The 984397-nt window shown below is 38.8% G+C and overlaps 81 protein-coding genes, 1 long non-coding RNA gene and 1 other non-coding gene across 119 annotated transcripts; 45 read left to right on the plus strand and 38 right to left on the minus strand.

The window, feature by feature from the left end:
- Positions 1 to 8157: 8157 nt before the first annotated feature.
- LOC123316110 lies at positions 8158 to 13485 on the plus strand. Of its 2 annotated transcripts, none has more exons than XM_044902085.1 (3): positions 8158 to 8297; positions 12709 to 12872; positions 13154 to 13485. In XM_044902085.1, the coding sequence occupies exons 1-3, from the start codon at positions 8222 to 8224 to the stop codon at positions 13445 to 13447; spliced, it is 534 nt and encodes a 177-aa protein (XP_044758020.1). In that variant the 5' UTR covers positions 8158 to 8221; the 3' UTR covers positions 13448 to 13485. The 2 variants fall into 2 exon arrangements, with proteins under 2 accessions (XP_044758020.1, XP_044758021.1); XM_044902086.1 differs by lacking the exon at positions 13154 to 13485 and adding an exon at positions 13004 to 13147.
- Positions 13486 to 13899: 414 nt separating this feature from the next.
- On the plus strand, positions 13900 to 16801 carry LOC123316107 (calcitonin gene-related peptide type 1 receptor-like). Its single transcript, XM_044902082.1, has 9 exons — positions 13900 to 14091; positions 14276 to 14347; positions 14397 to 14570; positions 14628 to 14778; positions 14876 to 15001; positions 15059 to 15526; positions 15699 to 15906; positions 16134 to 16320; positions 16386 to 16801. Exons 1-9 carry the CDS (start codon positions 14029 to 14031, stop codon positions 16536 to 16538), a joined length of 1602 nt encoding a protein of 533 aa, XP_044758017.1. The 5' UTR covers positions 13900 to 14028; the 3' UTR covers positions 16539 to 16801.
- LOC123316109 lies at positions 16787 to 18432 on the minus strand. Its single transcript, XM_044902084.1, has 2 exons — positions 17106 to 18432; positions 16787 to 17045 (listed from the first exon to the last, which is right to left on the minus strand). Exons 1-2 carry the CDS (start codon positions 18222 to 18224, stop codon positions 16920 to 16922), a joined length of 1245 nt encoding a protein of 414 aa, XP_044758019.1. The 5' UTR covers positions 18225 to 18432; the 3' UTR covers positions 16787 to 16919.
- A 266-nt stretch (positions 18433 to 18698) lies between these two features.
- LOC123316108 (parafibromin) lies at positions 18699 to 21073 on the plus strand. Its single transcript, XM_044902083.1, has 9 exons — positions 18699 to 18965; positions 19025 to 19250; positions 19309 to 19457; positions 19515 to 19728; positions 19790 to 19967; positions 20025 to 20277; positions 20338 to 20561; positions 20649 to 20790; positions 20848 to 21073. Exons 1-9 carry the CDS (start codon positions 18835 to 18837, stop codon positions 20882 to 20884), a joined length of 1554 nt encoding a protein of 517 aa, XP_044758018.1. The 5' UTR covers positions 18699 to 18834; the 3' UTR covers positions 20885 to 21073.
- A 64-nt stretch (positions 21074 to 21137) lies between these two features.
- On the minus strand, positions 21138 to 26892 carry LOC123316106. The gene is made up of 9 exons (XM_044902081.1): positions 26733 to 26892; positions 26506 to 26627; positions 26173 to 26300; positions 25693 to 26099; positions 25437 to 25633; positions 24871 to 25385; positions 24687 to 24818; positions 24368 to 24633; positions 21138 to 22654 (listed from the first exon to the last, which is right to left on the minus strand). The coding sequence occupies exons 2-9, from the start codon at positions 26540 to 26542 to the stop codon at positions 21787 to 21789; spliced, it is 2550 nt and encodes an 849-aa protein (XP_044758016.1). The 5' UTR covers positions 26543 to 26627; positions 26733 to 26892; the 3' UTR covers positions 21138 to 21786.
- Positions 26893 to 28247: 1355 nt separating this feature from the next.
- On the minus strand, positions 28248 to 29232 carry LOC123315659 (NADH dehydrogenase [ubiquinone] 1 beta subcomplex subunit 5, mitochondrial). Its single transcript, XM_044901453.1, has 4 exons — positions 29094 to 29232; positions 28700 to 28911; positions 28500 to 28606; positions 28248 to 28446 (listed from the first exon to the last, which is right to left on the minus strand). Exons 1-4 carry the CDS (start codon positions 29152 to 29154, stop codon positions 28308 to 28310), a joined length of 519 nt encoding a protein of 172 aa, XP_044757388.1. The 5' UTR covers positions 29155 to 29232; the 3' UTR covers positions 28248 to 28307.
- A 94-nt stretch (positions 29233 to 29326) lies between these two features.
- LOC123315660 (adrenodoxin-like protein 1, mitochondrial) lies at positions 29327 to 30117 on the plus strand. The gene is made up of 4 exons (XM_044901455.1): positions 29327 to 29350; positions 29391 to 29577; positions 29632 to 29683; positions 29746 to 30117. The coding sequence occupies exons 2-4, from the start codon at positions 29478 to 29480 to the stop codon at positions 30095 to 30097; spliced, it is 504 nt and encodes a 167-aa protein (XP_044757390.1). The 5' UTR covers positions 29327 to 29350; positions 29391 to 29477; the 3' UTR covers positions 30098 to 30117.
- Positions 30118 to 30820: 703 nt separating this feature from the next.
- On the plus strand, positions 30821 to 35096 carry LOC123314816 (delta(14)-sterol reductase TM7SF2-like). The gene is made up of 6 exons (XM_044900184.1): positions 30821 to 31154; positions 31300 to 31681; positions 31741 to 31862; positions 32428 to 33204; positions 33301 to 33712; positions 34031 to 35096. Exons 2-6 carry the CDS (start codon positions 31315 to 31317, stop codon positions 34306 to 34308), a joined length of 1956 nt encoding a protein of 651 aa, XP_044756119.1. The 5' UTR covers positions 30821 to 31154; positions 31300 to 31314; the 3' UTR covers positions 34309 to 35096.
- Positions 35097 to 35158: 62 nt separating this feature from the next.
- LOC123314817 (SET and MYND domain-containing protein 5) lies at positions 35159 to 36876 on the minus strand. Its single transcript, XM_044900185.1, has 5 exons — positions 36728 to 36876; positions 36412 to 36539; positions 36082 to 36324; positions 35719 to 36020; positions 35159 to 35637 (listed from the first exon to the last, which is right to left on the minus strand). The coding sequence occupies exons 1-5, from the start codon at positions 36761 to 36763 to the stop codon at positions 35201 to 35203; spliced, it is 1146 nt and encodes a 381-aa protein (XP_044756120.1). The 5' UTR covers positions 36764 to 36876; the 3' UTR covers positions 35159 to 35200.
- A 51-nt stretch (positions 36877 to 36927) lies between these two features.
- Positions 36928 to 38025, plus strand: LOC123314818 (DDRGK domain-containing protein 1). Its single transcript, XM_044900186.1, has 3 exons — positions 36928 to 37116; positions 37173 to 37256; positions 37310 to 38025. Exons 1-3 carry the CDS (start codon positions 37023 to 37025, stop codon positions 37966 to 37968), a joined length of 837 nt encoding a protein of 278 aa, XP_044756121.1. The 5' UTR covers positions 36928 to 37022; the 3' UTR covers positions 37969 to 38025.
- A 337-nt stretch (positions 38026 to 38362) lies between these two features.
- On the plus strand, positions 38363 to 40244 carry LOC123315081 (inhibitor of growth protein 3). Of its 2 annotated transcripts, none has more exons than XM_044900642.1 (8): positions 38363 to 38521; positions 38581 to 38652; positions 38708 to 38856; positions 38909 to 39111; positions 39186 to 39417; positions 39468 to 39631; positions 39734 to 39962; positions 40025 to 40244. In XM_044900642.1, exons 1-8 carry the CDS (start codon positions 38494 to 38496, stop codon positions 40139 to 40141), a joined length of 1194 nt encoding a protein of 397 aa, XP_044756577.1. In that variant the 5' UTR covers positions 38363 to 38493; the 3' UTR covers positions 40142 to 40244. The 2 variants fall into 2 exon arrangements, with proteins under 2 accessions (XP_044756577.1, XP_044756578.1); XM_044900643.1 differs by having other exon boundaries at positions 39192 to 39417.
- Positions 40245 to 41872: 1628 nt separating this feature from the next.
- LOC123315221 lies at positions 41873 to 45817 on the plus strand. The gene is made up of 4 exons (XM_044900832.1): positions 41873 to 42240; positions 45095 to 45217; positions 45275 to 45386; positions 45444 to 45817. The coding sequence occupies exons 1-4, from the start codon at positions 41977 to 41979 to the stop codon at positions 45617 to 45619; spliced, it is 675 nt and encodes a 224-aa protein (XP_044756767.1). The 5' UTR covers positions 41873 to 41976; the 3' UTR covers positions 45620 to 45817.
- On the minus strand, positions 42643 to 44985 carry LOC123315220 (phosphatidylinositol 3-kinase regulatory subunit alpha-like). Its single transcript, XM_044900831.1, has 2 exons — positions 44797 to 44985; positions 42643 to 44732 (listed from the first exon to the last, which is right to left on the minus strand). Exon 2 carries the CDS (start codon positions 44595 to 44597, stop codon positions 43236 to 43238), a length of 1362 nt encoding a protein of 453 aa, XP_044756766.1. The 5' UTR covers positions 44598 to 44732; positions 44797 to 44985; the 3' UTR covers positions 42643 to 43235.
- Positions 45818 to 47314: 1497 nt separating the features above from the next.
- LOC123315005 (poly(U)-binding-splicing factor half pint) lies at positions 47315 to 59124 on the plus strand. 5 transcript variants are annotated; one of them, XM_044900525.1, is made up of 11 exons: positions 47514 to 47538; positions 47651 to 47768; positions 47855 to 47941; positions 49303 to 49360; positions 49900 to 49959; positions 50023 to 50183; positions 50945 to 51003; positions 53455 to 53799; positions 55461 to 55848; positions 57540 to 58230; positions 58779 to 59124. In XM_044900525.1, exons 6-11 carry the CDS (start codon positions 50127 to 50129, stop codon positions 58886 to 58888), a joined length of 1650 nt encoding a protein of 549 aa, XP_044756460.1. In that variant the 5' UTR covers positions 47514 to 47538; positions 47651 to 47768; positions 47855 to 47941; positions 49303 to 49360; positions 49900 to 49959; positions 50023 to 50126; the 3' UTR covers positions 58889 to 59124. The 5 variants fall into 5 exon arrangements, with proteins under 5 accessions (XP_044756457.1, XP_044756456.1, XP_044756460.1 ...); XM_044900524.1 differs by having other exon boundaries at positions 48545 to 49959; XM_044900522.1 differs by lacking the exons at positions 47855 to 47941; positions 49303 to 49360; positions 50945 to 51003 and adding an exon at positions 50765 to 50811 and having other exon boundaries at positions 47315 to 47538.
- Positions 59125 to 59236: 112 nt separating this feature from the next.
- On the minus strand, positions 59237 to 61061 carry LOC123315558 (FACT complex subunit Ssrp1). Its single transcript, XM_044901301.1, has one exon. It carries the CDS (start codon positions 60854 to 60856, stop codon positions 59348 to 59350), a length of 1509 nt encoding a protein of 502 aa, XP_044757236.1. The 5' UTR covers positions 60857 to 61061; the 3' UTR covers positions 59237 to 59347.
- A 294-nt stretch (positions 61062 to 61355) lies between these two features.
- LOC123315386 lies at positions 61356 to 62133 on the minus strand. The gene is made up of 4 exons (XM_044901054.1): positions 61986 to 62133; positions 61817 to 61886; positions 61657 to 61767; positions 61356 to 61602 (listed from the first exon to the last, which is right to left on the minus strand). The coding sequence occupies exons 1-4, from the start codon at positions 62079 to 62081 to the stop codon at positions 61370 to 61372; spliced, it is 510 nt and encodes a 169-aa protein (XP_044756989.1). The 5' UTR covers positions 62082 to 62133; the 3' UTR covers positions 61356 to 61369.
- Positions 62134 to 63085: 952 nt separating this feature from the next.
- Positions 63086 to 76048, minus strand: LOC123315765. Of its 2 annotated transcripts, none has more exons than XM_044901609.1 (4): positions 75621 to 76048; positions 72250 to 72332; positions 70250 to 70527; positions 63086 to 64876 (listed from the first exon to the last, which is right to left on the minus strand). In XM_044901609.1, the coding sequence occupies exons 1-4, from the start codon at positions 75951 to 75953 to the stop codon at positions 63195 to 63197; spliced, it is 2376 nt and encodes a 791-aa protein (XP_044757544.1). In that variant the 5' UTR covers positions 75954 to 76048; the 3' UTR covers positions 63086 to 63194. The 2 variants fall into 2 exon arrangements, with proteins under 2 accessions (XP_044757544.1, XP_044757545.1); XM_044901610.1 differs by lacking the exon at positions 63086 to 64876 and adding an exon at positions 66480 to 67390.
- A 250-nt stretch (positions 76049 to 76298) lies between these two features.
- Positions 76299 to 79187, plus strand: LOC123315348. The gene is made up of 6 exons (XM_044901012.1): positions 76299 to 76532; positions 76692 to 76853; positions 77245 to 77367; positions 77433 to 77605; positions 78497 to 78771; positions 78829 to 79187. The coding sequence occupies exons 1-6, from the start codon at positions 76356 to 76358 to the stop codon at positions 79080 to 79082; spliced, it is 1164 nt and encodes a 387-aa protein (XP_044756947.1). The 5' UTR covers positions 76299 to 76355; the 3' UTR covers positions 79083 to 79187.
- Positions 79188 to 79715: 528 nt separating this feature from the next.
- Positions 79716 to 84863, plus strand: LOC123315464 (peptidyl-prolyl cis-trans isomerase CYP21-2-like). Its single transcript, XM_044901156.1, has 6 exons — positions 79716 to 79927; positions 80402 to 80563; positions 82133 to 82258; positions 82313 to 82485; positions 82545 to 82819; positions 84555 to 84863. Exons 1-6 carry the CDS (start codon positions 79793 to 79795, stop codon positions 84800 to 84802), a joined length of 1119 nt encoding a protein of 372 aa, XP_044757091.1. The 5' UTR covers positions 79716 to 79792; the 3' UTR covers positions 84803 to 84863.
- Positions 84864 to 89038: 4175 nt separating this feature from the next.
- On the plus strand, positions 89039 to 103585 carry LOC123315679 (alpha-1B adrenergic receptor). Its single transcript, XM_044901501.1, has 6 exons — positions 89039 to 89501; positions 96985 to 97164; positions 97878 to 97969; positions 102711 to 102857; positions 102910 to 103230; positions 103399 to 103585. Exons 1-6 carry the CDS (start codon positions 89115 to 89117, stop codon positions 103583 to 103585), a joined length of 1314 nt encoding a protein of 437 aa, XP_044757436.1. The 5' UTR covers positions 89039 to 89114.
- Positions 103586 to 106590: 3005 nt separating this feature from the next.
- LOC123315680 (inorganic pyrophosphatase) lies at positions 106591 to 108497 on the minus strand. Of its 3 annotated transcripts, none has more exons than XM_044901502.1 (8): positions 108304 to 108497; positions 107869 to 107984; positions 107542 to 107812; positions 107273 to 107490; positions 107158 to 107216; positions 106979 to 107088; positions 106842 to 106924; positions 106591 to 106693 (listed from the first exon to the last, which is right to left on the minus strand). In XM_044901502.1, exons 1-7 carry the CDS (start codon positions 108485 to 108487, stop codon positions 106878 to 106880), a joined length of 1005 nt encoding a protein of 334 aa, XP_044757437.1. In that variant the 5' UTR covers positions 108488 to 108497; the 3' UTR covers positions 106591 to 106693; positions 106842 to 106877. The 3 variants fall into 3 exon arrangements, with proteins under 3 accessions (XP_044757437.1, XP_044757438.1, XP_044757440.1); XM_044901503.1 differs by having other exon boundaries at positions 106877 to 106924; positions 108304 to 108496; XM_044901505.1 differs by lacking the exon at positions 106842 to 106924 and having other exon boundaries at positions 108304 to 108495.
- A 1749-nt stretch (positions 108498 to 110246) lies between these two features.
- On the plus strand, positions 110247 to 171140 carry LOC123315035 (proteoglycan Cow). Its single transcript, XM_044900572.1, has 10 exons — positions 110247 to 110528; positions 155295 to 155352; positions 160244 to 160346; positions 165063 to 165209; positions 167675 to 167820; positions 167875 to 168092; positions 168246 to 168465; positions 168680 to 168937; positions 169008 to 169145; positions 169614 to 171140. Exons 1-10 carry the CDS (start codon positions 110427 to 110429, stop codon positions 169751 to 169753), a joined length of 1530 nt encoding a protein of 509 aa, XP_044756507.1. The 5' UTR covers positions 110247 to 110426; the 3' UTR covers positions 169754 to 171140.
- On the minus strand, positions 139450 to 142825 carry LOC123315033. Its single transcript, XM_044900571.1, has 7 exons — positions 142635 to 142825; positions 142065 to 142261; positions 141615 to 142007; positions 141388 to 141548; positions 141203 to 141334; positions 140764 to 141029; positions 139450 to 140503 (listed from the first exon to the last, which is right to left on the minus strand). The coding sequence occupies exons 1-7, from the start codon at positions 142637 to 142639 to the stop codon at positions 139555 to 139557; spliced, it is 2103 nt and encodes a 700-aa protein (XP_044756506.1). The 5' UTR covers positions 142640 to 142825; the 3' UTR covers positions 139450 to 139554.
- Positions 171141 to 171801: 661 nt separating the features above from the next.
- Positions 171802 to 188364, minus strand: LOC123314798 (protein draper). Of its 8 annotated transcripts, none has more exons than XM_044900161.1 (16): positions 188242 to 188364; positions 178206 to 178336; positions 177739 to 178034; positions 177432 to 177675; positions 177044 to 177302; positions 176708 to 176919; positions 176408 to 176649; positions 175941 to 176102; positions 175493 to 175657; positions 175094 to 175300; positions 174883 to 175038; positions 174501 to 174677; positions 173406 to 173720; positions 172938 to 173114; positions 172692 to 172829; positions 171802 to 172556 (listed from the first exon to the last, which is right to left on the minus strand). In XM_044900161.1, exons 2-16 carry the CDS (start codon positions 178292 to 178294, stop codon positions 172426 to 172428), a joined length of 2970 nt encoding a protein of 989 aa, XP_044756096.1. In that variant the 5' UTR covers positions 178295 to 178336; positions 188242 to 188364; the 3' UTR covers positions 171802 to 172425. The 8 variants fall into 8 exon arrangements, with proteins under 8 accessions (XP_044756096.1, XP_044756097.1, XP_044756094.1 ...); XM_044900162.1 differs by having other exon boundaries at positions 176001 to 176102; positions 188246 to 188348; XM_044900159.1 differs by having other exon boundaries at positions 188246 to 188347.
- A 356-nt stretch (positions 188365 to 188720) lies between these two features.
- Positions 188721 to 196013, minus strand: LOC123314799 (juvenile hormone esterase-like). Its single transcript, XM_044900168.1, has 10 exons — positions 195836 to 196013; positions 194007 to 194138; positions 193816 to 193947; positions 193357 to 193699; positions 191739 to 191935; positions 191510 to 191684; positions 191117 to 191283; positions 189344 to 189476; positions 189005 to 189125; positions 188721 to 188944 (listed from the first exon to the last, which is right to left on the minus strand). The coding sequence occupies exons 1-10, from the start codon at positions 195935 to 195937 to the stop codon at positions 188755 to 188757; spliced, it is 1692 nt and encodes a 563-aa protein (XP_044756103.1). The 5' UTR covers positions 195938 to 196013; the 3' UTR covers positions 188721 to 188754.
- Positions 196014 to 196669: 656 nt separating this feature from the next.
- Positions 196670 to 209378, minus strand: LOC123314836 (endoribonuclease Dicer). Its single transcript, XM_044900216.1, has 16 exons — positions 209230 to 209378; positions 208950 to 209108; positions 208643 to 208842; positions 208324 to 208588; positions 207902 to 208240; positions 206672 to 207266; positions 206275 to 206553; positions 204377 to 204586; positions 203800 to 204321; positions 201655 to 201946; positions 199464 to 199954; positions 199001 to 199339; positions 198649 to 198892; positions 197829 to 198388; positions 197380 to 197561; positions 196670 to 197186 (listed from the first exon to the last, which is right to left on the minus strand). Exons 2-16 carry the CDS (start codon positions 209102 to 209104, stop codon positions 197042 to 197044), a joined length of 4818 nt encoding a protein of 1605 aa, XP_044756151.1. The 5' UTR covers positions 209105 to 209108; positions 209230 to 209378; the 3' UTR covers positions 196670 to 197041.
- A 2405-nt stretch (positions 209379 to 211783) lies between these two features.
- On the plus strand, positions 211784 to 212466 carry LOC123314840 (39S ribosomal protein L51, mitochondrial). Its single transcript, XM_044900221.1, has one exon. It carries the CDS (start codon positions 211869 to 211871, stop codon positions 212358 to 212360), a length of 492 nt encoding a protein of 163 aa, XP_044756156.1. The 5' UTR covers positions 211784 to 211868; the 3' UTR covers positions 212361 to 212466.
- On the minus strand, positions 212456 to 217160 carry LOC123314838 (dipeptidyl peptidase 9). Its single transcript, XM_044900218.1, has 10 exons — positions 217072 to 217160; positions 216432 to 216987; positions 216101 to 216377; positions 215549 to 215828; positions 215209 to 215499; positions 214731 to 214992; positions 214361 to 214669; positions 213921 to 214143; positions 213668 to 213860; positions 212456 to 213611 (listed from the first exon to the last, which is right to left on the minus strand). Exons 2-10 carry the CDS (start codon positions 216870 to 216872, stop codon positions 213407 to 213409), a joined length of 2481 nt encoding a protein of 826 aa, XP_044756153.1. The 5' UTR covers positions 216873 to 216987; positions 217072 to 217160; the 3' UTR covers positions 212456 to 213406.
- Positions 217161 to 217374: 214 nt separating this feature from the next.
- LOC123314839 (notchless protein homolog 1) lies at positions 217375 to 219050 on the plus strand. Its single transcript, XM_044900220.1, has 3 exons — positions 217375 to 218105; positions 218166 to 218507; positions 218565 to 219050. The coding sequence occupies exons 1-3, from the start codon at positions 217465 to 217467 to the stop codon at positions 219025 to 219027; spliced, it is 1446 nt and encodes a 481-aa protein (XP_044756155.1). The 5' UTR covers positions 217375 to 217464; the 3' UTR covers positions 219028 to 219050.
- Positions 219051 to 219406: 356 nt separating this feature from the next.
- LOC123315160 (kanadaptin) lies at positions 219407 to 225392 on the plus strand. The gene is made up of 9 exons (XM_044900748.1): positions 219407 to 219743; positions 219796 to 220009; positions 220090 to 220228; positions 221327 to 221555; positions 221651 to 221971; positions 222028 to 222182; positions 224015 to 224624; positions 224823 to 225013; positions 225068 to 225392. Exons 1-9 carry the CDS (start codon positions 219500 to 219502, stop codon positions 225305 to 225307), a joined length of 2343 nt encoding a protein of 780 aa, XP_044756683.1. The 5' UTR covers positions 219407 to 219499; the 3' UTR covers positions 225308 to 225392.
- LOC123315161 (cysteine-rich with EGF-like domain protein 2) lies at positions 222527 to 223986 on the minus strand. Its single transcript, XM_044900749.1, has one exon. The coding sequence runs from the start codon at positions 223745 to 223747 to the stop codon at positions 222698 to 222700; it is 1050 nt and encodes a 349-aa protein (XP_044756684.1). The 5' UTR covers positions 223748 to 223986; the 3' UTR covers positions 222527 to 222697.
- Positions 225386 to 231629, minus strand: LOC123315162 (tenascin-like). The gene is made up of 6 exons (XM_044900750.1): positions 231495 to 231629; positions 226603 to 226681; positions 226417 to 226539; positions 225795 to 225932; positions 225611 to 225742; positions 225386 to 225546 (listed from the first exon to the last, which is right to left on the minus strand). Exons 2-6 carry the CDS (start codon positions 226655 to 226657, stop codon positions 225404 to 225406), a joined length of 591 nt encoding a protein of 196 aa, XP_044756685.1. The 5' UTR covers positions 226658 to 226681; positions 231495 to 231629; the 3' UTR covers positions 225386 to 225403.
- Positions 231630 to 236276: 4647 nt separating this feature from the next.
- Positions 236277 to 242215, plus strand: LOC123315591 (prion-like-(Q/N-rich) domain-bearing protein 25). Its single transcript, XM_044901347.1, has 6 exons — positions 236277 to 236640; positions 237820 to 238071; positions 238687 to 238824; positions 240486 to 240752; positions 241817 to 241945; positions 242030 to 242215. Exons 1-6 carry the CDS (start codon positions 236562 to 236564, stop codon positions 242098 to 242100), a joined length of 936 nt encoding a protein of 311 aa, XP_044757282.1. The 5' UTR covers positions 236277 to 236561; the 3' UTR covers positions 242101 to 242215.
- Positions 242216 to 242622: 407 nt separating this feature from the next.
- Positions 242623 to 242694, minus strand: Trnaa-cgc. Its single transcript has one exon. It is a non-coding gene; the product is annotated as a tRNA-Ala (tRNA).
- Positions 242695 to 242798: 104 nt separating this feature from the next.
- LOC123315071 (myotubularin-related protein 10-B) lies at positions 242799 to 246706 on the plus strand. 2 transcript variants are annotated; one of them, XM_044900626.1, is made up of 8 exons: positions 242799 to 243053; positions 243112 to 243154; positions 243210 to 243502; positions 243554 to 243678; positions 243717 to 243963; positions 244665 to 245031; positions 245087 to 245427; positions 245588 to 246706. In XM_044900626.1, the coding sequence occupies exons 1-8, from the start codon at positions 242994 to 242996 to the stop codon at positions 246032 to 246034; spliced, it is 1923 nt and encodes a 640-aa protein (XP_044756561.1). In that variant the 5' UTR covers positions 242799 to 242993; the 3' UTR covers positions 246035 to 246706. The 2 variants fall into 2 exon arrangements, with proteins under 2 accessions (XP_044756561.1, XP_044756562.1); XM_044900627.1 differs by having other exon boundaries at positions 242800 to 243053; positions 243729 to 243963.
- Positions 246707 to 246863: 157 nt separating this feature from the next.
- On the minus strand, positions 246864 to 249250 carry LOC123315069 (polynucleotide 5'-hydroxyl-kinase NOL9). Its single transcript, XM_044900625.1, has 4 exons — positions 247983 to 249250; positions 247476 to 247928; positions 247245 to 247378; positions 246864 to 247192 (listed from the first exon to the last, which is right to left on the minus strand). Exons 1-4 carry the CDS (start codon positions 249203 to 249205, stop codon positions 246954 to 246956), a joined length of 2049 nt encoding a protein of 682 aa, XP_044756560.1. The 5' UTR covers positions 249206 to 249250; the 3' UTR covers positions 246864 to 246953.
- A 281-nt stretch (positions 249251 to 249531) lies between these two features.
- On the plus strand, positions 249532 to 252363 carry LOC123316092 (recQ-mediated genome instability protein 1-like). Of its 2 annotated transcripts, XR_006538016.1 has the most exons (6): positions 249532 to 250027; positions 250082 to 250399; positions 250468 to 250924; positions 250982 to 251417; positions 251472 to 251659; positions 251785 to 252363. XR_006538016.1 is itself a non-coding variant. In XM_044902067.1 (5 exons), the coding sequence occupies exons 1-5, from the start codon at positions 249664 to 249666 to the stop codon at positions 251574 to 251576; spliced, it is 1680 nt and encodes a 559-aa protein (XP_044758002.1). In that variant the 5' UTR covers positions 249532 to 249663; the 3' UTR covers positions 251577 to 251766. The 2 variants fall into 2 exon arrangements, 1 of the variants encoding a protein (XP_044758002.1); XM_044902067.1 differs by lacking the exon at positions 251785 to 252363 and having other exon boundaries at positions 251472 to 251766.
- LOC123316089 lies at positions 251907 to 263960 on the minus strand. The gene is made up of 4 exons (XM_044902065.1): positions 261609 to 263960; positions 256822 to 257004; positions 256181 to 256316; positions 251907 to 252884 (listed from the first exon to the last, which is right to left on the minus strand). Exons 1-4 carry the CDS (start codon positions 263601 to 263603, stop codon positions 252694 to 252696), a joined length of 2505 nt encoding a protein of 834 aa, XP_044758000.1. The 5' UTR covers positions 263604 to 263960; the 3' UTR covers positions 251907 to 252693.
- LOC123316090 (tyrosine-protein phosphatase non-receptor type 11-like) lies at positions 253500 to 255629 on the plus strand. The gene has a single exon (XM_044902066.1). The coding sequence runs from the start codon at positions 253596 to 253598 to the stop codon at positions 255459 to 255461; it is 1866 nt and encodes a 621-aa protein (XP_044758001.1). The 5' UTR covers positions 253500 to 253595; the 3' UTR covers positions 255462 to 255629.
- Positions 263961 to 265391: 1431 nt separating the features above from the next.
- Positions 265392 to 266181, plus strand: LOC123315581. Its single transcript, XM_044901335.1, has 2 exons — positions 265392 to 265799; positions 265869 to 266181. The coding sequence occupies exons 1-2, from the start codon at positions 265626 to 265628 to the stop codon at positions 266067 to 266069; spliced, it is 375 nt and encodes a 124-aa protein (XP_044757270.1). The 5' UTR covers positions 265392 to 265625; the 3' UTR covers positions 266070 to 266181.
- A 114-nt stretch (positions 266182 to 266295) lies between these two features.
- Positions 266296 to 266890, plus strand: LOC123315454. Its single transcript, XM_044901149.1, has 2 exons — positions 266296 to 266447; positions 266578 to 266890. The coding sequence occupies exons 1-2, from the start codon at positions 266405 to 266407 to the stop codon at positions 266814 to 266816; spliced, it is 282 nt and encodes a 93-aa protein (XP_044757084.1). The 5' UTR covers positions 266296 to 266404; the 3' UTR covers positions 266817 to 266890.
- A 132-nt stretch (positions 266891 to 267022) lies between these two features.
- LOC123315453 lies at positions 267023 to 270121 on the minus strand. Its single transcript, XM_044901148.1, has 7 exons — positions 269821 to 270121; positions 269390 to 269661; positions 269162 to 269337; positions 268659 to 269054; positions 267914 to 268419; positions 267610 to 267829; positions 267023 to 267550 (listed from the first exon to the last, which is right to left on the minus strand). The coding sequence occupies exons 1-7, from the start codon at positions 269858 to 269860 to the stop codon at positions 267484 to 267486; spliced, it is 1677 nt and encodes a 558-aa protein (XP_044757083.1). The 5' UTR covers positions 269861 to 270121; the 3' UTR covers positions 267023 to 267483.
- Positions 270122 to 270369: 248 nt separating this feature from the next.
- LOC123315461 (persulfide dioxygenase ETHE1 homolog, mitochondrial) lies at positions 270370 to 271404 on the minus strand. The gene has a single exon (XM_044901154.1). It carries the CDS (start codon positions 271262 to 271264, stop codon positions 270509 to 270511), a length of 756 nt encoding a protein of 251 aa, XP_044757089.1. The 5' UTR covers positions 271265 to 271404; the 3' UTR covers positions 270370 to 270508.
- Positions 271405 to 271496: 92 nt separating this feature from the next.
- LOC123315460 (ubiquitin thioesterase OTU1) lies at positions 271497 to 272768 on the plus strand. The gene is made up of 2 exons (XM_044901153.1): positions 271497 to 272370; positions 272465 to 272768. The coding sequence occupies exons 1-2, from the start codon at positions 271648 to 271650 to the stop codon at positions 272675 to 272677; spliced, it is 936 nt and encodes a 311-aa protein (XP_044757088.1). The 5' UTR covers positions 271497 to 271647; the 3' UTR covers positions 272678 to 272768.
- Positions 272769 to 273075: 307 nt separating this feature from the next.
- On the minus strand, positions 273076 to 278613 carry LOC123315752 (major facilitator superfamily domain-containing protein 6). Its single transcript, XM_044901588.1, has 8 exons — positions 278437 to 278613; positions 277514 to 277972; positions 277196 to 277462; positions 275232 to 275589; positions 274815 to 275180; positions 274510 to 274761; positions 274203 to 274457; positions 273076 to 274145 (listed from the first exon to the last, which is right to left on the minus strand). Exons 1-8 carry the CDS (start codon positions 278535 to 278537, stop codon positions 274050 to 274052), a joined length of 2154 nt encoding a protein of 717 aa, XP_044757523.1. The 5' UTR covers positions 278538 to 278613; the 3' UTR covers positions 273076 to 274049.
- A 561-nt stretch (positions 278614 to 279174) lies between these two features.
- Positions 279175 to 292879, minus strand: LOC123316028. Its single transcript, XM_044901937.1, has 9 exons — positions 292592 to 292879; positions 289384 to 289897; positions 285310 to 285535; positions 283676 to 284634; positions 282734 to 283013; positions 280939 to 281273; positions 280015 to 280883; positions 279506 to 279965; positions 279175 to 279453 (listed from the first exon to the last, which is right to left on the minus strand). Exons 1-9 carry the CDS (start codon positions 292817 to 292819, stop codon positions 279200 to 279202), a joined length of 4125 nt encoding a protein of 1374 aa, XP_044757872.1. The 5' UTR covers positions 292820 to 292879; the 3' UTR covers positions 279175 to 279199.
- An 11812-nt stretch (positions 292880 to 304691) lies between these two features.
- Positions 304692 to 325139, plus strand: LOC123315873. 2 transcript variants are annotated; one of them, XM_044901774.1, is made up of 3 exons: positions 304692 to 304714; positions 322298 to 322366; positions 323181 to 325139. In XM_044901774.1, the coding sequence occupies exon 3, from the start codon at positions 323190 to 323192 to the stop codon at positions 324777 to 324779; it is 1590 nt and encodes a 529-aa protein (XP_044757709.1). In that variant the 5' UTR covers positions 304692 to 304714; positions 322298 to 322366; positions 323181 to 323189; the 3' UTR covers positions 324780 to 325139. The 2 variants fall into 2 exon arrangements, with proteins under 2 accessions (XP_044757709.1, XP_044757708.1); XM_044901773.1 differs by lacking the exon at positions 304692 to 304714 and adding an exon at positions 315136 to 315373.
- LOC123315874 (sorting nexin-6) lies at positions 305062 to 307384 on the minus strand. 2 transcript variants are annotated; one of them, XM_044901775.1, is made up of 8 exons: positions 307235 to 307384; positions 306897 to 307127; positions 306724 to 306845; positions 306339 to 306667; positions 306161 to 306276; positions 305783 to 305965; positions 305415 to 305524; positions 305062 to 305357 (listed from the first exon to the last, which is right to left on the minus strand). In XM_044901775.1, exons 1-8 carry the CDS (start codon positions 307235 to 307237, stop codon positions 305264 to 305266), a joined length of 1188 nt encoding a protein of 395 aa, XP_044757710.1. In that variant the 5' UTR covers positions 307238 to 307384; the 3' UTR covers positions 305062 to 305263. The 2 variants fall into 2 exon arrangements, with proteins under 2 accessions (XP_044757710.1, XP_044757711.1); XM_044901776.1 differs by having other exon boundaries at positions 306897 to 307115; positions 307235 to 307382.
- Positions 307636 to 308529, minus strand: LOC123315875 (transmembrane emp24 domain-containing protein eca). The gene is made up of 3 exons (XM_044901777.1): positions 308313 to 308529; positions 307891 to 308258; positions 307636 to 307830 (listed from the first exon to the last, which is right to left on the minus strand). Exons 1-3 carry the CDS (start codon positions 308455 to 308457, stop codon positions 307681 to 307683), a joined length of 663 nt encoding a protein of 220 aa, XP_044757712.1. The 5' UTR covers positions 308458 to 308529; the 3' UTR covers positions 307636 to 307680.
- Positions 325140 to 325808: 669 nt separating the features above from the next.
- Positions 325809 to 328001, plus strand: LOC123315565 (DNA fragmentation factor subunit alpha-like). The gene has a single exon (XM_044901308.1). The coding sequence runs from the start codon at positions 325991 to 325993 to the stop codon at positions 326540 to 326542; it is 552 nt and encodes a 183-aa protein (XP_044757243.1). The 5' UTR covers positions 325809 to 325990; the 3' UTR covers positions 326543 to 328001.
- A 581-nt stretch (positions 328002 to 328582) lies between these two features.
- On the minus strand, positions 328583 to 332258 carry LOC123315559 (serine/threonine-protein kinase PLK4). Its single transcript, XM_044901303.1, has 10 exons — positions 332058 to 332258; positions 331897 to 331992; positions 331655 to 331840; positions 331471 to 331602; positions 331055 to 331411; positions 330465 to 330643; positions 329942 to 330349; positions 329445 to 329878; positions 329091 to 329356; positions 328583 to 329023 (listed from the first exon to the last, which is right to left on the minus strand). Exons 1-10 carry the CDS (start codon positions 332091 to 332093, stop codon positions 328682 to 328684), a joined length of 2436 nt encoding a protein of 811 aa, XP_044757238.1. The 5' UTR covers positions 332094 to 332258; the 3' UTR covers positions 328583 to 328681.
- Positions 332259 to 332780: 522 nt separating this feature from the next.
- On the plus strand, positions 332781 to 334410 carry LOC123315564. Its single transcript, XM_044901307.1, has 4 exons — positions 332781 to 332979; positions 333714 to 333971; positions 334028 to 334261; positions 334318 to 334410. The coding sequence occupies exons 1-4, from the start codon at positions 332958 to 332960 to the stop codon at positions 334368 to 334370; spliced, it is 567 nt and encodes a 188-aa protein (XP_044757242.1). The 5' UTR covers positions 332781 to 332957; the 3' UTR covers positions 334371 to 334410.
- Positions 334411 to 334737: 327 nt separating this feature from the next.
- On the plus strand, positions 334738 to 335887 carry LOC123315567 (mitochondrial pyruvate carrier 1). The gene is made up of 4 exons (XM_044901311.1): positions 334738 to 335106; positions 335160 to 335260; positions 335316 to 335490; positions 335549 to 335887. The coding sequence occupies exons 1-4, from the start codon at positions 335030 to 335032 to the stop codon at positions 335559 to 335561; spliced, it is 366 nt and encodes a 121-aa protein (XP_044757246.1). The 5' UTR covers positions 334738 to 335029; the 3' UTR covers positions 335562 to 335887.
- A 132-nt stretch (positions 335888 to 336019) lies between these two features.
- On the minus strand, positions 336020 to 340966 carry LOC123315560. The gene is made up of 8 exons (XM_044901304.1): positions 340094 to 340966; positions 339757 to 340032; positions 339447 to 339576; positions 339219 to 339384; positions 338586 to 339125; positions 338199 to 338487; positions 338007 to 338124; positions 336020 to 337717 (listed from the first exon to the last, which is right to left on the minus strand). Exons 1-8 carry the CDS (start codon positions 340720 to 340722, stop codon positions 337454 to 337456), a joined length of 2412 nt encoding a protein of 803 aa, XP_044757239.1. The 5' UTR covers positions 340723 to 340966; the 3' UTR covers positions 336020 to 337453.
- Positions 340967 to 341564: 598 nt separating this feature from the next.
- Positions 341565 to 342362, plus strand: LOC123315566 (uncharacterized protein C1orf131). Its single transcript, XM_044901309.1, has 2 exons — positions 341565 to 341939; positions 341995 to 342362. Exons 1-2 carry the CDS (start codon positions 341690 to 341692, stop codon positions 342222 to 342224), a joined length of 480 nt encoding a protein of 159 aa, XP_044757244.1. The 5' UTR covers positions 341565 to 341689; the 3' UTR covers positions 342225 to 342362.
- Positions 342363 to 342559: 197 nt separating this feature from the next.
- Positions 342560 to 344675, minus strand: LOC123315561 (WD repeat-containing protein 5). Its single transcript, XM_044901305.1, has 7 exons — positions 344519 to 344675; positions 344326 to 344449; positions 344135 to 344231; positions 343961 to 344077; positions 343631 to 343907; positions 343253 to 343572; positions 342560 to 343194 (listed from the first exon to the last, which is right to left on the minus strand). The coding sequence occupies exons 2-7, from the start codon at positions 344446 to 344448 to the stop codon at positions 343094 to 343096; spliced, it is 1035 nt and encodes a 344-aa protein (XP_044757240.1). The 5' UTR covers position 344449; positions 344519 to 344675; the 3' UTR covers positions 342560 to 343093.
- Positions 344676 to 346161: 1486 nt separating this feature from the next.
- LOC123315562 (pathogenesis-related protein 5-like) lies at positions 346162 to 348342 on the plus strand. Its single transcript, XM_044901306.1, has 3 exons — positions 346162 to 346376; positions 347310 to 347534; positions 347912 to 348342. Exons 1-3 carry the CDS (start codon positions 346206 to 346208, stop codon positions 348254 to 348256), a joined length of 741 nt encoding a protein of 246 aa, XP_044757241.1. The 5' UTR covers positions 346162 to 346205; the 3' UTR covers positions 348257 to 348342.
- A 2678-nt stretch (positions 348343 to 351020) lies between these two features.
- Positions 351021 to 354289, minus strand: LOC123315695 (thaumatin-like protein 1b). Its single transcript, XM_044901523.1, has 3 exons — positions 354094 to 354289; positions 351596 to 351820; positions 351021 to 351512 (listed from the first exon to the last, which is right to left on the minus strand). The coding sequence occupies exons 1-3, from the start codon at positions 354259 to 354261 to the stop codon at positions 351171 to 351173; spliced, it is 735 nt and encodes a 244-aa protein (XP_044757458.1). The 5' UTR covers positions 354262 to 354289; the 3' UTR covers positions 351021 to 351170.
- A 2203-nt stretch (positions 354290 to 356492) lies between these two features.
- On the minus strand, positions 356493 to 405063 carry LOC123315248 (RYamide receptor). Of its 3 annotated transcripts, none has more exons than XM_044900866.1 (6): positions 404900 to 405059; positions 392513 to 393154; positions 385726 to 385930; positions 373725 to 373793; positions 369120 to 369324; positions 356493 to 357552 (listed from the first exon to the last, which is right to left on the minus strand). In XM_044900866.1, the coding sequence occupies exons 2-6, from the start codon at positions 393088 to 393090 to the stop codon at positions 357353 to 357355; spliced, it is 1257 nt and encodes a 418-aa protein (XP_044756801.1). In that variant the 5' UTR covers positions 393091 to 393154; positions 404900 to 405059; the 3' UTR covers positions 356493 to 357352. The 3 variants fall into 3 exon arrangements, with proteins under 3 accessions (XP_044756801.1, XP_044756802.1, XP_044756803.1); XM_044900867.1 differs by having other exon boundaries at positions 404842 to 405059; XM_044900868.1 differs by having other exon boundaries at positions 357486 to 357552; positions 369108 to 369324; positions 404900 to 405063.
- LOC123315247 (uncharacterized protein K02A2.6-like) lies at positions 362491 to 366779 on the plus strand. Its single transcript, XM_044900865.1, has 2 exons — positions 362491 to 366377; positions 366531 to 366779. Exons 1-2 carry the CDS (start codon positions 362502 to 362504, stop codon positions 366612 to 366614), a joined length of 3960 nt encoding a protein of 1319 aa, XP_044756800.1. The 5' UTR covers positions 362491 to 362501; the 3' UTR covers positions 366615 to 366779.
- Positions 385493 to 385690, plus strand: LOC123315250. The gene is made up of 2 exons (XR_006537933.1): positions 385493 to 385604; positions 385659 to 385690. It is a non-coding gene; the product is annotated as an uncharacterized LOC123315250 (long non-coding RNA).
- Positions 405064 to 407520: 2457 nt separating the features above from the next.
- On the minus strand, positions 407521 to 416707 carry LOC123315249 (protein spaetzle-like). 2 transcript variants are annotated; one of them, XM_044900871.1, is made up of 4 exons: positions 416339 to 416707; positions 412911 to 412995; positions 409376 to 409760; positions 407521 to 407812 (listed from the first exon to the last, which is right to left on the minus strand). In XM_044900871.1, the coding sequence occupies exons 1-4, from the start codon at positions 416384 to 416386 to the stop codon at positions 407572 to 407574; spliced, it is 759 nt and encodes a 252-aa protein (XP_044756806.1). In that variant the 5' UTR covers positions 416387 to 416707; the 3' UTR covers positions 407521 to 407571. The 2 variants fall into 2 exon arrangements, with proteins under 2 accessions (XP_044756806.1, XP_044756804.1); XM_044900869.1 differs by having other exon boundaries at positions 416257 to 416702.
- Positions 416708 to 421138: 4431 nt separating this feature from the next.
- Positions 421139 to 434121, minus strand: LOC123315011 (protein spaetzle 5-like). 6 transcript variants are annotated; one of them, XM_044900534.1, is made up of 5 exons: positions 433938 to 434121; positions 433723 to 433882; positions 423435 to 423480; positions 421743 to 422217; positions 421139 to 421588 (listed from the first exon to the last, which is right to left on the minus strand). In XM_044900534.1, the coding sequence occupies exons 2-5, from the start codon at positions 433849 to 433851 to the stop codon at positions 421411 to 421413; spliced, it is 828 nt and encodes a 275-aa protein (XP_044756469.1). In that variant the 5' UTR covers positions 433852 to 433882; positions 433938 to 434121; the 3' UTR covers positions 421139 to 421410. The 6 variants fall into 6 exon arrangements, with proteins under 6 accessions (XP_044756469.1, XP_044756470.1, XP_044756468.1 ...); XM_044900535.1 differs by having other exon boundaries at positions 433753 to 434121; XM_044900533.1 differs by having other exon boundaries at positions 433723 to 434121.
- LOC123315014 (protein spaetzle 5-like) lies at positions 425829 to 428399 on the plus strand. Its single transcript, XM_044900541.1, has 4 exons — positions 425829 to 426188; positions 426665 to 426755; positions 427149 to 427455; positions 428134 to 428399. Exons 1-4 carry the CDS (start codon positions 426153 to 426155, stop codon positions 428306 to 428308), a joined length of 609 nt encoding a protein of 202 aa, XP_044756476.1. The 5' UTR covers positions 425829 to 426152; the 3' UTR covers positions 428309 to 428399.
- On the plus strand, positions 430254 to 435002 carry LOC123315013 (protein spaetzle-like). Its single transcript, XM_044900540.1, has 4 exons — positions 430254 to 430613; positions 433099 to 433264; positions 434156 to 434525; positions 434742 to 435002. The coding sequence occupies exons 1-4, from the start codon at positions 430560 to 430562 to the stop codon at positions 434914 to 434916; spliced, it is 765 nt and encodes a 254-aa protein (XP_044756475.1). The 5' UTR covers positions 430254 to 430559; the 3' UTR covers positions 434917 to 435002.
- Positions 435003 to 435263: 261 nt separating this feature from the next.
- LOC123315010 (stearoyl-CoA desaturase 5-like) lies at positions 435264 to 452580 on the minus strand. Of its 3 annotated transcripts, none has more exons than XM_044900530.1 (6): positions 452428 to 452580; positions 436594 to 436853; positions 436410 to 436540; positions 436154 to 436359; positions 435917 to 436099; positions 435264 to 435719 (listed from the first exon to the last, which is right to left on the minus strand). In XM_044900530.1, the coding sequence occupies exons 2-6, from the start codon at positions 436835 to 436837 to the stop codon at positions 435431 to 435433; spliced, it is 1053 nt and encodes a 350-aa protein (XP_044756465.1). In that variant the 5' UTR covers positions 436838 to 436853; positions 452428 to 452580; the 3' UTR covers positions 435264 to 435430. The 3 variants fall into 3 exon arrangements, with proteins under 3 accessions (XP_044756465.1, XP_044756467.1, XP_044756466.1); XM_044900532.1 differs by lacking the exon at positions 452428 to 452580 and adding an exon at positions 442369 to 442471; XM_044900531.1 differs by lacking the exon at positions 452428 to 452580 and adding an exon at positions 440592 to 440666.
- On the plus strand, positions 439242 to 443194 carry LOC123315015 (protein spaetzle-like). Its single transcript, XM_044900542.1, has 3 exons — positions 439242 to 439820; positions 441679 to 442043; positions 442922 to 443194. Exons 1-3 carry the CDS (start codon positions 439767 to 439769, stop codon positions 443085 to 443087), a joined length of 585 nt encoding a protein of 194 aa, XP_044756477.1. The 5' UTR covers positions 439242 to 439766; the 3' UTR covers positions 443088 to 443194.
- LOC123316029 lies at positions 445044 to 457921 on the plus strand. The gene is made up of 5 exons (XM_044901938.1): positions 445044 to 445109; positions 453446 to 453802; positions 454397 to 454634; positions 454688 to 454798; positions 456567 to 457921. The coding sequence occupies exons 1-5, from the start codon at positions 445044 to 445046 to the stop codon at positions 457919 to 457921; spliced, it is 2127 nt and encodes a 708-aa protein (XP_044757873.1).
- Positions 457922 to 458861: 940 nt separating this feature from the next.
- LOC123315100 (glutathione S-transferase 1) lies at positions 458862 to 461913 on the plus strand. Its single transcript, XM_044900665.1, has 6 exons — positions 458862 to 459004; positions 459619 to 459760; positions 459953 to 460011; positions 460261 to 460402; positions 460464 to 460581; positions 461609 to 461913. Exons 2-6 carry the CDS (start codon positions 459620 to 459622, stop codon positions 461842 to 461844), a joined length of 696 nt encoding a protein of 231 aa, XP_044756600.1. The 5' UTR covers positions 458862 to 459004; position 459619; the 3' UTR covers positions 461845 to 461913.
- A 481-nt stretch (positions 461914 to 462394) lies between these two features.
- LOC123314959 (engulfment and cell motility protein 2-like) lies at positions 462395 to 468096 on the plus strand. Its single transcript, XM_044900447.1, has 13 exons — positions 462395 to 462619; positions 464076 to 464316; positions 464372 to 464640; positions 464712 to 464965; positions 465062 to 465244; positions 465305 to 465417; positions 466348 to 466438; positions 466570 to 466774; positions 466831 to 466950; positions 467007 to 467165; positions 467344 to 467510; positions 467599 to 467717; positions 467775 to 468096. Exons 1-13 carry the CDS (start codon positions 462500 to 462502, stop codon positions 468002 to 468004), a joined length of 2271 nt encoding a protein of 756 aa, XP_044756382.1. The 5' UTR covers positions 462395 to 462499; the 3' UTR covers positions 468005 to 468096.
- Positions 468084 to 476516, minus strand: LOC123314961 (zinc finger protein OZF-like). Of its 2 annotated transcripts, none has more exons than XM_044900451.1 (9): positions 476496 to 476516; positions 469769 to 470066; positions 469530 to 469712; positions 469284 to 469468; positions 469109 to 469230; positions 468836 to 469050; positions 468588 to 468716; positions 468343 to 468527; positions 468084 to 468287 (listed from the first exon to the last, which is right to left on the minus strand). In XM_044900451.1, the coding sequence occupies exons 2-9, from the start codon at positions 470013 to 470015 to the stop codon at positions 468087 to 468089; spliced, it is 1467 nt and encodes a 488-aa protein (XP_044756386.1). In that variant the 5' UTR covers positions 470016 to 470066; positions 476496 to 476516; the 3' UTR covers positions 468084 to 468086. The 2 variants fall into 2 exon arrangements, with proteins under 2 accessions (XP_044756386.1, XP_044756385.1); XM_044900450.1 differs by lacking the exon at positions 476496 to 476516 and adding an exon at positions 470121 to 470328.
- On the plus strand, positions 470767 to 473080 carry LOC123316030 (solute carrier family 22 member 15-like). Its single transcript, XM_044901939.1, has 8 exons — positions 470767 to 471025; positions 471107 to 471335; positions 471546 to 471652; positions 471711 to 471865; positions 471927 to 472041; positions 472104 to 472606; positions 472653 to 472846; positions 472901 to 473080. The coding sequence occupies exons 1-8, from the start codon at positions 470871 to 470873 to the stop codon at positions 473078 to 473080; spliced, it is 1638 nt and encodes a 545-aa protein (XP_044757874.1). The 5' UTR covers positions 470767 to 470870.
- LOC123314960 (solute carrier family 22 member 1-like) lies at positions 473581 to 479208 on the plus strand. Of its 2 annotated transcripts, none has more exons than XM_044900449.1 (8): positions 473581 to 473922; positions 477026 to 477251; positions 477310 to 477416; positions 477683 to 477837; positions 477889 to 478003; positions 478118 to 478617; positions 478753 to 478934; positions 478991 to 479208. In XM_044900449.1, exons 1-8 carry the CDS (start codon positions 473768 to 473770, stop codon positions 479150 to 479152), a joined length of 1602 nt encoding a protein of 533 aa, XP_044756384.1. In that variant the 5' UTR covers positions 473581 to 473767; the 3' UTR covers positions 479153 to 479208. The 2 variants fall into 2 exon arrangements, with proteins under 2 accessions (XP_044756384.1, XP_044756383.1); XM_044900448.1 differs by lacking the exon at positions 473581 to 473922 and adding an exon at positions 475288 to 475853.
- A 327-nt stretch (positions 479209 to 479535) lies between these two features.
- Positions 479536 to 481396, plus strand: LOC123315455. Its single transcript, XM_044901150.1, has 5 exons — positions 479536 to 480496; positions 480546 to 480645; positions 480722 to 480811; positions 480881 to 481036; positions 481093 to 481396. The coding sequence occupies exons 1-5, from the start codon at positions 480000 to 480002 to the stop codon at positions 481150 to 481152; spliced, it is 903 nt and encodes a 300-aa protein (XP_044757085.1). The 5' UTR covers positions 479536 to 479999; the 3' UTR covers positions 481153 to 481396.
- Positions 481397 to 481767: 371 nt separating this feature from the next.
- LOC123315065 (dihydroorotate dehydrogenase (quinone), mitochondrial) lies at positions 481768 to 483485 on the minus strand. The gene is made up of 6 exons (XM_044900620.1): positions 483350 to 483485; positions 483084 to 483290; positions 482790 to 482989; positions 482547 to 482738; positions 482085 to 482434; positions 481768 to 482031 (listed from the first exon to the last, which is right to left on the minus strand). The coding sequence occupies exons 1-6, from the start codon at positions 483362 to 483364 to the stop codon at positions 481835 to 481837; spliced, it is 1161 nt and encodes a 386-aa protein (XP_044756555.1). The 5' UTR covers positions 483365 to 483485; the 3' UTR covers positions 481768 to 481834.
- Positions 483486 to 483619: 134 nt separating this feature from the next.
- Positions 483620 to 488639, plus strand: LOC123315615 (periodic tryptophan protein 2 homolog). The gene is made up of 14 exons (XM_044901375.1): positions 483620 to 483729; positions 483786 to 483898; positions 483954 to 484177; positions 484231 to 484583; positions 484758 to 485019; positions 485076 to 485243; positions 485305 to 485557; positions 485612 to 485786; positions 485844 to 486154; positions 486216 to 486363; positions 486432 to 486753; positions 487900 to 487974; positions 488036 to 488255; positions 488377 to 488639. The coding sequence occupies exons 1-14, from the start codon at positions 483712 to 483714 to the stop codon at positions 488519 to 488521; spliced, it is 2787 nt and encodes a 928-aa protein (XP_044757310.1). The 5' UTR covers positions 483620 to 483711; the 3' UTR covers positions 488522 to 488639.
- A 679-nt stretch (positions 488640 to 489318) lies between these two features.
- LOC123314744 (spectrin beta chain, non-erythrocytic 1) lies at positions 489319 to 523598 on the plus strand. Of its 4 annotated transcripts, none has more exons than XM_044900071.1 (31): positions 489319 to 489586; positions 507039 to 507214; positions 508391 to 508675; positions 508733 to 509119; positions 509938 to 510390; positions 510448 to 510978; positions 511038 to 511257; positions 511322 to 511546; positions 511598 to 512141; positions 512194 to 512443; positions 512496 to 513166; positions 513222 to 513459; positions 513537 to 513676; positions 513779 to 513972; positions 514031 to 514350; positions 514407 to 514844; positions 514934 to 515152; positions 515210 to 515506; positions 515581 to 515726; positions 516302 to 516358; positions 516611 to 516893; positions 516986 to 517289; positions 517343 to 517522; positions 517575 to 520360; positions 520423 to 520653; positions 520745 to 521493; positions 521555 to 522026; positions 522084 to 522480; positions 522561 to 522949; positions 523050 to 523188; positions 523246 to 523598. In XM_044900071.1, exons 2-31 carry the CDS (start codon positions 507095 to 507097, stop codon positions 523386 to 523388), a joined length of 11808 nt encoding a protein of 3935 aa, XP_044756006.1. In that variant the 5' UTR covers positions 489319 to 489586; positions 507039 to 507094; the 3' UTR covers positions 523389 to 523598. The 4 variants fall into 4 exon arrangements, with proteins under 4 accessions (XP_044756006.1, XP_044756003.1, XP_044756005.1 ...); XM_044900068.1 differs by lacking the exon at positions 489319 to 489586 and adding an exon at positions 490767 to 491275; XM_044900069.1 differs by lacking the exon at positions 489319 to 489586 and adding an exon at positions 503641 to 503778.
- On the minus strand, positions 523464 to 524985 carry LOC123314748 (tRNA N(3)-methylcytidine methyltransferase METTL6). Its single transcript, XM_044900075.1, has 2 exons — positions 524244 to 524985; positions 523464 to 523867 (listed from the first exon to the last, which is right to left on the minus strand). Exons 1-2 carry the CDS (start codon positions 524882 to 524884, stop codon positions 523708 to 523710), a joined length of 801 nt encoding a protein of 266 aa, XP_044756010.1. The 5' UTR covers positions 524885 to 524985; the 3' UTR covers positions 523464 to 523707.
- A 1574-nt stretch (positions 524986 to 526559) lies between these two features.
- On the minus strand, positions 526560 to 863155 carry LOC123314745 (semaphorin-2A). Of its 2 annotated transcripts, none has more exons than XM_044900073.1 (13): positions 863049 to 863155; positions 650507 to 650594; positions 605340 to 605391; positions 573313 to 573375; positions 551595 to 551702; positions 543417 to 543687; positions 533390 to 533620; positions 532027 to 532285; positions 531810 to 531964; positions 531470 to 531746; positions 528743 to 528934; positions 528437 to 528680; positions 526560 to 528045 (listed from the first exon to the last, which is right to left on the minus strand). In XM_044900073.1, exons 1-13 carry the CDS (start codon positions 863152 to 863154, stop codon positions 527974 to 527976), a joined length of 2118 nt encoding a protein of 705 aa, XP_044756008.1. In that variant the 5' UTR covers position 863155; the 3' UTR covers positions 526560 to 527973. The 2 variants fall into 2 exon arrangements, with proteins under 2 accessions (XP_044756008.1, XP_044756007.1); XM_044900072.1 differs by lacking the exon at positions 863049 to 863155 and adding an exon at positions 773905 to 774432.
- Positions 567815 to 569046, plus strand: LOC123314750. The gene is made up of 3 exons (XM_044900077.1): positions 567815 to 568075; positions 568230 to 568310; positions 568370 to 569046. The coding sequence occupies exons 1-3, from the start codon at positions 568005 to 568007 to the stop codon at positions 568518 to 568520; spliced, it is 303 nt and encodes a 100-aa protein (XP_044756012.1). The 5' UTR covers positions 567815 to 568004; the 3' UTR covers positions 568521 to 569046.
- On the minus strand, positions 822334 to 822882 carry LOC123314751 (cytochrome c oxidase subunit NDUFA4-like). Its single transcript, XM_044900079.1, has 3 exons — positions 822768 to 822882; positions 822573 to 822710; positions 822334 to 822476 (listed from the first exon to the last, which is right to left on the minus strand). Exons 1-3 carry the CDS (start codon positions 822804 to 822806, stop codon positions 822417 to 822419), a joined length of 237 nt encoding a protein of 78 aa, XP_044756014.1. The 5' UTR covers positions 822807 to 822882; the 3' UTR covers positions 822334 to 822416.
- On the plus strand, positions 854209 to 855385 carry LOC123314746 (metaxin-3-like). Its single transcript, XM_044900074.1, has one exon. The coding sequence runs from the start codon at positions 854316 to 854318 to the stop codon at positions 855201 to 855203; it is 888 nt and encodes a 295-aa protein (XP_044756009.1). The 5' UTR covers positions 854209 to 854315; the 3' UTR covers positions 855204 to 855385.
- Positions 863156 to 964012: 100857 nt separating the features above from the next.
- Positions 964013 to 965149, plus strand: LOC123314749 (F-box/LRR-repeat protein 7-like). The gene has a single exon (XM_044900076.1). It carries the CDS (start codon positions 964145 to 964147, stop codon positions 964904 to 964906), a length of 762 nt encoding a protein of 253 aa, XP_044756011.1. The 5' UTR covers positions 964013 to 964144; the 3' UTR covers positions 964907 to 965149.
- The last annotated feature ends 19248 nt before the right edge of the window (positions 965150 to 984397 follow it).

A 984397-nucleotide genomic window follows, 5' to 3' on the forward strand; every position in this document is an offset into this window, starting at 1 on the left:
ACAGGGGGTATGGAAATACTACACGTGATTATATGACGATTAAGTAAACTTAATGAATCATAGAAATGTTGCTAGTCTACGAGAAACATTGTGGGAAAATTATTCTACAAAAATGGAAAAACTGCAATAACTATAACCATTTTTGTGGTAGAAATACAAGAATTGACATCTGGGGTTTTTCAAGGTGAGATATATACGAGGATATATCGAAAAATTCTTAGCCTATTATAAAACCAAAAAAATTTCAATGTCACACTATTTCATTACTCAACATATTGTCCTCTTAATTGGATACATTTATTACAGCGAACCTGCAACGTCTCTAAAACTCCCAAAAAAAATGTTTCTTCTTGCTCTGCAAACCAGACCTCCAGAGCTTCTATTACCTCCTCGTTGGAAGAAAATTTAAGACCTTTTAAACTTTTTTCCAGTTGAGGAAAGAGATGATAGTCGGATGGAGACAAATCTGGTATATAAGGGGGGTGTTCTAGTGATTCAAACCCTAAATAACGAATTCTTTGCAAGGCAACATGAGATTTGTGTGCAGGGGCGTTGTCCTGCAAAAACAAAACACCTTTGGACAGCTTTCCGCGTCTTTTCTCTTTGTTTTTTTCCCGTAGAGTGGTCAGTAATGTCGAATAGTTATCTCCGGTTATTGTTCTACCCTCATCCAAAAAATCAATCTTGATTACTCCATGGCAATCCCAAAAAACTGAAGCAAGAACTTTTCCAGCAGATTTTTGGACACGAAACTTCTTAGGTCTTGGAGAACCAGAGTGTCGCCATTCCATCGATTGTTGCTTTGTTTCTGGATCGTAGAAATGTACCCAAGTCTCATCCATAGTAACAATTCGGTTTAAGAAGTCTACATCGTTTTCAAATCGAGCACAGATCGAACGCGATGCTTCTACACTTCCACGCTCTTGGTAAACATTCAAACATTTGGGGATCCATTTTGCAGCAATTTTTCGCATGTCCAAACTGACGTCAACTATATGATGAACGCGTTCGTATGAAATATTCAGTGCTTCAGATATCCGTTTCAGCCCAATTCGATGGTCTGATAAAATCATGTCATGAACTGCATCGATATTTTCGGGGACTGACACAGAAACTGGCCTTCCCGATCGGTCATCATCTTCAATGGAAAATTTACCTCTTTTAAAGCTTGAAGTCCAATTTTTCACGGTCGCATACGAAGGACATTGATCACCAAGGATATTGAGCATATCGTCGTAAATCTGCTTACCTCATAACCCTTTTAAATACAGGTACTTGATGATGGCTCGATGGCTGGTTTACTTTTTTGACCTCAAACTTAACACTGACACTTCTAATGAGTTATTGTTCGTTGCTATGGTAACGAAATATTTGTTTATGCATGGAACTGGTCTAGGCTAACTAGATATCAATACATCCTCGTATAATCGGGACATTTAACTCATTTTAATGTAACCCTTTGGCACCAAGTGTAGCCAATAACATGAAAAAGCCTGTCGTGAAAAAATGAATTCCAAAGAATATTATATAGTAAGGGTCAAAACAATGTAAAAAAGGAAGAAAATTGCATGTCTTCCAGTCATAAATACGAGCTTTGAATCGAAACCCAAAGGGAGTTTCAATAAAATGAATATGAAACATTTATTCATTCCAAAACGTTGAACACCTGTGTGGTTTCATTCCCCTATGAAGTTCAAAGAGCCATTTTCCAAATGAAAAACTTTTGTTCTCTCACTACCGAGATATACATGCATGTGCGGACACAATGCTTCATCATTTTCAGTTTTTATTGTTCAACGATGATATTTTTCTGCGTCTCCCATTTATGCCTTTGGTGTTATTTATTAATGGCATTGTTAGAATACCTCGAAAACATTTCTCGAGCTTTGAAAAGGAGACATAAGTATGAATGGATAAATGATATTTAAGTTGCATGAATACTTGAACCAATCTTGTACTTCCAAACTGACTTTGATGGAGTACTTGCTCAAACATCGATTCACATATTGAGTGCAACGTTATTTTAGAATCCAATGAAAGCGTCATCGAATGAGCTAGAACATAATCTGCTTATTGAAATAATTAATATGAAAATAAACAGCAGGAAGCATTACGAGGAGCTATAAATAAAAATGATGATGATATCCAACCAACTATTTATTATTTCATCAAGAAATGTCAACATTGAATGTAATTAAGCGAAGCACTCTCTTGAGAGAGTTCAATTATTACGAAAATATCACATTCCTTCTTGAAACAAATTGGTATAATCTTTTTCACCGATTAAATAGATTCAGCGATGTCAAAGAAACTAAAATTAATAATTATTTTATGATCAATTTCCTTCTGAAAAAATTTTCACGAAAGAAAATCTCATGTTTACGATTGTTCTGAAATATAACGTCGTATATTTTCATTCCCCGATGCTATGTGACCTTTGTTCGATTCGAACTGGTTCCAATTTCAATTCAAATCATTTTCCACTAGTTTTAGATTAGAGCCGGCTTTTCCAATCGGGCTTGAAAATGATGGAAATGTCTCCAAGTTTATTCGTTCCTAGAAATGAAGTAACCATAGCACCGAGCTTTCTTGGAATCATTCGTTTCGACTGAAAATAGCTCGTGGAAGTTTCATAAGTATACTAACAAGGTCATATCCGATATTTACGAGATTTTGGATGTGATTTCCAGGTTCTGATGTATTCAGTTTCTTTGTAGCACAACGTAGACGGCACTTCGGCTACCTCACCAGGATTTTGCCAAACGCTATAGAAGGAAATCCATAAAACATAGGTATCGACTAATAAGTATGAATTTACTGAACAAAATCATTCGAAAAAATTGATTCTGGATCGAACATTAACCATTTTGAACATATACATTAAAGCATGGTTGAGTTTAGCCAGAAATAAACTCAAAGACGATATTTCACAGTTGAAAATATTCTATGAAATCATGCTCGACCAGCGTCATAGACATAAAGACGCTATGTCTATGACCAGCGTATTCACCATTTTGTACATGTATATGAGAGATAAAAATTACGGGCTCATTTTCTCCTAATCTATTCCAATCTTCAGCATTATTAGTTGATCTAACAAAATATTCGTTTATATATTTTACTATGGGTGGGATGAAGACCCTGAAAACGTGATTCAGGCCTGAAAATGCAATACCACCTTTCAGAACCTTTCATAACATCATAAAATTTCCTTTCAGATCAATTTTGCTCGTCCCACTCTCTCTCAATTCCGTCAGCGTGAAACAGCTCTCTGCATAAAATGTCAGGTGGGATAATTCCCCGAAAAAAAACAACACTTCAAAAACATTTGTTCGATCCAGTCACTGTGCAAATTTATATGGACGGACTTAACGACTTCACATGTTAAATATATTTTAGCATTTGTGACACTTCCGTCGCCTCTTTTAAGTTCCACAAACGCGCTTTAACCCTTTGTGTTCGTTCTCGAAAATGTGGAGGATGAATTATTCAGAATTCGGATGATTGAGTTTTCATCCAATTATACCCGATGCAATTCCCAACGAGATTTGCTTGTTTAGAGCGTTTGTTTTGAGTCTTGGTCGAGAAGGATATAATGGATTTGTGTTGGAAAAATTGACATTCGAATGTATCGTATCCAGCAATTGCTTGTTATTGTTTGAAATGATTAATAAACTAGTTCTGAGAATTTGGACTCCTGCACAGATTGGTTGCAAATTGGCGAATGCGCTCTATGCAGTCTGGATATTATTGGAAGTCTTTTGGATTATTTTTTAAGGATTCATAGCTTTGGGAGGACAAAGTGAGCTTCGATTATAAATATATCGATGTGGTTTCTGTAGACAGTCGAAATTGGTTGATTTGTTTAAGCTAAGACTTTCACTATTGTTGAAATATAAACTAGTGGGTATTTTGAGTGTACTTTGGGAATATAACTCACGTACAAACAAGCTTATTTTGGTTCATATCGTACTGCAACGTAGGTATATCAACCTACCGAACAAAGGAAAAACGATTCATTGTTCCTCTCCACTAACAAAAGCACACCCGCTTTCCCAACAATGTATGCATAATAATTAGGGCCAGCACAGTGTAGAAATAGCAGAATTGGATTCCGCAGGCCATACAATATCAAATATCGGTAACAAAGACTACATTGATTCCAATGCATGTAACGCTGTGAACGGATCAAACATATACGTTATTATTTCGAGAGAATCCGATACCGTTTATCATGTTTTAATCATGTTCTGGCTGGACTGTTCTGATGGATGCCGTCGCAACAGGTTGTTTGATTATCACGATTGGAAAAATATCCTAAAATTTCGTTATTTCAATTAATTTGATGGTCTCCTGTCGAATGAGAAGTAGGTAATAATGATATTATCAGCATTGCCAAGACTCAAAAATGAGCAAGGGTTTAGACCCCCCTAAAATGACCTATTTTCCACTCTGTCTGAAAATCAGGATGTTCTATCACTGTCTTAGGATATGGAGTGCATAGAATTTGTTCCGAAGTTTCTGGAAAACCAAACAGTTGTTGATTCAATAGAGAATTCCACTACAGAGAGCTCTTCGAAGTCAACTCGAAAATGAAAAGTGGAAAAACAAAAATAATTATTTTCTCCTAACCTGGGCCAGATATTTGAAATTTTGGTATGAAAATATAGGTTTTCGAACACGCTGAATCTATTGCAAGCAATTTCGAAAGCCTATCTTCCTTCGTTTAGATTTTCAACTCAGAAATGGCATTTTTCAAAAATTGCAATTTTCAATCTCCGATATCTCCTGTTATATTCGTCTGATCCAATTGGAATTTCCGGTTATGTAATCAGCGTTGCCTAGGCTTCCACCCTAGAACAAAAACTCGATTTCGAAAATCTTGATTTTTTGGGTCAAAAATGAGCAAGGGGTTAGACCCCCCTAAAATGACCTATTTGCTACTCTGTCTGAAAATCAGGATGTTCAATTATTGTCCTAGGATATGGAGTGCATAGAAGTTGTTTTGAAGATTCTAGAAAACCAAACAGTTGATGATTCGATAGAGAATTGCACTCTAGAGAGCTCTTCGAAGTCAACTCGAAAATGAAAAGTGGAAAAACAAAAACAGAAATTTTCTCCTAAACATGGTCAGATATTGAAAAGTTTGGTATGAAAATAAAGGTTTTCGAACACGCTAAATCTATTGCAAGCAATTTCGAAAGCCTATCTCTGTTGGTTTAGATTTTCACCTTGAAAATGGCATTTTTCAAAAATTGCAATTTTCAATCTACGATATCTCCTGTTATATTCGTCTGATCCAATTGGGATTTCCGGTTATATAATCAGCGTTGCCTAGGCTTCCACCCTAGCACAAAAACTCGATTTCGAATATCTTGATTTTTTGGGTCAAAAATGATCAAGGGGTTAGACCCCCCTAAAATGACCTATTTGCTACTCTGTCTGAAAATCAGGATGTTCAATTATTGTCCTAGGATATGGAGTGCATAGAAGTTGTTTTGAAGATTCTAGAAAACCAAACAGTTGATGATTCGATAGAGAATTGCACTCTAGAGAGCTCTTCGAAGTCAACTCGAAAATGAAAAGTGGAAAAACAAAAACAGAAATTTTCTCCTAAACATGGTCAGATATTGAAAAGTTTGGTATGAAAATAAAGGTTTTCGAACACGCTAAATCTATTGCAAGCAATTTCGAAAGCCTATCTCTGTTGGTTTAGATTTTCACCTTGAAAATGGCATTTTTCAAAAATTGCAATTTTCAATCTACGATATCTCCTGTTATATTCGTCTGATCCAATTGGGATTTCCGGTTATATAATCAGCGTTGCCTAGGCTTCCACCCTAGCACAAAAACTCGATTTCGAATATCTTGATTTTTTGGGTCAAAAATGATCAAGGGGTTAGACCCCCCTGAAATGACCTATTTGCTACTCTGTCTGAAAATTAGGATGTTCCATTACTATCCTAGGATATGAAGTGCATAGATTCTGTTTTGAAGATTCTAGAAAACCAAACAGTTGATGATTCAATAAAGGATTTCACTCCAGAGAGCTCTTCGAAGTCAACTCGAAAATGAAAAGTGGAAAAACAAAAACAGAAATTTTCTCCTAAACAGTGCCAGATATTTGAAATTTTGGTATGAAAATATAGGTTTTCGAACACACTGAATCTATTGAGGGTAATTTCGAAAGCCTATCTCTCTTCGTTTAGATTTTCATCTTAGAAATGGCATTTTTCAAAAATTCCAAATTTCAATCTGCGATATCTCCTGTTATATTCCTCTGATCAAATTGGAATTTCCGGTTATATATTCAGCATTGCCTAGGCTTCCACCCTAGCACAAAAACTCGATTTCGAAAATCTTGATTTTTTGGGTCAAAAATGATCAAGGGGTTAGACCCCCCTGAAATGACCTATTTGCTACTCTGTCTGAAAATCAGGATGTTCTATTACTGTCTTAGGATATGAAGTGCATAGAATTTGTTTCGAAGATTCTAGAAAACCAAACAGTTGATGATTCGATAGAGAATTGCACTCCAGAGAGCTCTTCGATGTTAACTCGAAAATGAAAAAATGGAAAAAATTTTTTGTTTCCTAAACTTCAACAGATTTATTGTGTCATAACTTTTCGAACGTCATCTTTTAAATATGACCTTTGCTTCCAATTCCCTTTATGACGTCATAAACACTGAGAGAGCAGCATAAATCCCTTACTGCATGGGTGGAAATGTACGACTACGGCAAGGGACTACCAAATAACATCACTCTTCAATCGAACTCATAAACAATCGGGTTTATGATCCACTAATGCACACCTCATCTATCTCCAAGCAGGAAATCGATGCTGGCTGATATTACCATCTGCAACAGGAAGTTGGTAGCGAGGAAAATTGAATAAAACATCAATGCTGGACAGGGCCCAGCCTCGCCAGGGGTGACTGGGGTGTAAAACTTCCGGTTAGTAACATAAAACGGCTGCGAAATTTAAAAAAGGTAGCTTTACCAATTTTTCTGGGTTCAATACAATACAATGTCCGTTAGATTACAATAAGAAAAATCATATCAGATATGTTCAGATTTTTAAATTTCACATTATTAATTTTTGATATATATATATATATATATATATATATATATATATATATATATATATATATATATATAGTTACGAAAACTTCTGGCTTCCAAAGAATGTCTGCTCAAATTCTTTTCGGTCTCATTTCTCTGGTTTCTGGTTCAAGATTCCTACTTGTATAAAATCATCACAGAATAAAATCAGGCATAGATGAAAGCATAGACATAGAGAGATAGAGTCTGTATGTCTATGTATGAAAGTTACAAATAATAAACCAGAACCTATTGCATCAATAGATGAATAAATGTTTACTGTTGAACAAAAAACTCTAAGTATACCTATCCATCTATATTCGACGTCTATTTGAATTTTATTCGAGTTTTATTATGCTGTAATATCACGAGACATTTACGCAATCACTCGCTAAAATTACGGTAGAGATGTTACAACCAACTGTGATAATTTGATCAACGTTGAACGAATCCATCCGTGTAATGACTTCTACGTCATTCGAGGAATGGGTTCAAATTATTATATGAAATAGAGTGGTCTACCACGATACGTTGATGTGGGTGTTTTCATCGACCAAGTGCTATTTTCGCTGAAATCTCATATAATTCCCCATTCTATATATGAGTATGTTCAAAACGTTTCTTTGTAAATCATTGGAAAAATAGATTTTATGGATTTCATCGAACTATAGTGCATCATCCCATTCGAGCTGATATTCTTCGAGTAAAAATACAGAATGATGACTGATAAAACGAAATTTTGTGGGAAAAGTGTTACATGATACTCGATAGTCCAATACTGAGTGAAATTCGGAAAATATGAACTAATGTTAACTCTCTTTTTTGCGATATTATAGCCCTTTGAATAATACACAAAAAACTTGTTCTTGAGTCAATGAAAAATACTCCATATTATCATTATACTGTATGTGCAGTATATAAGAGTTTTATGCGATCCTGCAAAGTGTTTATAACCATACAATTCAAAATACAGTCAGATGAGGGTTTCGCAGGATCACTGGTCCTACAGGAACTGTGAATGACCTGATTTCATTCCTGCGCAAAGCGTCAAACATGGCGTTGCAGAATTGTGCCAAATAATATTGTTTTCACGATGAAAACGTAAGGTTCTGTCGATGATGAAAAGTGTTACAGATAATTTTCCAAGCTTGAACGTCATCATTCTGTTTTACCTTATGTTTTTACCAACCAGTGAGTAAAAAGTTTACATTTTTGAATGTTGTGATTTTAGGGTTAGTTACCACCCGTGCTTTCTAAGGGTGAATATTCCCAGACACGTCCTTCAACAACACGATATACTTTCTTGATTCATCACTTTCTTGACAAACTTTGCAATTTATCACGAGGAAAACTAGTTCTTGATGGTTTTGAGATTTTCTTATCTGTTTTCACTTGAAGGAGTTTGAACTATATTATCCTTGTCAATTTATACCTCACGAAAATGAGTTTGTCATGTGGTTTTTGAAAAATTAACTCTAATAATTCGATTAACGAACGTAGAGAGATCTATTTTTTTGATAAATTATCTCTTCTTCATTTGAACTGATATATCTCTTTTTGGATAGATTCTTTTTGGTTTATTCCAGGGAAGAAAATTAGTTCTTTCAAATGCTTAGAGTGTATTCCTGCAATAATTCACTGTTATTTCTTCCACAGCATTCAGTATTTCATCTTGACCAGAGATGGCGAAAAATTTATAATTAACTAGTTTACTTTCAATAATTCAATAAATACCGATCCTATTGAATTAAAACTCAGCAACCAGTTGTCAAGTACTTTCACGAATACTCTACCCAAATTTCCTGGTGATTACCTTACTAGAAAACGAAAAAATAGAGTTGTGAAAAAATATTATTTATCACCCAAGAAATTCATACGATGACGCTCAAATTTCGCAGGAACTTTTGAAACGTTATTCTGAAGCCAAGTACTAGTTTTCATAATGTAAGGATCTGTATTTCTGAAAATATTGGAAAAATAAATTTTTCCTAGGTACCAAGCAGCTTTGAACTTGTTCAGTACGTGGAGGGGTGATCGACCAGATGGGATGCGCGTATTTTTAATGTTGTTTCATATGAATTATTCAACGTTTTTATAGCAACACTTCTGCCTTCGGCCAGTGAGGGAAAAGGAAAAGTAAAACTAACACCGACAGTAAAAAAAAATATTCTCATGTCGGGTTACACGCTACGTCGGCTCCAGTCTCGTTTTTCGTCGAAATATAAGTGCTACCAACCTCAGATCTCTCGAAACCCCCCAGTAATCCTGAGGGATGCTCGGGATACATCAAGCCCGGTTGCAATATCTATTTTGATCCGCAGTTCTGGAGGAAAAACTGAACTTTCATCGAGCCATGAGCTGCGGTTCATCCCGGAGCCCGGAGCTCCTGCGAGGTTAGAAGAATCCCTTCATCCCATATGTATTTAAGCATCATTACGCTAAAAATAGCGCGCGATCGATATCGTCAAGTCCTCGTCTTCTGTAAAGGGAGCGAAGGACTGGATGGAGCAATTCCATTAGATGCAGCCCAGGGCCAGCAATTAATGTTCATTCAATTTGGGACGTTTGATGTTCATACCGGCTCGCGTACTTGTTGATCAGAGAACCTACTCGTTTCTGCTTGAAGCAACTTGAATCACCGGCGAACTCCGCTTCTACTCTGGGATTTTTGTTGGTAGCTATGAGATTTTGCAAGTTATGAATTCGTGAGTTTACCAATCGGAATTTGAGGACTTTCTGCTCAAACACAGCTCTCAGACTTTCATTGCCTCTGTGGTTAACTCGATACTACTTCATTTGCTATCATCCTGTCATAGATATTTCAATGGAAATTATCAAGAGTGAAAGTTCATCCGCCATTTCGTAACATATGAATATTCTATTCCAATCCTAAATGAAATGCTTGAATAGGTGTGCAAGGAACCAATGGGAATTTCAGTGATTTCTGCTCAACCACAAGTCTCAGGCTTTCATTGTATCTGTGGTTAACTCTATGCTACTTTACCGTTCATTTGCGATTATCTTGTCATAGATATTTCAATGAAAATTATCAGGAGTGAAAGTTCATTCGCCATTTCGTATTTCGTAATATATGAATATTCTATTTCAATCCTAAATGAAAAGCTTGAATAGGTGTGCAAGGATTAATTTGTTATAAAAACTTGAATATTTTTTACGCAGCTCTGAGATGTTATAACATATTATGACATTATAACTGTTGAACTAATATGTCATATTCGAGTTATTTTCTTTACTAAACAACGCATCTGATCAGTTCTTTATTCGATTCATACTTTTTGAGGTTACTGAATTTGAACTAGAAACAGAATATTTGTGATAACAATATGATCTATATGAAAATTATGATTTTTGGACCTACGCATCCGCCATTTTGCAATCTTACACAAATGGTAATTGACTTACCTTTTGTCGCTATTGCAAGATGAAATAGAGAGAATTTTGTGTCCTTATATAATGCGAATAATAATGACGATATGGCTTAATATATTCACCAAGACAGTGTATGTGTTTTGGGACCATACTCAAACTCAATACAAATATAATGCTTTTGCAATATTTTCAACCTACATATTTACGTCCCATGAAAGCAACTTCTTGAGAGGTATCTACAATAGCTACCATAAAAACAAAGTGCTACACATTACCAAGAGAAACATCTAAGTGGCAGACATGAAATATTTTATGGGGGCAAAGCTTATATGAAAGTTCGTAATTCGTTCTGTACCTATATACTTTAAGTTAGCGAACAAACCTCCATCTATTTCGAACTTTGTGGGGAGACCAAGCGATTTTTACTCGCATTATCAGTTCTACCATCGTTTACTGTCCGCTTTTAACGGGGCAAACTAAAAAAACGACTGAGATAGAAACATCGTAAGAAATAACCTTTAAGGTCACCGCAGATGGATTTTGCTTCTCCTAGTGTATCTCTGAAGGACAAACCAGCTTTTCTCAAACCAAGTACCTAATCGATCTCTATTGAAATCATTCGGTTGATGAAAGCTTTCAGTCTTCTTTGAGAATTTTTCAAATTGATAAGGTACATGCCCTCGTTTATTGCTCGATGTAAATAACATTCATTCGATAAAAGCTCAAAGGGATTTCCCTTTAAGCAAATAATAGAAATGAACAGGTTTTTGGTATTTATTGTGCTAGGGCTAAGCCCATAATTTGCCAATGAAACTTCTTAGTCTTCTTAGTCTTTTATATGAGATTTCTCTCGATTTCAACTAGTCGAAAATCTGATAACTTTCACTCCCGAAAAGTCAACACTTTGTGTTCCATATTGCCACAAAAAGCACGGTGGTGTGACTTTCGAACACATTATGTAACATACGTCGTAAAAAGGATATGAACCCCATTCCAACGTTGGCCTGGACCTTTCGCTTATGAAGGCATGCCTGTGGGTTGGGGCTATATATTAACGCTATAAATCTCTGGATAATATCCGAATGAAGTATGGCACTTTCGGAGAATATGCGGAGGTAGCTCACTATAATATGGAACCGAATTATTGACCACAACTCTAATTCTCTCTCTCTCTCCAATTCGTACAAAAGTATGAGGAAATGTTGAATGGTTGCTTTGTATCTATTTTCGATTGTAATCGACTCAATTTGTGATCTTTGCTGAAGTTTGTGAAGATTGTAAGAAAATAATTCTGTTCCTGGTATAATCTGTGTGGAATCTGAAGAAGCAACACGCCAATTATTGGCTGTCAAGTCAAAGAAACGTTCAAAAAGTATTTTCCCAATTTAATGAATGGAAGAAGAATGAAGGGTTATGACAATAAAAGAGGAAGTCCTGCTACAATATTCCTTACATTTGAAGGAGGAGTATGCAGTTTCATCCAGTGGTCGATGCTGAAGCTTGTTATTAATAGAAAAGAAGTAAAATATTATCAAACAAAATACGAAATGAATGTATATGTTAATATCAATAATGAATAAGTAAAATGTGATTGATTCAAGATTGCATGTTTAATTTTACCACCAGTGGATAAAGAGGTTCTTTGTCCGGTTCATCAGTGTGGATAAACATTAATTATAAGGTGATTGTGGACGCATCTCATCCTATTAGCCGTAGGAGAACAATCCTCGAAAGATCGATAGCGTAGCGCATTCACCAATTTGCAACATACGTGTCTATTTTGTTTTGAAGTAATTTGTAGGGTGCTAGGGCCACATCGCAATGAAACACCCTTCAAACCTACAATATTCATGTAGGGTGCATCAAAATATGACCAACGAACGATGCAATCAGATACCCTTGTTTCAATTTCATCAATCAATGAATACTAATATCATTTCCCGTGTTTTCATTCGAACCCCCTCAAATCCCCCTTAAAAAGCCCCGATTCTTAACGAAGAGCATCGAGTCCGGAAATATACAATAGATAAATAATCCGATTACATCCAATCCGAGATCGATTGCGAGTTGGTCGGAAAATCCATATCTGCGTCAGCCTGATATAAGTAAGGGTCGGAGTGCACGAAACGGCGGTATGCCGCAGGTCCAGATCTGAAATTCCAGCATCATTTGTAACCATAACAACTGAAAACTTTCCTCTATCGATCCGCAGATTCCAGCGAGATCCAGTACAGGACCAAATGGGCCAGCGAAAAGCACCACGACCTCTGGTGTTACAGGTGCGACACTATGGTAGACGGTGAAAGTTGTCTGGATTTGCACGGTAACTACTCCTGGATGAACATGAAATGTTCCAAGGAACAGAAAAAGTGTCAGGTAAGGGAAAACTGGATAATTGGTCGTTTAAAGGTTCGACCACAAGAGCAGGCTTGTGGTAGGTCATATACTGTCGGGGTTATCTATTCGAATACCGTATTTTTTGTATGTAGCTTCTCATTTTAATCCAGGTCATCATGTCTGAATACGAGCTATGTATGAAGAACGAAGAAATCTTTATGAGAATTAGTAGAAAGATCCCCAGCATTTGGTTTTTTCAAGAAATGTGACCAATTCAGCCTTCTTTTTCACGCAAATTTCTTCATTACTTTTTTGTACAGGTGAGGAGGATATCGATGTCAACAAGCACTGACGAAATCACTGGAAAACCAAAGCTCTGGCTTCTCCAAAGAAACTGTAGTGAATCCTGTGAGCCAGGCTGTATAGTGATAGGGGAAAGGACTAAACTCCATTCTTGTATAACATGCTGTGATGAAAATAACTTTTGTAATTCCGGTAGTTTAGCCAATGTATTTCATTTATCATCATTAGCCCTAGCTTCTGCACTCATTCATATCATTTATAGAATATCATCTGAATCTCTGATTTCGAATTTTATACTATCATTGAAGTGACATGGAAAAAGATTTTTGTAATATATGGTGGATATTGAGACTTTTATTTCATTTTTTTATGCATGACTGGAGCGAGAGGTTAATCCCCAAAATATTTCTCCTAGAATTTGAAAGTCCCACCCCTATCGAATTTATGATGAGAGAATAAGTGTACAGGGTGACATCATTTCAAAGGTGCATTAATCTCAAAAGCAGTCGTACCCTGTTCTTCCACCTCTAAAGTAATTTCCCATTTGATAATTATTTCGTACAAAATATTCATGCCAAAATTGTGAGAGTATAGTGAGATGATATCATTGGGAGTTCCTGTTCATCTCTATATTGACAGATTAGAATTGATATTTTTCAATTATCAAAACTGCTTATGGACTAGATATCGATTGAAAGCTATCGATAAAATTGTAATCCTTCAATGATTACACATGTTCATTTATCAGAATCTTAACCTATCGTGTAAGAACAGATAAAATGACGTATATTGTAGTGAAAATGAATGATTGGGAAATATTATGACTAATTTTAATCTCAAATAAAGTTGAGACATTCGTAGTACACACTCTTCCTAATAGCAAATAAATATTATGGTTGTTCAAAAATTGTTTTTTGTGTTCATTAGTTTGAAACTAATACCATTAGGTGAGCTTGTGAGTATCTTTCAATCTTATCGATTTTTTCGACTATTTTTCGAGATGTATCATTGGATTATCCCATTTTGAGTAGATACATATCACTGTATTATTATTTATTTTCAGTATTCAAGTTCTTTCCCCAATTTTAATCATTTTCCTAATCATGAAAAGACAACGAAATTAATGTTTGTTTTTCCAGAGACAAATATCTCGAAATGTAACTGAAACACTATCAGATCCTTCGAATTTTTGTCCCACTATCTTCTATAATGTGAGTATTTCTTTTTGCGCTATGAGATATCAGACAAATTTATTTTCAGAACAATCGATCCTGTAATTTCAGAAATAGTTGGATCGATGAAAACCTTTGGAGGTTTTATGTAAACGAAGCTTGTTATCGCTATGCGAATCCCATAAGATTCTCGAAAAAATTACCCAGCAAAATTTCACATTTCCAATGTGAAAATACCACGTATCATCTACCGGTCTTATTGGTGGGCAGATAAATACCTTCAAAGTATTTCAATAACTGAAATGACGTTGGTTTTTAGAATGAAAAGGGGTTTTCGATTATCGTGGACTATACAAATGCAACTTCACTGAATCTCATCAGAAAAACTTTCAAGAACGAAGAATTCTTTCATCTTTGGTTTGATTGTTGCTTACAAGCTGAACGATGTTGTCAAGATGGGAAAGATATAGGTAAAACATCGTATTAAAGCTTCAAATTTAATATATATTGATAGTGTATTGTAACATAGGAGCGTTTTTGAGATATTCAACTTTGAAATTTCCTCAGGAGAAGTGGGCGATTGTCCGAAAACTTGGGATGGTTGGAGCTGTTTTCCAGCAACCAAACCTTTTACACTTCAGAAGATCACGTGCTCCAATCAAGCTTACAGCTCTAAACCACCCGAATGTGTATGTGAGTTTGAGAATAATCATTCCAAATCTTGTGTTGAATTTCCTCGTTCATTTTCAGTAGAAAGCCAGAAACAATGCTTCGCCAACGGTGTTTGGAATGTTACAACGGATTACTCCACATGTGCCATCGCTCAGATCTACAGAAAAAGACTGTTTTTCCGAAGCAGAATCCTTTACATCTCCATTTTCATATGCCTGCCGGCAGTGCTGATTTTCCTCTGTTCGAAAAAACTGAACCGCATCACCAGAATGGTTCTGCACAGAAACCTATTGGTTGTGATCGTCTTTCGTTACATCCTAACAGTTTTAGCTGAAGAACTTGTTCTTATACCTTCAATAGACGCTGACAGGGAGTCCGTCCTAAGCGAGAATGGTGTTGGCTGCAGAATTCTGAGTTTGGCGGAATCGCTGACGCTCAACGCAATGTACTCTTGCATGTTAGCGGATGGTTACTATTTACACCATCTTATCGTTCGGAATTTCTCGAAGGAAATGGATATACGAATTCTGTACATTATTGTTACAGGTAAGTTTCAAAACCGATGCTTTATCATCGAATTTCATCCTTGTCTTGAATCTATGACAAAGAATTTCAAAAGACTGTTCTTTATTCTAAATGTCTTATAGGAACCATCGATTCGAACAGATATTTAGGTTTTTGATTTAATATTCACTTATATGCACTCTTTCTCTTCAAGTCTTGTCCTTTTTACCTTCTTCCATATGGGCAATATCCAAATGGATGAGAAATTCATCTTACTGCTGGATGGTGGATGAGAATGGAGATCAATGGATAGGTGATGGTTTCAGATTGTCCATTCTTCTCATAAACGTTCTTTTTCTCTTTGATATAATCAGGAACATCGTGAATAAATTGAAACATGGGTCATCGTCACAAAATTCTAAGTAAGTGTCAGGTTTTGATGCAGATTTTCTTGAAAAAAATTATTCGTGGAGTTGGCTTTGAATTTCTTTCGAAACATTCCAAGAAATCCTGTCGGTATTAAACTTTCAAATACGAAAATTTCACTGAAACGTCCACTCTCATTCATTTGGAAACAGCGAAAGTTTTCAATTTGATAAGTCGTACAACTATTTGAAGATATTAAATGTGAAAATTCAACTTTTTCTAGGACTACGCTGAAAGCAACTTTTTTCCTGGTATTTCTCTTTGGCATTCCAATTCTATTGTTCGCCGATACATCAATAATAGCACATGCCACGTGTTCCAATTACCTTGTTTTCAAATATGCTAGTTACATTAACGAGGGTCTACAAGGAGTGATGGTTGCAATTTTATTCTGTTATACAAACAATGAGGTAATTATTTTCTGACATTGACGAAGATAGAGTTGCGAAAGAAATCGTGTTATCACTGATTTCAGGTTCAACACGAGGTTACCACCTTCTTGAGAGAAATGAGATTGATCAAGGAAAATAACACACATCACAAGTACTACAAAAAAGCTCGAACAATAACCTATACAAGTCAGAAAACTGAGCAAGGCGATATTAATTTCGAAAATGAAATTTTGTGAATAGTAATTTTATTAGAAAATAACGATATATTTCATCCAGAGTAAACTGTGATATTTGACAAGCAAGAAGCAAGGGCTGATCTAGGAAAGAGGAGTGGCATGATCCCACCCTAGTAGAATTCTGTAATTTTCATCGACTTATACAAATAAATACTAATTCACGAATTACACATCTGATCCCCCAAACTCAAAACCTGGATCTACTATTGATGACAAGGTCAACTATGACCAACAATACAAAAATAAAATTTTGTTTTTTGTAAGTTTTTTATTCATTCAAAAAGGCCAATTGAAAATATTTTATCTACATTAAGTTCATACAAATAAATTAAGATCTATATATGTATCTTTGAATGATAATATGAGAATAATAAAATGCTGCTAAGAAATAAGCTTATCTAAAGCTTTATCTCTATCATTATCACACTGCAGAAGTGCATCACAAACTTTATCTTCTGCAAATCCAAGATCTAGAAGTTCGGACATTGCTAAAAGATGATCAACCACCTGAAAAAAGAAAATAATAGAATAACAAGACCCTTTATTCAAATACCAATAAAAAGTCACCTTTTTATTATCCTTCCCTAGGGCTTGGCAAGTTCTTGCAACCCTAGGAAGAGGAAAGCCCATTGAACTTATGTTTCTAGAGAATTCTTGCAAATCTTTTGACAGTTCATCAAAAGGATCATTTTGAGAGACGTTTTTAACAGGAGCTTTATCACTCTTCTTGACCATAGACTCTGGACTACTTTTGGTTTTTGACCCCGTAAAATTAACAGTTTGTCTTGGATTTTCACCATCTACTTTTTCTCTTGGAGCAATATGATTGGAGTTATAAGCCTTCACATAGTTATTAGGAGGAGAACATTGATAGCCTGAAGTAAAAGACCTCATAGGATTCATATCACAAGAATTATAATACCCATTTATTCCAGTCACAGAATTCTGAGTATTGCATGATACTAAACTAGGATAATTGGACATATTAGAATAATTCGGATAAGTTTGCAGATTGGAGGTAATATTAAAGTTCGAATAAGATGCTGTTGGAAGCTTTGATGTATCATCCTCAATTTTCAAAACCTTTGCTAATTCCTCAACATCATTTATGGATTTTAAAGCAACATTATCAAAGGGGCTAGAAGTATCAGCTTCAAATTCTGATATATTAAAAGGGCTCTTAACTCCCGAACTACTTCCAAAAGATGCCTGTCCATTTGGACCTAAGGATGAAGGAATTGGTTGAAGTATATTTGAATAATAGTTGTTAGCTTTAGTGGGCATCAACATTCCATTAGAGTATGACGTAGTGCAGCTTGGGCCAACTGAAGATACTTCAACCTCGTTAACATGAGAAGTAGGAACATTTGTTTCAACAGACTCTTCAGCTTCTTCACAGTCCTGATCATCGGCCTGTTCTTTTTCTTTCAAACTTTGTAATCTTGCTTTCCTTTGTTCTTCTTTGATTAATCTATTGGTTTTCCATTCCTTCACTTTTCTCAATATGTTACTTTCCATAGAAAAATCGTAATTTGGTAAATTGTTTTGAACATGTTTATTAAATGTCAGTCTTTGATTATGGGTCATTGGTATATTTATTTTAGGCGGTGGTTTATATTCCTCTGCTATTTTGACTTTAACGTTGTCCATGTAACTTCCAGACTCTTGTGGTTTCTTCAAAGACATGATTTTCAATTCAATCCAAACTTGATGAGGAAAAAATATTATCACTGAACCTGATGATCACATTTTCGCAAAATCTCACGGAAATTGGGTTTCAATTTAGCCCCTGACTCTTATTAATTGAGAAATTATCAAAAAACAATGGAATTTTCATATTTTTTCACGAACTTTTCCTTTCTTCATTTGACGTTTTGGTTACACAGAAAATAAAATAAATAATATTTGTTATTTGTCACTTTCATTTGGCTTCGTCCCGAATATTTCTTGAATGAATATTTTCCAATATGGTTGTGAATTTAAAATCAATGAGTAATATGAACCCATTAATATAATTTAATTTAACAAATAACGAAACGAAGATTCTCTTTTGGACAAGGCGACAAGGATGAAATTCCGTGAAAAACATGAAAATTCTGTGGAAAGAACTGTCAACTGTCCACACAGATGACAGATGACACTGATGACAGAAACAGTTTATTTTCAGTGCTCTTTGTGATGTTGCGTTTGTGCGGATGGCAGTGTTTTGACCGATGCTCTTAACTTAAGCCTTCTCTGTGTTAGCAGAGGTACGCTTTTTGGTGTTGGTGCAATAAATTTGTAAATAGTTGTAATAATGGCTGACCCACTAAGTTTACTTCGTCAATATAATGTAAATAAAAAGGAAATTATTGAGAGAGATGGTCAAATAATATTCGGAGAATTTTCATGGCCGAAAAATGTAAAAACTAATTATTTGATGTATGGGTAAGTACAAAACAAAATACGATTCATTTGCAGTTTCTACTATAACCTCATTTTCCTAGATCTGGAAAAGATGGAGTTCCTAAGGAATATTATACTCTTGAATGTTTATTGTTCATCTTGAAAAATACAAACTTAACACATCCAGTTTATGTAAGAGAAGCTGCTGGAGAAAGTATCCCTGCTGTAAGAAGACCAGATCGTAAAGAACTTTTGTCATATTTAAATGGAGAAACACTTACTTGCTCTGCTATTGATAAGAGTGCCCCTCTTGAACTTCCCACACAGGTTAGTTCTCTAATCGATGAAATCCTGCGATGTGATTTATGAAATATTTTTATTTTAGGTGAAAAGATCAGCAGACTACGATGCATCAGACATTGTTTCTAAAAAACCTCGTTTGGAGGATTCCCAAGTTCAAAAAGTCAGAGAAAAGCTTGCTGCTAGGCTCAATGCACCGAAAGAATCTACAGTTACTGTTACTGATAACATTAAGTACGTTACATCGTCTGTATGCATTGATTGTGCATTCTAATTTGCTTGTAATTTCAGATCTTTATCAGAAGCTATGTCCGTTGAGAAAATCGCTGCTATCAAAGCTAAACGTTTAGCTAAGAAAAGGACGACGATCAAAGGTAATGATGATATAGGACAGGAGTACGACATCAAAGCTATACTAGAGTTTGATGTTGATATAACCAAGGATATCATAAGTAGGGAAAGGCAGTGGAGAACTAGAACGACTATCTTGCAGTCTAGTGGCAAAGTAAATAAATTTTGATCACTTATTTAGTTCCATAACTCAATATGGTTGATGTAACTTTCAGACATTCGCGAAAAATATTCTTGCAATGTTACATAGTATCAAAGCTAGAGAGGAAGGAAGACAAAGACCAGTGCCTCAAGCGCCTATTATTACTCCTCGTCAAACGCCAATAAGGCCGGCTACACAGCCGTCTGTTTACAGCAGATACGATCAGGAAAGGTTCAACAGACTGAAAGAAGGTAGGATGAATTTTAATTGGTTTTTTCATATTTTTATTCAATATTACTTATTTGCAGAGACTGAGGGCTTCAAGATCGATACTATGGGAACGTACCATGGTATGACATTGAAATCTGTGACTGAAGGATCAGCTAAAGCTAAACAACAGATGCCTCAGCCCCAAGCGCCAGTATCTGCAAGCAATAACAGGCCACAACAAGGCGGTATGCCCCCGAAGAAAATATCCAGAACCCCAATCATAATCATTCCAGCTGGGGCCAATTCATTGATATCTATGTACAATGTTAAAGATATTTTGCAAGATTTGAAGTGAGTATATTTTTTTTTTTAACCTAACCTCATTTGTGAAATCCCTTGTAATTGTTTCAGGTTTGTTACTGTTGAGCAAAAAAAGGCTGAAGGTGGTAAGAGAGACAGCGAGGTCCTGATTCAGAGAAGAAGAAACGACCAGACGGTTCCGTACCGTGTGGTGGACAATCCTGCTAAACTGCGTCCGATTGACTGGGATAGGGTTGTCGCAGTCTTTGTGATGGGTCCTGCATGGCAGTTTAAGGGTTATCCGTGGGAAAATCCCACCGAGATATTCGCCAAAGGTGATGACTTATTTGAAAAATTGACAGATTGTTGTTCATCCGTGCTCATGACTTAAAATGGTTAATCGTAATATTTTCCTGTTACAGTTGCGGCTTTCCACTTGAAATACGATGAAATGAGATTGGATGCCAATGTCGCCAAATGGGCGGTGACAGTTTTAGAACTATCGAGGACAAAGCGTCATTTAGACAGAGCTGCCTTGATGGTTTTCTGGGAAAAATTGGACAAGTGAGTAGATTTTTCATCAACCTTTTCCCTAATAACCATAAGTTAATTTTTTTCCAGGCATATAATGCAGTTCAAACCTCATCTGAGATTTTGAAAAATCCGGAGGTCGATTTTGTTCGTTTTTGTATTATCGAATTTTCGTTCTAGTATTTGGAAATTGAATTTCGTTGCGTTAAATTGAATTAGTTTTGTTTCTGCATCAAATATTTCATTTGTAACTTAGTTGAATCTTTCAATGTACAATGTATTATATTGAAATAAATAAATGACGTTTGACTGATAATGTCTTGGGCATTTTGCTTTTTTCCAGAAAAAGTTTTAAAATCAAGGAAAAACAGACAACTAAATACTCAATATAACTTTTATTATTTAAGCCTATAAACAATATTTAATCACATCAAACAATTCTGGCGATAAATCTTTGGAATAAATCAAAAATTTCAACAATTATCCAAGAAACGTTCGAGTTCCTTAGAAAAAAAATTCAGTACAATCATCACACAATTAAACCCCTACGTCACATCATTTTTCAAAGGTCGAGGCTTTCGTACTTCATTTTAAATACTTGTAAACGCTTAAGTTATTAATTTTATCACAAAAAATTTCTAAGATCACTGGCCTAAAAATAAGGAACATCTTTTCATCGCAAATCGAAAAAATCTAACAAAGCAATCAAGAATTTTATTGATATGTATTTGTTGCATCAAAGAAGCACTTAATTTTTTAAATTCAATTTCTAATTGAATACTGTTAGTTCAATATTAATCGGTTTCAAAATTTTCGGCTACATCTTTCCAAATATGCTTTCTAATGTAAAGGTTAGCTAGAAAAATATTGATTGGTCTAGAAAATTCGTTCTGAAACTACCGTGATTTGTTTTACAAGTACTCCTACGTCTCTAATAAATTTTTTTGTTGTGCGAAGACTAATCCAATAAAAAATACTACGGATTTGGAAATATATGTACTTCACAGTTGAAACAATTTCAAAATTAACCTAAGCCTCGAAATACTGCCCCTCGCACTCTGTGCATTTCACAACTTTTTCCTTTTTAACACCCTGCTGGACTGTTTCATTGCGATCAGTCCTCTCGACGTGCTCTATATAAGCGTTCATGACCCAATCTATACAGAACCTCAAAAGATCTTCCAAGTTGCTCCTATTGTTCTGAAATGCCAACAGCAAAGCGTCGCAGACATGCTGGATCAGAACCAATTTCTTCTGACAATCGTCCAAATCCTTGAAATACTTCAACAGAATCCGATCCAAGTTGTCCGAGTGGTCAGAATCGCCCTCGGATTGAATAAGTTCGGCCTTCTTCTGGATAAAAGCCAAGACCATCTTAGTCATTGCGATGAAATGGCGCCCATTCGGAAATATCTCTTGCAGGATCTCGATCAGCTTGAATTCAGCCTGACGAACGTTCAAATAATAAAAAACCTCCGACAGGATCAAGTAAAGCTTTTCGCGCAAGGATATTGGCCCCACGATGATTTTCAAGAAAGCGATCGCGCTATCTATGGTCATCATCGCTTGAAGATTGACCGTAAAATGACCACCCTCAGTAGGAACGTGTTCGGTGGAACTTTTCGGTAAATTGGAGAAATAGGTACAAGAGTCCTTCCAAGACATCGAACTTATCTCCTTCAAGTCTACGACTACACCGTTGAAGGTGATCTGACCACCCTTCGCGGAAAATTTCACCCCCTTCTCGTTGAATATCTTGTTATTCTTCGACAAGAAGCTGAAGACCTCCGATTTGTCCCTCAATCTTGAAATTGCGGAGATGACTTCGGCTCTGCCCGCTTGCACATTGCCCCCGTTCTGTCTGATCGTTTCCAGTTCCAGTTTCCTGAACATTTTTCTAAAACAGAAACTATTTTAAAAAAAAAATTGACCGAATTTGTATGCAACATTTTTGACCAAGCTCTGTTCTACTTCCTGTGAAAAACAGATTGATACAATGGAGAATTTGCCAAATACACTGCGCAAAAAAATTAACGCACATTATGGAAATCTCAAATTTATTCTACAACTGAAGGTGTTCTCAATGATAATTATTTTTATCAAAATTATGCATGCATATGTTATCAACTTTCAACGGTTTTCTTCAATACAGATGTTTTTTCCCAGCAGGAATAAAAAAAGATGATATTATCAGATTTTGAATGTATTGGCTCCATTCTAAAATCAGTCGTTCTCGATCAATTCTAGTGATCAATAGTTCTTCCTCCGTTTGATTTTCTACACTCGATCGCTATGCAACGCTAAACACGCAATTTGACCCAAGGAATGTGCCCAAGCGGTAGTTTTGCTAGAAGAAGGGTGGACATACACAAGAATTGCAGAAAGGTTTGGTATTCCCATACAAGTGTGTCCAGAATGTTGCAGCGATTCAGGGAGACAGGTATGAATGTCCGAAGACCAGGACAGGGTAGACCACGGGTAACAACTGCCATTCAAGAACGTTACTTGAGAGTTTCTTCGTTGAGACAACGGTTTGCAACCGCTCGCCTACATCAAATTCAGCTTGAGCAAACTCATGAGGTGCAAATTAGCACTCAGACAATAAGAAATCGCCTCAGAGAATATGATTTAAGGCCTTGTGTCGCGGCAAGAGGCCCAGCTCTCACCCTAGCCCATCGAAGATCGCGTTTGGATTTTGCGAGAGAGCATATCCATTGGGAAGAGGCCGATTGGGAAAGAGTTCTCTTCACAGATGAGTCTAGATTCTACCTCTACCATTGTGATCGACGTTCCCTTGTATACAGACGTCCACATGAAAGATATGCTCAGTGCAATTTCCTGAATACTTCTGGTTTCGGGGGAGGATCGATTATGGTATGTGGTGGAATATCTTTGACTGCTCGCACAGACCTAGTGGTCGTTGATAATGGAGCTATGAATGCTGATAAGTATATAAGGAACATTTTTGAAGAGCATGTAGTGCCATTTGCCCCATACATTGGTGAAAATTTCATTTTTATGGACGATAATGCCAGACCCCATCGTGCGCGCATCGTGCAGGAGTACCTTGAAGAGGTTGAAGTCTCTTGAATGGAATGGCCAGCAAGAAATTCAGATCTCAATCCGATTGAGCAGGTTTGGGACAACCTCAATAGAAGGCTGAGAAGTTCAGAAAATCATCCAGCTACTCTTAATGACTTAGGAATCCAACTCGGAGAAATCTGGGAAGGATTAGATCAGAACATTTTAAGATCACTCATTTTGAGTATGAACCGTCGTTGCCGAGCTGTTATTAACGCAAGGGGTGGAAATACCAAGTATTAAATCACTTATCAGCATTTCAGTATTTTGAAAATTGTTCATTTCTCTTCTTTCACATAAGATTTGGTGAAATCCTGAATTTTTCTTCCATTTAATGTGTCTTGTTTCGTTCAAAACCTTCCAGAGAGAACATAAAAAATAAGTTATAAAGTCAATGTACCGCTAACTTTCATTAAAATTGAGATTTTCAGAATGTGCGTTAATTTTTTTGCGCAGTGTATAATAAACAAAAATTTACATATTCACTACGCCAATAACGATTGTTATAGATATTATACAGGGTGCATACCTTTGTTTATTGCTCCCCAAACTGTCTTTGAAATCCTTCATGGTATTGGTCTGGGTTTCCTCGATAATTGCTCCTGCCGTTTTGAAATTATACACTGCATGACCGAAGAAAAGAATGGAAGTGCTCAACTGGAGAATCGAGAGTGCTGAGGGTGTTTCGTCATTCACCCACCACTGCATGAAGATCTCAACCGCAGAATTAGAAACGGCCAGACCGCTGATGCCTATATTTGCTACTCCCAAAGTATTCACAGCGATCCTGGCAGACTGGACACAAATTGTTCGATTTTATTCGAAACAAACCCTATTTTAGCCCTTACCGTTCCCACTGTAACTCCATTCGCTGCAAGTTGCGACACAGCCACATTCGCACCAGCTCCGGCAAATCCAACCACTCCTGCTGCAATATTGAGGTAAGCAGCCCTGGATTCTGCTTCGGTAACTTTCAGGCTCTGAAAAAAAATAATAACGATCAAAATGCACTTTTAATCCTTTTGAAATTACCTCTTTATGCAATCCTCGATCGACGAGAGTAGATATACTCCTTCCAATAGAGTACACCCCGACTCCAGCTCCTACGGCTGCAGCCCCGAGAAGAGCAAATGGGGCAATTGTTATAGCAGGCACAGCCGCCGCTACCATTACACCTGTAGAACCAATGCCCAAGACGGAAGTCGTGATATCAGTAACTTTCAATATTTTATGCCCAATTTGGCAAGCAGGCGATGCCAATTTTTGCAGTTTGATTCTGCCGTTTTCATCTTCTATATAACGACCATCCTCTGGAACCACCATCAAACACTCGCAAAATTTGTTATCCTCAAGATAACTACTCCAACTTTTGTAGACCCTCCTTGTGTGATCTATAATTATACGGCATGGATTCTCGGCCGATGTACACTTGCGGAGTATAAATATTGGGACCGGGCTGAATTGCTGGTCCGAGCTCGAATCTACAGGTATCAGGCAGTTGTACAAAATAGCCATGGTCACTTGGTTTTCATATTCGGAGAACTCGTCTGGAAATTAATCATGTATAGGAAACTGTATTAATTTTTTTGATAACTTACTGCTTGTTTCCAAAATAATGTCGTACATTTTTTGGGTTTCTTCTTTCTGTTTTTCTGAATACCCGGATTCTTCAACAGGCATACCGAACAAAGCAAAGGATATTTTTTCCTTCAGACTATCCAACTCATTCGCTTCAAATCGATCATAATCCCGATTACCCATCCATTCAAACATTTTCTGCTGGAACTCCCCATACCTATGGTATTAAAATCACTCGTCAATCAATTTTGCATTGCTTATGAAAAAAATACTAACCCACGATCATCATCAGTATCCATACTTTTGTCAGTAGCTTCATTTGTCTGTAACATATTTTCTTGAAACATACTATCCACTAACAGCGACATGGTGGTTGTTATGTTGTGCAAGGATGGAATATCCCGTAAAACTGTACAAATTTGGAAGTCCATATCAACAGCAGCAATGAAAAATACGGCTGGTTGTTTTTTTCTCACCATGTCCACACAAGGAGTTAACTGAAATAAACTGGCAAACTTTTCTATCAAGTCATTTTGATACATGTCTTCTCCCACATCCAGACCATGTATAATGAAATGAGAGTCCAGAAGATTTTTTGCTTCATCATTATTAGCCAATATATTGCAAAATTCCAATGAGAAATCAGTTTCATGATTATGGAAGTACAGAGCCAGTATTTTTTCCTACAAAAAAGAGCAACCTCAAATTATGAGTCAATGAGGTTTATACAGCAAACTCAGGAATTCTACCACTGACCTTGTTTTCCTTTAGATAAAGACTATATAAAGCTTCATGTAAGGCACATACATTCAGTTTCAGAGATGTATCATTACCACTATTGAAAAACTTATCTAAAAAGCTCAGGCAAGCTAATTCATCCTGAGCTGAAAAACATAAGGTTAAATTCAACAAATATTGACTTTTTTAACGTTATAGGTTGAATTTTTTGGATTTTAGACCATATGTTTTGCTACATATATTAAAATGACATTTTCTAATAACATTTTGAATTTGTGAAATTGTGCTAAATGTTGCAAATTAGCATTCAGGAACTAATATAAAAATAGTAACTCAAAAAGCTTGTTTTACCTTGGTCAAATTTTGGATTTCTTGCTGTGGACAACATAATGCCAGATCACTTGATTTTTCTACGCTTTTCTTCAAATTGTCCACAAAATGTGATCAAGAGTGAAAACTCTTTCTTTTCATATCTACAAATTTTGCTGATATCACTAATGATTAACAAATTAAAATTGACAATAACAGAGACAAAATTTTGTCTCTTTTTTTTGTCTCTGACAATAAGTACTACTCACTTCAGATTTGCGTCTTCATTATTCGTTCTATTCTCGTTATCTTATCTAGCGAAAACAGCTCTATCAGGTTTTTCCCCTAATTCGCCATTTTCCATGTCGTGAATTGTCACTTGCTAAAATCTGTCTGACCCCTGTACTTCCCCTGCCTACTAAAAACGAAGGTAGTTCAAAAGTGAATAGAGTATCTAATCTAATATAATCTTTGAGCTTTGCTTTGAGTTTGTCCTTCCGATATTTATTAATTTTAATTCTAGAATTACGGCTACCTACTCTACTTGAAAATTAGCCAATTTATTTGGAACCAAAATATATGCTAATGAAGTAAGCAATCTTCCTTTTGCAAATTTCATTTTTTTTGACATTTCTATGCTTTTATCGTAGATAAAACGGCTTTTTTCTCCGATATTTATTCGCAAAAATTACACATTAGCAAATTAACTATTCAAAATAATCACTCAAAAATAGCGGTCTGATGAAAGCTCCTGCCATTTCAAGAGGAATTTTTCAAGAAATAACTCATATGAGTCTCAATATTCTTTAATCATATTATATCTTAACATATTCAATTAGATAAAATCGATAGCGATTTTTACAATGAGAGCAAAATAAAACTATGCTCAAATGCTTCAAGAGCTTGAATTGAAAAGACTACTACATATTGTAAAATTGAATCACTTAGATTTTTTTGGTTTCAAGTAGAAGTAACAAGCAATAAGGGCTATTCCAGCATATGTAGCCATAGACACCTGAAAGAAAAGATTCAATTAGTAACAAATATTGAAATTTACAGATACCGCGACGCAATAATGTTTCGAAAATTTATTGCGCTGTTGCGGAAGAAAAAATCTGCCGGTCCTGAGAATAAGCTCTTTATTTTCAACAAATACTTACGTGTGCCCTTCCTTTTAATGTGGTGCTGTTGAAGTACCTACTCAAACCCTTTAAGTTAGGGTCTTCCATTTTGCTATCTCCAGCCATTTTATGCAGTATATGTACTGAAATTAAAATAAAATATTAATAAATATTACAGCTTCTAACTAAAATTCTAAATTCTACCTCTACGTCCAAGTTATGCAATGAAAATTGGAATAACCTAACTTGACAGCTGCGACCATCAAACATTGAACTAAAAACTAAAGTTTCTCTTTCTTTAGTTCAATGCCATCAAATCAACTTGACAGATTTGTTTGATGTCAGGAACACTGAATAATAGTCCTAATCGAGGTTAAACCACAGAACACTAATATACAAGATTCCCTCTTTATTAAACCAGAGTATCAACTCTTCGATTGATCGAGATAGATTTAACCAGACTCTATCCAGAGGAAGGTTTGCTTAGCTTGCCCTACAGTAAAAAACGACTTCGACTACACATCAAAGAAGAGAGATCTTTTATTTCGACAATTCGGTTAAATGAAATCACGGGATTCTCTAGATCAGCCTCAATATTATTGTTCTGTGATAAGAATTCGAACTTCTGCTCTAGGGATCATTTTTCCAATCAAGAGGAACAAATTATTACTCTAAGTTTTTTTAATGATTCACTACAAGAATAATTTCAATGAGTTCTCTGGATTAATCTCCTTGAATTGATTCAATATAGTCTGAAGCTTGTTTGACCCTTCTGTGATATTTGGCCAGAACAGGACGATAGTAATATGCTTGATAATCATCCCTCTCCTTCATTTTCAGCTTTATTTTCTCTTCCAGTTTTCTAGAAATAAGATCTGAATATATCTTGTACATATAAACAATTAATACCATTACCTTATACATCTTTTTTCATCTTCAATATATAAGTGAGCCAAATATTTCTCATATTCTTGTTGTGGATTTGCTGTCAAATACTTTGCAATAAACCTAGTGATAGGATGCTGAAACAATGACATTTATTGATTATTTATAATACCAAGGACATTTTGAAAATAGATTCACTATTATTGTGAATAAGTCAATTTTGGTTTTACCCTATGATATTCCCAATATTTGGGTGTATAATCTTCCGGAATTTCAGATAACGTGGCAGGTCCAATAAAGACGTTGCAATAAGTTATCACCAGTGTGGAAGGTATAACACCAAGCATTACATAAAAGTGCACCAAATCCTTGAATTTTGTCCAAGTATATTTACTTGGTAGTAAAGGAAATTCTCTATGCTCAGACATAGTTCTTTGAGTCACTGGAATTAAAGTTGTAATAGGATCAATTACGTGTACATCACTATAAACAAACAAACTCATTTGTAATAAATAATGCAATATCTATGTTGAATATGGATAACAATAAAATGCTGTTTGTTTATCCTAAACATCCTTTGCATTTCATTTAGTACATGTTATATAACATTCGTTCCATACTCACTAGGTGACTTTACTATCCTCTTGGTCAATTGACCAACGTTTTTTAACGTGCTCAGTATCATTTTTTCAAGAGAATTGTTATTTTGCCCAAAATTAAACAAATATACTTAGTTTTCTTCGTGCATATACAATAAGGATGTGTGCCTGTGTGCAGAAGAAATGCACACATCTTATGTTTATTTGAGGTTGAAGTTTAATCATAGAATATCACATCAAATCAGTCAAATCACTTCCTTTCTCAGCGCAGTGCTTGTGTTCCTTAACACAGATTACAGAGAATTCTCTGTAATCTGTGTTCCTTAACCTCAAACATACCCTCTTTTCCTTTTTAAATATCTAAAATTTGCTCTGGCCAAACATCAATATCAAACATTAACTATATAAGATGTTTAATGCTTACTGTAAAAAACTTCCAGAAATATTTAATTATGTGAAGAAATCTCTTCATCATTATGAGCGTAAACAATTTCTTCATCGAACTCTGAGTAAAAAAACATGTATGTTTGTTAAACTTTTTGCTACGTTCATGTGATTTTCAGGATTGTCTCATGGTGAATATGAATGGCAGAATGCAAAATCAGATAACGAAATGTTAGTTTCAAGAGTGAGATTCAGGAACTTCCAGGAAATCTACTGATATCACATTTTTGTAGAGTAAACGTGATATTTATCAATAAAGATGGGGAAAGAATACCTGTGAAAGGAAAAGTAGGAGATAATTTACTTTATTTAGCTCATCGATATGAAATTCCCATGGAAGGAGCTTGTGAAGCATCTTTAGCTTGTACAACATGTCATGTATATATAAACAGTAATCATGCTGATATTCTACCGTCAGCTGAGGAAAAAGAAGAGGATTTATTAGATATGGCTCCATTTTTGAAGGAAAATTCTAGACTTGGATGTCAGATTATTCTTACTAAAGAATTGGATGGTTTAGTAATAGGATTACCAAAAGCTACTAGAAACTTTTATGTTGATGGTCATACACCCAAACCTCATTGAAATAAAGATCTTGAAAATTATAGGAAATTGACTTTTACTATAATTTATGGTATGTTTGTAGGAGAGTTAATAATTAACTAAAATTGTTAAACCAAGAATAAATTTGTTTTTCTAATAATTTATATTTCGAACAATAGATGGCGTTCAATAAGATTTATCCCTTATCGATATGCCGATATTTTGAACTCATATACGTCGATATTTTGTTCCACCCCTAAGTAATCGCTTTCTTCAAGCAATTATGAAAATAAAACGCTTTTGAACAGGATTCAATAGAATTTATATTGATTACTTTGAACTTAAAAGTCGTATTCGGGTTCGGCTTTCTGACAGTCCGAGAATTGTTCTAGGACTGCGCAAAACCCTTGCGCCCTAGTATTAAATCCTCTGCGCAGTTCTAGAACCATCCTCGGACCGTCCAAAAGCCGAACCCGAATACAGCTAAATTGTATTACACTTCTTGGATCACAGTTGTCCTCACCTTCACCAAAGAGGAAGGAGTTAATCTGTGCCACCATAGAACACTACATATTTTTAAATTTTGTTCGTTTTTTTGTTTTTCGTAATTCATTCTACAACTGAATTGAAAATTACATTTCTAAAAAAGTTTCCCATTGTTAATATTCATATAAGCCTAATTACTTTTCTAATTTAATGACTGGTTAAATATCAGTTGTTAGGGCCAATATTGGACATTCCTGGAATTTTATGACTTTCGAATTGGCAACTTGTTTTTTATTTGTATTTGTAAGCAATCGTTGCTATTTCAAAATAAAAATAGAAAAGTTAAAAAAACCCACCTAAAATTGCAATCAAACAATAGGAGGTCTCTTCTATAATTAGGACAGTCATTCTTCACGGGTCCTAACCGCCAAGCATACAAACTTGATAAGCGTCGTTTTGAGGCTTGGCTTCGGTTTTTTTTAGAAGCACCACACAGTTCCTTTTCGTTTACGGTGTTCTGTTGTTTTGATTAATTTTTAAAAATTGAAGTTTGAGTTGTCGTGTCGCTGTTCGTTTCAAACTTCTGCAGAATACTATTATATGAGGATTTCACGTGAGTAATTTGTATGCCATCATTAGGCGCCAATTGAACATTTTCAAATTTTGTACGTTATTGTTATATAATTCTTTCTAACACGCACTATATCTTTATAGAGGTTTTTGGTTATTTATGTGTTATGTGTTATTTTCCCCAATAGACTTACCTATTTAAAATGGTGAGAGAACCCAGTAAATCTACTTCATCAAAAAGCATAGAAATCAGGAATAAGTCGCCTGCAAGGACCAAAAGTCCCTCAAGGAAAGGATCTGTACAAAAAAGTCCAGAATCAAAGCCTCAGGAAACAGTCAGAAAAACAAGGGAAAGAACCAAAAGTCCTTCAAGAATTGTGAAAGACAAAAGCCCATCTAGACCTAAGCGAACTAAAAGTCCAGGAAGGCCTAAATCTCCAGGCCGACCTAAATCTCCAGGCCGACCTAAATCTCCAGGCCGTCCTAAATCTCCAGGCCAACCTAAATCTCCGGGCAGAGTATCACCATCTAGAGCAGCATCTGGTGATGCCAAAGTCAGTATTAAGAAAGGTAAGTTTGTATCACTTTAATGTGTTCTAGTTTGTTTTAAAACATCTCTCAATTTTCAGTTTCTGTGCCACTTAATAAGCTAGAATTAGATGCTGGATCTGATGATGATTTTGCAAAAGAAAAACCAAGAGCTACAGTTAAAGGTAGATCACGTAGATTCGAACTAGAGGAAATAATTAAGGTAATTGGCATTTATGTTTTCACATTATTAATATCCTTACATCTATTATGAATTCTCCTGTAGGAGTAAATTGCCGGAGAAATTTCCTTAATTTAATGGTACCTTCCTTTCATGTTTTATCTAAAGAATATTTCAATTAAGTGCTTCAAGCAACTTCTAATCATTATTGTTCAAGTTCAAGATTGGGTTTGAAGTTAATCATGGCAATTCTTAGGATTTGATAACATTTTTTTTGTTTAAATAAACAACTTAGTGATAATTTCTCCTGGCATTTATATTGCTGACCGGATTAATGTAATTAGTATGTAAGCATTTTATCTTATCTTAGTAGAGTCAAAAAATATATTAATTATTGCGAAATATCTATTTCAATACCAGAACTCTTGAACATTGTTGAGTCACACTGCTAAATTCATTAAAAAAATTAAGATGAAGCAGAATAAATCAAAGGTGGGTAAAGAGGAATTTGGTATTCTAGGTGCTTTCAAGCTTTTCATATTTGAGTAAAATCAGATATAATAAGCAAATAAATTAATTTTTCCTAATTTCCGATTTTTTTTTTCAGCCGGAAAAAGTAAAAAACACCCTACGCTTCGAATCCTTCAACACCTTCTCTAACGAAGTGAGGAGGCTTACTCGCAGTTCACAATCCCAAGAACGAGTGGTTCATCTGAAACATTTCGATGCAATCTCGAAAAAGGGAGAATTTTCCGACGATGAACTCACGACAACCAACGTTGAGCCTATCAAAAAGAGGAGAACTTCTCTGAAGGATATTTTAGGATACTTATTCAGTATCTTCTTTACACCATTGTTGGTTATCGGTCCCTATCTTTTGTGCGATCAGTCGAGATGCACTTGGGGTTCCTTGCCCGATTTGAAACATCTCACCTCTCCGTCTTACTACTTCGATTTGCAGTCCTTCTTAGGATACTCTACTGTGGCAGTGTTGGTAGCAGTGTTGAGTGCTCTGCCTTTCGGAGGAAGGAAAGTCTGCAGTTTACCGAGTAAACAACCAAAATTCACTTTTGTGATCAATGGTTTATTCATTGTATTTGTGGTAGTAAGTTCTGCCATCGGTCTGGAGTATTACGGGTTTCAAATTTCCACCTTCATTGTGAAAAATCTTTTCCACCTTCTCATTTCGTCCATTCTCTTTGGTACCCTGTTTTCCATATTTTTATACGTCAGGAGTTTTTACGTTCCTGTTAGTGCCTTGAATACGGAACAGATCGATTCTTCATTTCTGAGCGGTGTTATTTATGGTAGAGAGGTGAATCCGCGACTGGGAAATGTCCTGGACTTCAAGATGTATCTTTTGAGACTCTACGCAGTCACGTTGGTAAGTAGCTTCATAGTGAAATTCCCATGTATTATTGTTGTAAATTTCAACGATTTAATTCTAGTTCTGAAAAACTTTTTTTTTTAATTACGACAGGTTCTTATAGACGGAGCTCTTTTGGTGAAAGGATTGGGACTGGATACAAAACTCGGACCTGCTATTCAAAATATGAATTTTAAACCGTTGCTCTCATCTCACCCTACACTCCTAGTGATCGTTGCTTTGCATTTCATCTATTTCGTCGGCCACATAGTTTACGAAGCTAGGGCTTTGACTTCTTACTTTATGCAGTATGAACCACCAGGTTATGCCACTATTGTTAGCGTCTTGCTGTATCCCTTCCAACTGACGATTCAAACGAAATACATACTAGAACATGGTGTGAATTATCCCAATTGGGAATTGGCAGTGTGCTGTCTCGTCTACTTGGTGGGATATGTTATTTTCACCATAAGTAACAATCAGAAAGATGCCTTCAGAAGAAACCCTTACAGTGCTGCATGTGCAAGTAAGTCTCACATCACCTGATCATTTTAATTATTGTTACCTGCTCCTTGAATATTTCAAAGCTAGTTTTTTGACATAATTTGGCAGAATCACAAAACATTATGAAGTGTCAAAGTTATTAATTCAATCTCACATAGAGTTGAGCTTTTATTCTGCCACAGAATACATTAGTAGTGGATGTGCTCTGTGATGAAACCATAAATGTAAGAACAAAAACCACAAAAAATGGACAAAATTGTCAAAACAAAAATTTTCTATTCTATGAATTGAAATATTTATTATGAATTTAAATGAACATCACATCACTTTTTTTTTTCAGAATTCGAGTCGATTCCGACAAATCAAGGTAAGAGGATCTTGTGTTCGGGCTGGTGGGGGGTGGTGAGACAGCCGAATATAATAGGGGATATCTTGGTACACTTGGCATTGTTAAGATTCGGTCTGGACGCCTACTCTGTGATTGGAGTTATATCGATCATTTACATGCTTGTTGAACGAGCTGCTGTGTCCCAAGCCGATTGTAAGAGTAAATACGGTGCGGCCTGGGATAAATATTGTCAAAAAGTTAAATATGTTCTGATACCGAAAGTTTACTGATAGAAGAAGACATTTTGTATATGTTAAAAGTACAATATTTCCAAATCGTATTTATAGTAAAGGTCATATTTTTATTTACAAAAATGTGACGGATTTTGCAATAAGATTCTTTAAGGAGTGGATAAAGTAGTTTATATACAAGAATTTGGTGAGAAACTGATTGAGAATATGTTGTACATATATTTTAAAACATAACATTGTTGAATTTATATTGAAGCGAAGAAAAATTTATTAGGTATTATTCTGTACCTGAGAGTGGTGAACAGAACCAAATGACAAAAGCTCAACTGCTGATCTCTCTATTTTTTCAGTTTTATAGATCGATTCTAAAAAATTGAAATTAGTACAAAATAAACAACATGACTAGTATATTGAGACAATCTTGTGAATTTCGAAACAAGATTGTTATTATTTATCGATTGTGAAATGAATAGTTTTTAATTCATTATTTTAACTTTTTTTTAGAGTGAATTGTATTTTAGCTTGTTGGACTGTTTTACAGTTTTTTGTCTTCTAATGGATGGATTATAGCAAATATGATCATATTATATTCATAATGCATCAGATTTCGATTCATACGGAACTTTCACATTATTCAAGCATTTATTTTCAATTCACACGCAATACTCGTGGAGATATAGGACAATGTGTTTTTTTATGTCATAATTTTATTTACTCATATAATTTGCATGTTGTGTAGAATTGCCCTTCATAAAAAATATTTTGTATTTTTTTTTAATTTCTTTATATCGAGAAATTATCAATATAGAAATAGATTTTTTAACTAGGAAGGTTTTTTCATGTGTGAACGAAGGATAAGAAACGAGAGGTGTAAAAAAAATTGTGAGAGCTGGTGAAAATTTTTATTCAACGTTTGTCAACTATTTTGCGTTCACTCATCCATGTCGTCATCTTCTTCATCACTGCTAACATCAGGCTCATCGCACTGTCTCAAACATTTCTCGCAATTACAAATAAACAAATAATTTTCCATCAAAACTTTCTGTCTGGACCTTCTTGACCTGTGCAAATCACACTCGTCCAAATAACTTATAAATATTTCTTCGCCCTCCTTTATTTCCTTCAAAGATACAAGTGCTAGTTTGTTATTATTATTGGAAAATGAAACCTCAGCGTTTGGAGAACAACTGTGGTTAGCAGCACTCTGTAACATATACAGGGCTACGCCCTCATTGTTCATGAAACATCCTGTATGCTCTTCTATATCCTGATACAGTTTGTCAACTAAATCCTCGAGGTCTTTTCTTTCCAAATCAGTTAAATTTAATTTCGATGTCTCTGATACCCACTGACTTAAAGCACTAGTTCCTGAAAAATAAACAGTGAATAGTTTTGAAAAAATAAGATTATAGAAAACAAATTTTCTTTATCTATATTGAAAAAATATACCTGTTCCTTGACCATTTGTTCCAATAAGCGCAAGCAAACTCTTGAATCCTTCTTCTGTTAAAAACTGTTGAATAACTTGATGTGGTAAAGCTTGCTTTATCAGTGTGAGGAGATTATCAATTTGATCAGAGAATTTTTCACCTAATAATTTGTGAGCTAACTCATTATCTTCGTTGACAGTTCGATGACAAAATTGTAAGGTTTGTGAAATAGCCACGTCAGGATTTTCTGATTGTATAATCCTGGCTAAGAGCCTTACTATTAACATCACCGAATTAGTTTCAGGAGGATAATGAATATTTCTGAAAATGAAAAATATTCAATGATTATTTTCCTAGGGAATCATTCCAAGGCATTACTAACTTCCATGCTTCATTAAGGAGCTCTAAGGGATGAGCACCACTTCTTTCACGTGTTCCTAAGCATAAAGTTTGATGATATTGAGAATTTGCACTGATTAGACAATCGGCAGAACAATATTCCAGACCACATTTATCACAAGAAACTATTTTATCTTTTTTTGTTGTGCAACATTCTGGGTAAGGTAGCACCAAATTAAAATTCCCTGTCAGCCTCCTGGCATTTTCTTCAGCACTTTCAAGCGGCCTTTAAAAACGAAACAAAATTGTGGATGCCCTTCATGGTAAATGCAGTAATAAGGCATTCAAAATCTAAATTTCAATCCACACTTACCTCAAACAGTGGTCACATGCCCTATATTTACATTCAGCATTCCATGAGAACTGACATGAAACAAGAGGTTCTTCTTCGAATAATACATAGTCCGTATTGAAAGACTTCTTAGCAAAAAGTCCTTTACCCTATAAAGAACGAATAAATTGGAACATTCAAATAGCATTTATAAGCATATATAATATGAACACATGACACTAATACCCCACTTTGGTTGTTTTAGTATCATGATATGAACATCTCAGTTACTTTCCCACTGACCTAACCAGAGCAATTACTGAATAGAAACGAATATAAACAGAAGAATATCATTTACTTTGCTAGAATCTATAAAACGAATTTCAACATCCATAGTGAAAATAAATAAATTGTTGGTTTTGCAATTCTTGCATTCACGTGCAATTTTTTAAAAATATAACCTTACTTCTCATCATGCCATCGAGTTTACCTGTACTTTGTACCTACCAAAACATTGTTCTATTTGTTCAAGATCAACTATTTCCTCTTTGATTTCATATATAAGTCTATGATCAGTGCTGAGCAGCTGAACTGACCTTGATACGAGAAAAAGGAAAACAAATGGAAAAAGTGGAAAGTGCATGAACTGAAATATGGATATAACATTATTAATTGCTTTGGCATCTTTAATTTCATTATTGATCTTTGCAGTAGGGTTCTATTTATCAACTAAAAAACCACCCACACGTATGTATTTAATCGTCTTCATTGAAAGTGCCAGGTTTTCACTACCCTGATTTCAGATGCACAAGAACCCCAAGACAGAGCTGGGGGTGTTCCCCTCAGAAGAGCTCAGCTTGCTCGAAATCGTGGAATTCGATTGCGAGGTAAAACTTGAAACTACAATTCAAAGTGAAAAATCAACTTTTAAATCTTACAGCTGCTCAACAACAACATAATGAAAACATCGCTGCTGAAGAGTCAGAACCTGAAAGAAATGTTGACTTAGGGGATGCTAAAATAGGCGCTAAGAAGAGGGCGAAATTGGAAGCAAAAGCTGAAAAGAAAGCACAACGGGAAGCTGAAGAAAGATTGAGGAGTGATAGGAAGGAAAGGGAAAAGCAGTTGGATGAAGAAAGAAAGAAGATAGAGGAAAAAGAAAGGTTGGAAGCAAAAAAGAAAGAAGAAGAGGAAAAAAGGATGAGAGAAGAGAAAGAACGGAGAGAATATGAGGAATATTTAAAAATGAAAGAAGCATTCTCTGTAGAAGAAGAAGGTTTTGATGAAGATGAACAGGATGAACAGAACCTACTGCAGGAATTTGTTAACTACATTAAGAACAATAAGGTAGTTATAATTGAAGATTTAGCAGCACATTTCAAATTGAAAACTCAAGCTGCATTGGACAGAATCAAAGATCTCCAAAATGACAATATATTAACTGGTGTGATTGATGATAGGGGGAAGTTCATTTATGTTTCGCAAGAAGAAATGGGGGCTGTTGTCAAATTCATCAAGCAAAGGGGCAGAGTTTCGATATCAGAATTGGTGGATCATAGTAATATTCTAATAAACATGACTCCTAAGGTTTCTGTTTGAAATTGATGTCGTATGTTGTTATTCATAATTGAAAAATGTATAAAATGATTGAAGAAACTAAGAATATTAATTTTTCCAATAACCATTCGCTTTATCTTTGCTTTCAAATTGAATTTTCTGCTTAATCTAAAAGAAAGCGGCAACAATTTTTCTCAAGACGGTACAGTTTTCTTCGAAAGTCAGTAAAGTGTTCTATGGTTGTTACCATAGAAAAGTAGAATCTAGTTACTCTATGTTTGTTACTCTTTGGTTAAAGCTATAAATTTCAGAGCCTAAACGAAACGAAGAAAAAGAATAATGGTGTTCTGTGGCTTTTTTTTGGCCACAGCGATTTTTTTATCTGTGTTACTCTGCATGCTTTGCAGCGTTCTGTGGTTTTAAATGTCAAACTGTCACTAAGTTAGGTTATGAGAGTAAGAAAATAAAACACAATTGTTGTGTTGTGTCTCTATTGTAAAAGACTAACAATAATTAAATAAAAAGACTTTTACCAACAGATTCGAAGGAATAACCTGAATAATAATCATGCTGTATTTAGAAGATTATTTGGAGAGTAAGTCATCAATCAACAATTTTTCAACTGAACCCTTATGAACAATTCAAAATTTTTAGTGATAGAACATCTACCCCAAGAATTGAGGGATCGTTTTACAGAGATGAGGGAGATGGATTTGTCTGTTCAAAGTAAGTTTATTCTTGTAGCTCTTCGAAATACAAATACGGAACTCACAAATTGCAGATAATATGGATGACATGGAGAAACGTGTGAGGGTGTTTTTCAATGAATGTAAACGCTATCAAAATAGTGAACTTCCTCCGAATCTGGAACAAGAGTTCAAGTCGATAAGGAAAGAGTATTACAAAACATTGGAAGATGCTGATGAAAAGGTATACTTTGGGACAATTCAAGTGGTATTAACTACTGTTTTATGATCTTTAGGTGCATTTGGCCAATCAAATGTATGAATTAGTAGATAAATATTTGAGGAGACTGGATACAGAACTACATAAGTTCAAATGCGAATTGGAAGCAGATAATAAAGGTATCACTGAGGTCTTAGAAAAACGATCTTTGGAATTAGATGTTCCAGTATCAGCATCCAATATATCAGCGCAGCAACAAAAAGAAAATAGATATGAGAGGTACTCCCCAGGACATTTAAATATCAGTTTTTTATGTCAAGGATTATACAATAAGATCAAAATAATCTGCCTAGTTTCAGATACCGCCCAAGATCAGAGAGAAGAAGGGAAAGTAACAATTCTCTACCATCTTATGTGGAGAAAAGACAAACTATAGCACCTACAGCTATAATTGAGACAAGACATTCCAACATATCCCAAGCAACTCAAGTTGCATCTAATAATGTAGCGTATAATTTGGGACATATAGGGGCAGGACCTGCAATCGCAGCAGCTGCCTCTCAGGCCATCGCTGCTACTCAACAGGTGATTCTTCGTAGGATGTGTTTCAAATTATTCGACTGGTCAAATTTTAGATGCAACAAGGACGAAGAACCGCAAGTTTGAAAGCATCCTATGAAGCTATTAATACCGGCGGTCATGGCCATGAATTCAGTATCGGGAGGGAATTAGCGGGAGCAGCTCAAACTGCTATTCAAGCTATCCAACAAGATCATGCCAATAACAGAAAGAAGCAGAAGTGAGATTTTTTTTCCTATATCCTACAGTAGAGTTTCACTTTAAGCATATGTCCGTAAAGGACATTGTATGTTTCCCATTCGCATCTGAAATATTGTTTCAGGAAATGGTCTAGCAACAATTTGTCCAGCTCTTCTTCATCGACTTCGGCTGTTCAAGCAATTATTCAGCAGCCTGTCGTTGCTCCCGTGGTGGAACCCCCACCTGTTGATAATTCCTTGCAGAATGCAGAGGTGACAGATGGCGAATGGACTTACGATCCTAACGAACCTAGATACTGTCTCTGTAATCAAGTCTCGTACGGAGATATGGTTGCTTGCGACAATGAAGATGTAAGTGAAGATAATTTGAAAATTTTTTTTTCCAGGTGTTTTCATGTTTAAATTCCTTCTAGTGTCCGTCAGAATGGTTCCATTATCCGTGCGTGGGAATCACTGCACCTCCAAAAGGGAAATGGTATTGCCCTGGCTGTACGGCGTCGATGAAAAGAAGGGGAGGTAGAAAAAATTAGATAGTCTCGAGTGTAAGTGTGTAGTTATGAAATATTAGCATAATGTCCAAGTGTCCACGTCCTAATTTTTTTATATTACAGCAATAAAAATTATTGTGTTTGATTTTTTGTTCTGGGTTTATCCACTATTGTACAGGATGTCCCGAAATTGATGCAATTGATGTCTAACGTTTCAATTTTCAAGGAATTCGAATAAGTGTTGTATTTAGTTGTTTTGAAGACTTTGTGGCCCAGTGAAAAGTGTTTTAAGGGGTCTATCATCAGAACTATGCATATCATAAAACTCTGAGATAGACTAGAGGTGAAATTCCCTCTTTGCAAAAATAAAAATAGGGGTCTCCTAATTTAGCCTCAATAATCTGGCCATTTTTTATACTGACGACTAAATCGAGGGCGTTGATGATTGGCGACTAAATCGAGGGCGTTGCTGATGAATATGCAGAAAAATATATTTTTTTTAAATTTATTTTTCAAGTTATGGTCGATTAAAAATTGGTAATTTTGGACCTTGGCAGAAAAAATCATAAAATCTAGACTGTTTGCCGTAGATGGAAGAAAGTTGAAATATTTTATTCGCAAAGGATCAGTCTATCGTAAAAAAAATCAGCATATTTCTAACTCTCTTTTTCTGGCCGCTACAGCTCCTCAAAGTTGATCAATTTTTCCATTATTCAACTTTCGAGTTAGGTTGTATGTAACAGAAAAATCATAGTAAATTTAAACGTGATACATAATCTGAAAAAACAACCTCTCTAGTGATAAATCTCGACATTTCATCCACCCCGATGCAACCGTTCGGTCTTGAGGAAGTTTTAACTGACCCCATCTTTTTGGGAATTTTTCGAAGGTCAACTTGCGAGTAGTTTTTCTTCCAGGAAAATTATCGTATATCTAAATGTGATATATGTTCTGAAAGAGCAACTCTTCTAGTCATAAATTTATCCATTTTGTCGTTACCGTTCGGTCTTGAAGAAGTTTTAACTGACCCCATCTTTTTGGGAATTTTTCGAAGGTCAACTTGCGAGTAGTTTTTCTTCCAGGAAAATTATCGTAGATCTAAATGTGATATATGATCTGAAAGAGCAACTCTTCTAGTCATAAATTTGAGAACTTCATCCATTTCGACGTAACCGTTCAGACTTGAGAAATTTTTAACTGACCCCATATTTTTGGGAATTTTTCGAAGGTCAACTTGCGAGTAGTTTTTCTTCCAGGAAAATTATCGTAGATTTAAATGTGATATATGTTCTGAAAGAGCAACTCTTCTAGTAATAAATCTGAGAACTTCATCCATTCCGGTACCACCGTTCGGTTTTGACGAATTCTCTAGTGAAATTCGCAATTTTTGAAAAATCCCCTTTCCTAGATAAAAATCTCAACGAAGGGAGATAGGCATGTTTCATGAACATCATTTTTTTCTGTAAATCGATCGTTCGATTCGTTCAGAACATAATCGACCCTTACAAAATTATTTCGTTCTCCTTGTACCATTTCAGTGTGACACACTGTATATATTATGACGCCGAAAAAATCTGTTGATCGTTGAATGAGGTATGATGTAAACAGTTTCGTCCTTTACACACATACAGGTGCTCCAAACGCATCAAACGTTGGCAAACAAACAGAACCGAATTTATTTGAAAACGCCGATGAAGGTGACGTTTAAAATCTAAATTTAAATCGCGGTCTACGTAACGACAGGATTCTCGAAGACGAATCACAAGGTATGTCGGGAAGTCCTCCCTCTTAGAACTGATCAATCCTGACCATCTTTCCACTTGTCCTACTCGCAAACAGAAATTGAAAGGTTTCGAATTTTCAGCAAAATAGAATCGATGATTTTCTCAATAGTTCTAGTTTACATCATATCGAATGGTTTTGGAGTTGAAGCGGTAGAATTTAATACAAATTATGGACTTGTCGTCAGACAATTTCCAGCTGGGGAAAACGTCGTTCTTAGGTGCGACAGTGTTGATGAAAAGCACAATTTCCACTATTGGTATCATGTGAATACTGACGACATTATCGGACCTTATCAGGGGAATTTTAACAGACTCAAGTATGGATACGAAGTGCTTTCAGGAAACCTTACCATAAGGGTGAGTTATAAGGTTTTCCCTGAAAAATTCTACTTTTGAATCGCTGAAAATTCCATTCTTTCATTATTTCCAACTCACTTAACAAATCCTCCACAAAATACATCTAAAACTCCAAAGGATCTGTATTTTTTTTGCGATACAAAAAAAATAGATTGATACCTGTTGCAATTATTGTTGTATGTTACGCAAGGAGGGCCGTTTTTTTAATTCTTTCCATTTGTTTAATACCTCCAAGTTTAATAATTTTCGGTAAATTTTTAGAACTATGAAAAAACTACTGAATTACGTATCAGATTTGCGAAAAATCATAAGCTAGGAAGACTTTAAAAATGTATTTTCAAAGTAGCTTCAGAATTTGAATCCGTTCCGAAAATTTTCGATAAAATGGGAAAAAACTATAAATTTTATTGGTTTGTGTATTTATAAATAAGTATCCTTTATTACATATCAGACTTATAATATTTTCGAAAAAGATGTAAGATAGAGTAAAATTTAATACACAAAGAATATTATTTTTTCAATGAATAATTTAATGGAATTGAGTTTTATTTTTGTCTTGTATAATATCACTTATTGGACTGAATAGTATGCATACAACTATAACTTAAATATATAATAATTTTTTGGTTTTGTAGTTAAAAAAATACTAAGAACTAGGGTAAGTGAAAAATTGGGATTTTTGGGATATAATAGCATACCAATGAACAACATTTGGAATATTTCATTGCAGAGCACGACAAAGAGAATAATCAAAAATAGAAAAGAAATTTAAATATATATGCGTTCCGGGTGTAAAGAAAAACACCCTGTAGTTTCAGTAAATATTTACAAATTATTTCCTCCATGTTTATTCGATTTGCTTCATTCAAAAGTTCTGAAAGACTTATATTTCGAAAAATATTTAAAAATGCAATAAAATGATATTATGAGTTGTCCTTACAAAACACTACATATATAATCACAGCATAATAAAGTGTAAAAACTTGTAGAACTTACTACACTTTTAAACCTTTCAAACTTTCAATATAGGTTGTTCCAGCTGTATATTGAGCTCCAATTGGATACAACAACTTCGTTTTTAAGGAGTCGTTGTGTATTTCCAAAGAATTTGTCGCATAATGCAGAACTAAGTCAGTTAGGCTTGGATAAATGTTATAAGGTTCGGCAAATCCGAGACCAGTGCTTCTCCGATGAATAATACAGTGGTTCACAACATCATTACATGAAATAGACAACGCAAGAGCATTCACATTTGTACCCGATTTCCTTATGAGAAAAGTACCATCTGGCGTGTTCATAAGAGCCCTTTCAGCATCCGCTCTGGAATAATTCAACATAAGCCATGTACGTTCGTCATGATGGGGAAAATCCTCCAAATCCTCAGTTTCAGTGGCGAATTCCTCTTTCTCCGATCTGTGAAGAACCTGATTTATTTTCACTAACGAGATCCCTCTATCTTGCAACCAGCGAATGCATTTCTCTTGTTCTTTGATCAAGCTCAAAATTACTAATTTTAATGACGTTATTTCCCTATCTAACGATTTTTTCGCCTCAATCTTCTCTTTTAAATTTTCCGAAAGTTGATCATAGCTCTCTTCCAACAATTTCAGTCTTTTCGATAATAATTCTTGATTTATTTCCAATTCTTTCACCTCGTGAGGTTGAGCTTCTTGATCACATACGATTTCTTGAAGTTCTACTTGTTCCTTCAACATTCTAACTAGTTCCTCATACGCTTCTACGGCTTGTTTCTTTGCCTCCACTTCCTCTTTCGTTTCTGCGAAAGCCTTAGTTAAATCACCTAGTTTTTTATTGTTTATTTCAATTTTTGAAGTAATTTCATGAAGATTGAGCCATAAATTTTCATCTTTTTCCAATTTGGCAGCTTCATCCTCTTGATTATGCTTTGATACTGGATATAATAACTTGATATCAAGTGATGCATTGTAAAGAGATAATGAACAATGTCTAAAATGATTGATTAGCTCGACTACAGAGTCAAATGTGTATGGCTCAGTAAAACCATATTTTCCATTTCGGTGACAAATTTTAATCAATTTGTTTGTACCTCCCTTACGTAACGTTAGGGTGTATTCACCACCTTTACTGGAAGCATCTCGGACAAGAAATGTCCCATCAATGGTGTTCTGTAGCTTATCAGTCACTTCTTCTCTACTTATATTACCCCAATACCATTCTGCATCCTGAAGGGAATTGCTATTACTGGGAAGTGATAGAGGGTCCTTATCAGTAACGGACTTCTTTGAAGTTCTGGGTCCTGAGACAGAATACTTTCTAGGGGGAAGTGCTGGAGCTGGTCCAACCTCTGGAACAGGATCAAGTTTCGAATTCTTCATATTCGAGATGAGATAATTCCCTTCAAGTAGAAACAGGCAAATTCGTGATTTTCAAGAGCATCTCTCTTTGATGCATTAACTCATGGATATTCCCCCAAGCTGCCCATGAATTAAACAGACGAATGATAATCGGATCTACGAAATAAATTGGTTGAACGAAATTTCTTTGTCAATCCATCCCTAACGGAAAATTCGTTACCTTTTATTTGATTACCCCCGAAGTCATATTATTAGTTAGAACTCATCTTCTATAGATAATTTCCAGTGTTTCTTTGTTAATATAGGAGATGAATGACGACTTCTATTCAAAATTAGAAATATTAATATATTTTATTCCTAATCTTCGTTACTTCCGATTTGACACTTTGACAATTGGTGTCATATTACTTTATGAGGTTCTGTGGCACGATTCATAACACTCAATTCTTGTTATTTTTGTAATGTTAGAGATAATTAATTTGAATTGTTATTTCTTACATATGATTTTTTTTCAGTAGAATATAAATAAGCATGACGCAGGATTATACAACTGCGTTTCCAGAGGCGTTAGATCTGATTCGACAAAAATAGCATCCATCGGAGTCAGTGTTGTAGAAGACATAAGGGATACCAAGGGAGAAGTGTGTGAAATTTTGATTTTTTTATGAATCATTAAAAAAAATATGAAATCGTTGCAGGTTAACTCATTGAAAATAATTCTAGCGATTTGCAGTCTTATTTTGTTTTTCTCTTTCCTTTATGCAGCCTATAGTTTATGGAGAGATAGATACAAACATCCGAGATATTTAGGTATATTCATATCCGAAAGGAAATAATTTTCATTTGAATAAAATTTTTGTATTTCAGAGCAATTTGACGACGATGAAGATATCGAGGATAATGGAGAAGAAATTTACAGGGCTCCAAGTACTTCAGGTATAATCAAACCAAGTATTGTTAAAGAAACAACAATAAAAGAGAAGGATTTTGAGAGACCGCTTATAAGCACAGACTTTGAATCTATTCTCGATTCCAGGATATGATTAAAAAAGATCTCGCATTCTTCCCATATTTTTTCCAGACTAAACTGAAAGTTTAAAGCTCTAATTTCAGAAACTACTAGTCTTATTTGAACAATTTTTTGAGTTGAATAGCCCGTTTATTGGGAACAGTTGTAACATATGTGGAATTGTATTACAAACATTGTATTGGTACAGATTTTATAAGAAATAAATTGTCCAAAAAAATTTTTTCTGTCGTTTTTTTCAAATTCAGGATAAAATCTTTTTTGAGCCTCAATCAAAAACTGCCATGGGTCATGAGAATTCTGATGCTGGCAAAACATTATACTAGGCTCTCTATGTTTGGTTGCATACCCTAGTTGTCAGGTGCTGAATTACTATTGTGCAAAAGCAGCAAAAATAATTTTTTTACATCGAAAACAAGCTTGATTTTAATAAGCGACCTCAAAATTTTCAGACAAACATGTAGATATGGTTGCAGAAACTCGGATTATTCATTCTGATTGATAAAATCAAGAAGTATCAGAATAGTCCCGTGAAAAACACTGATATAGGCAAAACATCATACGAGTCTTCAGGCAAGTCCTTGTATGTATAGTTGCCAGTGCTAGTTGTGTGGCGAGACAAAATTTTAATTTGGATTTTTCATTCTGATAAAAAAATAACCAACACTATACATCATTATAAAATTTGGCGGCTCCTGTTTACTTTAGCGCCCACCTTGGATTTTAGTCTTCGATTTTTTCATCAATTTCAATGAATTCGAATGTTAGACTTAAGAGAACTCGATGAGTTAACGTTTTCAGTTAGTTTATTCCGAAAAATGTGGGGAATTTTTCAATTTTCGATGAAAATATAAATAATGGTTTTGAGGTTAGGTTAGGTTAGTTTAGGTTGGGACAGTGAAAAATCATATTTGTACATGAAAATACCATTTTAAGATATTAATTAAACGCATAAACGATTGGACTTAGTTATTTAAGCGCTAAACAGGGAAAATGATACAATTTGATTGAATATTCGCAATTTTCATAGGAACTTCAAAAAATCATATCTCCCAAACTACAAGTCTCCTAAAGTTGAGACATGTACCAATCGATTTTTCATACAATGCTTTATCTAAGATAAAATCGACGACAAATTCGGAGGTGGGCACTAATCTAAACTTTTACCAATTTGGCATACGAAACTTTTTCTATCGCATCCTTTTCAAATTGAGAATTTCATATAAGTTGATTGAGCTCGATAAACTCATAACTGCAATCGGTTCTGCCTTACCAGAAGTATTTTTCTTCGTATTGCCTTTAGACAATTATTCTATAGCGACGATCTATAGCGACGCGACTTCGAAATATTCGGAGAACATGTACGGCACTTCAATATCATAATTTTTTCCTGTCTTTCAGAATTTCGGTAGATGGAAAAAAATAATAGCAGAAGAATGCCGTCAATATTTTGATACAGGCAACACATCATACTGAGGTTCACACTAGACCTTGTATGTATGGTTGCCCATCTTAGTTGTCAACAGTAGTTGTGAAAATTTTTGTAGACGGCAACTGGGGTCATTGACTGAAGTATTCAATCAAAGATTTTACTTTGAATCATTCAAAAAATAAAAAAATCTCTTTTTTCCGCTTTCATAGAAAATCATATGATTAGGTTTCTTCTGTGAATAAATCTGTGGGGTTCTATGAAATTCGCCATATTGTTTTAATGCACAGAACACGTATAATTACTTTATGGTTTACCTGCTTGTGAACTTGTGATGAAAATATAAAATATAGACTTTTTTATTTAATTATTGTCTGACTGAATTGTCACTTGCTGTTTGTTTTATAGTATTTTCACTTCCTAATTGTGATCTTGCTTTGTAGTGCTTTAGAACTATTGATAATACAATGACTACTACATACCAAGATCAATTGAATGGTGACACGGTAGGATAATTTGAATTTTATTTTTACTACTGTATTAGTTCTAGTTGGATTGTTGTCAATTGCATCCTAATATACTGTTTTATTGTCTTCATGAGCGTTTGTCAATTTACAGCCTTCACAAGAAGTTTCGCAGACACAAATCGAAAACCCAACGCAGGATGTTGAAATGGAGGAAACACCAAACCCCACTTCCTCAGTTCCTGAAGAAAAGATCGCGGAGGAATCTAGTAGTAAGTATAACACTTTGTACTGAGAATTAAAAGGTTAAAAGCCTCAAGTACGGGACACCCATACTAATGTGTGATGTCTACTTGAGATGTTGCAGAAATGAGACAGCCAGCACGTTACCAAACTTGGAGTTGATGTTGAATTGCTGTTGTAACCATAGCCTGCATGGTTACTGGTAGGAATTGCCTAAGAATAGTTTACTCGGTGTTCGAATATGTGTTTTGATGTAAATTTAATGTACCTTCAGAAATTCAGATGATTTGAAGAGAAGTTTCAATGGGGTGTCCCATTCTTACTATTGAATTTTCCGATTGCACACAATTTATCGTTTCAATTTCAACTTTTCCCGGAAAAATTCATTTAAAGTGCTCAAAAACGAAAAATGATTGTGAGGATTTGATTTTAATTTTTATTTGAGCATTGGGCAATGTTGACAACATATTTGTTATGTTTGTAAATAAATTAAGATGGCTTAGAGAGAATCTCTAGCTTTTATTTGGTAATGAAGACATGAAATAATTCTTTGACAGTTGTAAGTGCCCACCATCATTGAGTTTGCATTTATTGTATAGTCCAAGTTGAGGAGAATTCCACACTGGATTTCAGTTCTCAATTCTGCATTTCTCGCTAAAAAAGCAGTAGTTTAGTAGTGAAAATGGGAATCCCCATTACTTCCATTGATACGAATAGTTTAGTACAAACACATATTTGTGAAACGGAGTCCATTAGGATGAAATCCCATTATTGAGACATCTCTATTTTCTCTTTGTGTTTCCAGATACATACTATTAGTTGCTCCCGTTCAGAATATCTAACTAGTGCCTTGTCAACCTCTGCAGGACACAAGAGTTGCTGAAAGTTTTTCGTTATTTAGAGAGTAGATAATCTACCTCTCTTTTCTTCAAATCTGAGAGCCAACATTTTGAAAATGATGTGAATGTATGTTCTTTTAATACATCTTTGATCGTTATAGATCAAAGGCTGCTATTTGAATGATTGATCAATTTATTGCGAATAAAGGGGGCCCATAAACATGTCCTAAAAATGTGACAGTTTTCATGCACTCGGTTAATTTATAAACGTTGTTATAATCAATACATCATCGTGTTTTACAGAATATGGTTGTGTATTTTACGAAGAAAATTTGGAAGAAAACTGCAAATTCATGATTTTTTTTTTTTTAATTTGAGTTAAATGAAAAGTTATTGAACGTTAACTCGTGTGGGAGTTGCTCAATCCTGGATTTTGTTTGTCTAAATTTCAGATTTAACGAGAAATTGTTCCACATCTCAGCGTCATGGTGTACTGCGATCCTTAACTGGACAAGTTGGACAGTAGCAATTCGCACGAATGAAACGAGCCAGTAGTTGGATATCCATCTAAATTATTCCGATGTTATTCGAAACTGTTCGATCAGAAAGCTGGTGGTGTTTATTGTGGGAAATGCTTTTATATTTTTTTATGATTTTAGGAATTTCCTGATGACCTTCATGTTTTTTATCATATTTTTGGTGGATCATTTCCTTTTATTTATAGGTTCAGTGAGTAGAGAAGACTTCGGATTTTGCCGGTTTTACTTCAGCGGAAGAAAAATGTAATTTTCCCGATCAACATACGAAAAATTCCCTTTCATATTTTGGAGTTCTTTACTTTGTGTCTGAATTTTCACACTGTGCGGATCTCCTATTAATCGTTTCTCTTGAAAAAAGTTGTTATGTTACAGTGATGAGTTGCACTAAAATACTTTCTTAGGAGTTTTCACATTTGCCTTCATTGTAAACAATAATAAATCAGTGAGCTGATACCAAGCAATATCTACACTGTAACAGGTTTTCATTTGTACTCTGGCACAGAAGAAGTTATTCAAAATTCTTGAATTGAATTCATTGTTTTTTGTTTATCGATTTGCCACACGATAAGAGAATGAAAAAAATTTGGTGTTTTAATATCGAAGATATCCTTTTAATTCATTCATGAATTAATAAAATTTTCTCAGTGGAAATTTTATTCCAACAGCTTTATAACATCTTCTGATGCCATTTCTTCAGGTAGACACTTTGAAATCTCGATGAAACGAATATACTTAAACGACACATTCTGGATGATTTTTTTAAAGGCTGATGTTTGTTTTAGATGGGACACAGGGTGTGGAATATATCTATGATATCAATCAAACCGGTGAAGTAGTTACAGGTGCGTTGTTCATTGTAAATATCTCCCTCGACATAATAATTAATGTTGTGCCTTTTTTTTCAGGTCCAGGTGCCAGAAGTAACTCAATCGCTGGAATTTTGGGTGGCACACTGCCAAAGTTGTCATCGGATCAATCTGACTCTGTTAACAAGGCTAAAAAATACGCTATGGAACAGAGCATTCGAATGGTCCTTATGAAGCAGACTTTAGCTCATCAGCAACAGGTAAGCAAACTCATTTTTATCTTGAAAATGTTTCTGATTTTGTTTGGTTGTGTTCAGTAAATGCTGTCCATTCTACGAATGAAATATCGCTAATTTTTAACAATCGGTTTTTGGATTTCCGAGCCATTCTAGTCCTTTGAATCGGAGTTGATGTTTAAAGTCTGCTTAGAAAGTTCCTTATATGCTTTATTTTATTTGTGATGATGGATTTTTATTGCCATCTCTTGGACTACAAATGAAAATCCCAGCTTTTTGTGCGAAATACCGACTCCAACAAGTCTCAAGGATGCTTCACTAATTTTATTGGCTTGGGATTTGTGTAAACTACAATTTTGATGAAATGAAGCTCGCGAGGTTCATCATATCGAGATCTCTGCTGAATATTCGACTCCATTGCTTGTCTCTTGACTGTTCTGCTCGGAAATGTTAACAGCAACTAAACCGAAGCATCAAAGTTTGTTGTTTCCAATCAGGGCTTGAACTGGTCGAATTCTAGACGCCTTATCTGCGCCCCCATCCCCCATTTGACCACTGAACATGTCGATTTGCACCGGAACTACTAATAAAGTTTTGCTTCGCAGAAGAATAGAACGTTCCAGCGTCATCAAGTGCTAAATTTGATGTGCAGGTTAGTGCGTTAGTTGTTGGAGCCGCAGCGACCGCCTTGGGGGGCGAGAGCTCGCCCCCGCGTTTCTAACTCATTTTAAAATAGAAATAGAAATGTTTTTAAGCAAAATGTCAAAACGGCTCCTCTGTTGCAGCAAATGGCTAGTCAGAGGACCCAAGTACAGCGTCAGCAGGCTCTCGCCCTCATGTGCAGGTTAGCAGCGTTTTTTTAGTATCTTTTCAGGTCAGAGAAATTGTAAGTATCGTGGTTTTAGTCCTTTTTAAAAACGAGAAGTTAGTAGTGGAACAGGGAAAATCATAATGGATATCTTTCTCATCGATTATGATCTTTGAACGTGATATCCTCCAAACAGTTGGTTTTTTTCGGTCATATATGGTATACAAGGTGTCTCAAATGAAAATTGGAGAAAGTTTAAGTGATTTTGTTGAAGGATTTGGTCTCTGAGACATTGAGGAAATTTTGCGTTCATACCGATTTAGTCAATCGAAACTCAAAAACAGAACAAAGACCTAAACCCTATTCTTATAAAATCAAATTAGTGCAACATTTGAAGACGAGTAACTTAGCCCCATTTCGATAAGGTTTCAGTTTACTGAGCCATATACAGGGCGAGTGTTTGACTTGTACAGGGTGGGCAAAATTGGTGATACCCGAATTACAACTTTTTCAGTCCAACGAGGTAGAGGAAAATGCATGGCACATTACGGTTGTTCTTTTTTAAGAAACTAATAATGCCATCAACTGCGTTACTCTATCTTCTTTTGTTTTCGAGTTATAGGTCAAAATTAAAATTTCAACTTTGATCATTATCTCCGTTTCTGTTTAAGCTAGGACGTTGAAATGAAAACATTATACAGACACTTTTTTGATAGCAATCCAGTGGCGTACTGTGATTTTTTCCAACAGGTATATTTGCTGAGCTATAACAAAGATGTATTTTTTTCTAATGAAAACAGTAGTTTAAAATGACTTAGAAAGACTGAGGGTGATGTATGATATATTTCTGAAACAGTATAAAAATGGCGATTCTTTCTAAGTCATTGTAAACTACTGTTTTCATAAGACACAACTTTATGTTATAGCTCACCAAATAAACCTGTAGGAAAAAATCATAGTACGCCACTGGATTGCTATCAAAAAAGTGTCTGTATTGTGTCTTCATTCCAACATCCTAGCACAAACAGAAACGGAAATAATAACCAAAGTTGAATCTCCCAAATTTAAATTTTGGCCTATAACTCAAAAACAAAAGAAGATAGAGGAATGCAGTTGATCGCATTATTAGTTTCTCGAAAAAAGACGACATGAATGGTACATTCATTTTTCTCGATCTCTTTGGGTTGAGAAGTTGTAGTTCAGGTATTACACCAATTTTGCCCACCCTGTACATTCAATTGTATCTCACAAATGATTTCATCGAATGGAACGATAGTTTTCGATTGATACGATGACTCTTCTCCGAACACAAAATTTCACCCACGTCTTCCATTTCTTCATTACATACACTAAAAATACCAGAAATTCAAAGAACCCAACTCTTTAGAAAAAGTTGAACCCAGACTAATGAATATTGAACAATTTTTGAAAATTAAAGTAACCTTCATATCCTCGTATAATGCGCTGTTTCCGACTAATTTGATATTCAAAAATTAAAAATATCTGTGAAATTATAAAAATTGGGCACTTTGGCTGAATATAATACTGTTTAAAAGATCCACAGAATCACATAATATACATTTAGCTTGTTGTTCTGAAGAGAATTTTGTTGCCAACATTAACAATTGTACGGAATGAAACAACAATAATTGATTAATGAATATGAAAGCTAATATGGCTGCTATCATTTTGGAAAATGAAATAGAAATCAAGAGAATAAATTCAATATTCATTCAAACAAAATCGCAGTTACTCATTTAATATATTTTAAATACTACTTCATTCACCAAATTTAATGAAAAAAGGGAGTTTATGGCTTGTTTTCCTTGAATATAGCTTGTTTCCAAGGTTAAAATGGCATATATAATACTTGGAAAAACTTTGAAAGATTTAGATTTGTATGTAGCAAAAATAATATTATCAGGGAATGCAGTACCAAGGTACAAACATCAGTTTAGAACCTTTACAACAGGATATTTTACCGGTGTTGATTCTCATTGATACTGACAGTTTCTATGACTAACAAATCGCATCCGTTTTGAGTTACGGAGAAGTGAAAATAAGTTTTTGATGATTTGTTTTCGGCAATGATGAGGAATCTATGTGGAAATCGACGAGAAAATGTATTATTTTCTCCGGTTTATGACATCTGTCGCTGATAGTATCTGAGCCGATGATATCCCAATATAGGGCATTCTGATCCGAGACTTGTACCGAACTTTCCAGGATTGGAACAATTCGGCACAGTCCCATGGTTATGATGACGATTTACAGACCAAGAAATCGTCGAGGAAATTCAATTTTCTCCGATTCGTGATGGTTATGCTGATAAGATCTGAACCTATCCGAATGCCACAGAGAGAGGGACGTTAAGTGACCAACTTAACCTTAAATTTGATCAAATTAATTCCTTCTACGTAACTCAAACATGTTGTAGCTTCGCTCGTTTTCCCCTGTCGACCCATTCAGAAATTGGCGATTTTGCAGGGTCTACGTGGGCAGCATCAGCTTCGAGCTGAAAGAGGACACCATCAGGCAGTCCTTCCTGCCGTTTGGACCGATCAAGTCGATCAACATGTCCTGGGACCCGGTCACGCAGAAGCACAAGGGTTTCGCGTTCGTCGAATACGAGATACCGGAGGCTGCGCATCTGGCGTTGGAGCAGATGAACGGCGTTATGATAGGGGGTAGGAACATCAAGGTGGTCGGGAGACCTAGCAACATGCCCCAGGCCCAGACCGTTATCGACGAGATACAGGAGGAGGCCAAATTGTACAATCGTATTTATGTCTCGTCCATTCATCCGGACCTGACCGAAGATGACATTAAGAGGTTTGTGAATTTTTACTTTGAGTAATAGTTGGGGAGCCGACGATGTTAAGTCAGGATTTACTCAAGCGTCGTGGATTTTAAAGTTTAGATGGTAGAAAGAAAAAAAAGTTCTATTATGTAAGCACTTTCAGCGGTGGGGAAAGCGTCTGCAGGGTCTCAAAGATGTAAAAAAAATCGTCAGGTGTGCATACTCGAGCGTGTCAGATTAAGATACTGTTTATGCTCTACGTGTCTCTGATAATGAATTCATGTCTATCTGACAGTTTGCGCGGTGGGACTGGCCGTACGGAAGAGTTGAAAATGGTGAAAAAAAATTTCCAGCGTGTCAGATTTTTGGAGGATATGTTAATTGGACCCAAAGGAAGCTACTTTTCAAGGGACTGACAATTTGGACGTGACGGAAGGTCACGGTCACAGCAGTCCTTTGAAAATGTTGAAAAAAAATTCGTTACTTGTACATACTCGAGCGTGTCAGATTTTCATATAGATTATTAATCTCTGTGTTGTAGACGTGTTGACCCATTAATCTGACACTAATCAGGGGGGTTTTATTAATCTGACAGTTTGAAGATAATAAAACTGCTTTTTTTTCGAATATTCCTCTGCCTGCACCTCTAATCGTTTTTGTATTCATTATGAAAGTTGTAGATAATAAAATTCTACACAACTTTTGTCTGAAGCAATTTTACATACTCTTAACCGTTCTCGAGTTAGAGGGCGATAAGGGCGAGGAGTTTAGCCACACATGCGAAAGAGCAAGGTCAATGTAGAATCCCAGTCTAATCTACATTCATCCAATTATCAAAATGACAAGGTATTTCTACGATGACAATTTCGAAATTAGTCACGAAAATTTCAGTGTTGTCTGTGACTGAACTTTAGAATGTACTATTTTCCAACTAGTGAATTTTCGCTTCAACATGTATCGCTAAACGCCTCGCATTGATCTCCATATATCTCAAAAACGTTTGAACGTGGAAAAAATTGCATGGGACAAAATTTGTAGAAAATGTTATGCTCTACAACTTTTATAATGAATGCGAAAAAGATTTGAAGCCCAGGGGAGGAGATAATTCGAAAAAACTGATTTTTGTGACCTTTATGGCCAATTTTCATTGTTTCGGCTTGCTAAAACTGTAATTATATTTTTCCGTTATTCTTGAATCTTTAGCTTCAAAATAAGAAAAAAAGCCACCGCTCTCGAGAATGTACACGTGACGTTTTTTTTTTGCAACTTTGGTGCCCTCCCACACATTTTCGACACGCTTAAATTGTCAGATTAAGAGAATATGTACTTTTCAACATATAATTAACCATATATATCTTAATCTGATACGCTCGAGTATGTACAATGATCGTTTTTTTTTTTTATTATTCTGACAGGCTGTCCTAGACAATTCCTCCTATATACAGGTCCAATTTTTGGTAGAGGTACTCTACAGGGTCCAAGGTATGTTCCCTTATATTAATCTGATACGCTCGAGTAAATCCCGAATTTCCTTCTTCGGCTCCCCAACTATAAGGATTCAAGCTTGTACAGATAGAGGGGAAGAGCTCCAGACTTACCCCAAAGGATTCGTGGAAGAATATTCCGGCTATTCTGAAACGGTCGAGATATCGATGATTTTTTTAAGCCAGTTGATGAATTCTTGTGTTTTCAGCGTGTTCGAGGCGTTCGGACCGATCACCTTCTGCAAATTGGCCCAGGGGAGTACCGGGCACAAGCACAAGGGCTACGGCTTCATCGAGTACGAAACGCTGCAGGCGGCCAACGAGGCCATATCCAGCATGAACCTCTTCGACCTCGGGGGACAGTACCTGCGCGTCGGCCGGGCCATAACCCCGCCCAACAGGGCGTTGGGACCGTCCGCAGGCGCGGGAGCCATGCCGACGGCCGCGGCCGTGGCCGCCGCGGCCGCCACGGCCAAGATACAGGCGATGGACGCCGTGGCCAGCAACGCGGTCGCGCTGGGACTGAAGTTGAACCCGCCCGCCGTCACGACGGCCATACCGGCCGTCGTACCGCCGCCTGGCATCGCCATTCCCACCGTAAGTATACTTCATTCAAATTTATTTTAGCAGTCGGTTGGCCATGACATAATTTTCTCAAGTTTTTGTAACCAGAACGAAGTTAGGTTGGCACTTATGAAATGTCGTTAATGTCATAACACCGTTGCCACAACTAATATCAATTTTTATTACGAAAATGCCGAAAGTGATTGAAAAAAGAGACAGGGTTTCAGGAAGTGCAATTTAGAATTCAGGTCCGCTCATTCAAATAGTTATACCCTGATATTCTGAATCCACAATACGTCAGACGGTAGCGAACATATTCAATGTAAGAGAATTTATATAATGTTTCATCTGAATCTAAACGACATATATTTAAGGTTGATATTTCCACAATCAGAAAGATTGTGAATAAAGAGGATGACAAAGAATTTCCTTCGATTGGGAGACCCGAAAAAGTGGTGGCATTTGAGAATTTTATGTTTGAGTGAATTAATGCGAAAAATTTACTACAGGATTTTCAATAAATGTCATCGGAGAATAAGTTCCCTAAAATGGATTTTTCTATTTTTCATTTGAGTTGTCCTATACAATGTAAATGTCTTAACCCTCTAATGGGAATTCAAAACAAGCGATACGCCCTCTGGTGGCTATTTTCGTGAATAAAAAGTTAAGGCACTTTTGTCATTTGTTTGTTTACATCATAGACCTAATAAAATAAAATGTATTATTAGGTCTATGGTTTACATCGAGGAACGTAGAAAAATGACGTAAAGGCATTAACTTTTTACTTCGAACTGTCACCACTATGTCGCTGCAATCTACATTTGAATTCCCAAATGCCCAAGTTTTTTTTCCTTTTTTATAATTATTTCCGTATAGTTTCAAATTAGCTTAAGTAATCTACATCTTTTTTTCGCAAATAGTTAACTGATTTACATTAACACCTGTTCTCACAAAATGAACCTATACTGAAGGCGGACATGGGCAGAATAATTTTGTAATCACTTATATGCAACCAGTCTCAAGGCGGACTTGGGTATTAGAGGGTTAAGGTACTAATAAATACCTAATTATTATTATTACATCAATGTATTAAGATGAATAGCCACAAATATGCGCAAGTTGCCTTGTTACTTGTTTATTCATGTGAAATTTGTGTTCAAAGGTGAAGTTCATCTTAACTTGAAACTTCCTTCAATTCCTTTTATGTACTTGTATTGATGCATTCTTGTAATTATCTGTTAATTCCTTCGGGAGATACCCATTCCCAACCATTGCATCATATGCATTTCATCTTCGAGTTAATATTTTTGAAATCTACTAATGATGTAGGCCAAAGAAGATAACGAACATTAACTCTCCTCAAGCTAGTGCATATTATGATATTATACTGATCTCTTGTATGTTCCATGCAAATAACTGGATTTGGTATGCCTCAAATCAGTTTGTATAAACTTCAATTATGTTCGTCACATATTTTCCGAAGAGATTCGACATCGTCATAAAATACGTAATAATAGAAACTTCTACGTAGAACGGGCAACATAGCGTTGATTTAAAACCCAAAAATGTTTTGACAAGCTTCATAACCCCACATTTTCGTACTATACAGAGTGAAATGTGTCAAATTTCCATGGCCAACCGACTGCTAAAATAAAAGTGAATGAAGTATATTGCTAATAACCCACCTCCTATTTCTCCCGATTATTATCAAGTATTCTTCGCAGGTTCCCGGTGTCCCCGCTGCCTTACCGGGCGTCGCCATACCAACAGTGCCGAACGCGACGATAGGACCTCCGGTCATAGCGGTCCCGACCATCGGGGCCCCGGGCGTCGCCGTACCCACCATAGCGACCCCGGTCGCGGCCGTATCCGGCGTGGTCACCCCCGCGGTGGTGCCAGTGATCCCGCCCCCCGGCGTTGCCATACCGCAATTCCCGAACGTCATCCAGCCCACCATCGTAACGCCGGTTGTCAGTACCATACCCCAGGCGATCATACCGCCCCCTACGGTCGTGACCCTGGCCCCGCCCACCATGCCGATCACGACGCCCGCGCAGGACGCGCTGAAGCGGGCGCAGGAGGCGCAGTTGAAACAGCAGGAGGAGCTGCAGAAGAAGCTGCTCGATCAGAACGAGCCGCAGACGCTGCAGCAGCAGGAGAACATGTCGATAAAGGGCCAGAACGCCAGGCACCTGGTCATGCAGAAGCTGATGCGCAAGGTCGACTCGAGGGTCGTCATACTTAGGAATATGGTGGGGCCGGACGAGGTGGACGAGACTCTGGAGGAGGAAATTCAGGAGGAGTGCAGCAAGTACGGGGCGGTTGAGAGGGTGGTTGTTTATAACGAGCAACAGTCCGAAGGCGACGAGGACGATGTCATTGTCAAGATTTTCGTGGAGTTTCTCGCGACAAAAGGTTGGTTATACTTGATAGGTAAAATTAAAAAAAAATACTCACCTAAATTCTTCACGTTCATTGTTTCACAGAATTTTCATAACCTCCATTTGAGATCTGAAGTTGCCATAGAGATATTTCGGTGTTTTTGAACTAATTCATAGAAATGTCTATGGTTGTTGATGAAATCTTTCTAAACTCCAGCTGTCAGTGGTTGTCATGTTCTGACATAGACTGAGCAATGTCAGCATGAAATTGGCTTTTTTTTATAGAAAGAGAGAAATGATCGTCGGGAATTTACCTGTCTCTTTTTTGTTCACATAGAGGTGAGTGTAGACCAATCAAAATTCTAAAAAGAGACAACTGCATTCCCGACGTGCGTTTCTCTCTGTCACTTTTTTTGACCGTATTTCATGCATAGATAGAAAGGAAAGGCACAGTCCATGTCTATATGTCTATGTGTTCTGAATTTGGGCCATAGAGATTTCTCAAAATGTTTTTGAACTAATTTTTAGAAAAATCTGTGGTTCGAAATGACAACTCAATTTCGAAATGTTTTTTTTTTGCAGAGGCTGAAGCTGCAAGGGACGCTTTGAACGGAAGGTATTTTGGTGGTAGAATGGTTAGAGCATCCCTTTACGATCAAACGTTATACGATCACAGCGATTTTTCTGGATAGGGCGAATGAACATTTCGAAGTACGCTAACTTTCTACTGTGTAGGATGTGAAATGTTGAAGAATTAGTATAAGATGAAAATATTATTTGCTAATTCTGTTTATATAAAGCTCAGCTTCTTTTCTTTAGTTTTGTATATAAAATTGTAAATATTCCGACTTTGGCAAGAAAATTTCAATGATATTCCTGAATCGAAGCAGCAACTGTAAAATATTTTAATAAATTTTTTTTTCAAATATCTTAGTGTACTTATTTAATATGCCTTCAACGAATGTAAATTGCAGGAGTAAAAATGTTACTGCGGATTCTATTCCAAAGTAACAATCCAAGTCAGTCAAAATGAAAGATTATTTCATAGAAACGTTTTTATTTCGATTTCAATTCATGAAAAATTTTAAGAAAACTAAAACTTCATCTAACAGAGTACATTCAACAACTTAAACGATACACACATTTGTCGATTATTCATCATCCTCTCCTTCTGAGGAACTTTCACTTGTTTTACTATCATCCCCTTTATCACTTCCTGCGGCATCAGGGTTAAAATCTTCATCTGTACTTTCGTCCTCGCTATCTTCCTCCCTTTCTTGACCTTCAGCTTTAACACGCTCCAAGTAAGCATCTGGTGCTGTTTCGTTGTCGGAATCTCCAAAATCGTCTTTGTAAGATGCCTTCTCATTTTTACCCCTGTTTTTAACATGCAGTTTCTTCGAAGCTATGAAATCGAAGAGTTTGGCATATTCCTCTTTTTCGATGCTGCTGAATGTATGAACAGTACCAGACTTTAACTCAACTTCAAAGTCGAAAGACCTCGTGTTACCCCCTCCACGAGCATAATTAACTGAGGCTATTTCATCAAAACGGATGTGAATTGGTGGTTTATGGATGTAAATGAAACCTCGCTCCAAGGGATACAAGAAACCAGCAGCAGCCTTGTAGGAGCATCCAACGGCAGCAGTACCAGTGTGACCAATAAAACTACCTGGTCCGGTTATTTTACGATTAATTATAGCCTTCATAACTTTTCCCAAAACTTCATATGTGGGTCCAGAAATTTCTTTTTCTAACCTTCCCTCAAACTTCGTTTTCAACTCTTCATCTGAGAAGGGAAGTTCAATAGAAGTTTCCTCTTCTTGTCTGAATAAAAGTACCAGAAAATGGTATCTAGTCTGTCCTTGTTTGATTGGGGGATCTAAACTTATAACGAAAAATATTTGTCTTTGATCTCTATGAGGTAAAATGAATAGCCTGAGCACTGTTGACATAGGTATTTTGTAATCGAAAGTTTTACCATGGAGTTGGAAGAATGTGTTGAATATTTTTATATCGTAACGACCACGAGGTGTAAGGCAATGGATTTCCCTGAAAATTGCAATTGCATCACCGGATACATTGATAACACTAGCTTTCTTCATAACATTCTCCTGGAATGCTTCCACAGGATCAACATCTCCAGCTAATTCACTCTGAGGAATGAAGAACCTCATTTCCATTAAACTTACTGGGGCATCATCATTTTGGTGGAATTCCATGGTAATTTCATTTTTACCGGATGTACATTGTGATACATAATTCAGTGGAATTTCAAAAGCTGTCTTCTCTCCAACGTTGAAACTCAGAACAGATCCAGTAAATTTAGCAGTACCCCAATTCCATCCTTTCAAGCTGAGCTCCTTTTCCAACGATGTGATTTTACATGAGGAGGAAAAATATTTGGCCAATTTCTCTTTTTCAGATTCTTTGAAACCAGCAAATCTGAATAAATTACCATTCTTGAGGAATATCCTAAGGCCTAGGGACCCAGCAAAATTTTGAAAGAAAACATCATCTAAATCGCTTACTTGTATCTGTTCTACCTTTCCTGTCTTGCTGTTTTTGAAAGCAATGTTCTGATCGGTCATCTTCAATTTGCCAGGAGTCATACATCCTTTTATTTCAGCTTGTATATCTGAGTATTCTAAGAAGTCCATACTGATTTTTCCTAGGCAAATGGATACTGAATCAAGGCAAACCGTTCTAATGTCCAACGATTAACAACAATTTCTTAAATTTTCACGGAAATCACATATCTATCTATACAACTGAATAAATAAGAAAACAGCGTGCCGAAAATGAGCTGGTTTTCCAATTTTTATTCAAGTTCAACATCAACATTGACCGCCTAATTCTGACATATTTCAAATGTCATCTTCTTCTTGAAGAAGATGACCACTGTATTTTCGATGAAAGAAAAGATATAAATAAATAACTTGGAAAATTTATAAACTATAAAATTGTCACAATTTTAATAACTTCCTTCCATATTATATAATAAATTATTATATTATATTAATAATTCTTCGCTTTCATGAGGAAATTCACCAGAAAATGATATTGTTGGTTGCCTAAAAATCAGGATCTAAAACACAGAATTTTTCAACTTGGGTAATCTTAGATATTCAGGTTTAGATTTTGGAAGGAAAAGCAATATTTGTTGGAATACTCTATTCCTTTATTTTCACGTTTGATAAAAAATTAGAGGATAAAAGCGTTTCAAGTTTATTCTTCAAAGAATTTGATTGGGAATGCAAGTTCTTCAGGGATGGGTTGGCTGCTTGTAAAATTATCTGTGATTTGGAAATATGCTGATCTATATCAGTCAGGGATTTCTCATTGGTTTTCAAAAATTCTTTGATAACATCTTCCATGTCATTATAAAACATGCTATTTGATTCTCCTGAAAAACCACCCAAAATAAATTCAAAAGGAGATAGTAGATCTGAATACATACTCAACTTGAAATTAAGTAAAGACTGGCTTTTACTATTCACTTTCACCTTTTTCGGTTCTTTCACCAATTTCTGAACTGTAGCAGTACTTGCACTAGATGTGCTTTCCTTTTCTAAAATTTTTTCAATCATAATCTGTTCAAATGATTAATGTATTTTTACCATCGCCAGATTCCGCGTCTTCACCAGTAACCTCCAGACATTGAACTTTGTTTGCTATATCCATTGTTATCTGAAAAGTAACTGATTAAATGATATTAAATACAAAATGTGTTTGTATTATATATGTCATGTGATTTTCCGCCTGAAAACTCTAAAAATATTTTCATACGCTATCATCATAAAAGGTGATATGACCACTTTCTTCACTCTCAGTTTCGGAAGCTTCTCCATCAAAGACGGGCATTTCAAATTTTGTTTCCATCATTTATGAAAATGTTTTTGTTTAGGTAGCAGAAAAGTAAGGTTAGGTGCACAGATGTAAATGATTTTTCTATGAAAGATCAAATTGTTATATACAGACAAACATACAGCCTACTTGTATGTTTGGTTGCCTGAACTATACAGAATTGGCAAAAATTATTATATGTAGAATGTAGATTCAAATTTATAATAACTGATCGGATTACTTACTTTCAAAACAGTAGATGGTCATTAAGTATCATAAAATTATTAATTTTATACACACATGATAGTTATTATGTCCTTTTCTTATGTATGTTTAGTTGCCTAGATTGACCAATATCTGGACTGCAACCAAACATACAACTACCATGTATGTATGTTTGTCATACTATGCTATACATCACTCTAGTATGTTTGGTTGCCGACAATTTCTAAATTAGAATTAGAATTATTATTTGTGATAATAAATAATATCACAATATTAGAAATGTATGGTAATTTGAAAGTGATTCTTTATAATTAGGGTTTCTTAGAACTTATTGAAATAGATAACTACAAAAACAAGTCAGATAAAAGGGTGAATATTCTATTTAATAATTAGAAATTTCAATCTATTCGAACTGCTGAAAGCTTCGAGTATTAAGTAAATTATTAAGTGGCTCATTGTGCTAATGCTGAAATGTGTGAATCGTATTTTGGTCTCAAATTTACGCATTACATTTTGACTTGTTCCTATTTCATGTAGTGCTCTGAGCTTAATTTATTCCTGTTAAAGATCATCATCCCAAGCAATCTAACCATCCAGTGAGTTGGATCGGAAGTTAGAATATTTTGTCTTGTCGGATACAAACTACTCAAACTAGAACGCCGAAGTTGAGAGATGAAAGACCTTTATCAGGCATCAACTTGAGTGCTTGAAATGTTATGAGTTTGGGTTTGTGTCCAACAAATTATTTAGAGCCTGGGATGTTTTGAAGTCTTCTTCAACTTGCGAATTTTCGTTTGAGTATGAATGAAACTCAATTATAGAAGTTGGAATTTTTTTATTTCTCTCCTCCAGATTGATAACATTTATTATAAAGTTTGTTTTTTGAATTAGTTTATGTACTCATCAGGTGATTGTCCAACCGAATTTCTAATATTTTTCGCTTTCTTCATCATGTTCCTTTTTTATTTTGTACGTTAATCTTGGAATATATCCAAAATCATTATTTTCATTCCCGAATCGCGTAAAAAAAGGCACTATCATCGAATTATCAGCATTCAAAAGGCAAGTCTGTACCGTGAGACAAATTTTCCTATCTTTCGTGTTGTCGTCGTCTTTGTTATTTGTTTGTTTGTTTGTATATTTACATTTACACCCGGTGGCCGGTTTACAAACGGTTTTATTCTTCTCCTTGAAAACATCCTTTCCACATTCACACAAGCGTTTCTCTAGACTTTTCACCCTTACCAATACTTTATTCGGATCCGTTTTCTTTTTCTCTGCTCGTAATTCTTTGGTTTCATTACTCTTTTTGAGTTCTTCACTTTGTTTTTTCTGTTGCTTCAAAACGTTTTTCAAATCGATCTTTATGATTTTAACATCGTTTTGAATCACGTTCAGAGTGTTGTTGACGAGATCGATGTTTGCCTTGATTTCCGGAAGGTTTTTGTTCAGTTCCTGATCGATTATTCTGACGAAATCTTCTTTCAAAGAGTGCAGAGTTGTTGTCTCGCGTTGGGCAGCTTCCAAAGTCTGATCCAGTTGCTTGACAGTTTCACGAAGATGGTCACTTAGCGACAGTAGAAAATTCACACCATCATCCTCGTTGTTCTGTGTTGAAAGCGATAAAAGCGATACGAATTTTCTTGGTATCTCTTCTTCATAAACAGGCGTTGGCGGTATTTCAATTTCGTATATTATCGGGATCTCCTCTTCGTCTATTGGATGTTCATATTCTTCTATGCTGGCGTCTTCTTTGGTTTCTTTCGGTACCTTACAGCATTTTGGAATCTTAACGTTTTGAAGTGGGTCATCTTTCGATGTTTCACTTTGACCTTCTCCAGCTTTCATTGCTAGTGAAGAAGTTTCGTCTAAGACTAGAGGCAAAAATTGCTCTCGAAGAGAAAGTTCTGGAGTGGTCACTTTTTGATCTCCTGCCATTATATCCACAGGAAGTGTTCCAGAATAATCTGGTTGCGTGGAACTGGATACTTCTTCTATTCGCAAATCTTCTCCTAGGTCCCCAGAAGCTCTACAACAAAGTGGTACCTTCTTTTTATCTACGTTTTTGAACAAGACCACTGGAAAATCATTTGTGAGCATAGATTTTTCAGATTCTTCTTGTGGAATGACGCAGCATGCTGGCAAAGAGTAACCACTCTTTGATGTTGGTGTACTACCGATCACAGGAGTTTCTAGGCTTTTTTCGTCGTTTTCCTCGACCACGCCAGGTGTAAAGGGGCTGAGTCCACCGGAGAACCTGGCGGATTCGAAATGTTGGAACTCATTGAAGCCCTCCAACGGGTTTTGATGTCTCTTGGGCGGAACGATGGGGTTGACCGGCATCTCTCGAAAGAGCTTATTTTTTTCGCCGGTTGTCATCTCGGAAATTCCCGACAGTTGTTCGGAGGGCGGTGGGTAGACTTCGGATATGGATATGGCTCCGTGGTCTTCGAAAAACTTCTTCTCTCTGGCGGCTATTTCGAGGAAATCGCCCAGTATCAGCTCTGTGTTGGTGGTGCTGGTCACCTCGTCCATGAAATGCTGCCGCGGGTCTTCGGTGTTTGTCGTAGCGTTTTTTGACGTTTCTTTGGATTTGAGAGCGTCGAGATCTGGAAGAATTAAACGAGCAGGCAATCACTCAATCTTGGCCAAAAGGAGATGAATTATTAACACACAGATCTGAAGAAAATGATTCTCTGTGCTTCCCCAGAACATTGAGGAAGTTTCGGATAGATAAACATCAAAATTTCTCATTGTCATACTTTTTTTCTTCTTATATTTGAAAGTCTGTAAGGTGTGTTTGTTGATATAAAATAAATAGGTATACAGGGTGGTCCAGATCGTAACCAAGAAATTTTAACCACGTATTCTACATCAAAAGTAAGTCCTAGTTTGTCATACAAACATATGTCGAGAAATGTTTCCTCTCCGAGATACGGGGTGTTAAAATTATAGAAAAAAAAATGTTTTTTGTTTATAACTCTCACACTGCTTGAAATATTTTTATGGAATTTGAGAAATAGGTTTGGTGCGTCAAAGAGCACTTTTTGCATAATATCATTTCTTTTTTATTCTACCAGTGGCGTCCGTACTGCAGCGAGACTGAATATTTTCAGATAAAAAAATGATACGCCAATGGTTTTTCCGACAATAAAAATTACTTTTCAAATCCTTATTTAATTTGGAGCAAATTCAGTCTCTTGACTTTTTTCTGTACGAGGCACCGTTTCCGGTTAAAAAAATAAAACACATTTTCATGCATGAAGAAATCGCCAAAGCAAAAATAGTATGTATGTATGTGTTTTATGTTTTTAAACGGAAACGGTGCCTCGTACATCAAAAAGTCAAGAGATCGAATTCGCTCCAAGTTAAATAAGGATTCAAATAGTAATTTTTATTATCGGAAAAACCAGTGGCGTATCATTTTGTATCTGAAAATATTCAGTCTCGCTGCAGTACGGACGCCATTGGTGGAATAGAAAAGAAATGATATTATGCAAAAAGTGCTCCTTGACGCAAAAAACCTATTTCTCAAATTTCATAAAAATATTTCAAGCAGTGTGAGAGTTATTAACAAAAAACTTTTTTTTTCTATAATTTCAACACCCCGTATCTCGGAGAGGAAACATTTCTCGACATATGTTTATATGACAAACTAGGGCTTATTTTTTATGTAGAATACGTGGTTAAAATTTCTTGGTTACGATCTGGACCACCCTGTATATGAATTTTGGTTGATGCAAATTATGAGTGAAGTAGGTGTTTTTCGAGAAAAAAACAGCCTATTAAAAAAAGTCTCGAATTATTTTGAATATAACCTGAACATTCGAAATACAAAACTTGTTTAAAAAAACCGTTTGAAATATTAGGGAAGAAGTATGAGATATACTGCTCAAAAATTGAAGTGGATATTCGAGAAAAAACTCATATTTTCAGTAAAGCTGTGGTGAGACGTATGGTTGCATATCACACAGACAAAACATGGTCCTCATGACTTTAAATAACTTAATGGAGCGTGGAATCACTATCGTACTAGGGGAAGAGCAAGGCCTACACACGTCGCACAAGTTTGGAACAAGTACACCGCTTATCTGACCCACCGCAAACATTTCCACAGCTCGTCAATGCTTTGACACCCGATAAACCTGGATTTCAAGGTGTTGTTGCAGAAGGAACCGCTTTTAAGCCTACTGAGTCCACCAGATATAATCTTTATTTCATTGCTCTACTTCTACTATGTTGTCGTTCTAAAGCAGCCTTGTTTACTGTTGCCATTTCAGGTGGGCTAACATCAGTACATACGAAATCGTTTTTATATTTCCCTTCATATATCCATTTCAATTTTTGACCAGTCTACTTTTATTGGATCGCAAGTGATCAAGCTTCAAATTGAAAGACGAACCGTTTACCACAGGGACTTCAGGAATTATTCTTGACTCTACTACTCCTCTCAGATTCCATCTCACTGTGATTTTCTGTCTTTTGCACGGACTGCATCGACTCCTTGGACTTCGAAGCTCGCTGTATCTGTATGGATATCCTTACGTCGTCTTCTGGGTTTAGTGCGAGCGATGACTGTTGATCCTGGGACTCTTTTCGTTCCGTTGAACCTTCACCCGTGGGCGGTAAGAATTTGAAACTCGGGTCCAGCGACAGTAGCTTCTTCAGATGGACGGAAGTGGTGAAGCTGTCTTGGGCCATCTTATTCGTCTCTTGCAAGCTCTTCTCATCCATGGGGTCTTCGGCGGCTATGGACAAAGCTGCCAAGAGGCTGGCTCTGTCTAGAGACAACAGCTTTTTCAGGTCGATCGATTTGGTGAGGCTTTCTTGGGGTTTGTCTCCCAGCTCCAGCACCCTCCTCTGTTCCGCGGTTTCTGCAGCTGTGGCAGGTAATGCCGCCGAGGTGTTACTCCGGTCGAGGGACGAAAGTTCTTTCGCTTTTATGGAGGCGGGAACGCTGTTTCGTGGTATTTTCATTAGCTCGAGCAGCACGCTCTGATTGGTGGATCCTTCACCTATGGAAGGAATTGCCACGTTGAAACTTTCGAGGGACAGTATGTCGTTCGTTCCTATAGAAGTGTTAACGGGTTTTTGCGGTTTTTTCTTCAGCAACGAAATATCGTCTGGAACATATATACGGTATTTCAGATACAAACCCCACAGGCATTTTATTTATTCGAGTCAGAAGGAAGTTTCGTTTCGAGGACGATATCGCTAAGATGGCGGTCATCCGCAAAGATTCCCAGATGTATAGTCGATTTCGGAATTTGTCTACAGTTTTTGGGTATATAGAGAGAAGTATGGCCCGAATTTCTTGGGTTATTCGCTGCTTGGGTTGCGTCAGGGCGTGTGGATGATGTTTGAAAACCTCATTTTTCAAGATAGCACCAAGGAAAGAAATCCTCAAAATGCTCAAATCAGGTGAGCGTACTGGCCACCCCACGTTCTCTCTGAGTGAGAGTGAGAAAATTGGAGCTGTGTAGCCCCATCTTACCGGAACCAGATGTCACCAAGATCATTTTTTTTTAAGTTAGCAAGTTGCTCCAAAAGTCTTATTTTCGTGAAACGTACGAACAGCGAAGCCCGATGCATTCCGGTCCAAATCATGATGCCTACAGAAACTACAGACCCTAAGGAACACAAAGAATCCTACCGCACCTATATAGGGTGAGTCTTTGACTCGTACAAATATTTCAACAGTAGATTCTTGAGGTCAAAAGAGACACTTCTTTCCTCTACCATTTTTTACGAATCGGCTCGGTTTAAAAGATACAGACGGTTGAAAAACCATAATAAAAAAATCTCACAAACGGTTTTATCGAATGAAATGAATTTCGGCATATAGTTTTTAATTTATTCGATGAAACTTTTTCGAACACAAGATATCACCCAGGTCTTTCAGTTTTCTCATTATGACCATATCACGTACCAAAAAAATACCAAAAATTTAAAGAAACCAACTCTTGAAACTAAGTTGGACGCTGTTTAATGAATATTTGAACGTTTTCCTAAAATGAACAGTTTTCGAGTAATTTGATGTTCTAAAATTAAAAAGTATCTGTGAATTGTGAAAAATTGGAAACTTTGGCTGAATACAACTCTATTTAAAAGATCCACAGATGTGTAGTGTCACAGATTTAGCTGGTTATTTTGAAGGTAATTTCGTTTTTCCAGGGGGGGCACAGCTCATTATGAAAAATGACTATATCTTTTTATCAGGGCCGAATCGTAAAAAATGGTATAGGAAAAAAGTTTGTGGAAATATTTTAACAGTATATTCTTGAGGTCTAAAGAAACATCTTTTTCCTATAACATTTTTGCCGATTCGGCCTTGATAAAAAGATACTACCATTTTAAATTTTCATAATGAGCTGTGCCACTCCTGAAAAAACAAAATCACCTTCAGAATAACTAGATAAATCTTTGACACAACACTTCTGTGGATCTTTTAAACAGAGTTGTATTCAGCCAAAGTACCCAATTTTTAAAATTTCACAGATACTTTTTAATTTTTGAACATCAAATTACTCGAAAACGGCGCATTATACGAGAAAATATGAAGAATACTTTTAATTAACAAAACGCTCAAATATTCTTTAGATAGCATCTAACTTAGTTTCAAGAGTTGAGTTCTTCGAATTTTTGGTATTTTTATGGTACGTAATGGTCATAATGAGAAAACTGGAAGACGTGGGTGGTATCTTGTGCTCGAAAAAGATTAATCAATTGAATGAAAAATTATATTCCGAAATTCATTACATACGATGGAACCGTTTGTAAGATAGAACTAAAAATAATATTTTTTTATGGTTTTTCAACATTCTGTATCTTCTAAACCGAGCCGATTCGGACAAAATGGTAAAGGAAAAAAGTGTTTCTTTTGATCTCAGGAATCTACTGGTGAAATATTTGTACAAGTCAAAGACTCACCCTGTATACAGGGTGTTCCTAAATTGAACGTACAAACGAAAAGGGGAGATTCCTTAAGTGAGTTTAAGAAAAAAAAGTCCCATAAACATGGGGTCGCAAACGTTTCGTTTCCGAGATACAGAGTGTTAAAGTTTGAATTTTTTTCAAGTTTTTTTCTCATAGTATCTACACTTCACAAGATATTCAACTGAATTTTGGCATAGATATTACATTTTAGAGTTCTCACCACGTGACATGGCAATTTCGATAGAAGATCTACCGGGTGATATTTTTTCTGGAACACTACCACCTGTTCTTCTGCAGAACTTTTTTTTTGGTGAGCAACTGTTAATTTGAAAAAATGTAAAAAGAAGCTTTGTTCTTATACTAAACTTTTCGGTCTCTTGTAGTTTTGTCGTATCTACCAACGATTTCACCACAGATTACAAACTGGCCTTCCTATCATAGTTACGAGAATTTCGAGAGAATCGTTCAAAATTTTTTTTCTCGAAATCGTTGGTAGATACGACAAAACTACAAGAGACCGAAAAGTTTAGTATAAGAACAAAGCTTCTTTTTACATTTTTTCAAATTAACAGTTGCTCACCAAAAAAAAGTTCTGCGGAAGAACAGGTGGTAGTGTTCCAGAAAAAATATCACCCTGTAGATCTTCTATCGAAATTGCCATGTCACGTGGTGAGAACTCTAAAATGTAATATCTATGCCAAATTTCAGTTGAATATCTTGTGAAGTGTAGATACTATGAGAAAAAAACTTGAAAAAAATTCAAACTTCAACACTCTGTATCTCGAAAACGAAACGTTTGCGACCCCATGTTTATGGGACTTTTTTTCTTAAACTCACTTAAGGAATCTCCCCTTATCGTTTGTACGTTCAATTTAGGAACACCCTGTATTTATATTCCAAGGTAATAACCCTTTGAATCGATCATTTGATTTGAAACCTTCACTTTCGAATATTATATATCAATCTTCCAAATCCCAGGTATACCTATCCTATCTTCATGAAATCACTTGCCCACTATCACCCTTACTGATGTTTCCCTCCCTCACCTTTCAAGTCCTCCCGCGATTTATCGGTCCTCTCCATGATTTCGTCCAGCTTCGACCCCACGAGGATATCCGAAAATATCATCGCCTTCGAGTGCTCCGCGACCTTGGAATGCAACAGGGCCAGGATGCCCGACTGCTTCTCGATCACCTCCTCCAGTCTGGCCATCCGGGCTTCCAGCTCGCCCCCCTGACCACCCCCCGCCGTATCCGACACGATCTGAAGCAGTTTCTGCACGTCGAAATCCACCATCTCGATCTTGCCGAGAATCTCTTTGTTCCTAAAAAAAAAAAATAAATGAAACATACGAGAAGCGAAGACAGGAAACAATATGTTTGTGGGGCTCTGTAAGAACGACGGGATATGGGGGTGTTCGCCAGAGCGGGGTGAGTTCCGTTTCCCCTTTATTTCTGCGGAAATGCTGTCACAAAGCTCGGTAGGCCACCGTTGGGAGATTAAAGAATTTATAGGAATATACCGCGTAACATAAGTTCAACAATTTCAGTTGGAAAATGCAGTAGTGCTGTTTAGCCAACGAAATCTACACACCCACTGCCAATAACGATAAATAAGTGGATGTTAGAGACTACTGGCGACTTGCTGGAGTCGGTATTTCGCAGAATATTCTCTGGCACAACCCAGTGATGTTCTTGGCAGTTGCTGCTGGAAAGAATATGGGTTTTTCGTTGGGAGCTCGCTAATTTTTCACCCTCTAACATTCAAATACTTTAAAGTGTACGACTGGGATTAGAATATTGATACATGTTTGGGGTACCCTGCAGTCTGCAGCTCAATAAAGAAGGAGTCTAGATCCTAAGATCTTCGAGCTCCCCATCTCTGTTCTCGCCAATAATCTATTCAATAATCAAACAATTCACCTTCTTGTATGTTCAGGCAGGTAATATATGTGATAACCTTCTTTAATCAACAGGGATTTCCGAACATCCTTCATAGTCATAGTGCGTAAGCCCTTGGCTTTATGAAGGAAATCCGAGATACAGAAAGACGAAGTCCAGGGTATTCTAAGCGAGCGCAAAATAACCAGAATACACTCACTCTGCTTTCTATAATAGCTATTTATGTAACAAGTACATAAATTAGGTCTTTATGGACGAGTCCAAAAGTTTATGGCAGAGCGAGCAAAGCGAGCGAGGCCAATAACTTGGGCAAGTCCATAAAGCCTAATTATGTACGAGTTGCATACAAAGCTTTATGTTCGACTGCAATGCAGAAATTGTATTTTCCAAAATGGCTTATTACTGAAAAACATTAAGTGTGCTTTTGATTTTCCTACCTTAGTAACCAGCGACCTTAGCAACCTCAGTAAACACAGTTGTTTACTTCCTTAATTCTGTGACAAACGTCATAATAATCCAAAAAATGGATAGTGCTGGAGAAGAAAACGTAGAAAATTTAGCCGTAAGCGACAAAGAATCTTTCTTACCCACTAAATCTAAAAGTGCTTATGAAAATATGTATGCGGCCTATAACAAGTGTTGTAAAACGAAGGAAATTGTAAAATCAACAGAAGACAGTATTCTGGCTTCTTCAATAGTGAATTGGAAGCTCACAAAGTTTCTTCGCTATGGACTACATAAATGAATCAGAAAGTACTAAAATAAGTGTTGCCACCAGAATATTGGGCCAGGAAGTAGTTGATCAAGAGTATTGCAGATCGAAAACTGTGCTTCCACATCGAGCTCGACTTCCTCAGGCATGCATTTTAATGATAACAAAGAATGTGTTTTTAATATTCAGTACCACACTAATGCTTAGAATAGTTATTCATAATTTTGTTTAAGGTCGAAGTTCAATTCTTCTTCCTTGAATAAAGTGTTATTCGCATCTAGTATATTTACTTGACAGAATGATAGTGACAGTTGAGTCCAATAAAGTGGTGTAGAATAAAGTGGTGTCCAATAAAGTAGTCAATTATGGACACTAAACGAATTCATAAATGAAGTGTTTATGATGCAGTCGAACATAAAAATGCTATACTTACTCCTTTTTCCACGCATCAATTTCGGATCTGAGGTATGCCTCTGCCGATTCATTGCTTGCATTTGACGGTCTATGCATTTGGATCTGGAAAATGTAAAAATTAATAGAAGGATAATAGTGTCCTATGAGATTATGAAGAAAACCGTTTATCTCAAAGAGCAACTCTTCTAGTAGTAATTCTCGAAATTTCATCTAGATCGTTGCAACCGTTCGGTCTTGAGGAATTTTTAACTGACCCCATCCTTTTGGGAATTTTTCGAAGGTCACCTTTAGAGTGGATTATCTTCCAGAAAAATTATCACAGATCGAAAAGTGATACATATTCTGAAGAAGCAACTCTTCTAGTATAAAACCTGAGAACCTGATCGATCGATTCTTCGTGTTCGAAAATCCATATTTCCATACCAAATTTATGGATCTCTGACGCTGATTTCGAGAAAAAAATTATTTTTACATCTTTCACTTTTGAGTTCACTTTGAAAGGCTGTCTACAGTGCAATTTTCCATTGGCTCATCAACTCATTGGTTTTTTGGAATCTTCAAAACGACCAGTATGAATTTTTTTCTCTGAAGGAATATTAAAACATCGTACTTGTCAGAGAGAGCAGCAAATATGGGATTTTAGAGGGGTCTAACCCCTTGCTCATTTTTGACCCAAAAATTTGGGATTTTCGAATTAGAGTTTTTGATCTAGTATTGAAGCCTGACTACTGCTGATTACGAAACCGGAATTCTCAATTGGATCGGACAAGTATAACGGGAGATATCACAAATTGTAATCTGAAATTTTTGAAAAATGCCATTTCGAAGATGAAAATCTAAACGAAGAGAGATAGGCTTACGATTTTGATTTCAATCGATTCTGTGTGTTCGAAAACCTATATTTCCATACGAAATTTCGACGAATTTTTAACTGACCCCATCTTTTTGGGAAATTTTCGGAGGTCAAATTTCGACAAGGGTATCTACGAGAAAAATCATCGTAGATCTGAACGTGTTACATATTCTGAAAGACCAACTCTTCTTGTAATAAATTTCATCCAGCTTGGTGCAACCATTTGGTCTTGACAAGGTATTATTTAACTGAGACCATCTTTTTGGCAGTTTTTCCGACAGTCAAATTTCGACACGCGTATTTCCTTGAAAAATCTAACTAGATCTAAATGTTATACATATTCGGAAAGAACAACTCCCCTAGTAGGACCCCCATGGTCCCCCACTGGAACTACCCTTGTGCTAAACAGAAAGAAAGATTGGGAAATCCCAGAAAGCACCTGATGAGAATGGGTCTAGCAGATAAACAACAGTTTCAAATTAATATTCGTACCTGATGAACCTTTTCAAGTATGGGGTTGTGAATAAGAGAATAAATATGACCCTGTTAGTGAAAATATAACTCAATCGAACAAAATGAAACCAGGCCCGGTAATTTTCAGCCGGAATTTCACCCCGCAGTAAATACGATAAGCGGCTTTTGTCATTGCCGAGCTCACCCTAAAGAGTTCAATTCATCGAACATTGTCAATGGATCTCTGCCTCTCTCTCTCACTAAGCCGGGAAACAGTATTTTATCCGAATGGGACTAATTTTCACTCTTTATTAGGGGTTCCGCAGAAACATCCCGATGAATACGGAGAAACGTCACAGATGCCACTTTTGTGAAGCGAAACCCATTACCTAGCGGAATTTCTACCTACCTACGATGCAGAGGGTGGAGAACATTCCATTAGGCAAGAATTGTATCGTAGAAAACGTTGCTTTTGGCGAAATAAAAGGACGCGTTTCTGGAATAATTCCCTGGAAATGCTATATTATGCCTAGGAGATGCATTTCGAATTTTATAGGGAGGAAAAGGCTTTTTTCTTGATTGAAGACAAACGATGTGCATTGAGTGGGTTCTTCTGGGATTTTTAGCAGATTATGCAATTTGCCCCATCTCACGGAAGTGGTAAGTCATCGTCATGAACTACACTGCGCAAAAAACTTAACACACATTCTGAAAATCTCAATTTTAATGAAAGTTAACTCTACATTGACTTTATAACTTATTTTTTATCTTCTCTCGGGAAGGTTTTTAACGAAACAAGACACGATAAATGGAAGAAAAATTCAGGATTTCACCGAATCTTATGTGAAAGAAGAGAAATGAACAATTTTCAAAATACTGAAATGCTGATAAGTGATTTAATACTTGGTATTTCCACCCCTTGCGTTAATTACAGCTCGGCAACGACGGTTCATACTCAAAATGAGTGATCTTGAAATGTTCTGATCTAATCCTTCCCAGATTTCTCCGAGTTGGATTCCTAAGTCATTAAGAGTGGCTGGATGATTTTCTGAACTTCTCAGCCTTCTATTGAGGTTCTCCCAAACCTGCTCAATCGGATTGAGATCTGGCCATTCCATTCGAGAGACTTCAACCTCTTCAAGGTACTCCTGAACGATGCGCGCACGATGGGGTCTGGCATTATCCATAAAAATGAAATTTTCACCAATGTATTGGGCAAATGGCACTACATGCTCTTCAAGAATTTTCCTTATATACTTATCAGCATTCATAGCTCCATTATCAACGACCACTAGGTCTGTGCGAGTAGTCAAAGATATTCCACCCCATACCATAATCGATCCTCCCCCGAAACCAGTAGTATTCAGGAAATTGCACTGAGCATATCTTTCATGTGGACGTCTGTATACAAGGGAACGTCGATCACAATGGTAGAGGCAGAATCTAGACTCATCTGTGAAGAGAACTCTTTCCCAATCGGCCTCTTCCCAATGGATATGCTCTCTCGCAAAATCCAAACGCGCCCTTCCATGGGCTGGGGTAAGAGCTGGGCCTCTTGCCGCGACACGAGTCTTAAATCATATTCTCTGAGGCGATTTCTTATTGTCTGAGTGCTAATTTGCACCTCATGAGTTTGTTCAAGCTCAATTTGAAGGAGGCGAGCGGTTGCAAACCGTTGTCTCAACGAAGAAACTCTCAAGTAACGTTCTTGAATGGCAGTTGTTACCCGTGGTCTACCCTGTCCTGGTCTTCGGACATTCATACCTGTCTCCCTGAATCGCTGCAACATTCTGGACACACTTGTATGGGAAACTCCAAACCTTTCTGCAATTCTTGTGTATGTCCACCCTTCTTCTCGCAAAACTACCGCTTGGGCACATTCCTCTTGGGTCGAATTGCGTGTTTCGCGTTGCATAGCGATCGGGTGTGGAAAATCAAACGAAAGAAAAACTATTGATCACTAGAATTGATCGAGAACAACTGATTTTAGAATGGAGCCAATACATTCAAAATCTGATAATAACAACAAGGAAGCGAAGCAACAATCGAAGCAACATTTCCTAAAAAATATAGCCGAATCTTACCAAGTATTCCTTCTTCATGTTCTCCATGTCCTGCGCCAGCTGGAAATACTTGGCCTTGATGTTGCGTGCCTCTTCCAAGCTGCACCTGCAATAATTGTCCATCTTGGAATGCTGTTCTTTCAACAGGGCGATCATCAATTCTTTGTCGGCCAGCTCCATTCTCGCCCTTTTGAGTCTGATTTTGTACTCCTGGAGCACATCGTTGTACACACATTGGTATGGGTAGGTTGCAGCATGTTGAAGCTCATGACAGCAAGATTCACACTGATCCAAGAGCGTTTCCTCGGATTCGTCTTCATTCTGTTCGTTTTGTACGTTGATCTGTCGATTCATGCTGTCGATGGATAAGCAAGATAGTTGATGACTATGGAATTGGAGGTTTTGACTACATTACTAATTTTGATATATCTGCATAACTGACAAGAAGTGAAATCAGTGACAACTCAAGGAATATATCGGATACTTTTTTCTGTGGTTTGTTGGCCATTGCTTGAAGAATGTTAGGGAGTTTTTGGGGAACATTGTTCGTCAGAGTTCAAAGGAATATTAAGTCTTACTTTGGTTTATTTTATTTGCCCAAGAATTGCATTGATACCTACAAGTTGATTGCCATAAATCATAAATCGAAACTTGAACCTTGAAACAAAGTGGTTTACTGTCATTATTTCATTTCTCAAGTCATTCTGTGATATCCTTTTAATTTTTTCCTATTGTTCTTATCCCAAAATCTAACCGATGGTACATAAGAAAGCGAAGAAACCCAAATGCAGAATTTGTGGAAAAGGATGCGGGTGTTATGTACCATACAAAGACTGTTTTTTCCCCAGGAAAGAGCCCAGGTATATCAAGTACATGGTTTCGCACACCAAATGGAATGAAGATTTGAAAAATTATAACTTCCACTTGAAGAGGGTGAGTCTATGGGAAAAACATTGGCCAATGTGGATCATTAACAGATGATTTGTGGAAGAAAACATAAATGGCAACAAATTAGTGAAGAAAATATGTATTTCTCTAGTTTTAATATAATTTTTGGATGGATAAATCATCTACAATTCAACTTCCTTCTAGGTCTTTGATGCAAAATGCTACATCGATGCCACACCACCAAACATGAACCTGACCTATTACCTGCAGATTCACAGACTCAACAAAGACACAGAACGATGCTCTGAAATCGATAGAGACAACAAAAAACTGCTGCAGAAAATAATCGAAATAAACAGAAAAGGGGTGAGTTGCAACTCTCATCAGCAAGTAAGAAACGCCATATTTGTCATAATCCAGGAGATCGAATAGCAAACACACCTTCAAATATGCACCAGAGAAAATCACGTTTTGTTTTATTTATACTCCTAATTTCGTGCTCGTTTGCATTACTGTGTTTGTACATACTTCATTTATACCCTTGATTTTTTTTAATACGCCCTTGTCATGAAACCTCTGTTCATGACAAGGCAAAACCCTAAACTGTCTCCTCATAAGGCACCTCATGGATGAGGGCATAAATATGTACAACATATGTCTTAACACTAATGATCAACAAACCCAGAAACTTTGTTTTACTCGACAGATTCTTGCTGAGTCATCTGCAGAAATTTAACCAGATAACTTCTGATCACAGGGTGACACAGACAACATCAATACAAATGCCTTCATGAACGTATCTCAGTGGAGGAAAAACCAGCTCAAGATGATCAAAATAGACGAAGAGAATAAACGAGTTCATGGAAATTTATGCGACGCTGTAAGTCCCATGCCAAAAAAATTGAACGTTCGATAGTTTACCGCCCAAAACTTCACGATTTCCAGAAACCTTACTATCCAAAAAAGGAGCAGTCTTTGGAGTGGAAACGTTTCCTCAAGAAGATGAAGCTATCGGCAAAATTTCCTATCGGAATATTCCAGAAAACCAGTCTGGATGATGTCCTCTGCTCCCAACCCACCATTTCTGGAAATCTGGAAAAGACCTCTGAACGTCCAGAGTGAGTGAATATCCATTAGGATCTATACTTTTCAGGATGGGAGTGGGAGTAGATTTTCTCCGATTGTTATGATTGATAACGTTTGATTATGATGAATTGAAAAGGTCTGGGATGGGGGTTTCACTGATTTATATAGATTTCACAGTAGACATGTTGAATTTGGAGGATGGGTAATGGATAATATCTCTGTCGATGTGTTTCGGTCCTTCAAACCTGACTGGATATTCATATTATTAATCGATTCGCTTATAAATGAGTCGAATACGAAATAAACTCAGCAAGCAACTAAAATTGGAGAAGATATTTGATCTTCTGATCTAGTATAGTCCTAGACTCTAGTTTTAGTCTAGACTAGTTACAGTCTAATCTTGTCTAGTCTAGTTTTAGTTCAACCCAGTTCTAGTCTTGCCTTATTCTAGTCTAGTCTAGTCCTAATCTAGTCTAGTCTAGTTCTACTCTAGTCTAGTTTAGTTCTAGTCTAGTCTAGTCTAGTCTACTCTAGTCTTGTCTAGTCTAGTTCTAGTCTAGTCTAGTTTGGTTCTAGTCTAGTCTAGTCTAGTCTAGTATAGTCTAGACTACTCTAGTCTAGTCTAGTTCTAGTCTAGTCTAGTTTAGTTCTACTCTAGTCTAGTCTAGTTCTAGTCTAGTTCAGTTCTAGTCTTGTCTAGTATAGTCTAGTCTAGTCTAGTCTACTCTGCTCTAGTCTAGTCTAGTTCTAGTCTAGTCTAGTCTACTCTACTCTAGTCTAGTTCTAGTCTACTCTAGTCTAGTTCTAGTCTAGTCTAGTCTAGTCTAGTCTACTCTACTCTAGTCTTGTCTAGTATACTCTAGTCTAGTCTAGTTCTAGTCTAGTTTTGTTCTAGTCTAGTCCAATTCCAAAACTTATTTCAGGTGTTTCCTGGAATTCAAAGTGGACGGTGGGGAATACTTGGGGAAGATACTCGTTGAACTGTACAGGGATCACGTGCCGGTTACTGTTCAGAATTTCATGGAACTCCTCAGCGGTAGGTTCGAGCTGGGCTACAAAGGATGTCCTGTACACAGGATAGTCAAGGATAGGTATTTGGAAACCGGGGACATCACTAAGGGAAACGGTACTGGTGGATTTTCCATATATGGAGAGTCTTTTGACGAGGAGAATCATAGTCTTAAGCATACGAAAGCAGGTAGATGGCATGGTAGATTAGAGATTGGAAAATTGGATATTTAATCTGTTTTTCTAGGGGTTTTATCCATGGTAAGGTTGGGTACGAGCGAAAAGAACAACTCGAGATTCTGTATCACTTTTATGAACATGCAAGAGTGGGACAGGAAGAACGTAGTTTTTGGGAAGGTCATACATGGAGCCAACGTTTTGACCAAACTCAGTTCTTATGGCAGAAGGATTGGCAAGCCTCTGGAGCGTATTTATATATCTAGATGTGGATTGCTACCAAACTGCAACTGCTTGGAGGAGCATATGATAAAATGTGCCTGATATATTTTTAGGGTAGACAGTGAAGAATTTTCATAGGTTAACGACAGTTATAATTTTGTTTGCTATATGTGTATTTATCAAAAAATAAAGTCCGTGCAAGAATTCTATTATTTGCTTTGAATCCTTTCACTTCCAAGCTAGAGAGAGGAATAAAAACTAAGAAAAAACAAACAATAACGTTCTTCTTCACTAAATAAATAATTAAATCGGATTTCATAATCGATTCTCAGTAAAAGTACAGATTCAGCAAGTAAAAACTCCTCCTAAACTCTCATTCATCATTATAATTGTAAATTCGCTTCCTAATCTAATGGACACAAAGAGGTAACCCTCAATTATATATATTTTCCTTTTTCGTGCATTGTGTGGAAATACTTTTGAAGTACCGTATAATGAGACAGAGGGTGGCCGATTTAATTCTCTCTGTTCATCCAATTAATCCAGTAGTGTAGGCAGTATACTGCCATATATCTTAATTTTTTTCATTTACCATCATCGGGTTGTACTGAATCAAATTGAATTCGCCCTCTATTACACGATACAGGGAATCCACGCAAACTAATTAGATACCCAACTCAAGCTTCAGTGAAATTTTTACCGATTCTGTGTGTAGAATTTCAGCGTGCACGAATTCCAACAAGCTTGTCAGTTTGACAATTCACGTAATGAAATAGGGGAGGAATTTTTTTCGCGATTTTTGCACCCGGAAAATGAGTAAATATAGGAAATGCGGTTACAAGTCCTGCTCCTTCGAACCGAAAAAAAGTCCTAGGATATCACCTTACCTTCATCAGAGAGACGAATGGATGAACGATTTGAAAATGTATAATCAACACTTGAAAAGAGTGAGTAGATTATTATATGGGGGGTTCATGGCTGAAGTGAACCAAGTCCATGCAGGCTATTTTTGAGATAAATGGCTTAAAAGTTGCTTATCACCAATTAATTCAAAAGTGACTTCTTTAGGTTTTAAAAGCATATGCTTAAATTCACATTACACAAATCTAAAGAAGTCACTTTTGAATTAATTTGTGATAAACAACTTCTAAGTCATTTATCTCAAAACTAAGCTGCTTTGAACCCCTCATATACCAATTCAAAAAAATGAAAAAGCTCTTGTCTTATGATCAATACCCATTTGCTCTTAAAAAATCAATTCTCAATCGCTGATGACACAGTCTACCATGAAAGGTAAAGATTAAATTATAAGAAAATCAGTTGTTCAAGTAGAATGTGAGAAGGGGCATTAAAAATTAAGTTCACTGAGAACAGGGTTTTATTAAAAATTTTTTTTATTAAAAACACAAATTTATTTCTAGATTTTCGAAGCACGTCCTTTGGTAGATGCTTCTCCTCTAAAAATGAACCCCAAAGCACGACTAGGTCTCAGCAGACTTGAGCATGATGCCAATAGGATGCACAGGATAGATGAGGAAAATAAATTGTTCATGAAGAAGCTTATCGAAATAGTTAGGAATGGGGTGAGTAATATATTAATGAAAAAGACTCAATAATATTTCTCTAAAAACATGGAAATGCTACTTTTGACGGATTTTCAAAAATTAATGAAAGGTTTTCATTTATAAATGGATGCATACTGCTATCTTCGCTCTGAGAGTTAGGAAGTTCAATTGGGTTGGTTCCCGTTTCTCTGTCAGATGTCGGTACGATGTATTTATACATCATACCCGCTACTGAAATGGAATAAAAGGAGCCGGCAATTCATTGCATTTCGTTGACGATTGAGTTTTGTTGCTCTGACGAGGTCAAATAAGACCGAAACCATGGTTAGTATCTACTCTTTGTCGACGAAATGAAATTTCTGGTAATACTTCGAGCGATGGTAGTTTGTTAGTTCGATTTAGATCGTAACATTTGTTGATTTCATTATCTGCGGATGTTATGCATCTGAATTAATTTGTTTATTGTTTTCATTTATTGTAATGTATTTTTCTTATGTCTTTCATACTCCTTTAGTTGTCGCTCTAAAGAAGCCTTGCTTACTGTTGCTATTTTAGGCAACCTCAGTACATACAGGGTGAGTCTAAGACTCGTACAAATTTTTATCAGTAGACTCTTGAGGTTAAAAGAAACACTTTTTTTCCATACCATTTTTTTTTATTCGTCCCTGATAAAAAGATATAGCTATTTTAAGTTTTCATAATGAGCTGTGCAACCCCTGGAGAATCAAAATTACCTTCAGAATTACTAGCTAAATCTGTGACACTAGGCATCTGTGGATCTTTTAAACAGGGTAATATTCAGCCAAAGTACCTAATTTTTCAAATTTCGATGATACTTTTTGATTTTTGAACATCAAATTACTCGAAAACGGCGCATTATACGAGAAAAGATGAAGAATACTTTTATTTTACAAAACGTTCAAATATTCATTAGATGGCGTCCAACTTAGTTTCAAAAGTTGGGTTTTTTGAGCTTTTGGCATTTTAATGGTTTTTTCAACAGCCTGTATCTTTTAAACCGAGCCGATTCGGAAAAAATGGTATAAGGAAAAAGTGTTTCTTTGGACCTCAAGAATCTACTGTTATACTATTTGCAAGAGTCGAAAACTCACCCTGTATATTCCAGATACGCCAATTATCTCCTTCAATTATTGAGCAGTGGGTTTATAAATAATATCGGTTGATAACTCAGACAAAAGTCTAAGGATCATATCCTACAATTATTCATTTATAATTCTTATCTGTTAGAAATTTGCTACACCTGAAAATACTGAAATTATTAAATAGGGTAAGGGGTTTACTGAACAACTTTCGATTAAAATTTACGCCCTCTTGATTGATCAGTGGATTTCGACCCAGTTTTGGCCCTAGAAAATTGAAAATAAACAAATTATAAAACGTAACAATCACCCTGAAAATCGAAGTGCATTCCGTTCCAATTTTTCATCGTGGCACGAAAAATTACGGAATGAGCAATTCGCAGAAATTGTCGATTGCTTCGAACATAAATATCCGATAAAAGTCGACGATGCAGAATGGATGCAAATTGGGTTTTCCTCTCATAACTCTCGAATTTTCCTGTTCCAGGGTGTGGTCGACCATATAAACAATCAAATTTATTGTACGCGTGTTACCAAGTGGAGAGGGGAGAAGGCCAGGAGGAACGAGTTGAATGAAGAGAACCGAAAGATGTTAAAGAGGCTCCTTGTGGTGGTCTGTGAATACCTAATGTCCCAGCTAAACGAAAAACGCCTTTTAAATTTCCAGAAATCTTACTACAGGTGGAAGGAACACAAGAAAGAATGGAAAGAGAACAAACGGGTTTTAAAAAAAACAGCCAAATTTCCCCTAATAGTGATGAAGAAGACAAGTTTGGACGATACCCTTCAAGCAGAACCCACTATTAGTAGTACGCTTGGTCAACTTGGCCAAAGGCTTCAGTATATATCCACCCCTTATTGGTTGCCTGAAAAATGGCTTTTCTCATTTCTTGTTTCAGGTGTTTCCTGGATTTTCGCGTGAAAGGAGGGGAGAATCTAGGGAGGGTCGTGATTGAAATCTACCACGATCACGTCCCAGTGACGGCTTGCAATTTTTTCCACCTGTGTCGCGGAGACTACGGCAAGTCCTATAAGAATTGTCCCGTTCACCGCATCGCCAAAAATAAATACTTGGAGACGGGGGACATCACAAATGGAACAGGCACAGGTGGTTCGTCCATTTACGGCGAATCTTTTGACGAGGAAAAACACACCCTTAAACATACGAGAGCCGGTAAATACCACACAAGGTCTCAAGACCCATGATACATCGTGAAAACTTAATTCTATCCTAACAAGACGCGTCCAAGTGAAGCAAAAATCGAATGATACGTTTGCATTTTTACGTCAATGCTTCTAACGTTCATCCTTCTTACGTGAATGAAAGATTAACGTGAATGCGTTTAATATAAACTATTCTTCTAATGCTTCTAACGTGAATGCTCTAAAAGTGAATACCTACTTCTAACGTTAATGCTCACGAGAATATCCCTAAAGTAAATGCTATCGTAAACTCCAAAGATTGGATTAGATTATAGAGTTAACTCTATAATCTTTGGTAAACTCTTCTTGAGTTACCGCATTTAACGTGAATGATTCTAAGGTAGCAGCTGCTAACGTGAATGTTTCTAACGTGTCTACTTTCAAGGTAAACTTTTTAACTTACTGCCTCTAACGTGAATGCTTCTGACTTGAATGCTCTCAACGGAAGTCCTTCTAACGTGAATGCTCCTGACGTAAACTCTTCTAACGTGTCTACTTTCAAGGTAAACTGTTCAACTTACTGCTTCTAACGTGAATGCTTCTGACTTGAATGCTTTCAACGGAAATACTTCTAAGTTGAATGCTCCTGACGTAAATTCTTCTAACGTGAATGTTTCTAGCGTGTCTACTTTCAAGGTAAACTGTTCAACTTACTGTTTCTAACGTGAATGCTTCTGACTTGAATGCTTATAACGGAAATACTTCTAACGTGAATGCTCCTGACGTAAATTTTTCTAACGTGAATGCTTATAACGGAAATACTTCAAACGTGAATGCTCCTGACGTAAATTCTTCTAACGTGAATGCTTCTAACGTGTCTACTTTCAAGGTAAACCGTTCAACTTACTGCTTCTAACGTGAATGCTTCTGACTTGAATGCTTTCAACGGAAATACTTCTAAGGTGAATGCTCCTGACGTAAATTCTTCTAACGTGAATGTTTCTAGCGTGTCTACTTTCAAGGTAAACTGTCCAACTTACTGTTTCTAACGTGAATGCTTCTGACTTGAATGCTTATAATGGAAATACTTCTAACGTGAATGCTCCTGACGTAAATTATTCTAACGTGAATGTTTCTAACGTGTCTACTTTCAAGGTAAACCGTTCAACTTACTGCTTCTAACGTGAATGCTTCTGACTTGAATGCTTTCAACGGAAATACTTCTAACGTGAATGCTCCTGACGTAATCGTTTTAACGTGAATGCTGCAAACAGGAATACTTACAATGAGGATGATTCTATCGTGAACTCTTTTTAAGTTATTGCTTTTAACCTGAATGGTTCTTTACCCCCCAACATAAATGCTTCTGACGTACATGCTTCTAACTTTTAAGGTGAATGCTCCTAACGTGAACTCTTCTTACGTTAATGATTGCAAACCTGAATAACGTAATCATTCGAACATGAATACTGCAAACATGAATACTCCTAAAGTGAATGCTTCTAAGGTGAATGTTTCTAACGTATCTACTTTGATGGTAACTCTTTACGTTATTGCTTCTGATATGATTGATTCTTATATGAATGTTTCTGAAGTGAATGCTTCTGACGAGAATGCTTCTAACGAGAATACATACTTCTAATGTGAATGCTTCTAACATCAACTCTTCCCACATTAACTTACCTGAAATACGTCAATCTGAATTGAATGCTTTTGAAGGGAATGCTTCTAGAGGGACTCTCTGTTGTATAATTTTTTCTTTGCAGGAGTGCTGAGTATGATCAGGGTCGGGAATCAGAAGAACAATTCGAAATTCGTGATAACATTCGTGAACATGCAAGAGTGGGATAGGAAGAACGTCGTTTTCGGAAAAGTCATCCAGGGGGCCGGGGTTCTCATGAAAATCAACGGGTATGGCCGGGAAATCGGAAAACCCCTAAAACAAATTTTCATTTCCAACTGCGGGGAGATGCCATCTTGCGACTGTCTTTTCAAACACGAACCATGTTTGTGAGGCGACTATTTATAGGAGTTTATAAGATGAATTTATGCGAATAAATTGAGATGAAATTATTGAAGTGTCCTTTCAATAAGATATGCTTTCTGTGCCCCCACATATCGATCAACAGATATATGAGAATTCGAAAACATTCGAATTAAAACTTTTTCTTTTCACTACTCTCTATCCAAATCCTGGATACGTCCTCGGTGTGGATTATTCCAGATGGAAGTTTCAGCAGATTTACCTAATTGGACATGGAAATGGCAGTTACGTCATTCGCTTCACATGGGTTTTCCTGGAAGTGGACAAAAATTATATTTCCCGAGAAATTTGTAAGGAATCGAGAGCTCTGAATGATGTTTACATTCGGTGCTGAATATGTTTCTTTTCATTCAATTCTTCTGATGGAAAATTCAAGGAATACTCTTATTTCTGAAGAGAATCGAGCGGTCAATCATAAATAGAAGGGAATGTAAGCTTGAAAGCTAGGAGGATTTCTGGAATATTATTGAAAGGGATCTCAGTAAAAATCACTGAGGTATACAATGCAGCTTGTAGGTAACGAGCATGTGCTTCTTTTATCTCAAACAAAACAAATTGATGTTTTCCATAGCATCAGTCATTATATTAATTTTCCACGTTCTTCATACGTGTTTCCCTTGCATGCTATCAAGTCCTACAGGTTGAAAGAAAATAATGCCCTCTAAGCAGGAAAATAACCTACAGAGATACGGAGAGCTTCCAATCCTTGGATTGGAGATTGGAGACAAGTGAAAGGTCCGAAACTTATTGAAACTTTCAGAAAGATATCGAGCGGAAACAGAACTTCCTAACCTCTGATATTTTAACTTTTGAACCCAAGTTTCTATCTAGGAAAGGAAGTTGAGTTCTTTGTTGGATCTGACGTCGAGAAAGACGATCTAAGCCGATACTGTCAACGAATTTAAGCTCATATTTCTCAGCATTTGAAGGTGAGAACAAAAAAGAGCAGCCAAGGGTGAAAAGACTTCTTTCTCGTCCTTAATTCGCAGGATTTCACTCCTCTAACACGATTTTCACACTGCAAATATTGGCAGAAAGGGAATTTAATTTTCTCATAATCCTGAGTTATATGAAGACCATTCGGGGCTCGAGAAGCTTAATCGGACAGTTAAATTGATCAACTAAATCCAAAAATTCTGAAATCTATTAACAGGTGTTTCCGATTCCAACATTTGTGATGATCAGAGTGAGCAACAGTTGATTGAAATCCTTAATTTAACTAGGTATTATCAAGCGTTTTCACAGAACAGACTTTCACATTCATCTACGTTTTTGTATGTGTTACTCTTAATTTATATGTTTTCATAATTAAACTATTTTATCAATCGTTTTCACTGAACAGAGTTGCACCTTCATTCAATTAAAAGTGTTACTGTTCTTTAGCAGCAATTTATAACTCTCTTTTGAGTCCTATTAGAGCGATGTATATTTCTGGGTTCATTCCACAATTTCACCTCTCAAAATGAGTCGATCGAGGAGCAAACAGTTGAAGGGAATTTTTTTTCTTGTTTTCTAGATGTCAAAAGGGGAGCTGTATGATTTTTTTTCTCGATGTTATATTCATTATTGTAAAAATTGAACGGAAATTAAAACGTTTCATCATCTGAATTCTGAAACCTTTCAATTATCGTGCCTGTTCAATTTTATCGATTGAAAATTTCCTCCTGTAAAAGAAGAAAGGTTTTTCAATCATCTGTAATTGATTTCGATTCCCATTCGAGTGGTTTCTTTTATACATCGAACTCAATCAAGCAGGTTCCTTGTACAGACTAATCAAGATTGCATATTTTTGCATTTCTAGAAACTTACAAGGAAGGAAAATATATTTTTGAGATTTCCAAGTGGTAGGTGCTCTCTATAGACATACAGTCTCTATGTCCATGCTGCTCACCCTCGTTTGGTCGTTGAAATTGTTCCAGATTCTGGTCAAATCATAATTGGAAAAACAAAAAAAGTTTTTTTTCGATATTGCTGAAACCTCGTCGCCTGCAGGTTGTCATTTGTTGTTCAAGAAATCATAGGATAAATAGTCAAAACAAAGATTATACATTCAAACATTTGGGGATCCATTTTGTAGCAATTTTTCTCATGTCCAAATTGACGTGAACTATAGATGAACGCGTTCGTATGAAATATTCAGTGCTTCAGATATCCGTTTTAGCCCAATTCGACGGTCTGATAAAATCATGTCATGAACTACATCGATATTTTCGGGGACTGACACAGAAACTGGCCTTCCCGATCGGTCATCATCTTCAATAGAAAATTTACCTCTTTTGAAGCTTGCAGTTCAATTTTTCACGATCGTATACGAAGGACATTGATCACCAAGGGTATTAAGCATATCTTCGTAAATCTGCTTACCCCTTAACCCTTTTAAATACAGGTACTTGATGATGGCTCGATACTCCAATTTTTCGATTTTCACAATTTCGCAGGACATCTTCTTTCTTTTAATTTATTGCGTTACTCTGGTTTATTTTTTTGACCTCAAACTTCACACTGACACTTCTAATGAGTTATTGTACGTTGCTATGGTAACGCAATATTTTTTTATGCATGGAACTAGTCCATGCTAACTAGATATCAATACATCCTCGTATGTCTTTGTATTTATACGTTTCTTAGGCAAGTTGAAATATGTGACTGATGATGAAGAGACTAGATCGAAAAGTTTTGCTGGAAATATTGCATCAATTCACTTACTTATGGACAGTATTTCTGTTGACAGCTACTAAGTGACATTCAAATCATTACCACTAATATTAATCTATTTGTTACAACAATTTCTCGTATACGTGCGTCTTAGGGGGTAACAACTGCCATTCAAGAACGTCACTTGAGAGTTTCTTCGTTGAGACAACGGTTTGCAACCGCTCGGCTCCTTCAAATTCAGCCTGAGCAAACTCATGAGGTGCAAATTAGCACTCAGACAATAAGAAATCGCCTCAGAAAATATGATTTAAGGGCTCGTGTCGCGGCAAGAGGCCCAGCTCTTACCCCAGCCCATCGAAGGGCGCGTTTGGATTTTGCGAGAGAGCATATCCATTGAGAAGAGGCCGATTGAGAAAGAGTTCTCTTCACAGATGAGTCAAGATTCTGCCTCTACCATTGTGATCGACGTTCCCTTGTATACAGACGTCCACATAAAAGATATGCCCAGTGCAATTTCCTGAATACTACTGGTTTCGGGGGAGGATCGATAATGGTATGGGGTGGAAGATCTTTGACTGCTCGCACAGACCTAGTGGTCGTTGATAATGGAGCTATGAATGCTGATAAGTATATGAGGAACATTCTTGAAGAGCATGTAGTGCCATTTGCCCCATACATTGGTGAAAATTTCATTTTTATGGACGATAATGCCAGACCCCATCGTGCGCGCATAGTTCAGGAGTACCTTGAAGAGGTTGAAGTCTCTCGAATGAATGGCCAGCAAGAAGTCCAGATCTCAATTCGATTGAGCAGGTTTGGGACAACCTCAATAGAAGGCTGAGAAGTTCAGAAAATCATCCAGCTACTCTTAATGACTTAGGAATCCAAACTCGGAGAAATCTGGGAAGGATTAGACCAGAACATTTTAAGATCACTCATTTTGAGTATGAACCGTCGTTGCCGAGCTGTAATTAACGCAAGGGGTGGAAATACCAAGTATTAAATCACTTATCAGCATTTCAGTATTTTGAAAATTGTTCATTTCTCTTCTTTCACATAAGATTCGATGAAATCCTGAATTTTTCTTCCATTTAATGTGTGTTGTTTCGTTCAAAACCTTCCCGAGAGAACATAAAAAATAAGTTATAAAGTCAATGTAGAGTTAACTTTCATTAAAATTGAGATTTTCAGAATGTGCTTTAATTTATTTGCGCAGTATATTTTGAAGTCTCTTTTAACAACAATGCAACCAGGAATTTCCTGATTTCATTGAATAACAAAGAATTTTCGAAAAATTCTTTATATCTTAAAGTTTCAACCATTTATTCTTTGATTTCCGAATATTTGTCGTAGAGGAGTTGAAGGAATAAAAATAATCCAATTGTCTGATAGCTAGAATTTGAATTCTTGTGTTTTAGATCGCATCGATCTCAGAAACCGGCGCCAGATGGAGCAGCCGTCGTTTTGAATTCCCAAGGGGGCGCGCATCCTTTACAACCCCTCCGCTGGACGACGCTCCACGTTTTCCGCAGATTCAAAAGCGAAAACCGCGTCGCGACGTCCACTTGCCAGCTCCAGACTCCGGTTGAGCGCCAGAAGACAGAAAATTTTCAGTTCCGCGAACGGAATGGCGCGCAAAGGTTCCAAGGGCTCCACGAAGACCCCAATCGACCCGCACACCCTGGAAATCATCCACGAATATATACTGGGTGTCGCAAACGACAGTTCGGATCTGAGGGAGCCCCATCTAAGGCCCTCCTTGACCGAAACTTACGAGCTCGTGATTTTCGCTTTCTCCCTGCTTATCGTTGTTGGTTTTGTGTCGAATTTGATCGTTTTTTACGCGATCATCCGTAGGAAAATGTACAGGGATACCACGCAGGCTTTCGTGCTAAACAACGCTATTTGCGATATTGTTAAATGTTTGTTTGTGCTCCCCTTGTCTGCTTACGTTCTTCTTGTGCAGAACTGGGTGCTTGGAGAATTGATGTGTACATTCTTACCAATGATACAGGTATGTGAAAATCATCATGTGTACAGGGTGGGCAAAATTCGTTGTCTACTGAGGGGATCTCGAGAACTATAGCAGCTAGAAGAAAACGGATGACACATTCTCGAGCTCTTTTTTCATGACTAATCCAAATCTGAAAACGGAATCGGCCTATCATTTTTAGATTTCGAGTTATAAACAAAATTGAGATTTTGACGATTCCGAAAAGTTCTTATAACTTTTTTGTCTTCGAAGTTACAGATCTGAAACTTGAACCTTTTTAGGTACTTTTATACGTAGAATCTACTGACAAAAGGGAATCTACTGACAAAAGATTTTTTTACAATTCAAAATTAACAAATTCAATCAAAGTTTGCATTTAAAAAAATTAAAGTTCACCTAATGATTCGAAATGAAAAAAAAATTGAGCTCATCAGTGGATTCTACGTAAAAGAGTGCCTGTAGAAGGTTCAAGTTTCAGATTTGTAACTTCAAGAACAAAAAAGTCATGGGGACTTTACGAAATTGTCAAACTCAAAAACGAAGTATCGTAGGAGGCTGCAACATTCTTCGTTTCTCCGAAAATGAGCTCGGAAATGTGTCGTTTTCGAGATCCTCTCAGTAGACAACGAATTTTGCCCACCCTGTACTCATATCGAGAAGTACAAGAGTTTTTACTCCTAGTAAAAATCAACTCTTACTCTTACCTGGTGTAAATCAAAGGTAGTTGTTTTGCTGTGGATTTATTATTCCGATTTGTTTTAAAATCTTTGGTTTTCAATTACCTCATAAGAAATAGTACAGGTGTTGAATTTGAAGAAATGGGAAAACATTTAAAAGGTGCTTTTCCACAAATACTTCATACAGATCCTCATAAACAGGCCTTGCAGAATAGAGTCGTCTTGTTCAAACTAGATTTTGTTATACCTACAGGATACAGAGTATCAAACAAATTCGAAACTAATAGTAAATATGCTCTTCTATTGAGTTTTCCTTGGAAGAAAACTGTTCCCATTACTCGATCAAGAGATACGCTTGTCGAAAGATGAACTTCGGAAAATTCGCAAAAATATGCGGTCAGTTAAAAATTCGTCAAGACCGAACGGTTGCACCTAGGTCAATGAAATTCTCAGATTTATCAGTAAAAGAGTTGCTCTTTCAGATCATGTATCAAATTCAGATCTACGATGATTTTCCTGAAAGATACACGACTCGAAAATTTACCTTCGAAAAATTCCCAAAAAGATGGGGTCAGTTGAAACTTCCTCAAAACCGAACGGTTGTGCCGAAATGGATGAAATTTTCAGATTTATTAATAGAAGAGTTGTTGCGCTTTTAGAAAATGTATCACATTTTGATCTACGTTGATCTTCTTGAGAGATACTCGTGTCGAAAATATTTACCTTCGGAAAATTCCAACAAAGATGGGGTCAGTTAAAAATTCGTCAAAAGCTCAATGAAATTTGGAGATTTATTACTAGAAGAGTTGCTCTTTGAGAACTTGAAAGATATGTTTTTTGGAATATCGAAAAATGATTTCATTTTCCCCTTCAAATGAGAATAAGTTTCAAAGTAGTTTTCTTTCAAACATAGAGCTCAATTGAAATCATATTCAATTAACAAACATCTTACATAATCTCAAATATAAAATTATGATCCCTTTCGCAGATATGATTCTTAATACCACAAAATGTATGAACTTCGAATTATTTGAAAAGAACGAAGAGTGTATTTTCTTGTAACTTCTCAAAGCGCAAAATTCCTTAGTTATTGACATTAAACTTTAATTTCACTCCACAATTTCGAGAATAGTACATTTTGGAATATACGAAGATGTTCTGGTATATTTGACCCCATGTTCTTCACGAAATATTAATGTTTTCAGGCAAGAAATCATCTACTTCGTTTTTGCGTTTACATCTTAGTAAACAGCCTGTATATAAGAACAATATCCACGTCGACGTGTTGCGAATTATGTATTTACACGAGATTCTCGATTCAGCAAGTATATCGCATTCATTTTTAATCCCTTTGAATCTAGAAAGCCTTCGTTACCTCAGTAGCAAATTCAACGGGTATACCAGATTCTCACGCCTGACTCGAAATAGATTCAAATCGAAACGGAAATTTCCCAGAATCAACGAGAAATATGTTTTTGTAATGTCATATTTTCCACAATTCCACGGTACTCGTTTCAATCGGGAATATGGAAGTGAAACCAAAAACCCACGCTGCCTTCATCAGAGAGTTTGTTTGATCAAAAGGTTTCCAGGCCACAGACTTCTCAAAAATTTGCAATGCGTCAACTTCATGGAGATAAAATAACGAATCACAATTCGTATCTGACTCTATCATGTTTTTGAGAATGAAGTAGTGTCTTTCAAGGAAACAAAACAGATCTGAAATTCCAGCAACGTTGTTAATTATTATCAGGCGAATTTCAAATGAAAATTCACAGAACATTTCCATATACATGGTAAGTCTTTGAGTCGTACAAATAAATCAACAGTAGTTTCTTGAGGTCCAAAGGAACACTTTTTTTCCTTACCATTTTTTCAGAATCGGCTCGGTTTAAAAGATACATGCTGTTAAAAAACCATAAAAAAATTTTATTATCTCACAAACGGTTTTATCGAATTAAATGAATTTCGGAATATAGTTTTTCATTTATTTGATGAATCTTTTTCGAACACAAAATATCACCCACGTCTTCCAGTTTTCTCATTATGACCATGACGTACCATAAAAATACCAACAATTCAAAGAACCCAACTTTTGAAACTAAGTTGGACGCTATGTAATGAATATTTGAACGTTTTGTAAAATAGAATTATTATCCATATTTTCTCGTATAATGCGCCATTTTCGAGTATTTTGATGCTCAAAAATTAAATCTGTGAGTATCTATGAAATTTGAAAAATTTTGGCTGAAACAACTCTGTTTAAAACATCCATAGATGTATGTACTGTTGTCATAGCTTTAGCTATACTTCATTCAAATTTATTTTAGCAGTCGGTTGGCCATGAAATAATTTTCTCAAGTTTTTGTAACTAGAACGAAGTTAGGTTGGCACTCATGAAATGTCGGTAATGTCATAACGCCGTTGCCACAACTTATATCAATTTTTATTACGAAAATGCCGAAAGTGATTGAAAAAAAGAGACAGGGTTTCAGGAAGTGCTATTTAGAATTCAGGTCCGCTCATTCAAATAGTTACACCATGATATTCTAAAATCCACAATACCCGTCTGTTCCGATATTCCTGAACAGTACTGTCAGTATTTCAGAAACGATGCCTATTGGTCCAGTCGTTCGAGTTCTATTGTTATTCGATTGCGGGCCAGTACTAGCAGCAATATCGGAACAGGCCCTACGTCAGACGGTAGCGAACATATTCAATGTAAGAGAATTTATATAATGTTTCATCTGAATCTAAACGAATTATATTTCAGCTGGATATTTCTACAATCAGAAAGATTGTGAATGAAGAGGATGACAAAGAATTTCCTTCTATTGGGAGACCCAAAAAAGTGGTGGCATTTGAGAATTTTATGTTTGAGTGAATTAATGCGAAAGGTTTACTACAGGATTTTCGATAAATGTCATCGGAGAATAAGTTCCCTAATATGGATTTTTCTATTTTTCATTTGACTTGTCCTATACAATGTAAATGTCTTAAGGTACTAATAAATACCTAATTATTATTATTACATCAATGTATTAAGATGAATAGCCACAAATACGCGCAAGTTGCCCTGTTACTTGTTTATTCATGTGAAATTTTTGTTCAAAGGTGAAGTTCATCTTAACTTGAAACTTCTTTTAATTCCTTTTACTTACGTTGATGCAAGATGATTTTTGTTGAAGATTTCAACATTCTTGTAATTATCTGTTAATTCCTTCGGGAGATACCCATTCCCAACCACTGCATCATATACATTTCATCTTCGGGTTAATATTTTTGAAATCTACAAATGATGTAAGCCAAAGAAGATAACGATCATTAACTCTCTTCAAGCTAGTGCATATTATGATATTATATTGAACCTTTGTATTTTCCATGCAAATAACTGGATTTGGTATGCCTTCAATCAGTTTGTATAAACTTCAATATGTTCGTCACATATTTTCCGAAGAGATTCGACATTGTGATAAAATATGTAATAACAGAAACTTTTACGTAGAACAGGCAACATAGCGTTGATTTAAAACCCAAAAATGTTTTGACAAGCTTCATAACCCCACATTTTCGTACTATACAGAGTGAAATGTGTCAAATTTCCATGGCCAACCGACTGCTAAAATAAAAGTGAATGAAGTATAGTTATTCTGAAGGTAATTTTGTTTTTTCAGGATTGGCATAGCTCATTATGAAAACTTAAAATGTCTATATCTTTTTATCAGAGCCGAATCGGAAAAAATGGTATAGGAAAAATGTGTTTCTTTTGACCTCAAGAATCTGAAATATTTGTACGAGTCAAAGACGCACCCTGTATATTATATTTCGACACTCGGCTATTATTCATGGGAATTTCAAAAATTTGTCACGCAGCTCTTCATGTAATGACCCGTGAAATCAGGCACTGAAATTAAAAAAAATCACATCATTTATAAGCTTTCTTGCAATTTCGAATCTTTTTTGTTTTCCACTGAATGCCCCAGAGAATACGAGATGGCTCTTACCATAGCGAGAAGATTAATTAATTCGACTAAGAGTATTTGCTGTCATTCCCCTTTGGTTTACGGTGATTTAAATGCGCTTGAGTTTAGCAAGTAAATTGGTTATTATCTATTCATGAAGTTCTCCTTTTGCCAGTAAAGCTCCGAGGCTGCTCATCGTTAAAAAATTCAACGAATCCCATTAAAATTAATCAATCTGTTGATGCCATCTGGAATTTGTATCAATGAAGGTACACATAATCAGGAGGAATCAGAATATTATGGCAAAACACTTTTTGATGGGTACCCTGCACAAATGAGCGCTGAACGAGACATACTGTATATGTTCATAGACCGTTTTACCTGAGATAAAGGATGATGTTCGAGGATTCCCTGAATTAATTGGAAAGCCACATATGACAAAGACTTAATTCCAGGAACTACTAATATCCACTGGTTTCGGGTAGAATGTTATTATCAAATGAAATTTAGATATAAAGAACCCATTATAATACGATACATATTCCATAATACGATGCTGATGCTCAATTTAAACAGAAGTTACGCGATATATTCGGAATTTGTGGCTTATATTATTCCCCATCCAAATAACTCATGCCCCATACAAGTTGGATGAAAACTGTTGACGGGATGAATAAATTTAATCTACTTGTTTTCCAAGTTATCTCATTTCGTTGCTATCTCAGCCAGACGAGTGCCATGTTCCAACAATTAGGATTAAATTATTTCCAGGGTAAGACTCGAAGTGTTAATCAGATCACGTTGTTTATGAGCATACCTTTGTACCACTAGAGACTGTGGCTATTGGGTTAGAAGATAAGATCAGGAAGGTGCATTGGAAATCGAATATTCTTATTTTCAGTGGCAAGAAGAACCTGAATGTTCCTGACACGTCTCCCAAGGACTCCAAGGAGCAAAACCTTGTTGGCAGAATCGATCATGTCAAAAGAGGGAAAGCTGGTTTCTACATCTACACAGGATGTCCTGAAATGAACAGATAAACTTGAAAGATCTTCAAGTTGGGAGTTTGCCTTTTTTTTCTACTGTCAATATGGCTTTTTGAGATAGAGGATCAGAAAGGCAGCAATTTTTGAGCTCACACACATGTCCCAAAGCCCCTTGATCGGATAAGGAAAACTGGAATATTTCGAAGGAATAATAAAATAAACCTTCGAGGATATTTGCATCTCAACTTTTTTCAGTGAACGATAAAGTGTAACAGCTGAGTGCCGGAAAATGTTTATTGGGATAAGAAACTCGACCAATTCTGAGCTGTCAGCCGAGGGAATATTTTTCATACTCAAGTCAGAAATCTTTATGAATTGGGGCTCTACCTCATGACGAACTATAATAGCCTTCCACCATCTCCACTCCCTTATTGCGTTTGTGACTTCATTTATCACGACTAGCAGGATGATTAGAAAAATGGAAGAAGTTATACCAGAACCAGTTTCAATTTCAGAACGAGAAACGGAAAGTAGCTGAAGACGACAAATCCTACAAACGTACGTTTAATAAGAAATGAAGAAGCCAAATCTTTTGCTACGAAAGAAGCATAAACTACTTTTATTGAGCAGAAACCTTTTTGTGGCTTAGGAAAATGAACCTACAAGAAGGAGTTTCAGCAGAGAATTAACCTGGAGAAATCTGCCGAGACTGGAACATACAGTGTGGTTCAACGAAACTTAACACCCCGATTTTCCGGCTTTAAAATGAAATTGTCGAAAATCGCTCGGACACATCAATTTTTGATTCGAGAGGGGACAAATTATCCGCTCTTTGCATCCCCGTTACTGCAACCCCCTAACGGGGGTGAGCACAACCCCTTGATTTCGAAGAGGGTGCAGGGGTGTTGCGATACCTCATGTTGAAGATCTCATCGAGTACTATATGATCCTGAAATTTCGCTCAAAAATTTCTATGGATAACGAAATGACAGCGAAAATAGTGGAAGAGCAGTTATTCTTCGCAGGACTAGATGGATCCATACAATGTTTCAATAACAATAATACTTCAATGGTCCTTACCAGGAAATCGTTATTTTATGAAAATCGAATTGAAAATTGAAAAATTTCATGATACCGATATGAAAACTGCTATTTTTTTCATGAGAATACATACCTATATAGCTTCTTGGAATAGGAATGCGCAGGCAATATGTCACGTGTGAAACGGAAATTGCCTATTTTTATCGCCACAATAAAAATATTTATGTTGCAGCCCTCGTACAATAATAAAATAACTCATATTCACTGAAGTGAAATTTGTCACACTCCTACAATGAAGAATTCAATTTAGATGCCGAAATTATATCTTTTGGATGATATGTCGGTATAAAATCCTTACAGGCATGAAAATTGTGATCTCGATTGCAATATTCTTTCATCAGTTGAGTACAAGTCATAGAAATTTGACTTTATTTCCGAAACCATGGGGTTTTCGTATAGGGACATATTTCTATGCAAATATCGGTTAAAAAGTGGGTGGTCCATTTGATGAAATCAACTATTCGCTGTTTTCGTATCGAGTGAAAAGACGAAGTATTTTGAAAGACCCTGTATATCACCAACCAAGTTTTTGCTACTTTACATTCATCTTCAGGATCTCAGTGACCTATTTTAAAAATTTCAGCTTCCTAAAATACGAAATGTCTTTTCTATGGTTATTTCAAATTTTTGGCAATTTTTTTAGGAAAACCTATGACTTGAAAGGGTTGATATTTAAAATAAAGACCCCACTTTATGTTTGCTAGTAAATCAACCCTTAAATTCTTCCCATCGATTCAGAGAAAACCCATGTAACTCATGCCTTTTAATTGTTCCACAGGATATACCGATGCACGTGTCAACCCTTACGTTCACCCTGATGGCTTGGGATCGCCAACGTTTCATACGAAACCCTCATCAGACTCGTTTTCCAGCTTTCGTCTGCTGTTTCGGAACATGGCTAACTTCGATGTGTCTGGTACTTCCCTACCCTCTATACATTATGTACGTGGATATTGGGGTAAGTGTTGTGTTCATCAATGAACTCATTACAATAGTTGAAATCTACGCTGAACTAAGCTGTAGAGTGGGGCCCTTGTTCCAGATTTGGGACCAGAATTGAATACTTCATTAATCCAATCTGAGTTTACTCAGCTGGAGTTTATACTGTTTGTTTTGGAGCTAATCCTAATCGATAAGTGTTTGGTGATTTTCGGTTTACACCAATTTTAATGCATAATTTTCAATGATGATTTTCGAAGCCAGTGAAAAGTTATGGTAGAAAATCAAAAGGGTTGTCGATTTCACCCCTCTCTAGGTGTGGGAGATGAGGGAGAATATTACTTTCAGATGCAGTTCTATTCGAAAAATACCTCTGCAAAATCTCATTCGTTCATCTTGGTTGGAAAAAATTTAATAAATCCATAACCAAGTCTTCATCTTTGAAGCAAAGTAATTCTTTAGCAACTGTTACCAGACATACCTCTTTTAGAACTCTTTTTCTTATTTCCGTTTCTGAACCTTTATCTCCGAATTTATTCCCATAAATCTTGGGACACCCTGTACAATAGATGAGTCGAGTGGAAATGAAGAATTTTACTAATGTTTGTGAGGATTATGAAACATTTGACATTTCTGCATTGGAGTTCCAAATAAAAGATGTTTAACAATTTTTCTAAGACCATTTTGTACATCCTGTTGTAGAAGTCATTTGATAATTCATGTCTATTCCAGAATTACGTGGAAGAATTGATCGGTGTTGGGATTTGTATTTACAATTTGGTGGACGATATGGAAGAATATATGCGAGGAATATTCTTGACAATGTGAGTATATTGTTTGACTCAACGCTTGCAGATGACATTGAATCATATTGTTTCTGCTGCATAATTGTGTAGCAGAATGTGGGTCCTATATATAATACATCCATATCTTTCCATATACATACCTACATTGAAAGAAAACGTGAACTATACAGGGTGAGTCTTCTGTCTTCGACTCGAACAAATATTTGAACAGTAAATTCTTGAGGTCAAAGGAAATACCTTTTTCCTTTACTATTTTTTCCAAATCAGCTCGGTTTGAAAGATACAGACTGTTGAAAAACCCTAAAAAATGTTATTTCTAGTTCTATCTCACAGTTAAAATATTTGTACGAGTCGAACACTCACCCTGTATATATAAAAGAATATTGACATTGTCTCACCTTAAAAAATATTTCTGAGAAAATTTTCGATCCATTCATCAATAAAACAAGGTAAAGTAATTTTACTTATTCTTTTTTCCAAACTTGATCCGGATGAAACAATGTTCGAGCTATGCGATTCAATTCATTAAATTAATGAATTTAATCACTTTGAGTGTTCACGATTACAGACATCGCATTGGAACGTGAAAGATCAGGTGAAAGATTAAGGGGAAGCGAAAAATGAAAGAATGGGGTAGGTTATAGGAGAAAAGAGGTAGTTTTCATAGCAAAATGCTGATTAATTTGAAAATAGACTACGGATATTATCCAGACGATGTACAGGGTGTCTAAAATTAATGAAACAAAATTTGTCAAAAATAATGTTTTCTTTTTATCTCAGAATTCGTCATTCGAAAATCAATGGATTTGGTACACAGGAGAAATAAGGGTTCCCTAATTTTGTTTCGAGGATCTGTGGCCAAACTTTGCTGCATTAATTTTCGACATACCTGTGTATTGATTTCAACTATCAAACTGTTCATTTCTATACCTGAGAAACCAGAAAACTGAAGAAAATCATCGAAATAAAAAAACTCAATACCACCTGCACTGAAAATAAGTTGAAGCGATATTCGATGGAAATTAACGATTGGAAATGTGGATTATTTAATCTGAGTATCCATAAATTCATGATGTGTCGATGTGAGAGTTGAAATGGTTCGTTGCGAGGCAGAAAAATGAAAAATGGACCTCTTAAATAACCATTAAAACCGCAAAAAGCAGAGCATCCAATTTGATCATAAATTCATTAATCAACCAACACACTTGTTTCAGTTCGGAACGTGTTCGAACTAAAAATAGAATCGAGTAGGATCAGGGAATTTACTCGTATGGCTTATCGAATGAAGTAACCCTATTTGGCCAGAATTTATTTAATCTAAATATGAAATTTCAATGGAAAAAATATAGTCTCGGAATCATTCAATACTGAAAATGATAATTTTTACTGAAAAATGATTTTTCATAAATTCAGACAAATAATAAGGAAATTGAGGTACCTTCTAGATGAACATTTGATAAATTCATTCAATTCATCATTCGATAACTAAAAAAAAATTGGGTAAACGAGCTGAGCATTTATGAAGGCAGTTAGATTAGTTTTTCAGCATTATATGGGACGAATCAATTTAAGAAAATGTCCAAATTGGACTAACAATCAAAAATATTACAAATATCATCTTCTGTTCAACTTATCCTAGCCTATGGTTGCATGATGAAAGGAAGCGTGTAAGTTATAAGCGCATTCACCAATTTGCAACGTTTGCGTTTCAGATAACAAGTTTTTTTATCAAAATTCCTGACATTTCCAATTAACATTGTATATTATAATTAATTATAACCACTTTCTATAAGATATCCTTCAGAAAGAACCAAGTGGTTTCACTAAAAATAGGACCAATTTCGCCAATTAAGCGATTAATCAAAAAATGTGGTTTGAAGTAGGAGGTTTTCACAAGAGATACGAAATCCTGAACAGTTTCACATTTTTCAATTTGTTAAACAGCTTCAATTTGTTGAACGGATCCTTCAACCTACAGAAAAATGCAACGAAGGAACAAGAAAAAAACGAAGGAAATGGAAGTTGCGGTAGAAGGAATGATTGACAAGTCGAAGCGGTTTATTTCATTAATTTCAAGGTTTCCCAACTCAGATTGAATTCGTGATTTATTTATGGAAGTTTCTCAGGATCCGAACAACGCCGATGATTCTAAGATATTTCGATTTCCTCTGGACAGAGTTTATTAAGTTTCCGGATGTTTTTGTTGTTCATTTTCTACTCTGTTCTGTTTTTTCACGATGTTTTGCATCGTCCTTAGATGGAAAACAGCGTACTGCTGCAGAAATGTAAAATTTCATTATGCATTCATCTTTTTTGTTGTGCAAATAGGTAGGTAGATACATGAGACTCATTATTTCCATTAATTTCCAAGCTTTTAAACATTAACAGTAATGAAAAATGACAAAATTTCATATTATAATGGTATTATGAATTGAAATACCTAGCTGGGCACTAATTGGACCGATTTGTCACTTGAAATTCTTAAGGGAGTTGCCATAATGACTTTGGCCTTGGAGATATTCCAGGTCTTATGTGCGCCACTCTGTATAAACACAGCGGAAAGATTAAGACAGTTGGATGAAAGCTTTTAGGCCTTTTAGCAATCGAAATGACAACCGTAGCATATTCCTGTAGGATTTTATCTTCGACAAATTGTCCTATCCAATCGAATTTCAACGAAAAGCCTAGCGTACATACCTATAAACTACCCCGATGTTCCTCTTGCTGACTTGCAAGCTAAGTCTGAATTATTCATCTCCTTTTCGGCATTTCCATGAGCCTTGAACGATATTCAACAATGAAGAAGAGAGTCATCGCGGTTTGCAAGCTCCCACAGGATAAGGAAGTTCACTGGATTCGTGAAATAGCGAAAATTTCAGTGGTTTGGTTGAATTTGAGTTTTTTGTTAGAGAGGAACCTTGTAGACTTCACCAGAATCTTTGTATTTTTTTCACTATGTTGTAGCTCTGAAGCAGTTAATTTTTTGTTGGCATTTCAGACAGGTTAAGGTAATGTAGTCACCATAGACCACATAGACTTATAAATAACATGTATTATTATAAGTCTATGGTAGACACCTTTATGTCCTAACTACATCAGTACATATACAAAATCGTTTTTTTATTTGCCTTCATATATTATTTTATGTATTCTCCATATCAATTTTTGAACAGTGTAGGTATATCATCAATAAAAAGTCGAAATTTTGTTGTTGATGAGAAAGTTCATGATGGATGGAACTAAGCTGATGCAAAAACATTTTGGGGGTATTTATCATGTAAATCAACCAGGGAAATAACAATTATCCTCCAAAGTTTCACTGGTTCAAGGTTTCAGGGCAGAGTATATGTAAATGGAAACATATCAAAGGAAGCTGAGAATATATGCATTCATCAACATTCATTATATTCGAGCTTGCTACGGTTGAAAATTAATTATAATTTGATAGATGCACATCAGAGGATGTTAACTTCAAATACTTATATGTATTGTTTGACTAATATTTCAGGCAAACATGATTTTGTAATTTATTACGTAGAAAATTTTTTTTTGCTCTTACGATTCAGAATTTTGTCGATATCCATACGTTGCTAGCCTATTATCAAATAATAAAGGATACAATTTTTACAATATGGATTGTAAATCAGTACCTACTGATAGTATTGATTATTTGGTACTCAATGCTAATACTTATTAGTCTATGACTGTACCAGTGACGTTTACCAAACGAGGAGTAGAGTTTTGTGAATCATAATGAGAAGAAGAAAAATAGCCATAAAATGCGAGTTGAATAGTGTTCTTTAACGATCGTGTGAAAAGATTATTTTTATGATTACCTATGTACCCTCAGCAACAATTTTGAGGAAACGATTCTTATCGAATTTTCAAGAGGAGAATTTTGAGCTCCCTTAGATTTCATAACTTTTTATGTAATTCGGAGTACGATGAAAAATGGAAAGAAAAATCTTCGATGGGGAGTTTTATTACTCTGATTTTCTGAAGACATATCCCTTAATATGGGTATATATTGATATTGACGATGGCCCGAGTTTACCTTTTATTGGATATTTTCGAACAATACCTCCTAAGACGAAAGAGTCGTATGTTCCATTCGGATTCGGTGATACAGTTTGGCCAAAATCGATAGGAAAAGTTCTAATAGGATTCTTAACATCCACATAAGTTTTTCCATTAATGATAATAAAAGCTACGTTTTTTCTTACTCAGGTTATTCAGTTGGATCATCTAGTCCAAAATAGGAGACCCTTATTCTTGATTTTTGCCAGGAGACCCCTTCTTTGAAGTTACAGCATAATTTCATCCCCAAAAATATTATTCTCTCTCTATCTCAGTATACGATTCTGAGATAAAAAGAAAATTTAGGGGGCAGTTTTCTGAAAAAGGGGACCTCCTGAGAAAAATAAAAAGGGGTCTCTTTCGTTCATTTATTTAACCCTGTAAACACTTTGTTTATAACAAGCGTGATTGAGCTGACATTTCTCTATTCGAATCGAAGTATTTTCCATTCTGTTTTGTTAATTTCCAGTCAAATCGTTTGAGCAAGTTCTCTCGGATATCTTTTCCTATCGATCTTTTCCTTTCTAGCATTCTAGCTCAACAGCATCCTCTCACACATCCTAATGGAACATTCCTCAGTGTCAGCAGACACCTCCTGAATTCCTACCAGTCTTCACAGTGCTGAAAATCCAGTTTCGTCTGTTCGATTTTCAGATCACGTATAACTTGTTGCTTTCTATAGGTACGTCGCGCCCATGATCTTGGTTTCCTACATGTACGTCAGAACGTCGCAAAAGCTGAGAAATAGGATGAAAACCAGTGCGAAGGGTGTGAGAATGTCCGCAGAGGGTTACATCAATGGACATCGACTCCTACAGAGGGATACAAAGTGAGTTAACTCTATCTAAAGAACGAATCTCTTGATTTCGTTATTTTTCTAGATTTGCTGATGGCAGTATCAACTCCAGGAGCACCAGTGAGAACTACCAAGGGAACGAGGAAGACGTTGAACATATCCCGAGGAGAGTACCAAAGCTGAACGTCCTTCAAGAAAAACGTAATCAGGGGTACTTGGTGTTCACAGTTTCAGTCTACGGGATATGCATGTGTCCCATCATGGTACTGAGACTGGTGAGGTTTTATCTGGTGGAAACTTACGATAGCAGTGGTATCATCGACGTTGTCTACACTGTTTTTGTGTGGATCGCTTTTGCACCAGTCTGTATCACGCCTTTGGTTCACATAGTTTGGCAGTTTTCTTGGTGAGTCTACTTAATCTTTCTACAAAAAAAAGCTTGTTATAACAAGATGCATATGCAGAGTGGGTAAAAAGTAGGCATCTCTGAGGCACAAAATTAATATCTTCGATATTTTTTCCATCGTAATGCGAACTCTATCGAATGATGAATGGATCAAATCGACTGTTACAGTCTGTACGATACACCGAGATGTTTGAAAGGAGCAGAAATCAAACATTCTGGCGACACTGTCGACATTTTGGATTCTGCATTGTCTGCTTCGTTTCAAAGGAGGTTATATTCGGACGATCAGCAACCTTTGAGTACCGGGAGCTCCTCACTGATTGATGGAAGTAGTGGATCATGTCGAGAGAGTTGAAATAAGTAAGTATTTTAATCTTTTTATACACCAGGTACAATAAGGTGTATCATTGGTGAATGGTCGTGAGCTAAGGGTAGATATTATATCCTTTCAGTAATGGAGAAAGGGTTTCAACTTCTTTGTAGCTCCAGCATCGACATCCTGGCATGATTTTTGGGAGCGTCTTTGTTTAACTGTTACCTTAGATGTTTGCATTTTCGACGTTGAACAAATGGTTCATTTGGATGGATTGGAATTGAGAGAATAAACTTGGAAGTTTCCGAATATAGGATAAAATTTGAAAATTTTTAATACAAGTATTCTGATTCCTTTTTTAACACCAGAGAAAAATTTCTAGTCTCCACATACGTAGGTACACCAAACGTGATTTCAAATATGTTGGTATATACAGTTGTAGAAGATGTGTATCAGCTCATATTGTGTTTAAATCTTATGATGCGAAAAACTTGGTTTTCGACCGTTTTTGAATTGAATACAGTAATTGAACCAATAAAAAATAAAATAATCTTCGTATACATATATTATTTTTATTACAGAATAAAGTTATTTGGAAATTATTGTATGAAATGATTGCAGTTTGAAGTTAATAAAGTATTGTTGTTAAATTTCTGACGTGGAGAAAATATTATTCTGCCAACAAAATCCAAGTGGAAAACGTTTTGGATGATAATATCCTGATATGTTAAGTTTATAGGCACATGAAACCTATACTCGATTAAAAATTGAAAAATCTTTCCAAATTATGAGTTGCAAGAGTAGAGTTCGGATCGTTCATATTTTTCTACTCAAGTATATTAATAATTATGAAATTGATTCCATGATGCTGAGTTGCATTATGGTTTGTTTGAAATATATATTCACATATGTACCTACTTAATCAATAAAACAAGAATTCATTGCTGTATTTTATGTACCGTTCTGAGAAAAAATTGTTGTAAGTTACTGAAACCAATTAAAAAAGTATTGAAATGTTCCGTATTTTTTTTCCAACCTTTATTCGTTATATTTTTGGGAATTTCTGATTGATGAAAGTTGAACCGGAGTTTGAAAAACACTAAATCAGAGTCCTTAGATCAAGTATTACTTATATAGTTCAAATATTCTTTAGTATCGGTGAATCTGGACAAATTTGCGTAAATATAGTTTCATTCTTGTAGAATGAAACTATGAAAATTATTTTCGAAATAGTTTTAATTGATGATTTGCATTAGCCATGCAATGCGGCGTTTGTTGAAGTAATCAACCTACGTGAAACAAGGGATTAGTTCCGAATTTTCCAGGAAGTTTTAATAGAATCGAACCACCCACATAATTTTGTCTATATCGAATTAGAATGCTCAAATTAATCATGCATGTGCATTGTTATTCATCCTAATTTATAGACAGATACTAACTATTGTTTCTAACTACAGCAAAATACGTGTGTGTTTCTGAGCGTAGTAATTCCTTTGTTGAAGAGACGGAATTTCCAATTTCAGCTATTGCGCTGTTTATTCCAATGCGTAGCTAATATATATTTTCCATTGGATAGATTTTTTCAATAGTAAGTCTCATTTTGGTTCATTATTTCTTATAAAAAGCTTTTAGAAGCAACCCTCCAATTATTCAAATTGCCTTTTATATATACATCTCTAAAGTTACCAGAGTTGAAATCGGTAAAAAAAAATCTTACAACAAAAATTTCAGCAAAATTGGGTAGACGAGTGGTCAGTTTCAAAGAGTAATGGAAATAATAAACCAAGAGGTAAGATATTCAGCATTCGCTTATTTCGTATTCTCTGGACCTAGATGTAACATGATGAGAATGGATCGAAGATGAAAGAATTCAATAATATAAGCTCTTTGTTGGACATTTCAATCCATATTTATTCCATTTCTGGGAATGACTTTCATCCTGTCATTGTATACCGGAAATTCCAAACTGAAATACTCAATAATTCCTTATTTCCCTCTTTGCAGCATTCGTGTATTAGAGGCTTAGAGAGATAAATATAAGAGTCCCGTACAAAAGGTTCGACATAAAAGGAAATTCCAAACAATTAAATCAGATTTCGATTGCGCAACAAACGTGTAGGATACCTGCATTTTTCCGAATACCCACAATTCTACCTTTTACAAAATTCAGATAGACATAGAAGAAAGTATATATGACATTATTCCATATGTAAATTTGGTAGATTCCGATATTGATATTATTCACTTGTTCTGGAGAAATTTCAATCTTCTAAGAGCTTTTCTCATCCTTTACATTTCCAATTTATGTAAGTCGTTTTTAGTTTATTATCTCCCAAATTATTAAGTATATTGTGAGTATTCCCACAGTTTCTTGGAAAAAGATGGAGAAATTTTCATTTCACACTGAACTAGCCTTCAGAGAATGAAACTACATAGGTTTGACTGAAGAATTCATCACTTATTACACAAGATATTACAAAATTCAAGTATTTTAATGGTGTAAGGTAGGTATATACCAAAATATGTATTGTTACACTACAAAATGTGAGCTATGAAAGTTTTTAATATGCCAATATCAAAGATGCATGGTGTAAATATTCCGGGTTTCATCTCTGCTGATCAATCTCTCAATCAATGGTGGCTTCTAAATTGGTGGATGCGATATACTTTATATTCAGAATGGAATTGAATTTTCCCATTCTTTATTCTTAAGATTATAGAGCTCTATAATCTTTCCTACATTCTATGTATGAGACCAATAGATGTCTATCGAGTCTTTTTTGTACAAGCTTCCTTTTATTGCATTGAACTAAAGAACTTTAGTTCAATGTTTTATTGATTTGCTGTAAATTTGGCGGATGCGATATGCGGCAAAATGTTAAAAGTTGAAAATCTTCAACCTAAAATCAATTTTGGTTGATTAGGTTACTTCAATATTTCAGTACTTCCAAACCCAGGGCAGGAATATATTCATTATAAAAAATTTGATTTTTGTAAAAACAAGTTATCTGTTTCGGATGTTTCAAGGGACAAAATAAAACAATATATATTTTACTAGATTTATTTTTTTTAACTTAGCAGTAGAAATGCTTGTCCTGGTTGTTTGTAGATGGTCATCTCATTTGAGATGAACAAAGTGCCATTTGTCCACTGAAAATAAAGGTTTCTTCAGTATTATAAGCATTATTTAAGCAAATATCGAAAGAACAAATGAGCAGTTAAGAGAATGAGACATTTTAATTAAATAAATATTAAAAATTAAGAAAACATATGAGAGTATACATAATTCCATTCTAACCAATTCTTCAGTATCATTGTCACAGGTTTGATAACCTCATAATCTACATCTGCATGAATGTGTGACATAATAAATTTTATCAACTGAAAATGTTGAACATTAGTTTGAAAAAACTAGATTTTTTGAAAGCTACCTACCAGTTGTATCAATATCATGAGCAGCACCTAGTGGGGGAGTCTTATTGACTACTTCTTGTGCTTCTGCCTGTGTTACTTTGAATTCGCTGCCTTCAATTGATGTATTAACACTGAAAAAACATTATAAAAAGGAAAAGCTATAAATCAAGTTACGGTTAAAATGTTGAGCAACTACTTACCATGATATTCCATTAGCCTCAACTTCTTTATTTACAAGAGACTTCCAGAATTTGTGTACCTGAAAATCATTTGCACAATACAAAAAAGAGGACTAAAAAAACAACTTGATATTACCTCATCAACAATTTTCAGAGCAAACTGGGCATTTTTAGCCTCCCCATTGAAAGCAAACTGATTTTCAGGCTTTCCATCTGGGATCTTGTAGATTTTAAACCACTCAACAGAAGCCTTCAACAGACCAGGGAAATGTTTCTCGACATCAGACACATCGTTGATTTGATCAGCTAGGGGATCATTCACATTGATGGCAATCAATTTCCAGTCAGTCTCTCCTACGGTAGAGAATTTTAGTTCTTCATCTTTTCAGATTAGAGTTTCTTTACCCTCATCTATCAAGGCAATCGTTCCGATTATTTTAACAGGGATGACTTCGCCCCTTTTACAAACTCTATATCCAATCTCAATAACGTCAATGGGGTCATTGTCTCCTTTACACCCTGTTCCATCATCTAGATGTTCAGGGTTTTCCCAAGTTTGGGGTAGAGCACCGTAGTTCCAGATATAGCCTTTATGGGGAAAGCAATTCGCAACAAACCTTGGTTTTCCCTTCTTTATATCTTGCTTAATTGGGTTTAATATTTCTTTCATGGTTATCTGAAATATTAATCAAGGTTGTTCAAGACCTTCTCACGAATGGAAACCTCAGTTACCTCCATTTTAGCATTTGTCCACCTTGGTATTTCCACAACCATATTGAAGATTTTTTTATTGGCATCGACAACCAAAGGAATATCATGTAAGGGTGAAATTGGACCATTGTTGTCATCTGCACGTGATTATAAAGATTACTTCTAGCAATTTAGATTTTTTATTATATAATACACTGGTGAAAGTTGTTAAGATATCTGAATGTACATAAGATAGAAAGTAACCTTGGTATTCAATTGAAAAAGATAAGCCTTTGTTCTAAAATTAACATAATCTGCTATGGAATATTCACGAAAATTCAACGTTTTTAATTGAGAAAACCCGTAAACTACTCAAGAGATTGAAAAAAGAAAGCGGAAATGAAAATTATATATTTCTTATTAGGAAAAGACACTTGAGTTTTCTTTCTAGGGTTCATAGGTCGCAATGCTACTTACAGATATAAACCCTGTAGTCTTGGGAGTATGGGGAGCCCCTTTCGACAACTTTGTATTCCATATTTTGAAAAATTGCCGCAGATATGTTATGAACCGATTTTTTAACAGACAAGGCGAAGTCACCGTTTGCTCTGACTTGCTTAATGCCAGTGGCGAGCCGGGAAAGTAACAATGACATTGACATTGTCAAGAAAATAAATTTGAGGGTTAACATTTCGACTTACGTCCGAATTTTTGACTGGAGTCATAGAAGAATTTCAGCAATTGCTTATAAATAATTGGGAATTTATGGTAGGGGAAACACTAGAAGGCATTCGACTGATAAGGTGCTAATTGTTATAATAAACAATTGGATTCTGGGAATCAGCGTCTTTCAATTCATTTTGCAATATTATTTCTAGTACTGACAGCACAATTCTCATTGTAATGGATGTTTGACCGGAAATCCCAAAAGAATAAAAATCACGTCTTGAATAAGCAGTAACTGTTATCTTTTATTTTTGTGGCTTCTTCATTTTGCTGTGATTTCAATTTTGGTGGATGCGCTTCGCAACAAACAACTATTTCACTCATTTATTAATTAGTTTATGTCATATTTTAACAGATATGTCTGTAAGGAATGTATTGTATATCTGATAGAGAGAAATAAGCCATCCCTTCAGCTCAGAGTTATTTGATTTGTTTGCGAAAGTGTTGAAAGAAATGAACTGTATACTGATAGAGGGCTCATAACGTAATTGATACAGTGATTTTATCATTTATTGTTCGATAAAGTCACTGTTTTAAGTGTAAGCAACTACTGCACTGTATTTTCTGGTGTAGGGACAGCAAGTGGATGTAAAAAACCTGCTATCAGGCAACATTCACCCCCAAAATCGATTATTCCTACTCCATCTCCACCCCCATCCCCAGAAACAATTAAAACAGCGATCGGTTTCCGACATGTGCATCCTTTGATCGTCCTTTTGGGATATCGGACATCATCTGGAGTGTCTCGCTGAACCTGTTCGCGTGGCGCATTGATTTGATATTCGAAATCTTCCACCCTCCCCCCAATTGCCCCAGAATGTCTCTCCCTCACCCCTTTCCGACGAACGAGCGCCACTGAATGCCTCTCCGGCGCCGCGCACTCTCCTAGTTATGTGTCGGCGTTGCCGGCTTTATCGGGGAGAAAATACGTATTCTCTGGGGGTGTAGTCTGACCCCCTGTCTGATTAGACGGTGCAATGAGTTTATGCTCATTTGGGGGATGATTGATCACTTGAATATAGGTCTAGGTTAGGTGCAGATGGAGCTTTTCGTGTTTTCTTCCCATTTATACCCTTAGCTGGAGTTATATGCTCATAATACTTTAATTTGGTATCAGCCTAGATGTATTGAATAAAAGTCATTGCTGCTTACTGAATATATCACGAATTTTCTGAAATACCCACTTATAATAAAGGGTATAAATGAAGGTTGATTCTTTACCAAAATATAGTTGGATCTTTCAGATAAATGCTGTCTTTTTGACCACCCCTTGCATTGGTTTAGCTCTCTAAAGATGGCAATTCATTTCTTTTAAACCAGAAAACTAACAGGAGTAACAATAAGGAAGTTGAAAAAGAATTGGTGGTGTTCCCAAGGTGTGTAAGGAGTAGAAAAGACAGCCCTGAATTTTTTTTCGCAAGAAACTTTTTCTGGTAGCTTGATTCATTTTAAACGAATACTTTTCTTGCTCTTTTCCTGAGTTTTTATGTGGAGCAACGTTCATCCATATATTTCGGCTTTGTCTGAACCACGGACCACCCACACCGGATCTAAAGGTGGGTACCGACTACCACATCTCACCGGAAGCTCCGACCATGAACATGGCCACCAACCTTACCGACTCCGGGCATCGTTTCTCCGGGACTCCGGAGGCCTGCGTCGCAGTCTCGCAACACAGCGGACCCGCGTACACAGGCCGGTAGATAGAAGAGAATCGAATAATCAAAGAGTGATCGTGTTCAGTCGAGACGAGTCGGTTTTCTGTCTTGTTCAGGAGCATTGCACTTCCGAGTTTCGTGCCAACTTCTAGCAGAGGAGGAAAACCGAAAAAAAAGAGGGGTTTTGCTGAGAAAACCCCGTGAAAAACGGTCGCCATGAAAGTCATCCTCCTGCTGACGGTGCTGGCGGTGTGTCTTCTCGCAGCAGAGGCCAAGAGAAAGAGGAAATTTGACAGCGATTTCGAATTTGCAGAAGAGGTAAGTGGGTCCTTCAGGAGAGTCGATGACTCCGGCGTTTGCAAATGGGAATGTCGCTTATACCATCCCACCATGATTTGGGATGAGGGTTTCTGTCTAAAGCCTAAACTAACCAACGCTTTATCACTGCTATCTATACTTAGCAAAGGCTTCTCAAGGTTCCATTTTTTGCGCATTTTTTCCACTAAACTGAATCATTCAGCATCAAATTTCAGATATCAGGTACTCCTAAATTAGGAGGAGAAAGACAGCTATCTTTACCTTCACAACTCTGTTAGATAAATTGGATTTTTACCATAGTGTTGAGAAACATCCTATACAAGTAACAATTTCAGAGTTTTGAAAGTTGATGCTGTATTCTACACTAACCACTCATAAATTCAGACATGAAAAAAGTTTGATAGAAGGATGACTAGAAAATTAACAAAAGGTAGTTCAATGAAGTAAAAAACAGCAAGTATAGTTAATTTATTTATGTACAGTCCTGCATACTGGAAAGGATTTTGAGTGCATTACGTCCCTGTAATTGAAAAAACTGTCACCTTCGCTTCTTGATCGATTTTGACTCGCTGTTTAGTTAGTTTAGTTAGAAGTTTGTCTTCAGCTGCTAGTCCAAACGAATTTCATATCCAAATAATGGTATTGAATAAAATAGTACCTAATTCATATGCACGTTGAAAAATAACGATTTTTAGTAGTCGATTTAGAAGAAGTTGATGGCCTGACAAGTCCTTCATCACATTTTGATCGATAAATGAATGCACTGTATCCCTAATACTAACGTGTTTTTGACAAAGTCGTGAAATTGTACTTGCAATGTGAAATTCAAGACAATTTCTTGGTTCAAAATTGTATATGCATTGGAAAAGACGCAAAATACATTGGAGATCGAATGAAGAAATGTTGGACCAACTGAACGACAACAAAATTTCAACAATTTGACAATATACAGGGTTAGTCTTTGACTCGTACAAATATTTTAACAGTAGATTCTTGAGGTTAAAAGAAACACTTTTTTCCTATACCATTTTTCCGATTCTGCCCTTATAAAAAGATATAGCTATTTTAAGTTTTCATAATCAGCTGTGCCATCCCTGGATAAACAAAATTACCTTCAGAATAACTAGCTAAATCTGACATATCACATCTGTGGTTGCATCCGGTTGAAGTAGCCAATTTTTCGAATTTCACAGATATTTTTCATTTTTGAACATCAAATTACTCTAAAACGAGAAAATATGAAGACTTATTTTACAAAACGTTCAAATTTTCATCAGATAGCGTCCAACTTGTTTCAAGAGTTAGGCTCTTTGAATTTTTGGTATTTTTATGGTAGGTAATGGTCACAATGAGAAAACTGGAAGACGTGGGTGACATCTTGTGTTCGAAAAAGATTAATCAAACAAATGAAAAACTATATTCCGAAATTCATTTCATTCGAAAAAACCGTTTGTGAGATAGAACTGATAATAACATTTGTTAATGGTTTTTCAACAGCCTGTATCTTTTAAGTCGAGCTGATTCGAAAAAAATGCTAAAGAAAAAAGGTGTTTCTTTTGACCTAACAAATCTACTGTTAATCTTTGCACGATTCAAAAACTGACCCTGTATATATTTTATAGGGTCTAAATAAACATATGAAAGAACCACATCATTCTTTGATAGGGAATCAAACCTCAAATTTTTCCCAACTATCCATTTAGATCCTTTATAAAATAGAATAAACTTCTAAATCTGAAAACACCGAAATTTTGCCATAAGACAGCTCTCATTATAGAGGCAAATTGTTGAAGATGAACGAGGTCTTGAATTACCCATATGTTTGCTCATGAAATTGCTCAGAATGACTGATTACATGTCGCATATCACGTACTTGCTATAAGTTTTCGTTATTTATGCTCCAGCAAAATTTGCTGGAGAATTTATCGGCAGTAAATTTTCCCTCCATTTGTCCTTTCGTTGGCAGTAAACAGAGGACGTGTAAGGGTACCTATTACTTTATTTATGACTTGCTTGTATACGTACAAAAAATGAGGAAAATATTTCATCAGTCCAGAATATACAAAGTGGGATATTTTAGGAAGAATTACAGTGAAATGGTTATGTGTTTCCAAAACCGTGAAAATTATTCAAATAAGTAAGCCAAACAAGGATATTTCAGCTCTCACTGCGATGTTTTAATTATTTGTGAAGACACTGACCATAGTACAGGCTAAAGCCTGGAGCTAGTCATAATGACACAGTGAAATTGAGCACAAATCGTTACCGAACACTGCTGAAAACTGATTATTGTGTGGAATTACAAGATGGTGGACTAAATCCGAAAAATCACCCCAACAAGGATTATTTCAATTTGTAATAACTTATGCGAAAGCCGCAAAGCTGTCTAATTCTCCATGCTGCACTGATTAAAAGCGTGCCCTATCCCTTCTGCAAAGTATTATGAGGAGGTGGGGTAAAAAAAAATTCGGTGTAAGTTTAATGTTCGCATTTTGCCATGAATAACTTAAGAGGTAGATTGTTCGAGTAAGGAAATCGCTTAATAATGTAATGGTTCCCGAACTTAGATGAAGTTACATGGAGTTCGATTAAGAGTTTGACCCAGTAGTTTCAAGGGGGTATTGATTTTGTTCCAGGGAGCTTTTTAATCCACCCCTGGAGTCATGACTCATTTGATGTCGGATTTTTTTTCGTTTATTTCTGAGGTTTTAGGAGATTGCAGTTGGAGCCTGACAGGGAGTTTTACAGTTATATTCTCGACTTGTATGAGATAGTACACGTGATGAAGAGGGATCAACCTTGACGTTTTATCTCCGACTTTCCAACTCTGCGGAAACTGGATACTGAGCCATATTAGTTTTCCTTACCTGCTTAGGTAGAATGAGAAGCATCTAGACGGATTGTTTTATCTTGCTCCAAGCTTGGGGATATTTGTACTGACGTATATACCTGGATCTTAGTTCACCCAAAAGTTTTCTTTATTTGTAGTATTTTCTCTCACTTGAGATTGAAAGTTTCATTCATTTTTATTTTAGCACTCGGTTGGCCATGGAAATTTGTCACATTTCACTCTGTACAGTAAGAAAATGTGGAGTTATGACGCTTGTCAAAACATTTTTGGGTTTTAAATCAACGCTATGTTGCCCGTTCTACGTAAAAGTTTCTGTTATTACGTATTTTAGCACAATGTCGAATCTCTTCGGGAAAAATGTGACGAACATACATAATTGAAGTTTATACAAACTGATTGAAGGCATACCAAATCCAGTAATTCGCATGGAAAATACAAGAGATCAGTATAATATCATGATATGAACTAGCTTGAGGAGAGTTTATGTTCGTTATCTTTTTGGCTGAAGTTTGAAAACGTTACATCAGTTGTAGATTTCAAAAATATTTACCCGAAGATGAAATGCATATGATGTAGTGGTTGGGAATGGGCATCTCTCGAAGCAATTAACAGATAATTACAAGAATGCTAAATTCTTCAACAGAAATCATCTTGCATCAATATAATCAAAAGGAATAAGGAATTAAAGAAAGTTTTAAGTCAAGATGAACTTTGAACAAAAATTTCACATGAATAAACAATTATAACAGGACAACTGATGCGTATTTGTGGCTGTTCATCTTAATACATTGATATAATAATAATAATTAGGTTTTTATTGGTACCTTAAGACATTCACAATGTATAGGACAAGTCAAATGAAAAATAGAAAAATCTATTTTCGGGAACTTATTCTACGATGACATTCATCGAAAATCCTGTAGTAAACTTTCCGCATTAATTCACTCAAACATAAAATCCTCAAATGCCACCACTTTTTTGGGTCTCCCAATGGAAGGAAATTCTTTGACATCCTCTTCATTCACAATCTTTCTGTTTGTGGAAATTTTAAGCTGAAATATAAGTCGTTTAGATTCAGATGAAACATTTTATGAATTCTCTTACATTGAATATTTTCGCTACCGTCTGACGTATTGTGGATTTTAGAATATCAGGGTATAACTATTTGAATGAGCGGACCTGAATTCTAAATAGCACTTCCTGAAACCCTGTCTCTTTTTTCAATCACTTTCGGCATTTTCGTAATAAAAATTGATATAAGTTGTGACGTTATGACATTAACGACATTTCATGAGTGCCAACATTACTCCGTTGTAGTTACAAAAACTTGAGAAAATTATTTCATGGCCAACTGACTGCTAAAATAAATTTGAATGGAGTATAGGCGCAAGTTGAAAACCAAATTTAAAAGTCAATTTCTTACCTCTTAAGTCTATTCCATTAATAAAAGTTTGTATCAGTTGTTCTATGTTGCCTGGGTTGCTTTGGATGATCCAACTCTTGTTTTTACCTTATCTCAATGGTATTGAAGTCCGGGAAACAAGAAGGCCAGTTTAACTTACTCGTACTATTCACATTCAAGGCAAACCTCTTAGGAGCTGTCCTCTGAAATGTTACACCAAAAATATTCATTTCTGCCCAGTATGATTGGGAAAATAATGGCATCATTCAAAGAAATAGTTTTCGTTGAAATAAACCCTCGAATCTTTCACGATGTGGCAGTGATTTCCCCTGTTTTCCCTAGACTTTTTCCTGGCCGAATTTTCACCGTCTGCTCTTGGCAGTGAATTGCTCAAATCCGAACTTATTTCTTCTCATTAGTTTCCGAATTAAGAGCAAATTCAGTTCCTCCCATCTCTGAACACCTGGCACGACAGCCTGTCCAAACCTTAATCGATTCAATTAAACATTCAGTTCACCTACCCTTATACACTCTAATTTGTTTGGATGATTCTTCTTTGGCCACCTCTCCGCTTCGTTCAACAGACGGAAAAAAGACCTTTGGACTTTGAATGTGATTAAGCAGGTTAGTTTGTTAAGGACTGGTCGAGTACCCTCAAGAATAATTAACATCCAGAAGCTATTTTATGGTAATTTTTTCAGTTTTCTGTTAGAGTTCACTGGAGTTGTTCCCAATTTGAGTTTTAAACGCCAGCTCAAACAATTATTAACTGTGTCACTTTCGAGTTTTATCAAAGCTTTATTACATCACCATTGTGGAAGTAAAAAACTTGGCTGTCAAGAAAATATGGACGAGATTTCAACTTTCGATCTATCAGAAAGTACTAAATTTCAAGGTGTAGCATTTTCAGGTATACCTCAACGATAATTTCGTTATATCCACAATATTAATCAAGAGACTGAGGTAGTAACCGCTTGGCTGATTTAGTAAACTGTTACTTTGTCTCAGGGATTTATGTGGGGTTGATCTCTTCTCATAAAGGTGGAGTTAGAGGACTCTAGGAAGCTTAGGAATAATTGAAAGGGGAAGGATAAGTAGAAAGAATGTTTAAGTCCTGGTTTAGGTCACAAGTTTCTCTGGAGGTAATCAGCTCCAGTTCGGGGATTGAATTAAATTTTGGCGTGATGCTGCATTATCCTAGGATGTGACAAGGTTACAAATTGTTTTGAAGATTAAAAATACGAAACAGTTCATTATTCACTAGTCTCATTTGCGATCCTTAACGACTTCCAAAGAAATGAAGAATGGAAGATTGAAATCCATTCTAGTCGTTTTGAAGATTCCAAAAAACTAATGAGTTGATGAGCCAATGGAAAATTGCACTGTAGACAGCCTTTCAAAGTGAACTAAAAAGTGAAAGATGGAAGAATGAAAAATTCATTTTTCTCAAAATCAGCGTCAAAGATCCATAAATTTGGTATGGAAATATAGGTTTTCGAACACGCAGAATCGATTGAAAATAAAATCGTGAGCCTATCTCTCTTCGTTTAGATTTTCATCTTCGAAATGGCATTTTACAAAAAATTGCATTTTTCAATCTGCGATATCTCCGGTTATACTTGTCCGATCCAATTGAGATTTTCGGTTTCGTAATCAGCACTAGTCAGGCTTCAATACTAGATCAAAAACTCGAATTCGAAAATCCCAAATTTTTGGGTCAAAAATGAGCAAGGGGTTAGACCCCCTTAAAACCACATATTTGGTCCTCTCTCTGAGATGTCCGGTGTTTTATCATTCCTCCAGAGAAAGAAATTCATACTAGTCGTTTTGAAGATTCCAAAAAACCAATGAGTCTATGAGCCAGTGGAAAATTACACCGTAGACAGCCTTTCAAAGTGAACTCAAAACTGAAAAATGGAAAAATGAAAAATTCATTTTTCTCGAAATCAGCATCACAGATCCATAAATTTGGTATGGAAATATAGGTTTTCGAACACGCAGAATCGATTGAAACTAAGATCGAAAGTCTATCTCTCTTCGTTTAGATTTTCATCTTCGAAATGGCATTTTTCGAAAATTGCAAAACTTCAATCTGCGATATCTCCTGTTATACTTGTCCGATCCAATTGAGACTTTTGGTTTCGTAATCAGCACTAGTCAGGCTTCAATACCAGATCAAAAACTCGAATTCGAAAATCCCAAATTTTTGGGTCAAAAATGAGCAAGGGGTTAGACCCCCCTAAAATCACATATTTGGTCCTCTCTCTGAGAAGTACGGTGTTTTATCATTCTTCTTGAGACATAAATTCATACTAGTCGTTTTGAAGATTCCAAAAAACCAATGAGTCGATGAGCCAGTGGAAAGTTACACCGTGGACAGCCTTTCAAAGTGAACTCAAAACTGAAAGATGGAAAAATGAAAAATGCATTTTTCTCGAAATCAGCATCAAAGATCCATAAATTTGGTATGGAAATATAGGTTTTCGAACACGCAGAATCGATTGAAACTAAGATCGAAAGTCTATCTCTCTTCGTTTAGATTTTCATCTTCGAAATGGCATTTTTCAAAAAATTGCAATTTTCAATCTGCTATATCTCCCGTTATACTTGTCCGATCCAATTGAAATTTCCGGTTTCGTAATCAGCACTAGTCAGGCTTCAATACTAGATCAAAAACTCGAATTCGAAAATTCCAAATTTTTGGGTCAAAAATGAGCAAGGGGTTAGACCCCCCTAAAATCACATATTTGGTCCTCTCTCTGAGAAGTACGGTGTTTTATCATTCTTCTTGAGAAATAAATTCATACTAGTCGTTCTGAAGATTCCAAAAAACCAATGAGTCGATGAGCCAGTGGAAAATTACACCGTAGACAGCCTTTCAAAGTGAACTCAAAACTGAAAGATGGAAAAATGAAAAATTCATTTTTCTCGAAATCAGCATCAAAGATCCATAAATTTGGTATGGAAATATAGGTTTTCGAACACGCAGAATTGATTGAAACTAAGATCGAAAGTCTATCTCTCTTCGTTTAGATTTTCATCTTCGAAATGGCATTTTTCAAAAAATTGCAATTTTCAATCTGCGATATCTCCCGTTATACTTGTCCGATCCAATTGAAATTTCCGGTTTCGTAATCAGCACTAGTCAGGCTTCAATACTAGATCAAAAACTCGAATTCGAAAATTCCAAATTTTTGGGTCAAAAATGAGCAAGGGGTTAGACCCCCCTAAAATCACATATTTGGTCCTCTCTCTGAGAAGTACGGTGTTTTATCATTCTTCTTGAGAAATAAATTCATACTAGTCGTTCTGAAGATTCCAAAAAACCAATGAGTCGATGAGCCAGTGGAAAATTACACCGTAGACAGCCTTTCAAAGTGAACTCAAAACTGAAAGATGGAAAAATGAAAAATTCATTTTTCTCGAAATCAGCATCAAAGATCCATAAATTTGGTATGGAAATATAGGTTTTCGAACACGCAGAATCGATTGAAACTAAGATCGAAAGTCTATCTCTCTTCGTTTAGATTTTCATCTTCGAAATGGCATTTTTCAAAAAATTGCATTTTTCAATCTGCGATATCTCCTGTTATAGTTGTCCGATCGAATTGAGATTTCCGGTTTCGTAATCAGCACTAGTCAGGCTTCAATACAAGATTGAAAACTCGAATTCGAAAATTCCAAATTTTTGGGTCAAAAATGAGCAAGGGGTTAGAGACCCCCCTAAAATCACATATTTGGTGCTCTCTCTGAGAAGTACGGTGTTTTATTATTAATCCTGAAAAAGAAATTCATACAAGTCGTTTTGAAGATTCCAAAAAACCAATGAGTTGATGAGCCAATGAAAAATTGCACCGTAGGCAGCCTTTCAAAGTGAACTCAAAAGTGAAAGATGGAAAAATAAAAAATTCATTTTTCTCAAAATCAGCGTGGAAGATCTATGAATTTGGTATGAACATATAGGTTTTCGAACACGCAGAATCGATTGAGAATAAAATCGTAAGCCTATCTCTTTTCGTTTAGATTTTCATTTTCGAAATGGCATTTTTCAAAAAATTGCAAATTTCAATCTGCGATATCTCACGTTATACTTGTCCGATCCAATTGAGATTTCCGGTTTCGTAATCAGCACTAGTCAGGCTTCAATACTAGATCAAAAACTCGAATTCGAAAATCCCAAATTTTTGGGTCAAAAATGAGCAAGGGGTTAGACCCCCCTAAAATCACATATTTGGTCCTCTCTCTGAGAAGTACGGTGTTTTATCATTCTTCTTGAGAAAGAAATTCATACTAGTCGTTTTGAAGATTCTAAAAAACCAATGAGTTGATGAGCCAATGCAAAATTGCACTGTAGACAACCTTTCAAAGTCAACTCAAAAGTGAAAGATGGAAAAATAAAAAATTAATTTTTCTCGAAATCAGCGTCGAAGATCCATAAATTTGGTATGGAAATATAGGTTTTCGAACACGCAGAATCGATTGAAAATAAAATCGTAAGCCTATCTCTCTTCGTTTGGATTTTCATCTACGAAATGGCATTTTTCGAAAATTGCAAATTTCAATCTGCGATATCTCCTGTTGTATTCCTTTGATACAATTTATATTGTCAGCATTGCTTGGCCCTTTTGCCTGAATCATGAAGTCGAATTCGAAAATCTCTAATTTTTGAACTTGAGCAGAATAAATGTTCTCAACGCTAAATTTTCCGGTTTTTCTTCAAGCTCGACAAGAAGGATACAAAAGTGCACTCATATAAATAGAAAATGCGGCATGCTAAAGCCGCATAGGCATGACATAACTCTGCCTTGAAAGCCTGGCTCACATAACGAGAACATCCGGAACACATAATAGGTTTTCCCCCTAATCTCATTATTTCCATGTTTAGAGAAAATTTCTGTTGGCTTAACGGCTCTATCGAATCGGTTTAATCCTAACGGCCTAACAATCACGTGGACTCGAATTTAATCTAATTTGGCGCGGATAAAAATCCTGTTCCTAGCCGGACGTCCTTGTGAAATAATTATTTCCCATCCGGACCTATCTGTTGTTGTTGTTCTGTCTGCGTTTAACGTTCAGGGCGATGGATTCGGACGCGACTGCAGTAATGAATCGATAATGTGGGATTTCCAACACAGAAAATAAAAAAACAATGTTTCAGAGACAGGTACTCTGCATTCATGGAAATATTAGGAAATTAATTTTTTTTCTGAGTGTTGAGCAGCTTTGGGCTTTCGGTATCTGGATAGGTGATCGCAAAAGTTCCTTACTGCCCATCTTCCTAATGACCCTACATCATTTAAATATCTTCCCAATTTTCTATGAAGGATATAGTTCTATCAACCTAATTTTTTGGGCATTGAAGATCATTACATATCTCACACCTTTTAATTTACCCTACGAGGATATATTGATATCTAGTTAGTTAGCCTAGACCTGTTCCATGCATAAAAAAAATATTGCGTTACCATAGCAACGAACAATAACTCATTACAAGTGTCAGTGTGAAGTTTGAGGACAAAAAAGGAAACCAGAGTTACGCAATAAATCAAAAGAAAGAAGATGTCCATTGAAATTGTGAAAATCGAAAAATTGGAGTATCGAGTCATCATCAAGTACCTGTATTTAAAAGGGTTAAGAGGTAAGCAGATTTACGAAGTTATGCTTAATACCCTTGGTGATCAATGTCCTTCGTATGCGATCGTGAAAAATTGGACTGCAAGCTTCAAAAGAGGTAAATTTTCCATTGAAGATGATGACCGATCGGGAAGGCCAGTTTCTGTGTCAGTCCCCGAAAATATCGATGCTGTTCATGACACGATTTTATCAGACCGTCGAATTGGGCTAAAACGGATATCTGAAGCACTGAATATTTCATAGGAACGCGTTCATCATATAGTTCACGTCAATTTGGACATGAGGAAAATTGCTGCAAAATGGATCCCCAAATGTTTGAATGTTGACCGAAAGCGTGCAAGGGTAGAAGCATCGCATTCGATCTGTGCTCGATTTGAAAACGATGTAGACTTCTTAAACCGAATTGTTACTATGGATGAGACTTGGGTACATTTCTACGATCCAGAAACAAAGCAACAATCGATGGAATGGCGACACTCTGGTTCTCCAAGACCTAACAAGTTCAGTGTCCAAAAATCTGCTGGAAAAGTTCTTGCTTCAGTTTTTTGGGATTGCCTTGGAGTAATCATGATTGATTTGTAGGATAAGGGTAGAACAATAACCGGAGATTACTGTTCGACATTATTACGGCAAAAAATTTAAGAGAAAAGACGAGGAAAGCTATCCAAAGTTGTTTTGCTTTTGCAGGTAAACGCGCCTGCACACAAATCTCATGTTGCCATACAAAAAATTCGTGATTTAGAATTCGAATTACTTGAACACCCCCCTTATTCACCAGACTTGGCTCCATCTGACTATCATCTCTTTCCTCAACTGAAAAAAAGTTTAAAAGGTCGTAAATTTCCTTCCAACGAGGAGGTAATAAAAGCTGTGGAGGTCTGGTTTGCAGATCATGAAGAAACTTTTTTTTTGAAAGGTCTAGAGACGTTGCAGGTTCGCTGTAATAAATGTATCCAATTAAGAGGAGAATATGTTGAGTAATGAAATATTCTGACATTGAAATTTGTTTGGTTTTGTAGTAAGCTAAGAATTTTTCAATATATCCTCGTAACTACGTTGCTAACTAGAAAAGAGATTGGGAAAGGTAGTCCAAAACGTCACACTTTTACTATTCATTTTACGAGAAAATTCCTTAATCACTTGATTCATTTGCTGGTCACCATTTCAACAAGAAAAGTTGTTGTAAATCCTTGATCCCCACATCCCTCACCCCATTCCATACGTACCAATATATTCATAACAAACTAACCCCGGGCAACCATAACATTTCACGATTGTTTTATTTCATTTCCCCATCTCAGCGTATCCGCAAATCCCCATCCTTTCGGCCATCTAAAGTCCCCGTCAGATCGTAAAAAATTTTTCCAATATTTCCGAGATCTTGGCACACTATTACCCCATAAATCACTGGTCTGAAATCGGTGCCAGGCCGTAAATCAGAGATGTCCGGCACAAGGGAAAAAAGTCCCGTCCTATGTTAATATTTTCCCGTATTCGTACAGAGGACGGGTCCATGTTACTTTTAGAAAGCTAATATGGGATATTCCAACTTCTTTATCGCTTCTCGTTGTCCTCCAAACTTTTCGATGCCCTGAAAAGTTGATGGGACACATTCAAATCCCCTACGAGAGTTCGACCACCGAATATGAGCTCTCGTGATGGCGGAATGGAGTTCTGCAAGGGTCAATTCTTGTCCCAATATTTCCCATTTAATGGTATACATACAGAACCACTGGTGACTATTTCTTTTATAGTCACTTACTTAGAAGTAGCAAATGTTTCTATGAATATATTTGCTCAAGTCAGGATGAGAAACGAGCAGTTTTTCATCCATATCTACAGAGTTGTTCTTGTATTAACGTCTCTTCTTACAAAAACAGTAAAAATGCTATAATTTACCGACAGAGTTTTCAGAGCATGATACACCAATTACAACGAGTCAGATTAGATGTTTTGAACTTACTTTATAACACCCTTGCTTGGTGCAAAGAACAGCTGAGCTTCAACCTTGAATGGATGTTTAGTGATGAACCCAGGTCATGTTTGGGCATGCATGATAGCCGTGTTAGTCGAGATATTCAATTTTTTTTTGGGAAAGTATGTGAACCACACTGTCGGAGTTATGGTTTGGGGGAGGACTACTGTTTTTGGAAGAAGGACACCTCTGGTGTTCATCAGAGGCAACATGGCGGCCTTGTGACTTCCAGTAGGTGGTGGAAGTTTTGCCTTATATTCTGACTCTTTCACACTCACAGAACACGTCTGAAAGATTATGGGAATGAGATTTCTCCGTATATCTCATCCTCCACAGACAGGTGGTGATGATTTGAATGTCACATAGTAGCTGTCAACACAAATATTCTGTCCATAAGAAATTGAATTGATGCAGCATTTCCAGCAAAACTATTCGATCTAGTCTCTTCATCATCAGTCACATATTTCAACTTGCCTAAGAAACGTATAAATACAGAGACATACAAGGATGTATTGATATCTAGTTAGCTAAGACCAGTTTCATGCATAAAAAAATATTGCGTTACCATAGCAACGAACAACAACTCATTAGAAGTATCAGTGTGAAGTTTGAGGTCAAAAAAGTTAACAGAGTTACGCAATGAATTGAAAGAAAGAAGATGTTCACCGAAATTGTGAAAATCGAAAAATTGGAGTATCGAGCCATCATCAAGTACCTGTATTTAAAAGGGTTAAGAGGTGAGCAGATTTACGACGATATGCTTAATACCCTTGGTGATCAATGTCCTTTGTATGCGACCGTGAAAAATTGGACTGCAAGCTTCAAAAGAGGTAAATTTTCCATTGAAGATGATGACCGATCGGGAAGGCCAGTTTCTGTGTCAGTCCCCGAAAATATCGATGCAGTTCATGACATGATTTTATCAGACCGTCGAATTGGGCTAAAAAGGATATCTGAATCACTGAATATTTCATACGAACGCGTTCATCATAAAGTTCACGTCAATTTGGACATGAGAAATTGCTGCAAAATGGATCCCCAAATGTTTGAATGTAGACCAAAAGCGTGCAAGGGTAGAAGCATCGCGTTCGATCTTTGCTCGATTTGAAAACGATGTAGACTTCTTAAACCGAATTGTTACTATGGATGAGACTTGGGTACATTTTTATTACCCAGAAACAAAGCAACAATCGATGGAATGGCGACAGTCTGGTTATCCAAGACCTAAGAAGTTTCGTGTCCAAAAATCTGCTGGAAAAGTTCTTGCTTCAGTTTTTTGGGATTGTCATGGAGTAATCATGATTGATTTTTTGGATAAGGGTTGAACAATAACCGGAGATTACTATTCGACATTACTGACCACTCTACGGGAAAAAATTGAAGAGAAAAGACGCCGAAAGCTATCCAAAGGTGTTTTGTTTTTGCAGGACAACCCCACTGCACACAAATCTCATGTTGCCATGCAAAAAATTCGTGATTTAGGGTTTGAATTACTAGAACACCCTCCTTATTCACCAGATTTGGCTGCATCCGACTATCATCTCTTTCCTCAACTGAAAAAAAGTTTCAGAGGTCGTAAATTTTCTTCCAACGAGGAGGTAATGAAAGCTGTGGAGGTCTGGTTAGCAGAGCAAGAAGAAACTTTTTTTTTGAAAGGTCTAGAGACGTTGCAGGTTCGCTGTAATAAATGTATCCAATTAAGAGGAGAATTTGTTGAATAATAAAATATTTTGAATTTAAAATTTTGTTTGGTTCTATAGTAGGCTAAGAATTTTTCAATATATCTTCGTAATATGGCTGTGAAACTGAAGCAATATCAAACGGAAATCCTTTTACCTGGCGTGGGGAAACTGTTTGTCAGCACGCAGATATTACCCAACGTCAATGCTGAATTTCACATCCCTTAGCTGTTCGAATCTCGAATCTCATTGTTCGGGAATTAATTAACGAAATTGGCTGATATTATGTCGTCTATTACAAGCCGCAGTAACATAGGTTAGGTTTTGGTGCGGATAAAGACTGACGCAGCTATAGCTATGCGCTTGCTTCGCAATTTGTAACTTAATCTGGGGACCCTTGAAGGGTAATGGGTCGGTCTGGTGGAAGGGAACCTTCATTATGGGGCTGTATTCCGGATTTTAGCGAGGGGAATCGTTATTTTCGTCGTAATAACTAGTGCGCGGCTGACAAACTACTGATGTTGGGGAATGGCAGAAGCAGGTGCTTGTCTGGTAGAGGGATTTCGTTTGAAAGTTCTGGCGTATATATGCAAAACTAACGATATACACTCGTGTGTGCATCCTCCAACCCTCATTATGTGACTTTTTCAATTTTCCCTCAGTTGCCATTCGCTATCTAGTTTTCACTAGGCAAATTCTCGGTTTAAACCAATGACTTTTCGAATTCTTAACATCCTTTCGATAAAAAAATGCATACAATCCCAAATTATCGTTCCCCTTCTAACCTATCGTATTTCAACGGGCTTCAACCATTATTATCCCTTTGAACTGCACGTGTTAAGGCTGCCAATATCACCCCACATCTTTAACTCACCGTTCACGTCTTGTGGCCTATCCGATACAGCGACCCAGAGATTAAACCCTCATTTAACTTGCATGACACTTTATATGATATAATGCCCGCCCTAATAATTCCGGTTATAGTATGGGAAATCTATTAGGAGTTGGGACCAGCCAGAGCGTTCAGTAATGAATTCTCCGATGTGATACATTATGCAAATTCCGAAGGTTAGTATAATTGTATATCCGAACCGCAAGAATGTAACAGAAGGGGTACAGTTAGGAGTACGAAGGAAAGCTTAAACTTCACAACAATGTACGGGTGGCGAGCTGTATAGACCGACCCTGGTTTGGGGTTGGATTTGTCATTGACCTATGCTATTAATTCGTACATATAACGCAGAAAACGATTCAAATCGCTCTTATATTGTTCCCCTTTTTGTTTTCGAAAGTTAAACTCACCTTTTGTTCGGTTTTCATTCGATACAATAACATACAAGCATAAGGATTCAATAAGGGTTGTAATTCGTTAAGCTTATCTAGTGAACGATATTCTTTTTCCAACAAATTTGACAGCTCGATATTGTATTGTTGTTCAATAATTGACAGTTGTCAGATTTTCTGATTTTAATGTTGGTAGTGATTTGCCAAAATGTCATTTTAATGAGAAGGAGCATTATCGGGCTGTCATTCTTTACAATTTCAAGCTTGGCTTGAGCCTTTGAATCGTGTTTTTTGCTTATATAAGAAGGTTGTACACTGAATTTTGACGTGTTCTACTTTTCTCGAACGACAGTTTTCAAGTCCCTACCCAAAAACGGCTTTTAGGTTAGGTTAGGATAGTTAGGATAGTTTAGGTTAGGTTGTGTTAGGTTACGTTAGGTTTTGGTTAGGTTGAGTTAGGTTTTGGTTAGGTTGAGTTTGGTTTCGTTAGATTTTGGTGAGGTTGAGTTAGGTTACGCTAGGTTTTGGTTAGGTTGAGTTAGGTTACGTTAGGTTTTGGTTAGGTTGAGTTTGGTTACGTTAGGTTTTGGTTAGGTTGAGTTAGGTTACGTTAGGTTTTCGTTAGGTTGAGTTAGGTTACGTTAGGTTTAGGTTAGGTTGAGTTAGGTGACGTTAAGTTTTGGTTAGGTTGAGCTTGGTTAGGTTAGATTGGGTAAGGTTAGGTTAGATGAAAAATTAACCAAAATTAAAGAAACTGTCGGGTTTTGGGACACAAAAGCATCAAAATCATGGCAATGGGATATTTAATTTGATTTCATCACTTTACCCCTCATCAAACATATGATGGTTTTATGCAGAGGTACTAAGATCTTAAAGGTACCTGAAGGAACCAACCTAATGGACATTTCGCAAATACTCGAATGCCAGTTGGATTAGTCCCTTTCTTAGGTGTGAGTTCTTAGTATAAGGCTCTATAAACCACCCTTATATTGCTCCAAACTCAAATTCCCATTCCAAATTATGTATATGCCAAGTTTAATTGCTGAAAACTTCATTTAACTGAGAAATTGGGATAATTTCGAACTCACACTTATATTTTTAACACGTTTTCCTCATGAATCTCCCAACAGCGTGGATTCTATTCTGAATTTTCTACAATTTTACGTACTGTTCATTCACTTGGCCAATAATGAAGAGCGTAGCCTGAAATTCATCCGTGTCAAACTGCCTTTTTAGAGCTCCTCTTGCAATTACAAATTTTCATATAATTTCTCTGCGTTGCTTCGATGTGGAGAAGAGGAACTGTTCCATAATAACCTCACCTATAAAAGAGTCCAATTAACATTAATTCATCTGCTGTTTGTAGCAGTGTCACCTTTAATTCACTCCAAAATCCCACAACATTTATTTGATCACCGCCGGTTGCAAAATGGCGAAGGAGCCGGTCCATCGCTCCCCGACAAAACATCGCAATTTCCGCTCTGGGGCCCGGAGGAAGGCTCTTTTTCAACGTCCGGAACCATCGCCCAATGGCGCGGCGAATCCAGTTGGATAAGAGTCGCCAGATAGCCATCTAGAAAGTGGCAGATCAGTCTGGCGTCCATATTCGGCAACTCCTTGGAATCGATCCAAGCCCCGTTCCTATTCTCCCTGACCCCATGCCGACAGACTGCGAACAAATCGATTGAAACCGTTCCGTGTGTGGAATACGAGATAGCGGTTGCGCTATTTCGATAGTTTTTGAAACGCCAATGAACGATTATTGTCGATACGGATTTAATTTATGTGATGAGCGGGCGGAAAACAGGACTATAGTAATTACCGACGGTTTTATATTTATCATTCGGGGAGGTTTGGGTATGGTCATGGATGTGGAAAATACCATATTGTTCAATGAACATGATTTGATACTTATATCCCACTGTATGATGTGGGAAATGTACTTGAGTGCCAACTATTTTTAATTTTTCCACTATTTCGACTAGTGGTTGATCTAGTACTTTATACAGTTCAATAGTGTAGGTATAAAGTCAATTATAAGGTTTTTCTGGAAGCAATATCATCCTTTACTTTTAGTAGAATTGATTAACACGGCAAGTTTATAAAAACGCAAAATGGCGAATGCGCTCATGAAAATTAAAAAGCAAAATTGCACTTGTTAGAAGGTAGGTACTTAGGTACACTAGGATGGAAAATTAAACAAACTGATTTATAAGTGCCATTTCGAACCTGATCATGATAATTGCACTCATGAATAAATAATGGCTCAGCAATTTCTATAACAAGTAGATTTTATCTAGAGAAACATACTACATTACATATACATTTATTTTACATTTATTTATTTTAGCAGTCGGTTGGCCATAAAATAGTTTTCTCAAGTTTTTGTAACTAGAACGGAGTAAGGTTGGCACTCATGAACTGTCGTTAATGTCATAACTCCGTTGCCACAACTTATATCAAAATAAATATTACGAAAATGCCGAAAACTTTAGAATATAGAATAATATTCTATGTTCTAAGGCCGAAAGTGATTGAAAAAGAAGACAGGGTTTCAGGAAGTGCTATTTAGAATTCAGGTCCGCTCATTCAAATAGTTTAACCCTGATATTCTAAAATCCACAATACGTCAGACGGTAGCGAACATATTCAATGTAAGAGAATTTATATAATGTTTCATCGGAATCTGAACGACTTATATTTCAGCTGAATATTTCCACAATCAGAAAGATTGTGAATGAAGAGGATGACAAAGAATTTCCTTATATTGGGAGACCCAAAAAAGTGGTGGCATTTGAGAATTTTATGTTTGAGTGAATTACTGCGAAAAGTTTACTACAGGATTTTCGATGAATGTCATCGTAGAATAAGTTCCCGAAAATTGATTTTTCTATTTTTCATTTGACTTGTCCTATTCATTTTAAATGTCTTAAGGTACCAATAAATACCTAATTATTATTATTATATCAATGTTTCAAGATGAGCAGCCATATATACGCGCCAGTTGTCCTGTTAATTGTTTATTCATGTGAAATTTTTCTTCAAGGGTGAAGTTCATCTTGATTGAAACTTCCTTTAATTCCTTTCACTTATATTGATGCAAGATGATTTTTGTTGAAGAATTTAACATTCTTGTAATTATCTGTTGATTCCTTCGGGAGATACCCATTCCCAACCACTGCAACATATGCATTTCATCTTCGGGTTAATATTTTTGAAATCAACAACTGATGTAACGTGTTCAAACTTTAGCCAAAGAAGATAACGAACATTAACTCTCCTAAAGCTAGTGCATATTATGATAATATTATACTGATCTCTTGTATTTTCCATGCAAATAACTGGATTTGGTATGCCTTCAATCAGTTTGTATAAACTTCAATTATGTTCGTCACATATTTTCCGAAGAGATTCGGCATTGTGATAAGATACTTAATAACAGAAACTTTTACGTAGAACGGACAACATAGCGTTGATTTAAAACCCAAAAATATTTTGACAAGCTGTCAAATTTCCATGGTCAACCGACTGCTAAAATAAAAGTGAATGGAGTATACTAAAGGTGTCTTGAAATTAATGCAACAAAATTTGGTCACAGACGAAATTCAGTGGGCCTTCTGGCAAATGTCAAGAATAGGTGTCTGTTAATTTTGTATCGAGAATGTGGGACAAAATTTTGCACCATTAATTTAGGGATCACCTGTACAACTCACAGAAAGTACGTTGAAATACAGGGATATTTCAACAGTACATTCTTGTGGTCAAAAGAAACACTATTTTCCTTTACCATTTTTTCCGAATCAGCTAGATTTGAAAAATACAGGCTATTGAAAAACCATACAAAAAATATTTTTAGCTCTATCTCCCAAACGGTTCTATCGAATGAAATGAATTTCGAAATATAGTTTTTCATTCATTTGATGAATCTTTTTCGAAAACAGGATATCACCGACGTCTCCCAGTTTTCTCATTTTGACCATTAGGTACCATAAAAATACCGAAAATTCAAAGAACCCAACTCTTGAAACTAAGTTGGATGCTATCTAATGAATATTTGAAGGTTTTGTAAAATAAAAGTATTATGCATATTTTCTCATATAATCCGCCATTTTCTAGTAATATGATGTTCAGAAATTGGAAAAGTATCTGTGAAATTTAAAAAAATTGGGTACTTTGGCTGAATACAACTCTGTTTAAAAGATCCATAGATGTGTAGTGTCACAGATTAAGCAAGTTTTTCTGTAGGTCATTTATGAAAACTTAAAATGGCTATATCATTTTAGATAGGTATGTAGTCGACTGTTCTGACTGCAACCCAAATAACCTAAATCCAAATATATCATTTTATCAGGGCTGAATCCGAAAAAATTGATGGGAAAAAAGTGTTTCTTTTGACCTCAAGAATCTGCTGTTGAAATATGTGTACAAGTCAAAGACTCACTCTGTATAACGTTTCACATTGATTTACCATTTCGATACTATCTTTTACAAATCATTCCCTCAGTTTTTCTCTTCTCTTCAGGTTGAATGAAAAATTTCATCACCTAAGTGAGTTTAAACCCGCGATCTAGAAGCCATTCACTGTACAAATACCGTAATTTGAAATTCAAACTCATTACCAGAGAAGCAATTGAGTTAAAGCAGTTGAAATAATTGTATTGAAAAACAATGGGGTGATATATATTCCAACTTCAGCGTCTGCCTTTGAGGGAAGCTTTCCTAGATAAAGTTTGGTAAGGAAACAAAATATCATTAAAGATACATTATGCAAATATGCAATATCGATTACCGTACGAAATATTCATGTGTAGCCTGGCTGTATCTAATAGAAAAACTTATACATGAGGGAAAACTTTATGCAGTTACTGTTACAAAATGAAAAAGCACTCACAAGAAGGACTGTTTTTCGCAGAATACAAAAGGGCGCATTGAAAATTTGATATAGCCATTAGGGATGTTTCTATACTCAAAATTTGAAGGTACAGTATTCACTAAACGTCGACTGGATAAAAAAAAACATGGATGTTGAGGAATATATGGAAAATATTGAAAAAAAGGCAAATATCAAATCAGTCTCATCATATCAATCGATTTGATAAATATTTGCATACATTCCATCATTTCATAATCGAAGGATTTCATAGAGTCATCAACAATAACCTAATGATAATACACACTCGAAGGTAAAAAACAACAAACTGATTTCATCCATGTTTAATCGAAACAAGCGAATGTTTTTGAGTGAACGAGGCGTGAATGATTGTTGTTCATCAAAATAACTCTCCCAGAATGAATAATTCATTCAATTAGCATGGGGGATTAAACCCGAGTAGATGATGAAGGCTATAAGAACGAATTAGAATATAGCGTTGTGAATACATCCGATATTCAGGTTCATTGTTGAAACAATGGACTTTTCAAAGAGTACGATACTTTTCAAGTTTTAAGTAAAACATAAAAAAGGGTTAGTCTTACCGAACCAATCAAATAACGTCTAGTTGCATGCATATACTAGGATATATTGAAAAATTCTTAACCTACTATAGAACCGAACAAAATTTCAATGTCAAAATATTTTATTACTCAACATATTGTCCTCTTAATTGGATACATTTATAACAGCAAACTTGCAACGTATCAACACCTTTCAAAAAAAAATGTTTCTTCTTGCTCTGCAAATCAGACCTCCACAGTTTTTCTTACCTCCTCGTTGGAAGAAAATTTACGACCTTTTAAACTTTTTTTCAGTTGAGGAAAGAGATGATCGTCGGATGCAGCCAAATCTGGTGAATAAAGGAGATGTTCTAGTAATTCAAAGCCTAAATCACGATTTTTTTTGCATGGGAACATGAGATTTGTGTGCAGGGGCGTTGTCCTGCAAGAACAAAACACCTTTGGATAGCTTTCCGCGTCTTTTCTCTTAAATTTTTTACCGTAGAGTTGTCTGTAATGTCGAATAGTAATCTCCGGTTACTGTTCTACCCTTATCCAAAAAATCAATCATGATTACTCCATGGCAATCCCAAAAAACTGAAGCAAGAACTTTTCCAGCAGATTTTTAGACACGAAACTTCTTTGGTCTTGGAGAACCAGAGTGTCGCTATTCCATCGATTGTTGCTTTGTTTCTGGATCGTAGAAATGTACCCAAGTCTCATCCATAGTAACAAATCGGTTTGAGAAGTCTACATCGTTTTAAAATCGAGCACAGGTCGAACGCGATGCTTCTACCCTTGCACGCTCTTGGTCAACATTCAAACATTTGGGGATTCATTTTGCAGCTATTTTTCTCATGTCCAAATTGACGTGAACTATATGATGAACGCGTTCGTATGAAATATTCAGTGCTTCAGATATACGTTTCAGCCCAATTCGACGGTCTGATAAAATCATGTCATGAACTGCATCGATATTTTCGGGGACTGACACAGAAACTGGCCTTCCCGATCGGTCATCATCTTCAATGGAAAATTTACCTCTTTTGAAGCTTGCAGTCCAATTTTTCACGGTCGCATACGAAGGACATTGATCACCAAGGATATCAAGCATATCTTCGTGAATCCGCTTACCTCTTAAACCCTTTTAAATACAGGTACTTGATGCTGGCTCCATACTCCAATTTTTCGATTGTCACAATTTCGGTGGACATCTTCTTTCTTTTAATTTATTGCGTAACTCTGGTTTACCTTTTCGACCTCAAACTCCACACCATATATCTATTATATAATAGATATATGCTCCACACTGACACTTCTAATGAGTTATTGTTCGGTGCTATGGTAACGCAATATTTTTTCTATGCATGGAGCTGGTCTAGGCTACTAGACTGGATATCAATACATCCTCGTAAGAGGAAGTGTATTGAAATGATAAACTTTTTCTTCCAGTTGAATATTATATTCACCCTCCCAGCATCCAAAATTCACCGATGATCATCTACATCCGCAAGAGCGAAAGCGTTTTCCCTTCCCAAGGCCAATCGATACCTCCAGGAATTAACTTTTCATCAGAAATAAAAAAACATACTTATCGACAGGAAAGATCTCCCCGTCTACCACTTCCACGCGTTTCCTGATGAAATTGTAGGGAGCCTACGCTACCTGGCTTCGGAGCCCATCCTCAATGCCCTTATATCTTCTGAATAAATTATAAGTATGAGATGGGAAGAAGTGAAATATGCCTACACGGCTAGCATCGCATAGATTCTCCGGAAAGCGCCCTGAATAGGAAAAATTCTACGCGGTACGGGGGAATGAAAATTGTATTGATTCCTTTCCGGTAGATTTATTCAAGGCGATTCGAGGGAGGTGGATTTTTGAAGGCTCATTATGGCGAAACGACTTCTGGAGTTGTTGACTTTCGTATCCCCGAAAGGAATTTGATTTATTGCAGCGTTAAAGACAAGTAAAAAGCTCCAATTTTCGAGCGGTATTTTATCGTGAACACAAGATTGCTTTCCTGACAATTTCATTGTGGAAATAAACATGCAGTTCTCAATTTTCATTGGCTCGTCTAGATAAGTTGTATTCTGTTTACACAAATGATATTACTGCATTTTCTATTTCATATTTTAAATACATACACGGCTTGAAAATATATAAAATACAGTTTTAGCAGAGGTTAGCGTAACACCAAACAATTTTGTATATAATACAAGAACTCTGAGGGAAAAACCTCTCATATATTTTTAATAGAAGCTCAGATAGGTTCCCTAGAATTTTCTGGAGTTTTTTTTTGCTTTTGAAATCATACAAGACTGTTGTAGTGTCAGTTTAAGTATCCCTAGATTGGAAGAAACTTCAAAATCATTCATCTACGTATAGAACGTCCCTCATATCTGCAGACATGTTACTGTCATGAAGTCTGAACAAATTTCCCTCTCCAATTTGATCGTTTTAGATTCGGAATATGCGGTAGTCACCCCAACTTAACAAATTTCTCATCGAGCTCGTTGGGGCAGCTCCATAATGTATTGAATTAAACTTAATTCCATACAATTAACTTACTTTCAGAGCGACAATTTGCATTTCGCCTCCGGTGGTCTTCCTTTTGTACTTCATTGGTTTTCGACATCTGAATCGCTAAGTAGGTCGTGGTTATTTGCACACAAAATAACTACTGTCGAATAGTAATGGTCGACATATCGCCTCGGGCAATCTAGAAAGCCCTGCGAAACTCTGTTCACGCAAACTAAGCCTTAAACAACCAGAAACCGTTCTTGGGAACTCACATGATCTTTTCTTGAAAGAAAGGTCGGGAGTTCAGGGTCAGTCGAAGGAATTCACTTTGATCTATGTTAGGGAAACTTGCTGAAAGGGCAATGAAAAAGTAGTATTATATGTATATGCACCACAGAAAGTTTTCAATGAGGCTTCATTTGAACTACGTCAAACCACTTCCCATTACCGTAGATTCAAGTAAGACTCTGTTTCCGCGGATATTAATCCTCCAGTTTGCCTTTCGATAAATATTTGTTCAACCAACGATTTCGTCAAACTCGAGTTCTACAGATTTAATTAAATTCATGCAAATACGCCATTTAATTTGGTTATGTATGAAATTGGTTTCTTGAATACTGATAGTACTTTTGGCATAGATACTCTGCTATTTTCACTTCTGTTTCTGTATGTTCATAAATTTGATAAACTAAAAACAGGAAAATCATTTGTGGATTTATCTGGAGCATATTATACATTATGGTTTGATTTTCAAAATCAAAGAAAGATGGTGTGGAAAGATGGTTCGCTTACTAGGAAACATGTTGTGAGAATGAAGATTTCGTGTTTTTGTTGATGATAATAGTAGTAATTTCAAAACTTTGAATAATGCTCTTACCCAAGGTTCAGTTTCAATTTATATCTGTGTGATATCCCTACTACTTTTTCGTAGAAATTTATATACTTACAATGATGATATTGTCCTCGCATTCTGTCATTCTAATTTTAGATGTATAGAGAATAACCTATCTACAGATTTAGAAATTTTGAGGAATTACTTTTTCGAGTGGCGTTTGCGCCCTAGGTTTCGTGTTTCCATTTGAATAATCATCAAAGATATAGAAAATTGAGCGAAGTTTTCGGTAATTTTTCTTTGGAACATAACAATTCAAAATATATAGGAGTTGAGCTAGATTTCTTGCTGAAATTCAAAGCGCATTTGGAAGATTTGCTTCTGAATTTGAAAACAAGGAATAATATCCTGCAGAAACTTCATGGATACAGGTACTTGATGATGGCTCGATACTCCAATTTTTCGATTTTCACAATTTCGTTGGACATCTTCTTTCTTTTAATATATTGCGTAACTCTGGTTTACTTTTTAACCTCAAACTTCACACTGACACTTCTGATGAGTTTTTGTTCGTTGCTATGGTTGCGCAATATTTTTTTTTATGTATGGAACTGGTCTAGGCTAACTAGATATCAATACATCTTCGTACACTCTACTGAAAAACGTCAGATGCTATAACTGACTGAATTATTAATTGTAGTTCCAAACATTCAGTTCATCTTGTTATAAAAAGACGTACCTATACGTCTGCTCAGACTAGTTAAATATCTACCAACGTTTCCCCCTAAATATTTGAGGCTTCATCAGGGTTCATAATTTGAAAAGAAAAAATTTCATTGTCAACAAATTTCAGTGGAGTTCACCTTAAGAAAATCTTCTTCTTTTCTTTCATTTTCACTTCGACGTCGATTGAAAGGACATAACGATATCCGATCACTCATTCTTTCTGACAGAACCATCTGATATCGGTCTTTCATCGGGTCCGATGGAGGAAATTCGGTAAAATCTAATCTAATTTATCCTGCCGATTTCATCTCTTTATATACGGTTTGAAAGCGGGTCCTGGGTTAGATTACGTACGCCAGTTGGGCCTTCCCTTATCTGGGTAACAAATCGATGTGTTTAATGGTCTTTCCGACCCCGACTCGGGCTAGAAATACGGGGGAGATTTCATTCACTAATCAGCCCCGTTTTTTCACCGAGATTAGTGAGAAAAGTGCTGAAGACAGACGTCGGAAAACTTCTTCATCTACTCCGCCACCGGCTTAGGTTTTTAAAATCTCCCCGGGGGGAGAAATTTGCCCCAAAAGTGACGTTCTGATATTCAATCTGATTACTGAAATGGAAAAACATTATATCAGTTCTCTTGAGGTGAAATCATGGTGGAAAAAATCTTGTCGATATAATTCTATACTGCATTCATATTTATTTTAGCAGTCGGTTGGCCATGAAATAATTTTCTCAAGTTTTTGTAACTAGAACGGAGTAAGGTTGGCACTCATGAAATGTCGTTTGTCATAACGCCGTTGCCACAACTAATATCAATTTTCATTACGAAAATGCCGAAAGTGATTGAAAAAAGAGACAGGGTTCATGAAGTGCTATTTAGAATTCAGGTCCGCTCATTCAAATAGTTATACCCTGATGTTCTAAAATCCACAATACGTCAGACGGTAGCGAAAATATTAAATGTAAGAAAATTCATATATCTAATGTTTCATCTGAATCTAAACGACTCATATTTCAGCTGAATATTTCAACAATCAGAAAGATTGTGAATGAAGAGGATGACAAAGAATTTCCTTCTATTGGGAGACCCAAAAAAGTGGTGGCATTTGAGAATTTTATGTTTGAGTGAATTAATGCGAAAAGTTTACTACAGGATTTTCGATGAATGTCATCGTATAATAAGTTCCCGAAAATTGATTTTTCTATTCTTCATTTGACTTATCCTATACATTGTTAATGTCTCAAGGTACCAATAAATACCTAATTATTATTATTATATCAATGCATTAAGATGAACAGCCACAAATACGCGCCAATTGTCCTGTTAATTGTTTATTCATGTGAAATTTTTGTTCAAAGGTGAAGTTCATCTTGATTGAAACTTCCTTTAATTCCTTTTACTTTTATTGATGCAAGATGATTTTTGTTGAATAATTCAACATTCTTGTAATTATCTGTTAATTCCTTCGGGAGATACCCATTCCCAACAACTGCATCATATACATTTCATCTTCGGGTTAATATTTTTGAAATCTACAACTGATGTAACGTATTCAAACTTTAGCCAAAGAAGATAACGAACATTAACTCTCCTCAAGCTAGTGCATATTATGATATTATACTGATCTCTTGTATTTTCCATGCAAATAACTGGATTTGGTATGCCTTCAATCAGTTTGTATAAACTTCAATTAAGTTCGTCACATATTTTCCGAAGAGATTCGACATTGTGATAAAATACGTAATAACAGAAACTTTTACGTTGAACGGGCAACATAGCGTTGATTTAAAACCCAAAAATGTTTTGACAAGCGTCATAACCCCACATTTTCGTACTAGACAGAGTGAAATGTGTCAAATTTCCATGGCCAGCCGACTGCTAAAATAAAAGTGAATGGAGTATAGGACTATATCTCTCCGATACCTTGTCTGGGAAAATGATGAGACGTTCTCTCTGAGTCTTGATCGTGTGTTGTGTACCGCCTCCTTAAATTATGACGCAAAGAAATAAAGTTAGGGGCTCGAAAAACTCATCAGTCTGAATGAAACTTTCTACCAATTTCCTCGCGACAAACACCCCTTGGAATTAGGCAGGGAAATATACGCCATTTAATGGACTGCAGGATCTTATTATCCGCGTTTTCATGGAAGGAAACGAATTTTATTGAGTTTTCTCGCGAACGACTGCGCGTCATGATGGGCTGAACATGATTATTAAATTTGTGCAAGTACCCCCTCCCCCAAACGCCCGAAATAAATTCGCCCCATTCGCTAAAACCTGGGTAGGTCCCATCTCGCTAACGACTCACCGAGAATTGTAATTTAGAGCATGAGGTTCTTGATAAATAGAACAATACGTTCGTAGTTTCCATTTCGGAGCTTACTCGGAGGATTTCGAAAGAGCAGGTTTAATAGATATTCAAATATGTAGGGAAATCAGTTGTGGAATCCAACTGCTAAAGAGCACCAAGAAAATCGTGCACAAAGCTGATCTTTTCGAGATTAAACGAAATGAGTAAAAAGTGGGAATTCAGCTGAAAATCACATAATTTTTGGATTGGGTGAGAGCTTAATGGCTTTACGATTATGAGGGTTTTTCTACGTCATTGCTTCTCTTGGCATGAGTCCATACTGTCAACAATTGGAAATCATTAAGGACCTGGCTATGGTGCAGTAATATGACCCAGTTCTACATGAAATTTCGTACAACCACTCACGAAACGACTGGTGCAATGAAACTTGAGTTTTTCCTCGTAGGTGAAGAATTCAAACGACAGAGAGATATGGCACGAAGTCTTTATTTCACGACGTTATTCTGAAATGAACAACTTTGAGCCGTGGTACAATGTCCCTGACATCGTGTGTATGAAAAATGGAAATATATGTTTTCCTTTCGTGGTAGGAAAATTCTTGCCAAATGAAAGGTGTTAGGAACAGCGAAAACTATGTTCCAATTACCTTTCAACACAAACATTTCTCGATGATTAGTTAGCCTAGATCCGTTCCATGAATAAAAAAATATTGCGTTACCATAGCAACGAACAATAACTCATTAGAAGTGTCAGTGTGAAGTTTGAGGTAAAAAAAGTAAACCAGAGTTACAATAAATTAAAAGAAAGAAGAAGAAAGAAAGATTGCAGTATCAAGTCATAATCAAGTTCCTGTATTTAAAAGGGTTAAGAGGTAAGCAGATTAACGAAGATATGCTTGATACCCTTGGTGATCAATGTCCTTCGTATGGGACCGTGAAAAATTGGACTGCAAGCTTCAAAATAAGTAAATTTTCCATTGAAGATTATGACCGATCGGGAAGGCCAGTTTCTGTGTCTGAAAATATCGATGCAGTTCATGACATGATTTTATCAGACCATCGAATTGGGCTAAAACGGATATCTGAAGCACTGAATATTTCATACGAACGCGTTCATCATATAGTTCACGTCAATTTGGACATCAGAAAAATTGCTGCAAAATAGATCTCCAAATTTTTGAATGTTGACCAAAAGCGTGCAAGGGGTAGAAGCATCGCGTTCGATCTGTGCTCGATTTGAAAACGATGTAGACTTCTTAAACCGAATTGTTGCTACGGATGAGACTTAGGTACATTTCTACGATCCAGAAACAAAGCAACAATCGATGGAATGGCGACACTCTGATTCTCCAAGACCTAAGAAATTTTGTGTCAAAAAATCTGCTGGAAAAGTTCATGTTTCAGTTTTTTGGGATTGCCTTGGAGTAATCATGATTGATTTTTTGGATGAGGGTAGAACAATAACCGTAGATTACTATTTGACATTACTAACCACTTTACGGGAAAAAAATCAAAGAGATAAGAAGCGGAAGGCTATCCAAAGATGTTTTGTTTTTGCAGGACAACACCCCTGCACACAAATCTCATGTTGCCATGCAAAAATTCGTGATTTAAGGTTCGAATTACTAGAACAACCCCCTTATTCACCAGATTTGGCTCCATCCGACTGTCATCTCTTTCCTCAACTGAAAAAAAAGTTTAAAAGGTCGTAAATTTTCTTCCAACGAGGAGGTAATAAAAGCTGTGGAGGTCTGGTTTGCAGAGCAAGACGAAACATTTTTTTTGAAAGGTCTAGAGACGTTGCAGGTTGGCTGTAATAAATGTATCTAATTAAGAGAAAAATTGCTTGAGTAATGAAATATTTTGACATTGAAATTTTGTTTGGTTCTATAGTGGGCGTAGGATTGTTTAATATATCCTCGTATATTAAAGATACCAGAAATACCAGAATGGTCCACACTATCCCCCTACAAGGTAAATTGATAATTTTTCCTCAAAAACAGTTACTTTGAGCAAGAAATTACATGAGGCCTTATTTATTAGAATTGAATCAATAATTCAATTCAATGGTATAATATGAAAAGAATAAAAATTGCAAATTCAAGCAGAGAGAATTTAGCTTCCTCATAGTAGAAGAATTTCCAAAATCAGTAGTTTCAGAGATCAATACATTGAATACAAACTTTACCCTTTTATAATAATAGAAGGAACATATTGTACCCTTATTCCTGGAATGATTTGGCTTCATTAAACTCAAAAACTCAAACATTCTTGTGAAATATTATAATTGTAAATATAGATACATGTGAGGAATAAATAATTAAAACATTGTGTTGCATTAAGGAGTTCATTCAATTAGATATTAAAGAACGTTCATTGTTTGTTTGGTTTCTCAACTGTATTAATTTTGACCGGTTTCACCGTAGAATAGTAAAACCCATGACAATCTGCACATTTCACTCTTTCCTTGGTTACCTGATCCTTCAGTCTATTCTCCATCTTCTTCTTTTTATCCTTGTATAAGAGCATCTGCTCAGTCATCAGTTTCGCGAAGTACGTCTTCAGCTCTTCCAACCCTGCCTTTGTCAGATTTCCACCCTCGTAGTAGGTATCGCAAACGAACTTCATGAAATACCTCAGTCGGTCATCCTCATTGAACTCCATCTCCTTGACGTAGCCGAATACGGCTTTGAAAAGCGAGGTTTCTATGGCGTCTGAGCTCTCGAAAATTGTCTCAATCTTCTTGGCTTCCTCGAAAATGAACCCAGCGATCGTGTTTATGAGTTGCAACGATTTTTCTTCTGAATTTGGAAACAGCTCGTTTAAAGCCTTCAGTAGATGTTCGTCTTTTAGCAGGTACTCACTGACGAACCCTCTGATCAAGCCAAGTATAGGTCCGGCTATACAGCTCAAAGAACCTGTCATTCCAACGAAATAATTGCTTATTTTCGATACGCCTCCACCTTCCAATCCCAACGCCACGAAGGTGTTCTTGATGTTATCCTTTATGTCGCAGATGTTGCTAGGCGTGACAGTCTCAGAGGTCCTTGAGATGGAAAAGAAGTTCTCCATTGTCCCGTCCGGTAAACTGCTGACGTCGTTTATGTCGATTTGAACGTCGTTGAATCTCAGCATACCGTCTGTTTTGGATGGGCATGATATTCCCAAATCTTCAAAATCTCTATCGGATCCCGATAAGATTTCCAAGAGTTGATCTTTGTCGATGATTCTCCTCATAGTAGCTATCACTTCTGCGTTGCCTCTTTGGACGTCACCGTTGTTTTTCCTTATGGCTTCATGTCTGAGCCTCTCGAAGGCTTTCCTGCAAAAAAGGCACATAAGGAGAAGCAGAAAAACCATCCCAAAAGGTCAATTCCCAACTAGTTCGAAAGTTTACTGATTCTTCAATATGGGTTCTTCTAGTCCAAGATAATACTGAACTCTCATTGGCAGCTATCAATTAATTTTCTTTCATTGTGCCAATGAATTGATCTTCAGGAAACATTGATAAATGAGGCTGTGACAACCATCGTATCTTCCACGTCTGATTCTCAGAATTTTCGTTTGATATTCATATCTTACCTGCACCTGTTGTGCTTCAGACTTTCGTGTATATCCTTCAGGACTCTATTTTGAGTTTCTTCCACCAGAGCGCTGGCTGACTTGAAATTATAAACGGCATGTCCGAAAAATAGTATGGATGAACTCAGTTGAACTAACGTCAATAACGATGGGGGCTTTCCCTCTTTCATCCAAGGCTCCAGTGCATTGTATCCAGAGTTGAGTATGGCCAATCCACTTGTTCCAATATTGGCTGCAGCTATGGCGTTGACAATAATTGACGTTTCCTATAATGATCAAAAGAAATCAATGTTCAAACGTTGCGAAAAAAAAATGAACCCCAGAAGAGACCCTTGTGGAACACCATTCTTATATCAAGTTTCCACAAAATGTGGGGGTTATTTGTGGTTGTCCTAATGTTCGTTATTTGGCAACATCGATTTTCAATCTGGATACTCACCCTACCAATATTCACGCCTTGAGAAGCTAACTGGGACACTGCAACGTTAGCTCCAGCTCCTATAAAACCCATAGCCCCTGCTATGATGTTGATGTAAGCTGCTCGAGCTGCTGAGTTCGAAAAACAGATACTCTGGAAGTGAAATATTTTAATCAGCTGAAATTTCAACCTCTGCCTCGTTTCACCTCTTTATGGCGATGTTTGTCGTAGAGGGATCCCAAACTCCGACCAATGGAATAAATTCCAACACCAATTCCTGCCACTCCAGCTCCAATTAAAGCGACAGGTCCAACCACGGTCACAGCAGGAATGCTGGCAGCGATTGCTACTCCAGCTGATGCTAAGCCTGTGGATCACAAGAAAACAATTGCAACAACTGATTTAAAAGGTATCGAGTCGTATAGAAACTCACCGACTCCAGTAGATGCTACATCTGTCCCAACCAAGACTTTAGCACTCAAATTGCACGCAGGTGACATCATGGTATCCAAGATGACATTTCCATTTTCATCCCCCGTATATCTGCCGTCTTTGGGGTAGACCATGGTGCATTGCGGCAGGGTGTTTCTGTACAAATATTCCTCCCAGCTCGTGTAGACCCTCCCAAGGTGATCGACGACAACTCGACATGATGTGGGGCTATATTTACACTTCCTGAGTACGAATACAGGCAAGGGTTGTACATCGGTCTTCGGATCGTAATCTTTATATTTAGCTGCCCTCCTTTGCTTCTCATAGTCTGAGGGTTCGGTGCAGTTGTATACGAAGGATACCACCACCCGGTTCTTGTGTTTGGAAAATTCGTCTGAAAAGCAGTGTATCTATAAGTTTCTCTAAAATATAAACAAGAACTTTCTCTTACTAGTTTCATTCAGAATTACATCGGAAAGTTTATCGATTGTTGCATTTTGGTTTGAATCGTAGCCTTCCTCATTGCTGGGGTGGCCATACAGGGCGTAACCAATCTTTTTTTTCAAGCTGTCTAATTCATCACTCTCGAAGTTATCATAATCTCTATTGCCGAGCAGGTTGAACATCAACTGTTGATATTCTCGAGAACTGTAATTGTTTAAATGGAAAAGTATATTTCTCTAACATAATATTACAATTCAACAAAGAATATAAGTTTAAAACAACCTAACCATGCAAACATTAAGTTTGATACAAAAAAAAACTACATTAACCAAATTATTTAATTGAAAAACACAAATTGCTGTACAAAGTTTCATTTTCAGAGCACCATTCTGAATTACATATTAGTAAAAAAATCCTAAATGAATACTGGAAAAGATTTAGAAAATCCGATACTGAATTAATCATGTGAAAAACCACAGGGAAATCATTTTAGACTTCAGATTGACATATAAATGAGATGAGATCTCTCATATATATTGTTTTCAAATTCATAGGATTGATTTCAATTTATACTCACTCCATTTATAAAAAATAACACAAACATATACAAGACAAAACAACACAAAAATAAATAAAAGACGAATACACTTCAGCCACTTGATATCGACTGGACCTGACAGAGATATAATTGGTATAAACATTTTTTTTCATTCAATATGTTTTCAATATTTCGTCCCATCATTTCAGTGACGATAAAATGAAATGTGAAATTATTTTCGTGATTGAAAGAAATTATTGCAATAAGAGAAATAACAAAGTGTTATTTCAAAGAACATCTGGTCGTTTTTGATTGAATCAAGCCTAAATCGCTGATAGTATTACATAAAAAATTACGCTTTTTAAAAGAGAAAGAAACGTATTAGTCCGCCGGTAAAATGGGCCATTTTTCCATCATCAAAAAGAAGAGTTCGGCGCACAGAGGACCGGTAATTCCACGAAAAAGGGAAAATTAGATTTCTGCCGCAGGTTAATGCCGACAAGCGGGATCGGGATGAATAGGGAATTGTGAAAAAATTTCCATAGGATGACATACAGTTGATGGCGAATTCCAGAGATTAATCAGGGGAAAGTGGGGTGGATGTGAAGTCGCTTCTGTTTCCCATTTTCTTCCCGCTCATTGTGGGGTTGAATGGATTAAATCGAACGCGTTCATTGTTTCAGGGATATCATTTCGATAGTCGACGGAATATTGGTGGCCTTTCAGCAGAATCTTCCGTTTATCGATGAGGTTTCCGGATATTTCAATAAGGATTTTTATATATACTGAGTTGAACTATTGCATTTAGCAGTGGTACGAAATTTTTAGTGATTGTAGAGCACAATGCTTGATTTTTGGAGTAAAAAAAGAACAAAATGACTTATTTCCACCTCTGTCTGAAAATTGGGTGTCCTACTACTGTCCTAGGATATGGAGTGCATAGAAATGGTTCTGAAGATTCCAGAAATCCAAAGAGGTCATGCTTCAATGAGGAATTGCACTCCAGAGAGCCCTTCAAAGTGAACTCGAAAATGAGAAGTGGAAAAACAAAAAATTCGATTTTCTGGTGAACAGTGTTAGATATCCAGTTTGGTATTGAAATAAAGGTTTTCTTATATGCAGAATCGATTGAAAATAAAATCGTGAGCCTATCTCCCTTCTTTTGGATTTTCATCGTTGAAATGGCATTTTTCAAAAAATTGCAAATTTCAATCTGCGATAGCTCCCGTTATACTTGTCCGATCCAATTGAGATTTCCGGTTTCGTAATCAGCACTAATCAGGCTTCAATACTAGACCAAAAACTCGAATTCGAAAATCCCAAATTTTTGGGTCAAAAATGAGCAAGGGGTTAGACCCCCCTAAAATCACATATTTGGACCTCTCTCTGAGAAGTACGGTGTTTTATCATTCCTCCTGGAAAAGAAATTCATACTAGTCGTTTTGAAGATTTCAAAAAACCAATGAGTTGATGAGCCAATCCAAAATTGCACTGTAGACAGCCTTTCAAAGTGAACTCGAAAGTGAAAGATGGAAAAATGAAAAATTCATTTTTCTCGAAATCAGCGTCATAGATCCATAACTTTGGTATGCAAATATAGGTTTTCGAACATGCGGAATCGATTGAAAATAAAATCGTAAGCCTATCTCTCTTCGTTTAGATTTTCATCTTCGAAATGGCATTTTTCAAAAAATTGCAAATTTCAATCTGCGATATCTCCCGTTATACTTGTGCGATCCAATTGAGATTTCCGGTTTCGTAATCAGCACTAGTCAGGCTTCAATACTAGATCAAAAACTCGTATTTGAAAATCCCAAATTTTTGGGTCAAAAATGAGCAAGGGGTTAGTCCCCCCTAAAATCCCATATTCGCTGCTCTCTTTGAGAAGTCCAGCGTTTTATCATTCCTCCAGAGAAAGAAATTCATACTAGTCGTATTGAGGATTCCAAAAAACCATTGAGTTGAAGAGCCAATGGAAAATTGCACTGTAGCCAGCCTTTCAAAGTGAGCTCAAAAGTGAAAGATGGAAAAATGGAAAATTCATTTTTCTGGAAATCAGCGTCGAAAATCCATAAATTTGGTATGGAAATATGGGTTTTCGAATACGCCGAATCTATTCCAAGCAATTTCATGGGCCTATCACCCTTCATTCAGATTTTCATCGTTGAAATGGCATTTTTCAAAAAATTGCAAATTTCAATCTGCGATATCTCCTGTTATACTTGTCCGATCCAATTGAGATTCCCGGTTTCGTAATCAGCACTAGTCAGGCTTCAATACTAGATCAAAAACTCGAATTCTAAAATCCCAAATTTTTGGGTCAAAAATGAGCAAGGGGTTAGACCCCCCTAAAATCACATATTTGGTCCTCTCTCTGAGAAGTGCGGTGTTTTATCATTTCTCCTGGGAAAGAAATTCATACTAGTCGTTTGGACGATTTCAAAAAACCAATGAGTTGATGAGCCAATCCAAAATTACACTGTAGACAGCCTTTCGAATTGAAATCAAAAGTGAAAGATGGAAAAATAAAAAATTAATTTTTCTCGAAATCAGCGTCAGAGATCCATAAATTTGGTATGGAAATATAGGTTTTCGAACACGTAGAATCGATTGAGAATGAAATCGTCAGCCTATCTGCCTTCGTTCAGATTTTCATCTTCGAAATGGCATTTTTTCAAAAATTGCAAATTTCAATCTGCGATATCTCCTGTTATACTTGTCCGATCCAATTGAGATTTCCGGTTTCGTAATCAGCACTAGTCAGGCTTTAATACTAGATCAAAAACTCGAATTCGAAAATTCCAAATTTTCGGGTCAAAAATGAGTAAGGGGTTAGACCCCCCTAAAATCACTTATTTGGTCTTCTCTCTGAGAAGTACGGTGTTTTATCATTAATCCTGAGAAAGAAATTCATACTAGTCGTCTTAAAGATTTCAAAAAACCAATGAGTTGATGAGCCAATCCAAAATTGCACTGTAGACAGCCTTTCAAAGTGAACTCAAAAGTGAAAGATGGAAAAAATAAAATTCATTTTTCTCGAAATCTGCGTCGGAGAACCAAAAGTTTGGTATGGAAATATAGGTTTTCGAATACGCCGAATCTATTCCAAGCAATTTCATGGGCATTTGACCCTTCGTTCAGATTTTCATCGTTGAAATGGCATTTTTCAAAAATTGTAAATTTCAGTTGAAAGCTCCTCGAGATCGAACGGTTGTTTCGAGATCGCTGTAGTTCTCAGATTCATTACTAGAAGAGTCGCCTCTTCGGAATGTGCATCACTTTTCTATCTGTGATAGTTTTTCTGGAAGATAATCCACTAGAAAAGTGACCTTCGAAAAATTCCCAAAAAGATGGGGTCAGTTAAAAATTCGTCAAGACCGAACGGTTGCTTCGAGATCGCTGTAGTTCTCAGATTTATCACTTGAAGAGTTGCTTCTTCGGAATGTGCATCACTTTCCGATCTGTGATAATTTTTTCGGAAGATAATCCACTCGAAAGATGACCTTCGAAAAATTCCCAAAAATATGGGGTAATATTTACCAGTTTGGTATGATGCCTCTGGAATCATCATAATATAATGTTTATTCAACCTCATGTTGACTCATTTCTATTAAATTGAACATTCCTATAGAGTTCATTTTGTAGACATTCTCTTGAATAAATTCTCATTCTATTCTATGTATATGGTTTATTCGGGAATAAGGAGACGTAAGTGGCTGTGGCAGCTGTTTGATCCAACTCTTCTTATCACTGAATTGTCTAGAGAATCTCGCACAAAATCAGAAGGAATCTTTTACCCCATGCACATATTGGTTTCCATAAAACCCATCTCACAATGGCACGAACTTGCTCTTTATCAATCCACCAGTAAGATCCCATCAATTCAGGTTTCCGCCGCGATTTTCACAAGACGCTTCCAGACGCAAAGAAAGAACTTCCCCAGCAGGTATAGACAAGTTTTCTATGGAACCTGGAGGGCGCAACCTCCCCCCGGCCAAGTTTTATAATCCGCCCATGCCTGGCTGGAACACAGTGCGTCTCTAATTCGATTAAATGATTTGTGTTCCTCTCTCTGCTCACTTCCAAACCCAAACCCCGTCGATGCCCGGATTATTCCGGGATCACGATCAGTCGGAATGAGAATTGCGGAGAAATTTTGAGGCCCCGATATGGACCGCCGAAGGTGAGAGGGGGACCGAGTTATGAGACGCTGGAATTCTCCAATTTTCGGGCGTCGTGACGGCGAAGATTTCCCGACGACAATGGAAAATTGGGGACCCCTCGGAAATTCCGAATTCATCCCTTCGATTGGCGTTGTTCGTGAGCCTATCCGGAGTGTAACTCGTTAAAAAACAAGGAGCCAGATGTGGAACACCGAAGTTGGGCGAAAAAAATTTCGCCGGATTTCGATCTTGGAGTTTTCCTACCAATTTCGATGATTTTTTGACAGGTTCCTGATGTTTTCATCCTATCTCTATTCACTTTTATTTTAGCAGTCGGTTGGCCATGGAAATTTGACACATTTCACTCTGTATAGTACGAAAATGTGGGGTTATGACGCTTGTCAAAACATTTTTGGGTTTTAAATCAACGCTATGTTGCCCGTTCTACGTAAAAGTTTCTTTTATTACGTATTTTATCACAATGTCGAATCGCTTCGGAAAATATGTGACGAACATAATTGAAGTTTATACAGACTAATTGAAGGCATACCTACGAAGGCGTAGAAGGGCCACATAATATTTTAAAAATATTTTTCCTTAAATTCCGACTTTAAAGTCGGAATTTAGTTAAATTCCGAGTTCAAAGTCGGAATTTAACAAAATTCCGAGTTCAAAGTCGGAATTTAACTAAATTCCGAGTTCAAAGTCGGAATTTAACAAAATTCCGAGTTCAAAGTCGGAATTTAGTAAAATTCCGACTTTGAAGTCGGAATTTCATTTACTTCGAAACTGATACAGGCTAGATGCACAGGGTGTTGTTCTACGACGACATAGATTATTTCTCCATATGTATGTACTGAGGGGGGGGGTTGGGTGCTCGATGTTATTTTATGGTTAGGTTACTGTTTCAGTACTGGGGTGGGGGGAGGTTGTGCCCAACCTTACCTTTACCTGTCTACGACCATAATTTCATAATTATCCAAAAACATGGACCTAATGACAATTTTCTCCAATAAAATACATCAAGTTCAATATTTATTAAAGAACAACGCGTGTTTATTTTGTGAGATCTGAATCCTCTCGTGAATATCTCAGCATTTTTGGAAATGAACCAATTCGTCATAGAGCTGCCTATATGAGGTTTTCTCACCGTTGTAATGACCTCTTCATGTAAGAAACATCAAAGCACACCAGGTGTACCTCGGTGTGTACTTCTTGTCCATTGAGCCTCAGGAGTACATATGAGAAGGAAATTTATTCATAAAATATCCGGAATATACTTAAAAACCTGTTATGTCTAAAAAAATATTCATGTCATGTCATGTCATCTCTGTAAAAGGTTGTCATATCATTGTTATGACCTCTCATAGAACTCAAATAATAATGTACACCCTGTGTACATAATTATTCATTCATCATAAATGTGGGAACACCTTGTTATATGAATTTGACTATTTGTAGAAACGCAAACTGTAATTCAGGAACAAATCTACGTCGTCGGAGAACACCCTGTAGAAGTTCGAAAGTGAATAAAATTCCGAGTTTGAAGTCGGAATTTAGTAAATTCCGACTTTGAACTCGGAATTTAACAAAATTCCGACTTTGAACTCGGAATTTAGTTAAATTCCGACTTTGAACTCGGAATTTAACAAAATTCCGACTTTGAACTCGGAATTTAACTAAATTCCGACTTCAAAGTCGGAATTTAAGGAAAAATATTTTTAAAATATTATGTGGCCCTTCTACGCCTTCGTACATACCAAATCCAGTTATTTGCATGAAAAATACAAGAGATCAGTGTAATATCATAATATGCACTAGCTTGAGGAGAGTTAATGTTCGTTATCTTCTTTGGCCAAAGTTTTAATACGTTACATCAGTTGTAGATTTCAAAAATATTAACCCAAAGATGAAATGCATATGTTGCAGTGGTTGGGAATGGGTACCTCCCGAAGGAACAGATAATTACAAGAATGTTGAATTCTTCAACAAAAATCATTTTGCATCAATATAAGTAAAAGGAAGAAAAAGAAGTTTCAATCAAGATGAACTTCACCTTCGAACAAAAATTTCACATGAATAAACAATTAGCAGGACAACTGATGCGTATTTGTGGCTGTTCATCTGAATGCATTGATATAATAATAATAATTAGGTATTTATTGGTACCTTAAGACATTTACGATGTATAGGACAAGTCGAATGAAAAATGGAAAAATCAATTTTCGGGAACTTATTCTACGATGACATTCGTCGAAAATCCTGTAGGAAACTTTTCGCATTAATTCACTCAAACATAAAATTCTCAAATGCCACCACTTTTTTGGATCTCTCAATACAAGAAAATCCATTGTCATCCTCTTCATTCACAATCTTTCTGATTGTGGAAATATTCAGCTGAAATATAAGTCATTTAGTTTCAGATGAAACATTATATAAATTCTCTAACATTGAATATGTTCGCTACCGTCTGACGTATTGTGGATCTTAAAATATCAGGGTATTACTATTTGAATGCGCGGACCTGAATTCTAAATAGCACTTCCTGAAACCCTGTCTCTTTTTTCAATCACTTTCGGCATTTTCGTAATAAAAATTGATATAAGTTGTGGCAACGGCGTTATGACATTAACGACATTTCATGAGTGCCAACCTTACTCCTTTTTAGTTACACAAACTTGAGAAAATTATTTCATGGCCAACCGACTGCTAAAATAAATGTGAATGCAGTATAGTCATGTCCTAATATCGATTTCACGAGCAGGATGGCTGAATATCCTGATATACAGAGTTACACAACTAATTGCGTTAAAAGCCAATTTCTGAACATCCTGTAGAAAAATTTGAAAACAGAATGATATTTCCGAGTAAAATATTTTTTTTTCGAACAATACATTTTTTGTTCACATGACTATCTCAATTCACAGAGAAAAATCACAATATGCTATTGAGCTAAAAACTAAAATGACTCGAATTTTACATGGATGAGTTACCTATTCAACCACTACCTGTGTTTCGCTGTAACAATACTATCTTTAAGTGAAGTGCAAACCTTAGTTCACCCACCTATATAGGGTGAGTCTTCGACTCGTACAAATATTTTAACAGTAGCTGCTTGAGGTCTGAAGAAACACTTTTTCTTATACCATTTTTTCTAATTCGGTCCTGATGAAAAGATATAGCCATTTTAAGTTTCCATAATGAGCTGGGCCACCACTTGAGAAACAAAATTACCTTCAGTATAACAAGTTAAATCTATGACACTACACATCTGTGTATCTTTTGAACAGAGTTGCATTCAGCCAAAGTATCAAATATTTCAAATTTCACAGATACTTTTTAATTTTTAAACATAAAATTACTCGAATACGGCTCATTAAACTAGAAAATATGAAGAATACTTTTATTTTACAAAACGTTCAAATATTCATTAGATAGCTCCCAACTTAGTTTCAAGAGTTGGGTTCTTTGAATTTTTGGTATTTTTATGGTACGTAATGGTCATAATGAAAAAACTGGAAGACGTGGGTGATATCTTGCATTCGAGGAAGATTCATCAAATAATTGAAAAACTATATTCCGAAATTCATATCATTCGATGAAACCGTTTGTGAGATAGAACAGAAAATAATTTTTTTATGGTTTTGCAACAGCCTGTATCTTTTAAACCGGGCCGATTAGATAATTGCAGTACACAATGATGATATTCAAGAGATCAAAGGTAGTCAAAAACTAACAGGAGAAGTTTTTTTCTGATATATCTGAAGATCCCTCTTATGAAGATATATTTCAGGAATTGACCCATTGGGATATGGTTTTTCCAATAATGTTCACCGATCTCAATATACGCGTACAACAATGGGGGTTTAATATGCCCAGACACTCCGTAATGAACAGCCATCCCAACAAAGGGGGTCAGCGATGGCTACGTAATTCAAGTGCACGAAAGTATGCGCGAGGTTTGCAAAGTTATTTATTGCTTGCCCTTCATTATATACCCCCTTAAATTTCATTATTTCATGTACCTCAACCGTTGTTTTAGGTTAATTCGCTACCTAGGCACACATTGTTCGTGGAAATAGCATTCTTTAGCTTGATTGAGTCGCATTGTTCGATGTGGTAGCTGTATAACAATAAAGTAACTTCTCGGTTTCTTGGCTTTCAACAGCTTACGGTGATAGAAGATTATTTTGTAACTGAGAAAGGAAATGGTACCTAATTATATACTTATCGAGTAGGTATATCTAAATGTGGATATTCTGTGAGTTCAGCTCGTTCATGAAAATCAGGCAGATCAGACTTTTCTGAGGCAGATTTTTAGGAAGCTCAACATTTTTTCATTGAAAGTTGAACCATCTTTTAATAAACCTTGAAACTTCATCGACCTCGGTGCAACCGTTCTGTCTTGACGAATTTTTAAGTGACCCCATCTTTTTGGGAATTTTTCGAAGGTCACCTTTCGAGTGGATTAACCTCCAGAAAAATTATCACAGATCAGAAAGTGATGCACATTCCCAAGAAGCAATCTTCTAGAAATAAATCTGAGAACTACAGTGATCTTGAAGCAACCGTTCGATCATAAAATTGCTTGGAATAGATTCGGCGTATTCGAAAACCTATATTTCCATACCAAACTTCTGGTCCTCCGACGCAGATTTCGAAAAAAACGAATTTTCTGTTTTTCCATTTTTCATTTTCGAGTTCACTTCGAAAGGCTGTCTACAGTGCAATTTTGCACTGGCTCATCAACTCATTGGATTTTTGGAATCTTCAAAACGATTAGTATGAATTTCCTTCTCTGGAGGAATATAATAACGCAGTACTTCTCAGAGAGAGGAGCAAATATGTGATTTCAGGGGGGGGTCTAACCCTTTGCTCATTTTTGACCCAAAAATTTGGGATTTTCGAATTCGAGTTTTTGATCTAGTATTGAAGCCTGACCAGTGCTGATTACGAAACCGGAAATCTCATTTGGATCGACAAGTAGGTATGACTGGATATATAGCAGATTGAAATTTGCAATTTTCGAAAAACGCCATTTCGAAGATGAAAATCTAAACGAAGAGAGATAGGCTTACGATTTTATTCTCAATCGATTCTACGTGTTCGAAAACCTATATTTCCATACCTAATTTATGGATCTTCGACGCTGATTTCGAAATGAATTTGTTATTTTTCCATCTTTCACTTATGAGTTCACTACACTGCTGTCTGCAGTGCAATATTCCATTGGCTCATCAACTCATTGGTTTTTTGGAATCTTCAGAACGACTAGTATGAATTTCTTTCTCTGGTGGAATAATAAAACACCGTACTTCTCAGAGCAAGTGAAATAATAGTTGCTATAACCAGAATTGTACTATGACGGTGATTGTGATGGTTGATTGTGATGGTTAATAGAGTATAAGAATGCAATTCTTCATCAACATGATCATTTTCCACGTTGACAGTGAAGCTATAGAGCTTGTGTGAAGGAAAACGTGATGAATTGGCCTTCGACTCAATTTTGAAGCAGGTGGAAGCAAATCCTAGGGCATAATATAGAGCAGGAAGGAACTGAAAGCTGAATCCGATGTGGACCCTATGCTAACTGGCACATGTGGTCGAGGTAGCGTCCGAGCTTTGGCCTGGACCTCCTAGGTGCACCACTGGGATTGATTTGAGCTCTACATCGGTCGCTTTGCGTTGAAACGCCAGAATCAGCGTGATGAGATGAATCAAAGTCGTGTCAAGAGAATAGCTGGTTTGTTGATCAGTTTTCGCAAGTATAAAATGCAGTTCTTGGTTGAACGCGACATGCTCTCACACGTCTCCATCAGCCGAACGATGACTATCCCTCAAACTCAAAAGGTTCCCCCCCTAATTGCCTTTATATACGAACACGCCAAACCCCACGGACGTCAGCATCAATCAATATGCGACGTCACCTCCACCAGCCATCGATAACGCCGCAGCCTTCCTGTTTAATTCTCCAAGAGTAAGATATTCAGCATCGTGGAGGCTGCAGATGGAACTCGCAACTAATTTGTATGCGCGTCCTGACCAGAAGCCGGCAATTTCGGTCCTCCAATATCTCGCTTTATCTGTTTTGTGGCGTTTCATTCGCAGAGGGCGAAGCTAGCCCCACGCCGCGAGCGGTCTGGTGGGCGAGACCGAAGGGGAAAAACATTAATATTGGAATAATTGCAGTTGCCGCTACCACGCTGAAATATCGTACAATGGATTGTAGTTTAGGAAGTGTTATATTCGAGGGTATTCAGGATTCGTAGCGCCATCATTCATGTCTGCGTGGCACGAAAAAATGGTTGGCAACTCGACGGATCCGTTTTTAGGGGGTATGGCACGATTTATGGCTTCTATTACGGCGCAATTACTTCCTAGATCGAGCCACTGTCTGCGAGGATCGGGATTCGGTCAATTTTGATCTTTGAAAGGTTAAGACCCGTTTGCACCAAACGCACTTAATGTTATGTGCAACTCAAATTACGTTGCACCAACTGTTATGTGACATTTAAATGGCTAAAGCTAGCCTTAAATTTAAGCGCTCCTGTAATGGCTACTACGGTATTTAAGGGCGGGATTCTAACCTAAAATGATTTGTTGAACTCATAAACTGGCTGCAGAACTGTTGTGGTTTTTCTAATAACGTCAAGTACCTTTTATTTGACAATGCATTTCATTATCAATAATAATGCTAATTCAGCAACAAAAAGTTGTCACTCTTTGATAATAATATAATAGTTTACTTGACACTGACTGACAGGACAATAAAGTTAGGTTAATGAAATGACAACGATTATCCGCAACCACCCAACCAATGAAAAGGCTTTATTGGACTAGAATGAAATTGCACCAAAATAAAAAACTGAAATATCACTAGATATGAAAACTTAAGGGCCCCTCACTTAAGATTTTGTTAAGCCACAGTCGTGCAACTGGAAATAAAATTAAGCGTCCATTAACTTAAAGCTACGCTTAGTTAAGTACTCATTTTAAGGGGGATTGGTGCAAACAGGCCTAAGAAAAATAAGTTCACAGATGAAAATTAATAACAATTTTTAGGGAAAACTACTTAAGATTCTGTAAAGCCGCAGTCGTGCAACTGGAAATAAAATTAAGCGTCCATTAACTTTAAGCTACGCTTAGTTAAGTACTCATTTTAAGGGGGATTGGTGCAAACAGGCCTAAGAAAAATAAGTTCACAGATGAAAATTAATAACAATTTTTAGGGAAAACTACTTAAGATTCTGTAAAGCCGCAGTCGTGCAACTGACAATAAAATTAAAGGTCCATTAACTTTAAACTACGCTTAGTTAAGTACTCATTTTAAGGGGGATTGGTGCAAACGGGCCTAAATGAGATATATTTTAAACCGAGCCAATTCGAAAAAAATGCTAAAGGAAAAAAGTGTTTCTTTTGACCTGAAGAATCTGCTGTTAGAATATTTGTTTGAGTCAAAGACTAACCCTGTATAATATTTGGTCCCAAAAGATGAAGAAATCAAGTGCTAGGAAGACAGTAAGTAATTTTCCCCAGCATCTTAAAGGTGTTCTCTTCAATGTTGCACTGTTTGGTATCTTAGAAATCAATGATCAATACCCCAGTTCCTTGACCAAGGCAATAAAAGAAGCTCTAACGATCTGGTACCTTCAAAGAACCCCCAACCCATCGCATCTTTTTTCCCTTTATGATAATGGGAATCATTTGAATTCGCGAATTTCAAAGGCGTGTTGTAGGCCCCCGGAGATAAATTAGAAATACTTCAGCTTTGAACGCCATAATCCACGCCTATCTGTACGCATATTTCCCAAACTTCGCAGCCCCCAAAATGAGCCAAATTGTCGCGTGTCAGACTGCCGACGCAGCCAGACAAACGATCATCCCTTTCGTCTTGTTTATCCTGGCGAATCACAAGAAAATAACGAAGGGCGAATTTCGGGAAAGACGACCATAAATCATCTCGGCGAGACTGAGGGATGTATTATTTCAACACCGGGTCTCCGCTATCGATAAGCAAAACGAGCGCGGTGGTCCATTCTTCATTGTGATTAACTCGGGGATCAGTAGTCATTGTGCGGTTTGTCTGTTGTTGGGAGCATCGTTATTCATCGGTGGGAGGAAGGCATATTTTCTCCTGTTTGACACAGTTTAACCCAATGCACCGCAGATGGGCTTGTTGTTGTTTCGTGGGCAACAAGATGGATATTGAACGTCTTTGTAACTGCAGGCTGATGAATTGATCACCATTCGAAATGGAGAGGAGTTTGCGTCTTTCGCCCCAGAGAATCAACATTAATCCTTGATCTCTCTCGATTCTAGATGCTTCAAGGGTCGGCAATGTCCAAGAAGTACCAGTTCAATGCTCAAAAACCTCAGATATAATCTGAGGCATGCTCTACAAGATTGAACAAATTCTTTCACTGTTTGGAACTTTTGGTGCATTGATAATAGTTCAAGATTCAAAGCACACAAGTCCATTTCTACATCTTCCTCGGGGAATACTTTCGAAAGATCTAATTATTTTTTTTTGTTACAGGATGAAACTAAACCCACAAAATCAATGGAGAAGAAAAGATGGATACACGATCCCTCCAGTAAGTTATCATATTGATGTTTATAGACACAGGGCTTATATGGATCACATTTATTAATTTTCAATCTTCAAGAATGCAAATATGATGTAATAAGTCAAAACTGATGTCATTCTTTTAACTGATGTGTTCGATCAATTCCGCGTTGTAAGTATGAGCTAGATCCAATTCATTTTACACTCTATCTGACTATACATGGGATTGTATGCTGCAGATTTCAGATATCTATGGTATATTCCTGAAACTTGAGTTTAAAACGGTTAAAATTAATCGATTTAGTGTTGAAACGTTTAATACACCTCATGTGTTTACTGGGTCATTATGACAACTTAAAATTGCTATTTTTTTTATCGGGGCCGAATTAGACAAAATGGTATAGAAAAAAAGTGTCAAAACTGATATCATTCTTTTAACTGAGGTATTCGATCAATTCCGCGTTGTGAGTATGAGCTAGATCCAATTCATTTTACACTCTACCTGACTATACATGGGATTGTATGTTGCAGATTTCAGATATTTATGGTGTATTCCTGAAACTTGAGTTTAAAACGTTTAAAATTAATCGATTTAGGGTTGGAACGTTTAATACACCTCATGTGTTTACTGGGTCATTATGAAAACTTAAAATTGCTATTTCTTCTTATCAGGCCCGAATCAGAGAAAATGGTATAGAAAAAAGTGTCAAAACTGATATCATTCTTTTAACTGAGGTATTCGATCAATTCCGCGTTGTGAGTATGAGCTAGATCCAATTCATTTTACACTCTACCTGACTATACATGGGATTGTATGCTGCAGATTTCAGATATCAATGGTATATTCCTGAAACTTGAGTTTAAAACGTTCAAACTTAATCAATTTAGGGTTGAAACGTTTAATACACCTCATGTGTTTACTGGGTCATTATGACAACTTAAAATTGCTATTTCTCCTTATCAGGGCCGAATCAGACAAAATGGTATAGAAAAAAAGTGTCAAAACTGATATCATTCTTTTAACTGATGTATTCGATCAATTCCGCGTTGTGAGTATGAGCTAGATCCAATTCATTTAACACTCTACCTGACTATACATGGGATTGTATGCTGCAGATTTCAGATATCTATGGTATATTCCTAAAACTTGAGTTTAAAACGTTTAAAATTGATCGATTTAGAGTTGAAACGTTTAATACACCTCATGTGTTTACTGAGTCATTATGACAACTTAAAATTGCTATTTCTCCTTATCAGGGCCGAATCAGACAAAATGGTATAGAAAAAAAGTGTCAAAACTAATATCATTCTTTTAACTGAGGTATTCGATCAATTCCGCGTTGTGAGTATGAGCTAGGTCCAATTCATTTTACACTCTACTTGACTATACATAGGATTGTATGCTGCAGATTTCAGATATCTATGGTATATTCCTGAAACTTGAGTTTAAAACGTTTAAAATTAATCGATTTAGGGTTGAAACGTTTTATACACCTCATGTGTTTACTGGGTCATTATAAAAACTTAAAATTGCTATTTCCTCTTATCAGGGCCGAATCAGACAAAATGGTATAGAAGAAAAGTGTCAAAACTAATATCATTCTTTTAACTGAGGTATTCGATCAATTCCGCGTTGTGAGTATGAGCTAGATCCAATTCATTTTACACTCTACTTGACTATACATGGGATTGTATGCTGCAGATTTCAGATGTCTATGGTATATTCCTGAAACTTGAGTTTAAAACGTTTAAAATTAATCGATTTAGGGTTGAAACGTTTAATACACCTCATGTGTTTACTGGGTCATTATGACAACTTAAAATTGCTATTTCTCCTTATCAGGGCCGAATCAGACGATATGGTATAGAAAAAAAGTGTCAAAACTGATATCATTCTTTTAACTGAGGTATTCGATCAATTCCGCGTTGTGATTATGAGCTAAATCCAATTCATTTTACACTCTACTTGACTATACATGGGATTGTATGCTGTAGATTTCAGATATCTATGGTATATTCCTGAAACTTGAGTTTAAAACGTTCAAAATTAATAGATTTAGGGTTGAAACGTTTAATACACCTTATGTGTTTACTGGGTCATTATGAAAACTTGAAATTGCTAATTCTTCTTATCGGAACCGAATCAGACAAAATGGTGTAGGAAAAAAATGTTTTATTTTTTACTTCAAGAATCTACTGTTAAAATATTCCTACGTGTTAATGACTCACCCTTCAAAGTGGAATATTTCGTTTATAATCAGTATCTTTCGATCATAAGTAGGTTCAAGACAAATTCTGGAAATTATATTGAAAATTGGAGCCAAATGCAAGCCATCTGTAAGTTTACAACGAAATATTGAAGTGTTGTTCTATTTCTTATATATGGACAAAGCCTTCAGTCATCGTGGGCTCAAAATTCACTCAACAAGATTGTTTCTGAAGTTGAATACCCGATCTCGGCCACAAAATGGATTCCATCGAAACCTTTTATCCAATGTAAACGCTTTCCATCTCCTCTATTTACAATTTTATCATTCATAAGTAGGTGGGGGGCAGTAACTTAATCCATTTCCTTTGATTTTCCAGTCGACTCTGCCTGAATACATTATCCTTCACTCTATCGGCTCTCTGCATTCCCATAATGGGATAAATGAGGGTATTTACTGAAGAATGGAATGCTGATGAACGGTATAACTGCTTTGACTGAGTTTCCCGTTGATACAGATCCTTTTTTTTCGTCTTCGGATCATTTTATTCGTACAGAAGGTTGATTCATATTCGGGTATTTTATCACATACCCTGCATGGACCAGAAAGCGATACTTATTGCAAAATCCTTCTCACAAATCATTTCTGGAAACCCTCGAATCAGGCCATTTCGTACCTTTTTCTAACCCTACATATATTGAAGTTTCAAAAAGTAAGTTTTCCCATCAAAATCCGATCTATATCGATAAGAAATTTCCCGCAACTCTTGCATTTTCCTGATGACCTTTTTCCGCATTGCTTCCAGGAGATCGTTAAGCTCAAGGAAGGGAGGGGAAACAAATTTATACATACAGGGTTGGAGATTTCCGAGAGCAACATTATATCATTCGGTATATTTATGAGGATATATGTAAAACACGCTGTTTACGCTCAGTTTTGGCAGAGGATTTCCTATGGATGTGATCACCCATATGTGTTTCGACATCGCTCAACACTTCTGGACTCTCAAAAATGGAATTTTATTCGAAATCCCGATATGAAAATCAAAACCAGAGAAAGTTTTCGAAAGTTACCAAATCAATCAAGACATAACTCTTTGTGATGTTCGCTGACTTGGAGGGTCTTTCCACTTGTCTGCCAATCGAAGACTACATTCTTACGGTACTTAAGTGACAGTTTTCAACTTCTCTTGACCTCATCCCCAAAAGCTTTTTTCCTCGCTCCAAGACTCCCGAAGATTGCGCATAAACGGAGGTAACTGTAAATGAAGGATTAGGAAGCCGTGCAGGAGTGATAAAACGGAAACGCTTCGCGAATCCTCCGGAGTTTACGTTCCTTTTGATTCTCCCCCTTACTTTTTATGCCGTAGGAAGGGCCACAGAATAAAGCCATTAATCATGTCAGAAAGAAAATTGGAACATCGACATAACTATCGATATCTTTTCATTCTGGTTCCTTGCAATACGAGGTCTACAAGCTGAGCTGTAATGAATTATAAGGAAGAAAGGGGTTGATAAATGTATGAGGTGTGGCGTGGGGCTGCTTACAACTTCGATTCCAGGAATGATTGCATCGCATTTTTCGCAGAATTTTTCTCTATTCATTTCCCATACAAGGTCCTGCAAAATATAATCTATAATAAGATTCACTATAATCTTTGATTATTTAGGAATCTGAAAGGAATTTCTATGTTTTACCTAATTGCTTGACATGAATTTCTGTGTCACTTGTTCGGTTTTTACTCGAAACATAGAACATACTTGACTTCATTTATTATATTGGGAGTATGAATTAGTTCGATGCGTTTTTTGCGGTAAAAATGCATTTATTTCCGAACAGTATGAATGCATATTGCAAATTAACTCCATGTATGTCATCGATCAATAAAAAGCACCAACAAGGGCTCTACAAATTTCATCAAGGACTCGATTCACTTGACAAATCTGAAATTCAACCACAAAATGATCTGATATATCTTCGAATTCGCGTAGCAGATCCTTTTACTGGAAGAAATTGTGATAACTGAATGAGGAAGTTTCGAACCGAACGGTATAACGTTGGTGTTACAGATAATATCGAGATAGTTAATACAGAACTCAACAAGCTTTTCGAGAGTTCCAGTAAAACAGAATATAGGCCATAACTGGTTAATTAGCCAGTCAGAAAGTTATCTAGTAAGGCCAACATGATAATTAATTGGAAATTCTGCCAGAGATCGAAAATTAAATCCTTCTCAGCTGGAAGCTTCAAAGGCTCGTAGGTATTGCTGTGAAGTATTTAATTTCCTTCGTCTATAGTTATAATGTGCCGTCTATGTCTCGAACAAGTCATTTCGGAGTTATTTTCCTTTCTTGATGATACATACAATTTTCACTTGAGAATTATGCTTTTGATCTGTGCCCTTTGTCAAAGGTAACCTTTCATCTTCTCAGTAATAAATTTTTTATTGTTGAATTACGTAAGAGAAATTCATTATTATCCATATTGTTTGAAAGAGGAATGAGACTGTCATAGAGTCTTTCAATGCATCTTTTTTCGAGATTTCCTTCGTTCCTTTAGATCCACGGAATTGTGTTCATAAGTACGTTATGTAAATCTAACTAGATTCTGTATAGATGGGGGATATTTTTTAGGCAAAATATGCACATTGTCACATGAATTTTTCTACAAATGATCGAAATCAAAAAGTTTCACAGGAGAACCTGATTTCAGGTGACCTATGCCGACCGCTGAACTGCAAAAAAAAAGAAATTTGTCTGTTGGAAGATTCGTTCACGGCAGTCTGTGTATCCAGAAAGGAACTCAAGAAGAATGGGTGAGTATTTTTTATGTAATTCCTAATTTTGTCCGATCCAATTGAGCTTTCCGGTTTTGTAATCAGCACTAGTCAGGCTTGAATACTAGATCAAAAACTCGAATTCGAAAAATCTCAAATTTTGGGTCAAAAATGAGCAAGGGGTTAGAACCCCCTAAAATCGCATATTTGGTCCTCACTCTGAGAAGTACGGTGTTTTATCATTCCTCCAGAGGCATAAATTCATACTAGTCGTTTTGAAGATTCCAAAAAACCAATGAGTTGATGAGCCAATCCAAAATTGCACGGTAGATAGCCTTTCAAAGTGAACTCGAAAGTGAAAGATGGAAAAATAAAACATTAATTTTTCTCGAAATCAGCGTCGAAGATCCATAAATTTGGTATGGAAATATTGGTTTTCGAACACGCAAAATCGATTGAAAATAAAATCGTAAGCCTATCTCTCTTCGTTTAGATTTTCATCTACGAAATGGTATTTTTCAAAAAATTGCAAATTTCAATCTGCGATATCTCCCGTTATACTTGTCCGATCCAATTGAGAATTCCGGTTTCGTAATCAGCACTAGTCAGGCTTCAATACTAGATTAAAAACTCGAATTCGAAAATCCCAAATTTTTTTGTCAAAAATGAGCAAGGGGTTAGACCCCCCTAAAATCACATATTTGGTCCTCTCTCTGAGAAGTACGGGGTTTTATCATTCCTCCAAAGAAAGAAATTCATACTAGTCGTTTTGAAGATTCCAAAAAACCAATGAGTTGATGAGCCAATGGAAAATTGCACTGTAGACAGCCTTTCAAAGTGAACTCAAAATTGAAAGATGGAAAAATAAGAAATTCATTTGAGTCGAAATCAGCGTCGAAGATCCATAAACTTGGTATGGAAATATAGGTTTTCGAACACGAGGAATCTATTTGAAATAAAATCGTAAGCCTTTCTCTCTTCGTTTAGATTTTCATCTTCGAAATGGCATTTTTTAAAAAATTGCAAATTTCAATCTGCGATATCTCCCGTTATACTTGTCCGATCCTATTGAGATTTCCGGTTTCGTAATCAGCACTAGTCAGGCTTCAATAATAGATCAAAAACTCGAATTCGAAAATCCCAAATTTTTGGGTCAAAAATGAGCAAGGGGTTAGACCCCCCTAAAATCACATATTTGGTCCTCTCTCTGAGAAGTACGGTGTTTTATCATTCCTCCAGAAAAATAAATTCATACTAGTCGTTTTGAAGATTCCAAAAAACCAATTAGTTGATGAGCCAATGGAGAATTGCTCTATAGACAGTATTTCGAAGTGAACTCAAAAGTGAAAGATGGAAAAATGAAAAATTAAATTTTTTCGAAATCAGCGTCGAAGATCCATAAATTTGGTATGGAAATATAGGTTTTCGAACACGCAGAATCGATTGAAAATAAAATCGTGAGCCTATCTCTCTTCGTTTAGATTTTCATCTTCGAAATGGCATTTTTCAAAAAATTGCAAATTTCAATCTGCGATATCTCCCGTTATACTTGTCCGATCCTATTGAGATTTCCGGTTTCGTAATCAGCACTAGTCAGGCTTCAATACTAGATCAAATACTCGAATTCGAAAATCCCAAATTTTTGGGTCAAAAATGAGCAAGGGTTAGACCCCCCTAAAGTCACATATTTGGTCCTCTCTCTGAGAAGTACGTGGTTTTATCATTCCTCCAAAGAAAGAAATTCATACAAGTCGTTTTGAAGATTCCAAAAAACCAATGAGTTGATGAGCCAATGGAAAATTGCACTGTAGACAGCCTTTCAAAGTGAACTCAAAAGTGAAAGATGGAAAAATGAAAAATTCATTTTTCTCGAAATCAGCGTCAAAGATCCAAAAATTTGGTATGGAAATATAGGTTTTCGAACACGCAGAATCGATTGGGAATAAAATCGTGAGCCTATCTCTCTTCGTTCAGATTTTCATCTTCGAAATGGCATTTTTCAAAAAATTACAAATTTCAATCTGCGATATATCCCGTTATACTTGTCCGATCCTATTGAGATTTCCGGTTTCGTAATCAGCACTAGTCAGGCTTCAATACTAGATCAGAAACTCGAATTCGAAAATCCCAAATTTTTGGGTCAAAAATGAGCAAGGGGTTAGACCCCCCTAAAGTCACATATTTGGTCCTCTCTCTGAGTAGTACGGGGTTTTATCATTCCTCCAGAGAAAGAAATTCATACTAGTCGGTTTGAAGATTCCAAAAAACCAATGAGTTGATGAGCCAATGGAAAATTGCACTGTAGACAGCCTTTCAAAGTGAACTCAAAAGTGAAAGATGGAAAAATGAAAAATTAAATTTTTTCGAAATCAGCTTCGAAGATCCAAAAATTTGGTATGGAAATATAGGTTTTCGAACACGCAGAATCGATTGGGAATAAAATCGTGAGCCTATCTCTCTTCGTTCAGATTTTCATCTTCGAAATGGCATTTTTCAAAAAATTACAAATTTCAATCTGCGATATCTCCCGTTATACTTGTCCGATCCTATTGAGATTTCCAGTTTCGTAATCAGCACTAGTCAAGCTTCAATACTAGATCAAAAACTCGAATTCGAAAATCCCAAATTTTTGGGTCAAAAATGAGCAAGGGGTTAGACCCCCCTAAAATCACATATTTGGTCCTCTCTCTGAGAAGTACGGTGTTTTATCATTCCTCCAGAAAAATAAATTCATACTAGTCGTTTTGAAGATTCCAAAACACCAATTAGTTGATGAGCCAATGGAAAATTGCACTGTAGACAGCCTTTCAAAGTGAACTCAAAAGTGAAAGATGGAAAAATGAAAAATTAAATTTTTTCGAAATCAGCGTCGAAGATCCATAAATTTGGTATGGAAATATAGGTTTTCGAACACGCAGAATCGATTGAAAATAAAATCGTGAGCCTATCTCTCTTCGTTTCGATTTTCGTATTCGAAATGGCATTTTTCGAAAAATTGCAAATTTCAATCTGCGATATCTCCCGTTATACTTGTCCGATCCTTTTGAGATTTCCGGTTTCGTAATCAGCACTGGTCAGGCTTCAATACTAGATCAAAAACTCGAATTCGAAAATCCCAAATTTTTGGGTCAAAAATGAGCAAGGGGTTAGACCCCCCTAAAATCACATATTTGGTCCTCTCTCTGAGAAGTACGATGTTTTATCATTCCTCCAGAGAAAGAAATTCATACAAGTCGTTTTGAAGATTCCAAAAAACCAATGAGATGATGAGCCAATCCAAAATTGCACTGTAGACAGCCTTTCAAAGTGAACTCGAAAGTGAAAGATGGAAAAATGAAAAATTCATTTTTCTCGAAATCAGCGTCGAAGATCCATAAATTTGGTATGGAAATATAGGTTTTCGAACACGCAGAATCGATTGGGAATAAAATCGTGAGCCTATCTCTCTTCGTTTAGATTTTCATCTTCGAAATGGCATTTTTCAAAAAATTGCAAATTTCAATCTGCGATATCTCCCGTTATACTTGTCCGATCCTATTGAGATTTCCGGTTTCGTAATCAGCACTAGTCAGGCTTCAATACTAGATCAAAAACTCGAATTCGAAAATCCCAAATTTTTGGGTCAAAAATGAGCAAGGGGTTAGACCCCCCTAAAGTCACATATTTGGTCCTCTCTCTGAGAAGTACGGTGTTTTATCATTAATCCTGAGGAAGAAATTCATACTAGTCCTTTTGAAGATTCCAAAAAACCAATGAGTTGATGAGCCAATTGAAAATTGCACTGTAGACAGCCTTTCAAAGTGAACTCAAAAGTGAAAGATGGAAAAATGAAAAATTCATTTTTCTCGAAATCAGCGTCGAAGATCCATAAATTTGGTATGGAAATATAGGTTTTCGAACACGAGGAATCTATTGGAAATAAAATCGTAAGCCTATCTCTCTTCGTTTAGATTTTCATCTTTGAAACGGCGTTTTTCGAAAATTGCCAATTTCAGTTGAAAGCTCCTCAAGATCGAACGGATGCTTCAAGATCGCTGTAGTTCTCAGATTTATTACTAGAAGAGTTGCCCCTTCGGAATCTGCATTACTTTCCGATTTGTGATAATTTTTCTGGAAGACAATCAACACGAAAAGTGACTGTCGAACAATTCCATGTTCCAAATCACCCTATATTGCCTTCATGCGAGCCACAGACTGTACCAATCTCTCGCGCATATTTCCTTCATGAATTTTCTATTAAAGCGAGTCCTGGCCGCCGATTCTAGAGCGAAATGTGTCCGTAATGAACTTTTCGGAAGTTAGGTCCCCTCGAATTTTCGAATCCGGCTTTTCGCCAGGAATTAAAACGTCCTCCACCAGGCGGGAAAGGTGGAAGAAAAAGAAAGTTAATTGTCCGTTGGACGTCAATTCCGGGGATTGGAGTTGTTTGAATTGGGTTTTTGGAAGTTTGAGGCGAGTTTCTCGCATGAAATGAGAACAGATTGTAGATGAATGTTTTTGCCGACGGTTTAATGCAGTCGCTGTGGAAGGTATTTTTTATTACGACTACAGGGGGGTATATGGAACGGCTTTCCTCAACGAACAGAAGCTTATCTGCTCAATATCTGAACCAGAGCTGAGCATTGCAAGATTTTCACTATTTTCAACACTTACAATCCATTTTTTTTTGGTTTCTTCAGCTATTATCTCCCGGCGGTATCAAAGTGGCTAAAAAAATGAATTTTGCATCTTTGCTAACAGACTTCATTCTTCCAGCGATATTGTAGTCCCAAAAGCTACAACAAAAAAAGAAGACTCTATGGACGAAGATGATGACGATGATGATGAGGATGAAGATGACGTCTTCTATGATTCTGACAATGATTCAGATTCTGCAGTTGAAAATTTGAGCGATACTGTGATGTGAGTAAAAGTTTCACTAAACATGATGAATTAGAGCCATTGAGACATAGGTTAAGGAAAGGTAATTTGAGCCACACTATGCCTCCAAAGTTTTTTTCCCAGCAATATTATACACTGCGCAAAAAATTAACGCAAATTATGGAAACCTCAAATTTATTCTACAACTGAAGGTGTTCTCAATGATGATTATTTTTATCAGAATTATGCATGCATATGTTATCCACTTTCAACGGTTTTCTTCAATACAGATGTTTTTTCCCAGCAGGAATAAAAAAAGATGATATCAGATTTTGAATGTATTGGCTCCATTCTAAAATCAGTTGTTCTCGATCAATTCTAGTGATCAATAGTTTTTCTTTCGTTTGATTTTCTACACTCGATCGCTATGCAACGCGAAACACGCAATTTGACCCAAGAGGAATGTGCCCAAGCGGTAGTTTTGCGAGAAGAAGGGTGGACATACACAAGAATTGCAGAAAGGTTTGGAGTTTCCCATACAAGTGTGTCCAGAATGTTGCAGCGATTCAGGGAGACAGGTATGAATGTCCCAAGACCAGGACAGGGTAGACCACGGGTAACAACTGCCATTCAAGAACGTTACTTGAGAGTTTCTTCGTTGAGACAACGATTTGCAACCGCTCGCCTCCTTCAAATTCAGCTTGAGCAAACTCATGAGGTGCAAATTAGCACTCAGACAATAAGAAATCGCCTCAGAGAATATGATTTAAGGCCTCGTGTCGCGACAAGAGGCCCAGCTCTCTGGAAAAGAGTTCTCTTCACAAATGAGTCAAGATTCTGCCTCTACCATTGAGATCGACGTTCCCTTGTATACAGACGTCCACATGAAAGATATGCTCAGTGCAATTTCCTGAATACTACTGGTTTCGGGGGAGGATCGATTATGATATCTTTGACTGCTCGCACAGACCTAGTGGTCGTTGATAATGGAGCTATGAATGCTGATAAGTATATAAGGAACATTCTTGAAGAGCATGTAGTGCCATTTTCCCCATACATTGGTGAAAATTTCATTTTTATGGACGATAATGCCAGACCGCATCGTGCGCGCATCGTTCAGGAGTACCTTGGAGAGTCTCTCGAATGGAATGGCCAGCTAGAAGTCCAGATCTCAATCCGATTGAGCAGGTTTGGTTCAACCTCAATAGAAGGCTGAGAAGTTCAGAAAATCATCCAGCTACTCTTAATGACTTAGGAATCCAACTCGGAGAAATCTGGGAAGGATTAGATCAGAACATTTTAAGATCACTCATTTTGAGTATGAACCGTCGGTGCCGAGCTGTAATTAACGCAAGGGGTGGAAATACCAAGTATTAAATCACTTATCAGCAATTAACTGGTAAAGTAAGACACACTTGTTTTTATAATAATATACTTTGACTATCGATTTCGGCACTAGGCCATCATCAGGTCAGCGTCAATGAAACATGTACAATTAAAAGACATTAGATGTAATATAAAATTATAGTTTTTTACTTACACTTATCAGCATTTCAATGTTTTGAAAATTGTTCATTTCTCTTCTTTCACATATGATTCGGTGAAATCCTGAATTTTTCTTCCATTTAATGTGTCTTGTTTCGTTCAAAACCTTCCCGAGAGAACATAAAAAATAAGTTATAAAGTCAATGTAGAGTTAACTTTCATTAAAATTGAGATTTTCAGAATGTGCGTTAATTTTTTTGCGCAGTGTATTAGGCATATATTTGGTCCAAATAACTTATCCTTAGCCAATGTCCCCCTGTTTGTCGTAACGAATGCATGATGAAATACAATTTGCGTTCAAAATTATAATATTCCATCCCCCCATTTGATTTAATTAAAAAACTAATTAATGTAATGGTATCTATGTGTTGAATCATCACACATTTTGATGTATTCACAACTTTACACGTTATCGAGGTGATGCTATCAGTTTGATGCCCTAAAACTGCTGTTCTTTAATCAATACCATAATTTGTATGACATGCGAGTTTGTTTTCAAGCTGATAGTTCATATTCTGGTCAAAGGAAAATAAATACAGTAGATGAGTTGTGGCCCTTCCAACCTCCAAGGAAACTTTTCCTTTACCGCGTGAACTTTAGATCTTTTTTACGTGACCATACTGCTAATCGTCTTCAAGGAAATCCACTTTTTCAGCGAAGCATTTTGTTTCCGGCCCCACTTTTATGGCCTTCCCATATAAAGTTGAAGAGACCATACGGAATTATAACAATGTAATAATGAAAGTCTTTATTGGCTTGCAAGTTATAGCAAGTAGCTACATAGCTACTTTTGCTCAGCTAGTGTAATCACATAGCTTCTTTAAGAAGAGGTCTTTAACAAATCTTCAAAACTCTTTGTCTTGGGCCTCGAAAGCTTCTCAAAGTTGGCTCTTGGCTTGAACATCGCAAATTCTGGAGTCACTGTAGCAACATTTAGTGTATTCGATTTTTTTTTAACACAGATGCAAACCCTGTCCAGTTGTCAAACCCACCTTCCTGTGCGGTTCGGACAACAGAACATACAGCTCCCTCTGCAGACTCGACTATCACAACTGCATCCATCACACCAACATAAAATTGGATTGTAAGGGATTCTGTCCTTGTAAAGGTTGGTATCTCCGCTCAACGAGTACCCTCTAGATTAAATTCAAGTTTATTCCAGAAAAATATGCTCATCTGAAGAAGAAGCAGAGGCAGTCAGAGCGTTTAAATTCGTACATGAGCAAATACAAGGCCACCCTCGATAAAAGTGGAACAGGCGGTGGAGCTCTGGGTGGAAAAATATCCTCTTCAAAGTCCGACGTGTACACGTTCACGCCACAGGATTTCAAGTACGAGAACAAGCATTACAAATATATAAAATACACCAAATTCAACAAGGTAAGATGAATCGATCCCTGTTCGCAGAGTAAACAGTCAAGCGTGGTTCTAGAAGGCTAATATTGTGTGATTTTGATCCTGATTTATTAAATTGACGGTACCATCATGTTCTTTCGAACAGGGAATTAATTCTGGTTTGTTGTATTTCTCCAGGAGAGACACGACATTCCATTCACAGAGGACAAGGACAGATTGAGAGGATACAACGAGGTATTGGACAACAAAATACCCAATAAGGACGTGGACGCAATCATGTCCAGCAAACAATGTACGCCTGTTGCTCTTCAAACAATGGGCATCCGCATGCTAGATTGGTTTTCAGTGGTCATGGCTGATTCCACCAAGAGGAGAAGGTCCAAGAATAAATCAGAAGGTGAGAGTTTCATAATGAATTGTTGATCTCTAGTGTGTCTTCATCGTAACAATTTTAATGTCTACTCTTGAAGTCAGATTGTCGACGATCATTTACAGCGTTTGACTTTTGTGGAATATAGTTTACAATACTCCTTAAGTCTCGTACACTTTTGGACACTCATAAATGCTCGACACTTCAACAATTTTCGGATAACTTAATTATTGAATTTCAGCCCGCTTCCCAGTTTACTGTAAAGACGAAGTACGATGGATGTTCCAGCATCTGGACTCGAACGGGGACTCCAAGTTGTCGCTACAAGAACTGTACGATCTAGAACACGATCAGAGTGAGGTGTGTCTGAGACCTTTCCTGCTGAAGTGTGACTTGGACAAGGACGAAGTCCTCAGACCTATGGAGTGGTGTAGGTGTTTCTACGACACCGAAAGATCGTGTCTTGCTGTCAAACATAAACTCACGCCCGACTTGATAGGTGAGTTTTATTTTCGCCTCAAAGAAGTATTGGTTTCGAAGAATTGGGTTGGATTAATGTTTTTTTTCAGACGTATACGTCCCAGAGTGTGACAGTGAAGGTTTCTACAGACCAATACAGTGCCATAGCGCGATAGGTATGTGCTGGTGCGTCGATAAACATGGTGTAGAGTTCGCCAATACTCGTACAGCATCAAAACCTAATTGTGGTAAGAACTTGAATTATTATTATACACTGCTCGATAATTGATGAAGATCACGTGTTAATTTCTCTCTATTCATGGCTTTTGTCTAGTTATCTGGAAGATATTGTTGTGTAAATTTATTTACACAATCACTAATTCACTTTCACTCCTTTTCACTATGTAAATCTTCGGGAATTATCTGTTCACTCGGGTCTGTTCAGAAAGTAACTGCCCCTCGAGCCCACCGCGCGTCTTTTATATCGATACGCCCCTGTTCGAGAAATTCGTCGCAGAACCGATGGAGAGGGATCTACGCGATGTTCCCGATGTTTTCGAACGGCGACAGGGGCGTATTCAGGAGGGCTGAATGACCTCAGGTCGATGGCCATTAAAATAAAATTTTTCTCTCTCTCAGGAGATTCGGATGTTATCATATTCTTTTTCATCTAATTCTCATTATGGAGCTCAAAAGTCAAATGTTCGATTTTCCAGATAAACTAAACAACAAATCCCCTCCTAACATCTCGAAGCAATTGAGCAGCAACTCCATCGTCGGTTCTGATGACGAAGACAGCGAGGACGACGTAGATCAAGACATAGAAGGAAGTGCTGATCGCCCTCAGGACTATTAATAGTACTAAAATCAACAACAACTAGATGCTTTAATCTCGCCATCCTATATATATATATATATAAATACATATACACACTCTTATTGCCTGTTACCCTACTCGGAAGATTTTTTAACGTACCAAAAGACTTTTCACACAAGACACCTCCCCAGTTTCCATCTTTCAGATCAATGGATCAATGTAATATAAGGTTTGTATTTCATTTTTTCCGTTCCAGTATAAATTGCCTACCGTAGACAGGTAGGTCAGATGTGTAGTAGGCAATATCGTGTTGTAGTATAAAGCAGGTCCTCTAGTTATTAAACCTTCGAATGCGATGGATCAAGGGTTGAAATTTTCGGGGTAATTTCATCCGTAACCTAAATTTCTCCGTCCTATCGAATTATAAGCAAATATTCGGACGGTTCGAGAAATTATAAGCAATTGCTTCGCCTCTAAAAACGTTCATTTAGGAGGAAATGATTTCGTTTTTTGATAATTTTCACTTCAACTTAGAGAGATTGGGATTTGTGTAAAAACGCTTCTATTTGCTCATAATTTGATTGATTTGCTGAAGGCTTTGCTTCAGTTAGCCACGGTCGAAAGTTCCAAGGACTAGAATGGACTTGCTCTATAACATGCTTCATAATAATTTAAGTATAAACTTACTAGCGATTATCTGAACATTCTATAAGACTATTTTACTTAATTTTATAATCGACAAAGTGTAGACTGTAATTGAGTTGATTTTGTGAAAGTTTATTTTTGTAAATATATTCCTTTAACTGTAAGAACTTCATCTGGCAGTTTCTTCTCATAGATTTGTTGACTTTTGTGATTTTTATTATTTATTTTCTGATTTTTCTGGGGACATTCGAAGCAAAGCGGTGGACTATTGTTTTTTTATCAGCTCAGTTCGGTAATAATTTCGTTTTTCCATGAATGTCTCTGATTTTTTTCAGCAGTATTTATCTCTTAGAATACTCGGAAGCTTCATGTTTGTATCGTCTTCGAAAAGATATAAGTATTTATGTGTTAGGTAAATATATTCGTTGTTACACTTAGAGATTATTTATGTGATTTTTGACGTGTCTAATAATTGTTTGAACAGAATGATATGAAGAAAAACATTATTTTATAACTAGTTGTAGAATATTTATATTGACATGAATAATACTCCATTGAATAATTATTCGATTAGTAATATGTCTGTACATAAAATGAAATTCCTACTTTGAATAAGATACTGATAGAATTTCGTGCATTTTAATCGTGAAAACATTTGGCATTTTGAACGGAAATGACGATGAATGTTCTGTTTCGTATAATCTGGATGTTCCATTCACTTTAACCAATCAGCTACTTTGTTTATGGTTTTCAACATATTCAGTAAAATTCAAACTTGAAATTCTGCGTTTTTAATGCCCAAAAACCCAACATACCTCACCTTACCCCAGATCAAGAAATGATAACAGCCCCCAAGTGTTAAGTATACAGTGTGGTCCAACGAAAACTGAACACTTCGATTTTCATCTAAGTATAGTAGTATCTTCGAATATGAGGTTTCAAAATTTAAATCGCTCCGTTTCTAGTTTACCATTTGGCAACAGTGCCTACTAGAAAATAAAAAGAACTATGTCTTGTTTATAAAATAACAGCTGTTGATTTACAGCCATCATAAGGCGCATACTCACTGGCGAGCCTCAAAAGCACCCGGCCATAAAAATCCCATAAAATTTTACGACCTTCCTCGTTCGTCGCAGACTTCATAGACAGCCATCTTTGTCTATCTTATCAAGATAGTGTATTTGTTGTCCTTTATTATCAAGGCATATTTCAGTCGATGTTGCCAACTTGTGCAATAGAAACGAAACGCTTTAAATTTTAAATACCCATTTTTATTTTTATTTTCTAAGTACTTAAAATAATTTTTTTTGGGAAACGGTTGAAATGGTTATTTCAAAATGAGACATTTTCGTCTGAAGGAGTATTCCTTATTGATCTGAATAAACTTGGGCAGTGAGATTACCTGGTATAAAAGAAGGGCCGATTTTGAATTGAAAAACAAATTCATGTAGTCATTCTTTATTCAGTTTGACACAAACTTATCACAGTACATTTTATATATAAAAATCTTCAATTTTATATACAACCAGAGAATTTAATACTACACGAATTATAATCTTAAGATTGTCACATAACTCGAGAACGGTTAAAGATAAAAAAAAACATACGTCGACCTATTTGAAATCGAATTTTATCTCTATATTATTGCTTGAATAAATATTGCAAATTACACGTATACAGTTACAATTCAACGTTTAGAACCTTAAAACAATAAAAAAAATATCGTTGATTTTGATCTCCCTTACGTAGGTATATTGAAAATGGAACGGTAGAAACAACATAAATAAAAGATTGAGAATTTTACCTATATTGGGAGTAGACCAATATTTTTCCTAATTGCACATTTTGAGCACATGAGAATTATTTACAAATAATACTCCATCCAATTTTCTCTTAAATCCCTAAATCCGAAATGACATATCACATTGATTTTCAAGATTCAATTTTTGATCCTCAAAAAGCTTTCCTCCTAAAGTGTACAAAAATTTTTCGATTCGATTATACATAAAAAATATATAAAAACGCGCATCATCTCAAATTATAAGCAATTTTCGGGAGATCTCATCTCAAGTGGAATCAGTCTCTGTGTTTTCTTCTTTGATTGGATCTTTGGAACCAAACGGACTCGGCATCTTCTGATAATGTGGCTTTATTGTACTCACAGGTCTGGTGTAATCCAAGTGGTCGTATTCGAGCTCTGAAATTGAAGTAAACTTTATGGCTCTCCATATAAAAAGATGCACAACTGACAGATCTGCTGACGCCGACACCATTCAAAGTGTCAGCAAACTGATTCCTTCAACCGCTTCTTGAAAATAACGAATTCACTCACCTATGTCTTTGATGTCTTTTTGTTTGATTTCGTCATAAACGTGATCCAGCTTCTCCAAACTGTGGTAGATGTTCGGATTAGTTGCATCAGCGTCTTTGTTTTTGAGCGACCTCAATTCATCTTCAACGCTATAAGCAACTGCAGAGAAAAAAATTCAGTATTATCCACCGGTGTTTCAAAGTTTAATCGGGTTAGTAACTTTTCTTATGGAATGATTAAATGAACAACGAAATTCGATCAACATACCAGAATTAGAACATGAGGCAGCTCCCAACTGTCCTAACCTCGCTCTTTCTAGAAGAGTATTTGATGGTCTTTGCAGATTATTACGGATCATGCAATTTGTGTTATTCAACAAGTGCTCATTATCCCTTTTACCAACACCCTGATAGGAGTACACTGGATTGTCGAAATTATTGCGTTCTGAAAAGATTTCAACGTAAAAAAGAGTTTTCCAACTCCATTTATCTTTATTTTTCATTTAGGCAAGGAATTTCGAGAAGAATTACACAAAAAGTACTTGAGAGTGAGTATTTGAAAGCTACAGAAAATATCTTCATTTCATTTTTGTAAGTATAGATTCCATTTTATCAAATAGTCGAAAATATCGAATTAACGAGTTGAAATTTCTTCGTGAAATATAAAATGCATCAAGATAAATGACCTCATCTGTAAATTTGGATGGTGAATGATCGATTCCTTGCAGTATCTTACCTGGTGGATCTGCTATGTACTGCACGTGGGCAATCTCAGTTTTAAGATTTGCCACACGTCTCTTGTAGTACAGAATGACCAGAACTATGATGGAGACTAAGATGAGGGCCAGCATGATGCCAGCAATGATACTGCCATACCCCAGACCTTCATTGGGGGGTGTTGTCACCCTGCCCAACACCACAGGCTCGTCGCAGTTGGCCCCGCTGAAGCCGTGACGGCAAACGCAACCCCTGGCCGCGTGGCAGATGAAATTGTCGTTCTTACACTCGCAGGGGGTCATGCAGTGGTCTCCGAAGTATCCCTCTGGACAAACTGGAAAAAAATCGGGAGATTAATAAAAGAAAACAGAAATTGAGCTTTACTACTCTCTCCTGGATGGAATATAGGAATTTTAATGAATGTTTGGATGCTGTGCTCAAAACATGAAAGATAGCTCTCGAAGAGCTTGGCTGCATTCTTCTACCATCAGTTGACCCTTTCTCAGAAAGGGATTTCGATGTTCCCTGACTGTCACAGAATATATAGATGTATTTTAAGGGATTCTCTGGTGTGCAGACCATAACAGCATACACTACAGTTTGCTGTATAAAGCACTCTTTTCCTAGAGGGTGTGGACTGTTTGAAACGAGGTCCAACAATCCCCACTCCAACTCCTGTGGACATGGCAATAAATAGATCAACCAAGTTGGGCCCTCAGGCACAAGAAGCCTGCTTTTGGTGTAGACCACAGATCTCTATCAGGGAAAATAACCGCGTAAGGGTTCATCAAAGCAGACACTTTATTTAGAAGGGTTGTATTGGCATCCTCGCCATCTCGAGAGCCTTCGCGTGCCTCCCAAACAGTCCTCTATCAGACCATAGTCCCTGTACCTAGACTCCAAGATCTGTCTTCATAGCCACCTCTCTTCGTGGCACGCCAGAAGAATAATACCTAAAACCTGATGAATCAACCCTTTCTAAAAATATAACTAGCCTTCTCTAGAAGACATGTAATGAATGTGTCGCCCCACAGAGTGCTTATAAACCCCACTAGTAAAATTTACGCAGTTTTGCCTGACCAAAAATGAGAAAAAAAACATTCCCAATACTCACTTTCTGTGCATTGCGTCCCAGTCCAGCCAGGCTTACACCTACATACACCATCGTTCCTCCTGCATTCACCATGGTTGAGGCACTTGCAGTGTTGGCTACAGTTCATACCGAAGCGACCTGGTTCGCAAGGAACTGTACAATTTTCCCCCATCCAACCAGGCAAACATTGGCAGTATCCTGCGAATAAGAAAATTCGCCTTTAACATTTGTGATTTCATAACGGTGGGTTCACGCAGAGTTCCTAAGAACTAAGACCTGAGAATGGAACAATATCTGCCGATTAGACTGGTTCCTTTCTTAGTGTCTCTGCCTGAACTCACCATGCACCTACAAACAGTAGTGGGCGATTGGGTGAAATTGTGGCCAGCTCATGATATCCTACCTGTGACATGGTGACAATCACCACCGTTCCTGCAAGAACAATTTTTCTGGCAATTCTTTCCGTAAGTACCAATGGGGCAAGGATGTTCGCAAGTGAGTCCGATGAATCCTGGGGGACACACGAATTCTCCTGTGATGTGATCGCAAGTTTTGTTACCTGCAATAAATCCGGTTACATTCGTTTCACACGGTACAACTTGGAGCAATCTTACTGGTGGTCATTTCAGGACATTTCTGCCTGCAGCTAAGTCCGTAATATCCATGGTCGCACGGCTGGTCGCAGTCCTTTCCCTGCCATCCAGCTTCGCAGAGACAGACGCCCGTTTCTGGATCACAGGAACTGTTGTTTTTGCAATTGCAGTCTTGGTCGCAATTCAAACCGAATTTTCCCAGAGGACACTGACTTTCGCAGGTGACTCCTGAAAAAATTTAGGAATTATTGGCGGTTCTCGTCTAGAAAAAGCATCTCTCGTCATATATCCAATCATACGTTGACTAGAACGTGTAAAAATTCAATTCGGAGATCTAAGCCCTCAAAAATTTCACTTTTTTGTTGATTTTCATTGAAAAATTATCGTCTGAGAATTGAAAACGTGGTGGTGAAGTGTTACCTTTCCAGTTCGGTTTGCATATGCATTTTCCAGTGACAGAGTCGCATCCCACACTGTGTTCGGACTCACACTGACAGATCTGTTCACAGTTATGGCCGAAAAAGCCTGAATGGCACTGATGCTCACACAATTCTCCAGTGAAACCAGCGCTACACGTACAGTTCCCTGAACAACACAAAAACAAAACATGCAAAATAAAATAAAATAAAATAAAAGTTAAATACAAAAAACTAAAACAACAAACATCAATAGTTAGTTGTTAAGTGTTAAATTGTTACTTAGAAACTCAAAATTTGTATTATTCTTGAAACAAGGTAATTTCAAAACAGCATCGGCATCATTTCGAAACATTTTTAAAGTGTTATGAAAATCTACACAGGAAAAACTAGTCTCTCTTTAGCATGCTCAAGCTGAACAAAGCGATATTAGTAGAAATTAAGTTGCTAACCATTCTGTGGGTTACAAGATGCTCCATTTTTACAAACACATTTTTTACTACATTGTGTACCATAAGAATCATTGCTGCAAGGCCTATCGCATTGTTGTCCCTGCCATCCTGGGGTGCAAATGCACTGTCCAGTTTCCGTTGAGCATGACGCGCCGTTTTTACCTGGAAATGGTTAGAATCCTTCAGTTAAGAATGGAAGCGGCAAGCATTCATGGTTGGTTAGAAAAATATTGTAAAATAATTCATATTATTGATACTCGTGGATAAAATATAATCCAGCAGGCATTATATTTTCTATTCTAGAACAAGAAAATTTTTTTTTTCACTGATATTGTGGAATGTAAATGAATAATTTTCCAAGTATAAGAAGAGGAACTCTTTTCAATTCATGCTCCAGGCGTTAATCAAATATTCCCAATAGAAAACCAAAACAAGCATACACAAAATATTTGCTCAACATCACTCACAGTCGCATTTCTGTGCACAATCCTCTCCGAAGCTGCCATCCGGACAGGTCTCTTCGCAGTTAACACCGGTGAATCCAGGGGCGCATATGCAATTTCCATTGACAGGCGAACATTGACCGTTGTTCTGACACTTGCACTGCCCTTCGCAACCCTTGCCGAAGGTTAAAAGCGGACAAGGTCTGGAGCAATCTTTGCTGTTCCAACCAGGTTTGCATTCGCATTTTCCAGTCCACGGATGGCACCTGCGCAGAAAGAAATCTTCAGTGGTCGAATTCGGGAATACGACCCTGCCATACTCACATTTCCGTGTTTTCCTTCACGCACTCGCAGGATTTCTCGCAGTTTTTACCCCACCAACCGTCTTGGCACTTTCTCTCTTCACAAAAACGTCCCTTGAAGCCTGGAGAACAAGAACAATCTCCGTTTGACCTCGAACATTTGGCGCCGTTTTGACATTGACATGTCTCCGTACAGTTAATGCCGTATGTGTTCTCGGGGCATATGTCCAGGCACTGAAATCATCAAATGGTGGTTGGAAAGAGGCGAATAATAGAGGAAGAAAGGCTCAAACTTTCGACCAGAGCCAAAAGGTTCAAAAACCAAACTATTACTGAATAAAACCCTTTCTCTACCTACCCTTTCGCCAATGAATCCAGGTAAACATTCACATTTGCCTGTGATATGATGACACGATGCTGCATTGTTACAGTCGCAAACTTCATTACATCCTTCACCAAAATAACCGAAAGGACACCTGTTAGCGCAGACCGGACCTGTCCAACCGGGTTTGCAGTAGCATTCTCCAGTTTCCGGATCGCAAACTCCTAGATTTTGGCAGTTACAGTCCGACTTACACTCTGGTCCATGTTTGCCCACCGGACAAAAGTCGTCACACCTTCAAAAATATCTTTATTACGGTACTATTCAAACAGTTGGTATCCCTATTGAGAACTCTCTCAATTTTGAGACATTTGGACATAGCGCGAAGAAACAATAGATTATTTTATAGGTTTTGGCTACTTACAGTGGGCCCTTCCATCCAGAGAAGCAGTGGCATTCACCGGATACTGGATCGCAATTACCATTGATACAACGACATGTTTCTTGACAGTCCAATCCGAAGGTACCATTGTCACACTGTTTTTCACAATGTTCTCCTATCCAACCCCTCGCACAAATACATTTTCCATCAAAAGGATCGCAGGTGGAGTTATTTTGACATTCGCATAGATTTTGACATTCTCTACCCCACAGTCCTTTAGGACAAGCTGTAAGATGTAAAACACGTTCAATTTCCGATTGAGAAAAAATAATGAGGAAAATATACTCACAAATATCACAGTAGGGACCACCATAGCCGGTCTCGCAAAGGCACTTGTCTGGTGCAGTGCAAGTGCCGTGTATGCAATCTCTGGAACAGATGGGCTTACAGTGCGTTTCTGTGCTATCCTTGGCGTATCCCTTGCAGCAGTCTTCGACAGGTCTGGTTTTCACCAGGGTCTGCGTTTTGTAAACCGTCTTAAACTTGATTTTGTATTTGGAACATCTTGGTGGGAAATTGAGGCACCATGTGAACTCTCGGACTTGGTAGGGTTGCTGTTCGGAAACCCTGACTGTTGTTGTATATCTGAGGGAATGAAGGTATCGAGGTTAAGTCCCTTTACTGTATATTGAGTGAAATTGAAGCCTACTTAGTTCATATACCAAGTTCTTCTATCAGTATTCAATGGGGTTATAAATCAAATTACCATTGCACAAAACACACAAAAGTATGAGTTAAAGAGTTCGTTTTACTTACTCTTCCTGCCTAGTACATATATTTGGTCCTTCCAGAACTCCTAAAACTGATATCATCAGAGTAAAGAAAATAAGCACTTCCAATTCCATGTTGGTAAGTTTTGTAGTACTTCTTTTATCTGTTTCACATATCTGAAATAAAATTTCGAATTAGTACAAGAAAATACTTGGGCTAACTGGCCAAATATAACATTGGCCTGTCGTGGTCATCAGAACAAAGTATAGATCAAATATATGATGAGTAATAAAGTTAATTCTTTTCAATGAATGAGTCGTTATTTTTATGATTAGTTTTTGATGGCATTTTTGAGAAGTTTTCTTTGTGAAGATGTGGAAATCTGAATTTTGTTGTCCTGTATAGAGACCAGGAGGTAAGGTAAGTTTTTACAGCAGAATTTTTCGTTAAAATTCTATTACAGCTTTCTTGTCACTTGTCAAGAATGTTCATAAGTTCCAACATATTTCTACCAATTCGTGTTCAAAAATAAGGTTTTAAAATACCCTCTGGCCGTCTAGAATATAATGATTTCGTGTTCCTAAAATCTTTAAAAGCAATATTTCCACTTCATTTAAGTGTCACCCAATTATATTTCCATCAACACTAGTATGTATGGAATGAATGAGATCTGTTGAAAGCGACTTCTTTGGGTGTTAATTATTAATTAGCAGGTAGAGTAGCACATCTTTCGGTATTCAATGAATGCTTTGTAAAACCGATTTTAATCGAATTTCAATAGGTTCTAGGAATAATTCATTCATGACTACCAAAAATATATGTCTCTCACAAGAAAGTAGGAAATGAAAAAAGAAAAATTGAACCAAATTAGAACTGAAATTCATATCATCATATCAATTCCAGCTAATGCATTTCTTATGTAATTTTCGAAGCAATTAACGAGGAAATATAGCAAATTATACAGTTCGATTACAAAAACGTTTCGACGACTAGAAGTAATGAAGCGCTTCAATATAAATACCAAATGGTTGAGTGCTCTATGTGCGGTCTAAAGACCACCAAAATATGACAACTATGTCGAATGAACACATCCAATATTTATGTTTGATAGTAATTAAAACGAGTGACTGTGTATATTCAAAGAACATTATCAAAGAACAATGGCCAGTTAAAAGTAGATTTGAACTACACGAATTGAAGTTTATAAAATAATAGTTGCATTTTTACTTTCCTATCTAAACAAACGCACCAATTTTATTCCAATGTGAAATTAAATTCGGAAATTGGTGAAAAAAAAACGGGACACTAGGAATTTACATATCTATTTTATACAATTTCCGGTATATCCTATACAATAGAGGTAACCTTGAATGGTAACATCGTCACTATCATCATTTCATACTTCATGCACTCAACGAAAGATGTTAATGGAAAAGGAATTGATTATTTTCGATAATGAACCTTTGGAACAGTTCATAGAACAGGAATAACATGTAATTCGAGCAGTGTATATTTGAAAGCAAGTACGTATATTCACAAGAAAGAATTGAAAATATTTTTGACAAGGATAAACTACACCTGATGGAAAAATAACAGAATCAGAATAATTTCTAATATTTTTGGTATTTATCCTAATACTCTTGTACCCTTTTTTGGAATCTAAACAGCTCGAATAGAAATATGTAGAAATTTCAGTGGACTCAAAGTTATTTTCTGTGCTTCATAGAATAGAAAACTTGTTTGAATCATTTGATGGATATGACTGAATTCAGTGCTCTCAAACGTTTGATTTCTCTGTGTACGATTTTTATAATTGTCTTTATTCATTGGATAACTCGCTTGTAGCCCCTGTGAGTAAATGAACACTTACACCCTGGAATAAAAATTTTATTTTTCGATTATTGATGATGAATGAAGTTCTCTAACATATATGGCACAAACAAATGGTACTTAACAGTTCTTTCTTTATATAACAGAACAATTCATTCCATTTAAGGTTCCCTTTCATCGATTTCCATTCGTATCAACTTCGTGGTACTATTACAACTTCTATGCTATCGAATGATTTCAGTTTCCCCCAAGTTAGTCATTAAAGAGCATTGTTCCGCAAAATTAAAATGGCATGAATCACGAGAATTAAGAGTACGATCTTTATTTCCTTTTTATCGTCGTCTATTCAGTTAAATACATGCATTATGTGAGTATTTGTAAATGGTTCATTATGTATATTGGTCTCAGGTGGTATGTTAATTTTTTCTTGTTCCTGGAACACCATTCTTAACGGTGTATTATTGAGATTTATTCTTATGGTACTGGGAAATGACTATAGGGGTCTCTGGTGGGTTGCGAGGAGTTTTTGCATCGTTTGTTATAATAAACAATAGTACCTATATGAAAAATAATTTTGCAGAGATTCAAAACATTCACAAATTTTACGTCCAGAGGCTTTCTGAAAATTTGAACAAAATTCACCCATGCTTCTGAAATAATAAGAACCTACAGGTGTTTGTTAGATATTTCTGTATAAACAGACTACAATTCGATAGCTATATTATTGAATTATTGAAGTCCTATTCAATTTTTTATTCAACTTTTATATATGAGGTACAAGGACTTTTTCAGGTGGAGAGCCTGTACTGTGTGCATGCCTATGTGTGTATATTTTTATATTATCCAAATTCTCAGAAAAACAAAAACAAGTGAGTAAATTAGCAACGTTTCTCTGCAATTGCAACACTCCAAAGTGTAAACTCTCTTTCTTGATTCTTCGGTCACATAAACGCAGTGCCTAGGTTAATATTTTCTAGGAAAGGAGTGTACCACACCATCAGGAAGTGTGACTGTAACTTCCAAGTACTTAATTGGATTACAGATTTTCTCACAGCGCGAAAAATCGAGGTCATCCTTGTTGAGCTCATGACTAAACCGCTTAATTCGAAACTTATGACATGTAGAAGAAGCTTGAAACACTTGCCACTAAACTATTTACTTCCAATCTGATTTCCGTGCTAATAAACGTAGTTACATGTTGCCAAGTATGAATAAACAATTTTTATCATCTAACAACTGGGGATACGCCTGTTTACACTGGCAGATACCAGCATGTTACGCTAGACATTTGTGGACATGAATAGAAACTGGTTGAATTCCTTGTCTGAATTTGATCAGCCATAGAATTGGTCTTTTTCAGTGGGCCCCAATAAAAATATCTCAAACCACCTTATCAATCAGAAACTTACATTCTGATTCTAGATTTCTTCTTATGAAACTTGAGATAAACCCTTGAGCGTAAGAACTAAACACTTCTTCCAAACACACATGATCCAACTTCATAACAACATCCTAGTGGTCGTCAATTTTGCATTTCTATGACAATTCGTTTGGAACCCTTTAGTAGGAAGCAGCACAGAATAGTTAGATGTTACAGTCATTTATAAAAACTCTGTATATTTTGCATTTAGCAGCGCACCAAGACATTCACGATAAAATAAAACAAATTACATTTGGTCTCGGAAATTCTTACATGCGCTAAAAATAAATACGTGACCACGCGTCATCGAATATCCTATCCAATCTCACGTTCAAATTGCTATTTAGTGGCTTGTATCAAGTAATGTAATAGTTTAAACAAACGCAACAGATGTGGATTCTACATGCTTAATCGTTTTGCCTTAATAGTGATGTCCTTCTTTAAGAAGGGAGATTAAATGACCTATCAATAGAGATTTCTGACACAATCAAACTATCTTTGCATGTTATTTTTTATCCAATGATTATTAATATATCATTGCAACGTAATAACTCATTTGCTATCTCTTGTTTCTGCTCGAGTTCTACTGAAGATCGTATTAGAGGTCAAGAACTTTGTGCGTAGATTCGCCAAAATTAGTTTCAATAGGATTGATCGTATAAATAATGAACCGAATCTTCTGGGTCTGCAGAATGATAAAAACTGAATTTCTAAACAGGAGAAACCTTTTGAATTCAATATGCAGTAGCTTTCACAATAAAGTGTTACAGTCGCGAATGTAAATATTCTATAAACGATTTTATTCCTTAAAAGATACATCCTAGAGATTCTCAATTCAAACAAATTAAACAATGAACGTTTAACACTTTTTACCTAGATTTTTGCATTGCATTTCGAGAAAACAATGAAATTTTGTCACCTTTCAAACATAATAGGTTGCTCAAAATGACTATCATTCCACTCACATACTTGAAAATCGCTGAAAAATTGTCCACATTTTTATCATTTCACAAAGCAACTGTAAAGTTTCTCAAATAAGGTCGATTTCCTTAATTTATCGATTGAATTAACAGAATATCGAATTCATCGATTTGCAAAATATAGATAACAAAGTGAATCATTGTTCCGCAGAAAAATCTAATCCTAATGAACGAACAAAGATTGTGGGAATGATAATAATTAAACCAAAATACATGACTAATTTCTCGTATATCTTTTCGATTCCCGGTAAAATAATTTGCTGATACTGTATAGTTGTTTCTTGACGATATCGTATTATAGCTGAAGGTTGTTATTTGGTTAATTATTTATATCTTCGTAAGAAATTCTTTAGAATTCAGTGAATACAATATTACGAACAATCAACCTAATGAAAAATTTGCATCGTTTCAAATCACATGAAATTTTTTGTCAGCGACTATTGAGCTATGCTGAGTTAACTCTGCTTTCTCATCGAATAGTATACCAAAGAATCTATCACAGTACCTGTAAATACTGGCACAAAAGTTTGTCTGAACATACCTACGCAAGAACCAATTGATATAAAGGGGTAGAAATATTTCTCAAAAATTTTAAATAACAATGGTCCAAGTACTCGGTATGGATAGTGAATATTTTTCAGAACCAATTTGTTTCATTGAAAGAGAAAAAATGAATAAACAGTCCTTGAAACAAAGGGCACAAATGCTGCATACACAGCATAAATAAAATAATTCCTTCTCCGAAGAGAAATATAATCCTACATCCTATATTCCTCCAATTCTGCTTTGAAAGCAAACAACCAGTTTAAATAATGGTGTCAAATGATGTTTTCATTCCCCTTATTGAGTTTCATTAGATTCGTGTTTCCAGTAGAAGTTTATTAGTAAATAAAAATTATAGTCGATAAATATTATTGATAGATGATAAGGTGATCTTACTTGTCCACAGATTGTGATTCATTCGAGGATAATTCTGAAAGAAAAAAGATCTCTTCTTTCTCCTCAAATACAGAATATTTTCCTTGTAACCGAATAGCACCTTAATGGTTGTTTAATACGCCACAAAAAATAAATAATTAGTTGTTCGAATGACTCATCCAAACATGAAACAGAAGACTCCAATGAAAACTCCAAGCCTGAACATTGGCAAATTGTTTTTGCATCACAACACTGACGATGAAAATAAATATTCTATTCAGGATAATAGAATTCACTGTGGAGGTTGTGACGTTTCAAGCTATAGGGTTTTTTCAGTTCAAATATTGAATTTGGGAGATATTTCTGCTTCAGAACATTTTGTTCTGCAGTTACTAATTTTTCCCAACTTGGCGTGAAATGCACAGCTATTTCTTCTGTCGAAATACTGTTGTTTATTATATTAACTTTTCAGTGTCGTCCAGTGTGTTTAATTCTACTTTGATCTCCATATCATACGTGGAAGTTGTGATTTTAGAGCTGGGAGACAAAGGACGTGTGCTATATGACTCATTATAACCAATTATCAGCAAGTTAGACATCAACATCCTCCATATCAATATTCCAGAGCGTCCTGTGGCTTGTCAGAAACAGATCTCTCATAACTTACAAGTTTATTCATAAACCGCAGCTTCCCTACTTTAATGCGACAGAGCAATTCAAAATAAACAATATGAGTCATTGTTCAATAGTAAAATGTTCACAAATCCCTCTATTGCAACAATTCAAGATCAAGTGTATACCTACTACACACTAGCACACAGAATTGTCGGCTGTTCTATGTCTTGAGTTGTCAAATATTGAATCAAAAAACAGAAAGTGTGATCTAAAGGTCTTAAAATGCATGCCTCCAGGTGAAAAAGCGTCAAACATGCGGACAAATTTGATTTTTGTAAGGAGCATGCATCTTATTATTTTCTGGACGAATTTCCTGCACAATCTTTATGGATTCACTTATATTCAAAGTGCTTTTTTCCGAAAATAGATTGTCAAGATAGGCACTCGATCATGAACAAATAGGGATAAGATAATCATTGTTTTATCGATGATCTATCATCTTCAAACATGGAACAGAATGTCGAGGCAAGTCATAACAATTATTGTCATTATTTGTATGCTCTGTACCGGAAATAACTAACTAGCACTTTTCTCCTTCAATAAACCGTTCTACAGCACGATCCATGGATAGATTGGGAAGCTGTTCGAGTGTAAGTTGAGTGGGTTTCACCGATGATGACCCACCCAAAACTGTGGGAGTTGATTCATGAATATGCAAAAAAATGTAGAGTTCATATAAAGAAATCACATTTGGAATTGCATCAACTGGTATTGGCGAACAGATTGTTGCAGTTAGCTCATATACAACTCAACTAAACACTCATCAATGGAATATACACAGGGTGCTCGAAAATGTAAATAAGTGGGTGGAAAACAACGAAAATATTTTTTTCATCCAACCAGAGCACGTCATTCGTATATGTTCCATAATATTCTTATCAATTCGACATTCAAATGCCCGAATGCTGCTCAAACATACCTTATTTTTCTATATATATACATCGAGTTACATTATGAGTTGGTGAATTTTGAGCTAGGAGATTTTTTGAGCTACAAACTTATGTTTCATTAAATTATTTGAAAAAATGTCTTCTCATTGATTCAAATTTGGAACTTGATACACAAAAGTATATTTACTCATAAGTATATCAGTGTTGAATAAAAAAAAGATTGAAGCAGGGGTATCGAAGGTCATTCATCACTGAGGCACATGTCCTGAGGAATGATATACTATGACAAGAATTTTTTCACTTCTACTGACTCATTTGTATGCGGGAGACAATTTCTTGGAAGTTTAACAACTGTGGAGTACGCCACAATATTTTTTTATGTCCATAGAATGATATAAATCAAAAGAGTCATTTTGAATTTGTTCATAATTGTTTGTCAAACGAAATACCTAGTTGAAGGATAATATATAGCATCGTATCTGGATATTTATTATATTATATGGTCGTGTTTTATTCCACTTCTTGCCTTTAACTAGGCAAGAGCTAAGAACTAGGAGGATTTTTGTCAGAAGGTACTATTTTTCAGAAAACCCCTCTGGTATCAAATTTTTTTCACGTGATCCTTCGCTGAGGTTAATTTTTAAAAATAATGAACCAAAGAGACGTGAATTTGAGTCTACATCTCGGCTCAGAACAAATTCTTGGCACAGATAACTAAATTATTATAGGTGTTTACTATTGTCATCTTGTTTCAGATAAGCTGACAGCAGGGGTTCGGTGACAGAATATTATCAGGCTTTGAACCTCATAAAACCAAGTTTACAACAATAAATTCAGAATTAGCTTATCTGATGCCACTGATACGGTGTAACATAAATTGTACACAAAGGGTGTTTGCAAAACCCAGATCCTTTTGGTATTTTGAGCCACCTATGCAATCTACGTGATGCAAAAATGAAATTATTCAAAAGGACAAAGCACAGGTAAAGACGAATGAACTCAATACCACAACATAAAATTTTATGCCACGTCAATCCTATTTTATTGAGGAGCATTGCCTTCAACTTGGCACGTTCTTCGACAAACCATGAAGTAAGTCATTATATTTCCTGCGGAATTTGAGGCCCATAATTGTTTATTATTGGCAAAATTTCTGTTTGGTTTATAACCAACTTGGGCTTGTAAGCAATCGCACAAAGCGTGGTCATATTCATGGTATTTTCGGCTATATTATTCAGAGACAGGTTTATTTTTTCCCACGAAGCATTTAATATATATACCTCTTTGAATTTCGTATTATAATGTATAGAGATAAGTAGAACACATGGATAATATTTAAAGAACCAAATGTATCTCAATCGCCACAGTTTCAATTTATTGTGTTATACTGCATATTAAATAATATTTTGATCTGAGTGTCTTGATTTCGTAAATTATACTTTTGTTTGGATCATGCATCATACGTTATTTAGAGAACGTACGTAAAATGCAAAATCATCCAAATCAAAACGCATTGTCAATACTACGATCAAGTCCACTAGATACAAATCAATGAATATTCAAATCTATATCAATGGATATTTCGATCGATAAAATTCAATATTTCATTTCATACTTTTCGATAATTTGAACTGGAGCACCTACGTAGGTTATTAACTCCAGGAATAACGGACATTTTCGTCAAATTTTTTCATTTATGTATCTTGCATTAATATTCAATTATTAATGTGGATGGTTAGTGGTGGATTTATTCAACGTATGAAAATGGTTTTTTTCTGGAATATTCGCAGCACAGATCAATTCTTATATGACATTTAAACCCTTCATTTTCTTCCATATCTGCTATCGATAAAAACCAAGCAGTAATTTGAAAATTACGAACAAAAAATTCATGGTTGGCATGGTTGCCAACGTATCTGACACACTTATGACTTAAAGGCTGTCCAAACTCAATGGTGGCACACTTAAGCAGCTTAAGCTACTGTTTTTACTTTAAACTTTTCGTTCAATCATTTGAACGTTATCCGGTTATTGCTTCCTTAATTGGTTGGCCTTTCATCCAATTCCCAATAGATGCGGGCCATGGGTCCGTATTTTTTTCACACTTCATGAAACAGGGTCGACGAAACGTTGGAAACCAGTTCTGTTTACAAGAATCTGAAGTATGCCAAGAAGAGAGGTGACATTGATAAGCTGCTTGTTGAGAGAATTAGGGGAACTACCGTATCATAATTTGAACATTTCAAAATCTGAACAAAACTTTTCTAGACAAGCCACAGCTACTTGCGTGGAAACTACATGTAAATGGGTTCATTTAAAATCGCTTCGTAAGCGAATATAATTGAATTAACAACTGCAACGGATACAGGGTCGTTTATAAACAAACTCCTCTCACCTATTCTTCTCAATTGATTTTCAGTAGATTCTCCAAGGAGTAAAAGATGAAATTCCTCGATAGACACGAATTTGGAAGTCACAACGAATAAATGCGTAACTTGGGGGTAAACAAACAAAGCACAAAATCGAAGCACACGGAACACAACGTTTCTCTACAGGACGTAGAGGCCTTCATCGGAGTAAAATAAGACCGATGTTGGAAGTGAGTGAATGGATGGAATGGCCCCCTTGGTGGTGGGGAGCAAAATTGAAAAGAAGTGTGAATTGACGTAGTGAACGCAAGCGCAGCCTCTAAAATTCGCATACATCTTTTGGACAATGGATTTATTTGTCTCAGGCTCTGGGTGATAACATTGATTGGATTATGATGACTTAAGCGATTTGGATGCGCAAATTAGAACAAAAAATGAGGTAAGATTCATCATACTTCATACCTACCCATACTCCCGCCTTTAAAACAGGCACTTTTGGTTTTTCTGTACTTTCTGGATTATACGAAAAGTTTAATGACACTTCCCAACTCATATAGCTCCAATCGACTAAATTTCAAGGTTGAAAATAATAAATATCAACGAATTACTTTTTGAATCAAGAACAAAATAATTACCAATCAAATCATATTCACATTTTTTCCTTTCAATGAATAAAGCAATTATTGGTAACTTTGCTATGCAATTCTTGCAAATTATTGATTTGGTGGTCGAATATCTTGATATTCATCACATTCGTATCGCTAGTGCGGTAATATTCAGTACCTAGTTATAGATTAATATCATTATGCAATTATTCATGAACCTTTCCAAATGAACAATAATTTATTATGGCATCATGGTTTATATTCCTAAAACAACCAAAACCCTGTATTTTGTGGTTATTCTTCCATGAATTTGATGTGTGTGATAATGATACAAACATTTTGTCGTCATGTATTTGCGTCATGAAATAAATCTTTGAAAATTAGGTGTACCCACCACCCATCAAGGACGTCCAGAATGGAATTACAGTTTCCTCTTATAGCCAAACAACAAAACAAACTTTTAGACTTTTAGACGATTCACAATTATAACTCTCATGCACTGTTTGGTCTGAGAAAAACGACTGGTTTGAAAGTTAATGTTAGCCCTCTTATTCCTCTTCATACCTGGGGGAATCCCCGTTTTGCTTATAATATTCCGATGTTCAGATTGACATCAGCAAGATTCTATAGGTTCTTCCAAAGATTCTCTTTGGTTCTTCATTCGGTGGAAGGCCTCTTATAGACTTTTATAGAGAACTAATCACAGTCTTTCCGCATGTTGTTTGTTCAAAATTTATTCACCCTAAAATATTTTCAGACTACTGCAACTTCTGGTTATACCAGAGACTATTTTCTTATTTTAAATGGCGCATCCAGTATATTTTGAATCGTTAGATATTCCCTTCAGAAACTCAATCGAATAAAACCAAGATAAAAGTTTTTTTTTTCAAATTTATTCAAACAGATATCAGTATGTATCATATGGTGGGTGTCCATATTTAGCATATAATTTATCCCAGAACATCACAGCATTTTCATCAGGGTTGCTCGTCAATGACAAGTTCCCATCGATGTTAAATGAATTTATTGTAGAATTTGGGTAGATAGGCGGCCATCTTTGATTCTGCAACAGTTGGTCATTCTCAGGAGTTGGATCTCTGAAACCAAAGAACGTTTTTTCAATGAATTTATTGAAATTATTCAAATCAACAACTCACCCGTATTTTGCGAAATTAGTCCAAAGTTTGATCATTCTGGATCTAGTAAGTTCATCACTAGCAGTTGCTTTAATGTTATCTCTCCTGAAAAGATAACCCAGCTCTTCAGCATGGGCTACACCTGAAAGTTTCACATGCATTAATTAGATACATTTTTGTATGTACCTAGGTAAATGTGTAGGAGATAGCTAACAATTCAAACCAACAAATTGTGTTATCAGTCCATAAGGAAGAAGGGAAAAATGTAGATATTGTCATATTATTCTTTGATATTATACTTATATCTACCGCTGAATATTTTATACGTAAGCAAGTTTAATACTCAATGGTTGAACTCACCTGTAGATGTTCTATTAGAAACTCCCCCAAGACTTCCCTGATAGTGAAATTTATAGAGATATGTTGGCGAGTGTTGTGCCAACAACTTTGCAAACTTTTGAATTGGTCGGACAAACTGATCGTCGCTAATATACTGAAAAAAATTTAATTATTTTTGGTAGTTATGAACCAAAAACGAATAAAATCAAAGTAGAATAAGGGAATAAATAAATAAGTATATTTGATGAAGAAAATATACCTACATATACACTGCGCAAAAAAATTAACGCACATTCTTAAAATCTCAATTTTAATGAAAGTTAACTCTACATTGACTTTATAACTTATTTTTTATGTTCTCTCGGGAAGGTTTTGAACGAAACAAAACACATTAAATGGAAGAAAAATTCAGGATTTCACCGAATGTTATGTGAAAGAAGAGAAATGAACAATTTTCAAAATACTGAAATGCTGATAAGTGATTTAATACTTGGTATTTCCACCCCTTGCGTTAATTACAGCTCGGCAACGACGGTTCATACTCAAAATGAGTGATCTTAAAATGTTCTGATCTAATCCTTCCCAGATTTCTCCGAGTTGGACTCCTAAGTCATTAAGAGTAGCTGGATGATTTTCTGAACTTCTCAGCCTTCTATTGAGGTTGTCCCAAACCTGCTCAATCGGATTGAGATCTGGACTTCTTGCTGGCCATTCCATTCGAGAGACTTCAACCTCTTCAAGGTACTCCTGAACGATGCGCGCACGATGGGGTCTGGCATTATCGTCCATAAAAATGAAATTTTCACCAATGTATGGGGCAAATGGCACTATATGCTCTTCAAGAATGTTCCTTATATACTTATCAGCATTCATAGCTCCATTATCAACGACCACTAGGTCTGTGCGAGCAGTCAAAGATATTCCACCCCATACCATAATCGATCCTCCCCCGAAACCAGTAGTATTCAGGAAATTGCACTGAGCATATCTTTCATGTGGACGTCTGTATACAAGGGAACGTCGATCACAATGGTAGAGGCAGAATCTAGACTCATCTATGAAGAGAACTCTTTCCCAATCGGCCTCTTCCCAATGGATATGCTCTCTCGCAAAATCCAAACGCGCCCTTCGATTGGCTGGGGTAAGAGCTGGGCCTCTTGCCGCGACACGAGGCCTTAAATCATATTCTCTGAGGTGATTTCTTATTGTCTGAGTGCTAATTTGCACCTCATGAGTTTGCTCAAGGTGAATTTGAAGGAGGCGAGCGGTTGCAAACCGTTGTCTCAACGAAGAAACTCTCAAGTAACGTTCTTGAATGGCAGTTGTTACCCGTGGTCTACCCTGTCCTGGTCTTCGGACATTCATACCTGTCTCCCTGAATCGCTGCAACATTCTGGACACACTTGTATGGGAAACTCCAAACCTTTCTGCAATTCTTCTGTATGTCCACCCTTCTTCTCGCAAAACTACCGCTTGGGCACATTCCTCTTGGGTCAAATTGCGTGTTTTCGAAAATCAAACGAAAGAAAAACTATTGATCACTAGAATTGATCGAGAACAACTGATCTTAGAATGGAGCCAATACATTCAAAATCTGATAATATCATCTTTTTTTATTCCTGCTGGGAAAAAACATCTGTATTGAAGAAAACCGTTGAAAGTGGATAACATATGCATGCATAATTCTGATAAAAATAATTATCATTGAGAACACCTTCAGTTGTAGAATAAATTTGAGATTTCCGTAATGTGCGTTAATTTTTTTGCGCAGTGTAGTTACCTATATGAACTCACCAACATCAAATCTTTTGTGGACAGGGAGACTGGCATCAATCCGAAGTATTGGTATTTAATTTTTTTACCAACGGAATTTTTCACATCTGGATCGACTATATTCATGTCAATGGGTACCAAATAGGAGGGTGTCAAGTCGAATTTTACCAAATAAACTCTGAAAAGACCTGCAATGACTCAGTTAGTGTAGGAATACAAGAGTAAAACCGGTAAAACGCTACATATATACAGGGTGACCTAGGGATGCGTTTATAGTCTATATTGTTTCTATCCCAACAATCGACTTCTTAATTTTATTGCCATTGACATGTTTCAGCGTTTTTATTTCGAGTTATTGGTTGAGGGAACATCAATTTTATGCCTGATATCCTGTATACACAAAATTCAACTCACTTGATACTTGCGTCCATCCTTCTAAAGAATTGTAACCTAACAGGGCAGTTACCTTGAAGTAATTCCCAGTCTGCATCAGTTCGTAACTTCTATTATTCAAAAAGGCATCAGGGTGATCCGGTTCAATTACTGGAGCGAAAATAAAACCGTCTTTCGGGTCAGATTTGAGATATTTCTGAAGAAAAACCCATTATTGAAAAGAGAGATCCAAAATACTTTGGATACTCACGGCATTCTGAGCGTCTTTGGCTTTTTTCTGTAGGTGGTACGCTTCAACGTTCCTCAAGCCAGATAAAATGTCCCAAGATGAGTTTGTGCTGATGTTGAGATCCTTCGCCAAGTCCTTGGCAACTTCAGGTCCCGATCTTGAGAATGCCCAAAGGCAGAACGAAGTTCCAGACTGCATGATCACCTTATTGAAAAGACCTAACAACAGTATGCAGAAAAAATAACCACACATCATACGAGGATGTATTGATATCTATAATTAGCTTAGACCAGTTCCATGCATAAAAAAATATTGAGTTACCATAGCAACGAATAATAACTCATTAGAAGTGTCCCCACCGAAATTGTGAAAATCGAAAAATTGGAGTATCGAGCCATCATCAAGTACCTGTATTTTAAAGGGTTAAGAGGTAAGCAGATTTACTAAGATATGCTTGATACCCTTGGTGTTCAATGTCCTTCGTATGCGACCGTGAAAAATTGAACTGCAAGCTTCAAAAGAGGTAAATTTTACATTGGAGATAATGACCGATCGGGAAGGCCAGTTTCTGTGTCAGTTCCCGAAAATATCGATGCAGTTCATGACATGATTTTATCAGACCTTCGAATTGAGCTAAAACGGATATCTGAATATTTCATACGAACGCGTTCAGCTTCAGTTCACGTCAATTTGGACATGAGAAAAATTGCTGCAAAATGGATCCCCAAATGTTTGAATGTTGACCAAAACCGTGCAAGGGTAGAAGCATCGCGATCGATCTGTGCTCGATTTGAAAACGTTGTAGAGACTTCTTAAACCGAATTGTTACTATGGATGACACTTAGGTAAATTTCTGCGATCCAGGAACAAAGCAACAATCGATGGAATGGCGACACTCTGGTTCTCCAAGACCTAAGAAGTTTCGTGTCCAAAAATCTGCTGGAAAAGGTCTTGTTTCAGTTTTTTGGGGTTGTCATGGAGTAATCATGATTGATTTTTTGGATAAAATTTAAGAGAAAAGACGAGGAAAGCTATCCAGAGGTGTTTTGTTTTTGCAGGACAAAACCTGTGCACACAAATCTAATGTTGCCATGCAAAAAGTTCGTGATTTAGTGTTTGAATTATACTAGAACACCCCCCTTATTCACCAGATTTGGCTCCATCCGACTATCATCTCTTTCCTCATCTGAAAGAAAGTTTAAAAGGTCGTAAATTTTCTTCCAACGAGGAGGTAATAAAAGCTGTGGGGGTCTGGTTTGCAGAGCAAGAAGAAACATTTTTTTTCAAAGGTCTAGAGACGTTGCAGGTTCGCTGTAATAAATGTATCCAAAGAGGGGAATAGGTTGAGTAATAAAATATTTTGACGTTGTAATTTTGTTTGGTTCTATAGTAGGCCAAGAATTTTTCAATATATCCTCGTATTTGGGTTTTTCTTACTAATAGGATGTCAATCAGATTGAATGACTGAGCAGTTCTGTAATCGTAGGAGCTAGGGAATAATGTGCCCTGATTTTCAAAAAATACATGGATTATGGTCAAAATCACTCTTATTATTAATTATATTATTATAAACAAATTTCCCATGTTTTTCATTGAAAAAACTGTCTCTCGATCATTCAATGAACGTATTGCTGATTACCTCTGGAATGTGGAGCCAGTAAATGATAGGAAACAGAAGCGGATCCAGCACTTTGTCCGAAGAGTGTTATCTGATCCATATCACCACCGAAATTGATGATGTTCTGCTTGATCCAGAGCAATGCCAAATTTTGATCTTTCAATCCATTATTACCGGGTACTGTGGTATCACCTAGGCTTAGAAAACCGAAAATTCCCAGCCTATAATTGAACGACACGAATATAACATCTTGATCCAAGAGGTAATCTGGGGCAGTGTCGTTATATTCTGATGTTCCAGCTTCAAAACCTCCCCCATATATCCAAACCATCACAGGCAAGAGGGGTTTGGTTATATCTGGCAGCTACAACATGTATGGTAGAAAAAAAATTGCTCGTATATAGGGGAACACCCCCAATATATCCTTCAATATTTATGGCCAATGAGAGACTGCTTTTCCTTAGATAATTTTTCACTAACCTGTGGTGTGTACACGTTGAGGTATAAACAGTCTTCTTTTCCCAGAATCTGTTCTTTGTTTGTCTGGACGCATCGAGGTGCATCAGTGTCGGTGGTCAAAACGCCATCCCAATATTCAACAGGCTGTGGAGACTGAAAAATCGATCTTCATACGTGTGGAACGTGTGATATTACGAGTGATTCTAACAAACCTGAAAACGCAAATTTCCAACAGGAGGTTTGGCATAAGGAATTCCTTGGAAGGCGTAGTACGTTCTGTTTCTATCTACTGTATATCCTGTCTTACCCCTGATCAAACCATTCTGTGTTTTGATGACGATGCTCTGAAGAAATTTCAAGGTTCGACATCAGTTTATATTCTTGAATGACCTATGCAGGAGTGTTTCACAAACATTGAAAACAAATTCAGGTATTGCCCTCTGAGTTATTTGAAGTTGGAAAGCTTCTTATCATCAGGCCTATGTCCAGAATTGCTTGTTTCCAAATAAATAATTCTTGGATATTTTCGAAACAGCTCGAGATATTCAAACGAGATTTGTTTAAAACTGTTAGGGTGATTATTCAAGTTGAATTCCTCTTAACTTCAGCAACTACAGCTCTTCAACTCACAAGAATTGATCAAAATGACCGTTTCCAGTGACATGAGTCCAGTCTTCTCCGAACTCTTTCAAAAACATAACTCTTACTGTTGTTGCAAAACATGTAACGCCCAGTATCTTGGAAAAGAAGCATTTCTAGACAAAGGCCTACAGGACGTTTCTGATTCGTGCACAATAAAAGCTATAGGGTTGCCATTTAAAAATACTCAACTGCCACATCAAACCCTGTAGAAGATGCATAATGAACATTGTACATGAAAAGCTGCATAATCTTCTTTTATGAATAAAAAAGGTGCCTGGTTTTGCTTTGTCACAACGTCACTTAAAAACGGCTGAATAGATATTATTCATTTTTTATTTGAAACCTTCCTCATGCTATGTAGAAGGTTCTTACAGAAGCAAAATTTAAAAAGTTGGCGAGGAAACTGGGAAAATCAAGAAAACTAAACGAAATTCAAACTTCGCGCGCAGGTGTATGTTGGGTAGTCTGTCCTCCTTCAAAAACGAAAAATGTTTACAAAAAGGCACTGCAATAGGAAGTCGATGTTCAGTTTGAATGAAAATGTACATAATGCACTTAATTAATTTTTTTCAATAAAAGTTTTAAGTGAATTTTTTTTTCGGTTCTTTTCGATCTCTCATTCTACTTCCAATTATTGAATATTCCCTACTATGACAGAGGACACAACGTCTGCCGGTCAGCTACTTCAAAATGAAAATTGACGTGATGTTCGAGCATTTTTCTTCAAAATAGTACCACTCATATATAATTTCATCATGAATGACCTCCCTATTTGTATTTTTATCAATTACTGATAAGCTATTCGACCTTTAGGAAACGATCATTATGATACCTCATCGTAATTTGGATTTCGGAAATTTTGTTGTCTGCCTTACTTACAAAAGGATAGGTAGCTGTAAAATATTATCTCACATCAAAAAGAACGCAGTCAATTTAAAACACAATATTACATATTTACAACAAAAAGACTGTCGTTCAGTGACTGAATTTATTCTAAGTTAGTGACTCGCCCTGTATATGGCAAACCGCAAGAAAGATACCTATTTCTTTCCTTGAATGAGTAATCGGAATGATAAATAATTGTTCGATAATATTTTATGAAATAATACACACCTTATAGCTCGTAGAACACTATAATGAAACCAAAGATGCTGTATGAGCAGCATAAAGACTCTTTCCATAAAATCATCGGGTAGGTATTTGATCCTCCTCTGGGTTCAAACAAGATTTTCTCATACAAATTTCGAAATTTTAAGTTGGTAAGCATTTAATTTCATTTAAATCAGTCAATACAGGGAAAACATTGATGTGGAAAACAATTTACTATAGCGATCTGCTTCCATCTTCAGACCTTCTTCCAGTTCGGAATCTTAATTCCTTCATAATAGATTTAACTTACCTCGCTAACATCCACAGATGTTAATAACGCGAACAGAAGCCAACCCGGAGAACTTTTCACACACGAAGATAACATTTTTCTGCGAGTAGATTGAGCAAGCATTCGTGGATTATTATTGAAAGTTGCGCTGATAAAATTTAGATAAATTCAGGAAGAAGGATCTAAAGCGGCTAATTAGTATTCCTGAGAGAGAATGAATTCCCGCAATGGTATATGACGATGTTTGATATTTTTACAGGTCTATGAATTCAGCGAAGATGGCATTTGAAGATTATTTGCCCAACAAATATTTGAACAACGTGTCGTTTCATGGTATAGAGAATATTTCAAAGAAATTCCGAAACCTCAGTTTTTTTCATGCGAGTGTTTAGTGTTTACTCGACATAGCGTGGATAAAGGGAGGGCTTTCTTTAAGGGCATATGGTTTGGAGGAACTAGCAGATTTGAAAGACTCTGCAATCTTGAATTTTCTAAATACAATTACTGGTCCTTTCTAATTATTTGGTATTTGGTTATTATTTTTTTCTGTGAAACTTGCATGAATTGTTTCTTATGTATGTGGTTTAAGGAAGAAACATTCACTGCGCGTTGCGTTGAAACGTCCTTCTTCAAGCATTATCTTCCACGGTCGGCACAATCACCAGATTTATCGCCTTTCAATTTTTCAATGGACCCTTACCCACTTGTGAAAATAACTACGCCAATATCAATTCAACATTTATTAAATACTTTAGATAATAAAAATTACATAATTGTATAACTATATAGTATAAAATATAACTGTATAAAACGGTTCAGACATCTTATTGAAAAAATTATTTTTATGTTATGAAGTGGACTTATCCCTAATCCCGATGCACCTTACTGAAGACAAAACTAGAAATCAACATTTAGAAATCCTAAATTATTTTGTTGCATGGTGAAATCACAAATAAACAATGAATATACCCAAATCATTATGTTTTTGATCGGTCGAATCCAGTACAGCTAATCCTGGTTTACTCTTCAAAAGGTGATAATAATAATAATAAGCTGTTAATATTTTTATAAAGCCAAATGAAAGTTTGTTCAACGAAACTGTAAATGAATAAAGAAAGAACTATTTTCAAACATCACAGTCCTTTGAAGAAAATGCCGGACGAGAATCGAACAAGTTTTCTTGTTAGACCGTCTTTTCACAGTCACACATCGTCAATCTGTGAACATTCACAGGTTCCTCAGAGCTATTTTAGCAGCCGCTTTCTTCGCTTGTGCTTTATTAGACCCAAACCCATATACATGCTTAGGTCTACCCTCGGAAAGGAAATCCAGCCTCACCTCCACGTTTCCATTTTCAGTTACTACAGCATCTCTGAAAAAAAAATTAAATTTTCTCCATAGAGTTTGACAACTGCATTGGATTTTTCTATGTATGTCAGACGGAACCATAGAGGAATCGATAGATAGTTTAAAGCGATTTCCTCTTCAATGACATTTTTATGATCATAGAGGTAGTTTTTCGTCAGATTTGCTGAAAAGTGTAAAATTTTCGGTTCTCAACTTACCCAAATACTGGAAAAACATCTTTCTCATAAAGCTGCCTCACTACGTTCTTAGGGACGTTGTTGCAGAACGAATCGATCTCTTTCCACATAAATGGATTGAACACCTTCCAAACTGTTTCAAGAGAATAATTGCTATCCAGAAATATTGCTCCAGCTATTGCCTCGAATAAATCACCTAAAGCCTGAAATACGAATATTGTCACTGAAAAAACCTTTTTCCACAAAAAAAATTATGTTATCAATGCGCCAGAAGTAGTTTTCAGCAATGACAACTATCGACAAGATACATCTCTATGTTGGATGCATAGACTCTATTTCTATGGTTGGATGCATAGAGTTAATAAGTCTATGCATCTTGCATAAGATCATAAGATGTCTCACAGATGAAAACCTTCCAGTCGTCACAGATGTCGCCTATCCTTGCTCCTAACCTGAAAATATCGACTCACCTTCGGTACGTCAACGTATTCGGCCATTTTCAAATCGTCCTCGTCCATTAAAATCAGAACTGTGTCGTCGATGACGAAATCTTTCCTGGCGAAGAAATCCACGAAGTTGTCGATGTAATGTTGCAACGTGTTATTCAACAGCAGCAGGTATTTCTGCAGACCTAACCTAACGACAAAACTGCCGAAGGTATGGTTGTTGACGAGTGCCGATCTGAGGTCCGTCAGGTCGCCGGGCGTCATGCGTGGGCACGTCTCGAAGATGAAACAGGTGACTAGGAAGTCCAGCACGGCGTCGCCCAAGAACTCCAACTTTTCGTAGCTCAGGGTCACCCTGTTGGGCGTGTACGATGGGTGGGTGAAGGCTTGCAGGAGGTACGCTCTGTTCCTGAAAGTATAACCAAGAATTTCCTCGATTTTCGCGTAGAGCGGTAGATGAATTTTTATATTTTCCAGTTTCACGTCCGGCAATAGGGCTGGCGACGGCACGGGGCGTTTCAACAATTCGGTCATATTCTCAGATAATGGTATGACGCCCATCCATTGCACCACCTTAAGGCAACCTGAAATGAAATGAATTGAGACACACAGACCGCACACTATTTCTATAGAGTATTCTTTGGTCTCTATGCACTTGCGAACGTGTCATCAACTAAATTTGTGACATCCCTTCTTTGCTCTGTCACTTTCTATGCCTGCTGTCACATCTGGAGCACAGATGTATATACATATACTGGCCCATAGGTGAACCACTGAAGGTAGTTGCAAAATGATTTTGATTTCACGATTTGAATGGAAACCAACCTTCCTCTTCCTCCCTTACCATCGAATCCAGTGTTTAGCAGATAAGTTCCGAATATAGCTTCAACGGCATCAGCTACACATTTATCCTTCAACAATTGTTTCTTCAAATAATGATCTATGTCATCGAAAGCATTATTTTCATCATCCACGTTATTTTCATAGTATTGGTTTCGCTCCGCTGCGAAATCAACATAGTTGGGGGTACCAGATAACCTTCCATCTTTCTTGAACCTCAGAGAATGCAGAATCATCGGCGAGACAACCTATAACATAAAAGTGAAATAACCCGGTGAGTAACTCAAAAAGTCTTTGTGGTCAATAGTGAATAACTTATCGAATCAACAAGAAAGAATTTCAACAATGAGACTAACCTTATCACAAATATCTTGCCTGACTTTTTCCGGGATACAAAAACCAGGGGGTATCCAACCGTTGTTCAAGCGAAGTTCCCTATTTCTAATGATACCCCCGATGTTGTGCTTCGCAGCTAAATAGAACAGGTTCTTATTGCTGACCATACGACCCTTCAACTGGGTAGCTCTGCCCTCATCGAAGTGTGGGAACCGGATGGTTATATAATGTGAGGTGATGAATTTCAAAAACGAATCGCCCAGAGTCTCAGAACGTTCCAGACTCACAATATCGTTAGCTTTCGACGTTGTCATCGCCTCATACATATCGGCAAGCTCGACGATACCAGAATTGTTATCCTGAAGAATAAAGTTCTTAATTGCTTTCCCGATTTTCGTCAAAACCGATACATTTTAAAGTGTTTTATAAGACTTCGATTGAATAAATTAATATGACAAGAGTGAAATCTAAAAAATCACTTACAAAGAGCATTTTGATGGTCTTGTAGACATAATCTTTTTGGTAGGTTAGGGCAGGATAGTTGTACCTTTTGGGACTACTGTAAACTTCTTTTCTTTGTTCCTGCGTCACAGACTGGTTGACAAATTGGCAGTAAGCATAGATATCTAAAGACGTAACATCTAAATTCCGTTCAATGTCCTTCGGTTCGTCGATATCCTTCCACGGATACCTGGACTCCTCCAACGATTCAATTTTGAAATTATCTCCGGAAGGTATCAGAGCAGGGGGCAAGGCTCGAACCCTTTCAGACTTCTCGAAGTTCTTTACTAGAGGTGTCGTATTTTCCTTATCACCCAAATACGCTTTGTATTTAAGAAGATCGTAGTTAACTTTTAAATCTTCAAGGACGTGATTATTGATGCGGAATCCACACTCTCGCCCAATTTTCTTCAACAAAGATTCCACGCGCAACATGTACGTCAACCTGTACAAAATGCAAGGGAGAAGTCTACCTACAAAGGGAGAAAAAATTCGAGAAATCCTCAAACAAAAAATTCAACCGAAATACATTATTGTACTACACTGCGCAAAAAAATTTACGCACATTATGGAAATCTCAAATTTATTCTACAACTGAAGGTTGTTGATAATTATTTTTATCAGAATTATGCATGCATATGTTATCCACTTTCAACGGTTTTCTTCAATACAGATGTTTTTTCCCAGCAGGAATAAAAAAAGATGATATTATCAGATTTTGAATGTATTGGTTCCATTCTAAAATCAGTTGTTCTCGATCAATTCTAGTGATCAATAGTTTTTCTTTCGTTTGATTTTCCACACCCGATCGCTATGCAAAGCAAAACACGCAATTTGACCCAAGAGGAATGTGCCCAAGCGGTAGTTTTGCGAGGAGAAGGGTGGACATACACAAGAATTGCAGAAAGGTTTGGAGTTTCCCATAAAAGTGTGTCTAAAATGTTGCAGCGATTCAGGGAGACAGGTATGAATTATGAATGTCCGAAGACCAGGACAGGGTAGACCACGGGTAACAACTGCCATTCAAGAACGTTACTTGGGAGTTTCTTCGTTGATACAACGGTTTGCAACCGCTCGCCTCCTTCAAATTCACCTTGAGCAAACTCATGAGGTGCAAATTAGCACTCAGACAATAAGAAATCGCCTCAGAAAATATGATTCAAGGCAAGAGACCCAGCTCTTACCCCAGCCCATCGAAGGGCGTGTTTGGATTTTGCGAGAGAGCAAATCTATTGGGAAGAGGCCGATTGGGAAAGAGTTCTCTTCACAGATGAGTCTAGATTCTGCCTCTACCATTGTGATCGACGTTCCCTTGTATACAGACGTCCACATGAAAGATATGCTCAGTGCAATTTCCTGAATACTACTGGTTTCGGGGGAGGATCGATTATGGTATGGGGTGGAATATCTTTGACTGCTCGCACAGACCTAGTGGTCGTTGATAATGGAGCTATGAATGCTGATAAGTATATAAGGAACATTCTTGAAGAGCATGTAGTGCCATTTGCCCCATACATTGGTGAAAATTTCATTTTTATGGACGATAATGCCAGACCCCATCGTGCGCGCATCGTTCAGGAGTACCTTGAAGAGGTTGAAGTCTCTCGAATGGAATGGCCAGCAAGAAGTCCAGATCTCAATCCGATTGAGCAGGTTTGGTTCAACCTCAAAAGAAGGCTGAAAAGTTCAGAAAATTATCCAGCTACTTAGGAATCCAACTCGGAGAAATCTGGGAAGGATTAGATCAGAACATTTCAAGATCACTCATTTTGAGTATGAACCGTCGTTGCCGAGCTGTAATTAACGCGAGGGGTGGAAATACCAAGTATTAAATCACTTATCAGCATTTCAGTATTTTGAAAATTGTTCATTTCTCTTCTTTCACGTAAGATTCGGTGAAATCCTGAATTTTTCTTCCATTTAATGTGTCTTGTTTCGTTCAAAACCTTCCCGAGAGAACATAAAAAATAAGTTATAAAGTCAATGTAGAGTTAACTTTCATTAAAATTGAGATTTTCAGAATGTGCGTTAAATTTTTTGCGCAGTGTAGTTACTTTCATGAAATGTTGCCGTATTGTGATTGTAAAGTATGTTGGATGAGACGAACTTAGGGCAGAAGGCCGATATTTGGCAGATCATATATAATCAAGATAATTCAATAAATATTGTTTACCTTGTATCCACAGTTCTGCAGGGAACTCTCTCTTGCCCAACATCTCTGGTATCAAATATTCAAGTGTGTCACTTGTGTATTTGTCGTCCCATTTTCTTTTCTTCTCTGTACCAACTGGTTTGTATAGATTCTTACCTTGAGAAATTCCTTTAACCAACAGCAAAGGTTGACTTTTGTTAATAATTACTTCATTATACTTCTGAAGGTAATAATCGCAAAAATCTACGTACTCGTTATTAGGAAAGTCACTTTCCGGATTTTTATCTGCACACACGGCTACTACCAAGTAATCCTAAAATTGTAAGGAGTTATCTGACGTCGTCTGTCACGTTAAAATGGTGCAAAAGAAGGAACGGGCTTTACCTCAGATAGTAGAACTTGGGCAATTAAATCAATCCAAATAAACAAAACAAAGGGGGAAAATTATAAACAGGATAACGCCTGTTTGGACTTGTCAGCGACGGCAGTATCGGCAATGCCGACCCAAGAAATAGGAATCGAATGATATGTAATTCCACTACACTTCACTTGTCAGAATAGAATCAGTAATTACTTATTCTCGGTGTATTAGAGTGCCCTATTTCTAAAGTGTTATAGTTGGGGAGCCACGATGTTAAATCGGGATTTACTCGAGCGTCGTGGAGACCTAATGGATTTCGAAGATTAGATGGTAGAAAGAAAAAAAGGTTCTATGATGTATGCACTTTCAGCGGTGGGGAAAGCGTCTGCAGGGTCTCAAAGATGTAAAAAAAAATCGTCAGGTGTACATACTCGAGCGTGTCAGATTAAGATACTGTATATGCTCTACGTGTCTCTAATAATTAATTCAAGCTTATCTGACAGTTTACGAGGTGGGACTGGCCGTACGGAAGAGTTGAAAATGGTAAAAAAAAATTCCAGCGTGTCAGATTTTTGGAGGATATGTTAATTGGACCCAACGGAAGCTACTTTTCAAGGGACTGACAATTTGGGCGTGAAGCAAGGTCACAGTGGTCCTTTGAAAATGTTAAAAAAAATTGTTACTTGTACATACTCGAGCGGGTCAGATTTTCATACAGATGGTTAATCTGGGTGTTGTAGACGTGTTGACCCATTAATCTGACACTAATCAGGGGGGTTTTTCTTAATCTGACACTTTGAAGATGATAAAAATCCCTTTTTTTCGAATATTTCTTCCCTGTACCTCTAATCGTTTTTGTATTCATAATGAAAGTTGTAGATAATAAAATTCTACACAACTTTTCTCTGAAGCAATTTTATATACTCTCAACCGTTCTCGAGTTAGAGGGCGATAAGGGCGAGAAGCTTAGCCACACATGCGAAAGGGCAAGGTCAATGTAGAATCCCAATCTAATCTACAATTGTCAAAATGACAAGGTATTTCTATGATGACAATTACGAAATTAGTCACGAAAATTTTAGTGTTGTCTGTGACTGAACCTTAGAATGTACTATTTTCCAACGAGTGAATTTTTGCTTCAGCATGTATCGCTAAACACCTCGCATTAATCGCCATATATCTTAAAAACGTTTGAAGGTAGAAAAAATTGCTTGGAACAAAATTTGTAGAAAATGCTATGCTTTACAACTTTCATAATGAATGCGAAAAAGATTTGAAGCCCAGGGAATGAGATAATTCAAAAAAACTGATTTTTGTGACCTTCATGGCCAATTTTTATTGTTTCGGCCCGCTAAAACTGACTGATTATATTTTTTCCGTTATTCTTGAATCATTAACTTCAAAATAAGAAAAAACGCCACCGCGCTCGAGAAGGTACACGTGACTTTTTTTTGCAACTTTGGCGCCTCCCCACACATTTTCGACAAGCTTAAATTGTCAGATTAAGAGAATATATACTTTTCAACATGTAATTAACCACATATATCCTAATCTGACAGGCTCGAGAATGTACAATGATCGCTTTTTTTCACTATTCTGACAGGCTGTCCCAGACAATTCCCCCTATATACAGGTCTAATTTTTGGTAGAGGTACCTACAGGGTCCAAGGTATGTCCCCTTATATTAATCTGACACGCTCGAGTAAATCCCGAGTTTCCCTCTTCGGCTCCCCAACTATTAGGTAAATTCCCATTCCTTCTGCTCTGCAATGTATTTCAGTTGATATGACTTTTTATGTACTTACTGATACCTGTGACCTGTATCGAGGATAGACTATTTTATTGAGATAGGTGTCTGTATTAACAACAATCTTGGATTTCTGTATCTCTGTGTCGTATTCTATGCATTTCATCTCTTGGTTCGCCTCTAAAATCCCGTAATCAATGTCTGATTTACTTTTGCTCACAGGAACCAAAAATAGCGACTCCGCGTTCTCAGAGTGGTCCATGATGAAGCACTCGCTTAGAACCTTCAAGACGTCATCGAAAACCATAAAATGAAATTTCTTGATCGCCCAAATTTCTTCATCAGATAACCAAATAGTTTTCACGTTGTTCCGTATGGAAATTCTAATAGTTCCATTCTTGATGAAAAGTGGAAAACCACAAGTGTTTGGCAAAAAATTGGGAGTAATGAAACCGTAAGTGAGATCTGTCGTCAAAAATTTCGTTTCATCCTCCCCTATCGTAAAAAGAGGTCTTATGTTAATAATGTGCAGGTAAACTTCCTCTTTCGGCGTTATCCTTCCACGAATCGCTCTGGGCAACTGCAAAGATTTTTTCGATGACCCACGAAAAAAAAAATTCCAGTTTCTTTCTAACCTGTAAATCGTGGAGTCTGGTCTTCTTCAATCCAGCATTAACCTCCTTTATCTGGGGGTAGTGTTCGAATAAGAAAGAAATATCTGTTTCCTCCAGAATCCTCTGTCTAGGCAGTAAACTTTGGTCCAGTTCACCACAATAATATAATTGGATACATGCTACGTATGCCGCTGCCCGCTTTGCCATTTTTTTGGTTCTCATTGTGATTCCCTATAATTTTGATTGAAAGGTTGTTTAGGTGAGGAATCTTCAACTAATTTGCTACAATATTTGTTGTATAACGTCGCATTATAGATTTTGTCAAAATACACTGCGCAAAAAAATTAACGCACATTATGGAAATCTCAAATTTATTCTACAACTGAAGCTGTTCTCAATAATTATTTTTATCAGAATTATGCATGCATATGTTATCCACTTTCAACGGTTTTCTTCAATACAGATGTTTTTTCCCAGCAGGAATAAAAAAAGATGATATTATCAGATTTTGAACGTATTGGCTCCATTCTAAAATCAGTTGTTCTCAATCAATTCTAGTGATCAATAGTTTTTCTTTCGTTTGATTTTCTACATTCGATCGCTATGCAACGCGAAACACGCAATTTGACCCAAGAGGAATGTGTCCAAGCTGTAGTTTTGCGAGAAAAAGGGTGGACATACACAAGAATTGCAGAAAGGTTTGGAGTTTCCCATACAAGTGTGTCCAGAATGTTGCAGCGATTCAGGGAGACTGGTATGAATGTCCGAAGACCAGGACAGGGTAGACCACGGGTAACAACTGCCATTCAAGAACGTTACTTGAGAGTTTCTTCGTTGAGACAACGGTTTGCAACCGCTCGCCTCCTTCAAATTCAGCTTGAGCAAACTCATGAGGTGCAAATTAGCACTCAGACAATAAGAAATCGCCTCAGAGAATATGATTTAAGGCCTCGTGTCGCGGCAAGAAGCCTAGCTCTTACCCCAGCCCATCGAAGGGCGCGTTTGGATTTTGCGAGAGAGCATATCCATTGGGAAGAGGCCGATTGGGAAAGAGTTCTCTTCACAGATGCGTCTAGATTCTCCCTCTACCATTGTGATCGACGTTCCCTTGTATACAGACGTCCACATGAAAGATATGCTCAAGGCAATTTCCTGAATACTACTGGTTTCGGGGGAGGATCGATTATGGTATGAGGTGGAATATCTTTGACTGCTCGCACAGACCTAGTGGTCGTTGATAATGGAGCTATGAATGCTGATAAGTATATAAGGAACATTCTTGAAGAGCATGTAGTGCCATTTGCCCCATACATTGGTGAAAATTTCATTTTTATGGAAGAGGTTGAAGTCTTTCGAATGGAATGGCCAGCAAGAAGTCCAGATCTCAATCCGATTGACCAGGTTTGGGTCAACCTCAATAGAAGGCTGAGAAGTTCAGAAAATCATCCAGCTACTCTTAATGACTTAGGAATCCAACTCGGAGAAATCTGGGAAGGATTAGATCAGAACATTTCAAGATCACTCATTTTGTGTATGAACCGTCGTTGCCGAGCTGTAATTAACGCAAGGGGTGGAAATACCAAGTATTAAATCACTTATCAGCATTTCAGTATTTTGAAAATTGTTCATTTCTCTTTTTTCACATAAGATTCGGTGAAATCCTGAATGTTTCTTCCATTTAATGTGTCTTGTTTCGTTCAAAACCTTCCCGAGAGAACATAAAAAATAAGTTATTAAGTCAATGTAGAGTTAACTTTCATTAAAATTGAGATTTTCAGGATGTGCGTTAATTTTTTTGCGCAGTGTACATAAGATCAGTCGTGAACAAAAAATCGCCTTGAGTAGTCAAGCTGACGATTAAATAATATCAGGGTTATAATTGCCTATAACGAGAATTTCAGAAAGTGTGAAGAACTTACCTGTATTGGTTCTTTTATTGGACAAACTGTTGGCAATACAACTGTCACTTGAGCACCCCCAGGGACATCCTCATAATACCATTCAGGGGAATATACGGAATATCGATCTGACTGAAGTGTCTGACAGTAACGGGTCAGTAGGGAAACAGCGGAGACAGGATCCACATAAGCAGAACCGGGTCCGTCCACATAAAATGGTTTCAGACGTTGGTTGCCACGCATTTCTTTGATTTCCTTATCAGAAGGCACTTCCCTCTCGTCATTTTTCCCAATGAGAAACTTCAAATATAAAGGAAATTTCACTGAATGGCCACTAAAGTAAAGTGGCAACAAAAGAAGCAGCCATAAATCGATACAAACAATACAAAATAAACATGCATTTACTCATTATGCTTACATCATTAAGAGTTTTCTCAACAGATCCATATTCTTCATATCTGCTGCGAAATTTTTCCATAGCATTATCCTTAGGCACCATTATATAGTAATGGCTCTTCTTGTGCCTCGCCCTACCTTTGGATTGTATGTAAGATCTGTAATCTTTAGGAACGTCGAACTTGCACACCATCGTGCATTTCGGTATGTCGATGCCCTCCTCCAGTACTTGAGAAGTGCAAAGCAAATTAGTCTCCTTATTGACGAACCGACTCAGAACTTCTTTGTTCTTTTTTGAAATATACATATTTTCTAAAGAAAGCGTTACATTATTGCTGGCCCCAACAATGAAATCTGATTTGATGAAATCAAAATCTGGATCGTTTTCACTCAAAGCTTTCAGAACATAATGTAATACTTTGGCAGTTGATCTCCTTTCAACAAAAACCAATCCGCAAAGTTCCTCATCCGACCTTTCCCTAAAGTCCTTGAGTACTTCAAACAACTTCATAACTTTAGGGCTAGAAAACTTGGAAATACGGTTCTTTTCTTTTTTGCAATCTTTCATTGCCATCTTGAAATAGTTGGCTATCCCCCCCAAGCATGTCTGAATAGACCTGAAATTGAAGAAATTCACATTCGAGGACTTCTGAATTTTGTGGATAAAATGAAAAAATATCAACGGTTGAAAAGATGTCACATAATAAAATTATTTTCATAAGTACCGAGGCCAAAATCAGTATTCCATGAGCAAAATCGAAGAATAACCCGCTCTGTGATCGCTGCCAACCTAACCTATATTTCCAGACCATAGACATAGAGACATGGACCATTCCCTTTCCATCTGTGTATGAAATACCATCAAATAAGTGACAGGGAGAAACTGAACATAAGGCCAGCTAATTGTCTTTTTCTAGAATTTTGATTGGTCCACATTCACGTCTGTCATCAAAAAAGAGACAGGTATTGGCCTGACGATCATTCCTCTCTATCTATCGGCTCGGAACAAAAAGTTATAGTATACTGGCCGAACGCGCCTTTTAAGAGTAATTTTTGACTAAGTTTCATCTTTCGGTTTTTTCTTTCAACATCTATACTAAATTTGTTTTTCAATTCGATAAGGTCCATTTGCCAAAAAGGTTAATGTACCAATAAAATATGTATCTGCCAATAAAGTAGATCCATCATCTCACAAGAGATTCTCAACTGTCTGAAGCAACTCGGGGGAAATATGACTTTAGTAAACACTTACTGTACAGCATAAGCCAATTTCACATCACTGCAACTATATAGGATTCTGGTCAACAAGATGTTACCCACATGACAGGCAATTTTCCCTCCATAAATCCCAAACATACGTATATGAAACTGAATATCTTTCATCAGATTGAGTAACTTCTTTTTATCATCGACTGGTTCTAAAACCTTCAGGTTCTTATTTATTGATCGTTCCTCATCTTTCTTACTTTTCAAATTCAGCAATTCGACAATTCTTATCTGCTCATCAATAAAATTCAAGCATTCATTCTCTATTTCCGAAGTATTATAAGGAGCAAAAAAAGCAAAATGTTCTTCTGGATTAGTTGCATATCTGAAATTTAAGTAAGTTACCAATTCCTTTCAAATAAAGTATAGTAGGAAAAATCCATCAGTATGAATAAATTATATACTTACCCTACCACTACTTCTAATCCATCAACTGTAGCAATTTTACTTTTAAATGTTACCTCAAGTGATCTTACTTCTTCCATAACTTTATGGGGTTTACAATTACCATTCAATAAAGTGGCAGTTAATCCCAATATTTTCGGGGGAGATGTTAAATCATAAAAGGCTTCCATTAAAACTCTCATAGAATGGTCATTGACAGCATGGTGGCACTCATCAAAAATTAAAAGGTTCACTTTACTAGGATCAAATATTTTGCCTCGGACAATTGCTGTATAAATTTGAAATCATTTAAACAAATATTGGATATATCTCATCTACCTACCTGCGAATATCTCACTTGTCATAATCAACACTTGATTTTTTTCAAATTCTCTATGCCACATACCAGGGCTCCAAAAATCTACATTCATTTCACCTGAATAACCTCCACATTGAAAGGGAGTATGCTTCTTAACATATTTAACATGCTGATCAACAAGGGCAACAGTGTTCACCAAAATAATGCTTACTTTATGCTTTTCACTAAAAAAAACTCAGTTAGACAAAGTGATATGTTCATTACTTTGTCTGTAGATTAATGTCTGAGACCCTTCATAGACAGAATTTCAATTAATTAAAGAGGTTTTTACCCAATCAAATCTCCACCCATTTTTTTCATTACCATTATAGCAATGAAGGTTTTACCAGCTCCGGTAGGTAAAAAAATTATGGTGTTACCTTTAAGACATTCATTAAACAATGCTACTTGATAATTTCTAGGAGTGAATTCAACTTGCTCGTCCATTTTGCTGAAAAATAGGACAGAATATTGTTTGAGAAAACAGAAGGAAGTCCTAGTTCACAAATGTGTTTTGAGAGATGAAGTAAAAAATCTCTTCTCCTCAGCTGATGAGATCCAAAATAACATACCTATGTTCAAGACAAAAACACCTTTATTCTTATGAAATATTTCATCAGATTTTTACCATAGTTTTATTTTCAAGATTAAGACGTCGGGGACTCCCAATCACAGAATATACCATCTCAAACACCGAAGACACTGACAACCTAACCTAGGTTCTGTGGGTAAGAGGTGTCTTTGTCTTTGGTCTCAGAGGAGCTTTGATGCAAAAATCCTAATTTATAATCTTGAGTTATCTGTTCAAAAGTTTCTCTTTTATAAAAAAATCGAACTGAGCATTGGAATTGCTGAAACCTGCTTGGTAGCAGGCTCATTCGGTCGTACTGAACATACTAAAAGAAAAAAGAAGAGGCAGTTCCTCTTTGGTCTGTGTCACAGAACATTAAATAACCTCAAATGATAACCACCATAGAGTTAGAACCATAGACCTAATGCATTGAACTCAAAGATATTACACACATATCTTTGATTGAACTCCATAGAGTTCAATGGAGTTCAATAACCTAATGTCATTGAACTCTATGGGAACTGGAATGGCTTCGTAGGTAGCAAAATTCGTCGAAAATTGTGACCGAGAGACTCGAGAGAGAGGGAAGAAGTAGAGCAACCTTTCTCTCTCTAGCGTGTTTTTGTTTACACTATTATAACCTAAATTTAAATGTCATTTTCGTAGATAAATTTTAAATTACATTGTTTAATGTCTTTTTGTCAGTATTTTAGTAAAAATCATGGTGATAAATTGTTTAGAAGCCATATACTTCCGATTTACATTCCTAAGAAACTCGAAAAATGTCTATATATCAAGTCAAGTTAGCTGTTGAACAGAATTTCTTGTGCTTTTTCAAAGCTTAAATATAGTTTTTTGGTGAGTGTTTTTTAAGTCTATGTGTTTCCCAGAGTTACAAAAGTGGTTTTTGCAGTAACAAAAAACATTTTGAATAAGAAGAATTTCATAACAACAATGGTCCAGTATTGTGTTGGAAACAGATGCCATAATGCAGGGGACATAAATATAATATAATATTTTTTATGTGAAGTGTTGGTATCACATAAACCAATCCATCCTGAACAGTTTTACAGAAGTGAGAATCCACAAAAGGAGAGAAGCAGTAAATAATTAGGAATTATGCCTTATGTTTTTCATTTTTTTAGGTTCCCTCTCTGAAAACCTTTTACTTTATACCTTTGGACCAAAGCTACAGGAAGGAAAAACTGGTATCCGTAGAAATACATTTGCAAAAAAAAATTTGCAGTCCCCCACAAGAAACATTTCTTGGCAGTTTGTCAAGGAATTAGAAAAAGTTCAAATGGAGGAAGGTCTAAGGTTGGCTAATTCCCTTTCATCTCAGCATATCAATTGTAGAAATAGAATTATGAATGTCAGATTAGCTACTCAAACAATGAGTAATGGGGTAGCAGATGCTATGGAATTTCTTGATAACAAATGTAAGAACTTACAATTTGAAGATAGTGCCACTACCGTTGAATTCATTAGAAAAATTGATAGTGTTTGACATTCTTAATTCTAGAAATCTGTTCGGAGAGGGTTTAAAGCTCCAATTAGATCTTTTTCCCTGAGGTATGTTGAGGAAATTTTCAGTGAAACTATAGAATATTTAGAATCATTGGAAATTGATGATACCAACATTCTTTTTCACCATCGAAAGACATTCGCTTTAGTATTTATTTCGACCATGAAGAGTGCACTAGGGCTAGTGTAGAATGTTCCATCAATCAAAATTAATGAATGATGAACTTCATGGGGATCCTCTACTATTCGTCAGAAAATGACTAAATTAATTTTATATAATAATTGCTAAGCAAATGTAACATTTTTGTCCCAATTATGTTGAATAAAAATATTTCAGCAATTTTGTTCTTTACTTTTTGATATGATTCCTTTTATATATTGAACTATTTGGAATATTTAAAATCTCTCGCACTGACACCAGAGACGACTGTCTCTGCTCCAGAGACAACTCTGTCTTCGCTGATACCGCTTTTCATATGATTCCAAAGCTTTATCCGAGGCTTTTCAGAAAATCATTTCCTCATATTCTTGCCTCTAGATTATAATTAATATTTATATTCAAATTACTCTAAAGCTTCTATTTTATTAATTCATCAAGGCTGCAAGGGTGATTATTAAAAATTTCGTTCCCGAAATTCAGGAAATTATGATTAACACCATAAATCACTAAAAAAAGTGCAAAATTTTTAGAAATTTCGATTAGAATGACAAACTAATGATTAAATATTTTTAGTACGAACCGACTCGTTGAAAGATTTGAACAATTTGGGAAATAGAGGAAGAAGTGAATTTTTCCAATCAGTATCAAACCTTTAAATATTTTCAGTTCATTCTTTCATTCCCGCACATTGAAATGTTTACGTTGCTAATAGCAACGGCGTGCGAGAGAGAAAGGTTGCTCTACTTCTTCCCTTTCACTCTTCCTCATTTTGCCTGTATCGCGATGCCATTCCAGTTCCCATAGAGTTCAATGCCTAATGTTAAGGCAAATATTCCTCTTTGGTTATAGATTATATATCTATGGTTTGAACTCTGTGGTTTGAACTCTACAATTTCTGATAACCACAATTTTTGTCAAAACAGAACCAATTTTCTAAAACAAAATTTATCGTTATCATGGCTTGGACAAATATAAAATGTTGTTTGAGCAACATAAAAGCGTGGACACCAGAGATAAATTCAATACGTTTCCGTTATCATGCTGATAAAGTTAAACGAGGTCCCTTATTGAGGAGGTTTGGTTACGAAAATCCAATATTACAAGAGGGCTCACTCCCCAGAATTAAAGATGCGAAACCCCTCCCAATGCCCCAATATCACCCTAAGAATTCATGGAACCAAAAAAGAGCTTTATTTGGTCAAAATGATTATGTTGATATTCTTGGAAATGAAAAATTACATCCGACAAGAATACTTTACAATATGCCATATTGGCTTAGAGGTGTCGGTGGCAATGAATTTCAAGTGATGATCAGGAAAAGAAGGATGTTGGCTAAAACCGTGTATCCGCTGGCTAGGCCAACGAAGTGGTATCAGTTAGAAAAGAGAATAAATTATTTGTACAGATTCATGAACAGGAAGACTAGAACAGGATATTCACATCAGTGATTTCAAGACATTGACTCAATGTTAGGCACTAGTATTTTAGACAATATTATTGTCTGCTGTATCTGTATGTTAAAGGTATGTTAAATTCAATAAAATTTCATTTGCATAATGTTTTACTTCAATTGTTCACTTGCACAAATCTCAGATCGCATGAATTATAATTTTTCTAACAAATTCAGATGACTTAGACAATTTGTTGAAATCATAGTTTTCATTATCAAATCAAGCAGGAAATTAATTAAATACATTATTTCAAATGAGAACACTAACATGTCTTTCGACATCTTCAAGTTGCACAATGAAGAAATTAAATTTACAAATAAGTTACTTTATTTTCAGAACTAAAATCATTATTACTTTTTTCAAATGATAATATAATAATTAGCACAACACAGAATAAAGAAAAAATGTAAATTTCTTTTCATTAGAAGTTATAACCTTTTTTTGAAATCTATCAAAACGGCATGTTTGAAATGTGTTAATACTTATCGGAGCATGAAAAAAGATAAAAAAAATACCTTCAGAAAAGGGGACCCTCCAAAGAGAACGTCATGATACTCAAAACACATTTAAAGATACTCTCATTGCAAATATATCACAGTCTCTATCAGAATCATTGGGAAAAAAATCATTAAAATAATCAGTTAAAAAATTAATACAAAATATATCCAATCAATTATAAATCAAACTACTTCTGATATCCAAGGACAACTTCAAGAAAAGAATCACCTGCAACACTAATTAAACCTATTAAAAAAAAAATTACACATCATTGTATCTCCTGATCGCTGAAATTTACTGTTTTGATCCTGCAAATATTCAAACGACTTCTTCACACTGAAAAAGGCATTGCAATTGAGAACAATATGATACTGTACTTGAAGTGGAGTTGAATCATATGACAGAATACTATAATAACTCATAATAGTACTACAAGTTTTTAACTTCTTGAGGGAAATTTTCCAGCATCATCAACTATATGGTATAGCTGAAAATATCTCTTACGTTTGTACTGAAAGTCCCCTTCCAGTGTACAGAATACTAATTTAAAGATTGTTCTGAAAGAAAGATAACATTGTAGTTTCATAATGTTTACCAGCGTCTAGATTACGTAAAGAATGCCTCTCATTTGGATATACTCGCAACTGATATGGTTTTCCTGCTTTTATCATGCCATTCACCAGTTGGCTTGTATGATAAAAATGGACATTTTCATCTATGAGCCCATGTATGATCAACAAACGATTCTCCCTGCAACACCAAGAATTTGACTGTGTGAAACAAACACCAAAACATTCCAAACTTACTCGTCCGGAAATCGATTGATATAATTAAGAACGGATCCTTCAGTGTACCCCTGATGATTATGCTCGGGCAGATCCATGTACCTCTCCGTATACCCAGTATCGTAGAGTTTCCAGTTAGTGACGGGCGCTCCCGCAATGGCTACTTTGAACAGGTCCGGATATTGAACCAGAGCCATAAGACTCAAGTAGCCACCTGAAAATTCGTCGATTCACAGTAGCTATCACAAAGAGGCTCCGGAAAAGGTTATCTTACCATAGGACCATCCGTGTACTCCCACTCTGGCCAAATCGATGTATCCCAAAGTATTCGCAAGCCAATGCAAAACTTCCACCTGATCTGCCAACTCCAAGGTACCCATCCGTCCTTTGATGTAACCTTCAAACTGCAGCCCTCGATGATGCGATCCACGCGAATCGATCGCCACCACTACATAACCCCTGGAAGCCAGCATGTGCATTCGGAGCTGTCTCATGCCCTTAAAAAGTCACCTAGATATTATTCGATAGCTCCAATATTCTGTATACACTGCTCAACAATTGATAGGAATCACGCGTTATCATCGCGCTCCCAATGTTTTACGTTGAAGTGAAATTTATCTACAAACTGTCTATGTCATCTGTCAAAAAATGACATTTCTGAGATACTAAGGTTAGGTTTCCGGTTGAATATAGAAGTTAGAACAGTCGGCTTACCTTGAAAGTATTGGATACCAACTGCACTTCAGGCCCGCCATAAACATTCAGGATAGTGGGATACTTCTTGCTGGGATCGAAATCGTGCGGTTTGAACACCATGGCATACAGCACATGACCGGATAATATCTGATGTGTGTACAGGTCCGGCCCGTGGTATGTGCTAGGCACCTGTCTCGATTCCATAAGGTAACCTAAAGGGGTCAACGTGATGCCTTCCACAGTCCAATCGGAATGAGACAGGCCGAATACTTGGCAGGCGGGTGTCTTTTTTATGTTGCTATATAATGTGACCATCATCGTCAGTTCCTAAACGACAAATACGGTTTGGCGCAATCAATCCTCACTGATCGATTATAGTCATACTAACCTCGTTAAAATCGACCATGTGTGAATAGCCCGGCCTAGTTAACAGGCGTATCTCCCCAGGTCTCCTGAGGGACACCACATACAGGTGTTTTTCGAGAGGCGTTTCCCTAAATCCCATGAAATAAACCAATTCTTTCTCTACGTCCACCCAAATGTCTTGAGCTGGCACCTCCCAATCTCCTGAAGTCAGAGCTACCTTCGACAATATTCTGGGTTGAAGACACAGGAAATTCATTGATTCTCTAGCACCTGTCGTACCATTGCTGATAAAGATAACTCAAAGTAATGTATTGTTGCACCTGAGGATCATATTCGGACAAGAAAACATAACCTAGCCTCGGCAGACAAGAAATAAACTTGGAATAACGACTTCGTGATCTAGGTGATGAATATTCAATAAAAACTCAGGATTTTCCCTCAATTTGCGGTATTACTGCAAATGCAAGCTACAAAATTGATTAAACTGGATATCTGCATACCTGTAGGGCATTATTTCGGCAGTAACTAAATACAAATGTCGGAAGCCAGTGTCTTCTGATGCCCAAATGAATTTTATTTCGTTAGGATTGGTCATCGGGAAGAAATAGAGAAGATCGTGTAAATTCACCCATATAGAAGACTCCTGAGAATAAATTACTTGGACTATTGGACTACTTGGACTTGCGCCTTCACCTTCTTCATACTTCGGCAATTCTTCAGTGAAATTACTGATGGATAATAGCACTAAATCAAGTCTCTGCTGTCTACGATTAAGTAATTGGGCCCATATGCTGTAAAACAAAAATTACCCTGTGCTTTATTATGCGGAAAATTACTCACTATTCGGAATTTGGGGTCCACCCAACTCTTACTATGTATTCCATCCAGGGAAACAGCATATTGAGTGAAAATTGCAACTCCAATGAGCAGATATCAACGATTTCATCTACAGCATTCAATTTGAACTCTACCATCTTGAGACTCGAGTTAGAATTAGCACATCCAGCTCTTGGAAAACGAAATTCTTCTACTTCCCCATTATCAGTTGATGATGAAGGAAAGCAGAAAATTTTAACATTACCATCGTCCACTTCTTCATATAAAATTCTGTATATTCCTCCTAAAAATGAATTTCAAGTGGAAGGAAAACACAATGCAAGTGAGGGCTTTGAGGTGGTTTGTAATTCGGGCTATGTTGCCAAATCAGACAATTTTTCAGGAATATGTAAAAATCTATAAGATAACAATTCCAAAGATATGGTTTTCGCACAATCTGGCAACAAAATGCATGAATCACACCTTTCCTGCATGTGCAAATTGACTCTCAAAGCCCTCGCTGTGTTAACTGAAGTTGAAGATAGTATCAAGTAACCCAGCAATCATAAAAAGTACCTGAGCATTGTGGTTGCCACCAATAGCCCTGATATCGATTGAATTCTTCTTGCATGACATAAGAAGGTACTCCTGCACACAACGGATCATCTGCCAGGTTCCTACCTCCTTTATGGGCATAGGTCAGTCTTACACAAGACCCTGACGCAGTATGTGTAACCCAAATATCGTGATTACAGATAAAAGCTACTAGATCTGGATTAGATGGGCATATTTGAGAATAAAGTTTGGCGCCAGTACATGCTAATCTAAGTTTAGTGGGGAAGAAGGGACCATTCTGAAAAAATTTGAGATCAGAACAAATGACCCAGTATAATTTGCTTACACTTACTGTATAACCATTATCTAAACATTGATACAAACTACTATGTGCTGGAAAAATTATTTTACCAGACTCTGCATGGAGTTCATAAGTATTGATCCCCCAAGATGCCATTCTTTTACGTTCACAGAGCAGCTGTTCCTCTCTAGAATGTTTTCTGATGTGCCCCTGATTAGGGAAATTAGATTCTATAACAAATTGCCATTGCAATTTCATACTATTTGGTTGACTAGTGTTCGGAACATCTGTATACATCAAAGTAGTCTCCCAGCAATTTGGTGGAATACTTAAAAAATATATTCTTGTCTTCCCATCTTTAAGCGTACGAAAAGAGATTGAGCTTGGTAGCAGGGAACTTGACAAATTCGAAAGTTGGCGCCGAACATCACCAACTACTCCTTTCAATTCATTCCAGGAGAGTTTTGAAGTACCAGCAGATTCAGAATCCATACTTAAGATTGTTCAGTATACCATTTGTATCTTACACCACAGTTGCATTTTATTTATATTCATAGGGTGGTGATGTTGCTTACTGTAATTTACTTAAAATATTTACAGATCATTGCTGAAAAAAATAAGGTGAAATGTGATGAGTTTTTTCAGTAATTTCGAGAATTTCTAGTTATTTGACCCAAATTTACAAACTAACCTATTTTCCCATCCGTCATTATAATTTTTGATGCAAGAGAAAACAAAGGCCTAATGACAGTTGTGCAGTATGCAGTACTCATGTACTGTGAAATAAATGAGTGAACAAAGAAATTTTATGTAGCATAATTATTTTTCATTCAGGTTTCAGATTGAAAATATTTGAGTGAGTAAGTTCAAGTAATTCAAATAACCATTATTGTGGGCTTATTTCAGAACTCCAAGACCGACAAAAAATCATAGTATTCTATGACAGTAGTTCAAAGTCAATCGATAGTTCAATCTATGGTTTTAAAACCTAACCAAATTTAACCTCCCTTCTTAACCTCAAATAATTAAAACTAGTGTTTTCTGTTTTGAAAAAGTTAGATTTTGATTTTTTAGTTAGCCTGAAATGGAAATGGACTCAATGGAAAGCGGAGGGAAGGAATTGCTATCATGCCGTTTCAAATCAGAAACAGGCGAAGTTTTAGGAGATATCATGGATTTGCCAGTCAATTGTACACTGCAACAGTTAACTTTGATCTGTAATGCTCTTTTAGAGCAGGAAGAACCAGTCCCGTATCTTTTTTTCGTAAACGAAACAGAAATAACTAATTCCCTGCAAAAGACACTTGATATTACAAATATAAACACTGAAGAAGTTATCGATATTGTATACCAACAGCAGGCTGTCTTTCGAGTAAGACCAGTCACGCGATGCACAAGTTCTATGCCTGGTCATGCTGAAGCTGTGATATCAGTCAGCTTCAGTCCTGATGGTCTCAATTTAGCCAGTGGGTCAGGTGACACTACTGTTAGATTCTGGGATGTTTTGACTCAAACACCATTGCACACGTGCAAGGGTCACAGAAACTGGGTTCTTTGTATATCGTGGTCACCAGATAGCAAGAAATTGGCTTCAGCATGTAAAGATGGTAAAATTATCATATGGGACCCTTTTACTGGGAAACAATTGGGTAAAACGATGATAGGCCATAAACAATGGGTGACTTCTCTGAGCTGGGAGCCTTATCATCAAAATACAGAATGTAGGTCAGTAATTCCGGCTGGATAATTGTTTGCATTTTCTCATTTAAATCATGATATTTATAGATTGCTAGCTAGTTCTTCAAAAGATGGTGATGTCAGAATATGGGATACAGTTTTATGTCAAACATTGAGGACGATAAGTGGTCACTTGAAAAGTGTAACTGTTGTCAAGTGGGGTGGCTCAGGACTTATCTACACCGCTTCACAAGACAGAAGTATAAAAGTCTGGAGGGCACAAGATGGTATATTGTGTAGGACATTGGAAGGCCATGCACATTGGGTGAATACACTGGCACTAAACACAGATTACATTTTAAAAATAGGAGCCTTTGACCCAGTTAAAGATTCTAATAAAAATACATTGGATGAGAATAAGAAAAAATCTCAAGAATTTGCTCTGAAAAGGTAAATTCAAATGATCTGCATCTCTCTGAATTTATAATCAACTTATATTTCTTGAAGGTATAAAGAAGTGACAGAAGCATGTGGTGAACGGTTAGTTTCTGGTTCAGACGATTTCACAATGTTCCTCTGGGACCCAACGAAAGACAAGAAACCAATAGCGAGGCTCACAGGCCATCAACAGTTGGTTAATGATGTCAAATTTTCACCAGATGGTAGGATACTTGCCTCTGCTTCTTTTGACAAATCCATAAGACTTTGGCAGGCTAAAACTGGAAAGTTTATAGCAACTTTACGTGGACATGTCCAGGCTGTGTATATGGTAGCCTTTTCTGCTGATTCAAGATTGATGGTCAGTGGAAGTGCAGATTCCACTTTGAAATTGTGGAATTTGAAGACGAACAAGTTGGAAATCGATTTACCTGGTCACGGAGATGAAGTTTATGCAGTGGACTGGTCAACAGATGGTTATAGAGTTGCTTCAGGTGGTAAAGATAAAGTTTTGAAATTGTGGCAATATTAAAATATTTTCAAAAGTATGAAAAAGCGTTTTGTTCCTTTCCTACAAATAATGTATCCCAAACATATCTTGGTAACAAGCGCCAGCTCCTGGCGAGCAAATAGGCGCATTTTGAAAAAAAATCAATTCATCAGTTTTCGAGTTTTTGAAATTATCCGGAATTCTGGGTTCCTTTTTAGAAATGTTTTGCTCAAAGATATGCGGTTTTTTCGCTGTTATATCGCGTTACTATTACACCCTACAGTAATAGTTATAGTTATTATTAATTTTGGAGCTCTGACCTCGATATTTTTTTAGTAGATTCCCTCATCCTAATCGGTAGATTTCTTTTATTTATATTACTCTATGACTTGAACTGGTGGTTGCCTACCAAATCTGTCATCAACAAAAATTTGAGGTTATTCAAAACAACTTTTCTTTCAAATGAAAATAGTTTTTCAGTGTAAGAAATTGTTTTCAAAAATATCTGTTTATCATGGAAATGGATGAAGTAAAAAGTGGAATAATTGAGCATGATGAAACTGATAACGACAAAAGCACTGAAAATAAAGATAACGTCAGAGCTCTAGAATTCAAAAAACCATTACTAGTCGGTAAAATTGGTCGATTTCCAAAGAAATTAAAAAGTTCTCTAGCAGTAACTAACCCAAGTACCGAAGAATTAAGTAGCGAATTGTTGAAAGACACTGTTACTTCCTCGAATGAAGAGGTCATAAAAGGTATGATCTGAGTAATTATGTTAGGGAAGCATAACAATATTTTGTTTTGCAGTTGAGAATACCCCTCAAAAGAATGATACCTTCAGTAATCAATATAAAGAACCTCTTTGGTCTGGTTTGCCGAAACCATCGTCCCAAAATTATTATTTTGAAATTTTAAAAGATGGAAGTATCATTGATACAGTCAACTTGATGGGCAAATCGTATTGGTTATTTGGAAGATTAGCAAACTGTGATATTCCCATGCAACACCCCACAATATCAAGGTATATTAGGAATTTGATAAAATCTATAATTATTTATTGCTATTGCATCTTCTGGTATGTAGACAATAATTTCCTTTCAGATATCACGCTGTACTTCAATATCGTTCTGAACCCAGTGAAACTGATGGGGCTGGATTTTATATTTATGATTTGGATAGCACCCATGGAACATTTTTAAATAAGAATAAACTGAGGCCTAGGGTGTATGTTAGAATTCAGGTTGGTGCTTCAATGATTCATTAGATAGAACCTTTTATTTTGTTCAAAGACAATGGCAAGTTATAAAAGTGAAAAATTACTGAGAAATTTAGTTTTAAAAATGTGTATAACCTATTAATAATAGCAAGTGGAACTAGCAGTATTCCTCTTATTTTTTTGCTTTTGTAAAATCTCTGGTGGAGGAGTAAAGTCCCTCATCAATGATTTTTAAATTGTTCACAACGTCTTTAAGAGCACTTTGGTAGTCTTGAGGTCCTGCATCTTCAGGCACTGGATCCTTTGGCTTTGTCTGGAGTGTTTCAATCTTCCCTTTCAATTCCTCCAAATAATTGTCCACCTCCCCTTTATTCTTGAACTTTTCCTTGTTGTTCAGATAATGCTCATAGTCCTCCTCTTGTTGTTCCATAATTTTTTTCTGATAAGAAAATTTCAGATTCTCTATAGATGACTTCATCTGGTTCAAGAAAGTTGTACTGCTGTTCAATCTCTGCCGCAGACTTTCAAACTGATTTTCAACTTCCTTATTCTTCTCTTTTGCCATTTCCTTCATCTCCTCAGTTTTCCTGAATAAAGCCCTTATTCTTTGGAAGGACGCAGACGAGTCTATTTCATTATCAGAGTCCTCATCAGACTGTGTACTTTTTTTGTTTTTTCCCTTATTTACATCCTTCCTTGGTTCCTTCAACTCCAAGTTTTTCAATTGTTTGAGTTCTTTATTAGTTTTTGCATCCCCAGAGTCCATGATACCTCCTTGAAATATTTCAGAACTGTGTTTGAAATTCACTGTATTTGTCAAACATGGTTGCCGAGTGAAATGTTTGATCAATGAAGCTATGTTGATTTTAATCGAACAGGGCCTGGATCTCATTGTTGTCAGAGTCTAGAACCATCCACATGTGAATTCACAGGGGTGGTACTAGGAGCAATAGGGATTATGTTCATCAATGTAAAGATTGATCTGTTTCTCGTTCTATCCTTGCAACATATTCACAATTTTGTGAAACACTCTAAAATTGTGATGATCATTGAAACAATTTTTTCATATGTATTATAAACTTCGAGGAAATGATGAAATAACAATTTTTCCCTTGAAATCAGGTGGGCCACATCCTTAAATTAGGATGTAGCACTAGAAGTTATCTTCTAAATGGCCCCGAAGAAGATACAGAACAAGAGTCTGAACTTTCTGTGACTGAACTCAAACAAAAAAGGCAGGAAGATATAGAAAGGAGGGAAAGGGAAAAGATAGAATTGATTCAGCGCAAACAAAAAGAAGAAGAAGAAAGAAAGAAGAAGGAAGAGGAAAGAGGAATCGATTGGGGATTAGGTAAAAAAACTTCGAGTTTATGATATGGATCAATTTATTTAAGATTCCTTTGCTTGAAGATATCATGTAATTAAATAAAAATTATCTGTTATCAGGAGAAGATGCCGATGAAGAAACAGACCTTTCAGAAAACCCCTATGCTCAGTCTAACAATGAAGACTTATACCTCGACGATCCTAAAAAAACTCTGAGAGGTTTCTTTGAAAGAGAAGGCTTAAATTTGGAGTATGATTGTTCGGAGCAAGGTATGGGACAGTTTATGTGCAAGGTGGAGCTACCAATCGATGACGATAAGGGAAGGCCCATCTACGCTGAAATTATACACAAAGGCAAAAAGAAAGAAGCCGTAGTACAGTGCGCCCTAGAGGCCTGCAGAATTCTAGACAGATACGGATTATTAAGACAGGCAGTTCACGGTCAGTAAATGTATACACTGTAGGGTCTGAAATTGAAATTTCGTTGAATGTTGCAGAATCCAGAAAGAGAAAAGCGAAAGATTGGGCAGAAAATGATTATTATGATAGCGACGATGATACATTCTTGGATAGGACTGGGGAAATCGAAAAAAAGAGGGAGAAGAGAATGAATACGAAGAATCCTAAAAAGGCGGAAACTTACGAGGGTCTGGTGAGTACATTCTTCAATTAATGTCGATTATTCAGCAGAGATGTGAGTAGATTTGACCGGTTTTTCGATTGAAAGATTGTATAGTTTGTTTTGATGCGCATTCTGCATTTTCAATGAACAAGCTGGTGAAAGAGATTCATTCATTGTTTTCAGTGGTGTCAGGCAGTCTTTTTGAACTACTCAAGTGTTCTGTGGTACTATCAAAGCTTTGTTTATCCAATTCTATGTGTTTTCGAATTTGACACTTTACTGGTGTTCTGTGATAAAACACAGAAAAAATCCTAAATTATTTCAAAAAGCGAATGTTTGATGTGAAAGGAACAGTTCAAATAGTCAAAAGGGTGTATTACTAACGTTATTTATTGGTATCACAAACTACAGACCATTATTAATTTAAACAAGAGAGTGTTTTTAATATCAAAATATTCCACGTAGTTTCTTTCACGAGTAACTGAATCCACTTCACTGCCGCTTCAGTCAGTTAATGAATACGCACTGTAGAATAATGGACGATCTCAGCTGGAAATCTTATTCAGAATAGTCTGAGCTATGTTGTCAGTCTTGGGTGTTGGATGGGAGTTCAACACGTACTCCGAGGTGGATATGTATATGGCGACCACTATCCCAATAACCGCCGCCAACACCGTGTTCTTGTTGAATATGATACACGTGGCCACGCACAGCCCCAGGTAGGTCAGGTACCTGGTTATGTACATGTGCTGCTTCCGACTCTCCTGCTCCGAATCCACGCACAGCTTGTCCTTCATCACGAAACCCTTGGCGCATTTCTTGCACATGTCCGGGCCGTCCCCGGTGCACGAATGACAGGAGGAGTCGCAACTGAGACACCGGAAGGAGCCCTCGCTGTTCACGCAGAACTGGTTGATCCTGCAGGGGGACTTGGGGGCCGCGCACTCGTTGACGTCCAAGCAGCCCTTCTCCTTGTCGGTCAACCAGCCGACGTTGCACTTCTCGCAGCCCTCCGGCCCCGGCTTGTTGCAAGGACCGTCGCAGGAGGGGTGGCACTTGGTGCAGAGGAGTTTGTTCTCGTCCCTGTAGGCCTCGAAGTAACCGGAGGCGCACTGGTCGCACTTTTCGTTGGTGTAACCCTCGTCGCAGTGGCACTTTCCATTGCCCTTTCTCGTGCCCGCACCCTTGCATTTTCCGTTGTTGTTGCAGACGTTGCCAGGGTATCCTTCGCATTGGGTACAATTGGCGCCGTAGTGGTTCTCAGGACAACAAACTTTGGCCCCGTCTATGCACAGGTAATTGAAGACGTCTTGGTCCTTCTTGTCGGACCACCAGTCGTTCAGCGAGGCGAGGTGTTCCTCCTTGAAAGAAACGCATTGATCTCTACCCTCCACCACGTCGAGGCACACTTTTTCAAGGGTTTTTTCCAAGTCCTCTTCCTTAATCTTCTGGAAACTGTCGATGAAAACTTTGCACGATTTGCACGGTGGGAATTTCTTCTTGTACAGCGCTTCCCTGGGTTCCCCGCTGAATGTTCCAGGCACCAAGATTGCGACTGTCGCGAATATGGTTAGTTTCAGCAGTATTTCGTCCATTTTCACTTGGATTTCGAGTCGTTTTCGTTTCTTACGACGTTTAACATTCTGCCTTGCAAAGAAACATCGCGTACGATAATTTACCGTCGTATCTTGGACGTCAATTAGGTTTTGTTTAGGAGGATGTGGAGACTGGCCCAATTTGAATCGATATTTGCGGCACTTGCGCTCCTGTATCGATCACAGGGCCGGACTGGAGTCAAAACGTCCAACTGTTGTTCCGCCATGACTGAGTGGGTTAAATTCAACGTTCCCCCTTATTTTCAGATGGAAAAAGAACGCTTAATATCGGACTCTATAAGAAAAGTGGAAAAACAACTATTAGAAGCGCAGGAAAAAGCGAAGCATTCGAACCGGACCAAATCTGAGGAGGATTCATTAGACGCCTTCATGAAGGATCTCAAAGATTCGAAGCCCGACAAAACGGCGATCAGTAAACTCAGAAGCGAACTTGCGAGGCTCAAACAGGAGCACGCCAAGGTTATAAAGCTGGTGAACATAGCGAAACCGGCCAATCTACCACCGCTAGTACCCCAATATTCTTCGGAGGTGACTGGTCAAACTGGTAAAAGTAAGGTACTTCCGATATTCGGCAAAAGGAAGAAGGTACCGGTTGTGGTGCAGCGGAAAACATCGATTCCTGAAAAAATGGACTGCGATGAGGATGAAGAAGAAGAAATCGAGCAAGAGAAATCGAACGCAGACCAAAATATTAACATAGATGAAAGTGACGTACCTTCGGAACCAGAGAAAATAAACGAGATACTGGAAAATAATGAAAAAACGAGAAAGATTTCCTCATATGGCTTGCAAACGGTCAATGAAACTAAAAAACCTGAAGTTAGTCTCAATCAGTTGGACGGTGGGTCAGTTGAAGGTAAGGAAATAGAACTCTCAATATATCTCCCCAAAGGATATTGAAATTTCGAAGCTTTTTGTTCTATGAAAGAAATTCTGTGTTCAAACATCGATGCAAGTTCTGACACTTCGAATTTCAAACGAATTATTAAATTTGGAAAAATCCTTTGGTGAGATATCAAGGCACTCAAGAGATTACTCATACCTTGCATTTCAGATTTATGTAAAAATGTGCTGAATGGAATACTTGATGAGGTAAAACTCAAATCTGAACAAATTTCGCTCTTAAATGATCCAGAAGTGCAAAAACAACATTTAGATAACCTAGTTTCTGTAATCAAAACGGGTGTAGAAAGAATACATGAGAATATAAACAAAATTCAGATAGAGAAGTCTGAAAATATCGAAGTAAGTGGTGGAATTATTCATGTTTTTGAAGAAATATAAAAACTTTTATTGTAGGATTCACATGAAGACTGTGATAGAATCGAGCCTATTACTCATGTAGAAAGTACATCGGAAGAAGCTACCAAGAAGAAGAAAAACCAGAGAAGAATTCAGCAGAGGCAGGAGAAGGCGGAAATTGAGAAACGCAAAGGGTATGCTGAAGACGCAAAAAAAGAAGACTATAACATGTGGATACCACCCAAGGATCAATCTGGAGATGGACGAACGAAACTCAATGAAAAATTCGGATATTAATAGTGTAAATAAGAAATTTCAAACATTACTTTTTAGTTGTATTATATTTTGTAGGATAAATAAAAAGAAATAAAAAAATATATACAAATTATTTATTTACATATACCTAATAAGAAAATTAGAGAACATAATTATATACAATAAAATTGAGTGGTTTATTAAAGCTGCACTGTTCATTGGAGGAATTGGAGCCTGCTGAACTGCAATCGGCGGAGTTTCTACTGAGTATAAAGGGTCCACTGAAAAATTAATGAAGAAAGAACTCATAAAGCTGCAATATCGGAATATAAAATCCTCCCTTACCTATACATCGTCTGATACTGTACGTTTTATATCCTTCTCGGCATGTACACTTGTGGTTGATACAACCAATTCTCTCTACACAATCCTGTCCACAATAGCACTGATGATCGTGTTCGCAAAAATCGTGAAGATCTGGAAAAAATAACGTCAGAATGTCTCTTGCTCAAATGAAGTGTCGTTGTACCTTTATTCTTTACGCATTGCTTTTTGTGCAGATGGTGGAACGGCCTGCATACGCATCTCTTATTCTTACAAGTGCTCTTACTGCCTAAAATGGAATGACATTGTTCTTTTCTGGTACACTCAACAGTTTCCGATGCCACTGCAAAATAAAACGATACGTCAAATGGATTCTATTGAACAGTCGAGCATTTTATTCATGAAGCGGATAGGAATGAAATTATTCGATTTGAATTATTGTTTGCGTCTCGAAGAGCCTCTTGTATTTTATGTCATAGAAATGCCAAACAATATTTATGGTTTCACCATAGACATATTAAACACATGTATTTATGGTCCATGGGTTTCGCCGACCGAACTGGAAACTGAACTTTTTACCCTTTTTATAGGAATGCATAGAAATAATGCACATTTGTGAAAATCCTATGGTCGAATCACAGATTTCTAGGTCAGATCTGAAACATTTTGGACCATAAAAATGCGTCATTATGTATGTCAGAAAAAAAGTATGAAAATCTGTGATTCTGTCAGGGGTGGATGAAACTATGTCGATAAAGATTTTTATCAATTAATCACAGAATATGTAAAATCATCACAATGATATCGAAATGTCGCGTTATCCTTACCGTGAACGCAACTGTCGTAAACTGTTATGAAATTATCCCTACATACACATGTCCCATTTCTACAGTGTGTGTCAAATGTCCCACATTCTTCATTGGAAGCACAAGGACCATTCAAAGCGGAACCTGCAATTAGAAGGGAAGTTAAAGAATCCATTCATGATTTATAGTTCCTTTGTTCTCTCTCACCTACGGTTTGGTCAATGAGTAGAACCATCACAGCAAATGGAATTAGATTGATCATCTGGTCTTGAGTTCAAAAATAGATCTGAAAATTATAACTGCTACATTTTCTTTGGTACATTGAAATTTGGTTTCAATTTAACAAGTCTGATGAACGATAATTATGCAAAAAGGCACATCTTATATGCATCATCAACCCAAGTTATATTGTGCTGTAAGACCCGCTCGGCTAAGATTATCCAAGATTCCAATTAAGTGGACAAATCTACGAACACTTGCCCTAATCAGTCACAACAAAGCGCGTAGCTTCTCCTCATCGCCCCAACATTCTCAACAAATGCTATTTATCTCTCCTGTTTTACGTTGCGCACTCTATAGCGAAGAGTTAAAAATAGCCATTTATTCTATTACAAGTGTCCATAATGTACAACTTGACATTCGTTTTCTAAAACATTCTATGTTATTTCGAACATCAGGGAAAGTTAATCCACAGAGGTAGATACACGAAAGGATGTCTTGTAAAAATTAGTCAAATAGCCAGACAGCTGTATCACCTCTTACGGAAACCGAAGACTTTAATCCTTCGAATGATCCATCTACTTATGCTTTATGTATCAGGATTACAAACGTCAAAGTTTCCTGAAAGACATAATAGATGGTTTTTATATGGGAAAAAATAACAACCACTGAACTTCGTAATCTGTATCTTACTTCGAAGAAAGTGCTCTATATTCTATATTTCTGTGGGCACTAAACTCTACGGCGCACCATAAGATTTTTCAAAAAATTCCGAACAATTAAAGTTCTTTGCGACTATTATCCATCATCCGTTTTATTGAATTGATACTAAATATGAGAAAAAGTGTACATTGCAGAAGTTTCATCATACTACGAGCTTTGTCTCTGGAGTTTTTGCCTGGACTGCGATACTATAAGTATTATCCATTTGTATGAGCGCAACTGGTAACCGGATAAAAAGTGGTTGAACGGTTGCAAATATTAAATTGTTTTCTAGGAAATTTATGGGTGCGATTAAGTTAAAGTGAACGTATCTGTAATCGATATTGTTTGATCTAAGGAAAGGAAATATTCTATACTATTGAACGATTGCAATTGGCAAATTTTATTTTCACTCGGACAGTGATGTAGACGTCGAAAAATCTATACAAATCCGTTGGAATTAATGAATTATTCCAGCCGAACCTTTGCGTTTTCGATTGTGTCCAAAAATAATTCTATGACTATCTCTCTATGGTCATTTTCAATTATACATCCCATTCGTATGAGTATCCTGTATCATAATTTCCATGTTAACATCCGTTTCTGATTAAAATTTGACTCGTGTCCACCTCGATGCAATAAGTTATTGTTTCTTCCCCTCGCCCAAGACAGGACGCGATCCTTGGCATTCACACCACCACTGTCAAAATGATATTTATAGCCAGTTTGTGAATCTTACAACGTGTAAATAAACAATTGTCATCCGCTTCTTGATCAGATCGCACAGTGAATCTCATCAGCTATGCTGCGAGTTCCTTGACACAGGATATGCAAATATTTTGACTGAAGATTGGATTTCAAATGGGCTCTGTATCAAGTCATCAAGCAATCAAGAACAATATTCAACTGCTCTAGATCTATGCTCCTCTCAATGTATATCATTGCGTGGTGCGTTAATTCTATAATTTATTCAGGAGGGTGAACTTGACCAAGAATATTTCTTGTTATTCAGACCAGAGAGACCATAGAGAATTCTGTATGTCTATGTGTGTCGATTTATGGTTTATGGCCCGGTTTTCTACATATTGAAGTAACATTTTATTTTTATGGAAAAGTCAAGTGGGCTTTATTTTTTTCATCGTGATAATAAGCTACAAATTTCCAATAAAAATATAATTTTTAATCAATCAGAGAAAACAGGAACCAAAACGTGAAAATGAATTAATCTATGGCACCAAATTTCATAGAAATGCTCCATAGGACATAAAGTTTTTATCGCACAGATATTATGGAGTGTTACAAGTGTTTTTATTGCTCGTCCCAAGTTTGAGAACAAAAAACTTTATGATGGCAATTCATCATTCCAACACATGTTTATCGGCTTCAATTAAAATAGTAACATGTTTCAACTAATAGGTCAATGCGCCATTCAGTATAATTTATTCGAGGAAGTAGCAATTAAATTGTGGTAAACCGTCACACCCCATCAGAATTCTAACCGATCTGCTCTATGATATCTTCCCCGTTCTGTTATTGCAGTAAATCGTTGTCACTTTCCGAACACAATAGACCCCGGCAGTGATTATACTCACGCTGAATTTCTGTGGTTTTCCTCAAGGACCATCCCCTTTTAAAATTAAGAGAGTTCATAAAAATGTCACGGTAAAGTAGGTTTTGAATAGGCGACGGGTGTTCAGATTTCCTCCCCACCGACAGTAGGAATTATAGCTACCATAAAGATTTCGGCAAAGGTGTTACGCGGAGCATGAAACGCTAATAAATTTGTTACAAATGAGGCATGGTACGATAAATGTCGGCTTTGAGTGGACGTGAAAGGGCCTCCGAATGATTTGTTTATTTTCCCTACAACTTTTGACACAATATTTCATTTTTTTCTATGACACCAATTATAACTGTTCGATCTCAACGGGGTTGCAAGCGACGTCGTCAACGATTTCGAGTGAATTGTGAAAGTTGAAGGAGAATGTTGTTGGTTGTATGATATAAAAATCAGTTTAACGGGATTTTTGAACTCCTGGATGATTCCGATACATTAATTTTAATGGGTCGAACGGGTCAACTCTATGCACATACGTAATTTTGGATATTCTATGGCTTATTTATAAATAAGTATTTATATTTCATCATAGAACTATATTGATACGAAAATAGTTAAAATTATTTCGCGAATTATATATTTTCCGGTAAAGTGAGAATTTAATGTAAAATTAACGATGAAACAGAACAATAGTCCTTTCATAACAGACTTATCTTGAAGCTGAAGGCAATACAAGAGATTCTATGTTCTTTTAATGACGCGTTGATTCAATTATTCCAATCGCAATTAGTATCTTTCAGAAAAATCCGACATGTAACGATAATAATAATTATTAACGAGAGATAAATCGAACAGCAACAAAAAATCGTAATCAGTACCCTTGAGGATAAGAAACTAGTTGAAATGACTGGCATTCAATTTTTCCTTATAAAGGAGAAATTGTAAAACTTCGAAGAATGCCTGCATATACGAAACAGACGCATCTTGAATTTTCTTCATAATTAACACAGGTGCGTTCTTTCGTCTGAACCAACCAGTTTAAATTTTCAACTGCATTATAAATCAGCATAGATTGTTTCGTAATCTCATAACGTTTCTTAGAAACTGTAAATAGAGATGATTAAAAAGTTGTCCGATCCATGTTTTAATTGCGTGTTAGATATCTGTGAAATAGCAATTCGTTTCCGAATCGAATTTGTGGCATCGTCGGTTTCCTTTGGATTCGAAATGCTAATGAAGATAAAACCAATCGATTGGTTCACTTCCTCGGAACAATAACGGAACGTCCCTCTGAAATCTGTGATCGCGAAATTCATAGAAATATTGCCCGTTTTACGCAATTCGTTCATCGATCTATGGAAAGAAAAACATAACCGATATTGGCGAGAAAAATTATGTTGTGGTAGGATTTTGAATTTGTTCTAGATCGCTCTTAATTGGCAATTTGAAATCTAAACAAGGCTTAATTACTGATATCTCAAAATAACAAACATTTTCAATTCAGATCGGGGTTTGTGGTGTAATGTTCATTTCCTTGTTTTCGTCCACATGAGTGTTAATTGCAGTAATAAAGCTTTGTATCAAGTTAAGTTCACTGACAGAACCCTATAGACACTTCCGGGACTGCCCCACTATTAGAGCTTATACTAGTTTTCTTATCTTAACACGAAATCTGCGATAGCTTCTGGATAATGGTCGAGTTTTTTCGATAGAAATTCTATCGGCGGAGAATTCTACATAATCGATGTAGGTACATAATTAATTCCATTCAAATTGAAAAACTATCAATGATAGAGATAAATAATTATGCTTGGGTATTCTCGTTGAATTATCCATTGTTTTATAATTTTGTCCAACTTTCAAACAAGTTGTAACGATGATAATGCGAAGCTATAAAACTGGTAAAATGAATTACTACTGCTGTGTTAAGGGGTTACTCGTTATGTTAAAGCATTAATTTCATTCCTTCGCAAGATATTACCATTTTTGATGTGTGCGAATTGAACATTATAGGTATATAGGTCCCTAAGATGTTTTAGGAGCATTTTCACATTTCAACACTTTTCAGAATCTTAAGGTTTAGAAAATTGCCATCATATATTGCGAAAAAGTGAAAAATTCGGATTATTAGGAATTACTAAGAATAAAAAATGTTTTAGCTCATGGTAAAGAATAAATTTTGAATCCAGAAATTTATATATTGTGTGGGAAATTGTGGTAATTTAAATTTCAATTTTTTAAGAAGCCCTAACTAATGTATGTTTATTCTTGCAATTGTACGGTTTCGAGGAAAGTTATTACATTTTCATGTCTTGAAAACTCATCGTGAATGATCATTTCGTGGGTACAGTAAAACAATAAACAGATAACGATAAATGACATAACTCGCGATTTCATCAAAAATCGAAAAATCATTCGACATATTATCGATAGCGATTATCAGATAACGAGCAAACCTAATCATCGGTCATTGGTATAATTTTTACATAACAACAATAACGACAGAAAAAAACACGAATTCATCCACCACGCTACATAGAAATTGATAACAACCAATTACTCTATGTTCATCGACCCGTGTCAACCCCTGACATAAGAAAAAATTTCGAAAAAAACTCACTCTGTCGATATTCAAATTTCACAAAAGTGCGTGTGCGATCAATAGTATCGACCACGAACGTGCGTCCGCACTGGCATAACTGACATAGAAGACTGTTAAGATATGTGTGATTGCTGCTCTCTGATTATAGCGCGGGCTGCCGAAGGAACCACAGACCCCGGGGGGATAACACCTTATCATCCTCTATGCGGTTATTTGAGATGATATCTTAATCATCCTTATTTGGTTAAGGTATGAGAGAATTTTTTTAATCGAAAAATCAAGACAAGACAGTGCGAGGCCTGGGGTGAATTTGCATTATATCGGAAAAAAGTAAAATTTGTGGACCTTGCCTCGGGAAGAATTTTCGAAAATTACATGTATAAGCGTACCTAAATTGTTTATTTTTTCATAAAGCGTTGATCTTTACGGAAAATTATACTTGTTTGCTTATTTTTCATTCATTAATACTATAACGTTGATAAAAAATGATCACTGAATCGTATCAAATTTTTTGCCACGTTGAAGTGTCGGTGGAGGGTATGGGAAATTTGAAATGGCGAGCGCCGAAGGCGCGTGGTCGGGTAAAGCGGTAAATGGAACGCAAGAGTAAGAATCGAGCTTTCCGAAAATGCCTAGATCGTATTTTTACCCCGTCTAAAAGTGTCCGAAAATTGCGTGAGAAAATCGCGAAATTCACGATTTTCGCGAAAAGGTACCAATTTGATTTGATTAGCTTGAGAGATCCGCGGTAGCTCGAGAGCCGGGATGGGTGTCGAACTAAGCTCGAAGAACCCGAAATTAAAATAGGCCTGTTTTTTTTCCCGGAGCCCGAACGATATTACCTAAAAAAGCGTAAGAATTTTGAAAATTTTTGACGTCTATTAAAAATCGAGTGACATTCCACAAAATTAAATTATTTTCTATTGATTATCAGAGAAAATTAAGTGAAAGTGCACTTTGACAATCGATGTCAGAGTGTGATTTAAAGGTTAACGTCAGTTTTGACGGCTTGGCAGCGATCACAGAACGAGGTGCCTTAAATCGATCGGGCTTTTAAAAAACGTTTTTGGCCTAGATATTTATAAAAGGGGAATCGAGCGAGGGCCGAAGGCCCGAGCTACGAACAAAAGGCGTATCGCGAGGGCCGAAGGCCCGAGCTACGGACGAAAGGCGAATCTGCCAGTAAAGGTGAATCTACCTACAAGGTGGATCTCCTGGCTATACTAGTGTATATAAACTGTAGAGCAAAACAAGCACAGAATCTCATCTTTCAAGATTTCATAGAGTATTCGAAGGTTCGTTACAATATAATCTTTAAAATTACATTGTATTTGTCACAAATATAATACAGAACGAGCTCTATAAATTAATTAGTGGTTGCTTACTAGGAAAAACTGTTATTCAATCAATGTTTATCACAATCCATCAATCGCTTCCTTCTCACCGTGGAATCTATGAATCACACATAGAATTTTCGCGGAATTTCCGATCGATGTGAAGCATAGAAATTAGCTTGTGGTTTTTCATTCAAAAATTTTTCTTGGAAATTCAATGCAATCTTGACAGAATAGCTCTGTTTTTAAATGAAGAATTTTTTGTATGCGTGAATTTTACTGATCTAGATTTTATATCAGAGAATTTTATGTAGTATGTCCGTATGATAGATGCCGGCTACAACAATAGAACAGTTGAGATGAATTTTAGGTGATATTTTTAGCGTGGCCTGAACTTCAGTGATATTTCAAGAGTTGTTACATCTGGACTCGACTGGTCGAAGTTCATGCTCTTGGAAGAATATTCGGTAATACATATGTGACCTTCAAATGAAAAAAAAAACATAGTTCAATTCTTCAGTTTTTAATCTATCCAGATACTCTATTCTGAATTTTTTTTTTAGCTTTAAGGTTAAATAACATTCCTGAAATAGTGCAATCATTAAAATATGCGCCTTGTAAGATTACCCACTCTTATCGAAGATTATTCCTCATCCGCATAGAGTTACATGAGGTACATAGAAATATCTATGAACAATCGACCAAAACAATTGTTCAGTGTAAAAATGTGACTTTTCGGTCATTTCATTATATCTATCATAGAAATATAGTTCATAAAATTAAATCAGTCGATTTGCATCATAGACATAGAGACTCTATATGTCTCTGATTTGCATAGAAAACGGAAGTGTCAATTGCAAGACGAAACCGAGACATAATTGAACTCACGACGTTAATTAATTTAAACGTTAAACGGGTCCAATTGAATCTCCCAATTTGACGAAGACGCTTTTCGTAATTTTCGTCCGTGATTCTCACAGTTCTTTCGGAGGGACGTGTTCAGCAATGATAATGGAGGCGGGATTCACGAAACTGCTATATCTGTGTTTTGAATTCATGAAAAGATTTACGATTCAAGTGGATCGACTAAAATATATACCCTCCATATTTCAATTACCTACTGTCGGCACCATATTTAAGACACAGATTAAGTTGACAGTAAGTTGTTAGCTGATAAACTACTGAGCAATTCCCACTATCTGAAATTGATTCCTGTCTTTCCTCGCCACATTAAAATCCAATAATTCATTTCGGTTATTTCGCCTATGACAGCCCAGATTCGATAAATCATAATGTTCAATGCCTAATCTCCGAAACCCTCAATTCTCATGCACACTAAAATGGAAATAATGTTACTTTATTAGCTGATAAAGATATGGTGGAGTATAAGCTGGACGAGACACCTTCCCCTTAAACGAACAGTAATAACTTTCGATGTCACCTAATCTGATAATGCATTTGTAAAGAACTCCAAAAGCACTAACAATATTCTGTTTCTCTATCGATGGAAGATCTCGTAAATACTCTTCGATGGATTCGAGATAATGGAACGACGAAAATTCGTTTTTTTTTTCACCCCGTTTTCATGCATAATTCATTCTGATTATTTCATGATGATGGAACATGAACGTAGGATAGCGCGATGGGTATTTTGTACAAGCACTGAAGTAATCATTCCTTGATTTTTAGCATTATCTATGAAAGTTTATTGCCATTTTCTGCTTAGGCTGTTCCGTTATCAGAAGAAATTGACACTAGTGAATCCACTCTGTGTCCTTTATGTTTCGAAAATACATAGAATCCTCGAGTGTGAATGCATAGACCTATCATGAAACGAAAGTGCATAGATTTAATCATTTCTATGCATAGACATAGAGAGTCTCTATGTCTATGTTTCTATGCATGTTGATCCATAGAGTTCCTTATATCGTCAATTAGAACAAGAAAAGAGCCCCTATTATTGATTCGGGAATGGTTTGATCATTTTTGAACCCCTACACAATTTAGTTGGTAAAAACACGCGGGACTTCTGTCTGATACAAAAACCTTTATCCATCCTAAAAGTTCGAAGTGTATTGCTCTCTAGAGCCACAGGACAAACTTCAATAGGCGTGTGTACATAACTTGTACCGATTCTTTGCACGCGAGTTCGTTATCTCACGATATGCAGATATGTAGAATCCTTCATAAATTCCCAAAATATCGATCCTTACACGACTGAAAAAGAACCTCTTTGTCCTATTTAGGACGCTTGATCTTTATTGGTTTTAATTCCAGCAAAACCCTAATGGATTAACAGGGGGCTGGAACACTGGCGCCGTACGCTGGGGGCCAGATAATCCCCCACAAGACACCTCATTTATAAGGTGTCACAGAAAGCTGTGAAATGAGGCCGCGGAAGGTTAAACAATTTGTCAAGTGAAATTATACGGAGTCGATGGTTCAGATTAGGAAAAGGCGAAATATAATCTTCTCTTAAGAATGTTTACTATTCCGTAATGATCTCCCAGAGGATGTTCATCAATTAGAGCCCTTTTCAAATGCCGATAAATATGGCCATAAGGTTTAGGAGTGTGAAATCCGTATTCGAGTTGTGAGTTGTCTTCCCTTTCATCTGGCGTCGAAGTCATGCTTCTTACTTTATGGTAATAGAGAAGTTGTGTTATTGCTAACTCTCTGATAATGGTGCTTCTTATGATATTTAATGTTACGCCACTGAAAAGGACATTTTCGCACGCGAGCTCATGCTCCAAGTTCAAAATCGTCCTAGTTTCCATCCACCTCGCATGGAATAATGTTGATAGCACTTTGTATCATCGTAGTCCTGACCGGTAAAAAGTTTTCTCGAACAGACTTTCAATTTCTCTCATTCTAAATTCAATGTGTGCTAATGCTTCATCAGCTCCTCAATCAATGTTCTTTAGCCACGTTTCGCACGATGTACATAAGGACACTTTTCCTGTACGTATCCGTTCAAGCTGCACAGATCTATTATCTGAAATTTTCATCTTATCTATGATACTTATCCACAGACACGTATAGATAGATAGTTTTCAATGAAATCTGTGGTGTCCAAAAGTTGTGGCGTAAGTTCGATTGACAGGTGGAACTTTTCACGTGTGTTATTTTGTTTTGGCATTATACTTTGTAAATGAGCTTTGTTTTCACAGCCTTGCCATTGTGAACTTCATATGATGCGGCTAATTTCGGAACTGCACGGTAAAAGTATGGAACTTGGTTTCCCCACAGACAATTTGATTTATTTTCTATGCATCAGAAGAACTTACAGGGGTGGTCGGATAAGTTCTCGTTGTATCTATCGGTAGGTTGTTTTAATGTGTTTTATTTATTTCGTTTTAAAAATACGTTCAATTAAAACCCACTATTTTTCTGGGGTCTTGGGTAATCAGGCTCTCCCTATAATCCGGAAATCCCCTTATCAGACCCGTGTGTGATACAGCGGGAAAACTACGTAACATGTTATCTGGCCAGTTGCAATCGTGATCCGATCGAATTTTCATGGAACTACTCATCGGGAAAACTACGATGCCCGTGAAATCGAGCACGCATCTTCGGCCACATCTGATCTGTTTATCGGCACGTTTATCGGTCGGTTTTTGCGAAGGAGACAAGAAGGGGGATATCGCGAATTTTTTTGCGGGACCGTGGAGCGATACTTTATCATTTCGGTGGTCGGAAGAAGCAGCCTGAGAACACGACGAAACGAGGAAAAACGGACAAGGTGGTCAGGATGTTTTTGGAAATCGGTGTCGTGAGCACTTTTGTGAGTTTCTTCGTCGTTTCCGCCGTCATAACGACACACAACTATGGTAGGTCTGTTTGTTATTTTTTATAATCTTCCCGTTGATAAACGGTTTTTTGTTTTGGAGACTTTAACCTCTTCGATTCTTCCAATAATGAAGAACTGGATAAATTATCCATGGTGACTCGTACAGATATTCTAACAGTATTATTCCTGAGGTCAAAAGAAACACTTTTTTCCTATAACATTTTTTCCTATTCGGCCCTGATGAAAAGATATAGCCATTTTAAATTTTCATAATGAGCTGTGCCACCCCTGGAATAACAAAATCACCTTCAGTATTACTAGCTGAATCTATGACACTATGCACATCTGTGGATCTTTTAAACAGAGTTGTATTCAGCCAAAGTACCCAATTTTTCAAATTTCACAGATACATTTTAATTTTTTAACATCAAATAACTCGAAAACGGCGCATTATACGAGAAAATATGAGGAATACTTTTATTTTACAAATCGTTCAAGTAATCATTAAATAGCGTCCAACTTAGTTTCAAGAGTTGGGTTCTTTGAATTTTGGTAATTTTATGTTACGCAATGGCCATAATGAGAAAATTGGAAGACGTGGGTGATATCTTGTATTCGAAAAAGCTTCATCAAATAAATGAAAAACTATATTCCGAAAGTCATTTCATTCAGTAAAACCGTTTCTGAGATAGAACCAAAATGAAATTTTTATGGTTTTTCAACAGCCTGTATCTTTGAAACCGAGCCGATTTGGAAAAAAAGGTAAAGAAAAAAAGTGTTTCTTTTAACCTCAAGAATCTACTGTTGAAATATTTGTACGAGCCAAAGACGATATTTGTGCCAAATTTATTATTCCGTAGTTTTTTTTCTTCCAATTTCCAATCCTAAAGAAGTTATTGTTGGCAGAAGCTGGGAGCTACTGAAATTTTCACAGTCTACATTTTGAAACAGAAGGATCTCAAAAAATGAATTAATTTCAATTTGCAATAAAGTTGGAAATTGGCTTATCCCCTAGACTTTGTAAATAAATTACCTCTGCATAAAATTTTCATCCTTTATACAGCTTATAACGGTTATATGCTCAATTGTTATTGAGTACATAATTTAAGTTTGACTTTCTTTTCACGGTATGTATACATTATTATGTCCTTTGACAAATAACCTTCGCAAAAAAATCAAGCGACTGTTAAATTCTCAATTTGTTCTTTGTATTTTTCAGACCTTATTCCTTGTAAAATGGACGGAGACTGCACGCATTACAATGGATTCTGCTTGGACGGTTTTTGCAAATGCAACAATTCAACGTTCAGCTGTAAACTCAACCAGGATAGTACGCTGGTAAACAAAATAGGGGAAAGCTGTCAATCAACCAACGAGTGTAATCTGGATTCTGCCTTTTGCGGCAAAAATAATACATGCGTTTGCGAAGATGGTTATCTGCCGTCGGAAAACAAGATGAAATGTTTGAGAAGTAGGTATCATGTATTTTTTTACACTTTTTTCCGCTTATCGATCTGTGTTTCTTGGGATCGAAAACGGAAGTTTTTCGTACAATAGTTCAGCAATAATTGATCTTCAGTGTGAATAAAAGAGATATAATGATATAAATATGACAAACCTTGTGTTATTTCAATATTTCAACCGTGACTGAATTCGATTTTAGCCAGAGGAAATTCTATTTTTTGTCGCCCCTCGTAGTTGCAAGTTCACGGTATATAATTAATTTTTTCTATGCTACTCATGTTCATAAAAAAGGATATTCGAACCATGATTCTGTGCCATAGACATTTAGACATTTATGTCTATGTTCTGTACATAGACCAATAATAAGTCTGTGTTCCGAATATTCCAAGGTCAGTTCCTGGAAATATGCCTGGAAATTTTTTCCCCATTCCGAATTTTCAACACTGGCGATCCCTCTGTCATCCTAACAGATGTCATAATAGCGACATCTCCGCCCACATGGGAAAACAATATCAACATTCCCTTATTCGGAATATCATCCAGCGTGACACAAACTGTACATTGATCGATTGAGGGAGGGCCGAACGGTAGATTAAAATTAATCGCAGTAATTTTTTTCCAGCCGCCACCCGTTTGGGTGACGATTGCGAGGAGAGCGCTCAGTGCTATTCGGGAATACCATCAACTGGTTGTCACAAGGATAAATGTGTCTGTCAACCTCACATGCACGAATTCAACGGTTCCTGCTACAAGAACGTTGGTAAGTATCATGTTTGGATACGAAACGAAAAAAGATCGTTTGCAAATGGGCTATGCAATTTTGACAGTTTGCGTTTTCTGCCAAACAAACCATCTATGGAACAAACTTGTCATATTAATAGCATAGAAATACCAAACGAGTTAATAGTATCTATGGTTATGGTCTATATCATAGAGTGATAAACTTATTATTAGTCTATGTCCCACATCATTGGGTCTACGGTTTCCATCGTCCAAAAACGCGTTAATGTTAACTGGTCCTCATAAAAATCCAAATATTTTCCCGGAAAACCCATGATATATTTCAAACTAGTATCTGTTCCAGAATCTGATATTTATTTTACGTTCACCAAAGTAACTTCGAAATGGCTCATAAAATAAATTTCAAACTAAAAAGTTTTATTATTTTCGTCCATAACCGAACAATAAGGAGCCAATCAACAAGTTTGACAGTGATGGACTGTTAAATTTGACCTGGCACGAAACCACACGCCTATCTGGCGTGGTCTTGACCAAGATACTTTCTGACCTCACCTCGTACTTTACTACTTTGACCGTCAGTAAAGGACTGGTCCAGATCGCTTTATCAATTCAGTCTAGCGGACCACCCCCATTTTCTCGGATTTTTAGGACCGAAGTACCTGTCATTCAGAATGACTTGCAATTAGACCTTTTCTATTTGATCGATAAAGAGAACGCTCTTCATATCAAGTTTCTACTAATTAAAATATCCCGAAACCACCTAACACACATAATTGATTGTTCTGTGATGATATCATAGAAATGAAAACATACACCAGTCGAAACGTGTCAAACCCCTTTTCGTTTTCCTGATGCGCGCTCGATTTCCAACCATAGAGGCATTCATCTTAGGGTCGAGGGGTCGAACTACACATGGGTCGATAAAAAAATAATCATAACAGTTTCGATTACAGAATTGTCAGTGTTCGTTCCGGTCGTAAACACCATCTTTAAATGTCTTCGATGACTGTTTTCCATATTTTACGATTCTGATTGTTGGCCCTTTTTTCTAAACAAGGCGTCTTTGTGCCCCGCAGGGCTTGATTTTGATCTGTGATGTGAGAAAACCCTGTGTCATACAGCATGTCTGTCTCGTATTGTTATACAACTAGATTTCAAGGCAGTGGCGTGCTCTAATGAAAATAAAGCATAGTACACATAGAATGGAGGGAATTCGCATAGAAATAAATCGAAACAGTGACAGTTGGCTATCCATAAAGATCTTTTGAATAAAATTTTGAGCATTCAACTATACTATATATAGTGTTGAAGAGACGCTAACGAAGAAAAGTCAAACCTATGAACATCATGATGGCGCTCCCTCTTGGAGGGATTAAGGAAAATTTCTTGATCATAATTCATGTTCCTAGAACTGCCTATTATATCACTTGCGATGTAGGCTGTTCCTTTTAATTATATCCCTCGTTATGGCACTCTTAACTACTCTAATTATTACCCTACCGCAGGCAACAAACACGTGTTTATCTCACCCATTCCGAACAAAGAACGTTATATTATATTAAAAATCTTATATGAGGAACCCTATTGTCGGAATTGAAGCTCAGTTATTTTTTATATCGGTTTTCCAGAACAGTGGGGTTCTTCATGGTTCAGTCTGGTATACTCTTCTCTTATTTTCAGGTCTGGGCGAAACTTGTCAGTTGATAGAAGAATGTTCTATGACCCCGCATGCCACCTGTGTGAAAACCAAGTGCCAATGTAGGGAAAACTACGTATCAAACGGCACGGTTTGTTTGATTAAAGCCAACGGTATCAATTTCACTTGTGATGCCGATTTGCAATGCAAAGCTCAACTTGGCGAGGGATCGGAATGCTCATATGGTTCGTGCAAATGTAAAGAAGTTTTTCATTTCAAGGCTTCCATAAATCAGTGCGTTCACGATATACGTAAGTATTCAAAATTGAAAAAAAATTCTATGAACCCTTATAACTAATGAGGATTTTCTCTGTTCATGCATAGAAATAAGGAATTATAATTCTGTGGTCTCACGAAGACAATGATTTTTCATTAGGTATTCTATGAGTTTTTGTGAAATGAAGTGGAGAAAACCTTCCGTCAACCACTCCTTGGAAGGAATGACATCGCTTCTTTCAGACGAAAAAATATGAATTTAAACCTTCGTAAATTAACCGCCCCTGTCATAAATCCCTGGATAAATTCCATCGGAGAGGATTTAATGCGTTTGCACGGTGGAAAGAACGCATTATCTGAAATGATATCGTCTAGTAGTCTAGTGTGAGGGCATAACATCATCGACGAATTAGCATCTGAATGGACGTCCCTGTACGAGTACGACTGGTCTAGTGGTCTGTGTCGCGGGTCGTATTGTGCGTTTCACGATTATTATAATTGAAAGTATGAATATATCTCTTCATCTGCGGACTCCCGAGGCGCCTCAAAAAATGCACCCAGAGAATTTTAATTAATCGTAAGACGGACTGCGACAAATTTTCACCTTGAACTACGTGAAAACGATCAACAGGATATAGGGTGATTAATAATTTATAAATCGACGCGGGCGTCTGTGATTCGATCATTGATAACGTCATAGAATGTTGGCCAAATTATGTGCGAAAGTTCAACGTTTCAAAAATTATTGCGTTGCCTGAAAATGGATCGTAATATGATCCGAAATATTATTTTCATATTCGATGACGAACATAATGAATAATTTATATTAGATTGGATTATGTTGAAATATGGATCATGAAGCAGAATCCAATGTTGGTTTGAATGACGCATAGAGTATCTGATTTTTATTCTTCCCGTCTAAGAACAGTGTCTTATTTTAAATGTCACAATATTTTCTTTAATAATAAGTATTTGGTATAATCAGTTGTAATTCATTGAACAAGAAATATTGCAGGAAATGAACCTTCCAGTATTTATAGGTGGATTTCTATGAAGAACCTTTTTTACCATTTTTCAGATCAAGTTGATTTTTTTTCAGTTCTCAATGAACAGTGCGGAGAACACAGAGACTGCCATCAACCTGGTACTGGTCCGAGTAGACTAGAATGCTTAGTGGGTGTCTGCAAATGTAAATCCCCATATTTAGAAGAAGGTGGATTCTGTATAAGTGAGTAAAGGAAAATTCATGTTCCCTCACTTTTTTTATCTTTCTTCAAATTATTTAACTTGCTATATTATTTTTCTTTTGCAGATTCTTCGACCTCTGTGGTGGTCATAAGGTCCATAATATTGTTTCTTGGAACAATATTTCTGATAATCTGATCTCTTTCTTTGAATTCGAATGAACCCTTTCATGTTATTGTTTTTGAAGGTTGTTATTTATTTATGTAAAACTTTATAAGCCTATTTATTTATGGAAATATATTTTTTATTACTACTTGTTGTAATTTCCTTACATTTTCGGTATTCTTGTTCTGTTGAATGAACTAAGCAAACAGTATATGATCACTAAATCTTTCTCCCGCTAGAAATATAAACTAGCAGGCTAGGAGATACAATCTTTCGGGTCGATTTGCCTTGCAAAACCATTAGTAAATGAATTTCATAAATACCGAGGCCAAAAACGCTACTCTCAGCTATCGATAAGTTGAGTCGGTACTACTCACCCCTGACTGTTACCGGTGCTATTTTCTCAACAAAAATATACTCCTTATTATAGCTGCCGTGATAATGCAAAATTTGTTGGAAAAAAAACATATAAATATCCATTCCTGACATCATTAATTGTAAATATATATTGATTTAAAATGAAACAGCGTAGTGAAGAATATAAAAAGAGTTTCTTGGAGGAGCTGGGATTTGAACCCAGGACTTTCAGCATGCGAAGCAGACACTCTACCACTGAGTTACACCCCCTTGTAACAGCTGATGAAAAATAAGTTCTTTAGAATCAGTACATAAACACCAACAGGAAAAACGAAAGTGCTGCTGAGGTTCATGAAAACCCCAACTAAACAAGAAACAGAGAATTTCCTTTAAGTCATAGATATTCATAACCTATATTTTTTGTGCAATTAATTGTGGAATTACTAATCCCTATTTTTAAAAATATTCCAGGAAACTATCGAAAGGATTTCGATGAGATGGGCTGATTAATTTGAATATGAAAAAAATATCCTAATAATTTTATCCGGTATACAGATATTTGAGTAACGATGATGGGGGAGGCTAAAGACTCGGGCTTTAAAAGTTATATTGATGAAGGTGGACTTGAGGTAATTATTTCATTCCTTTACACTTTTCCAAATTCATAAAACTATCTAATTTTTTCAGTCAATATCTCTAAATGATGACCAACGAACAAAACTTCTCAATGGTAGGTTCTTTGAATTGATTTCCCTGTACTTATTGTTACCAGTGATTATTTCCAGGAGAAACTATAGTTTGCGAAGTTGAAAATGTACTGATGTATGGCCCACTGAGTGACAAAAAAAAATTTACATCCGGTGTACTAACAATCACGACATTCAAACTTTCATTTGCTTGTGCCGAGGAGGAATCTGATTGGAGAGGTTACATACAGCACAACAATTTGTTGGGACTGAATGATGTGTGTTTATCCTCCATTGATACTATTTATCAAATTGGTGAAAAAACGAAAAGGAAATTAATACCTGGACAAAGTGTATCAGGGAAAGTCAAGGAATTATTGATAGTTTGTAAAGTAAGTGTTATAAGATGTTGGTTACTAGTAATTAACTAATACTCATTACAGAATATGAGAACGTTTGAATTCAGCTTCAAAAGTGCAGCTAAAGATGGTGGGAAGAATGTAGCAAATGTCTTGTTGCATCATTGTTACCCTAAAAGACATAGTTTATTATTTGCTTACGAATATAGGTAAGCCTTGCCAGCATCTCATTTGTCATGTATTGAAGATTTTTTTGTAGTGATCTTCCAAGTATGAAATGCATATCTAGAGAAGCCAAGCTGTTTCGAACAAAAGAAGATTGGAGGGCAGAGTATAACCGAACAAAATGTAAAAATTGGAGATTATCGGATGTCAATCAAAATTTTAGAACATCTCATATGCTGGTAGAGTCGTTAATTGTACCTCAGTCTTTGACTGACTCAACTTTAACGCAGGCTGTGGAACATTTTAGGAATAGGTGTGGTCCTGTTTGGGTGAGTGATATGAAAAGTCTCAGAAATGGATGTATGCTTGGAAAATTTTGGTATTGAAAAATTATAAAAAACGGGTCTTGTGACAAAATCATAAGGGGCTGTCGAATTAACCTGAAAATATTTGTTTGATGGCAGATGTAGTTAGGAGGGCAAAGAATTTATTTCTAATGTTATTTCACAATCTGCAATGAATACAAAAGATAGCCTAAAATCAGAAAAAGTGTCTTCATATTTTTTTGTGAGCAATTTTCACGAGTCGGGTACAGAGTTATTTTTTTATCATATTTCGCAAGTCAATGAATGTCTGTGCTAACTAAACTTTTAGTTTTTGAGTAATTATGAACAGGATTATTCGAAAAAAATTCGAGAAAATAGGCAATATTGCCAATATTCAGAATTCATGTCATCAGATGAAACCATAGAATTTACGGGGTTGCGCTAACTTCACGGCTATCGGCGATGATGACGCTTTCAAACGGACAGGCACGAGCGTAACATTCGATTGGGCATTCACGATTGAAAATGATCAATTATTTTCGCATTTTTCAAGGTTTAACGTTTTTTTATGATTCTAACGGATTTTATCACCTTTTTTATCTAACATTGTTAGTTTTTAATGCCGCAATGTAATGAAAATTAAGATGTTGATGGTTTTCATCAAGACAATTTAAAAATCTAGCCTGAAGATGATTTTCATGCAGGTATGGGGCACTCCTTTTGGAGCAGCTCTAGTCAGAATGGCAGATTTGCTCCCAACCATAACAGATCGTACCCAAGAAAACACACTACTTGAACATATAAGAAGAAGTCATCCGGATAAAAAAGCTCCTTATCTTATCGATCTCGGCAAAGAATGCCCATCCCCCAAAGACATCCACGTCAGCTATCTGAAGTTACGCGACTTGTGTGTACCTGACAGCACCAGACAGTTCAAGCAGCAAGATTTCAAATTTTACGGACTCCTAGACAGCTCACGGTGGCTGGCACATGTGTCTGTTTGTTTAGGAAAGGCGGTAGAGGCAGCTGAACAGTTGAGTGTTCATAATTCCACCGTGGTTTTGCAAGAAGGTGAGCATCACCTTCAATAAATGGAAAAGGATTGATTTTTTTTCTTTTTTTCAAGGAAATGGCACTGATATGAATTGTGTGATATCGAGCCTGGTCCAAATCATCCTAGACCCCTATTTCCGATCAAAATATGGCTTTCAGTCGCTGATTCAAAAAGAGTGGGTCGCTATGGGCCATCAGTTCGCATTTCGCATGGGTCACATTCTCGATAAAGAGGTGGAATTCTGCCCTTTTTTCCTGCTTTTCTTAGATTGCGTCTGGCAGTTGTTGCAGCAATTTCCGGTCGCTTTCAAGTTCAGCGAGACCTATCTGACCACCCTGTGGGACTCGGTGGGTATCTCCATCTTTGACACCTTTCTCTTCAACTGCGAGCACGATAGGGTGGTTGCGGAGCAGGTGAGTCACAGATAATAAGTGGAAATTTTGATGTTTGACGTTTTATATGTGACATACTGAATGTCACCTGTCAAATTTCATAACCATAAATTTTTCAATGATTGTTAAGTACTCAATTGATAGATTGTTAAATGCTTAACGTTTTCAAATGCTTTCTAAGGGCCAGGACAAGCTGGTATTAAGGAGCGTTTGGGATTGGCACAAACAGTTTGGAGAGAGAGATATAGCCTTTTTCTGCAACCCCCTCTACCTGGACACATTCACTGAAAAACTAACTCCGCAGACTGGAATTTCCAGTCTCGGCATATGGTCTCAATGTTACTTCCGCTGGCTTCCTGACCTTGAAATACGTTGTGGGGGACGTCCCCAGATCGACCTGTGGACGAGGATTATTGTTTCCGAAGTGTGGGAGTTGAAGGAGAAGACGGAGGGAAAAGAGAACGGAATACACCTCAGAAATAGGGAAGAATACTTCAAACTGCTGAGTACGGTTAACAGCTTTTACCCTTTTAGTCACAATGCAAAGGAGATGACCATCAACAATGCGCTACTTATTAATTCAGATGCTTTAGATACGCAGTCAATACTTAATATGAACACAGACTGAAGAATTGTGCCTAATGTTTTTAAAGTTGTTTTATACGTTTGTGTACAGTATTCGGGTTATACTCATTCCAAAATGATCTTTTAGGTTAAGACTTCTTAGGACCAAAGTTTATTTTTACAGAAGAAAGAGTTTTACTAGGTTATTATATTATTTTTTTCTTTAATCGTCAGCACCAGTTCTTCAATAGAAATTTTATTTCTGTTATTCAATATTTGATTATTCATTATTTCAGAGTGTGTATTTTATTTGAATAAGATCCAAAAAGTGGAGGTAGTTATTAAATTCTGCAGCAAGTTTAATTTCATGAAATGGATTTCTTTTTTCCTGTTTATACTCTACTCAAATGTATAAAACATGCCTCACAAATGCTTCCAAGTATTAAAAAATGTCTGTAAATAGTTTTAGCTTCCAAATAATCCTCAAATTATGAGGAAAATATTTATTGGAAATGAAAAAGTATTTTATTTACATATTACATTAATATATTCAGTAGATGTTTCAGTTGTAAATTTGTAAGTACTACTAGATGTTGTTATGTTACTTAAGAAAATGTCGTTTTGTAAATTTTTCCATTCGTACCTAATACATATAAAGCTAAGTTTGTGAATCTTTCGAAGCCAAATACTGATTGAACTTGTACCAATACTTCCCAATAAAACAAGATCAAAAGTACCTTTGAAGTAGATCAGTAGATTTAATACACTCACTTCGACCCAGAGTATGAAAACTTTCATTCAGACCCCAAAAATTTTGTCTGTTTCTAGATGTTAACAAACGACTAAGCATCAACCGCAGTTGAAAAAATTTACACCAGTAGTGAGAAGACGAGTTAAAAACTGATTTTAATAGTCGACAATTCAAAGTTAAAATTATATAAACACAATTTGAATCAAATAAAACGTGAATATACACACTATCATCACTTTTTCTCTGCATCAAACGGGATACGAGACCTCTTAGACATCTGATCGAAACCTTTCAGATCTGATGCCATAATGTAAGGTATGTGGCCAACTACACCCTCTTGATTCATATAAATTGACGGTGGAAGGGTTAAACAACCGACCACGAGATGGGTAACTTGTTCTAAAACGTCTTTATTTGTTGGCGTGATTAAAATAACTTTTCTAGTGGATGGATTATAACATCTCACAACTCCTGAAAAATAAATGGTTCAGTTATGTTTTAAATCAATTTTTTTAGAACTTACCCCATCCGAAGCATTCAAATATAGAACTGACTTCATTCACAAGCCGACATAATGCAACGATATTAGCATTCACAGCTTCTAACGGAACGCTTGAATTATTTCTGTCTGTGATTGAAATATCCAATAAGTCAACCCTAAAAAAATTTTTCAATTAAACACAATTTATTACCCCTCATTTGATGAGTAACTGTAGAAAAGGATATGGATAAAAAACTAATATACCGAACTCACTCAAACATGGGCAACTTGTAATCTTGTAATGTACTACAATTTTCCTTCATCATCTGTCCGAAATAAGCCAAAATGCACATTTCCCTTGTCTGACGAGGCTGCAAACTCCAACCAACGTTTTCATCCGTCGCTGAAGGAATTTTTTCAATCTCAAAATTAAAATCGAGTTTCAAATCGGGGGTGAAGAATTTAACATGCTCTGTTAAGGTTTTCTTAGTCATTTCTTTCTTGAAATTCTTCTTCCTATTGCTACTTTCAATGTACACGATTTGATTAGGTTCTAATAAAGCTACAATACTAGATATTAAATGAAAGGCTATGTCATTTGTGAATCCCATTGTGTTGATTATAGTAGGCGTGTTTTCATCATATAGGTCTTCCTTGACCATCTCTTTTAGGCATTCAATGAATTTATCAGGATCTGGAGCCACATTTATATTGCTCAAAATCGATCTGAAACAATTTGATATCTCACAAGATTATCTCATGCTGAAGAGAAGAACTTACCTATCAGCGGTTTTTAGATGGGTATAATTGGGCCCCAACAAAGGCTCCGTAACTGTTACTACGGACAAAGTACTTGGCACACTGAACTCAGATTGTCCAGGGTCTAAATCAATAACCCTAACAGCTTTATACTTCTGCAATAAGCAATTCACTGCAAACCTTAAAAATGTACTTTTACCAACTCCTTTTCCACCACAAACTAAAATCTTAGATTGACTAGTAGCATTCTGCACAACTTCATTCCACTTTGTAGGTAAAGTAATGGCATTCCAGGAACCTTTAGGGTTGATTTCAAGACAAGGAAAAGTTGTTTTCTTAGGAGAAATCCACTGTGAAATATGTTCTTCTATGAAGTTCATAGTGGTATCATGTTTTTTGGAAAACAATAATATACTACTGTCTTTCCTCACCTCCAAATCTTTGAGAATGGGGTGTTTTGATAACTTTGAAATCAAATTTTTGAGTTTACGTGTATCATCACAAAAATTTGATGTATTTTCCAAAGTGACTAATGCTGTTCCCTTTGGTGAGTAAACACTCTGCTTTGTTGAAGAAGTATTCAACGAGTGTCCTAAAATATTAATTTTGCCATGCAAAACTTTCAAATCACAGAATCCAAATAATTTAATGGTTTGGGAATATTTTAATATAACAATGTACTCTGTATCACATTCATGTATTTCACAGCCTGAATCAGTGCTATCTGAATCTGATTCTTCATCAATTTGTGACTTTTGTATCAATTCGTTCAATGTAGACTCTATACTGTCACTTGAGTCTACTTCCGAGATAAAACTATTTTTCATTTCAAAGGGGGACATAGACTTTTTCCTAGCAATAGTAGAAAAATCTTCATCATTATAACAGCGTTCATCTGAAGTGTCTTTTAAGAATTCATCCATTATACTACTTGAATAAGTTGTATCTACACTTTCGTTCAGGTATTCTTCCGAGTCACTTGGTTCATTAGATCGATCATTATCAAAGTCACTCCTTCCATCAGAAAGAATTGTTTTCTCTTCATCTAGGGTGAATGATATTTCCGAAATATCGTCCCTACTGTTATCACTATGTTTTGAAACTTTCGCACGTTTTTCTGGTTTGAACAAAATTGACTTACGTTTTTTTCTCTTTTTTTTCTGTTTCTCTTGTTCGACCCCATTGTTGGAATTTTTAGTTAGACTTTTTGACTTCAATGATTCTTTTCTGAATAATTTCATCATTTTCTTTCAAAGAAATGAAAATTTTCATCAATAATATTCAATGATGTTTACCTCGTTTTGATTTGAATTCGATTTGCACACAAAAGTGAGGTTATTTAGGTTATTTTCTGTTTTCGATGGATACATTTGAACTACATTATTTTTAATATATATATATATATATATTTTGGCAATATGGCAGGCTTATTTCATGTTGAAGTATCTATATTTGGATTTTTAAAAAATGTATAGGAGCAAGTACAAAAGTATTTTGGAAAAATGCCTCTCGCGACTCTAATAGCTCTAATGAAAGTAGTGTGAAAGTTTCATTGTTGACATTGCCCTAACCTTAAATATTTAAAAAAAATAAATAATGAATTTATGATTCACGTTATTGCCAAAAATCTTATTTATTGGATTATCTATTCTAGTTGAAATCATAATCATCATGTAAATATTATAAGGACAAATGAATAAAAATGCAGAACGAATTGCATACTCTCAAAACTATTTTCGACTCCAATAACATACCTGTCTCGATAGAGTGGTTAGAAGAATGTATTAATTGGTGTAAGAGTGAAACGCTTAGTCCGAGCTATACACTTGATCAACTGAAAAATTCAATACATGACCAATGGCTCAATTTGGACTTACGTGATATAGAAACATCAGTTTTACCATCTGGTTTATCAGAAAAGAAGTATATGGTCCTCAATGGTAACTATTCCTTACAAGTAATGAAAGTTGTGGATATTTCAAAACCAAAATATTGGCAACTACAACAGATAAGAAAAGAGAATATCTTAACTAGGCCTTCAGGAAATGAAGTCAGGGAAACAATAGGTAAAGCAGTAGTGCTGAAGTGAATATACTTCATTTTATTCTATATCTTTGAAGGTACTGGCAAAAGAGTACTGCAAGTCACGTTGACTGATGGAGTTCAATATGTGGAAGCAATGGAATATAAACCAATACAGTTGTTAAATATCAATTTGACTCCTGGCATTAAAATTAGATTAAGTGGGCCTGTAACAATAAGGAGAGGCCGTTTGATGTTGCAAGAGCAAAATATTAGGATACTTGGTGGTGAGGTAGAGGAACTGCTGATACCAAATGCAGCAGAAAACGTTTTAGCTAGTGCACTCAATTTGCCCCTTAATAATAATCCAAATAATATTGACTCGAAATTGTTGACAGTCGAACAAGAATCTGAGAGTGAGTTATATTTTATATAAGCTTCCTTGAATTCATAAGTCTGTGCTTACTATACTCTTACTTTGTAGATATTACAAACAGAAGTATCCCGAGAGTTTCTAATTCAGAAAGCATAAGAGAAGTGCAAAGTTCTCGGATTCCAAACAATTATAGTGTTGCCAGTACAGTAAGGCAAGATGATTTCCCTACAGATGAAGACATGGAGATGATGCTGTTGGAGGAAAATAATCTGAGAAATAAAAAAACAGAAAGAATTGATATTCCCAAGAATATCCCCAGTATAAGCAAATCTGGAGAACCAACAGACGAAGAAATCGCTTTACTCATGGAGATTGAAGATGAATATGTGGGAAATAGTAGAAATGCTTTCAATAAAACGCCGGATTTGTTTGAAGACGACTTTGACGCAGATCAAATCGATCACTTGCTTGAAGTTTCGAAAAGTAAGGAAAATACTGATATTCAAAGCGAAGATGTTGGAAGTAAAAATTTGGTTCCAAGTTCCAGTAATCAGGCAAAAAAACGGCAAGTCTTTTACTTTTGTTGGAAAGTTTCAATCTTGAAGAATTAATTTCATTTCAGGGAAACAAAAAGTGATCTGATTACAGAGCCTCCAAAGAAAATTAAAGTACCGGAAGTGAACAATCTAGATTCTAGTCTATTTGGAGATTTTGTGAATGAAGACTTGTTTGCTGATTTGGACTTGGATGATTTAGAGAAGAGAGTTGATACCAAATCTACCGTAATAAATGTGGTTGAACTAAAAACCAAAATTCGTGAAGGTTTCGTGGGTTCCTGTAGAATAAGAGCTAAATTTAAAGGTATAGAAAGAAAAGTCACTGTACAAGGGGAAGAATACAAGGCTGAAATGCGAATTGAAGATTCTACTGGGGATTTAATTGTCCAAGTTCATAGCGATGTTATTTCCAAATGGGCGGGTCTCACACCTGTGGAAATGTTGAATTTGAGAAAGAGTATATTAGCAGGGATGGTTGAATATAAGAACAAAGTTCAGAGTGTGAGTTTTCAGCTTCAAGACGAGGTGATGTATTATATATTGATTTTTTTTCAGATTCTTCAATTGATAATGAAAAAAATATTAGAAGTGGATAACTTGATGGAAATAGATCTGAATGGACCTGATTCTAAACCAGTTATGAAGGAAGTGTTCTATTAGAGACGTCCGAAGCATCAGTTGCTCCAAATCCTACCATACGGAAGAATTATATTGCATATTTGCTCCATACTGAAAAGTATCCCGTAAGTTTTTATTCAACAATACTACCTGAAAAATTCTTACACTGTAAATTATTTCATATTAACAGATTATATTTTTTCAAAAATAAATATTGACACGATTAGTATAATTACTCCTTGGATTACAGTTGAGTTCTTCTATGAGCCAAAACTTGCCACCAAACCTGCCAAGGTATATTAATGAGTGCCAGCTTTTGTGGGGTTATAGGCGCCCCCTAACATTCATATCCGTAAATAAAATATTAAGGTCTTCATTTGCAGCAAAATTTTAATCCAAAAGAAATGTAAATACATTTGACAATACAATATACACATGTAGAAAAAAAATCGATATCGATCAATAAATGCTTCATTTGTGAATGTGTCAAAGCAACATGGATTAAAAGAGTAAATTGGTCCGCAAAAATCAATAATCACAGCTAAAATCTTCAATCTTAAACATAAGTCTAACATTACAAGCGTTAATGAACATAACAGAAACGCCTCATCATTTTGTGATGTAAACGGAATAAAAGTTTCTCACTTTCGATTGAAATAAACAGTTTCAAATCAATTTCTTTCACAATATATACAAATTTTCTCACATTTTGGTTTTCATTTCAAGTTCACAAAGATGTGAAGGGAATTTACAGCACATCACAACTGTGACATTCACGATATTAACCTAATACCACAGTAATACATAAATACAAATAAAATAATAAAAATCGTTATTGATATATCACTGTAAGATGTATAAAGATGTGATAGCTTATGGTTATTTTTCAATACTTCAACAATGTAACAAAAGATTCGGCAAAAATATTCAGAAGAAGCAGGCAGTATTTTGTTTTTCTGATGCGGATCATATTTTTTCCATTCAGTTTCGGCAACAATCCGAAAAATTGGCATTGTCCAAACTCTGTACATTTATGGAGCTCACAGAGCTCCCAAAGACAACTGAATATCCTTGATTCTCAATTGGTCTTGAGAAAATATGCCCAATGCAATTCTTTTCATCAATTGGAATGTTCAAAAGGAAGATATACTGGACTAACCTAAAATAACATATCCGAATTTGTTCCAGCACTGAATGTTACAGGTTGTTCAACTTCTTCCAGCAGGGCCTGATCGTCTTCCTCTATTTGTTCTTCTTTCGTTGGGGGCGGTGTTAAGGGATGCACACTCCTAGACACACCCGGTTGGAACTCTTCAGTAGATTTTGGAATGTAGTTGGCGAGATATGAACCTGTTGAACAATCGCAATCAATTAACAAACAGCGTTATCAAATTTTTTTTTTCGAAAATTATGGTCTAATTACTAGTCAAATATCGATTGCCTAAAAGAATAATCTATAAAACCGCAACTATAACTTTATCAGTTTCTTAATTCATCCATCAATCTTTCCAATTGTAGTGAGAGCTTTAAACATCTTGCCAGGGTCAGGTCAATCAACCAATTGCAAGATGCAAGTCACGAGTTTCAATACATTTTACTTGAACTTGAACTCTAAATCGTAATTGAAGGTCGATCCATTCCTATTAGATCATAAACCGTCTGCTTCTCGGTTTGATTGCATGGTTCCACATCTCACAGTAAACCTAATAATTCTGAATACGGTCCTGTGCTTGAATAAGATGAGGGACGTAAGAAAGAAGAAGAGTGCCTCACTCAAATTTCATCTGTCAAAATTGCAAAACAAAACAATATAAAAAACGGGTAATGATTTAAATACTCGTAAATTCTAGAAATTATGAATGAGACGATCACTAGATAACACTGAAATATTCAGAGAACTAAATTGATAAAACAGATAAAGATTTTAGTCGATAAAACAATGAATTCCATGTAATGCTGTAACCTATCAAGGATTCGATATCCTGTAATAATGAAGTGAATACCTACAATTTTCAACTGTGACTCAAAAAATCGCTGCAAGTTGAGATAATTCATGCCAAAATGCACTCGAGAAGGTGGTTTTGGCCCAACTTAAGCGGTATAGAAGCAGAAAAAGTTCTGATGGAAAGAGGAGTAGACTGTAGTTTCTTAGCTAGACCGAGTCTAAACAACCCAGGAGATTTCACACTGTCTGTTAGACGGAATGGTCAGGTAACCCACATCAGAATACAGAATTCTGGGGACTTTCTCGACCTGTATGGTGGTGAAAAATTTGCCACTTTGTCAGAGCTCGTAGAGCATTATATGGAGAACAGAGGACAGCTTAGGGAGAAAAATGGCGATGTGATTGAACTGAAATATCCCCTTGTTTGCATGGATCCCACAACCGAGAGATGGTTTCATGGTAACTTAACGGGTAAAGACGCTGAAACTCTACTTGGAGAAAAAGGCAAAAGTGGAAGTTTTCTTGTGAGGGAGAGTCAATCGAAAATTGGAGATTTTGTTTTATCAGTTAGAATCAATGATATAGTAACTCATATCAAAATAAGGTCTACAGCCGACAATAGTTTTGATGTTGGTGGTGGAGAAAAATTCAGCAATTTAACAGATTTGATCGACCATTACAGGAAGAACCCGATGGTGGAAACATCGGGTCTTGTTGTGCATTTAAAACACCCGTTTAATGCAACAAAAATAAATGCTTCTGGTATTTGCTCTAGAGTAAAGGAGCTTCAAAGGGATAACGGAGCTTATGAAGCAGGTTTCAGAGAAGAATTTGAATCACTACAACAGGAGGAATCCAAATTGCTGTACTCAAGGGAAGAAGGAACAAAACCTGAGAACAAGCATAAGAACAAGTACAAAAATATACTGCCATTTGACCATACCCGAGTAAAACTGAAGAATTTTTTTGAATCGGACTATATCAATGCAAACTATGTGAAATGGAAGAATGACGAATGTTCCGAAACAGCAGGATGTAACAAAATATATGAAAATCTGGAATCTATAGGAAAAACCTATATAGCGACACAAGGATGTCTACCAGTGACCTTGAGAGATTTTTGGTACATGGTGTGGCAGGAAAAATGCCGTGTTATTGTCATGACGACCAAGGAGACAGAAAGGGGTAAGAAGAAATGTGAAAAGTACTGGCCTAATCAAGATGAAACAGAAACTTACGGAGAGATCAACGTTGAAAACACAGAAGAGACCATTTATCTTCATTACACCTTGAGAAGACTGACAATAACCATTGGACAAAATAGGAGAACCATCTTTCATTACCATTTCCAAGCTTGGCCTGATCATGGAGTCCCCTCCGACCCTGGAAGTGTCTTGAACTTTCTGCAGGAGGTGAACAAACAGTATGAGAATATAAAACTTGAACAAATTGAGGGAAAACCTCCAGGTCCTGTACTAGTTCATTGTTCGGCTGGTATCGGTCGTACTGGTACCTTTATCGTCATAGACATGATCTTAGATTACTTAAAAAGACAAGGACTCAATAGTGAGATAGATATACAGAAAACGGTCCAAATGGTGAGGTCCCAAAGATCTGGGATGGTTCAAACTGAAGCTCAGTATAAATTCGTATACTTAGCAGTGAAGCATTACATAGAAACTACCACAGAACGAAGGAAGGCAAACCAGAAATCTCTAGAGATTGGAAGAAACTACACAAACCTTTACGGTAACACCAATTCCTTAACGACCAACCGAAGAATGACTCTCAGCAATTTACCATCTGTGCCGCCAGTGACTGCAAGCTACAATAGGGCTAGTTGGACTACTTTCTCGCCAAACTCCCCCGAAGACCTCATCAAGTTTTTCGATTACGAAAATCTCACTATGGGTCAGCAACAACCGAATTTACCGCCTCTGCCACCAAGGAACTCAAGAAAACCCAACAGAGGTGAATCATGATGTTAAGTGTTGGGTGAAAAATTGAGCCCCGATAATCCACCTCAAAATTGTGCCAAAACGAGTGATATACTCATACAAATTCAGCAGAAACGCTTCTAATTGAATTTTTATTTTTATAGCATTTATAACTATTATACGAATTCAATCAATAAATATATTTTTACTAAGTCTTAAGTAATTTGACCTGAATTCGCCCTGTGAGCTAAACACACTGATTAAACAAGTGAATTCTTCAAGTTATTTTATTAGGGATTCAAAGATAGATAGCGCTACCTGGAAACTTTTCGTTTTGCAAAGCAATTGCAGTATAAAATGATTTAACAGCAACTCATGGATGATCATAAGAGTAACAGATGCCAAAATCAATAAACAACATATGGTGACGAGTTCGCTACCTACGCATACTTCAAAGATACGCTCGAACGATATGATATCGATAAAGGAAGTCCAATGACTAAAACGGCTTTTTAAATACATTAGCAAAATACTTGTCATCACATATAACCGTGCATCTTTTACGAAGTAAATAACAAAATCTTGTCTTCTTGTTTATATCTATGACTGCCCTATGTTTATCTATGCCCTATGTACGCTTGACATTTCTGAATATGCTCCGCCACAGAAATGCAGTGCATGCTTTTTGCGGGCTTATTTTATTCGAATATCATTCATAATATTCGAACTCAAATTGCGATTTGTTCAGATCAATTTTTACTTACCAGATAGATTAGGAACTGCATGACCTGTCATCGGTGGGGACGATGGAATCGACGTAGGGGATTCATCTACGAGGAGCGACGATTCCGAGGGATATTCAAATACGTCCGGTCCAGATTCTACGAACGATATCCTCATCTGAAACAATGGAAAACGTTTCACTTTCCTGCGGAACTAGGGGAACACAATGAATTGAACTGGTTTATTTTGGAAGATACAGAAGGTCAAAAATATTGCAAAATTTCGGGTAAAATGAAAAATCAAAAATACGGAAACACATTTTTTAACAGCTAAGAAGAGTCGGATACCTTCAAGATTCTGAAGCGACGTATTGATTAACTAGGATTTGATGAATTACAGCAAATAACCCAGTTACTCGATAAATTGTAGTTCCATTGCTCTCGTGTTCGTGTTTTTAAGTAGGTGAGAGTTATATAAACTAGTTCGCATTAATCAGGTAATTCCGCAATATTGTTAAAAATTGCTACTTTCGATACTGATACAGTTTCTATAAACCTGCATTAGATTTACTTTCATTTGGCTGTAAGAGTTTTCCTATACCGATTATCATGATTCTAAAGAAGTAGTCAAAGTCGATCAATAAGCACATGTCTAGTTTATAATATGAATTTTCATAACTCACTCGACTCCTTTTAGCCTTATGCTTGATGCTGGATTTTCCATCTATCAAAATATTATCATTGATGAAAGTAACATCACAAGGACTAGGAGGAGCTTCAAGATACTTCCTAATTTCTTCATCCTCATCCGTGAAAGATTCGTCTATCGCCGCCCCTGGTAAAAGTATAATTCCACCTTCACCAACCTGAAAAAAACATAAAAAATACATCGAGAACTAGTGTACACCCCTCAATCAATAAATTTCAAAATAACATCGAATTAAAGAAGCACAGCCCTGAATCATAGAAATCAAGTATGCTCAAAGCATAGACATAGAGACTTTAAGTCTATGGCTCAAAGTGACACCACCGAGAATACTCGGTGTACTCGGAGTATTCTCGGTGTTGTTGCTTATAGACCACTTAGAAAATGTCAATGAACTTAATATTTTTGAAAGACTGTTGAAAGCGAAAAATCATTTCCGTTCGTAGCAAAAAACGCAAATGATTGTACCTAATTGGGTCACAATTGTTTACTGTGGTCAGGAATATTTATGTCATTAACCTTCGAGGCCGATTCTTTGTAAGCCTCTATGAATGAGTTTATTAGATTTATTTATTCATATTGCTGTCCGAGAAAAGCATTTCATTCTCATGCGATTAACATTGGGCTTCGATGTCGGGACTCATTTCACCAATAAATTAGACGAGATACAGAACCGTGTAATGCTATATACCGGAATGAATTGGATGTTTTTGCCTTGGCAATTACGGTGGTCTAATTGAATTTTTTCTGTGGACTCATTTCGCTTCATCTTGTTGTGTACATAGAAAGATCATACACTATGTTAATGTATCGCAACATTTCTCTGTGTTCGATTTTATCTTAGATTCGAAATTGTCATCGAAGGAAAACTCAAGACAGGAAATAGTTTTTTCTTCACGAACACAATCTTTATGATGCCTCTATGGTTGTAACGTTTTATATTTCTATGGCAAACTCCTTGGAAATCCATAGAAAGTGATTGATTCGAAATAAAGAATAGAAGAATAATCGGTAATTATGCTTTATTCGGTCTATTTGGCAAAGGAGTATGGATCTGTTTGAGCGTGAACACCAAGGAAGATTGTCAAATAGCCTCAACGATGGACTGTTTGAAAAGTGAAAGTCTGCGGCTAATTTTACGATACGCATTTCCGATCGTTCTGCGTTCTGCGGTTTTATTGGAAAGGGGTACCAGGTGAAATATTGGATCCTATGGTTCCATTGTATCTGAAGAATGCAGCAATAACATTCATTTTTCACCTAAACATGAATAAATTCTCGGAGCAAAGAAAAATCTTCACTTCCAGGAATAACGGTTTAGTCCGGCATCGGCAACCTCGTTATATTTCGAACGAAATGTTCGTCAGCTGCTTTCCCCCTTTATTGAACTTTCGTGGTTTCAATCGTGGTTATTCATACTCGGCGTCAAGTACTCATTCAAGTGATTCATCCATTTCCATTGTGATAACATCGAAAAATTTCAACAATTTGGATGGAGTGGCTATCAGCCTTGTACCGTTATTTAATACCAATTAAGGCACATCCGTTTATCTCATATTTGAATATTTCAAACTGGTTCTGTCATTTACAAGAGGATGCCAACAAAATAAATTCACAATGAAGATTTCATCTTCTATGTTCTCTATTATTTTTAAGTCGTCAGAGAGATTAATGTCTAGAGTTCAAAGTTGAACAATGAAAAGTAAGATCAGAGCAAAGAAAGAATAATTACTTTGAACGTATCTGCGTTGCCATCAAAGCTACCGTTTTCGTTGAGCTAAAATTCTTTCGCCACTGTTATAAACACAATTATAATTAGTTCCGTTCCTAGTACCGCTATATGGAATTGCTCCTTCAATTCTATGATGATTCTCTCAACGTTGACTTGCCAGTGGGTATATTCCACCAATTTTCAGTAAAAGTGACCGAGTAATCTATCTTTTCACCATCTCCAATGGAATGAGTATTGAAATGCATGGAATAATCATTATTTCACATCCCCTGAAATATCACGGTGAAAATATTGTTTTTTCTGCCACAGACATCAAGAGTGCGAATGGAAAGTTATTACAAGTAAATAAAGTATCAATTACATTTTCTAATTGGTTACTTACGATAATTAATACATTCTAAAGAAACGAATGAATAAAATTCGAACACCTCTTTAGAGATACTCACAGAGAAGGAGCCTTGTTATAGTTTCTTTCAACAAGAAGGTAAATGTATAATTTATGGAAGGAAACTTAAATTATTTATGAATTCTACCTAGAATGTTCGATGGTCATTCATCGCATTTCTAATTAAACGTTTTCTCTTATTTGTAACGAATTCAAACTTGATTTCAACAAAAATATTCAGAAATTTCAGAAAGCTGGAAGCTGCAAGTATTTCTATGATCGCCAGAAATCTTGAGATCGCTCGAAAATGAGATCAGAAATATTTTGACATCTATGACTTCAGCGAAAAAAGTACGAATAATAATGTGTTTTAATTGAATACGATATTCCGGTGGAAATTTTTGTCAGTGTTGAATACAGAAATATTCGTTGTTCAAACTCGATAATATTTGTACGGAAAAAATTTGGCGGAAACAGTAGATGATGTTGGTACAAAGCTCATTCAATCGCCCTAATCCAGCGTCACACTTTCTGAACATTCCTCACCGAATTACAGAGTACACCCAATCAGTGCTTATTCACGTATCTGTTCTCAAATTCTCTGGTCTGGTATAGAGATGTGTGACCCAAATTAAAAATGAATAATCACGCTCTGTGTAATTTACTCAGCTTCTGTGCGTGATTCGCGGGTACGTTCCGAGATGCTGCCTCTAGGCGTCTCAAATTTCCGGGAACTCAGTACAATTACGACCTGAATTATTTTGTACCGCACAACGTATTATTTCATGAAATGTCGAGTTGTAAATGTTTTACTAGGTAGCCAGACCTTTCATGGTAGCGAAGATAATAATGATGATGATTATGTTCCTATTTATGAACAAGCTGTTCCATGGATAGGAGGAGAGGTCATGTATTTTAGGAGGAAACGCATCGAAAAATAATTAGGGTTGGGAGGTTGAGAGAAAAAAACCAGTCATAGACGTAGAACGTATAAGAACTGTCAGATTTTGGTGATCGATGCAGAAGATTTGTTATTGGAAATAATCATAGACTATGATTATCTAATAACGCTCAAGTACCTATTACATATTGCAAGTTGCACACAAATGATTACGCTTGAACACGCGGAAATTTGCATAGTAAGACTGTGGAACATTATGCATGCTATTCAAGCTAGGTACTTCCTAACGTATCAGGAATAATAAGAAGAAAGTCAAGCCCAGAAACAAGAGCTTTGGAAATTGACACCCTCCTCTTTTGCACACCCCCAGACCAATAAAATTTGAATATAGAAATTGTAACGCTTGTCTATAAAAATTTTTGTATGCCGCAACAAGAACCATAGAATTTCTAAAAAGTAAATCCGCAATTTTTTAGCACATATTCTGAACATTAATAAAAATCATTTCGTTATGGTTGAAATTGGCCGGAATCTATGGACTCTAATGTTAGTCAATTGACAACCTTGGATTACAATGGACGTATAATTAATAATATAATCGGTGAGTGAATAGTGATTGACTCGGTGATTGATATAGGCTTTCCCATATCTAATTCTTATCGTTGTCGAATACTCATTGTGTAAACGTAAAATAACTGAAGCTGATAACAATACCACAGATTTGTCGAGAAAAGAAGAAACATAGACACATGTGGGAGAGTGACAAAAATGCATTTCAGGACATAACGAAGCTATCGATTCGTGTACCAGAAGATGGGGAGCATTGTTCTGAATTATTCAAGAATTATCTTCGGGCTGGACCTTGCCGTAGGGATGCGAAGTGCATTTTAGATTACATGTAGGGTACAATCGAAGAGTTTACTCGATAATAACCAAAAAGAACAAAGAAAGTTCGCTCCCTGTGAATTATTCTGTGGTTCTGTCCAGTTCTATGTAAAACAATGACAACAACCTCTCTTCCTGCGTATTTACATCCCTATATTAAAAATCCATAACTTATCATTACCATGATTTAATGGCAAGCAGACAATTTTTTTCGTATCAATTCATCTTAAATGGCCTTCGCTGCGCTATGGCATTCTGGAGACCTTCCCCAGAGCACATAATTATTCCAAGACCATCAAGGATTGTTTTGTGTTCGTTATCTTGCAGAATGGAGGCAATTCTGTGAAATAGGTAACTTTTGTTTTACGTGCATAATCTACGACCTGCTTATCTATATTTGTCACGTATTCCGTCAACTAATAGACTGAAGAAGATTTTAACACGTTGTGTTGCAATTAGTTTATCTTGGAACTGTGGTGACTACCATATTGCGGAATTTGTAGAGACTCCATTATTTTGCAGTTTCGTTCAAATGTTTGCGTTTCTCGACATGAAATAAGCTGTCACGGAAAGGATATTATTCGCAGGACTCGCATATTAATTCATTTACAGGAGAAATTATACCCTAGAAAATGCCGCAAATTTGAACTATGAAAATTTCAACGAGGGCTGACGTGCCTGAAACTCTGTGGTCCTGCCCTTCGACAGTGGATGTCATGTCTTGTCATGTAAATAAGCAACAATTGTCACAACGATATCAGAAATATTGTATCATATGTTTCGACTTGCCTTAAAATAATCAGGCTGTGCATTTTAATCCTGTCAAATGAAGACAACGAAGAAAATCCCAAAAACACTCACCTTCGGTCTTTCCAGCTTCCCGACGCTCCTACTCCTATCGTTCTGCACATAATCCGGCACGTCCTTCCTATCCGTAAACTTAAAAACGATAGAGTTCGATTCCGGCTCTCTAGGAGGCCGTTTCACTTTTTTTGGCACAAACACATCAGCCCTATCCTCGACCTTGGACTGCTCCAGGCTCTTCGCCGCATTGATGAGGTTCTTCTCCAACACGGGGTCCTTTGGGGGCCTTATCGGGGGGCTCACGATCTTCCTGCGGGGTATGGGTGATATCTGAGACAACCTGGGCGATTCCTCCGACGTAGGGGAACTCCGATTATAGTTTATGATCAGTTTTAGGGGTTCGTTAAGAGGCACGGCATCTTTTGTACTGGTTTGGTCCACTTGGTGGAGCGTCCCGTCGACGGCACACCGATCGGTTGTCACACTTTCAAGAATTTCGTGGTTGTAGCATTCCTTGGGCGTGTTGTCCGATGACTCGTAGGATGGGGTGGAGACGGCTATGGGGTTGATGGTCATTATGAGGTCTGGAGTATGGCACAGACGGCCTGTCGTGTCTTGTTCCACCTTGACGAGGGATACGTCCGGTATCAACCCTGGCAATTGTGCAGGTTTAACCTTGCCTGTAACGGCTTTATCCGACACTTCAACCACTTGTTCGTCCTTGAAAGTTTTGGTTTCTTCGCATGGAGACAGCACAGGTGACGTTTGGGGTTTCTTCGAGGTAGCCCTGATCCTTGGCGCCACTTTTGGAGGGTTAGTTCCATTGGTTACAGTCTTGGGTTTTTCCGGTTTCGGCTTGTTCTCCGTTTTCGTTTTATTATCTTCGGCCTTGGATTTGGCGATATTGTCGCCGTTTTTGGCAAGGAACGGCGCAGCGGGCTTGGTCTTAACCGGAGGTTTCTTGGCCTGTTTCGACTGCACGATGATGCTCTTGTAACAAGCCACTTTGGCGGCCACCTCACCGGTGTTCACCGGCGGTTTGGTCCTCTGTTCCGGGCGTTTCTCGAAGATCATCTTGGCCTGTTTGACGACGTCGGCGGGCGGTTTCTCGCGTTCGTTCATCATGGGCGCTATCCTCTTCGGACGGTTCACTCGCGGCACATAGCCGTTGTTAAACAGGACATTGGTTTCGTTTTCTCCGACTTTGCTATCTTTGGGTTTCCTGTATTTGTCACTTCCTTCCTCCAGGTCAGCGATAAGGAGGTATTCGTGCATCGATTTGGGCCTGCCGTTGTCCTGGGGCTGCTGCGACGGCGGCGGCGGCGATATCATGTTCTCGAACCTGGAGATCGTCTCCATCGACCTGGCCCTCTTCATGTCTTGCACCCCGCGTTTCGAGTGCCTGTACCGGTTCGTGTGCCTGTCGACGCCGTTGGTTTGGAACAGACGTCGCGTTTCCGACTCGGCCTTAACGGATTCCTCGTCGTCGTCGTCCTGGTCGTCCAGCATGTCCTCCAGGGAGGCAGCCTTCCTCAGATTCGGCCTCTGTTTCAGCTGGTTCTCCCTGTGCAACGTCAGGCTGAGATACTTGTTTTTCAGCTTGTTCACGATGCCCGGGCCGTAGTGGAGTTCCTCCGATGAGTCGCTGTCCGACGTTCTGGAATTGTTCTCGTTCTCGCTGGCCATATTATGGCCGGATTCCCAGGAACTGTAATCGACCGACCACACGCGTTCTTGTACCATTTTGCACGTTTTTCGTTGCGTTAATGGAGAAATGAACTTGGCGCTGGTCTCATTCTTGTCCGGATTGATGGACGACACTTTAGCTGCACCAGACGCGGCCGATAACTGGTTGCATGTCGTCGGTCGGATTCCAACACTAGTTTGGTGGCTGTGTTTAGGTGCACGACCCGCGGAGTCGCTCTGATAGGGGGGAGACGGCCGACTGCCACAAACCGTTAACGCCTGGTTGCCGGTGCATTTGTTCTGCGCCCGAAGACGGGCCACCAGGTCTTTCTTCCAAACTGGGATGTCAGCAGACGAGCCTTTCATATCGACCAATAACCCACCCTGTATATTCACGACGAACTTACAACATGTTCTACTCAATTACTGACTTACCCCAAGAATGTTTCTTTGGCTTCGACAACACACAATCAATTGTAAAACTGCACAAAACTAGCGATCACTTAAATAACAACATTCACATTTAGGTTAGGTATCACAGATGGTTGGAATGGCTTTTGATAGACGATATGAGATGATCGAGTTCGTCTTATGACTAGGTACACTATCGTTTTACCTCAAATTTCTACGTACGATAGCTAGAATTGCCTGTTTAATGTGATGTGATTATAAAAATGCAAAAACTATCGAGTAGGTAGATAAATATCTCAGATGATGTAATGCGCAAGTGTCCACAGAACATCATGACATATGCGACATTGCCGCTACCGTCGTCGTAATAGGAAAATTGGACAAGTTGGGGATTTCGATTTCTTTGCCAATCCTTCAATCAATTAATTTGTGAATAAAAGAAGATATTATCGATTATCTTACTCTACAAATACGAAGTGAAAAAATTAATTCAAAAACTTTTTGTATTAATTTCTTTAATAAATAAAAAAGTTGAATCATAATTGTGTCCACATGCATCATGTTATTCGCAAGGTATAAATATTTCGCCCAACAAGAAAGCACCTTATTCAACATGGTACATTTTAAACAGAATCCCAAGAATAAAACTGCTGGAATGAAATATCTTCACAAGTAAGATTTTCACCAAATTGAGATAATTTATTCAAAAGAATAGACTAACAATATGTAGTCGATAGCTTCTGTTCTCAGAAAAACATTCATTCATTAACTTCAAGTTAAAAACATGAATATTCAAGTCCATCAACTGTCACTTTTTAAGAAGTAGGTATATTCTCCCAATTTCGAATAAGTTTGGCAACGTCCAGTAGGGGATTCGATCTCATCTCTCGTTTTCAGACAGGTGCCGTTGATAGGTGAAAGGAGAAATTGCATTAATTTCCGATACTAATGGACATGAAGCGATTATTTATGACTCATTGAGTTATTTCGTCATTTGCTATCGGAGTATTCTAAAGAATTTCGAAGCGCAAATATAATTTGCATATTTTTCTACTATGAGGCAGTGGGTATTTTTGATTCTGACATTATGATAACCTGAAAAATGATTGAAATAATCAGAATTTGACATATATTTGATTGTCTATGGATTAGTAGTCGTCAGTGGCGTCCGCAAAGGGTGGCTGGTGTTCTCAATCTGTAGTCGAGAAATATAAATCCGTGATAATATTGAACCCATTAGAATTTTTTCCAATTACTCCTTTGAAATTCTGTCTTAAATAATTATTTTATTAGTTTCTGCTACAACCCTTATATTTTGTATGTATCTGAATTTGCGCATCCACCATTTTTATTTGAGAGGTTCTTCCATTTTTATGGCAGCATCAACAATAATTATCGAAAAAAATTATTTTAATTGTCTAGTATTTGATTTCAAGGAAAAAGGGTTTTCTCCAGAATAGCTGAAACTCCAACAATCCTCCCTACTTGCCTCTATTCGGCGTTAACATCAAAACATTTTGTTGCCTCCTTTCAGTTGTAGAAAAATTATCATTTTCGTTACTCACTGTATGAGTAAATGTATTGAGCACTTAGCGATATGAAGCTTTCAAAAAGCAATGAAAGATATTATTAATCGGATTGAAGATTAACCAATCTATCTCATTTCAGACAATGCGAAATATTACAGCATTAGTTCAATATGTTTTCCATTAATTACTCGCTCCTGTTAATATTAATGGAACAAAGATATTGATATCATTTTATAATAGTAGGAAATTGGATAATGATAATATTCATTATACGAAATCCGAGTTCAAAGTACTTTTCAGGTGTTCAAAGCAATCAAATTTAATTTCGATAAAGTTTCAATATAAAACTGTGGATGCTAATATAAAAAGGACATTTCAAAGGCTTCAAACGACGGACAGTCTAATTTAAATTATTCAGTGTGTTGTAGCAGCAGTTAAAAAAATTAAAATGCAATTTCACTTGAGTTTATCGTTAGTTTCTTGCATTCTTTGTGTGAATTATGTCGTTGGGTTTTCATATGATATTATAGATGGTCAATGTAATAATACAGAAAGTTTGAACGAGCTTTTCCATAAAAAAGTCAAAAAGAGTGGAATCATCTTTTGGACAGCATATTCCAAGGTAAATTAATAAATTTTCGAGGAAAAATTACATACATACAATTAATATTTTCATTTGCTCGGGTTTCAGGTTGAATATTATGGAGATACAGTAATAACTTGCATAAAAGTGGTGAACACTTGGCGGGATGGAACTGGTGGCAGTGCAAGAATCGTTGAAGGTGGCGTAGGACATTATTTCGCAATAATTGAAATGCATTCACAGTTCTGTCGAGGACTTTCTTTTGATATCCGTATATATGCACAAAATTTCAAAAAATTCATCCGTTGAATAGCTCAAAGACCATTGTGTTGTTTCGAATTAATTCTTAATTGACGATCTCCCGTAGGAAAAATGTGATAAGACTATTTAATTGAATTTTTCAATATATTTTCATATTGAACTATGCATTCTATTTTTCATGACATCCTACCCAATTATCGAACGCACCCAGGTATAATTTGTACTTGACGTTTTCTATGACATAACAGTTTTCTTTAGTTTATTTGACATTTCACATTTCACATTTCATTATGAAGTTTGGAAAATTGGTTGTTGCATAACGTGCGAAGAAGGGATTTTTCTTGGACGTTCAAATTACGCTGTGCTCTATCTAGATTGGAAAAATGCAATCTTCCAGACTTTTATCACGAGTGCTATTTAGGCCAGGTAAGTGACATTGCCAAAGCCGTTGTGTAGTGTTGGAAAAAATTGATTTTATTTGGTAATTTGCTCCAATCCGATTCTTCACGCTTAAGCAAGTTTCAAATAAGTTAGAATGTGGTTTAAATCGTTTTAGCTACCAGAAACTCGTCCTCCAAGGTAAACTTTGATATCCCAGCTATGAACGAACTGCCACAACCTAAAGGCGACTGGAAAACCAATTATGATGCCCTAAATAGAAGGTACACTCTTCATTTGCTGTTGGGTATTGGTACTCTTACTGGTACCTTGATTTTTGGGAAGGCTGCTGGATACCTTGAATTATACAATGATATTCCAGAAGTTCCAGCTGACATAAAAAGTTATAAGTTATAAAGCATCGATAAAGAATTAGTTAAACCATAATTAGTTGTAATTTGTAAAACCATTATACATATGTATAAATGAAATAACAGGTTCTTACTACATCCTTCTTCCCTCTTGATGTAGATTGATATGGTATATACGAAAGCCTCATAAGTATATTGATAATGAACTCTGTAGATAATAATGTTAGGAGGTGTTATGAGAACAAAAAGAAATTACTTTTAACAGCTGTTTAATTTATTTTCATAAATTCAATATAAAAATTACGATAAATTGCAGATATATAACGGAGACCAATTAAATTCCAACATATAATAGGTATATCATAAATATAGTCTGGTGAGATTCGAAAGCAAAATATATAAATTTCAATAAAATTGATGAACTTTGAGAATTATAATTGAATTTTACTAATTTTGTTCTTACCCTTGTCAGTTAAAGAACTTAAGTTCTGATTAATTATAAAAGCGAAGCATATTAAAAGGTAAAGATAAAATTGTATTAGCTAATTTCGTTTCGAATTAATAAAAGGTGAAAAAATCAACCCCGCATCGAAAACTTAGTATATTGATTAAAATAAAATTAAAAATATTAACAACAACCTACAGATGAATTTGAAAAATATCTTTCGCTTTCCGAAAAATTCAATTTGTCTAATTGCTAGAACTGACGAAAATTAAAGTCCACTGCTCGTTTTGAAATCTTGCATTCTCAACAAGATCCTTCTCTTCATCTCTTTGTACCTGAAAAATAATATATCCAACTGATAGTTAATGGTTCGAAATGAAAAACTGATACTCACTTCTCTTTCAGTTGCGCAACTTCTCTTTCTTCTTGCGAGTAGTACTGGTTCAAAATGGCTCTACATTCAGCCAAAGATAGGTTCAAGAACTGAGCCACTTCATTACTAACTTCCGGTGTTGTATGACTGTCCATTAAAAATAATTTGGCTATATCTTCATGAGGACCACTTATAACTCTAGCGCATAGTGGTGACTCGTCATCTTTGAGCCTTCTTTGCTCTGAAAAATTGAAATTTGGCCATTCAACTGTGATTAATAGTGAAAAAACATCACTATCACTATCAAGAATATCTCGAAACTAACCTCCATTATCTCTTATCATGAACAGAGCAAAATTGCTTGGATCACTCTCCACCTTATACTTTTCCAAGATCAGATTTATAACCTCTTGAGTATTGACCAAAGATGTTATCCAAACACTCATTTGACTGCCATGCGGTGGGGTGAAAAAGCTGGTTTCTCTGTCATAAAAATGACCATTGATTGAACACCTTCGTTTCACCTTACTCCTTGATAACCGTTTTCCAGGCCTTCTTCTTATAGCTGTAGAACCTTTAGGCCTACGTACAACCTCCTCCGGAGATTCAGACATGGTCGAGATATCGAAGCTTGCCACAGAAGATCTGTCGAATTCAGGAGATTGGGAGTCTCGAGCCCTACCAATACAGTCAGGGCCCGATCTGGATCGATTCAGATGGTTGCTGTTCAAAATCCAGCTATCATCCTTAGTTACGTATTTGGTACTCTCAGATGTAGTTTCATCCTTCGATGTTGCAAGACTTTTGTTTGAATTCTCTGCATCATTTGGGCTGAAATATTATATCATACTATTCTACAAAATATAACATCATACAAGTACTTTATAAATCATCATAACATTGTAGCAGGTGTTAATTTTGAAATTCTATGATATTTAGTTCAGTCAGTTGAGAATGTTAGGTTAGGTTACTTTAATTTGACACTTTATATTTGACATATTCCCGTGATAGCGCAGGCGTGAAGCTCCAGTATGGCTCAAACCAAGGAGAAAGGATTAGTATATCCTTACCTTCTATTTTCTTTCTCTTCTCTATTACCACTTTCTTGGCTGAATTGAGATGGCAGAGGTAGGGGCATAGTCTGATACAATTTCTCCGATTCACTAACCCTCCTTTCAACCTGCAGGAGATCATCTAATTCATCCCATTCCATTTGTTTAACATCTAATTTGGAAGGTAGAGTCACACTCTTATGAAATGTTGTGTGCGGCGGAGTAGTGGGGCTATTTTCAACAGTACTACTATCAGTAGATTCACTACCACTCTCAATACCAGTATCATTTCTACTGGTATCAAAGGAATCTACTGTTGAGATATCAGATGCAGTGGATAGATCGTTATAGCTAGTATCTCTAGAGATATTCTCAATATCATTTTCAGAGTCAGAATTCATGGAAGCAGAATACCTTAAAAATTTGACAAGGATCAGTACAATATAAAACCCATAAAAACTCTTTCTATGGCAATAGCAACAATTCGAGAATAATCCCTAATTTGGAACCCTGACATTTACCTGCAAGAATTTCTCTTTCTAACAGTCACAACCGTTCTTTGATCATCGTTTTCTTTCAAATGGATTACACCCTGAACTCCCCAATATATCCTTAAGGGTCCCTCAAGGATTAAGCGACCATTCACTTCCCTACTTCGTATTTCTCCACTTTTTCCTTCATGGAACTGATTGTAACTCTAAACAAATTATGATTTCATTCATTTCACCAAACAATCTCCTAAACACTACCTTCAATTTTGAATCCATGACTGATCTGGGAGGGTAAGATGGTCCATTGCCAATTTTGGAAGCATCTTTTATAGGTCCGAAGCTTTTATGAGATTCTACCCTTGTTCCATGGCCAAAAAGCTGGGGTCCAAAGAGCGCACCATAGCAAGGTACATGACAGTAAGGTACACCCTTATGCTCAGCATGTTGACCGGGATTCAACCTTTTTCCACATTCTTCACATCTAAGACATTCTGGATGCCAATTGTAGCCCAGAGACTGTTTGCGTTCGGCTTCAAATTGAAAATATTAAGCTTGTATAAATAGGTTTCTTTCTCCACTCAGCTTCCACTAATTGAAAGCTTCTTCAGAACAAAACATGCATTTTACTACTTCTAAGTTCTCTTGGATACATGGAAATCCTTGAGAGGACAAAGAAATTTTCAACATACCAAAATAGACCGGCTTTCCACACTTGTGACATTTCCACATATTCACTCTTTGTGCAATCACTACTACAATTTTTCAAGAAATTTCTCAGAACGAAGAACAGAACAACAAACCAGTATGAGTTGATATCATTATTGTTGTATTTTTCACTGGGTATTACTATTTAATCAATTCGAGAATGACTTATTGCAGAAAACGGATTACTAACATTATAATTTTGATTTCGTTCTCTGGGACTTGCGATTCAGAACGAACAACTAGAACCGCCTTTACGCAGTCAACCCTGTAGAAGTCAATGATCTCAAAATATTAATTGCCTGGAAAATCATAGTTCAAATACAAGTAGTTCTGATGTCCTCGAGGAAAACCCTTCTCATAGACAATCTCTCTGAGAAAAACAGAAGAGATTGAACCTTTGGTAATGCGTTTAGAAATTTTCTTAATATTTGTAAGGAGAGTAATCTAGATAGGATTTAATTAATAGGTAGGTTAGGTTTACAAAACAAGCAACCTTACTTAGGTTGATTGATTACAAAAATAATGAAAATCTGTAACCATAAAATTTTTATTGTATCAACTAAGCCTGTAATTTGTAACTACATATTTGTAACAGATTACTGAGAATAAATTTGTTCATAAAAATATTTGTTCATATATTACATTTTATATCTTTTTCAATATATCTTTTCCTTAGAGTACTGTATTTTGAAGATTTTCCTTTGGAATGTAGTGTAAACCACAACTTCTATTTGCAGGTAAAGCTTTGTCAATTTGTTTTGGATATCCTAAATTTAAATTATTCATAATATCGACAAACTTTTCTAAACTTTTTGTCAACCTAGGATTATACTTCATTTCTTCTGAAATAGTAGATGACATCATTCCCCTATAATCATGAGCTGGATATACTACAGTTTCTGGTGGTAAAGTGAATAATCTTGAATAAATTGACTTGTAAAGTATTGCTGGATCACCTTCTTGAAAATCTGTTCTACCACAGCCTCTTATTAATAGAGCATCTCCAGTGAAAACAATGTGCTGATCTTTGCAGTAGTATGATACACATCCATTGGTATGACCTGGTGTAGATAGTACTTTTAAGCATATATTCCCTAAAGATATTTGTTCTTCATCCTCCAAATAAATATCTGCTTGCGCTCCACTAGCTTTGGAAATGGCAGACTTGCATCCTGTTAATTTTTTTAGATATCCAGTTCCTGTTATATGATCTGCATGCATATGAGTATTAAGTGCAAGGCATAGCTTCAATCCCAGTTCATTGACTAAACTGAAATCTCTTTTCACTTGTTCCAGCACTGGATCTATCAATATACATTCTTTCTTGTTCAAGTCACCAAGTAAATACGTATATGTGCAACTCAGTGAATCAAATAATTGACGAAATATAAAATGGTTTTTGGAATTCACACAAGTTTTTAAAGCCATGGTCTCCTCTCACTGAGGAACAGACTGATAGTTTTTGATATTCATTATCTCTGAGAGTCGAATGTTTGAACAATTACTCAGATGGTATCAAAATAGAAATGGAAATACCATTTTGCTTTTCCACTGGAAAACTGATACGTTTGAACTACTGCATATTTTTTTCAAAATCCCCAATTTTATTAATCATTCACCGAAGAAGGCGATAAATATTTTACTTCCTTCATGAAGTAAACATTTCTTATTCTTAAAACCTTCCACCGCATGATGGAAAATGGATAACTTTCGATTTCCAAAATTGGTATTGGTAGGATTAAGATGTTAGGTTAGGAAAATGTCCGTGAAAAAAATTGCTAGTTTATTGCAAAGATTGTAATGCCGTCAAAATGTCAAGTTTCGCCTTGAGGGTAAAATCCAAAAGTGGTCATCATATAATAAATAATTTACAACCAGAAAGCACAATTAAAGAACTAAAAAGTGAATTAGCATCTTTGACACATATTACTGTACACTCATTACAAGTTCTGAGTGGCTTTCCTCCTAAGTTATTCGATATTACTAATGAAAACCAAACTTTAACCGCAAGTGGCCTTACCTCTGGTGAGACGCTCATAATCGAGGAAAGAGCAGAAAACAAACAAGAGCAGGACCCCAAAATGAGAGCGTCATCATCAGAGTTGTTACAGGCAATAAATGAACAAGAAAACTGCCAAGGAATTCTTATCAAACATGTAGTGCCTGCGGATAATTCTTGCCTTTTTAGCAGCTTATTTTTTGTTCTTAATAGAAAAATAGACGATTCTGGAGAAGCTGTTAAATGGTTCAGGGAACTAGTAGCTGAAACAATATCGAAAGATACTGAAACCTACTCTGAGGCTATTCTTGGAAAACCGGTTACCGAATATTGTTCTTGGATTAAGGAACCCACGTCATGGGGTGGTGCTATAGAATTATCAGTCTTGGCAAATCATTATGGCATCGAAATTGCAGTTGTAGATACAATGAATGGCATTATTAATAGATTCGGGGAGGACCAAAAGTATCCTGTTAGGGTTTATTTAATGTTTGATGGAATACATTATGATCCACTTTACATGGAGAGCTTCAAAGTGAGTTTTTTTCTTCTATGCCCCTAAATGTTTATTTTTGTTGTAATACCATCACTCTATCCGATATAAGTATGCTATTGAGAAAATTTTTCAGGATGGTGATATAAAAACCATGTTCCAAAGTGAAGATGAGGCAACTTTAAAACATGCCGAACAGTTAGCAAGAGAGGCCAAATCGAGTAGACAGTTTACAGATGTTGATAATTTCACCTTGAAATGCTTGGTTTGTGGAATATTACTTCGAGGACAAGTTGAAGCCCAGCAACATGCAAAAGGTACTGGACATGCTAATTTTGGGGAGGTTTGATTTTTCTCGAATAAAATTGTAAATTCATTTGTTTATTTAAATTTTTACATGCTGTTATTTGGCGTTATATTAAAATGTCATTGATACCCTGGACAGATATTATTGGCACAATTGAACTACCCTATTCCAATTATTCCTCTAACTGCCAACTTTTAGTGATACTCTTTGGAGTGAACAAATAACAAAATATGGTTCCTGTGAGACACAGGTACATAATTCATTAGAATTCTACTTGGCTCGTAGATTTCCATGCATGATAAAGCAAGAAAGCCTATTTTTGTAAAATGGATATTGAAAAATGAGGAATTCTTTTTAATCGGTTTTTTAAGATTCAGATCTGGTGTGGTGGTGGTTTATTGAAATAAAATTGGTTTAATGGAATTTATAATCAAAGGATTGATTTCTTTGGAGAAAAATATTTATTTAATTTTACATAACAGTTTGGTTTGGTGCTTCTATACATATAAATATACAATGTTCTTAAACTTTGAAATGATTGTTATACAATCACTAGTTCAAAAACTATCAATAATGTGCAGTTACATAACACAAAACACAACAATTGTCTTTTATGGAGATATGTATGGACTAAGGATGTCACTTCGATTTCTCTAAGATTTACGAATTATTCACGATTATATTTGAAAATAAACCTACTTCTTAAATTTATTCACAAAATAAGTGTCTTGAGTATATTCTAATAGATACAGCAAAAATTTCGAAAGTAGGAAAAACTTTTAAAGGCGAAATAATCATTCTAGTCCAGTATTTTATTCAAAGCAACATCTAAATCGATCAAATCACAGTCAAAAAAATTTTGAATCTCTTGTCTTTTCTTCTGAGCTTTTCCTACAATTGTATAAAATAAGCGTGTCTTTCAACAAACTATCAAAATTCAGGGAGATCCTTTTTGCAATATGTATTTTAAGGGAAGTTTGAAATGATCACTTTATATTCAAGTAATTCGTTTGATATAGTTTTTTTTTAAATAATACTCATTATTTCGATTGTTCCTCTGATTACTTTGATATTCACTTGTGGATATGGTAATTGGACTGCATTAAATGCTTTGATTATATACATTCAATATTTTCACACTGAAGTAGCATGATAAATTACGTTTTATGAAGGGTGTTCCTTAGGTAAATCTTCAATTTGAAGATGTGCCTTTTGAGCATATTTTGCTCATGATTGTTTGTGCTGGCACAAATTTTGATGGATCTTAATCATGTGAAAATTGAAATACTGCGTCGCTGTTTTCTTCATAAAATATCAATCTTCAAAACTGAGTCATTACCCAAGTCACACCCTATACATATGTCCCTCCTATTTACTGAATATTTCGGTTTTACAACATCCCAAGATATTCGCATTACCAAGCATAATTAGAGTTGTTCATATTGGAGGGTTGTTGCTGCTGGAGTGTTGTATAAGCTGAAGGATAGGTTGATTGTTGCTGAACTGGTTGCTGAAATTGAAGATTGTGTTTGTTATTACCATTTCCTTCAAATGGTTCATCTAATACCTGAAATGCATAATTCTGGTGTTGATTGGTAGTGGTGTTCTGGGTGAAGGGATTTGCACCTGGGATGTCCAAGGTTCCTCCTTGTCCCATTTGATATGTAGCACCATAACCGTCTTGTTGGGCCATCTCATGAAGTTTCGAACTCGATAATGCTCTTGGTATAGGGTTGCTGGGTACACCGTGTGGTGCAAGATGAGACGTCTCCTCAGCCACCTGCCTTGGGTCTTCTGTTTGAGGTAGGTCGGAAACGAAGCCCTAAGAGGAACAATTAGCGCTGTTTCTATATTGAAGACAATCTGCCTCGTACCTGATCCACTCTGTAGAAGTTGATGAAGATGAACACCCCCAAAACGATCAAACATATGATTCCGTAGCCTCTGAAAGTTGCAGTGGATCCGAAATTGCTAACGAAAATTCCACCGATGACTGCTCCACATCCCCTGCCCAGACCATGATGTATCCCCTGAAGAACTCCCTGCGCTGAGGATCTGAGTTGTTGGGGGGTGTTGTGGGCGATGTAAGAACAGCAAGCGGCCCAAACGGCTGCATGCGTGATTCCCTGAACACAGCGATGGATAATTGAGATTTTAAAAGGTTTAAAGCCTACCTTACCTGCATGAATTCAAAAGGAAGCACCCACCAAGGGTTCGTCAGCCATGAGATGTACAAAAATCGGAGCGTGTTACCGATGAGGCCCAAACACAACACTTTAACGTGGCCCATTTGCCTGATGAGCCTGAAACTGAAGAAGTAGGCGAATATTTCTGATATGTGGTTGATCACAGAGGCGACACCGAAAAGTGTTGGGGTCCCTTCGTAGTCCTGAAGGTGCCAGAACAGAAAGGTGAAGATCAAGCCTATCCCGAAGCCCATGAACCAGGCCACGAACAGGAAGGAAGCGCATTTGGGGTTCTTGAACTGTTCCAAAACTGTCACCCATTCGGGCATCTCTTTGGTGGTCTGAGCGAAGACTTTGGTCTAGGAAGGAAAAAGTGATAGTGAAGGGTTGATTTTTTTTAAATTTCTTACCTTGTCCTCTTTGGGGGGGATGGAAGAAGCCCTTGTGTCGGCCAAGGAAGGCAGGTGTAGCTGCTCGGCCAGTTGCGCTTGCAGCTGATCCTCGTGGGTCATGGGTGGGGGGATTTTCTCGTTTTCCGGCTGAATCTCCCTTTCTTCTTCTTCGTATCTGAAGGTGATCTGGGTGGAGCAGATCAAGGCTGCGCCCATCAGTACCGAGAAGGTCGCGAAGCAGATGGTGTAGTTTTTCTCCTTTTTGTCGGGCCCGCATGGGTGGTTGGGGAATGCCGTAGAGTGGTCCAGGGCTATTCCGACGAAGAACATCGCCAATCCCCATCCAAGGGAACCGAACATTCTCTGGTGGCCATACCTTGAAAATTTTGGGTTTCATTGAGACTGTATTAACCTATTTATCCTTATAGTTGGGGAGCCGACGATGCTATATCGGGACACCTAGTGGATTTTGAAGATTAGATGGTAGAAAGAAAAAAATGTTCTATTATGTATGCACTTTCAGCGGTGGGGAAAGCGTCTGCAGGGTCTCAAAGATGTAAAAAAAAATCGTCAGGTGTACATACTCGAGCGTGTCAGATTAAGATACTGTATATGCTCTACGTGTCTCTGATAATGAATTCATGCTTATCTGACAGTTTGCGCGGTGGGACTGGACGTACGGAAGAGTTGGAAATGGTAAAAAAAAAATTCCAGCGTGTCAGATTTTTGGAGGATATGTTAATTGGACCCAAAGGAAGCTACTTTTCAAGGGACTGACAATTTGGACGTGACGCAAGGTCACAGCGGTCCTTTGGAAATGTAAAAAAAAAATCGTTACTTGTACATACTCTAGCGTGTCAGATTTTCATACAGATGGTTAATCTGGGTGTTGTAGACGTGTTGACCCATTAATCTGACACTAATCAGGGGGGGTTTTCTTAATCTGACAATTTGAAGATGATAAAAATCCCTTTTTTTTTGAATATTTTCCTCCCTATACCTGTAATCGTTTCTGTATTCATTATAAAAGTTGTAGATAATAAAATTCTACACAACTTTTGTCTGAAGCAATTTTACATTCTCTTAACCGTTCTCGAGTTAGAGGGCGCGATAAGGGCTAGAAGCTTAGCCACACATGTGAAAGGGCAAGGTTAATGTAGAATCCCAGTCTAATCTACAATTGTCAAAATGACAAGGTATTTCTATGATGACAATTTCGAAATTAGTCTGGAAAATTTTAGTTTTGTCTGTGACTGAACCTTAGAATGTACTATTTTCCAACGAGTGAATTTTCGCTTCAGCATGTATAGCTAAACAACTCGCATTAATGGCCATATATCTCAAAAACGTTTGAACGTATAAAAAATTGCTTGGGACAAAATTTGCAGAAAATGTTATGCTCTACAACTTTTATAATGAATGCGAAAAAGATTTGAAGCCCATCAGGGAAGGAGATAATTCAAAAAAACTGATTTTTGTGACCTTTATGGCCAATTTTTATTGTTTCGGCTTGCTAAAACTGTCAGATTATATTTTTTCCGTTATTCTTGAATCATTAGCTTCAATATAAAAAAAAAGGCCACCGCGCTCGAGAATGTACACTTGAGGTTTTTTTTTTGCGAGGTTGACGCCCTCCCATACATTTTCAGCACGCTTAAATTGTCAGATTAAGAGAATATATACTTTTCAACATGTAATTAACTACATATATCTTAATCTGACACGCTCGAGAATGTACAATGATCGTTTTTTTTACTATTCTGATAGGCTGTCCCAGACAATTCCCCCTATATACAGGTCTAATTTTTGGTAGAGGTACTTTCCAGGGTCCAAGGTATGTCCCCTTATATTAATCTGACACGCTCGAGTAAATCCCGAATTTCCCTATTCGGCTTCCCAACTATTAGAATCTACAATATTTAATACATGAGTTTAGACACCTTGCAAATCTTTGATTTAGGGGTCTAATTTGAATTGCCTACCTGTCTGCGTCTTCACCCAGAAGAGTTAAAACAGCCGAATCAGCTAAAGTGATAGCTGGAGCGCTGAAGAACTCCCCTATGGTAACTAGCAGTAAGAGCAGGAAGAACGTCTTCTGTATATCCTGCATCCTATAAACGATAGAAGATATGATCGGCTGGACCCAAGTCTGGTGGGCTTTAGGTTCGTAGTTTTGGGCGTATTCCACCCCTATCGGCGATTGTCCGGCGTTGAGGATGGGCATGGTTGATCTCACTGTGCGCGACACTCTGAAAACATCAAATTTTTTCTTCGAAAGTTTCGAATCTTCGCCCACTTACGGTTCGTCGTCAGATCTGGCCATGTAATCGTGGATCCTTTTCCCGAAAGATCTATCCACGGGGGTTGTGAGGATTGCCGTTCTATTCTTGATCTCCATGCATGAGGTAGCAGGTGGTTGTATGGACCCCAAGGGTACGGTGAACAAGATCCAAGCGGCGATGGAGGCTACCAGAAGGATTTTACCCTTTTTCCATCTGTCGGCCAAGCTACCCCAGAAGGGCGCCGATAGGAACTCGACGAAGGGTCTGACGCCAACCAGGAAGCCGCACTGGGTGGCGTTCATGCCCATCTGTTTGAAGTACACCCCCATCAGGGGGAAGAGGGAACCGAACGCAGAGTAGAAGAAGAAGTAGAAGCTCTTTATAACCAAGAGCTCTTGGTCGACCGGGCCGAAGAGTGCCTCTATGACGTCTGACCTTCCTCTTATCTTGTGGGTCGCCTCTTTCGGTTGAGGATACCTGTAATGGGTTTTATGTTCACTCATGCACGATAATTTTGATGTTCGTATGTCAGTCTTTTTCATCTAAGAGTATTTAGGGTTTTTTTGTGATGGTGTCAAAGGAAAGAGACTGTTATGATGAAAATTTCGACATTGTTAACACTGAAGACAATACAGACAAAAAGCAGACATTGGCTTGAGTGTCTTTCGAAATGAAATTTGCCTGAATTTCTTCAACGAGCTCTTTCAACTGAGATTCTAATGGGTAAACCGTGGAAAATTCAGTTAATTTTTTTCCTATCATTGGGAAATGTCAAGGGTCATATTATAACTCGAAATAATGGACCAAAACGTCATCTCATAAATTGTACAATGATAAAAAGATCACTGACTGTTGTATCTAGTTCACTCGATCTAATTATTGTGTCGTGAGGGTCTTTCGAACATATTGGTTGGATGCTGATGATTTCTGGATGTTCTTACATGGAGGGATCGACTTCTCCTAGGGCCTCCGGGTCGACCATCGGGCGGGCGCCTGGGGGGGCCGCTGGGGCTCCGCCATATCGGAAGTCAGGGCCTTCCATCAGGATTTCGAACGAACACCACAGCCACTATCAAAATCAATGGGACATTCTGAGCCGCGACTGAAGAATTGCAATCGATACGGAGGAGGCGCACTGGGCTGCTCAGGTAAAGGAGCCAGGGGCGTAGGGGCTGGGGTGGAATTGTCAGAGTGAACTGAAGATGGTGTTATTTCACTCGAAAAGACTCTAGGCGTGAAGTTGTTCGATTTTTTCATTGGTGTATGGAAAAAGACGTAATGTGAATGATTTGAGTTCATTCTCCACGCTGTGCGATATTTAAACGTTGCAATATTTTAAATTTGGTCGTTATCAGGATATAGAAGAAAAAAATTCTTGATCATAAAGATTTTTTATTCGTTTTTTAGAATCTCCTCCTCTGTTAAACTGCAGAATCGTGTATTTTTCTGATTTTTTTAAGAAATCTGGTTGTGCATTGATGTTAACCAGCAGCTTTTGCGTGCTTGTTTGAATTCATTACCAGTTGGAGATGTCTATAACTCTAAAACCATCGCTAATTTTCTTAGACGAACTTGTCTAATTGCCTATTAGTGGTTCATAGCAGCTCCGTCAAGCGTTTCATTCTATTTCACACGACGAAGAATAATATCGTTTTTTCCGTAGAATAAAGTAGTCTTTCGGTTTTTTATTTCTTTATTTCAGTCTCAACTTTTATCCTTTTCCCAATTCTTAATCAATCTCACAGGAATAAGCATCACTCCGCTTAGGATAATAGTGCAGCCGCAGTAAATGAAGCTGGCGTTGTAGGAATTGGTACATTCTATGAAATACCCGGCAACTGGCAAACCTATGAAACTGGAAACGCCCTGAAACATCAGTGTTATCCCGAAGGCGTTCGTCAGTTTGTCCAAACCCAGCAGATCTACCAGGATGATCGTCTTCATCGACGGTACAGTGGCTGAAAACGTGACAAAGACGTGACAAAGTATTGAGTTCTGTGACCATCTCACCTATAGATGATCCGTAGAGGGCTATGTATAAATAAAACATCCACTGACTTTCGACGAAAGCGAAAGCGATGGAAGGTATTCCTGCAGTGAACAATCCCAAATAAGTGACGACCAAAGCGTTAGTTTGAGGTATCGAACCCAATACGCCGCTAAGGATTCGACCGCACAAATTGGCCACCCCTAATCCAGTCACCATCATACCGGCAACTCTCTGTTCTATATTATTCTCTATGGCCTTCTGTACGATGTAAACGAACGGTACGTACATCCCTAGCGATACCAGGAAACCACTGATGGATAAGCACAGAAATGACGGAGATTTCAACAGGTTGAAATCCAACATGGTCGCCAGTATTCTCTTCAGGGCTTCTGGACAACAGACGAAGGTCTTGGTTTCTTCGTCTAGATCCCTTTGGGTGGCCACCCTCGTTACCGATAAATGGTAATCTACGGCGGATTTCTGCAAACGAATTTAATCAGTGACAAATTGGGAGTTTGGCTCAACAGACCTTCGACACTGTTCCTTTAACCGACGACACGGTGCCTTTTATCGAAGGTCTCTTGGGGTACTCAGCCAGAGTGTAGATGGAACCAGCGAAAAATATGTCGTCTCTGTATAAAGGCCTGCTGATCGTACTGACGGTGGTCCGAATTCCTTCAGAACCGCAACACCATCTGCAGCGAAGCGTTTCCCTCCAGAACTGCCCGCATTTTTTGTACCAGGGAAGTTTGATCTCGTCCTCGAAGACGGTGGACATCTTGCTGATAACAGTGCTCGATCCTCCCGGAAAACCGGAGGTAGCTACTAGCGTAGAGGAGGAGCTGAAGTCTTTCTTGACAATCGGTTGGGGTGAACCTTCCTGGACTTCCGCGGTGGTTGGGTACAGCCGGTTGTGGTAGCTGCTGTACATTCTGGACAGAACGGCCCCATGGTCTCCCCCGAGGTAAACAGAAAGGACGGAGTCTTCTTGCTCCGGACTAGGCTGCACGGATACCGGCGGTAAAGGTTTGAAGGTCAGACTGAATATGGATACGAATAAGAAACTTATCGCCAAGATTCGAAACTTGATGGTCCATTGGTATCCCTCAAGGACGTTGTTGAGTATCAAGGGGAAGAATATGATTCCGCAGGAGGATCCACAGACGCTTACAGCGGATGCCAGAGCTCTCCATCTTTCGAAGTAGAAACCCACGATGATGACGGAAGGGACGTAGATGAGAGCACAGGAAATGCCTCCGAACACTCCGAATATGAAGAGGAATAAGTTGAGTTCTTGGAGGAAGGAAGAAACCAGGAGCACTACGAAAGCCATAATACCACCACTGAAGGTTATGATCCGAAATCCATACTTATTGGTTAAACCGCAGATTATTGGTGCTAGAAAATTATGTATACATATTAAAAACTTAGATGAAACCTTCATTCCGTTTACCTGTGAGCAGATTGACTCCAACAAGTATGGAACTGGCGTAGGCTACCCTAGTGGGATAAGTGTCCATGTACTCGGCTATCTCCTCCAGGAATAACCCGATGGAATAGATGGTGCCGTCCATTATGAAATTGATGAGGAACGAGGCCGCGAGAACGAACCAACCCCAACCTCCATCTGGCGGTATGACCACGAGGGTGTAAACGATGTCCTCCTGAGCGGCGTTCTTTAAACGAAAAGCTTGGCTCTTTCTGGAGGATACGCTTTGGGTGACCTCGACCGGTGGCGTTGACGGGGTCATCTCGAGCGGTACCCTTTCCAGTTTTTTTGCCGGAATTCACGACTAACCCATTTTCGGTTGTCAGAATTGAATTTGTTCATAGAGGTGTGCGATTTTATGGTTATCTGACAGTCGATGTCTCTTTGGGAAACCATCGAAATAAATCTTTCTCTATGTCTACGAGTAAAGCTTGGAGTTATCTATGCTTCGCAAAACGTTCACTGAATTGACGCTAAAAGAGAAAAATCACAGATAATCTCTGGAAATTATGGTCTTCAGATGGCTCTGCCTTCCTAACAGTTTTCTCTTATTGTTTGATAGTTAGATCAGAGTGAATGTCTTTGAAAAATTAGTGCATAATAAGTTATGGAAAATCAAATTTGGGGGATAGTTTTGGACTGGTGGAATAAAACACAAAGTAGGTACTAATTACAATTTTATTAAGTTAAAATAGAAAATTATCTAATAATATTATTGCTCTTTTGGTAATCAGCTAATTCTACGAATTAGGAATATAAGTATTCAGATTGAGTCGCATAAACAACTTGTGGAATGTTGTCACGCAAGACATAAATAATTTACATACTCTAATAAGGCGTATGTTTTTATTCAAACCATATCCATAAATATGAATATCTATGAGGAGATTGCTCGAACCTCTATAAAATATATAATACAGAATTAAAACTTCGAAAATCAGTCTTATTTCATGGATGATCGACTAACATCACATTTTTCCCTATAATCAAGACACCCAAAAGAAAAAATACTACCAAACTCCCGGAGCGATTAAAATTTTATTCTCATGAATATTTCAATCTGTCAAAAATCGATTTGTTCTTTTTCATTTCCGAATTTACATAGGTGTTCAACAAGGTTTTCTTTGGAAATTTATTGCTCTGCCAAATGTCTTCGAAACTGGTTTTCGAGGTACATAATTAGCATGTCCCGAATTGCACCTCCTTTTCAGTTTTTTTCCGATTCGAAAAAGCAATATTAGTCTTTCTTCCAGCACAAATCAAATGGGATAAAACACAATTCTCACTACTGCTATCAAAAAACGGCAAAAACTGTAATAAATTAATCGAAATCAATCCAGTAGTTCAAAATACGTAATCTCAATCATGTAATACTACACACAGCTACATAAATATTTCTGTAAAGGCACCAAACTTGCTGGCAAGCATAGATCACAGTGATCATCTTTGTGAAAAGACGATTTGGCAACGCGGTTTCAAAAAAACCGCTAAAGATTCACAGAATCGAATGATTATCTGTGTTCGAAAATTGAGCACGTTCCAGAATGCTTTCTTCCTCGACTACATGTCATGTGATTACCGTTTCGATGCTGAAGTCACAAATAAGACTCGATTCATAAGATTTTTCGAATCAACGACGTATTCGTATACATATTGTCATTTTATCCTCGTTTTTTTCTTTCTTCTATGTCATTTATTGGTGAAAAGGAACAAAAACCTTCAATAAATACTTTGTTTGACCCTGTTACGTTTCGACTACGCTGATACTACCGTTTTGTTATCTTGTCCATTTCTCCTTTTCTCTCGTCTGTTCACCCAGTTCAAGGGATAGCACATAACGGCAGAGGCCACAAGTAGGGCTCCGGAAAGATAGAAAGCGTCATCATAGCTACCCATCCATTCCATGAACGCGCCAGCTAGTGGGGATCCTATACAGGCTGCGACCCCTTGGAAAAGGAGCAAAAGACCGAAGGCATTTGTGAGGTTCTCCAGGCCCAAGAGGTCTACCACAATAATGGACCGAAGTGAGGCAAAACAAGCTGAAAGAAAAAAAAATATTAGAAGGAAATTTTATGATCGACAATTCTAAAGAAGACAAAACTAATTTCTATGATGAAGCATAGAGTATTTTATTTTGTCTCCAGGATTTTTTCAAGAGGATTCTTATAATATGCATTCTGTTAGACTAATTAATGATGCTGGAATAGAGTTTCGAATTCACGGTTGAGATATAATCATTTTCTTAATTATTAATTAGATGTCGATAACATAATCAGTGTTGCGTATTGTTTGGGAAGCAGTTTGACCGTCGTCGATGAGACAGGAGGTTCTAAAGGTCATCATCAAGGCAGGCGCCAATAAAATTAATTTTTTGTTTACATGAAACAGGTCTAACGAAAAATTGTTCTCAGTATGTCATAGCGATATTTCTCAATGTCGAAATTTGTCCTCTAATTTGGGTATTTTCTATGAGGGAAATTCGTTATCGGTGCTCTTCGTCCACAGAAAAGATCCTTTTATTTTATGGTCTGTGTCCCCAAGATAAGTCATAGATTATCTAGGGATGGACAAAATTAGACGATACTATTTCACTCAACAACGTCTAAACAAAAGATAAGGAACCGGGTGCAGTCTTCGAAAACGATCCAGTTTCTTGCGTCATTGTTTTCGAAATTGAGATAGATAAAAATAGGATACTTACAAATCGCTAATCCGAAAACGACGCTGTAGGTGAATTGGTACTCCTCGCTCATCGACCATCCGCTGAACATCGTGGCAACACCTCCGATCGTCAAAGCGACGTTGGTGATGAACAGCGCATTCACCCCTGGGAAGGAACTCAACAGTCCGCACAAGACCCTGCCGATTGTGTTGGCGATGCCTATTGAAGACACTAACCACACTGTCATTTCAGCCGGCATGGTTTCTTTGGCCCTGTCCGCGAGGTACATAAACGGAACATAGAATCCCATCATGGTCAAGAATCCACCGAAGGCGAGGAGGAGGAAAGACGGCGACTTGAGTAGACTGTAATCCAACATGGTTGCCAGCGTTCTTTTGACAGCTTCCGGGAACAGTTTGCATACATGCTTCTTCTCTTCGTCAATGTCGTTTTTCGTCGAAACTCTGGTAACGGCCAAGTTGTATGCTAAGGAGCTCTTGGAGGTGTACTCGGGTAGCCTCTTCAAACTTCCACTGAAAAATATGTCGTCTCTGTATAGCGGTCTGTTGATCTCGTGGTTCGGCCTCTGTGATTCCGACCTAGTTCTATGCCTGAAAGGCCTCTCGCTTTGCAGTTTCAGGAGGGGTTTCTTGCTCTCGAACTGTAGTTTCATGTTGTCGTATAGATGGGGCACGCTGGATCTCTTCTCGAAGGTTATGTTCTTCATTTCTATGACTTTCTTAGTTGCTTGTGGGGCTCCAATGGTGTGGTATACATCAGCCAATGTGGGATAATCTGAGTGATTGATCACGCCTAGTAGTTTTGGGATCGAGTGGACGTTGCCTTCGCATTCGTTCTTTCTCATAACCTTCAAAACTTCCTCCATCTTGATTCTTGTCGCGGCGGGCAGTTTTTCTATGTCTGCGTTCAGTTGTTCCAGCTCTTCTTCGGGTTCATCGAGCTTGGTGATGTCCTTCAGTTTGAGCGGTTTCAGCGGCCTGTGAAGAGATTCAGAATGCATTGTTATTTATTCATTTAATTAATGGCAAAAAAACTTCAAAGATATGGTTGGTTAAAAATTCGTCGAACGGTTGCACCGAACTTTTTGGATTTATCACTAGAATGAATTTCAAAGTAGTTTTCTTTCAAACATATAGTTTATATGACAATTCTATATCAACAAACACCTCATAGAATTTTAAATATGAAATTATGCCCCCTCAAAATCATTCCTGGAACTGCCACTGCATAGATCAAGGTCGTTTTTTACTGGAGAATTATTAACATCATAGAAAACATTCAGATAAGCTTCTTCGAATTTTGGAAACTGTCGGTTTTTTTCTCTCTGACCCATTTTGAATTCTGTAATCGACGCTGAACTTCGTTCGACCATCAGGTTCTTGCATGGTTTTCGACGAAATTTAAAAAGTGCTTTGGGTTAATTCAAACAACATACCTATAGTTCGGACAAACAGATAACCTTTCCGATACGCAAATGGTCTCGTAATTTGTTTCGAGGAATTGACAAATTGTCGTAATTCAATTGAAGAAGATAAATTCTTTCGAAATATTTGTACGAATGAATACAAACATACTTAATCGATGTTTTACTGGATTAAATACCATTTATTTGACCGTAATGGAATTAGGCACTGTTTATTTGTGTAAATTACCTATAAAGGAGCCCGAAGAATACACAGCAGCCCACAATAGCTGCTTGACATAAAAGTGCAGCCCTCCAGCCCATGTTGTCGATGAAGTAGGCACTCAAAGGGGCAAACAGGAAGGTGCCTATGCCTGAACCACAAACTCCTATGCCTGTGGCTAATGCTCTCCATTTCTCAAAATAGTAACCAACAGTTATCACAGCAGGAACGTATATAAAACCAAAACCAATACCTGAAAAAAATGAATATAAAGATTTAGCATAAGAAAAAATTAAATTTTAATCGAATAGAGCGTATAGAAAAGAATTAAGGGGACCTTAGGTCGTCAGGTCCATTGAAAGAATTCTCAATTAAAATAAAGAAATTTTATTTTCTAAAATTGAATCAAACTCTAAGTAAACTTGCAGGTATCAGCCATTTATTCAAAAGGTTCATGTAATGAATTGAAAATGACACTTATGGATCAACATCATTACCATAAATATTTTCAAAACAATCGTTTATATTTACATGACATTACCGTGAAAGATTGCTCGAAGGTTGAAGTCGTAAGTTGTCCGACAGATCACATTAACTAGCCGAGTTTTTAAGGTTGCGGTCGGTCAGGATTCCGCTTCAAAATAATATAATCGGTCTACTTTCAGAATGCATCCAAAATGACTTCGTTGATGATAAGCGTAAGTTTCCAGTAGAAAAACGGAAATTTCCGCATAAGGAACGTTGAGACGGCTATTTAATTTTCGCACGCACCCGGTACACCTATTGCCCGAGTAAAAAATACGAAAGTGCGGAAGAAAACGCGCTAATTGGCACTCGGTCATATTTGGAGTTGACCTTCTTTCGCCATCAGTTGCAACACATTTTCACAAAATACGTTTTTCCGCATCGAATATCCCGTTTTTGAGGTACACGGTCCGTACGAAAAATTTCGTTACTAACCTTCGAAATCCATATAGTGTTTCGTGGAAATATTATCATCGAAGGTTTTGTCGATATGTCAATGTTTGATTTACTTGAACGTTACTGATTCTTGGGAAAATAACATCGATGCCAATGATTAAGAATATAGGTCTAGCATTGTAGGTCATTAATTTATAAACAAGGGATTTTTCGAACGCAATTTCCGTTAATAAATAAAACACGAATAAACATCGAAAAATTTCACTGTCATGCGATAACGATCAAGGGAATTCCGATAAATCCTTTTTGGGTCAATGCCGAGAAAACGCCAAGTCCGAGATGACGATTGTTAGATGCAAATTTATGAAGATTTTTATATGCATGAGCTGGTCACATGCAGACACCAAAAAAACGGTCGGGAGGCAAAATCTGACGGTTTGCTAATATGTTGTTCTTCGTGAATTTCGAAAGGCAACAAAGGTATATTTATTGAATAGTCAGAACAGCCAATGGAAAACCTTCGAAAAGAATTGGGATGCACGATAGCACAGCATGCTGCGACACATCTGTTTGTTTATAGGTTTCAGCCCCTTAGCAGAGTACCTTCAACCATTGAGTAAAATGTACCTACTCATAATCGTTCAGATTCATACGTTTCAACGGTAAAAGTGAGTGTCTCCATAACTATTCATATGTATTCGCCTATCTTCAAATCGTGAATCTGCAATTCAAATGTTTATTACTATGAAAAGTATAGAGAGTGGTCATATAATCGATATTAAGCGCTTTTTTAATAACGTCCGGATGACGATACAGAGCGCCTTGAAAATTTTTCGTCTACATTTCTGGCGATTTTGATACCGTCGCTTGATGATTCTTGAACGCGAGACAAAACGTTATGTCATTGCTTTTGCATCGGTAAAACGATACAGTTGCATATTTTATGCAATGATTGGATCCATGCAGGAAACAGGATATCATCTATTTTTGATGGGGTCAGGTGGACAGGCATGAGTGGATGGCATTGTGTGATCATATGCCAATGTGTCCTTTGATTGTTCCGCAGAGTCCGTCAGTTTACTGACTAGCTGTCATCGAAGATAGCACCGAAATTGAGTTGAACACTCCTCACATTAAGTATGAACCATGAAATCGAATTATTTCGATTCATTCTACAGCTCAAATTAATGAAGAGTTTGTACAGAGCTACTAAGAACTAATACCTAAGAAAGGGATCAATCTAGATGCAAATGGCTGAATCTGTTCGATACATTGTTTCCCTTCTTAGGTCTTGGTTCTTAAGAACCCTTCGTGAACACACCATTGGAACTTGTGGTGAGTTTACGCAGAGTTACTTAGTTACTCTGGTCTTAGTTTTAGTATTAGGTTTGTTCCCAGGAAAGCTGCTTGAACGCCTGTTTATGAATAATAGTTTCGTAATACACTGCGCAAAAACATTAACGCACATTCTGAAAATCTCAATTTTAATGAAAGTTAACTCTACATTGACTTTATAATTTATTTTTTATGTTCTCTCGGGAAGGTTTTGAACGAAACAAGACACATTAAATGGAAGAAAAATTCAGGATTTCACCGAATCTTATGTGAAAGAAGAGAAATGAACAATTTTCAAAATACTGAAATGCTGATAAGTGATTTGATACTTGGTATTTCCACCCCTTGCGTTAATTACAGCTCGACAACGACGGTTCATACTCAAAATGAGTGATCTTAAAATGTTCTGATCTAATCCTTCCCAGATTTCTCCGAGTTGGATTCCTAAGTCATTAAGAGTAGCTGGATGATTTTCTGAACTTCTCAGCCTTCTATTGAGGTTGTCCCAAACCTGCTCAATCGGATTGAGATCTGGACTTCTTGCTGGCCATTCCATTCGAGAGACTTCAACCTTTTCAAGGTACTCCTGAACGATGCGCGCACGATGGGGTCTGGCATTATCGGTGATATTGGTGAAATTTTCACCAATGTATGGGGCAAATGGCACTACATGCTCTCCAAGAATGTTCCTTATATACTTATCAGCATTCATAGCTCCATTATCAACGACCACTAGGTCTCTGCGAGCAGTCAAAGATATCCCACCCCATACCATAATCGATCCTCCCCCGAAACCAGTAGTATTCAGGAAATTGCACTGAGCAAATCTTTCATGTGGACGTCTGTATACAAGGGAACGTCGATCACAATGGTAGAGGCAGAATTTAGACTCATCTGTGAAGAGAACTCTTTCCCAATCGGCCTCTTCCCAATGGATATGCTCTCTCGCAAAATCCAAACGCGCCCTTCGATGGGCTGGGGTAAGAGCTTGGCCTCTTGCCGCGACACGAGGCCTTAAATCATATTCTCTGAAGCAATTTCTTATTGTCTGAGTGCTCAAGCTGAATTTGAAGGAGGCGAGCGGTTGCAAACCGTTGTCTCAACGAAGAAACTCTCAAGTAACATTCTTAAATGGCAGTTGTTACCCGTGGTCTACCTGTCTCCTTGAATCGATGTAACATTCTGGACACACTTGTATGGGAAACTCCAAACCTTTCTGCAATTCTTGTGTATGTCCACCCTTCTTCTCGCAAAACTACCGCTTGGGCACATTCCTCTTGGATCAAATTGCGTGTTTCGCGTTGCATAGCGATCGAGTGTAGAAAATCAAACGAAAGAAAAACTATTGAGCACTAGAATTATTGATCGAGAACGACTGATTTTAGAATGGAGCCAATACATTCAAAATCTGATAATATCATCTTTTTTTATTCCCGCTGGGAAAAAACATCTGTATTGAAGAAAACCGTTGAAAGTGGATTACATATGCATGCATAATTCTGATAAAATAATTATCATTGAGAACAGCTTCAGTTGTAGAATAAATTTGAGATTTCCATTATGTGCGTTAATTTTTTTGCGCAGTGTATGTTGAAGCATCTTGATGGCTTCTGTAGCATGAAACACGAGTTTCCCGGGACAAGAACCGATGAAATAAAGTTTATCTTCTTCTACGTGTTGCAATTTCAATGCTACCCTCGTCACTGATTAAACGTTCAAAGACGCACCCTTCATTTGATTAGCCAAAGTCACTACTTGCTTTATCGGATACACGAGTAAGGAAAACACCCCACCACCCACAGAAATCGAACAAATTATAGAAACAGAGTGTTGAAAGGGACTCACCTCCTAGGACTCCATAAGAGATGCACAAAAACGTAACACTAGTCGCAAAATACGATATCACAAAGGCTGTGGCTCCCAGCACACTCCCAATGATGGCCACCGGCCTAAACCCGTACCTGTTCGCTATCGCACTGGCGAAAGGTCCGACGATGAGGTAGAAACCTGACATCAGGGACCCGACTAGGGTCACCTGGGACCTGCTGGTGTTGAAACTGGTCGCGATGTCCGAGAGGAACATGCCGAAGGAGAATATGATGCCGTCCACTATCATGTTGCTCATGAAAGAGGCGAATACTATCACCCAACCCCAGCCACCGTCTGGGGGCACCACCACCGCCTCCACATCGGACGAGGATGTCCTGCTGGAGCTGTCGGACGTGTCTCTGGCCTCCTCAGACTCTTTGGGAAGGATCTCGATCTTGGTGGTCTGGGAATCTTCTTCCTCGAGGATCAGGTCCGCTTGGTCGCACCTTGGGTGCAGGTTTTTTGGAGGACTCATCCCCAAACGCTGGATCTGGAAGAGAATTGTGGGTGTTAGAGGAAGCATAGGTCATAGTTGGCTATACTAAAGGGAAGAGTGTTCAATTTTATGTAACCACCCACACCTTGCAGTCCATGGAGAGCCTTCTTCCCTCTAATAGCTGATGTTCAATCGAAATAGAAGTGAGGAAAAGTGATTTGTTTATGAATAGGGTTTAAAAAACGAAGCTTTTTGCTTCAGGGGCTAGGAAATTCGTGTTTGTTCATCAAAATAACGTTTGCTTTCAAAATAGACATGAGGAAACATTCCATTTCAAAGAAAGATGATTAGCTATGTCCCCCCAAGGATAAATCCTTTTTTATGACTCACAAGAAGATAACGATGTTTAAGACAAACAGCTTTCTTCGGACCTGTAATATATGGATATAAAATATTCAATTGTTAAACTAGGAAAACGAGAATATCACCAATATTTTTTGTGATATTGCCCACATGCTGATGTATCTATACATGCATATGTATTAATTAAATCAGTTTCGAATTGAATTGCAACAAATTATATGCTATAAATTTCTCTCCATTCTAAAACCCTCAGAAATTGCCTCAAAATGTAACTTGATCTGAAGTAGGAATATATCGATGGACTGAATGAAGATATTTATAATGTAAAATGATTCTCTGGAGAAGTGTAAACTGGAGGAAGAAGAGGAATAGGTTGTTTTTGTCTCAAAAATAACCTCAGAGTAAAACTAGCCGAACTTACACTAAAAATCAGTTTTTTCAATCTTTACGCAACTAAGGAAAAATTCAATTTTTGTCCCAATGTGAAAACAACTTTCAGGTCTATGGGTGCATAATTGTTTTTCCCGAAAATAGCTCCAAAAATTTTTGTTATTGAAAAAATCTGATTAGGAAGGTGTGGTAGTGTCAATGGTAATGTTGTCATGTTCGTCACGTTGTTCTATATTTATTTGCAGACGGTGTTGACCCTATTCTAAACGTGTCAATTACACGTTTTTTTCGAGTTTATTGAACTACTAAATATATCGTTCTTAACCTAATTTATTCATGTCATGAGGTCACTTGAATCGTTAGTATTAGTTTAAAACAAAGTTCTCGTTGTTGGCGCTCTTCTGTGATTTTCAGGAAACAAAAATAAGATCCAAAGTTAAGATTTTAAAGGAGCTAGTAATAAAAGAATTCATTGTCTGACGCCGAAAAAAAGTTGGAATTTTGAATTATTCTATGTTTGAACATTTTGTGCTCAGCTCTACCGTACAATTTTGTGATTAAAATGTGAAATAAACCGTCAAATTTGCCTTTAGAATTCTTCGGAATCTCAAAAACTTTTCTCAAAACTTCTTATTTGTGTAGGTACGAAGTTATGGCACAGATGTTGATCATTTGAAACTACCAATAATGTGGCGGTAGGAGCCAAACACTTCTTTCAGAACAAAGACATAGACTCGTAAATCTATGATTCAGCATAGAACATGACAAATTTTTTTGAAAGATCTTTAGGAGAGATCTCAGTTTATCGTCTTGTGGTTATTCTATCAGTTCGTCAGTTCCTGGTCTATTTCCAATCAACCTAAATTAAAATAAAATGAACCGAATCCAGAGGGGCCAATTAAATATCCTCGTGGGCCGAGGAGGAAGTAAGAAAAAGCGGTTGGAGACTTTAAAACGAACGACGCTATTCTCGTTTCCCTATTTTTTCACAACACGTCCCTCGTTTCCTGACGTTAATCCGCAACTTTCATTAGGAAACAACATCGATTATTAGAATGGAATGCTAAAACTGATACCGATGTTCCAAACATGTTAACATATGACGTACGGCGTCTCGTTTGAATAGGAGTTTGCCATGATCTTGCCGGAGGTTTTTAACGCCGTTAAGGTTACACCTGTGCTCGTACACTGGCAGCCGCTAGAAATGGAAGGTGCATTCATTTTGAAAGGATCAATCCACGATAAAACAGATAATATCTATGAACCCTGAAGCGTATTGTTCTATGTTTTAGTTCAATTTCTTGCTATGGGCATCTATGTAAAATCTCTTGTCAATATTTATAAACCACAGACCACGGTCGATATTTCACATTATAGACACAGAGACATGTCTCCATATCTATGTTTCACATGAACTGCTTTTCCTCTTCGTTTTGTAAAGTAAACCATCGAAGATAGACTTTTCTGACATCACTTAATTTGAAAGGAAAAGCCCACAATGGTATATGGATTTTTCAGGAATGTTTCGATTCGAAATATTCTGGGCTTTGGCACGAAGTTTATAATAATATAATAATAAAGTTTATTTGACCATTAAACCAAAATGAACACTTCAAATAATATTGTACAAACAAACTGAAATAAAGAGACAGAGGCTCACTTCTGAAGCTCACCTGTTAGTCTCACAACAGAAATACGATTCAAAGACAGCCACCACAAAAAATGGAAACAAAATAAAAAAATTCTCTGGCCCAAATGGACATCATATACATCGAAAGTTAAATATATCAGGATAAACCATGTATTCTGGGCTTTGGCACGAAGTTTGAATTGACAATTTAGCCCAAATTTCATCGGGGTGTTTTCGAGTGACGCGGTAATATACGCACAGACAGACAATAACTTACTAAGTGCAGCTTATAGGCTTCTTTTCGCTCAGAACAATCTCAAAAATTTTTTTTCGAAAAGTACGCGATAAAAATTGAAAAAACTCACCGCAAGAAGACACGTCGATACTTCAGCACTAACATCGGTTTCGAAGAGCGCCTCGCGAGAATTTGCAGCGACAAGCATCAAATAACGGAGGCACCCAATCGGTATTTTAAGCTCCGGCACGTAAGGGTCATTTTCCAATGTAAAAACTGATGCAATCCCTCTCGATTTTGAATAATTCACCTTTGAGCGTCGTCGGTTTCGCCTTCGTCTTTTAATCCGCATTTTCATCGAGAATAATTTTTTCGGTCCCGTGATTTCATTGAACCTTCCTAATTAGTCGATCGGTCTGTGCACATATTGTGGACTGGTGCAATTAGGGCAGAATTCGGTAGTTTAATTGGCGGAATTCGCTACCTGCAGATTCCGAATTGAATTCGTAGAGGATCTCTGGTCGTTTCGATGAAGGCCTTGCATAAATTGACGTTTAACTTTTGAACCTCCCCTGTAGTTACGGCTAGGGGGTTAGTGGTATCGATTTTTCGGAAACCCCTCGTACATCTGGGTTGCCATGGATATTTTCTTCATCACTGATAAATTTCCAGTTTATTATGATAGTTTATCTCAGATAAGTGATGGAATTTGTCCAATTCAAAGTTTTCTTGTGGGATTTCATGTTTTCAACAATATCCAAGTATTATTGCTACGATTTTGAAGTACCAAATGCATACGAAATACTGATTTGTTCAACAGTTACTAGAATATGTTTCTATTATGAAAAGAAAAGCAGAAAAATCAATTGGAAGAAGTATTGGAAACTGAATATTGACATGTAGCAGATAACAGTTAGCTCTGTGACCATGTCATTCTTTATCCATTCAATGATTCTTCTGGAGCGTATGTATTAATCAATTTTTGATGTATTTGTTTACATATCTCCAAATTATCATTAATTTCACTGCGAATTAGAGATATCCTTATGGTTTTGTGTATAAATAGCTGAGTAACATACAGGACTGATATGATCGGCCCTTTAAGCATTACATGTACTTATTCGGGAGATTCTACAGAATTCTTCTAATGAAGAATTCTGCATGAATCAATAATTGAAATCCTACAAATACCTTAATAGGTATTTGTCGGATTTCAATTATTGATTCATATAACATAACTTCAAAAAAAAACTCTATGCTGTGATCATAAAAACTCATAGACATAGAGACATGGACTGTGCCTTCCCTTTATATCTATGCATGAAATACGGTCAAAAAAAGTGACAGAGAGAAAAACACGTCGGGAATGCAGTTGTCTTTTTCTAGAATTTTGATTGGTCTACACTCACCTCTATGTGAACAAAAAAGAGAAAGGTATATCCCGACGAGCTTTTCTCTCTTTCTAATAAATAGCCAAATTCATGCTGGCATTGCTCAGTCCATGTCTCTATGTCTATGTAAAAACTAAACAATATCTATGGATTATCTAACGGCAGATGAGAGGAGTGACTCTATGGTTTGCATCGCATAGATCGAAGATCTCTTCAGATCTCCCGATAATCATTTTTTGACAGCAGATTGATCCGCTGTCAAAAAATACTTCTACTGAAATGATCTGTAGAATTTTAGTGAATCACTGAATTATTTAGTCAGGTGGATTCCACAGAAATTAATCTTTCAGTTGTTGTTGATCTCAACAGGTAATTTTCTTGTAATCATAAAACATCTGTGCTAGTCTTCGATTCATTAATAATTCGTAATAATCTATGAAAATGAATGTGACAATTGAATTGTTTGATCTCTGAATTATCGATTCATTTAACAGTAGTTCGAAGAGCAACGGTTAAATTGTTGACCGATTATAAGAATTCAATCAAATAAATGAGTAACTTCGAATTATTGACATATTTAGCAGAAGATAACAGGAGATATATGTAGGATCATAGAAAACTAGTGCGGAGGACTATTGGATTCTTCATCAACTCAAAATCTCATTCGAAAAAATGGATTAGCCAATTTCACTGCGAGTCTCCAAATCATTTATGGTAATAATATTTTGGTTATCTATAGGTACATTCATCATGCTGTAAATCTATCGAATTTATGTTTGGACATCTCCAAATTATGATTTATTTAACAGCAGCTTGGAGATATGTCTATGATCATCTATGAGAACTTACATTCATCCTGTTGTCAAAAGAATTGACATCTGAATTATGCACATAATTCACAAAATAGCGATCTAATCTTTTTGTATTTCTTTATCTTCTGCCGTAGTCTCTGCTTTTGTTTAGTGTATTTCGTGTCGAAATATCCTACGTATTCTCACAGCGTTTTGTTTACAAATAACGTTGGGTAATCTGGGCCCGAAGATCGGCGCATCTGTCTGTTCGTGATGATGATTTTGTACCCGGTGTCCCGTGTACGAATTGCGCCACTGGGACGGGCTGGCACTTACGCCCCTCTGGCACGGCTATGAATGGAGCACGCGAACGGCTTTGGTCGATGCAGTGGAAAATTTTCGGATGAGTCATTGACGTTTCGATGGTCACAATTTTTTTTACGTTTTCTGCACTATTATTGATTTTTGCGATTTTTCGGTGTATTTTTTTTTAACCGTTTTTCTAGCTGGAAGTGTGGATGGTTATGGAAATTTTGACGTTTTTATTTCAACTTCGATAATGTTATCAATTCTTGTTCGGGTGGTTGACCACAAACTAGTTGTTATCTTGAGAAATTATATTGATTGCGATTTAAATTTAGGTAATGGAATATGTTAGTGTAAAGGTCGCAGAGAATAATGAAGTAGGTAAAAACAATGCACACGTGTTCGAATTCCTATATTCAAATAAAAGGGGTTGATCGTCCATTAAAAAGTTTGAGACTGAGAAAAAATTCAGAGGGGTCTAAAAAAATATATCACATAAAAGTTTACAAATGGAAATTTTTTGAATTAGAGATAGCGTATTTGAGTGTATGTAAATATAATTTTATCGGAATTTGAAAAAGCATTTTGAGTACAATACGGTATAAAATAATTTCGAGAAGAAGTTAAAAAATTTTCGAAATTAATTAGGTAAAAAGAAAAGAAATGAGTAGGACCAAACTTACCTGGATAATTTACAAAAACGGAAGATCTGAAGCGGAAACAGGATAACGATAAGGCACGTATCACTTTCGGCTGTGTACGTTTACGCGGTTGCAACTTGACTGTGGAAGAAGTCGTGGGCTTCTTCAAGCCTCTAGTCGTGGAGCGATTGTGTGCTCGTGAACGTACCTAATAAGCGATACGGTCTCCCACCGTGTATTTGTAGCGGCGATAAATGCTTTCATTGAATGGGATTATCCCGTGTTTTGTTGTCCGAATGGCTAGCGCCAGTACCCGGAATCTACCCGTCTACCCCCCGTACCACCCCTATAGTACCCTACTAAACGGCAATGATGAAAAAAGTCTGCGCGACACTGTTTTGGTACATAGATCGAGTTTTGGATCGTGTAGTTACCGAAAAATGGATGTAAAACGTTGCGTTTGAAAAAAAAAAGATAGCTTGGATAGAAACAATAAAGTTATGGACCAAAGATTATAGAGTATACTTCATTCACTTTTATTTTAGCAGTCGGTTGGCCATGGAAATTTGACACATTTCACTCTGTATAGTACGAAAATGTGGGGTTATGAAGCTTGTCAAAACATTTTTGGGTTTTAAATCAACGCTATGTTGCCCGTTCTACGTAAAAGTTTCTGTTATTACGTATTTTATCGCAATGTCGAATCTCTTCTGAAAATATGTGACGAACATAATTGAAGTTTATACAAACTGATTGAAGTCATACCAAACCCAGTTATTTGCATGGAAAATACAAGAGCACTAGCTTGAGGAGAGTTAATGTTCGTTATCTTCTTTGGCTTACATCATTTGTAGATTTCAAAAATATTAACTCGAAGATGAAATGCATATGATGCAGTGGTTGGGAATGGGTATCTCCCGAAGGAATAAACAGATAATTACAAGAATGTTAAATTCTTCAACAAAAATCAGCTTGCATCAATATAAGTAAAAGGAATTGAAGGAAGTTTCAAGTTAAGATGAACTTCATCTTTGAAAATTTCACATGAATAAACAAGTAACAGGGCAACTTGCGCGTATTTGTGGATATTCATCTTAATACATTGATGTAATAATAATAATTATAGGTATTTATTAGTACCTTAAGACATTTACATTGTATAGGACAAGTCAAATGAAAAATAGAAAAATCCATTTTAGGGGACTTATTCTCCGATGACATTTATCGAAAATCCTGTGGTAAACTTTTCGCATTACTTCACTCAAACATAAAATTCTCAAATGCCACAACTTTTTTGGGTCTCCCAATAGAAGGAAATTCTTTGTCATCCTCTTCATTTACAATCTTTCTGATTGTAGAAATATCCAGCTGAAATATATGTCGTTTAGATTCAGATGAAACATTATATAAATTCTCTTACATTGAATATGTTCGCTACCGTCTGACGTATTGTGGATTTAAGAATATCAGGGTATAACTATTTGAATGAGCGGACCTGAATTCTAAATAGTACTTCCTGAAACCCTGTCTCTTTTTTCAATCACTTTTGGCATTTTCGTAATAAAAATTGATATTAAGTAAATTAGTTGTGGCAACGACGTTATGACATTAACGACATTTCATGAGTGCCAACCTTACTCCGTTCTAGTTACAAAAACTTGAGAAAATTATTTCATGGCCAACCGACTGCTAAAATAAATTTGAATGAAGTATAGAAAGATAGGAAACGCCCTCATATCGCTAGTATTAAAAACCGACTACATTTTGGCCAGTGAAAACACATTTGACAATGAGATGGCGCTGAAAACGTATTGTCAATACAGAAAAACTGTTTAATTACAGTTTTCTGGTTTATAATTGAGGGGCGCGAAATTCGAATTCTATTCCTTGTATTGAATTTCAATATTGACCTTGTTGAGACCAGAAAACAAACATCCTGAGCGACAAAACAAAAGGATGGTTTTGTTTGGTGACCAGGATGTTAGTTTTCATCTGAACATTTTTTGGAATCAATTGGTATCAATGAAATACGCTGTTGGATGTGATAAATTTTTATTTGCAATCTATAAAAAAATAGAGCTTTGACTAGGACACGAGAGTATATGGATATCTGCTATAGGTACGTCAAAGGTGTTTTTTCTGTGAAAACGTTTTGAAACTTAGTTGAATTTGTATAATTTATATCAGAAATTAATGTGAACCAATATTCAATTTACCGTCATAGGATACTCATTTCCGTTACTTGCATATTATTTACAAAGTTTTCAGAACCACAATTGAAAAAAACCTTACAGAGGTATTATACAAGACCTGTATTCAAGCCCGTATAATTTCTTCATGCTTTTTTACGATTTCTTCATGGTATGGTCTCTTTATGACAGAATATACAAATTGAAATGAATGAACAAAATACTCACAGAAGGTTTCATAAAACTTTCATGGGCGCCCGCAGGGAGGGGGCAGGGGGGGCCACGGCCCCCTCTGAGATTCTGATAGACACCGTTAGAAAAATTTTTCTTTCAGTAAAACTAATCGTAGATGATATTTTGCCCCCCCTGAGAAAAATTTCTGCGGGCGCCCATGAAAACTTTGTGAAATTCGTTTTATTTGATCCACAGTTCTTCACCATACAATAATTTTCGAACGATATTCTGAGGTTTTCACCAAGAAATTAGACAAAAATTTCAATAATCAGCAACTAGAACGAGCTTGATAATTGAATCAAAACATTCAAAACCTTTGATCAAAATGGCCATCTGAAATCTCAGAAAATTTCATATGTTTCTGTAAATGTCCCTCGAATTGATATTTTAACCAGTCTTAGGGCCTTAAAAACACATTTGAAACACAGATGGCGCTCACATCGCTTCAGTCGCTTCGTTTCCTATCTTCCTACTCTATAATCTTTGTGCAGGACGTCGAATATGACGTTTGACAGTTTCTGTTGGTGTTACAAAAATTATATTTACATTTCAATTAAACTTTTTAAATCTTTCTTACATTTTAATATCGCCATTATGAAAATTTTCATAGTCATAGGTGTGCTTGACTTTGATTGCTATCATCGACTGATATTTTTTTTGAATCGACATATCTGTTTCTGGTCACCAGATCAAAAAGAAAATACTAGGTCGATACATGTTAACCAGAAAAATTCTTTTTCAATAAATATAGTATAGGTACCTTGTGGGAAATAGTAAAAGTATGTTCGATATTTTTTCAAAATTATTATTTTTTGACCAATTTCCTCGTATCTGAATCTTTTCAAGTTTTCTGTCGCGTTTCCCCTTTTTGATTTTGTGTAAGCTTTTTTTTAACAAAACCCCCGTTTCCTTGGTCTAACCGCAGATATCCCCAACTATCATTTTTCCAGTTGCTTCAATCAACCGGATCCTGACGATCTTCCTCAACTCCGAACTTTGTTGCATCATCCTGCAATAGGTGAATTTTACAACCTTCACGGTTTGCGGCAAAAATACAAAAAAGAAATGATCACTGTCATTAGTGACTGATTGCTGCGTATCGCTATAAGACGCTGACCAACATATTATGGGTGCTGTCGGGAAAAAAACTAACTAGATGATTATCAGAAATTCTTGAGAAAATACCTAAGGATGCCTATGTTGATAGAAATTTTTTCACTTGATGAACAAAGTGTTTTTTTTTGGTCTTATGCTGTCCAACCCCTTATATATCCTGTTCATCATGTATTAATCGTTAATATACTGAGTGATAGCTAAAATAATAAAGATTTAATTCGATTTTTTGGCAGTATGGTAGTTTGAAAGTTTTTAGCCAAATTTTATCGAAGTTTGAACGTGGAAATGCTAGTTTTCTAGTTCAATTCTTTTCTTGTGTCGAATATACGAGTTCAAAATGTGTTCCAGGAAAGAAATAGATATAGGGTGGGCGATTTCAAGAAGAAAATTGACCGAATTCAATGCGACCTCATCCTCTCATTTATTTTCATTGTCCATGATTATCTCGCACAGATCAGATCAGTTTGCGGTTTGATGTCATTCCGACCAGCTGATCTATTGCCCTACAAACCTGTCGGAAGTAGCAATGAACTGATTTAGGGCAGATAGGATCGTCCCTATCACCCACATATGCAACAAACGGCGTGGGTGTCATTTTAAACAATATTTCACAGAAGAAACCATTCATTGACAACGTATAGTTTTTTCTGGAAAGCGGGGAAAATCTGTACGATCGTTCAACCATGCCAGGGCTTTCGAATTCATACTTTTAAGATTTTTTCATCCTTGTCCAACATAAAGTGAGTATCTTGAAGATTATGTTTAAAAGGGATTTTTTTTTTAATTTCAGTTCTATAGTAGATGTTGCCAGATTTGTGAATTTTTCTTGGATTTACCTGCAGTTTTGGACTTTCGAACACGTGTAGAATTCTTAATCGAATTTGAACTTTCTACTCAATTGTTTCGTTATGTAAGTCGTCTGGACGTTAAATTAAATAGCGGCTCAAATAAACAATACACAATACATATAGAATGAAACAAGTTCAGTTATGCGTTTGAAATTCTGCATTTTTAATAATTCTATCGATTATTTTATGAACCTACAGGATACCAAACTAGTTTTTTTTTGGGTCATCCTTTTACAGGGTGTTCATGTCAGGATCGTTGAATTCAATTTTCATTACTAATACTAAAATCACCCTGTATATTCTCCTCGAGTATTGCACAATAAACGTCATCGTTATGACACTCTCATTTCCCATTCCAACACGAGGCAAACGAACGCTCCAATACTATCGAATCTGGAGATCATGAAGGCCAACCAACGGCATTCCACGATTTGCGCTTCTCGTGTCAGATCTTTGTTTATATTGGACACCTGATTTCTTTTTCCCTTTGTCCTGCTCGACATTGAGAGTTTTTCCCGAAGCAAATATGGGTAATTGTCGAATTACTCGGCTAACAATTTCACGTCAGCGAGAAAAAAAAAACGTGCAGAAGGAAATGATACAACTGGATACGGTGTTGCGTCAGCCTCTTCGACGTGGAGGTAAATAAAAAAATCCTTGTCGGACGGTTCGCTAAACTCTTGGAGTCATCGGCGATAAGCTGGCCACAAATTTTCACGGTCTAGGTCAATCTGTAAGGCGAATATGAAGGGGCATGAGAAAACGTCCGATATTTCGAAATTAATTGAGGTTAAATCAATCTTTGAACAAAAATTTATGATCTCCTTCAATCCCTTCAAAGATCATAGATTTTTTCTTCAAATGAACGGAGTTTTTCATTCTAGATTCAAAGATTGGGATGAGTGGTTCGAATCAGAGACAAGAGCCTTTCTCTATGGTTCGAATGTTCTATGACCAAGGATGAAAAATGAGTGTCGCGACATTTTTGCCGTTTCCATTTCATCAATTTTAATTTCATTCTATACTCAACAAATTTTCGGAACTGAGATTCGCCATTACAAATTAAAATTGAACTCTGAAGGAAACCTTATCAGAAGAAAATCTCACAGAATAGAATAATCTAATTCTATGACCAAGTTTCATAGACAAGATCACTGATGACAGTTTAAAGAACTTTAGTGTAAGGATCATAGACAAACCAGATTGCTATTTCCAAATGGGAATTTTTTTCCCATATCATTCCAAAATAGTTTTATCAAAGTTAACGACATCCAACTCAGAACTAGCAACGCATAAAGAAATATCAAAAGCGTATTTTTATCGCCCAGTTTATCGCCTCTCGGATAATTCCATATCGATTATGTAATAAAGTTTCTTTTGTTGTTAAATCAGTTGGGAGACACTGCTGAAGAACCTGCAGTGATAAAGACCTACGAACCGGCGTATTCTAAAGGTGCTAGATACGCGAAAAATGCCAACAATGAGCACAAGACCAACACGCAACGCTTCGAAAGGTTGCATCAGAAAAAAGATGGGTTTTAACGGATTCCTTTGGTGCGGAAAATTGAGGATTATTCAAATATCGTGGTCTGGCTGGGATTCCGATGCAGGTGCTATGTCACCTCACTGAGTGTGGGTACGCCGTCGAAAAGAACTTGGGATTTCCCCAGGCCCCAGATTAATGCCCCTCTTTCACAGAGCCTGACCAAGCATTCATTTTATGACCCCCAATTACTTTTTTTCAATATATACCCCAATGGAAAGGACTATTATTGTTTGCGTCTTCAATAAACACCCTGTTTACTTGGAATTTCAAGAGACCAATTCTCCAAGAAACTTCAACACTTTCAGAGATATAAATCTTCCAATTTTAACCCTCAAAATGTTAACGAAATGTTAGTTGGACTTTTGATGAAGGTTAACCCATTTAAAGTTGATCCGTTGACTAAATTCACAAACTGGTTATTGAAATGCAGAAAAGCCAGCAGATGTAATTGGTGATTTTTGGATTTTACGATTATTTCTGTGCCAAATTGAAATCGATTAACCATTAACGATCAATTATTGCAATTATATATTTTCTTTTCATTTGTCACTATATAAATTCTTAATGTTTGCAATTTTTTATGGTTTTTCTTCCAAATGAAGATCTTTTAGGTGTCATTATTTTTAATCCTGATTATTGCTTTCGAATTATTATTCGACTTGAAATGTCACGAAACAAGGGATATTTTCAATGTTTATATTCAAACTTTTTTGGAAAAGTTTTTGTATCATATAGTCTCAAAAAGGACCTGGAGGATCTTGTTTAGTAAACCTATAGGTTTATATAAAACCAATTGTTTGTTATTGTGGGGCTTAGAACTACATTTTTTATCTTAGCATTTCTTCAGAAAAATAGTTGGCTCTGAATTACTCTGAGCTGCTTCTTCACTAATAATTCATAAAAGAGCCTGTATATCTCATGGAGCAGAAGCCTCTTCTGATCGTGGAATTTTCCTAAAAGAAATATGCGGGTCAGCGATGTCACGTAGGCTATGGTAAAAGTTAAAAATATTGGACGATGTCTTGAAATAAAAATATCTGAAGATCCAACGCCCTCCTGATTGTTACGCAAGATTTGATGCGTCTCTTTCTAGACGCTCATCGTTCAGCGGTCTTCAACCTCTTCTACGTCTTTACTGTACCAGAGTAGAACCACTGGTTAAGTAATGATGATTTTTTCAGTTTTCATCCTCTGTCAGCAGTTGAAAGTCTCTACACTGAGTTTCGTCAATAACTTATAATAATTATTGTCAATGGCGGATAGACTGGTTATTGAGGCAGGTCATAGCATCAATAATCGAACCAGATTGTCACTTCCTACTGATCGAAATCTGCTAACCCTCGGGCGTTCCGGTTTGAGGAAAAACAATCGAAATCGATTCATACTATCGATTCAATCAGGGTAGCCATGCTGTGGGGGATTCACCTTGAAAGAGTTTATCCTGTACCGTGCCGGATACCTATATGCATGTTTGTGTACGCACACACTCAGTTTTGTCGGCTTTCACATTCTTCTGAACTCCAAGAACTCGCTGGGTTTTCCCATCGAAGGGGATAGATTGGCGAACCCTGCAAAAAAGAAGTGGTTGCAGAGTTGGTACGATGGACTATGTTGGCCCCCAATGAAAAAAAACTGGCCGATGGAGTGATATGTTTGCATGACTCAATTATGTATCAAATTATACAATTATTGTTGTTTGAGTTGAACGAAATGAGATTTAACGTAACAGGAAATCGTTTCCCAAGGTCTGGGACAGGAAGAAAAAAAGTTATCGATGAAGTGAACAGGAAAAATTTAATTGGAAAAACGAAATGACATATCATACTTTCATTATTCAATAACTCTGAAAAAGATGATAAAAAAGTGTTGGAGGGAACAATGTAATAATCATATTCCGTTAATGTAAATGGAATATGTATTTTTTATTCTTATAGAATTCATGGTAGGTAGTAACTAGCACTTGTTTACAGTGTGGTTAGATGAGAAGAATTAGCTGTACCTATAATTACAGAAGCCTCAAAGCCGCCCTTTGAGAAGGACAAATAACATTTCCCTTTGTCCTACGTTTAAGCCTTCATTAAATTGGTACCAACAAACGGAGATAATTTCATTTAACAAACTTGCAATTACACCTCAACGTCCCAGTTCTTGTCTTTGCGATCAATTAAGTAAAATGATTCATACATAGTTCCACTCGGCCATCTCACATGATTCTCATCCACCAATTTTTCAATTGAAGAAATTTTCAAGAAAACGTTATTAGAGGCAGATTAATAATTCGACTCTTATAAACTTACCATCTTCGCAAGCGAAAAACTATTCGCTTCAGAAAAATATATAAAAAAATTAGAGATTCTTGGCAAGTGGAATAAAAATATTTTTTTTTATTTTATTTTATTTCATTAAAAAAGTTTTCTGTAGGTAATTACTATTGAAAATCGAGATAATTCTAAAAGGATTGTGTATGACCAATGGAAACAATTAGATTACCGTATATTTTTATCATTTGAAATGGTACTATGACATTGAAAATAATACTTTTTCATTATACATGCTCAAGGTTCCTTTTAATTGCATTTCGTAACAATGAGATTTTTATTCGATTTCCAATGACCGCCGTTGAAAACCATACAGGGTATCTCATACAGATTTGTATGATTCTCATTTGAAAAACATAAATTCCCCTACCTCTCTTCCCCGTATGAAAAGAGTAATAACACATTTTTCTGTAACTTTTCAAATCGTTACAAAACTTCATACAACTTCTTATTGAATTTAATTCGACAATGTAGACATCTAATGTTCCATCTGTGAACTACCAATTGTTTAAAATATTCAAACAGTAAACTATACAAGTTTACAATAATTTCAACTCTGTAGAATGCAAAAATTAGGTTTTTTTATGGAAGGATGACAAATTTCAACGGTTATTTTCGAAAAAATAAATGAAAATAACAAGGGGGGGAAACATTAAAGAACTGTATAGAAATTATTATTCCTATGTGAATTATTGCAGAGTTGAAAAAATCTTATTTTCACAAATATTCAACAGATTTTCTACCTGAGGCAGTGGCTGAATGACCATGCTGATTGGGATATTTATGAATAGAGTAGAATGCGGCACGTTTGATGTTTTTCGATCTGCCAGTTTTCTTTATATGCCCGACTGAAGTGAATTGTATATTCATTGGGTAAGTCCTTCAATTGTATTGCTACTTATGTGAATTTTTTGTTCAACTAAACTCAAAAATGTCGATCTGGGCAATCGCCTACTCCAATAACGAGCGTACTAGTATTGTTCTTGTACAAGTGGAGAGACAATGTATTAACAAATTGTGGCATACTTTCACTAGAAGTATAAAATATCGCCGCCTTCCATGATAACACTACTTGATTGACCTTTGACAGTCCAAATGGTGTTAAAGACCCCAAATTATCGGCGTAATTGCGGCTTCTATCATTAAAGGGTAGGAGATACTAACTTCCAGGTCACTTTTACTCGAACTGATGATTTGCCACGAAGAAAAATAGACCGAAATAACTTGAAAATATCTTTTAATCAAATGTAAACAACATACAATATAATATAGGGCTCATATAATATTTACATAATATATATCAATTTTGTATAATTGAACCGAGAAAATAATAGGCAATTAAATTTTCAATATGATCGGAATGTATATATAATGGTATAAAATAATAATTCAATACAAATAGTGAAATGATACTTATTAGGCTTATGATAGTTCTTTCAAATAAGCCAATGACTTCTTTAGCTGATCCTGCTGGGTCCTAGCATGCTTAATTTCTAACTCAGCCAACTCGATAAGACTGAAAAACATATGATTTTTTTTTTCAAAATTCCCTACGATACTGAAAATTACAAACCTCTTTCTGAATGCGTGAAGCCTTCTGGTCTTAAAATCAAGCAATTCTTCTTTGGCTTGGGCGGAAATAGCTTCAAATTGTTCACAAGCGGCAGACTGTGCTGTTTCAGCCTAAAATAAAGTCAATTTTTTCGTAAATAGAAACAGAAATATAATATTCAGAGTAATGAAAAGTAACACATGCATTTTTAACAAAAGTGGTAATTTCTCGTTGTGAAAAACATTCAAACACAAAAGCAGTCACAAATATTCTATTTACACACCTCCTGAACTTCTGGTGCCTTAGGTGAGCAGAAAAGACAAAAGTGTAAAATATATAGATATATAAAAGTGTAATAAAAAAGTTATATAGACGAAAAATTCACTTACAGCGTGTATATCCTTGTTTTTATGTCTTGCTTTTTCTAAAGTTCTATTTGCATTTTCATAGTTGGCTAAACACTTTAATCTCCTAACAAGTAAAGCTCTTGCAGCTTGACTATCTCTCATATAGTACCTAAGAGTGTCAGCAAGCTTCAAATCTTGATCACAGGCAACCCTGCTCTCCAATTTCTGTGGATAAAAGAGAACTGACAGTGTTTCCATGACAACAGTTGCTAAGAAGTGGTGAATCACCATAGTACCAACAAAAGTTTCCAAGGCAACACTTGTTGCTCAATTCGTTTTTTAAGTTACATAAAAAAACAATGTTTTTTGAGTTATGGGTTCAATTGTTTCAAAATAAATTGAGATGGGAAATTTACTCACCCTGACTTTTTCAAAAGTATCTGCTAACTTTGCAAGTTGTTTATCTAATGGACCAGGATCAATATTGGCCAATTGCACTAATGCACCAGATATTTTAATGAAACTATCAGCTAATTCTGTGGGAAAAATACTGACATTCAATGCACCCGAGAAAAAACGGAATGACTTTTCTTCTCACCCTTATGTTTTTCAGTCATTTTATCTGTACGACTTGTAGCTTCCTTGAGTTGATTATAATATTCTGTCAAAGAAATCATCTGCTGTTCAAAGAAGTCATTAACATCCCTCACTGTCGCATTAAGGTAATACTGATCCGTTGTAGTGCCAATTGATTTGACGAAACCACCAAGCTGCTGAAGTTTTCCTTTAGGTCTTGCACATAGATCTTGATCATATTCAAGAAAAACATGTAGATGCCGGTCTTCTCTAAACACAGAATGGCTAGCCAAACGAGTAAGAAACACTTCATGCATAGCTACAGTCTTCTTAAATGTTGCTAGGTATTCCCTGAAAATTTTTTCGATGAATATTTTGAAATATTCATGTAAGGATTACCAACTAACGCCTCAAGCTCTTGTTTCATTTTGGTGAACTCCTCCTTTGTCATTGTACCTTCTCCTTCACCAAGACGCTGTAGTTTTTCTCTTGAAGCATCGAAATTTGGACGAGGTGGTGGGGGTGGTATCTAAAAGGATTCGTGAATGTAATCTATGTAATCATCGAGTAGGATTCTTACTATGTATCCTGCATATATCTGTTGTTCCTCATATCTATCGTGAAGCCAAATGAACTCTTCATGTTGACGCACTACTAGGAACTCGGTCTTTTGAAAAGCTTTCATTGTTGTTCTTGTGTGAACAGTGAATTTTACTTTGTCTTTTTCGCTAAGAGCATCGGATATATCGACAAGCAGGCTATTATCTGTGAGGGGAACATTGTTTCCTTCTTCGGATAACTGTTTGTCCGCCTGAAATTGAGTGAATTCATTCTTTATTGAAGCTTATTTGGAAGTAATTAACGCCCCTTCGAGCTTCATTCGTTTTCCGAGTTAATTTTCAATTAAAATCGACTCACCATCTTAGATATCTAGGATTCAATTGTCCAATTAACAATTGCTCAATTTTCTTAAATCAAAACGGTATAAACAAATAGAAAAATTGGGGTTTTCTTTAATAAATTATGAACAATAGCATAGAATTTACAAATCATCTACGTGTCCATAGAAGTATAAATATAACATAACCTCCAATTTGGGCGATTTTGTTTTTAATCCCAATGGGCTTTCCTGTTCACGGTTAACCAGTTTAAGAAAACCAAGGACAGGAAAATGCCGAATGCTCTCAGGAACCAGAAAACTTATGGAAAACTATAATAGTATAATCTTTTACGACCATTTCAATAAATTCGCATGGATAAAAATTCCTTTTCTTTGATGCGGCAATGAGTATAGTTTATTCTCAATGAAAAAAATCACATTAAAATTATAAATATTTATTAAAAAAATAACCGAAAACAACACATCAAACTAATTTTTTGGCTTCAAAGAAGCTCTTCAAATGTCTCATTTGCCAGGCTCCCATAACTAATAGAACAGCAGTTTGAATGAGAGACCACCATAATACACGGGAGTTGGTACTTTCACTAGTCTGCCTGAACCTTTCTTCACGATACTGTAACATGAATTGAAAAATTAGGAATAGGAGACTTGGCAATATTACTGAAATTCTTACTCTCTGATAGTTCTGCTCTTTAGTGATTTGTTCAATTTGATCTAGGAGCTGTCTAATTCTCAATTGTAATTCTGAGAGTTTTTCTTTCTGTACCACTTCACCATAATTGACAGCATGTTCTCCTACTTGTATGTCCAGATGTACCCTTAATTGTGAACCGCTAAACCAAGCAGTACTGTTAGAATACATACAAATTACGTGTTCCCCGTGCGAATGGGAAGTAAAAGAGATTTTACCCTCCGAACTGTATACCCTTGATAGAAGTATCTTATCGTCAGCATCTCTAACTTCTACATGCATACCAATTCCTGGTGAAGAGGGCATATATCCTCCACTTCTTGGATCGTAAAGTTCTACTTTGTAATTTACTGAAATGAATTTCGATATAAGGACCCTGGTTCAGGTTGTTCCACTAACCATACCTATTACATTGGTTTCATCTGGTATATCTTCGATAAAACATTTCCTTTCCGTTTCCCCTATGTGAAAATAAAGGGCGTTGCAGCAATTAACCGAAATTAATAGGGCGGCTATACTGAACAGAATATTTTGCCTATTCGTGGCCATTTTCGCGGATTTTCTATTTTGGTTGACGGACTACAATCTAAACATGACGGTCGACGTCATCTTTTATTATTGACGTTTCGCTGGCGATCATAGAAAATTGAACACGTCAGTGTTGAATGTCTGCAACAATAGTTTTCGCTCAGATGTATGATGAGTTGCAGCAACTTGAATAAAATGGATGGACTCTAAACTTCAAACGATGTTCTATGGTGGATGATAATTTTCCTGCTATTTGTTGAGGATACCCTCCTTAATCTATATGGTACCCTCCATACTGTGTTCTCTCCGATCCCTTAAATATCTTAGAACATAAATACTATCTATGATACGCGGTTATTGATCATTTTCCGACAGAGGACCATGAAATATCCCTTGTAAAAATGAGATGATGACTATCATTGTCTTGTCGACAACAAAGGTTACATGTAGCGATAAATTGAAATGTTAAACTAATTATTGAAGATGTTCCTGAATTTATACACGCAAAGTTTGAATCTTAATCGGTTTCTTGAACCTTCAAGTTAATGTAAAAACCATTGTCTACAAGATAAATCTTTATCTTCATCTGAATATCAGGTGTTGTACTTGAAAACGAAATGATTTGAACTTTAGAGCATGAATTACCGTTAATTTATTTCCGAACTAAGTAGGAAGTTATTGATGATGGTAATGATGTGGATATTACACGAATTCTATGCAATTTTTCTCTGTGATTGTCAAGAGTTTATCGAAAATTGCCGTCAACGATTCATTTGACCCTTCATATCACGCTAGATTTAAGCATTCGGTTGATTTGAAGGGGTTAAAAGTCAAGTGTCCCTTATAGAGCCTTTCACGACTTATGACCATCCACGTTGCACAAGAAAACAATGGTGATAAGTGAATGTTTGGACCGCCTTTATGTCGATATCGCCTAAGGCAGAAGGAGTTTTCTATGACACCGCGAAGTTAGCGGGGTGAGCTGTAATAAAATGTGGAGCGTCGATTTTCGAAGGTCATTGAGTGCCAAGAAAGGGTCACAGAAAAAATGGGTTCATGAGAAATCGTCGTTTTACTCTTTATATCTGCATGCAATGATTCGTCTTTTGGAGTGGATGTTAAATAATGGGCCAGCACGACATTTGTAAGTCGAAGTCGTGTAATATAACATCCTCAATTATTATTGCAATATTTGTAGAGTAATTTCGGACGGGTATTATGTAGGAGTTGGTATTGTTGATAGAGGTATGTAGGACGTCAAAAAAGAGAGGTGGACCTGTTCCTTTTCTCTCACCTGAAACTGTACCCATATTTTTCATAAGAAATCGATACGGCTCACTTACAAAGATTATTTGAAACTGAAGAATTCAATAGAAATTTCCGCAATAGAGGTGTATATTTCAAGATCCTGTCATAACCAGATGCCTAAATTTGGGATCTATGTTCCTAATAAAAAGAATGGCATTCTTGAATGGACCATAGATACTGACTCTAATCAAAAAAGACCTCTTTGCATCATAGATAAATTAATGCCTCTATCACAGATTACAGAGTAGAGCCTCTATGCATAGAGTCCGTGGCGGCGCGGACTCTAATCTATGGTTCCGCGTTTCAAATCATGTCTTCAGATGCCAAATATAAAATATTGGAAAATGCGAAAACTAAGTTTTTTTTTATTTTGTGAGTAAAATTTTGGGTTCATGCGATTGTTCATTGTGAAACATGTGTGAGAATCAATCTGAAAATTAAATGATTTCGAATATTTTGCGTTGGAGGAATAGGTAGGAGTTGTTTTAATGTCAACTAGTAGCAACTATTATGGGTACTTATCATAAATGAGATTTTTTAATTAGAATACACAAGACTTATAAGGGTACCTACACCAAACGCCTCTTTAATTAAACATTCAAAAGAATGAGAAAGCATTAATCAGAATTCAGAAATGATGAAAGTCAAGGTTGTTGGTTTTTGAGGAACAATATTTTGAGATTCGAAAAATGAATTGAGATGAAATTAGATCTGTTGAATAGTCAAAGAAATATCTTCAACTATGCACTAAAAGTAAAATTTTCAGAGATATGTATTTTCTGGTTGAAGAGCTGTGAAATAAAAGCAGGTGATGGTTAAAGTAAAAAGTTGATGAAAAAAAAAACGGTCTCTGTCTTGGGATGAAGTATCAGCCAGGTAAAATGATTGTTTTTTTATGTATATTCCGAAATCAACTGCTCAGGTCATTAGCCGTACAAAAAACCCTTTTTTTTCGATTTTGATTGGCCTATTCGATAATTTTTCTATTGGTAATGATGAAAATATGAGTTTTCTGCATTTACTAGCTCACTCTTTCGTCGCAAATTGAATTACGTATCAGACTGCATGATGATAGATCATAAATACCTATTTCATACCAGTTTATAGGATTAATTTCTTGATAATTGGAAGCAGGATGTGTTTACTTGTTGATTATTGTTGATTTAAAAAAAATGTGGGAGTAAAGCTTATGCGATGTTTGGAAAGATAATTCTGTGGATGTATCACTTTTAATTATCGTGTGGTGGATTATTATAGATGCAATAATTATTGTAGTATATGTTCGGTATCCCAAATTGTTTGATTTTGGCTGTTTCTGGTACTTCTAGACTAGATAGGTTAAAACTTTGTGAGGAGTTTGAAGTATTCACTGGATGCTTAGAATTTCATTCAATCTCAGAGCTCTGAAACTCCGAACGAACCGGGCAAGCAAGCTGATATCCTTCGAAAATCGAATAAAGTAACCAAACTCCATTCGAAAATTTCTTCGATTCGAAGAGTGGCGGTTCAAGATTATCGGTGACGTCTGGGGTCATAGAGATTCCTTCGTAGGTTTTGACGAATGTTTCTAATCAAGTATTTGTGGCCGCTCGCTTGATTTATTACCTCTGCTATTATAACACCTCCATTCTATTCCGAAGTATACTAGTTTTTCGTATACATTTGTTAGATTGTATTGTTGCAAAATCACGGAACGTTTGTTCAACTCGGATTCGGGTTGGACCATCGAAGAGGCCGGTCGAGGTCATTATGTCAATGAAAATTGATGGACCTATACTCTATGCTCGTGTATAACTTCAATCATTTTTATCTTGGTCAATTTCTCAAGATCATCATCTTATTTTTTGTGAAAAAGAAAATTTCTCATCGGAGGAATAAATTATTTCTTCTTAGGACTGAAATATCATTTTCTCGACACTCATAATATTCATCAGGTATTTTAAACTAAGCGTAATTATTCGCTGAAGACTTCTACAGCTGATTATTGAAACAAATAGAGGTGATCGTAAATGGTTGCTCAGTAGTTAACGTACCTATAACGTTTAATATAAACAGGAAACTATCGTTCATCATTAGAATCTTCCTTGACTACTGTTGAAGGTCTCATCTGAGAGAATCTTTTCAGAGATATACCAAATTATCGTCTGTATCGTAAAAGTATCTTGGAGAATTATGGGAGGGTCAGTTTGCCTTGAAAGCTAATAAATAATATTCAATCTTCGAAATTTCCACATTGTAATGAAGTAATTTCTGTGATTGATCTAGGATTGAGGACCTACAGCATCGAAAATTTGTAAATGTTACAGATCTTCACGCACAAAATGGTCACGATTCTGATTCGGATATTTACAAATACAGTAATAATCTTGAAGGTTGTCTCTGAGTACTCCAGTTTGCAATACCTTCATTATTTTCACTGAAAAGTTGCAGTGTATAAATTTGGCAACTATTCACTACACAACTCTCGAAATCTGCATATTTAAAGATGGATAGTTTGAAACTTTTCTTCGTAAACTCAAACAATGGGTTATTTCATAGGTTGATTTGATTTTTCGATGTTGCATGTCAAAACGCACAGATCCCTTATTGCAATTCTCTCTCATGCTATAATCGAAGCACAATCAATTATAAATCAATCAAGCGTGTAAGTACACAAGTCACTCTCACAATTTTAACATTGTTTGACAAGAGATTACGTTAGAAGTTAGTAATGTAATAATGTCTCCATTATATTCGATCATTTTTGTCCTTAAACCGAATAATCATTTTGTTCGCATCCCATCAAACTGTAGATGCATTGTTGATTAATAAGATGAGGTCAGAATTGAACTCATACATTACAGAGGTGATTCAATATGGTAATTGTTAGAGGTATTACATCTGACTGGGATCTAGATATCTTATTCCATTTTGTCTTTGTTATTCACTTGTCAACTTCTATTTAAACCTTTTAGAGTTTTATACAAAACGATTATTCTAGTAAAATGAATAAATTTCTACAAAAATCTTTCGTAGATAGGAAGGACTCTTATAGGAGATTGAGAAACGGTGTTACCATTGTTCGTTTTTTCCGCTAACGTACAATGCGAAAAAAATTCGAAGAATCATTTATAAATGACGGCCAGCTGTTCGAAATGATGACATCATTCCTCAATGGACTAATCTTCAATTAGCTGTAATTAATCATAACATCCATTGAAAATAATGATAGCTCATTTTTTTCCTTTGACGATTCAATCATCCGAGCAAAACGCTCATCCGTTTTGATGTTAAAGATGCGTTAATATGGTTCTATACCTATCTTTCATTTTTACACCCAGTACAACTTGTTTTTTCCCTTGACCAAAATTCTTCGTGATTTTTCGGTGAAAACTAGCTTGTTCTCAATCAATTGGAATAGATTAATAGATTGAGAGTGAAATTGCTCACATTGCTATGCTGGAACCTCATTTTCGTCCTTGGAAATGAATATTGCATTAACGATGATAATGCTAAGTCGTGCATCTTGATTCTTTCGAATGTAAAACACATGCCTATCCCCCGAGATATAATTTAATTTAAAAGTAATAGCTGGAGGAGCTCTCTATCCAAGGATTAGACGTACCTATTGATCCTTAAGAATTAAGATCATTTCACCAAGCGAATTTTTCGTGTCCTAATTTTAGGGGTTGCTTTCACCACCCCTTGCAATAATTGGGGAATACCACCAAAATTGGAAATAGATTTTTTCGAAACTATCCATTTGAACACTGTATTTTTCGATATTAACCGATTTTAGGAGTGGTCAATTCTTATAAATTAAAGATGCTGCCATGTTTCGCGCTGTCATCACATCACTTGAAAACGGCTGGACCGATTTCGTTCATGTTTTATTTAAAACCTTCCTTATACTTGGTGGAAGGTTCTTAGGTTGAGCAAATTTCGAAAAATTTGTCTGGGAAACTGGAGAAATCGAAAAAACTAAACGCTGTGGCTGGTTAAGAAATAAAACTCGAAAAAATCGAAGATATATTGATAACTAGTTAGTCTAGACCAGTTCCATGCATAAAAAATATTGCGTTACCATAGCAACGAACAATAACTCATTGGAAGTGTCAGTGTGAAGTTTGAGGTCAAAAAAGTAAACCAGAGAACCCGTATTTAAAAGGATTAAGAGGTAAGCAGATTTAAGAAGATATGCTTAATACCCTTGGTGATCAATTTCCTTCGTATGCGACCATGAAAAATTGGACTGAAAGCTTCAAAAGAGGTAAATTTTCCATTAAAGATGATGACCGATCGGGAAGGCCAGTTTCTGTGTCAGTCCCCGAAAATATCGATGCAATTCATGACATAATTTTATCAGACCGTCGAGTTGGGCTAAAACGGATATATGAAGCACTGAATATTTCATACGAACGCGTTCATCATTTAGTTCACGTCAATTTGGACATGAGAAAAATTGCTGCAAAATGGATCCCCAAATGTTTGAAGGTTGACCAAAAGCGTGCAAGGGTAGAAGCATCGCGTTCGATCTGTGCTCGATTTGAAAACTATGTAGACTTCTTAAGCCGAATTGTTGCTATGGATGAGACTTGGGCACATTTCTACGATCCAGAAACAAAGCAACAATAGATGGAATGGCGACACTCTGGTTCTCCAAGACCTAAGAAGTTTCGTGTCCAAAAAAAAATCTGCAGGAAAAGTTCTTGCTTCAGTTTTTTGGGATTGCCATGGAGTAATCATGATTGATTTTTTGGATAAGGGTGGAACAATAACCGGATATTACTATTCGACACTCTACGGGAAAAAAATAAAGAGAAAAGACGAGGAAAGCTATCCAAAGGTGTTTTGTTTTTGTAAGACAACGCCCCTGCACACAAATCTCATGTTGCCATGCAAAAAATTCGTGATTTAGGGTTTGAATTACTAGAACACCCCCCTTATTCACTAGATTTGGCTCCATACGACTATCATCTCTTTCCTCAACTGAAAAAAAGTTTAAAACGTCTTAAATTTTCAACGAGGAGGTAAAAAAACTAAAAAAGCTGTGGACGTCTGGTTTGCAGAGCAAGAAGAAACATTTTTTTTGAAAGGTCTAGAGACGTTGCAGGTTAAGAGGAGAATATGTTGAGTAATAAAATACTTAGACATTGAAATTTTGTGTGGTTCTATAGTAGGCTAAGAATTTTTCAATATATCCTCGTATTTTCCGAAAATTTCCGTTCGTCTTGTGTTCAACCTACCATAACCATGGTCCATCGCCAGATGACGAAAAGCCTCTCCTCTCCTCACAGGAAAATCTCAACACATCCTGCTATTGTCGCCGTATAACCATAACAGTCCGGCGGACCAGCGATCCGCCCCACAGTCGTCGCGATCTGCGATATCGCAGACCTCCCTTCTCCGTACCTCGTGACCTGGTGACCCACGGCACCGCTTCCCAAGCGAACCCAGATCGACGGGCGCTTCTTCTGTTCCTCTCGCAAACGAGCACAACGCAAAACGTCTCGTAGGTAGTGCAAGTGCACCTTCTCAGAGTGTAGTGTTGTCCCTTGCCGAATTTCGTACGCTGGAAATTGCCCCATGCACCATGTTGAGGTCGTTTCTCGTTGGATTAGTTGCCTGTATGGCCTTTGCCGATGGGCAGGTGAGTGTTGGATTTTTTTTAATTAGATAGTTAGAGGATTGGACAGGGTAATGTATGGAAATGAGTCAAGGTTGAGTAACATCTTCAGTTGGACTGATTTTCAAGAGAAGAGTGTAATGTAATACTTCATTTATCTCGAGGATGATTTCGATAGTTGTCTCAAGAGTATGATTACTTGTCATTAAGTATTTTTGGATGACAGTTTTTATGAATGGTCCCCAAATGAGTATTGGCATGAGAGTGTCTGATTTCATTCCTATTGACTCATCGTTCCCCACAAAAAAGTCTCCTATTAAATTTATACAGGATCTTCATTTATAATTGGTTATTACATCGAAGTTATGGCTTTTTTGCTGAAGGATGTAGCGCTAAATTGTCGCGCATTATTAAAAAGTCCCTGTATATGCCTTTGGTCAAACGTTTTGGTAGCCAACGATATTTCTATGCTTTTGCTCTAGTAGATGATTCAAGTCACAAAAGATCTTCTTTCGTTATCAGTGATTGCAGTTGCTTATGATATATCTATGCTTCTGCCTTGATCGATCATTTAAATTACCTCTTTTTTGATCATTGGTTGCAGTTTCTGTTGATATATCTATACTTTTACTCCAATTGGTCATTCAAAACTCCAAAAATCCTTGAAATTCTGTGAGGAGTAATATAAGGAATTATACAGGGTGATCCATATCGTAACTAAGAAATTTTAACCACGTATTCTACATCAAAAATAAGCCCTAGTTTGTCATATAAACATATGCCGAAAAATGTTTCCTCTCCGAGATACGGGGTGTTAAAATTATAGAAAAAAAAAAGATTTTCCATGAATAACTTTCACATTGCTTGAAATATTTTCATGAAATTTGAGACATAGGTTTTGAGCGTCAAGGGGCACTTTTTGCATAATATCATTTCTTTTCTATTCTACCAGTGGCGTCCGTACTGCAGCGGGACTGAATATTTTCAGATAAAAAATGATACGCCACTGGTTTTTCCGACAATGAAAATTACAATTTAAATCCTTATTTAATTTGGAGCAAATTCGGTCTCTTGACTTTTTGCTGTACGAGGCACCGTTTCCGATTAAAAAAATAAATTATGATGATTTTGGCGATTTCTTCATGCATGAGAATGTGTTTCATTTTTTTAACCGGAAACGGTGCCTCGTACAGCAAAAAGTCGGGAGACCGAATATGCTCCAAATTAAATAAGGATTTAAATAGTAATTTTTACTGTCGGAAAAACCAGTGGCGTATCATTTTTTTATCTGAAAATATTTAGTCTCGCTGCAGTACGTACGCCACTGGTAGAATAGAAAAAAAAATGATAGTATGCAAAAACTGCTCCTTGATGCACAAAACCTATTTCTCAAATTTCATAAAAATATTTCAAGCAGTGTGAAAATTATTAATGAAAAACATTTTTTTTTCTATAATTTTAACACCCCGTATTTCGGAGAGGAAACATTACTCGACATATGTTTATATGACAAACTAGGGCTTATTTTTTATGTAGAATACGTGGTTAAAATTTCTTGGTTGCGATCAGCACCACCCTGTATATGTTTGAAAGAAAACTACTTTGAAACTTTTGAATAAGGGGTAAATGAAATCAATCAAATTCTCGAAGAGCCACTCTTTCTAGTGATAATACGTTATTTAATCTTTCTTTCAATGATTTGTGATCTTTTTTATAAAAAATCACAAGGCTCAAGTAGTTGAAAAAAATCATAATCGAATATAGTAATAGTTGCTTCAGTATGGCAAAAAACATTAATTTTGAAATTTATTACCTGGCATTTAAAGATCACGTTAAAGCATAAGTGATCCCCGTTTTAAATGGAAAAATCGTACATCAGACTCTTACAATCCAGAATAATCATGAATTAACGTTCACCTCCCGTACATTCTTCACGATTTTAAGATGAATCAAGTAAAGGTCGCTCTGGTCGACGACAAATCATATTCAAATGGTCAGTGACCATATACCGGGTTTTTTATGCCGAGTAACAGGCTCTAATGCGGTATAGTGTCATCAATAATTCGAGATTAAAATTCGGTATGTCTGGATCCATACAATACCAGCACATCGTAATTATGAATTTTTTATGGAGTCTTCCTCGCCATTTTATATTCTTAAAGGTCGCTGTGTGAGCTGATTTAATTTCTAGTTCCGTGTTGATTCCGAGTATCAATTAAGTCGATATTTGACATGGTTCTATGGTTTTCCATCACGGTTAACAGGATACGTTCGATTCTTTGCTCTATGGTTATTTTTCCCCAAGGGAATATTATGTTATTAATAATATAAATTAGGTTGAGATGGAGCCTAAACTTAATCTCTTTTAAGAGTTTCTCACTTAATCTATCATTGAAGTCACCTTATATCTAGATTCCAGCAGGTTTCGGTAACCGTCAAAGAAACTCCTGCAAAAACCTTGGCTCCAACTATGTGTCATAGAGTACACACATGATCTAAATAATGAAGACGACACCGCCGCCGCTAAAAATAGTAAATGTCACCTATCCAAGATTCACCGCTCAACTCAATCAGATTCAGCGATGACGTTCGGTAACACTTGTCAGGATTTTCACACAAAGATGGGAAAACATGTGTCTTCCTTTCCAACAATCCTCGGTTTGACCAAGAAGGGAAGAAAAAGAATTTGGATATACCATAGAACACCTTGACATATATCATAAAAAACAGAAATCCTTCTCTGTGAACTTCACTCATTTATTAGGAATAGACCCCAACATGCCATATTTGCTTATCGTTTCTTCCTTGATGAAAACGACGAAAACATCCTATATTCAAATTGGAAGTTTATTTTTACGATCGATTCCTTAAACGAGTGTTGTTGTAGAGTCGTTTAGCGAGTTTCTGATTAAAATGCCATGAGATCATCTTCGTCGCCATGATTTAAATAATTTCAACACGCCGCCACAGAAGTTAATGAACGCGGAGAACGTGATTCACAGAACAATCGCTGAATTTGCCACAGAGGATCTTGTTTCGTCACGTACGGTTCGTTTTTCTGTGAACCGCAGGTCAAATTCCGAGAGTCACGGAATTGGACTGGGTTCATATGTTGTGGGTTTTTCTTGTGAATTGTTCGCTCTGGAGATTCCCGGGCAGCAATTTTACCGCGAAATTGAACCGGATGGGAAAATTTGGAATATCTGTGAATGTTGCTATTATACCGTGACAGATTAATCAAAAATTTTTGCATGGCGGATTTCCAGACGTATGGATAAATCAATTGTTGCGTAGCCATTACGCCTGTTTGAATTTTTCGCTTAATAACAGTGATACGTTTAATGAGGAACCTTATTACCATAACGTTCAGACGTATAATTTATTACTGTGATATTTCGAATGGAAAGTGCGATAATAATTCAAATTATACACTTCAGTTACTTAATAAATGAATTAACAACGAGATGATTGAGGTGACTATTGGAATTTCTTCCCCGAACATAGAGAATGTTACACGGAAAAGTGACAAATACCTTCACAGATGTTTTTAGACAGACCAAATAGATATCATCGATTAATGTCACAGAAATGGTAATGGTAATATCAGCATTTCAAAGGTCCTCCAAACTCCACCATAATCTTTAAACTCGTTTTTCTCAAACGTTTCTGATCTGCATCTCGTTAGGACTAACTAATATAAAATAATCAGATATCGATTGAAATTTATTTTGGGAGGATTTTGCATCTCTTCATAAACTTTTTAGGGTTTTCACTCCCAATCTCTGAAACAAAATCAATTAAAAATGAAATCAACGATTTGCTCCTGCGTAAATTCTTGCACTAATTTGTCTACGTGTATTCTATTAGATCAAGATAATAATTTGGCAAATTGTTCGATAGGAATAGATCATATTTGGATCAATTTACTAAAGAAGGAGCTGTCATCCGGTAATTTCAAAATTAAATGAATCAACGTTTCTGTGCAGTCTCTGTTTCTGTGTGTTGACAATTAATGTCAGACAAAAAGCGACAATTCAGAAGATTTTCAAGAGTAGTTTTTTCCGTCTGATGAAGGAGTCTGATATAGACTCCGAAACGTTACGAAGAATTATAATTTCAACGTTATTTATTTTGAGTTCATTGTCAGGCAACAATTTTTTCTAGTTAATTTGCTCCTGACAAATTAGTGCAAGAATTTACGCAGGAGCAAATCGTTGATTTCATTTTTAATTGATTTTGTTTCAGAGATTGGGAGTGAAAACCCTAAAAAGTTTATGAAGAGATAAAATAATCAGTTGAAAACACAATTTATGACCTCTATATCTATGGTTATGAAATGACATAGAAGAGCGTGACCACAAAACTCGGATTAGATAAAAGGAGCACGGAAATTGAACTTTTAACCTTCTATGATTCGTCTGCTTCAGTGACCATAGGCATAGAGTGTGTATATTTATGACGCATCTTTCCGCGATGTTATTTTTGGACCATAGAAGGTGCGTTCGGTTTCGATTTCGTAACTGGCGCCGACCATCTTGCCGTGACATTGGCTGTCGAAAAAGCGTAAGGAATTCCTTTATAATTGCGAAAGGTGTAAAGTGCGAAATGGATTGTCTTGAAGTGTGTTCGCTCCTTCTTCTATTGCGTTCTCTGACAACGTCTATTGTGCTTAAAAGTCAAAAGATTGCCTTCGACGCTTTTGTAATGCAGACCTTCGTGCCTTCCACCCTGAAGTCACGGATGCGTTTAACACTGAACTAGAAATTTTACGGATTCTTCATGCCTGCTTTATGGAAATTAAGTCGTTGGGATGAAGATGGAACAAATTGTTTTGTTGTTTATTATATGGGGCTTGGGTATCACGAGGAGGGGCTTGAATCAATTAGAAATCTATGTTTTTAGCTTACATAGAAATGAGTGAGGGAAGATGAAGGTTGATTTCACGGTATAAATTAATTTTTTGATCAATAAAGATCAGCTGAGCTATAACTGACGAAAAGCAATATACACCACATTGTATCGTGCCATAAATGAATTTATTACCATTTCAGTGCCAATGCACCTCTTTATATGATAGTCATCTCAGAGGAATTCCAAAAAGTTCAGAGCCAATCCTCGGCTCTTCAACTGACTCAATTGGCGATATGGTGTGAATGTGCCAAGTTTTAATTTTACAGCTACTGATTCACACTCGTCTGATTTCCTTGAAAAACCAACGCAAAATTTAATGATTCACTCGCATCCGAATTTACAACATTTGACACTTGTTCATAGAGGTGAAATAGGGGTGTTCTTCTTTGACCTCGAACCTAGCCAGACTACAGAACACTAAAGTAACCATCGAGAATTTTTTTGAATCATAAATATTTCATTCTGTGGTTTACATGGTTGTCAACCAAAAAAACACATTGGATAGGAACAGAAATGTTGAAATAAGACCAACACGTGATAATTTCAAGGTGAGAAATGCCGCTATGTGGGATGATAGTGAAATGCCATCTTTGGTTATGCAACAAGGCGAATACCTTCGTTATTTGGCGAGTCTGTGAAATGATCTCATCTTATCTATCGAATGCCTTCTATGGCCGATTAGATCTGTGATGTTTCGATAAATACCCGTGGTCTGATTTATGTAAGCATTTTTGTGTTCCGTGATTTTGATCATAGATTAAGGGGATCCTACAGTCTGTGATTTTGGGTACATTTACGCTTCTTTTCTTCGACTCAGATCTCAATCTCATTCAGGTCGTGATGAGTATGATGTTACATTCCCAATTTACTTGCCTCTGAAGCTATTATAACATTCTTCGCAATTGGGTGGGAATTTCTATTATATAATTATCTCATCTTGTATGTATGAGAATGCTTTATATTCACGAGTCCAAATTTGACCTTTTTACTTTTTTCTATCCTATCCGTATCATTCTTCTATTGTAGGTAAGCTAATGGATCTTCTATAGATCTTCATGGCACCCACTGACATTTATCATAGAGGCAACGAACCATCGATCATAATCATTATGGAACCCTTCAAAGATAATTTGTAACCAGCGTCAACGCCATTTTGCAATACCAGAAGTGTAACACTTATTTTAATTTTCTTAATACTTGCAGTTTATTCAGTTATTTCCAAGCTAAGAAATAGAACAGAAGAATAAATATTTTTTTCTATTTCGAATAGTTCGAATAATTAAACAGCGATATTTCTATGACTATGACGCAATGATCACTGTTCTTGTTCAATCGACCGTTTTCACAGTTGATGAAGTCCAAATTGAGTGCTTGTCAGTCATAAAACCTTACAAAAGACATGCAAAAGTCGATCATCACGATAAGAGAGCTCTCTAATAGTCGAGATCCATCGCAAGTTCGACCTTAATCTTTGAATTGCCGACAATTCAATGAGTAGCTTGTTGACGTTGGGGAACTGTAAAATTTTTATCTCTGTGGACATCCACAGAGAAGCATCAGATGTTCACAGATCCGAAAACAAGCACAATCCACTAAGATCGATTTCCTGTTGCCCTATTGAGATAGAGAGATTAAACTCTTTGTTATAATAAAGTGATTGAACTTTTAACAACTCACCTGAGAGTACGACATGACTACATTATTTATTAATTGGGATGTTCAACAATCGTGGTCTATAATACCAGTGCGATCTTCCTATTATGACATTCAAGGTCACTTAGCACCTTACTTGATGCTGCTTATCGGATGCCGTAGATAATATAATGACAAATTTCAATTAATTATCGAGCTGATGATTTCTCACTCGAGGAATATGTGTATCTAACTACTTCGAAGTTATTTATTGCCTGGAAAACATAATATATCTGCAATGCTCATCGGTAGTGGATCCGAAGATTGTGTTGTGGGAGAAGAAGTCTTTTTTTCTCTATTTTTATATCCAAATAAAGCAATAAAAGCATAAATGTTTTGTTACAGATCAAGTCGTCATTTTCATGTGAAGGAAGAGTATCTGGATACTATGCTGATGTTGGTACTGGCTGTCAGGTAAAATCCATAGAATATAATTTATCGAATTTATCTTCTATCTCTATGAAAATATCGTGTTTACATTGTTCTGTGGTTTAAACTGTCCCAAATTCTGATTGCGTTACAGTGAAACATCCTAATTATTCATATATTATGTTTACCAAAAACACGATTTCAGGTGTCGTTAACAAATTCCGTACATAAATTGTGCTATTGTCCTCGATTGCTGGTCGATAATTTCCGAAAGAAGATGATACGAAATGCATAATCTAATCGAAACAACAATTTCATTATTCATTCACCTACTTCTGAGATTTTTCTATATTGCCATAGGAAGACGAGCAATTCGACCTTCAACCTTGAAATTTTTATGAGATCTATTGATCAACTTTGCTTTATAGCCAGAAAGAATGTTCTCTATGACAATCGTCAATAACAACTTAGCTCATCGCGTCCTTTATCGTATGTTTATTCATAAATCCTTCTTGGACGTCGCTAGATATCCACGCGGGTAAGTTAGATACCTGAAATCTAAAAGGAATTCGAATTGATACTAATAAAACTGTAATTATATTATTATAGTATGCGTTAAGTGCTCTCGATGACAGTACATAGAAATGTATGAAAAAATCTCAAAGAACTCTTTCAGTATTTTCCAATTTTTTGCAGTTTTCGATATTTTATTCACAAGATATATTACAATCGATCGTTGAAATCTCTTGGGACATAGCACAGAACACTAATAAAATGGATATCTCTTAAAATATCATAGAATTTTTTTAGGTTATATCTATGTTTCTGTCATAGAACTGAATTGTGGATCATTTTTCAGGTGTACCACATGTGCGATGGCCTCGGCCGCAGGTTCAGCTTCACCTGTCCCAACGCCACGTTGTTCCAGCAGAGAATGCTCATCTGCGACCATTGGTTCATGGTGAATTGCAGCAGGTCCGAGAGCGACTACGGTGCAAACCTGTTGATAGGTCAGAAAGAGACGCCTTTCGTTGGGGAAACGGGACTGAGTTCATTTCAACGCACTCCAAGACCTGACTACACCGCCATCAAACTTGACCAAACCAAGGGCATCTTCCAAAGGGCACCAGAACCATCGGAAGACTCCAACCTGATCCCCGTCAACTCCGAGGAGCAGAACAATGTACCGACTAGTTGGTCAACTGAATACTTAAGGCCTGATCCAACGGTCGATCCCACGAGACGTCAAGACCAGCAAACGCGAGGTACAGAAAAGACGAGTAGTGCCACTCTTGAAAATAGACTTAACAATGGGGCGGATAGAGGAAACAGTGGTCAAGAAGTCAAGACGGCTACCTACAAACCAATAGTGAACTTCCAGTCCAATTACAAAGCAACAACTCCAGTTTATCCTCAAACTGTGGACGAAACACTGAAAATGAAAGACTTGGACTTGGTTCCTCCCAAAACTCAACCGGTGGTGACAAGGATCGAGGACATAAATAATCTACAGAGCACGGAATACAGACATGAAGAAGATACGTCGGTACCTGTAAATTTCGAGTCTCACTTCAAGGCCACAACTCCAGTGTATCCAACATTCGTCGACGATTCCCTAAAGTTGGTCAACTTGGAACTGTCACCGCCCATCTTGCACTCACAGAACGAGAATGTTATCTTGGATGATAAAACACAGAAATTAGAAGCGAATAGTCCGGTTGTAGTGAATTTCGAATCAAGATTCAAGGCTACCACTCCGGTGTATCCGAAATTCGTTGAAGATGCGTTGAAATTGAACGACTTGGATCTGTTACCACCCTCATCTGTTATAGGCCGAAGGAGAGAGGAAGAAGAAGCGAAGGTTAACTTTGTTTCAAATTTTAAGGCCACAACACCAGTGTACCCTTCATCAGTTGAAGCCACTTCTCCCTTACCAGATGGGGTTGGTTTGTTGCCGCCCTTGGAGGATGTTCCGAAGCAAAACCAACAATTCACCGAGACCACGACAAGAAGATCGGTAAATTTCGAATCCAACTTCGAAGCCACAGTTCCCAACTATCCACAATCTGTTGAAGCCACATCGCCACTACCAGATGAAGTCGGTTTGCTACCTCCGAGCAGGAACGACGTATCGGGAAGATTCCTCAATTTTCAACCCAAGGATGACACCGACAATCAGGGTCGACCCGAAGAAGAAGAACAAGCTAAACAACCTGTGGTTTTCTATGAACCTCCGCTGTTCGAAACGGGCTACGTGAATCCGAACGGAGCTTTGGCGAGTTACCAGAGCAACTATAATCACGTGATATCGCCGAAAATCGACGATTGGAACGCTTTGAGACGCAGATTTTCCGTGCCCGACTTCGATTTTCCATTAGATTCGGAAGTGAAAAGGGCGTCATACGAAAGTGATCGAAGTTCGTTTCAGCCGAGACCTGCAGGTTCGCAAGTAAGGTGATTTTATTCTATGGTTCGATACCGTGATTTTCAGACTTGGAAAGAGTGAATGAGGGTAGAGTCATGGGTGGGTTCGAAAATAGCTCCGTGAAATACTATGTGCCAAAACTAGGACTCGGGGTATAATTTTTTTTACAACATTTTGTGTTACAACAACAGCATTGATTTGATGCAATGTCACAGGAGTGATATCCAACGAACAGAAGAGCCCATAACGAATCAGCAAATTTCATAATTTATTGTTTGTTTCTTTTTCGATATCTAGATTTCCATAGGTGAATAAAATTAACTTTTCTGCGGGAATTCGAACTCCAAACCTGTTTGGATTTCTAGTCATACAATAAATTATGTATAACCGATACTGATTTGATTTTATTTCACAATGGAAATCTCACTTCAATTCTCTTCTATCAGTTCTGAGTTCTTAGTTAAAAATCAACAAGTAAATATATATCCTTCCCCAGCATCCATAGTCATAACTTCAAATCTTAGTCTAATCAGTTCACACGTATTTTACAGCGCTTTATTGTCTGCACTCATTGATCAACAATAGATAGTTATCAAGAAAAAGGCGAACAAACAATAGGCTAATAAAAACTGTTGTCTATGCGGATTGTATAAAATTACATAATGTTTATGCATAACAATGACTCTTAAATAATTCAGAGACATATTTCTCTTGCTGGAAACAAATTTGTTTTTTTAGATGCCTGGTTTCATACCAACAAGGAAATACCAAACAAAACCCTCCCAATAAATAGCGGCTTCAGCCCTCGAGGAAGAAGTTATAAATTGGCCATTCGGCAGGAAATAGCACAGAGAATTTTCTCTGATCCATGGGCAAAAATTTCTTTCTGGATATAACAGATATACGTAAAAAAAATACTTACTAACAATCTAGTTACAAAAACTGGCACCAGGTAGCGTATCCCTTGTTCTTTTTTGTGACCAAGAACGTAAGAAATGAGGCTATGTTCTAATGCAGCGTGCATTAGAACATAGAGTTATAGTTATAATGTAATAGTCTATGCATTAGTATTACGCCCATCTCGATTTCTATGGTCCTAACCTTAAAATAGGGTGTGAAGGAGTGAATGTTGTGGGTGGAAGGATTGCATAAATAAAAGACAATAACAACAGTACTATAGCAATTTCGTCGAGACATTTCTGTTCCATTGAGCGTACACACGATTTCGCACGAAAATTTAGAACATGGACGCTAACAATCAAGGTGGTAAACCGTTCAAAATAACCAATAGCTCTAGAGATACCAGAAAAGGTGTCGTTGCTTTGTCACTGGAGGACCTTTGCTCAAAAGTTAATGAAAAGCTCAATGTTGACGGTGAAATTACTATTGTATTGGAGTCAGATGGTACAGAGATTGACGATGAAGAATACTTTGCTACGTTAGAGCCGCACACTAGTCTTATGATTTTGACCAAAGAAGAAAAATGGTCACCGGATACTCTTCCGTTTAATATAAGCGTCGATCAGCTTGACAATGCGAAAGGTGGAAATGAATTGGTTGGCTTGGTTGGAAAATTAAAACATAATCTATGTAACGTATCTCTTCTTGGTGGTCCTGAGTTGGAGATGTTATCTGATATGGATCCGGAGTCCATCACTGATATCACTTTTCCGGACAAGATATTTCTTGAGCAATTGAAGGAAGCATCTGGTAGGTTTTTATCTGAAAAGCGACAGGCTAGAGATGCAATGGATCTCTTGAGATTATATCAAGAAAAACATGGAGAAACAGGATAAAATCGAGTCTGAAGGTTAATCGTGATCTTTAAATTCTTTCATCAGTTGTTAATTTTATTTATTCACTGACCTAGAAATGGGATGAAGTATAAATACCTTAGGAATTGATAATAGTAAACAATTTCAACTTGGTTTCTTAACATCCTTATTTTAAGCAGGATTAGATTCAGAATAAAAAAATTCTATTATCATGTTTGCACAACTCCTATTGACATAGGCACAAATTCCCAATTTTTCTAACTTGATAAGGTGATAAGTAGTAAGCCAATGCAGAAAGTGAAAAAGTCAATATCCAATTTTTATAACTATTCAGATATTATTAGGGAACATTTAATTTTCGAACAACATACCAAGAAATAGTTCACCTATGAAAATTTGATAAAGTTTTATAATTTTTTTTAATCTAAGCGTACATTTGAAAGGCTATAATGAAAAGAGTTTACTTTATCAGTGAAAGGAAAACATCTTTAGAGTATCAAAATCAAAACAGCTCAATTAGGGGCAGAAATAAACACCTTGAAAGTGCCAAAAGTAAAATGATGATTGATGCATTATTAGATATAGGAATAATGCAAATGACTGATTTTTTAGAGTAGATTTTTATGTGATATTTAAAGAAACTTGTCATCTCTCGAAAGTTTTTTGTATGCATTTACCATTTTCTCATTGTGACAGATCCCTGATATAAATGTTCACATATTCGTCATAAATTCAACTATTTTGCACAAAAAACTCACTCTTTTGGGAAGAAAAGGATGTAATGGGAAGGTTTCAACAGAATAATGATTCATATTGAGTTTATCCATTACTCGTTACCAATATTCTTAGCAAATTATGAAAAAAAGTTCTGTTCATGCCGCATAAGAAAACTGACTTTGTTTTTCACCCATGGTTTTTTGAAATTCTATATAAACTCAAGGTGATAAAATTCTTCCTATACTAAATAAGTCATTTGTGCTTTTGACTGAAAGAAGTCAATGTTTATGTATGTACTAACAATACTATTGTAAAAAGACATTGTTGTCCTTATACAATAATACTATAGTCTTGAATTTACTGTTTTGTTCATATTTTTAGTCGCTACTTTATTAAAAAGGTTTTTTCACAATTTAAAAACTCATCTCCTATGTTATCATCTCATTCAAATCGTTATCAATTTAAAATATTTTCAGTAAAACATTATTTATGACACCCCTGTGGATGTATAAGTGTCTTCGGAAATATCATCAGTTTCCACTGCCACTCAATTTTTAAGATGATAGTTTGAATGTGGGAAGTTACAGGAGGAATTTTTCTGATGTATTAAGGGTATACTTTTTCGCTTTATAGGTGTGACTGTAACTTTAGTGGAGTCGACCCCAAATGTAACATTCCTAAAGGTTCATATTTCTGTAGTAATGAAGAGCAAACCCTTGTACCGAATTTTGTAATCTTTTTAATACAGTATTATTACCGAAAATTGTTTTTCTTATTTCTCAAAATCTGCATTACTAGTAGTACTAGTAATAGTAGTAATTTACTACTATTTCTAGGTGAGTGACTAGTCTCACTTAGGACCTTTCAGAACTGAAAATTTTAAGGCGGTAGCTCTATCTACTGGATAAATTTCAAACTATTTATATTGTCCTACTAGTGCCATCTATAAGGTAACATTGGAAGTTTCATTAGCTGTGTACAGAATTCTATACTGTAAGTATATTAGTGTTGAAGGGCCCCGATAGATGGCAGCAACACTAGCGCCATCTATGAACAATTACTGAAAGCTTCGCTGGGCAGGTTACAGATTTCTACTTAATCATTTGATTAGTGTTGAAGTTACCCGATAGATGGCAGCAGCCATTAGTTAAGTCTGGGTACTTCAATGAATAACCAGCAGATGGCGCTAGATAGTCGCTGTAAAAAAGTTTTTGACAACCCACTTTGTCTCTTCGCCTCAGATGTTCGGTCCAACATAATCGTTATTGTGGCCATACATTTTTTCCATCAAAAATTCGATTGAGAAAAATCTTAGATATGGAGTATCACAATTAAAACAATGAATGGAAAACTCTGTTTATATTTATAAATGGAACAACTATATACAATTTTACTATACTTATTTTTTCCAATGAATTAACAATCCTTGATATAGACTTAATACTACCTAAAAGAATGCGTTTTCTGACTGACATCTGGAGACATTAAATGTTTCAATACTTTCGGCATATGTTGCAGCTTGTCCATTATCGGACGAGGTATTTTATCATTTTCTGAAAACCTTATCACTTGACCGTCCACTCCTTGATACTTTATCTGATTCTTGCCATCAACACAGATTTGAGAACCATCAAGATATCTCACTTTCACTTCTCCATTCGGTAATTGCACCGCTGTCCCCACGCCTGGCACTGCCACTTGCTTCTCTCTCGATTTACCACAACCCAAGCTTGAAGTTGCTCCGTTCGTTCCATTCGTAGAATTGATGGATAATGCAAAGGATGGCTGGAAAAAAAGATTCAATTCGAAAAATATAGTTCATTTTTTTTTACTTTCAAAAAGTAGCACTCACCGCAACAATAGGAGAATTCTCTTTACCACTGGCCGCGACTGAAGATGGCCTACGGCCCACAATGATGGGGAAATTCGTACCAGGCAGCCTGCGAAGGGATTCTTCCAATAAGAGACAATGTTTCTTCATTTTGACTGCATGTTTCCACATGAACTCTAACGTTCCGGAGAGGTTAGAACATTCTTCCGTTCTTTTGAATGTGAAAGTTTTGCCTGATCTATCAGTCAAGACTATACCTTCCGCAGAAGACTGAACGACTTTGCCTCCTGAAAAATCAAAAGGATATTAGTAATAGAAGTTCTAATGAATGGAACTTGTGGTGTTTAGAAGGTTAATTAGGCAATTTAAACTCACCGTCATGGAAATGCATCTCAAAATCTGTCAGATTCTCCATAAGCAAACTCTTCGCCCTATCGCAATAGCACGTCACTTTGGGAGTTTTCGCCCTGACCAGATCGACGAATTTGGAGGCGTACATGTACTTCTTCCAATGCTTCTCCGGCAAGTTCTCTATGCTGAAGATTTGATCGGCCCCCTGTTTGGGCAGGGGTGCCGGCGACTCGGACGGCGTGACTCCCTTGCCCCCGTCTGGTTCGTATATGACTATTCTCACTCCATCCGGAGAAATCCTCAAAATCTCGCAGACCATTTCTCTCTTTAGAGAGCCCCGTTTTTTTATAAACTCCACGCAAACCTCGCCGTCTTCGAGGATGCTGAGTATGGCGTTCTTGGTCTGATGTCTGGTCGGCTGAAGACGTAGGGAACACAGCGGTGATGGTAGTTCTGGTCTAAAACAATCAATCAAATTAATTCCAACTCCCGATGACAATCAGATTGCTGCATTGGTTTACCTTGACATGCCTCTCTCATCACTCCTGGAAGAAGGCTTCACCCCCGAACATCCACCATCGGAAGCTGCCAACACTCTCTGGTTATAAATATCATTTACGTTTGGACCATGGCAAGATCTCGGCGCGTTGAAAACGTCCGCGCAGTGCGAGTTCATGGGGGAACATCTGTTCGAAGTTAGACCTCCCAAAATCATCCCACCTGGATCTGAGGGTTGGTAATGGTTGGCAAGTCCATTGCATGGGTTCGAATTGTGACAGGACAGGTGCACGGGTTCCTGGTAACTACAACGGCTGTTTCTTTCATAGTTTTGGGAACGGCAGCTGTTATGGCATGAGCCATTGTTGCAGGATAGGTCTTTGTGAGGCCCCAAATCGAAATTCTGCACACCGTTGGTTACTTGATCCATACTACAAGAAAGTGAGGTTACGTAACTAATATACACATGAGATTTATGGGGCCGATAACATCTCCCTGAAAGAAGAAATGGCCCAAGAACTCTGCAATAAATTTGTCTTAACTGACCTGTGCGTCAACCTCCTGACAGGATGGTGAGAGGGAGGAGCGCAATCGCTGTTGGCTCGTCTTGATGGAAATAGAGGCTGTGCATAACTATGTGGAAGAATGCTATCACTAAATGCGCTATCCCTCCTGCTGGACATGGTGTGAATCCCACTGTCGTTGGTAATGTGGGAGGACATGACCTGAAAATATTTAAAAAAATCTCAAATTTGTTAACTACTTAGCCGGTAGATCTCCCATATGACCAGCAGAATCCTACGATCATGTCTGTACCGCACTTGAGCTATTTTTACTATTGTTCGAAAAAATAATCAATTATCAAGATCATACAACCTGAAGTTAGCGTTCACTTTGTAACCTCCGGTGGTTTCATTAAGGTTTTATAGATCAGTATATAGGAAAATCATATCTTAAATCTGTACCTCTATCCCGTTGAGTTTTCCAGTTATTGGATTGAAAATCATTGCACAAAAAATTTTGACAAATGTGGATCTGAATTGATTGACGGATCACATAATAAAACTAGTCGAATTTGACTTGTGACATGAACTTTTGAGATCACATTTCAAACCATCAATGAAAATTCAACTTACATGGCCCCTCCTGATGAATGGATGTTCAAGTATTTGATCGAGTTTCATGCGATCTTTAGGATTCTTTTGTAATAAACTATGAATTAAATCTTTGGCCTCCGGTGATAGGTGGCTAGGTACTTCATAATTAGCCATCACTACTCTGGTTAGAGTACTCTTTACGCCCTGTGTATCGAACGGCGGTTTACCCACAAGTAGGGTATACAATAAACATCCCAGTCCCCAGACATCAGCCTCTAGTCCGTGTGAACCCCTAGATGCCACTTCTGGAGAAATGAAGTTCGGAGTGCCACACATTGTCATGTGTTTTTCGTCAGCCCTTGTGAGTTGTGTCGCTAGACCAAAATCAGCAATTTTCTGAAAAATACGCACGTCAGAACTCTGTACTTGAAAATATAATACCAAAGACCACTTACCACTTGCATATCTCTAGTCAACAATAAGTTGGACAAAGATATATCTCTATGTAATATATTATGTGAATGTAAATATTTCATTCCTTCAACAACTTGTTTCATAATGTTACCAGCTTCACTCTCAGTCAAAACCTAGAAAACACAATCTAAATTTATACTTTCTTTTTTAAATTACACCATGTACCCTTTTTTTAATGTAATACTGCAATTCCCCATTATGACAGAGTTCCAATACTAAATATACATAATTGGCATCTTCGAAGAATGTGTACAATTCCAAAATCGAAGGATGTTTCAATCTTGAATGGATTGCGACTTCTTGCCTGACCCTATTCACCATACCAGCAGCCTGCATTAGTTTTTTATCAATCTATAAGTAAAATAAATATAGATTTCTAGACAACGTTCATATCAACCTCTGATTACCATTTTTATAGCTACATCAATATGAGTTTTATAGCATTGCGCTTGGTAAACAGAGGCAAAGCCTCCTTTACCCAATAAATTATGCACTTCATAATCCTGAAAATAGAATACGTAACATAATTTATCATGGTTCACAGGAAATTATCATATGTTCAACTAACCTCTATTCTCTCGCCAAAAGAGTTTAAAGAATTCATGATTAGTTTTTTGAGTATTTTCTATTATACAATAAATTTTATCTGATCCAATCTAAATTGAAATGGGTACTCGATTGTTTATTTACATTCAAGATGTGTTTATGCAACATATTTACGTCGTTTAATTTACAAAACGACGCGAACCGGATGACAGTTATTTGAAATTCAATGCCGCCAACACCTGTTGCATATAAACAAAATAATCTACACCACAGAACATTTTTTACTTTGATTAAAGTTCAGTGGTTGGTGGTTTTTGGTTATATCACAGATAGTTTGAAAACGATCATAGACTAATGGAATAAGGAAGATCACTCTTTTCCTCAAAGACGTATATTAGTGTTCTGTGGACGTAGAGCGTAGCTTGATCCTTGAGCGAAATTCGGAATTTTTTTTTCCACACGGATGAAAGCACCTTATTCCATAAAATCCCATATACATCTTTCCTACTGGTAAAAAGTAGCGAATGGATAAAGAAGACTCAGATAATAATAATAATAAACCTCAGAATTAATGAAAAATTTAGTTATAGCCTCTACTTCTCGTTAATATGTTTATCCAAATAAAATTTATCATGATCATCACTACTAAGCAGATTCGTACACAAAGCACGTAATTAATATGTGTCTTATTTGGTTTTTCATTCGTTTCTTTACCAGGAAAAAACAATTATTAGTCACTTAATATCCTTGAAAACAGCATCCAACCTAGAGCGTGAAATACCGAAGAAATATAAGTCCAGACAATATCTCCCACTATTATAGCTTTACATCATTCGATATACTAAAGAACCGGATTTTGAAGTACCTTAGTAGTTACCATTCTATATTGATCAAATAAATCTAGTGTATTTTGTTCATAAAAATGTTCTTTTGGATCATTTGGTGTAAGTATATGATTGAACTTTATATTGTTAACAATTCACTGGAAGGAGAATTGGAAAACAAAAGCTTACTTTTCTAAATCTCATTCACTCGAAATAAAAAAAAAACTTACTTACAGTGCTACAATTTTAGCAAAACACTACTGCAACTTTTTGTTTTAATATCCACTGATAACCCTTTTTAGAGTAGTGAGAAAAATGAATATTCTATAAATTCATGCGCGAAGTAATATTCAAATTTGAATGAATCTATGGATGAATATATATTTTGATAGTCAGAGAACTGGGCATCAAAAACATACTGTGTGTCCTTAATAGTTTTCAATGTTCCATGTTTTTTTTTCGAAAATCATGCACGACTATGTATGACTGAAATTTGTCATCAGGGATTTCCGGTAATTATATAATGAAACGTTCATTGTGTTTACATAATGCTCGAGTCGTGAAGTTTTTTCGTGCTTCACTGTATGGGATAATTCATTATATGAGCATATTAATTGAACGATTAATGGTTATCACGATAATTTATTTATGCCCCATATATCTCAATTTCTAGTAATTGATTAATGGGATTCTTATATTGATTCACACCAATTAAGTTCAGTCAATTAACGAGCGTGAATTATATACCTACCAGACAATTTTATATTTGTGGAATAAATCAGAAACTAAATTTTTCTCATTCATTTTTCGACTAAAACAGAAGATTTATTTTTTTATAATTTAATTGGTCGCAGTTTTTCTAACAACAAATTTTACCATACTTCTCGCCAATTATGATGTGAATCCGGACATCCCTTTAGAGAATACAGAAGAGTATTTGAAAAGATACGCGAATATTATTGAAAAAGATAATCATCAAAAAGTCAGATCCCGACGACAGACTAATGGGGATGATCTCCAAGGATTTCCAGGACCTACTGTAGATTTTAGCGATAACCAAAATGCAATGTGGAATTTTGGCGAAGACGACGATATCCTAGTATTTGATAATGGTGGATATTGATTTTTAACTCACCTGTTCCGAAGAATTGAATTTTTTTTTTTGTAGATAATTTAAATTCAAGGAGACCCTCAACAGTCACTAGACAAATTTCTTTCGAACCAGGTGTTTCAGATCTTCAAGACATAATTCCACCACCATCTATGCCTAATACCGGTACTAGAGGTCCAAGTTGCGAAGAAAGATGTCCATCCACACAAGAGTATAATCCAGTTTGTGGGGATGATAATGTAACATATCCAAATATTGGAAAACTTCAGTGTGCTGTTAGATGTGGTAGAAGTAAGATAGTTTGAATCTGATAAAAATACCCAATTCATTCATTGCAATAATTATAGGAGTTACTCTTCAATTCAGAGGAGGATGCCTCACACGAGCACGAGGAAAATGAATATAAGTAGAAAATGTTTCATATAAATCGTCTAATTTCATTATATACAGTTTTTTCTTCAATTTTCTAAGGAATGATTTTCTCATGAATTAGTAGTGTTCTGTAAAATTCCTGAGGGGTGAACGGAGCATTAAACCACAGAACACACAAACAGTTTTCTCAAATCAAGCTGCGCCCTTCGGCCCTACTATACCCAGAGACATAGAGACTCTCTATGTCTATGCATAGAATATTAATCAGATACTTTCGACATTTTTCTATGGTTTCGAACACAGAACAATAAGTTGTAAAACCACAGAACACTAATAAAAAATCCTCTAACGAATATCTATGACTAGAACCAAAGACATTTGAAACATGTTCTATGACTTTGGTTCCACTTTCTCTATGAATTGCAACTTTCACCTATGGTTATTTTTTTACCGGGCCAAGGTCATTGAAGGTCAAATTTGTTACGAACCTTGGTTATAAAAGTGTTATCACTTAATATTCACATTCACAATCAAAATACCTGAATCGAATGTTGACTGCTCTGGTTCTGGCCATTGTTTATTGAATCTCTTGACTTCTGATCCACTCAATTTTCGCCAACGTGCTGGGTAAATTACTCCGAACAGTACAATTCTGATTCCAAACAGGTGGTTGTAAAATTATTCATCATGGTTAATTTAGCAATTTTATCCAAAAAAATGGTAGACAGTCTGAAAAGTAAAGAATTCAGGGAATACTTGATGAGGTGAGTACTATTAATGTTCAAGAAGAAATGTTCAATGAGGAAGGAATTTTCAGCACTCATTTTTGGGGTCCTGTAGCAAACTGGGGTATTCCCATAGCAGCCTTAGCTGATATCAACAAAGATCCTAAATATATCAGTCCAAACATGACCTTTGGTAAAAATCGTTTTTGAATGAAATATTGGTAAACTTTCTTATGTTCTTTTTTTAGCTTTATGTGCATATTCCTTGATGTTCATGAGGTTTGCTTGGAAAGTGAAACCCCAAAACATGCTGTTATTTGCTTGTCATTTAACTAATGAGGCTGCACAGCTGACACAATTGGGACGTTATACATATTTTACATACATATCGCCACAAGCCACTGATAGTACACAAACATCAAGGTGATTAATTATTATTGTTTTATTCTTACCTACCCATGTACAACTTTTATTCTTTCAGCTCTTCTAACTAAACCTGAAACACCAGTTATATTACTAAGAAAAAACAACAAAAAGTGATCACAGATGATATATCTCTATGATCTGTAAATTGATAGCTCAGTGGTGATATGGATTTTGATTTAGCAAATTTGTAAATATTCTTGGAAGATGGAAGTAATCAAATTGTTTTTAAGGATTCTTCCCTTTTCAAATTTCCTCAGTGTACAGATATATAGAGAAATTATTTTTGTTGATTTTATTATTTCAAATAGGAAATGGTTACTTCAGGAAGCAATACAGTTTGTATTGGTTTTGACATAAAAATATATTTTTTATTGAAATATATTGCATATTGTTGAATATTCTGCATTTGAATTGGCCAATCCTTTTCTCCCGGTTGCATAGATAAAAAATCATTAATTACATCATGCAGGATTTAATATGAGAAGGAAAAGAAATTATTCAACTGAATGGTTCTTGAGAAGGGAAATTTTTGGTATTTGAATTGTTTAATAAATTCCTATCAAATTAGTACAATATACAATAAAATAGACATTCACAACAATTATTTCTTAAAAGGTACTTTCTACTTATAAAATAAGATAAAAAAATCATTGATAAAAATTTTCAAGTCCAAATAGAAGGAGCGTTTGAAAAAACAATTATAAAAATAAATTTTAAAGGACGGAAGTTGGATGATAGTATTAAAAACTTTGTACCCCTTAAAACATAGGATCCCTAGAATTGAACATGTCAGCATAAAAATTCTTGAATTCGTATTTCTAGTCAAATCACTGAAAAGATTACTGTACACATTGAAAAATTGCATTTTCTTAAATAGCAATAAAAAAAACTGTACAAATCAATGGAAGTGTTCAGAAACGTTTGCGAACCTCGTAAGTTGTAATTACTCGAAAAAACTCACCATGAAAATGTATTTTTTTTTAAATTCCATTTGTGCCTTTTGGTTGAGTCAATCATTTTACAATCCTCCGAATTGTATTAGCTGTTGAATCCAAGTGATATCGAAATACATATTCAATTTTCAAAGTGAATTTTCATATTTTGTGAATACATCAATGGTTTTGTGGATCTGTGGTTTAGTCATAGAACAACTACTGAGTTTACTGTCCACAGAAGTTTTACACTCACAGAACAACTTAGTGATCAGTTCTGTGACAAAACCATAAATATGAATGAAAACCATAGACATGGAGACTCTATGACATAGAGTATCTATGACGAAAACAAACTGAAAAACTTTTCTTAAAAACACAATCCAAATTTTCTTTGGAAATTCTGTATATTCGATACAGATACATACCCTTGGATATGAGAAAATGCACATTTCCAAGGATTGTTAAATGGTTTGGGCAATGAAAGGCACAATTAGAATTTAAAAAAATATGTTCCCATTATGAGAGCTTTTCAAGGCAAACGTTACTGAACCATTAAATAAACATAACTTCAAGGTACAGATTGTATATCATGTCTAAAACTGAGTGGTCAGTTTTCAAAATATCAACTTATTTATAACAAAACATCATTTATAAAAGAGCTATTATATAACTATAATTGAAATTCAGTACGAAAAAGTTCAAGATCATTTCTCATTAAAAATGGACGGAAAATCAGAGAGTAAGTACCATACTTAGGTACAATATTGCAGCCAAAATAGAATTACGTAGAGTATTACAGATCGTCCTATATAACTCCTGGATAATCCTGATATGTCTCACGTAAAGGCATTAGGTGAATGCTTATTCGATCCATGGATTGAGAACTTTGAGTATAATGTGCCAGATATCGCATTTACGATAAGTTTTGTAACCGTTGAATATCAATTTGATTTCTCAAAAAGATTATCAATAAACATTCATCATAAGATAGTTCAAGGCAGTTTTGATTTGTGCTAACTCGTTCATCACCAAAACCTTCCCAGGCATAAAAGGAGAAAAACAAATAGCGAAACTACGATAATATTGGATTGTAACCCTCCCGCACCAGCTAAACGGCATTTGAACATGTCAAATCTGGTCTCGTTGTTATCCACCAAGTTGCTAAACTCAGCTTCTACCAACTGACCATCATAATAAGTAATGAGGTCTTCGAATGGGTACTCATAACCTTGTTTGCACTCACATTTGTAACCTCCTGCTTCGAAACCTCTGCCAAGGATGGGGACACACTGAAATCACAAGTAATATTGGAAAATAATCGCCAACATAAGAATGACAACTGTTTTCAACCTCGGTTGACTTTTTTCTATGCTCTCACAACCACGTTTATCCACAGATAAGATTGGTACCAACCATAGAGTGTAGGATATGTTAAAAATTATGTTGTCATTTTCATTTTCACACATTTAAATCCATGATCTGTCACAGATTAATATCTGATGTTTCCAAAAGTTCATAATAAAATCCTTTTTGATGAAAAAGAATATGCAGAAGTAGAAAATGAAATATTTTACTTACATATGAAGATTTTTGGTCACACTTGTCAGAACCCTTGAAAACATTTGGAACCCAATACTTATCAGCACACTGATTGATATCCAACTTCATCATATCCATTGTAACAGTTACAACGCCCCTGTGATGAATAAATAATTATTATTCCTAATTTCAGCATAACGACAACCGAATCAATTGGAATCATTCACTTACTTGAATTCAAGCCCAGCTTTCAGACTATTCCAACCAAAGAAAGGCGCCACATATTTTATTTTCCACATTGGCACTTTACCGTAACAATCATAATACGGTGCAGTCCAAAAGCCATCGCTGAGTTTAGCCCCCTGATAAGAGTTCGGATAATGTTCATATTTAACGGTAGATTCCCCAGTTTCATTGAAACGTATACGTATTTTCATGTTGAATCTTTCCAAATTGTCGAAGTTAGTCGCCCATCTTTGTTTTAAGAATCTAAACCAGGGCTTATTCACATAAACCTCATCTGAAATCAATTAGTTGAATTACACAAAATATTTAAACTGGAGAAACGCAAAAATTGTTGGTATTCTGAACCTGATATACGATAGATTTCAATCTAACCTGTATTATTCAGCCTTGCCAGATCTTCCACTTTGAATTTCCTTGTGTTCAACTCCGTTTTGTAGGCATACGGTGCAAAGAGTGTTCTGTTAGTGAATTTGTTTCTGTCCCAATAGGTCCCAGCCGACCATATCCTACTGTCGCCCATTACGATTGCCAAAGTCTCCCCGATCATTTGATCTTCTGTTAGTGGCTTATCTGCCACTCTTTTTCCAGAAAATACTTCGTGTGGATCGGAAACTTGCAAGAAGGCGCTGATGAAATTCGCTAATCTCAACGCCATTTTTGCCTCATTTTGGAAGTACTCCTCAGCGCCATGCATGACCCCAGCGTGCAAAATTAAATCTTCTGGTTTATATCTTTTGCATTTTTCTTTGTTCATCCCGTGAATGAAGTCTAGTACCCTGTGAATGTTGACTCGAGATTGTTTGAGACTATCCGGACCTACAGTCGAATTAAGATATTCCCTATGTTGGTCCAAATAGTGGTTTCTAATGTACGCTGGAGCCTTCTCCCATTGAACAGGCATTTTTTGAACCCCTATGAACAAATTCATTTGAAAATGTCACCAATTTAACAATGCTATTGAAATTTTTATTATTTGGTCTTCTTTGATAATTAATAGAAACTTACATCCTATCTTCATACAATCAAAACCATTGTAGTATTGTTCTTCAGTAGACCTCTCAATCATTTCTCCCAAATATGGTCTTCTCATTAAAAATGGTAAACGGTAACCTGGTTTACAACGGCATTGATAACCACCCCTTCTAAATCCCCACCCATGCATCGGTTCACACTAAAAAATTTAAAATACAGCTTTAATAGTCTGAGAAAAACCGACTTCAAAACCAACTGTACCTCTGTTGTTTCTTTTTTACACCTAGCAGTGTCTGCAAAAATGTTATCTCCATTATTACCCATACTTTTTGGACACTGGTTAATATCTATCCTCTCAAAATCCATTTCAACAACGGAAGCTGCCGTATAACTGCAAAAAAATTATATTTGTTGGCAACCCCGGAGAAATCTAACCTCACATTATGTCAAAGCGCAAACTCTAATTGTCAAAATAATTGGTTGCCATTGCTTCTAAGAAACGCTGTGCCTGCATTACATTAATTAACTCTGCAAACTGATAATTCACTGAGGAAACAATAATACTACTTACGTTGGATATTCAATATGTCTGAAGCTTGTATGCCTTGGATAAATATCTGCTATTGGAACAACAGCAGCTACCATCCACCTATTCGATCTTCCACAATCAAAGTAAGGTCTTGTCCATTTTACAGGACCTGGATTTTCATCAGCTCCAGGAGGACCATGGAATGTGAATGTTTCATTTGTATTATTTGCATATCTAATCTCAACTTGGTATGTTGTTTTTGTATCATGTCTTCTATCAACATTATCTGGCAGCCACTTCTTGTACCATTCATTTATTCTTTAAATAAAAATAATATTCACAACACTTGAAATACGTAATTTGAATATTCATTACTGACCTGTAATATTCAGAAGCATAGTCATTGCTAGTATCTAGAGGGACAGCTCCTAAGTCATGTACTGTGAAAGTATTCAGAGTAGATATCCTTTCAAGATGTATAGGGTCATTGAAATCATCTAGTCGATATGTTCTTGGGGCAAATCTTGGGAATGTTTTGTTGAAGAATCCACGATATGAAGGAGAATATGAACTATTTGGGGCAAAGTAGATAGCAGAAGCATTTACATGCATATTTGTAGAAACATCTGCTACTGTAGATAAGAAATAATACATCATCCCAGGATCATAGGTGTCATTTATGGCTGGGCGAATGAATCTGCTCTGAAGTATGTAACTCCAAAAAAATGCTCGACTTAAGGCCATATTATGTAAATGCAGTAGCTGAGTCCTATTTGGGTAGACGGGATTTATGTTTACATCTTTGATATCCGGTAAATGTGAGACAGTGTCATTGGATAAGTATAGCTCTCCCGTATGCCTTATTTCACAGTTGTATTTGGTAACCTTCTCCATTTGTCGTGTGATTTCATCGAAAGCGTCTCTTGCCTGCCATTCATATTGACCTATGACACCGAAAATGAACAAACTTACGGTTAAAATCGAGGGTAATATAACACTTTTCCACATTTTGGATATTTAACACTTGTTCTTGTTTACATCTGAGATTTCTTTTGGTTCCAGTACTGTGGTTATCAGCAGGTGTGGCTTTTAATGATTATCATAATAAAACGATTGCACTTATATTTCAGTGTATTGAAGGAAGAAAAATAATTCAATGGAAATAGAGAAAATAAAACAAATTTTAGAAGTCTTAAAACTGAACACACCTACAACAACCGTTTGGCAAGCCTTTATTTCCGCTAACTGTTGTCAGATGGTGCAAACTTTCATATAATCAAAGAATTTTTATCAATTTTTTGAGTTGAGTGTTAAACTTTCAGACTGGATTAGAAGGGAAAGGATTCAGTTATTTCATTATCAACTGCGGAGGATGTAGTGGAATGGCAAGATAGCTAAAGTTCAATTTGATATAGAATTTTTTCATATCAAAACCACCACGACACCTGTTTCTGTGCCATCTGACAACACTGCACAATGACATGACTCAGTGGGGATGATTCAACAGGTTAAAATGGAATTAATGGATAATTAAAGAAATTGTGAATAAATTGTTTTCAATTTCACCCATTAACTGACCCTTAATATCTTATAGATTAGATTTTATTCAATTCCGAAGAAACGATCCAGCGAATAGTGGAATTTATAACGTTTTGGGCAAAGCTTGTATTTATGTGTGTATTCTAAATTTTTCCGCCTAATCGTACAATTCCAGTCGTTCTTTGAAGAAGAAAAGAATTAGATTATTTTCCATTTTGGACCGAAGAATTTTTTCCCTATGGAATGAATGGTTGCAGAAGAAAATCTGAACGGACATTTTCTATGCTCGGGTCATACTATTCAGGTTATGTTTTTAACCTAAAAGTTTTTAACCTAAAATTTTTTTATGAAAGATCCAAGTTTGTTTTCATTTTCATGATTTCGTTGTGTACGAGAGGCTCTGGTTAACGCGTTTTACGAACTTTTCTATCCAGAAATGTCTGGAGCTTTGGTACCAACAAAGGCATCCCTGGAGAAGGGTGTCCAAAAAGTAGAAGAAGTAACTTTTGTTTCTTACAAACCCAAAAAGAAGTCAGAAAGAGTTCAGGAAAACCAACAGAATGAGGAAAGCGATACAAACTATTTCAATATTAAAAAGGCTAAGAATGAAATGATCAAATTTGCTTTGTCAGATCTTGAAGGCAAGGAGAAAAGAAATGCTATGATGCAATTAGCAATTAAATTGGGTATGTAAACATAGATTGTATGGTATCACATTTATTCGAAATATTGAATTTCTAGGAGCAAAACCACCAAGGAGAAAATTCAGAAACTATAAAAGTTTGATTGAAGAAAGGAAAAAGGAGAAAGCTGAAGAGGAAACAAAAGAGTATCTGCGGAAAATTGGAAAAAATTCTATCGGAGAATCCATAGCCAAAACCAATTTGGCTAAAAAGAACAAGAAAAAATTCAAGAAGTCCGTAGATATTTTGGATATATATGGTAAAGTGAAGAAAGCTGTTGAGAAATAAATAATTTCCCTTCCAGTTTTTGTGACTATTTGATAATTCTTCGTCAGGAAACTAAGAAGTCAGCTGATTCTTGCTAAAAGAGAAGTTTTGATATAGCCATTGTAAATATTTTTGTTAATGAACAATATCTTATTTAAATTGTTTATTTTTTACTCCCTATTAGAACCAAAATACTATTCTTTCTCCTATTTAAGCAGAGAAAAAACGGTGTCCCATAAAGAGTGCCCATTTGAAAGAAGTGGAACCGAAATTGGTAATTCCTTGCAAATTCAGTGTATTCCAATAAATTTCACTTAGAGCCGAAGGTTTCGATATCATAGGAAAAGTTCAAATAATAAAATATAAATTCAGTTTATTATTTAACAGAGAAATTACAAAATTCTAGAATAAAATGAAAACGATTCTTGTGACATGGGGCATATAAAAATATATGATTAATGTACAAGCGTCAATCTTACAAAACAGAAAAACCTTCAAAATTGACCACCAACAACCCAAAATTTGGAAAGAACTATGTACAAGAAGAAGAAAGCAAACAATGACTATCCAAAATATTACCTTCAAAAGTTTTTTTGATATAATGTTTCAATTACATTATATAGGTTTTTTCTGAATCTATTTTAGAGAATATAAATTTTATTATTAAGAATTGAACATTTTTACAATGGAAGAAATCACTAAGTATTTATCAAGCATAAAATTCTATTTTAGTCATGCAGTAAGTGCGGAAATTCGAAATCCTTATCAATTACTGATTACACAAAAATGACTCAAATGAAAGAGTAATAATTACCACTTTGTACAATTGATCTGAATCAAGGCGTTTATTACAAACAAAAATTTAAAATTACAGATCAGATTCACACTGTCTAAGTATCGCTCTTCCATAGTTTAATTGTTTTGTCATTTTCTAAAGCGGCAGATGCAATTATGTTCTCGGTTGGATGACAAGTGGTTGATAGCACAACATCTGAAACAAAACAAAAATTCAGAATATTGAAAAAAAACTGAAAAGAAATGCGTATTACCTGTATGGCCTTGTAATTTTTGAACAATTTCCTTAGTTTGGAGATTCCAGATATACACCATATTATCTTCAGAACCACTCACAATCCATTTACCTCCCGTTACAGAGAAATTGGCAAAAATGCAATATTTCTCATTTTTGTGACCAGAATAGGTTTTCAGGCATTTTCCTTTGGCATAATCCCACAGCTTCAAGGTGTTGTCTAAGGTCGCTGCCAGAATGTACTTACCATTGGGAGAAAACTTGACAAAAGAGGCCGGTGGATTATCGTCATCTATCAAAGTTTTCAAACATTGGCCAGATGCTGTATCCCAAATGCGGCTACAAAGTCAGAATAGTTGTTATTCATACAACAATATCAGAGAAAATAACAACTAACCATAAGCCATCATAGCTACTACTGACAATCAGAGATCCATCCCTATTGAAATGTACTGCGCTTACAGGATCAGAATGAGCTGGCAGCGTCTTTAAACATTTTCCCGTCCTTACATCCCAAATTCTCACAGATTCATCAAAAGAACCAGAGACAATTAGGTTAGATTGAGGGTTGAAGTTGCAGCAGAATACATAGTTGCTATGTCCTTTAAGAGTCTTCAGACATTTTCCTGAAGATAGTTCCCATATTTTTAGCGTTTTATCATCACTGGCGGATACTGAAAACAGAACAATAAGTATGTACACATTGATATTAACTTTTCCGTCCCACCTAAAAGCCGGCTGTCACTCGACCATGCAACATCACTGATTCCCAATTTGTGTCCGGAGATAGTTTTCTCAAATTTTCCATCATAGGCTCCCCAAATTTTAATCAGTTTGTCAGCAGCTGAAATGGAACCATGAATAATTAAACAAATACATAATAAATAAATGGAATACTTACATGAGCTAGCTAACCACTCGCCATTTGGACTGAATTTCACTGAAGAAACAGCTTTGGTATGACCAGCCAATGTGAATTTCAAAGTATAGGAAGGTTTCTGAAGAAAAATTACAATTTGTTATGGTGAACTCTTTCATTCCAAGAAAAAATCAAATTACTTAACCTGAAATTGAGTAAATGAAGATAATTACCATGTTACTGCTTGTCTTATTTGTACCACTGGTAGGATTCACTGTACTTGAGTTAGTATTCGCTGGCTGTTGTTGAATCCCTCCAGAATGGACTTGGGGAGCATTGCCACTTATTGGCATCATCCTTAAAACAATAATATATCAAAAATGGAAACATTAAGAGAGCACCGTTCTAATTTTGAATGTAACTCACGTGGCGAATAAAATAAGTATGACGTTCAGTCCACGTGCTACTATTATCTTTGATTTTTTCTTTAATTTCGTCTACAAAAACAATTTGTTGATCGAAAATCTGAAAATTCAACAACGCGCTTCTCCCATCACGTAAAACCACAGACAAATGTCTTGTCATTTGTCATATTCATGCATAGATCTATCTTTTTGTTTTTCACATTGATCTCTAGAGTTCAATGGTTTTTCAGTTTGTCTATGGTCCTCACGTGGCTTCTTGGAACATAGATACACATATCTTTGTTCGAAATTATGGAGAGTATTCGGAACTTTCCCTTTTACATACATCTATTAATTAGTCTATGCTCTTTTACTTTCACCACAAAAGAAAACCGCCAAATGTAAAAGCTAAAGCCATATTTTCGCGATTAAGACGCGTGAAGCGTCTTTAAGCGGTGCTATTCGAGCGAATAAGTCATGACGTCAGTCTTTAAGACGCTTTAAGCGGAACCCGGCGGTCTGTGGAGAGCGCCTGTGTCATAGAGTCATCTTGTCTCTGGCCTGTGTCGTCTTAAGCCATATTTTCGCGATTAAGACGCGTGAAGCGTCTTTAAGCGGTGCTATTCGAGCGAATAAGTCATGACGTCAGTCTTTAAGACGCTTTAAGCGGAACCTGGCGGTCTGTGGAGAGCGCCTGTGTCATAGAGTCATCTTGTCTCTGGCCTGTGTCGTCTTAAGCGGAAAGAGAATATGTTGTTTATATCGAATTTGATTTTAATTCCTACTAGGGAAGAGTGCTTTTATTGCCAATAATGCAGTTTCTGCATTATCATTTAGAATAAATAAATATTTTTCAAATAATAGCCAAAGAACAGAAATTGAAAAATTCACAATTCGATTCGTTGTCTAATGACAACGACAGATGACTGAACCATCAGCGATATTCTATTTTTGCGACAACAAAATTAATGACGTCACGCTTAAAGACGCTTTAAGACATCGATTAAGACGCTTAATCGCCAAAATATGGCTCTAAGCACAGAACGTCTTAAGCGGAAAGAGGTAATATAAAGAAGAAGGGAGAATATGTTGTTTATATCGAATTTGATTTGAATTCCTACTAGGGAAGAGTGCTTTTATTGCCAATAATGCAGTTTCTGCATTATCCTTTAGAATAAATAAATATTTTTCAAATAATAGCCATAGAACAGAAATTGAAAAATTCACAATTCGATTCGCTGTCTAATGACAACGACAGATGACACAACCATCAGCGATATTCTATTTTTGCGACAACAAAATTAATGACGTCACGCTTAAAGACGCTTTAAGACATCGATTAAGACGCTTAATCGCCAAAATATGGCTTAAGAGTTACGTTCGAACACAGAATATAAACCTTCGCAAAATCTGCAAGACATTCATTTAGGATTGCCGTCATGCTGAGGGACAAACAACTCACCTGGTCAAGGTTGCATGCAAATTGTCAGCAAAAAATTATTAGTTTTCGTCAAACGACTAATTTGCCATTGTGGTAAATCGGCCTGTATATGATTGAGTAAAATTATTCATTTTGTAATAGGAATTCCATGCTACTTCAATAACGTAATCTTATCACATTTTTGTGGTAAAATATTCAGATAATCAACAGTATAAAAACAAAACAAAAAATAATTATATTATGTTCATCCAGCTCATCGACTAACAAAATGTTCTTGAATAGGTGGATTTGTGTGTTTGCGTTTATGTGTGTGGAAATTCATGCCATAGAATTTCAAATCAAAAACAATGAAGGCGGAGATGTTTGGGTCGGTATTCAGGGAAATCCTGGTCATCAACATCTCAGAAACGGTGGATTCGCTCTAGGTGCTAGACAACAGGTAAGAGAAGCTACCCATAATTTCGAATTTTGAGATGGTTGGTCAATTTTAATATCGCGCATCATGAAGTGAGCGCAACATATGACAAAATATGACCCATTTGGAATCAGTCGATGGTCTTAGTTATTCAACACCATAGACATAGAGACTATATGTCTATGTTCAATATATAAAAGATATTAATCGATTTCAATTGGTTTTCTTGAATCCTTATCAATCTTATTAGAAAATGAACTATTGAAAATCGAAGACACGTTTTCTATAATGACCAGAGACTCTCTGTAATAATCATAGAAGAACGTGTTGACATAACGGAAGTTAATTAATTTCCTAATGGCAAAATTACGGAACGTAGGTTACCACAATTATCTATGAATCCGTTTCTTTTGTCACTGTTGCCCAGATAAAAGTGTGGATATGATGAAATGAGCATTTGGGAGTTGCACGAATTACAATCCGAAATGCAATATTTCGAAAAGAATTCATCAGGATGTGGCTGAGAGCTGTAGTAATCTTTGAGGAAATCCAAATAGATAATAAGTTGGTGTAATTAGATGAGACGACTCACTACTCATAATGCTGCTATTTATTCAGCTATGCCTACCTACCTCTAGTCATTTTCGGAAACTTATACTCGGGTCTAAACGTTTTCGGTGAAAAAATTGTGAAACATCAATAAATATCAACTTGTTTATTAATGAGAGCGATTGCGATATTTTAACAACTCAATGGGCTATTACCTTGGAACACATATATTCAACTATTACCAACATAATTTCGATTTTCCACAGATGCTCGTAATAGACCATATAGACATATGGACTATCTGTCTCTATGTCTATGTCAATAATCATTGAAGCAAATATGCCACAATTCCATGGAGGGAACCACTCTTCACACAGAATTCGTTTTTCTCATCTTCTTGTTTCGCAGGTTTCTGTTTATGCACCTGACAACTGGGCTGGACGTTTCTGGGCAAGGACGTTCTGTGATCCCAGGACAAACCACTGTCTAACAGGAGACTGCGGGAATCGTTATGAGTGCCGTGGGGCTGGTGGAAATCCCCCAGCTTCTTTGGCCGAGATTACTCTGAAGGGACACGAAGGGCTCGACTTCTATGATATTTCTCTCGTCGATGGTTTTAATTTGAAAATATCGGTGAGTTTTCTATGTTCATAGTAAGGTTAGCCTTGAGTGCATAGAATAAATCTAATGTTTAGAACATAAAGTATTATAAAAGTTTTGATATCAAAGAGTAGATAAATCTTTCTCTTTGAATTTTGAGATTCCATCATGGTTGAAGATGAAAGAAAAGCAGAGTTATATTGATTTGTAGAACATTTTCTATCATTCAGTACATTTTTTATGCTACAATAAGAATTCCGTTCTTTAATATTTTGTTTACTAATTGAAACAAAATGGCGTATGCGCCGGTTACGTATTTCACCACCATAATTTTTTTGTTAAATATTAGGCATTATGCTTTTCTTGTTTCTTTGATAATTTTCCGCTGACAAACTCTAGATGTTTCGTAGATGGCGCCACTTGGTGGCCAATCTGACGGCGGTCGTTACAGCTGCAAGAGAGCCGGATGCGACAATCCAATCAACAACCATTGTCCAGGTGAATTGCAGCTGAGGGGTCCGAATAACTGGGTTATAGGATGCAAATCAGCCTGTTTGGCCTTCAACACTGACCAGTACTGCTGCAGAGGGGCACACGCCTTTCCTTGGACCTGCAAGGCGTCCGACTGGCCTAAGAATTACCCGGCAATGTTCAAGGGTTGGTGTCCCGACGCCTACAGCTACGCCTATGACGACCACAAGAGCACTTTCACTTGCAGGAACGTACCAGTCTACAGGATCGAATTTGGAGGTTGAACAACTCACATTTTGGATGTATCCACTGATTATGAAATGAATAAGAATAAATAACCAGACATATGAATAAATATAAATGAAAGAGATTTTTCGAAGTGCATATTAAATATTTTCGTCTTTCTCACATATCTTTATGAAAGTTCTTACCTGTTTGCTGGCCTCGGCTACGTCGCAGTAGTTGGCAATTCCACCAGCTCTGGAGGAGTGTTACTGATGTCAATGTCGCTGTCACTATATCCATTCTTAATTATTATGAACACTAATATTCAAACCACGCTCTTTATTCACTCGCCAAATCTAGCAGATTTCGTAACGCATAAATTTGACAATAGCAAATGACAGTTATCATCATAAATGACTAAATTACCATTCGTACTGAGCCGAATTATAGTGACGACAGCTGGACTCAAAGAGGTTACGAACGAAAAGTGTCTGCGGACGAAAAATACTTGTCTTCAAAAATAGTCAAAAATATATTGGAAATAAATTTACCATTCCAACACAAATGATATGATTTTGAAGAAGTCAGTTTTTGAATTAAGTATTATAGAAACTGAAAACTTTCATTCTGTGTCACTATATACATCTGTGGATCTTTTAAACAGAGTTGTATTCAGCCAATGTACCCAATTTTTCAAATTTCATCGATACTTTTCAATTTTTGAACATCAAATTACTCGAAAACGGCGCATAATACGAGAAAATATGAAGAATACTTTTATTTTATAAAACGTTCAAATAATCATTATATATCGTCTAACTTAGTTTTAAGAGTTGGGTTCTTTGAATTTTTGGTATTTTATGGTCCGTAATGATCACAACGAGAAAACTGGAAGACTTGGGTGATATCCTGTGTTCGAAAAAGATTTATCAAATAAATGAAAAACTATATTCCGAAATTCATTTCATTCGATCAAACCGTTTGTGAGATAAAACTAAAAATATCATTTTTTTATGGTTTTTCAACAGCCTGTATCTTTCAAACCGAGCCGATTCTGAAAAACCAGTAAAGGAAAAAAGCGTTTCATTTGACCTCAAGAATCTACTGTCGAAATATTCGTACGAGCCAAAGACTCACCCTGTATATTCATAGTGAGCTTCCCACACCATCGCTGTTCAACTATTTTGAACCGATTCCGAACTTTTTTTAGTGCGAACCAAAACAAACCTAAAACCTTTCCATCAAGCTTTCTGGATTCAGTATATAGGTACTTAAGGAAGGTGGATTATAATGCGAGATATGACAGAATACTCTACCCTGAAATGCTCTCGAAATTAACAGTTAAATATAGCATTTAACCCAATTTGAAAGTAGTCATTGCGAACTAACTTAGTTTTATATTTTTCGAAACCTAACCAACGAATTATTCAAAAGAAACATCAAGTTAACCAATGGAGATTTTAATGATCGGTTAAGAACGAAACACGTGTTCATGGAGACTTAAACGATCGACTAAGATAGAAGCATAGGCAAATTCTCAAATGATGGATCAAGAACGTAGCTCATATGTTTACCGGACAGTTATCGATTGGGGCAAATAAATCCTTATATCATCGGAGAGTTATTAAGTGATCGATTGAGAAAGAAGCTGACATCTCCACTGACAGTTTGAGAGGGAGTTTTCGAACTCATCAAAGCAAGGGCGGCTCGTCAGAGGAGGCAAGGGAGGCTAAGCCTCCTCATAAAGCTTAGAGCTAAAATACATTCACTTCGGACATGTCCTCATTTTCAGAAAGTAATTTCTATATAAATTTTCCGAACACCTGAACTAGATATTCAGATAAAAATTAGTTCATTTTTCGGTCCTCCGCTCATAAAAATCCAGCATAACAATCATACAATCCACCGGCTGCGTGCGCGTCCGCCGCGTCGAATGTGAATATTTCCTAGTACTGCCTATTCGGATCGGACGGAGGCTGTTGGGCCGGCTGCCTCCGTTGATAGTGTAACTCACGCATACGTTCTCTGGACTCGCATACTAGCCGAACAAGAATTCAGCTGACTTACTGTACCATATTCGCCCGTAAAATGTACCAGAGGAGGCTCAGCTCCCCTGTTCTCCATTGATTCTTTCGTGCCGTCTTCGACTATATTCGCTTGATCTCCGACGGTAGGGGCGTTGTCCGGCGGTAGTTGTTATGTTTCCAATTTGAATGTAACGACTTCGTGGAGAACTGGAAATTTGTGATATATTCTTGTTTTGTTAGGGCGTTAGGGGTAAGTACTGATACGGATCAAAAAATAAAATGCAATTGAATATTGAGAATTAACTGTACACGTTGTTAAAACCTTTACAAGACCTCCACCAAATTTAATTACACTAAAGTCTACCGAAAGCGTCAGAATAGAAGTTTCAGTGTTGTTTGGTACGATAAATGTGATTGGTTAACTGGATCGATCAAACGGGAAAAATTATTTTGCTGGCCATATTTACTATTTGCTCATCAAACAGAATATACTTCATGGTTCAAAACGGGGTGTTCAGATTTGAAAAATTTACCGCGATCTATCGAAAGGCATAACAAGTAAAAGGAGCATATAGCATCCTCTTGCATTCAAAATTAATCTTAGAACTGACAACTTTTCATTATGTTGAAGAAGTATACTTTATTGACTGATAAGAGTTTGTTCCAACACTCCTCGAAAACTATTAGCCTCCTCAGCTCTCATGACCACGAGCCGCCACTGCATCAAAGTCTATGGATGGTCGATACTTCGGTTTGATGGTCCTTGTTTGAAGTTAGTGTGATGGGAGTAAGTATATCGAACGAATATTTCATATTGTTTTCATATTTGTGTTATCATATTAAAGTATAAATCATGCACCTACATCTATAAATCACACCTACTCATGAAAAAATTAAACAAAGACTGTAAAATTTCATTTATATTCCAAACTATTTCCATGCTTTTCTAACCAAAAGTGATCGAATAAACAGGAACATTTTTACAAGTGAATGTACTCTTGTGATCATCGTAGGCGTAGCTGTATGCGTCTGGACACAGTTCCTTGAACTGTTGGGGATAGTTCTTCGGCCAGTCCGACGCTTTGCAGGTTTCTGGTCTGTCGTGGGCACCCCTACAGCAGTACTCGTCGGTGTTGAATGCCAAACAGGCGGACTTGCAACCAATAACTTGCCCTTGTCCGTTCTTGAGTTGCAGCTCCCCTGGACATTTCTGATTGATGTCAGTGTCGCAGCCCGCCTTCTTGCAGCTGTACTGACTGCCGTCTCCCTGTCCACCTTGAGGGGTCATCTGTAGAAAACGAAAAAGTGAAAAATTCGATCCAAATAAAAAAAAAATTGTGATAGATTTTTCTAAAATACGAAAATACTCACAGAAGCCTTCAGATTGAAACCATCGACCAGGGAGACGTCGTAATAGTCGAGTCCAGCGTTTCCTTTCTGTGTAATCTCGAGTAGAGTTGCTGGAGGGTTACCCCCAGCACCGTTGCATTCAAGTTTGTTGCCACAATCACCGGTTAAACAATGATTGCTACCCCCATCGCACCAAGTCCTGGCCCAGAAACGCCCTGCCCAGTCGTCAGGAGCATTTACAGTTTTCTGAAACAGGAAAAAACATGATGTTTTTATATCTAGTCAGCTCAGACTGTTATTTATGAGGAGAAGGCACAGAAAGTAACACAAAGTTCATTATTTTTTGCAGGGTAAAACCCTTGAGAATGGTCTATTCAGGACCCCATCAGATCTGGAATTTCCTCCTCTTCTCAACAGAATCTGCACTCGTTTTCTGCTAGACTTATTTGGTGCTTCTTGACGTTAAAATGCCCCATAAACACTCCAGTAGAAAAAAACTTTCTGGGATGATTCATCAAGTACTGTTTCCATGGATGAAGAAAATATTCTTTGACATTACTGATCAATATATGAGAAATAATTATGAGGAGAAGGCACAGAAAGTAACAGAAAGTTCATTTTTTTGCAGGGTAATACCCTTGTGGATGGTCTATTATCCATCAGCTCTGGAATTTCCTCTACAGAATCTGCACTCGTTTTCTGCTAGACCCATTCTTATTTGATGCTTCCTGAGGTTGAAATGCCCCATAAACACTTCAGTAGAAGATTAAACTTTCTGGAATGATCTCACCCAAGAAGATTCAGCCAGAGTGTTTCTATTTCGGTTTTTTACTTCTCCTGAAACTTTTTTCTAGCTAAACCACAGAAGGGTGTCTGTCCCTCTTCATTTCTTGGTACTGGATGTCAGAGCTGACAAATGGAATAGGTACAACCATGTAAGCAATCGAGGAAGGTAAAGAAATATATAAGTTTCAAATTTATTGATCAATTATTGACGACAGCAATGAGAAGAAACAACAGATACAAAATGGAGAAATCGCTGGTGACAAATTTCACTACTGCTGTATGAAGTATGGAAAAAATTAACGATTTCAATGAACACTGTCTACATACAGGGTGAGTCTTTAACTCGTACAGATATTTCAATAGTAGATTCTAAAGGTCAAAAGAGACACCTTTTTCCTTTACTATTTTTTTCGAATCGGCTCGGTTTGAAAGATACAGGCTGTTGAAAAACCATAAAAAAATTTATTTTTAGTTCTATCTCACAAACGGTTTTATCGAATGAAATGAATTTCGTAATGTTGTTTTTCATTTATTTGATGAATCTTTTTCGAATACAAGATATCACCCACGTCTTCCAGTTTTCTTATTATGACCATTACGTACCATAAAAATACCAAAAATTCAAAGAACCCAACTCTTGAAACTATGTTGGACGCTATCTAATGAACAATTTTTTTTGAATAATTTGTTGTTCAAAAATAAAAAATATCTGTGAAATCCGAAAAATTGGGTACTTTGATCGAAAGTAAATCTTTTTGAAAGATCCACAGATGTGTTGTATCACAGATTTAGCTAGAGATTCTGAAGGTAATTTTGTTTTTCCAGAGGTGGCATAGCTCATTAGCTATATATTTTTATCAGGGCCGAATCGGAAAAAATGGTGTAGGAAAAAAGTGTTTCTTTTAATCTCAAGAATCTACTGTTAAGAAATTTGTTGTTGTTATGTTATTGCAATTTATTTCAAAGGGCTTTTTTCTCATTCTCCCAGAAGCAGATATAAAATCAAAAATGAATCAGAGATTGAGCGATAAAAGTGTATAATCATTGCGGATGAAGAGTTTTATTGAGGTCCCCTGTATATCTCTATATTTTATTTGGCTCTATCACTTAAAGGAACCATTGTAGGTTTATTGAAAAACGATTCTTCTAATTTTAAAAATAACTTTGGAATATTCAATGAAAATTTACCTTGAATCTCGCTTTTTGATGGTTTATAACTTCACATCGAGTCCAAAATGAGAAAACGGATTTTCCACCTATATTCATTAAGTATCTGTTGTTTATTTCTTTGTTTAGCGACCCCAAGAGTCAAAATTTTATTTGAAAAAGAATCTTTTAAATCTAACCAAGAAAAATTATTGGAATTCATGTTTATATGGTAAGGAAACACCTCTCAATGTATCTTAAGCTCGAACAACATATTTTGAATGAAGCAAAATTAAGATCCTCAAGAAAAAATTATGAATCTGAATAAAGATTCAACTCGTATATGTCCAAAGTTATTGGAGAAAATAAGTAACTGAGGGAAAAAATCGTGAATCTATTCAAACAGATTCATTCAATAGGACATCTGAAGATAAAATCATTCTGCAAGTCTAAAAACGATTGTAAAAAAAACTGAAATAAGAAATAAATGAAACAAAAACAGCACCCCAACAGATACAAAATTAAAAGTGGATTCGGAATCATGTTTTCCTTCAATGGCAAACAAATCCCCATAGACAGTTCCTCACCTGCTGGTTCTGGGAAAGTTTAAAACCCCCATTGTTTAAGTGTGGATGTCCTGGATTACCCTGGATGCCCACCCATATCTCACCCCCGGCATTGTTCTTTATCTGGTACTGGATGGCCAGGGTACTCCCAAACAAACCGATAACAAGACATACTGTAGCACCGTTCATTTTTTTCACTGAATTGACACACTTACCTATCCACTACACCTTTTATAGTTACATTTAATTCTAGGAAGTTCATTATTTCCACCACTGGAATCTGAAAAGCAGATAAGTAAGCAAATTTATTGCAGGCTCCTATCCAGCAATTTTCATATCTTTGTTATTTCCCATTGTTGACGGAATTTTTGAAATATCGCAAACAGAATTATGGAGTGTTTATTTATGGATTGTTTGTCAGGAATGGACAAAATATGCTCATATAGGGTGATTGACGTAGACGGTCCAGCTGTAATCTTGAGCTGAAAATTATTGATACAGTGTTTAAATGGACTCCATAAAAGGGCTATAAAATATCTATAAGTGGAAGTTGCTCTCCCATGACAAACATTTTATACTGTGAGATCTTAACGCCCCTTTAAAATCTAGAATCTATCCCACCTTTCAATTTTCAACCCTCAAGACATGTTTCTGAAGAACTCTGAACTGTACTTGGAACTTTTCATGGCCTTTTTCTGATACAAAAGGAATTAAAAATCTCTGGATTGATATAAGTACGACAATTTAAGAAAATTTTTGGGAGCTAAAAAAATTTGTTTTGATGACCATGAATTTTCGGTAATGAAATTGTTGTTTTTACTATCTCGAATCCAATGATGTAGGATTAAAGATAAGGCAATGTGTTAAGCCCCCGCTTTATCCATCAAAATCGGTAAAGACAATCTCGATAATCCATCTAGATTGGGATTAATATACTATTGTGAAACTTTCTCGCGATAAATTCAAGAAATTTGTCCATGATTAAGTCGAGTACACACCTGGTTATTGTTGTTCTCTTTAGGTTTCCACAAATTCTCATTATCGCAATAATTTTTCACTTAATCGGGAAAACCAGAAACGCGTAGTTATTATAATTATTGTTGTGATATCGAACTGACCCTATTCAATTTGGATTACTTTGTCCAGAAAATTCATCATTTGTTATTCATGTATGCAATTATTTCTTTACATAAGTTCCCTAATGGACCTATCATATCAAGGATACCTATCTATGATGCTATTTCTGTTGAGCTGTAGATTAGAAGATTAATAGGAGTGTTGTTCAGTTCCACTTAAAAACGTTAATGATGTGAAACGAAAATACCTGGAGGTTTTCGTTCAGTTTCGCAGAAAGCACCGAAGGCGAACATTTGAGACAAGTCAAACACGAAACAAACAGAATTTTTCCTTGGTTGGGATGATTTTTCCAATTTTTTCAACTAGTGGTTGTTCGTGCAGGCCAATATTCAAGACTCTGAGTATTGTGATCTCTCGTATTAAAAAATGATCAAATTTTTAATTAACTAATGCAGTAATTCTACAAGCTGTGCTGCTATTCACTAAACATAATAGAATTTCAAAATTAACGCTCCTATCCTTACTACACGACAACCAGTTGTAAATCCACTTATTTATTCATTAAACAATTATATCTATTTTTTTTCTGGAATTAACGTCTGAACCTAACCTACGACTGAGTGATCTGACCAAACCCAACCTAACCTAACTCAACCTGATCTATCCCAACCTGACGTAATCTCTGACCCAATGTCCTAACCAATGCCCTAACCTAACCTACGACTGAGTGATCTGACCAAACCCAACCTAACCTAACACAACCTGATCTAACCCAACCTGACCTAACCTCTGACCCAATGTCCTAACCAATGTCCTAACCTAACCTAACCTAACCTACGACTGAGTGATCTGACTAAACCCAACCTAACCTAACTCAACCTGATCTAACCCAACTTGACCTAACCTCTGACGCAATGTCCTAACCAATGTCCTGACCTAACCTAACCTAACCTACTACTGAGTGATCTGACTAAACCCAACCTAACCTAACTCAACCTGATCTAACCCAACTTGACCTAACCTCTTACGCAATGTCCTGACCTAACCTAACCTAACCTACTACTGAGTGATCTGACCAAACCCAACCTAACCTAACTCAACCTGATCTAACCCAACCTGACCTAACCTCTGACCCAATGTTGTGCCTCAGTGACTGTTTCTACAAACCTTCCAGCTGTCAGATGAAGAAGATTCGAAAGGAATCCATATTTTCCTACCATAGTTTCCTGGATCTGTAGTTTAAATTAGAGGTATGTAAAATACCTTAAATTGTTATCTGGATCGAAGATTTTTTTCCATTTTTTCAGGTTATTTTGAAGGGAGGATTTGAATGAACAGATTTGTAAGTATTTATCGTTTATTTTTCACACCATTTACAATTTGTTCACATTGACGTTTATTGAAGAATTATCTGAAAAATCACATCTTATTTACAGTAAAACGAAACCTTAACATTTAGTTTGTAAAAACTAGAATCCTTGAAATTTTATACTACATTGGTTCTTTCCACATATACTTTTCACAGGCTGTCAATCTTTTTATTTTTAGTCACTCTCAGTAAAAATTTTAGTGTTTGATAAGAATATTTAGAGCTGTAGCACACAGTTCAAAAAGTAGCTAAATTAAATATTTTCCGGTTGTTTTTTATTGTAAATTTCATGGGAGTTTCTCAAAATGTAGTTCTACATATATAATTTTGTGCATTTTGCGTAAAAGTTTAAGTCAAAAAAGTAGTTGAATCTTTTTCGCTTTCTTAAATCGTAGGATAACAATTTTTCCCAACTCTTCAGCAACAAAAGTCATCTATAAAATAGTGAGAGTATCCACGTGAAAATTCAACCTGAAAACTGTGATTTTAATATTCAATATTCTCGAACTTATGAGGATAAAAACATATTTCGAAATCGCGAAAGATATCATAAATAAACGGTGTGCTATGGCTCTAACTACTTCACAACTTCTTCAACTTTGTTCCATAGCTGTTAGAGGATTAAAAATGTTTTGTCACTGACAACATCATCTGATTAATCACTCAACTTCAATTTCTCACGTTATTTTCGATGATCTCACATCATATTCCATAATTGCCATCTTATGATCGAAATTCTTCCTCAAAATGGATATACAGGGCGGCAGGTTTGAAGGGCTACTCTTCACTGTCACTGTTTCATCTCGTGCTTCGTCTTGATGAAGGCTTGTTGCTTCATATTTGCTCGTCCATTACGTTCATCGAATATCTTGATTTTCTCGAGAACACAATGCTTGAGTTTGTTCGCACAGACGCTGAACGCGCTGGTTCTCTGCAGCAAGATTGTGAAGATTTCAGGCCATTTTTCTTCAGGCTGATGTAGGTTGTGTAGGTGTTGTTGCGATTGATCATTGCGCTGTCGGTAGGATCGACTCCTGAAAAAAAAATGGACCTTCAATCAAAATATAAATTTATACGGGGTGAGTCTTTGACTCCTACAAATATTTTAACAGTAGATTCTTGAGGTGAAAACAAACACTTTTTTCCTTTACCATTTTTTCTGAATCGGCTCAGTTTAAAAGATACAGGCTGTTGAAAAACCATATAAAAATAATTTTTTGTCCTATCTCACAAACGGTTTCATTGAATGAAATGAATTTCGGAATATAGTTTGTCATTTATTTGATGAATCTTTTTCAAACACAAGATATCACCTACGTCTTCCAGTTTTCTCATTATGACCATTACGAACCATAAAAATAAAAAAAATCAAAGAACCCAACTCTTGAAACTAAGTTGGACGCTTTTTAAAGAATATTTGAACGTTTTGTAACATAAAAGTATTCTTCATATTTCCTCGTATAATGCGTCGTTTTCCAGTAATTTGATGTTCAAAAATTGAAAACTATCTTTGAAATTTAAAAAATTGGGTACTTTGGCTGAATGCAACTCTGTTTAAAAGATCCTCAGATGTGTGGTGGCACAGATTTAGCCAATTAATCTGAAGGTTATTTTGTTTTTCCAAGGGTGGCACAGCTCATCATGAAAACTTAAAAAGGCTCTATCTTTTTACCAAATCAGAAAAAATGGTATAGGAAAAAAGTTTTTCGTTTGACCTCAAGAATCTACGAGTCGAAGACTCAAGCAATAAATCGTCCGAATTCGCATTGTAAATAATTCATATGAATATTGTCGTTCATGGAACACTTTAGAAATCCTCTTGAACTTTGGGAAATTTTTGTACACTGAAAATGAAAAGATAAGTGTAATACACTCATAAAAATCGTTGTTTTATAGTTGGAATTTACTGATCTTCCTTCTGGAGAAATATCAACTTCCCAAAACCAAATGGGTCGCTCCTAAGTTGATTTCTAAAGTCTTCCACGAACGACAATATTTGTATGAAATATGGAGGGAGGTTTTATGCGTATAAATCCCTTTTATACGATGCACGGTTGTTAAATCCATACTATATTTCTCTGTCGTTCAGAGTTAAGACGGGGATTCAACGTGTGAAGAAATTTGTCGCAAAAGGCAGGGAAATATTATCTCCACATTCGCGAATTTCTGCCTTGTTTTATGAATTTACGATTTTTACGACAAACGCACCACAGCGGCTCAGTAATTTAAAAATTTGTTTTGTCACGACGATTGAAATTTATAGGCGGATACCCCCAAAAAAAATCGAAATTTAAAGTCGAGAAAACCCGTCATTTTTCACGCCAAGTACCACATTAAGTATACCCAGCGAAAGATTGTATGTATAACCGACGAAATTTTCATTTTTTTTACGATATGGGGCGAACGAAGACCTCGGAGTCTAGTAGCTTATCTCACGAACCCCCGGTCGTTCAAATATTTACATATCCGCTGATCCTCTTCAGTCTAATCGTGGTATATCGAGACCCCTTTGGCCCTCGGTCAGACGTTATTACCTTCTTGTGTGGGTTTTCAATTAGGGGAATTCCGCTCGGGCCTTTAGTCAGATTCCGAACATACTAATATTGAACATCGAGGAAGTTCCGATAAGGGATAAGCTCCATACAAGTTTGCATACCCTCCACCTGGTTCAGCTGTATTTGTTCCAGCATCACGCAGAACTACTGGCCTGAATTCGACGAAAATTTTGTGTTGAAGGGTAATGATAAAACCCTCGTATTTACTACAACCACTACAGGTTTTATTTTTGGTATTGTAATAGTTGGGGGGCCCATGATGCCATAGCTGTATTCGGGTTCGGCTTTTGGACGGTCCGAGAATTGTTCTAAAACTGCGCAAAACTGTTGCGCCCTAGTATATAATCCTCTGCGCAGTTCTAGAACCATTCTCGGACTGTCCGAAAGCCGAACCCGAATACAGCTTATATTGAGATTTACTCCAGCGATTTTAAAGATTAGATGGTAGAAAGAAAGTGAGGTTCTAAGATGTATGCACTTTCAGCGGTGAAGAAAGCGTCTGCAGTTTTTCTTTTTCACACACACACACACACAACACACTCACACACCCACCCCACACACACCACACAAACACACACACACACACACCACACTATCACACACACACACACACACCCCACACACAAACGCCACACACTCACACACACCCACCCCACACACCCCACACAGACGCACACCACACACGCACACCACACACGTTAACACCCCACACACGCACACCACACACACGCACACCACACACACCCCACCCACACCACACACACACCACTCGACACTCGACACTCGACACACGACACTCGACACTCTACACTCGACACTTGACACTCGACACTCGACACTTGACACTCGACACTCGACACGCGACACTTGACACTCGACACTCTACACTTGACACTCGACACTTGACACTCGACACTTGACACTCGACACTCGACACTTGACACTTGACACTCGACACTCGACACTCGACACTTGACACTCGACACTCGACACTCGACACTTGACACTCGACACTTGACACTCGACACTCGACACTTGACACTCGACACTTGACACTCGACACTCGACACTCGACACTCGACACTTGACACTCGACACTTGACACTCGACATTCGACACTTGACACTTGACACTCGACACTCGACCCTCGACACTCGACACTCGACACTCGACTCTCGACCCTCGACACTCGACACTTGACACTCGACACTTGACACTCGACACTCGACACTCGACACTTGACACTCGACACTTGACACTCGACAATCGAAACACACACTCTGCACTCCACACACACACACGCACACCACACACACCCCACCCACAACACACACACTCGACACTCGACACTCGACACTCGACACACGACACTCGACACTTGACACTTGACACTCGACACTTGACACTTGACACTCGACACTCGACACTCGACACTCGACACTCGACACTTGACACTCGACACTTGACACTCGACACTCGACACTCGACACTCGACACACACACACACACACACGCACACCACACACGCACACCACACACACACCACACACACGCACACCACACACACACCACACACACGCACACTTGACACTCGACACTTGACACTCGACACTCGACACTCGACACTCGACACTTGACACTCGACACTTGACACTCGACACTCGAAACTCGAAACACACACTCTGCACTCCACACACACACACACACCACACTCTCACACACACACACACCCCACACACAAACGCCACACCACACACGCACACCACACACGCACACACCACACACACGCACACCACACACACGCACACCACACACAACCCCACCCACACCACACACTAACACACTCGACACTCGACTCTCGACACTCGACACTGGACACTCGACACTCGACACTCGACACACGACACTCGACACTTGTTACTCGACACTCGACACACGACACTCGACACTCGAAACTCGACACTCGACACTTGACACACACACACACACACACACACACACTCTCACTCTCCTGAGCTCGAGACCCACTAAAAACCCTCAACTGCTTCTTGAATATTGGTTCCGGGCATTTGCCTATAAACCTTCATCTCTTGGTCGGTTTTCACATGACACTCGACACTTGACCAGAGGAGAGGAAGACAAAAGGAGAATGCGAATTTACCGAAGGAGACCAAGAGATCAATTAAGAAGAGATTAAAATAAGAACATAAACTTATTGAAAAATCCAATAAAGTGTTATCCAATAGAGGATAAACACATAAATCCCAGCACGATAGTGTGCGAGAAGAAAAGCGACTAAGAGATGAACGGTTTATAGGCAAATGCCCGGAACCAATATTCAAGAAGCAGTTAAGGGTTTTAAGTGGGTCACGAGCTCAGGAGATTGAGAATCCCCACACTTGTTCCCCCTCAGGAAAGAGTGGTTCGTTTGTCTCGCAGATTTTCCTCCTGCTACACCAAAAAAAAAATTCATCGCCGTATATCTCGAATTCTATTGGACATGGAAAAAATTGCTGCGGACGAATTTTATAGAAAATGTTATGCTCTACAACTCTTATAATGAAGGCAAAGATGATATGAAGCCCAGGAGAGCTCAAAATAGATTTTTAGAACCTTATTCCAAAGTTCCCAAAAGTATTCCTAGGTACCACGAAGACCCTCTCCAACCACATTATACCAAAACGCGTTTTCCTTCAGTGTGAATATGCGAAATCACAAGGGGCAAATCCTTGTTTGTCGTCTCCTAAATGACTGGTTTACCAACCCGAATTTGCAGACTGTTCTCTCCACCCTAGGACCGAATGAGATTTGAATATGCTTCACTCCATTCCGAGGAAGGAGCCACGAAGCATTGTACAATCCGATAGCATGCATAAGTCATCGAAATTATATTGTTCACTTCGTATTTGGAGCATATCCAATTCTGAATGCTCTCAGACTCCGCTGTTTCGACCTTACCCAGTCTCAACAACTTTGACACGTCGCAGATGTCGAAAGAATAACAATTCCACCACATATACAGGGGGAGTTATTGACTCGTATGAATATTTAAACAGTAGATTTTTGAGGTCGAAAGAAACACTTTTTTACTTTACCATTTTTTCCGAATTAGCTCGGTTTAAAAGATACAGGCTGTTGAAAACCCATAAAAATGTTATTTTTAGTTATATCTCACAAACGGTTTTATCAAATGAAATGAATTTCGGAATATAGTTGTCATATGTAATAACACATGTATGTAACGACAGAGAGAGATTCAATAAATCAGTACCATCTGAGATTCCATTGTATCAATACGATTATTTATTATATGGCGCAGTCGGAAAAGTGAGAAAATGGATAAAAGTGCACGCCCTCCTTCCGAGCTAAAGTTAAATGGTGATAATGCCGCTGAATGGAAATTTTTCATTCAAAAATTTGATATATAGATGAAAGCAACCAAAGCTGAAATGGAGAGTGAAGAATACAAAGCTGCTGTTTTACTCAATTGCATTGGAGACAAGGCCCTGAAAATATATAATACGTTCGAATTTCAAGAATCCAAGGAAAACCAGAACTTCGCAAGTATAGTGAAAAAATTTGAATCCCATTTCCTTCCCACCATCAACGTGACTTATGAAAGATATTTATTTTTTACAAGAGAAATGAAGGAAAATGAATCTGTGGATGAATATGTAACTCAATTAAAACATCTCAGTTTGAATTGTGAATTCAACAATTTGAACGACTCATTGATAAAAGACAGACTGGTATTGGGAATCAAAGATAAGAACGTGAAGGACAGATTACTCCGGACAAAAAACTTGGACTTGATAAAGGCGGTCGAAATCTGCAAATCTGCCGAAGTAACACATAAACAATTGGAAGTTTTATGTTCGAGCAACTCATCGAGCGCGACAAGGACAGAAGAAGTGGACCTAATGGAAGTGAGGAAGAAAGGAAAAAACAGCACTCAGAGATATGGAAGACAGAAGCAGCAGTATAAAAAAGGAAGTACAAATGATAATAGTAATTATAGAAATAAAATTTCGTATAATAATTATTCAAATCAATCTTATGAATTCAGATGCACTAGATGTGGTTCCATTCATGGCCCGAAATCTTGTAGGGCATATGGGAAAAAATGTCAAAATTGTGGATTAATGAATCATTTCAGTAAATTGTGTAAAAATAAAAATATTAAAAATATTGAGATACATGAAGAAGAATCATCAGACAATGAAGAACTTTTTATAAGGTTAATTGAATTAGAAAACATAAATAAAGATAACTGGACTGCGGATTTGAATATATTTAATAAAACAATTTCTTTCAAAGTTGATAGCGGCGCTGACGTAAATGTTATTCCATACGTCACTTATAAAAGTTATTTTCAAAATATAAAAATAAATGAAAGTAAAATAAAATTAACTGAATATACAGGTACTCAAATTAATGTTTTAGGTTATATTGATATCTCAGTATTGTTTAAAAGTAAAAAATATGATGTTAGATTTTTCATTGCTAAAACTAATGGAAAACCTGTTCTAGGTAGAGAAACAATAGAAAAATTGAATATTGCCAGGATAGTTGGAGCCCTAAGTGATGGTTCCGCCGAAAATTATTTGGAAAAATACAAGGACGTTTTCGATGGAATCGGTTGTCTGCCAGGCCAATACAGAATAAAAATTGATACAACGGTCAAGCCATGTATACACGCTGCCAGACGGTTTCCTCAAGCAATTTTGGTAAAATTAAAAAATAAATTGAATAAATTAGAAAAAACAAATATAATTGTTAAAGAATCAGAGCCAACAGAATGGGTAAATTCTCTGGTTATAGTGGATAAACCTAATGGAGATTTTAGAATTTGTATTGATCCCACAGATCTAAATAAGGCAATAAAACGTGAATATTTTTCGGTTCCCACATATACAGATATCATTAGTTGTTTGAAAAACGCAAAAGTTTTTTCTGTTCTCGATGCAAATAATGGGTTCTGGAACATAGCATTAGACGAGTATAGTTCAAAGCTTTGCACTTTCAATACTCCGTTCGGACGATATAGATTCAAAAGATTGCCCTTCGGTTTAAAATGTAGTAGTGAAGTCTTTCAGAGAAAAATAATGCAGTGCTTTGAGGGCATCGAAGGAGTTCACATTTATGTAGATGATATTTTAGTCTGGGGAAGTTCTAAAGATGAACACGATAAAAGATTATTGCAAGTATTAGAAAGAGCGCGTGAATGCAATATAAAATTCAACTCTAGCAAATGTCAATTTTCATTGAATGAAGTGAATTATATAGGTCATAAAATAACAAGTGAAGGTATAAAACCAGATAATTCGAAAATTAGTGCTATCGAAAATTATCCAGAACCGACAAACATCAAAGAATTACAGTGTTTTTTAGGCATAATCAATTATTTACATAAATTTATACCAAATGTATCTGAATTAACTGCTCCTTTGAGGGAATTATTGAAAAAAGACATTTTGTTCCGATGGGGTTTTGAACAAAAGAATGCTTTCAATCAATTGAAAAAAATAATTATCAAAGAACCTGTTCTTAGCTTTTACGATCCTTCAAAAAATTTGGTATTATCGGTAGATGCATGTAAAGACGGTTTAGGGGCAGTTCTTTTACAGGAAGGAAAACCTATTGGGTATGCGTCAAGATCACTCAATAATACTCAAAAATCTTACGCTCAGATAGAAAAAGAAATGCTAGCTATTGTTTATGGAGTCAAAAAATTCCACCAGTATGTATATGGTAGAGAAATAATCGTAGAAACAGATCATAAGCCTCTCATTCATATATTCAAAAAACCTTTAATTGATTGCCCGATGCGGTTACAAAGAATGTTACTAGATTTACAAGTCTATAATTTGAAAGTCGTATATAAGCCGGGAAAAGAGATGTATATTTCGGATGCTTTGAGCAGAATCAAAATGCCATATGATAGCGCCAAGATTTTCGATAACGAGTATGAAGCTCAATTAAATTATTTGAAGAAGAACTTTCCGATTACCGAAACTCGATTGAAACAGTTTGAAAAAGAAACAGAGAATGATCATGAACTTAAAATCGTATCAAGTTATATAAAACAAGGATGGCCAGACTCGAGAACAAAGTGTGAGTCAAATTCAAAATTATATTTCAATGTCAGAGCGGAATTAGTGATGGTTGATAATCTAGTTTATAAAGGAAATTGTTTGGTAGTACCTAAATCGTTGAGAAAAGATATGTTGAAATTAATTCATTTGAGTCATATGGGTATCACAAAATGTATATTGAAAGCAAAGCAATATCTTTATTGGCCGGGTATGTACCGTGAAATAGAAAACACTGTAACTTCATGTGAAATTTGTCAAAAATATTCAAAGAATAATTATAAAGAACCTTTGAAACCTCACAGGGTACCAGATTATCCATGGCAAAAACTTGGTTGTGATTTGTATGAGTTGGGTAGAGATAAATATCTTATTGTGGTTGACTATTTTTCAAAATATGTAGAAGTCTGTAAAGTGAATGATATAACTTCAAATACTATCGTGAAACATTTGAAAAATATTTTTGGAAGATTGGGTATTCCACAAATTCTTATGTCTGATAACGGGACACAATATACAGCTTTTGAATTCAAAAAATTCGCAGAAAATTGGCAATTCCAACATCATACTTCGAGTCCACATTACCCACGTTCAAATGGAATGGTGGAACGCTCAATTCAAACAATTAAAAATATTTTAAAAAAATGTTCAGAATCCAAAACTGATTTAGACCTTGCATTACTAGATTACCGAAACACTCCAATAGATAATGATATTCTTACACCTAGTGAATTATTGTTTGGAAGGAAAACAAGAACTTTAATGCCAGTTAAAAAGTGTTCATTACAACCGAGAAATATTAATTTTCAAAGACAAAGAAATAATTTGATCCAAAGGCAGAAAAAACAGAAAATGTTTCATGATAGATCTGTTAGAAAATTAAGGAAATTAAATGTTGATGAGAAAATTTATATTAAAAAAGGTGATGTCTGGGTTACAGGCTATGTTGTGAAAGCTATTAATGAGAGATCATATCTTGTAAAAGAATCCAGCACTGATGTTGTAATGAGACGAAACAGATATTTTCTTAAACCTTACTATACTAGGAGTTACAGTTATTTTTCAGAAACAGATGATGAAGATAGTAGTAATATTAATTCTAATGTTAAAGTTGAATTGAATGATAATGATAATAATGATTGTATGCATAGTTCGAGTACTAATACAAATGAAATTGGTGATACTGTTAGTGAAGAGGGTAATATAGATAATTTTTCAGAAACAGATGATGAAGATAGTAATAATATTGATTCTAATGTTAAAGTTGAATTGAATGATAATGATAATAATGATTGTATGCATAATTCGAGTACTAATACAAATGAAATTGGTGATACTGTTAGTGAAGAGGGTAATATAGATAATTTTGAGTCAGTGAATACAGATTCCAACACTAGGAGGACTATTTATGTATCCAGGTATGGACGGAAAGTTCGACGTCCAAAATAATATTAATTAAAAATCAATGTATTCAAGTCATTGAATTTGATATATGCTGTACATATAGAATTAAGTTTTTTAGTTTTGTTCATTTGTAAATAAGGGAGATGTCATATGTAATAACACATGTATGTAACGACAGAGAGAGATTCAATAAATCAGTACCATCTGAGATTCCATTGTATCAATACGATTATTTATTATAATAGTTTTTCATTTAATTGATGAATCTTTTTCGAACACAAGATATCACCCACGTCTTCCAGTTTTCTCATTATGACATTACGTACCATAAAAAAATACGAAAATTCAAAGAACCCAACTCTTGTAAGAGTTTTCGAGTAATTTGATGTTCAAAAATTAAAAGTATCTGTGAAATTTGAAAAAATGGGTACTTTGGCTGAATACAACTCTATTTGAAAGATCCACAGATGTGTAGTGTCACAGACTTAGCTAGGGGTGGTACAGGGTGGGCAAAATTCGTTGTCTACTGAAGGGATCTCGAGAACTATAGCAGCTAGAAGAAAACGGACGACACATTCTCGAGCTCTTTTTTCCTGACTAATCCGAAACTGAAAACAGATCCAGCCTAACGTTCATATATTTTGAGTTATGAACGAAATTTGAGAAATTGTCATTTTCAATGAAGCTGAATAACTCGCTTATTTGAACTCGTATTCGAAATCCGTTGTTTCATTCTACAGGCACTTTTGTATGAGGAATTCGAATATGATATTAATAAATGTTTTGATCTAGTCATTTTCGAGATACGACAGGGATTTCTGATTTTTCAAATGTAAACTATAGTTGAAAGCTCTTCCATCTTGTTGCAATTTTTTTGCTGATTTCAAAAATGTATCATATGTCGCTATTCACATGAATGTAACGTTAGAAAAAAAATTCAATACTTTTTCCTGCTTTTCGATTCACTGTTGAATTTTCAGTAGGCTGGCGTAACCATAGTGACCGTTGAAAATGCATTATGGTTCTTGAACTCCACATAATTCTATGTGAACTCAACCTTCTGTGATAGGAATCACCGACTGACGAATAATTATTTCTTTTATATATCGATATCGAGATCGATATCCTTTTAAAGAGAGTAAAAGACTTTCGTCTGATTATTAAAAAAGAAAATTTATTCAATTATCGTTTTTCTATTTATGAGAGAAACTTCAAGAGTCAGTAATATCTATATTAATAAAAGAGGATCTATGGTTTACTTCAAAATGCTTTATTGTTCAAACGATCGCACCAAATTGGACAATTCTTTTTTTGTTGTGTTTATTATTGTTAGGGCAAGGTTTATATAACAAAATATTCCCAAAAAAAATTGTACAGAACAGAAAAAAAGGCAATCCTTTTACTTACGACCAATCGAGCAATCACGATGAGTTAGTTATTATTATCTACCCTAGAAATAATTCAAATGGCAAAACTAGCTTTGCCGGGTCACCTAGTTATAAATAAAATACGATAGCTATATATAATTATAATTTTTACAGAAGTAAGATGATGAAAAATAGGTACTTCTGTCAACGGTAGTGTTCGAATTGTGAACCATCGTAAGATAAGCATGTCAAACATCGCAAGAACAAACGATGGCAAATTAATCATCGAAATATTTATTCAGCAATCCGTGATTTCAATCATAGAGGATCAGGTTCACAAAATATAATGCATATTCAACGGTTGCTATGGTAACCCAGCCTACTTATAATTCAACAGAGTGGTTGATTTTTTTTTCTTACGTTATATATTCATGTGAATAGCAACATATGATACATTTTTGAAATCAGAGAGCTTCTTGCTCTCTTTCAACTATAGTTTACATTTGAGAAATCAGAAATCCCTGTCGTATCTCGAAAATGACTGGATCAAAAAATTTCTTAATATCATATTCGAATTCCTCATAAAAAAGTGCCTGTAGAATGTAACAACGGATTTCGAATACGAGTTCAAATAAGCGAGTTATTGAGCTTCATTGAAAATGACAATTTCTCAATTTTCGTTCATAACTGAAAATCTATGACCTTTAAGCTAGATCTGTTTTCAGGTTTGGAATAGTAAGGAAAAAAGAGCTAGAGAATGTATCATCCGTTTTCTTCTAGCTGCTATAGTTCTCGAGATCCCTTCAGTAGACAACGAATTTTGCCAACCCTGTACATCTCATTTTGCTATATCTTTTCATCAGGTCTGAATCGGAAAAAATGGTATGGGAGCTTCTTTTGACCTCAAAAATCTACTGTTAAAATATGTGTACTAGTCAAAGACTCATCCTGTATATAACAAAACATTCGGTAAAGACGCAAGTCTATATTATTGCTGTAATTATGCTGTCACCAAGCCTTCGAACACTATTTATGCTTGCTGGGATGGAAATGTTTTGGAAAATATCCTCGAAAAACGTTGGAGAATTCCTCGATTGTCTCATGATAATATCATATAGTTTTGAGAATTTTCGTCACTTACAGAGGTGAGCAAAACTACACACACACACACCTTGCTACTCACCTACGCTGGGTGGTCCTGAGCCAGTCCTAAAATAGTGACCCTTGCAGCCTGGTATCCTTCTCAGTATGTGGTTCAAGCTCTCCTTGAAGCGGCTGTTCATGTAGCAATAGATGATGGGGTTGTAGCAGGCGTGGGACATGGCCAAACCGTGGAATGGAAAATAGAGCATCTCCAAAACGTCCACCCTTATACTCTCCACGAAAATCTGCGGAAAAGTAGGTGTATATATGAAATGTGAGGGGAAAAATGTGCGATACGGGGAAGATAGGGAATCGAGGATGTGCGGACTTTTTGGCGATGATGCGAGAGGATCGCAGGCTTTAAATATCCAATTTTCGCGTTATATCAGGATGGCGCGTGTTCGATATACGCCCGTTATGAGTTTCCGGTGACTTTTACACGAAACGAATTCGAATTTTGAACTGTAATTTCATCGCTTTCGCCTTCCCCGAAAATCCAGGAGAATTGGGGGGAGGTTTTCGTTTTGCGTTGAATTCTTCGCACTCAGATTTTCACATTTGCCATGTAAAACATCTTTGACCACAATTTTCGTGGTAATAATTCATGATGAGTGTCCTCTAATGATCAGAGAAAGTTAAAAAAAAATTTTATATCGAATCGAACAGAAACAATTTTCTATAGGTATTCATTTTTATTTTAGCACTCGGTTGGCCATGGAAATTTGACACATTTCACTCTGTATAGTACGAAAATATGGGGTTATGAAGCTGGTCAAACATTTTTGGGTTTTAAATCAACGCAATGTTACCCTTTCTACGTAAAAGCTTCTGTTATTACGTATTTTATCACAATGTCGAATCTCTTCGGAAAATATGTGACGAACATAATTGAAGTTTATACAAATTGATTGAAGGCATACCAAATCCAGTTATTTGCATGGAAAATACAAGAGATCAGTATAATATCATAATATGCACTAGCTTGAGGAGAGTTAATGTTCGTTATCTTCTTTGGCTAAAGTTCAAATACGTTACATCAGTTGTAGATTTCAAAAATAGTAACCCGAAGATGAAATGCATATGATGCAGTGGTTTGGAATGGGTATCTCCCGGAGGAATTAACAGATAATTACAAGAATGTTAAATTCTTCAACAAAAATCATCTTGCATCAATATAAGTAAAAGGAATTAAAGGAAGTTTCAAGTCAAGATAAACTTCACCTTTGAACAAAAATTTCACATGAATAAACAATTAACAGGACAACTGGCGCGTATTTGTGGCTGTTCATCTTAATACATTGATATAATAATAATAATTAGGTATATATTGGTACCTTAAGACATTTACAATGTATAGGACAAGTCAAATGCAAAATAGAAAAATCAATTTTCGAGTACTTATTCTACGATGACATTCATCGAGAATACTGTAGTAAACTTTTCGCATTAATTCACTCAAACATAAAATTCTCAAATGCCACCACTTATTTGGGTCTCCCAATAGAAGGAAATTCTTTGTCATCCTCTTCATTCACAATCTTTCTGATTGTAGAAACATTCAGCTCAAAATATAAGTCGTTTAGATTCAGATGAAACATTAGATATATAAATTCTCTTACATTGAATATGTTCTCTACCGTCTGACGTATTGTGGATTTTAGAATATCAGGGTATAACCATTTGAATGAACGGACCTGAATTCTAAATAGCACTTCCTGAAACCCTGTCTCTTTTTTTCAATCACTTTTGGCATTTTCGTAATAAAAATTGATATTAGTTGCGGCAACGGCGTTATGACATTAAAGACATTTCATGAGTGCCAACATTACTCCGTTCTAGTTACAAAAACTTGAGAAAATTATTTCATGGCCAACCGACTGCTCAACTAAATGTTAATGGAGTATATTTATGAATTGAAACGAATTGTTTCGTAGAAGTACTTGGATGAAATTTTATTTTCTGAGAGCATCATCATCGATATTGAGGAGGAGGTACAGAGGAAAATCAGAAGAGTCTTTTCGTGGAAATTTGTTATACCACGAACCATACCAAAAACCGTATAATATCGAAAGGGCCCCATAAAGCTTGTGTCGTTAAACTTTTACTGCTCTCCTCTCTTTTTGGCCAACGAATAATGCCTAATATCTCATGCAAATACCGACTTTATCATTATGAAGAACTGTTAAACTGCGTATGTCGGTCTGAAATTATGATTACTTCCGTTGGTAAGACATTCGTTCGACATTTGTGGATGTGGGGTGATTGTGGAATTTTTATATCTGGTCAGTAAACAACGCTGACTGCTTGATGAATTGAACTCTTTAGTGCACTCAATTTTTACTTGCACAAGTGACAATAATACATGAGTTGATGAGTTGATAGGTCAGAATTCAAGAGAAATAAAAGCAGCGTTGAGGATATCAAAATGAAACTATACTCCATTCACATTTATTTTAGCAGTCGGTTGGCCATGAAATAATTTTCTCAAGTTTTTGTAACTAGAACGGAGTAAAGTTGGCACTCATGAAATGTCGTTAATGTCATAACACCGTTGCCACAACTAATATCAATTTTTATTACGAAAATGCCGAAAGTGATTGAAAAAAGAGACAGGGTTTCAGGAAGTGCTATTTAGAATTCAGGTCCGCTCGTTCAAATAGTTATACCCCGATATTTTAAAATCCACAATACGTCAGACGGTAGCGAACATATTCAATCTAAGAGAATTTATATAATGTTTCATCTGAATCTAAACGACTTATATTTCAGCTGCATATTTCCACAATCAGAAAGATTGTGAATGAAGAGGATTACAAAGAATTTCCTTCTATTGAGAGACCCAAAAAAGTGGTGGCATTTGAGAATCTTATGTTTGAGTGAATTAATGCGAAAAGTTTACTATAGGATTTTCGATGAATGTCATCGTAGAGTAAGTTCCCGAAAATTGATTTTTCATTTGACTTGTCCTATGCATTGTAAATGTCTTAAGGTACCAATAAATACCTAATTATTATTATTATTATATCAATGTATTGAGATGAACAGCCACAAATACGCGCCAGTTGTTCTGTTAATTGTTTATTCATATGAAATTTTTTTTCAAAGGTAAAGTTCATCTTGACTTGAAACTTCCTTTAATTCCTTTTACTTATATTGATGCAAGATGATATTTGTTGAAGAATTAAACATTCTTGTAATTATCAGTAATTCCTTCGGTGGATACCCATTCCCAACCACTGCATCATATGCATTTCATCTTCGGGTTAATATTTTTGAAATCTACAAGTGATGTAACGTATTCAAACTTAAGCCAAAGAAGATAACGAACATTAACTCTACTCAAGCTAGTGCATATTATGTATACTGATCTCTTGTATTTTCCATGCAAATAACTGGATTTGGTATGCCTTCAATCAGTTGTATAAATTTCAATTATATTCGTCACATATTTTCCGAAGAGATTCGACATTGTGATAAAATACGTAATAACAGAAGCTTTTACGTAGAACGGGCAACATAGCGTTGATTTAAAACCCAAAAATGTTTTGACAAGCGTTATAACCCCACATTTTCGTACTATACAGAGTGAAATGTGTCAAATTTCCATGGCCAACCGAGTGCTAAAATAAAAATGAATGGAGTATAGGTATTGCCCATTTTAGTACAGTAAGTGTATTCATTAAATATATAATATACATATATTTTCGTCTGATACAAAGTAGACATTCCCTTTTACGATATTCTTCGACTGAAAGTTCCCAGAAATCCTTCCTTAAGCCCCTTTGTAAATTGCTGTGATTCGGACCAGAATAGCTGTACTCTCAAAAATTCGCCATCAGTGAATATCGAATATCTAAACCGAAGCAATGTCATTTCGACCAATTTCCCAATTTAATTCTATCCAAATTTCCAATATTCCACCTAATTAGCCAGAACGCCAAACCAATAAGAGCACAAATGAACTAAAGGTTCTTCGGAGGGTATAGCTAATGAGCCTGGGAAAGATTCATTTGACAAATCGGTCCCTCCATATCCCCCACAATAGAAACGTAATTGCTAGAAAGCACTGACGAATTATTCAACGATCCGACCTCGCGAAAGTTTTCACAAACTTTCCGCAGGTATGCTAAAGCGTTATCCCGATGTGTTTCAAGTGGAAATTAGGCTTGGAAGTTGGACTGCCTGCTTCGGGTTACTCTGAAGGGATTTATGAGGGTAAAACGGTACAGATTTGTGGCCGAGCAAGGCCGTTTGGACATAAAGTCAGGAGATATACAGGGTGTCCAACACGATTGATTTTTAAGAGACAATTCAGAGTTGTAAATTTTTGCCCAAAGGAGAACATGTTTTCAGCAAGATTTAATTTTTTGAACTACTTTTTGATCTATAGATTAGGTTAGGTTAGGTTAGGTTAGACAATTCAAAGTTGTAAATTTTTGCCCGAAGGAGAACGTGTTTTCAGCAAGATTTAATTTTTTGAAGTACTTTTTAATCTATATATTAGATTTCAAGGTATTATTGAAGATTAAGGAAAATTTTCGAAATGTTCCATGGTTTTTTTCGATCAAAATTCAAAGAAGGGCTCCAAAAGGAATAACTTGTAGCAGAAGTAAGAGAAGTACGACAAGGATAAAACTGTGCTTACCATCAATATGTTGTAAGGTAACCAGCACACGGTGAATACACACACTACAGTTACCATCATCTTGACCATCTGAAAAAATAAGTAATTTACCCAAAAATAACATTTTCGTAACATAATTTCCCAAAAATGGTACAAATTTTTTATTTCAAATTGCCACACAAATGATAACAGCTCAGAGGAGACCTGGACAAACAGGGTTTAAATGAAATTTCTACTTTTTTCTTAGAAACTGGAAAACTGACACAAATTAAGTCGAGGAGACACTCTATAGGAGTGAGATAGCAACCGAAAATACCTTCCCTTCTAATGATATACGCCTACTAGGTAAATTTAAGTTCGAACATACATTCATTCATTCATTCATTGCTGTATCGTGTTACCGGGAATAAATCTACAAAAAGACATGAAAAAAAGAACAGACTTATAGTTTCTTAGGGCTAATTGCGACTGTGTGCCCTCCTGTGACTGAAGAGTGACCTACAGATCCTTCCACACTCCGGGAATGGATAGTCACCAACCAGATGTGGCCTTCTCTAGTCTCCATTATAACTGTGCACCATAGACCTCCACTGTGACCTGTCTAACGCTAGTTGTTCCCAGTTTTGATTGGCATTAACTGATTTTAGGGATTGATGTAGTGTATCCTTAAACCGCTTATACTTACACTTATACCATACAGAGCTATTTTGGGGAGTCTTGTGTCTTGCATCCTCAGAATGTGGCCGCTCCATCTGAGTCGGGCCCTCGTTACTTGAGTCTCAATTGTTGTACAACTCGCGCGTTGCAAGACTTCTGCATTCGAAACTTTGTGGAACCATCTGTTGTGCATTACCTGTCTTAGATGACGTTGTTGCGTTTGTTCAAGCTGTTTAATGTGTCGCCTGTAGGGCGTCCAGCTTTCGCTTCCGTAAAGAAGTGTTGGGAGGACCACTGCTTTGTAAACAGCTGTCTTGGTCTTCAGATTGAGGTCGTGATTTTGAAACACTCTTTCCTTTAGCGTCCAGAATGCCCTTGATGCCGAATTGATACGATTGTGTATTTCCGTGTCTAGGTTAGCCCCAGTATTTATGAAGCTTCCCAAGTTCGAAGATAATTCCAGTATCAAGAACAATTATTATCAATTGAATTTGTCACTGATAAATGTAGGAAATTAACTATTGAAATGCTTGGAAGTGTCGGACAAAACTTCCAGGATAATTTGTACCATTCTTGTATACACTATTTGGACATTTATTAGATTGAAATTTTCACCCTTCATGCAGAAGCCACTTCAATCTCTGAAATGTTGATAAAATTCTTCGCCACCCCCATCATCCCGGATTTCCACCCTCTATTCCGAATTCGCCCAAGCAGTTTGTAGTAGACGTTTTTTTTCTTTTCGATTGCCCTCAACGGAAAATCCCCCATCCGAACGATTTAGGGGCGAAATATGTCACTGCGTTTTTCACCTCTGGCGAATTTTTATCCAATTGAATCCCGGATTTATTACAGCAAATATTGAACCCGGTTTTTCTTCATTTTTTCGCATCACAAAAAATTGTCGGGAAAAAAGAGTAATCTGTTATGATGAATTTCTATTTTACGGTCGTGACAGATTCAATTGGGGATTGACATATCAATTTTTATCAAGCGGGTAATGATTGGTTTTTTAATGAAGGGTTTGATTCAGTTTGTGTTTGATTTGTTTGTAGTTGGAGTTGAACTGATCAAAGACTGCCTGGTACTGACCAACTTAATTCGACTTCTACGAGGATATATTGAAAAATTCTTAGCCTACTACAGAACCAAACAGAATTTCAATGTCAAAGAATTTTATTACTCAACATATTCCCCTCTTAATTGGATAGATTCATTACAGCGAACCTGCAACGTCTCTAGACCTTTCAAAAAAAAGGTTTCTTCTTGCTCTGCAAACCAGACCTCCACAGCTTTTATAACTTCCTCGTTGGAAGAAAATTTACGACCTTTTGAAGTTTTTTCAGTTGAGAAAAGAGATGATAGTCGGATGGAGCCAAATCTGGTGAATAAGGGAGGTGTTCTAGTAATTCAAACCCTAAATCACGAATTTTTTGCATGGCAACATGAGATTTGTGAGCAAGGGCGTTGTCCTGCAAAAACAAAATACTTTTGTATAGCTTTCCGCGTATTTTCTCTTTAATTTTTTCCCGTACAGTGGTCAGTAATGTCGAATAGTAATCTCCGGTTATTGTTCTACCCTTATCCAAAAAATCAATCATGATAACTCCATGGCAATCCCAAAAAACTGAAGCAAGAACTTTTCCAGCAGATTTTTGGACACGAAACTTCTTAGGTCTTGGAGGACCATAGTGTCGCCATTGCATCGATTGTTGCTTTGTTTCTGGATCGTAGAAATGTACCCAAGTCTTATCCATAGTAACAATCCGGTTTAAGAAGTCTACATCGTTTTCAAGTCGAGCACAGATCGAACGCGATGCTTCTACCCTTGCACGCTTTTGGTCAACATTCAAACATTTGGGGATCTTTTTTGCAGCAATTTTTCTCATGTCCAAATTGACGCGAACTATATGATGAACCCGTTCGTATGAAATATTCAGTGCTTCAGATATCCGTTTTAGCCCAATTCCCCAAGGACCTATGCTTGGCATGAAAATCTTGTGGCATAATTTGGAAGCTATGTAAGTTGCAAAATCAGAATCTTTGATAATCTCCGATAATTATTAGGTATATCCAGATTTCATATCATAAGTAGGTAGAAGGTTTTCGTTGACTTTCCTATATTTCACCAATAGTCTGTTATTTTCTGAGATACTTGTTTGTAGCGTTTGCTATCCACTTACTAAACTTTATGGGAATGCAATAACGTTGAGCGAGTAGGTACATCATTGGATTATCGAATGATATCTGGAAGATATTCATGTGGAAAAACCATCTTCGTGAAATTGCCATGAGGTGGGTTAAACGAAGGAGAATAAACTGGAAATGATCAATTTTTGGTCATCACCTCCTGGCAGATATGTTCCAGAAGGTTATTTCCATAAAAAAACTCCGATGTTTTCATCTGAGAGCTGCTATTCCAGGACAGGGAACCTTATCCAACTCACATTTTACTGCAAGGGATGAAAGGGAAGATAAGCTCCCCACGAAAGAAAAAAAACTAATGACAACATGCTTTACGAAGACTCATAAGATTAACATCGAGAGTTTTATACGTCTAGAGGTAGGGTAGACGCGTTTAATAGAGTTAAATGACCGTGTTGATATGACGAGCCCCTAAAAGTGTCGGACGATAAAGAAGACTTTGAACCCCTTGACAAATGGATGGGGAAGGTGCAATTTAATGAAGGAGCTGAGGATGATCTCGATAGCTGCTTGATTGAGTGTCGAGAAGACCTAATTTAATCGGCAGCCCTCTTCATGAATTATTTCGTTCGGGTTTAGCTGGAAAATTGAAATAAACGCTTTTTCGTTACGTGGATCGAATAAAGTTCCGTTATTACCCGGAATTGGAGGCAGGCGCTTCGATGAGAGAGTGAAATTTAGTGTTACTACAACTTCGAACCAAAAAACATTAGGTTCTTCCTTTTCAATGTGTCATATATTCTTCATATGAAGATATAACTATTATATATTGAACCTATCGCAACTCCTACACCTGGGACCGCCTAGAGAAGAGAAAAATATACCTGTCCACTGGGAACATCAAAGCCAATTCTCCCTATGAAAATGGAGTTCACAGCAAAATCTGAGCTCCGTTGAAAGATTGGACGTTGCAGAACGAATTACAGTTCAAGAAAAAGGAATTTATTCATCGTGAGTTTGACATCTGGGGGGACAGTTTAATATAAGGATTCTGCATTTTCTTCCAGTGAAGTAGACAGTTCTAGAATGGTTGTAATCTATTTCGAGCAATTTCAAGAGGTTCGTTTAGATTTTCATCTTTGAAAGGGCATTTTTCAAAAATTGCAAATTTCAATCTGCGATATCTCCTGTTATACTTGTCCGATCCAATTGTGATTTCCGGTTTCGTAATCAGCACTAGTCAGGCTTCGATACTAGATCAAAAACTCGAATTCGAAAATCCCAAATTTTTGGGTCAAAAATGAGCAAAGGGTTAGACCCCCCTAAAATTACATATTTGCTCCTTTCTCTGAGAAGTACGGTGTTTAATTATTCTTCCAAAGAAAGAAATTCATACTACTGGTTTTGAAGATTTCAAAAAATCAATGAGTTGACGAGCCAATGGAAAATTGCAGCGTAGACAGCCTTTCAAAGTGAACTCAAAAGTGAAAGATGGAAAATTAAAAAATTTATTTTTCTCGAAATCAGCGTCCAAGATCCATAAATTTGGTATGGAAATATAGGTTTTCGAACACGCATAATCGATTGAAAATAAAATCGTAAGCCTATCTCCTTTCGTATAGATTTTCATCTTCAAAATGGCATTTTTCAAAAATTGCAAATTTTAATCTGCGATATCTCCTGTTATACTTGTCCGATCCAATTGAGATTCCCGGTTTCGTAATCAGCACTCGTCAGGCTTCAATAATAGATCAAAAACTCGAATTCGAAAATCCCAAATTTTTGGGTCAAAAATGAGCAAGGGGTTAGACCCCCCTAAAATCACATATTTGGTCCTCTCTCTGAGGAGTACGATGTTTTATCATTCCTAAAGAGGAAAAAACTCATACTAGTCGTTTTGGAGATTCCAAAAAACTAATGAGTTGACGTGCCAATAGAAAATTGCAGCGTAGACAGCCTTTCAAAGTGAACTAAAATGTGCAAGATGGAAAAATAAAAAATTCATTTTTATCGAAATCAGCGTCGAAGATCCATAAAACTGGTATGGAAATATAAGTTTTCGAACAAGCAGAATCGATTGAAAATAAAATTGTAAGCCTATCTCCTTTCGCTTAGATTTTCATCTTTGAAATTGCATTTTTCAAAAATTGCAAATTTCAATCTGCGATATCTTCTGTTACACTTGTCCGATCCAATTGAGATTTCCGGTTTCGTAATCAGCACTACTCAGGCTTCAATACCAGATCAAAAACTCGAATTCGAAAATCCCAAATTTTTGGGTCAAAAATGAGCAAGGGGTTAGACCCCCCTAAAATCACATATTTGGTCCTCTCTCTGAGAAGTGCGGTGTTTTATCATTCCCCCAGAGAAAGAAATTTATACTAATCGTTTTGAAGATTCGAAAAAACCAATGAGTTGATGAGCAAATGGAATATTGCAGCGTAGACAGCCTTTCAAAGTGAACTCAAAAGTGAAAGATGGAAAAATAAAAACTTCGTTTTTCTCGAAATCAGCGTCGAAGATCCATAAATTTGGTATGGAACCATAGGTTTTCGAACACGCAGAATCGATTGAAAATAAAATCGTGAGCCTATCTCTCTTCGTTTTAATTTTCATCTTTGAAAGGGCATTTTTCAAAAATTTCAAATTTCAGTTGAAAGCTCCTCAAGATCGAACGGATGCTTCAAGATTGCTGTAGTTCTCAGATTCATTACTAGAGGAGTTGTTTATTCGGAATATGCATCACTTTTCAATCTGTGATAATTTTTCTGGAAGATAATCCACTCTAAAGGTGACCTTCGAAAAATTCCCAAAAAGATGGTATCACTAAAAAATTCGACCGAACGATTGCTTCGAGATCGCTGAAGTTCTCATGAAAGCTTCAAAATGATTTCAGTTCTGACATATCTACCGGAAGTTGTTAGATTCTATAGACATTCTCTCAACATATCAACGAAATATGAGTATGGAATTTTCAGAAAGTCATAGTGACCGAGCGTTGTCATCAATGAAATGAATGCTGGGTGGGACGATGCATGGCGTCAATATTGTACGAATATTAAAAGCGGAAATAATAGTGAAAGACTGGGAAGGAAAGATAATATCTGAAAAAGGAATGTTGATGAGAAAATCTTCAAATAATTTCTGAAAGGCAATGAGTATAAAGAATATTGTGCTTTCACTCTATTCGACAGGATTTTGTTTGATTGAAGGCATGTGCCATCATCGTAGAATCTGATTGTAAAACATATCCTAAAAGAGTAACTCGTCTAGTGATAAATCTCGAAATTTCATCAAACCCTTAGGCCTTGACGATTTTACAACTAATCTCATCTTTTTGAGGAAATTTTCAATTAAATACAAGAAATTTCTTCAACTTATTCTGCAGTGCGATTTTCAACACAGGATTTACGCAAGGTTCTGCCCGGATATTCCACCATCCCCAATAAATATCCCATATCGAAACAGAATAAATTTCCTCAGAATTTATGGATAGGTCTATATGACTTACTGGTGGGACCGCAGAAAAATTGGCGTTTCTGGAATTGCTATTGAGCTGGAAACCCCCACGCTGTTTTACTTATGGAATATCTGTCCAACGACATGGAAATAGATGGAATTTTTTGTCGCGATTTATACGAATGGGAAACTTGTTCTTGACGTTTATGCCAGAGGAAATACGTATGTCGATTTCTTGGTCGATTCAGGATGTCGGTATGGAGATTGATGAGGTTTCGAAGGAAATATGTGTTTGGGAATTAAATCTTGAGTATTTTCAGTTATCCATTTAATTGATTGTCGTACAATATGTCGTGAAAAGCTGCTTTAGAGCGAGAAGAAAATTTCCAACAGCTTAGCGTGTAGTTTTAACAGATTACGATGACTTTAAGGTTGCTACTTTTTATGACTGCCTATTACAATTGTTAACAGGGAAAAACAAACAAACAAGTTGTATTCTGACGAGTTGATAATTCGAAATGTACGAGCTAATTGGCCAGAGACTACTGCAATTAGTCTACATCCCTCGAGTCACGCTTAAATTAAATTCACTCCAGTGAATTTCCCCTAATAGTTAACGAAACCGTGGCATTTTCCTCTTATATTCCCAACAGTCCTTTCCTTCCTCACTCCAGAATGATTATCTACCGGATTTCACCCAAAAAAACCTCCAAAATCAATCTGCCTCATCGTACAATCACATTATAACGTCCCACCCCCATTCTACTCTCGAGAACGCTCCCAACGAATCGGAAACTTTTCGGAATATGTATTTCCCCCCATTTCAGTGCCCGGGCTGATTGAGAAGTTACAAATTTCAATTTTGCGAAGACCATTTTTCGCCGAAGTTTCTTAACAACAGACTCGACGAGCTGTAAATTGGGCAACTTTGGTTTTATTTCGATTTCACTGGGGCTGTTTCAATGCACTGCCCTAGAGGGTGCCCTCTGATGGCTTTATTCCGTGAGCAATTTGTTACTTAAATAGATGTAGCTGCCAGAGGATGCCAGGGTCGTTGGTCTGGGTTATATGACTCTGAGGAAAAATTTTCATTTTCTTGAACCACGTAGACGCTTAGGCTTTGTTCTTTTTGTCGTACGTTGTGCTTGTAATTCGTCGAAAAATGTACCAAAATTCAGGCAAGATTTTAATTATTGAATTATAGGGCCAATATTGTGAAGATTTTCACAAAAGCTTCTTTAGATGGTAGAAGGAATTGGGAAGGGCTGACGAGAGCCTATAAACCCAGGAAAATGACACTTTTGGAACTTGACAATACAGGGAGACTTTGACTCGTACAAATATTTCAACAGTAGATTCTTGAGGTCAAAAGAAATACTCTTTTCCTTTACCATTTCTTCCTAATCGGCTCTGTTTCAAAGATACAGGCTGTTGAAAAACCATAAAAAATGGTTTTATCTCACAAACTGTTTTATCGAATGAAATGAAATTCGGAATATAGTTCTTCATCTATTTGATGAATCTTTTTCGAACACAAGATATCACCCACGTCTACCAGTTTTCTCATTATGACCATTACGTACCATAAAAATACCAAAAATTCAAAGAACCCAACTCTTGAAACTAAGTTGGACGACGCTATCCAATGAATATTTGAACCTTTTGTAAAATAAAAGTATTCTTCATATTTTCTCGGATAATGCGACGTTTTCAAGTGATTTGATGTTCAAAAAATTGAAAAAATATCTGTGAAATTTGAAAAATAGTATCTTTACCTCAAGAATCTAGTGTTGAAATATTTTTACGAGTCAAAGACTGATCCTGTACACGGATCTTTTATAGATCCTCATCCTCCTTGCCTAAATGACCCATTCCTTCTGTTAAACCGGCAATAAATGAAAATAAAGAATCTAAACCGAATGCTTCCTTCAATAATACATTTTTATGTGCCATATCCGAGACTGTATGGACTCCCCTGATCATCTCTTCTCTCAAGTTCTATTAATAAAGTTATACGGCTAGTAGAGGATCAATATGTTGCCTATTAAATTTACGATTTTCTCCAGTCGAAGAGTTATATCTAATAATAATTTAAGTGATCTTTAAGATGGGTAGTTACAGATAAGTGGATGGTGCAAAATCCCATCTCTTCTTCTACAAATAAAATTACAATGAAAACAAATTGAAATATGCATGAGAATCATCCGAACATAAATTATTCTCTGAACTTGGGTGGTCGAAATTTCCATTGTTAATATATTTATTGTTTTGAAGTTTTTCTGGATATTTCTCTGTATCTGCAAGGGTTCATTTATAGTCTATCTATAAATATTTCTTTGAATCACTTTTTTCATCACTTTTTGCAGACATATTTCCGATTCAAAAGTTAATAAAACAACTATCTGTAGAAAGAGAACAGAATGAGGAAGATATTTTCAGATGGAAACATATTTACTAATAAGAAAAGTATGCCTGGACTCCACACATCTCTCATTTCATAAGTTGTACTTGTTTCGTACGATACAAGGCAATATTGCAATTATTACCTCAGGCAGAAAGCTGTTAGTGAACTGAAGGAAAATTAAATTTAAAATTTCATCCGGAGGTTGTGCACAACAGAATAACTTCGATTAAACTCTGATCAACTTTTTTCCCAGAAGTTTGATAGTGTTTCTTCGGGAATTCAACATGCTCCACTTCATCATAGGAAAACAGGATGATTTATGACTTGTATTTTGGCTAGTGAAAACTAGCAAAGTCAACTTATCAGTTAGAGATTGGAGTTTCAGATTTTTGCAGCCCATGAACTTTTTGTGGCTCAGAGGATAACACCAATGAAAAATATCTAGTGACTTCAACAAATTGAATGAACCAAATTGACCTCGTGAATTCATAAAATTGATATCAGTGTCAAAGTGCTAATTTCCCGAAAAAAAAGGACACGAAAATGAATATTCCTGGATGATCTCGGCGAGCTAAAAATAAGCTGGTCTTAACAAATTCAGTGATTTAATTTCGCCTCATGACTTTCAAAAGGCAATTTCGCATTGAATGCCCCATTAGCATATTATTGTCTCTGCGGATTTTGAGAGAACGCTATGATGACAGGAGGTCCCGGATAGCCATTCTTAGCGGGAGTGTTTCCAGCCTATTGATAGCACAAGATTCCTCATTTTTTTTTCCACAAGAAAGAATCTCACCCTCACCCAAGTTGATCTTTAAGGATTCTAGAATGAATTTTTATAACGAGACCATTATTTTTCAACTTTTCGAATCTCAAAAAACTAATTATACTATCTGAACTTCTTCCTACACACAGAGACACACACCAAAATAATTTGTATCATTTCATTTCCCTCGGACACCAATACTCTTGCCTTTAGTTCTTCGACGGACAAAACAGCAATCAACATTGATGATGATACACGTAAAACGAAACTTCCTCAGAAACGACGTTACCATGGCACGAAACATTTAATGGGAATTCCATACTGAGCTTTCGAACAATGCTATTCATCTCTTTACGAATATATGATACCTCCAGTTCCACCGGGATATATGGTAACGCATTGACCAGAGTATTTTTTTATTTGCTTGCTCTCCGATCGTGCCGACCTTATTGGCGAAGTTTGCTGATGCGTGAAATTCCATTCGTTTCATCACCCACGCTTTTTACACTTTCGGTTAAGTTTTTGAGGGAGCCACTCTTTGCAAGAGATCGATTTGTGAGGGTGGAGTTAATAAAAAATCTACTAATAGCCAAGGGCTGTCTAAGGCTGAATAACAGTTTAAAATTAAAACTTCTCTCCTTTTCATTCCATTATTTTATTCTTTTTTGTTAGTTTTTTCATATCTTTCATTCACTCTTTCATTTCTGAAGTAGGATTCAATAAATAATGCATTAGATAGTCGGTAAAAACCATCCTTACAATTTGCTAAAAATTTCAATACAATAACAATCTAGAACGCTAACTTGACAGTGCTATGAATATGGATTCTCAACAATTTCAAGCATTTCCGGTATATTTTAACATATATTATGACATAATAGTACTGATAGGAACGTTACTCTTCCATAATGTTGACTTGAATGATTGATGACAGGATCGTTGTGATGAAAATTTTGTGAGATTCTGTTATAACTTTTTGAAAATTCCGAACTGCGATTTTGATGAATCGATAGAATGATTGAGAGGCTCAAAATTTCTATATCAATTGACATACGATACGAGGATGTATTGATATCTAGTTAGCCTAGATCAGTTCCATGCATAAAAAAATATTGCGTTACCATAGCAACGAACAATAATTCATTAGAAGTGTCAGTATGATGTCAAAAGAGTAAACCAGAGTTACGTAATAAATTGAAAGAAAGAAGATATCCACCGAAATTGTGAAAATCGAAAAATTTGAGTATCGTACCATCATCAAGTACTTGAATTCAAAAGGGTTAAGAGGTAAGCAGATTTACAAAGATATGCTTAATACCCTTGGTGATCAATGTCCTTCGTATGCGACCGTGAAAAATTGGACTGCAAGCTTCAAAAGAGGTAAATTTTCCATTGAAGATGATGACCGATCGAGAAGGCCAGTTTCTGTGTCAGTCCCCGAAAATATCGATGCAGTTCATGACATGATTTTATCAGACCGTCGAATTGGGCTAAAACGGATATCTGAAGCACTGAATATTTCATACGAACGCGTTCATCATATAGTTCACGTCAATTTGGACATGAGAAAATTGCTGCAAAATGGATCCCCAAATGTTTGAATGTTGACCAAAAGCGTGCAAGGGTAGAAGCATCGAGTTCGATCTGTGCTCGATTTGAAAACGATGTAGACTTCTTAAACCGAATTGTTACTATGGATGAGACTTGAGTACATTTCTACGATCCAGAAACAAAGCTACAATCGATGGAATGGCGACACTCTGGTTCTTCAAGACCTAAGAAGTTTCATGTCCAAGAATCTGCTGGAAAAATTCTTGATTTTTTGGATAAGGGTAGAAAAATAACCGGAGAATACTATTCGACATTTCTGACCACTCTACGGGAAAAAATTAAAGAGAAAAGACGCGGAAAGCTATCCAGAGGTGTTTTGTTTTTGCAGGACAACGCACCTGCACACAAATCTGATGTTGCCATGCAAAAAATTCGTGATTTAGGGTTTGAATTACTAGAACACCCCCCTTATTCACAACATTTGGCTCCATCCGACTATCATCTCTTTCCTCAACTGAAAAAAAAATTAAAAGGTTCGTAAATTTTCTTCCAACGAGGAGGTAATAAAAGCTGTGGAGGTCTGGTTTGCAGAGCAAGAAGAAACCTTTTTTTGAAAGATCTAGAGACGTTGCAGGTTTGCTATAATAAATGTATCCAATTAAGAGGGGAATATGTTGAGTAATGAAATATTTTGACATTGAAATTTTGTTTGGTTCTATAGTAGGCTAATAAATTTTCAATATATCCTCGTAAATATTCGTTATAGATAGTGTAAGCATGCAGGATTGTTTTGACAGTCTGCCAACGGTAATTTCCAAGCGATTCCTGACGTTATAGCATTGCTATAATAAATGGACTATAATTCACAATTACTCAGAGTATAATTTAATCGAATAAACCCCTCTGTACATTCGAGAGAGTAAGCGAATCTTCGTCTTTACGTCTTTACGTAATGCAATTTTTTCTATTCCAGAAAATCCCCCGTCCGAACATTCATCAAATGGCGAAAACATCGAGATCAATCATAACGAGGCACGTACCTTCCTTTTGGACCTGGCAATCCTCCTGTCTCTGGAATTTTCCGCCTCTCCGGGGATCCTGTGACACCAGATGATGACGGCGATGCTCGTGTAAGAAATTAAGAGGACGGTGAAGGGGATGACGTACTGCAGAACCATGAGCACGCTAGAGTACAGCTTGCCGTATTCGACTCCCACCTCCTTATAGTTCTCCTGGCAGACGTATCTGAAAATGAGGCGAAAATGTTGGCTTATTCGAGCGTGAGATTTTCGCCTATGAATGCAAAGGATTCGAGCTGGGGTGAGTTCTGGGAACTGGTGCCCCGTGTGCGTTTCTTTGAAGGTATTACTCGCCAATTTGTCCCCTTTTTAATTTTTTGCTGGAAGTAAAGCTCGACCAGAAGTGTTCCGGACAGAAAACAACACTAAGAAATAATGTTCTCCAGTTCTCCCAACCCTAAACACGTAGTTATATCGAATATTTTATACAGGGTGAGTCTTTGACTCGTACAAATATTTCAACAGTAGATTCTTGAGGTCAAAAGAGACATTTCTTTCCTATACCATTTTTCCCGATTCGGCCCTGATAAAAAGATAGAGCCATTTTAAGTTTTCATAATGAGCTCTGTGCCACCCCTGGATAATTAAAATTACCTTCAGAATAACTAGCTAAGGCCCGGTACTTTCACCTTCGAATAAATTTTATTCACTGTCAATAAGTATCTGTCGAATAATTTCCTATCTGAAGGATACCTTATTTCGGTGCTTTCAGATGAAATTATTTGACGAAAAATAATTCTATGAAAGCAGGGTGTACCACTTTTCACTGATTAATGTAAAATAAGACACCGCTTTGTAGAAATTGTCATAATTCCAACTAGAAAGCAAATATTTCGTGAAAATCACAAAAAGAATAACCATACATCAAGAATTTAAAAACTTCAACCATTAATGACGTACCAATATTCGATCTATGACAAATAAACTCTTATTAAAGTTCCAATGACAGATTTATTCGATGAATAACACTATCTGAAACTGAAAAGACAGCATTTTTACTTATTCTATGCAAAGATTATAGAGTAGTCTATAATCTTTGATTCTATGAATAAGAATAAATCTGTCATTGAAACTAAAAAGAGTTTATTTGTCATAGATCGAATGTTGGTACGTCATTATTGGTTGAATTTTTTAGATTCTTGATATATGGTTATTCTTTGTGTGATTTTCACGAAATATTCGCTTTCTAGTTGGAATTATGACAATTTCTACAATGCGGTGACTTATTTCACATTAATCAGTGAAAAGTAATATACCGTGTTTTCATAGAATTGTTATTCGTCAAATAATTTCATCTGAAAGCACCGAAATAAGGTATCCTTCAGATAGGAGATTATTTGACAGATACTCATTCACATTGAATAAAATTTATTCGAAATTGAAAGTACCGGGCCTAAAAAAGTTTATTTGTCATAGATCGAATGTTGGTACGTTATTATTGGTTGAATTTTTTAGATTCTTGATATATGGTTATTTTTTGTGAGATTTTCACGAAATATTTGTTTTCCAGTTGGAATTATGACAATTTCTACAATGCGGTGTCTTATTTTACATTAATCAGTGAAAATTTGTATACCCTGTTTTCATAGAATTGATATTCGACAAATAATTTCATCTGAAAGCACCGAAATAAGGTATCCTTCAGATGGGAAATTATTTGACAGATACTCATTGACATTGAATGAAATCTATTCGAAGGTGGAAGTACTGGGCCTAAAAAAAACTCTAGAGTTCTCTGAGAAGACTAGTTCTTGCTTAGTGAAGTTGCAAACTTGGTTTGTTGATTGTAATTCCTGACTTTTTTTCAGAAATTCCGAAAAAACGTAATTTTTTTCCTGTGCTAGATTAATGAAATTTGGAAATTCATTACAGAAGACTTGCTATTTCAGAACACACTTTAATCTCTACGATGTTTTTCCTGGTAGATACGCTTGTCGAATTGTAGGAAAAATATCAGAATTTTTTCTTCTCAAATTCCGGAAAATCGTCATTTTTTTGCGCTAGATGAATGAAATTTGGAGATTTATTACTAGAAAACTTTCAGAATATCTGGCACTTTTAGATCTACGATGATTTTTCTGGAAGATGCAACAATAATAAAATAATATCTTCAACAATCCAGCACCCCAACTTTAGCTAAGAATCACTTAGTTGATAGTTAATAAGTTTAGATACAGAATAACGGTCTTCAAAATTTCATCATAAATACAAAATATAGGTACGTATTAAGGTAAACGCTCACGTCCAAGATAAGAGGCAGCAAAAAATCCCCAAAAAAATCACGTCGCAGGGTGCTACATCATTTTCCTCATGATACACTCACGAAAAATAAAATTTACAGCTGTTTGACGATAAAAACGTCCAGTGTACAAAACGATTTACGAGCCCCATTCGTCTTGCTGAATTGGAGATCTGGTGAAATCTCACCTCCTCCCACGTTTCATATACGGAACTATCGAAGGGGACTTCTGGGAATCGAAATATGGACGTATTGTGTAACGCTACAATATTCTGCAGCGTTATAAAGTCGAGATTGGGGAAGGATGTCGTTGGAGCTCGGAGAAAAATCGGGAGGGAAAGATGTTATTGCCTCTACTCCGGTTTTCCATCAGGTGATGTGGATTGGTTATTATTATAGGATTACATCGGTGAACTTCGCAGAAGTATGGCAGTTTTGGTTTCAATGGAACATGGCCCATGGAAATGGGCATATTTTTCTGTATTTATCAGTGTAGAGTCATTCGGGGCAACTGTGCGCACTTTTGCCTTTCAAGCCATACCCTGATCCCAATGTTGAAGCTAGGAAAATTAAAACATATTCATAAGAAAGAGAATTTTCTAATCTATAAGAAAACATCAAAAAGCAAACAAACAAAAACGTTTTCTTTCCGCAAAAAAGAATTTGCTGGAGAAAGTCGGAGTTCGTTCACATGCCCCGTATTGCGGGTAAGTGTGCGCACCCTCTCGGGGTAAGTGAACGCAGTCCTTAGTGAACCACACAATCAAAACAAATCACAAAATAATGTCATCAAAATGTTACAATATTAGAGAAATGCTGTTTATTGTCAATACAGAAGCGCCTTCTTACAAGCAGTGCATTATTATTCGTGCCACAATTCTTGGTGAACACAACACATACATTCCCATGTTGGTGGCTCTTCATATTTTTCTGAACAAATAGGACAATATTGATCGAGTCTTAACCAAGAAAATCAACAATGTCATGATTTATTCCTCACTGAACAAATGCCCATATAATGAATCTATGCGCACACTTACCCGCGCACACTTTCCCCAGTAAGCCAAAATTTGAATTGACGTTCTTATAGAGTTGAGCAGCTAAGAGAACCTAAAATTTTTTATTATAGGTATATTTAGATTAATATGCCCATGATCGAATAAAATATTGTTTAACACTGAGGGACTCGGAACTTGGACCTGGCAGAACGTGCAGAGATGCTGAAAATTAACAAGAAAACTAGTGAATTTGATTGATTGCAAATAAAAAGTTAAAGAAACGTGGCACGGCGCACTCCCATGAAAAACTAATATGGCGATTCTGCGCCCTTGCTTCACCCAAATGAACCCCTCTTTCATACATTGCATAGTCGAGATATACGCACTGCGCACACTTACCCACTGCGCTCAGTTACCCCGAATGACTCTATGGCAATTTTGGTTTCAGTGGAACATGGCCCATGGAAATGGGTATATTTTTCTATATTCATCAGTGTACCAAGAAAGAGGATAAAAAAGCACAAAACTTCTTGCTGTATGACAGCAATCCTGTCCATGATATTTACTAATGAACCATCACCAAACAGCTTATTTTCTGTGGAGCGATGATGGAGTGTTCAAAAATAAAGCGCGACAACAATAATCCCACCTTTTAACAACCTGTAATCTGTTTTTCCATTCATGGCGAGCTTTCATCTGTTACAGGCCGCACAAATGCGAACTGGATATGGGTATGTACGTCCTGAAAATGAAAAATCGAGGTCGTTCAGCCATTTCAATGTAGCAAACCGATATCGGAGTGAAAATTAGAGATAGAACTTATCATCCACTCTGCCCTTTACCGCCAAACGAATAGACCGAATTGAAATTTATTTTGCCGAAATCAGGGATGGAGGCATAGATTCCCACGTTTAAATCCGGCCATAAAATACGCCAAGCCATTTCAATTTGAATTGCGCCGGTTCATACGAACAATATGTATGGTCCAGTGGCATCAGTTCCTATACTGGAGATAATATAGATGGAGGATGCAAGGACGATCGAAAGTATGCATTGAAAGGATCGGGATATTAATATTACGTCGACATATAACCGCCGCTTTTCGAAAATCTGATAGCTATCTATTTGTACCCAAAAAGTCATCGAGGAAGGTATTTCGTACAAAGATTATAATATCACGATAATAAAAGTAATTTTTGAGGGGATTTTGAAAAATCATATACTGGAGGAGTCTTTGACTCGTACAAATATGTGCTACGTTTTCCGGATCAGCACGGTTTAAAAGATACAGGCTGTTGAAGAACCAAAAAAAAATTTTTTTGTTTTATTCTCACAAATGGTTTCATCGAATGTAATGAATTTCTGAATATAGTTTTTCATTCATTCGATGAATCTTTTTCGAACACAAGATATCACCCACGACTTCCAGTTTTCTCATTATGACCATAACTTACCATAAAAAAACCAAATATTCACTTTGGCTGAATGCGACTCTGTTTGAAAGATCCACGGATGCGTGGTATCACAGATGTAGGCCCGGTACAAAAAAGTCAGGAATTACAATCAACAAATCAAGTTTGCTACTTCACTAAGCAAGAACTAGTCTTCTCAGAGAACTCTAGAGTTTTTTTTAGGCCCGGTACTTTCACCTTCGAATAAATTTTATTCAATGTCAATGAGTATCTGTCAAATAATTTCCTATCTGAAGGATACCTCATTTCGGTGTTTTCAGATGAAATTATTTGACGAATAACAATTCTATGAAAACACGGTATACTACTTTTCACTGATTAATGTAAAATATGACACCGCATTGTATAAATTGTCATAATTCCAACTAGAAAGCAAATATTTCGTGAAAATCACACAAAGAATAACCATATATCAAGAATCTGAAAAATTCAACCAATAATGACGTACCGACATTCGATCTATGACAAACTCTTTTAGGCCCTGTACTTTCACGTGCGAATAACTAAATTTATTCGATAGATAAGTCTTATTCTTAGGATAAGTAAAAATGCAGTCTTTTCAGTTTCAGATAGTGTTATTCATCGAATAAATCTGTCACTGAAACTCGTCAATAAGATTTTATTTGTCATAGATCGAATGTCGGTACGTCATAATTGGTTGAATTTTTTAGATTCTGGATGTATGGTTATTCTTTGTGTGATTTTCACGAAATATTTGCTTTCTAGTTGGAATTATGACATTTTTCACAATGCGGTGTCTCATTTCACATTAATCAGTGAAAAGTAGTATACCGTGTTTTCATAGAATTGTTATTCGTTAAATAATTTCATCTGAAAGCACCGAAATAAGGTATCCTTCAGATAGGAAATTATTTGATGGATACTTATTGACAGTGAATAAAATATATTCGAAGGTGAAAATACCGGGCCTAAGTTTCAATGACCGATTTATTCGGTGAATAACACTATCTGAAACAGAAAAGACTGCATTTTTATTTATCCTAAGATTAAGACTTATCTATCGAATGAATTTAGTTATTCGTACGTTAAAGTACCGGGCCTTAGCTAGTTATTCTGAAGGTAATTTTGTTTTTCCAGGGGTGGCATAGCTCATTATGAAGACTTAAAAGGGCTTTATCTTTTTATCAGAGTCGAATCAGAAAAAAATGGTATAGGAAAGAAGTTTTACTTTCAACCTCAAGAATCTACTGCTGAAATACTTATACGAGTCAAAGACTCACCCTGTATAAAAAACTCAGCCTCAATATGAAAAATATTAAGGATTACATTGAAAAGAGATCTGGGAACGATGTATTTCCTACGTTCTACGTATATACCCCATTCGCATTTCAAGTAATTCTGAAGTGATGGAATTCAAATACATTGAATGATCCTCCAGAGGTTCATCCAACATCTGAACATGAATTCCCAGCCCTTGTCGATTCTTGTGATTCGAATGACGTTAATACTGAAGAAGTTCCAACGGGATAAACATGAAATGGAGCATCAGAATCTGACTGTAGCACAATGGATATCACGGTAACATATGCGGAAAATTTACACCAGACTGAAAAGCAGAATAGAGTTGAATCTGACAGAATACGTCCTGAATTCATTGAAGATTTTGGAATGACAGGGGTGTTTCTGGAAAATAATCTCGGTTTTCCAGTTCTCCAGATATTTTAGACGCAACAGTAAGATAATACAAAATAGTTGAAGGGGAAAAACCCTTTGATCATCCAATGGACTAGAAGAATTAAAGACTAGTTCAATCGTTGTCAACTTTGCCTTGAGAAGCGTGGCTCTTGAACCCAAATGAGGATATTTGTACTCGAAAACGTATAATCTATTTACACCCCGAAAGTTCTGTTTGATCTTCACGTTTATCTTACACTCCTGCAAGATGAAACGAATTAAGGAAATTGTTCAAGACCCCCGAGGCAAGTTTCTCGTCTCTTGCCGAAAACGCGTAAGATAACATTGGGAACCCACCCCCACACTTTGTCATCAAAAATAGATTATTCTATGACACCACCTACTTGTCACAACGTACGAAATGTTCGGATGGCTGCACTAACTCCGTGAACGCTGCCGTTGGCCACACTGTCAACCCAGCGAATATCCAGATGGCCATGATGGCCCACGTGGCCGCCTTTTTCGAAATCCTCGGCCTCAGCGGCCACATTATAACCATGTATTTGTCGATACTGATCGCAACGAGGGTGTAAGCGCTGATGAACACAGAAATCGCCTGTACGTAGCTTATGACAGGGCACAGGAAACTTCCGAACGGCCAGTACTGGTTCATCATCGAGATGCATGTGAACGGAACACAGAGTATCGTGATCAGCACGTCGCCTATGGATAGGTTCAGGATGAAGTAATTGGTGACCGTCCTCATTCTTGGTGACGCCAGTACCACATAACACACGAAGAGGTTTCCGACGAGGGCAACCACGAAGATTATGGCGTACATGGTGTAAACGACTGTTTTGAACAGGGTGTCCACTTCTCTCTCGCATGTCCAGTTGTAATATAGGTTTGTGAGGTTTGAATTGGAGATGTTGTATTCTTCGGCAGTTTGCTCAAGTTCTGCCACACTTGTGGAGATGTTCATTTTGCTTCGTGATGAGTCAGAATTGTTGGCAGTCAGCAGTCAGATTCCATTCCAGCTATTATGCCTGAAAAAAATGACATATCAAGTCAAGCTAGGTTAATTGAAATACTTATAGTAGGTATATAAGTCAACAAGTGTATTATGACATTATTCAAGTGAAGAATAGCCATATATGCGAGTAGAATAGTATGCTATCCTTCGTGCACAATTGTTCAAAGATTCTCATCTTATTTTCAATAATATCTCTATCCAGTTATGACAATAAACGAGTTGCGAAAATGAAGTTTGATAGACTCGTGAATAATGGCTCGAAAATCATATGTGATTTATGAATCTCCTAATTCTCGAGAAAACAGTTAGGTTATGATCACTTTATTCAATGATGGTAGAGAAAATAAGTTGATTCTTAGTCCTTATTATTTGGCTGTTCCATTCTGAATCTCGTGTGGAAGGAAAAGCATCTGCTGCTTATTTATTCGTTAATTTTATGGAACGACGATTTTATTTTCCTGGTAGCTGAGTAAACTTCGTTAAGTAGATGAGTTATTGTCATCGAGTTCTATATGTAATTGTGTTCATTCCATTAACCTTTGTTGTAGTAACACTTCATTTTCCAATGAAATACTTGATACGGAATGCTGTTGACATGGTTCATCATGATAAATTTATACATCATATCTGCTTTAATTTCTGTGAGTGCCGTTCAATTACGTTTTACTGTTATAGAATACAGACAGTGGAAATTTACAATATCGTCTGATGAGCTTATAATAATTATCAATCAGAAGGAAAGCATTATAGTGGATGCCTACGAAGTTATTTACTCTAGATATTTGATCAGGTTTTGCCAGACTAGGATATTGTGTTCAAAATAGGAATATGGGTGTTGCTTATAAGGTTTAAGTTACCTTTGGAAGATTTGGCAGCAATATGAGAAAGAAGGACAAGTATAGAAAGGGAAACCTTCTTTCTGGAGATTATAAAGGATGTACGAATTTCACTTCACATTTATTGCACTTGCAGTGTATTACTTTTTTCGATTACAATTTATTAAGTCCGAGCAGCTCGATTTCTTCAAGAAAATGATCTGGAACATGAAGAAACTATATTATATTTGCTTAAATTTCAAATAGCAGACGTCAACTTTCGAAATTCCACAGCTTGCTTCATGAACCTATTGCACGATATGGCAATTGAGACGAGAATGGGGGAGCGTGTTGTCTTTGGCCTGAATTATTAGATTATTGTCGGAGAATTGGATATTACACGTTCATTCCTCCAAGGAAGTTACAGAAACCATGAAATGGGCTAACAGAAACCAACATTCCGGTTAAATGCGGTGCGTGCTACATCTTGTCATTTCCTGTCGATTCTGTACTGGGTGATTTATCATATCATGTTCGTTAATGAGGTTCCAATTCATCTCTATAAATAGATTGACATCAGACTCGGTGTAGAAACGCATACTCTTCGATATTTCAGTCGTTTTCTAAGGACTAAAGAAGCAGTCAACGTTGCAAACTGGTGAATGCGCCAGTGTATCAGAACCTCAATTTGTATAGTTCTACTGACTAATTAGTATTTGAAGACGTTGAAACTTGAAAAATGTTTCACAATAATTCTTAATACAACACTTTTTACCCTACTATTGATTGGGACGAAAATTTCACACCAGTATCAACGAAAGAACGAAGGTTACAAGTTACCCGCAAAAAATTCCGAAATTTATGAAGGGTTTCCCATTTCTTGAGACCTGCGGAAAAGTTCAATGATGGAGAAGTTTGATCAGGCTTCCAGCAATTAAAAAGTCCCATCCCAATCGTGCGGCATAAAAATCCAAACCATCAGAGGCGGTTTATACTGATCCTTGAGTTTCGGAAAATTCTCTGAAGTTATATCGGGTTATAAAACTAGATGAAGAAGAGGCAAGGTCAATTCAATACACTGGAGGTAGTATACATTTCCATGAATTGACCCCGGTGGTATTGTTGTATACGGCTCGTACGTACAGCATGAGAGGTTTTCATCTTCATCGAGGGGGATATATGGAAATGTCACAATGCACACTAAAAGCGTATATGGGGTTGTAACTCGAGTCGTTTCGAAGGGTTGAAAGGTCCATAAAGAGAAACCTAACACGATTTTCTTTCAGATTGTACATGATGGCTTCGATGATGCTTTTTGTAATTTTGCTGAAAGTGTCATTTTCTCGCTTTTTCACAATTAGTAGAGGAAAAATTGGGGGATGGTGAAAACGCTCTGAAACCTCATCTAGCATTTCACAGAAATAAAGTATTCATGGATAAATATAGGTCATGAGACCCAAAACTTTATAATATCAGTAGATAAAGCTACTGATTTTTCTCTGGAGTGAAACATTTTAAACTTTTCATTAGTGAAAATTTGCTGTACTGGGACAATTTATTGAAGTTGAACTTTTTGTAGATGACATTTAATGAAAACATAAAAGAATACTAGTAAAGAGGATTGAACTCCTGTGTAAATTGAATTTAGATCCACCTAAGCACCAGAGAAAAATAATTTGATAGAGGATTTTAAAACTTGAACCCCCAATACGACAATTTGTTATCTCAGACAACTATGATAGAGTAATCTAGTCACTGAATGATACGGTCATAAATTTCCTTTTTTCCAAGATCGTCCTCGTTCTCATTCGCATAAAAGAATATGGAAATATGGAAAATTTAGGCATTCGGAATAATTCAAAGCTACACTAATTTATTTTCAGCGTTTATTTTCATCTTTCATACGCCCCCAAGGAGTATCTCTCAAACCAGATAAGCAAAATATACCGTACTCCAAGAACAGGAGCAATCCCCTTAGTATTTTAAATAAGAAGGGCGTATTCTTCGACAGAACTGCTTTGTCAAGGATACATTCGAAAAACTCAACGATTTCAACATAGTTGCAAGAATTTCGTAAAGATATTCACGAACAGAAGAAAATTACGAGTTTTACGAGTTGGGGAAATGCTGAAATAGCTGAATCTCATGTTCTGTTTGGTTCTGTGAAGTTTAATTGGCCTATTTTCAGTTCTTCTAGAGAGTTATGTTCGGGGATGTACGTGAATTTGGATTGGAATAATTACGGTTAGTTAGGGAGCAAAAGAATTGGTCTAATGAACTCTCGGTTTACTCTGTTGTTACTTTTGCGCTTTTTCACGAACCAGAAAATGAACTCAGTAACGAAAAACAACTTAAATCATATATTTTTCCATAATTGAGATGAACGAACTCATGAAATCGAGCTGAAAAACTATTGAACAAAAAAATACTATCCAATCAGATTGTAGTTCAATAAGAAATCAAAAGTCTCTGTTTGAGTTGACTCTTTATACAGCAACGTTATCTGAAATTTCTCATTCTCTGGTCAAATGCCTCATTTTATTATTCCAGAACCCAATTTCAGATAACCCCAGCTGATTGTGAGTCAACAAACCCCATAAAAAGAGATTGAAAGGTCCTATAATTCCTGTACCTTTATGCTCGGGTCCAACCGAGATACACTCAAGTAATTGAAATAATATTTCACGAAACTTCTACTTCATTTGGTGAGGGTAAGGATCCACTTATAAAAGGTTTGCCCAATTTAATCTCCATCGCAGAGTTTTTCTGACGTTTTCACTGATCCAATCGTTTCATTATATGCCAGAAAGAACCTGGCTTTGAACGGTCATCAATTGACCTTATTTCATTACATTACAAGATTTCGTAGGGTTTATGAGATATTGTGATGAAAGGTATCATTGGAAGACCAAATGCCTGTAGATTCAATGCCTTGGTTCTGGGAATTTGTCTTTTTTTACTCGGATTAATGGCCGTAGATGGAAATGTGATACATATACCGAAAGAGCATCTGCTCTAGTTGAAAATCTGAAGATTTTTTGGAGCTGGATGCAGCCGTTCGGTCTTGACGATCATTTAATTGATTCCATCTTTTTAGAAATTTTTCGATAGTCACCGTTAGAGTAATTTTTCTCTCAATAAACTAACCGTAGATGGAAATGTGATATATATTCTGAAAGAGCAAGTTTTGCCAACCGCTCGTCAACCGGAGAAGTTATCAATTCAGTTTAACTGTGGAGTTTTCCTATTTTATCTGCGATAGTCCCATTCGTAAATCACATATACCATATATAATATAAGCTATAAGCTTTACAAAAATACCATGCATATACCAGACTCAAACTTTGAAACCGAATGATGGATTCCCGAACTTTTTAATCTCGAAGTAATGTTTGCATCGACAAGCCCATTCATCTTTTCACATCTCTAACTCCGAATGAGAAAAATTGCATATTGAACTCTGTCGCTCATCGAGAGCAACCTTTATACGGTGGCAGATTTGAAATTCTCAGTATTTGCAATTCCATGTAACCACCTATTTACTGATAGAAAACATTTATGACTTCATATTGAACCATCTCCATCATTCCTGATGGAAAACCCATATTGAAACGATTTTAGGAGCTTGGATATTTACTTCATTGGTTGATTGAATTGAAATGAAACTCTATACTGTCTTGTGTCATAAGTGTTTTTATATAGGATATTTTGTTTGTTGAAAATAGATGACCATCCATACTTAAATACACTGCGCAAAAAAATTAACGCACATTCTGAAAATCTCAATTTTAATGAAAGTTAACTCTACATTGACTTTATAACTTATTTTTTATGTTCTTTCGGGAAGGTTTTGAACGAAACAAGACACATTAAATGGAAGAAAAATTCAGGATTTCACCGAATCTTATGTGAAAGGAGAGAAATGAACAATTTTCAAAATACTGAAATGCTGATAAGTGATTTAATACTTGGTATTTCCACCCCTTGCGTTAATTACAGCTCGGCAACGACGGTTCATACTCAAAATGAGTGATCTTAAAATGTTCTGATCTAATCCTTCCCAGATTTCCCCGAGTTGAATTCCTAAGTCATTAAGAGTAGCTGGATGAATTTCTAAACTTTTCAGCCTTCTATTGAGGTTGTCCCAAACCTGCCCAATCGGATTGAGATCTGGACTTCTTGCTGGCAATTCCATTCGAGAGACTTCAACTTCTTCAAGGTACTCCTGAACGATGCGCGCACGATGGGGTCTGGCATTATCGTCCATAAAAATGAAATTTTCACCAATGTATGGGGCAAATGGCACTACATGCTCTTCAAGAATGTTCCTTATATACTTATCAGCATCCATAGCTCCATTATCAACGACCACTAGGTCTGTGCGAGCAGTCAAACATATTCCACCCCATACCATAATCGATCCTCCCCCGAAACCAGTAGTATTCAGGAAATTGCACTGAGCATATCTTTTATGTGGACATCTGTATACAAGGGAACGTCGATCACAATGGTAGAGGCAGAATCTAGACTCATCTGTGAAGAGAACTCATACCCAATCGGCCTCTTCACCAAGGATATGCTCTCTCGCAAAATCCAAACGCGCCCTTCGATGGGCTGGTGTAAGAGCTGGGCCGCGACACGAGGCCTTAAATCATATTCTCTGAGGCGATTTCTTATTGTCTGAGTGCTAATTTGCACCTCATGAGTTTGAAGGAGAAAGAACGAAGAAACTCTCAAGTAATGTTCTTGAATGGCAGTTGTTACCCGTGGTCTACCCTGTTCTGGTCTTCGGACATTCATACCTGTCTCCATGAATCGCTGCAACAATCTGGACACACTTCACACTTGTATGGGAAACTCCAAACCTTTCTGCAATTCTTGTGTATGTCCACGCTTCTTCTCGCAAAACTACCGCTTGGGCACATTCCTCTTGGGTCAAATTGCGTGTTTCGCGTTGCATAGCGATCGAGTGTAGAAAATCAAACGAAAGAAAAACTATCGATCACTAGAATGGATCGAGAAAAACTGATTTTAGAATGGAGCCAATACATTCAAAATCTGATAATATCATCTTTTTTATTCCTGCTGGGAAAAAACATCTGTATTGAAGAAAACCGTTGAAAGTGGATAACATATGCATGCATAATTCTGATAAAAATAATAATATCATTGAGAACACCTTCAGTTGTAGAATAAATTTGAGATTTCCATAATGTGCGTTAATTTTTTTGCGCAGTGTAGATCGTTCAATCGTTGGGAGAGAAATATCAAATTATCCTATTATATCAGAGAATAAACTTTAAGAAGCAACCAATCGGAGTGTGGAATATACTACGCCATCTGAATCATCCTGAATATCAAAGATGGAACATTTCCTTCTTCTCCAACGGTTGCTAAATTCCCTCAGGACACCGATGTAACCAGTCGGAATGAATTCCCTTGGATTTGAAACGTCGACACCTAAATGCAGCCTGCTCCATACGTTTTATTTCGGCACTAAAATGGTTTACTGCCGTTTTGGCGAGCTAATCTCGGTTTTAAAATATATGCCATTGTAAGGGAATCCTTTATCGAACGTCTCATCTTCGTGGGTTGTTAAATTATATAACAATGAGGGTTTGAACTCGACTACTATCTATTTCCGATGGATCAAACTGTTTTCAATGTGGAAAAAGCAGTTTGGACCACTCCGTTTTTTCGTTTCTTGTTAATTTTTATTCCCGGATTCATACAGGCTCGCTGTTGTAACCTCTTGGATAGAAAAACCCTTCCAGAAACATGTTTAATTCAGTTGATCCTCTCGAATAGCTAGGTGTGCATCCTCTGCGTTCATGAAATATGGAAATTTGTAATCTCTTGAAAAGGGAGGAGGCTGTTGCTATCTAGGAGGAAACTGTAATCGGATGACTAAGCTTTCGTCTACTTTGGATGTAATTCATTGGAAATTATACATTAGGGCCTACTACGTAATCCTCCAGAGTGTATTACCTCGGTTAAAAACTTTTTTTCCCTTCTGTTTCAAAGCTCCATTTGTGACACAGATTGCATGATGGTATCTCAAAATGTTTCTTCTACACATGGTGCTCCTGAATTAGAGGTACAAACGGAAAATGGAAATTCCTTGAGTAATTTTATGAAAAAAAGTCTAATTTGGATTTTTCTGAGGAATTTTTTTTCTCGAAATCTGTAGCAGATACGACAAAACTGCAAGAAACCATAAAGTTTAGTATAACAGCAAAGCTTCTTTTTACATTTTACCAAATTAACAGTGGCTCACCAAAAAATAGTTCTGGAGGAAAACAAGCGACAGTGTTCCAGGAAAAATATCACCCTCTAGATTTACTATCCAAATTGGCATGTCACATGGTGTAAAATCTAAACTGTAATATCTGTACCAAATTCCAGTTCGATATCTTGTGAACTGTGGATACTATGGGAAAAAAACTCACAAAAAATTCAAACTTTAACACACTGTATCTCGAAAACAAATCGTCCCATGTTTATGAGACTTTTTTTCTTTAAATTACTTAAGGAATCTAATACCCTCTTCTTTTGTACCTCAACTTAGGAACATATATATTGGGATAACTAGTAGAGTTTTACGTTATTCAATAATTTTTTTATTTGAAAGAGAAATGGGCTCATGTAGCAGAATATATTTTACTAGATTCAGTATTACGTACCTTATAGCATATTCCATTAAATCAGCTTCAATACTATGAGTAGGTGATACAATTTTAAGGTATGTTTCATTCCTCAATTTTCAACTCTATTGAAATAGTTATTTTAGTCGTACTCTGCTACCGTTTTATTGTTTCAAAATAATAATTTAACGGAATTGTGCATGTTATAATTGAAAACCTTTCGAAGTATTCATAGATTGATTAATTACAGCCATAGGTTATTGTATCATGACAAACTCATAAGTTCGAGGTTTATATTCCACAACTTTGCACATAGATTTTCCCTTCAAATTTCTCCCGACTACGTCACGAAAATGTGGGACGTCATTGAAATTGACAGCGGATCCAGTAAATTTATCCGGTAAGGTGTAGGATGATAATTTCGCAACTAATCATCCCCTAATATAGTAGCCGCCTACGTACATTAATATCACATACATCACTTGCATATTCGCAACATGGATAATGCCAAAAAAAATATCGATTTTCTACCACCACCACATCTATCTACTGTGAAAAATTATCCAAGGACTGCAGCAATACTGTTTGGACCAAGAAGGGAGACTCCTTCAAATTTTTAAAGGTCGTGTATCCGGTTGACCGATTGAGATACCTATTTTATTCAGATCCTAACTTTCACAACACGAATTTGAAGAGGGTTGGGTTTTGTGATGTTCATTTCGTTCATCGGCATTTGTCCCCTCAAAATCCAAGCAGCCGATGAAGTGACAAACGATATTTCTACGCTCGTCCCATTCCACCAACTGTCAGCTGTCAAAAACGAATCAGCGTCACCTCATGGACCATTTCATGAATAAATCAGGAACAAGGAGCGAAGAGTCCCCTGTTTTACATTAGTTTTCACGGCAGGGGGGTCTGCCGGCATTAATATTCGGTCCCCAATTTATAGGACTGAGGACGCCATTTCATCGTTCAAAAATGTTCGACTTCATCAGGTGTGAATGACGGAGGATTGTCATCCATCAATTTGAAGTTCGATAGGCTGTTACCGGACCAAAGGACCTGTGCGGGATGCAATGTCCTATCTGTCAAATTTGCTATATCCAGTCTGACTGAGTGTTGGCAGGTTTCAAGGTGGCCCTGAATGGGGGGACTAAGAGAGACGTATATGGGTGGATAAGATTTTTTTCGAGTTCCATCGATACTGTTTTGAAAGAATCAATTGAAAAACTGAGGTCGTTTTAAATGTTTCCATAAATGAATCATGTCTTTTTCTATAATGGAAATATTCAAACAATGTGTGGTTTCAGATAACCTGTCGATTCCAAAGTGTTATGCTTTATGTATTCAAAATGGCGGACGTAATGAAATAGAAATCGAAGCCATAAAACGAACCTGTTTACGGAACAATTTGCACTGAAAACGTCGTAGTTGAAAATGTTCTATTTGAATTATTGCCATAGACCACTGCAACGCCAGGTAATAAAAAGAATGAATGCAATACAGAAAATCAGAGTAGACTAGGAATGAGGTTGTTAAAATTTTTTACGATTGTTCGTCACGGTCACCAATATATATCGCGATCCTCAATTTTACACAAAATTCTTGCTTGGTTAGACGGCATTTTTTTCGAATCGTAAAATGTACCGTGTATTTTTAGGGTTTGAAATTGGAAGACAAACCGAAAACCCCCGGGGAACTCATTGTCAGTCTGCTTCACGAAAATATTTACGTCTATCCTGAACCTCCAAGACGCAAATTATGTCCAACAGTATAACCTCTTTATGAATCGTTAACCTCAATCTGTGCGCCGTTTTATACCCCTCAGAAATCACCCTTAATTCATTCCGTTGGTGGTTGTTGGGCGTCAGGGGATACGGTGAAATTAAAACTGAACTTGACTGCTGAACCCGCATTAGCTAATTGTTGATTTCGAGCACTCGTGGTTTTGGAATTCGGACATTTTCGGTGGCAGAAATGATTTGGTCGATACTTGACGAAAATCCCTAATTGGTAATTGGACTGGATAACTAAAACACATCATTTTCACCGACGATGCGTTTTTTTCCACTAAAACATTCAGATGTACAGGAAGGGGGATATTTAAAGATATGCATTGTTATATTATCTTCGAACTGTAAGATTAAGAAAAACCTCACTGATTAATATCAGATTGATGGGTCAACACGTCTGCTATACCGAGATGTATACTTTATAACAAGTAACGATTTTTTTTGGAATTTTCGAAGGACCGCTGTGACCTTGCCTCACGTCCAAATTGTCAGTCCCTTGAAAAGTAGCTTCATTTGGATCCAATTAACATACCCCCTGGAAATCTGACATATTCGTACTGTCAGCTTCACCACGCAAACTGTCAGATTAAAATGAATTTGTTCTCAGAGACACGTAAGGCATATACGAGGATATATTGAAAAATTCTTAGACTACTATAGAACCAAACAAATTTCAATGTCAAAATGTTTTATTACTCAACATATTCTCCTCTTAATTGGATACATTTATTACAGCGAACCTGCAACGTCTCTAGACCTTTCAAAAAATATGTTTTTTCTTGCTCTGCAAACCAGACCTCCACAGCTTTTATTACCTCCTCGTTGGAAGAAAATTTACGACCTTTCAAACTTTTTTTCAGTTGAGCAAAGAGATGATAGTCGGATGGAACCAAATCTGGTGAATAAGGGGGGTGTTCTAGTAATTCAAACGCTAAATCACGAATTTTTTGCATGGCAACATCAGATTTGTGTGCAGGGGAGTTGTCCTGCAAAAACAAAACAACTTTGGATAGCTTTCCGTGTATTTTCTCTTTAATTTTTTTCCGTAGAGTGGTCAGTAATGTCGAATAGTGATCTCCGGTTATTTTTCTACCCATATCCAAAAAATCAATCATGATTACTCCATGGCAATCTCAAAAAGCTGAAGCAAGAACTTTTCCAGCAGATTTTTGGACACGAAACTTCTTAGGTCTTGGAGAACCAGAGTGTCGCCATTCCATCGATTGTTGCTTTGTTTCTGGATCGTAGAAATGTACCCAGGTCTCATTCATAGTAACAATTCGGTTTAAGAAGTCCACATCGTTTTCAAATCGAGCACAGATCGAACGCGATGCTTCTACCCTTGCACGCTTTTGGTCAACATTCTAACATTTGGGGATCCATTTTGCAGCAATTTTTCTCATGTCCAAATTGACGTGAACTATATGATGAACACTTTCTTATGAAATATTCAGTGCTTCAGATATCCGTGTTAGCCCAATTCGACGCTCTGATAAAATCTTGTCATCAATTGCATCGATATTTTCGGGAACTGACACAGAAACTGGCCTTCCCGATCGGTTATCATCTTCAATAGAAAATTTACCTCTTTTGAAGCTTGCAGTCCAATTTTTCACGATCGAATACGAAGGACATTGATCACTAAGGGTATTAAGCATATCTTCGTAAATCTGCTTACCACTTAACCCTTTTAAATACAGATACTTGATGATGGCTCCATACTCCAATTTTTCGATTTTCACAATTTCGGTGGACATCTTCTTTCTTTTAATTTATTGCGTAACTCTGGTTTACCTTTTTGACCTCAAACTTCACACTGACACTTCTAATGTGTTATGTTCGTTGCTATGGTAACGCAATATTTTTTTTAGGCATGTAACTGGTCTAGGCTTATGCATATTCGTCAGTTTAAACTTTTAATTTTATGCATAATTATCAGTTTGATCTGGAAATTACTTTGTATAATCATTTTGAACTGGCAATTATGTATAATTATCAGTTCAAACTGTAAATTATGAAGAATTGCAAGTTTAAACTTGCAATTATGTGTTATTGCCTTGTCAGTTCGAACTAATAATTATGTAAACTCGGTTCATTTGTAAACTTTGGGCTAGGAAATCATTAATTTGCTGGTAATTTTGGAAAAAACGTTTCACAAGGGAATTTTTCTAAATTTCATTCACAGCATCCAATACAGCTTTCCTATATCTAGCTCACGCATTCATTATGTATATGTCCTCTAATTGTAAAAATTTTCAGAGATTGTGTTTCCCAAATGATTGACTGCTTCCTGATTTTGGAAAAATCAGAAAATCTTCGGTGAATAATAAGATTGAATTACCAATTGGGCCAAGACAACCTTGAGCGTTTTACGGCTTGAAACCGATCGGCGATAAAAAAATTTTACGATGCGTTCCATTATATTTCCCAACAATGATTTTTCATTACCTCGAAACTAATCAACTTTCGACAGTTTGGACGCACGAAAAATGACGTGAAAACTCACGTGTTCATCCACATCGAGATACTGCCCGCTACGAGTCACATCCTGTCCTTTCCACAGTTTCAACTTCCCGAAATATTCGTACAGGTGGTTGGCGGCTCCCTATATTTTCCGGTTTCCGCTGTTTTGGGAGGCGGCGAGCGTGTTACTGCCGGATTTTCGCCCGTCTTAATATCCTAGTCGGATCCGCGGAACGGTGGCTGCGCGCGCGCCGCCCGCAACTCCCCGCCGAACGGGCGAGAATTCAAAACGACTAATTAATGGATACAGATGGAAATTCCCAATTTCGAACGAAAAATTCCTCTATCCTGTCTCCAAATTAATCCTTCTGATGGAACTTGGATGTTTTCGGCCGATCCGAAGGGCTTTCGAGTTGCCCTCGGAAGTTCTTGGAAAGTTGATTAAAATGGGGGAGCCCTTAGGAGCTCTTTAGATGGCATCGTTCATTTTTTCGCACTCATCTGACTTTCCCCACTTCTAACGCCCTTAGATTTTGGTTGTTTTAGGGTTTACTATGAACTCCGACCTTAACTTATGTATATATTGAACCCCCATCACAGCTGGTCTACTCTTTACGCCCCTATAGCTAGTTCCAGATAAACTCCAGTTTCTGGGATAACTTTATTTTGATGCGCTGTCTCCCCATACAGTTCAAATACTTTGGAAGCTTCTTGAATACTAGGGCTAACCTGGACTCGCATATACACAACCGTAAAGGATAGAGTGTTTTAAAATCACGACCTCAATCTGAAGACCAAAACAGAGGTTTACAAAGCAGTAGTCCTCCCAACGCTTCTTTACGGAAGCGAAAGCTGGAAGCCCTATAGGCGACATATTAAACAGCTTGAACAAACGCAACAACGTCATCTAAGACAAATAATGCACATCAGATGGTTCCACAAAGTTTCAAATGCAGAAGTCTTGCAGCGCGCGAGTTGTATAACAATTGAGACTCAAGTAACGAGGGCCCGACTCAGATGGAGCGGCCACATTCTGAGAATGCAAGACACAAGACCCCCCAAAATAGTTCTGTACGGCGAATTCACAGAGGGAGCTCGGAAACCAGGAGGCCAGTATAAGCGGTTTAAGGATACACTACATCAATCCCTAAAATCAGTTAATGCCAATCATAACTGGGAAACACTAACGTTAGACAGATCACAGTGGAGGTCTCTGGTCCACAGCTATAATGAAGACTCGAGAAGAATACAGCGGCGGCCAGATCTGGTTGGTGAATTTGAATTTTTGTTATTTTTATGGTACGTAATGGTCATAATGAGAAAACTGGAAGACGTGGGTGATATCTTGTGGTCTAAAAAAAAAAAAAATTACATATCTTTTTTCTAGGCCGAATCAGAAGAAATGGTAAAGAAAAAAAGTGTTTCTTTTGGCCCCAAGAATCTACTGTTATGTACCAATCAAAGACTGACCTACTGTTTTTTTTCATTTTGTCTGAGAACTAAACTATCGTATCGGATATGTCAGATTGTCCTGTAATGTCGATGTAACTGTGCTGACGCCCCTTTATCAGATTACAGCAGCGTGATAAGAAACTTGAACCAACTAATTTACATGACGAGACAACGTAGATGTGCAGAAGTTCAAAAGAGGCGGCTGTTATTGAGATGAGAAATCCCGTGGGGACACTATAAGGAAATTGTTTCTTGTTCAGACCTAGCAGCCACTGTAATTGCTTCTTGTTGTTAGACTGACTTCGTATGTAACTTTGCGGAATTGAAAAAATATCGATCGTCTCTCAGAAGGAATTTCTCGATGAGAATATCTGGATTATTTACCGTTGGAAGTGTCAAGTGTCACTGTCACTTCTTCTACGAGATGCTATAAGTAATTAACGATGCCACTTTACCATTCGCTATTTTTTGGTTGTCTCGTTTTTATGTGAGAGTTATACTGATTTAGTTTTTTAGCTGCTTTTCAGGTACAAATATTTCTTCGAAATAAACTACTCAATATTCTCCGTGAGCATCAAATTTAGACATCATACGTAATCCCCTGAATTTGGGATGATTGGCATATTGGTTGTTTTCCATTCATTTTCATTTAATAATTTCACGTGGAGAATCAAATGACTGTTGATGGGTGAAGATGAAAAGATTCTCCACATACTCCACATCCATAGCCTGAGGAGCAATCCTTTACCGAGATACAGAGGGGTAAATTCTAATTCCAATATATGATGTTTTCCAATTGGCTGCTTCTATAAGGATCTCTTTGATTTAACACAGAATAGTGTGTTTGAATTGAGTTAGCAAGACTGAACTGTATCGAATATGTTCAAATGGTATTCGAAGCTTCCAGAAATCCAACTGCTAGCGTTTTCTTCATTTCTAATATATTCTCATATCAATGGTAGCTTAAAATTATTTTATATTGCAGATAAGTTTTACGTATTTCTCGGTTGAAATTCAGACCAGAAGGACAATCTTCTTGCACGTCCAAATGACCCAAATGCTAAGCATGTATACAATGAAAATGCCTAACTCTAAGATGGCAATAGCAGATTTCTCAGTACCTAAATGGCAATAAACCCGGTACTGACAGATTCCATATATTAGAATTAAGATTCCTTTGTGGTCCACTTATCATTTTATTGAACTTCTGTATAAAAACCATCTATAAAAACTATTTATTAATCTAAAAAACTACATCTGACGCTAGGAAAGTTTGAAAGTTTTCGTTGATGTCACAGCCTTCAATTTCTGACTACCATGACGAGCTAGAAAGTCCATATCTCTTTTATAGGAGCAGCAACAGGCTGATGGCAGTTGGAAAGTATCTGGAGTTGGTGCTCCAAGGTCGCTCACAGATAAAAGCCTCCTATAAATGTATTTTTGTTTGCAGCTTGTTATATAGCCTAAGGGTAGGTCACTTATGATGTCACACGGGGCGTTTCTCCTGTGAAAAAAACTAATTAATGAGGGAATATTTAAGTACTACCAGCAAGTTATAAAGCTCGGACATCATCTCAATATGAAATAAAACAGACAAATAACTTGGATCTGACGATCTGAAATTGATTCATTCGAAATTTCTTAGGAAGTTATCCATCTCAATTTCCGGCGAACCCCAGAGTGGATTTTAATGAGATTCATAATGAACTCGATGGGTATAGACCAACAATAGATGAGTAAGCATCTTTCCCTGAACGAAAACAGACGTCAAAGCTATTATCCTCCCACCCCCAACGCAGGGAAACATCCCTAAGGAGAACCAAAAAGACAGATAATTCATTTATCACTTCCCTTATTTGCCAACGTGCCAATTTCCCCATGAAACCTGTCCAACTTCTCGACTCGTTTAACTGAACTGTACATCGCACGGTTTTCCTAGCAATTTTCATTTAATACCGCCGGAAAAATAGATTTTCATTGGGAGATTAACCCGCTGGAGGCATGTCCGTTCATTACTATGTCTGGTAAGGTGTTAATTGAGTAGTTGGGGGTATTACTCCTTGTGTATTCCCGTACAGGGGTAATGTATGAATTTAATCAATCCCTTGAATGGCGCTTTTGAATATTAATAAAGGCCTTTGAGCTGGGTTGATTATGGCTACTCTTTGAAGGCTTGTAGGTTGTGATTTGTGCATTTATAGCAGTATTAACCTGGCAAGTGCAGACAGGTTGGTTAGAATCGAGAGTGAATCTGAACGAATTGATTTTTCTGATTTTATTCCCCGATTTGCCACCTTTGAAAGCTTATACAAGGTGAGCATTTGACTGGTACGAATATTTTGACAGTAGATTCTTGAGGTTGAGAGAAACACTATTTTCCCTTACAATTTTTTCCGAATCAGCACGGTTTAAAAGATACAGGCTGTCGAAAAACCATAAAAAAATTTATTTTTGGTTCCTTCTCACAAACGCTTCAATTGAATGAAATGAATTTCGGACTGTAGTTTTTCATTTATTTGATGAATCTTTTTCGAACACAAGATATCACCCACGTCTTCCAGTTTTCTCATTATGACCATTACGTACTATAAAAGTAACAAAAATTCAAAGAACCCAACTCTTGAAACTGAGTTGGACGCTATATCATGAATATTTGAAGGTTTTGTAAAATAAAAGTATTCTTCACATTCTCTCGTAAAATGCGCCGTTTTTGAGTAATTTGATGTTCAAAAATTAAAAAATATCTGTGAAACTTGAAACGTTAGATACTTTGGCTGAATACAACCCTGTTTAGAGGATCCACAGATGTTACGTGTCACAGATTTAGCTAGTTATTCTGAAGGTAATTTTGTTTTTCCAGGGGTGGCACAGCTCATAATGAAAACTTAAAATGGCTATATCCTGTTATCAGGTCCGAATCGGAAAAAATGGTATAGAAAAAAAGTGTTTCTTTTGACCTCAAAAATCAAGTGTTAAAATATTTGTACGAGTCAAACACTCAGCCTGTATATCTAATAGTGTACCTCCTCAGTTGAATTCTAATGAATTATCACGTGGAATTCCTCACCTTCTGCAGGTCTCCACGCGCACCCCCTGTATATAACCATCTTCAGCCTGGTTGATGATATACTTCCACTTATTATTCTTATTTTTGCCGACTTTCGGGAAAACTGTTCTCTCCACGGAAGGACACAAATAATTCACTGATTCCTCTAATCCACCGTGTCGGTTGACTATGAAAGGGGCTTCTTCATCCTTGCCGAAGAACTCTCTAAGGCCCTCTTTCTGGGACAGGACCTGCCTGAGGTGATGCCTTGGGTAGGCTTCGAAGTCCTCGCAGAAGGTGTCTCCTTTAGAACACTTAGGTATGCCGTTTATTCTAGGTATGGGATCGAAAAGCACATCGTAATCTTCGGGAAAAACTACCTCTTGATCTGTGCGATTTCTGGCCTCTGAAAATGGTAAACATATTTTCCTGAATTGGTGACTTACGAGGATTTATTGATGTCTAGTTAGCCTAGACCAGTTCCATGCTTAAAAAAATATTGCGTTACCATAGCAACGAACAATAACTCATTAGAATTGTCAGTATGAAGTTTGAGGTCAAAAAAGTAAACCAGAGTTACGCAATAGATTAAAACAAAGAAGATGTCCACCGATATCGTGAAAATCGAAAAATTGGAGTATCGAGCCATCATCAAGTATCTGTATTTAGAGGGGTTAAGAGGTAGGCAGATTTACGAAGATATGCTAAATACCCTTGGTGATCAATGTCCTTCTTATGCGAGCGTGAAAAATTGTACTGCAAGCTTCAAAAGAGGTAAATTTTTCATTGAAGATGATGACCGATTGGGAAGGTCAGTTTCTGTGTCAGTCCCCGAAAATATCGATGCAGTTCATGACATGATTTTATCAGATCGTCGAATTGGGCTAAAACGGATATCTGAAGCACTGAATATTTCATACGAACGCGTTCATCATATAGTTCACGTCAATTTGGACATGAGAAAAATCTCAAGGCAAATGTACTATGGGCTCTATTATGCTACGTCTTGAGAATCCTGTCAGAAGATATCTCTGACAGCTGCATCCCACCGTATAGAGTCAAGCTTCGGATTTCCAGTACCGCTCTATTATATGACCGCACTTTTATACCTAGAGCATCCATACTTTGGAACTCTCTACCACATGAAAGCTTTGACATGCAGACCTTCAATAAACTCTTAACTCCATTGATTTACGATACTCCCCAAATTTACGTCCAATCTGCGAAGTTTGTTTTAGTAAAAATATCAAAGAACCATTGAAATCGAGAATAGAAAAAAACCTGACCCCTTGGCTTTTCTTCAAAATAATTGAGATGTAATGTTAGCCTAGACCAGTTCCATCCATAAAAAAAATATTGCGTTACCATAGAAACGAACAATAACTCATTAGAAGTGTCAGTGTGAAGTCATCATCAAGTACCTGTATTTAAAAGGGTTAAGAGGTAAGCAGATTTACGAAGATGCTAATACCCTTGGTGATCAATGTCCTTCGTATGCGACCGTGAAAAATTGTACTGCAAGCTTCAAAAGAGGTAAATTTTCCTTTGAAGATGATGACCGATCAGGAAGGACAGTTTCTGTGTCAGTCCCAGAAAATATCGATGCAGTTCATGACATAATTTTATGAGACTGTCGAATTGGGATAAAATGGATTTCTGAAGCACTGAAAATTTCATACGAACGCGTGGATCATATAGTTTACGTCAATTTGGATATGAGAAAAATTGTTGCAAAATGGATCCCCAAATGTTTGAATGTTGACCAAAAGCGTGCAAGGGTAGAAGCATCGCGTTCGATCTGTGCTCGATTTGAAAACGATGTAGACTTCTTAAACCGAATTGTTACTATGAATGAGACTTGGGTACATTTCTACGATCCAGAAACAAAGCAACAATCGATGGAATGACGAAACTCTGGTTCTCCAAGACCTAAGAAGTTTCTTGTCCAAAAATCTGCTGGAAAAGTTCTTTCTTCAGTTTTTTGGAATTGCCATGGAGTAATCATGATTGATTGTTTGGATAAGGGTAGAACAATAACCGGAGATTACTATTCGACATTACTGACCACTCTACGGGAAAAAATTAAAGAGAAAAGACGCGGAAACCTATCCATAGATGTTTTGTTCTTACAGGACAGCGCCTCTGCACAACAAAACTATTGTTGCCATGCAAAAAATTCAAGATTTAGGGTTTGAATTACTAGAACACCCCCCTTATTCACCAGATTTGTCTCCTTCCTACTATCATCTCTTTCCTCAACTGAAATAAAGTAAAAAAGGTCATAAATTTTCTTCCAACGAGGAGGTAATAAAAGCTGTGGAGGTCAGGTTTGCCGAGCAAGAAGAAACATTTTTTTTGAAAGGTCTAGGGACGTTGCAGGTTCGCTGTAATAAATGTATCCAATTAAGAGGAGAATATGTTGAGTAATAAAATATTTTGACATTGAAATTTTGTTTGGTTCTTTAGTAGGCTAAGAATTTTTCAATATATCCTCGTATCTAGTTTTCAAGGTAATGAAGGATATATTCTCGGCCTTCTGTTTATATTTGAAATTAAGAGTAAAATTGATGGGATAAGGCCAGAAGAAAGGACAATCAATTCAATACCACGCCGACGTTTCGGTTTATTTAAAAACTTCCTCAGGGCTCTGGAAGCCACATTAATTGAGGAGCTATTATTGTTTTGTCTTGAGTTGAACAATGACAACATAATATGATACAAACTAACAAGAGTCACAACATTTCAGTTAATAACAACAACTATGAAAATAGAAGGCATATTTGTGCGATGTCTGAGCGTGTGAGAGAACAATTCACAAAAAAAAAACAATCATTAAATAAACACATAAAAAACACTTTTGAACATGAAATTACCTACAATATCAACTTTGTATCTCTCTTCCAGAGCCCCGAGGAAGGTTTCAAATAAACCGAAACGTCGGCGTTGTATCGAATTGATTGTGCTTTCTTCTGGCCTTATCCCATGAATTTTACTCTTAATTTCAAGGTAATGTTAATTTTGACCATTACTGAATATTTTTTCCGCTCGAATTTAAAGGAAATTCCAAGAAAGCTGATCGCTTCTTCGCCTGATTTTTCCTCGTGGACAAACAAGGATTTTTCCGCATTCCTAGGAATTAATTTATGTGCTGCCCCGATGAAAAAGACGCGGTTAATCAGAAATTCAAACCGACCGGTTCGGCCCCCCCATCCGAACTACCCGAAGACCCAATTATTCCCCATCTCCACCGGGAATTTTCCAGAAGTTAATTTTCCCGTGTGTCGGGAAATCCGAAACTCTCAGGCCTCCGCGGAAATCGACTCGATGAGGGGTAAACGGTGTATTTTTGATATCGAATATTAACGTCTTTTGTCGCCGGAAAATTAGTAATTACGTTCGTGGATCAGTTTGTCGTTTTCCTTCTACTACCACCGGTTTGGAGGGCGTGCTTCCCAGTTCTGACGGTGCCCTGAATAATTTAGTTTTGCGCTTTTATTTGAGTTCGAACCGGACGGGGTCGAAGGTTTTCGCATTGAAGGGCTCATTTCGGACCTACCTTTGCTTGTATTCGATGTCAGGGAAATTATCCTCAGTTTGGCGATTCTTTCGGAGATAGTTTTGTTTACTGGGACTGCCTCGACCTGTAAAATCGAAAAACTATTGAGCCTGGCAATTGCAAAGGGTTTCCTGGAAGGAAATCATGTTTTCAAAATGGCAAAACCCATTTTTCACGAGAATACACGATCATAGAAGCAATATTTTCTGTCAATATTGTGGAGAGGTGTAGAAAATATATGTTCTTACGTCCGAAGAAGTTATCCAACGAGAGATATACAATCTTAGAACATAGATACATGGAATGGGCATTCAGTGCTACGAATGAATTGTTTGTAGTACAAACATTCGATGTTTCTCTGCCTACCGCGACACTAAGGCAGTGGCGTTTTATTGAAAAATTCAAATGCGTCCTATCTATTCGTACTGAAAATTGATGCGCCAATGATGTCCGAATCAACTGTCTCAATTGTGATTGGCGACACTAAGCAACTATTTCACTTCAGTCTTTGGAATGTTTATTTTTCATTCCATGTATCTATGTTCTAAGTATACAATAGGATTGAGAATGAAGTAAAGCAGTTTCGTGAACTGAGGAATTTTTGCGGTTTTTTTTAAATTCACCAGAGCTGTCACCCATCCATATAATGAATTAGCTCAACGCTGCTTCGCACCCAGAAATGAATTATAAATGATGAGTCTTTGACTCGTACAAATATTTCAACAGTAGTTTCTTGAGGTCGAAAGAATCACTTTTTTCCTTTGCAATTTTTTTCGAATCGGCTCGGTTTGAAAGATACAAGCTGTTGAAAAACCATGAAAAATTGTCATTTTTACTTCTATCTCACAAACGGTTTTATCGAATGAAATGAATTTCGGAATATGGTTTATCATTTATTTGATGAATCTTTTTCGAACACAAGATATCACCCACGTCTTCCAGATTTCTCATTATGGCCATTGCGTACCATAAAATTACCAAAATTCAAAGAACCCAACTCTTGAAACTAAGTTGGACGCTATCTAATGATTATTTGAACGTTTTGTAAAATAAAAGTATTTCTCATATTTTCTCGTATAATGCGCCGTTTTCGAGTAATTTGATGTTGAAAAATTGAAAAGTATCTGTGATATTTGAAAAATTGGGTACTTTGGCTGAATACAACTCTGTTTAAAAGATCCACAGATGTGTAGTGTCACAGATTTTGCTAGTAATTCTGAAGGTAATTTTGTTTTTCCAGGGCTGGCACAGCTACTTATGAAAACTTAAAATAGGTATATCTTTTTATCAGGGCCGAATCAGAAAAAATGGTAAAGGAAAACAGTGTTTCTTCTTGCCTCAAGAATTTACTGTTGAAATATTTGTACCAGTCAAAGACTCACCCTGTGTATAGCAATGATACCTTTGCTATCAAGTTACGTTTTGAAATTTCTCGCCGAAGAGTAGGTGGTAATCGAAATAATCTATAAAAGCCAAATGATTCTATTTTCACAGTTGTTGATTAAATTGGTACCATATCGTCCATATCACAAATACACCGCATATTTCCTCACTTTTTATCGCGTGTACACGGGAATGTGAATGCGATTTGAACTGCTTTTTTATCTCAAACCATTGTTAGTCCAGTTTTCTTCGACAATAACCCTACTAAAAGATTACTAGTAACATAAGGAAACATGGGCTATATTCTAAATATTTTGATTGCTTATACTGAGAATTGGTTGTTTTTCACCGTTCATATCGAAGCAATTAGGTATTTTCGATTTCTAGGACTAAGTATACTCCTTTCACTTTTATTTTAGCACTCATTTGGCCAAAGAAATTTGACACATTTCACTCTGTATAGTACGAAAATGTGGGGTTATGACGCTTGTCAAAACATTTTTTGGTTTTAAATCAACGCTATGTTGCCCGTTCTACGTGAAAGATTCTGTTATTACGTATTTTATCACAATGTCGAATCTCTTCGGAAAATATGTGACGAACATATTTGAAGTTTATACAAACTGATTGAAGGCATACCAAATCCAGTTATTTGCATGGAAAATACGAGAGTTCAGTATAATATCATAATATGCACTAGCTTGAGGAGAGTTAATGTTCGTTATCTTCTTTGGCTAAAGTTTGAATACGTTACATCAGTTATAGATTTCAAAAGTATTAACCCGAAGATGAAATGCATATGATGCAGTGGTTGGGAATGGGTATCTCCCGAAGGAATTAACAGATAATCACAAGAATGTTAAATTCTTCAACGAAAAGCATATTGCATCAATATAAGTAAAAGGAATCAAAGGAAGTTTCAAGTCAAGATAAAGTTCACCTTTGAACAAAAATTTCACATGAATGAACAATTAACAGGACAACTGGCTAGTATTTGTGGCTGTTCATCTTAATACATTGATATATTAATATTAAGTAGGTATTTATTGGTACCTTAAGACATTTACAATGTATAGGGCAAGTCAAATGAAAAATAGAAAAATCAATTTTCGAGAACTTATTCTACAATGACATTCATCGAAAATCCTGTAGTAAACTTTTCGCATTAATTGACTCAAATATAAAATTCTCAAATGCCACCACTTTTTTGGGTCTCTCAATAGAAGGAAATTCTTTACCATCCTCTTCATTCACAATCTTTCTGATTGTGGAAATATTCAGCTGAAATGTAAGTCGTTTAGATTCAGATGAAACATTATATGAATTCTTTTACATTGAATATTTTTGCTACCGTCTGACGTATTGTGGATTTTAGAATATCAGGGTATAACCATTTGAATGAAAGGACCTGAATTCTAAATAGCACTTACTGAAACCCTGTCTCTTTTTTCAATCACTTTCGGCATTTTCGCAATAAAAATTGATATCAGTTGTGGCAACGGCGTTATGACATTAACGACGTTTCATGAGTGCCAACCTTACTCCGTTCTAGTTACAAAAACTCAAGAAAATTACTTCATGGCCAACCGACTGCTAAAATAAATGTGAATGGAGTATACATGATACAATGGAAGGGCAAGTTTTCTTTTCATTAGATGGATTATGCTGAGCCAGGTAAGAGTGGCCTTAAAAAAAAGTTGAAGAACATTGGATACAACAAACACAAGGTGCAGAATTGGAAATATCAAGCTTATACATCTATTAAGAAATGTTTCGAACTCTCAGTTCATCTCAAATGAAAGGAAATTTTAAAAAAATTACAAAATTATTTGTTTCATATCTCTCTGAAGTTTTATAAGTTTTTTTTCTTCGTGCCTATTGAGATTATTGAGACACACTTATTTTGGACACCCCACGTACCTACATTTTCACAAAAGACCTATCGATTTTCATGAAAACTCACCACATATACGATGAGGGCGACAACGAAAAATCCCCTGCGAATTCCTAACATTTTTCGTGAATTTCACCGTTCATCGACTCACATTTCTCGGTCTGGACCTCGGATGGGGTAGCACTGAAATCTTGGCCATTTATAGCGTTCACTTTATTCTCTTCGACGTTGAACAACACACAACACCGACGCCAGTGTCAGCGGTTCTTGCGGGCAGTTGGAGTCATCTCGCAAACTGAAGAGCACTATAATATCCTACCGGTTATGAGCAGCTGACATTGAACTCTCATCATAAAAATATAGGAACTTTTCACTTTTGTCACCTCGAGAATTGGCACACAACGGATTGGCCGGCTATCGGACTTTCATTTCCTGCAAGGGATTACCTGTTTGGCTTGTCGAAATTACCGTGGTGATAACAGAAACCGTCGACTCTCAAGAGAATACGACGGGGATAACAACTACTAGTCCATTGGTTGATACTCTGCAAATTTTATATCTACATTCGTCTATTGTACATTTATACCCTTGCTTTTTCAAGTATACCTACAATTTAGAGTGTATGAAAAGTTTTATGACTTTAGCGAGTTTCGAACTCACGACTTCCATATAGTGTCATAGATTCAAAATTATATAGGTATATCCATTTCTTTTCAACCTACGAAATAGGTCAATAAAAGCCATATAAGGAAGGAAAATTGTGGCATGAATCTCGATTTTTGTGATGGATTCCCTCGATTTATCTTCAGTGATTTCCGAAAGAAACATAGACAAGACAACAAGACTAATACTGTTATTATTTCTTATGAACCTTGAAAAACAAGCTTAAAAAATTTCAACGATCTGATAAATATTAACCATTCATATTCTGCTTTTCTCAGGTTTCGATGAATGATGAATTTAGAAGTAGAGTACTTTACTTAACAAAAATTATTCAAGGCAAATGAGTATTTATGAGAATTTTGAGGATTGCTGGTTAAAAAATGAGTCCCGATTATGAATATCCTGAAAAAATTGCCCTCATCGAAGAACGCAGGATATTTGGCAGATATTATATTCACTAATCACTAAGTCAGTGGACAGACAAAATATAAAGTGTGGAACCTAATTCATTCACTTTTATTTGAGCAGTCGGTTGGCAATGGAAATTTGACACATTTCACTCTGTATAGTACGAAAATGTGGGGTTATGACGCTTGTCAAAACATTTTTGGGTTTTAAATCAACGCTATGTTGCCCGTTCTACGTAAAAGCTTCTGTTATTACGTATTTTATCACAATGTCGAATCTCTTCGGAAAATATGCGACGAACATAATTGAAGTTTATACACACTGATTGAAGGCATACCAAATCCAGTTATTTGCATGGAAAATACAAGAGATCAGTATAATATCATAATATGCACTAGCTTGAGGAGAGTTAATGTTCGTTATCTTCTTTGGCTAAAGTTTGAATACGTAACATCAGTTGTAGATTTAAAAAATATTGACCCGAAGATGAAATGCATATGATGCAGGGGTTGGGAATGGGTATCTCCCGAAGGAATTAACAGATAATTACAAGAATGTTGAATTCTTCAATAAAAATCATCTTGCATCAATATAAGTAAAAGGAATTAAAGGAAGTTTCAAGTCAAGATGAACTTCACCTTTGAACAAAAATTTCACATGAATAAACAACTAACAGGACAATTGGCGCGTATTTGTGGCTGTTCATCTTAATACATTGATATAATAATAATAATTAGGTATTTATTGGTAACTTAAGACATTTACAATATATAGGATAAGTCAAATGAAAAATAGAAAAATCAATTTTCGGGAACTTATTCTTCTATGACATTCATCGAAAATCCTGTAGTAAACTTTCCGCATTAATTCACTCAAACATAAAATTCTCAAATGCCACCACCTTTTTGGGTCTCCCAATAGAAGGAAATTCTTTGTCATCCTCTTCATTCACAATCTTTCTGATTGTGGAAATATTCAGCTGAAATATAAGTCGCTTAGATTCAGATGAAACATTATATAAATTCTCTTACATTGAATATGTTCGCTACCGTCTGACGTATTGTGGATTTTTGAATATCAGGGTATAACTATTTGAATGAGTGGACCTGAATTCTAAATAGCACTTCCTGAAACCCTGTCTCTTTTTTCAATAACTTTCGGCATTTTCGTAATAAAAATTGATATTAGTTGTAGTTGTGGCAACGACTCCTAAAATAAATGTGAATAGAGTATAGTAATCAGTAAGTCAGTAACGGACAAAATATAAAGTGTAAAACCTAGATTTATCGAACTCGAAATAATTCTTTGACAGTATGGGTCTAGTATTTTGAAATTAAAATTTCCCCATACGTAGATTTTTTTCCCTTTAGCAACAAGAATGAGATACATATTTCCTGTTTCATAAACTGCTGCAGGTAAAGATGCTTGTGAAATTCTGGAAAATTGGAGTGAATGCATGTTATGAAATAAGTACCTACCTATTTTACACCAAATTTATGGCTCGAACACCTGATCGTACTGGCCGATACCAAATGGAATAAAAAAAATCGAGGTGGCTTTCCAAGAAAGAGTTGAGCTCGAAGACGGAAAATCCAAATTTGATACAACCTTTTACGTTGGGGTCTTGATCATTCAAGCAAGCCTATTCTTGTTCTTACCGAAACCAGTTACGTTTATGCATATCATTGACGTCTGTTGGGACATTCGAAGATATTTCTTAATACATATCGAACTTATTGATTATGATAAATGATGAAAGATTTCTAGGTATAGAGTGGCTTCTACTAACATGATAGATTATTTTTTGAATGCTGTATAGCACATAATTGTTATTGAAATGAAATTGATTTCGATAGAATGATCGAAGTCTGATTATTTTTTCATATGCAGTTCGGAATCAACCTCAATTAATGAGAACTAACCTATTTAATTCTGTTTGTTGTACGTTTATTTATAGTACAAACGTTGTACTGTCAATTACGGTCATCTAATTTTAAGTGGGTGCTTCAGGAGCGCTTAGTTTCATCTTACGCCTTATTGATTTAAGATTGAAACAGCCATTATGAAACAGAACTACCTACAATTCCAGTCAATGTGAAGTTTTCTATTTCTCCCAAATAGAGAAGCTTCGGAAATTTATACCACTCTAAAATATTTGGTCATCAGTGTAGTTAGAAAGATTATGAGCTAACAATGAGAGCACAAGTTGAAGCAAATTTAGGATTTCGTTCTTTGACAAGGAATCAGAAGGAAAGGAAATGTTATATAGAAAAATAGTGAAAAGAATTGCTAAAGGCTCAATGGGTCCATAGTTTTCCATTTCAAATTCAATTTGGAATAGCCTGTTTCTGTCGATATCATTTTTTTTTCAATGAGAATCCGATAACGACTGCATGCATGATACGAGACCATCTGTAACGTCAATATTTTGGTGGATTCGATCATCAAATTGGCGGAATTCAAAATTCTGTATCATGATACCACAATAATTGATATATTTTCGGTTTCAGGAATGCAATAATTGCTTCGACTGAATTCTCCATCATTCATAATGTACAATTTGGTATTTTCACGAACGAATAACCTAAATAAACAATTCGATATCCACTACACCCACAATTCATTAATCCGAATAAATGAAATAAACTATTGCAATATTTAGAAATAAAATGAAGGCGTAGAACAGCCACATAATGATTTCCATGAATTCTGACTTCAACCCCGCAATTTTTTTTGATCCCGACCCTTTCAATGACGACGTGGATCCTTTACCGAAATACAAGTTGCTCTTTTTAACGAATATTCAATTCAATATATAGATACTTGGTATTCCAAATCACTACAAGGGTGATTTTTTATATTCTTTTAGTTTTATCCTATGGAGAGATCTTTACATTCACAACAATTATATGAGAATCTATATAGGTTGTTCTATGACGACTGAGGACATTTCCTGATATACAGGATGTTTAATTAAAAACTGGAAGTAGAGGGAGGAAAATAAATTCCTGTTGTAATAATTTTTTAGTGCTTATTGAAAAAATGGAAGGAGCTCAATCTAATTTCTGTCTTTTGTCTGATTTGAAGCCTGAAAATACCCCTATGAGTAAATATAATACAGTCCCTGGCCAGTTTATTAGACGCACTGAGGATTTTTTTTATATTTACTGGTATTGCCCGAGGAAAAAGCAGAATATTTGAATTTCATTTCCACAGAATGTCAGTTTTACCTACGACTCTCATTAAATTGTTCTATTTGGCATTTATTTTTGATGTTGTAGTATTAGTACTTAAGTATGAATCAGTACTATATCTTCCAATGGACGTCTTGCATTCTGCAAGTTCGGACGTTATTTCGATAATCCACATATGAAATCATTATCCTCGAATGCAGCAAACCGAACAATTCTGCATTGATAGTATGAAGCTCTCATATCTACACAGGGTGGCTCAGCAAAATATTAGAATTTCATGTTTAATCATCAATAAATCAATATTTTTTTATTGAATATGATATATTATATGTGAAAACCATCTACAGATGAAGTATATGTAACATATACATTCAATTTAATAATTCAATATTGAGATTTTGCATCGAATCAATGCGTCTAATAATATGGCCAGGGACTGTAAGGTTGATTCTTGAAATGGTCATCAAAATTTGGTGGATGACAGGGAAAACTTAGATAAACTCCAGGAATCTGATGATATCAGATTTTAACCTCTTTGTGAGCTTGGAAAATACCAATATAAGGTAGTGATGTAATAATGGGAGGTAAAAAATATAAAGTCCTTTAAGAGGAAAGACCTCGATTAAAAATAAACAACAATAGTATTTATGTATTATATTTATGAAATCATAAGTACAAAATGGTGGAAGAACTGATGTAAATAATAAGAAGATGATGTAGTTCTGAATGATCGCTTAAATAAATATTATTACAAAATGCATGTACACAATAAAGTCTCTATTTTGGCTTCAATTGACTTGAAATATATAAATACTTCGAAATAAAAACATTTTGTTTGGATCCTATCTTTGAGCATTAAACAATAAGGTTTGATATTCAAGGATCCTTTGTGAAATCACGCACATTCACAATATTGCCTATGCCCCTCTTTGGTCAGATGTAAAGTACAGATTCTTCCTCATTTGAACAGATACGATTTCACATAGCACATGCATGCTACCGGAAATTCGAAAATGTCAGATTCCAAGAGTCCCTCATGCGACAGGGTCAACAGTCTTCGAAAAGAGTACTTCTGGCCACAGGTGGGTACCATGAATTTATTCTTCGACGTCAAATAGTTACATCTGTCTCCAGTACTGAAAAGAAATTCATATCGTCAAAAAGGGATCGTGGGTAAATACTAGCAAATTTCAGGGCTCCAATGAAAGGGCCACTCCTCTCACCTCTATAGAAAAGGACACGCAATTGACGGTATAGACAAATTAAATTCTAGAAAATAAAAATACTCACTTCTTGCACCATTCAACAGCGATGCCCTGTACCTTCTCCACGTCCTGGTTGACCACGTATTTCCACTGGTTCCTCTTATTCTTGGCTATTCTCGGAAAAATAATCCTCATCTTCGTCTCGCACACCGAATGTAGGATCACCCTTGAGGCTCCATTAGCCTCCCCTGTTCCAGGGTAGGGCGTAGAACTGTCCATCTTGCTGGTCAATTGAACATCGTCGATACCGAAAATATATTTGTATTCGTCTCCCGCCTTTGACAGTTGCTGGTCCACCTCGTTGTACGGGTAAAAATTTGCATCTTCGCAGAACGTTTCACCCTCACATTTCTCCGGATCTATCTTCGGTATAAATTTCGACTGCTTCTCGTCCTTACGAGGCTGCATAGGTACTTGGACATTCTGCATAGGTACTTGGACGTTCTGCATAACATGCAGGTTCCTTCCTTCCGTGTCGAATTTGAAGAGAATTCCGTTATCTGAAATGGGGGGATGAATGAGAATACGATTGCAGAGGTTCAGCGAGTTCGCTCGCAGGGCCCCTAAGGGCCTAAGCTCAAGAAAGAGTGAGCAATTGATAACGAAATACAGCAGGGAAATTAGTTCTGATGAAGAGCTTACTCTATAGATATTGATTTATATCGTCTACATCTATACTCCATTCACTTTTATTTTAGCAGTCGGTTGGCCATGGAAATTTGACACATTTCACTCTGTATAGTACGAAAATGTGGGGTTATGACGCTTGTCAAAATATTTTTGGGTTTTAAATCAACTGTATGTTGCCGGTTCTAGGTAAAAGTTTCTAAAATCTCTTCGGAAAATATGTGACGAACATAATTGAAGTTTATACAAACTGATTGGAGGCATACCAAGTTATTTGCATGGAAAATACAAGAGATCAGTATAATATCATAATATGCACTAGCTTGAGGAGAGTTAATATTCGTTATCTTCTTTGGCTGAGGTTTGAATACGTTACATCAGTTGTAGATTTCAAAAATATTAACCCGAAGATGAAATGCATATATTGCATTGGTTGGGAATGGGTATCTCCCGAAGGAATTAACAGATAATTACAAGAATGTTTAATTCTTCAACAAAAATCATCTTGCATCAATATAAGTAAAAGGAATTAAAGGAAGTTTCAAGTCAAGATGAACTTCACCTTTGAACAAAAATTTCACATGAATAAACAATTAGCAGGACAACTGGCGCGTATTGGTGGCTGTTCATCTTAATGCATTGATATAATAATAATAATTAGGTATTTATCTATTGGTACCTTAAGACATTTACAATGTATAAGACAAGTAAAAAGTCATCCTCTTCATTCACAATCTTTCTGATTGTGGAAATATTCAGCTGAAATATAAGTCGTTTAGATTCAGATGAAACATTTTATGAATTCTCTTACATTGAATATGTTCGCTACCGTCTGACGTATTGTGGATTTTAGAATATCATGGTATAACTATTTGAATGAGCGGACCTGAGTTCTGAATAGCACTTCCTGAAACCCTGTCTCTTTTTTCAATCGTAAAATTAATTGATATAAGTTGTGGCAACGGCATTATGACATTATAAATGAAAATGGCCATGAAAATTATTTCATGGCCAACCGACTGCTAAAATAAATGTGAATGCAGTATACAAACAGGTAAAAGTACAAAAAACAGCGGATATTAGTACTCACATTGGGGGTAAAGAACAGCTATTCCATATTCACTTCTTCCAAGAATCTGAAAAAAAAAAACGTTCCATTAAAAATTATAGATAAAACAACGATAATCAAAGCAGAGATTAGGTGGTGTCTGTCCAGAAGTCAAGTGAAATAAAAACGTTTTCGATATTGTGGAGATCTGCGAAAGAAGCAATGTTCCAGCAATGAAAATAAAGACTTTAGGGACAGGCCAACCGTGTGGAATTAATTGAAAACACGAATTCCCGTGAATCTACATCCCATTTCCATTATAAACACACATTTGATGTTGAAATATCACAACTGTGACTGTCAAATATCGAATCCAAATATTTGGGGTAAATACGAACGTTGGCTAACTGAAACAAATCCCCAATGAAAATACACCAATTCAAACCTCTAATGTATCAGATTTTCAGGGTTTTTCGAAAAAAATTTAAATGGGTGCTGTTTTAGCGGTCCTACTTACAGGTATAGAAGTAAAAATTGTTAGAAAAACTAAAATATCCATATTCTTTCACTTCACAGTTAAAATCACGTCCGAATACTAATATCACAGAACTTCAACTGAAAATGTACCTAAGGTCTGTGAATATTTATCTAGAAATGACTGAATTTATACCTGTTCTGAGAACTCAAGCCTTAATTATTGTACCCTCTCATTATTATCCACCCCTTACTTGACTCGCACAATTGAAGTCATGAAATTGAGGACCCAGCTAATCTATTTTCTTGGAAGTAGGTACTCCAGCATAGATTTGAAAGTTCAACAAAATTTTCAATACCTTTAGTCAGCAATTTCATAAAAGACACACAGTATTCCTGATATAACCTAAATATTAGAAAAACGAGGATTGCTTGTATGAACATAAGTTATATAAAGTGTGCTCTGTTTTCATTACCAGTATCGTATATAGGGTTGATTTAACACCTATAATTACCAGAAATAAGGAAATCTCATCGGAGGAGGATAAGAATTCATTTTTTCAATGATTGCGAAAGAATCAAGTATCCGCAACAAATGAAACAAACGGAAATTGTTGCAACGTTTATGGTCTCACCGCAAGTTTATCAGTATGATCACATGGGAGAAATTCTTTCATATGCAGAATGGAGAATAAAAAAACAAATATTCGAGGTTATAAAGAACGCAACTATTGATGAATTGGATCCTATAATATCGATATTTTTCTCAAGGAGGTTTCGAAATTTTCTTTTCAATGGAAGGGTTGGGTCACAGAAGAAATTATTTGCTTTTCTGATTCCAGTATCGTCTTTTCAGGCCATTTTCCATTTAATTGTTCAATGATGAAATAGTATCTGCTAAAATCCCTTAGCATATCCCACTTTCACCTCTCAGGAAACAATACACATTGTTTATTTTCAGAAATCGATTGTTTCCTCAAATTGCTACATATATTTTATCCCTTTTCATTATTTTGCATAGGTTTCTGGTATTTCATTCCACCTGTGAATATGTCTGCCCTCATCAATTAAAAATAAAAACAAAACCAATAAACTATTTCTCTAAACTCTTGCGAATTCATTAACGTGTTCTCTACCCATACGTAAAATATTCTAACAATTTTACCTCCCCTACCTTTTGTGCTTTGACATTTATGAGTGTGGCAATAAAATGTGACAATGGTTCGAAATTGACGTACCACAAATTACTCTACTCGAAAAGTTAATACCTGCTATTGAGAAACGCTTAGGCCCTGTTATAGAGGGTGGGCAAACTTCGTTGTCTACTGAGTGAATCACGAGAACCATAGGAGGTAGAAGAAAACGGATGACACATGCTCTAGCCCTTTTTTCATGACTTATCCCAATCTGAAAACAGAATCGGCCTATCATTTCTAGATTTTGAATTATGAAGGAAAATTGAGAAATTGCCATTTGCAATAATGCTGAATTACTTGCGTCTTTCAATTAGTACTCGAAAATCAGTATGACATTCTAAAGGCACTTTTTCATGAGTAATTCGGACCATTTTATTAAATTTTTCGATCAGAGACATTTTTTTATGGTTTTTCAACAGCCTGTATCTTTTGAAAAAAGCCCATTCGGAAAAAATGGTAAGGGAAAAAATATTTTTTTTTGACCTCAAGAATCTACTGTTAAAATATTTGTACGGGTTAAAGACTCAATTTGTATATTGGACATTTTATGGGCAAAAAGAAGTTATTTGAAGAAATAAATGATGAGTGGATAAATTTTTTGCATTCAGTGAGCCATAAATTGACATTAGCTTATCAGCGAAGGCATTGGGAGCCCATTTGTGGATGCTGCAATTCTTGTATCTCAGATTCCAGCTAGAAATTTACCAGATAGCAATAATTGAAGGAGCTTGTTCCTCATATTGACCCAGGGGTCAGAGAAACCAAAACAGAATGATAACATCCAAAATAAACCGAAGTACCTCTGCATGCGGCGGTAATGGTCTATTCTAAACGGTTGAAATATAACATCCTAGATAACAGTGTCATTTATTTCGAGAGCTTTAATTTGTTGAAGCCTCTATCCCACCTGGTGACCGGGGAATCCCCACAAGTGATATATTTGTGACATTAAAGTAGCTTAGTCGATGACAAGTTGAAGAATACGTGGAACTATATTTTTTCAGGCGGCAGACGATCAGTAAGATATCAACAATAGGACGAGTGCTAACTCTATCAAAGAATCACTGGAATAACTTCACAGTGTACCAACATGATAACACGAGTCGTATTTTCGACATGTGTATTAGTGAGTAGAAATCATTTTTGATAGGATTTCAATGCATTTTTATTTCTAACTCGTTGAGGACGTGAAAAATCGAACAAGTTTTCAAGTGAAATTATAAATTATAGTGAATTCTTTATTAACTTCTCTCAAAAAGACTCTATTGAAGGAATTGAAGTAATTTTACAGTTTATTAATATGTTCTTCGTAAAGCAAACAGATACAAAAATATTTTATATCGACAAAAATTAACAAAATTTAAAGATAGCGATTAGAAGTAAAGCAGTTTTCTACAGCTAGTACCTACAATAATGAATGAATCTATTCAATAATCAGATATTTTGGAAAACTGTTGCTTTCTAATATTTTCGAATTGATTCTCCTGAAATTTTGAAAAAAAAATATGGGTAAATTTTAAGATATCACAAAAATATTTGCAATTATCTCTGTTCGGATTTTAGAGATGTTAAATTAACTCAATTGAAATTGTGTGAAAACAGATATGTCTTCTGGAAGGTGAGCCTGGAGCTGCTAGTCCAGCTGTTGCTGATTTAACAGGTCTAGATCCTTCTTTGGAATTCGACAGTGTTGGTGAGTGTAAAAAGCATAGGTACATTTTCTGAAAACCAGAGAAACCTATGCGAAACCGAATGTGATAGCTTAATTTATTAACTTTTATTGAGTTGAGGTGATAATATTTCTTGGTCAGTGCTGAAAGTATGTGTGTTTTTATCGATTAATTTTAATAATGAAATATTCGGTATCTCTTCACTGAATCAAACTAATTATTGATTCAAATAAACGCTCAATCTGTCCTCATTAGTATCATTACGAAGTTTGTTGTAAAAGAAGCTTATCCAACAGTCTGAATTTTTTTTCAATCAAACAGAATCGAAACGAAACTGAGAAGTTCATAGCCCAATATCACCCTGAACAGGGTTGGCTGAATGGATCTGAATGTATGTAAGATTACGTAATCTTCAGCTTCCAGATTCCGGAGGGGTAACAAAGAAGAAGACTCATTAATTGTGGAAACTGCAGAAGATTACCCAGCTGACGCGATAAGGGAGATTCTATCAGAATCCCCCCAACTTGGAATATTCTTCAAAAGGACCAAGGTCCCAGGCTTTGGCAACAGACACAACTCCTTCGATCAGTCTGAGGATAGAAGCATGTGCGAAACTAGCTTCATGACCCAGTGGCCGCAAAAACTCAGGAACAGGAAGGGCAAAGAAAAATTCATCGTGAATCAGGAAAGCTCCTACCAGCCAGTTTACGTCGAAACATGCAAGTAAGTTTGTACCTACGTATGTACAAATAAATGGTAACTGATAGCAACTGCCTTTTAGTTGACTTTGATTCAATAGTCGCTTTATTACAACACTCATTAGAGGCAAATCCTGGCACCGAAGTATCAAAAGATTACTTCCTACTATCAAAGTTTTCGTTATAAAAATGAGTTCGCGGATTTATCAGCACAGCTCAGAAAATATGTTCCTATTAGGATGGGGTTTCTAGAAATTTATTCAATTTCCAACGTCGATATTTTGATGTTCGTTTTACTCGATTTAGTTTCCAAAATATTCTTGGTTTATCGGTTGTCTATGCACATAAGTTTATAAGTATTGTATTCGAAAATTCAGCGTAGGTAGGTCCCTGAGTTATCTCGAAATATTCGAACCACATCCTTACTTGGAATCATGCAATTATTACCAGATTTTAATGTAGGTATCTGTATAGTTCCAGGATTGCATCATATTTGCAGTTAAAATTTTAGTAGTATATGCAGCCTCTTTCGTTTTTATATGTTTGATTGGGCATAGCTTGGCCCATAGCAGAATCAGTGTAAGCCAGCCTTCAAATTCAGAGTTATGATCCTCTTTGGTGTCTAGGTGAGCTCTTGGGCAGCTCATACAAAATTAAGACTACTGACATTACACTTCGAGTTCAATTAATCGTGTTTTTTCAGGAAAGACGTCACATGCACCCTTAAAGAGTTCTTTCCACCAAACTTCACGTCCGAATGCAAACAGAAGTACTCAGTTGCCCGACTTGTGGCCATGAACAGTCCAACTGATAGGAACTTGGTGGTGGATGAGTTTGATATTGCGTGTGGATGTGTCTGCACAATTAAAAGAACATAAACCGAAGAACAATTATGTATATCTGAAATAGTTCAAAATTATGTATATAGAAATATTACCAATCATTATCCAATAAAGATATATACGAGGATATATTGAAAAATTCTTAGCCTATTATAGAACCAAACAAAATTTCAATGTCAAAATATTTTATAACCTACTCAACATATTCTTCTCTTAATTGGATACATTTATTACAGCGAAACTGCAACGTCCCTAGACCTTTAAAAAAAATGTTTCTTCTTGCTCTGCAAACCAGACCTCCACAATTTTTATTACCTCCTCCTTGGAAGAAAATTTACGACCTTTTATACTTTTTTCAGTTGAAGATAGAGATGATAGTCGGATGGAGCCAAATCTGGTGAATAAGGGGGGTGTTCTAGTAATTCAAACCTTAAACCACGAATTTTTTGCATGACAACATGAGATTTGTGTGCAGGGGCGTTGTCCTGCAAAAACAAAACACCTTTGTATAGCTTTCCGCGTCTTTTCTCTTTGATTTTTTCCCGTATAGTGGACGGTAATGTCGAATAGTACCTATAATCTCCGGTTATTGTTCTACCCTTATCCAAAAAATCAATCATGATTACTCCATGGCAATCCAAAAAAACTGAAGCAAGAACTTTTCCAGCAGATTTTTGGACACGAACCTTCTTAGGTCTTGGAGAACCAGAGTGTCGCCATTCCATCGATTGTTCCTTCGTTTCTGGATCGTATAAATGTACCCAAGTCTCAACCATAGTAACAATTCGGTTTAAGAAGTCTACATCGTTTTCAAATCGAGCACAGATCGAACGCGATGCATCTACCCTTGCACGCTTTTGGTCAACATTCAAACATTTGGGGATCCATTTTGCAACAATTTTTCTCATGTCCAAATTGACGTAAACTATATGATCCACGCGTTCGTATGAAATTTTCAGTGCTTCAGATATCCATTTTATCCCAATTCGACAGTCTCATAAAATTATGTCATGAACTGCATCGATAGTTTCTGGGACTGACACAGAAACTGTACTTCCCGATCGGTCATCATCTTCAAAGAAAAATTTACCTCTTTTGAAGCTTGCAGTACAATTTTTCACGGTCGCATACGAAGGACATTGATCACCAAGGGTATTAAGCATCTTCGTAAATCTGCTTACCTCTTAACCCTTTAAATGATGACTTCACACTGACACATGACTGACACTTCTAATGAGTTATTGTTCGTTTCTATGGTAACGCCATATTTTTTATGGATGGAACTGGTCCAGGCTAACAAGATATTGATACATCCTCCTAATCTCAATTTTTTTGAAGAAAAGCCAAGTGAACAGGTTTTTTTCTATTCTCGATTTCAATGGTTCTTTGATTTTTTTACTAAAACAAACTTCGCAGATTGGACGTAAATTTGAGGAGTATCGTAAATCAAGGGAGTTAAGAGTTTATTGAAGGTCTGCATGTCAAAGCTTTCAGGTGGTAGAGAGTTCCAAAGTATGGATGCTCTAGGTATAAAAGTGCGGTCATATGCCGTACTGGACATCCGAAGCTTGACTCTATACGGTGGGATGCAGCTGTCAGAGATATCTTCTGACGGATTCTCAAGCCGTAGCATAATAGAGCACCAAGTACATTTGCCTTGTGAGTATCCTATTCGAAATACTGAAAAAGTGAACCAAAACCATGCAGTGTAGGAGCTATTAAAAATATCATTTCTTCTAAACGAAAAAAGGCTGCTAAGAAAGATTACTCCCATCAAAATCTCTTGGAGACACTCGTTTTTCCTCTGAGGATCCAATTTCCGTGAAATATTTTGGCACGTGCGGTAGGGCCACGTGATCTACAGATCACGTGGCCCTACATGCGAATAGTTCCTGCCGGCAAGAGGGCCATACCATACCTGAATCCTGACTTGGTATGTACGTCGCGGCACACTCTAGATACTCGGCATCGTTGGTATCCATTTCCGGTAAATGAAAACCTGCAAATTGATCCTATCGCCAGCGACAATGATAGTCTGCACTACATCATCGCGAGCGGAGGACCAGAGACCAGCTTCCTCTCTGCAAGCAGCAAGCAAGCAGTCGACCTTGTTAGGGCAATTTGAACGGACTGTGTTTGTGTTTCTGTTTACTTGCCGCTCCAAAAGTTACGCTCAGTTCGTTCATTTCGGTCAAAACATGTGCATCGTGTGTGAGGCGCGTACGAAAGTTGACGTTTGGAATGGACTTTGTTGAGCGAAGGTGTCACAGTCAAGAGGATAGGTCGCATGCGACTAAAAATGAAAAGTTGGGCGACCTTCGTGGCCGGTTTCGCATTTTTAGTAAGTCCCGACAGGAAGTGGGAAATTTTCCACAGAACACAATGCAACTATCCTTCAAATCATACTTCCTACTTTCCCAATTTCCTTCATTTCTTCAACTATGAAACCAATGGATTATTTGAAACCTTTTTGTAAGTTAAAAGGCCATAAAATCATTTCTTCCTTCTTCGCATCCCTTAACCTAACCACTGAAGTACCTACATTTCAATATTTCTTGTGTCTGCTTATTTTTTTTTTTCATATTTCATGTCATGTTATCCAGCACGTCATATGATGCAATTTAAACCCTGAAATGGGGTTTGGGGTGCTCTCACTTGCACACAACATGTTCCCACTATCACACCCTCTGTGAAGCATGAAATAACTCTTAAAAATGGTTAATGATCCATGACTATTTGAATGTATTCTAATTTCACCCTGAGAATTGTTACATTCATCATGAAACTGCAGCTAAAATGGATATTTCGGATGAATTAGAATAACCTCACCGTAATCACAGTAATTATCGTTTTAATCATATTCAAAACGTAATCTGTGCATAAAATATCATCGAAATTCTATATGCATGATGTAACATCGAAAATGTCTCTGTGGAAAGTTGTACTAATTTGCATTTTGGAATTTGAACGATACATTGAACTTTCTCTTGAAATAATTTGTATCAGTTTCATTAGCGACAATATTGGTAGAAGTCATTAACATATTGTTGATAATTTTGATTCGATTTGTGAATTGGGAACGCAACATTTGGTTAAAACCGTGAGAGGCTTGATTAGTTCGTTATAATCAACCTAGAAATGATTGTGACATTCCTGAAATAATCACATTTTGTTATCGTATCGGTGGTTATTCTGAAAGATTTATTAATTGAAACCGATGAACAGAATTCATCTGACGGTTTCGGAGTAAAATTTTTCTATAACCTACTAAAAAAATAATGATCCAGTTGAATCGGAAGTCAGTATATAGAAGCAGAGATTTGTTCGAAATTTTGTTTGCTTCTCGGAAAAAATTCGCCAAGTGACACTGAAAGTTTGGAGGAACATTCAATTACATCTGCATTTTTGGAAATATTGTGAAAATATATGCTTCGTGGAGCTGAGCAGCGATGAGCGATCATAGGACCTGGATGGGTGACCGCTATGGATACGAATTTGAGCGAGCGTGAAAGAGCTTCTGAGTCACATTAGTGCTTTCCCCATACGTGTTTTCTCGAAAGCTTAGTAACGTTTTGAATCATTGAAAATATGAAGAATGTCTACATCCATCTGTGGTTTTCATTTGGCTGCACCAACTTCCTGGAAAATTTACCATTTTTCTCGTTTTCCTGTGCAAGGTCCAAACGAAACATAATTATCGTTATAAATAACCTTTTTTTGAAGAATAGTTTTGGCTAGTTGCGAAAAATATTGAGGGGTTCTTCCTTGTCAAAAAATTGTGTGCGTCTTTCATAAAATTTTTGTTTTTGAGCATTTTCTGATCTTAAAGACGGCACCTGAAAGCTGACAGAAATGTCCTTCATCAGCGGACCGAATGAAACAATGTTGTTGGATTAGGATAATTTGAAAGTACCTCATCCTTTGTTTTATGAAAACTTTCAAGTGTTGAAATCATCTTCAGAAATACAATTCTGATCGATGAAAGAATATCTCTTAATTATCGGATTTCAATATCTATTGTTGATTTCCGAATGGTAAGTGAATGGTGATTTAACAACATTGCAGCTCAAGGTTCAGATTATTAAGTTATCTGTGTTCCAGAAATAAATCTATATGGATGAATATAAGAGGGGGGAAAGTGGATAGAGAACTTTCAAAAAAATATGGATGTTAAGGGATTTTGAGAAATTATATTTTGTGTTGAAATTTCATACCTACATATACGTCAAGATCTAAATTGCCTACTTGGACAAGAATTTTTACAGAAATAGGTAACACAAAATTTAGACGAAAATGATATTCTTTAAGTATAGAATTGAACGCCACCTCACCACTTTTGCCTGAATTACCCTATTTGCGAATTACTATTTGTCTTGTTATTTTATTATCTCTTCCATCAGTTTAATGAGGATAGGGGTAATTTTATAGACTCCAAAATCGAATCAAACAACTTCTAAACGAAAATGATAGTGTTGGCTTATTTGGAAATGGAATTTTCTATCCAAGGGAAACAATATATTTCGAATGATGAGAAATGAGTTACCCTCTCATCAGGCTTATAAACAAATCAATAAATTGGTGAATTGACTCCTATAAAAGGTTATCCTTCATTGTCCATCTAAGAGACGAATATGTTAACTTCCAATGTCACTGATTATCTCCACCAGTTCAGTGACTTCTGTGCATTTTTATGAGGTAAAAACCAAAACAATGTCTAAGGTCATCTAAGTAGGGAGTAATATTGCTTATTCACTCTCTACAAACCTTGAAAAATGAAATGGGTCCCCTACGAAACCTACGATATCAGAATTTCAAATATTTTGCAGGTGTTCAATTCGAGGATATCAGCATGCCACCCCTACCAGACGCATAACCCTCACGATGACAAAAAGAGATCTTCGGTGAGAGAAAGGGAACCCTTCGTTGAAACCACCATCAACTGGACCAACGAGAACCATAAGGTTCACGTGACTACACTGGATATCAATAGAGGTGAGATACATTATGAATCTCTTTGAATCTTTCCTTGCTCGATTTTGTTATGAGGGATACTTTATTGGAGTGGAAAAGAAATAAATTTTGAATATAGCTCAATATTAACCGAGGAGGACATTTATTCACAGAAAAAGGCATTAAAATCATTCTACCACAACGGCATAAATCTCATTTCGTCAATAATGCGTTTATTTAGATTCTATATGATAAAAGGTTGAAGTGTTGCATCCACTATAATTATTTGAAACAGTTTATTTTTCAGCTGACATACTCAGACTATTAATTAATCTTTAAAGTCATGCACTTGTATAAATTCGCAGCATTTTATCGGTTCTTCTTAATCAAATCAAACTACCAAAATCGTCTGATGATAAATAATATAATAATTCAAAATGAAAGATGAAACCTATTTGACTATCTTCTATTTCGTACAATAACAAACGTCTTTCACTCACATACACAGAACAATCCTGGATTTCATTTACATCAACGAAAAACTCCTTTATAGAAACTGTTATGACTCCAAATTGAATCGAAAAGACCTTTAGATTAAAACGTTCTACCTTAATAGCTGGGGTAATCATCTAATTTTCATTTTTCGGTTTTTCCAACGACCTGAAACGTACATAAAGAACTCTTCATAAGAGCATAAGTATATAAATTTAGCGACCTTGTTTCAAATCCATAAAAAGTAAATTATTCATGGATGATGACAGGTATAATTATTGAACTCAATATACTCTGCTGGGAATGCTACACGCAATTATTTAAACATTTCAAACCGTAATTCAACAGATCATCATGTCCAGCTCGCTGAACTCTCACACACGTGTGGTAGAACTACTAGTTTATAGTAAATTCAGATACCCTAACCTCAATTTATTTAAGGTTATGTCGAGCCTATCATCCCCGACTATTTTCCCTCTCCGAAACAGCATAAGACTCAAAAGAAGGAGGAAAAACCGAAGAAAAAGTGCATACGAAACTTCTGCGAAGACGTCGAGAATTATCCAGAGACCCTCATCAAGAATGTCTTGAGTAGGGCCAGGAATTTGGAAGCTTATTTCAAAGAGGCTGAAGTGACGTTCGACATCAGCAACAGGGGTGGTTTCGATGAAGACGAAGATGACAGCGATTCCATGTGTCCAACTAAATCCATCACGATGTATCCCAAGACTGCCATCAACACGAAGAAGGAAGAGAAATTCCTGATAAATGTGGAGGGTCATAGACAGGGTATCGTTTTCCAAACTTGCATGTAAGCCTTTCCTTAATTGATCATCTCTATAGAGAGACAATACGACCATGCGACCAACCATCAGAAGTCTAGAATGAGCTACCATTGGGTACATGATCTCTTTGTCTCTCTGGGCTGTGATGTTAAAAAGTTGTTCTTAGCTTATGCCATCATGTTTTGTGGTTTTCATGCCACATCAACTGTCGAAGTTTATGAAATGATTTACGTTTTTTTCAGTGAGAACTCCAACTGTAGATTCCACGAGGGTTTCCCAACAGACTATGAGTCTTCCTGTAAGCAAAAGTATGTGAGGAGGAGCCTAGCTATCTTAGGCGATGACAACCAAACAACAGCCTGGGACACCTTCGAAGTGCCTTCTTGTTGTGTCTGTGTGATAAAACGTAAAAACTGAACGACAAAGACTGTTTCTGAACCTACTAGAATAATTTTGTACATACAATCTTTTTTGAGAAATATATTTAAGTTAATTGAATACAATATTGATTTTCGTTACGAGGGATGAGGTTTATAATTATGTATCTGTTGTTTCCTGATTGGCTATGGTATAATGTAGGTACTATAGAATGTGAAAAAGTAACAGGAACTTGTCAATGAAACACAAAATATGTGATTTCCTTTCAAATTTATTGCAGCTCTTTCAAAATAGGTTACTTCTGGAGGAATACTTGTTCTATTGACTGATAACGGTTGGTAATTTCAGTTTTGGGAAGAGAAAGGGTCAAACACCAAAACGAAACCTCTCACGAGAAATCCTGTACCTATATTTTAATTTAACATAATACTTTAGGAAAAGTTTGTAGTCAAGTACTAACAGTGAAGACAAAAACTTTATTGCATCCACTTCTAGCAGTTATCACGATGTCTATCCTACTCTAAAACTACTGTTGGGTAATCTAAGAAAAGCTTCAATCTATGCTCTGCTTCTCTTCCGTTTCTGGCACCTCCTTTCCCCATACTAATCTGCTTCCATCACCTCTGCTCTTCACAACCCTCTCGATCAGCTCTTGAGAGGGTGTCTTCAGGTCGTAAACCCAACCTAAAGCGGCAAATATGTTCAAAAAGACACCTGTTACGTTCAACCACCAGCTCAGTTCGGCAGCTTTATAATCCCACGGGAAAGTGTGATGGTAATTGTGCCATCCTTCACCAATAGCAATGAAAGAGACCCATTTGTTCTCCGTTGGCAAGATATTTCTGAAAAAGAAAAAATCTGCATCTACCAATATCAGTAGAAATATTTGTTCTGAAGGTTTAAGATAGAATAGGTAATTTCTGTCAATCTCGTAGTATATGGAAGGGATAGAGATTTTTTCATTATAAAATTTAAGAAAACTCTTAATATAATATCTGTAAAAAATACTCGAATCTGTGGAGTCACTCTCTATACTTACTTATCGTATGGCTTAGTACCCCAAATATGAGCAGCACTGTTAACTGCCCAAACTCCATTGATCAAATAAACCCACTTGATCATATTCATGCAGAAACAGTCCCAAAGCTCGTAGTTCCAAAAGTACCAAGGTATCAAAATCGGTATTACGTGACACAGCATCAAAGACAAAAGACCGAAATGCCTAGAAAAACGATAAAGATGACATCGAGTACCAAAGGTTGATGAAAATACTTACTTCTCTTGAAACTGGACAACAGGATCCTCCAAGACATCACTCATATCTACCTTTCGACCTTCCCTTATGACAGCAGGATTTTTTTTCACCATAAGCCACCCCACGTGGGAGAAGAAGAATCCTCTACTGGCGTTGTGGGGGTCTGCTTCAGTATCCGTGAATTTATGGTGGATTCTGTGGTCTCTCACCCAATGGAACATTGAATTCTACAAGTTTAATTAGTACAAGAAGATCTTTAAAATGTTGATCAAATTACCATTCCAGCACTGGCATGAGCCATCACCAAGAAGATTCTCAACGGAAGTTTTACTTTGTAACATTTATGAGTGTAGTATCTATGGGCACCAGCTGTTACTCCAAAAGCACCAACATAACCATAGAAAATGTCTGCAAAAATTATCCTTTCAAAATACGATTCCGTATGTTGCATCACTACTCACAGAAAAAGAATAACATATAATAGAGTTTCTTGACGATGAGTATGTGATAAACGCTATATAAAAAGAATAAATGTATTGAAGTCAACACCATAATATTTTTCCATTTCATGTCTTCATCGCCAAAGTAGCACCAAAGATTCTTCCAACTCTTCTTAACAGTTTTAGTTTCTTTGGAAACTTGGACGTTCTCCACAAGCTCCTCAGTTAGCAGAGGGAGTGGTGTTTTCATCATATTCGGAGACATTTTGTAAACTGGAAATCTGAAAAATATTCGGATTCGCTGAAAAGAATTACTGACTACTCTATAAAAACATACAAATTATGAGAAAATTAAATGACCCATTAAATAAACAAGCAATGCTATATGAAGAATGCACACAGTATACTGTGTGATTCTTTTTACATCCTTAAAGTATCCTGATTGACGTCCAATCATTCTATAGACATCGAATCCTAAATATAGCAGCGTGTGAATTTTCTCTTCTGAGAAATGATTTTCATTTATCGTGAATCTGTTATTTGCTATTAGAACATCCTCCCTCGCTAAGAACTACGTTGATGTGGGAGACATATGACATAAAATAAACATTGATCATCTGCGTAATCAGCGTAACAGCGAACATTTCATCTCTTTATTTAGGTCTGGAATGATGTGGAGTAGCTCTGGGTACACCCGGATGTTTATTGGGATACTTCAATGTTTCAGCACTCATTATAGCAGGTGTAATCTTACGACATCATAAGCATTTGCTTTACTCCAAGAAAAATGCGAAGAATCATTGGAAACTTGTTGCACTTTTCTGTACCCATTTCTTTTTGCGACCCCTAGGTGGAACTCCCTAATTCATTTGCTTTCCCATACAGCATGCAAAATAGTCTATGAAAGTACACTGCGGAAAAAAATTAACGCACATTCTAAAAATCTCAATTTTAATGAAAGTTAACTCTACATTGACTTTATAACTTCTTTTTTATGTTCTGTCGGGAAGGTTTTGAACGAAACAAGACACATTAAATGTAAGAAAAATTCAGGATTTCACCGAATCTTATGTGAAAGAAGAGAAATGAACAATTTTCAAAATATTGAAATGCTGATAAGTGATTTAATACTTGGTATTTCCACTCCTTGCGTTAATTACAGCTCGACAACGAGGGTTCATACTAAAAATGAGTGATCAAAATGTTCTGATCTAATCCTTCCCAGATTTCTCTGAGTTGGATTCCTAAGTCATTAAGATTAGCTGGATGATTTTCTGAACTTCTCAGCCTTCTATTGAGGTTGTCCCAAACCTGCTCAATCAGATTGAGATCTGGACTTCTCGCTGGCCATTCCATTCGAGAGACTTCAACCTCTTCAAGGTACTCCTGAACGATGCGCGCACGATGGGGTCTGGCATTATCGTCCATAAAAATGAAATTTTCACCAATGTATGAGACAAATGGCACTACATGCTCTTCAAGAATATTCCTTATATACTTTTCAGCATTCATAGCTCCATTATCAACGACCACTAGGTCTGTGCGAGCAGTCAAACATATTCCACCCCATACCATAATCGATCCTCCCCCGAAACCAGTAGTATTCAGGATATTGTACTGAGCATATCTTTCATGTGGACGTCTTTATACAAGGGAACGTCGATCACAATGATAGAGGCAGAATCTAGACTCATCTGTGAAGAGAACTCTTTCCCAATCGGCCTCTTCCCAATGGATATGCTCTCTCGCAAAATCCAAACGCGCCCTTCGATGGGCTGGGGTAAGAGCTGGGCCTCTTGCCGCGACACGAGGCCTTAAATCATACTCTCTGAGGCGATTTCTTATTGTCTGAGTGCTAATTTGCACCTCATGAGTTTGCTCAAGCTGAATTTGAAGGAGGCGAGCGGTTGCAAACCGTTGTCTCAACGAAGAAACTCTCAAGTAACGTTCTTGAATGGCAGTTGTTAGTCGTGGTCTACCCTGTCCTGGTCTTCGGACATTCATACCTGTCTCCCAGAATCGCTGCAACATTCTGGACACACTTGTATGGGAAACTCCAAACCTTTCTGCAATTCTTGTGTATGTCCACCCTTCTTCTCGCAAAACTACCGCTTGGGCACATTCCTCTTGGGTCAAATTGCGTGTTTCGCGTTGCATAGCGATCGAATGTAGAAAATCAAACGACAGAAAAACTATTGATCACTAGAATTGATCGAGAACAACTGATTTTAGAATGGAGCCAATACATTCAAAATCTGATAATATCTATCATATTTTTTATTCCTGCTTGGAGAAAACATCTGTATTGAAGAAAACCGTTGAAAGTGGATAACATATGCATGCATAATTCTGAAAAAAAATAATTATCATTGAGAACACCTTCAGTTGTAGAATAAATTTGAGATTTCCATAATGTGCGTTAATTTTTTTGCGCAGTGTAGAAATACTGCGAGATTTGATTTGATTTTTAATCGACAAGTTTTCTCGCATTTCAGTTATTCCTAATATTTGGCTCAATTCGAATCAGTTATAAAGTTTTAACGAGACGGATTCAAACTTTTTTTTGTCACTTCAATTTCGAGTTGCTCTTCAGTTTTACGTAATCCATAATTCGAACAAGTGGCTCAAAATGAACAGAGGATTAGGGCATATCACGGTTCAGGGTTCAATCTCTTCATTTGTACAACGACTTTTGTTCCTCACATAGCCCTGATTGTTTACAAGCGCTTTTGTGTATTTGGTGGGTTGGAGGGTTCATTTCTAGTTTGATTCCAATTATCGTTAGCGGTGCATTTCAGCTTGAAATCATTTTCCAATGGAGTCATAACCGTTTCGATTGGCGGTCGTAAATTATTCTCGGAATATTAGCGAAATGCATCCTCTAAAACCACGATCTTTCCCAACAGTGATTCACTTGAATAGTCTCACTTCTCAAGCTGATTCGTAGTACCCTTTACCGGTGGTATCTGGGATTTTTTCGGAGATCTTCCGGCCTTATTCTTGAATCCGGCACAAGTGAGTAATACGCTAAATAATGAGACACCATCGACGCAAGTTGCTTTTATTTACACAAAACGAACTTTTGTATACACAAAGTCGTATCGGATTGAGTATATATATTTTCAGAAAGCTCTGTTCAAATCATTGTCGAATCTAGTATTGATCGGGTAAAGTGCGTGTTGAGCAGATTCTACATGATGAAAGACGTGGTGGTGTCTGTTTTGATTGTTCTAGCAACCTTGCTGATGGTGAGATATTACAAGATTACCATTCGACTGAATGGGTATACGCAACCGAGATATTCACACAGGATGTCCGGATATACGCGTCGAGCAGAAAACGAACTTATCAGAAACAAGAGTCCAGAAGAAACACTTTTAGAATACCTAAATTTTTTTTGTTACCTTCGTCGATTTTGTCAAAATAAGTGGTTGAAAACGAAAAGCTAGGAGAACCGTTGCTGGAGTGTAGTACTCGATTTTTGCATTTTATTTCTACAATGGTTTTTGATAAAAGCCTCCGGTCTCTAGTATTTTTTCGTTCGTATGTTAAAATCTATGTATTATCTTCAAATGCAGAAATTTCAGGGATCCTATACTATTTCCCGTATTATTATTGTCATTTATTCATTTAAGTAATGGTACTCAGGGTAAATTCGAAAAAGTAACACTGTCTGGTCATCATTCATTCAATTGCTGGGACAAAAATCTTCTCTCATCTAAATTTTTTTGATTCTCTAATCCCAACAATGATGATTATGCACCAATCGCTATGCAACCCAAGTCCAGTTCGATTGAGTTTAGGGATATACTGTATATCAAGGGCGTTATACGTAGATTTTAATTTCTGAAGGATGATATGGACATGGAGGATGTATGTTGCCCCACGGGCAACTAATAGAGTAACGCTTGGGGTACATAATATGCCTGATTTATACATAAATTTGATATAAGAGTGCTGGTATAGCATAGAGAAAAAATATACCAATTTTTCAGATGATAAATCCAATTTAAACTCACCCTGTACACAGTACACAGAAACATTAAATATTCTCAGGAAACTGACGATTATCGAGTGAAATACGAAATTTTCTCTCCAAATACTTATTCTCTTCAATTGTACAATTTCAAGGTTGAAAATTAACGAATCATAAAAAATAATGGTAGCTAATAATAATTGTGGCTTAGTCATATGTCATAAAACTGTTGATCTATTTCAGAAAACAGGTGGAACAAAAATTCAAGAATTAAATGAATTGGTGTAAGATTTGCATTTTTGAATTGTAATCCATGAAATTGGACCATGTAATTCGGTGTGAATATGGAATTTTGATTAAACGGTTCAGTTTCGCTCAATTTTCTGCATAAATCAAGCTAGTATTCAAACCGTGACTGAAACATATACTCGAGAAATTGGTCAAAATCAATCCATATTCATAACTTACCTATATTTGGTGAAAAATCAGTCTCACAGAATCTACATATCGAGGATTTAAAAATGTCGACCTCAGAGGTTTCTTAAGAAAGAGTAAAAAAACTCAAACGTGATACGAATTCAATTCTACGATTAATAAGGTGGACAAAAAAAATAAATGAAATACCTTTGCCAGAAGGAACTACTACGATCTGAAGACAATGCGAGAATGAAGGAAATTGGTGGGAATTCAAGAGTTATTTTGAGGAATCGAAAAATATGGATATAATAATTGAGTAATTAAGATGAAAGTTCCAAGATCTCCGCAAATATAATCATTATCAACATTAATTATGAACTTTTTACATGTGTGTAATAGTAGATGGTTTGAGCTAATTATAATTCGACAAAGAATTAGTAATTTTCGAATTAAAAATGAAATTACTAACAATTCTAAACACCTCTCCATATGAAAATTAACGATATTCGGCAGAATACAGGCTGTTCTCTACTGAAATCCCCTAAACTGAATTTTTCAAAAATTGATACTTGATTCAAGTTGCCTTGAATCTTGAATCCTACTAGGGCCAAATTGGCAAATTTTCTTTTGTTCTCTGGGATCTGAACCCTTTTCGTTGATTATTCGGCGAATATTTCACTTAGAGGTGGCTGATTTCGATGATATCTCGACAGGTTTGCCAAGCGAAAAGATCAACCCCTTCCCGGATATTACGAAAGAGAAGTTTCAAACCAAAGGATGTGGACGAGGACTGCAAAGGGATAGAATGCACGTCGCCGAGTCGTTATCCTGAGAGGCAGATAAACAAATTGGCAAGGAGGCTCAGGATAGAATCCTTCGGTAAAGTCTTCGAGCCAACGAAAATGTTCGATATAAAACTCAGGTCGCCCTTCGATGAAGAGGACGATGAGGGAGAGAACGTTTGCGCCTTTAGGGAAGTCACTATTTTTCCCAAAACAGCCAAGGATGAGGATTATAAGCTGCGGTTTATCGTGAACACCAAGGAACATCAGCAAGGGATAACCTACCAGCTTTGTACGTAAGTAGTTCGATGTCAATATCTACTCTACTTGAAAATATACCAACCTAGGTTAAATCAGTGGCTTCTGAGACTATTTAAAATCACTAGTATCATTCTTAATACATATTACATTTTCATTTTTCATGTTAATTTCACCTTCCTCTAAGGTGAAGCCTACTAAAAATACAAGGAGTACTACATCGCGAAGTGAACACCTATGAAATGAACTTTATTCCATAAAAATGGAGCAGATTTTCGCTATAGGAATTCAATAAACGTTTCGATATAAGCATCACATACAATTCAAATATTGAATAGAGAGAAAGAAGACAGTAGACTTTACCTGTAATTTCACAGAAAACAACTATCTCAAACTCGAAAAAGTAAAACCATGAGAGTGTTTCGAAGCATAACCATACCCCATGCACTCTTTTTTTTTTGATAAGTCTTTTATCAAGTATGGAAATTATTAGCTTATCACACAAATTAACTTCGTCAAGGTGCGCGCTTACAACTTTTCAAACTTAAGTTGGTGGAACAGTAGGAATTCTTTATTTATTTATTTATTCGTTTATTCACATGAAAAACTGAGGTAAATAAATTTGACCCATAAAATTTACATAAAGATTCGGTACAAATATCGGTATTCTAAGAAAGAGTCCATTATTATAATTATTGAAAGTAATTATTATGAGTTCATCTGCTGAACGGATTTGAAAAAACTCCAGTCTTTGAGGTGTACATAAAATAATTAATTTCCTGTAAAAAACTACCCCGATAAAGAATTCTTAAAATTCGTTTCATACTTTCAAGAGGATGTCCTCACTGTTCCATTCTCATTAAATCTTATCACTGAAGTCTACAAGTTTCTTAAAGAATTTTCTATATTTTTACAGATCCAAGGAATCATTCATCAATAGAATGCTTCTGGGATACTACTTCTTCTGCAAACAGAACTACAGCACAGTCAGATTGCTATATCTGACTGAAGATGGACAATTGGAGTATGGCAAATTTCCGGTTCCAAGTGCTTGCGTCTGCTCTTACAAGAAAAAAATATGACAGTAGAAACCATCATGAAACCGGAATCTCAGTTTGTTGCATGTGATATATTTCTGTAAATCTCTTGTAAATATGATCTCTTATTTTAATAAACTATTTATTTATTATTATTTAATTCCTAATGGTGCAAAATGTTAACATCTCCAGAAGAGATGGTCGAAAACATATGTATCAATGTTGGAAGAACTAATTTCTTCATTAGAAATGCAATTTCCAGTCACATACCACCAGTTACATTATAATTGATGAATAATGAACCAATCCATCATGTACGACTCCTGTTTTACAAATGTGGTCATCGGTAGTCGATCGCTGTTCTCATTACGTGTATAGGTAAACGAAAAATGCTGAAGAATAACATGAACTCATTAAGTAATCCCTGAAGAAGGATATTCATAATATACTTTTGCATATTTATTTCGAGAATTAATGCAATTTGTATATATAATAGATTAATAGAGCACCAATAAAGTGTCGAGTCAGTAAATGCCAAATTCTGATAACAGGAGAACCAAGTTCAAACAATCACTTGATGGATTCTCATGAAACCATGAAAAGTGTCGATGAGGCGTCATCAAAGGAGAAAAGCCGATTTCTTGTGTCGGGTCAGTCAACTGCAAACCGTGAATCAGTAGAAGCCTTACTAATAATAATACAATCTTCGACCTAATGAAGGCTCACGTCCTTGTTATAAATGCAAGACCGATACACACATGCATTTTGTAACGAAGAAGAAAGTTGAATTGTTGTCAACCTTATACTTTACGTAATGCCTTTTGTTCAAGATCAGCAATCGGTACTATTACGACTATTTGCCGGTTGAATGAACAAGTTTTCCGCGACTGATAGCTTTAATCATCACTGGCGACTTCAAATGAGACGCCCCATCGCAGGAATTTAAATATAAGATGTGGGAGGATATTGCGGAGCAGTCCTAGAGGAAAAATCACATGAATATTGCTACATATGCCTGTGACGTCACAAAGCTCATATTTATGACGTCAGGAATAACGGTTTACTAGTGTGTGACCTAAATCATGGCCCTAAAGTTGATATAAACGAAGGACGCCATGGCGAAAGGATAACAAATGACAACGATAAATAACGCACGAAAGAATAAATCCCACATTAGACTAGGTTATGTTTAGATACCGGCTGTTGGAAGATCCCTTTTTTTGTTACATATGAATGGTTGATTTGGAAAAATCCTCCATCAGTAGGTGTCAGATTTCGATAGTTCTGTCATGACGATTTTTGGTCAACTTGCGAGTAGTTTTTCTTCCAGGAAAATAACCGCAGATCTAAATGTGATATATATTCTGAAGGAACAACTCTTCTAGTTATAAATCTGCGAATTTCATCCATTTCGGCAAAACCGTTCGGTTTTGACTTTGAGGAAGTTTCAGCTAACCCCATCTCTTTGGGAATTTTTCGATGGTCAACTTGAGAGTAGTTTTTCTTCCAGGAAAATTATCGCTGATCTAAATGTGATACATATTCTGAAAGAGCAACTCTCATCGTAAAAAATATGAGAATTTCATCCGTTTCGGCACAACCGTTCGGTCTTGAGGAAGTTTCAACTGAAACCATCTTTTTGGAAATTTTTCGATGGTCAACTTGCGAGTAGTTTTTCTTCCAGGAAAATTACCGCAGATCTAAATGTGATTTATATTCTGAAAGAGCAACTCTTCTGGTAAAAAAACTGAGAATTTCATCCATTTCGACATAACCGTTCGGTCTTGAGGAAGTTTCAACTGACCCCATCTTTTTGGGAATTTTTCGATGGTCAACTTGCGAGTAGTTTTTCTTCCAGGAAAATTACCACAGATCCAAACGTGAAACATATTCTGAAAGAGCAACTCTTCTAGATATAAATTTGAGAATTTCATCCATCTCCAAGAAAATCATCGTAGATCTGAATGTGATGAATATGATATACATATAGTAAACACTAAAATGAAGAATCTGAATATAGGCCAAGGATTCTTGGGTGTTATTATACTGATGGGCAAACAACAGAATGTAAGGAGCAGAGCTATTGTAGATATCTTAATTTCCACTTTTTACAAACCATTTTTCCTTCTGACGAAATTAATCTCCAAGATATTTGAATGAATCTCGTCCTTTTGCATTGAACTTTCAACGTACTTGATTACCCAATATTTATTTTACTACCCTTCGAATTTCGATGATGATATCAAGTCTCAATTTATCTTCGCTAATTTTCCTACAAATTAGTTAAAAGCTGAGTTCCATTATTATTCGAGTTTCCCAGATAAAGATACCAACAAAGCGATAATCTCACTTCCTACAGTCCTATCAATGAAAGTTTTGGATTGCATTATGCAACTTTCTACAACTTCCCATTTAGATGCTGATGGAACTAGAAGGAACAGAAGGAAACTGGGTGGAAAGAAAGGGAACGTCGGATCATACAGGGTGTCTCTAACACTTGTGAATTAATCCCAGCACACTATCATTCAAATTTGAAAACGTGATAAGTCTTATAATATAGATAAGATACTGTTTTAATCAGCTTCAGTATTCATCTTTAACACTCTATATTTGGAAAACTAATCATTTGCTTTCTGCTCTTTTTCCTGTGATGCCAAAATCTACAACATAGAAAAAATTGAGGTCTTTTGAAGTATTTCTTACATTTCACTTGTCCACTGTATGATGTTGGGGATGTTAAATGAATAGTTGCAAAATTCTAGTTGATGGGGTGGAAAGTATAATATGAATTGTACAATTGCTTTTGTGAGGAGGTGGTAAGGAACTAAAAGCACAAACAGACGATCATTTTCATTCCTAATCCTCCTTATCTCCTGTTTTATTGTCGCCCTAATCGCAAATACAGAAAGTGAAAATGCAATCGTGAAAAACACGTAACTGCACACCGAGGAACTTGTATGTAAGCTTGGAAATTTCGAGGGTATGATACAGTGGGGATCTGCACAATAAAACAAAATTAAAACTGGGTCGAAGACAGTATTAGTGGAAGTGAGAGTGAAGACTACGTTGGCTGTTCTTCAGTTCGCAAAAGGAGAGTGTGCATGTGAGTGGTCTGGACCTAGACATTGCAATCATGAAGGTGAGCATTTCTCTTCTTTCACCGCAGCTAAGGTCGTACGCATCTACCGCACTTTCTTCTTCAGACCATCAGTTTATGAAGATTCTCTCGTTATAAATACACACCTACACCGGTTTGATCGGAAATTGTTCGCCCTTTGACAAACAAAACTCTCAGCTTTTACTATTTTGTGGTTTTCTTTCAGATTTGATACTAGTCGTCGAAATAGCATTGTGGGAGGTGCAGAATTGCTTTGTTTTTTCAAAATTACATATTCATTTATGATATTGATGCTTTTTCTCACCTCAAACCCTAAATTTTAAGGGATTTCGTCTTCCCCAACTTTCAATAGCTTAGGGACACCCTAAACTATAAGGGCTACAAAGTCGGTCCCCTATCAAACCTTCAACTTTTAGGGACCCGTGTGTTTGACATACCTACGGTAGGCAGAAATATTTTTTGTTATTTGGTAGGCAAAATGTATAGTGAATTTGTGATTTCTTCGATCCTCACTTGGTATAATGGTCAACTCGAATTTCATTTGCGCTTTTTGAACAATATACCAAAGCAGTATTGACGTAGCGCTCAGCTTTTATCATCATCGTTATTTGAAGATGCCATGCATTTTTTCACCAATATAATTACCCAGCTACTAGATTTTAAAGGGGCATGCGTTGCACTGCGATCTTTAGGTCTATGGCTTCAAAGACATTACCTCCTCGCTACTGCAAGTTTTCTATTCAAAGCATCCTTGATGTTGTCTAGCAATGGCGAGGCATTCTGCCACCAGGTGATTTGACAGATGACTGACAGAATGTCAAATGTCAAATTTCTGGAATTATAGGTGAAGAACTGAAGGTCTACGTCTCCTGTTGCGAAATTTCTGATAGAAACTTCACACCCTGTATAGACCGTGCAATATTGATGGAAACACTAACCGATCTTTCGCTAATTATCATTGTTTCCGTCCGCAAACTAGCGTCCGATTGAGTGTCTCTAACGGAACACAAACACGCCCTGGAAAATCGAGAAAAACTACGCTTCTTGCTAAGCGACATAAAGGATTTCTTGGGGTGGTGTAGGGATACAGGGGAGGTCAGGATAACGAGAGGACTCTCTTGTTGAACAAGGTTCTCCTTCATCGGTCCAGAGCAGGAACGGGACGGAGTGGATCAAAAAACAACACTAGACCCTTTTCATCAAGCAAGAAAGAGAAGCAGTAACTTGAAGAGAGAAAACACAGCTTCTCTCACACATAACTAGATAATTTAACGGTTCCAGCAGAAGCGTCAGTAAATACGGGAAATTAGAGCGTTGAAATATACGAACTATTGGTGAAGATTCAACTTTTGAGAGAACAATAACACTTTTTATGCATATTTCCATCAAAAAAAGATGAAATGGTTTTGTTGATTTTCGGTATTCATGAATCAACAAAGTTTTGGCAGTGAAAGGTATGAGCAGAGCGTGCATCCTTATTTCAATAATTAAATCGTTGATTCACTTTCCCTTTTTTGAAGATTTGAATATAACGTTTGAAAAAATACATCACTGACACCTTGGTTGTTAGAACGGTCCTGTGATTAAGTCATGAGCTGAATATTCATTCATTCTCCGCTCATTAATTGTCATCCAGTCTGAAAAATTCCAAAGAAAAAATTACGAATAGACTGAGTTAGGAGAAATTGGAGAAATGAAGTTGGGTGAATGTAATTTCTTTGTTGGTTATTTCAATACCATTTCCTGATTGATATCGGATCAGTTGGAGCCATTATTAATCATAATTTTCAGCGATACTTAAAAGGAAAATGGTGACAATGGTGATGAGAATCAGGAAGACCTATAGTGTATTTTATGCTTGGATTATTTGAGATAGGGATTGAAGATTCCATCAAATCAAAAATTAATTCCTTCGACATCAAATGGAGCTGTGAAATTTTGTTCAAATATTTTATTTGCAAATGATAACCAGCAGAATTGAACGACAAGAGGATCCACTTATTGCAAGAATGAGCTTTCGAAATCAAGCATGTAGTTCATTCTCGATAATCAGCCAATTTGAAAGCTTAAAAAATTTTGTATGATCGTTTTGACAAACTTGGGCGTACGAAGAACAAACTACCCTGAATTTTTGGCTCCAAAACTGGCGTTTGGAGGTTCCAATATTGAATGATTAGAGTTGGGTGTTGCAGTAGCGAGGCGTGTTTCTCAGAACTTGAAAGTTCTATGTTCCAGGCTTCCTCAGGTCAGAGAACTTTCAGTTTTGATACAAAATTATGATATCGCCATCTTCATCATTTTTCCATCATCGCAGTTTCAAGATATCCCTTGAACGGCTATCAACGATTCACAGAGAACCCATTGAATCGCCTAAATCAAGTTCAATTCCACTTTCCCCATGCTTGAGGTAAAGAAAACAAGAGACCATGACCATTCACGGTTGAAGGTTGTATTAATATTTACAAACCAACCGTGTACTCACATAATAGGTTGGAGTGATCACAGAAGGAGACGTTTGCGTGCCAAGAAAAATCCCCGGATTGTCGTAGTCCGGTGACACACGCCAACCGGATTATGATTTTCGAGTAATTTTTATGATCTAATGGAGATAATTAAATCTCGGATCTGATTACCTGACATAACTGCGTTTAGGTGTAATCAGAATGTTACGAAACATGATCTGGGGAAGCTTGTCCTCCATTTCCGCCAGTACCATTCATAGTTCTAATTGAATATACAGGGTGGAGTGGGATTGATGTGAGAAAAAAAGATGAAGTTTTCCTACTGTTTGCATACGTTTCTGATATGGATACGATTATATACTACAATCGTAGTCATTGTAGTACCAATAATGTTGGTCATGTGTTCGCCCATGGCTGATCATCTTAATACATGGATATAATAATAATAATTAGGTATTTATTGGTACCTTAAGACATTTACAATGTGTAGGACAAGTCAAATGAAAAATCAATTTTCGGGAACTTATTCTACGATGACATTCATCAAAAATCCTTTTCGCATTAATTCACGCAAACATAAAATTCTCAAATGCCACCACTTTTTTGGGTCTCCCAATAGAAGGAAATTCTTTGTCATCCTCTTCATTCACAATCTTTCTGATTGTGGAAATATTCAGCTGAAATATAAGTCGTTTAGATTCAGATGAAACATTATATGAATTCTCTTACATTGAATATTTTCGCTACCGTCTGACGTATTGTGGATTTTAGAATATCAGGGTATAACTATTTGAATGAGCGGACCTGAATTCTAAATAGCAATTCCTGAAACCCTGTCTCTTTTTTTCAATAACTTTGGGCATTTTCGTAATAAAAATTGATATTAGTTGTGGCAACGGCGTTATGACATCAACGACATTTCATGAGTGCCAACCTTACTCCGTTCTAGTTACAAAAACTTGAGAAAATTATTTCATGGCCAACCGACTGCTAAAATAAATTTGAATGGAGTATACTTATCATCCAAGCTACTTTTTGACTTGTTCCTTCATTTAAAGTCCCACTCATTTCACTGAATACTTTTTCCTTTGACTCTACCGAATGCAGCTCAATACAAATAGATTCTTTGGTCAAGTACGTGCCTGTATACAATATTATGAAAGGTTATCAAGACTGCCTTTTCGGTATTCAAATAACTGCATTAAACTGAGGCATATTTCTATATCTATCGATATCATTCAAAGGAGAAGATTGTAGTACTGATTTTCATATGAGTAGGTATACGCAGGCTCTCAGTGCTACTTTTTTGAACTCTCGTAATATCAATGTTCTCCTATGTTATCCTATTTTAGAAATAGCTTATATTTACTGACAAATGTGCCCAGCTTTCAACGCTCATCCTGTATATGAGTCATTGCCATTGACCCGTCATAAGGAGATCAACACACTAGATCGTTTTCACTGCTAATATCCTTCGTACATTATTTGATATAACAGAATCCAAACATATATGTCAAAGCTTGCGTTATGGCAACTTTCACTTTAGTTTAAACATGGATATATCACCGAAACATCGGCATAACCGTGAACTTGATGGCCAATACAATTCGGCTTACACCATTTTCCTTGTCAGCAATAAATTACCTGCTTCCAGTTCATCTGAATAAAATGACCGTCTAATGAAAAAGGAAAGTTGATTTGGGAACAATGGTTAATGGTTAATTGGTCGTAATTTCTATAAGACTCGGTTAAAAATTATTGATATGCTTCAAAGGGGAATGCGCATAAATTATTGTCATAAGGATACACTGGAATTGAACGTTATTTGTTTGAATCCTTGATGTGACACACTATAGATGATGAGTCTTCGGCAAAATGTTATAGGAAAAAAGTGTTTCTTTTGAGCTCAAGGATCTACTGTAAAAATATTTGTAAGAATCAAAGTTTCCTCTGTAAAACGCTCAAGAGTGTTTTAAGAGGAATTTTAAGGGAGTTCTCCTTTGTCAATCAGCCCCTAACAGTCTGGACCCCAAATTGGGGCTAAATAGCCCTCCAGATTCACTTTTGTCATGAAATTTGGTTCTGTATATCGCGCGATAACTGTTCGGTAACGTCGTTCAAGATTAACGCCCCAGAAACTTTGGGGTATTTTTCATGAAACAGCACCGTGTGAAATTTCGTCCATTTTGCGTTTGAAAATGCATCAAGCTGATACGTTATTAGCGCGGACGCAACAATGGAGTAGCTTCAATTAAAACTTTTCTCGGAAAAATAGGCGAACACGAATGCATAACTTTATAATTAACAATTTGTGTGGTACGATACCCCAGAGATAGCCGTGCTATGATGTCTGTTCGGTTTTTGTCCGAATCCTGTCTCATCCCCCGTTTTGTTCCGATTAGAACAATATACCTACGTATGTTTTTGCAAGCGCAGCCGCTGCATCACATCCCCCCAACAATGAAATAGACTTCGACGTTGACCTAGAAGATATTAAGCGTAAAAAGGGCTGGAAGTCCTGATGAGATTGCCACTGTATGGACCCAGACTCCAGACACGTGAAATAATGAATTCCACGGTGTTTGGATTCGGAAAATTGAAGCAGGAAAAGTCGACTTTTATGAGGGAGAGTGTTGAAACTTCCTAGCTCCTGAAAACTAGGACCCAAAAAATGGACCAATCTAATGGGCAGATTGCAAACACGTCAACCCCATCTGCAAATTAGATAGGTCCCTTTCTCCGGTATCAGTCCTAAGTAACGCTTTATGAAACCACCCTTAGTTTGGCGATGGTTTACTCTTGGGAAAGGTTAGGACAGTGAGTAGTGGCGGCCCCAACATTTATCTACCCCACAAATGAACTCCAAATGAAATTGTTGCAATATTACAACTATACGCAAAGAAGTGAACTCAGACATGGCTGATGATGATACTGATGATCACTAACTAGAGCGAAACCGATCTATTGCAAATCTCCTTCGATGCTGACACGTCCTTAATGATTTAATTTGAACATATCGAAGACAAAAACCATAAACTGCTAGCGTAATTTCCGAAATGAATTTATGAGAGTACTGGCAGATTTTTGAAAGCTAAATACACTATTCAACCTTCAAATTTTTCCAACGATCGTTTCAATGTCTGGTATAAAATTCGTCTTCATGGCTGAGTTACTGAATAAAGCAAATCTCAACTTATTAAGAAGATGAATAATTTGTTACGAGAACTCGTTGTCAACGACCTACTCGTCCTACAAATATTCCGATAAATTCATAGCAATTTAAATGGTATACATTCTTGATTTATGGGTTTGAGTATTCTTCGCTTCATTCCTCTAATCATTTTATTGATTGAAATCAGAAAGATTTCCATTCTTCGTCAACGATTTTGATTAATGATAAACAAGCCACTTCTTACCAGTTTCTTTTATTATATGCTGGAAATTTTCTGTCCAATGAAGTACATTCAATGCTTTCGATCACATTTGAAGAGGCAAAGGTTCAAAATATCAATTCTTCTTTACAAAATAATGGTAGTCGGGTAGGTACGCCAGGTAATGGTGCATAGTGAGTTATTCTCTTGATGAAAAGCAATACAGCATGAAGATATTGAAGATCTTGTTTATTTTATTCATTTAGAAACCATAAATATAAAGTTCCATTGATATATCAGCAACCAGAACCACAAGTTTTCTTCAAATACAGCACTATGCATATTTTTCTTGAGCATACAGTCGATAATTTCAACTAGCGTAGGGGTGGATGAAAAAGGAAGCAAAAAGAGTGAAAAAATCGAACTAGCCTTACCTGAAGCAGCTTACAACACTCAAAAACTCGAACTTATCTAGCAAAATACGGGCGCAATATGTTCTGCACTCACATCTTTAAATAATTAAACTCAGATGGAAAGGCGAGCTCAGTTTGTTGTCTATAACAATTGCTCAATCTACAATTGGTAATAATTATCAAATTGACACAATTGGTCTGTTTAGTATTGACCAAGAACAGCACGTAAGTCCAATTTATGGGTTCCCAAGGATTAATCTTTGGAAGATAATTCAGTATCCATTGGAATCTATAAGGACGGCCGAAACTGTGGTACAGGCTGCCTCAAAGTCCTCTCTCTGGACTCTGGAGTTATAAATAATCTCCATATAACACGAACACTTCAAACTTTCTTATAGGCTTTCTCCACCAACATCTGAAACACAAGAAAACTGAACAATTCTTCATTGCTTCCGCATAAGAAATTACCCACTATTTGTGGGGAGAGATTTTTCAAGCTTGGTAATAGTGTTTTTAAATTTCCATAAAATCTGGAGATGAAAACCTCTGCTAACTTTGGACGTCGATTATCACAGCCTCCGTCATTTTTCCTTCGTCGAATAAACGGCTATTAAAAGGCGTGATGGGCTTTATTCTAAATTTCCCATGATTTGAATCTCAGCTCGGGAAATGAACTCGTCGACTTGCTTTTCTTCGAATTTTTATTTCGACGCGCATAAAGACAGTTTCTCGCTGGAATTGGAAACTCAATCAGGATTAGATCACTTCTCATTTCCGGGAAAATTAAATTTAATCCTTGGAAATTGTTATACTCAGTTTCAATTACAGATAAACTCGAACCTACATAATGATGATGGATAATTAGGTGTCTTTCTGCGGTTATACCTTAGCCGACGTTTCTATGCCTACTACAGTGGGTATCTACCAAATACTCAATTTATCTGACACCGTTTCAAACAAATATTCAATTCGTAAAACCACTAGATAAACCAGAATCATTTTCTTAACCTCGATAAAGGTTCAAATTATCGATTTCCAGAGAAACCTTTCCTTGGCTCTGCTCCTTCTGCTCTTCATCGTCCATAAAGTTAGGACGGGTGCCATCAAAGCACCTCTGAGTATAATAACGCTGGAAGATATATCAGAAGAGGAACGGAGACACTTGGATGCCGTCCATGTCCAGTACGAGAGGTCCAAAAGGTCAGGGTCCTCATCTCCGGACTTGTTAGGCTCATTGAAAACCCTCCTGGCTCAGGGAGCCAAGGCTAAGCTGAGGCTGATTGGAAGGGCGTCCGCTGCAGCTTCTTCGTCTTTGGCCAGCTCTAGCTCCAGCTCGAGCAGTGGAAAAAGCTACCCTAGCCCTAGCCATGGGTACAGTTACCACCCTTATCCAGTGGTAAGTAAAAACAGTTTTTCAACCGAAGATACCCAACCAAACATCAGTCCTGCCTGGTCGTCTATACCATAAGCTATTCACCAAAAACTCCTCTCAATTTTCAGGATGAAAACGACTCAAAAGAAGCGAATTTAACGGAAACATTCGCTGATACTGAAATTGAAAGAATTGACCGACGTGGTTATAAAGTAAGATGACTTAGAGGCTATGAAAGTAGAGAGCAAACTTTTGTACATAACTGAAACACTTCATAGCACAATTTGCAACAAATGAATAATTTTCCCATCTTTCACACGCTGCAATGTTCTTAAATATGTGTATATACTTGCCATATTTCCCTTTTTTCTCCTGCAGCTACGTTTTACAATGTATAGGCATCGAAAGATAACCTACCACCGAGATCTCATGAAGGTTATACGGATTCCTTTTAATGGATCTCAATTTTCAGACATACTAGAATGCTTAGTCACGAAAATGTTCGAATTATTTCAAACATTTCACATCATATCGCTGATTATCACCAACACTGTATATTCCAAGGCAGCATAAGTGACTAAAAACGGGTAGAATTCCTAATTTGTATTTTTTCTGTAGCAGGAGAAACCAGACCCTTTTTGGATGAAGAAAGCAGTCTTGAACACCCTTCTCCAGGCTGTTAAGGCCATCAAAGGCGGCGTGTTGGCTCTGAAAGGTCAACTCATAAAGGGTGGTGGATACCTCTTGGTCGGAGGTGGTAAACTGGTGAAGGCCAAGGGTGAAGTGATCACAAATCTTGGCAAAAAAATCGCTAAATCAGCCTTTAGAGATATGCATTCTTCAGAGGTGCACGAAGGTAAGTTGGTGCAACTCATACTTAACTAAAAGGTCTGAAATCTTTCATTATAGATGGTTCTTATGGTCATTATCATCCCTCGGAGATTGAATACGAGCATCCTGGACCTGAACCATCTTTCCCTGATCATTTCCATCACGCAGATTATCATGGGTCATTTCCAGGTATTTTTCTCATCTTATAAAATACAAAAACTTCATTATCTTCCAAATACACTCACTTTTTGAATTTATATTGATGGTATCTATCATAGAGTTCAAAATAACTTATGTTTTCTTTCTCTTCGTTGCACAATTTCCAAAGAGAAGTGAATGCATTAGTTTAATCAGACTACAGGTACAAACACCTTGCATTTAATGATAGGAAGTGACTGTGAATTTGAATCCATTACTTGAGTGTTTAAAAATATGTCCTCTTTTTCTGTGACACCTCCAGTTGTTGGAAAGTGTCGGAAGTCTTTTCCTAAGTTTATTTTTATATTTAACTTTTCTCTGAAAGTGCTTATGTCCATCCCATAGACCAGTTCCTTTCAGCAAATGATTTCACGGGAAAAATTCTCGATGGAGTCATTGTGAATGGAAAAATTATAGGTAGAATCGCCGCCTAATTGGTACTTGAACAATGAGTTGACTGTTTCTAAATTACGAGTCGTCAAGTACTTTCATTCATTGAATTATTACAGTTTCCAGTTAGACGACTCTTTTTACCCAAACCTATAATCAGACTAGATACCATATCGATTGCGACCAAAGCATTAATTTGTCAGGAAAGTTGTCCATATAGCGCTGACAGTATGCCTGTAGATACTCTCGTTTTTACAACTTCTAGAATTTCGTCGATAGGTTACGACTAATGGATCTGGTGGAAGAAGAAGAATTTCGGAGAAAGCTGTAATCGCCTTATGTGGATATCTCGATAATCTACCGATGATAATAACATCTCTGCTGATACTTAAAATTCACATATTTCATTAACTCATAGATCTCCCTCTATAAATGGACAGATTCTAAAAGAAAAGTCAACATCGATCTATAATACTGCAGCTCGAGAAATATTTTCACCTAAGAACAACACTCATCAAATCAGAACATCTGATGTACATATTCGCTTTTTTGAAATTCACATAACTTGTCATGAAATCGTTGTGATAATTCTTGTGTCTACTTTATTTGTTTGAATAAGCTACAGTGTATGTACCTATGTGTAGGCTGCGAGAACTATTTGAGAAGTAGATTAATAATTTCTCATACACCTAGTCACAATACGATATGAAAAACACTTTCATCGTTGCCTATAAATCAGCTACTCTGATCAGTTCATATGACACCAAATTATCTGGCTTTTGAATCATTTCCATGGATTCCACTGGTATGCAAAGCTTGCTGAGTTACTCCTCATTATTCTGCAAACGCCTCTGGACTGATACTTCGATGTTCATCGAGTAAGAGGTATCTCCAATTCTTCATCTTTTTTGGCTGCTCAGAAGAAGTATCGTCTTCCACGCTGAAATCACCGATATTGAAAATTCTAAACCTTTCTTCACATTATTTATCGGTTAGAGTTTTGCCACCATGAACTTCTACAAGGATTCTATGGGCTTCATCTACACTTTCCTTCTAATTAAAGGAGAAACCTTAATTTTCCGAAGATGCTGCTAGGTTAACACGCGATTTGGCATATTTAACATGACTAACTCACGTTATTGGAACGACAATTCCTTCGGAATTGTTGATTCCATTGATATTTCATATTTAACAAAGTTAGAGAGACTTCTGACCTCTCTGAACCCGACCAAAAGAGCTAAAATAAAGCTTGAGATGATTGTTGAACGATATTTTCAACACTGTAATGATTTTTCCACTTTTGGAATAGTTCTCGTACGCCGGCAATACTAAACTAACAATGAAACTAACACGACATTGACTTTTAAAGACAAAGCACCAGGAGTGCAATCAGGAATACTCATACTAAAGAAAATACCGTCCGGCAAAAATTCCCACACTTCCCACTACGGAGCAGAATCAACGATCAATGAGCACAAAGTAGTGGAACCAAGTTTTGGAACGATTGTGGGCAAACTACTCTCGGCAGCTTCCTCGTCAAACCCAGACTCGCCGGTCCCGTTCACAGACTACAGACAAACGCACCCACAACCCGACCATTACGCTGGCGATGAACATGGACCCTCCGAAGACGCTTCCGAAGACCAACACGATCAGGGTAACTTTGATACTGATTTCGAGCTAGAGCCAGCTTTCGATTCTCCTGAGGCCAATAAGGTAATTCAACCTGAGAGCTCAGGAGAAGTTGCCCTTGGTCCCCACAACGTTAAGATCTCCGAAGATACCCACGGGGACGCTTCCCATAGTCCAGCCCCTCCTTCGGCGCAACTGAACCTTCCCATCGCCCCGGCCAGTAACTTCAACGGTGGTCCCCAAGGGTCTAACTATGGCACTTTCGTGAACTTAGCTCAAGATTTCGGTCAGTTGAACTTACCCACCAATTCGGATAATTTCCAGAACCACTTCGCTGGTATACAAGACCAACAGAATTTCCAAAATAATGCTCTAAATCCTCAGCAAAACGTCCATCTGGTCGGGGGTAACTTCGCTGAACCACCTGAAAACTATGCACAAGATCAGAACATCCCTAATAATGTACATAATTCCGTTCAACAGTCGAATAGTCCGAACATTTTCGATCATAACTTTGCTGAGCCACCACCAAATTTGCTTCAGTACAACCTCGAACCACCACAGGGAAGCATTCAAGGGGTATCGTTGTCGGCAAAGTTTGGTTCTTTCGAACAGCTCCCTTCTAGGTTGGACAAAAACGATTTCTCGTCAAATTCCAACTTTTTGGGGCCTTACAACCCTGATTTCTTGAGAGCCCAGAGCCATAAACCCCGCAGGCCTCCTCCTAAGAGAAGTTATGATAAATACAGAGGAAACCTAAAAAATCTCCCAAAAATCAACCAGAACTTAGTTGATCCATCTTCAAATCTAGATCTTCCAAGATTTCTCCCCAACCATAATAACTCCCCCAAAATCAACACAAATCACTCGAATTTTCCTCCATTTCCAAATAAACAACCAAGGCCTCCAACAAGGTCACATTCACAGTACCCTTCCTCAACTAAACACCGACAGGTCTCTAGTCAACAGTTCACTAAACAGTCCCCGTTCACAAGAAGCCAAACTCAACCAAGACCGCCAAATTTTGACATTGTACAATCGGTTACCTACCAACTAGGACCAAATGGACCTACCAAGATCTTGACTGACTGATAGAAATCAAGGTAAAATTGGTTTCAGTGAACAACTGCTTCAGGCTTCCAACAACATTCTAACAGGATTGGAAACTTTGCTCAAACTTTGTCATGAATTCTTTACTAATTATTTGAAACATCAACTTAACTGCCACAAAAAATAACCCAAATATTTAACCACTTATCCTATCTTGCCATATCTTCCGATGCATTTGTAAGTCAAACAGAAAACTCTTTGAGTGGTGTGATCAAGCAAGACTTTTTTTAAATACAGAGTGCCACATTAAATTTTGAATCATCATTAGAACAGTTTCGTCATCTCAATATGAAGCTAAATGGGAAAGTTGTTGTATTTCTGATTACAAGGGAATATTTCATTTTTTCAACTGTAGAATTTTCCAATCCAAAGCTTCCCAGACTGACAAATGTACATAAAGTAAATCACTATTTCTTCCCAAATCACAATTGTATGCTTACTCCTGCTTTTACTGCAGCATTTTATAATCGAGTATTATAGACACATTCCACTTCAATAACAACCCATACACATCATATTAAAATAATGCTTTCAATTTATTTCCATGATTTTTTCGATAGTTCAATAACAACGAGAAGTTTTGATTATTTTTTCTTTTTACAGGGTACGTCCATAACTATGAATATATAGATCCTTACTTCAAGTGACATTACAAAGCCAGAAATGTACATATGATTATTAGCATTTTAGGAATTGAATTAATTGTTAGATTGTTATTTATTTTTTTACATTGTTAAATAAAAAATTTAAAATATTCCCATAGTTTTTTTCTAAATCGATTCAACTTTCAACTAATGAAAGCTGTTAGAAGTGATAATATTTTCAAAATTAACGATTAAGAAGAATTTCACATGAAAAACAGTTGGCCAGTTTGATCTGTTCGAAGATATAAATACAGGCCGTCCCTGTGCCGTTACCTTCATAGAAATGAAAGTTGACTGGATGCAATTCAGTTTCCTCATATCAGAGCCACACAATCTATTGAATTCCTCCTCGCAACAAAATAGTGAAGGAAGAGTTTGGTGAAGTCTACCAACAAAACAAACTACATCAAGAAGTTCGAAGGTATGTGGAAAAAGTTTATTATATGTCCTCTATCGGGTGGGAAAAGTTGGGTTCGAGAATGATTCACATTTTTTCTTTTCTTCGTTCGTATTTATGGATAAAATTGCCATTTCGTTGGCGATAGAAAGAAATGAATTTTCAAAAATAAATTATTCAAATCAGATTTGCAATTATCTTCCATTAAATATTTTTTTTAGTTGAAACTCAAAATGTTCTCCAATTTGTCATCATTAGGTTTTTTTCATATTTATAATTTTCCAGAAAATTGCTTTGAATGCGTATTATTATTCACTTAACATGGCGAAGTTCAAATGATAATAATTGATCTGTCTAAACAATTCTGGACGAGATAGGAAATATGAATTTTCAACCCCACTTTCTACTGGCACTGCATTCGTGAGAAAATACGTATGAAGATAAATAACACAATAACTCATCTTTTATCCTATACTTCAATAATACATATCGGTTAATTTCTGCATTCTCAAATTGGTCATGATACATTTCATTCAATTTTTCTTATGTTGACTTATCAGAAGATGGTTCGAGAAACTTCTCATTGCATGAGATTTCCTTCAGACACAAAAATTATTTGATTTTTTATTTTTTCTCAGAATGCCTCTCATCCTTTATGCAGTTTCCGATGGACCACCATCTCTTGCAGTCCGCCAACTGCTGAAAGACATCAACTTGGAGCACACTCTCGTGAATGTTGACTTCGGAATCGGAGAACACATGACTGAGGAGTTTGCCAAGGTGCGAAACGTGTTAAATTTATTTTAGAGTGGGATTTTTCTAGCAGCAAGTTATCAAATTTTGTGTAAGGAAATAAATTTTGTGTAGAGGAAATAAATCAGTTACTGGGAATTTCGTTGGTTTTAACTGGAATTTTCGTCTCAGTTTCACTTGGGTGGAAACCATAGTATCAATTTCTTGTTTTGTCCGCAGAAAAATCCTCAGAAGGAGATACCAGTGTTAGATGACAATGGATTTCTTCTGGGGGAAAGGTAAGTTGTTGATTCTAGTACAGCCTTGAATACTATACATTGTATATTTCAATGTAATCTAAGTCAAGAATTGATCGGAAACAAATTTATAATGGTATAGGTAATCCGCTTGTGAATGAACAAGATTGTGGGCGTGATCACTTATTGCAAAGTGATCTATATTTTCATACAAGTAAATGTTGTTTCTTTCTGCAGTATTAAATCTGTGGAATCCAATAAAAACTGAAAAAATTTAATTCTTAATTTCAGTAATGCAATCCTCCAATACATCGCTGATAAATACGGCAAGAATGATAAGTTATATCCGAAAGACGTTCAAAAAAGAGCGCTGGTCAACCATAGGCTATGCTTTAACCTTTCCACGTACTACAGATATATTTCAGAATATGTCGTAAGTATGGAGAAATTTCAGGATCAAATCGGATGAAAATAAAGGTCTGAAACCTTTTCAGATGGCACCGATATTTTTCAATTATAAAAGGACACCATTGGGACTTAAGAAGGTTCATATCGCCCTCGACAATTTCAACAACTACCTCCAGAGGACTGGTACAAAATATGCAGCCGATGGTGAGCGATTTAAAAAAATACATCCTGCAAATATTCATTAGATAGCGACCAACTTAGTTTCAAGAGTTTGGTCCTTTGAATTTTTGGAAAACGTGGGTGATATCTTGTATTCGAAAAAGATTAATCAAATAAATGGAAAACTATATTCCGAAATTAATTTCATTCGATAAAACCGTTTGTGAGATAGAACTAAAAATAACATTTTTATGGTTTTTCAACAGCCTGTATCTTTCAAACCAAGCCGATTCTGAAAAATGGTGAAGGAAAAAAGTGTTTCTTTTGACCTCAAAAATCTACTGTTAAAATATTTGTACGAGCCAAAGACTCACCCAGTATATGAAACACAAATTCAATTGGGCATCAGAACAAGAAATTTTTTGTATACTTGTTCGTTTTTCCACTAATTCATCCCTCCTATCGCCTTACTCGCTAAAATAACAAGAACCAGGGGACCTTCAAGGTTGTCACTTTTCATTAGGAAGTTTGCTGGCGCAACTCCCTTGTAAACACTACCCTAAAGGAATCTCACCCAACAGCCACGTCTTAAAAAATCCAGATCCTGAAAGTTTTCCACAAAGTCACCGGCTCAATCCACTGAACTCCTCAAACTCCCATAATGAGTCTATATATATAGGAGATGGTCGACTTATCGCTTCTTGGATAAATTGTATAACTTCGGGTTTCCATCCTAGAGAAGCTGCGAGCGTGTAATAAAATAATGTGACGTCCAAAAAAAGGGGATAGAATTGGTGAAATATTATAGGCGTCAAGTGAGAATAATCTGGTGAATTTCTATTTGCTGGCTCGTTTATTCTGCTGATGAGAGTATTCAGATGGATGTAAATTACGCCCTGAAAAATTTTGTACTTTGTTCTCTCACATTTTGAATCCGCCACGCGTTTTTACGGTTTGGCTAGGAATAAATAATTTGATCCTTCCCAAGAATAGCTCAATCTGAAGAACATATAAGAGTTTGGTCATGTAATTCATACACACTTCCAATAAAACCATTGTTTTTCCTCGCCAGATCACATCACCATCGCTGATTTTCAATTGGTGACAGCCACCATGTGTCTAGAGGCCATAAACTTCGATTTTTCCAAGTACAAATTGGTGGAAAAATGGTACAGTACATACAAGAAGGAATATCCGGAATTATGGAAGATCGTAGATGCTGGAATGCAAGAAATCAGTGCTTTCGAGAAGAACCCTCCTGATCTGAGTCACATGACGCATCCTATACATCCTGTGAGGAAAAACTAGGAGAAACGAGCATCTTCACTTTCTGTTCATACAAAAATCATGTGCGACAATAAAGCACACTTAATTCATTGACCGAGTTCGTTTAAGACCCTATCCTGCGGTTGAAATATTTAGCGCTACACTGTACTGATGAGGGACAATGATCCCGAAAACGATCTACAGTTGCTTTTAGATGTTTCGGCATCATGACATGCCTAGCTAGCATTATTGGAACAAAAATTTATGCTTCGAAATTGTCATTTCCGATTTTCAATTTTATTTAGTGCTTTAATTGAACAAGACGTCCTACTATTCACCTCATATTATAAAAGAAATTCATTTCTCTCTTTGACAGATATCAAAGCTTGGTATCCCACAATGATTAATAAGTACTTGGTGAATAACATATAAGTTTGGGTGTGTAAATAAGGTATAAAACTGATGTAACAAGGTGTTTGCTCAACGTAGTCCCTTAGTACTCCACAAACTTCGACAGATAGCGAATTTAGATCGTCCAAACAGATTGAGGACCTGTCTGTTGTGGATGACGAACGCCAAATGTAATCAATATAAATGTGAAAAATTATTTGAAAGCCGTTATCTCAAGATAAGGTATAGCGTGCAAGTTGGAGGACAGTAGTGTTTCCTCTGGCGAATAAAACGGTGCTGAAAAAATATGAACATTGTCAAAGTGTCAGTGGAGAGTCTGGATGGCAAGCAGAACATCTTGTACGATTACGACAAGAGCATTTCCCTGGAGATGAACGTGGTCCATTTGCTCGCCAAGTTCGAGATGGTAGGTATACGGTGTTTTGAATTTTACATGAGAAATGATCGTTAATTTGGAGGGTTAGAGGGTGTTGCGAACAACTGGAGTGTACCTGGTTTGAGGAGGGACAAATTTATGCTATATACAGGGAGGGTATTGGACAGTATTACACTCATATTCTGGTCAGCATCTCAAAATTCACGATCATGCATTTTCGTCCACTTAGAATACGAAAAGTCGATACTATCTAGAGTCTAGAAAAAAATTCATTTCCAAAAATCCCCATTAAATGAAAAAGTTTCAATTTTAACACTGAAATTTAAAAATTGAGGAATCAGATCAGATTTACTATAGGTCCCACTGGTCCTAGAGTTTTGGCATCACCATATTTTACTAACAGTTCAATTGGCTTTTGACCGATCTAAGTTTGAATGGTAGGGAGGATATTTTGAGCAAAAATGCGAATTGATTGATTTTTTTGATTCATGTTTGAAAAAAAAAATACATATGAAGATGAAAAGGCAAGAAAAGTATAAAATTACACAATTTGAAACTTCGAAGCCTACTTTCAATCGTCCATCAGATTTGACAGCATTGTACCTACTTTCTATCAGAAACTTTAACAGTCTATAAGAAAACCCAACGTTTACTCTGGGAAATTCTCATGGAAAACGATCATTCAGCATCCTATTATACTCACTTCACAAACGATTACCTCGCGTATCTTTGAATTGCAATTTTCCTGATTAAAATCATCTACGAAATCTATCAACAAGAAGTAAAACCCTCTTACGTCAACAGTGCCTGAGGTAGGAGCGACAAATTGCAAATCTACTAAGGCGAGAGACAAAATCTGCGTACTCGTGTCATTATAACCAGAAAAATTCAATTTTCTTCGCTATTCTCGAAGGAGATTGATACCATAAAAAAGGATTGAACTTTTCAATTTACGTCATTTTTTGGCTCGATGGTCTCTCTGTTGCGAGCAAATGAATACACCTCTTTTCACCCTGTATACAGTGATTCATAATGGTTCCAACTCGTTGCAAATTCTTGCTGGCTAGATAAAAATATTTATCACCAACTTCTATTTCTCAACATCGAATGTGGGATTAGGTATCCATTCTGATATGTGATCCAACTTCACAACGATAATAAAACAACCGCAAAGTTTCAACTATCGCATACGCTATGTATGACTAATTCATTTGTCAATTCCCATTTCTATCAATTCAACATTAACCCTGAATTTTATATCTGAAAACAGAAGGAAATAGAAGGTTACAGAGGATTCTCTCCAATCCATCCACACAGCCTAATTGTTGCAAAAAGCCTGATGAATAAGTATATGTAACCATGTCGATAGTTGCTGAGAAAACCATCAATTTATCAAATTTTCAGAGTCATTTCCAAGCAACCATCGACATGCCTACAGTATCCATAGAAACTGTTGCTCGTGAACAACTTCTCCAAATTCTTTTAGCCCACAAAAACGCATGCCTATGGGTTGAAATTGGTGCAAACGAACAATGGAAAACTGGTGGATCTTTATTTAACCGATGACAATTATGACGATATAAAGGATGGATATTTCTTGAAAATCGCCTATGCTCTATCTCATCAAGTCAACACCATTTTCCTGGTTTTGGAAAAAGGCGATCGTAAGACATGTTTCGAAAACATAGCACATCTCTATTTGGACAAGGGTTTCATAAAGGAATTAGGTGAAAATCACAACCATGACCAAATCAGCAACCTGACTAATCCCTATTGTTTCAGTGAAACAAGATAAACATTTGGTACTTCTCAACTTCTTCGTCCACCAGTACGACTTGACAAATGATGAGGCTGTTGCTTGTTTACTCACCATAATACACCTTTTCAAACTAGGCTACATCGACACAATAGACGAAGTTCTTCTCGACAAATTGATGGCCATTTTGCAATTAGACGCAGAAATGTATACTGATCAAATAAAATATACCATATCCCTGCTTCAAAAAATTATGAGCTCTAGGAATCCCAAAATGGAGGATTGGAAGGAAGTGGTAAGATCGCAAGATTGTCTTTGTGTTTTCTCACAGTGAGGATCTTTAAGCTTCGAAATTCTGGATTTCAGATAATACAGCGAAAACCTTTGCAAGAGCTTACTCCGTATATCAGAATACACAACCAAGATCTTCAGTATTTAACAATTTCATTGATCAATTCATTTGTGAGGTATTCAACTGGAATAAGACGTCTTCATTTCATCAAAGAAATGAACTTCAAGCAAACCAAAGCTGATATTTCGAACCACATCATAGAACAGTGGCCCAATTTAGATAGCAATATGGAGTATGAACTTTATGTTTACCAGACGTACTTACTTAGGTAAATTGGTACGGTGTACCTACAACAGGTTATGGGCCCAGTCATTAGTGTGCTAAAACAAACTTCGTTTATTGAGCTCTAATCAAATTTTTTCAGTTTATATACCGACGCCTTGAACAGCAAGACAAAACTAGACAATAAGAAAAGGGTAGAATTTGAACTCGACCACCATCATCGGGGTGTTGCAGAAAGATTAACGAGTATAATCGAATTCGAGGAAAGTATGTCGAAGATGAAATCTACGGAAAATCTTCTGATGATCATCGAAGAAACAGACAGGTATAAAACCAGAAATTTTGGCAGGAAAAGGCCCATGACAACTAATCAATTTTTTTTTAGAAATTCCGACACTTGTTCATTGGGAAGTATGGAAAGTATAATTATGCGTTCAAGAAGCAATTTGAACGACGATCAAACCGAAGAAATATCTTACTTGACTTTGGGTTGTCTCGGTATGACTTTGTAAACATTGTTGTTTCGTTTGATTCACTTCTAATCTTTCGTATTTCATGCATAGAATGATATTTTTATATCAATCTTCAAAGAGAGATCCTTATGACGAATAAGAATGGATCATTCAGTTCATATTGACTATATTAATCTTTTATGTCCAGGATAAAGTGAATTCTGAACGATTATTATGGACCTTTCCTAACTAACTGGGAGAAATAGTGTTCATTTTAACTAGATGTCCAGAGAAGACTTAGCAGGCTCTCTTCCCCTCTTCCCCACTGGTTTCACATTCGCCAGTATCGATGACTAGTAGCCAAGCGCTATGTACCCACTATAGGGGTCTTTTATTTTCTGCTCATATTTGTAGGTCTATTGTTTCCATATTCATCCTACGATATTAACTCCCAATATTGAAAATGTCTGTAATTCTTCATGAAGAATTATGGTTCTTTCTTAAAGTAAGAAATGAATAGTTACTGAAGGTCAAAGCATAAATCGAAATATCGTGAGTCTTGTGTTATTGGATAGAGTAATCGAAAGAAGCGTACCGATTAGAAACCTTTTCACTTTATAGAGTTCCTTTGAAATATCAATTTATCTTCTTTTAAGAACTCTTAGCTGATAGGTGAGAATAGCCTTGAATTAATCCGAAGTAGTTAACCAAACTCAATAGTTCCGCACAAATCATTTCGTTTGGTATCTGGGACTACCCGAAAATGCTCTAATGAGTGGTTAACAATGATATAAAACACCTAACGAATGCATAGTAGCGATAAACCGAATTCTTTTGTATAAGCTCTCCGAATAACGATCAGTTGGATAATATTTTTGCATAAATATGCACAATACGCTCTGGTTGTTCATTTTCTATAGCGACGCATGCACGAACATCCATGGTTTCGTTCTGACTCGATGATTTTTCCTCGTAGCATATTATAAAAAGTTCCACCACAAGAATTTCTACCAAACGCAGATCGATGAAACATTCTTCGGGCCAGGCATCTTTTCTACGAGCGAAAGGTAAGGAAAAGAAAGGTTTTGTTTTTAATTCGTAAACTGTTTCTTCAGTAGTTGCACGAATTTGGTTTAGAACCTAGTTTTTCGTGGTTTTCATTTCAGATAGTTGCCTTCAAGTTTATCCATGTTTTCAGCGTGGTCCGAATCTTAGCCAACGTCCTGCAAATCGGGAAAGAACTAGAGGTGAACAGAGCCAAGTGCACCTTTCAACCGACAATATTCTATTCAACTACAACCATAAAAACGCCATTCTTCTACGAACTCTTCTCGAGGACGATATGGATTTTATCCAAAACCAAAAATGAGATGCAAGGATGTCCTGTGCCTGAGTATCCGAAGGTTGAAATTAACCCAATAAATCTGCGAACAACTGCTTCAAAACTGTTCTATTCTAGTTGATGAAAGTACTGGAGAAACAAGTCAAGATGGTACTGGAGAAAAGACCTGGAAGCTTCAAGAAACTGACCAACATAATGCTGAAAACTAACTACGAGGCTGTGAAGCAGAAGTGGCAAGTAAGTAAAATTTCCACTGAAACTGCAATATGAATTCTTTCTTTTTCGTGTTAAAGGAAGAGAATAGTGAAGAATTCGAATATATAATGAAGCATAATCCGTGCGTACAAGAACTCAGGGAAAAATATATACGTCAGAACGAAATATTAGTGGTAGAACAAAGGATGAATTACCTGACGGAAGGAAGCGTCTTCTACAGGGTCAACGATCAAAAAGTAAGATCAAAATAACATGAACTTTCTTGGCTATGTCTCTAAGTGGGATCTTTGGTTATGTAATATACTCTGTGACTTAGTACGCAGATGCAATTCATTCATAAACGTCTTAATGAGGCGATTTGGGCATGCGCATTTTGTTGAAAACAACCCATGTTATTATCGACTTATGTTCCAGAAAATCGAACACTGCTTCATCAAATTGTTCGGAAACAGGAAGCAACTTTTATTTTATGAATACGATGAGAAACTCAAAAGAAAAAAAGGCGACCCTGATATCATCAGTATCTCGAGCATCAGTCACCTCGTTGAAGGGAAAGCTTGCCCTCACAAAGTCAACAATATGTGAGTAGTAGGCATTAGGTAAAATAAAAATCTAATGAAGAATAACACTCTTTCATTATGAAATCCAACACAATCATTTCTCTTATAGAACTAAAGATAACAGTTTGATCTTCAGTTTAATAATTGAACACACAACTTACATAAATATTATCGCAAAAGATTTGAAAGAAGGGTCTTATTGGCTAGACGGATTCCACATTTTGCTAGGTAATGTCATAAAAATTAAACATAAGTTCTTATACAACTAAATATCATCGTTTGCAGAAAAAGACACTAGGAGTGAAGCATACAATAAAGAACTTCAGGAACTGGTAAGAATGGACCTATCACTCCACCTGCTGGAGCTACAGAACGTAACAATACCAAAAAAACCACCCCCGGTCCCCCCACTACCGCAGTTCCCGGAGAAACCGCCAGTCCCAGCCAAATCACCTGGACTGAGGTTGTTGAAAATCAAGAAATCTGGTGGTAAAGGAACGTCCATCAATGTTTGAAACACGCCTGTATAAACTTATTTATAGATGTAAGATTTATATCAACCTGAGGAATGGAATTATTATCAAATAAAAAACATTTTTACTGTAAATTATGTATATTTTTAACATGTGCATTCAGTGAACCCAGTTGAGTGAACTGATGCCCACAAAATTCGCAAGAGTATGGTTTCTGCCCTGTATGAATGATAATATGGGATTTCAAGGTTCTTGAGTCTGAAAAAGTCTTGGTGCAGATGTTACACTCAAAAACTTTCTCACCACTGTGGCTTTTCATATGAACCTGAAAATAATTCATAGAAGTTAAACTCCCCTGTCCACAGAAAAAAATTACTCACTCGAAGATGACTTGCTGCTATGTATTTCTTGGAACAAATATTACAACTATAGGGTCTTTCACCAGTGTGATACCTCACGTGTGTATCTCTAGTCTCTTTTCGTCTGAAAGTTTTGCCGCATTGCCAGCACTGGTAAGGCTTAGCACCGGTATGACACATCATGTGTTTCTTCAACTGCCCATTAGCTTAAAATGCAGATAGTGTTTATAGGGAGATGCCTCTAATTAAGCATAGGTAAGACTTACTAGCAAAGCTTATTGTGCAGTGGCTACATTTATATGGTTTCAAACCAGTATGAACTCTCATATGCACATTTAGGTTTGCTTTTGAGGCAACACTCTTGCCACAAATACTGCAGCTGTAGGGTTTATCATCTGAAAGAATTGATTTTTTCAAACTCAAAACATTCCAATCCTAACCTCTCCTGTCAAAAATTTGACTTATAACCTAAAAATTTCTAAGCCAATGACAGTTGATCAATGCAATGACTTACTTCTATGAGTCCTCAAATGGGTAGAGAGATTAGAGGATTGATTAAATTTCTTCCCACACATATGACATTCATGTTTCTTCTCTAGTCTGTGAATGTTTCGATGTTTATGTAGTGAACTGGATAGAGCAAAGGAAAGACCACATATTTCACACTTGAGTGGTCGCTCTCCAGTATGAGTTCTCAAATGGATTAAGAGAGATTTATTCAGCCTATACCTGAGAAAACATATTACTTATTTTCGATGAAATCAACATTGAAATTTGGTTATCTCACCCTCTACCACATATAGAGCAAATAAACTTTTTTTCATGATCATCGGTGAACTGATCACTAAAATGAATTTCTTTCAAATGCTTTCTCAGAAACTTAGTATTGACGAAAAATCTATCACAGATCTGCAATAAGAAATCAGTTTATTTAACGAAAATTTGTGCTCAGTAATACAAACATCACACTGCACATTCTCCTTAGGTAGTTCTTTTGGTTCTATAGGATTCAGATTATCGAAACTATGGTCATCGTTCAAGTGCTTACTCAATAAATCTTCAGTATAGTAACCTTTACAACAGATATTACAGAAATATTTGTTTTCTGTTGTGTGAACTTTTATATGTTCTGAAAGAATCCATTCATCTAAAATGAATAGTGATTCAATTCTTGATCCATTCAAAGATATGCAAATATAAATTCATACTCTCGAACATATCCTGACAGTATTGGCATTTAAAGCTGTTGGTGAGATTCAAGCTACTAGTAAAAGCCTCTTGTGGGCCATTGGTACAAGATATAAGTTGTGTGTCTGTGTGCCATGTTTCTGGCAAATACTGCTCTGCTATTGTTTGTAAACTATGCATCGTTTCAGCTAAATCATCCACAACTGGAAATTCAACACATCGTTAAAAAGAACAAGGCAACACTTGACCGTTTTTCTACCTGAACTCGCATTTTGGTTAGCAAAATTCTCAACTAAAGACTGGGTGGTAGCATCATTGAAAATTTCTTGAAATAAAGAATTCTGTTGCAGAACTTCACTAGTGCTCAACAGCTGATCATCTTTAACGACCATTAAATTATTGTGTTCCAGGGATACATTCTGTATTTCTATATTATTTAGATATTGTCTCAAAACAACATCTGATTTTTCACATTGTTGTTTGAATGTGTATGCACGATTTATCATTTGAAGGCACTGTAAACAAATTTGATTGGGAAGTCCATCTCCTTCTAAAACCTGAAAGAGTATAATTCATATAAAAAATCTTGGCAAACGTTTTCGTTGGTTCACCTGAATAGAAGCACAAGACATTAACATGTTTGGTAGGCAAGCATTAAAAAGAGATTTAAGGGGACTTTTTTCCAAAAGGCAAGTTCTACAAATTTTTTCAAATTTCATTGTTCAGAAATTCTGTCTATATCTAGCTTTGAGTGTTAACAGCGTTCGAAATTGTATAGTTTTTCACATATATTTAAAACATTGTAAATATTTGAGAACCAAAAAAGTAAACAAATACAAATACTATAACCTCAAAAAAATTTGAAATCTATACATCATAGAACAGTAATAATGTACTCAATGTTTTTCTATCTATGATTTAGACCTACTGTTTGTAGGAAACAGGCCAGAAGCTTGGTCTCAAATGTGGCGTTGCCGAACTTCTGAAATGCCCTACTAAAAACGAAATTCTACCTTTGTGAATTCCTGAATACTCCTCGTACTTGTGCAGTGCAAAAAAAAATAAGCGCGGTATTTTCCACACATTCGAATAAAAGATATGTTTGAAAAATGCTTGAAAATTGATAGTTTATGCACTTCTAGGCCTGCATGTGCACAACAAAATAATTGTCAATAATTACTTATAAGTCACTCATTATCTACCTACTTATTATTCGAAAGAAAGAATTTTTATCAGCGGGATATATCCAAAATGGACAATTAAAAATAATCAATTTCAGAAAAAAAAACCAAATTTCTATTGTGTTAAGGTTTACAGTGTGTTAAGGTCCTGTGGTTGAAAGAGTTCAAACATTTTCTGATATGGCCGACTCTACCGGTTTAGACAAAATACTAAGGCTTATTGGTGATTTCGGAAACCGCCAAGTGGTTTCTTTCATTTCGATTTTTTTTATAACAGTCTTCAATTGTGCTTGTCATATGGCATACGTATTTACTGCGATGGAGACAGAGAGTAGGTTCGTAAAAATGGAAATACATAGATATATTCATAACTTCAACTTGACCACATCGCTTGTGATTTAGATTACTTCTTTCAGATGTTCAATACCTGGTTGTGACGAAAAAAATGCGGAATTTGTTGCTAATTACATTCATTATGCTATACCTTTCGATGGATCTGGAAAACTAAGAAAATGCGAAATGTATAACATCAAGAATGACACTTATCAAGCTCACACTTGCTCAGCCGAACAATTCGAAAGTCAAGAAACAATTTTTTGTGAAGAGTTCGTCTTCAAACACGAAGGAAACTCTATTGCAAAGGAGGTGAGGTTGTAAATCATAAAGCAATGATTTTTTCTGGTCTTTGTGCCATGCACATCATCATTTGCTCTATGACAGAAAGTCTGTAAATCATTGATATAAAGCGTGTACGCTCACAAAATTGACCACTTTCGATAGAGAGAGAGATATATAAGGCGAAGATAAAGCTATTTTCAAACTATTCTTCCAACTATAATGAAGTTTATTTTTTAGTATAATTTGTTGTGCGAAAGTGACGCATGGAAACTTAGTTTAGTCGGTACCATAAACACTTTAGGGATGTTGTCAGGTATATGCGTGAGTGGACTTCTATCAGACAGGTACCTATAACATCAGCAGCAGCCAAATACGATTTCTTCAATCAATTATTTTCTACAGATATGGAAGAAAAGCCATCCTCATCTTTGGAATGGCATTGGGAGGCTTAGTCGGTGTTTCGAAAACTTTGTCACCAACTTACGAAGTATTTTGTTTCATGGAATTCCTTGAATCTTTCATGCAATCTGGTAGTCACGACAGTATATTCATTTTAGGTAAATTTCTCAATGAACTAGTTGTTATTATCATTTAATATCCTCACCATAACATTTACAGCAATGGAATTAGTGATCCCTGAACATAGATTTTTGACTAGCTGCTTGTTTTTCAGTATTTGTGCCTCTGGGCAAATGCTTTTGGCCTTGGTGGCATGGATGGTCAAAGATTGGAGGTACTTTATTGCGTGTATTTATTTATTAGTTTCGGAAAGTAAGAATATCGTTAATTTTTCAGGTTGATCATATACATCCTTTATGGACCTTGTATCTTCTTCGTATTTCTTCATCCTTTTATAATTGAATCAATCAGATGGCAACTGAGTAAGGGAGATATAGATAGAGCGAAGGATTCACTCAATAAAATAGCAAAATCGAATAAAAAAACTATACCATCGTCTTATATTTACTCTTTGCAAAGAAACATAATAGAAAATAGAGAAAAATGCCAAACGATTAACTTTACACAAATGATCAAATCAAGGGTTTTATTCTGGAGGTTAATAATTTCCACATTTTTGTGGATATCATGCGCGCTTTTATTTTATGGTTTGAGTTTGAGCTCTGTGACCTTATCGGGGAACCATTATCTGAACTTCTTATTGGTATCTTTCATAGAAATACCTGCCTACTGGCTGATGCTTCTGGTTGCAGGAAAAATGAAAAGAAAAACGCTGCTGATAGGATCTTTTTTTCTGACTTCAGGATCCTGCTTCTTCTCCATCTTCCTCTATAGCGCAGGTGAGGGTAAAAATGTCATACATCTATCTAATTAGACTGTGACATCGATTAATTGTAGAATCAGCATGGCTGCTACTTGTTCTGCATTGTTTTGGTAAGTTTGGGGTTGCCTTTGCTTTCAATATGGTTCACATAATGATGTCAGAGATGTTTCCAACCCCACTCAGACAAACCACGATAGGGCTGTGTTCCATGATTGGTAGGATAGGTTGCATGATAAGTCCACAGATCTCCCTGATGGTTAGTTAAGGGAAAAAATCGAAATTGTTTCAACGGTTATGTGTTTATTTTCAGGGTCTTCTTTGGGTACCATTACCAAAAGTTATATTCTCGTCAACGGCAGCTCTTGCTGGAATTCTAGCGTTTCTTTTACCGGAAACTATTGGTGTTAAGTTACCGGACACCATAGAAGAGGCTGAAGAGATTGAGGGACTCAAGACTCCAACAGATAATGGCATTAAGAGTGCATGTTAAAAAAAGAACTGAATATTATACATTTAAGTCTGATTGAAGAGATGTTGGTTCAAATTGTATTTTGGGAACCTATGGGTATTGGTGGAACATTGTCTGTGATTCGAATAAATAAATGATATTTGCTTTTCCATTATTTTCCGTCTTTTCAAAAAAGTTTTTCTATGAAATTTTCACCCTCATTACTTTGAATAATTTGCTGATGATGAAGACAAGTTTTTAACCTGAGTTTGGCGTAATGAAACAATTTATCTACCATTTAACCGTGAGATGGTTAATGGTGTGAGGAAGAGTATGAAGTTTTTCATTCCCTACGTGAAAACCGATCTAGTGTGAGCACCCTTAGACGGAAAATTTCTCGAAGTGGATTTTTCACTCATTAAATAGCCAGATAAGTGGAATATCACTCTCGTAAGCCTAATTAGAAGCTGTGTGGTAATCAGTGACAACAATGGGAATTCGAAAACACGTGTAGATTCAGCCTAATCAATAGAGATTTCCCAGCTTGCGCTCTAGTTTCCATTCCAGACAATAGCGAAAAATATAATCCACGATAACCAGAAAAATCGCCGCCGACCTGTTGATAAACGTGGCCGGAGAACGTGACATTCAGTACCACCTTATCGACCGCACTTAATATGCATAGTTTTTTTTCGGTTTTGTCGTGAACGTTACAGGTGGTCGATTACGATGGGGCAAAACGACAGTCTCGATGACATATTGGAGGAGATTGGAGATTTTGGGGTAGTGCAGGTTGTGGCTCTCCTGGTGGTTTGTTTAAACGTCCTCATCAACTCTGCAACACATGTGGCGTATGTTTTCACCGCTTTAGATTCGAACTTCAGGTATGTAAATTGGATTTTTTGTAGATTATTCTACGAGATCTACTTGGTTGTTTATCTACCAAACGTGAAACGTTTTGAAATACTTCATTATTCAAGTCACCTGAAAATTCAACTCGATTTTCTTCCACTAACAAACTTTTCTAGTTGGAATACACTCATTTTCATGAGGAAAATGAAAATAAATTGAGAATTATTTGGGCCTTCGCTCTTAGATACTTAGATAATTGTAATGTGATATCTAAAATCTGTCGTGTAGTCATTTTTGAATTGATTCGCTGCCAATTTCACACATCCATTCAATGTCTTCCTGGTCTTATTCGAAGAATAATTTAATTTCTTCATCTTGAATATAAAGAGTGCTTCACTTTCTAGTGAAATTGAAAGAGCTAGGCGATATATTTTTAGGTTTACTTAGTTTAGCATGGGCGAGGGCAACCATGGATTGCTTAGCCCGTTTCCATAAAGCTCGTAAGTAAAAAGCTCCAAAACCCTAAAAATTGGCCATAGAGCAGAAACACAAGGTCCTTTCGTTTGCATAAAAAGTGTAGCACTTTTCTACACTCGATTTGATTTACACCAGTGTAGAGGAAGTGTAGTTTATCTAAACATAGTCAAAAGGAGATGTAGATAAACTACATCTCTTCTACACTGGTGTAAATTAAATCAGCAAACGAATACTAAAATCGAGTGTAGAAAAGTGCTACACTTTTTATGCAAACGAAAGGACCTACAGGTTGTGTCTGCCATTGAGTCACAGTTTCAGCATCAGGACCAACCCCATTTGGCATACCATCAATAGCATATCTCCTTTATATTGGGCTTGTCATCTCTTAGGTTTGGTTACATCCATTGGCTTCTTAGTTCTTAGGTTTCTGAGTTATTCTTGTGCGACTATTGAAAGAATTCAATGAAGCGGTTTTGGTGAAAACTGTCCAGATCTACACCGACTGATTTTGTAAAGATTACATGTCATTTTACGAGAACGCTCCAAGCACTGCATTGCTTAAGGATACCCAGATTGCGACATGGAAGGCAAATGAGGCAATCTCAAAGCTCGAGATCGAGAACCTACCAAATTGCAAATGGTGGACGTGATTGAGGTTATGAACTTCAAATAGGAATTGACAGCTTGGGCAGCTATGCGTTGGTTTATAATTCGTATACGTGATAATTAAGCCTTATGATTGCCACCACATATGAGTCATGACAGATGCTATTTTCCAATGCCTCATTTGCTTTTCTCGAAGGCTACGTATCAGAAACGACAAACTATTTGTTGTTTTTGCAGAAGCAACGATTTTTAGAGCTCGTTTGATTGTAATCTGCGGACAAGCTCCAGAATTCATCAACAAATTAATCAGCAGCAACATTCCACCTAGACATGGCATCTAAAAACGAATTGCTATCACTTTCACTATCACATATGAATAACGTTCTCATGAACACTCCTTGTAAAGCCGGCAATTAAACAATGGGCGTACTAGAGCTAGACTTTGGACCCAAAACCCATTGAAAGGTCAATAACTGTCAACTGAACTGGTTGTAGTTATTTGAGAAATTGCAAATGCCGAATATGGACAATAGACCTTCCCCTACCTTCATTCTCGTCTTCCGGCATGAGAAATTGTGGAAGAAACAGATCAACTACCGTCAGTCGATCGGAATTTAACTTAGACCCGAAATAAATTCCTGCGAGGTCAGACGGGCAAAATCATAACCCAAACGGTTATGATGGAAATGAAAAATGAGAGGGACGAACTGTTGCAAAAGCAAAAAACTATGGACTACGACATACTCGACAAAATTTTGGACGGTATAGGTGATTTGGGGAGTGAACAAGTGAAGGCTTTTGCCTTGATATGTTTGTGTATGGTTTTGTACTCCGCGACTCATGTTGCCTATGTGTTTACAGCCATGGACCTAGACGTCAGGTAAAATTCTTAGGTTATGTATACAATCTAATTTTTTTTATATGATGTAGATTTAGACTGCTGATTAGATTCGATCAAACTGAATATACCATTCATCGTCATTGTTGTATTACAAACAATTGTATCTGAACTTTATCTAAATCTGAAAACTGATCCTCCAGTGGCGGAGTAGTGGAGTGAGTTCGAGGATGCGATAAAAAAGCACTCGATTTAAGTGTGTTGATGCTCCAAAATGATAAAACAACCTACTTGTAATAAATTTAACTCGATTTTAACCTTTAATTGTTAAAATAATCTCAGGTAAAAAATCAATGTTTTCCTGTTCCTATTCTGAATTCATGATAAGCTATACCTACACCAGCTGTTGTTGATTTATGAAACTTCAATATACGTTTATTCTAGGTGAAACTATAAAGTTTTATCTGCCACATTCAAAGGCGTATTCCATTAATTTTTCACAAAGCTATCTTGCTCATCACTCTGCAGAATGTTGGTAAACTATTGCTGATTGTTGATATTTCTATATTTTTCGTGATAAAAAAGTATTCCCGTTCGAAAAAAATTTTCGGTAGAAGGCAATGAAATTGCTATTGTTTTAATGTCAACTGGAGTATTAGTCACAGTTAATTATTTTGTACTTACCTTGAGAGTAAACAATAGACATGATAACAAATGTGGTTTGCCACTGTTTGCTCTAGATATTCTTGGAATTCCGAAAACGAGTTGGATCTTATCAATGTTGACATATATATGTGATGGGGAATGAGGATAGACGTGTATAATGCAAGTGCCTTACCTAAATTGCTCTTGAACATTTGAAGTAGATAACAAGTTGAGCGTATTATGCCAGATTTGCCGATTATATTTCAATAAATTTTTCTGGTTTGATTATCAAGAAATTTGTTTTCAAATCAGATAAAAATCATCTTATTATTGATAATCGATACATACAATACAATAAAAAACTTTGCGCTTTTTTTCTTATCAATGTTATGCAGGTTAGTACTCTGTTCCCACAGATTAATCTAATTAAACTAATTTCTTAGTTTATTCCCTGAAATATGAACGTCGAAAACCATTGCTAAGTTAGCTAAGAATTTACCCGTTCACTTACCAAAGGAAATGAAGGGATTGACAATTTGTTTTTACGAATTAAACCTGCAATTTTGCAGATGTCTAGTGCCAGAATGCGATGGCTCAAGTCCCAAGTACGACCCTTGGTGGTTGTCAAACGCAGTACCCTTCGATGACGATAACAAGCCCGAAAGATGCAGCATGTACGCCCATGTGAACACCAGTGGCGTCGACAATTGCACGGCAAACGCTTTCGATATTAACCACATTGTAAAATGCAATTCCTATGTATTCCAGAACGATGAACATTATTTAGGAAGAGAAGTAAGATTGTTACGAGGGAAACATTAGTTGGTGTATTGATTTCCTCCAATTGTTACAGTTCAACATGCTATGCAATGATAGCAAGTGGAAACTGACGTTGGTCGGTACTTTGAACACAGTGGGAATGTTTTTTGGTTTGCTGATCACTGGAGTTATATCAGACAAGTAAGTACAAAAAAAGGGAACTACACAACATTTTCTACACCATTTTCACTAAATAAATCTTTAGTTTAGTGGATTTTCGTCAAGTAGCATGGGCAGAGCAATAAAGAAGAAGCTACTCAGGCGATTTTTTCACCTTATTGGCTTTGGAAGATTGTCTCACTACGCCTATCACATTGTCATGTCAGTTTACGTAGCTCGAAGTAGAAGAAATATATCCAAGTTTTCTCTCACTTATTTTCTCGTATTTGATTATTTCCTCATACCAGATACGGCAGAAAATTTGTACTTTTGGTAGGGATATCTTCTTGCGGAGTTGTTGGGGTTATCAAGGCCTTCTCACCCACCTTCGAATGGTTCTGCTTCTTTGAATTCTTGGAGGCTGTCTTAGCGGCTGGAAGTTATGGATGCGGTTTCATTTTGGGTATGTTCGAAATATGATCCGATTCCCATGAAAATTACCAGCCTTTTTCAGGGGTGGAGTTGGTCACGCCGAAGAAAAGGGCGCTGACTGGCTGCATATCATGTTGTTGTTATGCTCTTGGCGAAGTCGTCATTGCAGCGGTTGCTTGGGCAGTCATGGATTGGAAGTAAGTACATAATTTTTTCCATTGAATTGGCAACAATGAAATAAAGTCTATGCTCTGAGCATCGAGAATCAATTGATGGCTCATAGAAGTTTAAATACTCACTTTCCTTCACAGAATGATCTTGTACCTAGTTTACGGACCTTCTATTTTCGTCATATTCCTGTGGTGGACCATCCCAGAGTCCATCAGGTGGTACCTGAGCAAAGGACGTATAGAAGAGCCTAAGAAGATCCTTAGAAGATTCGCCCAGGCCAACGGGAAGCAGATATCCGAAGAGTCGCTCGACAAGCTCAAGCTGATCCTCAAGGAGCAACAGGAACTACACGAGTCCGTCTCTTTCTTGGACATGCTCAAGTCGATGCCCCTCTTCTTGAGATTCTTGAATTGCAGTTTCTGCTGGGTTACCTGTGCCTTTCTCTTCTACGGCATGACCTTGAATTCCGTGACGTTATCTTCGAACAGCTATCTCGATTTCATTTACATCTCCCTGACCGAAATACCGGCTTATTGCTGTTCCGTTTACATCGCCAACAGGATCGGCAGGAAGTACTCCATGTCTTTATCCTACGCCCTCACTGCTGTTTCCTGTTTCGCCTTCATATTCGTCAATAAAGGTGAGCCAAATCATATGGATAGAGGAAAATTACGCCATAGAGAAGGGCGTAATACAACATGTCGTTTTCAGCTATTTTAAAACGCCCTAATTTCATGGATAGCTGTCAATTTTCAACAAATTCCGCTTGTTTTAGATACAGGATGGCTCCACATATTGGTGTACTGTCTAGGTAAGTTCGGAGCAACATCAGCCTTCATACTTATTTACGTAATGGCCAGTGAAGTTTTCCCAACTTCTTTGAGGCACACGACGATGGGGGTTTGCTCCATGATAGGCAGATTGGGGTCCGTGGCTAGCCCTCAGATTCCCCTGTTGGTGAGTTCAAACGATTCTGTTGCCTCGTGTTGTAATGATACGATCTTTTTGTGCAGAGTGACCTTTGGAAACCTCTTCCTCTTGTTTTATTCACTTCTCTGGCGGCTGTGTCAGCTTTGAGTTCCTTATTGTTTCCGGAAACCCTCAATTTGAAGCTACCCGATACGATTAAGGAAGCTGAGAGGATAGGATCCAAGTCGACAAACAACGAACAATGAAAAGTATTATTTTATGTCCTAGAATAATTGTAGATAAAATATATTTTTTTATTATTGTTTGTTTTAATAGAAGTGAAGTGGTTTTTCACCGTAATTCCAACCATTATACACATATTGTTTAATACCTTCTCTTCCACGTTCTGATGAAAGTAAACAAAGATAAAACAATGGGTAGATTTTTCACAGTACTAGTCTGCTTACTTCAAATTTCTTGAATGATCTGCGTTTGTTCATGCTATATAATTTATCAGACTAATACTGTGCATTATGTAAATAAAATAGAAATTCGTAACTTTAAAGTAGAACTTTGTGGAAACAAACTAATGTCATGTTATCTTAAGAAAACAAATAACTGGAAGGAGGGGTTAGGAACCAAAGTTAAAATTCAGAAAGTTTGTCGACCATACTTAAACATATTGAACAAACTAAGCTTTTTGGTGAATCGAAATTAACTTATCATTTTCTGGGTCATCATTTTCGGGAAAACTTCGGATGATTCGATTCGCAGAATTCTCCGGCGAGAAATGAAGATAGAAGGGAAGAAACCAAAGGCCTTCAGCTTTTTGTTATCGGTGTTTCGGATAACAGTGTCTTTTCCGAAACCTTTCAAAAACATCGATCTGTTCATGGCGGTGAAATTCTTCTTGATAGTGGGGTTGTTAACAGCCTTTCCAAGCTTCGGGCTCGGTAAACATATGGCAAAAATTTTCCACGCAGGTTATACCTAAATATCACCAAGCCATAAGCTGAATTGAGCGAAATTCGAATATTTTCAGGCTCCAAATATAGAAACGAGCAGATAAACGACTTGAATGCCGTCTTGCAATGTCTTCTAGCCGTAGGTTACATGGGAATCTTGTTGCTCATCGGGAATAGGATGCTCGGTTTCTTCCAGAAACTGCAGAGGAACAAACCGGATAGCATGGACGATGTGGTCAGGAAATTCGAGAAGTTTTCTGCAACGTACTACAAGACCGCTTTCTTCATGTGTTTGGTGTACGGTCTGGACAACACCTTCAAAGAGTCCAACTGCGCTTTGAAAGATATGATAGATGGCAATTCGACTTTGATCTGCGGCTCCCAGATCCCTATGTTGTTCCCCATGGGCTTGTCCCACTCAGTTCCAAGTTTTGTGAAGATCCTCAACTGGTTTGTACTGATGTATTATTTTCCAAGCTGCCTCACCGTCCCAGCTCTGGGTTTGGGAAGTATAGAACTGATTGTAGCAAGAATTAAACATCTGAAGAAAATGTTGAAGCGGTTTAGCTTCGAGGAAGAAATAAACGTCGCATTGGCTAAAAGTCATATGAGGAATTGTATAATATATTTTCTGGATATAAAAAGGTAAAGATTTTGTACGAAATTCAGTGCATATTTCACCTGAATTTTTCAGTTTGGCCGCTGAAATGAACAACAGTGTTAGTTTATTGTTCTTACCGCAATATACAGTAATGAGCACCATTTTGGCCCTGCTGGAGTATCAGATGATCGTTGTAAGGTCATGCTTTCTCTGCATAACAATTTTTCGTACATTCCTATATGATTTCGTATATAGAAAAACTTTTTCAGGAATTCAATGCAGCGACTGTCATTCGCTTCACAGGTTGGGCTTTCATGGAATTCATGATATGCATGAAGTGCCAAACTCTATTGAATGAGGTAAATCAACCTTTCTAGCCCAAAAAAATTAAAATTATAAAGAAACGGGAGATATAATTCGAATTTTAGAGCCTGGACCTGGCCGAATGCGTTTACGATATCGAATGGTACAACATGCCCCAAGAGGTACGAAGTATGTACAAAATATTCCATCTGGCCGCACAAAAACCGATACATTTTCAAGCCAAACCATTCGTCCCGCTGGACACCAAGTTCTTGATGAACGTAATTGAAAATATCGATCGAAAAATACGAACGTTTTAATGCACAAGAAATTTTAGGTAATGAAAAGTTCCTATTCGTTGATGATGTTTTTCCGGACTTGGTCGGATGAAATATAATTGGTTAATCTCAAGAAATGGCAGACCCACTGGCGTAGCAATGAAAAGTGTTTTTGAATTATATGAAAGTTGCACAAAACTAAGACAACTATAATTGATTCCGGTCAACATATTTAGGAAAATAAATTCTATTCATCTCTGCAAATAGCTGTTTTCTATTTGTACCAATCTCTCAGAAATTAGGCGAATGCTTCTACCATAAGAAGAATATCCATTTCCAATTGAATATGAACTGGAACAAGTTTAAAAGTCTTCGAAGTCGATCAGAATATGGGTAGATTTGGAAACCCAAAATCAGACCCTTTCTCTATGCCCAAAATCATAGAAATCTTTTCCGAACAAAGAACTACATATTAATGTTCTGTGCTCACCACCAATCATACCTAACCTAACATTCGACCGCCATTACTTTCTTTCGTTAAAGTTTCAATCTTCAATTGGTAAAAAGTGGAACGTTGGAAAAATGAGGGCGAATACATTTATGTCATATATGTTGACCAAATCATTTCTTTGTGGTTGTCTTTTCGATTTCCAGTCTAACTCTTGAAGCGCAAATCCGATTAATACGCGGGTTATATCTCAGAACAATGAAGGAACACGAAAAAGAAATAAATATTAATTAAAAAATATATATTTTATTCACAGAGGTAGACTGATAACTTATAATGATAGAAAAATGCTTTTAACTTGAGCTAGACTTCCCTACTGCTTCTCCAATTGTTTTATACCCATCCTTAGCCAATAAACTGACGAGCTCCTTTTTAATTTCACTAACTAGAGTAGGGCCTTCATAAACTAAAGCTGTGTAGATTTGCACAACAGTCGCACCAGCCTTTATTTTCTCATAAGCATCTTGACCCGAAGATATTCCACCCACACCTATAAAGTAAATTGTGAGGAATACAGAAAGAATTTGCTTTGATTTCACACACCAATTATGGGCATTCCTTTCGTTAATTTATACATATCGGCTACCATCTCTGTTGATAATTCTTTCAAAGGCTTGCCACTTAAGCCGCCGGTCTGCTTGGCTTCTTCTTTACAATTTAAAGTATCTGGTCTAGAAATGGTTGTATTTGAGACTATAAGACCGTCTACCCTACATTCCTTTTTACTGATTACTTCAGCTACATCTTTTCTTTCTTCGTAGCTCAAATCAGGAGCTAATTTCAGAAGTAGAGCGGGTCTGTTAGGAACTTTCCTAACTGCTTCAACTACAGGAACAAGAAGATCATGCAATTCTTTTTTGCCTTGCATATTTCTTAATCCAGGTGTATTGGGACTGTAAGGAATAAGCAGCAAAATTAAAGTGTGAAACGACACACTTTAGGAACACAATGAAGTCATTGAATTTTGAAGTAAACGCAATAGAAAGAACAAATATTGAAACAAACCTGCTAATATTTATAACGATATAATCAGCAACAGGACCAAATCTGATTATTCCTTTCACATAATCTCCAATAGGATTGGGAGAAGTTTTGTTTTTACCTAAATTTATTCCTATTATCCCATCAAAATTACTTTCCCTCAATTCATAAATACGCTGTAAAACTTTTTCATGACCATCGCTGTTAAAACCGTATCTAGAAAGTTAGAACTAGAATAACGGATGGATTTTTAATTCTCTATCGAACCTATTTATAACGGCTTTATCGTTTTTCAAACGGAATACTCGTGGTTTCTCGTTTCCCTCTTGAGGTAGGGGAGTCACAGAACCAATTTCTACGAAGCCGAAACCCATATCTTTAAGGCCAAGAATAGCTTCCGCATTTTTATCATAACCAGCGGCAATACCAACAGGATTACTGAATATTCTACCGAAAGCTTGTACTTTCTGAAAATGTTCAAATGAGCGGTTACATCCTAAATTAATAATTTTGTATCTTTTAGATACAGTACCATATTGCATATTAATACTGCTTACATACCAGTGACTGTGGATCACTGTATTTACTTTTAGGCAGAAGCCTGTATTTGTTTATCATAACAGAGAATCGGTGAGCCTGCTCGGGGTCAAGAAGATGAACTGCAGGCATAATGAACTTTTTGTAAAATTGTGTGTCTTCTTTATAAATGCATATTGCTGAGAAAACCCCAAAACCTAGTCCGCATAATTTGGCCATTTGTTTGAATTTCTGTAATACAAAAATATGAACAATTGAGATCAAATTTTGAGTGATAGAATCTAATTTACGTTAGTAGATGCCATTGTAGGAAATCTTTTTGGGACTTTGGGTAACAGAATCGAGGTCTATTGAAATCGAATATCTGAATTTGATTTGAAAATTTTCTCAAAATCTAATAAAAGAGGTTAGTCTGTGATTGATCAAAAAATTCAAGGTTAGTTTTCTTCTTTTTCTCTAAACTCTTTCATTAAGCAATAACAAAAAAAAGAACTAGTGAAGATTAATACACCTTCTATGCTTCATATATTCTATATTCTAACCTTGTTTTGTGTGTTTTTCGGTGAAGGTTATGAAGTAAACAATTTTTGAGGTTATATTAAAATATTTGAAGTGAATAGGTCTTGTGAATACGTATTTCTGGATATCAAAAATGAGGTTCTCGTACAAGGTAATCAAAGATTTTTATATTGTCCGAACTCCCAACTAATTCCTTTTAATTCACAGTTCAACAATCTGCTGGGAGTAGCTTATAAGAAGGGGAATCTGGTATTCACACCTGATGGAAACTCTCTCATAAGTTTGGTGTCGAATAAAATAAAAATTTATGATGTAAGAAAGTAAGTACGCAGACAAAAATCGTTTGCATGAAGTAATGAAATATTTCGTTTTCAGTTATAAAGTTTTTACACTCCCTGTTGAGAGTAGATTCAATTATGTTGCTATGGATTTGAGTCCAAACGGTTGCACACTAATAGCTGTAAATGAAGAGGGAGACGCTCACATGATTAGTTTAATTTCACTAACAGTCATTCATAGCTACCGATTCAAAGATAAAGTTAGGTGTGTTAAATTTAGTCCTGATGGAAAACATTTTGCCGTTTGTAAGGGAAATAACGGTAAGTTGAACTAACATGAAGTTATCTTCGTACTATTATCCTCTTCGTTCTAGTTTTCGTGTTCAAAGCACCCGGCCAGTTCACAGGCCAATACAACCCTTTTGTTATGGAAAGGGTTTTTCACACAGCAACAGGTGAAACAACCTGTCTGAGTTGGTCTTCCGATTCTCGTTTATTGGCAGTAGGTGCCAAGGACATGACTGTTAGGGTCCATGCTATGGACAAATATTCCAATTTCAAAATTATAGCATTGAGAAATCACACAGATAGTATTGTCGGCTGCTTTTTTGAAAAGGACACTTACGACCTGATAACAGTGAGTAAAAATGGACAGATGTGTGTTTGGGAATGCAATTTAAATCCTGAGGATTTGATTCCCAAAGGAACACAACCTAAGAAGAAAAGAGTGAGTACCTACATATTTCATTATATATTCTTATATGGTCTTTAACTTAGTGATAACACAACTAAATCCACTACCTTTCTCAAGAATCATTCTGTTTATGTAAACCGCATGAAAATCCATTTTTTTTTTTCGTCTTTGGTTCATAATATGTACTGATGTTCATTCTCATTCAAGAAGTTACATGATGATGATACGGAAGACAGCATTGATGAGGTAAAAGCAATAGAGAGATCAGAATCAGATATCATTAAAGCTCTAGAAAAAAATAGTGAAGATAACGTTGAGCTACAAATAGATGACAATATTGAGAGAAATGAGAGATTTTACTACAAAAAAATTGACAGGCATTACTTGGCTGACGAGCCAAGAAAAGATGATAGAGAAGCAGTTTTAACTTCTGTAGATTATCATTTGAACACAAAAATTTTGACAGTAGGTGAGTAAAACGTTTTTGTACTACCTGAACAGGTTATCAGAATAGTGGAATTTTAGGCTTTTCAAATGGTTCTTTCTACATGTACGAAATGCCCAACGTGAATGAAATAAATAGCTGTAACATTTCCAAAGCCAAAATATCAGCGATTTCGTTCAATGGTACCGGCGATTGGATTGCTTTTGGGTGTTCTACCTTGGGGGAGCTGATTGTTTGGGAATGGCAAAGTGAGTTTTTACAAACATTGACTACTTCGGAACAATTCTATTCTCTTCTCCACCTTTTTAGGCGAAAATTTAGTCTTGAAGCAGCAAAGCCACAGCTCGAGTACTTCCTGTGTCGCTTATTCTGTTGACGGAAAATGGGTGGCCAGCGGCGGGGAGGATGGGCTGATGAAACTGTGGGATGTAACCTCCGGATACTGCTATAAAGTTTTCAACGACCACTCGGATTCCGTGACATCTGCAGTGTTCTGTGGTAATAAGAAATTTGTGGTGTCTGCATCCCATGACGGCACAGTTCGAGCGTATAACTTGCAGAAGTATGGAGTTGGTGCAAATTGTTTGAATGTTTTTTTTAATTAACTCAATTTCAGCTACACTAACTTCAGAACGTTCACCGGAACCAGACCTGTCCAATTTATGTGTGTCTCGGTTGATTGTAGCGGAGAGTTTGTTGCTGCAGGGGCCCAAGATGTTTTTGAAATATACCTATGGTCTGTTAAAACAGGAAAGCTTTTGGAAATTTTGAGTGGGCACGAGGGACCAGTGGTAAGTTTTTAGAAAGATGGTCGTATGGATAGTTTGTATTGTACGTAAATTTTCTAGGGAAGTCTCAATTTTTCTCCCCTTATGACGAGCACTTTACTTGTTTCAACTTCCTGGGACAAAACGATGCGAATTTGGGATGCCATAGAGAAAAGTTCCGCTAATGAAAGTATACAATTGGCTTCAGATGGCATGTGTGTTGTTTTTAACCCTAAAGGACACGAAGTTGCTGTAGCCACATTGAACGGTCAGATACACATTTTCGATGTTAAGACAGCTTTGCAGACGGGCACCATTGAAGGTAGACGCGACCTTGGTAGCGGGAAGTCTGATACCGATCTGATATCAGCCAAAAAGAATCTGGAGGCTAAGTTAGTTTGAGTTTAATCTTTATCGATCAAAATCGTTACTACTTTGGATTTCGTGTTTCAGGGCATTCACAACTCTTTGCTACTCAGCAGATGGGGAATACCTTCTAGCTGGCGGACAATCGAAAAATATATGCATATATAATGTCAAACAAAGACTTTTGGTGAAAAAATTCGAGATCACTCAAAATAGATCGCTTGACGCCATGGACGTGAGTACAACAATTTCAGGAAAATTGGTGAAATTATATACCCCCCCCCCCCCCCTCGATTGTTGTAGGATTTTATAAACCGAAGAAAGATGACAGATTTTGGCAATCTGGCTCTGGTTGAAGAGAGAGAAGAAAGGATGGGTGGCAACGTGACGATTCGTCTGCCTGGTGTGAAAAAAGGGGACATGGCTGCTAGATCGCTCAAACCAGAGGTAAGGGTGTTTTCCCTTCAGTTCGCTCCCACCAATCAGCAATGGGCAGCGGCAACAACGGAGGGTATCGTTATTTACTCTCTCACGGTGGGCGCTACCTTCGACCCTTGGGATTTAGATATCAACATCACGCCGGCAGCTGTTAAGAAATCGGTCAGAGCGAACGAGTTTTCAGAAGGTAAGTACTTTCAGGAAATGAACATCGCCCAAATGCGTACCTTACATTGAGGAGAAAGGGGAATGCTCCTCCAGACGTGGTAGGTCCACCTTTAAGGGTTAATTCGTTTTTAAATCAGAGTCGGGCTTGCGCCACTCGCTGTTGGCGCTTCGACCAAGTTCAGGCTACAGTGACTATATACCCCCCACAGTGGCGACATAGGCTGCCTCATTTTCTATTGGTTGGCCATGTTTTGTCGGACGTCAAAATAACTGGTATTTGCATAGAACCTCTAACCTATATTATTATTTCTACGATTATTTGTCTAAGACCCGTTTGCACCAAGCGCACTTAGTGTTAAGTGTCCCTTAAGAAGAACCCTTAACTTAAATTACGTTGCACCTACTGTTAAGTGACATTTAAATGGCTAAAGCTAGCCTTTAATTTAAGCGCTCCTGTAATTACCACTTAGGTATTTAAGGGCGAGATTCTAACCTAAAATAATCTGTTGAACTCATAAACTGGCTGCAGAACTGCTGTGGTTTTTCTAACAACGTCAAGTACCTTTTATTTGACAATCCATTTTATTATCGATAATAATTCTAATTCAGCAACAAAAAGTTGTCACTCTTTGATAATAATATAAAAGCTTACTTGACACTGACTGACAGGACAATAAAGTTAGGTTAATGAAACGACAACGATCATCGGCAACCGACCAACCAATGAAAAGGCTTTATTGGACTAGAATGAAGTTGCACCAAAATAAAAAACTGAAATATCACTAGATATCAAAACTTAGGGGGCCCCTTACTTAAGATTCTTTTAAGCCGCAGTCGTGCAACTGGCAATAAAATTAAGCGTCCATTAACTTTAAACTTCGCTTAGTTAAGTACTCATTTTAAGAGGATTGGTGCAAACGGGCCTAATTCCTTGACAAAACATGGCGGATTTTTGACAGTTTTATGACCCGTTGTCGCCACTGTGGGGGTATATAGTCACTGTTCATGAATGAAACGCACAATCAAAAAATTCAGTAATAATCTAAATTGAGTAGAATTCCATGTTATGATTAATCAATTTGAACTGAAAAGCTTACAGGTCGAAAAGCTTCACGACCCCCAAAATTGATCTCATTATTTCCAATATTGACTTATTTAATTTCAGCCTTAATCATGTCCATAAAATTGAACGAGCCCAAGCTAATCAGGGAGACCATGGAAAGTATTCCATTTAAAGACAGTAAGTCTGCTATTAAGGTTATATATGTTTAAATTTCCAATTCCATCAATTTTTTTTCCAGTTGAACATGTGGTCAGCAATCTGTCTCTACAGTATGTCGAAAAATTGTTGATGTTTCTGGCTGAACTTTTAGAAGAGTCCACTCACCTAGAATTTTATTTGATTTGGGTGAAAAGTGTGGTCAGTGACCATGGTATCCGCATTAGGAAAAGTAAATGTTTGCCGGCGTTGTCAGCTCTTGAGAAGATTATCGATAGGCGGTACAGAGATTTGTCTAAGAGGTAAGGCTAATTCAACCCAATGTCATTATTGACAGCTTATGACATTTTGAATGACTTATAACCTAAACCTTCTTTCATTTGAGTTTGAATTTATGCATTCAATATTTTCTTTATTTTTCAGTAATGAATTCAACAAATATAATTCGAAACTTGTCTATAAACTGATACAAATAGCGCAGAAACAGTCTTCGAACTCTGACGTCGTAATGGAGAGTAAAGATGAATCAGATCAAGAAGATATCATGGAAATTGATGAAATTCTTTAGGTGGTCCATCACCTAATTCTTCAAACAACTACATAATAGATTTGTTAAAGATTCGTATATATTTCTGTATATAAAAATGATGTTATGTACGTGGTTTTATTAAAATTTTTGACAGAAATTTGTATTATTTCTTTCAACATTCAGATGCCGCTGTGTTGTCCGCACAGTTTTACCCGACGCGCAAAGATACGGTAGTACTTTTCAGTGAATTTATTCGTTTTTACCAGTTTTATCTTCTGTCAAAGAACACCCTGTGTAGAGTTATTGTGGAAGCCGGATGATTATCTCAAATCTAGGCAGAAGGTCGCATTCTTATCTGTAAATGTATTGCTGACAATCAAAAGAGTGTATATATATATATGTATATGTATAAATATATATATAACATTAAAAGGATATTGCCATATATATATATATCTATGTGTATATGTATATATTAAAAGGACGTTTCGACCATTTTTTAAAGGCAAAACTTTCAGTATATATATATACATATATCTATTTTATTTTACATATATATATATATATAACTGTGTTCAGCGACACCTGTTGGTTATAAATTTTTCCTGGGTTTGTGCCGAATTTCGAGAGGAAACTGTCCTTGTAAGATTGTGGTGCTCTCTATACGTTGTTGCATTAACAATTCTTCAGGCGTCTGTACCTCAATCTTCATTATTTCTATCTCTTTTTACCTGTTCGAGATAAAGCGGATTAGAGCAAGATAACAATAGGACAACAACATTCCTGATCAGCAGCGTCTTTCGGATAGGATTTTGCGGAATATGAACCTTCTCGTCAGTTAACCGATGGACACCTGTTGAGCGCTTGATCCTCCAATTGTTTGTACTTTTTTGTAAATGCTTAATTAAAGTTAAACGTGCTAGTTTTAGTGTTTTATTGAAACTTTGCAGAGGGATTATGTGAGCTCGACTGCTGTCAAATTACATTACATTGGCGAGTCTTACGTTGTTGATTCTTAGTTGAACTGTTGTTTTTTTGTCCGTTGTGAACTGACCTAGTCTTGGACTTTATTGGATTAGCAGAAAACAAACGAAAATCCTTGAGGTGAGTGAATGAAACAAAATGAAGGGTTGAACTGGCTTTTGTATTACAGCAAATAATAAATTGTACAGAATGAAAAAGTTTTTTTATTTGTTAAAAACTTCATAGTGACCTACTAGGGTAAAGGAAGTAGCCGAATCCGATTAAGTTTGCTAGATTACTCGGCGATTACTAGATCAATTGTTGCAGCTCCTTGCAACGATAAATTTAGGCAGGTGATTTATTCTGGAACGATGAGTAGACCGTCCGGTGTTAATGACTAACCGTCTTCATCTCTTTAATTAGCGCAATTCGGCAAGGAAGATGTGGTTAACCCGAGTTAGCGGTTTGTTGATCCGCTGATGATGTCACACACAATTTGACAACCCAGACTCATCGAGTATTTAATATATCACCTCGTTAAAATTCAGCATGACATCCTTTCGAATGGAAATCTGATAATTCGTTTACTCACTGAAAACTAATTTTTAAAAGTTGGTGAAAGTGTCTGTTGATTTCCATGATTTATTATTTCTGTCGTGTAATGAAATTCTGTGATTGTATGCGTTTCGGGGGGATAAAAATTTTGTTGATCATTCCGTTATTATAATTTTCAACGATTTCTTAAGCTTTTTACAATGCTGTGATTTTATTGTCATGAAAAACTTGCTTCAATCCAGAATATGCTCGTAATTAATGCGGGAAAATTTATATTGCCCCATTAATCTTCAATTTGCGGTTTGAAATTAGAGTGAAAGTCTCACCGAATACATTCCAAACTGGAAGTATCCAGTCCAACCATGAATTCTAGAAAGATAAAGAAGAAAATATAAAATTTTCACTGCGGCGGATTTGATTAACCCGATTATTTTTGTTTCTTGGCTACATTATTTCAAATTCTTCACCATAGATAACAGATATAGGCATAGAGAGCCTATTTTCTCAGAAAACATCGACTTTTTTTGACAAGTTTCAAAAATTCGATGAACAAATCAAGCTGTAACCTCAGCGTTAAACAGTCCATAGGGGAGTTCTTTCAAAAATTGAAAATCCTATTGGCAAACGGCTGTCTTTGCTTGTTGCATGTTGCCGAAACGAGCAGATAAGCGTAGGGAAGTAAAAAATAAAGAAATCTAGAGGCTAAATTCACAGAAATTCTTCAAAACAAGAAAACAACATTTTTATATTTTATATTAACGCTCGTGATACATCATGTGTGAATGAATAGATTCACCGAGGGATTTACGAATTGAAATTCGACACTATAATTGAAAAATGTTTCCTTCTTGATAGGCGAATAGGTTTAGTGTGTAGAAACACGGATGAAAATTCACTGGCACAGTATTTGGCTGTTGTACAACAATCCGATTAACAAGAGTTTTTTTTCACCTACTTGAATCCATACGACGTTACCTAGTAGCTCGGTGGTTTCTTTCCTTAATCAGTGCTATAATTGGAATGATGTTTGTGTTTGATAAATATCGTTCTTTTGTCTTATCAACCTGATATTCCCAATTTGCTTGGTATTATAGTAAAAGGGGTCTAATGTGCAAGGAAAAAATCGCTTCTGTCGTGACCTATTCGTTTAATATGAATCTGTGAAAATGAAGTGAGGTTTCCAGTGTTATTGTGTACCTCTACTTGGATATCACATGATGTACAGTATTGTGGAAAACGATGATGGTACCTTTGATCTTATCGAAGCTAATAACGGCAAGTTGAATGCTATTAAAATAAATATAAACCTAGTTTATTTACGTATCTACAGCTTGATTCGTCGAAGGATTCTATTCAGTATGAATCTATACGATCGTTGATTGGATTAAACTTTTTGACATCCTCATAATTTTTCTTCGGGATTCAGTTTGACCATTATCTCAGTCTTCCTCCATAATTTTTGACAAAATTCTCGATCTTTGAGTATTTGAGGTTTCGGGAATTGACGACAACGGAAATAATTTTGTCCTGTTTGGTTCTTGAGGTACTTGCAGGTTGCTAGATAGAAAAGGGTTCTTGCTCCACCGAAGCTATCCTGAAAAATCGAGATTTATAATATTGAAAGAGTATAAATCAATAAGCCAATTTATTGTTTTTATTTTTTGTTATTCAGAGAAGAGAAGCATATTTATATTCTCGCTTTACGACATGTGGAATATCGATAATATAATGGGAAAGAATGATAAGTTTTCGAAACGTCATCAATGAGAAACATGACTTACTAGTCATTTTAAGTTGTTGTTTACCAACAACTTGAAATGTATGTACGGAATAGAAAAAAAGGGTATTTTTCCAATCATTTACAATCTTTCCTAAGCTTAGATCAATAACAAAAACACAATCTTATCTTCATATACTGGAGGCCTTTTAAAAAATTATCTAATTGTATGGAACCATTCAAAAACTTTCGTGCTCAGTGAGGAGGATCTTAGTCTTAGCTTTTCATTGGTTCACAGCAGCTTTGCCAGACTTTTCGAAAGCTGTCATATAGATTGGCCCCAAGAGGCAATACTCCGAAGAAAATTTGTGACTTGTGACGAATTCACTTACTTCTCCGACGAGCAGGAGGACCACCTCGAAAATCCTGAACATTCTCACTATCTTCATGTACCACACGTCGAATTTGTCGCCCTGCATGAATAGATCGGTGGTAACAGCTCCAGGGTCTGCTGAGTTAACCGTGATGTTGTATTTTTTAAGCTTCGCACCAAACTCTTGAGCGGCAAAGATGTTGCACAACTTCGAATTGCAGTACAGTGCCCAACTGGTACAAACCCCTTCTTCGAAATCTATAGGATTCAGATCGGTGTCGAGGTTATCTGTGGTCAGGGTGGAATATAAGGCCTGGACGGAGCTTGCAAACATCACCCTTGGCTCGGGGGAGGCTTTCAGAGAATCTAAAAATTGGAATGACGAAATAACCAAAACAATTAGTTCATTTTTCTGCGTCACTGTTGACTATGTTATTGAATTTTCTAGAGACCCTACATGACAGTTATTTATGCCATCTACATGGAGCACAAATGAAATTGACCACTATTATTCCACATTTTTCATAGATTCACTCACCTACGAGCAAGTGGGTTAGGAGGAAGGGTCCAAAAAAATTGACCTGCATAACTTTGTTCAGTTTATCATCGGTAACCTTAGTTTTGGACACACCCACGCCAGCATTGTTTATAAGAATGTCTATCTTGCCCTCGTTTACGTTCACATCTTCAGCAAACGCCCTTATGGAGCTCAGTGAGGCCAAATCCAACTTTTTCCAAGTCACTTGTTGGTTACCGGTGATGGCTATTATGCGATTCTTCGAATCCTCTGCCTCCACCACGTCAGCTATGATGACCCTGCATCCCCTCGAGGCTAAGAGGGTGGACAAGGCGTATCCAATTCCTGCAAAAAATCAAAGATTATCACTTTTCGCGAGTCGGGAAAACCTCACCGTTATTTCCCCCAGTCACTAGGGCTGTTTTTCCGACCAAGCAAGTGGCATTATCCGACTTCCCGACGCGGGTCACTAGATTGAAGAACCACCTGACCGATAGGTAGATCAGCATGAGGTAATGGAGGAATATGTCGACCATTATGGGACGCGGTTCGTTCTGATCTGAGTTTTCATGGGGACTGCGTCGATACAGTCCCTGTTTCTTCATTTTTCCGACCAATTATGACCGTTATTGTTATTGCTTTTTTTTGTAAGACGAAGTGCTTCGTGGTCAAGCCCATGTCGAACATTTGTTAACTCAATATTTGCTCGTTTGTACCGGAAGTGTGGACATAAATTTGCTTCTGAATATACAAGGTGTACTCGAAATTGAGTAACTCCTCAGAAATCATTTTATTAAGGAAAAGAACCGATTCAACGTACATTTTATCAGTCTACCTATCAATGGAATGGATTAGTAACTCCAGATTTAGAAGCTTTTTATACAAAACGCCCAAATTTAAATCAGAAATTGGGGTGAATGTGCTATGATTACATTACATGCAGTGGAATTGGGAAACCTTGTTTTTAAGGCAATTGTCGCACAAAAAGAGAGAATTTAACATTTCGAGTGATACCTTCAAATTATCCTGAGAGATTTTCTCTCATTTCTTCTTGAAACGCTACAAGGACCATATAAAGATTTGTTCATTCAACACTGTCAACTAATTATCAAGGGAAGCCAGAGTCGGTGAAATGAAATACCTTTCAAAAGCCCGTAAACAATTGTTGCATCGGCATGGGATATGAGAACAGGGATAGGATAGATTTTTATATGGTCTCGAACCGTGACAATCAAGTCAGCTTTCAATAATTTATACCTATTAGATTACACAACAATGCGCAGAATGATGCCTTTAAATATGGCAAAATGACACTGCGGTTATACATAAATACATAGTATTACCTTCCAAGCATTTGCAAAGAGAATGTGAGCGTCTTATATGGCGATATACCATCGAGTTGTCAAATGTTAGGAATTTTTTGTGATCGGTCACCATAAGGGCTTGAATTTTCTATTCATTTTTCTGATTTGTCTTCAGGATCTGATAATTTCGTCAAGAATGAATGCAAAAAGGATGAATCGAAACATAGTTATTCCATATCCTCAAAAAATGACATACTGAAACTGATAACAATTGTGGTATGTCGTGTAAAACGTTCAGAGCTATGCCCAATTCTCACCACGAATAGATAAAATGAATAATGAGACCTTTAACACCTAATTTGATGGCGTTCTTCGCGTGATTCTTGCGAACTTTATTGAGTGTCCCACGTAGAATTCATTCGACATATTATGGTGTTCTCAACTCTAGTAGTAGTAAGTGCTTTCAGTTTGCTAATCGTTGAAAAGAATCTGATGAGAAGGTCGACTAAATGATTATTATCGTAAATTTTGGACTTGTTTCCGTTTATGTTTATGGTTTTTTAATTCGAGTAAATAGTTTTTTCATATCAGTAGTTATAAAATATATATTAGTTACTGTTCACTGTTGGAAAATTCTCTAATAACTACAATTTTTATCAATTATTTTTACCATATTCATACATTTTATATAAAATGTGTCTCTTTCATTAATATTTCATTTTGAGTGGTTTCTATTCAAATACAGCTTTCTGAATTTTTTCTCATATGATCATATTTTGGAAAATATTTCATATCAAAGCCAAAAATGAATAATCTCTATGGATTTCGAAGAATTCTTCACATTTTGTATGATTTGAATGAAATAAACTCCTCTTTATCTGATGATTAACGCCATTGAGTGTGAAAAATAAAGAGAAAAATCTAAATGTTGCCATATCGGCGAAAATTTCCTCAAGTACAGGATAAACTTGCTGGTCATCTGCGAACAAATCTTTCTCGAGCCAACTCAATGGACGCTTGTCGAAGATTTCTCGATCCTGCCGTAATCTGATACTACGACACGAGGAAACGTGCTAACGTGCAGCGAAACGGGGAGCAAGAGTAGAGGAAGAAAAAAAAGGTTTGAAAGGAGCTCGCAGCTCACACAGCTGTGGGCCCCAGACCACGGCACCTAGAAGACCGAGAGACCCCGTTACCGGTGTTGATGGCGACCAGAATGCCCCAGGACCAGCCCATCGAAGGTCGGCATTCTTCCGATAAGTTATCCGGGCGCAGGGGCGGATTAGGATCGCCAGGCAAGGAAATTCTAACCGCGCGGTAAGAACCGCGTGCGTTTTGCTCAATGCGGTCGATATTGTTGAGTGTGGTATATTTTGCCATCTGCCTATACTCTGCGACCATAACTGTGCAAGCGGTTGCAGAGTGTATACAGGGTGAGTCTTTGACTCGTCCAAATATTTCAACAGTAGATTCTTGAGGTCAAAAGAAACACTTTTTTCCTTTACCATTTTTTCCGAATCGGCTCGGTTTGAAAGATACAGGCTGTTGAAAAACCATGAAAAAATGTCATTCTTCGTTCTTTCTCACAAACGGTTCCATCAAATGAATTGAATTTTGGCATATAGTTTTTCATTTATTTGATGAATCTTTCTCGAACACAAAGTATCACCCACGTCTTCCAGTTTTCTCATTATGACCATTACCTACCACGCTATCTAATGACTATTTGAACGTTTTCGAGTAATTTGATGTTCAAAATTAAAAAGTATCTGTAAAATTGGCTACTTTGGCTGAACACAACTTTGAAAGATCCACAGATGTCACAGTTTTAGCTATTATAGTAATTCTGAAAGTAGTTTTGTTTATTCAGAGGTGGCACAGTTTGTTATGAAAACTCAAAATGGCTACAATGGTATAAGAATAAAAAGTGTTTATTTTGACCCGAATAATCTACTGTTGAAATATTTATTCCAGTCAGAGACCCTGTGTACACTTTCGTTTGTAAACTCACTTTTAATTGCTGCCATGAAGCTGAATAACTGTTTGAAAATGTAAAAGATTGTTCAGAATGTATCTAGCCGAAAATACAGAATTTCACTATTCACATTGGTATCTGCATGAAAAATCTGCCCTAGGATCCCTAGGATTTTTCCGGGAAATTACTGAAGGGATTGAAAGAAACTCGGTACAAAAATGGAGCTGTCTAAAGGCTGGTCCCCCCCTGCATTAAGAGGCGTCCCCGTCACAGTCGGCCTGGGGCATCCTTACGCTCTGACTCCGTTTCTGACTGGTCGGATAGGTTTGGTTTTTAATAACGTGACCTTCTCTCGTGTCCTTACATAATCGTTTACGCGCCAAAGAAATTGTATCTTCCGCCTCGATATGTTCGAGAACAAAAATTGAGGGGTGGTTCATCACTTTTTTCTTTCGTCAATGAAAACTGAGGTGTCTGGGGACTGAATTGTCCTGACCATATACCAGTTCTGATATTGTGCATAGTTTTTAAGGCGACACCCATATAAATTGGACATAAAACGAGTATGGGTTATGGCAGTTATGTAAAATGTCAGAGATAGGAACGAGTGCAATCTGCATTTGGATTCCGACATGTGAAGAAACTTTGGTGCAATCAGATTATATGGGTGTAAAGGTACCACACACTGTCAGTCTTCTGAGACGAAAGTTTTGCCATCTTTAGGCCTTTAGGGAGCTGCATATGAGGAGGGGCTTCTAAAAAAATATACGAAAGATCCACACTACTTTTTGACAAGAAACATCCCTTTGTTTGTCGTTCTACAGGGAGTGGCGAAAATGTAGGAGATAATTCCTTATAAACATAAGTATTTTGTGAAGTAATATGGATTGATAAAGCAGCATGTCGAAAGAGACAAAATAGAAGATAATCAAAGCCGTTGCTAGGCCTCAACTGACTTATGGATCAGTTGCCTGGGGTTTCGCGGCAAAGAGCCACATCAAAAGAATTCAGGCCACTGAAAACAAGCTGCTACGATGTGCAATAGATGCACCTTGGTTTGTCAGGAATAGACAGATTTATAGGGACCTAAAATGGGAAACCATAAGGGAATTCATGAACAGAAAAGCAGAGAAATTATTCGAAACAGCGAAAAACCATCCGAATCAAGAGACTAGTGGACTACGACCCAGAAGAAGACAAAAGGAGAATGCGAATTTACCGAAGGAGACCAAGAGATCAAAGTTTAAAGGCAAATGCCCGGAACCAATATTCAAGAAGCAGTTAAGGGTTTTTAGTGGGTCTCGAGCTCAGGAGAGTGAGAATCCCCACAATTGTTCCCCCTCAGGAGAGGGTGGTTCGTCTGACTTACAGATTTTCCCCCTGCTACACCAAAAAAAAAAAATATGGATTGATGATAGTTCATAAACAAACTAGGAACTCCACTACATGTTATAGCTTGGGAATGTGGATGGTTGTCTTACTGGCAACTCATTGAACACGGTTCAAGCTATAGAAATTCCTGTAAAAGCTAGATTTCATCGACTTGGCAATCACAATGAGAGAATGCTTCTCGTACATGAATGCTTTAAAAGCTTTTCAAAGTGCAAGTAACCGTGTGTCTCTTATCGACAACGTGGAGATTGTATAGCGAAAACTGGATGCTGAATGGACCACAATGGGAATGTAACATTAATTGCTGCTGGCAAATTGAATGGCACCATTGATTTTGTCGGTTCGTTTGTTAGTCAGATACATTTGTATGCGGTTTCGTCGTTATCGATATTTTCACGATTTTTGTCCTCCGTTTCGTGCGGCACGCTTGTTGGTAGTTTTGAAGTTGACTGCGGCGAAAAAACACGTAGAAAGGTAGGCATCTAGTTAGAAAATCTGTACAGAATTCAGCAGAAGTATTTCGCTTTTTTATGGTTGAAATCGGTTTTCACCTGTGTATTATTCTGCTAAAATAAATCGTTTCCATCGTTTCGTGTAGTTTTTTTTCCAGGTCTAAATGTGATACATATTCTGAAAGAGGAACTCTTCTAGTTATAAATCTGAGAATTTCATCCACCTCGGCACAATTGTTCGATCTTGAGGAAGTTTCAACTGACCCCATCTTTTTGGGAATTTTTCGATGGTCAATTTGCGAGTTGTTTTTCTTCCAGGAAAATTATCGCCGATCTAAATGTGATATATATTCTGAAGGAACAACTCTTCTAGTTATAAATCTGAGAACTTCATCCATCTCGGCACAACCGTTCGGTCTTGAGGAAGTTTCAACTGACTACATCTTTTTGGGAATTTTTCGATGGTCAACTTGCGAGTAGTCTTTCTTCCAGGAAAATTATTGCAGATCTAAATGTGATACATATTCTGAAAGAGCAACTCTTTTAGTTCTAAATCTGAGAATTTCATACATTTCGGCACAACCGTTCGGTCTTGAGGAAGTTTCAACTTATCCCATCTTTTTGGGAATTTTTCGATGGTCAACTTGCGAGTAGTTTTTCTTCCAGGAAAATTGTCGCAGATCTAAATGTGATACATATTCTGGAAGAGCAACTCTTCTAGTTATAAATCTGAGAACTTCATCCATCTCGGCACAACCGTTCGGTCTTGAGGAAGTTTCAACTGATCTCATCTTTTTGGAAATTTTTCGATGGTCAACTTGCGAGTAGTTTTTCTTCCAGGAAAACTGTCGCAGATCTAAATGTGATACATATTCTGAAAGAGCAACTCTTCTAGTTATAAATCTGAGAATTTCATCCATCTCGGCACAACCGTTCGGTCTTGAGGAAGTTTCAACTGATCCCATCTTTTTGGGAATTTTTCGATGGTCAACTTGACGATTGACGATTTTTGGTCAACTTGCGAGTATTTTTTCTTCCAGGAAAATTACCGCAGATGTAAAAGTAATACATATTCTGAAAGAACAACTCTTCCAGTGAAAAATCTCATAATTTCATCCATTGCGGCAAAACCGTTCGGTCTTGAGGAAGTTTAAACTAACTCCATCTTTTTGGGAATTTTTCGAAGATCAACCTTCGACATGTGAACATCCCAGATGAAAGACATTTCCTGGCTTTTTTATGGGTTTTAAGCTGTGGTCTTTTAAATTAGATACTGATTCAACAGCGCTGCAATTGAAAGGTACCAAATATCATCTCATATCGTTCGTACATTATTCATTATTCGTAGGGTATGATTGAATTCAAACCAGATTAAGTTACCTAGATTTCCATTGTTCCAATATCTAGAAATATCCTGCCAGATGACGATTGGCTCTTTTTACTCTTCGACGGAAACCGCGTTAGCGGTGACAAATTCCAGCCAATTCTATAAACGGCATATATCCGGGGAGTAGACAGGCGAAAGACCCCTACGGGAGTGTTTAAATTAAGCCGGAGTTACTGCTGCCTTGATTCCTCACTCATTAAGGTTCCCTTTTCCCTCAGTTTCGAAACAATAAACACGGTACAGGGTGAGCGGAAACGCGCTACTAGGTATCTAGATGTGTGCGTTACCAATGTCGGGAGATCTGGGTTGAAGTTGTGGTGTTTGGTGGTGTGGATCTGAAGAAATGGAGCTGTATTTGCATTTCCTCAAAAATGAGACCTGTAAGTAGGTTTTTGTGTGTGATTTTTAATCGGAGTTGAAGGTGGTCTTATTTCTGGAAAATATTCAGTGGAATTTAGTTTAATTTCAAACCTCTCGCGTTAGCTATTGTTAAATGATGGCAGTAGTTGAAGTAGATAGAAGTAGATTCTGTAGCTACTTAGTAGCATGCGTTGCTTGCTGGTTCCATTTCCAGAAGGAAACGAAACTTCCCCTTAGGTACTTGATCTAGTAGATTCTCCTCTTGATTATAGTATCCCACCAGAAGATTGGATCAAAGAATTGATGTTTTTCAGTAATAGATTAGGCTAAAAATTGTTGTAATTTTGAACCAGTTTTTTACGTAGCAAACCAGTAGATTCTCTTTCCAGTAGAATATCTGAATTGCGAAAGGGCCATCATTCCCGAAGTGAAACTAACGTTCCAAACGAGCTAAGAATGTTAAAATTGAAGAAACGCCCTTGCCTTAGAGACCCTATTATGTTGGGTTCACGCAGTATTCTTTTTCCTAAGAACTAAGATCTAAGAAAGGAACCAATCGAATTGGCACACTTCGATCACGTGAACGCCATCCGCCAATGAGGATATCTGAGGTCTTAGTTCTTAGGAATACTGCTTGACCCACCATAACCTGAGGGCCAAAAGTATCCCAACGTTTTCTCTCTTATCGGGCTTGGAATTACAACAAACTGGAACAACTGAATGATCGCACGTGCAAATGGCACCGAACAGTTGAAGAAATCACTGCTCTGATACTTCGATATGTACGGTGTGTCTCAGGAATGCGACAATGGTATATCGCGGCCAATATAGGCATTTCACGTTGTGGCTGGAACGCAGTTCGGATTTTTTCACGCAGCGTCACTGTTTTCCACTGCGACATTCACGGAATTTATTACCGGATGGTACGAGGATACCCGTTTCTGCATGACTCACGTGACTGTTTTAGATCACGCCGAAAAAGTTGCTCCTTTCGGCGCATAATTCGCGAGTTCTCGAATATTGGGAGATGAAAGAGCTACTGAATTTCGTTCTTCAATTAGTGATAACTAGTATGGTCAGAAGATTCTCCTTGTAGGTCCTGCCTTTTGGATAGATTCATCTTTTAGGTAGATTCGTCTTCTACGTGTGATCTTCCCAATACTATCTCTAATCGCTCTACTCATTCTGCAGTGAGCTTAATACCTATATTTCCCAATGTGTTTTTAGCCTTCAGCATCGAGTACTTCGACCACAAGGATGAAATTGATTTTATTGTGAATAAAACCTTGTATTGCAAGTCAGTTGGTATTAGATTCATTTATGCTCTCGTGTTAAAACATTCCCGAATAAAATGTTATTTAAAATACTTATATAAAGAATAACTATTATGTACTTTCTTCTGGCAGAATCAATGCTAAATAGCAAAGCGATAATCGAAAAAAATCAGGATCATCAGTTGTAAAGTCCCAATCAGAAGCTTATTGACTGTTTTGCTGGTCGAATCAGTAAAACCATTGAGTATTGAGTGTAATACTCAATGTCAAAACCAAGTTTCATCCTCAGCTATGAACGCGTTGTGGCAATTGACGCGTTTTAGCATGTTTTCAGCGGTTAAGCGCCACTATCGTCATCGTTATGCTAAAGAATCTGCCTTATAATGTGAAACCATGTTCGTAGCTCACTTTGATCACAATCTTTCTTCCATTTGGAGTTGGGCTTGCAATATTTCGTAAATATTGAATCTAATTAACCTTGGTTTGATGTTCTTTCTTTAACCTGGAACGTTTTTGATAGGCTGTCACCGGCAAATATATAAGTAGGACTAGAATCGGCTTCCATACTTCAATTTCCGCATATCACACTCTGAACTGCACCCTTGCAGTCGAATCCTGGACTGTGAAAAGGAGAAATTCGCGTATATCGAAGATTTCCTCTTTACGTTTCTCACTGCTGAGAATCGTGCAAACCATGGCGCATTCCACTCCAAGGCGTTGTACAATCGGTCACGATTCTGGTGTCGCTTATACAATTAAGGTTTTCGTGCTCAATGATCGGTTAGAACACTTGGCATGTCGGTAAACACGGATCGTATGACGCGGCGTGAGATCACGGTCTTGAAAAAGCAAAACTACAGAAGATCTTGCCCGTTTGGAAGATTGGGGGGTCCAGTAAGGAGCCTTGAGGGACTCCCGAAAGGGAAAGATGAAAGAAGATCGAAAATTTGAACATTTACGCCTTAAGCTGGGTAGGTACTGACAAACGACGAACTTCGTAACATCGTCGCGCATCAAAGGCTCTTCTTGTTTGAAGCGGATGCAGAGTAGTTGATCTCTTTATGCTCTGGTGAATGGAAATTCTTGGTCGTCTAGAGTTACCTGAAGACGCGAATACCAGATGCAAATGTCCCAGTAGTTACGATGCACCTCCAATTTCCGCCTTCCATCGTAAACTGTTATTCAACGAAGTCAAATTAGCTCTTTAATGAACGCATACTCACGTCTAACATTTATAAATCTGAGAAAGTGAAAGTCATCCTTAAACAGGATTCCTTAACACGTTCAACCCGTGGATATATCGGTCATTCCTTGAGAAGGCATTTAAAATGCGCTTTCTTCATTTTTGCATCCGCAAAATCAGGGGTGTGTTGTTTGATTAATGTTAAGCTATCTGTGGTGTGCGCAGTTTGTTTTGCGATATGATGATAGTAAGATTGCTGCTATGATGCGACATAAAGGGTGTACCCTAGAATTATTTTGTCCATTGTAGTGTGTGAAGAAATTAGTTTTAGGAATTAACCCCAAATACTCAAGATTTTCAAAGGCAGACCTCAGCATGTAGAATCAGATCAAATGGATCCCCAGGAATGCTAGAATTCCAGGGCACAAGGTTAACGGGTTCATTAGCAGTCTTTTTCAGAGTGAAATCACGTCTTACATAAGATGCAATAAAGCTCGTGAGAAATCTGCAGCATTTTCTCGACGGGTATTCCACGAAAACGTATGGGATTTCACATCGGTTCTCGTCTCTCAAAACAATACCATTCATTTCTTCCATTTCCTGAGAAACAACGTACAATTAAAAAAATTATTACTATTTCCCGAACGCATCCGTTCCGTTTTTCTGCGAATCATAATTCTATGATCTGGATTTTGACATTTTTCATTTCTGTGTAATTTGACCACGTTCAACAAGTGATAGACTTCTAAAATTACGTGTATGAAAATTTTATTGGGTGTTAATTAGTCGCTAGGCCTTTGGAACGGCGGAACAAGGACTGGTGTGTTCCGATATGACCTGGAAATCGCGCCGGGTGAGCACAGAAATGACGAAACCGAAAAATTATTTCCTGTCGAACAATGGCGGTCATTGTTCGCAGAAACACATTAATCCGGAATCGTTCTGCACCATAGTTTCAGACGGATCGCCTGAAATTCGAACCTGCGTTCCATTTTGCCGAGGGATAATGACTTTGCGAATTGCGGGGCATGAGGAGGAGGACAATGGTTAAAAACTTGAGTATGGATTCCTCTATTTTGTCATATGCTCCATATCGCGACTGAGAAGTCGTGAATTTTCAAGTTTAACAATGGTGGAGTGTCAGTTGTCAATTTGACGTTGAATTGTGATATGTCAAGATCATAGACATATGAAATTTTGACAGATGCAGAATCTTTGGTTGTAATTTTCACACTAGTATTTATTATTTTCAGTTTTGTAATTCGTAAATCGTATTCTTTCACTAGTACGAAAGATTTCTTTTGTGTTTTACATAGAAGAATTACATCGACACCCATATTTTATTTTTGACGTCTCTAAACTCGAATGCATTATGACGAAGAATAGAACAGGACACAGAGTTGATTTAACCGTAGGACAATTAATTACGCATACTACCCTTCGTAGTATATTCGACTACTTACTACTTATCATTCTAGCATTATTTTTATTTTTTCTGCATACTGCGTATATCATCAGCTTGATGGTTTCGCTCAATCAAACTGACTCATTTTATGGATGAAACAGTAAGATGGTCATTTCCCCAAATAGATCAATCCATTCAATTGAATCGAGCAATAGTCGACTAATAAGGTAATTTACCTTCGTGCATCTGTCATCGGCAATCACTGAGCAAACATCCTAGCGATAAGAACGTCCCAGTCATATGATGAAACAACGTGTAATCTGAAAATTAGTACGTGATTTACGGTGGAATAGTTGAAAATTGTTTTTTTTTAGTGATTGTGTTCCTTTTGGTGTTATGAGACGTTCTGTGGACGAAGGAAGTTACAGCTTTGATCATGGTATGCCTCGAACTGCGGATTTTTCATGAATCCTGGCAATTTTAGTGAAATCTAATGAATCTTCATATTCGAGCCTTAATCGCCAGAAGAAATTGAAGGGAATAATAGAGTTTTGGGGAGAAAATCAAAACTATTTCACAGAACAACTAGTACGATAGCAGATTCTTAAGACATTATTCATAATAGAGTGAGAATGAATCAATTTAATCGATTTCGATGTCGCTATAACAACTTCCCGTTTCCTTCTAGTGGCACCGTGCACGTTTTCTAACAGTACCAACTAATTTGTCGTGGGTGTATGCACGGCAAACACCCACAAATGACAACTTTGAATGTTAAAAATGACTCATGTTCTCGAGAAACAATTACATACATGTACCCATCATGCTGACCAACAAATAATTCCGTATGCGCTCTATGTTTCAGGCAACGATCGTTTCATTTGCATTTCTCTGTTCCCATTCCGACGTTCACAGTCAATTAGAAGCAATAACAATGTGCAAATTATGTTTATAAATAATTCTCGCTCGTAAAATACCCCGTAAGCGAGAAAGAGATGATATTGCTCTTGGGCTATTGTAATTGTTTTCTGTGCTGGGCACTTACGTGTCAGTTGCCGTTGATCGTTTACTTTTCCAGTAATTGGCTGTGCTTGACCCTCTGGGTTGTTCATAGTCCTCTGCTCGAGCTCCAATCAGGAGATTTCGACCAAATTTTGATTGTAAATATAAATATTGGTGCAAGGCTAGACCCTTGTGGGAACCCCTTCTATACTTGAGTAGGTAAACATTGTACCTGTCTTTACGATAACAAATGACTGGTGCATAAAGTGGAAAATCAAGCTCAATGGACAAAAGAGCCAAGCAATATTACTACAGAAGAGAAGAATGCGACCCACAACGAAACTGGAAGTTGACGGCGAAGAAATCGACTGGAAAAATGAAGCCAAATATTAAGGAATAACGCTTGACAAAGGACTTACTTGGAAAAGTCATATCAAACAAGCAATCGACAAAACGAAAGCAGCGATGAATAGACTCTACCCTCTGATAGGAAGAAGAAGCCACATGTCGAACAAGACAAAACTGAAGATAATCAAAGCCGTTGCTAGGCCTCAACTGACTTAAGGATCAGTTGCCTGGGGTTTCGCGGCAAAGAGCCACATCAAAAGAATTCAGGCCACTGAAAACAAGCTGCTACGATGTGCAATAGATGCACCTGGGTTTGTCAGGAATAGACAGATTTATAGGGACCTAAAATGGGAAACCATAACGGAATTCATGAACAGAAAAGAAGAGAAATTATTCGAAACAGCGAAAAACCATCCGAATCAAGAACTCAGGAGACTAGTGGACTACGACCCAGAGGAAGACAAAAGGAGAATGCGAATTTACCGAAGGAGACCAAGAGATCATTTAAAAAGAGATTAAAATAAGAACAGAAACTTATTGAAAAATCCAATGAAGTGTTATGCAATAAAAGATAAACACATAAATCCCAGCACGATAGTGTGCGAGAAGAAAACCGACTAAGAGATGAACGGTTTATAGGCAAATGCCCGGAACCAAAATTCAAGAAGCAGTTAAGCGTTTTTAGTGGGTCTCGAGCTCAGAAGAGTGAGAAACCCCACACTTGTTCCCCCTCAGGAGAGGGTGGTTCGTCTGACTTGCAGATTTTCCCCCTGCTACACCAAAAAAAAATGTCTTTACGATTGTTCTCTAAATAAAGTAGAGCATTTTACTCTCTATTTTACCTCATTGTTACTATCAGGGAATTCAAGTATCTTTCAATTCTACCTCGAAACGCTCAGAAAAATTACATCGAACAATAAAGTCAGAAGTCATGGTGCGAATCAGAGTGTAATAAGAGCGACCTTATAATTTTACGGGCTATAAAAAACGAATTGGAATCAATTAAACATTCCTTTTACGTTTTCATATAGGTTTACCTCATTTCGGTGGTCGAAATTAACGAACAAGTAAACTAGAAAAAAGTTGTGGAACCTGAATTTTAACTTATTCATTTGGTGAATGAGATTCATCATACATATAACTATATACTCAGTCAGTTTCGTTAGAAAAGGAGAATTTTTACATGCTGCAGTGTTTGTACTAGGTTAAACTGGAAAAATATAAACAGTAGCAATCTGCTATGAGTGGAAAACTTTGAAATTCAATCAGTTATGCAAATTCAACAAAAAATATTCATACTGCATGCCCAGTTTGAGTCCACAATGACCATAGTGGTTTCCTAAACTTGATTTACGTCAATAGTAAACAGATACAGAGTCTAAATACTCTCACAACAGACGAATCTAATCATATCTAAAATGATAAAAGGGATCAAACGATTTGGTCTACGCTAAAAAATAGTTAGATGTAAGTAAAAACGGAACAATATAGATTATTTCCACTGGGAAGGCATGAAAGGTGAGGATTCTAATGACTTCTCCATATCTTTCACTGCATCTAGGAATGCAACGCACGCCTCTGCGAATTCCTCGGAAATAACAACAACAACGATCAAAGTATTCATTCATTTCGAAACATGCCGAGCTCTTTATTGATTTGATTAATGGTATTCAGCAACCGGTGTACGGTAGGCACCGGTGTAGGAGGTAGCAGATGAAAATACATTCGCATATAAAACTATCGACATAAACGCAGACAATGGGACCTAAAATCCGGAACAAAACGATTCGTAATAAATGATCCGCAAGAACACTATACTAATTTTACGGTCACTGATCTCTCGTTCATATAAATTTATACCTACGATTAATTTGTTTTTGATTTGGCGAGTCGACTTCCAACCAGAGGTGGACGATTGTCGTTTGGTTGTTGTTAGGAGGTACCAAGGTTGGTACCTAATTGAGCATGCAGTCATTATTGAGGTTCATTGGGTATCTGACTCCTATGCAAAGGACTTCATTGATTTTGGGTTCAATCTCGATAAAACAACACAAAATAGCTGCTCTACACTTTCCCCAATTGCATTTAAAGATACATCCAACGTGGTGTTAGTCTCTTGCGTTGTGACCATTCACCAAATAAGTAAATGGCATAGGTTTCACATCCATCCATTGTCCAGATATGAAACTCCCCCGGGACGAGCTGCCACTGCCTTGTCCCCTGTCGATAAAGCACAGAAACCAGCAAACTTTGCTGATCGCTCCTGCTATCATATCAGTCATAATCTTAATCCAGTGATATACGATTATCCTAGCCTAACTTACTGTTTTTCTTTTCTCAATTTTACAGTCGGCCGAGTGCAGTATGGTTTTAGATTCCAGAACCGTAGTCCTGAAAGAACCAACATGACGCAACGGGATGAGGTGCAAAAGTTCGAGCAGGGCCGTATCAAGTTCCTGCAGGAGGAACGTCTTCACATACAGAAGAAGACGTTCACGAAATGGATGAACTGTTTTCTGCAGAAGGTAAGGTTCATTCCTTGACCTGGTCAGTTCTAGCTCGGAAAGCGTCTAAGTAGATGTTCCCTATGTTCTCTAAATTGGATGTAGACGTATATCAAGTTTTTGAAAACCATCAGATTTATTATTCAAAGCTGACTATGCTATGTACTGAAATTAATGCCAATTTATGAAATAACAAAACACAGACTGTTTACAAATAAATGTTGCTGAATATAAACAGAATATCTAGTCCTTACGAAGAAGTCTTTAGCGTATTACGTATGAGGGACAAATTATACATGAATATATATTTATTTTGCTGTAGATCATTCACTCCATTGAAATTGATTGTCAGTAATTTTTGTTCATATTTATATAACTAAATGGCTGCGTCATTTTATTCCAATCAATCTGAATCTACTCACACCACAATACAGTGAACTTAAATCTTGAAAATCAACATATTTACTTGGTCGGATAGGCGTAAAAGATCAGCTATCTGTGTATCCGATAACTTATCTAAATCCTTTTTTAGCTTGTCCAGATCATAATGCCCTATCTTGTTTAATAAATTCCTTCCTTATCGTTGCGAATTGTTGTCCCTGCATCAATGAATTATTGATACATTGAACTGTGCTCTTTTTTGGACGCAGTTGAATGTTGAATGCATAATTGAATATTGGAAGATGTATTATGTTTAATGAATGATAGGATTTCTTCATCATCCATGAGGGTGGAAGAATATCTGTCAATTTGACATTATAAGTCCAGAAAATTATCTCAAAATGTCTTCCACACGATGAGTTCTGGTGTGAAGCCCTCTATGAACGGAAATAAGATTTTTTTTCGGCTTTGCCTTATACCCATTCACACGCTTATCTGTGGTAGAAATGTTATACTCTACAGGTGTTGTCTGAATGAAAGTAATTCTCACTTTTACCTAGATACGTTTCAAGAATATCGAATTACAAGAAATCAGAAACAGATCTTTTCCATTAGTGAAAACAAGAAGAAAACGATTTGACTACACTCTGAAATGGTTGAAATTTCGAAATTCAATTAAATTACTTGTTTAATGGATTCTTTATTTTGTTTTTCGGCAATTTGTGCTGAAAAATTAATTGCAGCAATGAAAAAATTACCTTTTGTAAATTATAGGGTTATAACTGGTGTTATCTTCAAATATAATGTTTTTTGCAGGCTCGCATGGAAGTGAACGACCTGTTCGTAGATCTAGGGGATGGAAAGAAACTACTGAAGCTACTAGAAATAATATCGGGGGAAAAATTAGGAAAGCCCAACAATGGACGAATGCGAGTACACAAAATCGAGAACGTCAACAAGAGTTTGGCGTTCTTGCACACAAAAGTTAGGTTAGAAAGTATAGGTGCCGAGGATATCGTTGACGGTAATCCCAGGCTGATCCTGGGGTTGGTCTGGACCATAATCCTCAGGTTCCAGATCCAGGAAATAGAGATAGACGTGGTAGGTATTTTCACGTCCTTCGCATTGAATTAGATTGTACACTTTCTTTTTTTCTAGGATGAGGACAATGAAAGTTCGGAAAAGAAATCAGCCAAAGATGCCCTCCTTCTGTGGGCCCAAAGAAAAACGCACGGATATCCCGGCGTCAACATCAATGACTTTTCTTCTTCGTGGAGAAGTGGTCTTGGTTTCAACGCCCTCATACACAACCACAGGCCGGACCTTTTCGACTACAATTCGCTGGTGCAAAATAAAAATATAGACAATCTAAATCACGCCTTCGACGTGGCCAACAACGAGCTGGGAATACCGAGGCTTTTGGACGCTGAGGACATCGACACGTCTAGGCCAGATGAGAAGAGTATAATGACTTATGTCGCTTCCTACTATCACACCTTCGCCAGGATGAAGAATGAGGAGAAGAGTGGTAGGAGAATAGCAAAGGTAGGATAATTTTAACATGAAATAGGGTCAATCAGAAAGGCAAGGGTTAATACTAAGCATAGAAGTAATGTGACTCGACTGAATCAAAAGTTGCAAATACTATTAAGGATACAGCCTTAAAGAACCTATATTTAGCATTTCACAATTAGTTTGCCTCAAAAAATGACGATTCCTCTTAATTTCAGCAGAAACATCACCTGTTTCTGTTGTCCCATTCATTCCGCAAGCATTCTATATAAACCTATATAAAAGTGCCATGTTTTCATTGGAAAACTCACCAGCCTATGCGATTGAATGACCACCACTTCAATCACCTACTCATAAGACCTTCGAGACCAAAGTTTCTTATCTTCCAATTCTTATGAATGAAACTTATCCTCCACCTATCTGAAAAATACCATTGTGAAACGTACTAATTGTGCGGAATGCTTTTCACCTAATTAAAACAGGTCAGTTTGTCGCGAGCAACTGCTGTGAACATTTCAAGTGCATACAAAAATGGATTTCAAAAGATTGAGAACTTACATAGAAAGAATCTTCATTACCCTTTTAGGCGTAAGGCCTACTCAAAAAAACAATCGTCCACTCCAACGAGTGAGTAGATTTCACTAACTTATCCACCCTCTTTGGAGAAAATTGCATGGGCGTTGCTCTGAACATCTAAAAGCTATTTCGTCAATTTAAATACCTTTCGCCCAAAACATGGAACTGTTGGGACAACGGTGTTACATTCCAAGACATTCTCTATTCTGGCATCAGAGTAATGTTGCTCTATCCACCAACTTTATTGCACTTGTAAGGAAAACGAACCTTTCCAGATAATAAACCAAATGGTAGACTCGGACAAAAACAAAGTGCGCTACGAAAAGATGACCACAGACCTTCTCGAATGGATACACGATAAAATCACGCAGTTGGAGAACAGAGATTTTCCGAACTCCCTGGAAGGCATCCAGGTGCTTCTACTCGCCTTCGGAAGGTACAGGACGCAGGAAAAACCCCCCAAATATAAAGAACGCAGCGAAATCGAAGCCTTATACTTCAACATCAACACGCAGCTGAAGGAGTTGAGGCAGCCCAGCTACACGCCGCCTGATGGAAAATTGGTGCAGGATATCGAGAGGGCTTGGGAGACCCTTGAAACTTCCGAACACAACAGGGAGGTGGCGCTCAGGACAGAACTCCGAAGACAGGAAAGGTTAGAACAGCTCTGTTTCAAGTTCGAGAGGAAGGTCATTCTAAGGGAGGGGTACCTGAAGGAGATGATACAGGTGAGTTTTTAATCATAAACAGAAATGAAAAATGTATTGAATGATAATTTTGCGTAGGTGCTCTCTGAGCCGAGGTACGGTTCGAATTTAGGCCAAGTGGATGCCACAAACAAAAAACACGAAGCAATAATAGCAGATATTATGTCCAGAGAGAGTAGAATACACGATTTAACCCAAATGTGCGACGAACTGATCAGAGAGAATTACAGAGATTCAGAAAAAGTCAAAGCGAAACACCAAAAAATAAACGAACAGTGGGACACCCTCATGGCCTTGTTGGACAAACACAAGAAGAATCTTAACAGAATGGGACAGATCATGTCTTTGCTGAGAGAAATAGACACCACGATGGTAGGAATGCAACAGTTGAAATCTGATCTGAGCACGGTGGACACAGGGGTTCACTTGATAGCTGTAGAGGAGCTTCTGCAGCGACATGCTCTGCAAGAACTGCAGCTGACATCGTTTGGCGACAGTGTGAAGAAGCTACAACGATTAGGGGACCAAGTACAAGTTGACAACGCGAAGGAAAAGGAACTTGTGAACAACAAACTGGACAGTCTTCAGGCAGCCTACAAGGAACTTCAAGTAAGTCCAGGTTTGAACTTCTCTGACCAACATCCCATCTTCTTCCATTCGTGTTTCAGGAGGTTAGTGCTCATCGTAAAGCTATTTTGGACGAAGCAAGGAATTTTTACCAATTTCTACAAGATCAAGGGGACGCTGAAGCGTGGCTCATCGAGAAAGAAAGAATCTGTCAGGCTGGTATCACCGCCAAAGACTTGAGGGGAGTTTTAGCTCTACAGCAAAAGCATAAAGTATTGATAGACGAAATAAAAGCTAGGAAAACTAAAATTGACCAACTAGGTGAGCTTTATTCTCCTTCTCCACAGCTTCAACAATCAATTATCAAACCTATTCTCCCCCACAGGCTCCACAGGAAAACAGCTTTTGCTCCAAAAACATCCGAGATCTCCAGAAATCCAACAACACATGGACAAGATGAAACAGGAGTGGGCCAAACTCGAGGAATTGGTGGATAAACGCTCGAAACAACTCCAAGACGCTGTGGAAACCTATCAGTTTTACGCAGACGCTAACGAAGCAGACTCTTGGTTAAACGAAAAGACTTCCTTAGTTGTTTCAAGCGATTATGGTTGGTAAGATGCATGTTGTGAAGGAATTTGTTTGTAACGAATTTTCGTAGGATCTGACGAACCAAGTGCTCAAGCGTTGCTGTCACGACATAAGGACTTGGAAGGGGAAATAAATGCCTATAGCGGAGATGTCCAAAGTCTCAACACCCAAGCTGAAAGACTGATTGCTTCTGGCATATCACACCTAGATCTAACGTCTGATAATCAGCCAGAAGAGCCCGTTGAAGAAACAGTTTATGAAACAAGAATGGTACCGATGGAAGTTTACGAAGATGAACCGGTTGAAAGGGTCGAATACAAGACTGTACTTGAGGAAAGAAAAGTACCACAAGTTCGTGCCTTATACCCATTCAACGACCACGGCCTCACTATGGTCAAGGGCGAGGTTATGTTTCTGTTAAATAAGAGCAATCCTGATTGGTGGTGTGTGAGAAAAGCTGATGGTACAGATGGTTTCGCACCAGCTAATTATGTTGCTGAAATCGAGCCCAGGATAATACAGATACCACTGAAGAAAGCAGAGACTGTGAAGACGATCCAAAGAGTGAAAAAAACGAAAATGGTCAACCAAAAAGTACCAGTTAAAGTTTATAGGTGAGTCAACCTCTTCAATCCGAATCAATTGAAGTAACTCTTCGATTTGCAGGCAAAGAAAACAACCAAAAAGCAAAGTGGATGACAACGTCAGTGTTCCTAAGAGACAGAAGAGGATAAACGATACTTACGATGACCTGAAGAAGATGGCGGCCAGAAGACACGCTCTTCTTGAAGACTCCATGAGACTGTTCAAGTTCTACAAAGAATGTGATGACTTCGAGAGATGGATGAAGGATAAGGAGAAATTTCTTGGCGAAGAACCTGATGGTAACGTTGAACAAGCTAAGAGAAAATACGAGGTAACCACAAATCCTTCTTAACCTAGATTCTCGCTCATTTCGAAATTTCCAGAAATTTGTGACCGACTTATCAGCCAGCAGCAACCGTATGGACGAGCTGGAAGAAGCCGTCAAAGAGTTTGAGAGCATGAACCACTCCCAGATTGACAAGGTGAAGGCGAGGTACCGTCAAATACAAAGTTCCTGGAAAAGGCTCAACTTGCTCAAGACCCAAAAGGAAAGAAGCCTGGCTGGAGCTAGCAGCGTCGAGTTATTCCAGAAACTGTGCGAAGAGGCTAAAGATTGGATGATGGAAAAGATGGAACAACTCAAAATAGATATACTGGGTCATGATTTGAAAACCGTACAAGCGCTTCAGAGGAAACACGACAACTTGGAGCGAGAATTGAATCCTTTGGAGGATAAAGTCAGTAAGGTCATCCTGTTGGCGAACTCGGTTAAAACGTCGTATCCTAGTGAAAAAGGCAACGTTATGGAGAAGCAAAAGGAGATAGAGGAACTGTGGCAGAAGGTCAAAGACAAAGCGTTGGAAAGAAGAGCGCGGTTGGAAGATGCTGTTGGGCTGCAAATTTTCGATAACAGCTGTAAAGATCTACTGAATTGGGTTATCGATGTTAAAAATGAAATCAATGCGGAGAACACGGTCAGAGACGTTCAAACTGCTGAAAACTTATTGAAACATCATAAGGACTTGGAGAAGGAGATTTTATCCAAAAACGATGAGTAAGTCTATCGGATTCAACTCAATAATTTCGTTACCATATTGCTTGTATTACAGATTCAAACAGCTGGCCAACTTGGGGAGAAAACTTTGTAAATCCCATGAAAACAAACAGGATATCGAGGGTAAGGTACAGAGACTTGAGGAAGAACAAGCTGCTCTAATGCGAGGTTGGAAGGAGAAGTTGCACTGGATCGAACAGTGTTTGCAGTTGCAGAACTTCAACAAGGAGGCTGATAATATCGACGCTGCAACATCTGCTCACTTCAACTTCTTAGAATATCCAGACCATGGGGTAAGTAGTTCAATTTTGGTGGTAGCTGTGTTGGTTTTCTTTCAGTTCCTTTTATTTTCGTTCTGTTTTTCTTTTAGAGCTCTTTGGACGAGGTTGAAGCCTTGCAAAAGCAACATAGAGCTTTTACTAATACTTTATTCGCTCAAGATGATCGCATTAATGCTTTTAACAAAAGAGCGGATCTATTGATCGCAGATCAACATTACGAGAGCTCAGCGTGAGTTTTATTTATTTATCTTCACTCCTCTTCGCCTCAGTTTTCATTTTTTTTGTTTCAAAAGTGCTAAGTTGAAAGATTTGAAATGCAAATGTTCCGTAGAATTGACGAGAAACGAAACCATGTTTTGGATCGAAGAAGTGCAGTCAAAGAGCTCAGTCAGCAGAAATGGAAGAAGTTAGAGGCTTGTAAAAATTACCAAGAATTTTGTGCAGAAGTTGACGACTTGAGGGCTTGGATGGCCGACAAGTCGAAGACTGCGTCAGATGAGAGCTACAGAGATCTTGCCAATCTTGGTAAATTTGACATGACCTTACTTTTCTTTAGAAATATATCGATTCTGAATATTTTCAGAGCGCAAACTGCAGAAACATGAGGCTTTCGAGAGGGAATTGAGAGCCAATGAGGGTCAATTGAGAACAGTCAACAATTTAGGTCAAGCTCTTATATCTGAGAACAGTATCTGGAAAGATGAAGTAGCTAGAACTCTCAGCGAGCTTAACAGCGAATGGCAAGACCTGGTTGGGCTTTCTTTGAAGAAAGGACGGTGTTTGAGGCAGGCCGTCAATCAACACGCCTACAATTCAGCCGTGGACGACGTTAAGACAAAACTGGACGAGATAGAAGATCATTTGAACAGCCAGAATTTGGGAAATGACTTGAGATCTTGCAAGGTGCGACTCGTAATGCGCTGTATTCATGAAAAACGCTTCTATCGCTATTTTTACAGGATCTTTTGAGGCGTCACGAGGATCTAGTTACCGAACTAGGTCAGTGCGCCAATAGAGTCGACGATTTGGTGAAACAAAGTGGCGAAATGAATGAAGACGGCCATTTTGATTCCGCCACGATAGGGAACAAGGCCGTAGCCCTTCAAAAACGTTTGTACGATCTGGATAAGCCCGCCAAGCAACGAAGAGCTAAACTAGAGAAATCCCTGCAGTATTACAAGTTTTGGTTCGACTTAGATACCCAGCTCCAATGGATTAAGGATCATCTGCCCCTGGCCTCCTCAGATGCTTTGGGACAGAACCTACATCAAGCTCAGAACCTTTACAAGAAACACAAGAAGTTGGAGGCAGAAATTCAAGGGCATCAACCTGACATCGATAAGACGTTAGGGATTGGGAAAGAATTGATCGAGCAAGAACATCCAGAAAAAATTCAAGTAAGTAGTTGATTTAACAAGAAGTTAAACCGTTCTGCAGATATCTTTATCCATTGTGAAAATCCGAAAAACTTTCCTTCATTTGATAGATTGAAAAGCTGAGTAATGATCTAATCTTCGCCTGGAATGACTTGAACCAAAAGGCTGCACTAAGAGCCCAAAATCTAGAACAGTCTTTGAAGGCTCAACAATTCTTTTTCGAAGCGAGCGAAGTGGAAGCTTGGCTGAACGAGAAATCAGACGTTTTAGCTAGTACAGATTATGGAAGGGATAGAGATTCAGCAACGAAACTCTTGACTAAGCACAAGGTATCTATCTCTTGAGAATCTGTGATTGAAATCAGGATAATCGATGTTTTTTTCCAGGTTTTACAATTAGAATTAGATACTTACAAGAATATCATAGCTGAGATGGGACGAGGTGTTCAAGAGTTGACCAAAACCAACCATCCAGAATCTAAGACCATTATAGAAAGGCAGTCGAGTTTAGAACACCTTGTCAGATCTCTACAGAGAAAAGCAGCTTTACGGCAACATCGCCTTATGGAATCTTTGTTTAGACACGAGTACTTTTCAGAGTCCGAAGAACTGGAAGATTGGATTCTGGATAACTTGCAACAAGCATCTTCCGAGGATTACGGCCAAGACTACGAACACTTGATTGTGAGTATCTGGATGTTGATATGCGATTCCAGGAATACTTTATTGAATTATGATCTATGTAAATCTTGTTTCAGATATTGAGAAATAAATTCGACGACTTCAAACTCCGCATAGAATCTGGAGCGGAGAGATTCAAACAGTGCGAAGCTTTAGCACAGAAGCTCATAGCTAATCAAAGTTCCTACATAAATGAAATCAATACTAAACAGGAGCAGTTAGAGTGAGTATAGTCCACTTTCGAAGTGAATGTGTCTATAGTGTCATCTGAAACTTTGCATGATTTTTCTCGTTTTCATCACAGTATTTCATCAAATTTCAATTGTTATCTACAATTATTGTCGTGACTAATACTGCATCTGGTTTCAAAATGGTATCATTGTTCATTTGTACGACACAAGTACGTAGTTTTACAAGTGACGGGAGTTGCTTATACAGGTTCGGAAAAAAATCAAATCAGCCAGTTCGACAGAGAAACAAAATTTTCTCATCAACATTTTGAATTCTCTCCAACATGCTTCGACTGAAGCAGTAGATCAGCTGCCAGTTATGAAGAACTGGTCTGATCCTTGCCTCGTCGCCAAATGTAGCTCCTTTCTCTTTCGAATTGCGCTCACTTTTTTGAGTTGTAAGCAGATTATTCTCCGCAGCTGTATACTGAAACTTCAGTCTTTAAATTATTCACCATGTTAGTCACTAAATTACTTATTACATAATTTCTTTGTGATGACACTTTTTATGTTTCCTTCTACAGTTATTGAAATTTTGTGGTAATTTGCATGTGGTGTTGGTTTTTAGCACTGAAACTCCCTCTGAAATTTATGACGAGGTGATGGAAAGGCATGAATTAGTGAGGTAATATTTTAATTTTTTTGTGTGTATGTGTTTGTTGTTTTAACAAAAAATCTCCTACAGCAGTAAGACCAGGAGAGTCTTGTACAGTAAATATCTGATAAATGAAGTGCTACAGTTAAAAACCAAACTAAATTGGATCATATTTAGAAAAAAAATATGATTCTCTCACTTCATGAGTCGTATTTTGGACATATTCAGTTTAATTCCATTTTGTTGGTCGAAATTGACAGTTTTTCAACCACAAAATTACAGCAAAGCATGGGAGAAACTTCACGAACAGATAAACAACCGCGAGGTTCGCCTGCAAGCCGCTGGAGAGATCCACCGTTTCCATAGAGATGTCGCAGATGCTCTCCAACGTATCCAAGAGAAGAACGCCTCCTTAGGTACAGAGCTTGGCCGGGACCTCAATTCTGCCCTTGCCCTGTTGAGGAAGCATGAAAAGTTCGAGAACGAACTCGTGGCTCTTGAGGCGCAGCTTCAAATCTTGGTCGAGGACGCTTCAAGACTCCAAAAGGTGTATCCAAGCAATAAGGTAATAGAAAAGTGAAGAAACATGAAAAAAGCGTTACCTACCAAATAAAATCTGGAACATAGTGGTGTCAACACTTCAATAATCTCTTGCAGCCTAACATCCAGCAGAAACAGGAACTTGTGGTGGACGCTTGGAACAAACTGAAGCAAAGGGATGATGCCAGACACGATCAACTGCAAGCTAGCGTTGACCTCCAAAGATTCTTCAAACAAGTCAGGGATTTGACCAACTGGGCTATTGGCTTGCGTCTGGCTATGTCAGCCGAAGAAAAGGCACGTAGCATCGCCAGGGCTCAAGTGTTGAAGAGCGAACACGATGCTCTCAAGAGCGAGATAGAAGCGAGGGAAAGGAGTTTCCATGAAGTTGCAGAGAACCTAACGGCAATGGAACAAACAGGTTCGTTTCCGATCTAATTTTCTATGAAGAACATGCATTATTTCTGAATTCAGGTCACTACGCAGCTGCTGAGGCAGTAGAAAAGTACAAGAATCTTGTAGAGGAGCGTCAAAAGCTACACAACGCTTGGCAGTTGAAGAAAGTCTATTTGGATCAACTATACGACCTTCATCTCTTCTTCCGGGAGGCTAAACTCATTGAAGATGCTACTAACGCTCAAGAAGCTGCTTTAGGTGAGTTAATCTTTACAGAGATCGTTCCGAATAACATGTAATATTCCAACAGGTAATCTAGATCTTGGGGAAGCAGTGGAAGAAGTTGCAAACCAGCTGAAAAAACATGAGGAGTTCGAAAAAGTGATATACCATCAGGATGAGAAACTGGACATTCTCAATCAGTCCGGACACAAACTTCTATCCCAAAATCATTTTGATTCACCTTCAATATCGGCGAAGTTGGGCGAAATTCAGGATAAGAGAAGAAGGGTTCACCAACTATGCTTGGAGAGGAAAATACTACTCGATAACGCCCTTCTTTACGCTGAATTCAACAGGGATATAACAGAGATCCGAATGTGGATAACCGAGAAGCAGAAAAAGATGGAATCGCAAATAAAAACAGGCGATGTTCATAGCTTGGAAGATAAAATCAAAATGCTGCAGAAGCACCAAGCCTTACAGGCTGAAGTAGCGGCAAATGTAGTCAGGATAGTGGAAATCAAGCACAAAGGAGAAAAATTACTGAATTTGAAGCATTCATCTTCTAACGACATCAAAATGAAACTGAAAGATTTCCAGGAATCCTGGAACGACCTATTGAGGGAAGTGCAATTCCGCGGGAAAGGTTTAGAGGAAGCTCAAGACATTTTGGAGTTCAACAATCACTTGGATAAGATAGAAACCTGGATAAGGGATAAGGAAGTTATGGTTCAAGCTGGGGATACTGGCAGAGATTACGAACATTGCCAGGCTCTGCAACGTAAATTGGACGACGTCAACAGTGACATGAGGGTTGACGATTCCAAGGTTGAACTTATATATTCTCTAGCCAATAAGCTTGAGAAACAAGGCCATAAAGGAGTTCAAGAAAGGAAGAACCACTTCATCAAAAAATGGCAAGGCTTGCAAGGTGCCCTTATGGATTACAGAAACAAACTTGCAGGAGCCGCAGAAATCCATCTTTTCAACAGGGATGTCATGGATACGGTGGATAGAATCGACGAAAAATGCAAGGCTTTACAGACTGAAGAAGTGGGTCGCGACTTAGCTTCCGTTCAAGCTCTGCAGAGAAAACAGGAAGCTCTGGAAACTGAGCTGAAAGCTGTGGAGAAAAAGATTGAAGAACATGCTACAAACGCAATATTGTTAAGTGACAAATATTACGACGCAATCGATGGAATCCAGGAAAGAATGGACACCTTGCATAAACACTGGACCGAACTCTTGGAAGCTAACAGCAGAAGAAAAGAAACTCTGCACAAATCGTACTCCTCACAGAAGTTCTTATCAGAAGTGAAGGATCTGGAAGTTTGGGCTAACGATATCATTCATCGCATGGAAGCTAGACAAAAACCGGAAAACATAGCCGAAGCTGAAACTCAAATAGAGTTCCACAATGAACTCAAAGCCGAAATCAATGGAAGGAACGAGGTCTTCAACAAACTCATAGATTTGGGCGAAAAATCCAAAGAACCAGAAATCAGAGGAGAAACGGAAAAACTGAAAGAAACCCAGCAGATGGTGTTCAAAGCGTGGAATCAACATAAACGAGAAATAACCTACGACTACGATCTCCAGGACTTCAAGGACCAGATAAACCAAATCAAGAATTGGTTGGCTAGCAAGGAGGCTTTCTTGAACAACGATGACGTGGGCGATACACCAAGTGCAGTCGAAGCTTTGATCAGGAAACATCAGGATTTTACAAAGATGCTCGAACAACAGTTGGTGAGAGTGGATGATCTGGAAGCCGTATCCAAGAAATTAACAGATCAAGAAGGGGACCAGAAGAACTACGAAGTATCTAGAAGGATGAACGCAATCTTAGAGAGGAAAAATAAACTTTTAAAATCGACCGAAGCCAGAAGAATCAAACTGGAGGAATCCAGAGCCTTACAGAAATTCCTGAAGAACGTTTGTAGCGTGGAAATCTGGTTGAACCAAAAACTGCAGATCGCAGCTGACGAGAGTTATAGGGAACCACATAATCTCCAGAGTAAAATCCAAAAGCATTCCACATTTGAAGCCGAGGTTATGGCTAGCGACGAGAGAGTACAAAGCGTTATAGACGAAGGACAAGAGTTGATACATGCTGAACATTATGCCAAAGAAGAAATAGCTTTAAGACTGGAAGAGATAGAGGAAGATTGGAAGAGGCTGTTGGATCTCACACAGATCAAAAGAGAAAAGCTTCACGAAGCTTATCAAGCGTTATTGTTCATAAGATCTATCGAGGAGTTTGAAGTTTGGCTCAGCGAAGTCGAGGCACAGATTAGGTCGAATGACATAGGCAACGATTTGGCTTCAGTTAATAACATTCTGAAACGTCATCTAGCTTTAGAGAACGACTACCAACAACACTTAGAAAACTGTGAGAGTATCAATGAAATGGCGGAGCAATTCTCGAAGAGTAACAATTTCATGAGAGAAGAAATCGAAGAAAGAGCCCAGCATGCCATTACAAGATTCCACCAGTTGAGGTCCCCTCTACAGGCTAAAAAAGATCTAGCCGAATCCTGCTTAATGCTGCAGCAGTTCACCAGCGAAATAGACGAGGAGTTGCAATGGTTGAGTGACCGAGAACCTTTGGCTGCATCATTGGACCTTGGTAACAGTTTGACTGCCGTTCAGAGCCTTCAAAAGAAACACCAGTCGTTGGAGGTTGAGTTGAATTCCAGAGAACACATCGTGAAAAGTCTGGTTGATAGGGCAGCCAACATGACGAGGTCTGGTCATGAATTTTCCGAGGTGATCAACGAAAAGGTGGAAGAATTGAAAAGCAAATTCGCATCGGTCAGAGACAATGCCAGTGTGAGGAGATTGAGGTTGCAAGATGCCCTGGAGGCACAATTGGTGAGTATTCATCGTATATGTCCATATTTGGATTTGTGTTGTGATGATTATATTTTTTTCAGTTCTATGAAGAGAGTTCAGAGGCCGAGGCTTGGATTCACGATAGATTACCAGCTCTAGCAACGAGTGAGGTTGGCAGAGATGAGATTACAACCCAAATGTTGCAAAGGAAATTGGATATTATAGCCGCTGAAGTGAAGGCTTATCAGGAGAACATCGACAAACTGTCTCAGAGGTGTAGTGATCTTATGGAGAGGGAGCATTATGATGTGGAAAACATTAAAAATCGGGAGGTAACTCTTCTGAACTTAATATTGAATGGTGGTTCTATTTCTATATTAAATGATACGACTTCTTTACGAAAATCAATTTTAACCTTTTCAGGAACAAATCACGCACGAGTTCCAAAAGCTACGGCAGCTAGTTGCGCAGCGCGAAGTGTCTCTATCCGAAGCCCTCCAATATTTCGGCTTCCTGCAAGAATGCACGGAACTGCAAGAATGGATCAAGGACCAGATGACCAAGTCCGATTCCGAAGAGTACGGAGTGGACGTGGAACACGTCGAGCTTCTAATCCAGGCCTTCGACACTTTCCACGCCAGCATATTGAACAGCGAGGCGAGGCTTCAATCCTGTCTAGTCAGCGGCAACGCCCTCATCGAGGCTAAGTGCAGCTACAGCGCCAAGATCCAGGAGAAGATGTCCGAGGTTCAGGCGCAGTGGGAGGACCTTCTGGAGTTGGTGAACGTTCGGAAAGAAGCCCTGGCTGGGGCCAAGCAAGTGCATATGTTCGATAGGACGGCGGAAGAGATAATATCTTGGATACACGAGAAGGAGGCTGATTTATCTTACAATACTTACGGTCAGGATCTGGAGAGCATCCAGGATTTACTGAGGAAACACCAGGCTTTCGAAAGCGAAATGAGGGTAATCAAGGATAAGGTCGATTTTATCGAGCACGAAGCCAAAAAGTTGATTGAAGAATTCCCAGATACCAAAGAACACATTGATGATAAACGGGAAGATACCGTCAAGGCTTACGAGTACTTGTTGGTGTGTGCCGAGAGAAGGAAAGACAATTTGCAACAAGCCGAACAATCCCAAGTTTATATCGATCAATACCAAGACTTATTGTGAGTGTTTATTGTCATATTATCATTTCACGATATCTCTAATCCATTTTCTCCTTTTCAGAGCCTGGATAAACGAAATGCTGGCCAGAGTCACAGCGCCGGAACTTCCTCAAGAAGTCTTGGAGGCTGAATTGCTAGTGGAGAAACACAGCGAACTGAAGGTAGAAATCGACGCCAAAGACAAGGAAATGACGAAGTTCCACCAAACCGGCGAGGAATACATCAAGGAAAACCACTTCATGGCTCAAGATATCGCGGATAAGATCGACATACTGAAACATCGCTTTTCGATACTCCTGCAGACTTGGGAGAAGAGAAAGATCATCTACGATCAGAACCTGGATGCGCAACTCTTCAAGAGAGAAGCGGCCGTCTTGGAGAACTGGTTGATAATGCGGGAGGATGCGCTCAAAGACGAGAAATTGGGAGAGAGTATTTTGCAGGTGGAGGACCTCATCAGGAAACACTGCGACTTCGAAGAGACCATAAAGGCGCAGGAGGAGAAATTCGCGGCTCTCAAGAGGAAGACTATGGTGGGTAAAATTTTCGCGATAATTAGGACTAGCTGATTAAACTCCTTACCTTTACAGATAGAAGAGGCTTTCGCGCAACAGCTCAGGCTAGAAGAACTGGCAAGGAAGGCCGAAAAGGAGCGTCTAGAACAAGAAAAGCTGGATATGCGCAAACGGCAGGAGATGCAGAGGATCGCAGAGTCCCGTAGGATAGACGAAGGCCGCCCCACTCCTGTTATTAACGTTAACGGTGTGCAGCAGAACGATGTACCGTCTGCGATCGAAGAAAATAAGACCACGGGTACATCCTTGAGGAAAACCAATTCCGTCGCCCACCTGTTCGACAGGGATAGGTTGAGAAAGATAGACAGTTCGATCAAAAGGGCCGAAAGCATGAAGACTGCCACCAATAAGCCGATCAAAAGGACGCCATCGTTCGCCACCCGCAGGAGAGGGTCCTTTAGAGCAAGGACAGGTTAGTGCTTGTTGGCAAAATGATGATATCTCAAATATTTCCAAAATAGTTTACCCATAAACATTTTTCTCTTCTGTTAGGAAACGATGCAGCTTTGCCGCCGGTCGAAGCAGAAAGTTTTCTGGATCGAAAGCAGATATTGTCCCCCAATGGCAAAAAAGCCACAAATCGTACCTGGAAGAATTCTTACACTGTTCTTTGCGGTCAGCTGATGTGTTTCTTCAAAAACAAAGAGGATTTCGCAGCGAGCAAGGCTTGTTGCCCGCCCATAAATATCCACAACGCCAAATGTTCGGTGGCTGATGATTATCAGAAGAGGAAGAACACGTTTAGGTTGCAGGTTAACGACGGTTCCGAACTGTTGTTTTCTACGAATTCCGAGGGAGATATGCTGGACTGGATAAACAAAATTGTGTTCAGAGCAAGATTGCCCCCTAGTCAACAGTTGCTTAACTTCGATATCGTCAAGGCAAGTACCACATTTACTTCTCTGCATATGTTTTAATCGTACAATCTGGCAACGCAGCTGTTCAAAGCCCACAATTTTTTATAATTATTTGGTCTTACAGGATAGCAATGAGTACGAAATGAGTTCACAGTCAAGTCGGACATCAAGTCCAGAAGTGACCGAGTCCATTGTTGAACTCAGAAACCCCAATATCCAAAACGGCAGCTCTTCATCGAACTCAAGCAATCGTCATTCCTTTGGTGCGTACTTTAAAACTTAACCATTTCTAACAGAGGACTAACATATTGATTTTTTAGACGAGTACAACACGCCGTCTAGACAGGAATGGAACAATTCGGCTAACAATAGACCGAATACCCTATCAGGTGAGCCCCCAAAAGTATCCCACCGGATATGGGATCTTTTGTTGAAGAAGAAAAGACATACATCCCAAATGTAAATGCCAAGTCTTTAGTTTACGATAATAATCGTAAGATTAAACCTTTGAGTATTAAGTTGTTATGGTTATGAAATATTGTTTATAGTGTAGTTTTTTATTGTATATAATTGATGGTTATTATAAATTATAGTGAACCAAATTGGAGACTTCCAAATCTTTATGAGAATTTATATTTGTAATTGATCAATCGACATTAAAATTTGTATTAAATTCGTTGTTTTTTATTTATTTGTTGTCCTGAACAAAATAACTAGTAAAAAGTCCTGAAAAATTTATAAAATATATAAAAACAGTGTATCTGGCCTGATAAAGCAGAAAATCACCTTGGCTTCACAACTTTCGACTGGATGAATATTCTTGGGACGTCGATGTTCTCCTTTTTGTTGACTGTTCTGCGATGAATGTAACAATTACTCATAATTTGGAAACCAGCTCTCTTGAACAGATCCTCCATGTATTCCGTTGAAAAATAGAAACTCCTGAAAACATTCGTTAACAACAGACCTATAATACACATGGAATCGTAGTTCAAAACAAAATCGCCTTAACTTTGTGAAAAAAACCGTTAAAATAGTTGCAGTGTTGCGAAGTTTAATTTACATGCTTAGCCATAGTCAACTAGAATGAACAGGCCGGAAAGTTGTTTTGGTATGCAGCGTTGCCGAAGTGTGGACATTACATAAATTTCCCGTGCTTTGTGACACTCCGATGGTAAAAACGGCAACGCGTAATCTTCGCTTCCGCCCTGATTAATTCTACTAGGCTATGATTTGGCGGATTAGCTAAATGTAGATCTCACCAAACTATTTAGCTAACGAAAATTTTGTTTTCTACTAAACACAAGATAATCCATACCTTGTTCCATCTTGTCTCATGTAGAAATTGTCGGCTATTTTATGACCTGCCTTGAATCTTATTTGGGCCATATCATAGAGACCATAGTCCCTGAATAAAAGAACACCTCCGGGTTTTAAGAGTTCGAAAATATTCTGGAGCGTTTGTAAGAATTTATCTGGATGTATGGCGGATAACACGAATATCAAAGTGACTATATCGACGCTGTTCTTACTGATCTCTTCGTAAACACCTTCACTTGTAATGTCACATTGAAAAACCTTCATATTATCCACGCTATAGAGTTTATTTTGACGCACAAATTCAACAGCTCTGGGCGATAAATCGCAAGCGTAGATGAAGAAGGGAAATTTCTCCTCCACTAAGGGAAAAATGAAATTTCCCACTCCGCATCCCACCTCAAAAACCACGCGTTTCTGTGGATTATCTTCTTCATTCAACAATTCCTCAAACTCCCTAGTGGTCCAGTGACGATCCTTGAAGAACCTCTCTTCGTTTCTCTTGTAAAACAAATCCCAATATTTTTTGGCGTTCACCTCCAAATCGTTGGCTTTGAAATCGGAGACCAACCTCGAATTTTGCTGTTCCAATCTGAGCTTTTCTTCGTCCGTCAGAGATTTGGGATGGACCGAGTGATCCATTTCGATAATCGAAAACACTAACTATGAAGGGAAGGAACCTTTCTTCACACCAAACATTCGAAATTTATCTCAGCGAAAAAGTTAGGTTGAAGGATCGATAATTGGCAATGGAACTACTGAATACGGTTTCAGATCTACTGGACTGTGGGTCTACGACACAGAAAACACTGCAGCTTCTCTTTCTTGATATTACACCAAGTATTGTCTTTTTTATTATTTGTTTGTATTTCGGAGTTTTCTGCTTTTTTCTATCTATCTCACAAACGGTTATATCGAATGAAAGGAATTTCGGAATCTAGTTTTTCACTTGATGAATCTTTTTCGAACACCAGAAATCATTGACATCTTCCAGTTTCCTCATTAGAACCATAACGTACCATAAAAATACAAAAAATTCAAAGAATCTAACTCTAGAAACTAAATTGCACGCTATTTATTGAATATTTGAACGTTTTGTGAAATGAAAGTATTATTCATATTTTCTCGTATAATGCGCCATTTTCGAGTAATTTGATGTTCAAAAATCAAAAAGTATCCATGAAATTCGAAAAATTGGGTACTTTTGCTGAATCCAACTCTGTTCAAAAGATCCATAGACGTGTAGTGTCATAGACAAAGATTAGAAGATCTCTCTTATCTTTGGTCATAGATTATTTAGCTTGTTATTCTGTTTTCCCAGGGTAGGCATAGCTTATTATGAACACTTAAATTAATTCGGCCTTGAGGCCTAACCGGAAAAAATGGTATAGGAAAAAGGTGTTTCTTTCGACCTCAAGAATTTTTTGTTAAAATATTCGTACGAGTCAAAGACTCACTCTGTATATTCGTTGACGAGAAATAATGGACGAAGAAAAATTTTTAGTAGGAAATAAAAATCGATTTTTTTTCATAATCTTTATTGATAATATTCAAGAGAGCAATTAGCGACTTAACTATTACAATTTACAGGGATGATCTCACTATATCAACCAATTCTCACTGTAATATATTTACAATAAATCGTAAATGAACAGCTGGAAACCTATCATCGATACATTTGATGATTATAAAAATTTGAAATCACTAGAATTATCAACAATTCCTACAGAACTATCAAGGCTAGACAAATAATAAATTGAAAGCTAAAACTACGTAGGTTATGTAAGTCCAGGAATGACGTTTGAAAAAGTGTCACCGTGACAACTGACAACGCAAAATGTAAAATTAAAATGGACGTCTTCGTCTTGTCAAACGCAATCTTCGATTCGGTATTTTTTCAAACGTCAGTATCTGCTATAAAATTCAGTAGATATATCATGAAAAATTACTTCATAGAAGTCATCATTTGGATTCCGTCTGCGAATCTTCTACGTTTTTAAATTCGTAACAACAGCCTTGCCTAAATAATATTCGAAAATGTGGAGCGAGAACCGACGAACCTTTGAAAATTATTGCAGGATTCAGGATATGTACTCTGTTTTCATACAAAACCCAATTCTTAGCCTAAGAACGTCGACAACTTAACCTCAAAACTTAAACTAGGACAGTCTGTGTATGTTGCAACTGCAACTGTTGAAAATACTTCATAAATGCGGCAATATAAAACTACTCGTCTCAACAATATCCCAACTAAGCGTAACATTTTCAGTATGACAAGGTTCTCTACGTGTTTATTGTTTAATTAATCATGAGAGAATTTATTTCATATTAGTTTATTAGTATGCATGTATTCCAGATTGGTATAATAATTTTCAACTAACTTTACATAGGTATTTACAGGGTTGGATAAATGAAAAATACGTTTAAGCAGATGGAACAGAATAAACTGAGTAAATGTTCAAATAATTGTGCGTATTTTCGTTCTATTTGAAGTGTTTAATATTCCTGAAATGTTATGTTTAAAAGACCAGTATTGCTACGTTTTTCTTATTGATGTACTATTCTTGTGCTATCTTCTTTCTGTTTTCGTCAAAAACAAAAATTTATCTGCGTAAAAGACAGAATGGAGTAGAGATATCCATTATTTCAGCAGAATGATTGTCTTCAACCATAATGAAGGACTACAAACTATTTTATGAGTAGAAAACGAAAAACAGCTTAGATTTAAGAGTTTCGAAAATTTTCAGGCAAAAACCTACAGTTCAACGTAAAGTACGAAATTAATTAAGTACGATTACTCGAATGTTAAACATATGTACATTTTTTATATATATATTTTAGAAGGACCAACATCTCACAAGCAAAGGATATTGCTTCAATACGCGATGAATCTACAAGTTAGAATGTACAATTTTATGACTAAATTAAAAAAAAAACATCAAAAAGTAAAAAAATTAATATTTAGTCATAAAATCGTGATGTATTATACAGTTAGAAAACATAAATCAAAGTTATTCATAGAGAAAGTTCACCCACTTTGGTCCGAAATATGAGGCTGATTTACATCGAAAAAAATCAAATTAGTCAATTTCATGAAAATTACAATACAATACACGCATATCACAGTCCTACAATGTTCAAAATTATTCAGTTTCTCGAATGTGACGTGACATCTTTAGGGTTTTTCTGTAGACTTTTCTTTTTTTTTTAATAAATGTTTACTAGCTAAGTCGAAGTCAATATTATATTACAGACATTTGGTATGCGAAGAACGATTTTCGAGATTTCAAGTAAAATTTTCGAAGCAAAACAAAATGCGATAAAATATTCCATATTCTTCTGAAATATTGGCTGATTTGGAAATAGTCAGACTTGAAGTAGCATAGATGCGAATTTTAGGTTAGTTCGGATGGTTTAAGGTTAGGAATGACGGAAAGTCATCCGGACATTATTTTACTGAAATATCGACGTTATCACTCTTGCACACACTCATTCACGTGAAAAAATATCTCATCATAAAAAAATCATCTTGGATAATGAATTCAGAACGACACAAGCGTCGGATATCATCCAGTTGAGCGTCACTTGAAATACACTGTCCCGCTCGGCGCGCGAATTTTTTTTCTGTCCTTTTTGTCCATACTATCACTCGTCTAGACGAACAACACGCGGGTCCAGTAGAGTGGGATGCCTAGAAACGTCAGTGCGAGCGGACCGTGCTGCACGAGCTATCACACCAGTGGCCTGTATATCTCATTTGGGTGGTTGTTTTGGTTGCTGTCGTTCTGCCTCGAAGCGCATTGCTGAAACGTACAAAATGTAGATTTTTTCATGATTCCACCAGTCAGAAATTGTCGAATTTACTAACTTGATGGCTCCTTCAACACTATCTTTGAATTTCACCCTTTGAACGCAGAAAAATATTTAACATTTCCAATTAGACATTCCGTTTTTAGTAGCCCGCTAATTTGGCATCTGTCAAATCTGACAGATGTCAAATCTGACAGATGCCAAATCTGACAGATGTCAAATCTGACAGATGTCAAATCTGACAGATGTCAAATCTGACAGGTGTCAAATTAGCGGCCATTTTTTGATAGACTTTGACAGATCACAACTAATATGTTGCAGAAGGAAGATATGCTCCTAGGATAAATGACAACACGTCGCCATGATGGTTTCATTGATACTTACAGCTTGTTTCCTCTCCCATGTCTTCATCGCAGACTTGTACTTCTCGAACTCGTGGCACCAGTCCGAGTATATCTTCTGATAGTCGTTGGTTTTGGCCGGCGGTGCGCATCTGTGTGCGTCCACCGTGACGTTATAGGAGCACAACAACGAAGCGCCCATGGAACAGTCGTAACGCCCGGCGTCCGCCTCTGTGACAGCTATGATGACCAATCCCCTCTCGGAGGTTTCGATATATTTCTCTGGTCTGAAAACGAGAAATTTCGATATATATCTACCCCAAGTACTTCTATAGACCACGATCCTTACCTGAACTGTATCTTATAACGACCCTTGTCTTTGGAATAGTGGTACCAGGTGATGGTCTGGGAGGACAGAACGGTGGGCATCTTCAGGAAGCAGCCCAGATGCAGGCTCTGACCCCACGTCACTATCATCTTCTTCTTCACGACGCTGCTGTCGCACACGTCGACGGTGCTGTTCGATACGTCCTGGAGGAGCCTGGAAGGAGTTATAGAGAAACTTATTTCATCGTATAAACTTCCACTCTGGCGTTATACAGAAGTTCCTGTATGCGTTCGAGATCGGTAGGGCCCGAAGGTATTATCGGAAGACATGCATGAAATTGAAAAATAGCAAAAACAGTAAGAAAGTGGAAACGCGTCGGTGATATCAGAGAGCGTCAAAACCACTCATGAGAATCGATCTCGGAGATATTTATTCACAAATGCTTGTATATATGCCAAATTTCAATATACGGCGAATATTATTCGGATGATATGAGGGGGGAAGGCATTGGCGGCGGTGGAGTCACAGAGTCGGCTGATGAACACTCTCAGAACCGAAAAAAAGTTTTCAGCAGCTCCTTTACACTCTAATCGACTCATTAAAAGAGTTTTACACCAACAACTATTAAGATACAAGCTGTCATCTGCAAGAGATGACTTTCTTTCGAGTTGCACACTTTCAAGAAGGTGCTGCCTCTTTGTTGAAATGGTTGCCATCTTCGTTTTCTTGAAAGACGAAGAATTGTCCTCTTCCGACTGACAATTAATTTCACTTGAGACTTGCGGTGTATTTATAAATATACCACGTGCATCAATAACTGCTTGGCATCGTCTCTGCATCAAGTTATATGAAGAAATCTTGCTCTATTCGTTGCCGAAATTGAGGCCACATATCTCGGAATGTTGAGGCGATTCAGGCTCAGTTTTTGAGTGTCAAGGGGTCGGCTGATGAACACTCTCAGAACCGAAAAAAAGTTGTCAGCAGCTCCTTTACACTCTAATCGACTCATTAAAAGAGTTTTATACCAACAACTATTAAGATACAAGCTGTCATCTGCAAGAGATGACTTTCTTTCGAGTTGCACACTTTCAAGAAGGTGCTGCCTCTTTGTTGAAATGGTCGCCATCTTTATTTTCTTGAAAGACTCTTCCCTTCCTCTTCCGAGTGACAATTAATATCAATTGAGACTTGTGGTGTATTTATAAATATACCACGTGCATCAATAACTGCTTGGCATCGTCTCTGCATCAAGTTATACGAAGAAATCTTGCTCTATTCGTTGCCGAAATTGAGGTCACATATCTCGGAATGTTGAGGCGATTCAGGCTCAGTTTTTGAGTGTCAAGGGGTCTCAGTGCAAGGTCCCAAGCCATTTCGATTAGATTTGGGCCAAGGGATGTATCCCCTGCATGGTGTTATTATGTGGGGCTGCATTATCATACAGAGTTAAGAGACTGACTTCTTAAAGAGTGAACGGTTTTCTATTGGCTTTGTTTCACGTGATCTACCAGTTCTAGTGGCCAAGCACTTTGAGAGTAAACGTGATGTCACATTTTGGCTGACATCTGAATGACTGTTCTGTGTTCTCCCCGGTTGATTCCCTGGACGAGTCGACGCTGGGATGAGCTCGGAGGGAAAGTTTCACGTCGATTCACCTCCCTGTCCCTGCCATCTATTTGCATACCGATATATGCCGAATAAACACTGCGGATGTCTCGGCTCGGCCGAGAACTCCAGATTTCCGTTCGGTCTAAATAAACGTTTGTTGATTCCAGAGCGCCCGCGGCCACTGTAACCCCGCGGCGCCCTTTCGATCGACAAACAAAATTCGATGTGTTCCGATTGGAAATCGTTCGCGAAAGAGAAGGAAACGAAGGGTTTTTCGACCGGCTAGAAAAAGCGGAGGAAAAACGAAAAGATGAATAATGCCGAGTGCCCTGCGAGAGTGGTAATTAGCATCGAGCTCAGACAATCCGGGAGATTGTCGGAGAAGTTGCGTGCCTCATGAAATTCTATGAGGGAAGTGTTTTTCAACCCCTTTTTCGACGTCACCTAGGCTGCAGTTAGAAGTGGAGGATTAATGGAAATTATTTGCTTCCACTTATTCTTTCAACGGTGGAACAATGGCGTCCTTCGCAGAAAAGTTCTGAATTTGATAGGAATTAGTTGAGACTGTTATCCGAGCTGATGTTCCATGTTTGAAAATTTTCCTTAACTGGAAAGGTCGAATCTCCAGAAGCTTTTATGGCTCACTGCCTATAACTCCCCCCAGCCTATAACTCTCCAAGCCTATAACTCTCCAGGCCTATAACCCTCCAAGCCTATAACTCTCACAGCATATATTTATTCAACCTATATGTTCCTCGTCATCTATATGTCTTCTAGGCTAGAGCTTTTACAGCCTTAATTTTCGCAGCCTATATCTTGTACAGACTATAAATCTAACCGCCTATATCTTCCTCAACCTATATCTCCCGCAGTCCAGCTATTCCGCAGCCTATATCTCTCGCAGCCCGTATATCCGCAAGCTTTCTCATAGGCAGCCGATATCTCCACAGGCCATATCTTACACAGTCTTTATCTTCCGTAGCGTATATGTTTTAGAGTCTATATCTCACGTATATTCATAGCCTATATTATCTCCTATAACAACGTAATATCTCTAGGGAAAAAAACATTTAAACTGTTTTCACGTGAGTACCGTCCCGTTGAAGGAAACCAACTACCAAATGGTTCATTTCAACTCACCCAGGGGAGTAAGGCTTGCACACGTTGGAGTCCTTGTCCCATCCACAATAAGGATCGTGCACGCATCTCAGACAGTTGTCGTATCTTCTGTTGCACATCACCAGATCGACCTGTTTTATCCTCAAGTCCGAGGCCACGTAGATCGCCTTGTGCTCCTTGCTGATCTCCATGACTTGGATAGCCTCGCCGGGCGTCACGTCGAACACGTCAAGAAGGATCGACGAAGTGTCCCCGTCTTCCTTCTGCCATTCCACGATCTTGTGGACGCGTCCATCGTCTGAAACAGGCGAAGTACCAATTGTAGATATGAAAGATAGGTTATGTCAGAATATAGACTCACTTGTTCCAGCGTAGTAGACGGTGTAGTCCAGAACGGCACCTCCAATGTCAACCGGTACCTTATCCACCACCAATTTGGTGAAGATTATGTCTCTCTTGAAGAAGACAGGTTTCTCGTGTTCGTGTTGGACTGCAGAGTCCATCAGGGGATGAGATCTGGGGAAATTAATTGAAGTTAAAAAAATACTTTGCTCTGTAAGCATAGAACACTATCTTACCTGATAAAATTGAGCACTGAATCCGGTAAAGTTTCCGTGTTGTTAACGCATGTACCTGGACGTGGTTCAGGGACACGACCAGATAACACCGGTAACCAAGCAGAAGAAGATGACGCTTGTTCCTTGAATTTTCCGGCAAAGGCGGCGTGAATGTCTTTCAGAGTGAAAGAACATATGGCGGAACCCATCAGACCGTTGGTGGAGGTAGTGAAAGTACCATAGAATTTATTGTTGTCGCCTGGAACTCTGTAGATGCTCTCTGAAAGGAAAGATGTCATAGAGGTACGATAAAGAGCGTTGTTTGGGGAGCAATGGACGAGTTCAGAAACGTTATATTGAAGTGAAAAATTCGCAAAAACATAGTGTCAGTTAAAAATTTATCAACGGTTACACTGAGCTCTGAACTCTACCAGAGGAATTTAAAATGGCGACTCAAAGGTGGCTCACTGGTTCTATAAAATCATATAGCGAACCGTGGAATGGAATTTCGCAACAGGAGTTACGAATTTTCTGTCGAAACTGAAACATTCAGGGTAGTCGCTACAAGATGGCCAAAAATTGGTGTGTAAACGTAACAACCCAAGAGAATAACCCATCCAGTTGGATATCATACCGCAATGAATACGCCCAAGGAATGTACACTGGAAAAGCCCGGAACCATCAGAGTGGGCGCACACGTTTCTACGTTAGATTAATTCTAAGCAAACTTCCAACTAAAGGAAGACTCTTGCTCCCCATTACCGAGCTTCAATTTCCACATAACTTCCCTAAAAACGAATACGTCGATGATTTGCGAGGCCTTAGATGTTCCGGGGCAAAACTGAGCGTCAAACTTCTTCAGAACTTCGCGTAGACGCAGCAATACGCCTAATTTGCCAAGTTGAATGTTGCTTTCGGCGTCATATGCATGCAATTTATCGCGTCGTCGTCGGTGAGAGTAGTTTGCGTAAGTTCCACGAGGCAGTAACAAGATGTCCACCCGATGACCATAATGATATATTACTCGCATTTCACAAGAAACACGAGCCGGGCAAAGGAGCTAGCAATTTGTACTCGGACTGTCAAACTTTCACCAACTCGGGGGCGAGGATGGAACTGACATCAAAGGGAGTTCGTCTCTGGGACGGGGTCGAATTCGCTGAATTGAAATTATCGACGGAGTGGACGATATAAGGGGTGGAGAATGAAATTTTATAACGTATTAAGGCCAAAAAGATTGTTAAACAAAGGGCGTTACAACACAACAGGTTTTTTGTGTTATTCAAACCTAATTCCCTGTCCTTGTTTAGTCTTAAGCCCTGTCCCTTCCTAGTGATGCGTTTGCGATGAAAAGTTTCCTGTTCTGTGTGAAGGGTATACTTACGTATTTCGTTGAAATAGAAGGGGAATTCCCCAGGGATGGAACAGTTGAGTCTGGCCTTCAGATAGGTTGCCCAGTTCTGCGATAGGATGTTTTTACCACCAGTATCCTTCTTGCATACTCTTGCCACTCTGGAGTAAACGCTCTTGCCACAATTGATGTATTCAACGGCTGTCTCACGGAAGAAGAAGAGTACATAGTCGCCGATATCAAAGGAACCCACGAAGTTTGGCTCTGAAAATGTCAAATATCAAAGATGAGAAACTGAAACAAGAATTGATCATCTGGAAAAAAAATCCGAGTAGTTATAACACAGACATCTTTTTAAATCCTTCAGGAATTTTCATAACCACAGCGAGATTCGAGCAGCACAAGGCCGAGCCCTCACCGAAAAGATTCAAGTGATAACCCCATGATAAATTTCATATTCCGCGTTGTAAAAAGCATTCTAAACGCAGGAATCCGAAGGATAAAACACCGAAGGATGTAATAAAGCCGTTGGCCCGTGAATTATCCGAGAAAGACCGGTCTAATTGTCGAATAAAAGTGTGTTGATTTCGGGAGCAAACTGCGATGAACATGCAATAATATTCAAATGACTTTCGAAGTTTTACGCTCCCATTATAGGCGGTTTAACGGCAGCTCTACGGGAGTTCCGAACTTCTACGGCAATTATCAATGGAATGGAACCGTAGTTATTGATATTTCCTGTAGTATGACGTCCTACACTGAGTATTTGACGGAATTTGGAAAGGCTTGCCTCCGTTTGAAGGCAAAGGAATGAAGAATCAACATTTCGAGCGTTGGATTTGTAAAAATCTTAGGTGGATGCAGGTAAACTGCCATCGACTAGCTAAGGACGTTCAAGGAAAGTATTGAGAACGACAAAAGGACTTAGAAAGCAACGCCAATTAGAGCCATCGAACTGTTTTCATTATTAATAACCTGTTTGATGGACCTCCTCTCTTTCTTGAATACCTCCAAAGTTTTTGCCTTGTCAATCAGGTACCTTTGCCATATTTTTTGTGAACAAACAATGTATTCGGATTATCAATAATATAATATCGATCTCGACCAAACGAGCTCAAACTGCCGCTCCACTATCTAAGCAGGTCGAATTTCAAATATTCCAACGTCGTATCAATAACAAGTTCAGATTTCATATTAAGTCTTGAGAAGAGCCTTCGAGCGTAGGGGAAATAGGACGCTCAAAGGTGTTCTTGCAACTACGTCCGTTGGTCCCCCTAATTAGATGCCGTTATTAAGCCGGCATCACACGATTTACCGCGTCGGACCCTTCAAGGGTCCGGTGAGTCTCCTTAGCGACATATGAACTATTCCAACTGTTTTACTTCGAAGGGTGACTTTCCGGATCAACATGACAGTAAAGGTATACCCCTGAGCTATTTTCGAGGCTAAGTTCCGTAAGCAAAGAGACCCAAGTCAAGACGACAACTAATTCGAAGAATATTTTGCTAGTTTATAGCTACAGCTACAACAAATGGGAGACCAGCCTTCGCCTATCAGATTCATACAGGCGAAATCTGTACTTATCTGAGAACAGGCAGCATCTCCATACCTATGGGAATATGGAATTTTCGTACAAGAAGAATCTGCCCACAATTCAACCGAAAATTATATCTGACACGTACTAGACCGAGGATTCACGTACAAGCCGTGTTTCATTTTTAAACGTAACCGAATTAAAAAAAATTCATGAGGCAATTTCCCCCGAACCTCTGGGATCGAACAATTAAACCCGTTAGAAAAATTACAGGCCGTTTCATCGGGATTTAACATCCCCCGCATCCGCCGAGCCATCTGCACAGGTATAATTCGGACTGCGGCCGCCAAAAACCTAAACTTTCGCAGTTACCTCAGTCGTCATCCGCCGATTTACATCTATATTGGAGAAGAACCCGCCCTCCGTACTTATAACTTCACATTGTATTACTTATGGGTAATTTGTTGGCGGTTGGGCGTCTCATAAAAATGCTAATTCTTCCGCCGAATTAAGCGGCGGCAGATCCAGTTTGGCGGTTCCGAGACGGGTAAGGACCAATTGAATTTCCTTTATGGCGTCGTTACTTCAAAAATGTTATTTTTGGAAGAGGGTGGCTGGGTTTGATGAGGTCCTGAACGAAGAGGAAGAATCTTTTTCAGTGGATATTTACCACGGCTTCATCGAAAACTCTCGGCCAATGGACGCTTTCTTACACAGCTTTGATTTTCAGACCTTATTGATCATATGGTACTCCTCAAATTTAGATTGAACCTGATTGGATCGTCCAAGTACAAATCAATCCAGAGATAATCTCTGCCAAGATATCCAATTAATTCGAATTTATAGCTCGTTCGCATCATAAACACCTTTAATCTCCAGGAACAACAACTCATCCCCATCTCGAAGACGTCAAACATCCATATTTCGCGTAGGTTGTCACTCCTAACAGTTTCCTGCACTTTGCTCCGTCGAAAATTCGATACGGCCCTAATCGCACAGCGCTCTTTCGTTGTTTCGCCATGTTTGCCCGTCTAAATCCCCATCCACACCCGAAATTGAAACACTCAACGCGGCGGGATGGAAAGTGGCTACGCCAAATTGAATTTCTAAATTTCCGAACGTTTTACATCGGGCCGTCGTCGGTACAATGTACCACTTTGCGCGCGGCAAACGTCTAAGTAAACGCCTCCTTTTCGCGAACACTTAATACGCGACTTAATTCATAATGCGCCCCTAAAATATGGGGTTTCGCTTGTTCAAGACGTTCCGCGGCATTAAAAGTTGGATTTTACGGGACGATCGTAAAGATGTTTACGATAATGTTGGCCGCGGCGCGGGAAAAGTACTCCGTTTTTCGAAATTTAATTTGGGGGTGCGCCCCCTGTCGGCGGGGGATGGCGGGGATCAATTAGTTCCCCATGAATTATGAACGAGATTTGAAGATCTCCGATGAAATTCGCATCTGGAACACCGTGTGTATTTTCACGACATTTTTCCGACAGGGGATTCGCCTACGCCCGCACCATCATTCGTCGTGTTTGGATTTACTCACCCCTGACAGGAGCACAGAGTTTCACACTTCTTCCTATGACATACGATGAGAAACTTTTTAGTTTTTAATCATTTTATATTTAAAGGTAATTTTGTTCGTCATATCGAATCGAATAAGTAAACTCACATTGTGAATTAATTCAAAATATAAAAATATTTTGACAAGCATCATAACCTCACATTTTTCTGCTATAGACCATATTAGTGAGGTTAGGCGGGAAATTTGAATCGCGATCCATCCGTGGATCTGGTCCCTGAATTCCCTATGCATTTCTTATGGGACTAAAAATGCCGCGTACTTCTCGCCTGTTTTTGGATATTTTAGCGAATTTCTTAAGATTTATTTCTGTTGGAATGTGTTCTATGATCCTTTCTTAACAAGTTGAAAACAAAATTTCGTAATAAAATGGTATATTTTTTTAATAATGGATCAATATAAAATTGGTCAGCAAGATCCATGGAAGTTTGTCGTAGCTTCATTTCGTTTCTAACCTCTGAAGCTGACATCATTCTAACGCGCAAGCGTAGCATGTCATTTTCTTTGTTACGGTTCATGATTGACGTATAGCAGAAATGATCTACGACATACGGATATATTCCGTATAATAATGTGTTCAATTTTGATTTTAGGACATATAAAAGTATATTGTGATGTAAAATGTACTTGGAAACAACCTCTAATAATTGCGGCATCCAATTTTGCATGTCTTTATATTAACATTTACTTCTAGCTAGCGATATTCCATCTTAAAGTCGATTCCTATGTAAAACAATTTGAATATGGATCTCCCGCCAACTGAGTGATTCTAACCTCACTAATATGGTCTATATACAGAATGCAATGTGTCAAATTTCCAAGGCCAGCCAACTGCTCTGCTCTTATAGAACGGACTATATATTTTAACTTCTATTCCCATAGTAGTAGTGCAACTTTTATTAGAGATTCTCCTTCAGTTATGCAGACACTAGGGGTTGATTTACCCCAGTAATTTTTCCCGAATACGCCCCGAAGCCATCCATCAGTCAGAGCCCAAGTCGCCATATCGGATGCGACGGTCCATCTCGTTTTTTTCTGTCATCCTCGACACTGAACGTATTTCAAGTCGTAAACTTTCGCGGGGACGCCTCTGATGTACCTACTTCGGGGGCGAAATTAATTTCGCCCCCTCGTTGCAACAACGTACCGCAGGTGTCTCTGATATCGCCGCTTTTTCCGATACCAGCCGGGCGGAATGATGCAAAGATATTGCATCGGTAGGTGCTCGAGAATGATATACGGATTTTTTTAATAATGGGGTCTGATGGGGGGGGGGGACCTAATGTCTGTCAAACGGCCCGGAAGAAATTGAATGGATTCGTTCGAGAGGGGAAGTTTTTGGTCTGGGATTTCCTGATTTTCGGAGTCAGTCGTCTGGGAGGAGGGAGAAATCACCTATACGAAGAACTCTGAGCCAAAATACTTGAAGGAAAATGTTTTTGACCGATGCAGTAGTTTTCGAATATTCAGAGAGAATGGTTCTTACCATACCACCTTGCAAACCACCCACCGATATGAATATCAACAAGTGTTACGATCTGAATTGAACTGGGTGATTTGCCATCGTCAGGACAACTAACTGGAGAACTGATTTAATACTGGCAGACGCCAAGCGCCATCAATTCCAAAGCGGTTTTCCGTCGGAGGGGCTGTGTTGCTCTGAAGAGGTCAAATGAGGCCGAAACCATAGTCAGCATCTGCTCTTCTTCGGTGGGACGTTCTCAATTTAGTTGTCTTGACGATGTCAAATCGGCTAATTCAATTCAGAACACATGTTGATGTTCATATCGGCGAGTGGTATGCATCTGAATTAATTCTTATTATTGTATTAATTGCTTGAATCGTTAGCACTCTATCATCGTTCAATGAAGTGACCAATTTCGATGCTGTAGATCAGAGGTGATCAGACTTGAATCGCCTGCGATCTACTTCAATATTATCAGACTCCCATCGTTATTTATACATTATTTATACGTACAAATATTTCAACAGTAGATTCTTGAGTTCCAAAAAAACACTTTTTTCATATAACATTTTTTTCGATTCATCCAAGATAAAAATATATAGCCATTTTGAGTTTTCATAATAAGCTGCGCCACCTCTTAAAAAACAAAATTACCATCAGCTAAATTGTGAAACTAGACATCTGTGGATCTTTTAAACATAGTTGTATTCAGCCAAAGTACCCGATTTTCAAATTTCACAAATACTTTTTGATTTTTCAACATCAAATTGTTCGAAAACGGAGCATTATACGAGAAAATATGAGGAATTCTTATAATTTATAAAACGTTCAAATATTCATTCGATAACGTCCAATTCAGTTTGAATAGTTGGGTCCTTTGAATTTCTGGTATTTTTATGGTACGTTATGGTCATTATGAGAAAACTTGAAGAACTGGGTGATATCTTGTGTTCGAGAAAGATTCATTAAATGAATGAAAAACTATACTTCATTCAAATTTATTTTAGGAGTCGGTTGGCCATGAAATAATTTTCTCAAGTTTTTGTAACTAGAACGAAGTTAGGTTGGCACTCATGAAATGTCGTTAATGTCATAACGCCGTTGCCACAACTAATATCAATTTTTATTACGAAAATGCCGAAAGTGATAGAAAAAAGAGACAGAGTTTCAAAAAGTGCTATTTAGAATTCAGGTCCGCTCATTCAAATAGTTATACCCTGATATTCTAAAATTCACAATACGTCAGACGGTAGGGAACATATTCGATGTAAGAGAATTTATATAATGTTTCATCTAAATCTAAACGACATATATTTCTGCTGGATATTTCCACAATTAGAAAGATTGTGAATGAAGAGGATGACAAAGAATTTCCTTTTATTGGGAGACCCAAAAAAGTGGTGGAATTTGAGAATTTCATATTCGAGTGAATTAATGCGAAAATTTTACTACAGGATTTTCGATAAACGTCATCGGAGAATAAGTTCCCTAAAATGGATTTTTCTATTTTTCATTTGACTTATTATTATTATTACATCGATGTATTAAGATGAATAGGCACAAATACGCGCAAGTTGCCCTGTTACTTGTTTATTCATGTGAAATTTTTGTTCAAAGGTGAAGTTCATCTTAACTTGAAACTTCCTTCAATTCCTTTTACTTATATTGATGCAAGATGATTTAACATTCTTGTAATTATCTGTTAATTCCTTCGGGAGATACCCATTCCCAACCATTGCATCATTTCCATTTCATCTCCGAGTGAATATTTTTGAAATCTACAAATGATGTAAGCCAAAGAAGATAACGAACATTAACTCTCCTCAAGCTAGTGCATATTATGCTATTATACTGATCTCTTGTATTTTCCATGCAAATAACTGAATTTGGTATGCCTTCAATCAGTTTGTATAAACTTCAATTATGTTCGTCACATATTTTCCGAAGAGATTCGACATATAAAATACGTAATAACAGAAACTTTTACGTAGAACGGGCAACATAGCGTTGATTCAAAACCCAAAAATGTTTTGACAAGCGTCATAACCCCACATTTTCGTACTATACAAAGTGAAATGTGTCAAATTTCCATGGCCAACCGAATGCTAAAATAAAAGTGAATGAAGTATATATACCGAGATTTATTTCATTCGATAAAACCGTTTGTGAGATAGAACTGAAAATATCATTTTTTCTTGGTTTTTCAACAACCTGTATCTTTTAAACCGAGCCGATTCGGAAAAAATGGTAAAGGAAAAAAAGTGTTTCTTTTGACCTCAAGAATCTACTGTTGAAATATTTGTACAAGTCAAAGACTCACACTGTAGATCAGAATCGGTTCATTTTTTATGAGAGCGACTCAAAAATTTCACGCTATCGACCGGTCGTCTTAATATTGACCGAAAGAAGTGAATGAAAGCGCATAGCAGAGATTCTCCAACCCTTCCTATCGAAACCTCGTGAAAGCCTTCTATCTTCAGCTAACGAACCCGAGAAAATGATAGCTCCACCTAACATCGGGGAAAATCCGACGGAAAATTCGACGTCGCGGTCGGGGCAATTCATAACCTATGAGGGTTAATTAAGTTCCCCGGGCAAATTCGGAGATCTGAGGCCTCCGGAACCGTTCTCGGTAACCAAAACGCTTAATGACACGTAAAATTAAAACATAAGTGCGCGAATTTCGGAGAAACGCCGTTTTCAACGCTCCGTCGCCCGTTAGGTACGTCGAAAGGAGGCAGATTTGCTGGCTGGCCCGCGGGGTAGCTCGTCGCTTCGAGGTTCCGACTAACGAACCAACCGAGACTGACAAAAACCTCGTTTTCGCGTGTTGTTTATCGTCGAATACGGCTGATACCCGGGGAAACTTTGATCGGAATTAATGTTGCAAGCTTGTCGAGTTACGGGGGTGTTACCTAGGCGTAATACCGCGTAGAAATATCCTTCGATAACGGTGTGAAGGTGCATATTCGCATGTAAACAAAATAAAAAAATATGGAGCCAGTGGATTGTGTTGCAAAGTGGCTAGGTAAAATTGGCGCCTTTGATTGCCCCAACAGAACCTCTATGCATTCTGGTTGCTGGTACAGGAACCGATTCTCATAACCATGTCTAACGGTATAACAAATTTTTTTGAAATTACATTCCAGACAGTACGATTCCAAGACTGAAGTCACGTAAACCTTCATGGTCCCACTCTTTTCTTAATTCGAATGTGAGGGACAAGGAAATATGGCAGTCTGTGTGAAATACGTACACTATTTTCATCAGAAAATACGAGGATGTATTGATATCTAGTTAGCCTAGGCCAGTTCCATGCATAAAAAAATATTGCGTTACCGAACAATAATTCATTTGTAGTGTCAGTGTGAAGTTTGAGGTCAAAAAAGTAAACCAGAGTTACGAAATAAATCAAAAGAAAAAAGATGTCCACCGAAATTGTGAAAATCGAAAAATTGGAGTATAGAGCCATCATCAAGTATCCGTATTTAAGGGTTAAGAGGTAAGCAGATTTACGAAGATATGCTTTATACCCTTGGTGATCAATTTCCTCCGTATGGGACCGTGAAAAATTGGACTGCAAGCTTCAAAAGAGGTAAATTTTCCTTTGAAGATGATGACCGATCGGAAAGGCCAGTTTCTATGTCAGTCCCCGAAAATATCGATGCAGTTCACGACATGATTTTATCAGACCGTCGAATTGGACTAAAACCGATATCTGAAGCACTGAATATTTCATACGAACGCGATCATCATGGTCACGTCAATTTGGACATGAGAAAAATTGCTGCAAAATAGATACCCAAATGTTTGAATGTTGACCAAAAGCGTGCAAGGGTAGAAGCAGCGCGTTCGATCTGTGCTCGGTTTGAAAACGATGTAGACTTCCTTAACCGAATTGGTACTATGGATGAGAGTTGGGTACATTTCTACGACTTAGAAACAAAGCAACAATCGATGGAATGGCGACACTCTGGTTCTCCAAGACCTAAGAAGTTTCTTGTCCAAAAAACTGCTTAAAAAGTGCTTGCTTTAGTTTTTTGGGATTGCCATGGAGTAATCATGATTGATTTTTTGGATAAGGGTAGAACAATAACCGGAGATTACTTTTCGAAATTACTGACCACTCTACGGGAAAAAATTCAAGAGAAACGACGCGGAAAGCTATCCAAATGTGTTTTGTTTTTACAAGACAACGCCCCTCCACACAAATCTCATGTTACCATGCAAAAAAATTCGTGATTAAAGGTTTGAATTACTAGAGTGCACCCTTTAATCACCAGATTTGGCTCCAGCCCACTATCATCCCTTTCCTCAACTGAAAAAAAGTTTAAAAGGTGGTAAATTATCCTCCAACGAAGAGGTAATAAAAGCTGAGGAGGCCTGGTTTGAAGAGCAAGAAGAAACATTTTTTTTATAAAGGTCTAGAGACGTTGCAGGTCCGCTGTAATAAATTTATCCAATTGAGAGGAGAATATGTTGAGTAATAAAATATTTTGACATTGAAATTTTGTTTGGTTCTATAGTAGGCTAAGAATTTTTCAATTTATCCTCGTAAATGACTGAATGAACAGAAATATTGAATTCAATTTTATTCTTATAAATTCTGATACTCATTTTACAGTTATCTACAGACGGCATGTGCGCTCTAGGTAGCACATTAGCCTACCCGGCGATAGGTGGTGCACTGTCTCTATATCTCTCAATGCAGTCTCTGTGTCTTTGAATAAAGACTCTGCACAGTGCTCGAAAGACTCGAATCAAAATAGAACTTTTGGTATATCCTGTTTTATCAGTATTTCATGTTTATTACAGAGAATAGAATGGAACGCAATTTCCCAAATGCCCTTATATATCTAGCAATCTGTCCGTCGAATCTCCGGAGACAGAACCGAATAAAATATTAAATTATACTTGGTGATTCAGCGTATGAGCGGAAATGCCAAACAACCAATCATCGAATGGACGAATTTCCCGGAAAAACACAATAACCGTCATCCCCTCTCGATGAGGCCGCCCCGCCGGAATAAACAAGAAGCAATACGTCACCTCGTATCCGTAGAATTTTCATTTATGGACCCTTCTCCACCGGAACCGCTCTCTATGCTCCCGTATACGGTAATAGAACGTCCGGCTCATTGCCGGTTTATTTTTACGATATGATGACCGCCGCCGGCTCACTTCATTACGCGATATGAAATTCCACCGGAAACCCGTTAAGTTATTCGGCATCGACGTCCTTCCCTAATGGACCGGAAAAATTCGACGCAAACGACCGAATTCTTCTGTGCTTTCTCGCCCTCCGCGTTAACGACACACTTTCCGGGGGTCGAAATTGAAAAGAATACGATCAATTCCGTTCTATCCGCAGTAAAGATCATCTCCGATGGCTCGGCCACAGATAAACGTATCCGTCAGATTTGACGTACGTCAAAATCGGCTATTTTCAGGTTATGCGTTTTTGAATACTCACTGTCTAGCCATTTCGAATCGTATTTGATCGTTCTCTTGAAACTGAACTCCTTCCTGCCGGTGGTGAGGTTGTGGAGGTCTGTCCTGAAGATGACAGTGTCGGCCTTCGTGAATTCCGCGTTTGTTCCGGAATACAAGCCGGGTAGATCGCCAGGGTTTCCGTGTTCCACCCAGACCGCTGTGGAGTTGTCTGCTGGGTCGTAAGGGCATTTTGCTATTCCCAGTCCTATGCCAGGAACGAAGAAGTTTCGACCTATATGTGTCAGGTTAGCCTGCGGAAAAAAAGAAACTCAGAAAACTGGTTTACCTAAATAGTCACATATATTTCTGTGTCAAAAATATTTTATGAAAAACATTCTGACTCTGTGCTATGAACGATTAGCATCTTAGACCAAACGCACTTAGTGTTAAGTGTCCCTTAAAATGAACCCTTAACTTAAATAACGTTGCACCAACTGTTAAGTGACATTTAAATGGCTAAATCTACCCTTTAATTTCAGCGCTCCTGTAATGACCGCTCAGGTATTTAAGAGCGGGATTCTAACCTAAAATAATTCGTTGAACTGGCTGCAGAACTTCTCATTTTTGATGGATTTTGAAAATTTAATGAATTCATTACTGAATACCAAGCCTTTTTTGCCTTTATTGTAATGCCGTCATTCTTTTTTAATTTTCAATTTGGTGTCACAAATCATACTGTAGTTAGTAACAAACTCTTTTCTTGTGTTGAGAAGTTGAGTGCCCTCCGTAAATTACCACCACTTGCTTGGCAATCATTCATCGTATTCGAGGACAATAAGGAAATTTTCTTCACGTTCCTCTTCAACAATAATAAAACAAATTCACACAAGACCTTTCAAAGAAAGTGTTATACTTATATAATATAAACTTAGGTACCTTTTATTTGACAATTCTTATCATTATCAATAATAATGCTAATTCAGCTACAAAAAGATAATAATATTATAATTTACTTGACAATGACTGACAGGACAATAAAGTTAGGTTAATGAAATGACAACGAGCATCGCCAACCGGTCAACCAATGAAATGGCTTTATTGGACTAGGATGAAGTTGCAACGAAATAAAAACCTAAATATCACTAGATATAAAAACTTAAGGGCCCCCTTACTTAAGATTCTGTTAAGCCACAGTTGTGCAACAGGGGATAAAATTAAGCGTCCATTAACTTTAAATGACGCTTAGTTAAGTACTCGTTTTAAGGGGAATTGGTGCAAACGGGCCTATTGAACAAAAAAGGACAAATCAAAAAGTGACATGTCGTTCATGTCAAGTTCTCACTGCCCCGTTGTTCGAATTTCATTTCAGAAATATCCATGCGGAACATGTTCATGTTAAGTGTTGCCCGTTTGTTTCGGACAGTCGGGGCATCCAAATGGCTGGAATTTCCCGCTGCAATACACTTTAGGCAAACGCCCGAAAAATGCCATGCAGAAATTATTTCTACCCTATTATCCAAATTGAAAACAGACCTTATTTATTCGGGCATGAGTATACGAGCCTGCCCCTCCTGAATATATATCTCTTATTCATGCTAAAAAATCCACGGTCCGCCTGCTTGCAGCCCAGAAAATGGTCCTCCGTTCCAAGGATTACCGACGCAGTGTTGCCGGTTCGATATTCCCGAGATCCCGTACTTACCCTTCCTGAATAAACAGCTTCGAGTGCACGAGGCTGACAATAACGAATGCCAGCATCCAACATACACTTAGTGAGGTTCGTACCTACTCTATGAATCGCCAAAATTAGCCCGGGTATATGAAAAAGAATACATTGAGGGGCCCCAAAGAAAAAGAACGAGTTTTACGATAACTGACATCCCATTTTCAACGAAAATGTCCTTAATTCGGCAACACTGTGCAAATTCCTCGGTGCCATGAATTGCCGCATATTTTTGGACCCCTTTTTTTCGTATGGGGGTACGTGATTTGTGTGTAGAGAGCTAGGCGCGAGAAAAACGCTGTTCAGGAAAGTGATGACTTCCGATGGGGTTATACGACTGTGAGACCGGGGACTAATGGTTCGAATAATAGAGCGAACGTTCATTGTTAAACGGATTTTTTCGTTGATTAAATGGCACTAGGCGCCCCTCGCCCATTTCCACTTCTTGCCATGGAAATTGTCTGGTAATTCCCCCTTCGATTCTATGCGCATAACCTCAGAAGTCGAAACAACACGTGGCTACGTCAGGACGGTTTTCAAATAATATGTCATCGAAGTAATCCTTCGGATCAATCAAATGAGATTGGTACAAAATGAATACGCTTCATGGATCAATTACTTCAATAAATTATATGACAGTCCCTGGCTGTTTTCCCCTTTTCAAGATAAAACCCTTTCGAAATTACCTCTTCTATTCTATGTTCATAACCTAAAACGTCAAACAAAACGTGGAGCAACCATTTGATAGATAATACGTCATCGACAGATGCTCTGCTACTCTTGCTTATTATTCAAAAATAAACAAAAAAAAGTACCATAATGCTCTGCTTTTGTGACAACCAAACTTGTGAAATGATTTGTGAAAGTTATTATATAGATAACATAACCTTTCCTTACATAATGTACAGCAATCAAATGATTTTGTCCTTTTAATTTGGTATTTATAGTATATTCTATAGTATATCCATTACAGACTTATAGTTAAAGAGGTTTTCGAATATACAGAATGTTTCGAAATCATTTCGCTTTGTATTCAATGACACCTCGTGTATTTCTCCATCAATGTGAATAAAAAGTGGAATGAGGAAATGATTCCATCAGAATCGAACTGACGTCCCTTTTCCCTATTCATGCATATTACAGTGCGGGATTCGCAACCGCAGCGCGATCTCGCAAGAAAAACAATTTTCCACCTTTGCCCGTAAACACCGGGAACGGCACACACACCTATCAGCATAAATGCGAAATCAATATAGTCGTTTTCTTGGGGGACGCGGCTCGGTAATGTCGGTATGAATCTTTAATCGTTTCGACGGAGAGACTGCCGCCACGCCTCGGCACATACAGAGAGACTGCACCGGGCCCATAACCTATTGATATCCGGGAAGGGAGCGGACGAGGCCCTTATCGCCTTTTGGCAAGCGGAGGTTATGATTTTTACGCGACTAGACGCCCAGGGCGGGATCGGAAGAAGGCTGGGGAAAAAGAAAGTGCAAAAGACATGACGAAGAAGAAAATTGTGTAGAAATGTAGTGTAACACAATGGAAACGGGAGAATGTCTTTGCTAAGCGGAAAATATGTAATTAAAATCTGAATCTCCAAGAATAGCAGAACAAGATAGCATTCAACTATTGAATGAATGAATTTCGCGAAGAAAATATCGGATAATTCCATACGAGATAAATCAATTAGGATGATACGAACTGGGTGAAAATCATCAATGAAAAACGACCGGAGCTGGCGAAAAGGCAACCGGTCCCCAAGCAATACGGATGCTACATAAGGATGTATCAAGCCACATTAATTAATAGCTGAATTATTCAAGGGCTGAGGCCGTGAAAGCGACCGCACACACGGATATGGCTTTTCGGTGGCTGCGTGCAAACGTCAGACCTCTTCCTGAACCTTTTACCCCGGTCGGAGGATTCCAATCGCAGCTCATTATCACGCACAAATTGGATAGCTCCAGTTTAAATTCGGCACAAGCCACGGGGGGAAAACGTATACGACGTTCCATTCTTTCGTGCAAATAGACCATTCTTTCCCTTGCCGATGAGGTTCCAGAGCGCCCGACTAATATTCCGCGTATGTTATAGTTGAATCCAGGACTGTGGCATGTAATAAGGAGCATTTCGTCAGGGTTGAACAAATATTAAACGACGTTGAGCAAACGCCGTTTGAAAACGGCATATATTACCCTAGCGGTCTTGAAGCAAGATGGCGCATCTTCTATCCTCTTTGCCCATAATACAAGGAAAGATAGGTAAGTAAAGAACGTGATAGGAAGGTGGAAAACTTCGATAATCTTCATTTGAGACAGCCAAGATGAGGACAACATCGAGAATGGTATAAACCAAACAATTATGGTGAATACGGATCTGTTGTTATAGCCAGAAGTGGACTCAGAAGCCAGAAACTTTTTTGGTTGAGATTTTCTCAGTAGTCACAACGTTTTCTGTTGAGTTTAGAGGGAGAAACATTCTTCTATTCACACTTTCTGGAATAAAACAAGGCTGCGTGTTAGCGCCTTTACTGTTCAATATTTTCGTCATAGCTGTCTCGATAATTTCTGACATGAGTATGCCTGTAAGAGGTGTTGGAATAAGATTCAAATTTGAGGGAGGCCTATTTAAAATGAAGCGCCTCAGAGCAAAAACCTGTTCACAGTTTATCGCGCAGGCGACTGCGCACTTATCGCTAGCAGCCCAGAGGATCTACAGATAATGCTGAACACCTATAAACATATATAAGAAGCTTTAGGCCTTAGACTCAATATCGACAAAACCAAAATCCTGGTAAGTCCGCCAAAAAGACTTCAAACAAATATCAGCCTGGAGAATGAAACTCTAGAACAGGTCGAGTAGTTCAAATACTTGGGAAGCTTCATAAATACTAGGGCTAACCTAGACACGGAAATACACAACCGTATCAATTCGGCATCACATACTGGAAGCTAAAGGACAGAGTGTTTCAAAATCACGACCTCAATCTGAAGACCAAGACAGCTGTTTACAAAGCAGTCGTCCTCCCAACGCTTCTTTACGGAAGCGAAAGCTGGACGCCCTACAGGCGACATATTAAACAGCTTGAACAAACGCAACAACGTCATCTAAGACAGATAATGCACATCAGATGGTTCCACGAAGTTTCGAATGCAGAAATCTTGCAACGCGCGAGTTGTACAACAATTGAGACTCTAGTAACGAGGCCCGACTCAGATAGAGCGGCCACATTCTGAGGATGCAAGACAGAAGATTCCCCAAAATAGCTCTGTAGGGCGAATTGACAGAAGACGGGAAACTAGGAGGCCAGTATAAGCGGTTTAAGGATACACTGCATCAATCCCTAAAATCAGTCAATGCCAATCATAACTGGGAACAACTAGCGTTGATCAGGTCACAGTGGAGGTCTTTGGTACACAGTTATAATGAAGACTCGAGAAGGAGACAGCGGCGGCCAGATCTGGTTGGTGACTATCCATGCCCGGAGTGTGGAAGGATCTGTAGGTCTCGGTTGGGTCTCTTCAGTCACAGGAAGGCACACAGTCGCAATTAGCTCTAAGAAATTATAAGTCTGTTTTTTTTTAGGTGCTAAGCTTTTTCTGAGATAGGTAGAGTTCATAACAGATAGAATTGCCTGTGATTTCTGAAGATTTCACATGCAGGCTCCCTAACCGGATTAATTGCAACCTTCCCAGTATGCAGATACAATAATTCCGCCGGGGAAACTTCGGCTCCGGATCTTCGGAACTCCGGGAATAACATTCCAGGAATTCGCATATCTCCACGTCCGCGCGAACGGATCTCGCAGCTTGGACCGTTCCCAGATATCTCCGAACGACCATTACATACTTCAGCGACCTGGCATTGTCCCGATGATCCGGATTAGGATCAGCAGCGCCAAGAAGTGCTTCCGGTCGGCCGGATAGCTTGTCCACGGAAACAACTTTCCGTGGACAAGCTATCCCTTCCACGGACCGTAAATTGTCCCCGTTGGCTACGTTGATTAGGCAAACAAGGCGCGCCGGCGAGCCCTCGATAACCATCTCTCGCAATTGAATGCGTTAATTTGTGTGCGCGGCCGTAAGACTCAGACGTCGAGTCAGCGAAATACGTGCGCGGATACTTGTGCACGTGCGAACGAACAACGGGCGACGGGGACCAGGATATCGATTCATAGAGACAGTTCGTGTAGACTTGATGTATGACATCCCTGAGATAATTAGGGACAATCGCATGTTGCGAGGTTTGGGAGAGACCAAATTTGAAGAATTAGGGAGGTATTCTTCAGACCAAAGAACATTCGAAGTGTGTCTGGTACTCTAAGATGGCTACTCTGAGAATGTCATGTCTGGCAATGGTTTGATACTATGCCATCCATGCTAGGAAGTTTAATTTCTTTAGTTATCTACGATACCCTTCAGTTCATTTTTGTCTTTAACAAGTCGTTGTTCTTCTTCACCATCGTTAGAATAACAAGCCCAAGCTCTGAGGCTGAGGGATTCTTGATAAATATCAAATCTATTGCTGAAATAATTAGGGACAACCGCAAGCTGTGAAGTTTGAGAAAGACCAAATTTGGAGAATGAGTGTGGTATTCCTCAGGCCAAGAAACATTCTATGTGTGTCTGGTACACTTAGATGGCAACTCGAAGAATGTTATGTCTGGCAATGGTGAAGCTATAAATCTAAAACTGGTTTGACGCTATGTCATTAATGCTAGAGAGTTTATTTTCTGAAAAAACTGGTGATTTCTTTAGTTATCTACGATACCCTTAAGTTCATTCTTGTATTTAACAATTCGTTGTTCTTCTTCACCATCGTCAGACCAACAAGCCCAAGCTCTGAGGGATTCTTGATAAGTATTCTCAGGATAAAAAAGTTGAATCAACAGAATGAAATAAATTGTCACATCGACAAAAAACTACACTTTATAATTTTGGTTACAGAGGAGGAGTTAGACTGAGTTTCTCGATATGGCGACTTCAAGTGGATTCACACCGAATCTATGGCGAATAAGATAAAATCGAGTTTAGAAACTAACGCAGTAAAATAAAAGCAGTTTTACGGCTTCTGCTTGATGTTATGTCTGAGCGTAACTCCCATTCCGGGCAATAATAACCGGTAATGGTCGCCTCAAAGCAACAAACCCCCATAAATTCCTGACAAGACAATAATTCACATGATCCCAATCCTCCACAATGCCATATTGAGTCTCATATCTCACGGATCCGTCGTAAAACAAACATTCCCATTATTGTTACCGGCCACAATCGAATCTATTCACCTTCAATGGAGTCGGCCGGGCGTCCCAATGCCGAACGGCCGGTAACGCAGGTCCCTTCGAACTATACGACAATGTCATAACTTGACATTATCACTTCGACCGCCATTGTTTTCTCCGTTCGGCACGACCGCATTGATTTAGGGCTCGCAATACCGATGGCATGACGATAATTCGATGACGTCGGAATTCGGGTACGCAGATGGGAGTAATTAATGTACTGGATGTTTCTTGGTCGCTTGCCATTAATCACGATTAGTTAGTCCGGAGATCTTGGCCGGGATTGGGGTTAGTCGGGCATTCGGTTAACTTCGTTAATTCGGGTGGTATCACGTGGAAATCGCCGGTTGAGTTGACAGCTGGGGATTTGGTTTGAGGTTATGAGGAATTGGGAATTCTCCTCAATTTGGGTTATCACTGCATATGCAAGTTTAAACTGAATTATTATGAGTTTCAATCATGATTTTTTTCAAATGCTCAGCGGAAACTATTCAAAATCATCTTTCAAATATGGGTTTTTAAAATTTAAATCGCTTGGTTCCGAGTTTACGATTTGGCAACAGCGTCTACAAGACAATGAAAGGAACAATGTCCGATCAGCTTGTTTATAAAATAACAGCTGTTGGTCTACAGGCGTGCACTTACTGGCGAGCTTCAACTGCAACCGGCCATAAAAATCCCATAAAATTTTACGACCTTCCTCGTTCGTCGCAGACTTCATAGACACCCATCTTTGTCTATCTCATCAAGATAATGCATTTGTTGTCCTTTATTATCAAGGCATATTTCAGTCGATGTTTCCAGCTTGTGCAGTTCTCACAAAACGCTTTAAACTTTAAATAACCATTTTTATTCTTAATTTTTAAGTGCAATTTTTTTTGGGAACCGTTGAAATGGTTATTTCAAAATGTGATGTTTCGAAGATATCTCATAAAAAATACATCTTTTTCGTCAGAAGGAGTATTCCCTATTGTCGCTTTCGTTTGACGGAGCGGTGGATTTGGTGATATTTCTGTTAATATCCGAAGAGTTTCGATGTTCTTGGGATCTATTTTCTGCTTGTGTACACAGAAATATTTGTGGGCTTCATAAAGAGTCATTTTTATGGTCAGAAGAATCTTCACTGAGCAATTTTCGAGTCACAGAAATTGATGGTTCTTTAATTATCAACTATGACCTAGAAAGGGAAGTTTTTAAGTGTCTTAACTTACATTGACCACCCAGTCCTTTGGGTTGTGAGCATTGGTACCACAGATGTAGAGTCTTTTGCCATCTCCCATAGATTGGATGACTCTGATGTGATTGCGACAGTCGAAATGCTGAAACAAATTGAATAAATCAGTAAAGAATACAAGTATAAACAAAGAATCTTCAGAAAGACTACCATCGATCGATCCGACTTGACACGGATCGCGACAGAGCCGGACTGAAAATATTCGTCAAACTAGTTAAACGTGAACATTTTCAAAATGGCAATGAAACCACACCGATAATATCACCCGCGAGCATCACGCCAGAAAAATGGACGAATTTGTCCTCCCTCGACTTATCTCGACGAACGTCGGGTCCAGCGGCGTACGCGAAACCCCGTCCCACAAATAAAAATGATTTCCGACATCAATAAACGTCCGAGCGGGAAGGGGGAGAGAGTCAGATAAGCCGATTATACTCCGGCTCCTACCGCTCCAGAAATCGTAGAAGTGGAATCACGTCGGAGTTAATTAAAAGATGGAAACGGGGAAATAAACGGAGGTTATCACTGTCGCGGGGGTTGAGATATCTCGCGAGTTTGATTCTTCGCCGAATTGGAGACGTTGCACGTCCTAGGAGGTCTTGGGGAGTGGTTATTGGTCTTTGGTTTCTAGGATCCCTATACCAACAAAATCTAGTAGATATTGTAATGAATCCCAGTTTTCTGAGGAAAATTGGAGTTCATTTTAGTGCATTCTTTTCATTTCATATTTCCGCCTTTGAAAATATTCAATTCTCAAATATTCAGTACATTCATTCCTATAGGCAGAGTAAATGTAAAAAACCGTTTATCTGGGTTTAACGTTGTTTTTCTTGCATGCCGTTGAAGATTTCGACGTTTTTCTGATGTTGATATGCGATAAACCGGTGCTGACGGCGTTTTATTCTTGTCGCATTCTGGAATTTTCAGATTTTTAACGTGGGGGGGGGGGATTTGCCTATAAAAGCAGATCTTCCCCCGCGACGGTAACTTTTTTTTGACTTCTGATTCTCTGCTCCTTCAGTCGCTCTTACCTTTTCTGCTCTTTCACTTCAGTTTCTTTAGTTAGTTTACGCTCCGTACTTTCTGCGATTCGACGTAATTTGTTTTCCGCGAGTGCCTGAAATAAAGGAGGTAGGTCCCCGTCTTTCCCGTTCAGTTTCTTAATTAGACCTACACCAGTTACTTCTTTGACACTGCTGTACTGTATCGCTTTCTGTTATATTTTATCGTACTTTGCCCTGTTTCGCGAGTCTGACTTTTCCCTTCGCTATCAGTCATGGCGCGTAAGCCCTTGGGGTACTGAAGGGAAAGTCCCGTCAACCCCCCTGTTCGCGTTGCGCGTCATAAGTGTTGAATCCGAAATCTCTTCTTTTCTGTCAGTCATGGCGCGTAAGCCCTTGGGGTAGAGAATAAGAGATACCGCTCGTCGTCAGTGAAATCCCGTAGTTGCGCTAAAAATAGATCTTTTTCTTCGCTATCAGTCATGACGCGTAAGCCCTTGGGGTACTGAAGGGAAAGTCCCGTCAACCCCCCCTGTCCGCGTTCCGCGTCATAAGTGTTGAATCCGAAATCTCTCATTTTCTATCAGTCATGGCGCGTAAGCCCTTGGGGTAGAGAATTAGATATACCGCTCGTCGTCAGTGAAATCCCGTAGTTGCGCTAAAAATAGACCTTTTCTTCGCTATCAGTCATGGCGCGTAAGCCCTTGGGGTACTGAAGGGAAAGTCCCGTCAACACCCCTGTCCGCATTCCGCGTCATAAGTGTTGAATCCGAAATCTCTTCTTTTCTAACAGTCATGGCGCGTAAGCCCTTGGGGTAGAGAATAAGATATACCGCTAGTCGTCAGTGAAATACCGTAGTTGCGCTAAAAATAGACCTTTCCTTCGCTATCAGTCATGGAGCGTTAGAGCCCTTGACGCTCGGCGCTCCTCCCCTAAAATCCGACTCTCTGCAACGATAAAATAATCGTTTCAGGCACCGAAAAAAATTCGGACAAGAGGTCAATAAATCTTCCGGGCATTCCGGACTATCGCGAACGCTAACAACGTATTATGCATCAACGAAAGAAGAAACATTCGTTTTCATACCGCGGACCGATGGAAAAACGGCGTTAGGCGCCCTGCAATCCATCATAATGGGGGTGCGTGATTCCACGTCGGTTTCTTCAACCGCCAATTACGACTCCCGGAACGACATGTCTTAACTTTCGAAGCATAACTCCTGACGTCTGGCCCGGAAATACGTATCGAGGGAATCGTCCCGGTTTTAATTCGATTCCGGCTGATGGATGCGGTACGGAACGAGGGTTGACGGCGGGGGGTGGGGGGTTTGATTTTTCGAGCCGTAATTATCGACTCGCATGACTTACTGCCGACGACGCTGCCTGGCCGAGACGATTAGTCCGGTAATTAATTGTTACCGGAAACTTTGACGTTTTCGGGTCGCGTTCTTGGACTCCGGATCGCCGGCCTCGGCAGAATATACTGCTCCGCAAAAGTTTCGACATTTTGGATCCGACTACGTTTGAAGGCAATAACTTCCCGTCCGCATACACTTTTCGTCCTCATACACTTTTCGTCCGCATACACTTTTCGTCCCCATAAAATTTTCGTCTGCAAACTATTTTCGTCCGGCGGTTCGTTACAAGGTTGCCAATACTAGATATACTCCATTCACTTTTATTTTATTACTCGGTTGGCCATGGAAACTTGACAAATTTCACTCTGTATAGTACGAAAATTTGGGGTTATGAAGCTTGTCAAAACATGTTTGGGTTTTAAATCAACGCTATGTTGCCCGTTCTACGTAAAAGTTTCTGTTATTACGTATTTTATCAAAATGTCTAATCTCTTCGAAAAATGTGTGCCGAACATAACTGAAGTTTATACAAACTGATTGAAGGCATACCAAATCCAGTTATTTGCATGGAAAATACAAGAGATCAGTATAATACATAATATGCATAAGCTCGAGGAGAGTTAAATCCTTTACGGAATGTCACCATTAGATTGATGTTCGCACAGTCTGTCCCTCAACCACTAGTTACTATTTATTTGACTATACTCCATTCACATTTATTTTAGGAGTCGGTTGGTCATGAAATAATTTTCTCAAGTTTTTGTAACTAGAACGGAGTAAGGTTGTCACTCATGAAATGTCGTTAATGTCATAACGCCGTTGCCACAACTAATATCAATTTTTATTACGAAAATGCCGAAAGTGATTGAAAAAAGAGACAGGGTTTCAGGAAGTGCTATTTAGAATTCAGGTCCGCTCATTCAAATAGTTATACCCTGATATTCTGAAATCCACAATACGTCAGCCGGTAGCGAACATATTCAATGTAAGAGAATTTATATAATGTTTCATCTGAATCTGAACGACTTATATTTCAGCTGAATATTTCCACAATCAGAAAGATTGTGAATGAAGAGGATGACAAAGAATTTTCTTCTATTGGGAGACCCAAAAGTGGCGGCATTTGAGAATTTTATGTTTGAGAGAATTAATGCGAAAAGTTTACTACAGGATTTTCGATTAATGTCATCGTAAAATAAGTTCCCGAAAATTGATTTTTCTATTTTTCATTTGACTTGTCCTATACATTGTAAATGTCTCAAGGTACCAATAAATACCTAATTATTATTATTATATGAATGTATTAAGATGTACAGCCACAAATAAGCGTGAGTTGTCCTGTTAATTGTTTATTCATGTGAAATTTTTGTTTAAAGGTGAAGTTCATCTTGATTGAGAATTCCTTCAATTCCTTTTACTTATATTGATGCAAGATGATTTTTGTTGAAGAATTTAACATTCTTGTAATTATCTGTTAATTCCTTCGGGAGATACCCATTCCCAACCACTGCATCATATGCATTTCATCTTCGGGTTAATATTTTCGAAATTTACAACTGATGTAACATATTCAAACTTTAGCCAAAGAAGATAACGAACATTAACTCTCCTCAAGCTAGTGCATATTATGATATTATACTGATCTCTTGTATTTTTCATGCAAATAACTGGATTTGGTATGCCCTCAATCAGTTTGTATAAACTTCAATTATGTTCGTCACATATTTTCCGAAGAGATTCGACATTGTGATAAAATACGTAATAACAGAAACTTTTACGTAGAACCGGCAACATAGCGTTGATTTGAAACCCAAAAATGTATTGACAAGCATCATAACCCCACATTTTCGTACTATACAGAGTGAAATGTGTCAAATTTCCATGACCAACCGACTGCTAAAATAAAAGTGAATGGAGTATACCTACCTATTTCGCAACCATCAAACCCGACAATTCGGTATTCATTTCCCTTATTTCCAGGGGCTTTTCCACGTTGCAATCGCCGGAAATCTTCCCCCGCCGGAAAAACCGGATAGAAACGTCTCGTTTTTCCCCCTCGCAAATGGGACGTTTGCGGCTATCCTGCGAAGGCCGTTAAACGCAACGAGGTTCGATCTTGGATTCCCGCGGGTCCGGACGCGATCGGCTTCTTGCCTCGCCGGAACAGGCCCGGAAAAAGTTGCGTGTAAGGCGGCGGCGGGCGCAAAAAGCCCCATATCGGTCGATTTCGTTCGTTTCGGACCTGGGGGACCCGCGATTTGGGACGCGCCGAGGTAACCGTGATGACTTCCGTAACGATTGACCGTCGGAGAAGTTGGATGAGATGTGTACTTTGGGGGTTTGGACGTGGGAATTCGGTTTTTATGCGGTTTACGATATTGTCGAGGAAATATCTGGTTTTGATTGGAGGGAGATAGTGGAGTGTTTTATTACCGGAAGTACGAGCAAGCCGAGAGATTCGCCAATAACGAATAATCTACCTTGTCTTTAGATTCGTCGTCTGTACTTTTACCCAACCCTCGCAGGACCACAGACAAGAACTAGAAGATGTATATCGACTATCAGTAGATCGTAGATCGAACTGCGTTACTAATTTAAAATTTTTTTTCCTTCTTTACTTACCAGGAAGTATTCAACAACTCGCCCCTCAAAAGTTTTCCTTTTCTGCGTATCCACGGTTTTGATTGATTCCCTATATTTCATATGCTATCCAAGAAAAGCAGAAAAATCTAAAGGGAAAAAGGCATTTCTCATACTTCTGCATGCGATTTCAATACCCAATAAACCTACTCAAATCTGAATTTTCAAAAAACACAGTAACAAAACTTTCATAAACTACAATTTTATTCATAACTAGCTGACCCGGCAAACCTAGTTTTGCCATTTAAATTATTTCTAGGGTAGATAATAATAACTAACTCATCGTGATTGCTCGATTGGTCGTAAGTAAAAGGAATGCCTTTTTTTCTGTTCTGTACAATTTTTTTTGGGAATATTTTGTTATATAAACCTTGCCCTAACAATAATAAACACAACAAAAAAAGAATTGTCCAATTTGGTGCGATCGTTTGAACAATAAAGCATTTTGAAGTAAACCATAGATCCTCTTTTATTAATATAGATTTACTGATTAACTGAATTTTCAGCCTCTCATCAGTCCCTTATCTTTTGTGTCACAAACTTGAATCACAAGGAATAAGCTTACCAAATATCATCAAAACATAAAGGTTCTAAAGTTGTGGGTGATTGAAAAAATTCCATGTTCTTCAGAATGTAACGAACTCCACTTTCTTATACTTCAGTTGTCCTTTTCATTCGGTCCGAAAATGATGAGCGGTCCGAGGACGCGCCAAAAGGATCGAAATATGGGGTTTTAATCGTACGGTAATCACGTGACGAGCCGTTATTACGCCGCTCGTTTTCGAAAGGGACAAGTACGCAGTTACGGTCTTTTTCTGGGTTAATTGCGAACGGGTGTACGTTGCATATTGTATCACGGCTAGCGTGAAACACGATTTCAGGTGTATCAAAGTGAATAAATTTTCAGTTGAGAGGCATGCGAGCACGTTGGAATATTCGGATGATTCACGGTCCTCTCACCGCGGAATGGACCGTGCGGGCCTAGGACCAGTTCGGTTTGTAAATTTCGCGAAATGGTTATTTCACAGCCCACTATTCCTTCGCCATTTTGCAACTTTTTCTTCGATTCTCTTTGTACGCCTGAAATTACGGACTCCAACACACCGAATCGAATAATAATCGAAATTTTCATCGAAAAAGAAACGATTTTTTGAATGTTCGTAACAATCGATCTACATTCTCGGATGTTTTTACAAAATACAGCCTGGCGCATTCGCCACTTTGCAACCAGTAGTGGAAAATTATTGTAGGTTTCACTCTGAGTGCTTTCATTGAATGAGTAGTGAAAGATTTCATGTAGAATCACCATAATTGTCTTCGAATTTGGCAGCCATCACCTGCCAAATTCTCATCTTGTGGACCTCTGGCTCCTTCATGTCCCTCTCTCCGTCCATTCTTCATTTAGCACGTTACAGTCGTTCTCACGAAACGCTGAAACCGTTCTACCAGCTTTTTCCCACCTAATAAAGATAAACGGGAGACCTCGAGAAGTTCGCATCCCTTTCTCATTTCCCCCCACACCCGGCAAAAACGCCCGTAGAAGCCGGAGCCAAGATGAGAGAACCCACTGGGAGATCTCCCACTTCACCTGGCGTTTCGTAGTCGGGACGGCTCGTAAATCTAAACCGCGGCAAATATATAAATTACGAAATGACCACCGAACAAACAAACTTGCGATTTACTGCCGACCCACCCCCATCCCCTCACTCCTCTCTCGACCCCAACATACGTACGTGAAGACCGACGAGAGCCGTGGGGGAGGAGCTCTTAAAATTAATCTTCCGCCCGGAGGATTGGATTTTTATATTTTCCGTTTTCCTCGCGGTTATACGAGAGGTTTTAATGTAATTCCCGTATGATGCCGCTCCTCTATTTTTATCAGTCGGGTAATGCCGGATAAGGCTCGGGGGGTTTCGCGAACGGTTTTCGTTTGTCGAGAAGTTGATCACTCACTTTCAGTTAGAAGAAGGGTTTCCCGAATTTGCCACGTCTCTCCAAATGTGGTTCACCTTGAAACAGAACCATTTCTTTCAAATACTCATTTCAGAGCAAGTTGAAGGATGACTATACTGCATTCACATTTATTTTAGCAGTCGGTTGGCCATGAAATAATTTTCTCAAGTTTTTGTAACTAGAACGTAGTAAGGTTGGCACTCATGAAATGTCGTTAATATCATAACGCCGTTGCCACAACTTATATCAATTAATATTACGAAAATGCCGAAAGTGATTGAAAAAAGAGACAGGGTTTCAGGAAGTGCTATTTAGAATTCAGGTCCGCTCATTCAAATAATTATACCCTGATATTCTAAAATCCACAATACGTCAGACGGTAACGAACATATTCAATGTAAGTGAATTTATATAATGTTTCATTTGAATCTAAACGACTTATATTTCAGCTGAATATTTCCACAATCAGAAAGCTTGTGAATGAAGAGTATGACAAAAAATTGCCTTCCTTTGGAAGACCCATAAAAGTGGTGGCATTTGAGAATTTTATGTTTGAGTGAATTAATGCGAAAAGTTTACTACAGGATTTTTGATGAATGTCATCGTAGAATAAGTTCCCGAAAATTGATTTTTCTATTTTTCATTTGACTTGTCCTACACATTGTAAATGTCTTTAGGTATCAATAAATACCTAATTATTATAATGTATTATATCAATGTAGATGAGCAGCCATAAATACTAGCCAGTTGTCCTGTTAATTGTATATTCATGTGAAATTTTTGTTCAAAGGTGAAATTCATCTTGACTTGAAACTTCTTTTAATTCCTTTTACTTATATTGATGCCAGATGATTTTTGTTAGAGAATTTAATATTCTTGTAATAATCTGTTAATTCCTTCGGGAGGTACCCATTCCCAACCACTGCATCATATGCATTTCATCTTCGGGTTAATATTTTTGAAATTTACAACTGATGTAACGTATTCAAACCTTAGCCAGAGAAGATAACGAACATTAACTCTCCTCAAGCTAGTGCATATTATGATATTATACTGATCTCTTGTAGTTTCCATGCAAATAACTGGATTTGGTATGCCTTCAATCAGTTTGTATAAACTTCAATTATGTTCGTCACATATTTTCCGAAGAGATTCGACATTGTGATAAAATACGTAATAACAGAAACTTTTACGTAAAACGGGCAACATAGCGTTGATTTAAAACACAAAAATGTTTTGACAAGAGTCATAACCCCACATTCTCGTACTATACAGAGTGAAATGTGTCAAATTTCCACGGCCAACCGACTGCTAAAATAAAAGTGAATGGAGTATAAGTGTTATTTTTTTATTAAATAGTGCCCTTGCCTTTGTGAAACTAATGCCGGCTGTTCGTACACATTTCACCGCATGAGTTTCGTCCAGTTTTAATCCCAATCGAATCGAGTTACATCCGTAGGAATTTGCGGAGCTGCAGCCAACTTCTCCATAACTACCCATTCGAGCCAAAGCGAATCTACGCTGGCCATACCCTTTTCGACGAAACGGCAGAAACTGAGCAGAAATTTATTCCGTTAACGTTTGATAGTGCTAGAACAACGGGAACTGCAATTCGGACCTCTTACTTCGCTGAATTACCCCTGGCAGGACGTGAAAATGTCCGGTTCGGTTCAATTTTCATCCCGGCTCTACGAGAATGGAGTTTTTCTCGTGATCGCAGTTTTCGTTGGATTTGTCACGTCGTGTCGCGGTTAAATGATAAGAAAATATTTGGGTTTGACGTCTCGAGATTTATCGGGATGAAATTCGGTCGAACAATGGCTAGTTATTCTTTCAAAGACTGCCAGAACGTTAACATTCCCTTGAAAAACTATGTAGAATACAAGCAAAGGTGAAATTGAAATACAATGTTCTCCAAGATGAGCTCATTTACCATTACCATTAACCCTGTATATTTAATTCGTCTTCCACAAAAAATATTGCAGGGCTATAAAAAAATTATGTATTTTTATTACCAATTAATTTTTAGCCCCTCCTTGAGAAAAAATCTCAGAACTATCATAAGTATCGTAGCTCATTCCGCCAGAAAACGCCCGACATACAAACGAACACCAGATGCGGATATTTCAATTCGTTTAAGAAGAAACAGAACAGCCTGGCTCTGCGAAAAAGCGTAGTAGAGCGTACACATGAACCGGGGCTCCATGCCACGGTATTTTCTCGGCACTCTTCACATTAATTTGCTCTTTGCTCCGATTTCAATCTGAAGTGCAGCGCCTAATGCATTCTGGCACACATGATGGCGCTCAGGCCGCAACTGTGTGAGCACTCTGTTGCAAATCATGCAAATTTATTCGCACCAGCTCATTTCCAGAGTGGAAAGCCAAGCCCGTCTGTTCGGGCGTGAATTTCTGGTCTCTCGGAGAAATCGCTGCCTGATTGGACGACTAAAAGCACTCCTACGAGGTACCTCTGCAATCTAGCCAGTGAATATTGCCAGTTTGGACCAGTTAACGAGGTAAATCAAGCTTTGATATGATAAAATTGTTTGATTATGTCTATTATTGAAAGATTATCAGGAAGAGAAGGGGGGATTGCTTTAAAAGTAACCTTTTTCTTCCTCTTATCTAATAAAACGCTCTGATATCTTTCTCCAACCAGAAAATGAATGCATAAACTTGGATGGTGAAGATGGAAATGAGTTTCTTCTTGAAAATATGAAAAAAGACCCTTTAAGAACGCAAGATTGATGATTATTCCCAACACTTCCATTTCTATCGATTCATTGGAGTAAGTGATAACAGTAGAAGGACTCGATACGCTCGCTGTCGATTAAGCAGTACACAAGAGCCTTGCCCAATGCTGGAACAAAAGCCGCCAATCGAAGATCAATCTGTTCTGGCTCTCGTACTTGATACAATCGCCTTCCGGTAGGTAATCGTTCAGAAATCCGCACATACCATACCTCCCTGTTCCTCTAGCCGTCTGACAGCACTAAATTCCAAATTGGCACAGATTAAGGGATTATTCCGTGTCCTATCTTTGATCTACGACGGTTAGTTTCAATTATTCAGGGATTTCTGGATGCGCATCGGAGATCACAGATTGTTCCAATGTGTCCCCGGATACGGAGTCGGTTTATAACACTCTGTGTGAGTTTTTATACCTTCCTGGAGTGTCTGTTAAATTTTGAGGAAATGAAGTGACTTTTATAAGCACTTGAAAGGTGTACAAACAGGTTCATGCCACTCAAAAATAGTTTTCGTCACCAGGAGGATAAGCTGAAACATTCAGATAAAAGTTGTGATAGTTTAATCAACTGTCTGAAGAACACTCGACCAAAAATTCGATTTTCCGCAAAGGGAAACGTTCTCTCGAATTATACTACCGTCTGGGAACGCTGCAAAGGAATCGAATCAAGGACCGATTGATTATTATATACACAGAAGCCGTAGCGAAAGGCATATCGCTATTTCCAGGCATGCCATAAAGACGACCCGGATGCATCCTGTCTGAAATGGAATTGGGAGCGATATTTTTCATCGAATCGGTCTGTGAGCATTTTGCTTCTAGTTTCGAATAGCAACAGTTGAAATCGATCTCGTGGACCACGAAGTTTGGCTCATTCCTAGAGTTTTAGATGTATATAATTTTTGCTTGTTGAGGAATGGCTTTGATATTCTTCAGTCACCGATTGTAATTTCTATTTATTATCATATTATCGAATCTCGTAGGAGTTGGTTTCGTTTTCCACCAACCAGGTCGTACACGCAGAGGATTGATAAGCCTAAACGTGGATTAGTCTATCGCCAATACGTAGATTGCCTTTATCTATAGGCGATCTACCCATAGGAGAATCTACATATAGGCTTATCTACCTATAGCAGAATTCTACCGATAGGCTAATCTACCTAGCCTAACGGTAGGCTAATCTGGCTCTAGGAGACTCAACCGATAGGCTAGTCTCCCTACAGGAGAATCTGTCTGTAGGCTAATCTATTTTTAGGAGAATTTACTGATAAGCTAACTTACCTATGGAAGAATTTACATATAGGCTTATCTACCTTTAGGAGAATCTACCGATAGGCTAATCTACCTATAGGAGGATCTACACATAGGCTAATCTACCTACAAGAGAATCTTTACATAGGCTTATCTACCTACTATAGCAGGAATTATATCAATAGGCTAATCTACCTAGCTTAATGGTAGACTAATTTGGCTCTAGAAGACTTAACCGATAGTCTAGTCTCCCTATAGGAAAATCTATCTGTAGGCTAATCTATTTTTAGGAGAATCTACTGATAAGCTAATTTACCTATGGAAGAATCTACATATAGGCTAATCTACCTTTAGAAGAATCTACCGATAGGCTAATCTACCTATAGGAGGATCTACACATAGGCTAATCTACCTACAAGAGAATCTATACATAGGCTTATCTACCAACTATAGCAGGGATTATACTAATAAGCTAATCTACCTAGCTTAATGGTAGGCTAATCTGGCTCTAGGAGAATCTATCTATAGGCTAATCTACCTTTAGGAGAATCTACCGATAGGCTAATCTACCTATAGGAGGATCTACACATAGGCTAATCTACCTATAGGAGAATCTATACATAGGCTAATCTACCAACTATAGCAGGAATTATACTAATAAGCTAATCTACCTAGCTTAATGGTAAGCTAATCTAGGAGAATCTATCTATAGGCTAATCTACCTTTAGGAGAATCTACCTATAGGCTAATCTACCTGTGCTATTTCACCGATGAGCTAGTCTACCTGTAGAAGAATTTACAAATAGGCTAAGTAATCCGACTGAAAAGCTAATCGATCTATAGGAGAATCTAAAGATAAGCCTATCTACTTAGATTAGCTGATCGGTAGGATTACTTAGATGAGCTTATAGCTGCAGATTTTCTATAGGTATATTAGACTAGATTTGAAATTTACATATAGGCGAATCTACCCATAGATAGGCTGATCTACATAGATTACCTTATCTGGTTTAGCCTATAGGTATGATTACTTATATTAGCCTAGCTCTCCTATAGGTAGACTCGCCTATAGGTAGTTTAGCCTGTCGGTAGGATTACTAATATAAACCTATGTAAAGTAGGTATATTCGCCTATATGTGAGCAACTGGGGGTATATGGAGATTTAGACCTGACACCAATTCAGTTGGTTCATCTTATAGCTGCTACTACTGGTCAGAAATTGGAAAATATCGGCGACAATATAGAATCAACCCTTTCCACCTCGAATATCAACAAATCAAACCCCTAACGGTTCGCGCGATTGAAATTTCCACCGTTTTCCCGTGCTAATTGGCGAAATCCTGACGCGACGACGTCCCTAAAAGCTACTTTCCATTTCTATTAGGGCCCATCTCCACTGTCGTCGTCGAAATGTCCGCTGTTATTGTGTCGCGCAGAAAGGAAAAGTCGAATAACGAAGACGACTGAAACCATTAAGGTAATTAAAGCTGAAATCCGACGATCACCGGAGAGAGGAAGACAGGGGGCGCTCCTTCCGCTAACTTGTTTAACTACGTGCTCGGTAATGGCGCGGGAAAATTCTTAGTAAGGTGGTTCTGAAGGCATTGAAAAATGGGAGGCTGAATTGAATGCGACAGGATTATTCTGAGGAGGAAGCAGTACTCGGCGGGGACCGAGTCATTTTACGAGAAGAACGATTAGAGCTTCAGACAATGGGAAATTGGAGTCTTAAGAACATCTAACTAGTTGGGATAAATATGCGATAGATGTGGCTCTTGTTGAAACTTGAACAGTAAGCGATTTCATAAGAAATCAGGTGTATGGAATGGCTAAAAAGCATCCAGAAGCACGGCGACAGGATCACTTTGAAGCACCCTAACGGGAATTACCGGTGAAGTTCCTGGCAGCGTCCCTCCGAAGCTTGTGACCATTGTTGGGGACCCTTTCGACGTACAATTTGACTACCAAATGAGGCCGCGACGGCTTTAGTTAAATTAATTTCAATTTCTACTTCCATCACTTTGCCGATCCCGACGAAATGGAATTAGTAAATAACAATATTTCGGCTCTGTGGGATATGCAAATTTCTGTTCGATTGGTTGGTGTCGGGGACGACTGATGACCGCGGAGATTATCGAGTCTGGAAGTGTGGTAGGCCGACCGGCGGGGGTAATCTAGTAAAGTACCTCAGCGGTTTAGGGTTCACCCTCCGAAATAATGATTATGAAGTCCAGGAGGCCAAAAATGAGCTAGGGGTTGATCCCTCCAAAAAATGTACCTCTGTATTTCGTCTTTTCATCACGTTTGTCTGTGGTGAAGATAAAATGAAGGGAAATTAGAGGCTTCTCCCAGAATACCATGTTAGTAGCATTACCTACGAACTTCGGTTAGGTTGAAGCTAACAACGTTAATTTACAACGATCAACAAGATCCTATTTACTACTACCCATTCGTCATATATTCATATTATCAAGGAGTAGGTTTGGATTTCCAAAAACAAGATGGAGTGCGATGGAAAATCAAGAAATGAGATTAATGTTCGTAGCGAAGATAGAATCAAGATGATAATCATAAATTTCAAGCCGTTCCACCATCCGCTGACCTCACTACGAACCCCTAAGGGCATCCCCGAGGAAACGACACGTACACCACGACGTCTTGTCTGAAATTCAGAATCTCGTCAGTCGGTAATTTCGGCTCGAAATTGTTCGGCTTGTCAGCGTCAGATAGCGCGCGACGCGCAATAAAACGTCACGTACCGTACCGGGCCATAAACATTTAATCCGAAATTTAACAATTCCGAAGTTGATGGAAAACTGCCGGCAGTTTGTTCCTTCGCAGAGCGGAGTCGTAAAAACGGGAATTATCCTTATCAATACGCGTTACGGGGAACAAAGGTGCTGCGCGCGCGCGCGCGTTCTCGTAAAGATCTGAGGGTATTTCACCTCCTCCTTCTGGTCGAGGAAATATCGAAGTATAAACCCTAGGCGTGCATTTTATTTTTATGAAGTCTGAGAGAAGCGTCGTTCATTGCGATCTTGCTCATGGTTGGTTTATGCAGTTCTACTTAGAACTATGGCCTCAGAGTATCAGAGATAGCATTCAAGTGATCGCCATATGCTCTTAGATCTCTAAGAGGGTTGCCTTAAGATCTATTGTGTCGAGAACTGTTTTCGTCGTTTACAGCTCACCATTCGGTAGATTACCTCCTCGATCGTTGACGAGCAATGGCTAGGCGCTCTGTCATCAGGTGATCTGGAGTTTCATCCTCCTCCTCACAAAATCTGCATTCGTCAGTGATTGGTTAGACCAATTTTCATAAGGTTCTTCCTGAGGTGTCCTGTGAGAGTGAAAATCATAAGCGTTGTGGTGTGAGAATCCAGTTGCAAAGCCGTTGCTAGGCCTCAACTGACTTATGGATTAGTTGCCTGGGGTTTCGCGGCAAAGAGCCACATCAAAAGAATTCAGGCCACTGAAAACAAGCTGCTACGATGTGCAATAGATGCACCTTGGTTTGTCAGGAATAGACAGATTTATTGGGACCTAAAATGGGAAACCATAACGGAATTCATGAACAGAAAAGCAGAGAAATTATTCGAAACAGCGAAAAACCATCTGAATCAAGAACTCAGGAGACTAGTGGACTACGACCCAGAGGAAGACAAAAGGAGAATGCGAATTAACCGAAGGAGACCAAGAGATAAATTGAGAAGAGATTGAAGTAAGAACATGAACTTATTGAAAAATCCAATAAAGAGTTATCCGTTAGAGGATAAACACATAAATCCCAGCACGATAGTGTGCGAGAAGAAAACCGACTAAGAGATGGACGGTTTATAGGCAATATTCAAGAAGCAGTAAAGGGTTTTTAGTGGGTCTCGAGCTCAGGAGAGTGAGAGTCCCCACACTTGTTCCCCCTCAGGAGAGGGTGGTTCGTCTGATTTGCAGATTTTCCCCCTGCTACATAAAAAAAAATCCAAAAATCCTGTGAGAAATCCAGTGAGGTGTTGCCAATTCTTGATTCTTAGATCTCGCAGTGTTTCCAAGGAACCTTTTCGAGTCTCGGAAGGTTCCTTCAGAGCAATTCTCTTTCGTTTTTTTCCTTTACCTGAAACTCTTTTCTCTAGGTTCATTTTGCTACACCACAGCAAGGTTTTGGGCCAATGAAAGGAACTTGTGCTGCTTTTCTGGCAATTGTATGTGCCTCTTCATTTCCCGAGTGACCAAGAACCCTTGACACTCACATATCATCTAAGACTCGATGACGTATGAGATCAGTGCTCTGATCGAAACCTGAATGTCAGATAGTACGATGATAATTTTTTATAGGTACTTAGACTTTCATCATTAGACGAAGCATCTATTTCAACTTTATCAACTTCCTCCTTGCCAAAAACGGATCCGAAGCTCTAAACTTTGACGTTTCTCTGACAGCTGTTGTTACCCAACAATAATAACCGAATGCCCGCCCTCTGATCTCCGTGGCGGAATCATTGAAGTATTTAAACTCGAGAATTTTACGTTCGTACGTCTGAATTGGCCCGCGGTAGAATTGTCGGCGCGCATTTTAGAACCACTCACCTCCGCTCCGTAGTTTCCGCAAACGCCGTTTCCGCAGAAGGGCCACTTGTTTAGCTACTCTCCGCCATTTGCCAATTAACAATAAAGTTTTTTATGGCGGTTTCGAGAGGGAGAGCTCGCCGTTTACCCAGGTACGGCAAGAAGCGCTCATTGTTCGAGAGGTTTACCTCTTTCCTTTTCGCCTCTTTGTTGCCTCCCGCGTATCCACCCTTGGCATTGTTCTTGCAGGAGAAGTAACCGCGGGAAAACCATCGAATATATTCGACAGCGAAGAGCAGATTCCGAACAAACTGTTATGGTTTAATCGGATTGCTCAATCTGCACAGAACAATGACCATAAAAGGCTGTCTCTGCGTCTGGTGGCAGAGAAACCGAATGATGAAGGTATAAAAGCGAGGTCATTGGAGAGACCTAGGCAGATTTCTCATGCCGTAGCATGGAAGAGTCCATGTCCAACTAACATTGGCCATGGAGGTATTTGAAAATCATCGAAAGATCTGCTACAACATCTGCTCATTTTTGTGAATGTTGTAGGATTTAATCAGCACAACTCCCTCAGGTGTATCTTCTATAAAAACTCTCACCCGCCACTGAGCATCGGCGTTTAATTCCATTAGGAGGCAGACGCGAGTCTGACAAAACCAGTGAACTAATAACCCATGGAAGGAGTGTAGAGAGAGAACCACGGGAACGTTTGTGAGATAGAAGATAATCAGCTGATTCGGGGCAAAACATTGGCCAGTTCTCTGTATTCTATACGTGAATCGCTTAGTTTTTTAGTTTTATTTGTACTTTTCCTCATTTTTGTGCGAAATTTTTGTGAAATTATTATTCACTTCTGATTCTTTAGGATGGTAAAGTCGTGTTCGGCATATAATTGTACGCAAAGGTACAGAAAAGGCAGTGGGATTTCATTTTTCTCGTGAGTACTTATAAATCTAATCTCTAATCTCTGTACCTGATAGTTCTTGAATAATTATCATATTGATATAAAAAAGTCTGTAGGTTTCCTAACTAGGTGGTTACTTGGTTTAAATAGTGCAGTATTTTTATATTCAGATTTGATATATTTTCAGTTCTGAAAACTACTTGGAGTCTGTGAATATCAATACCAAGGATTGCTCTGAAAAACCTCAGATTCAAACTAAAACAATAAGGTATTTTCGTATTTATTATCATATGTTTCATTCAGTGTCTTCAAATAATTATTTTGCAGGAGGAGGCATTATTTTAGGGATGTGAAATATTCTGCTCTGAGTACAGCTGAAGCCAAAATGGTTTGGAATATTGCCAATAGGAGTATTGAGAAAATTAGAAAAGAAAATAATAGATTAAGAACTAAACACATAAATTACATAGCAGGGTGAAGGGTGATAAAGTTGAAAGAACTGATATTGCATTTGAAAACTTCTAAAAATGTCTCTCAAAATTGTTATGACATAATGCAGGTAAAAGACAAGTATGAACTGGAGGCCTATAAAGAATCATTGACTGATGCAAATTAATGCATGTTGAGGAATTACATTTGTTTCAGAATTTTATTTTATTTTGGCTCAGTAAGGATGGTGCTTCCTTTTTCCAGAAACTTAAAGGTATAGCCCACATATTTTCTTTCATTTATAAATATCTGGGGTAAGTATGTAGGTGAGTAATCTTTGAATCTTGGTATTCCATAATTTTTTTTTTTAGATTTGTGGGTTGGAGATATTTGAATTGTTTTGTGATTCGCTTAAAATATTTTATGTTACAGGAATGTATTCCGAAGGCTGAACAGGACTTGTTGTTGAGACAACTCAAAATTTGAACAAATAATTTATTCAGATTTGTAATTTCAATTATTCCACCAGATGTATTCAAATTCTCTTCAACTTGAAAATAAATTTCTTTGATCATTTTTGTATTTTTTTACCAACATATTATAGGGAATTATTAGTTTGAGATGACCAAATATGATGGGTTGGTTTGTCAATCTGATTATAATTATATCAATGAGTATTAAACCACATGGTCATATGAAAAAAATTCATACCATCTTTGGCTCAAAATTCGAAAAAAATACATTTGGGCAAAATGACCATGCGCTCGTTCTTAAGAAAGAGTTCAATTTGAATGTGTGAATTTTCGATCAGGAAACTTTGAATAATCACCTTTAATTCGTGTACAGTAATTCGAAAGTATTTTTAATAAACATTCCTGAGAATACATCAAAAAAGAAATTATAAACCATTGATATAGAAGATACGCATCTTGTACGAATATATATATCTAATTAATTCTTTCAAAACGACTATGATCATAAGAAACATTTAATGTTTTGATAATTCATTCGAATATATTATTAAATTTATTTCCTATGGAACACACGAAATATTAAAAAATTCTCCTTCATTCGTAAAGAAATTGATTCAACATAAATTAATTCATATTTTATTATCAAACCATTTGCCTAGCTCCAAAGTAATACAAGGAATTGGTAGTTCGAGATGTCTTATTCTAAAATAATGAGTGAGTACGTCGAAATCATTGTATAAATATTCGAAATTGAAGAAATAAACCGAAATCGCTATGAATTCGGTTCAAGCGCCTCGTTTCTTGCCCCGAGTCACGTGACTTTTATCTTCGTACCCGCGTTACGACCGCATCTGACGGTTAGACTCCTTCCATGGGTTATTAGTTCACTGGACAAAACCCGAAAAGTTATCCAGTTATCTATGCTGCGTGACAGTTTTACATACTCTCCGCTTTGTTTTCGGCAACAATTGCCAACGAACGGGCTTACGACTAAATATGTCTGCGTGTGTTTTCACCCGTCGCCGATAACCAGGTTATCAGACAGACAGACGTTGATTGCGTTGTCGCCGCTCTGAAGCGTGCGTTTTTCTACGCCGAATTTCGGGATTTCAGTATCGTTATGCGGGTACGACTCTCTATGGGTATTTTTGCGGGTTTATCTCGCGTGTACGCTCGAAAAAATTGTTCGTTATACGGTATTGTTTGTCGAGAAATTAACACGATCGTTTGTATAGCGAGCGGAATCCTGCCTGCTTGTGTTGCCGCGGTTTATCGCACTCCATTTCGGATGGGAATTACCGAATGCAGTGTTTATGTGCTATGAATTATAATCTGATCAGAACCATGCAGTTTTACGCCCTAAAACTTATTGTGACTTATAGCTAAGTCACAAAAGTTCCTTCACATTTCATCTGTGATCACTCTTAGCCATTTGGCAGGTTTCTACAGACAGCACACCTGGCCTTGAAGGTTGATTCATCTACCCATGGGTAGGTGGCGTATATCTCTCACTATTTTCAAGTGGAGCCTCTCCATTTGTAATGCTTTGGGGAAGTAACATAAGATTCAACCCAACACTTTCCATTCCCTTTCGATGCCGATCAATGGAAAGCCCTAATTTCCGGGTAGTGCGGCTCCAAATTCACATTTTCGATGGTCGGAAAGTATCGCAACTAGACCTTTAAGATCCGTTTCGGCGATCGGCGTCTGGAGCGTGAAAAATCCCGGCCTGCAATTATCACAGTCCCGTCTCTCGGTAACGATATCTTGGAGTAATTAGCAGATTGAGAATTTTCGCCAAGTGGAATTTTTAATGAGGAATTATATTCGAACCGACTCCTAACGACCCCTAACGAAATGGCAGTTCAAAGGGAAACTTTTCTCACTATCGGCTTCATTAAATATTCATGGTTATTTTGTTGAGCGTCGGTCGCGAAGTCTATTGAATGGATTCCTAAAGTTTTTTCGCCACTTCCGAGATAACTTTTACGTTATTCCGTCCCGACGGGGCGTTTGATTCCTTTTCTCTTCCGGCATAGGTTTTTTTCTCTCATTTTCTCGCGGTGTCGTTAAGACCGAGGTCTGAAGATGTCTGGGGAATTTATTTCCACTACGAAAACGCCGAAAATTGCAAGCAGATCCTGATCGTTTTTTCCTTATAGTTCTATTAAATCGATCAAATACGAGTGCAAATTTTTTCACAGGAAACTCACCCTTTACTACCCCCAATTGTTCTCTTCATGAGGTCCTTTCGTTTGCATAAAGAGTGTAGCACTTTTCTACACTCGATTTGATTTACACCAGTGCAGAGGAAGTGTAGTTTATCTTCACATAGTCAAAAGGAGATGTAGATAAACTACACCTTCTCTACACTGGTGTAAATGCAATCAGCAAACGATTACTTAAACCGAGTGTAGAAAAGTGCTACACTTTTTATGCAAACGAAAGGACCTATGATGTTCGTCACACATTCCCCAATAGTATATTTAAGAGAGGAAGAATATAAAGTATAATCCATTCACTTTTATAGAAGCAATAGATTTCAAAATCGAATGACAATGAGAATGGGGAATTCTTCTCAATTTGGGTTATCACAGGAAATGCAAGTTTAAACTGAATAATTATGAGTTTCATTCACGATTTTTTCAAATTCCCCGCGGAAACTATTCAAAATCATCCTTCAAATATAGGGTTTTAGAATTTAAATCGCTTTGTGCGGAGTTTACGATTTGGCAACAGCGCATGCAAGACAATGAAAAGAACAATGTCCGATCAGCTTGTTTATAAAATAACAGCTGTTGATCTACAGGCGCGTACTTACTGGCGAGCTTCAACTGCAACCGGCCATAAAAATCCCATAAAATTTTACGACCTTCCTCGTTCGTCGCAGACTTCATAGACAGCCATCTTTGTCTATCTTATCAAGATAATGCATTTTTTGTCCTTTATTATCAAGGCATATTTCAGTCGAAGTTGCCAGCTTGAGCAATTCTCACAAAACGCTTTAAACTTCAAATACTCATTTTTATTTTTTATTTTGCATTTTTAAGTGCTTAAAATAATTTTTTTTTGGTGAACGGTTGTAATGGTTATTTCAAAATGTGACGTTTCAAAGATATTATTATTATTATTATTTCAATTTAAAAATCATTCCATAGCCAACCGACTGCTTTTAAAATGCGAATGGACTACACAACGAATCTAGATTCGAACCGAAAAAACTAAATTGCCGCCTCAGCATTAACTTTTCACCTGGCCACCTCGTATAATCTCCGAACGACCGCCAGGCAATAAGCGGGGCATATCCCTCTATCAGGTCCCTCGCAGCCACCCTTGGACCGTGGCTCCCGATCTTACGATCGCATCCTCCATAAACGTTTCCACTCTATTCAAAAGCGTATAGCAAACGTATTCGTCTGGGCCATTGTAGAGGCCACATTCCGAATTGGACGGCATTCGACACATCCACTTCTGCTAATGGTACCATTGAAACGGACGGTGCACATGCCGAGCTATAACGCGGCGTTGCATCAGATTGCAGGAGTGAAAATGAACCAGCCGGTCGAGCTTTGCGTTTGGCCGGGGACACCGGAAATCAGGTCGAGATATGCCATTTTATTCCTAGTCCATAGATTATAAATGCATAATAATTCTTTCTGCTCAGAATCCTTCCCAACATAAAATATTCCATACGGAACGCAATTACAACCCCCCCCACCCCTTCCAGCGGAATTTATATTCACCCAGCCACTTCCGAATTTCGATTTCGCGAATCGCCGTCTTGTTTAGTTGTTATTCGGCGCAAAAACATCTCGCTCGCGCGATCGGCATCCCAAAACGTCGCTTTCGTTCGCGTAAAAAGTCCGCGAAACGGCTGGTCACGTGCTACACGAAAATTGCATTTTAAATTATGACGGCCCGGGAAGGGTTCGGGCGTCTGCTACCCCCGCTGCTCGGTCTTCGCACGTTTTACGACCACCCTTCGGATTCGGCCTCGACCGTCGACCGTATGTGTATGGTCTTGGCGACGAAGCAGGGACTGGCCACGTTGCGGTTACGTCGCGGATTAAAACGCGATTAGGAATCGGGGTGATGGAATAATAGAGTAGGCCAGACGTTTATTCGGAGCGGATACGACGTCTTCGGTGGAATTGTCTGTGACAGGTAGCGAAGAGGGGGATATATTAAGAAAAATATGTGACGAGTAAAGTCGGGATGTTTTTTTTTGGAATGACATTTAAAGTAACTAGTTTAAAGAACATTTTCGTTACTTCTTTTTTACGCGATTATAAAAAATCGAGTTTTCACGACTGAAGATTGAAAAATAAATTGAACTTCTCCAGTTTTTCTCAAGTTGCAGCGACTTACCTCAGACTTTCCTTTTGATACACATTGAGCGACATTTGTAGGCTCCAAGTTCAAGACGTCTCTCTGAAACGAAATAAAAAAACATTAGAATAACATTCTGATTCATAACAAGTCATAAAAATTTATTTATCAGTATTTATTCAGTGAAAATTCAGTTTAATTCAATATGAAAATTGGGTGCTGCTGGTAGAAATTTCACACAGATGTCCTGACGAAATATTTCAGTACCTCTCGAACGTTCTTATAATAAACGTATGCCAAAATCATTATTATTTAGCTAAGTAAGTTGAGTTTCAGTTTCCCATTTCAACTATCAAATGATGGAATGGAAGCCAAGACAAAGTGGGTCAGTATTTACTGGGGGATTTTACAATATCTCATGGATATACCAATAGTTCTATTAAAACGTATGCAAGGATTTTTATGTTTATTAATCCTCATTATGAAACTTTGCAATCCAGTCAGAAATACTGGGAGAACAAAATCCGTAGATTATTTTGAAAGACAAATAAGAGAACCCGTTGGAAACCTAGGATTTCCCTCCAAATTAGAAATTTCACAATGAAAACCGCCCAATTTGCAATACCGAAAATCAGAAATCGCAAATGCCTACATCCCTTTCCTCATTTACGAATATAATTTCGGCATGAATATTGATAAGCGCGCTGTTTGTTTCGAAACGATATTACCGCCACAAACAGATCAGAATACCTCATCAACATGAATAATGTCAACGAGTTCATCAGCCGTGTTGACTAATATATGAAAACATTTCAATCGAATTAAATCGCCGACAACGTCATCGTTTATTTTCCATTTTGACCGGATGGTTTACGCCGAATATCCGACATAATTTATGTCCGCAAAATTGAGCGCCATCGAAAAAGGATGATATGGTCTATCAGGACTTGAAACCTTGTCACTGTCACCGAAATTATTGACGTTTGGTCGAGCATCACAGAAGAATTCCTCTTTATCCCTCATTTCTGACCTCATCGAAATATCGACCAACAGTCGCGCTCCAGAATCGGGAATGACGCTCTATTCGAGAAATGGAGATCGCGATTGTCGAAATTAAATTTTAATTGGCCGTAAATCCCGGGTTATGACCGTACCTGAAATATCGCAATAACGCATAAACGGGGGGGACGTACGAGACTCCGGGAGATTTATCGGGCAATAATGCCGCCCAGATCAATGGGCAATCAACGTCAGGGAACAAAGGAACCCCATGCCTCGGCCGCTCGTACGTGGTACGAGAGTAAGGACTACAGAAGCTGTAAAAATGGACCACGTTCTCCCATTTAATTCGATAAAAGTAAACCCTCCACCTGTATATTTGTTTCAACCAGGAAATATTCCTGTCATAGAAATCAGTCGTGACGCTTATCGCAAGTGATTTGATGAAAACGGATATTGTGATGACAAAACTCTCCTCAATTTGAGTTATCACTGCATACGCAAGTCTAAACTGAATAATTATGAGTTCCATTCACGATTTTTTCAAATTCACCGCGGAAACTATTCAAAATCATCCTTCAAATATGGGGTTTTAGAATTTAAATCGCTTTGTGCCGAGTTTACGATTTGGCAACAGCGCATACAGACAATGAAAAGAACAATGTCCGATCAGCTTGTTTATGAAATAACAGCTGTTGATCTATAGGCGCGTACTTACTGGCGAGCTTCAACTGTAACCGGCCATAAAAATCCCATAAAATTTTATGACCTTCCTCGTTCGTCGCAGACTTTATAGACATAGATCTTTGTCTATCATCAAGATAATGCATTTGTTGTCCTTTATTATCAAGGCATAATTCAGTCGATGTTGCCAGCTTGTGCAATTCTCACAAAACGCTTTAAACTTTAAATACCCATTTTTATTTTTCATTTTTAAGTGCTTAAAATATTTTTTTTTTGGGAAACGGTTGAAATAGTTATTTCAAAATGTGATGTTTCAAAGATATTTCATAAAAAATACATCATTTTCGTCAGAAGGAGTATTCCCTATTCTGTGAGTTCTGTGCTTCTGAACAGCATTGCAATTTCACGAAAATTGAATATGCGAATAATTCATTGCACGCTCTGAACCAAAATCGACGTTTCCATTCTGATATTCGAGACGTCGGGTAAAAGTTATTCGTCCTTCGTATCTCCATGAATTCAAATCCTTTTCGGCGTCGAGAGTGCCGAATATTATATATAAACATCTGTCTGTCGCCCCTTAAAACTTACGCGTGCATACTAGTCGAGCGCGACAAGTGCAAACAAAAAGATGTGCTTCGACGTCGTCTGTGCTTCGACACGTTGGGCAAACATTTCGTGCATGAACATGTAGGGGGCTCTTTTCCCGCATATACCTATGTCGCCCCTCCCAACCTAGGCTTTATCGCCGAACGAGAGCGCATATATTTAGATAAACTTTTTCTAGCACGTTATCAGGGCGTCAGTTGAAGTTTATTTCGGTTTATCCTTCCAGCGTCGCTCAACAAGTTTATCCCATTTGCGAATTTCGTTTCAGAAATCTTGTACATGGAATTAACATATGTCAGCAATAGCAGAAATCCCAACGTCAAGCGGCAGGATTCATAAAAGCGCAAAATGATCGTGAAGCATTTGTTCCAGAGACTGTAAACTGTAAAAATCAAACGACATCTTCTGTCAAAAAGAGATTGCCACTTTTGACAGTGACAGAAATTTTGACAGCTGTCAGATTTATTTCCGATGCTTCTCTGGATGAACTGGATGTTCGGCGAACACGTGATTCCTCAAATTCTGGAGGAACCACAACATCGCTGAAGAGGTAAAACCAAAACAGATCGTTTTAACGCTTCGAAACCCAATCATTTCCACTGCGTCAGACCGCGGGCGTCGGCGAAACAGTGCATCACGCGTCGTGATTTCGCTTTTGATGAATTAATCAGCCATTTGCAGGTCTCCGGGCGCAGAAATCATACGTTATTGTTTCATATATATACACACACACACACACGTGTGTGTGCGGACGAACGGACTATGCAAATTATTATTGGCCCGAAACAGCCCGACGGCGGTTTAATCGTTAATTAACGCGCGTAAATCGGGCGAGAAAAATCGCTGAAAATTCCCATTCCCGGCATATGATCCGGAACAGGATGCAAATTTAGGCCTGAAGGCTATTTTCGAAGAGGTGGGCTCTGCCAGTGAAAAACGCTTGGAATCTTACGCACAGTTGATCCAGAATCAATTTTTCGATAGACATTTTTGCATTTTTTTGTGTTAAATAACAAACATTGCGAAAAAAAAGATAGTTTTCTTCTCTCGTTACTTATTTCCAGTTATCTCCTGACGCCTTGGAGTACCCGAAAAATTCTTAGCAGGGTGTAAAAGCCTTCATACCAACAACACCGCTAGAATACAGCAAAATGGCTCTACAACCGACCATTTCTTAACCAACTTTGGAATAAAACAAGGCTGCGTGTTAACTCCTCTACTGTTCAATGTTTTCGCCATAGCTGTCTCGATAATTGCTGACATGAGTATGTCTGTAAGAGGTCTTGGGATAAGATTCAGATTTGATGAAGGCCTATTTAACCTGAAGCGCCTCAGAGCAAAAACCCGTTCAAAGTTTATCACGGATCTTCAATATGCAGACGACTGCGCACTTATCGCTAGCAGCCCAGAGGATCTACAGATAATGCTGGACACCTATAAACATAAATATATACGAAGCTTTAGGCCTTAGACTCAATATCGACAAAACCAAAATCGTAGTAATTCCGCCAGAAAGCCTTCAAACACATATCGGCCTGGAGAATGAAAATCTGGAACAGGTCGAGCAGTTCAAATACTTGGGAAGCTTCATAAATACTAGGGCTAACCTAGACACGGAAATGCACAACCGTATCAATTCGGCATCACGGGCATTCTGGAAGCTGAAGGTCAGAGTGTTTCAAAATCACAACCTCAATCTGAAGACCAAGACAGATGTTTACAAAGCAGTCGTCCTCCTAACGCTTCTTTACGGAAGCGAAAGCTGTACGCCCTACAGGCGTCATATTAAACAGCTTGAACAAACGAAACAACGTCATCTGAGACAGATAATGCACAACAGATGGTTCCACAAAGTTTCGACTGCAGAAGTCTTGCAACGCGCGAGTTGTACAACAATTGAGACTCAAGTAACGATTGCCCGACTCAGGTGGAGCGGCCACATTCTGAGGATGAAAGACACAAGACTTCCCAAAATAGCTCTGTAGGTCACGGTTGGGTCTCTTCAGTCACAGGAGGGCACACAGTCGCAATTAGCCCTAAGGAATTATAAGTCTTAGTCATAGTTCTTTTTTTATGTCAAGAAACCGGTTTTTGTTGTCTTTTCTTTGTCAACAAGTATAATATCAGCATTTAGATAATTTGACAGGTGTAGAATTGTTGCCATCGTGAAAATGCAAACATAAGAAAGTAAAGGAAACCGAAGAAGACCAACTGATCAACTGAGGCGTTCTCAAAGGTGCCAAGATAGGTGATTCAAGGTAGCATTTCAAGGCTTCAAGGGGGTTGAGTTAGCTCTTCAAATAGTCATAGAATCTGCAATCGTCCGGAGGCGACAGTGCTCTGAGTGAGGATGACAGAGAGAGGTTGTAACATATGTTGACTAACACACACTGGATTTTCGAAAGTATGAGCTTTTTGGAATGCTCCAGCCCTTGAATATCCCAACAGAGTATCTCCCATCTTTTGAAACTATCTCTTGTAGATACATTCTGCCCTGCCATTTATCTGACAACTGGCAAAGAGAACGAGAGCATTATGAGCAAAATGAGCCATTTTTCGTAGTGAAAAGTTGAATTGTATATACGGTTCAAGTTCTCGAGCATCAGGAAGAATTCAACCATCGACCATCGTCGATAAAAATCACGAAAACATTCCGGCATTTCCCCACAATGCTCGTCCGTAGATGAAAGACATGTAGAGTGCCCCAGCGAAAGCCCCAACCTAATAATTGAATGAGCCCACTCGCCGTCAGGAACTCAAACAAGAATCGTCGACCGCTCCTCGACTGGCAAACACTTCAACTCATATCAAAGCGGGCTTATCCTAACGAAAAAATCAGTTTCATTACCGAAATGAATCGGCCCGTTTCTAGTGGCGAATTGGCCTCTTGATTCTGAATAATGAAATAAACAGGCGATGGGGCGGTGCAGGGGGATGTTTGGCCCAGGCTTCGGAGCGAGAGAAAAAGAACGGGCTGAGATACAACGAATTATAACGTACCCCCGGTATTTATTCTATCGACGGCCATCTTCGAGGGACTCGCCATTGAATTAACGAGTGCAAGGGTGGCTTCTTTTTAATTACCCCGGACGGTGAGTTTTGAGGGGTGTGTCGAGAGACTGGGGTGCGAAAAGAAATGAAGCTCTTGATAATGGACAAATATAATCAATTTTGGGATGGCTGTGATTTTGGATGAGTCGAAGGAGAACGCAATTGGCATTTTGTTGAGGTAATGGAGCAAATACCTCAAGTTTTCCTAAAGCTTATGTTAAATCTTATTAGTTTCAGCCTCCATGTCAACGTCAGTCGACTTCTTTTACATTTAGAGTGCTGAATTGATGTTCAAGAAGACCTTTCTTGAGATCAACTTGGTGTAGCCCCCACAACTCGTATGTCACTGAAAGTAAGATCAATCTAGGATGCTGGGTTCTCTAACAGACTCCGGCTGGAGTTTCTGCAAAAGCTATCATATCTAATCTTCTTCGAATTCGAAGAAGATTAGATATGATAGTTCCCATAGCTCAACAACTCCTTGGATATTGAGAGCTTTGCCCAACAGCTGTCGCAGAAACTCCAGTCGGAGTCAGTTAGAGAACCCAGCATCCTAGAAGAAGAAGAGCTGTAAGAGCTACACCAAGTTGATCTCAAGAAAGCACACTTTTCTCGAACATCAATTTTTTTCAGCGTGCACAGAATTCCGTTTACACTCGATTCATCTAATAACTCCTATACTTCCCCCTGCAGTCGTTCACCTTTCCACCCACGAATTACCCGGTATTTGATGAAGAGGCGGATTACAGGGTGCGCCTCGAATATTTACACTGTTAATGAAAGCATCTGAGCGCCGAAAATAACGAATCAACGACGTGATATCGCATCGTCGCGAGCCAGGATCTCATCGGAGACGCAGTCGCAAATTGAAAGCAAACAAGAAAAATTCAGGATGATAATGAAGCGGATTTGGAACCTACAGAAGGTAACCTTTGGAAAAGACTACACTACGTGTTTCTAAACGCATCAGACAGCAAGGTTGCTCTGAAAGAATTCGCCACAGACTGAATTTTGGAACTTTAAGAATGGCCTAATGGGCTCATCGACCTAGTTGGTCAAGTTGTCATAGCTCCAGTGATACTTGGAGCACACAGAGGCTAATCAAGGGTTCTCCTCGTACTGTTCTGACTTGGCTATGCATACCAGACTATTGCGTCATAAGTAATTATCGGCCTTACATCCATCGTAGTAGTTTTAGGTTAGATCTCAAGCCCTACCAGCCAGAATTCTGTACGCCATCAAGGCCCTGTTGGTCGAGTAACCCCAATATGCTTGTTCCAGTATGCTATCTAGGGTTATTCGCAGATATTTGACCTCCACTTTTATGATATCTCCGTTTAGACGAGTGTAGATTCTGTGGGGAAGATGAAGGAACCACTGTTCACCTTATCACAGGATGATCCGCCAATGGAAATAAAGCTCTAGACAAGAAACTTGTATGAGTGAGAACGTAGTCTCTGTGAAACCTTCCCACAGGTCATTACGAGGATATATTGATATCTCGTAAGCCTAGCCCAGTTCCATGGAAAAAAAAAAATTGCCATAGCAACGAACAATAACTCATAAGAAGTGTCAGTGTTTGAAGTCAAAAAAGTAAACCAGAGTTACGCAGTAAATTAAAAGAAAGAAGATGTCCACCGAAATTGTGAAAATCGAAAAATTGGAGTATCGAGCCATCATAAAGTACCTGTACTTGAAAGGGTTAAGAGGTAAGCAGATTTACAAAGATATGCTTAATGCCCTTGGTTATAAATGTCCTTCGTATGCGACTGTGAAAAATTGGACTGCAAGCTTCAAAAGAGGTAAATTTTCCATTGAAGATGATGACCGATCGGGAAAGCCAGTTTCTCTCTCAGTCCCCGAAAATACCGATGCAGTTCATGACATGATTTCATCAGACCGTCGAATTAGGCTAAAACGGATATCTGAAGTCTGAAGCACTGAATATTTCGTACTAACGCGTTCATGATATTGTTCACGTCAATTTGGACATGAGAAAAATTGCTGCAAAATGGATCCCCAAATGTTTGAATGTTGACCAAAAGTGTGCAAGGATAGAAGCATCGTGTTCGATCTGTGCTCGATTTGAAAACGATTTAGACTTCTTAAACCGAATTGTTATACTATGGATGAGACTTGGGTACATTTCTACGATCCAGAAACGAAGCAACAATCGATGGAATGGCGACACTCTGGTTCTCCAAGACCTAAGAAGTTTCGTGTCCAAAAATCTGCTGGAAAAGTTCTTGCTTCAGTTTTTTGGGATTGCCATGGAGTAATCATGATTGATTTTTTGGATGATGGTATAACAATAACGGAAGATTACTATTCGACATAACTGGCCACTCTACGGGAAATAATTGAAGAGCAAAAACGCGGAAAGCTATCCAAAGATGTTTTGTTTTTGCAGCCAACGCCCCTGCACACAAATCTCATGTTGCCATGCAAAAAATTCGTGATTTAGGGTTTGAATTTCTAAAACACCACCCTTATTCACCAGATTTGGCTCCATCCGACTATCATCTTTTTCCCCAACTGAAAAAAAGTTTAGAAGGTCGTAAATTTTCTTCCAACGAGAAGGTTATAAAAGCTGTGGAGGTCTGGTTTGTAAAGCCAGAAGAAACATTTTTTTTTAAAGGTCTAGAGACGTTGCAGGTTCTCTGTAATAAATGTATCCAATTAGGAGGAGAATATGTTGACCAATATAATATTTTGACATTGAAATTTTGTTCGGTTCTATACAAGGCTAATAATTTTTTAATATATCCTTGTAGAAGTCTGGAACTGCAGGGCAAGCTTAGATGGGGCAGTGGGAACAACTCTGAGAGGACATCAAGATATATCTATCAACAGTCATACCGAAACTAAGTGAAAATTCACTGGGTGTTCTCATTTCATAGTAACAAATTCAACTTCAAGAAATAAGACCGAAGGAGGCGAAGCATCGACCTTAAAACGTGTAGACTCCCCCCGAAAAGATATAGCCCCAATCCGCGTGTAAAGTTAACTACGAAACTTCGGTCGGGTAATTGTGAAACTTGTTTCAAATTCGACCATTACGGCCATGTTTCGCGCTTTTTGGGGTCGGAGCTCGCGCGCCATCCCCGCTAAATAATGCACGACGCCGACCTTGATGTACGTCGTGGAAAAAGTCGCTTTTATTAAGAAAAGAGTAATACACCTGGGGGGAAGGAAATACGGGTCTGGAACATTCCGCAAATTAGTTGGAAAGTACATATTTCGCGGTTTTCGACTGGGGCGCGGCGTGAAATTGCGAGTTTCTGGGGGTCGTAGCTCTTCGTGAAGATAATCGACCTTGTCTGTATCGGATGGAGTTCTCCACCTACGTCAATTTGGCCGTGGAAACACCCGGACACTTGTTTTGCTGATGGAAATACATGGCCTGGAAGAGCGGCGGTTATCAGTATCACTTATTCCGTGTTGTTCTCGTTTTGTACACGTTCAAGGAGGCAATTTATGGTCGAGATGAAATAGTGGATGAAACGTTGGGTTGCTTCGGGAATTTTCATTTGTATTACTTTCAACAGGAATCGTTATGAAATTTTTACCGGTTTATTCTCACCAGAATGATGAACATTCACCTATTAACAAGCTTTCAAAATAATCGAATATTTTTTGTGGTTTCATTATGATTTTTTTCGTACACACGTTCACGATTATTTTTATGTGTTCATATTAGTAGCCGCAGTGAATTATTAGGGTGGATTTCCTCGTTTTATGGTTGCGTATCTTCCATAAAAATGATTGTACAACTAAAATTCATATACATTATGAAAGAGCCACTCTTCTATACACATTTATTTTAGCAGTCGGTTGGCCATTTTCTCAAGTTTTTGTTACTAGAACGGAATTAGGTTGGCACTGATGAAATGTCGTTAATATCATAACGCCGTTGCCACAACTAATATCAATTTTCATTACGAAAATTCCGAAAGTGATTGAAAAAAGAAACAGATTTTCAGAAAGTGCTACTTAGAATTCAGGTCCGCTCATTCAAATAGTTATACCCTGATATTCTAAAATCCACAATACGTCAGACAGTAGCGAACATATTCAATGTAAGAGAATTTATATAATGTTTCATCTGAATCTAAACGACTTATATTTCAGCTGAATATTTCCACAATCAGAATGATTGTGAATGAAGAGGATGACAAAGAATTTCCTTCTATTGGGAGACCCAAAAAAGTGGCGACATTGGAGAATTTTATGTTTGAGTGAATTAATGCGAAAAGTTTACTACAGGATTTTCGATGAATGTCATCGTAGAATAAGTTCTCGAAAATTGATTTTTCTCTTTTTCATTTGACTTGTCCTATACATTGTAAATGTCTTAAGGTACCAATAAATACCTAATTATTATTATTATTATTATATCAATGTATCAAGACGAACATCCACAAATACGCGCTAGTTGTCCTATTAATTGTTTATTCATGTGCAATTTTTGTTCAAAGGTGAAGTTCATCTTGACTTGAAACTTCCTTTAATTCCTTTTACTTATATTGATGCAAGATGATTTTTGTTGAAGAGTTCAACATCCTTGTAATTATCTGTTTATTCCTTCGGGAGATTCCCATTCCCAACCACTGCATCATATGCATTTCATCTTCGGGTTAATATTTTTGAAATCTACAACTGATGTAACGTATTCAAACTTTACCAAAGAAGATAACGAACATTAACTCTTCTCAAGCTAGTGCATATTATGATATTATACTGATCTCTTGTATTTTCCATGCAAATAACTGGATTTGGTATGCCCTGGAAATATTCCAAGGGCGAATATTGTAAGATTGCTGAACCGAAGCGAAATTTTTCTTGACAGACAATGTGGAATCAATCGGCTAGTTGTCTTGGTGGATAACCAATGACTTTTCCCTCCACAATTCTGGTCGTTTTTTGCTTATTCTTTCACGGACTTCAGCAGGAACTCGAAGGTAGTATTTATCGTTTCACCTTCGAGAACCCAGTGGAGGTGCACAATTCCACGAATTTCGAAGAAACAATCATCATTGATTGGATTCTAACTTGCCTCATGGAGCTTTTGGTCCTTGGTGGATTGCTCTTCCAGTGCATGCATTGGCGAGTCTTTTCGGGATCATAAAAACCATGTTTCGTCACATTTTATGATCATCTCCAATGGCATTCGAAGAGCCAGACCTCCTATATCCAAGACCTTGAAAATACTTGAGTTTTATTTGGAATTTCGGGAAGTTTTCAATAGGCTGAAATGGACTAAAAAGTTATGAAGTAACAGTGATCTGTTCTGCTCACATCCTGCTGGAAAATGTCTCGTGTACAGGCTCCACGCTCTGAACCTTCCGGCGATAATTTTCGAACCCTTCAGATGCCACGGTTCGTCGTGTCCCTCATAACGGCCGAACTCCTAAATTAATTAACCGAACGTAGGGATAAACGATCGCGTGAAAACATCCATTTGTATCGCGAGACGAGTATTTACGCCCGCTCTAAATTAGTCCTACCAATAAAACCTGCCTCGGCGACGAATTAAGGGGGGACCTAGGACGCGAATTAAGGGACGTAAAGCGTATATTTTTTTAATTAGACGGGCCCCCGCCAGGCAGTTAGCCGCGCGAGTAACTGCCGTCCCCGGGACATATCTTTGAGACAAAATTTAAAACTTTACCAACCCTTTACGACCTATAAAGGCGCGAGCAACTCGGTAAGATCGGCCGCGTTTTAAACGGATCGTGGGGGGCCAGGGGGGGGTTCGCATTAAAAGTTTATGGAAAATTCGCCGGCTTTTTTATAATCATCCGTTTTTAGCGAGAATCGATGGGAATTGGCGCACAACTCATTTTCTGAGTGGGCGGTTTTAGCGTCGGAAACTTCGATAATAAGGCTTTAAAATCGAGGCGTCAGTTTGTAAGTTGAAGATATTGCCGAATTTCGTCATTTTATGATCGTACGCAGTTCAGCGTTCATCAAGTAATTTTTGGTTGAAATGAACGTTGGGGTCACTTAAAAATTCGTCAAGACCGAACGGTTGCACTGAGGTCGATGAAATTTCGAGATTTATTACTATACTCCATTCACTTTTATTTTAGCACTCTGTTGGCCATGGAAATTTGACACATTTCACTCTGTTTAGTACGAAAATGTGGGGTTATGAAGCTTATCAAAAAATTTTTGGGTTTTAAATCAACCCCCGTTCTACGTAAAAGTTTCTCTTATTACGAATCATCTAACAGACGAATTCTTCCTTTTCCCTAGCTAGAAGGAAGATGGAGGGGATGAGATCGGATCACCACGTGCGTAGATACATCAGCGGAATGGTTTTTGGGACCCCCCTACCCACTCAAACCCAATCGGCCCAAACCTACGTAAATCTGACGTGTCTCGAACTAATTAAAGTAGTTAATTTCGTTTCCGGAACAAATGGCCGCCATTATTCGTCCGCCTCTGGTCGCATAGGGGCATTACACGGGTCCCCGTGAGGGGGAGGGGGTTCGGGGTTAGGAAACGGCGCACCCAGTGGGGGGACGGGGTTTCAGGTGAAGGAGGCTTGCTCGGAAACTGTCTCCGGAATTAGAGTCGGAGCAAGAGCCGTGGACTCGTTTCTCTAATTCCGAAATGAGACGTTGATTCTTGTGCTTTCCATTTTCTCCCATTGTTGGGTAGCGCAAGAGGAAAATTTGGATTACTTCAGATTACCTATTTCAAAAATTAGCCTTGTATAGAGGGGGATTCGTGCAAGAGAACATAACAAAGTTGTAAAAAACAAACATATACGAACGTGTCAGATTGAGATACGAGGATATATTGAAAGATTCTTAGCCTACTTTAAAACCAAATAAAATGTCAATGTCAAAATATTTTATTACCCAATATATTCTCCTCTTAGTTGGTCATATTTATTACAGTGAACCTGCGACGTCTCTAGACTTTAAAAAAAAGTTTTTCTTCTTGCTCTACAAACCAGACCTCCACAGCTTTTATTACCTCCTTATTGGAAGAATATTTACGACCTTTTAACTTTTTTTCAGTTGAGGAGTGAGACGATAGTCGGATGGAGCCGAATCTGGTGAATAAGGGGGTATTCTAGTAATTCAAACCCTAAATCACGAATTTCTTGCATGACGTCATGAGAATTGTGTGCAGGGGCGTTGTCCTGCAAGAACGAAATACCTTTGGATTGCTTTCCGCGTCTTTTCTCTTTACTTTTTTCCTTAGAGTGGTCAGTAATGTCGAATAGTAATCTCCAGTTACTATTCTACCCTTATCCAAAAAATAAATCATGATTACTCCATGGCAATCCCAAAAAATGAAGCAAGAACTTTTCCAGCAGATTTTTTGACACGAAACTTCTTAGGTCTTGAAGAAGTAGAGTGTCGCCATTCCATCGATTGTTGGTTTGTTTCTGGATTGTAGAAATGTACCCAAGTCTCATCTATAGTAACAATTCGGTTTAAGAAGTCTACATCGTTTTCAAATCGAGCACAGATCAAACGCGATGCTTCTACCCTTGTACGCTTTTGGTCAACATTCAAACATTTGGGGATCCATTTTCCAGCAATTTTTCCCATGTCCAAATTCACGTGAACTATATGATAAACGCGTTCGTATGAAACATTCAGTATTTCAGATTTACGTTTCAGCCCAACTCGACGGTCTGATAAAATCATGTCATGAACTGCATCGATATTTTCGGGGACTGACACAGAAACTGGCCTTCCCGATCGGTCATCATCTTCAATGGAAAATATTCCTATTTTGAAGCTTGCATTCCAATTTTTTACGGTCGCATACGAGGGACATTGATCACTAAGGGTATAAAGCATATCTTCGTAAATCTGCGTACCTCTTAACCCTTTTGAACACAGGTACTCGATGATGGCTCGATACTCCAATTTTACGATTTTCACAATTTTGGTGGACATCTTCTTTCTCTTAATTTATTGCGTATTTCTGGTTTGGTTTTGGAACTCAATTTTCACACTGACACTTCTAATGAGTTATTGTTCGTTGCTATTGTAACGCAATGTTTCCTTCATGCATGGAACTGGTCTAGGCTAACTAGATATCAATACATTCTCGTATATGAATAGTTGATTTGACACTGGATTAGTATGTATTGCCAAGAAAATGATTACAAAAATCACCACAGGAACTGGAGTATTCGAAGTCGTTGCCAGTTGGTCACAATCGTTGGGCTCATTTTGTTCTTCAGACAGAAATACGTGCAAATGTGATGAAATGAAACAGAAAGAAACTATCACAACTATGACATAGCGGAACAATCTGACATAATGGATAATAGGATTTCCATATGAAAAAGATGATAGATATCAAGGATCAGTACGATACTGCTGGATCTCCCATCTTGAAAGTACCTAAATGAATGGTTTAATGAACAGCTGACCGAACAAAATTCCCCAAAGATATCCTCGAGGCCCAACGATCATTCTCCATATAAAATACAGCTCTCCACCCAACATCCCTTCAAGATTTCTTCAACATCACCTGCAACGAAGCTCTAAAACAGCCGTTGAGAACTATGGTCTAAGAGTGACGTATAAAAACCACAATCCTCCAAGGTCCCCGTCGAACATATCTCAATCCCACCAACATCCATCAAGACCTGTTACAGGAACCGATAAAATAGAACCTGAAAGCACCCTTCCCGGCTAGTATCCCAAAAAATAAACTACCCTCTTTCCGCCCTTCATCGAGGCGGCCTCCAATACCCGGAAGACCTCCGGTATCCTCAGACTCCCGCCGGCCGAACGTAAAACCGGGAAATTCACGACTTCCCAGAGACGTTGGAGAACTGCAGCATCCCCGCCGAAGAAAAATCGAACAAACAACGTGTCCGGAGAAGTCGAAACATAAACTCGACTCCGTTTTCCGGTTAAAGATGGGGGCGATGGGAATTCCCGCGGAATCGTTGGGTTTTGTCGCAGCCAGACCCAGAGGGGTAAATATTTTTCCGATCGTATGGGGCGAGGAGCTGGGGGAAGTTCTTTGTTTAAGGCCGAGGAGGCAGCAGAGCGCGTCGCGTGTCTCTCTGGGTTTTTGGTTAGAACAAAGTTTAAGATTTTGGTTCGTTTGAGTTCTGACCCCGACTTCAGGGCCGTCTCCAAGTTTTCGAAGGCCCTGGTCGATTCAATATAATCGGCCTCTATCATAACACTTTCTTATCTGGAATACGCTGTTGAGTTTTCAGGTCATAAATGAGTATTGATTAAATCAGTTATCAATTGGTTATTTAAGGTGAGAAAAGTGCCTATGGATTGCTCATCCAAGATAGGCCCCCCTACTTTAAGGATGAAAATGGCTGGAGATGATAGTTTTCCAGTATTGAATACAGCGAACATCTCAAGGTTTCTTTCGATATGAATATCAGAGGAGCAAACATTAGGAATGACATTCCTAATATCGTTAGAAATATACTCTCCGCCTTCAGGGAAGGAAATGATATATCTAGAATGACATCTCTACCATCAATAGCATTTATCAACTTTGCTGACGACTCAAACATTCTAAGAGGCGGGAAAAACCGTGAAGATCTTCAGGGCCTCCTTGTACTCACCAATCTGTACAATCATGGTGCACACTAAATAACTTACATCTCAATGTGGATAAGACGGAATTTGTTTTCTTTTCCCATAAACTAGGAAGTGTTGAAGCAGAACATCAGCTCACATTATCAGGAGAAATCATCTCTCCTCGAACAACAACCAAGTTTCTGGGTATCCACATTGATGAACACCTTGAGTGGACAGAGCATGTTGATAAATTGTGCAGAAGATTAAGCCAGAGAGTGTTTGTTTTGCGGGTGTTGAGATCGGAGCTCAGCTTGGAATTTTTGAAGTCAATTTATTTCTCTAACTTTCAGTCCGTGATGAGCTATGGTGTCGTATTCAGAAAGAATAACATTCTCACACTTTCTGGCATCTACATCTATAGATGTCTGCAGTTCCTGTTCCAAAATAAGAACCTTTTCGACCAATTTAGGAGAAGTGATTCATACAAGACCCGAAACCAATTTTTTCTGTACCCTCTACGTACGTTGTCCCTGACAGAAAGAAATTGTACATATATGTGCCCAAAACTATATAACAAACTACCATCCAAAATACGTCAAATTGATAACTTCAAATGTTTTCGAAAAGAGCCTATTGTTACGACTAGAGCCATACACTGTTAGTGAATTCCTGGAGAGTAACACTGAATGTTGATCTTCTCTGTTTTTGTTTATTTTTTCCTGTATGACGTTTCCCATCTTCATTGTTTTGTTAACAATTATTATTTGTGAATAAAGATAATTTATTCTATTCTATTCTATTCTAAACATTCATCAAAAGCTTGCCAACGAATGAAGGGGGATGATAAGACTACTATAGACCAATATGTCTTCTAGAGAGCTTTGATTGGGATCCTTTATATACCCTATTCATTCCTGTTCCTATGGCAACAAATTGCTGTTGAAACTATCGATCATTTATGCAGCAACCTCTAGATGAATGTGCTCCTGGCCAAAGGATTGAAAAAATTGATTGCAGGAAAATTTTGTGCATTTAAATCAATTATCTTCAATGCACGCCATATTTCACCCGAAATAAATTCTAGTTGACAATGCTGTCAGGGCGTAACGCCAGACAAAAATGCCCGAATCACTTCATTCCTGTAATTCATGTGCATAAACTTCAATTATACGAAATGAAAATACATTATTCCGCTCGATTTACAAGGGAAATTCGTTTGATATATACCTCATCAAGTGGAAAATGCAATTGTTTCACAGATACGAGCCGCATGTTTCGGACAGGTCCTCAAAAATGATATATATAAATTCAGTCTGCTTCTGGTTTCAGCTCTCGTTCGGCGTTTCGGACATTTTCGACGATGGCCGTTCTCGTTCGATCCGGCTCGGAGGACCAAATATGTCGCAGTATCATCTCATTACGTTTTCACGATCCGAATCGAATAATTCCAGTTGAGGTGGGTCTATATCGAAGATCGTCTGCGAAAATTCGATTCGAGTCAATCAGGAACCCATTTGGATCCGAGTAAAAACAGGCAACGTCTGGAGGACTTCAAAGCGCGACGTTTCGTCTCAGTTCTTCCAGATTGCACGTCTGAATTCCCGTCGACCTCATCGAGAACGATTGAAACAAAGTAATCAGACAAAGGGAACTGCGAGTTTTTCCCGGAATGAAAGCAAGATAAGCGGGTAAACAGGCTGATGCAGGACCGAGAAAGTAATAACCAGCAATCAGACGACCCGGGCCCCGAAACCGAGTGGAATTCTCGGAACGAATAAACATCTCAAGGTACGAAAGGGCCTCATAAGCAACGGTAACAAAAATACCTGCAATTTCAATTTCAGTTTGAATTATTGTTGACATAGATGGATTCGAGCAATGCGCGTTCTCCTTGTACACGGCGTCGGCTTTGAAGTCCCGCGCGTTTGATGCCAAGACGTTCCTACGGTAAGCGGGAATATTTGCCGTGAAATCGTATTACGTAATTTCGGGAAACGGCAAAGAAAAGTGCGCCGGTTCTTGGGTATTACCTCCGTTACGTGGGCGAGTCCCGGGCACAAAGGATTCGAGGTATGTTCGGCGCCTTTTATCGAGAGAATTCGAACCGGGAATACGCCGGATATTCCTCGTTGGGCAAGGCAAACGTTGCGACGAAAGGAAGAGGTATAAATTAATTATTATACCATTCCGAAAATTCTCCTTCGACTCAGACGGTTCGGCGGGTTTGCGTTCCTTTGGCTTTATCATTTTCAACAACAAACCTTCGGCGTTGAGAATGGGAAAAAAGGATTGAGGAACCTCCGTTTGTTCAGCGCGCTCGATTTTCTCTGAAGTTGCTGAAGATAACTGGATAGAAGATGGTTCAGAATCACGAGTCGACTGAAAACGTCTCTTCCATCTCCAGTGATTAAATGTGGAAATTTAACTGACTGAAATATGATGAATAGTTTCAGAGTTATATAATCTAAAATTGCATCCATGTGGCAACATCCCTCCCTGCCAATAAATGAAGAAAACTAACAACGACACCATGAACATCCCTTTGACATACAATGCAATAACAAAATCCCTTTTTACAACCAATCAACACAACCTTTAATCATGTAATGATCGCCTACGTTTATCGTCCGATACGTAGAACGTACACGTTAATCGCCAAAAATAAGGCGGTCAGATACCGTGACCGGAACGCATCAAATGACTTAACTGTTGTCCGTTGATGACGATGGTCATCGTTTATGGCCACGTTTCACTCGGCGATTCGAATTTTATCACGTTGTTATAACATTATTTGGCGGTGGTTTATGCGAAGGGCTAGTCAGATGGTTTGTCCATTGTAAATTTCCCAGATGAGATTATAGGTCGGCATAAAATCGAAATTGAAAAGGCGCAGAGAAATCTAGACCTCCTGGGTAAATGAACTTGGTTCAGAAGGTTACACAGAAAACTGCTGATACGTTGTGTGACTTCTGTTTCTACTTAAAATCGGCATTCCCTGATGTTCCAAAGGTCTGACATCACTCAGCTTGTCGCCTCTACCCGTTTTAAGCGTCTCAATCTGAGCTTAGCCATGCAACCCCGTGTATTAAAGAATATAAGCACATACGAGAATGTTTATACCGTGTTATTAGAATAAAACTCTGAACAGAGATACTCCTGTGTTTGCTGAAGTGTTGATACACACACAGACACACACAAGCGCGTGCGCAGTGCGATAATTCGTACCGTATGAACTGTGAGGCTTGCCATTTCGAAATTAACACTTGTCTAAGTCACCCCATGAACCTTGTCGTGTCTCAGTATCGTCTTTTCGCAAACTCTTTCAAATCGTCGAAATGACGGCAGGTTTGGCGACTTTTTGACAGGTCGAGAGACCCGAGGAATCGGCCGAAAAAACCCTAGCGCACCGATATAACCGGCGTCCGCAGAAATTGGCAATAAAGATCCAAAATAACCCGCTCCGCTCTCTGCATGCAAATTTAACGACCGCATCGAATCGGAAAAAAAAAGATAACGATGTGTCAGCGGGGGTGATTAATATTATTCAATCGTTACCGGCTCGGGGTATGTAAATATAAACTGTAACTATAGATTTTTATTCGCTCGGCGCTATATAAAGGCGCTTTATTGCGATATCGGTGCTGTGGATTGATATACCGCAGACTTGGCCGAGAAGCATATTCCACTGCGCCGTAGAACTGTTTTTTTTTCTGAATTTATATTTGCGTATTGGTTTTTACAGGGTGATTTTCGTGAAATGGAGAACAATCTTCACTCAGAACATTACCCTAGTTCTTACTAAACGTTGAGGAGATCAAGAGGTGATTTACTCGAAGCTAATGATTCAAGAATAACGGAAAAATTATAATATGACAGTTTCAGCAAGCCGAAATAATAAAAATTGGTCAGAAAAATTTGTTTTTTTGTATTATCTCCTCACTTAGGCTTCAAATCTTTTCGCATTCATTATAAAAGTTGTGAAACGTAAAATTTTCTACAAATTTCGTCTGAAGCAATTTTTTCTACGTTCAAAAGTTTTCAAGATATATAGCGATGAATGTATATTAGACTGGGTTGACCTTGCCTTTTCGCATGTATGGCTAAGCTCCTTGCGCTCATCACCCTCTAGTTAGAAAACGGTTGAAGGTATGTAAAATTGCTTCAGACAAAAGTGGTATAGAATTTTATTATCTACAACATTTATATTGAATACAGAAAGGATTAGAGGTACAGGAAGGGAGATATTTAAAAAAAATGCATATAATTATCATCTGCAAACTGAAATATTTAAAAAACCTCCTCTGATTTGTGTCAGATTGATGGGTCAACACGTCTGTAATACCGAGATTAACTATCTTTATGAAAATCTGACACGCTCGTGTATGTACAAATAACGATTGTTTTTTTGCATATTCAAACGACTGCTGTAACCTTGTGTCACGTCCGAATTCTCAGTCTCTTTAGAAGTAGCTTCCTTTGGATCCAATTTACATATCATGTGAAAATCTGACAAACTGTCTGATTAACATGCATTTATTATCAGAGACAAGTAGGGCATATAGAGTATCTTAATCTGACATGCTCGATCTGCCGATCTTCGAAAACGTGCAGACGCTTTCTAAAGCGCTGAAAGTGCATCTATCATAGAACCTTCTTTTCTTTCTACCTGCTAATCTTCAAAATCCACTAGGTCTCCACGACGAATGAATAAATCTTGAATTAGGGTCTTGAGCTCCCCAACTATGAAAATATCGAGCATTTTTTCCCTGCAATTTCCGTTGATCTACCGAATAATTTTCAGCAACCGCAGAAATCCCTTCTTTTCGTCATAATCCGACTGAAAAAAGGCCACGCGACGCCTCATTGAATCCCAAACGGGAATATCGAGGACGGTCCTGAATTAAAAGCGTTCCGGGAGCTCACCTCGCGCGTTCAAGTCCGCGTCCCCGAAAGTAATCTTGTATTTCTAACGTCCCGGATGCTTTTAGAGGTCCCGCGCGCCATCATCAGATTTTGTTTTTCGGTAAATATTGACACTCCGACGCTCTATTGAATGGAACGGGACGCCCGCCCGCCGTCGACGTCCACTTTCCGGGTCTCCGATTTCCCGATTCTCGATTACGGGGGATGAATTGGGTCGATTGGGATGTTTGATCGGCTGATGGACAAGGCGAGCGGGGTCGGCTTTCTTCGAGGTATTTTCTCCGGTCTTTATCCCTTATGGATGAACTTGTTTCCTCGAGGTAGCCGGACTGAATGCGAGAAATGGGAATTCTACGAGGGGTGTGTTCTCTTCTCGATAATCATCGAAAATTAGGTCATTTTTCATTCGCGAAACTCTTCGTTTGAACTATGTTTATCTCAATTTCCGAAGTGTGATGTTGACGAAGAGAATAGCTGAACACAGGAGGGTCAAAAACCACCTCTATTGAAGCCACTCGCTGAACAATTCAATGGGGGTTAAAATCTTCCTTTCCGTGGAGTCTAGTATTGGGTGAGCTACCCTACAGGCTCCGAGAAAACAGGGTGAGTCTTTGACTCGTACATATACAGGGTGTTCCTAAATTGAACGTACAAACGAAAAGGGGAGATTCCTTAAGTGAGTTTAAGAAAAATAAGTCCCACAAACATGGGGTCGCAAACGTTTCGTTTTCGAGATACAGAGTGTTGAAGTTTGAATTTTTTTCAAGTTTTTTTCTCATAGTATCTACACTTCACAAGATATTGAACTGAAATTTGCCATAGATATTACATTTTAGAGTTCTCACCACGTGACATGGCAATTTCGATAGAAGATCTACAGGGTGATATTTTCTCTGGAACACTGCCACCTGTTCTTCTGCAGAACTTTTTTTTTTGGTGAGCAACTGTTAATTTGAAAAAATGTAAAAAGAAGCCTTGTTCTTATACTAAACTTTTCGGTCTCTTGTAGTTTTTAAAAAAACAAACGTTCAATAATTTGATGTGTCAAAACTGGCACTGAATTCATTCACCACAGATTACAAAGTGGCCTTCCTATCATAGTTACGAGAATTTCGAGAGAATCGTTCAAAAATTTTTTCTCGAAATCGTTGGTAGATACGACAAAACTACAAAAGACCGAAAAGTTTTGTATAAGAACAAAGCTTCTTTTTACATTTTTTCAAATTAACAGTTGCTCACCAAAAAAAAGTTCTGCAGAAGAACAGGTGGCAGTGTTCCAGAAAAAATATCACCCTGTAGATCTTCTATCGAAATTGCCATGTCACGTGGTGAGAACTCTAAAATGTAATATCTATGCCAAATTTCAGTTGAATATCTTGTGAAGTGTATATACTATGAGAAAAAAACTTGAAAAAAATTCAAACTTCAACACTCTGTATCTTGAAAACGAAACGTTTGCGACCCCATGTTTATGGGACTTTTTTTTCTTAAACTCATTTAAGGAATCTCCCCTTTTCGTTTGTACGTTCAATTTAGGAACACCCTGTATTTGAACAGTAGATTCTTGAGGTCGAAAGAAACACATTTTTTTATACCATTTTTTCCGATTCTGGACTGATAAGAAGAAATAGCCATTTCAAGTATTCATAATGAGCTATTCGACCCCTGGAGAAACAAAATTCCCTTCAGTATAACCAGCTTAATCTATGACACTGAACATAAGTGAATCGGGAAAGGTAAGGGTGGTGTGAGAATTACGAAACGGAGATCCAAGGATTCTCTGACCAAGTACATCAGCAAATCTTCCCAGCGAGATACTGGATTCCTAAGAGAGCATTGTCTTCTCAGGAAGCAGCTAAAATGAGAATGCTTTGGACGAGAAACTTGAAGTAAAGAGGAAGCCATCCCAGATACTGGAGTTCATCAGAACTCTGGAACTCGATGAGGCAATAGATCTTAAGGTTACAGTGCAACGCGACCCACCTTGAAATCAACAATCTGCTCGAAAGCACGGATTTCTCGAGGAAAAACCCCTCCCGCACCCCCAAATCCTCCAAATCAAGATCGTCCAATCGTCACGTTTCCGCCTTTTCCCGTCGACCTCATCAGGCGACGACGTTTCGTCTCGGCGGAAAAGGCCCCTAATCAGCCGAATCGGGCTCGGGTTCTGACGCCGACAGAGCAAACACCAACATTAATATACCCAAAGGTGGAAGGCAAAGAACCCCATCCGAGCGCACTAACTACCGACGGCTTCATCCGATTCGCGACATCAAAGGGAAGCTTCGGAAAATTGAATTTCCCCTACCTGGTTTTCGATTAAAGCAACTATTTTTGCTCGCTGCCGCCGCCGGCGGACTAAATCTTAACTCGGTTTGTTCGAGATACGCGGATGGATCCGCGTTACGGAAGTAATGCGGAATTGCCATGTCTTCACGCTGCTCTTGCCGCGGTCTTGGCTAATCCGACCGAAAATTGCGAGAGGAAGTTTATCCCTGGAAAAACCTAGAAAATGACATCGGCGCTGACATAACAGACATTAAGCTCAGATACAAAGTTGATATCGCCATTACACGCATAGTCACTAGCGTGTATGCACACTTTAGCGTGTATTGACACTCAAGCGTGTAATGCACACTCTACAGCGTGTAATGTGTGCACTACACGCCGATTGCTTTCAATATGTAATGTACGCATTACGCGCTGTCAGATATTAGCTTGCCAATCACCACAGTTCAAATTTACAGTTACATTCAAGAAGCTGAAGAGGAATTTCTCCCAGTCAATCTTCAAAACTATTAGTGATCACGTGTCATTTGTGACGCATGAAGAAATTACCATTTCCCGAGCCTTATATTGTCAAATTATTGAACAGCGTGTAGTGACAGCTAATACTGATGCAGCTCGCAAAGCGAGACTGAGTTCAACTAAGAGAATCACTTTGATATGTAGTCATTAATCATTTACTCTTAAATTATGTTTCGAAATTAATTAGAAAATTTTCCATTTGTTGGCTCAAATAGCATTTCTGTTTGTTTTCCATCAATTCAATTGCGAATGGCACTAAAAAGTTTTATATTCCCCTGTGATACTCAATGTCGAAACGTTGACTTTGATAGTATCTGTATTTTCAGCAATTATTTGAGATTATAGATAATAATTCAACTTTCCCCCATCCCGCTGACTTATCACGCTCGAATGATTCATACTTTTCGACCCCTGTTCCCACCGATACGGGCTCATCGAAAATGCATGAGTATCAATACCCCAAAAACAATTTTCCATCAAACGCTTTTTCTATTTTTCAGCCACGTTGTGACTAAGCGGCAGCCCAAGTGGAACTTACAAGTCCCACCCTTAAAACATAAGAATTCGATTTGGGCATCATCGGTTTGGGGTTAGAGGGGACGCTCTGAAACGAAAAGATTGATTTGCTCGAAACCGGCAGACCTTAAGGAGCATCAGAAACGTTTCAATCGGGGGAATTTCTAGTCTCATGAACCAACGCGGTGAGTATTCTAAGATGCCGAATCTGGGAATTGTTCGGCGACTCTATGACCTCGAAATAGAACTGTCAAAACGTTGGGTTTCGAGCTGAAACATGGCGCCCGACTTCCTCTGCGTCTATGACCGCAAACGTCGCATAAAATCAAAATTTCCATTAGGGAGAAGTTAGCAACGTACGTCTGCGGCCTGGCAAAAATTCTATCCCCGAAAGGAAATTACGTGGACCACGAATTATCTCCCTGCCAACCCCCCAACCACCCCCTTTCCACCGCACGGTTCAACTACTAACAATATTAGGTCCGTAACTTTGGACCCTCGCGGTTTCAGCGTGAACTTTGCGCCGGATAGTGGCGTCGGAACACAGAAAGCCTGTAAGTGCACAGAATCGCTGATTGAAACGCGTAAATTCGGGACAATATCGCACAAAGGCGACGCGCGGGGATTGGTTTAAAGTCCCGGAGTCCTTCCGTGACAATGGAAATAGTTTTGGAATGTTCCCTAACGTAATAAACAAACAAAGACGTCCTCCGCCATTATTCCGGAGGTATTGCCCCTTAAACAATCCGGAACGGGAACAATATTCGAACTCCGATCTAGATGTTCCTTTCCATATCAGTTCATACCGTGATCGCCACGTGTGGAACGTACCCCAATTCGTTTCCTATGCTCCAACCCAAAGGTTATAGAGGAGAAAGGTAGAAAACGACTAAAAACCGACTAGAATTTGGGCTATGTTTGACACATTTGACAATGATGATGGCGCTGAAAACGCCATCTCAATACAGTGACTCTAACGAAACAGTGGCGACAATTGTGGTCTCATTTGTCATCGTTTTAGCAAGAATATGGCGGATTTGGTCACGTGACGTGACGTGAGCCAATCCGCATTCCGAATTAGAGATCATAGCATTGAAATCTCTGTGCTTCAAAGCCGCCATATTCTTGCTAAATTTCCAATTGTCGCCACTGTGTTTGATAGAGTCACTGTAGGTACATCTCAACTGTTTTATAACAGTTTTCTCTTCTTCTTTCATTTGAATTCCTACAAAATTTCATATCTGTCTGCAAATGGCCCTCAAATCAATATCTTAACCAGTTTTAGGTACTAAATAACACAATTAAAACACATATGGCGTTTACATCACTTTAGTCGCTTCATTTCCCATCTTTCTACTCTATAACCTTTGCTCCAACCCTTTTGTTGTAGGGACATCGAGGTTAATTGAGAATTCAGTGATTTCCGATCGGATCTATGACCGGATGCACCGAAGACGGAGAAACCGAGATGAAAAATCTGGCGTTTATTGCGGAATTTGGCGGTTATTACGGCCGTATTATAGCTTGAGGTTGCGGCACGTAGTACTGGCGAAGTTTGCGCTTTAATTGGAATTCCGGAAGCCATTGTGTATCGACGAGGAGAAATATGGCTCCAATACAGCGCGATTATTGATATTTATTTACGGGAAGTCGCCCCCTCGGGGGTCGGCTGAAATTTATGTCGAGACTCTTTCTCCTGATTGCGGCGATATCAATTGGACTTATTGAAAACGAACTTTGGTCGATGTAATAACGATGATTTGCCGTTTCCCGGAAGTTGTAACTTTACCCCACCACCACCACCACCCGACATTCATTCCCAGGTCAAAGTGCGACGTTTCAGCTTCCGATGGCGACCCATCTTTTCCGCGTGTACCAAAACGCCTCTTTTGTGGCCTTATCGAAACAGCAGCGCGGGAAAACCAGTGACAATTCCGTGAATACGAGACAGCTCTTTGTGCTCGACCATAGAGAAACCAGGGGCGCGTTCCTTATCTGATCGTCGATGCATAGAACTCGAGCTGCCGCGTACTTAATCAACTGTATATGATTAATGTGGTGTGTCAGGAACCCAACGTGGAAAACTGGTAGATTTCACAGTTCCGCCGAGGACTTAGCGTGCGGAAAGTCTGTACTGATTTATGTCGTATCGTTTCGATAGTTTATTTGTTTCACGTATTGCATCGAAAGGATTTTTACTATTGTACAGTTCACGATTGCTTTATCAATGAATCTTGAAGGCTAAATTAACCATGAATGAGTGTGAAAATAAGGCTCTCAATAAAACAGTGGGGTACATTATTCACTCAGACTGCATAAATCTGCAGCGATTACTCGCCACTGCAGTTCTGCCCTTTCCAGTTTCGTCTGGTAAGTCTCAAAAACGTCGAAACGTCGCTGTCATCGCCAACCCCGGTGTGGCTCGTTCGAATGCTAAAAGGGGCATGCTTCACGGACGGTCGGGGTTTCAAGAGATCAGGTCCTGACAGGTCTATAATTAATGCCGTCCAAACTGCATACGCCGTGCGATTTGACAGGGTAAAGGTGGCAGCGGAAAATGCAAAGGCTGTCTCGCTCCGACTCTACAAGTCTATAAAACCATCAGGAACATGCTGGTATTCATTTCTGTCTCTGTAAAACTGCAGTTTGATGGAAGAAGTTGGTGAACGATATCAGTATTTAAGCTGAGTTGCATTTACGGGCTTCTTTGTGATGATTGGAGTATGCTACCCCAGCCGTTGCTCATTCTGTTCGATTCTCTCGATGTTGAAGAGTTCACTAGCTACATAGTCTAGTTTATTACATATTTCATGACCCTCTGATACACTTCATGAGTAACTGACTCATTCTGAGGCCAATGCGAGTACCTACTCCTGAACAGAAACTATTGCTGAGAGTTTAGTTCACCTGTTTTCCAAGATACCTCGATCTACCATAAGAAAAGAACCTCACTTTACCTGTAGGATCTGTCACAATGACTTACCCAAACTAACTTAACAGATACAGTCATACAGCCAATTCAAGATGAAATTAGGCACATGTGTCATCAATCCAGGAGCACCGAAACATGCAGAAAGAAAATAATTGAATTTTTCCCAACGAATGTGCTGGAATTTCTAGGAGACTTTTTCCCCAGTCTCCCTCCTAGCCAAGAAAACCTTGAAGCCTTCTTCGAGTCACGTATCTGGTCGATGATTAGACTCGAGGCGCACTCATCCCTGATTCGTATTCTGGACGCGCGAGAGTTAGAAACTGATTTTCAAAACAAACCGATGTGTAACGATACAGAAGTTAGCCGGAATGAGGTCAGCGAAAAAATTCTACCCCCACGAGGGGACGAAAGTGAAAGGCAGGTAGGGTATCTCACGTGTTGAATTGTGATCGGAATCGTCGATGTCGGATCGACAGGGTGACCAGGCGATTTCGAGGAGATTTGTACCAATTTATGGGAGATATATCAATCGGGTATATCCAGAAGCGAGCCAATAAATAAATAAATAATGTGCTTTATTTCAAATAAAGTGTACACATGACATTGAACACTTGAAGTGAAACAGGGTCATTTTCTGCTTTATAGTCTGTGTTCCATAAAGTCTTCCACACTGTAGGGTTCGATTTCAAGTAGGAGTTTGAAGATGAATTTCTTGAACTGTTGTTGTAGAGTCCATCCTCCTCTCAGTTTGTGAGCTATCTTATTGTAATAACGAATACATCTGTGTTCAGGTCCCTTTTCAGTGAGGCTTAATCTGTGTCTTGGATATTTTTGTGCAGTTGTCCTCGTATTGTAATTACTTACCGTTTTCTCTTCGAAGTAGTGCTTGTTCTTGAATGTAAATATCAGGCATTCTTGGATGTGTACAGCAGGAGCAGTCAAAAGACCATTTCTTCTGAAGACTCCCCTGCATGATTCCGTCCTCCCCATCCTCCAGATCATTCTGAAGGCTCTCTTCTGCATTTTCAGCACTCTATGTAGGTTGTATGAACTACCATAGAACATGATGCCATTCCTAAATTTCGATTCGAACACTGCCTGGTATATTGTTCTTAGTGAGGTTATGTCCAGATATTTATTCAGGACTCTCAAGGTGTAGCAGAGGTTGGAAATGTGCTCTCCCCAATCAAGGGTTTCCTCAATAGTGAGGCCTAGGAAGCGACAAGATTTAGTCAGTTCTAATGTGGAGCTTTATGACATGATCAGGCCACCGGGCTCTTAGAGTCTTCTTCTGATTCTTAATATGATTTTCTTACCACAACTAGAATCTGACTGCTCATAACGCAATAAACTGAGTTGAACATGCACAGATTGTTGGCCTAGATGATCACAGCTTCATATCAATACTCAGAAGGGCTGAGAAATTGATGATATAGAGAGAATTCCACAGAAGCACCGTTTTCGAATGCCAATAAAGTGTTTCACGTAGGGGGGTTGTATCAGTAAGTGGAAAAACATATGGAAACAGTCGGTTCCCCTTTGACGCTCCCCGAGAAAGCCAGGGATATTCAGATAAGGCTCGACACGATCCCAATCAACCAGCCAATTCCCGGAGTATCTGCGAGCAGTCGGATCGCAGTCAAAGGAAAAACTCCGAACATCAATTTTTCCGGGATTTTCCGTGATTACACCTCCCGGCCGTCGCATATACGTCGAAACACGGCGCCCCCCCTAGTCTTCCATCAACCCTCGCGCCATCAAAGAAAGTTACCCTTGCCGAAATGATGGCAACTAATATCGCAACATCAAGGAACCGACCGATGTTTAACCGAACCGACTGACGTCGGATATTGCGTACAAAGTTGGGCCCCGTAAGACCCCCAGGCCGAACTTTTCGACTTTTTCTCCCCCTCGATATAACGGATAAATACGAGTCGTAGGAGGAATTTCTTTGCGCAATTAGTGTCTAAACATTGACATTCTGATGTCGGACAGGAGCCGAGGAATATAGAGTGGGTTTGGAAGTTCTAATTCGCGATCGAGGGGAAGAAAACTCGTGTTTATTGGCGTTTCGGGTCGTAGCCCGGGGACGTTGGATGCAGATTTGTAAGACTGAATGTCTGGCTTCCTCTGGAAGATGTGACTGGGTTCGAGAATGATACAAAAAACGCGTGGTGCTGCAGGGAGTTTCAGCATAGAACGAAAATAAGGCGTAGAACTGGAAAGAAAGAGTTACCACTGGTGCCCTTATTGAAGGAAGCCATCCTTACAAATTTTGATGGCATGCAGTGGTTTCTGTAACATGTGAGGAGATGCATTGGTTCTGCTGTCTTGGAACTCTATCTTCACATCTGTCAAGAGCTTCCTTGAGAGATGGCCCCATAAGGAATTCTCCTCTGAATGGAGCTGTAGAGGTTACGAGGATATATTGAAAACTTCTTAGCCTACTATAGAACCAAACAAAATTTCAGTGTCAAAATATTTTATGACTCAACATATTCTCCTCTTAATTGGATACATTTAGTTCAGCGAACCTGCAACGTCTCTAGACCTTTCCAAAAAAAAGTTTCTTCTTGCTCTGCAAACCAGACTTCCACAGCTTTTATTATCTCCTCGTTGGAAGAAAATTTACGACCTTTTAAACTTTTTTTCCGTTGAGGAAAGAGATAATTTTCGGATGGAGCGAAATCTCGTGAATTTTTTGCATGGCAACATGAAATTTGTGTGCAAGGGCATTGTCCTGCAAAAACAAAACACCTTTGGATAGTTTTCCGCGTCTTTTCTCTTTAGTTTTTTCCCGTAGAGTGGTCACTAATGTCGAATAGTAATCTCAGGTTATTGTTCTACCTTTATACAAAAAATCAATCATGATTACTCCATGGCAATCCCAAAAAACTGGAGCAAGAACTTTTCCAGCAGATTTTTGGACACGAAACTTCTTAGATCTTGGAGAACCAGAGTGTCGCTATTCCATCGATTGTTGCTTTGTTTTTGGATCGTAGAAATGTACCCAAGTCTTATCCATAGTAACAATTCGGCGATATATTCGGGGACTGACACAGAAATTGGCCTTCTCGATCGGTCATCATCTTTTTGAAGCTTGCAGTCCAATTTTTCACGGTCGCATACGAAGGACATTGATCACCAAGGGTATTAAGCATATCTTAGTAAATCTGCTTACCTCTTTACCCTTTTAAATACAGGTATCTACTTGATGATGGCTCGTTACACCCATTTTTCAATTTTCACAATTTCGGTGGACCTCTTCTTTCTTTCAATTTATTGCGTAACTCTGGTTTAGTTTTTTGACCTTCACACTGACACTTCTAATGAGTTATTGGTCGTTGCTATGGTAACGCATAATTTTTATGCATGGACTGGTCTAGGCCAGCTAGATATCAATACATCCTCATATTACACGAGATGTAAACTCTTTATTCGAAGCGCTGTTCTTTAAACCTGAGGTAAAAAGAGACTCTAGGCCCTTCAGAGGTTTAGTTAGCTAGTGCTCTAACTATTTTACCTAGTCAATAAACACTTAGATATAATAAGCATAACTAGTTGTTCTTTCCAACCTTACTGCTCGTCGTCTCTTCGAAAAGGAATATCCTTATGTCGCGCGCTTCTTCTCATGAAGAATTCATCCACCCGCACCGCATCCTCTTACGATTCAGGATCGGTAATCCCGAAGGATAACCAAACGCCGCCGGTCGAAACAGTTCACGTGTAATCATTTTTTGCGACCGCCTGCAGTACGGGGGATGTTTTAAATTCGGATCGGAACGCCCCAATCCTTGAAACACCATTTATCAGCGTTCACATAACATATGATTACGTGAAAAGCCCCTTGCTATTCCCCGGAGGATCTGCATATTGATGACGTGAACGTTTTCGAAGCCGCCTCTCATTGTTCTTCGAGCGATTTATGGAAACGGGGATAGAACTAGGTGCTGTGCGGTAGAAAAATGATTTGGATGGTGCTGACTCTGTATGGGGTCACGATTTAGCCCCGAAATGGGCTTAATTGAAGAACAATCGAATTTTGAAATGAAACTGGGGATTTTCAAGAAGATTCACTACCCCCAGCAAAGAGTCCATTCATATCGCTGTTCCAACGAAAAACGCGCCAGTTGGCCAAAAAAAACTCGCTAAGAACAAGCGGAGAATAAATAAAAGGTAATAGTGACATTTCCATAACTTATAATCAAGGGGCCAAAAGTAATTCGACGACACGAAAGGGGAGGTTTACGTCTGCTCGCTTACCATGTCTCCGAAGACATAAACCGGGGTATTTATCATGCATTACGTTCGTTGATATGGTCTCGTCAGGGCGATATGACTACGCTATGCGTGAAGGTACGCCATATAAAGAGATGTAGAGGTGGTAATTTCGAGAGTCGTAAAAGAAGAACTAATAATGGGGGAGTAGACCGCGTGGTGGATATGAGAAGTTTGATGATGGAGTTGGGGGGTTAGGTGGCTTAAACCGGCGTCGGAGTAGTCGGGGTAGGATTCGAAACTTTTAGTCCTTGGATTCCGATAGAACTACACCCTCTTAACGATTGACAACTATCACCGAAAAAATCAGCTTATGTGCAGTTCCTCTTTTCTGGCAGTTACAGCTCCTCAAAGTGATTTTTTTTCCAAAGTAATGATGCTAGAAAAAATCTGATTGCATATTCGTGATCTACGACATAGATTTACTCGAAAAAATGATTCGGGTTGATATAGCTTAAAAAATAAATTTTTGTTCGGAATAATTTCGTCTTTTACCCGCGCTCCACCAACGAAATTTTGAAATTTCAAAAAAAAAAAACAATATTCAATTAGCTTTGTTGTCCCGCGTCATTTCACTGACTGATTCGAGGTCGTAGATCACGAATATTCAATTGGTTTTTTTGTGGGATCAGTATTTTGGAAAAATAGTCACTTTTAGAGGAAAATTTCGAAAAAATTTGTCAACTTTGAGGAGCTGTAGTAGCCAGAAAAAAGGCACTGGACATATGCTGATTTTTTTGATAATAGACTGATTCTTTGCAAATAGAAAAAACCACATTTTATTCATCTGCCGCGGAAAGTTCAGATTTTTGGATTTTTTCCGCGAAGGTCTAAAATTTCGAATCTTCCATCGACCATAACTTTAAAAATAATTTTTTTTCAAAATATTTGTTTGCATATTCGTGTCCTTCGCCCTCGAATTAGTGTACAGTATGAATTTGGTTTTGATCGGAAACGAAAAATTTTTTTGAAAGAACTGCAATTGTTCCATACATATGTATGGAAAATTGGAAAAAAATTTTAGCTCTCCGATTTTCACCAAAATTGAAGTATTCACTCAATCGAGAGCGTAGATTACGAATATGCAAACAGAATTTGGCTGTAAGGATTAGTGTTCAAGTTATGATGGATAGAAAATCGGAAATTTTGGCCCTTTGCGGAAAAAATTATGAAATCTTAACTGTTAGCGGTATCTAAATAAAAGTTAGTTTTTTCTATTCGCAACGATTCGATATCTCACCAAAAAAATCAGCTTCTGTCCAGTGTTTTTTTTTCTGTCTGCTGCAGCTCCTCAAAGTTGACTAATTTTTTCGAAATTTTCCACTAAAAGTGATTTATTTCCCAAAATGCTGATTCTATAAAAAATCTAATTGCATATTCGTGATCTACGACCTGAAGTTAGTCAGTAAAGTGACCCAGGTCGATCCATTCTACCACAAAAAAAATCAGCTTACGTCCAGTGCCTTTTTTCTGATTGAAACTGACATATATTGAGAATCTTCTACCAGTACAGTACAGACTCACAGATCAGAAGCGAATCAACTCGAGTCAGCAATAGCAATCTGTATCTCAAGTTTCTTTCATGTAATCACTTGATCTGAACTATCATATAAGAATATTTTAGATCAAGTTATTATTATAACATATGGAGAAAGATTCTTACAATGTATCTTCTGAACAAGGCATAATGTATGTGGTAAAACTGCAAGATACAGGATAAAAGCAACACTTACCTCACAGTTCGAAGAGTTGATATTGCTCAGATTCAGACGAAAAACTCGACCCCTGAAAATAAAAAATAAAGTTTTAGAACAGATCAGGAGTTCACCTCTAAAGATAAGAAATAGTTAACCTACAGTCCCTGGCCATATTATTAGACGCATTGATTCGATGCAAAATCTCGATATTGAATTATTAAATTGAACGTATATGTTACATATACTTCATCTGTAAATGATTTTCACATATAATATATCATATTCAATAAAAAATATTGATTTATTGATGATTAAACATGAAATTCTAATATTTTGCTGAGCCACCCTGTGTAGCTATGAGTGCTTCATACTATCAATGCAGGATTGTTCGGTTTGCTGCATTCGAAGATAATGATTTCATATGTGGATTATCGAAATAACGTCCGAACCTGCAGAATGCAAGAAGTCCACTGGAAGATATAGTACTGATTCATACTTAAGTACTAATACTACAACATCAAAAATAAATGCCAAATAGAACAATTTAATGAGAGTCGTAGATGAAACTAACATTCTGTGGAAATGAAATTCAAATATTCTGCTTTTTCCTCGAGCAATACCAGTAAATATAAAAAAAATCCTCAGTGCGTCTAATAAACTGGCCAGGGACTGTAGTTAACTCAGACTCAATCTAACCTTGTGAATCTCCATTCAATAACTTCGTTTACTAATTCATTATTTGCTCTCAGAATTTTTTTCACTTGTTCTAAATTGAAATTGAAGGATGGCTTGATGTCCATACGCCTTTAATTTAGTGTTCATGAAACTTGACTGTTTGATCGATGTTGTAGTTGTAGTTTCTGTTTTCATTTCTTTGGTTTGTTGCTCTCTATCTTTATACATTTTTTACACTACAAAACATTCTATTTTCTTCAGATTCTAACTAGAATAGCCTCCTCATTTCATTTTCATGGACTGAAATTTAAGTTCGTGAAGAATAACATTCGTGAAAATCGATCTATATACTGGCACCGTTGCCTACTTGTAAAATACCGAGAGAGGATAAAAACAATTTGAAGAAACCCAGCACTTGTAGGGCATAGCTGAAAAGTAATTCTTCTCCCTGGGGGTTTTCACACAAACAACTACAGTTTGAATAACCTCTCCATCAGCAACGAAATTCTACAAATTGTATGGCGGTAGTTCGATAACTTTCCCAACCGAAACGTCAATATCGAAGGGCAGATGTTTCGCCACAGCATAATGCCGACCGAACTTGGAGGATTTTCGCGGAAACCGAATATGCCCCCAAAACCCGACCTCGTGTACCGAGATGTCGGCATCAAGTTCCAATTAGTGGAAGAGGTAGATCCCCGATCATTTATAAATGATTTCGGGCTCATTAAGTCTGAGATGTTCCGCCATCAAGAGATCGTTAAATTAACGAAAGGGAATTAATAGGTTAATTCCGGGAAGAACTTGCTCTTGGACTTTAATTAACGCCGAGAATAGTGGGCATTTCGGAGACGGGACTATATGGGCACATTTGCCGGCTATGGTGTCGATGTTCTTCCGCAAGAACGATTGGTACGGGCGACAAAAACACCCTTTTAGTAATCTAGTCAAACATTATGAGGCTAGAACTTTTCGTCCGCAGACACCTTTCGTCCGTGAACACTTTTCGTCCACAACTAAAATGCATCGAATGCTTGTGGAATTTCAAGGTGACAATTAGTTGGGGAGCCGACGATGCTATATCGGGATTAACTCGAGCGTCATGGAGACCTAGTGGATTTTGAAGATTAGATGGCAGAAAGAAAAAAAGTTCCATGATGTATGCACATTCAGCGGTGGGGAAAGCTTCTGCAGGGTCTCAAAGATGTAAAAAAAAATCGTCAGGTGTACATACTCGTCAGATTAAGATACTGTATATAAATTTTTCAGCGTGTCAGATTTTTGGAGGATATGTTGATTGGACCGAAAGGAATCTACTTTTCAAGGGACTGACAATTTGGACGTGACGCAAGGTCACAGCTGTCCTTTGAAAATGTAAAAAAAATCGTTACTTGTACATACTCGAGCGTGTCAGATTTTCATACAGATGGTTAATCTGGGTGTTGTTGACGTGTCGACCCCTTAATCTGACACTAATCAGGGGAGGTTTTCTCAATCTGACACTTTGAAGATGATAAAAATCCCTTTTTTTCGAATATTTCCCTCCCTGTACCACTAATCGTTTTTGTATTCATTATGAAAGTTGTAGATAATAAAATTTTACACAACTTTGTCTGAAGTAATTTTACATACTCTTAACCATTCTCGAGTTAGAGGGCGATAAGGGCGAGAAGCTTAGCCACACATAGGAAGGGACAATTTTGAAGTTAGTCACGAAACTTCTAGTGTTGTCTGTGACTGAACCTTAGAATGTACTATTTTCCAACGAGTGAATTTTCACTTCAGCATGTATCGCTAAACACCTCGCATTAATCGTCATAAATCTCAAAAACGTTTGAACGTAGAAAAAATTGCTTGGGACAAAATTTGTTGAAAATGTTATGCTCTATAACTTTAATAACGAATGCGAAAAAGATTTGAAGCCCAGGGCAGGAGATAATTAAAAAAAATTTATTGTGACCTTTACGGCCAATGTTTATTGTTTCGGCTTGCTAAAATTATCAGATTATATTTTTTTTGTTATTCTTGAATCATTAGCTTCAAAATAAGAAAAAACGCCACCGCGCTCGAGAATATACACGTGACGTTTTTTGTTTTGCAACTTTGGCGCCCTCCCACACATTTTCGACACGCTTAAATTGTCAGATTAAGAGAATGTATACTTTTCAACATGTAATTAACCACAAAATCTTAATCTGACACGCTCGAGTATGTACAATGATCGTTGTTTTTTACTATTCTGAAAGGCTGTCCTAGACAATTCCCCGTATATACAGGTCTAATTTTTGATAGAGGTACTCTACAGGGTCCAAGGTGTGTCCCCTTACATCTGACACGCTCGAGTAAATCCCGAATTTTCCTCTTTTGCTCCCCAACTAAATGGTCCACCTGATAAATGATGTAAGAAATGCTTCAAATGTTCGGAAAACGGAGGATTCTTCAATCTCGTTACAAGGAGCCCACGAACGTTTCGTGTTTTTCGGAGCAGCACAAAACAGTTATGTGATTCTTACGATTCCGAATGACCAATCGCGATTCATTTCCTACCGTGGAAGAGCGTAATCTTTCTGGTAATTGAATACCATCCCGAACTAAACTGCCTTCGAACTCTTCCTCGGTCCGGGTAATGCGATTCCGCAGAGTCCCGGAATCGAGTTACGCTTTTGGAAGATACGTCGAAAGTCAAATCCGGAGACCGTCCGGCCGCGTCTCCCGGAATTGGATTCGGATCCGGCCGGACTCTCGGCGGAAATTTCGTTAGGACTCGATTCGGATCGTCGTCTTCGTTGTCGCGGAAAAATTTTATTACCGTCCGGGGCTCCTAGCGCGTTCTCCGTACTCGAACGTATGCAGTAGACGATGACACATAAAAGATTTCCCGTTTATACGTGACCAAGGACCAAGGATAACCAAATTAGACGTTTTTCTGGTCTGGCTTCCTCGTAAACACTCGACGGAGTGGAAAAATGCCGTTGAAGTAGATCGGATCGCCGAGAAAATCAACCAGCACACCCAGAGTAAGACTGGGGTCGACTGCCTTGAATGAGAAATTCTTCTCAATTTGGGTTATCACTGCATATGCAAGTTTAAACTGAATAATTATGAGTTTCATTCATGATTTTTTCAAACTCACCGCGGAAACTATTCAAAATCATCTTTCAAATATGGGTTTTTAAAATTTAAATCGGTTTGTGCGGAGTTTACGATTTGACAACAGCGCATACAAGACAACGAAAAGAACAATGTCCGATCAGCTTGTTTATAAAATGACAGCTGTTGATCCACAAGCGCGTAGGGGAGAGTTCCTTTGAATTGGACGGCCCATGAACCGGACGCTACAGTTTTCTACTTCACTCGATAGTAATTTAGCATCCTTTACCTAAATCCCATTTTCGCAACATCGATCGAGATCTCTTGGAAAATGGCTGACCCTGTGGCTCGCGCCTTGTTGCGAAAATGGGATTTACGTAAAGCATGCTAAATTACTATCGAGTGTAGTAGAAAACTGTAGCGTCCGGTTCATGGGCCGTCCAATTCAAAGGAACTCTCCCCTACTTACTGGCGAGCTTCAACTGCAACCGTCCATAAAAATCCCATAAAATTTTACGACCTTCCTCGTTTGTCGCAGACTTCATAGACAGCCATCTTTGTCTATCTCATCGAGATAATGCATTTGTTGTCCTTTATTATCCAGGCATATTTCAGTCGATGTTGCCAGCTTGCGTAATTCTCACAAAACGCTTTCAACTTTAAATACCCATTTTTATTTTTCATTTTTAAGTGCTTAAAATAATTTTTTTTGGGAAACGGTTTTAAAACGTGACGTTTCAGAGCAGTATACCCTATTGAACCTTCAAAAACTGCGAGCATTTTTGATATTCGTTTCAGTTCCCTACTTGTTCAATCCTCTGGTGATCGTGCATGCTGTAGAAACTTGGGTGCTTCCTTAGCGGTCTTGGGATTCAAATTGTGAATTTGTTTGATCCACGCAGACTGCCAATTTGATCTGCTGATTATACGAAACAGATGGTATTTGTAACGACAGTATCACATCAGCAGATCCATTATGGTCCAAAGCTCAGTTCGAGGAAGCAGTAGATGCTTCTTGGTAAAGGGTAGCGAAAAATCGAGGAACACAGGCTTCAGCAGACGGTCTTCAGCTTTTCCATTTCCTTATATACCACAAATTTGATTGAAATAATTCTATTTGACCAAGGCATTCCTGTCTTCTTCAGTTTAGGAGTTAGCAAAGCTGAAAGTCAATCATTCATTGCTGTATCCTTTTACCTGGAATAAAACTACGAAAAGACATAAGAAAAAGAACAGTTTTATAATTTCTTATTAATTTTCTCCTGTGACTGAAGAGACCCAACCGGCGTGACCTACAGATCCTTCCACACTCCGGGCATGAATAATCACCAACCAGATCTGGCCGCCGCTGCATTCTTCTCGAGTCTCTATTATAACTGTGGACCAAAGACCTCCACTGTGACCTATCTAACGCTAGTTGTTTCTAGTTATGATTGGCATCAACTGATTTTAGGGATTGATGTAGTGTATCCTGAAACCGCTTATACTGGCCTCCTGGTTGCCGGGCTCCCTCTGTCAATTCGCCATACAGAGCTATTTTGGAGAGTCTTGTGTCTTGCATCCTCAGAATGTGGCCGCTCCATCTGAGTCGAGCCCTCGTTACTTGAGTCTCAAATGTTGTACAACTCGCGCGTTGCAAGACTTCAGCATTCGAAACTTTGTGGAACCATCTGATGTGCATTATCTGTCTTAGGGGACGTTGTTGCGTTCGTTCAAGATGTTGAATAGTAAACAGCTGTTTTGGTCTTCACATTGAAAAGAGCTGAAAGGGAGCTATATACACGTTCTAACTTGTTCATAGAGCGAGTTCGATCATGTGTGGGAGTATTCCAAGCATTCCAAACCTAAGTTGGCTGTGACAGCTTTGCCAAGTAGTGTTCATGCTAATCCACAACATAATGCCGATTGCGGTGTGCGAGCATACAGTGGAATTTGAATCGAACAGCTCCTTCAACTAGAGCGATCATAAGGGCTCAAAACTCCGGCCAAGACTCAAAGTAAGATCGATTGCGAAGCGAGGAATAACAGCAATAACCGATCCACTTCCGCGGAACAAAACCCAATAACCAATATGCACGGATCAAGACGCGATTTATAAAGCGATACGTTGCTCATCCTCTTTGACTGATTTTCATACTCGAACAGACCCTTTGTATCGTACAGCATTACCGGCTCGAGAACGCACCGTCATTATTAATTGAATCGATTTGCCGGATAATCCGGGTTGCGGTCCGGGCTTTACGTCTTCGACAACCCCTTCGACGAGGCGGGGAAGTTTATCTGCCGAATTGTTGGTTGTTTCGGCAAAACCGCACCTGGCGGGCTGCTGACGTGGTTGGGGTGAGAGGCTGAGGGAATCGCGAGGAGCTGCTCAGCTCACCTGTCCCAACATGTGCTACAGTTGGAAAACCAGTGATGGGTTAACACTGATGTGAACTGCCCATGAAAAGCATTCGAAAAATGGGTTTCAGGCTTAGTTTGGAAAAAGGAGATTGGGAAGAAAGCAAATCTTCTTCCAGCAGACTGAAAACCAAGATCTTTCCTTCCCCGAGCCACCCACATCACGTGACAATAGGTACTATGAGAGGAGCGAAACGCCTACAGGGGTATTGCGTGATTGGGGCATCGAAATGTGGGCATAACATTAACACGCGAAACGCCGTATCGTTAGCCTAATGCCCCCATCTAATGGCAATTGTCTCAAAGTGCAAATGAGCATATATTCCTTAACGATGATAACTCCATTATCACGCTCTTCCCATCTAGATAATCTCACGACCCCCCAGTCTTGCTGCTGCAAGACTACTTTCCGCAGGTATGTTTGCACTTCGGGCCAGTTTGGGAAACGGATAAGCCTCGCTAATTCGCCAACGAGCCAGGAATTAAGCGATCCGATGCAGTTATGTCGAAGTTTGAAACTTGAACACCGACTTATGATTTGCCCGATTTCAATGCGGAAATTTCGCTATGCGGAGTTGGCAAGTGATTATCATTAGGGCTCAATAATTGGGGTCAATCTTGCCGAATCAGTAGGCTTGCTTCTGCAGTTTCTTCCATACAGAATCTTGTCGAGAAGACCTGTATTGAGTGAGGTAGAAGGTTCAGTCTTTTTCTTAAACTTTCTGCTGGATATTTCTATACCTACTTCGAGTTGTCGCCAAAACCGTATGGGCAGAATGAACACTACCATTCTTCTAATACAAAATACGACAGTGTCACATCAGCAGTTCCACAGTGGTCCAAAGCCCAGTTCGAGGAAGCTGTAGATGCCTCTTGGTATAGGGTAGCGAAAAATCGACGAACACAGGATTCAACAGACGGTCTTCAGCTTTTCCATCTCCTTATATAACACGAATTCGTTTGAAATAATTCCATTTGTCCAAGACAAGGAATCATTCCTGTCTTCTTCAGTTCAGGAGTCAGCAGAGCTGAAAGACAGCAATATACACGTCCTAACTTGTTATTATGTTATGTTAAAATCTTATAGGCAGTGTAAAAACTACCATTCTTCTAATACAAAATACTCTATATGATTTCCCAAGGATTCATTTCACTCTACATAAGCCTTCTTCACGTTGCGTTGTATATTGCACCTCGCTTCAATTTCTACCATCATCCCACAAAGTTCCCGGAAAAAAGGGTTTTTCCTGGGGTCATCGGGAATCTGCAAAGCAAATCCGAACGTCCAACGTTTTCCTTTTTCGCAACTCGAATAAACTCTGAATAAAACATGAGACGGCAAGTGTTATCTGTTCGTTAGCATTTTTCATGAATTAGCGGGTTATCCGGTTCGTTGCCACACCGAGAACGGCAGAGGGATCCGTTTCAATGTGAGCGAGAACCTTTTTCGCTTTTTGATATCTTTTACAGTCTTACTGTCCCCATGCTCCACCATTTGGAAAAATAGATAATAAGTGATATAATGTTAGTGTGTTATGGATATCTTTTGCCTCGAATATTATCAGCCATACAGTTGAGGAAGAGTCAAGTTTGTCCAGGCTTTTTCTCACTATCTTCCTACAGTCACTGTTTCAAGAATGAATCGATGATCACCATTAAATAATTCTTAGCTTTCTTTCTCTTCCTGGTCCGCTCTATCGAGTCGATGAACATCAAACAAAAACTCCAACATCCTTCATCCTTCAAACGTATAGCTTAAACAACCAATAAGTTAGGTCTGAGGGAGCGATAAATAAACGAAGGGTTGTTTATGAATTTGTGTACGTGGCGGCATCGTTACTCGTGCGAAAACTCCCTACCCGACCGCGCGTCCCACTCTGCCTTGGGTTTTCCTTTTTGAGCGTCGGCACGTGTGCATCGCGTCGTTTTTCCAATCGTTGTTTCCGCATGGACGGCCCTTTTGAAAACGCTTATCGGCGGCCGACTCCGCAAAGGTGGTGACATCTCCGAGATTCGGTCTGCCGACCCTAAGGGGGTACACACACACACGCCAGATGATTCATTTGGAAAGACGAGGGGGGCGTCTTCCTATTTGTAGATTCGATGGGACGGTGAAATTCTGGATCCCAGTTCCGTATTGATGTTGTTTTTCAAGGTCAGAGTGTTTCAAAGTCACGACCTCAATCTGAAGACCAAAACAGCTGTTTTTAAAGCAGTGGTGCTCCCAACGCTTCTTCACGGAAGCGAAAGCTGGACGCCCTACAGCCGACATATTAAAAAGCTTGAACAAAAGAAACAACGTCATCTGAGACAAATAATGCACATCAGATTGTTCCACAAAGTTTCGAATGCAACGTGCGAGTTGTACAACAGTTGAGACTCAAGTAACGAGGGCCCGACTCAGATGGAGCTGCCACATTCTGAGGATGCAAGACACAAGACTCTCCAAAATAGCTCTGTATTACGAATTAGCAGAGGGAGCCCGAAAACTAGGAGTCCAGTATAAGCGGTTTAAGGATACACTACACCAATCCCTAAAATCAGTCAATGCCAATCATAACTTGGAACAAGTAGCGTTAGACAGATCACAGTGGAGGTCTTTGGTCAACAGTTATAATGGAGACTCGTGAAGAATACGGCGGCGGCCAGATCTGGTTGGTGACTATCCATGCCCGGAGTGTGGAAGGATCTGCAGGTCACGGTTGGGTGTCTTCAGTCACAGGAGGGCACACAGTCGTAATTAGCACTAAGAAATTACAAGTCTGTTCGCACCTTTGATCTTTTTTTTTGTCTTTTTGTAGATTTATTCCCGGTAACGGAATACAGCAATGAATGAATGATGTTGTTTTTCATTCTTTCGATGATGCCATCATAAAGTTCCAAAAACACACGGAGTCCCGTGATCGCTTTATTCTCGAAATGATTCCACGAGTGTATACTGCACGTACAGTGAGAGCAGCGATGATATTGCTTGTATCTAGGTGTATACAGACAGTGATATACCCCACCTAGATTTCGTCAGTAGATGAACAAAGCCGATTCTGGCACACAATTTTTTATACGTTATAGATGGCATCTTGTAAAACGTTTTTCAGTGAGGGTGAAATAATGGAATGAGATACAGATTTTGCGATCGGCGTGGAGATAGATTTTATTTTCTCAATGTACGTAAATCTTACGAGAGGTGCGATAGAACCCGCCTAGTTTACCTACTTATCGTACTCAATAGAAGCGTAGTAAAACCAATACTGCCTGAGGGGATTTATTGGGTATAAACCCAGTAAATATACCATGAGGTATATTATTCAACAGGCAGCTTTCAATGGACCTCTCCACCTATCCAATACCTACACGCTCACAACACATCAACGCTATAAAGTAACAAAAATGCACCTCTGCCAGCATCTGAACATCCTCACTGTGAAAGGGTCGGTCGAATCGTATCCGATACCGACGACTGGCCATCACAAAAGGCCACCCCATCGAAATGACTACGGAAAATTCCAATTCGCGACTCGTACCGCCGGCTATCAACTTATCTGTTGCCGGCACAAAGGACGGGGGGGCGGCGTCGGAGCCGCCAACAGTCCCAAACGGGCTGAAAGCTGATGACCGTTCGCCGATTTGTTTGTAGTTTTGCCGATACGTAAATAAAGCATATCGCAGATAAGCCGCGTCGCTCCGCTATCAAAAGACGCGCTGGACCGGAAGTAACGGTCGCAAAATGACGCGCGCTTTGCGAAAGGGGTTCGGCCGCCATAGGACGGGGTTGTGGAATGGGTTAGGGGCAGGTGGAGGAACGGATATTCCTCCAATTTTACACGGTGATGGGTGCGCGGTGGTTCTTGGATATAGCAGCGAAATCCAGCGGAAGGAATCGATAAGATTGAGGGATGCATAAGCACCCCTCTGTTGCTAACACCCTTTTGAAATTATCGTTTTTTAGAAATAAGAAAATGATTCTCCAAGACTGTGGGATGTGTTAAAAAAAATTTACAATTATAAAACAGAATTTTTCCACCAATCATAGTTCAAGAATTAAAAAATTGGACACTGTAGGCGACAATTCCTAGGAATCGCAATCGGAGAGATTGCCCTCCCAATTTGCCAGCTTGGCGCCGGGAAAGTTTCCTCCATAGCAATATCAAGACACACACGCTCTCCAGGAGAGAGAGAGAGAAACGCTTAATAGGATTAGATTTTTATGGACAATGTCATCTGTTCCTTTGTGTTTACAACTCCGATGCCGTATGTGAGGAGTAAATATGTTACGGGTCGGTCCTTCCTTTTGAAATTTATGTTATTCCGGAGGACTGGAGCTTATTTTCGCCGGTAAGGGTGCAATTCTCTTCGCTCGGGACACAGACGAACTTCAGTCGTTTTGTCGAGTCATTGAGACTTAAAATTTTTTAGGAATTGGTCTATTCTAGTTATTTTGAGTCAAAATAAGGCACAATTTCATGTTCACAGTTGTGAATCTTCAGAAAATCTACTTCATCGATGCCACACAGCGAAGCTGCAACTTCTCTAGACCTTTCAAAAAAATGTTTCTTCTTGCTCAGCAAACCAGACCTCCACAGCTTTTATTACCTCGTCGTTGGAAGAAGATTTACGACCTTTTAAACATTTCTCCAGTTGTGAGAAGGTTTAAGAAGTCTACATCGTTTTAAAATCGAGCACAGATCGAACGTGATGTTTCTACCCTTGCACGCTTTTCGTCAACATTCAAACATTTGGGGATCCATTTTGCAGTAATTTTTCTCCTGTTCAAGTTGACGTGAACTATATGATGAACGCGTTCGTATGAAATATTCAGTGCTTCAGATATCCGTTTCAGCCCAATTCGACGGTCTGGTGAAATCCTGTCATGAACTGCATCGACATTTTCGGGGACTGATACAGAAACTGGCCTTTCGATCGGTTATCATCTTCGATGGAAAATTTGCCCCTTCTGAAGCTTGCAGTCCAATTTTTCACGAAATACGAAGGACATTGATCACCAAGGGTATTAAGCATATCTTCGTAAATCTGCTCACCTCTTAACCCTTTTAAATACAGGTATTTGAAGATGGGTCGATACTCCAATTTTTCGATTTTCACAATTCTTTCAATTTATTGCGTAACTCTGGTTTCCTTTTTTGATCTCAAACTTCACACTGACACTTCTAATGAGTTATTGTTCGTTGTTTGACGTTGGAAGAAAACAAAAATCTCTTCATAAACTTTTTAGGGTTTTCACTCCCAATCTCTGAAACAAAATCAATTAAAAATGAAATCAACGATTTGCTCCTGCGCTTATACTTTTCAAGAATTCAATAATTTGTTAGGTTCATCGACAATCCACGAATAACTCTTCAATGAGACGTTCAAAAAGAACATTTGTTATCACGATAAGAGGAGAATTTCTTGGTGAAACTCTTGCGAATGTTCTTCTCCCATATTCCATCCCATCGGGTCACACCTACTAATCCGGTCATAAAGCCGAAATGCGATAATCCCTTCTCCGTCCCACCACCACCTCCTTCTCCAGCCGCTGACCTCCCAAGAATACGGGCGAGCGTCACAAATTATCCCTAATATAGAGATGGGAGTCAGATAGTGTCGGCCCTTACTTTGATCGATAGGACATGTTTACTGCTTCCACTAGATTGTCGCGGGGATATACGGAGCACAGAATCGGGAATCTACACCGTTATCGTCTGGAAGACGCGGCCTCGATGTTTGCTCCGGGGCGTACGCCAAAAATGACGCGAGGAATCGGAAAGATTGTCCGGGCTTTTAACGTCAGTATCTGAGGGGCGATCCGGGTGATTTGTGACCCGGAGAGTCTCCGGATAATCATGGAAGGAGATGGTCTGAGAGGTCCTTACTGATATTAGCGGATGTGATTCATCGGATATGTCACCAGAAGATTACATTCGGCCGTTTGGAACAAAGAGGTATGATATAGAGGTCTAGCAAAGCGATTAGATGCCGGTGTGAAAGCCCGGGGGGAGACAAACTGCAATCTATCGATATGGACAAAGGAAATATTACATTCGGATGTTTTCAAAGCGTCAATCCGCAATGACATTTCCCATATATTCAACTTCGAACCGTTCGTTTTTCCGAACGCGTCGTACAGCTTCCTACGGACAGATATCGTTACATCTCCACCGGCAATCGCATCAAGACGTCGTTTGATCTCTGCCCGCCCCCGATGAAATTAATAAGCGGCCCGAACAGCAGCTCTCCCCCGGGATACATCAAAGAACTAATCTATAATATGAAATACGTAGTCGAAAACCAATTTGGAACGAAGATAAAGACGACACGCGGCTGAAGCCTCACCGACACAATAGTTTTCATGACAGCCATTCATGCTGGCGATTGCTTTTTGCCAGAAGCGTCCCGATTCACGAGGAACCCGCTGTATGAAACGGCAGGGCGTACATTTGTTACCAGAATGATCGTTTATGAGCAATATATGATGATGACCGTCACAGCGATCAACTAGGCGAAGGTAGTTGGTCACAGAAAGAGCCCTGACCTCAACCTCTTTACATCTGGGATGCAATCTCGTTTTAGTACTAGCGTGCTTGGTTGTCTCGATCCTTCAAGCGGTCATTTTGGTCACCCCTAGTTGAAATCGAATATTCACTTTTTGATTCACGTCGTGGTATATATAAACGTTTTGACGTTGGAGTAATTAACTGCGGAATGTATTTGGACAGAGCCGTTTTTCAGTGGCTTGGACAGAAATTGTAGGTATCTACAAGAAGCTGGCACAACGAAAAGCGGAGTTTTGAAATGGTCCTCTCGCTGAACAAGCTAAAATAATTTTTTCAACTTAAAAAGAGGCAAGATGGCCTGCAACCAATCAAGAATCAGAATCTAGTTGCATATTTCTGATCTACGACCTTGAATTAGACAGTAAAATTACCCGGGTCGACATAGCTGAATGAATAATTTCTTGTTTCGGTGGTGGAGCGCGGGTAAACACAAGTAGCAGACGAAATTTTTTTGGATCCGAAATTTTTCTATTTTTAGAACTATATCGACCCAGGTCATTTCTTATACTAATTCGAGGTCGTAGATTACGAATATGCAAACAGATTTTTTCTATGACTAGTATTTCAGGAAATAAATCCCAATTAGTGAAAAATTTCAAAAAAATTTGTCAAGTTTAAGGAGCTATAGCAGCCAGAAGAGAGGCACTAGACATATGCTGATTTTTTTGGCGATAAATTGTTTCTTTGCAAATGAAAAATCCATTTTTCATGAACCTACCGCGAACAGTTTAGATTTCATGATTTTTTTCGCGAAGGTCCAAAATTTCGAATTTTTCATCGACCATAACTTGAAAACTAATGCTTTCAGAAAAATTTTATTTGCATATTTGTGATCTACGACCTCGATTCAGTGAACACTCCAATTTTGGTGGAAATCGGAGAGATAAAAAATTTTCACAAATTTTCCATACATATGTATGGAAAAATTGCGATTTTTTTGAAAAATTTTTTTGGTCTCTGATGAAAACCAAATTCATACTGTCGACTATTTCGAGGGCGGAGATAACGAATATGCTTACAGATATTTTTTTAAAAATTTACTTTTCAAGTTATGGTCGATGAAAAATTGGAAAATTTGGACCTTCGCGGAAAAAATCATAAAATCCAAACTGTTCGCAGTATATAAATGAAAATTAAAATTTTTTCATTCGCAAAGAACTCATCTGTCATTAAAAAAAATCAGCATATGTCTAGTTCCCTTTTTCTGGCTGCTACAGATCCTCAAAGTTGAGCAATTTTTTCGAAATTTTTCAATAAAAGTGATTTATTTCCCAAAATACTGATCGTACACAGAATCTAATTGCATAGTAGCATAGTCGTAATCTACTATCTCGAATTAATCAATAAATGACCTCGGTCGATATATTTTGTACTATTTAACGAACTGGACCGCGGCTTCCGCTCCTTCTTTCTGATGGCCGCCCGTGTGCGGGGCAAGCACTGCACCCTCCCTCAGAACGGTCCTGGTTCCGTCTGCAAGATATTATAATTTAACCGAAAATGCGGCGGACTTGCCATCATGAGACGACGCGAAGAAGCTCAATCCATCTGATGATTCCTGGAGTGTATGGAACGCCTAAAACGAGGAAAAACTGGTCGTATTTCACCCTTCAACGTGGTGTGCACATGCAACAAACGGGCAGGTACATTTCGATTATTCCCACATCGACTCGACACTTACGCCCATCAAAACGCCCGGAAATCGAAACAAATCCGTAGTAAATTGCAGCAGGTGCTCGTAACGCCCGGGCGCCGAAGGAAAATCGTTACTTTTCTCGAAGCAGAAGGTGCATGTTGTATTGCATTCGTTTTTTTCACCCCGTAGTAGGCTGAAAAGGAATTCATGTTGAAGTTTCAGGGAGAATAAAACGTTTGCTGAAACCGTACGGTATTCCAAAAAAAGTGTGCTATAGAAATAATGTTCCTACAAGTCAGATCTTTCCTGATGAACAAAATTTTTCCTCCGGCGCACATCAAACGTGACATTCTTGACGATTTAAACACGTTAAATATGGAGGTGAAAACATGCTACTTCATTATTTTAAAGATCACACTCGATGAGCTGCAAGAGGTGCATATATCACTGTATTCACTGGGAACGTATTCAAGGATTGTAAATGTCCTCTTTTGAATCGAGGACGGCCCCTTTGATGTTTACGTCTGGCGTCATTTTGTTTTGCCTGGTAGCTGAGCCAAGAATGTTCAATGAATTTTCAAGGAACGAAACCTACCAAAGATGTCTTTCACGACAAAGTCACCAGAAAATAATCTGAACCATGGAAATATTCGTCGAGGCTGAATTTAATTCAGACTTCTTTGTCCCAATCCTTCTATTGGCAGGGCAGAGCTCCGAACGACAAGGGGATTAGCGAAATTCAATTTGTAGCCTGTGTGTAGTCGCCATACTGCGACGGTTAATGTTACACACACCTCTTGTGGAGGTGTGAAAATTGGTGTTACGCGAGGAAACACCACAAAATCGGGTGTCGAATGACTGGAACATGTTAAACGTCGCTCATATATAATTACCTATCGATTTGTCGTTGTAAAGTTTCTATGCGTCGACTGGATTGGACGCTACACACGATACACAAGACGATGCAATGTTACTAGGGTTGAGAGAACATTGAAGAGGTCTTTGCCTGACAAAACTTCAGTTCAAAATTGAAATAAGGATAAGGACCTAAGTGAGAGATTTGTCCGTTTTATTATTATACGCCATGTATAGGATTTCTTTCTTATATACTATATCTCACAATCTTTCCTAGTTCCTCTTTCTCTCAGCCAAAAATGTGTGGTTGTCATCAACTTACCTGAAACAAAAAGAAAAATTAGTCCCATTCGAATTTTTATATTGCATTTTAATTATTATCTAGTAAACTATAGCTTAAAAGCTTTTCCGAAAACGTTGTTTCTTGCGAGGTCTTTAATCCATTTGTTAGTAATGCACCATAATTGTTAAAAGAGGGGTACAAAATAAGTTAGAAATGGTCTTATAGTGGCAGCTGAATCTAGTGTTCTCAGAGAGACCAGACATCAGCCAATATTCAGTTCATAACGCTTTTAATTTTATACAAAAATCTTGTTTTTCACTGTGTTGAGTACGTTTGATTATGACTTAACAGAACAGCATTTGCGGGAGGTTTTTTTTTCTGTTCTGGTTGGAAGAAAAAGCAACTAAAATGCATCGAAACTTCATAATGGCAATGCTCCAACTGATACATCATGTAGGCAATGCTTCTTACATTTCAAGAATGGTGTTTTCAGTGCTGAAGACAAGCTCCTGTCTGAACATCCAAAAAAAAACTAGAAGATAAGGAATTGTATGCATTACTCGATGAAGATCCCAGTCAAAAGCAACAGGCGCTTGCAGAATCATGTTTCAGTACAGTGGGGAATTATCCCCAAATTGGGTTATCACTGCATATGCAACTTTCAACTGAATAAATATGAGTTTAATTCATGATTTTTTCAAATTCACCGCGGAAACTATTCAAAATCATCCTTCAAATATGGGGTTTTAAAATTTAAATCGCTTTGTGCGGAGTTTAAGATTTGGCAACAGCGCATACAAGACAATGAAAAGAACAATGACCGATCAGCTTGTTTATAAAATAACAGCTGTTGATCTACAGGCGCGTACTTACTGGCGAGCTTCAACTGCAACCAGCCATAAAAATCCCATAAAATTTTACGACCTTCCTCGTTCGTTGCAGACTTCATAGACAGCCATCTTTTTCTATCTCATCAAGATAATGCATTTGTTGTCCTTTATTATCAAGGCATATTTCAGTCGATGTTGCCAGCTTGTACAATTCTCACAAAACGCGTTAATCTTTATACCCATTTTTATTTTTCATTTTTAAGTGCTTAAAATACTTTTTTTGGGAAACGGTTGAAATGGTTATTTAAAAGTGTGGAGTTTCAAAGATATTTCATAAAAAATACATCATTTTCGTCAGAAGGAGTATTCTCTGTTGAAATCCATGGCAATCATTCAAAAACAAGAATGTCTCATAAACTGAACAGTGAGACCTTGAAAGAACTCATATCAGTCTAAAAAATACTCAGAAACTCCCATGGGAAACATTTCACCACACCCGCTGTATTCTCCAGACATTGCCCCATCTGATTACTGGCTGCTCAGACAGATGCAGCACGGTTTGTCAGGTTACCGACTCAATTCTTCGCAGAGAACGAGAATTGGCTTCTGAGGCCTCGCCTCAAAAGACGAGACATTTTTTTTGACATGTAGTTAATTCGGAAAAAATCTGAGAGGAAAAAGTAGTAGCTAGCGATGGAGAATACTAATTTGCACTCCCCGGTCTACAGATATGGAAGAGAACAAGGCCTTTCTACAAGGGTAGTTTCATCGATGTCCAAACCTCTTCCAATTGTTCCCTTTCGACAGGAATTCTTTCGCAGCCCCAACAGACCGAAACAATATTATCGAAACTAATCCGCCTAACGACGGGCGAAAACACCGCTCCGGAGTGGGCGTCAAATTAACAGGATGACTCCGCATTCCCGCCCAATCATCGGGTTTGTTTTTCCTGCTGAACGGTCCACGAGCCGGTCCACGTAACCGTAATCTCTCTATTAGCCCGACTCTAATACAATCGTCCGCGTAAATAAGAGTGGCCTTCTGCGGGGGATGAAATATGGGCGCGCATCCGGAAGAACGATGTTCCCTCCGTGTTTTCCCGCTTTTCTGGACCCCAACGACCACGGAGCTAATGTCCGATGTGCTCCAACTAACTCACCGCTGATACGAACCTAATGATGCACTTTTTGGCCGCTCCGATAACTGATGATTGATGGTAGGTCTAGATAGAAACGTTCGGGACGGAAGCGTCGGTTGGGGACGCGGCAGGGATGATCGCCGAGCACGATCTGATTGATACTGAAGGATTTGTTGAGGGATATCCAAACAGAGAGGTTGATTTCCTGAAACCCACCTAATTTTGTGTGAGTTATCGACTAAATTCTTCTTCACCAACCGTCGATAAACTTTGGAAAACCTTTTCCATATCCACCTCATGATTTGGTCATGAGTTTAACACCAGCCAAACTACTTCTCGGCATGACTGCAGGATGGTGTAACACTACAGTGTACTGATGAGGGACAATAATCCCGACAGTTCTGAATTGTGGTCTCCACTTTTTAAAAGTTAAGTATATAGTTTGTCTGCGGACAAACTCAACAATCGATCGCCATCTCTTCGGCGACTTGTCGATTAGGAATGCAGTCCGGCCGAGCACGTCCGAGAGATCGTATCCCCCAGGATCGTCCTGTCCAAACTGCTCCGTCGTTACTAGTTATAAACTCGATTCTACGAGGCCCAAGGGTACCGAAACTCCTTCCTTCTACGCCACCGCCTCCTACTCCAATGATTTACCTGCTCCCTCTCGCACAAACTTCCCATTTATGATCCGGGCCGTTTATTAGAAACATGATTTTCCATTAAAGTATTGAGGCGGCATCTGATGACGTTCCCACGGGTATCGGGGGACATTTCCGAGAGATTTATATAAATCGCTGCCGAGTGACGTGGTAGATTCAACTCCGGAGTTCCGGGGTTTCAATGTGTACGGTGTCTGGTCTTTCCCAGGGAGTTATTGAATTGTCGTCGGGGATATTTGCACCTCCGTCGGAGTAGGACATCGCGACGGCTCCATTAAAAGTTGACGATCGCGGAAGTGGCTTGATGGGAAGATCGTGTATTATCGTTAATTAATATTCGTCGAGTGGGACTAGTCCGGAAAGTGAGAAGTTACTCGATGGAAATGGGACATCTGGAGCGCAACTTATTCGGCGAAAATTTGCACTCAAAATTTCAAGTCTCCGGCTCCAAAATCTTCAAGAATGAATCCATGTAATATTGATTCAAAATACGAAAACAACGGTCTTTCGATTCATACAACTATAAATTTGTTCGTAGAGTGGTTTGCAACGGTTGTGAACTGTACGGAGCAAGCGCAATTACATTTTATGGTTGCGAAAATCCATTTGCGCTTGCTCTGTACAGTTCACAACCGTTGTGAACCATTCTACGAACAAGCCTACTATGAATTAGGAAGGGAACCTTCACGACAGTTTGGGATATTCAATATTTTCTTCTTCAACCATGGGTACACACGCCATGAAAGATAAAAAGATAGAAGAAACACTTTTCGACTAACCTAGCGAGCCTATAAACCAGAATCATGTTCAACAGTGCGTGGATTATTCAGTTTCTTCTCAAGAATATAATTTGTTTCAAGCTCTTCTCCTATTGTCTGAAATAATAGAGCAGAAACACAAAGAGCAAAGGATATGACAGATCAGGGGTCTGATCCGTATAATATCGATTCAAAATACGAAAATAACGGTCCTTCGACTCATACAACTATAAATTTGTTCTTAAATTGGTTTGCATCAGTTGTGAACTGTACAGAGCAAGCGCAATTCTATTTTATGGTTGCGAAAATCCATTTGCACTTGCTCTGTACAGTTCACAACCGTTGTGAACCACTCTACGAACAAGCTTACTATGAATTAGGAAGGGAAGCTTCAAGACAGTTTGAGATATTCAATATTTTCTCCTTTAACCATGGGTACACACGCCATGAAAGATAGAGGAGAAGAAACACGTTTCGACCAACCTAGGGAACCTCGAACCAGTATCATATTCAACAGTGCGTGGATTATTCAGTTTCTTCTCAAGAATATACTTTGTTTCAAACTCTTTTCCTATTGTTTGAAATAATAAAGCAGAAACACAAAAGAGCAAAGGATATGATAGATCAGGGGTCCCTTTCTCTCATGCGACATCACTATATTGTCCTACAGGGGCAGAAATCGGTATATAATCTGAATACAAAGTCTGGCAGTGACTTATTTTGTTTAAAATGTGATTTAACACGTCGTGAAGAATTGCTGCCAGACTAGTCGTTAAGATATAGGTGCAATACTGTTTTAGATACTTGTGAAAAGATGAAAAGTATGTAGTAGTATTGTACGTTGTATAAAAGTCCTATAAAAAGAGCTAATTCGAATATTGCCTCGATTTTACAACCCATAACACCCAAAATCCATCGAAACGTCGAATAGCTTACAATATGAAAGATCGAAATCGAAATTAGAGCTCGACGATAATGATACCGCGACTACATCCTTATCAGTCCCCATCTTCAACCCTCTGCGAGCGTTCCCGTCGAAACAATCGCCCCAAAATGGATATTCAATTGTTTTTTACGTCATAAAAGCCATCGCCCCGAGTCGTTCGCGATCCTTATCGCGCCTATGGGGGCTGTCGTGCCACGGGGATGGTAATATACAAGTGCTTCCACGATGTTAAATCCGACGTTCGTGACCGCCAGGTTTCGGGCATTGTTTTCGCCGAATATCCGATCGTTTTCACGATTCCCTTTATTGTGTTCCATCGGTGAAATTGCCATTACTCATTATTCCAGAAAATGGTGAAAAAAGTTTACGGCAGTTATTCGATCTAAACGATATGTTCCATGGCACTCGATCAATGTATACTTCATTCACTTTTATTTTAGCAGTCGGTTGGCCATGGAAATTTGACACATTTCACTCTGTATAGTACAAAAATGTGGGGTTATGAAGCTTGTCAAAACATTTTTGGGTTTTAAATCAACGCTATGTTGCCCGTTCTACGTAAAAGTTTCTGTTATTACGTACTATATTACAATGTCGAATCTCTTCGGAAAATATGTGACGAACATAATTGAAGTTTATACAAACTGATTGAAGTCATACCAAATCCAGTGATTTGCATGGAAAATACAAGAGATCAGTATAATATCATAATATGCACTAGCTTGAGGAGAGTTAATGTTCGTTATCTTCTTTGGCTTACATCATTTGTAGATTTCAAAAATATTAACTCGAAGATGAAATGCATATGATGCAGTGGTTGGGAATGGGTATCTCCCGAAAGAATTAACAGATAATTACAAGAATGTTAAATTCTTCAACAAAAATCATCTTGCATCAATATAAGTAAAAGGAATTGAAGGAAGTTTCAAGTTAAGATGAACTTCACCTTTGAACAAAAATTTCACATGGATAAACAAGTAACAGGGCATTTTGCGCGTATTTGTGGCTATTCATCTTAATACATTGATGTAATAATAATAATTATAGGTATTTATTAGTACCTTTAGACATTCACATTGTATCGGACAAGTTAAATGAAAAATAGAAAAATCCATTTTAGGGAACTTATTCTCCGATGACATTTATCGAAAATCCTGAAGTAAACTTTTCGCATTAATTCACTCAAACATAAAATTCTCAAATGCCACCACTTTTTTGGGTCTCCCAATAGAATGAAATTCTTTGTCATCCTCTTCATTCACAATCTTCCTAATTGTGGAAATATCCAGCTGAAATATATGTCGTTTAGATTCAGATGAAACATTATATAAATTCTCTTACATTGAATATGTTCGCTACCGTCTGACGTATTGTGGATTTTAGAATATCAGGGTATAACTATTTGAATGAGCGGACCTGAATTCTAAATAGCACTTCCTGAAACCCTGTCTCTTTTTTCAATCACTTTCGGCATTTTCGTAATAAAAATTGATAGTAGTTGTGGCAACAGCGTTATGACATTAACGACATTTCATGAGTGCCAACCTAACTTCGTTCTAGTTACAAAAACTTGAGAAAATTATTTCATGGCCAACCGACTGCTAAAATAAATTTGAATGAAGTATACCTAATCCGTTTACTCCTCGTCTATTCTTCTTCGCGCGTTCGGATAAAATATTCTATGTAGATTAAAACGCGTGTCGATAGTTAACTGAAGTAAAAACACGGACCTTGTTAGGCGCGGATAAAAAGAAACGGATGGGGTGACTTGTTTTGACAGGGCGGCCGTCCAGATGAATAGAAATGATTAGGATATCCGATCCGTGAGGAAATCTATGATTCATTCTCATTCTTTTCTCCTCCCGAGGCACTAATCCCATCGAAACGAGATTAGGTACGTATGAATAGATAATGAACGCGATTGAAGGCTTATTTCGAAGTAGCCTTTGTGCTCGGCGATCTAGATCTGCGGACGACAGATGTCAAACTGGAAACTTTGACGTTTGAAAAGAGGCGGACTCCGCGTCGCAACCCCTTAAATTTCCGCAGGACGGACGATTGTTTTTTTTTTCGGGGGGATGGATTAATTCAACATCTACCCTCCGAATACGAGATGGATATTAATATGCGCCGTGTCCGAGGGGACTAACATTTTCGCGTTAATTGGACACATTAGCGCAACACCGCTCAGACGGTCATGAAAAAATTTCAGCGGAGTACTTTAATTTCGAACTTTCAAGGTATTTCGGTGCTGATAAAATTCCAACTCATATTGATCAGTGTGCTTCTTTTTTGATTCATGTTAAACATATTCGCAAAGCGAATCGGCGTACTGAATTAGAGAAAATATGGGACATATGCTATTGTCTTCGTCTTGGTTTCTACCTGGAGGGGATTGAATCGGACACCGTTTCATATTTTGTGGCGCTCTGGGTAAATGTATAGTACTCAGTAGCGCTTGCCAATATTGAATAAGTTCCATCAATTCCAAACGTTCTCCATCGGAGAGAAATACTATGTTGTTCTGATGAGGTCAAACCATGGTCAGCATCTGCTTTTTTTCGATGGGGCGTACTCCATTTGGGGCCATGACGATGGCAAATTGGCTAGTTCAATTCAGATCATAACACTTGTTGATATTCATATCGGCGGGTGGTATGCATCTGAATTTATCCTTGTTGAACATATCGTACAATGGGAATCTTCGAAGAGGATGGACAGTTGGTTTTCACCACAGAAATAAGTCTTCTTTTCTTTCATGCACAGAAACGATAACTGTGAAGCTTCGAACAACCCCTACTTAGAAACAGCCATCTAAAAAAGCCTCAGAAAACTGACAGAAATTGAATTGGGCAGTTATTCCATGAGGGCAGCGAAGCAATGAAAAAACTGTGGTGTTCCTCTATAATCAGCATGCTATCCACAAACTGAATAAACCGGCTGATGAAACATTTCGAAAGCATTGAGGAAAAACGAATCCTTGAATTAAAACTCACAGTGAGTCTTCTGCTTTTCAAGGGAAGCGGAACGAAGTGAATTTCGTAATGTCCGAATATTCCAAATACCCACTCCCTCATGCTTCTGTCGAGTGAAAAAAAAAACTTTTCGAAATATAAAATGAAAAACCGTTTCCGTTTTCATCTACCTCATTAACCGCGGGAAGATACTTTCGGGGATGGAAATTGGGAAACTCATCAGCCCTCGAACGGGAGGTCAGGGTTCATTTTCGGTAATTAAAAAAAAAATGTAATCGGAACCTTCCTCAAGTTTCGGGTATATCGATCAGGCGTTTCCGGAGGGATCGGATTTGTTACCGGAAGTTGCCATTATTTTTAATTGACAATCGAAAATTTGATCCCGAGTTATTCTAGCCGGGGAAATTTTAATCGAGAAAATTTTGCCAGGCCTATAAAAAAGCCTATTGATTTCTACAGTTCCTACTGGATAAATAATTCGAAACTCCTAAAATTTTTGAAGTTTTTGAGAACGTTAAAATGTTCTGTTTCTACTGGATTCTTTCTTGCGCCATTTCAAAGCAAAAGTTTAGGTATCATTTTACATGAAGACAGTATGATTTTACTGTTTTTTGAATATTCTAAATATTCTACAGCAATAGATATGCTAGGAGATCTTGCTAACTTTAATATATTTTTGCGAAGAGAGGCAAGACTAACAACGAACAGACTCAGCTGTGAAAACCCAGAAAGATCAGATTTCTAGTCTCTCTAGAGGCTAATGAAGTGCATGGCATAAGAACTGATCTGATCATAACAAAGACTAATCTTCACAGAACCTCCAATCTCTTGCTTCCTAGCAGAGCTTCGCAATCTGTAATCTACTTGAGAAGGAGGCTGGACAGGAGGGGCTTGAAGAGCATTCATCAGTCTCTTTTCAGTAGGAGCTTCAGTATTACATAATCTCCCAATACAATTTTCACCTCGTCGAGTCTAAAGAATCAAAACTGATCATCACTTGAAATCACAATGGACTCCTGATTTCGGAACTCAGTACACATGTCCCTATGAGGGATTTTGCATGACTAAACAGACAAAATGGCTCGCAATCCAGATCTACATCTTCAAGTATCTTCGATATTGAAATTTTTCTTCGTATTCACTTTCGAAAGCGGGAACACTCTGTAGTCCTGTCCCATTCTCATTCTTCCCGCGTCTCCGACGATGTTGGTTCATTACTTCCGGTCTTTTTTCCATCGCCGCTAATGCATTTAGCCCCGGCGTCCGTCTCGCGAACGTGAAAAAAAAAACTTTTCTGCAACTCGGATGCAAGGACCGTCCAGGGTCGTACGTGCAAGTAATTAGAAACCGGAGAGGGCCGTAACGACGCTAATTGCCTTAGCGGCCTTATTGTAATTGGAAACCCTATACTCGTCTCGTATTTTTGCCGGACCCCGTTCTGCATCGGGAAGAAGTGGCGGGTACGTGACGGAAATTCGACGGGATCGGAAGTGATGATGTAGAAGGCAAACAGGGATGTAATGAACTTGTCATGGGAGGTCGGTTTGGTCCGTTTAGTTTTTCGAGAATCGAGCGAAATAAACTGAATCGATGTCAATTGGTTATATTCACTGGAAATCTCCTGATCGTCAGTCTATATTTCGCCTCTAATCCTCTAATCGTTTTTGTATTCATTATGAAAGTTGTAGATAATACAATTCTACACAAATTTTGTCTGAAGCAATTTTACATACGCTTAACCGTTCTCGAGTTAAAGGGCGATAAGGGCGAGAAGCTTAGCCACACATGCGAAAGGGCAAGGTCAATGTAGAATCCCAGTCTAATCTACAAAGGTATTTCTATGATGACAATTCCGAAATTAGTCACGAAAATTTTAGTGTTGTCTTGGACTGAACCTTAGAATGTACTATTTTCCAACGAGTGAATTTTCGCTTCAGCATGTATCGCTAAACACCTCGCATTAATCGCTATATATCTCAAAAACGTTTGAACGTAGAAAAAATTGTTTGGGACAAAATTTGTAGAGAATATTATGCTCTATAACTTTTTTAATGAATGCGAAAAAGATTTGAAGCCCGGGGAAGGAGATAATTAAAAAAAACTGATTTTCGTGACCTTTATGGCCAATTCATATGGTTTCGGCTTGCTAAAACTGTCAGATTATATTTTTTCCGTTATTCTTGCATCATTAGCTTCAAAATAAGAAAAAACGCCACCGCGCTCGAGAATGTACCCGTGACGTTTTTGTACGCAATTTTGGCGCCCTCCCACACATTTTCGACACGCTTAAATTGTCAGATTAAGAGAATATATACTTTTCAACATGTAATTAACCACATATATCTTAATCTGACACGCTCGAGTACGTACAACGATCGTTTTTTTTCACTATTCTGACAGGGTGTCCTAGACAATTCCCCCTACATACAGGTCTAATTTTTGGTATATGTACTCTACAGGGTCCAAGGTATGTCCCCTTATATTAATCTGACACGCTCGAGTAAATCCTGAATTTCCCTCTTCGGCTCCCCAACTATATTCAACACAATAAAAAACAACGTTTCTGTACGAAAATCAAAGCGATATGAACAGAATATGATGGACTACCGTCTAACATCTCTGAAACCACCAGAATCAAGTGCCACTATGAGACATTAAAACCACCCGCAGTCTTTTTTTTAAAACGGCCCCTCAATGATTAATCTTTCATTGTGTCGTTAAAGAGAATTCTTCTGCTCCGAAGATATCGAAGAGGGATATTTTTCTGGACGAAACACCGAAAAGAGGAAAGAAAGAGCCAAGCTATCCCGTCGATTTCCCCGTACAACAAACACCAACTCCCATAAATACCGCGCGGTTCGTGTCCGGAAGTAAACAACATCATTTTTTCGGAACTGGAACATCGCGATGCGTCGTCGGACAAGAAACCGAACTCACTCCGTCTAGTTTTTCCCGAGGAATCGTCATTCGTTCCTAATAATAACAAAGTATCTGTTTCCGGCCGCTCGGCTGGAAGAGACGCGGTGGAAATGGAAAAAGTCCCGTCTCAGATGAACGATTGCGGCCGGGGAACGTGAATGATTGCCCTGCGAGGTTTTTTTCGGAGGGGCCATAATTGAGACTTTATTCTTGTCATAACTCTGATGAACGCCATGAATCTTTCGGTGTTTAATCATGAGTATCAAGCGAGTTCGTACCGCGGCGTCGGTTGAGACAGAAAATGCGATTATAAATCACGGGCACTCGTAATAGTGGGTAGTTCAACAAGAAAACTTCGAATTGACAAAATTCGTATTGTTTTTTCCAACATCCTGTGGATTCGCACTATCTATATGTTTCTATCTGTTAATAATTGAGCGATTCCCATTCCGACCTTGCTCTTGTCTACGCTACTGACTAACGTCAGTCCATACGTAAAAGTATTACTATACGAAAATTCTATGGTACGTCGAATCAGCTGATTGACCGACGTGGCAGCCCCACTCTAGAATTGTCAGAACTCTCACAGCGGGTTTCATAAAACTTTGACTGTCCGATCAACGATTTGACAGTAACTCGATTTCTAAAACCAAAATACTGAAACCTTTTCATTTCTGACTATATTGGAGAAGTAGCAATCGAGAATTATTGAATGGACGCATGAACATCATAATTTGATGCGATAATGATATTCTGAATGATGATGACTGAATTATCGATTGAAAACAAATTGACGTCTATTCGTCAATCAAGCGTTTATTCCCCGATCAAGCTTTATGAAACCCGGGGTCAGAGGTTTTCGAAGCGAAAAACTATTTATTCTCTTCACCTACTTTCTTTGTTCATAATGATGTCTTGATTCATCTAGTGTTAAAATTGAATATTGTGAATTCTCAGTTCATCTCATTTCAAGCGATTCTCTCCCAAGTCTTTTCGATCAATTTTGGTGCTAAAAAGTCTACTCAAAAAGTAATATTGCGTTACCATAGCAACGAACAATAACTCATCAGTGTCAGTGTCAGTGTGAAGTTTGAGGTCAGAAAAGTAAACCAGAGTTACGCAATAAATTAAAAGAAAGAAGATGTCCACTGAAATTGTGAAAACTGAAAAACTGGATTATCGAACCATCATCAAGTACCTCTATTTAAATGGGTTAAGAGGTAAGCAGATTTACGAAGATATGCTTAATACCCTTGGTGATCAATGTCCTTCCTATGCGACCGTGAAAAATTGGACTGCATGCTTCAAAAGAGCATTTTCATTGAAGATGGTGACCGATCGGGAAGGCCAGTTTCTGTGTCAGTCCCCGAAAATATCGATGCAGTTCATGACAAGATTTTATCAGACCGTCGAATTGAGCTAAAACAGATATCTGAAGCACTGAATATTTCATACGAACGCGTTCATGATATTGTTCAAGTCAATTTGGACATGAGAAAAATTGCTGCAAAATGGATCCCCAAATGTTTGAATGTTGACCAAAAGCGTGCAGGGGTAGAAGCATCGCGTTCGATCTGCGCTCGATTTGAAAACGATGTAGATAACTTAAGCCGAATTGTTACTATGGATGTGAGTTGGGTACATTTCTATGATCCAGAAACAAAGCAACAATCGATGGAATGGCGACACTCTGGTTCTGCAAGACCTAAGAAGTTTCGTGTCCAAAAATCTGCTGGAAAAGTTCTTGCTTCAGTTTTTTGGAATTGCCGAGAAGTAATCATAATTGATTTTTCAGATAAGGGCAGAACAATAACTGGAGATTACTATTCGACATTAGTGACCACTCTACGGGAAAAAACTAAAGAGAAAAGACGAGGAAAGCTATCCTAAGGTGTTTTGTTTTTGCAGGACAACGCCCCTGCACACAAATCCCATGTTACCATGCAAAAAATTCGTGATTTAGGGTTTGAATTACTAGAACACCCCTCTTATTCACCAGAATTGCCTCCATCCGACTATTATCTCTTTCCTCAACTGAAAAAAAGTTTAAAAGCTCGTAAATGTTCTTCCAACGAGTAGGTAATAAAAGCTGTGGAGGTCTGGTTTGCAGAGCAAGAAGAAACATTTTTTTTGAAAGGTCTAGAGACGTTGCAGGATCGCTGTAATAAATGTCTCCAATTAAGAGGATAATATGTTGAGAAATGAAATATTTTGACCTAGAAATTTTGTTTGGTTCTATAGTTGGCTAAGAATTTTTCAATATCTTCGTATTTAATCGAGTTTCAGAGAGCTGAAAGATGTGCCCAATGTCGTTCAAGACAGATACAAGGAAGCGGCAGTTGCCGGATCTTTCAAGATGTCATAACCCCCACCTCGCGTCCTATTTATGCCTCCCTTAACTCCATTAGGCATTATCTTGAGCGGGTGTGTAGCGCGCGGGCCTAAGATGGCTGGCTCCCGGAGCGAAAACCTATAATACTGGATAATTCAATTAATTTACGAGGAACATTTCCATTCCTAACTATCACGACATCGCCCCCGGCATTAAGCCTATCTGGTTTATCGTATTATAACCCTTCCAGACCCCGGCGAACTCCATGTCGCGCCGCCTGAAACGCACGGACATTTTTATCCCGGTTATGGAATTAATCAGGGATACGCCGCGGTGCCCTCCATTCGCGAAAACCTCCGTCGAGATTGTCACAAAGAACGAGAGACGGATGAGAATGGGGTCGTAGTTGGTTGGAGTCGACAAATACGGTCGATATCGATGCTCTCAACTTTGGTAAAGCGGCCCATGAGCAACATGATTGTCAAGCTATTTGCCAATCTGGTTTATAACAAGCTACAGAAGGAACACGGGACAATCAGGACTGGGTAGTATTTCAATTAATTGTAAACGAATTAGAAAAGAATAACAAGGACTCTTCAGGAAATGAAGAGATCAATACACTCATCAGGAAAGGAGCACAAACTCCTTTCATTTACCTAGAATCTTTCTCTTGTATAGGAAAATGTAGTAACAAGAAAGAGCTTCAGGAGGAATCTTTTGAAACAGGCACACTCCAGAAAGTACCTTGACCGATTCTGTAGGAATGAGAGGATGAAACTGCAGATATCCTGATGACAGAAGGCCTTGCCATTGCTAGCCAACGCAAAAAATCTTTTGCAGGAGAGAAGAGATGACCTCTATGACAGATACTGGTGTCTATTAAAACACTGGAAGTGGTAGCTGTAGATGACAGCGGAGAAATCAGCTCTGAGGGGGGCACATATGTCTTGAGAATCTAGATCTTCGATATGTTTGTTTTTGTGCTATACCGACCCGGGATTTTGGATAATTCGAGGTCGTACATCACAAATATTCAATTAGTTTTTTTCCAGGATCAGTTGTTTAACAAAAAAACGACTTTTTGTGAAAAAATTGAAAAAATCAGGTCAAATTTGAAGAGCTACAGCAGCTAGAAAAATTGTACTGGACATATGCTGATTTCTTAGCACATAGACTGATCCTTTCTGAATAAAAAAATCCAATTTTTATTCAGCTACAGCACAAAGTTTAGATTTTATGATTTTTTCCGCGAAGGCCTAAAATTTCGGATGTTCCGTAGGCCATAACTTGAAAAATAATCCTCATAAGAAAAATCTGTTTGCATTTTCTTGATCTACGACCTCGATTTAGTAAATAATTCGATTTTGATGAAAATCGGAGAGGACGAATTTTTTGACAAATTTTCCATACATATGTATGGAAAAAATTCGATTTTTCGAAAATTATTTTTTTACTCCGATCGAAACCAAATTGATACTCTTATCCCAATCGAAGGCGTAGATGACGAAAATGCAAACAGATATTTTAAAAAAAAAATTACTTTTCAAGTAATGGTCTATGGAAAATTCGAAATTTTGCACCTTCGCGGGAAAAATCATAACTTCCGAACTGTACGCTACAGCTTGATGAATATTGGACCATTCTATTCACGAAGGATCAATCTATACTTTAAAAAATCAGCATATGTCGAAACCCATTCTTCTAGCTACTGTAGCTCTTCAAAGTTGACCTACTTTTTCGAAATTTTCCACATAAGGTCGTTTTTTTATTGAAGTACTGCTTGTGCAGAAAAACCAATAGCATATTCGTGATCTACGACCTCGATTCAGTCGAAAAAAATGTCCCATCGAAATTTCTGTCACGTGAAATGAATGGAGCCAGAGTCAGTCAGTCCAAAATGCTAAAAGCAAAGAGCTTACTATCTTTTAACACTATCCAACAATAAGAAACGCGTTCGTACAATATAAAACATGTTTGTTTCCATCAACATCTGTAGATCGTCTTTTTTGTCGCCGGTTTAATTCAAAAATCCCCAACAAGAAGCTGTTCTTCTGATAACTCATTTGACAATTTTTGATCCTGAAAGGCACTCTTTTTTTACTGATTAAATGACTGGGCTGGATTAGTATTCTACTCATATAACACTTGATTCTATTTTGTCATTTGTATGTAATTTTTTCAATGAAAACAGTTGTATTTTACACTTCAAACCGAGCTTCAAACACGAGCATGTATTTTACCCAGCTTTGTGTGCAACTAGTCGCCAACGAGTGACATAACTGTCAACCCGTTTGGTAAACTGCCATGTTCGCTAATCAACTGAAGAAAAATCTAGGCAACTCATAAGGCTATGAAGATATTTCCATCTCCGAACGCACGACACGCTTGGATGCGGCCAGCTTAATCCACCGGTCGATCACGCGTCGCCTTTGGCAGTTATCCTCAACGCAACTCGATCGATACCCAAAGAATGGAGTCGAAATCCGAATCCATCTTGCGAACGTCGCGGCAGTCTACCGTAGTTCCGTTAAATCCGAACAGAGGAATATGTGCTCAATCGACCGTGAAGATGTGAATCCAGCGTGACAATATCGTCCGCACGATGCCGATTTCTCAGACGTTCATCAGCGACCATGACAATTTTACGAGCGCCACACAAGTCACGACGGAGAATTTTCGCCGTACCGGAAGGCGGAACGTTTGTCTCCATTTTCAATTTCCCGGGTTCTTCGTCTGTGGAAAACCGGGAACGGACGACGACATCGTTGCTGGCGGAAGTCTGAGTATTAAAACATGTCCTGCGGTCGATTGGTCATCGAGACGATCACTTTCGAGCTCCAGAGGTTTTCCTGGGGGGCTGATTTGACATTGTTTCAGGGTGAGCGTTGTAATTCCTCCGAACAAGTCGAAAATCGTGGATAAATCACAAAATGACCTCGAATTTTGTATCTCTACCATCATACAAGTCGTCCCCTACAAAACCTCCTGCTGCAACCTCGTCTGCATCTTCTTCCCCAACTTTCAATCTGTTTGCGAAAGTGGCAAACACACGAAGCAATTACCCGAACGCGAATCAAAGCGGCGTCGCGTTGATGAAAACCACCCCATCCTCATTTTCCTCTTTCGCGTCCTAACAACGTTTTCGGCCTCAAAGAATAGAGAGAACCTGCGGTGGTGCGGGGTTGGTTACGGACAGAATGCCGCGCGCGCGTTTTTCTTCCGCCCCGTCGGTAATTCGGTTTTTGTGCGCGTCCAACGGGTCGGAAACGGGAAAACCGTGGAAAGTTTTCGGTCAACGTCGGTCCGGTGTGCACGATGAATATGCAGCGCGGACGATGAAAGAGTGCGCTCTGGCGTGTGCGTGCCCATTTGAATTATCTACTTTGCACCCCCGCCTGTACGCGGTCCGTCGATGGAGCCTGAAATGGGACGATGGGGCAGAAAGGGTTGATTAGACGAGTACGTTGTCGGGATTACCGCTAGCAAAAATTCGGTCGCAGCTTTCTGAAAATGTCTGTCAGAGTTGTTGGCTGTGTCACGAAATACGTTTGTGTAATAGTGGGAGGTAGAGATAGATGAAGCAGATATACATATAAAGAAAGCAGAGAGGGATCAGAGATAGAGAGAGCAGATATAGAGAGAGCAGAGATAGAGGAAGCAGAGATAGAGGGAGCAGAGATAGAGGGAGCAGAGGTAGGCGGAGCAGGGATAGAGAGAGCAGAGATAGAGAGAGCAGAGATAGAGGAGGCAGAGATAGAGGGAGCAGAGATAGAGGGAGCAGAGATAGAGGGAGTAGAGATAGAGGAGGCAGAGAGGTAGAGGATCTAGAAGAAGGAAGAGAGCGTGGAAGAAGGAGAGAGTTGTCGATGCTGCGATCTGTGAATCTTCCAAATAGAGTTGAATGCAGCAAAACAACCGAATTGTTCGAATTTCACAGATATTTTTCATTTTAGAATATTAAATTACTTGAAACAGGCGCATTGTGAGAGTGAGAGTTCAATGGGTTCTTGGAATTTCTGATATTTTGATGGTATTTAATTGTCGAAATGAATCAACTGGAAGATGTGGGTGACATTTCACGTTCGGAGAAGATCCATTACATTTTTTCATGGATATCTCTTCAACCGAGCCGAATTGGAACAAATGGTGTAGGAAAAATAGTCACCCTCATAAGTGGTTGGTCATTTCACATATCTTCTTCTAAAGTGTAGAAGCTATTTTATCGAGATGTCGAATAAAGCAGTGAAACACCCTGTAACAAGTTATCCTGGAAATCGATGGACCACGGAAATGGTAAACTGAAAAGAGACAGAGCACACTGATGAAGTAACAACATTCACAGCGATACAAACCCGATTCATTCGCAGAAAATGAATTTCGCGCCTACAATATTTGCGGAAAATCCCGATTTCGTCGAACAACGCGCGGTCAGCACCCGTCGCCCAGCCTCCCGCTCCCTTTATGCATAATAATCATTATTCCCGGGAAATTCCACGTGGTCAGCGTAATCCAGAATTTATTAAACCCGCATAATCCAAAACCAATCCGGACGCCGGGAGCGCCATTCAGTCAACCGGCCACTCCATTATTATTATCGCCGATGCTACCTAGTCGGAATTTATATTTTCTCCCAGGACGCATCCATTACATACCCCCCAACCCCCGCCGTCGCCGACTTGGATGCACATAATCCATGGCCCCGAAATTAATTACTATCACACGAATTCCCGGCATACACCTGCAGCACCGCCGCTATGCGCCCCTGCATTTCGGCCGTTTCAATTACGCGCGGAACCTTCCACGTCCCCCCCGGACGCCGCTGGTCTTCCGAACCGTCCGAGACTGGTCACTCGGCTGATCTCTCATTTTGAATTTCGTTTGCGGTCCGAAAACTCGTTAGGTCCGGCAACAGGGGAAATTTTTCGAAAAAAAAAACATGGTAAACTGTAGAGCAAAGAAGAGCCATCGAGGTGCGAACTTAGAGCTGGCTAGGAGATGCTAGAACAAGATAGATTCCTATACAGAGTGCTGAAGAGCAGATTGACGAGTTTCGAAGTACTATTGCGCGAGTTGTGATGGAGGCAGGTACGTGCGAAAGGGCTCTTTATGTTCCTTAGGGTCTGTAGTTTTCATTTGGCCCATGATTTGGACTGAAAGCATCAAGGCTTTGCCATTCGTACGTTCTACGTACTAAGTAGGCGCCATTCCATTCCTATTCGAACACAATCAAAACGTGGGCTCGTCAACTTGAGGAAACTGTTCAGGTGGCAGTCCAACAGTCACCAAGACGCTCTGCGTGAAGGCATTCGATCTGCGTGACATATGGTACCATCAAGATGGGGCTACAGCCCACATAGCTAGAATTTCATACGATTTTGCCAGGGATACTAGTCTTAATGGGAGAAGACGTGGGCTGGCCAGTGAGATCACCTGATTTGGACATCTTTGACTTGTTTCTTTGAGGTTACCTTGAAGATAAGGTTTCATACATCCTCCACCCACCCTGCCACACCACAAGCAGCGAATAACCGAAGGAATCCAACCCATACCACAATACTGATTGTAATAAATAAAACCATAAACTTCTACCTTTTACTCTTAAAACCTCAACAGTTTTATTAACGTCTGAGCATGATTTCCATATAGTGTAGTTAAACGAATATTCACCTCCAAACCATCTCTATCCTCAACCTATCCTTACTCCCAGCCAATTTTCCGTTTTTGTCATTGAGGGTAGTAAATTTTATAAAACTGCTGCAATTGCCAGAAATTGTTGAAGGCACAACAGATTTTCGGTTTCTCATTGAGCACCTGAAAATGAAAAACCATTTCCTCTGTCAGCACATCATGATAGATGATCGAATTGATATAAATTTCGAACCGATTGAAAAGCTTTCAGCCGCAACCGGACTGCCAAAAATTGACAATTTCATCGGAACATTTTCGGAACGCTGCATGAAAAAGATTCAATTAGCGAACGTTGTTTTTCCCTATCATCTCTCTACAACAAAAATCCATCTGACTGATAAAATTCGAATTTTATCGCGAATTTCCCGATATTGATATATCATTTGAAACGTTCGTATTGTGTCGTAATCAATGAAATTCATGGCCCTGTTGATCGGTATGAAATTCATTCGCGAAAATAATGCTCGATAAAAATTCTGCGATGGAATTCCAGTAGGACGGTTAATTCGGTGAACGGCTATATTGGGAATTCGCCAAAAAATTGGAATATTCACCTGTAATCATGACTGAAATTACTGAAATTGTCGATTCCGAGAATGGACTCAACATTATTACCTATATGAAACTGTTTATTCGTAGTATTAACAACAATCGCTTCTGGAGCAAAACAATTGGAGTGGACAAGGGATTCAGGTTATTGGGAATAAAAATTAGTCGTCAAAGAATACATTACAGAGGGATTTCAAAATGAACAAGCTACAGGTCTTGTTTTACTAGACGTCGCCAGAGCATTCGACAGAGTATGGCATGAAGGATTAATATATAAGATGAGATGTGTTGGATATTCGATCAAAATATGCAAGTTGATGAGGAATTATCCCAAAAATAGCAGATTTTACGTGAAAGTGGAAGGAGAATTCTCCACCACAAGAGATATAGAGGTTGGAGTACCCCAAGGGTCAGAACTTGGGCAACTTTTGTACAACATATACATTCACGATATTCCGAAGAATCCAAGAACCATGCTAACGTTATATACTGACGACACAGGCATAGCAACACGACACCGCAACCCAGAAGTAATAGAACGAGTTCTACAAGAAACGATTGACGAAACAAATGACTGGTGCATAAAGTGGAAAATCAAGCTCAATGGACAAAAGAGCCAAGCAATATCACTACAGAAGAGAAGACTGCGACCCACAACGAATCCAGAAGTTGACGGTGAAGAAATCGACTGGAAAAATCATATCAAACAAGCAATCGACAAAACGAAAGCAGCGATGAATAGACTTTACCCTCTAATAGGAAGAAGAAGCCACATGTCGAAAGAGACAAAATTGAAGATAATCAAAGCCGTTGCTAGGCCTGAACTGACTTATGGATCAGTTGCCTGGGGTTTCCCGGCAAAGAGCCATATCAAAAGAATTCAGGCCACTGATAACAAGCTGCTACGATGTGCAATAGATGCACCTTGGTTTGTCAGGAATAGACAGCTTTATAGGGACCTAAAATGGGAAACCATAACGGAATTCATGAACAGAAAAGCAGAGAAATTATTCGAAACAGCGAAAAATCATCCGAATCAAGAACTCAGGAGACTAGTGGACTACGACCCAGAGGAGGACAAAAAGAGGATGCGAATTTACCGATGCAGACCAAGAGATCAATTAAGAAGAGATTAAAATAAAAACATAAACTTGTAGAAAAATCCAATAAAATGTTATCCAATAGAGGATAAACACATAAATCCCAGCACGATAGTGTGCGAGAAGAAAACCGACTAAGAGATGAACGGTTTATATGCAAATGCCTGGAACCAATATTCAAGTAGCAGTTAAGGGTTTTTAGTGGGTCTCGAGCTCAGGAAAGTGAGAATCCCCACACTTGTTCCCCCCTCAGGAGAGGGTGGTTCGTCTGATTTTCCTCCTGCTACACCAAAAAAAAATGCCTTAATTTTAGGCCAAATAGATGAACAGATCACTCGAAACATTCTCTATCGCCTACTGCTATTTTCCAATTCTGAGGCAAGTTGCGAATTCTATCTGGATGATGGTGATCCTTCAGAGTTATACAGCGTGAGTTACACTTTCCATACTGGTGCTTCGGCAGCTTGTTCTCCTCTAGAATTCTGCGGGAAAATATCAGCTAATAGATGTTGTTGAACTAGATTTCTTGGCAAGACAATGAAGATTATCAGAAAAAAATTACATAGAATAAGCTTTTGTAGTACTCGGATACATATAGACCCAGGAACGTCTTCGCGTGTTCCATTTTCCAAGTCACTCAGTATATTTCCTTCCCCAAAAACCAATTTCCGGTCCTTGACTTCATTATTATATGATACCGGGAGAGAACCCACGACGCCGTAAAATTCCGGTGGCACGGAAAACCCATCTCCCCCGCAGCCCGAACGAAAACAAAACGTGTTAACCTTAAGCCTCTCAGGTAGTTACAAGAAGGTAAATATTTAATACGTCGTCGAAACTCCCGTATAATAAGGTATCGGAAACAGTGAACGGGGTGTCAGACGACGCCTAAGGCCGCCCCTCCATCTGATAAAACGCCGTTTGATATTCATACCCCGCATTGATTTTTGCTAGAAGGGGGCTTTATCAAGATTTATGTCAATTCCTAGGAAATGAGAAAATCTCGCTGCTAGGGGGGACGGGGGCGACGCTGTCTCCGTTGTTTGTAATAAAATCAAGTTCTCGGATTGGATCTTTTCAGGATGGATCGTCGATAGCATCTTGAAGGATGTGGAGTTCTTGTTCGATGGAGAGCGAATGGGAAGATTGGGAAAAATTCGGGCCCCTTCGAAGAATCACAGAAAAATACAAAATTATAAGGCTTTTTTCCTTCTACTGAGGTGAATGTATCGATGAGTTCATGTGGACCAAGGTTTTCTCTATAAGCCCATGCCATCAGTCAATATTTAATCCTAGGACTATTTATAATAGCCCTGGGTGATTTAATATAACATTTCTTCATGTATCCTTTCGGTTATTTACTTCAGCAGACATGGAGGTGTTCGATTTCCTCATTTTTTTTACCGAATACTGCTACAACTAGCAGTTGGACAGGCTCAAGAGCCTGCTTGGTAGGGCTTTATATGTCCCCATTACATGGTTTCTGCAGTTTATGCCCACAACGTAAGAGCAATGTGTGTAACCAGCAATAACATAAGGCGCAAAGACTCTGACACTATTGACACTTACAAAAAAGTCAGCAGAAAATCTAAGACTATCCTAGTGAGTTTGTGAGAGAACCATGCTTGGAATAACTAAAAAATTTAGACTACCAAACAATACCATCAAACAAAGAACTAAGGTTGAAGACAAAGTTGAACTAAATCTTGAAACTCAATGCATAAAGATTTCTATAGAGTGTGTTTTCAATTTCTATTTTCTCGATACTTCATTATCGGATATGATTAGCTCCTAAAGTAATTCTTCAACTTCCTACATCGACATACCCCATTCGCCATATATCAAACCAACCCCCCTCGAAAAATCCGAACGATGCGACGCATAAATTAAAGGACAACCGAAAACAAAACAGCAACGTACCGCCTTTTTAGCGCCCGAGGTGTCGAATTGCCAGAAGACCGCCATCCAGCCAGACAAAGGGCCCTCTTGAATGCCTCATGAGGAGCCCTGATGAAAACACATGGGGGACGAACAATGGCGGCAGATTAAAACAAAAGATGCGTGCCATATCGTAAATTTTTCGCACCTCTCTGGTCCAAACAGGAGAGGACTTCGTCGCAGACGGAGGGGAAAAGAACAAAAAGAGAACGGACCCGTTGAGCTTTTGTCAAACTGGAAGGAGGAGGTGCTGTATATTTTGGGACTACAGTGGAAGCCAGCGAAGATGGAACCTGATTGTACGCTGAAAAATGACCAAGACCAATTATGTGTTCCTTGGAGATGCTACAGGGGTTGCTGAATGCAATAAAGCTAATGATAATACTGATCTGATTTGTAAGAGACTGGATTCTGTGAGTGCTACACCCTTAAGTTCAATTCACACATCAATTTGACATACATCACAGCTTCTTGATGCACCTCGACAGCTGCAAACGTTCACATGTACCCTCATCTCATAAAAGGGGCTTAATATCTTGTTTGCCACAGCATATATATCTCACTTTATGACCGCGTCGTAAAACCTCAGAGGTCTCCGAGACGTTATAAAAAAATTATTATATAATAAACCCTTTCAGTACTAGGAAAAAAATTTAATATTAACGAAGCCACAGTCGCGGTGGAAAACATCCACAAGTCCTAAATCGAAAGTGAAGGCCATTAAACGTAGATTCCTCGTTCACCCCATTCTATATTCACGTAATAAAATCAAAAATTCATCGAGAAGAATGCGTATTCATAAGGGGGAATGGAAATTCTGGCGAAAGTTTCGATGGTTGTGAATAATCTGCTGAGGTTATAGTTTACAGAAATTCTGGAACCGTCAGAGGTGGAGTTTTGGGCAACATTTTGAAATTTATCTTGAACATATCAATAATGTTTCCATTAATATATCATTCTTCCGATGCGCCCGGTTAGGCGCTTGGAGTACTGTACACTATACAGTACTCTTTCTTTTTGTATTATATTCTCCGTACCAGAGTACGGCATAGTGAGCGAACCCCCTCAATTCGCCCGTGGTCCTTGATGAATGTTTGCACATTCGATGACTGCGGGAAGTAGTTGAACTTGGGAGCCACGAACTGTTGTAGGAGTCTGCAGAGAAAGTGAGGTTTGGTTCAGTCTTTGTGTGATAGGTGGCGTATCGTGATGACAATATCTCAAAGCGACGTCCCAAGATCGCATAAGACCACCATCCTCCACTCGAGAGATTCAGTGCTGTACTGTACTGACGAGGGAAAATGATCCCGAAACCGGTCTACAGTTGCACTTTTTTCGATTTTTCGAATTCTCTGGGATTTCCTATGATAGTTCATGACCATTCATTACCTAACCTAACCTAACCAACACCATTGGAACGACAATTCCATTAATCTATCATATCAAACTAGTTCGTGATTCCGTTTTGTAAAATTTCGAATTTATATACATAATAAACAACGAGTATAGACAGAGCATTGAATTTTGGCGCCCAATGTAGGGTGGGCATATTATGACGTCTTTCGAGAACGCCAAAACCATTGAATGCATGAGCAACATAGCTGCTGCCAGTCTCATTTTCTGTTCCAATCTACAAGTCGACTTGGGGAGAAGAAGAGGTTAAAGCCAATGGATAAAAGACAATTTGGCAACGATCACAGAGTGGTGTGGCAGCGATGTGACATCGGTTTGACATATTTTTGAATAATTTTTTTTGTAACTTGAACGAATCGGCCACTACCCTTCTAGTAGATCTCCTCGCCTACTAGTTTCTATGCATTTTTCAACTGCGTTCTGTTGTTTTTAGCACTCCAGAACTCGAAAAATTTCTCGTGTCGATGTACTTCCGTCACCGACGTCAAAATTACCAATAAAAGAGACGTAAATCCGGAAGGAGAGGGGAATCAAATCATAAAAAGGTGATTCTGTCGGTCGCCGGACTAATATATTCCGCATTAGGTCGGATTATGGCGACACGGACAATAACCATTTTCGAGAGGGATTATTCAATTTTTGGCGAGAACAAGGGGTTAGGGCCGCGTCGTTATCCCTCTCGCAGCCATATCTCGCTGTCTGGCGAAATTCATGAAGTGTCCCTCATCACGCCAGGTTTACATGGAATATGTGAGTACTATTAATCGCGTTCTGTGTTCAGTTCATGCAAACTGATTTTTTTACGCTATCTCTTAGTTTCATTTAGATGGATTTGGATTAAAACAACGCAATTTATGTCCAACATGGCCACTTTTCACAGAAAACAGTAGTTCAAGGTAGTAGGAACGTTACTCGAAAAACGTCAAAAGGAACATTTTATAATTCTTCCGCTCAGAAAAGCTGTCAACCTAATGAGATGTCAAGGTGACGGAAACTCTAGCTTAGATATAAAATTTGTACCATTTCATAGTAAGCAGGCGTAAAACTGTGTACCATACATCTCCGTCTAAAACACCTCGATGAACTTTCAGTCTCTAGCTATCCTTCAGCGATAATCCCATGATATATCCCCTTCGGGTCTCATTCGAAGTAATACTACCTGATGACACGATAAAATGGTGTGAACCCTTTATACTTAACCCCATTAAAATCCGGACCCCATCATGGATTTAAACCGCCTGATTAATACTCTGCGCAACCTTCAGAATGGCCCAACGTCCACTCGTTCATAACCCCTTGTTTGCAACCCTTTCGAAGGGTTCAGAGCATCGTTGCTGGAAAAATCGTTCATCTGCCAAAGCGAAGCACTGGCGTGGAGAAAATGATGTCTTCCAGGATGACGATCATCTTTGTAGGATGTGAAATGGATCAGATACAATCTCTCACATCAGTGAGAGATTGTTCATTGTGCAGATTGCTCGGATCTGATAATGAGGACAATTTTCATTCTTTTCTCACTTTAATGTCAAAGCTTTGGTTGGATTCAGTGAGTCCCCAATGGCAGAATAGAGTTACAAGTGATTTTTCACTTGTGCTATGTGAATCGTTGACGTAGTTCGTAAGATCAACTCGCGATACAGCCAAAGGGTCCTTCAACACCTTTCGTCAGCCGCATAATTAGAATAAAGGTTGGGTATTTTCAAATCGTTAACGTCGTTAAATCCGTTACCGAACTTCAAAGGGGCGGCGGACTCTTTGGCAAGAGCCTGCAGGCGTTAGGACTCGTCCGGTACCACGATCAAAAGATCTGAGGGACTATTGGTGATTCCGATCACGCGTCGGTTACGGGTTTCGGACGAAACAACGCTAATTGCCTTTGTTGCGCCTAAATCCGAAGATTTCCGTCTTTGTGACCTGCGAAAAAAACGATCCGTTGGATGATGGATTCTGTTCGGCGCGTCGTTTACATTTCCTCCTCCGAAACTGAAATTTGCAGCCGGCAGCAAGTAGATGAACTATGCCAGTACTAGACCACCGGATGTGGTCATACGATGGAAAGGAGTGCTCCAATCGGAGTTGGTTTGGCAGTTTGGATTATGGAATAGTGAAGTGGATTATTTGGTTGATTAATTGATATTTTTTTTTGGATCAGAGATGGTGTCTTGGTGGGATCCTGCACAGTCAGGCGCCAAACGATTCACTTTTTTTTTGGTGTAGCAGGGGGAAAATCTGCAAGTCAGATGAACCACTCTTCCCTGAGGGGGAACAAGTGTGTGGTTTCTCACTCTCCTGAGCTCTAGACCCACTAAAAACCCTTAACTGCTTCTTGAATATTGGTTCCGGGCATTTGCCTATAAACCGTTCATCTCTTAGTCGGTTTTCTTCTCGCACACTATCGTGCTGGGGTTTATGTGTTCATCCTCTATCGGATTAACACTTTATTGAATTTTTCAATAAGCTTCTGTTGTAATTTCAATCTCTTTTTAATTGATCTCTTGGTCTCCTTCGGTAAATTCGCATTCTCCATTTGTCCTCCTCTGAGTTCTTGATTCGGATGGTTTTTCGCTGTTTCGAATAATTTCTCTGCTTTTCTGTTCATGAATTCCGTTATGGTCTCCCATTTAAGGTCCCTATAAATCTGTCTATTCCTGACAAACCAAGGCGCATCTATTGCACATCGTAGCAGCTTGTTTTCAGTGGCCTGAATTCTTTTGATATGGCTCTTTGCCGCGAAACCCCAGGCAACTGATCCATAAGTCAGTTGAGGCCTAGCAACGGCTTTGATTATCTTCAATTTAGTCTCTTTCGACATGTGGCTTCTTCTTCCTATCAGAGGGTAGAGTCTATTCATCGCTGCTTTTGTTTCGTCGATTGCTTGTTTGATATGACTTTTCCAAGTAAGTCCTTTGTAAAGCGATGTCAAACGAATTACTTAGGTTATACAACTTGCTATATGATCCGGAGATCAAAATTAACAGCGTTTTTATCCTCCTTTTTCACTGATCTAATGTAGCGATGTACGTTACTCCCCGGGCATGATGTCAATCAGTATATTCATCCAATCGAAGTACTAAAATATGCACCGAGCACTTAAAACGTGAATAAAATAACGAACACGTCTCGGGAATCAACTTTGCCGGTCTGTTCGATCCAAAACTAGCGCAAGTCGCCATGCATCGACTGCAAGAGGGTGTTGCATAATTCCGCAAAAACTTTATGGCGAAATTTCGATACCACGATCCCCGTTCCGCGCAAATTTTCTCCGCAGCTCCTGTAGCCGTGCATTTTTCATACGCTCAATAATTCCCGGTTCCGGAGACCGCAGAAATCGGGAATAATTCAGTCGGTTCGAATACTACTTGCATCGGGAATTGGACGGGACAGACTGTCCGTATACCGGAGCGTCTGTCGTAGTATCCCCGGGGCTGGCGAAGGATTCGTCGTTGAAAATTTAAGCGTCCTCCAGGACGTCGGACGGCAAAAAATCCCGAAGTCTCGTCTAATTAAAGTTAGTTCGGAGGTTAACGCCATAAGTACGAAGTTTTTCGGGCGGGAGAGCCGGGGTCCTTGGGGGACTGAATAACCGTTATTCCTGCACTGCGAGATAATGGGAAAAAGTTCGGGTGGGGTATATTTCGTTCAGCCGGCTGTGCATTGGCAGTGATCATCGTGCATTTTCGGCGAGCTTTGATAATATCGTGATACATCTCGGATGCCGTGATAAAACCTTCGCATTAGAAGTGTTATTGGACGGATAATCTAACATGCCAGAACTTGTAATATAATTTAGAATGATGCGCTGTTGAGGAGAAGTGTGGACATCTTTGAAATGGTGGCAGATGGTGTCAGTTAGGTTGAATTCAATAATGACTGATCCAAGGCTCAACCGAGAATAAAATCTTGCATCCATAGAGGCTAGCATCTTGACACGTCGAACTACGAAAACATACGAGGAAAAAAGAATCCCTATTCGTGTCTTCTGAATTGATGATGGACCTTCAAGATCTTCTATCAAGAGGGACCATTCATCTCCTTGACGAGCCTACAAACTTTTCGTTGCAAATAAGCTATTGAAGGCTAGGACAGATAAGATTCTTCTACCCTACAAGACCCAGATTTGAATACTGCCCCCATAGATGGAGCTAAGCACCCAAAGACTCATCGGAACTCTTGTATTGAGACCCAGTAGAATGTGGATTTGAGGAAGGTTGAGTTCCACTGCGTCTCCAAGATCTACTGTGTCTTCCATTAGAAATGTTTTCACCACTACGTCGTCTACAGTTCGTTCTCCAGTTCTAGAGATCAAATGAACTTCAGTATCTGGGATGGTTTCAAGGAGGTTACTTTCTCACTTCTCCAAGTATCTTGTCCAAAGCATGTGCTGCTTTGGCTAGCAATGGCGAGGCATTCCATCGACAGGTTATCTGAAGTTCTCTCCTCCTCCCCAAAGCATCTGCACTCGTCGTTTTCTCCTTGATCCACTCTCATAATGTGCCCTGTAAGGCATCCAATGAGGAGAAGAAACATTTTGGAAACCTCCAACCCAAGAAGATTCCGCCAGAGAGTGTCTCTTTGGATTTTTCGATACCTATACCACAGAAAGGTTCTGAGCCAATGAAAAGAAGTTTATGCTCCTTTCCTGGCAAGTTTATTGGCGACTTCTGGATTTTTTCCAGACGTTCCAGTGAGCGAAATTTCTCAAACTCAAATGAGTGATCTGTTATATAGAACCAAAGGAGAAATAGGGCCTTTCTGCAGTTCCCTCAAAGATCTCAAACGGTTCTAAGCCATCAGAGTACTATTCGTCGAAGGTTCGAGTGAAATTCAAGGGTTGCAACGTGGGGATGCAGCATACATGTCGACAACTTAAGGCTAGCGAACTTTAGTGAAGATTTCTCCATCCGAAACTGCCGAAACTAGAATTCAAAACCTGACCACGGATTGGCGACATTCAGTGTCGGGTTACAGGCGTTTCCCGAACCTCATAACATGGCCGATAATCCCGTCGGCGTACACGTATCCGGCTCACGTTAAACGTAATCTGGAATATCCGTGATCCTAATTAAAGACGATAAACGAAGATGATATCGACGAGACGCCGCGCCGGAGTCTGGCTAATCTGGAACGGGGGGGGGACCGGTGGAGATAATGACGTAACTGGATAGAATTAATGCGGTCAGACTGCATGATCGGAATTAACGCCAGATATCCAGATTACGTGTCGTAATGACCCTTCAAGGCAACGTCGGGCCCATGGTTAATTGAATATATATACGCAGTTTTACGGCGGCATTTGGTGATTGTGCCAGCGCAGGACCTAATGGTCAAGATCTGCGTCGGGACGTTTTCCCACGTGAGTCACGTGGGGTGGAGCGGTTATATATGGACGTCGTAAACGTGCATTAGGTGACTGCGAAGAATTAGCCGAATTTAATGGAGTGGGCTAATGGTGATGGACATTTTGCGGTTTCTGGGAAACAGATACTGAAGGGAAAACCCAAATTCGTCAATTGCCGACAATTACCTTTCTTATTTAGCTCCAAGGGCAACCTTGACGAATTTTTAACTGACTTCCAGAAAAATTGTCACAGATCGGCAAGTGATGCACATTCCGAAGAAGCAACTCTTCTAGTATAAAATCTGAGAACCACGGCGATCTCGAAGCAACCGTTCGGTCTTGACGAATTTTTAACTGACCCTATGGGAATTTTTCGAAGGTCACCTTTCGAGTCGAATAGAATCCCGAAAAATAATGACAGACATTGACAGATCAGAAAGTGATGCACATTCCAAAAAAGCAACGTTTCTAGTAATAAATCTGAGACCTACAGCGATCTTGAAGCATCTGTTCGATCTTTAGGAGCTTTCAACTGAAATTTGTAATTTTCGAGAAATGCCATTTCGAACAGAGAAATTCAAACGATTTTATTTTCAATAGATTCTTCGTGTTCTAAAACCTATATTTCCATACCAAATTTATGGATCTTCGACGCTGATTTCGAGAAAAATCATTTTTCCATCCTTTTGTCACTTTTGATTTCACTTTGATAGGCTGTCTACAGTGCAATCTTCTATTGGCTCGTCAACTCATGTGTTTTTCAGAATCTTCAAAACAACTAGTATGAATTTCTTTCTTTGGGGGAATGATAAAATACCGCACTACTCAGACAGAGGAGCAGAAATATGATTTTAGGGGATTTTAGTCTAACACCTTGCTCATTTTTGATCCAGAAATTCTGGATTTTCGAATTCAAGCTTTTTATCTAGTGTTGAAGCCTGACTAGCGCTGATTACGAAACCGGAAATTTATTCCGGTTCCATTATTATGACAGGAGATATCGCAGATTGAAATTTTCAAGGTCAGAAGCGTGTTCAGTTGGAGCTACATCGCTCAAGCTGATTCTGCTCGAGAAGAAAAAAAAACATTTCAAGTGCCTAATCTATATAATAAGGTAGGAAACTTACATTGCCCCAACATATAAGGAATCCCTCTTCGCATCCAAGTGGAAGGTCCTGTAGTATAGTTGACCGCATGTGAATTCTCTGACATGATCTGCAAAAAACAACAATAAATCAGTTGAAGTTGGCTTTAGGTTTTGTACATCCGCTTTGGCATTATTGCTCCTAGAGTTTGTGTTAGTAATCTTCCAATAACAAACTCTAGATCTGAACAATTCAATTCGAACAGATTCAAAAATATACTTTTAATTTTTTGTTCTCAAATTATAACCCCTCGAATGCCTCTCAACGTGTAAATATCAGGGCCGGGTATAATTTTTTTGTCTCCCCCGTCTGTTATTGAAAATTATGCGGTTTCAAGCGGCGTTTTCCCCCCAATAAACCAGCACTTTTTCGGTTCAAAACGGACGTTACAAGAACCGACGCCCGTCGACGCAGTGCCGTTGCCGTTTCCTTATCTGCATAATAATACGGGTCAGGCATCTATGACGGCGTCGGTTCAAGTCATGCGATTCTTTGATCCATTTAGCTCGGCGCAAATTAGCTCATGTGTATCATGTTATCTGCCTCGGCGAACACGTAGATTCGTGCTTTCGAGGGAAAATACAAACAACGGGAAGAAAGGATAGAATTCTAATGACCAGTAGGCCACCTCTGCTACTGTGAGTACCACACTGTCTAGTGGGCATTCATATGAGCAGAGATCTTTGTACGCATCCAACTTTCGAACGTCCCAAAAGGATTTTAGTGTATTTCGGAGAAGACAGGGGCGTACTTGAATAATATGAATTCACATAAAAGTAGAAGTTCAAGATCTATCAGACGTTCAGGACCATATCCTTGGAGAATCTGAAACCTCCAGAACAAGACGCCGAACTGTACACGAAAGTTTTTACGATCGGATTAATTCTCCTAACGAATCGAAGTCAACAACATCCTCCGCATTTTCCCATCCCAACGGATTCCCGCCATTGTTCTGTCCACGGACCAACATCGACGAAGAAAAGGTAATTGCGCCCTTCAGACTGTGACTAAGTATCATTATTTCACCAATTTATTTATCGAGCCTTCGCGTTTTTGCATGTCTCATTATTGCCCGACCGTTTGTTTACATTTCTTATAAATACGTCGTTATAGTTTCATTTTTAATCAATGTCACATAGCCGGGACACGAACCGGGCTTTAAAACGTGGGTTTTCTCGTTCTCAACCGTCAATTTCACGACGGCGATAAGGGATCCTCGACTAACAAGCGTCGATAGATTTTGCTGATGGTCATTAGTTGGGCTATTATGGGTTTTTAATAGTGGTCTATGGGATTTTAATGCCGCGGTTTCTTGGAAAATTCGGGGAGTCTTATAATGGGCGTAGTTTGGGGAATGAGAGTAAATAAAACGAAATAATTGGAGTAAAGAACAAAGTGGAAAGGCTAAAAATAACCTTCAATCCCACCATTACTGCTATGGAAATGAGGATGACAAGAAAATGAGTTAGTTACCCTTCCATATCTTTTTTCTTCTTCATTCTCTACGGAGGACAAATTGAAAAATTCTTAGCCTACTATAGAACCAAACAAAATTTCAATGTCAAAATAATTTATTCTGCTCCTAATTGGATACATTTATTACAGCGAACCTGCAACGTCTTTGGATAGCTTTCCGCATCTTTTATCTTTGATTTTTTTCCCGTAGAGTGGTCAGTAATGTCGAATAGTAATCTTCAGTTATTATTATTATTATTATTATTAACCATACAATTAGAGTTGAGGTAAATACCTATAAACTCAAATAAGCTTACATATAAAAAAAAAAATTCAACGTACACTTCCCCAAAATAAAGATAAACTAGTGAATGAATATAAAAAAAAATATATATCGAATCATTTCAAATGTGAGTAACACACACAGGACACAAAAATTCGGCACCAACACACCGAACATTTCTTCACCATTAAAGTTGTCTCAGTCTGTCTAGTCCATTTTTGAAGCTATTGGTGGTGGAGCTATTGACCACGGAACTGGGAAGTCTATTCCAGGATGAGAACACTCTATTGGGTAGGAACATCTGCCCTGGAATGGTCCGGAAATTCTCCTTCCTCAATTTGAAATCGTGACCTCGAAGATTATTAATGTTTTTACAGAATATGGCTTCCACCTGAGGACCAAAATTTCCATGCATGCACTTGTATGTGAATATCAGGTCACCTCTAGTGCGTCTATCCGCAAATGTTGTCATGTTGTTCAGACGAAGGCGGGTCTCATAATCAGGACGGACGATTCCATATGGAATTCTGGTATTCCATCTCTGGATGGACTCGAGAGAATTTATCTCTCCAACAAGGGCAGTCCACCATACTGGACCAGCGTATTCCATGATAGGGCGTATGTAAGACTGATATATAAGTTTACAAACTGATCTGTCAGAGCCTCGAAAGGATCTCTGAACCAAGTAAGTAAGTTGACGGGCCTTAGCTGTAATTGAAGCAACATGGGTGGACCAGCTCAGATCGCTAGTTATGGTCAAGCCCAAATCACATTGACTGGTGACAGGAGAGATACAATAATCGTCAATTACATAGGACAGTCGGGGATTACTTCTGCCCATATGCAGCACATGACATTTGTCTAGGTTTAGTGGAAGCAACCATTCCCGACACCAAGCGGACAGTTTGTCAAGATCCCGCTGGAGAGTTGTAGGGTTGAGAAGGGGAAAATTATAAATCTTGGTATCGTCCGCATACATAGAACATGTCGACAAAAAACAACCAGGGAGATCAGAAGTATATAGGAGGAACAGAATGGGACCGAGAACCGATCCCTGAGGGACACCACTCAGAACATGCCACTCAGAAGATGAGTAAACATCACCAACCCTTACTCTAAAAGTTCTATTGGTCAAAAACGCACGAATCCACTCAAGAAGACCTCCTCTCAGCCCCAGATGGTCCAGCTTATGAAGTAGACGTTTATGTGGGACACGGTCAAATGCTCTAGAAAAATCTAGATATATCACATCAACTGGAATTGTTCTACCCTTATTCAAAAAATCAATCATGATTACTCTATGGCAATCCCAAAAAACTGAAGCAAGAACTTTTCCAGCAGATTTTTGGACACGAAACTTAGGTCTTGGAGAACAAGTGTGTCGGTATTCCATCGATTGTTGCTTTGTTTCTGGATCGTAGAAATGTATCCAAGAACCCAAGTCTCATCCTTAGTAACAATTGGGTTTATGAAGTCCACATCGTTTTCAAATCGAGCACAGATCGAACGCGATGCTTCTACCCTTGCACGCTTTCGTTCAACATTCAAACATTTGGGGATCCATTTTGCAGCAATTTCTTTATGTCCAAATTGACGTGAACTATATGATGAACGCGTTCGTATGAAACATTCAGTGCTTCAGATATCCGTTCTAGCCCAACGACGGTCTGATAAAACCATGTCATGAACTGCATCGATATTTTCGGGGACTGACACAGAAACTGGCCTTTCCGATCGGTCATCATCTTGAATGGAAAATTTACCTCTTTTGAAGCTTGCAGTCCAATTTTTCACGGTTGCATACGAAGGACATTGATCACCAAGGGTATTAAGCATATCTTCGTAAATCTGTGTACCTCTTAACCCTTTTAAATACAGGTATTTGATGATATATGGATACTTCAATTTTTCGATTTGCAAAATTTCGGTGGATATCTTCTTTCCTTTAATTTATTGCGTAACTCAGTGTCCTTTTCTGACCTAAAACTTCACATTGACACTTCTAATGAGTTAGTGCTCGTTACTATGGTAACGCAATATTTTTTTTGTATGCATGGAACTGGTCTAGGCTAACTAGATATCAATACATCTTCGTTATTGGGAGATTCCAAGTGTTTCGATGCTGGAGTCGGTTTAGTTTGCCCGAGGGACCACGCCGATAGAGTCTATATACTCCCATCTTCTCCAATTCGACTGACGAGTGAATTCCGCTTGTGCCATTGTACCATCCATACCCCGAATTGATTCTATTCAATCTGCATTGACCGAATCTCGCAGAGTGCCGATCAATCCGACGATATTGACAAGCGTCAAACAAGGAATGAAGCCTGCGTCATACACCCGCTCATTTCCCTCAAAACCCGAACATCCCATACGGCTGATAATATGTCAACACGTCTTTGAAGGTCTCCAATAACAACATTCTCAGGAAGCTCCTCCGGTACATCATCCGTGAGTTAACAACGAAGCCGCAGAACCGCACGTTGCCACGTCTACGTCGGCGCCAATCAAAGTTCTCGCCGCCAGCCAGCCAGCTGGATTACGACGATGAAATTGCATTATCTTAATCTGTTTTCAATATCGAACAATGTCGAAATGTTCTGCGTGTGTGTCACCGATCCATTAGGGGTAATTACGAAGGGAGAGTCGCGGTGTAGCCCACGACGTAGGGGATGATGAGTCTTCTCAGCGACCACACATTTGGTTATGTGCAAAGCTCTATCCCACTTAGTTTTCTTGAACCAATTGATGATAACCCCATATGCACGGAACTAGGTGAACATAGGATCACTCAGTATCATTTTATGCCTTTTGGAAATAATGGCACTAAGGGAAAGTAACGTTTTCTTGCAGAAGAATAGTGACTGTATGTAGATCAGTGGAATGGACCCAATTTTGAGTTTTTAAAAGGTCAAGGAATGAAACCAAGACCAAAGAATGTAATGCAGAACATGCAGACGGCAGACAACATGTTTCTATTTGGATGAAACGATGTAACTACGTATAACCTCTCCTACGAAATGTTCTTCCAAATCAGTAGAGATTGAATCGTACATTCGATCGAATTAAGGATGTAATCTCGACTTCAATGGATACCTTGTGAATACACTGATTAAATCAAGGCATAAAATACCCATATCTGAAAATTTTTATTCACGAGAAGACTTGCTTTCTTTGTTTTTCCAATCCTGCAGAGTCGTAAAGATCCCCCATAAAAGAAGTTGTTATACATTGTATGACACCAAGGATGTTAAGATAAGAGAGCATCACAAGTTTTTTAAGTTCCCATAAAGAATTGTTCGGTTTTATGAATACCTCTGCGTCCGTAACTCAACATATCAATCGTTCTCTCTTTGTTCTCCAGAATTGACTACTCCTGAAAAAAAATCCCCATAATCCTCATACTCTTCAATTGTGGTTTATCGTTTATTGGAGCAAAACACCTGGAACATATTATATTCTCCTGATAATCGATGAAAACATTTTTTTTATACCTATTCTTTAACTATTTCAGCTTGCTCAAACTTTTCCGAAAACCTTCTTGGCTCCCTGGAAGCGTTTTCGAAATGCTCTCGTCTCTGAATCCTATATGAAAAGGCGCTAAAAACGTCCGCATAGGGACGACATTCGGCCAAGCACAAGCCTCATTACGCCGATAGCGTGCCGAGTCTAAACTGCTGTTTATGTTGTGTAAAACTCGGTTCTTTGTGTGTTAAGTTTTTTCTACACATCGAATACACGTACGACTGCCGACTTTGCATGTCTCCGGGGTTTTATCCGGATCCTAATGCGCACGAAACTATCGTGATATCATACAGGACCACTGGTGGCTGACTTCAATTAATTTTGGATTTGATTGACGGGTTGTTTTATGGAAATTTCTAGTTCGAGGATACAAGACAACAATAATGTTTTGAGGAAAGCTAAGGAACGGCCAAAACGTCAAAAATTTTCGGAATTTACCGCTGACCGAGAAGGGACCCAGTAGTTTTTTTCCATCCTATCTAGGAGAAGGACCACAACACCTCTGTTGGAGCCTTGCCAAAGCGACCCGGTCAGAATTGGCAGTCATGATTTTCTCTTTTCCTACTGTATCCCACTCGAATACATATTTTTCCGACTGTTCCTCCTTCTCGCAGCAAATGGACCGGATGCTTTTCCCAATCTTGGCCGAAGGATAAAGGAGTCGTCCTATTGTTTTTTCCGAGTATCTTCGAGAATATAGCCGCTCTCTCGACTACGCGATTGCCCCGCGACCTATTCAGTCGAAATTTATACGGCCAACTTGATATATTAGACGGGATTACTTCCCTTTGGGGAAATTTTATAGTTTTTATGCTTGGCCGAGCTCCGACTGTATCCTCGTTCGGTAGGAGGAGAAATATGCGAGATTTCATGGGACATAGTAAAATCGGAAAGCGGGAACTATGGAACGTTTGATGGTAATTGTAGTTCGCGAACACTGTTCGAAGTTGATTTGATGTCTCATTGCTCGACCGACTGGAAAATTACGTACCAAAGACTGGATGGATCGGTGCCAACTCCCGCCGCTTCTATGGGAAAAACAAGAATTAGGCGCTGAGGATCGTTAAATGGGGTTATGTCAGAATTCAATCAACGTTTCCCGGGGTATTACTGCCCCATTTTTCCATTCGTTTGACGTCGTTTTGTCATCTTGGATGAGGTTAGCGAGGGAGCAGATTGATTTTCGCGAAACGTTAACATTTGCATGCATAAAACAGGGGGAAGCACCGATATGTAGTCAGGAGCTTCAGCTGTCACCCAACTAGATGCTGAAATCAACTAATGCTGGTTGGTTTCCCGAAAAAAAAACATTATTTTCACATTATTCAAGAATGAAGATCCGATAAAGTTGAGTGCAGTATTTGGCTGTTGAGTGATGTGTTAGAGATCCAGATACTTCTTTAGATCTGGCACTCTTTTCCGGTTTTCCTTCTCCTGAAACTCTTTCTTGTGAGTACATTTTCCCAAATCATAGGTTCAGGGCCAGTGAAAGGAGTTTTTGCTCGTTTCCTGGCAAGTTGGCTTCTTCAAATCCTCTAATTCCTCAAAGACCAGGAATATAGGCTGAACAGACCTTGTTCGTTCTACCCCACCATTATATTTAGTTTTAATAGCTAAATCAGAAATCTAGCAGCTATCAGAAATGGCAGAAATTCAAGAATATAAAGGGTGAATGAAAGGAGTTTGTGCTCCTTTCCTGTCAAGTTAGCTTCTCCATTTCCTCTAATACTTTAAAGACCAGGAATCTGGGCTGAACAGACCTTGTTCGTCCTACTCCACCATTATATTTAGTTTTAATAGCTAAATCAGAAATCTAGTAGCTATCAGAAATGGCAGAAATTCAAGAATATAAAGGGTGAATGAAAGGAGTTTGTGCTCCTTTCCTGTCAAGTTGGCTTCTCCATTTCCTCTAATTCTTTAAACACCAGGAATCTAGGCTGAACAGACCTTGTTCCTCTTACCCCACCATTATATTTAGTTTTAATAGCTATATCAGAAATCTAGTAGCTATCAGAAATGGCAGAAATTCAAGAATATAAAGGGTGAATGTAAGGAGTTTGTGCTCCTTTCCTGACAAGTTGGCTTCTCCATTTCCTCTAAGTCTTTAAAGACCAGGAATCTATTCTGAACAGAGCTTGTTCGCTCTACACCACCATTATATTTAGTTTTAGTTGCTACATTCCAATACTTTACTATCAGAAATGGCAGAAATTCGAGAATATAAAGGGTGAGTCATTGACTCGTACAAATATTTCAACAGTAGGTTCTTGAGGTCAAAAGAAACACTTTTTATTCTATCATTTGTTGAGTTCTTTGAAATTTTGGTATTTTTATGGTAAGTTATGGTCATTGTGAGAAAACTGGAAGAGGTGGGTGATATCTTGTGTTCCAAGAAGTGTGTCATCAAACATAAAAAACTTTATTCCGAAATCCAATTTATTCGATTTTCTGTTTGTTTTGCAACATCCTGTATCTTTCAAACCAAGCCGATTGGGAAGAAAAGGTGAATGATTCTTTTGACCTGAAGAATCTACCATTAAAATATTTGTACGAGTCAAAGACTCGCCCATCTTCCATCTTTCAAAAAAATCGTGCTGGAGCCGCGTAAATCGACCATCAAGGAACAAAAATATCCATGTCAGGATCATCAAAAGAACCCTTGCGAACGCAATCCTCAAACGAGCCGCGAATACGTAGACGTAACACAATTCGTCTCATCAAAAGCGCTTCAGGATCACGCGAGTGACACTCACGAGCACCTCCAATAAAACTCCGCATGTTTTCCGTCTACGACCCTAATCCGCCGCATCACTTCATTCCGAACGTTTAAAGCGGCAATCCCTTCTACGCATTATCTCGCAACAAACAGCCTGTTGAACCTTTCGCAATTAATCTACACACGCGTCGTCGTTCAGCGAGGACCGAAACAACGTCCAAACGGAGAAATATAATGAAATAATCATATAATTAAAAGAGTCGATAAGTCCGCTTTAATGCTACACCAATTACATTACGGCCTTGTTTCGTGCGCCGATATGGAATCGTACGTGAAAAAGCCAACCTCGCATCGCTATCTCCGCCAAGGGTTTCATGCCGCACGCTATATTTTATGCCCGAGCCGCGATCCCGATAGCATACCAAATGTACTCAAATTACCGGGTTAGAACCGTCAATAGCGCCCGTGATAATACTCCCGGAATACATCTGAAATAATCATTCGGCAATTTCTGATAACTTCATCCGTCGGGGTGCGCGTTGTTCCCTTGAAAATGGGTCAGATCGAAAGGGTGCAATTACGGAAGAGTAATTGGTCAAACTCAAAAAGAATCCTCAATTTGGTCACCGATGAACTCATGAAATTCCCTCGAAATATCAGTGAACTCACAGTGAATGCATCCTGGGGGTTTTAGGGTTGCCTGACGCGGATTCGTCAGGCGTTTTTGTCCTAGTTACTGGCGACGCTTTGCGGACAGAAAGCGCCTTGGTTTTTCTTGGAGTTATAGAAGTAGAAAAAGCGAATGAAGCTGCTGAATAGGAAATTTCCTCGAAGAAAATGAAACTACGATGTGGAAATGCGATTCACCAAGACTATTTCCGCTATTTTTTCTTGCCTTCTGCAATTTTACATTATAAGGGTATTTTGAGGTGTACTCCCTGGGATTGTTCTCGGTTTTGTTAGCATAAAACTGAATCCTGTCAAGGTAAATATTGGGATAAATGCATGTTAAAAATTGGAGGAATTTTTAACCCAACTCTACCACTCGATGACATCTCTAGCAACTCAGTGACTACGTTTATCGTTACATGCTTCTGTGAACGTAACCTTTAAATCGCTGTCAATCAGCTGTTCAAAAAAAAAAAACCGGTGGAACCTGTTGAATCTGTACAATTTAATTCATTCTCTTTAGATTCTTCGTTCGCTCAAGTGAATTGGAACTTGGTCTAAATTCTTAACGTGATTTTTAGTGCACTCTCAACTTTTTTCAATCAGCTCAAATCTAATAATATTATTTTATATTATACTAATCAATCGATCAACATCTCAAAAAGGTACAGTATTTTTTCACTCAACAAAAACTGTAATCATTTTTTGCATGTGTCACGTTAGAATATCATTCTACATAATTTTCCTATCAACATTCTCTCCATCGCTATGCATTTTCTCACAATTACATTTGCAATATTCTGCTCTACATCTCTCTATCATATTTGCATGCATATTTTCTCAATTTTCTCCAAATCTCTCATTCAACCACGTGCTCAATGTACCTAACTGCTTCAACCTTCTCAAAATGCATCGATATTCCACTCGCTTAAAATCACATCATCTCGAAAACCACTCACATTTTAATTTCTCTAATTTTAGCACCAAGTTCACATTTCACACCACTCTATTAAAAGCTTATATACTTGTATTCACTCTCATTTTGTATACATGTCACCTCAGATTAACTTTACACCTCTTACGATCAGACTTCTCAGGCCTCTTAAGTTTCAGGTACCTCTACGCTCAAGTTGGACACTTCGAAGGCTTCTCATAGACCAGATCGAAATCCATCTCACTACACTCAGCACTCCGAACAAAGGAATACACTCAATTAACTCTCTTGGACAGACTGGTTTGTGATAATGCTCGAGGAGGTCCAATCTGATTTCAACTCAATAAGTATAATTTATTATACACTTTTGCATGTCTCTATTACCTGAAACTTATGATACCTTATTTATTTTCTCTAACGTTGTGAACTGCTCTTCTTGTTTCATCTCAATTATGAATACTATTCATTAATTCTTTCTACGTTTACAATATTTCATTTCTCTACATTGCATTTGTAACACAACTCACCTCAATTTATGTACTCTCATACAACACCTTCTGCTTTTCTAATAGATTTGCTATTCCTGTAAGCGTTGGTAATCATCTCTCTACATTACATTTGTAACACAACTCACCTCAATTTATGTACTCTCATAAAACACCTTCTGCTTTTCTAATAGACTTGCTATTCCTGTAAGCGTTGGTAATCATCTCTCTCTCATTCTGTCTCATTATACCTGTCTCACTACATTACATATCTCTAACTTCTCAAGTTGTCACTGCAACCTTCTGTTTTTCTGATAGCGAGACAGTTTATGAAATCGTAAACTCTATCACTGTAAACGTTGTGCTTGCATGATAACACTCACATCAATTTATAACTATCAAGCTCAATTATTATGCAACTCAAAATACATAGACACGTTTTTAAGTAGATCTATCTCAATTCTCTCAATTCTTATCAAACGCATAATAATTGATCTTGTTACTCGATACATGAAATTCACTCAACTTGCTCTTTCTCTCAAGCAAATACAACGTTGATTTTCTCGTTGATACATTACTCTCAAATTCTCTCAATAACTTCTCAATAATTGTAAATAGGTTCACTCTGTTTAGATGTTGTATATAATTTTACTTCATGCGAGTGTCTATTTATTATGTGACGTGTTTGATATACAATAAAGATTTTATTTTACCATCTCCAACTCAATCATTTGGTAACAGTCCACTTTTAAGTAATTGCCAAAAATCTCAACACCCAGATTTTTGAACAATGCATTTACAGCAAAAATTTCACCAAAGTTATTATGATGAGTTCTATCTCCTATCAAAAAAAAATCAACTTTACAAAACTTTGTGAAGTTGTAAAACCTTCAATTCAAAGGGTCCTTCTCGGAATTTCAGAGCTCCGATATTCCATTTCCATACAAACTGCAACGTCCGATGAACGTTTTGAATAGTGCTGCATCGTCAAAAGAGCAAGTGGGGCGGAAGCAGAAATGGATTGAATTCATCAAGAGAGCATCCGATAAGAAAAATGTTAGTAGTTTTCAAAACTACGGACGAACAACTGCAGAAGTATACGTCGAAACCGAACATTCCGCGATGCGAAACTGTCCACGCGAAGACTAGGTCGGAAGTAGTGGCAGTAAAATTCGAAAAGCCGAAAAACACGACAACCATCCAAACTTAGCTCCTCTAGGTCCCCGTCTACTCGCTCTCTTCCTGTTCGATGCCGTCGAGAGAAAAACGAGAAGGAATAGAGTAGCTGGCCCCCTATTCACTGCCAGACTTTCGGCGGCATTGAAAACATCCGACCCGTTCCAGATCCGAATGCCCCGGTCCGATGGATCGTTTCAGCTTTGCGAGCGCTTATCCAATTTGTATCTTTATATGGCCGATAAAAATCCTTCGGACCGGCCGTTTGTACCGTATTTCGACGCCCCGATAAAAACGACTTCTGATCGTGATCCGATTCGAGGGCCGAGATCAAACACGGATTCGTTCAGATCCGATCGCTCGTTTTCCTTCCTATACGATTACACGTCTCGATTATTTCTTTAGCTCTCGTACGATAACCCTTTGTTGGGGCCATGTCGGACGGACAACTTGGAGGAACTTCAGTTTCTATGACAGCGATGATGCTGTGCCTGCTAGGTTTCCACCTATCCCGTGTAGCTCGCATATTCTGAGGTGGCTATGAAGATAGATGTTAGATTCTGAGGAGAGCTGAGGTTCTTCTCAGCTTCTGTTAGTCCAAAATTAGCTCTGCCTATCTGTAGACAAGAACTTGAGAGGCTTGTCAATGATTAAACGTCCTCTGAGTCAAAAATCCTGACCCTAAGAAAGAAACAGTTGAGTGAAAACAACAGACTTGTAATTTTTTAGGGCTAATTGTGACTGTGTGTCCTCCTGCGGCTGAAGAGACCCAACCGTGACCTACAGATCCTTCCACACTCCGGGCATGGATAGTCACCAACCAGATCTGGCCGCCGATGTGTTCTTCTCGAGTGTCCATTATAACTGTGTACCAAAGACCTCTAATCTGACCTGTCCAACGCTAGTTGTCCCCAGTTATGATTGGCATTAACTGATTTTAGGGATTGATGTAGTATATCCTTAAACCGCTACTGGCCTCCTGGTTTTCGAGCTCCCTCTGTCAATTCGCCATACAGAACTATTTTGTTCTGTGTCTTGTGTCTTGCATCCTCAGAATGTGTCCGCTCCATTTAAGTCTGGCCCTCGTTACTTGAGTCTCAAATGCTGTACAACTCGCGCGTTGTAAGACTTCTGCATTCGAAACTTTGTGGAACCATCTGATGTGCATTATTTATCTTAGAACACGTTGTTGCGTTTGTTCAAGCTGTTTAATATATCGCCTGTAGGACGTCCAGCTTTCGCTTCCGTAAAGAAGCGTTTGGAGGACGACTGCTTTGTAAACAGCTGTCCTGGTCTTCAGATTGAGGTCATGATTTTGAAACACTCTGACCTTTAGCTTCCATAGCAGTAACTGCCCACATGCTCAATGAACATTTGAGGAAAATGGGATTTTCTGGTTGTTCCCTAAGCCGCTTATGCAGCAGAACTGATGAAACTGTTGAAGGTAACACACCAACTCACTATTGGTGTTAAGGACTCCAAGGAGTTTACCAAAAACTTTCCTTTCACCGGCCTGGACAAATGTTAGACACGTTCCAGTTGATGTGAGAGGTGCAGCCTCGGGTGCAGCTTAATCTGTAGATCTACCTTTTTGGTATACTCATCTATAACTGAACCTGCTTTCCTATGGAAACCAAAAAGTTTCGGTACAAGTGGCCTCCATCCACTAACGATCGAGAATCTTATACCCATGACTTTTTCCTCCATTCGACTGAGTGCTCTTAAGAATTCTAAGTTTCCTCTCATTCTTATTCCTATCTCGACACTCTAGATATAAGGGCGACAATAAGTCGATTTCTTATTATCTATTCCAGATAATTATTCGCATATTCAGCGAGTAGGCCAAGAACGCCTAGACATATTTCCTGAATTCTTGCTATAATGACCCATCTTCCAGACCGCCTCTGGCGTCCCTGAAGTGGTCGTTATTTTTTAATCCGCCAAGTTTAAACGAGCGAGCATACATCCCGATAGAGTGCCAAATTTGCAATTCACGCTACCGTCTTGTACGGAGCCTCACTCATTATTTCTAGGATCGTCCTCTGGAAGACGGGTTTATTCCTGAATTGCATGCATAATATCGTGCGCATTGGGCGTTCGACGGTGCGTAAAAAGTCGCATTTATCGCGGCAGCGTTTCGTCCGTTTAAGAGGCATAGAGCGATATAGTTGTTACTTTACATGATGAATAACGATTCGAACGTGTACAACATGCGAAAACTTGATAAGGCATCGCGTGGTAGATCGGTATAGCGGCGGACCAAGGGCTGAAAAAAGCCGAAGACCGTGCCGACGCCGGTATATAAACGGAGAGTTCAAACACGGCAAATAAAATACAATGAAAATTTTTTCCCACCACACAGAGTAATTGTTCAATGAACTACCTGAAACGGGGAAACTAGGGATTCGTTTTATACAATTTATAATGAAATTTTGACGAAGATTCTGTAGCGTCAATCCTTTCCTTCACCATTTGAATACTTCAACTTGTACTATCCGTATTAAAAGTTAGCTAAAACTTCAAAACGGCCCATCCGCTGCAACATTCATTAAAACGTTGGATATAGAACTCAAAGCAGTCGAACTAGTTCAAGACATGGGCGAAAATGGATGCTGAGTCCTCCACCTGAATTCTTACTCCCAATGGTATACTCCTCGAATTAAGGTCTCCAGGTGGTCTGGCGAAACCGTGCCGGATACGGACCTGCCCGGTGTCAGAAACAAGGGAGTCTATTAAAATATTGATGGTAGAAAAGTATACGAGCAAGTTTGGTAACAGCTCTCTAAATATAGAGGGCGCGTATAGCGGAGACATGCGATGTGCCGTGTTCAAACTATTGTTTTCTTTCGTTCGGCCCAAACTTTTACTACCTCAGCTATCTAATTATACGGAATTTTCGGACAGGGCCAGAAGGTGGGGGGGTGACTCAGGGCTCACGTGGAACGTCGATGACAGATGGGTAGAGCCTAGCACGTTAATCATATAGTTTTCCGTTTCCAAACTAACTATTTGGGCAAAAATGATTTATTGTGGTCGGAGAACGATACTGTTTTACTTTCGCTGGCCTAAACGTCCTTTCGACGAAGGTTGAACACTTCTGGAAATGTTCTATAAGTAGGTTGAGGGGTGAAGGCCTCTCGTAAATTTTTTATCGACTCGTTCGTTTTATCACAACTGGATAAGAACACGACCTACGTAATGATGACAGCTATATAAGAAGTAATGTCAACTGTTGCATTTGGCAGATATGCAAGTCCGAAAAGAGTACACTACAGTTGCCATGAGAAACTTGTTAAATCAGTGTTTAGCTAAGCAACATCTGACAAGAACAGCGTAAAAAAAACCCGAGTATTCAGAAGTACCTTCCATTCAAGGGCTGACAGGTTATTCTATTCTTAAAACCACCTTCTTTCATCTTGAAGAATAGCTTTTATATTATAGTGACTATGTGTTCCAACCAGAAGCTTCCCAATGATGCAATTATTAGCGAGCTACCTGAATGCATTCGCCATTATCTCGATAATGAGGAAAAAAGAGATCTAAGAAGCCCGAAGGAGCAAGACTTATCTGAGTGTGCCCGTAAATATTTTACCAGCTCCTTGCCGATGATAAATATCGCCTCTTTTCTCTCCCCCATGCGTTCAGACAGAAAGAATTAGGGGAATTATATATGGCCCCAGTTCTACTCCCTTCAAGTATTGTTATGACTCTCCGGGAACGAACTTAATCTTATCTAATGCGTTCCACACGCTAGGTCGATCTGTCTTATTAGGTTCTCCGTCAAAGATCAAAACGAACCATGATTTACGAGCACGTATGGGAGCGTTTTTCTTATTAATCAAGGATAAACGCGCTTAAGGGACCACGCTTAGCGTTAATCTCTTAAGGAAAGGGTGGCTCGACTCTTTAGACACCTAACCCCGGATATGAGGGAAATTCTGCTCTATTTTTCTTGGTAGAAGAACCCTACCTCACCAAGTTATCCCATTTATAAATCAACATTTTCTCCTCCCTTTCTAATCACTTTTAATCTTCATATGCTCAACGAACTTCGACCAACTGAAGAAAACGTATTCTGGTTCAATATACTGAGAATCTCGACAATTATTAACCCATTCCTGCGCTTCTATCTTCTCCAGATCTCCTAGCAATCTCACAAAAGTCCAGGACGCGAGCTTATATCGAAGACGATACGAAAAATTCGCTGAAATCTCATCAAAATACATGATGAAAGAGACCCATATCGATCAACACCAACCGAATTCGTCGCTTCCATGTCAAAACCGCGTTTCTCTCCGACGAAAGCAATCGTAGTCCCTCGAATAACCTACAGCCGCAAATGTAATACCAGAAAATCCCAAATTGAACAAGATCGTGAACAAGTTGCGCCATCCGATAGATCGTTGTTTCATTCGACCGACAAACTCCCATGAACGGCAGTGAATAATTCAGGTCTGCGTTTGCCATTAGCCAGTTCAACATGGCACTATGCCGTGTTGGTCCAGAGGTTTCGGGATTAATAACCTCTGTAGCACTTTTGATTAGGGGGCAACAACGGGAGGTTTGCTCCGCTGGCCGTTCATCGAAAGGCGTGGGCTCCAAGTTATCTCATTCTTAAGTAGTGGCACCTTGGCAACATTTTTAGTGTAATTAAAAAATTCAGGGTCTTTCCATGTCTTTTTGCCGAGAGTACTCGAATGATAGTAATGATAATGAATGATGAATTTTGTGTATAAACGCAAATCATAAAGAGAAAACTGATTTCTACTCTCAGGTTGACGTTGAACGTCATCTGTCATTTATATTGTTAGCAGAGCTCCATTTAGAAAGGTAATCTTAATTTCACTTCATAAATAAATATTTTTTGATTAATTGTGATTGATTTTTGGTAGATTTACGACAAGGCTATATTTCTTATGTAGCACATAAGGCCATCGACAATATTCCGCGTAGGAGCACCGAGCAAAATGACGTGCGTATTATTCCGCATGGAAAATCTTGACGTTTCCGCCGCGAAATCAAATTGAATCCAATATTCAGTTACGCCGAATTTCGTCAAACCCCCCAAGACCGATAAATCCGAAATTAAATTCGTAGCCACCCCACAACGCCCGGCGCGCCCTTCCTTCGTCCGCGGCGAGCTCCGTCAGATCGGGAAATATGTGGACGCGGGCGAAAATTAGGACGGATCGTTTCCGGTCAGTTTTGCGTGAAGGTTTCGAAAAATTCGAGAGCTCAGTAGGCGCTTCCCCGTCCGATTCATCATTTATGCAGGAGGGGGCCGGCGGTACGCGGACGCCGGTCGTAAATAAGGACGGCATCCTGTCGACAACGCGAAAGGATTTTTCGGGCCGACGTCAAATTTGTGATGAGGGTGAGACGGTTGAAGGTTTCCACGGAATAAAGATTTTTTCGAAAATTTTATTTCGACGTAAGTGTCAAATGTCAGTGTCAATGTCAAAGTCAAATGTCAATGTCAACGTCAGATGTCAGTGTCAATGACACTAAAATGTTCGAATTTTAGAACTAAAATAGTGTCAAACAATCAGATTGGACGCATCTTGCCGAAATAATTCAGCCAGCCTGCATATGTCCGGTTACGCCGACGGCAAACTGAAACAATAACGATTATTGAATTACCATTCCCGCATCGAAACGTTCGCGCAAACGAACATTGCCCGGAATATCATGGATTTATGTTTAATTAGTCGTGTCATTTGGTTTATATTAATGAAAGTATCAGAAAATCGCTTTATGTTCACCGAAATATGAAACATAATTCTGTTTCATCTATAATTGGCAATTCCTCTCGAAAACTACATTTGTCCACGTTACAACGCAGGAATTATTTGACATTCCTGAGTGCACGAAAGAAAATGACTATTTTTCGATTGATGAACTTCATGTTTGATCTAGTGAAAATATTATGGATTGATAATGTCCATATCCTTTTGCGGGACTTGGGAAACAACTTCCAAGCGTGCTGAACGGCACTTTTTCAACGGAAACTCGCCGGAATGCATAAATCAAGAAGTTTTTTCATCCTCGGCCATTACTTTAACAAGTGGGTCCTCCGAGGGTAGTTCTATTAATAACAATATTATGGCAGTGTGTTCGCCGGCCCAGAGGAGTTGGACACCCCTGCGTTCAATGGCTAAGTAGTTGCTTTCTCGTTGTAATGCAAGGGACTTTTTGCACGCTTATAAAGCCGTTATTCACTGGAATGTTGCACCTTCGAGGGTTTTATGTCTCAGGGATGTTCCTGAACGGAACACCCATTAAATCTGGGGTAAAATACTCCGATATATCGATGAGATGTACTCTGGTTTTTAGGCAAGGGATTCTATCTCTATTCTACGAAATAAATGGTTAGTTTTCTGCCACCAAGCCGATTGATAAATCAGGAAAATGAGGAATTATCCTCGTAGCTCACCAAACATCGAATTCTGGATAATTTGGATAGTTCTCATCTTGAACCATTCCTTCAAATTCCACTCTAAACTCAAACGCTTCACGGCGTTTATGGACCAACACATGTCCCCATCAATTTTCCTCGAAATACGTACAAGAAACGATTAGTCCGGAAGGGTCGAACAAGAGAGAAGGACGAAACAGAGATCCTGCATGATCCTCCGGTCCAACATCGCCTGCAGGCGGTCGACAAGACCCTGTTAACAAGGTCGAGTACACGTAGACCCTACTTCGATATACACAATCTGCCTTCGTTATTGACAGGATTATTGATATAGATAGCTGATAATATCTGAGTTGATTTGAATTTCCCTGAATGTGAGAGCCAATTTCAGCCAAAAAAAGATCAAGCCCAGTTGAACTTATAAATTTTCTTCGTAGCTATATGAAAGGGGTAAGATTTTCCCATTGGAGTTAAAAAGTCAGCGTTCGCGAGCCGACAAATTTCCAACTCCGCCGAGAAACTCAAACATCATAAACGAATTATATCCAGCCTCCAAGAAACAGCGGATTTATATATACTTTTCCAGTTGTTCGGAATGACAAACAAAGAGCAAGAATAATGCCGTTCCTGCTCGGATTCAACGGGCCCCCAGCTCTAGGAAGTTTTCTTTGTGGAAACGTCGGCACATAATGCCGTAACATCGGCGGATAGAAGGGGTAATAAAAATTTGCCAGACAATAAGTTCGGAAATGTACATTCCAGAAACAATGCCGTCCCAAGAAAACTCGCACAATCTGTCTGCGAAAACTTCGGGAAACTTGTTTGTTGACTCGCCGCCGAGAAAGCGTACGCCGAGAGTTGAGACGGGAAGCGCCGAGGTTCGGCTTCACGGTAGGTCGGACCGGCAGAAAGGCCAACTCGGAGGAAGAATAATGCGAAAGTTACGGAAAAATCGTCATCAAAAGTCGGGGCTTGAAAGCGTTGAAATATCGTCCGCGAGCAGTCCATTAGAAAGGAAAGACTGCCATCGTTCCGGGCATGACGAGCAGTCGTGTGATTTTCGGGGTTGATTCGCTCTGATGAAGAGAAAAACGTCCGAAATTTCGGACAATACCTACCCACTGTAGATGAGGTTGGTATTTCTTCGTATTTCTCAGCATACAAGTTCTTTTGTGAAGGATGGCGGAAACCCAAATACTCGGCGCTATTAGAAATACAGGGTGAGTCTTTGACTCGTATAAATATTTCAACAGTAGATTCTTGAGGTCAAAAGAAACACTTTATTCCTATACCATTTTTTCCGAATCGGCTCGGTTTAAAAGATACAGGCTGTTGAAAAACCATAAAAAATGTCATTTTTAGTTTTATCTCACAAACGGTTTTATCGAATGGAATAAATTTCGGAATATAGTTTTTCATTTATTTTACAAATCTTCTTCGAACACAAGATATCACCCACGTCTTTCATTCCTTCATTATGATCATAACTTATCATAAAAATAACAAAAATTCAAATAACTCAACTCTTGAAACCAGATTGGAAGCTATCTATTGAATATTTGAACGTTTTATAAAATAAAAGCATTCTTAACATTCTCTCGTATAATGCGCCGTTTTCGAGTAATTTGATGTTCAAAAATTAAAAAGTATCTGTGGAATTTAAAAAATTGGGTACTTTGGCTGAATACAACTATGTTTAAAATATCCACAAATGTGTAGTGTGACAGGTAGGTAACTTTGTTTATTCAGGGGTAGCACAGCTTGTTATGAAAACTCAAAATGGCTATATCTTTTTATCAGGGCAGAATCGAAAAAAATAGTTTAGAAAAAAAGTGTTTCTTTTGACTTCAAGAATCTACTGATAATATTTTGGTACGAGTCAAAGACCCAACTATTTCCGGAAAACTGCAATACGTTTTTCTGATACGTTATCAAACTTTCATTAAAATCGCCGAAAACATGCCCAAAGAGATTATTCATCATAAATTCCGTTCTCCCCCTAAAATTACAGGGTGGCCGTTGATCCATCCTCGTTAATACCCCATAAATTCCACCCCGAGCTTTCACGAAATTGAGAAACCTCGTCGATACGATCGCCTTATCATAATCTCCGATGTATCGTATAATTGTTATTAGTTTTTTTTCGTAGACGGCTCGCACGTTCCACCAACTTATTGGCGAAAGACATTACCGCCCCCTTCGCGTCCATTAACTTGACCTCATCAAAACGGCATTATCGAAATGGGGGGGTAAGAACATTATCTGTGATATCGTATCTGTGTGTAGGTACAGAAGTCGTGTGTGCTTTGTTTTCACGTTCCATCATTTGTGTAATTATTTGAATAGGGACGTGGATAACTTTGTCGACAAGTCATTCCGTAACATAGACATAGAGACATGGACTGTGCCTTCCCTTTATATCTATGCATGAAATACGGTCAAAAAAAGTGACAGAGAGAAAAACACGTCGGGAATGCAGTTGTCTTTTTCTAGAATTTTGATTGGTCTACACTCACCTCTATGTGAACAAAAAAGAGAAAGGTATATCCCGACGAGCTTTTCTCTCTTTCTAATAAATAGCCAATTTCATGCTGGCATTGCTCAGTCCATGTCTCTATGTCTATGTTCCGTAACGACTTTTCGAAATGGTCTAGTCGATCAGCGGAATCGTTGTAATAAATCTTGATCTGAACGCAAGTTTTATGTCGTTCGTAATTTCATTAAAGGCTCAAAAAGTCAATGTTGCATAAAATATTCATCTGGAAAGACATGCATGGTGAAATCGAAAGACATTACAGCATTTTAAAAATTGAAAACGCCCATATTATGTCCAGTAAGTCGAACAAAAGTGGAAGTATTTAATAGTACGAAGTCTCCCTCGGATTCTTCGATCAGTTCTTGTGTTTTTCTTCTCCATTTCGATAAGGAATAGTATAGGTTAGGTTGAGTAAGGTGGAGTTAGGTTAGGTAGGTTCTGGTTAGGCAAATTTAGGTTAGGAGAAGTTGAGTTAGGTAGAATTAGGTTAAGTTGGGTAGGATAATGTTAGGTTAGTCAACAAAGGGACAACAAAGATGAAGTTTGAGGTTAAAGTTCTCGCTTCGTGACACCGGATACGGTGAGCATCGACAGCGGTTTAAATTATCGCTCAAAATTCCATAAATACGTCGCGTCGCGTTCAGATTGGCAAATGAAATTGTCGCGCTACACGATTCGATGGCCGGTCCGGGACTTTATTAGCAGGCAGCTCGTAAATATAAAACTGAAATCAGTCCCGCTTAATTAGTTTTCACGGTGGCTGTCGCCTCTCGCTATACAGGATATTCTGGTCGATTTTAATCCTATATTGAGTGTGTGTGTGATGTGCCCGTATTACAATTGTACACTAATTCCATGAGTGGAATACAATACTTTTAAGCGAAATGACCGAAATGACGTGGTTGGTGAGAACCCCGTCATCAGATCTCCAAACACACTATAGCCAGGGAAAAGGCACAAACTCTTTTCATTGGTCTGGAACCCATATATGGTATGAGGAATTGCATCCATAAGAAAGAGTTTCAGTGAAAGGTTGTTGGGAACCACAGCAGGAATATGCTACACCTTCTCTGTGGAATCCTCACCGTGTATCGTTCCTTCAGGAAGCACCTATTGAGAAGAGGGCTATCAGAAACTGATAAGTACAGATTCTGCAGAAAATAGAAAGCCATCTCAGATACTGGAGTTCATCGGAACTCTTCAACTGGTAGACGAAACACTGGCAAAACATCTCTGATGGAGGGCACAAGAGAACTACAGGTCGCAGTGCAACGCAAAATGAGTCCAAGAAATCCATTAAATAGGTAACAAACACTACCACCTTGCCGAACTCAAGGGTTCTATAATACAGTCGGATGACAACCAAAGGAGACTGAAATATTCATTTGAAAACTCTTTCGAACAGCTGGCTTGAACATGCATCGACCGAACACCAACCAGCCGAGCATATTCTCGCAGCTTCCTCATCAGGCATTTACCCCGGCCGACAGGTCGCCCCCCGTATCCTTCGGGGAGAACCAGATCACCTCCCACGTCGTTTCGCAGGGGAGACCTGATGCTGCTCAATCGGACGCGTACAATGAATCTTCACTCGTCGGACGTGCGAGTTTACCGATGTTACTACCGTAAATATTTTATAGACAATAAATCGTGAACCGACGTAGGTAGATGGGGGCAACATGCCGGCCGTCTCTCCGGGGACTTTGCAGCCAAGCCCCCTTGCGGTCCCAATCTGACACTGTGTACCTGTCTGTCCGATTCCCTCGTTTTGGGGAGGGAATGTCGACCTCTGTTGCTCGCCCTGTTGCAGATCGTGCATGGGTTTTAGGTATCTGGTTGAATGACATGGAATTGATGAGAACTGAAAAATTTTAGAGTACCTAGAAGCCTCTATACTGAAGATAGCTCATGCAATAACTTGTCTGTTGAAATTTAGGTCGTGAATAGAGAACGACTTTTCGTACGCAATGCTGGAGTGGTTTGAACATCGTTGATGTGCATCAGAATGAATGCCAGGGCGAGTGCAGAGAACTGGAGCACACCAGCACCCTGGATTTAGGTTAGGTGTTAGAAAATAAGTCCAGCTAAATCAGGGACAATCTAAAATCTAAAAGACACAAGACTAATGAGGAGAGACAACTTGAAGATGAGGAGGGTGCATACTACATGCTACCGGATATAAAAATGCTCTTGGAAGGTGAAAGAATCGTCATCCGATCTCCCTAGCGTCTCACGCCGAGCAATCCGAACCTCGGGGGATGAAACAGATTAGATTAGAGACTACCATAAATCCAAACGTTCCTGACGAGGGTTGTTCCATTCTCGATTCGACATTTGACGTTTAGGTAGCCGAAATAATTAATAAGTACGGATCTGATTGGGGTAGATCACCTGTCACGCACCCTTATGCGAGATACGACGGGGGCATAAACTGATAAAAGTCCGCCGCCCCATGGAACGTACTTTCCGGGGGGTTATTGCTGACGTCGAAAGCGAGTAGGGTGGGCAAAATGCTGAAATTCTGGCAATCTGACATTTCTAGCATCATATTTCAAGAATTAAAGAGGTGATAGTTCACGGAAACTTATTGGTCCTTCTTTAAAATAGATCCAAGAACTGAATTTCAACTCACATCAACAGAGAAAATACTGTAGATTTTGGGTGTTTTTTTTACCCAAATTCCGAGCAGAATGGATACAGCGGAAAGTTCAACGAACAGAGGCGAACGACCCCACAAATCCGGAATATTAATTTTTTGCGTGCCCTGCCACCTGCCAGAAATGCCCTCACGCGGTCCCTCCTGGCGTCGGTGGCGTGAATCACCCCGCTTCTTTTTTTCCCCGTCCGGGGTGCATTCTGCAGATGTTTAATATAAATCTTTGAAATTGGAAAGAAGTATCGTTCCTCCCTTCCGGGACATTTAATTCCTGTCCCGGATTTACGACGAGAGGGCGCGGGGAGGTCGTATATATACTCCAGATGAAATTGGATGTCACCCGGATTTCGGCAGTTATCGAGATAGACCGGAATTGGCGCCCGAAAAGGTGATGTTAACAATTACGGATCGCGGATGACGCTATCTGCGCGGTATGAGAATTGACAATTTGTTTCGAATTTAGGGTGTGATCGAGATGAAGAACGCCATCCCTATTATTTCCGAAGTTGTCTGCTTCTTGTTGATTTTAAACTAATGCCTGACCTTCACTTAGTGTAGAAATACCTAGTAGTAAGCCCTTAGTAGCCTATGCAGACAGATTCGCCTACACTGAAAGATCAACCTTATAGGTAGATGATGAGTTGAATATATTAAAATTTTTCCGGCATTTCGATAATAGGATCTCAAAACTGATCTGTTTATTTCAATTCGATTCATTTGTACCGACATATTGAAAAGTCAACTGGACCCATTATTTGATATTTGATATCAGAGGAAGTCTAAATGGAAGTGAAGGAGCACTATAGTACCTGAAAGGCGAATTTCATAAGCGCATCGATGAGATCAGCTCTGATGGGAGATATTAAATCTTGACCGTTAAATTGATGTTAACTAAGATCACTGTCTTTTTGCAAGTTTCAGATAAAAAGCATAATATTTTACGTGATTACTGGCGTGAGCAGCTGGATTTATAAGGACACCCGGTCACTTTTTTCCTGGGTAACTGTCCTAGATGCATACCTGAAATAAAAAAAAATTATAAGTATGATTTGCATAATAAAAACTGAATTGAAGCAACGCTTCAAGATATTTTTCGAGAAATAATCCACTTGGTTAAAGCTACGAGGATACACTGAAAAATTCTCAGCCTACTATAGAACCATACAAAATTTCAATGTCAAAATATTCTATTACTCAACATATTCTCCTCTTAGTTGGATACATTCATTACAGCGAACCTGCAACGTCTCTAAACCTTCCAAAAAAACAAGTTTCTTATTGCTCTGCAAATCAGACCTACACAGCTTCTATTACCTCCTCGTTGGAAGAAAATTTACGACCTTTTAAAGTTTTTTTCAGTTGAGGAAAGAGATGATAGTCGGATGGAGTCAAATCTAGTGAATAAGGGGGATGTTCTAGTAATTCAAACCCTAAATAAAGAATTTTTTCATGGCAAGATGAGATTTGTGTGCAGAGGCGTTGTGCTGAAAAAACAAACCACCTCAAGATAGCTTTCTCCCGTAGAGTGCTCAGTAATGTCGAATAGTAATTTCCGGTTACTGTTCTACCCTTATCCAACAAATCAATCATAGTTACTCCATGGCAATCCCAAAAAACTGAAGCAAGAACTTTTCCAGCAGATTTTTGGACACGGAACTTCTTAGGTCTTAGAGAACCAGAGTGTCGCCATTCCATCGATTGTTGCTTGTTTCTGGATTGTAGAAATGTACCCAATTCTCATCCATAGTAACAATTCGGTTTAAGAAGTCTACATCGTTTTCAATTCGAGCACAGATCGAACGCGATGCTTCTACCCTTGCACGCTTTTGGTCAACATTCAAACATTTGGGGATTTATGCATGAAACTGGTCTAGGCTAACTAGATATCAATACATCCTCGTATTTCAGTCCTTCCTTGACACACTGATTACATATAAGCAGTTTCCGCGTGGTTCCAAAACGAAAACCTCATTCATAGACTCCGCATGACACTAGACGACACCTCTACTTCCAAACCCCCGTTTCTGCCGAAACCAAACAACATTTTCGTCCCTCCACGAAACAATTTCCGCCTCGCAGAACTATGCAGAACTTGATAAAGCCAGTCACGAACGTTGAACTTCAACGTTTGACAGGATGCAACGTGACGCGTAAGAGGCGGCTCTGGGACTTGTCAATGTTTCCGAAACCGACGTGGCCGAGACAATTTCCGGAATTCCCGAACTATCCCCCAGCCGCCCCAACTTGCTCGACATAGTTCGCACTTCGCGTTCCCGGGGAGACCGGGCACTGTCACTTCAAGATTCTGTTGTACGTTCGCGGCAATAAGAACCGGTCTGGACGGGTTCGGGAAACGACCGCCGGCAATTACGCCAACTGACGTCGGAAGAAGAAGCTACAGTACGAACAGATCATATAAAAACATTTCCGCGTATCGGTGATTCTGTGAAGCACATATAGAGAGGAGCATCTTGCACATACACAGACCTGTTGACGCGTGTTTACAGTGACAACAGGACTCTGATCATCGAAACGAAGTAACACATCACGTAGCCATAAAATTTCAGCGTCCTCTGAGACCTGAAAACTGTCTGAAACTCCAAAACTGGATTCAGCAACATCCGGAGGTGATGCAATCTCGTCCAAACCAAATAGAAATTAAACACTTCAAGACCCGCCGCGTCCCTTCAGCCGTGAAAGACAAGAAATTTAATTTCGAATCCGGGAAATGCTGCATCTCAACCCCCGTTCGGAAAAGACAGTTGAGCGAGAATGCAGCGCTGAAATGTCTTCCAGATATGTACAGCGGAGGGAGTATTCCCAAAGAGCGTTCTAGATGAAATGATTCAATTCGTCGAGGCTGCGGAATATGAAGTCTGAATGTTAATAATGAACACTCACAATGGATACTGATGCACAATGGAATGAAATAATAATGATATAACTCGAATAGCTGCCGCCAGACGAGATTCAAATATCTCGGAAATTGTTGATTCGAATACAGTCGCAGATCTCGCTGACTGAATTACTCTTTTTCTACGGAAGAGGAGAGCTGTATAATTGTATATTTGGAGGATCGATATAACGAAACACTTCGGCTCTGATCAGACGTAATCGGTGAGGACTTGGCCCAATTCGAAAACAATTCTGCGACTTTCAGAAACAATACGAGGATGTTTTGATATCTAGTTAGCCTAAAACAGTTCCATACATAGAAAAAATATTGTTGCAAAATGGATATCCAAATGTTTGAATGTTGACCAAAAGCGTGCAAGGGTAGAAGCATCGCGTTCGATCTTTGCTCGATGTAGACTTCTTCAACCGAATTGTTACTATGGATGAGACTTGGGTACATTTCTACGATCCAGAAACAAAGCAACAATAAATGGAATGGCGACACTCTGGATCTCCAAAACCTGAGAAGTTTCGTGTCCAAAAATCTGCTGGAAAAGTTCTTGATTCAGTTTTTTGGGATTGCCATGGAGTAACCATGATTGATTTTTTAGATAAGGGTAGAACAATAACCGAAGATTACTATTTGACGTTACTGACCACTCTACGGGAAAAAATTAAAGAGAAAAGACGCGGTAAGCTATTCAAAGGTATTTTGTTTTTGCAGGACAACTCCCCTGCACACAAATCTCATGTTGCTATGCAAAAAATTCGTGATTTAGTCTTTTGACTTTGAAATTTTGTTTGGTTCTTTAGTAGTCTAAGAATATTTCCATATATCCTCGTAAATCCGAAGCATGAACACAGAAATCTGACCAAAGGTTGGTGGTTAGATGATCCTAGTAAGTTTTTGGAAATATGACAAGCGTTTTCCGAACTCACCCAACGTTTCAGCCATTTTCCCTCTTTTCTGTTGGTTGTTCGTCAGTCTACGGTCAATTTCGAAGATGGAAAATTAAATAATTACACCCTCACTCCCTCCTACGAATGTCAAACTTCCCCAAATGCGCACCGTTACTCCCCCGGAATCACCAAACATGCCGAATGGCATTGTCGTGTCGCAGCGAAAGGAATATTAGGAGATATGGTTCGGGATCAAACATACAGGAATTCCCCAGCCTTCTTAGACGATAAATATATATATATGTAAACGCCATATCCCACGTCCCGCAGGAACGCGCGATACTCGTAAAGGACTGCGGAAAGGGAAAGCAAAATGGAAAATATTGTCACTGTTATACGGCCGCGCTAACATGGAAACGTACTAAAATTGCACGGACATGTTTCCGGGCACATCTGAATATCGGGACGTGGGGGATCATTCGGAGGCGTAAAAATTTCATGTGAAGGTGGAGGAATTTTGAAGTTTATGCGTGTCGGGGATCCGCCAAAGCGGCACTCCGAATTTCAGGGCGGAAAGTCTATATATCGCGAGAATTTCAGGAATCGGTAGACCAATTCTCAACAAATATGCTTGTATTATCTGGTTTGTGATCAAGTACTTGTGATTTCAAGTACTTCCTGATTGGAAATCTCGAGAGTATTTGGTACTTCATAGAGTTTACTGGAGCCATCGTGAAATCGTAACATAACCAAAAAAACAAGGCTACGTTGAAAAAACGTTGCAAATTGTCGTTAGGAAAAAACTATCCGAGTTTCATAAAACGTTACCACCTCACGTTGATTCTAGGTTTGTTACACGTAGAAACTAACTTCTTTTCAACCAAAATTCTACGGAGAAATAACGATGCAAGTTAATTTCGAAATAAGGTTATCGAGATACGAATTCTAGACAAATATGGCTGTAATATCTGGTTTGCGATCAAAGAGTACAGAAACTCTATGAAGTACTTATGATTACAAGTACTTTCTGATTAGAAAGTACAAGTACTTTCTCATAAGAAAGCTCGAGAGTATTTGGTACTTCATAGAGTTTACTGGAACCATCGTAAAATCGTAAGATAACGAAAAAAACAAGGATGCGTTGAAAAAACGTTGCAAAATGTCGATAGGAAAAAACTATTCTAGTTCCATAAAACGTTACCACGTCACGTTGATTCTAGGTTTGTTACACGTAGCAACTAACCTCTTTTCAACCAAAATTCTACGGAGAAATAACGATGAAGTTCATTTCGAAATAAGGTTATCGAGATACGAATTATAGACGCTACAACAATGCTTTTTGTTATTGTCAGCTATTCGATCATATTTTCCATTCATCTATGTTTTGTCACACCACATATGTATAATGAACGTATATACATAATTTATTGATGGGAAACCACTGAAATTCTCCAAATTTCCATCTTGAAGAAAATTCACGACTCTACTCGACTACCCCGCCAGATCGTAAAAGATTCGAGAATTCAAGAGATATCTCGGTCAATATTGGAACAGCATTAATCCCCCCCTTACTTATCCATCTTCAAACAGCGCAATGATTATTTGGAAATCCCATTTCCGGATAGTCAAACAACGTTTTGACATCGACGACCGACTCCCCACGCCCGGAGACAACCCCCCCTGTCCTGCCAAACACCCCCCTCGGGGGATAGTCGAAAGGAATTAATTTACCGAACGAACTGATAACGTTAATATTGCCAGACTATGCGGAAGACCGGATTCAATATTTAGAGTCGTAGCACCGAGAGCGGAAACGGTGAAGGGGTGGGGGGTTGGTTGGCGATTACCGCAAGTAATTATTGTTTTAGAAATTGGAAAAGTCGTAACCGTCTCCACGACGTCACGAAAGGGTGGCGGGGGCTATGAACTCGGGACACGCGGTTAAGTTCTCATGTCGACAAATAATAATCGGATATACGAGTAATAACAGTTGATTACCTGACAGAACATGTGGATGTGGAGTTTCTGAGAAATCATAAAGACTTCTTGGCGCGGTTGACAAGTTTCGATCGATCCGAGTTGACAATTAATTATTTAAGCACGCCATGACTCGACAGGTGTGCTATGAATGTGGGTTTAGTGGTCTTGAATACCTAGGGCAGGCTCATACAGCGTAACAAACAACTAAAATGTAAAACGTACAAACGGCAAACTCCTGATGCATCCCGGTCCAAATCAAGGAGCCGACCAAAAACTACAGACCCTAAAGAACACAAAGAGCTCTTTTGCATTCACCTGCCTCTACCTTAACCCGAGAAATGACCCTTAGAAACTCGACAAAGGGTTCTGCAGCATCCTCAAATAGCTTCTTCTGTAAAATTTCCGAAAACTCAGCCTCATTTTCGAACAGTTAAACAAGGACACTTTTCCATGTCTGTAGGAAACCCATATTCCTCGTCCCTTCGTTATATCGCGGCGTTTCTTCGTTTTGGAAGGCCGGTGATCCGTTAAGAAGGGTGAAAATGGATTCTGGTCCTATTTTCCATTTGACGCCAGCTCCTCTCCTAAGCCCCTGCGCTGCATCGGCCCGAGGGGTGTTAGGGCAGGACACACACCTTATCATACCGCCCTTGGGAAATAACCGGAGGATTTAAATTCGTATCTCACCCCGCCCGGCGCGTTAAGAGTGCAAAGAAACGATCTGAGGGGGAGGTTGTTGGCCTGTTGTTATTTCCAACTTGTACAGTTTCTAAATCCCGGCGTCAGAGCCCCGAAGTTTGCGGGAAACTTCGATGAGTTTTGGAAAATCGAGGGACGATCGAAAAGGGAAAGTCGCTTCGATTCTGATGACTCGGATCTTGAAGGATCCCATGAATTGTTGTTGTTTCACAAGGATATCGGATTTAAGGAAACCTACAAGAAGATGACATAATTGAAACCTAGTTCGTGAGTTGATACAAGCCTTGAGCCTCATTTGACTGAATCAAGAGAACACTTTCCTGCAAAGCTACGACCTGGTGCAGAACTTCCCGATCAATAACCTTCTCTCGACGAGGTGATGGGCATGAGAACTGATCAGATAATCCCAAGAACCAGCACGGATGGAACCTTCAGTTCTCTGATTCCTAGCAGAGACGTCACAAGGAAATCTTCAAGGACCTTGCTGGTTTACTGATGGCTCCAGAACCAGTCAGGGATTGAGCACATCCTCTGTGACTGCTCGGCGGTAGACAGGGTCAGACATGGAGTATTTGATGAAGATGATCCTAGAGGAACTCAAGAATCACTCCCCCTCCGACATCATCTCCCTTTTGGGCAGGATGGGACTGGAGGAAGAGATCTAGCTCTACGAGCTTGCCTGTGTGCTACAATAGACCGCTTGGTCGCAGTGGTAGGTTTGGTTTATTCGTCCAACACACCCAGCATTCAGTAATCAGTAACTTTCTTTCTCTTCTCAACCGATCCACAGTAATCTCTGTTTTCAGGTCCTGTGTCAGGGTACATCTGTAGAGACACAACTCCAAGGTGAGGCCCTTTATCGAATAAACGCCATGGAAATAACGAGAGATACCAAAAACACGGTATATTACCCTTCTTCTCGCGCATTTCCAGGTTTGACCTTGGGTCTTATCGTAGCTGTAAACAGACCCCCCATAAAATTTAAATGAGACTATCCGGAAACCCTCAATTTCTGCCGAGCCTCGCAATATCAGCGTTGCAGGTTACGGTTTTTCCATGTAGAAACAATCATGTGAGAAAAACCGTTCTGCGCGAAACACAAAACTAAACACGCATCGAGAATTCCGTCATTATATTATATTATATCTACAACCTTATTAAAAGGGAACCCCGCGGCGGGTCCTGAGAACCTTCGCTAATGACCGGGTTTCGGTTTTCAACCGGGTGGAAAGGCTTTCGCCCTGTCCCGTAACGTATGCGTCGACCCGTTATTAAGTTACACGAATTTCGCGATAACGCAGAACTTCGAGGAATGTTAAAAGGTCGAGACAAAATCTGGATTGAAACACGAACGCGAAACGTTGAACGATACAGGGTCGAACTCTGTCGTTCAACATCTGTTAGGGTCCGTTATTTTTAATATAGTGTCGACCTAAAGCCGAATCCACATTATGCCTCTGTGTGTCGAGTGGCTTTGCCAATTGGCGAAATCTCATCGTCAAAGCCAACGACAGAAGACGCATCCACATTAACATGGGTGTACACAGTCTGAATTCCAACTGAAGCCGCTTGAGGCCACTGAGACCAGCGGTTGGCACATCTTCACTATAAATTTCCGTTGGCTTCCTTAAGCTGCATCCACATTATGCCGCTGTGTGCCAATTGGCAAAGCCACTGCGTATGTGGATGCACCGTTGCCTTATGCCACCATGCCGCTGTGTGCCGCTGAAAAATCGCTGAACTGTCGGCCTCCATCAAAGGAAGCCAAAGGAAATGTATAGTGAGGATGTGCCAACCGCTGGCCTCGAGCGGCTTCAGTTGCGATTCGGACATTCAGAGTGTGTATACGTATATTGATAGGATGGAATGGACAAACTGCAACTAAATTTAAAAGAACTCCAAAATCACTACTTTTCATTCGAAAAAAGTTTCTGAAACCACTTCCAGATCTGTACTCAAGGTTCAGTTCATCAATGTCGTCCAATATTAAGTCCTTCATCAACCCAGGAGTTCCATACGGTTCTTTACTTCGAAGGCTTCGCCATACCCAATACTGTCGCTTAGGCCGTATTTTTTTCTTTGCATTTTCAATAATAATAACTGAGGCTGAAAGAATCAGTAAATCCTCGTCGCTGAGCATTTTGCAACTGAATGAATGCCAAACGAGAATCCGACGCATATGTGGATGCGTTATCTTTCGTTGGCTTTGCCTATTGAAATTGGCCTTGCCAATTGGCACACAGCGGCATAATGTGGATGCAGCTTAAGATGGAGACTGACAGTTCAGCGATTCTTCAGCGGCACACAGCGGCATGGTGGATAAGCCGACGGTGCATCCACATACGCAGCGGCTTTGCCGAGCGGCCTTGCCAATTGGCACACGGCAGCATAATGTGAATGCAGCATAATGAAGCAGATGATGACAAGATATTCAACGTGAAATAATCACCCTTATGAGATATCCGTTTTTACCAAATCTCGTTCAAATACCTCAAGCCGTTTCGAAAATATCGAGCCATTCGTTATTCATTCGGAATACATTCAACGCTCTGTATCTTGGAAACGACGCATTTGAGGACGAAAAGCTACGGCACCTTTCCGACTCCAAATAACCCGGAGAATATATCCTGAATTTCTTCGCAATGTTTATGTGACACCCGAGGCTACACCCTGTACACACGGTCGGAAAAATGCCGCCGTTATCGATTCGTTTCCGAAATGAAACAACGATCACCTCCGCGCTCTCCCGTTCGAACCGCATAATCCCGTTTTCCGGCCCGTTTGATCTTGTCGTCCTACCAATTTCGTCCCGCAGGGACGCCGTTTCGGGCATCAAAGGCATTCTTCAATATTTCATGTCTCCCTGCGCGAAAAATATGATGAACCGATGCGGTCTCCGCTTTTCGAGGTCCGTAACCTCCGACCGACAGGAATTATTCCCGAATGTACCCTGTCTTCGGCGTTTTTCGAGCCTTCTTCCGGAAAATTGAATCGAAAGTCCGCTATAACTGTTGAATTCGGGATCAGGACCTCCAAGATAATCTTCTATTTTAATCGTATATTGTATAGAAAACTTGCAGATTTGTTTTTGGCTCCCAATAGCGTGGAAATAGTCTTGTGGTGACTCTCTAAGTCAATATTTTAGTCACCACCGTGGTGCTCATATGCATATGAGCATTCGGCATCCCTCTACCGGACGATAGGTGGCGCACTCTTCTGTAGACGGCTCAATAGGACTCTTTCGATTATAGGATGGGCGTCCCAACGAACGGAGGTTCACAGCTACATCAGAAATTGTGTGTGTGTGTGTGTGTGTGTGTATGAGAAAGGAAATAGCTGATTTAAATTCATTATTCCCGAAGTCTAAATCGTTGAAGTTTCATTTCCTTCAGACTCAGTCCATAGCAAGTCAAGCCATATTTAAATAATCGTCAAGAACGAACGGCTGCATGGAGCTCAATAAAATTTTCAGATTTTCAACTAGAAGAGTTTCTCTTTCAGAATATGTATCACATTTCCATCTACTGTTATTATCATTGAGAGAAAAATCACTCTAACGGTGACTATCGAAAAATTTCCAAAAAGATGGAATCACCTAAATACAGTGCCAGATATTCGAAATTTTGGTATGGAAATATAGGTTTTCGAACACGCTGAATCCATTGCGAGTAATTTCAAAAGCCTATCTTCCTTCGTTTAGATTTGAATCTTGGAAATGGCATTTTTCAAAAATTGAAAATTTCAATCTGCGTTATCTCCTGTTATGGTCGTCTGATCCAATTGGGATTTCCGGTTATATAATCAGCCTTGCCTAGGCTTCAACCCAAGCACAAAAACTCTATTTCGAAAATCTCGATTTTTTTTGGTCAAAAATGAGCAAGGGGTTAGACCCCCCTAAAATGACCTATTTGCTACTCTGTCTGAAAATCCGCATGTTTTATTACTGTCCTAGGATATGGAATGCATAGAATAATGTTTGAACATTTTAGAAAACCAAACAGTTGATGATTCAATAGAGAATTGCACTCTAGAGAGCTCTACGAAGTCAACTCGAAAATGAAAAGTGGAAAAACAAAAAAAAATTATTTTCTCCTAAACAGTATCAGAAATTGGAAAGTTTGCTATGAAAATTTAGGTTTTCGAAAACGCTGAATCAATTGCAAGCAATTTCGAAAGCCTTTCTCCGTTCGTTTGGATTTTCATCTTGGAAATGGCATTTTTCAAAAATTGCAAATTTCACTTGAGAATTCGTCAAGACCGAACGACTGCATCGAGCTCAATAAATACGTCAGATTTTTAACTAGAAGAGTTGCTCTTTCAGAATATGTAAAACATTTCCATCTACTGTTATTTTTATTGAGAGAAAAATCACACTAACGGTGACTATCGAAAAATTTCCAAAAAGATGGAATCTCTTAAATAATCGTCAATAACGAACTGCTGCATCGAGCTTAGTATAATTTTCAGATTTTCAACTAGAAGAGTTGCTCTTTCAGAATATGTAAAACATTTCCATCTACGGATATTTTTATTGAGAGAAAAACTTCTCGAACTGTGACTATCGAAAAATTTAAAAAAAAATTGAATCATTTAAGAAGCATCTCATCAAGTCTGATATCGTTGATGAGCCCTCTTTCGTACTTGCTTAGAGGATTCCTAGAATCTTTTCACTTTGAATGAATTTTTCATCTAAATATAAGAAATTGTAGGAGAAAATCCATAAAACGTTTAAATACAGTCTTTTGCGACAACGAGCAACGGAAACACGTGCATCCCAACACCGATCACCTTCGAGTCTAAGAAAAAATCGACCGACCTAATCAAAAGCCCATTTCCCTACTGAAGAAACGAGTGAAAACTAGTGTCGTCCGGAAAAATCCGAGGAAAAATTAACCAGGAAAAAACGAAGGTTTCCCGACAAGGCAATAATAGAGCAGGGACCGATCTCATTTGTATGGGCGACGTCGCCGCGGGGCCAGATGAACTTTGGCGCCCGGGGCCATCGTCTTTCCCAATTTGCGAAGCGCCCGGGCGTCGAAAGAAAATCGGCGTCTTATGGCCCGGAAGGATCCGCGCCGCGAGAGGAGCGCCAGGTTCTCCCGTGCCCTTCACGCCGAAGATAACCAGAAACTTGGGAACTCTTTAATGGATTTCGCGAGTTAAATATGTTCGACCCCCTTCCGGGCGTCGGAATTAAATCGGGAATTTATGACTAATTCGGGCGGGTCGTGACCCGGTCGGAGACAGAAGTTTCGTAGTGCGTTTTTTCGTGACAGAGATGGGAAATCAAAATCGAGCCTAGCTCGAGTACTTTTCCTCCTTTTAAAAACGGAAATGAACGGTTAATATCCATTCTTGGGCGATTGGAACTACGGGATGTTTGGATAGTCAAGGACTAACGACCGCTATAAGAAGTATTAAGGTATATTGACCTATCCTGGCTGAAGAAATATAGGGTGGGCCATTGAAAACGAAACAGTGGCTCTGTAGGTCGGCAGAATTATCTGAAAATGCTCGGACACATAGATTTTCGATTGCAAGGCAAATTTCTAAGATCGAATTCAAAACAATATCTCTTCAACCCTTAGATATTACAACCTCAACCCCTATATTGAATAGGGAAGATGGGCTAAAGGATACCTCATTTGAAAGGCTTTTCTATTCTGAGTTCAGCATATTGAATTTTTCTCATTCAATCTAATCGTTTCTGAAATACACTGCTCCACAAGAGTTGGGGATATCGTATTCAATCGTTTTTAAAAGTATGTAATCTTCGAGAAAATCTGTGTAAAATCATTTAAAACTCAATAAAAACTTGAATCAATCAGAATGAGATATTTCGTCAATCTGGTCGCCTTTTTTCTGAAGTTTGGTTCTTTGTATATGCTTCATGAATGTTCTTATTTTGAAATGAAGTGAGTTTATCAACGGCTTCGATTCGAAACGAGTTTGCTGAAAATGCCAAGACGTAAATTAACAAACGCTGAGGCTAATAGGGCTATCGGAATGCTGCAGGATGGCCTAACTCAGGTTGTTGTAGCGGAAAGGCTCCAAGTCAGCCAAAGTGTGATATCTCGACTTTGGAATAGGTTCAGGGAGACAGGTTCCGTGTTGGAAAGACCAAGGCTTAGTGGGCGACGAAAAACAACACCTGCTCAGGATCGTTTAATCACCGTTTCGGCGAGAAGAAACCCTACATCTACGTGTAGAATGCTACGGAATACTCTTCAAAATGCAGATGGGGTCCAAGTTTCCATCGAAACCATCACGACGACGTTTGAGAGAGGTGAATCTAGGTTCTAGACGTCCATCAAGAGAAGTTCCATTAACACGTGACCATAAGCGTCAAAGACTGGAATGGGCAAGGCAACATATCAATTGGAACGATCAATGGCGTAGTGTCCTTCTCACTGATGAATCCAGATATGGACGATTTTCAGATTCTCGAAGAATAAGGGTATGGACAATCCTAAGCATATCCCGTAATCGTCGCTATGTCCAAGAATTCCATCCACTCCGAGGGGGTAGTGTTATGGTATGGGCCGGGATATGTTTCAGCGGGCGCACAGATCTACACATTTGTCCTGGGAATATGACCGCCTTAAACTATAGGGAGCATGTCATTGACAATGTTGTGCCAAATTTTCACGCTGCTATTGGTGAAACTTTTCAATTTCCAGACGATAACGCTAGACCGCACCGTGCAGCCATAGTTGAGAATGCGCGCGAGGAGTTAGGTATTCCACTTTTACCAATACCTCGTAATTCACCAGATTTGAGTTGCATAGAACATGCGTGGGATATGCTCCCAAGAAGATTAGATAATCATCAACCTACCCCAGAATCCTTAAATGATCTGAGAGAGCTTCTGCCCCGTTTATGGAACCAAATTCCTCAAGAAATGTTCAACAATCTCGTGTGTAGTATGCAAGGAAGTTGTCGAGCTGTTATTGATGCCCGTGGAGGCCAAACATTGTATTGATAGTCTTGAAATGCTTGAATTCTCTGGGAATAAAATTTCGTTATTTTACTCGATTTTTCTCAACCACCCTGTATACGCTGCAGATCTACAGGCTAAAATTAATTTGCAACTTGAAATCATGTTAATATTTTCATCACAAAAATCTTATTTTAACTATATTTTTTATATTCTTTACAGTATTCTTTATATTTTCACTTATAATGCGCCGTTTTCGAATGATTTCATGTTCAAGAATTAAAAAGTATCTGTGAAATTTTAAAAATTTGGTACTTTGGCGGATTGAAACTCTGTTTAAAAGATCCACAGATGAGCCGTAGATTCAGCTACTTACTCTGAAGGTATATTTGTTTTACCAAGGTTGGCACAACACATTAACAAAACTTAAAATGGCTATGGCCCAGTTGCAGGACAGTCTATTAAGATTTGATGTCCAATCAAAATTTGAAACTGTAATTTTTGAAGGGGAAAATGGAGGATTAAGATTTTAATGAAGCATTAAATTTTAATGGACTTTCCTGCAACTGGATGTATTTCTTTTTATGTGGGCCGAATCAGAAAAACCGTATGGAAAGAAATGTTCTTTTTGACCCCAAGAATCTACTGTTGAAAATATTTGCTATTCTGCGGTTAAATGTACCTACGAGTGTACCTATAAGGCTGATCTGCTTGAAACCTGAAAACGTAAATTTTTCGTACGTCCAGCAAATTGAGAGGAAGGTACAAAAAGGTGCTCGGCACAATTTTTTACGCATCGCCGCGAATTTTCCCCCGTAATTCGGTGAAAAGGTAACGAATCGATAGAACGCCCGCCCGCCGCCCAGGGACGGACGGATGGGCGAATTTTCATTTTTATCACGTATTCAAATATGCACGGTTCAATGGATATCCATCGTTTCGTGATTGACCGTTGTTCAAATATTCATAAATGCCACGGTCCGCGGATAATTATTTGCGATGGTTGTTTCGGCGAGCACGCCGCCCTTCAGCGCCGCGACGGCCTGTTTACGAAACGCCGACAGTCCATTTTACGCTCGTCGGCCGTTTCGACGCGCGAGAGAAAATTGAGAAGGCTGCGAACTTTTGTTTGGGGTCCAATTCGTGTATTCACCATCAGTGCTCGTCTTGGGGTAGGTTATTCACAACACACTGTAGAGGCTTCGATGGAACCCATCCGATTGCTCGATATGGGCTTCCCAACGAATTTCTCCTTGAAATTTTGGGAGAGTATTTTTCGTTGAAAGCTATGGCCAGTTGTTCTCTGTAAACATGCTCATGAAGAATTATTTAAGCGGCTGATACAAACAGTCAGGCCTAGGTCGAGGTCTCTGTTATCTTTTCCCGATGAAACCCCTTCAATCTCCCTGCTCCTGATAAAATCGAAAGGATGAGAAAAAACACCCCAGCAAATCCCCGAAAATACTCCTTTCGAGTCAGCTACGTGCGTATTCTTTCCCGTATGCACATTGTTATTATTTCCTTTCATCAAGATATAATACGTCGGCTTCGGAGAGCTTTCAGCCTAAGCCTAAGGATCCGGTATTCACGGGGGTAACTTGTCTTCCGTAAACGGCTTTCCCGGTATTATTTTTCCACCTCGTTTCTCCACTTCTTCTCTGAGGTACGCAGATCAAGGTATATCTGACCGACTTACTCCGGTCTCCTACATCCCTCCACCGGTTGAAGTTTGCTTATAGAGATATATCCGGTTTTTGGATTTATGTTTATGTGTCGTCGGCGATGCTTTTTCCTCCTGTATATTTTATAGGGCGAAAAGTCGACGAGCTGAGTGGTTCCTGAATACGCAATGACATGAGTTGTTTTTATGAATCTGCCTGTGGTTGTAACTATTCATGCATCAATATCAAGGATTCAAGACATAATAACGATGAAGTCAATTAATCTCATAAAATTGCTATTCTTTGACGTTTATGAGATACAGAATCCACGAAATTAATCACATTTTCTCCAATATTCCATCTACGAATACCCTCAATTATAATATTATGTATTTACGTCCAGACGAACAATCTCCAACAATGAGACGTCACTGTTAAAAATTCGAAACACACAGACTTTTGGGCGAAACGCTTCAACGACAAACGTAAGAAATACTGAGTCGATTTCCCTGAACTGGACGGGATGAATCAAAGCTCAAGATTTGGGATAAAACTCAGGAGAAGCCGAAAAGAACCAGTCCACCTGCTCTTGTCACAACAAGTGTCCACCCCTCGCTCCTGGATGATTTATTATAGAGTCTTGCACGCCCTCCGTCGAGCCGTTTATAAATTTCAATAAGAAAAGGAATGCTGCTCACGATGTCCTGTGTGATCGCGTCTATTGAGATTGGCGGAAATCCGAGAATTGTTGCTTTCCCCTCTGTGAACACGTCATTTGTGATGTGATGAAAATATTACACGAAGGAGAGACAGTTTATCCAACCCCATTAGTTTTACACCTATTGAGAATACAGATTGGCCACTTTCAAAGTTGTGGTAATTGATGCCTCATTTTGTCAATACTCATTCATTCATTGCTGAATCTCGTTACCGAGAATGAATCTACAAAAAGACTCAAAAACAAAACTATCGGTGCGATCAAACATATAATTTCTTAGGGCTGCTTGCGACTGTGTGCCCTCCTGTGACGAAGAGACCCAACCGTGACCTATAGATCCTTCCACACTCTGGGCATGGATAGTCACCAACCAGATCTGGTCGCCGCTGTATTCTTCTCGAGTCTCCATTTTAACTGTGGACCAAAGACCTCCATTGTGACCTGTCTAGCGCTAGTTGTTCCCAATTATGATTGGCATTATCTGATTTTAGGGATTGATGCAGTATATCCTTAAACTGCTTCTACTGGCCTCCTGCTTTCTGAGCTCCCTTTGTGAATTCGCCATAAAGAGCTATTTTGGAGAGTCTTGTATCTTGCATCCTTAAATGTGGCCGCTTTATCTGAGTCGGGCCCTCGTTACTTGAGTCTCAATTGTTATACAAATCGCGCGTTGCAAGACTTCTGCATTCGGAACTTTGTGGAACCATCTGATGTGCGTTATTTGTCTTAAATGACGTTGTTGCATTTGTTCAAGCTGTTTTAATGTGTAGCCTGTAGGGAGTCCAGCTTTCGCTTCTATCTATGCATAGAAAGAGACGCAGTTTCCAAAATATACATGCAATTTCGATTTGGAAAAGTTGAGTTTTGATATTTCGAAGACTGTATTGAAAAACGAATCTTCGCGTCAAGTTTTGGGCATTTTCGAAGTGAATGAAATATTCCAAACTTCCCTCCTCCGGTCTCCACGAAGAACTTTCGATTCCGCCGAGCCAGCTCCAGAAGGCCCGTCCAAAAATCCATTTCCTCCCGTCGTCGTTGTCTGCGAGATAATGACGGAGAGCGAACTAATTGAACAAATTCAATGTAAGAGCAATTACAAAAGTTTTATTGAATAATTAGAAGAGTCCCTAATGAAATAGATTCGTCGGATAATGAATTCATTAAGGCGTTTGTCTTCGGCAAACTTCTCGCGTCGCAAATCCGCTCCGGAGTGGGCGTTCGAGGGGTGGGCGTCATCAACACGTTAGTCGGATTAATACGCGCCCCGTTGTTGTTGTTGCTGCTGCTGTCGTTTTCCCCGAAAATGTCTCAGATTCTTGAGGATTTGAGCGCTACGCGGAAACGCGTTATGCGAGAACGGGCGGTAAGAAGACGATTTACCGTACCCTGGTGTTATGCCCCAGACGACATCCAATCCCTTGAATATTCCTGATCCTCGTATCAGAGCAAGAGGAACACCTGTTCTGATGTTGGAAACTTCCTATTCGTGGGCACGTTATAATGAGTAAAATGCTCTTATCCTATTCAATTTAGTTTTATGCTTGCTTGCTCTACAGTGTAGTCGATTTCAGTACCTGGGATAGGTTGGAAAAGAGAATTCTGGGTAGGACGTGCCCACCCTGGCCCCTACCTATCTACGCCCAGGTTTAATTGAAGCCAAGACCCACATCAAGAGAATACAGGCCACTGAGAATAAACTCCTTAGAATGGCGAATGGATGTACCCTGGTTTATTAGGAACAAACAAATCTACAAGGACTTGGAATGGGAACCAGTTAAAGAATTTATGGAGAGAAAAGCGGAAAGGATATTCGACAAAGCCAAACAACATCCAAATGAGGAACTCGAAGATTAGTCGACTACGATACAACGGAAGAAGCTAGAAGGTCAAGAACCTACCACCGAAGACCGAGAGATCAGTTAAGGATTTAAATGTAACCAAAGAAGAGCTTAACCTAAAAAAGCTATAGGTAGCATACAACTATCAACACGACTATGATTGTGTGAGAGTCCAGAAACCATAAGAGTCAACTGGTTAACAGGCAAAATGCCCGGAACGTATGAAGAAGCAGTTAAGGGTTTTTAGTGGGTCTAGAGCTCAAGAGAGTGCGAAACCCCACACTTGTTCCCCCTCAGGAGAGGGTGGTTCGTCTGATTTGCAGATTTTCCCCCTGCTACACCAAAAAAAAAAGAAGCCATTTAGTTTTTCGGACAACTCCAACAGAGATATTCATCTCCTTGATAGTGAAAAAATCGAATGAACAAATTCATGATGGCGAAAAAATCCAAAACATCAGCCTTCCCAGGTGAACAGTATCTCAAGACTTAATGAATTGCCCGCAAAACGCGGAAGGAACTTCAGTTGACGCGGGCGAAGATGATGAGGGAAATTTTCATCGCCGCGGCTCCATGTTTCGGAATATCGCATAAATAATGCCGTTACCGACCTCGGCGATCTCCGTCGGGACGTAATACCTGAACTCCGGGACCTCATCCGAAAACATTTTTCCGGGACGGATAATTAGAAGTAATACGAACTTCAGAAGTTTCATTAGTTCTTGATGAGAATTCCGGAGTTAAGAGATGCCCTTTTGTCATATTTCCCCCGAAATCCTCCGACCGAAGGAAAATTGATTCATTAGCTTTGTTTCATTTTCTTATCTTTGATCGAGCGGCGGCAGAGGGGTTGGGAGGGGGCCTGCTGCTCCCAGTAAGGGTCCAGGAAAGGACTCGCGAGAATTTTCAGCGTTTATACTCGATGACCATCCTCACGGATCATCTCATTATTGAGGCTCACAGAATACATTTCAGAGGGATTCCAAAATAAACCAGCTACAGGTCTTGTTTTACTAGACGTCGCCAGAGCATTCGACAGAGTATGGCATGAAGGATTAATATATAAGATGAGATGTGCTGGATATTCGATCAAAATATGCAAGTTGATCAGGAATTATCTCAAAAATATAAGATTTTACGTGAAAGTGGAAGGAGAATACTCCACAACAAGAGATATAGGGGCTGGAGTACCCCAAGGATCAGTACTTGGCCACTTCTGTACAACATATACATTCACGATATTCCGAAGAATCCAAGAACCATGCTAACGTTATATGCTGACGACACAGGCATAGCAACTCGACACCGCAACCCAGAAGTAATAAAACGAATTCAACAAGAAACGATTGACGAAACAAATGACTGGTGCATAAAGTGGAAAATCAAGCTTAATGGACAAAAAAGCCAAGCAATATTACTGCAGAAGAGAAGACTGCGACCCACGACGAATCTAGAAGTTGACGGCGAAGAAATCGACTAGAAAAATGAAACCAAATATTTAGGAATAACGCTTGACAAAGGACTTACTTGGAAAAGTCATATCAAACAAGAAATCGACAGAACGAAAGCAGCGATGAATAGACTCTACTCTCTGATAGGAAGAAGAAGCCACATGTCGAAAGAGACAAAATTGAAGATAATCAAAGCCGTTGCTAGGCCTCAACTGACTTATGGATCAGTTGCCTGGGTTTCGCGGCAAGGAGCCATATCAAAAGAACACAGGCCTATAAAAACAAGCTGTTACGATGTGCAATAGGTGCACCTTAGTTTGTCAGGAATGGACAAATTTATAGGGACCTAAAATGGGAAACCATAACGGAATTCATGAACAGAAAAGCAGAGAAATTATTCGAAACTGCGAAAAACCATCCGAATCAAGAACTCAGGAGACTAGTGAAGAATGCGAATTTACCGAAGGAGACCAAGAGATCATTTAAAAGGAGATTAAAATAGGAAATGAAAAATCCAATTGTTGCGAGAAGTAGAATGACTAAGAGATGAACGGTTTATAGGCAAATGCTCGAAACCAATATTCAAGAAGCAGTTAAGGGTTTTTAGTGGGTCTCCAACTCAGGAGAGAGAGAATCCCCACACTTGTTCCCTCTCAGGAGAGGGTGGTTCCTCTGACTTGCAGATTTTTCCCCTGCTACACCAAAAAAAAAAAAAAAAACGGATCATCTCACATTGAACACTAATATCTTCATCTTTATTGGTGCCTCAAATCTCCAATTCATTGCGCAAAAGACTGCCTCACATTCACAAAGGTACTCCAGATTCTTCTATACCAGCGTACCACCGGGATAAACCTGTATTTGCTCTTGCAAGAACTATTGGAAATGGCTCAGAATTTAAGCTATATATATATCTTGGTGCCGACAAAGAACTACAGACCCTAAGGAACACGAAGAGCTCTGCCGCACCTACCCGATGAGCCATTGCCTCATTGAATTGAATATATGGGTACTATGTATAACCAGTTTTAGTTTGATGAGCAATCCCTATTGAGTATGGATACTGTGAAAAAAAGAACGAATTCGGATAATCCTTCGATATAACCGTGAACGAACCTCCGAAAAACTCCCGATCCGACCCTGATTCCCCCAAAGCCCGCCCTACTCCCGATCCCGTAGATGGAGGCTCTCAATCCTAACCTAATCTCTCTATTACAAAGGCGTCACAATGAATTCTCTCTCCTACCGCTTATCTACGCCGGCCGACATCTATACTTTCTCTCATTTCTGCGGATGGAACCTTTGTTTTTTGCCCGTGTTGCTTTTTTGTCTCCGATCTCTTGCGCCAGCACTCTAATTGAAAATCTTTTTCGAACGCAGGGCTCCTCCAAGACGTGCAGAAGCAGGCGTGATACGAGGAGGGTCACACAGTGGATATCCCCAGCCGAAAAAATTCACCCTCTTCGTCAAGATGGCGAGATATGAGATTAACCTTCTGCGGAGATTCTGCGAGAAGCTATGGAAGGAAAAATTGTCGCACCGGCAGGTTAACTCGTGTATTCGTGGATAATACTGGGTTTTCTGCAGGCATATCATTATTATAACGATCTTTTCTCTTGAAAAATTTGAAACCATGATGGATTTTCTGCCACAAATCCCAAAATCCAGCAGTGGCGATATTGAGAAGGATTGAATGACCAAATAGATCATAAACAAGCTTTATGTTACGTCAATACGACGCTATTTACTGATCTCAAAAGGACTACATATATTGACTTCTAAATGTCATAGGCTGAAGTAAGGATGACATTCCATCCGTCATTGGATCCTTGATAGAAGTCTGACAGATAAATAACCTTCGGTTGTCCAAACCGCGCGGCTTACCAGGACCTTTAAAATCCCCCGTATTCCCGTCACGTATAGGGAGTTATCAAACTAAAAATATGAAACTCACCCCCGAGTGCTTCTACCCCCTATATTTTCTCCATTACCGATCGAATCTTCCTAATGGACTCTAAATGGAGACGGAACCTTCCCGCTCTCCTTTTTCGACTGGGGAGGGTGACCCAAGATCTCCGATATTCAATTAAAAATAAACTATTAAGTTATCGGGTTACATCTCAGAGGGTGTCTACGAAGGGATAACGTTCGATGCTCGGTTCGATGTATAGGATGACGTTCCGCGTTTTATACGAGAGAAACTGGAGGAGAATTTGGATGTGAGAAATGCGGAAAAGGGAACCTTCCATTGAGTAAAACCTCATTGAAAAAATTTGGTCCTTTTGGTTCATCTTCACGTTCTTATCGGGTACAAAAACGAAAAACTATCCAGTAATTTTAACAGATCACCCTGAAAGAAAATTGAGGATGTTCGAACCACAGACTTTCGAAACTGAATATCCGAATTCTATTGGATTATCTAAGTTTATATACTATTTGGTATACGTGCTACGTTAGGAAGTATTTCTGGGAGAAGTTACCCAAATATATTCACTCCTTTCAGGTTATTTCTTCATCCGAAATACCCCTACAGTAGTCGCCTTCTTTGCACGTCTAGAGATATATAAACGTCCCGACGCTCCTGGCAAATTTTCCCATATAAATTTCCACGGCTTTCACAGGTACACACACCGGAATAAGCCAGCCACCAGGAGGCGATCTCCCGGAATTTATCCCCGGCTATAGAATGAAATAGTGGATGGGGATATATCTTCGAAAATTTCTTGCCTGCCAACGAATGATTCCCGTATACCGAGCGGCGGCGACCAGAGGAATTTCTCACGTTCACTAGGCGTCGAAAATCCAGACAACGTATAATTCAAGTGCGCCTTCATTAACACCAACGACTACTTCGTTGTTTCAGCACAAAGTGGAGGTTCAAGCTTCCCACACCCAGCCCGCCGAACGGGACAAGAAGTGTCCACTCAGAAACTCTCGTTCCTCGACTCACGCGCTCCTTCATCTAATTTCGCGAATTTCCAAAGGACGGGAGGATTGACCCTTCACTGTGATTTCACATGAGCATATTCAACCGAGGACGAGATTCCAGATTCCAGAATAGGGTGTATAACTGTGAGCGTGATTTCAAAATCGCGATATAGCTGTGAACGCTATTTCAGAATCGCTACATAACTGTGAGCGTGATCCCAAAATCGCGACATAACTGTGAGCGTTATTTCAAAATCGCGGAATAACTGTGAACGTGATCTAAGAATCGCGGTTTTACTTGTGAGGGTGATTTCATAACAGCGGGTATAACTGTGAACGTAATTTACCAGAAATGGGTGTAAATGTGAATGCAAAGTCGAAATGACTGTAATAACTATGAGAGTTATCAGATTTTTGGTGTTATTAGTTTTTTAACGGAGCTTCTTTGAACCGTTAACTTCAGTGTGAAAGTGGCTGGAGAAAAAAATTAAGGGGTTTTAGATCTAATGAACTGTGCAACCTATTCTGTCTCCACACTGGTCTCGGTGGCATTAAGCCATATAAGCGTAGAAACCACAAAATATGCCGTCCGTTCTGACCGCTTCTGGCGGACAGCAACATTAAACCAACCATCGAAAATCGCCCGCAGATCTCGGACTTATCAATTTAATTTATCTCGGCGGAAATTAAAACTTCAACCTTTTTGATCTGACTCCGCTTCCAGAACGTTAATGCCGGCTATCTTGATGGGGACTGTTTCGCGTTGTTTTGAGGTGGCAGAACTGACGAAAATAGCGTTTTTGATAGAGAGACTAGCAATCTTCTCGCAGGTGACGATAATGACAGTAGTTCTTCGAAGTTGCCACCAGGCCACATTAAAAAATAATGAATATTCTGGTAGGAGCCTGCTCGTCAATATTAAATTTGAGGAAAAACCTGAATTTCTTCTTCATCGACTCATTCAAATTCAGAAAGGGCGCCTTTTGTTCATGTGGTAAGGTGGATTGATCACTGAGAATACATAATAGAGAAATGATACATAAATCAAGTTCTACAACTAAAGATTAATAATCCGACTGATCATACATCATCTTCGGCACTAAACGAAGAAGAAACTACGAGAATATTTTTCAGCGCCATTCTAATTTTTACGGTGGGACCGCGTTAGTAATTACAGCCAGTATTCCCTCGTATTTTTTCATCACCAACAATAGGCCGATCTCCTATCTCTCCGTTCTGGTACATCCGGAATCATAGATGCGCATTCATCCTCGTCACTTTAATTATAATCCGCCGACTGATAGATGGACTTCGTATTCATCGAGTATGCATCATCATATGCGAGTCGTAAATCTCGCCCGATTTTTTTTTTTTTCGTCGGCCAGACGACGTAGGTGGATGCGCACGTCGTGGCCGAGGAAACGGATTACGCGAGTAACGAAGCGGGCGTAGATTACCATCTGGATATCTGGGAAATCATTCCCAGGACTCGATCGCGATAAGAGGACAAGTCGTAATATTGATTATTAACGATGCATTATGAGCGGTGGTGAGGGGAACTTCTTATCGACGAGATCTTGATTGATTTTCTCCACGGGAGCTTGGAGATGCTGATACGGTTTCGTCTGTGGGGAACCATCCATTAGGAATAATTTGAATTCCATTAATGACGCATTGAATATGTGGTGGGCTATTTGCTAAATGATCTCCCAATATGTATTATAGATCCAGAGTAATGAATGATGATAATTGAAAGCAATTCTTCATCGCATGACTGAAGGAAATTAATCTTATGTTCATTTGAATTCAGTTTTTTTTTCAGAATAATGGTATTTGTCCAGTGTATGTTGGTACGAGCATCGACGGTGATAAGCAGGAGTACCTACCACATGGATCCTCATTAGGACTCATACTAGAAAACGTTTTCAAGCGACATTCCTACAAATCAAAATATTTCAGGGTCTCTGGGTGTCTATGCAGATTAAAAAGCAGCCCCAGCACCAGGAAACAACGAAAATAGCAAGATAAATATGAATAATAAAGAAATAGAATGGCGAAATGCAGTCAAATATCTAGGAATACCAATGGATAAAAACTAGACCATGAATAAACTCATAGGGGAAACAGTGAGAAGAGCGAGAAGAATCAAAGGATATCTCAATCTCCTGGACCGAAAGAGCAAAGTAGACCAAGAACGGAAAGTTATACTTCAAAGCAATCATGTGAACATGTGAAATTTAAAAAATGAAAAAAAATCAACTCAAGTTGGAAACAATACAGAATATAACTCTTGAGAAAGTTCTAGACGCAGCGTGGTATACAAGAAAGGAAGAGATCAGGCAGATAACAGAAACCACAACAATTAAAGAACGCATAACAAGACTTGCACGAAAACTTACGAAAGAATGGAAAACCATGAAAAGAGTAGTATAAGAGACAGTGTGAATTCCGCCAAAAACAAAAAATCAGAAAACCAAGGATCAGGTGGAGAGAAATCCTGGAAGGAAAACAAGAGAGCAAAATCGACTGAGAATGAAAAAACTACAGAAAAACGAAGGAGAATCCAGAGAAACAAGTTCTAGTCTGCAAATGCACACACCCAAGATGATGCAGGATGGAACTTTGCCTCCATGCTCCAACCGTCTGTTAAAGTTGAGCACTCAGTCAATCGTACAGCTCTTCTCTAAATGCACTCAAAGATTTCCAAGGAATGTTTAGGAGCTACACATGTAGTGTTGAAATCCTAGTCTGATCTGGACATTGCAAAGAAGATGAATCTGATCTGGCGAGATATACGATTGTTGCTGGTATTGCTAGATGAAATTTATCATTGCAACCTTGGAGTTTGAAATTTTTCATGGTGCACGTCTCAGCATGTTTCTTTCTTAATTCTATTTGCTGTAGGCTGAACTACAGGCTTAGTGACTGAAAGGATGAATGCCATTCTGAAGATTCCGTCAGAAGTAAGTTGGTTTTCCGGTGGCACCATTACCACGGGGGTATCATCAGCGATACTTCATCCGTATCCAGAACACCGCCTCCAGCTCAACCCATCCGAAACCCGATATCTCGCAAACCCGTCGAAGACATCCGAGAAGGGTGGTCTTCCGAGGCCCCGTGTCTGGCATTAAAAGCCGTCGTGGATGGCAGCCAACCGTAACGGAACGCTCGCAGAGCATGCTAATGACAAGTTATAAACCGCCGACGTCTACTGCAAGGGCCCATCCTCTCCCTACCGTTCCCGGATAAACATGACAAGACGGCAGTTAATTAACTCCAGAAACCGTGATTGTCTTGGAGCCGATCCTGATTACGTGTGTTGCGGCACCTCGCGGCCGAACGCCGCCCCCGCCCGAGGGGGTGGGCTGGTGCGGAACGCTTTGACTTCACCCCCCCAAAGCGCCACCCCGTTCGGTTTTATTGGAAATGGAAAGTTTTCGCCGGATCGGGCGGTTTGTTTTGGCACTTCCGTTAAAGGGTTATGGGCCCGGGGGCTCGATCCGACAAGCTCTGCGGATGATGGCAAAAGATATCATTTTGAAAGGGGGGAAAAATCCGAGCGGGAAATTACAACGAAATTATCGTGGATACGCGGAGGAAACAGTCAAAGTTCAGCCGGGGGTTGAATTGAAAACCGTCTGCTCGCAGGAAGAGCGTGTTGGTTTCGCTATGCCCATTTTAGCGTATTTGTGACGATTATATCGACGATATGTGCGATTTCCACATCTTTGGAACCTTCGCAACCGAATTATACAGCGAGAATCCCGGTCTTGCATACACCGCCAGAACGGTTCCCAAATTTAACCAATTTTCCCGATCCGTGGTAGTTTTTAGATGCACGCCCTGAAATGCCAAAGTCGTGACATTTCGAGGAGAAGGTGGATTGCCAAGATTTCGCTGTGCATACACTCCTCGGATCCGCGAGATAGCATCTCGCTACTCTGCTAGGGCGGAAAAAGCTGCCATCTGAGAAGAGCGATCTAAGGGTCCACACACAAGGCGATTGTCGAAGATGAAAGAAGTTTTTCAATGTTGATGAGAATTGAGGCTTGAAATAAGGTCTAGAAATGACGTTGAAAATCAAGAAACGAGCCGAGGAGATTGGGCAGACAGAATAGTTCAACCTGTCTGATGAGAAATTCATGGAAAATCATTCACTAGTTCAAGTTTACAAGATAGGCTACTCTGGATCAGGCTGTTTTCCTGTATAATTCCGAAAGAAGGTGAGATATTCGAAACTGTTCTCCTTTGCAATTGGCAGAAGTTATTATCGATTCTGGTTGTCGTTGTGGTGCTATGTTCATATCTCTCCTACCATTACTGAGAGCAGAATACACAGTATTATTTGCTAATCATAAGTAATCCATTGCCTTCTTTAAACTCTTGGAAAATACATGTGGCTTCCCTTTCCCAATTTGAAAATATAGCCAAGACCAAGTAAGAAGTACAAAACATTAAACGGTATGGTAGAGCTCCCAATCTGTCTCCTTTTGAGACATAATTTCACGTAATAAAAGATAGGGGAAGTTAGCGTATCATAAACAAATCTGATCAATAACGAACCTGAGGTTCATGGACTTTTCATACAAAAACACTCTCACTAATTCATTTTCCAACCGAACGACTCAAGATACATTCCCCCCAGTTACCATAAACAACACCCCACCCACCAAAAACCCATAAAATCCCAAACTTCACCTGAAGAAACGACCCAACAACACACCACCCTAGCGATTATACCGCGCCACCAAACAACCCTCATGAATAGCTAAGTAGATAGCCACCTCCGCCTAGACGTCCATTCCCACCCTTACGCAACGCGTTCCCCGGCACCAAAACTCAATTCCATCAACCGAAGACTTATCTTGGACGCTAAGAAGAATCACTTACCCGGTTAATGATCTGCCAGAAGTGTCGGAAGGATGCTGCAGGGTAGGGGGAGGGGGAGAGTGAGAGAGGCGGATCAGTAGATACGACGTCAGATAAGTGACAGTGTTTTACTAGCATCGAAGGCTTTATTTATATTCGAGCGACAGGGATGGGGAGTTTGAAAAGATCCAGTCGTGATTTTCATATGAAAAGACAGGAGATGACTTCGATCAGCGATATCTCATGCTATTCGAACCATTAAAGAATGATTTTCGTCTTCAAGAAAAACTAGAATATATGCATGTGCACAAAGCAGATCGGCTAATTGGAGAAACGAGGATTGAAATCTCATAACCCAAGAGGAATTTTCGAAATGAGATCAAGAACAAAAAACTATGAACCACAAGAATCAGGATGCGTAATTTATCTCTAACAGAGTTCAAAATCTGCGAGGAACAATTTTGCTTAGATCTTTGTGTGTGAATAAAGCTTTCTAGTCATAGCTTGATTTGAACCCTTCAGAGAAGAAGAGCCTAATCCAATTTTGGCCATTTTTCAGCCTAGAAGATGCCTCTTTTCAGTCAAGCTGATGTTGGTCATATCTTCTCATTAACAGCCAGCTGAGTTGACAGAAGACGCATTGAGTCTTCAGCCTGTTTTTATATCTCCATATTTTCAGCTCCTAGTTGGGCCCTACGACAACCGTGTCTTCTGCATCCTACTCATTTTTCTCCCTGAGATCCCCATCTGAAAATTTCATCGAGGAACATTTTGAGATGTAATTCGACATGAAGAACCATCAAGGTCGTTCAATCTCGAAATGCAGGGGGCAATCTACGTAGAGGACAACGAAAAAAAAATCCTTCACCCTCATTGGCGTAGGTTGATAACCCCCATCCTCCTTCCGGAGTAATCCGGCGCTCCAATCCTATCTGCCACCTTTCCAGGACCGAGGGACGGAGAAAAAGACGGAGAACGCATGAAGATAAATAAAATTTGTCAGCTAAGATGATTCTCCGAATTTAACGGCGAGATCGCCTTGTGAAAACTAGCTGACCCGTGTCCCCTGCGCTCAAATTGAATTCCAAACTTCAAAACAGAAATTCTGCACGGGACGCTGGCGGGATAGAGGGGGAGGCTTCACATTTTTGACTTCGTTATCCGGTCCGACGGACCGGAGACTTGGGGGAGGATAAGAGGACAATTTACGTCTTCCAGAAATATCGGCCGGGACGCCTGATGGCAGGGGTGGATCGGCAGTCTTCCTCAGCTTGAAAGAAACAGAGATTTCCTCATGATTTTCAATCGTTTTCCAGTGTTGGCAGTGGCACATTCTTCTAACAATTATACACGAATAAAAATAACCCCTTTGGGTGTATCGAACATCTGACAGTTTCACCGAAACATCCATACCTAGGAAAGTATATGTTAGGGACTGGAGGAAACCTTGATCATCCTCTTCTGAGTACGGACCTGCAGTCCTGTAGATATTCAATTTCTCTCGCGCGCCCGACGTTCAAACACGTAAATTCCCGAGGAATGTCGTAGGAGAAAGGAAAAGGATCCCTTTCCTTTTATTTCCCGCTTTTACCGTTTCATTTTATTACCTACAGTTCGAAGATTTCGATTAAAATGCATATGTAAGCCTTGTTATCGCCGGCGGAGGTCTTACTGCCGAGGATATCGTTGCGAAAAGTTGGAGAGAGTCGCGACGTCTACGACGTCGTTCCATTCACTTTTGCGCCTTCGATCTGGACGACTTAGTTTTATCTCAGCGGCCTCTGAAGATACCGGTTGACGATTGGAGTTCGGATCGTCGATCGCTGAAGATATCGGGGAACTTTTCAGACCATTTGAGGAGGTTCGACTCCTCGACATACTACGATATCCCTTTGTGTGATGCGAGCAGCTTCTAGAAGTCACGTGCGATTCGAAGAGTTACGTTTCGACGAAAGCTAGCGATCATAATTAAACTGGAGTTGCATTTCAATCGATGTTTGTTATTTCACGAAATGGAAATATCTCGTAGTTCAAACTCAATGGAATAAATTCGATCAAAGCTATTCTATGAAGGCCTTGACATGGTAAGTTGGGTTACGTTTGAATCTGGTCACTAGAGTATGAAAAAAACAACGATAATATTGGAGATTTATTTATTTATTTATTTATTCATACGGCCTTGCCATTTTACAAAATAAACTATACAATATCTGATCCAAAAAAAAAAAAAAAAGGTTTACATTACTCAAATCTTATTATATGCACATTAATAAACTTGATTCCTTTCCAAGTATCTTTTCATTGAAAAAATAGATAGTGAAAACAAATCAACATCTCTAGAATTCGCCTCTCTTAATGCTCTATCTATCGGATTATTAAAACTATAATTGGTTGGACAAAATCGTATTTTGAACAGTTCTCGGTTCCTGAAATTTATAGTGCAACAATTCAATCTTATCCTCTCTAAGAGATATTTACAATCTGTGTAATTATTCAAAATTTTATATATAAACATTAAATCAAAATTTCTCCTTCTGTTTTCTAATGAGTTTAATCCTAGCTCCTGTTGTAAACTTGAATAATTTAAACTACAAAGAGGAATATTTTTCTTGAAAGCTATCCAGCGTATGAATTTTCTTTGTACCATTTCGATGTTTTTGACGTGTACTTCATAAAAAGGCGACCATACCACTGTAGTGTATTCTAAAATGCTTCTAACATTAGTGGTATACACAGTTGTCATTGCTCGTGTGTCTCTAAAATCTTTCATGTTCCTTTTTATGAATCCTAACATTTTAAGCGCTTTACTGGCTACAAATTGAGCATGAGTTATGAAATTGAACTTTTGATCGATGTAAATTCCTAAATCTTTTATTAAAGTTACGCTTTCTAGAATTTCTTCTCCTATTTTGTAGTCAAAAACTATTGGAACCTGTAGTCTGTGCAATCTCATTATCCGGCATTTTGCCACATTAAGTGACATCTCATTTTTATTACACCAGTCCAGTAAACTGTCTAAATCTTGTTGTAACAATTTACAGTCTTCAAGATTTCTAATCATCTTGAATATTTTCAAATCGTCTGCAAACAATAGAAATGCCCCGAATCGGATGAAACCTTTGATGTCGTTAATGAAGCACAGAAACAGTAAGGAAGACAAGGGAGAACCTTGCGGTACTCCTGATTCTACTAATATTTCTTCAGATAATATGTCCAAAATTTTGACCCTTAATTTTCCTTGATGCATTCGATCTGCTATCCAATCAATTAGTGGGGATCTCACTCCTAGTTTCTTTAACTTAATTATAAGTAACCAATGAGCAACTTTATCATAGGCTTTCGAAAAGTCTGTATACACACAATCTGTTTGTGCTCTACTTGTCATGGATTTTATCACATGATCTGCATATATTGTTAAATTAGTTGTCACCGACCTCTTGGAAATAAACCCGTGTTGTTCTTCTATAAAGATATGTTTGAAAAGAGGTGTAAGTCGTTTGGCCAATAATGAATCCAAAATCTTAGGAATATATGACAGTTTACAAACTGGTCTGTAATTTTCAATATCACTCCTGTCCCCGCTCTTGAACACTGGCGTTATATAACTTATTTTCCAACACTCAGGGTAAGTTCCTGTCTGTATTGACATATTGAAGATTTTACGTATTGGTGTTGTTAAGTTTCCACTGCATCGCTTCAAAAACATAGCAGAAACGTCATCAGGTCCTGCATCGTTTCTATCCGGTAATGCCTCTAGCTCATGGAGAATCTCCTCATCAGAAAAAGTGCATGTTGATAATCTACTGAATTTTCGTATACTATGTTTGTTTCTTTAGGGTTGGATTTCTGAAATATCTTTAAAAAATTACTTCTGAACAATTTAGCTATTCCGGCAGGTTCACTCGATATTTCGGATTTAAGGTACATTGTGTTGGGAAGGTCTTTAGACGTTTTCAGATCATTTATATATTTCCAAAAATACTTTGGATTCACGTTTAAGGACTCTTCTATTGAATCTATGTATGACTTATGACAGCTCTCCAATTCTACCTTGCATTTTTTCCTCAATTCAGCAAAATCCAGATAATTTGAGGTTGATTGATTTTTTTTGTACATTTTATGAGCTCTTTTTTTGGCCGATATTAACTGTTTCAGTTCTGCAGAAAACCAAGGAGGATAAGTATGACGTAATGCAGTTCTCTTTGGTACATGTTTATCAATGATATTTTTTATTGTTTCGTTAAAGTTGGAAACGCTTATATTAACATTCATACCAATTAAAGGATCCCAATTAATGCTCTGTAATAAATCATTTATAGTTATGAAATCAGCCATTTTGAAGTCAAAATAAGTTGATCTTGAGGAACGATCAGTAATACCGGTTTCGATGGTAACTTCGAAATATAAAGCAGGGTGATGTGTATCGCAACCCACCAATTCATCTCTGGAAATCAAAATATCAAGATCTATAAACGTTGAAAATATTAAATCTAATATAACATTATTGGTATTCCTTATTTTATTCTTTTGTGTCATATTCAATAGCAGTGAGGTATTCAAGATTATTGTTTGTGCTTTGTTCAGAAGCTGAAGAGATGAATACACAGCTTATATGGATGGTTGAAAGCTGCATCCGTTATTATTACCCAAAACAAAACGCACAGCAAGAGAAAAAAGGACTCGTATTCAATATTCATCGCCAACGAAATTGCAGTTCACATTAATTGTATTATAAAAACTACTTCTTTGATCAAATGGAATGAAAAAGTTCTGTTTTTCTTATAAATGTATAGTAGCTTACTTCGAAGGTTGAAAAAGCTATGATTAATGGAAAAACTTTCAGTGTCAGCTTTCAAGGGGTCGCGTAGCTCATTATGAAAACTACACAAGCCTATACTTTTTTTTTATCTAGGCCGAATCGTTAAACAAGGTTAGGAAAAAAGTGTTTCTTTTCATCTCAAGAATGGACTGTTGAAATATATGTTTAAATCAAAGACTCAGCCTGCATTTCCAATTCAAAAATGTCATAACCGCAACTTCCTCCCTTTCGTAAGATAGGTCGAGTTGTAGCTTTCGTAAAAACCCTTCACGAATTCTTAACAATTTCATCCCCGAACTTTTCCAACCCTTCCTCCGGGCGTTCGTTCCTCGCATCCACGTGCCCGATGAAAGGACCTCTGGAAGACCTTCCAGACTCGTCAAATTAGAGTTTGCGGCCTTATTTCGGGGCCAGCGTTCAACGAAAATGGCCGATATCGTTCCCAGGGCTAGAACGGTAATGGCGTGGTCGGCACGACGGCACAGGAAGAGAAAGACAGAGCTCAAAGAGTCGGCAATAACTCCGAACGGCGTCTCACAGAGAAAGCGGACGTCGAGAGCCGTCCGGATTGATATCGGAGCCAATTTACTCTGTGGTCGTTCTGTACGTGCCGCCGGACGCACCTAAATTTCCCCTTCCGCGTTTTTACGGCGCGTCTCCTCACCTGGATCAGTAGCAATTAAAGAAGCCGGCAGAGTGGTCCTGAGTGCTCTGAGCGGTATATAATACTCTAATGAATTAGGATAGGGATGTGCTCGGACCGGGAGACTGAGGCGGGTAGAGTTGATTGATGAGATAGGCCCGACGACGTTTGGTGCTATCTCATCGAAGCCACTCTTCATCTTCCATCTCTGATACACATGGGGAAAACGCCCGATGACACATATCACTTCTGTCAAGAAGCCACTGAGACAGCCAAACACTTGTTATGCGAGTGCGAAGCTCTTCATCGGAAAAGGCCACCTTGGTTCGTGGTTCCTAGAGCCGAAACAAGTAATGGATGAGGCCTTCAGAATGGTGGTGTAGTTCATTGAGACTTAACTGCCTGCTGACTGTCAAACAGCGCGGGGATGCACAATAGATCTTTAGGTCAAGGTGCATGCGAGGTTGGATGACCTTTCGCCTCTCCTCTAATTTAATCTCTCCCTCTGATTGTGGTAATCTGACAGAGCAGGCAGATATCAATATGGAGATATGGATAAGATAGCTCGACACGTCACAAGGATCCTGTTGAGTTTGCCTGTTGTTTCCTTCAGTTCTAAGTGAGATAAACTTTTTGGTCCAGCTCATCTAGTAGGAGAGAAACAACTTGCCCCACCTTTGTCACCAGATAGCTCTGCTGAAATGGAGATAGTTGTCCCTCCTTCTCTTGTCAGCCGATCTGCCATTTCACTACAATTCACCCTAGAATGACCAGGTGCACAGAGAAGATTGATCTGGTGCCTTCCAGACTAACTTTGACCAAACTGACGGAGTGTCAAGCGCTGGTAGGGCTGTCACATAGTATTTTATTTTTTTTTAGGTAGTTACGTTTCGCACTTCCTTATGACGAAAGCATCTGCCTGTAATGCAGACAAGCAGATGATATAACCATCTTCGGTTTTCGGAACATCAGTCTATGCGTCTACAATAGAACCACCAGCAAAATCTACTTAGCATATTTTTCTAAGATTCAGATACTTCCTTTCAACTTCTTGCAGTATTAAATTACCAGAGTAACTTTATGGAATGATCTAGAGGTCCTAGAAGATTCTGCCAGAGTGTTCCTTCTTTGATCTCTCTCTTCTTTTGAATCCCTTGTTTGAAATTGTCTATACAACTGTCGTATAGACCATTTGTGGCAAGGCTTTTGTACCCTGTATCATCCCGATATTCATATCGATGTATACCGTTTATTTAAAGTTTATTTTATGACAGAATACTGCTTCACTCGTATATTTTAAACTCCCCTTCGCCGAACATCTGTGGATATTTCCACCCCTTCGATATGAATCGACCGTCACACATAAAGAATCGGCAACCTGAATGCGGTTCTGTTTTTCCGGCAAAAACGACGGGGTAAATGGGGCGCCGAAGTCAATCGTAGAATTTCCGAAAACGACTGATAGCATCTGCATCGCATTCGCCCCCCAGGCCATAGAGCGTAATTGAACTGCTTTGTTTACAAGATGCGGGAACTGATGAGAGAAATTCGGATATGCTGACCGCCCAACGGGAATATCCAATAGTTCGTGTGGCACAAGCGTTCGGACAAAATGAATATTCTCAACTTTTCAACGTTCGAAAATTCGTCGATCGATTTGGATGCTTACCTGAAATGGAAAAAAGAACATTACAAACACACTGTCGAAAGAAACTACTTATGATTTCAGGAGAACGCCTCCCATAGGGTTGTTGCACTTAACACCTTAGTTTCGCAGTTGTTGAAAAAGGCGATTTGTTTTTTAATGGCTCAATGATGTATTAGAATCTACAACACGATTCATCTTCGCCCCTTTACCGCAATTAACATGTGATTCATCGGAAACAACTATAGCCGTTTGATTGTACGAACAATGCCAATGCCGCGTCATCTACATAACCACGAATCTTTCAATAACCCATCCTCTGAATAGGCCGTAATATCCACGTGCAGAAACGAAAGGGAGAGCTAGCCAGACTGCCCCCGAGAGTGCGGATGAAAAGGGGTGATCCCTCGTACAATTTCCCAGTTATCGCATCACATTGATAATTTCCTGTACCGAAACGTTGGACGTCCTTTTAATTCGATTAACCCGCGCTACAACTCGTCGGAAAAGCGGACTGCTAGATCCCGTTTTATCGATTCCAGTGGGCCCGATGATACAGAGACCGATGTTCTTCGACGAAAGACAGTCCGATTCAGTTGTCTCGCGATTGTTGATTGGATTAGGGTTGGGATGGGCCGTTGTCTGGAATAGACGGGATTCTAGGAAGATTTGCGATGGTAGAATGTGATTCAGTTCATTTCTCTTCGTGAGACTATTTGTTGAAATTTTAATCGATAAAAAAAGCCTCTTGTGGGAACGTGTTGTATCGAAAGTACGATGTATTAGGAATACAAGCAGCTAGCAGCTCAGATCCACAGATAATGATGAACACCTATAAACATATATGCGAAGTTTTAGGCCTTAGACTCAATATCGACAAAACCAAAATCCTGGTAAGTTCGCCAGAAAGCCTTCAAACAGATATCAGCCTGGAGAATGAAACTCTAGAACAGGTCAAGCAGTTAAAATACTTGGGAAGCTTCATAAATACTAGGGCTAACCTAGACACGGAAATACACAACCGTATCACTTCGGCATCACGGGCATTCTGGAAGCTAAAGGTCAGAGTGTTTCAAAATCACGACCTCAATCTGAACACCAAGACAGCTGTTTACAAAGCAGTCGTCCTCCCAACGCTTTTTAACGGAAGCGAGAGCTGGACGCCCTACAGGCGACATATTGAACAGCTTGAACAAACCCAACAACGTCATCTAACACAGATAATGCACATCAGATGGTTCGAATGCAGAAGTCTTGCAACGCGCGAGTTGTACAACAATTGAGACTCAAGTAACGAGAGCCCGACTCAGATGGAGCGGCCACATTCTGAGGATTCAAGACACAAGACTCCCCAAAATAGCTCTATATGGCGAATTCACACAGGGAGCTCGGCAACCAGGATGCCAGTATAAGCGGTTTTAGGATATACTACATCAATCCCTAAAATCAGTTAATGGCAATCATAACTGGGAACAACTAGCGTTAGACAGGTCACATTGGAGGTCTTTGGTACACAGTTATAATGGAGACTCGAGAAGGATACATCGGCGGCCAGATTTGGTTGGTGACTATCCATGTCCATGCCCTGAGTGTGGAAGGATCTGCAGTTCACGGCAGCATTTATGGCTTTAGTTTTCCGCTTTTATTCACGATGACAAAGCTCTAACTGATAAATCATGATGGGCGAGCTTTCAACATTTCAATAATGCCGATTTTAACCTCTCCTTGGACATTCAAAAAGGAATGGAAGCCAAGTAATTTGAGACATTACTCAATGGTCACTTATACAATCACGTGAGTCGACTCCACACCTGATTCTGTACAATTGAAATCTTCACATGGATGTCCTTGAAATAATGGACCTGGTGCACGAAAACCCCACCTATTATTCGAAAATTCGATAGCAGGGTAAACGCAGGAAATCCTCCAAGCGTTAGATCACTCTAACCCTTCCCAGTCGCCCCTCATTTCGGCCGTTACACGTTCGCTCTATACCTTTGAAGCCTCCAACCAAGCCAAAAATAGATCCTCGGCCAATTTCTCGACGTTCCTCTACGCCCCGACACACACAAGGATATGGTAAATCGGGGGGGTACTTAAAGGCGATTCGGCGCAACTTATTCCGCCTTCTCATTGCGGAGTCACCGGAAGCGACACAGATCCGGCGGTCCATTTCCATAAATCACCCTTTCTACTTCCAGCCCGCCAAACGCCGCGGCCTCCGGGTCACATCCGGCCCGATTGATATGCCGAGAACTGCGGGATTAGCATATTATTGAGTGGTAAGGTCGCGAGCGACGAGATCGACCGCGCCCTCCTAGAACAGCTGCGGGCGAAGAAGATATTCGCGCCGCGGTAGGATCGCGGTTCGTCCGGGAGAGAGGAACAAGCTAAATAGGTGCACCTGCGGAAACGCCAGATGACAATGAGTCGTCGATCAATTCCGGTTGAATAGAGACGGTATCGTTTGTTCGTATTCTCCGGCATGGGCCACCGGATATTTCACGGGCGATGATTGGGTTCTTGCGTTTTTGAGGTGGAAAGAGTAGTTTGTTACTCGTTCTTTCGGGAACTTGGCATACGATCACTCTCTGAATTCAGATCGGAGAGCAAAATCGAAAGTTTTCAAGTGGTATCTTCGTAGTGTTAGTAGATTAGGTTAGCTATATCGAAGAGCCTAATCAGAAGTTTTCCAGCCTTCATATTGATAGTAGATTAGTAGGTGAGAAGCCTTAGTGTTAGCTAGATCAAAGAGCCAAATCATGTTGATAGTAGGTTAGTAAGTGAGGAACCTTACTGTTAGGAAGATCAGAGAGCCGAATCAAAGATTCTCCAGTCTTCACATTGTTTGTAGGTTAGTAAGTGGGGATTCTTACTGTTAGCTAGATCAGAGAGCAAAATCGAAACTTTTCTATTGATAGTTGGTTAGGTTAGCTAGATCAAAGAGCCAAATCATGTTGATAGTAGGTTAGTAAGTGAGGAACCTTACTGTTAGGAAGATCAGAGAGCCAAATCAATGGTTCTCCAGTCTTCACATTGTTTGTAGGTTAGTAAGAGAGGATTCTTACTGTTAGCTAGATCAGAGAGCAAAATCAAAACTTTTCTATTGATAGTTGGTTAGGTTAGCTAGATCAAAGAGCCAAATCATGTTGATAGTAGGTTAGTAAGAGAGGAACCTTACTGTTAGGAAGATCAGAGAGCGAAATCAAAGGTTCTTCAGTCTTCACATTGTTTGTAGGTTAGTAAGTTAGGATTCTTACTGTTAGCTAAATCAGAGAGCAAAATCAAAACTTTTCTATTGATAGTTTGTTAAGTTAGCTAGATCAAAGAGCCAAATCATGTTGATAGTAGGTTAGTAAATGAGGAACCTTACTGTTAGGAAGATCAGAGAGCCAAATCAAAGGTTCTCCAGTCTTCACATTGTTTGTAGGTTAGTAAGTGAGGATTCTTACTGTTAGCTAGATCCGAGAGCAAAATCAAAACTTTTCTATTGATAGTTGGTTAGGTTGGCTAGATCAAAGAGCCAAATCATGTTGATAGTAGGTTAGTAAGTGAGGAACCTTACTGTTAGGAAGATCAGAGAGCCAAATCAAAGGTTCTCCAGTCTTCACATTGTTTGTAGGTTAGTAAGTGAGGATTCTTACTGTTAGCTAGATCAGAGAGCAAAATCGAAACTTTTCTATTGATAGTTGGTTAGGTTAGCTAGATCAAAGAGCCAAATCATGTTGATAGTAGGTTAGTAAGTGAGGAACCTTACTGTTAGGAAGATCAGAGAGCCAAATCAAAGGTTCTCCAGTCTTCACATTGTTTGTAGGTTAGTAAGTGAGGATTCTTACTGTTAGCTAGATCAGAGAGCAAAATCAAAACTTTTCTATTGATAGTTGGTAAGGTTAGCTAGATCAAAGAGCCAAATCATGTTGATAGTAGGTTAGTAGGTGAGGATTCTTACTGTTAGCTAGATCAGAGAGCAAAATCAAAACTTTTCTATTGATAGTTGGTTAGGTTAGCTAGATCAAAGAGCCAAATCATGTTGATAGTAGGTTAGTAAGTGAGAATCCTTACTGTTAGGAAGATCAGAGAGCCGAATCAAAGGTTCTCCAGTCTTCACATTGTTTGTAGGTTAGTAAGTGAGGATTCTTATTGTTAGCTAGATCAGAGAGCAAAATCAAAACTTTTCTATTGATAGTTGGTTAGGTTGGCTAGATCAAAGAGCCAAATCATGTTGATAGTAGGTTAGTAAGTGAGGAACCTTACTGTTAGCTAGATCAGAGAGTAAAATCAAAACTTTTCTATTGATATCTTCGTGTTGACAGTAAGTTAGGTTAGCTAGATCAGAGAGCCGCATCAAAGGTTTTCCAGTTTTCATATACATAGTAAGTTAGTAGGTAACTGAGGAGATAAATCAGAGAGCAAAATCAAAACTTTTCCGGTGATATATTCATGTTTATAATGAATAAGGTTAGCTAAATGAAAGAGCCAAATCATGTTGATAGTTGGTTAGCAAGTGTTGAACCTTACTGCTAAGTGAATCAGAGAGCCAAATGAAGAGTTCTCTAGTCTTCACATTGTTAGTAGGTTAGGTTAGGTTAGGCTTCACATTGTTAGAAGGTTAGTACCTAAAAACCTAAAAACTCTAGTTGTTATGTTAGATAGATCAGAGAGCCAAATCAAAAGTCTCCATTTCATATTGGTCAGTACTCTATCATTTAGCCTCTGTGGATCAGTTAGTTATTCTTCTTTTGGGTGGGTGAGCAAACATCACCATGCTATCTTCATTTCTGTCGAGAGTTTGACCTTTACCTCTACTTAAACCTTGAAACCTTGACTTTATAGAAGTAATTTGATTCGACTATTCACTACATTAGGTACATCAATGGATTTCCTCTTCGGAAAACATCAAAACGGAAACATCAATCGGTAATACCTCCCCGATCGTCCTGTTATCTCTCGTCTAGCCAAAAACGACCGGCTAACCCCCGGTAGATTGCGGAAAAATAATCCGAATGCCTCGTTTTATTTAACCAAATATCGGTCTGTTTGTGTTGAGATTAGCCCTCGCCCCCTGAACGTCCGAGATTCCCCCTCGGACCGGACGAAATCGCATAAAAAAGACGGTCGACGTACCAGAAATCAATTATTCCGAAAGCAATTGCGGGGGCAGCTTGTGCACCAGCGCGAGGAAGGGCGAGATTCGTTCCGCTGCGTAGGGGTCGGTCGACGGGGTCCAGAGCCTCTTGTCTAGGGCACAGGAAACGTCCGGAATTTATTGAATCATCGGCGGAATGAACATGGTAACCGAATCGAATTGCGGTTAGGTAACAAACGCAATAACGTCATCTGAGACAAATAATGCACGTCAGATGGTTCCGCAAAGTTTCAATTGCGGAAGTCTTGCAGCGCGCGAGTTGTATATCAATTGAGACTCAAGTAACGAGGGCCCGACTCAGATGGGGCGGCCACATTCTGAGGATGAAAGACACAAGACTCCCAAAAATAGCTCTGTATGGCGAATTCACAGAGGGAGTTCGGAAACCAGGAGGCCAGTATAAGCGGTTCAAGGATATACTGCATCAATCCCTGAAATCAGTTGATGCCAATCACACTTGGGAACACTTAGCGTTAGACAGGTGACAGTGGAGGTCTTTCGTCCACAGTTATAATGGAGACTCGAGAAGGATACAGCGGCGGCCAGATCTGGTTGGTGACTATCTATGCCCGGAGGGTGGAAGGATCTGTGGGTCACGGTTGGGTCTCTTCAGGGCACACGGTCGCAAGAAGCCCTAAGAAATGATAAGTTTTATCTCACCGATAGTTTTGTTTTTGAGTCTTGTCGTAGATTCATTCTCGGTAACGGGATACAGCAATGAATGAATGGTTAGGTAATGCTGACGGTACTGCGCAATCTGTGTGCGACAAAGTGTCGAAGAGTCTTGGTGCATCTCCTATAGCGTATCTACATAAGTTTGGTACCTACAGAAAGGTGTAATCTAACACGTAGTTCAGCTTGCAACATCACATTTGTCAGATCGGACCACAAGGCGATAATAGAGCCTTTACACATAATGCACTGACAACTGTCGGATCTAAGGTATCCATGGAACGAATTCCGCCTTGCAGTCCTTACTCTTCTAGCCATAGGCTGGCTCTTTTGGCCCCCCTAGCCTAAATTCTATCTAGATATACCTTGTTCTTGAATTCCATCCCCATCGAAAACGATTCCCTCTTCGCTTCGTTGCCAATAACGCTCTGGCAACGTCCAGTCCGGGATCCTTTATCCAGGTGAACCCCATACGCCCTTCACGCCGTTAACAAAACGACGTGTATCCCCCGGTATCACCGATAGGGTCGTGTAAACGTCAATGGGGCGATTCGCGTCCATCAATACGACACGACTATATCCCTCTCGGACGTAATCTTCTCCTCGCTGTCGGTGATTGAGCGAAGTCCGAGACCCGAGACCCGGACCCGGCGCGCTGCCAAGATAGGACCCGGATTCCCATTGTGTGCACATCCTAATCTGCGGGCAACAAATCACGCCATTGTCGTTGCCCGAACCGCAACATGACGACGCGAGGTGGACTAGGTGAGAGATGGGACAGATGCTCGGAGACGGAGCAACAATTGACGGATGGGGTGGCTATTTTTCGACGGCTACGAGATGGAAAAGAGGGTAAATTGTCGACGTTTATTACCCCAGTTACCTGGGACACAGGTAAAAATGGCGTAAACTCAATATCTCTATGAAAGATGCTTTTTGAACTGTATTGGAAAGCATATGGAAGACTAGGAAGGTCTGTTTACAGAAAAAGTTTCAATGAAACAAGTGGTTGTATTCTGCTTTTCATTCGTTAGTTACGAATCCGTAGAGTAGGATCGATCTGTAAGTTTCTATCACTATCTCATTGACAGTGTCACTTTTGAACTTCTTATCGTAAATAGTTACGGATTCCAGTAAACTACAGACCACTAAAAACCGTCCAGAATTGCAATTTTCCTGTAAGCTTATGAAAAGTTACAGATTGGCTTACAGATGACAGCAGAATACCACCAAATGTCTGCTCCACCTATATTTGATAGCGTATACTCCACTTGTCTCCTTTCAACCATGATGTTCTGTAGAAACTCCACCAAATGGACTTCCAACAAAGAATAAAAAAGATATATTCAGCAAAAGTAATGCAGAGGCCAATACACTTGCTATGGAAGGAGCACAAACTCCTTTCATTGGCTCGTAAGCTTTCTAAGAGCTTCTTAAGAGATTGAAACACTCCAAATAGTTCTTTGAAAACTGTTAACACTGCCAGACTTCAGAAGTAACTGGATCTTAGCAAGAATATACTACACTATACTGGATTCCTTAGAGGGCATTGTCACCCAGGAAACGCCTAATGAGAATGAGTCTAGCAGAAACTGACGAGTGCAGATTCTGTGGGGCAGGGATGAACTCCAGATCACCTCGTGACAGAATACTTCACCATTGTAAGCCAACAAAAAAAACTTCCGACGAGAAACTTACAGGATCGAAGCCATCCCACATACTGAAGTTCATCAGAAAGAACTTTGGAACTGGAGAACATACAGTAGAAGACGTAGTTGCGAGAGAAGCCCTGGTTAAGGGCACAATAGGTGTGCAACCAACTTCCAGTTAAATCTAGAATCTACAAGCTTCATATTGAGTAAGAATAGCAAGTTCCTCTTCGAATTCACCATAGGTACCTCCATTTTTTCAAAACCAAAAGCCAGAGGGGTGAATCGAAGTGTCCTTCCAATGGACTCGATACCAAAATTAACGGTATACCTATTTTACGGCTCAACAAGCCCCACCAAAACCCAAACGCACCGCCACATCTCAGATTTGTCCCCGATCATGATCGATGTATCTCCAACCAGACGTCCCATCTCGCAAAATAGACCTCCCCCGGGGACCCGAACCATTCTAAACTCAGCCGAGAGGACGTCGCGGCTTATGAAAGATCGCACCCCAGCGTCGCGACGTCCACCCCCCCGCCTCCGCCGCCCCACACGCATCTGGCGCTACTTCTGGGGCGGCATAATTATTATGACAGATGCGACGGGATCGGGCAGAGGAGCTCGGGGACCGAATTCATAATGACGTAATTGAATCGCGGCACGAACAAATATTGGAAGTGATTTGCCGAATGGTGGCGCGAGAAATCGCGGGTTAAAAGCGACGCAGGGGGACGCGACGTCGAAGATGATCGATAGAAGCCGAGATTTCGCGAGAAAACACTGGAAATTTCGAACGAGGGTTGATTATCTCAAGGGTCCTCCAGATGTTCAAGGTAATTTTTGCAGTTTTTCAAGATTTGTCCAGAAATGTCTAATGATTTCGATAGACGTCAAAATAATCAATGTAGACTACTTTTTCCTGAACGAGGACAACACGTTACTGCATCTTATGAGGTTATGAAGTCATCGTCAAAGGACGAAGAGGTAAATAAGAACCGTTTTGTTTTACAGTCGTTGACCTTCTTACATTCCGACCTGCCGTTCAATCATTAGATCTCCCCACAGCGAATTGATGCTGCACGACACTCAAACGAGCCGTGTCAACTTATGAGGCATCCAGCAGCCAATTCCGCCGTCAAAAACGATGATTGCATCCTTTGTCGACGTCACGATTTTTTCCGTCGCGCCCACCCTCAGTCGCGCCCGACCGACCCTGAAATTGGACAGGTCGCGACATTTACATTTATAGGGCCTTTTTTCCGCCGTATTTACCCGCTCATTTCCGATTCGCGCGGCCGTGTGACGAATTTTATAATAATCAATCCCGGGTCGTCCCCTCCCTCGGCGCCCGCGGACGACGGGAGATCGCGCCCGCCCCGTCGACCGTAATTCGGGCCGAATTACGCCGTCGTTTATTGGTTTTTAATCGGATTCCGGGGACTACAACGGGCGGTTTTCCGATATTTTCGGGCGTAAATTAATATTTAAGCCCCGGCGAATGCCTAATTTCGAAAATATTTAAATTCGGAATTATACCGGCGCGGACAATGGGCGCGATAATTGCTGGTCCGTTGACGCCGTTTTAATGAGCCGATGGACGAGGGGGATTATCAAAAAATGCGACTGTTTATTGGGCGGTATTCTTCAATATCGATTCGGGTGTGTTCGCTGAGTCGTACAAGGGCTGTTCAAAAAGTTTTAACGAATACTGCAAAGTTCCACCTTCGAAAATCAAATAAGTTGAAATACCTCTCTGAGGTGCTTCATTCTGCCTATTTCTCTTGAGTAATGGTCGTAACAAATAGACTGTTTACTTCATGGACCTATCATTTCAAACTGTCCATATTCTGTCTATAAATTCCGAGTATCACAGTTTTTCCCAGCACTTTTTAATTTGTAGTTATCATGAAAATTGGGTACTTTGTCTGAATGCAACTTTGTTCAAAAGATCCAGAGATGTGTAATGTCATAGATTGGCTCAGTATGAAAACTTTAAATGACTATAATATATTTTAATCAGGGTCGAATTGGAAGAAATGTTATGGGACAAAAGTGTTTGTTTTGATCTCAAGAAACTACTGTTAAAATATGTGTACGACTCGCAGACTCACCCTGTATACACACCGGAAAAATAAGAGGAATGAACAAAATATAAACAAGGTTTGTTACTCATTTTATTTCGAATCCTTTGGACGATTTCAGCAATTTTTCTAGTAAATTGTAATTTGAGTCTTCAGGTACATAGCTTTTCAGATGCTGTCTTCAGTAACTTCGTTTCTTGTTATATATAGGGGTAAACAAAAACAATGGAAAGTGACCTTTCTTCAGAACACCCTGTGGAATGAATGATTGACAGACATAAATGTTGCCTCATCTTCCCTGAACATTTGTTTCTTAATTCATTGCGATATTGAGCCCATTGAAAACCTCAACCAAGCGAGAATCAGAATAACTGGACTAAACCTCCCCCCCCCCACAAAAAAAAATCTCCTTTTCGGCTCGAATTAGCCATTGTGGATCGTACAATGCGCATTACCCATTCACGACACGGACATTAGGCTGAACAAGGCCCGGTTTCGAAAAAAAAAAGCGCCGAATGCAGAACAATGCGCCCGCAGAACGGGGACATTCACGCCCGTTTTAACGCCCGTTGAATGGACGGCACAAAAGTCCATTGTCGCGCGCGGTAGACGGTACGCCATCGAAAAAGTCGTTATTGGAAATTATCGGTCGGACTATAGAGCAAATCATCGTTTTCATCGGCGCTTGCCGAAAATTGCTTGAAATTTTTTATGGAGAGACTGATTTATAGCTTCGCACATGGTTTTTGTGTCGGCTGAGCATGCTGAAACCACAGGGTTTACCTAGAATCACTTGTAACATCTTAGATTAAGTTTCGCATGACCCGAAGACTCCAATAACTCTTGAACCGAGCATTCTCCAAGACCAACTATCAATTTACGAATGGAAACGAATCCGACACACCTGGGAAAAGCTGACAGACACCCGTACGAGAGAGGGTGCTCACCGTGATCTGGAGATACGACCCTGTAACAAATTTCTCCAAACGACCACGTACTGGGACCGTCTGAACGGCGTCGTAAATCAGGGCCGGCGACTGTGCTACGTTGATAAGGAGTCGATGGATTCGTTAGGAATAAACTGCGAGCTCCTGAGATGTCCCGATTAAAGTGCTCGATCAGAAGTTAAAGGGTTTCACGGTTACAAAAAAAAAATCAAAGTTTCCGTCGACTGAATTATTCGAAATTCGAAGACGTTCAGTGCTCGTCTTAGATTGGGTCACGTATTATGTTGCGAATAGTCTCTGGTTAGAGTAGAACATTGCGCGCAAGATGAACGAGTGGTGCAAACATCCATCAACGCTGAATAGAGTTTGCGAACTCTGTTCTCGAGTGTAATCATGTTCGTGAACTTTCGTGGAACTTGAATATCAGCTCGTTCTGTCTAGCGCGAGCACTTGAATGTTCGAGAACGTTCGCGAACGCTTTCGAACGTTCGTTTGGTGTGAACTCACCCTTAGAAGTAGGTTACCTTCGGAAATTCCTCAAGGAGTCGATGAATCGCCACCAAGAAGAAAATTTTCCATCTTCTTTATCCTCGCGGGTCCTCCAGGTCCAACAGAGCGTCGCCAAATTCCGAAATATGTAAATTCCCCCTTAACCCAATCAGTACGACGGGGACGGCGACGATTTCGACTTTTCTCCCTTATATTTCCGGGGAACTTTTATATCGAGTTAGGAAACGTTAGATTGTTTTTTCCTCGCGAGACGGGCGCCGGAACAACGCGCGCGCCATATGGAAACTTTATGATTATATTTTGATTCGATTACGACCCATGACCTCTGGGACCGGCGAATTTCCGAAACTGCAAAGTTACACGCGCGCCGTTCCGGGAAGTTTCTATTGGAAATACTATATCGGATTTGGGGTCGAGAGGCGAGCCTTTGAATCCCGAAAGGAGTTCGCGGAGACAGATGAAATTCTCCCGTTTCCTCGACAATTACGTCGCAGATTCGGAAGATTGGGGGTTGGAGATTTTGTTTTCGACGATCAAGGAGGATCCATGGAATGAAAAAAGGAGGAGAAAATTAATACTGATTTAATTGGAGGCCTTTAGGTCGAAGCTCTTCGTGAAAGGGTCCAGTGACAGTCGGGATGCTCTACGAGAATGTATTGATATCTAGTTAGCCTAGACCGAGGCCTAGACCTAGTGTGAAGTTTGAGGTAAAAAAACTAAACGAGACTTACGCAATAAATAAAAAGAAAGAAGATGTCCATCGAAATGGTGAAAATCGAAAAACTGGAGTATCGAGCCATCATCAAGTACCTGTATTTAAAAGGGTTAAGAGGTAAACAGATTTACGAGGATATGCTTAATACCCTTGGTTATCGATGTCCTTCGTATGCGACCGTGAAAATTGGACTGCAAACTTCAAAAGAGGTAAATTTTCCATTGAAGATGCTGACCAATCGGGAAGACCAGTTTCTGTGTCAGTCCCCGAAAATATCGATGCAATTCATGACATGATTTTATCAGACCGTCGAATTGGGCTAAAACGGATATCTGAAGCACTGAATATTTCATACGAACGCGTTCATTATATAGTTTACGTCAATTTGGACAAGAAAAAATTGCTGCAAAATGGATCCCCAAATGTTTGAATGTTGACCAAAAGCGTGCAAGGGTAGAAGCATCGCGTTCGATCTGTGCTAGATTAGAAAACGATGTAGACCGAATTGTTACTATAGATGAGACTAGAGTACATTTCTACGATCCAGAAACAAAGCAACAATCGATGGAACGACGACACTTTAGTTTTCCAAGACCTAAGAACTTTCGTGTCCAAAATTCTGCTGGAAAAGTTCTTGCTTCAGTGTTTTGAGATTGCCATGGAGTAATCATGATTGATTCTTTGGATAAGGGTAGAATAGTAACAGAAGATTACTATTCGACATTACTGACCAATCTACGGGAAAAAATTGAAGAGAAAAGACGCGGAAAGCAATCCAAAGGTGTTTTGTTTTTGCAGGACAACGCCCCTGCACACAAATCCCATGTCGACATGCAAAAAATTCGCGATTTAGGGTTTGAATAACTAAAACACCCCCCTTATTCACCAGATTTGGCTCCATTCGACTATCATCTCAACTGAAAAAAAGTTTAAAAGGTCGTAAATTTTCTTCCAACGAGGAGGTCATAAAAGCTGTGGAGGTCTGGTTTGCAGAGCAAGAAGAAACATTTTTTTTGAAAGGTCTAGATACGGTGCAGGTTCGCTGTAATAAATGTTTCCAATTCAGGAGGGAATATGTTGAGTAATAAAATATTTTGACATTGAAATTTTGTTTGGTTATATAGTAGGCTAAAATTTCTACAATATATCCTGGTAAGTAGGAAAGCCTGGTAGCATCGAGACGTTTTAGATGTCCAAAGCTCAGCCACAGCACTCTAAGGCCTCGTCAGATATTCAAAGGTTGGAGGGTGAAAAATATTCGCGATTACTGTACAAATATCCGGCAGCCATTGCCAATACAATACACCCACGCGGCTGTGCCAAAGAAGGCCCCACAAAACACCAAGTCATTCGTTCTTTATCCTGAAACTGGAAGCCGATTTCGAGGAAACCGAACAAGAAGTATGGAAAGATAATACCCTCCCAGATTCCTCCATATCGGAGATCCCGGAACCGACGTCGATTCACAAAATGGACCGGGACAAAAGCGAAGATCGAAACGGCCGGTAATAACTTTAAATTGCGACAATTTCGCGTCGCACAATGCCCCATTAGGAAAGTTCCCCACGTGTGTGTCTGAGTCGAGACGGACTCGGCAATCCACCATGTAGCGAAGAAGACTTTGAACCGCACCAAGTTAGATGACAAAAGAGGAATAATTTTCGCGGAAAAGTTCCCTACAACATGTCCCACGTACCGAACCGGGATGGATCTAAGGAAAATGATAGTTTCGTCATCCGGTAGACGTTCCAAGTCGTATTAGAACTTCGAAGGAGCAATTTGGGGGATCCTAAGTCGCGAATTGTTCAGGCGATGTTGGCTTTTCATTTGAAAAGCATGAAACGACATTATTGAGCACCAAAAGTTCGCTGCTATAACAATGGAGACTAATTTTGCAGAGATTAAGATATATCCGAAGTTCAAGACTCGTTGAAGACTAGTTCTGAACCAGTTCGGAACTCGTTCAGAACTAGACTCTTGGAAAACGTTCCATTGACCTAAAATCAACGTTGGTACATAGCCTGTCTAATGACGTGGAGGAATCCAAGCACTATTCACAATATTCCGAAGACCATCCACATAATGGGGATTTGTGTCGAATTTGCAGCCTCTCATTGTCGAAATAAAGCGGAGTAAAACGAAATCCCCAGACGTGACAGTCCCTAGCCCGTCGGAATTAAGTTTAAGTCTTCCTCTGCCCCACGCCACCCTCTCTCAGAAGGCGAAAGGTGAGAACGTTCGCAATAAACGACAAGGAAATGTAAAAACGAAATTGGAAATGCGACAGTGAGAGTTAGGATCGATTTTATTTCCCGATACTATGCCCCTGAGCTGAGGTTCCTCGCATCTTTATGGGCGAAAAAGGGCCTCGAGGACCCATCCAAGTAATCGATAGTATCATTCGTTATAGGTCACTACTGGACCGGTTTTCTGCAGAGGATTCCACGATTTTGAGAGAAAAACAATCTCAAAACTCTCAGATAAGCTGCAATATACTTATATGTTAAAAATACATCTCTTTAGTCTCGGTATGATTTCGGGACTCCTCGTGAAGACCTTACGACCCATTATTACGGATGTGAAACCTTAATGCTTTCGTAATTAGACGCCATCATGTGACGCGATAGAATTCCCGCTCACTTCTTCAGATGAAGATTGATTGGAATTAATTATACCGTGAATTTATCTCCCATCAAGTGAGTGTGGCACGAAACTCAGTCTATAGCTGGAACTGCAGCAATTACTGTTCTGTGTACGTTGGGTCATTAGCCGTGTTTAATGGAAGAAATAGGATGAATCGTTTCGTGCGAGTTACTCTGGAAGACGAAGTGCGAACTTCCAATGGAGGAGGGGAGCAATCTTAGCCCTATCGAACGAGATGACACAAGCTGCAATACATGAGGTATCGATGAAGAGATCCACAAAGAACTCTAACACTATGGATGGGTGGACTCAATAAAGAGCAAGTTCATTAACAAGGCGCTTGGAGAAAGATAGGTCGTCACAGCTCCAGATGGTACAGAGTTTCAATTCTGAATCCTCTAGGGTCATATGGAGCCGTTGTAGACGTCCAAAGCTATACCGTATAACGGAGGGATTCAGCTGCTCAACGAATTCTGCTGACAGGTTTCTCAAAACACAGAAAAGTAGGGGCAAGCTGCAAGAAACAATGAAAGTATTTATAAAACCGTGTTAGGACCGGTGCACACTAGTCGTGCTCGTGCTCATTCGTCTTGTAAATGCTTCTATTATCTCAGGGGCTTGCCAAACTTTGACTCGCGAGGATTCGCTTCATTTGCAGGCTTGTTGTCGTCCACACAAGCGACAATTTCCATTGATGTACCTCCAACAAGCGAAGCCACACACGCTATAGGCTCGTGAAGCTGCTTACTAGCAAGCACGAGCACGAGTAGTGTGGACCGGTCTTTAGGTGTTAAGGCGAGTAACGTCAGTATACGAGCCAATCCCATCATTCACAATACAGAGAACAAGTCAACCGAGGTGCACGAGTCCCATTTCATAAAAATACCATCTCCACCCTCCTTCCACCTTTCACAAAACGCTGACAAGCTCGCAAACCTCAGACTCCATCCCGAGAGCCAGGACAACCGGAAAACTTTCCCAGCATCCCCGTTCTGAGGGGGCAAAACACACCGCCACCTGCCGTCCTTCACGGACCGGTGAAAATTTACGGGCTCTCTCTGCCCGCCAAAATTCACGGTTTTAATGCCCGCACGGACATAGATCGTCCGGACACGCCGCAGTTCCGTGACAGATGGCGACCGCAAGGAAACTCTATGTTCCGCACATCCGACCTCGGTCGTTCGGTTCGGATGAAAAGGGTTGAGTCGAAGGGCGGAAGAATAAGGGATGTTATTCACGCTAGATTTGAATTTGACGCCATCTGTGGGCTGGAGCGCCGCCAACCCGACAAGAAGCATCTATTTGACAACTGACAGTTGACAGTTTTGACAACAACAATGCCTATTGTTGAAAAATTAACAATTTTCGAATTATTCAATGGATATCCTGGCTGTATTCTGCGATATCTTCCTCAAGGGATGTTAGGAAGAGGAAGCTTCTGTACACGGTGGAATGAGTTCTTTGGCGACGTCATGCCATGCCATTGTGCGTGGTTATGAGACGCAGCCTGCTTCTCCCACAATTTTTATTTGTTTACCTCCGCGCCGGTTAAACTTCTGCTATTGTTTGCAGTCGACGGTAATTTCACATAAATTTAATGGCTCAAAGTGTAAACTTGCGATTAACGGTGAATTGGGGGCGTAGAGGAGGATCTTGTTTGTCTGCTGTTACAGCCGAGTTCCTCTTGAATAAACACCTGGATGAACAAATAATTGCGGAGATTATCAATCATGTAGAGTTGAATATGGGGGGAAGGGATTTATCGTCAGCTATTCCAAAAGCCTTAATTTCGAAATGCAACCACAATGACTACATGACATGATTGTATAGGAAGAGCCTCATAATTCTCGGCCTTCAAAGTTCACAATGGGCCTGTTCCTTGAATAAAGTGGGGGCCGAAGTTTTATGGTGATAATTAACGCTAGATAATGGAAGGCTGTTTCGAAAAGTTGGTTAAGCTCATTTTCAGATACCTTGGGATGATTTTCTAACGCCAAATTGAATCTTTCTTGAAACAAACTGTAAAGAGTGAGACACACTTTAAACAGCATTGGTTCCATTTACTCAACCAACAGAGAAACTTCTTCGAGTGTTGCTGAGTGCGTTAGGACATTTGAAAACCAAAGGATCTTAACTAATGGAGGCTTATAGCTGATTTCGATACAGCATAGTTGATAGAGATAATCTACAACTTCTCATATAACTATTTGGGAACGTTGGCAAATATGTTGGAATTTCAAGAACTGCTTCAACTGTTGCCTCATCAAAATTCTTCGTGAAACTACCAATATCAGATGTGACACTGCTGCTGCAGTTGAATTTTGAAAGCAGACGATGATTTCAGTGCTGGGAATTGTGTTTTTGTGGTTAAAAGGTGGCAGAGCCTAAGTTCTCTTTCAAATAGGTTTCCTTCTCTCATCGACATATCTGCTGTTTCTGCCACAATGGCCAGAGTTGATACAGCTCCTCCAAAACCCCAGAAACGTCTCCTTTCATTACGAACCAGAATAGGGGGCGCAGAACAACGGGTCATCAGACCGACCCACCTTTCTCCTCACCGATCTGAAGCGAAAAACTCAATAGTTCGGTCAACCGCTTAAACTTCTCGTCCTAACCTATTCCCTCCAGAACCCCGACGAAATTAAACAGTCCCGTTTTCGTGTTCCCGGATCGGACACGGTCAGCGCGTCCGGTTTTACGAGAGCGCAGTTTTCGAAAAGGCATAAAACACCCCATTCCCTACGACCGGACTGTTTGTCCGGACGGCTTTTCGAGGTCCAGAAACTGCCGGTTAGGGTTCCCGTCCGTAGGTGAGGGTGGAGACGGGAGACCCTGTAAATTGGCCACGGGGAGGGTACGAGGGTCCGCAGGTTTGTTTGCATGTCTTACCGGACCTTTCGGGAACTGTTTGGACAATTGGCAGTCAGGTTTATCGAGTGGCGATTGTTGATGTGGCTGGGTGTGAGGTGATTCTCGGTCCCCAATTTACATAATTTGATAGGTCACTCCGTTTACGTATGAATGTATGCATTCTCGAGGAACTACGCAATGAAACGTTAATTATTTGAGGCTGCTTTCAATTGACCTATCTATGTATCCAATATTTCAGTAAGCGAAGATAAAAAACCATCTGATTTCTTTTCAATGGTCTATGCGTATATAGGTTCCTAGATTAGGTTAGGTTGAAATGAATTAGTTTTCATCCTGTACTCTAATACTCTCAGCTTAATGAGACGGTCTATGGTGTTGGCAAACCTAAAAACTTCCTTAGTTGTCAGTTGTCACATCGTGTGCTAGTGTCTGGCCAAGATATGCTCCACTCAGGGTGACTAATGCTGGATAATCGCACTGTATATGCTTTCTCCTCTGATCCTCGCAACTTTCATAAGCTGATATGCCTATGCAGTATATCAGCAGTCACACAATCTACTCAGCTCGTGGCAGTTACAGAAGTTTTTTGTTGAAGGATCCTTCTGCTTGCCCAAGTTCAGGTGTATTCTACCTTATGCTTGTCTTATTGTACTCCTGGATAGCTGCCTGGTAGTCTGCAAACCCGCGAAACATTTTGGTGTAGTAGATTTTACCTTTGATGCCCCTCACGTGAGTTCATCACTTTTTTTCATATCCTTGAACACCGTAACGCCCTGGCAGCTATGGCATACTCAAGTTTCCACTTCCAGACAAAAGATCCATGGTATTTCCAGGTCCCTAGAGAACGCAGGCTGCGTGATACCAAGTCTCTGAAGTTCCTGAGTGTTAAAGGTGCTTCTAGATCTACCCCTAAGACAGCGATGTATTGTTTGCTAAGTTTACTTCTTGCATCCCAAGTATTTACAGAGGTGGCTGTGAATACAACTCAAGAAGTCTGAAAACAGGGACAATGGCGTGATTGTTGACTGTTTAGGGGCTGTCAAGATGGTGGAGGATGCTAATGCAGCCCATACCAATAGAGGGGACTACCAGATTCTACCTTAACGAACCCTACAGGGTAATTGTTCCAAGAGATCTATCATTTCTTCTGCCAGAAGATCCCACTTGGGTTATAGATAGCTCTGTGATCTCTACAGTGACTGATGTGGGAAATGTGGTTCCAGCCAGTCAGTCCCCGAGGAAAGGACTGCACTTTTCTGCGATTTAGAGAACATTTCTCACGCAGAAGGGGAAGAAGCATCAACATTAAGACTGCTACTCCCAATTGCGCCGCAATAAAAGACTCAAACTCGCAATTTCGGCCAAAGTGTAACATCTACATCAGATCGCGTCCAATTCGCTGGATGAATTTCCCAGGAAACCGGGCTAATTCAGACGGATGACGGCGTACGCTCGATTTTTCGACGTTTCTGGTCGGGGCGACAGATGAAAATTAATAGGAAGGAGAAACAATCCGCTAGGAGCGTATTCGTGCGATGACAATGGCCTCCATAAATTCATTTGGTCCTTCACGCTCCATACGTCAACAGCCGCGCGCGAACTTTCTTGGATTCCGGCGTTGTTCCCACTGCCGTTCTGTGTGTGCGTGGCGTGGACCCGAAGTTCAATGGTATGAACAAACAAACGGCTCATCTGTCTTCTCTTCTAACAACGTCGTCACGTCACGATGAAGTGGAACTGTTGGCGGCCACGTTACCGCGGTCATGTCGATAGGTAAGATGAATAATTGCTCGTCTTCAAGACCAGGAACTCACGTATAATGTAGCAAATGGTCGAGGAGATTGAAAAGACGATGCTTTCTTTGTTTCAACTCCGAGATGGTACAGTTCTATATGATTTTATTTGACCAAGAGATCCACATCTCCGATGGAATCATCTGTGGCTTCAGGGTAGAGCCAAAATCCAAAATTTCTACGAAAGCAGGGGAAAAGCAGTTTATCTATCTCTTTTGAAAACCTGCTCTCTTCGGACAAAATTGGGTTTACGGTGCGTGGACTGATCCTTGAAACAGCGATGAGATGCCCAAAAGAGGCTCAAGCAGACGTTTAACATATCGCTACCTTTTATAGAATCATGTTAAGTTCTGTTTCAAGAATCTAGACGTCCTGTAAGGGAATTTTTCGTTTTGATAGATTGTTATAATACCCTCGGCTAGGACTCCTTATCTACGCCTTCTAAAGACTCAACTTCTCTTCGCTAAAACGCGATTTTCCAAATTTTCGACAATTGTTTTTGAGTAACTTGCTGATGTTACAGAAGGGCAAATGAGGGCTCAGAGGAAACATTAGTTTCTTCATATTTCAATCTGACGTTTTGGCTTATAATTAACCTTGGCATCTTCCGAGGAATTTCTATCCTAGATTGCGATCTTAGGATGAATTTTATGATTATCAGAAAGTTTTTTTTTCGCTCTTGATTCAGATAAAACGTTCCCTCCCCGACCTGGACGAATATCGTCGAAAAAAATCCGCGGAGCAGAGGTCCTTAATTGCGTTAAAAAGACAGCTCGAATTCGTAATTGCGTTGGTGGAGATATGGAGAACCCGGGCCGAGTATAATATTCGCAATTAGACGAGAGCTCAGGTCCCGGGCGGGCCGGGCGCGACTGATGGGCCCGCGTGGACGTTTAATTCGATTCTTCGAATTAAGGTTGTGAAAGTCGCAATTAACCTCTTTTGAGACCGTGCGCGCCGCGCGCGGATAATTTTTTCCGTCGAGTTACTCCGGCACGGACGGACGTTAATGGGGGGAAATCAGGACGTTTGTTCTTTCGCGAGCGAATTTAACGGATTTACAATGGCGACCAGACGCTGCGAAAATTGTAATCTCGTCGGGAAATTGCTCGTTTTTCATCGGCAATTCAACGCAAATACCTTACGTGCTCGTTTTCCGGCAGACACTCACCTGAAACAAAACGAAAACAAAATTAGTAGGTATACTGATATTTTATTCGACATAAATCTGTGTGTTCAGGGCAACACGAATCTTTCCGAACATAATACACAGCAGCACAATAAAACAGCGCACTCTAAGACAGTTAGAGTCATTCGGGGCAACTGTGCGCACTTTTGCCTTTCAAGCCATACCCTGTTTCAATTGTTGAAGCTAGGAAAACTAAAACATATTCATAAGATAGAGAGTTCTAATCTATAAAAAAACATCAAAAAGGAAACAAACAAAAATGTTTTCTTTCCGCAAAAAAGAATTTAATAGAGAAAGTCGGAGTGCGTTCACATGCCCTGTATTGCGGGAAAGTGTGCGCACCCTCACGGGGTGAGTGAACGCAGTGCTAAGTGAACCACATAATCAAAACAAATTACAAAATAATGTCATCAAAATGTTACAATATTAGAGAAATGCTGTTAATTGTCAATACAGAAGCGCCTTTTTACAAGCAGTGCATTATTGTTCGTGCCACAATTCTTGGTGAACACAACACTTGATACATTCCCCTGTTGGTGGCTCTTCATATTTTTCTGAACAAATAGGACAATATTGATCGAGTCTTAACCAAGAAAATCAACAATGTCATAATTTATTCCTCACTGAACTAATGCCCATATAATGAATCTATGCGCACACTTACCCGCGCACACTTTCCACAGTAAGACAAAATTTGAATCGACGATCTTATAGAGTTGAGCAGCTAAGTGAACCTAAAATTTTTTATTATATATTTAGATTGATATGCCCATGATCGAATAAAATATTGTTTAACACTGAGGGACTCGGTACTTGGACCTGGCAGAATGTGCAGAAATGCTAAAAATGAACAAGAAAACTAGTGAATTTGATTGATTGCAAATAAAAAGGTAAAGAAACGTGGCACGGCGCACTCCTATGAAAAACTAATATGGCGATTCTGCGCCCTTGCTTCACCCAAATGAACCCCTCTTTCATACATTGCATAGTCGAGATATAAGCACTGCGCACACTTACCCACTGCGCTCAGTTACCCCGAATGACTCTATAAAGACTGCAAAGATTCAAGATGGAATCTCTTGATGGAAATACTAAAAATTCGATCTCATCCATCAGAGCCAGAGTAAGAATTGAATCGCATACGAAGGTACCCTGCGTGTTCAGCTCTCAGAGCTCACCCAACCGCCTAAAACTCTAGGAGCATACCCAGTATACAGCAAGACCAGCATTGCAGCGGTGATGCTCTAGTGACGCCCACGATCTCTGCCACTTGCCAAGCGCTGTTTGACCTGCCCGATGTCTGTATCTCAAAAGTAACCTGTCTTTTTCGAGTGGTTTCTCACACTGTCATCAATTTTGGCCCAGATACAGATCCAGAAATAATACTCATCAATTAACCCCCGCACAACCCCGCTTCGCCCTTAAACCGTATAATTTTCAACGAAGTCGCATCCAATCCACGTTCTTCACTTCTCGCCGTCCGTCCAAATTACAAGACGGACGATTCTGGCACAATTTCATCGATCCCCGATCAATATTGCAAAAGGAACGCGAGTTTCCTCGGTTCCCACGAAAAAAAGCGTCTTTTCCCGCACGGAAAACGTCAAAACGCCCCCTCCCCGTTCAAATATTAAAGCCGTCGCGATAGGAAAAAAAATGGGAGGATCGGGAAAATTTAATTAGGGCGTATAATCGGACGAGAATGTCGTGCTAGCTAAAGTACGGTTCTGTGAAATATTCATGGCGCGGGAAATGTATACCGGCCGTTCGGGTGCGACGGAATTTTCCGGGTTCGCGTGAAATCCGATTTGGACGACGCGACAGGGAAAAAATGTTTTCTTTCTGAAAGTGGATGTGATAGGCGGGGTCGGTCAACTGATCGTTGCCAATTTTCGAGTTCGGACCCCGTTTCTTCGAAGAGGATGTTATGAATTTCTGAAAAATGACGCTTTGAAGGAGAGTTTGCAGTGCGAGATGCCCTTCGATATGAAATACACTGCGCAAAACAATTAACGCACATTCTGAAAATATCAATTTTAATGAAAGTTAACTCTACATTGACTTTATAACTTATTTTTTATGTTCTCTCGGGAAAATTTAGAATGAAACAAGACATTAAATGGAAGAAAAAATCAGGATTTCACCGAATTTTATGTGAAAGAAGAGGAATGAACAATTTTCAAAATACTGAAATGCTGATAAGTGATTTAATACTTGGTATTTCACTCCTTGCGTTAATTACAGCTCGGCAACGACGGTTCATACTCAAAATGAGTGATCTTAAAATGTTCTGATCTAATCCTTCCCAGATTTCTCCGAGTTGGATTCCTAAGTCATTAAGAGTAGCTGGATGATTTTCTGAACTTCTCAGCCTTCTATTGAAGTTGTCCCAAACCTGCTCAATCGGATTGAGATCTGGACTTCTTGCTGGCCATTCCATTCGAGAGACTTCAACCTCTTCAAGGTACTCCTGAACGATGCGCGCACGATGGGGTCTGGCATTATCGTCCATAAAAATGAAATTTTCACCAATGTATGGGGCAAATGGCACTACATGCTCTTCAAGAATGTTCCTTATATACTTATCAGCATTCATAGCTCCATTATCAACGACCACTAGGTCTGTGCGAGCAGTCAAAGATTCCACCCCATACCATAATCGATCCTCCCCCGAAACCAGTAGTATTCAGGAAATTGCACTGAGCATATCTTTCATGTGGACGTCTGTATACAAGGAAACGTCGATCACAATGGTAGAGGCAGAATCTGGACTCATCTGTGAAGAGAACTCTTTCCCAATTGGCCTCTTCCTAATGGATATGCTCTCTCGCAAAATCCAAACGCGCCCTTCGATGGGCTGGGGTAAGAGCTGGGCCTCTTGCCGCGATACGAGGCCTTAAATCATATTCTCTGAGGCGATTTCTTATTGTCTGAGTGCTAATTTGCACTTCATGAGTTTGCTCAAGCTGAATTTGAAGGAGGCGAGCTGTTGCAAACCGTTGTCTCAACGAAGAAACTCTCAAGAAACATTCTTGAATGGCAGTTGTTACCCGTGGTCTACTCTGTCCTGGTCTTCGGACATTCATACCTGTCTCCCTGAATCGCTGCAACATTCTGGACACACTTGTATGGGAAACCCCAAACCTTTCTGCAATTCTTGTGTATGTCCACCCTTCTTCTCGCAAAACTACCGCTTGGGCACATTCCTCTTGGGTCAAATGCGTGATCCGCGTAGCATAGCGATCGAGTGTAGAAAATCAAACGAAAGAAAAACTATTGATCACTAGAATTGTTCGAGAACAACTGATTTTAGAATGGAGCCAATACATTCTAAATCTGATAATATCATCTTTTTTTATTCCTGCTGGGAAAAAACATCTGTTTTGAAGAAAACCGTTGAAAGTGGATAACATATGCATGCATAATTCTGATAAAAATAATTATCATTGAGAACACCTTCAGTTGTAGAATAAATTCGAGATTTCCATAATGTGCGTTAATTTTTTTGCGCAGTGTATTTCAGCTCATTTTGAAAACAGTTTCATCTCTTACAATTCATTCCACTCAGCGGCAGAAAGGGTTTTTTCCCTAAGCTCTTGTATCATACCCAAAATTGTATGGTACCCCGTTACGCCAACCTCTGCTGAAACTGTATCTCATACACGTGCTATAAATATTGTTAAATGTTAAAAACTGTAATGCTTCGGTTGAAATTTTCACAAAGAATGTTTCCAATCACATTTTTTGAATACTTGTAGTCTATCTAGTTATACGTTATTCTTTGCCGGAACACGTATCTATATTTTTGCGATTTGTCCTCAATGTACGCCGAAACATTTTCGGATTGAATTTTTGCCTTCAACCTGTCATCGGTATACCTCCAATCAATCGACGCCACAGCTCGATGTTCCGGGAACAAAGAAAGCCCTAAGCGCGGACACCCTCGAACAAAACGCCGCCGTACCACACCGTGTTGACATCGCCGATTTTGCCGTATCATGCGACCGTCGCCCTAACATAATCGGCCGTAAACTCCGCTCGCCGAAATCGCTCGGCCGCGATTAAAATCGTGACGACGCGCATTTGCCGTTGCGACGGACGCATCGAAATTATCGGGATGGCATGACGCGACCATGTTAACTTCTTCCGCGTATGATTGAGTGCGTGGCCGAGGAGCGTTCCGCAGCACACGCGCCTCCCAAAGTCGCGTTTAATCTTTTTTTCGGACGCGTTACGGCCCGTCGTCACGAATGCGGAGAACGCCTGCCGCCGCCGCCCCCTACGATTTATGGGTTTTCGCGGTCTGTACCGAACGCCGCGGGGCAATTTACACTTTTATCCGAATTAACACGTGCCGATGTCGACCGTCGTCGGGTAAAGCGGCTGTTAAATCGCGAAAAATCAGCTGTTTTCCGGCTCGGCGTGTTGTTTCCCGATAAGCGCCTCTACGAATCGCGCAAAGCTCGGCGGTGTTCGCTTCGATTTGTATCGCGTAAAGGCAGATTTATATCAGACGAGCGAATGCTCATTCTATCAAATTCTTCGAGCGTTAAGAGACGTCGATCATTAATTCGTCGTTCTATCTGAAATGTCAAAGATTCTATGGAGTACTATGGAGAATGATCGAACGCTTGATATAAACAGCCCTACAGCGGATTTGTACGAGTGTTGGACTCATAACAAATATTTTAACAGTAGATTCCTTAGGTCAAAAGAAACACTTTTTTCCTCTACAATTTTTTTCGAATCTGCTCGGTTGAAAAGATACAGGCTGTTGAAAAACCATAAAAAAAGTTATTTTTAGTTCTATCTCACCAACGGTTTTTTCGAATGAAATGAATTTCGGGATATAGTTCTTCATTTATTTGATGAATCTTTTTCGAACACAAGATATCACACACGTCCTCCAGTTTTATCATTATGACCATTACGTACCATAAAAATACCAAAAATCCAAAGAACCCAACTCTTGAAACTAAGTTGTTAAGTTAAGTTAAGTAATGAATATTTGAACGTTTTGTAAAATAAAAGTACTCCTCGTATTTTCTCTTATAATGCGCCGTTTTCGAGTAATTTGATGTTCAAAAATCAAAAAGTATCTGTAAAATTTGAAAAATTGGGTGAATACAACTCTGTTTGAAATATCCACAGATATAAAGTGTCACACAGTTAGCTGCGTTTCTGAGGGTAATTTTGTTTTTCCAGAGGTGGGTGTTGGACGGATAAACCAAACCTGCCACTGCGACAAGAGACAGAGGCGGGACAGCTCATTGTCAAAACTTAAAATGTCTATATCTTTTTATCAGGGCCGAATCGGAAAAAAATTGTATGGGAAGGAAGTGTTTGTTTTGTCCTCAAAAATCTACTGTTGAAATATTGCTACGAGTCAAATACTCAGCCTTCTCGGTCTTATCCTCGTTGGGAAGCAGTGGATTGACCGTAGTCCCAATTGCATTACATCGATTTCCTTCAAAATAACAAAACTGGAGCGACTAAAACGACTATAGCCTCTAAACTAACGGCCAGAATACCACAAAATTCAGACAAGATTCAGTAATTACGTGGATGTATCAACAACGTTGCGATAAACGTGTCAGATGTCAGACCGATGACTTATTCAATGACTTAGTATATCTAAACGGAGAAGCCACGCTTCAAAATCCCGAGAATCAATTCATCCCTACAGTCCCACTCGGAAACCCCCAAGAACCCTCCACTTTTCCGCCGAGCACTCCGGATCCTCGCAGTTTTATTATTAATCCTTCCGCGTAAGCCACGCGAACCGTCTCCGTCTCCCCCGTCCAAAAATCCCGTAATCATCTGACGAAATTCGTGTACCGGGCACGTGAGAGAGCCGAAAACAAAGGATCCCGGGGCCCTAAGGGGCCCCTCCGAACGGGGGACGGCAGGTGAACAATGGAGAATTAGTACGAGAACCGCTCTTAATTGTTGAGCCTTTCGTTCCGATCGAGATATCCCCATCTTCCAGAAATAAATAACCAGATGAAGCCATTACCGCAATCAACCGCGCCATTAATCTGCGAGGCGTTTATTAATAAGGGAAATTCCACTCTCGAGGTACGGTATATGGAACAAGAATAATTAATGTCTTGGAGCGGCTCAATACATCGATGATAAATCATTAAATTAATGCGGCTTAGCGGAGAACGCCTTGGCTGGCAGTCCTCCAAGACCGTAAGGCAAGACGATGGGACCATTGTTCTTTGGCGGGTCAGGGGGGCGGCTGTTCGATTCCCGCGTCTGATTTTAATGAACCGCGGGTAAATAGTGATGAAAGTTGCTCAATGAGAAACATGGCAAATAGGAACCTTTCGATTTCGACGTATAATGTCCTGAAAGTAATAATTATACAAGTAACAAAGAAAACAGAACACCCAGTACTAGTATAATGATTGGATAGAATTTCTAGTGGAATATCAGCTTTTGCCGGTACAAGAAACGACCAGAGTTTCAACCATATCTATATACAACAAAATTGCAGACGACAATTCTTCGAATTGCCGTTCCATTACTGAATCAGCGCAGAAATTCTCAGAGGCTCAGAGAGATTTCGAGATTATTGTCCCTCGCCAGTACAGGGTAGTGATAAACGTTTTCTATTCTCATCACGATGCGCCACCTGTCCCACCAAGACTGAACCAAGCTTCACTTACTCTGTAGAATCCTAGACTCATCCATGACTCCAGACATAACACTACCTGCAAAGGTATATTTTTACGAAAGTAAAAATATTCGTCAAGAGACTTCAGGAGAGTTTAAGGGCTCGCTCACAGACCCCTTTTTTTGATAATACCGTGGTGCCCCTGGCACTTGTCGGCGGAGTACTGTGTGCTCCAGTTCCCATATCTATAGAGTAGTTTTTGTTTTATCGTCTGTTCTCACAAGAAAAATAAGCACGTGATAATTGGGTTTTATAGCTCCAATTCACCTTTGATCGTACAATACTTGGTAAATAATGCGATATCGAAGAAGTATCTGGATATAAGCAAAAATATCCTACAGCTCCTAAATCTAAATGGATTCCTTACAGGGCATTGTAGTCTCTGAAAGCTCCTAATAAAAATGGGTCTAGCAGGACTGACGAGTACAGATTATGTTGGGAAGAGGATGAAACTCCAGATCACTTGGTGACAGAATGCCTTGATCTGGACGAGAAATTTGCGGGAGGTAATCTGCTTGAAAATATCCCAGATAGTGAAGATCATTAGAACTCTGAAACTGGCAGGCGAGCTGCAGACGATATAGCGGAGAAAACAGCTCTGATGGTAGGCACTCTATAAAACCTAGAATCTGGAAGTCTAGTTGGGGCTTCTGCCTGCCTAAGATCGATCTGAACACTCAGTTTTGAGCCCAGCATTACAAGTTTGCAAAACGAAATGAGATCTCATCCATTTGAATCACGACAATTTAAAATCTCCACGCTCTTTGCCTAGGGTGTACCTCAGGGATTCGACTGTGGGCCCCTGCACTTCTCCGCCCTGAACGACAACACAAAAACCCGCTCCAATTCACCCGAACGACCATTTCGTATCTTCACGCCGCGCGGCCATACTAATTCGATTATCATACCGGGGCGTCCCTTAATTTCCAGGACAAAAACCCCGTTTTCACGGCCCGTCGAAGAAATCCTTGTATCAAAGGGACCGGAGGCCGTTCGAACGAAGATTTTTCCGCAAGAGCTGCCTGCCTACGCGCCTCGTCGGCCTCCCTACGTATACGCGACGACATTCCCTCGCACAAAGATCGCGTTATTACCATTAACGGCTCGAATTATGAAAATGCGCCCCTCTGTCCCGGAGGTATTCCTTCGTTAGTCCCGTCCGAGGGTCGCCACCCGTTCACGGCCAACTTACGCCCGTCTGCGTCACAACAAAAGATAAATTACCGGACGGGTCGCGCGACTCGCTTTCGACCCAGGCTGGCGAAAGGGGGTTCCGTATGCCCCAGGGCTCGTCTAATTGGCTGGGAGTTATAAGTCGTGCGAGTAAATAAAAAGTAAATATCATAAATGAACTGTGAGTCACATAAAGATTTTTGGGGGCCTTGGTATTGATTCCCGCGTGCCCTTATGAGCTGCAACCTGACGTGGAAGTTGCATAAACCTGTTGATTGAATTTTCGTGAGATTTTCATCTCATGCCTCGCCCAGATTATCAATAGTCGAATTTAATGTGACGATCGATAAAATTAGACTTGTATCCATCAAAATTTCCCAACCTCTACATCTTTTTTCGAAGGTTATTTGGTCGAAAACTGGAGATAAGTGAGGAGATCTTTCAGAGTCAGAACAAGCTCAGGGAATGGTACGAATCCACTGAGAAACAATACTACAACAGCCGTGTTCTCTAAAGCCACAGCACGCTCAATAAATAGAAACTCTAAAAGATCTACGATCGATTTGCGGTCGTGTTAGGGTCGCAGGTGCCTAAGCTTTTCGAAAACAGACCACTGCTGCCACAAACCGCTGGTAGAATGTCAAATGGTGGTTTGAAACTGACGTTCCTGCAACTGATCCTAAATGTCTCAAAGAAAACCTTTCCCTAATCCTCAGCAAACGTGGAAACCTCTCAAATTCAAGTCCATAGAATCAAACATCCGTAGAACATCACCAATTTCAAGGACATCTTGTAAAGAACCATAACCGTTCTGGCAGGGAAGACCTACATCCATTATTCTCCTTATTTGAATTGACGAAGCACGATATCGCAACAAACACCTCTTCAAGAAGTCATTCACCCTCTTTCGCAGAACAAGTAACGACCGAACTGGCGTAAACTCCTCTCTTATACCTCCAATAGTTATAATTGCCGTTGATTATCTTCGAGGGGCGTAAGAAAACTATCCGGCTCTTAAATAATTCATAGGACTGCCGGGGATGGGGCGTTTATCTTCCCTCAACTGGCGGATTTTCCAGTTGCACTTTAAAACCGAAGCGTCGGGGAGTTTATCTACCGGGGGTTATTCATTGCTCAGCCAAGGCAGGTCTGGATGCACCCTAATGGCGTCAGCAGCCACTACCGGAGATGATGATTGTACGATACGATCCATAAAAGGCGAGCTCGATTGTTTTTATGTGGCCAAATGGATCGTTCGTAAGTTCGTGCGGATTCTCACCTGAAGTGCTCGCAAAGTAATCGGCTTAATGGATGAAACTGACGGTATGCCGTGTAGCTGGCCGCTAGCTCTGGAGAATATTTTCGCTTCTCACATATTTCCTTCGCAAACTATCGATTTATCCTCGAGTTTACGAGATATTCTCATCCAAGCTTTCAACTCAATCATCGAAAAACATCTTTCGTCAGTTTGTAACTTAATTTTATCTGAAGGAGCAGAATCGCTTGATTTACCGCAGTCCTCCTCTGAAACCGACTCGAATGAATGATATGAGACGCCCTCGAATTATCATATCCAAGTTATTTTCCACCCCGCTTTTACACGCACAAAACAAATCGAATAAATATGCCGGAGGGGGGCGACAGGGTCTGATCGAAAGACGGCCGGGATACAATGCGTCCCATCCACCCCTGCGAAAGCCAATGATAGGTTTTTTGTCGCCAGCAGGAAAAACTACCCATATATAACTATTGAATCTCGAGTAGTCGGGAATATGTTTAGGAACCAGCGCCCCAATACACAAGTGGGCGTACGACATCTGCCTGCCTAATCCCCCAAATTGAATCGGAAACGTATAAATCATGCATTTATTGTATTTGCGGAACCGCGACCGACTACACTGTCGAGGGTGGATAGATGACCCACTGATGTGGGATGATAATTCGTGAAATCTGGAAGATAATCCACTCGCGAGTTGGCATTCGAAAAATTCCCAAAAAGATGGGGTCAGTTAAAAATTCGTCAAGACCAAACGGTTGCTTCCAGATCGCTGTGGTACTCAGATTTATTACTAGAAGAGTTGCTCCTTCGAAATTTGTATCACTTTTCGATCTGTGATAATTTTTCTGGAAGATAATCCACTCGAAAGGTGACCCTCGAAAAATTCCCAAAAAGATAGGGTCACTTGAAAATTCGTCAAGACCGAACGGTTGCTTCGAGATCGCTCAAATTTATTACTAGAAGAGTTGCTCCTTCGAAATGTGTATCACTTTTCGATCTGTGATAATTTTTCTGGAAGATAAACGACTCGAAAGGTGACTTTCGTCAAGACCGAAAATCACTGTTGGAACCGCCACTGTTTAGCGGAGGACTGCAATTAATGTCACACAATGGCATCTGATTTTTGGCCTGTAAACAGCTCACAAAAATTTTCACTCCGAATATCAAACACCAGTAGTTTCTATTCAGTCAAAATGTTGAACTGAATAAAACAAATCCTTGCAATGCTCCTGTATTCGAATCTAGGTAGAAATCCAAAGAGCCCAAACACGAAATATAAATGTTAAACTCGGGCGGGTGCTTTCTAACCCTAGACCAGGAGCTGCGTGCAGATATTCTAATGAATATTTTGTTTATTTTCGGCAAGAATTATTATCCCATAAAACTTTGCTTGTATTTGTGAGTTTTACGTCCCATATTATCTTGATAGTCATAAACTAAGTCATGAAACCAACTCGGTGGCCAATAAAATGGGACCTTAATTAGACCGATGGAGAATTTCGGAATTGAAATTTCATCGAGGAACGCGATACCCCAACGATATTCGTTTTATTGGCGAATACGAAATTTATTAGTTTGTCGCAGTAATTTTTTTTTTTGTGAATTTGAGCACTACCGGAGGAAGGTCCACTGGCCCAGACTATCTAAATATCCCGCCTCCTATTCCACCTATAACTTATATCTCATAAGCTGAGATTTTCAATGGAAGAAAGACTCAAGCAATATTACTGCAAAAGAGAAGATTGAGGATGAAAGAAAACCTTGAAGTTGATGGAGAAGAGGTTGAATGGAAAAATGAAGCAACATACCTAGGAGTGACGCTTGACAGAGGACTTACATGGAAAAACCACATCAAATGTGCTGTTGATAAAACAAAAGCCGCAATGAGTAAACTTTATCCACTCATAGGCAGAAGAAGTCATATGAATAAGAACATCAAGTTGATAATGACTAAAACTATGGCGCGACCACAACTCACATATGGATCGGCGGCATGGGGCTTCGCAGCCAAGACCTACATCAAGAGAATATAGGCCACTGAGAATAAACTCCTTAGAATGGCGATGGATGTACCCTGGTTTGTTGGGAACAAACAAATCTGCAAGGACTTGGAATGGGAACCAGTTACAGAATTTATGAAGAGAAAGGCGGAAAGGATATTCGACAAAGCCAAACAACATCCAAATGAGGAACTACGAAGATTAGTCGACTACGATCCAACGGAAGAAGCTAGAAGGTCAAGAACCTACCACCGAAGACCGAGAGATCAGTTAAGGATTTAAATGTAACCAAAGAAGAGCTTAACCTATAAAAGCTATAGGCAGCATACAACTAACAACACGACTATGATCGTGTGAGAGTCCAGAAACCATAAGAGTCAACTGGTTAATAGGCAAAATGCCCGGAACCTATGAAGAAGCAGTTAAGGGTTTTTAGTGGGTCTCGAGCTCAGAGAGTGAGAATCCCCACACTGTTCCCCCTCAGGAGAGGGTGTGTTCGTCTGTTTTGCAGATTTTCCCCCTGCTACATGAAATTTCGTAAATTTCAACGAGTTTGAATGTTATCTTCAACAGAACTCAACAAATACTAGCAGTTTTCGGTCAGTTCTTGGGGGATATGATTCCATACTATCGTCCACGCTGTATACGAGTGTTCTAAGGTGAAGTCAAAGCGTTGAACTAGCTCTCGCAAAAACCCCCTTTTTCCAAGCTCCCATACCTTCCGGAGAAAATAGGATATTTCTACCGAGAGGTTCAGGCTGCAGCAAAAACGACGCTTCTCGAGAAGAAACAATTCCGCCACTCCAAGAAACCGACTCGATATTTGTAATTACTTCGAGTGTAAAGGTTAGAAGCCATTACGGAAAAGAGATGAGGCAGTTTCTTGTTTGGACCCGACCCAGTTTCCGACGGGAGTTTAGTTTTGAGGATTATTCCGCCACGGAAAAACAAACCCCTCACGTTTCGCTTCCGGCGATAATGGTTCTTCCCGGGACAGAACTGCTCGTTTCTATACAGGGTGAGCCTTTCACTCATACAAATATTTTAATACTAGTAGATTCTCGAGGTCAAAAGAGACACTTTTTTCCTTTACCATTTTTTCTGAATCGGTTCGGTTTAAAAGATACAGGCTCATACGCCTTCAACATTGACCAACTGTCAAATGTCATTTGTTTTCAATGGCAACCGACTGTCAGTCGTACAGTAACAAGGCCTCTATTTTTAATGGGCAGTGGCAATGGTGTATATGAAAGAGTCAGCCCATCAATCGTCGCAAGAACGACAAAAAAAAAAACGTCTAAAGTTCCGGCGAACAGAATGAATAATCCAGGTCGTTCAATTACGAGGCGAAGGCTCTAATTTCGCCCGTTCAAAGTAAACCCCGTCTGTATCCGACAGGTCAAGTAGGCGTGTATAATTGATTAAGCCCATACCACACTCCACATTCGGGACCATAACTGCAACAGTGCTTTATTCCCGCCGACGCCGCCGCCGCCATTATATCAATTCTACACGTAATTTCGCGCCTGAAAAATGGCCCGCTCAGTTCGGGAAGTGGGCTATGAATGCGCAATGTGAACTATTCCGCCGACGATGGCCGGTCGCAATTTGCGGGATTTTAATAAAGGTCGAGAATTGTCGCGGAGTAGTTGTAGGTCGAAGCTGTAAACTTCCCTACGTACCAAATTAATTTGCGGTCGTCCTGCGGAGTTATTCGCCGGGCGCAGCGCCCTCTGCGCGTATCCGCGAAAGCTGTCAAGCGGCGATATTAACGCTATTGTTACTTCCGCCATTTGCAATTTAGGTTTCGTCATTTTCCACACGTTATCACGTTGGATATTCCGCGTGGAAGGCTTGCTCCTGACCTAGATTACGATTAAACGTAAACAGGGTTTCCGCCATTTGTCATTCAGTCTCTTACTGTTCAAAGTTTTCGCCATAGCTGTCTCGATAATTGAAGAAGAAGAAGATTCAGATTTGATGGAGGCCTATTTAACCTGAAGCGCCTCAGAGCAAAAACCTGCTCAATATGCAGACGACTGCGCACTTATCGCTAGCAGCCCAGAGGATCTACAGATAATGCTGGACACCGTTAAACATATACCTATACGAAGCTTTAGGCCTTAGACTCAACATCGACAAAACCAAAATCCTGGTAAGTCCGCCAGAAAGCTTTCAAACACATATCAGCCTGGAGAATAAAACTCTTGAACAGGTCAAGCACTTCAAATACTTGGGAAGCTTCATAAATACTAAGGCTAAACTAGACACAGAAATACACAACCTTATCAATTCGGCATCACAGCTTGAACAAACGCTACAACGTCATCTCAGATAGATAAAGCACATCAGATGGTTCCACAAAGATTCGAATGCAGAAGTCTTGCAACGCGCGAGTTGTACAACAATTGAGACTCAAGTAACGAGGGCCCGACTCAGACGGAGCGGCCACATTCTGAGGGTGCAAGACACAAGACTCCCCAAAATAGCTCTGTATGGCGAATTGACAAAGGGAACCCGGAAACCAGGAGGCCAGTATAAGCGGTTTAAGGATACACTACATCAATCCTTAAAATCATGCCAATCATTACTGGGAACAACTAGCGTTAGACAGCTCACAGTGGAGGTCCATGGTGCACAGTTATAATGGAGACTCGAGAAGAATCAGTTTGTCTATGAGAAGAATAGAGTGGCGGCTAGATCTGGTTGGTGACTATCCATGCCCAGAGTGTGGAAGGATCTGTAGGTCACGGTTGGGTCTCTTCAGTCACAGGAGGGCACACAGTCGCAATTAGCCCTAAGAAAATATAAGTCTGTTTGTGGATTTATTACCGGTTACGTGATACAGCAATGATGATGATGAAGATGATGATGAGTCTCTTACGTAGGTATAAGACTCTCAAAAATTTTCGCTCCAAAAACTGAGTTACAGCAACGCGCCGCACGAATTTAAAGCGGGCAATCAGCCACAAACAGCGTCTGAAAATGAACATGAAATTGTTGAATCATAGATTGTCGAATAAACCTAATGACTCCAATTGTGCACAGGTATAATACCACACAGCCTTTTTCTGATTTACATTCTCGTCCTTCCAACACGGGCTGGTATCCCGCCGTGTGGTTTGGGGCTTACGTGCAACGGTCGACGCAGATCTGACCGATAAAGCCGCGTTTACATGCTCGGTAAAGAAGAATTATGCATAATAAAATGGGGTTTCCGTGTATTTAAATGATCATAATATGTATATGGGAACGGCAAAAACGAGCCGGCTGAAACATTACCTTCTGAATCTAATTCAACCTGTGTCCAGATAATGTTTAATCTGGCCATTGATAAATCGCCCGCGTTAGGGCGTGTAACTCAAATATTTACACGGGTAAACGGCACTGACAGAAAAGGTAAAAAATGGTTTCAATTCCACATATTTATACATGTGGTTTTCCGATTACGATCGACCGAATATGTTTGTTGATTGAATGAACGGTAATTGAAGTGAGGGTGAAAAAACGTAAATCTCGCCTATTTCATGAAAAATTAATTCGACATTTCAATTTAATTGTGGTACACTTCACACTATACACTGCAATAAATGTGGTAGAAACAAGTCGTGAATGGAACTTGACGAAATTTGGGCACTCTCCGAAGAAGAATCGAAAAATAATCTCCATCTGTGGTTAGATGTCATAGTGACAGTTGAAAGAATTGTCACTGGATATCTGTGAACCAAATAGAGTACGGGGAAACCAAAGTTTATAACTGTGGACGGATAATTTGGAAGAGAGATGGATTAAAACAACTATGGTAGGGTACATTTGTGAACTTTAACCGCAGCATTATGAGAGGAAAACTTCCCCAAGCATTACGAGGGCTCTGAGAACTACCCCTTCGGCAGCGTCAACACCCTGTACATCTCGCAGTTACGGAGGTGGCTATGGAGACAGCTCTTGGAGTCTGGGAACAAGGACAATGGACTATTTAGGATGCACAGTAGGACTCTCAAGATGCTGGAAGATGCAGTTGCCTCCCTGGTCCATAGAAAGGAACACGTAGGCAACAACTTCTGTTTTGACGAATCCTACAGGCAATTGTTCCTGATCGGGATCTTGGATTTTCACCAAACAGGTTCCTTGTACCTGAAGGTCCACAGAGACATCTCCTAGAAAAGACTCTTCCATAGTCCAGGCTGAACTGTATGCTGTTCCTGTCTGCACAAAGTGCCTCTATTCTCATCTCCGGCATCCGCCACTAGATCATCAAAGATACACTCGTCCGGTGAACTGTCGACCGCTGCCTGGTCGTAGATAAATCTCAGCGATCGTCACGCTCATCTTCCACGCTACCAACCGCATCGAAAAAAACCTCAAACATCTCAATGCATGCGTGAGCTCGTCTTTGCACGTCTTCATTATGCCCCTATCTGATCGCGAACGTAACCGGCGATAAATCTGTCGGACGTTTTTGCATTTTGCGCATAACGCTGCGGCTTCAGATCCTACGGCTTCTCTGAGTGGAGTCAGGTCGATCTCGTCTCGTATGATAACGAAGGAATGGGCATAGCGAGGACTCCGGGTGCGGCTTGAAAACTCGAAAACTGATTGAGATAAAGTATGGAACTATGAGAATTTTTTTGAAACCTACAAATATATACAGGATATTGAAAGATGAAGCCGAAAGTACGCTTGTAGCGAAAGTTGCGTTATGCGTCGTTTAACTTGATTGCAAAGTTTCATAAATACATATTGTCGTTTTCGTTTCGAAGATATTTATTTCCTACCGTACTTTTTATCCTTGCGGGGTGAAAAAATGCTCATTCGTCATACATGTCCCATCAATGTAATCAATTGCGTGTAGAAGCAAAGGTATGATTTCCTAATTACTCCACGTTAACGGTTTATAGATCAAATTACACATGACTCGCTGCAGTCCTTCGAAAGTATCGTCCGCGCTATTAAAAAAAAAGTTCCCGGCTAATGGAAATTCATAGTAACGAGTATGTTTCCCATCCTCATTTACGGCTATTCCGGGTGAATAGAACAAATCAATCATGCCGGCGTATATCTAATGGTTTGATTCAATATTCTGAAATACGCATTTCCAATGAATAATGAAATCGACCGCAACTTTCCTGAATAACTGGCATTACTGAATGAAAAATCCATCATTCGGTCGGACGTACTCGTCAGCGTTGAAATGAAAAGTGGATGGAAACGAACCATCATAGTATAGCTCGGATTTTCAATCTGTAATCTGGGGCAACCTTCGACGGCGAGAAGGTCGTGCCGGAGAACAAATTTTCCGCTGACACTTGTTTCTGGCCTGTACACGAATATACGTCGTTCATAAGTTTGAACTTTTGAAACAACAAAACCAACATGTGGTATGGTCGCTTAATGCAAGAACTAATACATAAAAAAGGATTTAATTGCCATCTGCCCATTAGATTGGTCCCTTTTTAGGTGATAGTTCTTAGTGATGCTACATGAAGCCACCCTTCAACATCACATCAGCGACGAATATGACACTAATTAATATCGCGTTAATCTAAGTACCAATAAAAAACGTTTCGTTATCGAGTTTTTTCAACGTTATTTTGTAACGAATTCACAACGTTATTTCGTAACGAATTTACAACGTTATTTCGCCGTTGAATTTTGGTTACAAAAGCAATAGTTGCAACGTGTAACAAACGTAGAATTAACGAGAAATGATAACGTTGCAATGAAACTGGGATTAAACGTATTTCTTGAAGATATTTTGTCGTTTATTCAACGATAACTGATGGTAGCGAGAAATGCAACGTTTTTTCCACGTATCTGGGTGTATATTGGGATCCACTCATAAATAAGATTGAGAAATCTGCTGCCCTCTTCGAGAGCTACAAAGTGAACATGACCAGATCACCCCGGACGAAAATATCGAACAGTCCTCTACACCGATAATATTTTTCGCTTCGTTAAAAGCCGTTCGACTGAAGCGGCAACATCCGCAATCATCGTTAGCAGCCGAATTACCGATCTCTGTAGCAACACGACCGGCGGCGTCGCCCGCGAATTTACGCGCGGATTAATTTCGCACCCTCGCGAGCATTCCGACCGTTCGAACTCAAACGGCGGAGACAATATTCCTAATTAAATTGTCCCACTTATTTCTCCTGGATATCCCGCCTTGATTATTTCGGGCAGTCTGCCCGAAGGAAGTGGCGGGTTGAATTCCCTCGCCGTTTTCGGGAATTTCCGGTAACGATGCAGATTACGGCAGTTATTTTCGGTTTTAGTGCAGTTTTAAATTTCTCGGTATTATCCCGTTAGGGCGGGGATATATGTATTGAAAATAAATAAAGATATACGTAAGGATTAGTTTCTGAAGTTGATTTTTCAAAAAGAGAAGATTTTACGTGAAAATGGAAGGAGAATGCTCCACAACAAGAGATATAGGGGCTGGAGTTCCCCAAGGGTCAGTACTTGGGCCACTTCTGTACAACATATACATTCACGATATTCCGAAGAATCCAAGAACCATGATAACGTTATATGCTGACGACACAGGCATAGCAACACGACAACGCAACCCAGAAGTAATAGAACGAGTTCTACGAGAAACGATGACTGGTGCATAAAGTGGAAAATCAAGCTGAATGGACAAAAGAGACAAGCAATAATACTACAGAAGAGAAGACTGCGACCCACAACGAATCTAGAAGTTGACGGCGAAGAAATCGACTGTAAAAATGAAGCCAAATATTTAGGAATAACGCTTGACAAAGGACTTACTTGGAAAAGTCATATCAAACAAGCAATAGACAAAACGAAAGCAGCGATGAATAGACTCTAACCTCTAATAGGAAGTAGAAGCCACATGTCGAAAGAGACAAAATTGAAGATAATCAAAGCAGTTTCTACGCCTCAACTGACTTATGGATCAGTTGCCTGGGGTTTTGCGGCAAAGAGCCACATCAAAAGAATTCATGCCACTGAAAACAAGCTGCTACGATGTGCAATAGATGCACCTTGATTTGTCAGGAATAGACAGATTTATAGGGACCTAAAATGGGAAACCATAACGGAATTCATGAACAGAAAAGCAGAGAAATTCTTCGAAACAGCGAAAAACCATCCGAATCAAGAACTGAGGGGACTAGTGGACTACGACCCAGAGGAAGACAGAAGGAGAATGCGAATTTACCGAAGGAGACCAAGAGATCAATTATGAAGAGATTAAAATATGAACAGAAACTTATTGAACAATCCAATAAAGTGTTGTCCAATAGAGGTTAAACACATAAATCCCAGCACGATAGTGTGCGAGAAGAAAACCGACTGAGAGATGAACGATTTATAGGCAAATGCCCGGAACCAATATTCAAGAAGCAGTTAAGGGTTTTTAGTAGGTCTCGAGCTCAGGAGAGTGCTGCTACGCCAAAAAAAAAGGCCAACATTCGCTCTTCAACATCGAAACCTTTCTACATAGGAATAGGTACTCCTTCTGACGAAAATAATGTAGTTCTCATAAAATATCTTTGAAACGTCACATTTTGAAATAACCATTTCAACCGTTTCCAAAAAAAAAATTTTTTAGGTACTTAAAAATCAAAAATAAGAATGAGTATTTAAAATTTGAAGCGTTTCGTTACTATTGCACAAGTTGATGAGATCGACTGAAAAATGCGTTGATAATAAAGGACAACAAATACACTATCTTGATGAGATAGACAAAGACGGCGTGTGAAGTCTGCGGCGAACGGAGAAGGTCGTAAAATTGTATAGGATTTTTATGGCAGGTTTCTGTTGAGGCTCGCTAGTGAGCACTCGGCTTATGATGGCTGTAAATCAACAGCCGTTATTTTATAAACACGACATTGTTCTTTTTATTTTCTAGTAGGTGCTGTTGCCAAGTAGTAAACTAGAAACGAAGCGATTTAAATTTCAAAACATTCTATTCAAAAATGGATCTCTTCTGAAAATCTCGATATTGCTGTCACTGGCAGAGCTACTAGTATAAAAGTAGCTGGAGCATAATATCAGAAAGCTTCCCAAATGTAGATAAGAATACAGCCTACACTAATCAAAGATTTATTCTGTTGTAATTTTTAACCAATTTCAGATCCTCCCGATCTTGATAATTTAAAAATTCATACACCGGCATGTCAAAACGGAATTTTTTCACGGCTGTGATCTCCGAGACAGGAAATTAACCGAGGAGTAAACGGACGAAAACGATTCAACCGTATTCAAGGCAAACAGGCCACCTCGGGCGCACTTCTGATTGAAAAACGTTGGAAAAACCGAAGGAAACACACAACGGAGACTCTTCCAATTTCTGAACGCAGCTTACGCGGACGCGGCATCCGCCATTTACGTTTTCCCACTTAACGAGCACAATGGCGTGCGACGGCGGTGTGCTGCGAAAAAACCCATCGTCTGAAACCCGGCCGGGCGTGAAATGGCCCGGGCGTTTTTCTAAACGGCCGCGGAAGTGGCGTAAAACCGCCCCATCCGTTACGGCCGCCGCCCTGCCCCGGCCATTTTTATAACGCGCGGCATTCCTAATGAACAACGGCAGAAGATACATATTAACCCCTTAAATCTTGGTTTACAGCGCTGTTTAGCGATTTTCACTTCGCCCAGTTGGGAGATATATGGACCCGGGGTAAAAGCTCACTTAATGCTCCCTCGGAACTGCTCGGGTCATTCTGGAACTTTACAATCTCCAGGATTATTGCCGATTAAATAATTCAAAATTTCATGAATAACATCTGACGGGCGCGCGCCAGGGGAGGGAGGAAAAGAACGGGATAATTGGAAGTCCCTCGAATTAGGAATGGGAAAAAGGGAGACGGGGAAAAATACCGACCATTTGGAATTTTCTCCTCCTCGGAATAATTCTAACAGGGATAATTCGCGTTCAGCTTAGAGAGGAGAAAAAGGTAAGTCTTTGACTCGTACGAATATTTTCACATTAGATTCTTGAGGTCAAAAGAAACACTTTTTTTCTTTACCATTTTTTCAAAATCGGCTCGATTTGAAAGATACAGGCTGTTGAAAATCCAGAAAAAATGATATTTTTAGTTCTATCTCACAGACGGTTTCACCGAATGAAATGAATTTCGGAATATAGTTTTTCATTTATTTGATGAACCTTTTTCAAGCACAAGATATCACCCACGTCTTCCAGTTTTCTCATTATGACCATCAAGTACCATAAAAATATCAAAATTCCTTCCAAAGAACTCAACTTTGCAAATCAGACGAACCACCCTCTCCTGAGGGGGAACAAGTCTGGGGATTCTCACTCTTCTGAGCTCGAGACCCACTAAAAACCCTTAACTGCTTCTTGAATATTGGTTCCAGGCATTTGCCTACAAACCGTTCATCTCTTAGTCGGTTTTCTTCTCGCACACTATCGTGCTGGGATTTATGTGTTTATCCTCTAATGGATAACACTTCATTGGATTTTTCAATAAGTTGATGTTCTTATTTTAATCCTTTCTTAATTGATCTCTTGGTCTCCTTCGGTAAATTCGCATTCTCCTTTTATCTTCCTCTGGGTAATAGTCCACTAGTCTCCTCAGTTCTTGATTCGGATAGTTTTTCGCTGTTTCGAATAATTTCTCTGCTTTTCTGTCCATGAATTCCGTTATGGTTTCCCATTTTAGGTCCCTATAAAGCTGTCTATTCCTGACAAACCAAGGTGCATCTATTGCACATCGTAGCAGCTTGTTTTCAGTGGCCTGAATTCTTCTGACATGGCTCTTTGCCGCGAAACCCCAGGCAACCGATCCATAAGTCAGTTGAGGCCTAGCAACGGCTTTGATTATCTTAATCTTGAATGTTGGCACTGTCTGGGTTCCTTATATTTATAGCTGAACATGCAGAACCAATCGCATTCAATCGTGTCTCCCAGCACAATTCTAGAGAATATGTAGTAGAAGAATTCATCGGCGATACTCAACTCAAAGAGATGAGCCCCAAGTCTACAGGTCAAGTGGGATAATACATGATAATAGATCATGCTGTGAGTGAAGAATGAAGGAGAAAACTGAAATAGGAAATGGAGATAAATCTGGTAATGGTAAATCACCATAGTCACCACACCAGAGATGGGTTGCTCAGGATATGTCTCACCTCATACAGTAAACAGAACCATCTCTGTTCCACCAAGATCAATTTCCAGTTCCCTCTTTGCGATGAAACCTTTCTTGATATCTTTCGCTGAATCCATCACCTCCAACGTATGCGTGAACACGTAACCATTCTTCGCGGTCATCTACGTTGCGTTGGTGGACCTCCCGCGATCATCCCGAGGCCAACGAACAATGAAGATATCTTCCATCCTCGGCCACACCTTTCCGCAGACTTGATATCCTTGTAATTTCGTCGGCGATGAGGAACGTCTCGATCTTTTCGTTTTCGTCTTTCTCGTTGCCTATGAAGGCGTTAATTTCGATATAAGATCTACCAGTGACGGGTTGATTTATTCAACGTTCAGTCTAATGCCTCGTCCAGACGAACCGATTCGTGATGGATATGCGAAGTAGAGTCATTCGGGGCAACTGTGCGCACTTTTGCCTTTCAAGCCATACCCTGTTTCAAATGTTGAAGCTAGGAAAATTAAAACATATTCATGAGATAGAGAATTTTCTAATCTATAAAAAAACATCAAAAAGCCAACAAACAAAAACGTTTTCTTTCCGCAAAAAGAAATTTAATAGTGAAAGTCGGAGTGCGTTCACATGCCCCGTATTGCGGGTAAGTGTGCGCACTCTCACGGGGTAAGTGAACGCAGTGCTTAGTGAACCACACAATCAAAACAAATTACAAAATAATGTCATAAAAATGTTACAATATTAAAGAAATGCTGTTTATTGTCAATACAGAAGCGCCTTTTTATAAGCACCGCATTATTGTTCGTGCCACAATTCCTGGTGAACACAACACTTGCTACATTCCCTTTGTTGGTGGCTCTTCATATTTTTTTGAACAAATAGGACAATATTGATCGAGTCTTAACCAAGAAAATCAACAATGTCATAATTTATTCCTCACTGAACTAATGCCCATATAATGAATCTATGCGCACGCTTACCCGCGCACACTTTCCCCAGTAAGCCAAAATTTGAATTGACGTTCTTATAGAGTTGAGCAGCTAAGAGAACCTAAAATTTTTTATTATATATTTAGATTAATATGCCCATGATCGAATGAAATATTGTTTAACACTGTCGGACTCGGAACTTGGACCTGGCAGAATTTGCAGAGATGCTAAAAATTAACAAGAAAACAAGTGAATTTGATTGATTGCAAATAAAAAGTTAACGAAACGTCGCACGGCGCACTCCTATGAAAAACTAATTTGGCGATTCTGCGCCCTTGCTTCACCCAAATGAACCCCTCTTTCATACATTGCATAGTCGAGATATACGCACTGCGCACACTTACCCACTGCGCTCAGTTACCCCGAATGACTCTAACGAAGTCTCTTCGAAAGACATCTTATTTCGCACCTCTGATTCGATATCTGGCAAGACCAATAGTTCTGGGCGCTGATACGAAAAACAATCCGAGAAAAATGAACCCGCCGGTCACGAGAAACTCGGGCAGGATCGATTCGGGGGGGGGGGAGTCTCCCAGCGGCGAGAATGTCGAAAACTATTAATTGAAAAACTTTCTTTTAATGCAGTTTGTTTACCCAACAATCGTAAGTAACTGCGATTTCGGTTATACTTTCTGTCGAATGACTCGAAAGTTATATTTGAAACGTCGGAGTTTTTAAAGTATTTAGCGTTCGCCCAGGGATTCCGCCGTGCGTTCCAACGGACGGTTCGATGCGGAATTAAGTTTCGGACGAGTTGTAATAAAATTGCCGGGCTGGTTACGACGGCGGAGGAAATTGATTTCTGCCGCTTGTTATCGGCCGATTATTAGGCAGTCTTTCGCTATCACCAAGCCGCGGAGAGTATTCTTTCCATCGCGACAGTCGAAATCGTCATTCTAGCGATATATGCATTGACAATTTCGGAAATTAATTTCCATCTCCAATTTCCTACGCTCAAAGTGAATCGATCGATTCAAAAAGTTGGAGGCACCGTTGTAGGACGCTAATCTATTGCTGCACCAATTTTTATCGAGCTAGCTCCTGAACTTTTCCCGAAAATGCTTTAACTAGCGATCTGCTGATGTCAGCCTAATGGAAGTCAATTGATATACAGGGCTAGTTTTTGACTCGTACAAATATTTTACCAGAAGATTCTTGAGGTCAAAACTAACAATTTTTTCCTATGCCATTTTGTCCGATTCGGCCCTGATAAAAAGATATAGCCATTTAGAGTTTTCATTATGAGCTGTGCCACCCCTGGAGAAACAGAATTACCTGCAGAATAACTGGCTAAATCTGTGACACTGCACATCTGTGGATCTTTCAAACAGAGTTGTATTCAGTACCCAATTTTTCAAATTCCACAGATACTTTTTAATTTTTGAACATCAAATTACTCGTAAACGGCGCATTATAGGAGAAAATATTAGGAATACTTTTATTTTACAAAACGTTCAAATATTCATTGAGTAGCGCCCAATTTAATTTCTTGGGTTGGGTTCTTTGAATTTTTGGTATTTTTATGGTGCGGAATGGTCATAATGAGAAAACTGGAAGACGTGGATGTTATCTCGTGTTCGAAAAAGGTACACCAAATAAATGCAAAACTATATGCTTAAATTCAATTCATTCGATAAAACCGTTTGCGAGATAGAACTGAATATAACTTTTTTTTATGGTTTTTCAACAGCCTGTATCTTTTAAACCGAGCAGATTCGGAAAAAATTGTAAAGGAAAAAAGTGTTTCTTTTGACTTCAAGAATCTACTGTTGAAATATTTGTATGAGTCGAAGCCTCACCCTCTATGCGAATAAAGCCAATGAATCTAACGATACCTAACAACGGATCGTTCAACGTTTGCACAACATCTCTTAGAAGGTTAAATTTATCAAAAAATAGAAGGAAAACCTAGACTGAGCAACAAATGATGTGGGACCTAACCTAACCTAACCTAACTTAACCTAACCTAACAACGGATCGTTCAACGTTTGCACAATATCTCTTAGAAGGTTAAATTTATCAAAAAATAGAAGGAAAACCTAGACTGAGCAACAAATGATGTGGGACCTAACCTAACTTAACCTAACCTAACAACGGATAGTTCAACGTTTGCACAACATCTCTTAGAAGGTTAAATTTATCAAAAAATAGAAGAAAAACCTAGACTGAGCAACAAATGATGTGGGACAACGTAAAAATAGTCCAAAAAATCTAAATTAAATTTCCGGCCGACATATTCACACCCTGTACAACAAGTAGGGATCGAAAAAATTACCCTGCGCCAGTGGCGTGCAGGCATCTAGGGGTGAATAATCATTGACTCCCTGAATGATGAAGAGATTCAAGCTGAATCTTCGACGCAATCTCCCAATAACTACTACATGCTATATTTTGACCTGAAAAACGAGAGATTGTCTCGCCGAAACCCCTCAGTGAACAAACCTTGGACTCGAACAATCCTCTCTCCAAGCCAACAAAAACGTATTCTACTCGGAGTGGCTCAAACCGACACCCAACTAACCTTCCCCGAATGATTGATGGAGACCGGAGCTGTTAATCTTGACGAACAATAAGGACGGTGGTTCTGTCATATTTGTTTCTTAATTGAGGGAATTAAGGGCGTCGCTGTTACTACCTCCAATGGGTCCTACAGGCGGCCCGAGTTAATGAAGGTTTTGTTCGGAATTATTCGGAATGGAATGAAAGGGGAAGCTGATTAGGTTGGCTGAAATAATATGTAGTAGCTGGTGTATATACGGCGTTGTTTACCCGAGGAGCCAACTGCGGAAGTAATAGGATTTCAACCGGATCGTTCTTTTTTTTTAATTCGATTCGAATTGTTTTTAACCTCTCGGATTTTCGAAATGGGGATTTTCGAGGTTCGATCGGGCAAATGGAAGTTTTAATCCACCTTGTAGAGGCAGGTAAATTCTGTCGCTGAGTATGGCATGAAGGATTGATATATAAGATGTGATGTGCTGGATATTCGATCAAAATATGCAAGTTGATCAGGAATTATCTCAAAAATGGAAGATTTTACGTGAAAGTGGGATGAGAATGCTCCTCAACAAGAGATTTAGAGGCTGGAGTACCCCAAGGATCAGTACTTGGGCCACTTCTGTACAACATATACATCCACGATATTCCGAAAAATCCAAGAACCATGCTAACGTTATATGCTGACGACACAGGCATAGCAACTCGACACCGCAACCCAGAAGTAATAGAACGAGTTCTACAAGAGACGATTGACAAAACAAATGACTGGTGCATAAAGTGGAAAATCAAGCTCAATGGACAAAAGAGCCAAGCAATATTACTACAGAAGAGAAGACTGCGACCCACAACGAAACTGGATGTTGACGGCGAAGAAATCGACTGGAAAAATGAAGCCAAATATTTAGGAATAACGCTTGACAAAGGACTTACTTGGATAAGTCATATCAAACAAGCAATCGACAAAACGAAAGCAGCGATGAATAGACTCTACCCTCTAATAGGAAGAAGAAGCCACATGTCGAAAGAGACAAAATTGAAGATAATCAAAGCCGTTGCTAGGCCTCAACTGACTTATGGATCAGTTGCCTGGGGTTTCGCGGCAAAGAGCCATATCAAAACAATTCAGGCCACTGAAAACAAGCTGCTACGATGTGCAATAGATGCACCTTGGTTTGTCAGGAATAGACAGATTTATAAGGACCTGAAATGGGAAACCATAACGGAATTCATGAACAGAAAAGCAGAGAAATTATTCGAAACAGCGAAAAACCATCCGAATCAAGAACTCAGGAGACTAGTGGACTACGACCCAGAGGAAGACAAAAGGAGAATGCGAATTTACCGAAGGAGACCAAGAGATCAATTAAAAAGAGATTAAAATAACAACAGAAACTTATTGAAAAATTCAATAAAGTGTTAATCCAAAAGAGGATAAACACATAAATCCCAGCACGATAGAGTGCGAGAAAAAAACCGACCAAGAGATGAACGGTTTATAGGCAAATGCCCGGAACCAAAATTCAAGAAGCAGTTGAGGGTTTTGAGTGGGTCTCGAGCTCAGGAGAGTGAGAAACCCCACACTGTTACCCCTCAGAAGATGAGGGTGGTTCGTCTGTCTTGCAGATTTTCCCCCTGCTACACCAAAAAAAAAAAAAAATTCTGTCGCCTCTAGAATTTACTTGGCGCAAGAATTTACGACCCGGGAATTAACTAGAACAAGACAGGGGCGTACTAGGTTGCTTGTGACAATCCTTTCTACATTTGAGCTTATCTTCAGCTCATTCAACCTAAATGCCCAATCATCCACAAGTTCTGACTTGAAATCGATGGTGGTTGAGCTTGTATCTAGCTTTGCTGAACCGAAGACACTGAATTACATTATTTGTTCTGCGCCATAACAATAGTTCCTTCAGGTGGTTGTATGAGAGTCAAAATAAAACAAATATTCATCTGGTAACTTCTTCCGCACTTACCGTATACGGAAAATGTTGTTGATTCAACATACCCGGCCCCAATCTCTCAGGGTACGGATAGTTCGGTAAATACGCTGATAAATTGCTGTATCGCACTATCTGTGCAAACGGAACTTTAAGCCTCAGCCGAACGCTAAACAATAGGGGAATCCCCCGACAGCAAATATCGTTCACGGCGAATTTTAATATAAGGGAAGCCCGGTTTGCTTCGGCAAGTTACAAAATCCGAGTTGAACAACAGTCTGATCAAGGTGCAAGAAAGAAAGGCTGCGTTAATCGAGTTCTGTTTGTTCGGAGTTTGTTTGATATTTGATATTTATATTTATACTTACGAATCATATGATGCAGTCATTGTTAGCACTTGCTATCTTGACGGAGAGGGTTATGTTATCGTTGAAATTTCAATAAGTTTCGTGTTATTGGTACTCATGTTCCTTGGTTTAGATGCTGCTTTCATTTGAACAATAATTTTGTTTGAGACAGATTGAGATTTTCCAAAGGGAAACTTCATTTTTACTTTCGAAAGCCCAAGGGGAATCCAGATTTAACACTCTGACGCTGTTAATCGGATATGACGGTTTTGACTAGTTTAAAGCGCAGAGCTCGCTCGGCGGTCAGCGGAAAATGTTCGTAAAAGGGTATAATTGTCAGTTTTCGAGGAAAAACTGTGTGCATATTCAGCACCAACGTCTCGAAGTCAGATCCGGGCTCATTGTGGCCGCCGGAAGAGAAACATCGCTTAAGGACCCATCGGCGGAAGATCATTACGTATTTCCGGGTCGAAAAGACGCATAATAACGGCGGTAATCGTCAAAAAACGCCGCCCCATCCGCATTCACGACTTCGCGCGAAAAATAACACGACGCCCCGGTCCGTAAGCGACGTTAGGCGTACTACAGTCGGTCGTCTTTTTTCCGAAACTCGTAGGGGCGTTAATAAAATGGCGTCCCAGTTCAGAAACCACTTAGTTTATTAAAATTGTCCGTGAAATTAGTACGTCGAGCGATTCGTCGGCCGGTTCATTAAAATTTCCTTTTAACGCCCGACGAAATTGAGTGATAAATCTGTCTGCGAGAGACGACTTGCCTTAATTCGGGACGATTATGACTGTATATTACCGTGAAATATTTGTTTTTCGGCGGGGGGAGATTTTTGAGGGGGGCGGTGAGACGCCGAGGAGGGGTCGGTAGTCGGAGATGATGCATAGAGTTCATTTTGTACAGTTTAAAAGCGGATATTCATCAAATTTATGTTAATTGGTTGGGGGATATCAGCGCGGTGGCGTAAAGCGCCGGAGTTTTACCACTTTAATTCATCCCCCAATTCCAGTAGTTTAAGTGAAAAATATTAAAAGCAAAAAACATTCATTTTTTCCACCTCATAGTCAAGAATTGATTTACATCAGTTGATGCTACTTTAAGTGGAAGGAGTGTTGGTGGGTAGCTCCAAAATGTTAGAAGAAAAATAGTGCAAAGCCTGAGGTGTACGAGGACATGGCATTTCAAGTATTATTCGGAGAAGATTCGTGTCGAAAGAAATATTTTAACAGTAGATTCTTGAGGTCAGAAGAAACACTTTTCTCCTTTACCGTTTTTTCTGAATCGACTCGGTTTAAAAGATACAGGCTGTTGAAAAACTATAAAAAAAAGTTATTTTTAGTTCTATCTCACAAACGGTTTTATCGAATGAAATGAATCTGGGTGCTATCTAATGAATATTTGAACGTTTTTTAAAAATGAAAGTTCTTTTTATATTTTCTCGTATAATGCGCCGTTTTCGAGTAATTTGACGTTCAAAAATTAAAAGTATCTGTGAAATTGAAAAAATTGGTTACTTTGGCAGAATACAACTCTGGTTAAAAGATCCACAGATGTGTAGTGTCACAGATATAGCTAATTATTCTGAAGGTTACTTTGTTTTTCCAGGGGTGGCACAGCTCATTATGAAAACTTAACCCTCTAATGCCCAAGTTTTTTTTCCTTATTTATAATTATTTCCGTATAGTTTCAAATTAGCTTATGTAATCTACATCTTTTTTTCGCAAATAGTTAACTGATTTACATTAACACCTGTTCCCACAAAATGAACCTATACTGAAGGCGGACATGGGCAGAATAATTTTGTATCCACTTATATGCAACCAGTCTCAAGGCGGACTTGGGTATTAGAGGGTTAAAATTGCCTTATCTTTTTATTTGGGCCGAATCGGAGAAAATGGTATAGAAAAAAGTGTTTCTTTTGAACTCAAGAATATACTATCAAGATATTTGTACGAGTCAAAGACTCAGCCTGTATTTCAATAAACATTCATTCGGGGTTTTTTACTCTTCGTAACTTTATTCGACTCCTCAAACTAAAAGCTAGCAACAATGAGTCTGTGACCTTTTTCTCTGTCTAAATTTGAACACAGGGACCCGAAGACAACCGTATGAAATAAGCATATAGGCAGTGCGATATAATTCGAAACAACAAGAGTTAGTTTCGAGAAATTAACAGAGACTAGAGGAGATCAGGGGTAATCGAGTGTTTTCATTTGATAATCCAACTACTTTGTAAGCTTTTGTCGTGCGGTACACCCTTGGAAAGCGCGGGTGGAATGAACAAGCGAACGTGTCGCACAACCCTTTCGCTAGGGCGGTTATTAAGGGGTGCCACACGTCGGCAGATCTAGAATTGAAGCTTCATATAAAGCTCTCGTATTCCTAACGCATCTATCGTGTGTTATGAAAGAGAAATTCCGGTAAAAGTGACTCTAGACAGAGCAATATTTGTATCTATTCAGAGTTATCAGTTTCCAGAAGCTGAAGCCGACTTTTTTAAGAAACTATAATTGGCTTTTCCAAAACTGGTATACTTTTAAAATAAAACAACACCACTAAAGACTACCGTAGGTGAGTTCCCTCACGTCATAGCGTAATCAATACGCTTTCTTCATTTAACCCTTAATCATTAGCGATCGCTATCGCTACGGACGAGAGCCTGGGATCATCCGCTTATAAATCAGGCTCGATGATCGAGCCGAGGAAGTTTTACGGGCATCGAAAGCCCCACCGTGCGACGTTTCTGTCGTATAGACGCACCTGCAGGTCCGCGCCGTCGACGGTGCGCTAAATCAACTTTTACCGGTGCGCCCGTCAACTTTAATTACTCGTCTTTCGCAAGCTGGACGAACAACTTACGGCCCATTTCATGGTTCGACGACGATAACGTGAATATCCGACTTCTTTTTGTTGTTGCGAGTACGTAACGGGGACGTGCAGGTGTGGGGTGAGGCACCGGGTGGTCGTGCTGTTTCTATAGCCGTAGGGGATATCGATGTATACTATGTTTACCGGATTCCGATTTGTTCCTTTTTTGACGACTCATTCAGAGCAAGGTTTGAACGCTTCCCAATCACGAGCTCAGAATTTTAAAAGGAAGGTTCCAATTGAAACATTCTGATTTATTATCAGCTGTAGGTACTTAGAATTCGATAGTGACATGAGATCGAATACGAAAATCTTGAGTTTTAGGGTTGAAAATGATCAAGGGCTTAGGTCCATCTGGAACGGTCTGTTTGCTCTTCTCTTTGAAAATTGAGCTATTTTAATTACAGTTCCATGTTGTAATAAGGATGAAAATCGTTAAGAAGCTTCACTAACACGAAACAGTTGACCGTTCAATACCAAATTGTACCTCAGAGGCCTTCGAGTGAGAACTGAGAAATGAGAATATGAAAAATTCGATTTTCTCGAGAATATCGTCGGACTTATGAAAGCTTCGTATGAATATCTAGATTTTCTAACAATCAGAATCCATTGCAATCAAAATGAAGAGCATATCTTGTTTCCGAGTCCGTTCTGGTCGAAGTTCTCACGGCAGCAGCCCTTGTTTCGGTCTGCGCCCTTCCCCCGCCGCGGATTTAATCAATGGGGTGGCTACCAATGGTCACATGCCTGTTTGATCCGGCGTTATTAAACATATGTCTGGCCCTTTTGATTGCCGCGCCTAATCCTGTGTAATTTAGTGCTTATATCTAATAGGAAGTGGGGAAAGTATCATATCCATCTGAAATCCTGTGTGTGTAATATACCGTGCGTCGTCGCATGCTGCGCTCTCTCCTGTCGGCAGGACACGTGGGGCAGCTGGTTAATATCCTCGGATCGTGGTTAATTGGACCTCCGCCTACTCGAAACAGAATTGGATAAAAGGGAACACTTTTCGAAGCATTTCATGAATTTTTTCTTGTCTTGAGGGTGAAAATTCCAAGTATCCACTCATAAAATCGCTCTTCGTCTAACACTTTTTACCTCTTGAGTTTAGTTCACGTAGTTTTCAAAATTTGTGTTTAATTTTTATTATTTCTGGTATTTAACAACTTTTTATTCCATTTCGATTTGGAAAAATCATTATTATTCAAATACATATTGTAAAATTTTTCATCCCGAAAAAAAATTTGTTCCTCCTGCAGGAATATCCGGAACGACGGGGCGTCGTCGCGCGTCGCGACGTCATTCCCGAACGGAATCGCCTGTTTATTCGACCAATAACCGGTTGACGGTGCAGTTTTCACCGCATGAATAACTAAAAATCGTATGCATTATTCACAAATTCAATCACATTTTCCAGCGCTGATTGCATATTGTCTAGCTCGTTTTCCGAATCGCATTATAACGCGGCGATGTCGACCTGATAACTGGGTGAAAACGCGATGGTTTCCATGAACATTTCGACGTTCGGAATACGGCGGCCTTATTAATATATATAAAAGCGGTTTCGGATGGTTCACGATACGTACACGACAAGCGAATTTCGACGTAATATTCGATGACGAAAATATGGGCCACCATATATTCGATAGATTTAGTCGTGGATCCAACAGTCCGGCAACCTACATAGAAAGTCGGTCAACCCACAAAAACTAACCAACGTAGCTTTAATTCTCAGACTGCAGACAGTTCTTCGAATATCTACTTAACAGGCATTTATGCACGACATATTATTGGCAGGCTCAACGTTGAGACTTTCTTATTTCTCTTTTTCCTACAGCACTTACTATCGATCTTAGTATGGTGATCACTGAGATAAGTATACCTTAATGTTAAGTCTGCCTTAAATAAGTCGCTGTAGACGGGCATTACTAGAGAAAAACGCAGCCGACAGTCAGGCAATCGACCAAACGAGTCAGGCAACCAACCAGATAAACGTTCGCAGGTCTATCGTTACAGCAAGTCAGTTGACTGACACATAAAGACGTACCAATGTGTGGCCTCAATATCCAGACAATACAGAGTTCGTTAGATATCTAACACCCTGTTTGATAACAACTCTACTGATGTTAATCATGATTTCTTGAATTGCCCCATCTAAACCCTCAGTTACGTGGAAGTTTTCGTTGAAAAATCAATTAGTAATCGAGAGTGTTGCATATAGCACCATAATTGGAATGAATAGTCGAATACAAACAAAAAATAATCCGCCTGTAAGACTCTTTGACTCGTACAAATATTTCAACAGTAGTTCCTTGAGGTCAAAAGAAACACTTGTTTTCCTTACCATTTTTTCGAAAACGGCTCGGTTTAAAAGATACGGGCTGTTGAGAAACCACAGAAAAATGTTATTTCTAGTTACATCTCACAAACGCTTTTATCGAAAGAAATGAATTTCAGGATATGGTTCTTCATTTATTTGATGAATCTTTTTCGAACACAAGATATCACCCACCTCTTCCAGTTTTCTCATTATGACCATTACGTACCATAAAGATACCAAAAAATCAAAGAACCCAACTCTTGAAACTAAGTTGGACGCTATCCAATGAACATATGAACGTTTTGTAAAATATCAGTATTCTTCATATTTTCTTGTATTTTGCGCCGTTTTCGAGTAATTTGATGTTAAAAAATAAAAAATATCTGTGATATTCGGAAAATTGGGTGCTTTGGCAGAATGCCACTCTGTTTAGAAGATTCACAGATGTGGAGTGGCACAGCTCATTATGAAAACTCAAAATGGCTACATCTCTTTATCAGGGCCGAATCGAAAAAAATGATATAGGAAAAAAGTGTTTCTATTGACCTGAAGAATCTACTGTTGCAATATTCATACGATTCAAAGACTCATCCCATATTATTCTAACCCAGCGAATTGCTGCGTCTGAAACTGACCTCAAACACTCGATTTCCGCATTCGCCGATCACCATACCGTACCGCAAATCCAAAACCGTTCGATTCTCCACTTCAATCGGCCGACGAAGGACAAAACCGAGCCGTAAACAACGTAACGTCATAACGGCGTTATCCGCAAATCGCAATATCCAGAGCCTCGGTGCAAACGCTGCTACCGCCATCGAAACACACGACGAGAAACAAGCCGATTAATTGCGAAACGAGATACCGATCGGACCCCGCGGGACCATAAATCGGCCCTTGGGTCACTCCAGTCCTCGCCCATGACGACCCGGATAAGGATCGCGCGTCGGTAGTAGTCTTTTCGAGATCGCGCACTCGCCCTCCGATATTGACGGATCATAATTGCGTCCGGGAAAAATCCTAGTTCGAATCCGGTTTATCGGACGTATAAACATTCCCCGATTGTTATCTCTAACAACAAACGGAGGGAGCGAACGAAAGGCGATAAATATTATCGTTGCCATTAAACAACGTGTTCGAGAGTATTGAAATCGAGAGACATCGTTGCGATAACGCTCTCACCTTGGGGCGTATGAGAGAGTGGCTGCATTCTTGTGGAACACGTGTCGTCCTTCTCACTTCAACGATAACCAATTTCGTTCGAAGCTGAAAAAGATAGGGAGAATCTTCCTTCGAATCACTACAAGGTCATAACAAGCAATCACCCCTCAATATTATTCATTTACACCCTTTATATGAGACGACACGCTGAATATCCATAAAGAAATCCTATGGGTGCACTTTGGGACAATTATTTTAAACTATTCTACAACAAATCGAAATGCAAGTCTGCAACATACCTAAACGAATACAAGCAGCCTAGAAAAAACCAAAAGAAATAATAAAACATCAAAAATTCGGGCAAAATTGAAAAGACAAAGTCTTAAACTTTCTCGTACCATGCTTCCTACGCTCTCAACGACCAGCTCTCACTAATTACCCCAAAAACTCGGACGCATTTAAAAATGCACGCCGACTAGATAGGACTCGACGACGGGAAAACAAAACGACAGGAACAAAAAAAAAAAGAAAACAAACGGCGAAAACGGTAAACAAGAACCCTACACGCCGAACAATGGCGTATTTAAGTAGGTATACTCGAAGATAAAATGCACAGTCATTGTAATTAATACTGCTTTCGAGCTGCACCTTTTTGTTTCAGATTTCATCTAGATCGTCGGGGCCCTAAGTAATATCCGAAAGGGCAGGGCCGGAATAAGGAAAATTTGTTTTGGGTAGACGATAGAAATTGACTTTTGTCAAACGAATATTGCCGATCATATCACACTAATGTCATATATTTCGCCGCATTGAGCACTCAAGTGAAATCAGGAGCTTGTTGGAATTTATAACCACGGTCATCCATCTGGGTAGTGAACTGTCAAAAAATGTTATGGTCAAAATATTTCCAGAACTACTACTTGGGTCTAAAACAACGTTTGGAGGGGTTTTGTGAAATTTGACAGTCATGTAGCTAGGTAATGTGTTTTGGGATACCTACATAATTTTTTTCCATATTCTGCCCTCTAAATTTCGCCTCAAAACTCAGCTTCAAATCAATGGTTTCTTGATACATTCAAATGTTTCACTGAGAAAGTGTTTGAAAATCAGATGCTGCCCTCTCATTTACCATCATACATGAGTAAGAAGCTGTGATTTGAATTCCTTGAGGTTATATCTACAAAACTAGATCCGAGACAAATCAAATAGTACCAACTTCACCACAGGCATAGCCCAAAAATCCATCTGTTTGTTTGCACTTTTAGAATTCACAAGAACAGAAGACTCTCATCCCAAAGATTTGACACTCAGAAAAAAAGCCAAAATCCGGATCTGCTTCCCCGGAACAATGACGGGGTAGTTTTGTTACGTCACGAAAATGACCCGACGTATATCGATCTCACCACTTCCGAAAACAACTGATGATATCTGCATAGTTATTCGACTCATACTCGGCCACCCTGTCTGAAATAAAACTGAAGTGCCTTGTTTACATGGTGAAAAATCGCGGAAAATTACGTGCGGAAAATGCAGATTGTCGTGGTTACGCGCTGCATGTTTTGGATGTGTTGAAAATGCATCATCGCTTCGAACATTACTCACCCCATCACACATGAAGATGATCGTCGATTTCATATCATGAATCTTACCTGGAACAAAATAAGAACATCAGTAATTGAAAGATAGGATAATTTTACAAAGAATAACAAAAAACAGATCACGACAATCAAACCCCCTCTTCCAATACGCTGCTCTCAATCGCCCGAAGATTGATTTCGACGCAAAGCAGACCAACAACAACTCCCTCCTGAAAAAAATCAAAGGTAAACTTCCAAAAGCCGCACTCGACCGATATAGAAGCCGAAGGGTACAAAAATAACCCAAGGTACACGATCTCTCAGTTCGGCCGCCCAACGGGGTATCGTTAAAGGTCGCTACACACGAGTACGGTTTCTAAATTCGGGATTTATCTGCCCCCCAACAAAGTGGTAACTCAAAGTTGAGGGACACTATCTACGGCTTCATAGTTGGCTGGTTACGCGGCCAAATTCGTGAACGGCTTTGATCTCCGTTATATACGGGGATGGGTGATTCATGTGTGTATAAATATTCTCAAATATAACTGGCGCGTATGAGTAATGGTCTCAAACTGGGTTAACCGAGCGGAAAAGGGGAATTAGAAATGGGATAGACGGGGCCATGTTGTATGGAACGTACAAAGTTTCAAGACTGCGAGATTGTAGTTAATAATTTTTATGTTTGTCCGCCACAAGATATCTAAACTAATGTAGACTAGTTATCTGGCAGCAGCTGGCATCATGGCTGTTATGGAGCCAAAGGGCATCGACCATCATACAACAATCTATAGACACAAGCTCATTCTGTGTCGCAATGGCCTTAGATAGGCAGTCCATCAGTCGTGGAGATCTTTTCTGGCAGAGTTGCAAATAATGCTTGGGTTTTCATAACCCTAATTCCCTTGGCCGAAGTGCTCGATCCTTCATCATCAAGAATGTCTTTGAAGCATCAATTTTCACCTTTGGCTCCATCTGTTGGAGTTAGATTCGAAAGTGTATCACCGGTGGACGGGGACAAAAAGCTGCACAACATTACCGTTGCTGGATACGTTCCAAGAAAAACGGCAGACTGATTGACCCCGTTGAAAGTTATGAAACAAAGGACATTCGATACGTCTACATGCACCAGGCAGAGAAGCCGTGCTGAAAGCATCAAACCGTGAAAGAAACGAACTTGTAGCTTTAATTCCTAACAGGGATTAGGTAATCCTAGAAGTCCCTTGTAGAGGTCGTTGCGAATAACCCCGTCGATAAGGTTACATATGTTGCTTCGGGAAACGTCGACCCCACGAAAAATCCACCCCAACAGGAGCGTACAAAGGGGGCATCACATAGTAATTACAGTGCGCCACTTATCTCAGATGAAAAAGCTCTTTCTACGAAGCTTACAGTTGGTACCCACTTCAGTTGAGGGTGATATTTGACGAACAGCGATTCAATCACTGATACCAATGAATATCGAAGTGCCAATTTTTCGAATGACCACACGAAAATACATAAAAGGTCATAAACTCATAGGATATCTTCTCCCAGAGCTATATCCTCCTAAGAATGATGAATTTCGACGTCTTCTGAGAACTTGGCAGAGAAGGTGGATGTGTGTGAAAAGCTTACTAGTCCATACTGACGTTTCTCCTGAAATCTCTATTTTGGCGCCTTGACCTACTCCAAGGCTGTGCCAGGGGCAACCTCCCGCATTCTTGGACGACAAAAGGGGTGGTTGCATCGCATATTAATCACCGGCTATATAAACAAGAAAAAATGAACCCGGCGAGGCGTGGGATCGCTCCAAATTAGTTTGAAAACATCGTTTTATTCGTTGGCCGCGTGATTGATGAATCCGGACCGTCGAAGATTTTATACGGGGTAGTTGCCAGTCACCTTGCTTATTAGAATACGTCGGGGCGTCGGCGTAGGGCGATGGTATGTGTTGCGAAACGCGTAATTAACATTTTGATTAATGGCGGGACAATGTGCATGACATTTTGTAATTGTGCAACCGGGGGTTGGGTGTCATTTCCGAAAAGGGGTAGGATATTTCGGGGTGTCGTCGCCTGATGATCAAGACCTCGATTTATCACTTTTTGAAGGCTTCTATCTCCTCGCGACGGTGCATCGATGTCCTGCGACTGTTAGGCAATCATTTCTTTAATCCAATTAAAAGTTCGAACCAGTTTGATCGATCCACTTGTGGAAGAAGCTTCACGCTGGGGAAAATCAGAAAGGGACACCAGCATTGGCGCATATGGACCTGAACTGGGAAGTGAACCTTCTATTTTACAGACCGAAACACTGGCTGTTTACGTATGGGCGCAGAAGTGTCTTAAAATGAGCCTCAAAGGGCGCATATCTATATCAGGTCACGCTGAGGTCCCTGGAATCACACTGCCAGAATTCTCTGCTGACATGGGAGTGCCGTAATACCAAAAAGAAACTGGCCAGAGGCAATAAAGTGACTCTACTATGGGTACCAGGGCATTGTGGTGTTGAAGGAAATGAGAAAGCCGATGAACTTGCAAAAAGACCATCAAGGTTAACACCTGCTGGACCTAAGCCTTTCTGTGGGCTTGTAAAATACCAGCGGTCAACAATGGAAGTTGAACAAGAGAATAACCCACTGGAAAACCACTCCTGGACTTACTCAGTCAAAGAAATCGTGATGATCTCACCGACCTACACCAGAAAACTGCTAAAGCTGTCACGAGCGCTGATCTTCGATTGATGGTGGAACTGCTGACAGGGTACTGTCAGTACAAATATCATTTGAACCGTATGGGAAAGTTAGCAGATGAGATTTGTAGGCTCTGTGGATCAGAATTAGAAACAGCTGAACACATGATATGCCAGTGTCCAGAGCTGGCTAGCCTGAGAACCATTCATATGGGGAAAATGGTCCTGGATACTCACGAGGTAACGGTCAAGGCCTCTTAGGATGTTGTCGGTTTTCTCAACACCATTGACGACCTTCTTGGGTTCCTATGAATGAGCAGGGTAGAGAACAAAAGATCCACATGGTCGCAGTTCCCGAAAGGCTAATCGAGCCACAACGACGCCTGTTCAAATAATGATAATAATACGCTGAGGAAGGTCTGTTTCGCTTTCTCTTATCTTAAGCTCAATAAATAGGGCTCACCTTCATAACCAGAGCAGGAATCCCGAACATCTACAATGAATTTGAAATAAAAATGGTGATTTGGTTGAACTGGTTGAAGGATCAATGTGTGGATGGATTGTTAGTTTTGCCATGAGCCATAATTTCAAGTTATCGGTCAGAAATGATAAGCAAATATGGCGAAATTTTGAGACGATACAATCTAATTGCACGATCCAAAGGTGCATTTGTGAAACTGCCACACCAAAACGTTTTTGGCACTGACAAATTATCGATTAAAACAGACGAGCCCGCGTCTTCAACTCCGCGCTTCCTCTCCGGATCGCAGATGCTGAAAGATCAACATTTATCATTCATAAAACACCCTTCCTAATCTTCGGTGATCCGACCTCCACCAGCCTCCGTCAACGTTGCCTCAGACCTTCTGGCCGCCCCGAACCTGACCCCTTCTAATCCCTCCTAATACCTCCGCACTTCCTGCAATAAAGCTTAGGGGTTAACCAACCTCTCGGCCGTTATCATTCTGGCGACTGCCTACCGCCGCGAATTCGACGATTTCGGCGCTGGCCAGCTGGTACCTCTGCGAGGAAGCCGCTCTCTGCTATACCCGCCCGACCTGGGGATTTCGCGGTTTTGGGGTCGCGTACAACCCCCGTGGGATCGCGGCTTATGCGTGAGGGAGCTGGGAGAAAGGAGAGGTTTTGGCGTCTGCACTTGTATTGTGTACTCGATGATATGAAAATCACGAGGATGAGTAGTGGGAATGGGGAATTCTCCTCAATTTGGGTTATCACAGCATATGCAAGTTTAAACTGAATAATTATGAGTTTCATTCATGATTTTTTCAAATTCACCGCGAAAACTATTCAAAATCATCCTTCAAATATGGGGTTTTAAAATTTAAATCGCTTTGTGCGGAGTTTACGATTTGGCAACATCGCTTACAAGACAATGAAAAGAACGATGTACCATCAGCTTGTTTATAAAATAACAGCTGTTGATTCATAGGCGTCTACTTACTGGCGAGCTTCAACTGCAACCGGCCATAAAAATCCCATAAAATTTTACGACCTTCCTCGTTCGTCGCAGACTTCATAGACAACCATCTTTCTCTATCTCATAAAGATAATGCATTTGTTGTCCTTTATTATCAAGGCATATTTCAGTCGATGTTGCCAGCTGGAGCAATTCTCACAAAACGCTTTAAACTTTAAATACCCATTTTTATTCTTCATTTTTAAGTGCTTAAAATAATTTTTTTTTTGGAAACGGTTGAAATGGTTATTTCAAAATGTGATGTTTCAAAGATATTTCATAAAAAATACATCATTTTCGTCAGAAGGAGTATTCCCTATTAGACGAGTATGACAAGTTCTTTTCGAGCTGGGTTCTTGGTCATTTGGGTATCAAAAAACACGTGGAAGTCAATAGACTTTTGATTGACTTGGGCTGGAATAATCACGAACGTCTTCAATAAACTATTTTATAGAAAACTCCAACGACAAGGTAAAGTTAAGACAAAAACTGGAAGATAAACACTCTGGAGGAATGTTCTAGGGCTGGATCATTCCATACGCTGCTAAATATTGAAAAAATACTCCACACGTCCTCCCTGGGTGCTGTCTTTTCAGTGTCACTCAGTATACGCACCGGCCGGCCCTGTACCCCGCCTGCAGGGTCAGAATAGTCGCGCGTCCTCCACAAAAACGTCTCCTGTCGTTTCAGGAGACTCCGCCGCGATACTTCCAAGAAAGAAATAACATTACACATACTTCGGCCATTGTTCGAAAACCTAGCAGCGTTCCGATCATGCCGAGCAAACCGGGGTGAGCGTTTTTCGCTCCGGACCGGATTGCGGACCTGGGGCGACGCCTAAAAAGGCTATGGAGTGCAATTAGGGGACGGTATGACTGCCGCGCGAAGATCCGAAACCGACTCATCTCTCGCCTCGCGATGAACCTTTGAAATGTCGTTCATTTAGAACAGGAATGCGGCGGGTTCACTAAGGGCGACAAATTTACAGGATGTTTCTTTCCGTCCGCTGTCGCAGTTAGATAAATTGGCGGATTCAAATCAATCTAGAGGCTGAAGTATCGAAAAAACTTCATTTATCGAGGTACGTTCTGAACTGGAACTTACGCAGTTAGAGATCCCTTATCATGACAGCCACAAAAACCTTCTTTTATGAGGCCAAATTGTTGCTGCTATCTGTTGTCCATCAAATACCCAGTTGACCTTACAAAAGTTTCAAGAACCATTATCCACGAAGAATAGTAAATGTTCCGGAGTAAATCGCCGAGAATCCATAATCCTCAGTATTCTGACGTAAAATATGAATATTGGAAAGCATAATCTAGTCCATAATTCATCCCTGGTCAGGAAGGCACCGTGCAAAGTCAAGAACGACCGCAATCAATCATCCCCCTTTATTAGGGAGCCATTAAAGATGTTTATTTTCGTATTTGGACATCGATGATCGAAGAGTACTAGGTTCCGTTTGTTGTCCTACTCGAGTATTCTTCCATGGTGAATTGATCCGGTGCGAATTCCATCGAAAATTTATATTATTCGACGAGGCGTTTCAGCGGTTGACTCTTTAGTGAAAAATTCATGAGGCACTTGCTTCCCTCCCACGAAAAACGTATACTCCAATGAAAAAATTTCGACCCAAATATTCGTATACTGAGTTCCAGCTAAAAAATTTCCTCCGGCATAGATAAAATCCATATTTACGCTGTTGGAGGAGGTATATTCAAAAGATATTGACCTAGTGCAGCTAGATTAACCGCTGAGCCCATAAAAAAGACAATGGCATAGTCGTTTCATGTTGAACACTATGCGTGGCGATTTATCGCCACAGCTGAATGGTGAAAAAATTCCGTATCTCAACCTATTCGCAAGATCACTCTCAAATTTTGCGAGTACTTCTAGTAGGTTCTTGCAGAGTCATGAGAAGACTTCACCCAGATGGTTGGACGTACTAGTTATGAATGTAAATAAAAGCCTAAAAATCCTGAATTCACGTTAGTGCTTTCCATGTTTTTCCAATAAAGATTCCATGAATAATTTCGCTTGTGAAAATATTGAAAAATAATTATCGTTGTTCATGTAAGTATAATGTTTTCCAAGATATAAGCGATATAAGCTGAACTGATAATCTTGTCATAAAAATAGTAAACCAATCAGAAAAATGATCAGATATCAACCAGTCCAATATAATTCCAACGAGTGGCCTGTGTAAATATCCTTCCATCAGCGTATAGATTTTTTTCATGATCGAAAGTTAATGTCACCGACACCCACTCAACTGATTAGATCCTTAATCCAGTTCAAACATGTACAATGTTGACTTTCGTTATGTAAGTAATATAGCCCCATTTATAACAACCCCCGGCTCTAAATCAATAAGCATAATTTGTCGGAGGCGGTCAGGTCGATAATTCAAAAATAACCGGCACAGTTCGGAATACCGATTACCGCCTTAATTTCGGCGTTATTTATAAATGCGAAGATCCGACGAAGCGTAAAGTTGGCCTTATGATGAATTTCACTCGAATTTTCCCCGGGTTTTCCGTCACGCGACAATCCACCGTAATGGCGTAATAATGCGACCGATGATGGCGATATTCCCATAGAATTCATAAATATTGACGACGACGACGACGTCTGTCTATTGTCGGACGTTTGTTTGCTCGGCGATTGAAGTATCTTGTACAAACAGAACGTTCGGCCGATTAACGGATAATTTTCCAACGATAAGTATTCGAGTTACGAAGGAGCTTATGAAAAATTTCCTCGTCGCCTTTTACTTTTCGTATCGAATGCATGAGAATTACCCCCTTAATACGCAATCTGAAAATTACCCGGAGCGTTTTATCCCAAACAACTTGGAGTTCTACCTCAGAAAGTACCATAAAATACAAATACTTGGGAAGCTTCATAAATACTAGGGCTAACCTAGACATGGAAATACACAACCGTATCAATACGGCATCACAGGCATTCTGGAAGCTTAAGATCAGTGTGTTTCAAAATCACGACCTCAATCTGAAGACCAGGACAGCTGTTTACAAAGCAGTCGTCCTCCCAACGCTCCTTTACGGAAGCGAAAGCTGGACACCCTACAGGAGACATACAGCTTGAACAAACGCAACAACGTCATCTAAGGCAAATAATGCACACAGATGGTTCCACAAAGTTTCGAATGCAGAAGTCTTGCAACGCTCGAGTTGTACAACAATTGAGTCTCATGTAACGAGGGCCCGACTCAGATGGAGCGGCCACATTCTGAGGATGCAAGACACAAGACTCCCCAAAGTAGCTCTGTATGGTTAATTCACAGAGGGTGCCCGAAAACCAGGAGGCCAATATAAGCAATTTAAGGATATTTTACATCAATCCCTCAAATCATTTAATGCCAATCATAACTGGGAACCATTAGCGTTGGACAGGTCATAGTGGAGGTCTTTGGTACTGTTATAATGGAGACTCGAGAATGCATGAAAACTTAAAATGGCTATATCTTTTTATTAGGGCCGAATCGGAAAAAATGGTATGGCAAAAAAGGGTTTATGTTGACCTCAACAATCTATTTTTGTACGTGTCAATGTATACATATAAGAGATACTACTTGCACCAGGTGATTCTTCTCTGTAATTCCTAGAGTACGATCGAATTATCACTGTAATTCACTGGAGAAAATCATCCAAAGAAAAACAGTCTTTTTTTCATTTAGAGAGTGAATAATGGAAGGACAGATACTTATGTATGCACTCGTTCCTCTATAGGGTCCGTCATCAAACTGCACCTTTGCGTGCACGTTGAATGACAGCAATCCTCACGCGCGTTCATGATACGTCCTGTGTCGTTGGCTGTTGATAGATCGCCATGATGGATAATTGTTTCTTTCCAGGGGGCGAACCGAGTCCTTTCGGTTTAAATTTAAACGAGCAACAGCTGCAGGTGAAGCGTGGAATATCGCTCACCAGCCAGATATATCCCAGAAATACGTGAGATGACAGACTGAGCGTCCACGTGGGCAGAGTTCGTAAGAGGGTAATAAAACCGAGTATAATCGAAAAGCTGATTCGTTTCCGCCGATAAAAATTTTTATGGTCCATCGCGTCTGACCAATTCGATCTCAATCTCGAAATTTGCTTCCCTTGCTTTGACGCACCACGATTGTCGACATCTAGTAGCTCAGATCCTCAAGTAAAACATTCTTTCGTATTTTCCGCGAACAATGCTACACTTGAAATTCGTGTGATAGAGCCAACAGTCTTCACATAATCTGAGGTTTCCAATCAGCACTAACACATTAAATCTAACATTCTCACAACCAGTAATTTTCAACATCGTTCACGATCGGCCGGCAATATAAATAACTCAATACACAACGTCAAACTGGTTCTCTAATAATAACATTAAATCCGTATCTCTAGTGATTGGTGTTACCCATGTAATTACGATAAATTACCGGATGACCTACAATTATCCACTTTGGTCGAGGTTTCACCTGGGACCTATGTCTTAATTTCCAGTCATCGAACCAGGTAATTTTTTGGTAGTGGATGATGTTTCAATCAAAATCAGGCGAGAAATGAAAGAGAACACAGGTAAAATTTTTATTCGAAACATTAACAATTGATGATCGAAATTAGGGGAAAGCAGCAAGAGAAATTTACATCGTCGGTCACCAACCTTAATGGGCCGAACTCGTAATTAAAAAAAATCAACTAAAATATAGAGAAGATCTACAAAAAATATGCCAAGTGTCATGAGTTTCCGAAACAGAATTTAATTGTATGATTCCTACTAGGGATGGATGTTTACCACTTCACGTGTTTCGCAATCTCAATAGCTTTGCTCTCTTTTTGTTTCTCATCGCTCTTTTCCTTAATAGTTTCTTCTCGTTCTCGAAGAGTTCAAAATTCCTGTTATAGTTCACGGAAGATGGAGATGCTTCGGCGCAGCAAAACGACGTATAACCGTGTGGAATCGTCTGCAAATTTTACCAACACCATAAACCACCAATGGAGCTAAGATCTTCTGGACTTGAACAATGGGCACGATCCGAGAAAATCCAGTTCGCTGAGTCATCATCCAGTTCCATCCCCACCGATACTCTGTCTCCTTCCAACAATTACGAACACCTGTACTGTAAACTCGTTCTATAGCTACCGAGGGAAAGGTGATACGGCCACCCTATAAACAGCGTCGAACTGTTGATACGGCAACGATGCCAAACTTTTCAACAGAGACGAAACCCTCCCCAAACAGTGGGCCTGTCGGCATATGTCTATCGTTCTTGGCAGGAAACATAAATGAAATTCCCGACGAAGGATATACCCTTCTTTAGATTCTTGGTCCAGTCGTGCTCTATACAGGTGATAAGCGACGTTGTCTACTGGTGTGCAACGTGGACATACCGTATGGCGATCGAATTCACACCTCGGCAACTTGTCCATTCCGCAATTGAAGCTATTGTGGAAGTGGAAACGTGAACGCAGGAGAGAATTTGATATGTCGTTTCGTTTTCCTAGGAGGCGAATGCATGGAAATGGAAACCAAGATAGCTTCACTTCAATCTCTTCTCTTGATTAAGTGCGAGACCAACGAAAACGTATCGTACTTAATCATCACAATAACGTGCCGAATATTACAGTTCAGACTGCAACGGTCTCGGCATTGGTCATCACACAATCTGGAACAATGTGGGTGAAGAAATTTTTGACAGTAATCTTCTAAAGTTGTTTGCCAATAAGGAGTATTTCAATCTGTTATAGTATGCTGCCATTTCTCTGATCATCGAAGAGTAATAAGCTCTGTTCGAAGTGCAGCTTTTAAGACTTCTATAATGGACAAGCCATAGAAATTCTACTTAAAATCTTCAGTTATTGGATATTAAAAGAATAATTCAGTGATCTCATCAATATTCCCTAAACGTTCAAGTCCACGAACGCCAAATCAATTCAGCTTGTTCGTACCTCGACCGAAGGATCGCGAAACAACACGCAAAATTCGTTTCCTCTCGGCTCCGCCGACAAATCGCTCTGAAACTGGAAACGGGTCATAATTCTACAATCTTCACTTCCTCTCCTTTGATTTCTTAATTTGGCCTACCGCGCCGGGCGGTCGACCAGTGCGGGCCAGAAACGCTCATTTGAATTCTACCTGGATGGGTCCGAAGCTGTTAATTATATTTTCTTCCTTTGCCGAACTTAATGGCTTCATCGTAGGCCGTTGTTACGATGAGACGCCGAATGAATTCGAACGTTACGATCGTATTTTACCGCACGCTACATGGAGGAGAACGTAAGTCGCCTCGGGTTTAATGGCTTTATGATGAGATGTTGTATCTCGTGTATTCCTCCTTCTCCTGGATCGATTCGGTTCGAGATTACTTTTATTCTTGGAATACAAATGAGACTCACGATATTATACGGACTACAGCATTCCTGGTGTAAATTTCCCTCGATAAAACTGGACGTCGTGAATACAACAATTCTTTCGTTATCTATATATAAATGTTCTTTTCTAATTGATCGAATTTATCCACAAAGCTTTCCATATGACTCCATGAATCTTTATAAAACATCCAAATTCATTACATCTGCGTCAATACAGATACACCAAGGAGATAGGTAGGTACGTTTTCTCCATATTCCACATCACATCCTTGGTTACAACAGTTCTATCGACACTCAAGTTCTTTGGTCTTGATCTTTTATCCAGCCGAATTTGCATTCACTGCTCTTGATGAGTTTTAAATTTGCGGAATAGAATTAATCTTGATATTATATCTTTCAGTTCTTTGTGGCCTATAACAATGCTATGAAACTTTTCTTGTTTTATGTGTTTCGATAATAAACCAAATTCACTTCTTCATAGCGTTGCCCATACTCGACACGGTATGCACTTTTGCAGTTATCACATACATATATTATTTGAAGCGCAATCATTGATAAAACACAACGATTGTAAATTTTCAAACTTACGATTAGCATTGACCGATATTGCTATTTTATACGATTACGAAGTTTAGCGACGTCTTTGGTCGGTGAAGTAGAAAATAAGCATCAACCCGCAAACCTCCACCAACAGGTGAAAGACAGAAAGAAAGAAAAGCAGATGTTAGTACAATGTATTTCTAAATGTTAGTCACTACAATTCCTCTGTAACTTCGTCTATCTACAAAAAGCCAGTTAGTTATCGTGGAAGAATCCTGCTACTCAGGCAACAACCCACAAACAAAGAATGCCATCGAACGAACCTCTGTGATGACGAACGTGATGGTTTCCGGTACCCGAACAGCACGGTTGTTCGAGGTACATCGTCCAACTGTTCTCGAAATCGGCATTTACCCTGCCCCAGAGCTCTGTCTGCACAATCACAGTCACCACAAACAGAACTTTCAGAACATGTGCTCGCGAGTTCCTCATTTTGGCGTCACGTGGTAGCACACCTCCTTATCTGCCGACTCCAATTAGGCACAGTTTGCACAAGACGATGGTAAATGACCAATTTGATGGGTTCAGCCGGGAATCTGAAAGACTATTCCACCGGCAAACGGTCCTCGCGTGACAAAACACAAAAGTTGGTGGAAAACGTAGGCGACAACTCAAAACCAAGAGAATCTATCGAGAACATGGATCGGCAATCTATAAAATTGAATCTCGTGTGGACTATCACGATGCAACGCTTCGCTGCGAGAGCATTGTTTACGAAATCGACACGAATCTAACGGAAGCGACGCGAAACATCCTCCTCGCCAGAAGAGCAGCACCGAACTGACTGGTTCGGGCACGAAACGCTGAAATAACTGAGCGGCGGGACGGTGCGATCGGACCTCGGGCGTGTTCGGAGCCGATCGCGCTGCTCTGACGAATCGCGACCGGAGGATTGTTGTATCCGACGCGGAGGACCAGAGGGTACGGTGGGACGGCGAAGATCTCGATTTAGCGCGAAGGCAGGTAAACGAAACGTCGAAAGGTCGACATTTTGGTTGAGTCGAACGCGAAGGGGTACCAACTTTACAATTGACTGTTTGAATAATGACTGTCGTAAGTGTTGAGAGGGGTATCGTCGTTTTGGGTCGAGTGAAAGGGGATACATCTGGTTGGAGACGTAAAATTCTGATGAAAATATCATTAGCTGTACGAAATAGGAGTTAATTGATCTTTATCAACCACATTATCATCTTCCAAACAAGAATATCTCTTGTCAATCGTAATTGTGTCCCTGTACATTTGTTATTTCTGCAGCTGGCGTTTCTTCAGTTATATGTAAGTGGTAGTTGGATTGCTCCAATAAGTATATGAGTAATTTCTTCCAGCAATTTACAATTGAACGAAAAGAAGTTCTTTCTTAGGATATTTGACATTAATCAGTATTTTTAGGTCACAGAATCATGTGGACTTTGAAATTCTTTGCAGGTAGATTACATCAAGTTGAATTTTTGGCCAACTCTTTTCACGTTATATAGGAGCACTTTTTTTAAGGTTTTTTTTTTTCTTCAGGGTAGGGAATCCAAGCCTTGTATATATAACACTATTTGACGTCCCAACTAAACGCCTGAGCTGACTGATATTGACGAGGAGCACTCAGAGAGAGTCCATTCATTTGCAGCGGAATAATCGCGCTAGTCAACGATAGGCCATTTGGAAAGACGAGTGGGTCAAAAGACAAACAAAGGGCGTAGGAACGACGTAGCAGGCGTCGCCGGAAATAAGGTCTTTTTTCGCGGTGCCCGATAAGTGCACCGGGACCTGGAAAGCGTCCGGCAAACAAAGGTTTTTTGGGGTGAAAGTTGAGAACGCCACACGCTGAATATCAATCGTTCCTTAGGGGTGCTTATTGGATTCTTAGTTTGGCGCATGGGTCTTGACCCAACGGAGCTAGTGCAGTTTTATCACCAAACGATTTGGCAAGATCAAGCGTCATTTGAACTGCGAGTTCTAGATGATAAACTTGCTAGGCATCTTTCAGATTTGATATAAATGCGAAAAGAACGATGCTAACTTACCATTTCTAGAGCACAAATGTCAGAGGCGTAGGTACTTACGAGCTGCAAACCCAAAAACTTCACGAATGTTCGCGGATAAATCTAGCGCCCTCCGCCCGGGCCGTTTCGGCGTGCGCGCCCTTGATATGGAATCCGGAGCGGGCGGTTCGCGATCTGGCCTTGCTCCTCCGAGCGCTAAATTACTTACAGCTCCATCAAAGGAGGCTCCACGGCACGCGTTCCGTCACACTTTGCCTTTGCCGCACGACGAAAAAACCCTTTGCAGAGCTCCGACTTCATTTCGACTCTGACGGCCGTAGGGGTTGGGCGTCTTCGTGGTTGACACGGGCCCGGGCGGGACTGAGGGTTGAAATCCGAATGGGAGTGATATCTGGGAGATATCTAGAGGATTGAACGTTGGAGATATGTTAAAGGGCTTAAGTTACGATGCAATTATTTGAATACTTTTGACACCACGCAAATGGTCAGGCTCATAGGAGAGACAGGCGAAAGAAAGAGTTATCTCTCCTCGTTTATATTGTGATTTTGGATAAGTACACAGAGTAGCTCAAATATGTTGGTACATAGCTCAGTTTCCTCGATCACTACCATGCAGCAGTGATACTTTCAATAGTTAATCAAAGATGAGGAAAGAGCCAGTTTCATTAAGATGATGTTGAGTGCTGGGTTTTGCTGTGGTCCGAGTATTAACTTGGATTACTCAGAAAGTTGACATACTACTCTTCTCAATGGTCTCTATTCGAAGCTGACGGAATTTACGCAGTGCTCTAGCTATTATAATCTCGAATAACGGTTCCTCAAAGTTACTCCGTATCCATCCAACAGACCATTATTATTCAACGGCAGAACGGACGACTATATAACCGAGGAAACTAAATCACGTCTAGCACCCAAACTACGTACATAAAAGCAACAACACAAGCGCCATGTGTCTCCTGTTGTACTCGAAAGTAGGCATCAAACAAGACAGTGTCGAAAAAGTTGAGATTTAATATCCCCAAACTCCGGTCATAAATATTCAGCAGGCAAAGGAACTCGACCGGCAAAATCTGCCTTAATTGAATCCAACTTTGACTCGCAAAGATGGCAGCCATTAAAATTACAAATAAGCTAAAGGGTGGTCGCGTTTTATGAGCGGACGAGCGCAAACGATACAGAATGGATGGAAACACGAGGTGCGGTCCTCAAGAGCGTCCACTGAATCGACAACATACAGAATCTGCATCTGGTCGGACATGGCGGCGCTTTTGATGTTCATCTAGGATGTTTCCTAAGGTGAGCTTTTATTTAGCTTGAGTAGAAGCCGCCTGAATGATACATGCCATCAAAAATCTCCTCAGAGATACTCGCAAGCAGTTTAGTGGGGCCTACAGGCACAAGAAGCCCGATTGGTGTAGATCATAGATCTATATCAAGGACAATTATCCTGTAGGGATTTGCAAGAACATCAAGTTGACGATGATTAAAACAATTGCGCGACCACAACTCACATATGGATCGGCGGCATGGGGCTTAGCAGCCAAGACCCACATCAAGAAAATACAGGCCACTGAGAATAAACTCCTTAGAATGGCGATGGACGTACCCTGGTTTGTTAGGAACAAACAAATCTACAAGAACTTGGAATGGGAACCAGTTACAGAATTTATGAAGAGAAAGGCGGAAACGATATTCGACAAAGCCAAACAACATCCAAATGAGGAACTACGAAGATTAGTCGACTATGATCCAACAGAAGAAGCTAGAAGGTCAAAAACCTACCACCGAAGACCGAGAGATCAGTTAAGGATTTTAAATAACCAAAGAAGAGCTTAACCTATAAAAGCTATAGGCAGCATACAAATATCAACACGACTATGATCGTGTGAGAGTCCAGAAACCATAAGAGTCAACTGGTTAATAGGCAAAATGCCCGGAACCTATGAAGAAGCAGTTAAGTGTTTTTAGTGGGTCTCGAGCTCAGAGAGTGAGAATCCCCACACTGTTCCCCCTCAGGAGAGGGTGGTTCGTCTGTTTTGCAGATTTTCCCCCTGCTATACAAAAAAAAGGGATTTGCATCCTTTACCACCATGAGAATCCTAGCATACTTCTTCAGCAGTACACTATCAAGCCATTGTACATGTCGTTATAGTTACACTTTGGAAGGAGGTTACATTTCACTTCAACCTTAAGGTCTATTGTGTCCCTCATCAGAGCTGTTCTTATAACTGCTGCCTCTACAGCTTGCCCTCCAGCTCGAGTTCCAATGAAATCCAGAGTTTGAGAGGGCTTCAAGTAGGAAAAGTCCTCATTCTTCCAATAATATTGTCGTCCAAGACACTCCTTGTACAGGATTGCAGTGGCCAGACTTTTAGTAACCAGGTGGACAGGAGTTTCCTTCTCTTGCCCACAGAATCTACACTGGCCAGTTTCTGATAACCCCATTTTTATTAAATGCTTTCTGAAGCAACATTGTCCTGTAAGGAAGCCGATGAAGAGGTGTAACTCATTCTTGCTCAGATCCAAATACGTCTTGGATCTTGAAGTTTCAAAATTCCCGAGGAATCTCTTGGAATAATCGATTCCTAGGAGATTCTTGTAAGAGTTCATTCTTTTGGCTTCTTCCTTCTCCAGAAACTATTTCTCAAAGATGTATTCTCTTTTACCACAGAAAGGCTCTGTACTAGTGACAGGCGTTTATGCTTACGCCTTTTCTGGCGAGTGTGTTGGATTCTCGTTTTCTTCGAGTCAAGAGTGACCTGGAACACAGACTGAGGAGACCTTGTTTTTCTTGCCTATTTCATTGAGTTTCCTTCGGCACTCCCATGTTAGCTTTGAGTAGATCACATAGGAGTTCAGTGCTATGATAGCTGCTGGACTATCTGAATAGATCACTGTGTCACATCCTTGATAGTTTGAGAGGATCAGGCTCACTGACTTTCAATTTTCTCATAACCTGTACCTTCCCTAGATATTCTGCACTCATTGGCTACCCTATTTAGCACTAGATGTTGAGGAGTGAGATCTGCGATGACCATAAGGGCTCTAGTCGGGCACTTTCTCAGGGACTATCGCCCTGTAGGATTTGTAAAAGCAGAAGCTGGTGACTGCACATACCTCTCTATGGAGAATGGATGAATTGGCATTCTATACCATCTTGAGAGTCTTGGCATACCTACCCTCTTAGCAGTACACTATCGAGCCACTAACTCACCACTAAGTCTTCCTTAGCAGTGAAAGCGTTCGGGAGCATGCAGAGACTTCGACTTCCACCAGCACCAAGCACAAACCTCCGGCACAGCTCAGCTGACATGTCAGTTATCGGTATCGTAAGTACGCGGGATCGAAGGCAATTTTTCGAATGGAAATCCCGGGAAAACCGTTCCCAACGTTGCATTAAATGCATGCGGAGGCTCATTAGTACTCGAATAATACCCGGTTGCCGGCGACCAATCCCCAGGCCGTTCGTGCCTTGGGGAAGCACCCCGGATCGCGATTTTCCCTCTCCGCGTGCGTGCAGACCCGCGGAGCGGGCGGATCGTATGGGCAATTACGGACGATTCCGGCATCGAGACGCCCGTCCGACCGCGCGTTTTTCAGGAAGTCACGGAATCGTAATATTTATAATTATTCCGTGTTTTCAATACCCGCGCCCGCGGGAAATGGAAATGCAATGTTTTGTCATGACGTTGGGCGGGGTAATTGGTCGGTTGTTGGGGGGTTAATGACGGGTGGAAAACTCCGATCGGACTCAACAGTCGACCATTCTCGTGGGTAGGTGTAGAAATGTTTCGGAATGATTGCTGCGGACTCGAAATAACACTTTTTCCATTATACCGGCCGGGAAATGACCAATTCTGTTGAGAAAATAACCCACACATTGTCCAACGATCCCATATCCAAATAAATACCACAAGATACAGCTAATAATCAGCAAACGAATACGAGGGTGTATTGATATCTAGTTAGCCTAGACCAGTTCCATGCATAAAATGATATTGCGTTTCCATAGTAACGAACAATAATTCCTAAGAAGAGTCAGTGTGAAGTTTGAGCTTGAAGAAGTAAACCAGAGTTACGCGATAAATAAACAGAAAGAACATGTCCACCCAAATTGTGAAAATCGAAAAATTGGAGTATGGAGTCATCATCAAGTACCTGTATTTAAAAGGGTTAAGAGGTGAGTAGATTTACGAAGATATGCTTAACACGTTGACTGTCCCATGAATCACATATGATACATAAAAAATTTCGCCATGAGTCCATGAGTCGTATGTGATTCATTGCTTCATTTGATAAATATGGTTACTTTTCATGAACGCTGCAGTGTGGTCGGTTTATATGGGCTGAACGTCTTGTAGAAATATGTATTGACAACCTCAATCATAATTCATCATACATGATTCAAGAAACATCAGCATCAAGCCTTCCATTGGACTTGAAAATTTTGAACATGAACACAGTTCCTTATATGGCTGCAGAATTAATTTTTTCATAGAATATATATTTTATCACTCAGAAGCAACCCTTATCTTGGGATAAATGTGTTGGACGTGGGAGGTGAACAAAAAATTAGAATGGGGACAGTCAACGTGTTAAAACCCTTGGGGATCAATGCCCTTCGTATGCGACCGTGAAAACTTTGACTACAAGCTCCACAAGAGTTAAATTTTCCATTGAAGGTGATGACCGATCGGGAAGGGCAGTTTCTGTGTCAGTCCCCTAAAATATCGATGCAGTTCATGACATGATTTTATCAGACCGTCGAATTGGGCTAAAATGGATATCTGAAGCACTGAATATTTCATACGAACGCGTTCATCATATAGTTCACGTCGATTTGGATATGAGAAAAATTGCTGCAAAATGGATCCCAAAATGTTTGAATGTTGACCACAAGCGTGCAAGGGTAGAAACATCGCGTTCGATCTGTGCTCGATTTGAAAACTATGTACACTGCCTAAACCGAATTGTTAGAATGGATGAGACTTGGGTACATTTCTACGATCCAGAAACAAAGCAACAATCGATGGAATATCGACTCTCTGGTTCTCCAAGACCTAAGAAGTTTCGTGTCCAATAATCTGCAGGAAAAGTTCTTGCTTCAGTTTTTTGGGATTGCCGGGAAGTAATCATGATTGACTTTTTGAATAAGGGTAGAATAATAACCGGAGATTACTATTCGACATTACTGACCACTTTACGGAAAAAATCAAAGAGAAAAGACGCGGAAAGCTACCCAATGGTGTTTTTTTAATGCAGGACAACGCCCCTGCACACAAATCTCATGTTGACATGCAAAAAATTCATGATTTAGGGTTTGAATTACCAGTACAACCCCCTTATTCACCAGATTTGGCTCCATCCGACTATCATCTCATTCCTCAACTGAGAAAAAGTCCAAAAGGTCGTAAATTTTCTTCCAACGAGGAGGTAATAAAAACTGTGGATGTCTGGTTTGCAGAGCAAGAAGAAATATTTATTTTTGAAAGGTCTAGAGACGTTTCAGCTTCGTTGTAATAAATGTATCCAATTAAGAGGAGGATATGTTGAGTAATAAAACATTTTGACATTGAAATTTTGTTTGATTCTATAGTAGGCTAAGAATTTCTCAATACATCCTCGTATCGTCCATAGTACGACGTCACCACCAACCCCAACCCATCCCGACGACCCTCCGCAATCGCAGCACACCCATATTGTCCAAGGGGATCCCTCAGAGATCTGTTACCCAATAATCACCCCCGGCTCAACAATAATTAGCCGGTCTGACCCAGATTCCGACGTAGTGTACCAATCTGGCGAGCGCAACGCCGGCCATACCGTCTCTCTTAAGGGCGCGCACTAGATTCATCGAATGGACATTAATCTAATCAGCCGGGTCTAATTCCGTGTCCCTTATCAATAATTCAATAACGCATAGATGGCCTGTGCATGCGGGATAATGCGAGGGACTGCTGTGTGCGGCCGCGAGGAGAGAAACCCGCCGCCACCGTCAGAAATTGATCGAGCGAATGATGTACGTATGTTATTGGGCTGGATACGTCAGGTGATTAATCCGTTCAAAATGCAGACGCCGCTGATTGCGGAGTGCATTTTCTGATAAGGCGCCGATCGATGGCGGACGTCGGATGGTTCGGCGACTTCAAAGTGGAGGATTCGTGAGGCCGCCTTCAGACGTATACACCTCATTGGTTAAGGGCTACTGCGCAGATAGTAGAACAGTACTGAAGCGTCCTGGATACGCCATTCTGATCGTTTGGTCCATAATACGCTTCCAAACGAACACACCCGGTGATGAAGTTCAAAGAAAGATATCTCTTTCATTTGGTCTCAGAAAAAGAGACCAAAGCCTTCTCTCTGATGATGGGTTTGATCATTTCCCCTAGCATTTTGAGACTCTAGATTTCGGAGGAGGTTGCATTGAATCCTAAGATCTATTGTGCCTCCCTAGAGCTGTTTTTCCCCTACGTCCAGTTTCAGAGTTGGCTATAAACGGCGAGGCATTATGGAACTAGGTGATCTGAAGCTTCGACCCACAGAATCAGCACTCGGCAGCTTCTGCTTGACCTGTTCTCATTGGATGCTTCCTGGGGACACAATGCCCTGTGATCAATCGAGTAAGGAAGTGTGAAATATTCCTGTTAAGATCCATATACATCCTAGATATCACAGCGTTGAAGTTCCCAAGAAAGTTTTTGTATTTTATGAAGATTCTCCAGAATGATTATTTTTATTTTTCTTCCTTATCCCGCAACCCTTTTTTGTAGGGGTTTGTGCTCCTTTCATGGCAAGTGTATAGGCCTCTTTACTTCCTTCGATTCTGCATCTGGGCTGTTATATCCGCCTCATTCTTAGAGTTTCCTTCGGCACTGTCAGAATGTGTTCTGGTAGTTTCTTCCTAGCCATAGTGAGCATCCGAGCCGTTCCTGGGATACTTCTGCACCAGTCCTTTTCCTGGTTTGCGAACCATCTGTATCACATTTAACAGTAGCTCTTCCGAGGATTTGCGGTGTGGATTCTCTTTCCCAAATTTCTTTTCTACTTAGCATAGTACTGAATGTTTTCTCGATGCTAGTTTTCGGGGAAGATTAGCCGATGGTATATACTCCAGCCACTGAGTCCTAGGCTCTCTGATTCCTTATTATCCAATCACTTTTACCTTCCCAAGATCCAGGTTCTCTTCCATCTCAAAGAAGATCACCTCCTTGGAAGTCGATGGAATCGATGAGTTTGCCACCAATAATTTTTGTTCATTCTACCTATGGAGACCAAGAATTTGAAGCTTTCGTATGGAAAGAGAGAGCAAGAGTTCTATCAACTCCCAAACTGAAGAAATGAATAATGTCCAACATCCACAAGATGTAAGATTGATCGACTACTCCGAAGTTAGTATTACCCCACTGGCCTTCGAACCACACAGAGTCTAATCGATTCCAGCAGGATTCCCCGTGCGTCCAACAAGTCCTGATGTAACCCCCATAGTTGATTTTTACTGCGATCATTACCTGCTCACGGATTCAATCACTCTATACCCTCTACTACACATATACCGGGTAGTCTTCCCAATAAACTTTATGGCTACTAAATCAGACGAGCGATCATAATGAAATTAGATTACTTAATTTTACGATCCGAAATGGAGTTACTCGGACCGAACGACGGCAGGGCGGAATTCGAAAAAAAAAAGAGGAAAAGCCTCGCGTTGCACCGTAGTATATTTCGGCGAAGCGAGCTCTTTCAATCATCGACGGTTTTACGGGGCAGTTTGATTTTATGCGAACTCTTGGCCTCCCCGTGTCGAAGACTACTTTTCTGGCAGTATATACGGGTATCTCAGCAACTAAAGATCCCTCGTAGTGATGAAAAATGAGAAGACCCCACTGGGTGATAAACAGACGGTTGCTCCACCTACAGCCGGGTAGGCGAATGTGCTACCTTGGCCGTACGTATCCTCACTAGATACCAGTTGTTTTGGGAATAAAATCACTTCATGAGACAGAAATGTTCGTTTTATGATAATTCAAGTAGTAGGAAAGTTATTTGGAGAGGGTTTTGCAACAGGCAACTACAAATACGAAACCCGTGATCTTCTCGATATCAACGAGAGTCATAAGGCGCTGAAACAAGGCGACTCTACCATAATTCAATTAAAACGTTCTCTCCGGAGATTCGAAACGGGAAAAAAAAGGGAAATAACGACCGGCTTAAAAATTCGTTAGCGCCGGTTAACTCGAGAACAATTTATGCAGGTGTATTCGCATCGGGATAAACGGAGGGCGATGATATTACCATTATCGATCCATGCGAGCGTTCCTACATCCGGTGGTCTCCGGAGTGAGATTCTGGCTCGACTCAAAATAATTGAAATATAGTCCTACATATTTATACGCGCGGCCTCGGGGTTCGCAGGGAGAACCCTCGTCTAACTGACGTCTGGAGAGGATGTACCGGGTGTGTAGGAGGATGATTCGCATTGTAGTCTTACAGATTGAAATTCGCCGGTTCATATCGGCCCACCCCACGATTGTATTCAAATGATATAAGCGGGAAATGTTTTCCATTTGTTCCAGGAACTGTCAAGCAACTGGATGACAAACACGCATATAAAGTACTGTTCACTGCGGGATCATAATTCGCAAATGAAGGAACGTAACACTTTCTGATAGACGGAGGTGAGTTACATAGCTGCCTATCAACTTCGATAATGATGAGTCCTTCTTCTTCTTTCTTTTATTAACTGAAAATTTTTTAAAGTGATCTGAAAACTGGTAGAAGTCAAAGTAATATTGAGTCTATGTTTCCAAGGATACGTGGTGCAATTTAGGTCAGGGTTGCTTAGCAACTGACAACCATTGTCAGAATCATAGCCAAATGTAAGATGTCATAGAAGGAAGGATATTCTGTGGTACCTACTGCCAGGGATGGGTAAATAAATAGACGAGAATCTGTCCGAAGAGTGATCCTATGTATTTTATCCGATCTCTCGCCCTTCCACAACCAATTCGGCAACTTTTCCCTATAAAGACGCCATTGAATCCGGACGGCGGTATTCCAGGACCGCCTTCTACCCCATTTATCACGTTTCAGGGGTGAAACTTTAAGAACGTTTCGCGAGTTTATTTGATTGTTTTCAATTCATCACGGGCGCGGGTTGCGACGCGGCTCGCGGGGGGACGGTAATAACCAGGAAAGGTCGTTTTCTCTCGGCCACTTTCCGCAGTTGAAAAATATCAAAAAGCGTAATTTATGGCGGCTGAGGGCGCCCGACCCGGTTTTTTAATCGCCGGGGACACAGATTGACGTTAAGATCCAGTTCCTTGATTATTTTCGTCCTTCTGTTCGCCGCCCTGGGGAACGGATAAATTTTTTTTTCGGGGATTTGTGGCTTCGCCTGCGGTCTGATTTGTTACGCCGGTTCGGAAAGAAAAAACGACCAGGATAGAAAATTAGTGTTCGATGGCCCAACAATCAACTGTACGACTTACAGGTGCAAATCTCTAACTCGATTCTTTGTCCAGGCAAATTTTCTACCCTACTTCTGTCAGAGATCTTTACCATTGCCTTTTTCCCAGACAAAACCTGGCCTACAATGGCAGCGAGAAACTACAGAAGAAATCCAGCCCTTATTCGACCCTTGAAAGCCTTTTCCAATTGAGGAAACTGAGCATGAAGAGATTGCACCTAATTTGGGTATTTGAGTCATTCTGGCTTCAGGGGCAACAAACTATAGCATTCACAGGATATGATCTCGAAGAGACCCAACCGTGACCTACAGATCCTTTCACACTCCGGGCATGGATAGTCACCAACCAGATCTAGCAGCCGCTGTAACCTTCTCGAGACTCCATTATAACTGAGTACCAAAGATTTTCACTGTGACCTGTCTAACGCTAGTTGTTCCCAGTTATGATTGGCATTAACTGATTTGAATTGATGTAGTGTATCCTTAAACCGCTTATACTGGCCTCCTGGTTTCCGGGCTCCCTCTGCCGATTCGCTATACAGAGCTATTTTAGGGAGTCTTGTGTCTTGCATCCTCAGAATGTGGCCGCCCCATCTGAGTCGGGCCCTCGTTAATTGAGTCTCAATTTTTGTACAACTCGCGCGTTGCAAGACTTCTGCATTCGAAACTTTGTGGAACCATCTGATGCGCATTATCTGTCTCATATGACGTTGTTGCGTTTGTTTAAGCTGTTTAATATGTAGCCTGTAGAGCGTCCAGCTTTCGCATCCGTAAAGAAGCGTTGGTAGGACCACTGCTTCGTAAACAGCTGTCTTAGTCTTCAGATTGAGGTCGTGAATTTGAAACACCCTGACTTTTAGCTTCGAGTATGCCCGTGATGCCGAATCTAGGTTCTTATTACAACATCTAAAGCAGAAAAACTGACAGCGCAAACGATTCCAGGTCCAGGCAAAGTAGAGAGACACATATTTGTTTGACCAAAGGTAAGACTATTCAAGACCCTTGGAGGGTGATAATTATGAGTGTGGGATTCTATGAAACTGTTTGAAACACTCAAACTCGAAAATTGAAGAAGAAAAAATGTCACTATTTTCAATTCCTGGATCATGGACTAGAATAACAGGTGGCCAAATGTACTGACTCAAACAATCAGTTTAACGTCACCTTCTTGAAAGCATTCCAGATACTGGAGCACTTCAGAACCCTGAAACTAGCAGAGGAGCTGTAATGAGAACAGCTGAACTATCAAACCAGCAAATTGAGAGGCAGTCTTTCATCTGATGTGTTTTCTCGAAAACACAGAATGAACCAGATATTCTTCTGCAGCAACTAGTTGACATAAAGCTCCTTCCAAGGGATCAGTGAAAGACAAAATGTTACCCCAGGCCATTCAAACACTGTAGCATTCCATATGCAGTATCGTCATATTCCATATCTACAAGTTTCCAATATCACCTTCCCAATAAACCTCCTCACCTAGCTCTCTAGCTACGGAATCGAATGTAACATCCCCCTAAGCCCCCCTCGTCCTGGGGGACCTCCATAATAGATCTCGCCGCGTTTGACGCCGTGAACCCGCAACTATACACTTCCCGAGCTAGGAAACCTAACGCAATTCACGGCCATTATCGGCTTCTCAGACGTCTCGAGTCATTTCCTAGGAACATCTAAGGCGACGCGGCTACAAAGTGATAATATTATCGAGTTAAATTTGCATTCGGCCTCTTTGTCGTGCGCTACCTCGAAGAATTCGACTCCCTCCGGGCCCCCCTAGAAGCGGGAAACCGCCCCGGGCCCGTTCACCTGACACCCCCCTAATTATGTATTTTGTAACGCGTCGATAGACAGGGTCGTTCTACTTGCTATTAGACGGAACGGGCGTGGAAGCTTTACGGTAGTTGTGGTTTCACGAAATTCGCCGTTTTGATTGTCTCTTATTCCTATTTCGAAAACTAAATCTGGACAGTAATGATACGGCAGACCTATGGATGTCATTCTTAAGATACATATGGAAGAAACATCCTGAAATCCACATTTTTTCTGACCCCTAAGCAAAACTTTTTATTTTAGCGACATATCGCTGAAATACAGAAGCAGCCATTCTTGGATGAGCCTTATCATTTGGATATAACAGAAAATATTGACATATACCAGTGGCAGAGATACAGGGCTAATAATCCATATACAAGGTGAGTATTTTACTCGTACAAATATTTTAACAATAGATTTTTGAGGTCAAAAGAAAAACTTTTTTCCCTTACCATTTTCTCCTTCTATTCCTGGATGAAAATTCGAATGCGGCCAGCTCTATCTGCCCGAAGACTCTCGGCGTGAGAACTGCCACTCCAGCGGCAAATGGAACCCTCGGGAAGGACGCTATCGTTCAATAAACTCATCAGGACGCAAGAATTCATCGGAAAAGTTCTGCGGCAATCGCAACAATATTCAATCTCGCCAGATACTTCCAGAATCGATGCAGATGGTAATTCCGGATTGGCATTCGGGGACCCGGAAGCGGAAGTGGATTTTTCCGAGGTGAAAATTTTCATTTCGTCCTTTGGGGGGGGGGGGGTGAATTCAGATGGAGGCCGCTCGACGTCTATGGTATTCTTAATTTCTAACGTTGTAGCGTTGCTTCGAAGCCGAAATCAACTTCAATCTCGATGGGATGAGAAGTGTAATGCAATTTTCATTCCATTCGATAGAGAAAGGTTTGCCATTATAGATGAAAAACATATCATGATAAAAATTAATGTCGGCCAAATCATATCCATCATGAAGCAACCTCAGCTTTTTTCAACACTGCGAGGTGCAGAAGCACTATTAGTTGGTGTTCTTGCGCAACTAGCAGGATATATCAACCATTTGTCCAAACAGCTCCAAGTTTTGAAGCAACTTCTCAACATCTGGTCGTACCTTCACGACGTTGTTACAATTTTTAGGCGCAAGCGAAGCCTTCACCGTTCCATTTTCATCAGAGTTATAGTTTTTAGTTGTCATCTGTCAAAAAATGACACCCCTAACCAAGGCCGTTCCTTGGGTTTAGGCCGTCCGCGTCAGCTCAAGATTTTGCCGCCCCTATGCCTATTCATATAATTAAAGAAAAAACACAAATACTGCATATTTATTCCCAAAATACTGATTCTAGAAAGAATCTATTCGCATATTCGGGATCTACGACCTCCTATTAGTTAGTAATATGACCCGGGTCGATATACCTAGGTGAATAATGTGAATTTTTGTTCGGTGGTGGAGTGCGAGCAGCAGACGACGTTCTTCTGAATCAAATTTTTTTTATTTTTCGAACTATATCGACCCAGGTCATGTTTCCGACTAATTCTAGGTCGTAGGTTACGAATATGCGAGTAGATTTTTCTTAGGATCAGTATTTTTGGAAATGAATCACTTTTAGTGGAAAATTTCGAAAAAATTGGTCAACTTTGAAGAACTATAGCAACCATAAAAAATTCACTGGACATATGCTGATTTTTTCAGTTATGAATTGATCTTTTGCTAATGAAAAAATCCAACTTTCATTCCCCTACCGCAAATATTTCAGATTTTATGATTTTTTCCGCGAAGGTATAAAATTTCGAATTTTCCATCGACTATAACTTGAGAACTAATCCCTTCAGCACAATTCTGTTTACATATTCGTAATCTACGCACTCGAATTAGTAAATACTTCAATTTTGGTGGAAATCGGAGAGATGAAATTTTTTTCAAATTTTCCATACATACCTATGCATGGAAAAATTGCGATTTTTTGAAAAAAAATTTTTTTCTCCGACCGGAACATAATTTATACTGTTTACTAATTCGAGGGCGTAGAACACGAATATGCAAACAGATATTTTTTTAAAAATTTATTTTTCAAGTTATGGTCAATGGAAAATTCGAAATTTTAGACCTTCGCGGAAAAAATCATAAAATCTAAACTAGTCGCGTCCAATGAACGAAATATAATTTTTTTCATTCGTAAAGGATCAGTTTATCACTAAAAAATCAGCATATGTCCAGGGCCTTTTTTCTGGGTGCTGCAGCTCCTCAAAATTGACCAATTTTCTCGAAATTTTCCACTTAAAAGTTACTTATTTCTTGAAATACTGATCCTGCAAAAAATCTAATTGCATATTCGCAATCTACGATCCCGAATCAGTCAACAAAATGACCCAGGTCCTGCCTCTAACCGTCCTTATATCCTTAAAATGGAAACTCCAGTTGCGAAAACCACTCGATTCAATCAATCCACATTCTTCTTATTTTTCCTTCAGCCAACCAAAATTTTGAATCGGCACATTGAACATGGTTGGATGAAAAATGCGGGGCATAAAACCAGATTCCAAACTATCAGGGCTTCTAGGTGTAAACCCATAGAAACGCCGCGTTATCGACTAGCTTCGGCGTGCGACCTTTCGCAGATCGCGGGTCGCTTCGCAAACCGAAAATTCATCTAGACGCGCGTCCTTCGCGCCAATCCGGGGAAAATCTGCCACAAGAAACGCTCTTTCAATAAAGCCCGCAATTCGGCAATAAATACCGAACCGGATCGACCTTCGCGTCTTTACGGTTCAACCGGGCGTAAACTTAATAGAGCCGCAATATTTGCCGCAGACTTGGAGCCATAAATTCGGTGGGAGAGAGAGACGAAAAAAGTAATTGAAAAATTCTCCGATATATAAGTAATTATTCGGTACATCGTTCTTTCTACTCGACGGAGTCAATTCTGAGCGGGAGAGCGGCGGTTAAAAAAGTAATAAAGCTTGTCGGTTACAAATCTTCTTGCGTCTTGGTTCATGTACCAGGCGCATCTTTGTTTTTCACGTGATGGAGATTGAATCAACAACGTTCTACACGCTACAAAGGAGAAAAAACGTTGCCGATACCTTACAGTGGTATAATAAACAAAAATAAACTGTTTGAAAAGGAAAGCTTCTTGCATTTGTTAAGCTACAAGGATATATTGAAAAATTTTTAGCCTACTACAGAACCAAACAAAATTTCAATGTCAAAATATTTTATTACCCAACAGATTCTCATCTTAATTGGATACATTTATTACAGCGAACCTGCAACGTCTCTAGACCTTTAAAAACAATGTTTCTTCTTGTGCTGCAGAACAAACTCCACAGCTTTTATTTTCTCCTCCTTGGAAGACCATTTAAACATTTTTTCAGTTGAGGAAAGAGATGATAGTCGGATGGAGCCAAATCTGGTGAATAGGAGGGGTGTTCTAATAATTAAAACCCTAAATCACGAATTTTTTCCATGACAACATGAGATTTTTGTGCAGGGACGTCGTGCTGCAAAAGCAAAACACCCTTGGATAGCTTTCCGCGTCTTTTCTCTTAATTTTATTTCCGTAGAGTGGTCAGTAATGTCGAATAGTAATTTCCGGTTACTGTTCTACCCCTATCCAAAAAATCAATCATGATTACTCCACGGCAATCCCAAAAAACATAAGCAAGAACATTTACAGCAGATTTTTGGACACGAAACTTCTTAGGTCTTGGAGAACCAGAGTGTGGCCATTCCATCGATTGTTTCTGGATCGTAGAAATGTACCCAAGTCTCATCCATAGTAATAATTCGGCTTAAGAAGTTTACATCGTTTTCAAATCGAGCACAGATCGAAAGCGATGCGTCTACCATTGTACTCTTGTGGTCAACATTCAAACATTTTGGGATCCATTTTGCAGCAATTTTTCTCATATCCAAATTGACGTGAACTATATGATGAACGCGTTCGTATAAAATATTCAGTGCTTCAGATATCCGTTTTAGCCCAATTCGACGATCTGATGAAATTATGTCATGAACTGCAACGATATTTTCGGAGACTGACACAGAAACTGGCCTACCTGATCGGTCATCATCTTCAATGAAAAATTTACCTGCTTTGAAGCTTGCAGTCCAATTTTTCACGGTCGCATTGGACATTGATCACCAAGGGTATTAAGCATATCTTCATAAATCTGCTTACCTCTAACCCTTTTATATAGAGGTACTTGGTGATGGCTCGATACTCCAATTTTTCGATTTTCACAATTTCGGTGAAAATCTTCTTTCTTTCAATTGATTGCGTTACTCTGGTTTAGGTTTTCGACCTCAAACTTCATACTGACACTTCTAATGAGTTAGTGTTCGTTGCTTTGGTAACGCAATATTCTTTTTTATGCATGGAAATGGTCTAGGCTAACTAGATATCAATACATCCTCGTACGCTTGAGGATCTGAAGACTGGATGTTGAAGTTGACATCGTATTTCTATCTCTTCTGAGTAATTCAATTTTCCTACATATTCTACACATCCGGACGTCCCCTCCAAACAACTGAATATCCGAAATAGTCATCTCAACAATCTGAGGGGCCTCTGCCAAACTCCTCGTGGCCAGAAGATATTCATGAAATTTCATCCTGTCCTCGACGAGTGCCCGAAGGTATGATGGGGGAAGAAGGGCTAAGTGACCCCTCTTCAGGACGAGGATATTACAAAGTTGATATAAGTAAATTAGGAAGGAGGAAATAATCCCCTAACTTGACGGAGGGGTTCGGTCTTTACGCCCGCCATCTGCATGTTTTTGGTTCGGGTCTAGGGAGGAAGATCGGAATATCAATTTGAAAAATGTAATTATTGAAATAGGCACGAAAAATGAAAACGTGGATTGCCCCATGAATATAGAACATTCAGACGGGGAATCGGTTTAGGGAGAAGAGGCATTTCTGCTGCAGGTTGAACTTGATCGGGAAAATATCGTGGGTGTTTATGGTATGTTCAATCTTCCCTTGCCTCTGCTACTGAGCATACCTACACTCCATAACACACATATATACAAAAATATTTCCATAACGACATGCCCATGTTATGTCTCTTCGTGTATTTCCAGCTGTTGCACCAGCTGCGTTGTTTCCTACCTAATTGTGTAATCATTTTCCAATCGATCACTGCCACGACCTATCAGCTAATGCTCGATGGTCAGTGCAGTAGATATATTGCTGGTGTTGACAACTGCGGTCTCCGCTCGTAGGGTCCAGAAGCTCTCCGGTTTGTAGGACGCAATGTGGCGTGAATTTCACGATCAGGTTACCTCATCTTTTCCCATTGATCGCACTTCGAAATTGCCCGAATGTCGAGCGAAACATGAACCTGCACACCCTCTGGCTAGATGACGAAGAAATAAAGAGCGAATTTTTCGTTGATCAAAGCTGGCGAAGTTGTAGATGGAGACACGCTGCAACCGAAAGAAAGAATCGTATCCTTAGCCATAGGGTCCAGCAGTGCCGATTGATAAGTTCCTTAGGACCTTTTCTTTTTAGTCGACACCATGACTTGGACTGGACTGCAACGTGGCTCTGCCGTTTTACGAAAACGACCGCAACATTTCCACGAAAGACAACTCCACTCAACTTAAGTCACAGTTTGGACTGCCCTGTCTCAACTCAGAATGATAGGTCCTTACTTTTTCGAGGAGGACAATTTCAGCATTACAGTAACTTCCCAATGTTACGTTTCGATGTTGGAAACCTTTCCACTTCCTGAATTGGAGGAGCTTGCTGAAAAACACGATCTGGGTGACGTCTGGTTCCAGAAGGATGGGGTTATAGCCCACGCAGCTCGATTTCCATTAGACGTGGGAGCCTGCTCAACTGATTCGAGCATCTGCGACTTGTTCCTTTGGGGCTGCCTCGAAGAGAATGTCTTCAAACATCGTCCGCACGTCCTGCCACAACTCAAGCTGTGAATAACCGAAAAAAACCGGGCCATACCGCTTGCTTTGTACCGGGAAAAGGTCGAGAACTTCCCAAATCGAAAACACGAACAAAGTTAGCTTATTCAGAATAATTTGATGGTATACACATCCAATGGTTCTTCATGGATCCATCCTCGTCTAAGACAACGAGATGAGGTTCTCTTCCAGACTGATACCTTCTGTCGTGTTGTTCCACAAGGCTCTATTCGAGGACCCATGCAATTATCGATCATCTCCGAGAAAAACCCGGCATTGGAAGATTTCAAAATGATCCAAAGCAGTTTCACAGTTCGGGCACGTCTCTCGAATCTCCGAATTTTTCGCCTCCGACGAAGGCGTCCGAAAAAGACGCCTTCCCCCCTTCCCCTCGCCGGCGAAAGGACGGAGACCGGCTGAAATTTCGAAATTTGCATGGCAATTGACGACTTCAAAGGCTAATTCGAATCGAGCCTAATCCGATTGAAAAAGAGCGCACTGCCGGCGCAATATCGCGGGCGAGCCCCGGGACCCGCGGCCTCGTTTGTTTCATTTAAGCCGCAAGAGTGTGAATAAATATGTAAATTCGAGACGGCCTCGGATTGATTCCCGACGGCTCGGAGAGAACTTCGCGCGCGGCCGAAAGCGAATCCGAAAATCGACGCTGAAAGGGGTGCATATCAATAGAGGGAATTCTAGCAACGGCGACACGGCGAAAAATTCGACGATTTCGACGTTCGGCGTCGTCAGGAGTGATGATAGAAATCGCTTCGATTTATAGATTAAATAACTTTCTTCCGGCGTGCCCTCCTGATGTTCTGGATAGTGTCGCACATGCAGCCTAAAGCTGCATCCACATTATACCGATGAGTGCCGAGCGGCTTCGCTAATTGGAAAAATCTCATCGGCAAAGCCAACGAGAGAAGAAGCATCCACATCAACTTGGGTGTACACTCTAAGCTGCAACTGAAGCTGCTCGAGGCCACTGAGGACAGCAGTTGGCACATCCTCACTATACATTTCCATTGGCTTCCTTTGACGGAGACCAACAGTTCAGCGATTGTTCAGCGGCACACAGCGGCATGGTGGCATAAGTCGACGGTGCATCCACATACACAGCGGCTTTGCCAATTGGCACACAGCGGCATAATGCGCATGCAGCTGTGTGCCGCTGAAAAATCGCTGAACTGTCGGTCTCCATCAAAGGAAGCCAACGGAAATTTATAGTGAGGAGGTGCCAACCGCTGGCCTTAGTGGCTTAGAGCGGTTTCAGTTGCAATTTTGACTCTGCACAACCTTGTTAATGTGGATGCATCTTCTCTCGTTGGCTCTGCTGATGCAACCAGTAGTTCGACGCAGATATGTCGACGAAATCATGGTCGACTTCGTTCTGGTGCCTTCCATGCAAAAGTTTGCCAGTTAGTTGGAGCATTTTGCTTTCTTCAGAGTGCCTGACAATTTCTAAGTGATCTTGTTGCACCTTTAATACGGTAGACCTGCATCACAAAATACAAGTTCAACTTTTTCACCCGTAGAAATTTTCAATAGTATATTCTTGAAAGAAATACTTTTTTCCTTTCGGTTTATGCTTTCTATAATCAATTCAATTCTCCAAGTCTAGAATTTCTACGAAATTTCAGCTCAATATAGGAGCGTCATGATTCGGCTTACGAATTTGGCAATGTGGATGATTTCCTGGAGCTTCTTGGCACCTGTATGAAGTAACAACAGAAATGTCTTACCAAATCAGTCTCGAACAAATATCGACACTGGTTCTCTTCTATGTGAATAACCCAGTTTCATGACAGATACTGACACAAGTCTAGATGCCATCTGTGTAAAACCTTTCCAGTCTTCTTCTCTGGAACCTTCGACCACAGGTTTTTTCGCTATCCTATGTCAACGATGAATTTCCAGTTTTAATACCGACTGGCTGAGAAACCTGTCAAATTCGGACCGAAAGACAGCTTGCCAGTTCGTACACGTCAACCGCCCGGTCCCTTTGAAGGCGCCTCCGCAGCCTGCTTAGGAGCGGTATCGGCCTAATTAGATATCTAGCAGAAATGCACGTTCGCCAGTCGGAACCCTTTGAAGCGATCATTCGATAAACGCTCCGGAATAAAGAGATCTCCCGCCGTCGGGACAAAGTCTGTACACAAAACGATGTATCTTCCTATAATTAAGTTAACTTTGTGCCGACTCTACGGGCGAACAAAGTTGTTGATTAATAGATCGGTTGAAGACAACGTCGCAGTTGTGTTTGTTGCCGGTGATAACAGTTCCAGTTAGTTGCCGGGATGGAACGTTCAAAGCGAACCTTTCGGGCTTTGGGTTTCGAGACGGGGAATTGGCTTGCGAGGAATTACAGGATAATATTTACACGCATCCGGCTCGTTTTTCACGTGTTCCTATCGTGACGATCGGGAGATACATATGTGTGTGTATCTCGATTTGTCCTTGTTGTTTGGTACAAAAATTGATTTAGTACAATCTCAGATCAATCAAAAATCAATTGTTGATTCTGTATTTGTATCTTTATTTGGCCCTACTACTAACGTGAAAAGTTAAAGCTGTAATTTACAATTATTCTGTTAACATTTCATATGTGTGTACTCCCAATGAACACTTACACGTGTTTTATACGTTTATACGAGGGTATATTGAAAAATTCTCAGCCTTCTATAGAACCAAACAAAATTTCAATGTCGAAACATTTTATTACTCAATATATTCTCCTCTCAGTTGGATACATTTACTACAGCGAACCTGCAACGTCTCTAGACCTTTCAAAAAAAAAATTTCTTCTTGCTCTGCAAACCAGACCTCCACAGCTCTTATTACATCGACGTTAAAAGAAAATTTGGGATCTTTTAAACTTTTTTCAGTTGAGGAAAGCGATGATAGTCGAATGGAGCCAAATCTGGTGAATAAAGGAGGTGTTCTAGTAATTCAAACCTGAAACCATGAATTTTTTGCATAGCAACATGAGATTTGTGTGTAGGGGCGTTGTCCTGCCAAAACAAAACACCTTTGGATAGCTTTCCGCGTCTTTTCTCTTTAATTTTTTTCCGTAGAGTGATCAGTAATGTCGAATGGTAATCTCCGGTTATTGTTCTTCCCTTCTCAAAAAAATCAATCATGATTACTTCATGGCAATCCCAAAACACTGAAGCAAGAACTTTTCAAGCAGATTTTTGGAGACGAAACTTCTTAGGTCTTGGAGACTCAGAGTGTCGCCATTCCATCGATTGTTGCTTTGTTTCTGGATCGTTGAAATGCACCCAAGTCTCATTCATAGTAACAATTCGGTTTAGGCAGTCTACATCGTTTTCAAATCGAGCACAGATCGAACGCGATGCTTCTTCCCTTGCACGTTTTGGTCAACATTCAAACATTTGGGGATCCATTTTGCAGCAATTTCTCTCATGTCCAAATTGTCGTGAACTATACGATGAACGCGTTCGTATGAAATATTCAGTGCTTCAGATATGCGTTTCAGCCCAATTCGATGGTCTGATAAAATCATGTCATGAACTGCATCGATATTTTCGGGGACTGACACAGAAACTGGCCCTCCCCATCGGTCATCTTCTTTCTTTCAATTTATTGCGTAACTCTGGTTTACTTTTTCGACCACAAACTTCACTCTTACACTTCTAATGAGTTATGGTTCATTGCTATAGTAACGAAATATTTTTTTTATGCATGGAACTGGTTTAGGCTTACTAGATATCAATACATCCTCGTAATTCTATTTTAAGTTCAATCATTAGGTATCAAGTATCGGCCAAATCAATTCAATAAATGTGAAACTTCAAATTTGCCTTCACAGATGAAGAGAATCATTTCCCAGACACCGAACAGCTGCGACATGCGTCCTATGCTCTCACTGTATACAAGACCCGAAATATATCCAACGCCGAATGGATTGGGGGTCAATTTCGGAGTATGAGATGTCTAAATCTCTCCCAGAGTACACCATATGTTCCTGAAAACATCCCATAAATCGATGATTTATTATTATGACGCTGTGCATTTCCTGAGACTTCGGATTTATCACCGACGCCCTCGTAAATAAGCCTCGCAACGTCAAATAACAATAGATTAGAGTAGAGAGAGACCCGATGTTTACTCCGAATCAATTTCCAAGTTTGCAAACTCGCAACTACATCGAACTTTGCTTCTCGGATAATGCGGAGAGAGATGGACGACGTTGGTATCGTTTGATCAAAGTGCCCGAGATATCTTACTTTTGGGGGGAGATTAGGAAGATCTAAGGAAGATTTTTTCCAGTCGTGCCCGATTCCGAAGGTTCATTAACGGAGATTATGAGCCAGAAACTTTGCCACTGTCGGGTATCATACATGTTGATATGGATATTCTCATCTCCTAAACTTCCTTGATTGTTTTTCAAACTGTGACAGGGTTCTGTAGAAGACCCGCATGACGTTTGGACACCAGACTACAGGTGGCACCTTAGAACCCCTGCGATTGTAAAACATGGGCATCCCAACGAACACAGTGTCTTCAGCAATGGGGAATTCTCCTCAATTTGGGTTATCACTGCATATGCAAGTTTAAACTGAATAAGTATGAGTTTAATTCATGATTTTTTCGAATTCACCGCTGAAACTATTCAAAATCATGCTTCAAATATGGAGTTTCAAAATTTAAATCGCTTTGTGCGGAGTTCATGATTTGGCAACAGCGCATACAAGACAATGAAAAGAACAATGTCCGATCAGCTTGTTTATAAAATAACAGCTGTTGATCTACAGGCGCGTACTCACTGGCGAGCTTCAACTGCAACCGGCCATAAAAATTCCATAAAATTTTACGACCTTCCTCATTCGTCGCAGACTTCATAGACATCCATCTTTGTCTATCTCATCAAGATAATGCATTTGTTGTCCTTTATTATCAAAGCATATTTCAGTCGATGTTGCCAGCTTGCACATTTCTCACAAAGCGCTTTAAACTTTAAATACCCATTTTTATTTTTCATGTTTAAGTGCAGCTTTTTTCCTGATTCAAGGAAGAAACAAGAACGTCATCGATTCAGTTCAAAAGAAGCAACACTCTATCGTTCACTTTCAACCCTCGAATTTTTTTTCGACGAGATGTGCCAAAAAATTCAATTCAAAGCGTCGACATACCCTAAATGAAAAAATTCGGGTCGCCAGTCTTCAACGCCGTTTTTTCGTTGAACCCTATAAATTCCCCGGTGCCACTAATTGGAAAAATGATTTACGCCGTCCGAAAATGAAAGTGTGAGTCTCTAAATCGACGACGGTGAAAGTTTCCTAGGTATTGCGTTCACGTACGTTAGGGCTGCGCCCGCTCTGTCGACCGAAGGGGACGGTGTCGAGTTTTCAACGTCGAAGGAGTGTTTTCCCCGTCTACCTGTTCCGGTTTCGGGAAATCTTCGAAGAAGTGGGAGTGGAGCCATAATATTACATCGAAAGTTCGAAAAACTCGCTTCTGGTGATTCTGTGACTTTTTTTCAGATTCCATTCAAACGCTTTCAGATTTTTGTCTAATCCACAGCTCTCCGTAGAATGTCTAGGAAGCGTGTTTTTTACTGAAACTATCCACGAAGATTTCACTCAAATACACGAGGTGTACCGTGGATCAATTTACAGTATGAAGAGGGAGTTGAAGGTCTGCTGTCAAAGGAGGAACCAATGAGATGAAACGCCCTAATATAGACCGAGCCAAATTGGTGCTGTAGTACCCACAATATGGAAGAGAGAGCTTTTGATAGAGTATGGCACGAAGGACTAATCTACAAGATAAAAAAAAGCAGGATATTCGACCAAGCTATGCAAGATTATAAGGAACTATCTGAGGAATAGAAACTTTTATGTGTAGATAGATGGAGTAACCTCTCAAACCAAACAATTGGAAGCGGGAGTGCCTCAAGGATCGGTACTTGGACCTCTGCTTAACGTAATATACGTTTATTATATCAAGAAGAATGCTAGAAATATGCTCACCTTGTACGCAGATGACACAGGAATAGCGTTCAGACATCGACGCCCAGAGATGCAGGAAGCCATAGATGAATTACTCAAATGGTGCATCAAATGGAAAATCCAAATCAATGGAAGAAAGACTCAAGCAATATTACTACAAAAGAGAAGATTGAGGATGGAAGAAAACCTTGAAGTTGATGGAGAATAGGTTGAATGGAAAAATGAAGCAACATATCTAGGAGTGGAGCTTGACAGAGGACTTACATGGAAAAACCACATCAAATATGCAGTTGATAAAACAAAAGCCGCAATGAGTAGACTTTATCCACTCATAGACAGAAGAAGTCATGTGAATAAGAACATCAAGTTGACGATAATTAAAACTATCGCGCGACCACAACTCACTTATGGATCGGCGGCTTGGGGCTTCGCAGCCAAGACCTATATCAAGAGAATATAGGCCACTGAGAATAAACTCCTTAGAATGGCGATGGATGTACCCTGGTTTGTTAGGAACAAACAAATCTACAAGGACTTGGAATCGGAACCAGTTACAGAATTTATGAAGAGAAAGGCAGAAAGGATATTCGACAAAGCCAAACAACATATGAGGAACTACGAAGATTAGTCGACTACGATCCAACGGAAGAAGCTAGAAGGTCAAGAACCTACCACCGAAGACCGAGAGATCAGTTGAGGATTTTAAGTAACCAAAGAAGAGCTTAACCTATAAAAGCTATAGGCAGCATACAACTATCAACACGACTATGATCGTGTGAGAGTCCAGAAACCATAAGAGTCAACTGGTTAATAGGCAAAATGCCCGGAACCTATGAAAAAGCAGTTAAGGGTTTTTAGTGGGTCTGAAGCTCAAGAGAGTGAGAATCCCCACACTGTTCCCCCTCAGGAGAGGGTGTGTTCGTCTGTCTTGCAGATTTTCCTCCTGCTACACCAAAAAAAAAAAACAATATGGAAGCTGTATTCGAATCCCAGCGGTACTTGTATCTTGTAAAGTACTTGGGATCTTTGGAGGGCGAGAAATATGTGGCCAAAACCACCACGTGGTTGTGTCACCGAAGTCTTGAGGATAGAATACACTGATACAACAGTCATTGTCCTTGTTGAGTATAGCATCCGTAGCTTGGTGGTTAGAAGCGTCGGCTCAGTATTTCGCAACCACAAGATACTGAGTTCGATCCCGAGCTAGAGACGATATTTTCTAGTCCATACGGGTTGGCCAACATTCACTGTTGGGTTTCAAATTAACAGTGCTGTGCCTAAGTTGGCGTAAGGACACAGTAACAAAGCCTACACAGAACATAACTGGTTCTCCAAACTCGTAGATGCTCATAGAGCTTCTGATGGGTACATTGAAGAAAAAAAACCGAAAAATGGATCCCCTATACTTAAAATCCTAACAGATCCCGTAATTCTTCGAAATTGCGAATTTGGAGCATTGAAAAACAGCCTTCCCAAGTCGGTTAAATCTTCAGAGAGGTCAACTGCTCCCTCCCCAGGCTCGTGAGTGTTGTCTTCTGTTCGTTTCACGCGCCATTGCACGCGTCGTACAAATCAGACTCGAAGGGGGCCAGTCGTGCGGACCACGTCCAGATTTCCAGATTTTTTCCCGATCCGGGAAACTGCCGAGGTCCTTGTTTGTCCACCGCCAGGTGGACTAGGGGGGTGGGAGACCGTTCCGTGGGGCTAATCAGACTTACGTCGGCCATTCGTATGCGTTCCGGAACGTTTGTTATCGGGGATTGCAGTTCGCCCTTCGTTTCTTCCGCATTCATCGCAGGGTGTGCAGTTTGGACGCTGGGATTTCGGAATTCAGCGATTTTGTGATGGTTTGATCTTGGGGGGGGAATTTAAGCGTTGAAGGGGATAATATACGGAAGCCAGTTTGCATTTGGCTAGTGAATATTGTGTCAAAAGTGTTCGTATACCCTCAGATCTATGGGAAATGATTCACTCACAGACGAATCCTCCTATTTTGCTTTGTAATCGCATTCCGTAAAAACTTCTGGGCCGATTTTATTGATTTTTTCTCAATAACCTTCCTCATACATTGTAGAAGGTTCCTACGAGGAAAAAATTAGAGAAAGTTGCCTGGGAAACTGAGATAATAGGAAAAAACTGAACGCAAAGGGTGCCCTACCCTCCGCAAGGCAGTGATTGACGGTTGATGGCGGTTGATAGTTGATAAATGAACGACAAACCAGTATTGATTCAATAGCGAAGTCCATAGACAAAATGAATGTCCACTGAGTGCATATTTTGATGTCACTACAATCATTTTAAAAGATATAACGCTCGTTCGATGTGAAAAGATATGAATTTTGTGCGTATCTGGTAACTCACTCTGTATCATACTTAATGGGCTATATGTGGTAGAGGAAAATATAAATATGCATACCTTACTTATTTCAGGAATTGGCTCAGCAAAATCACTCACCTGTAATAAAAAAATCAGTGAATTATGCATATAGAAGAAAAAAGAAACATTGAATTAGGATGAGTTATTTTACCACTATACGTGTTCAGTTATAGCAAAAGCATCTTCAAGTGAGTAAATTGAAGCAAAGTTTCTCACTTTTCTTCCACCAATCAGAAGTGCTTGTCATTATAGCGAAATACCTACTGGTTAAATATCTGATCCTGGTGAAAATCATGTTATTCCGTTTCTGGTTTAAAGAAGAAACGGAAACGAGAAAATGACACGCGTTTCAGTATCAAATAAATACTATCTCCATTGAGGAAAGAACTATTGGATGAGAAAATCAATGGATGTGTAGTAACCTCTGGACATTCGATGGTTAGAGTAAAATGAAGCTGAGTGGAATTTATTCATTTTCGTGACTCAGAAATTTTTTTAACAGTTGTCGAGTTCCCAAATAACAACATGAAATTGAATTCAAAGACACCGCATTCCTGATCAACTGGTGGTTGTTCAATGCAACCATATGTGCTCCTCTCTTTGAGAAGAAGGGTGTTTAATCAGTCTGCTAGGATATCCTTTTGTGGATTCTAAAAGGCCACATAGTTGATCGTTCAATAGAGATTGCTTACTAAGATAGCCTATCACAGTGAACTGAAAAATGATCAAAGAAAAATACAAAATTCTTCAGTGTCGAAGGTACGAAAATTTGGTATGAAAATAAGAGAATTAACTGTAGGTAAAATAGAAAGCCTATCTGGGATTTTACTCGTCTTAATCTGCGATATCTCTATCGCAACTAAAATTGCTAAATCTCAAAAACCAATAGACAGCATCTCCGTTATGAATATTTGAAACTAGACGATCGATCGCATGAATTTTTTATATCGCAACGAAAAATAAACGAATCCCCTTATGAAAAACCGACCCATCCCCACCAACAGTATCCACTCCGAAACGAACATCCTGTCACAATCACCTGTACGATATAAAACCTGATTGACTCGTCGAAAGCTCTGGAACGGTTCCCGGGAATCCAGTTGAATGTAGCCGCATTAACGAGTTTGTTTTACATGCAAACCGTTTCACCGAGAACTGAACAAATCGTCCAAAAATACGTGAATTATAGCCTGTGCGTAAATGCTCTCAATTCCGTGACTATAAAATGGGCAGAGCGCTGATTAGTTGCGCTTTTCAGCTGATTTGGGCTCTGGCTGAACCGGTTTCATGACGGAACTGTAGTAGCGAAAATCGCCACGTAATAAAAGATCCTAACCTGATTTTCTATTCATCAGCACATATTGAGTTCTGGCTCAATTGACAGGTTACAAGTGGAACATCCTCTCGTTTTTATACCGATCCAACCAAGTATCAAACTCATGTACGAGGATATATTGAAAACTTCTTAGCCTAATATAGAACCAAACAAAATTTCAATGTCAAAATATTTAATTACTCAACATATTCCCCTCTTAATTGGATACATTTATTACAACGAACCTGCAACGTCTCTAGACCTTTCAAAAAAAAAAATTTCTTCTTGCTCTGCAAACCAGACCTCCACAGCTTTTGTTACCTCCTCATTGAACGAAGATTGACGACCTTTTAAAGTTTTTTTCAGTCGAGGAAAGAGATGATAGTCGGATGGAGCCAAATATGGTGAATCAGGAGGGTGTTCTAGTAATTCAAACCCTTAATCACGAATTTTTTGCATGGAAACATGAGATTTGTGTGCAGGGTCGTTGTCCTACAGAAACAAAGCACCTTTGGATAGCTTTCCGCGTCTTTTCTCTTCAGTTTTTTCCCGTAGAGTCGTCAGTAATGTCGAATAGTAATCTCCGGTTATTGTTCTACCCTTATCCAGAAAATCAATCATGATTACTCCATGGCAATCCCAAAACTGAACTGAAGCATTCATTCATTGCTGTATCCCGTTACCGGGAATAAATCTACAAAAAGAAGAAGGAAAAAAAAAAATTCGAACAGACTTGTAACTTCTTAGTGCTAGTTGCGACTGTGTGCCCTCCTGTGACTAAAGAGACCCAACCGTGACCTGCAGATCCTTCCACACTCAGGGCATGGATAGTCTCCAACCAGATCTGGCCGCCGCTGTATCCTTCTCGATTCTCCATTATAACTGTGGACCAAAGACCTCCACTGTGACCTGTCTAACGCTAGTTGTTCCCAGTTATGATTAGCATTAACTGATTTTAGGGATTGATGTAGTGTATCCTTAAACGGCTTATACTGGCCTCCTGGTTTCCGGGCTCCCTCAGGTGTTTGTTCGATGATTCACTCGCTCAGGCACCCTCCCCCGGAGATCCGAATGGGAGGGTATTTTACCTCCGGATACGAATTTTGTCCTGTTCGACTGATCCATCTTTTTGTAGGAGCTGCGTTAGAAGGTGTTCAAAAGCTGCACTGGTAACGCTGTCAGTGCAACTTTGGTTGCGGCTACGACTAGATTATCTTGTGGCACAGGTATCCTGAGACGACAAGGTCTGAGACGTAACTTGAGCAACGCAGAGAGCCATTTCCTGCTCAAGCCAATGTTTAGGCTACGTAATTGTGGGAAACAGAGTTATACCGCTCATGTTCGGTCGCCAGAGGTTCGTAAGAACCGGGTGCACCGCGAGTAGGTGAGGTTGGCATTTGAGAGGAGAGGCTATAAAACGCATCCTTCCCCCTTACACCCCAGAACTGAAGCAAGAACTTTTCCAGCAAATTTTTGGACACGAAACTTCTTATGTCTTGGAGAACCAGAGTGTCGCCTTTCCATCGATTGTTGCTTTGTTTCTGGATCGTAGAAATGTACCCAAGTCTCATCCATAGTTACAAATCGGTTTAAGAAGTCTACATCGTTTTGAAATCGAGCACAGATCGAACGCGATGCTTCTACCCTTGCACGCTTTTGGTCAACATTCAAACATTTGGGGATCCATATTGCAGCAATTTTTCTCAAGTCCAAATTGACGTGAACTATATGATGAACGCGTTCGTATGAAATATTCAGTGCTTCAGATATCCGTTTTAGCCTAATTCGACGGTCTGATAAAATCATGTCATGAACTGCATCGATATTTTCGGGGACTGACACAGAACTGGCTTTCCCGATCGGTCATCATCTTCAATGGAAAATCTACCTCTTTTGAAGCTTGCAGTCCAATTTTTCACGGACGCACACGAAGGACATTGATCACCAAGGGTTTTGAGTAAATCTTCGTAAATCAGCTTACCTTTTAACCCTTTTAAAAACAGGTACTTGATGATGGCTCGATACTCGAATTTTTCGATTTTCACAATTTCGGTGGACATCTTATCGCTTTTAATTTATTGCGTTACTCTGGTTCACTATTTTGACCTCAAACTTCACACTGACACTTCTAAAGAGTTATTGTTAGTAGCTATGGTAACGCAATATTTTTTATGCGTGTAACTGGTCTAGGCTAACTAGATCATCAATACATGGTGGCACAAAGCCACCAAGTTCCGAAATCATAAAAAGGATATCCAACACGAGACATATGTCTCTGTCTCGGGTCATACTCCCGTTCGATGTACCTATAATCGCATCACCGCTGATCCCGCACAAGTCTAATATTTCCTCCACCCCCTTCCACCCCTAACCGACCTTCTATCCCTCTCTCACTCCCCATTTTTCTCGGGAATCACTCAAACGTTGTAAATTTAATCTGGATCGGACGATTTGTTCACCGGGACGCCGAGTCGGTTTTATTGGACAAGCGATATTAGAGACCGTTTGAGAAATCGACTGCGTCTGAGGAAAATGTATTTTTAAAAAGATCGAATGAATCAGTGACACGCCGCCGTGCGGGGGCGGTTCATCGGGGGGATGTTTTTAATTAAGGAAGTGTGCTAAGTGGTCGATCTGGTAAACATCCATTAAAATCCGGTAAACGGATGAGGTGGCGTGGCGTAGAGTTTTCCTTCGCGATTTTCAACAGAATCGGTTTTATTGCGAGCGAAGTGGAAATTTTCCGAGGGACAAATTGTCCGTTGCGAAACGGGAATTTGTCTTGTGATTTGTTAATTTTCCAGGCGCCGAGGTTCAGTAATTTATGCATCTTTTTTATGGATAAATGCAACCTCCTGGGATGATCCTGATTGGTCCTTCGCTTGTACGATGAGGATATGCAAACAAAGGTTTTCGAATAGGCAAAATCTATTCCAATTTCGTAAGCCTATCTCCCTTCGTTTAGATTTTCATCTTCGAAATGGAATTTTTTTAAAATTGCAAATTTCAATCTGCGATATCTCCTGTTATACTTGTCCGATCCAATTGAGATTTCCGGTTTCGTAATCAGCATTAGTCAGGCTTCAATACTAGGTCAAAAACTCGAATTCGAAAATCCCAAATTTTTGGGTCAAAAATGAGCAAGGGGTTAGATCCCCCTAAAATCTCATATTTGCTCCTCTCTCTGAGAAGTACGGTGTTTTATCATTCCTCCAGGGAAAGAAATTCATACTAGTCGTTTTGAAGATTCCAAAAAACCAACGAGTTGATGAGCCAATGGAAATTTGCACCATAGACAGCCTTTCAAAGTGAACTCAGAAGTGAAAGATGGAAAACTAAAAAATTCGTTTTGCTCGAAATCAGCGTCGAAGATCCATAAATTTGGTATGGAGATATAGGTTTTCGAACACGCAGAATCGATTGAAAATGAAATCGTAAGCCTATCTTTCTTCATTTAGATTTTCATCTCCGAAATGGCATTTTTCAAAAATTGCAAATTTCAATCTGTGATATCTCCTGTTATACCTGTCCGATCCAATTGAGATTTTCAGTTTCGTGCTAAGCACTATAGTCAGGCTTCAATATTAAATCAAAAACTCGAATTCGAAAATACCAAATTTTGGGTCAAAAATGAGCAAGGGGTTAGACCCCCCTAAAATCTCATATTTGCTCCTCTCTCTAAGAAGTACGGTGTTTTATCATTCTTCCAAGGAAAGAAATTCATACTAGTCGTTTTGAAGATTCCAAAAAACCAATGAGTTGATGAGCCAATGGAAAATTGCACCATAGACAGCCTTTCAAAGTGAACTCAGAAGTGAAAGATGGAAAACTAAAAAATTCGTTTTGCTCGAAATCAGCGTCTAAGATCCATGAATTTGGTATGGAAATATAGGTTTTCGAACACGCAGAATCAATTGAAAATAAAATCGTAAGCCTATCTCCCTTCGTTTAGATTTTCATCTTCGAAATGGCATTTTTCAAAAAATTGCAAATTTCAATCTGCGATATCACCCGTTATACTTGTCCGATTCAATTGAGATTTTCGGTTTCGTAATCAGCGCTAGTCAGACTTCAATACTAGATCAAAAACTCGAATTCGAAAATCCCAAATTTTTGGGTCAAAAATGAGCAAGGGGTTAGACCCCCCTAAAATCGCATATTTGCTCCTCTCTCTGAAAAGTACGTTGTTTTATCATTCCTCCAGGAGAAAAAATTCATGCTACTCGTTTTGAAGATTCCAAAAAACCAATGAGTTGATGAGCCAATGGAAAATTGCACTGTAGGCAGCCATTCGAAGTGAACTCAAAAGTGAAAGATGGAAAAATAAAAAAATCGTTTTTCTCGAAATCTGAGTCAAAGATCCATAAATTTGGTATGGAAATATAGGTTTTCGAACACGAAGAATCCATTGAATATAAAATCGTAGGCCTATCTCTCTTTGTTCAGATTTTCATCTTCGAAATGGCACTTTTCGAAAACTGCAAATTTCAGTTGAAAGCTCCTCAAGATCGAACGGATGCTTCAAGATCGCTGTAGTTCCCAGATTTTTCACTGAAAGAAATGCTTCTTCGGAATGTGCATCACTTCCCGATCTGCGATGATTTTTCTGGAAGATGATCGAGTCGAAAGGTGACCTTCCCAAAAAGATGGGTTCAGTTAAAATTTCGTCAAGACCGAACAGTTGCTTCGAGATCGCCGTGTTTCTCAGATTTATTACTAGCTTTGCTAAGGCTTCTACCCTAGAAATGCTTTGAGTGCGGTTGAAGTTTGTTTGTGATTTTAATTTTCACTATTTTATTTTATTAACTTTCTCTTATTCTCATTTTAAATGACAGGATTTGTCTCAACTCTTATTTTCATAAATAATAAAAATAATACGGAAGTTTTCATTTACTAGTTTTCGAATACTTATAATTATTTTTTCATGAAACAGTTTAGTAAAAAAAAAATGATATTATAAATTTTTTAGCTGATTTCCTCAATACGGGTCTGGGGGCTCGATGCACCGGCTACTATCTACGCCGCTGGCTCGAATTTCGACAGAACCCGGAAGAAGAAATTCCACTTATTACGAACATCGCCGAGAAACTTCGAATTATGAGAAACGAGAAATAATTAATCGCAACACAAAGATCCATCTGCTCCTCATCAAAGACTACTCAGGAACCTCGTTCAACTTTCCTACGTCCCGAACTGAAAAATCCGACCGGCAGATCGTCCATTATAGTGCCGGCGAGGGAAAAAAACGTAGCTTTTCCAACTTGTTAAACTCCCGGCGAGAGGGCAATTCTCGCCCAATCAGGAGCTCATTGAAAAACTGAAAATGCAATTAAAAAGGCCCGGACCGTGGAGCGAGATAATGAAAAGAAGTAACGCATTCATCACCTCTCTCCGGAGCGGGTATCGGGTACGTTTTAACGGTACAATAAATGTTTTTTATCGCCCTGAAAGGGACGTTTGTATTCAGATTATGTTGCAGTAAATATCTTCGGAAAGCTGCAACCCCTTTGAAATTCTCTAATTCCAAGCGGCGGCTACGGCCGATGATAGATAGGGGTGGAACGTTCTAATTGGCCCTACGGGAATTTTTCTCGGAGAAGACGGGGGCGGTGAAACTATCAAGGATTAATTTGGTCCAGACGGTTTAAATTTCTTCCAATAATTGAAAGAAATTCCTCCGGAAGTTTAAAACTGCAAGATCCAAGAAATATTTGAATCTGACTTAGAATAAGTTACGCCTCCTCACAGGACATTGTCACCTTCATTCAAAGACGAGAAGTTCCCACAAAACTACAGACCGATAAGTCTACTGTCGGCGCAAGGAAAAGTAGTAGAAAGAATTATAGCCATGAGGCTAAATGAGGAAACCAAAAATCTGAAACTAATACCACCAGAACAATTCGGATTCAGAAGAGAGCATTCAACAGAACAACAATTATTAAGGCTCACAGAGGAGGACAGAGTATGGCATGAAGGATTAATATATAAGATGACATGTGCTGGATATTCGATCAAAATATGCAAGTTGATCAGGAATTATCTCAAAAATAGAAGATTTTACGTGAAACTGGAAGGAGAATGCTCCACAACAAGAGATATAGAGGCTGGAGTACCCAAAGGATCAGTACTTAGGCCACTTCTGTACAACATATACATTCACGATATTCCGAAGAATCCAAGATCCATGCTAACGTTATATGCTGACGACACAGGCATAGCAACTCGACACCGCAACCCAGAAGTAATAGAACGAGTTCTACAAGAAACGATCGACGAAACAAATGACTGGTGCATAAAGAGGAAAATCAAGCTCAATGGACAAAAGAGCCAAGCAATGTTACTACAGAAGAGAAGACTGCGACCCACAACGAATCTAGAAGTTGACGGCGAAGAAATCGACTGGAAAAATGAAGCCAAATATTCAGGAATAACGTTTGACAAAGGACTTACTTGGAAAAATCATTTCAAACAAGCAATCGACAAAACGAAAGCAGCAATGAATAGACTCTACCCTCTGATAGGAAGAAGAAGCCACATGTCGAAAGAGACAAAATTGAAGATAATCAAAGCCGTTGCTTGGCCTCAATTGACTTATGGATCAATTGCCTGCCAAATCAAAAGAATTCAGGCCACTGACAACAAGCTGCTACGATGTGCAATAGATGCACCTTGGTTTGTCAGGAATAGACAATTGAAAAATCCAATAAAGTGGAGAGGTTGGTTCGTCTGACTTGCAGATTTTCCCAATGCTACACCAAAAAAAAGGTCACAAAAAACCTCTCCATTGCAAGCCTACTCAACGAATGTCTTGGTCCAGAACATAATTGGAAGAATGGGGACTTAGGCACCTTGAAGACCTCTCAGTTACAGGAGTTCATTGGAACTTTGGAGATGAAGGGCACACAACAGACCTTAAGGTCGCAGTGACATGTGACCCCACTACCGAACTATTACTATAATTTCATTGTTCGCCCCATAGCTTCATCAATCGTCACAGAAAGGCTCAGGTCCATCAGGTGTTCACATTGATGTTCTTTCTGCTTCACAGTTAACAATGCCCTTCTACTGAATCCAGTAAGGACTTGTAGCACATTTTTTCTAGAGCTCCAGATACTTCTTAGATCTCCTCTAGAAGCTTTCTGTACTCTTTCAGTCTCCTGAGTAATTTTCTCGGTTTTGTTTTTCTTCTGAAACTCTTTCTTGGAGGTACATTCTGCTTTAACATAGAAAGGTACCAGGCAAATGAAATTGTGCTCCTTTTCTGACTTTTTTTATTGTTATTCGTATCTACTTGGACACTGGACACTCCCATCTTATCTTAATGAGTACTCTTATCGTAGCCTGTCAGTGTTTCTAAGTTTATTTCCACCCATCCTTTTAATGCGAACTGTTCTGCCTAAAAAACGCTTGAAGAGTGGCTTGGAGATAGTGAGGATCTGGTGCCAACCTAATATCTTATAATATATCCTTTGAGGATTTAGGGGTTTAGCTTTCGTTTACTAATCTTCCTTTCTACTCAGCATCGTAGTAAATATTTTCTTTACCTAGCGCCTCGTCACTGGAAAGGTAAGACGATGGCATGTACTCAGTCAAGGGGTCGAGGCTCTTCGTTTCCTAACTCTCCCATCACCAGTACTTTTGCTAGATATTCTAAAGGAGGCCCCAAAGGCTAATCTATCTATCACAATGTGACATCTGCAATGATTCCCAGAGCCCTACTTAGGTTTGTTTTCATGGATTCAGTGATGTAAACACAAGCCACCGTTCTGACTTGCCTTGGTATGCCAGATCATTGCCCTATAAGTACTTATTGGTCTCATAATCATGACCTTCCTCCAGCGCAATATTCTTTGGTAACGTCCTAAAGTTTAAGCGGCTAGATTTCTGCATGCCAACACTCCACACCTCAGACAAGCCACAACCTGAATCGAAAGCGGAATATCGGATACTGCCGGCCAAGATCAGCATCCGCCCGTCCATACAGATCCGCATATTGCGAGAATCGACAAACAAATAACCGACATAGATCGTCGGCCATTGAAACGCGACAATTCACAGGCCGACCATAAACAACGACGACAATGAAGCGATGAAGCCCCCATTCCACGACAGCGTTTGCCGTGCGCCGTAAAAATTCCGTCTAACTGTTATTGCAGCGCAGAAATGCATTCGCAAAAATATCAATTAACGGGCAATAACCGCCGTAGTGACAAATAAAAGTTGGGAAATTCGGTCGACTGCATTAACGACCCCCCCGATGCCGGCAGTTTGAACGTATATAAAATTGATGCAGCCCTACACAGCGCGCTGCAATATATACGTGCATACATCCAGATTACCGCCCCTGATGATGTTCAGTTTTTGCAGATGAAAAGTCGCAGCGTTTCGAAGTTTTCTCCGGTCGTTTGTGCAGTCGAAATTACTGTATATTGTAGCTTATGCCCCAGTTTCGTCTGGCGGGGGTTGTTAACCAGAGATTACTCCGAATGATTTGTTCATTCTTTTTAATTATAGAATAGAGATTATTCAGTCGTACACTACAGAAAACCAAGAAATATCAACCGTGGATATATTTGATTTCGATAGAATCAAATGGGGGATTTCCCCCCAGAAGACAGCATTGCTGGCAATCTGGATCAGGGGATATTTCCACCAACAATCCAAGCCACAGTATCTGTCGTGGTTTAGCATGCGTCTTGGTCACAAATTACGTCGCTTACAATTATCGCTCATCCGCTGATAATCTCCATGGAATTAATTAATTTTCCAATAAGTCTGGGACATCGGGATGGGGCAGCAACGACCGATGCATCATGCAAGCGCGCAGTAATTAGTGTCTAATCAATGTGCACGCCATCTAGTCGCTAACGTAAGAAAATGTTGGGATAATTGGTGGTCGAGCCCCTTTAGCAAAGAGCGGCTATATTGGAATTTACGATGGAATTAGAAAAAAAAAGAGAATAACTGAAAAGTTCTGCATTCTGCCCAACTGGAGAACACTACAGATATCTCAACTTTTCAGCTTGTGATAGATAGATCAGACTGCAGAGCCTTTACCAGAAAAAGTACCAGTAAGTGGGAATCAGAGAGCCTGGTGCTCCCTAACCAAGTACATCCCTCAATGAATCTTCCCAGTGAAGAGAACTACCATCCAGAGAACATTTACTACGATGCTGAGTAAAGAGTAATATTAGGAAAGGTCCTTCCCCTGAATCCTCTAAAGAAATAGAAGGTGCTGGCACCATTGAGACTACAGAGCCTTTACCAGAAAAAGTACCAGTAAGTGGGAATCAGACAGCCTGGTGCTCCATAACCAAGTAAATCCCTCAATGAATCTTCCCAGTGAAGAGAACTACCATCCAGAGAACATTTACTACGATGCTGAGCAAAGAGTAATATTAGGAAAGGTCCTTCCCCTGAATCCTCTAAAGAAATAGAAGGTGCTGGCACCATTGAGACTACAGAGCCTTTACCAGAAAAAGTACCAGTAAGTGGGAATCAGACAGCCTGGTGCTCCATAACCAAGTACATCCCTCAATGAATCTTCCCAGTGAAGAGAACTACCATCCAGAGAACATTTACTACGATGCTGAGTAAAGAGTAATATTAGGAAAGGTCCTCCCCCTGAATCCTCTAAAGAAATAGAAGGTGATGGCACCATTGAGACTACAGAGCCTTTACCAGAAAAAGTACCAGTAAGAGGGAATCAGACAGCCTGGTCCATAACCAAGTACATCCCTCAATGAATCTTCCCAGTGAAGAGAACTACCATCCAGAGAACATTTACTACGATGCTGAGTAAAGAGTAATATTAGGAAAGGTCCTCCCCCTGAATCCTCTAAAGAAATAGAAGGTGCTGGCACCATTGAGACTACAGAGCCTTTACCAGAAAAAATACCAGTAAGTGGGAATCAGACAGCCTGGTGCTCCATGACCAAGTACATCCCTCAATGAATCTTCCCAGTGAAGAGGACTACCATCCAGAGAACATTTACTACGATGCTGAGTAAAGAGTAATATTAGGAAAGGTCCTCCCCCTGAATCCTCCAAAGAAATAGAAGGTGCTGGCACCATTGAGACTACAGAGCCTTTACCAGAAAAAGTACCAGTAAGTGGGAATCAGACAGCCTGGTGCTCCATATCCAAGTACATCCCTCCATGAATCTTCCCAGTGAAGAGAACTACCATCCAGAGAACATTTACTACGATGCTGAGTAAAGAGTAATATTAGGAAAGGTCCTCCCCCTGAATCCTCTAAAGAAATAGAAGGTGCTGGCACCATTGAGACTACAGAGCCTTTACCAGAAAAAATACCAGTAAGTGGGAATCAGACAGCCTGGTGCTCCATAACCAAGTACATCCCTCAATGAATCTTCCCAGTGAAGAGGACTACCATCCAGAGAACATTTACTACGATGCTGAGTAAAGAGTAATATTAGGAAAGGTCCTCCCCCTGAATCCTCCAAAGAAATAGAAGGTGCTGGCACCATTGAGACTACAGAGCCTTTACCAGAAAAAGTACCAGTAAGTGGGAATCAGACAGCCTGGTGCTCCATATCCAAGTACATCCCTCCATGAATCTTCCCAGTGAAGAGAACTACCATCCAGAGAACATTTACTACGATGCTGAGTAAAGAGTAATATTAGGAAAGGTCCTCCCCCTGAATCCTCTAAAGAAATAGAAGGTGCTGGCACCATTGAGACTACAGAGCCTTTACCAGAAAAAATACCAGTAAGTGGGAATCAGACAGCCTGGTGCTCCATAACCAAGTACATCCCTCAATGAATCTTCCCAGTGAAGAGGACTACCATCCAGAGAACATTTACTACGATGCTGAGTAAAGAGTAATATTAGGAAAGGTCCTCCCCCTGAATCCTCCAAAGAAATAGAAGGTGCTGGCACCATTGAGACTACAGAGCCTTTACCAGAAAAAGTACCAGTAAGTGGGAATCAGACAGCCTGGTGCTCCATATCCAAGTACATCCCTCCATGAATCTTCCCAGTGAAGAGAACTACCATCCAGAGAACATTTACTACGATGCTGAGTAAAGAGTAATATTAGGAAAGGTCCTCCCCCTGAATCCTCTAAAGAAATAGAAGGTGCTGGCACCATTGAGACTACAGAGCCTTTACCAGAAAAAATACCAGTAAGTGGGAATCAGACAGCCTGGTGCTCCATAACCAAGTACATCCCTCAATGAATCTTCCCAGTGAAGAGGACTACCATCCAGAGAACATTTACTACGATGCTGAGTAAAGAGTAATATTAGGAAAGGTCCTCCCCCTGAATCCTCCAAAGAAATAGAAGGTGCTGGCACCATTGAGACTACAGAGCCTTTACCAGAAAAAGTACCAGTAAGTGGGAATCAGACAGCCTGGTGCTCCATATCCAAGTACATCCCTCCATGAATCTTCCCAGTGAAGAGAACTACCATCCAGAGAACATTTACTACGATGCTGAGTAAAGAGTAATATTAGGAAAGGTCCTCCCCCTGAATCCTCTAAAGAAATAGAAGGTGCTGGCACCATTGAGGATACCAAACAAGCGATACCCTGGTGTCAAGGGAAGCTTAGTGAAGTTTTCATAATTTGGATCCTTTGAGCAAATCTTGGCATCTGACTTTCTTGTGAAGGTGTCAGTTGATGTTCCACGATGAAATGAACGTTTGGTCAATGTTTAAGGACAATATTTAGTGCATTGTAAAGAAATGAGGTGGATTAACAAACCTGAATAAATTTGTAACCTCAAAACCGAAAGAGGGTACAATTTACCTTTACTCCCTAGATTGTCCCTGACGCAGGCGTATAAGCAGCCATCCTTATATTAAAATACCCTTCATACACTTTTCGAAAACACGGAGAAAGACCAGCAAAGTTAATTTACCCAGGGATGAGAATAAACCGCGAAATCGTCCATAAAAATCAACCCAAGCCAGCCTCGTATAAGGATGAGAACGCGCGGTTTGGCTCGACGTGAATTTACGCCGGGTTCGTCAAGACGGGGCAAAAAATCACTGTCGGCTTCGCCGCAAGTCTGGCATAAAACCACCTTGAATATTTAACGACTTAGTTTCAGATAAATTGTCTCATGAAATATACAAGGAAGAGCTTTTACGTCGGCGATGTCGTTTCGCTAGGAATGATTACTATTTTCTAGGTTCTAGGCCGCGTGAAAGACTTCGAGACGGTTAATGTTGAGAGGGTTTTCTCTTTGTGCGACGTTCGCCGGATGAAGTGCAGGGAGTCTTTGTTGCCAGAGAGCAACGGGATTTCAATCTTTCAGGATGCGTCGGTGGTGGAGAGATACGAGGTTCAGATTTGCCTCAGACGTCGGTCACATCCGGTGGCAGCTTTCGTTTTGAGGCTGGAACATTAAATATAAAACGGCGTTTCTTCCCTACGCTGTCATCCACATCAGTCTCGACCAAATCTCCATTAAATATTCCAAATTTCCAGGCTACTTGCTTTGATAAGTCACCTGACGTGACACCCAGAACGTCGGTGGGCATCTCCAGAGCAATCTATGTCCAAGATGGCATCTCTTTTTCTTCTTCTTCCACTTTTGAGTAGGACTATGTCCTGTGTTATCTGCTTTCTGACTGTTATTGGCTTGTTTCCTGGGATATCGAGTTCCAGCTCTCTTTCCATCGCTTTGGTGGGCACCCCAATGGTCTGCATGTGCTAGGTTTTTGTGTTTCCAAATTTCCAGGCTACTTGCTTTGATAAGTCACCTGACGTGTCTCCCAGAACGTCGGTGGGAATCTCCAGAGCAATCTATGTCCAAGATGGCATCTCTTTTTCTTCTTCTTCCACTTTTGAGTAGGACTATGTCCTGTGTTATCTGCTTTCTGACTGTTATTGGCTTGTTTCCTGGGATATCGAGTTCCAGCTCTCTTTCCATCGCTTTGGTGGGCACCCTAATGGTCTGCATGTGCTAGGTTTTTGTGTTTTCAAATTTCCAGGCTACTTGCTTTGATAAGTCACCTGACGTGTCTCCCAGAACGTCGGTAGGCATCTCCAGAGCAATCTATGTCCACGATGGCATCTCTTTTTCTTCTTCTTCCACTTTTGAGTAGGACTATGTCCTGTGTTATCTGCTTTCTGACTGTTATTGGCTTGTTTCCTGGGATATCGAGTTCCAGCTCTCTTTCCATCGCTTTGGTGGGCACCCCAATGGTCTGCATGTGCTAGGTTTTTGTGTTTCCAAATTTCCAGGCTACTTGCTTTGATAAGTCACCTGACGTGACACCCAGAACGTCGGTAGGCATCTCCAGAGCAATCTATGTCCAAGATGGCATCTCTTTTTCTTCTTCTTCCACTTTTGAGTAGGACTATGTCCTGTGTTATCTGCTTTCTGACTGTTATTGGCTTGTTTCCTGGGATATCGAGTTCCAGCTCTCTTTCCATCGCTTTGATGGGCACCCCAATGGTCTGCATGTGCTAGGTTTTTGTGTTTCCAAATTTCCAGGCTACTCGCTTTGATAAGTCACCTGACGTGTCTCCCAGAACGTCGGTAGGCATCTCCAGAGCAATCTATGTCCAAGATGGCATCTCTTTTTCTTCTTCTTCCACTTTTGAGTAGGACTATGTCCTGTGTTATCTGCTTTCTGACTGTTATTGGCTTGTTTCCTGGGATATCGAGTTCCAGCTCTCTTTCCATCGCTTTGGTGGGCACCCCAATGGTCTGCATGTGCTAGGTTTTTGTGTTTCCAAATTTCCAGGCTACTTGCTTTGATAAGTCACATGACGTGTCTCCCAGAACGTCGGTGGGCATCTCCAGAGCAATCTATGTCCAAGATGGCATCTCTTTTTCTTCTTCTTCCACTTTTGAGTAGGACTATGTCCTGTGTTATCTGCTTTCTGACTGTTATTGGCTTGTTTCCTGGGATATCGAGTTCCAGCTCTCTTTCCATCGCTTTGGTCTGCACCCCAATGGTCTGCATGTGCTAGGTTTTTGTGTTTCCAAATTTCCAGGCTACTTGCTTTGATAAGTCACCTGACGTGTCTCCCAGAACGTCGGTAGGCATCTCCAGAGCAATCTATGTCCAAGATGGCATTTCTTTTTCTTCTTCTTCCACTTTTGAGTAGGACTATGTCCTGTGTTATCTGCTTTCTGACTGTTATTGGCTTGTTTCCTGGGATATCGAGTTCCAGCTCTCTTTCCATCGCTTTGGTGGGCACCCCAATGGTCTGCATGTGCTAGGTTTTTGTGTTTCCGCCCATTTCTCCAGTCTTTCATCCGGCATCATTTCCACGCGGTCTCTCCAGAACCTCCTGCTAGCTCTAACCCATCTGACTACATCCTACACCTCCAGTTCCTCATTTATGACTGAACTCCTCACATCGTCTCTGAGTATCACCCCTTTGATAGATCTTAAGATCCTAATTTCGGTTGTTCACTGATGGCATCTCATCTGCTAAAAAGCCCAGAAGTTATGAATACTCCTGTGGAATTCGAAGGTGAAAACCTTCATCAACACATTGGGATGACCCAATCATCCAGTAGGAAGTCGCATTTTAAGATAACTCGACGCATCGGCGGAAAACTAACACAACATTACAAGAATCCTCCCCCTCCAACTCCTACCCCTTTCCTTCAGGTCGATTTACCCTCCTAGACCGTCTTAGCCCGCGATCCCCGTAATATATTTCGTATTATCTGGTCCGCACTTGCCCCATTTCGGTTCAGCGGTCCGGATCCTAGGAAACTTAACGTCTCGGAAATAATTAAACAAATAAACGTCCGCTCACACGGGGCCGGGATGTATCGTGCGGAATTATAACGTCGTCGCGTCGCCCGCGGTTACGCGCGCCCTGATGATGTCGCGGGCGGTACGAAACGAGGTCAAAAATTACGTCCCACGTTTTGCCGCCCGGTAAATCCCGTTTTACGACCGCGCTCGTTTTGCGGGTCGACGTTCTCCTTATTGCTCGTTCGCGATGTAGAAGTCGGGTTTAGGTCCAGTTGGCGGTGCGCTGAGTTATGTCCGGTAGTTTGGGTTAGCGGAGATTCATCAGAAGGAGAACGGGAGAGAAATGTGACGAGAATGCAGGTCGTCTGGGTATAAAGTACATTGTCTAATGTGGCATGAAAATGTTATTATTTTCAGTTAAGGGATGTTCAGAATGATGACTGATTTATTTCACGGCACTAACCATAACCACAATTACTTGGAGTTTGTACAGAAGGACCATTTCATCGAGGAAGAGAAGATGGCTGGTTTTGGTGTCATTTGACCTCGCTAGAGAAAGCCTACAAAGAATTCATCAAATCTTTCGGTTTGTGTGGAGATGGTAGTTGTGTTCCTGTGACTTTTGCTGGATGAAATGATCTCTCTTTTGATACTTGGAGTGATGGTGTTTGGCTGTTGATATTTGTATACGGAATTTTATTAATTCAGATGAATTAATTTTGATTATCATTCTCCCCCCTCACATAAGTAGAAGGTATTTGATTTTGTGTCACCTCATCTTGATATGTTTTACACACCCTTGACATTGTGTATCCAGAAAACGATAATGTCAGGCGAAAACTTTCATGGTCGAAGAACGGTGAAGCCGTCCAAACGGTGGCAAACAAGGATTGACGTCCCGGAAAGTTTTGCTGTGCGTTTGGTGGGATTGGAAAGGTATTCTCCACCATGAGCCTAATGGTCAGACGCAAAATTGAGATCTCTATTGCCAGCAATCGATAAAAAGAGGCCAAAATTGTCCAATAGGAGAGGTGTCGCATTCTACCAGGACAACGCCAGGCCGCACACGTCTATGATGACCCTCCAGAAGCCCCGGGACCTTGGTTGGGAGGTTCTTATGCATCCATCTCATAGTCCGGATCTGGCCCCAAGCGATTACCTTCTATTTTTGTCGATGTCAAATGCTCTTGGTGGTGTGAAATTGTCTTCAAGAGAGTCTTGTGAAAACTGGCTAACGCAGGTTTTTGCCAACAGAAACAAGACGTTATGAGTACGGGGCATTATGATGATACCTTCTAAATGGCAACGAGTAACTGAAAAAATGGGCGCATACTTGAGCCATAACGAATGATTGTAACTATGGTAAATGAAGCTTTGAAATGAAAGTTAGAATAATGGATTTCTTTTTCCCCAACCTAATATATAGATCTTCTTTAGAGCTTGCAGGAAATGCTACAAGCTTTCCCCAAGATATTCTGGGAAAAAAGGAACAACAAGAATCGTCATCAATTGCATGGAATCAAAAACAACAATTGATAATTTCTCCCACAAAAGTTGGAAATTTTGACTCGATTCAAAACACTTCCAGACAGCAATCTCTCCTTCCTTATCTCCCTACAGCTCTCGATCTCCTCACGTCAAGGATCTCTTCATGAGCCATTCAGAACCCCGACGCTTAACACCTGTCTTTCGCCGATGTTTTGACAAGTACACCCAGGGATCGAGCTCAGACATCGCACGTCCATTGAATTCGCATGTTTGAATTAAACCAAGGTCGCCTTTTTGGCTATTCAAAGCGGCGTTTTGACACCTGCATCCGCGACAGGAAGTTGCCGTCGAGGCATAAAAAACACGAGCTAATTCAGATTGTATAGTTGGATTCAGAGATTGTTCCAAGGATATCCAGGGCAGGTACAGGTGATGGGTAAGTTGTGAATCAGGAAGCCTGAGCCTGTCATTGGGAAAACACTCCAAAAATATCCCAGTTCAGGTTCCTGCGATGGTTATTTAGAAAAGAGAGAGATTTGCTCGTGACGAACAACACCGATATTTTCGCATCGTCGAGTATATGGTCCTCTTCAGGTGTTCCACTGCCCCCAGGGCGTGCACCATCATCCGAAAGTACGGACGCCCGCAGACGCTCAACGACGTCTGTTTATAATTGGAGGACGCGGAAGGTGTCGGCGTCGTTATGCGATTAATTAATTCGGAGTTTTCCGGCATAATTAGTGAAGAGCCGAGCTAGATTAGGAATGTAGCCATGAGTAGCGTTATGACCACGTAATCAGGGGATGCTGCAGTGTGTGCGCCGAGCATAATTAGTGGCTTCGTGGCAAATGAGGCTGCAGATCCGTTGGAAAGAACCACTCCAAACGGTCGTGTATCCTTTTTCAGATAACACGTTTTACCTTCATTCTTTTTTCAGAAAACCACGTTCGATCATCCGAATTGGGCCAATGCTGATGTATAATTGCTATCGATGAACCATTTTAATATTATGTTAGGCTCATTCACTGTTGGAATTTCCAACTCACATTTCCCGAAAACAGACACTGTTTTCCGCCCCTGGTTCTCATTTTCCATTCATGACGGCAATAATGAAGAGATAAAAAACAAATCGAAACCGCTATTTTCAATTTAGCGTTTCGCTGTCATAGACGAACGCTACGCCGGTTCCGTCCGTTGGCTCGTCAATTCGAAAATATGGCAGGATCTGTTTTCAATTCCATCGAAAACCCAAATGCGAGCCCTTTATTTACCTCCGCGTATGGCGAAAAGCTCATATTCGCGAACGGTCGTCCGTTTCGAATTAACCTCCGAAACGAAAACCTAATTCGAACACTGAAGCACCGACAGTAGTTGTTGTAACGTCTAGTCGCAGCGTTTTCAATTTCCTGTCGCAGAAATAAACGATCAAGTGACGGTTATGAGGGATATGTTGGATGGCAGAGAAGCAACCTAATCAACAGCCTGTTATGTTAAGCTTGGGACTCCATTAAACAGATACCTCTTTCGATTTGTAGTCTTATTTAGATGTGTATTAATAAGACGTTGGAATAGGAACACCATTGTTCTAAGGTGCTACGCTGCACTGGGACTTCAAGGTCTATGGTGCCTCCTTACATGACCTGATATGAATGCTTCACCATCTGCAGCTCACCCTCCAGTGCGAGAGTTTTAAGATCTCCAGTAATTTGGATGGCTAAAAGAAGACTACCATCTACTATGCGTTAGAATTTTTTATCCTGTTGACAGGCACTGTCGGTTCAAGTATCATTTGTACTGTATGGAAAAGTCAGCAGATGAGATATGTAGGCTTTGCAGATCAAAAGCAGAAACAGCTGAACACATCGTATGCAAGTGTCCAAAGCTGGCTGGCTTAAGAACCATTTATATGGGGAAACCGGTCCTGCAAACTCACGAGGTAACGGCCAAGGCTGCTAAGAATGTTGTTGTTATATTAATAAGACGTTGGAATAGGAACACCACTATTCTAAGGTGCTACGCTGCACTGGGACTTCAAGGTCTATCGTGCCTCCTTATTTGACCTGATCTGGATGCTTCACCATCTGCAGCTCACCCTCCAGTGCAAGAGTTTTAAGATCTCCAGTAATTTGGATGGCTAAAAGAAGACTACCATCTACTATACGTTAGAATTTTTTGCAGTTGCAAGCAATGGCAAGCTGAGACTATGGTATCTTGTTTTGAATATCCACCTTATTTTTTGCTCAGTGTGTTTCATTTCGAACAAGACCACACTTCAAATTCGTCGCCTCCAACCAACGAAAAATTCCCTCCTCTGACGAGTCTAATCTTGATTAAAACCTCCCCTTCTTATCGGGTTCATCCGATCTAAAATCCTCCAGGTTTTTCCGCCCCCATAACATTAAAAGCAGGCACGTTTCTGTGTTACATTCGACCGAGGGGTTGATCATCCTACCAACCCTTTTTACATAGAGGCCGAGCGCTCGTAAACTCTTTCGGATTCTGCGTTACGCCGTCGAAATATAAAAGAACAAATTATTTTATTATGGCGGGATTGTTAATTACCAAGTCGAATCCGAGACGGGCACGTAGAATATTGCTACTTTAAATTCATTACGTCCACTGAAACGGTTTTCTCAACTGTTTGGGAGATCCGTGAAAATTCCATCCACGAATGAACAAACAGCCGCTATTATGCGAACTGATTACACTGAGAAAATAGGGTACTATCAATACTGCAAAATAATCGAAATGAAACGATCCTCAAAAATTTCTGGTACGGTCCTGAACGATCAAGTCAAACAGACGACAAACAAGCAGAGTTGTGCGATACTTTGCGATGCCTCGAGGTACCAGTTCCTTGGTCCATCGATCCTGGATCGTCCTCGATGAATGGGACGCATTCCACGACTCACAATTATTCGCAATGTCGAACTTTTGACATCAGCACCTCCAGACCTGCAACTCTCCGACCTGCCCGTCCTCTACTTCAATAAATATGCAAATCAGAAATAGAACGAGGAACCAAATTACCGATCTCGGTCGGTGTTGCGGTAACATTAACATCGGGAGAGAGAAAAAGTTTCCGAAGTTCCTCTGCTGCTGCAGTCCCATTAATGGATGCTGCAGACGACAGGTGACAGGTTTAGCGCTCCGCTCCGCACTCTCTAAAAACTTCCAGACTAACCGCATGCTCCACGAGAGGTGGTATGACACTCTGTCATGACTCTGTCAGAGAGATTACCCGCGATAAATCTGCATAATGGGAAGATGAAGTGGTTGTTCGCCATCTTTAATTCGCGAGGTTGATTAGTTTTCCTTCTTCGTTGTCCGTAATTGCCGGCGAGAGTAATTCTAGCGGATCTGCCATTGGAATTTATGGATTTGAAGATTAAATCGACAAGATTTTGAGTTGAACGTACGTGTAAGCGATCGTTCTCCTGTTCATAGTGAGTTCTGTGATTTCAATCATCAGATAAGGCCAAAAACATAACACTTCAGACGATATATGAATATTGGACTGACACCAACGAAAGACCTAGCTGAATTATTTCCGTTTAAAAAATATTTCTGCGCCCCACCCTGTATAACTCTTGATTATCTATCCAAAATTGATTACTCGAAAACCAATTCCACGGATGCCAAAAAAATTACAAGTCACTGGAACTACGTTTATATTTTCAGAGATAACGAACATAGAAAAACAGTAACAGAAAGGCGAACTTCCACCAATCATATTTCATCAAGCTGAGTCAGAAGTCTTTTCCCAATTTTCTAATGGCTCATCAAAGTACCACCAGAGCTGAAATCGCATTCAATGACTCTCAATGGGAAAATTTAAAACAATCGTTGAAATTTTTTTTCGAAATCAAATTTTTAGATTCACACTGTATGTTACCTTTTTGTACGGATTCTTCTCATAATTCCTCGTTGAGGTCTTCTTCCAATACACTTCAGGATGATACATTGCAACCCTCAATCCAAAACAAGAAGCCGCAGCAACTCCTCCGCCGACAATGAGGAGAAGGGGAATGAGCTTGATACAGATTTAAAACGTTAGCATTTCGAGAAAATATATATTTTGAGTACTTACAGAATAGTTTCTCTTCAAAAACGATAAGGATTTTTTCATTTCACTCGATTGATTAGAACGATTAGAAAGGAATTAATATGCCAGAAACAAAAAATTTGACGTACATACACTGAATCACAGAACGGTACTTTCATAGATTATTGATTTGAAGTTTACTCTCAGAATATTCGTATGCATGGGTGGAAAATTTCAGTATATTCACTAATGATAATTAAAAAGCGAAATATCTGCATGATTACGCTGGAAATAATTATAATAAATATATAAATAATTATTGAAATTCGAGAAATATCGAGATGAACAAATTTTCTGTGCTTTGATGTCATTTTATGAATGTGAGTTGGCTTGAAAATTCCATCCTCGTGTTTTCTCAATAGACAAGTTATTCTGTAGTTGTGCAACTTGAAATAATTTTGCTCTGTTTGTTATACTGGGTCGAATTGGAAAGAAATATTATTTAGGTGAGTTCAAAAACCACGGTTCTAGAATATAGCTTGAAAATTTCAATTAAATCATGTTATTGGATCAACTTACTCTCAAAATTCAACTAGTATGATGAGTACGTTGGAATAAACAAGTGCTGGGATAACATAAACGACCAGTATTGGGTGTTAAATTATATTCGATGAAATATAAACAATTCCACTTCGGAAAAACTATCCAAATTATATTTGGGGATTATTATTATGATGGTTTTCGTCTGAAAAACCACTTCCATACAAACAGAATGGCCATTTTTCAAAGCCATATATCTAATTATTTCCTAGTTCAAATTTTTCGTATTCGAATCCGAACAACCAAGAAAACTGAACTAGCCATATCTCTCAGTATCGTGAAGAAAGTATATCGCTTTGAGAATCGATAAAACATTCGTGTATTATTTCCTGAAACTTTGATATTGTTACATCACTTCCTCATTATCGACCTGGTGAACTTATAACACACATAAAGGTCACAACAGTTCAAGTGCTGCACAATACAAAATTCATTTTTACCGCCCTAAATCTGACATTTTGACTGAAAAGACCACCTTTCAAGTCCTCCTTATAGAATATCTGACCTTTCACGTAGCACGAAAAAAAAATGACCATACTATAGTCGAACATATCGGACAGCAATTGAAAAGAGGGTAGGATAACGGGGTTAAGGATACCCTCATTAATTGTTTACGTAGCTAACTGATAGAAAACTATGAAAAATTATTTTACGAATTTCTTCTGTGTTGTATTTTTGTTTCTTTCTTTACTTTTGCTTGTTAAAAAGCATGATATTGTGAATCACTTGGAAATCAACAAAAGTTTTTTTATGTTCATTGTTGTTCGAACCTCCCAAAAACGTTGACCAAACAAAGTTTTTCATAACAAGGTAGGAAGCTTCTGTTGAATATATGTACAAATCGAACGAAAAGCCTCATACATTTCAGTGTTCCCTTCGAAAAGCTATTAATGCGAAGATGTTGTTCCGAAGTTGGCCATTCTTCGGCGTGGACGAACCCAGGGTTGAAAAAACTCCTAAACTTTTTCTCGCAAGAAAATCGGCTCAACCGAGAAGTCTAAATGTTTGGTTTTCTTTGTCTCCCTCTACAGGAGGAGCCGCAACTCAAATGGAACATGTAATCTTCTCCGTTTTTCTTAGGTGGCTTAATAAATCCACGTCGTCAGTTTCATTAATAACGAGGGGTGTTTGTCGTCTGGATTGTCGGTCTAGATCTGAGACAAACGCTGCGCGAAGACAGTTCATTAAACGTTTGTTAGAAGATAGATACAGCCTGGTGGAGCTGAGATTGAAAACAGCTCATATGTAGCCGATACTTGCTGGAATTTCATAATTGATCTTAAAAAAGATTGTATGATTTTCGCAGAAATGAGTTTGTGGACCATTGTGGTCGATATCACAATAGCATCTTCAGGTAGGTGGATGTAAACTGACAGTTTACCAACACTTCAACTTGCTGTTGAAGTCGGGAAGTAATATTTATTTTTTGTGTGGAACCTAAGAATTGCAACGAATATTTGGGGTCTGAACTCCAAACATGAGAGTGATAATAAAGTCTGATTTGGGCCTTGTGAAGAGCTGCTCTGGCTTGTAATATTTCCTAGCTTTGAACAGATAACCTTGCTTATTTGTTCCGTACATAATATTAGCCACGTGTTCTTTCCAACAGAACAAATGATAGACATTTTGCTGTAATCTATGCTGTTGTCATCTAAGGAGTGGAGCAACAAAGATGTGCCACTGCTGCATTAGAAGTTATGAACAAAATCATTCTGAAATCAAAGGAAACAAATAGGCCAACACACTAGGTCAAACGCCACTCACTGATCCAGAGCCCTCCTTTCTGGAAAAGGAATAAACCAGAAAAGAAACACTCAGAGGGAATTTCCAGGAATGGATCATTCTATAGTGTTGCTTCGGTATTTTGAAACTTCAAGATCTAAGAAGTATATCATGAGAAGAGACTCATCATCAGTAACTAAAGAGTGTAGATTCTGGCTATGTATTGCCAGCCTGCCCAAGGAATGTCTTGGACGAAAATGAGTGCTTAGCCTCTTTGAAGTCCTCTCTGATACTACCAGAGTTCATTGGAATTCTGGAACTGTTGATTGCGCAGTTCTGAGAAGAGCTCTGATGAGGGGTACAATAGACCTCAAGGTAGAAGTGGAATGTAACCCCCTGAGTAAATACCCAGTTGAATAAAATGAGCCAAAAACTAAATAAGCTCCTGACATGTTTCAGCGGTGTACCACACCATGAATTGTTTCCGTCTATTTCTCCATTCGCCTAATTACATGTGGAGCATATCAAAACCCGCATAATACACCTTTCTACCATCTTCCCCTCCTATCCGTTAACTCCGCAACAGCAATAGTCGAGATTTTATTCCGTTAATAAGTTCCGCCTTTACTAACTTTCCCGGTTGCCGGCCCAGCGGAGAACGCGCGCTATCTGCACAATACGATGGCATTTTCGACTGTGTATACGTTGAAAATTCGCTATTAAGCTATCCGGTCGACGTCTGCGAGATGTTATATCTGAATTAAACGAGTATGACAGTTAAATTTCCTTCGCATTTCCCGTTTCCACTGCCGCACCCTCTGTAATGCATTTATCGCGAACAGCCCGGGCGCGAAACAGCCCGATAATGGCTGATGTGTGTGTACACCCCTGACCACGTTCCTGCGCACCCCTACCGACCAGGAAACATGGCCCTTTACGTATAACTAGTATGCTAGGAGATGTACACATCTACTCGCGACTGTGTGCCTTCCTGTGACTGAAGAGACCAAACCGTGACCTACAGATCCTTCCACACTCCGGGCATGGATAGTCACCAACCAGATTTGGCCGCTGCTGTATTCATCTCGAGTCTCCATTATAACTGTGGATAAAAGACCTCCACTATGATCTGTCTAACTCTAGTTGTTATGATTGTCATTAACTGATTTTAGGGATTGATGCAGTATATCCTTAAGCCGCTTATACTGACCTGCTGGTTTCCGAGCTCCCTCTGTGAATTCGCCATACAAAGTTATGTTGGACAGTCTTGTGTCTTGCATCCTCAGAATGTGGCAGCTCCATCTGAGTCGGGTCCTCGTTACTTGAGTCTCAATTGTTATACCACTCGCGCGCTGCAAGCCTTCTGCATTTGAAACTTTGTGGAACCATCTGATATGCTTTATTTGTCTTAGATTACGTTGTTGCGTTTGTTCAAGATGTTTAATGTGTCGCCTGTAGGGCGTCCAGTGAAGAAGCATTGGGAGGACCATTGCTTTGTAAACATCTGTCTTGGTCTTCAGATTGAGGTCGTGATTTTGAAACACTCTATCCTTTAACTTCCAGAATACCCCTGATGCCGAATTGATATAGTTGTGTATTTCCGTGTCCAGGTTATCCCTAGTAGTTATGAAGCTTTCCAAGTATTGGAACTGCTCGACCTGTTCCAGAATTTCATCCTCCAGATGAAAGATCCCTAGGTCAACTCTTATCTGCTAGATAGGAAAATGCAGAAAAGCTCTTCAAGCTTGGCTCACTGCTGTCACATCTCATAAAATACGAGCTGTGTGGGCTGTAGCCCCATTCTGCTGGAACCAGAGGTCACCCAGATTTTGTTCTTCGTCAAGTTTTTACAATTCCGGCTGTAGGAAGGATTCCAGCATGGAAACCTCACGCGGGCAAGTAACTGTGACGTTTTCCTCATCGAAAAATTCCTGTTTCCCCGAGTTGGTGAACCCAAGATTTGATAGTATTTGCAGAGATAACAGAATCATTGAAATGTCACCGAAACGTCCAGTGGGTCCTGATCACAGAGCGGTTTTTTCGTAAAGCGTACGAACTGCAAAGCTCTGATGCATGTCCGATCAAATCATGGTGCCGACTGAAAACCACAGACCCTAAGGAACGCGAAGAGTCCTTCCTCACCTACCTGTCCCAAACATAGCCCGAGCAATGACCCTTTGGAACTATTCAATCTGCTCTTCCGAATCTTGCATAATCTGGTAGGCAGTTCTATCGAACAGTTCAGTCAGTAAAGTGCCTCTCAGGTACATGTGGGGTATAAAAGGAATCGTGGATGCCCACCTAACCGGTGAAATGGCATCTTATCTTCACAACCCACTAAGTCTCCACGACATTCCAGTATATCACTTCTATAGTCTTGAATTTAACGAAAAACGTATTTGTAACGTGTTTCACAGATGGTAGGTCGAAATTTAGCATTGAACTGGGATGATTTCCGTGAAGAGTGTTCATAGACGATTTTCCCACGTCGACGGAAAATTAATCCGGACAGCAGCGTTTCAGCGGCAGACGCAGGCTTTTCCATTTTTCAGTTTTTCGAACGCGATAAGGGGTTAAGCCTGAATTAATATTCAACTTGAGAGTTAGCGTCAATATGCCATACATCGCATCTATTTTTTATCGTACTGGACAGTTATTTCGTCGGCGAATTGGCGCGTCAAATCCGTTCAGTACACACGTGAGAAGGGTGCAACACGATTGGAGCAGAAGGTCATTATTATGCGAAAATTGTTCACGGTACGCTCGAATACTGTGGAATAAAAAAGCGAGTAATTTTGATCACTCTATGAAAGGGTACAAATATTTCAACAGTAGATTCTTGAGGTCGAAAAAAACACTTTTTACCTATACCATTTTTTCGATTCGGCCCTGAGAAGCTGACACACATTTTGGTGTAAAAATTTCTGACAAAATTTTTTTAATGTTGCCACCTCTAATCATTGGTGTGATCAGGGACTTCAGAATGCTTTAAAAACAGTTTTGTGGTATCTGAAATGTCACCAATGGGAGGACGAAATCCCTGATGAAATATCCAATAAAAGATAACTAAATTTCCTTCCACATTCGAAGTATTTGTGGAATAATTATCAAGGAAATTCTTTCAGGGAACGTCTCCTCCATCAATATATTTTCTTTCGTTTTCAATATCTATCGCACAATGTCGTTGTTGATGCGAAAATGGTAATGAAGTTGTTCAGCCTTTTCAAATGGGTAAGACCACAGATATCTCCGAACTTGAAGAACAAGAATAAATTATGATTTTTATCTTTTATCAGCTTAATAGAACGCCTACCTTGGCATGTGTAGTGGGTAGTATATAGGTATAATAGCAAACATTCATACTGCTTTAGGGTCCAGATACCAGTATGCGTCTATTTAAAATCGCTTATCGCTGAACACAACATATACGTGAGTAATTTTGTGTATATCAGAGCAGGCCTCAGATACATCAAAGTATTTGAATATCTGAATATTCTTTTTAAAAGTTTGAAATTCACGAAGAGAATCAATTTCGAAGTGACAAAATGAACTGTTTGCTTCGTACTTTCGAATGAGTTTTCATTCAATAACTTGATGAAAATAATGACAACCATTTCCGTCTCCATTCGTAAAACCATAGCAGATAGCAATGTTTCAAATAATTCATTTTCTGAAGCTTAAACATTCCATCACAAGCAAAATGTATTCAGGAATCTCAAGATTAACGATGAAGTTAGTTTATCTTTCATTACAGCGATCCTCGAGGCAAAAACATCGATTTAACCGTTCGTTATTTGTAAAAACGATCGACCTTAATACGTCCCTGCTTAATGAGATAATACATAATTAATAGCATCTCTAATTCAACAACCTTATTCAATTAATTTAATCGTCTCAGATCCACGTTTATGAAAGAACTGTCCTGCGAGAGGAGATAAATTAAACGGTTCGTATTCCCATCCACTTTATCCATTGATATTACAGCTTTTATTCAGGCTGTGTCTGCGCCCGTAAAATTGTGCAGTTTAGATATGAGCTGAAAGGATGAGTCGGATGTATGTTTTAGGGATATTTTGTATTCAAGTCTGCTCCATCCTCTCAGACGAAATTAATCTTCTGTTGATTTTTTGCTGCGAAACGTAATTATGGAATTTTCGTTATGGCCAGATAAGATTTCCTGCATTATGTTGATATTTCAACAACCTATCTTGGTACATGAATTAAAGTTTGTATTGTAGATGACGAAGAAGTATGGGAAGAGAAGACACATAGAATCGACTCATCGGAATAATATTTTCGTGCTTTGATTCATTTTTGTGGAGAAACATGCAGGTCAAAAAGGTCAAAAAAAAGCTCCGAAGGAAGATTCTGCGTCTACTCATCCTTGTGTGTAGAAGAAGCATCAGAAAATGTAATGGAGAAGTCAATGCATTTTGTTTTCCTTCAAATTCCTGGCAATTGTGCAGGGAACTCACAAGATCGTGAATTTTTTTTCTAACTTCAATATTCAATCAGGAAAACTCTAATTTTTTCAGGCGTCCGCTGATGAAAATCAATCGTCTTGTTGCCTCGCTGAAACGAGGTAAAATTTCCCACGAGAGACACACCACAACAACGGACTGAACAATTTTTATCACACGAATTTAAATGCGACTTCAATTACGCGCCATAATTCTCTTTCTAATTCGGCGAGGGAAAATTATCATTTCCATTTCGCCATTCAACGCACGAAGCAATGCGTGAAATTCTCATTGTTGGACTGGATTCTTCCTCATGCCGGCGGCGAATTTTTCACGATCCGGGGGTTTCCGGGGCGCTGAATTGTTCCCGGATTCCGGGCGCAATCAGGCCCGGAAAAGGGGGGTCTGGGAATGGACCGAATCTCTGGCCTCGAAGGATGGATGAGTATACGCGGTTTTCTCGAGGAAAGAAACCTTGGAGACTGCTTGATCGTTCGAGGGATCTAGAAAATTTGTGGAGGAATTCACAGTTTGCAGTTTTTCGTATCTACATTCTGGCTCAAACACTTGGTGGACTTTTGGAGACTGCTAGTAGAGCTATAATAGCGTGCAGAAATCAGTCCGATGAAACTGCGAGCTGTAACCCCAAAATACTGCATGGATAATGGATGTTAGGCCATTAATAACTCATGGGACAATAATCTGGTCTACTGGAACAGATCAAACAATCATGAAGAAGAATACTCGACAAGGTACAAAGGCTGACCTGTGTGGGCATCACTGGAGCTATAAGAACTTGCCAAGCAAGAGCACTTGAGATCATGTAGTGATTGATAGAGTATCCCATGAGGAGATTCGCTAGGAAAACTATAGACAATGAGGGAATTGGAATTCAGGGAGTCTGGTGCTCTCTTAACAATAACATCGCATTAGAGAACCAACCAAGTGATGTTTTGCCAAAAAAATAGCCTTGGGAAGAACTTCAACAAGCTGTAGTTGGGAAAAATCTCAAAGCAAACCCATAAAATGCTACACAGATAGTTCAAAAACCACGACAGCTACACTTTCATTAGGCTTCTGCTGGATTGTGTTCCAGGACGAAATACTCACATGTATGGACATAAACCTGGAAAGAAAGTATCAAGGATGTGACATAGTGATCCATTCTGAGAGTCGATCTGCTGTCAGAGCCTAGAGCTCATATTATATCTGCAACTCACACCTGACTAACACACTTGCCAGAGAGGGAACACAAAAGCAATTAACTGTCCCAGTACCTTTCTGTGTTATAGGAAAATGAGTGTTTCTGGAGAAAATCAAAGAAGAAACAATCTGGCGTAATCCAGGAATGTATCACACCAAAAAGTTGCTTTGGAACTTGAAACCTGTAAGATCCCAAAAGTGGTAGCTTTCTTAGACTGCATAAAATGCTACACAGATAGTTCAAAAACCACGACAGAAGCTACACTTTCATTAGGCTTCTGCTGGATTGTGTTCCAGGACGAAATACTCACATGTATGGACATAAACCTGGAAAGAAAGTATCAAGGATGTGACATAGTGATCTATTCTGAGAGTCGATCTGCTGTCAAAGCCTAGAGCTCATATTATATCTTCAACTCAAACCTGACTAACACACTTGCCAGAGAGGGAACACAAAAGCAATTAACTGTACCAGTACCTTTCTGTGTTATAGGAAAATGAGTGTTTCTGGAGAAAATCAAAGAAGAAACAATCTGGCGCAATCCAGGAATGTATCACACCAAAAAGTTGCTGTGGAATTTGAAATCTGTAAGATGCAAAAAGTGGTATCTTTCTTAGACGGCATAGTCACTTTAGAGAATGGGTTATCAGGATTTGGCATAAATATAAGGTAGTTGGAACGTAGAGTGAGAACCGACCTTTAGACGTACCAGTCGACCTCACCCATTCGACTGCAATTCAACGTGACAACTAATTACGACCCGATCCAGCAATTCCGCGTGCACATCTGCCTACGCCTCGGTTCTTGGAACGTTTCCAGTAACCGCCCGGAACTGGAACTGATCTTTTGTGCGGCGCGGCGAAAATGAGCCAAGACGTGAGTCGTTTTCATCGGTCGGATTTTCGTTTCGGCCCTGATTTATACCTTGCACATATATTTTGGCGATGCGGCGCTCTGGATGTTCAGACCGCGGAGTGTGTGGTTATAATTACCGCAGTGCGGAGCGGCAGAAGGCTGTGTCCCTTCTCTGTTGTCTGTGACGAGAACAACGTGTGTGAAAATTGCCCCAAATTTTCTAGGATGGCCAATTTTGCCTGGTATATATTTCCTTCTTCAATTCCTAGAGTCCGCAAATATATCTACTGATAGATCGTTGCGGTGCAGATGGCCTTGAACTCGCAATGGTCTGTTAGCATTTCCCCAATGTCTCTAGAAACTGCAGAAGCTTCTTGGTCTTGGTATCTTGTTCAATATGCCAGGAAATTCGTTTACTGATAGATTCCTGCTGAACTGATAGCCTTCAACAATGCCTCTAGCAAAAGCTACTTGGAGTAGGACCACAGGAAGAACTATCCTTGACGCTTCTCTCGCAAATGCATCAGCTTTTCATCATATATGCAAAACCGCGTCACGAGGTCAACAAGAGATCTTGATGTTTTGGATAGGCATTGAAACCTTAAAGGACTTCTTCTCTGTATACACCCAATAAAAGGTCAAATAACACCAGAAATCTAAGGACCAAGCGAAACAGAGAGGGAACGAGTGAATGCTTGTTTTTTCAGCAGATGTCGATGTCTTGGACAAGCATAATGACCTTCAAGAACTTATTCTCTATGTAAACCCAAAAAAAAGTTCATATAACACCAAAATGAAAGCCTAAGGTCCAAGCACAACAGAGAGTGAACGAGTGAATGCTCATTTTTTCGACAAATTCATCTCACTCAAGGTTCAACCTTCGTGTTTTCGTTTGTCTTCTAGTTTGGGGAAGCAACACATTCTCGATTTTCGATGAGTTTATGCATCCAAAACGTATCACTCTCTTGTGTGTATTTCAGCTGATGTTATCTTTGAAAAATGAGGCTAGTCATATATTTTCTAATGTTTAATCACTGGTGTGTACATCTTCGTTGAATATGAACGGTATCTAAAGATGAATCGACTGATTTTTTGCACAGCATTCGAAGTAAACTCTGTAACGAAGAAACTTGTACAACCAACAAGTGATTAACAGCCAGATACTCCTATAAATCTCCAACGAAACAGATAATCCTTCTTCGGCAAGCAAACCCAACTGCCCTCAGTCTATTATCCGCATCAGCATAATCATTATTTATTATGTCTAACCGAACAGTTGAACTCTGTGCGAGAGCTGAATAAATCAATGTAAATATTCCCCATGAATCTTGGAGAACTTCGCGCTAACTTCAAAGACCTAGCAAAAAAAAAAGCAGGGGATCCATTCAGGACGACTGCGAGAGAGGAAATTCTAATTGCCTGACATTAGCAAGCTTGTAGTAGTGCTTTTTGAGCGAAGGCAATGGCTCTGATAAATCATTTCGTTGTGTGGTGTTAAAGTTTATTACTGTGTTCAAAGAACAGCAGGGGAAGGCAGGGGGTCTGGCAGATGCAGATGAACGGCTTGGAGGGACTATATTTCGTTTTACCGAAAAATTGAGCATTTGAGGTTCTAGAATTTGCTTGATGTTTATATTGAGGAACTTTGTAGATTAGAAGACGGGATTTTTGGAGCTCAAAAGTCATTTTAGTCAGGTCCAAGAAGGAAGGAAACCAGCCTTAAAACTCCCATTTCCTTTTGACCTTCTGTCATCTTTAGGACACAAGAATAAAACACAGAAGCTACTGGGTAAAACATTATTGTAGCATTTTAAGGTACCACTCAATGATGAATCTGATAAAATCTGATGAATCTCAAAGAAGAGACACTGTGTTAAGCTCAACATTGGACTGGTTAGTTTAATTATTTGAACACGGTTCATTATATCCCTTTGTCGTAAAGTTTCCGATATAACCTCCTGTATGGCATAAATTGAAACTGGCAAATCTCCTTTCTCGATCGTTCAACAATTACAAACGGCATATACCCGGAGCATATAGGGGACCGCATACCCTGCAGCACTCCATCTGCCGATGAGAGGGGAAAATTATAGGATTTCAATGGCAAGGGGTGATAATTCCACCCTCGTGTCATACCCAAAGATGGGATGTACTAAGTGGCCTTTCTGGTACATCGGATTTTTGTTCGACAGATAGAGTTGTCACATGATAATTGCATTTGCGAGATCCATGGGGGAAAGAAAGTCAATCATCGATATACGCACTAATGCACAGATAAGAAAATCGATTTAGTAGCTACAGATGAATCAGGGATATTAGAATGACACCGAACAGAAATACTAGGTGAAATTTCCTGGTCAAAGAAGCTCTGGCTGTATTCAGGGTCTCAAGTCAATGAAAGATGACACGGCTATAGGGTATTAAGACCTGAAGAGGGCGTCCCAATCAGAGGTGGAGATCCAGCACATTTAGCAGGAGGGCTCGCCTTATGATTTTCAGGCTCATTGTCTCTTTCCCTCTTCCGCGTCTCGAGAACTGACAGCCAGCGGCGGAACTAATGACTTTATTATGAAGTTTCAGGAAACAAAATGAAAAAAGCCGGCTACAGAATCGTTTCGTCACGACCCACGGCGCGAGTAGAAAATGAACTGCCGCCAGTCGGTAATTACAGGGCTCTGTAATCGAATGTCGTGGACTGGATTGTAGAGGAGATGATATGATGGTCGGCTGGATATCATGATTATTACTCATCCTTATGTGCCCACTTGACAGTCTGGGTAGAGTCGAGGAATTGGTCTATGACTTTGAAGGCTCAATAAGTAACACATTGTTTTCGTATGAAACGATGGTATCTAGAGCTTCTTATTTCAGAGTCTGCAACTTCTTCAATCACTGAACATTTTAATATCTAAGGAGAGAATAGTCGTTGTATTTGACTATGAAATATAATGTGTTCTGTAACGCTAACTCCATTTCTAAGAATTCTAGGCCTCCTGAGGAAAGGACAAGGTTTTTGGTGAGAGATATGAATACTTTACTGATTATGGTCATATAACGAGTTGACTTTCAGCTAGCAGGTTCAGTCTGGTGACTTGATAGACTGTATGCAGCCAGTTAAAGCGTCAGAGGCTCCTTCGCAATCAAATGAGTTGTCTGCGGGTTTAGAAGAGGTTTCTTCTGGTACAAACACCTTGAAATCATGGTTTGAAATCTGATGTGGCCTCCTATTGCTCCTCATGGTATTTTTACTCTAATTTGTATTGTGTCAATGAGGTTATCAATGAAACTTTGAGGATTGTTTTGCCAATTGTTCGACAGAGCATCGGCGAATCCACGGTGGGTATAATTCTGACATTACATACCCAACATGTTCATAAAGTTTTACAATAGCCCAATAAAAATGAGTTTTTTGATGGGGCATCAAAATTCCATGCAACTGGATGTTAGACCTACATCTAAATGGACCAGAGTGTCGGCATTTTGAATTGACTTGTCGCAGGAGGCGACAAACCACACGTCTCTCAACCGAAGTATGCGACGCTTACCGCCATTGGAACGTCGCTTATTCGCATTATTAACATCTCATTCTTCCACAAAGGCCTCAACTCACTTCGTCAAAGAACATGCAGACATACGCCAATTAACCGACGCCGACGAGCACAATCAATCCCGATTGTGAAAGCGGTTATGCGCTAGTTCGCCAATAAATTTGTCGTAGATTGAACGTGGGCCCATTCTTCGTCATCCTCACCTCAGAATAGAGCCGAAATCTCAACTCAGACTGGATTATCCGCCTTCGGAGCTCTAAGCATGCACTGAAAGCGCATTAAGAGCGCCTCAACCGCTGTCTTGCGTTTCATTAGAGCCCGTATTGTTGCAGACTTGGAGGAGACGCAGCAGATCGTCGTCTTAAACGGTGACGCGGTAACGTCTTGAGTTATTAATCCCGCCAAACTCTGATTTTAATTCAGTTTGCAGGTGCATTAGCACTCCGGGAGAATTTACGTGTGCAGGTAATGGGCGACTTGGGAAAATTCATTACCTGAACGTCTGATATGGAATAAGGGAAAGGAAATGCGGCTCTGAGTACATGATGGTTTCAGAAGGTTGAAGTGATCACTCTTACTTGGCCTATGTGGATCGTATATCTTGTAATATCGAATCAATACAAAAAACTGATGTAAAATCATATAGTTCACGTCAATTTGGACATGAGAAAAATTGCTGCAAAATGGATCCCCAAATGTTTGAATGTTGACCAGAGGCGTGCAAGGGTAGAAGCATCACATTCGATCTGTGCTCGATTTCAAAACGATGGAGACTTCTTAAACCGAATTGTTACTATGGATGAGACTTGGGTACATTTCTACGATCCAGAAACAAAGCAACAAACGATGAAATGGCGACACTCTGGTTCTCCAAGACCTAAGAAGTTTCGTGTCCAAAAATCTGCTGGAAAAGTTCTTGCTTCAGTTTTTTGGGATTGCCATGGAGTAATCATGACTGATTTTTAGGATAAGGGTAGAACAATAACCGGAGATTACTATTCAACATTACCGACCACTCTAGGGGAAAAAATCAAAGAGAAAAGACGCGGAAAGCTATACAAAGGTGTTTTGTTTTTGCAGGACAACGCTCCTACAAACAAATCTCATGTTGCCATGAAAAAATTCGTGATTTAGGGTTTGAATTACTAAAACACCCCTCTTATTCACCAGATTTGGCTCCATACGACTATCATCTCTTTCCACAACAGAAAAAAAGTTTAAAAGATCGTAAATTTCCTTCCAACGAGGAGGTAATAAAAGCTGTAGAGGTCTGGTTTGCAGAGCAAGAAGAAACATTGTTTTTGAAAGGTGTAGAGACGTTGCAGGTTCGCTGTAATAAATGTATCCAATCAAGAGGAGAATATGTTGAGTAATGAAATATTTTGACATTGAAATTTTATTTGGTTCTATAGTAGGCTAAGAGTTTTCCAATATATCCCCGTATTACTTCGAAATCTGGATTTCCATTCAAAATTGCGTCCCCATCTCGAATTGTATTGACCATAAATTTCTCATGATAACTCTCATCACATCAAGACTACAAAATCGCATATTCTCAACAAGGTCATGTCGTCAAGGCCCCACACCACTCATAGGGATGTATTTCCTTATCGTAAATATACAAAGGAACTACTCTGGCTCTCTGAGAAGCCCTGTTTTTGCCACCTTCGGGTGCTCAGGGAATGGAAATTTCAAACATGAATTGTAAAAGAGGATGATTCCTTTTGCAGGCCCCAGTTTTCCTTTCATCTCCCTTTCGCATTCATGTGAGAATCTCGAGTGTATATAAAATGTCCGCACAGTAAACATATAATCGTCAGGGAATTGGAGCGTGAACAGGTTCAGAGAGGTGGTTTTGAAGCTTTTCTATCATTCTTTTCCGCGTTTTCCGCTAAAATAACCGTACACAGGTGGCCTCGATGCTATCGCAGAAAAAGAACTCTTGGCTTTTATATTTTTAGAGTTTCATATACCCCTACGAATGACTCCTTCTTGTCTATTCGTAGAATCTAGATGGGGGAAGTAAAAAAATGTTTACTTCTTATTCGGAAAACAATTTTTTCTTATTTAACCTCTCTGGATACAGGAACTTTTGTTCAATACTTTCTTGATGTTGAGTGTTGGCTCGTCAAGACCGAGAGGTTGCTTGGAGATCGCTGTGGTTCTCAGATTTATTACTAGAAGAGTTGCTTCTTCGGAATGTGCATCACTTTCCGATCTGTGATAATTTTTCTGGAAGATAATCGACTTGAAAAGTGACCTACGAAAATTCCCAAAAAGATGGGGTCAGTTAAAAATTCGTCAAGACCGTAAGATTGCTTCGAGATCGCTGTAGTTCTCAGATTTATTACTAGAAGAGTTGCTTCTTCGGAATATGCATCACTTTCCGATCTGTGATGATTTTTCTGGAAGATAATCGACTCGAAAGTAGACCTTCGAAAATTCCCAAAAAAGTGGGGTCAGTTAAAAATTCTTTAAGACCGTAAGGTTGCATTGAGATCGCTGTGGTTCTCAGATTTATTACTAAAAGAGTTGCTTCTTCCAAATATGCATCACTTTCCGATCTGTGATAATTTTTCTGGAAAACTAATCAACTCGAAAAGTGACCTTCGAAAATTCCCAAAAAAGTGGGGTCAGTTAAAAATTCGTCAAGACCGAAAGGTTGCTTCGAGATCGGTGTGGTTCTCAGGTTTATTATTAGAAGAGTTGCTTCTTCGGAATATGCATCACTTTCCGATCTGTGATTATTTTTCTGGAAGGTAATCGACTCGAAAGGTGACCTTCGAAAAATTCTCAAAAAGATGGGGTCAGTTAAAAATTCCTCAAAACCGAAAAGTTGCTTTGACATCGATGTGGTTCTCAGATGTATTACTAGAAGAGTTGCTTCTTCGGAATGTGCATCACCTTCCGATCTGTGATATTTTTTCTGGAAGATAATCGACTCGAAAAGTGACCTTCGAAAAATTCCCAAAAAGATGAGGTCAGTTAAAAATTCGTCAAGACCGTAAGGTTGCTTCGAGATCGCTGTAGTTCTCAGATTCATTACTAGAAGAGTTGCTTCTTCGGAGTATGCACCACTTTCCGATCTGTGATGATTTTTCTGGAAGATAATCTACTCAAAAGGTGACCTTCGAAAAATTCCCAAAAAGATGGGGACAGTTAAAGATTCGTCAAGACCGAACGGTTGATTCGAGATCGCTGTGGTTCTCAGATTTATTACTAGAAGAGTTGCTCTTTCGGAATGTGCATCACCTTCCGATATGTGATATTTTTTGTGTAAGATAATCGACTCTAATGTTGACCTTCCCAAAAAAAGGGGTCAATCAAAAATTCGTCAAGACCGAACTGTTGCCACGAGCTCAATGAAATTTCGAAAGTTATTATCAAGAATGTAGCTCTTGTGGGCTTCCTTACCCAATCTTCTTTTCTACTTTCCCTGTTTTTCCAGGTATAAAATTTGTGAAGAAGCTTAGTTTCCGAAAAATAAGACCTTTTGCTCAAACAGACGTAGTTCAATCCGCGACGTCTGTTTCCAATTCCAGAAACACCTGGCAAATAGCCGACAAACTCCCTTAACCCCCTGATCCACCTCGGCGGCAGGCACAGCATCCATCCTCGATTTCCGCCTGAATTTGAAAACCTAATGGATCGGAATAACAACAGTTCTCATGCAGATTCATCCGCGATGAAGCGTTTCGCAAAAAGACGAGCTGATATTCATCCTCCACCATCCATCTTCGACCGCAAAAGGGCGAAAAATGAATAATTCCGAGAGAAATCGGACAAGAGAGCGTTCTGGCGAGAACTAGGCTCCATCCGCATAACGAAAAACTCCTTCATCCTTATCGGAGTTATTATGAGGGCGCTCGGGACGCTAGGAGTTTCGAGATATCAGAATTCCCGACCCTTGACACATGTCAGCCGTGGGCGGATTTGATATGACGTGTAAAGTGGGCTTAAAATGATCCGAGATGATTATCTACGCATCAGAAGCGGCTTTTCCACTCAGCCCTTCCAGAAAATGAGAAGACTGGCTTCACTGATCGAGATAAAATAAACGGTTGGGAGGATTCAAAAATTTTCAGTCTAAAAAAACCTTGATTTATTGGATTTAAAAAAAACACTTGGTGGACAAATAACAGTGAAATTAAATGTTCTTTGCGAGGATATATTGAAAAATTCTTACCCTACCATAGAACCAAACAAAATTTCAATGTCAAAATATTTTATTACTCAACACATTCTTCTCTTAATTGGATACATTTATTACAGCGAACCTGCAACGTCTCTACACCTTTCACAAAAAATGTTTCTTCTTGCTCTGCAAACTAGTCCCCCACAGCTTTTGTTACCTTCTCGTTGGAAGAAAATTTACGTCCTTTTAAACATTTTTTCAGATGAGGAAAGAGATAACAGTCGGATGGAGCCAAATCTGGTGAATAAGGGGGGTGTTCTAGTAATTCAAACCCTAAATCACGAATTTTTTGCATGGCAACATGAGATTTGTGTGCAGTGGCGTTGTCCTGCGAAAACAAAACACCTTTGGATAGCTTTCCCCGTCTTTTCTCTTCAATTTTTTTCCGTAGAGTGGTCAGTAATGTCGAATAGTAATATCTGGTTATTGTTCTACCCTTATCCAAAAAATCAATCATGATTACTCCATGGCAATCACAAAAAACTGAAGCAAGAACTTTTCCAGCAGATTTTTGGACACGAAACTTCTTAGGTCTTGGAGAACCAGAGTGTCGCCATTTCATCGGTTGTTGCTTTGTTTCTGGATCGTAGAAATGTACCCAAGTCTCATCCATAGTAACAATTCGGTTTAAGAAGTCTACATCCTTTTCAAATCGAGCACAGATCGAACGCGATGCTTCTACCCTTGCACGCTTTTGGTCAACATTCAAACATTTGGGTATCCATTTTGCAGCAATTTTTCTCATGTCCAAATTGACGTAAACTATATGATGAACGCGTTCGTATGAAATATTCAGTGCTTCAGATATCCCAATTCCACGGTCTGATAAAATCATGGCATGAACTGCATCGATATTTTCGAGGACTGACATAGAAACTGGCCTTTCCGATCCGTCATCATCTTAAATGGAAAATTTACCTCTTTTAAAGCTTGCAGTCCAATTTTTTACGGTCGCATACGAAGGACAATTTATTGCTATTCAGTGCAATTTTTGTTGGTTGCATTGTGAATTATGCCTATGACTGAAGGTATGATTGCCAAAACAGTCGGAAGAGTTCCCTCCTGATTCGAATTTCCTAAGGCATAGCATCACCAACAGAACGACTTGAATCATTCATCGATTCCCATTTATTCCTTCTTTCGTTCAATTACATTTGCATAAGGATCGGGTTTTATTAGGAGGCAAAAAAAAAACGTTTTTCATCCCACTCTGCGTCCGTACAAGAGCTACAAGGGTCGGAGCCAATAAAAACTCGACTACATCACGATCTGAGGAGTACACACTTCATCAAGGCGTCCGATGAATGAGACTGACGTTTAATTTGCGTATTTAATTGAATTTCCCCCTCGTATTTCGATAAAGACGCATTTTTCCGGCTGCCATCCAGTTTATTGCCGGATAATGACCGTTGCCGGAAAAGCCAAATACCTCGATATGTTGGAGGGGGTCCATTATTGACAGAGGGGCTGATTGAAAATGTAAATTGCCACTTTTTGAGGTCGATCGCACCGTACATTGCGATTTGATACATCCGGTTATATCGTGAAGGTGTGTTCGAAGCAGTGTGAAGCTTTTCACTACAACTTTTTAAGTCGGCACGTGTGTCCTGACAACATAAGGATCCTCCAATATTTTTAGAGACTCTTGTGCCACCGGGAAAATCCACTATACCTATGCTCTCGGTGCTGTCTTCCTAGCTACCTCCAAAACAACAAGATATGCATGAGGAATACCCAGCAGACAATCCAGTATTGCATCTTACCTCTCGCGAACTTTGAGTCATTGTGTCTTCAGTTCATCTCAAGTGTATCTTACGACTTTTTCAGTGAATAAAAATGATGAATTCCTTTCTAAGGGTGCAGATACCTACTCTGAAAATTATACTCGAATAATTGCTACAGTGCTTTCAAAATCAGTCGAGCATTTGTGAAATCTTTGAGGCACCCTGACCGACTTCAAAGTCTTTCGAAGTGTCCTCTATTTCAAACATTAAAACTTCACTTTTATCAAGATGCTCAGGAGTTTATTCATTTCAACCCTCTAATCCCGAAAACAATGATACATTGTCTTCCATCCCCCAAGACTCATCCAGTGCATCGACCCAAATCGTCCTCTTATCCTTAAAAGCCAATAAAACGCGCAGTTCTTCCTTATCCGCCGGAAGTGAAAACCTTAAATCTCTCCTCGGGAAAACAGCGAAACATCGATATAAACCGAAAAAACACCAGAGCCCAACAGTTATAAATAAGGGAAGATCAAATATTTAGTCCTTCCGCCAATAGGGAAGAAATATGACGGGCTTAGTGAAGGGAGCACGAAATAACATGGAAGATCACGATCCATTTCTGCTACGCTGTCGAAGTAGAGGGCATTAACTATCCGAAATCGAGACGACGAGGGGCAAAAACAAAAGAAGATTTTAGGCCCGAGACGCGCGATTGTTCTATACGGCCGACTGGATTCTTCCTCGTCGAGGAGGAGACGTTTTAATTGCGTCAGTTCGGCGAGGAGTCGCTTGAATTTCATGAGGATCGGCACGGTTTAACGTGGAATGTTCAATGAACCACGCAAAGATATCAGTTCAGTGGAAGAATCGACACAATTCAGTCTTTAATGACAGAAAACTCATATATATTTCAATGGTTTCACAGTAGCTTTGTCGATGACCAGTATCCAAGCGCTATGTACTATAGAGCTACTTTAAGGTTCATTAATCTAATTTTCCCTTTGTCCTGTTCATTTTTATAGTCTCACTGCTCAATGAGAACCGTTATCCTGATATGATCAATCGAAATATCAATCGACCCACTTACAATTTCATTGAGATCTCGAGGTGCATAAATCTTGAACCTTAGCATCTAACTTAAGTGCAAGAGCTGAACTGCAATCTCGACAAACCTATTTGCGGCAGACCGTACTTTCAGACTTCATTCCAGGGCGTTGAAATATTAATCGGAGGGGATAAGGGGGACGCTGGTAAAAGTCCATCTCACCTTTTTAAAAGCCCGACCCGGCAGTGCAAATGGAGAGAGCTCTTAGCGTTGGGGTGAGACGTCCCCGGTCCGAATTGGACACCGACTGAATTTTTTAGGAGCTTTTAGATTTCACTTAACGCGCAATACGATTCTTTCATCTCGGTAATTGGATTATGCAATTAATGTTGACGGTCCGCGGGCGAATTGCCGCTTTGGAGAGGCGAAAGCAGGTAAAGCAGGCTCTGATGGAAACTTTGTGGGATTTGCGAGCTTTTTTCGTCGACGCGTTAGGGCTCTAGCTGGCGAGAGTTGACGCCTTTATGTGGGACGAAGTTGCCATCAAGAACGTCCGTTACCGCTTGGTTCCAAATTTGGAATGGTGGCGGAAATAAGTAGATTTGAGAGAATGTTGAAGTTTCTTTGGGAACACTGATAATTCAGAGATCAATAGAACCAACAGAGCTGAGAATATTTGCTGAAAAAAGCAAGTAGTTCTCTGAGCTCAAGGTTTAAATCCCACTAAGTGAGATGATCGAATTGAGGTAGGCTCCAGAAACCTTTTTGAAGTCATTTTATGACTGATGCATTCCTAGTGATGTAAAGGCAGGTGTATTGGTACAAGGGAGACTCCCCCAGCTTTTGTTCGTCTGGTACATCAGTCAGGAGATGGCTTGATAGGAATGGAGCAGTACTTGGGCCACTTCTGAACAACATATGCATTCACGATATTCCGAAGAATCCAAGAACCATGCTAACGTTATATGCTGACGACACAGGCATAGCAACTCGACACCGCAACCCAGAAGTAATAGAACGAGTTCTACAAAAAACTATTGACGAAACAAATGACTGGTGCATAAAGTGGAAAATCAAGCTCAATGGACAAAAAAGCCAAGCAATATTACTACAGAAGAGAAGACTGCGACCCACAACGAATCTAGAAATTGACGCCAAAGAAATCGACTGGAAAAATGAAGCCAAATATTTAGGAATAACGCTTGACAAAGGACTTACTTGGAAAAGTCATATCAAACAAGCAATCGACAAAACGAAAGGAGCGATGAATAGACTCTACCCTCTGATAGGAAGAAGAAGCCACATGTCGAAAGAGACAAAATTGAAGATAATCAAAGCCGTTGCTAGGCCTCAACTGACTTATGGATCAGTTGCTTGGGGTTTCGCGACAAAGAGCCACATCAAAAGAATTCAGGCCACTGAAAACAAGCTGCTACAATGTGCAATAGATGCACCTTGGTTTGTCAGGAATAGACAGCTTTATAGGGACCTAAAATGGTAAACCATAACGGAATTCATGAACAGAAAAGCAGAAAAATTACTCGAAACAGCGAAAAACCATCGGAATCAAGAACTCAGGAGACTAGTGGACTACGACCCAGAGGAAGACAAAAGGAGAATGCGAATTTACCGAAGGAGACCAAGAATTAAGAAGAGATTAAAATAAGAACATAAACAAATAAATCCCAGCACGATAGTGTGCGAGAAGAAAACCGACTAAGAGATGAAAGATTTATAAGCAAATGCCCGTAACCAATATTCAAGAAGCAGTTAAGGGTTTTTAGTGGGTCTCGAGCTCAGAAGAGGGAGAATCCCCACACTGGTTCCCCCTCAGGAGAGGGTGGTTCGTCTGACTTGCTGATTTTCCCCTGCCATACCAAAAAAAAAATAGGACTGGAGCAGCAGAGGTGATCTTTAGCTATCTGAGCTTCTCATTGGAAGGCCTCTAGGCCTCAATTCTGATGAAGGTAAGGATGCTGGTTGTTCCTCGCAGAACACAGAAAAAATAACTGAACATATGCTATTCAGCTGTAGCAAAGAGTTTCCATGCTGAGTGGAACCCTTCTTGAGGAGTAATGGAATTCTTGTCTGCTCTGAGTCTCTCCAACTGATGCTGAGGAAATATGGATCACATGTCCCACATTCAGTCCTTTCATGAAGGCTTTTCGAAGGTCTATCCTCCCAGAAATATCCAAATTTCACTCCTCGCACACAATCCCCGAAATCCATTCCGATTCCAATCCAACTTTCATCATCCACTCAGACATCTCTGCGAAACTCGAGAAAATGAGACCATATTTCAAATCTCCCGTCTAATGAACCCACTTTTCGGCCCCTAAAACGCCCATCTACGCCGTTTTCAGCGAACTCATCTACGTCGCAGGGAAATTCCGACAGGGTCAATTAGACGAGAAGTTTCCAAAGGTTGGGGGGCACACGTAAATCTAGTTTTCTCGAAGAACAAACTGCGAAACTTCAGGAGTTGGGGCTGTGTCAACTTCAGACACATTTACATGTTCGGTCTTTCAATATTTAACTCTCGATAGGTAAACGGAAGAAGCTGTAGTTGATGTTGGAGGTTGAAGCGCGTCTCATATGCACGAAATTGATGAATGTGATGAAACTGCTTGTGAAGTTTCGCATGTAACACACCAGATTAGGACGAAACTGAGGTAAGAATGTTGATTACAATCGGAGAACATCATTTCTTGCTTATGATTATGGTTCAGCAACTATGTAAACTTGGGTAAAAATACTCATGAATGATACAATTCACCTTCTGCTTCTCTCCACGATATGAGTCGTGGATCTAGCGTGAATTTCACGATCCCGGAGCTAGAAAAACGCCCTGATCCACAAAATGCTTGTCGTTTCCCATTTCTCGAAGCTAGCACACCTCCCAACTACCCCTTTTATGACGCTGAGACAGCATTAAATCCTCCAGATCAGAAAGCCGCAGTAGGCGTCAGAGCGAAGAACCCCACAAGGGTAGGTATGATGGGGGTAATAAAGCATCCAATGCATAGAATATATTGCGGATTTTATGAGGCTTCGTGATTTGATATTGTTGTGATTTGTTCGTGTCGTCCCGAGGATGGAGAAATATGTAGTTCGTTTCCGGTTTCGTACCTACGAAGCGACCGGCTTGAATTCATCGTTGGATGGATGCAGATCTTTTACCGTGTATGCCACGCGCGCTGAATATCGAATTGAATGCAGTGCGATGCCTGGTTCAATTTTCGAATACACAAACGCATTTGTAAGGAAATATACTATTCCGAACCCGATGCCGACGTTTCACGGTAGATTTACTAGCAAAATGGTATTTCTCTCTTATATGCCGAGGAGGTTCAGCAGGCCATCATATGCATTGGCTGGCGGGAAACTCAATGATCTCATTACAATGAAAACAGATAGGAAATATCGAGGAAAATCCTGAAATTAAGGGTAGATACGTATCGGCTCTACTTCATCGTCCATAACGTCTTTCTAATCGACTGAATGTTGTAAAAAATGGGAGTTTTGACGTTTGATTTGAAATGTCAACGATCTAGAGCATAGAAAATGATCCACTCGGAAAATATCAGTTCCCAGGCAACGATTTTTTGCGATATCACATATTGAAAGAATGATTGATACTCATTGGTGTTTTTTAAACGGACCATGTCAAAAACCGACTTCCAACATGAAAAGCGAAAACGTTCTATGGTCCATCGACACCGTTAGCGGCGTTTCTGCAGCAATGGCGTCCATTTCGAGCCATCCGACAGCCAGAATTCAATTTCCTGACGCTTCTTTGTCTATTATTCCATCTCCGCCGTTACTCTCCGTAAACTGCAGCATTCGATTCGACAACTTCGGTGCTAATTTGACCCGTTTCAGCTATACTGTTTTGCATATTCGATTATAAACGTTCAGCGACAGGGGCGGTCGTAGATTAGACTCCTGCCCTTCGTAGGGACAACATGTGACATACGTAATTTGGGCCTACTTGTTCGTGGATTGTTCAGGAATTGCAGACAAAGAGAATATCGGTAAACGGTGAAGGTGAAGCTTTACTGCCACTCTCACAAACGGTTTTATCGAATGAAATGAATTTCGGAATATAGTTTTTCATTTATTCGATGAATATTTTCCGAACACAAGATATCACTCACTTCATCCAGTGTCCTCATTATGACCATTACGTACCATAAAAATACCAAAAATTCAAAGAGCCGAACTCTTGAAACTAAGTTGGACGCTATCTAATGAATAGGCTGCAAATAGCCTATCTGAAACTCTTCAAACGTTCAGAACGCCCTGTGCCATTTACAATCCGTGGGTACATTGAAAATCTTGAAAATCGACTGACATAGAATCATTCACATCTGGAATCAAGAAGAAACTATTGAAACATTCCCAAAAAAATGAATAACAGATCACAATACCTCCCAAATCAGACGTTGACTTCCTGAATACGAACCCGTTTATTTATATTCCAGATGTTAACTCGAAAAAACTCCCCGCTCCATTCAAATCCTCGTGAAGACGGAGCTGATTCCAACAGGTTAGTGGAAAGTGGCAGCTTTTCCATCCGTCGCAGCCTCCTGAGGTACGTGAGTATGAAATCATGTAGAGAGACATCCTAAGTTCAGGACATTATTCCGAAACGACAGAAAAATAACGGTAAAACGTAGCTGCACGCAGATACTTGCGTATAAAGGGGGGAAAAGATGATGAAGGGTCACAGGGCCTTCTGCGTGACATGAATATGCCGAGAATTTTCTTATCTGCATGCGTAGGCCTTTTTCTGCCAGGCTTCGGACCCCAAAATATGAGAGGGAGAGGGAATCCCTGCAAGATTGCCGATCTTGGTGTATTGAATTAAATAAATAATCACTACACTGGGGCAACCGTGCATTGATTCCTCTGATTTTCATCTGGGAAATGGCATTTTTCGAAAATTGCCATATTCCATCTGCGATATCTCCTGTTATATTCGTCTGATCCAATTGGGATTGCCCATGATTCGCGAATGGCGTGGAATCCTAATCCTAACCTAAGAAAGACCTACCTATATCAGAGAGTATTCTGGGTTGTATTGCACATTCTTAGTTCGATGTCACTCAGTATATGCCGTTACAAAGAATATTGGCTTGGCCAGCTTCCCCAACAAATCCGTTTCTCTCAGAGGCCCACTCCCACCACTTCCTTTTCATTAACAAACCTCATCACACGATAAAACCCATCTTCGTGTCCCAACTAATCTCCCAGGGGCAATTCTGAAACAACATTTCGCCGCCTGCTGCCTACGAAGAACAAATCAAATGCAGATTTATCCCAATCAACGCTCTCCATCGGCAAAGCCCCTGACCACTCTGCAAATAGAACATCGACACAGGGAGCATCGACCGTGAGGTTAGGTATACAGAGGATACGGCTCTCGAGCAAATATTAATCATTGTGATTCTAATGAAATTCAAACTGGACAAAGGGAGATCGAGTTGATGTACGTATATCTTTCGGTTATTGTTAATCCGGAGTGGATGGGAATGGAGCGGAGATTCTCTTGGTGGATGACTCCGGTTATTCCCGATGATTGTTCGACAGGGCGTGCAGTTTCATCACTGGGATACAGACAACCAGACCATCTACGGTTTTTGGCGTGGCTTACGCCATGTTTCACACCACGAGTCCTACTCTTTCACACAACAAAACTGGTGATGTGCTGGGTGGTTTCATGTGTCAAAAAGCCATAACGACAGCTTTCGTCCGCCACTGAAGCATCTTTGGAGATGTATTTTATGGTTCCTTGTTGGAATCACTTGATCCTAGATGGCAATTATGAAGCCCCAATGTCCAGGTTGACCACGTCCTGGCATCACCCACGCAAAGGTTTGCCAATCAGTTTGTACATTTTGCTTTCTGCATAGTGTTCTACAACTTCTAAGTGATCCTCTTGCAGTTTGAATAAGGTATTCAGGATGGCAATCGTGAAGCCCCAATGTCTAGGTTGACCTCCTTCTGGCATCTTTCACGCAAAGGTTTGCCAATCGATTTCTACATTCTGCTTTCTTCAGATTGTTCTACAACTTGTAAGTGATTCTCTCGCAGCTTCAATAACGTATCCTGGATGGCAGTCATGAAGCCCCAATGTCCAAGTTGACCTCGTTCTGGCATCGTCCACGCAAAGGTTTGCCAATCGACATTTTTCCATTATTAGTGAATTTCTGTCTTTTTATCCGCCACTACATTCAAGAATTGGCATCAACTTCCTTGTGCAACTTGACAACTTAGTCTTGTATTCAGCCTGAACACAACAGGTAACTCTCCAGACAATTTCATACAGTACCTAATGAAAGAACGAGAGTCCATTTCAAAAAAGCTATGGCACTGTTTCCTGCAGGATCCCAATTCAAAATAAACGATATGAACGCCTGCTTCATACTAGAAAATATGGTGTCAAACCCTCTCGTCTTCATCCACAAAATGCTAGAATCCTCACAAGCCTGTGCATAACCCAATCTCCTCCAAAGCATTCGTCGCAGTCGAGTGTAAAACAAACACTGGATAAATAACACCCTATCAACTTTTAATAACTCTTCAAATAAAGCTCAGCATCCAATTACCTACAAATAGGTGAGGCTGATTGAAAACGCCAATCACGATGAATTTAAAGAGGCTTTCAACTCTGAGTTGGACGATGTGTGGATTCACATTTTTGCTCTTTGGCAATGTTTGATATAAGTCTAGTCTGAGGTGGGAGGGACGGATATAAGTGGGAATGAGCTGTGAAATTCCAAATATAGTTGGCTGGGGTTGGAGGTATGAGCCTGTTTAATCATGACACCCAAGTGCGAGCCTTTCACTGAAAAAATTTAATGATATTCCTTTCTGCTCCCAAAAGAATTTGCATTCGTTATTTTCCTGCAAACTAAATCTCACTATGTGACTGACGAGAAAAAATATGTTCTTGGACATTCTCTCTAAGGCAATACTGGGTGTTCTGTACTCTATGTCACTTGGTGAAATTTCGGGTATCCTCCATAGCGTATTCCTTCATGAATTTCCATCCCATTCTTTTCCTTAAAACGATGAATTCCTAATCTCCCCTCTTCCAGCAAAGCAACCCTGGGTCATGGGTTTCATTTAAATTTTTATTTCTTCGAGTATCATCCGCGAGCGGTTCAACAGGAAAAAGTACAGTCTAGCTGCAATACATCAAATTTGAAGGATTTAGGGTTTCGCAATTCAAATTAGTTATTATTCCTTCTAGCGACTGGCCTGAGATAAAACTCCACGATATCGACTGTTGAGTTTCCGGTTTCCAATTTCTGGCGTCTACGCGAACAGCGGATAAAGTAAAATGGTGCAGATTACGATGACGAGGAATCGGGAGGTTGGTTATTTCGTCTTTGCTACGCTTGGGCTCTTATCATTAGGAAAAGAGCCAAAAATAAACCCATTTGCATTTGTCTTCAGATGAGAAGGCTAATTTTGCTTGATTTGTAGTGAAAAATACGACATTTAACTTGTCCTTTACGAGTTCCAACCAGCAGGATAATAAGGAAATCTACCTACCAGGGGCGTATACAGGATTGGGGCCCAAGGGGTCCATATCCTGTGTATATAATTATATCTCCCAACGAACATTTTTTCGCCAGAACAGTTCGGATTCAGAAGAGAGCATTCAACAGAGCAACAATTATTAAGGCTCACAGAATACATTACAGAGGGATTCCAAAATAAAAAAGCTAAAGGTCCTGTTTTACTAGACATCGCCAGAGCATTCGACAGAGTATGGCATGAAGGATTAATTTATAAGATGAGATGTGCTGGATAATCGATCAAAATATGCAAGATGATCAGGAATTATCTCTAGATAAAAACTAGAAGATTTTACGTGAAAGTGAAAGTAGAATTCTCCACAACAAGAGATCTAGGGGCTGGAGTACCCCAAGGGTCAGTACTTGGGCCACTTCTGTACAATATATACATTCACGATATTCCAAGAATCCAAGAACCATGCTAACGTTATATGCTGACGACACAGGGATAGCAACTCGACTCCTCAACCCAGAAGTAATAGAACGAGTTCTACAAGAAACGATTGACGAAACAAATGACTGGTGCATAAAGTGGAAAATCAAGCTCAATGAACAAAAGGGCCAAGCAATATTACTACAGAAGAGAAGACTGCGACCCACAACGAATCTAGAAGTTGGCGGCGAAGAAATCGACTGGAAAAAAAAATGAAAAATGAAACCAAATATTTAGGAATAACGCTTGACAAAGGACTTACTTGGAAAAGTCATATCAAACAAGCAATTGACAGAACGAAAGCAGCGATGAATAGACTCTACCCTCTGATAGGAAGAAGAAGCCACATGTCGAAAGACAAAATTGAAGATAATCAAAGCCGTTGCTAGTCCTCAACTGACTTATGGATCGGTTGCCTGGGTTTTCGCGGCAAAGGGCCATATCAAAAGAATTCAGGTCACTGAAAACAAGCTGCTACGATATGCAATAGATGCACCTTGGTTTGTCAGGAATAGACAGATTTATAGGGACCTAAAATGGGAAACCATAACGGAATTCATGAACAGAAAAGCAGAGAAATTATTCGAAACAGCGAAAAACCATCCGAATCAAGAACTCAGTAGACTAGTGGACTACGACCCAGAGGAAGACAAAAGGAGAATGCGAATTTACCGAAGGAGACCAAGAGATCCATTAAGAAGAGATTAAAATAAGAACATAAACTTATTGAAAAATTCAATAAAGTGTTATCCAATAGAGGATAAACAAATAAATCCCAGCACCATAGTGTGCGAGAAGAAAACCGACTAAAAGATGAACGGTTCATAGTCAAATGCTCGGAACCAATATTCAAGAAGCAGTTAAGGGTTTTTAGTGGGTCTCCAGCTCAGAAGAGTGAGAATCCCCACACTTGTTCCCCCTCAGGAGAGGGTGGTTCGTCTGACTTTCTCCCTGCTACACCAAAAAAAAAAAAACATTTTTTCGGCAAATGTTTGTGTATAAGGTGAAAAGAGACTGTGACAACCTCGATGATGATGATTCTTTCAGCCAGTTCCAGGATAAAACTCACGCAACGTTGTTATAGCGTAAATGCATCTGAACCGCCCGTGAACCCCCTTGCTTACAGCCTCCAACCCCGCCCTGGCGAGGACATCGTGATTCATCAACCTAATTGAATAACCAACTAGATGGCAAACATGTGTAACAAAACACTGGGCGGCACTGCCTGCTTGTTAATCAAATTTCTCCAGATATTGCATCTTGAGGGTCAGAATTATGCAGTAAATCGCTACCGAGTTTAATATCGAGGCAAATGCACCCTAATTCCATGAGAACACGATGCTATTAGTAATATTGCCACCCCCACTGAAGACATGCTCAACTACACCTTGCGTTCTTGCATTGCCAAGCGGGGTTCTCATTTGGTAGACGACATCGGGTAAATAATAATAATATTATGGTGTTGCCGCGACAAAGCACTTAATTAAATCCCTATATACGAATAATGGACGCCCTGCAATGTCGAAGTGTAGCACCCTCGGGGTGAAAGATCATTTTACTCACGTCAATGGAGTAACGGCGCGCTGTACAAGTAGGTATATAAGATGATCTGGATACTGGGTAGGGTATATAGTTAGGCATACATAAAGGGCGAGTCTTCGCTTGCACAGGTATTCAACAGTAGATTCTTGAGGTAAAAAGAAACTCTTTTTTCCTTTACCATTTTTTCCGAATCGGCTCGGTTCAAAAGATACAGGCTGTTGAAGAACCATGAAAAAAAAATTATTATTAGTTCTATCTCAAAAACGGTTCTATCGAATGAAATGAACTTCGGAATATAGTTTTTCTTTTATTTGATTAATCTTTATTGAACACAAGGTATTACCCACGTCTTCGTGTTTTCTCATTATGACCATTACGTACCATGAAAATACCAAGAGTTCAAAGAACCCAACTCTTGAAACTAAGTTGGACGCCAACTAATGAATATTTGAACGTTTTGTAAAATAAAAATTCCTCATATTTTCTCGTTTAATGCGCCGTTTTCGAGCAATTTGATGTTCAAAAATCACAAAGTATCAGTTAAATTTGGAATATTGGGTACTTTGGCTGAATACAACTCTGTTTAAAACTCCACAGATGTGTAGTGTCACAGATTTAACTAGTTATTCTGAAGGTGTGTGGAAACTGAAAATGGCTATAGATATCATGTTATCAATGTCTCTTTTGACCTCAAGCGTCTACTGTTTAAATATTTGTACGAGTCAATGGTTCATCCTGTGTATGATCCTTTTCTGATAATTCTATTATTCAAATCAATAATTGCTTCCTTTCAAACATGCCTTTTTTTTTCATGTTATTTCAATGCATTAAGTAGGTCGTTGGCATTTTCATTTCTTTTTTCGGTTTCAGTCATCTTCCAACAAATACCTACCCTTCTCATATTAAAACGTGAAGAAGTGATGAAAATCGAATAAACAACTACCAAAAATAAAGAACAACAAATATTTTCGACTCCAAATACAAAAAAGCGAATAATTAGCCAGACAGATGAATCATCCAACGAAATATGAGGTATTTCTGAGAAAGCTCAAAGTACATATAAAGAAATTAATTAAAACATCCTACTCCACTTCAAGGCTGAAATTTCTCTGATTATAAATTCATTAGACGCAAAACGATCTCGCTAATTCAGCTATATTGTCATACAAATCCTTCCCCCTCTCACTCAAGAAGCTAAATCACAAAGAAAACTCTCAGATTGAGATAATAAACAATTCACCCTTCCGAAAACATCTGACGTACTCGAAAATAATGCAGTTAACCCTCTGAGCGAAGCCCCCCGCAGTTACCCACCCCGAGATCTAGGCAAACTTAATTATAACGATTAATGTTACTCGAGTCAGCTTTTATGATATGACTTTATGGACAAACATTCATATCTTACCGTATTGTGTCACTCTTTGATAAAGAGTAATACGCCCCTGCGAGCGCCAAAATGGGGATTTATCACGTCGAACGCGCGAAACAGGTACTACGCACCGGGGGTGAGTATACATTTTCATTAGGATGTGTTCTGAACAACGTTAAAGATAAATGAATGTGACATGAGAGCTCGAAATCTATTCGGAAACAACAAAACATATCGCGATAATGGAATCAAGTGAAAATATATCGAAAATAATCTAAAGAGGTTTGGAATTCCTCAAGGTTCTGTGCTTGAACCAACAATCTTCAAAAATATCGTATGTCATGCATAAACACAGTAACTGGTCTTAAAGTTCTAGTTGGGCTACAAGCCTTTCGTTGCTGATGTTGATTTTTTTGCGCAAAAACCCGCTGAGATTCCTCTGGAGATGCTTATAGCAGTTCATCACCACCATCAATAAAAACAACGCCTAAAATTATGGTATTTCAAATATTCATGTCGTTTTTTACTCCAAAACTGTATGACAAAGCAAGATTACAACTAAAACACTTAGTTTTACTCTGATAAAACGTTAAATTCATGTCTTGGAAAGACAAATTTACCCCCTCATACTCATCAACTCAATCGCTCATTATATTGAAGAGAGAAGAAATGGATTTTATCAACTTAATATCGAAATAATTTCCGTTACCATTATTCAGTCACTTATTCCTTTCAGAAGCAGCTGTAGCCCAGATCTGCTGAGTTTCGTGCAAATTGGGCCTCATTTGAAATGTAAACGAGAAAACTTATATGATATGCATTTCGGCAGAACTCTAATATTACCGCATGTTTTCCCAGTTGAATCATAGCAATTCTCATTAGCCATATTTCGCGTAATTATATTTCCTGGGAGCACTTCCAGATTCCGACGCAATGGTAATGTACAAATAAATACCATTAAATATTCACCCCTTTAAAGGGTTCGCATATTGAAAACAAACGAAGTAAGAATCATCCTTCGCCATGTATTTTACCTTTTCATACACTACAAAAGTGGCTCTCGCCTCAACTAATGAAATTTTGTTCCAGAAATTAGCAAAACTTTTCGAAATCATCGCTCACCTACCCTCTTTCCTAGACCCAACTTCAATTCATTATTGATCTGGAACGCTGCCTGTCGCACTTGCGCTCCTGCCCTGCCTAACTTCACTCCCATCGAAACGTCATGTGAATATTCCTAACCTCAATATAGGAGATTTTCTCTTTAAATTCTTATTCTGTATTTCTGACACAAAAGTACCAAAATGGCCAATGAAACTGTTGAATTCAGGCTCAACGTCGTACCTGGTGATTTCGGGTTAGTTTCCCTCGATCCTGAATGTATTCAATCGATCCTCTACACCAGAATAGCCAAAGTGCCTTGTGAAGTAAGATTTTCCGATTCTTACAAAGTATGTACTCTGTTTTCAACACCAAGCTTAGTAGATGGGAAAAAAGTTCTCAAAGGAAATCAAGAGATAACACAGTATCTTCGCAGCAAGAATTACAACATAGATTTTGGATTGAACGGAATGAAGTGCAGTACAACTATGGCTATTACTAGTTTAGTACAAGAGAAAATAAGACCACTTTTAGAATTTGTGATGTGGATAGACAAGAGGAATGCTGAAGAACTGATTATTCCATGGCATATGAAAGTTTTGAGACTTCCATTCAACTACTTTTACACTAATAGACATAAAAAGGATGCCGAGAATCTGATAGAGACAATGTACCCTTATGAAGATAATCCTGAAGTCATTAAAGACTATCTCAATAAGGCAGCCACCGAGGCTTTCAGCTCCCTGTCTAGTTTGTTAGGAGAGAAAGACTATTATTTTGAACACTCACCCACTTCTCTGGATATCCTTGTTTATGCCTATCTGGCCCCATTCATTAAACTACCTTTCGTGTCGGTTGATATCGGAAACATGTTCACAAATTTATGGCCCAACTTGGAGAAATTTGTAAAGAGGATAGATGCCAAGTTTATGCCTGATTTAACCGATAATGCTAGAAATGTGATACAAAGTGAAAGGAACCTGGTAAACGATGAGGAAGTGTCGATATCCGCAGTTATTATATTGTCTGTTAGTGCGGTAACTCTTGTGATGACTTTTATTGTTCAAAGGGGATTTTTTAGATTGCGATGAACAAGATCTAGCAGAATTGTTTATATTCTGAGATATGTGGAATTCCCCCCAAGAAAAATATTATAGTCTTACTGTTGTTATTCGGTCAGATATTGTTATTCCACCATGTACCAAATTGAGAAGTTGTGAAACTGAGAACCTTGTTATTTTATAGTTTTTATTTATTAAAAAATGCTTTCGTTTTCATGTGTTTAATTTTTTTAATGCGACAGATTGTTGGAGTTATTTTTATATCTTGAAGGTTGGACATAGTTTCGATAAATCCAATATTTTGCAATGTCTTGAACTGTTGAAAGAAACAGGATTTTTATGTGGAGAAATATAAGTTTTGAAACATGTCCAGAGGATGTTCAAGAAGAAAAAACTTTGAAAAATAGCCTGGATGATTTTTTTTCAGAGTTGAGCAAGAATAAAGAGATTTAAAATAGAACAGGAAGGGAAAGTTGTATTTCGAGCATCTCCTTAAATTTGTTGCTATGCTCAGGATGATGATTAGAATGTAGCTTAGCTATAGTGATCCAAAGAATGAGAATTTTACAGTTGGAGCACTTTCTTTCAAAAAATAAAACTTTCAGTGATTATTTGAGCCATGAAATGTTTTGAAATATATCTTTTTCTTTGTCGGAACGTGGACTAGTAGCTTCTGCCTAGAAAACGTATTTTGTTGAGTTCAATTCACGAAATTTAGGCACGCTTGTAAAAAAATGGATTTCTCTGCCTATTTCCATGTATTTTTGCGGGCGTCGAGTTTGTTGTGTGGGAACAAGCGTTGGCGTTCCCGAAAAAGATACAAATGGTCCTGGTAAGTGAAAAGGCACTGTCAGCATTTTTCGCTGCCCCATATTACCCCAACAATGGTCATATGAAACATCCCCGTCCTAGACAGGCCGGAATTAATTCTATCAAAAATGAAATGTATTGTTATTGTGTCCCAGGGCACACAGAAAGAGCCAGGTTCGAAAAACGGGAGTTTATTTATGGATGCCCAAAATCCAATTTGGTAACCGTGATATATGCCCCGACTGACTAAATCGTGTGTATGTGTGTATGTCTGGTGTGCGCTGCCGCTTTTTAATGCTGACCTGTACTTCGGCCATCGGGATTTATGGTTTTTAGAGCGACACCAAACCCCACTCGTAGTTTCATAACTCATTTAAAACTTTCGAACATAAATATTCATAATTGTTTTGTTTTCGTTCGCTGAACGGAAACCAGAGCTCTATTTTGAATTAGTTATTAATCCCGTGAAGCAAATGTGTTTCATACCTACGTCTACTGGTTATTATGCGGGGATGAATTCCCTGTGATTCAATTGGAACTTTGCGGCTTTGCTAAAGCGTAAAAGTTAGATAAGAGAGGAATTCAAATTCATTTAGCATGCGAATGCACAAAGCGAGTGTAAACCAGTTCGTATAACATAGACTGCCGGTTCTCACAAGTCGCTGAAGGCACTCACCCTATTATACTACTAGGTATTCGACCGATTTAAAAAAATCTGGTTAGAAGAGCTTATTCATATGCTATTTGAAAGATTTTTTTCCATATAGATTTCCCGAAAAATGTCATAAGATATCCGAAAGTTTTGTGCGAAATTAACCATTGCAAATAATATAAAATGTAGCTATACTTACTTCCTTCAGATTTCAACTCAAACTGAGGACCCTCAGTTGGGAGTTATTCATATCTGCTCTTAAGTCCTAAAGTGGTTATATTAGGGATGAAACCTCTCCAGTAATCCTAATCACAAATCACGGTAACAGGGATTATATCCCAATAGAATTGCTTATTTGATCCCGGGATACTTTTAATTTATGCTTTAATGAAGTGACGCCGTAAACCCTAAGCTATCTTCACGGTTATTACTTCCTGATGATCAGCTTAAGCAGTCGTCAGCTCTTATCTGTTCTCGGTGTAGGAATGTAGCAATGTATCAACCACCAGAGTGTGTAGTCGAGGGGGGTTGCAATGCTAGGGCAGCAAGGAGGACAGGTTAGCAATATCCCCATCCCTATCGCTCAAATCCCGCATATTAAACTTGACGCTATTCGAGATATGCGTCGATTGACCGTATAAACATCCATTCTTGGAATATACCTGGTAGTTGGGAATGCATTCAGGGTGATATGAGAAAATGCTACGAAAACTTTGAAATACTGCAAATCCCATTGAAAAATAGACAAGCTTCTAACCAGGGAACCACTGTTCGCTTGCTTTGGTTGAATGAAGAACCATGCCTCGTAGTCAGAATGCACCAACACGTTGTAAAGTGTAACTTTTTGCGGTGAAAACGAATTTGAGTTGAAGTTAAAGGCAATTTCAGAGAGGGGTCTTCTTTCTCTGACAATAATCCCGGAAAAATAGGGTTTCAAACACCAAGAATCCACTCCGAACCGAAATCAACCCTCATGCTTCACATCCCCCAAATCTACCCAGTTAATTGGAGTTGATCTCGCGAGACCCCTGGCATCATCCACTCTCGAATACGCGTCTTTACTTTCGCTGCAAAATTGATAAGATCAAAACTATGGCAGCCATCTAACGTCGCAGCTCGGGCCTGAGATAATAGATACAAGCAAGGGCCATTATAAACAAAGAAGCGGAATCATGTTCTCGCAATCTTATCCCCGTAATTAGGAGATGGGAGTCGCATCCCGGCGATGCCTTTTTCGAATTAGCCCGGAAGGAACACAGTCGCGCGTCGTTTGTTTTAATAACGGGCGTAAAATTTCGGTGTTGTGTCACCGAGCACCCACTTGGCGGGCGTAATGTTTGCCGAAAGTTCTCGGCCTACATTTGCGTCCTAATCGGTGGCGAACAAGAGGAGACGAAGATGGAGAAGAGCGGCAAAATCACAATTTTTCAACGTTAATACTTTGAGAAATATGCGCGATTGTGACGTCAAAACCCTAACGTCAAAAAACCCTCGACCTTGTTGAAATAATGATATTTATGATAGGTCTAGGCTCTGCTTTAAGTAATATACGTTTATGATATCCCGAAGAATGCTAGAAATATGCTCACCTTGTACGCAGATGACACAGGAATAGCGTTCAGATTTCGACGCCCAGAGATCATACACCAGAGACTGCAGGAAACCATAGATGAATTACTCAAATGGTGCATCAAATGGAAAATCCAAATCAATGGAAGACAAACTCAAGCAATATTACTGCAAAAGAGAAGATTGAGGATGGAAGAAAACCTTGAAGTTGATGGAGAAGAGGTTGAATGGAAAAATGAAGCAACATACCTAGGAGTGAAGCTTGACAGAGGACTTACATGGAAAAACCACATGAAATGTGCAGTTGATAAAACAAAAGCCGCAATGAGTAGAGTTTATCCACTCATAGGCAGAAGAAGTCATATGAAAAAGAACATCAAGTTGACGATGATTGAAACTATCGCGCGACCACAACTCACATATGGATCAGCTGCATGGGGCTTCGCAGCCAAGACCCTCATCAAGAGAATACAGGCCACTGAGAATAAACTCCTTAGAATGGCGATGGATGTACCCTGGTTTGTTAGGAACAAACAAATCTACAAGGACTTGGAATGGGAACCAGTTACAGAATTTATGAAGAGAAAGGCGGAAAGGATATTTGACAAAGCCAAACAATATCCAAATGAGGAACTACGAAGATTAGTCGACTACGATCCAACGGAAGAAGCTAGAAGGTCAAGAACCTACCACCGAAGACCGAGAGATCAGTTAAGGATTTTAAGTAACCAAAGAAGAGCTTAACCTATAAAAGCTATAGGCAGCATACAACTATCAACACGACTATGATCGTGTGAGAGTCCAGAAACCATAAGAGTCAACTGGTTAATAGGCAAAATGCCCGGAACCTATATGAAGAAGCAGTTAAGGGTTTTTAGTGGGTCTCGAGCTCAGAGAGTGAGAATCCCCACACTGTTCCCCCTCAGGAGAGGGTGTGTTCGTCTGTCTTGCAGATTTTACCCCTGCTACACCAAAAAAAAAGATCGTTCGAATCTTCCAATTCATATGAATAACTAGAATTTTAACTATTATTTTATGATTAGCAAACACTAATTTTAAATCAATTTTCCAGGCGAATTATTTAGTAATAATTCATAAAAGATAATTGCCATCAACGACAGGAATACAAAAACCATGGCCTGACATGAATAAATGATTCATCCTGAGCATCTTTAATCCCCCCCGTGAATTTTTCACGATATTCTATCTTCTCCACGTCGAGACCCATCTCGAGCCAATAATACGTTTGAATAATTAACACAGCCCTCCCCCATGAAAAAACTCCATTTACGCATTCTGCCCTCACCTCACGCGTCCTCCAAATCCAGTCAGCCACTGTTAACTAGATCCGGACGACGAAGAAAAAGTGGAAACTGTTGTGGTTGCCGATGAAGGGTCCCACTAATCCCTGTTTATCCGTCCTAATCCTCTGCATTTCAGCAGGGCCATTTGCCTTCTGTCTTCTTATGTCCCTTTCAACAGGTCTCGCACTGACTGTTGAAATGGCGTAGTGGAGGATTTTAGAGTGTTTGTCTATGTTGGATTTTGCTCCGTCTATTCTTGCTCAGTTCATTTCAAGTTGACGGAATTTTGTATTCCGCCGCTTTTTGCTCAGTTACGTTCACGTTGACGGAATTTTGAATTCGATCCATTTCTTGAACTATCCGTTTTCCGCTTTCCAACGAGTTGACGAAGTTGAATAGTGAAAATTCTACATAATTTTCAATACCTATCTGTTAAAACTTTACAAAAAAAATTATTTTCTTCTAAACTGGGCCAGATATTTGAAATTTTGGTATGAAAATATAGGGTTTCGAAAACGCTGAATCTATTGCGAGCAGCAATGTCTAATCTTTCACTACATCAACCTTCAGATTGATTTCAGTTCTCAATTTTCTTATTTGTTCTAGATACCGACAAGACGATGAGGAATTATCAAGTGGACAGTATTTTGATAGACCATTCTATTGGATTTCCCACGGAAATGAACTGTGGTAAGTCGTTTTATCACTTTCTACTGAGGGTTTAAAATAGATTCTGCTAAAGTGATATTTCTACAGTTTCTAACTAGTGCCTGGGAACCATAGACAAGCGGAGGGTTATTATTAACTATATATGGTTTGGAAAATTATTGCGGAAATCTTTCCAATGATTCTATTACACGAAATTCGAGTCATGCATTCTCCTAGCGTTACGGCACTTCATGATAAAAGGCAATTACCGCCCGCCTATACCTATCCGCATAACTGACGGTGCAGCGCGGAGTGTAGTCAAATGATAAACGTCGCATTCAACCTGCACAATGACCACAGAAAACAATGCGGGAAGCAGATATTCACGAGTGGACCGTGATATATATAAAACACACAGAGCAGACCATTTCGTTATCGGCCGCCATTGTCCTTGATCTTCACGCGAATGTTCGTACCGTCCGCCCAATGGACCGCGGTCTGACTACGAGCTTTATGGTATCTCGATTTGCGATCAAATGAAAACCACCATTTCCGTGCGGGCAATTTAATAAGGCGTTATATGGCGGCGCTCCCAGCAGATTCTGAAAACAGATCAACGCTCTGCAGGTCCCGATAACTATTTCTATGGAACTGTCACTTGTCACTATTTGACAGAGCGTCTTGTCAAGAATTTGGGGTTAGTTGTTCTAATGCGTTTTTTCTACTCTGTTATCTGTGGTTTTTCCTTCGGAACGTCTTGAAATATGAACCATGAGTTTTCAAATTCTGTTTCACGATGAAAGAAAAGCAGGCTTTGAAATATATATCAACTTATAATTATGTCATATGTATTTTCAAATCTGAAATCTTTATGGAACAAAAAACTCATAAATGGAACGTAAATCAACCTAAATACAACATTCAAGATGGCGGAGCTATCATCCCCTAATGTGCAATGCAATTTGGTGAAATTTTGATTACGTCTCTGATTCTTACAACAAAAACTGGCTTGAACTAGTTTAGAAAGACTGAATTTACGTGCGTTTCCAAAGTGGTCAAGATATATAAACCTCGAATAAACCAATTTTCATTCGAAGATTGAGTGACCCCTCAAAAATCCAGACTACCTACAACGTATCCGGTTTCTACGTGTGCATTCTGCTACAGTTCGCTGAACCTCGCTTAACCATCAAACGAGAAAAATATATGGAAGTTTTAAAACTGCCCCGGAGCTGAAAGGTTTTTTTTTTTCAAGTCGGCCGATGTACGAATTGCTGGGACTGCATTAATGAAATTGAAGTTTTCTCATATTCTACGGTCCGTGGAGTTTTTCGGTCTGGTCGACATCAGTAAAGGGAAAAAGGAGAAACTAAACACCTCCGGAAGTTTTTCTATTCAGCAGGCACTTCAACGTTCTTTGCTTTATTAACGACTTTCCTAGTTTTACTACAGTTATATCAGTTATTACTGTATTTATCAGGAGAAACGCCGAACGACAGAGACAGACGATAGAATTACAGATGAATTACTGTTTCAGAATTTCACAAATGAAAATATAACTTTACAGGTGTATTGGAACAATTTTTTGTGTTGTTAAGCACTTATCCAACACTGAATCAGTTTCTTGTTCTTTTCTAGATGTCTAGATCTTTCCTCATGTCTTCTCAGTGAAGTACAAACTCAACAAGAAGAGGGCGTTATTGTAACCTTAGTACCTAATAGTCTTTTACAAAAGGAACCACTGACAAGACTCGTTCTCTAGTAGAACTGTTTGATGACTAATATTTGCATACTCCTCTCAGCGATAAGGGAACGGTATGAAGATGAGAAACCACTTGATTACTGAAAAATTACGAAATCAAACTGAGAAAATTCCCTTTCAAGACAACTCGGAAACGGTTAATACCAACTGCTATAAACAACCTCTAGCATCTAAAAACAACCCCCGCCACCTGAGTTATGAATGAAAACCGCGAAAACTCATGAAACCCAGGAAGCAGTATTTCCATCTCTTTATAAGTGCCCGCCCTCATAAATTTTCATAAACATACGTAGGACTAGAGTCGCAGCCGGGTTTGCAACCGTATAACGCCTTGCGTATGGAAGAAATCATTAAACTGGACCAGGTATCATTTTTTATGCATTCCCATAAAATATTTTACTACGGGAACGTTCGGGCCCTATTTATACGAAGCTCCCGACTACGAATCCGATAAAATTATTCCCTTATACTTTATTCACGCCCACGCTCATTTTTATTCAATGCGAACGTTAGGTCCGCAAGTAACTCTGCCGTTGCTCCGGAGGCAGGAGTCGAAGGAGATATATATAAAGTAGAGGTTGATGTTCTGCGGTAAAGTTAGAGGAACGGCCAAATATTTGCCTCAGAAACGTTAGTGGAAGCTTAAAATATTGTTAGTGTTTTGGGGGTGAGTTTCGGGTTATCCTGGAGTGAAAAATTGCCAAGATACACTCTTGGATGTATAAACGACGGACATGATTTATACTCTTCGGTAGTTTCGAAACCACTGGGCTGCTTCACAGGGCCAGGCACATATTTCGAGAAGACACGGACGTAAAAATATGTTTTCCTTATCAACGTCCAAAGCAAGAAACGCAGACACAACTTTTTATTCTTTGTTCTAACACTCGCAACGATAACTAATGGCTACAGGAGAAGCCAGGAATGAATGTCTTTGGTCACTGTCACCTACTGATAAAATAGAAAAGTTGTAGTTTATCTGTTTCGCCTAGGTACGCATCTTTCAAGTTGACGGAAATTTGAATTAGTTTCGCTCTCCTGTTTCTCTCAAGTTGACGGAATTTTGAATCGAAATCACCTCAATTTTCTTAATCTTTTAGGAACTATCAAGTAGAACGAAGAAAACTCACCTTCTGCTAGTTTCTCGTAAACTTCTTCCTTATCTGACCATGCCACAGGAAACAGCAACAGACATTCCAATAGGAAAATCAGCATATTTGAAGTTCTAAACCTCATCAAAGTCTTTATGTCACTGCACAATCTGAAACAAAAACGATGTACGGTTTGATTCAGTTCATCACTTACAGGTCAATTTATATTTCAAATTACGCAATATTTCATGAGGAGTTTGCACAGTTTACCAAGAGTGAAGTGTAGATGAGTTTTTCAAGAAGCAAGCCTAATTTTTTGTGCAAAAATGGATACTTCTTTCATTCGTGCTTTTTCATTATATGGATGGGTTAAACTCATTAAATTCTAATTCTATTTTTTTAATGTATTTCAAGGTCAATTATACATAGTTTCATCAATGTAAGATGAAACAACAATGGAAATACATTCTATTTTTCCTCGATGAGTCAATTGATCGAATAATCCTGTGAAATGGAGAGAAGAGTATTTTTAGAGTAATGAAATACGTCAGGATGACTAGAAATTCACCCTGTATTAGGCATTCGCTGAAGCAATACCATCCCAAAAAGCAAACTCCGACGACAAACGAACAGAACCGGAATCCTCCACCCCACCAATCACTCTTCGTAGTAATCCCCTCGGAAAATGACACTTCGAGAAAATTGAAAGTCAATAGAAACTTTTCAAATTTGAATTTATCAATCATTAGGCGCAAAAACTATGCGACCCTTCATCAATCATTGCCGACTCGGGGTGGATTCAAAGTATCCAAAGTGCGATTTGAGATTCTCATCTCCAGACAGAGGACTTCATCCCTCTCCCGAAGCTCCGCAAGTACGATAATCGCGGTATAATGGGATGGGGGAGATGCAGCATCCCGTACTGGATTAGCCCCTTTCGACGGATCTGCCGAGCTTAAGGTTCGCCACACGCTGACCAGCATGTTGAGCAATATGCCTTCAATCTGAAAGGCTTCATCTGGGGTAATAAAACGAAGATAAATGACGTCTTTTGAATTCATTTCAGTACTACGCCCATCAGAATATTCTATCAGGATGGAATTGTTGTTGAGACCAATTTTACAGGGGTCTATAGACGGCATGCGAGGTTTAGGTACCCGGGCTATAGATGGAGCAACCGTCTGTTTATCCCTTAATGGAATCTAGCAGAAACTTTGAAGATACCCAAATTCTGCGTGAAAGTCAACGAAGGAACAACAGAGATGGGAAATATAGAAGCAGGATCACTACACTACAACAAATCGAGGAGAATCTGGAAGAACAGAGAGAGGAAAAGAGACCAAGAATAATTTAAAATAAGAGACAAAATAAGACAGTAAAACGAAGTAGAAAACATCAGTAGCAAGAGAACGAAATTCTAGTCTTCTAATACACAAACAGAGGATGCAGATTAACAGAGTTTTCCCATCTCCTTTAGAAGACCGAAGATACGATCGTATTTTCGAGGACCAAGCTATTTTGTATTCGATACAGCGAACTCAAATCTAGAAAATCCAAGTCTTTAAAAGCAGAAACTACCCCTCCCAGAATTGTTTCTTCCCCCATGAAAATAACAGTTTCAAAGCTTCATTTATAACTTCGACGTCTTCCCTTCAATCTCACCCTGTTCGACGACTTCCACTCGCGTCCTGTCCCAATCCACCCCCACACGTCGTAGGTACGTAGATCACTACTTCATAAAGCAAATAAAACACAAATCCACCCTCTAAATACCACCATCCGCGCAACCTTTACCCTCAGCAGGCTCGCAAGTTTCGACAGTGTCATTTATATTCGTTTAGGCGAGTCGTTGGGGGTTGACGGGCAGCGTACCACCCCTCCCGGCGGTGGTGGCTTATTGACGCGGCCAAGGAGGTCGGCCTTAATAAATGGCCGTTGTCAGAGCGACGATTAGCCGGATGGATGGCGATTGTTATTTTCATCATCAGTATTAATTTCTGATTCGAGGGTTGTGGATTAGAAGGCCATCAATAACTCGCCGATCCAGAATTAGTTCCTCGTCTTAATTCGGGACTGCTAACTGTCCTAATGGAACGAAATGGATTTTTTTGGCTCACCCTGTTAACTCGGAAACTCGTTGGAAAGATAGAAGTTGGGGGATGAAATAATCAAATTGTTGATTGCTGAATCAATGCTGTCTGGATCACAGAACGAAAATTTCAGCTTCATTTGGTTGAATTCTTTTCTGTACTCAGTATAGCCGTCGTAGGACTGACAAGATGGATGTCTGTTCTTGGAACTTCGTGGATCAATAGTGTGCAGTATTTCTTCTTCTCATTGTCTCAGCCTAACAAACAGGAACAAAGCTGAGATTTTACGTTTGAACCTTCAACCTTATCAAGCGATGAATTCCCCTCAGCAAAATGGTCTACGTCCATTTCTGGAACCATATGAGGCACTTTAATACCGTTGACATGTATACTAACGTCGTCTTCGGAGCACATTCGAGAATGTGTATGCAACATTGCTACGGGCACTTATTCTCGTTCAAAATGTTAATTTAAACTTTATAACTCAGGGGTACGTGACCTGTCAAGAGCAACAATCACAAGTGAGCTATATTAGCCGAACATACTTCCCCATGCATGTCTTCCTCAGGATGCTGACGGTAATTTCTTATAGTTTCTTCGGACGATTTGTTATGCGGCATCAGTTGCAGCTGTTATTCTGTCAAACGGGAGTTCGATACCCCTCCATCAGGGAAAAAGTGATTAATTATTATGATCTGGTTTTATTTTGTTTTGTTTGATATTTTGGTGGATTTGGGGTACCAGAATTGAAATTAAATCTTGATTTTTACACAGGACTGTTCTCTCATTTTTTCGACCAATTTGAGGTCGTAGATTATGAAAATACAATTAGACTTCTTGTGGAATAAGTACTTCGGGAAAAATATCACTTTTAGTGAAGAAAATCGAAAAAATTCTTCAACTTTGAGGAGTTGTAGCAGCTAGAAAAAAGGCGCTGAACATAAGTTAATTTTTTTCGTGATAGACTGGTTCTTTGCATATAGAAAAAACCAACATTCATTGTTCTACAGCAAATAGTTAAAATTTTATGATTTTTCCTGCGAAGGTCCAGAATTTTCGATTTTCCATCGACCATAATTTGAAAACTAATCCTTTCAGCAAAATTCTGTTTGCGTATTCGTAATCTACGCCCTCAATTTAGTAAATACTCCAATTCTGGTGGAAATCGATGAGATAAAATTTTTTTCAAATTTTCCATACATATGTATGGAAAAATTGCGATTTTTTGAAAAAATTTTTTTGTCTCCAATCGAAACCAAATTTATACTGTCGACTAATTCGAGGGCGTAGATAACGAATATGCAAACCGATATTTTTCAAAAAATTTATTTTTCAAGTTATGGTCGATGGAAAATTAGAGATTTTGGATCTTTGTGGAAAAAATCAGCAGATGACATTCTTGTAGATCAAATTTTTTTTATTTTTCGAACGATATCAAGGCGGGTCATTTTTTTGACTTATTCGAGTTCGTAGATTACGAATAGCAATTAGATTTTTCCTAGGATGAGCACTTTGGAAAAAAAATCACTTTTAGTGGAAAATTTTGAAAAAATTGGTTAACTTTGCATAGCTGTAGCAGGCAGAAAATAGGCATTGAATAGAAGCTGATTTTTGGAGTGGTAGATTGGTTCTTGGCGAATAGAAAAAATCAACTTAGTCCATCTACCCCGAACTGTTTAGATTTCATAATTTTTTCCGCGAAGGTCCAAAATTTCCGATTTTCTATGGACCATAACTTGAAAAATAATCCTTTCAGCTAAATTCTGTTTGCATATTCGTATTCTACACCGTCGATTTAGTAAATACTCGAATTTTGGTGAAAATCGGAGAGATTGAAAAATTTTCAAATTTTCCATACATATGTATGGAAAAATTTCGAATTTTTGAAAAATATTTTTGGTCTCCGATCGAAACCGAATTCATACTGTTCACTAATTCGAGGGTGTAGAACACGAAAATGCGAACAGATATTTTTGAAAAAATTTAGTTTTCAAGTTATGGTCGATGGAAAATTCGAGATTTTGGACCTTCGCGGAAAAAATCATAAAATCCAAACTGTTACCGGTAAATGAATGGAATGAGGTTTTTTCTATTCGCAAATTACCAATGCATCACCAAAAACATCAGCTTATGTCCAGTGCCTTCTTTCTGGCTGCTACAGTTCCCCAAATTTCACCAATTTTTTCGAAATTTTCCACTAAAAGTGATTTATTTCCCAAAATACTGATTCTACAGAAAATCTAATTTCATATTCGCGATATACGTCCTCGAATTAAAAAATAAAATGACCCCGGTTAATATAGCTGAATGAATACTTTTCTTGTTTCACAACTTTCTTCTTGTCATTTGTCAAAAACTGACTTTCAGTGTCAGATATTATTAGTGTCATATCATATATTTGTTCAAAATTCCAGAGGAATTCTCAAATGAGTAATAATTCAATCCTCTCTTCAGAAAGTCAGTGAATCGGGGTCCGTTTCAAATCGAGGGGTAACTTGGGAAAAGCCAATGTGTCACGAAAACCTTGGCGCAGCATGAGAGTCACGATTAGGAAATAAGACGGGTTCATTACTTCTGACGAGGACCTCGTGAAGTGCAAATATGCCCTTCATTCAGGACATTCCCGACAGCCGACTGGGGCGCTAAGTGCGAGAGATACTCGAGCTGTGTTTTAATAAGATTGTATCAGTAACCCATTAAGAGGAAAATGTGACTGAGATTCCGTGGAAAACGGGGGGGAGATTTCAATTTTGCCGCCCGGCTACTGGTGGAGCACGCCGGATGAAGGGATGGGAATGCAGTTTGCACATTCTGCTCGGGTTTTATTAGAGATCATGACGATAACTGTCTGTATTGCTTAGTTATTACGAGAAAGTTTCACCTCTTTCTTCATACTGGCGCAGAAAAAGTTGTTATTAATTGGTGCTAGTTCTTCATCGTCAAATTTTCAAATGAGGAACCATCTACGGACATCACATGACCCCCTTCATATAGAAATATTTGTGCTTTGATTACTCAAGTATCAAAAATTCACACCTGAGAGTTATTTCTCCAACAACAAGATCTATTATTCATTTCAGTGGGCCCAGTCGATACAGAAACATCTATCCTGAAATATTTCAGGTCATTTTTATTACCCTTGCTGCATAAACAGCACAAGAAGATAGTTGTTTACAATTCCGTTTGGAACAAGAGACTGCTGGTGGTTTGGGTAACCAAAACAGCTGAGGTTTTCCAAGTTTGAAGTACTGAGGATGTGAGAAACCACACAATCGATTCAATGAAACTCTTCACCAAACAGTTTCAAGTGCCTTTCAGTGAATACCAGTTCAATTTCTTTCTTACGGGATATACCTCCATTGTAAAGTTCACTTTTAGACCTCAGAAGTGAAAAGTGGAGCAAATATCTGAATGATTATTGAATGGGTGGAAGGAAAATGCTATGCTCAGCCTAGATCCACCTAAGCTTACCCGGAGATCAGCTGAAGACAACTTCAAGAGCTCTTCTAAGAAGGCATCATGCAATCTTTCCAGCTATTTAAGTCTAGTGGTGTTCCTCCAAATAACTTTTATATTGTTCAATATCATTGTTGAAGATCAGCCTTATATTGGTCCTCCCAAGCCCACAAAAGGGTTCTGGACTTGATGCCCTCTCCGAAATTTCATCTGCTCTCTCATTTCCTCCAATAGTGGCCCTGGCACCCATAGGAGAGTTATCTCATTTATCTCATTGCCTTTTTTGTCCAGTTCATTGATAGTAGTAGAGGAGAATACTGGCTGTTCATGACCTGGTGTTCGTTGTGATGAAGATGAGCCCCTTTTGAGGAACTTTTCGAGGCACCTTTGAGAGCAAGTGTAGATAGTCAATATGTGTCTCTGCCAATGAGACAGAGGATTCTATACTCCTGCTAGGGACAGCAGAAGTATAGAGGTCCCTAATTCTGGTCGTAATACCTGCACCTCTACCTAATTCTCGTCCATCATTATATTATAAGGACGACTTTTCGTCTAGATGCTTCCAGTTCATCGATCTATGGGCATTACCGACTGTTTTGAAGAGTGTCTCGAAACCAAATTATACCTGAGGGTCTGGCCAAGCCCAGAATTTAGAATTGTATTCAATATCCTCAAATATCCGTACCAAATTCTAGGTAGAAGTTTCCCACTGAGGGATATAGGTGTAAGTGTTCATGTTTGCATTCAGGATGGCATCAACCAATTCAATAGTAGAAGAATGGGATTTCTACGAGGGGTTTTTGGAAGATGAATGAATTGAAAGTATTTATTTTCAGACTCAAGCTTTGAAACATTGAAAATTATGTGAAGGTTCACGTAAAGATTGTGTCTGAACTACAAACACAAAACGATATTGTGGAAATCCTTGATATTGGTTGTGAGAAACCCCTGATAGTTCCTGACAGAAAATAAAATACAGAGAAACGGTTTCGTTGAAATATTATAAACGCATATGTATCTTCGATGATTTCATAATGATCCTCTTGGAGATCGTAACGAATTCCAGATGTAAAAGAGGAAAAACTGACATCAACGCGAAAATCATGATATCTGGGAAGGCTAGGCTAGGATCTCATTAAGGGTTATTGCCTTCTGCACGGAACACGTACGGTCTGGAAAAAAAGAGTCTCGCTTAGAGAATAACATGTAGGTCTACTTCACACCAGACTGCATCGTTGAAAGCCAGTATAATAGCCGAGCACGGTCTCAAGATGACTGAGGTCCTTTTGTAGGGCCTCGCTACGGGGCTGAAAGGGAACCGGAGAGAACACGGCCCACTGAGATTACAGGAACTGCTTAAGCCTTCCCAACGACGGGAATGAATAGAGGCGCCATAACAAGAAGGTGTGTAAATTGCCATTGATGTAGTTTCGGATGAAAGAGCGACGCCGTAGGAGGCTAAACAAAGAGATACTATCCCAAAAGTGAACCATTTGGGGCGGCGGCGGTGGAGTAGTGACTCGGAGCGCTCGCCTCCTTTGCATATTGAAAATGCGGCCGTTTTATTGTCTGAGAGGCGCGAAAAACGCGGGACTGAATCAATGGGACTACTTTCGAAGCACTCGGATGCGATGGATATGAATTTTGAGTCGTTTTCTTTCCCATTGTTCCTGGAAGGATATTGCGTTCGGCGCTCTTCGCTGGATGATGGAGGTATCGATTGGGATTGCGATTTGAATATGGAAAATTTGTTCGAACCTAGGAAATCTTGGAGTTTCGCGAAGAATCCACAGAAAAAGTTCCTCATACAGAGAACGGCAGAGCCATTTGTTCTTGTTCGGGCTGTGATGAGGTCAGATAAGTGCGGAAGGAATCTCTGCTGACATGGGAGTGTCGTAATACCATAAAACAACTGGCACAGACCGAGATACTGGCTGTTTGCGAATGCGCTCAGGAGTGTCTTGATGTGAACATCAAAGGGGCGCATATCTCAGCCAGGCCACGCTGAGGTCTCTGGAATCACACTTCCAAAGATCTCTGCTGACATGGGAGTGCCGTAATACCATAAAACAACTAACCAGAGGCGATAAAGTGACTCTACTATGGGTACCACGACATTGTGGTGTTGAGGAAAATGAAAAAGCCGATGAACTTGCAGAAAGAGCATCAAGGTTAACCGCTGCTGGACCTGAGCTTTTCTGTGAGCTTGTAAAAGACCAATATAAGTCAGTGGTTCATAAATGGGAGTTGAACAACAGAATAACCTTCTGGAGAAACACTCCTGGACCCCTCAGTCAAAGAAATTCGTGATGACTTCACCGAACCATATCAGAAACCAGCTGAGTTTCAGGTGATGGTGTGACTGCTGACGGGTAGTGTTGGTACAATACCATTTGTACTGTATGGAAAAGTCAGCAGATCAGATTTGTAGGCTCTGTGGGTCAGAAACAGAAACAGCTGAAGACATGGTATGCAAGTGTCATTCATATGGGGAACCGATCCTAGATACTCACGAGGTAACGGTCAAGACTCTTTAGGATGTTGTTGATTTTATCGACACCATTGACGACCTCCTTGGGTTCCTATGAATGGGTAGGGTTGAGAACAAAAGGTCTACATGGTCGCAGTTCTCGGAAGGCTAACCGATCCTCAACGACCCCGGTTCAAATAATAATAATGAAGTTGTGAAGTGCACTTTGTGTTCCGTAGGGTCTGTAAACTACAGAGACTTCTAGGAGGCACGTTTTACGAAAATAACTGTTCTGTGATCGCCACCCTACGGACCGAATGAAAAAACTCTACATTCAGAAACCCATCAGATACACCCTACCCAAGCAACCACGTCGAAGAAACAACTCAACATAGCTTTCTATCCCAACGTCAGTGAAAGTGAAATTCATGTCCAGCAGCAACCCACTGATAAAGAACCGGAAGAAAATGCTGAAAAAGCCCTATCATTGACCCAGAATCACGCCGAGAACTCGAGGAACAATCCTTCCCTAATCTAGCCCGACGTAAGTCCAGATATTCCGGAAACTAGACGAGCCCCCTTACAAAATTCTGCACTCAACCGGATCGTTATGTTCGGAGGCAATTTGTTATACCAACTGGTCCTGAATGAACTATAAATTACCCCTAATAGGGACAAGGTGCACCGCGGCGGATATCCCGAAGGATGTGTAATATATACATCGGGATTTGGAACGATTCGTGCAAGATTTTACAAATCCGGGTTAATTTTCCCGCAGGAGGAAACGCGACAAGATGTGGTTGCCGCTCGTGTGGCATACCGAAAGATTCCGCTGAAATATGAGCGTTCCAATCTCGGCTTAGCGCCCCTGTTCCAAATGTATAACTTCGGGAGATAATTGTTATGTATCTGTGTGTCCCAGAGATCGATTTGAATTCGGCGTTTGAAGCTGCCTTGCTCGAGAAACACCAGGCTATAAGGTAATTAAGGAGGGGCACTGAGATTTTCACATATGAGCTCAAAATGTTCACAGGATAATGTTTTTCACCTTAAATTATTCAATTTCATTTCTCTACTCTACTCTGCTTATCTCTCTTCTACTCTACCCTACTGTACTCTCTCTGCTCTATTCAATTTCATTTCTCTACTCTACTCTGCTTATCTCTCTTCTACTCTACCCTACTCTACTCTCTCTGCTCTATTCAATTTCATTTCTCTACTCTAGTCTGCCTATCTCTCTTCTACTCTACCCTAATCTACTCTCTCTGCTCTATTCAATTTCATTTCTCTACTCTAGTCTGCTTATCTCTCTTCTACTCTACCCTACTCTACCCTACTCTACTCTCTCTGCTCTATTCAATTTCATTTCTCTACTCTAGTCTGTCTATCTCTCTTCTACTATACCCTACACTACTCTCTCTGCTCTATTCAATTTCATTTCTCTACTCTAGTCTGCCTATCTCTCTTCTACTCTACCCTACTCTACTCTCTCTGCTCTATTCAATTTCATTTCTCTACTCTAGTCTGCTTATCTCTCTTCTACTCTACCCTACTCTGCTCTCTCTGCTCTATTCAATTTCATTTCTCTACTCTAGTCTGCCTATCTCTCTTCTACTCTACCCTACTCTCTCTGCTCTATTCAATTTCATTTCTCTACTCTAGTCTGCCTATCTCTCTTCTACTCTACCCTACTCTACTCTCTCTGCTCTATTCAATTTCATTTCTCTACTCTAGACTGCTTATCTCTCTTCTACTCTACCCTACTCTACTCTCTCTGCTCTATTCAATTTCATTCCACTACTCTTGTCTGCTTATCTCTCTTCTACTCTACCCTACTCTACCCTACTCTACTCTCTCTGCTCTATTCAATTTCATTTCTCTACTCTAGTCTGCTTATCTCTCTTCTACTCTACCCTACTCTGCTCTCTCTGCTCTATTCAATTTCATTTCTCTACTCTAGTCTGCTTATCTCTCTTCTACTCTACCCTACTCTACTCTCTCTGCTCTATTCAATTTCATTTCTCTACTCTAGTCTGCTTATCTCTCTTCTACTCTACCCTACTCTACCCTACTCTACTCTCTCTGCTCTATTCAATTTCATTTCTCTACTCTACTCTGCTTATCTCTCTTCTACTCTACCCTACTCTACTCTCTCTGCTCTATTCAATTTCATTTCTCTACTCTAGTCTGCTTATCTCTCTTCTACTCTACCCTACCCTACTCTCTCTGCTCTATTCTACTACTACTACAAATATCATAATTCGCTCAGAAAAATGTTCGAAAAATGAAAATCAGTACAAAGAAATCGTTAAATCTTAATAAATCGTTGTGTCAGCAGATTTCTGTATGAAATCAAACAACAAGAGAATGGTTCCTCCTTAGGCAGGCCTCTCACTTGCTACAAAACGTTTTTCCGCATTGAAGAGCAGGCTCGGAGGAATTTTCTTCCGGAAAACCGATTCTACGAGAGCAACCCTCATCGGGGTGGGTATTAAAATTGAACCTCCCCGGTTCAGACAGTTAGCAATAAAGCGTATCAAAGCAAATCAAAGCCAGGGCTCACTTCAAATGAATAATTAAACACTGAAGTATGGAACGCTTGTACATAAACGATATTGAAATTATTGCATAGGGGGAAATGTTTGGGAAAAAGGATTTGCCTGTGTATTTCCCTACGCAGGCACGTATTTAATCGCTTACGAGTGCCGTTTTGATTTGATGCTATCTGAACAGATTTGAAACAATTAGGTTCAAACTCCATATCTTAGAATGCTCAAACAGTTAAGAATGAAAAAGTGGAGAATTTCAGACTTCCACATGAAACACCCTGCATTTGTATACTCACTTCTGATTTCATATTTCATCCCACACAAATGATGGTAAATCAGGTTCTTGCTCTGCAAACCAGACCTCCGCAGCTTTTATAACCTCCTCGTTGGAAGAAAGTCTCATCCATAGTACCAATTCGGTTTGAGAAATCTACATCGTTTTCAAATCGAGCACAGATCGAACGCGATGCTTCTACCCTTACAAGCTTTTGGTCAACATTCAAACATTTGGGGATCCATTTTGCAGGAATTTTTCTCATGTCCAAATTGAAGTGAACTAGACGATGAACGCGTTCGTATGAAATATTCAGTGCTTCAGATATCCGTTTTCGCCCAATTCGACGATCTGATAAAATCATGTCATGAACTGCATCGATATTTTTCGGGAACTGACACAGAAACTGGCCTTCCCGATCGGTCATCAACTTCAATGGAAAATTTACCTCTTTTGAAGCTTGCAGTCCAATTTTTCACGGTCGCATACGAAGGACATTGATCACCAAGGATATTAAGCATATCCTCGTAAATCTGCTTACCTCTTAACCCTTTTAAATACAGGTACTTGATGATGGCTCGATATTCCAATTTTTCGATTTTCACAATTTCGGTGGACGTCTCCTTTTTTTTATTTATTGCGTAACTCTGGTTTAATTTTGTGACCCCAAACTTCACACTGACACTTCTAATGAGTTATTGTTCGTTGCTATGGTAACGCAATATTTTTTTCATGCATGGAACTGGTCTAGGCTAACTGGATATCAATACATCCTCGTACTATCAATACCTATATCGTACAAAAATCTGTATGCCGACCCTGACCGTTGGGCAATAATGGTGAGCATAGCTCCTGGCAAGTAATATTGCAGCGGAAAATGCTATCGAACAGAATTTTCCTCTTTCCTCTTCAATGTTGATTCATTCAATTTAACATGGAGAAATTAAAATGACTATGGGTTATACTCTGGGATATTACAAACCGACGCCGACGGTTTGTTCAAAGTTTTTTAATAGTTCTGGGTAGTTGTGTGACCGAAGATTCATCAAGTAGCTCCTGAGCAGCTGAACCTTGACGAATTGCCTCATAAATGATTGGTTATTATCGGCATGATTGTATTTGTACCCACATATCTTCATGCATCTCTGAATTCGGTCCATTTTTTCTGCATACACATCTTGGTGGTTATCTGGTACTTCCTGGCATATCATCAGAACATTCCCATGACTATTTCAGAGGATTCCATGTACAACCTCTCCCAAATTCACCATCGTCCCGAAGTATGCAGTCTAACGGAATAATCGTGAACGCTAATTTAAAAATAACTCGAATATTCCACAATCTGAAGAAATAATCCCCGAATACCGACAAACGAGACGTAATTACATTTCGACTGAATGCGGACAGACCTCTGGATCCGAACCGACGTGAAAAAAAAAGCAACAGAATTTCATTCCGCCATTCATCAGGGGGAGAAGCAACAGTAACTAATTTGTTCCACTCGAAAGAAGAAACAATATCGAGCTACGCTCCGCGATATTGATAACGAGGAATGCAAAATAGCTCCTTCTCGGAGCTGAAGTGGGGAAAATCATTTCATTAAAATTTCCGAGTTATATCTCTTCGATTATTGTTCGACGTCTGCGAGCAGAGAAGTAGAAATCCTGTTTTTATCATCCCATTCACTAGCTAGGATACCCTTGGAAATATGCTGATCTGAATGTATCGTGCAGACTGAATGACTGCCAGAGTGTGTGCTTCGTTTTTATGAACTTCAGTATCTAGGATGGCAACAAGGGTGTTTTTTCCTAGCTACAAGTTTTTCGTACAAAGAATTCTATGATTTCGTCAATTTATGCTAGACCTATTCTCCTTAAGTGTTTTCCTTCTCTATGAATCTAGATACTCGCAGAGTTAGATCCAAAGAAACCAATTGGTACGATCCAGACTCAGGACATTTCGCCAGAGTTTTCAGTTCCTTTTTTGTACCTCCTCCTGAAATTTTTACTTGTAGAAACATCAATACAATCAACTCATACAATCGCGAAATTTTGCGCTTTCGCCATATTGCAACCAACCGTCGATATAAATCGAAATAATTTGGAACCAAATGGATTCATGAAGTTTGCCACCAGAAAAATCCTATATTCATGAATCTATGGTGTTTTATGGAAGAATACGATATAGATTACCGACCCCAATGTGCCGAAACTGTCACTTTTGACATAAAGATCGATATCCTTGACGCTTATATGAGAAATGAAGAAGGAAAATGTCGAAAACACGTGGTACATCTCAAATCGGAGAGGAGCTTTATTGAAAAAAATATATATGAGGTTCGCATGATTGAACCGATCGTTTGAGGAGTGAAATAAAGACCAGAATTATGGGAAATTCCTCTTGGGAAATAGGGAATGTAAAAGCACTTAACACCTGGCCATGTAATAATGAAAATCTATGAACTGAGTGACCGTGAAAAATCTAGATGTCTTTTTTTCTATAGAAGACAATTTTAAACCTTCACAGTTCAATTTTCGATTATTCAAGTATGCTTTGTAGAGTTCATGTCGAGATTAACGATCTAGTAGACAGGATTGGCAATACTTGTTAAAATATCCTAGTGCAGCTAATGAGAATCAACGTCTTTTGTAATTTGTATTTCAATTGAAATAAAGTCATTTTGACAATATTTACTTGCAGCCTGAAAGTTTCAGGATTCGAACATTTTTTCATCGAACACCGTTACCCTTCTACTAATGAAAACATCCCAACTAAGACAGGTTCCATCCTCGCCGGTGGAAGGCTATAAATCCTATTTTTCTTATAAGCGAATTATCCTGTTCTTTCGATTTGCTCGACCGCATCCTTCGATGGGAACCGGACAGCTGTCCCCTCCCTGGATGTTTTCCGAGCTTTTTCCGTTACCTTACGAGTGTCCACTCCTTTTTTCCTACTCTGAAATGGCCTGGAATTTGCTGTTCGGCTCAGGTACGATTTGCTTAGGGTTTAACGTCTTCAAATTTACTCTGGAGGGTTTTTCACTCTGCGAAATGCGAATTCTAGATAGATCGATAGAGAAAGTAGTATTTTTATTCACTGATAGACGCTTTTATTTTTATAAGCCATCTAAAATAGTCAAATCAGGATTTGAAGACAACATCCTACATCAATTTTTAGTAAAGTCAGTTTTTCATGAAACATTTCCAGTTTCTGAAAAATATTAACAGTAGTGGTTAATTCACGAATTTCTTTATAAAAGGTTCATTTCTGTTTTCGCTCGATTAATTCAAATTTTAAAGGTCATATTCCTAATCCGATTATTCATCCTTTCATAGAACTCACTACCAGTCAGTGTATCATACCGTTTAGCGTTTAGCCATTTCAGAGAATAATTTAACAATTGTATGGTGGTGAGAAAAAGTTTTAATATCCGTTGCTCACAGTGGCTCTCCGAGAATTACGAGCTATGATTATTCCCTCATTGCAATTTTCACAAAACACCACCTATTCTTCACTTCTCTCTTAATCCCATGCATTTCCAACCCCACGATTCTCACTTACCCCACGGATTAAATGGGAAAAAAACGTAAAAACCCTTAATTTCGTATAATCACCTTCCAATTGTCTGAAGAACAAAAGGTTGCGCCACTGTTGCTGCCTGAATCTGATATCACTTAATTACAGCTGCAGAGATCCTATCTGCTTCCGTTTATTATACTTTCCCATTCATGTTTTTTTACCATGAGCCATATATCTACTCGTATACTAGAGTTATAATTATGGCTGCAACAGGGAAAAAGAAGTAAATTAAATTCCAGTCCGAGTGTACTTAATAATCCATTTTTCAACTTAGGTTCTTACTTTATTATGTCTATATAGAATACAAGACCTCTTAAAATTCATTACTCAGGTTACAAAATGGAAAAGGATCACGAAAATTAATTCAGTTTTTCGTTTTCGTCTGCATTTTCCATGAATTCTATGTTCATATAAAAATAAACAAGCCTTAAGCCTTAATGTAGGGTACATTGAAAGATAGTGATGGGTTCTAGATTAATGAAGATTGTTTATAGTGCAGTCTCATTGCCCAGATCAACTTATTTCCTAATGAATTTCAACTAGCTGTGGATGGGGGTTGTTTTTAGGTTTGCGAAGCAGTGTTGGGCCAAATACGCTCCGCTTTGATTAAATCACAAATTACAGAATATTTCCTAGCATGTATTTTAAATACAAAATATTTTCAATACGTGTAATTCAAATATAAAACACAAAACATTCTATTCCAACTATTTTTATTGAAAATATAAAATACAACCAGGTGTTGTCTAACATAAACCTAGTCAATTGATCAGTGAAAGTTTTATTGCCCTTCAGGAGTATAAGATTTTCAATAATATGTCATCAAACACCCCTTTGTTGGGAAATGAATGAACACTGCTAGAGAAAACAATTTTCTACAGGTCCTGATGAGTACAAACTCCTGTTATACTGTAAAAACACATATTTTACATACAATAAGCTTGAGTGTTTATACAATATTTGTTGTGCACAAGGCCCTCTACACGGAGGACCTCGAACTATAGCAACTGTGCGCCCTCTCTTTCAGGAAACTTCTTCTAGGGAAAACCTCCCCTAACCAACATTGATTTTCACTCCCACCCTCCTCGTAGCCTCGGCTCTCCACCGCTAGATGTCTCTCGCGTATAAAATGGCGAAATCAACCCTCTCTGCGGGGTGGTTCACCCTCGGGGGCGGTAAACAATCCAGTTCTGTCGTTTCTCTTTTAATTTTAATTTCCCGAACACATTTATTTATCGTTCCGCATGCGTTCGCGATAACTGGAACACACAAACACACGGACGATTCGTTATGCAAATTCGCCGTATATTTCAAATCGAAACTGGATGATGCTTCGTCACGATTCATCCGGATTTTGGCATCAATTATCCAGCCAGGATCGAACGATCTGTGCGTCGGCTATTAGGGAAAAATTATTCTGGTTGGCCAGGTGATTACATCGTAAATTGTCGGTTTTGTTTTATGGATGCGGACAAATTCTACGCATTGTTTCAACTGAAAACGATTTTTGGAAGGAGCATCTGTCGATTGGGATATGGTACCATGGACCCAGTCAGAAAACCCATTCAGAAAACCGATGTGCATTCTTTCACAACTTCGAAATGTAATTGTGTTGAAATGGGTGGTAAAAAAACGCTTTTGATGCCATCCGACGCAAAATTTTATGTTCGAGAACTTTGATAGATATCACTCTAAACACTAATAGGTTATTTCAGAAGATATTTTCAAAAAATTGGCGTTTAAACGCCTGAAAAAATGGTCAAACTTTGAGAACATGTATAACAGGAACAGTTAGTCCGGAACACATGCGTCTGGTCTCATTAGACGCAAAATCTAATACTCTGAAACATTTATATCGAGCATTCCGTCGAAATTTTCAGTCCTACAGGAGATATGATCGAAAAACCGCGAAAACACCCCTTCATTTGGCACACTGGGACATATCTGAAGCAATTTCAGCAATAAATTATTTGCTTGCAATTTTTCATAATTGAATGCTTATTCTATTGGGCTATACTACTCAGCAATATCATTATTTCATTCTACACTGCGCAAAAAAATTAACGCACATTCTGAAAATCTCAATTTTAATGAAAGTTAACTCTACATTGACTTTATAACTTATGTTTTATGTTCTCTCGGGAAGGTTTCGAACGAAACAAGACACATTAAATGGAAGAAAAATTCAGGATTCCACCGAATCTTATGTGAAAGAAGAGAAATGAACAATTTTCAAAATACTGAAATGCTGATATGTGATTTAATACTTGGTATTTCCCCCCCTTGCGTTAACTACAGCTCGGCAACGACGGTTCATACTTAAAATGAGTGATCTTAAAATGTTCTGATCTAATCCTTCCCAGATTTCTCCGAGTTGGATTCCTAAGTCATTAAGAGTAGCTGGATGATTTTCTGAACTTCTCAGCCTTCTATTGAGGTTGTCCCAAACCTGCTCAATAGGATTGAGATCTGGACTTCTTGCTGGCCATTCCATTCGAGAGACTTCAACCTCTTCAAGGTTCTCCTGAACGATGCGCGCACGATTGGGTCTGGCATTATCGTCCATAAAAATGAAATTTTCACCAATGTATAGGGCAAATGGCACTACATGCTCTTCAAGAATGTTCATTATATACTTATCAGCATTCATAGCTCCATTATCAACGACCACTAGATCTGTGCGAGCAGTCAAAGATATTCCACCCCATACCATAATCGATACTCCCCCGAAACCAGTAGTATTCAGGAAATTGCACTGAGCATATCTTTCATGTGGACGTCTGTATACAAGGGAACGTCGATCACAATGGTAGAGGCAGAATCTAGACTCATCTGTGAATAGAACTCTTTCCCAATCGGCCTCTTCCTAATGGATATGCTCTCTCGCAAAATCCAAACGCGCCCTTCGATGGGCTGGGGTAAGAGCTGGGCCTCTTGCCGCGACACGAGGCCTTAAATGATATTCTCTGAGGCGATTTCTTATTGTCTGAGTGCTAATTCGCACCTCATGAGTTTGCTCAAGTTGAATTTGAAGAAGGCGAGCGGTTGCAAACCGTTGTCTCAACGAAGAAACTCTCAAGTAACGTTCTTGAATGGCAGTTGTTACCCGTGGTCTACCCTGTGCTGGTCTTCGGACATTCATACCTGTCTCCCTGAATCGCTGCAACATTCTGGACACACTTGTAAGGGAAACTCCAAACCTTTCTGCAATTCTTGTGTATGTCCACCCTTCTTCTCGCAAAACTACCGCTTGGGCACATTCCTCTTGGGTCAAATTGCGTTTTTCGCGTTGCATAGCGATCGAGTGTGGAAAATCAAACGAAAGAAAAACTATTGATCACTAGAATTGATCGAGAACAACTAATTTTAGAATGGAGCCAATACATTCAAAATCTGATATTATCTTTTTTTATTCCTGCTGGGAAAAAACATCTGTATTGAAGCAAACCGTTGATAGTGGATAACATATGCATGCATATATCTAATAAAAATAATTATCATTGAGAACACCTTCAGTTGTAGAATAAATTTTAGATTTCCATAATGTGCGTTAATTTTTTTGCGCAGTGTACTTCGACTACTCAATGCAGTAATGGAACCACCCCTCTTATTAATCCATTTATCATTTATGTATCGATATCCACACGTCCAGGCTTGTCCCTCCCATTCATCTGCTACTTGAGACCCCAGACATGTAGAGAAAAGATCCAAGGAATCCCATCCGTGTAATTCCAAGCCAAACAATGATAATCCTGACCTGTAGCCCTTGATCCACCCTCGTTTCACTCAGCCGCTGCAGAGTTTCTTGCCGGGACAAGAAGTCGTTTTACCGGATGGTTTGTAGTGGTTTGTAGCCGGAAGGGCGATTGGCCTTCGACCAACAAGACAGGCTTATACATTGATCCCGTCAGATCCATGCCTCCGACAGTGATTTTCCTCAGTTTTCCTCCGGTTTTCCCGGGGTTTCCCGAAGAGACCCGCTGGCGGTCTGTATTTCTGAGAGCTGTACTCACTCACCTGAAAAAAATAATGTCAATCAGGTTTCTTTCAGGTGTAAAGGAACAAATTATCGATTAATTTGGCGTTTTAATGTTTTTTGTTTATATATTCTGAAGTGGGAAACATGTATTTTGGTTTCTTAATCGTGTCTTTTCTGTTATATGATGTAGTTTTCTTAGTTTATCGTTTTGAATTGTTCTTGCTGTATTTTTGTTTGATTAATTGTATTATATTTTCATCTTTTGCTCAACAGCTTGAAAAACACTCTGAATTTTCGTTTTTATGGGAGAACAAGACTTTCAGTGTTTTCTTTGCCTGATACCAATCTCTTCCATAAAACAGAAACGATTATTTGGAGTCATTTCATTCTTTCATTCAGCTTATGTCTGCTAATTTTATATCACCGAAATAAACTCCGATATTGAAACAGAAACTCATCAGAGTTATCAGATAATTCGATAATAATTATGAAGCCTAACACAAAAAAGTTGGAATAATGCTCGCCACATTATCTCGATTAGCTTTTTCGTAATTTCCATCCTGAACTTGTCGGTGTACATTCCATAAACGGAATTTTTCATTCGACAATCGAAAACTACATCGTGTGGCATGTTATAAAGACATCACGAGTGTCAATATCGATGTCACGAGAATGTCTCATGGAAATGGAACTCATTACATATTTAGATTGACTTTTCCCGACCTGATGAATCTAAATCGGAAGTAAATGGAAAAATCGATCAATTTTGTTTATCCAAACATTCATATCTATGGGCTTGGAGTCGAGCACGCGACTGAAAAAGTGTCAGGTGTGGGAGGAAGTGTTTTGAGTAGTTATTTCATGAGAGTTCTAGCTCAAAATGATCCTCATTATAAGAGTCCCTATGAAAGTAACCTGTGATGGTGGTCATAGTTTGTGAATCGTTTTAGATGTAACCACCCTCAAAATCTACAAACTGCAATGGGTCTCGAAATTAAATGCGGGTGCATACATAGGATTAAAGTGTGTTAACGTCATCTATATTCTGATTTCTTCCTTGAGCTTTATCTCACATTTAGTGCTGTGAAATATGCCGACAACCTTCGGTGATTATACCGAACTTTTAATGTTCCTTCGGCAAACGATTATACATCCACCTACAGGTAGATTGGGATGAGCAAACAGACGAATATGTTTGCAGCAAGCATCCGCCTTCGCCAAAGACACCCATTTCATTCCGAAATGAATGTCAAACCAAACATGGATATCATTAATTGTATAAAGTTTGCCTGAAAAGCGAGAAGTAGTGGGATGGTGTTTGTACAGTGGGGTGTTGAAAGCGCCCTCGTCTCATTCATTTGATAGAATGCGGTTTTCGAAATCTATTTAGGGGGGCTGGAAAATGCGTGAAACTGTGCTTTGTTCAAGAGCCGATGTGCAGTTGGATACAGTTGAGCATTAATAGGGATTATTTTCAGGAGATTCCAAAATGGAAACGGTGCAATCGTAGTGGTAATTTTCATACTGTTTAAAAAAATTTGGAGTGAATTTCCATAGGTGAAATCTGAATGTCTTTTTGGTGTAATTTCATTGGTTGTATTTGTCAAAAATGCATTCATTCCATAACAAAATGAATGAACCGATCATCCAAGGTGTTTCCATCGCTAGCCACTACTTTTTTCTACCAGTTTTCTACTTCCATGTCTTGAAAATGCCTCGCGAGGCGATCCAAGTTGGCTCCCAAATTTTCCAATTTTCGAGTGGCAATGTCTTGACAATACAGCAGGTTCGTTTTTACAACTTTTACCCTAATTATGAGTCTTTCCAACCTCTCACTGTTCAGTGAGGTTTTTTTTTGGTGTAGCAGGGGGAAAATCTGCAATTCAGACGAACCACCCTCTCCTGAGGGGGAACCAGTTTGGGGATTCTCACTCTCCTGAGCTCGAGACCCACTAAATACCCTCAACTTCTCCTTGAATATTGGTTCCAGGCATTTGCCTATAAACCGTTCATCTCTAAGTCGGTTTTCTTCTCGCACACTATCGTGTTGGGATTTATGTGTTTATCCTCTATAGGGTAACACTTTATTGGATTTTTCAATAAGTTTCTGTTCTTATTTTAATCTCTTTTTAAATGATCTCTTGGTCTCCTTCGGTAAATTCGCATTCTCCTTTTGTCTTCCTCTGGGTCGTAGTCCACTAGTCTTCTGAGTTCTTGATTCGGATGGTTTTTCGCTGTTTCGAATAATTTCTCTGCTTTTCTGTTCATGAATTCCGTTATTGTTTCCCATTTTAGGTCCCTATAAATCTGTCTATTCCTGACAAACCAAGGTGCATCTATGGCACATTGTAACAGCTTGTTTTCAGTGGCCTGAATTCTTTTGATATGGCTCTTTGCCGCGAAACCCAAGGCAACTGATACATAAGTCAGTTGAGGCCTAGCAACGGCTCTGATTATCTTCAATTTTGTCTCTTTCGACATGTGGCTTCTTCTTCCTATCAGAGAATAGTCCATTCATCGCTGCTTTCGTTTTGTCGATTGCTTGTTTGTTATGACTTTTCCAAGTCCTTTGTCAAGCGTTATTCCTAAATATTTGGCTTCATTTTTCCAGTCGATTTCTTCGCCGTCAAATTCTAGATTCGTCGTGGGTCGCAGTCTTCTCTTCTGCAGTAATATTGCTTGGCTCTTTTGTCCATTCAGCTTAATTTTCCTCTCAATGCACCAGTCATTTGTTTCGTCAATCGTTTCTTGTAGACTCGTTATACTACTTCTGGGTTGCAGTGTCGAGTTGCTATGCCTGTGTCGTCAGCATATAACGTTAGCATGGTTCTTGGATTCTTCGGAATATCGTGAATGTATATGTTGTACAGAAGTGGCCCAAGTACTTACCATTGGGGTACTCCAGCCTCTATATCTCTTGTTGGTTCAGTGAGGCACTCAACTGCCTTTCTTTTGAATGATTTCTGTGGATTTCAATATAACGTAGACTGCCTGTTCAGCCTTCGACTAGGATCTTCATCGTGTAATGCCTCCAATTATTTGTAGTCTAGTTTTTTTGGCGCTCCAGAGAAAGACTCGTCTTCAAAGCTGAAATTACGATTCTTGAAACGTCTGAAACATTCTCTAGATGATTTATCAGTTGAAGAACTATCCCCACAAACGCTTACACGCATCAAATTACTTACATCTTTCTTGGATGACTGTGTTTGGGCATATTAATGAATGAAAATATGTGTATGTTATTGTTAGTTAACTATTTTCGTTACTATTATGCAGAAATTTCAGTTCTACGAAGCTAAACCTCGAATTTAGCTTCATTATACGACCACAATCAATCTCCACATCGAACAACAATCGATTCCTTGGCACAAACTCCAGTACGCGCGAGAACCCACACATCCGGAGCTTTGGATCCTGCGAATGCGACATAATGGATCTCGGATCCTTCAGATTCAGCTTCCGCATCCTTGCTCCGGACGGATCCATCACGCGGACAAACGCCCGAAGAGTATTTAACGGGCAAACACTCATTGATTTCCCTAATCAGGCCGTCTGGTCGGAAATGCGATCGCATTAGCCCGGTCTAATCCGGTTTGCGCATTTCAACAGTTTCCACGGGGGTCTGCGGCGGCATTAATAAACTTTACGGATGCCCCAATTGTCCATTGACACTTGGAAAGCGCCATTATGTCCAGGATTGGCGGCATACATCCAAATCTTGGTCGTAGAAGGGTGATATTTCATCTGATGGATAACTTCTCGATACCTCAACGTTTTTTCTCGTGTAAGTTGGATTTACTGTTAATGCTGGAGTACCCCAAGGCTCAGTACCCCAAGGACCACTCTTTCCTGGTCCATATAAAGGATCTTCTCATGTCACCTACTAACTACATCATCGGCGTCCTTAATGACCTCTATAGATGTCAGAGTAGATCATAAGAAGATGAACGAATGAGCCCAAAAAAATCTGATTCGAAGACCCAGACAACAATTTTATCTCTAAAATTCTAATCCATGACTTCTGACCTAGAGGATCAGTAGTTTTGGCCAAGTGAGTACATGCATTTCCTTGTCCTTACTCAATTCTTCTGTCTTTTGCACTCTCTACTGCAAATATACAAGGATGTTCAAGATTCCAAGATTTGCATACTGCTTCAGTAGCATTTATTGGGTAACTTGGCTCCTGGATTCCATCTAGAAGAGAACAGTACTGATAGGAGAGAGTGAGGGAGACGAGTGTGTGAAAGAGGGTTAGCTCAGATTAGATTTAGATGGATCAAGGGGTCAATTGCACTGTGACCTTAAGTTCTGGAAGATTTCGCCGGTGTTTCACTTTCTGTTACTTAATTTTCAACCTCGTTTTTTTGTGTATCAGGTGGAAAATCTGCAAGTCAGACGAACCACCCTGTCCTGAGAAGAAAAAAGTTTGGGGATTCTCACTCTCCTGAGCTCGAGACCCACTTAAACCCTCAACTGCTTCTTGAATATTGGTTCCGGGCATTTTCCTATAAACCTTTAATCTCTTAGTCGGTTTTCTTCTCGCACACTATCGTGCTGGGATTTATGTGTTTACCCTCTATTGGATTAACACTTTATTGGATTTTTCAATAAGTTTCTGTTCTTATTTTAATCTCTTTTTGAATGATCTCTTGGTCTCCTTCGGTAAATTCGCATTCTCCTTTTGTCTTCCTCTGGGTCGTAGTCCACTAGTCTCCTGAGTTCTTGATTCGGATGGTTTTTCGCTGTTTCGAATAATTTCTCTGCTTTTCTGTTCATGAATTCCGTTATGGTTTCCCATTTTAGGTCCCTATAAAGCTGTCTATTCCTGACAAACCATGGTGCATATATTGCACATCGTAGCAGCTTATTTTCAGTGGCCTGAATTCTTTTGATGTGGCTTTTTGGCGCGAAACCCTAGCAACTGATCCATAAGTCAGTTGAGGCCTAGCAACGGCTTTGATTATCTTCAATTTTGTCTCTTTCGACATATGGCTTCTTCTTCCTATTAGAGGGTAAAGTCTATTCATCGCTGCTTTCGTTTTGTCGATTGCTTGTTTGATATGACTTTTCCAAGTAAGTCCTTTGTCAAGCGTTATTCCTAAATATTTGGCTTCATTTTCCCAGTCGATTTCTTCGCCGTCAACTTCTAGATTCGTTGTGGGTCGTAGTCTTCTCTTTTGTAGTAATATTACTTGGCTCTTTTGTCCATTGAGCTTGATTTTCCACTTTATGCACCAGTCATTTGTTTCGTCAATCGTTTCTTGTAGACTCGTTATACTACTTCTGGGTTGCAGTGTCGAGTTGCTATGCCTGTGTCCTCAGCATATAACGTTAGCATGGTTCTTGGATTCTTCGGAATATCGTGAATGTATATTTTGTACAGAACTGGCCCAAGTGCAGACCCTTGGGGTACTCCAGCCTCTATATCTCTTGTTGTGGAGCATTCTTCTTTCACTTTCACGTGAAAACTTCTATTTTTGAGATAATTCCGGATAGAGATATGAAACTAACCTGTACCTTACATATACATATACAGATACTGAAGGTACGAGTAGGTACGTAAACGACGAAAAATTCAAGTTCAACGTCTATGATACCACTTCAAAGAACATCGAATAGAAGAAGCCCTATCTCTTCCCTGTATTTATACTCCATCAAGACTGGAACAGAGGATCATAAATCTCCGAATTTCAACGAAATCCAACCACGCCGCCTTCCCGAATTTCCATATTCAATTTTCGACTTATTCTCGGTACTAATCAAATCCAGCACCGAACAATAATATGCAATTTCCAAGATATAATAACCTCTCCGACGCCTTTAAGCCTCATACAGCCGAGATATCGGCGTTTAGACAGAGCCGCCGCCGGCTGGAAACCCGATGAAGGACCTTTATCTCGGTATTGATTTCGACACAATCGAGAAAAATTGGTAGACGAGCTTCTGTCGCAAAAACCAGGTGAAGAAAGGACACAATTAGGGCGAAACGGTTTCCGGGAAAATTGATTCTGGGAAATGTGTCGTTTCGGAAGTTATATTTTTAATGGTTGCATATTGTTCAGGGAATACGTTTACTGTTTTGGACTTCCAGAAGCCTCAGCTCGACTACACCAGTGACATTCACCATTTGTTGAACTACTTTCAGTCATACACCTTCGAAACTCATCAGTAAAAAATATAACAATAGTAAGTTTTAACAGTGTTGCTCTTCAGACATGCATTTATGAAGAATTCATGGTGAAGTGTTGATGTATTGACATATGCTTAGTGGGGCCTACAAGACTACAAATTCATTTCGAATCAAGTGGTCATTTCAGTATCTAAACAACAAAGATCACCTGGAATGTCCCGATGGGAACATCTCTACAATTCCTTTGGAAACATCCCAATAACTTCGATATTTTGGATTCACCTCGTAGGTATACATAGATTCACTTCCAAACGAAGCCCATCCCAGTTGTTTTCTCCGTTTTCCCCCCGATTCGATAACCCTGACATCTCCACCCTCCCGGAAAACAACCATAGCAATGATGAAAATAAACAATACCATAAAGTCTAATATAGAACTCGCCCCTAGCAAGAACTACCTCCCGTTAACTGCGCCACATCCCAATCGGCGTGGACCATTTGACCATCAAGACAAGGCCCGTTATTCAGACCGCTACGACAGGAATTGCCGAAGGGGTTGGTCTGGATACGGGCATTATGTCACATTCCTGTCCGGCCGTTTGTTGCCACGCATCTTCGTCGAGCCAGCGACATCAAACGACGAAATAGGATAGATTTCAGGGGAATCTATAAAAGCAGGGCGCTCATAACCTACTTTGCAGGGAAGGGCCTACAAGGATGTCGTACAAGTTGAAATGAAACAGACAAGGTTCGAATTCTACCCAGGGATGATGATATGTCGGTTTGTCGTCGTTATTTCACAGGAAGAAAAGGGGATGAGGAGGCTGGAATAGCTGAAACATGTGGTGGTTGGAGGGTTTCCAGGCAAGAGTCAAGAATCTGGGATAAAATTCATTTTATTTTATTGGAACAATTCAAAAATCGTCAAACGAAGCATTCTCAATCAATAGCTTGGCTGAGTATCGCTTTTATACCCATTAATATCATCTATAATATCTGTAGTAGCCTCTAAGTTCATGAGGAGAAATTGTTTCCCTTTGGTAAGGGATGAAAGGTCGTCTTTCTTTCACTCCACCTACATTACTTTGGTGGTCTGGACAACCACGTAACATAAAACGACTGCGCCTCACAACTTTCTTTCCCATTTTATCCTGATACACTTTTTGTGCCATTTTCTTTCCTCTGCCTTCAGCAACCCCCTTATCGACCCCGAGAATGGGATTTTCATAATTCCCACTGCAACATCTTGAACAGATTCCGCGTTAAAGCGCCAAACACTTGAATAATAGATTCGCGAAGCTGAATAAAACATGCCGGCTTCTCATCTCCGCACTATGTGAAAACGGCGGGGGCACGGTTAGGGCCTTGGGGGTTTCCACCGCATCACAGCCCATCGCGGAGAGCGCCATGATTGGTATTAATTAAGCCGGGAGTTGGTAGGACAAGATAGAACAATGAAATTGCCGGATGGCGAGCAGGAAGTTAACCGTATATATCCGAGGTCCCTCAAGATTCATCCTAGAGGGGGCTTTGAGGATTTAATATCATGGCTACTGAGCGCGCGCGGCCAGCGCTGACCGCAAGCTATTGTTTCTGCAACAATCACGCAATTCGTTTGGCGGGTCTTTTCATCTTGCTATCCTTTTAAGTGGGGTGGATACAAAAGGAGTCAATTTTCATGTACGTATGACACAGCAACCGTTACATCCTTGTTTACATTCAAGTGCGCAGTGATTTATTTTCTGGCATTAACATCAATCGAATCTTTGTTAGGGTGGCAGTCAACCACAAAGAAAGAACACAGAAGCAGTGGATGAATCTATCAAGATCGATAGTTTTCGTTCGATGGATCTATCCAATAAACTCTGTACCCTGTTTGTGAATTTCGTGATGTGTCTATTTACCTAGAAAAGCAAACATAGCAGATCAACCCGATTATCAAATACTGATGAGCTGCTGAACCTTCAACCTTCACGACAAAATCATATGTCGCAACATTTCATATATCATTTGGGAGTCCGTTCACTATCTATATATATATTCAAACAGAACCGGACCACGACCTATGCCAACGCCCTCTATGGCGCGTATTACAACATAACGCACTAATTCACTGCAGCACAAACAAACAACACTGTGATTTAGGGCGCCAGTATTATACGAGTATGTGATGTGGTATACGTCAAACCTGTCCTGCATTATCCGTAGATTGATGAATAGTTAATGATACTTTCCCGAGCTGGCGACCGAATGACCATCGACAACATCGAAAGACCATAGAGGAATTGTTCGAAAACGAGGCGACACATTCGATCAGTAGGTCGGATCTTTGTGTTTCTGCGTTGGCATTGATTTGTGGCGGATTCTGTTTGACGGTCGTGGCTGTTGGCATAATTGAAGGATCGGTTGGTTGTTTCTGTTCATTACTTGCTGGTTACGAACTGTCTCGTCAAGACCGAACGGTTGCTTCGAAATCGATGCAGTTCTCAGATTTATTGATGAAAGAGATGCTTTTTCGGAATTTGTATCACTTTGTGATCTGCGATGATTTTTCTGGAAGATAATCGACATTAAATGTGACCTTCGAAAAATTCCCAAAAAGATGGGTTCAGTTGAAAATTCGTCAAGACCGAACGGTTGCTTCAAGATCGCTGTAGTTCTCAGATTTATTACTAGAAGAGTTGCTTCTTCGGAATGTGCATCACTTTCCGATCTGCGATGATTTTTCTGGAAGATAATCCACTCGAAAGGTGACTTTCGAAAAATTCCCAAAAAGATGGAGTCTGTAAAAAATTCTTCAAGACCAAACGTCACCTGAAAATACTGGATATCGTTGAGGGATATTCTTTGAAAATCTGACGAACAGAGAGAGCTGTCGAGGCCTGAAGAACATAATATAGCAAACTAACGAGTAGGGAAGTTACAAATAAAAATTCTTCCCGTTATAGCAAAGTTTTAATAGATGCAATGATTTATTCAACGAAATTCACTGAAAATGCCATTCCATCGGAAAATAATCAACCAGCATAACTTTGTTATTGCCCGTGGACATAACGAGCGCAACAATTTCGAATATTTCTATTCGCACGCATCATAAATTATTCAAAACCCTATATATAGGTAAATTTTATCCGATAACAAATAAATGATTCGTATTCCGGATCACGTCTTGTTGGAAGAGAGAAATTTTCGAAATGCGTCCGTGTCTCGCAAACGAGGGAGTATGAATTGAAACGACCAGAGAAGTTTGGGAGGAAGAATAAAAGCTTTTAAAACTTGTACGGGGGAGATTGCGGACAAAGTTTTCAAGTTCAGGTTTTTGGAAGAGAAAAGAACTGCTTCCGAGGGCTGAGACTGTTTCCATTGTTATTCAGTTGTAATTATGTTGCAACGGTCCAGGAGCCTGATCTACAAATAACCTCCAGCTTTAGTTTATATATGGCAAAATTCAGAAATAAATTTACAATTTATTGTAGAACTAAGAGAGCAATATAGTCATTGTAAAATTAAAGAAATGTTTGCAACTTAATGTTACAGAAGCCATCGGAGAATAGCCGAGGGTTTTCTTTATATTTTCCAGTCTACTGAATGCGGTGGTTATAGAAGTTCATTGTGACTTTTTGGGCTTGATGTTTTGGTGAAAATCATAGATCTGTATCAAGAATAATTCTTCCTTTTCTAATTTTCCATTCCCATTCATCCTCAACCTTTCATTGACAACGCAGCACAACAGAATTGTGCAGATTTATCATCAGAAAACCACCATTTCGGTACCAACTTCCCTGCAGTATCTTGTTTTTCCGCCTCCAAGCTGAGATGCACAATTATAGCGACCTACAGCCTCCAACTCTTGGGCACGCTCCGACGCGTCAAAACTATCCGAGCAAGTTCATAATCCGTCCATTGTTTGACGTCGAGAGCGGCAAACATTGCAGGGGGAAAATTAACACTCGAATCGTAGCATTGGCGAACGCCCAGACAGCTAACGTATATTTTCCGAGCCGTTTTCCGACCGCCAGACTGAACGTTACGGTGTCTAATTACCAAACTTCCGTATTTAATTCTGGAAATTTGTATACCTGAGCCGTTTATCGGTTGTTTCGGGCGCCGACGAAAATTAAACGCATGCCGGGTGTCGCAGGAAAGACTGATATACGTATGTTCAGTTCACGGTTAAGTGCGAGGGTGGGAAAAGTTCCGATTGCTTGTGAGGTAGTTAGACGGAAACAGCTTGTATTCGACTCTGCATATATAAGCAGCGTTATCTCCCAAAAATGATCCAGGTGATTCCAAGTTTACAATCCATAACAATTTCATTCAATTCCGATTTATTTTGTCATTTCTCACTAGATGGTGGACCTAGCCCTAACCCTTAATAAATTGCAGCATCAAGGGGGGCTTCAAAGAGGCTAAGTCCTCACTGCTCCTACATTTTCCTTGTCCGAAGCATTTTGTGCGTTAGATTGCAATGGACACAAGATGAGCAGGAGGATCTATGAAGCCCTAGAAGTGAACCCTCTATTTTACAGACCGAGACACTGGCTCTCTTAAAATGAACCTTAAAGGGGCACATATCTATATCACCAAGGACAGCAAGGCCACGCTGAGGTCCCTGGAATCACACTGCCAGAGATCTCTGCTGACATAGGAGTGCCTTGATAACATAAAGCAACTGGCCAGAGACAACAAAGTGACTCGTTTATGGGTACCAGGGTGTTGGAAGAAATGAGAAAGCCGATGAACTTGCCAAAAGAGATCAAGGTTAACACCTGCTAGACCTGAGCCTTTCTGTGGGCTTGGAGAATACCAATATGAGGCAGCGGTTCAACAATGGGAGTTGAACAACAGAATAACTCTCTGGAAAAACACTCCTGGACTTACTCAGTCAAAGAAATTCGTGATGATTTCACCGACCTACATCAGAAAACTACTAAAGCTGTCACGAGCTGAGCTTCGGGTGATGGTGGGACTGACGACAGAGCCCTATCGGTTCAAATATCATTTGTACCGTACGGGGAAGTCAGCAGATAGAGATTTGTAGGCGCTGTGGATCAGAAGCAGAAACAGCTGAACACGTGGTATGCAAGTGTCCAGAGCTGGCTGGCTCAAGAACCACTCATATGGAGAAACCATCGACGACCTCCTTGGGTTTCTATGAATGAGTAAGGTAGTGAACAAAAGATCTGCATGGTCGCAGTTCACGAAAGGCAAATCGAGCAACCAATAATAATAATAATGAACGAAACCGTCGAACACGCAGACACTAAAATGCAGAAACTGATTGACAAATCTTTGCATGGAAGGCACCAGAACGAGGTCAACCATGATTACGTCGACATATCTGCGTCGAACTACTGGTTGACTTCCGGAAAGTTTTGTTCCTGAGACAGATGGCTTCATGCTCGCCATCCAGGATCAGGTGATTCCAACAAGAAATTACATGAAATATATCGCCAAGGATGCCTCAGTGGCGGTCGATAGCTGTCATTATGGCTGTGCAACACATGAAACTATCCAGCACATCACCGGGGGATGTCAGAAGTTCGCGGGCACGGAGTACAAAAATAGACATGATGCTGGTGCCAAGATTCTTCACCAAGAATTGGCACTAAAGCACCAACTTCTAAGTTCGAAAAAGGTTCCTTATTACAATTACCATCCGGATGCTGTGTTGGAAAATTAACATCACAATCTCTACTGGGATCGCACGGTTCTCACAGACCGGAAAATAACCCACAATAGACCAGACCTCATATTGCTCAATAAGGATGAGAACAGAGCACTGTTCATCGACGAGGCAATTCCAAATAATAACAATCTTCTAGATAGGCACACCAAAAAAATTTCAAAATACAGAGATCTAGAGGAACAAACCAGGAGACAGTGGAAGCTGAAAGATATAAAGACCATCCCTTTCGTCTTTACATCGACAGGCCTGATACCGAAGAAACTACCAGAGGACTTGAGGAAACTTCAGTTGGACGAAAATATCTATAGAGCCATGCAGAAGGCGGTATTGCTGGGAACGGCGAGAACTGTACGCAAGTACATGAGGAATGTAGAGGAACACCGTCTGCTCCGACAGGAAGTGCGGGAGAGGCAGGAATCCAACTTACAGCAGGGAGCCGAGGAGCGACCCGGACCCGACCACTACCACGAGCCCGAAAACCTGGAAAGAGCCCCAACAGAGCTTAATTCTTATGATATCTGAGATATCTGGGATGAGTGAATTTCCTCTGGAGAGGAGTGTGAAAGCCGTTATGCTAAAGTCATGTGTATAGGAGAGCCAGTGAGGTGTACCTTAGTTTTACTGAGATCCAGATACTTTTGGATCTTGCAATCTTTGAATTCTTAAGAAACTTCTTGTGCTGATGCATCCCTGGCAGATTCCACCAGGGAATTTTTCTTTCTACTTCCTCTTGCACCAGAAAATGCGTATAAATTCATTTTCCTTTATCACAAAAAGGTTCTGAGCCCTCTTGCGTTTGTGGCAAGTGCTTTGGATTCTTCGTTGTCTTTGATTCTCGAATAACCGAAAACATAGACTACAGGGTCCTTGATGTTCTTGCTTCTTTTGTCGAAAAGGATGTTTGTTACATGGTAAAAAGGATAATTGACATAAAGTTTCATCGATGAACTATTTATTCCTCAATCTACCCATACATTTGCCCATCTATTCATCTATCGTTCTGAAGATTCTTTGGTATTGAAATTTTCAGCGTTTTTCTTTCATGCTAGCTTCCAAATGCGGAGGAAATTTCCCAGAATTGATCGAGAAAAAGCTATCATCCCGAAGGTAATTCGGTGCTCTCCAGCTTCCCCATCTTCTATAAGAAGTCATCATCTTCCGGCCTTACCTCCAGGCTTTGGGCCGTACAACTTATTTCCCGCCAATGCCCAAGATCAATTGTGTTTGTTCATCAAGATTTCCCGGAATGAGAGGCCACTTAATAACATAAATCCAATACCCCGGAGACCACCGCAGCCCAGCTACAGGCCTCTGGCCGGTTTTATTGCCTATCCTGTCCGCAGGACCATCGCGAGATCGATATCGTGTCCTCGTGGAGTTAACGTACTCCCGGCAAACATGAAGGGAAAGTGAGGAAAATCGACTCGACCGAGATTTTTAATGAAAGTTTCATTCGCGGCCTTATTGTTCGTCCGTTCCTTCCTGATTTACGGCGGGACTCCGGGCTATTAGGCCGGTATTACGAAAAAAGCGTTGCATAAATCTTCGCGGGTGACTTGGCGGCCGAAGAACTGCTCCTGGCTCACGATTATTTATGTGGAAACGAAATGGAGAGGAGGTTATTAGTGGTTTCATTAATAACAACGGGGATTTTTCCGTTGGCGGTGTTTTCGGGACAAAAAGCCACAGACGACCAAGAGACACGCCCGTTCTCGGTATTTTTTTTTTGTTCTCGATATTCTTCCTTCATCAAATTGAAAGGGGTTTTCGAATTCGAGGTGTAACTTGTCATTTCTGGACCGATTGCGATTGGAGATTACGCCACAAATGAAAATGGTCCGATATACGCTTCAATATACCATGGAAATTTCTTCAAATTCATTTGGCTGGAGCGTAAGTTTGAAAGTTTACTCGAAATTTATTTTTTTTTGAACTTTATCAACCCAATTCATTTCTCTGACCAAATCGAGGTCCCAGATTACTAAAATGCAATTAATTTTTTTTAGGATGAGTACTTTGGGAAAAAAATCACTTTTATTGGAAAATTTTGAAAAAATTTATCAACTTTGATAAGCTATAGCAGACAGAAAAAAGGCACTGGAAGGAAGGTTATTTCTTGAGTGATGAATTGCTTTTTTGCGAATAGGAAAAACCAACTTTTATGCATCTACCGCGAAGAGTTTAGATTTCATGATTTTTTCGGGAAGGTCCAAAATTTCCGATTTTCCACCGACCATAACTTGAAAACTAATCCTTTCAGCAAAATTTTGTATGCATATTCGTGATCTACGCCCTCGATTCAGTAAATATTCAAATTTTGGTGGAAATCGGAGAGATAAAATTTTTTTCGAATTTTCCATACATATGTATGGAAAAATTGCGATTTTTTGAAAAATATTTTTGGTCTCCGATCGAAACCAAATTTAAACTGTACTATGATACGAGGGCGTAGAACGCGAAAATGCGAACAGACATTTTTTTAAAAATTTATTTTCCGAGTTATGTTCGATGAAAAATCGAAAATTTTGGACTGTCGCGGAAAAAATCCAAAAATTCAAACGGTTTGCGGTAGGTGAATGAAATGTGGTTTCTTCTATTTGCAAAGCACCACTGTATCACCAAAAAATCAGCTTATGTCCAGTGCTTTCTTTCTGGCTGCTATAGCTCCTCGAAGTTGACCATTTTTTTCGAAATTTTCCACTAAAAGTGATTTATTTCCCAAAATACAAAAAATCTAAATGCATATTCGTGATCTGCGACCCTGAAATAGTAAGTGAAATGGCTCGGGACGATATAGCTGCATGAATAATTTTTTTTCGGAGTAATTTTGCTGGTGAAAATGGCAGAAATTTGCAGGCACGGATTACAAGAACAGACATGATACTTTGCCAAGATTTTATCCCAAGAATTGGCAATAATTGTGGGATATTTCGCCTGGATTAGGAATCTAAACACATTGTCACTTTATCTGAAAAAGCTGTCCTCAAAAAAAATCAGATATATGACGATTCCTCCTACATACACTTGGCAACAACCCAAGATCTCAGATGTAGCTACCCTCTCATCAATATGTAAAGTCGGATGTTGAAAAAAAATTCATCCGGCTTCCATAATTCACGAGTCTCTCCTGTGTAAAGATGCGACTTTACGACCAGAAAAATCGCATCTACAATGTAAATGGTAAAACGGAAACCGGGACACGGGGTTTGGGCACACTTTTTCGTCGCTGTGCAGCCTTTCACTTATAATCCCTTCTATATACGAACTGCTGGAAACGTCCCCTTCTCTCAGGTGCTGAAGAGATTCGCACGAGCTACCCATATAATACTGGCGGTGGCTCTTTCATCGCTCACTACGACGACAATGATTATATTCCGACAAAAAATGACATGGAGATGCCCCAGGGCTTGATGAAATTTCCAGATTTATGGCTGGAGATTTTCGACGCAAAAAGGATTTATAAATCTAACCCTTGTTATTATCATCAGGGATTTAGGTGTAGGTACGTTGGGAAAACTTGGGAAAGGGCAGGTATGTCCATAACAGCATCGAGAAAATTAATATATGATATAGAATTCAAAGAATTTTCGTGTGGCACGCGTGTATACGATATGCATCCATCATCGCTCCATATTCAGAGTATAAATCTATATAAACTCTCGAATCTCCACCACCCCCAACTATTCGTCTTCAACACATCGTCTGGGACGTGAAAGCTGTCGATAAAACAATCGTGGGCGGGCTAGAATTTTGTAATATCGCGACCCGACGCCCGTGTATCCTTCAATTCGTCATGTAAGACAGGGAAAAAGGCCCATGTTACCCCAGAAACAAGGGAATATTTATGGAATATGAAGGTTGGGATGCAGGACGAAACACGAAGGTTGGTCGGGAGGCTGGGGATGATTGATAGGCGGAAAGAATTAGACATCAGGCCTTGCGGAATGGAAATATGACTAAGATGGACTGGAGTCTCCGAAATAAACAAACAGACAGCCGGGTTTATTAATTCTGCAGGTTTTGGCGCGGGGCCGTGCGTGCGATTTAAATTGCCAGCGATTTTGGCTGTCAAAATGAAACGTTGATGCTGTCACAACAAATCTATAGGAATTACTAGACATGTGTAGGGTCACACGACGTTTTCTGATTATGTTCTGACAGATAAGGGACATTTTAGAATGAGAAGATTTCACTTTCATCTCGATAAGCATGAAAGCATAAAATTTCATTCGAACAAAGATAAAACAACGCATTTGAAACATCGCTCCTTGGAGAAAAAGCACAAAAACTCAGTTCCGTTCGCGAATACAAAGTTCCATCGGAAATATAAGGTTTTCCTCTGAGAAAAGTCGGGCTTGACTTGATACACACGTGAAACCTTTTTATTTCAGCAATTCGAGATGTCTGTTACGATACGGAGCGTTCCATATTCACCATAACGACTGGAAAATCCATAGGGGGTGTGGATACCTCACGTACCTGGAAAATCATATGGGAATTGTCATATATGACATAAGGAATGAAATACGTAGAAGAAAATATCAGAGCTAGAAAAAAATCACCCCACTTCATTTCCTTCATTCAGAGTTCTATCTGTTTTATCCTCTAATAGACTAAAACTGATTTGAACAATTCGACAAGAAGATTTCGCAGAAATAGGTATACATCTGACATATGTTTCCATAGAAAATCAAAAATATTCACACAAAATTAGGTCAACCACACCGAGATCTCATTACAGATCTTGAATGAATGACGATAATTCTTTCCTCTATGGTTTATACTGTTAGAAATCTCAAAAATCTTCCACTATAGAACTACCGGTTTATTCAGTTAATTCATCCAACCAGCCAGGGTGACACAAAACTCAAAAGGGCTGTATTGTTGAAAGTGGCAACTTCATCTTCGTGAAACGCATACTTCAAAACCCTGAAATCAGCTCCTTTCGAAATGTCAGAGTGGTGTTGATTGTAGGTATGTCCCTAAAACTTTACATCCGTCTCTTATGCACCAGTGACTTTTGAGGTATGTTAATCCGCAATAATGAACCCACCTTCATAGTCAGCTTCACGCTCTTCCGAAGGCTCCCACACTGAGATGCATCTCTTTATTGCTGCGCGTCAAACAGGGGCGTTGAAACTGTTAACGAGACTCTAAAAACCCGGTATAAAGGGGCTCCCTGAACGCCTCTCCGACCCTATCGGTGAGGAAAAACTCGACGCACAATAATCGGAGAAGTTTGCGAGCTATAAACTCCAAACCCGGTAAGGACTGACTTCATTTATCATACGAGAATGACAAATATCTGTTTCGCTCCATTACGCCCTATATCATTCTGTCTCCTGGATGAATGAACGAATTTACTGGCTCTCCAGCGGGAGAAGACGTGAAAGATGCAGCAGATGAGGTGAGAAATGGGGTCATTTGTTTGGGAGTTGCCCTGCTTCTTTATAGCCTTCGGCCTTGAAGGCTCAGTTGACAGAGTTCGAACTCGTACTCGAATGACCATACTAGATGTTTGATTATCATCACAAAATGTGTGCTTGGAAGGAATAGAATGGTCCAAGAAGAGACCCCTGTGACTTTCCACCTGTTATGGGTACAAAAAAGGGAATCTGTCTAGAGAATCCGCTATGTCGCCATCCAGTCTTCCTCCAAAGCATTTTTTTCTCAAAAGAATTGGAAGACTTGAAGTACAAGGCGATGAATTGGATCATTGCTCCAAAATAGTTGTTCAAGAGAAATAACAATGGCCCTTAAACAGAACCTTGTGGCTTCCCACTCGTCGTTGATAACCCTAAATAGTTTAATGCATTGCAGTAGCCTTATATAATGAGTGCGAAAAGATTTTCTCACTAGTTTTAATCCTTGAATTGAAGAGCGTGAGGAAAACTTCTTGGATTGCTGCAAACTTCGTAATTCGCATAGAAAAACAAGCACTACTGATATTATACGTGGGATATTCCATAGAGTATCTGGTAAACCACCTCTCTGCTTGTTAGAAGTCGATGTAGCGAATGTAATTCGACAAAAAGACATGGAGAATACACATTGTCGTACTCCACCTACCCTTTTCAGTAAGAGTGAGCTACAAATTGATATATTATGCAGAACGATGAATCAGAACGTCAAATTACCCTCAACGCCAGCCGACCATACAATGGCCACCTCCATGAATAACTGAGGCCACTCAACTATCCCACAATAACCCACAGATAACTCACGTAAAATGGATGGAAGTGAGAAAATAGTAAAAACGCTTTCGTGAGGACGTTTCCGGGATGGCGATAGCGGAAAGAAGAGGCCATTGTGTCGCCTAAAAGCCAGGGGGGGGGGCTGCGCGTCCCGTCGATGTAACTTTATAGTCCACCATTCTGCCCGTCTTGAATGTTTCCCTCATAAATTCGATATAAGCGAACAATTTCTTGCGAGTCCCAGGTGGCTGATGTGAGGTATTTAATTTCCAGGCTGGAGCAGCTCCTCCCAACGAAGAAAAGTATACTCGGTGATCATTAGTGATGCTACGGATATCTCTATAGTTACTATAGTTCCCTATCTTGATGTTCCAATTAGTATAACTTGAGTTTTATCTTCTCTTATTCGAGTCTGTTCCGGGGTTTTACGAGTTGAATTTAAGAGGTTATTTTTCGGGTAAAACAGTTGTTTGGAATGCTAGTTCTTCCGACACAAACGAAAACTGGGGGCAAAATTATGTTGAGTAAGAGATTCTTCCATTTGAATAAATGTTTCTGCTGGAAACTCTTCAAAAAAAGTGCTCTGATTCCAAGTTACTCTTGTTTCAATAGCAACACCAAAATTTTTTCAATTTTAATGTATGTAGATGTCAGAGGCTCAACAGAGAATGATTGTTCCTGGAATTACCAAATTCCAAATCCAACTCCGATAAAAAATTCAGTCTCAAGCCAGATCCGAATCTTCCAACTGCTCAAAATAGCCTCATCTAAACCAGGAGGTTCACTTCTGTTCTACAACATCCATTATTTTTTTGTGAACTTCATGACTCTATTCGACATGTTTTGGATTGGTCAGAGATACAGCGTTCTATTCTATTATTCGTTGCCATTTTGAAGGTAGCTTCATAATAGTACCCTTAAGGAAGTCTTTGTCCCTATTGGCGAAAAACTCTTGTTACCAATTTCAATTTCTCATCACTAAGAAAGTTAAGCAAGAAAAACATGTCCCATCGCTTGTTGCCAGGTTTGGACTACATGGTAGATGCATCAAAGCTAGTTATGCTAGCTTCTGGAGTTTCTGAGGAGTCATTACAGACGTGAGTGGTCTGGCGTTGACCTGATAGAAAAACAATCTCTCTTGCTGGCCAATTCTACTAAACCGCTAGCTTCAAAAGGGCGATGATAAGGCATCTGGGTTGAAGAAGTCCATTCAAAATCCACTGATCTAAATTAAGTTTCGCATGCAGCTCCTTCTGCAGCTTGTAGCAACAAATTGTGCAGGATTCTCTCTATTGCCTGATAGAAAAGATACAGAGAAGATGCCAAGCAGTTATACGTGGAGGTTCTACTTTGTATTGAGGGTGAATAAAACTATGAATTTTCGAAATTCGTTTTTTGTTGAACCTTATACTTCTTCAGATATCTTTTTGTTACAGTGAATACATTTTCACTTCGGTATCTTATTGTTATAACAAAACGTGAACAGCTCTACATATACGTAATTCAGAAGAAAATTCTGAAGAGAGAATACAATATAATAATGGTTAGGAGACGCTTTTCTGTTATTGGCATAGATACATAGATCCCCCGTCCATGGAGATAAACCCAGAACGCTATAATCTGAAAACCAGCTTTGATCGATGCCGCACATAAAGAAATTGTTAAATTCTACCAGGACCCGACGTTTTCCTGCCTGCAAATCTCGTATATCCCCCATTTCGCATATTTATCCCGAGTCGTAACATAAAAGGAAATTTCGATACCCAAAAATTCCCCTTCTTCCTTTATGCCCCGTGTATTCGAACCGGTCCTTTTCAACTAGGGTAATTGAGGAAAACTCCAGCACGTGGATGGGTCCGCTGTAGATTAGGCTTCGCCTTGAATAAATGATGATCGAGCAAGAAATTGGATCTATTTCTTACTCTCCTACCCCGTGACGGATAATCCATAACCTGCGTGGGAACTTGAATAGAGTCTGTTGAATTTATAAGTTTAATGAACGGATCCAGTTCTTACACAATCGTTAAATGGGAATCTCTGATTGGTCGCGAAGACAGTCCGGGATTTGTCGCAGGAAAAATTCCATTCCGGTCTGATCCCTACCTTATTCAGAGTCGGTAGTTTGAAATCCGATAGCAATTATGAAGTTTTCAGTCCCATTCATCTGATACTGACACTCGTTAACGTTTCATCTTATCTATTGTAACTGAGGATTGAAGAGTTTTAGATTGTTGTCTGCACACTTACAGAGGAACTGTAGAAGGAAATCCGGCGTATTCTGATAATATTGTCGATGATTTCGAGACAAACGATCTGTTCGAAGTGAGGCATGGGATTCGACGTTTGTGTTGACAAATGGTTAATGGGAATTCAGATCAATCTCTTCTATGTATATAAGTGAGCAGGGTTTCGGTCCAATAACTGGCATGAAATGAGATGTAAACATACCCTCAAAAACCCGAAAAGAAATGCAATTCTTGGAGAGGTACCTACTCGAATATATGAGCAGTATATTGATCGAGAGTCTGCAGGCAGGCATTCATCTTCACGGAAAGTCCTTAGTTCAGATCACTGCGTCGTATATGTGACAAACCAAGGACTTATAGATGATGTTCCAGTGCATCTTTCCTCAATAATTTCGGTGCTAAATTCAATTTGGTAAACCCTTATGCTAATACACAGCATATGGCCAAGGGCATAAATGAATCCTAAGCCTAAAGTGGATGCTTGCCCAATCAATTTTACGTTACAGCCTCCATGGCAGAATTGTACTCCACATGGTCAACCATGCATACCTCCCACATCGCACTCAATGTACATACGTCCAACCGATCACTCACAGTAATAACGTAACGTTTCAAAATCCTCACATTAGAATTCCGGACCCAATGCTGCAAGTAATCTGAATGTCATGGTGCATTGATTCGAATGCTCTTAACCTGCCATTACGTTTGGCGGAATTGACGACATCATGTGTTTATTTGCCCTCTACTTATCCTACTGAGAATGTCTGGCTCGATACATTCACACGGATGATCAGCTTTTCGAGAGGTTCTTCAGTATACCTCTAATTCGATTACGCCAAAGTAATTCGTTTCGAGAGCTGTTCGTCGACTTTATCATTTGAAAGGTATGGAAAACCTGAAGAAAGTTCACTGGATTGAGTAAAGAGCATTTATGAGCTAGAATGAATGTTGTCAAAGTATTAGTCTCAAAAACGAATCCCATATGCATTGACGTTGCTTTCCCTTGTTCCGGTAGATATCACATCAATTCAACCTGAAGGAATTGCCTATTTGAACACTGAAATTTTCGACTGGATGGACACCAAAACATTTTCTTCAATACATCCCTGCGAATAGTTAAAACTTTCAACTATTTCACGCTGCTTCCATCTGCATAGTTTGGGTTGAGGTTGAAAAGTTTGCGGGTTAAGAGATACTCCACATTCAACCTGACCACAAACTGGCAGAAGTTCTCAACAACGAAAATTCTGATTTCTCGTATCTGCTACGTCTGAAATGTTGTTTCCATATAAGGTATCGTGGAAGTCTTTAACCAGATCAATAAAATTCACATTTGGGTCTTACAGTTGTTTAGTTTGAGTATAATAGATTCATAGCTCTCTGGTGGATTTTGAGATGGGTTTAAATGATATTTTGGTACACTTTTGGTGTAGATTCCTCATAGAGTTTCAACGGATTGGTAGAAGAAGAATCCACAATGCTTCTATTGTAGATTTTAAAGGGTGCTTTGCACTGCGACTTCAAGATCTGTTGTGCGCTCATCAGAGCTCCTTATATCCTCATCTTACTCCTATGCGTTCTGAACTAAAAGAGCGGCTCAACTTTAACGAGGTTCCCAATTCACCTCACACAAATTCTTCAAGCGCACCTCGAATCCGAATTCAATTTATTACGTGTTGACTATAGGCGAACCACGCCAAAAACAAATATATCCCCGGGTGAAATCAGTTTGCAGACTGTGCAGAGTGAAACCGGAAACCACATCGCACTTCCGTCAAAGTTGTCGCAGCAATACTTTCTCCTTCCAAAAAGGCGGAAACTACGGTTAAAGTTGACTGAGGCGTGGTCGTATCGATGTCAGAACTTACAGCTCATAAAATTTCATGAAGAACTCCTCGAGATGATGCGAAAAGTTTACTAATACATTGCGTTTATATTACGACGAAAGTTTTCTTGTGTTGCCATTAGGTGCTCGTCGAGAGGTGTTTCTCGTGAAGTAGGAATTGCTACAATAAGTTTTTCGATGAGGCACGATCCAAGTTGGACTTCAAATTTGATGGGGAAGGAGTATGTGCTACTAGGAGAAAGTTGGGTCACTTAATCATGCATTCATATCTTCGTTTTATAGAAGGGTAAGGTTAGTATTTTCAGTTCAGATTATTTCGTAATGAACTTATACAAAAGGAAGCGTTACGTCAGGATAGCTGCCGTGTACTGTTTATATCTAGGCCCACAAAAGGGCTCAGGTATCTCACAGAGCAGATGTTGCCATTGATGCACAATTATAGTATACACTTGCATCTGATGTATGTCCGGATCCGGCAGAATCCAATCTACAACTTCACAAAAAGAGGACGAACCTAATGTCGGACCTCCTAAGGCAACTAAGTGAAGACGATGCCTTTTTTGAAGAAATCAGGGTCCCCTAGAGCATTGGCCATAAATTTTCTCATCTCTAAAAACTGAACCAATCCGTTCATCAAAAGAAAACTCTTCCAATTGCTTGGAAGCATCCGATAACGTTTGCCTATCTTTCTTGAGAACGAAATTTAACCCTAATTGTTCCTGCAAACAAACCTCTTTCCCAAATCGTCATAAATCGATTTTTGTCGCATGTTGCCGTGCAGTTAGGACCGACGGCTAATTTACGTTCTGGAGGGTAAAGAAACAAGGATTTCAGTTCATGCTAATAAGACTGTGTAACTGGGACATATAGAAGAGAAGACAGCTGATGGAAACAAATTATCTTCCGTCAGAGCATTGTTATTTGAGGGAATTGAAACAGCTGCGAAGAAAGATCCGGGTCTACGCCGTGTTGCTTGTTTAAGACCCGCGCTACATTATTTAGCTATCTCTGTAATGATCGTTCGGTTTAGGAGCAAATCCAGGAGATTGAGTACATAAAGCGAGCTGAAGTTGAATTTCAGATGAGGTTACCAAGCAGACACACTGCAGCACGATCGTAATTCTTCGAAAACAGTTTCAGCATGAAAACTTTCGTTGATATTGAGAACTTGGGAGGTAAACTTTCAAACGTCAGGAGTTACAGGGGCTGTATGATTAAAACAATTTTTTCATCTCTATCCTTACGAGAAAAAGCATATCTCAGTGGACTGAAAATATTCTCTGAATGGTTTTTCATACTCCTTCGGGGCTCTTAATCAGGACCAAAGATATTCTGACTATTTAAGGATCTTCCAAAACCAAAAGCTCATAACCATCATCCACCAAAAATTTCGCCGTACAAAATTCATCATCATCCCTCGCCACATCCGAATAAAGAATTCCAAAACATCCCTTAAGCTACGCCTCTATCCCCGGGTCGGAATTCTCAGTAATCACCGAGGAAGTCCTTCATTCGGAAGAACTTCAAAACAGCAGCCTATATCCATTCACCGGGACGGATATGGCGAGCTATAAAAGCTACAAAGCGCACGCAGTATTTTGATGCCATAAAGCCGGGCATAAAAAAATTACATCCCGCATCTGAATTAGCGCCGAAAGAGGTAGAGGAAACTTAGGATTTCGGGGTATCGTGAAGCCCTAAGGGAGGATATCCCGATGTCGGGAAAATTTGTTGGGATCAGCATTGTTCTCGTGTTGCACGTCTTGTTAAGCTTACTCATTTTTTCTGTATATTTGGTACACAAACGTTGTCTCGCGTAGAAGTCATCTTTATCCTGACCAATTCTTGGAATAATTTGAAAACAAACAGAATTGAGTTCTCAAATCTCTGAAACCCTATAAAATAACCTTATTCTGTATATCCAACGAGTTATACATTCATTCAAGAAGTGAAGATATAATATAAATCTTTTCAATCAATGTAAAATTCAGGTTTATCCCAAAGAATAATATAGAGTGGTCAAACCACCTGAAATAGCTTGTTAAAATCTTCAGCCCAAAGCTGTACAGTCTTAACCTTTCAAAAGGACCGTTAATCCAAAGCGCAAACTGGACATTATCAGCTTATTATGCCAAGGTAAGACCATATGGCACAAGAACTAACGATCTGTATGGCAAACCTAGAATTTAAGCAAAAGTTTTCACCTTCCCCACAGAATCTTCTTCTTCTACTTCGTGCGTTGAACCACTGGGCTGAACTTAGGCCTCGTGACCCATTGTTCGTCCTCTTGTAGTTGGAGAGACTCAAGCTTTGACATGCTGACAAAAATGCCACAAGTCGACAGAGAGGTGTCCCTCCCACCATAGGAGTTGTGGGTGTTGTGTTTCCTAGGTGTGTCATCCTTAAGTCTTCAAGGTTGATACAGAAGAACAGAATGTGTTCAACCGTTTCATCCGTGCTCCTGCACTAGCGGCACAGGGAACTGCTAGTCAGTCCCATTCTATTCAAGTGTTTATTAAACAAATGGCCAGTCATTGATCCAGTTACTAGACTCAGTTGTTTTTCCTCTCAAGAGCTAAGAGTGTTTCGACCTTAGGAACTGAGGATGGTCTCTCAATGAGAAGCATCGACTGTCTGAGACCACTTCTCATGCTCCATCCAGGGGAAAGTTTCCTGCCTAGCCATCTATTGAAGAAGTTCCCCACAGAATCTACACTCGTCAGTTTGTTATACGTAATACCATTCCATCATATGCTTCCTAAGACGACAATGTCATGTCATGTAAGGAAGCCAGTGAGGAGGTGTAACTTATTCTTACTGATATACAAAGTCTTCCTTCCCTGTGTGGCTCAAATAAACGCAGGGGTAGAATGCATATATGTTCTCCTACTCGAAGGGCAGTAATAAATCAGTCTGTAGAACGTTTTTATACATCTGGAAGAGCGAGAGAAGAGCCTATCGATCCAGAATAACATTTGAAGGTACTTGTTGGGCAGCTACTCTCTGTATGCTCATTACTACAAATAGAAACTATGATCAGGAGGGTGGTACAGGTGCTGTCAAGCCCTTTCCACCTGAATCTCCTATGGCATTGTTCATCTGTGCGATTCCAGGATCCAATTCGAATAATTCAAGGCAGTTTTGCTGAATTTCTGTTCTACAGCCAGGCTGTTCCCCTTCCACCGCGCTGCAGCAATTAGGGATGATGCGGAATAGTCGAAAACAGCAACCATCAATCTTCTCCCGACCATAAATCCATCCGAATCCACCACCAATAGTCTGGGAGAACGTCTGGGAAATCCACAACGTGGTTTAATTCCTGATAAAACCAGATCAGTATTCATTGTGCGTTAAGGGGATATATGGGTGCGGCCTAGCTACGTTCGCGACCTGAAATACGACGCCCCAACGCGGTATAAGCTTTGTCTCTGACGTGAATTTATCCTCGGGAAACGAACGTCGATATCCATTTCCTTCTATGGCCGTTCAGGTATCGTAAATTCAGACCATGCACGCCAAAGTGGTATTGTCGCCGCGGAAAACAACTGGATTTCTTATAGTTTGACTTTTCCCGCACCGCGAACTTGGGCCAATGAGGATAAATTGGGCAGGGAGAGGAGTTATGGCGGTGGCAAAGCCGCAGGCTCAACTTTCGGATTCTACATGGAAGTCGATTGAATTTATACCGCGCTTTGGTGGTCCCTTGTTATGGTAGCGTGACAGAAATTCAATTCATGTATACCTACTGAGATGATATGCCAACAGAAATGTTCAGAAAGATGTTCTTGTTGGGATAGAAACGATGATTCCTATCATCTCATGTTTCTTGGTCTGAATCAATCCTTTCCGAGAGAAAACGCTAAAGACTTTCTGTAAAGACCTCTCATTAGGTTTCCTTCTGGGCTGAACTGAGGCCTTGTGACCTGTTCTTCATCACATCCTTAACTCTCTGAGGTAATTACAAGTGAACAAAATATGTTGAACAGTGTCATCAGTCCTGCATCATCTGCACAAGGAGCCACCAGTTTCCTTCAAATATTTTTTGAACAGGTATCCATTCAATGCACCAGTCCAAAGAGGCAGCTGTTTCCTCTCAAAGGCCAAGAGTGTTCAACCTCAGGGTGGAAGGAATTAAAAAGCTGCCTGTCACAAAATATGCATATGTGGACTTCAATATGAAGATGCGCACTTATTGCTAGCAGCTCAGATGATCTTCAGATAATGTTGGACACCTATAAACATATATACGAAGCTTAAGGCCTTAGACTTAATATTGACGAAACCAAAATCCTTTTAACTCCGCCAGATGGCCTTCAAACAGATATCAGCCTGGAGGATGGAACTCTAAATCAGGTCGAGCAGTTCAAATACTTGGGAAGCTTCATAACTACTAGGGCTAACCTGGACATGGAAATACACAACTGTATCAATTCGGCATCACGGGCATTCTGGAAGCTAAAGGACAGAGTGATTCAAAATCACGACCTCAATCTGAAGACCAAGACAGCTGTTTACAAAGCAGTGGTCCTCCCGACGCTTCTTTTCGGAAACGAAAGCTGGACGCCCTACAGGCGACTTATTAAACAGCATGAACAAACGTAACAACGTCATCTGGGACGAAAAATGCAAATCAGATGGTTCCACAAAGTTTCAAATGCAGAAGTCTTGCAGCGGGCTAGTTGTAAAACAATTGAGACTCAAGTAACGACTCAGATGGAGCGGCCACATTCTGAGGATGCAAGACACAAGACTCCCAAAAATAGCTCTGTATTGCGAATTCACAGAGGGAGCTTGAAAACCAGGAGGCCAGTATAAGCGGTTCAAGGATATACTGCATCAATTCCTTAAATAAGTTAATGCTAATCATAACTGGGAAAAACTAGCGTTAGAAGGATCACAGTGGAGGTATTTGGTCCAAAGTTATAATGGAGACTCGAGAAGAATGCAGCTGCGGTCAGATCTGGTTGGTGAGTATCTATGCCCGGAGTGTGGGAGGATCTGTAGGTCACGGTTGGGTCTCTTCAGTCATAGGAGGGCACTTTTTTTCTTTTTTTTGGTGTAGCAGGGGGAAAATCTGCAAACAGACGAACACACCCTCTGCTGAGGGGGAACAGTGTGGGGATTCTCTCTCTGAGCTCGAGACCCACTAAAAACCCTTAACTGCTTCTTCATAGGTTCCGGGCATTTTGCCTATTAACCAGTTGACTCTTATGGTTTCTGGACTCTCACACGATCATAGTCGTGTTGATAGTTGTATGCTGCCTATAGCTTTTATAGGTTAAGCTCTTCTTTGGTTACATTTAAATCCTTAACTGATCTCTCGGTCTTCGGTGGTAGGTTCTTGACCTTCTAGCTTCTTCCGTTGGATCGTAGTCGACTAATCTTCGTAGTTCCTCATTTGGATGTTGTTTGGCTTTGTCGAATATCCTTTCCGCCTTTCTCTTCATAAATTCTGTAACTGGTTCCCATTCCAAGTCCTTGTAGATTTGTTTGTTCCTAACAAACCAGGGTACGTCCATCGCCATTCTAAGGAGTTTATTCTCAGTGGCCTGTATTCTCTTGATGTGGGTCTTGGCTGCGAAGACCCATGCCGCCGATCCATATGTGAGTTGTAGGAGGGCACACAGTCGCAAGAAGCCCTAAGATTATAAGTTGATCGCACCAATAGTTTTGTGTTTAAGTCTTTTTGTAAATTTATTCTAGGTAACGGGATGCAGCAATGATGATGATGAAGATAGGGTTTCAGGTGTTCTTCTCACTTCCTGCCTCTACCAATGCAGAATGAGGTCATGTCCTTTTAAGCACTCTACCAGAGAGGGAGCTTGAGAGTTACGAGATTTTTGACGTTTATCAAAGGCGAATGTCAACAAATCTGTTTGGCAGGAGTGAAGTTAGCAACGATCATAGATAGGAGTGTGTAGTACTCATTGAACTCATCGAGAGTAGTGTTCAGGCCTCAGTATTTATCGAATTCATTTTATAATGGTGTTCCAAGGCGAATAGACCAGGAAAAGTGGATCTCTATCATAAAAGCGAGATGAGATGCGTGCCGAAAGATAAAAACCCGCATCGGCAGATCGCGATACACGTATCGATTGAAGAGGTCCGACGACTACGACACTCCTGGGAAATTACCGGTCCGGTCATCCGTTCCGGCTTCCGGGAAAGATTTACCGCCACGCCATCTCCGATAGCGTCGCGGTCATATTAATGGAAACGTCTTAATAGATCGGGGTCGACGTTCGATTTCCCGTTCTCGGGCCGCGTTTAATGCGCGATAATCAATTCGGTGTATCGGTTTTTCCCCGGATGATATGTGGGCAGGTCGCCGCTGCTAACGCGATAAGATTTTTCAGTCGGGATTTGTGAGGTCGTTCGCTGGGACACCGATAGCTAGACGTGTATTCTTCTTCGTGATGGCGACCTTTTTTCTGTTATCTTTTCGTTGGTATACAGGGCGCCAGACAGAAACACAGATTTGCTAATATCATGGGTTGAAGAGAAAGAAATCGTACATTTAATCCCCTGGTCCCTATTGGTGAAACGTTCTTGTAATCACAGTCTCCTCTTGGTGCCAATTTCCAAACACTGCGAAAGTTTTGCTTGGTTAATGCTGGGAGCTATGTCAGGTCTCTATGATGGATGCATCGAAACTTCTCATCCAATCTTCTGGAGTTTTTAGCGAATGACCATAGCCAAGTAGTCCTGGCGTTGTCCTGATAGAAGACAGCAACTCTTCTGTTGGCCAATTCTGCCTGTTTCAGGTCAATCGCTACCTCGAAACGCTTCAGTTGTTAGAAAAAGAAGGGAAAGGTGCAGAAGCACTGATGAAACAGTTGAACATATTTTGTTAATCTGTAGCAACCTTGAAGAGTCAAGGATGACACATCACCCACAATTCGTATAGTGAGGTGGACTCCTCTCTGTCAACTTGTGGCGTTTTTGTCAGCCTTTCTCTGGGTTTGAGTCTCTCCAACTACAAGAGGATGAACAATGGGTCACTAAGCCTCTGTTCATCCCATCTCTACTGGTTTGATAGCAGAAACGGTGTTCCAAAGGAAAGCGAAACAAGGAACTAACCTTCCTTCCATACAAGCTTCATGGTTATCACCTCGCTGATACAGTCATTCATTCATTAATTAATTGCTGTATCTCGTTACCAGGAATATATCTACAAAAAGACATAAAAAAGAACAGACTTAGGGGAGACTGGGGAGGGTTGATACGTTTTTTGGAATTTTTATTCTGGAAACGGAATTATATGAAGAAGCAGGACTTTTCTTATATTATATAATTCTTCAATTAATCGTTCAACAAAATAAATATAGAAGTCGCAAAACTTAAACATCTTATTCTGTACAGAACGTTGAACACAAAAACATGCAAACTGTCTCAAGCCTCCCCACATATGGGAGGATTGATACGATGTACTGGGAGAGTAATCGAGAGGATTATTCAGCTCAGTAGGTAGGTCAGCAATGATACTGGCTTGCTTTGGTCCTATAGGTGAACAAAAATCAGGAAATTGTCAGTTAGTCACTTCCACACAAGAAAAGTCGGCCTCGTTAAATACATGGGGATTGTACGGTTTTTAAAAATCCCTTTGATATGTTGGATGGTGAAGACGCCTTCATGTAGGCCTATCCAACTAGCTACGGAATATTTTTTGAAGATTATACATGTATCAGGCCTCCCCACGACAAATGTCTCAAACCTCCCTGAAAGCAATTTTTAAAGTGATTTATGTTTTCATCTTATACCCATATATTTTGAAAAGCGAATAAAACTGTAAATTGAGTAGTTTTATGCATATTTCCCAGTGAAATGTTTGTTTATGCCGAAGAATTAATGCATGATCATAAAACCCTTAGGTATCTTGAGTAAAAACTTACAATTTCTCACCTCGAAACACTCTTCGTTGAATATTTCACAAACAAACTACTGTTAGCCTTACATATTAACGTCACGCAATGCCCTCTGCCAAAGAATAGTGTTCACTAGTATAATACTTTTGAAAACGGCTACAGATCGCGGATATAAGCCTGTATCAAGCCTCCCCATGTATCAATGCTCCCTAGTCTCCCCTATAGTTTCTTAAGGCTAATTGCGACTGTGTGCCCTCCTGCGACTGAAGAGACCCAACCGTGTCCTACAGATCCTTCCACACTCCGGGCATGGATAGTCACCAACCAGATCTGGCAGCCGCTGTATTCTTCTTGAGTCTCCATTATAACTGTGCACCATAGACCTCCACTGTGACCCGTCTAATGCTAGTTGTTCCCAGTTATGATTGACATTAAATGATTTTAGGGATTGATGTAGTGTATCCTTAAACCGCTTATACTGGCTCCTGGTTTCCGTGCTCCCTCTGTCAATTCACCATACAGAGCTATTTTGGGGAGTCTCGTGTCTTGCATCCTCAGAATGTGGCCGCTCCATCTGAGTCGGTCCCTCGTTACAGAAGACCCAAGGCACTTCACTCAAAATTGCTCAATATCACACTGGTTTGATTAATATGAATGATTTCAATATAGATGAAAAATCGTGCGATATTTCAGACGATTGCTTTGGGATGTTATTATTTTTGTGATGATTGAGAGACGAAGAGTTCTCTTTTCTGTCCGCAAGGTATCGCCAGCGACTGGGACAAAAAACTTCTAACAAACTGGAGTCAGGCAACCCTAACATTCGCGATCGGACACTTTCTATCCTTGGACCAAAATCTTGTTGTTGTTTGAGACAAAGTGAAAGATCTGGATCAATCTCTCAAGACTTGTCATTCCAAATCCAAAAAATTCATTGAGAACATTAACACTGCGAGATCTGAGGGCTATCAGGAAAGATCCAGTAAGTATATTCTGCACTACTTAGTGGATTTCATACAGTACAATCTGAATCAATACAGCCAGGAGGATTACCTATGTGGAGAGACCACAAGAAAGCAGGATATTTGCCTATGGTATCGATCCTGCATCGACGCTCAAGCGGCAGGCAAAAGACTCAGATTTCCCGCAATGCAGAATACAACTTGTGGATTTCCCGAACTTCCTCGCACCCTCAGGGAACAATACGGCTCCTTAATTTCCAGAAAATGATCCATTTATAACAGGAAGACCCCGTTAATTCCTCCTCAGGATATTCGACATAATTTTCAATGACACCCTGCTATATGCGGCGTCGGCAATATCCAGCCAACCCCTCGGGGATGAAAAAGTAGGCGTGAAACACCGAGTGGAATGAAGTTTTGCCTCCAAATTTATGCAAATTGACGTTCGCCTAGATCGCGCGGTCTGTTGCCTCCACTGTATAAATCTTTATCTGAGCCCCCTAAGTCTTTTCTCCGCCATTAGACCGGAACCGGAATTAACCGCATATATCTTGAGATGTGAGGGCGTGTGTGGCATGGTAAATAATAAGGTATGCTACTGGGGGAACATCCGGACTGCGGATGAGGTGCGTGAGAGGGTTTTCATGGAGATAAGGTCAGGTTGTGACGTGTTAACCTTGAAAGAGGTCAAACTAGTCCTTTATCTGGAATCATCTAGGCCTACCCTATCTCAAACCACTTCTGCTTGGTTCATACAGTTGAAGCAACATTGGTTTTTGTTGAGGGGAGAATGCGAATTGCTTCTAGAGAATGAAAGTAGTCCTCACCAATTTTTTAAGGGAAAAGATGGTGCTCTTGGACACTGAAACAATAGGTAACCCTTCTGGGTTATCTCCTGAACAAGGCTGCTTCTCTATTCGAAAAACCATTTAGTTTACTAAGAAGAAATACTTCATAACTCTCAAGTGTACTCAGAAATGGAGAAGTAAATGGGTATTAGAAAAATATGAAATTAAAAAAAGTACGAAAACATTTCCAGAGTATAATCAAACCTGGGGAAGGTTATGAAAACAGACCCTGAAAATGAGTTAACTCCAGGCAAACAAGCAATTCCAGAGTTTGAGTCAACTGCAGTTCATGAGGGAGCTCTGGAGCATTGAGAATATCTTTTCTCTGAACGTTTCCTGTGGCATCTTTAGAGCAAGAGTTTGCTCCAAAAATTCACTCGAAGATAAAAATTTATGATTCCGAAATGTGCTCAAAAATTCAAATGCTGCATGACGCACCGTATTCGAGAAATATGAAAAAGCAAACACGACTTATTCCAGGAAAAAATCGAAAAGAGTAACCCCAGGGAAAGATATAGTTATAGATATAATCAGGATTAAGTATTTTACCAAACTGTAGATGATGAGTTGAGAGAATTGAAAATATTTTCAAATTTAATCATTTGAAATACTAACCTAACCTAACCTAGCCTAACCTTATCTCAGTGCAAAGAAGATATAATTAGAATTAACTAGTTACCAAGCTCTAGATGATGAGTTCAGAGAATTGAAAATATTTTCAAATTTAATCATTTGAAAACCTAACCTAGCCTTACCTAACCTAACCTAGCCTCACCTAACCTAACCTCAGTGAACAGAAGATATAATTAGATCTAAGTAGTTACCAAGCTCTAGATGATGAGTGCAGAGAATTGAAAATTGAAATGTAAGCATTTGTTGAAGAAGATAAGAAGAAAGGATATGTATATTTCGCGTTCCGTCCTTTAATTCCTCCATCTTGGGCAATTTCTCATCATCTCAGTGTTTCCGCACCGAGTTCACAACATCTAGTAACCCCATATTTGTTTCAATCAGTCGAGTGCGAAAACGTACAGCCATACTGCATTCTACTCAACTCCACCAGCACATTTTCCAGCATCTAAATGCGTGAATGCCCCACCAAAAATCCCAACACACCGCCGCAAAAAAGGGTCTTTGTGTATCCGGATTTTTCTCATCCCTAACAATTAGCAGATTGTCTCCCCTCCATGTTATCTTGACGAATTAGGGATTATGATAATGAATGCATGGAGGGACCACGAACGCCGGGGATAAATTTCAACTCCCAGAAATCTGAAATGCAGATAAGGGATCCCGCAGCGAATGTTTTCCTGGGGATAATTCCTACACCGAGAATAATCTCTGCAAGGCTTCATATTTACCATTCTATTCAGACTTTGCGCGAATAGACCACGCACGAAGTAGGTTTTTTTTTTTCGTCCAACTAGCTAGAAATTCCACTCCGTCTTGATCCTCGAGAATGCTCCTAGCCGTTCTAATTGCCTATGCACGGAGAAAGTCAAATACTTCACCTATGGAGCCGACGTGACAGAAATCTGGAGTGCACTTTGAACAACGTCGGAGAGGCCTGAATAACAGGAGACACCTCATTGCTTATTGTCGAGGTGATAAGCTATAGTACTTTATGAGGACGAGGACCTTCAGAGACTACACCTCGCTTCGATGAATTAATTTGATATACTTCTTTGACATTTTTTCTAGGCGAATACGAGAAGTGTTCCTGCTCTTACGAGCCAGACTGAGGGAGTGCTGGTTATTGAAAAATAATAGCGAAAACTTCATCTTGTTATGCAGTAGTCGTTTTGGAGCACAAGCGAACTGCTGACAAAACTTTGAGGATCGAGCGCAGTTATCAAGGAATAGAATTGGGTCCATTACTCGAACATTCTGTTTAGCCATGAAGGCTCCTTAAACTCCCAAACGAGTCCACACAGAGATGAATGAAGTAGGATTTTCAGCTGATTGAAACGCAGATCAAGAAATCGGAATTTTACTGAACTAACATGGTCAAACCAGACGGTGAGCCTCGATGATGCTTCAAAAGTAGCTGGTAGCTTCAGTTCAACAGTATACCTTAAAATATGATACATAAAACATCGAAGAAGGAAACTAGAGTTGTACAGATTACGTCTAAACTAAGACAAGAGCAACAAACAGTTCAACATTAGAATATTACGAGGTGAGATTTTTGGTACATGAACACACTCACACACACACTGAAGCAAATCAACAATCGAACAAAAATTGTTCTCGAAAAACCTATTTGATGACTTCTGACTTGATGATAGAGGGTCAGGTTGTACAGCCAATGGGGCCAAAGAAACATCACTGTAGGAATATCGGAGAAGAATGTTTTTACCTGCTCCATAGATTTTATCATAGTCTGTGTCTGCTAAGCTGCCAAAAATGATTCCAGAGGATGGTGGTCTAGATCACCTTGAAATATAGATATCAGCAGACATCCCTACACCAATATTTCTGATCCTCAGTGTACCTTACCAACAATTTTTCCTTCCCTACTTTGATGAACAAACTGAAGTATGAGTAGGTTGTTTCTGCAAGTTTCTTGTCTAAAGCATTTTGTGCGTTAGCTGCCAATGGCAAGGCATATTATCACCAGGTTTTTTGGAGTTTCATCCTCCTCCCTACAAAATCTGTCAGCTTCTGCTAGATGTAATTAGGCGTCCTGGGACTACAAAACCCTCTAAGGAATTCAGTAAAGTGTTGCTAAGATCCAGATACTTCCTAGATCTAGCAGTTCCCAAGGAATTTTTTGAAATGTGCCAGAGAGCTCCAAGGTAATCCTCTTTTACTTTTCACCACAGAAAGATTTCCGGCGAATTGAAAGAATTGGCCTCTTTATTGCAGTCGATTCTGAGAATTCTATGACTGGGATCCCAGGCTACACAGGAAGTGTGAGCTACGTAACTTTTTGACAGTTTCTTTCTAGGTTCATTCAGGCAAGCCTTACTCATACGTCAAGCCTGATAATGCATATCACGAGAAAAAATGTAGTAGATAAATTCAATAAAAACAAACTAAAAATACCACCCATATGTATAGGAAACATTTCGTCCTAGGTGTCCAGATTAATACTGCAGAATGAAGTGTAGAGCAGCAATAAAATGAATCTATATTACTCTGGCAATTCGTTCGATTTCAAGCACGGTATATATGTAAATCGGTAACCCACCATTCCCGCAAACCACTGATTACGGTGGATTTGTTCAGTAATGCTCAAAGGGACCGCCAAAAACAGTTCGCTGACTTCGGATATTTGTATTAGCAGGGTGCGCGAGGGGCTTTATTATGGAAATCGCCTCTGAAATAGGTCACGCCGATTATCCGACGCAACAGTATCGCTTTCGAGAATATGCATTTGCAGGATCTACACTGCTCTAAACCCTCTTACTCCATCCCTCTCAGCACTCTCATCAGTCTCAGCACTCATACTTACTTCGATATCGGAGAAAACTCGAGAGTTACCGATAGATAGTTATGCTGGTCACCTCAAAGCTCGAAATCTGGATGGTTTGAAGGCCAAGGCAGTGTTGGACAAAATCTGTTCGAATTAAGAACCAAGAACGCTTTCAGCAATGGATACTCAAAAACGGTCAGCAGATGACTGATGTGATATTCCACACAACCGTCCTACCCTGTATTATAAAGAGAATTCTTTTCCATGAAACTCCACTGGAAATATCATCATCTAACTCCTTTCAGTGGATTGCCTTCGAAAGGACAGTCCTATCTTCCATGTAATACTTCTATGGTCGCATCGAAAAGATTGGATAGGATCAGCTAATAATTCTTCTCCTCTATGGGTCGAGGTTTCCATGAAAAATTGAATGAATGCCCCATCAACCCCCGTTACATAAAGATATTCGAGCCCATTTCAGCACCGGTCAGCTTTACCGAAGTAGCTAAAGCCCGAAACGAAAATCGAAAGGAAAGCTTTCTGCAGCACTTGGACCGGAACACAGAGTCCATTACATCGCAATCGTTCTTCTTCGTTCTCGTTACGGCCTCGGCGCCTGGAACTCATCTGAAGTCAGCGTGTGTGACCGCATAGGGTTTAACACTGCTTGCCAACAAAGCACTATGAGAAATTGCGCGAGATTACACTGTTCGGCACCAAATTTCGGCATCAGTATTCATTGAAGGTCTTACTCTTCGGAAATATATGGCCTCGCCGCATTATCGACTAAGTACGCCTTTCGAGGTAGACTTGAAATATGGGGTCCCACTCTGACCCCCTCAAGATTATGTTCTCTCTGGGGCAGGAGGATCGGGAGGCGTTGGGGGGAAGCTGATGAAAATCGATGACGTCAGTGAAATGGAGCGTGAATATTCTCGTAGTGTGATTTATGTTGCCGTCATAAGTTTGCGAGGCTGGAATCTATAACCTCACTGGATTTTATGGACGGATTCAAGGTTTTTCACCTGCACGATATTCGTATCACGCAAATGAATCAATTGAATTGAAAAACAAACTAGGGAGGATTCAATATGAGGATATATTGAAAAATTCTTAGCCTACTATAGAACCAAACAAAATTTCAATGTCAAAATATTTTATTACTCAACATATTCTCCTCTTGATTTGATACTTCTTTTTTTTGAAAGGTTTAGAGACGTTGCATGTTCGCTCTAATAAATGTATCCAATTAAGAGGAGAATATGTTGAGTAACAAAATTTTTGACATTGAAATTTTGTTTGGTTCAATAGTAAGGCTAAGAATATATCCTTGTAATAGACCTCAAAATGTAACAATTTCAAGGAATACAAATATGTAATTTATGTTTGATGGTTCCGAAGCCATTGTGTGGCTCTGTAAAAACTGTCATAATATCAATGTCAAAATATTTCGTATATCATAAAACTTAACTCCGAAAGAAGGGAACTCCTAGAAAAAATAAAAAATTGTCTTGAGGATCTGGGACCAAATTTATTCAGCAAAGTCGAAGAAGCGAAAAAATATAGGTTAATGTCAGTTTGACGTAAGTAAAGTTAGCCCTGATCATAGAGATTGGTGGTTAACATTGTTGTTAATAAATATGTATGTTTCTAATTATTTTGAATCGGCGGAAAAACGAACTGGTAGATCTCCTGGCAGCACCCAATATGAAATATTTTCCCTTTATGTAGAAAGGTTCGAGTGTACCAATATTATGACAGCATAAAAAATCGATTGAACAAACCAGATCGAAAGCGTATACATATAACCATTCTTTCATGAATAGAATAGTTCCTGCGTGGAGCCAATAAAAATGCAAATACAAGGAAAACTTGCACGTTTACACACCACAATTAATATGGAAACCAGCGTCGAAATTCCAGTACGCCGCCGGCTTTGATAAAAGTATAAATGTAGACCGACAACAAAACGACGACGCTGGCGTGATCCGCGTGAAACACAGCGGAAAACATTCATGAACGTAGCCATTAATCAATTTCTATGACTGGCAGAAATCGCACCAATGATTAGTGCGGAATAACGATTGGAATCTGTGGCCGGAACGGGGGCGAGTTCCGTACATCTAAATTAAAGAGAGATGTTAAATAGTTGGGGAGCCGACGATGCTATATCGGGATTTACTCGAGCGTTGTGGAGACCTAGTAGATTTTGAAGATTAAATGGTAGAAAGAAAAAAAGGTTCTATGATGTATGCACTTTCAGCGGTGGGGAAAGCGTCTGCAGGGTCTCAAAGATGTGAAAAAATCGTCAGGTGTACATACTCGAGCGTGTCAGATTTAGATACTGTATATGCCCTACGGGTCTCTGATAATGAATTCATGCTTATCTGACAGTTTGCGCGGTGGGACTGGCCGTACGGAAGAGTTGAAAATGGTAAAAAAAAATTTTTTCCAGTGTGTCAGATTTTCGGAGGATATGTTAATTGGACCCAAAGAAAGCTACTTTTCAAGGGACTGACAATTTGGACGTGATGCAAGGTCACAGTGGTCCTTTGAAAATATAAAAAAAAATCGTTACTTGTACATACTCGAGCGAGTCAGATTCACATACAGATGGTTAATCTGGGTGTTGTAGACGTGTTGACCCATTCATCTGACACTAATCAGGGGGGGTTTTCTTAATCTGACACTTTGAAGATGATAAAAATCCCTTTTTTTCGAATATTTCCCTCCCTGTACATCTAATCGTTTTTGTATTCATTATGAAAGTTGTAGATAATAAAATTCTACACAACTTTTGTCTGAAGCAATTTTACATACTCTTAACCATTCTCGAGTTAGAGGGCGATAAGAGCGAGAAGCTTAGCCACACATAGGAAAGGGCAAGGTCAATGTAGAATCCCAGTCTAATCTACAATTGTCAAAATGACAAGGTATTTCTATGATGACAATTTCGAAATAAGTCACGAAAATTTTAGTGTTGTCTGTGACTGAACCTCAGAATGTACTATTTTCCAACGAGTGAATTTTCGCTTCAGCATGTATCGCTAAACACCTCGCATTAATCGCCATATACCTCAAAAACGTTTGAACGTAAAAAAAATTGTCCGGGACAGAATTTGTAGAAAATGTTATGCTCTACAACTTTTATAATGAATGCGAAAAAGATTTGAAGCCCGGGAAAGGAGATAATTCAAAAAAAATGATTTTCTTAATCTGACACGCTCGACTATGTACAATGATCGTTTTTTTTTACTATTCTGGTCTAATTTTTGGAAGAGGTACTCTACAGGGTCCAAGGTATGTCCCTTATATTAATCTGACACGCTCGAGTAAATCCCGAATTTCCCTCTTCGGCTCCTCAACTAAAATGAGGTAGAAAAATTTGGGAGATTAAAACATTTCTATCGAGTGTGGCAATAAAAGATGAGATTTTCCTGCACTTCTCCGGTTATTCTGCCGAGTATAAATTCGATATTTCTCCCAGCCTTGAATTTTGCACAACAGGAACAGCGGCCCCGTTCCCGAACTCCGTGTCCTCCACTCCCGACATAAATTTTCCCGAAAAAAACATCCCCCAGTCAGTTTTGTATCGCGAGGCGGAAGCTGGTTCTTTCAGCCAGAAAACTGGAGCAAACAATGTCTCCGCTATTCCAATTTTTAAGTCTGGCGCGACACTCGATGCAATTTATTAAAACCGAAAGCCGTTCCCGGGAAGCGGAAGATACCCGCCGAATCCAGGGGACGTGACTGATGGAAAAGCAATTGATGCCGCCCCGTGTGAAAGATCGCTGCCGAGAAATACGAGCTCGTCGGCCGGGGGAGGCGGCAAACTGAATTTTCGGTTATTTTCGAGGTGGGAGAGACCTCGAGGTCGTGTCGAGCCCGAGGGCCAAAGATGCTGTAGCTATTATGTAAATTATTACAGGACTCGACGACCTGAACTGCCTACGTGTATCAGTTTACATAGTTACACTCTAGACTAACTTTTCCAGGAAACACTATACGGTTTTTCAGTGTCAATAATGTCGTAAAAGGTCTAGATATTTTCCTTGAATGCAGCTCCTGAATTTACCTTGTTAGTAGATTCTTCAGGTCAATAGAAACACTTTTTTCCTTTAGCGTTTTTCCAGATTCGGCCCTGATAAAAAGATATAGCCATTTCAAGTTTTCATAATGAGCTGTGCCAACCCTGGAAAAACAAAATTAACTTCAGAATAACTAGCTAAATCTTTGACACAACACTTCTGTGGTTCTTTTATAAAGAGTTGTATTCAGCCAAAGTGCGCAATTTTTCTTATGTTTAAGATCAAATTACTCGATAACGGCGCATTATAGGAGAAAATATTAAGGTTACTTTTAATTTGAAAAATGTTCAAATATTCATTAGATAGCGTCCAGCTTAGTTTCAAAAGTTGGGTTCTTCGAAATTTTGGTATTTTTATGGTACGTTGGGAAGACGTGGGTGATATCTTGTGTTTGAGAAAGATTCATCAATAAACGAAAAACTATATTCCGAAATTAATTTCATTCAATAAAACTGTTCGTGAGAAAGCACTAAGAATAATATTTTTTTCTGGTTTTAAAAGAGCCCGGTATGGTTTAAACCGAGCCAATTCGGAAAAAATGATAAGGGAAAAAGGTGTTTCTTTTTACCTCAAGAATATTCAGTTAAAGCATTTTTACGAGTCAAGACTCATCCTGTATAATAATCAGTTCATATCCTATGGATTTCATAATGAGCTGTGCCAACCCTGGACCAACAAAATTACGTTCAGATAAACTAGCTGAATCTGTGACACTACACATCAGTGGATCTTTTAAACACAGAGTTGCATTCAGCCAAAGTAACCAATTTTTCAAATTTCACAGCTATCTTTTAATTTTTGACATCAAATTACTCAAAAACGGCGCATTATACGAGAAAATATGTCACTAAACAGTCAAATATTCATTAGTAGCGTCCAATTCAGTTTGAAGAGTTGGGTTCTTTGAATTTTTGGTATTTTTAGGGTACAAAATGGTCATAATGGGAAAACTGGGTGACATGGGTGATAACTTGTGTTCGAAAAAGATTGATTAAATGAATGAAAAACAATACTACGAAATTCATTTCAGTCGATAAAACCGTTTGTGAGATACAGCCTGTAACGAGCCGATTCGGAAAAATGATAAAGAAAAAAAAATGTTTCTTTCGGCCTCAAGAATCTACTATTAAAATATTAGTACGAGTCAAAGACAATCTTCTACAGGAGTCCAAACATTAATGCTAATAAGTTCGGATATAGGTTCAGAACCTCAAAATAAGACGAAAATTCCCATGAAGTCTGGAAACGCTTCGTTGAAGAGTTACTTTGCTTCAAAAATGAAGACTTGGTGATGGATTGATTCAATTTTACTCGAAGTAGAACCAAGATGAACAAATGAAATTTTGCTGAGGTATTTTTCGAATAGACAAACAACTAATTTTCTCTTCCATCCCTGGTAGGTACACAGGGCTGAAATCGAAAACCCTTCTTGATTTTCCACCGAAGGCATCATGATAAAAAATTATTATAAGAATTAATTCAGATACATAACACCCACCGATTTAAACATCGACAATTGTCACGATCTGAATTGAACTAGCCAATTTGCCATCGTCAGGATAACTAAATAAAGAACGTTCCACCGAAGAAGAGCAAATTCTGACCTTGGTTTCGGTCTCATTTGACCTCGACACAGGAACACAGCTCCTTCTCCGATGGAATTGATGGACCCTAATTGAATACTAGTGTTCATTGCCTTCTTGTTAAAGCCTTATCATTTCTGTATTGGGAATTATGAATTGAAAAGATAATTTCATTTGAAAGTTGGTTATCGTAAAAATGGAAGCATTTCCTTAGAATATAAAATGTTTCCTCTGCACCGTTTTCGAATAACCAACCATGATCTTCCTCTCCTTTGAGAGGAACCAACTCGTATAAGCCCTACAAAAAAAAATCGAAATCGATTTCGACCCCAGCTCACGAAAAGTGGGTGAAACGGTCGCAGTTCCCGAAATCATTACGCCCGGAATTTCCCACTCCCCGAGGACCCCACGAAGCAATCGAGTGACCTGCACAATCCGCAATTACCGGAGACGGAAAAAAGCGGGATTAAAAAAATTTCCATTTCTGCTTCTGCCCGTAGATCTGACGTCGCCGCGGTCGGAATGGGCCCGAGCCGGCGAGAAACTTAAATTAAAATTAATCAATTTGGAACATAATAGAGAACACAAATATTGGCAGAGCACTCCGTTACGTTTCGTGCGCCTCGGAAAAAGTTTTAATTGAATTCGACTCGGCAATAAGTTCGAATTACCATGCCGAAAACAGACCGAGGAGGCCGTGGACGGATGTTGCCGTCCGCAGATTGGAGCTGAGACAAGGCGGACGGCACAGTAATGGAATCGTTCGGATCTCTGATGAGTTGGCACCTCCGAATGCGAAATCCAGAAACAGAAACGTTTGTCCATTCTATTTTTTCACTTTGTCGCGATTACGGCGACGTAACAGAGGCTAGCAAACACGTGAGTACTCATTTCCACAAAGGTATGAAGAGATCGAAGAGACTTGCCTGCTTCCCTTGAAACTCTTGTTTACGAGGATGTATCGATATCTAGTTAGCCTAGATCAGTTCCATTCATGAAGAAAATATTGCGTTCCGTAGCAACTAACAATAACTCATTAGAAGTGTCAGTGTAAAGTTTGAGGTCAAAACAGTAAACCAGAGTTACGCAATAAATTAAAAAAAAGAAGATGTCCACCAGAATTGTGAAAATCGAAAAATTGGAGTGTCGAGCCATCATCAAGTGAGTATTTAAAAGGGTTAAGAGGTAAGCAGATTTACGAAGATATACTTAATACCCTTGGTGATCAATGTCCTTGGACTGCAAGCTTCAACAGAGGGTAAGTTTCTATTGAAGATGATGACCTATCGGGAAAGCCAGTTTCTATGTCAGTCCCAGAAAATATCGATGCAGTTCATGGCATGATTTTATCCGACCGTCGAATTGGGCTAAAACGGATATCTGAAGCACTGAATATTTCATACCAACGCATTCATCATATAGTTTACGTCAATTTGGACATCAGAAAAATTGCTGCATTTATCCCCAAATGTTTGAATGTTGACCAAAAGCGTGCAAGGGTAGAAGCATCGCGTTCGATCTGTGCTCGATTTGAAAACGATGTGGACTTCTTAAACCGAATTGTTACTATGGATGAGACTTTGGTACATTTCTACCATCCAGAAACAAGCAACAATCGATGGAATGACGAAACTCTGGTTCTCCAAGACCTAAGAAGTTTCGTGTCCAAAAATCTGCAGGAAATGTTCTTGCTTCAGTTTTTTGGGATTGACATGGAGTAATCATGATTGGTTTTTTGTGTAAGGGTAGAACAATAACCGGAGATTACTATTCGACATAACTGGCCACTCTACGGGAAAAAATTAAAGAGAAAACACGCGGAAAGCTATCCAAAGGTGTTTTGTTTTTGCAGGACAACGCCCCTGCACACAAATCTCATGTTGCCATGCAAAAAATTCGTTATTTAGGGTTAGAATTACTAGAAAAACCCCCTTATTCACCAGATTTGGCTCCATTCGATTATCATCTCTTTCCTCAACTGAAAAAAAGTTTAAAAGGTCGTAAATTTGGATTTTTGGATACGAAACTTCTTAGGTCTTGGAGAATCAGAGTGTCGCCACTCTGTCGATTGTTGCTTTGGTCTAGGCTAACTAGATATCAATACATCCTCGTATATTGTCTTTTGTTATTCTTTCATTAAAAGCAAGATTTTGCAAATCTAAGAATGTAATTAAAAAATAGAATTTCATACGAATCACATTTCAGATTGTTCTGAAAAATCTTGTATTTCATGAAAAAAATGCGTGAGACTAGAAAGACTGAATAGTTAAAGTTCAGTAGCTCAAAGACATAGTGGCCCAGAGACGAAAAATACGTATCACTATGAGATTTCCTATATAGTAATTTGTAATTCAGGGTGCCTCGTGTAAAAAATAATCGTTTTCAAATTTTGTTTCGACATATTTGGCCATAGAAGGCCATAAAAAATAGTAAATGAAAGATTATTAATATTATTTTATGTTTGTCTGTACTGCTCGTAGAGAGACAATTAATTTGGTAACTAGCATCAAGTCCTCCGATAGTCCGATAGATTTCTCCCTTCAAGCTATGACATTCTCGAAAGTTTTCCACACTGACGGTATCAAAATGGACCAAATTGTTTGAATATTCTATACAAATCACTGCGGAAGCCGAAAATCCCCCATTTCCAGGTCGTTAGCGCATCCCAGCCATCCCGCACATCCCGAAACGGATCTCGCGATTGCAGCTGATTGCGAAAACATGCAAATGGACCGCCCCGGTCATAGCCGGTCATTTTTGGACCTTTCGAGACCCTCCATCTTCCACGCGTCGCGCGCGTACCTACACCCCAAATTAAATTCGCGCGGATAATATTTCAATTCCGCCGGAGATAAGCCCTCCGCACACATAATCACGTGACCGGCCACGAATTCAATTTGGAGCGGAGCGATACGACGCGGGAACGCAAGAAAGGTTAGGCCGAATAAACCGGGTCCAATTAGACCCGAAAACATTACCGCCAAATTCGTTTTATTACGCGCCTAATTGGATTATACGGCGGGTCGTCGGGACGCTAAGGCCTGGAGCACACGCTGAGCCGCAGGCCGGTATCGACAAGCGACATCACCTGTACGCTATGAAGTGATGAAGAAAGACAACACAGTCGAAGAAATGTCCATTTTAACAAGTCTCTCGTCGTATACAAAGCAATTGCACCTCATTCTCCACACTCCAGTCCATAAAACGATGGTGTTCAGTCGTGAATGTTAGGTTGCCTAACTCTCGAGTTTATCAGGCGTCCTTTGTCCTGATTACTGGCGACGCTTTGCAGACTCACACCCCGGCACAGTGTAGCCTCCACTGAATGTCCAATTTCAAATGAAGATTGTCATGTGAATCATAAATTATATTCCATAAATTTTATTCGTTCTGTCTTGCATTCAATATCGCAACATGAATGATTACACGAGGTGTACTCAATTCAAGACAGATGAAAAAGAGTGCTTAGCTACCGAATGAAGGGATAAATAGCTTCGTATAGGACAAACAAAGTCACTCAAATAAATCACTCTTCATTCTGCGTTTTTATTGCCACTCTCTCCTCCAAGTATACCTCTTGGCTTCCCCCATTAACTCGAGCGTCTCAAATGACATTCAATTCAGACACCACGGAACAATGAATAACATTTGGAAGTCAGATACGGGTCAAGAGACCACGCTCGACCCTGATTTCCTTCTGTTTTCCATTGATAACTAGGTTGAAAGGATTCTGTACCCCTAACCGACATATAGGGGTTGGCTGGGGCTGCGGCCAACTAGAAACTTTGCTCTCTCCGATAGGAAAAGAGGGACTACGACTCTTGTGGAACATAATGTTCGCGGATGAATCCTATTTATAGAAATATAAAAACGGGACTGAGTTTCCTCCTTAGTGGTTGCTTTACGCTTGCCGGTTTTCCCCTTCTGGGGCGTCTTCAAGGCAGTGAGGGAAAGTTTTGGGAGTTGAGAAGGAGGCATTCGAGTTTCTGGGTCGGGAAATTTGATATTTAATGGGATGTTTCCCCTATGTGCATCATTCTTGTAATTGGTCGTTGTTAGGAGGAAATTATCCCTCGCAAAGAAATGAGATTGTTATTTAGCATGACAGTCAGGCTTCTTAATACTCAGTAGGAATTAACAAATAAAAACAAATCATTTATAGAATTTTTTTCGACAAACGGGCGGTGCTTTGAAAAATTTTTTGTTTTGGAGTTGGTGTATAATATTTCATTTTTCCAGGAATGGACCCTCCATTTGCATCCCAAAAATTAATTTCATACATTTTCTAAACAATCCAATTCGCCATAGAATAGACACAATTGCATGCAAGAACTCACAACTGAGCCAATAGAGAACCCAATGTCGCATACCATCCACAACGTTTCCAACGTATTAAGCTGGCACTCGAGGGGCGATATAGAAGTTTGAATGTTGGCATTTGTCGGAATGGTGCTAGCATGCTGAAATGGAAATTAACACGTGCGATTTAGGCTCCTTGACGTTCCATTAGCCTAGCTTCGAGCCACAGTGGGCTATATTTTGTTTGTAGGACGTTTTATGGTTCATTGCTCAACGATAATTTCACGTTGAAGAACTTGTTGCGCGTGGATTAACATTAGATTTTCGGTCGCAGGGGTCTTTTCATTTCGAACGATATTTTTCTCGAATTTAGTTTCCAGCCACATTTTCTCCAAGTAGATACATATTAGGAATTCGTTGTGAGTTCCAATATGCAAGATTAAAGTGAAGGTCTTTCTGATAAACCAACCAAGATGGTGGATGATAAACAATTAATGTGAATCTTTGACTCGTCAAAATATTTTAACAGTGGATTCTTTAGGTCAAAAGAAACACTTTTTTCCTTACCATTTTTCCCGATTTGACTCTGATAAAAAGATCTGAAGAAATTATTATTTTAAATTTTCATATTGAGCGGTGCCACCCCCTGGCAAAACAAAATTACTCATGGTACGTTATGATCATAATGAGAAAACTGGAAGACGTGGGTGATACCTTGTGTTCGAAAAAGAATTTTTAACTGAAATCATCGTTTTCAGGATTTTTCGAAGGTCAGCTTTCGAGTCGTGTATCTCACAATAAAAGTAACCGTAGATGGAAATGTGATACATATTCTGAAATAGCAACTCTTCTCGTAATAAATCTGAGAATTTCATCCATCTAGGTGCAACCGTTCGATCTTGACGAATTTTTAACTGAACCCAGTTTTTTTATGGTTTTTCAGTAGCCTGTATCTTTCAAACCAAGCTGATTCGGAAAAAATTTTGAAAGAGAATCGTGTTTCTTTCAACCTCGAGAATCTACTGTTGAAATATCTTTAGGAGTCATAGAATTTTATGATGAGAGTACTGAAGCGACTGTTTCTCATCAATTATTTGAATTTTGTGTAACAGAATACCTACCCACTTTTTTCTAATTCCAGATAAAAACTTTGAAAATTGTTCATCTATTAGATATCTTCCACGACCTCATCCTAAAATTTCCCAGTAATTAATTTCCAGATTAAATTCGCGTTCACAGTGAATTCCTGATGCTTTCGTCTTGTTGTTCACAAGACGTATAACCAGCGGTAGGCCTCGTATTGATTGTAGCTCTAAGAATCTCCCAGGGGGTCCTTTGGCGTTCACGTGACGCCAGCTGCTTGAACTCTATCTAGAGGGCTGCCGAACATATGAACACGATGATTTATACTCATCGGATTGGCTGTTTTCACACATTCACTCCCTTCTTATTCAGCTTGATTTCATACATCGTTCATGTAAAAAATTCACGTATGTATGGCTTTTCGAACTTGATATTATATTCATTATGGAAGGTGTCTTAAGTTCTTAACAATCATCATGAAGCTGCCTCTTCATCATCGCAAAGATCATGGTCAAATCCTAAGGGTAATTGAAAGGAAGAATAATATTTCTTAATACCAGGCACCTTCACCATTTTGTCATTCAGGAAACTCTTGAAAAACAATATTTCTTGGTACGTTAATGGACAAATTTTACTGCAGTTTAACGATTATCATCTGAACGATGGAATTGTTAACTCTTTCGGAGTGAAGGATTTCTCAAATGGAATAAAACGAGCAGAAGGAAATCCCTATCAATCGAACCAAACGAATAAAGCAAATTCCCTCCTAGAAATATCCATGAATGTCGATTTACCCGAGGAGATGAGTGGGGAGTATTGGAAAAGTTATGAAAAATTGAAAACCCGCAGGCCTGGACTGACGTCCATAAATAAACAGAAAAAGTAAATTGGTAAAACCCTGCCCGGAAGCAGGATCATCGCCAGAACAAACATTTATACATATTCCGATATCTGGAAAATTGTTTTCGGATTGGACGATTATGCCTGGCTGCAGGCTTACGCCCCCTGCATTTCTTTCCCTCGGGATGCGCGATTTCAAGTATTTATCCAATATGATAATGGAAGTTGCACTGGGACCAGGACTTGGGTCATACACTGCCCGACAATTCGAAGAGACTGGAACTTTTTCCGACACGAATTGTTTTTCCGCAATATATCTTAGATTCCAAATGATACTTTTCCAAATATTTTCTTTAAGAAATGGGTTCTTCCATTTCTGATAGATGTTTTTTGTTCCAGGTTCGTAAGGTTTGAGAATACCGGGGCAAAAAAAATTAACGCACATTCTGAAAATCTCAATATTAATGAAAGTTAACTCTACATTGACTTTATAACTTATTTTTTATGTACTCTCGGGAAGGTTTTGAACGAAACAAGACACATTAAATGGAAGAAAAATTCAGGATTTCACCGAATCTTATGTGAAAGAAGGGAAATGAATAATTTTCGAAATACTGAAATGCTGATAAGTGATTTAATACTTGGTATTTCCACCCCTAGCGTCAATTACAGCTCGGCAACGACGGTTCATACTCAGAATGAGTGATCTTAAAATGTTCTGATCTAATCCTTTCCAGATTTCTCCGAGTTGGATTCCTAAGTCATTAACTTCTGAACTTCTCAGCCTTCTATTGAGGTTGTCCCAAACCTGCTTAATCGGATTGAGATCTGACTTCTTGATGGCCATTCCATTCGAGAGACTTCAACCTCTTCAAGGTACTCCTGAACGATGCGCGCACGATGGGGTCTGGCATTATCGTCCATAAAAATGAAATTTTCACCAATGTATGGGGCAAATGGCACTACATGCTCTTCAAGAATGTTCCTTATATACTTATCAGCATTCATAGCTCCATTATCAACGACCACTAGGTCTGTGCGAGCAATCAAAGATATTCCACCCCATATCATAATCGATCCTCCCCCGAAACCAGTAGTATTCAGGAAATTGCACACAGCATATCTTTCATGTGGACGTCTGTATACAAGGGAACGTCGATCACAATGGTAGAGGCAGAATCTAGACTCATCTGTGAAAAAACCTCTTCCCAATGGATATGCTTTCTCGCAAAATCCAAACGCGCCCTTCGATGGGCTGGGGTAAGAGCTGGGCCTCTTGCCGCGACACGAGGCCTTAAATCATATTCTCTGAGGCGATTTTTTATTGTCTGAGTGCTAATTTGCACCTCATGAGTTTGCTCAAGCTGAATTTGAAGGAGGCGAGCGGTTGCAAACCGTTGTCTCAACGAAGAAACTCTCAAGTAACGTTCTTGAATGGCAGTTGTTACCCTGTCCTGGTCTTCGGACATTCATACCTTTCTCCCTGAATCGCTGCAACATTCTGGACACACTTGTATGGGAAACTCCAAACCTTTCTACAATTCTTGTGTATGTCCACCCTTCTTCTCGCTAAACTACCGCTTGGGCACATTCCTCTTGGGTCAAATTGCGTGTTTCGCGTTGCATAGCGATCGAGTGTAGAAAATCAAACGAAATAAAAACTATTAATTACTAGAATTGATCGAGAACAACTGATTTTAGAATGGAGCCAATACATTCAAAATCTGATAAAATCATCTTTTTTTATTCCTGCTGGGAAAAAACACCTGTATTGAAGAAAACCGTTGAAAGTTCATAACATATGCATGCATAATTCTGATAAAAATAATTATCATTGAGAACACCTTCAGTTGAAGAATAAATTTGAGATTTCCATAATGTGCGTTAATTTTTTTGCGCAGTGTAAATGATTCATTTCTGTTGGAACCCAAATTCTACGAAGAAATTTCACAAAGTAAACGCAAAAGGTAAGCGATATTCACGAAAATATGACCCCAATTCGATTCAAATCGACGAAATAAAATTTCTCACCCCCCGTCAAATAATCCCTGGAATTAAATCTGTAAAAAACGTTCCGCCACCACCGACAGTCGCCCCCGCACCCCTACCCCCGGCGGTTACGTGCACGTTAAACGGAAATTTATTTTTGCAATAAAACACGTAAACGACTGGGGCGCTGACATTTTTACGTAGTGGAACGAACTCCTTTTGTTGCAACGTCCGCGTCCTACGCCGACAAGACGTGAAACAATGAGATCAATTTAGATGGGGCGGAAATAAAACTTAGGTTCCAGCGAAAATAATTGTTTCCAGAAGGAGAAAAGAGTGGGAAATTCCCGCGGTAGAAACGCAATTAAGGGTGATGTGTGGCCGATTCTGGCCTCTCCGAGAAATCCTCCGGTTTCTCGCTCGAGATCAAGATGTGCTCCTCGAATTCTGGGATCAAGATCTGGCCCTTCGTTTTTTTTACCGACCGATTATCATCGTGAAAGACGGAAAAATAGACTCGATGATTTATCAACAGGTTATGGGACCAGTGATTAGGTAGTTGGGAAAAGTTTGCATCATATCCTCCAGCATTTAACTCTAGCATATACAAATATTACAAAATGGATGTTAAATAAGTTTATAAAGTGGAACTAAGACCTAAGGAAGGAACCAATATAATGAACATATGGAGATCTCGTGAATGTCCTCTGTCTGAACTGATTTCTTCTCCAGGTATTAGTTTTTAGTAACGCTGCATAAACAAAAACAAACCATAGTTTTGAATAAAAGAGAGAAAAATTAAATGACGAAAATATTTTGATGTCTCGATATTTCACGTACTTGGTTTGCTCCCTTAAAGCTTGTCTTGAGTATTCTACTCTTCGAGTCATATTTTAGATAGGAAAATTCATGACATTTTAGGTAGAATTGGTACAAATATCCAGCAAAGCGTTAAAAAGCTGCCCCAGATTGTTAACCGGTTGTTTTATAGTTTATAGTCTGGTAAGGGGGTCGCATATCAATTCGATCTTGTTCTTGAGGTCTAAAGTGCCCAAATAAGAGCTATTCCCACAACTGCGCCATCTACAGATCGCCCTTCAACATCAGAGTTCCAATGAACTCCAGTAACTGAGAGGGCTTTAAGGAGGGTAATTCCTCATTCCTCCTATGAGTTTCTCGTCCAAGACATTTCTTGCACAGGCTTTCAGGCATTGTGCAACCAGGTGAACAGAAGTTTTCTCCTCTTCTTAACATAATCTACCTTTGTCATTTTCTGTTAAGCCCATATTCATCATATGCTTCCTAAGGTGACAATGTCCTGTGACTTTATCCTTACTCAGATCCAAATACTCCTTGGATATTGTAGTTTTAAAATTCCGGAGGAACTCTTTGGAACGATCAATCTCTGGAAGATTTCTCCAGTGTGCTTCTCTTTTTCCCTCTTCTCCATAAAATCTACCTAATAGGTGCATTTTCCTATACCACAGAGGGGCTCTGAGCCAGTTTGTGAACCCTTTCTGTTTCCTTTGACTTCAGATTGACCAGGAACCCAGACTAAAAACACTTTATTGTTCATTAGCTTTCCTTCGGCATTCCCATATCAACCGATGAAATAGGAGTTCAGTGCTTTGACAGCGGCTTGACTTTCAGGATGGATCAACATGTCACACCCTTGATAATTTCTTTTCAAGTTTATATCTACGTATCTTCCAACAACTGGTTGTTTTAAGGAAGACAGTTGTCTAGGCATCTCTGCCCAGACATGATCGATGCAATTTGTGTTTGGAGAGTGGGATGGCCTGTCAACCCTTCAATAGCATAAGCTCCCAATCTTTGGATTACTTTAGATAGTCCTACAAGCGTTCTCCAAAACAATCAACTCTGTGCCATGGTTCAAATAAACATATGCCAATGAAATGAAGAGGAATTTATACGTGATTCCTATTAATTGGAGAGCAGTCTATGTTATCGAAACATGTTTCCACTAGACTCCAGGACTTTTCACTGTTTCATTGAATCCAGAAATTCCTGAACATCTCACCGCTCCCATTTCAGAGCCAACATCTCACCGGAGCGAATACGATTCGTATTCATGCACCTGCCAAAAACTTTCCCAGCGTGCAATAATTGTGGATCTCAACGAAAGCATCAACAAGTTTCGGCCCAAAGGACGACAAAGTTAATTACGAACTTGCGCTGCATAACGAGGTCATTTTCAACAAAACACAGAGAGGGTTAGCCATACATCTAGCGATTATCAGCAACGCAATATGAACCTGCATGAATTGAGCCGGCAGCGCAACTGTCTCAACTTCCCCGTACATTTTCAACATTAAATGTTTCGTCTAGTTGGAAAACAAAGTTTGTTCGAATTAGCTGGAAGTGGCATGCACACGCAACGGACCGAGAAGCGATGGAACTTTTTCCTAAAATATGAATTCGTCGTTGCGTCATAATTATTGCGACGGTGAGGTAGTTAGTTTGGGTTTCGACCCTGTCCTCTGTTCGACGGCTGTTAATTGTAGCAGGAGTTGTTTCTGTGTGTTAGTTAGTTGGAGAGTTCTTGGTACTACACGTTACACATAGTTGAGAGGTTTGAGTCGGATGATTAAAACAGTCCAGCAGTAAAACCGTGTTGGATAAAGACCGAAATACGGAGTACAAACTGGGCCCATAACCTGTTAAGCACCGAAAAACTTTCATTAAGTCTCCTATTATTCTGCAAAGAGGAAATATTCATGCTGAGTGTATCATTACTTCGCAACTCGTGATTGTAATTTTTCGCCAGTACGAAATCCAAGGATGGTCCCGAAAGAGGACACCAGTGAATCGTTCAACTCTGGTGAGTAGTTCTGTTAAGAGTAGTTAATTTTATGGAATCCACTCGGGCCACTGTATCCGGAAAGTCCGGGATTAAAACGAAAAAAAAATTGTGTGAACGTCGACGTCGGCATCAGGCTTCCACAGCATCCTTTCTCCCCTAATTGGATGTTTCTCCACATTTTCACTGCCGCTGAGTTTTTTACAAAAAATCCTGACGACCATTCTTCTAACGCGACTCCTCTGCACCTGCGTTTTCAATTTATCGCTTTACTCCATTCGGCTGCTAATGAGTTTTATCTGTCGAAAAACTACCCATGTTTTGTTGGTCTCAATGGCACACTGAGTAAATCAAAAGGATCTTTAGGGCGCCGAGTGTTGTGGATAGAAAAAACACGATCTGAGAGAGATTATGAATAATTATGAATCTTGTATTCGCAGAGAAGATAGGAGAGTCAACAGTCTTATTGAATTCAAGGAAAACGAGAAAAAATTCCTTTTGATTTAAATATTCCCATCTTTGAGAGAGATTAAAAAAAGTTTAGAGGGAGATGATTATGTGCAGAGATAATTGAGAACGTTCATTGGTGGCTTAATTGAATCTTTAGAAGGCTAACAGACTCTCAAACGTTTGAGTTCGTCTAACGATGTTTCGCGAATTTCTTGATTGTTATATATTATCGATGAAGATGGAAAGGAAAAAAAATGGAAGATTTTCAACTGAGCTGCTTTAGAGGATCAACTAGAGAAGAACGAATATGGTTAAATAGGTATTGAATATGACCACTCTATGGGAAAAAGATAGAGAGAAAAGACTCGGAAAGCTATCCAAAGTTGTCTTGTCTTTGCAGGACAACGCCCCTGCACACAAATCTCATGTTAACATGCAAAAAATTCGTGATTTTGGTTTGAATTACTAGAACACCCCCTTTATTCACCAGATTTGGCTCTCATCTCATCTCTTTCCTCATCTGAAAAAAAGTTTAAAAGGTCGTAAATTTCCTTCCAACGAGGAGGTTATAAAAGCTGTGGAGATCTGGTTTGCAGACCAAGAAGACACATTTTTTTTGAAAGGTTGACGTTGCAGGTTCGCTGTAATGAATGTATCCAATTAAGAGGAGAATATGTTGAGTAATTAAATATTTTGACATTGAAATTTTGTTTGGTTCTATAGTAGGCTAAAATTTTTTCAATATATCCTCGTAAGTCATGCAGGTTCAAGGTTCATCTTCCTCATCTATACTGTTCACGATAATAAAACATTACACGTTATACTATGAAGATGTTTGCTTCGAATATGAACTGCCCACAGATAACAGAGGAGAGCGACCGTTGAAAATTCTGACAACTGAAGTTTGACACAACACATTTGTCTATATGTCATCTTTCGCAGTGTAATCAATGTCAAAATAACTTGCATACACTTCGAGGAAGAACCCCAACAAAACCCACCCTTCACTTTCCTCTGGGATGAAATGATGGCTCAATCGAATTGGCAGCATCCGAAAACCGATAATTAAAAATATAATCACTCATTGGTTCGAAAACCCTGCCCCGAAGATTGAATCAATTAACGAATCCTCTTACCTGATTCCAGTCTCCCTCCGTAATTTATTTGAAGAGCCAATATCGCATCTTATTAATTAAAAGAATTCCTACAATCGCAAATTTTCGAGCCGCCTCTCTCTCGTTGCCATGGCATCGCATCCTGGCATAGCACGACGAAAGGATTTCATTTCGGAAAATTAACGTCCTTCCGTAGGAACACGGTCGGAATTTTTGATTATTATCGGGGTGGGGAGCGTGTCTCGAATTCAGGGTAGAAAATTACTCAAATTTTAGGTACTTGGATGCTTTAGGTGTTTCTTTATGAGAGTAATTAAAACGCACGAGAGGGCTAACCTACACATAGAAATATTCAGCTGGAGTCATCAGCGACAAAATCTCCCCATCTTATTAGAGTATTAGAGCGCTCAATCTCTCAGCTCTGTCATTTGCAGGTTTATTGGCTTTATTTCCTTCGATTTCAATGATCTCCATTTCCCTACTTTCTCTAGTGGTGCAAACACTAGTTTTGGTCAGCACAAACTGTTCTTCTTCTAAGAAATTCATGATTTTTTTCTAAATCAAGAGTACGACCTACCCAGATTCTACTTTGATATGATTTTCCTGCCTGATTTGTTCACCCTGTCGGGTAAACAATTACATACCAAATATTTTCCACGAAGCGTCGTGGGTCATCGTGAAATCCCAATATTTGACATCTATCCCAAACGTGCAATTTTCATTAACATTCCTAACCTTCCAAGCCCAAATCCGCACGGGAGGCAGAATAAATAAAATACCTGTTTATATCCGTCCACTATCCTGGCTGAATACCAATAACGAGAAAATTCCTTCCCCGGTCCTAACTCTGATATATTATTCATGGAATTCAATTAAGCAATAACAGAACACCGCGAAGGACGAGCCTTTACCGTCAGAAATATCCATTTCTTTCTCTGCGATTCCCGTATGTCAGTTCATTACTCCAGATACGCAGAGAAGAGGATATTCGATTAGAGTTTTTCCGCTTATATGAATGACAGCCTGTCAATCAGGTGCAGAAGAATACTACATGGATTATTTTCTGAAAAATTACAAGAAATCCGTTACTTTCCCCAGATGATCTGATACAGTCTTTGCTTCCTTCGTTTTGATTGATTCAGATATTTTCCGGATTCATATTAAAAAAGTATCGAAGCAATTGACGAGTCGAGTACTTGGATAGGTGACCGCTCTGATTACGAATTCAAACAAGCCTTCAAAAGCTCCTTCCCTTTCTGATCTTTTCTGATTCTTTTTCTCTATTCCATATCTGAAAACGTTTAGTGTTCTTCACCATCATGCTAAACAAGCAAAATGGATCAAATCCTCACACATGACCTCTGATCATGAACATCGTAGTTATAGGACACCGAAACACAAGAAGAAAAGACAAGACACCAGTTCGGAAAAGTTCGTAATGCCAAACTCCGGTGCTCTTTACCGGATTAATAAGAAATCCTGCTCATTGAATGGTTTCCGAAGTTTGGCGTTCATCAGGAACTTTATAAACAAGAAAGTTACGACGGAATTAGAAATTGTCAATTTCGGGAAGGATATCGGCGGACTGGACTCGGAAATAAATCCCGCTGGAGTCAGAATTGATTATTCAATTTCAAACTCAGAATTATGTCTTAGGAATTGAAAGCTGAGTTTCTCCTTGACATGGATTCTTAAATTCCCAATTACACGAGTAATAAAACTACATTTTACATATATCAGCATTCTTACAAATTAAGGTTTAACATGCTTGATGATAATAACATGATATATAAAAGTAACTTATTTCAATATGGATGTTAATGTTATCAGTAAAATGTTTCTAGTTTCCCATAGAACATAATTCTTTAGATATTCAAGTGGCGCATTTCAGCATTAATTTCATGCGATGATGTTTCAAATCGAATTGAATTTCCTGATTGGAAGGTTGCATTATTGGGTTACTGGTCTCTGGCAGAATTGATAAGCCCGTCAGCGACAAAACAGAATAATAATCGATTTTGGGTAATAATTATGCAGTTATACCGGATCGCATTAGAGGTCGATGGAACATCAAACGGATTTTCAGAAAACCCGAGTTGACAACTCTTCACAACAGCACCCAATTGAAATTAAGCGGAAATGTGAAGTTTTCAAGTTATCCACACTGAGTTTGGTGAAAATTTACCCAAAAAACTGAGGTCACGAATTCATAGATTTTGTTCGTCTTCATTCAGGGAAATTTTAAGTTATCATGGGAGTTATTCTATAGAGTAACATGTTCGACAAACCACAATAACCATCATCAAAAATCAAACATCAAATCAGTATTCAACGAATAACAATCAAATCTCTGTTCCTTCAATTATAACTATATTTACGATTTAACCTATGTTCCCATAATTGACGTTGGTTTCGTTTTGTTGTATTGGTGATTTAAACCGTAGGTCATTTGAGCTTTTTGTTTCAAACAACGTTTCCGAATTGCCAATGTTTATTTAATCAGCTATAAACGTGACCTTCAATGGCTCGATGAACGGGAACAAATGCCATTTCCGTTAATTTTGGATGTGCTATGGATCCAAAAATATCGTACATCCCCCACAAAGTGATAAAATTGAAACAATGTTCTAGAAGGTAAGTCGTGCGAGAAAAGTTCTTTCAGCTGTAAGATACGCATTTAAGCTTTCCACGCACGTAATGTATTTCCCACAACACCAGTACACAGCGGCATCTGTAAGTATTTTCCCATTTCCTGAAAAATTGACCAGATAACCATTATATGGTCAAGACAGCATGAGGTATTAAGTAGACAAAAGGCAAAAATTCTTGGGCAAACTGCTTTTTCCCTTGATCCTCACGTTTTTCATGATAGCACAAAGAGATAGGGGTCATTTTTTATTGGGAATTGAGAAAATAAGTTGAATCTCATTGGCATTAAGTCTAAGAAAAAATCAGTTCGAAACAACTTTATCAATTCGATCAAGTGGAAGGAAGGAGTAATTCCATTTCGAGCAAGTTGGTAACTCTGCGTGTTCCATCCCGATAAGATAAAACAGATAGTCCGGTATAAATCACTTAGTTTGATTGGCCGTTCGTCTTCGGGTGCTAATAAAAATCGCGGATGAAGATTCAATCGCTACGCCCATCCGTTAACGCCAGCCAATTTCCAGAAAATCAAAGAAAACCCTCGGTGTAATTACTTTCAGCGAAGGCCCGTGACATAATTCGATTGAAAAATGGGTCCCTCTGATTTTATTGACCTATAACTCGGATCGGAAATCCGGAAGGTACTAACGAAGGGCAGAAACCCTATCTGAATGGCGCGGGCCTTTTTTCCAGAGAAGAGTTTGTCGGAGGTTGTCGGCGTTTGGATGCTGAAATGGAATTTGTGAGTCGATAAATTACTCTACCTGAAAATTTTGCGTTCCTAACCCAATCACAACTGGAATGGATTAAATGAGCTCATCTCATCGTAACTAGGTTTTCAAGAACCAAACAACCAGTAAACTGTCACAAAGGAGTCCTTTGAAAGAACGTCCAAAACGGCCTTATCTGAACCTACCGTGACAAATTCCGCATCGTGTCTGGTGTGTGAAAAAAGCGTCGGATATTTCATTTCTTATCGCGGACAATGAAGGAAAAGGAGAGGGCTCTGGACTCCCTGTCAGTTTTCAATTCCGCAGAGGATTTCCACCGGCATTTCGTTATTTGATGTCTATCCAAATAGCGGAACCTGAAGTGCTTGAAAGCTGGAATCCGAAGCAATTATGAATCGCACAATATGCGAAGTGTTTTTTAAAGAGACTGAAAACATTAATTATCCGTAGAGAAACATGGGGTCAAGTTATCTGAGATCAAAAATGAAAGTTGTTCTTAGGTTTTCATCGATAAAATCGCGATGGAAAAAAGATATTGCGGCTTTCATTTTACAAGACATAAAATAAGGTCATTGGATTACTGTTTTGCTGATGTTCTTGAAGGTTATCACCCTCACTTCTGTAGGAAACGAATTTACAACTAAATATCTTGAACTGTTTGATAGAAAAAGGTACCTTTGGTCTATAGCTCTTAAGCCATTTCTTTGAGAAAAATCCCTTGAAAGATTTTCATTTTACTCCCTGAAATTCTGATTTATTTCATGATATTCTGATTCTTGTATGTGAATTGTGGGTGCATGTGATTTTTATCATTATATTTCTGAAGGTGTCCATGTACCGACATCCAAATAGGTCAAAAATGCATCTCTTTCAAAAGAAATGAATAGAATTTGAAGTATTCTTCATCGTTGGTTACTACTTTTTTTCACCTATCAGTCAATTATCGAATTCTATATCGAAAAAAAGTCTTGTCTTTGAAGGCTATCTAAGTTGGGAGGCAATTTTTCATTTCTGCGGCTTTAGCTATAGATATGTGGTACACATGATTCATCAGTTGGAGCATTGTCAACATAAGAGTCTCGCAAAAATTTTTCTGCTAGTTTTCTTGAAGTTAGAGCAGAAAATTAAAACCTCCCTAAATGCTCTTTAGTTGACTCATATTCTAACATACTAACAACTGTAAAACACAAGGTTTCTGTATGAAATCTAGAGAGATATGATCTGATCATTATACAGGTTGAGTCTTTGACTCGTACAAATGTTTTAACTGTAGATTCTTGAGGTCAAAACAAACAATTTTCTTCCCTCACCTTTTTTTTCTGAATCGGCTCTATTTAAAAGATACCAGGCTCTTTCAAAAATATAAATTTTTCATATTTTTAGTTCTTTCTAACAAACAGTTTTATTGAATGAAATGATTTTGGGAATATAGTTTTTCATTTATTGATGAATCTTTCTCGAACACAAGATAACACCTACGTCTTCCAGTTTTCTCATTATTACCATTGCGTACCATAAAAATACCAAAAATTCAAAGAACCCAACTTTTAAAACTAAGCTGGAATCTAATGAATATTTGAACGTTTTTGAAAATAAGATTAACCTTCATATTTTCTCATATAATGCGCCGTTTTTGAGTAATTTGATGTTCAAAAATTAGAAAGTATCTGTAGAATTTGAAAAATTGAGTACAGGTGTGTAGTGTCACAGACTTAGCTAGTTATTCTGAAGGTAATGCTGCTTTTCCAGAGGTGGCACAGCCCATTATGAATACTCCAAATGGATATATCTTTTTATCAGGGCCGAATACGAAAAATTGGTATAGGAAAAAAGTGTTTCTTTGGACCTCGAGAATCCACTGTTAAAATATTTGTACGAGTCAAAGACTAACCCTGAATATAAACCTCCAAAATCAGGTGTCACTTAATCTTCTCAATTTTTCCAAATGTGAATTGAGCAGATGAGTGGATCACTTATGAAATTCCTAGTTTGCGATGAAACAGTCTCCAAACTTGTTCTTCTTCGAATTTCGGCAACATCATCGACTGAACATTCAGAAGCACAGAGGGATATCTCTTAGCAGGAAAATTTCCCATTGTTGAAAAACCCCTACTCGGCACAACGCCCTTTCATACCCTTCCAGTCGATGGGCGAGGTGTCGCAAACCCTGAATGCAATATTTAGCTCGCGACAAAGTAACGCCAGAGAGCGGCCCGCTACGATAAGACTTCCCAGTCTCTCGACGACGGCGGCAACTTCAAAGCAGAAGCGCGGGGGCGGCGGCGGCGGAGGACCAGACACGTGTTAGTCGAGAATTCGAAAGTGCCTGCTTCTCATCTGATTCTATGCGTTTCGAAATTTAATTTTACGGGCTGGAACGTTCCGCGGGCTGCTGGCGAATAGTTTCGCGTCACTAGGGATCTTCAGACGAGCTGACGGGTGGGAATTTCCCGGAAAGCGGGACGGTTGGAATTGGGCTACGTAATTGGAAATTGTATCTTGAACATGCGTGATCTGGTCTACGGAGAAAATTAGGCGAATTCTTCGGGGTTGTTCATCAGATAGACGCGCGAGTTCACGATGTCAGATATGTATGGGAAATTGGCGACTGTCTTCTCAACCATAAGCGATTTGACAGCTGACGTTTGACGTGCTTGATTTTGGGATTTCGGAGATTTCAGAAATCAACTGATTTCGTTATCGAAACGCACAGTATGTCCAAGATGGATGGCTGAAAACTGTGTTTTTCTCCATGGCCGAAAATCCTTACAATGTAGTGAAAGATTTTTTTGGTTTGTTCCACAAAACTTTGATTTTCTATCAACAACATCAGAGTCAGCCAGCGATGGAGGAAAGATACTTTGTATGATCTGTTTATTCGTTTTGTTCTGAAGTGTAAGCATTTTTGGCCATAAAACATTCATAAAAATCCATAAAAACCACTCGAAATGACATAAATATTTCTGTGTCGTTCAGAGGTCCTGTCAAAGTCAGCTAGTCCAAATTGTCCTATAGCTCATTTTGACAAAGTCTTTCACATAATATAATACCGAAAGTTAACTCTCAATGAAATACGTCAATAGAGGAAGAAAGAATCTTTCGTTGTTGAAATTTTTTCTAAAGAGTAAATGACAAACAAGCACAATTAAATTCATAACCATAAAGAAGCGGTTATCATTTTTTTATTTCAGTTGGACTACGGCAATACAGCGTTTGCATGGTGGCCAATAATCCAAAATCCCACCAGAAATGTTCTTGAACGTTTTCAGCAAAACTCATAGCACTGCATGGAAGTGAATGGTTTCCATTTCCAGTATTTTATTAACTCATCACAAAAGTTAGTATTCTCCCACTCTTTTACCCGTCATTTCGTTCTAGATTAAAATTTCGAATGGAAATTTCAGGATCAGATAGTACTCGATAATACCTTCAACATGAGGTACGCAACACCCCTCATCCCTATTCAAAATCAAGGGGTTGTGCTCAACCCATTTAGGGGGTTGCAGTTACGGGGATGCAAAGGACGGAAAAGTTGATTCCACTTGAATCAGAAATTCCTAAGCAGAATTCTATTGGACTACTCATAGAAACATAGAAAACGCACACGTTGCCCTCTTTCTCTCTGTGTCCCACCCTCCATAAAGAGCACTCAGAAACGGGACAACTTTCACCCCTATTTCCTAGAAAACCCCCATTTCCAACGTCTTGACCGTTGCAGGCTGCTCGAAAAGTAATGAACATGGATGACAAAGCATCTCCATTTGGGTCCTTCGCCTTCTACCCGGCACAGCCGACAAAATAGTCGGCATGCGCACACTGAAGAACTCTTGGAAATAATCAATTACAGCCCTTGATAATTAAGCGGTATTTCCTCATTAGTACAAATGGGGTCGTAGCACGTACAAAAATTTATGTTACGCCATGCCTATAAAGATAAACGGGCTCCAGAAGCATTCTATGTTTCGGATTCATAACCCCCCCCCAAGCCGTATCGTTTCCTCACCTGTTATTTTTTACGGTTTACAAGATTTGTAGACGGCTTTGGCGGAATATTGCCAAGGTCCAGGGGGTCCAAAAATGTGGGTCTTGGATGGATATTTTAAATCTGAGCCAACCTCCATATGAACCTTAATTCGCAAGCACAAAATGGTGTCAGCCAATTCATACTGAAATATAAAGGACAATTCCTTGTTATTTCACGAAGAATATTAGTCAGTACAACAGTTTGTTTTTGTTTTAACGAGCACAAAATGGTAGATATACTAAGATCGACAGTATGGTAATGGATTCGTTACCTCATTCAGTTAAAATACCTAGGTATATGTAGAAAAATTTGCCTAAACGAGCCGCCCGTTCAAAAACCCAAAGTTCATCTCAATTAGCGCGGTGATACCCCATTTTCCTCCAATTTACCCGCATTGTCGCATAGACTGAGCCATGTGTGACAGTTTGGGTACCGCTGCGCGCTTATGTCGTGCTTCCCAACCTTTAATTATCCACAGCTAGTCTAACAGCAGTTGCAGTCGATATTCAGCTAGAAGGGTTGTTAGGAAATTTAACAAGTGTTCACATAACCATTCCGTGCAGCGTTTTGAGTGCCCGTATATTCGAAGAGCTGAATTAGTATCTTATCTACTCAGGGCAGCTCCGATTCGTTCACAGCCGTTTTAGTCATGAAATAAGTATAAAAATGGCTTTAATCCGTTTTTAATAATATTTGGAATACCCCATTTATCAAATGAAACTTCAAACGCTTCCGTCAATGTCAAATTTCTCTGTCGAATTACCCCAATTCACTTGAAATTGAATCGTGAAGGCACTTCGTGAACGATCACAAATCAATTCGAAATTTACATTTTATCACCGCCGGCGTCATCAAACCCTTCAAACCGTAAAATAATTCATTTATACCGCATTCATTTATCCCAAGCGTCCCGTTCCTTTTACGCAACATTCAAACGGAATCAATTAATGCTTTTCTTCAGCGAGGGGCTGTATGCTAACCCCCAGAGTTCCAGTCTGTACTGAAAAAACGAATTTCTTTTCAATCCACCAAGGTTACAGACGTTGATTTAACGTCAGTACGCACTTAAACGGTACCACAAACGAATATACAGTTCAACAAGTTCAACTTAATAGAATGAGAGTAAAAACTATATATTATATTCTCTCAAATCATCAGAAATTGGGCTTTCTTTAATGAGAAGTAGGGGTCAATTATGATTTTATAGCCTAAAAACTGAAAGTGACATGCTGACTAACCATAATTATTATCTGATTTTGATAACGATCAACTCAGTTATATTGAGACAGTTCCTTCGCCATTTTGCAACCAGTTCGTTTTACTACAAATATGAGATCGATGTTGAGGACCAACAAATTTCGGCAGCATTTCATGAGATTTCCGGTTGGAGGGATAAATAAATCAAAAACAATGTTTTAGAATCAAATTTGAATGGGACATAGAAATTTCCATGAAAATGTATTCTAGAAGAAGGTTTTATATTGAAAATGGTCTAGGATTGATGGAAGGAACTGCTGGAGGGTTGAATATCTATGATTTGTAATAAACAAAGAGCTTAGGTTAGCACGTAATAGTGAGTCATTATCGTCTCATACCGGGTAACACTGGACCACCGATCAATTTATTGAAATAGTCCCTCCGCCATTTTGCAACCAATCAACACCTACAGAAATGTGATATCCAGCAAGCTAGTTGATGAGGAGATATGGGATGACTTCAGTTAAATAGTCGTGAAGACTGACAGAATTGCTCTTTCAGAATATGTATCACATTTAAATCGAAGTCGAAAGTTGACCTTTGAAAAATTCCCAAAAAGATGGGGTCAAGATTCGTCAAGATCGAACGGTTGCTTCGAAATCGCTGCAGTTCTCAGATTTATTGATAGAAGAGTTGCTTCTTCGGAATGTGCATCACTTTTCGATCTGTGATGATTTTTCTGGAAGATATGCGAAAGGTGACCTTCGGAAAATTCCCAAAAATATGGGGTCAGTAGAAAATTCGTCAAGACCGAACGGTTGCTTCGAGATCGCTGTGGTTCTCAGGTTTATAACTAGAAGAGTTGCTCTTTCGGAATATGTATAACTTTCCGATCTGTGATAATTTTTCAGGAAAATAATCGACTCAAAAGGTGACCTTCGAAAATTCCCCAAAAATGGGGTCAGTTAAAAATTCGTCAAGACCGAACGGTTGCTTCTAGATCACTGTGATTCTCAGATTTTCAACTTGAAGAGTTGCTTCTTCGGAATGTGCATCATTTTCCGATGTGTGATTATTTTTCTGGAAGATAATCGACTAGAAAGGTGACCTTCGAAAATTCCCAAAAAGATGGAGTCAGTTAAAAATTCGTCAAGACCGAACGATTGCTTCGAGATCGCTGTGGTTCTCAGATTTTAAACTAGAAGAGTTGCTCCTTCGGAATATGTATCACTTTCCGATCTGTGGAAATGTTTCTTTAAAATAATCGACTCGAAAGATGACCTTCGAAAAATTTCCACTTAAAAATTCGTCAAGACCGAACGGTTGCTTCGAGATCGCTGTGGTTCTCAGGTTTATAACTAGAAGAGTTGCTCTTTCGGAATATGTATAACTTTCCGATCTGTGATAATTTTTCAGGAAAATAATCGACTCAAAAGGTGACCTTCGAAAATTCCCCAAAAATGGGGTCAGTTAAAAATTCGTCAAGACCGAACGGTTGCTTCTAGATCACTGTGATTCTCAGATTTTTAACTTGAAGAGTTGCTTCTTCGGAATGTGCATCATTTTCCGATGTGTGATTATTTTTCTGGAAGATAATCGACTAGAAAGGTGACCTTCGAAAATTCCCAAAAGTTGGGGTCGGTTAAAAATTCGTCAAGACCGAACGATTGCTTCGAGATCGCTGTGGTTCTCAGATTTTAAACTAGAAGAGTTGCTCCTTCGGAATATGTATCACTTTCCGATCTGTGGAAATGTTTCTTTAAAATAATCGACTCGAAAGATGACCTTCGAAAAATTTCCACTTAAAAATTCGTCAAGACCGAACGGTTACACTGAGCTCGCTGAAATTCCGAGACTAACAAGAATAAGTCAGTGCAAACGGGTTAAATTTGAAGTCTCACCAACCTAAATACTATAAACGTCAGATTCATGACAAGAAGTACTAGTGATTCAATAACCATTTCGAATTCATCCCCCGCAAACCTCCAAGGGTCCCTTAAAACAGGATCAATTAGTTAAACCGCCCGCAGACGAAGGGTGCCATCTCCCCGTTCCGAGATCCCGATCGAGACCCATAAAAACTGATTTCTCTCCTCACCCCCCGGGCAGTTTTACCGACCGCAAATCTGAACACCTCCTGGCTGAACGTTCGGTTCGGCGGCCAGCGTCGGCAGTCCGATTAAATATTAAACAAGGATCGGCGTAGGTATTTTCGAGATTGAAATAACACAGCGGGGCCTTCGGTTCATGCGAACAAACCATTAAGCAATCGATATAAAGCCAATTTCACATAGTTTACCGCCGAGAGATTTTCAACGGTACATTGACGTCGGGCCGAAACGCGGCGTGCGATACTTCGTCGGATGTTGGGGCTGAAAGGGGGTGAAATATGGGCGATTTTCGTTTTTCGTAGGCGGGAGGGTGTATCAGGGTCAGAATGTGCCTCAGTCCGTTTTACAGTGTGAAATTTTCAACTTTTTACATCCCCGTAACCATAACCCTTCGCCAGGGAAAACTTGTGAAAAGAGATTGTCAAGGACAACAAGTTGTTTTTAGCCTGGGTTTCTGCTCAATCTGGAAAAAAAGCAAAAGAGGTGACCAACATACATTCCAGGGAAGCAGCACAAACACCCAAAGCCCTTCTGTGGTACAGGAAAAGGAACCATTAATAGAGAGTTTCTGGAGAAAGGAAACACCAAAAAAGAAACACTCGGCAGAAATGGGTATTCTGAAGAGTTCTCGAGATTGGTTTTTTGCGAACAGAAAAAACCAACTTTCATTCACCTACCGCGAACAGTTCAGATTTCATAAGTTTTTCAGCGAAAGTCCAAAATTTCCGATTTTCCATCGACCATATTTCGAAAACTGATCCTTCCAGCAAAGTTCTGTTTACATATTCGTAATCTACGCCCTCTATTTAGTAAATACTCTAATTTTGGTGGAAATCGGAGAGATAAAATTTTTTTCAATTTTTCCATACATATGTATGGAAAAATTGAGATTTTTTGAAAAATATTTTTTGTCTCCGATGAAAACGAAATATTCACTATCGACTAATTCGAGGGCGTAGAACAAGAATATGCGAACAGAAATTTTTTTAAAAATTTATTTTTCAAGTTATGGTCGATGAAACAGAAACACGATAAGCGAGGGTAGAAAATTACATTCTTGTAAATCAAAAACAAAAATATTTTTCGAACTATATCAACCCGGTTCATTTTTTTGACTAATTTGAGGCCGTAGATTACGAATATGTAATTTATTTTTCTCAAGGATCAGTAGTTTGGGATAAAAATCACTTTCAGTGGAAAATTCCGAAAAAATTGGTCAACTTGGAGGAGCTGTAGGCAGCCAGGAAGGAGAAACTGGACATAAGCTGAATTTTTTGGTGTTAGATTGGTTCTGTGCGAATAGAAAAAACCAAGTTTCATCCATCTACCACGAACAGTTCAGATTTTATGATTTTTTTCGCGACGGTCCAAAATTTCCGGTTTTCCATCAACCATAACTTGAAAACTAATCCTCTCAGCAAAATTCTGTTTGCATATTCGTAATCTACGCCCTCGATTTAGTAAAAACTGCAATTTTGGTGGAAATCGGAGAGATAAAATTTTTTTCAGATTTTCCATATGGAAAAATTGCGATTTTTTGAAAAATATTTTTGGTCTCCGATCGAAACCAAATTTATACTGTACACTAATTCGAGGGCGTAGAACACGAATATGCAAACAAATATTTTTAAAAAAAATTATTTTTCAAGTTATGGTCTATAGAAAATCGGAAATTTGTGACCTTCGCGGAAAAAATTAAAAAAACTAAACTGATATCGGGAGATGAATGAATTGTAGTTTCTTCCATTCGCAAAGAACCAATCTATTACCGAAAAAATCAGCTCATATCCAGTGCCCTTTTTCTGGCTGCTACAGCTCCTCAATTTGACCAATTTTTTCGAAAATTTGCACTAAAAGTGATCCATTTCCCAAAAAACTGATCCTACAAAAAATCTAATTATATATTCGTGATCTACGACCTCGAAGCAGTAAGTGAAATGACCCGAGTCGATATAGATTAATGAATAAATTTTTTTTGGAATAATTTCGCTGATGAAGCGCAGGTAAACATGATAAACGAGAGCGGATTACAAACGATATTCTTGTGAATCAAAACTTTTTTATTTTTCGAACGATTTCAACCAGGGACATTTTTTTGACTAATCCGAGGTTGTAGATTACGAAAAGGCGAAAATATTTCTTGTAGAATCAGTACTTCAGGAAAAAATCACTTTCAGTGAAAAACTTGAAAAAAAATTGGACAACTTTGAAGAGCTGTAGCAAACAGGAAAGAGGCACTGGACACAAGCTAATTTTTTTAGTGATAGATTGGTTCTTTGCGTTTGAGAATAGAAAAAAAACTTTCATTCATCCACCGCGATTAGTTGATTGAGATTGGGTACTTTGGCTGAATGCAAGTCTAAAAGATCCACAGATATGCAGTGTCATAAATCTAGCTTGTTTTACTGAAGGAAAATTTGTTTCTCCAAGGGTGGTAGAGCTCATTATTCTCTCTTTCTACCTAGTAGACTTAAATACATGTATTACTATGTCCATGTGAAAATGACAGCCATCTACTTCCATGGCAGTCGTAAGTTTTTCAATTTTCAAGACACGCCTTTCGGCTCTTCAAAATTCGAGCCAGGACGACGAGCGGGTCGTAATCTGTCAAACTGTTAATTCCTCCCCTACAATTACCCCTTCACAGCCCGTCACTTCCGAAGACATCGGAAGAAATGTTTTCCTTTCACCAACTATACGGAGGAATTCTGGATCATTAGGGTTTACGCTCAGATAAATAGTGTCATAAATTCGCTTCTCGCGGCTTCCGTAACGACCTCACCTTTCCGGTCCAGGATTGGAAGGGGACAGGACGCCTATCTTCGGATATTTCCAGAAGGGAAGTTGGTACCTACCGCTTCGGAAAATGTTTCTCGAGGAAAACTTTCAGAAGGATAGAAAATGGGGCAAATGGGACTCGTGTTGTACACATTTTATTTTTTTTTCTTCATAACTTGGAATAAGCGACACTAGGCTTTCCCAATCAAGTTATGAACCGTTATTGTTACTTTTGACATCAGTCATCAAGACTTCATTCAAATCCACCGAAAACACCCACTATAGTAGTGTTTTGGAATGGGGTAGTTGTAACTGCCAACAGTTCGATGTGTTCCTTATATTTTCTTCATGTTACCCTTCCAGGAATGACTTGGCTTTTATAGAATTACATTATTATTCCTGTAACCTACAATTTGTTAGGGCTACTTGCTGTGTGCCCTCCTGTGACTGAAGAGACCCAACCGTGACCTACAGATCCTTCCACACTCTGGGCATGGATAGTCACCAACCAGATCTAGCGTCCGCTGTATTCTTCTCGAGTCTCCATTATAACTGTGTAACAAAGACCTCCACTGTGATCTGTTTAAAGCTAGTTGTTCCCAGTTATGATTGGCATTAACTGGGATTGATGCAGTTAAACTACTTATACTGGTCTCCTGGTTTCCGAGCTCCCTCTGTGAATTCGCCATACAGAGTCATGTTGGGGAGCCTTCTGTCTTGAATCCTCAGGATGTGGCCGCTCCATCTGAGTCAGGCCCTCGTTACTTGAGTCTCGATTGTTAACAACTCGCGCGCTGCAAGACTTGCATTGGAATCTTTGTGAAACCATCTGATGTGCATTATTTGTCTTAGATGACGTTGTTGCGTTTGTTCAAGCTGTATCGCCTGTAGAGAGTCCAGCTTTCGCTTCTGTAAAGAAACGTTGGGAGGACCACTGCTTTGTAAACAGCTGTCTTGGTCTTCAGATTGAGGTCGTGATTTTGAAACTCTCTGTCCTTAAGCTTCCAGAATGCTCGTGATGCTGAATTGATACGGTTGTGTATTTCCGTGTCCAGGTTAGCCCTAGTATTTATGAAGCTACCCAAGTATTTGAACTGCTCGACCTGTTCTAGAGTCTCATCCTCTATTTCAAACAGATATCAGCCTAGAGGATGAAACCTCTTACTGAACCTTTTCGATCGTCCATTTGTCAGCTTTGAAGGCGATCTCTGAACAAACAGTTATCGTTGAATCAGTTGAATGTATGAAAAGTTGAATGCTTTATTTATTGGCTTTGGACCCTCAGCCACAGTTCCACTGTAAATACTTTATGAATCTGTAAGAAGCATGTTCCATTACATTTTTCTTCTTCTCCTGGTAAATCTGTCTACGGCTGCTCTTGGCTCATTAGGACAAACTCAATCGGACTTTTCACATACAATTTTTTTTTATTTCGGTTCACGTTAAGATCACAATTTTTTGGGAGCTTTGAAAAAAATTCACTTCTTGTGTATAATTTGCCGGGTTTTCCATCCTACCATGGTCCCATTGTTCGAAAGCATAGCTCTCATTAAATTTCTCGTGCATGCTGTATCCAAACAATTGCAACCACGTCCATTAATAAACCCCACTTTTAATCAGATTCTCAACGCTGCGAATGAATTTAAATTAGCAAGTCATTCCTCGGTGGCTTTAAAGAGTTTTGGATCCTCTCTCTCTATGAAATGAATCTTTTCGACAAGCCAGACTAGTAATTAGTGAACACAAAAAACCTGTGGTTACTCGTGTTCGAATAAACAAACTAATGTAGTGTCTGTACATTCCTGAAATCTTGTTGTATAATCCCTATGGAAACTTCGATAATCCAGAAGATTATGCTCAGGGTGGGGCTTGAAGAATTTGAAGATAGGAAGTGTAAAACGTTTTTAAAAAGTAAGGAAAGCATTTCATGATGAAATAAAACAGGTGTCTCTTTTTATCAAATCATACTGTTGGTGAAAACTCAATAACTTATTACTTCTGGGCCAAACACTCCTCCTGATTTAACTGAGTATACAGCCTATCAAACAAGCCGCCAACCGTATGAAGCAATGGCTGATTCAGACTATTTCACTTTTCAGCGCAACTGGATCGGAAAACAATAACAAGGACCATAACGATCGAACTGTACGTTTTCTATCTGGCACGACTGTATCTATCTCTCTCCCTCCCCGCCTCCAGGGATGCTGGTTTTTCGTTCCGTAGAGAATGAGATTCGATCTTTACTCAATCAGAAAGTTGCAGTGAAAGAACGAAAATTACGTTAAAGGATCTATTGATTTGGCGATGATTCGATACAGGGAATATTGATCAGATTATATCCTGTTGTTTTTCATACAGAACTTGGTCAAGTTCATTGATTTCTAGAATATAGAGGGTTGTCGAAAATTGTTTCAATTTGGAAAGTCATTTTGTTCTGACTTATCGAAATATGTTTTATTGTAACCGGACCCACGTGGAAAAGTATTCATACAGCCGATAACGATTTTTACCCCCTTTCAAAATGAACAATAAACGATAGATTTCGAGCGAGTCACAAAAGAATCCAAAAGTACAATAGTCTTTCAGACCAGTCCCCCAATTATTGCCGCACATTCCAAATGAATGGCTTAATTTAAATATGCATTGCAATCAGCGCAGGATATATAAAACAAACCAATTTCAGCATGATATAATCAACTGTACGCATGATTTGAATCATGAATTTTGTCGATCGAACAATGGGTAGAGTGGAAACAAACCACAAAACTTTGGTTTTTCCATAATTGCATGTTATATCGTCAATTTGGTAGTTTTCTGAACGAAAAGAGAGAAAATTCAATCAATATCTCTTCTAGATTCGTGTCTTCACATACTCTTATTTGATGATTCACTCTATTAAGGAAAGGGTAAGGAGGACATAACTTACCTTCAGTAATTCATTGTATAGCCCTTTCCCAAAGTGTTGTCTGACGATTTTTTCGCATTTCGACGCAGTTTACGTTTCCTTTTCGAGAGATAAAACCTTCGAACCGGCGCCGAATTCTAAATATTCAGCAGCAAGGATTAGAATCATCCCCGAGGCAAAAAATTACCAAAGTCGGGTGCCTCTTAGGTATTCCCTCTCAATTTGAATATTTAACCCTAAACAACCCTGTCCTCGAATAAATTCTACTCGCGTTCTTACTCACCTGGAACTAGGGATGGCAATGGAACATCGAAGCATCGAAAACATCCGTTCTTGAGGCATCGACCATAAATGGTTCTCCCTAATGAATGTTTCATTAGGAACTGTCAATTTATTCCGGATTGTCGGAATTGAATCACTCGTTCAATTGTTGACTTTTGTGTGGATTATCAATCAATTCGATAACACTGGGTCACTCTGGGTTTGTATTACGTTCATCACATTAAAACACTGTTTAAGTGTCAACCGATTTATCAATTATTCGTGAGGAGAAAGGGTTGAAAGTTTCGAATCTAATATCGTATGAAACATCGACTATTTCCGATGTGTTTTCGAAATTTCCCATCCCTGGTGGGGGTCGGCGCCCAGCCATTCCGGATGTGGACCACTTCCGGAACTGATAAATCATCCCCGGAAAACGGAAAAACTCTTATTAAAATGCGCCATCGATAACGACTGCCATTATTTTCTCGATGAACCCGCCTCAACCCTTACAGTCCCCTCATTTGAATGAGACTTCGTGATAACACGAACGATCAAAAGTCCTGGACCTTGGTCTCTTAGATATCTTAGCCTGCGACTCAAATTTCTATTCGTAGTGTTTAGGTTGATCGAATAGTAAACGAAGAGTACGAGGATGTATTGATATCTAGTTAGCCTAGACCAGTTCCATGCATAAAAAAAATTTTGCGTTGCCATAGCATCGAACAATAACTCATTAGAAGTGTCAGTGTGAAGTTTGAGGTCAAAAACGTAAACCAGAGTTAAGCAATGAATTAAAAGAAAGAAGATGTTCACCTAAATTGTGAAAATCGAAAAATTGGAGTGTCGAGCATCAAGTACCTGTATTTAAAAGGGTTAAGAGGTTAGCAGATTTACGAAGATATGGTAAATACCCTTTGTGATCAATGTCCTTCGTATGCGACCGTGAAAAATTGGACTGCAAGCTTCAAAAGAGGTAAATTTTCCATTAAAGATGATGACCGATCGGGAAGGCCAGTTTCTGTGCCAGTCCCCGAAAATATGACATGATTTTATCAGACCGTCGAATTGGGCTAAAACGGATATATGAAGCACTGAATATTTCATACGAACGCGTTCATCATATAGTTCACGTCAATTTGGACGTCAAAATGGATCCCAAAATATTTGAATGTTGACCAAAAGCGTGCAACGGTAGAAGCATCGCGTTCGATTTGTGCTCGATTTGAAAACGATGTAGACTTCTTAAACCATATTGTTACTATGGATGAGACTTGGGTTCATTTCTACGATCCAGAAACAAAGCAACAATCGATGGAATTACGACACTCTGGTTCTCTAAGACCTGAGAAGTTTCGTGTCCAAAAATCTGCTGGAAAAGTTTTTTGGGATTGCCATGGAGTAATCATGATTGATTTTTTGGATAAGGGTAGAACAGTAACCGGAGATTACTATTCGACATTACTGACCACTTTACGGGAAAAAATCAAAGAGAAAAGACGCGGAAAGCTATCCAAAGGTGTTTTGTTTTTGCAGGACAACGCCCCGGCACTCAAATCTCATGTTGCCATGCAAAAAATTCGTGATTTAGGGTTTGAATCACTAGAACACCCCCTTCATTCACCAGATTTGGCTCTATACGACTATCATCTCTTTCCTCAACTGAAAAAAAGTTTAAAAGGTCGTAAATTTTCTTCCAACGAAGAGGTAATAAAAGTTGTGGTGGTCTGGTTTGCAGAGCAAGAAGGATCATTTTTTTTTGAAGGTCTAGAGACGTTGTAGGTTCGCTGTAATAAATGTATCCAATTAAGAGGAGAATATGTTGAGTAATAAAATATTTTGACATTAAAATTTTGTTTGGTTCTATTGTGGGCTAAGAATTTTTCAATATATCCTCGTATATATGGTGTGGTCGAGTGAATTAATTCAATTAGGGATTTATACAATTTGAATTTTTTTTTTTTTGTTTTTTTTCCTTTTAGTGTTAATGTTCATTGTTGTGGGCTCAGTAATTTTGGCATTGTTTCTATTTCCAGATTTGTATTTGCATTTTTTTGTTGTTGTAATATTTCTCATTTATATTTAGGCTGTCATATGGGTTTATATATATTTTTTTAACATATTTACATTTCCTGTAATTGGGTGTTTTACCTGTTGGAAATAAAGGCTTATTATTATTATTATATTATTATATATCTGTATTCCGATCGAATATGTAGACCTAAGTACTCGGTGGAGAGTTACCCTTTACTTAAACTTATACAGATGCCTATTTATTGCATCTCCTCTCGTGCCTCTACGTAAACAAACAAAATGTACCCATTTCAACGGGACAAAACGATCAGCACGTTTTTTCAACGCAGGTGAATGGCCGAAAGGTGTGAATAAATGATGCAACTCTAAGGTAAAGACTCTTCTCCTCGAACTGGGGTCTTCCTGATGTGCGTCTGAGGAGCCCCTAGAGCCGCATTATTTCACGCCCGAGGTCGACCGGGCGTGGGGGAGAACTCATTCGGAATTTTTCCGCGGACGTGATAATTAATGATACTGTTTCCGGTACCGGTGAAGACGGCAATCTTGCCGGTGCGTCAATGCCGTTTTTATGCCCGGCTACTCCTCGAAATGGCCATTCGGTTCCTTGTATCTTTTTCTGTTAATAAGGGTTGGGATCGGTGTGTGTGTGAGGTGAGCTTGGGGGAGTTATAGAAAGGGGGTGGTTTGGTATTGGGGGAAGTTGAAGTGTTGCCATGTTTTTCACAGTCTTTTCAACAATTTATCATTTTCAGGATTTCCAAAACTCCTGCACTGAACAGGGAGTGTCATGAAGTGAATGGAAGAGGAAAGAGTTCAAGGTTGTTTTGATAGCTTTCCGAAAATTAGAAACCTGGGGATATTTTAATGTCCCAGTCATGTTCTTGTCATTTTCGTACATTTTGTGTTGGTTTTCCTATAATATGTACGAAGCTTCAGGCCTTAGACTCAATATCGACAAAACCAAAATCCTTGTAAGTCCGTCAGAAAGCCTTCAAACAGATATCAGTCTGGAGAATGAAACTCTTGAACAGGTCGAGCACTTCAAATACTTGGGAAGCTTCATGAATACTAAGGCTAACCTAGACAAGGAAAAACACAACCGGGCATCACGGGCATTCTGAAGGTCAGAGTGTTTCAAAATCGTCGTGATTTTGAAACACTCTGACCTCTCAATCTCTCAATCTGAAGACCAAGACAGCTGTTTACAAAGCAGTGGTTCTACCAACGCTTCTTTACGGAAGCGAAAGCTGGACGCCCTACAGGCGACATATTAAACAGCTTGAACAAACGCAACAACGTCATCTAAGACAAATAATGCACATCAGATGGTTCCACAAAGTTTCGAATGCAGAAGTCTTGCAACGCACGAGTTGTACAACAATTGAGACTCAAGTAACGAGGGCCCGACTCAGATGGAGCGGCCACATTTTGAGGATGCAAGACAGAAGACTCCCCAACATGACTCTGTATTGCGAATTCATAGAGGGAGCCCGAAAACCAGGAGGCCAGTATAAGCGGTTTAATGATATACTACATCAAACCCTAAAATCAGTTAATGCCAGTCATAACTGGAAACAACTAGCGTTGACAGGTCACAGTGGAGGTCTTTGGTACACAGTTATAATGGAGACTCGAGAAGGATACAGCGGTGCCAGATCTGGTTGGTGACTATTCATGGCCGGAGTGTGGAAGGATCTGTAAGTCAAGGTTGGGTCCCTTCAGTGACAGAAGGGCCCACAGTCGCAATTAGCCCTAAAAAAATTTATTCCCGGTAAGGGGATGCAGCTGCAATGTGTTGGTCTTCCTGATATGATGGACTCTCAGATCTAAGAACTGACGTATTGTAATCCGGAGTACTTTTAGCGAGTCCCTTTTCTTCCCTTGATACTTTCTTCATGTTTACATCTCTATTAGCTTCCATATTCATCTTTTTTATGTTGAAAATGTCTTCATTCTCCAGAATATGATTTCCAAATTAGAAAATCACAGTTGCAATTTTTCCAATTCAACATCGGGACGTATTTCATTCGATCCCTCAGTTTTTCCCTCCCGTCTGTCAAACTACAGAACATAATGCCCATCACCGAGTCCGGTAGGGCTCGAGTTTAATTGAAAAACGATCAAATTCGGCTTTTTTCTTTCATCTTCAGCGCTCCCATCGGGGAATTACTGTTTGTTCAAAGCGGCGACTTCTCTGGATGGCATTATATTCTTGTGATGTTGACGAAGCCAAGAAATGTAATTATTTTGGAGAGCTTCCCTGCGATTTAATGAAGTACACGGTTGCGAAACTTCAGAACTGACAAAGATTATATCTTTTCTCGCGTAAATTTCTAGAATCGTTCAAAACGGAAAACGGTCCAGAAAACAGGCATCACGCTAATCTGGTGAAATATTTACCGGTGCCTTCAGAGTTATGTGAACGTTAATTAATAGCGTTTTGAGAGCTGACTGCATTTCATGAGCAAGATCAGCGTGAACACAATCGACGGGGGATTGAATGAAGAAGAGAATGTTTTTGTTCGTTATTACGCTGGAAATTCAGAGTGAAGGTGAGAGGAATTTCAAATTTCTCATTCTTTCTTGATTGATGAAATAGCGCGAATTTCACGAAAAGGTTATCAAGGGAATTCATTTGATGATGTCGAATGATAAATTGTTCTTCGAGTATAGTTTGGCGCCCAAGTGGTTGGAGAAGTTTTCAGAGGATATACAGGATGAGTCTTTGACTCGTACAAATATTTCAACATTAGATTCTTGAGGTTCATTCATTCATTCATTGATGTATCCAGTTACCGAGAATAAACCTACAAAAAGATTGAAAAAAAATCGGTGCTATCAACCCCTAATTTCTTAGGGCTACTTGCGACTGTGTGACCTCCTGTGACTGAAGAGATCCAGCCGCGATCTATAGATCCTTCCACACTCCGGCCATGGATAGTCACCATTCTTCTCGAGTCTCCATTATAACTGTGGACCTAAGACCTCCACCGTGATCTGTCTAACGCCGGTTGTTCCCAGTTATGATTGGCATGAACTGATTTAAGGGATTGATGCAGTATATCCTTAAACCGCTCATACTGGCCTCCTGGTTTCCGAGCTCCCTCTGTGAATTTGCCATTCAGAGCTATTTTGGGGAGTCTTGTCTCTTGCATCCTCAGAATGTGGTCGCTCCATCTGAGTCGGGCCCTCGTTACTTGAGTCTCAATTGTTGTACAACTAGCGCGCTGCAAGACTTCTGCATTTGAAACTTTGTGAAACCATCTGATGTGCATTATATGTCTTAGATGACGTTGTTGCGTTTGTTCAAGCTGTTTAATATGTCTCCTGTAGGGTGTCCAGCTTTCGCTTCCGTAAAGAAGCGTTGGGAGGACCACTGCTTTGTAACACTAACCCCTCTCATGAGATGAGCGAATTTTCTAAGCCTTCTGTTTATTCCACTTCGAATCGGAAGTGCGTAGAAAACGTTTCAGTTCCGAAAACCGTTACGTCGAACAAGTTGTAGCATGAATACATCCGAAATCGATCAAGCGATAAGTCTGCATGTGACATGAACATTCGACTCGATGCATGAGCACCGATTTACCCATATCACGGCCGCGTGAACCTTCCCCCCTTTCCGTCAGTCCATATTGCGGGGTATTACGGACCATCCATCAATCATAGAGTGCCACTCTAAAACTCTGTGTTCCCGAGGGCACCATAAAATTTGCCCGGAGATCGGAGCAGGATGTGCCGGCTTTTCTGTGATTTTTGACGGCGTTACACGAACAAGCCGGTTTTTATTGGACCGTTATTGGGGGGATGGAGGTTTTTTACTATTTGGCGGATTATTTCGATCGTCTGTCAGTTCGACATTCGGAATATGGCGTTCGATGGGAGTTTTTCACTCGCGAATTCGTGGATTGTGCAGTGTGGAAATTTCAGAAGGCTGAAATGGTTTTTTACTGGGGTTTTGCCCTAAGCTATTGTATCATACACGAAATTGTATGCTACCCCTTTACGCTAACCTTCATGTCTTAGTTGATATAATTCTTTTTGACAATCAAACTCAAGAATGTATCAGAAAATCATCAGAAATAACAGAGCAAAAACTTTTCTAATGTTGCCATCAACACCGATCCCTAAATCTACTTAAGAGTGCAGCGACTAAAAAATGGAAGATAAGAACATGAAAAACGTCCCTATTTGAACGCGCATAGAGAACTTGTACACACAAAGAGAATTCTTAACAGGAATCCACAATCACCACAGGTGGAGCTCGTCTTGCTTCAGTAAACGGATGCTGCTGCAGGCAGTTGGGCGATCTCGAATTGCTTATCTCGTTTTCGGATTAGTTTTCCAGGCCTTCTTGGATAGCTAGGAGCTGGTATAGATCCAGTATAATGAAACTTGTAGTTGGGAGCTAAGACGTACAGGGCAGGACTCGAAAGATTCACTCCTCGATGATATTTATGTGAAGTTTGTTGTTCCAGTGTTAGGTACACTGAAATCATCAATGAACGGAATCTATCTCATGTTGAAACTTCTTTTTGGCAGTACAAATCAGTTGGATCTGCTTAAAATGCATGAACAGATCACTTATAGTATTCTCCATCGTTGGTTACTAAGTTTTTTCAACTTTCATTCAATTTTCGAGAAGTGCCTCACTGCTTCAATAATCAATGGTTATTTTGTCACCGAACCTTTCGTCACCAATGGACAGTGTTCAACCCCTGAGTATCTAGGCTCTTATACTCAATTAGAAGATTTTGAAAACAGCTACACGACAATATTGGTATTATTTTCAGCTGTTCAAACAAATACGAGTTCCAGGAATCCTACAAACTTGAATGGAATGATAAAGTTCCTAATCCTTGAGGTTGACTCAACGACTGAAATCCAATGGACCTAAAAATGGACGAAGATGGATCAGTCAGCTAGAGAGAAATAATTATAATAAAAAATCAAGGTCTCGCAGAGTACTTATACCATATTTGGCTTATTATTCATATCTCAAAGACATTTTCTCTTAAAATTAAAAAAGCTACAAGAGATGACAACGTTTTTCAAGAAATTAAACATGCATAAACCTATCGCCTCATCCAGTAAGGGTCCCAAATCTCCTTGAATACGACTCTTCGTATCTCGTGCATCAAAACTTATCGAATTAGAGTTTCGAGCTCCACAAAATATATACATAACGTACGTTTCCTTGTTCTATTTACTTTTCGAACAATGTATTACTTCCTTCAGGCCGCGTAAAGTCTGATGGGGTATTATTCCGAATGGGGATGTGCTGCAAGTCGAGATGGAGCGAAAAAGGAAAATGAATTCAGGTTCAGCCAGACTTTCAACAGGACGTCGTCGTTGCATGAATTACAGTGCTTTCCTCGGAAACTGGGCTTTAATTCGGAGCCTTATCAATTTGAGGCTTGAATAACAATTATTCGGGAGTTACAGAGGGTAATTGGATTGAAGCTGGAGAATTGAGCGAGGAGAAGAGAAATGGATATCTCTCGTAACACATTCGTTTCAAGAATTTCATTGCTTGGAGGAAATGTCATAGATGGGGAGCTGAATCAGGGTTAACTTGAGCGTCGTGGAGACCTAGTGGATTTTGAAGATCAGATAAGAATCTGATTAAAATATGTCCTATTAGAAAAAAATTATGTTTTCAAGGCGTTCAACAGTACGATCTTTTGTTGACCCTGCTCTTTAATTCTTCTGAGGGGTGTCACTTTCGAGCTACGCCATTACTGAAAGACAAAAAACTAATCGACAGACTCTCTAAAGATTTTTGCGTTTGCGCAGTCTGCTATTTTGATATGAAGTACACTACACACTTCAAAAATAGCAGTTAAGGAACGCCAAATTCACCAGCCCAGTTGATCATTTCCTATTTTTTTTGGTGTAGCAGGGGGAACATCTGCAAGTCAGACGAACCACCCTCTCCTGAGGGGAACAAGTGTGGGGTTTCTCACTCTCCTGAGCTCGAGACCTTACTGCTTCTTGAATTTGCCTATAAGCCGTTCATCTCTTAGTCGGTTTTCTTCTCGCACACTATCGTGCTGGGATTTATGTGTTTATCCTCTATTGGATAACCCTTTATTGGATTTTTCAATTAGTTTCTGTTCTTATTTTAATCTCTTTTTATATGATCTCTTGGTCTCCTTCGGTAAATTCGCATTCTCCTTTTGTCTTCTTCTGGGTCGTAGTCCACTAGTCTCCTGAGTTCTTCATTCGGATGGTTTTTCGCTGTTTCGAATAATTCCTTTGCTTTTCTGTTCATGAATTCCGTTATGGTTTCCCATTTTAGGTCCCTATAAATCTGTCTATTCCTGACAAACCAAGGTGCATATATTGCACATCGTAGCAGCTTGTTTTCAGTGGCCTGAATTCTTTTAATGTGGCTCTTTGCCGCGAAACCCCAGGCAACTGATCCATAAGTCAGTTGAGGCCTAGCAACGGCTTTGATTATCTTCAATTTTGTCTCTTTCGACATGTGGCTTCTTCTTCCTATCAGAGGGTAGAGTCTATTCATCGCTGCTTTCGTTTTGTCGATTGCTTGTTTGAGATGACTTTGTCAAGCGTTATTCCTGAATATTTGGCTTCATTTCCTCAAATATCCTTTACCATTTCATTTCATCACCCCCTTCTGTGAAGAACGCAAAAACACCTAATCATTCTCCGCACAAATCCACTGAGAAAAAACTCGGATGAAAAATACAGAAACTGAAGGCACATTATTCCCAGACTCCATTCTAATTCTCATTTTTTCCTAATTAGGTTAATTTTGCGTTTCAACTTAAGTTCTCCCAACGGAAGACGCCGACAACTCCGCGAATAAATTACCTATAAGCTGTTAATTTATGCCAGGAAGTTGCCAAGAACCGTTAGAACAGTAACGCGTTTTCAGTTTATTCTGGCAAACTTCTGAAAACATCGCTAATTTTTTTTAATGAACGCGTTCGCCTTCTCCCTAATGTCTCCGAGGATTCACGATAAAATTCACGGTATTCCTGGCTTTATTTTAGGGTGCTTTTTTATGCAAATTGGATGCCAAGTGGTAAAAAGTAACTTTAGATGTCGCATTCTTGATTTGATTCGATTTTCACAGAGAAAAATATTGAAATATCGAATAATAACATGGCTGAAGATGAGATTATATGGAAATAGCTGCCTGCCAAGTGCCAGTGGTCTTTAATCTCCTGAAATAAAATCAACAGAAGACTAACAAATATGAAAAAAATTCTTCTTCCCAGTGGTTCAAATTCACTTCCTCGTGGCTCTGGCACTTGAATCGAAGAAGTAATTCATAACAGCCTCTTAAGAATCTGTTCACGATATCAGTACCTCACGTTCATCTCCCGAATGTCCCTGAAAATCATAATCCCAGATGCATTTCTCATGTAGTCGGTTTTCTGGAAAATGGAACAACGCGTAGAATCTTCTTACACGGAGCAACAAGCGAATTTTAATGCACATCGCTGGTGATTTATCGCGTATAGTTACAGTGGTAACTACTCCTTATCTTGTCGCATAAAAATGAAAAATGCCGACTAGCTCATGGAGACGATTCAAATTTCTAGTTTTATGTGGGAAGGCAAAGTCAGCCAGGACCTCCGGACTGCTATTTATTCAAAGCAAGGGATTTTTCAACCCGAGATGCAGGTCTGAATTGCAAGAATAAGAATTCATGATGTATGTGACGCTGAGGATGGGACTGTAACCTAACCGAATGAAGAATTTTACGATGATTTTCAGGCTAGCATTGTAGCAAGATCGATCTAGTAACTGTAGGTCCTTTGCAAAAGCTGCAGAGACAACCAATCGTTTGCTCGGCTTGGAATTGTCGTCGAGCAGTTACAGTGAATGCTTTGGTTTCGAAGTCCATCAGATAATTTGAGCTAGCGGTACTTCGCTCAGCTGTTCTCCAACCATCATTGTTTTTCACTGGAAGACCACTTGTTCTGCTCTGAATTTCATCCAAAATTTCAAGACAACGCATTTGTAGCGAAGCCCAAACATGAGATAAGAAGAGAGAAACAGAGTTTCGAATTTATTTTCGGAATATTCTCCTTGATACACGTTGAGTTTAGATGCTGGCGTTTCTCGTTATCATTCAATCAGTTCCCTCCTAATTTTAGGATTCCCACTCACCCCCTCAGACATTCCACTCCCCTATTGCAACCGCAAAGTCCAACAAAGGAACCCTTTCAAAGGAAACCTTCGAAAGCAAACCATCAAACGCCTCTCAAAACTTCTGGTAATTATATTTTCACTTTGAAGAGAGGCCGCGGCGTTTCTTACATTCTTAGAACAAGCAATTCTCCAAGAACCGCGATCTTCCGGTAAAATTCGACGAGGCTGGCGTTGAAATTCCGGTCAAATCGACCGTGTCTGATGGAAAACGTATCCAGATTAGGATGAGAGGAAGGTCAGAGATATTGGTGAAAGGTGTCAGGCAAATAAATCTGATTTGGGCCCCGACTCTAACGCCGAACATGTATGGACGGAAGATGGATGGTTCGCTGAGAGAAATCCGGAAAAAGTCGGCTTGATAGAGAGCTCACTCGTGTTGCTAAATGGAATTGGGTCGGCGTAGTAGATAGTTTTCTTTCCGATCTTTCCAGGTGATGGGTGTTGCAGCTACGTCCGTTGATGTACCTGAATTTGTTTCGGGAGTTTACATTTGATAGATACTGCTAGCTCATTCGGGAAAGTCGTGACTTCTTAGTTGATGATGGTCACTGCAAATAAACTAGGATATGTGTTCATACCTGCCAGGAAAAAACTGAGCTACAGGAAATGAATAACTAAGGAGAAAACAGTTCAGGAAATGAATATTCTCTAGTAAATGAGTAATTCTAGGGAGTAGGTGAGTAAAAAAGTGGAAAACCCTGATTTGTTTCAAGATATTTAATAGTTGAACGCTCTACAAAAATATTTACTTTTGGTCAAGACCTAACGGTTACTCCGAGATGGATGAAATTCTCAGATTTATTACTAGAAGAGTTGCTCTTTCAGAATATGTATTAAATTTCCACCTACGGTTACTTTCATTGAGAGATAAACGACTGGAAAGCTGACCTTCGATAAAATATAAAAATAAAGTTGACGGCGAAGAAATCGACTGGAAAAATGAAGCCAAATATTTAGGAATAACGCTTGACAAAGGACTCACTTGGAAAAGTCATATCAAACAAGCAATCGACAAAACGAAAGCAGCGATGAATAGACTCTATCCTCTGATAGGAAGAAGAAGCCACATGTCGAAAGAGACAAAATTGAAGATAATCAAAGCCGTTGCTAGGCCTCAACTGACTTATGGATCAGTTGCCTGGGGTTTCGCGGCAAAGAGCCACATCAAAATAATTCAGGCCACTGAAAACAAGCTGCTACGATGTGCAATAGATGCACCTTGGTTTATCAGGATAGGCAGATTTATAGGGACCTAAAATGGGAAACCATAACGGAATTCATGAACAGAAAAGCAGAGAAATCATTCGAAACAGCGAAAAACCATCCGAATCAAGAACTCAGGAGACTAGTGGACTACGACCCAGAGGAAGACAAAAGGAGAATGCGAATTTACCGAAGGATACCAAGAGATCAATTAAAAAGAGATTAAAATAAGAACAGAAACTTATTGAAAAATTCAATAAAGTGTTATTCCAATAGAGGATAAACTCATGAATCCCAGCACGATAGTGTGCGAGAAGAAAACCGACTTAGAGATGAAGAGTTTATAGGCAAATGCCCGGAACCAAAATTCAAGAAGCAGTTAAGGGTTTTTAGTGGGTCTAGAGCTCAGGAGAGTGAGAAACCCCACACTTGTTTCCCCTCAGGTTAGGGTGGTTCGTCTGACTTGCAGATTTTCTCCCTGCTACACCAAAAAAAAAATTCGATAAATCCTGAAAGAGATGGGTTCAGTTAAAAATTCGTCAAGACTCAACGGTTGATCCAAGGTAGATGAAATTCCCAAATTTATTTAGAAATGTTGCTATTTCAGAATATGTATCACATTTCCATTTTCCATAAAAAATACTCCCATAATTTTCACTTGTATTATACTTTATTGACAAGCTCTCAAAACGTCTGCTACCTTGTTATTTTCCTCGTCTAAAATATACTTAAACTTTGTTATGATTGATTTCAGAGGAACGAATAGAAGTGAAGCCATGAAAGAGAAAATAAGAGAAAGATCATTTGGTGATTTCCCCAGTCTGTGTTCAGAAAAATTTAAACTGAAGTAAACTAATCTATAGTTTGTCACAGGCATAAAAAACTCACAATAAATTTTCTCTTTCGGTGAAAAACCTCACCTGACTAGTAGTGCCCTGAGTTCACCAGATGAGTTTGCAGTTCCCAATAAGTGAGGACCAATCCCTGAAATCAGCAATCTGCATTATGTCAAGAAACACTCTCGCTTTCAATTCCGACATGAAACGACTTCGTGCAAACTACAAAATAAGCCAGCTTCTCTGCCATTCAAATGGCGCCTTACGTCAAATGAACGTCATCCAATAATGTGAAATTTCCGTTGAAGCAATTCAAAGTCGCACCGTTTAACGTTTTTGTCTCGACCTTTGAAAATAGATAAGATGACGAGAAAGAGAAAATCCAAGACGGATTGCAGGGGCAAAGTCCCCACCAAAAAACTCCGGTCGTCCTGCTACTTCGACGACCTACCCCAAGAAATCATAGTGCACATATTCTCCTTCCTGCCGGGCATCGAAATATCCAAGAACATATCCCTCGTGTGCAAGAAGTGGAACGAGATTGCAGGGACTCCTTCTTTGTGGAAATCCATCCAGGCGGATCAGCAAGTCCCCACTAGTATCCTGCTGAAATGGCTTCAGAATTCTCCCCTTCTTCAGGAAATCCATTTGTCGCACAGGAACGACACCGACGAGATTGTTCGGGCCATCGGGAGATGCTCCAGGAACCTCCAGTTCATAAAGATCGTCGATTGTTGGGGTTCCAAGAAGAGCATGTGCATCAGGAGCAAGAACCTCTGCGATCTGCTGAAGAAATGTCGTAGATTGGACACTTTTCACTTCAGTGGCGTCAAAATACTCTCTTGTAAATTTTTCCAGTTGCTATCAACCAGGAAATGTTGCGGGCGTAAAAAGAAATCTTGCAGTTACTACGGTCCGGTGAACAGTAAACAGATGAAGGCCCTGTTGGAATCGCTGAGTAAAACTGAAGTTTACGGAGGAGCCTCAGTGGCTGCGGCCAAGAAGAAGATCTTTATTGATCTCGATAATAACAGTATGAACAACTTCGAGAGCCTTTGGAGAGACATCGTGAGCGATGGGGGTGTTATTAATGAGGTTGACGATGCTACAGATGCTAATCTGTAGTGAGATACACTGAATATGTGAGTCCGTTCTAAATTTAAGAGAAAAACATGTTGTTTCGATTGTTCTTGATGTATTACAAATGGAAAATAGTTCTGCTATTGGAACTCTTAGAAATTCTTGTGGTGACAGTGTTTAATTTGTGGATTATATTCGGAAACGTTTTGTTGTCATTGTGTTCTATTATGGAATTGGAAGAGGTAAAGAGTACCAGCAACAATTGTGGATTAATTCTATATAATATTTCGAATTCATCTTTTGAGAGAGAGTGTGAAGTCTTTTTGAGCATCAAACAATATTGCACGCTTGAGGTGATTACGACAAAAAACAGATTGAAGCAAACAAATGATCAATATCTTTCCTATGTTAAATCTCATCACCAGAGGAATTGTAAACGACTCACCATACATCAAACAACTTTGAGTACATATATAAATGTTGTGAAATATTTTTCATTGAAAAAAAAGTTCCTGTCCTCCTTTAACTTGAAATCAAATGAAAAACGAAACGATTAAGGTAAAGAAGCTGTAAAAATTTTTATTCTCATCAAAGGCATTGAGGATATCTCAGCATAAAAATCTAGATCATCAATGGGACGCTACCATTTTATCTCAATAGCACTCCCCAAAAATCATCAATAACTCCATTTCAGAATTCAGTCTGTTATTTCACGAAGCTGTTCATTTTGTTCCTATGGGCAATCACGATGAAAAATTTTAATGGGTAAAATTGTAAGCATCCAAACTAGCATTTCTGTAAATAGTTAACGTATTTCCTGAAATGTTTATTGGTATAATATTACTGAGGTAGTGCGTACCTAATTAATGATAATGATAGCTCGATTAATTGTTGAAAGCATATTTCAACTCGTTTGTAATTTCAGCTTCTGTCCTGCTAATGAGAAACGAATCGAAAAATGATTAATGCCTCATTAACATTTCGTATTCAGCATGAGTGGGGAAGCTTCTGCAGTTAAATTAGAGTCTTCTGCACGTTTTTCCATCACAGGCTGTTCAATTTTGATCTACGATGATTTTCCTGGGAGGTACGCTTGTTGAAAGTTGACTTTCGAAAAATTCCCAAAAAGATGGGGACAGTTAAAAATTCGTCAAGACCGAATGGTTGCTCCGAGATGGATGAAATTCTCAGATTTATTACTAGAAGAGTTGCTCTTTCAGAATATCTATCACATTTCCATCTACGGTTACTTTTATTGAGAGATAAACGACTCGAAAGCTGACCTTCGAAAGATCCTGAAAAATCTGGGTTCAGTTAAAAATTCTTCAAGACCGAACTGTTGCACCTAGATGGATGAAATTCTCAGATTTATTACTAGAAGTGTTGCTCTTTCAGAATATTTATCACATTTCAATCTACGGTAGGTACTTTTATTAAAAGATAAACGACTCGAAAGCTGACCTACAAAACTCCTGAAAAAGATGGGTTCAGTTAAAAATTCGTCAAGACCGAACGGTTGCTTCGAGATCGCTGTAGTTCTCAAATGTTTTACTAGAAGAGTTGCTTTTTCGAAATGTGCCTCACTTTTCGATCTGACGGATCAGACCAAACGATTGCATCGAGGTCGATGAAATACCAAGATTTATTACTGAAACAGTTGATCTGTTGATGTTTTATTGGGATTTGGCAGATCACCCTTCTGAAATAAATGCAAATAAATGAAGAAGCTGTAGTGTCAGAGAAACAGTCCTTGAATAACTTCTATTTTTTGGCGTTTCCACCCATTTTCTCGAAGATCTCCTCTTGTGCGATGCGCCTTTCACGCAGTTTTCAAACTTTTCCAAACTCACACGTGTGAGCCGGCAATCTTTATATTCTCTCCCCCAGTACCTTAATGATGATACGTCAGTGGCTCCCCGCGAAAAAGTTAGACGTGGCGAAGTGCTAATGTCCTTTTGTTGTCGAGTCTATTTCGTCGAGAAAGGATGATGTATATCCTCTCGGGAAGATCGGAAACCCGCCGGTTTCATACGCCGTTTGAGCGTTTCCTTCATTTCGAAGTGATTCGTCTAATTTGATTGATGAACGCGCCCCGACGATTTGGCCCGTTTCCAGGCCCATTTTTGCATATTACGTAGACGGGGCGGACGCGGGGGAGAAATCGGAATCGTATCTCGGATCTTAAAGACCGACTCCGATGTTTTCCGCCCTTCTTCTGTCACGCGAATCGACGGAAAACAGATAATCGATGACGGAAAGAGATTCGCTGGCTTTTGGGTAGGTATATGGATGATATGGCTTATTATGACTGCTCGGATTCATGGCAATGAATTAATGAATCTGATGTCCTGTCATAACGTATATTTTAATAAGAAATAGCTAGTATCGGTCAAGGAACCAAATCAAAGAATACTATTCCTTCAGCGACGTTTCGGCACCTTCATTGGGCCTTCTTCAGGCTACAAATAGAGAAAAACTCATAAAAAACAAAACAATATACAAATATAAAATTACAATGATTAAAAATAAACATGAAAACAATAAAATGAAATAATATGAAATATATTTTAAGGTCATCTGCACTCCCTCGAAGAGTTCCGGATGCATAAGTATCATTCATTGCTGTTTTTTTGATGTAGCAGGGGAAAACAGTGTGGGGATTCTCACTTTCTTGAGCTCGAGACCCACTAAAAACCCTTAACTGCTTTTTCATAGGTTCCGGGCATTTTGCCTATTAACCAGTTGACTCTAATGGTTTCTGGACTCTCACCCGATCATAGTCGTATTGATAGTTGTATGCTGCCTATATCTTTTATAGGTTAGGCTCTTCTTTGGTTACATTTAAATCCTTAACGGATCTCTCGGTCTTCGGTGGTAGGTTCTTGACCTTCTAGCTTCTTCTGTTGGATCGTAGTCGACTAATCTTCGTAGTTCCTCATTTGGATGTTGTTTGGCTTTGTCGAATATCCTTTCCGCCTTTCTCTTCATAAATTCTGTAACTGGTTCCCATTCCAAGTCCTTGTAGATTTGTTTGTTCCTAACAGACCAGGGTACATACATCGCCATTCTAAGGAGTTTATTCTCAGTGGCCTATATTCTCTTGATGTGGGTCTTGGCTGCGAAGCCCCATGCCGCCGATCCATATGTGAGTTGTGGTAGCGCGATAGTTTTAATCATCGTCAACTTGATGTTCTTATTCATATGACTTCTTCTGCCTATGAGTGGATTAAGTCTACTCATTGCGGCTTTTGTTTTATCAACTGCACATTTGATATGGTTTTTCCATGTTAGTCCTCTGTCAAGCTTCACTCCAAGGTATGTTGCTTCATTTTTTCATTCAACTTCAAGGTTTTCTTTCATCCTCAATCTTCTCTTTTGCAGTAATATTGCTCGAGTCTTTCTACCATTGCTGTATCCCGTTTCCGAGAATAAATCTACAAAAAGACCCAAAAACAAAACTATCGGTGAGATCAAACTTATAATTTCTTAGGGCTGCTTGCAACTGTGTGCCCTTCTGTGACTGAAGAGACTCCGGGCATGGATAGTCACCAACCAGATCTAGCCGTCGCTGTATTCTTCTCGAGTCTCCATTATAACTGTGGACCAAAGACCTCCACTGTGATCTGTCTAACGCTAGTTGTTCCCAGTTGTGATTGGCATTAACTGATTTTAGGAATTGATGCAGTATATTCTTAAACCGCTTTTACTGGCCTCCTGGTTTCCGAGCTCCCTCTGTTAATTCGCCATATAGAGCTATTTTGGGGAGTCTTGTCTCTTGCATCCTCAGAATGTGGTCGCTCCATCTGAGTCGGGCCCTCGTTACTTGAATCTCAATTGTTGTACAACCCGCGCGTTGCAAGACTTCTGCATTCGAAACTTTGTGGAACCATCTGATGTGCATTGTTTGTCTTAAATGACGTTGTTGCGTTTGTTCAAGTTGTTTAATATGTCGCCTGTAGGGCGTCCAGCTTTCGCTTCCGTAAAGAAGCGTTGGGAGGGCCACTGCTTTGTAAACAGATGTGTTGGTCTTTAGATTGAGGTCGTGATTTTGAAACACTCTGTCCTTTAGCTTCCAGAATGCCCGTGATGCCGAATTGATACGGTTGTGTATTTCCGTGTCTTGGTTAGCCCTAGTATTCATGAAGCTTCCCAAGTATTTGAACTGCTCGACCTGTTCTAGAGTTTCATCCCCTAGGCTGATATCTGTTTGAAGGCTTTAAGATTGCCTGTTAAATATGACCGCCATTCGATGTATATCAGGCTTACCATAGACATCAGAACATTTGATCGTTCTGACAGCAGTTATTATATACAGACAACTGACAAATAATGTCGAAATATCTGAGAAGCACTTTAATAACAATTTCTTTTCTTCGTTTACTCGCCTTTCCAATTCCATCTCCCGAAACTAATTCGAAAATCACGTGCCAGAGTTTTTTTTTACCGAAACAACGGGAAAATCTAATTATAATTTTCGCGCGTGAGAACAAAGTTGGCCGTTCACGGAATAAAGAACCCCCCGAGAAACTTCATCATTTTTCACGGATTTCAGTCACGCATCTATGAATTCTTCGCAGCAATTAGTAGAGAGGGTTTCCTACAAATATTCCAATAAAACGTTCGGAACTCCCAACAGTCTCCTGCGACGCCCGGTGCGATATGAATTTCGTACTTTTGGGAAATCTGCGGAATTAATAGGTCCTTTTGTGAGCTGGAGTTATATGGCGTGCAGAGGGAGAATAATGCCAGTTTTTGCGTGGATGTGCGTGGGGATGCTAACGAGGAATCATTTGGGTCGTAATAATGAGGAGGTTATTGAATGGTAAATAATATTTTATTGAGGTCTACACGAAAAAAAAATTGAATACTCATAGTTGGGGGGCCCAAGAGGGAAATTCGGGTAAAATAACACCCAAAAATTACACAATATCACAATTAAAATGATCAAATTACAGAAGAGTATAAATAAATGCGAATAAACCAGTCAACAGAGAGAGGAAAAATATTTTTTTTCATTCTGAATGCAATTTTACTGTCTGATTTTTACAAGGGGAGATACCTTGGACCCTGTAGAGTTTCTTCACCACAACTTAGACAATCTATATAGAGGGAATTGATTAGGACAGCCTACCAGTAGGTATAGTAGAAAAACGATCATTGTACGAGGATGTATTGATATCTATTTAGCCTAGACCAGTTCCGTGCTTAAAAAAAATATTGCGTTACCATAGCAACGAACAATAACTCATTAGAAGTGTCAGTGTGAAGTTTGAGGTTAAAAAAGTAAACCAGAGTTACACAGTAAATTAAAAGAAAGAAGATGTCTACCGAAATTGTGAAAATCGAAAAATTTTATCGAGCCATCATCAAGTACCTGTATTCAAAAGGGTTGAAAGGTAAGCAGATTTACGAAGATATGCTCAATACCTTTGGTGATCAATGTCCTTCGTATGCGACCGTGAAAAATTGGACTGCAAGCTTCAAAAGAGGTCAATTTTCCTTTGAAGATGATGAACGATCGGGAAGGCCAGTTTCTGTGTCAGTCCCCGAAAATATCGATGCAGTTCATGACATGATTTTATCAGATCGTCGAATTCGGCTTAAACGGATATCTGAAGCACTGAATATTTCATACGAACGCGTTCATCATATAGTTCACGTCAATTTGGACATGAGGAAAATTGCTGCCAAATGTATACCCGAATGTTTGAATGTTGACCAAAAGCGTGCAAGGGTAGAGACTTGGGTACATTTCTACGATCCAGAAATAAAGCAACAATAGATGGAATGGCGACACTCAGGTTCCCCAAGACCTAAGAAGTTTCGTGTCTAAAAATCTGCTGGAAAAGTTCTTGCTTCAATTTTTTGGGATTGCCATGGAGTAATCATGATTGATTTTTTGATTAAGGGTAGAACAATAACCGGAGATTACTATTCGACATTACTGACCACTCTACGGGAAAAATTCAAAGAGAAAAGACGCGGAAAGCCATCCAGAGGTGTTTTGTTTTTGCAGCCGTGTTTCGAGACAGAAAAATGGAAAAAGAAACCAAAGTGCAAAACATGTGAATGAATCTCATCATCTTATTCTCATTTTTGGAACGAAAAAGCAGAGAATTCTCTCGGTTCTTCACCTTTTCTAAACAACTCTTGCAAAACCAGCCGTTTCCTGGAACGACAACGTTTCACTGTTTCACCCGTAATTGTATCCCCGACCTAGAACGTGAAAAATATCGAAAAATTGCCGACGAAACCTAACACGCTCTTTCGCTTGTGAGGGCCCATTTTAAAATCCAATAGGTGTGCGAAGAGCCATTCTTTGACGGGAAGACAATGTGTCCTATGGTTGTTATTTATACTGGGAAGACGTGGATAGTCGTTTCAGTTGAAGGGGAAAAAGGAAATCAAAGCGACTTTTCACCTACGCATAAGACGCCCATATTGTCGCCAATTTTCTATCCAAGAAAATCACATCGTGTTAGAAAATACGCACGTTTCCCTAATGATATAAATAGGAATAGGAAGAAAACCTTTGAAGCTTTGATTGGTTTATCTATTCTGATCAACATTTGTTTAGAGATGTGTGGAAGAAACATTTTATGTTCATTCTATAATCTTGCTTGAATTACTAAACTGTTTATTCATCTCGCAAGGACTACGGAATTATATTCTTAGCAAAATAAAAAGAAAACCTACGGAAAAACAGGTGTACAAAACGACAAAGAAAAAGACCCAAATCCCTCATCCCAAAGATCCCTCTCACTATATATCCAATCTATAAAAATGTACAATATTTCTCGATTGAGCAGCGGTATTGCCGTTCCACGATATATACTCTCGATTATATTTCCCGGAAAGAACCCTAAATTCCTAACAGAAATTTATTCTCCGTATAAATCCACCGGGGGGTTTCCGCCCATTTCTATACAACTTTTCGAACAGCTTTATTGTGTTTAGGACCGCAAGGAGGTGAAAATAGAATGGTGAGCCTGGAAAACTCCAGAGTACGCTTGTTAAATATTTTTCGGAACGAAGTTGAGGGATTGTTAATGCCCAAGAGCTGCTACTTATGGGGGGGCAGAAACAATTTTTCCTGTATTCCCAAGAAAAGTGGAACGATGAAGAATTTTTTCGAGGGCCCATAATTCTCCCATCTGAAGTCCAAAACATACAACAATAATGAAGGTCCGACAGAATTTGTATGATGAATACAAGATTTAAAACAATTCAATCATCACAACAAGTTGAATTTCAAGAAATCACTTTATGATATTCCTTTAATTCTACCAACTTTTCTCATAAAAACAGAAAGGACACTTCAGTTGTTTGAGACTTTTTTTTTCCTTTATTTCAACACTTTTCAGCTCACAATATTAGGTAGAGAACACAAATCTTTTCGAGGGTCTTCCACTTAAAAAAAAACTGCCACTTACTCGAAACGTCTCAAGCTCAGAAGGCAGGAATTCAAGCAATAAAAGTGATTCCTAGAGGATACAGACAGGTCAAGTTGGAAGTGAACCAATGTTTCAGGTGATTTCATATCAATTCAATCAATTTTCTTCCCTTATGAAAAATACGGAACCTTGGATACATTTCTAGGATCCATAAACAAAGCAACAATCGATGGAATGGCGACACTCTGGTTCTCCAAGACCTAAGAAGTTTCGTGTCCAAAAATCTGCTGGAAAATTTCTTGCTTCAGTTTTTTGGGATTGCCATGGAGTAATCATGATTTTCTGGATAAGGATAGAACAATAACCGGAGATCACTATTCAACATTACTGACCACTCTAGGGGAAAAAATCAAAGAGAAAAGACGCGGAAAGCTATCCAAAGGTGTTTTGTTTTTGCAGGACAACGCCCCTGCACACAAATCTCATGTTGCCATGCAAAAAATTTGTGATTTAGGGTTTGAATTACTGAAACACTGCCCTTATTCACCACATTTGGCTCCATCCGTCTATCATCTCTGTCCTCAACTGAAAAAAAGTTTAAAAGGTCGTAAATTTTCTTCCAACGCGGAGGTAATAAAAGCTGTGGAGGTCTGGTTTACAGAGCAAGAAGAAACAATTTTTTTTTTTGAAAGCTCTAGAGACGTTGCAGGTTCGCTGTAATAAATGTATCCAATTAAGAGGAGAATATGTTGAGTAATAAAATATTTTGACATTGAAATTTTGTTTGGTTCTATAGTAGGCTAAGAATTTTTCGATATATCCTCGTACAAATGCTGTGAAACAAAACGAGTCATATCCTACTTTGGAGTCACTGCAGTTAACAATCGATTACAGTCCGAAACCTGTATTTCCCCCAATTCCGACCCTGTAAATGTTATCCAATACCCGAAATTGAATTACCACAACACTGGACCATACCCCGAACGCTATGCTACCCCATATCCCAGTCTAGACACGAGTTTTTAATGATCTCCATCCCCCAATCGACCGTCTAATATCCCCCGGATTACAGGATCGGGAGGAAACCAACCCCTCCCCTTTTTTGTCGCTAATCGTGACCGAAATAGCAAACCACCCCCTCCCCCGCAATGCCGGCAAGATTGACTCGACACTTTCTCCAAACCCCCTCCAAAACTTCCTCCAGAACGTGTGATATTACATTTCGGGACGCGTAACCAGCGGCTGTGTTCGTGTCGGATGTCTTGGGTTTACCAATTGCCCGCTGAAGAATACCGACGTCTAACAAAGAGGTTGGCCCGAGGCGGTGCTGTGGAGATTTTAGCTGAATACGACGCTGGGAAAGTTATGTCGCAATTCCTCACTAGTTACCAAGTTCGGGACGTTGTTCGAATTTTAATTGAAGCAAGAGGGTTCTGATACGACTGGCAGAACCTTGATCGTTTGTTGTTGCTCTACTTGAGTTTGTCACCCTGTATTTCTGTCTATATTTCATCTCCGAAAGTAACTTTCAGGAGATGGGTCTCAACAACATGTCAATGAACGGAATTTTTCGTTTTCTTTCTTGTTTGTTTTCCATTTTGGTTTTTTTTTGATCGGATAATAAGTGCTTTATCTATTGGAGATGATTCTTCAGCATATAGGTCCTGAAGGGTAGAAGAATCATCACTTCGAAGACTGAACCTGATCGACGAGAGACCTTTCTGATCAGTGACTCAGTGAGCAAGGTTCCTACAGCAGTGATTTCTAGCCGAATTTAGCAGAAGGAGATGCTTTTCACTCTACAACTGGAGAACAACTCCCTAGAAGGATTCTGAAGAGACTGTACAACAATTGAGACTCAAGTAACGAGAGCCCGACTCATATGGAGCGGCCACATTCTGAGGATGCAAGACAGAAGATTCCCCAAAATAGCTCTGTATGGCGAATTCACAGAGGGAGCTCGGAAACCAGGAGGCCAGTATAAGCGGTTTAAAGATATACTACATCAATTCTTAAAATCAGTTAATGCCAATCACAACTGGGTAGACAGGTCAGAGTGGAGGTCTTTGGTCAAAGTTATAATGTGGACTCGAGAAGGATACAGCGGCGGCCAGATCTGGTTGGTGACTATCCATGCCCGGACTGTGGAAAGATCTGTAGGTCGCGGTTGGGTTTTTTTTTGTCTTTTTATACATTTATTGCCGGTGGCGGGATGCAGCAATGAATGAATGAATGAACTGACCCAGTTTTCTCCACAATCGTCTCCTGGTTTGGTCTATCATGATGTCAAAGAGCATTGAACAGTCGTGTTCGTGGTACTCTGTAGCAATTAGTATATGAGTTGTTGAACTACAACTCTCTACATAACTAAAACTGTCCCTCTTTCAGATTTTGTAAGGGAAAAGCAAATATAGTTCTCCTCAACAACACAAAAACCATTTGTTTCCTCTCTTTCTCCCTAGAAATGCTTGGTTATATGTTCCTCTAACAAAACCGATATTATTTCTCTCTAGGATTTTTGCGACATTACTTCTTGATTTGATCTTTTCCGAAAAACTGGGCATACCAATTCCAGACTTGGGGCAGTCGACCCTCCCAATTCGAAGTAATACGATCCCGAAGGGTGTTTAAGGGCAACAAATTCGGTCGAAAGCTCAGGAAGGCGCCCCTAAAAGCCAGCTTTCCAACCCGGGACTAGCAGAAATAGCGGATGAGGTGAGCGGTGTCATCTCGTTCCTCTGGAGCACGAAACAAGATGGATTTCTATTGTTGACAGAATAAATGGATCCCGCCTTGGAAAATTGGAAGTTTTTCCAGGTCACGACGACATTGGACAGGGCAATTTTTCCCTACGACCGTCATGGCGGCCAGTCCGCTTCCGGAAGGTGCAGTCTGTAAGGTTGGACGAGCGAAAAGGAAATCTAACGTATAAAATAATTTCTCTTATAGCTCCATAGACGTTTAAAGCTGATAAAAATAGTCATCTGATCATCAGTTTCTTATAACGACCCATAATAAGCTACAGTCGTTTCCATATCCATCGAAATGCATAAAATATTACATAACATTAGATTTGCTACTGAAATTGTGAACGTGAATTTTCCAGCGGGAAATTTTCCGCTTCAAGCCAGCTGGATGGTAGATATGTGCTCTGAGTCCGCTTTTTCTCGGGAGACCTCTGGGTATTGATCATTTCCTGCAATATCTTTTTTCTAGCAGTGAAAAGAGGACGCTGGAGTGATGAATAGAAAGGCAATGGCTCTTTCGTTCGGGCATTTTCTATGTAGGTACGGTTTCAATTTGTGAGGAGCGTTGGTATAGAAAATGGAGGGAGAGAATAGCTAGCGAAATGGTTCTAGTAAGAATTTACAGAAATAGAGGGAAAGAAATCCTCTTCTACGGCTTTCATGGGTATAACGAATCCGTATAGGTGAAGATTATTGCATTTGATTCGGACTGATTACATTGCAGAATCTTTTGTATCTCAGGTATTGGACCATAAGTTGCTCCAACTGCAATATTTCTTTCTTTCACAAGGGAAATGGCCCTCATGGCAGTTTTGTTGGTATCGGGAAAGCTCAAGCCTAAAGGCGAAGTGGTTGAAGGCTTTCTCATAGGCGTATCTTACATATTGATCAAGATTTTCGATTGAGAAAAACCTAATCTGAATCTGTTCACCAACTTTATCACATAAAACATCCCTTTTATAACACGATAAGTTTAACAGACCTAAAAACATCTCCTAATCTCTCAAAATAACTATTATCACTAACAAATTTATATCTTTTCTTCATTTTTTGATGCTGAAGAAAACTAGAAACTTGATCACATGCTTTGTGATCACTTCTTCATTTGAACTAAACGTCTTTCCCTGGAGCATCTTTTCATGTCTGCAAAAATCGATGAGGAAGCAATTCAAAGCTTAATTCATTTAATTCAACCATTGCCTTTATTGATTTGTGATACAGGGCATGTCCTTGTTGAAAAGCAGCCTCTTCTGTTACCAAATCAATCTGATGATGCTGTCTAATTATTCAATACTGATTGTTTCGCCTTTATCAAGATAGTCCTCTCAGAATATGGAGGAAATAATCTTGTCAGCCGAATTTTGAGTTTTTGATCGCTGTGGATGACTTTCACCGGCCGCTGTTCACTCAGCTGAAGTTTTTTTTTATTCTGAAGCATAGTGTTAGATATATGTTTCAACCATTTTCATAAATCGATGCAACATTTTAATTTCGCTTGAACAGCAAAAAACAGCGTTCTGCATTGGCGAAGCGTTTTTGTGCCTGGTCCGGTGTGACAACTTACCTACATGCCTAAATTTTCAAGTAAAATTGTGAAGACATAACCTCATGATATCCACTATCATTTTTCGTTCTTCTGAAAGTATTTCGTTTTTGCATGCTTTCTGGAAGAACTGCTGAGTTTGGACGACCAGAGCATCATCGGGACTTGCACGACCACGTTAAAATTCAACATGACAGTCAATAATGGTCGATTTCCTGGTGCAGAAATGTCCCCAGAATGCTTATCAAGTCACTGTCCTTCTTCAACAGTATTTTTCTCCAACAAGCAGTGTTTGATCAAGATACTACATTGCTCCTTATGCATTGCCTCAGCAATCACAAATCTGTGGTCACTAAAACGACTGTAGCCTCTAAACTAACGGTTAGATTACCATGACATATTGACAAGTACTCCTTGAAGCTCAGTATAACCCAGATCAACGATTTTCTCCTCGGCCGACAATGTGTAACGCGTCAAATCGTATTTCGGCCGCTTCATATCGAACGCGTCGGTCAGACTCGGCTATAGCCGATTTTTCTGAAGGCTAGTGGAACTGCCTGCATTCGGAAGAGTCAGCAGTAGTTGGTATTGAAGAGAATACAATCGGTATTGTAGGATAGCCCTGTGTAAACATCATTGCGGCCGAACTGACTTCGGCCGACACGCTCTGCGCCTAAACATCATCAAAACATAGAGCTTATATGGAGATATATGTATTCTGTGATCCAATAGGCGAAAATCTCACGAGTACGCCTCAAATCAACCACTTTTATCAATCGACACACGCCGAAATCCAGCAACTCGATCGCATCTCAGATTCGGCGGCAATTCAGGTCACGAGCCTCGGATGAAAAGATAATGAGCATCCATCAGAGGGAATATATCATAATCGCCGACTGGCGGAGTGCGAAGTGATGACAGCTTATCTCACCCTTTCAAGTCCACCGCGGGCGGGGGTTGGGGGGGCCGTAAGACGGAGGAACAGGATAGGAAATACCTGCGTCAGGCGTCGAATATCCGGCCCGGATTCCTCGGATTCATCACGGCGACGCTCCGGCGGATATTGAAGAGTTTCGGGAGCATTTTGCACTTATGATAATCTGATTCAATTCCGAATTCCCTCATTACTATCAAGCCTCGCCCGAGGTGAGAAATTCGAATAATGCCGATGATCCGCCTCGATTTAGACGCAATTCCGCCGTATTGTACGCCGAGATCGTTTCTTCGTTCATTGTGGTAGAACCGGCGTTATACAGTGTGTGTCACACTGTCTGGAAATATTTCACAAGTAGAATCCCGACCTCAAACTATGAAGATTAAACCCAAATTGCATGTATAAAATGTGTCTCCATTTTGAGTTACAGGGTGGTTTGTTTGGAAGTTTATAATATTCTTTTGCCTAGAAGGTACTTTGAACTCTTTGACTTTGTACAATTATTTCAGCAGTAGATTCTTGAGGTCAAAAGAAACACTTTTTTTCTTTACTATTTCTTCCAAATCAGCTCAGTTTAAAAGATACAGGCTGTTGAAAAACCATATAAAAATGATATTTTTAGTTCTATCTCACAAATGGTTTAATAAAATGAAGTGAATTTCGGAATATAGTTTTTCATTTGTTTGATGAATCTTTTTCGAGCACAAGATATCATTTACGTCATCCAGTTTTCTCATTATGCCCTTTACGTACCATAAAAATACCAAAAATTCAAAGAACCCAACACTTGGAACTAAGTTGGACCCTACCTAATGAATACTTGAACGTTTTGTAAAATAAAAGTATTCTTCATATTTTCTCGTTTAATGCGCCGTTTCTGAGTAATTTGATGTTCAAAAATAACTTTGGCTGAATGCAACTCTGTTTAAAAGATCCACAGATGCGTAGTGTCATAGATTTAGCTAGTTAGTTATTCTGAAGGTAATTTTGCTTACGCAGTGGTGGCACAGCTCATTATGAAAACTCAAAATGGCTATATCTTTTTATCAGGGCCGAATCGAAACAAATGGTATAAGAAAAAAGTGTTTCTTTTGACCTCGAGAATCTACTGACGTACGAGTCAAAGACTCACCCTGTATATTGTGAAAATCACGACACAGGAGAAGATTGAATGACAAAATGGAGATGACTATGTATTATCCATATCTGAAAAGTCGACGGAAACAAACATACGACCTTCGACAAAGACCAGAAGGATGATTAGTCCAACGCTAGGACAACGAGGATGCGAAATTAAAATACGACCAACAATTCGTCCCGGAATGGACATAATTGAAATCTGAAATGGCGGAATCCGAGAATCGAAACAACATACCACACGGAGACCGATAACGAAGAGTTAAATAACGTGTTCGCGAGCGCCAGAATAAAGAAAACGAATGAACGTGCGTTGGTAGAGAGCAAATATTAAAACATTTCGATGCGAAAATACGTTTCTGAAATAACCCGACTCGCAATCTCGCGCCACAATCCGCGAAACATTGTTTGGGTATGAACGAATTGATCGAATACAGGAGTGTATGAATATGAGCAAATTGAGTGCAGGGACGGAGTTGAGATTTTTAGAAAATTCATGGTGATTACGAGCAACACATTTTTGAACCTCCAACAATATGTAGCCGAGGTCTGTGGGCATCAAAGGCTCTCTGTTCTTGCTCCCAAGCTTACTCGATTAGATTTAGGTCAGGGGATCTTGGGGGTCATGCAAAATGTGGAATAGCCCGGCTTTCTCTAGCAGTAAACCTTGTGGTATTCATGTGGCAACACAATATCACTTCATAGTTGGTAAATTCATATGATTGTTCGAGTTCTTGGATGCACCAATAAATCAGCTCAGCCATCCGGACAAACTCCACCGTAACCATATTTTGCCTTCTCAAAATGGAGTGGTGATCGGGAGTTTCATACTCCTCCTCACAGAATCTACACTCCAAGAACCATTATCATAAGGTGTTTCCTGAGTTAACACTGCCTTATAAGGAATCTTGCAAAGATCCAAACAATTTACTTGTTGGTTCTCCCAGTGTTAAAGTTCCAAGAAACTTTTTGGAGTGCTCCAGTTTAGGAAGACTCTTCCCAAGTGATTGGAAACCAGGCTAAACAGACTCAATTTCATTGAGTTTCCCTTGGCACTTCCATATCATCTCAGAATCGATGACGAGAGAGCTCAGTGCTTTGATAATAATAAAAGTGTCTTCATCGAGGAAAACCAATCGCAGCCTGACTGTCCTACTGTCACATTTCTGATAGAATCTTGCAAGACTTCTGCATTCGAAACTTTGTGGAACCATCTGATGTGCATTATCTATCTTAGATGACGTTGTTGCGTTTGTTCAAGCTGTTTAATATATCTCCTGTAAGACGTCCAGCTTTCGCTTCCGTGAAGAAGCGTTGGGAGGACAACTGCTTTGAAAACAGCTGTCTTGGTCTTCAGATTGAGGTCGTGATTTTGAAACACTCTGATCTTTAGCTTCCAGAATGCCCGTGATGCCGAATTGATACGGTTGTGTATTTCCATGTCTAGGATAGCCCTAATATTTATGAAACTTTACAACTATTTGAAGTGCTCGACCTGTTCTAGAGTTTCATTCTCCAGGCTGATATCTGTTTGAAGGCTGTCTGGCAGACTTAACCAGGATTTTGGTTTTGTCGACATTGAGTCTAAGGCCTAAAGCTTCGTATATATGTATAGATCCTTGATTGTTGTTCAAGGGGCTTCTCTTGTAGCTGTCGAAGTGTGAGAATTAGGCCTACTGTACCTCGATTTGGTCGTAATCCTTAACTGGGTCAGTTAAGGATGGGATAACAGTCATTTTGGTAATATCCTGCAACTGTGCACCTATCATCGCAAAACGTCAATACGCGACCTCATTTCCATCACTGTCACGAAGCGAATATCAATCACACACATTTTTATTTCCAACAGGAGACAAGTTACCGATGCTGCACACAGACGCTTCAGTTGTCAGGTTGCAGGAAATAATTTACGGGCAACATTTATGGCGATGCTTCGGATTTATGGCTTTTTATTTGCCAATAATGACTTACACAAAGCAATAACCATAACGACGGAGGCAAAATATGGACGATTTGTATGTAGAATGTGTTCTTTTCTGCTCGGGCATGATGGATGGCTGGATAACAGCTGCGCTAGGAGTACGCTATCGGTTTGTCATGAATTTTACATTGTTTTATCTTCAGATTTCGAACGGTTATGTTTAACAGCGCCCGTCGTATTATAAATCATAGATTTATATCTTAATGGCACTAGGAAGGTCAATACAGCCAATGGCTCCGATCATGCTATCCTATTTATGTCATTCTCTGGAATTCTTGATTCTTTGGTGAAAAGATTTAATTGGAAACTGAACTTCACATGGCTTCAGAGCTTGTGACCAAAAGAGTTCTATATACTAAGAGAGACATGATGATGAACTGGTGAAAATGTCGTTATTGAGCACTTGAGCAGAGGAACCATGCTTGGATAGACAAGTTCGCTTGCCAAAAGGCCTAAGTTGTTGACCATGTAACATCATTTGTCTAACGGACATTTCTCTACCAGATATTTCTGCTATTCCACTTGGCAAGAGGAGCATTGTTGAAAATGCTGGCAACATAATTCCAAAATGTCAAGAGTTATCACCCTCGTGTGCACCTCGTGAAACATCCCTTAATTTGGGACTCATCAAGGGTTATTCTCGAAACGAAAACGATGTACGAAGTTGGCAGAGCGAGTATCTAATATTAGATTGAAGTTGTCGTTCCGCTGAAGTTCCTAATCCAGTTTACTGACATATGTGAATGCAAACTTTCCTGTAATTCAACTAATCATTAGTTCGCCTCTACCAACGTGAAATCCTGTAAAGGGGAGCCAAACGTATCCGTGTCCTAATCAGGCTTAAGATATCAAGGTGATTTGTATAGGATATTCATCTGATGTTCCATGCCATTTCAGGTGAATTGACGGAGAAAATTGATCCAGGTTGTGATTTGTCGAGCGAAAAATTAATTTTTGGTAGAATATAGATGAATTCTTTCCACTACCATTTCCATGATCCATAGTCCAAACCTTTTCATGATACAAAATTTGTATTGTGCATTATCATTTCGAGGGTAATTTCGATTGAAAACAGAAAATTATCTGAGGGTATTGATGGTCAAAAGCATATATCGGGTAACAGTTTTGGGAAATCCAATTCTATTAATTGTTGCGTATTTACATATCTCTCGTTTCGATGTGTTTCCTAACAAATCTTCGCAATCAATTTTTATTGTTACTCTCCTGTTTTTAGTTCGGTTTTTTGTTTCAGAAATAATTTCGAAATGTTAAGTGAAAGTAGAAAAGTTTCGAAAAGAAATTCTTTACTATAAATACCTAAGTGATGAGGTTATTCTGTAGAAAAATGTGTTATTTTAATTATTCCTTGTTGTTTGTGCTTTATTTCTATTTTCTCTGCTTGAACTGAGAAAGATTGATCTTTTCTATTTTATACCATTTGTTGTCGTCTTTATTCCTTCACAGGTATCATATTGTTTAATATTCAAAAATGAGAAATAAAAGTGGAAAAGTGGAAAATTTCGTGTTTGTTAGGGTGCCATGAAAAATTTTCTTCTCTGTTTTCTTACCTTGATTTTCTCGATGCTGGATAATTCCGGATTACTCTCGCAACTATCACTCAAATATCATGCACAGCACTTCACGTTAGTGGTAAACAAGGAAAACTTTGTTTCCCTCTACACTGCCGGCAGTTTTAGTCAATTTTCAAACAAACCTAGAAGCATTGACAACGCTTACACGTTGAAGAAAAGCCAAATTTCTACGAACCTATATTAAACTATCTACGACAATTACCTATCAATTTTTGTTTAACAACGAAACGAAGTTAAATCAAGTCAAATTACGGCCATAATAAACCGTCCGATTCTCAGAATTTCCTCGAGTTTTTCCGTCCGGGAAAATCCACGGACCGGTCGCGTTAGGTGGGACGGGATGGTCACACGCACGGTTTTCACGGCGGAAAATTCACCACGCTATTTTCACCGAGATGAAAAGGCGGCAAGAGTTACCACCGCCCCCAGACGAATGTGGCAACGAACTGGCGGCACAGATGGCGCTCCAGACTTGCCCCACGCGATGCTCGGAAAATGCACGGTGCGCAGCGATGTTTGGTCCGGAAAAAAGACGCTTTTCTTGAGTTTGTGATAGACTTTTCGTACTCTGGCAGCTCCTTACGGTTGCTCGGGCGCCAGTGGGGCAATCAGTCAAACCCCACGTCTCTCACAGAATCGCCAAAGAGTTGGAGAGCCCGGGTAGACTTGAGTATCAGTGGAGAAGGGTATCGATGAAGACTAGGGCGGTAGCGTCTTCTAAGTGTCTGCTTTTCAACGGTCTTTAGGCGTCAGAAAGAGTACTTACCTCTTCTAACTAAACTCTTAGATGAAACTGATTTAATAAATAGACTCTCACTGGCAAAATAATTGGCAACAAAAATAAATGTTCAACTATTTATTTCTATTAAAATAAACTGTACACAAAAGAAAATAGACAGGTACACTAAAGCGTGGACGTCAACGGCTGTGTCTGGTCGGCGCTGGACGACTGGCAAAATTTCACTTCAGGAAAATGGACGGTTTCGGAAATATTCGGAAGTAAGTCAAGTCTCAACTAAACTAAGTGCAAAGAAACATGCACAGTTTCGGAAAAATATACGGAAGTAAGTCAAGTTTCAATTAAACTGAGTGCAAAGAAACATGCACGGTTTCGGAAAAATATACGGAAGTAAGTCAAGTTTCAATTAAACTGAGTGCAAAGAACGGTTTCGGAAAAATATACGGAAGTAAGTCAACTTTCAATTAAACTAAGTGCAAAGAACGGTTTCGGAAAAATATACGGAAGTAAGTCAAGTTTCAATTAAACTGAGTGCAAAGAAACATGCACGGTTTCGGAAAAATATTTCAACTAAGGCAAGACACAATTTAATGAAAAGTACGAACGGTTTTAAAAAATAATCAACGGAATTCAGTCAGGTCGAAATTTGAAAACACCAGTTCACCGGGGTACGCCCTCTATCTCTGTCTCGGTGGTTTGTCTATGATCCGGTGTCCTTCGGTCTCTCTCTCTCTCTCGGTGACCTCAAGCTGGCTGGCTGTCAAACAGCGGCCACAGAGTCCGGCGGTGAGGGTATTTGACGGTTATGAAATCCCAACTCTATGCTCGGCGAATCTAACCTATAACTATAATTCAAACGGTTGGAAATCGGGATGAAACGGTCAAATATTCAGGAATCGGAGAAATCAGGGGGGCCCAACGTCCTCCTGGGACCCAAATGTCACCCTACGGTAACGGAAAGCTATATACAGCAGGAAATGGTCAATCTACGGTTAATTCGGATTTTCAGCCAAGCAAAAGTCTAGAGAGAATATTATTCCATAAAGGTGCAATGAAGCGGTAATAATTTCAACAATCACTTGCCTTAGATTTTCCTTTGATTCGAAAGTACGGTTTTACTTTGCACACACTCCACTCGTTCACCTCTCAACAACGATTCATACTGATCTTGACCTTCAGCGACGGAACTCGAAGAAGTAGGCACCCCGGAAAATTGTCCCCACCATGGGTAACTCAGTCCCCCATTGGATAAACTCAAATTGTTCGGTAAATCAACGGGCTCGGAAAGAGACAGAAACAATTGAAGAGAAGGAAAAACGGAACAAGTTGAAAGACCTTTTTCTAGTCAGAAAAAGTACGGTTCAACGGAAAGAATTCTAAAATATATGAATTCTGAAAACAAGATATATTCGGTCTCCGCTACAAATATGGGACTGGTCGGTGGAAAACAATGACATGAAATCAATCGG

The sequence above is a fragment of the Coccinella septempunctata genome, chromosome 6 (assembly GCF_907165205.1).
Source record: "Coccinella septempunctata chromosome 6, icCocSept1.1, whole genome shotgun sequence".
NCBI classification, from domain to species: domain Eukaryota; kingdom Metazoa; phylum Arthropoda; class Insecta; order Coleoptera; family Coccinellidae; genus Coccinella; species Coccinella septempunctata.

Bases quoted from the DNA above. Each gene is read 5' to 3' on its own strand.
- LOC123315069 (XM_044900625.1), bottom strand. From the start codon at position 249,205: ATGATGAAATTATTCAGAAAAGAATCATTGAAGTCAAAAAGTCTAACT. The intron at 247,379-247,475 runs GTGAGTTCGGTA...AAATTTTTTTAG, and splicing joins TACAAGTTGCCCATGTTTGA to GGTTGACTTATTGGATATTT. The intron at 247,193-247,244 runs GTAAGTTCTAAA...TTTATTTTTCAG, and splicing joins ATTTGAATGCTTCGGATGGG to GAGTTGTGAGATGTTATAAT.
- LOC123314960 (XM_044900448.1), top strand. From the start codon at position 475,651: ATGATGGAAATGAAAAATGAGAGGGACGAACTGTTGCAAAAGCAAAAA. The intron at 477,417-477,682 runs GTAAGTACAAAA...TCCTCATACCAG, and splicing joins ACTGGAGTTATATCAGACAA to ATACGGCAGAAAATTTGTAC. The intron at 478,618-478,752 runs GTGAGCCAAATC...CGCTTGTTTTAG, and splicing joins CTTCATATTCGTCAATAAAG to ATACAGGATGGCTCCACATA.
- LOC123315015 (XM_044900542.1), top strand. From the start codon at position 439,767: ATGATGAAAGACGTGGTGGTGTCTGTTTTGATTGTTCTAGCAACCTTG. The intron at 439,821-441,678 runs GTGAGATATTAC...ATATCTCGACAG, and splicing joins TTCTAGCAACCTTGCTGATG to GTTTGCCAAGCGAAAAGATC. The intron at 442,044-442,921 runs GTAAGTAGTTCG...ATATTTTTACAG, and splicing joins ATAACCTACCAGCTTTGTAC to ATCCAAGGAATCATTCATCA.
- LOC123315460 (XM_044901153.1), top strand. From the start codon at position 271,648: ATGTCAAGTTTCGCCTTGAGGGTAAAATCCAAAAGTGGTCATCATATA. The intron at 272,371-272,464 runs GTGAGTTTTTTT...AAAATTTTTCAG, and splicing joins TTTACATGGAGAGCTTCAAA to GATGGTGATATAAAAACCAT.
- LOC123315100 (XM_044900665.1), top strand. From the start codon at position 459,620: ATGCCTCTCATCCTTTATGCAGTTTCCGATGGACCACCATCTCTTGCA. The intron at 459,761-459,952 runs GTGCGAAACGTG...TTTTGTCCGCAG, and splicing joins TGACTGAGGAGTTTGCCAAG to AAAAATCCTCAGAAGGAGAT. The intron at 460,582-461,608 runs GTGAGCGATTTA...TTTCCTCGCCAG, and splicing joins TACAAAATATGCAGCCGATG to ATCACATCACCATCGCTGAT.
- LOC123316110 (XM_044902085.1), top strand. From the start codon at position 8,222: ATGATGAAAAGTGTTACAGATAATTTTCCAAGCTTGAACGTCATCATT. The intron at 8,298-12,708 runs GTGAGTAAAAAG...ATCGATCCGCAG, and splicing joins CCTTATGTTTTTACCAACCA to ATTCCAGCGAGATCCAGTAC. The intron at 12,873-13,153 runs GTAAGGGAAAAC...TTTTTTGTACAG, and splicing joins AGGAACAGAAAAAGTGTCAG to GTGAGGAGGATATCGATGTC.
- LOC123315581 (XM_044901335.1), top strand. From the start codon at position 265,626: ATGCAATTTCACTTGAGTTTATCGTTAGTTTCTTGCATTCTTTGTGTG. The intron at 265,800-265,868 runs GTAAATTAATAA...CTCGGGTTTCAG, and splicing joins TTTGGACAGCATATTCCAAG to GTTGAATATTATGGAGATAC.
- LOC123315565 (XM_044901308.1), top strand. From the start codon at position 325,991: ATGGACGCTAACAATCAAGGTGGTAAACCGTTCAAAATAACCAATAGC.
- LOC123314746 (XM_044900074.1), top strand. From the start codon at position 854,316: ATGGCCAATGAAACTGTTGAATTCAGGCTCAACGTCGTACCTGGTGAT.
- LOC123314836 (XM_044900216.1), bottom strand. From the start codon at position 209,104: ATGGACGAGCAAGTTGAATTCACTCCTAGAAATTATCAAGTAGCATTG. The intron at 208,589-208,642 runs GTAGGTAGATGA...AAATTTATACAG, and splicing joins GACAAGTGAGATATTCGCAG to CAATTGTCCGAGGCAAAATA. The intron at 197,187-197,379 runs GTAAGTTGAGAA...TTTTTTTTTCAG, and splicing joins GATGTTTTTCCAGTATTTGG to AGATGCTGTAGTAACTGAAA.
- LOC123315247 (XM_044900865.1), top strand. From the start codon at position 362,502: ATGAAAGCAACCAAAGCTGAAATGGAGAGTGAAGAATACAAAGCTGCT. The intron at 366,378-366,530 runs TTTTCAGAAACA...AATATAGATAAT, and splicing joins AAGAGGGTAATATAGATAAT to TTTGAGTCAGTGAATACAGA.
- LOC123314748 (XM_044900075.1), bottom strand. From the start codon at position 524,884: ATGGATCACTCGGTCCATCCCAAATCTCTGACGGACGAAGAAAAGCTC. The intron at 523,868-524,243 runs GTATGGATTATC...GAATGTTTTCAG, and splicing joins ATGAGACAAGATGGAACAAG to GAGTTTCTATTTTTCAACGG.
- LOC123316109 (XM_044902084.1), bottom strand. From the start codon at position 18,224: ATGTCTTTGAAGAAACCACAAGAGTCTGGAAGTTACATGGACAACGTT. The intron at 17,046-17,105 runs GTGACTTTTTAT...TTCTTTTTTCAG, and splicing joins TAGGGAAGGATAATAAAAAG to GTGGTTGATCATCTTTTAGC.
- LOC123316030 (XM_044901939.1), top strand. From the start codon at position 470,871: ATGGCCGACTCTACCGGTTTAGACAAAATACTAAGGCTTATTGGTGAT. The intron at 471,026-471,106 runs GTTCGTAAAAAT...TACTTCTTTCAG, and splicing joins GCGATGGAGACAGAGAGTAG to ATGTTCAATACCTGGTTGTG. The intron at 472,042-472,103 runs GTACTTTATTGC...TTAATTTTTCAG, and splicing joins TGGATGGTCAAAGATTGGAG to GTTGATCATATACATCCTTT.
- LOC123315567 (XM_044901311.1), top strand. From the start codon at position 335,030: ATGGTTAATTTAGCAATTTTATCCAAAAAAATGGTAGACAGTCTGAAA. The intron at 335,107-335,159 runs GTGAGTACTATT...AGGAATTTTCAG, and splicing joins TTCAGGGAATACTTGATGAG to CACTCATTTTTGGGGTCCTG. The intron at 335,261-335,315 runs GTAAAAATCGTT...TTCTTTTTTTAG, and splicing joins CAGTCCAAACATGACCTTTG to CTTTATGTGCATATTCCTTG.
- LOC123315752 (XM_044901588.1), bottom strand. From the start codon at position 278,537: ATGGAAGGCCCTGACTTCCGATATGGCGGAGCCCCAGCGGCCCCCCCA. The intron at 277,973-278,436 runs GTAAGAACATCC...AACCCATTACAG, and splicing joins GGAGAAGTCGATCCCTCCAT to GTATCCTCAACCGAAAGAGG. The intron at 274,146-274,202 runs GTATTAGATGAA...CTTCAATTTCAG, and splicing joins ACCAGAATTATGCATTTCAG to CAACCAGTTCAGCAACAATC.
- LOC123315011 (XM_044900534.1), bottom strand. From the start codon at position 433,851: ATGATTACCCCAGCTATTAAGGTAGAACGTTTTAATCTAAAGGTCTTT. The intron at 423,481-433,722 runs GTGAGTGAAAGA...TTTTTTTTTCAG, and splicing joins TCCAGGATTGTTCTGTGTAT to ATTCTTGGAAGAAGTGAATA. The intron at 421,589-421,742 runs GTGAGTATTTTT...ATTTCTTTTCAG, and splicing joins GCTGTTGAATGGTGCAAGAA to TACTGGAGACAGATGTAACT.
- LOC123315679 (XM_044901501.1), top strand. From the start codon at position 89,115: ATGGCGCGCAAAGGTTCCAAGGGCTCCACGAAGACCCCAATCGACCCG. The intron at 97,165-97,877 runs GTAAGTGTTGTG...TGTCTATTCCAG, and splicing joins TTATGTACGTGGATATTGGG to AATTACGTGGAAGAATTGAT. The intron at 97,970-102,710 runs GTGAGTATATTG...TGCTTTCTATAG, and splicing joins CGAGGAATATTCTTGACAAT to GTACGTCGCGCCCATGATCT.
- LOC123315559 (XM_044901303.1), bottom strand. From the start codon at position 332,093: ATGAATTCTTTAAACTCTTTTGGCGAGAGAATAGAG. The intron at 331,841-331,896 runs GTAATCAGAGGT...TTTTACTTATAG, and splicing joins TTGATGTAGCTATAAAAATG to ATTGATAAAAAACTAATGCA. The intron at 329,879-329,941 runs GTAAACCAATGC...TGATTGTTTTAG, and splicing joins GATGAGAGAGGCATGTCAAG to ACCAGAACTACCATCACCGC.
- LOC123316106 (XM_044902081.1), bottom strand. From the start codon at position 26,542: ATGTTGTCCACAGCAAGAAATCCAAAATTTGACCAAG. The intron at 26,100-26,172 runs GTCAGTGGTAGA...TCTTTTTTGTAG, and splicing joins TTTATCTAAAGGAAAACAAG to GAAAAAATACTGGCTCTGTA. The intron at 24,634-24,686 runs GTAAGGGCTAAA...ATTTGTGTCCAG, and splicing joins ATGGAGTTACAGTGGGAACG to TCTGCCAGGATCGCTGTGAA.
- LOC123314798 (XM_044900159.1), bottom strand. The intron at 176,650-176,707 runs GTGAGTATGGCA...CTTTCTGCGCAG, and splicing joins GTGAAGGAAAACACGGAAAT to GTGCCATCCGTGGACTGGAA. The intron at 175,658-175,940 runs GTTAGCAACTTA...TGTGTTGTTCAG, and splicing joins ATCTTGTAACCCACAGAATG to GGAACTGTACGTGTAGCGCT.
- LOC123315162 (XM_044900750.1), bottom strand. From the start codon at position 226,657: ATGATCAATCTAATTCCATTTGCTGTGATGGTTCTACTCATTGACCAA. The intron at 225,933-226,416 runs GTAAGGATAACG...TTTATTTTGCAG, and splicing joins TTACGACAGTTGCGTTCACG to TGGCATCGGAAACTGTTGAG. The intron at 225,743-225,794 runs GTACAACGACAC...TATTTTTTCCAG, and splicing joins GCAATGCGTAAAGAATAAAG to ATCTTCACGATTTTTGCGAA.
- LOC123315220 (XM_044900831.1), bottom strand. From the start codon at position 44,597: ATGAAGAATTCGAAACTTGATCCTGTTCCAGAGGTTGGACCAGCTCCA.
- LOC123315221 (XM_044900832.1), top strand. From the start codon at position 41,977: ATGATTTTCTCAATAGTTCTAGTTTACATCATATCGAATGGTTTTGGA. The intron at 45,218-45,274 runs GTGTGTGAAATT...AAATCGTTGCAG, and splicing joins TAAGGGATACCAAGGGAGAA to GTTAACTCATTGAAAATAAT. The intron at 45,387-45,443 runs GTATATTCATAT...TTTGTATTTCAG, and splicing joins CAAACATCCGAGATATTTAG to AGCAATTTGACGACGATGAA.
- LOC123314839 (XM_044900220.1), top strand. From the start codon at position 217,465: ATGGAAATGGACTCAATGGAAAGCGGAGGGAAGGAATTGCTATCATGC. The intron at 218,106-218,165 runs GTCAGTAATTCC...TGATATTTATAG, and splicing joins CATCAAAATACAGAATGTAG to ATTGCTAGCTAGTTCTTCAA. The intron at 218,508-218,564 runs GTAAATTCAAAT...TATTTCTTGAAG, and splicing joins CAAGAATTTGCTCTGAAAAG to GTATAAAGAAGTGACAGAAG.
- LOC123315014 (XM_044900541.1), top strand. From the start codon at position 426,153: ATGATAACACGAGTCGTATTTTCGACATGTGTATTA. The intron at 426,189-426,664 runs GTGAGTAGAAAT...GTGTGAAAACAG, and splicing joins TATTTTCGACATGTGTATTA to ATATGTCTTCTGGAAGGTGA. The intron at 426,756-427,148 runs GTGAGTGTAAAA...CGTAATCTTCAG, and splicing joins TTTGGAATTCGACAGTGTTG to CTTCCAGATTCCGGAGGGGT.
- LOC123314838 (XM_044900218.1), bottom strand. From the start codon at position 216,872: ATGGATTCTGAATCTGCTGGTACTTCAAAACTCTCCTGGAATGAATTG. The intron at 214,670-214,730 runs GTTAGTATGACT...TTTGTCGTTTAG, and splicing joins ACATGGTCGATTTTAACGAG to GAACTGACGATGATGGTCAC. The intron at 213,861-213,920 runs GTAAGATAACCT...ACGAATTTTCAG, and splicing joins AGTACACGGATGGTCCTATG to GTGGCTACTTGAGTCTTATG.
- LOC123314959 (XM_044900447.1), top strand. From the start codon at position 462,500: ATGAACATTGTCAAAGTGTCAGTGGAGAGTCTGGATGGCAAGCAGAAC. The intron at 464,966-465,061 runs GTAAATTGGTAC...AAATTTTTTCAG, and splicing joins TACCAGACGTACTTACTTAG to TTTATATACCGACGCCTTGA. The intron at 466,951-467,006 runs GTAAGTAAAATT...TTCGTGTTAAAG, and splicing joins CTGTGAAGCAGAAGTGGCAA to GAAGAGAATAGTGAAGAATT.
- LOC123315065 (XM_044900620.1), bottom strand. The intron at 482,739-482,789 runs GTTCGATAGAGA...CTAACTTTCTAG, and splicing joins GATAAAGCCGTTATAAATAG to ATACGGTTTTAACAGCGATG. The intron at 482,032-482,084 runs GTGTGTGAAATC...TTTACTTTATAG, and splicing joins GAAAGGAATGCCCATAATTG to GTGTGGGTGGAATATCTTCG.
- LOC123315348 (XM_044901012.1), top strand. From the start codon at position 76,356: ATGGTACATAAGAAAGCGAAGAAACCCAAATGCAGAATTTGTGGAAAA. The intron at 76,533-76,691 runs GTGAGTCTATGG...ACTTCCTTCTAG, and splicing joins ATAACTTCCACTTGAAGAGG to GTCTTTGATGCAAAATGCTA. The intron at 77,368-77,432 runs GTAAGTCCCATG...CACGATTTCCAG, and splicing joins ATGGAAATTTATGCGACGCT to AAACCTTACTATCCAAAAAA.
- LOC123314745 (XM_044900072.1), bottom strand. From the start codon at position 774,073: ATGAGGAACTCGCGAGCACATGTTCTGAAAGTTCTGTTTGTGGTGACT. The intron at 650,595-773,904 runs GTTCGTTCGATG...TGTTTTTTGCAG, and splicing joins TCACGTTCGTCATCACAGAG to ATCATGTCAGAGAATTCACA. The intron at 528,681-528,742 runs GTAAGGATCGTG...TCTCGTTTTCAG, and splicing joins CGTTATAAGATACAGTTCAG to ACCAGAGAAATATATCGAAA.
- LOC123315081 (XM_044900642.1), top strand. From the start codon at position 38,494: ATGCTGTATTTAGAAGATTATTTGGAGA. The intron at 39,632-39,733 runs GTGAGATTTTTT...ATATTGTTTCAG, and splicing joins AATAACAGAAAGAAGCAGAA to GAAATGGTCTAGCAACAATT. The intron at 39,963-40,024 runs GTAAGTGAAGAT...AATTCCTTCTAG, and splicing joins TTGCTTGCGACAATGAAGAT to TGTCCGTCAGAATGGTTCCA.
- LOC123315659 (XM_044901453.1), bottom strand. From the start codon at position 29,154: ATGATACTGAGCACGTTAAAAAACGTTGGTCAATTGACCAAGAGGATA. The intron at 28,607-28,699 runs GTAAAACCAAAA...TCATTGTTTCAG, and splicing joins AATATTGGGAATATCATAGG to CATCCTATCACTAGGTTTAT. The intron at 28,447-28,499 runs GTAATGGTATTA...TCTTATTTCTAG, and splicing joins GATGAAAAAAGATGTATAAG to AAAACTGGAAGAGAAAATAA.
- LOC123315874 (XM_044901775.1), bottom strand. The intron at 306,668-306,723 runs GTTAGTTGGTAA...AAAAATTTTCAG, and splicing joins ATGAAACAAGAGCTTGAGGC to GGAATACCTAGCAACATTTA. The intron at 306,277-306,338 runs GTGAGAAGAAAA...TTTTTCCCACAG, and splicing joins AATGACTGAAAAACATAAGG to AATTAGCTGATAGTTTCATT.
- LOC123315013 (XM_044900540.1), top strand. From the start codon at position 430,560: ATGCGACTAAAAATGAAAAGTTGGGCGACCTTCGTGGCCGGTTTCGCA. The intron at 433,265-434,155 runs GTGAGATACATT...AATTTATTTAAG, and splicing joins TACACTGGATATCAATAGAG to GTTATGTCGAGCCTATCATC. The intron at 434,526-434,741 runs GTAAGCCTTTCC...CGTTTTTTTCAG, and splicing joins ATCGTTTTCCAAACTTGCAT to TGAGAACTCCAACTGTAGAT.
- LOC123316028 (XM_044901937.1), bottom strand. From the start codon at position 292,819: ATGAAAATGCGGATTAAAAGACGAAGGCGAAACCGACGACGCTCAAAG. The intron at 289,898-292,591 runs GTGAGTTTTTTC...ATTCTCTTCCAG, and splicing joins TATCGACGTGTCTTCTTGCG to ATCCAGCGTTTGGGGATGAG. The intron at 285,536-289,383 runs GTGAGTCCCTTT...CATTTTTTTCAG, and splicing joins CTCTTATGGAGTCCTAGGAG to GTATTGGTTTTGGTTTTATA.
- LOC123314817 (XM_044900185.1), bottom strand. From the start codon at position 36,763: ATGGATGTTGAAATTCGTTTTATAGATTCTAGCAAA. The intron at 36,325-36,411 runs GTAAGTGTGGAT...TCGTTTTTAAAG, and splicing joins GCATGTGACCACTGTTTGAG to GCCGCTTGAAAGTGCTGAAG. The intron at 35,638-35,718 runs GTATATTTTTTC...TTTATTTTTCAG, and splicing joins AACAAATGGTCAAGGAACAG to GAACTAGTGCTTTAAGTCAG.
- LOC123315010 (XM_044900530.1), bottom strand. From the start codon at position 436,837: ATGTCTCCGAATATGATGAAAACACCACTCCCTCTGCTAACTGAGGAG. The intron at 436,360-436,409 runs GTAATTTGATCA...TTAAACTTGTAG, and splicing joins CTCATGCCAGTGCTGGAATG to AATTCAATGTTCCATTGGGT. The intron at 435,720-435,916 runs GTAAGTATAGAG...TTTCTTTTTCAG, and splicing joins GGTACTAAGCCATACGATAA to AAATATCTTGCCAACGGAGA.
- LOC123315873 (XM_044901773.1), top strand. From the start codon at position 315,317: ATGTTGAGGTCGTTTCTCGTTGGATTAGTTGCCTGTATGGCCTTTGCC. The intron at 315,374-322,297 runs GTGAGTGTTGGA...GTTTTGTTACAG, and splicing joins TGGCCTTTGCCGATGGGCAG to ATCAAGTCGTCATTTTCATG. The intron at 322,367-323,180 runs GTAAAATCCATA...ATCATTTTTCAG, and splicing joins ATGTTGGTACTGGCTGTCAG to GTGTACCACATGTGCGATGG.
- LOC123314961 (XM_044900450.1), bottom strand. From the start codon at position 470,228: ATGAAATTTGAAAAAATTTGTAGAACTTGCCTTTTGGAAAAAAGTCCC. The intron at 469,469-469,529 runs GTATGAATTTAT...TATTCATTTTAG, and splicing joins CTGTCAGGATATGTTCGAGA to ATGAATGGATTCTTTCAGAA. The intron at 468,528-468,587 runs GTAAGTCTTACC...CTGCATTTTAAG, and splicing joins CTGCACAATAAGCTTTGCTA to CTAATGGGCAGTTGAAGAAA.
- LOC123314750 (XM_044900077.1), top strand. From the start codon at position 568,005: ATGGTAAAGTCGTGTTCGGCATATAATTGTACGCAAAGGTACAGAAAA. The intron at 568,076-568,229 runs GTGAGTACTTAT...ATATATTTTCAG, and splicing joins AGTGGGATTTCATTTTTCTC to TTCTGAAAACTACTTGGAGT. The intron at 568,311-568,369 runs GTATTTTCGTAT...ATTATTTTGCAG, and splicing joins ATTCAAACTAAAACAATAAG to GAGGAGGCATTATTTTAGGG.
- LOC123315454 (XM_044901149.1), top strand. From the start codon at position 266,405: ATGCAATCTTCCAGACTTTTATCACGAGTGCTATTTAGGCCAG. The intron at 266,448-266,577 runs GTAAGTGACATT...AAATCGTTTTAG, and splicing joins ACGAGTGCTATTTAGGCCAG to CTACCAGAAACTCGTCCTCC.
- LOC123314744 (XM_044900068.1), top strand. From the start codon at position 491,215: ATGATGTACAGTATTGTGGAAAACGATGATGGTACCTTTGATCTTATC. The intron at 510,979-511,037 runs GTAAGTCCAGGT...TTCGTGTTTCAG, and splicing joins CAGCCTACAAGGAACTTCAA to GAGGTTAGTGCTCATCGTAA. The intron at 515,507-515,580 runs GTGAGTATCTGG...ATCTTGTTTCAG, and splicing joins AAGACTACGAACACTTGATT to ATATTGAGAAATAAATTCGA.
- LOC123314799 (XM_044900168.1), bottom strand. From the start codon at position 195,937: ATGCTTGCTCAATCTACTCGCAGAAAAATGTTATCTTCGTGTGTGAAA. The intron at 193,700-193,815 runs GTTAGTGAAAAA...TACATGTTGTAG, and splicing joins TCAACGTGTACACACCACAG to CTGCCAGATATAACCAAACC. The intron at 189,477-191,116 runs GTGAGTTCATAT...AATTTTTTTCAG, and splicing joins CCACAAAAGATTTGATGTTG to TATATTAGCGACGATCAGTT.
- LOC123315035 (XM_044900572.1), top strand. From the start codon at position 110,427: ATGAAAGTCATCCTCCTGCTGACGGTGCTGGCGGTGTGTCTTCTCGCA. The intron at 160,347-165,062 runs GTGAGTATTTTT...TCATTCTTCCAG, and splicing joins AAGGAACTCAAGAAGAATGG to CGATATTGTAGTCCCAAAAG. The intron at 165,210-167,674 runs GTGAGTAAAAGT...TTTTTAACACAG, and splicing joins AATTTGAGCGATACTGTGAT to ATGCAAACCCTGTCCAGTTG.
- LOC123315249 (XM_044900869.1), bottom strand. From the start codon at position 416,307: ATGTTAGGAATTCGCAGGGGATTTTTCGTTGTCGCCCTCATCGTATAT. The intron at 412,996-416,256 runs GTGAGTTTTCAT...TCGATTTTACAG, and splicing joins TCGCCCTCATCGTATATGTG to GTCGAGGCAGTCCCAGTAAA. The intron at 407,813-409,375 runs GTGAGGAATTCC...TTTTTTTCACAG, and splicing joins CGCGTGGAGACCTGCAGAAG to GAGAAACGCCCCGTGTGACA.
- LOC123315248 (XM_044900866.1), bottom strand. From the start codon at position 393,090: ATGAACATCTCCACAAGTGTGGCAGAACTTGAGCAAACTGCCGAAGAA. The intron at 385,931-392,512 runs GTAGGTGGTGTC...CCTCATTTTCAG, and splicing joins CATTTCGTACGTTGTGACAA to ATACGTCTGCCAGGAGAACT. The intron at 357,553-369,119 runs GTGAGTAGCAAG...TTTTTTTTTCAG, and splicing joins CTCAGGACCACCCAGCGTAG to GAGTCGATCCTACCGACAGC.
- LOC123314818 (XM_044900186.1), top strand. From the start codon at position 37,023: ATGGATATAACATTATTAATTGCTTTGGCATCTTTAATTTCATTATTG. The intron at 37,117-37,172 runs GTATGTATTTAA...CCCTGATTTCAG, and splicing joins AACTAAAAAACCACCCACAC to ATGCACAAGAACCCCAAGAC. The intron at 37,257-37,309 runs GTAAAACTTGAA...TAAATCTTACAG, and splicing joins TCGTGGAATTCGATTGCGAG to CTGCTCAACAACAACATAAT.
- LOC123315160 (XM_044900748.1), top strand. From the start codon at position 219,500: ATGGAAATGGATGAAGTAAAAAGTGGAATAATTGAGCATGATGAAACT. The intron at 220,010-220,089 runs GTATATTAGGAA...ATTTCCTTTCAG, and splicing joins CAACACCCCACAATATCAAG to ATATCACGCTGTACTTCAAT. The intron at 221,972-222,027 runs GTCAGTAAATGT...TGAATGTTGCAG, and splicing joins ATTAAGACAGGCAGTTCACG to AATCCAGAAAGAGAAAAGCG.
- LOC123315560 (XM_044901304.1), bottom strand. From the start codon at position 340,722: ATGTGGAAAAGTGTTATATTACCCTCGATTTTAACCGTAAGTTTGTTC. The intron at 340,033-340,093 runs GTCAGTAATGAA...TTTTATTTAAAG, and splicing joins TATGCTTCTGAATATTACAG to AATAAATGAATGGTACAAGA. The intron at 339,126-339,218 runs GTAAGTTTCTAT...ATTTGTTCATAG, and splicing joins TGATTGTATGAAGATAGGAT to GGGTTCAAAAAATGCCTGTT.
- LOC123316107 (XM_044902082.1), top strand. From the start codon at position 14,029: ATGGTTGTTCAAAAATTGTTTTTTGTGTTCATTAGTTTGAAACTAATA. The intron at 14,092-14,275 runs GTGAGTATCTTT...TTGTTTTTCCAG, and splicing joins TAATACCATTAGGTGAGCTT to AGACAAATATCTCGAAATGT. The intron at 16,321-16,385 runs GTAATTATTTTC...CACTGATTTCAG, and splicing joins TCTGTTATACAAACAATGAG to GTTCAACACGAGGTTACCAC.
- LOC123315464 (XM_044901156.1), top strand. From the start codon at position 79,793: ATGAGTAAATATAGGAAATGCGGTTACAAGTCCTGCTCCTTCGAACCG. The intron at 82,259-82,312 runs GTCTGTGAATAC...TTAAATTTCCAG, and splicing joins TAAAGAGGCTCCTTGTGGTG to AAATCTTACTACAGGTGGAA. The intron at 82,820-84,554 runs GTAAATACCACA...TTTTCTTTGCAG, and splicing joins CCTTAAACATACGAGAGCCG to GAGTGCTGAGTATGATCAGG.
- LOC123315875 (XM_044901777.1), bottom strand. From the start codon at position 308,457: ATGGCCACGAATAGGCAAAATATTCTGTTCAGTATAGCCGCCCTATTA. The intron at 308,259-308,312 runs GTATGGTTAGTG...AATTCATTTCAG, and splicing joins AGATGAAACCAATGTAATAG to TAAATTACAAAGTAGAACTT. The intron at 307,831-307,890 runs GTAAGAATTTCA...TTCATGTTACAG, and splicing joins AAGAGCAGAACTATCAGAGA to TATCGTGAAGAAAGGTTCAG.
- LOC123315680 (XM_044901502.1), bottom strand. From the start codon at position 108,487: ATGTCAATGTCATTGTTACTTTCCCGGCTCGCCACTGGCATTAAGCAA. The intron at 107,985-108,303 runs GTAAGTAGCATT...AATCACGTGCAG, and splicing joins AGACTACAGGGTTTATATCT to ATGACAACAATGGTCCAATT. The intron at 107,813-107,868 runs GTAACTGAGGTT...TTAATATTTCAG, and splicing joins GGACAAATGCTAAAATGGAG to ATAACCATGAAAGAAATATT.
- LOC123315386 (XM_044901054.1), bottom strand. From the start codon at position 62,081: ATGATGGAAACAAAATTTGAAATGCCCGTCTTTGATGGAGAAGCTTCC. The intron at 61,768-61,816 runs GTAAAAATACAT...AAAAAATTTTAG, and splicing joins AGACGCGGAATCTGGCGATG to AAAAGGAAAGCACATCTAGT. The intron at 61,603-61,656 runs GTATGTATTCAG...GTGGTTTTTCAG, and splicing joins TTTACTTAATTTCAAGTTGA to GAGAATCAAATAGCATGTTT.
- LOC123316090 (XM_044902066.1), top strand. From the start codon at position 253,596: ATGCACTCGAGAAGGTGGTTTTGGCCCAACTTAAGCGGTATAGAAGCA.
- LOC123315591 (XM_044901347.1), top strand. From the start codon at position 236,562: ATGTTTTTGGAAATCGGTGTCGTGAGCACTTTTGTGAGTTTCTTCGTC. The intron at 238,825-240,485 runs GTAAGTATCATG...TCTTATTTTCAG, and splicing joins TTCCTGCTACAAGAACGTTG to GTCTGGGCGAAACTTGTCAG. The intron at 241,946-242,029 runs GTGAGTAAAGGA...TTTCTTTTGCAG, and splicing joins AGAAGGTGGATTCTGTATAA to ATTCTTCGACCTCTGTGGTG.
- LOC123314751 (XM_044900079.1), bottom strand. From the start codon at position 822,806: ATGAAAAAATCCTTATCGTTTTTGAAGAGAAACTATTCT. The intron at 822,711-822,767 runs GTAAGTACTCAA...ATCTGTATCAAG, and splicing joins TTTTGAAGAGAAACTATTCT to CTCATTCCCCTTCTCCTCAT. The intron at 822,477-822,572 runs GTAACATACAGT...ATGCGATTTCAG, and splicing joins AGAAGAATCCGTACAAAAAG to CTCTGGTGGTACTTTGATGA.
- LOC123315765 (XM_044901609.1), bottom strand. From the start codon at position 75,953: ATGAATCGACAGATCAACGTACAAAACGAACAGAATGAAGACGAATCC. The intron at 72,333-75,620 runs GTAAGATTCGGC...TACATTTTCCAG, and splicing joins ACATGAAGAAGGAATACTTG to ATCCAAATGCATAGACCGTC. The intron at 70,528-72,249 runs GTAAGTATAGCA...TTTTTTTTTTAG, and splicing joins ATTGATGCGTGGAAAAAGGA to GAACAAAGAGATTCTCGGCA.
- LOC123314840 (XM_044900221.1), top strand. From the start codon at position 211,869: ATGGCTTGGACAAATATAAAATGTTGTTTGAGCAACATAAAAGCGTGG.
- LOC123315071 (XM_044900626.1), top strand. From the start codon at position 242,994: ATGATGGGGGAGGCTAAAGACTCGGGCTTTAAAAGTTATATTGATGAA. The intron at 243,054-243,111 runs GTAATTATTTCA...TAATTTTTTCAG, and splicing joins TTGATGAAGGTGGACTTGAG to TCAATATCTCTAAATGATGA. The intron at 245,428-245,587 runs GTGAGTCACAGA...ATGCTTTCTAAG, and splicing joins ATAGGGTGGTTGCGGAGCAG to GGCCAGGACAAGCTGGTATT.
- LOC123315453 (XM_044901148.1), bottom strand. From the start codon at position 269,860: ATGTGGAAATGTCACAAGTGTGGAAAGCCGGTCTATTTTG. The intron at 269,338-269,389 runs GTAGTGTTTAGG...TAATTTGTTTAG, and splicing joins TCATGGATTCAAAATTGAAG to AGTTACAATCAGTTCCATGA. The intron at 267,551-267,609 runs GTGAGTATCAGT...ATTATTTTTCAG, and splicing joins GTTGCGCAACTGAAAGAGAA to GTACAAAGAGATGAAGAGAA.
- LOC123315558 (XM_044901301.1), bottom strand. From the start codon at position 60,856: ATGGACTTCTTAGAATACTCAGATATACAAGCTGAAATAAAAGGATGT.
- LOC123316108 (XM_044902083.1), top strand. From the start codon at position 18,835: ATGGCTGACCCACTAAGTTTACTTCGTCAATATAATGTAAATAAAAAG. The intron at 19,729-19,789 runs GTAAATAAATTT...TGTAACTTTCAG, and splicing joins TCTTGCAGTCTAGTGGCAAA to ACATTCGCGAAAAATATTCT. The intron at 19,968-20,024 runs GTAGGATGAATT...ACTTATTTGCAG, and splicing joins GTTCAACAGACTGAAAGAAG to AGACTGAGGGCTTCAAGATC.
- LOC123316089 (XM_044902065.1), bottom strand. From the start codon at position 263,603: ATGAAAGGCTCGTCTGCTGACATCCCAGTTTGGAAGAAAGACCTGGTG. The intron at 256,317-256,821 runs GTGAGTTATGAA...CCATTGTTTCAG, and splicing joins ATAAGGCTAAAAGGAGTCGA to ATGAGGATATCGTTCGTAGA. The intron at 252,885-256,180 runs GTAAGTAAAAAT...ATTGTTCAACAG, and splicing joins TGCAGTTCCTAATCTATCTG to GTTCATATCTCGCCAACTAC.
- LOC123315561 (XM_044901305.1), bottom strand. From the start codon at position 344,448: ATGATGCCAATAAGTGGCAATGCTCCCCAAGTCCATTCTGGAGGGATT. The intron at 344,232-344,325 runs GTAATTATCTTC...ATTTTTCTTCAG, and splicing joins ATAAGACAAGCAGTAACATG to AAACCTTCCTATACTTTGAA. The intron at 343,195-343,252 runs GTAATACGCATT...GTTTTGTTTCAG, and splicing joins AAAATTACAAGGCCATACAG to ATGTTGTGCTATCAACCACT.
- LOC123315455 (XM_044901150.1), top strand. From the start codon at position 480,000: ATGGGAATCTTGTTGCTCATCGGGAATAGGATGCTCGGTTTCTTCCAG. The intron at 480,646-480,721 runs GTAAGGTCATGC...AAACTTTTTCAG, and splicing joins TGGAGTATCAGATGATCGTT to GAATTCAATGCAGCGACTGT. The intron at 481,037-481,092 runs GTAATTGAAAAT...AAGAAATTTTAG, and splicing joins ACACCAAGTTCTTGATGAAC to GTAATGAAAAGTTCCTATTC.
- LOC123315461 (XM_044901154.1), bottom strand. From the start codon at position 271,264: ATGGCTTTAAAAACTTGTGTGAATTCCAAAAACCATTTTATATTTCGT.
- LOC123315660 (XM_044901455.1), top strand. From the start codon at position 29,478: ATGTTTAATGCTTACTGTAAAAAACTTCCAGAAATATTTAATTATGTG. The intron at 29,578-29,631 runs GTAAAAAAACAT...TGTGATTTTCAG, and splicing joins ATTTCTTCATCGAACTCTGA to GATTGTCTCATGGTGAATAT. The intron at 29,684-29,745 runs GTTAGTTTCAAG...ACATTTTTGTAG, and splicing joins GCAAAATCAGATAACGAAAT to AGTAAACGTGATATTTATCA.
- LOC123315566 (XM_044901309.1), top strand. From the start codon at position 341,690: ATGTCTGGAGCTTTGGTACCAACAAAGGCATCCCTGGAGAAGGGTGTC. The intron at 341,940-341,994 runs GTATGTAAACAT...TTGAATTTCTAG, and splicing joins GCAATTAGCAATTAAATTGG to GAGCAAAACCACCAAGGAGA.
- LOC123315615 (XM_044901375.1), top strand. The intron at 485,020-485,075 runs GTGAGTAAAACG...GTGGAATTTTAG, and splicing joins CACAAAAATTTTGACAGTAG to GCTTTTCAAATGGTTCTTTC. The intron at 488,256-488,376 runs GTAAGGCTAATT...TTTATTTTTCAG, and splicing joins TACAGAGATTTGTCTAAGAG to TAATGAATTCAACAAATATA.
- LOC123315161 (XM_044900749.1), bottom strand. From the start codon at position 223,747: ATGGACGAAATACTGCTGAAACTAACCATATTCGCGACAGTCGCAATC.
- LOC123315695 (XM_044901523.1), bottom strand. From the start codon at position 354,261: ATGAACGGTGCTACAGTATGTCTTGTTATCGGTTTGTTTGGGAGTACC. The intron at 351,821-354,093 runs GTGAGGAACTGT...TTCCTGTTTCAG, and splicing joins AACTTTCCCAGAACCAGCAG to AAAACTGTAAATGCTCCTGA. The intron at 351,513-351,595 runs GTGAGTATTTTC...CGTTTTCTACAG, and splicing joins GTTTCAATCTGAAGGCTTCT to ATGACCCCTCAAGGTGGACA.
- LOC123316029 (XM_044901938.1), top strand. From the start codon at position 445,044: ATGAAGAATCTGAATATAGGCCAAGGATTCTTGGGTGTTATTATACTG. The intron at 445,110-453,445 runs GTAAGGAGCAGA...ATCGATTTCCAG, and splicing joins TGATGGGCAAACAACAGAAT to AGAAACCTTTCCTTGGCTCT. The intron at 454,799-456,566 runs GTATTTTTCTCA...TGACTTTTAAAG, and splicing joins TTATCATGGGTCATTTCCAG to ACAAAGCACCAGGAGTGCAA.
- LOC123314816 (XM_044900184.1), top strand. From the start codon at position 31,315: ATGGTGAGAGAACCCAGTAAATCTACTTCATCAAAAAGCATAGAAATC. The intron at 31,863-32,427 runs GTAATTGGCATT...TTTTTTTTTCAG, and splicing joins AACTAGAGGAAATAATTAAG to CCGGAAAAAGTAAAAAACAC. The intron at 33,713-34,030 runs GTAAGTCTCACA...TTTTTTTTTCAG, and splicing joins TTACAGTGCTGCATGTGCAA to AATTCGAGTCGATTCCGACA.
- LOC123315033 (XM_044900571.1), bottom strand. The intron at 141,030-141,202 runs GTGAGTATCCAG...TGATCATTATAG, and splicing joins AAGGCGTGAATATTGGTAGG to GAAACGTCAATTATTGTCAA. The intron at 140,504-140,763 runs GTAAGATATGAA...CCTTTTTTGCAG, and splicing joins CTGAAGCACAACAGGTGCAG to GAAAGCCTTCGAGAGGCTCA.
- LOC123315562 (XM_044901306.1), top strand. From the start codon at position 346,206: ATGTTCTTGAATAGGTGGATTTGTGTGTTTGCGTTTATGTGTGTGGAA. The intron at 346,377-347,309 runs GTAAGAGAAGCT...CTTGTTTCGCAG, and splicing joins CTCTAGGTGCTAGACAACAG to GTTTCTGTTTATGCACCTGA. The intron at 347,535-347,911 runs GTGAGTTTTCTA...GATGTTTCGTAG, and splicing joins GTTTTAATTTGAAAATATCG to ATGGCGCCACTTGGTGGCCA.
- LOC123316092 (XM_044902067.1), top strand. From the start codon at position 249,664: ATGCAGAACGAATTGCATACTCTCAAAACTATTTTCGACTCCAATAAC. The intron at 250,028-250,081 runs GTAAAGCAGTAG...ATATCTTTGAAG, and splicing joins TGAAGTCAGGGAAACAATAG to GTACTGGCAAAAGAGTACTG. The intron at 250,925-250,981 runs GCAAGTCTTTTA...ATTTCATTTCAG, and splicing joins AGTAATCAGGCAAAAAAACG to GGAAACAAAAAGTGATCTGA.
- LOC123315005 (XM_044900521.1), top strand. From the start codon at position 47,500: ATGACTACTACATACCAAGATCAATTGAATGGTGACACG. The intron at 49,960-50,022 runs GTGCGTTGTTCA...CTTTTTTTTCAG, and splicing joins AACCGGTGAAGTAGTTACAG to GTCCAGGTGCCAGAAGTAAC. The intron at 53,800-55,460 runs GTTTGTGAATTT...TTGTGTTTTCAG, and splicing joins ACCGAAGATGACATTAAGAG to CGTGTTCGAGGCGTTCGGAC.
- LOC123314749 (XM_044900076.1), top strand. From the start codon at position 964,145: ATGACGAGAAAGAGAAAATCCAAGACGGATTGCAGGGGCAAAGTCCCC.
- LOC123315564 (XM_044901307.1), top strand. From the start codon at position 332,958: ATGTTCTTTTGGATCATTTGGT. The intron at 332,980-333,713 runs GTAAGTATATGA...AATTGGTCGCAG, and splicing joins GTTCTTTTGGATCATTTGGT to TTTTTCTAACAACAAATTTT. The intron at 334,262-334,317 runs GTAAGATAGTTT...CAATAATTATAG, and splicing joins TGCTGTTAGATGTGGTAGAA to GAGTTACTCTTCAATTCAGA.